At 42.9% G+C, this 1,116,410-nt stretch overlaps 20 protein-coding genes, 3 long non-coding RNA genes, 2 other non-coding genes and 3 pseudogenes across 63 annotated transcripts; 15 read left to right on the top strand and 13 right to left on the bottom strand.

Annotated features, from left to right (window-relative positions):
• Positions 1-25,903: 25,903 nt before the first annotated feature.
• Positions 25,904-26,108, top strand: LOC115894165 (annotated as a pseudogene).
• A 43,321-nt stretch (positions 26,109-69,429) lies between these two features.
• On the bottom strand, positions 69,430-93,412 carry FOSL2 (FOS like 2, AP-1 transcription factor subunit). Of its 2 annotated transcripts, none has more exons than XM_030920536.1 (4): positions 92,466-93,412; positions 82,024-82,275; positions 77,495-77,602; positions 69,430-74,416 (listed from the first exon to the last, which is right to left on the bottom strand). In XM_030920536.1, the coding sequence occupies exons 1-4, from the start codon at positions 92,565-92,567 to the stop codon at positions 73,898-73,900; spliced, it is 981 nt and encodes a 326-aa protein (XP_030776396.1). In that variant the 5' UTR covers positions 92,568-93,412; the 3' UTR covers positions 69,430-73,897. The 2 variants fall into 2 exon arrangements, with proteins under 2 accessions (XP_030776396.1, XP_030776397.1); XM_030920537.1 differs by lacking the exon at positions 92,466-93,412 and adding an exon at positions 90,524-91,059 and having other exon boundaries at positions 73,749-74,416.
• Positions 93,401-98,440, top strand: LOC115894188 (circumsporozoite protein-like). Its single transcript, XM_030920538.1, has 2 exons — positions 93,401-93,797; positions 98,315-98,440. The coding sequence occupies exons 1-2, from the start codon at positions 93,401-93,403 to the stop codon at positions 98,344-98,346; spliced, it is 429 nt and encodes a 142-aa protein (XP_030776398.1). The 3' UTR covers positions 98,347-98,440.
• A 48,669-nt stretch (positions 98,441-147,109) lies between these two features.
• Positions 147,110-598,399, bottom strand: BABAM2 (BRISC and BRCA1 A complex member 2). 4 transcript variants are annotated; one of them, XM_030920637.1, is made up of 14 exons: positions 598,177-598,399; positions 596,574-596,637; positions 594,320-594,471; positions 558,782-558,858; positions 498,097-498,191; positions 458,686-458,880; positions 434,460-434,534; positions 353,397-353,506; positions 248,038-248,137; positions 243,931-244,001; positions 240,286-240,368; positions 187,399-187,552; positions 158,595-158,768; positions 147,110-147,553 (listed from the first exon to the last, which is right to left on the bottom strand). In XM_030920637.1, the coding sequence occupies exons 3-13, from the start codon at positions 594,445-594,447 to the stop codon at positions 158,609-158,611; spliced, it is 1,248 nt and encodes a 415-aa protein (XP_030776497.1). In that variant the 5' UTR covers positions 594,448-594,471; positions 596,574-596,637; positions 598,177-598,399; the 3' UTR covers positions 147,110-147,553; positions 158,595-158,608. The 4 variants fall into 4 exon arrangements, with proteins under 4 accessions (XP_030776497.1, XP_030776498.1, XP_010369492.2 ...); XM_030920638.1 differs by lacking the exon at positions 158,595-158,768; XM_010371190.2 differs by lacking the exon at positions 596,574-596,637.
• Positions 175,225-178,087, top strand: LOC104668472. Its single transcript, XR_748830.1, has 3 exons — positions 175,225-175,407; positions 175,718-175,760; positions 176,207-178,087. It is a non-coding gene; the product is annotated as an uncharacterized LOC104668472 (long non-coding RNA).
• LOC104668471 lies at positions 277,865-333,683 on the top strand. The gene is made up of 3 exons (XR_748829.2): positions 277,865-278,875; positions 330,958-331,051; positions 331,995-333,683. It is a non-coding gene; the product is annotated as an uncharacterized LOC104668471 (long non-coding RNA).
• On the top strand, positions 467,385-468,119 carry LOC104668470 (annotated as a pseudogene).
• LOC115894211 lies at positions 539,344-539,950 on the bottom strand (annotated as a pseudogene).
• Positions 598,400-598,412: 13 nt separating the features above from the next.
• Positions 598,413-707,280, top strand: RBKS (ribokinase). Of its 5 annotated transcripts, XM_010371189.2 has the most exons (9): positions 598,413-598,762; positions 616,714-617,834; positions 629,310-629,442; positions 640,046-640,109; positions 641,036-641,098; positions 645,421-645,585; positions 656,274-656,365; positions 661,304-661,492; positions 706,982-707,280. In XM_010371189.2, the coding sequence occupies exons 3-9, from the start codon at positions 629,431-629,433 to the stop codon at positions 707,153-707,155; spliced, it is 759 nt and encodes a 252-aa protein (XP_010369491.2). In that variant the 5' UTR covers positions 598,413-598,762; positions 616,714-617,834; positions 629,310-629,430; the 3' UTR covers positions 707,156-707,280. The 5 variants fall into 5 exon arrangements, with proteins under 5 accessions (XP_010369491.2, XP_010369486.2, XP_010369489.2 ...); XM_010371184.2 differs by lacking the exon at positions 616,714-617,834; XM_010371187.2 differs by lacking the exons at positions 616,714-617,834; positions 706,982-707,280 and adding an exon at positions 677,693-678,440.
• Positions 707,281-709,051: 1,771 nt separating this feature from the next.
• MRPL33 (mitochondrial ribosomal protein L33) lies at positions 709,052-717,424 on the bottom strand. Its single transcript, XM_010371193.2, has 4 exons — positions 717,328-717,424; positions 716,398-716,416; positions 715,232-715,338; positions 709,052-709,360 (listed from the first exon to the last, which is right to left on the bottom strand). The coding sequence occupies exons 1-4, from the start codon at positions 717,347-717,349 to the stop codon at positions 709,311-709,313; spliced, it is 198 nt and encodes a 65-aa protein (XP_010369495.1). The 5' UTR covers positions 717,350-717,424; the 3' UTR covers positions 709,052-709,310.
• A 19,040-nt stretch (positions 717,425-736,464) lies between these two features.
• LOC115894210 lies at positions 736,465-774,749 on the bottom strand. 4 transcript variants are annotated; one of them, XR_004054233.1, is made up of 5 exons: positions 774,649-774,749; positions 773,981-774,104; positions 773,411-773,582; positions 764,880-765,038; positions 758,767-759,966 (listed from the first exon to the last, which is right to left on the bottom strand). It is a non-coding gene; the product is annotated as an uncharacterized LOC115894210 (long non-coding RNA). The 4 variants fall into 4 exon arrangements; XR_004054230.1 differs by lacking the exon at positions 774,649-774,749 and having other exon boundaries at positions 773,981-774,284; XR_004054231.1 differs by lacking the exons at positions 758,767-759,966; positions 774,649-774,749 and adding an exon at positions 764,049-764,660 and having other exon boundaries at positions 773,981-774,284.
• Positions 774,750-795,715: 20,966 nt separating this feature from the next.
• SLC4A1AP (solute carrier family 4 member 1 adaptor protein) lies at positions 795,716-827,729 on the bottom strand. The gene is made up of 14 exons (XM_010371200.2): positions 826,622-827,729; positions 825,887-826,082; positions 823,586-823,708; positions 822,382-822,442; positions 821,899-822,038; positions 815,030-815,190; positions 813,349-813,418; positions 812,789-812,975; positions 808,343-808,454; positions 805,429-805,669; positions 802,676-802,762; positions 801,912-801,979; positions 796,934-797,003; positions 795,716-796,056 (listed from the first exon to the last, which is right to left on the bottom strand). The coding sequence occupies exons 1-14, from the start codon at positions 827,282-827,284 to the stop codon at positions 796,007-796,009; spliced, it is 2,229 nt and encodes a 742-aa protein (XP_010369502.1). The 5' UTR covers positions 827,285-827,729; the 3' UTR covers positions 795,716-796,006.
• On the top strand, positions 827,566-838,455 carry SUPT7L (SPT7 like, STAGA complex gamma subunit). Of its 5 annotated transcripts, none has more exons than XM_010371196.2 (6): positions 827,566-827,685; positions 828,911-829,013; positions 829,791-830,195; positions 833,504-833,828; positions 835,883-836,120; positions 837,760-838,455. In XM_010371196.2, exons 2-6 carry the CDS (start codon positions 829,000-829,002, stop codon positions 838,020-838,022), a joined length of 1,245 nt encoding a protein of 414 aa, XP_010369498.1. In that variant the 5' UTR covers positions 827,566-827,685; positions 828,911-828,999; the 3' UTR covers positions 838,023-838,455. The 5 variants fall into 5 exon arrangements, with proteins under 5 accessions (XP_010369498.1, XP_010369496.1, XP_010369497.1 ...); XM_010371194.2 differs by having other exon boundaries at positions 827,568-827,871; XM_010371195.2 differs by having other exon boundaries at positions 827,571-827,876.
• A 2,527-nt stretch (positions 838,456-840,982) lies between these two features.
• On the bottom strand, positions 840,983-863,629 carry GPN1 (GPN-loop GTPase 1). Its single transcript, XM_010371203.2, has 14 exons — positions 863,461-863,629; positions 862,664-862,757; positions 861,557-861,596; positions 860,450-860,516; positions 859,358-859,395; positions 858,802-858,880; positions 858,494-858,588; positions 854,580-854,625; positions 853,801-853,947; positions 852,719-852,801; positions 851,562-851,601; positions 850,319-850,409; positions 844,211-844,318; positions 840,983-841,709 (listed from the first exon to the last, which is right to left on the bottom strand). The coding sequence occupies exons 1-14, from the start codon at positions 863,611-863,613 to the stop codon at positions 841,624-841,626; spliced, it is 1,167 nt and encodes a 388-aa protein (XP_010369505.1). The 5' UTR covers positions 863,614-863,629; the 3' UTR covers positions 840,983-841,623.
• Positions 850,669-850,797, top strand: LOC115894440. Its single transcript, XR_004054559.1, has one exon. It is a non-coding gene; the product is annotated as a small nucleolar RNA SNORA36 family (small nucleolar RNA).
• Positions 863,630-863,752: 123 nt separating the features above from the next.
• CCDC121 (coiled-coil domain containing 121) lies at positions 863,753-865,689 on the top strand. The gene is made up of 2 exons (XM_010371201.2): positions 863,753-864,234; positions 864,701-865,689. The coding sequence occupies exons 1-2, from the start codon at positions 863,867-863,869 to the stop codon at positions 865,653-865,655; spliced, it is 1,323 nt and encodes a 440-aa protein (XP_010369503.1). The 5' UTR covers positions 863,753-863,866; the 3' UTR covers positions 865,656-865,689.
• A 3,960-nt stretch (positions 865,690-869,649) lies between these two features.
• Positions 869,650-909,255, bottom strand: ZNF512 (zinc finger protein 512). Of its 8 annotated transcripts, none has more exons than XR_004054430.1 (15): positions 909,077-909,255; positions 908,500-908,558; positions 894,869-895,056; positions 893,422-893,517; positions 893,049-893,132; positions 892,287-892,411; positions 891,654-891,740; positions 890,699-890,797; positions 889,950-890,117; positions 885,158-885,352; positions 877,517-877,618; positions 876,458-876,520; positions 875,196-875,950; positions 873,025-873,103; positions 871,457-871,594 (listed from the first exon to the last, which is right to left on the bottom strand). XR_004054430.1 is itself a non-coding variant. In XM_010371208.1 (14 exons), exons 1-14 carry the CDS (start codon positions 909,104-909,106, stop codon positions 871,289-871,291), a joined length of 1,701 nt encoding a protein of 566 aa, XP_010369510.1. In that variant the 5' UTR covers positions 909,107-909,255; the 3' UTR covers positions 869,650-871,288. The 8 variants fall into 8 exon arrangements, 5 of the variants coding, with proteins under 5 accessions (XP_010369510.1, XP_010369511.1, XP_010369512.1 ...); XR_004054428.1 differs by having other exon boundaries at positions 875,196-875,294; XM_010371208.1 differs by lacking the exon at positions 873,025-873,103 and having other exon boundaries at positions 869,650-871,594; positions 875,196-875,294.
• A 435-nt stretch (positions 909,256-909,690) lies between these two features.
• On the bottom strand, positions 909,691-915,525 carry C17H2orf16 (chromosome 17 C2orf16 homolog). The gene has a single exon (XM_030920522.1). The coding sequence runs from the start codon at positions 915,523-915,525 to the stop codon at positions 909,691-909,693; it is 5,835 nt and encodes a 1,944-aa protein (XP_030776382.1).
• A 37,656-nt stretch (positions 915,526-953,181) lies between these two features.
• On the bottom strand, positions 953,182-982,051 carry GCKR (glucokinase regulator). Its single transcript, XM_010371214.2, is given in 19 exon segments — positions 953,182-953,595; positions 954,394-954,528; positions 958,020-958,169; positions 970,123-970,206; positions 970,300-970,397; positions 970,592-970,688; positions 971,059-971,135; positions 971,477-971,574; positions 971,783-971,881; positions 972,523-972,641; positions 975,038-975,143; positions 977,425-977,519; positions 979,154-979,207; positions 979,384-979,456; positions 979,803-979,876; positions 980,274-980,342; positions 981,304-981,372; positions 981,535-981,690; positions 981,969-982,051. Coding segments are annotated over 19 exon segments (1,884 nt in total). The 5' UTR covers positions 982,029-982,051; the 3' UTR covers positions 953,182-953,424.
• A 1,690-nt stretch (positions 982,052-983,741) lies between these two features.
• Positions 983,742-987,082, top strand: FNDC4 (fibronectin type III domain containing 4). Its single transcript, XM_030920462.1, has 7 exons — positions 983,742-984,083; positions 984,261-984,410; positions 984,490-984,605; positions 984,821-985,025; positions 985,477-985,566; positions 986,173-986,297; positions 986,482-987,082. The coding sequence occupies exons 2-7, from the start codon at positions 984,326-984,328 to the stop codon at positions 986,515-986,517; spliced, it is 657 nt and encodes a 218-aa protein (XP_030776322.1). The 5' UTR covers positions 983,742-984,083; positions 984,261-984,325; the 3' UTR covers positions 986,518-987,082.
• A 2,092-nt stretch (positions 987,083-989,174) lies between these two features.
• IFT172 (intraflagellar transport 172) lies at positions 989,175-1,032,774 on the top strand. Of its 8 annotated transcripts, XM_010371215.2 has the most exons (48): positions 989,175-989,366; positions 993,449-993,592; positions 993,822-993,934; positions 994,374-994,413; positions 994,703-994,768; positions 995,292-995,371; positions 995,575-995,662; positions 997,666-997,880; positions 998,783-998,906; positions 999,327-999,422; positions 1,000,776-1,000,937; positions 1,001,306-1,001,359; positions 1,001,593-1,001,696; positions 1,002,183-1,002,268; positions 1,006,306-1,006,418; positions 1,007,570-1,007,737; positions 1,012,577-1,012,713; positions 1,012,941-1,013,048; positions 1,015,296-1,015,380; positions 1,015,684-1,015,776; positions 1,016,619-1,016,696; positions 1,016,938-1,017,186; positions 1,017,362-1,017,440; positions 1,017,653-1,017,773; positions 1,017,960-1,018,104; positions 1,018,925-1,019,014; positions 1,019,571-1,019,668; positions 1,019,819-1,019,954; positions 1,020,040-1,020,156; positions 1,021,144-1,021,286; positions 1,022,815-1,022,908; positions 1,023,057-1,023,121; positions 1,023,313-1,023,493; positions 1,023,736-1,023,845; positions 1,023,964-1,024,093; positions 1,027,420-1,027,518; positions 1,027,716-1,027,825; positions 1,027,954-1,028,017; positions 1,028,136-1,028,222; positions 1,028,485-1,028,601; positions 1,029,254-1,029,364; positions 1,029,557-1,029,676; positions 1,030,552-1,030,647; positions 1,030,866-1,030,925; positions 1,031,011-1,031,109; positions 1,031,402-1,031,555; positions 1,031,746-1,031,837; positions 1,032,626-1,032,774. In XM_010371215.2, exons 1-48 carry the CDS (start codon positions 989,328-989,330, stop codon positions 1,032,713-1,032,715), a joined length of 5,250 nt encoding a protein of 1,749 aa, XP_010369517.1. In that variant the 5' UTR covers positions 989,175-989,327; the 3' UTR covers positions 1,032,716-1,032,774. The 8 variants fall into 8 exon arrangements, 6 of the variants coding, with proteins under 6 accessions (XP_010369517.1, XP_010369520.1, XP_010369519.1 ...); XM_010371218.2 differs by lacking the exon at positions 1,012,941-1,013,048; XM_010371217.2 differs by lacking the exon at positions 1,027,420-1,027,518.
• On the top strand, positions 1,003,279-1,003,380 carry LOC115894397. The gene has a single exon (XR_004054525.1). It is a non-coding gene; the product is annotated as a U6 spliceosomal RNA (small nuclear RNA).
• A 76-nt stretch (positions 1,032,775-1,032,850) lies between the features above and the next one.
• KRTCAP3 (keratinocyte associated protein 3) lies at positions 1,032,851-1,034,793 on the bottom strand. Of its 5 annotated transcripts, none has more exons than XM_010371220.2 (7): positions 1,034,716-1,034,793; positions 1,034,392-1,034,576; positions 1,034,253-1,034,312; positions 1,033,879-1,034,085; positions 1,033,627-1,033,761; positions 1,033,087-1,033,199; positions 1,032,851-1,032,961 (listed from the first exon to the last, which is right to left on the bottom strand). In XM_010371220.2, exons 1-6 carry the CDS (start codon positions 1,034,741-1,034,743, stop codon positions 1,033,092-1,033,094), a joined length of 723 nt encoding a protein of 240 aa, XP_010369522.2. In that variant the 5' UTR covers positions 1,034,744-1,034,793; the 3' UTR covers positions 1,032,851-1,032,961; positions 1,033,087-1,033,091. The 5 variants fall into 5 exon arrangements, with proteins under 5 accessions (XP_010369522.2, XP_030776780.1, XP_030776782.1 ...); XM_010371221.2 differs by having other exon boundaries at positions 1,032,865-1,032,958; XM_030920920.1 differs by having other exon boundaries at positions 1,032,855-1,032,961; positions 1,033,879-1,033,955; positions 1,034,392-1,034,759.
• A 103-nt stretch (positions 1,034,794-1,034,896) lies between these two features.
• NRBP1 (nuclear receptor binding protein 1) lies at positions 1,034,897-1,048,171 on the bottom strand. The gene is made up of 18 exons (XM_010371222.1): positions 1,048,034-1,048,171; positions 1,043,063-1,043,292; positions 1,042,751-1,042,873; positions 1,042,456-1,042,557; positions 1,041,983-1,042,072; positions 1,041,775-1,041,815; positions 1,041,310-1,041,404; positions 1,039,697-1,039,780; positions 1,039,429-1,039,487; positions 1,039,182-1,039,280; positions 1,037,231-1,037,363; positions 1,036,643-1,036,748; positions 1,036,449-1,036,499; positions 1,036,210-1,036,345; positions 1,035,970-1,036,023; positions 1,035,820-1,035,883; positions 1,035,532-1,035,587; positions 1,034,897-1,035,447 (listed from the first exon to the last, which is right to left on the bottom strand). Exons 2-18 carry the CDS (start codon positions 1,043,270-1,043,272, stop codon positions 1,035,343-1,035,345), a joined length of 1,608 nt encoding a protein of 535 aa, XP_010369524.1. The 5' UTR covers positions 1,043,273-1,043,292; positions 1,048,034-1,048,171; the 3' UTR covers positions 1,034,897-1,035,342.
• Positions 1,048,172-1,069,024: 20,853 nt separating this feature from the next.
• PPM1G (protein phosphatase, Mg2+/Mn2+ dependent 1G) lies at positions 1,069,025-1,095,387 on the top strand. The gene is made up of 10 exons (XM_010371223.1): positions 1,069,025-1,069,426; positions 1,089,425-1,089,494; positions 1,090,322-1,090,407; positions 1,090,721-1,090,853; positions 1,091,520-1,091,935; positions 1,092,511-1,092,648; positions 1,093,006-1,093,240; positions 1,093,974-1,094,103; positions 1,094,348-1,094,450; positions 1,094,774-1,095,387. Exons 1-10 carry the CDS (start codon positions 1,069,307-1,069,309, stop codon positions 1,094,978-1,094,980), a joined length of 1,638 nt encoding a protein of 545 aa, XP_010369525.1. The 5' UTR covers positions 1,069,025-1,069,306; the 3' UTR covers positions 1,094,981-1,095,387.
• A 400-nt stretch (positions 1,095,388-1,095,787) lies between these two features.
• ZNF513 (zinc finger protein 513) lies at positions 1,095,788-1,099,332 on the top strand. The gene is made up of 4 exons (XM_010371224.2): positions 1,095,788-1,096,108; positions 1,096,332-1,096,487; positions 1,097,511-1,098,098; positions 1,098,194-1,099,332. Exons 1-4 carry the CDS (start codon positions 1,096,054-1,096,056, stop codon positions 1,099,018-1,099,020), a joined length of 1,626 nt encoding a protein of 541 aa, XP_010369526.2. The 5' UTR covers positions 1,095,788-1,096,053; the 3' UTR covers positions 1,099,021-1,099,332.
• Positions 1,099,333-1,099,434: 102 nt separating this feature from the next.
• SNX17 (sorting nexin 17) lies at positions 1,099,435-1,105,804 on the bottom strand. The gene is made up of 15 exons (XM_010371225.2): positions 1,105,509-1,105,804; positions 1,104,979-1,105,053; positions 1,103,565-1,103,682; positions 1,102,989-1,103,053; positions 1,102,317-1,102,427; positions 1,102,113-1,102,203; positions 1,101,856-1,101,943; positions 1,101,531-1,101,600; positions 1,101,137-1,101,229; positions 1,100,839-1,101,042; positions 1,100,592-1,100,717; positions 1,100,374-1,100,451; positions 1,100,173-1,100,247; positions 1,100,040-1,100,081; positions 1,099,435-1,099,954 (listed from the first exon to the last, which is right to left on the bottom strand). Exons 1-15 carry the CDS (start codon positions 1,105,569-1,105,571, stop codon positions 1,099,841-1,099,843), a joined length of 1,413 nt encoding a protein of 470 aa, XP_010369527.1. The 5' UTR covers positions 1,105,572-1,105,804; the 3' UTR covers positions 1,099,435-1,099,840.
• Positions 1,105,805-1,105,828: 24 nt separating this feature from the next.
• On the top strand, positions 1,105,829-1,112,125 carry EIF2B4 (eukaryotic translation initiation factor 2B subunit delta). 6 transcript variants are annotated; one of them, XM_010371227.2, is made up of 13 exons: positions 1,105,829-1,106,030; positions 1,106,393-1,106,436; positions 1,106,760-1,106,895; positions 1,107,095-1,107,301; positions 1,107,572-1,107,651; positions 1,107,842-1,107,933; positions 1,108,164-1,108,278; positions 1,108,481-1,108,557; positions 1,108,743-1,108,845; positions 1,109,108-1,109,235; positions 1,109,385-1,109,562; positions 1,111,578-1,111,758; positions 1,111,878-1,112,125. In XM_010371227.2, the coding sequence occupies exons 1-13, from the start codon at positions 1,106,000-1,106,002 to the stop codon at positions 1,112,075-1,112,077; spliced, it is 1,572 nt and encodes a 523-aa protein (XP_010369529.1). In that variant the 5' UTR covers positions 1,105,829-1,105,999; the 3' UTR covers positions 1,112,078-1,112,125. The 6 variants fall into 6 exon arrangements, with proteins under 6 accessions (XP_010369529.1, XP_030777157.1, XP_010369530.1 ...); XM_030921297.1 differs by having other exon boundaries at positions 1,105,858-1,106,030; positions 1,108,190-1,108,278; XM_010371228.2 differs by having other exon boundaries at positions 1,105,858-1,106,030; positions 1,107,098-1,107,301; positions 1,111,878-1,112,122.
• Positions 1,112,126-1,116,410: the final 4,285 nt, after the last annotated feature.

Here is a 1,116,410-nt window from a genome sequence, read left to right as displayed (position 1 = left end):
CCTTCCTTCCTCTTCCTTCCTTCCTTTTCCTTCCTTCCTTTTTTCTTTATTCCTTCCTTCTTTCTCCTTCTTTTCCTCTTCCCTTCCTTCTTTCTTTCTTTCTTTCTTTCTTCTTTTTCTTTTCTTTCCTCTTCTTTCCTTTCTTTTCTTTCCTTCCCCTTCCTTCCTTTCCTTCCTTCCTTTCCGTCCTTCCTTCCTTCCTTCCTTCCTTCCTTCCTTCCTTCCTTCCTTCCTTCCTTTATTGAGACGGAGTCTCACTCATTCTGTCACCCAGGTTGAAGTGCAGTGGTGCAGTCTCCACGCACTGAAACCTCCATTTCCTGGGTTCAAGTGATTCTCCTGCCTCAGCCTCCCAAGTAGCTGAGATAACAGGTGCACACCAGTATGCCTGGCTAATTTTGTATTTTAGGTAGAGGCAGGGTTTCACCATGTTGGCCAGGCTGGTCTTGTCTAAAGATTACATCTTATTTGATGACCCCGAATAACCAAAACAATGTTGGAAATGAAGAACAAAGCTGGAGAACTCACACTTACTGATTTCAAAACTTACTACAAAGCTATAGTAGTCAGAACACTGTGGTACTGGCATAAAGACAGACATATAGACCAATAGAGGATATACAGTCCAGAAACAAACCCTCTCATATATAGTTAAATGGTTTTCAGCAAGGGTACAAGGCCATTCAATGGAGGAAAGGACAGTCTTTTCAACAAATGATGCTGGAAAAACTCAATATCTCATGCAAAATAATGAAGCTAGGTCCTTACCGAATGCCATATACAAAAATGAACCCAAAATGGATCAAAGACCTAAATGTAAGACCTAAAACTCTAAAACTTTTAGGAAAAAGCATAGGGCAAAAGTTCTATGAAATTGGATTTGGCAGTGATTTCTTGAATATGACACTAACAGCACAAGAAATAAAGAAAAAATAGACAAATAAAGAAAAAATGACAAATTTAAAAATTTTGTGCATCAAAAGACACTATCAATAGAATGAAAAGGCAATCTACGCAATGGGAGAAAATATTTGCAAATCATATATCTGATAAGGGATTGATATCCAAAATATATACAGAATTTTTTTCTTCTTATTTCTTTTTTTTTATCACTATATTTAAAGTTCTAGGGTACATGTGCACAACATGCAGGTTTGTTACATATGTATACATGTGCCAAGTTGGTGTGCTGCACCCATTAACTTGTCATTTACATTAGGTATATCTCCTAATGCTATCCCTCCCCCCCCCCCCACAATAGGACCCGGTGTGTGATGTTCCCCTTCCTGTGTCCAAGTGATCTCATTGTTCAATTCCCACCTATGAGTGAGAACATGCAGTGTTTGGTTTTCTGTTCTTGTGATAGTTTGCTGAGAATGATGGTTTCCAGCTGCATCCATGTCCCTACAAAGGACACGAATTCATCCTTTTTTACGGCTGCATAGTATTCCATGGTGTATATGTGCCACATTTTCTTAATCCAGTCTGTCACTGATGGACATTTGGGTTGATTCCAAGTCTTTGCTATTGTGAATAGTGCCGCAATAAACATACGTGTACATGTGTCTTTATAGCAGCATGATTTATAATCCTTTGGGTATATACCCAGTAGTGGGATGGCTGGGTCAAATGGTATTTCTAGTTCTAGATCCTTGAGGAATTGCCACACTGTTTTCCACAATGGTTGAACTAGTTTACAGTCCCACCAACAGTGTAAAAGTGTTCCTATTTCTCTACATGCTCTCCAGAACCTGTTGTTTCCTGATTTTTTAATGATTGCCATTCTAACCGGTGTGAGATGGTATCTCAATGTGGTTTTGATTTGCACTTCTCTGATGGCAAGTGATGATGAGCATTTTTTCATGTGTCTGTTGGCTGTATGAATGTGTTCTTTTGAGAAGTGTCTGTTCATATCCTTTGCCCACTTTTTGATGGGGTTTTTTTTTCTCATAAATTTTATTGAGTTCTTTATAGGTTCTGGATATTAGCCCTTTGTCAGATGAGCAGATTGCAAAAATTTTCTCCCATTCTGTAGGTTGCCTGTTCACTCTGATGGTAGTTTCTTTTGCTGTGCAGAAGCTCTTTCGTTTAATTAGATCCCATTTGTCAATTTTGGCTTTTTTTGCTGTTGCTTTTGGTGTTTTAGACATGAAGTCCTTGCCCATGCCTATGTCCTGAATGGTATTACCTAGGTTTTCTTCTAGGGTTTTTATGGTTTTAGGTCTAACATTTAAGTTGCTAATTCATCTTGAATTAATTCTCGTATAAGGAGTAAGGAAAGGATCCAGTTTCAGCTTTCTACTTATGGCTAGCCAATTTTCCCAGCACCATTTATTAAATAGGGAATCCTTTCCCCTTTCTTGTTTTTGTCAGGTTTGTCAAAGATCAAATGGTTGTAGATGTGTGGTATTATTTCTGAGGGCTCTGTTCTGTTCCATTGGTCTAGATCTCTGTTTTGGTACCAGTACCATGCTGTTTCGGTTACTGTAGCCTTGTAGTACAGTTTGAAGTCAGGTAGCGTGATGTCTCCAGCTTTGTTCTTTTGGCTTAGGATTGTCTTGGCAATGCGGGGTCTTTTTTGTTTCCATATGAACTTTAAAGCAGTTTTTTCCAATTCACAGAATTCTTTTTTTTTTTTTTTTTTTTTTTTGTATTCTTTAGTAGAGACGGGGTTTCACCGTGTTAGCCAGGGTGGTCTCGATCTCCTGACCTTGTGATCCGCCCGTCTCGGCCTCCCAAAGTGCTGGGATTACAGGCTTGAGCCACCGCGCCCGGCCCCAATTCACAGAATTCTTAAGACTCAACAACGACAAAACAACCCAACTCAATAATGGGCTAAGGACTTGGATAAACATTTCTCCAAAGAAGATATGCAAATGGTCAATAAGTACATGAAAAGATGCTTAACACCACTTACCATTAGAAAAATGCACATGAAAACTACAATGAGATACTATCTCACACCCAGTTTATGGCTACTATTTTTAAAAAAGCAGAAAATAGATGTTGGTGAAGGTGTGGAGAATTTGGAACACTTGTACACTGTTGATAGGCATATAAAATGGCACAGCTACTGTGGAAAACAGTATGGTGGTTCCTCAAAAAGTTAAAAATAGAATTATCACGTCAACCAGCAATTCTAGCTCTATGTATTTTTCCAAAGGAATTGAAAGCATGGTGTTGAAGAGACATGTGCATACCTACATTCACAGCAGCATTATTCACGATAACTAAAACATGGAAGCAATCCAAGAGTCCACTGACTGATGACTAGATAAGCAAAATGTGGTATAGACACTCAATTGAATATTATTCAGCCTTTAAAAGGAAGGAAATTCTGACATATGCTACAATATGGATGAATTTTTTTAATCTTTATTTTTAACAGAGTATTGCTGTGTTGCCTAGGCTGAAGTGCAGTGGTACACTCACTGCTCACTGCAGCCTTGACTTCTCAGGCTCAAGCGATCCTCCTACCTCAACCATCCAAGTAGCTGGGAATATGAGCACACACCACTGTCAGGCCTCTGAGCCCAAGCTAAGCCATCATATCCCCTGTGACCTGCACGTACACATCCAGATGGCCTGAAGCAACTGAAGATCCACAAAAGAAGTGAAAATAGCCTTAACTGATGACCTTCCACCATTGGGATTTGTTTCTGCCCCACCCTAACTGATCGATGTACTTTGGAATCTCCCCCACCCTTAAGAAGGTTCTTTGTAATCTCCCCACCCTTGAGAACGTATTTTGTGAGATCCACCCCCTGCCCACAAAACATTGCTCCTAACTCCAGCGCCTATCCCAAAACCTGTAAGAACTAATGATAATCCACCACCCTTTGCTGACTCTCTTTTTGGACTCAGCCCACCTGCACCCAGGTGAAATAAACAGCCTTGTTGCTCACACAAAGCCTGTTTGGTGGTCTCTTCACACGGACGTGTGTGACATTTGGTGCCGAAGACCTGGGACAGGAGGGCTCCTTCGTGAGACCAGTCCCCTGTCCTCGCCCTCACTCCATGAGGAGATCCACCTAACGACCTCGGGTCCTCAGACCAACCAGCCCAAGGAACATCTCACCAATTTCAAATCGGTTAAGCAGTCTTTTCACTCTTCTCCAGCCTCTCTCACTACCCTTCAATCTTCCTCTCTCACTACCCTTCAATCTCCCTGTCCTTCCAATTCCAGTCTTTTTCATCTCTAGTAGAGATAAAGGAGACACATTTTATCCATGGACCCAAAACTCTGGCTCTGATCACGGACTCGGGAAGACAGTCTTCTTTTGGTGTTTAATTACTGCGGGGATGCCTGCCTGATTATTCACCCACATTTCACTGGTGTCTGATCACCACAGGGATGCCTGCCTTGGTCATTACCCACGTTCCCTTGGTGGCAAGTCAACTGCGGGGACGCCTGTTTTGGCTGCTCACCCACATTGCAGGCCAGGGCTGCTCCCCACCCCCTTCTCCGTGTCTCTACCCTTCTCTTTAAACTTATCTCCTTCACTACCGGCACCTTCCACCCTCCATTCCCCCTTCTTCTCCCTTAGCCTGTGTTCTCAAGAACTTAAAACCTCTTCAACTCACACCTGACCTAAAACTTAAATGCCTTATTTTCTTCTGCAATACCGCTTGGCCCCGATACAAACTTGACAGTAGTTCCAAGTGGCCAGAGAATGGCACTTTCGATTTGTCTATCTTACAAGATCTAGATAATTTTTGTCGAAAAATGGGCAAATGGTCTGAGGTGCCTGACGTCCAGGCATTCTTTTACACATTGGTTCCTCCCTAGTCTCTGCTCCCAATGAGACTCATCCAAATCTTTCTTCTTTCTCTCCTGTCTGTTCCTTCAGTCTCCACCCCAAGCTCTGAGTCCTTTGAATCCTTCTTTTCTACGAACTCATCTGACCTCTCCCCTTCTCCCCAGGCTGCTCCTCGCCAGGCCGAGCCAGGTCCCAATTCTTCCTCAGCCTCTGCTCCCCAACCCTATAATCTTTCTATTACCTCCCCTCCCCACATCCGGTCTGGTTTACAGTTTCGTTCTAGCTCTCCCCAACCTGCCCAACAATTTCCTCTTAGAGAGGTGGCTGGAGTTGAAGGCATAGTCAGGGTACATGTGCATTTTTCTCTATCAGACCTTTCCCAAATCAGGCTCTTTCTCATCCGACCCCACTAAATATATACAGGAATTCCCATATCTAACTCCGTCCTACAATTTAACCTGGAGTGACCTAAATGTCATCCCAACTTCTACCCTCTCCCCAGATGAACGGGAAAGAGTTTTTTCTCTAGCCCAATCTCATGCTGATAACTGCTGGCTTCATGAGCCAGACCTCCAGGAATGCACTAGAGCAGTTCCCTGAGAAGATCCCCAAAGGAACTATCAGGCAGATTCCCCACGTATAGCTAGGCGAGATTACATGGTTTCCTGCCTAGTTGAAGGGCTTAAAAAGGCAGCTTACAAAGCTGTTAATTATGATAAACTTAAAGAAACTACCCAAGGTAAAGATAAAAACCCAGCCCAGTTCATGGTTCGCTTAGCAGCAACCCTTAGATACTTTACCGCCCTAGACCCAGAGGGGCCAGAAGGTCGCCTTATTCTTAATATGCATTTTATCACCCAGTGAGCTCCTGACATTAGAAAAAAGCTTCAAAAATTAGAATCTGGCCCTCAAACCCCACAACAGGAATTAATCAACCTCGCTTTCAAGGTGTACAATAGTAGAGAGGAGGTAGCCAGACAGCAACGCATTTCTGAGTTACAGCTACTTGCCTCCGCAGTAAGACAACCCACAACCACGTCTCCAGCATACAAGAACTTCAGAACCTCCAAGCCAAGGCTCCCAGAGGCTCCTTCAAAACATCCTCATGGACCTTGCTTCAAATGCCAAAAGCCTGGCCTCTGGGCCTCAGAATGCCGGCAGCCCAGGATTCCTTCTAAGCCGTGCCCTGTCTGTGCGGGCCCCCACTGGAGGTCGGACTGTCTGACTCACATCACCGCTGCTCCTAAAGCCCGTGGAGCCCAAGCCCAGTGTTCCTTGGCCAACTCCTTCCCAGATCTCCTCGGCTTAGCAGCTGAAGACTGATGCTACCCGATCACCTCAGAAAACGCCTGGACCATCACGGACACCGAGCTTCAGGTAACTCTTACAGTGGAGGGTAACTCCGTCCCCTCTTTAATCGATATGGGGGCTACCCACTCCACATTACCTTCTTTTCAAGGGCCTGTTTCCCTTGCCCCCATAACTCTTGTGGCTATTGATAGCCAAGCTCAAAAGCCCTTAAAACTCCCCCACTCTGGTGCCAACTTGGACAACATTCTTTTATGCACTCTTTTTTAGTTATCCCCACCTGCCCAGTTCCCTTATTAGGCTGAGACATTTTAACCAAATTATCTGCTTCCCTGATTATTCCTGGGCTACAGCCACATCTCATTGCCACCCTTCTTCCCAACCCAAAGCCTCCTTCGCGTCTTCCTCTCGTATTCCCCCCACCTTAACCCACAAGTATGGGACACCTCCACTCCCTCCCTGGCAACTGATCACATGCTCATTACTATCCCATTAAAACCTAATCACCCTAAACACCAGTATCTCATCCCACAACAGGCTTTAAGGGGATGAAAGCCTGTTATCACTCGCCTGCTACAGCATGAGCTTCTAAAACCTATAAACTCTCCTTACAATTCTACCATTTTACCTGTTCAAAAACTGGACAAGTGTTACAGGTTAGTTCAGGATCTGTGCCTTATCAACCAAATTGTTTTGCCTATCCACCCCATGGAGCCCAACCCGTACACTCTTTTGTCCTCAATACCTTCCTCCACAACTCACTATTCCATTCTTGATCTTAAACAGACTTTTTTCACTATTCCCCTGCACCCCTCGTCCCAGCCTCTCTTTGCTTTTACCTGGACTGACCCTGACACCCATCAGTCCCAGCAGCTTACCTGGGCTGTGCTGCCCCAAGGCTTCAGGGACAGCCCTCATTACTTCAGCCAAGCTCTTTCTCATGATTTCCTTTCTTTCCACCCCTCCGCTTCTCACCTTATTCAATATATTGATGACCTTCTACTTTGTAGCCCCTCCTTTGAATCTTCTCAACAAGACACCCTCCTGCTCCTTCAACATTTATTCTCCAAGGGATATCAGGTATCCCCCTCCAAAACTCAAATTTCTTCTCCATCCATTACCTACCTCAGCATAATTCTCATAAAAACACATGTGCTCTCCCTGCCAATCGTGTCCGACTGATCTCTCAAACCCCAACTCCTTCTACAAAACAACAACTCCTTTCCTTCCTGGGCATGGTTGGATACTTTCGCCTTTGGAAACCTGGTTTTGCCATCCTAACAAAACCATTATATAAACTCACAAAAGGAAACCTAGCTGACCCCATAGATCCTACATCCTTTCCCCACTCCTCTTTATGTTTCTTGAAGACAGTTTTAGAGACTACTCCCACACTAGCTCTCCCTGACTCATCCCAACCCTTCTCATTACATACAGCCGAAGGGCAGGGCTGTGCAGTCGGAATTCTTACAGAAGGATCGGGACTGCGCCCTGTAGCCTTTCTGTCCAAACAACTTGACTTTACTGTATTAGGCTGGCCATCGTGTCTCCATGCAGCAGCCATGGACAGAGTCTCACTATATTCAAGTCCAGGCTGGTCTCAAATTCCTGGACTCAAACAATCCTCCTGCCCTAGCCTCCCAAAGTGCTGGGATTACAGGCATGAGCCACTGTGCCTGGCCCAGCTTGTCTGATCTGAAACATTCCCTGGCCCCATTTTAAGATTTGAGAATGCATGTGTCATGAAAGCTTCTCATCAGAGGCCTGGATCCTCCAGGTACCAGACCCCATGTATCCAGGAGGATCCCACTTAGGAGCCCAGGCAGCCCAAGGGCTTCTGAAATAGCAACACCTGACAGCATGTCTGTTGGGGACTCAGGGACCCTGTCCCAGCCATGCCAGGAAGAGCCCAGAGGAGAAGCCTTCTCTCCTTGAGCCTCTCTCAGCTGCTTCTGCCAGTAAGACCCCACCTGCTAAAAGACTTCAAGGCTCCCTATAATTGTCCAAGTCAGCAGGTGTCTTAAAAACGATGTGCCTCAGTCCCAAGTGTGTAGTAGTGATTTACAGAGAACATAAGGGCCACTCACCTTGCAATAAATGCTCAAAGTGGACTCTCCTTTCCTGCAGGCCTCTACCTTCCTCATTTCTCATGTGGGTGGCAAATAAAACAATTCCTTCCCCAAGTCAAGGCCCAGTCCTCAATCAGCATTTCTTCCCTTCCCCTGTGGCCATCACCTCCCTTGAGCCTTGTGTTCCAGGCCCTCTCACCTCCCTCTCGCTGACTGATCCCTGGTGCCCCAGGTGCCCACACCTTACCCAGCACTCAAGGACAATGTGTATCTCCCCTGCAAAACTCGGTGACCTGAACCCAGAGGCATCCTCCCTGAGAGGAGCCTGAGGTCAAAACATGTTTACTGTGCCACTTCCACATGCCAGGCGTGGCCACTGACCTCATGGAACTTGTATTCCATACACCAGGCACAGCCACTGACCTCTGGGGCAGGGTCTCTGAGCCCCCAAGGGACATGCTATCAGTTGTTGCTATTTCTGTTTGTTTTGTTTGTTTGTTGTTGTTTCGAGATGAAGTCTCGCTCTTGTCCCCCAGGTTGGAGTGCAATGGTGTGATCTTGGCTCACTGCAACCTCCACCTCCTGGGTTGGAGCAATTCTCCTGCCTCAGCCTCCCAAGTAGCTGGGATTATAGGCGCCTGCCGCCATGCCTGGCTAATTTTTTTTTTGTATTTTTAGTAGAGACAGGGTTTCACCATGTTGGTCAGGCTGGTCTCGAACTCCTGACCTCAGGTGATCCACCCACCTTGGCCTCCCAAAGTGCTGGGATTACAGGAGTGAGCCACAGTGCCCAGCCAGGTGTTGCTATTTCAGAAGCCCTTGGGCTGCCTGGGCTCCTAGGTGAGATCCGCCTGGATACATGGGGTCTGGTACCTGAAGGATCTGGGCCCCTGATGAGAAGCTCTCACGATACATGCATTCTCAAATCTTAAAATGGGGCAAGGGAAAGTTTCTATATTCTAAGCATGGTAGAGAGACATTCGTCAAAGAATTTCACAAATGAACATAAAACGATAATATGAAAATGTACCAGCAGGGGCGTCTCTTAGGCTCTTTGCACAGCTCTGTGATGAGTAGGATCTTGTGGAATTCCAGGAAAGGCCAGGTGGCTGTAATGCAGAGTGAAGGGAGGTTGAGGCAGGAGAGGTCGGCAGGAGCCCCCTAGGCCTTGGTAATATCTGGGCCTTTATTCTAAGAGGAACAAAAGTCTGGTAAAGGGTTTTAAGTAGGAAAGTGACAGGACCTGTTTCATGTTTTCAAAAGCTGACGGATGGCTGCATGGAGAAGGGAACGCAGGCGGACAAGGACAGAGCCAGGAGCCCAGTCAGGAGGCTGTTGCCCTCCAAGCCAGAGTTGGAGGAGGCTCATGGTGGTGGAGACAGAAGAAGGTGGTGGGAGGTGAGGCCAGCTGGACTTCCTGGGTTGAGTGGGGACTTGGGGAACTTTCCTGTCTTACAAGAGGACTGTAAAACACACCAGTCATCGCTCCATAAAATGCACCAATCAGCACTTTGCAGCTAAAGCACCAGTTCAGGGCCAATAAGGGAAAGGATTCTAAAAGTAGCCAATCGTGGGGAGGATTGAAAAAACGCCACTCTGATAGGACAGAAACGGAACATAGGAGGGGACAATAAGGAAACAAAAGCTGGCCACTCCAGCCAGCAGTGGCCACCAGCTCGGGTCCCCTTCCACGCTGTGGAAGCTTTGTTCTTTCACTCTTCATAGTAAACCTTGCTACCACTCACTCTTTGGGTCCACGACATCTTTAAGAGCTGTGACACTCACCGCGAAGGTCCGCGGCTTCATTTTTCAAGTCAGTGAGACCACGAACCCACCAGCAGGAACCAACTCCAGACACAGTGGGTGAGGAGATGTTCAGGAAGTGAAACTGATGGATGATGTGTGTGGGTAAGGAAAGATCTCTGGCCTTTGCACTGGCATGGATGCACTTCATTCCCTGCATAGGGATCACTGGGCATGAGAATTTTGGAAGAATGCAGAGGGAAATCATCAATGCAGATGTGGACACAAGCAGCATACATGCGATGCTGGAGGGGCAGGTAGACACATGGATCAGAAACTCAGAAGAGAACTCTGGGCCAGTGCGGCTCAGAGTCAGATGCAGTCACTCAAGCTGCACCGGCAGAGCCTGCTAGGGAGAGAGAACGAGGGGGAAGGGAAGGGACTGGGGAACTCTTGATATTTAATGGCTAGGCAGATAAGAAAAAATCCTACAATGCAGACAGAGGAAAAACTGATTGGAGAAGTAGAAGGTTTGTGTCAGGAAGAGAAGTATGTTTTTTAAATAGAGAATACTGCTGAGAAGTCAAGGATCTGAGGCCTGGAAAATTGGGTTTTCTCAATAAATAAAAATAAAAATAAAAAATTGCTGACCTTAGTGGGATCCCTCAGAGCCTTAGCTCAGTGTCCCTGGGCACCTATTTCCAATCTGGAATTTTTTTTTTTTTAAGAGACAGATTCTCACTCTGTCATCCAGGCTGCAGTGCAGTGGCACCATCACTGCACTGCAGCCTGGAGCCTGGGCTCAAGTGATCCTCCCGCCTCAGCCTCCAGAGTAGCTGGTACTACTGGCACACACCACCATGCCTGGCTAATTAAAAAAAAAATGTTTTTTTAGAGATGGGGTCTTGCTATGTTTTTCGCAAGCTGGTCTTGAACTCCCATCTTGGCCTCCCAAAGTGCTGGGATTACAGGCATGAGCCAATGTGCCCAGTCACCACTCTGGGATTTCTATTTGTCCATCAGTGAAGAGGAAGAAATCATCACCAAGGTCCCTCCCCTGCTGAGCATCATTCCAGAGAACCATCATGGAGGAGACATCCCTGCCCCTGTCTTCACTTATATCCTCCCTGCCCAGGTCCTCCCTGGGCCCGTCTTCACTTATATCTCACCACATCCTCTGGGCATGTTTTGGAGTCACACCCCCAAAGCCACAGGGCCCACGTGCGGGTGGAAGGAAATTCCTATTCATTCAACATTCCGTGAGTGTTGGGCCTTTGGTGAGCCAAACTCATTTTAGGTGTTATGTGGAAGACAAAAAAGAGATAAGATGCCATCCCTACCCTCAAGGATCTCATCATATCTGGGGAGATAACATGAACATACTCGAAAAACAATGAAGTCTAGAAACATAAGAGGAAAGCGCATGCAAATGTACACAAAGGCGCCAAGTGTAAATGGGGCTCTGGGGGCAGCTGCCCGGGGAGGGGAAATTGGAGGAGGCCTTGAAGGGGTGATGTGCCCTTGCTGGAGGACCTGAGGCAGCGGCATGGAGCTCAGGTGTGACAAGATGGGCATGGGGTTGGCCTGGCAGGTCTAACCAGATGGGGTGGGGCTTCCCAGAGATGGGGTGACACAGTTGGGGCTGCTTCATTCCATCCAGGCCCACAGACCTGGGCCCAGGACCAGCCAGCACCACAGATCCAAAGCCACATGGGACAGACGTCATTCTGTAGGAACATGCTCCCCGAGGAGGGTCCCTGCAGCCCTGACTAGGATGCCTGGATATACAGACACACAGCACATCCTGGCCAGGGCCAGGGCTGTGGGAAGGATCCAAGCATTGCACCGCAGCTCTTATCACACCTCGTCCTTCTCCATCCCTGCAACCAAATCAATAAAGGGTCATCTCCTACCTGAACCATTCACAACTCCCTCTTCCCATCACCCTCACAGCCGGCCTCTCACTCTCCTCGCTAGCATGGTGGGTGCCGCTGGGCTTCTCCCTGGGCTCTGCCAGCTGGACCTTCAGCCTGGGACAAGCCTTTCTGGGCAGCTCATCCCTGAGAACACTGTGGTGGCCACATGAGGGAGGCGGATCCTCCCCTGCCCTGGTTCCCACCCACATCCCAGCATGCTCCTCTTCCTGCAGAGTCTTCACTGGCTTCTTCCCTTCCTCCCCTCATCACCGGGCTTCTCCTCAGTGCTGTCAGCTTGGGCCTCTTCCCTGCATCCATGATGCCTGTGGCCTTCTGGAAAGTCCACATGTCCCTCTCCCAGACCCCCAGGGCCTTCCATCCGGAGCCCAGGCCCTCCCTCTGGCCTTACCCTGAAAGACTCCCTCAGAGCCCGCCACACAGTTCGAGGGCCACGCTGCCTCTGTGTCTTCGTTCTGGCTATACCTTCAGCCTGGAAGGCCTTCCTCCTGCCTTCACCTGACAAGTCCCCTCCCACCCTCCAGATTCACCTCGAACCCCACCTGTCTCAGAGCAAAATGCACATGAGGGTGCACTTTGGAGTTAGAGACCTTGGCCCTTAATTCCTGCTTGGCCACTTTCCAGCAGTGTGGCCCTCGCAAGTCACTCCACATCCTTTTGAGTCTGTTCAATGAATAATAAACTTTCCCAGTTCATGAGACAAGGGGACGATCCCTAGCTCAGAGGCGAGAATGGAATGAATCAGGCATATGGAGTGCTCAGCGCGGCACCGGCTCCTGGTCTGTCCTCAGGAGGAGTGCTTGCCATTGGGGTGTGTTTCTGGTCCCCTCTCACCAATTGTGGAGCTCCAGAACATTCTGAGTCTCTCTGACAGTGCCCAAATTGGGCCTTCTTTAGAGGTGGCAAACTCCTCTCAATTAGAACTCTTCTTTGCACCCCTTTTGGTCTTACACAAAATGTTTTTGTTGAATGGAAATAAGGATTTGCCTGTCCTGAAAAGAACAAACACTTCCTTTGGCTGGAAGTGCCCAAAGCCAACAAAGGCCTCTCTGCCAGCACCTGCCTTCCCACCCCGAGGCCAGCCCAGCACCTCACCTCACACCTCACCCCTGTGTGTTAGACCACTTTGGCCTTTTTCCGATTCCTCCTGTGCCTCCAGCACAGTGACCTTGGACAGAGAAAGGCCTGGCTGAGCAGAGATGACCCCCAATAACAGCCAAAGCAGCAGCTATGCTCATGCAACTGACAGATCCCGCCCACCAGCCAGGCTGCTCCTCATGGACCTTCTTCTCGTGCTGTGCAAACAGAATGAATGGTGCCCAAAGACGGCCAGGTGGAGTTACACCACTGGCACGGGAAGAGGCTTAAAGTGTTCATATTTTTGTAAGCACAGAACAAAAACTTTGAAAGGATATCCTCTCACTTCCTCCTCCTCCTCCTCCTCCTCCTCCTCCTCCTCTTCCTCTTTCTTCTCCCCCTCCTCCTCCCCCCTCCCTTCTCCCCATTCTCCTCCCCCTCTCCCTCCTCCCCCTCCCCCTCCTCTTCCTCTTTCTTCTCCCCCTCCTCCTCCCCCCTCCCTCCTCCCCGTTCTCCTCCCCCTCTCCCTCCTCCCCCTCCCCCTCTCCCTTCTCCCCCTCCTCCTCCTGCTTCTCCCCCTCCTCCCCATCCCCCTTCCCCTTCCTCCTCCTCCTCCCCATCCCCCTTCCCCTTCCTCCTCCTCCTCCTTCTTCTTCTTCTTTGATTTTCCTGCTTTAGTTCCATTTTTCAGGAAATCACATTTCCCATTCTATTTGTGGGCAGGGTGTGTAGCTCACCCTCCCAGCAAGGGAGAACATTTCTCTGGCTTTGTTGATTTCTGTATTATTTCTATTTTTTCAAGGAGATGAAGTGTTTTTTGAAAACAAGAGAAAACAAAATGTTGAATGAATAAATAAGTAAATAAATACATGGCTTTAGCCCATGCTCTCTCTTTTCAGGAATTTGCTCTTCCATAAATCCAGCTTCCCCCAGGGACTTACTCAGTTTAAGGGGTCAGCAGTCTTCCAGCTAGTCCCCTTGGGATAGAAAACTGAAGAATTGAGGCCCTGTGGGGGTGGCTGTGGAAATCACACAGCCAGGGCTGTCCCAGTCCCCTGCCATCACTATGACTAAGGCAATGCCCGCCGGCCAGAATCCAGCCAAAATCCCTCCAAGGATGGGAAGAGAAGAGAAGCCTCTCTTTCCAGCACACTCAGAGTGGCCCTGATTGGCTAGGCCAGGGGCACTGGATCAGCATCTCCCAGGCTCAGAGAGTTTCCTTCCTAAGGCCCCAGAGTTCTATCCCACCAGCTGACCTCAGAGGATCTGCCTTCATCTCTTAGAGATGTGAGAAATCATGGTCCCCAGCAAAGCAGGAGGCAGACTCCTGAGGCTGCTCAGTGCTACTGCACAGCTGACACCTCCTTCCCAGCAGCCTTCCAGCTCCACCTGCAAAAGAACATGTGAGAATGGGGCCCAAACTGTCTGTCCCATCATGCCTGTCCTTCCCCCAGGACAGTAGGTGTCTACTCACAGAAGTCCACACAACTCAAAGCAAAGAGAACCTACTCAGGGTGGTGAGCAGAGGCTCTCCTTATCCAGCCTTCTTCCGAAGAGAAGAACTAAATGACTAGGCAAATCAGAGGTGTCATCCACACACAGAGACAAGGGCAGCTCTTGTCCAAGGGGATTGGGCCTCACTTGAAGGCTTACTGGGGAAAGAGTTAATCAGCAGTCCAGCAGCCTCCCAGAGCCCCCAGACAAATGGAAAGGGCATTTCTAGAGCTCACCTCCCACCCCCTTTCCTGCCCTCTACCCAACCATGCCCCCATGCCTCACACTCCAGTTAGACCAAATGCAACCAGCACTCATCATTTCCGAGCCTTTGCATACAGTATTTTCTCAGCAGAGAACACCCCCTTCCCTCCCTCCTGCCCTGCCTGGATAACTCTTACTTCCAACTGTGTCCCTGGAAGACCACCCTGCCATTTCCCCTAACCTCCTAGGTGTCCCTCCTCTGGCCACACCCACTGGCACCCTGTGCCCCCAGAATAGCCCTGACCCTCAGCCTTTTGTGGATCGTGGGTCTGTCTTTGCATAGATACAGGAGTCCTTAAGAGCTTTGCCTTCCTATAGCCCTAGTTGCCAGCACATACCAGCACAACACTGAGTAACTGCTCAATAAAAATGTGTTGGAATGAATAAAGTCATGAATTAGAATGTAGATTAAGACCTACAGGTCAGGAGAGGTGGCTCATGCTTAGAATCCCAATATTTTGGGAGGCTGAGGCAAGAGAATTGCTTGAGACCAGGAGTACAAGACCAGCCTGGGCAATATGGCAAGACCCCATCTCTACAAAAAAAAAAAAAAAAAAAAAGTCGGACTGTGTGCCTGTGGTCCCATGTACTTAGGAGGTGAAGTGGAAGGATCCCTTGAGCCTGGGAGGTAGAGGCCGCAGTGAGCCGTGATCCTACCACTGCACTCCAGCCTGGGTGACAGAGAAAGACCTTGTCTCAAAAAAAGTTTAAAATTTAAAAAATTTAAGAAGACCTAGAATTTAAACTTCTCCCATTGGTGCAAGGAAGGAGTAAGATGAAGGCTCCTTCTCCTGACATCCCAAATTACCTCTGAGAGTCTGTTCTGCCTGTTGGCCAGGCCCCAGGCCTCCACCATCTGACTCTATCCTCTCCTTGTCCTCCATGAAGCTCTTTCTAACCACCCTGGTGTCTGAACCCCCAAGCCCTTGCTGCCTGAGCTCTTCACCTGCCACTTGATTGGTCCTGCTTTGGTTCCTAATTAGGTGTGGGCCTGATTCTTCCCCCTACCCAGGGCTGAAAGCTACAAAAAGGCAGCCAGCCTGGCTTCTGCTCCTTTGCCTCTCCCAAAGGAGAGGTGCAGGGTATGGCCCAAAGTCAGCACTTCATAGATTAGCAAAATGGCTGAGTGAATTGATGAATGGCTTACTTTCCAAGGAGGGTTTCACATTATTACACAGCTCCCTACATCCCTGTGGGACTTGGTGAATCTCTTGTGCCTTCTCCAGAGAACATGTGCCATGGCACATAGCACATGGAAGTGTATTCACACTCTCCTCTCAGTGTGCACAAGACCCTCTGGGTCCCCTACGACCCCACACCTTCCAAGTGCCCACTGCTCCCACCCCAGGTTCACATGTTTCTTTCCCAGCCCTACTGTAGAAGAAAGAGCTCAGGGGCTGAGGGCAGGAGCCTGATGTCACCTCAGCTTTGGTCCTGACTTGCTGGGAAGTTTGCCCCTCATATGCCTCACCTTTCTGTATCTGTATCTTTTCTTTCTTTTTTTCTTTTCTTTTTTTTTTTTTTTTTGGAGACAGGGTCTTGCTCTGTCACCTAGACTGGAGTGTGCAGTGGCACGATCATGGCTCACTACAGCCTTGACCTCCTGGGCTCAAGTGATCTATCATCTTGCTTCAGCTTCCTGTGCAGCTGGGACCACTACCACACTTGGTTCATTTTTTTTTTGTAGAGGCAGGGTTTCGCCATGTTGCCTAGGCTGGTCTCGAACTCCTGGGCTCAAGAGATCCACCTGCCTTGGCCTCCCAAAGTGCTAGGATTATAGGTGTGAGCCACCACACCTGGCCCAGCATCAAGACTTTAGGCGAATTACTCCCTGCATTCATTTACCTCATTTGGCCAGCTAGTTGGTTGAAAGGCCCATTCTTGCACCAAAAGTCTATAATTCTGTGGATCCCATGATACTTTTAAAACTTTGTGATAAGCAACTACATTTTTACCCTGTCATTGCATGTTTTATATCTGAAAGTACACAAAAAGATTTTTATGTTCACTACTTTGCAAATAGATAAGCAAACAGTCATTGGAAAGGAAAGTTGGAAGTTACTTAGGAAGCTAGAGGCTAAGGAAAGACTGAAGCAAGTGGGTAAGTGCCCTGGCCAGGGTAGGGGACTGGATTCCATCCAAAGTCTTCCTTGACACAGTATTCCAGGTTCATTTGCTTCCTTCACTTGCCAAAAACAAACAAACAAACAAACAAAACCCACTAGTGCGAGACTCAGGTCAGCTTCCTCTGGCTCTTCAGATAATGTGCTTGTTTTCCTGAATTTGGCCCTGGCTACAGCAGTGACTTCAGAACTGTCTGGAGAGACTTGGGTAAAGCTGGGTGGGTAAGTTACCAGGTTCTGCCCAGACTCAGCCTCCCAGCAATGCGGGTGCAGAACTGGGCTCTGAAGGGAGATGTGAGTGTCACAGTGTCTTCAGTGAGCCTGGGCTGTCAGCTCATGAAAAATTTTCAAAAGATTTTGAATTAGTTGACATTTTTTAATAGGATGATTTCATATTTTAAAATGCAGCTTTCTGGAGTATTTTGAAAATATGAGGCTGGGTGCTGGGGGTCACGCCTGTCACCCCAGCATTCTGGTGGGCAGAGACAGGAGGATTGCTGGAGTCTAGGAGTTCAAGATCAGCCTGGGCAACAAAGCAAGGCCCTGATCCGCCAGAAAGAAAGAGAGAAAGAGAGAATGGGGGGGCAGAGGGGGGAAGGGAAGGGAGGGGAGGGGAGGGGAGGGGAGGGGAGGGGAGGGGAGGAGAGGAGAGGAGAGGAGAGGAGAGGAGAGGAGAGGAGAGGAGAGGAGAGGAGAGGAGAGGAGAGGAGAGGAGAAAATAAAAAGAAAAGAATTACCCCAGCATGGTGTCACGTGCCGGTAGTCACAGTTACTTGGGAGGCTGAAGTAGGAAGATCATCTGAGCCCAGGAGGTTGAGGCTGCAGTGAGCCTTGATCGTGCCACTGTACTCCAGTCTGGGTAACAGAGTTAAACCCTGTCTCTAAAAAATAAATAAATAAATCAAAAAAGTAAAAAACAATGTGGGTCAGGTGCAGTTTGGGAGCCTGAGGTGGGAAGATCACTTGAGCTCAGGAGTTCAAGACCAGCCTGGGCAACATAGTGAGACCTCATCTATATTAAAAAGAAAAAAAAGAAAATGTGGATGGACTAGAAACATTGGAAGGAACGCACACTTCTGTGTTGGCAGTAACTCTCTTGAGCAGGGTGAATGCTCCTTCATTGAGATGGGGCATGTACTTGCCCAAGCTCATCACAGTTCCTACCGCTCCCTCTTGTCTTCCTTACAGAGAGGTTGAGGATCCCTTTCCAGATTATCACCTTGCCAGGCCCCTGCAGCTATTTGAGTCTGAGACTCCCTGGAGCAGCCATTGGCTATTTAGGCCTGATTCCTTCCGGCTTGACAATTCACAAGAATCCCAGTTTGTGAACACACCTGCAGGGAGTGCACTCTGCAGGGAGGGATGCTAGCCCTCCCACTTCTCCATCATTTGTCCTTGCATGTCTCTCTCTGCTCTGATGTGGGCCACTAATAACCTTGGGGAGTATTATTAGCCGCTGAGCTTGGTCATGGGAGGAGAGAGTCTCTGTTATCTGCCCTGGTCACCTGTATGGGAAGCCTGGTGTCCAATTGTGAAGGCCAACATTTTCAGAGAAACAACAACCAGTTAGAAACTCACCCATGTCAGAACAGAGAGCTGGATGTGAAGGCATAGGAAACCACACTACTTGAGGAAGGACTGGCAGACAGGGGCATGTTTGGTGTGGCAAAGAGAAGACGCAGGCAACATGATTCCTCCCATTAAACATATGAAGGGCAATCATGTGAGAAAAGGATTAGATTAGTTACTACTGTTAATAGCACTAATATAGTCATAATAATGCTAGCAGCAAGTACTTATCTAGTGCTTACCATACCTGGCAATGTTCCAAGCACATATGACTTACTAATTTTGAATTTTGATACAAAACCTAATAAATGAAAGCCACAGGAATATGGATTTTGCCAAATCATTATTGTTCAAAGATTCCAGCTCCTAGGGAAATTGGTAAAAAAAAGAAAAGGAAGGAAGGAAGGAGAGAGAGAAAGAAAGAAGAAAAAAGAAAAAAGAAAGAAAAAGAAGAAAGAGAAAGAAAGAAAGAAGAAAGAAAGAAAGAAAGAAGGAAGGAAGGAAGGAAGGAAGGAAGGAAGGAAGGAAGGAAGGAAGGAAGGAAGGAAGGAAGGAAGGGGAAGAAAGAAACTATGTTGCTAAGTAGTGAGCCCTCTGTCTCTGGAGAAATGCAAGCAGAGACTGGAGATGACTGAAATACACCAAAGGGATGACTGTATCAAACACTTCTTTTCTTTTTTTTTTGAGGCGGAGTCTCGCTCTGTCGCCCGGACTAGAGTGCAGTGGCCGGATCTCAGCTCACTGCAAACTCCGCCTCCCGGGTTTACGCCATTCTCCTGCCTCAGCCTCCCGAGGAGCTGGGACTACAGGTGCCCGTCACCTCGCACGGCTAGTTTTTGTATTTTTTTTTTTTTTTAGTAGAGACGGGGTTTCACCGTGTTAGCCAGGATGGTCTCGATCTCCTGACCTCGTGATCCGCCCGTCTCGGCCTCCCAAAGTGCTGGGATTACAGGCTTGAGCCACCTCGCCCGGCCAAAACACTTCTTAAGGTCTCTTTCACCTGTGATATTCTATGATTCAAACCGTTTAACTTCAAGGGCTCCCAGAGGGACTGAGTGGAGAACGATGGAATGTGAGGTGCAGTGGATGAGATAAGGAGAGAACAAAGGAATGAAGTGGTGAGCTCAGCACTTTAGCCCTCAGTGTGCAGAAAAGTAAGTCAGGTTTGAGGTCAGGTCAAGGGAAACCAATGGTACATTTACATAAATGTGTTCTAAAGTTTGTGTTTGCTAATCTATGGGAATAGACAGATACACCGAGATAATCAACTCGGTTTGAGGCTTCTTGGAATCTTTATGCTGCTCATCACCCTGAAAGAACGAGACAGACCAGAGCAAAGTCATCTATGTGGTTACAGTGGTATTTTCCCAACTACAAGTTAGAGCCCATTAATGAGTTATGAAATCAGTTTCGTTGGTTGTAACTAGCATTAAAAAAATGGAAAATACCAGAGTGCATCACAAGTGATTAAATGACCAATTGTTTCATTGAAGTTTTGTTTCAATACTATGTAAGACTATATATCATTTATGTGTGTGCACCCAATTATGATGTAAAATTGGTGAAAAAGAGTTCGAAAGTCACTAGGTCAGAGACAGAGTGGGGGCAACCCTGCTCTGTGAGCCAAATCCTGTCTCAGATTAATTGTATCTGGCCAGGAGTGGAGCAAGATGGCAACCAAATGCAATCCTGACGGGAGCAAGGTGACAACCAGGCCTGGGACCAGGCTCTGATGGGCTTCATTCCTGAGTCGAGGAGGCCACAGCAGAGTGCACAGGCAGATTCCAGACTTTCCTTGGGAAGCTGCTATCCATCTTCTCAAATGAGGTCTGTGTGTCCCACCATTCGCAGACATACCTCCCCACCGTGACCACCACCATCCTGACATTTGCATATTGGCCACACTCCTCCAGGAGTGTGGAGGAGCTTCTGCATGCATCACATCTTTGGAGTCCATCCCATGGCCAGACCTGTTCCCTCCATCCCTCCATCTCAACCCCTTAGTGTCTCTCCCATAAGATTGCCCGGGGTATGGCAATGAATTAGTGGCATAGTCTGTATTCCCTCTCTCCATATTCCTGAATTGCTTAACTTGTTGAATAGGTTTCTTTAGTATCATCTGCAGACTGAAGGAACTGACAAAAAACGATGGTGTGGCTTTTGACAGTTGCTATGAATGAGCTGCCTACCATTCTATCTAAGGCTGGCTCTCCACTGGAGCACAGAATTCTGTACTCTCACTTTCTTTTTTTTCCTTTAAATTAGAGGTGGGGGGGTGGTCTCTCTATGTTGCCCAGGCTGGTCTTGAACTCCTGAGCTCAAGTGATCCTCCCACCTTGGCCTCCCAAAATGCTGGGATCACAGGTGTGAGCCTCCACACCTGGCCCAACTCTCACTTTCCTGACACATCAATGATTCCTTCTCAATTACAACCTCTGGCATACCAACATGATGTAATTTTTCCCAATGTCAAAAATCAAAAGAAAACTTCTTTTGACCTCATAGCCCCCTAGAGCTTCAATCCTATTTTTCTGTTCTCTTGGCTGTTAAAATTTCTGGAAAGCTTTCTCCATACTCATGGACTCAATTCTTCATTTCAGTGAGTTCTGAGTCTTCCACTGGAACAAAACAGCTATCAGTTCACCAAGGACCTTCATGTTGCTAAACCCAGTAGTGAACTTCTCATCTTTATCTTACGCCATTAGCAGCATTTGATACAGTTGGTCACTCCGTCTTTTTTTGAAATACTTTCTTCATTTTGACTTCAAGACAACACTCTTGCGGTTTTCCTCTTTTGACACTGCCCACTCTTTCTCATCTGCATTCTTAATTCTTCCTTGTCATGCTGATGTGTAAACACTGGAGTGCACTGACCTGGGTTCTGGACCTGTTTCTCCTATGCATCTACGCTCACACCCTAGGTGATTTTACCCACACGCGTGACTTTTCATACCTTCTATGCCCTGTCAAATGTTAAATGATTTCTCTCCAGAGCTCTGGGTACATATATGCAACTGGCTAGTGCACATCCTCACTTGTATATCTTGTGACCATCTGAAACTTAATGTGTCCAAAACAAAACCTCCAGCAGTTCTATTTCCAGGGTAGCATAGTGAGCTCCTACTGTATAAACCCCTGCAGATAACTACCATAAAGTCTAAACAAAATAGGAAAAACAATGACCTGAAGGCCCTGGAGTGTGAACAAAAGCAGGCAGTGGAGAGGAATTGGAAAATGAAAATGCATCTGGGATGAGTTTCACGGTTTTTATGGCTTTTATGCAAAAGGCAGGCCATGGTAGAGTCACACAGGGCAGATAAAATAATGATAGAAAATCTGCAGTCCTTCTGGCCTAAAGAATCAAAGGATAAAGTTGGAGGCAACCACAGCCATTGGAAAGTCAGAGGGAGAATCCATAAATAGAGAGACGCAGAGAAGAACCACAAATTCTGTGTATAAACTGTCCAAATCTCTGGCCAATTCCTAGTCCATGCATGCATGAGGCAGGCTCAAACAGTCCAGATAAGAATGTACAGACTAAACTGAGATTTAAACTGGTGCTCAAGAGATGGCTTACAGCTTGATCCAACCAAGTTAATAGCTTGCTTAAAACAAAACAAATTTTAAAAATCAGCATTTGGCCAGACGTAGTGGCTCAGTCCCTTAATCCCAGTGCTTTGGGAGGCTGGGGCCAGAGGAGCACTTGAAGCCAGGAGTGTGAGACCAGACTAGGCAACATAGCCAGACACCTCTCTACAAAAAATAAACATTAAAAAAAAAATTAGCCAGGCATGGTGGCATGTGCCTGTAGTCCTGGCTACTTGGGAGGCTTGAAGTGGGAAGATCGCTTGAGCCCAGGAGTTTGAGACTGCCGTGAGCTATGATTGTGCCACCACACTCCAGCCTGAGTGACAAAGTCAGACACTGTTGCAAAAAAAAAAAAAAAAAAAAAAAAAATCAGCACTTAGGGGAAATAACAGAATCCAGAGTCTCCACAACTTAACCATCATAATGTTCAGAATATCCAAATATTTCATATATGAAGAACATGGAAAACGTGATCCATTTTTAAGAGACAAGACAATCAACAGAGACTGACTCTGAGATGACCTAGATATTGGAATTAGCAAAATCAAAATTCTCAAGTAGCTATTATAACTATGCTTTGCAAGGTGAGGATGATACATGCGCAACAAATAAAAAGATAGGAAACCTCAGCAGAGAAATAAACTTGATTTAGAGGAAAACTAAATAGAAATTCTAGAACTGGTAAAGATAATGTCTGAAATAAAAGATTCACCAGTTTAGCTTCACAACAGTGTTCAGATAATAAAGGAGTCAATGACCTTGAAATTAGATCAGTACAAAAAGTATCCAATCACAACAAAGAGAACAAAGATTGAAAACAAATAGCAACAAAAACACAGAGCCTCAAAGCTCTGTAAAAACAATATCAAAATGTTTAACATGTGAAATGAAACCCTGGAAGGAAAAAAGAAAGACTACAGGATAAAAGAACAAAAAAGATTTGAAGAAACAATGGCTAAAATTTCCCCTTATTTGGTGAAAGACATGCATTTACAGACTCAAGAAACCCAGTATAGCTCAAGTAGGATAAATACAAAGAAAATCTCCCTTAGGCACATCATAGTCCAACTGCTAAAAATCAAAGATGAAGAGGAAATCTTGAAACAGCCCAAGGAAAAGATATGCGACACACGGGGTGGAAAAAAATCAAATCACTGATGACTTCTCATCAGAAACCATGGAGGGCAGAAGCCAGTTTTTCAACTCCAAATTCTCGAGTTATGAAATATCCTTCAAAAATGAAGGTAAAACAAAGATATTCCCCCCCTCCCACCCCCAAAAAAAGAAAACTAAAAGAATTCATCATTAGCATCTTCACTACAAGAAATGCTAAAGAAAGTTCTCAGGCTGAAAGAAAACAATACAGAAGAGAAATGTGGATCATTAGAAACAAAGGAAGAGTGTGGGAAACCGTAAAAAGCTAGGTCAATACAAAAATCCTGATTCCCACTCTGCCCCACCTAAACCTGCTTTCTCCCACAGATTTTCCTGTCTTCGTGATGGGAACACTGGCTTAATGGTTCCCCAGGCAAAAACCATGGCAATTCATTCTTTCTCTCACACCCCAGCAAGGATTCTTGTTTCTATCCTCAAATTAAAATGTATTCAGAATCTGAACATTGTTTCTGCCTCTCTGTCTTCTTGGTCCAAGCCACTGGTTTTTTTGTTTTTGTTTTTTCTTATTTCTAGAAGAGTTTTGAATACACCTGGATTGCTGCAATAGCCTACTCATTGATCTCCTATTTATTTTATTTTATTTTATTTTGTAGAGGTGGGGGGGTCTCCGTATGTTGTCCAGGCTGGTCTCAAACTCCTGGTCTCAAGCAGTCCTCCTGACTCGCCCTCCCAAAGTGCTGGGATTACAGTTGTGAGCTGCCACACTCAACCCTGATCTCCTATTTCTACTGCTGGTACTGTATAGGTGATTTTCCACACAGCAGTCAAGGAAACCTTTTAATACCTGTGCCAGTTTTTCACTCTTTGCTCAACACTCTCCATTGGCCTTGTACCTCATCAAGGAAAGGAAGCGAGTCCTTACCACAGTCTACAAAGGCCCCGGGTGATGTGGACCCAGATACTTCTCTGATCTTCCCCTCTTTATACACTTCCTCCCTCTCTTGCTGTGATCTGGCCACCCTGGCTTCCTGGCTGTTCCTCAAAGACACCATGTACCTGCCTCAGGGACTTTACATTTGTCCTGATATCTTCTCTGGTAACTACAGGGCTCTCACTCCCTCAGTTCTCTGCTCAAATGATGCCTCAGCAACTGAAATGTTTCCTAGCCACTCAAAATAAAATAGCAATAGAGCCCACATTCCCTATCTTGCTCTGTTTTTCTTCTTAACACTTACTGCCTTCAATTAAACAATTGTTGAATGAATGAATGAATGAATGATACTGTTATCTATAATGTAAGATTGAAAGTTCAGATAACGGGCTATGAGAGTTCAAAGAAACCATTATGTACTAAGCATCCTCCACATTCTAGCCCTGTTGATTATGTCTCATTATTTAATCTTCATTACCATTCTGTTAGGTAGTTTACTGCCATCACTTTACAGAGAGATGTTGAGGCCCAAGAAGGTTGTGTTTTACTAAGGTCACGTGAACAGTAAACAATGGCAGCACAATTCAAACCTATGTTTTTATGATCTCATTACATATTCACTGCATCACACAGGTCCCAAGACTTCATCTGACTCAGGTGAGGGGAGAGGGAGGGAGTATCTGGGAAAGCTTTCTGGAGGAGGTAGCATTTTAGTTCCCAAGGCAATAAGATCTAAGCAGGAGGATAAGATATAGGCACTGCTCCAGATAACAAGGGTTGGGATGGAGCATGCAATTGCTAAAAGAAGAGAGACATACCAAGATATACACAGTAAGAGGTGAGGAAATAGTAAGAACAACCTTTGCTACTTCACAACGCTGCCAGAACTTCCCAACAATCAGAACGATCCGCTAATGGAGCCAATGACCTAGGTGGGCAATTATAACAATGCTAATAGTCCCTTATCTGTTCAGAACACTTCAGGGTTTAAAAGTACTTTCCTGCATATTACCTCATTGATCCTCACGGCGGGTCTGGGAGACAGGACGGGGCAAGTGCTGCTTCCCCAATTCGACGTGTGAGGCAGCTACACTTCAGCGCCCAGGTGCCAACACAGGTCTTCCCACTTGAGATTCAAAACTCTCCAGGTAGCGAGATCTCCATCTGTGAAGGAGTCAGATGGTTGTAGAGAGAGTCATGTGAGCAGTGGTAAAATGACGGCATAGGCTTGCTGCGCTTCATGATCCTGGTTCAGTCTTTTTAATTTTTTTTGTTTTTTTTCTTTTTTTGAGGCAGGGTCTCAATTTGTGACCCAGGCTGTAGTACAGTGGCATGATCTTAGTTTACAAGGCATAAGACAAGGCATAAGATATAGGCTCCCAGGTTCAAGTAATCCTCATGCCTCAACCCCCAAGTAGCTGGGACCACAGGCGTACTCCACCACACCTGGCTAATTTCTTTTTATTTTTTTATTTTTATTTTTATTTTTATTTTTTTGAGATGAAGTCTCACTCTTTCACCCAGGCTGGAGTGCAGTGGAGCAATCTCTGCTCACTGCAACCTCCACCCGCCAGGTTCAACAATTCTCCTGCCTCAGCCTCCCAAGTAGCTGAAATTACAGGCATGTGCCACCACGCCTAACTAATTTTTGTATTTTTAGTAGAGACGGGGTTTCACCATGTTGGCCAGGCTGGTCTCGAACTCGTGACCTCAGGCGATCCACCCGCCTTAGCCTCCTAAAGTGCTAGGATTACAGGCATGAGCCACCCTGCCCTGGCCTAAACTGTTTTTTATTGTAGTAAAATATATGAGAAAGAAGAGAGCTTTTTATCTGCGAGCTCTTCAGTTATCAGGCCCAGAGAGGCTTTGAAAAGTAACATCACATTCCATTTCAAGGCATCTGTGAGACTGCTGAACAGGTAGCAAAGTTCACCCTCACGAGCTGAAAAACACTATGGACAAGAAGCTATCACTGAAATTAAACAGTGGCAGACATGTCCAAGGAATACTGCGAGGATTTATCCCTTTATGAATCTTGTGATAGATGAATGTGTGGAGATGGCAACTAGCGAGCAACAGAACAATATTGGAATGGTGGTAACATCATGTTAGAAGCCTTGGAACAAGTATAAATAGTGGCTTGTTCAACAAGACGTTCACATCCCCTCTCCAAAGGGCCCGTTTAACTATGATGTAAAAATCAGGTCATGAACGTTTTCATATTAGACTTTTTGTAAATAAACTTTTGTAATAGTCAAAAAAATCAGAAAAGTGACAGCATGCCACATCTCATCCTCTCCACCATCTTGGGCTAAATAATTACGTCTTACAGCCCCTTGCTATGTGGGCTTTAAGACTAACTGACACCAAGTAGCTACAAAATGTCACACACTCTGGACGCCATAACTCTTACCCTGTAGTTCAACAATGTATAGCCAATTACTAATCAATGTTATTTCCTTTAAACCAATGAGAATTTCTGACAACTTTGTATCAGCCCACTCATTACCCTCTTTTGCCTTTTTAACTAAAATTTTTAAGTAATTAAAAAAGTTTTTTAAGAGACAAGGTATTGCTATGTCACCCAGGCTAGACTCAAACTCCTGGGCTCAAGCTGCTTCAGCCTCCTGAGCACCCGCCCCCTTTAACTTTTAAAAACCTGCTTGTGGTCAGGTGCAGTGGCTCACCCCTGTAATCCCAGCACTTTAGAAAGCCAAGGCGGGTGGATCACCTGAAGTCAGGAGTTCAAGACCAGCCTGGTCAACACAATGAAACCCCATCTCTACTAAAAACACAAAAATTAGCTGGGTGTGGTGGCACACACCTGTAGTCCCAGCTACTCAGGAGGCTGAGGCAGGAGAATCACTTGAACCCAGGAGGCAGGGGTTGCAGTGAACTGAAATCATGCCACTGTACTCCAGCCTGGGCAACAGAGCGAGATGCTGTCTCAAAAAACAAAAAAAAACAAAAAACCCAAAATAACCTGCTTGTAACAGAGGCCAAACAGAGCACTCCCAAGGCAACTTGGAGATGGGTCCTGAGCTGTAGTCCTTAACCTTGGCCCAAATAAACTCTTTATATTAATTTTGCCTCCATTTCTTTCTTCAAACTGACATAATCATAACATAAAATTTACCATTTTAACCATTTTTAAGTGTACAGTTCAGTGGTGTTAACTACAGCACAATGTTGTGCAACCAACACCATCATCCATTTCCAGAACTCTTTTTTTTTTTAACTTTTATTTTAATTACAGGTACATGTGCAGGTTTGTTACTTAGATCAACATATGTCATGGGGGATTGTACAGATTATGTTATCAACCAAGTATTAAGCCTAGTACCCATTCGTTATTTTTCCTGATCCTCTCCCTCCTCCCACCCTCCACCCTCTGAGAGGTCCCAGTGTGGGTTGTTCCCCTCTCTGTGTCCATGTGTTCTCATTATTTAGCTACCACTTATAAGTGAGAACACATGGTATTTCGTTTTCTGTTCCTGCCTCAGTTTGCTTAGGACAATGATCTCTGCCTCTATCCAAGTTGCTGCAAAGGCAGAACTCGTTTTATCATCCCAAACTGAAACCTGCCCCTGTTGGACACTGATTCCCCACTTCTCCCTCCCTCAGGCTCCTGGCAATCACCATTCTACTTCCTGTCTCTATGAATTTGACTACTCATATCAGTAGAATTCGCCATTTTGTGACTGGCTTATTTTACTTAACAGATGTCCTCAAGGCTCATCCATGCTATAGCAGGTGTCAGAATTTCCTTACTTCTTCAGGTTGAATCATCGCCATTGTATGGCTAGAACACATTTTGTTTACCCATCCCTCTGTTGCTAGGGTTCAATCCCTATGACAAAAGGCAGCAGGCTCCTTCACCAGAAATGCTTTTCCCTTTAGGCTGCCAGCCCACAGGGCAAAACATACCAGCATCCTTTCTCCTCACCTCACGATGCTCTCTCCAGGCAAATGGAACCTTTGCGCCGGGAGCCACCTACCTGAGATCAGATTCTATGATGAGGACCAGATTTCCTGGAACTTTCCAGTCTTTCAGGAGACAATACTGAGTGAGGGCTAGGAGAGCAAATGGCAAAATGCCCCAGGTCTTACCCCTTACAAAACCAAGAAATGCAAGTGAGCTGCCCACCTGGCCCAAGGGAGCGCCAGGGAGAAGAGGCCTGGGGGGAGCTGCCCCCATTTCCATCTTGGTACTGCTCACAATGCCCCAATAACCCTATGCCCCTTCGCAGTCATGACCTGTTTAAAGCAGAACAGGGTGGTGTGGCCGCCTGTTGGGCACCGGAGGTGGCAAAGCCTCAGGGCCCAGAATGGCCTTGCCTTTCCCAGCCTGGAGAGCACAGCACCCCAGCAACAGCATGGCCGTGCCCCACCCCATCTCTGGGAGATGAAAGGGCTTGCAGGCTGAAACCACTGCAGGAAAGCTAGGAAAAAGCGAAATATCAAACAAACAAAACAAGAAAGCAGCCTGTATTAGTCCGTTTTCACGCTGCTGATAAAGACATACCCGAGACCGGGCAATTTACAGAAGAAAGAGGCTGATTGGACTCACAGTGCCGCGTGGCTGGGGAGGCCTCACAATCATGGCCGAAGGCGAAAGGTACTACTTACATGGCGGCAGCAGGAGAAAAATGAGGCAGAAGCGAAAGCAGAAACTCCTTATTAAAATAAAAAAAAACAAAACATCAGATCTCATGAGACTTACTCACTACCATGAGAAAAGTATGAGAGAAAGCGCGCCCGTGATTCAGTGATCTCCCACCGGATCCCTCCCACAACAGGCAGGAATTACATGAGTATCATTCAAGATGAGATTTGGGTGGGGACACAGAGTCAAACCATATCAAGCCCCTATATCCAGAAAATGCAAATTTCATTAAAAGCTAAAAACAAATGTGCTGCCAAGCCATGAAAAGCCATGGAGAAAACTTAAATGTATATTACTAAGTGGAAAAGCCGGTGTGAAAAGGGTACATACTGTATAATTCCAACTATATGACACTCTGGGAAAGGCAAGACTATGGAGACAGCAAAAAGACCAGTGGGCGCCAGGGGATGGGGGGAGGGAGGGATGAACAAGTGGAGCACAGAGGATTTTTAGGGCCGTGAAACTACTCTAAGATGCTATGACAGTGGATAAAGTCATCATAATTTGGTTAGAACGCATGGGACATACAACACCAAGAGTGAACCCCAATGTAAATATAGACTTTGGGTGATGATGCATCCATGTGGGTTCTCGATTTAATGAATGTACTACATATGTGGGGGCAGGGATATATGGGGACTCTCTATACTTTGTGCTCAAATTTGCTATGAACCTGAAACAAATTTGCTATGAAAACAAAACAAAAGGATCCCCAGATGCCCTGAGCTCTGTTTTACAAGGAGGGCCGCCTGGCTCCTCAGGCCACAGCTCAGAAAGCCCTGCTCTCCCTGGGAGGACTCACAGCCCCATTTTCTCCTTTGCCTTTTAAGTGAGCTGTAAGGAATCCTTTGAGTCTCTTATCTGGGTCACCATTTAGGATAACTTCCACCGGAAGTGTCCTCTGCTTGGTTCCTTGGCCTCAGTGTCACCTCCACAGGAGGCCTTCCCCGACTACCCCATCCCTAAGTCGCTCTCCCTCCCATTATCTTGTATGATTTTCTGCCTAGTACTCATCATGTCTGAAATGAGCTCACCTGTTTACATATTTCTTTTAAGTCACCCCTTTAGAGAATGCAAGCTCCACTAATGCACTGACCGTGCCCTAGTGCCCAAAGCAGTGGGTGGCACAAAATAGGAGCTCAGCAAATATTTGTTGACTGAATAAGTTATTTTGTTACTGACAGCAGCATAACCTAGGGCAAGGTGGTTAAACTTTTCTGGGCCCCAATGTCCTCATCTGTAAAATGGGCAACTAGTCTTAATGATCGTGCTCCCTTTTCACAACGATGCTCTGAGTGTTGTCTCAAAGTGACTTTGTTTTCCCATGAAAGGACTTCTACAGTGAAACAGGAGAGGTCCCTGATCCCCCTCACAGGATGTGCCGCTTGCCTGTTGGGTCACCTCTGCTGCTCAAACCCCTCTTGGGAAGGGGAGCATGCAGACGGGCAGGTGCAGAGGCCAGGGCAAGGCCTTTGGTCTCCGGCCCTACTGTGGTGTCTAGGGGTGGGTGCCTGCAACCTCAGTGCTACAAAGCTCTTTCAGCTTCGCTGTCCGCAGACAGTGTGTGTTAACCAGCTCAATGGACTCTGCCTTTTTGCAAGGGCAGAGGGCCAGTGTGACAGCGTTCTGTATCAAAAGCTCTTGTCCAGCGTCCCGGAAAACATGGGTCACACATAGGCTTGAAGGATGAATGCGAGGTTTTATTGAATGGTGGAGGTAGCTTTCAGTGGGATGGATGAGGAGCCAGAAGAGGGGTATGGAGTGGGAAGGTGATCTTCCCCTGGAGTCAGGCGCCCAGGAGTCGGACTCCTCTCCCACCGTCCCCAGTCAAACTCCTCTCTGCAGTCAGATGTTCCTCCTCCTCTCTCTTTCTCTATTACATCGTTCCAACGTCCCCACCGTCCGTCTGCTGGTCTGCTAGCTTGCTCGTCTGTTTCAGAAGCCTGGGGTTCAGAATTTATATGGCTGCAGGATAGGGGACGCGGCAGGCCAAAAGGCAACTTTTTCTGCTCGAAAACAGGAATGCCTGTCCTCATTTAGGGCCTGTCCCCATCTTCAGGCTTGAGGGTGGGGCCTTTGCCAGGGAACCACCCTCTTCTACACAGTACTTCCCTGTCTTCTGTCCGTATCACCAAGCAATCTGGATGAGTGGAGAGTACTTATGAAGAGAGTTCCTAGCAGCTTAGGATGTTGCTTAACCTTGCGGAGTTGAGTTTGCAGATGCCAGAGAGAGGTTGGAATGTGTGCTAAGTAGATTGGGGTATGTGAAAGCCTCTCCCCTAGAAGGTCAGCCCTAAGGAGGCAGGGATCTTGTGTTTTATTGATTTTTATGGCCCAAGAGTCTAGAACAGTGCCTGGCACCAAGGAGGCTCAACGAATAGTTATGAAATGAGCACAGGAGGAATGCCAGGCACGTCATTAGCACTCAGAACATGAGCATCCGTTCTTGGGTAAGTGTCGCGTGGTATGAAAACAGCAATAATAATGCCTTCCATTAGTGGAGCCCTATGTAACGTGTTTGCACACACATCATCTCATTTGATCCTCATGACAACCCCATGAGATAAGTACCATTAAGTGTTATTATCCCCAATTTACAGATGAGATAACTGAGGCTCAAAGAGTTCAACCTGCCTGAGGCCACATAGCTGGTAAATGGCAGAGCCTGATCTTGAACCCACGATTTTCCCGCCCTAGACCCAATGCTCCTGTCTGTCTGTGTGTTGCTGGTCATGCAAAGCTCTGCGTGTGAGCAGCAGCTGGAAGCCTCACATGACAGCCAAGGCCCTGAGGAGAGCCACCGTGGAGCAGGCAGAAGAGCTGCCGGTGACTGAGCCCAGGCCTGCTGCGCACACGGAGGCTGCCAGAGCTCTCGGCAGCAGGGGCTGGGTGAGGAGCAGGAAAGGCGGGCGAGCTGGGCGAGGCCCCTGTCAGCTCCAACAGTGGCCAAGTGCCCCTCTGGGGGAGCTGCTGGAGAGACCGCAGGGCCTCACGTAGGCACCGCCACCCTCAGGCCCAGACATGCACGGCTCCAAGCAGGCCCTTCACAGGGCACTGATGATGCCAAGGATGTGGGCAAACTGGTTTGAAGAACACAAAAACCAACTCAGGGTTTTCTCCCTTTCCTGAACAAGGCACCAGACCTGGCTTGTTACCCCATGCCAAAGAGAAGTCTTCAACGTGGTGTTTGCTTAGCCCCCACATCCCCCTGACTTTGCCAAAGTCCCTTATGTCTCCCTGAATCATATCTATACGCATGCACATACACGCGTGCACACACACACGCATACACGGTGCCCTGGCCACCCCAGGCTCCTTCCCCTGGGAGCCCCTGAGCTGAGCCCTGGCCGGCCTCTGCGAAGGAAGCAATCCTTCGCACCCATCCTGGAGGCTCTTCTCTCTGCTGTCTGGTCCGAAGGCACCTTCCCTCTTCTACACTCCAGAGCCTGCCCCCAGCCCTCCACCCTGGTTCTAGCCACGGGGGTTTTCCACTAGACTTATGTGTACAGGTGACTGTTTCCTGTGTAGCCGCCAGCTCCCTGAGGGTGGGGCTCAGGTCCCTGTGCTGGGCCCCACCAGGTCTAGGGGTCACAACCTCTGGCCACCCTGCATCAGGCCCTGTCAGGGAGCCCTGGGGAGTCAGTAGTTTAGCAAACCTGTCTGGGGCCTTCCACCCAGAAGCCACTAGAGCAGTCACAAGGAAATGGAGGATGAAGGGGGTTGAGGCCAGGACAGGTGACGGTCCATACACTTGCCGTGTTAGTCATCAAGGGCGCCCAGCAGAGCAGAGGTCATCCCTAAAGCTGTGGCAAAGGGGATGGGTGGGGAGAAGGAGACTCATCACATGCTGGGGAAAAGGCATCATGTCAAAACATCTTCTTGCTGGAAAGGCAGTTTTCCTTCCAAACTCCCCAGCAAGACCCGAAATGGTAAGCAGAGGGATGTCTTGATTAATCTCAGGCTGACGTTTTGCATTTGCTCTTGCAGCCAACACACTGAGCCACCCAACTACCCTCCTGCTCCGTGCCAGACTCTGAACGTGGAGTCCTCATTCCTGCCTCAGCAGCACTGACAGAGCTGCTCTGTCCTTCTGCATGGAAATGAGCCCCCAGCGCAGGACCAAACAGACCATCGCTTCTACCTAGTGGAGCTAATAGCTGTTTATTGACCACATAGTCACTGGTTCTCTGCTCTCCCAGCCCCTTGCCAAGCATGTCACATGCATTATCTCATTTACAAATGGAGTGGTTCCCAGAGATGGTTCTGGGGGCCACAGTGGAGTGGGGAGGGGGCACTTCTGACCTGAGTGGGATGAAAAGACAGCTGGACCAGGCTCTTTTTGTGTCTGCTGTCCAGCATCATTGTCAACAGAGTCCCCCTCATGCTTAGAAATGGCCCGATTTGGAAGGTCAATTCTAGGTTCAGAGATTGGCCCTGGGCCAGGCTCAGGGAGCTGTGCATTAAGGCACCCTGTACCTGAGAGGGGCAGACACTAGAGGGCGCCAGGGAGCTGTGCTTGAAGGCCCAGGCTCAGGGATGTCAGCTTGGCCCAGGCTCAGGGTTGTCAGCTGGGCTGCAGCCTTGGGGCAAGGGCTATCTGCAGAGAGTGTAGGTGGGAGGTAGGTGGGGAGGAGCTGGGGAGAGTGCCTAACCCTGCTCCCTCACTGAGCCCTTGCCCAGACCCAGCCATAGGTAGCCCATATCCTCTCACCTCCCCCAGCCGCCCAGCAGAAGGAGCCTGATTGGCCTGTGAACACAAGAGGGAAAAAGAGGTTCTGGGCCTGGCCTCTCCCGTCTCCACCACTTTAGCCCCACCAGGCCCCGGCAAGCCTCTCTCCTGGGCTGGAGCCCTCAGACTCCCAGGCTGCTCTCTCGATGGACTGGGACTGCAAATGAACCAAGTTCTGGAAAAACAGCAGGCCCGTGCATCAAGGAAACTCCACGGCCCTCCAGGGGGTAGGGGTGGGGAGGGCTGGAAGCAGGAGGTGGAAGGACTGACAGAGGCCTTGGTTAGGAGTTCCAGTTCTGGACGCCTTCTCCTCCTTAACCCACCCTCAGGAGTCACGAGGTCTCAGTTACAAGGCTCAGGTGGCAGCATCTGGGCCTGTGAAGCAGGCTGACCAGGGCCCGTGCCCCACCTGCTCCCGTGGCCATAGGCCTTGTAACCTATGAAAAGTTCACTTCTCACGGTCCTAGCCTGGCCAGAGGTTCTGAATGTGCCACTGCCCCGTCCAAGACTCTGCCTGTAATGGATGTGGGGTTGGGGGCACGTCCAGGAGGCAAACTTTCCATTCCTACTGCGACAATGCCATGACCCCAGCCTCTGCTGACTCCTCTCCAGCCAATGGATCAGGCCACAGGAGGCCCTGCCTGCCTCCAGAAACTGGACGCCCCAAGCCTCAGTCCTCTCCTTGAGAGAAGGCCACACAAAAGGCAAGGTGGTGACATCTTAGAGGCACCTACTTTGGTGTCCCACAGACTCGGGTATAGATTGTAGCTCTGATATTAGCGCCTTAGGCACAATACTTCACTTCTGTAAGCCTGGGTTGATTCACCTGTAAAAGTTAATAAGAACATCGACTTCACAAGGCTGGTGTGAGGATTAAATGCTACAAGGAACAGAAAGCACAGAGCCGAATTCCTGGTGTCCAAGCCAGCAGTTCTCATGCAGGAAGATGCTCTGAGCAGCACCTGCAGAGCCCTTCCGGCTCAGCCCACTTTCTCTCTGCAGTGGAGTCCCAGTCTGCAAGATAAGAATGGAGATGGACTTTCAATCCCAGCATGGTATACATGGTACACATGGGTGAATTTTCTATTAGACGGTGGCACCAACGGATATAGGAAGCCATGAATGCCTCGGTGGCAGCAGCCTCAGCCTGTTAAAGAACCATTCATTCATTCATTCATTCACTTATTAAACAGACACCATTTGTCAAGACAGTCCCATATTACAACTGTTGTCCAGATGTAATCATCAATAGCCTCCTTTCACCTTGAAGTGTCCCGATTTGGATGATAAATTATACTGTCACTGTGTCAGGTCCCAGGATAGGCCTTGGGGATTGAGAGAGAGAGAACATACATGGCCCTGCCCCCTAGGGCTCCAGAGACAAGGAGACAATTGCAAGGCAGTGTGAGAAGTAGGGATGGACATGCCACCACGGGACCCCTGTATCCCTCGACAAACCTGTCAAGAAACAACCTTTGACTTACCCGCCCTTCTTAGGTTTATTTATTTTTACTTATTTACAAAACACCTTTTTGGGGTTAACTCATGTCATGCTTTTCCCACCTGATACAGGAAGCAGCAGTCCTTTTATTCCTTATGTTTCCTCTGGACTCAGAAGTTGCCTTTTATTGAGATATTTGTGGTCCTTTTTCAAGAATCTCAAATATCCCATCTGTTGCCTTCATGATGTCACAAACATCAGGTTTCCAGAAGCAGGGTCCTCATTTATTTCTTCAAGGAAAAGGGCATGACATGAAAATGGCAGTGACCCCGGGACATGCTCCGGATGGCCAGCACCTCACTGCTTGTGCCAGAAACACCTCCATGACATTTAGGGGAAAAGACAGGAGGAGTCACAGGAGAGAAGATGAGACAAGAGGCAGTGATGTTCCCTGGGTGGGCTCCTTCCTGATCATCTGAGTTGGATGGGGGGACAATGGTTGCCCCCCACAGAGGACCTTAGGCAGCCAAGTGTATGGGACAGGGCAGTGGCCTCTACCTTCATGCCAGACCAGGGATGCCTTGGCCTGTGCAGTCTGAAAGGGGCCCAGTCCCACCAGTCTCCCACACCCCATACCCATTATCCTTGGCTCAGGCCCTCTCCTTCCCTACCTAGGTCCTCCCAGTCTCCTACTCAGTTAACTCGAGAGCACCAGGGGCCAACGGGCATCGCATCTCCTTGTCCAGCACTTGGGGACCGACTTCCTGATTCTGTCTCACAGTTTCCCGAGTCACTAGATGAAAATCCTGATAATTCACAGCCCGGAAGGAACACTACCTTATTTAGATATGCTGCCCCCAGAGAAGGGGAAAGAAGGAGGAGGAGGAGGGTGAAAAGCAGATAGAGTAAAAGGAGAAGATAGGAGGCACTGGTGATTCTGAGAATTCAAGGTAATGATGATGTCATCATGGGGAGGGTTTCACTGGGGTCAGTGGGTGGGGGCAGGGCACTGTGGCTCAGACGTGTGACTCATCTGTAGAAGTGGGCCCTGTATTCAGAAGTCATTCATTGAGTAAGCCAGTAATTGTTGACACTCATTTATTGAGCTGTTATTATGTTTTAGACCCTGGACTAGGCCCCTGAGAGGGAAGATCAGGGCCAGGGCCCTGGAGCTCACGGTCTAGAGGGGAAATAGAGTTCCATTGCAGGGTGTGAGGGGGCACGGGGAGAGGGGTGCATGGCAGGAGGCCAGGGGCATAGCTGACAGATGGATGGACAGACGGACAGACAGACAGACAGACAGGCAGGCTCCATGCAGAGGGAGTGGTCAGGAAAGACTCCCTGGGAGAAGACGCGGGGTGGGGAGAGATATCTGAGATAATCGTGTGGGAGGAGTAGGCAGAAGCCAGACATGGGAGGGGAAGGGAGTTTCAGGCCGCGGGAAAAGCATCGTGCAGGAAGGCATGGAGGTGGGGGCTCGGGGAGATTTGGGGAAGTGCAAGAAGTTCCTTAGGCGGTGAAGGGAGAGAAATGGGTTTGAAGAGGGAGGGGCAGCCACTTCCTAAAGAATCTGAGCTGCTGCCTTTCAGGTCCTGAGGATCCTGAAGGCACCAACCCTGGGGCTCCTGGCCACATTCCCCCTTCTTAGGAGAGGATCCCCTAAGCGTGCGATGGCCAAGTCCCACCGTGACAGACCCAGGCCTGGCTCCAGCCCTTACCAGGGTCCTGCCTGGGTTGGAGGTTTTGTCACACATTATCCCGTGCCACTCCTTTCCCCCAGAACCCCATCGATCCTCGAAGGTGGCCTGATGTCCCCTGACGATGGAGAGATTGAGGTTCTCTAGAGGACAGAGCTCGCCAGGCCTCTCGGCCAGCAGGTGGCAGAGCCAGAATCAGAAGCCAGGCTGTCTCGGCTCTTCCGCCTTACTTCCAAGCCCTCCCTTGCACCTCAAGGCCTCCCTAGGACCTCCTGCTCGAACTCCACTTTCCAAAGTGTTTTACAGCTCCTGCCCGAATGCTGCCTGTTACAGGCGATGCCCCTAAAAACAGCCCGGCTTCATGGTGACCTGACACCATCCCAGCCTCAACCCTCTCACCCATGCCCTGTGTGATCCCATTGCAGGCTTCTAGTTGTGTGGACCCCATACTCTCTTCCTATCCCAAACCTTCCTATCCCACCAGGGCGGCCTTCTACAAGGGCCAGGACCTCCTCCAGGCCACAGCAGTCACCTGGATGATGAGGGCTCCAGGAGGCACCCTCAACCCTGGAATTCTCTTTTTCAAATAAGAGATCCAGGTGAGAACCGTGAGAATGGGCACTTGGACGTGAAGAGGTTGCTTTGCCCCAAGCAGCAACAGCGTTGGTCACTCAGGCCCTCACCAGGTTCTGCTCCATGCAGAAGGAAGGAAAGCCCATCTCATCAGGACTTGGGCATCAACAACACAAATAGTTTCTTGCTAGCAATACATTTTCCAATATATTTTTGCTTCTTCCTCTAACGTTTAACCTTGGGTATATTTCAAAAGAAATGCAAGTTTGCTTGCTTCTGATTCATACCCACTGAGATCATCAAAACCAGAATTATTTGGTAATAACTGCTGGGTTTACTGGATGCCCTCTGGGATCTGTAAAATCTCTATTCCTCAGAAACAGGAAGTTTCAACAAGAGGAAGGAGGCTGGTTGCAAAAATCAAAATTTGAATCTTCTCCGCCTATTGGAGAGCCCAGCATTCATGGCACTTCCTTCAGCCAGTTAACAAATGTGGCTTTGGTGCCTACCGTGTGCAGGAACTGGGGACAGGGATGATTTTTTTAAGGGGCTCCAAATGAGTTTGCTGAGGCTGTCAGAAGAGAATACCGTATACCAGGTGACTTCAACAACAGAAATTTATACTTTCACAATTCTGGAGGCTGGAAGACAGAGGTGCCAGCAGGGGTGATTTCTTTTGAGTCCTCTCTCTTGGCTTGGAGATGGCCGCCATCTTGCTGTGTCTGCCCATGGTCTCTCCCTGCGTCTGTTTGGTTCTAATCACTTCTTGTAAGGACACCAGTTACATTTAATTTAGTCCCCCCCAATGACATCACGTTAACTTAATTACCTCTTTAAAGACCCTATCTCCAAATACAGTTGCCTTCTGAGGTTCTGGGGGGTTAGGACTTCAACATATACATTTGGAGGGGTCAGGGGCACAATACAGCTCATCGTAGCCTCTGATCTCAAGAAGTCATTTTCCCATGCCAAGTCTTTCTCTTTGGTCACCATCTGAGGTTAGCGTCTGTAGTGAGGTGGTCGAGGTGCCTGTTCTGGGCTATTGCAGGTTTTCTAAGGCAGGATGATTTGGTGAAACGCCCACCACGCTGTCAGATCTGGATTCTCGTTCTTCCCTCTTCCCTAGCTGGGTGGTATAGCCTGAGATATGTAACCTCCGAAGCCTCAGTTTCCTCATCAGTATACTCAGAATAATCATTTCTGCCTCGAAATGGCAGTTGTTTTCCCAGGTGTGTTTCCTGCAGGGTTTCCTCCTCCAGTGAACCAAGGATGCCTTCTCATGGCTCTATGGGAAGAAGTGGGCTGGGAAACACAAGAAGGAAGACACAGGGTTAGACATAAGGTCAGGTCCCTCGGCCAATCCATAGCCAAAATGCCTGAACACTAATACTCAACTCCTTAGGCTTGGGCCTCTTGGGAGTTGATGCTTGGTCGACTCCCATTGTCTGGGCAGACCCACCAACTGACTCTCCATCCTACTGGGGTTCCCCTGGCTCTCTCCCCTGTGACTTCCTTGGAAAAGGTTCTCCTCTGAAGGCAGCCAGCTCTCCTGGGTCAAGTCCCAGGCTAGGAGGAGGGGAAAGTGACCTGGAACTGAGCATCCCCCAGGACTACCCATGGCCAGGACCTCTGTGAGAGGGTGGTCTAGGAAGGCAGGGACAACTGTTGGGTCCAGGCTGAGCCCAATTGCTGAAAGATGATCTTGGAGAGAAAACAAGTCCAAAGGCTGATAGAGCCCTCTGTTTAGAGGAATCCCTCACAGTCCAGCGGTCCAGCAGGGACTGAACTAGTCATTAAGGGACTTGGGTCCAAATCCCAGCTCCAATAGTTGCCTGTGATAGGACACTAGCAGCTTACGTGACTGCCCTGAGCTTCAGTTCCTTGGCTATAAAATGGAGATAACAATCCCTGACCTGCTCCCCTCAAAGGCTCAAAATGGAATAAAGTGCTGGACAAATATGAGTACATAATTTATTGTATTGCATTGTATATGAGACAGTCTCACTGTGTCACCCAGGCTGGAGTGCAGTGGCACAATCATAGCTCACTGCAGCCTTGACCAACTGGGCTCAAGCAATCTTCCTCCCTCAGCCTCCCGAGTAGCTGGTACCACAGTTGTGCGCCACCACCCCCAGCTAATTTTTCAAATATTTTAGGGCCAGGGTCTCACTATGTTGCCCAGGCTGGTCTCAAACTCCTAGGCTCAAGTGATCCTTCTGCTTCAGCCTCCCTAAGTGCTGGGATTACAGGCTTGAGCTCCTGTGCCCTGCCTGAGTGCATATTTTATTAATAAGTTTAAAAAGTGCCCACTTGGCCTGTGTTCTCTGAGCCAGCACACCTTCTCAGCTCCTAAGAATGAAGGGAGAAGTCCTTGTTGCTTTGGTTTCCAGTTTCTTTAAGCTGCCAGCATTCTATACACATCACACATACACACAGACACACACACACCATTTGGGAGCAGATGAAGAAGGCATCTCATCTCGAAAAGAATAGCATTTCCAGCTTTGGAGTAAGAGGAATTAGGGCTCCCTCTGGGCCACATCACCTCTTCAGCATCATCCCACCCGCAGCTGGAGCCCTCTCTCCCTCCATCTCTGAATGACTCACACTCTTGGAAACATGACTGATGACTTTGGGATGAGTAAGAGGCTCTTGCGCGTCATGGTTTGACTGCTGGGAGGGTGAAGGAGTTCAGTGCTCCCTTGAGCAAGGCCACCTCAGACCTGCACCAGGAGTCCAGGCCACAGGACCCCAGAGGGGAGCTAGGCTTCATTTAGCAATGAACTAAAAGTCCTGACCCATTCCCCCTTCTTCCAAGTCCGTGAGTGGTGATGGCCCTCTCAGTGTGGAGTGACAGCCCCAACACCTTTCTGGGCTGCTCAGGTAGAGGGTGCAGGGGCTCCCCCTGAGCTCCAGATGAGTGCATTCCTCCAACCCAGGCACCCCTGGCCTCACTCCAGCAGAGCCAGGCCTAGGGGCAGCTCTGAAATTGGCAGCCAGCCTTGGTTGCTGTGGTAGGGCCCTAATCCTGGGGCCCACCCTGCAGGGTGCGTGTGTGTAGTGGGTGTGTGTGTTTATACTCTCGTGGACACCCTAATCCACAGTGTCAGTCAAGCAAATATTTTCGGTCTGTTTTCCATTTTCCATGTGTCTCATTTCAGAACACTTGGTGGACATGGGATCACAGCAAAGGAATGCATTTATTCAATGCATTTTCAAGTGTCTTTTTTACATTCTTGGAGTTACGGTGCAAGCCGAACATGCTAACATAAGCAAAACAACATGCAAACTAGACTTTCCTGGCATGCAATAAATAGGGCTGAAGCATCAGTTTCCCCGTACCTAAAGTGGGTGTAGTCAGAACACAGATGGCATGGAAAATAACGCCAGGACTGTGAAGCATGAGGCAGCCCCACCTCAATGTCCTCTGCACCTGGCACAAGACGGTGTCCTCACTTGGAGCCTTAGCTTCCCAAATAGTCACTGCCATATGGGGGATGGGGCTCACCCTCAAACTCTGCTCCATGCAGATCTTGAGGCCTGTTGCCTGGGACCCACTGTATGTCCGCTGAATTGCTCAAGATGAAAGTGACACATTAAGAGGCAGGACTTGATTAAAGCATTGCAGGACAGAGGAATAGAACTCAGGGGAACCCATTATGAGGCTGAATTGCTTGATGGCACTGTGATATCCCAAACACAGGGCTAAGATTAAGTGAGGCAGGGAAGCCTACTGGCCCAGGCTCTCCTAATTCCTCCCCACCAGCTCCTCTCCCAGCGGAATGGGTGGTTCCCTCCTCATCACCACTCTGTATTAACATTAGGCTTAGAACTTAAAATGTAGGATGTTAGAAGTGCCACATAAAGCTGGAATAAACCTTAAGTAACTAACTCAGGTGTTCAAAAAATATTACCTTCTTTCCCTTCCTATAATTCAGCTGGGATATCTCACCACCAGAGTGGCAGAAAATTACCCAGTCACGGCAGGGTTTCCCGCTCACTCTTCTTAGTGTTGGGAGTGATTTTCTAGGAGGTTCACCGAGAGCTAAGGAATTGGGGAGACTTCCCTTATGCAGGCCTCTGCTGGGATGGCTGCTGTTCTGATCTTACGGATCCATCAGGGTGCCCCTCTCTCTGGGTCATGCTAAGGGTCTAGAATTCGTGCTGCTGCTCCCGCACTGATCAGAGCCAGGGGAGGCTCTACAAGCCTTCTCTGTCCCCTCTGTGAGATCTGGCTGCCTCCTGAGACCCTAACCCAAGATATAGGGGTGCATAGCTGCTCTCTAATTCCCTCCTATTCTCTCTCCTCCCCACCTAGGGGATTTTTCTCTAGTCTTAGAAGGGTGGTTGACTGGAAGCAGGAGTGGGAGGTGCTGTCTGTCATCTGTTTTCTCCAAACTTTGTGACTCTGTTCCTCTTAGGACTTGGACTTTGAAACCAAAGCCGGAAAGGCACCCCTTTTTTCTGCCTTGTATCCTGTTATGTCCACTTCCTCCTTGGTAATCAGCACAGAACTGGTGGTGAAAAGGGCAAAGAATAAATACTGGGAGGAATGGGCTGATATTTCAAAAACATGCTGCACAGGCTGGGCACAGTGGCTCACACCTGTAATCCCAGCACTTTGGGCGGCCAAAGCGAGTGGATTGCTAGAGCGCGGAAGTTCAAGACCAGCCTGACAACGTGGCGAAACCTCATCTCTACAAAAAATACAAAAATTAGCCATCTATGGTGGTGTGCATCTGTAGTTCCAGCTATTTGGGGGGCTGAGGCAGAAGGATCGTTTGAGCCTTGGAGGTCAAGGCTGTAGTGAGCTATGATCACCCCACTGTATTCCAGCCTGGGCAACAGAGTGGGATCCTGTCTCAAAAACAAAACAAAACAAAACAACAAGAACAAAGTAAGTGTATGCACTACTCCATGGAGCATCTTCACTACCTGAGTCAGAACTTGCTATAAAGCGATTGTAATCACGACAGTAAGGTACTGGTGTCAAACAGTCAAGGAGATCAAGGAAACAGAGTGGAAAGGCTAGGAGTAAGACCCTGTGTATGTGCTCAACTGATTCCCAACAAAGGCGCCAATGTGATTCAATGGGGGAGAGGAAAGTCTTTTTAATTTTAAATGATGCTAGAACATCTGGATATTAAAAAATGAGCATTGACCCTTACCTCACATCATACTCAAAAATTATTTTGCACCAGGCACAGTGGTTCACGCCTGTAATCCCAGCATTTGGGGAGGCCAAGGAAGGCAGACCGCTTGAGATCAGGAGTTGCAGACCAGCCTGGCCAACATGGCGAGACCCTGTCTATACAGAAAAAAAAAAAAATTAACTGGGCATGGTGGCATGCACCTGTAGTCCCAGCTACTTGGGAGGCTGAGGTGAGAGGATGGCTTGAGCCCAGAAGGTAGAGATTGCAGTGAGGCAGAGATTGCAGTGAGGCAGAGATTGCAGCGAGCCCAGAATGCGCCATTGCGCTCCAGCCTGGGTAACAGAGCCAGATCCTGTCTGAAAAAAAAAAAAAAAAATGAGATGGATTATAGACCTAAACAAAAAATCTAAAATTATAAGCCTTCTACAAGAGAACAGAGGAGAGAATTTTCATGACTTTTTGGAAGGCAAAGCTTTCTTAAACAGGTCACACACAAAGAAAAACGATCACAAATTATTAAAAAATAAAATAAAATAATTTGTAGATTGGACATCATCAATTTTTTGTTGTTGTCTTAAACTCTTTTGTTGGTTTTTATTTGATTTTTTTGTAGAGATAGGGTCTCCCTATGTTTCTCAGGCTGGCCTGGAACTAACTCCTGGCCTCAAGCCATCTTCCGACCTCAGTATCCCAAAATGTTGGGATTACAGGTGTGAGCCACCACACCTGGCCATTTTTGTTTTCTTTTTCTTGGAAAGACATTGTTAAGAAAATAGGCAAGTCAGTCTGTGAAAAAAGTATTCACACAAAACATATATCTGACAAAGTTATAGTATCTAGAATATATAAATACTCACAAATCAAGAATAAAATTATTTTTTAAAGCCTAATAAATAAAAGGGAGCAAAGGACATGAACAGACATGTCACAAAAGAACATTACAAGGGCTAGTAAACAAATGAAAATTGCTCAACCTCATTGTGCTTAATCAGGAGATGCAAATTAAAACCACAGCAGTAACACTTCATAACATTTCACACCCACTCGAATGGCTAAGCTGAAAAAGACCAACAATACCAAATGCTGGTGAGGATGGGAGGCAGCTGTAATACACATTGGTGAGGGCACAAAATGGTACAACCATTTTGGAAAACGGTTTGACAGATTCTTAGAAAGTTAAACATACACCAACCCTATGATTCACCAATTCCACAACCAAGTATTGCCCCAAGAGAAATAAAAACAGATTTTCACCAAAAAACAACTTGTCCAAAATGTCCACAGCAGTTTTATTCCTTTATTAGCAAAAATTGGAAAATACGCAAATGACCATGAACCGGTAGATAAATAGATAAATATATGGTGGTTTCTTCATACAATGGAACACTACTGAGCAATAAAAATTAACAAACAATTGATCAATGCAACATGGCTAAATCTCAACATTGTGTGGAAGAAAGAAGTCAACACAAAAGAGTGCATATGAGATGATTCCAAAAATGATCTGTGATGATAGAAATCAGAAGGTTGGTTGCCTCGGGGTGGGGTTGGAGATTTATGGAAGAGGATTAAAAAGGCAACCTAGTGGAGTGAAGCAAATATGCTCGATCTTGATTGGAATTGTGGTTGCATGAATGTACACATCTGTCAAAACTCAGTGAGTTTTACACTGAAGATCGATGCATCTCACTGTCTCTAGAGTATACCTCAAAACAAACAAACAAACACAAAAACAGTTGCCAGGGGCAGAAGAGAGGGGAAAATGGGGAGTTTTTGTTTAATGGGTACAGAGTTTCAGTTTCCTAAGATGAAAAAGCGATTGGTTGCACACAGTGTGAACATACTTAATATGACTGAACTGTGCTCTTAAGATGGAAGAGATGATACACTTTATGTTATGTGTATTTTACTACTTTTTAAAAATAAAAAAATTTTTAAAATGCTACTACATAAAACCTAACAAACCTTACTCATGAGTATTTAAACACAAACAACTCTCTCTCTTTCTTTCTTTCTTTCTTTCTCTCTCTCTCTCTCTCTCTCTCTCTCTCTCTCTCTCTCTCTCTCTCTCTCTCTCTCTCTCTTTCTTTCTTTCTTTCTTGAGACGGAGTTTCTCTCTGTCATCCAGGCTAGAGTGCAGAGGCACAATCTCGGCTCGGCTCACTGCAATCTCTGCCTCACCTCAGCCTACTGAGTAGCTAGGATTACAAGTGCACACCACCATACCCAGCTGATTTTTGTACTTTTAGTAGAGACAGGGTTTCACCATGTTGGCCAGGCTGGTCTCAAACTCCTGACCTCAGGTGATCCGCCTGCCTCTGCCTCCCAAAGTGTTGGGATTACAGATGTGAGCTGCTGCTCCCAGCCAACAACTTGATTTCTTAATACAATATTTATCTAGTTTATTAAAATAAAACAGGCAAGATAAATCTTATGTATAGTTAACCAGAGTAAAATAAATAAAATAAAATAAAAAACAGGCTGGTGCTCTTGCTCTCAGGACACCACGGTGTCCTGTCCAGTGGCAGCTGGTATCTTCCAGTGGCATCATCACTTTCCATATGGCACCATCATGGGTTCTGGAGGGCAGAAGTTCTCCCTCCAAATGCCTGCATGGCTTGTGCTGCTTACTGGGAGAAAGAAGTTCCAGAACTACTTCCTGATGAATTTCTTCCCAAAGAGCCTGGTTTCTTGTGTCTCCACGTTGGATGGCTTTTACTTTTGCCCTCCCCCACCCTCACACCCCTGAGCCCAGGCACCTTAGAGAGTCAACAGGGGCCTTTCAAGGTGACTGTGTTCCTCCTGCATCGTGCTGTCATCCTGCAAACCTGCTCGGTGGAGGGGCCAGCAGCGGATTTTGAACCCTGAAGCTGTTCCGTCCCACTTGCCCTGAGTCTCTCTGGCAAGGATGTTGGGTCTGGTCCATCCTCCCCTCTGTCCCAGGCAAAGGACAAGGTCTTTCTGGCTGCAGTGCCCAACATCTCACTCTCCTTGCAGACAATTCAGAAAATAAAAAGTGGCATTGGAGGAAGGCACATGGAGGAAATGCCTTTGGATTGTCCAGAGACATTCTTGACCAGAATTGCCACTAGACCTCTGTCCCCCTCAGCTTGCCCCTGCTGTACTCTACAGCATCCCCAGCTCAGTCCCGACGTGGTGACTTATTAAACAGTGGGTGTGGAAGGTGGCTGAGTGCTGAAGTGAATGAGTACTGAGCCGTGGCCTCTCTGTGGGACTCCCTGGCTCTCAGACTGAGGAACATGTGGACCCTTTTAAACTTTAAAGTCTCTTCTCTCCCTGGTCTCCCAGAAGAAGCTACAAGTTTCAGGAGACCTCACCCATGAGCCCATTTTCTGAGAACCTGGCCCCACACAAACCTCAAGTCCCCTAGAGGTTTGTACGGACGGACGAGAAGGAGAGGCCCTGCCCACTGTGCCCAGGGCTCAGTCCTGCTTCAGGCATGTGTTGTCTGTAGGCGGCAGAGGGAAGGGGGCAGGTGGGGGAAGCGTCATGAGTCCGGCTCCCGACACCTGCCCGTGGCCTCAGCCCGCTGGCCTGGACTCTGTTGCTAACACCCGTGTGGCCGTTGCCAGCCCTGCCACCTGTGAAAGTAAAGTGGGGCTCAGGAGAGGGCCTAGCTCAGGGCGTTCTATGCTGAGTTCCTCAGCACTGACGGGGACTCTCCAATGTCCCCTCTGGCTCTGCCAGTCCAGGAACCCCGATGGAGCAGGGCTGGGGGCCCAAGACTGAGGATGGCCGCCCTCCCGCTGGCAGGTGGGCTGACTCCAAGGCCTGCTGTGTGGCAGAGGAGTGTGGAGGGTGGTGGTGTGGGGGTGGCAGCTGTTGGGGCCAGGTGGAAGGAAGGCAAACAGAAAGGGATGTATCCTCCAAAGCAGTGAATCACGAGCCACGACATTCATTAACTTGGCCTAATTGAGAGACAAACATGACGGCCACTGGTGCTGGGCAATTTGTTAACACCCAGTCCTCCTGGTCCCCCTGCCCCCGCTGCTGAGGCCTCTGCCTCCTCCTCAGTCCGAAGAGTGCCCTGGAGAGTCAGCACTGGGGCACTGACAGATGCTCCTGGCCTGTGGAATGGGGAGGGAAGGCTGATGTTCATGATGTGTCTCCCACATGTCAGGTCCAGGTTCAAAGCTTTCATGAGGGTCACATCAGTGGGTCCTCACAAGGCCCTGAGAGGTGGGATTCATGGTTCCCATTTTGTAGATGAGGAAGTTGAGGCTGAGAAAGGGGGGTGAACTTGCCCAAGGTCTCACACTAAGTGACGTCACTCTTTTCACCACAATAGGTAGTTGTCTTACTTGCAAGACTGAAAATACTCTTAGATTTTCTATTCTGACCTCCCAACTCATGGCTGTCCCCTCCCTAACAATATAACTTCCAGCTCCTTCCAGCTGCCAGACTTCAGAGTCTTCCCTTCTGTCTGCCTCTGCAATACACTGTCATTGCTATTCTTATCCCTATTTTTCCTGTTGTTTCAGAAAACTTTAAAATCCTACCTTCCCTTTTCTGGAAAGCATTCTTGCACCATGCCCCTTAAGTCAGGCTTAGCATAGCATGCCCAAGGGCCTGCAGGAGGCCATTTTGTCTGGAGCACAGCAAGTGGCGTGGATGGGAGCAGTGAGGGAAGGAGGGGTTGGGGGCACTGAAGGGGTGTACATTCCATTCCAGGGCATTTTCAGCAGAGGAGATGGTGGCCACCTGCTGCCCTGTGAAGGCTGGATGAGTGATGGCGTGGGGGGCAGGTCCACAGCATCAGGGGCTCAGATGAGAGATCTGAACTCGAGCTAGAAGGGATGTTGTGTTGACAAGAGATCTTTCAAGAATGGCTTGACCTTTCTGTATCCCATGAGTTAACCACAGTGATCTGCAAAGCTGTCTCATGAAGGAAATGACTGCATGAATTTTAGCCCATGCTCTCACTGCAGCCTGGCTGATTATGATATTGGACAGAGATACTAGAGGAACATCTTCCATGCTGGGTCTCACCCGACTCTGAAGTCTGGTGTTTCCAGATTCTCCCTCTGTGCTGTTAGACCCATGCAGCATCCATTCGGAATGCGAGAACACATCCTTCCAATCTCTTTTATTCTCAGGCCCACCTGCCCTTGTCCTCTCCACAGCTTTCCCATTAAGGCCTCTGAAGACCACAATGTTTCTAAGCTGGAAACCTCCCAACTAACAGCAGGACCCAGAATGCAAGGCTCCAGGGACACAAAGAGGTACTTCAACAACGGGACCACCCACCCCAACTACCAACCAAACTACGCTCTGCTGCAAGGCAGAAGACCGGCTTCTCTCAAATACAGCAAAGGCTGCCCCAGATACATAGTGACACACAGACAGTGCCTTGAGTTCACCTGGTCATTACTTGGAGGACTGATTTGGTCCAAAACTCCTCGAGCTGCCAGAGATCCTAGTTAACAGCCCCATGCATGAAAACCAAGCAGGCCTGGAGTTCCACCCTCCTGTCAAAAAGCCCAGGAGAAGAAACCAGGGGTTGGGATACACTTGTGTTTGCCCTGAGAACAGGGAGCTCCTCCTCCACAGACCAGGCATGGAGGATGACCCTGGTGGGGCCACCTGCCCGTCATCCCCAAGTGATTCTGGAAGGTTCCTCCTTTTGAAAATCATGGAGAAGCGGTTACCTGTTATGATTTTGGCATTCTGCCTTCTTTGTAAGTGGTGGAAATCCTACAGACTCGCACCAACTTTCCTAAGACAATAGACTTCGGGGTTTAAAACGTGTTAACACAATGTCTTTGGAATATTTAGAAATATCTTCACCACTCCCACCAACGTTGAGCATTTGTTTTCAAAAAATAAACACATGGCAAGAATGCCGTGCAGCACGCCAGCACACAAGGGGCTGTTGTGCAAGCTACCCGCCCACCCGGTGGGTAGGGACCTGCCCACAGCTGTCGCCCTTCTCCTAACAACTCCTCCGGGCACACCCTGCTCATTAGGCCCGGGCCACGCCTGGCCGCCCAGACTCCTGGTTTAACCAGAATGCCAGGGGAGGGCAGGTGGGCGGCTCCTTAAACCCTAAACAATGGGCTATGAAAGAATGAATCTAGGCCCAGGCCTCGGGCCCGAGAGCTGGGCGCTGGCCCTCGGGATCCTCCCTCAGCCAAGCCAAGGTTGGGCCTGTGGGTCCTGCAGAAGGGGCCAGGGAGCAGCAAGGGGCCCCCAGAGGGAGCTGGCTGAGCTCTAGGCAGTAAAAATAGACTCGGCCTAGAGACTGCCTCATTCAGTGGAAGGCTGAGCTACAGCAGGCGTTATCTCACGCCTGCTCAATGTCCCCTCAGGCAGATAAGGGATGAGGCTTGTTCCTGCTTTACAGCTGGGAGCCCAGGCAGAGAGGACAGAGCAGATGGAGATGGAGAGAGAGGAGGCTTCTGGGCATAGCCCAGCACCTTCCCCACACCTGGGCAGAGGCCCCTGCCGGCCTGCACGGCTGCCCACCTCCCCCCACCCCCACCCTGGGATCCGTGCTGCCCCCTCGGGGTGGGCATGTACCCTGCCTGAAACAAGCTGCCTGCCACCCACCTCAGCTCACACCACCCACCCCAGAAAACCCAGACCTTGCTCTCCTTCCTCCTCAGGGGCTGCTGCACTACCTGCCTGCTCCAAGGCCCTTTGGCAGGATGCCCTTTGTTTGCAGCACTGCCACCCTCAGGGCACCGTGTGGCATGAGGAAGCACAGGCTGCCTGGCCCATCCCCGCCTGGGAGGACATCTCATGAGTGCTTCTGCTAAGTCAGGATGAACCGGATTGGGGTTGGGCAGGTGGCGACATGCTGCTATTTGTGGAGGCTCCTGCCCTTCCTGCTCCCATGATTCCAGGAGGGCAAGGGCCATGGCCATCCCCACCCAGTCACGGGACTCGGCCCATCCAGAGAGCCAGGCTAGAGCCACGACCGCAGGCTTGAAGCCCGGGAGTCTGCACAGAGAACCCACGAGAAGCAGCAGGCCGCAGGGGAGAGCCCTGGCTCAGACAGGAGACTCCAGGGGAACCAGCCAGCCTGGCCTCTGCCCACTCCTGGGGCCTCATCTGTTCAATGAGGGGGTTGGGTTAAAAGAGATCCTCTCACTTCAGAACTCTTCCACTGTCATTAGGCTGGGTTCCCCGGCTCCCAGTCCCTCCGCTGCTCCTCTCATTAAAGTCCATCCTAATTAGGGGATTAGAACTCACCTCTGTCTAAATTAAAGGCCGGGCAGGGAGTGATGGCGGGCCACAGTGAACAGAGGCTGTGCAGGTGCAGATCCGGGCAGGCAGCCCTGGGGCACCTGAGCGGGGAGGAGAACAGGAGGTCCCGTCTGGCTCCACCTGCCTGACCTCCACCCCGAACTTGATCTTGTGAGTTTGGGCCCAGAGTCCCCTCACAGCCTTATGTAGGCCAGGGGTCATGCAGGATAAACAGGTCTGAGCCCTGCACTGGGGAGCCCCAGGGTACCAGGAAACATCCACAAGGCTTGAAGGAGAGTCCAAAGTCCTCCTAAAACTGACTCTGCTCCAGACATTCACCCACCAGCAAGATTTGGGACAAAGAAATTCCAAGCTCCAAACTCCACAAGCTCCTTCACTTACCATTTAGACTGGTTAATCATTTGTAGACTGTGTTTTGGTTTATAAGGTATTTTCCCATAAGTGATGTCATCTGATCCTCATAAAAAGACAATAGATATTTCTCCATTTCATAGATGAGAAAACTAAAGCTCAGGGAGTTTCAGCAACTTGCTTTCAGGATCCCAATTGGGAAGTAGAAAGAATCAAGCCTGCTAGCCTGGAGGTCAGATTCCAAGTACATCATTCTCTTCAGAACACGGAGTCCCTCTCTCCAGGCCTTAGGGACCCAGAAAACCTCCACCAGCACCCAGACAGTGGGCTGAGTCCCTCCCAGCTAGCGAGGCTATGTGGTCTACGGTCAGAAGGGCCCAGAGGTCCATTCCACTGTTGTCCTGGGCCCATGTATGGGCCCATAGAGAAGGATGGCCTCTCTGTAGTGTGTCGGAAACTCAGGACAAACCTTCCCTAAAGTGTGAAATGACTGAATTTATTTCCTCCTGCTAAATCCCGCACTGTTTCCTCATGGAGAAACAGAGCTATTAGCTGTCTTCAAATACAGTCACCTGTGGGGACTAAGCAGGAAGCAGACGGGACGGCAGAAGGAAGGACCAGGGTAAGCACGAACCCTCCTGCCTCAAGAATTCCCGGCGATGTTACTTTGAAAGGTGGTAAGCTCCCCATCACTGGGGGAGTTCAAGCAAAGCCTGGGGAACCATTCTGTCCTAGGTATGTTATAGAGGAAATTCAACCACTGGACAGTTGAGTGGGAAGAATGGGGTGAATGATATTCACACTTCTTTATGCCAGGGGTGCCATCATTTGCCAAGAGCCCATGATCTGAAATGGGAACTATTTCAGCTTCTATTCAGACTCCTGATGCCCTTCTATGGGGCATGTTTCATGAAGAAAGAGTTGTTAGAGTGTCTCTACTTTCTGCTGTTAACGACTGGGATGGAGTTGGGGGAAGGAGTCAAGAAGCAGGGTGTGTGTGTGTGTGTGTGTGTGTGTGCGCGCGCATGTGTGTTAGTCCTTGGGCCACAGCAAGCCAAAAGGCTGACACAGGAAGGAACTTCTGGAGCTCCACGCTCTGAGGGCTGAGTGCTTTGAAGCCTTCACTCTCTGCTCTCCCTGAAAAACAACTGGGGCATTTCCATTGATTTGGGTGGCCAGTCAGAGACCTGCCTGGGCCCCATCGGCAGCTGTCCTCTTCGCCACAGTAAACAAAATGAGTTGTGAGGTGGATGGAGGCAAGCCCTGTCTTGGTCATGGGTTCTGGCCAGCCACCTGCATCCAGGAGACAGTTGGCAGGTCACTGGCCATCTCTCCTTTGCAGCTGGACTGGACAGATCTTTCATGCTGGGAGGAGTTCTCTTGGGACATCTGAGTACCTAGAATCCGGAACCTGGAAGTTCAGGTGCAGGGATTTGATAGTGGCATCCCAGCAATGTCCTAGGGACACCCCAAGCTTTCTAGGATCCCCCAGGCAGTGAGGGGTTCCTGCCACAGTGGCAACAGTGCTCTGTGCATACTTCTCAGAACACTGAGAGCTTTTTGTGGCTTGGACACCCCAAGCTACTAAAGTTGGCCACAGTTTCCTGAAGGTTAGAAAACGGACCAGAACATCCCCTACCTCCAGAAAGGCTCCCAGGGCTGTACTCAGTTGGTGAATAGAGAGTAACACGTTCCTTTTCCCCAACCCTCTGCACGCCCCCACCTCCTGCTTGGTGTTTAGTTTCCCTCTGGAGGCATTCACTGCCAATCAGGGTTGCAGGGGGAGCATGACCGGACTTCAGGCTCGGCCCAGCCTGGCCCATGTTCTTCTAGGACTAGTAACTGTTCTCACTCATTCCTTCCTTCAATAAATGCTAACTCATGCACCTGCAAACCAAAAAGAACAGAAAACTACCTCATAGAAAACTGTGCAAAGCATAAGAACAGGCAACTCCCAGACTTGGCGTGACCACTTATTTGCTGTGTAAATTTCAGCAACTAACTCAAACACTCTGTGCTTCAGTTTTCTTATCTGTTCTATTTTAGTGGGTTACTGTGGAGACTGAATGATGTAATCCACATGTTATGGGCTGAATTGTGGATGCTCCTGCTCCAAATTCATATGTTGAAATCCTAACCCCCAGTACTTCAGAATGTGATAGTATTTAGAGACAGGACTTTTAACAAGGTGAATATGTTAAACTGTATTAGGGTGGGCCCTAATACAGCCTAACTGGTGTCCTTATGAAAGGAGAGGAAGAGACATTAGGGGTACCCACACACAGAGGGACAACCACAGGAAGAGACAGCAAGAAAGCTGCCATCTGCAAGCCAAGGAGCAGGGCCCCAGGATCAACCAACCCTGCCGGCACCTTGATCTTGGACTTCCAGCCTCCAGAACTCTGCACAGATAAATTTCTATTGTTTAAGCCTCTGGTCTATGGCATTTTGTTGTGGCAGCCCTAGTAGGTTAATACACCACGTAAAGTACTAGAACAGTATCTGGCATACAATATGCAATAAATGCTAACTGCTACATCAACATTCCTTCCCTCCACTGTATACCCACAATGTATTAGTTTCTGATGGCTGCTATAACAAGTTACCACAGCTGTACCAGCTTAAAATACAAGTTTATTACCTTATAGTTCTAGGAGGTCCTAGAACCATAAACGTGTGTTGTTTACATAAGGCAACAGTCTCATTGGGCTAAAATAAAGGTATCTGCAGGGCTGCATATCTTCTGGAGTCTCCAGGGGAGGGTCCATTTCCTGCCTTTTTCAGCTTCCAGAGGCTGCCTGCATTCCTTGGCTTATGGGCGCTTCCTCCATCTTCAAAGCCAGCAGTGTAGTATCTTCAAATCTTTCTCTGGCCCTCCTGCCTCTCTCTTATAAGGATTCATAGGATTATATCAGACCCTCCCTGATAATCAGGGTAATTTTCCCATCTTAAGAGCCTTAATTCAATGACATCTGCGAGGGCCCTTTTGTCATTCAGGATAACATATTCGAAGATTTGGGGGATTAGGATGTGTACATATTTGGGGAAGCATTACTCTGTCATACACATAATGTATTATTAAGTGAGAAAAGCAAGCTGTAGGACAAATGCATATAGATCGATCTTGTTTATGTAAAAAAAAACAAATTTCTACAGAGAAAATAAATACAGACAGAATGAAACTGACAAAACTATTAACCATGGCATTTTCTGGGGAAGGGGTTGGGGCTTCACACTGTGCATTTAAAAACATTTTTATAACATGCATCTTGTTCATTAATTATCTGCATAATTTAAAAAATTTTTTTGTTAAGTAATCCAAAGAAAAAAAGAAGACACATGTACTTGTCTTTGTGGGGCCCCAGCTAGAGACATCTATTAAATCACCAGTACCAACAGCTCTCAGTAAGTATTCTAGGCAGTGTTGGCAGAGCACTGTGGCCACTGGGGCAGGGGCCGCCCACTGCCTGGGGCACCCTGGAAGGCTTTGGAGGAGGTGACACTTCTGCTGAGTTCTTCAGGAGAAGAAGGAGTTTTCCAGGTAGAGGGAAGGGAGAAAAGTATTGCAGATGACCACGGCCCAAAAGGAGTCTGCCCTTTATCCGGCAGTGTAGGTGAGGTGGGGTAGAGGCTGGAGGTAGGAATCTGCCACTTGACTGTGGCCAGCCACATGGAGAGACGAAGGCAAAGGGAAGGGAAGTTCATACCTGGAGCCACAGCCTGCCAGGCCCCAAGCTGAGCGGTTTTGTAGGCATTTCTTCACTGGGTGTAAATGAACCTTGGCTGTATGATTTATGGGAGGAGAGAGGCTCCAGAGTGGATGAGAAGAAGCATGAGAAAAAAAGGGAGAGACTTCAGGTAGGGGCTTGGGGTAGGGTCTGCCGTTACAGCAGCAGATGCAGGTGGGGAGGGGTAGGGCCAGAGCTGGAGGAACACCCTCCCCCCACCATCCCCAGACACTTCTGGGCTTCTTATGGCTCCATCCACCAGTTCTGCCCCAAGGCAGGTCTAAGTTCCAGAAAAGACTAAGGCAGCCTAGTAGGACTTGGGGCCAAGGGAGCTTCCCAAGGACTCTGACCCTGGACCTGGTGGCTAAGGGTCAACAAGTGATCTCCAAGAGGTGCCCCAGGCAGGTCATCCTGGCAGCAAGGTGCTCTGCAGAAAACCCTTGAAGGGTATGGTATCCAAGCCAGAGCCAGGCATGGGTTGGGTGGGGGTGCTGGGCCTGCGGGTGGGGAAAGCAGGCTGAGGGACTTCAGCCAGTGGCCATCCACTTCATGAGGCTGTCCTGACTTGGAGAGATAGCACATGTCTTGAGGATGCAGCTGCAGATATAACAGACCTGTCTGTGGCACAGAGAGATGGTGGGGTGAGCGGGATTGGATTAGGGGGTACCATCAGCAGGGTGCCAATGGCATGCTGGCTCCCATGATGGGCTCAGATCTCTGTTCTGCCAGTCTCAAGCTGTGTGGCCTTGGACCAGCTATTTAGCCCCTGCCTCAATTTTTCCATCTCTAAAGTGGGGGTAATGATAATGTCTACCACATAGGCTGCTGTGTGTTAAGTGCATAGAACAACTGGTGCATGGTGAGGCTGCTTCAGTGCTAGTGGCAATTCCTTGTGGCCCCTTCAGAGATCTCCCAGCTGGACCTGGCAGGTAAGGGCCCCTTCAGGGTGTCCACACCACCTAGTGCCACTCTCAACCAGTCACCCCTTTACACCTGCTCCTAGGGCCCACGTGTGGCCTACTGCCCAAGGAGGAAAGAAGTGCTGGCTCTGGGGTGGTGGTTATGAGGCTGGGGGCTCTGAAATGCCAGGAGCATGGCCCCTGGTGTGAGAGGAGAGGACAGGAGGAGGTGGGGTTCCAGAGTAGCAGAGACACCAAACAGGGAGATCCTCCCAGGGCTGAGCCGAGCATACCTGCTGGTCACCAAACGCCCAGGGGTGGGCATCAGAGACAGCCTCATATGGGCCAGAGTTCCTTAGCTCTGTGTCACAATGCTGAGGTGTCTTTCATGATCTCAGGGGCCATGGTGAAAACATCTGTTTGCCAGGAAGTCCTGTTGAGAAGGTGGAAGTAGGCATCACAAAGTCAGAAACACTGAGGGGTCTGGTTCCACTCTGGAGAGGCAGGTTGTGAGGGATGGATCTGGATACTGATTCTGGCTGCAGGACCAGCATGTCAGGGCCTTCAGAATCCTCCAGTGGCTCATGGAGATGGACAGGTATGCTGACCCACTCAGAAGCACAGCTACCTCCCACAGGGAGGACCCTCTCCCAGGAAGGGGTCAGGGGATCCGTGCAGAGCAGCTCAACAAAACCTCAGTTTGCCTGGCAAGTGGTGCATTAGTGGCTGAGCTGGAAGCAGTGGCAGCCTGTGGTGTTCTAATGCCATTGTCAAAAGGTGTAGAGAGGCAGCACTTAGGGCGTGAGGTGCAGACTATCAATTCATCTGACCTCTTAGGGTTCTCAGAAAAGCCCCGACTCAGGAAGGAGTGGAAATCATGACCTCAGAGGAAGCCCAGGCCTGCAGTTAGCTACTGTGCGGCCTTGGACAAATTGCTTCAACTCTCTGGGTTCCCCCTCCCTCATGTTATAATAAGGACAATGACTACATAAGGATAGCATTAACCAACCTGCAGCACTTACTATATTTGAGTGACTTTAGCACATTATTTCATGTAATCCTTATGACAACCCTATGAAATAGATATTATTATCCTCATTTTGCAGATGAGAAAATGAAATTTCAAGGAGGTTAAGTAACGTGTTCAAGGTCACTCAACAAATAAGGACTTTAAACCCTGGAATGGTCAGTTCCAAAGGACCTGCTAAAACTCCCAGCTGGGATCCCTCTGCGCCAGCTCTGGGCTCCATCCTCAGCATGAAAAATCGAGAGAGGCTGCCGAGGTTCCTTTGTGCTCCACCTCACCGCTGCTTGAGGGCTTGGGCTCTCAGCTTGGTGCACAGGGGATGGGCAGGGATGGCCCTAGCCCACCACCAGGCCCTGCAGGACGTGGAGCAGTAGGAGCCCTGCAGCCTCCACAACCCACACTGTCGCTTGCTCTTGCAGGCTCCAGAGGTCTTTTGCCTCATCTGAGAAGGGCTACTGATTGTCATCTATTTCTCACATCCCAGCAATAGCATGCTGGCTTGAGTTTAAACTGAGCCCTTCTTTGCAAGAGCTTAGTCCATACATCCTTTACATGCAACTTCCTAATCGTCCATTTAATAAAACAATAACTCCTAGGAAAACCTCTACAAAGGACCTTTTTGTCCAAGGCTCATTTAATGCTCACAGCCACCAGCAGGGGATATTACTACTATCATCATTTTGGTTGTCAATCGAGGCAGAAAGGTGACCCACAGCAGGCACTGCAGAGTCCTTTGTGGCTCCTTGATGACCAGATGGGTAGCCTTGGACAAGTCATCCATTTGTCAGAGCCTGTTTTTTTCTCATCTATAACCTGGAGGTAATTGTGGGGACTAAAAACAGAGTAGATGTGCAATGCTTCGCACTCAAAACCAATTGCTTTTTATTTTCTTTTTCAGGTCCGTTTTTTTTTTTTTTTTTTTTTTTTTTTTTTTTTGAGACAGGGTCGCACTCTGTTGTCTAGGCTGGATGCAGTGGTGCAATCCCAGCTCACGGCAGCCTTGATCTCTCAGGCTCAAGCGATTCTCCTGCCTCAGCCTCCTGAATAGCTAGTATTACAAGGGGCACACCAGCATACCTGGCTAACTTTTTTTATTTTTTATAAAGATGGGGTCCCCCTATACTGCCCAGGCTGGTGTCAAACCAATTTTTTAAAATAGCCTTTATTTTTTAGAGCGGTTTTAGGTTCACAGCAAAATTAAGCAGAAAGTACAGAGTGATCCGAGATACTCCCTGCCCACACACATGCATAGAGTCCTCCACTGTTAACAGCTCCAACCAGAGTGGTGCATTTCTTTCCATCAATGAACCTGCACTGACTCATCATTAGCACCTGGATTCACAGTTTACACTAGGATTCCCTCTTAGAGTGTGATTCTATGGGTTCTGACAAGTGCATAATGACATGTATGTGTCATTGTAGTATGAGATGGTTTCAATGCCCTAAACTCCTGTTTTCTGTATAGTCATCCCTCCCTCTCCTCAAACCTCTGATAACCCCACTGATATTTTTGCTGTCTCCACACTTTTGCCTTTTCCAGAATGTCATATCATTGGACTCAAATAGTATATAGACTTTTCCGTTGGCTTCTTTCACTTACAGATATGCAGTTAAGTTTTTTCCATCTCTTTTTGTGGTTTCATGGCTCATTTTTTTTTTTTTTTTTTTTTTTAGCACTGAATAGTATTCCATTGTCTGGATATACCCCAGTTTATTTATTCAGCATCTACTGAAGGTCATCCTTGTAGCATCCAAGTTTTAGCAACTGTGAATAAAGCTGCTATAAAATTGGTGTGCAGGTTTTTGTGTGGATGTACATTTTCAGTTCCTTTGGGTTAATACCAAGGAGCATAATTGCTGAATCGCCTGGTAACAATATGTTTAATTTTGTAAAAAACCACCAAACTGTCTTCCAAAATATTTGTTCTGTTTTGCATTCCCACTGGCAATGAATGAAACTTTATTTTATTTTTTGAGACAGGATTTTGCTTTGTCATCCAGACTAGGGTGCAGTGGCACAAACATGGCTCACTGCAGCTTCAATCTCCTGGGCCCAAGTGATCCTCCTAAATAGCTGGCACACACTACCATGCCCTGCTATTTTTTGTATATTTTGTAGAGACGGGTTTTAGCCATGTTGCCCAGGCTGCTCTCAAACTCCTGAGCTCAATGAGCTGGCAGCCTTGGCCTCCCAAAATGTTGGCATTACAGGTGTGAGCTACTGCACCCAGCCGAGACTTTTATTTTAAATCAGAGATGAAAGTGACTTGCTTAAGATTACACAACTATTGGTTGGTAGAGCAGCACTTCTGGTTCCATACTTTGGGTAGTTTCTGTTTGATCACCCTGTCCCCTCAGCTAGACAAGCCAATGCCCTTACAAACACTTTCACATTTCCTCACCCTTGCTTTTGAGGCCTCATTCTTGGTGCAAAAGCTTCCTGAAGCATCCTTCTTCTGGTCCATGAAGGAAAGACTGTCATCCATCCAGGTCCTGTGTCTGAGAAGCTTGTGATGCTCTTGCAGTGCCCTGGTATGCACAGGGGCCAATGTCCAGTTGTCCAAGCTTACCTGTGCCCAGAGAGGACCCAAGTGGTTCTGCGAGGCCCTCTTTCTAGTTAGAAGAGACCCGGCCAGCCCCAGAATCTGAGGAGTCACTGGAACATCATCAGGGACTAGGAGAGGAAAAGGCCCCCGTGCCTCTCCCCTCTCTCCAGATCCAAACTTTTTTTTTTTTTTTTGTCTCTTTTTGATGTGAAATTCACATAACATAAAAATTAACTATTTCAGGTCAGGCATGGTGGCTCATGCCTGTAATCCCAGCACTTCGGGAGACCAAGGTGGGTGAATTATACGAGGCCAGGAGTTCGAGACCAGCCTGGCCAACACGGAGAAATCCTGTCTCTACAAAATAAATAAAAAAACAACAAAATTAACCATTTTAAAGTGAACAATTCAGTGGCATTTAGCACATTCACAATGCTGTGCAGCTACCACTTATATCTAGTTCCAAAACACTCTCATCACTCCAAAGAGAAACCCCATCCCCATTAAGCAGCCAGTCTCGCTTTTCTCCCTCTTCTAGCCCCGGACAGCCACCAATCTGTGTTGTCTCCCTGGGTTTACCTAGCCTGGTAAAGGAATACATGAAATCATACAACATGTGGCCTTTTGTGTCTGGGTCCAAGTTATTTTCCATTACTCCCCGAAGAAGGAGGAGGAGAAGGGACCTCTTCTGCCTTTGTCTCCTGGCCCGTCCCTTGTCCACCTTCCCCTGTGCACCCACCAGCAGCACCTGTGGCTCAGCTCCTCCATTCTATGCCATTTCCTATTTCTCTTTTTTATTTTTTGAAACAGGGACTCACTCTGTTGCCCAGGCTGGAGTGCAGTGACGTGACTGTAGCTCAGTGCAGCCTCAACCTCCCAGGCTCAAGCCACACTCCCACCTCAGCCTCCTGAGTAGCTGGGACTACAGGTGTGCACCACTATGGTCAGCTAATTTTCAAAACTTTTTTTTGTAGAGACAGAGTTTCGCCATGTTGCCCAGAATGGTCTCGAATTCTTGGCCTCAAGTGATCCTCCTGCCTCTGCCTCCCAATGTGCTGGGATGACAGGCATGATCCACCATACCCAGCCAGCTATTCCTTTTAATTACCCTTAGCAGAATACTTTGAGGAGTCACAGATGCATTCAACAACTAGCCCATAGACTAGCAGCGGGGAGAGACAGGTTAAGTGTCATTAAAACTGTGATAAGGCAATGCTAGCAGTTTTACAGAGAGCCAGGGGACCCAGAGGAGAGACAACTAATTTAGCCTTGAGGTGAGGCTGGTGAGGAAAGATAACAAGGAGGAGACCGGGGGCTGGGTCTGTCTTGCTGACTGTTCCTCAGCACGCAGGGTAGTTCCTGGCAACTAGAACGGGCATGAGTGAACAAGTCAATAAATCGAACAAGCAATCTATTGGCCAAGAGCTGAAGAATGAATCGGAGTTGTCTCTATCGGAAAAAATGGGTAGAGAATATCTGGAGACTTGTAGGCAAGAGACTCAGCCTTTTTATTAACTGAGAGATGTTTCGGTCTAGATGAAGGTTGAAGAAGATGAGGGGTAAGGCAGAAGAAGTTGGGGCCAGATCATGCAGGGCCTTGGAAGTGACATAAAGGAGTTTGAGTAAAAAGAGGGACCTGAGTAAAAAGAGGGACCACTGAAGGGTTTTGCACAGATGTGCATTTTAGAAACACATCTGTCTAATGCAGACTAGGGATAATGATGACCTAAGGAGGCTCCCAGCAGACAGAACATTGTTCTTGCCCTCCTGCCACTGGTGTTCTACTGGAAAACAGAGGTGTTTAATCAAAAATAACCATTAAAAAATTAATGAACTAATCATAAGGATGCAAGGTGCTCTGAGGGATGCTATGAGTCAAGGAATTCCTTCCCAAGACCAGGAGGGACTTTGAAATCAAAACTTGCGAGAAGAATAGGAGTTGGCCAATACTAAAGCTTTTGGAAGGCCCTGAGCAACCTGTGTTGAAGGAAGTGAGAAAAGTGCAGGGTAGTTGCGGTGAAGCGTGTGAGGCTGGGAGACTGAACGGATGAGGCTGGGGAGATAAGTAGGGCTCAGACCAGAACGACCCTATTACACATTTTGGACTTACCCTAAGCAAAATAGGAAGTCCTTGATGATGTAAACAGGATCCTATTTTGGAAAACAGGATTAATTGCATTTCTCTCTTGCATTTCTGTGCATGTGACCTTCTTCCTGCTCAGCTCAAACATCTGCTTCCTTGGGGAAAGGGACTAGGATTATCAAAGAAAAAAATGGAGAGAAAGATAATGCATAGCTTCTGACAGCCAAACTAAGATTCTTCAGCCAGAAAATAGTCTCAAAAGACATTCTTTTTGAAATAAAAAAGATGTTCCGGTGTCTTTAGCTCCCTCTTTAAGACATCAATAAGACCTGACAGAATCCATCGTGGGCCTTTACCTGAAGAAAAGAATAGAGGAGAAACCCCTGACCTTTAGTCCAAAGGATGGCAAGGACGAGGCCACAGAGAAAGCAGGATGGGGAAGGAAGTCAGATGTGCGTCCTAACCTTCTATCTTCCATTTGAAGTCCCAGAGGGTGAAGATGCCTTAGAAGAGAGAGGAACAGGCGGTCCTTTTAGGTCCCTGGGAAGAGATTTCCTTGAATATCTATCCAGAGGTCTTCCCATCAAAGTAAACTTGGTGGTTTGGTGTGGTTAGTCACAGAGAGGGTTTGAACTTAACCTTCTCAAGCCACCCTGGGTTCCCATGTGGTGTGAAAATGATGTCTACGCTAGATCTTTAGCTGTGGTTTTGCTTAAGAAACTGACTAGAAGCAAATAGATTGAAAACCTACCAAGCTTTGAGGAAAACGTATAAATTTTTTTTAAAAAAAGCAGTGAGTATGGTCTGTCATAACCTTAACAGTTAAATCCTAAAACAATCCAGGGGCCCCAGAACCTGCAGCAGCAAGAAGTAGGCTGCGAACACTCGGGGAGCCCACTCACCAATGCCCGTATCAAGGGTGACCATGGAGGTTAGTGAACCAGGAAGAACTTCCCAGAAGTAAGAGCCCAGAGACACAGACAATGAACAAAACAATTCTTCCCAGAGAGCAAATTTTCCCCCCAACCTCTGGCTCCAGACTTTTATTTATTTATTTATCTATTTATTTTGAGAGGGAGTCTCGCTCTGTCACCCAGGCTGGAGTGCAGTGGCCGGATCTCAGCTCACTGCAAGCTCCGCCTCTCCTGCCTCAGCCTCCCGAATAGCTGGGACTACAGGCGCCCGCCACCTCGCCCAGCTAGTTTCTTGTATTTTTTTTTAGTAGAGACGGGGTTTCACCAGTGTTAGCCAGGATGGTCTCGATCTCCTGACCTCGTGATCCGCCCGTCTCGGCCTCCCAAAGTGCTGGGATTACAGGCTTGAGCCACCGCGCCCAGCCTAGACTTTTAGATAAGAGAAGAAAACCTTGTATGCTCAAGGTTCTGTTGATTTGGGTTTTCAGGCACAGGCGGCTGGATGGAATCCTAACGGAAGTACCTCTCCAATAGGCTTTGAGCAGGAGTCTGAGATAATCAGTTTGGTTTTAGGTATCCAGAACCTACAGCAGCAGCAGGAAATAGCAGCCTGTGAACACTCATATCAGTTTGTTTTGGCTGCAGAGTGGGAACTGGAGATGACTGTGGTTGCCTAGATGAGAGATGAGAGGGGTTTATACTAGAATGGAGGCAGTGGGGCAGGATAGAACATTTACACGGGCAGCAGACAGGACTCGGGGGTGTTTGCCTTGATAGGGGGATTGAGGGAGAGATGGGAGTCAAGGACAGGGAGAGGAAAGTTAAACACAAAAAAGGGCATTTCACAGAAAAAGTGGTAAGCAGTGCCAAATGCTGGGCAGTAAACAAAGATGATAAGGGCTGAGATGTGTCTGTGTAAGATTTTGTCACAAGGAAGTACAGAGGCTCAGGGCGGAGGGGGGAAGCCAGACTTCAGTAGGCTGAGAGAAGAGTGGGAGTGAGGAAGTGGATGAAGTAAGTAAAGGTAACTTCCCAAGACACTCGGCTGTGAAGCTGAAATGCGAGTGGGGCCAAGGGAGGGTTTTTGTCATGTTTAAGACAGATGATACTGATCCCATTTAATGCTGATGGGAAAGGGCCCTTGAAGAGACAGACGTCAACCGCAAAGTAAGACGATGGAAGCTGATGGAAGAGGGTCCCCGAGAAGAAGGAGCACGGCGAGGACCCAGAGCTGGGTGAGGGAAGGGGTTTGGGGGCAGGAAGGGCCCTTCTCTGTCAAATCAGGAGAAGGAGAGAAGGTGGAAGACAGATGGCAGCGATGGGAGATGGAGGAGATGCCCTCGATGGCCTCCATTTTCTGTGAGGTGGAAGGTGACATCATCTGTAGAAAGTGAGGGGGTGGGGGGCCTGAGAAGAGGGGAGGCAGTCTGGGGTCTGGGGAGCCCCTCTGGGGAACAAGAGAGCACTGGCTGGGAAAACACAAGAGGGCTCAGGCCCAGGGCAGGGTGGAAACATGACGTGATGGTGGCACCCATCTGCACACCCACCAGCTCCTGGCATTAAATGCCTAAAACCGAACTCAGGACCTGGGCCTCCCACCCCCGACCCAGCTCCTCCTCTTGCCTCCCAGTTTCTATTCCTGGAAGCAGACCTCTCAGACTCAGCTTCCCCAGGAACGTCCTTCTGACATCACTAGTGCAGACTCTCGCGGAGCCTCCTTCTTCCCCCCGCCCACCTGTCCTGCACACCTGCTGCAATAACCTCTCTAGAGTGGGACGGTGGCTGTGTCACTCCTCCATGCAGCTGCCCCTTTTGCAGCACCCAATACCTGGAAATAAAGCTCTCATTTCTTCTTACTTTTGGGGTCTGGTGAAATGCCACTGATTCTGGAAAACCTTTTCTAACCATCCCCCAGACTAGGGAAAGTCCCCTTGGTACCTGTCCCCATGGTGCCTTATACATCTCTCTGAGACACTCCGTGAACCTGTAATTACTTATCCTACAATGACCTGGGGTGGGGTGGGGGACCCTAGGGTTTCCTTGTCCCCTCTGTCTTCCTGGAGCCCAGAACAGCACCTAGCACAAATAGGCACTCAACAGAAGGTATTGATAGACTGAGGTTGGCAGCTTAAATTTCCAACATCCCCAATCAGCCCATGCTCAGGACATCTAGGCCTCCTGCACAGCCCCCAAAGCCAACCTATGTTCTCTTCCCCTTGTGTCTTTGCTCAGATTGTTCTCTTGGCCAGGTATGCTTTCTCCTCTTTATCCCTTTTTTTTTTTTTTTTTTTGAGGCGGAGTCTCGCTCTGTCACCCGGGCTGGAGTACAGTGGCCAGATCTCAGCTCATTGCAAGCTCCGCCTCCCGGATTTACGCCATTCTCCTGCCTCAGCCTCCTGAGTAGCTGGCACTACAGGCGCCCGCCACCTCGCCCGGCTAGTTTTTGTATTTTTAGTAGAGACGAGGTTTCACCGTGTTAGCCAGGATGGTCTCGATCTCCTGACCTCGTGATCTGCCCGTCTCGGCCTCCCAAAGTGCTGGGATTACAGGCTTGAGCCACCGTGCCTGGCCTTTTTTTTTTTTTTTTTTTGAGGCAAGGTGTCACTTTGCTGTCCAGGCTGGAGTACAGTGGCATGATCGCAATTCACTGCAGCCTCCACCTCCTGGGCTCATGTGATCCTCCCACCTCAGTCTCCCGAGTAGCTGGGACCACAGGTGTTTGCAACCATGCCCAGCTAATTTTTTAAGTTTTTATAGAGATGAGATCTTGTCATGTTACCCAGCCTGGTCTTGAACTCCTGGCCTCAAGTGATCCACCTGCCTTGGGCCTCCTGAAGTGCTGGGATTAAAGGTGTAAGCCACCATGCCCGCTCCACTCCATCTTACCCATAGCCTGCCCACTTTCCACTTTCAGGCTCCAGTTTAGGATCCTCTCCTCCATGGAATCTTCTCTGAAGTACCCCCACCTGCCAAAATGTCTGTGCTGCTTCTCCTTCCACCCCAACCGGATTGTGACCTCCTTGAGGGCAGCTTCTAGTTTGTAGCTCATTGCTATTTCCAATGAAAACATTTGACTGTGAAATAAAGAGACGCCTCATTTCTAACACTGGCATCAACAGTGTCTTATAGAACTGTGTCCCAAGAGTGCCTTTGGCGGTATCATGCATTTAGTAGGAACACAAAAATATTTTTTAATGAATATTTTCTCCCTCATCCCTGTAAGAATATAATTGTGACAGTCTCCAACTGCACACTAATTTTTTAAAACGTGGTTCTTTTATGTTTACAACATAAGGTGTCTGTTTTTATCAGTGAATGAAGTCTGCCTTTTCAGATTTATTCCATCTTTATTTGAGAAACAAATGCATGCTATTTGCACTGGATCAAGGTAGTAACTGTACTTGCCAGTGGAACACACACACCACTGTGTAAGAAAAAAGGAATTTCTGGCTGGGTGCGAAATTCCTGTAATCCCAGCACTTTGGGAGGCTGAGGCAGGTGGATCACTTGAGGTCAGGAGTTCAAGGCCAGCCTGGTCAATGTGGCAAAATCCCATTATTACTAAAAATACAAAAATTAGCTGGGTGTGGTGGCGGGCGCCTGTAGTCCCAGCTACTCGGGAGGCTGAGGCAGGAGAATCGCATGAAACCGGGAGGCAGAGGTTGCAGTGAGCCAAGATTGTGCCACTGCACTCCAGCCCAAGCAACAGAGCGAGACTCTGTCCCAAAAATAAATAAAATAAAAAGAAAAAAAAAAGAGAATTTCTAATGGAGTTGAGATTTTCCAACACATCCAGCAACATTTGTCTCTTGGGTTACTGAATGAGACCATGTATATAAACGCATATGAAAAGGTTACAAAATATGGAAATAAAGGGGAAACAGTACCACTAATCTCTATTAGTTTATTTTCTGTGCTAATGTTTCATGATTCTTTTTTAGTTCAGAAAATAGAGTCATTGGGATTCTCAAAAATACTACCTAAATATAAATCCATAGAGACAGAAAACAGATTGGTGGTTGCCAGGGATGGGGGAGGGAGGATTGGGGAGTAGTAGCCTAATGAGTTTGGAATTTTCTTTCCAGGTGATGAAAATATTTTGCAACTAGACAGAGGTGGTAGTTGTATTATACAACGTTGTGAAGGTAATAAATGCCACTGAATTGTTCACTCTAAAATGGTTCATTTTCTTCTATATGAATTCCACCACAAAACAAAGATAAGACACCTATATAATACTGAATAGTTTCCAAAGGTCCAGAGGAACAAGGCAGCGTTATGTTCTGAAACAGCGGCAGATCTGAATGACCTACAGCAGCCTGTACTTTGCCTTTGGAGAAAGAAGGGGGTCCCCGTGTCTAAGCAGGGCCCTATCCTCACAGTGCCCTCAGAGACACTCAGCCGAACACACTGCAGTCCCGGCCACTGCGGAGCATTTGTGTTTTGGTTTGTTTTCCCCTTGGGTTTACAGAAGGACTTGTTAAGGTGTTTAGTTTAAGGACTTCCCAGTTCCAGAGGTGGAGCCTGAAGAAGGTTGTATTTTTTTTCCTCAAGTGAGTGGAACTTTCCAGGGACAATAACTCACAGACTGGATAGATGACAGATGCGCTTCGCTGTGGCCTCTACCCACGAGGGGCCTAGTGGAGGAGAAGGAGGAGGATCTGTCCAATGGGAAGTCATGGGGTATAGTTGCTCTCCACTCCGGGAAGGTTTGGCAAAGGCAGAAGCTGACTGCAAAGACTGGATGGGCCGGGCGCAATGGCTCACACCTGTAATCCCAGCCCTTTGAGAGGCCGAGATGAGTGGATCACCTGAGGTCAAGGGTTCAAGACAAGCCTGGACAACATGATGAAACTGTCTCTACTAAAAATACAAAAAATTAGCTGGGCATGGTGGCGGGCACCTGTGATCCCAGCTACTTGGGAGGCTGAGACAGGAGAATCGCTTGAACCTGGGAGGCAGAGGTTGCACTGAGCCGAGATCACACCACTGCACTCTTGCCTGGGCAACAAGAGCAAAACTCTGTTTCAAAAAAAAAAAAACAAAAACAAAAACAAAGAACGCTGGATGGACTTGTCCTAACAGCTCACAGCGTCTCAGGAAATAGTCCTTTAGTTGTCTCATCAGGTGTAAGAACAGCATCCCAGACCAGGTGCACAGTTGGCCCTGAAGGCCATCAGACCTGCATGAGGGCCTGGCAGGGCCCTGTGGCCAGCAGGGGCTGAGCTACCCATGTGCAAGTATCCCATTCACCCTTCAAACACACAGGCCAAAAGGAAAATCGCACCCTTCATTTCAAACACGGCACTGGAGCCCAGAGCCCAGTAGCTTCCCCTTAATCAAGTTGCCTCCATCAACACTGTCACAAAGGTCTATGATTTCAACGACTTAAGTTTCCCTCTGACTTGAGCCCTTCATTTCTTCTCATATGCCGTCGCATACATGGTCTCATTGCTCAACATGTTGGAAATTATCAGCTCCAGGAGAAATTCCTTTTCCCTTACATAGTGGCGGGCCTAATGAACACAGAAAGCCTGGAGACTAGGTTGTGTTCACTTGGGGAACTCTAGATCCAGCAAAAGGGGATGGGTCCCAGGGATTCCTCACCAAGACAGCTCTCCTGGGGAAGCAGATTGTGCTTAATCCTCAAAACTGCAAATGCGTTGGAAATGTCATCGAGAGTTAACCATTGCCCCAGGTCACTGAGTTCGAGACCAGCCTGGCCAACATGGGGAAACCCAGTCTCTACTAAAATTACAAAAATTAGCCGGGTGCAGTGGTGCACACCTGTAATCCCAGCTACTCGGGAGGCTGAGGCAGGAGAATCAGCTGGTTTGGGCCGAGGCAGCCTAGAATGACTGCAACATTTCCCCAACAGACTATCTTAGGTTGAGAATCCAGCGGAGGTCGCCCCTTACTGTTTTTCTCCATAAGAGACTGAAAAACTGTCTGGATGCTTTGAAGGCATTTACAGCTGTTCAGAGAAGCTTCTGACTCCATCTAATAAGCCCCTGGCAGCCATCAACCTCTCTAATTGCCATATGGGTGAAGAGGTGAGAATTTAAATAAACAGTGGATTTTGAAGATGAACAATGTTATGGAAGGGCCTAGGCATGAGAGCCAAGCATCAAAGCATAAGCACATGTGTCTCTCTTGACAACATAATCCCCAAAGCCCAGAGAAGCTGGATGCAGACCTCCCAAGCATCTGCCTCCTTGGCATTTATACCACAAGGAAACACACCAGTTACTCAAGAAAGTACAGGTAGCACTGAAACCCTCCAGATTCCTTCTGGTTCCTTGCCCACTCAGACAGAAGAGGTCATTACAAGGCCCAGTGCTACGACTCTGAGTGGTCCTGTTCCCTAATGCCCCTGGCTCATGTAAAAGGAAAAGGAGGCTGGGCGTGATGGCTCACACCTGTAATCCCAGCACTTTGGGAGGCTGAGGCGGGTGGATGACTTGAGGTCAGGAGTTCGAGACCAGCCTGGCCAACATGGGGAAACCCAGTCTCTACTAAAATTACAAAAATTAGCCGGGTGCAGTGGTGCACACCTGTAATCCCAGCTACTCGGGAGGCTGAGGCAGGAGAATCAGCTGAACCCAAGAGGCGGCGGTTGCAGTGAGCCGAGATTGTGCCACAGCACTCCAGCCTGGGTGACAGAGTGAAACTCCATCTCAAAGAAAAAAAAAAAAGGCAGGCATATTGTTATTCCTCCCAAGTGTTTACTTATATATTTTATATATATAATATTATCATGACATTGCTCCTTTGCTGATGAGGAAACTAAGGGTCAGAGAGGTTAAATGGCTCTCTCCAAACCTCAATAGCCAGTGAGTATTGGGGGCAGGCCTAGGATTTAGGGTCCCTGTGACTCCCAGTTTAGTGTTCTTGGTGTCTCCAGAGAATGAGCCCTATATGCTGAGCTTGTCTAAAGCATGTGGGAGACCAGTCATGGTGTCTGACGCCTGTGATCCCAGCACTTTGAGAGACTGAGGTGGGAGGATTGCTTGAGTCCAGGAGTTCCAGACCTGCCTAGGCAACATGGTAAAACCCTATCTCTACAAAAAAATAAAAAAATCAGCCAGGCATGGTGGCGGATGCCGGTAGTCCCAGCTACTTGGAAGGCTGAGGTGCGAGGATCACCTGAGCCCAAGAGGTCAAGGCTGCAGTGAGCCATGGCTGTGCCACTGCATGCCACCCTGGGTGATAAGAGTGAAACCTTATCTCAAAATAAAAGAAAATAATAAAGCATATTGGAGCAAGTGGTATAATTTCTAGGGCTAAGTCTCAGCCAGCTGCCAGTCACCATGGGCCTTAACTCATGACAGAGTTTCGTCCCTATCATTCACACTATAAGGAAAGAGTATCCCAGAGCAGATGTTCCCCAATCACCCTGGGATTCCTGGTCTACAGGATAATGGGGGCCTGAGCTGACACTTTTAAGTGCTCAACACCTAACAACCTGTGACTTTTCAAAAACAGAAGTCTAGAGATGTGATCACCCCACATATTTGCGCAGTTTTCCGAGCCCTTTCCTGCTCATGATCTCATCCAACCACCCTGACAACCTTAGCCATACATTTAATTGGTTCTTTGAAGATTTCTGCGTTTCCAGAGTCAACCTGTTCAAACAAAATACCCCAAGGAAGGGATAGCACCTTACACTTTTATTGGCTCACAGCTTGGCAAGGGTTGGCAGCTGGCTGAGAATTAGGCCCTGAGAAGGAAACAGGATCGGGAGGGATTGGGAAGGGGTCAAAAGGGAAAAGAAGAATGAGATGGGGAGGTAGAGATGCCCCGATGCCCTCCCAGAAGCCCACCTCACAGTTTTGCAGAAAGAGGTTCTAAGCAAGCAGAAAGAAGTTCCCAGCTCCCCCAGCCCCCATGCCACCCCCACCAACATAAAAACCAACTTTACCCATGAGGACCAAAGGTAGAGAAGAAGAGAAGAGAAAAAGAAGGAGAGATGGGAAGACAGAATAAACCAACCATCAGAGGCTCTTCAATCTTAATTGATTTTATTCTACAAAATGCTACTCAACTGAAAGTGGAAAAGCTAGCCCCCCTCCCCCAAAAAAAATCGCAAGGGAAAGAAGTTTTAATATGTTCTTTCTTCCATAGCAGCAAGCTTTTTCTAACAAGCTTTCTTTAGTGCAAATACTGTAGGCTTGTATTACATACAGTAAAACAACAGAACGACGACAAAAAACACCACCAGAAAGGCTTCCAAACAAAGCTACTCCTCAATTTTCAAAACTATACAAAGATTTTGAGCTTGCGATTCTGCCTGGAAGGTCTATTTAGGAGACTCTCCAATGGGACCATTTCACCATTACTTAAAAAAAAAAAAAAAAGTGCCCAGAAAGGTAATTAAATTCCCCACAGAGCCACATGAACCATATACAACTTGTTCTTGCCTCCACAGTCTCACAGCTGACTTTACTCCACGTCATTGACATATCTCAAATACAGATGCACAAAGCTTATTTTCTACTATACACCAAAATACTATATATACACACACATCTCCCATGGCAGAGAAACACCCTGATACCCTACTCTTTGTACAAAGTCAAATATTTTCTTCCTCAAAATCAAGTAAACACAAACTAAAATAAATGGAATAAACTTTTAATCATACAGAGAAAGTAATTTTGAGAATCAGGACAGGATCTTCCACTACGTTCTCTTACAATATAGATGTCTTGGCAACCACTGTCCCCAGAGGAATGAAAATCCACCTTTAAAAACAGAACCTTTTTATACAGTTTATACAGCACAAATCACAATCCCTGTAGAAACAAAAATGCATTATCCTAAATTAAAAAAAAAAAAAAAAAGGAAGCGAGAAGAGGGGGAGGAACGGAGTATTTTAATGCTATCAGTTTCTATTCAGGCTTGATACAACATAAAGAAGATGTAAACATTTAAAATAAATAATAAAATAAATGTCCATTTCTTCTCCCCCTCCCTTTCCCAAAACCCTCTCAAAATTTGATCCAGCCCTTCCTGAACATGTCGTCAAGCGTTGGATAAATTAAACCCCTTGGTTAATGTATGGCCAAAACACTAGAAGCATAAGATGCCAGATTCATAGTGGGATGACTGGGTTTCCTTTTAAAAAGCTACAGGACACAGGCACGCCTGGAAATGTATACACACATGCGCACACACATAGCCCAACCTGTCAATAAATAGTGAGATGCTGGCTTTTAAGATGAATGCCAAAACAACTCAACAAGCAGAAGGTAGCAAAGGCCCCTTAAGTTTTTTAAAGAAAGTTCTACACACCATATATCCTATTGGTCCCCAAATTCTCTAAGGACTCGGGTTACCCCTCCGACCATCTGAGGAGTGCACAGGAGCACATGGTGGGGTAGAAGGAGAAGTATGGAGTGGGAGAATATTGTCGGGGATAAGTCCTTGAGAACAAACATCAGACTGAAGGCAATCTTACCTTGGATCTTTGAAGACAGACCTTCTCACCTCTAAGTGTTTCTGTTTATTCATTACTTAGGGGCCTTTTATAAAGAGATGTCCTCATCTCTCAGTCTCATCCTAAAGAGGATCTATATAAAAGCACCTAACACAGTGCCTGGCACACAGTAGGTGTATTCTTTTCCTTCCTAAAGTGTCTGATCAGGAAAGGAAATTGACCTGAAAATTAAATGGCGAGATTGCATTTGCACTGTTGGTCCATCAAGGAAAAGAGAAAAAAAAAAAGTCCTAGTGCTCCAGACAATTCAACCACCCTCACACTTAGAATCAAGTGAGAGCAGAGGGAGATTCCTTTACCCAAAGCCTGAGAAAGAGAAGTAGTCCCAGATGGCTCTTGACTTTGAGATGCTTGTGTGACATACCTGGCCCCCAACACAGGCAGAATGATGTTTGACTCTTTCTGAAAACCTCCCCAGTGAATTCTCTGCTTAGAGCTGGCTCCAGCAATTTCCTAAGCCTCAGCCAGGATCTCCTCTCCTTCCTGTGTCAGCAGCTTCCCCACTCACCTGGCCAGGGAGAGGACTATTCGCAGCAAGACTGGCCAGGAGGCCAAGAGGATGGTGTTTTACACAAGCTGATTAGAGTGCCTGCCCTGTGCCACCCCAGAGCTGCCTGCAGCCCAGTCGGAGTCCACACCTCTGAGCTGCCTTGTGAGTGGAGCCATGAGAAGCACAGAAGTTCCTAACCCAAACACAAAGGCAACCCAATGCAGCTGTTCCCATAGCTGGAGCCATGGAAGTGTCTGGTGATTCTGGAGTAAGGGTGTGTGTGTGTGTGTGTGTATGAGACAGAGAACTTGGCGGGCAAGCCATAAGGAAGTAAACTCAGAATATGCTCATGACTTAGGTGTGAATATTCAGTCTTCCCCAAATCCAATCACCTCCGGCTTTGGGGAAGTCGAACAACCTCCTATGACAAAGCCTGGGGGTCTTCAGAGGGAACGTAGCTCAGAGCCCTCTTACAGTCCTGTGTGTTGACTGGAGCTTTGCCTTCTGCTGGTCCCAACATCAACACAGCTTGAAATCTGAATTGAAGCCAAGTTGTGCCTCAGGAATTTGTCCAGCCTGGCCACAAATCAGGCTGTGACCTGCACTGGGATCTTTGCTGCGCAAAGTGGGGTGTAAGGGGGCTTTTAGAAATCAAAGACAAGAAAGCAGCTTCAGTTAAGAAATACCTATGTGCACAAAAAAGAAAATAGCTCCCACTTGGCTACAAATACCACTTGAGATGATTACCCCTGTGAGAGCTGAGTGCACCCCAGTTTTCTCTGCCCATCTCCCGCTCCTCCTGGCTCATTCTGCTGCTTGGATTCATCTCAAGCCAGAAACTCAACTGCCCAATCTTCTTAGAAGGGTCCCTCCCAGAGCCCCTGGGAAACCAGGAGGGCGGCATCACAGCCAAGAGATGCAGGAAATAACATTTTTAAAGTATTTTAAACAAAATGCTTTTTCTTTGAGACTCTCGTTTCTGCATCACTTGTACATGTCACTGCCAGTCCCACTGGCCCAGGTACTTTAAGCATATGGCTGTTCCGCTCTGTGTGTCTAGTGCACAAAAGCAGGTCATGTTCATGAAATAATGACCAGCACGCATGGACTCCACGTGCGAGGGAACAGCTGTGTGAATGTGTCACTGCTTTCTCCACAGGGCATCTTACTTGATCTTTCAAACGAGGATACTGTGACCTCTAGAGCGGAATCCCCAGCAGCAGAGTCTCTGCAAAGCACAAGCCCCTCAGAGGCTGGTTCTGGCCAGGAGCTACTCCCCGGATTCCTTTGTCAAGGCCCTGCTGGACAAGAAACTCAGCAGGAGCCATATCCCGGGGAGAAAAGGCTCAGAGAGGTGGGAAGCAGGGACCCTGCTGAGCTGTGCTCCTGCTGGAGGTCAGGGGGCCCCCTTCCCCAACCCTGTGAAAGGGGGCAGCTCTCCTGCAGTGGGAAGCAAAACATCCTATCTCCAATTCCACCAGCCAGAAAGATTCAACAGACAACCAGGAATGGCGCATGAGCCACAAGCCGCAGCGACAGATCAGGCCAGCTGCTCACAGCTTGCTTGCTGCCTGGGCCAGAAGAGTGCACTAGGGTGGGAACAGGGGAGTGTAAAAGAGAAAGCACTTGATCCAGCAGGTGGCAGATGACCACAGAGGGCAGGAAAGGCCTGGCGCCCTGCGGGGAGGTGAGCAGCCAGGACAGGCTGAGCGAGTGCTGGGGCAGCAGCTGTTGCAGACGCCACTCCAGTGACGGCCTCCTGCCTCCCTCCCCTGCCTCTCCATCCACGGCAAATGCTCCTTTGAGGCTTGGGGAGGGGCTGCCTGGCAGCAATCTGGGGAAGGTCCAGGCCCACGCTCATTAAATCTCTGTGGGTGGCGTCACCCTGAGAGCCAGGGTGCGGGAAAGGCGGAGCCCAGCAGGGACTTGGAGTATAGTGTGTGGCTCCTACGGAGGGACGCCTCCCTGGTCTGCAGAGAAGGGTCCAGGGACAGAAAGGCAAGGCAGTAATTACAGGAGACGCCCTACTCAAGACACCAGGTGAAGGGAAGCTGGCTAGGATACCTGTGTGGCTTTGTTGGCATTATTCCTGGCCTGGTAATTAGGCGTTTGGCAAACCCAACCTGTGTCCCACTGTCTCACTCACACCCTGTCTTCTGGCCAAGCGCTCCTCCAGAAGCCGTCTCCGAAGGTGGGCAGGAAGGGTCCTCTGAGCCTCCCAGTGAGGGGAGCATCTCCTTGAGAGCTCAGGGAGCCCGGCCGGGAGTTCTGGAGATGGTGACTGGGAGGCGTCAGGGGAGGGAAGGCTCTGTATTGCACTTTGTCCCCTTCTGGACAAGTCAGCCCCAGCAGAAGAGTCACCTGCTGCCTCATCTCCAGAAATGAAGAGCTTTAATATTCAGACCACCCAGATGAAATGTCATGGCAAATTTGATAAAAACCAAGAGGGAGTGAAACTGACACTGGGGGAGGGAAGGGGCAAGTCGAGGGAAGGTGAAACCAAAAGGCACTGAGCATGCGTGGTGGGGCAGGGAAGGACACCATCACTCCAGAGACAGTATGGTAACAAAGGGACAGGAATGGTCCAGGCCAGCTTCAGGCTCTTCAGAAGCCAGAGAGATGTCCAAGTCTACCAAACCGAGTTCTCCAAGGCTTTTCAAGAAATGGGATTTGCTTGCAAGATGAATGAGGGAGGAGGTCCCACGGCTTCCAAGAGATCAACCCAAGTCTTCCAATACTCACTGCCAAGTCCCACCTGGGTCCCCCAGAGCCAGGAAGCTCCCTGGCAAGTCCCCCTCTTGCCCTCACAGCCCTGGAGCGCTTGAAGGTGCTGGTCCCTGGGAAGGAGGAGCAAGGAGGACCACCCTCCGGAGCTGGGGAGGGAAGTGCGCTGGGTTACAGAGCCAGCAGAGTGGGGGAGTTCAAGGAGTCTGATGACTGGTCCCCGCTGCTACTGCTTCTGCGGTGAGCCTTGGAGCAGGACTCAGAGGGAGATGCGGGTGACTCTTGCTCCAGGACGCTAGGATAGGTGAAGACGAGGTTCGAGGTGCCCGGAGTGACAGCAGGCGTGGAGGTCACCACGATAGGGGTGTGCAGGGGCTCCTCGCCGTAGAAGCCCCCAGCAATGCTGATGGGCTTGATGACAGAGCGCTGGGCCTTGTCCAGCCCCGCCGATGAGGACGAGGGGCTGTCCTCTTCCAGGGGCTCCTGTTTCACCACTACAGCGCCCACCGCGCCACCCCCACTGCGCATGGGCTGCAGCCCAGGGGCTGGGGGTGATCGGCGCTCCTCGGGGCTAATCTTGCACACTGGGCCATGAGCCACCAGCATGAACTCCAGCTTCTCCTTCTCCTTCTGCAGCTCAGCGATCTCCTTCTGCAGGCCTGACTTCTCCTCCTCCAGCTCCTCTGTCTCCTGCCAGGGAAAGAGAGGGATGTGAGGGACAGCAACCTGCCAGGGACCAATCTAGGCAGGAAAGAGAAAACCAGTAATGTCTGTCCTCAGACACTGTGAGAGCAGAGGCTCACACACCTAACCACAGACCCTGCTGGTCTGAGTCACCTGCAGGCTCAAGATTCCTTTCATTTCCAAAGAAGGAAAGTCAGCTTGGAGAGCAGGTGAAGAAACAACTGCAGCTGCCATAACTCAGCACCTACTTCGTGCAGGACACTGTTAAGCATTTCAGAGATGATCTCATTCAACCTTCCAGGAGTTTGTGGAAGCAGATGTTATCATCACCCCATTTTGCAGATGAGGAAACTGAGGTTCAGAGGGGTTAATTTTCCAAAGTCACCGAGCTAGCAGGTGGGGTAGCCCAGATTTGATTCCCAATGCATCTAACTCCAGAGTCTATGTGCTACTACTATGTTCTATGGCCTTGGTGCCAGGACTGTCCTCTCGGTACCCCTGAGGGGTGAGTACTGCAGAGATCTACATGGAGAAGGGGGCATGGAGCACACCTCTACCCATCTCTCTCCTTCTCTTACTCCCCAGCCCCATGCCAGCCCACCTGTGGATGGATAAATGCTAAGCCCTAGGCTGCTAGAGTGGAACTTTGTCATGCACACTCCTGTATCCCCAGCGCCTAGAACAGTGCCTGGCTTCTCATAAGTGCTCAGCAAATCCCTGTGGGATTATCACAGCCTCTCTTCCCTTTATTAGCTCCAATTTCTTTTTCTTTTCTTTTTTTTTTTTTTTTTTTTTTTTTTTTTTTTTTGAGGGGGAGTCTCACTCTGTCTTGCCCTGGCTGGAGTGCAGTGGCATGATTTTGGCTCACTGCAGCCTCTGCCTCCCGGGTTCAAGCTATTCTCCTGTCTCAGCCTCCCGAGTAGCTGGGACTACAGGCACCCGCCACCACGCCTAATTTTTTATTTTTCATACAGATGGGGTTTCACCACATTGGCCAGGCTGGTCTTGAACTCCTGACCTCAGGTGATCCGCCCGCCTTGGCCTCCCAAAGTGCTGGGATTACAGGCATGAGCCACGGCGCCCGGCCTTTTGCTCCAATTTCTTAAGCACATATTTCAGGACTCCCAGAACCTTCAGAGAACATTCGGTTCAGCCACCATGCTTGACACAGAAGTAACGTGACAGCCCGAGAGGGCCCATGAGGATGCCAGGGTCACTCCGCGAGGACCTCAGCCCCCTTCTTTCATCCCCAGCCAGAGAAGCAGAAGCAAGCAAGCGCACATGGAGGGGCCGCTGTGGGAGGGGAAGAGGTGTGTGTCACCAGCCTCCTCCCCACGTTTTCCCTAACATGGATTCCTGTTCATCAGTGAGGACATACAGGCAAGGGCTTCGTTCAGCAGAGCACAGCATATTCCGGAGTGAAAAACAGTTTCCGTCTGTCTCAAGGGTCTGATGAACGTCATGAGCTTCTGAGAGGCTTCCTGTGGAGGATGTGGCTCAGGGGCCTGGGTGGCTGGGTCAGAGGGCGGGGGAGGCGGGGGAGGCAGGGGAGTAGGGTGTGAGGCCTCTGGGAGGAGGGGAGGAAAGTAGAGGAGCCTCAGGGGGCAGGGCTATTCTGGGGCAGTTGGTAAGGAGCACCACATGGGGCACAGCTCCTTGAAGTGCCAATCAGAGAAAGGTTAGTGATGGGAGGGCCCGCTGAGGAAGTGGAATGTGGATCTGCCTCACCTGGGAATGAAGAATTCCCACTCATCCTCCCCGGTTCTAACACCTCCGAGGGACATTACTACAGGCATCACAGAATTCGCGCAATTCAATTCATTCAACACCCCAGAGGGAGGGCTGCAGGACAGAGAAAGACAAGCCTAAGCAGGTGGATGGTACCGGGGAACATTAACCCAAGTGAGGGGATGGGCCGGGTGCGGTGGCTCACGCCTGTAATCCCAACACTTCGGGAGGTTAAGGCAGGTGGATCACCCAAGGTCAGCAGTTCGAGACCAGCCTGGCCAACATGGTGAAACCCTGTTTCTACTAAAAATACAAAAATTACCCAGGCATGGTGGCAGGCACCTGTAATCCCCGCTAGTTGGGAGGCTGAGGCAGGAGAATTGCTTAAACCCAAGAGGCAGAGGTTGCAGTGAGCTGAGATCATGCCACTGTACTCCAGCCTGGGTGACAAGAGTGAAACTCCATTTCAAAAAAATTATAATAATAATAAAAAAAGTGAGGGGATGTTTTCCAGAGCCCTATCCTGGGCAGTTATTGTGAGGACCACTGACAGAGTCTCTCTCATCTCCTCACTCTGAAAGCATTCCACTGGGGACAGTCATCCCTGACTCGGGGCTTCCCCCACACAGCACACGGCCCTTCCTGCGGGGCTAGGCTCTGAAAAGAGTTACGTGACGTTGGTCAGGTCAAGCTTAAGAGAGGGAAGGGCAGGGCTGTGGGTCCCCAGGTCTGGGCAATTAGGTGGCATGGGAGAGTGACTCACAAGGGCCACATGCAGTACTATGGCCACAGCTCTGAGTTCATGACAGAGGTGGGGAACCCGCCTGCCCATAAAGGAAATGAGAAAACCCCAAGAAAATACAACCCAGCTGCCATGTGACCCATCTCCATCAAGACCTCTCCCTGGCCCAACCCATAATGCTTAGGCCAGGCTGGGCCACTCCTGATGGTGGCAGGCATGGGAGTGACTGGAACCTTGGGAAGTAGCCCTGGAGGGAGCAGGTCTTGCCCTGGCTCCTAACCTTCCACCATCCCTCACCCAGAAGCCCCAACCATTCTGTGAGCAGAGAACACTCAGGCGCTGCATAAAAAAAGTGGCTAGCACCCCCCGAGAAGGTTGTTCATTTCTTCCCTCTGGGCCCTGGCTGGTGCTAAACGTCACCTCCCTCCCTCTCTCTTTTTTCAATCAATACAATGCTGACCCATGTGTCCAAAGGAAGGAAAGCTCTATCTCCACTGACTCATCTGTAGAGCACTTGTGGGTAAGGAGACAGCTGTGGGAGACAGGATCAGGACCCTCAGGGCTCTCACTCCAGCCTACTCAGAGGTGCTCCCACCCTAAGCAGAGTTCCTCACCGCCTGCAGCTTCTCTGTCAGCTCCCGGCGTCGGTTCCGGCACTTGGCTGCAGCCAGCTTGTTCCTCTCCCTCCGGATGCGACGCTTCTCCTCCTCTTCAGGAGACAGCTACAGGCCAAAGCCAAGGATCACGATTAGAACAGGGACAATGGTTCACAGCATTTTAAAAAAACTGTATTTTAAGTAAGGCAAGAAGCCCTTCTGGAAATGGGGAGAGGAGGAGGAAGGGCAAGAGGAGCATGACTGGACTCAGAGGCCCCAGAACATGTGGCTCCCTGATGTCTGGCTGCCTGGGAGGGCTCTTTGAGCTGAATCTGCCCCCGAAGGTGATGTCCAAGTTTAAAGTCCATGTTTAAACAGGACAGCAATGGGTCAGGGATTCACCGGACCAGGCATGATGGCAGCACCTGTCACATCAGCCCTGACTCAGTGCCCAGGCCAGAGAGAAGAAGCTGGGGATGCTTCTCCAAGAGTCCCCTCCTGCCAGCCAGGTGTGGTCCCACCCAATTAAGCAGCTTCTTCCAAATCCTGGCTAATTACTCCTCCTATCACTCTGCCTGCTCTGCAAGCCTCATTATCCCCATTTGGTTAAGTAGCTGGGCCTGGAGTCCCCACACAGGTAAGAACCACGCAGGGGGGAATGTTATGTTGCTGATGGGAGGGTCAAGAGTGCCACTCCACTCCCGATTTCCTCTGCCAATCCGAGAATGCCAGCTGCTCACGGTTCAACCCCAAGTACTCCCCCACATGCCTGGTGCAGTGCTAAGTTGGACAGGACATGCAAAATGAAGAGGAGCCCCCGGCAGGTAAAATCCTGCTGCCCACCATATCCATCCACTCAACAAGTGAGCACCTGGTTCCATGTGCAAGATGCAGTTCTAGGGGCTTAGGAGTTATCTGCGAACCAAACAAAGGAAGATTCCCCTGCAAAGAGCTTAGGATCTAGCTTCTTCCAATGAGATGGTTAGGAACTTGTCACTCACACCAGAGAGCATGAACTCTGCTCTCCTGAGCAGGGCTAATACTCTGGTTCCACACAGCCCTGCAGAGCTGTGACCCCAGTGCCTCTCTCAGGGAGAGGTAACACAAGGAGATGGCTGTGGGCCAAAGCAGAAAGCAATGCAAAGGGAAAGACCACTCATTCAGTTATCAAACACTGACTGCACACCTACTAAGTGCCCGGTGCTATACTGGGAGCCTAGAAGACCTCAAGGGGAAGAAGACCTGGGTCAGCTCTCACAGGACCCTGGGGGCAAAATCAAAGCTACTTTTAGAGGAACAGGGAGAAGCTGCCCCAAGGAGGGATACTGCCTTGACTTCAGTATCCCTTTCCCCATGAAGGAAAGAGCCACTGTCCTGGTTGGGTCCAAGTCAGAGTCCCACAAGGCTCCCTCCAGCCCTGGAGGTCTGTTGCTGTGGTATTCTGAACAGCAGAGAGAGGACAATCATCACAGCACCAGAGAGGACAACCCCATGCCTGTCACACAGAGAGGAGGCCACGGCCCGGCTGAGGTCATGAGGCCACTTGGCCAAGGCCCTGAATACTTGCTGCTCCTAAACCTGTCTTGTCTTGAGCCCGGCAGAATTGCCAAGAAAGCCTTATGGCCCTGCTGCAGGCCTGGGTTTAGGGCTCACCACAGAAAGGGCCACAAGGGCTCCCCTTAAGGCCCAGGAAGTCCCCTAGATCCCTCGCTAATGAGGCACAGAAAAGAAGGAGGCTTGCCTTGACCCACTTCAAGCTCTCCTTCCCCCTTGGCTGCTTCTGGACAACTTTTGGCCTCCTGACTGACCTAGAAGTCTCTCCCCTGACTGGTGAGGTGTGGGGCAACTTGTGGGAGCTGTTGACATAGGAAGTTTTCAGGGGCAGTGAAATCAACATGGTTCCAGCTTCAGTGTGTCAGCAGCACCACGTACCCACCCACAAGCCACACACACCCCTCCCCACCTCCTCAGAGTCGCCGCCACGGGGCACAGAGGGAACCTCCCAGGCGGGCTCCAAAGGAGGCCTATGAGGCACCAGACTGGCTCTGGGGGCAGGCTCCTCCCTAGCAGGGTGGCTCGGGGAGGCTAGTGACGGCCAGAGTAAGCTTCAGAGCAAAGCCCTGAGGGCTGGGAACCTGAACAGCCAAGGTTCTAGACTGCCACTGCCCGGGCTTCCTCAGAGCTGCTGGGAGATGTGTGAATTCCCAACTGATGTGGAATAAAATGCTCCTTGTTCTCTCCCTCCCTCTCAAAAAAGGAAGGAAATTCTCCAGACAGATTGTATGAGGCACGCCTAGGTGGTGTGCTGGGAAAACCGCAGGACTAAAGGTCAGGAGAAGTGAGTTCCAGTGCTGGCTCTGCTGCTAACTCACTGTGCGACTCTAACAGGGACCTTCACCTTTCTGGGTCTCCATTTCCTTGTCTATAAAATGGGTATAAAGGGAAAATGAGAAAAGATGGTCTCCAAAGTCCCTTTTGGATATAAACTTCTAAATTTGGTATGAGGTAGGCCCAGAAGAGAATGGAGAGCGTGGCCGGGCGCAGTAGCTCACGCCTGTAATCCCAACACTTTGGGAAGCTGAGATGGGCGGATCACCTGAGGTCAGGAGTTCGAGACCAGCCTGGCCAATGTGGCAAAATCCCATCTCTACTAAAAGTACAAAAAAAAATTAGCCAGGCATGGTGGTGTGTGCCTGTAATCCCAGCTACTCAGGAGGCTGAGGCAGGAGAATTGCTTGAACTGGTGAAGTGGAGGTTGTAGTGAGCTGAGATCGTGCCACTGCACTCCAGCCTGGGCAACACGAGCAGGACTCCATCTCAAAAAAAAAAAAAAGAGAGAGGGAAAAAAAAAAAAACAGAATAGAGAGCATTCAGCACATCCTCCGGCTTTGTGGTCCTGCTAGCGCCAAAGAGTCCCTGGCAAGCCTGGCTCTCACTCAGGATCACTTATATCCCAGAAGAGTCCAGCTCATCGGTGAGTATAAGGCTTTGCACCTTGGACTCCGTGAAGGAAGCATATTTATAAAGGTCATTATAAGCATGGCTACTGCAATATTTACAACTGCAATTATAGAAAGCAACTGTGAGGAGGATACTGGCCACTTGCTCCAGCAGCAGAGGCCCCACATGCAGCCATGAATCTATTACAGAGTCTAGCAGACACACCCCCCGCAAGTGGCTCTGCACTGTGGTTCCGCCATTAACAGAACAAACCAACAAGTAGTAGATACAACACCCAGCTTTGTCCTTGGAGGAGCTGAGCTCCTGAGAAAGCTTCCAGTTCCTTGGTGTGGTGATCCCTGTAATTCCAAGTATCCTGGGGTCTGGATCTACCCTGATCCACTGGGAACCATGTTTGAAAGGTCCGTATATTGGAACATTGTGGCCCTGGGGATCACAGAGTGAAGATGGACAGTGGTTGAAATGGGGAAGGGTTCCAAAGCTGTCACTGGAATAGTTTTCCAGGATAACAATTCATTTGGAAAAGGGATTCCACTGCTAAAGTATTTTCCCTTCCCTGGGCTCAGGGTGGCACAGCCTTGGAGAAAGAACACTGCATAAGGGGTCCAGGGAACTGGGATCTAGCCCAGACTTCCCCACTCACCGGTCGAGTGGCCACATGCAGGTATGTCTGGCCCTTGCTTGTATCATCTCACATGGGGGTGAGATGGGGTTCTCTGAGGCTGTATTCCATTCTTTCTGGAATTATGCATGATTCTGATTTCCCTTTCCAGAACCAGGGGACTTGGCACTGCCCTGGCTCACTGCTGACCCGAGCAATGAGGCTCTTGAGTACTGGGTATGTGCTGCCTAAATAGCAGCGCCCCCGCCTCTTCCCCATTTTCTGGCTTCCCTCTCCAGCCAGGTTAATTCTTTCTCAAAGCTGAGTCCCTTGAAGAGAAAAGGGCTGATGTCTGGCCTCCCCCGCCTCATCCTTCCATCTGTTCATGCCGCTGAACAGACTCTAAAGACCCAGAGTTACTGCACTGCTGGAATATGCATTCTAGGCCCTTGAAATGGGCTCCTGCCCTGAGTTGGAGGCCTGGAACACTGAGCAGGAATGGGAAGTTGAGGGCAGTGCCGGCCCAGAGCTTGACCCTGTAGGTCTGCTGGGTGCCTGGCCTGCACTAGACCCTGGGAAACAGCTAAGGGCTAATCCTAAAAAGCTCACAGCCAGGGTTCATTGGCTGCTTGTCCCATGGCCCTTTTGCCAAGGATCAGAGAAGGATCCTGCTGTGGCAGGTCGTAGCGGTCCTTCCCATCTGTAGCCAAGTCCTGGCTGGCAGGGACCATGATCCCCATTTTGTGGCTGAGGAAACTGAGACTCAGAGATTCTAAGGGACACAAGCGAGATGACAGAGTCAGCCTGAGTCTTGGGTCTCCAGTTCCGCCTCCAGTGAGGGGGGATGACGTGCTCTTCAACCCCTAGCTCCCTTTTCTCTCCTGCTCTCAGAACATTAACCCTACCAGACTGCAGGAAAACGTTGTGTGTTTCTGGGGCTCTGAAAGCCACTGACGTGGCTCCTTCCCACTGGTCTGAGCTGTACCTGCTCATCTCTCCTTCTGCGGCCCACGGTGGTGCCAATGGTCTTGATCACGCCGGGTCTTGGGAGGGCCATGTGTCCAGGGACAGAGGCCAGGCCCGGCAGGGGGCTGTAGGGGTGCGAGCGAGGGTACGGGTTGGACATGGAGGTGATCACTGTAGGCTGCACCATCCACTGCAGGTCCTGGCTGGTCGTGATGGCGTTGATGGTGGGGATGAAGGCACTGCCTGAGCCAGGCATATCTACCCGGAATTTCTGAAATGAGGAAAAAAATACAATTGAGCCAATAAATACTAAGCTGAACAGGATACTTAATAATAACTGAACAGAGCCGAGGCAAAAACCGGCACAGAACAAGTTCAGTGTTTGGAGGGCAAGATCCGGCCCCCAGGTGGGCCTGGACAAGTCCTGAGCATCCAAGAATCAAGAGGGAAATCTTAACTATTCCTGGGGCTTCACGTTGGACCTGCTCCCTGACTGGGGTCCTGAGAACTCCATCCCCAGGTGGCTCAGTGAGGAAACTGTCATATCCCAAATGACTTCCAAGATAAACGTGGTCCCCAGCACTCACATTCGGCAGGCCTTCTTGGCAGCTCTCCAGGATACACATCTGCAGGATGTGGCACCTGGGTCTCTTAAGCCTCTGAGTCACCTGCCAACTGTTTCTCAGGGTACCGGCTTAGGACACCTTGAAGGGATTTGCACACCAGTAGCTTTGGACCAACAAAGATCACCAAGGGAGCATACTGTGTCTGCCTTTGTCACTTTCCAAAGAGGTTCAGGACAGAGCTATGACTCCATCAGGGCACAGCCAGGTCCAGGAAAAGTTGTCCTCTAACCCACGAGACTAACAAATAGCGAGCGGCATTTGCAGCCAGACATCCCTTGCTCTCCTTGTCCCTCCTCCTCTCCCATCATTAGCATCTTGCTTGGGGCAGACCGGCTGAGTGTGTCTCTCTACTCAGCTACATAGGCATCGATCTATGTTCACAGATGTTTCTGTGGGAAACTCTGGTGCTGCTAGTGCAGTTTTCTCCCCGCTTCTTAATTTATGCCCAGACCACGTTGCAGAACTCTTTGGAACATGCTGCAGGAAGCATTCTATTTAAAATATAAGATGATGACAGAGTATAGAAACTAAAATGGGCTGTGCTCCTTAGCAGTTGGTCTTGACCTTTCTCCAAGGCAGCTACTGGAAAATGGAAGAAGTGGGGAGGAGAGGAGGGCCCCCCACTTCTAGCTTTTCAGGGGAAAGTCCCCCTAATGGAACCCAGGTGAACCTTCATCTTCAGATGACGCCTGTGTCCACATAAAGCTTCTCCAAGTAGTTTCTTTCCCACTTAAAAAAGTGGGTGAAATGATGACAATAGCTAACGTTTCCTGGGCACTTACTAAATGTCAGCCACCAAGTCTTACCTAGATTATCTCACTAAATCTCCCTCTGAGGGAAGAACAACCATTAGCTGCATTTTAGGGACAGAAATCTAGGCTTAGTGAGATTAAGTTCTTTATCCAAGGCCACATTGCTAATAAGCAGCGGGGTCAGGATTCAAACCCAGTCCAGCCCAACAAAGAGGCCAGAGCCCCTGGACACAGTGTATAGAAGCTCCTTTGCCACTACTTCTTTCCTTCTCAAAATCCAGCCCTAAGTGCTGGTTATCTACCCCCACTGCCCTCAGTGTCAGTCATCCCCTATAGACCTTCCCTCTCACCAAGAAGGTCCCACAGGTCTGTCTGGCCCTGAATGGAACCCCACTATCATTAGCATGGATGCTGTAGTACCCTCCCTATGCTGGTCCAATCAGACCAACTATAATAGAAGCATTTGCAGCAATGGAAGCTGGAACCACCACTGTCTTTGCCTCGTCACATCAGGGTTCCTGCCGTGTAAATAATGCATAGAGTACCTCACTACAGCTGACGGAGCTGGGGACCCCTTCTTGCTCAATTCCCTCCTATCTGCCTGACCCCAGTCTGTATGGTGGAATAGCTGCCTCACCTCCCAGACCACCCCAGGGGCCCAGGCCAAGGGCATTCAGTGAAGAGAGCTGCCCAGCACAATGGATTCTAGGATTCTAGAGGAAAGTTACCCAGTGCAATGGATTCTGGGGTTCGGGAGGAGAGCTCCCTAAAGCAATGGGTTTTAGGATTCTGGAGGAAAGTTAGCCAGTGCAATGCATTCTGGGATTCGGGAGGAGAGCTGTCTAGAGCAATTGGTTCTGGGATTCTGGAGGAAAGTTACCCAGTACAATGCATTCTGAGATTGAAGAGGAGAGCTACACACAACAGCGGGTTCTGGGATTCTGGAGGAAAGTTACCCGGTGCAATGCATTCTGGGATTCAGGAGGAGAGTTGCCTAAAGCAATGGGCTCTGGGATTCTGGAGGAAAGTTACCTAGCCCAGTGCATTCTGGGATTCAAGAGGACAGCTGCCTAGATCAATGGGTTCCAGGATTCTGGAGAAAAGTTACCCAGTACAATGGATTCTGGGATCCAGGAAGAGAGGTGCCCAGGGTGACAGATTCTGAGTTGCATTTCTGAAGGCAAACAAAAGTGGGCTTTTTATCAGGCGCTGACTGAAAAACAGCAGGTGTGTGCACGTGAAGGAGGGAAGAGTGCAGTGAACAGGAAAGCATCCAAGTGGGAAATGATCTTCAAAGAGGAAAAATGGCCAATTGGGGCTGGGCTGTGAGTAGGCAGAGTCGTGAGAGCAGCAGGCATGGCTGAGTGTCTTAGAAGCACCAAGTCCCAGACAGCTATTTTTTTCCTGAGCTGCTGGATGGGAGGGGTGGGGAGTCAGCACTGCACTCGGGGTCAGGAGGCATGGGGTTGAGGCCTGTCTTAGCCACTGAGTGCCTTGCCCTGGGCTCAAGGACTCAATTCCATGGATGTAAAGGGGAATACTCATCAAACTCACTGCACTGTCATGAGGATTAAATGAGTAGCTACTTCAGGCTATAAAAGCACACCAGTGGTTCTCAACCCTGGCTACACATGAGAATATTCCAAGGAGCTTGTAAAAAATACACCAATGTCAGAGCCTCGCCATTAGACCTCTAAAATAAATGGTTTGGGGCCAGGCTCTGATAAGTTTTTTTTAAAAAAACAAAAACAAACAAAAAACCTCCCAAGGCGATTCTGTTGTGCAGCCAGGGTTGAGAAACATTGCTCCAAACAAATGGAAGGTCATCACCACCATCACCATCAGCATTAGATGTGCCTGTGGACTCTGCACAGGAGGCACAGGGAGAAGTGCCAGCTTCCCACTCCTGGGAAGCACCCAACTTTTAAATTCCATTTCTCTCCCCAAGCCAGATTCTGGGTTTGAAATGCACCTGAGGCATCCAGCACAATGGTTTGATATGATCCCCCTCCTCCATGGGGAAGCTGTCAGCTTTCCTTCTAGGAAAGCACCTAAGAAAGTCACTCCTCATTCCAACAAATAAAAGTGCTCCCGTTTTAGGCTTGGGGAACCCAGCAGAAAATCTGAAGCAAAGCTGAGGGACAAAGACCCCTTCGGAATAAGTGGATGCCTATTAGCCCCTCTGAGGCCCTCCAGTCCACCCGCTGTGGAGGGCAGGTCCGCGGCGTATGCTTCCCGGTATACATCAGCCAGATTCCTTGCAGCAATGGCTTGGTCTAGACAAAACAAGACAGCAATAAAAACCAGCCAGGAGGTAATGACTGCCTCTGAAAACGCATGTACACCTTGTTTCAGACAGGAGGTAAAGCCATCTGGATAATGCACTGGCTCTAAACTGCAAGGAAAACAATGTCCCATCCCCAGAGGGGCCCAGGGCTCTGATAAAGAAGGCTTTTGTCTCCAAGAGGAGCCTCTCTGGGAGACACACAAAAGTTTCAATTAGATCTGGCAGATGGGCCTTGTCTCAACTCCCAACATGTTATTCAGAAACGTGTTATTCAGAAACGTGTTATTCAGACACTGGGGCAGGAGAGAAGAGGTGAAGTTAGGAGTTTGTGGTCCCAGCAGTTAGCCTAGCACTCTTCTATGCCAATAGACCCGAGAATCAGCCAAATGTCACACTGGAGATAAATCATGGTTCTCTATGGACGAGTTAACATTAAACACAAACCAAGATAGAGCTGCTCAGCTGGGGGCTACAGGGCTGTTTCAGACCTGCTGCAGTGCCAGGAGTGTGCTGGGAGTGACGGGATCAGGAGAGATAACCCAAAAACCTCACTTGGCTCCCTGGGACTCTGTAGCCAACATGTTCTCCTCGAGGACACTTCGAAGATGCTGGATGCCTGTGTAGCATTCCAGCCTGGCAAAGCCTCGAAATACTTTACCATGTCACCCTGTCAACTGCTGGGTGGGCAAGAATGCCTATAAAAGGATATAGTGGTCCCCCATCCACCTCCTAGAGCAGAGTTTAGCAAACTTTTGCTGTGAAGGGTCAGACAGCAAATATTTTAGGCTTGGTGGGCTATATGGTCTTGGCTGCAACTCAATTCTGCCACCACAGTGAGAAAGCAGCCCTAGATAACATGTAAACAAATAGGCATGACTGTGCCACTGAATTTTATTTAGAAAAATACTCAGACCATAGTTTGCCAACCCCTGTCCCAGAGGTTCATTCTCATCTCCCATGCTCAGGTTGCAGGGAAAAGAATACACAGGAAATAAGAAAGCAAACAGTCAGAACTGAGATGTTCCTTCAACCCAGGTAGCCGAGGAGATGGGCTCTCATTCATCAGCTTGAACCTCCAGACCCTGAGTTGACGTTCAAACCCGTACAAGCCTTGTGGTCTTTGGGCATGGAAACTCCCATCACCCTGCTGTACCCTGTTGCTAGGGTGCCACGGGGCTGCTTAGGAAGGATGCGTGTGCTCCTTCCACTGCCAATAAGCAAGACAGCTGAGGACATGGACCCTCGAGGGCCACCAAACCTCAGCAGGTCAGAGACGTTCCCCAGCCCAACAGTTGCTGATTTGGGAAAACTGCCTCCTGAGACTCTATACTGGAGCCTTGGCTTCAGGCATGAACCCGTGGCTTTTTGCTGACAGGTATTGGAACTAGGGTTTGGGCCCCTACAGGCCTGGATGGGGCCGAGGGCTTATCCCAGAGACTTGTGAGTGGGCAGAACTGGTATGTGAGATGGAAGTCAGGGTTGGGGTTCTTGGCCCAGTCCCTTGGCCAGGCAATTCTCCATCAGATGGATTTTTGTCTGGGTTGTCAAGCATTCAAGCCATGAAGCCCTGTGGACTCTGTAACCTGCCTTGCCAGGGAAGCAGCTATGATTGAGTGTATCTAGGAAAGGACTGGGTTCTTTCCCTTTAAAAACCCTTTCTTTAGATTCCCAGGATGGAAAAGGGACAACTCCAACAGCCTAGAGATTGGCTCCAGAAAAGAGAAAAGGATAAGGGCACACGTTGTCTCATACTTCCCATCACATCCCCTCTGAGGTCCAGTTTAATGCAAATGCTTTGTATTTTTACTGAAGCTGGGATGTTCCCCGAAGCCTTCCAGAAGGAATTTAACCAGTCTTCACAGGTTCTGCGTTGAACATCACTTTGACCTCTGACCTTTCATTCCTCTCTGAAGAAATACCACTATGTCACAATGGAAACTGTTGCTAATAAGTTGTGATTTCCCAAAGCTTTACAGTTTATAAACGCTCTCTTAGGTGACCCGCCTCCCTTCAGCCTCCATGCTTTCCTGGGTTCCCTTGAAGGAGTTACTCTATCCTCCTCCACCTGGCTTCCTGCCAGGAGAAAGATAACTAGGGAAGGAAAGAAACAGAAAGAGAAGGCAGCCCTTGCCCAGGTTCCCCAGCTGCTTCCCCGCCAGGGACCTTTTGGCCAGAAGCGCCAAAGCACTGGGGAATTCACCCCACTATTCTGTGGGCCCCTTTGGAGCCCCCACAGCTCCCCGGAGGCTCTACACTCCATGGGAATGACATGTCCTCTCATCCTCCCTTAGAGCCACAGGAAGGTGAGCCTAGGAAAGTCTCACTGCCATGGCACAGGGCTGAGAGACCAGGTGGGTCAGGAGAAATCTTACACCTTCCCTCTCTGGCCCAGGGAGCTGAGAAGGGATAGAATTACCAGATGGGGTTTGGAACAGATATATTTGTCTCCATCAGGGCAGTTGCTGTCATTTTGAAATACTGTGGCCACCAAAAGACAACACATACAACATAGATGAGACATACCCACAAAGTAATGATGCTATTTTTTTCTTTGTTTCAACGAATAGACCAGAATGTTCATCTCCTTACTTATCACAACCAGTATCTTTATTCCTATCTAACAAATGAGAAAAAAAAAAATCCAAGTTACTGATGGCAAAGGTGCCTGCTTTGGTGTCCTTTGTCGTGGGCGTGCTCTCCCAGGTAGACTCCAGAGGCCTGAAGGACACGGGGGTCCCACCCTACTTTGGACTCGGCGGGATCATCCAGACTTGTATGTCAGACTTGGCTCCAAAGAGGCTTTTGGTAATTTCCAAATACCAAATTCACCCTTCAGAGGACAAAGATTTGTTAGCAGGGAGGATTTTCAAAAGAATACGCTGAAAGCAATTGCAAAAGAGGGGGTACTGCAAAACCTTTCTCAATCTGAGACGAGCCGCAGCATTCGGATAAGCATTTAGTCTCCTCAAGGAAAAAACAAGGAAGGGGACAACAGTGATTCGGATGAATAAGTTCTGCTGTATTTGTATTAAGATAGAAAAGAAAAAAACAAGTCTCCCAATTTAACCCTCACCTTGAATAAGACAGGCAGAAACAGAAATAGGTAGTGGAAATGCACTCAGGGTTTTGGATAGGAAAATTCAACTGCCAGTCAGACAATACATGACTGCTATTTCACCCCAGTCCCTTTGATGAAAAAGTGAAGCTGACTTCCACCATCAAGAATCAGCGGAACAGACAAATTCTTAGGATAACATTTTGTTTGATCCTAATCTACAACATCTGTAAGATCAAGGGGGGAAAAAAAAGCAGCAGACCCTTAATCTATGCCTCCCACATTCCCACCAACTGAACAAGCCCCCTCCTAATATAAGCACATAAGAAAACATGCCTTGGGAATTTGAACAAATTGTGAAGGCACCCTAATGAACAGACAGACATCAAAATAGAAGAAAAAAGCACTCCTTTTTTAACCAGGTTTTATTTAGAACAGAACAAAAAAGAAACTCAAAGTCAAGCAGTTCCTAGTTAACCAAGGTTAAATATGTGGCATTTATTTGTCCCTCATTAAAAAGAAAAAGCATCCTAAGAATTCCAAACTCACCAATTTAACACTCTGGGACTGGAAAAATACATTCCCAAGATAGTTGTCCTAAAAATTTCCCGTAGAGGGCACTAGAGAGGTATGATTGAGGCTGGGTTGGGAATCACAGTCATTTCTGGTAAAAGTTCTTTGATGTGAGGAATGTCCCAGTCTGGTACAGTTGGCAAAAGTTCACTCTGGGGAATTGTGTGTGTGTGTGTGTGTGTGTGTGTGTGTGTGTGTGTGTGTGTGTGTGTGTGTCTTGGGAAGGAGTGGTTGAGGAAGAAGAGTGCCAGTCTGGTATTCCTTAACTCCAAAAAGGAAATACTGCCCTTGATTTATTTTCACAAGTTATCTGAGAAATAGCAGCCTTGGAAAAGTTCTAGGTCTTGTTTTTGTTTTGTTTTTTTCATTAAAAGGGGGCCAGCTGATGAAAACAAGTTATGAAATGACCTATGTTTGTGTAACTGGCTGGATTGCGTAATGCTCAGGCCCTGAAACCGTAATAGTCAAGCAGCCAGGCAGGGCATATATCTGGGAGATGTTTTCCTAGGAAAGTTAGGAGAGAAAAAACAACAGCAAAAAGAAAAATCCAAGAAGGGGAGGTGTGTGCAACAATTACTGACAAAACAAAATCACCAATGACCAACTTTTGAGATTAAAACTATAACTGGAACAGGAAATATTTTTCATGCCTTAAGTTCCTGCCATATATAAGAACAGAGGCTGGAACAAAGACTAGTCTGCTCCCCCCACCCCCAAAGTCACTGGAGCTCATGGCCATGTGTTAAGATCCAGCTTCATGAAGCTAGAGGGGACGGGAAAGCTCTGGGTTGAAGAACTGGCAACAAACTGATCAGAAATATTGGACTCCCAAAAGAGAGACCTGAAAAAAATAAAATTCACTTCCCCAAAGAAAAACCAGAGAACGGTCTCATATGGATCGGTCCACTGAGATATGCCATAAAAGAGAAAGGCCCATCTACTAACTGCCAGGAAAGTCTCCCAGTAAAGGAAGCTGAGAGAAATAAAGTGATTACAGGTTTTATCTAGTATGTAGTAGTTACCTCGAGCCCAAGATCGGGCAAGGTCATAGCACAGACTTGTGAAGGAACAAAAGCCTCTGAGGTCAGTCCTCAGGACCACAGAATGATTTTGTTCACAGCTGGAGCAACGACGGAAAAATCCACCCCGTTCCTCCTCGTCCCCCACCCAACCACGACCACACCAAGGAGCGGACAGGCCAAGAACCTCGTCTCAAGTGGCATTACCTTGCCAGTCCCTCTGGTTTGAAAGGCGTCTCACACACTGCCAGGTCAAATGGGCAGGCGTCTATGTGAGAACCCCGTGCACTGGTTATTACTAATTGCAAAATCCTCATGTGTTACAGCATGCTAGGAATTAGCCAACAGCTGCTTTTTGCTTCGGTAATGAGGCCCTATTACACTCTGCTGGACTGAGTTCTCTTCCTTCTTCCTAGCACTGGTTTCCTGTCTGATTTTCTTCCAAAACCGGGAATTGCCTCCGCTCACATCCTGGGCTCAAAGCCCTAGTGACACAGATTATTCAGTTGGGGCAATGATGTCCGGTCTGACATCCCTGCAGGCCCCAGGATCTATGCTAAGCCAGGCAGTGAGATTGTAATACTCCAACGATAACTGCCAAAGACACATTAGGGAAAAGAACAGAGAAGAAATCAAAAGATCCCTTCCTGATTTCAGGGAGGAGGACAGGCGTTTGGGGTTTGTTGAACGGGAGAGGGAGGAAATGGGTACAGACTTCAACCTATTCCCTCGTGATGTTTACATTCAATACAAACCACCAACGGGGCTGGGAAGCAAACATAACCAGTAACTTTTCGGATTTACAACTCATCACCTTGGTGCTCAATACGAACGGTGCATTGACTGCACCCTCAATGAACAGACCAGGCTGTTTCTACTGCGGGTGCTTATAGGAGCACCATGGGAGGCAGAGGGAAGGCAGAAAAGCCATTTTGGGGACTCATCAGGTATAGGGAATCACTTTGGAACAAGGGATCCCTCATCAGATCCAAAAGAGAGCCATGTTCCATAAGACTTTCCAGCTGAATCCACCCCTCCCTGGAAGCCCACCCCAGCCCCTTCTAGAGGCCAAGGCCACCGCCTTATGGAGCATCCCTTGCTGCAGCCAACTGTGCTAGACTCCACAGATGCTGACCACTGTGGGCTTCATGTTGTATTGGGCCTGCGTTAACCCAGCTCTCTCTGGAGACAGAGCGGGTGGGGAGCCGCAGCAGAGGGCAGGCACGCCATCAGCAACCCCCCCCCCCACCCCCAACAGCACCTTCCTGGTATTTATAAACACAGAGATCACACACACAATCCCTCCAGTGCAAACCAGTCCGGCTGCTTTAGAAACAAGTTGTTTTCTGCTTCCAGAACCACCCAGGAGCCTGTGTGATGTCTCTTCCCCCACCCGACCCCCTCTTCTCTCTGCCGGCCTCCTTGCTCCAGGTACCCCCAGACCCTCAAGGTGCTCCTTCGTTCCTGGGGGGCAGTGCAGCCTCCTGTCCCCGACCCTTACAGAAGACGGGCGGGCAGGCGGGCAGGCACGGGGCACACAGGCGGCATGAGCCAATCAAGGTTGGCTTCTTCCTTCCTGACCTTCGCACCTGATTCCCAGAGCGGCAGCCCTCGCCCTCGCTCCAGATTACTTGAAGGAGTTCAACCATGTTTCTGGATCCCCAACCCCTTTCAGAATGGAGCTAAGACTGATGGAGAACGGGGAGGAGAGAGAGAGGGCTTTCCTGAAAGAATAGGGTCCCAGGATGTCGAAAGGTGCCAGTGGGTGCAAAGATTTTCTTGTCTGTCCACCAGCCAGAAAGAAGACTCGGGGCGGGGGGCGAGGAGGGGAGGGCACTGGGGAGGGGGAGTAGTTCTTGGGAGGAGGTAACAGGCTCTTCCTGGTAGGGGGCCTACAATTCCAGGAGTTTATCTGGGTAAAATATAACGTGGGAGGAAAAGGGCATGTTGTCTCTTCAAGCCCACTCCCCAATCCCCTGATTTAAAAGAGGGTGGTGGGAGAGGAGAGGACGAAAATCCAGAACTTAACAACGGTGGCCCGTAGGTATTTTCTCGCCAAGAAAAGGAAAAGAAAGCAAAAGAGGCAGTGGCGGCGAGAGGAGGGCAGGGGTCCGCCCGCGCTGCCAGGTGCACCCGGGCCCGCACCTACCTGCTGGCCGCCGCCGCCGCTGGAGTACGACTCGGCGTGCGCAGGAGAGCCACTGCTGCCCCGGGACGAGGTGTCAAAGTTCCCGGGATAATCCTGGTACATGATCCGCGGTAGGGGCCGGAGGGGAAACAGGGTGTTTTTCTTCCCCCGCCCTCGCCGCGGCCGCGCACCGGCTGCTGCGCGCTCGTTCGTCCGCCGGCCGCGCCGCGGGCTCTGGGCTTCGCTCCTGGGTTTCTCCCCAACCGCAGCGGGCGAGGACAGACAGGCGGCGACACCTCGGGAACAGCGTCCCCCGAGCGCCTCTTACGGCACTTCTTTCCGGCTCCGAGAACGCCGCGGGACCAGTTGTCCACCCGGTCCCTCCCTCTAAAAAGTCGGCGCGTCTCTCGGTCCCTCCCCTGCGCGCGCCCTCCCGCCCCCGCGCGCAGCCGGAGCTCAGCCGGGACCGACGGCCCAATCAAAAATTGGAAATTAAAAAGACTAGAAGCCCAGCGAGCCTGGCCTGCCAGCCCCGGGGACCCTCCAATTTCAGACAGGGCCAAAAAGGCGGAAAGAAAAGCTGTCCGCTGGGAGAAACTTCTGTTTCTTCCTTTCAGAAAAGGAGCCGGAGAATAAACTTCCCGTGGCCGACTCGCCGCCGGAGTTTCGGGGCGGCTCGGATACTTGACTGAGAGAAGGCGGCGTGCGCCCGTCCCGCGGACCCGAGCGCGCCAGGGGGACAGCGGCTCGTGGGGCTCAAGCTGAGCTGGCGCTGAGAGGAACGCGGCCCTGCTCCCCGCTCCGGCGCCCGGACCTGCACCCCTTCCCCGGCGCCCGCTCCCGGACGGGCCCGCCTCGCCCGACCGCGCCTCTCCCTCTCCCTCTTTCTGTCCCCGCCGAGCGCCGCTCGTTCGCTCGCTCGCTGGTTCGCTCGAAGCCCTAGCGCTCTGCCCGAGATGAGTCACTACAATGGCACGAGTTCAACTCACACTCTTTATTCTCCAGCCCTGTACCATGTGGATTCACTCACGTCAACCCCAGACTCCACCTTGCAGGGAGGAGCGCACGAGGAGGCGGGGGGAGGAGGCCGCGGAGGAGGAAGAGGCGCAGGAGGGGAGGAGGCGGGCGCAGCTCTTCCCTCCCAGCCCCGACTCCCGGCCGCGCTGACGCCAGCCGCGCACCCCGCGCGAGGAAGCCAGGCGGTAGCCCGGGCGGGAGCGGGCGGCCCGCACGGTTCGGGGGCGCCGAGGCAGCCCCGGCCCTCCCCCGCCCCCCGCTCACCCCCCGGGCCCAGCGCCCTTGGTCTGTTCCATTGGCGCACGTTGCCAAAGATGGTCATTTGCGTTAGAGGACGTGAGTGCGGGTTTCCTCGCTTTCGGGTGACGTGGAGGGAGAGGGATTCCCTCGCCCGCTCCCGAGTGCGCTGTGGCCTCTCCCCCGCCCCGGGAAGGGGCGCGGGGCGGGGCCCCGAGAGCGGCCGCGCGGTCTCGACTCCGGATTTTAGAAAATAATCACAGCCCTGACGGCGAGACGGGCGGTTCGGTGCGGCGCCACCGGGAGGCCGGGAGCCGGGCGCGCAGAGCCGCTCGCAGGGAGGGCGCGGCCGCGCGCGGTCGTAGGCGCCCTTCGCGGCGCCGCCGAGTGCAGCGGGCGCCCCGGGCGCGCAGGATGCCCGCGCCGCCCTGCGGCCGGGTCTTGGCGGGGCGCGGCGCCGGGCGGGGCTGGCCTGCCTATTTTTCCCTCCGTGGCGGGCTGCCTACCGCTTCCCTTTTTGATTTTTGTTTTTCATGTTTTCGGTCCTACAGTTAATTCGTTAGGAGTAGCCTTGAAGATGAAATTAACCGGGCAAGACATTCCGGCTGCCCTGTACGCCAAGCAATTAGGACGCATCTATTAAGAGTAATCGGGCGTTTATAAGCAAACTCCCGACTGTTACGAATTTAAAAAAAAAAAAAAGGTAGCCAGCGAGAGGGTGTGCCCCAACGTTGTCGTCTTCAGCTGTTTTGGAGCGAAGTTCAGGGCGCGGGTAGCTGGACACTTGGGTCCTCCTCCCTCACTGGGCGGGGCTGGGAGGGGCGCGGCGCAGGGTACAGAGCACAGACCTTGGAGCAGGAACGCCCGGCTACGCTATTTACGAGCTGTGCGATCTTGGACCAATTCCTTAACCTCTCTGGGCCTCAGTTTCCTCCTATAAAGGGAAGGAGTTTGGAGCCGTGACTTTAGGCCCTTCTCTGCTCTGGAGCTCCAATCCTTCTGCTGAGATGATGGTGTGTGAATGGAGAAGTACTGTAGCGGAAGTCAGGGAACTTAGGTTCTGGTCCAGGGTCTGTTAGCCTCAGTTTACCCAATTCTTAAGTAGCACCAGCCATCTGTACCCCACAGGGTCCTTATGAGGCCCCAAAGTTAAGAGGTGTTGTTGAGAGTCCATTTCGGGCAACTCGCTGTGCACCGTCACACAATTTCTGTCCTCAGTTTCCTTATCTGTAAACTGGGGGTGTTGGTAGGAAAGAAAAATAGAGCCGGGAACGCGAAGCTTTCCTGGGGCTCTATATAAAGCGCTGGCATTTCCGGGACGGCTGGCGGCATCTGGCCGCCCCAAGGGCCCCAAGATACGGTAATCCCAAACAATACTCGGGGTCATTGTTTACAGCTATAAAACACATTCTGTCCTGAACGCTATCCCCAAGGACGCGCGCGCGTGCGCGACGGGACGAGGCCAGCCAGACTCCTCGCACCTCCGCTGCTGCCCGCTGGGCAGAGTCCCCAACTCCGCGGGCCCAGGAGAGGGGTGTGGGGCAGGCGGACGCGCACGCCAGCCGTGGGTGCTTTGCTTTTTTCCTCCTCCTCCCCATCCCTGCGTCCTGGCCTGCCTGGGTGTTTACGCGCCTCTCCCAGCAGGACTGAGTAAATGCAGTCCTTTGACGTAAAACGAATCAGTCCTTCCCCAGCGGCAGGAGCAAAACCCAGAAAACTGGGGGTGGGGGTAGGGACGGGAGGGGCACAGAAGAAATCGTGACACTTTCCCACTCTCTTCTCAGCCCCTCCCCGCGCCACGCGGGCCTCAGGCCGCCCTAGCCAAGTCTTGGGGGCTGCAAAGGGAGACGCGGCCAAAGCGCCCTGAGCCCTCCCAGTAGCAACCGCGTGTCGGAGCGGTGCGAACAGACGCACTTTTGGTTTTCCTTTGAGCAGTAGAGGCTGCCCCGCCCTCCCCCACCTGGCGCTCGAAAATCCGGGTGCTTCTGGGTCTCTCCCACACAGTCCTTCCAGTAATGCGGGGGGAAAAGAGGCGGGGGAAGGGGAGCAGGAGCTTCCTCCGCGGCCTCCGCAGTCCCGGGCGCGCCCAGCCCCGGCCCGGCGCCGCCGGGAGCGCGCGGGCGAGCGCACCCTGGAGCCCTCGCCCGCCCCCGCCCTGCCAGCTCCCCGGTCCTTTCCTTTCTTGTGGGTTCCCGTAAAGCCCAGCAGCCTGGAGACGTCTGCAGAGCATCACGGAATCTGTGCTGATGCAATTCACTAGCCTCCCTTTGGTGCGCCCTGGCCTGCCTCAGAGCGCTTTGATCCCGGCCCTCTCCTACTCCAGAACTCGTGCTGGCTCCCTCTGCCCGCCGGGAGGCCTGCGTTCCGCCGCCGGCTCATCCCCTTTCAGTACTCCCAGCGCCGGACACACAGCTCTGTGCCCTGGTGCTGCTGCGAGACTGACCTCCCCAGGTTCAGCGAGTGCCTCAGCGAACTGTGCCTGCCAAACCGAGAATTCAGCCTCCAAGCCTAGTTCAGTGTCCTCTCCTTGGGAAACCATTAAAGAGTCATCCAGTTAGAAAGGGTCCTCTGGCTCCCTGGAATGCTAAAAATAGAGGTGACCCTTTATCGAGTGCTAAAATCAGAGCCAGGCACCATGCTGAATACAGGGCTTGTTCCGTGGAATTCTCAGAGCAAACGCTGGAGGTGGGTATTATTCTCTGGTTGCAGAAGACAGTGAGATTGAATAACTTGTCCAGGGCAACTGGTTAGTGAGTTGGTGATCGGTTAGGACTGCAGCTGAGATTTTCCGACCCCAGGCTCTTCTTCTTCCCCAGGACATGGCATGACCTGCCTCCTGTTGGAATGTCTTTTTCTCTCTCTTACTGGTCTTGGAAGGCATGGTCTTTATCTGGTGCATGACTTTATCCTACACTTAGAGGTGTTCAGCCTCAGTACAATCCCTCAGCTTAGAGAAGAAGCCATGTCAAGTGAGGGAAGGGAAGGGAAGGGGAAGAGGGAAGCTGGGGTGGGAAGAAAAGGGTAGATGAGCTGTCTTCTCATTGCCTCTGGGTCTCTGAGACCTCTCTGCCCCACTTTTGTCGGTCTCCTTGTTTGTCCATCCTGGCCAGTGTTTGGCTCTTGAGAGATGAGGAATCCCAGAATAGCTGGCACCTCTGAGCTGCGCTGGCCCACACATCTCACATGGGATAGTTGAAGCCCTTTCACACACATCGCCTCACTTGTCCTTACACATGACCTCTCTGAAAGGGATATAGACAGCAGAGTGACTCTGGATTGCCAGAGAGGAGGCTTAGGTGCAGAGTGGCACAGCAACCTACTCAAAATTTTCCAGCTGTAGGTGTCACTCTGTGTTCAAAGCCATCTCACCTGACTTTAAACCCAGCACTTTGCTGTTTGCCATGCTTCCAGCCTTGTAAGTTTAGGAGCAAACTCCATCTCTCTCTTTTTTTTTTTTTTTTTTTTTTTTGAGACAGAGTCTTCCTCTGTCCCCCAGGCTGGAATGCAGTGTCGTGATCTCAGCCCACTGCAACCTCTGCCTCCCGAGTTCAAGTGATTCTCCTGCCTTAGCCTCCCAAGTAGCTGGGATTGCAGGAGCACGCCACCGCACCTGGCTAATTTTTGTGTTTTTTGTAGAGATGGGGTTTGACCATATTGGCCAGGCTGGTCTCAAACTCCTGGCCTCAAGTGATCAGCCTGCCTTGGCCTCCCAAAGTGCTGGGTTTACAGGCATGAGCCACCGTTCCCAGCTTACATCTCTTAATGATACACTGTCCTCTATATCCATCATGCCTGAATGAACCTGCCATCATATCTTTATAGTAAATCATACTTTTTAGATGATGTAATATTTCTGAAAGCCAGATGTATCTTATAATCGATGACTATTGAATATGGAAGTGTTCCCGTTTTTGTCCAAAGACCTGTGAATCACTCATGGGTCCATCAGGAAACAGTCTTTAACCCAGATGGTTCAAAGGATGAGGCTTTAATGGAGAAACTCCTTATAGAGTTTCCCATAGAGGTATGGGCAAAGTTAAGAGGGAATTGAGGCACCTAGAGCCTAGTAACAGCAGGAAATGATGACCGTCCCTAGGGTTGAAAAGAGGAGGCAATCATGTTATTGGAGCCTAGTGAGCTTGGGACCATGAAGGAGGGACCATCCAGCGGGTAGAGGGAAGGAGCCACTGCCAGAGATAGCCTGCTGAAAGGGAGGGAGAAGTTGGGGTCAAGAAATACCAGACCATCTCTCCCACCTCCTGCCTCCTTCTCTGGCCAAACGGCGGCAGCTGCTGATCCATGCAGTCCACTAAGGTTGGCCTCCCAGGGCACAGAGAAGGGCAAAGAAGGGTAAAGAGCAAATCTCGTGGGGCACTCAGCAAATGGGGAGTAACCAGTATAAATCCCATTAAGCACATGAGGGAACCTACGAGGGATGGTGTTTCAGAATGAGGGAAATAAGGTAAATCAGTGAGGCCTTACACCTCATGTACTGTGGAAGTGAACATTGGAATAGCCTGAACAGCTTTTTGAAACCACATCTTCCCTCTTTACTGATAACATGAAACCACTCACACTGATACTTGAGCCACTGAGCCATGTATTGTATCTCTCAGGTGTAGGGCAGAGAAAAGGCTTTACCTGCTGATGAACAGGGATCCACTCCTGGGGAAGAAGCAAGTATGACTTTCTCTCCCGTGGCTTTATGCGACCTCCTTGAAATTCCACGAGCAACCCTCCCAGCTAAAGGTAGATGTGACACATAAGCCTTCATGTGTTCCCATTTCATGAATGGGCTATACACCAATGGAGAAGAAATGAAGACAAGAAGTATCACTCTAGAGGCAATCATAATCGTAGTTTTAAAACAACAATCTCCATCTGGGTGGGGTATTACACGTCTGTGGGTGTGTAAAAGTTCATCCACAGGCTCTGCCCTTAGGATTGCACCATTTTATTCATTTTACTTTATGTGTGTTACCCTCGATTTAACAAAAAACAAGAAGCAAACGACAACAAAACCTTTTTATTTCCTTAGAACACATTTAGAGTTATATTGAAGTGTGGGCAAGACTTTTGAGAAAGCATATGCAAATGAGGCCGTTCTGGCCACCCCCATGAGGCCCCTAGGAGGCTGAGTGGAATCAGTGCCCTGGCAGCGGTGGGGGCGGGGGGACAGGAAGAGGGTACTTCACTGCCACCAGTTTTTTGGTTTTGGTTTTTTTAAAAGCCGGATACATTCCAGAGGTAAAGTGACCAGTGCCATTATTCAGAAATATCTTTATGAGTTGGAACAGAAGTCACCCCTGGTAGGAATGTTTGTCAGGTTGGGAGAAGAGAAACAGGACAACTTCCCCTGCTTCTTCTCTGGTTCTAGGATCTGCACACACAGGGTTTGGCTTCCAGTTGGGAAATGGAGCTCCAAGGGCAGCCCTGCTATGGCGGGCTGTGTGACCTGGGCCAAGCCCCTTGACATCTCCAGACCTGGGCTTCCTCATCTGCCGCCAAGATGCTGGATTGAATGTTGGATACATTGTAAGGCAAGGGAGACACAGAAGTCCTAAAGGAGGTAAAGCTTTTCCCCACTGCCCCTCCATCTGGACGAGTCTCCTGCCAAGCATTTTCAAATCCCACTGTGAAACACGATTCTGCCCCCTTCCTGTTCTGAGGATCTGGGAAAGCAAGGGGGAAGGGGCTATCGGGAGCCCTGCTTGCTTCAGGCCCAGACCAAGAGGCTCAGGCAGGCTTATCTACTCCTCATGTGGTGGGGGGCCCAGGATGCTGCCAGGGTCTCACAGCCATGGTCTCACAACCACTATCAGCCTGTCCTCAGGGGTATAAGAGAAGCTGGAAGCCTAGATGGGTGCTGCCCTCAGGCAACTTCCAATCTAGCCGAGAAGAATAAAGAGTAACACACAAAATATTGGGGTCATGAAGGCAATAACTGTGGGGACACCTATAAAAACCTCTAATTGGGCTTACCTGGTACCAGACAGTATTTTAATTGGATCATATATACTGCATTAACTCAGTTAATATTCACAACACGCCTATGAGGTAGCTACAGTTATTATCCCCATTCAACGATGGGGAAAACTGAAGTCAGAAGAGGTCAACTTGCCCAGGTTTCCAGAGCTGAAAAGCAACAGAGCTGGGATTTCACTGCAGGTATTCTGGTCCCAGAGTCTTGGTACAAATGGTGTTAATGAACTCTTCTTCTGGTAAGAGCACCCCAATTTTCCTTTGGAGAACCTCCACTTCCCCATTTCATGTGCCATGGGTGACCCTACCCTTGAGCTCTTGGGGTGAACACATGGACACACGATCCAGTCCTGACCAAACAGAACATCTCGCTTCCCTACAGTTAGTGATAGGTTCAGGATTGTAGCAATGACCCAAGACTGGCCTCTGAGAGTCACATTTGAGACTATGGCTCAAACTCCTGGAGAAGGGGAGAAGCAGTCTTTTTTCAACTGAGGCGCTATACTCTTTATTACTCCTTGAAGACGGAAATACCAGGAAGAAAACCAAGCTAGAGGGTGGCAACGCTGAGCAGTGGAGAACAGCAAGTTCCTGATGACGTTGTTTCATGGCCTAAATCCCACTATACCTCCAGTGGTTATCTCCCTGGACTTTCCTGTTATACGGAAATTATCCCTTTTGTGTTGAAGCCAATTTGAGTTGGATATCTGTCACTTACGACCAAAAAGGTCCTAATGTACTAGTGAACACAGAGCACATACTGTGAGCACCTACTCTTTTTTTTCTTTCTTTCTTTCTTCACCCCCCCCCCCCACCCCCAAGACGGAGTCTTTCTCTGTCACCCAGGCTGGAGTGCAGTGGTGCAATCTCAGCTCACTGCGACTTCTGCCTCCTGGGTTCAAGTGATTCTCCAGCCTCGGCCTCCTGAGTAGCTAGGACTATAGGCATGTGCCACCATGCCCAGCTAATTTTTGTATTCTTAGTAGGGACAGGGTTTCACCATATTGACCAGGCTAGTCTCGAACTCCTGACCTTGTGATCCGCCCACTTCGGCCTCCCAAAGTGCTGGGATTACAGATGTGAGCCACCACACCCGGCCCAAGCATCTACTCTTTTCAAGACATTTTCAGAAAAACAAATACAGATAAGAAAGGATCAGTCTTCAAAGAAGTTGGAAGCTGGTGAGGGATGACAAAGATTCTCAAAAAAACTTTAAAAAACAAGTCAGAACACAATTGACAGCACAAGGCAGCTACCCGGGTTCTCGGGTTAATGCAAAGGGTGAGAATTTTCTATATTGGATGGAACACATCAGAAAAGTTCTCACGAAGGTGATAGCGGTGAAATTGGCCTCAGAAGTCTGATAGGATGTTGGCAGGTGAAGGCAGGGAAGCTACAGGGCAGACAGCATGAGGAAGGGCCCAGGTTCAGGGAAGTATGGACATGCAGGGGCAAGTGTAAATTGATGGGATTACCTGGGACCAGAGGAAAGGTCTAAAACATAGGCTGGGGCAGGGTGGGGAAAGGATGGTTCTGAAGTATCTCCAAATATTTGAAGATATTCCCCATGGAAAAGAAACTAGGCTTATTTGGAGTGACCCCAGAGGACAAGGCTAGGACTAAGAATGGATGCTCACAAATGGAGGAAGTAGACCTGACCCCTGACTAAGGAAGGTGACGCTACCTGTTTGGGGCAAATGTTCAGAAAGAGGCTGGGTCTGTATGGTGGATGCTGTGAAAAGAGACTCAGAAACCAAATGAGAGTTGAATTAGCCGGAGTTTAACATTCTGTGAATTTTGTGCCAGACTTGGGACTCTACTGCAGGCCTGCTGGCTCTGTGCAAACTCATTGAACTGTGCACCCGATTTGTGTACCTTATGTATGTTTTAGACTTCAATAAATTCACTCCAAAATACCACCCCCTACACACACACACACACACACACACACACACACACACACACACACACACGGAGAGAGATCTGAAGTAAGTAGGACTCCTCCACTGATCATTTCTTGAGTAGCGAGGAGAAGATATGCTCTGGGCTATGCTTTAAGCAGGAGTTTTCCAAACAAATTTGCTGCTTTCCAGAGTGAGATGTTTTTTCCCATGACCCGTGGGACACATGTAATGAGCTGCAGCCTGAAGTTGAAAAGTCTGGTTTTAAGCTGATCTCCCTGGTGGCAGGGTAAAGAATGGAAGGCAACAGGAAGAGCCCAGAGAGGAGGCTGGCGGCTTGACTCTTCTGCCATGGTTCGGGAGAGAGGTAGGGAGACTCTTTAGCAGGGCCAGGTGTCAGGAAGGCAAGTATGCTTCAGAGAAAGAGTCCAACTTCATTGTGTGGGCAGGCCCTGCCACTCCAACTGCCTGGGGTACGCTCAGAGGGACAGGGGAGACCTGCATAGTCTCAGCCAGACATCTCAAGGACAGCACACACAGACCCCATGGATCAGCTGCTGTGGGTCACTGAGTACATGCACTGCTGCCTGGGGCCCGCACTCCCCACGCCTCTAAAGACACAGAGCCTGGGGAGTGGTGGCTGTGTTATCTGAGCCAAGGAGCAGATCATGCGATTTCCTGCTCAGGACATGTGAGAGGAGAGGGGATGTTCCTGGAAAGACAGAAGCAAGGGAGGAATGAAGAAAGGGAGGGAAGGTGGGAGGGACTCCACTAGTTTTTCTTTTGAGGCAACTATGCTGCTTCCAGAAACAGCCTTACGTTTGTAGGCAAAAAATGGGGATTTGACTCCTGGCTCTGCCAGTTGGAGCTTCAGTAACCTTGACAAAGTCACTTCATCTCTATATATCCAGTTCATTTGGAGCAAAGAATGTTGATTGTGTCCTTAGCACACAGCAGAAAGGGCCATGAGCTTAGGCCACAGAGGCCTGGGTTCAAATCTTGGTTTTGCTGCCTGATAGCCAGGGGACCCTGGGTAGGTACTGAACCCCTCTGAGCCTCACTTTCCTCCCTTGTGATGTGGTGATGATAACACCAAGATCTCCAGGCCGCAGTGAGAATTACACATGTGTGTATTTGTCTAACCATCCACCCACCGTCTATTTATTTATACTCTGCCTTATTTCCAAAAGGATTTCTCTAGCTATAGGAAGAGTCACTGAAACAGCCTGGAAGGTGCTTGGCACATGGGTGATGCCCACAGTGTTACATTTCTTTCTCTGCCCATCTCACAGGGTTGTGGTGAGGCTTCAGTGGGATAATGTTTCTGAAAATGTCTCACAAACTGGGAAATTTCATACACATGAAAGTGGGGAAGAAAGGAAGTGTCCGGGGAAGCTGAGGTAGGAAAGTGTGTCCAGCAGCTTACGGAACAAACAGGTTGGGCTGCTGAAGCTCTGGGGTCTTCCACCTACCAGCTGGGGGCCCCTGTGCTGTGGCACCTGGAATAAAGCAAATCTGGGAGAAGCTGTGTCTACAGGATCCTGTAATGTCAGAACTAGAAGGAACTTGAGAACATATTTGGTGCAACCCCCCACCGTTATACAAATGTGGGAACTGTGGTTCAGAGAGGGAAACAGGCTTGCCTCACGTCACCCAGGGCGCCAGAGGCAGAACTGGGCCAAGACCCCCATATCCTAATGTCAGGCGCAGGGTGCCATTTCCACTGCCCCAGGCACCTGGGAGCCCAAGGCACCTCCCTCACTCTGGCCTGGGGCACCTGGAAGCAGGTCTGCAGGAACTTCACTTCCCAGGAGGAATTCTGGGAGCTTGGGCAGAAAGGCTCATTCCGCTCCCCTGTAAGTGTGCCTGGGGCCCTACCCTGTTGACATGCCCAGGGGCTCCTGAGCAGTGACGTTAGCCAATGAATAGAACCCACAGCCAAGACCAAACACAGAGCCTTATTGTTAGGGACACTGATTACTGCACTGGGTTGGGCATTTATTTATTATCACATCTTTCTTTTCATTAACAGAAGGCAAACATTCCCCACCCCAGTAGCTAGAAGGCTACTTACCTGCACGAGAAGACAGGTGATGTCTCTCAAGGCCGGGTTAGGAGCAGATCCGACCTACTTGCAGGGTCCTTCCATCAGATCCAACTCAGGCGAGGGGAGGAGAGATTCAGGTCAGACCAAGGGAGAGCACCCTCAGGTTGCAGAGGCTGTTACTAAATAATGTCGAAAGCTGTGGTGTGGGGTCAGGAGCCAGACAGATCTGGTCCTGCTCCACGCTTTGCTTCTTGACATTTGGCATGACACTAAACCTGCCTGAGCCTCGGTGTCTTCACCTGTAAGAGTTTAGAGGTTAAAAGGATTAAATAATATATGTGTGTCAGCAGCTAACATGGTATCTGGTACGGGGCACTCAGTAAACAGCTGTGGGCACTCAGTAAACAGCTGTATCTCAGGGCACAGCGAACCTTGTTTCTGCAGATGAAACTATTGGGTAACAGACACTCCATAAAGGTTGATCCTCTGAGCCTGTGTGTCCTCTTCTAGGAGTCTTCAAGACAGAAAAGGATAGGAGAGGGTAATAGCCCACATGTCATCTCACACTGGGCAGGGGGAGAAACGTGGTAGTCTTTTCAAGACACTCCATGCTCCTAATTCAGCTTTCCTGTCAACATTTCCATCTCTCTCCCAGCCCCACCGATTCCATCAGTGAGTGATCCTCAGTCTCTCTCCTTCTTCCATTAGGACAAATCATTCAGATCCTTCTTTTTCCCCACTAGAAGCATCTTTCATTTGGGGGGTCCAGGTATTTCTTGCCCCCACTTCATAAGCTTCAACTCCTTTGAGATCGTTTTTTTTTCCGGCCCCCCCACAGCCAAGGTAGAATTTAGTTCAGACCTCCAAATAAAGCTTCCAGAAGACCTGATTCAGAGACAGCATTCCCTAACGAGGATGGCTGAGCAGCGCTGAGTCTGAAGTTGAGACAAGGTCTGGATCTCCAGGGGACAGAGCAACAGAAATACTCCTTACTTCCCTGGCTTCCTCCCACAGGGCCCTCAGCTTGCTGTGGTGCCAGGTAGGGGCTAGAGAGGCCCAGGGCCCCTAGGCAGAGGCCATGGCCCACAGCCTCGCCCTGGCTGTCTGTGGCTTGGGGCAGGGGCCTCTAATTTTCCAGATTATTTGTTACCTCCAGCAAAATGCTTAACAACAGTGCTAGGGATGGGCATCTGAGCACATGAGCTATTAGGTTTGACCTAAACAGATTGTGAAAGCTGGAAAAGACCCCGAGGCATCACTGAAACCATTTCCCCAAACAGTGAGGAAGTTTTGCAAGGTGATAAAAGAAGACGGTAGTCGATAAAAGCACTGTATTTTCAAATAAGTTTGGAAAATATTGGGGTTCAGTGGATTTCTTTACTTAGGACTTCTTAGAGCCTTTAATGTATCAGTGCAAATTGTGAATCTCCAGGATGCATTTCTCAAAAGCATTTCATGAAATGGTGATTCTGCCACTCTCTGGTGTTACGGCAAAGTAACAGGCACAAACTCCTAGGGACAGAGCCACCAGGGAGACCGGGGTCTGTGCATTCTCCCTGATATCAAAACTAAGCCCATTCATCCTTTTCCTCATTTTGTTTTTGCCTTATAATCAGGGCAGAGGTGGTGGGGTTGGAAGGTTTATTTATTTAGATGTATTTTATGTACTCTGAAGACCAGAACTAAGGCTAGTGGGTAAAAGTTCCTGTTGAGCAAAATTTCAGCTCCACCCAAGTAAGAACTTTAAAATAATTAGACCTGTTTGGACATAGATGGAGCCAACTCATGCAGTAGTGAGCCACCCATCACTAGAGGGGTCTAAGCCACAACCTACCAACCAATGAATGGTGTAGCAGGTTGAATGCTGGTCTCCCAAAAAGATAGGTCTGTGTCCAAATCCCAGGAACTTGTGAATGTAAGCTTATTTGGAAAGAGGGTCTTTGCAGATGTAAGGAAGTTACGGATCTTGAGAGGAGGAGATCATCTTGGATTCTTGGATTATCTGGGCAGACCCTAAATTCAACAGGAAGTATTAAAGACTGGGGTAGAGGGAGATGACACACACAGAGAAGGCCTCACAAAGACAGAGCAGACAGATGCAGGGACAAGCTAAAGAATGCCGACAGCTCCAGAAGCTGGAAGTGGTGAGGAATGGGTCCCCCCAGGGCCTCCGGAGAGAGCGAGGCCCTGCCGACACCTTAATTTCAGACTTCTGGCCTCCAGAACTGTGAAAGAGGAAGAGTCTCTTGTGTTAAACCACCAAGTTTGTGGTCATCTGTTATAGCAGCCACAGGAAGCCAAGAGAGATACGGGTGCTGAGGAGGAAGGCGGCGAAGGAGTCTGTTCTGAGTGATCCCAGGGCCTCTCCTGACCCCGTGCCCACTGGTCATCACCCCCAGTAATACCTTTGATTCAGTGATGAGAAAACTGTGGTAGGATTTCCCGTCTGTCCCGGGAAGGGGGAAAGCAAATGGACTCAGCTTCAAGGCAGAACTTGAGCTGCTGCTTCCACAGCTCTGCCAGAGCCACCAGCAAAAGTGCCTACTTTGGCCTCTTTAGAAGATAGTCCCTTAAAGTCAAAGAACCTACAACCAGTTTCTAGCCCCCAGGGTGTCAGACCATCTCCACTAAGCGGTCAATGCGCTGCCAGGCAGGTGCCAGTCAAGACCGGCTGAGAAGGTAGGAGTTGGGCTATGAGACCAGCTTCAGTCAGTATCAGTCAGCATAGGGAGGCTGAGCAGCTCAGGCAGCGGTTGCTGCTACAGAGGCCTTGCTGGGTCTGTTCTGTGTCGTGGGGTCCCCTGCCTCAGTGACAGAAATCAGCCCAGTGACCCTTGCCCCGCCATACGCACACACAAGGGAGGAGAGCTGGGCATCCATCCCCCACCCCGTGTGCAGCCTGTTCCCTTCCTCTGCTACACGCGTGCACTTTTACACGCACTCAGGAGCTCTGTTGCAACAGCCTCTGTGCCCAGAGACAAGCGATAACACGCCCTCCTGCTCGTCTCTTCTTGCCTTTAGTGCCTGGCAAATTAAGACCAAACCCAAGTTGCAGGGCAAAAGAGGATCAATTACCAGGTAAAGGAGGAGGCTGCGGTTTGAATGTCTCAGCAGCAGTTTAGGGAGACCTGGGGACAGGAGAGAGAGGGGCTGAGGCCAGTGCTCCCTTCAACACTGCCAGTTGTCCAGATGCCTGTAGCCATTGGTAAAAGCAAGTCTCAGTTGCTTTGTCCCTAAAGCCAGGAGCCCAGTTGGTTGTGTCAATCAGGGCTGGCCACTCCCTTCCTCCTTGGGGAGCAGAATGAGCTTTGCCCACCTGGTAGAGCAGTGCTGGGTGTCCTGGGCAGGAGTCCCAGCCCTGGCACACCTGTGTGTGCAGTCTGACTGGCTTACCCAGAGCCCGGCAGCCCTCAGTGTCCTCTCTCCTTCCCTCCCTCTCAGGGTGGGGAGGGTTCCCACCTGCCAGTTTCCATCCTGGCAGACCCATGCTTCCCCGCACACTCTCAGCCCTCAGACCCAGGCATCCACCTTCAGAGGTGGCCTCTCTTTACCTCTTGGTTTCCCCCTTTCCACTGTCCAAATTAGCCCCAAACCCCAATACCACTCCCCAAACCTGAGTTTAGGGGGAAAGGAACTTGGCATTCTCCCCTTTCTAGGTCAGAATGTTTGTAACCAAGCCCTCAGGCTCTGCAAATGTTTGCTCGTGGGCTGTTTTGCTCAGCTGGGGCAGGGCTGGGCTGAAGCCCCCGTCCTCAACTGCCTTCTCCCCCTCCCTTCACCACCCTAATTTCAGGCTCAACTCTGCGCGTTTAGGGCTTAATTAAACTCTTGTCTTGCTTTCAGAAGAGACACTTTCTGCCCTGGGGAGTTGCTACCGTGCTTTGTGGGGAGGGCAGGTCTGAGCAGGCTCCAGATGAGGGCCTGCTGGGAGGGAGAAGGCACATCCTTGCTGGAAGCTGCCTAGCGGTGGCCGAGGGGGAGCTAGCAGGGTGGGTGGCTCAGAGGGTGCCCACGTCAGTGAGGGGCCCCCCAGGCACAGAGGGTCTCCCTATCTCCACCACTGCCTCTGTGTGCCTTGTTCAATGATCACAGGTCACGGTGTCCAGGTCACCCTGTTCCTGGTGCCTGCCCCGCCCTGCCCCGCCCTGCCCAGCCAGCGAGCAGGAGCCTCCCGCACCTCCCACCTACTGCTGGCTGCACCCTGCCCTCACTGTCAGGAGGGCCAGGCCTCCCACCCAAAGGAACCTCGCCCACCCTGCCCTCACCTCCCACATGGGGCCAGGCCCCCCACTCTAAGGGACCTTGCCCACCTCCTGGGGCCCTCGAGAGAAGGAAAAGGACCCAGAAAGTGGGCTCTGTGATCCAGACCCTCAACCCAGGCACGTGGTGACCACACTCCCAACCATTAGGACAGACCTGCCTTGTACTGGTCCCAGGAAGGACCCCGTGGTGTGAAAGTTTCTAGAGAAGCATGTCTCAAAGGGGCTGCTGGCTTTGAGGCCTGGGATTGCCTTTACCACCTGTGTGTCCTCCAGCAGATTACTGCATCTTGCTGAGCCTCAGTCTCCCTGTCCTTAAATCGAGGGTGCTATACCTGTCCCCCGAGGTGTCTAGGGGAATGGAAAGACATAACGTAGGAGAGAAAGCCTGTTGCTAACGTAGGTAAAAGGCTACACAGACATGAGCTGTTACTTCTATCGAGGCTGGGCAGGCTGTGAGCAAAACTGTAATAGAGCTTTTAGCATTGTCCCCAAAAGAAAATGCTATGTGCACCGCCCCCGTTTCGTTCTGTAAGTCCCTGCATGCTCTCTCCCTGGCCAACGAAAGCTCATCATTGCCACCCCCTCCATGTCTTTCCTTGGGCTTCACAAGCCCCCTCAGGACTACTCCATTGGTATTCTCCATTGCTGTTTTTACCAACAGGGAAACTGAGGCAAGGAGCAGGAAGACCTTTGTGCAGATCATACAGCATGTCTGTGAGATGGCCAGGAGCCTGAGCCGGGGCTCCTGACACCCTGCTGGATCCTCAAGGTCCTGCCACTGTCTCTGGGATGAATCTGCTTTCTAACATTCTTTAAGCTTATGCAGGGGCAATCGTGAAAAACAGTGTTCTGGAGAGGTGGCTTTAAGTTAAGCAACTGGAAGCTGTCATTGCTGGCAGGGACCTCAGAGGTCTCCTAGGTTAACCCCTTGGAGCACTGGGCCTGGGAGAAGGAGAGTAGCTGCCCCATAGCACAGCTGTGGTCTCAGAGCCTCTCTGCCCCATACAGGGTTGGGCTCACCCCTCTGTCCCAGGAAGCATGGTCCTCCCCCAGAGAAGTTCAGAGGCAGGACATGTCCCCAGGTGATGCCCAGTCAGCCCAGATGACCCTGCTGTCTTCCATTCACTGAGCCTAGGACCCCAGGCTTTTCATCTTCCCCTGGGAGGCCCCAGAGCTGCAGTCTCTGCACACTTCAAAGGCCTTCTGGACATGATCTCATTCAGCCTCACCTACTCACTTGGGGTGGGGAGGGAGCGGGAAAAGGTCATTGAAGAACAGTGGCTTGTCACAGTCACACCCTTGAGCAAGTCAGTGTTCCTCTGTGTACCTCAGTTTCCCCATCTCTAAAATGATGGTTAACAGGGCCTAGTGCTAATAGTCTCTACATGGCCCGTGGTTGTATTAGGGCCAATGAAGGCAACAGCAAGTTGCTGGGCCCACCATAGGTGAGAATAAAACAAGTCAGTTTCCTCATGAGAACACTATGCCCTTCCTCACAGGTAGGAGGAGACCACAACACAAAAGTGCCTCTTATGGGATCTGGTGTATGTTGGAGGTTGATGGTCATTAGCCCTCCTAGCCACAGAGGCCTGGAATTGGGGATGCCAGGGTGCCGACCCCATCAAGGGCTCAGTGGACAAATGAGTCCCTAATCTATCTTTTTTGGAGGAGGTCCATTTGCTTCCTGAAGACACTCAGGAACCACCCTATAAATGCTACTTCTCTTCCCAAATTGCCAGGCCAGGTCAGCAAAGTCCATGCTTATAGGCCTCCTCCTGTTTTCCCGAGTCTCCCCTCTGCAGCCACTCCAGGGGCCCTGGTGGGCTGGGAGGCTCTGCTGCTGCCCCACTGGGCTCCTGCCCCCTGCTGGGCTGGGTAGAAGCCCCCATTGTCTGAGCCCTTCCCAAGGGCCGGGGGCTGTGAGTTCCAACCTTCAAAAGATTTCCAACTTACTGTGTGGCCTCAAGCCAGTCTCCTGGCTTCTCTCAGTTTCCCCAGCAGTAAAATAGGGCTAATGACCATCAGCCTCCTGCACTGGGGTGTTGTGAGAATAATTAAGGTTTGTGAAAGGCTTTGAGATCCTTGGATGAAAGGCCCTGGAGAAGGAGAGTGTTATTATCCATTATTAGTACTGTTATTTTCCATGCAAGGATCTCAAAGCCTTTCACAGACAGTAATTAGTACCTTGCAGGGGTGTTTTGAGGGTGATTAGTTCCATTTCTCATATGGGAAAAGTAAGGCACAGAAAGAAATCAGAACAGGGCAGAAGGGTAAGTGCTCACCTAGTATACCTAGAATTTGATGCTGCCCAAGCCTGGGTGCCCTCGACCCCCAGGGTCCACTTGGGGCACCTTCCTTTGGAGCAGGCAGTGAGAGTCCACAAGGGGCCAGTGAGAGGCTCAGAGCAGGCGCCTCACGACCTGCTTCCCTGATTCTTTCCTCCCCCTCGTGCTGCCCCAGGAAGTGTGCACTGGGCAGCCCATCTTCAGTCTGGTTGGGCAGCAGAAGCTGGCATTGAAGGCACTGGAAGGAGGGCAGCTGCAGGAGATGGGAGCATAGGGCATGAAGGGGCAGAGACAGTCAAGACCCCAGGCAACCCTTTTGCTCTGGGGCTTTGAGAACAGACTCCCTATTTTTCTCTGCACTTCCCAAACTCCTCTGGTCACCTTGTATGTGGGATCACATTGAGGCTTGGCACCAAGGGCAGCCCAGCCTTTCAAGCTATCTTTACAGGAGCAGCTAAGAGAGGTAGAAACAGGAGGTTACGAGACTAAAGAGGTGGGGTGGGCTGCCCACCACATTGCTGGGATAAGAGAGTCCTCGGTTTACCTTTTCAGGAAGAGATGCATTTGCTTCCTGGGGACAATCAGGATCCCCTGGTGCTTGTGGTTGGTTCTGTGGCGCCCTGCCATGTGGATTACGGTGACTATTAAAAAAAAAAAAAAAGAAAAGTGTCCCAGAGACAGTAATTTGAAGATAGGTTGCACTTGTTTGCATAATAAGTCATAATTCCAAGCACGTAAAGTAAAATCAATTCATTAATGCAGCAAGCTGCAGAGGCATTCAAGAGAGGTATTCAACAGCAGGCCCAGCCTCGGAGCATCAGTCCCCACCAGGGTTGCCCTGTTACACAACTCCTTGCAATCGTCCTGCAACCCTCTCCCTAGGACAAGAGCACGGGATGAGAGACACTGATACTCGGTGGTATATTGGTAAATGTTTAATACCCAGTTCTTAAAACAACTCCCCCAAGGAGCCCCCCAAGCCACAAAACAACAATAACTTGATGTATAGCATTTGCAAATTGTCATGGTTTAAATGCTTCTATCACCACTGATTTCAAGCTGCCAATGTGACATCAGCCAGTTCTCCAAATTCCTGAAACTTTGACAGTTAGCTCCCATAAGGCAGGTTGTTAAGGAGATGGGTATAAGATGGGTTTTGCCTTGATGAAGGGAAGGAAAAAGAGGAGGCACAGGGAATGTTCAAAATGTGAGGCCTCAAGACAGAGGCCCTGGCTGGAAACCAGCCTCACTGCACTCTGGGCCTGCTTCTGCCTCTGACTATTAAGAGTAAAAACACACTATTAAGGGAGCACAAGAAACCTTTTAAAAATGACCTGTACTATTCAGAGAAAGAAGAGAAGCTACGTATCTGTGAAATAAAGACAAGAAGATATATATTAAAAAGGGAGACCACTGGAAAATAAAGAAGAGCTCTTTGAAATTAATGTGAGAAAAATTAAAGAAATCCAGTAGAAAAGCTGGAAGATAAAGTTGAGAAACTTTCCCAGAAAACAGAATAGAAAGGTGAAAAATTAGAAAAAACAAATCAAAACAAAATTAGAGAATTAATCCAAGAGGTTCAACATTTGATTATATACTAATAATTACATAAAAAGAGGATGGGGAAATTGGAGGGAAAAAATAATCAAATAAATAATAAAAGAAAAATTTTCCAGGACTAATGACATGGGTGACCAATATGAAAGTAATCATCAAATGTCTTTCAGCAAGACAATTGCCAGGCTGGGTGTGGTGGCTCATGCCTGTAATCCCAACTGTTTGGGAAGCTGAGGTCTGTTTTTCATGATTGCCCCTGCATAAACTTAAAGAATGTTAGAAAGCAGATTCATCCCAGAGATAGTGTTCTGGAGAGTGTGCCTCTAAGTTAGGGGACTGGGGACTGTTAGAGCTGGCAGGGACCTGTCTCCTAGGTTAACCCCTCGGAGCACTGGGCCTGGGAGAAAGGGAGTAGGCCGAGGTGGGAGGATCTCTTGAGCCCAGGAGTTTGAGATTAGCCTGGGCAACATAGATCCCATCTCTACAAAAAATAAAAAAATACCCGGTTATGATGGCAGGCACCTGTAGTTCCAGCTACTCAGGAGGCTAATGTGAAAGGATTGCTTGAGCCCAGGAGTATGAGGCTGCAGTGACCTGTGATCACGCCACTGAACTCCAGCCTGAGTGACAGAGTGAGACCCTGTCTCAAAAAAGAAAAAATTTTTAAAAATGCCAAGTGCTAATACAATATATGAAAAAGACCCAAGGAATATTGTGAAACTTCTGGATGGAGATAGAGAAAGAATCTACAAACTTCCAGAGTAGACAGAAAATAGGTCAAATGCAGAGGATCCAGAATTAGAATGAAATCAAACTTCTCAACTGCACTGTTGAAAGCAAGAAGACAAGGGTGCTTGTTTTTAAAATTATGAAGGAAAATGATCTTCCGCCTGTACTCAGTCAGAGTAAGAAAGTGAAGGTAGAAATATACATACAAAATCTTCAGATGTGATCACCCCCAAAAAGGTGGCCTCCTATGAATCCTTTCCCTGGAAGATCTAAGAAACCAGGAATCTAAACAGGTAAGTGATGAAAGAAGTCTCAGATGACAACTATGTAGCAGTCATGAAGGGCAACCTATGCAGGCTGGAACCAAAGGGTGGTGGCCTCCAGGAGGGATGTCTCTAAGGACAGAAAAGTCCCGGACCTGACCCATTACCAACACGCTATACTGAGGGGACTTTTACACTGTCAGAAGATTTGGGGCCTGGGGCGGTGACTCATGCCTGTAATCCCAGCACTTTGGGAGGCCGAGGCGGGTGGATCATCTGAGGTCAAGAGTTCCAGACCAGCCTGGCCAACATAGTGAAACCCTGTCTCTGCTAAAAATACAAAAAATTAGCCGGGCATGGTGGCGCATGCCTGTAGTTCCAGCTACTCGGGAGGCTGAGGCAGGAGAATCACTTGAACCTGGGAGGCAAAGGTTGCAGTGAGCCAAGATCGCGCCACTGCACTCTAGCCTGGGCAACAGAACAAGACTTTGTCTCAAAAAAAAAAAAAAGAAGAAGAAGAAGGAGGAGGTTTGGATCAGAGGAGCCATATGGCAGCAAGTTGAGAGTAAGTGCAAAGGTTGGATGCAAATAGAAGTTAGGGAAATTCAGGGAAGACTCTTCAGGTTGGTCTATGTTTGCTCTGAAAAGTGAGGGTCAGGTCATCTGACAAAAAGGGATGGGGAGAGAGACAGGTGGGGGCATAAGGACGGAGGTAAAAGTTTGGAAACTTAGGAGCGAAAGGGACTGTTGACCACAAGTAAAAGCACTTCTGGGCATTGGGCACCACACATTTGCAATGGCACCTGTTGGCAGAGCTGTGCAAAAGCTAGTTGCAGGGTAACCCGGGGTGGTGTTAGGTTTATTCACTAATAATTTATTCTGAAATAACTTTAAACTTACAGAAATATTTCAAGAACAGTACAAGGAACTGCTATATCCCCATTCACCCAGTTTCTCTGATTGTTAACATTTTACCATATTTGTGCCCCCCCTCTCTCTCTCTGCCTCCCTATTCCTGCCTCTCTCTCTTTCTATGTATATATGTATAGAGAGTTCCATCTTTTTTTTTTTTCCTGAACCATTTGAGAATTTCAGAATAAGTTATAGACTTGATGCCTCATTACCCCTAAGTACTCCAGTTTATATTTCCCCAACACAACATCTTCTCCTTGTCACTTATTAAATCCTCCAAATTAGGAAGTCATAATTAATTTAACAACATCCTCCAACCCATGGACCCCATCCAGATTTCTCCAACTGTCCTGCTGATGCCTCATTTGCCTTTCCGGTCCAGGCTCCAAGTCAGGGTTCTGAGCTGTGTTGAGTTGTCATGCCTCATTCGTTTCCTTGAATAGGAAACAGATCTTCAATCTCTCGTCTTTTGTGACCTTGACAGTCTTCAAAAGCACAGGCCATTTATTCGGTAGGATATGGCCCCCAAATAAGTCTGTCAATTGCCACTCTCAGGCCAAGCATTCTTGGCAAGGATACCACAGAAGAGATGCCATGTCCTCCTCAGGGCATCACATCGCGCTTATGATTCTGGCCTGTCCCCACCATTAGTGACATTAACCTTGACACCAGGTCAGGTTGATGCCTGAAGGATTTCTCCACCGTACACTCACCGTGTTTCCCTTTGTATCTGATAGGTATGTGGTAAGGAGACACGAAGACTATAAAGCCTGTTCCTCATCAAATCTCGCCCACCAGCCTTAGCATCGTTTGATGACTCTGACCTTAATCAATCACTATTATGATGGTTGCCAAACAGTGACTATTTCTGTCACTGACTCTACATTTATCAGCCGGCATTCTACTGTAAGAGTTTTCCTTTCTCCCTCACTTATTCATTCATTCATTCACTTATATCCATCTGAACCCATGGATCTCCATTGTAGTTAAAGCGTTGTGATCTGTTACTGTAATTATTTATTTGGATGCTCACATTGTCTCAGTTTTAGTCGGTAGGAGCTCCTTCAGGCAGACTCCTGTGTCATTTTGACATGTCCACGTTATTCTTTGAGCACTTCCTTACTTTCTGACACAAAAAGATGTTCCAATCTCAGCTTGCATTATCTCTGTTCCAGTCCTGGGATCACCCCCTTCTCCAAGGATCTCTGGTTCTGTTCAGTGGAGAATGGCATTTAAAAATTAAGATCTGGGGCTTTCTAGCTTGCTGCTACTGGGGTATCGTTGCCTTGTGGTAATTGCCTCTAATCAACAGCACCGGTTGTCAGTTCCAGAATGATGTTAAACAGTGGCAAATCCTGGCATCCTCTTCTCGTGCCTGACTTGAACAGCAATATCCCTGGTGTTTCAGCATCACACATGGCGCTGCCTGTTGGTTGGACACAGACAGTTTCCAATCACATCAAAGAAGCATCCTTCTATTCCAGTTTTACTAAGAGGTTTTTTTAAAAGCAGCTACGTTGGATGTTATAAAATACATTTTTTGGCATCTATCTAGACAGTCAAATTGTTTTTCCTCTTTTGACCTATTAATGGGAATGATAGTACAAAGTTCAACAGTATTAATCATGCCTGCTTTCCCTGAATAAACTCTATTTGAGCAGGATGTATTTTTTATAATATAATACTTGATTAATCGCGCTAATATTTCACTTAGAAATTGTACGCTAACCAGTCCCAAGTGAAAAGAACCTAGCATTCCCTTTTTTATCATTGTGTTCAGATGCTGGCATTGGAGGTGAGGTGGAAATAGAATACAAGTGAATGTGTAACATAACTGAGAGACTGGGGGCCATGGAGGGAGAGAAGGAGGAGCAGTGGTGAGAAAGGTCCCTGCAGGCCTAAGGGAGAGGCGGGTGCACAGGAAGGTACAGTCTGAAGGGGGATTTTAAGAATGGAGCCCTGGTGGAGTCAAGGCTCAGATTTTGGCCAGGGAGTGGCTTGCTGAGAGAAAGCTGAAAGTCCACAGGATTGCAGAGGTCAAGAAGCTGTAGGCAAGGGTGCTGGATGGGTTGCCTGCCAGGGTGTCAAAATCTTCCCAGGTGGCGGCCCAGAGGCTGGCTGAATCAGTGCCACGGTGAGTAGGGTCATGACTTGGAGTCCAGTTGTGGGATTACAACTTGGAAAGGAGAAGGGAAAAGCCCCCAGAGTGAGAGGCAGCTTGTTTTTCTTTATGAGACGGAGTCCTGTTCTTTTGCCCAGGCTGGAGTGCAGTGGCTCGATCTCTGCTCACTGCAACCTCTGCCTTCCGGGTTCAAACAATTCTCCTGCCTCATTTTCCCAGGTAGCTGGGATTAGAGCCCCACACTACCACCAGGCCCATCTAAGTTTTGTAGTTTTAGTAGAGATGAGGTTTGGCCATATTGGCCAGGCTGGTCTCAAACTCCTGGCCTCAAGTGATCCACCTGCCTCAGCCTCCCAAAGTGCTGGGATTACAGGTGTGAGCCACCGTGCCGGCCTACTTTTTTTTTCTTTTTTCTTTCTTCTTCTTTTTTTTTTTTTAATAAGGGTGAAATAGCCTGATACAGACTAGTGTGGAGCTGGAGAGAGCCACCCTGTCCTCTCCTCAGCTCAGGTGAGGACGTGAGAGCCAGGGGAGCTGAGAGCCCTGCTCCTAGAGGCCAGGGACTGGGGAAAACTAAGTGGCCAGGCCGTGGAACTAGGACGGCTGGAACTGCTGCTGAGGGACGGGCAGCTGTTCTGTCCCAACCCCAGGACCACAGAGTTCACAGATGTAAAGCATTTAGTGCCTTGCACTGAGCAAATCTAGTAGCACTATTATTATTAATTTGTACAAAGTAATTAAATGTTTTTCAAGTAATGCTAAAAGGCAGTTCCAGACACTGCCCAAGAAATGTGATTGACACATTCTGCTACAGGCAGGCGGGATGGTCTTTCCCCCACTTTCCCCCTCCCTTTCTCATTTGTAGATCCTTCTGGCATTCTTTCATGTCAGCCAGGCCCTGGCTCAAAGCTCAGAGGCCACACTGACAAGTGGCATGGACTCGGGCAAACTTGGGCCTCATCTGTAAAATGGGTACCGATGCCTCCTGGAGTTGGAAAGGGCATCTGTGCTATGGCCCCCAAATCCAGCCGGCACCCTGAGCCCAGGATCACCAGTGCCACAGGACTGGTCACTGCTCAGAGGCTGAGCAGATCCCAGGAGCAGAAAAGGGAAAGGGAGGGGAGGGGCCCAGCCAGGTTCTGGGATCCCACAGCCCCAGCAGAGGAGCAGGAAGGAAAGGAGATGGGGAGACGGCTTTTCATTCCACAGAGGCGGTAATTCATCATGTCTTAAGATCCAGGAATACAATCCAGACACTGGGAACTCCAAGGCTCGGGAGCACAGAAAGGCTAAGTTCCTTCGCCTGTGGTTAGGTGGATGGTCTCGGCAGTTCTTCATTTAAACTGGGAACTGAGCAACCAGCCACTACCACATGCCTCTGTCTGGCCCATTTCTGGCCATGGTCTTAGTCCCAAAGGCCCTTCTAAGGGCCTTGGGTGGTCACTGGCCCTTCCCAGGGTCCCTGCTGGGGTTCTCCCTCCCCTAAGTAGACTACTCACTCCTCAAGGGATGGGGCTGGCAGGAAAAACTGGGGTGAACTTGGGGGTTTGTCCTAAAAATGCCTCATCACAGAGCTGGAAGGGACAGAAAGGAGGGCCAAGTCGGAGCTTCTTGCACGATGAGGCTCTCCCAGGGGGCCTGCATCCTGGTGCGCTGCTGGGCAGGTAATAATGATGAAGATAGGAACATTTGTTCACACCCGTCCCAGGTCTCATTTCACAGGTGATAAAACTGAAGCTTGCAGAGTTAAACGTACCAAACGTAACAGAGGAGGTGAGTGTCAGAGCAGGATTTGAACCCACATCTTCAGGGCCCCGATGCCTGTGTGCTGGCCCCCTCCACATGCAGTGCGCAAGTATTCAGTGAGTGGGGTGAGCCCAGCTCTGGCCAGGTGTTGGGGAGGGGTCAGGCAGGGCCACAGGGTACATGGCGTAGAACGAAGAGGCTGGATTTGAGGGGTCACATGGGACTCTCAGTCCCAGCTCAACCACACCGTCAGGGACCTCAGTGAGTTACTTAACCTCTCTGGCCTCAGGTGCCCATGGTGGAAAACGGGGATAAGAGTTCTGGCAGAGAGATACGGAAAGGAGTAAGTCAGAAAATGTAGGTGTAACCAAGACGTCAGCTGGGGACTCCCAGTTTCCTGAGGTCTAAGCATGATGAATGCTAACCCCTACGCCAGGGGTGGAGGAACCCAGGGTCCTCCCCAGGATTTCTGCTGGCGCCCTAGAATGGCAGTGCGGTGGGGCTTAGGTTCCAGGCGTCCTCAGCCTCTAGGCCCTGCTTCTGCATTTCTCTCTGTGCCACCCCGTGATAACCCAGGCGCAGCGTCTGTCCCTCCCTGTCTTCTCATTCTGGATGGGGGAGCAGGTGGGGGCCTTCACTGCACAGTGGATAGGGAAACAGCTTCTGCTGGTACACAGCACGTTCAGGTTCTTCACATGTCCTTCAGTCACTTCACTGGGGACTTTGGCCTCCCTACTGCACAGTGCCAAAGTCCCAGCCACTGCCTCTCACAGCCCTGGCCCTGCCATCCCTCTCTCCTCCTCACCCCTGCCCTTCCTGCTGTGTTCTCCAGACTCTTCTCCCTTTGTTCAGGCAGCCCATGGGGCCTCCCATCTCCTCTGCCAACTCCTCTAGACTCCTCTCTGCACATCCAACCCAGCCGGGTGCTTGCAGGGCAAAATGATCTTCATGGAAGCTACCTTCTTAGAGGTGGTGATAAAAAATAAAGGCAGGGGCTGCATGAGGTGTCTCATGCCTGTAATCCCAGCTACTCGGGAGGCTGAGGCAGGAGAATCGCTTGAATCTGGGAGGCAGAGATTGCAGTGAGCCAAGATCGCACCACTGCATTCCCGTCTGGGCAACAGAGAGACTCTGTCTCAATAAAGAAAGAAATAAAGGCGGTGAGGGCACACATGGAGTGAGCTGCCTCCTCATCCCTGCCTTCGATCCTTACTGGCAGCCTGCCCTTAAGAAGTGCATGTGGGCCGTGTAGTAAAACCAATTCTTATGTTGTGCTCTCTGAAGACCATTTGGGAAAAAAATATTGCTCTGAGGGGCTTGATGCAAACTCAGGGAGAGGAGCAATTTAGGGAAAACAGACAAGCAACTCGGGTTTTGCCCCCATTGACAACTCACTATGTGACCTCCTTACTTCAGGGACCTGGACTTTCCAGTCACCTGTGATATGGGGAAGGGGGATGGGATCGAACCAAGCGGCCTCCCAGGGCCCTTTAGGCTGTCACTTCCTGGAGAAGCTCTGGGAGGAATGACAAGCCCCACTTCCCCCTCAGCCAAGTCACTGCCCTACCCCTGTGGGTTGTAGCAGCCGGGCAGCCCCTGCCCTCAGAAAGTGTGTGCGAAGCCAGATGCAGGCAGAGGGGCTGGGACCCTTGCTAGGCAGAGGAGTGTGGCCTGAGCTGGGGGCCTGCACTGCACATGAGGAAGGCCTGGGAGGGAGAAGTGGGTCCCGTTTCCTGGCCCAGCCACCGACTGTGACTTTGAACAGCTAGCTTCCTCTCTCTGAGTCGTGGTTTCTTATCTGATAAGAGGGAGTGCCTGGCTTCGAGATAGGGGCTGGGCCATGGGTTGGCCTGGCCAAGACTCGAAAAAGGAGTCTTTAAGGGCTTAGCCAGCCTCTGAACTCTACCCTATACACAACGAAATCAACATTAAGAAAGGAAGAGAAATGTTACAGCGCAGGAGCCTAACGGCCTAGAGGAAAGCGATGGGAATTGCTCACAGCACCCTGGTCAGCAGCCTGGTTCATTCAGCAGACACCACCTTGGATCTTGTCAGTGCCAGTCCTGGACGAGGCCACACAGCCAATCCTGGTCACACCCGACCTGGCCGCATCCCCTCCTGCCCCTTGCGGTGTTTCCATCAGGCTCTGATCCCACCCCTAGCCTCCACCAGGGCGGCACTCCCAAAAAGCTCTATCATCTCAGACTGCGCAGCCGCCTGGCTACCCCATCAACCCTGGGTTTTGAGTGAACGAATGACTGCTGTCAATAATGAGTGTTTATCGGGTGCCAGCCCAGAGTTATGCACTGAATGCAGTGGGCGCCGTGATGCCCATCCCATGTCACCCTTTGGTGAAGGAGTTGTTGCCCCAGCTGCTGGGAGGGTGGCCGTTTAGCTGCGTGCCCTGCAAGGGTGGCCTCAGTGGCAGGGAGTTGTCTCCCAGGATCTCACCTCTTCCCGGGAAGCCAGCTTCAGTGACTAAAGGATGCAACAGCAGAAAGGTCTGACACCCTTTGCCCAAAGGTGGCAGTTCTGGCTCCAGAACCCCCGTGGGGCTGGCTGAGGCTGCCCTCAGGCCCACATCCCAGCCTGGCATCGCCCTGCCCAGTCCTGCTTCCTGTCCCCCTATCCACAGGAGACCCCACTCCCTCAGAGCCTGCTTCCCACACATGATAGAGACATGGCCCTTATGCCACTCAAGAGTGCTCAGCCTAGCTGGAAATAGAAACAACAGCAATAACAGTAATAATAAATACCATTTACTCTACTACTTCCTACATTCACTCTACTGTCTCCCATTGGCCAGGCAGCAGGCAATGCATTTTATATTTTCTTTTTTAAATGGTTTAATGTATTTTTTTGTAAACACGGGGTTTCGTTTCGCCATGCTGCCCGGGCTGGTCTCGTACTCCTGGGCTCAAGCCATCCTCCCGCCTTGGCTTTCCAAAGTGTTGGGATTACAGGTGCAAGCCACTGTGCCTGGCCTTCAATGCATTTTACATCCATTGTCTCTGTATGACTGAGAGTCAGGCCTCTCTCAGTTGAAATAGCCAGAAACCCAATCGAAACAGCTTAAGTAAAACAGAGAATATATTGGTCCAGGTAATGGGAAAGTCTAGTAAGTCCGGTAGACTTCGTGCTTTAGCCGCTGGGGGAGCCAAGTGTGGCCACAGGGCCGAGAGTCCACGTGTCCCTCCTGGCAGCTCTGATTCCATGATGCTGGCCTTAGTCTCAGACACAGTCTCTCCATTTGGTGTCTGTATTCGTTTCCTGCAGCTGCTGTAACAAATCACCCTGAACTGGTGTAGCTTAACATAACAGAAAGTGGTTCTCTCCCAGTTGTGGAGGCTGGAAGTCTGAAGTCAGGGTGTGGGTAGGGTGTTTTGAGGCTCTAAAGAGGAGGCTGTACCCTGCCTCTCTCCAGGCTCCTGGGCAGTGCCAGCCATGCTTGGCATCCCTCGGCTTGTAGCTGCCGTGCTCCCGTCTCTGCTGCTGTCATCACTTGGCCTTTTCCCTGTGTGTGTCTGTGTCTCGATTTCTGTCTTCTTAGAAGGACACAAGGCATTGGACAGAAGCCACAAGCCACCCTAATCCAAGATGGCTTCATCTTCACTTGCCGACATCTGCAAAGACCTTTTTTCCAAATAAGGCCACCTCCAAAGGTGCAGGGGATTAGAACTTGAGCATATCTTTTTGGGGTACACATTTCAACCCACAGCAGTGGCTAAAGGCTTCAGCTTTCCTTCTATCTACCTAGTGACTCCAGTGGGAAAGAAAGCTTCAATAACTCCAGCTAGTGTGTTCCCACCAGCCTGTTTTGAGTCATAAGTTCATCCCTGGGAATCTGACTCTGTGGCCGGGGTGAGGGAATATTCTTATTGACCTGGCCTCAGTCATGATCTTGTGCTGGAACCAGGAGCGAGGTCAGCCACCCCTGGACCACATACCCAACAGAAAATCCAGGGGACATCTCCAAAAGAAAGGGGAAAGGATGATGGGAAGGTCAAAAGAACAGATTCCACTCAACCATCAGCACCCCCAGGCACCTACAGTGTGGGCCTGATTTCCATTTACTGAAGGTTGACAAAGTTAATGACTTGCAACCAGCTAATGGGATTGGAACTGAGCTGAGACTAACTCAGGCCTACTTGGCTGAAAAACTAGGCTCTTTGCCCAACAGGACTTCGGACGGTGGTGTCCCTTGCAATGGAGGAGGTGGGACTTGGGCTGTGTCTTGAGCCCTGGAGTCTGCAGAGCCCACAGCCTTCGGCTCGAGGCAGAGGATTCTCTTGGGGGAGGGATGAGAGTGAGGTCCACTGTGCAAGGCCTCAGGTGTCTTCTGTTTTCCTTGGGCAGTGGGGAGTCACTGAAGACTTATGAGCTGGAGAGACTCTGCCATCGATCGGCTCACGGTATTCGGTGTAAGTGGTCCTCCGGGAATCAGCAGCTGAAAAGGTGTGAAGTGTTGATTGGGCGGGGAGACGCTGGCAGGGAGGAGACTGTGGCCACAGTCAGGTAAGAGGTGATAAGGCCTGAGTGGGGCAGGAGAGGAAGGCCCTGGCACCTCCACCCATCCCCACCCAACAAGCCCCAGGTCCCGATCTAATTACATCTCACCCCAGCCCCCACCCACCCCACCCCAGTGATACACAGGGTCCAAGACCAGCTGGGACTTCCCTCACACTCAAAAACCCCTCTCAGCAAACTGTTCTCATGACCAGTGTATGAGCCAGCCTTGAGTGGCAGATCATCATGTCCTGGCTAGTCACATTCTGCCACCTGCCAAAAGAAATTTCCCCAGCCAAGAGGGCAAGCAAGGCCAGCCGTGGAGCCAGCTTCTCTGCTGCCTGTGATTCAGGGAACAGGGCCGGGGACTGGGAGAGGGGCAGCTGTGCCCCAGGGACCCAGCGGGCGGGCTCCTCTGCATGCTGTCTGCAGTGATGAGCGCCTACCCACTGGAAGGCCCACAACTGAGGATGGAAGCCCACGGGCTGCTGGGGAAACATCCTGGAGGCCCGGATTAGGGTCTGGGAAGGGCAGGGGATGAGGGGCCGCTCCCTTCAGAGCCCAGGTTTGAATTTCCCACCTAACAGGTGGGTAAGAACTGGGGGCTCCGTGAGTCTTTCAAAGATGAGGCGGAGGCTTGCAGGACAGGAAGGAGGTTCCCATCGTCCTCTGAGTCAGGCAGCGACACCCTGGTGAATGAAGTGTGTGCACCTGCACATGCATACACACGCTGGGGGTGAGGGCTCAGGGCGCCATTCTCTGGTGATACTTATGTCCATGCAGAGGGTCTCAGGCCACAGTTAGAACCATGCTACTCCCCCAGGGTGCTGGAGGAGATGGAATGAGACCTTTCCCTGCTGGGCCCCCAGATCTTTCGGGTGACTAAGCGTGGAGGGCCCTGCTCACCTTTCCTGTGCCTACCGCTGCTGAGAGAAGGGGAAGCCGGTGAGGGGAAGTATAGACAGCTCTGGGCTTTCTCAGTGAGCATTCCCGGCCTGCCACAGGGGCGCTTGCTGCTACAGCTGCGGGGAAGCGCCTGGAAGGGACTTGCTGTCTGCAGCGGAGGGAAGGCCCTCGTTGACTCAGTGGCTCGGCTTTTTCCTAGAGTTGTCCCCTGGTGCTGAAAGCAGCCAGCTCCGGCTGGCTCCCCGAGTGTCCTTCTCCTGGGACAGCTGAAGGTTTTGCTCTGGGGGCTCTCAGGCTCTCCAGGACCGCAGGTTTCCCCAGGGTCTGGAAATGGGGAGTGGGATGGGATGAAGAGCAGACCCCATTTCTCAGGAGTTGATTAAAAAGGTGGACAGGGTGAGGTGAGGGGGAGGCTACCCATTGCATTGTTCAATGTCATTCATAAAGTTTGAACCAGAAAAAAATCTTGTATTCTGCTGGAAAGCTGTTGTGCTTCCTTTTATCAGAAAAGGAGAATTGATACCAGCAGCCTTTAAGTTTTGGACGAGACGCCGGGAGGTTGTGTTCAGGTGAGGCTCGCTTGGCCCAGGTTCTGGGGCACCCTCTCCTCTGCAGCCTAGGCTTGTGTTCTTTTAACCTGACTTTAAAGTCCTATTATCATTGCGTTTCCATTGTGAGTCATCTCAACTCTTTCAGAAACAGGCAGGAGAGAATGCATGAATGAATGAATGAATGAATGACAGCAATTATGGGGTACTTACTATGTGGCAGGCCCTGTAAGCACTTTACAGTATGGGCTTATTTAAGCCTCCCGGTGACCTGATGAGGAAAATATTATTTGTATCCCCATTTTACGACCTGGGGAACTATAGCAGGCAGGGAATAAAAGCAGCTGGTGGGTGGTGGAGCCGGGCAGTCTGGCTCCCGCATCCTCTTTCCTACTGGCCAGGCTGTGCTGCCTCTGAGAATGATTGAATGAGAAACGCTCATTCATCATGCGTGGAGGAAGAGGATGGATGAGGGGCAGGGTGGTGACCTGGTGCTGGAGCTGGAGGGTCAGCGTCGATGCCGGCAGTGATGGCAGCCGGGCGATGGAGACGGGGCTGGTGAAGAGTCCTTCCTGCTTGGCTGCGTCCAACTGTCCTGTGAGAGGGTTCCTTCAGGGTAGACATGAGACAGCTGATGCAGCAGGAAGGGTCCTGGTCCCTGGCTTGGCTTCTGGCCTGGTGCCCTGCTTGCCCTCTCTTGGCCTCCCTCTGCTCACTTGGGAGATGGTTAGTGGGATTCAGGGATTTGGGAGGCCTTGCAGCTTAGACACCCATGGCTTTTTTTTTTTCCTCTCTCTCTCTCTGTCAGAGATACAGTCTTACTGTTACCTAGGCCGGAATGCAGTGCTGTGATCTTAGCTCATGGCAGCCTCAACCTCCTGGCCTCAAGTGATCCTCCCACCTCAGCCTCCTGAGTAGCTGGGACTACAGCCACACATCACCACACCTGGCTAATTTTTGTATTTTTTGTAGAGACAGGGTTTCGCCATGTTACCCAGGCTGGTCTCGGACTCCTGGGCTCAAGCAGCCCATCCTCTTTGGCCTCCCAAAGTGCTGGGATTACAAGCATGACACTGCCCAGTCAGATTCACGGCTCTTCTTTCTGCTCAGAGTTGGGCAGCTGAGCCCCAGCAGGACCTGAAAGGATGGGAAGTCCTTGGGGCTAGGAGAGGGGCATAAGCCTCAAGCCCATGCCCAGCCCAGACCACCCTGTCCTTTCTGAGAACAGCTGAGGTAGAACCTGGTTCTCAGAGCTGGGAAGGAACCCAGAGACCTGAACTTCCATTGTACAGACAAGAACACTGAGGCTCGGGGAAGGGAAGAGACACTCCCAGGGCCCCAGGACTGACCCTGCCTCACAGCTAGCCCTTCCCACTGTCCATTGCTCTTTCCTGAAAGCCCCAGTAACCAGGCAAGAGGGTGGGGCAGTTCTGGGTTACAGGCAAAAGGAATCTTGGAGCATCTGGCTGGGCCAGTGGGATCTCTGGCTTGTCCCTTGGGGCTTTGTGTCATCCTGGGCCACGAGTCAGAAAAGCATCACTGGGACACCAACCCAGGGCACCATGGCTTTGGGGTCAAACAGTTGTTGATGACCAATCCTCACACGTACAGTGCTGAGTCAGTCCTGGGAAAGGGGCAGGAGAAGCTGTCTCTCTTTTTGGCAACTTTCCCTGGCCCCTGACTCCTGTGACCCTCTCCCAGCTCCACTCCTCCTCCCCACAGTGCTTCTCAGCCCCAGGCTTACCCTCTGCTTGTAGCTGGTGGTATCTTGAAAAAGGATCTGATGGGTCCCTATTAGGATGATAACGGTAGAGACAGGCGAGAGAAAACCCCACAGCGAGAGATGAAGCTTCGAGCGCCCATGCTGCCACCTGCTCCCCGCTGTGTGGTCTTGGACCAGTCATTTCAGCTTCCTCCTCTGTAAAACACAGGCCTGGCGGTGGGTGTCTGGAAGACCTTCTGCCTTCTAACATTTGGGGATTGTGAAGTACAGCCTCTCTGATGGTGTCTTTGTGTTATAAAGAAAAAGAACTGAAAAGGGGGAGCCATAGTCCAAAAAGCTGTGACTCCAGTGAAGAACTGCGTGTTTCAGGAGGCCTGTGGGAGGAATTGGGCCGGGGGTATTTTGGTTGGGCAACCCTGCCTACATTGCATCCTCCCACCTCCTGCCTGAAACAGCAGTCCCGGCCAGCAGGCCCTCAGGGGCATCAAAGCTGAGCTGCGGCCCCACCCTGAGCCAGAGGGCCTGGGGCTTGGGTCGCGTAAGGACATATGGACAGTGTGGGCACCACACCTGCCCCTACACTGCCACCCAGGCACACCCAGACACACAGGGGACTTCCTTTAGGAACCCCTCAAACTCATGCAGCCCTAGAGTGCAGGCTTGGAGACCCCGAGATTCCTGAGAAAAGTGAGGCCGCATCGGACCTCCCTAGACAGCTCTCTCTGTCCTTGTTTAAGCTGCCCACTGGCCCCCACTCCACAGAAGGTGCCACCCACCCGCCTGCCATTGCCATCCACTCCCATGAGACAGAGCTCCCTCCTTAGCCAGCCCATCAAGACCAGTGTCTGGGCCCACCCTTTGGGGCCAGTTTCTCCAGGGAATCCTGCTCAAAGCATTGACAGAGTAAGAGAACAATATTGAAGAATAAGCTTTACCTTATGTACTCTCTTACCTCAAAGGCAGGGCGTTTGACAGGTGAAGAAACTGAGGGCTGCAGAGGGGAGGGGGCTTCCTGGGTCGAAGGTAGCAGGCAGGAATCAGGGCTTGAAACAGGGACCCTGCACACAGGCCTCAGGCTGGACGGCACCCAGCACGTGGGCCAAGAAGCTCCATGGTCTGGAGGCGAAAGCACAGGCCAGAGCCCCAGCCTCCCCGCCCTCCTCTATGTGCAGGCTGCGTCTGCCTCACAGGGTCCCATCTTATGGAATGGTGTTGAGGAGGCGACAAGGCTATAGAGACACGTGGTCAGGGTGTGTTATCGTTATTATTCTTGCCACTATTATTATGCCCGCTATGGCAAGTGTGACTTTGCGTGCCTCAGGTGCCAAGCCCGAGACGTCGTGAGATGCCAGCAGACACCACCCCGCCCAGCAGGTGACAAGTCTCCCACAGCACCCCAGGAAGCTGCCCTCTGGCCTCTGACGTCCGTCCTCTCTGGGGCCTCTCCTTCTTTGTGGTTCCGTGTTAAAAATCTCCCTCTGTCTTCCCCCCGACCCTCTGACCACAATGGCCCCGGCTGCCTGCCCCTCTGTGCACATGGTGACTTTTGCTGAAAAGCAAACATCACTGGGGCGCCCAGCCTCGTGGTTTCAGGCTGTGCGGTTTACCTCATGACGTCATTTTCCTTCCTCCAGATAAACCAGAAGAGACTTTACTGCTCAGCTCGTCCTGGGGAAATGGTGCCTGCCCTGACTCGTGGAAGGTTCAGGGTGGGCATCTGGGCCGTAGCCAGGGCTGAGAAGAGGTCCCTAGGCTTAGCCAAGGCTCACAGTGACCTGTGTCTGAAGGAGGGTTTCTGGCTCCTACTTTGTTAGCATAGACTCAGACAGCCCAGGGGTTGGTGCTTCCAAGGTGCACAGGAAGGGTAGGGGCCACAGCAGCCAGAGGCTTGTCCTGAAGGCCCCGACTGCCACTCCCAGCCACCAGAAAGCGTGGACCTTCATGGCAGACCACCAGGCCTGGAGCCACCACCCACACAGGGAAGGAAGACAGTGGCAGCTCAGCCTGGGGAAACCGCCCCTTCCCCAGACCGGGTCGTCCCTTCTCCTCGTCTCCTATGCTGCCAGCCAGGTGGGGGATAGGGCTTCCCAGGGGCGGGCACAGGGGAAGGGGCCACCACCTCTCCTGAATACCCACCCCTGCCCAGGCTCTGTGCTTTATGGTCTCTTTGACTGTCCTCACAGCCCTTTGAAGTCTGTCTTTTATAGAGTGCTCTGTTTCCAGATGACAGGCCCAAGGCTCAGAGAGGTTTGGGACCTGCCCAAGGTTGCAGCTAGCAATGGGCCTGGCACACAGCTGGTATTCAGGAATGTTTGTTTCCCAGAAAGGAAGGGAGATGCTACCTTTCCTCTGAGAAGCAACCAGAAGTCTCCAGGCTCGCAAGACAGTTTCCCTCCTGAGGACAGCTGGACCCATGACAACGTGGGGCCCTGACTGGGCCGCGCCTCCTCTCTGAGGCGGCCGGTGCATTCTGCTCCCTCGGGAGCTTCGACATCAGGCTGTGGTCTGGGGTCTGGAGTGGCCACAACAACACAGAGTCATCTCCGTTCAGGTCTGGCCACTGCTGGGGAAAGCCCTGGCCCCTCTGCCTTCCCCGTGGGGTCCCCTTTCCTTCCACCCGCACCAGGTTCTCATGGGCTCTCTGCCCATGCCCAGCAGGCTCCCTCTGCAGGGCACTGAGGGGGAAGTAGGAGTGGGCAGGAGGGCAGAGAAGACAGACAGAAGACATGTTCCTGTCTTTAGGAAACCAGTGCTGTTTTCAGGACTCACCATAGGAACAACAACCACTGCCACCATCACCACGGTGCAGAATAATCACTGCACATCCTGAGCGCCAGCCTAAGCAGGTCCCACAGATGTCTCATTTAATCCTTGTTAAAAAAAACAACCTGTGGGCCAGGTGCGGTGGCTCACGCCTGTAATCTCAGCACTTTGGGAGGCCGAGGTAGGCGGATCACTTGAGGTCAGGAGTTCAAAACCAGCCTGGCCAACATGGTGAAACCCCATTTCTACTAAAAATACAAAAATTAGTTAGGTGTGGTGGCTGGCACCTGTAATCCCAACTACTCTTGAAGATGAGGCAGGAGAATCACTTGAACCCGGAAGACAGAGGTTGCAGTGAGCCGAGATCACACCAAGAGTAAAACTCTGTCTCAAAAAAAAAAAAAGAAAAGAAAAAAAAAAAAAAAAAAAGCTGGGCACAGTGGCTCACGCTGTAATCCCAGCACTTTGGGAGGCCAAGTCAGTCGGATCACAAGGTCAGGAGATCGAGACCATCCTAGCCAACATGGTAAAACTCCATCTCTACTAAAATACTGAAAATTACCTGGGTGTGGTGGCACGTGCCTGTAGTCCCAGCTACTTGGGAGGCTGAGGCAGGGGAATCGATTGAACCCGGGAGGCGGAGGTTGCAGTGAGCCAAGATCGCACCACTGCACTCCAGCCTGGGTGACAGAGTGAGACTCCATCTCAAAAACAAAACAATAAAACAATAAGAAAACAACCTGTGAAGTGGCTATTATTTTTCCCATTCTGTAGTTTCCTGCCCAAGATCACCCAGCTAGGAAGTGGCGGAGCTGGGAGTGGACTCTGGGATGCTCAGGCTGCAGGACCTGTGGTCCATGGTGTGCACCATGCCTCAGACCTGAGGCAGAAGGATGCACATTCCAGAAAGACGTGCTGTGCACGTGCAGAGCATGAGATGCTGGAAGCCAGGGCCCTGTGAAGGGTCTGAGACTTGAGGGCAGGCAGGAACTAGACTGGCAGGGGGAGGCACGGGCACTCCCAAGAGATGGACCGTCCTGAGCCCAGTTTCACAGGAAGGAGCCATGGTGCTTGTGTGAGGGCAGCAAACTGTTCGATGGGGCCAGAGCCCAGGGCCTGGGGAGGGAGATCAAAGCCAGACCAGAACAAAGCTGGTGCTAGGTGATAGTCCGATACCTACCCTTACTCCCTGCTGTTCAGGCCTGGGCCCCACTCAGAAGCCTGTGTCTTCAGGGTCAAAGGCCCGTCCAGGGCGGTGCCACCCTCCTCCACTTGAAGCCACTCTCCCCCATCTCTCCCTATGGCCCAGATGCCTGCCAGGGTCAGCTGTTGGGACTTAGCCGTTCCAGGGAGGGAGGCCTGGGCAGCTCGGAGCCAGTGGGTTTGTGGGCTGAGCCAGAGGGCTGGAGAATGATCCCAGCTGATAGGGCCCATGTGGGTGGTCTCTGGGAGAGCCTGGGAGGGAACTAGGCAGGGAGGTTCTGTCCTTGGCCTGGGCTGCCAGAGCTTAGCTGGACTGTTCCTGGACAGGCTGAGCTGGCTGCAGGGCTTCCAGACCCCAGACTCTATCCCCAAGTCATCCATTGACATCAGGAGTCATTCCTAGGTGGCCACAGCTACCTGCTCAGAGACCTGGGCAGCCCCCTCTGCCCCCAGTCCCCAGCCACCCTCTCCTCTCAGCAGCCTGTCCTCTGCTCCTCCATCCTCAGGAGCTGAGCCTCAGTGAAGTGGCTGCTAGGTGCTCCAGAGTGGAGACAGGACAGGACCCCAAGCTGGACTGCCAGGCCCAAGGTGACTTGGAGGTGGCGAAGAGGCAGGGCCACAGGCAGTGAGCCCTGAGCCAGAGGCGGCAGGGATAGTGTCTGAACCCAGCGCTCCCTTCCTCACGCCCCTGGCAGGAGGCCCAGGCGCAGAGCCAGCCTCACAGGCTGATTCGTGACTGAGAAGCTGCCTCATGGGCCCTGCTCTAGGTGGGAGGGGCCTGGGAAAGTCAAGTCTCTGGGCCTTCGCTGCTCTGTGGGGCCTGCCCAGGCTGTGTGTGGCTGCTGGGAGGCACGAAAAAGCCGTTTTCTTCATTAAGCATCTGCCTGGAGATGGAAGGAACCAACAGGGATGCCTCTCCAATCATGCAGACTTGGGCTAGCCGCCGCTCCCTCAGTTCTTTACAATTCTCATTGCTCTCCCTCTTGCTGTGGTCATTAATTTGGGAGGCTTTGGAGGGGGTGGGTGGCATTGTTTCCTGCCATCCTGCTGTCCAGGGCCCAGTTCCATCCCCAGCTCTGGAACCCTAGAAGATACGAGGCCCCCAGGACACCATTGCCATCCTCAGTGGGCCGGGTGAGGCCTGCTCTGGGCCTGCTCACAGGCCAAGCTTGAGTGACACAGGAGCCAGATACGGGGCTACTGCAGTCCCCAGGCAACCTTATCCACAGTGGCAGCTGTGGCCACGGTAACCTCTCCAGTTGGTCAGGATGGTGAGGTCAGCCATCAACAGCCAGCCTGACCTTTCTGGAAGCCAGCCAGCCACGTCTGCTGCATCCAGGCAGGTCTGCAGCTTAAACTCTGCTCTTGGAGAGCTGGTTGCCCAGGCGGACCCATCCCTAGACACAGCTCTCTGCGTCGATGTCCCAACCTGGGAGGCCGAGAAGGGGGCCTGGTCTGGGCCTCTCATCAGCCTCCCGAGCCCCAAGCTCGCAACCGGCCAAGTGTCCATTTTTAAGTGTTCCCGCCTGTAAATTTGGGCCTGGGATGGACTAGTGCAGAGTGGGCCGTGCCGGGAGAACTGATGGGGACAAAAGGGTGACCTGGCCTCCAGCCAGGGCTACTGGAGTGGGCAGGGCAAGAGATGATGGCAGCTTGAAGGAGGGGGGTGTGGGCAGAGGGGATGGGGCAAGGTAGGCAGATCTGAGAGAGATTTTGGAGCGAGAATAAACAGGACCAGTGACTGGATGTGAGGATTAGACAGTGGGGAGTTCTCTCTTGGACAAACTGGGGCGCCATGGCCTGAGCTGGAGGCCCGAGGCTCCCGACCTGCTGAGTGACTTACCACAGGCTCATGCCCTCTAGGCCCGTGCTCTCATCCCTCAACTTCCAAGGGAACCCTGATCCCATCAACTTCCAAGGTGGGAATGAGTGAGGTCTCATCTGCTCTGCTCCAACCTACCCCGCAGGGTTGGTGCTCTGGGAACACATGCTTACCTGTCTCCACTTGTAGCTAAAACCGTGAAAAATTGAAACACAAAATAAGAAGAAGGGACTATCATGGCCCTGTGAGCCCATTGCTCAGCTTCAAGGCTCATCGTCATCTTATCTTTTTTATTTCTTTTTATTTCTTTTTTTCTTTTTGAGACTCACTCTGTTGCCCAGACTGGAGTGCAGTGGCATGATCATGGTTCATGGCAGCATTGACCTTCTGGGCTCAAGTGATCCTCCTACTTCAGCCTCCCTAGTAACTGGGACTAAGGATGTATGCCTCCATGCTTGGCTAATTTTTAAAATTTTCTGTAGAGATGAGGTCTCCATATGTTGCCCTGGCTGGTCTTGAATTCCTGGACCTAAGCAATCCTCCTGCCTTGGCCTCCCCAAATGCTGGGATTACAGGTGTAAGCCACCACGACCGGCCCCTCTTTACTTCTTAGCCCACTTTAAAAAAAAAAATTTGGGTATTTTATAACAGTGCTAGACACTATATTATTTTGTCCATAAATGCTTTAGTCTTTATGTCCAACAGAATGAGGGATTCTTTTTTCTTTTTTCTTTTTTTTTTTTTTTTTTTAATGTAACTATAATGCCAAGTCTTAGCAATTGTTAATAAAGTTAACAATTTCTTTTTTAAAAAATTTCAACTTTGGCCAAGCGCGGTGGCTCACACCTGTAATCCCAGCACTTTGGGAGACTGAGGGAGTGTGGATTACTTGAGGTCAGGAGTTCAAGACCAGCCTGGCCAACATAGTGAAAACCCATCTCTACTAAAAATACATACATATATATATATATATATATATATGTAAATTAGCTGGGCATGGTGGCGCGTGCCTGTAGTCCCAGCTACTCGGGAGGCTGAGGCAGGAGAATTGCTTGAACCCAGGAGGTGGAAGTTGCAGTGAGCTGAGATCATGCCACTGCACTCCAGCCTGGGTGACACAGCGAGACTCCGTCTCAGGAAAAAAAAAAATCAACTTTTATTATAAAGCGTACACCTGCAGATTTGTTACATGGGCAAATTGCATGACACTGAGGCTTGGGGTCCCAGGGATCCTGTCGCCCAGACCATAAGCATAGTACCCAACAGGTGATTCTTCAGCTCATACTCCCTCCCTCCCTTCCCAGGCCAGTGATCCCCAGTGTCTACTCTTCCCATCTTCATGATCATGTGTATTTAATATTTAGCTCCCACTTCTAAGTGAGAACATGTGGTATTTGGTTTTCTGTTCTTGCATTGGATTGCTTGGGATTATGGCCTCTAGCTCTATCTATATTGCTCCAAAGGACATGATTTCATTGTTTTTATGGCTGTATAGTATTCCATGGTACAACAATTTCTTAATATCATATAAAACCCAGTTTAGGTCAGTCATGCTGGCTCACACCTGTAATCCCAGCACTTTGGGAGGCCGAAGCGGGTGGATCATTTGAGGTCAGGAGCTCGAGACCAGCCTGGCCAACATGGTGAAACCCTGTCTCTACTAAAAATACAAAAATTAGCTGGGTGATAGTGGTGTGAGCCTGTAATTCCAGCTACTCGGGAGGCTGAGGCAGAAGAATCGCTTGAACCCAGGAGGCAGAGGTTGCGGTGAGCTGAGGTCGCGCCATTGCACTCCAGTCTGGGCGACAGAGTGAGACTCTGTCCCCACCGTGCACCCCCACCCCTGCAACAAACAAACAAACAAACAAACAAACAAACAAACAAAACCCAGTTCAGGTCCCCACTTTCCTGCTGGTCTCATCCTTCCAGGAGCAGCAGTGACTTGGTTTCTAGGCGTGGGGAGATTGAGCAATCTGTTCCTACAATGCTCAGCCCTGTGCCAGAGGCTGGGCTGAATAGGTGACGGGGACAGGCCCTGCCCCAGAGGAGTGCTCAGGTCACTACCATTGGCCGCTGCACGGAGAATAGTCTTCCTCTACCAGCCTGGAGTCCAGGAAGACATAGAATCTCCTGCCTCCCCAGCCTTCCCAGGAGAAACTCAATGGGGCGATGAAATCTTCTAAGGGGGCCCGCATCTCCCTCCAGCTCCTTTTTCTGTTTGCCCTTCTCCATGCACCCTGAGTGCCAGCCAGCTGGCGTGACCAGGCCTGACTGCTGGCCCAGAACACCCCTTCTTCTCCCTCCCTTCTGAGTCCTGCTCCAAACCTTGTCTGTGCAGCTCCCCCTGACCGGCCAGGGTTATTCGGGTGTCCCCAGCCTGCCCCTACCCCCCGCCATGCTACTGCGACGACTGCTCAGTGTGTCTGCGAGTTTCCAAAGGGCAAGACAGTGTCTGCTGCGTCCTTGTGTCCCTAGTGGTTCACACGTAGCCCTCCGCGTCAAGGAGGTGCTGTGTGTTTGGCGTATGACTGTGGTGTGCAAATAAAGGCGAGAATAAGTGAGGGAACAGGGAGATGACTGGCAGGGTGGGAGAATGGGTGAATGCCGTCTCAAAGTTCTCTGTCCATCTTCAGAAGCTGGGAAACAGATGGAGTCAGTGAAAGTGTTGGGGACACTTCTCTGCCTTGGGGAAGACATCTCCCACCCCTTCCCAACAGCAAAGGCCTGCCCCTCTGGTGTCCCCTGTCCCTGGGCTCCTTTCCCTGCTGGTCTCTCTGCACCCCCAGGACAGTTTCCCTCCCTGGGGCAGGCTGGGAACAGCCATAGGGAGCACAGCTCACGCCCAGACCCTGCGCCTGCTGGTGGGGTCTGTTTGTACAGGGTCATCTGGTTTCAATCCAGTGAAGTCTTAAAACTTTTCCATGGGAACTTCTTCTATTTTAAGCTCCTCCCGGATGGGCTGGACAAACTCAGCCTGAGGAGGCTGTGAGTTCCTGGGCTGCTGCTGGTGGCCTCGCCACCCCCAACAGGTCCCCAACAGACAGGAGTAGGCAAGGATTGGGGCTCAAGGACTCTGGCCCAGCTCTGACTCTTACCCATCAGACGATCTTGAGCAAGTTTCTTCTTTCTGGGCCTCAGTTTCCTCATCTGTACAGCCTAGGGTTAGTAGCAGGGAGCCAAACTACTGGAGTTCGAATCGGCACCATCCCTGAGTTAACTGTGTGACTTTGGCAAGGCTACTTAACCTCCCTGGGCTACAGTGTCTTCATCTATAACATGAACTAAGTTGAGTTGCTGGGATTACACGAACGGGTGCCTGAGTACACAGCACAGTTCTGGGGATATGTCAAAGCCTATATACTCAGTGCTGGTTGTTACAGATCTGTTTCTTAGCGGAAACCCGTGGTCATACGTGTTACAGAATGTCTGTGCTTCTGGAGTTTTAAAAGGTAATATGCATATTCCAGTATCATGTATAACCCAGTGAGATCTGGGGAAACACCCCGTGGTCAAACACATTACTATTTCCTCATTGAAATGTGAATCTTTACTCAAAGCGAGAAAAATAAGGACTTAGATTAGGCCAGGTTTTGCTAAATAAGGTATGGAAAAGCTGGCCGGGCACTGGTGGCTCATGCCTGTAATCCCAGCACTTTGGGAGGCCGAGGCGGGCAGATCAGGAGTTCAAGACCAGCCTGACCAACATAGTGAAACCCCGTCTCTACTAAAAATACACAAAATTAGCCAGGTGTGGTGGCGGGCACCTGTAATCCCAGCTACTCAGGAGGCTGAGGCAGGAGAATGGCATGAACCTGGGAGGCGGAGGTTGCAGTGATTCGAGATCGCACCAGTGCACTCCAGCCTGGGCGACAGTGCAAGACTCCATCTCAAAAAAAAAAAAAAAAAAAAAAAAAGAAAAGGAAAGAAAGAGAAAAAGAAAAGAAAAAGACTTTGGATTTTCAGAGCTTTGGGAGTTTGGAATTGTGGACAAGGGATTGGGGACTGTATTGTTATTGTAATTCTGTGTTTAGGAAAAAGGGGTGGTCTCTCCTGCCAGAGGGGGCAGGGTAAGCCTGCTGGGAAGAGGGCGGCCCCTCCCTGCAGGCTCAGCACCCACTGGGTAAGACTTGGCCCTGTAGATGGAAACCTTGTGTGCAGCAAAAGCCATCCCTTCCTCTGGGCAAGGCAGTACTGCACTGGCAAACCACACAGCCTAACAGGGTGGCCCTGGTGGGCTGACATCGCCCTCGCCCTGTGGACACTCTGAAGGCCCACCTGCGTCTGAGCGGTCACGGGTAATGTAGCTGGCCCATCACATAGCTCTGAAAGGAGTTCCTTCAGATCAGGACATCTGTGGCTCCCTGAGCTATGCCTCCTGCCCCATCTCCCTCCCCTGCCCTCCACTCTGGTCACTTGGGCCGAGGGGTGCAGGCCCAGGGCTGTGTGGGAGGAGGGAATGAGCTCGTTTCATGTTAGAATCCAAGTCAGAGTGAGAAGTCTGGGCTGGATGTCCCCATGGGGTCATTTTATTTTACCCACTCTCATGCTATGGAGAGGGGTAGCCTGCCCTGAACATTAGCACAGAGCTTTAGCGTTTACAAAGCACTTCCACAGGCTGTGATGTGATATTAATAAGAGTCTCATCCCACTGTCCTATGTTTTATTAAAACCAGGACTCAGAGTGTAGTGAACTGCTCGGGGTCACACAGCAGCGCGTGGCGGGGCCCAGGTCCCCTGCCTCCCTGTTTAGTGCTCTCCTCCGCAGACCTCGCTGCCTCTGGGTCCACTACAACTCCACGATGGCCTCTAAGGGACGCCTTCCCTGCCGGCTGCTGAGGATGCTGGGAGCAAACATCTGGCCAGAGGCAGGGAGGGGAGAAGACGAGCTGGGCACAAGCCTGGGAGGGACCCGGCCCTTGGGTCCCAGGAGCTGGCGGGGATTGCGTCCTCCGCCTCCGCTGCATCTGGCTTGGGGAATTCCCTCTTGCTGAGTGCCTGAGGATTAAACACAACACCTCAGCTCGTAATAAAATGTAAAGAGCAAACAGGACAACAGCTGAGGTGGATGAAGGAAATTAATACTTATAAAGTGCTTTGAGTCCTGGAAGAAAAGAGACCAAACTCAAAGCCTCCCTCCCCAGTTCCCGTCAGCCCATCAGGCAGCCAGGGTGGCTCTGAGCCTCCTCATGGAGGAAGAGGAGGAGGAAGTGGAGGAAGCTCAGGCCCAGTATGGGTGCTGGGATCAGCCCTGGGACTATCTGGTGGCCTGGGGCTGCTCAGCCCTGGAAGCCCAACACGGGCACCTGAACCCGGTCTGAGCTACTCAGGAAAACACTCCCCTCCCTCTGGGGCTTTGTGGGCTGACTGAGGTGATGCAGGGAGTGGGCATGACTTTGGAGGTTGGTGAGTCCACCTCAAGTCTTGCCCGGGGGTCATTGCTTGGTACAGGCAGAGGACAGTCACCTCCGCCATGTCCACAGCTCATGGCATCAGCGAGGAAGGTGGGCTGGACATTGGCATGGGGACTCCCATGGACAGCCTTGCCCTGTCCCTCCCCTGCTGTGTCCTTCTGCAGCTGTTTGGTCACCTCAGCTTGACTGAGAAGGCCTTCAGAAGCCAACTTTCAACCATGGCCTCCCTTCTCCTAACTCCCATCCTAGGCGCAACCTGGAGGTTCAACACGCTTCTCGCTGTCTCATGGAACGCACCCATCTCGGCCCTTCCTCCACTGCCCTGACAGAATATTCCAGCACATTCACTTCTTTTCCCAAGCTCTGCAGTCTTCGAGGCGTGAACTGACGCCATCACCACGTTCGTTTCTCCCTGGTACTTGCTGACCAATCTTATGTGAGTCTGACGCAGGTGCCTTTCCTACAGAAAGGTACAAGTCATTATTGATGGGATAGATTTATGATAGGGAAAATCAAGAAATAATTCAAACGGCCAAAAAATAAGGGAAAAAGGGGTAAGTGAACTCTGGAGAAACATGAGGTGGGTTCACCAAAGATGGCAAGATGGTAAACAGTCGGGAAACAAAAGAGAAAAACAAAACAGGATCCACAATTGTTTTCCATTGTTTTTAAGCATGTTAAAAATGAATAGGAAAAAGACTGGAAGGAAACCCCTTTAGTCCTCAGACCTCAGCTGGGATATCATTTCCTGCCTCAGAATAAATAAGAACAAGATATTTGTTGAAGGCTGTTAAATACCTATGCGCTGAGCGTGGCTCTGTCTGGAGGAGGGAGCCGGTGTGGTTTCTGGTATCTGCTCCTTTCATAAAAGGAAAAGGCCAAGCGTGGTGGCTGATGCCTGAAATCCCAGCACTTTGGGAGGCTGAGATGGGTGGATCACCTGAGGTCAGGAGTTCTAGAACAGCCTGGCCAACATGGTGAAACCCCGTCTCTACTAAAAATACAAAAAATTAGCCAGGTGTGGTGGTGGGTGCCTATAATCCCAGCTACTCTGGAGGCTGAGGTGAGAGAATCACTTGAACCCAGGAGGCGGAGGCTGCGGTGAGCTGAGATCGCACCCCTACTCTCTAGCCTGGGCAACAGAGCAAGACTCCATCTCAAAAAAAAAAAAAACAAAACAAAAAAACCAGAGGAAAAGTCTCTAGTGCTAGCTGTTTTGCTGGGAGTGGCATGGGCGGGTTGGAAGCCTGCTGGCTGCTATGACACCTGCCTAGGAGCCCACCTTCCAGGTCACACTCACCTCTGTTGACCCAGGCCCCGGGCAGCAGAGCTTTTGGGCAGGACATAGCTGGCCCTTCTCAGGCACTCCGGGGACCCCGTTCACCCACTTCAGGCAGCTGGGTCCTCTGGGGCAGAGTGAAAGGGGAAGGCAGACTGGCATGGGCCACCTCCTCCCCACTCTCCCCTCCGTCTAGCGGGTGGGTGCCAGGGCAGGTCCCAGAGGCTGGCTGAGGCCGGGGAGGGCGGGCAGGATGGGCGTCACTCCTGTTTCCTTTGCAGTTCTTGGTATTTTCTCACCACCTCCTCAGGGCACCTCCACCAGGCCCCTAGCCTGACCTGGTAGCGGGGGTTGTGTGTTAGGTGGTGGCAGTGGCAACCTGCTTACGTTTTCACGTGGCCATGACCTTTTACTGTCCCAGAAACTCCCCTCATCGTATCTGCCTTGTTCTTAGCACCAGCCCGTGAAACAGGCTCAATATTTTACAAATAAGGAGGTCTAGGTCAGGGAAGTCACTGTCAGTGTGGTCAGGGGCGGCCAGCCAGGACACAGCTCACCGCAATCTCCTTAACCCCACTGCTCCTTGCCTGTCACCTCAGACGTTCTGGATGCAGGGACAAGCTCTGCTGGGCAGATTCTGGAGGGACCCAAGGCAATGCCCCTGAGGCCAGGGCCTGGGGCAGGCTTCTGGAGGAGAGCTTGGGGCTACCGCTTTCACCTGCCTCTTCCAGGCCTTGGCTCAGATGCCACCTCCTCAGCCAGGCCAGTCCTGCCTCCCTGGCTAAAAATGCATTCCCACCCCTCCCTGCTTTCTCTTCCCTATGCTTGGCTCCTAACATTCCCTCTGTACATCTTGTTCATACCCCCTCTCGCCTGATGGGAATGGAAACCCCACGAGGGCAGGGGTTGTGGTGCTGTATTTACTGCTATACTGCTATAGAATGGTGCCTGGCACGGAGTAGGTGCTCAACACGACTGCATGCATGAGAACCAGACCTTGTGTGTGCCTCGGCCCCATGGGAGAGTTCACCAGAAACCGAACCACCACAATGAAACCAAGAAACCAAGAGGCTAAAACTATGCCCAGCTGACCCCTCCTCCAGGAAGTCCTCCATGATTTGCTTCAGCTGAAAGCAAACAGTGCGGATCTGCAGCTCTGTTATGTGGCCTACCCCAGCCTCTCCCTTCAGTGGCAGGGGTGTACACTAGCCCCAGCTTCCTGGACTTTCAGGCTCAGGGCTAGGTTTATCCATACGGTCCAGGTGCCAGGAACAGAGAGGACGCTCGACAGATGTCTGTCAAGTGCACAAATGGGATGCAAGTCCTGTTGCTCCTGGAAGAGCTCCCACTGCTGACACACAGAAAGTGCTTAGCCAATGTATGTGGAATGGAGTAACGGCTGCCTGGCCCAGTGCTGCTTTTCTGTTCCACTTTACATCAATGCTCTGCCCGTCCTGACCTGTCAGAGCCCAGACTTGTGGGCTCACCTGTGTCTTGGTCACACTGGGCCCATCTTGGTCAAGGCCTTTTGGCTCCAGGATGACCCAACACCTCTTCCTGCAGCCTCTGCAGGCCTGGCCACCCCTCCCTGGATGTGGGACACTCCTCAGGTCCTCTGGACCACAGAAGACAATACCCTCTCCAGCCCGGGAAACCCTGCTTCTGGCTCTGGGCTGCCTGCCAGGGCGGCTCACATGTGAGCAAGCGGGCACTGCTCTGGGGGACGGAGGGGTGCTGGAGAGGGAGCGTCTCATCTTTCAGCCGACAGCTGTGGATGGCCACACTGTGTGTTTATCCTGATTCTCCAGACGGATCATGAACAGTCCCAGCACACGGGCTGGCCTGCAGCGGATGAGCGAAGGGGCCATGCCTGGCAGTCAAGACTTGAAAAAAGTCTAATGTTTACTGTATGTTTTCCAGAGAGGAGAACCCCCTGGCTAATCCTGTGCTCCAGATTTGACAGAACACATGCCTACTCCGTGGGGTAACTGCTCCTTAGTGCTCACTAGAATCCTTAGAAGGCAAGTATATGAGCTATTGGTTAAAAGGAGGGAAATAAATGATTACTTAATAAATGTAACTTGGCCAAGGATGGTGGCTCATGCCTGTAATCCCAGCACTTTGGGAGGCTGAGGCAGGAGAATCGCATGAGCTGAGGAGTTTAAGGCTAGCCTGGCCAACATAACAAGACCTCTGTCTATACAAAAATACAAAAGTTAGCCAGGCATGGTGGCACGCACCTGTAGTCCCAGCTACTTGGGAGGCTGAGGTAGGAGGATCATTTGAGCTCAGGAGATGGAGGCTGCTGTGAACTGAGACTGTGCCACTGCATTCCAGCCTGGTGACAGAGTGAGACCCTGTCTCAAAAAAAGTAAATAAAATTTTTAAAACGTAACTTAATAGACAAAATCTCTGGAAACAAGGGAACCTAGGAGTTTAACAGAAGAGACGAGTCAGGGCCCCCAGGTGGTGCTGCTCAGCACAGGCTTACTGGGGAGCCGCCGAAGGAGAGGAGGGGGAGGTGGCAGGCAGATAGTCCTTGGGCAGAGGGCCTGGGAGACCACAGAGGTGGACAGCTGGCAGCAGGGTTCAGAGACACTCTAGGTGGGAGTGGCTCCAGCAAGAGGACTGGATTATGGTATGGGAGAGGCCAAAAAAGATTTTGTTGTTTTCGGTCAGTTAACGCTTAAGGACTGGGATGTGGAATGGAAAGGAAGGAGGGAGAAGAGGGACAAGGAGCAACTTGTGCCAAACCTAAAAGGCAAGAATAATAAAGATGGGCTTTCTGAGCGCCCACTGAGTGCCAGGCATTGGTGAAAGTGTTGCAATGCTTATAACTCCGTGCCCTGATCGTGGAGTCCTCCGCCAGCACCATGTGGTGAAGTCCCATTTTGCAGAGGAGGAAACTGAGATCAGCTGGCTTGTTCAAGTTCGCGCACCTAGGAAGTGGTGCAGCCTGGATTTGACTCAGGCCACCTGGTTCCAGAGCCCGTGGGCCTCAACTCAGCCAACAAGCCCATTTGCCTTGCCAGGGCTTGGTTTCGCTGAAGCGGGTCTCCAGGCTGGGGTTAGTTTTGTGGAGGGGCCGAGCCCTGGTGGCCGCTGGCTGCTAACTGCTGGCAGTTGGAGTGGGTGAGGCTGAGGGGGCCGCTGGGCCTGGGTAGCTTGGGCAGGAGCCGGCGAGGAAGGGGAGGTGCCTCAGGGGGCTGCCTGTTGGTGCGGGCAGAAAGGCGGGAGAGACAGGCAGAGGCAGCCATCTGGGTTGTGCAACCTGCAGCCCATGCACGCCAAGAACCACCAGCGTGGAGTCGGGATGAGGAGTCCTCCTCCCACCTGGTGTGGGCTGGAGTCCCAGGAGCAGGCGCTGGGGTGGGACAGCGGGGGATCAGCTGGTCTGAAGCCCTGGTTGTGGGTGAGTGTGTGCACACGGGTGTGCGTCTCTGCGCATGTGCGTGGCGAGGGACTGTGCCCTTGTGGAATCTCCCCAGGGCAACCTGGCAGTGTGAGGCTGACCCTTGCCCCAAACCTCATGCCCTCGGGCATGACATCAGTCCCCAGCTGGGCTGTGAAATGAGTCCACGTCGAATCCTTCCATACACCTACTTGAACTCACGTCCGTCATTGACACTTTCAGAGCTGACCCTGGGTAAGCAGCCCTCTTATTCGGCAGACCTCACCTTACTCAAATGATTTTTGGCCTCCACAGGATTTGTCCTGATACATTCCTTTGGCTGCCTGTAGGGGTGGGTTCTCCTAGTTCTCTGAAGGGTCATAGGATCGAGAAGGCGCCGTGTGGGAACTACCTGGAACAGGGTCTGGACTGTCACACACGGTGCTTGAGAAGGGAGAGGGCAGCTGTCACTTTTAACACCCACCCACCACTCTGTTTCCAGATGGCAACTGGCACCCTTCTACCTACTGCTCTACTGGCACCTGCGCAGACAGCCAACAGTCACTGGGAGCTGCAGAGTTCCGTTCTGGAGCAAAAGTGAGATCATGGAGTTGAAAGGGACTGATTTTCATTTTCTTGCGTGGCTCCTAGGCTCACTCAAAGGGCATGTTTCAAAGAGGCTCTCTGGAATGAGGAGACTTCTGTGGAGGGACTTGCTCCATGGGACTTTAAGAAGGGGGTGGTGGGCTGTTTTGGGGGAGCATGAGTGTGTGCCACACCCTCCACACGCCGTTTGGCTGGCTCATCCCGACATGTTGCGGAGGCGGCTGGCCCAGGGTAGGGTGGCTCATTCTGGCCATCCCTGGGTTGCTTGCAGGGCTACTTTTCTGGCCATGATGACCCGTGACTTATTATGACCCCAAGCACAACCTCTTAGACTTGTGAAGTGTGGTGCCTCCAAAGGGATCAGAGAATAGTGACAGAATAAATCCTAAGAACCCTGTAGAAGGAAGACGCGTCTTTAGGCCTCTTAGAGTTAGTTGCTTCCCATTGAACCTGGAATTAGTTCAGGGACCTGCTGTCTTTGGTAATACCTCGGTAATTTTCCTTAATAATTGTAACAACTTTTTCACCTTGTTTTCCTCAAATATTAGGCTGTTTTTTCAACCAAGTGTGTTTTGGACTTTAACCAGAGACTGTGGCACAAATTTTGAAGTCAGGTTTATTTATTATTTATTTTTTATTTTTTTTCCAACTGTGGGCTGGCCCTGGCTCAGCCACCTGAAAACAAGTTATTTATATATATGTATGTAGCCATATAGACATACCCATCCACAGGCACAAAGACCACTTCCAAGTCTTTCTTAGTTTGTTGCACGTGACCCCACAGAACTCCTTGGACCCAGCTGACCAGGGTTTGATGCCCACTTCATGTGATCTGGCCAGACCCAGGTACTCCAAGCCCCTCCCCTCACAGGGAAAATGGCAAAAACTGGTGTGTACATGTCTTATACAGGGCTTTGTATACATTAGATGCTCAATAAAGCTCTCATTTGGGGAAGCTGGATAACAGAAGTGGAAAGAAACACAGGGAGCTGCTTCACTTCCTTGTGAAATGAAAAAAAAAAAGGAAGGGAGGGAAGGAAGGAAAGGAGAGGGGAAGGGGGAGAAGGTAGGATGGGTGGATGAGTGAATTATACCAGTTTCCTGTCCTTGGGTAAGTTATTTATTTAACATCTTTGAGGCTCTGTGTTTTTATCTATAAAATGAAGACAATAACACCTATTTCATTTAGTTGTTTTAAGGATTACACAAGGCAATGGGTGCACCCCGCACCCGATTTCTAGTTAGCGTTTGTACTGGCCCTGCACGTAAGCACCATAGATGCATAAAAAAAGGCAAAGGTTGTATTTTCATGTTTTCGAGCACCCACGAATTAGCTATGATGCCATTAATAGAATTAGATGGCTTATTACCATTAGATGAAGTTCTTAACATTCACATTAGGAACTGTGGGACAGGCTGGTCCCCATGAACTGGGGCAGGCTGTGGGATAGTTTTATTTATAGGCCTGAGCAAGAGGCAAACCAAACGCAGTCGTCCCTCCGGCAAGTCAGCTGCGACTCCAAGAGTGTGGAGCTGTCAGGAACTGAAACCCAGTCCGAGGCAAAAGTGAACCACGCTGCTCTGATTTCCTTGCCTGTGGGAAAGCAGGGGCCGGGGCGGATGAACAGGTCACTGGGTTGTTGCTTCTCCAGCACTGCTTGGAGCCTGAAGTCCTGCCGAGAGTTTAAGCAAGACCAGCGTGGGGGGTGGGGAACCCCCCACAAATACATCGCATCTCTTATCCATTAAAATTCAAGATGACTCATCATTTTGTCTTCCTGGTAATCCAGACAGGGTCACTTTTCCAAAGGCCAAATTCATTGGCAGGACTTTTTAACAGGGGCATTCTGACTTTTTAGAAAAAGGCCAAAGTCAACAGAAAATCTTTTTTCTGGTCTGCGGTAATAACAGTCACTGTTTGTCAAACGTTACTGCGTGCCAAGCACTGCACATGGTGCTTTAGGTACTTTTCTTATTTTTTTCTCACAACCCCAGGAGGCAGGTATTTATTCCCATTTTATAGATGAGGATAACAAAACTCAGATTAAGTAAAGACAGACACTGGAGCCAGTTCACTCCAGCAGAGGCTCCCACGATGACCCTCCCTGCTCCTCCCAACTCTGCGTCCAGTGATCTCACGTTGGTGGCCTGCAGTCCGTCATGGTGGGAGTATTTACACCAGAGAAATTGGCAAATGGTACAAACCAAGGTCCTCCTCTTTTTTTCCTCTCTCATCCTCAACCTCATATTCTTTCTAGTTCATGTCTCCACAAGAAAATGAGCTTTAATAGAGCATCATTTGAGGCCGGGTGTGGTGGCTCCCGTCTGCAATCCCAGCATTTTGGGAGGCCGAGGTGGGCGGATCACCTGAGGTCAGGAGTTCAAGACCAGCCCAGCCAACATGGTGAAACCTCGTCTCATTAGCTGGGCGTGGTGGATTACAGCCATGTGCCTGTAATCCCAGCTACTCAGGAGGCTGAGGCAGGAGAATCTCTTAAACCTGGGAGACAGAGGTTGCAGTGAGCCGAGATTGCGCCACTGCACTCCAGCCTGGGCGACAGAGCCAGAGTCCGTCTCAAAAAAAGAGAGTCATTTGGTTGTAGGCAATGCGTCCTCAGGAAGCTGGGCTGCTGGAAGAAGCTGAGCACTGGCTGAGCAGGGGTCCCCTGCTCCTCCTTCCCAGGGCCTCACAGATGCCTGATCATATCCAGGTATTACTGGTAAACACATCTGAGTCCTCTTCCTCATCAGTGCTAAGCAAGAGAGATTCCACTTAAATTACAAGGGCTGAGTAAGCTGGAGACAGGATTTACTAGGTAGTAATAATGTGCTCTCACATATGGTTCTTTTCATCTTCAAAGCATTTTATAGCCATTTACTAATTAGTCTTGGGCTGCCCTCTGTGTGCAGGTAAAACGCTCGATGACAGGCTGACCCGGCAAGAAGTATTTACAAATATACAGGTGACCTCCACTCACTCACAGGTGCCACTGGCTTCTGTTGGTGTTGCGGGGTAAAGATAAAATCACGCAAACCCTGGAGTTTGAGTCCCTGGTTCTGGAAACACACAGTGCTGATTGTCACCTTGTGGTGAGTCCCCTCTAAGAAAACCAGCCCAAATCCTCCCCTGCGGCAAGGAAGTTGAAAGTCTTTTAAAAATAATCATAAATCTCTATCCTCACACGTATGTAATGTCCAGCATCCTTCACTGGGAAAGAAAAAAATATGAGATCATGAGAGTATGGACTCACATGAGAACAGGTGCTGGAGGGGAGCCAGGAGCCTGGGTTGGGTCTTGGCTCCAGCCCTGACCGGCTGGTGATCATGGGTAACTCACTTAGCTTCTCTCATCTTCTGTTTCCTCATCTGTGGAACAAAAGCAACCCCATTCAGTTGCTCACAGCCCAGGTCCGCTGTAAAGTGTGCTGAGCTAATGTGTGTGGCAAAACTTCTGCGTTAGACTGTGTGTGCTTCGCTGATGGGCACGGTCTCGTTCGTAATCTGGGTCTGTGGGCCCCCAGGGGCTGGCAGGGGCAGGAGGATGACATTCCCAGGCCACACTGCCCACTACTGGGTGCTGTCACTGCTGAATGCTTATTTGAAATGCTGAGGGGATATCCAGTCCACAGGACCTCGCCCCCTCCCACAGTGCCAACCACCATCTGCTAGAACTGGAACCAGAAAGAGTTGACTGAGCCTGGGCTTGCTTCAGACCCAGTTGCAGCTCAGAAGCAAGCCCGGGCTCAGTCAACTCTTGGTGCTGTGCACAGTAGAGCCCAACCCATACCCCTCCATCAGGGGAGGGTGACCCTAGCAATCCTAAGTGACCGTGCCATGGCGCCTTACTGGGGGGATGGAGGAGACATGGGGCATGGCACACAGCTGCCCCGAGTAGAGGGGCAGTCAGCAGGCCAGGGTCAGAAGCAGTGCCAGTGTGGTCAGCTGGCTTAGTGGGTCCTGATCACTTGCTCAGTAGAATCGCTGGGGGAGTTTTATCAAAATCTAGAAGACTAAGCTCCAGCTAGTGAGATTCCAAGTCAACAGGCCTGCAGTGGGAACTACCAGAGCAGTAGCTTCCTAAAAAAAGCTCCCCAGGTGATCTGATGAGCCGAGCCCACAATCCAGTCCAGCCTCCTCCTAGTATTAATATGATGGAGAGGAAGGGACTCACTCAAGGCCACGTAGCCAGTTAATGGCAGGGCTGGCATATGGACATAGGACACTGGACTGTTGTTCTTGTTCTGGGAATTCCCAAAGCTTCAGGGTAGGGGGCATAGTACCCACACGGTGAAAAAACCCAGAACTGGGCGGGCCTCCAGCTGACAGGCAAGATGGGAGGTCCGTTCCAGCTGATCTCCAGCCTCCTGAGAACATTCCTGGGTGCCAGAGAACACGGGAAGGAGCGGCGCGCCTTCTCCTCACCAGTCCTCACAAGGGCCCAGGGCTGGTTCTTTTGGGCTCACCTGGTGAAAATGGGCTCCCACAGCCACAAAGGGAACTAAGGGAAGAGGTGAGAGGCCCTGTGAAATCATGTGTGTGTCCTGCAGGAGGGGCTGGTAGCTTCACCTCGGAATGGGAAGGCCAGAGGGTGTCAGGGCGAGCACCCAGGCCGGCTCTTGCCCTCACCTCTGTGGGTGGCGCATGGGCCCTGCTTCCCTGTGTGGAAGGCCATCAGGACAGGACCAAGTTAACCAAACTGTAAACCTGGTGATGTGGTCAAGCTGACGGCAGCCATCTTGTGTTTCAGCTAAGGGAGTGTGTGATGGTACAAGGAGGCCTGGCTCCAAGTTCCCAGATTTGCTCCTAATTTGCTGTTTCTAATTTGCATGTTTCCTTAACTCTTGGGCCTTAGTTCTCTCCTCTGTACACTGAAGGGAGTAACGGGGTAGAAACGAGGTGACTTCTGAAGACCCTTCTGGCTGTCATATCAGTAAGTTCAGGGAAGATGGCGTCTGCTCAGGCTATCTTCCCCAGCTCCGTTCCTGGCTGGCTGCACAGCCGCCAGGCCCCGAGCCCGGAAAGCAGACACATTCCCGTGATAACCCATGACACCCAAGCTTTGTCTTTGTGTATAATTCACACAGAGCTGCAGAGGCCCAAAGGACTCTCCCATCAGCCTAGGGAGAGGGGACGGAGAGGGGAGAGCGGGAAGGACAGAGCCCTTGGTGCACTCAGCAAACTTGAATGACTACCTACTGTGTGGAGCTGGCCTGAGCACAAGATGCCCACACAGGGGTCTGGAGGGTATGGATGGCCGGGGGTGGGGGATGTGTGTGCTAGAACCCATTTGTCATTGAGCAACAGCTTTTGGCCAGGCTGGGTGAGTGGCTGAAACCCAGCGGGTTGGTCAGATTGACTCAGGTAACTCCTTCTCACAGTGGAGGACTGCGCAGATAGGAAATGCTGAGGTATGAAACACACATGCACGCACAGAGGGAAGACACTAGTTTCAGAGGAAAAACGGCGAGGGGCATTTAATCTTAAGAGGTCTCAGAGACAAAGGCTTTGGAAGAAAGGTGTGGGCATTCCTGATGCTTTACTTTCCCCGGAAAATTACTGCACCGTAATTTGTGAGTTTATTTCTTCCAACTAAGAAATAGAGGCAAGAAAGAGGGAGTAACCCGAAGTGAAGGGCTCTAGGATCCAGGGACCACCAGCCAGCTCAAGTTGGATTTCAGCAGTTGGGGCTGCCTGGGGTGTGCAAAGCTGCTGTGTGAGCAAAACGCTGCCGTGAAGACATTCCAGGCGGCTTCCAGGAAGCGGCTGTATGTGCTGACACGCATGTGGACAGGCAGTCTGGCTGGCCACCTCTCAAGACTGGTGTTTCCTAGAGCTTTCCATTGGCAAACGCTGCCTCCTGGAACTGAGGGACAAAGGTTTTGAAATAAGCCCTGGTGGGAAAGAAGGGGAGAAAAAAAATTGTGGTTAGCACAAACAACTTGAAAAAAAGTACAACTCGGAGCTTTCAAACTAACTCAGAACAGTTGTTATTTATTGTTCGTGCATGTTGGGCTGGATTTGCCTTCTCTGCTGAGGCAAAGCCCTTCGGATTTTTCCAAGGAGGTGCACGCAGTTCACTACTGTGATACTCTCAGGAATACGCAAAGGGCCCGTACGTGCGCCCTCCTGGCTGCCAGTTCCTATGAGATACCTGCCCTCAGGTCCCGCTGCCTTTTTCAGGACAAAGACAAGGGCCTGGTCTAAGCTACAAGACAGTGTGTGTGCAATTGAACCACACAGTCATTTAGAGATCTGAAGTATCAGGAAGGTTGCCTTTTCCACTCGGTTGGACCTTTGACTTCATAAAGACAGAGGGTCTAATAAGCTTTTTAACACACTCTATTTTTTTAGAGATGGGGCCTCACTCTGTGAGCCAGGCTGGAGTTCAGTGGTCCAACCATAGCGCACTGTAGCTTTGACCTCCTGGACGCAAGTGATCCTCCTGCCTCAGCCACCCAAGTAGTTAGGACTATAGGCGTGTGCTACCATGTCAGCAATTTTTTTTCACTTTTTTGTAGAGACAGGGTCTTGTTGCATTACCCAGACTGGTCTCAAACTCCTGACCTCAAGGGATCCTCCTGCCTCAGCCTCCCAAAGTGCTGGGATTATAGGCCTGAGCCACCACACCCAGCGCTAATAATTTCTAAATGATTCATGGTCTCCATTTATTTCCAAACACATATGCAGTCTGGTCTACTGGAAAGAAAGCTAGGCTGGGTGTTAAAAGAACCCTTCCCAGTCAGTGCAAGAGGGGTGGCAGGACTGGAGGCAGCCCATTTGGCCTTTTCGGCATCCCGGTTTCTAATCTGTGGAAGCAGGGCCAAGTTCTACCTCAGATGTGCACCTGCCGAGCCCACACTGTGTCAGGCACCGTACAAGGCATCAGGCGTGGCGGGGTGGCCCAGCCATGGGACCTGGCATATGGGAGACTGCAGTGTGGAGGAGATGGACACATGGGTGACCCCCCATCAGGGCACCAATGGCAGTCCTGCGGGCCGCAGTCCATGCAGCAGGGAAGGGGCAGTGCAGGGGCATTTCCAGCAGCAGCTTGCTGTCAGTTGAGAGGTGAGGGAGAAAAGTGAGGGGAGGAGAAGGGAGGGGCTGCAGAGGAAGGAGATGGGCACCCATGCTCCTGGTCACCAGGCTTGCCTTCTAGCCCCACCCCACCGACACTCACACAATCACGGTGACACCTTACGTGTCCAGGAATCTCACCTCAGAGCAGTGGTGAGAACCAGGCAGGGCCACCAAGAGCTGTCACCCTCAGCACTGCAAAGACTTCATCACCTCACCCACAGGGAGCCTCCCACAGTCCATTTTATTTAGGATCTGGTCCTACTGAGCCTGGCTATACCGGCTCCCGGCTCCCAGCTCCCAGGAGATCAGAAGCAGCAAATCTGCAGTGAAGGAGCTAACCCAAAGACCTCGGAAACGGATTCACGGCAGCAGTGAGAAGAGTACAGAAAACTGCTCAGGAGCACGAGCACTCACTGGGGTTCCTGTGCTGCAGGGCAAAGAGCCCCACGCAATCCGACAGGCCCTGGAGTCGTCTCTGGAGCAGAGCAAATGCAGCGGCTGGTGCCACCGGCTGCCCGCCCCCTTCAAGTCAACTGCAGCCCTCTTTCCAACCTGGCCTTGGGATGCTCTGGCTCTTTCTCAGTGCTGGCCTCCACCACGGCCTCTGCAGCACGGAAATGGCAGCTCCTCTCTCTGGAAGCTCTCTTTCCCTGTGACTTCTGTGACATGTGGTGCCACAGCTGTCCTGCCTCTATCTACCTCTCCCTGCCCCTCCTTCAGCACTCCCAGGCGCCATCGTCCTTGAGGTCACGCAGAGCAAGGTGGGAACTCCTGGGCCTGCAGCACTGCTAGCCCAGCCCTCCCTCCCCTCAAACTTCCAGTCCCACGTCTCCAACCACCTGTGGGACCCCCCACCTGTCACTCTGTAACTCACACCAGTGTTCCACATGGATGTTTTCATCACTTTCATGTATCTGAAAATGCTCTGACCAATTTGGTTTTCTGTAACAGAACCTTCAGTTTCCTTCTGAACCAGTTTCCATTCTCCCTAAACCCCATGGTGAATTCATCCTCAAGGTTCCTGCCGCTAAGTCCCTCCGTCCGTAGTGACTCCCATAGCTCCTGTCTTATCTTTTGATGGCACTGCTTCAGAAGCTGCTTCTCCCCTGGACATGAGGCCTCCTTTGCCTTTGTTTGCGGCTACATTGATTCTCTTACAGTGTGAGTCTCTGGCCCTTTCCTGAGCAAGATCTTAATGTCCTCCAAACTCTCAGCCTGGCATTCAATGACTCTCACTATCTGGCTCCAAGTCATTAAGAAGACAATCTATTCTGTTCCTCTATCATGTTTTTTGAGATCATGCAACCCTTTGAGAAGCTAAGAAAGTTCAGGATCCTCTCCTCAGAGAAACTGCAGGGAAGACCTCCCCCCACTGCAACCCGGGGATGTCACAGGTCCCCTAAGCCGGCCACGGTCCAGAATATGAGCCTTGGATCTACTCCCTCTCCCTTCTTCTCATCTGACTACCTGCTCTTCCTCACACATGCCATATGCCACCTCTGGGTGCTCAGGACAAATATCCTTGCTTCCATCAAGTCTTCCCTGGTCCCCAGGAGGTCCTCTCCCTGCACGCTGTCCGTGCTTCTTCTGGGGCACTTGTCTCACACGCACAGGTCTTATCTGCCAGCCCCTGGAAAGTGGGAGCACATCCTGCTCCCAGTGACCACCAGGCCTGGCTCAGCGTAGAAAGCACTCGGTGATGGGCTGTGGCTTTAATGTAACTAATGGTGGCCACCAGTTTGTAAGAAGCAGCTATAGTATGTCCATTACAAGCTGTTTAAGAAGGCGGGAGAGGTTGGGCGCAGTGGCTCACGCCTGTAATCCAGCACTTTTGGAGGCCGAGGCGGGTGGATCACCTGAGGTCAGGAGTTCAAGACCAGCCTGGCTAACATGGCGAAACCCCATCTCTACTAAAATACAAAAATTAGCCGGGTGTGGTGGTGGGTGCTTGGGAAGCTGAGGCAGGAGAATTGCTGGAACCCGGGAGGCGGAGGTTGCAGTGAGCCAAGGTTACACCCATGCCATGGCACTCCAGCCTGGGCGGCAGAATGAGACTCTGTCTCAAAAAAAAAAAAAAAAAAAAAAAAAAAAAGAAAAAGAAAAAAATGAAATAAAGAAGGTAGGAGAGAGAGCAACCCCAGAAAGACAACAGGTATAATATTTAGATACTGAGGAAGAACACTTCAGTCCATTCTCAAATTTCAAACTTTGTCAACAGTAAGAAAGATAAAGCACCCTCTTCCATCCACTTGTGATCAGCACAGTCCTGAGCCAGCCAAACCGCCACCTTCTCTGGCACTCAGGACCTCAAAGTCCTTATCCATTAACGGCACCATGCCACAGTCACCCTTAATGCAAAAGGAGAGCTGTGATGTGGAGGAAAGAGCTCTAGACCTAGGTGAGGCCAGGCAGGGCAGGAGAAGCCCTGGGCTCTGTTCTCTTACGAAGAGTAGGGGTGATAAGGCCACCTGATGCCACACTCGCATGGGACAGTGTGTGGGAGGAGACAGTCAACTGTTGGCTGCCACCCAGACGCTGAGGGCCACTTATTCCTTCCATATGTTTCACCTGCTGCTGTTTTCCCAGCACATGGAAATGCGGCTCGAGAGAGTCTTGTGGCCCCACTTCTCCACAGGGTCTGAGATCGACAGGCTGCCACCAACCTCTGCTGCATGGATTCTGTGGCCTGATGTGCACTGCGGAGTCTGGCCCATCCCAGTACCACTTTCAGGGAGGGCCGAATGTGCCCCAAGTTAGAGGTGAGGACGCCACCTTCCCTGACCTTACAGCTACGAACATCAAGGGGAGAGGCTGCAGCTGAGCTGCACTGTAGCCCCCACAGGTGCCGGATGAGCAGATGGTGCTGGAACCACTGCTGCCCTGGGTGCTGGCCTGAGCGGGTCCGGGTCCGGGTCCGGGTCCGGGTCCGGGTCCGGGTCCGGGTCCGGGTCCGGGTCCGGGTCCGGGGAGCTCTCCACCTACCTCCCCAGGCCCAGAGTCACACTGGGTCCCTAAGGCAAGCCTCATCAGCTCAGATTTTCCTTGGAAACTTATAGGGGAAGGGGCTACAACATTGCAAGCTCTTTACACAAAAAGGTCTTGGCAAGAGGGAGCACATTTGAAGGGCAAGCTTTTTTCTTTTCAGAAAGTTCTAAAGTTTCCTGTTCTGTCCTGGGCTTTCCCTGCCAGGGCCAACTGCATGCTGCCAAGGGGAAGCGTGGCGAGGGCTATTTAAAGGCATGATGCTACCAGCTGTTTTCAGTGAGTGCTTCTCAACTTGGATCCTCATTAAGTCAGTTAAGGGAGGGGGAGGAGAAGGAAAGGGAAAATGACAACTGGCTCCCACCCATTTATAGATTTTAAAAAACACTGTTTTCATTTATTTCACTTTTTATCAGAGAAAATGGAGAGCTGCCCAGATTACAGATTGCTAATGGCAAGAGGTATCTGTCATCTTTGAAAAACCTTTGACCCACAAAGTATGTAGTAAGCTGTAAAAGTGTAAGCGTGTTCTAGGGGATAGTGAGGTCTCCTTACCTCCCCATTAACTGGCCAAGTGGGGCCCACAGGAGAGGGCCCTGAGTGTCAAGCTCCTCACTGAATGCACACTGGAAGGGAATTTATTTTTAGACGGAATTAGAGCTCAATATGCCTGAGGGCAAAATGAGCTTCGGGCCCTCTTCACTGATCTCTGTCTCACTGCTCAGGGTTTCATAAAATTACAACTCAGTCCAACCCAGGAGTCTCAGTTAGGAGAAGAAAACGTAAGGACTGGGTGGGTTTTCCATGAATTCAGAGCAGAAGTAGGGCTGGCCCAGGCTTCAGCCCACAGGCACGGCATGGTGGAGGCAACAGGGTCAGGAGTCAGGGGGTCTACTTTTGTGGGCCTTGGGCCCAGGGTAAATCTCTTCTGGACTTCAGCTCCCTCACCTACAAAGCAGAGTGCTGTTAACTGAGGGTCCTAAGGCTGGTGGGCTGTAGAAGGTGAGGGCAGCCTGTGTGGGGCGGGCTCTGGAGCCAGGCAGACTGGGCTCGAGGCCTGGCCACGCTCCTTACTTGTTGATCATAAGGGCAAGTGACTGCAGCTTTAGTTTCTTCATCTAAAAGGTGGGAAAACTGTGCCTACCTTAAAGGGTTTTTGTGAGGAGTGGATGAGATGGTCTGAGTAAGCGTTTGGCATGGTACGCGGCATAAGAGATGACCCGTAAACATCAACTATTACCATGGGTACCCGCTGGGGCCAAAGGGAAGAGGCTCTGAGTCTGAGTCCGTGGAAATAGCCAGAAGAACATGTGTGTGCAGAAGCAGGCAACCTGTGAGAGGTCTAGGGTCCTTGCCCTCAGTTCAGGCTTTCCCGAGGCTCCTTGGATCAGGTCTTCCCTCCTCACTGATCACACTGAGCTGGCAATCGCAGGCAGAGATGGCCAATCTCAGGCTTGGACACTCAGCCAAAGTCATGGGACACTGTGTGTCTTTTGCAATCCAGTCTAGAGCTGCTCGTGGCATCCTTGTGGCATCAAAGGACAAACTCTGCAGCCAGAGGCACCTCCAGCCCTTGCCTGTCTTCTGCCCCCCAAACCTGCCAGGTGTACTCCTTGTGTGTGGTGTGCGGATTTGGTCAGGGCTTGATCAGGGATGACGCTGCAGCTCTTCCTAGAGGGGTATTTAGGAATCACATGGCTCCAGCTGCCAAGAGCAGGGTGTTGGTTGGCCTGGTCCTCAAACAGCTCTTCTTCTGTCCAGGACAACATGCATCATAAAAGAAAGGCAGTGGGGGAAGTGGAAAGAGCGTTGCACTAGGAGGCAGACGACTCACAGCTCTAGCCCGGGCCCTGGCTCATTGTGTCATCCAGAACTGGGACTCCATTTCCTCACCTGTAACAGGACACTTTCTACTTAATGATCTTATGACCACCCAGTTATCGTCTGAGATATCATCCACGTGATCTTGAGCAAGCCACTTAAACCTTTTGTGTCTTGATTCTTCATCTATTAAATTCAGACACTAGTACCTCTTCTCTTTTTTTAAAAAAAGTTCCAGGATCCACGTTCAGGACGTGTAGGTTTGTTATATAATAAAAGTGTCCCACGATGGTTTGCTGAGCCTCTCAACCCAGCACCTAGATATTAAGCCCCGCAGGCATTAGCTATTTATCCTGAAGCTCTCCCTCCCACCCTGCCACCCACCAGCAGGCCCCAGTGTGCAATGTTCCCCTTCCTGTGTCCGTGTGTTCTCATTGTTCAGCTCCCACTTATCAGTGAGAACATGTGTTTGGTTTTCTGTTCCTGTGTTAGTTTGCTGAGGATAATGGCTTCTAGCTCAAACCATGTCCCTGCAAAAGACATGAGCTCATTCCTTTTTATGGCTGCATAGTATTCCATGGTGTATGTTTACCACATTTTCTGTACCCAGTCTTATCATTGACGGACTGGGTTGATTCCATGTCTTTGCTATTGTGAATAGTACTGCAATGAACATATGCGTGCATATATCTTTAAAAGAGAAGGATTTATATTCCTTTGGGCATATATGCCCAGTAATGGGATTGCTGGGTCAAATGATATTTCTGGTTCTAGGTCTTTAAGGAATTGCCACACTGTCTTCCACAATGGCCAAACTAATTTACATTCCCACCAACAGTGAAAAAGCGTTCATATTTCTCCACAGCCTTGCTGGCATCTGTTGTTTCTTGACTTTTTAATAATCGCCATTCTGATTGGCATGAGATGGTATCTCATTGTAGTTTTGATTTGCATTTCTCTAATGATCAGTGATGTTGATATTTTTTCATATGTTTCTTGGCTGCATAAATGTCTTCTTTTGAAAAGTGTTCATGTCCTTTGCCCACTTTTTAATGGAGTTGTTTTTTTCCTATAAATTTAAGTTCCTTGTAGATTTGGATATTAGACCTTTGTCAGATGGATAGAATGCAAGATTTTTCTCCCATTCTGTAGGTCGTCTGTTCATTTTGAAGACAGGTTCTTTTGCTGTGCAGAAGCTCTTTAGTTTAATTAGATCCCATTTGTCAATTTTTGCTTTTGTTGAAATTGCTTTTGATGTTTTCGTCATTTGTCCTGAGTGGTATTGCCTAGATTTTCTTCTAGGATTTTTATAGTTTTGGGTTTTATATTTAAGTCTTTAATCCATCTTGAGTTAATTTTTGTATAAGGTGTAAGGAAGGGGTCCAGTTTCAATTTTCTGCATATGGCTAGCCAGTTTTCCCAGCACCATTTATTAAATAGGGAATCCTTTCCCCATTGCTTGTTTTTGTCATGTTTGTCGAAAATCAGATGGTTGTAAATGTGAAGTCTTATTTCTGAGATCTCCATTCTGTTCCATTGGTTTATGTGTCTGTTTTTGTACCGGTACCATGCTGTTTTGGTTACTGTAGTATAGTTTGAAGTTAGGTAGCGTGATGCTACTTTGTTCTTTTTGCTTAGGATTGTCTTGGCTATATGGGCTCTTTTTCAGTTCCACATGAATTTTAATGTAGTCTTTTTAAAATTCTGTGAAGAATGTCAATGGTAGCTTAATGGGAAAAAGCATTGAATCTATAAATTGCTTTGGGCAGTATGGCTATTTTCGTGATACTGATTCTTCCTATCCATGAGCTTGGAATGTTTTTCCATTTGTTTGTGTCCTCTCTGACTTCCTTGAGCAGTAGTTTGTAGTTCTCCTTGAAGAGGTCCTTCACACACCTTGTAAGTTGTATTCCTAGGTATTTCATTCTCTTTGTAGCAACTGTGAATGGGAGTTCATTCATGATTTGGCTCTCTGCTTGTCTACTGTTGGTGTATAAGAATGCTTGTGATTTTTGCACATTGATTTTGTATCCTGAGACTTTGCTGAAGTTGCTTATCAGCTTAAGAAGCTTTTGGGCTGAGACAATAGGGTTTTCTAGATAAAAAATCATGGCATCTGCAAACAGAGACCGTTTGACTTACTCTCTTCCTATTGAATAACCTTTATTTCTTCCTTTTGCCTTATTTCTCTGGCCAGAACTTCCAATACTATGTTGAATAGGAGTGGTGAGAGAGGGCATCCTTGTCTTGTGCTGGGAATGCTTCCAGCTTTTGCCTGTTCAGTATGATATTGGCTGTGGGTTTGTCATAAATGGCTGTTATTATTTTGAGGTATGTTCCATCAATACCTAGTTTATTGAGAGTTTTTAACATGAAGGGATGTTGAATTTTATTGAAGGCCTTTTTTGCATCTATTGAGATAATCATGTGGTTTTGGTCTTTAGTTCTATTTATGTGATGAATTACGTTTATTGATTTGCATATGTTGAACCAGTCTTGCATCCTGGGGATGAAGCCGACTTGATTGTGGTGGATAAGGTTTTTGATGCGCTGCTGGATTCAGTTTGCCAGTATTTTATTGAGGATTTTTGCACTGATGTTCATCAGGGGTACTGGCCTGAAGTTTTCTTTTTTTTGTTGTACCTGCCAGGTTTTGGTATCAGGATAATGCTGCCCTCATAAAATGAGTTAGGGAGAAGTCCCTCCTTTTCAACTGTTTGGAATAGTTTCAGAAGAAACGGTACCAGTTCCTCTTGGTACCTCTGGTAGAATTCAGCTGTAAATCCATCTGGTCCTGGGCTTTTTTTGGTTTGTAGGCTATTTATTACTGCCTCAATTTCAGAACTTGTTATTGGTCTATTCAGGGATTCAACTTCTTCCTGGTTCAGTCTTGGGAGGGTGTGTGTGTCCAGGAATTTATTCATTTCATCTAGATTTTCTAGCTTACTTGCACAGAGGTGTTTATAGTACTCTCTGATGGTTGTTTGTATTTCTGTGGGGTCAGTGGTGATAGCCCCTTTATCATTTTATATTGACTAGCACCTCTTTTCAGGGAGGTTGTGAGGAGAATGGAAATACGTATCAAGTACCAAGTCCAGGGCCTGATACATGGCAAGTTTCAGTAGCTGTAAAGGTGGTGGGAGCAGTTGGGTTATTATTGGACAGCTTTTATCTGCATAGGATAGTTTTTATCTGTATAGTTTTATACAAATGGGGCAGGGTTAGTGAACACTGCAGAGCCCCAAGCAAAAAGTGCCACAGACAGTTTTGGGGGGGACATGAAGGCCTGTTCCTCTCGGCCACCCCTCTGCCCTCTGGCTCAGGAAGCATTAAGTGATCAGGGGTAATGCCTGGAAAATGACATAATGGTTGGGTTCTAGAGAAGGGGATCTAGGGACACTGAAGAAAGTTAAGACAGGGAGCCATCAGGGAAATGCTCAGAGGCCTTGGGGTTGAGGCCAGTAGGAACTTTTGTTCAATGAAGTCTCATCAAAAGGGTTCTTTCCTACTGGAATTATAGTGCTTTATTGATTCAATAGATCTTTTCAAAAGAATAAAAATCCATAAAATAGACATCTGACAAACTGAATCAATATAGCTTTAAATAAATGAAAACAAAAACAGAATATACAATCCAAAGAGGTTGGGGACTCTGGGGGCAGGGAGAGAGCACCTAAGGCAGTTAAGCTTCGCAAAGGTGGTTCTTTCAACACTACTGGGTGTGGCAGGGGTCATGCTCCCCATTTTGCAGGTGAGAAAACAGAAGCTTAACAAGTTTAGTTAAGATGCCTGCCAATATCACTCCAACCCCAGTGCCACTAGAGCCCGGCCCCGTGGATGAGACCGTGTGGTCTTGTTGCTGTTAGCCTCCTTTACTTGGAACTTTTTATTTTGCAAGAGCCTAACAGTTGCCTTCTTCCAAAACAGGACTTGAATTATGGAATTCAAAAATGCTTTTCTTTGGGTAATTGTAAGATGAGCCTCATGATGTTTGCTAGAGTCAGGCCAATGTGGTGGTAGGGTGGGGTGTGGTAGGAGAAGTGGTTCAGGGACACAGCCCTCACTGTCAGGAAATCAAGGGCATAAATCAAGTCAGAGGTCATTTTTGCAAATAGAGGCAAGTTCCAACATCTAAGGCTCATTGCTTTTTCCAGTTTTCTTCTGCAGCTGTGACTTCAACTGGCACATGTTTTTAATCAGTCATATGAAAACCGATTGTGGTCTGAAAATCAAAGCAGTCCTGTAAATAGTGTAAGACAAGTCCTGCTAATCATGCCTCGTGGTCTTGCCTGGTCCTTATTGTCCTGAACCGCCACTGTAAATTCTGACTCACTTGGGGTTACTCGCCTCGTGTCAAAGGGTCATCCTCACAACAGGCTGGCTACAAAGAGACCTGCTTCTGTTTCAATGCCCTTCGCCCCAAACCCTCCAAAGGCCCCTGTGACAACTGCCATCCAACTGGGTGCCTTGGTGAGTGAGTGACTGGCACGATGGGAGCTTGTTTTGTAATTATGCCCTGGGCGATGGCAGCCTGGCTTTCGGGTGTGGGCTTTAGGAACAAACAAGTGCTTGTAAATGGCTCACCTACACAGTCAATCTTGCTAAATGTGCCAACCCCGGAGCATGCCTGGTTTGTTTTCAGGGGGTCTAAGCTTGCAGAACAAGGAAATTAACAAACTTGAGATGCAAAGGCTTGATATCGCAGTGAGAACACAGTATCACATGCTCCCAGCTTCAGGCAGAGGCCCTTGCCCTCAGCTGGAATCAATCTCCCCTCTACTCGATTCCACAGCACGCTGGGCTTCCAACCTCGGGCTGAGCTATGTCTGCCTTGTGTTTGAGATGTTTAGATTGGTGTCTAGACTACAATTTATACAGCTCGGCTTCCTCGCCTGCGAGAAGGCTGACTGTGGTCTCAGTATGTGTTGAATTAAATCAAAGGCCGTTTTAGGAGGACTTCAACAACAACTGACTGAAATCCATTTCTAGACATCAAAGTATTGGGATGAATTCTGGTTCCTGCTAAATCACAGGGTATTTTTAAATACTTACCAAAGCGATCAAAATTACTGAGCAGTTCTCTCTCCCTCTGAGGCCCTCCAAGGAGGCCCTCTGGAGCTTGGCCTGTTCCTCTGGGGCTGGAGCAGCTTGCAGCCAGTTTTTGCAACTGCAAAGGCCAGGACTTGCTCCCACGGGCTGCAGGCATCTCTGCTCCCTTGGCATCCCCTGGTGCAGCAGATGAGAAGGAGGAGGAGAAGGGAGGGCCAGCTGGCTAAATGGAGGGAGGGACAGGGTAGTCCTAATGGGCTCCTGAGCCTCCACCGGCCATGGGACCAGCTTCCTTCTCTGGTGTTCATCGCAGATGTGTGCACGCATCTACACATACCAACTATTTTCTCACACCCTGGGAGAAGCTCCGTGAGGGCAAGGCCCATGGGTCATATTCATCCATCTTTGCATCCCCAGCCTGAAATATAGTGTCCAATACACACCAGCTCAATAAATATTTCTCAAATGCAAGCATTTAGCTTACTTAAGATATACTTCAGAATGACAGAATGTTGTAATAGAAGGAAAAAGGAAACCGCCGAGGTCAAACATTACAGGGAAGGGGAAGGGGAGACTAAGGACGGGAGGTTAGGATGGTTCCTGTGGCACTGCATATCCTAATGATACGTTAGCATACGTCATCCCTGTAAGTGCCTAGAGGGCAGAATTTGGGGATGGTTCACCCTTAGTGCCCTTGGTGCTCACCTTGTCAGAAGCTCCCAGCAGGTGAATGTCAATTTGGTGCTAAATGAATGCCTGTTTGCCCAGGGGGTTGACCTGAGGCCCCAGAGCTAGTAGGAGGAGTGTAAGCCAGTCCTCTCCATCCCCCTCCCTCTCGGACTGCTGTGCCCATCATAACCTGCTTGATGACAGGCAGGAATGGCTGTGTGGCACTGAGAAAGGCTGGGAGGATGGGTGCACCTGGCTGGGCTGGGGCTGGGAACGAGGCCAGGTGGTGGGTGTGGGGGGCTAAGGAATGTGCTGCTGCCTGGGGCCTGGGAACCCAGAGAAGGGCCCCAGCCCTGGGTTTATCTTGTCTCCCCATCTGCACCTGCCTGGTGTGCCCAGATAGTGAGTCCTCTGCTCACTCTGCCCAGGGCTGCAAGAGCAGGCACTCAGCACAGGCCACGATGTGCTGATGGCCACGTGGCTGCCTGGGGTTGAGGTGCAGGGTACTCACCACAGTCCCGGCCAGGAGGAGGGCTACTCACGCAGCTCACCTGCGGGGAGAAGTGGGCCGCCTGTCCGATGGTGGTGAGTCACCACCAAGGTCACAGATTACCCTCCACTTCTTAGTCATCGAAAGGTGAAAAACCAAAGGGTGGCCCTCAAAGAGGAAGTGCCCAGGGACCCAGCAGAGCTGACCCTGGAATGTGGGTCCAGGCCCCAAGTCACACCCCAGCTGGGACAGTGCTCCGAGGTTTGTGCGCGGCACGGCCAGGCATCAGCCTCCACAGCAAAGTGCCAGACTCCCAAAGGAGGGCCTAAGGAACACTTAGGAGATCAACTCCTTGGGGTCTCTAACCTTCCCCTCCCCTGAGGCTCTCTAGGGCTTTGAAGTGTTATTTGCCTGGTTATAAGTTCAATTTCTTCCACCAGATCTCAGCATCCAGAGGCCAGAGCTCATGGCTTCCACAGGTGCTCAGCCCCTGCATGCTGGCTTTTGGGCACAGCTTTTGGTCACCCAGCACTCTGGGACATTCACCCCGCTGGCTGGGTGTTTGAGGATGTGGGGGAGGGGCAGCAAGATTGGCCATGGTCCCTCCTCTCTTCACCCTCATCCCCCTGACAGCTAAAATCACACCCCCAGACACCTGGCTCTCTGGGCTTCAGACAGAAAAGCAGCAATTCCCAAAGAAGAAACTACTCAATGGGAGAGGGTGTCCAAACTCCACTCCCTGCTGGGGTACAGTGGCCGTCTAGAGACAATGGCCTTTGGTCACAAGAGTAATTCTCACAACAAGAACTTCAGGTGGGCTCTGCTGGGATATGGTGTGGGGAAGTTCCATGCAGGCGGGCAGGTAGCAGAATGTCCAGCTGGAGGGGGCCTTAGGAGTCTTCTGCAATCATGCAGTAGAGAGGCTGGGGAGAAGCACAGGAGGAGATGCACCTGCTCTGCTGGGCTGCAGGGCTCACTCCACACTGCACCTGCACCAGCACCAGCCCTGCACGTGCTGACAGCAGGTAGCTCTGTGGCCCCAGGCTCCAGGTACACAGAGGGAGGGGGGGAAGGAAAGGAAGGGCATATATGCAACCTGGATGAATGATATCCACATGTGGTGTCAAGTAGGCTTGTTCAAACAGTGGGTTGCAAAATCCATTTCGTGGGTTCTGAGCAGCATTAAAATAAAGTGAAATAAAATCAGAGTGCACTGTATGTGGCACTTTTGTTCTAGTTATATATACTGGATTCAAATGTAAAATATCTTGTGGATTGTGGTTAAAAAAAAAAAAAAGGCTGGAAGCCATGAGTATAAGGAAAGGGAGGCGCCTACTACATGCCAGATATCATGCTACTTGTTTTCATGTGTATTATTTTATATTTACTCCTTCTAACAGGCCTACTACCAGGCAGGTGATTCTATTTTTGCCAAAAATAAATCTATGATCAGAGATGGAAAGTAAGTTTTCTTTTCTTTTCTTTTTTGAGATTAAGGCCTCTCTCTCTGCACTCTGTCACCCAGGCTGGAGTGTGGTGGTGCGATGTTGGCTCACTGCAGCCTTGACCTCCAAGGTTCAAGTGATCCTCCTGCCTCAGCCTCCCGAGTAGCTAGGACTACAGGAGTGCACCACCACACCCAGCTAATTAATTTTTTTTTTTTTTGTAGAGATGGGGTTTCACTATGTTACGGGTCTCACTATGTTGCCTAGGCTGGTCTCAAACTCCTGAGTCAAGTGATCCTCCTGCCTCAGTCTTCTAAAGTTCTGAAATTACAGGTGTGAGCCACCATGCCTGGCCCAAAGTAACTTTTCTAAGATCACACAGCTAATAGGTGGCAATGCTAGTTAGGAATCCAGAGCTGTCTGACTCCAAAGGGCACATTCTTCCCATGCCACCACGATTTCCAGTGGAAAGTGTACTGTCCACTGAGTCGGGAGCCTTGGGTTCTGTCCCTGGCTCTGCCATATAATGGTGAATCACTGCTCTGTTTTCTCATCTATGCAGTAAGGGAGTAAGATAAATAATTTCTAAAATTTTTTGATTTCATGCTCTCTCCCATCCCAAACCTCATTGTGGCAGTATTTTAGTCTCCCCCGTTAAAACTTTCCTAGAGTTGCCAACAGCTCAGTAGTGAATTTCGAGGGCTACTTACTGCCAATCCCCATTGCACCTACATTTGTTCTACAAAACCCCCTAAATGGCCCTGTCTCTGGTAGCTCTGTGTGTCTGCAGGTATTGACTGGTGCTGTTAGCTCTTATCTTGGGACCTGCATTGTGTAGCTTTTCAGCAGGATTATGACTGTGATGACAAGAGACCAAAGGGATGACCTCGACCTCCCTCTCACGGGCCCATGCGGTTCTTGGAATGGCTGGGGCATCCTAATGAAGAATGAAGGCTACTCTGAGTGTCTGGGGAAGGAAAAGAAGTGCAAGAAGGAGGGTACGTGCAGTCCACCCAGGTGACATGTGAGGGACCACAAATGTTCTCCAAATAATGAGCCCCAGAAGAGCAAAGGAAGCCCAGAAGGTTCCTGTAACATACAGATCATCTTACAACTCCCTAGGGTTGGTGAGGAGTGGTATCTCTGTGAAGTGCTGTCACAGGGGAGGTGTCACCATCCCGCACAGTCAAACTGCGGACTTGGCATGGGGATCCTGAGCTGTGATTCTAGCTCTGCTTTTCTCTGCTGTGCCACTTTGGAGAAGCCACTTCACCGCCCTGTACCCCAGAGATGCCTCATCTGCAAAGTGAGGGGATGGTTTCTGAGGTCACTGCTCGGTCTAACATACTATTATCCATTACTATTATTTCTGCTTTGGTATTAATCCAGCCACTTTAGCCAGAGACAGTTTCTTAAGTGGAAGCAGTAGTTTAACAAATGACCTCTCCTGGTGCTTTGCTGGAGGGGTTCCCTCAAAAGCCTCCATAAGCATCATCAGAGGTGTTGCACAGGTCTGAGCCGTCTATCTCCCCTTTGTCTCCAGATCTGACTTAGGACCCCAAGAATGCTGGCCAGTATCCACCCTGCTCATGTTCCTTCCACCCTTCAAATCAGCAGACAACTAAACATTCACACATTCATGGGCCACTCCTGTGCTAGTCATGGGCTGGTTCCTGCAGGGGTAAGGGGCTGCATTTGGGCAGGGCCCTGGCCCTCAGGGCACACACAGTCGCTTGACTCCCAGAGCAGAGAGAGCTGCATGCTAACCCTGGATGAGAGTGGGGAGCTCTGCTTTCACAGCCACAGGCTGAGCCCTCCTTGGCCTGCCCCTTCTTACTGCTATTGCTTTGGAAGAACCGGAGCGAACTGCCTGCCTTGGGCTGGCTTTCTTTTCTGCTCAGAGCTGTGTGGGGGCATTAGCCAGCAGGCCAGACGTCTAGCCCCTTTAATGACAATAATGATAATTTACATTTATACAAGGCCTTTCATCGGGGGATTTTAATTGTATCACAAACAGTAATTAATTCCCCTTTGCGAGTCTGGCAGCCAGCTAAGCAGGAGCCCCTTTACTCTGCAGGTCAGGGGTGCTTTCCTGGGCCTGCAACATGCTGGGGGTCTCCCACCTACCTGACACCTCCCTACCCTCAAGGCCTGGCCTAAGCATCGGGGCCTGGGGCCGCCAACTACAGTCCATGACTGTTTGTCCTGCCCCTGAAGCTCCACAACATCAATTGCTGAGCCACTCATTTGGTGCTAACCAGAGAACCTTGCTATTGGGCGAGACCTCAGGATCTTGAGCAAGGCAGTAGCACTTCTGTGGGGTGATCCTCTGCCGCTGCCAGAATACCTTTCATGATGGAGAGCGCGTTGCTTAAAGGCGTCTCTAAGAGTTACAGGGTTCATCTCTCTCCGGAACTGGAATCTGTCCCCTCGAAACTTCTGCCCATGGGTGCCAGCTCTGCTCTCTGGAATGAAGCAATCCTACATAACTGTCTGGGGTTGCTGGTTGATGTTTCTGGTACATAAGTTGTCTACTTCTGTGGTCACCCTTGGGCGGAGCTTGGTGGCTTACACTTCACTGAAGTTCAGGGACACCTGTCAACTGAGTGGTAGGGGCAGCCGGAAGCTCCATTACTGGGGAGTGCCGAGCTTTCAATGCAGCACTTCAGACTACTCTGCCCCAGTCTCACTGGTATAAACACTGGAGGCTTCTGAGTTCATTTCACTGGGGCTGCACCTCAGTGACACAGAAGTACCCTCATTTTCTGTTGAATGACTGAATGAACAGCTTTCCTTCCTAAGGATCTATTATTCTTAAGTTCATGCAACCACTGTCAATTTTTGGAGACCAAGTCAGACAATAATTGATTTTGTTTTTTTCTTTTTTTAAACTCACTTTATCAGAATAAATATTTGGTGCTAAACTTGAGAAATAGAAGCATCAATGCTGAGTTGGGAACTGACCCAGGGCAAGGAACTCCACAATCCTCCTCCTCTCCAAGGAGTGAGAGGCAACGGTGGGGCAGAGGGGCAAATGAAATCCTTTGCTAAGTTTATTTTTAAAAAGCTAGATCTTCTGGGGAAACCAACACTCCCTAGAGTGATTTCTGGGTCCCTGCTGGTTTGCTTTTTGCCTGAAAAGACACCGGCCCTCCCTCTGCCAAGAGCACATTGTTTGAGTGAGATTTTTCTCACAGTGGCTTACCATGGAAGGAATTTTGAGCATGCATTAAAGGCTGTTGTTTTCCTAAAACCTGCGCAGTATGAACAAGAGGTTTGGCTAGTGGTGACACAGCCTCATTCTGCTTAGATTTCACACAATTCCTATCTGCCTAGAATTGGGGTGAGCATTTTTGGCTTGGGTTTGGCCTGGATCGTAGATCTGGGGGATGCTTGGGAAAAGAAACATGGGTTAGAGATGGAGCCTCCTGGTGTCATTCTGTGGCAAGGAGAACACGTGGCAATCATTCCCTATCTGATTAAGTGGGAAGAACATGGATTTTGGAGTAAGAGAAAACTGAATTCAAATGTGGATCTATTACTTACTAGCGGTGTGTCTGGAAAAGCCCCCGAGTCTCTCTTTCTCTCCAGTGACCCCACAGTAGTTGTTACGAGGCAACAGTGCCAGGCACATGGTAAGAACTCAAGCCTTGGTTTCCTTCCTGCCCAGCCCTCCACTGCCATCACATAGCTACAGACACACACACACTGACAACCTCCTGTTTCATGTTAACTCATCAAACAGTTACTGAACAGCTCTTATTAACAAGGGCCTGGATCTCCTGGGGACACTCTCCAACTAGTGTCTGGTACCAATAGGTATGTATGCAAAGTGAATTAACTAACTTGATATTTGCTATTTTATAGTTTATAATGTGCTTTCAAAATAATCTCATTTTAATCCAAGCAACAATTATGTGTATGAAATCGATCCCATTATTCTACTCCCCCTATATACATGAAGGAACAGGCTTGGAGAGGAGTAACTTGCTCAAGGCCAGGCACATGATAAAGGCAGAACAGGACTTGGAAGCTGCAAGCCTGTGTTCTGAAGACAGCACACTGCTAGCCCTGGAGGGTGTTCCTGCCTTCTGCAGCCACTGAGGGCTAAGGCTGAGGAGGAAGGGCACGGCTCTGGGTGCACCCGGGTTCCACTAGAAGGCACCCCACTGAGTGACGCTGCCAACCTATGCCTGGCCACAGCAGGCTGCAGCTAAATGTGAGGACATCACCATGGGCCCGGCGACGTGGAGCAGCTAAATGTGAGGACATCACCATGGGCCCGGCGACGTGGAGTAGTAAGTTTCTGAAACTGGAGACATTTGCCAGCAGTCAAGTTTCTTTCTCGCAGGCCCTGGGCTCCGGTCCTGCCCTGATGTGCACAGATGTTTCCAGGTTGACTTCACTGGGCTCCCACTGCCCTTCTCAGTGTGCATGACTGCACTGATATGCAGGTACTGTCCTTTACCTTCCCATCACATCCTTCTAGGTCACAGAGAAGAAGTGCTATGGGCGCCGGACTCTAACTGTTCCTTAGCAGGGTGCCCTGCACATGTCAGGGGCTCACAATAGGGACAAACTGCATTCCTTCTTGTTCCCGGTAGGCTCTTAAAACCAAGTAATGGGACAGGAAGCAGATATTGGTCCTGGGCTGTTGTCAGCTCACTGGCTCTTTCTTCCCACTCCTCTAGCCTCTGAGCTGCCGGGAACCGCTGACAGATGCGGAATTAAAAGGGTAGGACAGGAGTCTTTCAAAGTTTGCCCATATGGCTGGCCCAAATACGATTTCCAGCATGAATTGAGCGGTGGAAATCGGATCTGACCACAATGCTGCAGCACCCAGAGTTCATCAAAGTCCTCTCCAAGCCATTCTGACAACACTCCCTGCCAAGGGTGGGTGTCCCGAGGAATGCCGTCACTGCGCACACTGCGCAGCGGGGAACCCAGTGCCTCGGGAGTGAGGTCAGTTCCCCCACCGTGAGCCTGTCTATTCTGGACCTCTGAGCACATTTCCCTGTGCTGCAAGTGTATGGCCTTTGAGGTTGAACCGTGTGGAAAATCATGTGCACTCCTGGAGCTGAGCTGAAGCCGGCAGGAGGAGCCAGGCCTTGGGCTCTCCTGCGTAAGCACCTGGCCTATGGCATCTGCGGCCAGAGGACCAACTCTCTGCTCCCAGCATGGGGCACCAATCTGTCAGCCCTGACTCCAGCCACACTTGCCTTGCAGTGCTGCTGAAGGGCACAGGGATGAAGAGGTGTGCTGGTGGCTAGCCTAGTCCACTGTGTCCTCAAAGACCAAGGCCAAGCAGAGTTAACTTGCTGTTGCCCAGCTAGGCCCCTGAGGGGACCCCTCAGACTTCTAACATGCCAGGTACAAGGGGCGCAGGGGGCTGTGCATTTTTGGAAGTGCAGCTTCTGCCCCGCACAAAGGCATCAGGCCAAGAGAGCAAGTGGGGGCTGAAATTGAGCCTGTGCTCTGCATGCTAAGCTGTGTGCTCACCCAGGGACAGAGGCTCAGAGGGACAGCTTCTTCTTTACCTAAAGCTAACTCCACCAACCCAAAGTGGAGCCTTTTCTTAGTTTGCACAAAGGTTCTTATTGGCCAAGGTGACCCTGAGAAGACCATTCAGTTCTGTGTGTGGGGTTCCCTATCGCATATCTGGTGCACTAACATGGGTATGGGGAACTTCACTGGATGCAAATTCTATAAAGTAGAACCTTGTTTGGATGATTTTGGGAGAAGAAAGTGAAGATTTCTTCCTTCCTAATTTGCATTTTAAAAGGCATCTTCAGAACCCATTCTTGTTCTCCTGGCCACAGCCTACTGCACTACCCCACCGGTTACAGTTAATCTTTTCCATCCCATTGCTTAGGCTCAGAAATGAAGGCATACCCAGACAGCCCGGGGTGAGGTGGAGTTTGGACAGCCCTACAGGTTCTCCAGGACAGCATTTGGCTCCCTTTCCTGCCGTGTTTATCAAGCAGAAGAATCAGCATTCTCTTCCAGGCAAGTACAAATGGGTGTCCCACCTCAAACCATGCCACTGAATACAGTCAGACCTACACAGCTGGGATATCTTTTTTGCAAAACTGGTGGACACCATGCATAGCAGAGCCATTAGACCAATAAACAAATACAGACACACAGCAAAATAAACTCTGTAAAAATACAGCAAAATAAGCCCCGCCCTTTGTAAAGTTCAACAATCTCAAAGCATGCTTTGTTTTGCTAACTACTACAGGATGGAAAGAGGCCCTTTCCAGTTAGCCCCTATTCCAGGACCTCTTCCTAGTCAAGAATTGCCTCAAGTTCAAGAGCCATAGAATGCTGGATTTGAAAACCCTGGAGCTCATCTAGCTCAGGGATCAGCAAACTCTTCCTGTAAAGGACCAGATAATCAATATTTGCAGCTTCGCAGGCCATACCTGTCTTCTATTATAACAATTCAACTCTGGCCTTGGAGTGATAACAGCCAGAGATGATATGTAAATCAATGGGTGTGGCTGTATTGCAATAAAACTTTATTTATAAAACCAGGCAGCTGGCTAGCTTTGCCCTCAGGCTGTTGTTTGCCCATCCATTATCTAGTCCAGCCTTTCCTCGTACAGAGGAAAAGAGATGAGGTCACTCCTTCACAGTCACAGGGTCATTTGGAGGTCCACCCAAGACCAAGACCTGACTTTCAAGGCTTGGTGGGAGGAACAGAGATACTACTGCCAGCCTCAGAGCCACCAAGGCAGAGGCCAAAATGGCTGCTTGGATAACGAGAGATTGACTAACATGTCTAACTTCACCAGAGAGGACCAAAAAGCAGGTGGAAAATCACAAGTTAAAATCTATCCACAGATTAAATCTACAGGTTAAAATCAAATGGGACTGGAAAGACAACCTACATATCCAGCTCAGCCTGCAGAGATCTAACCATCGGTTACAGCCTCTAAGTGTATGCTGCTACTGTTCATTCATCAGTTAGACTCATGCACAATCTTAAAATGTCTCTGGTGAAGAAAAGGCTGGGAAACAGGAACTGGAAAGTCACTGGCACTTGTCTGTGAACAATATGAGAAGAAAACAGCAAATTCATGTTTTCCAGTCAGCAGCTAGTCAAACCTCTAACAGTACATAAGTGGTCAGAGAGGACAAGCCCTCTCATCCAGGGCTGAGAACAGGTTGTTTTGGCTGTCAAGCATTTTCAAAACAAGTTTTCTTGGTCTCATGACAGGTTGTGGCAAGAATAAGAAAATAAAAAGAGTGGAAGATCCCATGATCGCTGCCCTGGGCTTCCATGTGGGCTGGCCCTGCCTGCACAGTCAGGTTTGCCTTCAGTGTTCAGATAAAGCTGGTCTTAAGGTTAATACCACCTTGCCAGTGACACCATTGAACAAAGTGATTCCTCTAAGAACTCTCTGGCAGCCAGATAATTTTTCTAGTCTGGGAGGAATAGGTCAAAGTCACTCTTAAGCCCAAGGGTGCTACTCTGCTTGAACCTACGCCCTGCTTTGTTTTAATTTTTACCTCATGTTACGTGGATGAATTATTCCCCTGAAACCGAGGTGAAAAGCTATCTGCTCTGAATTGGATTTTTCCATCTCAACTGCAGGACACTTGGTCAGGGTGGGGCAAAGAAAGCAGTGAGGAGGCACTAATGGGGACAGCCATGAGTAGGCCGGTAGAGAAAGTGCCACTGGCTTCTAGCAGCAGTGGTCCTGCTCGCTTTTAGGAGATGCGGGTCAAAGCATAAAGCTGAGCATGGCAGTGCCGGAGGACACGCAGCCAAGCGGGGATCTGGGGGATACTCATCGGGTAATTCAGTGAAAATAACCAGAAATCAACCAACAAGGGTGCTGAGAATTCTCTGATCCCCTGAGCTATTATTGGAGAGCCGAAAGTAGTAGACAGACACCTAGATCTGAATTCAGACTCAAAATCTGTGACCTTGGGCAGATTTCTCCCTTGTTTCATTTCTAAAGTGAAGCAGCTGGATTATCTTTCTAGCTCCGATATCATGATCCTCAGATTGCCAGGGCACAGCGCACTGAGTCATTACCATCACGTGTGGATGGCTGTGTCAAGTCACTCACACACGTATCTCCCCACAAGGGACAACTCAAGTTCCCGCTGTGAGCGATGTTCCTGGAAGAAACCGGAAGAGGATGCTCTGCCCTGAGATGTGCTCGTATTCTATTAGACACATTCTCAGACCACAAAGTCTGTCTTCATTCTACCGATTGTCTGTGGGAATGTTCTAAGGAAAGCAAAGAAAATCCCCCCATAAAGCCTTTAAGTTGGAGGAGGGAAAGGCTGATGCATGTTCTTACCCAGACAGAGGGGGCTGAGGATATGTGAAGGTTGGGGCAAGACATTCTTCCTTGCTTCACCCCCACCCCCACCCCTATTCCCACCCCCCACTCCCATTCCCACCCCCACCCCCACTCCCACCCCCATTCCCACCCCCACTCCCACTCCAAAACATGCACAGTGGGACCCATCAGATTTGATGTCTCTGCTGAGGAAGTGATTGGAAGGCCCTGCTCAAAGTCTGTTGCGTGGAGCCTTTATCACCTGAGAGACAAGGCTAGCAGGCAGGTGAGCCTCCTTCCCCAAATATGGGGAACGGGTTTGTTCCAGCTGATTCCTGACCTGCCCCTCAATACAGGATGCCTAGTTAAATCTGAATGTCAGATAAATGACTTTTTAGTATAAGTATGTCCTAAATACTGCATGGGGCATACTCACGCTAAATTATTTGTTGTTTATTTGAAATTTAAGTGTAACTGGACATGTTGCATTTTTAATTGCTAAATCTGGCAATTCTAACTGAAGATCCAGAGTGGGATCTCTAAAAGCCCTGGGCACTGAGGTGGCAAAGAAGGGGTGAAAGAACCCAAGCCAAATACCCCTTTACAGTGTCCCACGAGTGCGACCCCTAGTTTTTAACTGTGTTTATTAATATTTCCAAGGCCAAGAAGGATCTATTATGATTTACATATCAACACCACAGCAGATCATTATACCAATATGCAATCTGTAAACTTACAAAAAACCTGGCTGGGTGAGGTTGCTTATGCCTGTAATCCCTGCACTTTGTGAGGTTGACATGGGAGGATTGATTGAGCCCAGGAGTTAAAGACCAGCCTGGGCAATATAGTGAGACTCCATCTCTAAAAAAAAAAGAAAACAAATTAGCCCAGTGCTGTTGTATGGACCTGCAACCCTGGTTACTTGGGAGGCTGAGGTGGGAGGATCACTTGAGCCCAGGAGTTCAAGTCTGCAGTGAGCTATGATTGCACCACCGTACTCCAGCCTGGCAACACAGTGAGACCCTGTCTCTATAAAGAAACAAACAAACAAACAACAAAACACAACACCACCACACACACAAAGAAATACCTTACTGCCTACAGAAAAAAAAAAAAAGATAAAATGTTTTAGCATGGTGAACACCAACAATATGCCAGGCGTTTTACAATCATTTCAGCATTTAACACAATCCTCTGTGAGAAAGTCAAGGCCCACAGAGATTCAAAAACCAACCAACCAACCAACCAACCCACCCACCCTACTAGAAAGTGGTTGAACAAGGACTTGAATTCCAGCCGGTCTGATTCCAGAGGGCATGTTCTCTGTACCCTGCATATCTCCTCTCCCCTCCCCTCTCCTGTCCCTCCCCGCTCCCCTCCCCTCTCCTCTCATTCCTCCCTTCCTTCCCTCCCTTTCTTCCTCTTTCCTTCCTTCCTTTCCTTTTTTTCTTTCTTTTTCTTTCTCTCTCCCCTTCTCTCTCTTTCCTTTCTTTTCCCTCCCTCCCTCCCTTCCTTATTTTCTCTTTTCTTTTCTTTTCTTTCCTGCCTTATCTACTGCTCTTGTCTTCAGCAGACACTGGCATACCTCCCGAAACCCCCATGCTTCCCATCTTCTGGGACTTTGTGCACTCTGTTTCCTCTGGAGGAGTGTCCTCCCCTCTCTGCACATCAAATCCTACCCAGCCTCCAATTTCAGCTTCCTAGGTCTCAGGAAACAGACATAACCTCTTCTCCTTGACTCCTAGTGCTCTTTCCCTGCACATTACCACCTTAAAGAGAAGAATCTATGTGCAATTCTCATCCCTCCTCTAGTTCACTGAAAGCAGGGACTGTATCTTACATATCACTTAACATCGTATCTAACACCTACTTTGAATTCAATAAACATTTGCTGAATGAATGAAGGGGAAAAGTGATCTAGGCTAGTGATCTGGGCAAAATCTAATTAAATGTTAGCCACTACAAATCCACACTGGGGCATGCCAAACCTGAGTGTCAACCAAGGCAAACAGCCTAAACCCTGCAGTTCTAAACAGAGAGCTGAGCTTAGCTGCCTGGTAAATTTGGGATAACTCAGACCATTAATCTGAGGAAAAGAGGTGGTGTAGTATGAAACCAACCTAAAAGCTGGGAAAGCCAAGGTATATGCTCAGTTCCTACACTAAGTTACTCTGTGACCTTGAATACGTCACTTCCTTTTGCAGGGCCTCAACTTCATTATCTGTGAAACAGGTGTAATAGCAGGACCTAGCTCATAGGGTTGTTACGAGAATTACAGAAATTAAAAAACATAAAGCACTTAGAGCTATGCTGGTGTATTGTAATTATTCAATACATTTTAAAATTATTATTGTCTATAAGGCAATCAGGAGAGATTGGGTATCCCATCATTTATTTTGAGAAAATATGTGGTCTTGCCTTTATATGCATGTTCCTGTAATGCTCACTTTTCTGGATACCTGGAATAATGACAGTTTAAGGCTTATCCAGTCCACCAAATGATCAATAATGCAAAACTGGGGTTTTCTACATTTTGATTTTGATTGTTAGAAGAACTACATAGCTTCCCGCTTTGCCATTTGGACTGTACTCAGTCTACTGAGTAGTTAATGCCATGGACAGCCTCACTGTCAGAATGTAATCTCAAGCAGTGATGGACCATTCCAGAAATCAATCAGCAGGCTTTGAGTTGGTGCTCTTCAAAATGTGTGTGTGTGTGTTAGTCTTCAGTGCTTTGTACATATTCTGTATATAGTGAGCTCTTACACGTTTGCTGAAGAGATTGAGAAGTAACTTAACTGCAGCTACACACAGACTGTAGGCTTACTAGCTGCTTCTGGATCAACTTGAGGAAACCACTGTTCTGCCCAATTCTCACAATCATGGCTGCTGTAAAGCCTGTTCTTCCAAGAGCCAAGGCCCTGCCCACCCATGGCACACAAGGAGACAAACTACTTTTTTTCCTCAGAAGTGACTTTGGATTACAGACTACCCTAGCTCACCCCCACCCCACTTCTGCTTTCTTGGCATAGATTTTCCATTAGGCATGACTAAGTGCCAGGGGTTCTGTCTGTCTGGGAAAATAGGAGTCACTGGAATTTTCTGTCCTCTTCTCAATGTGCAGCCTCCCTGCTGCTTTGGAGGCAGCAGTAAAGTGATGTCTTTCCTTTGGCATGTTCCATTACAATACTCCTTCTTCTCTTTTGCCCATAGACGCTAGTAATAAGTTTGGCCACAGGAGCATGTTACCTTCTCTTAAAAGTACTTGGTTTTTAGACTCTCAGCAGAGCTATTGCTGCTCACAAACACCCTGGGTTTTCCTCATGGACACAGAGGCCTTCAGCCTCCTGGGTGAGCCACTAGGAAGAAGGTGCCCATGTCAGGCCACTCCATGGTAGGTGGATGGGTACATACATGGTACAGGCTAAACTCCTGCCCTTGACAGCTCTCTGCTGTTCCTGTGAGCAAGGGAGCAGGAAAGAGGGGAAAGGTAGGAGGTCAGAGGTGGCTTGGGCTAGGCTTTGGACCAGTAATCAGGGGCATAAGGTTCTAATCTTGGTACTGTATGCCTTGCACAAATTCTTCTAGGAAATGAAAATGATGAACTGAAAGTCAACTCTAGGCCAATCGCCCTGCTTAAAGGTCTATATCGATTATTTCATTGAATGTCTGTCACAATGGTTAACGTTTACCATATTTAGACCTGGCTGCACGACATGATCTCGAAGGTTCCTTCCACGTTCCATGTTCTGTGGCTGGCCCCCACTGTCACACTTAGCTTCCTAGGGTGCATTCCTGCTTAGTCACCCAACTTATCTCTGCTGTTGGTTGTGGATTTTGCAGGACAGTGGAGTAGAGGTAACTGCCCCAGTGAGTTTTCTAAATTTTGGTTTTGATTTTTAGAAGAACTATATAACTTCCTGCTTTGCAATTCTGAGTTGTACTGTCTTCTGAGTAGTTAATGCCATGGATATAGCCTCATTGTCAGAATGGAATCTCCAAGAGTGATAGACCATTCCAGAAATCAATCAGTAGGCTTTGAGTTGGAGCTCTTCAAAATATGTGTGTGTACGTGTGTGTGGTAGACTCCAGTGCTTTGTACATATTCTGTATATAGTGAGCTGGATGGTACCTGCCTCCTATTTTTGCTCACCTCTGTAAATCCTCTACTTTAATAAGGCATGAATCTAGTTCATTTTCACAGGTGGCCCTTGTTCTGAATGATCTGACAAAAGACAAGACAGAATCTTGTTTCTGCAGAAGCAAGGCCTCTGCTTGTCATTATGATATGCATACAATGGACAATCCTGACTGTTCGTTGATGCTTCCCTTTTTTCTAGAATTCATGCCTTAATGAGAAGTGAGAGAAACAAGCGGCTTGGCCCTCCTGCCTTGGCTGGACTCCACAACACACATGACAGCCCTGAGCAGCCCTGGCGGCACCTGTCAGAAACTAACACACACATCTGAACAGTCAAGCCTAATTCCCAAGAAGCTGTTTTAACTTGACATCTGAAAATGCATTGCATCTAGAATTATTTTACTGGGTGTGTGTTCAGGGCATATGTGTGCACGTTCTGCAACTGAAGTGTTCTATAAATATCAGATATGAGCTGTACAAAAAAGTATCACGTACATGATGTACTTAATTCCATTTAGTAATGTTTTCAATTTGTGTCTGACCTCTGGCAACAGAGATGGAAGTTTCTCAACATGAATAAAAAAGTATGCTCAGCTACCTTAAACAATTTTCACTTAAAATTCCAGAAATATATTAGAGCTTAGTGATTACCAGGTGGGTACTAGCCCAGTACTTTCAGAGGAGGGTACTGAAATCCAGAAAGGTGACATGTCTTTCCCATGATCGCACAGGAAATTAATAATGGTCCCTAGATGAGACTCAGGTCACTTGACTCCCAGGCCATTATCCTTTGCTTTTTTTTGACTTACTGTATGTTTCTTCCCCCAACTGTTCAAAAGGAACTCTGATTCCATTAATAGCGTATGTTCCTACTATGATTTATTAGAAAAATCCCAAACCAGCTCCTCTACCCTTTCCTTTCTGACTCTATAGGGCATCTGTCTATTTTTCCAGGAAAGAGAATACGTGACCCTAACTCACAAGCAAGGAAGTCGCTGTCCTTGGTGATCCCAAACACTTCCCCAGTGGCTGGCGGGGTAATTGGAACCCAAGCCTGAACACTCAATTGTTCCTGAACGGGCACAACTAAGTTAATTTTCCCGACAAAGATGTGCTGACCTTCCAGTTGCTTTTTTTTTTTTTTTTTTTTAAATTTTTTATTTTTGAGACAGGGTCTTGCTCTGTCACCCTGGCAGAAGTGCAGTGGCATGATCTTGGCTCACTGCAAGCTCTGCCTCCGTGGTTCAAGTGATTCTCCTGCCTCAGTCTCCTGAGTAGCTGGGATTACAGGCGTCCACCATCATGCCTGGCTAATTTTTGTATTTTTAGTAGAGACGGGGTTTCACCATGTAGCCCAGGCTGGTCTTGAATTCCTGACCTAAGGTGATCCACCTGCCTCGGCCTCCCAAAGTACTGGGGTTACAGGCGTGAGTGACCACGCCCAGCCCAGTTACTCTTTCTCTGTGACTATCCTGATAAGCGGAGTTCAGCGTAGCTTCTTCTGGCTCGTGTGACTGAAGCCAGAACAAAAGCCCTAACTGTTTTCCACTGAGAAAGCAGGATGAACAGGGGTGCAGTTTTTAAAACAGCTCTCAGAGAAGCTTCCAGGGGAACCAAAGGAATACAGATGCAGGGCCTAGGAAGAGATGGCCTGAGGGGACCTGCAGAAGGGATTTACCTGCTGCCCCTCCCCCAGGGGAGCCAGGAGGCTCAGCTGGGCTGTAAACACTCTGTGCCTGGTGCAGCCTGGTCTGCACAGGCTGAGAGGATGGTGAGTGGCTTCCTCTGGGATGAGGGCCGTATTAGCAGTAATTGATGGCCAGGCTTTTTAATGGAGCTTATCATTTCACTGCAACAGATGTCAGGTTCTAATAAATAACACGTTCTCACTGACCTACGCAATGTGGAGAGGATGCCTGGATGTCAGGCAGAGCTCGATTCCTCCCCATCTCTGTTGCTCTCTCTTCTGTAAGGAAAAACAAACCAAACCCCTTTAAGATACTTTTCAAAGGGATTCTCTTTGAGAGTTCAAGGATCCAATAATTCCATGTTATTTAGATGATTTGCTTTGCTCTTCACAGCTCTACTTCTAAACCCCATGAGGAAAAGGCCCAGGAGGGACTGGTGAGCTTGCTCATGCGGGAACCCAGTCCAGCGTAGCTGGGACTACAGGCACCCGCACCACGCCTGGCTAATTTTTTTGTATTTTCAGTAGAGATGGAGTTTCACTGTGTTAGCCAGGATGGTCTCAATCTCCTGACCTCCTGATCTGCCCACCTCCGCCTCCCAAAGTGTAGGGATTACAGGTGTGAGCCTTTTTTAATTTTTTTAAAGTAATGTTGGGTTTTACGTAGACTAAGCAAGGATGGAATTGGAATTTTTCCACTTTTCAGCTGGTTGTGCTGGTACCAAGAAGATACAACCACAGGGGATGACAGTCCATTAATGGGGTGGCCTTAAACTTTGGGAGCTAGCCAAGTCACCGAGGTTAAGGGACTGTTTACTGGGGTACATATGATGGTATCAATATTGACTCTGTTTTTAATTTAAAAATCTCCGTTTTTCTCTAGGGATGTTGCTGCTGATAGCTAAAAATGATCAAATTCTTACCATATACTAGACCTTATGCTGGACAATTCACTGACATTATCCCATGTAGTAGGCAGAATTCTAACATGACCCCCAAGATTCTCCATCCTCTGTGTAATCCCCAGGATTGTGAATATGATGGATTTCATTCTGGTAAACAGGTTTTGTTATATGGCACAGATGACTTTAAGATGGGTAGCCCTTAAATCTGTGACTAGCAGAAGAGACAAGAAGGCACATATTCAAAATATAAGAGGGATCTGATGCACCACTACTGGCTTGAAAATGGAGGGGACCACATGGCAGAGGACGCACGCAGCCTCTAGTTGCTGAGGGTGGTCTCCAGTTGACGGTGGCAAGGTAACAGGGGCCTCAGTCCTACAACCACAAGGAACTGAACTCTGCCAACATACTGAAAGAGCCTGAAGGAGAAGCATAAGCTTCAGGGGTGAGATCGCAGCCCCAGACAAAGCCTTGATTTTAGTTGCCTAAAACCCTGAACCGAGAACCCAGGCATCTTGTGCAGGACTCCTAACCCACAGAAACTGTGAGATTAATAATTAGGGGTGTTTTAAAAGAGTTAATTTATGATAATTTTAAAATTAGCAACACAGAAAATCATACACCCCAGGTGATACCCATCATAACCCTCTGAAGTAGGCTTCACCATTTTAGAGACAAGGAAACAAAGACTCAGGGAAATTAGGAATTTGCCCAAAGTCACAGAGCCTGTGAGTGGCAGAGACAGGTTTAAACCCAGCTATGTCTTGACTTTATGGTCAGTGCTCTTCATTGCCTCATGCATTTCCTCTCTGTATGAGGAGAGAGCCTCAGACACATGGTAAAAAGAGTATGGAACTGTTTCTGTCTGCCTGAGTGTGGATGTGCAGAAGGGTCAGAGGACCTATGTTTTTGTTTTGGTTTTAAATGGTGAAAAGATATATATTTAGAATTAACTAGCTGGATTCAGTTTAGATGATCCCAATATGCCTTGTTCTCTCCATCAGGCCTGATCAGGGTGTTGGCTTTGGCCACATCAGTGTCACTGAGCTTCTTCACAGCCTGTTTGATCTGGTGCTTGTGGGTTTTGACATCCACAATGGGACCCAAGTTGTGTTGTTGTCTTCTATCTTCTTCACGGCTGACTCAGTGCTTGGGGAACCTGATGATGAATTATTGCTCAAGCTTGCTTCTCCTGGGAGTGCTTTTCCAAGGATATTTCAGCTGCCTCCAGAGCCACACTGTCTTGGGCCACCGGAAGGTGGGTCATGTGTGGATCGGATCTTCTTTTTGTGGCTGTGGACATCTTTAAGCACTGCCTTCCTGGCCTTCAAAGCGTTTGCTTTGGATTCAGCTTTGGGAGGGCAAGAACTTCTTTTTTCACTTTTGGTGCCATCATGTGAAAATGAGGACCTATGTTGAACCCTCACTCCTCTAGAAGCCAGCTGTGTGCCCTTGGGCAAGTCAATTAATCACTCTGAGCCTCAGTTGTTGTAATCTGTATGAGGCGTACTAAGAATTTCTGCATTACAACCCTTGAAGGGCTGCAGTTGATGATCCCATAAAAGTGTGTGAGGGCCACTGTGAAAGAAGTCCATAGGGCAGATAGAGGCACCTGGATGTCATGTAGGTATCATTTTCTTTTCTTGATGACTGCCAATTTCAATATCCTCTGCCTATAAGTTGGATATAATCACTTTGATGGCTTGTTTGGAAGTCATTTTAAATAGTTTTTTTTTTTTTTGGAGAGGAAATGATTCTTTATTACATTTATTGAAAAACTACAGAATAAGATGGAATGTAATTTTTTTTCTTGAATTCTTTAAAAGGTAGTTGACTATTAAAAGCCAAAGTAATAACAACGTATTGTGGAATTCATAAAATACGAAGACTGAAAGTGTGTGAATATGATAGCACAAAGGTAAATAGAAGGTATACAGATGACTTCACTGTTTATACAGGAAGCATTATAATATTAATTCATGGTAGGCTGTGATAAGTTAAGGGTGTATTTTTAGTGTATAAATGACTAAAATACACAAGGAAATATAGCTAACACACCAACAGAAGAGAAAATGGTAAACTAAAAAATACTTGAATAAACTGAAAGAATACAGGAAGAAAAGAACAGTGGAATAAAAACCCCCCCAAACCGAAAATACGAATAGCAAGACTGTAGGGCTTAAACCCAGTAAGCTTATTATTTATATTACATGTATAAATAAACGAAATACTCCAGTTAAGGCCAGGTGCAGTGGCTCATGCCTGTAAGCCCAGCATTTTGGGAGGCCAAGGTTGGTGGATCACTTGAGGTCAGGAGTTTGAGACCAGCCTGGCCAATATGGCAAAACCCCGTCTCTACTAAAAATACAAAAAATAGCCAGGTGTGGTGGTGTGTGCCTATAGTCCCAGCTACTCGAGAGGCTGAAGCAGCAGAATCACTTGAACCTGGGAGTCGGAGGTTGCAGTGAGCCAAGATCAAAACACTGCACTCTGGCCTGGGTGACAGAATAAGACTCTGCCTCAAAAAAAAAAAAAAAAAAAAAAAAGGCCGGGCACAGTGGCTCATTCATGCATCTAATCCCAGTACTTTGGGTGGTCGAGGCAGGTGGATCACGAGGTTAGGAGTTCGAGACCAGCCTGGCCAACATGGTGAAACCCCGTCTCTACTAAAAATACAAAAATTAGCCAGGTGATAGTGGCGTGAGCCTGTAATCCCAGCTAATCAGGAGGCTGAGGCAAGGGAATTGCTTGAACCCAGGAGGCGGAGGTTGCCATGAGTGGAGGTTGTGTTGAGCCGAGGTCACGCCACTGCATTCCAGTCTGGGCGACAGAGTGAGACTCTATCTCAAAAAAAAAAAAAAAAAAAAAAAAAAAAAGAAATACACCAATTAAAAGGTAGACATGTTAAGACTAGATTAAAAAAACCCAAGGTCTACAAAAGGTTTTCTTCAAATATAAAGACACAGATAGGATAAAGAAAGGATGAAAAAAATATATACCATGCAAAAAATACACAGAAGAAAGCTGGTGTAACAATTTTAATATCAAATGAAGCAGATTTCAAGTCAAAGAATAATGCCAGAAATAAAGAGTCATCTCATAATGATAGAAGGACGAATTTATTAAGAAGACCTAACAATTCTAAATATGTATCTAAAAATAAACTTTTAAGAAAAAAGCAAAAATTAGCAGAACTAAGGGGAGAAACAGACAAATCCGAAACCCCACAGGTGAAAATATTAATACCTCATTTTAATAACTGATATAATAGACATAAAAAACCAGTAAAGAGCTAAAAGATTTGAATAACACTAACAAGTAATTTAACTTAGTTAATGTATATATAGAACACTATACTCCAAAACTGCAGGACACACATTCTTTTCAGGTTTACATGGAATATTTATCAAGATAGACCACATGCTGGTCTACAAAACAATTCTCAACAAATTCCAAAGGCTTGAAATCATACAGGTTATGATCTCTGACCAAAATCAAATTAAATTATAAATCAATAACAATAAGATATTTAGAAAAATCTTTCTAAACACTTGAAATTCAAGAAGCACAATTATAAATAAGCCATGGTTCAAGAAGAAATCACAAGGGAAATCAGAAAATATTTCTAATAAAATAATAATGAAAAACAACATACAAAACTTTGTGGAATGCAGCTTAAGCAATCCGTAGAGAGTAATTTTATATTCAAAAAATAAAAAGGATTAAAATCAGTGACCTAAGCTTCTACTCTAAGAAACTTGAAAAGGAAGACATTAGAAACCGTGTACTGCCAAATCACTTTGACAACTTAGACATGATGGATCAATTTCTTATTTAAAAACCTAGCTTGCTAAAATGAACACAAGAAGAAATACAACAATCTGAATATCCCTGCATTTAGTAAAGACACTAAGTATTTTTCGCACAAAGGAAACCCTACCAAACATTTGGAAAGAAATAATACTAAATCTGCACAAACTCTTTCAGAAAACAAGGAAGAAATCTGCACAAACTCTTTCAGAAAACAAGGGAAGAAGGAATACTTTCCAGTTTATTTAATGAAGCCAGCATAGTACTGATACCAAAGACCTGACAAGGACAAACATGAGAAAAGAAATTTTAGACCAATATTATTCATAAATGTAGATGTAAAAATCTTAAAATTTTAGCAAATCAAATTTAATAATATAAAAAAGGATAAAATCATGACTGAGAAGGGTTTATCTTTGGAATGCAAGGTTGGTTCAACAAGCAAAAACTAAATAATGTAATTCACACTAACAGAATAAAGAAAAAGCACACGATTATGTCAATGTCAAAAGATGCAGCAAAAGCAATCTATAGAATTCAACACCCATTCACGATAAAAAAAAAAACCTCTTAGCAAAGTAGTAACACAAGAATTTCTTTAATCTGATAAAGACATCTATGTAAAACCTCAACATCAACCTTAATAGAGAAACATACAGCTAGATTCTGCTCTTATCACTTATGTAAAAAATTGTACTGGAGATCCTATTCAGTGCAAGTAGGTGGAAAAAGAAATAGAAAAACACAAAGATTGGAAAGAAAGAAGTAAAGCTGTTAGCATAAGGGGTGACTATTTATGTAAGAAATTATAGGCTGGGTGTGGTGGCTCATGCCTGTAATCCTAGCACTTTGGGAGGTCAAGGCAAGTGGATTGCCAGAGCTCAGAGTTTGACACCAGTCTGGGCAATATGGTAAAACTCCATCTCTACTAAAAAAAAAATACAAAAAATTAGCCTGGTGTGGCAGCATGTGCCTGTAGTCCCAGCCACTCAGGAGGCTGAGGCAGGAGAATTGCTAGAACCTGGGAGGCGGAGGTTGCAGTGGGCCAAGATCACGCCACTGCACTCCAGACTGGGTGACAGAGTGAGACTCCGTCTCCAAAAAAAGAAAAAAGAAATGATAAGAAATCTATAAAAAAACGATCAGACTTTAGTAGTAATAAGTGAATTTAGCAATGTCACAGGATGCCATGTCAATATAGAAAAATCATTTGTATTCCTATATGCCAGCAACAAACGACTAGAAAATATTTTTTAATTTTATGTTTGTATTTTTATATATTTATAAATATTTTATATTTATATTTTTATATAATTTACAATAAAAGCAAAAACAGGTGGAGCGCAGTGACTCATGCCTGTAATGCCGTCACTTCGGGAGGCCAAGGCAGGTGGATTGCTTGAGGCCAGGAGTTCGAGACCAGCCTGGCCAACATGCCGAAACCCTGTCTGTACTAAAAATACAAAAATCGGCTGGGCATAATGGCTCATGCCTGTAATCCCAGCACTTTGGGAGGCTGAGGCAGGTGGATCACCTGAAGTCAGGAGTTTGAAACCAGCCTGGCCAACATGGTGAAACCCCATCTCTACTAAAAATACAAAAACTAGACGGGCGTGGTGGTGGGTGCCTGAAATCCCAGCTACTAGGGAGGCTGAGGCAGGACAATTGCTTGAACCTGGGAGTTAGAGGTTGTGGTGGGCCAAGATCGTGCCATTGCACTCCAGCCTGGGTGACAAGAGCGAAACTCTGTCTCAAAAAAATAAAATATAAAAATACAAAAATTAGCTGGGCGTGGTGGCACATGTCTGTAGTCCTGGGTACTCGGGAGGCTGAGGCACAAGAATCTCTTGAATCTGGGAGGCGGAGTTTGCAGTGAGCCAAGATTGTGCCACGGTACTCCAGCCTGGGCAACAGAGCAAGACTCTGTCTCAAAAAAAAGGGAAAACATGTAAAAATATTTCAAGACTTCTACATTGAAATATTTTAAAAATTTCTGAGAAACTAAAACCATGTTCATTGATTCAGTATTATAAAAGATTCAGTATTATAAAAATGTCAATTCTTCCCTTGTTGATCAGCAGGCTTTTATGGGGGGTGGTGGGGTGGGGAGAGGTGAGAATTGGCAAACTAATTCTAAAAGATATATGAAAATAAAAAATAAATAAATTCTGTTCTTTATGAAAAAAAAAAAGATATATGAAAATGCAAAGGACCTAGAAAAGCCAAAACAATCTTTAAAAAGAACAAGCTTGGATACCTTTCCTGATTTCAAGAAATATTGGTATACAAACCTATCAATGGAACAGAATAGAGTATCCAGAAATAGATCCACTCACATGTGGTCAGTTGCCTTTTGACAAAGATGTAAAGGTAATTCAATAGGGAAATAAAAGTATTTTCAACAAATGGTGTTGTAATAACTGGATACATATGAACAAAAAATTAACCTTGGCATCTACCTCATATCACATACAAAAACTAGTCTGAGATGGATCACACGCCTATGTGCCAAAACAAAAGCTTCCAGAAGACAACACAGGAGAATTTCTTCATGATCTTCTAGTAGGCTAATAATTTTGAGTACACAAAGAGCATTAACAAAAAAAACAGATTTCATTAAAAAGATGAAGATTTCTTGCTCATCAAAAGACACTCTTAAGAAAATGAAATGGGCCAGGAATAGTGGCTCACGCCTGTAATCCCAAGACTTTGGGAGGCCGTGGCGGGAGGATCAAGGATCACTTGAGCCCAGGGTTCAAGACCAGCCTGGGCGACATAGTGAAACCTTGTCTCTCTTAAAAAAAGGAAAAATAAAATGAAATGGCAAGTCACAGATTGAGAGACGATACTCATAATAAATATATCTGACAAATATATAAAGAAACTCGTATATACAACTCATTAATAAAACGACTAACAACCAAATTAAAAATAGGCAAGATTTGAACAGATATTTCATGAAAGAAGATAAACCAATAAGCACATGCCAAGATGCTCAACATCATTCATCACCAGGAAATGTAAATTAAAAATATGAGATATGACTTATCCTCTCTAGAATGGTTCAATTTAAAAAGACTGACAATACAAAGTGTTGGTGAGAATGTGAAGCAACTGGAACCCTGGCATACTGCTGATGGGAGGGTAAACTGATACCACTTTAAAAAAGCTTGTCACCTTCTTATAAAGTTAATCACATATGTACTCCCACTCCCAGGTATTTACCTGAAGAAAGGAAAACATATGTCTATAAAAAGGCTTCGTCATAGCAGCTCTATTAATAAAATCCCCAACCTGGAAACAACACAAATATCTACACATGGGTGAATGGATGAATACATTAGGCTATATTCATATAATGGACTATTACTCAGCAGTAAAAAAGAAATGCCGTAACAGATAAATACATAAATATCTATATATCTATATATATATATTTTTTTGAGACAGAGTCTCACTCTGTCACCCAGGGTGGAGTGCAGTGGCGCGATCTCGGCTCACTGCAACCTCCGCCTCCTGGGTTCAACAGATTCTCCTGCTTCAGCCTCCGGAGTAGCTGGGATGATAGGTGTGTGCCACTATGCCCAGCTAATTTTTGTATTTTTAGTAGAGATGGGGTTTTGCCATGTTGGCCAGATTGTTCTCAAACTTCCTACCTCAGGCGATCTGTCCGCTTCAGTCCCCGCAAAGTGCTGGGATTAGAGACGTGAGCTACCACGCCCAGCCACCATAACAGATCAATCTTAAACAATTATGTTGAATGAAATGAATATAAATTTCATTGATCTGTATTATTTCATTTAGAAGTATCTAAAAGGAAAAAATAAGACATGATGATACAGAACAATAGTTGCCTTGAGAGTGAAGAGACTATTTGGAAAGAGGTTATAAGGTAACTTTGTCAAAACTTTTCAAAAGATATGCTTAAAACCTGTCCACTCCATTGTATGTAAATTATACTGCAATTTTTAAAAAAGATACATATGCAAAGCCATTTCCTTCAAAGTACTCATGGTTTGGTTAAGGAAACAAAACATATATGAAGATGTGCAGAACTAAAAGAAAATACCAAAGAGATTCCAAAGCAGTATGTGATTAGAGTCAAAGGAGACTGGGAGGAGGGGAGAGAGCTGCCGGCAAAGTAGAGAGGATGGGAAAACCCACATGGGAGGTTGGATATGTGTCTATCTGAGGGGGCAGAAAGAGGGTGGGAGCAAAGGTGCTGAGTCACACAGCAGAAGCTAAAACCCATGGTCCTCCACGTGTTAACTTGTTGGTCTTTCATAGCAAGTTCATCCAACAGGGAGTACAGTCCTGTTTTAGGAATGAGGTTCAGAGAGGTTAAGAGCTCTGCCCAAGACCACAGAGCTTGCAGGATTAGACTTTGCAACAGCAACTGGGGCATGCATGACCCCAAAGCCTGTGCTCACCCTGTAAATGGTGTTTCACTTGTGAGGGACAGAATCTGCTGGACAGCCATGAGAAAGAAAGAAGCACATGTGCTAGGAAAAGCCCTGGTCAGTGCCAGGAAGTGTCCTTTCTGAGGTTACATTGTTTAGAATTTTGCTCTACAGGAGGGAATAAACAGCTGATTCCACTCAAAAGGCTCCACTGCTGTTCATAAACCATGAGAGTGTTTATGTCATGGGCAGAGCTCCCCAAGTGAATTATAGCCTTTTACACACTGTGTACATACAGTATTTTCACAGGACAAAGAAACAGGGTGTGGAAGGAACGCTACAGTTGACCCTCCTCTCTTTCCACCCTTTGTCTTCAACCTTCTCCACCAATCTCAAGACTATACTGCAGGACAGTGCTTTCATGGTGTTTATCTGGCTTTCTGACATAGCCCAGGGAAGTTACTCAGTTCAGTTGAAGAATGGAAACTAAACTATTTCTTCTTGCTAGCACGAGCTGCTGGCTTTCTCTTTTATTACATTTAAAATGGATCCATCTTCGCTACAGTAGAAAGCAGATTTTTTAAACATTACTTCAGATGTTTTCTTTAGACTGGTGTTAACATAAAGCAAATGTCTCTTGAAACTCTGAACCAATCTGTTAAGATAAACAGGCTTCACTTACGATATTCCTATACTGAAATCATGGGCTTGTGGTCTGCAACTTCTTAAAGATTCAATTCATACTTGCTAAAATGTCTACTTAGGAAAAACACATGCACACACACACACACACACACATACTAAGATATCTTTGCCATGGAAACCACAAAGACACATCTGGTTCAGACTCCACAGCACATACCACAAATAGTGCCCATCTTCTAAGGGCAGATCCTACGTATACACAGGGAAAGCCCAGAAAATTAAATGATATCAATACTTCAAGCATAAAACATACTTTATAATTCCTTTTTTCCATTGTATTTCAAGATACGTAAGTCTTAATCACTGTTACTTGTTACATTTGCATATGCTTGCTTTTGTCCTTAATGGGATTGCGGACTTGGGTGCCATAGATAACAAGAGAAAATAAAGGGAAAGAGGAAGGCAATTGAAGTTTCAGGTAACAACTCTGGATTCTGCGATAAATCTGAGGCAGTCTGGGTTTCTAGAAGAAGACACTGTCATTATTTAAGAGTCTCAGGCTGGGCGTGGTGGCTCACACCTGTAATCCCTGCACTTTGGGAGGCTGAGGCGGGCAGATCACCTGAGGTCAGGAGTTCGAGACCAGCCTGGCCAACATAGCAAAACCCCATCTCCACTAAAAATACAAAAATTAGTCGGGTGTGGTGTCACGTGCCTATAGTCCCAGCTACTCGTAGGAGGCTGAGGCAGGAGAATTGCTTGAACCTGGGAAGTGGAGGTTGCAGTGAGCCAACACTCCTCAGCTGTACTCCAGCCTGGGCAACAGAGCAAGATTCTGTCTCAAATAATAATAATAATAATAATAATAAAATGAAAAGTTCTCAAGCCTGCTATAAGTGAAGGTCTTGTACTACAGAAAAATATAGGTGAGGTCAGGAGGCCCCATGGAGGGGAATGGGGTCTCTCTGGGAGGGGGAGGCAAGAACAAGAAGTCCTACTAAGTTCTTGATTAGTCATGGCTAACCAAGAGCATTCCAGATCTGGAGGTCCAGGTTTTGTTAGTAGGTACTTTGAAACTGTCAGAAGTTTGTATGATAAAGGCTTTATCTCCCTTGCTGGACTACAAATTCCATGAAGACAGGGACAATTTCTAATTTGTTTATCATTATATTCCTAGCATGGAGCACAATGCTTGTAACATGGTAGATGCTTAATAAATACTGGATGAGCAAATGAAGAGGATGCTTAATAGACAGTCTATATTTGTGTGATACTTTGGATCTGATCATCCTTCAGCTGGGATCACAGGTGTGAAGCATATGACTGTTCCAAGCGATAAAGTTATAACCACATGCTACTCTATGCTTTATTTTTGGAAACTGTGATTTTGATCCACTGCTTCTTCAGTCTAGGAGGCCATGGTTTATGAAGACTGATGTTCCAGACACCAAAGTCTTAAATATAAAAAACAATCAGCATATTTCTGTATTTACCTATTCTGTATGACTGAAGTGAGGCCTTCCACACTGAGAGGTTCATGAGCAATCGTTGTATCTCTAAACTCCAAACTTTAGCTAACTTCAACCTCTATGAAATCCTACTTCCATATCTATTCTAATAGCCCTAAGCTATTTGTGTAGCTGTTTATTTGACCAAGAAATACACAGGTCCTACTTTGGGCAACGGCTGTGGTATACACTGCAGAGACACAACGAGGTATAGAATTCAGGGAGATTCATTTCCATACCAAAGAGTAGCTACTGGCTCCAGGTGTTGACTACTAAGCAAAAATTCTGTTTGTTTACTGCCATCTGAAATTTTCCATTTTTTAAAAAAGTAGCTGCGAACATTTTCATCATTGATGCCATTTACCCACAACTCGAATTCCTGTTTAGTATTTATCCTCCAGTCTAAATAGAGAGGTCGTTTTCTGATAAATGCTACATTCCATGAAAAAAAAAAAAAAAACAAAAGCTGTCATGGCTAATTTTAGAGACCAACAGAAACAGCAGAAAAAGGAAACACTTTCAGATGTAGATCAGCTTCTTCCTGATGAAGCTACGAAGGGCCAAACAGTAAATATTTTTGGTTTTCTAGGCCATCCAATCTCTGTTGCAACTACTCACTCTGCCATTGTAGCATTAAAACAGCCATAGATAATAAGTAAAGAAATGGGTGCTGCTGTGTTTCTATAAAGCTTTATTTACAAAAATATGCACAAGGCAGGATCTAGCCTGCAGGCGGTGGCTTGCCAACCCCTGGACTAGATAAACAAAATGCTCTTATCTGTAGGAAATAACGACAGATTCACTTACTTTGCTCTTTTGGCCATTTCATTTCCATCCCATCTGGGGCTGTACGGATAATTTTTTTGGGCCTGGGAGTAAAGCTGTCCGCTGTTGGTAAAGTGATAGACGGACTGAAATGTGAGAGTTGGCTGGTCTCGAGGGAAAAACAGAGGCAGGTCAACTGTGAAGACAGAAGAAAGAAAAAGAAAGTTAGAGCATAAACACATCTTACGATTTTTTTTTTTTTTTAAACTAAATCCGAATGTTAGGTACAAAACTCTATTTGAACCACTAATACTGTTTGAGGCTTGGATGAAAGGTGTGGTGTATAGAGAGGGATCAAGAAATAAGTACAAGGTGACTTCTCCATCTTTGAGGAGTTTATAATATAGAGAGATAGATCACACACGGGTGAAAATGTCACCAATAGAAGGCATGACATGTAGGTGCTGTAAAAATGCTTTGAAATGGTCACAGAAGCTTAGGGAAGGATGCCTGGTCGCCTGCAACCATCTGACATTCCTGTCTAGCACTTCCCTGGATCAATACTCCATTGCAGAGTTCTCTTTCTATCTGTTTTAAGTGTCTAGTATAAACTCTTCAAGGGTTGGGCAATGTCTTCCACATCTATAATTTGATGGAGGAAGCGGGACAGAGGCTGTTTTTCAAGAATGCATTTGGAGAAGGGGTAAAAAGAGTGCAGGTGATAATCTTTCTACTTGATAGGATATGGCAACCAGACTACCAGGAAAAATGAAGTTATCACTCTACTTCCAATCAAGCAGTGAATGTTGATACTCAGCAGTTTCAATTTTTTCCATATGCATTCCCACATATATTTATATCTCCCAAATCAGTGGGAATTCCTTAATGGAACGTATAAGGGACTACTCTGAGCACTAAACATGTCTGCTGTGATAGTACAGGCTAATTCCAATCCTTGCTGTTAACATGTGTTATATGCTTTATCTTTTCATTTTGGGGTTAACTCAATTTTTAAAAGTAAACTGACTGACTTGTTATTAGTTGAGGCAAATCATCATTAAAAACACAGACTGTTTCAATAACACATTCTTAAAGGTATATAGTGTACATGTGTGTGAATGTTATCCACTTCTAGGACAAAGAATAGGAACAGCATAAGAATAATAAGAAAAACAAGTATAGAATTTTCTAGATTTATAGGGTACCTTCTTTATACACTTTATCTAATTTGTAACTCAGAACTCCATGACAGAGATATCATCTTCAACATTTGCATTTAACACGTGAGCAAACCTGAGACTCTAAGAGGTTTATTAACTTGCTCATGTCACAGCCAGGCAGGGGCAAGACTAAAATCTAGTCCCATGATTCAAACACTGGGCTCCTACTATGCCCCACATTGCCTTCTCCTGCTCCAAAGGACACTGGCCTAACCTGCTTACAACTCATTCACTATGTCACAATTTAGGAAGCTAAAGTTCTCATTGTGAAGGATGTATAAGGTTCATCTTTTTAGCTACATGAGGAAGATATATTTAAAAATACATACCAAATAATTAGGCCGGGCACAGTGGCTCACGCCTATCATCCCAGCACTTTGGGAGGCGGAGGTGGGTGGATTACTTGAGGTCAGGAGTTCAAGACCAGCCTGGCCAATAGGGTGAAACCCCATCTCTACTAAAAATACAAAAAGTAGCCGGATGTGTTGGCAGGCACCTATAATCCCAGCTACTTGGGAGGCTGAGGCAGGAGGATCTCTTGAATCCAGGAGGCGGATGTTGCCATGAGCTGAGATCACGCCACTGCACTCCAGCCTGGGTGACAGAGTGAGACTCTGTCTTAAAAATAAATAAATAAATAAATAAATAAATAAATAAATAAATAAACAAACATACTAGATAATTATACATCTATCACTATTCTAGTCTGGGGTGACATTCAACTTGGACTAGGTACTCTCAGCACTCAGTATGATTTCTTGAAGGAAAACTTAGGTCCACAGCAGACTTTTAAGCAGAAGCCAAAAAACTCCCAAGAATCAAAAAACCATCCAGTTGGGAGGGCCTCTTAGACCTCTGAGTGCACTTGACTCTGATGATGTCTGACTCAGTGCTGCAGGGGGTTTCTACAGATGAATCACACGACAACCAGAGAAAAGGGCACGATTTTGAATATACACTCTTTAGTCACATTTTTCAAGCACCACAATAGTGCGCTCTGAATACATGTCTGTTGGTGCCAAAGCAGAGATTTCATAATATATAGGAACAATACAAAAGACTGATTCAAATAAATAATTCAATTCAGAAATTGCTTTTGAGTCCCTGCATATTGCAAAGCATGATCTGTAACGTTTTCAGTCACTCTGCACAAATACTGCTTTCTAAAATTAACTTTGTATCTTTTCTCATTACTACTTCCATTTCTTCTGATTAATATTTATTTATTTATTTATTTATTTATTTATTTATTTATTTATTTTTCAGACAGAGTCTCGCTCTGTTGCCCAGGCTGGATGGAGTGCAATGGTGCCATCTCAGCTCACTGCAACCTCCGCCTCCTGGGTTCAGGCAATTCTCGTGCCTCAGTCTCCCAAGTAGCTGGGATTACAGGCACCTGCCACCACGTCTGGCTAATTTTTTATATTGTTAGTAGAGATCAAATTTCACCATGTTGGTCAGGCTGGTCTCGAACTCCTGACCTCAGATGATCCACCCACTTTGGCCTCCCAAAGTGCTGGGATTACAGGCGTTCAGTGAACCACCGTGCCTCTTCTGATTAATTTTTAAAAATGGCCTATTCACAGCCGGGCGCGGTGGCTTACTCCTGTAATCCCAGCACTTTGGGAGGCTGAGGTGGGCAGATCACCTGAGGTCAGGAGTTCGAGACCAGCCCGGCCAACATGGTGAAACCCTGTCTCTACTAAAAATACAAAAAATTAGCTGGGCATGGTGGTGCGTACCTGTAATCCCAGCTACTCAGGAGGCTGAGACAAGAGAATCTCTTGAACTCAGGAGGGAGAGGTTGCAGTGAGCCGAGATAGCGCCACCAGACTCCAGCTTGGGCAACAAGAGAAAAACTCTGTCTCAAAAAAAAAAAAAAAAAAAAAAGCCTATTCACATATACTTTGACTTCAGTTGTTTTATACTATGTACACTTTTGCAAATATAAAATTAGATTGAGATTAACCTCCAAAGCAATCATTACCGGCAGAAAGGTAACATGAGAGCTTCTCTACAAGAAAGCAATAACTTTAAACAGTAGAACTCAATGGCAATAATTTATAAATTTAAAGCAAATACAGTCATCACTCAGTATCCAAAGCAATGCAGATAATACCACAGGCTATGTGATTTTCAAGCTACTGGCTTTTTGTGGGGGGTTTTGGAATGCCTTCTATTTTCATTCTTATTATTTTGTTTTGTAGAAAATGAGCTGCTGATATTAATATTTTAATATGCTAAAAAATGATTTTTTCCCACCTATTTCGGAACCATCTTCTTTGACCCCCTAAATGCCCAGTTGGCATCAGAAATAATTCAAAATGTGAAGGAAATTTATCTACCTGGGCAAGTGAGTTGTTCTGATTTTTAAAAAACAGCAGCAAGGTAATGTTGATATGCACCACAATCCCCAAAAAGCATTGATTACATGATTATTTCTCCATGGAGATTTGTCTAACAAAGTGTAATTGAAGCCAATATTAAAATTTGAATACTTTCTCAGTGCACACAGTAAATGTATTATCAGGGGAGCAGTAATGGTCAGAGTACCTCAGAGATGAAATCGGTAATTCACATATGAGAAAATAAAAATTTTAAAATACAGTATCTTGCTCAACTTAACTAAGTTGTATCCTGTCTATATCAGTCAATGGTCAATAAAACGATGACTTACTTTAAAATGTTCTATGCATAAGAATGAGTTAATAACTAAAATATTTATGAGAAATACTTTGCATTTTTCTGACAAGAATGACTTGAATGGTACAACTTAGTCAAGATTAAAAAAATTAAAACTTGCTTTCCTTATCCACAAATGTTTCTGTCACTTCACTTTTGCCTATAGGTTAACTCATGATTTTCCAATGCATAGTAAAATAATTACTTTAGGACTTCCAACAGCTAACTTGCTCGGAAGGAACCGCCCAGATTCCAAGGATTTGGGGCTCATAGTTTCAGCTATATAAAAATTGAATACTTTAACCATTTGCTTTCTTTTTTCTTTCTTTTTTTTTTTTGAGATGGAGTGTCACTCTGTTGCCCAGGCTGGAGGGCAGTGGTGTGATCTTGGCTCACTGCAACCTCCACCTCCCAGGTTCAAGTGATTCTCCTGCCTCAGCCTCCCAAGTAGCTGGGATTACAGGCGCCTGCCATCATGCCCAACTAATTTTTTGTATTTTTAGTAGAGATGGGGTTTCACCATGTTGGTCAGGCTGGTCTTGAACTCCTGACCTTGTGATTTGGCCACCTCAGCCTCCCAAAGTGCTGGGATTACAGGCGTGAACCACCATGCCTGGCCAGCCATTTGCTTTCTTAGAACCTACTAGGTCAGGTTTGATGCTTAGATCATCCCATTTGATTCAGTTACTTAGTGTCGGTATTATTTTGACAACTGCTTCCTATTTCCTTCTTCCCATATACAGAGACTACATTTTGGTTGGCTTTTCATCCACAGAGGGGATGGTCTGCACTTGTTTAGTAGAATTTTAGTCACCATTTCTTTCTTCTCCTTTTTTTTTTTTAATTTTTAAATTTTAAATTTTTTATTTTTAGAGATGAGGGTGTTGCCATGTTGTCCAGGCTGGTCTCAAACTGCTGGCCTCAAGTGATTCTCCCTCCTTGGTCTACCAAAGTGTTGGGATTACAGGTATGAGCCACTGCACTTGGTCTCAATAACTATTTCTGAAGCATTACTTTCTTCAAGAACTTGCTGAAAGAAGTCACACCAAATGCTGCTTAATTCTACACAAACCAGGCAGTTCACAGGATGCATTCACAGGGCTCTGAAGCCCTGGGGGAGGGAGGAAGAATTAAGCTCTGCACCAGTTGCCTCACTCTGGACAGTCATTGCAGTGATGGGTTCCACGGGTTACAGTCTCAGAGCTTGTGGTGCTCTCCAGACAACAGCCAACCATGCGGCTTTGGGGGGAAGCCGAATGCACGATAAACTATGCTGCCTCTCTGTGAACTCTGGTGAGGTTCAGGTAGTGGCTGCAGTTCTACCTTCCCAAGCAAACACGCTTATCTATCCCTAAATGCTCATCTTCTCACTAGAACACGACTCCAGTAAGGTGGTATCTCAGTTCTTAAGACTTTCTAGAAATTTCTCACTTCTCCAAACACCTCAACAAAGGAAAAACGAATAGCCAAAAGAAATGCCATACCATGCATCTGACTCCCAGGATAGCCTATCAGACATTCAACATTTCAGGCACAGTTCAACAAGTTTGATTATATGATTTCTCCAGAAAAAAAAAAAGTATCTAATTATGGCAAAATGAGGACAAGGAACATTAATGGCAAGCAGTCACAATTCGCAGTCTAGCACAGAGGAAGAACAGAATAAATACAAGCAGGGTTAGGAGAACTGAAAGAATCCCAGTCTGGCCATCCAGTGTAGGAAGAAAAAGCTCCATACATCCCAGCTATCCCTTAAGCTATCACCATATAGTAAGTGATGTTCACTCCCAATCTTGATAGCGGTGGCGGACAGTTGTGTTTGCCTACCTAACAGCCATTCTCCATCCTTCTTTCTTATGGGCAGAGCCTTCCTCTCACCCCAGAGTCTGACAGTGCTGGATGTCACTCTCTCAGCCTTCCATAAACCAAGACATGGAAATGTGACTCAGTTCTGCCAACAGCCCCTGATGGGAAGTGGGCTATAGGTCTTTTGAGAAATATTTTCCTCTCTGATTAAACATATGTGTAAAGAGAAGCCCCCTTCTCATTCTTGCCTTAGAGCTGATCATGTGAGGTCTTGAGGCTTGGAGTTGAGGTGCCCATCTTGTGACCATGAGGCAAAGTCAGCTTGTCATCAATGTGTGGCTGGATTCATCATCCCTGAACTACCCAGCTCTGGATTTCTTGTTATGTGAGACGATCGTTATGATTAAACCTCTTACAATAGGGTCTTCTGATATTTGCAGTCAAAGGCATCTAAGGAAACGTTATTTTCTGAAGCTTCTGTTCAAGAAGGCAAGATAACTGTATAATCTACCTACATATAATTGTATAATCTATTTCAGAAATATTTCCACCAAGCATGGTTAAGAAAGCATTCAAGGCATATAAATAGGAAAGTTTTGGTTGTCTGGAAAGTTCAGTTTTGCGGGACAGTTCGATCCTTGAAAATGCCAAACAAATGAGGGGTTAACCATAATTGCTTCCCTGGGAGTGACATCATCAAATATTTTCATCATTATTCACAAGTTGGCCATTGTTTCATTTCTTCAAACCTTCCAAACTATATAGTTCTGTGCTTTCCCTCGTGTTGCTGGGTCGGCAGGGAAGATACTCATAGATTTGCTTTGTGGTGGTGATGGTTATATTCCCATTTCCAGTCCTCTCAGGACGCTCCAGTTCCTCGAAGCCTCATTAGGAAACGTTTTAACCCCTTGTTGAATTGCTGTAAAGTCACTCTCCAATGAGGATTCCATTTGAGGCTGATTCTTCCTGAGAAGCAATCTGTACGCTTTTCATTCCCAGGCTATCCCCACAATGCGGGAAGACTGCCATGTATTTACTGTCCCACCCTGATCTTACTACCTACACACGAAACCTTTGAGACATGTGGATTCCAACCACTGGACAATTAACACTACATATCCAAAATACTCACCTATAAGAAATATAAAAGTAACATTTTCCAATTCAGAAGTATCTATTCAAGGTATCTCCATTTATTATCACTACCTTTCATTTAAGTGACAAGAAAGACTAAATATTAACCAGATTTTGTTAAACGTGTTCTACTTTTCACTGGTTTAAGCTGGTTGTGATATAATCATGTAAACAAATTATCTTTGCTTTTTTTGTTTTTTGTTTTTTTTTTTGGAGACAGAGTTTCACTCTTGTTGCCCAGGCTGGAGTGCAGTGGTGCGATCTCGGCTCACTGCAACCTCCACCTCCTAGATGCAAGTGATTCTCCTGCCTCAGCCTCCTGAGCAGCTAGGATTACAGGCATCAACAACCACACCTGGCTAATTTTTTGTATTTTAAGTAGAGACTGGGTTTCACAATGTTGCCCAGGCTGGTCTCGAACTCCTGACCTCAGGTGATCCACCCACCTTGGCCTCCCAAAGTGCTGGGATTATAGATTATAGAACCACTGTGCCCGGCCTATCTTTGAAGTTTCAATATTACTAAACTGAAGCTTGAAGTTTCTTAGATTTTTCTACATATGCTAAAAAATCATATGGAAAGAGCATGGTATGCCCTTGAGGTCAGATAAACTGGGTTCAAATCTTGGCTACACCATTAATTAGTGATGACATCATAGCCAAAATATTTCACCCTTTGAATCCTGATTTTCTCATCTGTAAAATGAGGATAATAATTTCTATCTCACTGTGTTTGTTGAAAGAACTAAATAAAAACTGAACAGGTACTCAGTATGTGTTCATTTCTTTTCCCTACCACCCTTTCTTTAGGTGGTTTTTTTCTTCCATCTAGCTTTATACACTGTTTTGTATATGTGAAGTTTCTGATAACTGCAGCATACATTTCAGGTTCTTAAATTTTAACTATTTTGATGAAAATCTTTCTAAACTTCATGTCTCAGTAAATATGACATACTAAAAATAAATTAGCCATTTTTGGATGACAGAGAACACATTAAAAAGTTATACACCATGGCTCAAGTGTTAAGGAAGATTTAGCTTACCATTTCACAAATGCCTCCTACCTAAGAGCCCGCATTCCCTAAACCTCATTTCTGAAAATGCACCTCAAGTGATTTTAATTCACTTCCCCAGGTGGGGATCACTGCAGAGAACGCTGAAGTCCTTAAGCGTAGGGGCTGTGAATTAGTTAGTTTAGTATTTCTAGCACTTAGTACAACGCATGACACCCGAGAAACACTCAGTAAAGGCTCATACAAAGCACATGCAAATTAAAACCTCAGTGAACTTCCACCTCATGACCATTTGATTGACAAACATTTTAAAACTGGAAAATACCCAAGTGTTGTCAAAGCTGTGGAACACAGGGAATTCCCACTCCCTGATGGTGATGATATCAATTGTTAAACCCTTGTACAGTAACAGTGAAGGTGTACGAACTCCGTGACACAGCAATTCCACTCTTAAGAAACTGCCGCATGTGTGTAAAAAGATCACAGGAGAAGGCCTGATGTAGTCCCACTTGTGATAACAAAAACTGGAAACATCTTAAATGTCCATCAACAAGAGACTGGATAAATACACTGTGCACATTCTTTCACGGGAATACCTTACAGCAGTTTAAATGAGTGAGCTAGGGCTATGTGTGTCAACCTAGATGAATCTCAAGGACCAAATGTTCAGTGAAAAAAGCAAGCTGCAGATGAACACTGTTCAGTATATACTTACAAGGATCAAAAATGTGCACACATTACATAGTATTTAGGAATGTCTATGTAATTAAAGTATAAAGACATGCATGGGAAAGATATACACCAAATTAAGGGTAGTGGTTACCTCTGTGGGTGGGGAAAAGGGAGTGAGTGAAAGATGGGGATGCATTTTGGAGGGGCACTCAGGAGGCTTCAGCTGACAGTGTGCTATTTTCCTTTCCTATCCTTTCCCTTCTCCTTTCCCTTCCTTTCCATTCCTTTCTTGTTTTCTTTTTTGAGACAGAGTCTCTCTGTCACACAGGCTAGAGTACAGTAGCGTGATCTCAGCTCACTGCAACCTCCACCTTCCAGGTTCAAACCATTCTCCTGCCTCAGCCTCCTGAGTAGTTGGGACTACAGGTGTGTGCCACCATGCCTAGCTAATTTTTGTATTTTTTTGTAGAGATGGGGTTTCATCATGTTGGCCAGGCTGGTCTTGAACTCCTGACCTCAAGTGATCTGCCTGCCTTGACCTCCCAAAGTGTTGGGATTACAGGCATGAGCCACTGTGCCTGGCCTGACAGTGTGCTATTTCTTTTTAAAAAAATTCAGAAGCGATTACAGCAAATTACGAAGATTTGATTAAGGTGAGTACATGGGTATTTGTTTTCAGTCTTTATACACATGTGTATGCTTTACATATTTATAATTTTAAAAGTTTAAAAAAGCAAGACATTAATATTCACAGAAGCATAAATCAGTATGATTCCATTTATATAAAGTTCAAAAATAGAAAAAATAAATGATATATTTTTATGGCTATATACTAAATGGTAAAGCTATTGAGAAAATCAAGGGGGCAGTTAACATAAAGTTCAAGGTAGTGGTTCCTTCTGGGAGAGACACCCATAGAATGTCTATGAGACTGGCACTATTCTATTTCTTAAGTTGAGTAGTGTTTATGAATCTTTAAAGTGTGTGGATATGTTTTACATCATCGTGTGTGTGTGTGTGTGTGTGTGTGTGTGTGTGTGTGTGTGTGTGTATAAACAGATAAATAGTACTTTAAAAATGGGGACATTTATAAAAAAAACCTGAGGGTCAGGAAAACTGAATAGTCTTCAGAAAAAAAAAAAAAAAACCAAAAACAACCCACAGTGGGTAGAGTGCCAGGAAGAATGAGGGTGTCCATACCCTTGAGCTCATGGTCTGGAAAAGGAGACCTGGCAAGGTCAAGAAGCAACTTCAGTTCAGCATGCTAAGACAATGGCAGAGGCACGCACGCAGTGTCATGCAGGGAGAAGGGCAACTGTCTGAGGTTACAGCTCTGCAGAAGAGATGGACTTTGAGTTGGTTCTAGAAGGTTACAAGTTGAATCAGAATTGGAGCCTGGGGAATATCTCATAGAATGGAAAAGACTCAATAAAGCATTTGATCTTTGTAAACATAATTCTTCACTTTTTATTTTGCTCTTTTCATATCTCATATTCAATGTAGAAAAGTCATAACCTATCCCAGCATTTTGGGAGGCTGAGGTGGGTGGATCACCTGAGGTCAGGAGTTTCAGACCAGCCTGATGAACATGGTAAAATCCCATCTGTACTAAAAATACAAAAATTAGCCAGGCTTGGTGGTGGGTGCCTGAAATCCTAGCTACTCGGGAGGCCGAAGCATGACAATCGCTTGAACCGGGGAGCGGGAGGTTGCAGTGAGGTGAGATCACACCATTGCACTCCAGCCTGGGTGACAGAGTGAGGCTGTCTCAAAAAAAGAAAGAAAGAAAGAAAGAAAAGCCATAACCTGGGCTATCTTACCAATGTTTCCCACTACTCTCCTGCCCATTGTATCTGTGAAGAGAAATAGGTGACACAAAGATGAAGGAAGCAGATGCTGGTGTCAGGAAGCTCGCAGGCCAAGTCTTTCTCCCTGTCTGGAGGGTGCCCCTTGCTTTTCTGGGTTTATCTGGTTTTACTCTCATCAAAGTTCGGATGATCAGAAATGCCTCTTTTCTAGAACTCTGCATGCTTCCAACCTGCACTCCCAAGCAGGGCTCACTCAGGGTGAGTCCTCATGAGGACAAAGCATATCAGTGGCTGAGGCCAGGATGAAGGGGTCCTAAGTGCTTCTCTGTCCCTCTGCTTCATCCACTCTCTCATCCATCACACACTGAGTGAGCAGATTCTCTGTTCCAGGCTGCACGCTGAAACTGAGGGTCCACACTTCCTGGAGAGGGGCTGGGTGTGAACTCTGCATCTCCTGCCTGCTATGCCATCTGGGTTCTGTGCCCTCTGGATATACCTCCTATTTGGATCCTGGCCCCTTTGCTGCTCTGACATTCTCATTTCCTTAGGCCTGGCTCTGTGTTCATTCCCTTCAACCTGTTATTGCTTCCAACTCTGTGATGCAGTCCAAGCCCCGCCTTCTTCCAGGAAGCCTTCCTTGCATGCTCCATCTCTCAGTGATTTCTCTAGCCTCCATGTCCACATAATCCACTTCTCGGGGGATTGTTGACAATTTCAGTGTACTTATCTTTATGTTAGATCCCTACACGTGTGCCACTGGGTTAGATACACAGTAGGTAGTGGACGCATATTTAGTGACCAACTGGCATTGATTAGTGAGCAAATGGGGACTGTACTAAACATGTCCTAAGAAACATGCTTTTATGAGATGCAGAAAGAAACTGAGCAAGAGAGAACACCGTAAATAGCATTTAGTACTGTTTTAACTTCTATTTTTAAAAGAATTGAGTCACAATAAATAAACTCCTGGCCTGGGAGGATTAAAAAAGACATCTGGTTAAATTAAGGAAGAGTTTGATTAAAAGAATCCTTAAATAAATTACAATATATTCAAATGCAAAATCCTTAGCATTTATTGGGCAAAATCTTAAAAAAGTCATCAGCTTTTAATTTCAAAGAATTCATAGACAATGTACCAAATGTAAATGATCAGAAGAAAAAAGACAAATGAGTTGTCTGTGATTAAAGTAAGGGGTCAGTTTAAATTCCTGTCTTGAAAAATTAGAACAAAGCAGTTAGATACAAATTTGGGAATACTGTGAATACCCCAATGCGAAGTATGACTAATGTGGCTTTAGGAAGAAAAAAAAAAAGTCCCTCAAATGAATCTAACTTTTTTCCCTGAAGGATCTAGTTATGACCTTTATATTCTAGAGAAAAAACATATATCCAAACTGACAAACATTCCCTGAGCACATACCATGGCCAGCTCTAGGGAAACCCAGCTGAGTAAGGCCAAGTCCTCCCCACAGTGTCAGCATGCCCTGAGCTCACTGTTCTCAGGAAAGGAGACGAGGATGAAGGTGTCAACCACCATGCAGTATGGGTGCAAAGATACTCCATCGAAGGGCTTCTCGGAGGCTTATGAGATGAGACTGCTTTGAGCAGGGCCTTGAAAAACAACTAGGATTTGGACAGGCAGTGGCAGTGGGAGGACTATGACTGGGAAGGCAGGGAGAGAAGCAAAAGAATCCAGGCAGAGAGAAAAGTATTAAGCAGTCACTGTAGAGGCCCAGCGAGGGAATGTGGGGGATCTGGGTAGACGGAATACAGGCTGGAGAACAGAAGCTGGCGCAGAGGGGCTCTGGATAAAGCTGTCAAACTGTGGAGTGTTCTGAACACATAGCGAAGGACTGTGAATGTCTTTCTATGAGCAGTGTTACCCTTGAACATTTCTATGGAAAAAAGCCCACACCACTCATTCCAGTGTGGCAGACACTTTCCTATAATGCCCCCAGCACGGTATAATCCTCTAGAATGGAGAATGCTTTGGAAAGTATGATGTACAAATAAAAAATAAGGCCGGGCACAGTGGTTCACGCCTGTAATCCCAACACTTTGGGACGCCGAGGTGGGTGGATCATGAGGTCAGGAGTTCAAGACCAGCCTGGCCAACATGGTGAAACCCCGTCTCTAATAAAAATACAAAAATTAGCCGGGCGTGGTGGTGCCTGCCTGTAATCCCAGCTACTCAGGAGGCTGAGGCAAGAGAATCACTTGAACCCGGGAGGCAGAGGTTGCAGTGGGCCCCGAGATTGTACCACTGCACTCTAGCCTGGGGAACAGAATAAGACTCTGTCTCAAAAAAAAAAAAAAAAAAAAGTTATTATTCATTAGTAGAAGGGTGTGACTATTTACTTCTCAGTATAAGAACCAATTCTTTACAAAATATCTCTTAAGACTTATCAGCTGGTGTGGTGGTTCATGCCTGTAATCCTAGCGCTTTGGGAGCCTAGGCGGGAGGATCGCTTGAGCCCAGGAGTTTGAGATAAGCCTGGGCAACACAGCAAGATTCCGTTTCTGTTTTTTAAAAAAGGCTTATTTGCATGTCTCTTACGTTCAAGGGAGAGGCTGAGCGGAAGGCTTGATAATGGACTTCCTATGTGAAAAATCCAGAGAGTCAGGCCTGAAGTTTGGGATTGGGTGTAAGGCTGGCACAGGACGCAGTTTAAATCAAATATCCGGCAGAAGGATTACATGTTTCCTCATAAGACTCGGTTAGAAGCACCGGTTACCATGTCATTCCCCCATGCAGAAACCTTCATTAACCTATTTTTATTTCAACATTATCCTTTCCAAGCGGTTTCCAAGCTGGATTTATACCGTGCAGGGAAATTACAATTACAGGACAATGTCTGGCCCACTAGAATGCATGGAATGGGGATATTTTCCCCAGAAAGGTTCAAGAATCAGCCACTCAGTCTGCGAGATGGGTGGGGAACAGCTCATCTGGGTGCAGCCGAGTGTTGAGGGAGGAAGGCATGCGTACTGGAGGTGGGCAAGCTTTGGCAGGTGAACTGACCGCTGTGCTCCTCTTTTCCCATTCCTAAGACTAGAAAACACTTTAAGCTCAGGGTTGGAAATGAAGCAGGTAAAGCACGCCATACAGAAAGTGCTCGATCAACAAGGACTGCAACCTAAAGGAACGTAAGGATGGGAGGGATTGTATACTGGGAAAAAACAGTGTTTGGAATTTGACAGATCTGGGCTTGATTCCTCCTTTACCAGTTGCTACCTGGGTGACCTCAGGCAACTGACTAAACTCTCTGAGTCTAGGTTTTCTCATCTTTAAAATGGGATAATACCTACCTTGCAAGGCTGCTGGATGGTTTACATGATATAATGAATATATGTGCAGAATACTTGGCACATAGCATGTCTTCATAAACGATACCTATTATTACTCACTTTTCTCTTAGAAGCAATTAAAACAGACAAACAAACCTGAGTCTATGTAATTTCTTTTTCTAGCCTGATTTCCAGCTGAGAAAATACAAACCAAGCTTTCAAAACAACTTTCAAAACAAGTTGAAAACTAAGCTTTCAACTTAGTTTTGTCCACCTATTTATTTGAGGTAAATTCAGAGAGTCCTTTGGAACTCTTCACTTCTAATTCTACAATCTTCTTCCATCAAATAAAAAAATCATAGCTCTAGAGAATCTATGGTCAAATGGGGCCCTGCAGCCAAACGGGACCACAGATCAGAAAAAAATCTGAACAGAGAGGATGAAACCTCGGTCAGAGAGTTTTCCTTTTTTTTTTTTTTTTTTGTTGAGATGGAGTCTTGCTCTGTTGCCCAGGCTGGAGTACAGTGGCCAGATCTCAGCTCACTGCAAGCTCCGCTTCCTGGGTTCACGCCATTCTCCTGCCTCAGCCTCCCCAGTAGCTGGGACTACATGCGCACGCCACCTCGCCCAGCTAATTTTTTGTATTTCTTAGTAGAGACGGGGTTTCACCGTGTTAGCCAGGATAGTCTCAATCCCCTGACCTCGTGATCTGCCCGCCTCGGCCTCCCAAAGTGCTGGGATTACAGGCGTGAGCCACCGCGCCCGGCCAGTTTTCCTTTTGTGCTTTGATCATGCGGTACTCTCCCCATTCTCACTCTCATAGGTGCTTTCTTTAAGATAAGGGCTTTTTCTTTTTTTTGCTAACCAATTTATTTGTGAGTGGTTTTTTTTTTTTTTTTTTTTTAAAAAAGGACCAGCAATAAAATCAATCTTTGTATATTTAGGATTACCTCTTTGGCCTGTGAATTGTCCAGGTTTTTGTTTCGTTTTGTTGTTATTGTTTTCTGACTAGCTCCTTGGTCATTACTTCTTCTATAAGCATGGATGGAACAGGCAGCAGGGGAATGGAAATTAATATTCCTCTTTGAAATCAATTCTGATTGGAAATTTCATTTGAGATAAAGGTATGATTGCTGCCTAAAAATTGCCGCCTTTAATTGTCATATTATTCTGAAATTTAACTAACTCAAAGAGAATAAACTGTGCAAACATAAGGTGATCATGTCGAGGCAAGCCCTTGACTTGAGTGAGTTGCCTGACTTGTATATCCAAATTTAAAGGAATAAGATACTTTTCAATCAAAGGTATTGAATCATTGTTAATCCTAAGAAAAGCATGCATTTTCACACTCAGTAAAATGCATTTCTGACAGCTGCGCTTTCCAGATAACTGGGGTTTGCTTTTGAAAGCTCTAAAACTTTTATTTTTCATTGTTTTTGATTAACATCTCTGTAAAATGGACTTTACATTTACTTCTCCCCTATCCCTTTCTAAATGACTCAAAGTCAAACTTATGAATATCAATACTGATAGTGAGCCATACAATTGTGACATCGAGGCCTAATCAAATATGCCAGTCCCTAAGCTAAGTGTGGCCTGTATTTGCAGTTTCCTGGTTCCCTCCACACCTGCCTCCTGGACCCAGGCTATTAGGTTACTCTTCCTGTATTCTTACAATGTTAGTGTATCTATGTACCACAGACCTTCTCTAGGTAGTTAAACTGCAAGGGACTTGAAACAAACTAACAAATAAACAAACAAAACACAGAATGTTCCAAGGGACTTGGGAACCAGCCACCAAGTTTACTAGAAGGTGAGTGTCAGGCCTGAGAGTGAAATACAGAGAAGTGGTGACCCTCTTGAGTTACTTTGTCCTGGCTACCTTTTGACAAGAGTACTTAACAGGGTGTACTGTAGCTAAGTGAGACATTTACTTAAAAATCTCTGAGTCTTGTCACAACAGAGGACATACTTGCTAAAGCACAGTTCAGCAAAGAGCCCAGCAAATCAACTCTCCATTTGACAAATGAGATTATGCTATAGAGTGGTGAACTGCCTCAACTGCTTCAGCAGCCGCAGAGACAAGCCCAGGGTCTTGACTCCAAGTCCAGTGAGGTACATACACAGTACAAGGCCACTGCATTTAACACAGTACATCTCCCTGCAGGAACACAGTAACTGCCATTATAATAGCTGTACGACTTTGGGTTACTGATCATCTATGTTTGAAAGATCTCTTACTACAGATAATAGTTAGGCATGGGATTCTTTGTTTTGTTTTCATTCTAATAAATACTTTCTTTCTTTTTTTTTTTTTTTTTTGGACAGAGTCTTGGAGTCTTGCTCTGTTGCCCAGGTTGGAGTGCAGTGGTATGATCTCGGCTCACTGCAACCTCCACCTCCCGGGTTTAAGCGATTCTCCTGCCTCAGCCTCCCAAGTAGCTGATATTACAGGTGCCCACCACCATGCCCAGCTAATTTTTTGTATTTTTAGTATACATGGGGTTTCACCATTTGGCCAGGCTGGCCCTGAACTCCTGACCTTGTGATTTGCCCGCCTCAGCCTCCCAAAGTACTGGGATTACAGGCATGAACCACGGTGCCTGGCTATAAATACTTTCTTAATGCTAAGAAAAAGGAGGAAAATCAGCATTTATGGAATACCTACAATGTGCTGGGTGCTTTCTGCTATATGATTCCCCCTCGCCCCTTTTTACTAGGAGTAAGCCTGCCCTGGGTCAAGCCAGAGAACTTGAAGCTGTGAGGAGATGGGGCCAGGATTCGACCCTGCCTGCTGTGTCTGGAGTCCATGCTCTATCCACAGTGCTATAAATGTGATTTACCACTTGTTTCTGACGTTGTGGAAAGAGTTTCTGCTTGGGCATTCTGGCTCATCTACCATTTCAGCCAGGGGTTGCTATAGGCAAGCACGTCTCTGGCTGTTGATCAAGAAAGCACAAAAGTCTGAGAGACTGATATACACAGTCGTTTTGGACGGGAGGAGGAGTATGATGTCTGTCTTTCAGACCAAGTTAAGCTCAAGGGCATGATGATCTCAGACTTTTAAGAATTTTTATTTTTGATGTTTCCATATCCTTGTTTTCTTCCCTTTGGCTGGCAAAACATCTTACGGTCATATCTACGGGTTTTAATGGCATCTGACACTGTTGTTCACTTCTGTTCTTCTCCCAAGGTTTCCATAACACTGTATTGATCTGCTACTTTTCTTCCTTTTGAATTTTTTACTGCCTCTTTTTCTCCATCCGCTTAACACCCCCTCACTCCCAAAGCTCAGCTGAGGGACCTGCTGAGCCTGAAGGCTTGGCACTCAGCGCTTCTTTTTCAGAAAGTCTCATTTGTCAATAACCTTTGAATACTTCAAAATCTCCATCTCCTTCCCTGACTGCTCACCTCTGCTCCAGTCTGGTCATTTCAGAGGCCTGGAGGATGTCCTCATATAAACTTTATGGGTCAAATATGTATCGTCTCATTTGTACCTTCAAGATGGGCATACCAGCCCCCCCCCATTCACAGACAAGAACGCGGAAACTCAGGAACACAAAGGAGCTTGTTTAGAATTAGTTAGGTGACAGAGCTGGCCTTGAACTCAAGTCTTCAGATGTTAAATCTAGTGGCTCTGATGCCACTAGAATGTTTTGGTACTAATTGGGGAAGAATTATACTACATGTCTGAAATAAAAGTTACAACCTGCTCCCCATTCACCATCAGATTGGGTCTAATATTGTGCCAAACGCAAAACCTTTGAATCACTTTGAGTCCTCTTCATTCTGCTGCTTCCATCTCTGGAAAGGCTCCCATTCTGAAGAGGACAGGACACTATCTTGCTGGGAGGAGACTGGTGGGGCTGGGGGCGGGGGGTCACATTTATTTCCACCGTGGATAAACAGAAATGGGAATGTATATTTTAAAAAATACTGACCTACTTTATACAGCAAAATATACTTTTGGTTAATCCTAAATACCAATTCACAATTCAGTAAGCTTTGTCTACCCCCAGGAATTATCCTTCTATCTGTCTTACACGTGGAGGCCGGTTTAATTACCTTAATTGTGCCCCTTGTCCTCATCCACAGGGACTAGCCCAGGTCTCCTGGATAAAAATACAATCCTTGGCCAGGCGCAGTGGCTCACGCCTGTAATCCCAGCACTTTGGGAGGCTGAGGCGGGTGGATCACAAGATCAGGAGATCGAGACCATCCTGGCTAACTTGGTGAAACCCTGTCTCTACTAAAAATACAAAAAATCAGCTGGGCGTGGTGGCAGGTGCCTGTAGTCCCAGCTACTCGGGAGGTTGAGACAGGAGAATGGCGTGAACCCGGGAGGCGGAGCTTGCAGTGAGCCAAGATCATGCCACTGCACTCCAGCCTGGGCGACAGAGCGAGACTCCATCTAAAAAAAATAAATAAATAAATAAATACAATCCTTGAATGCCGGTGGGGGCAGCCCAGGGAGGCCTAGGTCGCCTTTCCTTCTAAGGTGTGGTACAGCCCGTCAAGCTCAGGTTAAAAGACTAGGGATTGAATAGAGAAGTTGAAGTTCATATATACAGAGCATTTAAGGACAGATGAAAAAAATCAGATTAGAAATAAAAGACAAAGGAAAGTTCCAAAGGGCTTTAAAATAAAGTACCTTAACCCTGGTCACACTGCAGCAGAGCCTATGTGGACTCAACAGCTAACCCCTTCTCATTCAGCCTGCCTGCTGCTCTTACAATAAAACAGCTGCTCTCAGTGGCCCCCCCCCCTTACTCATGACCCCTCACCAACACTCTGTGATGGAAATCTCTTTGTTTCTGGAGGTCAAATGGCTCATTCTAGATAAATTATTATTGGTTCCATGGAAAAACAGGTTTGGTTCTTTACACGTTCAACTTCCTAAGTCACCACTTGACTTTAGTTCAGAAAAACCTTAGCTCATAGAAGTGACATCTGCAAAGTAGTGCCCGAGGAGACACCAGCATGGATCAGGAGGAGGGATGTATGAACCCCAGGTCTAGAGGAATATTTTACTAAGGAGTGTCATATTTTTATATGCACACACATACACACACATCTGTATCTAACTATATCTGTGTATGTGTGTATGTATTTGGTTTAAAGAGCAGAGCAGTTTAAGACTTGTACAAAAAGAGAGTTGTTTGTCTGAAACTCAAAGAAGGTGACCATGAGCATTCTTGACCATGGGACTCTAGACCACTGAGAGTTAGAGCAACTTTTAGCATGGCAAAGAATGACCTGTGTGATTTTTAATTACTTAAAAATCAGTTATGAGGCTGGGAACAGTGGCTCACACCTATAATCCCAGCACTTTGGGAGTCTAAAGCAGGAGGATTGCTTGAGCCCAAGGAGTTTGAGACTAGCCTGGGCAACATGGCGAGATTCCATCTCTACAAAAATAAAAAAAAAAAATGTGCTGAGTGTGGTGGCCTGTGCCTGTAGTCCCAGCTCCTTGAGAGGCTGAGATGGGAGGATCACTTGAGCCCAGGAGGTCAAGGTTGCAGTGAGCTGTGTTCAAACCATTGCATTCTAGCCTGGGCAACAGATCAAGACTCCATCTCAAAAAAAAAAAAAGAAAATTAGTTATTATTTGACATCAGAGTAGGACCAAATGCATTCTTATAAGTCAAATAAGAAAGGGTATGTGAGTTTTTACATTTACTTAGAAAGCCTCTGCTGGGTGTGGTGGCTCATGCCTGTAATCCCAGCACTTTGGGAGGCCAAGGCGGGCGCATCACCTGAGGTTGGGAGTTCGAGATCAGCCTGACCAACATAGAGAAACCCCGTCTATAGTAAAAATACAAAATTAGTCAGTCGTGGTGGCGCATGCCTGTAAATCCCAGCTACTCAGGACGCTGAGGCAGGAGAATCGCTTGAATCCGGGAGGTGGAAGTAGCGGTGAGCTGAGATTGTGCCATTGCACTCCAGTCTGGGCAACAAGAGCGAAACTCCAGCTCAAAAAAAAAAAAAGTTTAGTTCCCCTGTCTGCACTAACCCTTATGGTAAGGAGTAAGGAGTTTGAATACAGAAGTTGGGGATTTTGAGATGAAGCAAAAATGAATTCTGCCTCAGAGGGTTCATCATTTGGGAAAGTCAGTAAACAAAATAATCCCAATATAGTACAAAAAGTGCTAAAACAGGAGGCTGCACAAAAGGATACTGAGATTCGGAGGAAGGACTGACTGGCTACTACTCAGGCTTTGTTTTGTTTCATACTGTGCCATTTTTATTTAGGAGATAATCAAAGTGGAGATAACAGAAAGCAGCTCGCAAGATGGATGGCCCTGCTTTGCCGATGTGCATCACTGCTGAACTGCCTGGAGGTTTCCGGCTGACAAGTTATCCAAAGATAACTCTAGGCTTCACCTCCCAAGCCGCCTATTCAACTGGTGGTGGCAGCGAAAGCAAAAGGCAAACCCCTCAGAGGCTCCAAGGGGCCACTCAGGCAGCGGAACCTCTTTGCTCAGAGGAAGCTGAACTCCATACCAAGGAATTCCAACCTCTCCTCCACTGGCTCCTTCCGGTCATGCTGAAGAGTCTCTCATCCTGTAAAGTAGCCTCTTGACTATCACCCCTACTAGCTATTGCCTATTTACTCTTCTCTTAATTCCCCAAATTCTCAAAAGAGGACAGGCTCACCTTCACTGTGAATGAATTCTGTGGCCCATTCACACCTGGCTTGCACCTACTCTAAAGCATGGGTGTTTCTCTTTCTACACCACCAATGGGCACCACCATTACCAAAGCAAATGCTTTTCATGCTCCTCTTCCTTGTCCCCTGCACCTCCCCAGATCCGGTCCTCTGCTGCCTTCGTGGTGCCTTCTCTCCTGGTTCTCATCTCACCCCTCTGCTGCTGATTGGTCTCCATCAGGAATCTTCTGCCCACCGCCAACCGCTGGCCTTTCCCAGATCTGTTTTCAGTCCCCTCATATCACAGATTCATCCTGTGGGAATTCCACTAGCTGAGTGGCTTCCACTGCCACCACTATGTGGGTCATGAAGCTTTAGTCTCACATTTTTGGCTACTTACTGAATATCTCCATCTGCTTATCACATAAACACCTCAAACTCAATATATTCAAACTCACTCACTTTCCTTCAGATTTTGGTACCCTTTTAAAATTTCCAGTGTTTCCTTAGCTACCCTAGCTAGTAATTATGCGGTAATCTGCAATTCCTCCCTCTCCCTCACCTCCAAAATCCCAGTGCTCACCAGGTCCTTTTGATTCTACTCTGAAGTAGTTCTAGAATCTCTCCTCTTCCTCCCTATTCCCACTGTTTTAGTACCTCATATTATCTTGCCTGAATCAATTTCCCAAGTGGTTTATCAAACCCCAGCTTCTTCCCGCTTGAATTCATCCTCCCCTCTGCCACTGGACTTACAGTATGATAGAGATAATGCTCCATCCCTGTTCAAAATCCTCCCAAAGCTCTCCATCAGTAATAGGTTATATTTTGAACAAGGTATATAAAAGGGTCTTTATAACTAGGTGCATTTCTTTCCTGCCTTATCTCCTCATTACTCCCTTAACTCACTTATCCTGAAAATCAGATTTTATGAATTATTCCCAATATTTGGAATGGATTGCATCAGCCCACGAATACACTGTTCTCTCTGCCTTGGACATCCTTTCCTTTTTATCTACTGAGCAGATTTCTAATTGCATTTCAAGACTGAGCTCCAGGACATATGTGTAAAACCCCTCCGAAGGAATTTATCCGACTGTATTATGGCATTTTCCATGCAGTGTTTGCATGCCTGTCTCCTTTACCCGAGTACAAACTCCTTAGTGTAGCTATCCATTTCTGTGGCCACACGGCTTAACCCAGGGCTTGGTCCACAGTAGAAACTCAAATGTCTGCTGAGTTGACTTGAAGGCACACAAGGCTTTTCTCCTGAACAATAGGACCAGACTTTAACCTCTGCACGCCCGAACGCTCTTGGTAATAGTGCTACAGATATAGCAGGTGAGGAACAGAACAGTCAGCTGGTTATGGAGGCAACTGCGAAGCACCAGAAGTGGTTGAAAGCGGCTGTGAAAGGGCAGGCATGGGGCAGGGTACTCTTGCTTGTCATTATACATCTTTGTGAAGTATTTGCTTTTGCAACCATGTTCATGTTTCTTTGGCAAATACAATAAACAAAATTCTTTGTTGGTTATGAATAATCTATTGATGTGTCTGCAAACTACAAGGTACCACTTTCTGTATATTTAAAAGGACAGGTTATGGGCCGGGCACGGTGGCTCATGCCTGTAATCCCAGCACTTTGGGAGGACGAGGCGGGTGGATCACTTGAGGTCAGGAGTTCCAGACCAGTCTGGCCAACATGGTGAAACCTTGTCTGCACTAAAAATACAAAAATTAGCCAGGTGTGGTGGTGCACGCCTGTAGTCCCAACTACTTGGGAAGCTGAGGCAGGATAATCGCTTGAACCCAGGAGGCAGAGGTTGCAGTGAGCCGAGATCGGCCCACTGCACTCCAGCCTGGATGACAGAGCCAGACTCCATCTAAAAATAAATAAATAAATGGACAGGTTACGTTCTGAGGGCTTAACTCCAAGTAGGCTATGTCATCAGTGTGTGTCAGTGACGAGGGAGATGTCCAAGCATGAGGCTGCACAGGGAGGGCACTAGGCCAGCAGAGCCCTGTGCCTCAGAACAAAGCAGTGGCCCTGCACAGAGAACATGCACTCACTCTGCTGTCTGCTAATGTGTAAAGATAATGCTCATCATTATCATGAGATACTGTAGGAAAACATGAGAATACTGTAGGAAAATATGATTTTATTCCTTCTAACCCCTGACATAGGTAAAGTGTGAAGGAGATGAAGCCTTTGCAAGCTATTTCTGCCAGCTTATGAAAACTAGAATTTTAATATTTTAGGCTGAAGATTTTCATATATACAAACACATATATGCACATGCATTTGGTTAAAGGAAGTGGGCCTTAGTGCTGGGGCATCTAAGTGTAGAAAGGGTAAGGCTGAGATTTCTATTGAGGACAATTTAGTACTTGGGTTGTGAGCCAAACATGAAGAAGGTGGGCACTGTGATGTGTACCAGCAGGCTGAATGGGCATGTTACCCAGCGGGGATCACAGATAGATTCTTTCAAAGTCCAGAGATGAAGATAAATCAGTCTTTGCTAAAAACATCCCACGGCTGTGCGTTACAAAGGCATATTTTGCTTCAGTATGTAATTTCCTCACTACTTAACTATAAAAGTGTATCAGAATTGAATTCTAGGGCTTTTTCTAAATGAGAGCTGAGTCACAGGTACCTCGGTGCTGTGTCTGCACACTCAAGTGGATGACTCACATCTGTAAAATTCTGAGAGAAAGTACCAACCGACCCCTTGCTTAGTCATCTTTTGCATGGATGCTGGGTTCATGAGCTCTGTAAACTATAATGAGCGATCTAGCCTTTTACCATCTCTTTATTCTTTTCTAAACAGTACAAATTACATCTCTAAAAATAACTTCATCTACACAAGTGAGTCACTTCAACCTAACAAGCTTCCACAAGTTACTCAGCTAAATTGTAATATTTACTGTGAAGGTACAAATCTTATTGTCATATTAGCTCCATTTTTTTTTTTTGAGATAAAAATTTGGTAGACTTGGAAAAGGGAGGAGAGTTTCAGCAAATGTTTTAAAAAACATATGATTGACTCCTAACCTCTCACATGGGCAGGGGTTGTGATGGGGCTGGAGGAAGGAATTCTTTGAAAACTATTTCTAACAGCGCATGAAAATCAGAATTTTAATATTTCAGGCTGTAGCTTAATCAAAGACTCTGCACTTTTCTTCATGCGAGCCCATGCGTACACTGCCCTCTCTGTGGGATGTTTATTGGCTGGCTGTTGGAAGAGATATATCAGTAATTCCATTTGCTTTAAAATCCTGATCTGTGAATTTATGACATATTTGATGAGAGACCCAGCCACACGAATACATGCACATGTATTAAATACTAATCTTTGCTCTTCCAGGAGCTGATCACTCACCACGCCCTGAATTCTCTAGACACACAACTAAGCTTTGGTACTCCACCCGCTTACTGTGTAGCTTTCCAACCCCGAGGCTTGCCTGCTGGTCTTTAGCTTGCCTTTCCGGGCCTGGCATTGTCAGCTCTCAGCAGCCCCACCCCAGTCCTGTCCCAGTTAGGCAACAGGTCCAATGGAGGCAAGAGCAGGTTACCTGCAGGAGGCTTATACCTTCATAACCTAGGCAGCAATACTGACATATCAAAGCACTGCTAATCTACACTCTGACTTTAGTCAGAGCGGACTAGAAGGATTTCTCATTCATGTTTGGCCAGGAATGAAATTGCTAATACCAACAGGCTTAGAAAGTTTCCACTGCTGTTTCAGCTTCTCCTTTAAGAGATCAGATCCGTTGGCTTCATCCAAATGGCCATGTGAACAACCTTTCCCTGTGCATGGGGGTGCTTTAGAAGAGAAAAATGAAATCACTGGTCCATCTGAAAATTCCCCAGGAAATGGGCTGCAAAGCCTACTTCCTGACTCCAAGGAGGGCAGAGGCTGAGTCATCTAATCCCTCCCGACTAGTATTCACTTGACTTGCACCAAGTAGGTCAGCTGGAGTCGCCTGAATTCTGCTCTCCGTCCTTGTGAGCAGCCACCCCCTGCAGTGGAGCTACTGGAGCATGCTGGGTCTGGTCTCTTCTGCAAGGTCTTCACTCAGCCTCAGCCCACAAAGTTGATGTTATGTAATCTCCCTAAGCTTTTCTTTTCTCATTTGCAAAATGGGGAGAGTCACACTGTCTACCTCTCAGGGCTGTGACAATGAAAAGAGACACTAAATGCAAGTGCTGTATAGACTTCAAGGTGCTCTGAATCACTCAGCTCTCCCATTTCAGCAAGTGATTACTGAGCTGTTGTCTAGTGCCTAACACCGGGCAAGGCGCTGTGCATAATAAAGAGTTAAAACATGGTTTAGAAGCCTGGGCAACATGGCAAAACCTTGTCTCTACTAAAAATACAAAAAATTAGCTGGGCATGGTGGCGTGCACCTGTAGTCCCAGCTACTGGCGTCGGGGGTTGAGGTGGGAGGATTGCCTGAGTCCAGGAGGCTAAGGCTGCAGTGAGCCGAGATCGTATCACTGCATTCCAGTACTGGCAACAGAATGAGATTCTGTCTCAAAAAACAAAACAAAACATGGTTTAGACTTAGTCCTGGACCTCCGTAAGCAAATTAAGCAGAATAATGAAGCAAATACGTATGACAGTTAAGGAACCGTTCAAGATAATAGATCTCATAATTACGTTATTTGGATCAAGTGTTATTCAGGTGAGAGTGCTCAGGTTAGAGAGTGAAGCTGAAGACAGCTTTTAAGAAATGGTGCAAGAAAGATGAGGAGGTCAAGGAGAGAAAGCAAGAAGCGTCAACAAAGAGGCCAAGGCTGAGTGGGAGAGAAAGCCGGATGGGGAAGGTGAGCCTGTCTACTGGGGGAGGCCGCCAGATAAAGGTGATGTCTTGAAATGATTAATGTGGTGGCAGGGCACAAGAGCCACAGACAAACCAGCTGGCCAGTGAGCTAGTCCCAGGGGTGACAGGTTATAAGCAAGGGTGAAGGCATGGGAGTGGCAAACACAGGAATGAGTAACACCTTGCATTTCTATAGCACATGACGCCTTCCCCTTTGCTTTCATGTGATTTAATCCTCACAAACCTCTGTGAGCTAGGCAGGGTAAGTGTCAATCCCATTTCACAGACGAGGAAGCTGAATCTCAGAGCCAGTGCGTGGTGAGGCTGAGAAGTTAACCCAGTTTCCTGAGATGGGTGCTCCTTTGACTGCCTGTGTAGCCTCCACATTTGATGGGCAGGAGATTTACCCATGAAGCTGTTTTATTTCTTTATTTTTTTTTGAGACAGTCTTGCTCTGCTGCCCAGGCTGGAGTGCAGGGGTATAATCTCGGCTCACTGCAACCTCCGCCTCCCAGGTTCAAACAATTCTCGTACCTCAGCCTCCCAAGAAGCTGGGACTACAGGTCTGTGCCACTACATGAAGCTAATTTTTGTATTTTTAGTAAGATGTGGTTTCACTATGTTGGCCAGGCTGGTCTTGAACTCCTGACCTCAAGTGATCCTCCCGCCTCGGCCTCCCTAAGTGCTGGGATTACAGGCATGAGCCACCATGCCTGGCCTGAAGCTGTTTTATTAAAACCACACAAGTTCAGCAATCAATCCTCCCTAACCCCGTTCAGATTAACAGTGGAGCAGGGACAGGAGAGAAGAGGAGAAAGGCAGGAGGTGCTCAGGCCTCGGAATCTGCCAAGGCTCTCAGGGGTTCTGATGTAGTCAGGGCAGGAACCACTGCACGACACTGCACTGTACAACACGGTACCTAAATGGTTAAGAAGGAGAAAAGAGAAGGGCAAATGAGACATCATTCCAAGGGTTGGAGCCTCAGTTCATAGAACCTGGTCCTGCCATCAAAAGCTGGGTGAAGCAGAAGATGTTCAGTCCGTGGAATTGGGTGAGAACTGTGCCCTAAATGGGGATGTCATATCAGCTCCATGTGCCTGTGCTAGCTCTTATTTTTACCCTTTACGGCCAGAGTAAGAAAGTTCCATGGCATTCCAGAAGACTGTCTGTGAGCAGTGTGGCCATGGATGACTTCCTGCACTTGCCCTCCTCCAGTGGGGTTCTGCTGGGCTCTTCAGCCTCTCCATCTCCCAAACTCATATCCCTCCACATGCCGTCCCAGCCAAGTCAGTCCCTAGTTCAATGGCCTCTCTGTGAAGCCTTCCCCAGCTCCCTTAGGCAGAGGCAGGTGCTCCCTTCTGATTCCCACAGAACCCTCAGAAGTCCCTATCCCACTGTGGGCTTTCTTGGTCTCACAAACTTCCCTGCCAGGCAATGGGCAGCTTGACCACAGGCACCATCTTGCATTATCCTGTACCTCCGGGTACAGGCTCAATAACTGTTGGTTAATGTAGAGCCCCCCTGAGTCTTCAGTCAAACTGAAAAAGTTCTGTCCAATTCTCGACTTTCTGCTATGCTCCCACCACTCTTTGGAGCAAAAGTGAGCTTCACAGAAGTCTGAAGTCACCTTTATTTAACTGTTTTGAATTACACCAAGGTCTGACTCCTTGAGTTGAGCCAGTTTGCGTTCCTCTTATCTTGCAGCCTTTGCCTAAGCAATAGGCTGTCTCTTCTGTTATGTGGGATTCCATTACTACTCCACTTTCCTCCCCAAAGCTACAAGTTTTAAAGGATTTTGCCTAAAGGATCATTTTCCCATGAGATGTCCAAATTATTAAAGCCAGCAATCACATTTCTAAACCTCACACAAAAAAATTGATATTTGATTTAGCTTTTACAACTTTTTCACATATAAGTGTTTGATATCTATTCATCTTTTGAATTAAAGCTTTGAACATATTATGGTCACAGACCTTCATTGCTGCTTTTGTGAATAGTAAGCTGGTCTAAATCCCAGAAGGAATCTTTTGTCTCCTGTTCATCATACCCAGCCTCCAAAGTGGAATCTTAAAACCACCTCCTCTTGGATGCTTTCCCAAAAGAATTCTCCCAATTCTCTACCAGTCAACATAACTCTCCTTCCCTTCCCCTTTCAAAATGTATTTGTATCTACCACATCTCTCCACACATGCCAACTGAAAGTTAATGTCCTTGAAGATAGGAACCACCTCTACATTCCACCATGTGTCTAGAACTGACGGAGTGATCATCTGGGATAATTAAACATTACTGATTGGTATAAATGTCACGAGCTAAGGGTAATTACCGAGCTTGAGCATAAATGCATACACAAAATGAAACTGAAACTTGAGAACTCGTTTTAAATGTAGCATTTTGAAACTGATATGCAGAGTCTTTCAGTATTATATCATATTGTTAACCTGCCTGGTTGGCCCTTTCCCTTTTAACTGATGACTCCAAAAAGGATGATTTGGGGTGATACATGCCTTCTGTATTTATCCAAAACCCTTTTCAAAATCATGAGACCGCCTCTGGTTTAATATGTCAATGGAATATTCACTGTAAAGGGCACGGATATTTAAGAGGCTTGTTTCCTTCACAATGTGTTGACAGAACTCTCAAAATTTCTTTCTTTGAAAAAGAAAACTAGAAATTATTTGAAGACTGTGACAGAGTCATGTCACTGGAATTGGAAGCACAGCTGTCCCTGTGAGGGCCCAGGTCATGAGGAGAGGAAATCATGTTGGTTCACTGACTGGGCGGGGAATCCTTGAAGGAACAAATCCAGGGTGCAGCAGGAAGTTGCCTGGGTGGGAGGTAGTGGCTCTTGTCCAGCATGAGGCCTAACCAAATCAAACACACCCGACCACCTTGCATTTACAAAAATCTCCTCTATTTGGGATGCTGGGTGAAAATCCTAAGACCTTAGGCTGTGTGCTTCTGAAGAAGTCCATATATGCAAAGCAGCTGCCTCTTTTTTTCTCAAACATTGCCAAACACCTTAGGCGTCCCACTGAGATCTAGCTATGTGCTTATGGACAGCTATCTTCCAAACTGGGAAGAACCAAATAAGATACTCTATATCCTTTTGTTTCTCCGAGGCTCTGGAACATAATCTGTACACGTTAACTCAGTGTGCCTGCATCTCATGTAGACCTGCCTCCTGAATCCCAGGGAAGAGGGCAAGATCATATCAGTATAAGGATCGAGAAACACTAGCATTACATCATTGTGTGAGTAAGATAAAGCAAGGCAGAACAGAAAGAGCTGCATTTGAATTTGGACATTTGAGACCTGGTTTAAATTTGGTTCTGCATTTACCACCTATGGGATCTTAGGCAAGTTACTAAACCTCTCTGCTATAGAATGGCAATCATGACTTTTATGTTGCAGTGTTTCATAAATAACAACTATTAGTGTGACCTAGATTCAGGGTTGAGGCTCTTTTGTAGAAACAGCAGAAGATAGCAACAGACTGAAGGAATAGTCATGCCATCTGGGTGAACAGCAGGTCGACTCTTGGTTCAGGAAAGACGAAGGTGGTATGTGGTTCAGGTATAGTCATATACACGACCAATAGCAGCAGCAGCCATAACTCTCTCCAAAACATAAAGACCACACAGAGTGTCCACATAGGTGCCAGACACCACTACTCAAAGAGCTTGTTCCCAGGCCTGCTCCTTTTTAAAGAGATAATTTAATTTTAAGTTTCATTAGGGGCCAGGCAAAGTGGCTCATGCCTGTAATACCAGCACTTTGGGAGGCTGTGGCAGGATGAACGCTTGAAGCCAGGAGTTTGAGACCAGTCTGCGCAACAAAGTACAACCCTGTCTCTACAAAAAATAAACAATTAGCTAGGTGTGCTGGTACGTGCCTGTAACCACAGCCACTCAGGAGACTGAGGCAGGAGGATGGCTGGACCCTAGGAGTTTGGGGTGGCAGCGAGCTATGATCGCACCACTATACTCCAACCTGAGTGAAAGAGCGAGACCCTGTCTCCTAAAACAAAAATTCATGGCCGGGCGCGGTGGCTCAAGCCTGTAATCCCAGCACTTTGGGAGGCCGAGACGGGCGGATCGCGAGGTCAGGAGATCGAGACGACCCTGGCTAACACGGTGAAATCCCGTCTCTACTAAAAATACAAAAAACTAGCCGGGCGAGGTGGCGGCGCCTGTAGTCCCAGCTACGCGGGAGGCTGAGGCAGGAGAATGGCGTGAACCCGGGAGGCAGAGCTTGCAGTGAGTTGAGATCTGGCCACTGCACTCCAGCCTGGGTGACAGAGCGAGACTCCGTCTCAAAAAAAAAAAAAAAAAAAAAAAAAAAATTCATGAGGGAGGGACCACGTCTTATTCATGTACCTGATAGAGTGCTTGGCCCAACAGGTGTTCAATAAAATAATTTCTAACAAAATTATAATAATAGGCTTAACCCTGTTTCTCAGCATAGAGTAAAGGAAATAGAACACAGGCTATAAATAATGTCAAGGCAATATCCCTTTCAGCATTTTCCCAATATGTATAGTTGGCCAAGTACTACTAAGTACTATTAGTCAAATACTATTAGAGCCCCTGATGTCATTGTCAATGTAAAAAAAAAAATGACAAGAAAAAATCCAAAATATCTCAAGATTATTTCTGTTGAATAGCCTCAGTTTGTTTTTAATCTTTCCACAGCCCATGTTCACATCTGTGGCCTCCCTTTTATGGGCTCTGGAGCTGTAAATCTGAAAGAAGACAGATAAGGTAGAAACCTTGTTAAACAAAATCCCCATCAAAATGACAGACATTCAAACAGGAGTGGCCTGCCTTTATCTCCAGTTACCACCCAGTCTGTTTCCCTTTTACAAAAGGTTTGCTGTATGAGAAGGGAACATTTTACCCAGGAGACCGAAAGTCACTCCCAGCTAGGCATTTCCCAAAGGAGTTGTACTGTATGTTCCACAGTGCGGCTGCTGAGCTAACTATCTGGGTTGCAATAAAATGTCTTGATTTTTATCCATGGTTGGACAGATTGAGTTTTCTGATAACCCCAGTCCATTTCCCTAGAAATGCAGGTATGTATCCATATGCTGACTCATTCCGGGTGCAGAGAGCACAGAGTCTCTACAGAGGGTGGAGACTGCAAAGGTGAATACTTCCAAGATGGAAAGGAGAAGGGGGAAGGGAGAGAACAAGAAAAAACAACCGAGAGGAATGTTCTGGATTGATTATTTACAGACAGTTTGCCAGCAACAGATAAGGGATAGATCACGGCTGGCAACCATTACTGGGGTGGTTTCTTTGGGTCTTTCATTTTAAGATAAAAGAGATTTGACATGTTTATTAAGTAATGTGGTTACCCTGGAAGCTGGGCATGTACTTCTAGTGATAACTGTATAGCAATTACTTCTGTTGGTTACAAGCTTCAGCTTTTGTTTGCTGAAATGTTAGATTTGGTTATATCTTTGTAGGTATGAGATACTTTTAAAGGGATAGTGTTTAGTAAATTTAAATATGTAAAATTTGCCTTTTATTGGCAAGGATCACAATAACAGCTTTGTAGGATTTCTCCGCAGGCAAATAATCTCTACGTGGACATCAAAACTTCACACTAAGATTCTGAAGATGATTGAGTCAATGGATGAGTATAACTAACTTTTGGAAACTTCAAGGCAATTTAAGGAAACTGCAGGAGGACCAGAAAGGATCAGAAAGGATCAAGAGCAGGGAACCAGGGCTGATTCAAATAATGAGGGCCGGCATTTGTGATCTTGGGAGGAGCCACCCCACTGTGGGTCAACTCCACAGCATTAGGAAGACCAATTCATCAGAATTACCTTTTCAAGAAATGGATCTGTTCCTTGTCACATTCTTAGAATAAAGACTTATCTTTATTACTACTAATTATAATGTTTTGGTTCTTTCTTTTACAAATGATGCAATATGTGATACATACCAAAGAATACTTGTAATACACACTTAAGGTCTGAACCATAGCGGAAAAACAGAACATGACTGAATCTACGCTCCCTCTCAGAACAAAGACATGAGCCACAAGCTGAAGCGACCTTGCCATCCCTCCCTCTCTATTGTGTCCCTGCCTCTCTCTCCAGAGATAATCACTGTCCTAAAATGACTATTTATCACTCCTTCATTTTTGTTTGTTTTTTAGAGACTGGGTCTTGATAGGCTAGACTCAATTTCCAGGCTCAAGGTACCCTCTTGTCTCAGCCTGCCAAGTAGCTGGGACTTAGACATGTGCCACTGCGGCCAGGACACCTTCACTTTTTTAGAAACATGGCTTTAATGCAGATTTCTATATCCCTAATAAATAAATGGACAAACTGTCTGGTTTTGCTTGTTTTTCAGCTCTTTATATAAAAATTCTACCGTGTGTCTCCTGGAACTTGCTTTTTTCAGTCAATATTAGGGTTCTAAGATTTCATCTTTACTGTCTATAGATACAGTTTGTCATTTTCACAGTTGTATAATAATGTAAACTTGACACTATTTATCCATTCCTCTGTCAGTGAACGTTTGGGTTTTTGGGTTTCTTCTAGTTTCAACCCCAACTAGAGACACTGCCATGATTATTCTTGAACATGTGCTCACCAGCAATTCTTCCTTTTCCTCCTAGGCATAGCCAAACAAATTTCGCAGCCTTCCTGCAGTGAGGTGGAGCCAAATGACTAAATTCTGTGTGTTGGAGAGATAAATGTCACTTCTGGGCCTGAACCCTACGGCCCCTCCCATGCTGGCCTGAAGAAGAGGGTGCAGTGGAGGATGCTGAAGCCACAGGAAATGGTGGAGCCACTAGAGAGAGAAGCTGGTCCCAGAACGTCTGCGAGAAGCAGAGTCCTCCTTTCATCCATAATGACCACCACTGAACTGACAGCACAGGAAATAAACCTTTACTGTGTTAGCCACAGAGACTGGGGGTTGCTTGTTATAGGTGTCAGACTTTCCTGATAAAACCTCCATTTCAAAATACATTAAAAGTGTGTGTGTGTGTGTGTGTCTAGTCAGTGTAAATGAAGCAAGAGCTAGGCCTGGGGGTAGGCTCTGCCTCATGCATTTATGGGGGAGTGAGGGAGTTGTGGAGATAAAAGGCACCAGGAGGGATCTCCTAGTGGAGCTGTTCTGCATCTTGATTGCGTCAATGTCAGTATCCTATCCTGGTTGCTGATATTGTACTACAGTTGTACAAGATGATACCATTGGGAGAAAGTGGGTGAAGGGTACACAGGATCTTTGTATTCTTTCTTTCTTTTTCGTTTCTTTTCTTTTTTTTTTTTTTTGAGACAGAGTTTCACTTTTGTCGCCCAGGCTGGAGTACAGTGGCGCAATCTGGTCTCACTACAACCTCTGCCTCCCGGGTTCAAGCGATTCTCCTGCCTCAGCCTCCCAAGTAGCTGGGATTACAGGTGCCTGTCACCATGCCCAGCTAATTTTGTATTTTTAGTAGAAATGGGGTTTTACCATGTTGACCAGGCTGGTCTCGAACTTGTGACCTCAAGTGATCCACCCGCCTTGGCCTCCCAAAATGCTGGGATTATAGGCATGAGCCACTGCACCTGGCCTTTTGTATCATTTCTTACACCTACATGTAAATCCACAATTATCCCAAAATAAAAAGTTTTAACAACCATGAAAGCCTTATATGGTAAATATGGAGAAGTGTTAACAAAACCATGGAAGGCAGTTCCTCCCTTGTTTTTGGAACACATAAATAAAGTGGCTTCAGGTACAGAGGACAGCCCTTAGACGCAGGTGTGTGAAAATGCCAACCTTCTACCCTTGGTTTCCTCACCTTAAAAACAAGGACAATACCTATCCTACCAACTTCATGGGATTTGGGGAAAATCAAATTAATTAAGATGATAAATGGGAAAGTACTTTGAAGTGCTATAAGATCTTCTTACTAACATCGAAGAGACAATTCTAATGACACTTTGGGAATGACAGAGGATACTATCAATCCACTTACATTGATGAGTGAAGAAGAGCTGCAAAGCTGCAGGTGCTGAGGCTTTGTATTAACTCAGTGACCAAGATGGAGGGGAGGTTAAGAATTGCACATCCATGGCAATAAAATATCAAAAGCACTTGTTGCAGGTGCAGATAGGGTGTGTAACATGCTACTTTTCATGTCAGAAAGAAGAAAGGTGGCTGGGTACGGTGGCTCATGCCTGTAATCCCGACACTTTGGGAGACCCAGGCAAGCGGATAATCTGAGGTCAGGTGTTTAAGACCAGCTTGGCCAACATGGCAAAACCCCATCTCCACTAAAAATACAAAAAAATTAGCCGAGCGTGGTGGTGCGGGCCTGTAATCCCAGTGACTTGGGAGGCTGAGGCATGAGAATCGCTTGAACCCAGGAGGTGGAGGTTGCAGTGGGCCAAGATAGTGCCACTGCTCTCCAGCCTGGGCAACAGAGTGAGTCTCCAACTTAAAAAAAAAAAAAAAAAAAAAAAAAAAATAGAAGAAGAAGAAAAGTAAGAATATGTACTTATATTTATTTTATTTACATAAAGAAACTCTGAAAGGCCTAATTAAAAAAACTAACACAAGTGAGGAGAACAACAAGGCAGATTGGGAACAGGTGGGGATGGGACTTTGCCTATTGTGTATTTAAAAAATTAGGTGAATATACTGCAGATTCAAACCTTAAAATAAAAAAAATTGTTAGATACATTCTTAGAGAGGGTCCCTATATTTTGTACATGGGGTGGGGAGGGGCAACTACTTTTTGTTTTTCTCAAAGCCTTAGTTCCAAGAGTATAGAAATTAGCTGAGTATTATCACTAGAGTGTACATGTGTATGTGTATGTGTGTGCACATATGTGCATGTGTATATATGAATAGGACTGTACATGGTGGAGAATTCTGGTCAAGCCCTACCTCCTTCCCATCCCCCAAAGCTGGCAATGCCCAGGAGTCATGGAGGACCACTGGAGCAGCTACTCTTGCTTTTCAGCTTTCTGCCCCTTAGGCCATTTTGTTTAAGAACGCCAATTGATTTAATTGTGTCTTTTTTTTTTTTTTTTTTTTTTTGAGACAGAGTCTTGCTCTGTCACCCAGGCTGGAGTGCAATGGTCTGATCTCGGCTCACTGCAACCTCCGCCTCCTGGGTTCAAGTGATTCTCTTGCCTCAGCTACCCGAGTAGCTGTGATTATGGGCGTGCGCCGCCATGCCCGGCTAATTTTTGTAGAGATGGGGTTTCACCATGTTGGCTAGGCTGGTCTTGAACTCCTGACCTCAGATGATCCTCCTGCCTCAGCCTCCCAAAGTGCTGGGATTACAGACGTGAGCCACCACGCCCGGCCTGTGTCTTATATAGGGAGACTGAGGCTGATCTAACACACTTTATAGGGCAAAACTAGATCAGAATTAGAAACCACGGTCCTTACTCCCACTCCTTCCCTGTGCCCACTGGTCAGTACATCCTTGGGTCAAATGTGGATTGAAAAACTAATGCTATCTCTGAGTAGCAAAGTTAAGTCTGGGTTGTTTCAAAGGACTTTCTAGTTGTTAAAAGAATCAAACTTGAAAAGCTGAAATCAAGAAGCAATTCTTTCAGATTGTGTTGGTTTTCTGTAGCCCCCATGACCTCTGGAATAATGGAAACAATGAATGATGTTGGGGTAAACTGTCTTTGAACATTAGCATGTAAAGTCTTTGTGTTTACTCTCTGTGGAGTCCACTGAGTCTGCAATCTTAGGCTGTTCACCTCCCAGAAAAATGGGTCTTTTGAAGTATTTTGTCCCCTTGGTTAGCGGCCAACTCAGCATGTTTTCATCTTCTTGTAAATACAGTGTTCAAGCACCATCTCATCCAAATGGGTTCTACCTTCTCATTGACTGGTTGTGGTGGAACAGTATGAACTGAGGGTTTTGGCCCACTCCATTCTTCTAACATAAAACAAAGGCTATGCCATTTGGACATGCTTTTGTTGCGACCACAATTCATTTCTGAGGTCTCAATCAAACAAAAGCTCAAGGATAAACTTTGCAAATTCTTTTTAATTTGCCTGACATAGGAGACGGTTTATAATACATATGAGGTTTCCAAACATATAGCCAAATAAAAAATGAGAAATATTAGCTTAGTCAAAGAGATTTTTTTTTTTTTTAAGACAGGGAATCTGTGTATATAAGACTGTGAGTTCCTCTAGAAAAGGAATATCCCATTCAGCCCTATATCTTTAGTATCCAGTATGGTATCTGGCATAAAGAATTTGCTTACTTTCAGCTCTTACCTGGGAGTATAAAAAAGGCAAACCCCATCTCTACAAATGTTAAGTCCTATAAACTAAATAAGATCCCATGTTTAACCTGAGAGCCTAGCTGGAAAGACTAGTATGGAACTAAACTTATATCTTTATTGGAAAACAAAGCTGAAACGAGACAATGGTTTAGAGCAGAAATTGATGGGTGGTTGGCATTTAAAAATCTGAATGTAATTGCTAGTTCTCTGGCCTCAATCACACTGACAGATTCCTTTTGGCAATTATCTTCACTAGGCTTGCCTGTATGCAAAGTTTCTGATTACTGGCAGGTACTATGGTTTCCCTGGAGACGGGGGAATTGTTAATCCACCTTTTCAACACTGGGAGAGTTCAAAAGACTCATAGTACAAAGAGAAAGTTCCACAGTTGGGAGCATCAGAGGTAACAGTGGGGAGCCCCATAGCACCTCATTTGCAGAAAGGAACTAGAAATTAGGATCCCTACCCACCACGTGCTCTGAGGTTGGAATTCTGACCATATCCATGTGTAGGGTCTGGTAGCTGTTACAGAAGAGACAGTACAGTTGTACTGTGCCCCCCAACTCCTTTCAAATCATGCCACTTACCCAGAAAGTGGTACTATTTTATGGCACACTAGGAAAATGGGTAAGGCTGGCACAGGTCACTCACTGTGTGCTCCGGCTCCCCCAAGGACTGAAGAGGTCAGCAGCCTTCAACAGCCTATCTGTAACCTATCCCTAACCCATCAGTGTGCCCCAGCATATGGACTGGGAAGCTTTAGTAAACTGCTTAGAACAAGAGATCTGGAATCAGATGGTCTTGGTTCAAATGCTCTGTCCTTCAGCTACTAGCTATGGGACTTCCGGCAAGTTACCCTATCTCTAGGTGCTTCTTGTAAAATGGGGATAACAAGTAGCCCAACCTCACAGGGCTATTGAGAGACTTATATGGAATTATTGTATTTAGCACAGTACTTTGCATATAGTGAATACTCAATAAATTATATTATTTATGCATAACAATGGTATTATTATTATTAATACTAATAGTCCCCTCCCCTCTCCTCCTCTCCTTCCTTTTCTTTCTTTTTTTTTGTTTTGAGACAGTGTCTTGCTGTTACCTCAAATAAGTGGAATCATATCATATTTTTTCTTTTGTGAGATTAATTGCTTTCACCTACCGGAGGGCAAGGGTTCAGGTTTCCCCAAAGGTCGTTCTCAGTTTAGAAGTTACTCCCCAAAGCCTCTCTCAGTACATCCTAGGTCGGGTCATCTCAGGAATTTGGATCACCTCTTTGGGAGGAAAAGTGTATCAAAAAGGTTTCGAGTTCCAGGCCACTTCCTGTCCAGTGTGACATGTGACTGAACAAAAGAGTTCAGTCAGGCCAAACAGTTCAGCACCACCTGGACTGGGGACAACCAGCGGTTTGCAGGTTGGAATGGACTCTAGGTTAAGCTGGTGAGAGCCTCCACCACACCTTTGTTCTATGTGAATGTTCTCTCATTTATTCTTTAACTGGATGTCCACAGGCTCCTAAAACTCATTATATCCCTAATGGAGCTCAACATCTCCAAATCTGTTCCTGCCAAAGTAATCCCTGCCTCAGATGATGGCATCATCAGCTACCTAGATGCCTAAAAAAGAAACCTGGGGATGATCTTATTTCTTTTCTGTCCCTCATCTTCTACTTGGGATCAATCACAAAGTTTTTCGAGTTCTAATATGTTTCTTAAACATTTTTCTTCCCCTCTATCCCTACTATGACTCCCCTAGTTCAGGTCTAATCTTCTTTTGCTTGGACTGTCTTTTTAGGTCCCTGGTCTCCATCCCAAATCATCTTTTACGTAATACCAGAAAAGTCTATTTTTATAAAAGCCAATATTAGCCACTTTTCTGCTGAGTGCTCTTCAATAACTCCTTGCTATCCTCAGGATAAAGTCACATTTGTCAGCCTGCTAGGCAATGCTCTCTGTGTTCTGCCCTCTGACTGCCTCTTTAGCTTAATCTCTTACTACTTCCTGGGATCCACTAAACATTTAGGAGACTGGAAACCACTCTCAGTTCCTCACTTCCACTCTAAGATTTCTTCCCTCGGTGCGTTTGTTTGCGCCAGGCCCTGTTTGGAATGATCTTGTGGCCCTCCTCCCTTGCTGTGTTGGGTGACCCTTCACTGTATCCTCACAACGTCTGGTGTATGCCTAGATATGCACTGTAAGTAATATTTCATTGTTACTTTCATACGTTCATTTTCCCCAGTAGATTGTGAGCTATTTCAGAGCAGGTATCTTTCATCTTGGTATCCCTGAGTCTTGACAGCACCGGAACCAAAGCAGGTGCTCAATACATGATGACCAAAGGGATAAATCAATACACACATGAATAAAGTATTTCACAGGTCAGGTCTGGAGGCCACTGGAAGGGAGGGAAGGGAAGGGGAGGAGAGGGGAGGGGAAAAGGAGGGGAGGGGAGGGGAGAGAAAGGAACGGAAGAAGGAAGGAAGGACAAAACTCACACTGGAAAGGAAAAAGTAAAACTGTCATCTGCAGATGACATGATCATGTACATAAAAATTCTAAGGAATTTACTAAAGGTCAATACACAAAAGCCAATTATATTTCTATGTATTAACAATAAGCAATTTGAAAATGAAAATTTTTAGTCTGGGTGCAGTGGCTCACGCCTGCAATCCCAGTACTTTGGGAGACTGAGGTGGGTGGATCACTTGAGGTCAGGAGTTTGAGACCAGCCTGGCCAACATGGTGAAACCCTGTCTCTACTAAAAATACAAAAATTAGCTGGGTGTGGTGGTGTGTGCCTGTAGTCCCAGCTACTTGGGAGGCTGAGGCAGGCGAATCGCTTGAACCTGGGAGGCGGAGGTTGCAGTGAGCCAAGATCCCACCACTGCACTCTAGCCTGGGCGACAGAGTGAGACTCCAACTCAAAAAAGAAAAAAGAAAAAAGAAAAAGTAATTAGCCAGGCATAGCGGTGCATGCCTGCAGTCCCAGCTGCTCAGGAGGCTGAAGTGGGAGGAACACTTGAGCCTGGGAGGTAGAGGCTGCAGTGAGCCTGATGGTACCACTGCACTCCAGCCTGGGTGACAGAGTGAGAATCCGTCTCAAAAAGGAAAAAAAAAAAAATTAGCTAGGCATGGTGGTGCATGCCTGCAGTCCCAGCTGCTCAGGAGGCTGAAGTGGGAGGAACACTTGAGCCTGGGAGGTAGAGGCTGCAATGAGCCTGATGGTGCCACTGCACTCCAGCCTGGGCGACAGAGCAAGACCCTGTCTCAAAAAAAAAGAAAAGAAAAAAGAAAAAGACTTAAACAGATGCTTCACAAATTAACTTATCTGAATGGCAGATAAGCATAGGAAAAGATGCTCAACATCACTAGTCATTAGGGAATTGCAAATTGAAGCCACAATGAGATACTATTATATATCCTATAATGGCTAAACTTTAAAAGAATGACAATATCAAGAGTTGGAAAGAATGTGGAAAAATTAAACTCTCACACACTGTCAGAGAAAATGTAAAAAGTGACAGTCATTTGGAAAATAGCACAGCAGCACATTACTGAGTTAAAATACGTTTACCATAGGGCCCAGCATTTCCACTTCTACATTTTTACCCAAGAGAAATAAAAGCATATGTCCATACAAAGACTTGCACTTCAATTATGTTCAAGGAGAACTATTCTTTCTTTCCTTTTCTTTTTATTTTATTTATTTATTTATTTATTTATTTATTTATTTATTTGAGACATAGTCTCGCTCTGTTGCCCAGGCTGAAGTGCAGCGGTGCGATCTCAGCTCACTGCAACCGCCACCTCCTGGGTTCAAGCGTTTTTTCTGCCTCAGCCTCCCGAGTAGCTGGGATTACAAGTGCCTGCTGCCATGCCAGACTAATTTTTGTATTTTTAGTAGAGATGGGGTTTCACCATGTTGGCCAGGCTAGTCTCAAATTCCTGACCTCAAGTGATCCGCCCACCTCAGCCTCCCAAAGTGCTGGGATTACAGGCGTGAGTCACCATGCCAGGCTTCTTTTCTTTTTCTTTTTCTTTTACTCTGTAACCCAGGCTGCAGTGCAGAGGTACGAACAAGGCTTACTGCAGCCCTGATCTCCTGGGCTCAACCAATCCTCCCACCTCAGCCTTCTGAGTAGCTGGGACTATAGGTGCATTCACCACACTGGGCTAATTTTTAAATTTTTTTGTAGAGAAAGGGTCTTGGAATGTTGCTCAGGCTGGTCTTGAACTCCTGGCCTCAAGTAATCCTCCCACCTCAGCTTCCCAAAGCACTGGGATTACAGGCCTGAGCCACCGAGTCTGGCCTAGCATTATTCTTAATAACTAAAACTTGGCAACAAATAAAATGTTCAGCATCTGGTAAATGCATAAACAATGGAATGAAAAAATGAAATACTACTCAGCAATAAATGAGAACAAAACATTGACACACACAACACCATGGATGGATCTCAAAAACATTATACTAAGTAAAAGAAATTGAATACAAAATAGAATAAACTAGAGAAACCGAAAGTGGTCAGCGGCTACCTGGGGCTGGAAGTCAGGGGAGGAGACCAACTGCAAAGCCTTACAAGGACTTTTTTTTTTTTTTTGAAGCGGAGCCTTGCTTTGTTGCCCAGGCTGGAGTGCAGTGGCGCCATCTCGGCTCACTGCAAGCTCCGCCTTCCGGGTTCACGCCATTCTCCTGCCTCAGTCTCCCGAGTAGCTGGGGCTACAGGTGCCTGCCACCTCGCCCGGCTAATTTTTTGTATTTTCGGTAGAGACGGGGTTTCACCCTGTTAGCCAGATGGTCTTGATCTCCTGACCTCGTGATCCGTCCATCTTGGCCTCCTAAAGTGCTGGGATTACAGGCGTGAGCCACCACGCCCGGCCACAAGGACACTTTTTAATGTAATAGAAAATGTTATTTGTCTTGATTGTGGGGCTAGATCTATGCCTGTATATGGTTGCCAAAATTTGAGCATTCCTTAAAATGGTGAATTTTACCATATGTAAATTGTACCTCAAAAAAGATGGGAAAATGTACTCTATGAACTCATGAAAGTTGAATCTGTGCAGTTGGTCAGTATACAATTTGCAAATGGAAAAGTCATTAAACCTCAAATCAGGGCATTATTTTCTGTTATTTTCCTTATGCTGAACATTAGTCAGTACTTCAGGCCAGTACTGAGATGCCAACAGTCCGATACTGGACACGTATTGCTGTAAAGCACTTACCTGTCCAGGCTGGGCGTGGTGTCTCATGCCTGTAATCCCAGCACTTTGGGAGGCCGAGGCAGGTGGATCACATGAGGTCAGGATTTCGAGACCAGCCTGATCAACATGGTGAAACCCCGTCTCTACTAAAAATACAAAATTAGCTGGGTGTGTGTGTTGGTGCGTGCCTGTAATCCCAGCTACTTGGGAGGCTGAGGCAAGAGAATCGCTTGAGCCCAGAAGACAGAGGCTGCAGTGAGCTGAGATCGTGCCATTGCACTCCAGCCTAGGTGACAGAGTGAGACTCCATCTCAAAAAAAAAAAAAAAAAAAAAAAGTGAGTCATTCAAACATATGAAAAATACTTAATTGAATTTTAAGAAACTTCATTTCTAGTCCTATTCTTCCACTAATATCATGCATGACCTTGGGCCAGGTACTCAGCCAATACCTCAGTAAATGATAAGAGTTTTCAGAGATTCTCAATCTGAGGTCCATGCATCTCTCTTCACTGCCCCTGAAAGCATCCTTGGATTCAGGGCATCTGGGAATTTGGATGGGAAAATGTGTATCTTTACACATTTTCTTTACATAAACATGAATCTTTGTTTTTACAACCTTTAACTGAAATTTAGCATTTCCTTCAATTATGAATATAGGCAACAATCTGCAATGGCTTTAGCAGTAATAACTTTGATAGAAATCACAGGTATTTTTATATTAAATTGTAAGTGTTGCCCATATCTCAAAATATTATTTATATTTATCACTATTTCAAAATTATGGTGGTTATTAGATTTGCTACTGGATATTATTATTTAATGTGTTAACAAAGAAGCTATGTATCTGCTAAAGAAATGATATTTCTGATTATAGATACATCTCTATATCATAACTTTTTTTTTTTGAGACGGAGTCTCGCTCTGTCGCCCAGGCTGGAGTGCAGTGGCCGGATCTCAGCTCACTGCAAGCTCCGCCTCCCGGGTTTACGCCATTCTCCTGCCTCAGCCTCCCGAGTAGCTGGGACTACAGGCGCCCGCCAGGTCGCCCGGCTAGTTTTTTGTATTTTTAGTAGAGACGGGGTTTCACCATGTTAGCCAGGATGGTCTCGATCTCCTGACCTCGTGATCCGCCCGTCTCGGCCTCCCAAAGTGCTGGGATTACAGGCTTGAGCCACCGCGCCCGGCCATATCATAACTTTTTAAACACTTGATAACAGGTTCCATATAATCGGTTTCCTTTTCAGCACAGTATATTTTATTTTAGGCAAAATACCTTGTTCTACAGAACGGATCCATAGAATTCACCAAAGGAATCTTTGACACACAGACACACACACACACACACACAGACACACACACACACACTGTTTAAAACTTCTTAGCTAGGCCAGGCATGGTGGCACACACCTGTAATCTCAGCACTGTGGGAGGCTGAGGTGGGTGGATCACTTCAGCTCAGAAATTTAAGACCAACCTGCGGAACATGGTGAGACTCTGTCTCTACAAAAAATACAAAAATTAGCTGAGTGTGGTGGTGAACACCTGTAATCCCAGGTACTCTGGAGGCTGAGGTGGGAGGATTACTTGGGCCTGGGAGGCCGAGGCTACAGTGAGCCAAGATCACGCCACTACACTCCAACCTGGGTGAGCAAGTGAGACCATGTCACAAAAATATAAAAAACAAACAAACAAACAAAAACTTCTGAGTTAGATGGCCTCTAACCGTTCATTCTAGTGCTAAGAATTCTATTAAAAACTAGTATAAAGACTGGATGGCAGCTGGGTGCCGTGGCTTATACCTGTAATCCCAGCACTTTGGGAGGCCAAGGCGGGTGGATCACTTGAGGTCAGGAGTTCAAGACCAGCTTGGCCAACATGGTGAAACCCTATCTCTGCTAAAAATACAAAAATTAGCTGGGCATGATGGTGCAAGTCTGTCATCCCAGCTACTTGAGAGGCTGAGTCAGGAGAATCACTTGAACCCAGAAGGCGGAAGTTGCAGTGAGCCAAGATTGCACCACTGCACTCCGGCCTAGGTGACAAAGTGAGACTCCATCTTAAAAAAAAAAAAAAAAAAAGAATGGCTCAGATTCTAAATGAAATAACTAAAAACACTTTTTCTCTTCTTTTCTAAAGAAAGGCTTTCAAGATTCATGGACTCTTACTTGTTCCTATCCTGATTTGAACAAAGCAAGTGCTAAAAAAAAACCCACGTTTGAGACAAACAGGGAAATTTGAACACAAACTGGGTATTAGGTGATATCAATTAATTAGATGTCATAATATTACCGTCAATACATCTTTTTTAAAAAGTCCTTATCTGGTCTGGGTGCAGTGGTTCATGCATGTAATCCCAGGACTTTGGGAGGCTGAGGTGGGAGGTTCACTAGAGGCCAGAAGTTTGAGACCAGCCTGGGCAACATAGTGAGACTCTGTCTCTATGAAAATTTTTTTAAAAAATTAGCTGGGCATGGTGGTGTGAGCCTAGTCCCAGCTACTCTGGAGGCCAAGGTGGGAGGTCCCTGAGTTCAGGAGTTTGAGGCTGCAGTGGGCTAGATGATCACTCTACTGCACGTTGGCCTGGTCTACAGAGCAAGACTCTGTCTCAAAAAAAAAAAAAAAATTGAAAAAAAATCCTTACCTGTTAGAGATACATAGTGAGGTATTTATAGGTAAAATGATATTTCCTTTGCATCAAAATATACAGGAAAATAAAAAGTTAAAAAGGAGGCAGGATGGAAGAAACAAGGTATTCAAACTGCGTTCTGGGTGATAGTGGCTCACTATATTTTTCTTTCTACTTTCATGTTTGTTTGAAATTTCTACAATAATTTTTTTTTTTTTTTAAATTAATAGGTTCTCAGGATAGATCCAACCCACAGAAATGTCTGGATTGTACTCAGTTTAAAAAAACAAAAATGGGCTGGGCGTGGGCATGCTGGCTCATGGCACTTTGGGAGGTTGAGGTGGGAGGATCACCTGAGGTCAGGAGTTTGAGACCAGCCTGGCCAACATGGTGAAACACCGTCTCTACTAAAAATACAAAAATTATTCGGGCATGGTGGCACGTGCCTGGAGTTCCAGCTACTTGGGAGGCTGAGGCAGGAGAATCGCTTGAATCTGGGAGGCAGGACTGGAGTGAGCCGAGATCAACAAAGAGGATAGAAAGGAGTGTGCAGTTTCCCACAGTTCCTACTCCTCCAACCGTCTTAGAACCTGGGCTACTCCCATATCTAAATCACCTCTTCCTCAGGAGGCACTTGACCTTGTAGGTTAACATGAACTTTGTATGACAAACCATTATAATTGACCACATTCACTATGTCTAAACAGGTTAAATCACATCTTTGGTAATCAGTAGCTCTTTCATTCCTTAATAAGCTGCTTAGTTTTGTTCTTTCAATGGCCAGAAGTGAATCCCTACCTTAAGCCAGTAGTTTGTGCCACAGGACAGGGGATTATAAGTGAACAACCTGTTACCTCCACTGAGGAACAACTCCAGCTTCATGCCCCGTTGCCTTCAGATCAGTAATGTCTTTGCTGAGACATGCACTCCGTTCCTGAGAGATGAGAGAGTGTCCACATCTCTCTGACCTGTGCATGGCTGCAGACATTGACCCTCTGCTCTTGTTCTTGGGGCTAAGAGGGTCTCTGTGAAGCTCTAAAGGCTTTTGAAATTTATCACACATACTTGGGGATACTGTCAAACGATTATCTGAAACAGTATAGTAATGCAGTTTAGCACATGGGATCTAGAATCTGTTCCTGGATTTAAACACTAGCTCTGTCATTTAATCTTGCTGTGCCAGTTTTGTTATTTGTAAAATGGGTTATTCTGGCAATTAACCTCAGAAAGATGTTCTGCAGATTAAAGAACATAACATATGCAAAGTACTGAGAACAGTGTCTAGAGCATGGTATACACTCCACACATTTTTTTTTTTTTTTTTTTTTTTGAGACAAAGTCTTGCTCTGTCACCCAGGCTGGAGTGCAGTAGTACCATCTCGGCTCACTGCAGCCTCCACTTCCTGGGTTCAAGCGATTCTCATGCCTCAATCTCCCAAGTAGCTGGGATTACAGGCACACGCCACCACACCTGGCTATGTTTTTTTTTTTTTTTTTTTTTTTTTTAGTAGAGACAGGGTTTCACCATGTCGGCCAAGTCTTGAACTCCCGACCTCAGGTGATCCATCTGCCTTGGCCACCCAAAGTGCCAGGATTATGGGCATGAGCCACCGCACCCAGCCTTCACTCCATACCTATGAACTGTTATGACTATTATTTTCAACTACAGCAGAAGCTCTGCACCAAAATATAATAATGCCCATGCTTCAACAATGTCAACAGTACTTTAATATTAATTCTAAGAAAAGGTTACACTGAACTAGATCAATAACATAAGAGCTACTCTGTAAACAGCTTCCTTTCTTTCACTGGGTAAGATGACTTCTTGAGTTACAGTTGTTAATTTGAAAGCATGTCAAAAATCACTGAGAAGTCAAAATTGCTAATTTTTCCAGACCTTTCTTTGTCAGACACACTTGCTTTAGCAATTACTTAATCCAATAATTACAACTGAAAAGACTCATACAACGTATACAAGAGAGTACAGGGGAAAAATTCATTGCATGATTGTGCGAGTGATTTACAACCTTCTTCCTTCAGAGAAATCCTTTAAGGTCATTAAAAGGGGTCATGTAATTTTAAGGTATTATAATGAAGACAATATTCCCAGTGAAGATTAATCCAGTAAATTATCAAACTAGTGTCAGAAATTACAAAACAGGCTTTCTGGAAGTAAACTCTAAAGATGAAACAGAAGTTTCAATTTGAGTCAAAATAGTGACAGTGGTTGCTGAAGGACTGGAACTCTCTGAATTGTAAACCGGGTGAAGGGGGTGCTTCCGTGTATAATCAAGATGAAAACCACTTTGCCTAGTAGAGCTAACCATTTTCAAGGAAGTCTCAGTATAAAAATTAACCAAAATGTAAAGGTATCTAAAGGACTCAATAGTTCTTATAATTAAAGCAAAAAGACATTTAGTAAATTTTCTTTTATCTTTTTCCATATGCTTTTATCATTTAGAACAATATTAGAGAACTGACTGGTTTGATATTTTGTTGATAATTAATTTTAGTTCCTGTTGTTTTGATAGTTTTTTTTTTCTTTTTTTTTTTTGAGATGGAGTTTTACTCCTCTTGCCCAGGGTGGAGAGCAATGGTTTACGTTCTCGGCTCACTGCAACCTCCGCCTCCTGGGTTCAAGCGATTCTCCTATCTCAGCCTCCCAAGAAGCTGAGATTAAGGTGCCACCACGCTTGGCTAATTTTTGTATTTTTAGTAGAGACAAGGTTTCACCATGTTGCCCAGGCTGATCTCGAACTCCTGACCTCAGGTGATCTACTCGCCTTGGCCTTCCAAAGTGCTGGGATTACAGGTGTGAGTCACTGCACCTGGCCTGATAGTTATTAATACTAGAAATGATAAATTAAACTAAGAATCTTTATGTCTGATATGAGGTAAGCATGGTAATTCTAAAATAATATTACACTTTTTATAGACTTGACTTGAAACAAATTCTAACACATAGCATTGTGGTTTTTAATTTTAATTATTTTACTGATTCTGATTTGCTCTTCAAATATATTCCTTTATATAAAGATGCGATCTGTATCCAAAAAAGTAAGCAAGTTTTGAGCAACATCACAGTTTTGGTTTTACCGATTTATGTAGTAGCCATCTTGTTTGCTGCGTGCTAAATATTCTACAACAAAACACTGTAGCGGGGAGATGAAAGTCTACCTTGCTTTGCTCAGGAACTCAGTGGCTGCTACTACGACAGCTTTGTGTTTTAGTGGTGAGGTGACAGTGCGACAGCAATGCAAATAATTTCCTTGGTTATACTAGGAATTGGAGAGCCTCACAAAATCAGAGCTTGGCAGAAGCATTTGTAGCAATAAACAGAAGCTTCTCATTTTTACTTAAAATTTCAAAAGCTGTCCTGATTTCTAATTTATTGGCCTTGATTACAGGCCTATAAGGAAATAATTATTTAAATGACTACCAGAATTAGTCTGAAGTTGTTGATTTCCTCTGGCTTAAAAAAAAAAAAAGTCTTACCAGAAACTGTGTTCTCTGAAAAACAAAGTAACTGTTTTCCATACTTAATGTCAACTTAAAACCAATGAATGAACAAATGAACAAACAGATAAAGACAAATACAGAAAGAATAATACGAAGACATCTGTGTGAACATTAGTCATTTAAAATAAAGAAAAAAATCAGAGTAAGAACCCTTATCATTCACTAGATTGAATCAACACTGCCACCCCGGCCCCAATCCATTATAACAGCTATGAAATGGAGGAATACAGTAATCAAAGCCTTGCAAAGATACACTGGAAATAATGCGCAGGGCAAAATCCAAAGAAAACTTTTTTTCTCTTTTAAAAATATAAGAATGTGGCTGGGCGTGGTGGCTCACGCCTGTAATCCCAGCACTTTGGAAGACCATAGTAGGTAGATCACGAGGTCAGGAGATCGAGACCATCCTGGCTAACACGGCAACACCCTGTCTCTACTAAAAATACAAAAACTTAGCCGGGAGTGGTGGCACATGCCTGTAATCCTAGCTTCTCGGGAGGCTGAGGCAGGAGGTGAATGCGGGAGGTGGAGGTTGCTGTGAGCTGAGATCGCGCCATCGCGCCACTGCACTCCAGCCTGGGTGACAGAGCAAGACCCCGTCTCAGAAAAGAAAAAAAAGAAAAAAAAAAGATTGTTTATAGCAATGACAGAAAAAGCTATATTATTGTGTTTATATTATAACGTATACAGATGTTATATGACAATTAATAGAACAAATAAGCAGGAGGAAAAGGAGCAATGCTGTTGTATTTTATCAGAATGAAGGCATTATTCATCTTAAGGCAATTATGTTAAAGATGCATATTGTAATCTCTAGAATAAATCACTAAGACAGTAACTTAACATTAGGTAGCTAAAAAAAAAGTCAACAAATGCCCTTCCCCTTACTCACTGTGTTCCAGCCAGGCCTGCTTAAGCAGAGCTCTTCACTGCCTCAGGGCTCAGGGCTTTTGCACAGGGCCTCCTTTCCCTGGAATCGCCTTCCTTGGCTGTCTGAATCACTGCTAAGGTCTCAGCTGAAATGTCACCTTCTACAGGAGGTCTTCCCTACCATCGTCACAGCAACTCCTTCTTATTCTCTATTCATAGCCTTTTACTTTGTTCCATCATGCTATTTGTCACTGTCTGAATTTATATATTTGTTAAGTTTACATCTTTATTGTCTGTTTCTCTCATTAGACTTCATTAACAAAGAAAAGATGCTGGGTGTGGTGGCTCATGCCTGTAATCCCATCACTTTGGGAGGCTGAGGCAGGTGGATCCCTTGAGCCCCAGATGTTTGAGACCAGCCTGAGAAACAGCAAAACCTCATCCCTACATAAAATTAGCTGGGTATGGTGGCGCATACGTATAGTTCCAGCTACTTGGGAGGCTGAGGTGGGAGGATCACCTGAGCGCAGGAAGCTGAGGCTACAGTGAGCCATGACTGCACCACTGTGCTCCAGAGAGGGAGAAAAAAGACCTCCTCCAGAGCGAGACATGTAACACATGAGGCTCTCATATAACTGTGTCTTGCATAAAGTAGACAAGTCATAAAATATTTGTTTTAAAAATGCCTACCATTGTACTTCACCTTGATCTAATCTTTTTTCTCATCAACTAGACAAGAAGTTGGCAAACTTCTGTGAAGGGTCAAATATTTTAGGCCTTGCAAACCATACACTGTCTCTGCTGCATATTCTTCTGCTTGTGTTTTCTAACAATCCCTTTAAAATGTAAAAGCTACCCTTAGGGCAGGGCGCGGTAGCGCACGCCTATAATCCCAGCACTTTGGGAGGCCTAGGTGGGTGGACTGCTCGAGGCCAGGAGTTCAAGATCAGCCTGGGTAACATGGTGAAACTCCATCTCTACTAAAAATACAAAAATTAGCCAGGCTTGGTGGCGCATGCCTGTAGTCCCAGCTACTTGGGAGGCTGAGGCAGAAGAATCGCTTGAACTCAGGTGGCAGAGGCTGCAGTGAGCCAAGATCACACTACTGCACTCCAGCCTGGGTGACAGAGTGAGACGCTGTTTAAAAAAAAAAGCTATCCTTAGCTCAAGGGCCCTATAAAAACAGGCTGACATGGGATTTGGCCCGCAGGCTGTAGTTTTCCAATTTCTGTGTTATGTTACTGTAAGTATCTTAAGGTCAACTCTGAGTTATGTACTTATATCCCCTAATACCTTGCATAGTACTGAGCATGCAGTAGGTTCTTAGTAAACTCAGAACTCAGTTAAGTTGGAGGTAGAGGAAAACAAGAGAAAAAAGTGGTCAAATTTGGTCTAACAGGAATTTTACCAGGGAGACAAGGCCTACAGTCCAGGCTGAATGACTCAAAGGGTCATTTACCAAAGATGTATAGGTAATGTAAAAAGACAGCTTGTCATACAGTCACAAATCTCAACACTCAATTGTCTCCCCTTCCAAGCAGCAACTCTGCTCCCACAGACAGCTGCCTCCTCGTGTGTCTACTTACAGTGCAGCTGACTGGGACCCACGAAAAAAAGCATGTAGTTTTTCCCCAGAGCATTTTTCTTGTTCTGTTACTTCACCTTGCTATCTGGTTCTCTTCCTATGCTGCATTCTGAAAAGCTACTAGCGCATCAGGTGCGGTGGCTCACGCCTGTAATCCCAGCACTTTGGGAGGCCGAGGCAGGTGGATCATCTGAGGTCAGGAGTTTGAGACCATCCTGGCCAACATGGAGAAACCCCGTCTCTACTAAAATTACAAAATTAGCCAGGCTTGGTGGCGCATGCCTGTAATCACAGCTACTCGGGAGGCTGAGGCAGGAGAATCGCTTGAACCCGGGAGACGGAGGTTGCAGTGAGCCCAGATCCTGCCATTCCACTCCAGCCTGGGCACCAAGAGCAAAACTCCGTCTCAAAGAAAAAAAGAAAATAAACAAAAGCAACTACCTTAAAGGTAACATCTACCTCCCGAGGTAAGCATAATTTGGCAAATATGGAATTGCCTATATAACTGCTATGAAAAATTCTTAGATGATGGCCAGGAAAGTTTCCTAAAAATAGTTTCTGGATGGGAGCAAGTTTCTGATCCTGCTACAGTTCCAAGATTTGAGACATGCTGAAAATGAATGACGTAAGGAAGGAATAAGTGGATGGAAATGCTCCGTGGACACAGTCATGGCCACAGTCCCCACTCCTGGAACTGCCAGAATGCTAGGATGTTGCTGTACCTCCTGAGAGATCCCAGAATCTGTGCAATGCTTTTCCTTAAGGCAATCTGCTTTTTCAAACTCTGGCAAAGTCTGAGGTCAGAGTTGTCTGTCTCAAGAGAAGTGCCTCTTTCCTCTAGCATCCAAAATGCACATAATTATTGCCAGGAGCTGTCCTATCAACAGCAATCTTCCTGGGCCCGGGGAGAATAGGGAGGAAGGGGAGAAGAGAGGTGATATTTCATGTCCTGCTGGGTCTTCAACCTCCATGAAGCAGTAGAGGCAGCCACAGGGGAATGGCTCTATTTCCAGGCACTTCCTTCCTCCTTTTCACCTCTTGAGATCTCAGAATAATTCACTGCAATGTTCTTTGTTAAGTCTCTGCCACCTCATATTCCCCTCCCCAACTTCATGGAAAGGAAAAAAAGGAACAAGTGGTCCCTTGGGCATTGTAACCAAGCCAGCAGATGCTTCCAAAGGAAGGTAAGTGTCAGATGTTTAACTGCATGACTAAGTAAAACACATTATCTAACCAAGCTTCACTCTGAGGTAGCAAGTCCTATATTTTAGATAAGAAAAAAGGAAATGGGTGAAAATAATTTATTTAAAGACAGGCTGCGAGTGAGTGATGGAGCAGGAAACAGCATCAAAGTTCCTTGATTCACAGGCAGGGTCTTATCTGCCAGAAGAGCCAAGAGTGTGGCAGTGATGCTAGGAGACAGGGACCAAACAGCAGGGGGAGAACAGGAATAAGAGCCCCAGGAAACACTTTGGAAAAAGTCAATTAAACAACTCCCAAGGTTCTGGGTAGCTGTTCTAATGAGTGCCTGGGGGTTCTATGTTTCTGAAGAAGGTAATTCAAAATGAAATGAAAAGATGACTTTGGGACTCAATTCTGCATGTCTGATTTGGAAAAGCTAAGATAGAAAGGCGGAGAAGGAGCTGTAAGAAATACTGAACACATGGTACCAAGGAGAAAATATTCTGTGGGGAATAGACCTTCAAAAGCAACAGCAATAGCTACAATACTGAATGTACTGACAAAAGAGTTGGCAGGAGCTGAGAGGTGAGTGTTCTTTTATCCCTGACCATCATTGCAAGTGACAATTTCTTCTTGCTAGCAACCACCAGAATAGTCATCTTTGAGCTGCATGTGGAAAACATAGGTTATAACTGAGCAATGCCATGAAATATATTTTCCCCCTTATTCTGATATGATCTGACATGAACAGAAAGTACAACCACAGCTAGGAGACCAAAGATTCAGGAAAAAGACTTGGGCTACTATGTCACTTTGAGATGAAGGAACTGATTGAAGCATTCATCTTAGTGTTTGCAATTGTCCTGCTGTGATGGAGTTGTCCACAGCCACTCAGGAGGCATGAGACCGTCACCACCATCATTTGCGGTAAGGCCCAGGTCCCTCTTGAGCTGGGTTAGGATAATCACACCAGACAACTTTCCCAAGTCACAAGAGATATTAATAAATTAAGGAAGCAATCAAGATCTGCCGCTGGGTCATCAGGTTAGAGAAAGAATCACTGGGACCAAAGTGGTAAGGTAAAGTGAATACAGCAAATAGGAAGTGAGATTTCACAAAGGAATGAAGCCTCAGAATGCCAAACCAAAGCACGGATATATAAGGTCAGAATCAAAAGTGGTGGCTGCAGTACCAGTGTTTGGCTCAGATTAGCAGGGCCATCGAAGACAGTGAGCAAAGAGGAGACTGCCAGGAGGCCTTGATTGTGGGCTTCCTCCTGACCTGGCCCCACACTGTAGGTTATGGTGGTGACAAGGTGCATGACAGCTTGAAAAGTGGTGGTTGTTGGGCAACACCTAAAGGCAGAGGGGCCCATCTCCTTAAAACTGTGGCCTGCGCTCAATGATCTCCATGTGAATTTTACCAAGATAAGGTTTTACTTAGAAGTCTTCTTCTTCCCGCCACTATGGATGTTTTATTGGTTTCTTCCTTTACTATCTATTGGTGCGCAGTCAGGTGGAAAAATGAACTGAAGAACTATTTTAACCAAAGCAAATCACAAGGAAGAAGGTAAATCTGCTGCAGAAGAAAAATCCCTTGAAGTCTGTATCTTTATACTGTCTGATGCCTTTGGCTAAATACAGCTGAAGTTATCCCTCCTGCAGTAGTTTATTGAGGCATAGGGTCAGTTCTAAAAGCCATGGGTTTGAGTGAAGTCAATTCAAACCCACTGCTTTTCTCTAACTCGAGCTGGGAAAGCTGGCTCCTTTGCCTTGGCCTGAAGACTGAACATTGTACGTACCAAATTACTACAGAATGAAGGTCTCAGTTGACTTGCAACTTGAACCTGACTCCATGGGTCACTGGTTCTCACATAATTAGGAAACAAAGACTCTAAATTATCTATCAAGAGAAAGCTGGGTCGATGCTTACGGATTGATGGATTAATATGTGACAACAACCATTAAGTATGCCTACTATGCAGAAGAACATGAAGAAATGATGCTTGGGATACATGAAAACATTGCCCCATCTTTAAGTTATGTATTACATTTTATCAAAGTTGCAGACTTTTCATTGAATAAGGATGATAACCAAATGGTCACAGCAGGTATGTTTCTAATAATCCCAAAAGTCTTGAGGCCTGATACTGAAAACACAATGTGAAACAGAAATCTGTTTAGGGTAGGGTTTCTCTAGCTTGGCAATACTGACATTTTGCGTTCAATAATTTTTTTTTTTTTTTTTTTTTTTTGTGAGGGGCTGTCCTGTGCATTGTAGAATGTTTAGCTGCATCGCCGACCTCTACCCATTAGATGCCAGTAACAAATCCCCACCCCCTCAGTCATAACAATCAAAAATGTCTCCAGGCATTGCCAAACATCCCCTGAGGTGCAGCATCACTCCAGGGGTTGAGAACCACTGGTCTGGAGATGTTTTCTCTTTAATATCCCACAATAAATATATATATGCTACAGTAAAAGGAACTGAGACAGGACACAAAAGGTTCTAGTACTGATGATTACATGTGGTTTCCGACATTTAAAAATGGATGCTGACATGCTGACAGCAAAAGGATACTCACTGTGTACAAGAAAACAAAAATCTTTCCACATCAGCAGCAGAGTGAGTTTTGTAAAGCCTTCTGCATCATATTCCACGACACCTCTAAGTAATACAAACATACACACACAAACAAAAAAAAACCCTCATAAAAATAAGGTATAAAAGCAATAAAACCAAGTAAAGAATATATTCGTGAAGTCAGGGATATTGACTCTGAGACGGGTTTAAGGCAAGTGAGGATTAAAGCAGGAAGGGTCTGGGGTTTGGAATGACAGTATCTAGGTTTAAATCACAGCTTTGCCACTGACTATCTACTATGACCTCAGGCAAATCACTTAACCTTTGCAGCCTTAGTTTCCTTACCTGCAAAACAAGCATAAAAATATTTGCAAAATTCATTACAGGGTTGTGAAAAACAAATAAGATAAATCATAAAATACTACACACATGTTAGTTATTACATTAATTATGAGTAGAAGGACATATTAAGAAATCAAGTCAGCAATGACACTATAATGCCAAATGTCAGCATACTACCTGTGCAGTGATTGTTAAGTCTGACTTTCACTGGGCACTACACAGTAATATGCAATGACAGTATTAGTAAATTTAGTATTATATATTACTTTTCTTCTTGAGTTGGGTTAGGGTAATCACACCAGACAACTGTGTCCCCTTTCACTGTGTTCCCCTGTCCTCCCCACTGGGCTCGAGGCAAAATAGCAACATTAGATGGGTGAATGCTGGATTCAAGAAGGGAGACACATATTTCATGTGTCAAAAGAGAACATCCCCTGACCTCTAAAGGGGCCAGGTGCAATTCTGTAGGCTCATCTCATCCATTTCCCTTAAGAGCTGAGCACCTGGAGGATGTCGCCATAATGGGACAATACTAACCACACTAAGGACAGATATAATTTTCTTTCTCATCCATACAAGGAGGACTCTGATGTCCTTAGAGATGCGATATCCCTGACCAAACCAGGCCAATCAGATCACTGATATTGATGCCTTCCCAGTTTAAGTTGGAAGGAACAGTCACACTCCTTGTAAAGGTAAAAGAACTAAGATACTGAAGGGTAAGTGATCTGCTAAAAAATGGTTGGTATATCATTCCGATCTGAAGTTGATAATTCTTTAGTTTATATTTTTATGAATTTATTTATTTATTTATTTATTTATTTATTTATTTATTTATTTATTTTTGAGACAGAGTCTCAACCTATTGCCCAGGCTGGAGTGCAGTGCTGCAATCTTGGCTCACTGCAACCTCCACCTGCCAGGTTCAGGTAATTCTCCTGCCTTAGCCTCCCGAATAGCTGGGATTACAGGCACCTGCCACTATGCCTGGTTAATTTTTTTTTAATTTTTTAATTTTTTTGAGACGGAGTCTAGCTCTGTTGCCCAGGCTGGAGTGCGGTGGCATGATCTCGGCTTACTGCAACCTCCATCTCCCGGGTTCAAGTGATTCTCCTGCCTCAGCCTCCCAAGTAGCTGGGATTACAGGCGCCCGCCACCACGCCCAGCTAATTTTTGTATTTTCAGTAGAGATGGGGTTTCACTGTGTTGGCCAGGCTGGTCTCAAACTCCTGACCTCATGATCCACTCACCTTGGCCTCCCAAAGTGCTGGGATTAGAAGCGTGAGCCACCGCGCCCAGCCTAAGTTTTCTATTTTTTAGTAGAGACAGGGTTTTGCCATGTTGACCAGGCTAGTCTCGAACTCCTGACCTCAGGTGATCCGCCCACCTTGGCCTCCCAAAGTGCTGGGATTACAGGCGTAAGCCACTGTGCCTGGCCTCTCTATGAATTTATAATTAGCCCAATAATGTTATAGTGCTGATATCAATACTTTTCAGATCCTGCATCCCATAGGCAAAGACAAGTATGTAATCCATTTTAGCATATTACTGTACTACATGCATAATAAAACATACAGAAAAAAGTATATTTAAAAAGTGAGATTTGAAAGCAAATGTAAATGTAGTTTTCCTATTTTTCTTGTACTCCAATAGAGTGAGCTGTGCAACTTTTGCGGTGTGTGTACTCCATTTTGGAGGCCACTGTGCTAGCTTCTTCATGTCCAATTATATATACTAAAGACAATCTTACTTAAAAATAAGAAGATCAATGGTATTATTTATTAACCACTATTTGTATCAAAAGTACTTTCTCAAAATGTTCACAAACAAAGCTGAAAAAAATCTTAAGTATTAAGGACTCATGTGAGAGACAGTCATACTGTTTGGTTATTGACACTTCTATTTTGGAGAAATGAAAAATTCCATTATGGGAATGAGAAAAATGTCTTAAAATTGGTTTGAGGAGTCAGAAATTTTCTTATATCCCACAGGGTGACAAATCATTTTCTTGGTTTCATCTTCTCTTCCCTATTCCTAATTTCCTTTTATCCTAATTTCCTTATTTAAAATTTTAATTTCGTATTACTAGATATATTTATATATTTATAAGCCTTCTGTGGAATAAGGTGGGCTATCATCAGACCTCTAAAACCCTTAGTGCCTAGTTCCCCACAACGGGTAGAATGTTCCACCTTCTAAAGATCGTGAGGAAAACGCATTCCCTGTCCCACTGAGCAAAGCCCAAGGAGAAGCTTGATCGGGCCTCTGACTGACTTAAGGAAACAGGGCTGCAGGGCAGCATGGCCACAGGCAGCCAGAAGGAAAGGGCAAAGGCACAGGGATGGAGCAGCCAGAGGCGCCCATGGTATCACAGGCTTCCTTCTCCTCTCTCAGTGCTTGCTTTCAACTCCTAACCTCGAGTGCGAGCCACAGCTTTTGCATCGAATGCTGGATTTCCTCCCCAGATCTGTGTGGCACTGTTGGCAGTGGAGTCCTATCAGGAGGCCTGAGTCCTGGGGAAATGGGGTTCCTGCCCTGGCTCCACTTCTTCTAGGGGTGTGACTTCCACTGGGTTACTGAACTTACCACAATTTCAGAGCTTCTTTCACTAAATGTGTCAGTGATGCCTGCCTGGTTCACCCCATGGCTACTGTGAGGGCACGGAGGTAAAAAGTGCTATGCCAATTGTAGAGAGTTCTACAACAAGTGACTGTCACCACCATTACTACTGTTGTGCTCAGGGCTGTCCAGGCTGCTGCTCTAGGGAAGATATTTGATTCTACTATTTGCCAAAGAATACCGAAGGGGGAAAAAAAAGGGATCCTGGGAGCTTTGGTATAAACAGCATACCAAAAAGGATCAAAGTAGCATTAAAAAGGTATCATGTGAGGCCGGGTGTGGTGGCTCACACCTGTAATCCCAGCACTTTGGGAGGCTGAGGTAGGCGGATCATGAGGTCAGGAATTTGAGACCAGTCTGGACAACATGGTGAAACCCCATCTCTACTAAAAATACAAAAATTAGCCAGTGTGGTGGCCCATGCCTATAATCCCAGCTACTCAGGAGACTGAGGCAGGAGAATCGCTTGAACTCGGTAAGTGAAGGTTGCAGTGAGCCAAGATCGTATCATTACATTCCAGCCTGGGTGACAGAGCGAGACGCTGTCTCAAAAAAAAAAAAAAAAAAAAAAAAAAAAAGCATCATGCGTAAGAAGTAATTGCTATTTTCTCAATCAAGCCCCATGTTGAGGTCATCAGAAAGCGAGGGCATCACTGGTATATCGTTCAAACAGGGCAGAACTTACGTGCCAAAGTGACTGAGGAAAGCAGCAATATACTCTCTTCTTTTGTGATACCCTTGAATCACGTACTGCACCTGGAATAGAAACCCAAAGCTGAGAAGTAGAGTGGGAAGCTTTTAAACACTTTATTATAAGAAATTACAAAGATTCAGAGAAGCAGAAAGAATAGTAAAGTGAACACCGGTATTCCCACTACCTACATTCAACAACTATGACTACTGTGCCTACTTGCTTCCTCCAGCCATCCATCTGCCTATCAACCTATCAATCAACACTTCAAAGGAAATGAGAGACATCATGACAGTTCACTCCTAAATATTTCAGTATGCATCTCTAAAAAATAAAACTTTCTTCTACATAACCACAATACCATTATTGTACCTAACAAATTGAGCAATCAGTCTCTGAATTCATCTAGTCCATTTTCAAAATTTCATAATTGTCCCCAAAATGTTTATTTTCATTTTTTTAATTCAAAAGAATTAAAATAAATAATTTTTTTTTTTTTTTTTTTTGAGACAGAGTCTCGCTCTTGTTGCCCAGGCTGGAGTGCAATGGCGTGATCTCAGCTCACTGCAACCTCTACCTCCCCGGGTTCAAGTGATTCTCCTCCCTCAGCCTCCCAGGAAGCTGGGATTATAGGAGTCCGCCACTATGCCCTGCTAATTTTTGTATTTTTAGTAGAGACGAGGTTTCATCATGTTGGCCAGGCTGGTCTCGAACTCCTGACTTCAGATGATCAGCCCGCCTCGGCCTCCCAAAATGCTAGGATTACAGGTGTGAGCCAGGCCCAAAATGTTTTTTAAAAAGCAATGTATGATTAAGGATCAGCCATTTGTTTTTAATGCCTTTTAAGTTTCTAAATCTATAATAAATAGTACCTCCTTGAGTGTGTGTATGTGTGTGTGCCTGCATGCACATATATGACACTGATTTTTCAAATAAATTGGGCTATATCCAGATGCGGAATCTCACGCATGTAATCCCAGTACTTTGGGAGTCTGAGGCAGGAGGATTACTTGAGGCCAGGAATTCAGGACCAGCCTCAGCAACACAGCCAGACCTCATCTCAACAAAAAATAAAAGAAATTAGCTGGGTATGGTGATATGCACCTATAGCCCTAGCTACTCAGGAGGCTGAGGCAGGAGGAATGCTTGAACTCAGGAGTTCAAAGCTGCATTGAGCTTAGATAGCACCACTGCACCCCAGCCTGGGCCACCTCATCTGTTTAAAAGAGCAAGACCTTATCTCTTTAAAAAAAAAAAAAAAAAAAAAAAAAAAAGGCAGAAAGAAAAGAAATTGGGGTAGCAGTCTTATAGAATGTCTCAATTCTGTTTTCTTCCTTTTTCCTTTACTCTCTGCATTTCCAATAAATTAGAAATTAGAGCTAAAGGGTGATTAGGTCCAGTTTGAACATTTTTGGCAAGAAAACTTCCTAGATGATACTGGGCCTGATCACTTGGCTAAGGTGACAATAGCCAGACCACTCCACTGGAAGGGAATGCTCCCTCTGCCACAGTGAACAGTCTATGGACCTACCCTCTGAAGCGTGGGAAGACCTCGTTTCCCATCAACCTTTCCCCTAATGGCTTTAGTATTTATTGGAGATCCTTGTCTGAATCAATGATTTCATTAGGGACTGCAAAATGATGATTTTTGAATCCCATCGTTCCTTTTGCATATATCAGCTGACATTCTCTGTAAAGAGCTGTCTCTCATCAAATGGGGTTATTTGGTTATCTTGAGCTGCTATTAAAAAAGGCAGAATAATGCTTCTCTCGTTTTAAAATTCTAATATTCAGAATAAGGAGTATTACAATAGGAGATTTTATTTTGCTTTGCCTTTTTATATTTCCTCATTATCACCCAATGACAGTTTCTATAAAAAAATTGTGCACTCATTAAGCTAGGCATCTGAAAGTTAGTCATTTGCCCACCAGCTTCTAACATGAAAACACATTCCTTATAATGTTCACGATGGCTGGAAGAAACAGTGGGAAGGAGAGACCCCCAAAATTGTTTATATTGGCTACAGCCACACTGAGTTTCCACGGATAACAAAAGCTCAAGATAAAGTGCTTGAAATAACCTTGACACAATTGGTACTGATAGCCATGTTGTACCCTTTAAATGTAAAACAATTCTATTTATATAAAAGGGGTTTATGTCAATTTATAAAAACAGTGCTTACTTTGCAGGCTTAATGCAGGATCAGAAATGTTATTTTGGGAAAAGAAAAGCAGATGATAAGTTTGCTTAAGTGGCTTTGTTTAAAAAGGGGATGAAAACAGTTCTGTATACTTCATTTTAAAAACAGAAAACCATTTTAACAGAAACCCACAACAAAACTGGCTATAAAGATAGATTCCAATATAATTATGGAAATTCATTTGAAGAGATTGTTTCTAAAAGCAGCCCATACTGTCCTCATTTGTAGCAAACAGAAGAACACCAATTTCAAAAGACAAGTAAAATTAATGAAAGAAACCAGATAAGAAAAATTGACTGATTCTTACATTTCTGGGAAAACGGTGTTATAATTTTTTTGAGGAAAATGTATGACTAGAAATTAATCTCAATTGGAGAGCTTTAAAAAGGCTTTTCTTCTCTGTTCTAGAAGACCAAATTTGCATTTTTCTCTATAATTCTGGGACACAGATTTGAAGGCAGTGCAAAGCCCCAGAATGTAAATAAGAATTCTGTCCTCCAATCAGTTTTGCAGGAGGGCAAGAGGCTGGGGAAATGTGGTCTGATGAGAAGCAACCCCTGCATGAGGGTTAAAGCCTGGAATCTGTGCCCGGCCCACAGACAGCGGAGTTGCTAGATTTTAGTTTCTCTGACATTTGAAAAATAATACTGAAGCTCTTGAAAGATTATTGTACTTTTAAACTATTTTCTATATAGAAGTGAGCTATCTTTTGAATGAAAGAGACAAATAAAAGATCTATTTTTCCAAGCCAATGTGAACAAGTCAACAGGAGCAAAGAAAACTGCACTCTGGCAACTAAACAAACTGAGTCACAGTCTATGTGGGAGAAGAAAGAGAGTCAGCATTGCTTGTGCATCAGTATCGCTAGTTTTCAGCCAAATATACTAGCTGGACATTAACAAGTATATTCTTACACTTTTTGGAAACATCTAACAATAACCATTAGACTCAGCTACTTGCTAATGTAATGGCTCATTCATGTAGCTAAGAGAAGCTTTAGGTCATCTGACTGAGTATAAGACCAGCTGACTGGCTGGGCGGGGTGGCTCACACCTGTAATCCCAGCACTCTGGGAGGCTGAGGTAGGCAGATCACCTGAGGTCAGGAGTTCGAGACCAGCCTGGCCAACATGGTGAACCCTCATCTCTACTAAAAATACAAAAATTAGCCAGGCGTGGTGGAGGGTGCCTGTCATCCCAGCTACTCAGGAGGCTGAGGCAGGAGAATCGCTTGAACCCGGGAGGCGGAGATTGCAGTGAGCCGAGATCGTGCCACTACATTCCAGCCTGGGCGACAGAGTGAGACTCCATCTCAAAAAAAAAAAAAAAAAAAAAAAAAAAAGACCAGCTGACTCGGGAATCTTGCCCCTAGGCGCAGGACACTAGTGAACTGCTCCCAGGTATGACGAGAAGAATCAAAGGCTGACTATTAAAAAGTAAAGTACAGAAATGCAGAGAGAGATGAAGGCAGTTTTAAACAATTACTCTGATATCAACTACTGCCAAGCACAAGCACAAGCACACATGCATGCATGCACGCATTGGATAATTGGGAAGTAATGGGGTTCCAAAGTTTTAAAGTTTAAGAAGGTGCAAGAATTGGCAAAAACTGGGTAAAGGAAATTCAAGAAAGACGTGACTTAAATCCCAGACATAAAGTTAAGAGATGAAGATAAGACTGGAACAGGAGGTCAGAATCCTTAGAAAAGGAAGAAGGAGGGCAAAGAAACAGAGAGAGAAATAGATTAACTGTAATTCACAGTAGGAAGGGCAGGTGTTAGATAGAGGCTGAAACTGAGCAGACGGTCTGAGAAGGATGGAGCATGCACGATGATTCTGGGTACGTGGTGGACTGGAGGAAGAAATCTCACAAGAGGGATGAGTTGGGGACTTGCTTTTACCTTGTTGGTGAGCAGGTGGCATACTTGAGGAACGTAATCAATGAGACATCCTCCTCCTGGAAAAGCTGGGATATGAAGAGCCGAGGAGCCTCCAAGTGCGCTGAAAGGACAGGAGTACAATGGACACTTCTCTTAGGGCTTAAGCAACTTAAGAAGTGTTACCCCCAAGCAGACTCAGCTTCTCTCATCAAAGTCTGGCCACCGACTGCCTAGGTTAATGATGATGGGTATATGGGCTTCACTTTATGATTACATTTCTGTATTTTAATTCATTTTAATAAATTAGCATGTTTGCATTACACATCATTGATAACACACAATAGTACAAATTAGAAAATTTTGATTGGCATGGGATGCGTAAATGTCTTACCAACACCAATGGGCTGTAGGTATTACTGAAACATACACTTTTCAAACTCTTGATTATGCCCAATTCTTTGCTGGGCACAGGTAAGTTATTCACTGAACACTGAAACTGAACTAAAATGAATTGCTGCAACACTGTAACAGAGTTCTCAAGAGACTAATTCTACAGCTTATCGGCCATTATCTTGTATTTCAAAAGGTATACAAGAAGGTGCAGTCAATAATCACTGATCCAAATAGTAAGATACAATGTTGATTCAGAAATAATTTCCAGATCTTTCAGAAATTCCTTTTTTCTGGCCAGGTGCGGTGGCTCACGACTGTAATCCCAGCACTTTGGGAGGCTGAGGTGGGGGGATCACCTGAGGTCAGGAGTTCGAGACCAGTCTGGCCAACATGACGAAACCCGGTCTCTACTAAAAATACAAAGATTAGCTGGGCGTGTGGTGGTGGGCACCTGTAATCCCAGCTACTCAGGAGGCTGAGGCATGAGAATCCCTTGAACCTGGGAGGCGGAGGTTACAGAGAGCCAAGATCACACCACTGCACTACAGCCTGGGTGATACAGCGAGACTCAGTCTCAAAAGAAAAAAAAAAAAAAATTCTTTTTTTCACTTTAAATTAACCAGCACACAATTATTAAAAGAAATTGTTCAGAACTTTAAAGCATACATTTCATTTATCACCCTTAATCTTCACTTCATCTTCTTTCCTATGCTCCCTTTCCTTTTGCCTTAGTTTGTTTTTCTTTTCTTAATTTCATTTTAATGCATATACTTCTATAAGTTCCCTAAACCCTCTCTGTAATACGATGGGATATTTTTAAAAATCCCTAAAATCCCTTAATGTTGTGATTACTTCTTAATGTTGTGATTATTTATTTATAATGTTGGATTATTATCCAAGACCCCACAGTTACAAGGTTGTAAGCGGAAGAAAAATGTGTGACAATAACTGCCTAGAAAATAATTTCTTTTTTTTTTTTCTTTTTTTTTTTTTGAGATCCAGTCTCGCTCAGTCGCCCAGGCTGGAGTGCAGTGACGCGATCTTGGCTCACTGCAAGCTCTGCCTCCCGGGTTCATGCTATTCTCCTGCCTCAGCCTCCCGAGTAGCTGGGACTACAGGCGCCCGCTGCCACGCCCGGTGATTTTTTTGCATTTTTAGTAGAGACGGGCTTTCACTGTGTTAGCTAGGATGGTCTCAATCTCCTGACCTTGTGATCCGCCCGCCTTGGCCTCCCAAAGTGCTGGGATTACAGGCGTGAGCCACCGCGCCTGGCTAGAAAATCATTTCTAAAGCCAGGTGCAGTGTGGCTCACGACTATAATCCCAGCACTTTGGGAGGCTGAGGTTGGCAAATCACTTGAGTCCAGGAGTTCGAGATCAGCTTGGACAACATAGGAAGACTTCATCTCTACAAAAAATTTTAAAAATTAGCCTGGCATGGTGGTGCACATCTGTAGCCGTAGCTACTCAGGAAACTGAGGTGGGAGGATCACTTGAGCCTGGAGGCAGAGGTTGCAGTGAGCCAAGATCGTGCCTCTGTACCCTAGCCTGGGCGACAGAGTGAGACCCCGTCTCAACAAACAAACAAACCAAGAAAGAGTTTAGGGCACTTTGATTCAGTGTAGGGTTTGTGATACAGGGAGTATGTATGTGAATGTGCATATACATGTATAAAACACTACTAAAAGGACTACAAACCCATCCTCTCTCCCTATTGACTACAGATTTCTGAAATTAATTTTCCTGGTAAAAATAAATTGAGTGGGGCCAGGCATGGTGGCTCACACCCGTAAGCCCAGCACTTTGGGAGGCCGAGGTGGGTGGATCACAAGGTCAAGAGATCAACACCATCCTGGCCAACATGGTGAAACCCTGTCTCTACTAAAAATACAAAAATTAGCTGAGCGTGGTGGCAGGCCCCTATAATCCCAGCTACTCGGAAGGCTGAGGCAGGAGAATCGCTTGAACCCAAGGAGGTGGAGGCTGCAGTGAGCCGAGATCGTGCCACCGCACTCCAGCCCGGGTGACAAAAGCGAGACTCCATCTCAAAATAAATTAATAAATGAATTTTGTGTTTGCTCATGCAAATAAAAAGTCTAAATGAACAAAATCTCAAGTGACACAAGGAAGTCAGTGTGGAGTGGAAATACTCAATATTGGTTTTTTCTACTCAGATGTTACCTAAAAGCACAACTCTGACAGCTGAGAAAATTATAAGACAGTGTTTGACTAAGTATGACATTAATGAATCATCTGCATTCTGCAACTGCCTAGAATCAGCAAGGCCATCATTTCCTTTTGCTACGCTTAGAGTAGGCATTAGATTAGATTTAGCCTAAACTCCGAAGACGGCTACGAAAATTCCTGTGACTTCCTATAAACCAGAGGAAGGCTTTTTGTCTCCTCTTTTTGTATGCACAAATAACACAGAAGGCACACATCTAACCAGAAGGTTCTAATGATTTCATTAGGACAGAAAGCTGATTAAGAAACAAATAATCCATAGTGTAAGAAAAATAAATACAATATTTATGTCCTGTAGCTACTGGTTGAATATCTGTATAACAGAGAATGACAAGATCCAAGCTACTCATAGCTCACTTAGACGAACAATCCTTGGCATAATAAAATTCCAAAAAAGAAAATAATTTGGACACTTCCCTGGAGTTGACAGTAATAGGCTTTGAATTATATAAAATATTACAGTCATTAAATTATATACAAGGAAGGAAAACAGTCTGAGTAATCCTTTAAACTTGAAACTGTCTCCCTCTGTCTGTTTGGATTGTGCCATTCTGAAATACAGTCGTTAGACAAAAATTACCTGTAATGATGGAGAAAAGCAGAGGTGTGAAGAGCTCCAAAGGCAAGGTGTTCTGCTGCCAGGCCCATGTGTCTGCACCCTGCTTTGGTCACTACCAAGAACTAACACATGTTGCTAGGTGCTTTATCATATTATCTAATTAAATGCCCTCTACAGTTCAAAGAGATGGGAAGTATCATTGTAATTTCACATGTGAAAAAATTGAGGCTCAGAGAACAGAAAATACTGCCTAGGTTCACACAATTAGACAGAGGTAAAACCAAGATCTGAACACAGGTTTGCCTGTCACCAGAGTCTAGGCTGTTTCTGCTGATATATATTACCTCCCTGAGAGGAGGGGGATTTTTAATTATGAAAGACTACTGTGATGTATGGCTCATCTCCATTTACAATTTCCCACACAGCAGCAAGGCCTGGCTTACTGATGGAAAGAAACAGCGGATCTGGCTATCAGTGGGCCAGGCCAGCATCCCAGTATGATGAGGGGCTCCTAGAGGCTTCAGACTGTCACCAAAGTAGACACTGTGATGTACGGCTCATCTCCATTTACAATTTCCCACACAGCAGCAAGGCAGGATCTCCTCTTAATTTTGTTAATATCTCAGTACTCTCCCACCCCAACCATCAAACAATCAGATTCACTTGATCTCAAATGTGACGGACCAGCCACTCTGGCAGGTCTGATTCTGAATGACTTGGTTGGCTGTCCGGGGTGACCCTCAGCAAGTGTAAAGCACTTTAGGTACTATGAAAGATAGTTTTAACTGAGAGTTTATTTTTTAAAGGACGTCATTTCACCCTTTATTTAACTCAGTAGTTTCTTAGCTTGTAAGGATCCAAAATCTATATCCAGTGTCGCACACTGATAAGTGCTGCTGATTCATGTATAAATATCCGCCTCATGGGTAAATATTTAACAGGCTTGCTATAGCCTGAATGCTGCCCTGATCATGCTGAATAAACTAAGTCAAGTGCCATGAAATAAAGGGTCATTATGTTTTTAGAGGGTGCAAGATGGTGGTAAGGCCTTGTGATCTCTAATTCTTTAATATTCATGAATCAAAAAATATTGGGCTGAGCATGTACAACAGGAAACCTGACCCTGTGCAGACTCCAGGGCTCACTGTCTATACTGAATGTATTAATACTAGTCTTTTCCATGCAAATGAAACTCATAGAGTCCTTTGTGAACTTCGGTCTGTCTGCAAATTATCACATCTCTAATATAGTCATGAGCCACACACAACATTTCAGTTAATGATGGACCCCCATATGTGACAGTGGACCCATAAGATTATAATACCGTATGCTTACTGTTCCTTTCCTATGTTTAGATATGTTTAGATACACAAATACTTACCATTGTGTTACAACTGCCTATAGGATTCAGTACAGGAACATGCTGTGTACGTCTGTAGCCCAGAAGCAATAGGCTCACCATATAGCCTAGGCATGTAGTAGGCTGTCTATCTAGGTTTGGGTTGGTACATTCTATGATGTTTGCACAATGACAATACTGCCTCAACAATGCATTTCTCAGAACGTGTCCTGGCCATTAAGCAATGCATGACTGCACTGAAGACTTAACTTGGCTGCAATGCGATAGCATAAATAAATTGTTTTTATTTTGACATAGAAAAATGCAGGGAGTCAGCCTGTCTGAAAGCTTGACTTGGGACAATGGGGTTTTGATTCTGACCCATTATGAAACAGCAACTCCCTTTCCTCCCACGTGGGGTTTTACCTTACTGGTCAAGTAAAATGAGCAAAACATAATTTAGACTGGAGAAAATCAGAAGAGCTAGTGATTCGCAATCATAATTCTTGCTTCTGTCAAGTTTTATTTCTTTAGTCCTACTCAACTTTCTCATCAGTTCTGTGGAATAGCACCACTCTCAAAGAGACCTGGCCAGGCACAGTGGCTTGGGCCTGTAATCCCAGCACTTTGGGAGGCTGAGGCAGGATGACTGCTCCAGGCCAGGAGTTTGAGACCAGCCTGGGCAACATAGCGAGATCCCATCTCTAAACAAATTAAAAATTAGCAGGCATGATCGTATGTGCCTATAGTCCCAGCTACTCAGGAGCCTGAGGCAAGAGGATCACTTGAGGCCAGGAGTTGGAGGTTGCAATGTGCCATGCTTACACCACTGCACTCTAGCCTGGATGACTGAGTGGGACTCTGTCTCTTAAAAAAAAAAAAAAAGACATCTCTCTCAAAGCATTAGAATGGTCAGAGTACCCATTAGAGTTACATTAACACAAAAATAGCACCAAGCACTCTATGAGAGACGTTACTCTAAAAGTCTTCTCTGTCCAAGGGTCATGACAAGGCATTGTCAGAGACATTTGGGTCAGCCTTGGCATCCTGCTTTTGCCCCTGAATTGGGTTCTGAGGGAGAGGAAGTTGACCTGGCTGCCTCCTCCACAGTATGATTCAGGGGCTATTGGAAGTTGAAGCATGGAAAGGGGAACATCCAGGATGATAGAAACAAGCAGCCTATAGCCTCCAAGCTAAGAGAAATCCTAAGGCAATGTGTGCTGCCTTCAATCCAATTCAACAAACACTAACTGTATGCCTAACTATGTCTAAGGACTTGAGTTTCCCATTCTGAACACAAGACTAAGGTACCAATGATAAGTCCTTCCAAAGTAGAGGAATGCCAGGGACCTCAAGAATCTGGGGCATTCTGTAATACCAGATTATGTTTCCTGGTGGCCTGCCAGGAGAGCCATTACCATGAAACAACTCACTGTTATTTATTGAGTTCCCACCTTTGCCAGACACTCTACTGGGCACTTCATGATCTCTAAACCTCACAACGACCCTGCCAAGTAGACCTAATTAGCCCCATTTACAGATGAGGAAACTGACATTTAAGAGTCTAAGTATCTTATCCAAGATCAGCCAGCAAGTAAGTTGCAGAGGTGGGATTGAACCCAGGTCTTTCTGGTTCCAAAGCCTATGTCCTTTTTCATTAGGAATTCTTTCACAGAAAGATGAAGTAGAATTTTAAAAAGTCTACTCCCTACCAATATACTGAAATAGTAGAATAAGTGATTAAAATTGTCTTCAAAGCTTTTATACATAAAATTAATCACCTTGTCCATCTCACTTTTTATCATCTTAGAGGTATCACATGTTACAACAAAGTAACGTGGTGGGACTAAAAAAAAATCATTTATAGTTCTGAAAACCCAGAAGAACATAAATATTAAATTAAGGAAAGGCTCTAGTTTTGTTTTCTCATTTTCTTTTCTTCTTCTTCTTTTTTTTTTTCCTGAGACAGGATCTTGCTCTGTTGTCATGCGGTGGCGTGATCACGGCTCACTGCAGCCTCAACTACCCAGGCTCAGGTGATCCTCCCAGCTCAGCCTCCCGTGTAGCTGGGATCACAGATGTGTGCCATCATGCCTGGCTAATTTTTTTGTATTTTTAGTAGGGAAGGAGTTTCACTATGTTGTCCAGGCTGGTCTCGAACTCCTAGGCTCAAGTGATCTGCTGCCTCGGCCTCCCAAAGTGCTGGGATTACAGGCGTGAGCCATCACGCCCGGCCTTGTTTTGTTTTGTAGCTAAATTTTTTTTCTAGCAAAGCATTTTCTAGACCTATTATTAACTCTCAACTCATTTTACAGATTCAACTTTGAGCCATCTCAAGAGTGTCAGTCCTTCAGTTAAACAAAATCAGGGTGTAATTCAATATGGAGAAAATTTCAATGAGTACAATAGGACAAGAAAATAAGACAGGAGATCAGAAAGATGAGTTAAGTATACCAGTGGAAGAAAATCTGGGTATTCACACGGAATCAGAGGCTCATGGAAGCATCAATTTAGGCCTGGCTGTATTACATTTGTGACTAATGTAATATTTCTACTAAACACACTTTATACCGTCAGTAAGAACTCTGTGAGAGTACTGTATTCCATTTTTTGTTTCTCACTTTTAAAGGGACATATAAAAATGGAAATGTTGAGACAATGACAACTATGCTTAAGCACTCAGAAAACATTCCTCCTTGGAGCAAAGTCTAAAAAAGTTGAAACTGCTAAGTTAAATAACTTTAAAAAATACGGCATTATTAAATAGAGTAATTAAAAATATGGGCCGGGCACGGTGGCTCACGCCTGTAATCCCAGCACTCTGGGAGGACAAGGCAGGGGGACCACTTGAGATCAGGAGTTTGAGACCAGTCTGGCCAACATAGTGAAACCCCGTCTCTACTAAAAATACAAAAACTAGCCAGGTGTGTGGTGGTGCACACCTGTAGTCCCAGCTACTTGGGAGGCTGAGGCAGAAGAATCACTTGAACTTGGGAGGCAGAGGTTGCAGTGAGTTGAGATTGCATCACTGCACTCCAGCCTGGGTGACAGAGTGAGACTCTGTCTCAAAAAAAAAAAAAAGAAAAAGAAAAAAAAAAAAGCCTACTACTATACGGATAATTTTGATCACCTGTTCTTTGATTAGGTACAGTATAAATGAGAAGAGTTTAAGAGGCATTAAGAGGAATTTGGTTGGTAAATGAATTCTCCACAGAACAGAGTAGTGAATAACTCCATTTACTCAGCACTAATGCATCATGTCCTGTATCAGGTGCTTTTCCTCTATGATATCATCTATTCTTCATATCAACCTCCAAGAGAAGTGTTATCCCATCTTACAGATGAGAGCACAGGAACTTCAGAGAAGCTATAGAACCTCTCTAAGGTCATAGAGGCGGTGAATGACAAAGAGGCATCGAACCCCAGTGAGGTCTCTCTCACCTAAATCTACCCCACTCTTAGGTCTCTGGTTATCACTTTTGTGACTTCTATGTCCTTATCTGCATCCATGATATCTGGTTCCACATGTGACTTGGGTGTTTCAGTAGATGCCTGGGCTGACCAAGTCCTTGAGGGTGTTTACAGGAATATTTATTAAACTTACTTTGGTACCTGAACTGAAGTGATTAGTTCAGGGCCAGAGGACTTGATGGACACTTTCCAGTAGAAAGAAGGTGGAATGTAAGCAAATAAATTTACATTTAAAAAATATGAAAGATGAGACTATTGTAATTGCAAACAGAGTATGTCTAATGGCATGAACACTAACCAAGTCTTTGTTCAGAAATGCGTTTTGTAAGTTTGCTAACGTCTCAAACAAGCCTTTAAGGGGGCAGTAATCTTAACAGATGTCCACCATCAGGATTTTGTTAGCATGTGGAAAAGCATTTTAAGTAAGCCCCCAAAACAATAATGGACTTAGCAGATGTTGTTCTACTAAGAGTTGGTATGAACTACTTCTAATGATGCCCAGTCACTCAAGACACGAAAAGGGTAAGGGGAAGAAAAGTTTTTTTTTCTCTTGTTGCATCTTGATTCCTGGCGTGAACCCTGGAGGCGGAGCTTGCAGTGAGCCGAGATCGCGCAACTGCACTCCATCCTGGGCAACAGAGCGAGACTCCGTCTCAAAAAAAAAGAATAATCTGGAGGGGGGATGGGAGGGCTTGTTAAAAACTCAGATACCCTGATCCCACCCCAAAGAAGGCAATTTACTAGGTTTATTCAGCAGGTTGGAGTTTGAAAAAATACACCACAGTTTGAAAAAATACTGCTCTAGACCTCACGCAATGATGCACAGCCAGGGCTGGAATGGGAAGGGGTGTGGTCAATGAAAATGCGCCTCCTATCCCCGTGGCATCAGGTCAGTGACTACTTGCACTGTGGACGACAGGAAGGTTAAGGAAAACACAGATCTGCTCTTAAGGTCTAGTATGGGAGATAAGACATTTACGGAAACAACCAGAAAAAAGGTGGTTTCCGCTAGATGTATACATGGGTAAAATGAGTGTGGTTATATTCAGGTAAACAGAAGGCAAGGCAAGGAAGCAGTCAAATAAAAACCGAGGCTGGAAGTAAGGAGGACACAGACACTATTTAACAAGGCAGGGCAATGGATCTGAGGCCAGGATCTCAATGTGGACAGCAGACCACGCGTCCTGGACCGCACTGAGCAGCTTTTTGCCCATTGAGAAAGGCATATTTCATATTTCAGGCTGCCCAGGGTGCCTACTGGTAAGGGGTATCTACCTAGAGAGGAAGCAAGAACAGGGATAGATCCTGATGCAATGCCAATGGTGAACTGCAAAGGAAAGAAAATGTGAGGTTAAAAAAATAAAAGTTCTGTTTAGTCGTAAAGTGAGAGATGTTCTGGAGATTAAAAAAAAAAAAAACTGGGCTTTGAGATTGAATCTCAGCCAGGTTCACTGCTGAAATTTCTCCTTTAAACTAACAAATTCTAAATGTATCTGTCTGGCTCAGGCCTTTCTTGAACTCAGAACTTGTATAGCCAACTGCCCTCTCACCACTGCCACAGGTTAAAAATGCATCTCAAACTTAACCTGCTCCCAAGCAAACCTGCCCCCGAAACCTACTGCTCCCATATCCATCTCATCTCAGAGAATGGCAGCTTCTATCTCTTGGTTCCCAGACCAAAAACCTCCATCATTGCTGACTCCTTTCTCTCACACCCCATAGTCAATCGGCCTGGCTGGCTTAAGAGGCACTCACTGAGAGCAGGGCTCAGAACCTACCAGAACTTCTCATTGGGGTTGAAACTTCCCTGGATAAACTGGGGTGATTTCCACCTCAGGGTACTGGCCCAGTTCTCCTGCTGCTCCCTCTGCCTGGAACTCTCTTCCCAGCCATCTGCGGGCGGGCTTCCTCATCTGCTTCAGGTCTTACTCAAATGTCAGCTTTCTGAACCATCTATTTAACATAGCCCCCTTCCATCTCTGGTACTTGGTCTTCTGTGATGTTGTTTTCTCCGTGGCATAAGACATTCTACATGTATTCATTCATCATCTCCCCCCATGAGTCCTCACTAGAATATAAGCTCCTCCAGAATGAGGATCTGTCTCTGCTTTGTTCACTTTTATAACCTCATTATTCTTGGCAAGAATAATGCCAAGCATATCAGGAACTTAATACATATTTGTAGTATTAAAGTCCAATTAATATAAAAAAAGATACGGAAGTCAAATTTCTAAATGAACATTAAAAGCCAATAAATGCGTATATCTTTATGGAAATAGTCATCATGGAAAAGAACAGTTTAACGGTCTTGAAAAGGGATTGGCAAACTTTTTCGGTAAAAGGCCAGGTAGTAAATATTGTCATCTTTGCATCCATAATGCCTGTATTGCAGTTACTTAGCTCTCCTGCTGAAGTGCAAAGGCAGCCACAGATAATATGTAAATGAATGAGCATGGCTGTGTTTCAACAAAATTTTGTTTATGGATACTAAAATTCGAGTTTTGTGTAATTTTTACGAGTCATGAAACATTATTATTTAAATATTTTTCTAACCATTTAAAAATGTAAAAGTCATTCTTAGCTGTGGGTTGGATTTGGCCAGGAGGTTTTAGTTTGCTGACTCTTGATCTAGGATTATAGGAATATCTGACAGTTCTACAGATGCTGAAACTAGGAAAAGTATCCAGGAAGAAATATAGGCAAACTCCACCTCCCTGATTAGGTTATTAGCAAAAATGAAGAGGCCCTTTGGTCAAACTTCTTAGAAGCTATATTCCATCGGCAGGTAAACCACAAGAATTAGCTTTTTTCAGGCAAGGGTGAGGTGAACATTAGGCAGTCCGTGGACTGTGGGAGTTCTCACAATGATACTAGATTGCAACTGTGCAAGAGGGAGCTATTTATATGATTTTGAACGAAGCTTGAGGCATATTCTGGTGCTTTTTAACTTCTATGTTAGGTGAAATAGCTGCCTACAAAAGCCTTCCTCCCACCCAAAATACTAGCTGTTAGTTGGTGACTGATCCTCAGAAATATTAACATGAATCATATATGCTCTTTTCACAGTGCAAAAGGAGATAATTTTAACACTCAGAAAATGTCATAAACCACACAATAGAGAAGCGATCTAGCCTTCAAATTGTAAATAAATAAAATCCTGTTCCTGCATGGAAGCCGCTTCCTCCTTTCGATTCTGATGCTTCCTCCTTTGGATTCTGATGCCTGCAGGGCTGGCTGGTGTTAACCGTATTCAGACTGATGTTGAAGGGAGACTGCTCTCCATCCTTCTTCCCTGGGGCCCACCCTTGTTAGCCCGACTGTCTTTGGGAACCCATAGCACTCGGCCTTGCCCTTTTTCTGGTTGCTGCTCTTCTCACCTACAGGCAGCTTGTGGCTTCCTTGTCTCTACCGTGATCAGCCTGGGTTGGCTTACGTGGCACCAGCTGAGACCAGGGCTCAGTCTTTACCCAGGCTTCAGCAAAGAACTCCTGAGTTAAATTTCTTCTTCCTACTTGGAGAAACAGGTATTTTTGTCTTTGATCCCTAAGCTCTGTTTTCTTTCTCTTGTTACTAAATAGTTGACTCCCTATCCACCCCTCCTTTTTTTGCAACTTCATCATTTTTCCACATTGCACCGTTTGGCACAGGAGAAGGAAAGAACCACATCAAATAAAGGAATGCAACCACAAAAGCTGCCTTGAGAAACAGGGCCCCAGATTCTTTTTTTTTTTTTTTTTTTTGTCAATTTACCGTTTTTGGACTTGTTCTCCCATAATCAAATCCTCCCTATCGTGCTAACAATGTGGTGGTGTGTCAAAACATTGGAATTCTGCTTCAATCAGCAACCCAGAGCTTAATAGGAAAATGAAGCAACAAAATGTTGCTCTTACTGTTAACCTTAGGCTAGGCCTGTCCTTAGGATGGGGACTGTTTGCTTCTTTATGGTAAATGGGCCAAACGTTCCGTTTTGTGAGAGCTTACATTGTCAGCAGAGGCCCACAGCAGTGTCGTGAGCATCATTCAGGCACGCTTCTAAAGCAAGAGGGACAGTCACTTCAAATACCGCAAACTGAAGCACGAAGCATCCCACAATTTAGTAAGCCAGAGAAGAGTTCAGACTAAATTTGTTTGCAAAAATTTTAAAGACACATTCATTTTACTGGCAGCAAGTCAAAGGTCTGGCTCTATGACACTCATGTCTGCAGTTATCACAAAAGGGCTTTTGTGAAATTAAAGTGGTTGTTTTGTTTCTTGTTTTTAAATTAAAAACATGTGCAATATGTAAACCATTTAGGGACACCAATAAGGTGCCACAATTCCAAACCAAAACATTTGCAAGTCACTACTCTATGTCCTCAGGGAGTATGTGATATAGTTAATGTTTCTAATATTCATCATCAATGAAAACATCGATTACAGGTAGAGAATTTTCAATTTAGCGATTTTTTAATCTTTTGTGATTAACTTGGTAAACTAAACTGTTTGAAGGTAAGTATTTTTGTTGTTTTGGTTTGGTTCACATGGAGTCGCGTGCCACTTTGGTTAATGTTGGAAATAGCCTCTTCTTCAACATCATCTCTTGCATATACAGACAGCGAGTAGAACTATATCTGTCCCTGAACACTGAAGTAGTGTGATCTCCCTTCAGAGATTTCTCCTGGGGAGAGAGGAAGGGGTGGGAGGAGAAATACCTTTTCTCCCACCTTGTTCTAGCATAGCATATTGGAATTTCAGGTTAGAGAAATGTGTTATTTGAAAAGAAAGAAAAAAGCTCACAGCTGGTTCTGATATGGACTAAAAGGACAGATTGTCCAACTGCCCCACTCCTGAGAAATGCTGTTTCAACCATACAGAAGGAGTCTTCTGTCCTTAGAAGTTAAAGACCTTAGTTAATAGGTAAAGTTGCTGCTCTTCTAAGTTTGGCAAAATTCAGCCTGGCCCCAGTTCTGCCTGGAAGAGCCAAGTCACTGGTGTCATTCCAGTTGCCCACTGATCTTCCTGTCCCCTCTTGAGCCCCCTACTCTCACTGCCACCATAGCTGCCCAATAAGCAGAGAGTATGACTAAGTCAAGGTGGTGAACAATGAAGGGAAGAATGGCAGAGCTAGTATAAGGGGCCGCAGGCAGGTGCTTGCTTACAAGGACCCCCTCTCCTCCCCATTCTGCTGATGCGGCTCAGGTGCCAAGCCCGGGTACCTGGCCCTGGTGGCAGCTACTGCCCAGGAAATGTCCACAAAGGTGAGCATGGGGAGCAGGACATAGACACGGGATGGGGCACTGTTACCCTCTGCAGTGTGCTCCCCAAACCAGCTGGAAAGCAGGAGGAGCCATTTGCTGGAGCAGAACGGGAAGAGGGAATTGAGGAGGCTATAAGTATAGTTAGTATTTTAACAAAAATAAGATATATTCAGTAGATTGCTATCATTTCAAAAACATTTGATCTAACTAAATATATTGTTTACTTAGTAACAGGGAAGTGGGAGTTCACTTCTGTTAATATCCATCTGTGCAAAACTAGGAATCTATTTCTGAATAACATAATTTATTTACCTGGTATCTTTTACTTTTAAAAAATATCCACTAATTTAAATACTATTTTTAGCCAATTCTCTAAAACAGATGATTCAGAACAGCCACAACAGTAACAAGGGCCCACACTTCCCTAGACAGAGTGTGGGGCAGGCCTGCGGGGAAGCAGGGCCAGGGCGCCTCATGGTCCAGGTTGCCTAGAACTCAGGGGAACCTGTACTGAGGCACCTGATAACTCCAGAAGGTGGATGTGTTTTCTTTCCTTAAACCAGTGACACAAGACACAACAGAAAGGGAAAGGATTAGTCAGGAAGAGAAGGGGTTCTGGGAACTGTAGACAAGGACAATGCCAATTTAACTGGCCAAATACAATTGAGGTTGGCTTAATAACTTTTTCGGAAACCACTTTCTTGGTTGCTTGAGAATTTGGATTGCTGCTGTTTTCTTAAGCCTCCAAAACCAAAACACTAAACATGTACTAATAGAGCAGTATTAATAGCACAGAGGGGAATATAAACATGACTTATGAGAAAAGTTGTACGGCTGACCCATAGCTATTATCTCCTGCCCCTGCAGGATGTGAAGGTATCAACACTGCATCCATGGCATCAATGGGCCCAAAGTAGTTTTACTCAGACTCACGTGGAATCACATGTTGAATATTCATAGCTTCACTTCTGGAAGCTATGAGTGTTTTACCCTATATGGCAAATGGGACTTCAGTGAGATGTGATAAAGGTTAAGGACCCTGACATGAGATTATCTTGAATTCTCTGGTTGGGCTCTCCATCAATCTAGGCCTCTTGGTGTAAGGATTCAGTTCAAGACACTCTTAACTCTCAGGATTCCTGGCACTCTCCAGAAATGACACTTCCACAGAACCCCGTGTAGGCACTTAGAGTCTTAGAGCAGAGGGCAGGGGAGGATTCACAACTTCTGGGCCATCCAGCAAGCCCTGAGCATGAGTATGCAAGGTCCACCACAGAGTTTCCGGCCATTCAGTGGGGCCCCAGGTTCGCATCAGCACCTCCCTTTCCCAATCAGACCGAGATTGCTTCTCAATACAGTCTGGGGCTAACTCAGGACAACTCATTTTTCTGGATTGGGATCAGGGTCACTCTGGAGCAAGGCGAGCCCTTAAGTTTGCTCCCATCACTTCCTGAAACTGTTAAGCTGCAGACATGCTCATTGCCTGAACAACAAACACGCTGGGCGCGGTGGCTCACACCTGTAATCCCAGCACTCTGGGAGGCCGAGGCGGGCAGATCACGTGGTCAGGAGATCGAGACCATCCTGGCTAACATGGTGAAACCCCGTCTCTACTAAAAAAAATACAAAAAATTAGCTGGGCGTGGTGGCAGGTGCCTGTAGTCCCAGCTACTTGGGAGGCTGAGGCAGGAGAACGGCCTGAACCCGGGAGGTGGAGCTTGCAGTGAGCCGAGATAGCGCCACTGCACCCCAGCCTGGGCAACAGAGTGAGACTTGGTCTCAAAACAAAAACAAAAACAAAAAAACACACCAACCCAACTCTAGACTCGAAATAGAGATGGGGCATATTCTGAGTGACTTCTGCCTCCTAGGCCCGGGAAGGACTGAAGACAAACACTGGAGAGAATAAATGACAAGTTCATATGAGTAGAACCAAATCACAAATGTAAACGACAAATTTCAATCAACAACAGGGAAGTTGAACACATTATAGCAGTCTTCCAGTGGAGTACCATACAGCCACCAGGAAGACAGCAGCCTTCAGGTTCTGACGGCCACTTAAAAAATACATTCATCATTTCCATTCAGACAAATGGCCATGATACACTGGATAGGAAAAATGCAAGTTGCAGAATAGTGTGTAATGTGTCACACATTTTTTTGTGGCTAAATTAAAGCAACAACAACAACAACAACTAAATAAATAAATACCCCAAACTGATTTAATAGGGCAACATTGCAAACATACTAAATCGACGTACTTCGTGTTTCTCAGTAAATCGTGTTTCTCCCCTGCACTTTCACTGAGGCTAAAACTTGAGGCCTACCGTCCCAAGGAAGAGGGTGGCACCACCCAAGTCAGAGAAATACCAGCACAGGGAAGAAGAGGGATGTGGCACCAGATGAGCACATCCCTCAGACAGGAACGGAAAGAAGCAAAAGCAGAAAGGGGAGAAATTCAGAGGGAACAGGGCCTGCCTGATGTCCCAGAGGTTTTCCTTGGGTGTCGGTGGAGGGAGAGACAGGAAAAAAGGGAAAGAGAGAGAGAAGCAGAGGTGGTAAAAGGAGAGACACCAAGGTTAACTGAGGGAAATCCAAGGGAAGAGTTTTTACTCCACTTCCCACTTGGGAATCGGCAAGATCATCTTGCAGAGGAAGGGAAAATTACAGTAAGACACATGATCACATTGCACTTTGTATAGTTTTCTTTTCTTATCTTTTTTTTTGACAGGGTCTTCATCTGTCACCCAGACTGGAGTGCAGTGGCACCATCACAGCTCACTGCAGCCTTGACCTCCGGGGCTCAAGTGATCCTCCCACCTCAGCCTCCTGAGTAGCTGGGACTACAAGCACATGCCATCACGCCTGGCTAATTTTTGTATTTTTTTGTTGAGGCAAGGTCTTCCTATGTTGCCCAGGCTGGTCTCAAACTCCTGGGATTAAGCAAACTACTTGCCTTGGCCTCCCAAAGTGCTGTGATTACAGGTGTGACCCACCACACCCAGTTGTATCCTTGTTTTTTTTGTTGTTGTTGGTATTGGAACGTTAACTGACACATATTACTTTTATAACATGAGAGACAGAGACAGAGACAGACATAGAGATGGAGAGAGAGAGAGGTACTAAGGTATATAAGAACATAGTTTGATTGTGAAGTTGAGCTTTTTTAATTCCCAAGGACTATGGAACTCTATGTTATTGATCTAAAATCTACTATTATTTAGAAGAACATCAATAACAGATAACACATAATGAACATTTTCCATGAGCCAGGCATTATATTAAAAGCTTCTTTTATTTATCTTTATTTAACCCTTAAAAAAGGCCTGTAAGGTTGATATATTGTACAAATAGCAGTAAGGCTTTGGGAGGTTCAGTAACTGACACAAAAGAACTCATCCAGTAAATGGTGGACACTGGACTGAACCAGGCCATCCAATTTCTGAACCCACACATTCCACCACTGCGCCACACACTGCCTCCCACCACAGACCAGCTGGGCTTCAACAATCAGTTCGTTTTGCTGGTGTGTATCACACTGCAAGATCCAATCTTACCACACAAACTTGTTTGGTACAAAAGGAAGAAACAGTGACTAGCGAGTGAAAGCACATCATCAGAAACAGGTCCAGGTGCTGAGACAAGTGAGGGACAAAATTCAGGAAACAGGAGCACGCAGTCACAACTCATTCAGTATCATTTTTTTCACCAGCCCTCATTTTTCTCCCTGAAGTCCCTGCAGCCAGCAGCAGAACAGCTTCATTTTGCAGCAGGGACACTTGAGCATTAAACCCTACGTGCTTGCTTGGCTCCGCAACGGCTCAAGCGACCTTCGAGCACCGTTTCTGAGGCTCTGTTACTACAACATCATCTCCTCAGCCCCCACTTTTGATTACAAGCCTATTTCTTTTAACTAAACATAAAGCAATTTCTCACTGAAGTTTCTTTGCTTGTAATCCTCTACCCGATTTTTTTTTTTTTTTTTCTGATTAAATAGAAATAAGTAAGCTCCTAACACAAGCCTTGGACACAGGTAGGCATTTGTGGTAGGCAGAATGATGGCTCCCCAAAGCTGCCAAACCCTCATTTCTGGAAGCTATGAATTTTTTACCCTACATGGCTAAAGGAACTTTGGTGAGATGTAATAAAGGCTAAGGACCCCGACAGGAGGAGATTATCGTGAATTATCTAGTTGGGCTCTCAATCCATCTAGACACGAGTCCTTAAAAGTAGGAGAGGAAAACAGGAGAGTGAGCCAGAAAAATACGATGATAGAAGAGGCAGGAAAAACTTGAAGCATGAAGAGGGACTGGACCTGCCAAAGCTGGCTTCAAGGAGGAAAGGGGCCATGAGCCAAATAAGGTCAGCAGCCTCTAGAAGCTCAACTGACCTTCGCAAAGGACCAGATCTCAGTTCCGCAACTGCAAGGGACTGAACTCTCTCAACAACCTGAAACAGTAAGGAAACAGATTCTCCACTAGAGTCTCCAGAAAGGAATGCGGCCCACTAGCACCTTGACTGTAGCCGCAGGAGCTCTGCACTGGACTTCCGATCTACAGAAGTGTAAGATAATCAATTAGCATGGGTTTAAGCTGCTAAATTTGTGGTAATCTGTTACAGCGACACTAGAAATCTAATATAGCATTCAAAATACAACTGTTTTTTGATGGAAACATGATGAAATGAGGCTTTGTTTATGCAGCAAAATAAATAATGACAGTAATGGTGCGTGTCCCATTGAATAAAACAGAATCAAGAAATCCCCTCTGATACACATATGTTAATGGATAAATAAATAAATGAGGAAAGCCCTTTACAGTAGAAAGCCAACTAATAAATGTAGAAAGAAAGATGCAGCTGGAGAATCATCAATGGCTGTCAAAACTAGTGGGTGAAAGTCTGAGGAAGACATTTACATAGTCTCAGTACATCACTCCACAGAGTTCTTATTAAAGAGAAAACTAGTAACATTGAGTGCAGAAACCACAGAGACACCACCTTAACCAGGTGATCAAAGTCAACATCACCAATCCTGGGACAAACTGACATCATGTGACTTTTGATATGCTCTACTCAGGACAGACACATCATGTCACACATATAAATCCGATTATGAGGAAGCATCAAATGAACCCAAATTAAAGAACAAAATGACCGATATGTACTCTTCAAAAATGTCAAGGTCAAGAAAGATAAAGATTGAGAAACTGTTCCGGATTTAAAAAATAAAAGAGACATGACAGCTAAAGGCAATCTGTGATCCGGCTTGGATCCTGGACCAGGGTAAAAAATAGCTAACAGGGTTATTACTAAAACAACTGACAAAATTAGAATATGGACTGTGGATAAGATAATAGTACTGTGCCAATGATACACTGTCTGACTTGATAACTGCACTGTGGTTATATAAGAGAATGTCCATGTTCTTAAGAAATACATTCTGAAACATTTAGGGGTGAAGTACACTGTGGCCCCAACTTACTCTCAAATAGTTTAGGAAAAAAATGAGCAGATACAAAAATATAAATACATAGAGAGAATGATAAGGCAAATGGGGCAAAGTGTAAACAATTAGGGAATCTGTGTAAAAGGAGTAAGACAGTTCCTTGTTCTATTCTTGCAACTTTTTCTCTTTTAAGTTTAAATATCAACATAAAAAGTTACACAAAAATCCTTGTAAACCATCCTTTAAATGTTTATGTTAATTTTAGATCCACTGTTATATGATACAGAGAATTTCAAAGAAAGAAAATGTGAGTTCAATGAGTTTAATTTTCTTGAACACAGTATGTAACTGGCTAGGTGATTTTTTTTCAATTAATGCTGTTAATATGCGATAATACCTTGCACACAGTAGGCAAGCAATAAATACCTACAGACTGAATATCAAGCAATTTACTTCTAGTAGGAAAGTCAGCATCCCAGGTAAAAGCATGGAGATATATGGCATGATATGACATAAAATCCTAACAAAAATTAACCTGAAGTGTGAATGAACCAGAAAAATGAGGTGGTTAAGCACCCTTGCTCTGAAATTGGACTGGCAATGTAGATTTGAAATTCAGTTTCATCACTTAGTATACTGCCTTTGGGGCAAGGTGTTTAAAATATCCCTAAGCCTCAGTTTGCTTATCTCTGAAATGGGGATAATAATAAGGTTCGCAGGGCTACTGCAAAAATGAAAGAATCACTCTCCAAGTGGTCCCTTCCTTACAGTGCAACTGGATATTCAGAAATGCTCTTGTTGAACAAACTGACACATATAGTACTTTTCAGTATAGATTATTCCTCACATATAAAATGCCTCTGACCATTATTTCTACCCAGCCATATCCACAGTCTTCCAAAGCACTTAAATCAGTGCCAATTCATGAAACCTTTCTTGACCATGATGATATTAAATCACTCTATGACTCATTCATTCAACAAATATTAATAGATATGACAGTAAACAAGACATTGCCATACCCTACTGTCATAGAAATTATATGCTAATAAGAGACAATGCAATAATAATATAAGAAAGAAACAAATATCACAATGTCAAAGAGCATGACAATGGATGAGGGCAGACGGCAGGTGGCAACTTTAGGGCAATCGGGGAAAGTCTCTCTGTGGAAATAAATTTAAACTGAGACTCAAATGATAAAGTGGAGCCAAACATGAAAAGAGGTAGAGAAATGACCTTCTGGCAGAGGGAATGTGAAGTACAAAAGCCCTGAGGTGGAAATGAGGCTGAAGTGTTTGAAACACAGAAAGGGGCCAGTGTGGCCCAAGTGGTGGGTGTCGGGGAGGTGGGAGACGAAAGAGTCAAATGTCCACGAAAAGGCCAGATTATAAAGGACAGGGTAAGTTACTGGGGTTTTATTCTATGTCCATGATAGGGTTTTATAATTGTTTCTTTCTTCTTATGGTGAATATTTCATGGGCTTCTATGAGCTCTGTACACAATAGGTGCTTAATAAATACTTGGGATTGTATGAGGTAGAAAATAAGCTAGGATGGAAATGGAGCCAACACTGTATGATATTGGATGATGGCTTCTGTCACTAACATGTACACATGTTCCATCAACCTGAACTTCAGATCAATAGGTCTGTTATACTGCATGAAAACAGAGTTGTCATGGTAACTCTAATTAGATGGTTTTCATTCCAAGGAAGATGAACTAAATACTGCACTTACAGGCTGGTTTGGTTCTCTAAAATACCTGCAAAAATTGCAATCCTCTACAAGTTGGAACATTTAGTACCAGGAGTACCCAATTTACCAACAAAAGGGGTCACTAGAGTTGGCTTATTTGTTAGAAGTTTGCAGAATGCATTTTCCTCTAGAAATAATACTGTAAAGGTGGCTAGGTTCTTAGGACAACTCACGAAAGCTTCTTAAAAATTCATAAAGTGGCAGAAATACTATACACTTGCACTGAGAAAATAATAGAAATAAGTTCTTTTAAAATATAGCCATTAAACAAAAATTAAGTCAGAGCTTTTAACTTATCATGACGCTGTTATTTGAAGACAATAAAGTTTAATTAGAAGAAAATTAAGAGAGAAGTGGAAAATTTAGTGAAGATTCTATTAAATAATTCCAGGCACCATCAAGGCTTTTAGAGGTTAATGTCATTAATTTAAAAATTAGTATTACTTTGGATTCAGGTGTCTCAGAGAGAGCTTAGTCAAGATCACGGTCCTTTTTGGCTCAGAAACAGGAGAGTAAAACATGAGGAGGGGCTACCTGAGGTTCCTCAAGGAAATGGAAAACATTAAAGGGAAAGCTGGCTTAAAATACAGTTACAGGGTAACTATGAAAACTTGAAAAAGTAAAATGAGGGAGAAAGGGAAGGAGGAACTCCCATGAGAGCAGAAAATAGCAGAGGAGTAGAAACCAGTTCACCTATGACAGCTTGATTATTACCTAAAAAACAGGGAGTGAGAAAGAGAGAGGGAAAGGGGTAGGAGAGAGAAAGAGAAAATAAATGACAAAGGGAAGGACTGGAAGGGTAAAAACCAAAGACTGACTGGTCTTGGATGGGTGCAAAGAGAAAAAAGTTTTCATTCATTTATTCAAACAATGAGACGTTTGAAAATTAAATGGCACATTCCTCTAAAATGAATTATGTGCTTCATATGACCCCGTGTCATCCCAAATGCCCAGCAGAATGCTTTGAATGTAAGAGAGTTTAATAAATTATTAAACATATCAGTGCTGCATCAACAACAGCTAACACATATTAAATGCCCATTATGTATGAAGCATCTTACATACATTATCTCATTTAATCTTCACAACATTAGATGGTTCTTAGCCCTATTTTAAAGTTGAGGAAACTGAGGCTTAGACAAGTTAAAGACTTTGCTTAAGGTCCCACATAACCAGTAAATTATAGAGGCCACATTAGAACAAAGTCTGGTTCCAAACTGCACACTCCTAATCCCTTGCTCTCTACCTACCTCAATAAATATTACTAAGAAAGGAAAGAACTACAAAATCTAGAACCTTACACAAATCTATATATTGGATTAAATTGTACAAAGCTACACACACACACATACACATAAATGCAGTGAAAAAGATGGTGAAAACTGAATAAGGTCTAGTCTAGTTAGCAGTATATAATCAATTCTGCTTGACATTCATCGATATAGAACTAACATACAATAATATGAATTTATATCCCAAATTGCTTTATCTGGAATCTTTCTCCTTTTATCATATTTAAGCACTGGCAATATGGGGCCTGCAAGGAGTGCATGGGGAGGGCAACAGTTACAGGAAAAATTTCACTTGCCAAATTGCATTAGCATTATCAGAAAAAGCATTTCACAAAATCCAACACAATTTGTGATTTAAAAAAAAACAACAACAAAAACTTCAGCAAACTAGGAATAGAGAGGAACTTACTCAAGTTGATAACATCAACAAAAATCTTACAGCATACATAACATTTAATGACAAATAGACTAAATAAATGTTTCCCAACCTAGGACTGGGAACAAGGCAAGAATGTCTGCTGTCACCGCTCTTATTCAAAATGGTATTGGAAGTCTTAGCCAATGCAATAAGACAAGAAAAAAGGCATACATACATCAGAGAGGAAAAAATAAAATGGTCCTTATTTGTGTAAGACATGATTGTTTATGTAGAAAATTCCAAGGAATCTATAAAAACACTCACAGAACTATTCTCATGAACACAAGATCAACAAGGTTGTTGGACACAAAATCAACACACAAAAGTTAATTGTATTACTATATACCAGCAATGAACACATGGAAATCAAAATTAAAAATGCAGTATCATTTTTATTTGCTCTCAAAAAATAAAAAGAAATACCTAAACATAATGCAAATACAAACAGGCAGCACAAGAGACTTCTTTTGTGGTGATAGAACAGTTCTGTATCATGATTGTGATGATGTTTTCATGAATCTATATATCAGATTAAATTGCACTAAGCTACACACACACATGCACACACATACACATACACACATGTGAATGCAGGTTAAAAAGATGATGAAAACTGACTAAGGTCTAGTCTAGTTAGCAGTAACATGCCAATGTCAATTTCCTGATTCTGATTATTACACAACAGTCATATAAAACACCACCAATGAGGGAAACAGGTGAAGGATGCATAAGACTCTTTGCACCATTTCTGCTAACTTCATGTCTTTATTTCAAAATAAAAAGTGTTTTTTTTTTTTTTAAAGCAAGTTAAAGTTCTAGTAATGGATATTCTCCTTTAGAAAAAAAAGTATTTTCTAGAGTACTTTTAAAAAACATAGAAAATCAAGTAAATTTCATCTCCTTGTTTCCTTTTACAGATTAAAAAAGTGGCTTTTTATATCTAAGCAATCGATGATAGAACCAAGCATGGGTTCCAAAAAAGGAAGAAACAACAATAAAAACTTAGAGTGCTTACATTAGAAATGTAAATAAACCAAAAATGTATTTTAATTCTGATGTTCCATGTCTATTACTATTTTTTAATCCTATAATATACATCTTAACTTCAACTTTTAAAAAAGAAATGGAATATAAGCATATTTTAATAAAGTAAAGCAAAATTTAAATAATTACTAGAAGTTAATTAGGCCTGATCTGGCAATAAATTAATTATATTCCTTATTAATATTATATACTCCCCCTTTTCTCAATATAATACAGCATCCCCCCCTTAGTCTCACTAAATGCTCTATGTTACTCTATATTAAGTTATTGAAATTCCATTATTTCTAACAATTTGCATGTATGTCTCAAAAACAGTAGGGAAACGCCTCTATTTCTTATGCAAACTACCTCTGTAGATCAAGAAAGCTCCTATACAGTATCCACTGAGTTCTTAGTAGCTTCTTTAGTGTTCAGTTTCTTATCAGGTTCCCAAATAGACATCTCCATATAAAAGCTTAATTTTTTTTAGGTTTTTTTTTTTTTTTTTTTTTTTTTTTGGAGACAGGGTCTCGTTCTGTCACCCAGGTGGAGTGCAGTAGCACGATCTGGGCTCACAGCAACCTCCACATCCTGGGCTCAAGTGATCCTCATACCTCAGCCTCCTGAGTAGCTGGGACCACAGGTGTGTGCCAACACACGCAGGTAATATTTGTATTTTTTTATTTGTAGAGACAGGGTCTCACTATGTTGCACAGGCTGGTCTCAAACTCCTGGCTGGGCTCAAATTATCCACCCACCTTGGCCTCCCGAAGTGCTGGGATTATAGGTGTGAGCCACTGCACCCAGCCATAAAAGATTAATAATTGCCTAGCACCTTTTGGTAAGCCTCTTGGGCTATAGTTCAAATTAAAAGTTCTAAGAATTACAATACTCAGTAATATGTTATGATTTCAGGAACATAGTTCTAATACTTCTCATTTTAACAGCATGGTCAATAACACTGCTGAGTGTCACCTGATATTGGACAATGTTTTCTAGAATAAAAATCTCTACTATTTTACATTAAAAATTGAACTACTATCATTTGCCCAAAAATGAAGGGGTCGAGAGCAGGTGATAAGGAAGGATTAGTTTCAAGGATAAAAAGAATATATACTTATCAATTGACCCTGGCCTTAAAAACTACTTTTAATGTTGATGCTAAAGATAAACTAGAAATATTATATTTTTAGAATACATGCTCCTATTATCTGATAAATGTAGGAAAAAAATTCCAAAGGACACAAGAAACTTAAAATATAATTATTTGGGACTTGATCTGATGAGGGAGAGGGTGAAAAAGAGACTTCACTATGTCTCTTTTATAATTACTAATATTTGAATCATGAGAATGTATTATGGATGAAAAAACCTAAATTAAAAAACAAGTGTGCAATTCCTCTAGAACAAAAGAATTGCTAGGAAAACAAAGCATAGCCCAATGAACCTAGAACCTAGGACAGTGCCTGGTGCATAGGAGGCACTCAAATGTTGAATAAATGAATGGCTGAAATGAAATTTGTAAAATGTTTATATTTCCTTTAAAAATGGCCAAAATGATGTGCAAATATCTGAAGCTATTCCAACTTAACAGGAAATACAGAGGATAGAATAAGTTAAATACCATCATGAGAAACTAGGCAGATACTTCTAGAATATAGGACATTCTACTGGACAACTGATCTGGTTTCCTCAACAAGTCAATTTTATAGGAAAGAAAAATAGCAAAAGGGTGAGGAGGACTGTTCTAGATTAAGAGACTTATGGGAAAAAAAAATCTAATGCTATAAATTATTTGAATCCTGATTTGAACAAACCAACCACTATAAAAAGACACTTGAGACAAATGAGGAAATATAAATGTATACTGAGTTAAATGGCAGTAAAGAATTACTGGTAATGGAGGCAGAGCTTGCAGTGAGCTGAGATCCGGCCACTGCACACCAGCCTGGGTGACAGAGCGAGACTCCGTCCCCCCAAAAAAAAAAAAAAAAATTACTGGTAACTTTGTTATATATAAAATATCAGTATTGTGATACAAAATTTTTCCTTATTTTTTAAAGACATATGGGAATATTTTAAGTGAAATGGCAATGTCTGTGATTGGATTGAATATAATATTATAGGTCCCCTTCCAAAGAAAAAGAAAAGAAGGCTCACACCTGTAATGGCAGAACTTTGGGAGGCCAAGATGGGTGGATCACCTGAGGTCAGGAGTTCGAGAGCATCCTGGTGAACATGGTGAAACCCCGTCTCTACTAAAAATACAAAAAATTAGCTGGGCATGGTGGCAGACGCCTGTAATCCCAGCTACTCGGGAGGCTGAGGCAGGAGATTTGCTTGAACCCAGGAGGCAGAAGTTGCAGTGATCTGAGATCATGCCACTGTACTCCAGCCTGGGCGACAAGAACGAAACTTTCTCAAAAAAAAAAAAAAAAAAAAAAAAAGATAATAAAGAAGGAATAATACATGGATAAGTATGACCAAATGTTGTTTAATATTCAGAATGACTATCTGGGGTCCATTATACTATGTTCTCTTGTTCTATGTATGCTTAAAAACTGTGAATCAAAAAATTAATTTTAAGTACCAACCTAACTCAACATAAAAGCAGCAGTCGATCTCTTGGAGTCTAGAGTTTTCAAAACCTAACTGATAACTCTCTTTTTTGGGAACCAATGGGAAATCAGGATGACAGATGAAATTCTGTGTCCCTTCTGATTTTGGCAACTATTTGCTCAGGGAATACGAACTCATTTTAATGATCCAAGAAAAGTATATGATACACTTAAAGAATCAAATCATATAGATCGCATTCTGAAATCAGATTTAAAATATTTGAATTGTCTTTACCACTGGCCTTTACTTGCATAAGGAATTAAGAGTTAACACTGGGATGAAATAACTTTATTTTTCTGTTCCAAAATTTCTGTTAAGTGTCCTGCTCAAATGTTTAAAATGTTTTGTTTAGAAGAAATATAATCATTTCAAGAAATCTGCCCTGAGGAAACACTCTTACCCACTATTCTTTTGGAGATTCATTTTTAAGGGACTGACCAAAAGCATTTCATGACAGCTTTGCTACTGTACTTCAGTTTCATGGAACACCTAATCCAGGACCTTCCGTTGGCACTATTTGGAGGAGGGAGGCTTGTTTGCCCTTGCTTTTCGTTTCTCTTGCATTGTATAATGCTTTCTCTTTTAAGGGGAAAAACAGAAAATGATTCTTTTATCATTGAAAACCAAAATCCCTGGAGCACATGCTTTTGGCATCTTTCTCTTAAGCTGTGAAGGTGAAATACTATATCCTGGTACCACCTTTGCCAAATGAAAGACTCTAAGGCCTTTTTTAATACTTAGCTCAACCATCACCGTACCTCGATGAAAACTCTACAGCCTAGCCTTTCAGGAAGTTACAAGCACTCTTTTCTATTCTTCTGGTAGACCACACTCAAAACTTGCAGTAGTGTAGCATAGTTTAGCACTTTGTATGTTGTTTTCCCTCCCTAGATTGTGAGCAGCTCATGGGCACGAACGTGTCTTTCCTATTTATTCTCCAAGTTATAGGACCAGGATCCATCCCAGGCACATAATAGGTACTGAATACCTTATAAATTAATAAAAAGCAGGAGAGCAGGGAGAACCAGGAAGAATAGGCCTTCCCTTGCAGGCTGTTCTTTTTCAAGAGGCTAAGTATTGAAAAGATGAAAAGATGAAAAGATGTAAGGGAAGCCGCAGTGCCAGTGAGCCATATATAAGCCCAGGGATTTCTACATTCAAGGAAGGAAGTGCAAAAAGAATGGAGAGTTCCTCTTTTAGACACAATGGGAATGGAATCACAGGTTAACAATTAGAACAGTTAAGGGTGTGTGAGTAAGGTACCTAATTATACCTAGACCTTTGCTTTCTTTTTTTTAGATTTCTCTCTATATTAATTATTTAAAATATTTTTATCTAATCTTAGAGTTTAAGATTATTTTACTAAATAATTTTATTTCCAAAAAGGAAAAATCTCCTAGAATCTTCCTCCCAGGTAAAACATGTCTATATCTCAATTCCTAGGACTGAATTATATAGCATCATCAACAAAACCACTGTCTTCTAATGGCAGGAAACTAACTGTAGGCCAAATATGTAAGAAAAAACATACAGTCTTTAGTACTGGCCCTGAGGAATAAAGAACTCTCAATGGCTGGATGAGTGTCTGACACATGGGTGTCCAGTGAATGCATGCTGAATGGATGAGTAACATGACAACAAAACCGTACACTTCCAGCATATACGTCACAGTCTACTGATCCGGCAGGCCTCCCCTCTGCCCTCTCAGTTAGCAATGCTTATAATTCAGTGTCCAGAAATATAAAAATTATTACTGTTCCTTATCAAGGTAACCCTTTTACCTCAGGCCACACCTTCCACAGGGAATCTGAAGGTCAGGCTAAAGTCCAAAGTCTCTATTATCGCCAAAGTCCCCACCTCCAATTTGCGAGATGACAATCCTAGCAGATTGCTAATAGGTAATCATAACCTTCTCCACCTAGTGCAGCTACTATAGAAAACATGACCTCAGAGGTAAACCAAATAATCATCACCCCCACTCCACCTCCACTCTAAGGAAGAATCAGGAGCCTGAGAGAGATGTTGACTTCTGCTACGGACATACACTCCTAGCTTTTGCCCACCGTTACCCAGTGAAGGGTCTCTAAGCTGCGGAAATGAGGAATGACAGCAACTGTGAATAAGTGAGCTGGTCATGAATATCAAAAGTTGTATTGTTGCAAATAATTTGCTAGGGACCCTCAGACCTAATTTAGCCTCACTGTACACTTCAGGCAACTGAGGCTCAGCCACATTAAAAGAGTTGCCTGAGAACACCAAGCCTGAAGGCAGAGTTGGGACTAGAACAACTTGCCCATGCTTCCAATTTCCAGGGAGAAAGAGCGTCAAGGAACAAAGAAGAAAGAGGGGTGAAACCTACAACTGTTCACCAGGGACTGGGGCATTTAGATACATGTCATAGGTTGCCATTCCATCTCCCCCCTTGGCAACTCCAGAGCCCCTGCTCACCTAGGAAGATTTGTGAAATCCTATGTATGTACTCAGAGGCTACAACTGTTAGTAAGCTAGAACTGTTCAGGAACTTACATGATGATCTGAAAAATACGAGAAAAGTGTGAGCACTCACGCAGGTGTGCAAGAGAAAGGAAAGAAAAGAAAGGAAAGAAAGAGGAACGGAGGGAGGGAGGGAGAGAGGGAAGGAAGAAAGGAAGGAAACAAATTGTAGGAAAGGTACAATAAAGGAAGAATTTGCTTAGAGGCAGTGCCTCAGGGGACCCCTTCTGGATGTGGGAAAGACCGGGTCAGCAGGCAATCCTATCAGGCTGGGTTCTGATTCTAAGTTGTGCAAACTCAGGTTAGAATCTTTCTGCAAATAAACAACAACAAAAATTTTAAAGTTCTCCAAACCACTGTCCTACAGAACTTACAAATTAAACTCAACAATCTAGCTTTCTTTTTTCTTTTATAGCAATATCCAGTTAGGAAACATTTCATAAACATAAACAGCCTGTTACAGACACAACATTTTGAGCTGGGATCCCTCTGTCCCACTCCAGGTCACTCTGACTGCAGCCAGGCTGTCCTGGACCTGCATTAGCCCTAGAAGACAGTACCAGGAGCTAACGACCTGCCTGAAAGTATCTTCCTATCACAGCTCAGTGAAATCTGCTACAGGTGATCGACCCCATTCTCAAAAGTGTGTGTGCATGCGTACACACATACACACACACACACACACACACACACACACACACAACCTTTAACACCCTCCCCCTCACAATTCTTGATGAAATGCTTAGGAAATAAGTATTCTCTCTTTGTATGTATGTATTCTCTCTCTCTTTTTCTATTTGTGAAGGAAAGAAACAAAATGAAACAAAAATAAAAACAACAGCAAAACTTAGGGTCCTAATTCACAGAGAAGCACACCAGTAATTAACAGTGAACTAGACATACCTGTATTTTTTTTTTTTTTTTTTTTTTTGAAACGGAGTCTTGCTCTGTCGCCCGGGCTGGAGTGCAGTGGCTGGATCTCAGCTCACTGCAAGCTCCGCCTCCTGGGTTTACGCCATTCTCCTGCCTCAGCCTCCTGGGTAGCTGGGACTACAGGCGCCCGCCACCTCGCCCGGCTAGTTTTTTGTATTTTTTAACAGAGACGGGGTTTCACCATGTTAGCCAGGATGGTCTCGATCTCCTGACCTCGTGATCCGCCCGTCTCGGCCTCCCAAAGTGCTGGGATTACAGGCTTGAGCCACCGCGCCCGGCCGACATACCTGTATTTTTAAAAGAAGTGAAATTAGATCTGATTAACAGGCTATCCAATCAAACTTAAAATCCTTTGGGAGTATCCAGAAATAACCATCAAAATGTTCACAAAAATATTTATTTTAATCATAGTCTATGATTTAGCCTTACTTTTTTTTCCCCTCAAGTGACAACATTCAAAATGTTTACCTGTGCAAATCAAGTTAAACATTTTTTTGAGCACCTCCTATGACAAGGTCCTGGATTGATGCTATTCCTTGCTCAAGTTGGATGCTTTATTTTTATTTATTTTTTGAGACAGGGTGTTGCTGTCACCCAGGCTGGTGTGCAGTGGTGCAATCATGACTCACTGTGGCCTCCACTTCCCTGGGCTCAGGTGATTTTCCCACCTCAGCCTCCTGAGTAGCTGGGACTATAGGTGCATGTCATCACTCCCCGCTAATGTTGCTGTCATTGTTTTACCTAGAAGCATCATCCTAGGACTTTTTTTTTTTTTTTTTTTTAAGTAGAGATGAGGTCTTGCCATGTTGCCCAGGCTGGTCTTGAACTCCTGAACTCAAGCAATTCTCCCACCTTGGCCTCCCAAAGTGCTGGCAATACAGGTGTGAGCTACCGCACCTGGCCTCAAGTTTGTTGCTTTAAATAATTTTTATAGTTTTATGTGACTTCTAATAGAGCAGCAGTTTTGTTTTCTAAGATATTTCATCCTTAAGTATTCAGGGAAGATACTAGTGTAGTGGTTAAGTCCTGAGACTTGCAGTCTGAACCATTGGCTTCAATTCCTATTCTGTCACTTGGTGAGATAGTAACAGTACCTATCTCATAGGGAGATTGTGATGATTAAATGAAATAATGCATGTAAATAACTGAATACTGTGCTTGGCACATAGCCAGCACTCAAAGAATGTCAGATGCTATTCTTTCCCTCTCCTCCTTCATAATAGCAGCAGCAGTAGTAGGGGGAGTAGTTGTTGTAATGGTACTAAACACTGGCAAGGACTTGTAAGGTTAGTGGCAAATAATGTTTTAATAGTAGTAAACACTGGCAAAACCACACAGGTTCATAGGTAGGACTGGGGTTAAATCCTAGTACTGCCATTTAATCAGGGCTGCTGCAGGCATATAAAGAACCTTTGTGCAAATTATAAAAGATGTCACTCCTGGAAGATAGATTATAAACAGATGCCCCTTCCTCTGGATAGAGGAATCTGCCAAAGGAAAGACACAAGACTTGGCCAGAAGAGCAGCTGGGCAAGTAGAGCACTGCTGGGGTTTCAGCCTCTGCTCATCACCTCATCAGTCAGTATCATCATCACCACCATCAAGAACCCGGAAGAAAAACTAAGCCTCAGAAAAGGTATGGGCAGTTGTGGTTGATATTTAATTCTCCATTCCTGATCACTCTAATATTCCTGAATTCTGTTTGTCTAATGGAGAGTCTTAGGCCATAGCTCGGATCATGGTACCCCCACTTTGCAGAAGTCTCCTGGCTCTCTACTTCTTGCTGAATTGCACACAAATTCCTCAGGCTGGCATTCAGGTTCCCAAGGGTACCTGTTTATTTTTGAGCTTTATTTCCTCTATGGAAACCTGGCAGCTTTGCAAATAACTGTCCTATCCTTTCCCACCTTTGCTAGAATATAGGTACCACAAAAACACAGATTTTTCCCTATGTTGTTCAAATACATATTCCAAGCACCCCAGAAGAGTGATTGGTATATAGTGGGTGCTCAACAAATACTGGAAAATAAATGCATTTGCTCATTGTAGGCCCCTTTACCTGGAAACCCCTCCAGCCTTCAAGATTTTATCCTTCCTTCAATGTCAGTCCTATACAAAAGCCTTCCTAAGTCCCACTTGATTTTTCCATGGAATAATTTAAACAAATGGAATAATTTGAACAAACTAATTTGAAAAGCAAGCCAGCAACAGAATTTTTAATATTTTAAAAGCTGAAGTATTGATAAAAGCATTTACTCCTCTAGAACTAGCCAAATTATTCTAGTGCTCTTTAGGAGAAATAAATTTCTATTCATCCATTATTGCTGTAAGTCAGATATACATAAACATCATAGATTGCTAATGATTATTTAATTAAAACAAGCAAAGTTACTTAGCTTTACTCCATACTCCACAGAAGGTTTGGGAGCTTAGATTTAAGACCATATTAATTTCATAGGAAGAGCTGCACTGAAGCTCAAATGGTGGGCTCTGGTATCAGACATACATTGTAAGGAACTTGGGCAAGTTAATCTCCTTGTGCTTTCTTCATCTGTAAAGTAGGGGTAATAATAGTACTTACATTATTTTTAATTTTTATTTTTGAGATGGAGTCTTGTTCTGTCACCAGGCTGGAGCGCAGTGGCATGATCTCGGCTCACTGCAACCTCCGCCTCCCAGGTTCAAGCGACTCTTCTGCCTCAGCCTCCTGAGTAGCTGGAACCACAGGTGTATGCCACCATGCCCAGCTAATTTTTTTTTTGTATTTTTAGTAGAGATGGGGTTTTACCATGTTGGCCAGGATGGTCTTGATCTCTTGACCTCGTGATTCACCCGCCTTGGCCTCCCAAAGTGCTGGGATTTACAGGCGTGAGCCACCACGCCCAGCCATACTTACTTACTTTATTAGTTAGGCTAGGTTAGGCAATGCTGCAGTAACAAATGCCCCTCTTTTCCAATATCAATGGTAGAGTGTCTTATTATGACAATAAATCATGGAAAGTCAGCTACGTGCATGAATGACCATCTAGGGCAGTTGTCTTCAATGACCCAGTGATCCAAGTTGGCCAAAAAAAATAAAAAAGAAGGACAGCAGAATCTGATTTTAATAAGCTTTTTTTTTTTTTTTTTTTACCAAAGTTAAAAAAAAATTTTTTTACTGAAAGTGACACTGTCAACTCTGCTCGTATATCACTGACAAGAATTAGTTACATGCAAGGTCCAGGCCCATATGGGGGGGGGGGGCTGTGAGGTATTGTTTTCTATGTGTCCAGAATGGAGGAATATGAAATGGGATTTGGTGAATTCAAAATATTACTTCTGTCATAACTACCTGATAAGGTTGATGCATAGATGGAATGAGATAATAAATGTAGAGCTCTTAGAACATACCTGATACATAGTAAGCACTCAATAAAGGTTTGCTAAAACTATAAGTCACAACCATTATATGGTAACACAAGATATTTATATTCAAAAATTTCCCACCGAGTGAAACTTCAGGCTGACTTAGAATTTAATGACCGATTTCTCTGCACTTATCTGGGCATTTGAAATGACCTTCTCCTAAGCGTGTTGAGAAAAGATAGGCCAAAGAGCCAGGATAGTCCCCACAAATGACTCCAGTGCTGGCACAAACTGTGGGTAGCACAAACTGTGAATAACTGTTGAGTCCCCTGTGCTTACACTTCTCCTGAAGGTTTGCAGAAAATGCACTCTGCAATACTGCTTCTGTTTCAGAGATCAGAACGGTTCTGGAATTCTCTGAGGTCTTGACCTAAACATCACATTTTCATACCATCTACTGCCAGCCTCTAGCTTAATGCAAATACAAAATTACATTTTTCTGTAGAAAGCTCCAAAAATTTAAGTAGGATAAATAATAAGGATTTCTGTTCAAAGATGGACATTACAGACAAAATGAACAAACTGGTAACTTATAGGGAGAAGATAATAACAAAGACTCAAATAAAAGATTAGTACCAGAATATGTAACTCCAACAGATAAGAAACAAATGTAAAAATGGGTTAAAGAAACAGAAGGGGAAGCTTAAATGGATAAAAGCAAATAAACAATGATCAGCCTACCAGTAATCAGAGAAATACAAATTAAAGCAAGATATCGTAATGATTGGCAAAAATGATAAATTTGGGTAATACAAAGTATTGGCAAGGATGCAGGAGGACAAGCATTGGCAAGCGCTGCCAGTGGGATTCTAAACTGGCGCAGCCTTTCCGGAAGGGCAATCTGGCAGTGCGCTAAGGATGTTCACCCTGGCAAGCTAAGAAAACTGGGCTGCTTATTACCATGGGAATGGAAAGAAGAGTGTGGTGGATACCTGCTATGGAACCCCACACGGCAATCAGGTTCAACAACCTAAATGTAAAAGGAAAGCTCTTAAAAGCATAAAGTCAAGTGAATATAAGAAACAGAATGAGAGGCCGGGCGCGGTGGCTCAAGCCTGTAATCCCAGCACTTTGGGAGGCCGAGACGGGTGGATCACAAGGTCAGGAGATCGAGACCATCCTGGCTAACATGGTGAAACCCCCGTCTCTACTAAAAAATACAAAAAAAAAAAAAAAAAAAAAAAAAACTAGCCAGGCGAGGTGGCGGGCGCCTGTAGTCCCACCTACTCGGGAGGCTGAGGCAGGAGAATGGCATTAACCCAGGAGGCGGAGCTTGCAGTGAGCTGAGATCTGGCCACTGCACTCCAGCCCGGGCAACAGAGCGAAACTCCGTCTCAAAAAAAAAAAAAAAAGATACAGAATGAGAACCTTAGTACATCCCGTATGTAAATGAAAAACATCTCTTATGTAAAGGCCACAAAACAACCCACTATATTTTTACGGGCATACAAATAAGTAAGAACATTGTTAATGGGAATGGGAAGAGTGAAGATGGAAGACGAAAAAGTAAAAAGATGAAAACAAAAGCAGAGCCATGCACACACTGGTGGTGATGACAATGTGCTATCAATTAACCAGTATGATGAATTCAACTCTCTAACCCAAGGTGCCAGAGACACCCACTCTCACACAAAAAAGTAGAAAACCACTTGAAGGAATTATTTGGTACTCATCCATGAGGGTCTTCCGAAAATTCATGATTGACATATGTAGCTAAATGGAATAAAATAAGCTGTGGGATGATGGTGATCTGAATTGAGTTTTCTAACTACTAGAGAAGATCACAACTGTTTCTCAGCAGTAAAGTGAATCCTTTTCTTATAGAATTTATTGATACATGCTTTGAAATGAGAAACCCAGATCCTAAAATACAAGGCCGAACATATTCAGAGAGGCCTAAAAGAAGTAAACTAAGTGAATTCATTATAAAGGTCAAGGTACAACCTGTCACCTTAGCTCACTCTGACACTTCATTTTGGCTTTATCAATTCTAGTACGTCTTAATTTGGCACGTTCTTACTCTACACACAAGAGGGGACGTGCCCCAGAATGATTCATCAGTAGGAAGGCATTCTTTCTGTGGGGGGGTGTGAGGACACACGTGAGGTTAAGGTACAAAATCCATGTGGTGCTCTGCCCTAATCAACTGCAATAAAACATGGGAGGAATATTCCCTGCGATTGAAGCACTCAAGGCATAGATCCTTGTGGCAATGTTTTACAGCCTTTTTACACTGTACCACCTGTTGAAGATGTTTACTTGAGTCTTTGCTTTCTCTCTTTTTAAGTCTAAAGAAAGGATGAGAGTCCTGATTATTTGTATTCATAGGTTCCATTTCTTTTTCATATTTAAAGATACACTATGGACAAGTTAAATAATGCCATTTCCTCCCCCAGCTGCATGTGCTGAATGAACAAAAGCCCCAAATAAAACGTTCCCATCGCATAAACTAGAGCAACATTACTAAGTCCAACTTGGGTAAGTCCAATTTACCCAGCTGTTTCTGAGGCAACTAGATGCTGGAATTAAAGTAGATTTTTCTCTTCTTTGGGGAATTTCTTACTCAACATTATAGGAAAGTAGTCCTTGATAAAGCTATTGAGAAAAAGTAACATTTTAAATGGGAGGAAGAGAGAGAAGACAGAGAAGGGGAAGGGGCATGGGAGGGAAGCAGGAGGGGGAAGCTCCAGGAAAAGGGGACTCAATGGGATGTGGGAAGAGACAGGAAGGGAGATAGGCTGGGTTCAAAGTTGGGGACTACTAATAGAGCAAGACTAAAATAATCCAACATTAGGAACACACTAAGTACCCCGGTCACAAATTTTATTCCATTAAGTAGTGCTTAACCAAATCTTTCTGGCATCTTCTCTAGGATTTATTTTCACTCTCTGACCCAGTAGTGCTTTTCCATCTGGTCTCACAATCCTTATCAGAGTGGAGGTGTGAATTGCATCTAGAGATTGTTCTGGGATCTCCGAGCGCTCCCAGTTCTAAAAGCTTTTAACTTCCTCTGGCAAAGGATGCTCCTGACCTGCAGTTCCCAACTGTTCCCCTGGCCAGCTGGGCCCTGTGGCTCACCCCACATGATTCCTCAAATGACGACCACCCGGCTCTGTGTCTGTACTGTGGCCTCAGTGATCTTTCACCATTCGGGGCTCATCTCTGTTTCATGGCCTGGCTTCTGTTAATCCTCCTGTGTCTTGCCAGAGGCTTTGTCTTCATTTTGCAACCTGTTCCTGCTGATGCACTGCAGTTTCTTGCCGGCGTCTTTATAAGTCTTAAGACTTAAGAAATCTCTGGCAAGAGGTTGTGGAGGCTTAGTTGAGGCTACGAAGTGGAGATGAGACTCCTGATACAGCCAAATGTTAAGAGTTTGGCCAAACTTGTTCTTTATTTTTTTCTTTCCTTTATATTAAAAAGCCACCTAAACACAACAGAAGAGCTTTTAAACAAAATTAACAACGGTCTCTTGGTGACAACTAAGGCCACAAACAAAAGGTTTCTTCTTATGCATGCAGAGTATTAGGGCACCATGTAACACCTAGATCGGGTTCATACCCTCTTTGAGTGTGCACTGACTTCTCCAAAAATATCATCTCTCTTGGCATCCCACTTGAAGATCCATATATAAAAAAAGAAATATAAATATAAGTGTGTGTGTGTAAGGCAGCAAACAAATGTTGAGGAGATTGGGTCCACATTAGCCATATGGTATTTTTGTATAAAAACAATCATCATGTGGTATTAGGACCAAAGAAAATGAAATTCATATTCATTTCCAAAATCTGACAGCTTGTTTATTTCTGCTATCATGTGGCATACTAGAATTTATTTCCTTATAGTCAAATCCTAAAAAAAATTAGAAAACACTTTAATACAACACAATAATGTACTACTGTTTAAAAAATGGAACACAGGACACAGATCCTTGGTTATTACCAAAATTTCCTCCCCTTCCTTTCCCCATTAAAAAAACCATAGAGGCCGGGTATGGTGGCTCACGCCTGTAAACTCAGCACTTTGGGAGGCCGAGGCAGGAGGATCACTTGAGGTCAGGAGTTTGAGCCCAGCCAACATGGCAAAACCCTGTCTCTCTTAAAAATACGAAAAAAGTAGCCAGATGTGGTGGTGCGCACCTGTAGTCCCAGCTATGTGGGAGGGTGAAGCAGGAGAATCGCCTGAACCCAGGAGGCAGAGGTTGCAGTGGGCCAAGATTGCATTACTGCACTCCAGCCTGGGTGACAGAGAAAGACTCTGTCTCAACAAACAAACAAACAACCCCATAGAAACCTGGTAAACCAGTAAACAGTATAGAGCTTTCAATAAGAAAAGACAGACATTGTAGTGTTAAGTCTATTTTTGGGAAGGTTAAGGATGCTATCTATTGCTTGAATCTGATTGGCTGTTTCAGTCAAGTGAGCAAAAGGAAGTTATTTAAACTATTACTTATAGACGACAAAGCCGATTAATTGCTCCAGCAAACTCCCAGGCTGCCTACTAATATGCACTTTACCCCTCTGGCTAATTGAATGTATGCACAGTATAATTACAAATGGATAGGTCCTGGTCTTTTCTTCTCTCTGAAATGATATACTGCTTTTATTAACAGGGAGTGAAGAAGAGAGCTAATATTTATAGATGACATTATATTTCATTCACTTCTCTAACAAATTAGCTTTTGTAGCCTTCCATTAGTAGAGGGTAATAAGGCACAAACATGTATGGAGAGACACTTGGACTTAGTGAGATGCAAATGGTGAATGATGATCAGTGAAAAATGCATACAGGAGACTCAGCAGTGACTAATGAGGGGAAAGGAATTTAGTGAAGAGATACAATGTGCTGTCCTGGCTTCCCCTTCTTTTAGTGTTGTTCCCTGTCAACAGCCTAGAAGACAGGAAGGATAGTTTTGGAAAGTTCATTCTAAACCAGCTACGTATGAAGAAGGCAAACAGGAATGAAAATGTGTATTATATTTCCCTAGAAGGCACATTTCACACATTTAGTAGAAAAGATACAACTGCTAACTGTGATTACAAGTTCACTTTCATCAACTAATTCAAAATGAATAGGGGTTTCCTAATACTTACTTTATAAAATAACAGGTGTTAGGAACCGTCCAGCTCCACCCACTGAGTTGGTGGCAGTCCTAGATAAGGAACACTTGTTTAGGTCTTAGGGTCCAGGATGATTCATTCCATACCTGTCAACAATGGCTCCTAAAGTTTGGCCAGAAACTAATCAGTCTGCAGGTCCTTCAAACTGCCGACTGCTGCCCACCGCTGCCTTCCTAGAACCCAATCTATTGGCCCTGGACCACCACATGAGTTCGTTCTCTATTCCTCACTTGCCTTTCTGTCAGCTAAAGGGTCAACACAACTCCTGAACTCTTCTTCAGCCTTAGCTTAGGACACTAGTGCCTAGTCAACCTCACCTCCTTAAGCTAATACCTAGTTTCAATCATATCTTCTGGGCCCTAATTATAGTCTAAACAAAATAACAATCATCCAGAAAATTTGAGTGCTTAGTATTTGCCAAGCACAATTCTAGGAGTGGGGTGGACAGTAATGAACAAAGTCATTTATGATTTTTTTTTTTTTTTTTTTTTTGAGACGGAGTCTCGCTCTGTAGCCCGGGCTGGAGTGCAGTGGCGCAGTCTCGGCTCGCTGCAAGCTCCGCCTCCCGGGTTCACACCATTCTCCTGTCTCAGCCTCCCGAGTAGCTGGGACTACAGGCGCCCGCCACCACGCCTGGCTAATTTTTTGTGTTTTTAGCAGAGACCGGGTTTCACCGTGTTAGCCAGGATGGTCTCGATCTCTTGACCTCGTGATCTGCACACCTCGGCCTGCCAAAGTGTTGGGATTACAGGCATGAGCCACCATGCCCGGCCAGTCATTTATGATTTTTTAAAATTTAGAAACAAAGACTGTCATCTGCTAGAAAAACCCACAGCCACTCAAACAGCAAATACAGGCTGCGAACAGGAAAAGCTAGGTGGCACTTACCTGTGCCAGCCTAGCCAAGAATATGCACGTAAAACATGCAGCTTGCTACAAGCAAGTCACGAAAGAGCAAAGGATGTGTGTCGGCTAAGATGTCAACTCAGCATGCAATGTCACACACGCCACCCTGCTTCAGGGATTATACCAACTGGCACAACGCTTCTAAAATCAATTGTTTGCCCTCGATGCTGACCCAGGAAAGGGATTAACACTGCATTATAAAAAGGAATTCAAGAAGTGCAAAAACAAGGCACTTAAAGATAGGCTGGGATAGATAGAACCATGGTAACAGGTACACAAATTCAAGCCAACAAACCAAAAATTCCAATAATCTTAGGTAAATTACCATACTCTTCATCCACATTGCCTGGCCTTCCTCCCTCAAGTTCAGAGTGGACCTGCTTTAGGTTTTTTATAGGTTTTGTGAGGACAGGTGGGAGCAGGGAAGGTGTTATCATTAGAATAGATTCTAAAGGTCGGGCGCAGTGGCTCATGCCCATAATCCCAGCATTTTAGGAGGCCGAGGCAGGCGGATCACGAGGTCAGGAGATCAACACCATCCTGGCCAACACGGTGAAACCCCGTCTTTACTAAAAAAATACAAAAAAATTAGCCAGGCATGGTGGCAGGCACCTGTAGTCCCAGCTACCTGGGAGTCTAAGCCAGGACAATGGCGTGAACCTGGGAGGCGAAGCTTGCAGTGAGCCGAGATCGCGCCACCGCACTCCAGCCTGGGTGACACAGTGAGTGAGACTCCGTCTCAAAAAAAAGAAAAAAAAAAAAAAAGAATACATTCTAAATACAGGTAAGGCATTAAAAAGTTCTCTTCTTTTTCCTTTCCTTTTTATTTTCCCCTCCCACTTGTATCCTGCAAGTCAAGACCAAAGACTGTTGATGTCACAGTGGGTCTCTGCTTACTTAAAGGGCTGAAGTAATACCGATATTAGTGAAAAATGTTTTGGCCAACTATACAATCTAATCTCTCAAGGGCAACAGAGGCCCAGGCTCAGGCTTCCCTGGTATTTAGTCACTGGAGCTAAATGCAAGGGGGAGAAGGTTGCACTGTAATCTCAGCACTTTAGGAGGCCGAGATGGGCGAATCACCTGAGGTTAGGAGTTCGAGACCAGCCTGGCCAACATGGCAAACTCCATCTCTACTAAAAATACAAAAATTAGCAGGCATGGTGGTGTGTGCCTGTAATTCCAGCTAAATCACTTGAACCCAGGTGGCAGAGGTTGCAATGAGCTGAGATCGCGCCACCATATTCTGGCCTGGGTATAGGTGAAGTAAGACTCCATCTCAAAAACAAACAAACAAACAAACAAACAAACAAAAACTATATAAGTGGGAGGCTAAGGCATGAGAATCACTTGAACCTGGGAGGCAAGGTGCAGTGAGCCAAGATTGTGCCACTGCACTCCAGCCTGGGCAACAGAGCAAGACTCTGTACCAAAAAAAAAAAAAAAAAAGTCTACGTTGTAACCATACAACAAATTGTGAGGGAAATGCTGAAAATTACGGTTTCACTAGCCTATTTATAAGTAATAGTCACTATTTATTTGGAGAGGTTTCTATTTTCTTGGCAGAAAACAATGTAAACAAAGTCAGTTTGGTCGCCATAAGCTAAGATCTATCCAAGAAAATCTTGCCTAGAAAGAGGTCAGCAACCTTCTTAATCTTGAGGACCACCAACACGGCTTCACAAGGAACTCCGGGAGCTGCGAGCAGGAAGCCTTACCGCAGAGACAGTAAACTGGCAAGTCAGTCATGTCAATTTCCTGCTTAAAACTATAAGGGAACCAGATGGCTCCCTGCCACTCTCACCACAGCTTACAAGGCCCCAACACCATCTGTCCTGGGAAACTTCCCCACTCCCCTCTCACTGACCAGCTTTCACACTCTGACTCCAGCCACACGAAGCTCTCCTCCATGCGTTCTGCACACGCTGTTCCCTTTGACTGGAACACTCCTGCCCGCTCTCTGAGTGGCTAACCCTTACTTATCCTCAGGTGTCCTTCCCCTGACCCCCCACATTTGGTTAGGGGGTCTTCTCAGCTGCTCTCGAGCCCCTCATGCTTTTCCTCTCATAGCACTTGTCAAACTGCACCACAGCCTCCTGCCGAGACGTCAGCTTCTCAGAGGCAGTGACTCATCTGTCTTCTTCCTTGTTTTATTTCTATTGCCTACAGGACCTGACACTTGCCAGGTACTTAGCAAGCATCTGTTGACTAAATGAATGGAACAAAATGAGAAAGCAAAGGAGGGAAAAGAGGAAGAGACAAAAAACTGCTTTTGAAGGAGGAGGGTGGTGTGTTCATGGCCATAGTGTGATAAGTTTCAGTGACATCATCTGTTACAGAAGTTACATCACGACATAACTTCTTTTCCTTCTTGTAAATTGAAAAGATCATATACCTTTGGTTTTCTTGAGCAATGGATAAGCATTTTGGGATCCAGAGCAGGAGAACAACAGAAATAACAACTCCTTGTATTTTCATGCCACTTTCCAGCTTTTAAAGAGCAGTATGCTCTTGTATCAATTCTGAGGCAAGTGAGATAGGTGTTATTATTACTATCATTTTACACATGAGGAAACTGAGGCTTAGTGACACATGACTTGCTGAGGTCACATGTTTATTAAGCATCAGAGCCAGAGCCCCAGACCAGGCCTTCAGATCCCTCAGTGAAGGCAGAGTTTGACCCACTTAGCACGGTGCATAAATCCAGCACCTTGCCTACCACCTGGGGCTCAAGAGTGCAGAGGTTCAAGAGTGCGGAGGTATTAGCCTCTATCTTGAACAAACTCAAATGTAATCAATCTAATTTTATAATGTGCCCAATTTATTCTCCATAGATACCATAAACAGAACTATTTCTTTTTTTCTTTTTTTTTTTGAGACAGAGTTTTGCTCATGTCGCCCAGGCTGGAGTGCAATGGCATGATCTTGGCTCACTGCAATCTCCACCTCCTGGGTTCAAGTGATTCTCCTGCCCCAGCCTCCTGAGTAGTTGGGATTACAGGTGCATACCACCATGCCCAGCTACGTTTTTGTATTTTTAGTAGAGATGGGATTTACCATGTTGGCCAGGCTGGTCTCGAACTCCTGACCTCAGGCGATTCACCCATCTCGGCCTCCCAAAGTGCTGCGATTACACCACTGTGCCCAGCCAACAGAACTATTTTTTAAGAGCAATTTTCATGAAACAAATGCAAACTTAAGTAATAAAAAGGAGCTACAGGCTGGGCGCAGTGGCTCATGCCTGTAATTGCAGCACTTTGGAAGGCCCAGGTGGGAGGATTATGAGGTCAGGAGATCGAGACCATCCTGGCCAACATGGTGAAACCCTGTCTCTCTAAAATTACAAAATAATTAGCTGGGCGTGGTGGTACGTGCCTGTAGTCCCAGCTACTCAGGAGGCTGAGGCAGGAGAATCACTTGAACCCAGGAGGCAGAGGTTGCAGTGAGCCAAGATCACGCCAAGGCACTCCAGCCTGGGCAACAGAGTGAGACTCCATTTCAAAAAAAAAAAAAAAAGAGCTACAAACCCAGTCAAATGAATAAAGACCCATAAATTGTGACTGCATTAGCTTCTCTGCTAAACGTTATATACAATCTCCTGCCTACATCAATGGGACACTGAGCTCATGTTGAAAATAGCTCTTTGATTTCTGTCATCATGCAAATGAAAAATGGCCATGTAGGCAATCAATTCTTTTTTCTTTTTTTTAATAGTTTTGAGAAATAACTGATGTACAATTGCACATTTCAAATTTTAATGACTTTTGACACCTGAGAAACCACAATAAGGAAAATGGATGTATACAGCATCTTCCTAAGTTTCTCTTACTCTTGTAATCTCTCCATTCCATAACTACACTGCTCCTGTCCCCAGGCAACCACTGTTCTGCTGTCATTATAATTTGCATTCACTAGAATTTTATATAAATGTATACTTATTATTATGTAAATAGTACATCATGCAGCATGTACTCTTCTTTGCCTGGTTTCTTTCACTCAGCATAACTATTTTGAGATTCATCCACTTTGTTGTACATACCAACAGTATACTCACTTTTATTGCTGGGTAGTATTCCATTGTAATGGATATCCCACTATTTGTTTACCCATTCCCTGTTGAGGGACATTTGGGTTGTTTCCACCTTTTGGCTATTATAAATAAAGCTGTTATGAACATTCATCTGCAAGTCTTTGTGTAGATGTATGCTTTCATTTATCCTGACTAAATACCTGCAGTAGAATGACTGGGTCATCTAGTAGGTGTATGCCTAACTTTGTAAGAAACTTACCAACTGTTTTTCAAAGTTAATGTATCATTTTATATTTCCATAAAAGTTACAGTTCTACATCCTTGCCAATGCTTGTTTTGGTCAAACTTTCAAATTTTACCCATTCTAGTAGGTGTATAGTATTAATCTCATTGTGGCTTTAATTTACATTTCCCCAATGACTACATATTTGTTCAAATCTTTTGCCTAAATTTTATTGAGCTGTTTGTCTTCTTATTCCTAAGTTGTAACAGTTCTTTGTATACTCTGGATAACAGTTCTTTGTCACATGTGTGTTTTGCTATTTTCTCCTCTTTGGGTCTGTTGGCTGGCTGTTTTATTTTGTAACCGTGCCTTGAAGAGCAAACATTTTGATTTTGGTGAAGTGTAATGTATTGATTTTTCTTTTATATTTAATGTTCTTTTATGTATCATACTTAAGAAATTTTTGCTAAGCCCAAATTAACTAAGATTATTTTCCTATGTTCTCTTCCAGATATTTGTCATGCTTTGAATGTTTGTGTCTCTCCCAAATTCATATGTTGAAATTCTAACCCTCAGGTGATGGTATTAGTAAGTAGAACCTTTGGAAGGTGATTAGATCATGAGGGCTCTGCCCTCATGGGATTACAGCCCCCACTTTTTTTTTTTTTTTTTTTTTGAGACAAGAGTTTTGCCTTGTTGCCCAGGCTGGAGTGCAATGGCGCCATTTCAGCTCACCACAACCTCTGCCTCCCCGGTTCAAGTGATTCTCCTGCCTTAGCTTCCTGAGTAGCTAAGATTATAGGCATGCGTCACCACACCCAGCTAATTTTTGTATTTTTAGTAGAGACAGTGTTTCTCCATGTTGGTCAGGCTGGTCTCGAACTCCTGACCTCAGGTGATCTGCCTGCCTTGGCCTCCCACCATGTGCTGGGATTACAGGTGTGAGCCACTGTACCTGGCCTAGAGCCCTTTTAAAAGAGACTACAGGGAGCTAGCCTCTCCTGCCATGTGAGGTTACAGTGAGGAGATAAAACAAGTGAGTCTATGAAAGAAGTGAGTCCTCATCAGACACTCAATCTGCCAGTGCTTGTTTGGACTTCCCAGTCTCCAAAACTGTAGGAAATAAAGTTCCGTTTTTATAAGTTACTCAGTCTACAGTATTTTGTTGTAATAGCCTGAATGAACTAAGATAATATCTATAATTTTAGCTCTTACACTTAGGTCTATAAATTCATTTTGAGTTAATGCTGTACATGCCATGGGGTAAGGACGGAGGCTCAACTTTTTGGTTATGGCTACCCAGTTGTTCTGGCATCATTTGTTGAAATGATTATCCTTTCTCTATTGAATTACCTGGGCAACTTGGTCAAAAACTGAATGTCTGTACATGGGCGGGTCTATTTCTGGATTCATTATCAAATTCAGTTTCATTTATCTATTTTTTTGTCTTCATGCCAACACCATACTGCTTTGATTATTGTAGCTTTATAGTAAGTGTTGAAATCAGGTATTGCAAGTCCTTCCTCCAACTTTGCTCTTCTTTTCAAAAGTTGTTTTGGCTATTCTTGGTCCTTGGTATTATACATACATTTTAGAACCAGCTTGTCAATCCCTAAAAAAGAACTCTGCGGAGATTTGTTTTTTTTTTTTTTTGAGACGGAGTCTTGCTCTGTCGCCCAGGCTGGAGTGCAGTGGCCGGATCTCAGCTCACTGCAAGCTCCGCCTCCCAGGTTCACGCCATTCTCCTGCCTCAGCCTCCCAAGTAGCTGGGACTACAGGCGCCCACCACTGCGCCCGGCTACTTTTTTGTATTTTTTAGTAGAGACGGGGTTTCACCGTGTTAGCCAGGATGGTCTCGATCTTCTGACCTCGTGATCCGCCCGTCTCGGCCTCCCAAAGTGCTGGGATTACAGGCTTGAGCCACCGCGCCCGGCCTCTGCTGAGATTCTTGACTACTTAATCTGTAGATTTATAGATCAATGATTACTCTGGGAAGAACTGACATCTTAATACTGAGCCTTCTGGCCCACTGACAATATATTTCTCCACTTATTTAGGTCTTTTTAAATTTATCTTTTACAGTTTTTGGTATATAGGTTTTGTACATCATTTGTTAAATGTATCCCTGAATACTTCATATTTTTGATGCTATTTTAAATGGTGTTTAATGGCCTATCCTTTGTTCAACAAATATTTTCTGTGCAACTACCATGTGCCAGGATCCAAAGATTCTAGTCCATGCTGATGTTTTCTCTTTTGCTCTCACCGCTAATTGCACCACAAAACTTAAATACTTTTTTATGTGCTGCTGTATTCTTTAATTCTTTCTTGTACATGTCTTATCTACCCAACTAAATTGCAAGCCCTTTGGGAATGAAAACTATAATTTATATTTAAATTTGTAAGTCCATAATGCTTAGAGTATTGATAGGCAAACAGAAGAGACATCCTTTTTTTTTTTTTTTTTTTTTGAGAGGGAGTCTTGCTCTGTCGCCAGACTGGAGTGCAGCGGCACAATCTTGACTCACTGCAACCTCTGACTACCGGGTTCAAGTGATTCTCCTGCCTCAGCCTTCTGAGTAGCTGGGATTACAGGTGTGCACCACCATGCCCGGCTAATTTGTGTATTTTTAGTGGAGACAGCGTTTCACCATGTTGGCCAGGCTGGTCTCGAACTCCTGATCTCAGGAGATCCTACTGCCTCAGCCTCCCAAAGTGTTGGGATTACAGGCGTGAGCCACTGTGCCTGGCCAGAGAAATCCTTTTCTTAATGAAAAGACTCATAAAGTTAAGCAAATAAAACTTTGAAACTAGTCTGTGTTCAGTACTAACTTACAATTAAGCAGATAAAAACAATATTACATATGTGTTTGTTGTGTTCAACTGTAGCTTAGGGACTAAGGGGTTTCAAGGAGCTGTGGATTTGCTTCCTTGTCCTTCCGGAGCTCATGAGGAAGGAAAACACTGAAGAAACCATCCCCTATGTATTTAGATGGCAGAACCCAAAGAGCCCTGAGGCCTGTTGTTGGGAAAGCCTAACTCCAAAATGGCTTATGTCCATTTTCCATTTCAATCTCTGGCATGTGCAATTTTGACAAATATCTGTAAGCATCTGACTGGGTCTGTTTACAGGATACAGGCAGCTGTTTACAAGACATAGGCCAAATTTTACCCTTCAATATCCAAGAATTATTTTCAGTGATTTCAGGTCCATTATTGGGTTCTGACCCTATCCCCTTCTCAGTATAGTTTAAAAACATAACCAACTTGCTTCCAAGTCCTTAAAATGTAGGGCTCCCTCCCAAGCCTTCCCCCTGCCCCACCCCAGAGTAAATCAGTTTCAAATGTATTTATCACGAAGAATACAAGGTTGTTTAAGGAAGTAGTCAGCAGTGCTTTTTAAGTGGTGAGCCAAATAGAGGGTTGGGACTTTATGCCAATGTGTAGGTAGAATGGGGAAGGTGATACATGCTCAGAAATGACAGCATGGGAGCCTTCTGGAGCAAATGAACGAGGCGGGCATTGTGGTATGGATTATGCAGTGGCACATACCTCAGAGGCTACCTAGTCTACAGATTAAAATTTCAAACTTGAGCTCAACCCCAAAGAATTCATAAATATCTATCGCCTGTGCCGGAGGAAAAATAGTTGAGTCCTTTTAACTGACAAAATTAGTGGAAAAGTATCTTTAAAAAATAATTCCAGGCCAGGTGCAGTGGCTCACACCTGTAATCCCAGCACTTTGGGAGGCTGAGGTGGGCAGATCACCTGAGGTCAAGAGTTCCAGACCAGTCTGGCCAACATAGTGAAACCCAGTCTCTACTAAAAACACAAAAATTAGCTGGGCGTGGTGGTGTGACCCTGTAATCCCAGCTACTTGGGCAGCTGAGGCAGGAGAATCACTTGAACCTGGGAGGCGGAGGTTGCAGTAAGTCAAGATCGCGCCACTGCACTCCAGCCTGGGCCACAAGAGCAAGACTCCGTCTCGGAAAAAAAAAAATTCTAAAGTTCTGTTTTAGAATGGTAATGACTATAATGTGTATGTCAGTGTGTTTCAATTCTGTTGGTAAAAGCCAGAGGACATTACCAAGTTTTCTAAGATTTCAGATAGATATGTAAATTTCACACTGAAAGACTCAAAGCACAAAGAATCCCATGAACTGTTCCTGGGACTCTGCTTTGTCTTTACAGCATTCTGGTTGGGGGAACCGTATGTGGAAAGAGCTATACAACTCCTCCCGCACTCACTCAAGTGACAGTTCTGTGGATGTTAGAATCCACTCATGCAACAAATATGTGCCAGCACTGTGCAAGCCACTATAGTGCTACCCCAAACCGACATGGCTGCTGCCCTCAAGATGCTTTAGTGGCCATTCTCTATGGGTCTGTAGGAGCTTAATAGCTTCCCTTCTGCCACTTTCATAGGCAAGATTCAGGCTGAGTTGCAGAGGTGCTCATGAGACATAGAAAATAGGAATCAAGACTCACATACTATAGTTGCAGTAGCATGCACAATCAAAAACCTATGCCCCTATTATTAAAAATGTTGAATTTCAGCCAGGCGTGGTGGCTCATGCCTGTAATCCCAGCACTTTGGGAGGCCGAGGAGGGCGGATCACGAGGTCAGGAGATCGAAACCATCCTGGCTAACATGGTGAAACCCCATCTCTACTAATAATACAAAAAATTAGCTGGGCGTGGTGGTGGGCTCCTGTAGTCCCAGCTACTCGGGAGGCTGAGACAGGAGAATGGTGTGAACCCGGGAGGTGGAGCTTGCAGTGAGCTGAGATCGCCGCCACTGCACTCCAGCCTAGGCAATAGAGCGAGACTCCGTCTCAAAAAATTTTTTAAAAAGTTGAATTTCTTGTGATCCATGATGTTACAATAGATAGTACAGGCTAATGGGATATACTGCCACTCTTCTTGACTACTGTTTCAATTGCCTTGCCTTGCTTCGTTTCTCTTCTCCATTTTCTCCTTCTTTCTTTCCTTTTCCTTTCCCTCTCTCTCACACACTCTCTCTTTCGCCCCTCTCTCTGTTTCTCTCTGTCTCTGTCTCTTTTTTGAGACAGGGTTTCACTTTGTCGCCTGAACTCCTGGGCTCAAGCAATGCTCCTGCCTCAGTCTCCTAAAGTGCTGGGATTATAGGGGTGAGCCACCATGCCCAGCCTTCTTTAGAATGTACTTCTCATCTTTCTTTTGCTCTCTATGTGGGTGATACCCTCTAAAGTGTAATATCCTCTAAAATGTTCCCATAAAGACAAAAAATTCTTGCCACGTACTTGTGAATTTGCTTTGAAACAATCCAGTGAGGGACCCTGGGACTGTGAAGTGAGTGGGGTAGAGGGCTAACCACAGATAGAACGGGGACGATGGGTATCGAAGGTTCATTACACTGTTCTACTTTTTACATATTTTTTATATTACCCATAATACTTAGAATAAAATAAATACATTAGGAAAAATTTTACCACATCAACATTATGCCCTGAAAATATGGTGGTTAAGCTAAGGTCGGAATTAACCATGAATCTGCAAACATAACAGAAATGCATTAATTTGCATTCATGAGTCACTGTGTTTTGAAATGAGGAAGTCATGTCTTCAACTCTCCTTCATTCCTCTTTAGCCATTCCCACACTAAATCCTACTTTGGTACTTACAAGTTGGGTATCCACTAGCTTTTAAAGAAAGAAATCAGTGATCTTACAGGTAAGATCAACTCTTTTAACAGGCATTTTAAACTGTCACATTTTAAAACAACTTTTATGAAAAAGACGTATTTAAAAGAGCACAAATTCCTGGGCTCAAGTGATCCTTAGCCTGTCAGTGGTCTTTTTAGACAGCCTGATGGAGTCTCATGGCACAAGAAGATTAAAAAATGTCTCTAATTTTCATAAATTTCTGCAATTCAAAAAAAGGAGCAAAAAAAAAATTCTTCAAATATTTGTGCAATGACAGAAATGTGGTGATCCAGGTAACTTGCTTTATTTTCTAAATAGTTCATCTCACTCTCCTATAATGATAACTAAAACCTCGTGCACTGACGCTGACCCAGGGAATTACTTATACAAAAAAAATGCATCCAGATAAAAGTCTCAGTGAAAGGAACAGAACCCAAGGCCTAGTATATTTTCAGTATGACTCAAGTTTAGTATTGCAGGAATCCAAGTCAGCTCCAAAACTGTGCCCAAGGATGTTTCTGGCAGACGTGCAATCTGGATCATCCACGAAGTTATTTAAAATTACTTGAGATGTTACCACGACAGATTTTAAAGATCAAAACACAGGTGTGTATCAGTGTTGCACAATTCTGTGGTAAGGGAGAACATGAGATCATTCCACCTAGAAACAGACCCAAACACAAACATCCACCTGGAGTTCAGGTGTATGGCTGTCTGCAGGCAGATGAAGTTATCTCTGGAGTTTTGTTCTGCTATAAATAAGCTCAGATAAGAAATGGGGTTTTAATATATTAATGTTACTTTAAATTGGGTGGGTCTTTTTAGCTGACAAGCATCTTATGTACCTGTCTTTATGCTATTTTAACCTCTTCAAAGGCTTATTTTTCAATATAAATGGGTTATAGTCAGCATAGTTTAAATAGCTTTACTTATTCTTTTCAGCTTCAATAAACTTGTAAGAGTAACATAAAAGTTTCAGGATAGTCAAGGCACAAATCTTTTCCATTTCATTATAAACCAAGAAAAACATTATCGAGATAAAGTCTTAAGAAAACAAGTTACTTAATTAAAGCCATCTCATGAAGTAGTATACACATTTTATCTAATGATTCATTTAACATTAAATAGTTCCTATACATAAGGCAAAACACACTAATTGTTTCATGAGTTTTAAAACTACCTGGGGAGAGAGAGACAGAGAGAGAGAGAGAGAGAGAAAGGGAGGGAGGGAGGGAGAGAGAGACACAGAGACAGAGACACACAGAGACAAAGACGGACATGCATCTGGAAAATTGAACGATAGGAGGCAGTCCTAGTTCTTGAAGCCACAATGGTCCTGGATCTGTAGTTAAAGTTTTCACAGTAAACCAGAGATTTATTTTATTTACAAAAGAAGGCTAACAATAGTCAAAGTGTTACTGATCCATGTGAGCAAGTGCGTACTTATCTCCTATGCCCAAATGCAAACTTTCATTGTTCAACAAACTAGGAGTTAGTTTTGTGTGAATAAGAGCATGAAGAAAAGAGTTGTGTGTGTCTCTATGAGCAAATAACAACACTCTGACTCCCCGATGGTAAGTTTACCCAAAGCAAATAAAAAACAACTATGGAAAGGAAAAGCACATATACAAACACAAACAGGACATGCATGTTGTATACCACCATTTGGTTAACAGATGTTGGTGTCTGCCCTCAGCTCTCACAAACAAATCAATGCACGTGTGTATGTGTGTGTGTGATCTTCAATCCAAAAGTAACATAAAATTCTGTGTGGCTGGTTCGACAGTGTGTCTGCGAAATCTATGTAAGAATTCTAAGGGAGCAAACACCTGCTGAGCCTGTTTGGATACTGTCTGAACCAGTGATGGGGTCTATGATAAGGTGGCTGAGCTGGAGAATGTTCTTTTGTAAAGTAAGCCCAGGCACCATCATCTGTCCCACTGGGCAGCTACTGCTTGCTTACTTCAGGCCACACTATTACATGACCTTCATTTACATTGAGGGAAGACATATATTTTGTAAATTTTTTTTTGGAGACAGAGTCTTGTTCTGTTGCCCAGGCTGGAGTGCAATGGCACGATCTCAGCTCACTGCAACCTCTGCCTCCCAGGTTCAAGCGATTCTCCTGCCTCAGCCTCCCAAGTAGCTGGGATTACAGGCACCTGCCATCATGCCCAGCTAATTTTTTTGTATTTTCAGTAGAGGTGGGGTTTCACCAAATTGGCTAGGCTGGTCTCAAACTTCTGACCTCAGGTGATCCACCCCACTCGGCCTCCCAAAGTGCTGGGATTACAGGTGTGAGCCACCAGGCCCGGCCATATTTTGTGAATTTTTCTAATTCATAGGGATGTTCTGGATTAATGGGAACCATTAATATGATATACTCAAGAAAAAAAACAAAGCACTCACTTTTGGGTCCTAAAGAATCAGGATCTGGTCCCTACTTTATTACTGACAATCTTCCCAACCCTAAGTCAGTAAGGGAACCCCCATGGACTTTGGTCTCCTATCTTGTAAAGTAAGTGTAAGGGTTGGACTAGATGTGTGCTTCCCAATCTTTTCAAGCACGAGGGACACTTGACACATCAAAACCTCTCTCAGACTGATCAAACAACAGTAGATATACTTTAAGAATCTGTGCATTGAGAAAATATAATGACAAAAAGATACTTTGGATGCAGTAACAGTTGAAAATAAACTTCCAATTTATTAATTACAGCAGAGTCAACATTCGCTTTTACAGTTAATGGTACGCAGATGTTAGATGTTATTTATTTAGTCTACAAACAACAGTTGGTGTACATATGAATTTGCAGTCTGCAGTAACTGCATAGCAGGTCCTCTTCTCAAGGCTGGGAACCCTGAATGACATACAGACACTCTAAAGCCTTTTCTAGCACTGACCTGCCATAATTGTAGTCCTACCACTGCCACTATCTAGGCCGTGTGACTCTTGAACATGGGAGTATGTCTCTATTCCACAGTTTCCCACCTGTATGGGGAGTGGAGGTACCCTACTGATGTTTCATCACAGCACTGTGCAGCTATGATTCTGTGTGTGATACGTTTCAGCAGAAACTGTGAGATCCCAGGAGAGTGACTCTACCAAAATGTAACATAATCTCCCAACTCTTTTTGGTATCTTGGAAATGTTTCTATACAGACCCTGCAATATCTTCTTGCAGAAGAACTCCTGTCCCCGAGTGGGAGATCATCAGCTCTGACACATCCCTGCACACCCTCTTCCCCAAATAGAGAGATTCCTGGGGACAATCTCCTTGAGCCTGCTTAAGACACTCCAGTGAGTCTCTCAGAGTATAAGCCAATGTCCTTAGAGTGGCCCGTAATGCCCTACATGATCAGCACTATTGCTACCTCATCTTTCTCCCTGGCTCCATGGACACCTCTCCACTTCACTCCACTCTAGCCACACTGGGATACTGATCCTTGATCACTCTCAGTAAGCTCCCACTCCAGGCCTTTGTGCTCACAGATTCTCTGCCCTGGAGAACTCTGCCCCCAGAAATCCTCATGGCTCACTCTGACACCTCCTTCTGCTCAAATGTCACTTTCTCAGTGAAGCTTTTCTCTTGCCATCCTATCCAAAATAGCTACCTCATCCTGCACTCCCACCCCAACCCCTACTCCCTCTCTTCCCTGTTTTATTTTTTCTTTTTTTAAATTTTTTTATTGGTGCATACAATTAGGTTGGTGCAGAAGTAATTTCAGTTTTTCCCATTGAAAGTAATGACAAAAACTACAAGTACTTTTGCACCAACCCAAATCTGTACTTTTAAAATGGGGTATATATAATATTTTGTTACAAGCACAGAATGTGTAGTGATCAAAATCAGGGTATTTAGGGTATCTATCATCTTGAGTATTTATCATTTATATGTACTGGGACATTTTAAGTCTTTTCTTCTAGGTATTTTGAAATATACAATACATTGTTAAAAGAGTACCCTTCTCTGCTATCAAACATTAGAATTTATTCCTTCTAACTATATGTTTGTACCCATTATTCTACTCTCTACCTCCATGAGATTAACTTTTTTAGCTTCCACATATAAGTAAGAACATGTGATATTTGTCTTTCTGTGCCTAGCCTGTTTCACTTAACACAGTGACCTACAGTTCCATGCTGCTGCATATGACAGAATTTCACTTTTTTTAATGGCCAAGTATTATTCTATTGTGTATATATACCACATGTTCTCCATCCAGTCATCCTTTGACAGACACTTAGGTTGATTCTATATCTTTGTTACTATAAATAGTACTGCAATTGTTTTTTCTGCTGCAATAAATATGGGGGTACAGGTATCTCTTTGATATACTTATCTCCTTTCCTTTGGATAAATACCCAGTAGTAGGACTGCTGGATCATGCGCAAGTTCTGTTTCCAGTTTTGCAAGAAGCTTCCATACTGTTTTCCATAATGGCTGTACTAATTTACATTCCTACCGACAGTGCATAAGGGTTCCCTTTTCTCTGCATCTTCACCAGACATCTGTTACTTTTTGTCTTTTTAGTAATTGCCATCCTACCTGGGATAAGATGCTATCTCATTGTAGCTTTGATTTTCATTTTCCTGATGATTAGTAACATTGAGCATTTTTTGTATACCTGTTGACAATTTGTATATCTTCTGAAAAAGGTACATTCATGTCTTTGCCCACTTTTTAATGTGATTTTTTGTCTTTTTGCTGTTGTTTGAGTTCCTTGTATATTTTGGATATTAGTCCTTTGTCAGATGAATAGTTTGTAAATGTTTTCTTCCATTCAACAGATTGTCTCTTTACTTTGTCGATATGTTTCCTTTGTTGTGCAGAAGCTTTTTTATTTAATATAGTCCCATTTGTCTATTTTTGTTTTTGTTGCCTGTGCTTTTGAGGTCATAGACTTAAAATCTTCACCTAAACCGATGTCCTGTAGTGTTTTCTCTATGTTTTCTTCTAGTAGTTTTATAGTTTCAGGTCTTATGTTTAGTCTTCAATCCATTTTGAGTTGATTTTTGTATGTGACAAGAGATAGGGGTCTAGTTTCATTCCGTGGCATATGGAGATCCAGTTTTCTATGCACCATTTATTGAAGAGAATGCCCTTTCTGCAATGTATATTCTTGGTGGCTTTATCAAAAACCAGTTGGCTGTAGGAACAAGGATTTAATTCTAGGTTCTTTATATTGTTCCATTGGTCTATGTGTCTGTTTTATACCAATACCATGCTGTTTTGATTACTATAGTCTCATAATAGATTTTGCAGTTAGGTAGTGTGATGTCTTCAGCTTTGTTCTTTTTGCTCAGGATTCCTTTGGTTATTCAGCCTATTTTTTGGTTCCACATGAATTTTAGGATAGTTTTTTCTAATTCCGTGAAAAATGACATTGGTATTTTGATACAGATTATATTGAATCTGTGGATTGCTTTGAGTAGTATAGTCATTTTAACAATATTAGTTCTTCTGATTCATGAGTGTAGGCTGTTTTTCAGTTTGCTTGTATCCTCTTCAATTTCTTTCATCAATGTTTTGTAGTTTTCATTGTAGAGGTCTTTCACCTCCTTGTTTAAATTTATTCCTAGGTATATTTTTGAAGTGATTATAAATGAGACTGCCTTCTTATTCTTTTCCTCAGCTACTTCATTGTTGGTGTATAGAAACATTTTATTTTGTATGTTGATTTTGCATTCTGCAATGTTACTGAATTTGTTTACCATATCTAAGATTTTTTGGTGGAGTCTTTAGATTTTTCTAGATATAAGGTCATATTATCTGCAAAGAGGGACAATTTGACTTCCTCTTTTCTGATTTTTATGCCTTTATTTCTTTCTCTTGACTGACTGCTCTGGCTAGGACTTCCAGTACCATGTTGACTAGGACTGGGGAAAGTATGCATCCTTGTCTTGTTCTAGTTCTTAAAGGAAAGGCTTTCAGTTTTTCCCCATTCAGTAAGATATTAGCTATGGGTCATATATGGCCTTTATAATATTAAGATATGTTCTTGAAATGTCTGGTTGGTTGAGATTTCTATCATCAAGGAATGTTGAGTTTTATCAAATGCTTTTTCTGCATCTATTTAGAGGATGATATGGCTATTGTCCTTCATTCTGATGATGGCTATATCGTATCTATTGATTTGTGTATGTTGAACCATCCTTGCACATCTGGGATAAATCCCACTTAATCATGGTATATTATCTTTTTTGATGTGCTGTTGGGTTTGATTTGCTAGTGTTATGTCGGTGATTTTCATTTCTGTGTTCATCATTGGATTGCCATTTCCTTTTTTTGTTATATTCTTCTCTGGTTTTGGTATCAGGGTAATGCTGGCCTCATAGAATGAGTTAGGGGAAACTGCTTCCTCTTCAGTTTCTTGGAATAGTTTGAGAAGAAGTAATGTTATTTCTCCTTTATAAGTTTGGTAGAATTCGGCGGTAAAGCTATTCTGTCCTAAAGTTCTTTGTTGGGAGAGTTTTTATCACAAATCTTGTTGTTCATTATTCATCTGTTCAGGTTTTCTGTTTTTTTTCCTGATTCAGTCTTGGTAGGTATGTAGGTGTCCAGGAATTTACCTATTTCCTCTAGGTTTTCCAGTGTATTAGTGTATAGTTGCTCACAATAGAATCTGATGATCTTTTGTATTTCTATGGTATCAGTTGTAATGTCCTCTTTTTTGTTGCTGTTGTTGTTTCTGATTTGGGTTTTCTTTCTTTTTTCTTGCGTAGTCTAGCTGGTTTTTTTTTTGTTGTTGTTCATCTTTTTTAAAAAAACCTTTGTTTTACTGATCCTTTGTATTTTTGTAGCCTCTTTTTTTATTTAGTTCTTTATGATCTCTTTCCTTCTACTAATTTTGGTCTGGTTTGTTCTTGCATTTCTAGTTCTTTGAGGCACATCATTAGATAGTTTATTTGAAATCTTTCTACTTTTTGATGTAAGTATTTATTGCTATACACTTTCCTCTTAGCACTGCTTTTGCTGTATCTCATGTGGTGTGCTATGTTTTGATTTTTATTTGTTTCAAGAAATTTTGTGATTTCCTCCTTAATTTCTTCCTTGACTCACTAGTTGTTCAGGAGCATGTTATTTAATTTCCATGCATTTGTACAGTTTCTTAAGTTCTTCTTGTTTTTGATTTCTAGTTTTATTCCACTATAGTCTGAGATGATACTTGGTATAATTTCAATTTTCAGAAATTTGTTGAGACTTGTTTTGTGGCTTAACATATGGTCTATCCTGGAGAATGTTACATGTGCTGATGAGAAGAATGTGTGTATTTTCTGCAGCTGTCGGGTAGAATATACCGTAGATGTCTGTTAGGTCCATTTGGTTTAAATTCAATATGTCTTTGTTAATTTCTGTCTAGATAATATGTCTAATCCTGAGAGTGCGATGTTGAAGTCTCCAACTATTACTGCATTGGAGTCTATCTCTCCCTTTAGATCTAGTACTATTTGTTTTGTAACTCTGGGTGCTCCAGTGTTGGGTGCATATATATTTAGAATTGTAATATTCTCTTGTGGAATTGATCCTTTTATTATTATTTAATGACCTCCTTTATCTCTTCTTACTGTTTCTCACTTAAAGTCTGTTTTATCTGATATTAAGATAAGCACTCCTGCTTGCTTGCTATTGGCTTCCATTTGTGTGGAATATCTTTCTCCCTCTTTATTTTCAGTCTATATATGTCTTCACAGGTGAAGTGAGTTTTTTTAGGCAGCATATAATTGGGTCATTCAGCCAGTCTGTATCTTTTCAGTAGAAAATTTAATCCACTTACATTTAAGATTATTATTGATATGAGAGGACTTATTCCTGTCATTTTGTTAAATTATTTTCTGGCTGTTTTGTATATCCTTTGTTTCTTTCTCTATTATTGTTTATCATTGCAGTTTGGTGATTTTCTGTAGTGGTAACACTTGAGTCCTTTCTCTTCCTCATTTGTGTGTTTGCTTTACCAGTGAGTTTTACACTTTTGGGTGTTGTCATGATGATAGATATTGTCCTTTCCCTTCCAGGTGTAGAGCCCTGGTAAGCTTTTATTGTAGGGTGGGACAAATGGCGATGAATTTCCTCAGTTTCTGCTTGTCTGGGAAAGACTTTATGTCTCTTTCATTTGTAAAAGATAACTTTGCTGAGCATAGTATACTTGGCTGACAGTTTTTTTTTTTTTTTTTTTTTCTTTTTCTTTCAGTACTTTGAATAGGCCATTTCCTTCTGGCCTGTAAAGTTTCTGCTGAGAAATCTCTTGTTAGTCTGATGGGGGTTTCCTTATATGTGACTAGACACTTTTCTTTTGCTGTTTGTAGAATTTTCTGTCTTTGACTTTTGATAGTTTGACTATAATGTGCTGTGGGGAAGAACCTTTTTGGATTTTATCTGAGAATTTTTGAACTTCTTGTTATCTGAATGTCTAAATTTCTTGCTATACTTAGAAAGATTTCAGCTATTATTTCATTAAACAGGCTTTTCTATGCCTTTTGGGCTTCTCTTCACCTTCTGGAACACTCAAAATTTAAATTAGTCACTTTATGGTGTCCCATATGTCATATACACTTTGTTCATGTTTTAAAATCTCTTCTTCTTCTTCTTCTTTTTTTTTGTTCTGACTGTGTTATTTCAAAAGAGCTATCTTCAAGTTCTGAATTTTTTTATTCTGCTTGATCTAGTCTACTGTTGAAGCTCATGAATAAATATTTTATTTCATTCATTGAATTCTTCCATTTCAGGATTTCCATTTGGTTCTTTTTTAGGATATCTGTCTCTTTGGTAAATTTCACATTCACATCCTGAATTGTTTTTCTGATTTCTTTGTATGGTTTAACTGTGTTCTCTTATATCTCAGTGAGTTTTTTTTTTTTTTTTTTTTTTTTAGAGACGAAGTCTCACTGTGTTGCCCAGGCTGGAGTGCAGTGGTGCCATCTCAGCTCAATGCAACCTCTGCCTTCCAGGTTCAAGTGATTCTTAAGCCTCAGTCTCCCAAGCAGCTGGGACTACAGGTGTGCGCCACCATGCTCAGCTAATTTTTGTATTTTTAGTAGAGATAAAGTTTTGCCATGTTGGCCAGGCTGGTTTCAAACTCCTCACCTCAGGTGATCCACTCACTTCAGCCTCCCAAAGTGCTGGGATTACAGGCATGAGTCACCACACCTGGCCAGTGAGCTTCTTTAGTATCATTATTTTTAGATTTCTCTGGCATTTCATAAGTTTCTTTTCCATTAATATCTGTTGCCGGAGAAGTATTGTACTCCCTTAGAGGTGTCATATTTCCTTGCTTTTTCACATTTCATGTGTCTTTACGTTGATACTTGCACATTTGGTGCAAAAGTCACTTCTAATTTTTTGGATTGACTTTCGTAAGGTAAGATTTTTTCTTGAAGATGTATGTATGGTGTTAGTCGGTCAGAAAACTTTAACTTCGATTCTGGGTGCATGCAGTGGTGTAGTTTCTGTATGATTTCTTCAGCCGTAAACAGTGTCAGTGGTATTTGGATCTTCTCAGTGGCTTAGGCTGCAGTTGTTAGTAGAGGCTGTGATGAGGTTTTGTTGGGGATGGGAACACAAAATGAGCCAGTCTTCCGGCAGCAGTGGGCCAAGGGTACCTATCCTTGGGCCCCTGGGCAGTGTATGAGAGCACTGGTGTTAGTGAGACCAAGTGGGCCAATTCTTGGTTTCCAGGTGGCTTGCTCAGGTGCCAGCAGTGGCAGTGGTAGGCTGGAGTGTGGACAAAATCTCACACTCTTAGGCAGCATGCATAGCATGGATGATGGCTACAGCAGTGGTGGGACAACCCTGAGGCTCCCAAGTGGCATACACTTGTGTTAGCAGTGGCTACGACAAGCTGGGTGGTCCAGTCCCCAGGCCTCTAGGTAGCACATGCAGGTGGGTGCTGGCTGTGATGGTGGCAGCACGCTGTGTGGGCCATCTTCAAGTCCTTGGCAGGGATGCACAAATGCTGGCAGTGGGGGCAGGGTAGGATAATCCCCAAGACACTGGAAGGCATGCTTGGGTATTGGGAGGGTGTAGCAGTGCCAGGCTGATTGGGCATTACTCAGGACCTCCTGTGGTGGGCATGGGTGCAGGCTATGGTGCACAAGGTGGGGCGATCCTCAGGTTCCCACGTGGAGTGCTTGGGTGGTGGCAGCAGTGGTGATTATAAGCAGGGAAAGCCTGTCCTCAGGGTGTGTGCAAGTGCTCTGCAGCCCTGCAGGCGGTGGACAGAGCTGCTGTCAGTAGCAGCAGGTGCAGGCAGGTGGCTCTCAGGCTCTGGGGAGCATGAGCTTCAGTTCCTAATGGTGGCAGCTGTGGCAGCCGCTGCAGCAGTAGTGGGAAAAGTCAGTCCTCAGGGCACATGCAATTGCACTACAGCTCTGCTGCTAGTTGGGATGGGGGTTGCTATCAGTGGCAATAGCTTTAGGCAGGCAGGTTTTAGGCTCTGGGAAGCATGCATTTTGGCTTCCTTTGTCCTGAGGCAGATCTCCCTGGTACACTGCACTGCCTGTTTCCTGGGATACAGGATACTGTGTGCTGTAGCGCTGGGGCATCACACCACAGTAGCCATCCAGGTAGATGCATAGGGATGTCAGTGGGGCTTGAGAGATGTGGAGATGCAGGTGCTGTTAGGCCCTAGGAAAGGATGCCGTCTGGTGGTGGCTGGGCTCTCAAAATTGTACCATGCTACAGTTTCTCAGGACTCAGGGGATGCGTGTGGGACCCAGTGTGAGTTCCCTCCTTGGAGCAACTCCCTAGCATGGTCTCAAGGCAGCTCCCCATGTTAGTCTGAGAGTCCCCGAGGGTCAAGAGGCTCTCCCATGGCTAGGATTGTAAGAGTCTGCGGTGGAAATGTGGACCCCAGGGGATCTCTTCCCCTTTCCCCACACTGAGGAGCCTCTCAGGGCTTCTAGCTGATCCCGGCTGTGCTTCCCTCTCCTTCCTTGCCTTGGGTGTTTCCTGCCACTTTTCTGTTGAATCCCAGTATTCTCTCTTAGATTCTCTATTCAAAGTGTGATTATCTACTTGCTATTTTGGTTCCTCTTTGTGGAGGAGGCAAGTGCCGGATGCGTCTAGTCAGCCCTCTTGAAGTCTTGCTTTATTTTTCACCATATTTCTTTCATATATATATATACATATATTGCCCGCCTCCGTAAGAATGGAATCTCCACGAGGACAGGTATTTTTGTCTGCTCTGTTCACTGCTGTATCACCTTTGTTTAATTAGTGAATGAATGGCCTTCCCAAAGGTTTAGAACACAGTCCTAGAGAAAGCTACATTTATGATTTCATTATGAAGACTAAGAGGAAAATTAAAACTATTCAGAGAAATGTGCTTCACAGACAGATAAACTAGCTCAAATTGGCTAGAAGGTACCATTCTAGTCAAAAGCAAGGGATCTCATCCCTCAATAACTTTTTTTGTTGTTGTTTTTCACCTGAATACCTGTGTATATTTAGGGAATGTATGGTTAATCTTTATCTTGCCCTTCATCCTGCTAATTCTCTCAACCCTTATAAATCCTATTTATCAATCTTGTCTTTATTTTTTGTTTTCTCATGGATTATATCCAAGGTTTGAAAACGCAAAGGTCATGTACCAACCTGTAGTATCGCATGCTTTAAGCTGTCAGGACTTTTCACGGCAATACAGAGCTGTCACTGATTTCTTGACAGTATACTATCAAATGATGAACTGATCAATCAAACAGAAAGGACGATATCACGTCAATCCAACATCTAGACCTAAGCTGAATTGAAAGTCTAAAAACAGCAAGGAAAGATCAGTGATGCTGTGGTCCCAGCATAAAGTCAGTCTGTGCATATTAAAGCCACATGCAGTGTGATCCTGAAGTCTTGCTCCCTGCTGCACTCAACGGCCTGGGAGCCAGATTACTGGCACTAAGCTGGGTCACTGCAGTTGCTTTTTCATGACTGCTAGTACACCTTCCAGTGCTCTGAACCACAGGACATCCCATGATTCTCATTTAAATAATTCCCTCCCTTCTCTCTCCCAGTGCTGTTTGGATATGGGGGAGTTGGCAGCCTACCTGGTCCTGAGCTGAAGTCTTGTGAGGCCTAAAAACTTGGACTACATGGTAAATTGTATGTACTAAATGGGGGAAAAGGTAAATAAAACCACTTATTTATATGTGGTTAGTCAGTGTTTGCCAAAAGTGAATTAGAGTCTTATCAGAAGTAAATGCTAACCTGTAGCAGGGCAACCCCTACAAGGCTAACTCAAGGGAGGTGCTATGAAAGGAATGTTTGTGTTACCTTCAAAGTCAAATGTTAAAACCCTAATCCTCAATGTGATAATATTTAGAGATGGTACCTCTGGGATGTAATTAGCATTACATAATGTTATGAGGATGGGTCCCTGGTTCAATGAGACTAGTGTCAAAACCAGACAGTTCACAAACTTTCTCTGCCAGAAGAGGACACGGCGAGAAGGCTGCCATCTGCAAGCCAGGAAGAGAGGCTGCACCAGAAATCAACCAGGCTGGCGCAGTGATTTTGGATTTCTCAGCCTCTAGAACTGTGAGAAATCCATTTCTATTGTTTAAGCCACTCAGTCTATGGCATTTTGTTATGGCAGCCTGAGCTGACTAATACAAAAGGTTATAGATTTTTAAAGCTGCTTTACATTGTAAACTCCCAGAAAGCATATTTGGAATGCTCTGACACTTTGAACTTGATTTTTTTCTTCTACTCAACAAGAGGGTACAGGAACACTCGTTCATCCGCATTACACATATATGCACACCCACACCCACCCACGTGCATATACACACAGTACTCTGAGAACAGCCACACCTCGCTGAGACAAGGTTTTCTTCACAGGGAAACATAAGTTGATAGAAAGTGCAGCCCTAGGATACTTTGGGGAAAACAGACATGCCTGGGCAGAGTCCCGCAGCCCTGGACTTCCGACCCAGTCACTGTGTAGTGTACTTCCTGTCTGAAGAAGCCACAGACACAGGACAGGAAAGTAGATACATGCAGGATGGGATGTACTAGGGCCACATGGGGTAGGTAGAGGGCCACGAAACACACATACATCTTCCCTGCTCTGTAACCCTTCAGAGGAGATCCTCCAAACGCTCCTAAGAACCTGTCTTTGTTGTTTTGATGAGAAAAATTAACACAGTGAATACGGAACAATTAAACATAGGGAGGACAAAACTAGGTATATTATTGCAGATGATGTTCTTCAAAGTCCTAAATGAATGCACACATCTGATGATGCTACAGATCCAGAAAAAAAGGAATGATCAATTCTATTAAGGATAGTATGCTGGATTATACACACACACACACACACACACACGCACGCACTTCAAACAAAACAAAACACAGAAGGCACAGGTAATGTTTAGCAGGGTTCCATTTCCTGAGTTTCTCTGGCTTCCATTCCCTTTCAATCACATCCCTGAACTAAACTTTGAATAGCATATAACATATTAAGAAAGTCCTTTGTTCTAAAATTATACATACAAAGAAATTGAGTAGCCATTGTTTCTAAGCTGAGGGGAAGAAAATGAAATTAATCGTAAAATCTGAAGAACAAAAGGTTTTATCTACAAACTTCACTGACATGTCTCTTAACAATCACTGAAAATGTTCCAGGTGCTACACATACCTAGGAGAGCTAGCCCACATATCCATGACATAATTTATTAATTAATATAGAGTTGGAAGGTACTCCATGCAAGGGGTAAATGAAAATCTCAACCACGAAAGTCCAATTAAAAACAGGCATACAGCACTAAACATGGAAAACAATCAGAACACAATGGATTTCCCTCCTTTCCCATGTCTTCAAGATAGTAAGAAAACAGGCTGCTTAAAAAATGCCTTTATTATGGGAAGATCTACTAGACAGGAAAGTAAGAAAGGACAGCACCTCCTCTCCACTGCCTAGCCAGAAGGGACTGATCCTCTCTTTATAGCAACCTTGTAAATGCACGCAGTGGTTGACCACCTCCAGTAGTGGGTCACTAACCATTCCTGAAGGTAGATCATTCCAAAACAAAAAACATATGGGAAGTGCTTTGAAAGCTATCAAGTATTATCGGGATGTGAGAATCCCATCATCATCTTTCATCATTTGACAGACACGACTGTTAGAACAGTAATCCTCAATGTATGTACAAAGATATTTATCATTAGTTGCAGTAAGACAGAAAGTAAACTCATAGGTCCATCAGTAAGGATGATTAAACAACTGTTATAACGAACTAGTGAATCCGTATGCATTGATCCGGTACAATCTCCAAGATACATACATATATATTTTAAAAGGCAGACTGCAACATAGTATGTACAGCATGCTACCATCCACATGACAGAAAGGATATGTTCACATACCTTTGTGTATTCATGGAAGGACATGCGTACATAACTGACTGCCTCTGGGAAGGGGAGCTGGAAGACGAGGGGACTGGAATTGGAGGAAATACACTCTGAATCATATATCCTTTTATACCGTGTTCTTAAACATATTTGTAAAAAATCTGTAGTCCTTTTATCCTATTTGATTTTTCTCTACTTTAAAAAATGTTATAAGATGTAAGGGAGAAATGACTTTCTTGCAAAGTTAAATTCTTTTCCACTCTAGCTTCTACTCATGAATCTTTGTTTAATCTCTTAGAATGACAAAATACAAAATAATAATAATAACAAAAAGCCTTCTAATCCCCCTTTACAGCTATTCCTTTTATATGATTCTCTTATAGTTCATAAACATCTAAAAATAATTTCTTAAAAATGTGATACTATCAATCAAACATAAAGATATGGAGCATAGCTTTTAGCTATTTTAGAAGGAAATATTTCTTACATTTAATTGTTCTTTATTTTCAGTATTAATAGCTAAATTAATTACTTTAATGGCAATTGGTAGATGAAGTTAATATTCCTAGCTTTTTATATACACTAATTGTGATACTTTGACTCAGATTAAGTCTAAATATTGGCTCTATTCTTTAAAGCATTTAAATGACATTTTTCTAAATAGAAATTAGTAGACATTCATTACAGAAAACTTGAAAAATAGAGAAAGCAAAGAGAAAAATTAAAACAATACATAATCATACCACTCCAGAGAAAACCACTATTAATTTTGATATACAGATTTCCTTTTTAATTTCCAGCACATGCATGTATATATTATTTATATAATCAGAATCAAGCTGTACATATTGTTTTTAAAGTCTGTTTTAATAAATTATCACCCTTACTTATCTTTTGTTTTATAAATTTTGTGATTAAGATTATAAAACATGTTATTTTAAAAATTTCAAATTTTAATGTTTTTTCTTTTAATCTCTGACAAATGTTAACTGAAATAAAAAAATTAAAAATTTATTGTCCAAAAAAAAAAAAAAAATTTATTGTCCAAAATTCACGAACTGAAATAAATCTTAAAAAAATTTAAATAAACTTTCAAATAAATGTTTTTTGAAAGTTTAAAGCATTTATATTTCTGAAGTGATTAAAGCTTAAAACTGTACTGGGACTTCTGGAATGCCCTGTATTATAAATATGATCCCAGGCTATGGTTTTTGTTTTGTTTTGTTTTTTTCCAATGACTAACAGGATTCTGTTATGCTGCTATTCTGTAAGATACTTATCTAATCCCTTATTACTGAATTTTTTTTTTTTTTTTTGAGACAGAGTCTTGCTTTGTCACCCAAGCTGGAGTACATTGGTACGATCACAGCTCACATTAGGCTTGACCTCTTGGACTCAAGCGATTCTCCCGCCTTAGCCTCCCAGGGACTACAGGCACGCCCCACTATGCCTAGCTATTGTTTTTGTTTGTTTGTTTCAGTACAGATAAGCCTTGTTATGTTGCCCAGGCTGGTCTCAACTCCTGGGCTCAAGTGATCCTCCTACCTCAGCTGCCCAAAGTACTAGGATTACAGGTGTGAGTCACCCCACCCGGCCTGGATATTTATATTGCCTCTTTTAAGAGGTCACAAAGAACATAAAAATAGGGGAATAAATGCTTGTCAGGTAAAAACACTCCACTCAGGTTAGAATTACAATAATATACTGAAATCCTAGAGCAACAGGGATGTAAGTATTAAAGGTTTTTAACACATATTGTTAAATTATCTTCCAGAATGGCTAAACATTGCCACCAATATTGGCACTACTTAGAGTAAAACAAAAATGTCTTTAAAAATAAAAGTGATTGTTTTCCTCTTAACCAAAGACATTTACAATATTAAAGTAGTATGTTTCAGGCTTACTTTGTTACCACAGCTTGAAATAAATCTCCATGGTGTGGTTCAGAAGAGCTCTTTTACAAACTGACCCACAATCCTTACTGGAGTTTGAAGGAGATAAAGTTTTAAATAAGCCCATAATAGAATACAGTTAACCAAGTCTTTAACACCAGTAGTGGGATCAGACATATTGGAGCTAAGCTAAGTCTTCCCTCAGCTTGCTCAGAAGCTGCTTACAGGAGAGGGCACAGGTGGCCAATGAGGGAATAAGTAGCAGGACTCAGCCCTTACCCACAGCGTTGCTATCTTTCTGGAAGTTGGGTTGAATTAATTAATTGGGGAGCAGGGGTGAGACTAACTATCTGCTCCTTGGGGAAGTTACTGGATCTGTGCCTAGATGGAACATGAAGGGAAAAAAACTGTGAAGACACTAATCAATCTTCCTGATGTTTTCAAGTCTGACTTGAAATCTTTCAACTTTTAGGCGGGCCTTCAAATCCATTTAAAATAGATGTTTCAGTGATTAGAAACCTGATCAGAATGAAGCTTTTGGCCCTGTAAGAATGATAAGCAAACTGCTCTCAACAACGCATTGGACAAAAAAGGTAATACAGGACCTTGGGCCATAACCATTTCCTTTTTATATGCCCCTCGCCTTTCAAACCTCAGAAGGGAGGAGAATTTAGCATAAATGAAAGGAAAAAATTCATAGCCACTAGGAGTGATCACAGCCCATACAAAGCAGACCGGGCAAGCTCCTATGATGTCACACCATGCCACACACAGACCTCCAGAAGAAGTAGGCTACGGCTTTCGAAAGTGCCAAATGTTCTCTCATTATAGTACGTGAGCCTATGAGAGACAGCCTTCCAAGAAAATCAGATCCTGGCTGAATTATTCAATTTGGACAACGGATATAACTTTTATACTAGCCAAAGAATAAAAAGAATATATTTTATGCATTGGACACAGGCAATTCTGGCCCTTTATAATAAAATGGTTCCATTTTATGTGTGCTGGTGGACCCTTGTGAAAGGCAGCTTCTAAGTCTAGACCATGGGAACACCTTTTAGTTGAAGTGCTTTCCACTGGGCTCCTTGAGTTCCTCTGTAACAAAAAAGCCCTTGGGTGAGGTCCAAGAAAGTCTGTCCAGGTATTAGCAAAAACTCTCTTATTCAGATAAATAGAACTTGGCTCTGACATTTACTAGCTGTGTGGTCTTGAGAAAATTATTAACTTGTCTAAGCCTCTGTTTCTTCATCAGTAATGAGGAAGATATTAATGGTATTCACCTTATAGGAGTAGAAATACAGATTAAATGAGACAGTGCAAGAAAAACACTTAGCATCTGAACATCATGATTCTCTCAATTTTATAGGTAATATAGGTTAACTATTTTAGAATATACAGAGTAACCAAATCTTAGCCATCAAAGTGTTGCCGATCAAACAGACTTAGCAAACTGTGTTATTTATTTATTTTTATTTTTTATTGAGATGGAGTCTAGCTCTGTTGCCCAGGCTGGAGTGCAGTGGCATGATCTCGGCTCACTGCAACTTCTGCCTTCTGGGTTCAAGTGATTCTCCTGCCTCAGACTCCCTAGTAGCTGGAATTACAGGCACCCACCACAATGCCTGGCTAATTTTTGTAATTTTAGTAGACACGGGGTTTCACCATGTTAGCCAGGCTGGTCTGGAACTCCTGACCTCAGATGATCCTCCTGCCTTGGCCTCCCAAAGTGCTAGGATTACAGGCATGAGCCATTGCTCCCAGCGCAAACTGCATTATTTAAAAATAACCCGTTATTAAATGCAGATTTAGAAATAAATACATTTATGAAATCCTTAAGGATGCTTAAAAATGTTTTCCTTGATTATGCTACTTACACATTTTCTCTGAAATTGTTTCACTACTCATTGGTTACCAAGTCCCTTCTTGAAGACAAAGGCAAACTTCAGTACCTATCTATATAACTAGTGACAGTGCAATCATTCAGTCCAAATGATTCATATGGAATTAGTCACACAATCAGAATGAAGAACGTATGCATAAGTAAGATTCTATTAGCTGCAGAAAACTGTCAATTCCTGAAAAGTTTATCTTCTCCAGCATTCCAACCAAGAACCTTTTTCTCTTTTCGCACTATAGTATCGGCAACTCATGGTTTTCACACCCACCAACATGTTAATACTAAAGCTATATCCAGTCTCAACCTCTTTCCAAGTCCCTAATCCTAAATTTCTAACTGTCTCTTAGATATCTCCCCCTGGATGTCCAGTAGGCATTTAAAACTCATCAGGGTCCTGGCAAGAAACAGATGGCACACTGAAAAGGGAGATGGAAGCAAGTCTGATGAAGGCATTCGTTATGAGGTTGTAAACAGGGTAAGGGAAATCAAAAAGACATCGAGAAGCACCCTAGGGCCGGCAACAAAGGAAAGGCGTTCCTTATCACTGGGACCAAACCAAAGATAACTGTAGTGTCAGGAGCAGGGCTCCCAATGGAGTTGTGGCCATAGCTAGAAGACTGCAAACACAGCCACACCAGTGCAAAGAAGGGAAAAAGCCAGGGGTAGGAGAAATATCCCTCCTCACTCTCCTTCCACTCTCCAATCTCTAGCTGTTGAACCCAATCAAAGGCCAGAAGGTAAGAAAATTCATTTTGATGCAGCCATCCAGGGCACATACCAAAGTGAAGCGGTCCAAATCCAGATTTACTAGTTTGGCATCCACCCCTCCTCCTACTCCCCCAAAATGTGTCCTTCATGTGGTATTCACTATTTTGGTTAATAGGATAACTCGCTGGAGTAGTTTTTGGTCATTCAACCTTATTATCATGACCTAGACCTCTGCAGCTCCTATTCTCCTACTGCAGCTCCTCCTACTTCAAGTTACTCTTCTCTCCAAGCCAGCACCCTCCATGCACTCTAGTTATCTTTACAAAACTTAAACCTCAGTGTACTCACCTCCTAGGGCTGCCATAACAAAGTACTACAGACTAGATGGCTTCAACCACAGAAATTGATTTTTCTCGCAACTGTAGAGGCTTGGAAGTATAAGGAGTTAGCAGGGCTGGATTCTCTTGAGGCCTGCTTGGTTTGTAGGTGGTTGTTTTCTCCCTGTGTCTTCCCCCTGTGTGTATCTGTGTCCTAATTTCCTCTTATTATAAGGACATTGGTCATATTGGGTTAGGGCCCATTCTGATGACCACATTCTAATTTAATTACATCTTAAAGGCCTTATCTCCAAATATAGTTATATTCTGAGGTACTAGGGGGTTAAGGCTTCAACATATGAATTTTGAGCAAACTTTACTTCCAAAGCATTTTCTCTGCTTAAAAGCCTTCACTGTGGCCGGGGGCAGTGGCTCATGCCTGTAATCACAGCATTATGGGAGGCTGAGGTGGGTGGATCACTTTGAGGCCAGGAGTTCAAGACCAGTCTGGCCAACATGGCAAAACCCCATCTCTACTAAAAATACAAACATTAGCTGGGTGTGGTGGCGCACGCCTGTAATCCCAGCTACTCAGGAGGCTGAGGCAGGAGAATCCCTTGAACCCAGGAGGTGGAGGTTGCAGTGAGACAATATCATACCACTGCACTCCAGCCTAGGTGACAGAGCAAGGCTCTGTCTCAAAACAAACAAACAAACAAAAAAGCTTCAGTGCCCCTTCCCCCACCATTTTCTCTAAGACATACTCCAGATTTTTAAACCTGGCATGCAAAATGACCTTAACAACTTGCCTACTCAACTTACTTTTCCAGCTTCACCTCTTGCATCTGCTGTTTTTGCATTCAGATATCAAGCTCCTCGAACCAATGATCATTTTACAACCATACTTCATACCTCACCTTTGTATATGCTGTTCTCTCTGTGTAGAATACTCTCACATGTCCAGTAATCTGTAAAGTTATTTTTGATGCCTGAGGCAGAGCCAATTACACCCTTCCCATTCCTCAAAGAAACTTGAACACCCTACTATTATACTATGTATCACCCTGAATTGCAATTAATTCTTTACATCTTTCTCCCACAGTACACTGGCAATTCCTTGAAGGCAAGGACAATGTCTGTTTTTGCTTATCACTGATTCCTCTGCACCCAGAGCCGTACCTGGGACACAGTAGGAGCTAAACAAATATTTCTTGAATGAAGGAAATGAAAAAATAAGTGAAAACATGAACAAACCAATAAAAGAGGAAATGGTTTAATTTCTCTTTTGATACCTAGTACAGTGGTATGGTACTCACCAAACTTAAGAATGTACTTAATAAATGATTGCTGCATAAAATCCTGACTGAAGCATACAGGAAAATCTGAAACCATGAAGGGATCTGGAGTTATTCACTTTAAGAAAAGTTATGGAAGCTGATTATCTCTGGGGTAAAAAGGAAATGGATTTTAAAAAGCCTATAAACTTCAGGGAAGAAGCGCCAAGATACATGTGACAAGGCAATCTGAGCTCCACTCAGATCCAAGAACAAAGGGTTCCTGGTTTAAGCTATGGAAGTATCTTTTCCAGAAAGCAGCTGGGCAGAATTTCCTCACACGAATAGCTCTTAATGTATGGGAAAAAGAAAAGAGCAAAACAAAACAAGCAAAGGCAGCAAAAGGGAATAATTAGTGTAAACAGTTTAGTTTTTTTTTTTTTTTTTTTTTTTTTTTTTTTTTTTTTTTTTTTTTTTAATGCATTGGACAAACTCCAAGAAGGGAAAAAAAAAAAATGTTGTGGGATAAACATCTGTTCACTCGGAACATGACAGAGCCCTTGACAGGCTCTGCGGCCTGTGTGTGTCCTTATGTGCCCGAGGTTTATATTTATGCTTCCACTGCTCAGACAGCCCACAGAGTGCCCCAGAAAAAGACCTATTCCAGGCCAGGATGCACTCCTCTAACTCCATGTAGGGGTGCAGGGGCAACTCTCACTCGGTTGTGTTTGACACAACAAAAAACACACTGAAGGGAAGAAGAGCAAATACCAATTGCACATGTGGAACTGCCCTGCTCCACCTGCACTGGGTTCCATCGACACTGTATTTTATTGACTGCACGGAACGCACGGAAGTGACCAGACACCACACGTTTATGGGGATTAGCACTGTCTTTCCATCCCTATGATCCTTGGTATCAAGATATTAAGTGCAACAAGTTGAAGGAGTGTCTTCTTGTGCCAGATGTGCCTTTTGCAATCAGTCACTGAGTCTAGGAGTTTCTAAGAAGAGAACTCCATGAGAAACCTCATCTTCCAGTTTTCAGTACCACCTGATAGTTTCTATCTCCCCAACTGAGTAGAGGTGCATAGCGGCGGGCCTAGAGATGAAGGTAGATGGAAATGATCTAGCAATCTGCAATGGGCAGTGCCCTGAGGGAAACACCCACAAGGGGTGGATGGCCTCAGTTCTCATCTCCATGATGCTAGATCACGTTACCTTAAGAGCCTTGGGCCATGAGAGTCCAATTCTGAGGCCTCTGACCCAGCTCCATCAGCCTAGCCGATCTTACACAAGTCTCACCCTTAGGAGTACATTGTGTTAAGATGGGGACAGACTGCCTCACCCTTATCTTTCTTCCTGGCTGGCTTCACAACTTCTCTTGCTTTATCATCCGATTTACTCCCTTTTCTCTTCCTAAGACCCACTGCTCTCAGTTTTTCGTTATTCTTATGGCATTCATGTCTAACTCTGACATTCTATTAAATATCTGGCGGGGGTGACTGACTTTTGCTTCTCTCCTAGACCTTTGTCCCCAGCACCATGTGTGTATTTTCTGTGACCTGCCTCAAGATGAGAAAAATGTTCTTTTTCTCCCCTTAGGCATGAAGCTCTCTGGGTCTCTAAAGTCTCCCTGATAGTCAGCTACTGACTTACTCCACATAATACAAGAGGTCACACTTAACAGAATTATTCTGAGAGTGGCCAGTTGGGGCTGTTAAGAAAACTAATTCTCAAGCTGATCCTGGCCCACCTGCTGACTTGACTGGAAGAAGCACTGGCACCCAGAGCTTCATACTCAGAAGAAGGTCATGGGGGAAGCAGGTTGGCTGCTGGCTGGGAGGCATCTGGAAGGAGTGAGGATTTCACCAGCTTGGCCACAAAAGATGACACCACCATCTTTTTTCGGGGGGCACCTCATTCTATCAGTCTACACACAGATATGTCTACACCCACAATAAAAATGTTTATAAATAAAAATATTTGGTACCAGTTTTGATTTTCTACAGAATTGGGACTAAAAAACCAATTTATTCTTACACTTGTAGATTAAATGGTAACTCCACAGTTTAATTTTATCTGAAAGGGGAAAAAAAGCTGACATCTAGCAGTTAAACATGTCTTTGTCACTAGAGGCCTATGACACAAATCTCGATGATATTTTATGAGAACATGTATAGCTTTTCTCCACTTGTGGCTATAATTGCTGTTGGAGAAGCCCCAACATGTAAAGGTTGATGCTTCTGAATGTGCTGAAAGATGCTGGAACTAAACCATGCAGTGACAGCTATCAAAATGTCACCAATGCAGTGTCATATTCAGTCAAGATGCTTAAAAATTCAAATGTTCAACTAACACTGCTCTAGCTGTGCGAGGAAGATGATTACCTGGCTAGTTGGTAGGGAAATGAAATGAGGTAATGTGCATAACAGTACTCAGGAAGAAGCCCTGTGCAGGGTTGGCCGAGCTAGGAAAAGCTATCATTCACTGGGCGCTGACTCCATAGAGTAGTGCATGCCAGACACTAGTCTCATTACACATGTTTTAACTCAATTAATCTTCACAACTGTGAAGTAGACACTATCCTCATGCCTGGGTAAAAGGTCACAAAAAGGAGGCTAAGAGAATACCCAGCTACTCAGTATTGGAGGCTGGATTCAAATCCAGGTCTGTCTGACTTTGGAGTCTTTAACCGTTACTTAAGTTCTGGTTTCTCAAAAGCATCCTGCAGAAAGCTGTGTACATTTCAGGTGCTCTTTGTCTTTACTGTCCAGGTGTGAGGCATGCGCCTCAGGGCCCAGAGATGTACTCTCTTTAAGTGGGCCTAAACACCCACTGGTATTTTAAAAAAGACAAAATACGGTATTTCAAGTTTCTAAATAATTTTTATTTAAACAATTACAACTCCTTGTTGCTTGCCCATAAATTTAAAAGGTTTCATTTGAAATCACTAGTATTTATTCTAGGAATCAGTAGTTGGTTTGAAGAGAAGGTTGCAGTAGCTAAAATTTAAATTTATACTAATTTAGGGCACAGGAAGCAGTATATAATATAGTGAATTATGTTTCAAATGGAAAACAAACAAAAGGATGTCCAAATGTTTCATCCTATATCTATCAGAGTTCATTTCTGTTGCTAAATAAAATAAAGATCTCAGCCCTCAGTTTACCCCAGCTGCAAAATGAAAATAGTACCTCACTCAACATATGAGTGATTGAATTAGCTGCAGCTGGGCCAGCTTGGCATTAAGTAACTGCTGTGTAAGACTTTTTGACCGCAAAAGAGCACAGTGGAGGGGAACAAGTGCCAAAAAGGACACACCCACTCATTTGTGCTCCCTTTTGTATTAGGAATGCAGGGCCTCAGCATTGCCCAAGGGGTTTCAGGGTAAGATGCTGGACAGGTCTGCTAGGCAGCTCTGGCTAAACCTTCCTTGAAAAGTGGAAGAGTTTGGGTTCTAAGTAGCTCCAGAATAAAAGGAAGAAGGCTCTTTGAGACACTTCGGGAGTTTGAGCCAAACCAGAGACTCTGAAAATGGGGAAAGCAAACTGGAATTTCCTTGAAGGCCTATCTCTAATTTCTACTTTCTACCTACTCCCAACCCAACTCTTGCTCCCATCCCCATTCCCATTCCCCGCAGTCATCTGACTGGAAACTGGCTCAAGCTCTGAGTGAGTCACTGGTTGACCCAAGCACCTAGACTCCTGGAGCCCCCCAGGAACCCTAGGAGCCACAGGGAAGCCTGGGGGTACAGGCAACTCAAAACGAGAATGTGCCAACTTCCCAAAAAAAGGCAATGGTTGGGCATGTGCTCTCTGCTCCACAATGGCATTCTTCAAATGCTTTATAAGCCACTTAAAAAGAAAACTGCCTACCCATAATTCCCTGAAGACGTCTGGCTGGTTTATGCAATTTCCCAGTTATGCATCTTTCCTGTTAAGGGAATCTGTTGGAAAGCTGGCTCTGCACAATTGGGAAACTTGGGACCATCATGATTAGTCATTAATAAATTCACAGAGAACCTCGCCTCACGATTTAACTCTGCAGTAGTCTCCAGAAATTTGACTAAATGATGCTAAATATTTTTTAAAAGCATAGACAGTAGAAATCTTCCATGTACTTTCTGACAACTCTTACACAGACTACAAATTTCTGTACTTTCCAAACTCTCCCATGCATCCATCGTCTCTAACACCTACCAGACTGCATCCTTTGCCCATTTGCCCACACTCACTATTTCATTACTATTTCATTCCACCTACTCTTTATTTAAAACAAAACAAAACAAAACAAAACAAAAAAAACCCCAACAATTTATATGTTCCTTTCTACGTTCATTTAATTTAGTTTTCTGGATCCATGTGTATGCAGTATTTGCACATGCTAGATGCTAGTGCTAAAAAACAAAACAAAACATCAAATATTTAGGAAGCACCGCCCATGGGTTCAACTTCTTATTAGGAATAATGAAAGATAATACAAAAAAAGGCATATTTGTGTGATCGTGTGCACTGCACAAGCATATTAATGTGTGGGTAGTGATTGTGCATACGTGCACTTCTGGGAGCTCCCTTAAATTACTGCCTCTGTAACCTAACGCTGTGGCCGACTGAACAGAAGAAAATGTTCTCAACACAATGTATGATAAGATAAATTAATATATACTTGGATAGGTGTCTGAGGGGCCCGAGGGGGATTAGCTATCACATAACCATACGCTAAGCTCCGTGCACGGGCCCAGCTAAAAAGAACGTACGAAAACCAATCATGGCCAGGCACAGTGGCTCATCCTGGAATCCCAGGTTTTTGGGAGGCTGAGGTGGGAGGATCCCCTGAGGCCAGTTCAAGACTAGCCTGAGCAACTTAGTGAGACCCCATCTCTACAAAAATAAACATACTTAGCTGGGCATGGTAGTGCATGCCTGTAGTCCCGGCTACTTGGAAGGCTCAGGCAGGAGGATCACTTGAGCCCAGGAGTTTGTGGTTACAGCGAGCGATGATCGGCCCACTGCACTCGGAGTTTGTGGTTACAGCGAGCGATGATCGGCCCACTGCACTCTAGCCTGGGTGGCAGAATTAGACTCTTTCTCTTAAAACAAACAAACACAAACCCAATCATTTTCTGGGCTTCTTTCAGGATGTGAAACCCTTCCAGATTATTACCTTTTACCTAACCAAATTCTGGCAATTTTTTTTTTTCGATGGGGATAGAGTTTCACTGTGTCGCCCAGGCTGGAGTATAGTGGTGCAGTCTTGGTTCACTGCAACCTCCGCCTCCTGGATTCAAGCAATTCTGCCTTAGCCTCCTGAGTCGCTGAGATTACAGGTGTGTGCTACCAAGCTCAGCTAATTTCTGTATTTTTAGTAGAGATGAGGTTTTGCCATGTTGGCCAGGCTGGTATCCAACTCCTGACCTCAGGTGATCCACCTGCCTGGGCCTCCCAAAGTGCTGGGATTGCAGGTGTGAGCAACTGCATCCAGCCAATTCTGGCAATTTTTAAAACATCCATATTGGTCTACTCACAGTGCCCTAAAAATGCCAGGCACACTTCTGCATTCATGCCTAGTTCACATGTCCCTTCTGTCTGGAATGCCCATCCTCTCCGTTACCTCCTGGAAAACTTCTATTCTTCCTTCAATGTCTTATTCAGATGTCACCCTTTCTTCGAGTCCTTCTTGGACTCCATAGCAGACAGAGCTCACGGCTCTTTCCACTGGACTCCTGTGGTTCTATGTGCACACCTCTATTACAGAATTCATCACACTCTCCAAGTTAGTGACTTCTGTGCCTGACTCTGCCAGTAGACTCTACTCTTCTTGAGTGTCGGACATCTTCAGTCTTATTCCATAACCTCCCACCCTGACTTAAAAAGTGTCAGTAGACTGTCTGACGTGTGATAGGCACTCAAATAAATGTTGGTTGAATGAATGAATAATGACATATTACACTAGTTCTTTAGAAACAAACAGAAACTCCTGAAATTGAAATCAGTGAATTTCCTCAGAATGCACGAATTTGAGATAAAATGTTTTATCCTTTAGCCATTTAAGTGAAAAGAGAACTTGTTGATGATAAAGTTCCAAAAAATGCTTTTCATACCAGTAAAATTTCCAGACATGCACTACAGCAGAATCAAGGCAGACAGACAGCTTAAACCACTGGCGATAACTTCAGAGAAAGAAAGGGCAAAGGCATTAATGAGAATGAACAAAAATGTCCTACTCTGCCAACTTAAAATCTCTTTTCAATTTAGAAAACCTCCCACAACTCCTATGCAAAAATTCAAAGTTTAAATCATGCAATAAACAACACTAATGCAGGCAAAAGCTGCATTAGGAAAGTAAGATCAATAAACGTAGTAGAAGTCTCAAGCTATATTACACAGCCTTATTATAATGCTGAAAGAAGGAATTTGACTTCCAAATAATGAAAGAGACAAACAGCAGAATGGTCCAAGAAATGGAGAACACAAATTCAAGCATGGGTGTTGCCAATCCTAGCAGATGAACATTCCAAGGAGCTCACACTGGCACCGAGACTTAGAGTGGTGGCAGATAGTTCCACTCTGAAACCACTTTTGTTGCTGGTAGTTTTAGGGCTGCTTTGAGGCATAAACTGAGGAGCTACCTTATTACTACAACAGTGTGTATTTCAGTACTTTTTAACTTTCTTGTGTTGATGAAGTTATTCAAGTTGTCATTTTTGTTTTTCTTTTGGATCTGTCTTTTCTCCCTATGTGGGCTTCTTCATTCAGAGTTTATTAGTACAGTTTTACTATCTTGCTGATTTAAACCTGGTGTAAATATTTTGTTGTTTTTATTTTTGAATTTTTTAATTATTAGGTGAGGGTGAACAGTGTTCTATGTTTGTTAGTTGTTTTATCTCTTCCTCTGTAAACTGAACGACATTGCTCTTTTACCTATTGAGATTTTAAGTGTTCTGATCAATTTAAATAGAAATGCTGTTAACTTTTTACTATATTTGTGATCAATATCATTCCAGTTTGTTTTTTAAATAGTTTTCATGTTATTTCTGACACAAAGAAGAAAAGCTCAGCTTGAATGCTTGGATAACTACTCATGATTCTATCATTAGTAGGTGGGACATGAGAGATTAGAACCCAGGCCTGCCTGACCCCACAGATCAGGTCCTTAAATAATCTGTTGGCCGGGCACAGTGGCTCACGCCTGTATTCCCAGCACTTTGGGAGGCCGAGGCTGGTGGATCACGAGGTCAGGAGATTGAGACCATCTTGGCCGACATGGTGAAATCCCATCTCTACTAAAAATATAAAAATTAGCTGGGCATGATGGCGCATGCCTGTAATCCCAGCTACTCGGGAGGCTGAGGCAAAAGAATCGCTTGAACCAAGGAGTCAGAGGTTGCAGTGAGCCGAGATCGCGTCACTGCACTGCAGCCTGGCGACAGAGAGAGACTCCGTATCAAAAAAATAATAATAATTTGATGAACAGGATTAATACATTTGGGTCCAAACTTCATTGATGATATGCGGCCATCATTGAGGATTATCAGTTAGTATATTTTGTATTTGACTTTGTTGAAGCTGTCTATTTTTGCTGATATCAAAGCTTGTTTATCCATAGCAGCCTGTCTGCCTTGACCCTGTTGTTTCATATATGCTAGGGGTGTAAAAATTAGCTAAGTTTGCCACGGCAGTATAAAACAAAATGGCTGACTGCATTTTAAAAATGGGGTTTGGCTCTTCAGACTCCCCTTCTTTGAGTTCAGGGATCAAGGCCCTTTTCCAGGGTGTTGCTAGGAGTCTCACCTTTGGATAACTGAGGTTTTTCCAGGGCTGGTAATCTGACCTTCCTATAGTAGGCACTTGATAAACGTTTGTTGAAGATAATGAGATACTTTTCTTTAGTTTTCTAAATTGCCCAGGAAAAGCTTTCCCAGTCAAGATTAGAGACACAGCAACTTTCCACACACAGGGAAATAACTGGGAAATTATTTTCATAAGGAAAAAAGTCTTACAGTTTTCTGTAAATAAAAGAGTATCCTATTTTCATTCTCACAGAAGTCTAAAAATTACAGACCAATGCATTTGTTTTTCTACAGAGACATATGTAATTCACTTTAAAGAAAAGTTGGCTATGAAAGAGATTTCTATCAATTAAATTGAATGGTGAATCATATTTTCCCATTAAGTTCCATTTAAAAATTTGTAATACAGAATCAAACTTGGCCTTCTCCTCAAAGATGTCCCTAGACTAAGTATATTCATTTAAGGAAAAAGGCAGTTTTCTTTTTCAATTCAACCAATTAAAAATGCATCTAAGTCACAAAATTAAAATTCCAAATAAGCCTTAAAATTCCGTATGTCTGCTTCATCGACAGTAGACCCTACTATAAAATAAGATAAGCCTTTTACGGTCTTTGCAATTAATTCTATAATTCTTTATCTCTTAAGGTAAATATTCCGTTCTAAAAGTCTTCTAAAATCAATTATTTTGTAGGATAACTCCTGATAGCTTATTTATAATGCTGGGGACAACTGCTCAGGAACTATTAATAACTTAGTATTCTTTAAATAGACTACGAAAAACTATAATTTACAAATATTTATAACTTGCTTATTCTGTGACTAATACCTGCCAGGCTTTGTAGTCAGCAGTGGGTATAGAACTATAAATAACATATAAATAATACATGGTCTCAAGAATCTCCCAATTAGTAGCAGAGAAAGGCAGAAAATTAATTTAAATTCAGTATCATAACAATTATTATTGAGCCATGTAGAAACACAAAAAAGGGCATTCTTAACTGTCTGGTAGAAGGGTGCTAGGAAATGCTTCAATGAGGAGGTGACATTTGTGATGAATCTTGTGGGAGGAGTAGAAATTAACTAGGAAGATAAGATTACAAGCAGAGAAAAACAAAATAACCTTCCTCACACTAACTCTCTTAACTCTGGGCACACATACTCAGAAAAACATATCTGTTCTCACCCCAAAAATAAATTTACAATCATTGGAAAAAGAAGCATTACTAATAACCAGCATAATTTTATTAACAAATCTAATCAAATTACTCCACTTTTCTTCTCAGAGGAGGTGATCTAGTGAATAGAGGTAAATATTTTTCCTAAAATGTAGGTACCTCATGTTATGAATTATCCATATATGCAACAACTAATTTCACACTTCCTCCTAATTTCCACCTCTGAGAATCCAAAAGGAAGCCCTCTAGAACAGCAACTGAGCTGCCTGTGGCTGATAGCCCCATCTGGTGGTTGGTATGGGGAACTGTGCAGTATAGGGTTTCCATCCTACTTTTCCCAGAAGGAAAGAAAACGCTGTTTTTCTCACTGTCTCTACTTTTCTCCTTATAGTTCGTTAACTCCAGCACCTGGCACTCGGCACACAAATATTTGTTTTTAGATTCCCAATAAATATTTATAGAACTGAGCTGTTTTGAATAAGAAATCATTAACACAAGGTTTTGTACAGGCTTTTCCATTTTTCCTAAGCACTTTTACATTTATTACCTCAGCACTTTTAGCTCAGTCACCTTAGTATGAAGATGAAGAACAGTATTGCATAAATCATCAGGATTCTCATCTGCTTGCATTAAAATACGGTGTACTCTGTAAGGAGACGACCCTTCTCTATCGATCAATTATTTATGAATAAATGAATAAATTTCCTATCTTTTTCTCTCCAAATTCTTTATCTGGTACCTTAAGAACTGTTCTTCATTTTATTTGTAAGGCAAAAGCCACCATAAATCATCCATTTGAGTTGTGCTAGTTAAACATATACTTGCAGCTGAGCAAACGGAGGGTAAAGATTGTGATAATAAAGAACTATCTACTTATACAGCTGTTGAAGTAGTTTTTAAAAAGAACTCAAATATTCCAGAAGTCTCCAAGTACTTTTTCCTTTATCTTTTAATTTATCCTGCCTTTTCTAAGGTGTTGACCTTCAAGATTTTTAAAAACTTCAATTTTATTTTTCTATAATGTCAAATTACTTAGGTTGCAAAGGTATTAGTTTACAGAAGCAAAAGAGAGAGACGAGAGATATAGGAAGACTACAGATAAAGCAAATGGAAGAAAATTTAAAAGGTAGGAATAGCACAGAAATACTGTAGGATTCAAAATTTAATTTGAAAAAATAATACAAAAGAAAGAAAAGTGGGGAAAAATGGTGATATAAAACAGGGTCTGGGAAAGACTTCAACGGATTCTCAACTGTAAAGTGTATTCGTATCAAATATACTTGTTTAAGAAAAGGCAAAAATAACACAACTAGACAAACTCTGTTAATAGTCACACTGTTGACACATCTCCCATACCCACATTCTCTGAGCCATTTGGAAGAAATCTTTTATTTAACCTTTTCTATTCGCAAGTATCTTGTCCTGTGAAACAAAAGGATCTGACTATATGATTTTTAAGGCCTCTTCTAGCTAGAAGTTTGCTGTTGTTGCTGCTGTTTTGAACATTCTCTGAGCCTATGAATGATTTTTAAAAAATACATAAAGAAGGGCAAGGCAAGGAAAGGCAAATGAAGGCGCCAGAAGGAATATAAGATTTCATACACAGAAATGTTAGTAAGAAAAATGATGTTTTCCAGACAAACACCTCTACTTATTAAAGGCATTAATTAAAGTAACCAAATATGGCTATTTTCACTCAGGATATACCCTGCAATGCTAAAATAGCAACCACCTTACCACCACCACTCCCCTGTTCCCCTAAAATCAGAAACCACCTTACCACCACCACTCCCCTGTTCCCCTAAAATCAGAAATGCTTCCTTTGAAATATTCCTGTTTCTCCAAGTTGATGTGTCATTATCCAAAAGAAGTCTCTAAGCTAAACTTCCATATTCGGCTTCAGGTTTTGAATTCATAAAATGAGGAACCGAACTGACCTCTCTTGCCAAGGTGTTGCATACTTTGTTTAATATGGCACTTTAAGGCCTTCAGTTTTAAGATACTTGAGAAGTACAAAGTATCATTATGTTAATTACTATTATTATAAGGCTCCAGAGCTTAGGTGAGCTATATGCTAATGTCTAATGTACTCAGTTGTAATCTATGACCCAGGAAGGTGATTTCCAAGCATCACATGTCAGTCTGTCGTCCTTGTGTAACTCCAAAGAGCCACACACAATAGGCAGAAGCAGGCACAGTGACTTGGACTTTGATAAATATTGCTGGAGTCTAACTTTCTCCGCAACTCTGCTGAATACTAAGAAAAACATGACCCTACTCTTTCCACAAGGGTATTCTTTACAGAATTCAAATTAAGATAGACCACAGAAAAACCAAAAACTCAATTGTGCATGTCCTGGAGAAAATTAGGTAGTAACTCCTAAATAAATAAGTACTTAGCCAACTTCAAGACAGACATTCTTAAAGTTTAGTGTGTGTTCAACTACCTATGAAGCTGGTGAAAATGCAGATTTCTGAGCCCCCCAAATTCTGATTTGGTAGGTCTGGCACGGGTTCAAGGAGTCTACACTCTTAACAAGTTCACAAGGCCGATGCAGGTGGTCCACTGACAACATTCTTGAGAAGCACTGCTTTGGGGTTCCAGGAAGCCTGCTAATAAAATAGCAAAATGCTGATTCAACACATTCAACAAAAATTTAGAGGTCTCAAAGACAGCAATACCAAGTGTAATGTAATGTATTAATTTTTACCACAGTTTCTATTAAGCAGCAACTTAAGAGGCTAAGATTTGGACTACTAATTCCAAAGTTTTGACGAAAGACAAGTTGAATTGAGAAAATGTTTCAAAAATGCAATGTCAAGAAATCTACATGTATATGAACAAAATAAGGCAGAAGAAAAGACTTTAGATAGCAAAAGTGGTTGTTATACATTTTGTATTTTCAAATACACCAACTAGCAGCTTAGAAAACAGACGTGGCAAACAATGGACCAATTTAATGCCTATTAAGTAAAATACATAAGTAAAAATAAGCCATTTACGAATAAGCCTCTGTTAAGGAGGAACATACCAGGAACAGGATCCGAAATCCTAATATGTCTTTGCATTCTTAAATGCTAAAGTCATGGGGGAGAAAAAAAAACAACTTGAAGTGAAATGCTATGAGGTGTTAATGTATCAAAGTGTTACTCACTAAGAATAACACACAAAACTGCTCGAGCGATTACCACAGGGTTTTATTACAGAGACAAATAGGGATATAAGAGATACAGCTTAAATGAAGAGGATGGCTTTGAAGAACAACAGAAGAACCATCTATCCACCCCCAGCCCCCAACTAAATGAAAGACTGAACCACTGGCAAGAAATAGCATACAAATTTCTATAAAACTCCTGGTATAATCACCAGCCAAATGAACTGGATCTGTACTTAGGGCTCAATGCCTAGTAGCTGATGACCATCCTTTAAGACTCAGCTCAAATCACACCTCTTCTGTGAAGCCTTCCCTTCCTTCACTCAGCAGGAGAAATGTGCTAGTGACAACAACATTGGCTTTAGTATTCAGGTATCGTACTATTTTTATAACCAAAATACCAGTATTTCTGTTGGTGTAGTAGCATGACTTCAGAGTGGGTGAGGAGCTTCATTCATCCTGAGCTCTCTCCAGTTCATCCCATGTGCCCATTCCTGTCTCCCCAGCCACTTAGCCCAGACACCTTCACAGTAAAACCTGGGAAGACTCCCAGCTCCTCCTTCCCATTATCAGCTCCTACAATTTCCCCTCCCTGCGCCAAACCCCAAAAAGGCTGAGGCTAGACTTGGAGGAGGAGAAAGGTCTCTTGAAGTTGAGGGAACTCTTCCCTGGGAAAGGGTTGGCCTAGAGAGAAATCAAAGCTGGTATTGAGGCCACCAGCAAGAGCTGAGAAGCTGCCAGAAGATAGCAGTGGCCCTGAAAACTCCACAGCCCTGTTGATCTGGTGTGGAAATTCTGCGAGGCCCAGGGCAGAGGGGCTGTCGTCAAAGCTCTTAGAGGCACATGGCTCTTCATTCTCAATTGTTTAAGGCAAATTTGAAACCTTGAAGAGATGGATTGCTAAATATCAGGTGTGGCTCTTTGTGGGACAGAAAAGAGGTGCTATAGACAGACTTACAGCTTAAAGGCCTCAGGAAAGCATCCCCACCTGAGTTTATTCTTACATATTCTAACATGGTAGATTTAAATCATTCTTTGAAATAAAAACAGCCCGCTGCAGGACTAGGCTTATCACTTATTTACAGTGCCATGTGAATAATCCAGTCATCACCCCATGCAAACCTGCCCACTCTCTGGTGAGGTATCAGTGCTCACAAACAGTGGGGGAAAATCTGTGTGTGAAGACTACCGAAAGGGGTTGGATGTCTCAAGAAAGACCTGGAAACTCTCCTCTCTAAGAAAAGATTTGAATTGAATTGTCTATTTAGAGAAATCCAGAGGTAGATAGGTAGCAAATGCTAAAAATTTTAATTTTAAGAAAGGGACCAAATGTTATCAAAGCATTTTTAACTACCTTGCTCTAATTTATAGTTATTCTCATGTTCATGATGTAAGTATTAGTAATTAGTTTTAACTCACTATTGAAGAATTATCGTAGAAAAACTTCACTGTAGAGAGGGAAAGGATGCTTTTTTTTTTTTTTTTTTTGAGATAGAGTTTTGCTCTTGTTGCCAAGGCTAAAGTGCAATGGCGTGATCTCGGCTCACTGCAACTTCTGCCTCCTGGTTGGTTTCAAGTGATTCTTCTGCCTCAGCCTTCTGGACAGCTGGGATTACAGGTGCCTGCAACCACACCTAGCTAATTTTTTGTATTTTTAGTAGAGACGGGGTTGCACCATGTTGGTCAGGCTGCTCTCGAACTCCTGACCTCAGGTGATCCACCCACCTTGGCCTCACAAAGTGCTGGGACTACAGGCATAAGCCACCACATCCAACCTCCTTTGTTCTTTTTTCCTAGGTATTCAATGCCTCAAGAGGAACTGGTCTGGCTGGAGCATGTAGGTATAAAACAGGTACCAAAAATCATCTTGAGTCAGCAAAAAGAGCTGCAGGTGTAGTATCTGATAAATTTAAAACCTCATATATGTTTACTTTAGAACCTACAGAGTAAAGTCAAAAATGCTAAGTGTCTTTTAAGAGCCTCAGTGCACTTCACCCATCATTAACTACTATTGATAACCATCTTACCCACAAATCTGATTAGAACGCTGCCTTCTGGCCTCTTAATTTCCTTAAAAGAGTCAGAGCTGTGGGAGCTATTAACTCTAGGTTCCCTATCAAACTATCTTTGGCAAGGACATTGAGTAGCAAGAAGCTTTTCATCATTCTCACATTGTTTTTTTGTTTTTTGTTTTTTGTTTTTTAATAAACACATTTCTTTAAAGATAAAAAAAGAAACTGCAGTTGCTGGGAGGACCATCCAGTTCATTTCTCATGTTTTACACGTGGAGGAACCCAAAGAAGTGAAGTGACTTACCAGCCTCGGGTCACCTGGCTAGAGTGAGAGGTAGAAACCAGGGCCAGAACACGGGACTCCTGACTTCACCAGCTGGCGCTCTTCCCCGGTCTCACAGTCTTTCCAAGAGAGAAGCACCGGTCTTTCCGAGCAGCTTTCCAACTGCTCAGGAGAGGGTGATGTCTAAACTGGTCCTCCTTCAAGAGCCACTAAAATACTTACAGATTGTCCTATTTCGTATACCTTAGTTCCACTTAGTTACAAGTTCAAACTTCTATCAGAACATGTGTCAATAGTTCCATGATCTTCAGAGGAAAGACAAGGGAGTGAGTTCTCTCCTTTCTGGCTGTTGCCAGGAAAAGGAGATGGCAGTACTCCAACTTTTTCCCCCTCCCCACTGTATCGCCATGTATCTAAGGCATTCTTTTCTTTGTTACTGTAAGATACCCTGCAAAGGGCAAGAGGAAGCCATGTGGGACAGCAGATAGATGAGAATTGGAATCAGAGAAGGTAATATTCCCTCTACTTTTCACTTGCAGGGTAGCTTGTCTGAACAATAGACAGACTTAACTTGTCTGAACTAGAGTTTCTTCACTTGTAAAATGTAAAACATCGCCTACTCCACAAGGTTTTTGCAAGGATGAAATGAGATTCTATATGTAAAGCACCTAGTACAGTGTCTGGTTTGCATGAGCTCCTCAAAGAAATTAGTTTCCTTCTCTCTTCTACTGTTATGGTTAAGATTTGAGACAAGTAATTTAACTAGTTAGCCTCCCCTATATAATGGAAGATAATATATACTTCTGATGAAAAGACACTACATAAAACAAAATATGATTATTAACCATCAAGATTAATACCTGGAGGCACTAATTCAATGTATAAAATATGCAAAGGTACCAATTCACTAATAAATACACTATGGCAGGAGCTTGTCCCAAGATGCCAATTTGCTGAAGTAAGAGGTACATGCTAGGGCCAAAGTGCCAGGGACACCGACTAAAGCAGCCAGAGAGGGAAGGCTACTACTCTCCTAGAGATGTTCAGCACTGAGTAAAAATCCCAAGAGAGCTAACAACCACCCATCAAGGAATTAGTAGAGCTAAAGGAAGTGGCAACCGTACAGGCATGTGGAGTGATACAGCAGAAAGAGCACAGGAAAACTGGGCCCTGGAAACCCTGTGTTCCACCTCCAGATCTGCTGCGAGTGGATGTGAGAGTTTGGCAAGTCCTTTAAAATGCCTGAGTATTCATTTTAACTCTGGAAAACAGAGATGACAATGCGGGCTCTATCTAGCTTGCAAAGAGAATGCGCCTTGTAAAGTAGAAAGCACAATATAAATGTTAAGTTAAATTACTCTGATTGTGCAAACATACAAATATAGGAAATAAAAGACTAAACTAAGGAAGCCCCAAAGGGTGACAACAAGACAGGGGAATGAAGGCCATCACTCTGATTAGGACACCAGGTGAAGGTTCCAAGGAAGTAACAGCGAGGAGCTGAGTCTTCGTACCCAGTACTCAGGGTGTAGACTACAATCCACTATATCAAGGGAATAGGGCAGTACTGGTTATAAACAGGCACCAAGAAACATTTAAGTTATACTCTGCTTAATTTTTTAAAAATACAATCAAAACACTACAATAATAATGCTGTTACCATTTCCATTCCTTGTCTTTGGAATAGTACAATGGGCTTAGCATTCTGTCTTTACTGTGATGAGTGACATATTATATAACACGAAAATGCCTTGCTATTAATAAGGAACCTAGATCATGGGGCCATAAGCTTTTGTGGACCGGCCCCACACCCAGTTTAAGCTGGTCGGCTTTTCCTGCATGATACTGGGTCCACACTGACTACTTGGAGAGATGATCATTTATTGCAAGGACATTTGAAAACACGAGCAACAAAGGAAAGCACTTTGTGTGCACTGTGCTCACTCTGGCTCCAGCTCTCCTGGCTCTGGGATGCAGACTGGGTTTCATAAGCAAGGAGGAAAAGTTGCTTAGCACTGTTCCAGGTAACGATTCAGAAGTGAATGACAGTACAGCTCTTGTTTGCCCTGCATGTCTGTTACAGAGAGATCTGACTTGACTTTCAGGCCCTCCTGGTATATGGACTTGTATTGGGTGAACTGAGCAGGTCCATTCTGCTGCGGCTGGATCACTGCTAGCTCCTGGCCCATCCTCCAACAAGGCGAGCTGTCCAACTGACAGCTACAAAAAAAGAAAGAAAAAGGGTTGGGTTCTGTCCCCCAAAATGTGGTTATGCATGTGGCAGGCACTATGGCTTGATGGGCTCCTTCAGTACATCCAGTTTCCTTGGTAACCCAACTATGTACTAAATGGTTTCCATGGCAAAACACGTTCCAGAGTCCAAATAACCAACCTACACATACAATTTGGAATGCAACTTATTAGTGGGGGGCTGCCTGCACTTGAAAAAACGCGTAAGCTTAATAAACAGTCCTGGTAACTTTATTGTGGCACCAAAGCACATGCCTCTGTGGAGCCCATTCAAAGGGCATCATATCAGGGAAGGGGCCAGAAAGTGGGAGAGCCAAATCTAAAGTGTGCCAGACTGAGCGATGAGATACGGTTTCTGCGGTACACAGTATTCCAAGAGATGAGATCTTGATCTGAAAGTAGTGGGCCAAACAACCACAGAATAAGAGTAAAGTATTTCTGGTATTCCTAGAAATCTCTCTAAGAACTGAAATAAGATTCTCAACCTTGAACAAGGTGTTCAGTCTATAATTTGGAACTCAAAGGAAAAGAAGGTATTACCTTCCTTTTCAGTTCGAGTGATAACATCCCATTAGGGGGTGTATGAAATGTAGGGAGGTATATTAAGTGGTCTCAATCACTAAGGGGTCATTCATCCAGCAGGCAAGGACCATGGATGCCAGATATCCTAGACTGCACTGGACCATATCACAAAGCAAAATGAGTATAACATCCACGTTGAAACCTGTGTCCTATTACTAAAAGAATTTCCTAAAGGGAAAAATTACAAATTTTAAATGTATTTCTTGCTACTTGTCCTTTCTTCTTTAAAACAAAAAATTAAGGGGAGGGGAGCAAAAAAAAAATCTAAATAATGTTTTTAAAAGCTCTTAATCTGTTTAATGAGAGTTCTATCACAAAGATGTGAACTTAAGCAAATGATGTAAAAGAACATTAAAAATGATTTGTCAAAATGAAGAAGGAAGCCACGTGACTTTCTAACACAGGACAGCACAGTGTGAACAGAGGCTCCATTCTTGGGCTTGGGAGAGTAAACCTACCATGGCACCTACTGTAACCTTCGAGTTCAGAACCCTGTGGCCCAAAGTCAGGGACTACGTAGGCCTGCTTTTCACTCTGCAACTAACTTAGATTTTCTTTCTTACATGCCAGTAGTTAGTGATTATGTAGAGGGAAGCCATTAAGTGCAAAAATCCCTCATTTCAGATCTCCAGAAAGGCTACGGAATTTTAGGTCTGGGATGGGCAGATCCTCCAGACCCTACTCTGTTCTGCTCCTAGTCCAATTTCAGGTTTAGGTCAATCTCCTGTATTCAGAAAACTTCCCTTGTTCCCATACTCCCTTCAGGGGTCCTGAACACCTTTAAATCTGAACTGAACTGAAAAGTCCCATGTTAGCTTTTCTTAAAATTCCTAGAAATGGCTGAAAATTTTATACATGAGAGTTCTAGAGATTAAGATCCAAGTCAGGATCAGAATGGATTCGCTAGTGGGCTGAAGAACCCCTAGGCCTCCAGTTCTGACCAAAGGCCCAGTTCGGCCTTAAGATCCAAGAGACGGGGCAACATCCAGAGTCACTCAATAGTTGCAGCCACTCAACATTCTACAGTGGCCCCACTGATGGTGCGTCTTTTCATACTTTATGTGCTACTCATGTTTCCTTGTCTGTGAACCACGTTCATGGTTTTTTGTTCACTGTCTGTCAGATTTTTTGCCATTTTCTTAATTTTAAAGAGTTCTTTATTTTGGATATGAACCCTGTACCAATTATTTTAGGCTTATAATTTGCATTTTTAAATGCAATGAGAGTAAGAAATGGCAGTTTAGATCTTCTATTGGGGACATAAATGATCTAATGTAGGAAAATCTAATATGCACATGGAAAAACTTTAAAATATGATGAGGGTGGGAAGTAGACAAGGACTCTAGCCAAAAGGAACTTCAACAGGTGAGCTTAAGAATAGTCAAAGGATACCATCAAGAAAGTGAAAAGACAACACATAGAATGGGAGAAAATATTGGCAAATTATGTATCTAATAAAGGTCTAGTATTCAGAATATATAAAGAACTCTTACAACTCAATAAGAAGAAAAATAAAGCAACTTAAAAATGGGCAAAAGTCTGAATAGGCATTTCACCTAAAGGATTTGAAAATATGTGTTTACACAAAAACTTATAACATGAATATTCATAGCAACATTATTCATAATAGTCAAAAAGTGGTAACAATCCTAATGTCTATTACCTGATGAATGGATAAATCAAATGTGGTATATGACATACTGGAGTATTATTCCACAATGAAAAGGAATGAAGTACTGATACATGCTAAAACATGGATGAACCTTGAAAACATTATGCTAAAAAGAAGAAATCAGTCACAAAAGACCACATATTATATGATTCCACTTACATAAAATGTCCAGAATAGGCAAATCCATAGAGATAGAAAGTAAATTAGTAATTGTCAAGGGCCGGAGGGTTGGGGGAAATTGGGAGTAACTGCAAAGGGTGTGGGATTTCTTTTCCGGGGTGAGTAAAAAGTTCTAAAATTGATTGTGGTGATGGCTGCACAACTCTGGAATATACTGAAAACCACTGAACTGTACACTTTAAATGGGTGAGCTGTACATGAATTATAGCTCAATAAAACTGCTACTAACAAATAAATAAAAGAGTAGGCTGAGACAAAAAGTAGTGAAGGAAAGGGAAAGAATGACAGAATGCCTTAAACCCAGGGTGACAATTAATTTTAGGTTTCTGTTACAGTGTATTTTCCCTTGGCCCTTAGTAGGTATCACCAAAAATGAGCAGAAAATGCAACTTGTAAAAGGCAGTGAAAGTCAGGAAAGAGAGGTAACATACAAAGCCAGGAGTCAGGCAAGGGGAGGCTGGAGCCAAATAGCTGAAAAATATAAGGGTCCAGATTTAAACAGCAAGGGCTGAGACAAAGGAGAAGAGATGAGTATTTACAGATATGAGCACATGCGGGGCATCCTCCCAGTTCTTTCTGTCTGTGCTTCATCTTTCTCCTTTGTTTCAGTTCTGTCCAGCACTCTCTATAAGCCACACCACATTGGAAAGATCAGTGATTCTCAAGTGTTTAGTAAGTATATAAATCACTAAAAGTACTTATTTAGATTTTAAATCACAAATACTTTAGATTCAGAATGTGGGTGGCCCCAGAAATCCAATTTTAACCAAATCCTAACCTCATGTTGAGGCAGGTATTCTGAGGACCACACTGGGAGCACTGATGTGTGACCTCCATGGTCCAGAGCCCCTCCCCACCCCGCCCAGGGAAGCAGTGGGTAGCATGTAAGACCAAGGACTTTGGGAGCTAACAGATCTGGGTTTGAATCCTGTTTGTTGTCACACACTCATTGTTGACCTCTGACAGTTACTTAACATCTGTGTGCCTTAATATCTCCATGTGTCTTGAGAGCCAGTAATTCTGATCCCAAAGGTCTATTGCGCAGATTGAATAAAACAATGTTTGCAACAGGTTCAGCACAGTGTCATCAGGGTCGTGACTTTTGGACTGCTCTTGTCTGTGATTCTTGTCCCTGGCCAGCATATCACTGTCATGGCCAGTGGACATCTCACTAAAAACTTCAGAGAAGTTGTCTATCTCAATAAAAACTTCAGAGAAGGAGTCTTAATTCAGGGTCAGTGGATCCCTAAAGCATTTGGGCTCATATATAAGGAAGTCCATGGATGTTCTGAAGAAAATGCAAATTTATCTGGGGGTAGAGAGGCTGTGGATAGTAACAGCTATCATGAGATTCTCAGGTTTGAAGTGGGGTTGTGACTCAAGCAAAGTCCAGAGCTGATCCCTGAGAGAAATATTTAGTCCCTCACTTCAGATATGTTTTTACATTTTCCTCACTAGTTTATCCTAAATGAATTCAGGTGACTGGTATTACCTAAGGTCCCTGTGCATAGTATCTAGAGGGAATTTCAAAAATTGGGGTCCCTGAACATTTTGAAAGAAGGATTCAGAAGAAGATGTTGATGTTGACGATGATGACAGTAATAGCAAGAAAAGCAACTTATAATACATCAGGTATTTACAATGTGCCTGGCACTATGCTAAACACTTAAACACATTCTCTCATTTAATCCTGGCAAAGATTCCATGAGGGTTCTAGACAAAGAAACTGAGTTATACAGAAATTAAGTAACGTCCAGTAGTTCACACGACTACAAAGTGGCAGCCAGGGCTCAAATCCAAATGTTACTGCCAAGGAGTGGTCTTAACCAGTGTGTGCCTTTGCATTTCAGCAAAGACTTGATCATGATGGGAGGGGCAGGTGGGTCAGGATAGAAGGTAAAGAGGCTGTTGAGGGTGGAGATGAAATTCTACTTCTGAATGAACTATATTTATCTTCTGAGGATTAAGAATTTGGGCAAAAGGCAAAAGTGGGCTTTATGCCTGTTGGTCTCCGAAATATGTTAGTCTTTGGAACTAAAATGTTGGGGGGCCCTTCCAATAAGGCTACAAAAAGCAGCCCCCAAATGTAAACATGTAAAACTGCTCTGATCAACAAAGTCTGTGAGGAAACTGAGAACTGACTAGGAAATATTTATCTGTGGAATGGAAAGTAGCAAAAAGATCAAAAACACAAATGGAAAACCACACTTTATGGCACCAAGTAGAGGCTGTGGCCTTCCTTTCTGAGATTGAGAGAGGACAGGAGGTAGACAGTGAACTGGAGAGGTCTAAAGCAGGTTGGCTATACAGCACATGTGGTATGTGAACACTGAAGGCTTTGAGTTTAGGGGGAAGACAAGAAGAGGATAATAACTGGAGAGTACTGCAGGACCCAATCTTTTATTTGTATCTCTAATTGTTGTGCATGATCTCGGCATGCACTAAAGGAAAACAATTCAATGTTGTGAATGATTGATTTTCTAAAGCTTAGTAGAGCTAAAAATAGGCTCTTAAAGGTTCCTAAAGGACGGCAGGAGATTGGTGGCTCTCAACTAGGGATGATTTCACCACTACCCCCAAAGCCCCCACCCTTGCCCAGGGGATATGACAGACTTTGTTGATTGTCATGACTCAGGGTTAATGGGTGCTACTGACACCCATTGAGGGATGCTGCTAAACATCCGTCAATGAACAGGAGAGCCCCCCAACAAAGAATTATTATCTAGCCCAAAATAGTCTATAGTGCTGAAGGTGAGAAAACATGTGGTAGATGAGAGGGATTACAGCATAGTACTTCAGACAATTACCAAATGTTCAGCAGTCCTGCAAACAATAACATTCATCCTGCTGGAATATGGAATGGAGGTTTCATCAAAAAGTGTGTATGTCATTAATAACTTTGTAAATATCTAGTAAATTTAGTCCAAGTTAATTATTTTAATTTTTAAAACAAAGTAATTTTAATTTTCTCATTAAAATGCCTAGATTCACCACCCACCCACCCCCCAAATTAAAACATTACCAATAGGGCTTCCCTTTGACCTCTACTGTTAATCTTGCTAGAGGCAAACTGCCTAGATTCAAACGCTGGTACTACCACTTGCTAGATATGTGACTCAGGCAAGTTTCTGACCCTCTCTCTGTTTTGTCATCATAAAACTGGGGAAATAGTGGCAACCAACCTCATAGGGTTGTTGTGAGAACTGAATGAGCTAACAGGTATAGAGTGCTTAACACATGTGACATGAGTGTTCATTGGTATTAGCCATTAGTAGTATCCAGCATCCGTATCCACATACATATATTTTCCTGTAGAAATAGCTAATATGGCTTTGATGTTTAGGGTTTTTTTTTTTTTTTCATTTTTTCAGTTGTATATATTTAAGGTATACAACATGATGTTTTTCATATGCATACACATAGTAAAATGATTACTATAGTAAAACAATATATTCATCACCTTCCATAGTTACTTGTGTGTGTGTGTGTGTGTGTGTGTGTGTGTATGTGTGTGTTAAAAGCACCTAAAATCTACTCTCTTAGCAAATTTTCAGTATACAATATAACATTATTAATTATAGTCCTTATGCTGTATATCCGATCTCTAGATTTATTCATCCTATATAACTGCAAGTTTGCATTCTTTGACCTACTTCTCCCTATTTTCCTACCTCTTCCCCACCCCTGGGACCCCTGTTGTACTCTCTGTTTCTATGTATTTGACATTTTGTTTAGATTCCACTGTAAGTGATCAGGCAGTATTTTTCCTTCTATGTTTGGTTTATTTCACTTAGCATAATGTCTTCCAGGTTCATCCACATTTCCTTTATTAAGGCTGAATAATAGTCCATTGTTTTATATATATATATATATATATAAATTTCTTTATCCATTAATCTGTCAATGGACAATTAGGTTGTTTCCCTACTGATGACCATTTCACTCGTTTCCACCATTTTCACCCTTAACATTAAATGACAGGGCCAAGTTTATCTATACTTTTAAGAAAGAGTTTCAAAAAAGTAAATGAACAATCTCTGGTGAACAACTCTACCGGGGTGGAAATAACAAAGACCAATCACCACAATATCTATCTACACACAAAGATTCTGAAGGGTTTTCATACTGAATGAACACAAAAATCTAAAATTTTAAAATATCATGCTCCATAATCTGTTTTTTTCCCCAAGGAATAATATATGATGATATTATAGTCAATGAATCCTTAAAAGCTCTCAAAATAATTTCCTTTAGCTTTAAAACACATTAAATTGGTTGTGCTAAACTCTGACAAAGTTAAAGTTAGGAAAAAAGTACTAGGTCAGAGGAGGAAATGAAAACATGGAAGTGTTATCACCATTTGGTCATAAACTCCTTTTCTCAGAGAAACATGGCTATAAAAATCTGTTCCAGGATAAAAACTTGGCACAAAGAAACCCAATCTGACATCATACTTTTTAAAGATTGGGGTGGAGTAGGGAGGGGAGGGATTTAAAAGTGGGAGGGAAAGTTCTTTGCATGTAGGGAAAAAAGGTTGTCAGTAAAGTGAATTTTCTACTGATATATATATATATAACTTCTTCAAATTCATGGTTTGGTTCAGCTGAAATTTGCCAAGGTAGATTTCAGGTTTTTTCAAAAATGACCTCTATTTTGTTGAAGCTGTCTATAAAAGATAATGTTCACAGACAGGAGGTTCATTCCCTGTTACAGTCCTATTTACAATATTATATTAACCCATCATTTGTTTTGTTTTAAACTAAAGCCTCCCCTATTCATTAAGTCATTAGTGTTGCTAGTGAAAGACAGCATGTCTGAATTTTAACAAGTCTAGAAAAACTCTGATATGATCATTAGTCCCATTACGGGACTCAAAATCAGACATACTAGGATCAAATTATATGCTCTTTAATAAAACTTCACATAGTAAACTCTGAAAACATTGATGTTAGACTGTTCCTCCAACAACAACAATGTACAGAGCTCCACTTTATATATGAATTTTACACATGAAGAGCCTTAGTCACTGCCTACTTACACCAAACTTGTAATCAAGAACCATACTATTACTTTAGATACTAAATAATTACCCTTTAAAATCATGCTGTGGACATAATATAACATACCTCTTACAGCAAAGATGAAGTAGAACAACTTTATTTTTAAAATCCACCTGACATACCCCCCATCCACATTGATATTCTGCCCTGAAAAGTAAGTAAATGATGCTTTATTAATATAACAGACCAATCATTGATCATTGTCTAGACAGAAACATACTGATACGAGAAAATCGTGGAAAATCTGAGAGTCAGGGGCTCTGGAGGAACCAGTGCTGTGAGCTTAATGAGGTCACGGTCCTAACACAAGAGGAAAGCTCTGAAGTGTTGGTTTCAATACCCTAGAGCCTTGCTCCTTTTGGAGTTCTTCTGTCCCCACCATGAACTAAATTAGGAAACCTAGATGTTTATGTTGGGTACGGAGGCATCAGAGTACGAGAGGGCTTCATGAATCTCTCATTCTGCAATTAACAGGGGTAAAAACTGCTTCCTAACATCATAATTATATTATGTTAGCTATCGAGAGCAAGAAAGAAGTTAAAGTGTGTTCTTATTTAAGCAAATATCAATAAATATGAACAACAGAATTCTTGGAAAAATGATCATTCATTATATATCCTTTATAACAAATGTTCCCAATCTGTTGGCCTCATGGCATCATGGGGGTTTAGGGTTGCTAGAACAAGTTTACTATACGATCACACACCAACCATTGTTTGAAGACTGAATAAATGCTCTGTGTATGTGTACGTGTGTGATATATACACACATATGCTATATGTGTATGTTATGAACTGAATATTTATGCCCCCAAAATTCACATGTTGAAGCCCTAACCCCCAATATGACAGTATTAGGAGGTGGGGCCTCTGGAAGTGATTTGGTTTAGATCAGGTCATGAGGGTAGAGTCCCCATGATGGGATTAGTACTTTTATAAGAAAAAGAAGAGATATGAGGGCTTCCACTCTACTGTGTGAGGATACAGCAAGAATGTGGCCATTTGCAAGCTAGGAAGAGGGTCATCACCAGACTCCAAATATATTAGCACCTTGATCTGAAATGTTTTAGCAACCACACTGTGAGAAATAAACTTCTACCATTTAAGCCATCCAGTCTATGATATTTTGTTATGGCAGGCCAAGCTAAGACAATGCATATGTATACATATGTTTATATACACACACATAGCTACATATATCTTTTATACACTTGTGTTATATTATATATGTGCATATATACATCTATATATGTATTCATTTTTCATATATATACTCATACTGTTGTGATTAAAAAACACAAGTATATTTAAAAGGCATTTTGAATTTATTTATTAAAATGAAATGCTACAAGTATTACTTCTATCTCTAGGAATCCATGAAATATTTTTGAAATGTATTTTTTACCCATAGTACAATTTACTCTTTGTGATATACAGCTCTATGGGTTTTGAGAAATGTGTAGAGTTACATATTTACCGTGACAACAGAGAATAATTCCATCATTCTAAACAAACTGCCTTGTCCTGCCTCTTTGTAGTCAAGCCCTTCTCCCATCCCCATATAAAAGGTTTTGACAGTAAAAAAAAGGTCCTCATCCTTGGAAGATATTGGAATAATGGGTCTCACAGTTTTGATGACCATCTGTTTTATAACCTGAAGCTGGCCTGGTGCGGTGGCTCAAGCCTGTAATCCCAGCACTTTGGGAGGCCGAGACGGGCGGATCACGAGGTCGGGAGATCGAGACCATCCTGGCTAATCCGGTGAAACCCCGTCTCTACTAAAAAATACAAAAAACTAGCTGGGCGCGGTGGCGGGCGCCTGTAGTCCCAGCTACTCAGGAGGCTGAGGCAGGAGAATGGCGTAAACCCGGGAGGCGGAGCTTGCAGTGAGCTGAGATCCGGCCACTGCACTCCAGCCTGGGCGACAGAGTGAGACTCCGTCTCAAAAAAAAAAAAAAAAACCTGAAGCTACCTTTTTTATACATTGGTTTCTACTTCCATCAAGTGTTTGACATAAAGGATTGAAGGGGAAAGTCACTGAAACAACAGGATAAGAGGAATTAAAGACTTAGAATTCAGACTTCAAGACAGTATGAAGAAATAAATGCTAGAACTTGATGATAGAAGAGATATAGGTAGAAAAAATATATATATGCCTGAGAGATGCAGGGAAAGCATTGAGTTGGATAAAGCTGATGAGTGATCATTTACGAGGAAAAGTAATAAACTCTGTGTATTACAAGGAAAAGTAATAAACTCTGTTTTTAAGCAAAAGAATGATAGATCAGATTTGTGTTTTCAGACAACCACTGTTTGTAATGTGGCAACTAGACTGAAGTGGGGAAAAAGGAGATGCAAGGAGACCAGTTACTATTCCTGTTGAGAGATGTCAGTAGCTCAGATAAGTCATCGCAAAGAATAAAAGTTTAATATAAAGCCACAAGAACTAAAGGAAAACAGGAAAGTGTTTCAACAGCTACACAGCTAGACTATCTCTAGGATGTCACTCAGAGCACGTCTGTAATCCCAGTCAATCCTTGTAGAAAACTGGAATAATCAAGACACAATACAGAAAGACATCTAGCAATACGGCCAACTGGGTAAGCTAGAGTTATCCAGTTACAAAACACTGCAACAAAACACTAAGAGGTGTTGAATAATTTTTTTGTTGTTGTTTTTTTTTTTTTTGAGACAGAGCCTTGGTCTGTCACCAGGCTGGAGTGCAGTGGTGCAATCTCAGTCCACTGCAACCTCCGCCTCCCAGGTTCAAGCAATTCTCCTGTCTCAGCCTCCCAGCTAGTGACCCCCGCCTCGGCCTCCCAAAGTGCTGGGATTATACACATGAGCCATCGCGCCCAGCTGAATAAAAATTTTTAAACATAGTTGCGCTTCCTCCAAATTAAGAATAATTCCTATAGTACCTATCCCTGGTCCTACTACCTATGGCTCAGGTATCTGGGGCACATGGCCCACAGCAGGCTGTGAGTGTGGTGGGCACTGAGGCTTCTCAGAGAGTATAAGATCATATGCAGTTTTCCTGCATGGTCTGTCCTGTAAAGAGGCATAAAGGCTGTTGTACCAAGGAAGTGAGAGGGATCAAGCTCTATTTTATTAAGATTAATCTAGCAAAGAATAAGATACCTAGAGGCTTGAAACAGGCTGGGGCAAGGGTGAGGAGATGCACATGAGAGATGACATACAAGCAGAATGAACTGGCAATTGATTAGATATGGGAAGCAATAGCAAGAGGTCAAAAATAGGATGCCTGGGTGTCATGGCTAGGGTCATTAGAAAGAGGGTAAAGCCATGAATGAAAATAAAGAATATGGGAGAAGTATAGATTTAGGGGATGGGAAGACAGGAAGTGTTAGACGATAATTCACACTTTAAATATTAGATATGAAGATATAGTGACTATTCTAGTATGAGACAATATGGAAGACATTACAAATGCAGAACTTAACTGTAGAATATAGATTGTTAAATGAGGTTTAGGCATTGGCTACAGGGGAAGGTGTGTTACTCTCCAAACTATATTTAAACTTTTTATGCATATATATTTTTCTGGGGTGAAGTCTATGGCTCTCATTAGATCTTCAAAGAGGTCTGTGTCAATCTGCTATTCCTTTAAAAATAACTTTGGTTATTTTTAATCTCTGGTGTTGTACAGTTTCATTATGATATGTCTAGGTGTCAATTTCTTTTTATTTGGCCTGTTTGAGATTCACTGGACTTTCTCAATCTGAGAGTTGATATCTTCCATCAGTTCTGGGACATCCTGGGGGCATTTTCCCTTCTACTTTCTAATTTCTTTGCTCAACATTTTTGTTAACTAGCACTTTGCATCTCAGACCTTCCACTGAGGAATGTTTTCCTACTTGTGAATAAATATAAATGAACAGCAACTGCATAAAACAGTAATGATCGGTGTGAAGAGCTTTGCTGTTAAGAGATAGTGTTAAACTGGAAATCATGAATTTCTCATCTTCACGGCAGAAAAAAATCTGCACGAAACCCTTGAGATGTTTTGCAGAAAGGTGCTAGGCCTGATTTTTTAAATTAAGATATAGTATATCTTATAGCTTTAGACTAATTATTGTACTGTAGAGAGGAGTATAGCATTTAAGAGAAATAAGGCACAGAACTTCCCCAAGACTCAAAATAAATTTAAGACAGAACTTAAGGGTCAAACAAGTTTAAGAAACATGTACCAGTGAGATTTGAGTTATCACAGATTTATATACATCTTCTTTCTAAATGTGTATTTTCTGCCTAAAAAGGAAGCTAGATAAAAACACTGAGATATCACTAACTTAAGTGGCTAGGGAGGTGGGAGTTCTACACCAGAATGTTTCCAAAAATATGATATTTTGGGGCTGATTGATTTTCTCCCCCAACTAAATTCTGTTCTGGTTCTTTTTTGTAATATTTCAAAGCAAAGGCTGAGCTCTTGATCTTTTGGGAGGCACAGGCAAGACAGAAGGACAAACTCACTAATGAAAACTTGCTGAACTTACTTTTCAGAATTCCACTCTAAGTCACGAAGAACCCTTTTGGCCCTCCTCCCAGACTAGTAAAACGAACATCGCAAGTCCCTAGAGGATAAGACAGCTCTCTCTACCAAAATCAAATACATATCTTCTCCTGAGAGCTGGCTGCCTTAGCATACTCAGGACCGTCTATTTATCAAAGGAGTAAAGAAAAAAACTCTCCAGGAGCACAATATTTATTATAGGATTATCTCACTGACTCAAGAAAACATGAGTAAGGTTAAATTAAACCATGTTTACTATTACGTTCTATTACTTAAATCCTAACACAAAATCAGCCTAAGAGATCTGGAAGGTCTCTTTTTTGAGATGACTGATACAGATTTTTTTTTAAAGCAAGAATTTTTTTCTTTAAAATCTATGTTATACAATTTTTCTAATTATTCTAAAAATCTTTTAAGCGTCTAAAATGAAAATTTTCCATTCTGTTGAGATATTAAATTTGGTGGTAAATAAAATCACATATACCAATATATTGAACTTGCTTACTGCTTTTAAAAAATGTATTTGATCCAATTTGTCTGAATTTAATATCCTTACTCACCCATAATTCTAAGTAGTATTATTTTAATTTTCAGTTCCCCAAGTTTCCCTTTATCACAGCCCTTGTAGATCCCAGGCTATCCAAATATTCCAAGAGACCATGTGTGCTGCCAGGCACGCTGTGGGATAAAGGCAGGGGAGGGGAGGCTGGAGACGCCAACAGGGCTATATGAGGTCACATAGGTCATAGGAGATCAAAGTCATATTCCACCTCCAGGATTCAGCTGATAAACCACTCTTATGAAATACGGCTCCACCTCTCAGAAACATGAACAAGCGACCATAAAGGAAACTATCCTCCTGGCTAGCCACAAGGTACAACAACAAGAAATGACTGTGAAAACCCACTGCCTTAACATGTACATAGTGTCACAGCTTTCTGCCTCTCCAGCCAGACCTGTCAATGGAGACTGTGGTTACGCTTGGGCAGGGGCCTGGCTAGGGCCAGCTTGGCCAGAGATGGGCTGTGGCTCATCAGCCCTCAATTGATGGAAAAGAGACCCAGGCCTTAAAGAGTTTAGAGTCCAGGGAGGTAACATGACAAAGGAGGCACAAACACAGAGGGAAAAAGTGTGGTGCCATTGTGGAGGCAGGCAGTGGTGGTCAGGAAAAGTTCCATGGAGGAGGCGGTGACTGAGAAGATCTAAGAACATGAGCAGCACTTTAACAGACCCTGCGGGGGAGGTAAATAAATTCAATGTTCTGGTCTAAGGAGTAGCCTGAGCAAGGTATGGAAGTGAAAAAAACACAAGGTGTGTTCAGGAAATCACAAAATTCTCAGTTTGGCTGGACAACAGGATACATGTAGAGTCCAGCCTAGAGTGGAAAAGTGAGCAGGACTGTATCGCAGACTCTGAATGCCAGATGGAGAGTTGTGCATTTACTTCGCTTGGCAACAGAGAGGCATTGAAGCTTCTCAGCAAGGACATTACAGGACTGGAATTTATTTCAGAAGGACAGTGACAGTTCCGCATGGATAAACTGAAATCGGAAGAAAGAGCCCCTCAGGACCCATGGCAACTGAAAGACTGAACTAGGTAATGACAGTAGGAATAATAAGACTCACAGACATTGTGGAGAGTGGGTTTTTAGTCCAAAACAACGGGCTGGCTAACAGAGGCATGAGGTATGTTCAATGCCTTTAAGATGTACCACCTGGGCATCAAGGAGACATGAGTGTCATGAATAAAATAGGCTGTAAAGAAGAAACATTACCTTATTGGAGGAATGATGAGTTTAGTTTCAGGCCCTTTGAATTTGAGGTGTCAACTGAACATACAGATAGACATGTCTATCTAGTGGTTAGAGAAACAGATATGTAAGCAGGGAGAAAAGCTGAGATTAGAAATGGGGATCTGGGTGTCATCCACAAACAGGCAATGCCACGAAAGTACCTAGAGATGTTATCACAGGAAGCACAATTTAGCATAATTTAATGGGTTGATTAGCATAATTTAATGGGTTGAAAAAAGGAAGTAGAAGCAGTGAAGGAGACAAGGAAGGATCTAAAAACTCCAACTTACAGAAGAAAAAAGCTATATTATAAAGCACATGATAGGCATACTATCATGAGGATCAGATGGAATGGTAAAGTGAAAAGCAGTTTGAATATTTTAAAGTACTAAACAAATACATATCTGTTATTGTTACAGTACTGAATATTTAATCTCTAGAAAAGCCAGGCTTTCCATGATCTTCCAAAGCTCCTTCTCCATCAAGTCAAATGGAAATGTGATCTCCCACTCTCTTGACCTCTTATAGGACTTAGTAAGTATTTTCTCAAGGAGCACTAACTAAGCATCAACCATGGGCCAAGCACAACAATAGGGTCTTTCTCATCTACCTCCCGACTTGGAGTAGATGAAACGGAAACTTAGATTTATTCCTCTTCACAGAAGATGAAATGAAGCTCAAAGACGTTAACTTAAGCCAAGATTGCCAGCCAGTAAGTGAAGGAACAGGGGGCTTCTGATGCCATGTATTAATATGCCTTTTCTATTAAACCACAAGTCGCAACTTGCCGTATTTGTTCTTATCCCCTTAATATAAGGAAATTAAGGGGATGAGCCACATTTCATTTATGCTGACAGCCTCTGAAGCACCTAGCAAAGGGCCTCACACGTGGTCGATTCTCATTGGGTTTCTGTTGCCTGAAAGAACAAACAAGCATATTGCAGGTACACAGGCCTCAATAATAGTGAGTGTTTGTGGGCTGGGAAGTTTTGAGTACTCATTTCCAAGGCAGATGTAACTTAACAAAAAGTTCTAAAAACAAATTCTGTACTTGTGAAAGATGCCACCTGGTCTGCCTCAGGGCTGAAGTCCTCTTTTTATGCACCGAGTGGGAACAGCACAGGGAATGAGGAAGCTGGTTGTCTTTAAACCACTCCCACAAAGTGGCTCAAGCCAAGAAAAGGGCCCATACCTTTTGGGGAAGAGTGCTATGCAGATTCTTATGCCCATTTCACCTTTGGTTTCACTACCACAACTGCCAACAGTCTGGGGAAGAGGGAAAGGTAGAGCGTGTTTCGCGCCAGCTCTGATGATGTAACCTTAAAACTCACAGCTTTTCTGCCAGGAGAAAAAAAAGCAACTGGTTTAGAAACTGTTTTTTCCCCTTTTCTAATATTCAACTAAAATCTAATTTGCATCACTGACTACTAGCTTCTTTTTTTTTTTGCATAGCTCACCACTGACTTTTTTCTTTTTTAAATTAACAGAACTTACTCATGTCTAATTCAACTGATCTGTTTTGGTTCCTTGGAAAACAAATGTATAGAGCCAGAAGTATGTTTATTTCATAAATGTCCCTTGTGCAAGAACACAAAGTTCTTCTCAGAAGCATTTACTCTGCAAGCCATAGAAATGCGCAGTGGGAGACCGGTAAACAATATGCATCTAAGCATTATAAGGGCATGCAGCCATGGGCGGCAGGGCTGCCAGAGACGCCAAACAACTATTCCAGGACCCTGGGCAAACAGATTCAGAAGTGGGATCACATTTCAGAGCTTCATCAAATTAGAATACATTTCGGAGTCTTCTACCAACGAATCTGACAGATGTTCCCTTTTGTCACATTTGTCTAATTTGTAGTCTTTTTAGGGTACAACAAATCAATATTTTTTCCTACATATGATGACAAGACCCAAAAGTAGTCTTTTTCTTTTCCAATTGCTGGGAGTAGTTAATGTGAGTATAATATCTTTGCCTACTGCATGGACAAGCTGGGACAGAGGAACAGTCAGACTGGAACAGGGTTCCTCCCAGGTAAACGATATTTCTCTATGCCCATGGAGGAGATGGTGGGAATGCAAGCCTTCTCTTGGTAATTTTTACCCAGTGTGGATGGGACTATTGGTCTCTCCTGAGCCTTTCCCTGTCAAATGTACTGCATGGGGCTTGGGACTTCCTAGAAAGAGCCATAGCAGAAGCCAAAAGGAGTACAAGCCTCAGCTGGGGCAAGAGTTTGACATCGGCTTTGGGCGGGTCCACATGGGATGCTTTTCCTATGACTCTTGAAAGAACTCTCCAAGTCTGAGTCTATAATCAATGCTTAGATAGCTAAGAGTTGACAAGATAGTATAAAACACAGAACACAAATGAGAGCTTAGCACAGTTAGTTCTCAAAACCTATCCCATGACTATGGCCCTCTTGAAATGGCATTATGTCTGTTCTGTGCTCTGAACTCTGGAAGAATTAATCAAAAGTATTAATAACTTTAGCAAATATCTAAGTCCTTATAGAAGTCATACCCCAAGTTTATTTCTTTTATGTTAATCTTTCTCTAAAACCTCGTTTTGAAAACTTCTACTTAAAGATATAAGAATGTGGCCAGGCGCGGTGGCTCACGCCTGTAATCCCAGCACTTTGGGAGGCCAAGGCGGGCGGATCACGAGGTCAGAAGATAGAGACCATCTTGACTAACATGGTGAAACTCCGTCTCTACTAAAAATACAAAAAATTAGCCAGGCATGGTGGCAGGTGCCTGTAGTCCCAGCTGCTCGGGAGGCTGAGGCAGGAGAATGGCGTGAACCCGGGAGGTGGAGCTTGCAGAGATCGCACCACTGCACTCCAGCCTGGGCGACAGAGCGAGACTCCGTCTCAAAAAAAAAAAAAAATGATATAAGAATGTTTGGTAGCTTGTTTTGGTATTATAAACGTAGTTCTACCAAGTGAATTTGTATCAAGCAGGAAAAAAGTACAAGACCTTTCAGTGAGGCATTTTCCAATATTTTGGTGAGAACTACTTATTCACCTAGAAGACTGCCAATTAGGCAACTGATAACTGTGTATTGCATTTATGCAAGGCATTAAAGAAAAGACTTGTCCTGTAGCTTGCAATTCAGCAAAAGATTATAAATAATCTGTATCACCAATTAAAGCTATGATGGGTAGATTATAATATAAATATAGATTATAAGATTAATATAAATTCAGTGTTACAAAGAGCTCTGGGGAAGGCTAGACTAACTGTCCTCAGGGAAAATGGTTGGTAGAGATGGCATTTGAATAAGGCCTTAGAAAAAGTATAGTATTTCAACAGGAAGAAGGGGTTAGAGAAGGGCCTTGGACATGGAAGGAGCAGCTTTAGCAAAGGCACAGAGGCAAGAGAGTGCTGGCAATGTAAGAAAACTTCAGGCGCTCAGGTCTGGCTGAAGGAAACAGTACATGAGGGGAAGTAACCGAAAAATGATCTAAAAGGGTATGCTGTGGAGAGTTCTTAACATAAAAAAGAAGAAGGAAAAAAAAGGGAGGAAGGACATGAGAAAGCTGGACTTTGGAGACAGGAAAAATGACTTTTAAAATATACCTTTCCCTAATCATTTCCCACACATTTTAGAGTTTTAGAGTGAGAATACTTTATTAGCAAGTTTATTTGCAAATTAGGTGTAGTAACTTCCAAGAAAAACAACCTAGCTGCTGGAACAAATGTTTTTCTGAGCTGGCAAACTATTGCCTGCAACTTAACTAATATATTCATATTGCCCACATCTTGCAATTGTTTCATTAACTCTTTTCTCAACACCAAAGCACCTTTGTAATTTAACTCATTAGTTACACAATGAGTGGCTACGCTAGAACTGGTACTTGCTCCCTTATTTACCCATCCTCTCTTTTTCTGCCCCAACTTATCCCTGCTAAACACTCACTTATTCTTCTCCTATGAACTGTATCAATAATAATAACATTCATGGCTATTACTTGCTGAGTGTTTGCTATAGTGCCAGGCACCGTGATTAATGCTTTATAAACAGTATTAATATAATCCTGAAAACAACACTACGAAATAGGTGTTATTATGTCTATTTTATGACTGAGGAAACAAGCTCAGAGAAGTTACATTTTGTGCTAGCTGGTGAGCAGCAGGAACCAGGTTTAAACCAGATCTGCTTGACTCAGAGCCCGTGCCTTATGCCACATCATCCTACTGCCTCTGGTATCCACTGATCGCTTACTAATATGGGTCAGTATTTTCAATTAAAAAAATAATAAAAGAGTCTTTGGGGCCAGGCACTGTGGCTCATGCCTGTAATCCTAGCACTTTGGGGTGACGAAGCGGGCGGATCACTTGAGGTCAGGAGTTCAAGACCAGCTTGGCCAACATGGTAAAACTCTGTCTCTACTGAAAATACAAAAAATTAGCTGGATGTGGTGGCTTGTGCCTGTAGTCCCAGCTACTCGGGAGGCTGAAATCCGAGAGTCACTTGAATCCAGAAGGTGGAGGTTGCAGTGAGCTGAGACTGCACCACTGCACTCCAGCCTGGATGACAGAGTGAGACTCTGTCTCAAAACAAACAAACAAACAAAACAAAACAAAACAAAAAAAAACATTCTTTGGGAGGCCGAGGCAGGAGAATCACTTGAGCCCAGGAGTTTGAGACTAGCCTGGGCAATATAGCGAGACCCTGTCTCTACAAAAATAAAAATAAAAAAATTAGGCATGCATGGTGGCGCCTGGAGTCCTAGTCACTTGGGAGGCTGAGGTAGGAGGATCACTGGAGTCCAGGAGGTCGAGACTGGTCATAAGCATGCCACTACACTCCAGCCTGAGTGACAGAGTGAGACGCTGTCTCAAAACAAAAATTAAACATTCATTGAGTGCCTGCTACTGTAAAATCCTGTTCTAGGTGCTGTGTCAGATATATATATATATAAAGAGAATGCCTATAGATATTGATGTTCATAAGCTCCCATACTTGAGTATAAACAGCTGTGTCATACTGGTTTTTAAGATGATGTGTCCATGATTTATAAATTAGAGCAACTAAGGTGGGAAGGCGCAAAAATGGCTCAGTACTTTTACTAAGAATGCTAGATAGTGACCACATCTACTCACAGACAGAAATCAGTCAACTGTGACTAAATGACTCACAGAGAAGTTTAATAATACATTTCAATCAGAGTCTGTAAAAACTCTCTCTGCTGATGAAAAATCTGTCCTGTCAGAAGTTCCCAACCAAATCTGCTTATAATCCATTTTCAATGAACCGCAGCTTCCTTTGAAGTAGAATAAGCTACTAAAGCATTTCACCCACAATACGCACACCATGAATCCAGGCCTTACAAAATTCATTACTGATGAATAATGTTACTTGGTTAGAACACAAATGCGATATCAAACTACTTCTGCCATGTAGCCTGAATGTTATGTAAAATTATACACAGTTACTTCGATGCAGCAAAATAAAACATGTTATCTTTTTAAGTTATCTATTTTTAATATGAGCTTTACTAACTTCTGAGTCAGTTTTTGCTAAATATTTTAAAGATGTTTAGCAGCCCACTGTGGGCTACAACCATTCGAACTCCAGGGAACATCTGGAAGGAGTCCCAATTTTGGACTCAGTCTGTCTATTCTTTTCTCTCTACAAAGGTACAGTATTCATGTTACCAAAGGCACAATAACAGTTGCCAAAAGGGTGTAGCGGCAAATACTAACTGCATTTACTCTGCAATTGAAACTCTTAATATGATGAATTTTTTAAGGAAAGAAAAGTCAATGAAGAGAAATAAATGTAAGAGTTCAAGAGTAGCAAAAGAAAGAATGAGACATATTGGTTAGCCAGAAGTAGCACCAGGCTACCTAATGTTAATGACACTTACTGCTCAATTCGAGGTGACAAGTACAGTTTGGGGTACACCTGGGTGGCTTCAGTGTCCTCAAAACTAACAGAGAGGAGGGCCACATCTTCTCCAGGGTCTTCATTTACATCCTTAAACAAGAAGTAAAAACACAACATCAGCACCTGTTCTCCTAACATCTTATTAGTGACAAGCTCACAGTCCACTGGCATTGAAGCCATGATGGTGAGTTACCCTTATTCCACTTTAGCTTAGCTGCTTAGCACATCCTTTCCACACACCTACCCACTCCTCTAAAGGGATGGATTTTAAACTTTCTGAGCAAAGCCCACCATAGCAAAGCGAAAGACCTCCACCTATCTCACTTGTTCCCACATTCGGGGGTAAGGGGCAAGTAGTGAACCTGGTGGTAACAAATAATTCAGCAAAAATATAATTAAGTTGCAGTAAACATATTACTATAAACATAATTTATATCCTAAAACATCAAAAAAATTAAAAATCCAGTAATTTTCTTACACCTACCTTGACAATATGTTGTAAGTTATTTAAATAGCAAAAATTCCCAGGAAACATATCACCATGAAGAGTGTCACCATACAAGCAAATGACAAGGGGGTTAGGTACACATCTACTTTGGCAAAATAATAATGGATGATTCACATGCGAACCACAAGACATAGATATTTAAAAGTCTAGTTATAAGAACACTATAAGACAAAACATTGTTGATCCAAGTATGTACCAATAAACATTGTGAGGTTAACCAAATAACACACAATAAGCTAAACTGATAATGATAAAACTAAACTTACTGTAATTTATAATTAAAAAGCAAGAATAGCAGAAACTGAATATTATAACCAACTCAGGCCAATGCTGATGATACACTGATGAAGTGTCCTGAATCAAAATTGTGGAATTTACAACTATGTGCATGTGCTTTATGATTATTGCCAAGCACCAAGTGTCTGCCAGACTTCTTAATAAAATACTGAATTAAAATAAATCTCGTAGCACACATTGATTTTAATTTGTGAATACCAAATTTTAATAACTCTTAATTTATTTTTGGTTGGTAGTGGCTCCAAGTCAAATATATAAATTTTAAACACTTAATTACTAAACACTTAATATGTGTTAAACACTTAACATCTTTCACTCATAGAGACTGGTAAGAATGGACCTATATTTCTGGATCAGTTCATAGGTCCTCAGGAGGTTTCAGCAGCCACACCAGCAGCAAGAGAGGGAGGGGTCACACCTAGACTTTAAGACTCACTACTCATGAGTTTGCCATTGTATCTTCAACCTCAGATATAATGTCTTTTGTCTGTCAGGCCACCCTTTCTTTTCTTTCATCCTGGGAAGTTGGCCATCACTCATCCTGCTCAACTCCAGAACCTTCAGTCTCCTTGCTCTGCATTCTCTTGTGACTATAAGATGTATGAGTGTGACATGTATACACAGGGACAAGAACCACAAGTCTCTCCCATCCTAAAAAAGAAACATTTTTAAAGGAAAGGAAAGAATCTTGCTGAACTCTACAGAGTTCCTTGGATTCTCTCTCCTCTCTCTCCTCCCCTTCACAGACTGCTTGGAAGAGTTATCTGCCCACTCTCTATTCCCTTCCCTTCCACTTATCCCTTAGCCCACAACAATAGCCTACTACTGACCCCACAAGTTCATGAAGACCGTTCCCACCAAGGGTAACCACTAAATACACCAAATGCTTCTCTGTTCTTTTCTTACTTGATGTCTAAACAATATTTGACATGGGTAACCACTTGCCTCTCCAAACTCTCTTTTCTTGCTGTTCTTTTCCTATCTCTTTGGCCACTTCCCTTTCCATTTTCTTTCTTTTTTAAAAAATTCTAGATTACAAAATTTAGGCTTGTCTTACCAAGTCAAACCATACAGAAGTTTATAAAGAAAAAGCTCTTTCACTCCTCCCTTGCCCCCCATTTTTCAAGGCAACCAATATTAACTGTGTGTGTAGGTAGCTTCAAACTACTTTCTTTATGCTCATAAAAAACATATACACAACACATTTGCATATAAACAGCTCTTTAACCTCCTGTTTTGTTTCCCCTAATGGAATCATATCGCTCCACCAACTACTTTTTAAATAGCCACATAATATTCCATGTCATGGATTTATTTTTTATTAAACCATTTCCTTAGCAACAAACTTTAGGTTGTTCACAATTCTTGGCCACTTGATAGTGCTGCAATAAATATTCTTTTGTGTGTGTCAGTGTGTGTACATGTGTGTGTGCACATCTGTTAGTAGTGGGACTTGTATTTTTAAATAGAGAACTAAAACTGAGCTTGTTGGGTCAAACGTTACGAACATTTTACATTTCTAAAGAATTCGATAGATTATTTTCTAAAACTTTTGCAACAGGCTGGGCGCGCTGGCTCATGCCTGTAATCCCAGCACTTTGGGAGGCCGAGGTGGGTGGATTACCTGAGGTCAGGAGTTCGAGACCAGCCTGGCCAACATGGTAAACCCTGTCTCTACTAAAAACACAAAAATTAGCCAGGTGTGGTGGCGCATGCCTGTAATCCCAGCTACTCGGGAGGCTGAGGCAGGAGAATTGCTTGAGCCTGGGAGGCAGCTGCAGTGAGCCGAGATGGTGCCACTGCACTCCAGCCTGGCTGACAGAGCGAGACTCTGTCTCAAAAAAAAATAAATACAAACAAATTTAAAAAATTTAAAAAAAAATTGCAACAATTCACATTTGGACCTGTGAGTTTGTATAAGCCTGCTTCCCCTCATCCTGAATCACTGGATAACACTGGCTGTTACCACTCTTTTTAACATCTGGAAAATGGTATCTCCACTTAGATTCAATGAATGAGGCTGAGCAACTTTTTACTTATTTACTGGTCATCTACATTTCTTTTGTAAATTTCCTAGTGAAATCCATTATCCATCTTGCTTTCAGGTTCTTAGTCTTTGTTGTTGTTGCTCATTGGGTTTCTTAACCTTTTTCTGTCACATGTGCTAAAACTATTTTCTCTTTTTGAGTTTTTACTTCATTTGAGGTCTCTTCTGCCATCACAGAAAATTTAGATTTTTGCAGAGCTACATCTGGTCAATAACTCTGAGGTTCTGTAACTACTTCTCTAGTTTTTAATCTTATATTGTTATAATTTTATTTTTACATTGTAGATTTGCAATACCTCTGGAATATATTTTTAGGTGGCATGATATAAGAAGTATAGTTTTGTTTTGTCCTGTTCTGTTTCTAACTGGGTGAGGAGGGGGATGAGTGGGTAAGAGCAGGATCTTAGCACAGTATCCGGCATATGGAAACCACTCAATGTTAGCTGAATGAATAAATCAGCAAACAAATGAATGTTCATCCCTAACTTTTATTCTCTACACCTAGAGCTTTTTCAGGAACCTACTTTACAAATATGTTTGTCACCAATGATGCCTAGAAACTAAATGCTGGCTCCCTGCTCCTGGCCTTGTTAATACATCAAGTCCTCCAGAACTAGTGACTTTAAAAGGAGAGCCCAGGTCAGAAGTCTGAGCTTTCTGATCACTTCTTGCTCTTTTATAGATGATAGAGTATTCAACTTTGAACTTTCCTTTCCGTAAAACGAGAATGAAAATTGTAAAAAATATGGCCAGGCACGGTGGCTCATGCCTGTAATCCCAGCACTTTGGGAGGCCGAGGCAGGTGGATCATGAGGTCAGGAAATCGAGACCATCCTGGCTAACATGGTGAAACCCCATCTCTACTAAAAATACAAAAAATTAGCCAGGCATGGTGGCGTGTGCCTGTAGTCCCAGCTACTTGGGAGGCTGAGGCAGGAAAATGGCGTGAACCCGGGAGGCAGAGCTTGCAGTGAGCCGAGATTGTGCCACTGCACTCCAGCCTGTGTGACAGAGCAAGACTCCATCTCAAAAAAAAAAAAAAAAAAAAAAAAGAAAAAAGAAAATTGTAAAAAATACTTAAGGTCTGCAACAAACAGAAACTACTCAATTGTATAATATGACTTTAAAACTCATCAAACATCTAAAACTAAGGCTAAAGCTGAGCTTGAAGACATTCATAGGAATGAATTCATTTTATGATCTAAGTGTAGAAGTAGCCCTATGTGAGTTAGATTGGTCAAAAAAGACAACTAAAAAAGAAATAACATTTACTTTCAGAAACCTTTCCCCAATAACTAAGATTTCTTATGTAGGGTCACGGCTAGAGGCTATGATCATGAATCACACAACTTTGCAAAAACACACTGCAAAGAACCAGGGGCCACCAAAATCCTTTTTAATTGGGGGCTTTATTCCATATGCCTATGGATAATTTATAATTATTTCCCTTTCTGACTTTTAAACTTTCAATTTCACTACTATTTCAATAAAGAGCAGAAACGCTTAGAGACAATCCTCCAAACAAACGGAATGACCCTGGTTTATATAATCAACATTTATCATCTGGCATCCTGAAAAAAGTACATAAAACATGAGTCTGAATATGAAACTAGTTGTTTCCAGGAGTTCGTTTTATATGTTTTATTCCTGTTGGTATGGCACATGTGATTTCCCTGAAATGGTATTTGATTCCTAATGGATATCTAAGTTTGAATTTGAGTGCTTAAACAGGCCCATAGAATTCCAAAAATACAAATCCACACAGTGCTGTTTCTAGTTTCTGCAACTCTAACAAGCATGTACATGTGTTCCCTCCCATCTGGGAAATTAGAAAAGAAGCTCCTGTACCATAGTTCTGAGAAGCTAACATTACAGATGATTACTGTAACCACTAATGGCAGCATTTGGAAAACAGGGGGTGGTTACAGCAAAGTAGGGGACATTTAAAAACGTACAAGTATACATTTTCAGGGCTCTCTATCTGCACCATTTGAAACTGGAAAAGAATAAAATGGGAGGAAAGATACCGAATTTGATAAAGCTAAAGAAGAATACTGCCTCCCACCTTTATAAAAGTCTGCCAGGCACTGACACACATACAGTGAAGTAATAATGGCCATGATACTCCGGTGAGATGTAACAGTGGGTCTGGCTCAGCACCTGATTAAAGCTAAAAGGAGTTCCTATGGCGTATAATGAATAGTCACTATAGGTGAGCTCCTGGCAGGCTGGGAGATTTTCCTGTTCATTTTTGCACCCCCAGTGTCTGGAACATAGTACATACAGAGCAACTGGTGGAAAAAACAGAATTAATGCAGAGATAACTAAAAGAATGAGTAAATGAATGAAATAAACCACCGAACTAGCTTTTCTAAACAGAGGAATATTTGGGTTCCAGGATGGATGTTATAAATGACGGAATTAAGTGGAAAATGCTCTCAATAGGGAAGATTCTCAGTATTTATTTATTTAATTCCTTAAGTCTATGCTTACTAAAGATTTTATTAAAAAACAAAAACAACAACAACAAAAAAAACTCAAGTCCGAACTATGTATTACCAAGGATACACCCATTAATAAGAGAAAATACTTCTGGTTAGATCATAATGGTTCATTTATATAACTATTCTCAATTGAGGCTCTTCGCAAATATCAAAAGAGTGTAGAAAACAACAACAATTAGCCTTGGAAATGAAAGGAAACCAAGTACAATTTATCATTATGCTCTACTCCTTTGATATGCTAATTATCCCAGGTAACGATAGCAGTCATTAAACAAGTCCCTATATGTTGAGAACATTAGTGTCAATATAGGTACAAACTACCAATTAACTAATTGCTGAAAGACATTAGCTGAACCAGAAATACTGCAAATCACAGGTCACGTAACAGGACAGTAAAAAAGTCATTGTATTTCTCAATTCAAAAAGGCTTACAATAAAGTTATAACTGTTACTAGCAAAACCACTCAGGGTATAAATGGCTATACAGAAGCTATTACATAGTATGTCAAAAATCAAGTAAGTGCTTCTGTGTTTATTTGTGTATTGGCCTTGAACTCCTGGGCTCAAGTGATCCTCCTGCCTCAGCCTCCCAAGTAGCTGAGACTATAGGCATGAACTACCACACCCACCTAAGTAAGCACCATTTTAAAATGGTATTAAACTAGACTCAGAATTAAGTGTAATTCCTCAAGTAACCAAAAACTAGGTCTAGGTAACTACTTCATCACAAAAAAGTTATGAGTTTTGTCGCCTACTCTGTCACCCAGGCTGGAGTGCAGTGGCGTGATCTCAGCTCACTGCAAGCTCCACCTCCCGAGTTCATGCCATTCTCCTGCCCCAGCCTCCCGAGTAGCTGGGACTACAGGTGCCCACCACCACACCCAACTAATTTTTTTGTATTTTTATTAGATATGGGGGTTTCACCATGTTAGCCAGGATGGTCTCGATCTCCTGACCTTGTAATCTACCCACCTCGGCCTCTGAAAGTGCTGGGATTACAGGCATGAGCCACTGCACCCGGTCAAGTTATGAGTTTTTGACAAACTATATGCAATTTGCAAAACAGAATCCTATTTTAAAATATACACAGTGAGGTTAGTATTTTAGAAGCTCTGATATCCATCAAATTATATAAATTTAGATATTTTAAATGACGTTTTTTCAAGTGGGAGAGAATAAGACTCTCCTAGGGTACTACCATTCATTCAAGCATTTAACAAAATAAATAAAACATATAGTATGTTACAAATGTTACAGAGAAAAATTAAAGCAGGGAAAGAACATAAGGAATGAGGAGGAAATGAAAGTTTAAAAGGGTGTTCAAAGTTGGCTTTATGGAGAATCAGCAGTGGCCTTTCATTACTTCACAGAGACTGAAGATAAAAAGTGCTCTTGACTTGCTACATTATATATCAGCATATGCAGCCCCAGCCAAAATTTGAATTTGGGTTCTACTGGCATAAAGACATCACAATGGGTTATGATAGGAATATGGCAGGAATGAAATAAAATCTAAGCAGAAGAGATAGTTAAGAAGAAGGAAAGTGATATATGTAAGACCTTGGTCCCGCTGCTGAGAGGTCTCTGTCTCATAATGATACTGGTCATTTCAGTAATTAGGTTATTTCCTCTTCATAAATATACTGGGAAATGTACACATGCCAGGGAAAGCAGTATAGTCAGAAAGTAAAACAAATCCAAAAGTAAGGGAATACAGTTGAGCCAAACAGATGAGGAAAAGCAATAAATGGGTCCCCTGTGGCTAAACCTGGGGCTTTATTCCATGAAGAAGGATGTAGCAGCACTGGATTGGGGGTTCCAAAAGCCTAGTTACAGCCTATCTCCATCAAATACTGAGTTCTTGGTTAAAAATTATCTTGATATTTTGATATCCCTTATGAAGGCAGCATTTAGTAGAGTTACTTCTGATTTGGTTCCTCCAAATGAAAATGGGAGTAAAAATATTCTCCTCACCTAGTCCAGATAAAATGGGCCACTCTTTATACATTAGCAGAACCTGACTAACATATCTGCATTTGCCATTCCCCTTCTTAAAAAGCTCTTTCTCTCCTTCTTTGCTTAATTGGTGTGGCTTTAAGTTTAACTCTGATTGTAAATTCCCTTGCTCCATTAAGATTCCTTTCAATTTCAATCTGATCTATGTCCTCCCTCGGTAGTTTTCCCCATGTTGCTTCATGAATTCCTCATGCTGTTTCAGCAATATATGTTTTATATTCCAAAGAGATTGTGAATTTCTCGAGGGCAGGGTAGAGATCTCCTTCTTCCTACTAGGCCCAGTAATATCAGCTAACATTTATTCAGTGTTTACTCAATAGCCATTGGCTTCCAGCTGTATATGCATTATCTCTAATCTTTGTAACAACTGTGTAAGGTAGAAACTATTTTCACTTGCAGATGAAGAAACTGAGGCTCAGAGAGATTAAATGGTGAAGATGAGTTTTGAACCTATGTATGCTGACTCAGACCCTAGACTCTTAATCCTGATACTATATTCTCTAGTATGCTATTGGACACAAAGAAGAGACTCAGCACCAGTGCTCAAAGAAATGTATAAAAAACTTGGAAACTCATATGCAGGAAAGATTTACTATACATTTACTTTTTCTACATTTAGTTTCTAAATGGTATGTCCCAAAGATCATGAGCAACTTAAGGAACCATTTCTTCTTTCCTTATTATCCAAGAATAAACGATCTTGTCTGCACCAGGCACACAGTGGATATTCAAAATAGGTTAAAAGTATATGCTTTATGTGTTTTAATGTCTGCTTTTAGAAAGTACAGAGCAAGAGATTAAAATTAACAAATGTATAAAGACTAAAGGCTATAGAAGTCACTGTGCCAAATTAAATGCATTCACCTGACATCTTTACACAGACTCAGTTAATTAAGGAAGGAGAATGGCTTCTCTGAGGACATCAGTGAGGACCATGGCATTCTAAGGTGGTAATATCAACCTTCCTGCAATAATGTACAGTTAGGGCCATTCTATGATTAACTAACTATATTCAGTGAAAATAAGAAGCACTGATTGTCAGGTCAGGAAAGGATAACTGCAATGTTCTTGAAATAGCTATTTCTTACAGGGTGAACCCAGGACACCAGGACAGAGCTGCTACCACCTGCCCATGTCTTCCAAAAGTGACATCTTGAGCTCATTACTACTAGATGTCATGACACAGAATAGGGTAAGTTTTTTACAAAAAATCTATCTTGCTTATTATTTTCGTTAACAAAGATGATTTCACTGCTCTTATTTATGCAGGAATATGCTTGTGAAGCTGTACTTATCCTTACTATATTGGTTATAGCTACTGTTTATAAAGCTAAATTAAACACATATCATACAAACAAACTTTAGCGAGGAAAATCCTGGCTCTTTTAAAATAATGATGATCAATATTTTGTTGGTCAAATACTGTCCCATCAGTTATTATACCCAAAAGACACAGCCTTGAGAATCACCAGCTTTTGAATAGTCACATCATTAATCTAAAAGACGTGTGAAATGGAGCCCCTACTCTGGAGGCCAGAGAGGTTGGGTGAGGGGAAGCCTTTGTAGTATAGCCAGGGTGCTCACTGGAAGCAAATGATGCTTCCTAGCTTCTGCCAACTTCTCTACTCATAAAAGTTTTTAGAGAAAGAATCTCGAGTGTGGAGTTTCCCCTACTGCCCTAAGTGTGCTCTTAATGAGTTTGATATGCTTCCTCTGGGCTTAAAGTATCAATTTTTGCCAAGACAATCCTAAGCAAAAAGAACAAAGCTGGAGGCAACACACTACCTGACTTCAAACTATACTACAAGGCTACAGCAACCAAAACAGCATAGTACTGGTACCAAAACAGACATATAAACCAATGGAGCAGAACAGAGACCTCTGAAATAACACCACACATCTACAACCATTTGATCTTCAACAAACCTGACAAAAACACGTAATGGAGAAAGGATCTCCTATTCAGTATGGTGCTGGGAAAACAGGCTAGCCATATGCATAAAACTGAAACTGGACCCCTTCCTTACACCTCATACAAAAATTAACTCAAGATGGATTAACAACTTAAATGTAAAACCCAAAACCATAAAAACCCTAGAAGAAAACCTAGACAATACCATTCAGGACATATGGGCGAAGGCTTCATGACAAATATGCAAAAGCAATTGCAACAAAAGCCAAATTTGACAAATGGGATCTAATTAAACTAAAGAGCTTCTCTACACAGCAAAAGAAAGTATTATCAGAGTGAACTGGTAACCTACAGAATGGGAGAAAATTTTTGAAATCTACCTATCTGACAAAGGGCTAATATCCAGAATTTACAAGGCACTTAAACATATTTACAAGAAAAAAACAAGCAACCCTATCAAAAAGTGGGCAAAGGATATGAACAGACATTTCTCAAAAGAAGGCATTTATGTGGCCAACAAACATATGAAAAAGAGCTCACTACTATCACTGGTCATCAGAGAAATGCAAATCAAAAACCACAATGAGTTACCACCTCATGCCAGTCAGAATGGCGATTATTAAGAAGTCAGGAAACAACAGATGCTGGTGAGGTTGTGGAGAAATAGGAATGCTTTACATTGTTGGTGGGAATGTAAATTAGTTCAACCATTGTGGAAGACAGCATGGCAATTCCTCAAGGATCTGGAACCAGAGATACCATTTGACCCAGTAATCCCATTACTGGGTATATACCCAAAGGAATACATATCATTCTACTATAAAGACACGTGCAAATGTAGGTTTATTGCAGCACTATTTACAATTTTTGCAACTGTTTTACAAATCATATTGAACTACATCTTTGAGTTTCTCTGAGTTGTGACGTTATGCATTCCTACTGATAAAAACCTTGTGCCAGACTTTAATCCAAGAGCCCAACAAAACAAGTTCAAACAATATTGAGTTTTTATTTAAGCACATATGAAACAGACATTAATACCATTTACCACATCCTTAATACGTCTCCATAACTTAAAGAAAAGGTAGAAGAGGTATTCACCTAAATCGTTTAGATTGCTCTTTTAATGGATAGAAAGATTTAAAGTGGCAGTTGATATAGTGGACATCTGTGATATTGCTTGCCTGACACCCTCTCCTCTCTCAGGAAGCTCCTCTCTCTTCTAGGCCCCACCCCCAGGCCCCAATTCATAGAGCCCCTCAAAGAGCTGCCTGCCCTAATCCCTGGTAACAGCTGATGGGTCTAGGTAAAGGCTGGTCCTTTCTTCAAGATTTGTGACTAAATGTAGGTCAGTCTCTGCAGATGCAGAAGAAATGGTGAGCTGCCATATTTCCCATATATAGAAGAAACCAGGCTGTGGTGGGACAGAATAAAGCCAACCTGCTGGGAGAAGTGCAGTCAATAGAGGACAGAGTCCAGGCAGCGTCCACACCCTTAGTTCCTGTGGGTCTTGGTGCAGCTGTGTCCCTGCTCTTACTGTGGTGTGATTATTCAATCTGCTCCTAGCTTTGGAAAGCTAATAAATTGCACTATATGCCTAAGCTGGTTTGAAGTGGTTTTCCTTCACTTATAACCAGCATTTTCTCTGGTAAATTATTAAACGAACACAGATGATATCACGGCAAATCAAAATCTACAAAATTAAGTGCTAAAAAGGGCTCTCATCTGTGGGTTATTTGAATACTTACTACACACTATGGAATGCTGGGCCTTCATCAGAACCTCAAAGGGCTCTGAGGACACAGATAAGCTGCATGCCTCCTCATGTGCCAGAGGAAAGCTTTGCTAGAGCAATCTGCCTGCAGCACCAGGCTCTGGCTATAGCTAGGCTAGTTCTCTGGACTTGCCGCCTCTCATCTTGGTGAACTTAAAACAACATTGTAACACATCCTGGGCCTTAGAACACCTTGCACTTACTGCTCCTCTTCAATCGATGAAGGAAAAGGTATCAGAGGTGCCAATGCTAGAGGCAGAAAACCCATAGTAGTATGCCATTTGAATACATGAAATATTTTGCAAGTTTATCATGCAACTTAACAACTACACAAATACGATGATCTTCTAGCTACAGACAAAATTTTTGTCAAAGAGATTACATGCTTTCATTTTTTTCCATATGACATGCTAAATGTGGGCATTTGGAGAAGCAAAAGGTTTACACAGCTTTTGCAAATGTATGTGGAAGTGCCCAGCAAGATCCAGGCATGAGGAAGGTGCTCAATAAGTTAGTTTCACTTCCCTTATTTCGTTCAGATTCTTGGTCTGACATCCTTTTCAAAACCATGCTATTCTTCCTGCTATTAAAGCTACACCCTGTTCTCTCCTCTCCAGGTTGCTTTGAATTCTGGAGTTTAGAGATTCTTCCCAGGTGGTTCTGTGGGTGAAGACAGAAGGGAAAGCCACCCTAGAAACTAATAACACCTTTGTTCCCACCCACCCAGCCAGCAGGTCACTTGGCTCAGATTGTCTGTGCCCATGGCAACTAAGCAACTGGTTATTTCCAAGTTATTTCAGATACCTGGCACCACATGCTCATTAGCTGGAGACCATCACAAACCACAAGTGGTAGAGAATGGAGCCCACTAGAGACTCTCCCCGTGACGTGATCAGAGGTCTTTTGATTTGCATATTGTTATCTGTAGAACCTAAAGGGCAGCTTAGAGTTGAAAAAGAGAGGCCTGGAGCCATATTCCCCTGGAACTGTCTATGGGAAGGCCCTGTATAGAAAAGGAGCTCTGAGAACCAGTGTAAATACCATATCTTTCTCCCAGCCTCAAAAGCCCTCCTCCATCTACAGTAGCCTGACATTTAAGCTCCTCCAAGGTGTCTTCCCAATTTCTTTCTTTCTTTTTTTTTTTGAGACGGAGTTTCACTCTTGTCACCCAGGCTGGAGTGCAATGGTGTGATCTCAGCTCACTGCAACCTCCGCCTCCCAGGTTCAAGCGATTCTCCTGCCTCAGCCTCCCAAGTAGCTGGGATTACAGGCATGCACCACCACGCCCAGCTTATTTTTGTATTTTTAGTAGAGATAGGGTTTCTCCATGTTGGTCAGGCTGGTCTCAAACTCTTAACCTCAGGTGATCTGCCTGCCTCGGCCTCCCAAAGTGCTGGGATTACAGTCAAGAGCCACCATGCCCAGCCTCCCAATTTCATTTTTCTGCCACCCTGTTGATACACCGTAACTACTGCAGGTTCCCATACTCCAAGTCATCACTCCATCAGGTCTCTGCTCTGCCACTCAATCCTGGATGCCTTCTCCCAGGTCTACATCCCCCAACCCCAAATCTCCAAATTGGACCTACTCTTATTTTTCAATTTATCTATTTATTTTTATTTTTTATTTTTTTGAGATGAGTCTTGCTGTGTCCACTAGGCTGGAGTGCAGTGGCACGATCTCGGCTCACTGCAAGCTCTGCCTCCCGGGTTCACGTCATTCTCCTGCCTCAGCTTCCCAAGTAGCTGGGATTATAGGCGCCCGCCACCACACCCAGCTAATTTTTTGTATTTTTAGTAGAGATGGGGTTTCACCGTGTTAGCCAGGATGGTCTCAATCTCCTGACCTCGTGATCCGCCCGCCTTGGCCTCCCAAAGTGCTGGGATTACTGTGGACCTACTTTTTTAAGTTCAATTTAGAAGTCAAGACTTCCTTGATCCTACCAGCTCATGTAATGGTCTCTCCTTTAAAATCCTTCAGGTTTTTAGGTACACCCAAATATGATAGTATTTGATTGGTTTGTGTGTGTGTGTTTTAAAGTTATTTACATAAGTGTTATCATTTATCTGATTGGGTTCCTTAAGAGCAATGACTGTGTTTCATTCATTTTTGCATACAAAATGAATTAATACATTCATTTTGTATTTGTTTCATATTTTGTATTCAGTGTCTAGTATGGTGCTTACCACAAAAATAGGCTCCCAATAAATATCTGATAAACAAATGTATGCATGTGTATATGAAAGACCACATATGTTTGCCAGTAAATCACTGTTTCAAAACTGGGTTTCAAAAGCAGACATCCTTAGTAGACACAACAGAAATCTATTGAAATTACTAAATTGACTTTCCAATGTAAGCCAGTTGGTATAAGTTTGGGCAGAATAGGCCATTTCTCCCCAGGTTTAGATCATGCCCTGGAATAGGAGAAACTTTGGATCTGTACACTTAATTGAATGATCAAACCCTAGAGTGCAGAAAAACAAGAGCAATCTTTTTGCCATGTCTAACCATAATCTGATCTCCTAAAACGGAAGCTAATAAACTTCTAAACAACACATTATATGGTGTTCACTGAGTCAACACTCATGATTTGCCAACCATATGTAAGGCAAGCACAATAAAGACAAACAAAAGGATTGTAAGAATCAGTCTCACCCCTCAAAGAGGTTAATATAAACACACGAAAATGAGAGAAGTTTCTTCCTTCTTCTTCAATAAGAGATCCTAAAAGGTAATACATGATTAATTATCAAGAGTCCTATGAGGAAAGGATGAAGAACTCCTCAGTTGTTTCTATGTATCGAGAAAGAATTCGTTAGACTCTTTTCTGACATTATGCTTTTAAAAGAAAGAGATAAAGAAAGCCAGAGAGTATCCTGAGACTTTGCTAGAGTTGCTTATCAGTTGAAGGAGTTTTGGGGCTGAAACAATGGGGTTTTCTTTCTTTTTTTTTTTTTGAGACGGAGTCTTGCTCTGTCACCCAGGCTGGAGTGCAGTGGCCGGATCTCTGCTCACTGCAAGCTCCGCCTCCCGGGTTTACGCCATTCTCCTGCCTCAGCCTCCCGAGCAGCTGGGACTACAGGCGCCCACCACCTCGCCCGGCTAGTTTTTTGTATTTTTTAGTAGAGACGGGGTTTCACCGGGTTAGCCAGGATGGTCTCGATCTCCTGACCTCGTGATCCGCCCGTCTCGGCCTCCCAAAGTGCTGGGATTACAGGCTTGAGCCACCGCGCCCGGCCGACAATGGGGTTTTCTAAATATACAATCATGTCATCTGCAAAGAGAGGTAACTTGACTTCCTCTCTTCCTGTTTGAATACCCTTTATTTCTTTCTCTTGCCTGACTGCCCTGGCCAGAACTTCCATTACTATGTTGAATAGAAGTGGTGAGAGAGTGCATCCTTGTCTTGTGCCAGTTTTCAAAGGGAATGCTTCCAGCTTCTGCCCATTCAGTGTGATATTGGCTGTGGGTTTATCATAAACAGCTCTTATTATTTTGAAATACATTCCATCAATACCCAGTTTATTGCATGCAAAAATCACAAGCATTCCTATACACCAATAGTAAGCAAACAGAGAGTCAAATCATGAGTGAACTCCCATTCACAACTGCTACAAAGAGAATAAAATACCTAGGAATACAACTTACAAGGGATGTGAAGGATCCCTTCAAGGAGAACTACAAACCACTGCTCAAGGAAATAAGGGAGGACACAAACAAATGGAAAAACATTCCATGATCATGCATAGGAAGAATCAATATCGTAAAAATGGCCCTACTGCCCAAAGTAATTTATAGATTCAATGCTATTCCCATCAAGCTACAATTGACTTTCTTCACAGAATTAGAAAAAACTACTTTAAATTTCATATGGAACCAAAAAAGAGCCTGTATAGCCAAGACAATCCTAAGCAAAAGGAACAAAGCTGGAGGCATCATGCTACCTGACTTCAAATGACATTACAAGGCTACAGTAACCAAAACAGCATGGTACTGGTACCAAAATAGATATATAGACCAATGGAACAGAACAGAGGTCTCAGAAATAACACCACACATCTACAACCATCTGATCTTTGACAAACCTGACAAAAACAAGCAATTGAGAAAAGATTCCCTATTGCATGGTGTTGGGAAAACTGGCTATCCTTATGCAGAAAACTGAAACTGGACCCTTTCTTACACCTTATACAAAAATTAACTCAAGATGCATTAAAGATTTAAATGTAACATCTAAAACCATAAAAACCCTAGAAGAAACCCTGGGCAATACCATTCAGGACATAGGCATGGACAAAGACTTCATGACTAAAGCGCCAAAAGCAATTGCACCAAAAGACAAATTTGACAAATGGGACCTAATTAAACTAAAGAGCTTCTGCACAGCAGAAGAAACTATCATCAGAGTGAACAGACAAACTACATAATGGGAGAAAATTTTTGCAATCTATCCATCTGACAAAGGACTAATATCCAGAATCTACAAGGAACTCAAGCAAATTTACAAGAAAAAAACAAACAACCCCATCAAAAAGTGGGCAAAAGATATGAACAGACACTTTTCAAAAGAAGACATTTATGTGGCCAACAAACATATGAAAAAAGCTCATCATCACTGGTCATTAGAGAAATGCAAATCAAAACCACAATAAGATACCATCTCATACCAGTTAGAATGGCAATCATTAAAAAGTCAGGAAACAACAGATGCTGGCAAGGAGGTGGAGAAAATATGAACACTTTTACACTGTTGGTGGGAGTGTAAATTAGTTCAACCATTGTGGAAGACAGCGTGGTGATTCCTCAAGGATCTAGAACTAGAAATACCATATGACCCAACCATCCCATTACTAGGTATATACCCAAAGGATTATAAATCATGCTGCTATAAAGACACATGCACACATAGGTTTATTGCAGCACTATTCACAATAGCAAAGATTTGGAGCCAACCCAAATGCCCATCAATGATAGATACAGAAAATGTGGCACATATACACCACGGAATACTATCCAGTCATAAAAAAGGATGAGTTCACGTCCTTTGCAGGGACATGGATGATACTGGAAACCAACATTCTCAGCAAACTAACATGCGAACAGAAAACCAAACACCACATCTTCTCACTCATAAATGGGAGTTGAACAATGAGAACACATGGACACAAGAAGGGGAACATCACACACCAGGGCCTGTCAGGGGGTAGGGGGCTAGGGGAGGGATAGGATTAGGAGAAATACCTAATGTAGATGACAGGTTGATTGGTAGAGCAAACCAGTATGGCACATGTATACCTATGTAACAAACCTGCACATTCTGCACATGAACCCCAGAACTGAAGAAAAGAAAGAAGGCAGAAAAGGAAGGAAGGAAGGAAGGAAGGAAGGAAGGAAGGAAGGAAGGAAGGAAGGAAGGAAGGAAGGAGGAAGGAAGGAAGGAAGGAAGGAAGGAAGGAGGAAGGAAGGAAGGAAGGAAGGAAGGAGGAAGGAAGGAAGGAAGGAAGGAAGGAAGGAAGGAAAAGGAAGGAAGGAGGAGGAAGGAAGGAAGGAAGGAAGGACGGAGGAAGGAAGGAAGGAAGGAAGGAAGGAAGGAAGGAAGGAAGGAAGGAAGGAAGGAAGGAAGGAAGGAAGGAAGGAAGGAAGGAAGGAAGGAAGGAAGGGAAGGAAGGAAGGAAGAAGGAAGGAAGGAAGGAAGGAAGGACGGAAGGAAAGGAAGGAAGGAAGGAAGGAAGGAGGAAGGAAGGAAGGAAGGAAGGAAGGAAGGAGGAAGGAAGGAAGGCGGAAGGAAAGGAAGGAAGGAAGGAAGGAAAGGAAGGAAGGAAGGAAGGAAGGAGGAAGGAAGGAAAGGAAGGAAGGAGGAAGGAAGGAAGGAAGGAAGGAAGGAAGGAAGGAAGGAAGGAAGGAAGGACAGGAAGGAAGGAAGGAAGGAAGGAAGGAAGGAAGGAAGGAAGAAGGAAGGACGGAAGGAAGGAAGGAAAGGAAGGAAGGAAGGAAGGAAGGAAGGAAGGAAGGAAGGAAGGAAGGAAGGAAGGAAGGAAGGAAGGAAGGAAGGAAGGAAGGAAGGAAGGAAGGAAGGAAGGAAGGAAGGAAGGAAGGAAGGAAGGAAGGAAGGGAGTAATGGGTACCCCAAGAAAAAGTATGAACATCTTCTAGAAGTGGTAAAAGGTGAGGAAAGCGGCTCTGGCTTTCCCAGCCTGCATAATGCTAAATAGTAAGCTACGGATGTTTTTCAGTGGAAATCATTCTACCTTTCCAGTTTTCAGAACATCTAGTTCAAAATGCCTAGAGAAAGGAGGACCCCCAAAGTGAGGGTGTAGCATGAATTTGTGAACCGTAGGCAGCTAAAGCCTGGATGAGTGGATGACTTCATTTAGAGCCTTGCTACCCAGAGCAACGCCACCAGCTACACCTGGGGGATATTTTAACAAATTCCTAGGTTATCTGTGTGTGGATTGAAGTTTAAGAAGCACTGGCTTAGAAGACTGGCAATTAAGAAAAAGAAAACAGGTCCAAAGATGAAAAAAAGAACTGAAAAGCAACACACTGAAGTATTATCCTATGATTAAACAGGAGAACACAGATGAACTGTGATGTTTCACTTGTCTAGGAAAGAGAAAGATATTTTAGACAAAGTTTAGGATTTAAGAATAAGTATACAAGTGACAAAAAAATAGACAAATCGAACTTCATGAAAATTTTAAAACTGTGTGCATAAAAAGACAAATACCAATAAGGCAAACTATGAAACGGGAGAAAATATTGTCAAATTATATATCTGATAAGGGATTAATATCCAGAGTATACAGAGAATTACTAAACTCAGTAACAAAAGCCAAACAACCTCAATTCAAAAATGGGCAAAGAACGTGAATAGACATTTCTCCAAAGAAGATAAAGAAACAGCCGGCCGGGTGCAATGGTTCATGCCTATAATCCCAGAACTTTGGGAGGCCAAGGTGGGTGGATCACAAGGTCAGGAGTTCGAGACCAGCCTGGCCAACATGGTGAAACCCCAGCTCTACTTAAAAAATACAAAAAAATTAGCTGGGCGTGGTGGTGCAGGCCTGTAATCCCAGCTACTTGGGAGGCTGAGGCAGGAGAATTGTTTGAAGCCAGGAGGCAGAGGTTGCAGTGAGCCGAGATCACCCCACTGCACTCCAGCCTGGGTGACAAAGCTAGATTCCATCTCAAAAAAGAAAAAAAAAGAAAAAAATGAAAGAAAGAAACAGCCAATAAGCATATGCAAAGATGTTCAACATAAATCAAAACTACAATAAGATACCACCTCCAATCCATCAGGATGACTACTATCCAAAAACATAGCAAGTGTTGGCGACAATGTCGAGAAACTGGAGCACTTGTGCACTGTTGGGGGTAGTGTAAAATAGTATCGCTGCTATGGAAAACAGTATGGCAGTTTCTGAAAAAGTTAAAAACAGAATCACCATATTATCCAGCAATACCACTTCTGAATAGATACTCCAAAAAACTGAAAACAGGATCTTAAAGAGCTATCTTGCACACCTGTGTTTATAATGGCATTATTCACATTAGCTAAAAAGTAGAAGCAACCGAAGTGTCCATCAACAGACGAACGGAAAAGCAAAATGTGGTATATATGTACACATATATGGAATATTATCCAGTCTTATTAAAAAAAGAAAATTCTGACATCCTACAACATTGATGAACCTTGAGGACATTACATTAACTAAATTAGCCAGTCACAAAAAAGACAAACGGTACTGCACAATTCCACTTATCTGACGTACGAGAGTAGTCAAAATCACAGTGACAGGCATTGGAATGGTGGTTTCCAGGGGGATGGTTTGTTTAACGGGTATAGAGTTTCAGTTTTATAAAATGAGAAAGTTACAGAGATGGATGTCATGATGGTCATACAACATTATTATCAATGTACCTAATATCACTGAACTGTAACTAAAAAAATGGTTAAGATGGTTTTTATGTTATATGTATTTTATCACAATAAGAAAAATTAAAGAAAAGAGAATAAGCATCTATGGCATGTTCCAAAAACTCAGATAAAATGGAGGAAGAATCATAGTAGAAACTGTAAAGTATAATAAGGTACTTCTCAAATACTTTTCATAATGGTCACATCCATATACCCTGGATGAGCCAGAGAAAGGGGTCAGGTGGAGAGAGCTGGCGTGGGCAAGACTATCCCCTTTGGGTCAGTGATATCAGTGAAGCTGTGCCATTGGTATAATGGTATAACCAGGGATGAGGAGTAAAGAAAATCAGAAAATGTTAAAGGTAAAAAGGACCTTAGACATCCGGTCCAGCAGTTGACAGCCTATGTTGTGAGAAGTAAGGAATCAAATGTACCTTAAGAGTATGTGTCTTGGCTGGGTGCAGTGGCTAACGCCTGTAATCCCAGCACTTTGGGAGGCCAAGGGGAGCAGATCACAAGGTCAGGAGATCAACACCATCCTGGCTAACATGGTGAAACCCTATCTCTACTAAAAATACAAAAAATTAGCCAGGTGTGGTGGCGGGCACCTGTAGTCCCAGCTACTTGGGAGGCTGAGGCAGGAGAATGGCGTGAACCCGGGAGGTGGAGCTTGCAGTGAGCTGAGATCACGCCACTGCATTCCAGCCTGGGCGACAGAGAAAGACTCATCTCAAACAAACAAACAAACAAAAACAAAAACAAAAACAGTATGTGTCTTTAGAGCAGCCAAGGGTAAACCAAATGGTCCCCATGTAAGCCCTTGGTCCCTACGTCAGCACTTCCTCCCCTGGTCAGCTACAGTGGCTATTATTCTGTTTTATATAATCATTGCAGGAGAAAGATTCGTTTGTAAAAATATTTCTAGTATATTAAAAAGTAAACTTTGTAACTCTTGATTCCAACACCAAAATTCCACAAATTTACAAATGGAGAAACTGAAATAACGGAAGTTATCTGTCCAATATGTAGAGCTAATGAGATACAGAGATGAAACCAAAACCCATGACTGCTGATTCCTGCATCAATGCTTTTTTTTTTCATGACATCATTCTGCTATGTGCAAATTTGCTTTGAAAATTCTTTGTCACTTACTAAATGAGGTCTGTGTGAATAAAAAAGGAAATGCAAGATCCCAAAGAGGAAGAGAGATCAAAAGTGTCTCTACACTGAGTTATGAAGAATAGAAATATTCATAAAAGGAAGAACATATTATATTAATAGCTCCATAAATGAAAAACTATAAATGTTGGACTTAGCATAACTATTGAGTAGGTGGCTTTGTTAGAACTTTACTCATTATAGAAGTGCTGATGAACAGATTTAGAAAACCATAAATTCAGTCAGACTTTATCACTGGCTTGGGTTAGTAAGAATATTTCTTTAATTTCTAAACTAATAACAGGTTTAAGATAGACCAGTTGATGAACATTTATAGTTTCGTGCTTATGAACAGAAATTGTGACATTTCACGATGCATAAATGATGATGAAAGTATTGAAGCATCCTAACAAGTTGCAATTCTCCAGGGAAGCTATTAACAGCTTAACATTTCTAGTTCACATTGGAATGATTCAACTTGAATAAGACAAGTTCTCAAAAAAATTTATACTAACTAGGCATGAAAGAATGCAATTAACATAGCAGACTAGGTTGAGCCCTTAAGCTAGGTTTCTTGGGTCTATTGCTAAATCAAATGTTGCTATAAATATAAGAAAACCTGTAAAACAGTACAAAGCAGGCTTCACAAACTATGTTAAAAAAACAAACAAACATAAAAACAAACAAAACTATGTTAAAAAAAAAAAAAAAGAAGAAGAAGAGCAAAATAATCTTTCCCAATGCTTCAATAAAATAAACTGGAACTTCCCCTCAGATAAACTAAGGCTGGACCTACTACTGCCTATGCAGCGTGGGCAATGGATGTTGCTGATTCTTTTTCTTTTCTCCTGTCTTCAATTCCATTCTCCTGCTATACTGGGTATACATTTGGGGCCAGCCTCAGGATCCATTAATATAGAATTCATTCATTCATTCATTCATTCATTCATTCATTCATTCATTCATTCAACAAACATGTATTAATGCCTCACTATGTGTTGGGCAACACCTAAAGGCACTAAGGATCTACATCCTCAAAACCTTCACAGTCTAGTGGGAAAAACAAACAACTAAACTATTCATTAGGCTGAAACAGTTACAATAAAGGCATATTATAAGACAGATGTGCACCTGCGGCAGGACAAAGGAAGGATGTAAGAGAGGGCAAGACTGGGTGTCACATGAGGCTTTTCAAAGAGGAGGTAATGTTCCTAGTTGGAAGGAATCCAAATGATCCAAGGGAGTAAAAGGATAAGGCGGTGGAAGGAAGAGATGACAGCACATGGAAAGTCACTGAAGTGGAAGGGCACATGGTACATTCAAGGGACTGTTCACGAAGGATGAAAATACTGGATACTGGTGAGAAGGGTGACAGACAAAGCTGAACACGTTTAAGGGGCAGAGCGTAAACAGCCTTAATGTATTTTAGTTAAGGAACTTGTTTTATTTTAAGGGCAATGTGGAAAGGGATTACAAAGTGAGTAGTGACATAATCACTGTTTTACAGTATTCTAAGAGCTTTGGAAGGCTGGATTCAAGGAGGACAAGGGTGAATGCATGGTGGAAGAGGGAGCTCTAGAGCGGTCCAGAGGAGAGCAAGAAGGATGTCCACATGGAGAAGCAACTTGGTGCAGGGTGTCAGAGCCCAGACAGAGTGAAGGGAGTGCCAACACAGGGCAGGGGGCAGCAGCAACAGTAGCAAGTTGGTCGCATAAAGGGGGATGGATATAATATATACGTGTGTAACCTATATATTATGTTATAGTAATATATTAAGGATAATGAGAACCAGATTTATCACTTTCAGAGAAGGAAGTTACAAATATGCATAATGAGAAAAACAGAATGAACCCAGTGTGTTGAATTGGAATCGGAGGTATCAGTATGAAAATGGTTGTTTAATATATTTGGGTAGATATACAGAAGTAATATTGAGCATCAAAATAAGGACAGTAACTGACTATAATCCATTAAATGAACTAGAAATTAATAAGTCCATGCTAAATAAATTGAAAGCTTGATAAAAAATAGGATATTTCGGTGGTTTCAAAGGACCTTCCCCAAATACCAATGACAAAGGAGGAAAAGTAACTTTACAGTGGAAACCCCAACAAACACTGCCTTTAAAGCGATCAATGTGAACACATCAACAGTAATGAGTCCAACAGATATCCTCTGCCACTTGAGAGAAGGCATGACAAAATATAACATCACCTCTGTGATATTCCTGCCACAGATGCATAAATGGATCTAATCATGAGTGAACATCAGACAAATCCAAATTGAGAGAAATTATATAACATAACTGGCCTATAATCTTCAAAAATGTTGTAAATGTCAAGGAAAAACTGAGGAACTATTACACACTAGAGAAACAACTAAAATAACATGTGATTCTAAACTGAATTCTGAATCAGGGATGGTAGGGCATGCCAGGGGAAGCTGAGGTGGGAGGAGTGATTGAGCTCAGGAGTTCAAGACCAGCCTGGGATGTAGCAACATCTCATCTCTTACAAAAAATACAATGATGATAAATAATTTAAAACTAAACTGAATTCCTCTGCTACAAAAAAATCATTGGGACAATTAGTGAAATTTGAATGGGATCTCAGAATTGGATGGTAGTAGTATGCCATGTTAATTTCCTGATTTTTTACGATATTGCAATTATTAATATTTAAGAGAATGCCTTTATTTCTAAGAAATACACACTGAAGTATTTGGAGGTGAAGGCTATCACATTAGCAACTTACTCTCAAATGTTTTTTTTAAAGTGCTTTCATTGTTCTTACATTTCTATTATAAATTTGAGATCATCTGAAAAATTTTTTTAAAGAAAAGAATTAAAAGAGGACCAAAAAAACCACAGAAGCTGGAATTTTAAATTACAAAGTCACTGCACATGCTTTCAAGTTTTATGGTACATATTTATACTTAGTTGCATGATAAATTATGTATAATTCCCCCAAATACAACTATTTTTCCCAAATTAAAGAATCTCATCACACTTGGTCAGAGAAGTCTACTTGGAGTGGTCTCCACTGGATCCTAGAGTCAAGATTTGAGCCCCAAAGTAGTCAAACCTAAGTCAGCAGTGCTTCTTACCGAAATTGCTTAATAAGACTTATTTCTGTCTGGGTGTTATGCATCGCACCTTAATATACATCGCCAACAATCCTTGAAGATAAATACTGTAATTATTTCTATTTTGCCGATTTGAACTTTTCTCAAGGAGATTAAGCAAAATGTTCAAGATCTTCCTCTAGCAAACAGAGCACTAGAAAAAAACTTCAGTCTTTTAACTCATGGCCTATGCTTTTCCCACTGCAATCCAGTAGCTCCCTAGGTCCATGGCACCACGCTCTTCATTGTGGGAGAGACAAAGATGAATGAGACAAGTTCTCAGAGAAGTATTTCCGCCTTCTCCTCTTTATACCACAGTCAGAATCTTCTGCCTCTTCCCTCTCTACTAGGACTCTCTCACATACTAGTTTTCATCACTAGGTAAATCCAGGGACATTATTTAATCTACCTTTTTCCTCACTGAAGAGATGTTAAAGCAATTCTAAAGATTTACAAATGTGCCTCGGAATATAAGGGTTAAGAAAATGCTTTCTTAATGCACTGTGTTAAATGAGTTTATTGAGTTTATGATAACCACTTAGCTAAAAATGGAAAGGAAAAAATGACATAGGAGGAGTATGAAGATAAACAGTACGATCTGTGAATAACTCGATGTTGGATAAGAAAAGCCAAAGGCCAACCTAGGAAATGTTAGGAGTTCTGGACAAATGAACTGCTGACTCCCACATTTCTAATGTCTTACCTGGTAGCAGAGATCACCTAAGAAGCTCTCATAAATGAAAGCCAGGTCCCTGACTTGCAGAAATGGGACTGTTGCTCTCTGGAGTAACAACGGGACCTTTTCATCTCTGTGAGGAGTACAATATTCTTCCCACTTCAGTGATGGTTGGACAGAAACTGACTGCTCGATAAAAATAGAGTGGGGAGAATAAGATACCACGTTATGCCAGGTGCAGTGGCTCACGCCTGTAATCCCAACACTTCGGGAGGCTGAGATGGGAGGATGGATTGAATCCTGCAGTTCGAGGCCAGCCTGGGCAACATGGCAAAACCCCATCTCCACAAAAAATACAAAAATTAGCCGAGCATGGTGGCATGTATCTATAGTGTCAGCTACTAGGGAGGCTACGGTGGCAAGATCAATTGAACCCAGGATATTGTGGCTGTAGTGAGCCACGATCACACCACTGTACTCCAGCCTGAGCCAGGAGCATGAACTTGTCTTAAAAAAAACCAACTTTACTAAGTCAATAATGAATTCTCTCAGCTCACAATATAAAGTAGGACACGTTGAATATCACTTTCATAACTCTGCTTCATCCATCTGGAACACTGGCTATAAGGCCTTACTAGAACTTTGAGGAGCTTATTGAGTAAAAAAACATTTACTCAATAAGCTCAAGTATTGAGTAAATTTTCCCAAAAAACAGATACTCCAAAATGAAAGACATCATATATGGACCATGTAATTACTTTCGGCGTTTTATGGAAAAGAAGAAAGGAAACCCTCCTCATAAAACAAAACAAAAAACTATAGGCCATTTATAGATTATTCAAACTGACATAATTCAGTTTGTAAAATCATTATTTTATTACATCATTGCTATGTAAAATCATTATTTTAACATAGGAACTTATAAGAGAACTCAATGCAGTTATGTTTCTTGTTAGTACCGTGTCAGAGAGCACAGTGGCTTTGGTTTACCTCCAATGGTCTCTCTCGAAAACACTAACTGACTGAGTCTATTCCTGGAATTGCTCTAACCTCCCCTAGTATTTTGTCCGTTCGCACATTGTAATGCACAAGGAACAGTGGTAACATGTGAAACAAGTTCAAAGACCCCAAAGTGGAAGATACTGTTTTCCTGCATCCTACCTACTGTAACTGAAAACTGGGAATTTACTGGAATTGAGGATTTATTATGAGTCAGATGGCTGATAGCCTTTCCAACCAAAACATCTGCTCTACAAAGGCACAACTGCTCCAATCCATTTCCTCTTGGATCTGGAGAATGACCAAGTTGTAGCTTAGCCCTTTTCTTAAAGACACAGGGACTTGAAATGAAAATGAAATAAAAGTGGATCTCTATGTCACCTTCCAAATTCTACTACTCTTAAATGGTATTAAAAATATAAGAAAATATGAGAATAAATATAAGTTTTAGATATTAAAAAAATCGCAGTTGGTTCAGTGGAATAACCAAAGATTTTCTCAGATCATTCAAATTTACAACAGCACAGCTGAAACCAATTCTTTCTCTGGTATTGAGGGAAAAAGGGACATGTATTACCCAGGCACAGTGAAAAAGGGTTTCATTATTCATTCATTTATTCAAAAAATATTCACAGTGCACTTCTATGTGTCAGGCACTATTCTAGGAACAAGTGGTGAACAAGCTGGATAATGGCCCTCCTCTTGAAGCCTACCTTTCAGCAGGGGATAACACAGAATAAACAAGTCAGCCAATTCACAAATAGCCTTCAAAACACTACAGGAGTTATCTTGTTTCCAATGGTTTATTTGCAACAATTGATACCAAGTTTTTTCTAGCAACGACAGAGAGCTAGTGTAGTGGTTCAAGTTCTAGCATTTGTTAAAAAACACACATTCCTGAACACTGCCCTAGTAAGTGTGGGTAAGTCAAGGAAATATGATTTTTTAACTTACATGGGGACAGAACTGCCCACCAAGGTTTGGGGTCTCTTGCCTTAAACAATAAAAAAAGTTTGAGCTTCACATCGATATGTTTACATGTATTTATTTATAAGCTATATAGATGAACCTATGCACTAATACATTATGAACATCATAAAACATGCACAAACAGTAGAAATTCTAAGATGGTGAGATAAAAACCAACACAATTGTATGGCTTGCCTGCACAGGCTGTAGCTTACTATATGGGGCATGTTAGGAGGTCTGCAGGTTCCCCACATGGACTGGGGATAGGACAACCACAGGGGAGGCCCTGTAATTCACAGCTTGGAAAGACAGACTCTATCTCAGCCCTCACTCTGCTCCATAAACTTACACAGATGCAGAGAACTAGGCAAAGGAGCATTAAAATTATCATCATCTCAGTGACAGGAATTTGGGAGGCCCTGTGTCTCACTTCACATGCCAACTTATACCTGCCCATTCTTGTTTATACACACTAAATATGGTAAAACCAGATCTAAAAAAAGACAAACTCTGTCCTAGGTTCGGCAGCCATCATCCTGTTGTGTCAGCTGTTTGAATCATGTCTGAATGAGTCCATGCATGTTAGATATCAGGCAATATGGTAGAGTAGAAAGATCACAGACTTTGGAGTTAGACAGACGAGTGAGAATCATGGCTTCATCACTTACTGGCTACATCAACCTGGTTGGATAAGTTATTTAAAACCTAGATGAGTCTATTTCCTCAACTGTAAAATGGGAAGTTATAAAACTGCTGCATCAGTAATAGTAGCCAACATTATTGGCACTATTATCCCAGATCATCTTGGAACTATCTGACCCACCTGTTCCCTGCTATCTGGGGACACTGGGTTTGCCTGCTTTCCTGGAAATGATACCTATGTGTTGCCTTCTTTGTATGTAAACTCTGTCTGTCAAATCCTGGCCTGTCTGTTCTTCCTCCTGACCATGATGAATGAGTACCTCCATAACAGCTGCCCCCTTAGAACCTACTCCCTCCTGGCCAGGCCCACATACCTGCCTTTGACTTTGAATTCAGTGTTACACCTCATGGACCAATAGCCCTCACTTGCCCCTTCATTTGGCATCAAGCTTTCTAGTTGTTATGCATCTGCAGGCACAAAATCTCAATGAGTAGCAACTTCTCTCTTCTAGTCATGGTCTCCTTTCCAGTGTCTCTTGTTTGTGCTTCCTGATATTATTTGAATTGTTACGTGTACTGAAATCATTTACTGAGTTTGGAGATTAGAAGGCAATACATAAAAGAATCTGCTCACAACGGCAGGAACGGGCATACATATATACACAAAAGCATAGTTTTTCAACTAGATGACTTTTAAAAGTCAGGCAGCCAGCTTTTTTTTTGGAGATGGAGTCTCGCTCTGTCACCCAGGAGGCTGGAGGACAGTGGCATGGTCTCATCTCACTGCAACCTCCGCCTCCCAAGTTCCAGCGATTCTCCTGCTTCACCCTCCCGAGGAGCTGGTATTACAGGCATGCGCCACCACCCCCAGCGAATTTTTTATGTTTTTGGTAGAGATGGGGTTTTACCATGTTGGCCAGGCTGGTCTCGAATTCCTGACCTCAAGTGATTTGCACCCCCACCCCGCCTCCAGCCTCCCAAAGTGCTGGGATTAGAGGTGTGAGCCACTGCGCCTGGTCCAGGCAGCCATCTTAAGAAAAATCAGGCCTCTTAAAGAAAAAAATCTCAACAATTAACAATCTATCTAAAATAATTTAGAAAAAGAGCAAATAATCAGTATCAAACCAAAATCAGAAGACAAAAAACAGAGCAAAAACAAAAATAAGCTAAGTACATGCAGCAATATAAAAGACAGAAAAATTCACATTAAATCAAGACTATAGGTTAGAATTTTTTTTAAATTAGGGCATTATAAATCCTGATTATATGCTAGTAAATTTCATAGTTAAATGTAAATAGATAAAAATTCAAGACCACAAGAGGATAAACGAGAGGCATCAGGAAATAGCAAACCTGAATGGACAACTTACAACAACAGAGTGAAACGTTAGTAGGATTACTGTTTTCAAAGATGCCTATAGCCAATGAGTTTGTTGGAGAATGTTTTGGAACTTTCCAAAAATAGGTAAGAATGTTATGCTTTTCAATCTACCTCATAAGGCAAATATAGTCTTATTTTCCAAAAGCAGACAAGATATGCACAATGATTTTTTATGAGTATGGCTATAATAACTAAATAAAAACCCTAGTAAATAGAATAAAAGATCACATTAAAATAATTTTCCTATGAAGAAGCAGAGTTTTATTCTTGGACTGCATAACTAGACACAAGGAAAACAATATAAGTCATCACACAAAGAGGGACAGTATAGGAATCATATCATTAATGCAACAAGTGCTCATAGAAAACTGCAACACCCACTCTGAGCCCTTTGGCAAAGCAAACACACTGCAACCAGGTTGTCAGGTCCCCCCCGAGAGGCCTTGGGGGTGCAGTTTATGTTCTTGGTGGACAGAGTTAGGCCTTCTGGGCACAGAAACTCAATTCTGTCTGCACACCAATTGCACAGCCATGGCTCGAGGGTAGGTGACATTATACAGCTAGAATGCTAACTCCTTAGAGTACTATCAAAATGAATTTGGTACTAAAATTCTCTATGTTCATACAGTTACTGCATTCTTTCCCTGTAAGAAGTCAATTGATTACTTTGTAGTAATAAATCACAGTCACAAGGATGGAATGAATACTCCAAACCCCTAAGATCAGTGTATTGTCTTCCTATGAGGAAAGTTTATGTGGGTTTCTGAGTGAACAAGAGATCAAAACAAGGGGAGTTCGAGGAACTGCCTTTTAATAGTCTGATATCCTAACCTTGTTAATATATCCAAAGGGAATACCAAGACTGCTTAAAGTCTGTGATCTACATTCATCCTTCTGCATGTACCTCCACTTTCACATTACTCAAAATTCACTGGCGAAACCACCCTTTATTTTGGATAATGCTGGAACAGTTACTGCCAAATTCTCTAACATTATTTTTTCTTATTCTTTCCATAGTTTTGGTTTGATACATTCTTTCTTCAGATATGTGAACACATTCCAACAAGTCCAATATTGCTCACTTGGGATCCATTTCATCTCCCAAAGAGAATATCACGTTTACACCTTAATCCATTTATGTGCTGGCTGCGACTTTCATGGAGTAAACTGATTCCTTTATTTCCTGGTTCATAGGGAAGCAAGGGTAGTTACTTGACTGAATATGCAATTAGATATTGGAGAGGAAAAAGAATTAAAAATATAAACCTGGGGAAAAAGGAAAAAATGCATTTTATATATGACATAGCTCTATATCATCAAATTATAAAGTTATGTGATAACAGAACTGAATAAAATCAACTTAAAATAACAGCTAAATGCAAAGTTGCAGGATAAAAATCCATCTAAAACTACTACAAGCCTATATACTATGAACCATAGCCAGAAAATGCAGTAGAAAAGACCCCATTTCTAAGTCTGACAAAAATTCAATAAATGGGTATTAATTTAAATCAGAAAATTAGAGACTTATTCAAAGATGACATAAAGTCTGACAGCAGAATTAAAGAAAGATGGATAAATGAAGAAATATGATTTGCTCCATGCTGGGAAAACTAAATATAGTAAAGATGACAACATTCCCTAAATTATTATGTAGATTTAATAAAACACTGATTTTACAGAACTTGATATTGGTACTAAAACATGTGTTGGAAAAGTAGGCAAAACGCCAAAAGAAAAACACCAAAGTTATGACAGTGGTTTCAAACTACGAAATTTTTAAATGTTACAGAAGAAGAATTATTTTAAAAGAAGATATGGTATTAGTTGAAATAGAAAAAACTCAAAATAGAATTCAGAAATAAAGATGAAGAGGAGGACATGACAAGCCAGAAGCAATCCGATTACAGAGGGGAAAGTGCTAGTGAGCAACTGGAGAGTAAACAGTAAGACAACGAGTAAGTTAGAGCCTTAAGCTCACACCATACGTGCAGGCTAGAGAGTGAAAATATATGTAGAAGAAAACAGAATAGCATATTCACTCCAACTGTGGAAGAGAGAGAACTTTATAACTGCCAAAAAAGTAGAATATTATCACAGACATTTTCAAATATAAAAAAAGAAAATTTCTCTACTCAAAAATATAGCAAATATAATACGAAATATCAAAAGGACAGAGCGCACAGAAGAGCTCAACGTGACAAATGTAAGTGACATAAGGTTATCATCCACTGCATATAATTAAAAAGTCAATAACCAGATTTACTTGAAAAAGTGGTCCAAAGAGATGAACCCAGAAAAAATGTACAACTTGATAAAGGTAATTAAAGATAATTTTAAGGTATCGTTATACAACTATTAACTTAGCAAAAATAAATAAAAATGACAAAAACCCAATTAGGCCAGGGTTAGAGTACAAAAGTTCTGCTTCCTAGTCCCACGTGCCCACCTACCTCCCAGCTAGTCCTAGATTTTGGTACTGATTATACTTCCAGGGTTCTGTATGGTTGCTTATGGTGAAGAACTCACTTTCTACACATTCTGGTAAATGAATCTGCATTTTATTTTCCTGTCCCCAAGTCCTTTGCTGCGAGGCATCACGGTTTCCCTACAGCTATGGTTCCCCATGGCTGTTATTGATGTTCTCAGTCAATTACCCACCTCTCTTTCCACCAGCTTGAACCCCTTGCCATTATCCAGTACTGTTACCTTCCTAGGTTGACCATCCTACTTAACAGACTGGTTTATTTTCCAAGGTAGTTTTTGGCTTAACCCAACTCACAGAAAACAGAGTCTTGATTAAGCATGGAGATACATTTTCATATTGTTGGGAATCCTATAAGTTGGTCTAATCTTTCCTGAATGCAGTCTAAGATCTGTAACAAACTCTCCTTATCCTTTGGCCCAATAATTCTACTCTAGGGAATTACTTCAAAGAAGTAATCCAAAGGAAGAAAGAAATTAGTGCAAGATGTTCTCAGCAGCCCTATTAAAAAATAAAAAAAGAGAAAATGAAGGAGGGAGGGAGGAAGGGAAGAAGGAAGGGAGTGGGGCAGGGTAAGAAGAGAGGAAAAGAAGAATTTAAATAGCTAATAGTATGAGAATGGCTGACAAAACTATGACATGTTAACATAATGGAATGTTCTATACTACTGAAAAAATGGCAACTATGTAAACCACAGATAAATGGAAATGGTTATGAAGAGCACTGGAGAGCTGGTTTAGTGACATTCGAAGTGAAAGCATTTGGTGATTATTTGCATCAACTCCACGCTCATAGGATATCTCATATTCTTTCTGTACCTTCCCTTGACCCCACTCCCACTAAGGTGAGAAGGCTGTCCTTTATTTTCTCCATCATAGCTCAATACGGTTGGTTTTTTTTTTTTTTTTTTTTTTCTGATCAACAATACCTAAAATAATTGTAACTTTCCTATTTCTAAATGAGGGTCTAAATGTATGACAATAGGTTTCCAAGCTTTGCACAACTCGTGCACAATTCACTTTTTAAAACGATGGCATTTTAGACAGATGTCAGCCATTCAAACGTTGCTTTGTCTGAAGACTTTCCTGTTAGGCCCCATCTACCCCTGCTCACTCGGTTGTGAAGACTACTAGATTCAAACCAATCTAGCCCTGAGCCAACAGGAGCCTGGCCTGGCCTATTAAGAGTCTCTTTCCTACTGTGAACAATGTAGGGAAAGACAATGAGTACAGGGAGTAAGAGGACAGACTTTGGTTTGGTTTGAATCTAATCCCGATTTGAATCCAAACTCAACTACTTAATGTTTGACTCTTAGAAATATTTAAGTTCCCTGGTCCTCAGATTTCTCATCTGTAAAGAGAGGGCACTAATGTCTACTTTGGACTACAGAGAGCACTGAATGCCAAGCACATAGCAAGTGTTCAATAGGTGATTACATCACCTCTTCTCCTACATAAACAGCTCTGGTTCTTGAACTGTACTTGGTAGAAATTCAGATTGCTCACCAGCCTGATCACCTTCCATTGTTGGTTCTCTTCTTCACCTCCAAGCCTCTTAGGATGCAACACTAGGATTATACTATTAAAACCTCAGAAACAGCTGTCGGAACTATTATATCCCTTGTTCTTGAAACAGCATTTCCATTAATGAAACCTTGTATTACATGAGATTTTGGATAGCCCTAAATCTTTTCATAAAAACCCTAAATACCCCAAATATTTTTCACATGAACAGCTCTAAAGAGATATCGCTCCACATCCTACATTTATTTGTCTGACTGGTATGTTTTTTTGTGTGTTGGTTGGTTTTTTATGTTGAGTGTCAAGGTGTGAGATGGAATATAATGAGTACTGGACTATGAATCAGAAGGCTTTGCTTGTCTCCATTCATTCAACGAATATTTATCAAGCACCAACTCTGTACTAGCCCCTATGCTAGGTATTAAAGCTATAATGGTGAGCACGTAGACATGGGCCCGGCCCTCACTCAGAGAACTTATAGTTTAGTAGAAAGACAGGAAAGTAAGCCAACAGTTAAAAAACCTGTGATGAAGGCTCCAACAGGGAAGGTACAGGCTAGTGTACCTTCCTGTATGAAGGAAAGGCACCTGACCCAGACATGGTCTGGAAAGGCCTCCCGGAGATATGTCCTGGGATTGCCACTCCCAATGGTTGACTTAACTACCAATGCCTCATTTTCCTCACCTATAAAATGACGGGACTGCTATGGAGGAAACTTGCCATCAAAATTACAAATGCATTTCTGTTGACCTGGCAATCCTACCACTGGGAATTGGTCCTATAAATAATATCAGCTTACACAGGAAACAATGCATTTATAAGGTTATTCACTTGCAACACTGTTTATGATGGCCAAAGATTGGCTATCATAAGTCATTCCCCCACAGAGGGATGATTTAAGAAGCTATGATACAGCACATAATAGACTAATAGGCATCGTTAAAAAAAAAAAAAAAGAGGGAACTACATAGTGGTATGAAAAGATTGCCAAGATGCATTGTTAAGTAAAAACCCTGAGATGCAGAGTAGTGTATATAGTATGCCACCTTCTGTGGAAGGAAGAGAATAAATGAGAACATATACTCGCATTTGCATAGAGAAATCCTGGAAAGATACATAAGAAACTAATAAAAGTGACTGACTATAGAGAACTGGAAAGGGAATGGAGTAGGAGATGGGATGGGAGTGAGATTTTTTAAATGTATATCTCTTTAAACATTTTTGAGTCAAAATAGGATACTTAGGTCAGAACAATATGAATATATTAAAAACACTTCTGTGGCAAACTCAATCATTGCCATCTATCTATATTTAATTTTTGAATCCCTCTAATTTATTAAAATCCAATAAAGATGTATTGAATACCTACTCTGGACCAGACACAGCCATGAACAAGACCAAAAAGGTCTCTGAATAAAGCATTTATTACAGTGACCATAAATCATCCTTATTACAGATGCTAATAATGAATTTAAACATAATCATCTCTCTCTACATATAGATATTTGTGTTATTTTTAATTTTTTATTAATTTTTAATAGAAAACTTTCTATAAAATCTGATTTAAATGTTTTATATTAAATTTGGGGAGGGGTCAGTCCATTGTTCTGATAATCCAAACTAGGCCTGCCCTGAACAGGCTACAAAACACTCCTGGCTATTTCAATGTGTCCTTCAACCTGGCTCAGGACAGAGAAGAATTTGGTTATCATTTCCTATATCAGCTCCCTAGCCTGGCTTCTCATATACAATTGTACTCCCAATCTCTCAGCAGCATTAATGTTTGATTCTTATGTTTGGTCCAAATATTTCACGACATAGTCTGTACTTTTGTCTTAACTATTATAACAATTAATTTCTTATCTGTTTCCCTCACTAACTATGAATACTGTGAGGGCTCAGTCCCAATCTTAATCAAAGCCTGAGATGTACATAGGAGATGTTTAATAATCGTTTGCTTAATAGATTTTAAAAAATGAACAAGTGAACGAATAACGGAACAATGAATTCACAACAAAACTAAATTCAAGCTAAATTTAAAAAGCTGTAAAGGAACCAAGAAACCCATAAGAAAATTAATGTTCTATCTTTATTCCTATTACAGGTATAAATCGTAGCCGGCTCTCAGTCCCAAATGCAGGGTATGGCCATGCAGGAAATAAAGGTTACAGAGTGCTAACATTTTGCTGATGACATGCTGTCTTCGTCCAAAAAAAGCAAGTGTCTCAGCTAAGATGGTAGTGACTGGTGTGGTACAGTAAAGAAAACTGAATTTGAAATAAAAAGACACAAGTTCAGATCCTGTTTTCCTATTTACTAAATAAGAGACTCTGAGCAAGTGTTTAACCTTTCTCAGCCTCCCAAGCCTTTCCTTTTCTGAAAATGCCAAAAAACAAACAAACAAAAAAAAAAACAAAAACCAAAACAAACCCAAAACAGAAAACAAAACAATCTAAAACCAAAACAGAACAAATCTGTCCTGCCTACCACATGGAATTGTTGGGATGAGCATAAAAAATACTCTTCATGAAACAGTTTTGTGAGAGTAAAGTAGTATACAAATTTAAAGAACAGAAATGATTACTCTTCAAAGCTGGATCAAGATAATTCAAAATAATGATTAAAATTCAATGAAAACAATGTAATAGGGGAAAATTACATTTTACCTAAAGTGTAAGTTGCTCAAAAGTTACCTTTTAATAATTTGACGGTAATCATAAAGAATGATCTGAAGATAACACCAGCAAAAGGGCAGTGATCCTATATAGACAGCACACTCAGTGCTATGTGCCCAGGGACTGTCAGATGCTGAGAAGATGAAGACAAAGAAAACATGATCCTATGATCTTGACCCTGTAAGAGCTCACAGTCCAGTAAGGATGGCAAGAATAAGTACAAATGATCAGGGCGGGGGGGGGGGGGGGGTGTGTGATAGAGAGAGAGAGAGAGAGAAAGAGAAAGACAGAGAGAGAGAGAGAGAGAGAGAGGCAGAGACAAAGGGAGAGAGGAATAGGATATATTAATTGGTTAGGTACAAAACACTATTGAAGAATTAAGAACCATGCTACCCTATTCTTCAACTAGGCTTCTGTTTCAAAGTATCCTGGGGTGCTGTAAAGATTTCTGGGCCCACCTCATGGTATACCTCTCTCTTTATTTAAGACTTCTATAATCTCTCTCAGCAATATTTTACAAATTTCACTGTAGAGCTCTTCTATATCTTTAAATAAATTTGTTCAAATTTTATGCTTTTTGATGCTATTTTAAATGGCATTGTTTTTCTGTTTATATATAGATACTTGTCCAGTTTTTCTGTTAGTATACAGAAATACCATAAATTATTTTTACTACTACTCTTGTATCCTGTCCCTTGCTAAATTTACTCTTTGTCCTAGTAATCTTTTTGTACATTTCATTAGATCTCGTACATACACAATTACAGTGTCTGCAAACAAAGGCAGTTGTACTTCTTCCTTTCCAATCATTATGTCTTATTTATTTCTTTCTTGTCTTATGGCATTGATTACAAAGTTGAATAGAAAAGTCGTAAGAGTGTACATCCTTGCCTTTTTCCTGAATTACTTGGCTATAATGTATTATTATTATTATTATTACCTTTAAAAAAATAATATTCAGTTCTGTTTTCTAGTGTTTTGCTAAAGCTTTCTGTATCTATGTGCTCATTCATGAGGGATAATGGTTTGTAATTTTCTATTCTTGCAACATGCTAACATCCTAGATAGATTTTGGTAAGAAGTTATTCTTACCTCATAACAACTATTGAAGTTCTATTGGACAACCTTGATAGACTGAAATTTATAGCTGATTTTAGCAACATGCAGACTAAAAATACCAAGCCTAGGGAATGGCTGTTATATTTTATGTGTAAGGTACTTCAAGAAATTATTATATATGCATATTATAGTCAAAGTATTTATTGACAAAATATTATTTTCCCAAGTATGCATTAGGAAAAAACTAAGCCATATTTCACTTTAGTTTCATAGTTCCTAGTTCTAATCACTTACCCTCATAGACAAGGAAGAAAGGATTGTGTTTATTTACCTTTTATATCTTTACAGTTCTCTAAGACTCAGAAAGAAAACTTCTCCAAGTTTATTATTATTTGCAGTACAAGTACAATTCTCCTGTATTCTCTTGATATTCATTTCAGATGCAGCAAAGTCTAAAGCTGGAAAGAGCTTTGGAGATCACCAACTTAACATCTTCAGTATTTTCAAGATGGATGAATAGGTCAAGGTGAGAAATGAGTTGCCCAATGTCATCCAGCCCTTTGATATCACAGGCAGAGATGGAACTACTCCTTCCCAACCCTATTATAAAAATAGTCTGCTCTCCCCATCCCACGCCCTTTCCTGACATGTTCTATGCAAATGCAACAAAAGATACTTTGCAACTGTGAGATGGTAATACCTACGTATCACCTATCCATCTGGTTAAAAGACTCTCTATTAAAGGGGTTTGTATTTTTTTCACACATTTAAAATCAAGGACAGTACTGACTGGCATAAGGCCCCATTTTAATTGTTTTAGGACTAGAAAACAAAAGGTTCTGATGGATATTAAAGATAATGTGAAAACAAATTGACTTTCTTATCTTTATAGAAAATCTGAAATTAATAACTTCAATTTATAAGGGCAGTATAAACAGGGAAAATATATTGTTAAGGCTCAGGTATTAGGAAAATAACATTATCATTATGGTAGATGAAAAAAACACTGATATCCAATATTTCTATAGCGCTTGGCAGTTAAGAAAATATTTTTTCTAGATCTCATTTGATTCTCCCAAAATGCAGGAAAATAGAAAAATAAATAATGTATCCTAATTTTCAGGGTGAGAAAACAGGTTCAGAAAGTTAATTTACTCAAGTTTACACTAACAGCAAACGGCAGATCTGGAACTTGAACCCTTGTCCTCTAAACCAGAGAACAAAGTAACGCTACTAACCCCTGGGCCCTTTGGTTGGCTACACATAAAATTTGCACACGATTATGTCCAGAGGTAAACCAGAAGACATCTCTATCTTAAAGAATAGAGATCTTAAAGAAGTATAATAATCCCCGGGGAATGACCCTAAGCTAGAAGCATACCTATCTATTTCAACTTCAAAATTAAATATTCTGAGAGGTGATATCTACAGGAAAGAAAATATGGACATGAAAACAACAGCTAGAATAGAAACTACAAGAGATAACTTACCTTTCTCAGCCAGGCGCGGTGGCTCACGCCTGTAATCCCAGCACTTTGGGAGGCCAAGGTGGGTGGATCATGAGGTCAGGAGATCGAGACCATCCTGGACAACATGGTGAAACCTATCTTTACTAAAAATACAAAAATTAGCCGGGTGTGGTGGCTCACACCTGTAGACCCAGCTACTCAGGAGGCTGAGGCAGGAGAATTGCCTGAACCCAGGAGGGGGAGGTTGCAGTGAGCAGAGATCACGCCACTGCACTCCAGCCTGGTGACAAAGTGAGACTCCATCTCACAAAAAAAAAAAAAGGGAGAGAGAGACAATTTACCTTTCTCAAGGATCTGCAAGGATCTACATGCTTTGTGCCAAATATAAGCACTCTGTCATTTGGCTATGTCATGATTACTACCTTTTACTCATGTACTAGGAGTTAAGTTAAAAGCATAACACCTGTTAAAGATAGGTAAAAATTATTCTAAGATTAATCTGAACACTGGAAATGGAAAAATTCTGACTAATGTATTATATCTGTGCTCTGCCAACTTGTCTGAGGACACAAAAGACTGTCGGAACAATCTAAATAATAGTAATATAAATAATATAAATAATAAATTCCTAAATCTTTCTATAAAATAATGCTAACTCATAAAACACAAACAAAGAAAAAAAATACTACAGAGTTTAACAATGAAAACTGCTAGGTAATTTCAAAACAAACATTAATTGCATTGAAGGTAATTTATGGAGACTAAATTTTTTAACAGCATATTTAACTTTACTGCACTGAATACAAAATCAGAACCATTCTGCCATTATGTAACTAGTGGAGTATTAAGCCTTCTTACTCATAAGATTTGAAATCAGAGGACCTTTATTGAAGTAGCTGAGCTAACAATGCTGGTTTATGAGCCTGGGCAAGTTACTTAAAGTGCACAAAGTGTTTCCTCACCTGTAAGATGTAGACAATAAAAATATCCATTTCTTTCTTGTCAGGTTATCATAACTTCAAAAGTAATAATGCATTTCACCACCTATTACAATGCCTAGAAATCTATCTCTTGGGTTCTGGCCCAAAATCTGACTCTGAAGAAAAGAAAGAAAATCAGGTCCTAAAGTTGTATTTCAAAATCACTTAGCAAACTGTCCTCAATACCTCCAGCATCTAGACTAGTGCTGGCAGAGAAAGAGGTGGCCAAGACATAGCTGTTAAATGGAAAAATGAAGCTGGTTCACAGTGATTTTCACTTTTGAATTGCAATGTTTGTTATTCTTCCACAGGTTTGGCTTCCCATGCTTTATTTCTCTGGGTACAATGTCTGTGGATGTTGGTTTGATCACAGCCATCCCAGCCTTAAGTAAACAATGGGTAGTCAATATATTCATGTCACAGGAATGAAGGCGAGATCCTTCCTCACTGAATCAGACACTTGCAGCCAGTAGAGTTTGTAAAAATCAAGTATTATGAAATGACATTTTGAGCACTTGTCTTTGTCTCTTTTCAATAAAAAGAAAAAAAAAAAAAAACCCTAAATGCACTAATTTTATCTTTTGGTAAGTTACTAGGCCAGGCACTGATTCAGAGACTTAAGATAAAATGGTAAATAAAAGAGGTTGCCTCTCCTCTTAGTGCTTATGATTTGTCACATCAAGGCAGGTACACACACACAGATGAACAAGGCCTGCTAGGGGCTACAGAATCCCCACAAGATATATATCGAGATGGCAGTGGGTACAGAGATTGCTTTTCCAGAGTGGCCCTCAAGATCCAAATGGATTAGGAATAAACACATTTGTTTCCTTTAAAACAGCAGCTCACAACCTTAACAATACATTGAAATCACTGGAGAGCTTTAAAAACTAAAGATGCCTTGGTCCCCTCCCCAGAGATTCTGATTTAATTTAATAATACCTGTTAACAAAGAGAGGTAAAAGTTATTCTAATAAACTAGGGGTGCAGCCTAGATTGGGAGTTTTTAAAGTTCCCCAGGTATGGGCAAGGTTGGGCAACACTGGCTTAGAGCAGCTCAGAATTTCCTAAATAACCACCCTGTCCTACAAAAGTCTCCTCACCTGGGAGAACAGAATAATTGCAGAAACCCAAGGGCCATCTTCATCCACACCTGAAGCTCCAGAGCAGTCACCTTTAAGCCCTAGGGTCAGGCAGGAGATCCTAAGAGTAAGTTTTAAGACAATCACGGGAGTTGTAAAGAACTATGGCAGTCACCACCTCATGCACTCCAATGGCAAATGTCAGGAGAAAACAGTCATTTAGGATTCTAAACATCTAGATGAGAACAAGCTGAAAGAAAACAAACTAAAAAGAGAATATTGTAAGTACTAGTGATTAATTATAGATACATACTTGTTTTCTGAGCATTCTTAAACACTTTTTACTGTAGAATTGTTAAAAAAAATAAGAAAATACAAATAGAGGGAAAATATCACCATAATCTATGACATCTATGTAAGTCAGACTTCTTTCCTGTGTATCTATGTGTTCACATAAACACAATTTAGAGATTTATGCTACAAATTCTGTTTTGTAGTGGACTATTTTCAGTTAACAAGCTATTGTGGTGAAGACTTCTGGTTGAGATGACAGATTAAACTACTGCAAGCATTACTGATTTATTAGAAACAAAACCTTGGCCAGGCGTGGTGGCTCATGCCTGTAATCCCAGCACTTTGGGAGGCCAAGATGGGCGGATCACTTGATGTCAGAAGTTCAAGACCAGCCTGGTCAACACGGTGAAACGCTGTCTCTACTAAAAACACAAAAACTAGACAGGCGTAGTGGTGCATGCCTGTAATCCCAGCTACTCAGGAGGCTGAGGAGGGAGAATCGCTTGAACCCGGGAGGCAGAGGTTGCAGTGGGCCGAGATCACACCACTGCACTCCAACCTGGGTGACAGTGAGACTCTGTCTCAACAAAACAAAACAAAACAAAACAAAACCAAACAAAACCAAACAAAACCAAAACCAAACAAAACAAAAAAAACACCTCATGTTGAGGAAGCCCCCAAAGGTAAAATAGAGGTACTATTTTACCTCTATTTTTTTATCTATAACAAAATCTACCTCTAATATTTATCTATATTGCAGTGAGAGGCAAGGCTAAAAAGAGGAGTAAAAATCTGTGTAAGCTTGCAAAACAGGGAGAATCCCTCCTACGACAGAGGGCCCAGAAGCTTCATGTTCTCATTAGCTTCAGCTTCCAGCAATTCATCAAAATTTCTAGTCTTCCTACAAGGATGTAGTGGCTTCTGTCTCAGGTAAGCAAATGCTGATGTCCTAGGACTCACTGAGAGCTCCTGTCTGTATCCACTTTTCCGGATAGCTGTTTGTTCTGTTGCCTTAGTTCTCTGATGAGTCCATGAAAATCTGTCTGTCCAGCTTTTTTCTTGTGGTAAAAATGGGACATGTCATTCCAGCTCTTCAGATCACAGAGCTGAAACCAGAAACTCATTCCGTGGCCACCAGGAGCCAAGCCTTATATGTTCTCATACCCCACGTCCATCCCCAGATATGAGACCAAAAATTTATTTCCTGGAGAAATTGAAAACTCCTCCAGAAATGGCCAACTGATGTTGGCATTTGAAGACCTCTCAATGAAGAAGACAGCTCACTTCTGGTCTTCTCATAGTTAAGCCCTCAATTAACAAGGATGCTTCTCTGCTAATTAAGATTTGCTTAAACTGATATTAAAATTAATTCTGTATTCCCGGAACAAAAATAGATTAGGGGATTGCTCAAGTATGGTGGCAAATCAGAGGAAGACCAAGATGAGATAAATGTTTCTTTTTTCCCAAGTTAGAAAGTAAGTGATTAGAAGTGGATTCTATACAGATATTTTGAAGATACATGAAGCCATGGGAAACAATTCAAGAAACTAAATTAGAAACAGAAGATGTGCTGGCGATTTTTAAGAGCACTGTCCTGCTTATGGGAAGAATTTTTCAAATTATTAACTTGAAGGGAAGGAAAAGTACATCTTAAATAAGTTCTTATATTGTTATTTCTAAGTACAGTTTTATAGTAGTTAAATAAAAGAATCATAAGGCTAGAAAAATAGATAAGGCCCTTGAAAACATATTTCAACATTCTCCTTCCTTCAGGCAAAAGAAGGCCTCAATCAGCTCACAAACGTTACTACTTGCCAGGTTAGACGCAAAAAATCTTTTTTCAACCCTCAAACAGGTATCCACATGCATTGAACAAGTATTTACGCATAAACTTGTCCATCTATAAAGTAAAAACTGTAAATTCCTCCAAGATGGGAGCATGTTTACGTTGAGGTCTAAATTAATTCATTGTGGTTAATAAGCAAGTAATAAAATAAAATTAATTTAATTACGAAGAAAAAAAGACTGTTCTATGAACTCAAAGACAAATTATTTATTTTTTAAGACCCAAGGTACATTTTCTCTGTACTTGGAGATTGTGCAAATGTGTTAGTACACTGGGTCATATACAAATCAGCATATTCTTGGCTATGAAATTTTCACAGATAGATTCAAATTCTTCCTTCTATTTGTCTAAGCTCTAAATTCTATTTTTTCTGCACTTGGGCATATCCTGTCTACAAATTACAGACGGACAAGTTCATTTGAAAATTGACTAATTAAAATATATTGATCATAAAATATGTACTGTTATCTTTTTTCCTTAACACATCCTAAAGCTAATCTTAGCTGAAAATGTGTAAGTACTTATCCCTGTACAGCATAAGACAAGAATATAATTCAATGAAACCTTTACAAAATGTCAGATTAATTACATTTTTTCAGTGCAGATGGATTTAAGGAAATCATCTCTGAAAACAGTACTTCATTTAAAGTAAAATAAAGACATAATCTTCTCTGATAAGTCAATGTGTAGGAGATGCCAAAATATTAAAACTGCCGTATATTAAAATGCTTTGGTATGAATTTTTCAAATAAATACAAGTAGCGTATGATGATCCTGAGGCAATACCCTAGAAACACTAAAGTTTTTATGGGTAGCACAATAGGAAGAATCAATTGCACCACACACAAGAAAGAAACTGAATCATGTATGGCTAAAAATCTTAAATTTTAGAGAGGTCATTAGCCTATAAGTCAAGTAATATGTTAAATATTCATTCCTTTGACAAGCATTTATCATCTACAAAATATAAGTATTCAAATATTTCTGTAACTCTGAACATCAAGTTAATATGAAGTTGACCACATAGGCAAATTTTACATCTCCCTCCACACAGGTCAGCATGACATTTCTCTAAAATGACTTCTTTATGAGGTTTTGAAATTCAGTGCCATAAAAGTCAGATGCATAAATCACTCCTGCAGAATACATTTATAATGTACCATTCATTGTGCAATGACTTCATGTTTTGGTGGACTTAAAAGATTTACTGTTACTTGAGTTAAACATTAACAGAAACAAAATATTTATCTTTGTTTAATAAAGCTTAATATGCACCTTAAAACAATTTACATTTATGTATTTGTTAACACAATACAAGTAATGGTCTATTCGTCCACAACCGAAATTTGTTATTTAAAATATTTCCTATGTCATGTCTAACTAAAAATGGCATTTTAAAGCTGCATTCAAATTAGAAAATACACAAAATAGAGAAGTTAAAAAGTATAGAACTGGATGGTAATGTTTGTTTCTAGTACTGTTACGCTTCATTCTGTAAGAGCTACCTTCTTTTCGTTTTTTTTAAAGCCCAAATAAAGAAGTTAATTTTGTTGACTTCGAATACTTCACTAAGTAAAATAACACTGGGAGCGCCTGAATACACATTCTATCTTTTAAAATAAATCACATAGGTCTGGCAAAGTGTCAGAAATGTAGACACTTAAGGTTACCTTAGGTTCCTGTCTTTTTCATGGTTTCTTAATAGACTATGAGAAGGCAGAAGGGCTCCTCAGGTCAAGTTTTCACATCTCATGGCCCCTAAACTACTGTCTAGAACTGTCAGAGTCTACACTTGGCTCCCTGGATTCACTCCATGGATCAAACCTCCAGGATTACACTTTCCAGCCACAGATGACAATGCTAACAGCACAAAAGGCATCAACACGATCTCCTCAGGAAACTACCCAAAATGAAGACACCCAGGGGTACTTGAATGGCACATATTTTTTTCTTCCAATGCCCCTGGCCTCCCTCAATACCCACAACCCTAGAAAAGAGGAAAGTAATCGATCCATAGATTCCATCCAAGTTCTGCTTTCAAACAACTCAACACACATACACAAAGTGGTGAGCAAATTCTATCTACAAGCTTCTATAAGAACTGACATTCATATTTTCTTCTGGAAAAATGCCCTATCTGCCTTTACCACTCACATCCCTGAGGGGTCCTATGCACACTGCCTCACCAAACGACACCTCTCCCTTCCAAGGCCAGCTATGATTTCTCTCTCTCTTTTTTTTTTGTAATATGTTTTTATTTTTATTTTTATGTTTTTTTATTTTTTTTTATTATTATTATACTTTAAGTTCTAGGGTACATGTGCATAACGTGCAGGTTTGTTACATATGTATACTTGTGCCATGTTGGTGTGCTGCACTCATCTCTCTTAACACACTCTTGAGAGGCCTTCCCAGGCCTGTTATTCTCATCAACTTGGGAGTTCCTACTACTTTCCTACCTTTAGATCCTCTCCAAGTCCTTAGTACAGTGTAAAAATCCTATATGGTTGCTGCTGTGTCTCCATCACCCATGTGTACAAAAGGAAGTATCATAACCCTGGAGTGAGAAAGGAAAAGAGCTGTGTTGCCCGTCCAGCACATCTTCCTCTGCTGTGCATCACAAGAGAGGGCAGGACACCTTTCAGGTAACCAAATTCATAGTTAGAACTAAGTGTATAATAACGAAATGTTACTAAAATTAGGCAGTTTTGTCTTCATTATTAATTCACAGAAAGGGAAGGTGGGCTATGTGTTTTATTCTCTTTCTACTTGTCCTTACTACCTACTTAACACAGGTCACTGTGCCCAATAAATACAGATCACCAAATGACCAAATATATAGATACACAAGTAAAGAAACATCATCTATTTCAAAGACGGCCACTTGCTGGGACAAAGATAAGAGTCAGATATCTAGTTACCCACAGGCCAAATCAGACCTCAGGAACACAAACACTGCTGGGTGACATTTTATTCATCAGTCCCCTGGGGACAATGATGGTACATACACAGCAGCAATAACATCAATTGGTTCAGTAAAAATAAGAGGCAGGATCATGTCCCAAGAGGAAGGGAAGGCTGGTCAGGACTGGAAGCATAAGGATAATAGTTATTAAAGTAAATGTGCTAAAGAATTGATAACTACTGTTAAGCCATACAAAGGGCCCAAAATAAAATTAGAATCACAAATTTGTAGTAGGCCAAATCAGTATGGTTCTCGGGATTGCTTGTAAAATGTTCCAACAGCAGATTGCAAAAAGTGGGAAAGCATGCAGTGACTATCACAGTGGACAAAGAACGTGATTAGGAGGGCTAAGGAGGTGGTACTGAAGTAGCAGGTCTTTGAGACAAGGCTAAGCATGTAATCAGCAGAGTCTAAGAGTGAATGACTTAAGGCACAGATTCAGCTCCACAGATGTGGAGGAGTGGAAGAGGCAGCAGTTCAGGGTTTGGTAAGCAGAGAAGGAGAGTACTGATATTTCAGAAACAGAGCAGTGATGATGAAGTACAAGGTGCAGCAAAAAGGAAAGGTGGGGAGCAGAAATGGAGCTGGAAAGACTCTAACAGGCTGAAGAAGGATGAATGCATCATCATCTTTCATGCCAGAATTAGGGAGGATGATGGCAGAGGATGGAGAGAAGATATGACCCAGGTACTGAGGTTGTCTAGCAAAGTGGGAATGAGTCTAGGGTTGACAGAGTCAGCAATGATTACTGAAAAGAGTGGTGCATGTGGACAAATTAATAGGTTTTAATATTTTCATAATGTATTAGGAGAAGTAAGAAAAGGTGAGGCCTCCACAGCAATGAACAGAATCAATTTTCACTAAAGACAAGAGGCAGCAGAAAAATTACTTACGACTGAAGGAATTACATCTCCAGATTTAAAAACACTATTTCTGGTTACTATTGTATTGAATGAATTAATTAAGCATAGAGTCTACTAGTAAAATACTCTGAAAACCTTTAAATTAAAGAACCATAAAAATAGCAACCATCCAATACCTAAACTGTGATCATTATCTGAGGACTTATATGCCAAGCACTATGGGAAGTGCTTTACAGGCATTATTTTATTTCATCCTTACAACTTAACACTTTGAGATAGGTATTAGATTCATTTTAGAGAAGAGGATACAAAGGCAAAAATAAGTTAAATAACTTGCCTAAGGTCAGAGTCAGTGACAAAGCTGGGACTGGAACTCAAGGGTAACTGACAACCCTTGCTGTTCTGAAGCACCAACAGAATTCAGATGACATCTTGCCTTTTCCAATACGTCTGCTCTTCTTTTTATCTTTAAAATGTTTCTTTGAAAGCTATGAAATACCAGTGCTCAACCATATCTGACAACTAATACCACAAAACTATTTGCTTTAGACTGAGAATGCACTGTAGTATCTTCCTTGGAATGCAACACTTTTGACCTAAAACTGAAAAATATATCATGCTAAAAAATAATTGCTCTTCATTTTAAAATTACTGATATCAGGATGAATGGCTTGTTCTTCCGTGCCTGGTTGCTTTTTTTCCCCCATAGCAATATGCCATTGTCACATCATGAAATCTTAGGCAGCTACTATTGTTTAGTTTCCATATGTTTCCTTACCTCCAAAGAAAACACACAACTTTAAGTTGTCTCCGCTTCATTACTAATAATTTATTACTAAAAAGCACAAAATACATAGAACATTATTTAGTTCTTATGCATAGTAGATAATTGTTTTTGTTAATAACTGCATGTAAAAACATCTTGAGAACATTTGATAAAACATATCCCCATGCCTTTTTGTTAGCCATATCATGTCCACACCTAGAGAATGAGGCAGGTTTGACCTTCTGAAAGGTAGTGGGTCTGAAACAAACTAAAGAACTCAGAGGCCTCTTTTCATTTGGCTTAAAAAGGGATTTATGGTCATTTCTGTTCAACAACCTAAATTCATTTAGGGCTGAAGTGAGGGAAACAGTAGGAAAGGAAGTGGGAGTAGCATAGCATTAAGAAACGCTGAGAGGGGCCCAATGTGAATTAGGCTAGTGGAAATGCGGACTCTTAAGATGTGCTAAAGCCTGATAACCACTTTTAGTGTTTTCAAATCCACAGTTCCCATGCATTCATCTCATTCAGTGATGATGTCTACAATGTTAAAGTTGCCACAAGATACACTGAAAGCAACATTTTCTCTACTAAGTAATTTGATTCACAGAAAGCATCTTATCAGCACAGTGGACCTTGCCTGGTCTTAGGTACAAATTGGGAATCAGGTAAGTGTGGCTCTAGCCTGCCTACAGTAATTGTCTGCACCACAGACGTGGGTAAGTTCTTCTTCTAGAAAAGCAGCAGCTCCTACTTGCCCTGAATATCTTAAAGGGCTGTGAGAAGAAGCACATGCAGGCGCTTTGCCCTGGGAAGAGTTACATGTAGAAGGGACTCTGGATGGAAGCAGGCACTCTGTGACAAGCCTGTGAGTCTGCGAGTCTATGTGGCCGCACTACGTTTTCCTGCCCTCCTCTCCCCAACTATAGGAAGATTGTTTTGTAGGCTCATTATTGCTTCACCAACTGCTAGGAAGGAAATATTTCTATGCAATAAAAATTCTTTTGGTGTTTTTTACTCCCTTCTCATCCATGCAAAACAGGAAAGCACGATACATTGCCTTTTATGGTAACAAAATATCCAGACGAAGGTTCTTAATGTTCTTAGACAATTGTGCTCACATTATTACCACAACACTTTCCTAACTTCACTGTTTGAATAGGAAAAAAGATGCCTTACATGCTCCAAGCTTAATATATCTCCAGGGAAGATACATCCTGACAAATGTTTACTAAATCAGGTCACGGATTAATCAAATAGGGAGTTCACTGAAATAATAAAATTAATATGCTTGCAGATGGCTCCTTAAAATGAGAATGCCAAGGTAATTGTAAGTGGTTTTAAAAGCAGTTTTCTCTTCTCTTTCAAATATTTGAACTATGCTCTTAACAATGTAGTCTACAGAACACAGCGTAAGAGCAGATTGGTCTCTTCTAACATGATTACTGATTTTATTTACATGTTGTTCAACAGCCATCACCAAAAAAAGCCATCATCAGACTAATATCTCATCTCAAGGAGTACCTACCATCTCTCTCATTATATCTAGAGATTTTTGAGGCAGGTAGTCTATAGATTTTTTTGCCTCATACAGGTAGTCTACTCTATAGACAAATTTTGGTACTGAAATCACCTCTCTCCTCTTTTCAATGCTCTGACTACATACACTATAATCTGTTTTCATTTAAGGAAATGAAACACATGCTTTTTCTAAAATGCTGGAGAGTACAGTTATTTTTAAATGAGTATCACAGAATTTGAAGGCTGAACCTCAGAGATTATCTAGTCCACTTTTAAAATTAAAGACAAGACTGAAACTCAGAGAGGTTTATTAACTTCCCCCAGAGTCCCACCATTAATTAAAGACAAATATGATAAAGGGTGCCCAATATAACTACTTTTAAAAATCTAATCTAAAAATCTGAATGTGCAAAGATTATTCTTTGTATAGAAGGACTGGCTGAAGGGTTTCTTAAATAGTGAGCTCCTATAGTTTCTTTTTAAGAATTCACTACGCAAAACAGTTTATACTAAACCTGCAGAAATAGGCCGGGCGCGGTGGCTCAAGCCTGTAATCCCAGCAGTGTGGGAGGCCGAGACGGGCGGATCATGAGGTCAGGAGATCGAGACCATCCTGGCTAACACGGTGAAACCCCGTCTCTACTAAAAAAATACAAAAAAACTAGCCGGGCGAGGTGATGGGCGCCTGTAGTCCCAGCTACTCTGGAGGCAGGAGAATAGCGTGAACCCGGGAGGCGGAGCTTGCAGTGAGCTGAGATCCGGCCACTGCACTCCAGCCTGGGCGACAGAGCGAGACTCCGTCTCAAAAAAAAAAAAAAAAAAAAAAAAAAGAAATATATCTACAGTATAATGTTAACTATGAGCCTAGATTTGTAATTTATTTTTTAGGTAATGTATTTTTAAAATAGTATAAAGTAACTTTTTTTGGTTAATGCCACTACAAATAAAGCATTAAGAAAATTCTGCCTTTTTCAAAGAGTATATGTGAAAACATAAACACTAACAATTTATTTTCTAATGTCTATGACACTGTCTCAATCAGTAAAATGAAATCCACCCACCTTTACTTCAAATTAAAGGCAATGCTTACATTTACAGAGAATTATGTTCCTTAATGAGGACTGTAAATCCAAACAATATAATTAGACTGGGTTTCCCATGAAAATAAGTATGAAGGTGAGGTACCTGACCAAAAGCCTAGAGCTCAATTATATTTCAAAAATATACAATGATCAGACCATTGTATTTGAACAGTGAAATAATATGCTTATTTACTGCAATTCAAAAATTAGTCATAAAACTTTTCTTTAGTAAGCTATATTTACGAATAAAGGAAGCAAAGAGCTTTTATTTTACCTCTAATCCCTGCCTCTCTTGTACTACAACAAAAAGAAAACAAATAAACACTGTCATTGGAGTAATCAAATTCTGAAGGCTTTCTCTAGAAATATGTGCAAGAGTTCAGTTTTTTTCCCTTAGATGACATAGTCCAATCACTGATATAATGAATACCAATCTAGCCACCAAGCAGATAAAGAAACATAACATGAAATACAAAGGAAGGGCCTGTGTAGCCCCTTACCTTTCTCATTCGCTTACCTGCTACCCCTGCCAGGTATTCACTATTCTGAAATTTCTGTTTTGAGGAAACTCTGGCACACCTAATGGATCTTGAGAAATGATTTTACTGCCATTTTTTCTTTCTGCAAATTTTTCTATATAAATTTAGAAAATAAGTTGCTAAAGAAGTAGGATCAGTATTTCCCAGTTTCTCAGAAAATATGTGTTAATTTGTGTGTTCAGCTGACATAACAATGAGAGTTGAAAAATTGGTTCATGCTGGAAATATGATTAACTGTAGAGAAATCTAAATGAGAACCACTTGTTTAATGATTAACAAAGGAAGGATGGAAGGACGGAGGAAGGGAGGAAGGGAAGAAGGAATGGTAACCTTTCCAATGGATACAAGAAATGCCTTCATACTAAACCCTTTCAAGTTTATAGTTCCACCTCAGTTTCTCTTCTGAATGCCAGACTTGCATATCCTAGCTACTGGACATCTCCACCCAGATGTCTAAAAGGCAATTCCAAATCAACACTGCCAAATTATTATAAAAATCTTGATCAAAACCTCAATGTGCTCACCCCCACCCAAACCAATACCCCACTCTAACCCCCATTCTCCCATCTAAATACAATAGTCCTTCCTGATCCATGGGAAACATGTTCCAAGACCTGCCAACAGATGCCTAAAATCACGGATAGCATCAAACCCCCTATATACTATGCAAAAAATTCATTTTCCTTCTTCATAATTTCATGGATAGATGATTCATTCTTACTGTAAATCTTAGCAACCTCAGCATAGGGATTTTTTCTTTCATTATTAATTCTAGAACTTTCACCTTTTCACTTAAAGGAAGCACTTTACGGCTTCCCTTTGGCATGTCTGAATTGCCAGCATCCCTACTCTTGCACTTTGGGGCCATAATTAAGTAAAATAAAGGTTAACTTAATTCAAGCATTGTGGTACCAGCAACAGCAGATCTGAAACTGGTTATATCAGACATCCATAAAGAGATAGGACATAACCAATATCAGATCTGCTAATTGGCTATTAAGTGATGGAAGGGCACGTAGTGTACACAGCTAGAGCAAAATGGCTTGTACATCGTGGAGATGCTGGACAAAAGGACAATTCACATCTTGAGTGGAAGAGAGCCGGATGTCATGAGATTTCATCATGCTACTCAGAAGAGTACAAACTTTAAAATGTATAAATTATTAATTTCTGGAATTTTCCATTTAATTTCTTCGTACTATAGTTGACCCAGGTAACTGCAATTCCAGAAAGTGGAAAAGAGGATGGAGGTACTACTGTAAATGGCACAACCATCGACCCAGTTACTCGAGCCAGAAACCAAGTGGTCATCCTTGATTCCTCTCTGTTGGTATTTAATTTTCTTGATATAATCATGAATTTTATGAAAACCAGGTTCAACATTGTCCTGTCTTTCCAAGATATTGTCACTCTAGAGAATTAAGAAAAGGAAGTCTGATAACATGATATAGTGTTTTTGATGTAATTCCTGAGAATTTTCTTTGGGGTGGAGTTGAGGGAGTGAGAGCGAGGTTAGGAAATAAATTAAACAGATAGGATCAAACATGGTATTGCTAGAAATTCTGGGTGTCACAATAACCCACAATGAAGAATATTTGTTCTTCAAAACAGAAGATAGTTGACCCCTCCCCTAAAAAAAACCCTAACTGTAATCGTCCTCTACAGTAATATTTATTTGGGTTTAAATTATCTCAAAAATAACAGCCTTTATCCTTAGAAGTTCTAGAATCTTATGTGAAGTTTTTTGTGAAATAAACAGCTCCTCTGTACACTACCTCTTCTGGAGTCTGTAATCAAGGATAATTATACTATGGAATAAAAGCCAAAAGTTAATACAATTTTAATAGCAGTTTATACACTCCATAAAAATATTTTAAATTCATAAAACATATAGGAACAAAACACAATAGTCTTATCTTAAAACTTTAGTTCTTAAAAAGGAAAAACTTAATTTAAATATGCTGTAAGAAGATATTCAAATATAGCAAGTTGTGCTTATTGTTGCAAACAATTTATGTACTTTTATAATTAACTCGTCTCTCCTTTACCATTAATTATTAATTACACTTAATACCATTGTTAGAAAGTAGGCAAAGCTCTGGGTAATTTTAGTGTTTGTCTCTAAAACCTAAAGGCTGAAAAGGCCTGTCACCCTCTAAAAATGAAAGACATTAGCATTTGAGAGAATATTTACAGATTTTCTAAGTCATTTACCCCTACTGTCAATTTTTAATTAATGAAAGAATATATCAAGTTGATAAAAACTTGCTTATCACCTAAATTAAGCAATGATACACAGACAAATAAGGCATGGAGCCTGCCCTTAAAGACTGCATGGTACAGAAATATCTTCATACAAAGTAAAAAGAGAAAACTGAGATGATAAAACTTTCTATTAAAAATGTTCAATGGTCATCTAGGATTTAAATGATCTCAAATACATTGTATGTTAAATTACTGAAAGAATTGTTGCCATAAATTTTTTTTATCTGAAATGTTTTATCTAAAAATATTTTATCTAAAATTTCATCTAAAAGGGATGAGATTTTCTTTTCTTTTTGAGAAAGGGTTTTGCTCTGCCACCCAGGCTGGAGTACAGTGGTGCCATCACAGCTCACTGCAGCCTTGACCTCCCAGGCTCAAGTGATCCTCCCACCTTAGCCCCCTAGTATGCTGAGAACATAGGTGCACACCACCACACCTAGTTAATTTTTATATATTTTTATTTTTTTGTTGTAGAGACGGGGTCTCCTTATGTTGCACAGGCTGCTCTCGAACTCCTGGGCTCAAGTGCTTTGCCCACCTTAGCCTTCCAAAGTGTTGGGATTACAGGCATGAGCCGCCACATCCAGCCTGAAATTTCCCACCTCAAAAAATTTTAATTAAATATAATAAACTACAATATATAACATATTTATTTAGTATATCATATATAACATATACAATATAAAATAAGCTATACAAAGGAAAGAAAAAAATACATGAGACAATGTGGAAGTACAGAGCCTCTCATTCAAATGAAGTGAAAATAACAGTTCTATTATAGTTTCAGGAATCATAAATTCTAAAAAACATTTGAATGAGCTGCCTATTTGCAGGGACTTCTGATGTACAAGTAGCAAATACTGCATACTGCATTTAAGCAATTAATCAGAATGATGTTCCATTATCTATCAAAACTGGGAAACATGAGATTTATACAAAAGACACACTGCATGCACACACACATACACACGTGCGCACGCGCACAGAGAGACAGAAACGTGACGTCTTTGTTTTTATAGAGGCTATACTTTGAAATTTAACCTTACTTTTATCCTTTCTTACCTAAACACAAATATTCTTTGCTTAGAAGGGAATAGCATTATGTGTTGGGAGCCACTGTTTACTAAAGGAGTAGGGCCTCAAAGTTATACAGCTCTATTCCTCATTGGTTAGGAGCCTGAAGGCCCAGTTAATCTGCACTTACAAGAAAAAACAACAACAAAAGCCCTTAACAGCCTTCTCAGCTTTTACAGAGGTGCAGTCCAATCCAGACAGCTGTGTGTCCCAGCAGACTCTGCTAAGTCCAAAGTTTCCATTGTGATCAAGGAAAAAGGCTTGCTTGTTAGAACTTGTATTGGTTAAATTGGGTGCACTTGGTATTAAAAACGGAGGCCGGCAAAGGCAACAGCTGCCTTCTTAAGACTTTGTAGTATGGAGAATCTTCAGGCATCAATGCAGATGTGTCTCCAAGGGTCCGTGAACTGAAAAAAATCTATGACTACTCTAGGCATGTCCCAGGGGAGCTCCATCAACTTGCCCTCCTTCTTCTTGGTCTATATCAAACCTCCCACTTCCAAAAAATTTTGGAAGAAGAATAAACTTCTTTAATGAATATCAATTTACTGAGATGTACACTAAAAGTACAAATAAAGCCTAATATTCTCAAGGAAAATTTACATTTCAAACAAAAGCTTGAAAATCTAAATTCACATAATAAATGGGGAGTCTCTGGGTGGTGAACAGGCACCTTCCACTGGTCCTGGTCAGCTTGGCTGACCATTCCGTCCCATACGTACTTTACACTTTTCACCTCCCCTTGCCCCAACTAATGCCATGGAGGTCAGTAAAGAAAAAAGACAGTGAGAAAGTCCACAGAAAGGGAAATCAGTCTACAGAAGATTTATCAATAGCATAATATGACATGACTTCTTATATAGGGGTTAGGGAAGTAAAAATCCTGTTTTATTCACAAACATACAAATACATAAAAGGCTAAATTTGATATTTGCTTCATAAGTCCTGGTCCTAGATCCCCTTCTCAGAATTAAGGCACTCTGTATCTGTTGAATGAATATCCAGTGGTTTTCAACCAGGGGTAATTTTGCCCTCCCGGGGACATTTGGCAACATCTGTAGATATTTTTGGCTGTCACAACTTGGGGGCAGTGGGGGAATTATACTACAACTAGCAGGCAGATGCCAGAAATGCTGCTAAACATTCTATAACACACAAGATAGCCTCCAGCAAAAATGAATTATCTGGCCAAAAATGTCAATAGTGCTGAGACTGAAAACACTGGGTAAGAGAATAGCAATTTGTCACAAATAAATTCATGTCTACTTTCTGAATTGCCCACTACCCTAATTCCTAATGCCCCTAGCACTTTGTTCCAAGTATGACCAGACCTTTGAGAACCAGTCATAAAAATTATAGGAAACGTAAACTGACAGAATCTTCTGGGAGTTACAAATATGTATATATGTGTGTGTGTATATATATGTATATATGTGTGTGTGTATATATATGTATATATGTGTGTGTATATATGGGTAAATATATATGTATCTATGTATATGTAAATACATTTATATATAAAAACCTGGATATTGCTTGACACAGGAATACTACTTATAAGACTTTATCCTAATTAGCAATTAGATATATATGTCTGTGTGTTCATGGATATTCACTGTAGCACTCTTTGTAAGAGTACCTCCCCAACCCCCCAAAAGTTAAAAACAATCTTAATATCTAGCACCATTAATTAAATTATGACACATTCATTTAATGGAATCCAGAATCCTGTACAACCTTTCTTCCCGCCCAAAGGCTGCGGTGAGTCCACAATACACAGTTAATTCAAAGAAGCCAATTAAGAAAATTACCAAGAGAGCCTCAACTGATGGATACTGTATTATTCTTAATGGTCATTTCTAGGGGGTAGAATTTCATGAGTTTTTCCTTTTCTATTTTACATGCATTCATACATTTTTTACAATGAACATGTATCTATTAAAAACAAAAAAGCAAACAGATTTCTTATTGATTATTTGGAGATAGGGTCTTGCTCTGTCATCCAGGCTGGAGTGCACTGGCGCGATCATGGCTTACTTCAACCTTAAATTTTGGGGCTCAAATGGTCCTCCTGCCTCAGTCTCTTGAGTAGCTGGGGCCACAGAATCACACCACCACAATTAGCTAATTAAAATAATTTTTTTTTTTTTTGTAAAGAAAAAGTCTCACTATGTTGCCCAGGCTGGTCTCAAACCCCTGGCCTCAAGCAATCCTCCTGCCTCAGCCTCCCAAAGTGCTGGGATTACAAGTGTGAGCCACTATACCCAGCAATTTCTATTTTTTAAAAAAGATAGAAGAACAACGGTTAAGGGTGTAAGAAAGCTTGGTAATCATCTAGAACAATACCTTACTCAAAAGATGAGAAGGGGAGCATTAGAGAGCTTAAGTCCTACTGATAGATGGCAGAGCCAGCTCAATACCAGAGAACTCAATCTAGGAGAGAAAGAGAAGAAAAGGCAGGATGGCATTAAAAACTGAACAGGAGCTAAAGTATTTACCAGTTAAATTAAATGTATGGAATTTGTTTCAAAATAATCCAGTTTGGGAGACAGGAGAGGAGACAGAGTTGATATAGATTAGCCTTGTGATAATTATTGGAACTAGGTAATGGGTTACAGGACAGTAGTTGTTCTAACTTTGTATATGGTCAAAATTTTCCACATTTAACAGGTCAAATATATATTTTCCAGCTCTGTACCATGAAAAGACCGAGAAACCATAATCAATCTGTAGCAATGAACATATCAAGAGCCTAAACTGTGATAGCGAAATATTTCCCATTAAAAGAATCCAGGCTGCCAACATGGTGAAACCCTGTCTCTATTAAAAATACAAAAATTAGCTGGGCGTGGTGGTGTGTGCCCATAATCCCAACTACTCGGGAGGCTGAGGCAGGAGAACTGCTTGAATCTGGGAAGCGAAGGTTGCAATGAGCCACGATGGTGCCACTGCCCTCCAGCCTGGTGACAGAGTGAGATTTCATCTCAAAAAAAAAAAAAAAAAAAAAAAAGAATCCCGGCTTACATCTGTAATCCCAGTGCTTTGGGAGGCCGAGGCAGGAAGATCGCTTAAGGCCAGGAGTTTTAGGTTATAGCGAGCTATGATAGTGCCACTGCTCTCCAGCCTGAGCAGCAGAGTGAGACACTGTTTCGAAACAAAACAAACAGAATCCAGGTTTTAAAAAAAGGTTTAGTTTCAGATTTGGGTCAGGAAATATACAAAATGAATTTCAAACATCTTGGCACAGCAGATATCAAAGACTACTAGGGCCATGTCAAAAGGATTCAGGAGCTAACCTGAAGAGGCTATAGCTGGCCAAAGATGAGAATGAATTTCAGTAAGGGTAAGAATTGCAGTAAGCTGAAACCCAAATATATTTAAAGTCATAAGTTCAAATTAATTTAATACATAAATAGTCACCTTTGAAGGATGACACGCCAATTCATTATCTTGAAAATAGAGAAAATAAAAGAATCAAGCATTTATCCTGCCTTTCCTATATGAACTGTAACACTGGAAAACCAAATAGTAGAGAAGCATCTCCTTACAAAATTATTCCAACTAATAAATGAAAAGAGAATGGTAAAATTATAGCATCAGCATTTTGCAACGCCAGTGAATTAATGGATCTAGGTACTATGCACCAATAGATACTACCACCACAATAAGCAAGTGACAATCACACAACATGTGCCTTCGGATAAAAGAACACATCATCACCAATAACACTGCCAAAGGAATTGAACTCAGATCTAATTAAGGCTTTCCATCCAGCTGCCAATTGGCAGTAAATACATAGGAACATGCTGAACTGCACAATGAGCCTGCAATCAGCAAAATCTAGACTGTGGGAAACTACAAGTAAATGACCTGAATTCTTCTTCAACAACAACAACAAAATGATAAGAAAAAGAAAGGAACAGAGGAGGAATCTATAAATTAAGAGACTTAAAAGACACTGAATTTAAAACAATGGGTAAGACTCAACCATAGTTGAGAGATAGCTGGGTGATGAAGACAAAGAATGTCAAGGATTTCTTCCTAACAGTCAGAATGGTGGCTACTTTTAGAGGGAGGAAGAAAGCTGTGATTGGGATGGGGCACATGGAGAGAAGGAAGAACTCTCTAATAAGGTGACATTTGGGGCAGATCTTATTCTCATTTAATAATTAAGAAAACTAAGGCTGGTGGGGGACGTTGAGTAACTTGCCAAGGTTACACAGTAAGTGGTGGTGTGCTATGATCTCACTAAGAGCTTGAGCTCTTGCTCAGGCTCCTAACTGTGATGTAACACCTTTTTTTCTAAAGGTATATAAAAACTAAAGTGCACAAATCTTGAGTGCAACTTTACTTGAGAGTAAAGTTCAATGAACTTTACAAATTAAACAGTTTTGTTCTCATGGTTTTAAATGTCCATATAAAGAGAGGAATGCTTAACCTCTTTTAGAAAATATCTTTCAATGCAAAGCCAACTTGTTGACAAGTTAAGATTGATAAGAAAGGTATTTCAAAGATTGCAGCAATAAGCAAGTTTTACCTGGAGCTGGGGGATAGGAGAGTCAGAAATGATGCTTTTTTCTTTACTGAATAAAATAAAAACCTCCCTGGGGATTTTGTAAGAGAGCCAGCATATGGCCACTGGAGGTGAAAGATGACAAAGTAGCTTCAATCCACAGAAAAAGAGACATGCATGGGGCATTACAGTAGGAACTCTCAAAGATAAAGACTTGCAGGTTACCTAACAGAGGGGTTAGTTTTCATAGCACCCTGAAACAGGCAGAAACAGACACTAGAAAGCTGCTGTGCAAATTAAAAGATTTTCTTAGAGCAATAAGGAAAACTAGAGTGAAAAAGTGATTTGATTATAGTTAGGTTTAATGAAGCTATTTGAAACTGTGCCTGAGTAGGTCTAATTCTTTTAAGTTGATTCCATGTAATATCTCAAGTTGGATTTGATATATAAATCATAGTAATTAGTAAATATTTGTCTTGTTACTTTAAGAATGAATTTTTAGCATGGTGGCATGGGCCTGTAGTCCCAGCTATTCTGGAAGCTAAGATGGGAGGATCGACTGAGCCCAACAGTTAGAGGCTATAGTGAGCTATGATTACACCACTGTGCTTCAGCCAGCGCAACAGAGAAAGACCCTATCTCAAAAAAGAAACATTCTTGGCCGGGTGCGGTGGCTCAGGCCTGTAGTCCCAGCACTTTGGGAGGCCGAGGCAGGCGGATCATGAGGTCAGGAGATCGAGACCATCCTGGCTAACACAGTGAAACTCTGTCTCTTCTAAAAAAAAAAAATACAAAAAATTAGCCAGGTGTAGTAGCATGCACCTGTAGTCCCAGTTACTTGGGAGGCTGAGGCAGGTGAATGGCGTGAACCTGGGAGGCGGAGCTTGCAGTGAGCTGAGCCGGGATCACGCCACTGCACTCCAGCCTGGGCGACAGAGCGAGACTCTGTCTCAAAAAAGAAAAAAAAGAAACATTCTTAAATTTTTATAACAATCATAGTAACAAGAATGCTAATAAATAACATTCATCAAGAGCTCTGTGGTAGTCTGAACTACCAGTTACATGTATTAACTCATTTAACCTTCACAGATACTCTTGGAAGCATGTAGTTATAGCCTCATTATTTTTTTTTTCAGATGAGAAAACCAAGGCATGCAACCAATAAGCAACAGAGATGGAATCACATTACTGTGTGTCTGCATTTCTCCACTGCTTGCATTTACTTGGCAGTCAATCTTTCCATTGGGCCAATCCTGCTCTAAAGTAGCATCACAGTTCTCACAGTGGCAGGGCAATCTTAATGGAATTCAGGAAGAACTAAGCTCTCTAGAAAGAAGGCATATATGAAAGAGTTCCATTTCAGGGAAGGAAGTATTAGAAGTAGGCTTAACCTGTAAGCTTAACTTCTGCAACTCTTTAATCCATGATTATTCCAAGGATATCTGAAAGTACATAAGAAAGGATATGGCCTGTAAACTATAGATTTCTCTAGTGCAGTGCCTGGCATGTAGTAGGTACTCAACAAATACTTATTGAATGAAAGTGAAAATAAATACATGAGTAACAGTCACAGAACATTCTGACATATTATATAATTTCCTAATAGCAAGCAAGTAAACCAGATAATTGCCAGTGGACCTTTTATTTGTAAGCAGTTGTTGAAAAGGCTAACTAAAGAAGGGGATGTAAGAGAAATGCCTGGAGAAAACAGAGAGGAAGAGAACAAATGCAGGGGTATGATGTAGCTGAGAGAACCAATAGGCTAATAGATGATGATGAAGAAACTTTTCTTACTGATAATGTAAATTTATGTGGATAGCTCTCTTTATTCAGTTTGCCAGGAGTCTCCATTATCCTGAAAAGTGAAAATGTAATTAAGCTGTACCCCTTCACACTCTCATACACAGACACATGCACACTTATTTTCCATTAAAACATCCTTTGAAATAAAAGCGGGGAAAAAGGCAGAATTTTTTAAATTCACGCACTCATTTTTTTTAGTTTTTATCAACCCAGTTATTTTGGGTTGCTATTCACTAAAAACTATAAGATATGTCGGTGTCGGGGCCATATGTTGAAAGTCAACGGGATTCTTGTTCTTCTAGCATTCTCTATCTTTCATTGGCAGGTTTTCTTAGTAAGATCTGTCATCTGGAAGAGCTCATTCTGCACAGTTGATGATTTTCCATAGGTTATGTTTTCAGGCTGAATCATAATCTTTTGTAGTTATAATCTGCTGAAATTCTCATTACACTCGTACAATATTTAAAACATTTTGTGGTTTTTTTTCCCAAAATGGAATGTAAGAATTTTTCACCATCTTCACAATTAAACTAATATCAAATTGTCTTGACAGAATCTTTAATTATGGGGTAGGGAGTAATTAAGTTTTAGAACTTAAAATCCCAAATCTACTACAGAGTTGTAAACTTAGTATTTTATGTATTCTTAACAAAGGCTATCTGCAGCAGCCAAGGGAGGTTACAAATGTTATACCGCATGCTTTGATTCTGATTTATGGTTAAGATTGTTAGAACTTGTATTTTGTGCCCTTGCTATATATGTACGTTGTAAATATTGTGTAAGAAGATTGGAATGCAATAGCCATAAAAATAATTGCAGGGTATTACATAATCAGAAGTCTGTTCCTATTCTTCATTACGGTAGTCTCATCATACTAAGTAATATATATGTACTGAATAAAAATAGAATGAGCTCTAGCATTATATTCTCTTTTATGTTTCCTTTAGATTTAAGATTGTAATTGCTACAATTGTGAATCATAGTGTTTCTTTAAAAAGAAGTAGAAAAAACAAGGTCCACTCAAATAATGTAAGAACTTGTCTACATTATCATTAAATCATTTTACATATATATACACATATATTATTTTTTTCTTTAAGAAGAAATTTTTTAAAAAAAGGAAAAAAGAAAATTCTTCCTGAGTATACACTGTGTTTAGGGCACTGTGCTATAAGGCAAGAAAATACAAAGGTGAATTACACGAATTCTGCCATAAGGAGCTTCAACTCTTATCAGCATCCACCCTTCCTTCCTGTTTGTACTGCTACCTGTGGATCACTTCATTTCTAGTGTCAGTAGCCTCCTTTAACCTGTGCTCCTTCCCTCCATGTGCCTTCCCCAGTGAAGTCTTAAGGTGCCACTTTGTACTTTGCCTGTTTTAAAACGTGACATGACTCTTTAATGTGTACTGATGAAATCCAAATCCTTTAATCTGGCATTCCACACTCAACAGTCTTGTTTTTCCTTGAACAGAATTCAAACTCATCCACCTCTGGGCCTTTTCTCAAACTTTCACTCTTCCTGGAGGTGACCGTTGTATAATGCCATATATGACCGGTAAGCTTTCAACAGATAGAAATTGTGATGTGGAGTACTCTACATTGAGGAAGACACAAAATCAAGAAAGTGTAAGATGTGTTCAGGTTAACTGTTCAGTATGACTGCGGTATAAAATTGATATAAGCAAGCAGAAGGGAGAGGGACAATGTATTAATAACACTCAAGAGCTTTTATTATAGATCTGAGTATCTAACTATCTTTCTATCTCTCTGCCTACCTATCTAATACCTGTGTGATTTTAAAATATGTCCACAAGGGCCAGGCACAGTGGCTCACGCCTGTAATCCCAACACTTTGGGAGGCAGAGGCAGGCAGATCACCTGAGGTCAGGAGTTTGAGACCAGCCTGGCCAACATGTTGAAATCCCATCTCTACTAAAAATACAAAAATTAGCCGGGTGTGGTGGCACGTACCTGTAATTTCAGCTACTCAGGAGGCTGAGGCAGGAGAATCATTTGAACCCAGGAGGAGGAGGTTGCAGTGAGCCGAGACTGTGCCACTGCACTCCAGCCTGGGCGACAAGAGTAAAACTCCATCTCAAAAATAAATAGATTAATAAAATTAAATTAAAATGTCCACAAACTCTTCAATATTCCTGCCTTCAAATGGTGGAGATAATTCCCTTTATCTTAAGTGTGGGCTAGACTTAAATAACTTCCAGTGAAGTGAGTAAAAGGAAGTGGCAGTGTTAGACTTCACATTAGGTCATAAAAGGTCCTGTGGAGTCCTCTCTCTCCCTTGGATTGCTTGTTCTGGAAGAAGTCAAGCCCCATGTTGTGAGGACACTCAAGCCGTCTTTGGAGAAGCCGATGTGATGAGGCATCAAAGCCTTCCTAACAATGGCCATGTTAGGGAACGATCTTGAAAGTGCATCCTCCAGCCCTAGTTCATCTTTCAGATGGTTACTGCAGTCACTTGAGAGACACCGAGCTGGAAGTTCTCAGCTAACTCAATCCCAAATTCCTAACCCATAAAAACTGTGAGATAATGTATGTTTATTGTCTTAAGCCACTAGATTTCAAGTAACGTATTATGCAGCAATGGATAACTAATATAACCTATTAACACATGTCTACAAAAAAGACTATCTATAACCTATTAACACATGTCTACAAAAAAGACTATCAGTGACTTCAAATATAAATATTTCTAATAATATTCCCAAACAACATACTAAAGAATAAAACTCCTTTTAACCTGTCATATTACTAATATGACTAATAAGTACAGTGAGGACGCCGACCACATTTATCACATTTACCAACATATATACCTCAGCATCAAATACAAAGCCTGACTTAGAGTCACAATGTAATAAATTATCGTGGCTCTTTTTTTTTTTTTTGAGACAGTCTCACTCTTTTGCCTAGGCTGGAGTGCAGTGACGCAATCTCGGCTCACTACAACTTCCACCTTTCAGGTTCAAGTGATTCTCCTGCCTCGGTCTCCTGAGTAGCTGGGACTACAGGCATGTGTCACCATGCCCAGCTAATTTTTTTTTAATTTTTATTGTTTTAGTAGCAACAGAATTTCACCATGTTGGCCAGGCTGGTCTCAAACTCCAGACCGCAAGGGATCTGCCTGCCTCGGCCTCCCAAAGTGCTGGGATTACAGGCATGAGCTACCGCACCCAGCCATAATTCAATAAATATTGTTGAATAAATTGGTGGATCCTTTTTCAAGGATGGTTCTGAAGGAGATTTTCTTACATTATGATAGATTTCGTGTACTGGGTTTTTTAACAAAAGGCAAAACCAGGCAGGGCAAATGGAGAGAAAATATAATTCCTTAAAACTCTCTGTATTCAATATACTGCTTTTTAAAATTGTTTTTATTGCAAAATAAAATACAGATATGGAAAACTGCATAAAACCTATCTATAGCTTAGGGAATTACTAAAAGGCAAACAGCCTTTAAAGAACCACCCAGGTAGAGAAACAGAACTTTGTCAGCTATCCTAGAAGCCCCTCCAAGCTGTGTGTGTGTGTGTGTGGATGGATGTAGTTTCCTTTCCCTCATCCTAGACTATTCAGGCTTAGAATAATAGAGGCGATATTAAAGAACCAGAACCCAAGGAGTGGCTCCTGTCATGGCCAGGACCTTGTGAGCACAGTTCTTTATGGCATTATAATTTGCTGCTAGCCATAGTACATGTGAGTGAGAAACCAGAGCAGTCTGACCGGATCATGAATAGGAAGACTCTCAATGTAAACTTAGTATCTTTTTTTATGTTTAATACATGGCATAAAAGAGGCACCAATGGAATTTTCAAGGGAGAAAAGGTGATAGTGGCCACAGGTTCAGACCTCACACTTATAAACAAGTCAGGATTCTTGCTTTGTAGATTTTAATTTGGGATAGCTTTATATTACAGTGTTGACTAAAGTTAAACTGCCTTGATTTGTTATGATTGTCTAATAATGAAACTTCTGATGGTGTGCTAAATAAATGAAGTTGAACTTTTAGCTGTGTGCCCTCAAGTAAATGGTTCTTTTTTTTTTTTTTTGAGACAGAGTCTCACTCTGTCGCCCAGGCTGGAGTGCAGTGGCGCAATCTCGGCTCACTGCAACCTCTGCCTCCCAGGTTCACGCAATTCTGCCTTCGCCTCCCGAGTAGCTGGGATTACAGGCGCCTGCCACCACGTCCGGCTAATTTTTGTATTTTTTAGTAGAGAAGGGGTTTCACTATGTTGGCCAGGCTAGTCTTGAACTCCTGACCTCAGGTGATCCGCCCACCTCCACCTCCCAAAATGTTGGGATTGCAGGCTTGAGCCACTGCACCCGGTCAAGTATATGTTTCTTTACTGCAATTATGGATTGCCTGGGTGCCCTAGCATAAAACTTCAGCCTCACACATGCCAATTCTGAAGTAATATGGGTCTACGACAATTTTCTAAAATGAATCAAGTATCAGTTGAACATTAGAGTATAGGAATCATTCAAAACAGCTGATTCTGAAGAATGAAAAAGAATAGCTTCATGTTGATTTCCAGCTTTTTGCAACATCATTTACGGTAACTAGAAAACACTGAATCATTCTAAAATTATTACGGGAATCTGCTTAACTTCATTCAGGTTGGAAAATAGATGTTACACAGCCTTAATAAGGCTTCTAAGTCTTGCCCTTTAATGACATAATTGTTTAGAGGTGCTAATAAAGTTTCCTGGACTGGCCAACATATTTCAAATGAAACAAGATTAGATTACTCTACCATTTTACAACATAGCGGGCAGATGCCCACAAGATATGTAGTAGGCAAACTAGGTTCCATTCAGTGCCAAGTAACATGCTAGTGTCACTTTTTTAGAAAGAAAGGGAGGTGAGATTTGTTGACAGGACTACTATGGGTCCCCACCAGAAAGTTCCCGTCAAAAACTAAGCATTTTCACAGTTCCACTGTATCAGAGGCTACAAAGAATATGTGAAGCGTTGAAATCCCAACCCTTCATCCAGTGAAAAGGCCTGGCTCTACAGGAAGCCTCCATGGCAGTCTCTTGGGGTAAAAAGAGCGTGGGCTTTTGAGTGAGACAGACCAGAATTGAAATCCAGGCCCTGCCACACACAGTTAGGATAACCCTGGGTAAACCATTTAACTTCTCTCAGCTTAGATTTCCTCATCTTAAAAAAATGAAGATAATAATGCCTTCCTGGATGAGTCAAGATTTTTTTGATCATAAGTGACAGAAACCCAAATCATACTCACATAAAAAAAAAAAGGTTGCTTATTGGAAAACTATGGGAGGGGCTCAAAGATTCCAAAGAAGAGCTGGTTACCGGAGCTGGAGCCAAAATAGTTTCTCAAACTTCAAGGACCAAAACCAAAAATGTCACCACTGACAGTACTCTTTCTCTCTAAATCTTTATCACTCATCATTTTCCATGTTGGCGTCCTTCATTCTCACTGTGTAGAGCTGCACTGTCCAATATGGCAGTCACTAGCCAAATGTGGTTACTGAGTACCTAGAATGTGACTAGTCTGACCTGAGAGGTGGTAAAGGGTAAACACACTGGATTTTAAAGACTTGGCACAAAATATGTATATATACAATGAGTCATTAATAATTTTTATTTTGATTATATGTTGCAATGATATTTTGAGTACAATGGGTTAAATAAAACATTATTAAAATGAATTTCACCTATTTCATTTTAGTTCTTTCACTGTGGCTACTAGAAAATGTTAAATTGCATATGTGGCTTGCATTATAATGGTACTGGACAGTGCTGTCTAGAGTCTTTTCCCACATGATGAGAAACACAGCTGCTTAGAGTTCTGGACTTAATTTAAGCTTACAAAAATCTCAGAAAAGAAAAGGATTTTCCCTTCCTACTTCAGTTGGTAAATGTCCTAGGAAGGACTCTGACTGGGCAAGCTTAGATCATATATCCAGTTCTTAAACTAACCCCTGCCAGGCAGAAGGGGAACTGTGCTAGACAGTCCTAGCAGAATCACATGGATGAAGGAGAGAAAAGAACATGGGCATGGGATACTACTACAAGAAGAAAGGGAAGAGACGTGCTAGGCAGACAAAACAACAAACATCCACTGTGCCAGAGGGTGGCTGTGAGATGTCTTTTATTCTGAGCAATGTCTATCTCTAAATGCTAGTGGTGACATTAAGTGGCTGTAAGTCACAACACAGAATGGTAGATATTAGAAACCCTGGGGATAAACACTTCAAATTTCTACACTTGAGTGTTCATCAAATGTCCTAAACCAATGATACTAAGCCCTAGATGCTGGCAGCTTATAAGAAGGACTGATTTCAAAGAGCAATTGCTGAAGATTTCAGCTTTACTCTACATTGATGTGAGCTGATAATGCTTTTTTTTTTTTTTTTTGAGACGGAGTCTCGCTCTGTCGCCCAGGCTGGAGTGCAGTGGCCGAATCTCAGCTCACTGCAAGCTCCGCCTCCCGGGTTTACGCCATTCTCCTGCCTCAGACTCCCGAGTAGCTGGGACTACAGGCGCCCGCCACCTCGCCCTGCTACTTCTTTGTATTTTTTAGTAGAGACGGGGTTTCACCGTGTTAGTCAGGATGGTCTCGATCTCCTGACCTCGTGATCCGCCCGTCTCGGCCTCCCAAAGTGCTGGGATTACAGGCTTGAGCCACCGCGCCCGGCCGATAATGCCTTTTTAATACAAGTATCATTGCTGATAATGCAGAAGAAGTTTTATGAAGCAGGTAACAATCCTGGAAATGTGTTTTTTTGGTTTTTGGGCTTTTTTTGAGATGGAGTCTTGCTCTGTCACCAGGCAGGAGTGCAGTGATGCGATCTTGGCTCACTGCAACCTCCACCTCCCAGGTTCAAGTGATTCCCCTGCCTCAGCCTCCCGAGTAGCTGGGACTACAGGCATGCACCACCATGCCAGGCTAATTTTTTGTATTTTAGTAGAGACCGGTTTTCACCGTGTTGGCCAGGATGGTCTCTATCTCCTGACCTCATGATCCGCCTGCCTCAGCCTTGCAAAGTGTCGGTATTACAGGCGTGAGCCACCATGCCTGGCTGGGTTTTGTTGTTGTTGTTGTTGTTTTGTTTGAGATGGACTCTTGCTCTGTCACCCAGGCTGGCGTGCAGTGGTGCAATCTTAGCTCACTGCAACCTCCATCTCCTGGGTTCAAGCAATTCTTCTGCCTCAGCCTGCCAAGTAGCTGGGATTACAGGCACTGCCAGCATGCCCAGCTAATTTTTGTATTTTTAGTAGAGACAGGGTTTTGCCACGTTGGCCAGGCTGGCCTCAAACTCCTGACCTCAGGTGATCCACCTGCCTTGGCCTCCCAAAGTGCTGGGATTACAGGTGTGAGCCACCACACCTGGCCAACAATCCTGGAAATGTTTATATGCTGTTTTGAATCTACTAGGAAATACAACAGGCCATAAAGTCTACAGCAGCATTCTCAAAGTGTTTGGGACTCCCTTTTACAAGTAATGAGAATCACAAAGTGCTCCTATTTATGTGTGCTATCTCTGTTGACATTTAGCATATCTGAAATTAGAACTCAGGTTTAAAAAAAAATTATTGAGGTTTTATCACATGCTTTCTTCTAGAAGTTGTATAGTTTCAGGTTTTACTTTTAGGTCTATAATCCATTTTGAGTTAAACTTTACATGGATATATATGCCTTTTAAAGGCATGGATTGAACATTCTTTTCTTTTTTTTTTTGAGACGGAGTCTTACTCTGTCACCCAGGATTGAGTGCAGTGGCACGATCTCGGCTCACTGCAACCTCTGCCTTCCAGGTTCACGCCATTCTCCTGCCTCAGCCTCCTGAGTAGCTGGGACTACAGGCGTCCGCCACCACACCTGGCTAACTTTTTGTATTTTTAGTAGAGATGGGTTTCACCGTGTTAGCCAGGATGACCTCGATCTCCTGACCTCGTGATCTACCCGCCTCAGCCTCCCAAAGTGCTGGGATTACAGGCGTGAGCCACGTGACCAGCCTTTTCTCTTTTTTTAAAATACAGAAATCCAATTGTTCTAGCACCATTTGTTGAAAAGAGTATCTGTTCTCCTCTGAATTGCCTTTGCACCTTAGTCAACAATCAATTGTCCACATATGTGTGGATCTATTTCTGAATATTCTATTCTGTTCCAATGATCTATACTGGTGTATTTTTCTTTTCTAGACCATCATCACACTGTCTTGATTACTGTGGCTTTATAACAAGTCTTTGAAATCAGGGAATGTGAGTCCTCCAATTTTGTTCTTCTTTTGCAAAATTGTTTAGGCTATTCTAGGTCCTTGGTATTTCAAAATAAATTTTAGAATCAGATTGTCAATTTTTACAATTTCTGCTGAGATTTCAACTTGCTAGAATTGTGCCAGATCTATATGCCAATTTAGGAAGAACTGATATCTTACAAGATTAAGTCTTCCAACATGTGAACATGACATATCTATTTGTTTAGATCTTCATTAGTTTCTCTCAGCAACATTTTGTAGTTTTCAGCATAAAAGTCTTTCATATCTTTTCTTAGATTTATCTCTAAATATTTCATGATTTTGATGTCATTATAAATGATATCTTTAAAATATCAAATTTTAATTACTTGTTAGCCTATAGAAATATAATTGATTTTTATATATTGACCTTGTATCCTGCAACATTACAAAATTCACTTATTAGTTCTAGAAGCTTTTTTGTAATTTCCTTAGTCTTTTTGACATAGACAACAATATCATCTGTGAAAAGATAGTTTTACTTCTTTCTACTCTAAATGTTATTCCTTTTTCTTGCTTTATTGCACTGGCCAGGCCCCCCAATAGTGAATAGAACTGGTGAGAGTAAACATCTTTGCCTTGTTAATCTTAGAGAGAAACGATTTGGTCTTTTACCATCAAGTATGATACTGGTTATAGGATTTTCATAGATGTACTTTTATCAGGTTGAGGAAGTTCCTTTCCATTCCTAGATTCCTAAGAGTTTTTATCACGAATGGGTGTTCAATTTTGTCAAATGTTTTTTCTGTGTCTATTGAGATAATCACATGATTTTTCTTTCTTAGTTTATTAATACGATTAGTTGTATTGTTGATTTTTGAACATTCAGCCTACCTTACAACCCTGGGATAAACTCCACTTGTTTATAATGTATCATCCTTTTTATATATCATTCTTTTGAGTTTGCTAAAATTTTATTTCAAATTTTGCACCTGTGTTTATGAGACAACTGCATCTGGAGTTTTCTTTTCTTGTAATATCTTTGCCTGATTTTTGTTATCAAGTAGTGCTGTCCTCACAGAACAAGTTAGAAATCATTCACCCTTTTTCAATTTCCCAAAAGATTTTCTGTATTATTTCTTCCTTAAATGACTGGTGGAATTTACCAGGGAGGTCATCTGTGCCTAAAGTTTTCATTGTGGAAACATATTTAACTATAATAGACACAAGGCTATTCAGATTATCTACTTCTTCTTGAATAAACTTCAGTAAAATCTGAGAAAATTTCTAAAATGCAAGAACACACAAGCAAATGTGGCCTTGGCTATCAGAGTGATGACATAACACACCATGTAGCCTCTGGAAAACTCCACTATTCACTCATGAGGTATGGAAATTCTTAATTTTATTTTGAAAATAGTTTTTAACCTTGTGTACTCTCTGAAACAGTCCTGGAAATACCAGCAGTCCTTGGACCATATTTGTGAGGTGCTGGTCTATGGAAAAGAGACTAAGAATGCCAACACTATCAATATTCCAGGATCTTCAGGCTGTATTATCATGTCTTTAAAATGCCTTTCCTTTCTTATCTCCCACTACTTTGTACACAAGTTCTACGACTTAATCCAACTGGACTGTTAATTGTGTTCCAACTGTGCTACTGCGGCCACCTGAAAAAATGCTTGTTCTTTCCGTCTAGCTTTTTTTTTTTTTTTTTAGACGGAGTCTCACTCTATTATCCAGGCTGGAGTGCAGGGGCACGATCTTGGCTCACTGCAAGCTCCGCCTCCCAGGTTCACGTCATCCTCCTGCCTCAGCCTCCTGAGTAGTTGGGACTACAGGCACCCGCCACCACAGCTGGCTAATTTTTTTTATTTTTAGTAGAGGCAGGGTTTCACTGTGTTAGCCAGGATGGTCTCGATCTCCTGACCTGGTGATCCTTCCACCTCGGCCTCCCAAAGTGCTGGGATTACAGGCCCCCGTGCCTGGCCTGTCTAGCTTCTCTTTATGAAAACCAAGTCTTTCAAGGGCATTCCAAATGTCACCTCCTTTATAAAGGCTTTTTTTCCCAGCTAGGTGTAATCTTCTCTCGCCAACCAACTAAACTTTGTACTTTTCTTAATAATTAAGTATTATCCTAACATGCATTACACTATTACCTGTGTAGACCTTACACCACTAATCAGTTTTTACCTTTATTTGAGTTGTAGGTCTGCTGATTGATGAAAATGGAGTAATAAGAACAGATGACAGAAACAAACTGGCACAACCTCTGTCAGGTGACAGGTGGCACCTTTAAGATGTGGGTGAAGAAAACACTACCAGAGAGAAAAGTAGTTCCAGATTTAAAAAATGGTCACCTGTAGTGATCACATCCCGTAATTCCTGTTAACCTCTCTGTGCTACCTGGTTCCAATCCACACTTCCCTTTCTGGATCATAGGTTGCAAGACTTCCCTCATAAACAGACTGAAAAAAATAGGGCAAATCCAAAAAGCTGATATGAAGGGATTAAGTCTACACATTGGCTTAGAAAAACCAACTGCTTAAAACTGGATTAGTAAGACAATGAAGTATGGTCTTTTACAAACTCAATAAGTACTTATTAATGTTGATGCTCAGAGTTTTAACAAACACTGACCTGATCAACCCTCCCTGGAGTTTATTTTTGGGCACCACAGTTTAAGAGAGATGCTGGCAATCTGGAACACTCCCTAAAGAGAAGTATGAAGATGGAGAAGGATTTAAAAACCTGCGACATATATGGAAAGTGTAAAGGACTAAGAATGCCTAGCCTATAAGTTTTGAAATACAAGTGTTGCTGCTATAATATGATATATGCATTCCTTAAAAATTGCGTTCTAGTAAATTACAAACTAAAAATAAGAGACTTATGAGGAAAACATAGACCACTTAAGGCCTGCACAACTTTGTAAGCACAGCACTGACAAAAACCAAAGTAATTTCAGTAAATATTAATGTACTTAAGATGCTGTATTTCTAATAATAAGTGATACAATAAATAATACAATATGCCTCCAAAGCTTGCTACGTTCATCTGTATTAGTGTACTTTGCATTTAGCTGCTATTATCTAGTGGTCAAAATAATTAATGTGCTAGAGAAAAATCAACTGTAAGCCACGGCTGCTTTTGCATTACACTGACAGGCTTCTACTATTTAACAATTGTGAACGAAGTAATTCATGTTACAATAGACTGTACTTAAATGACAACCACGATAAATGGGGACAGGGTAGCAAAGCAGGTCAACTGTTGAGATACACTTACATTCTAAAATGGAAATTTTGAAAAAAATAAAGAAGCACATCATAAAAAAATTTTAAATAAACTGTAAAACAATAAAAGAAAGCCGAAAGAGGAAGGCTCTCTTTTTTAAAAAATAAATTTTATTGTGTATATTTAAGGCATACAACCTGGTGTTGTGGGATACATATACAGACAATAAAAAGGTTACTACAGTGAAGGAAATTAATATATCCATCATCTCACATACCCATTGTTTGGTTGTTGTTTTTATGACCAGAGCAGCTGAAATCTACTCATTTAGCATGAATTCCATATACGGTACAATTTTATAACCTGTAGTCCTATTGCACATTAGAGTGCCAGACTTGTCCATCCTACACAGGTGCTCTTCATACCCTCTGAGGTACACAGAAGATGCATCCTACATCTCCCCATTCTCCACTCACCACCTCCCCCAGGCCATGGTAACCTCTGTATTGTTCTCTGCATATATTTGAATTTTTTTTTAAGATTCTACATACAAGTGAGATCATGCAATATCTTTCTTTCTGTGTCTGGCTTATTTCACTTAGCATCATATCCTCCAGGCTCGCCCATGTGGTGGCAAATGGCAAGATCTCATTCTTTTTTAGGACTGAATAATATTTCAAAATGTATATGTACCACAGTTTCCTTATCCATTCAACCACTGATGAACAACTAAGTTGTTTCCATATGTTGGCTATTGTGACTAAAGCTGCAATGAACATGGGTGTGCAGAGATCTTTATGAGGTGGTGATTTCATTTCCTTTGGTTATATGCCCAGAAGAGGCATTACTGGTAGTTCTATTTTAAATTTCTTTAGAAAACTCCATTGTGTTTTCCATAATGGCTTACCCCAATCTACATTCCAAGAAACTACCTGTGACTTCTTCATTTTTAGTAAGAAAATATACATACCATTGTCAGAATTACCATAAATCATATTTGGAAACTTAGGGCAAGCAAAAATTTAAGTTTTGAATTCTACATAAGGGAAAACAGAAGAGAGGAAAAACTAAGTAGTAAATGTAACTCTGTCATAATTTCAATGAAATTTTTTCTTCTTTTTTTTTTTAACTTTTATTGTAGGTTCAGGGGTTCAGCAGGTTTGTTATACAGGTGTATTAAATGCCACAGGGTTTGGTATACAGCTTATTTTGTTACTCAGGTAATAACCACAGTACTTGACAGGTAGTTTTTTGATCCTCACCCTTCTCTGACCCTCCACCCTAGGGTAGGCCTTGGTGGCCACTGTTCCCTTTTTTGTATCCACATATACTCAAAGTTCCGCTCCCACTAATGAGTAAGAATATGCAGTATTTGGTATTCTGTTCCTGTGTTAGTTTCCTTAGGATAATGTCCTCCAGCTCCATCACTGTTGTTGTAAAGGACATGATCTCATTGTGTTTATGGCTGTACAGTATTCCCTTGTGCATATGTGCCACATTTTTTTCATCCAGTCTATCACTGATGGGCATTTAGGTTGATTCCATGTTTTTGCTATTGTGAATAGTGCTTAGTTCCACAGTAAATTCGATACTTTGAAATACAAATTAAATGATTTAATGAAATCAAAACCATTTGTATTCTGCACCTGCACAAAGCTCAGAAGTGTATTAAGTACCATCATGTTTATTATCTCATTAATAGTCCCAACAATCCTGTGTGGTATGCCTAGCTATCTTAGTCAGTTCCAGTTGCCATAACAAAATACTATGAACTGTGTAGCTAACAAAATACTATAAACTGTGAAAAAAACAGAGAGTTGTTTCTTACAGTACTAGAAGCTGGGAGGTCCATGATCAAGGTAGCAGCAACTGTGGTGTCTAGTGAGGGCCTGTTTCCTGGTTCACAGACGGTGCCTTCTCACTGTGTCCTCAGGTCTGTTAGCCCTCTAGGGCTTCTTTCATAAGGGTATTAATCCCATTCACCAGGGCCCCACCCTCATAACTGAATCACCTCCAAAGGTCCTACCTCCTAACACCATCACCTTGGGGATTAGGATTTCAATATATAAATTTGGGGGAAGGTGGGTATAACATTTCAGACCATAATAATAGCTAACCTCATTTTAACAGTTTGGGAAACTAAGACTGGGAAGATAATTCAGTAAATTTTATGTTACTAACAGATTATTTAAAATAAGAGAGAAGATGGAATAAAAGAAGGAATGTTAAAAAAAGAAAAGAGGGAGAAAGAGAGGAAGGGATACTTCAACACAGTTGAAGGTTCTAATCAAACATAAACAGAGACCATGGTATAAAAACCATGGACACTCACTGAGCCAAATCCCTTTACTTATCTATTTATGATGTACCAGGTGTCTTTGTGAAGAAACACTCCCCTCCACAACCTAGAAAAGGGATCGGCAAACTACTGCCTACGGGCCAGATCCAGCCCAGTGCCTGGGCTGGATAAAATAAAGGTTTATCCTTTACTTTAAAAATAAAGGTTGTTTTGCTTTTGTTTTTAGAAGTTCATATTTTTAATTGACAAATAATAACTGTACATATTCACGAAAAACATAGTGATGTTTCTATACACATAATGTATAGTGATCAGATCAGGGTAATTAGCATATCCATCATCTCAAACATGAAAATAAAGTTTTATTGGAACTCAGCCACACTCATTCATTTACATATTGTCTGTAGCTGCTTTCATGCTATGAAAGCAGAGTTGAGTAGTTGTGACAGAGACCATATGGCACACAAGTCTAAAATTTTACTATCTTGCCCTTTAGAGAAGCCTGCTGGACCCTGAACTAGAGTGTATTTTTCCCTGAGTCCTGCCTGCTCTCTAGAGAAGGGCGGTGGAACAAGGATGAGGCACTGAGAGCAGCCATGGGTCCACTGCTTAATAAAGAGATAGAAGTTCCCTGCTGAGTGTTCAGACCATCTCACTGCTTTCTTTGTGATTAAGTCTCAAATGCAAATTTTGGCTCAAATTAAGCAAGGATAAATCAGTCTTATTACAGGAGTAAACAGCACCCTACTTTTATGGCACTGTCTTCCCGGTACTCCTTCCTACTTTTAGAAAAGTATGACCACTCCTATTTGATTAGACAGAAATTATTTCCTTTAAGATAAGAAGATGAGGATTCTGTGTGAATTCTTTATGGCCCTTCAAGTACCAGATGACTATTTTGCTTTAAAGCCAGATTTCACAAGACTGTGCTAAAGCTGTCTTTCTCTTTAAAAGCTGATTATTAAGTGTGACTTTACTGAATCCAAAAAATTCCCTGAACTAAAAAGTCCCAAATTCAGAGGAGTTATTTAATCTGTGGTTTAGAGAAAAACTTGTAAGGTCAGCCTTTGAATTTATACATTCTTATCAGAATCAGAGGCTTTTCAGTGTTTCTATCTTACATGAGCTGAAAAAGAATTATAATCAATACATACCACCCTAACAAGCTTGCTGGATTTTAAATAAAGAGAATATTTGGGGGCAATTACCAGTTTCCTTTCTAGCAAACATGTAATGCTAAACGGGCTACAAGCATTTACAAATAGTAAGACAATGCAAGAATTCATCCACAAAAAAATTCCAGTAACGTTAATCAGTCTAATGTTCTTCTGGGTGCAGAGAATGCAAAATCCTCCCCTGTTCCTAAGGGCAGATGAGAAGAATGAGAAATTTCAAAACTCTGCCAACTTATTCAATCTTTAATGGCAAGTCACAAAATGTGACTGTCATACACACACTTTGTTTTTTTAACACTCATGCCATTACCTATTTCTCTTAACTATATAAAAGAATGACAGCACCACTTGAAATGGGTTTTTCCAGGCAAAATTTCCTTTAAACTTTTCCAGGAGAGAACATCGATATAATTATCATATTTAAGCATATCACGAATTAAAACAACTTCTTAAGAAACCTTCTCTATGATTAAGGTCGGGTGCGGTGGCTCACACCTATAATATCAGCACTTTGGGAGATCCAGGCAGGCAGATCATTTGAGGTCAAGAGTTTGAAACCAGCCTGGCCAACATGATGAAACCCCATCTCTACTAAAAATAGAAAAATTAGCCAGGCATGGTGGCACATGCCTGTAATCCCAGCTACTGGGGAAGTTGAGGTATGAGAATTGCCTGAATCCCAGAGGTGGAGGTGGCACTGAGCCAAGATCATGCCACTAGGCTCCAGCCTGGGCGACAGAGCAAGACTCTGTCTACTGAAAGAAAAAAAAAAAAAAAACCTTCTCTATGCTAGTATGCTATCATTTTAGTTGTTTCTTCTTAATAATTTCACTTGATCATTTCAGTTCTTCAAGTTTCCATCCCATTTCCAAAATTCATTTTGTCAGTTACCCACAGAGTATATTTTCTAATCATTCATATCCTCATGACACCAACAATCTGGCCTCTATTCTGGTCATCCTACTGAAAGTGTTCTCTCTACTCTCACCATCTCTATCATCCTCACCAATTCAAATGCTTTTTTTCTTGATTCTAGTTCTTTCAACGGATTTGAGTATTTCCTTCATCATGAACATTTTAAAACCTTGACTTGGCCAGGCACGGTGGCTCATGTCTGCAATCCCAGCACCTTGGGAGGCCGAGGTGGGCAGATCACCTGAGGTCAGAAGTTCAAGACCAGCCTGCCCAATGTGGCAAACTCCCCTCTCTATTAAAAACACAAAAAATTAGCCAGGCGTGGTGGTGGGAACCTGTAATCCCAGCTAATCAGAAGGCTGAGGCAAAGGAATCGCTTGAACATGGGAGGCGGAGGTTGCAGTGAGCCGAGATGGTGCCACTATACTCCAGCCTGGGCAACAAGAGCAAACTCCATCTCAAAAAAATAAAAATAAAAATAAAAAATAAAAATTAAAAACCCACACCTTGACCTTTATGGCTCTGAGCTCCTGCTGTCATTCTACATATGACAATTCTCTTCCACTGGATTCTCCAAATTCAGGTTTCTCCACAGTTGTGTGCAAAACTTCTTCCTTCAAAAGGTTCACTTTGGTTTAATTATCCTGCTTCTTTTCCACCTTGACCTTTTAGCACCTCTCTCATTCTAGCTGCCAATAATTAAAATGAGATATTCTGTCAATACCTCCAAATAAACACAGTCTTGGGCAAGTAATTGAATTTTTTTGGACTTCTCCTTATTTTTATGTCAATTAAGTGAATTCTCCAGAAAAAGATGAAAGAGTAGGAATTTCAGACCCAGAAAGAAGAGCATGAGCAAAGTGACAGCACCAGGAATTCTCGAAGCACTGGAAGGACACTGCGGATGGCTGCCTTTCTGAGACTAAACGCACATTTTGGGAAGCTGCGTAAAACAGCACTGCACGGGAGAATGGGCTCTAGAAGCAGCATCCAACAAGTATTACTCGTTTTGGGAAACGTTACAGGAGACTAACAGTGATACTGCAGGAAGACTGGGCACTGAAGAGAATGGGGCCAAGGAAATAAAAGAGGAAGCTCTTACCATGATAACCTAGTTATAAGGGGATTAAGACTACCTGCTAAATGAAGTCTACTCAATCTCCCAGCATTCAGTATCTTCTCGACCTTTTTTTTTTTTTTTTTTTTTTTGGTTTTATCTCTCAGTAGTCTCTTGCAGGAAATTTCTCTTGCAACCTAGATTACTACCTACTCCCCAAATCAAGTATGTCCACACAGTCCCACTGATGACTGCATGATCATCCATCCCTGCTCTGTTCCTCCTCCCCCTCAGCCTTGGAAAGCTATGCCACTTACAGGTCTAGCTAATGCCTATACTTTGTCATAAAGGTTTTATGACCTAATTATTCCAATCCATAACAATCTCACTCTTTTTAAAAGCCTACTGGGCAGGTAGCGTACAAGTTAACACTTCACTATTTATTAGTAAATGTTAACTTATCAATTATATTATAAGGTCTCTGAGGACAATGATTATGCTTGACTTTCCTTTCTGTCGTTTGTCTAATCCCAGTATCATTTTATGGCAAGATCAGTACTTAGGTGTTCTGCACAGTACTGCACTCAAAAACCAAGCCAGACTCATTCCGGGCACTCTGCTGCAGCTGTGATAAGCTGCTCAGAATACTGAGTGGAACTCCACTTCAAGGTTCTCCTTCTGTTATCCACTGGATCATAGTAAGATCTCCCTGAATACCACACTGCATAGTATAAATCCAGGAAAGTAAAGAAAAGCCTTCTGCCACCCACCAGTACAAGACGATTAGATTTTAGAGCAAGAGTCACAAATTCACCCACAGGTCATGGCCAAGACATAGAAGTGTTCTTGCACAGTGTTTGTAAACAATATTTATCATTGCTTTTACTTAAAAGATAGTAGTTTTTCATATTAACAACAACAACAACAAGCCCTGAGATTCTGGGCTCCTTTTAATAACATCTGGATATCTGGAAACACCAGGCCCCAGATTATCAAATGGAAAACAATTCTGTAGCCGTATAGCAGCTGCTGCCTTTAGATGAAGCAGGTACATGCTAGTTCACTCCAGTCCCTACCATTTCCTTTTGTATTGTAGCAAGTCAGATTCACTCCTTTTCAGTACTTGCCTGGCTCCGTTTGCTACTAGGTTTGATTAGAAAGCAGACTGACTCTAAGTAGGTAACCTGCTAGCCAGCATCAGGCTGAGGGGGCTGCTCCTACATCAGATAACCTCAGCACACAAGGACATTCAGATGCTCTCTTCCATGTTAGTGATCTGCTTAGACCATTGTATAGTTACATATTCACAACTCACTGCCTATCCTAGGCTCCTGAACAAGTCTAGACACCCTGAACTGAATTCCTGCTTTCTGCCTCTGATTGGCAGAGTGACCTGGGCTCTGCACTGACTGATCACTACAGCCACAGTGACTTCAGAAGAAGGATGAGAGCTTCATCTCTTGTATAAATAACCTATTTTAGCTTTTTCACATTCAGTTAATTTCCCTGTAGTGTCATGATTCGGATTCCACAGTGGAACTAAATTGCTACGTGCAATCCATCAGGATGAATGGGCTCAGTGTGTGATGTTAAATAATGCCAACAAAAGTCCAAGTATTTCAGTCATAGTAAATTGGTTACAGCCCTACTTCTAACCTGGGCTAGGGTTCAATGATTTCTAGTTTAGAGATACTCCAACAACAATTTAGCCTACATAAACAGTACGGTCTTTTCTCACCCAACAAAAAAAAAGTTAATGTTGATTTTCTTTGCACGGTTATATTTGCCCCATCCACTATCAGCAGGAAATAGTTGCTATTTAACACTCCAGTTCAGTGGGATCCAACAATTTGCCTCCATATTTTTGTATGATGGTACTGAAGGGGTTCCTACCTCTAGGATTTTAACTTCACTGTCTTCTGTATAAAACTGGCTCATTATTTTAAGTGACCAATTCAAACACACATCATATTTACAAGTAAGCCTCTCCTCTCCCCTAAAATACTATATTCTTAGTTTCTGAGCTTCTTGTTCAGAGAATAAAAATTTTAGTAGACAATTCAAACCTTTTCTTTAGCTACTTCTCTATGGAGTATGGTTTTACAGAAAACAGAAGCAAAAACAAAAACACAGCCTTCTTAGCATCATATTGTTAAGTTCACTAATTCTCAGGACAAAAATAAAGACAGAAATACACATACAGCACTTTTCACCACACTCTAAGAAAATTAAGAGCAGCAGCATCTAATGACTAGCTGTTTGTTAAGAGAAAGTATATAATTATAAAATCATCTTTCTTCGGTTCAGTAACTGTAGAGAATACTTGCACTTTGATCATTTCTGTAATCTCCTTTTTATGCTAGGACCATGACTTCTCCCCATAAACACAGCAGTTGAGAAGTTCAGGGGTACACAACTGAGCCCAGTGGAACAGACATAAGACAGTTGGTCTATGCCTGATCTGTAGAGTACTAAGTATGGACTGTTTCCTGCTATACAGACCACAGAAGAAGAGGATTTGTATGAAATTTCTCATCTGATCTACATGAGCTCACGCTGGATTTCTACCAACTGCAAAATAAGAATCCTAACAAATACAGAAATATTTTTCGTGTTTATGTTAGTGATTCATCTGACCCTTTGATTTACCTCAACCAAAAGTTATTTCAGACTCTGAAATCAGGCTTCATCTTCAGAATAAATTCACTCTATCCCCTGTAAGAACTATATATATTTACAATACAATATTAAGGGAAATCATATCACTGAATATTGAATCAGATAACCTAAGCACACAAGGACATTCAGATGCTCTCTTCCCTACTCTATTGCCTGTAAGAACCATACATATTTACAACACAATATTAAGGGAAATCATATCACTTGAATGGATTTTTCATTTTAACATAAAATAATTCTATTAGTGGGTAAAACAGGCACACCTGGTAATATGAACTTATGAGTGGATGACGGCCTCATCATAGTGTAATGAAATTTCACTGTAGCAAATCAATAGGGTATACAGTCAAACTCCATGCTATCTCAGTATTTTCAAGTTCTACCTTCATTTTTATTTGCTTGAAATGATAAGGTAAAACTATATTGATGCTGGTGAAGAGCATCCTAACCCTAGGAATTCAGGAAGTTTATTTTTGTAGTTAGACTATCAATTATAGGCCTAGTAATTAGATGAGGAGCATCCAAATGCAAATAATACGTAAAGCAGCTCCTAAGGCAAACTTCCTTTGAAGAGCATAGCCAAATGTTACAACAACTTTAGGAAAATACATCTTAAAACCCTCAACAAGTATTCTGGATTGTTTCTAGTGTGCTGGTAGGTTTCTGTTTTTGATTTTTTGGCTGTTGCTTTGTGTTGTACAAGAGTTTCTCCTTTCTGGTCGTTGTTGCTTTACTCTTTTTGCATGAACTCTAAAGATCCAGAAAGACATTAGTATTGCAATGTAGATATTTTATCTATAGAAGAGACATTATTTCACAGTAATGCAGGGGTTAAACAACATTACAGTTTTGGCAAATAGATTCCACCTTTCTCTTAACTGACTGGCAAGGAAAATAAGAACAGCATATAAAGTCAGAATTCTTAAAACAAAAATATGATAATTTGATGCTGAAGAGATAAATATGAGATTATGAGCCAATAAACATTTTTTTTTTCGACCCTTCAAGAATATGAGCTGAGGCAACATCAATTTCAAATAAACAGGAAGACTGCTGAAACTGATAAGGCACAATAAATTAAAACAAAAGCACTGGAACTGTAAATTGTGGATTAAGGTGATTATATAAATCATGTACTTTCATGTGCTGTTGAACTTGGCTCTAAATGAGCTGAAAGAGAGTTTTAACTGGAATACATGGAGGAGGTCCTGAGTATACACTACAAGGGTTTCTTAGAAGACTGCTTACTAGTCTAATAGAGCACAGTAATTGCCAAAATCAAATTAATTATGCTTGGTTATCACAAATCTAATATATATATATATTTTCCGCAACAGGATTGTAGAGAAACTGATAGAAATTGATGATTTCCATTCTTACTTGGACTTTACAATCCTTGGGAACAGAATGCAGAACTAGTCAACTGCAAACTAAAAGTGAAAGTTTAATGAAGTACAAAACTCTTACGTTTTACTTAGAGGAAAAGAAAATAATTTTATTCTTTAGATGGACTGTATAGACCAGGAACAGTGGCTCACACCTGTAATCCCAACATTTTGGGAGGTTGAGGTGGGGGGACCACTGAGACCCCTTCTCTACAAAAAAATAAAAAATTAGCTTGGCACAGTGGCACATGCCTGCAGTCCCAGTTACTCAGAAGGCTGAGGTGGGAGGATCACTTGAGCTTGTGGGGAGCTATGGTCACACCACTGCACTCCAGTTTGGGTGACAGAGCAAGACCATGTCTCCAAAAAAACAAAGATGGAATGTATTAAAAAAAAATTCCCTAACCTTTTCTATGGTTTATAGTTTATATTCTACTAAATCATACTTATAACCATTATCAGAATTAATATCTACTATTATTTATTGATTAGCACAACATGCAAGCAAACTTGTACAAGGATTCTGTCTTTTCTCTAGGCAGTTATGAATACCATTAACTCTCTGAATAACATCAAATTAGGAAGGTAGAAATTTTTCTTATACTAGATTGCAATTAAAGAACCACAGGTTCAAATATGGTGCAGAGGGAGGCCAGCCAAATCTTTTTTGTTTGTTTGTTTTTTGTTTTTTGAGATGGAGTCTCACTCTATCACCCAGGCTGGAGTGCAGTGGCTCCATCTTGGCTCACTGCAACCTCTGCCACCCAGGTTCAAGCAATTCTCCTGCCTCAGCCTCCTGAGTAGCTGGGATTACAGGCGCCTGTCACCATGTCTGGCTAATTTTTGTATTTTTTTAGTGGAGATGGGGTTTCACCACGTTGGCCAGGCTGGTCACAAACTCCTGACCTCTGGTGATCCACCCACCTCGGCCTCCCAAAAAGCTGGGATTACAGGTGTGAGCCACCTCACCCAGCCAAGGGCCAGAACCTTGAAGGCACTTGCCAGGGTGTTTGTAGAATGGAGTGGTGACTAAGATTGCATATTAGATCATTGATATGAGAGTCTTTCATTCCAACAACGTATTAAATAAAAGTGATTTTTCCCAGAATTTAATTCACCTATAATAATTTTATTTTATATGGAAAACTCACTTCTAAATGACTTTTACAGTTACTATTTTAGCTTTTAGGTAACAAAACAGCTCAATGGAACTTCATGTAAGAAACATTTTTAGTAGAATTCATCATCTGAACAAAATGCTGACAAACCAGTCACACAAATATTGAGTTAAATAATTACTTAAAAAGCTCACTTATATTCTCATACTGATAATCATATATTTTTACCTTGAGAAGGTATGTGGGGATATTGCTGAAATCCACTGGCAACTTCAAAAGGAAACGAGCTGAAAATTCACCAGTCTGTAAAAAGAAAGTTATAATAATAAGATTAAAATCAAAAATAGATTATGAAGTGACAATTATAGCCAAGGCCACAAGTTCAACCTGTTCAAAATGCAGGCATCTTCAATTTGGTTTTCCTAACATTAGGCAAGAAAAGAAGGTTGGAAAAGTAGGGGAGGATCAAAAAGAGTTCTTAAATTATTAGTTACTAAAAAGCACAATTTGAATTTTTAAAATCTGCATTTTAAATGTACAATAAAATTATAACGTAGCAGTATTGACTTTTTGTTTCTTAAAAGTATGAAAATAATATATGAATGTATGATTATTATTTTTATCCCAAACAATACAGACAGACCTATCCCTTTGATTCGTTTGTTTTTATTAAAGTATTCAGAGCATATCACTAATATTTATAAACCACAAAGCTGATGGCATACACTACCACCCTTTTTGTAGTATGTCTGGAAGTACCTGCAAAGGTCAAACTTCTACCTAGCAGTGGGTATTCAAAATAAGTTTCCCATCTCCTGAGAGTCCACTATATCATTATCATTAACTGATGTTTTTTCCTAACTCCCTCCATGAACTAATCTCTATAGGAAAGAGGTACAGAGGTTTGGCAATTTAAAACATTTAACTAAGCTATAAATAATGACTTTTATTTGCTAAAACAGAAAACTCATTTAAAAGAAAAACGTTTGCCTCTCAATTTTTATGATAGGAAAGCCTAGGGAATCACATTTTTTTTTTTACCTTTGTCATAGTCTAGAGGAGGAGTTTTCCAACTAGGTCATGCAGAAATCTAGTGGTGCTACAGAACCTCTGCAAAGGCAACCAAGATGTGTCCTGACCTGGTGGAATCCTCGGTCTTCCATCCTGTCTCACCGCAAGTGTGCAGCTCAGCCTGGTATTTTGACATGGTGTGTTTTACTTAGACATATTTGAAAAAAGAACTCCATAAATGATCCAGAAGTACTCAGAGTGGATGTCCATCTTTTCATATTGTAACTACCAAAGAGTTCCCGCTCTTTAAAAAATGAGCAGCACAAACTCCCGCAAACACATCTTAAAACATAGCAAGCGTTTACAAATATTTTTATGAGTGGGTGGATGACTGCACCTAGGCACACATGCATAGCACTTTAGACAATTTCTACAAACACCCTAGCAAGTGGCTTCAAGGTTCTGGCCCTTGCCTGGGCATGGTGGCTCATGCCTGTAATCCCAGCACTTTGGGAGGCCAAGGCAGGCAGATCACCTGAGGTTAGGACATCAAGACCAGCCTGGCCAACATGGTAAAACCCCATCTTCACTAAAGAATATAATAATTAGTCAGGTGTGGTGGCACTTGCCTGTAGTCCCAGCTACTCGAGAGGCTGAGGCAGGAGTATCACTTGAACCTGGGAGGCAGAGTTTGCAGTGAGCCGATATTGCACCACTGCACTCCAGCCTGGGCAACAAGAGCGGAACTCCATCTCAAAAAACAAAAAAGGTTATGGCCCTAATTTTAAAACTCTGATCTAAAACCTTAAAAATACAGACAGCAATATAAACCTTGAGCTCTGAAGATAATAATAATAACTAATATCTGCCTAAATGTTGTTTGTTTGACCGCTCACAACATCTTTTAACTTACACCAACCTCTGGCTAAGGACAGAGCATTTCTTCATTACCATAAGCTTAACCCTGTGACAGACAAGGTGGGAATGAGAATTGAATGGACAGAATCAAAGCTGAGGCAAGCCAAAGAGAGTGACAGAAGCCACTGTGTCACCAGGAACGCCAATGGTGAGAAACAGGATGGATGCTCTGAGCCGAGTAGCTATTCTCAGTATTGAATGCCATTATGTGCAGGCTACTCACAACTCAACACTTGGGAGAATACTTAAGAGCCACTAAGGATCTAAAAATAGCTCATCATGGTGGGTGGGAGAAGGTTTGTGAGATCCTATTATAATTCTTGCCTTCTGTTATAGTACAAGATTACCAAAAGGTGTGGTTTTGGTATTATGTTAAGCTCCTAGATGACTCTAAAACTAACATACTCTGGTAAGTGTGGTTCTTTGGAACAAGACATAGCTAAACCTAAAAAGGTCTGTTTTTAAGTACAAGGGGTCATACTTTGAAAGGGGTAAGTGTAGAGGCAACAATAACAGCATAGAGTTAAATGGGAACTTCTAAGACGGACGCCTAGCCCAATGAGAGTTTGGGGGTGTAGAAAGAAAGACAGAAAAGTCTTCCCTTAGCGCTGTGTACAGTGCTACAGAAGAAGGACCACTCATGAAAGAATACATGCTCTGGGCTGGACGCAGCGGCTCACGCCTGTAATACCAGCACTTTGTGAGGCCAAGGCAGGTGGATCACAAGGTCAGGAGTTTGAGACCAGCCTGACCAATATGGTAAACCCCCTCTCTACTAAAAATACAAAAATTAGCCAGGCATGGTGGCATGTGCCCGCAATCCCAGCTACTGGGGAGGCTAAGGCAGAAGAATCACTTGAACCCAGGGGAGGCGGGGGTTGCAGTAAGCCGAGATCGCACCACTGCACTCCAGCCTGAGAGACAGAGCAAGACTCCGTCTAAAAAAAGAAAAAAAAAATCATGCTCCCAAAAACTGTCCACATTCTCTTTCTCCTATATAATTAATTTTCCCTTCTTTACTCAATCACTTTCATCAGCATGTAAACATCATTTTTTAAATGTCTCCATTCACTTCATATCCTTCTTCAGCTCCCATTTCATTTCTCTGTTTTACTTTAAAAAATAATTCCCTGTAAAAAATTAATCTATATTTGAGGTCTACATTTCCTCTTTTATTATTTTCTCTTAAGTCCTCATCAGTCAGCCTTTCCTCACCACCACTCCACCAAAACAGTTCCTCAAGGTCACCAATGACCTCTCCATTGCCAAATTCAATGATCATTTCTCAGTCTTCATCTTAGTGTTCTATCAGCAGCATTTTGACACAGCTGATCACTCCTTTCCTGGAACATTCTTTACTTGGTTTCCAGAATCCCAGTTTCTCTACTTCACTGGCCCTCCCTCTGGTCTCCTCAACCCTTGAATATTGGAGACTGGGGTATGCCTGGGCTTAACTCTAAGACCCCCTTTCTTTATTTACATGCCCAGATGATCTCATCCAGGCTCATGACTTTAAATAAAGTATATGCTGATCATTCCCAACTTGTATATCTCCATCTCAGACTCTTTTTTAAATTCAAATTTCATTTATCCAACTCCTACAAACAAAATTCAATTCCTGATTGTGTGCTCTTCTCTTGATATTTATTCCTCATTTCGGTAAATGGCAATTCCATTCTTTCAGTTACTCAGGCCAAAAACCTAGAATCATTTTTGACTCCTATCTTTCCCTCTCACCTCACATTCAAAGAGGTGGCAAATCTTGTTAACTCTCCCTTCAAAATATATGAGTCTCCTTTCAAAATACTGACTTTTGGACTCTCCCTTCAAAATATATCCTGAGTCCAACCACTTTTCACCCCTCTATAACCACCTGATCTGAACTACCTTTATCTCTAAGCCTGGACAACTGCAATTGCCCCTAACTGTGTCAGCCCTTGTTCACCTGCAGTTTATTCTCATGACAACAGTCAGAGTGATTCTTTCAACACATCACTTGGATTCTAATCCTCATTTGCTCAAAACTATCAAATGGTCAGGATTTAGCTCCTTTACAGAATAATTTGACAAGGTAACAATTGAGCAAAGATGGAAAGAGGGTAAGAAACAAACCATGTGGAACTGAAGGAAAAACACCCCAGGCAAAGAGAACAAGTATAAAAAGGGTTGATGCAGGAGTGTGTCTCTATGTTCAGGGGATGGCAAGAAGGTCAGGGTTACAGGAGCAAATAAGCACTAACACGGATCAAAGTCACCCAGAAACTCTCTCTTCCATGGTATGAGCAATTTCTAAACCCCTGGAGGACGTGCAACAATCATTCATAAAATTAGTGCATGAGAAAATGGATACTATATCTATGTGGAACAACTGTGAAGTCATTCCTGGGGATGTTGAGGCAAGCTTTTAAAAAGTACCATGAGATTCAAAGAGTTTTGGGAAGGGAGTTGAAGGGATGATGATAAACCAAACTCAAGTCATTTCTTCATTTTCAGTTTATAAAGCAAACCACCTACTAATAAATAAATAGCCATTACACTACCTAAAAATATTAACCTGTAACCTGTAAATTAAAATGGAACTTTAAAACTTTTAAACTCAGAGGTGGGTGTATATATATGCCTGTTTTTTTACATATACATACATATATAAACAACAACAAAAGTGAAATGGAGGATTTTAAAAGTTAAAATAACTCTTGTACATATACGGTAATAGGAAAGATAATTGCATGTTTAGCACTTGGACTCATTTGAACTGCTAGTTATTTTGGTCCATGCACTTCATTTTAGCTCTTTTGCCCTATTTTAGTTTGTACAATATATTTTTATTCTACCAGCTATTTTAGACCAACATTCTTTTAAAAACTCTCAGATGATCCCTACTTTATTCCTTCTCAAAATGTTGATCCTAGAATTAATATAAATTTGTGTTTATTGGCAACAGGCTGATTTACACAACTAATGTCATACTGAAAGAAATGTTGGTCCCAGGACTAATATAAATTTTTGTTTATCAGCAACAGGCTGGTTTACACAACTAAATTCATAATAAAAGAAATAATACTATGAAGGGAATTTGGGAAACCATAAAAAGCACTTTATGATTGCCAATTTTCAAGCCTATCATACATTCCTTATGTTGCCATTGGAAGAACAAAGAAAACTCAGCACTTGTTTCTGACAGCAGTGGAAATGTTGAACACTAAGACTCAAGAATTCAGTTTTCCATTCTGGCACTGATTTTCCTTATGACCTATAAGCCAATCATCTTCTGTGAAACTGAGTACACGATAATTTTAAAACAATCTTAATGTAAAATTAAGTTATAACCTGTAAATGAAGAGCAAAACAAGTGAAAAATCCTTGTTCGACCTCAGATAATGACTTTTCATGTGGTTTTATATTTGAATTTCCAACAGTTATTCAAGCAATTTATGGTCACTCAGTTGTAATGTCAAAGATTGCTTTCACAGCAATCTTTCCTGTAAGCTGAAAATGAGACATTTAGATGCCGCCAAGTGAACAGAATAATTTTTTTTTTTTTTTTTTTTTTTTTTGTGAGTCCTTGGTCAAAATCTTCTCTTGGATAGATGTAGAAAATTATCTAACCTATGACTGTTAAAATGTCAGCCTTTCTGCCAACTGTCTTAATGGCAATTTCCCCAGCATTAGCAATAAATATGTGCATCTTTCCTTTTTTCAAGTTATAGTACATTGGCAAGTAACTTAAACTAACAAGACTGAGTTTTGGCAATTTATTAGGTCTAAGCTTTTCTTCTGGTAATCACAGCTGTGACAGTTTTCTTCTCCTTTTAGAAGTGACAGGTAGACATTTTGTGCAGAACGGAATCCAAGTTCAGGTTGCTCTGTAAGGGAAAATTTTACTTCCTTTCTTACAGACACTTCCCTCATCAACAAACAGCGTTTATCTGAAATTGACTGTTCTTACCACTTAGACAGCTAAAAGCTAAGAAACACTCGAGTGATTATAACTTTAGCTGGGTGACAAACTGGTAAGGCTGATTCTTCAAATGGACTCTGAAAACCAGTAAGCCTAAATCTGGAGATTGTTCCTTAGCACGTGCATAAATATACACTACATGTGAAAAGGAAAGCCAGAGTGAGTCAGATATGAATCAAAATAATCACTCCTATCAATTATAACCTGTGTGGAGAAATGGGAACATTTAAACACTGTTAGTGGGAATGTAAGTTAGTTCAGGCAGGTGGAAAGCAGTTTGAAGATTTCTCAAGAACTAAAAATAGAACTACCATTTGATCCAGCAATTCTACTACTGGGTACATACCCAAAGGAAAATAAATCACTCTACCAAAAGGACACCTGCACTTGTATGTTTATTACAGCACTGTTCACAATAGCAAAGACATGGAAACTACCTAGGTGCCCATCAATAGTGAATTGGATTTTTAAAATGTGGTAATATACACCATAGAATACAACATAGAAATTAAGAAAGAACAAAATCATGTCCTCTGCAGCAATATGGACGTAGCTGGAGGTCATTATTCTAAGGAAATTAATGCAGAAACAGAAAACCACATACCACATGTTCTCACTTCTAAGTGGAAGCTAAACACTGAGTACACACGGACATAACGCTGGGAACAACAGACACTGGGGATTCCAAAAGGAGGGAGGAAAAAAGAGGACAAGAGTTGAAAAACTTCCTATTGAGTACTATGTTCACTATTTGGGTGGCAGGATCAACAGAAACCAAAACCTTAACATCACACAACATAACCCTGTAATAAACCTGTACATGTACTCCCTGAATATAAAATAAAAAATAAATAAAATAAATTATAACCTGTGATAAATGCTATCAAAAGGCACAGTGCTCTGAGAGCAAATTCCAGGAGGAAATGAACCATCTAGGGTTGGGGGCTTATTACTCGGAGGGAATTTTTTTAAAGCTAAGTCAAAAGACCACATGGAAAAATAAGTAACACTAGGCAGGAAAAGTCTAAAGAAGAAGCGCAATGAGAGGGAACTATATATAAAGCATAATTTTTCTCTGGTCACTTAAGATTTTCTCTTTTTGTCTGGTTATCAGTATTTTTACTATAATGTTTTTAGTTTCTCCTTGCATTTATCCCAGCTGGGGTTTATTGAGCTTCTTGAATCTGTAAATTTCTGTCTTTCACCACGGAAATGTTTTATTTCATCAAATGCTTTCCTGCCTTCTCCCTTTCTCTTCCCCTTCTAGGACTCCCGTTTCTTGTATATTAAACATTTTGATACTATCCCATAATATCAACGCTCTGCTTTCCTTTCTTCCAATTATCAATGTCCATCCAGTATCTGCCTGCTTTGATCACTCTCTAGTGTTCTCAGGCAAACGGCTTTATATTTTGCTCAGAGCTCTGAGCTGTTGTGAAGAGTTAGGTCAACAGGAGCTACTTGGCCATTACAAAAAGTGCAACTTGACAGAAATCTACAAATATTTTAATATACTGTTGACAATACTATGGAGAAACAACCACTTTCATATATTGCTGCTGGGTTAATAAACCTGTATAAACTTTACAAAAGTTACTTTGACAATAAAATTATGAATACACAATCTTTGATCCAGCAATTCCACTTCTAATTATTTATCTTACAGACATACCTGAACACATGCAAAGTGACATATATACAATATTATTTATTACAGTATTGTCCATAACAGTGAAAGATTAGAAGCAAACTTAATATCCAATAATAGAGCTCAGATGTAATAAATTATAATTCAATTATACAATGTAATAATATACAATTGTAAAAAAAGAACAAGGGAGTTCTACATATGTTTATACAGAAAATATCTCTGAGCTATATTAAGTCAAAATGAAGATCCAAAACGGTGCATATGTTACCATTTGCATAAAAAGGGGGAATATATATTAGTATTTGCCTATATATGTACAAACTAACTCTGAAAATCTATACTAGAAAAAAGTTATATTAGTGCTTACCTGGATAGGAGGAAAGTGGTATGATTTGGGTGGACAAAGGACAAAGATGGGAGGGAGACTTTTCATGATATTACTTTACATAGACTTTGATTTTTGAACAATATGAATACACTATCCATTCAAAAAAATGTTAAGAAATTAAAAAAATAAAACTAAAAGCATATATAATGAAATGTCCACAATTCAGGCATTATTCATTCATTCATTCATTGAACAAATATTTACTGAGCACATACTGTGCCAAGTACTAGGCTAGAAAATGGAGAATTTAAGACAAAACCGTCTATATGTCCTCAGGGAACTTAAAGTCTATTTTGACTAGGCTGGCAATTAAACAAAACAGTACGATGTGGTAAGTGTTTTGACAGAGATAATTCACAGGACACTTTGGAAGTAATTTAGTCGGGACACTTAGTTTCCAGTGACAGAAGAACTCCAATTCAAACCAACTTGAACAAATAAAAGAGAATTTATTGCAAGGATATGAGGGATCTCATGAAACGTAGGGATAAAAACATAGCATGGCCTCAGTTCCAAGGATTCTAATACCCACAGAATTTTCTCTTAGTCTCTTGTCTCTGCTGTCTCTGTACTTCATTTTCCTTTCTATTTGCCAGCTTCTGATTCTTTTGACCAGATGTTATTAGAAAAAAGTTCCCAGATTTACAGGTTACAGACCAATTACTCATACAGAAACCGATCTCATTCCCTCAGTACTAACTCCAAATTCCCAGGAAAGAATTCTGTTTGGCTTAGGTGAGCCTCCCTGATCTAATCAACACATTTCCACAGTTCTTTGAAGTAAAAACAGTACCATAAATTCTTGAAAATAATTGAAAAACTAGGAAACTCTTTTCTGAGAAGGAAACAGATTGCATCATTTGTACATTTCCAAAAACAATCTTTTAAACACCTGAAGACTTTTTGTACAGAATACTTGAAATGTAGGATTCTTTTTGTCTTTTGCCTTTTAGTACACGAAAAATAAAAAAGGCACTAAAACCCGCCTCAGCTGGTCCTTCGACAACACTTGTCCATTTCTTTCATGGCGAGAACACTGTGCAAGGAGTGCACCATACATCGAAATGGCCACCAAAGAGATGGAGCAATGCACCCATCATTTCAGAACAAATGAGTGGCCTCACAAAGATGAGCAAGGTGGCACAATTAGAGTCCTTCCTTACATGCTGTTCTGAAAAGTATAGGCAAAGGAAATGGAAAGGATTTCCTTTGCGTTTCGTATGCTTCCTGAAAATAAGGTCTTTTCCACTCGATGCATCCTGCTGCTGAAAGAAACTTGAATTTCCTACTGATACCTCTACTATTTAAAAAACAATAACAGAGTTCCTTTGGAATATCAGCATGATTTTAAAAGTTATCATCTACACCTTTCATATCTTGAGGTATAAAGTAATTTAGATATTCACACACTACTTTTTATTAATAAGGTTAAAATCCAGAGATATAAGCTATTGTAAGCAAGATCTTAAGTATTTCCGTTGACATACAAGTCAAAATTCAGTACAACAAATTCCATTGCAAAAACAATTAAAAAGGGAGCCACTGTCGTGGTTCATTTATTTTAAAGAATGTCCAACTCCTAAAAGTTCCATGTGGTTAAAAACTAAACTAAACAAATATGGTCAATTCCTTGGAGAATACTGTGGCATATCTGACCACCACACTACACCCTTTTCAAAGGAGCCACCACATGTTAATCTCCAAGTCAAATGCATTCAGGACATAACTCCCAAGCAGCAAAAATTAAAGGGGGATTATGGGCAAAGGCCCCCGCATGCCCTGCTATATATGGCTGACTGGCATGACCAGAGCACCTACTACATCCTCACGCCAGTAGGGGAAAGGCCATCCACTTCCAGGCTCCCTAGATATTTTGATCTTTCTCTTAGCAACTCTTACCCTCCTCTCCTATCATGCTAGACCAGTGTTGTCTGAGAGAAAAATAATGCAAAGCACAAATGTGAGCCATATATATAATTTAAGATTATTTAACATTTTCTAATAGTCACATTTTAAAAGGCAAAAAGAGACAGGTGAAAAGTTAATAATACATCCCAATATATCTAAAATATTAGCATTTCTACATGCAATCAACATAAAAATTATTAATGAGATTTTTTTGTACTAATTCTTCAAACTCTGGTGTGTATTTCACATGTGCACACATCTCAGTTCCGACTAGCCACATTTCAAATGCTCAACAGTCGCATGTTTGACTAGAAGCTCCTGTATTGGACAGCATCGTTCTAGACATTTTTCCATTAACATTAATCCCTACATTAAGGTAAACACTCCCTACTACAAATACCTAAAGACCTACATAAGCTACCAAATACCACAAACCTGAAAGATGACTCACAAGCAGATTGATAAATGTCAGGAGGTTAATGGGAATGACCATGGGACAGCCTCTTTTAGCCAATGTCTTTTTTCTTTTTCCTCCAGAAACTGTCTAAACCTATTGCCTTTACTTCCTCTTCTCCACCTGTTTCCCTAATACTCTGAAATCTGTTCTCCCATCCTCAGAAGTCCATCAAAACTGCTCCTGGTAAGATAAGCAACACTCTCTTTTCTAATTTTCACTTTTACCTCGCTTTCTACACTTTATCTGCACCTTGGAGGTCACACCCTCTATTGGTCCACATATGGTAACTTTATGATTAACAGCATTTTGAGAGATCCTATGACAACAATCATTGAACTGGCACTTATTGAGCACCTATTATAATAACTTACTTCAAGGATATGCCAAAAAAAAGCTAATAATAATACTTTGTATTACTTGACTCCGTATTTACTCAACACTCTGTTTCCCACACAAGATCTAATTTAACCTTTGTGTTGCGGTCCGGGCAACAGTGTAGTTATCTCCAGGAAAGTGACACATGGAAAACCTATAGTCACACAAAAAGAACTGGTGGCAGAATGAAAACCCAAAGCTCCTGCTCCCTAGATCACTTTGCCTCTCCAACACATCTTCAAATGGCCTCTGCATAGAGGAGCTCACACTCAAACACTGCTCAGATACTTTCCCTTTGCACATAATACCGCAGCACGATGACATGATGGAAGCTTAAGACATTAACTCAAGTGAGGAGATACCATAAAATGGCTCCTTTCTTTTCTCCGCAATATTTTTAAATGTTGCCAGAGCTTAATGGATAAGCCAAAGATTCTTAAAATCTCACTAGGATTTGGGTCAGATACAAGCAAAAAAGGTAATTGTTTCACATCCCATTATAAAAGCATAAATCATTATTAAGGAAAAAATATGTTGCTTAAAAAACTGCTTTATCTCACAGATAACCCATTGATGATCTGTATATATAAACTATATGATTTTGGAATAACTCAAAACTTACATTTCATATCTCAAAAAAATAACACTTTAATCAAAATGTTAGGTATGATAAGTCAACTTTAAGTTCTGAGAATCAAAACAAATCAAAATAAAATTCACAAATTTGCTTATTGTGCGTTGTTGCAGTTAATAAACACTGTTTGAATATTTGTCCTCTCCAAAACTCATGTTGAAATTTAACCCACAATGTGGCAGTATTGAAAGGCGGGACCTTTCATAGGTTAATGGGTTAATGGATCCATGGGTTATCATAAGAGGGGACCTAGTGGCATTACAAGAAGAGAGAGAGACCTGAGTGAGCATGTTAGCATGCTTAGCCCTCACGCCATGTGACGCCCTGCACCATCTCAGGACTCTGCACAGAGTCCCCAACACCAAGAAGGCTCTCACCAGATATAGACTCTCAACCTAGGACTTCTCAACTTTCATAATTGTAAGGAATAAATTCCTTTTCTTTATAAGTTACTAGTTTCAGGTATTCTGTTATGAGCAACAGAAAACGGACTAAGACACACTGGTTCTTCTGATACACACATCCATGACAAAAATGTTAACAAGGCAATATAAAATAGAGATAATTAATAATAATAATAATAATAGAGGCAATAAAAAATGAAACCTTAGGATTTACCCATTGAGAAAATGTATGATGTATCTTTGTTTCGATATATTATATCAAAACTGGATACATGCATTTAATAGTAGTTCTTACATTATGGGAATTCACCACTTTAGAATTATGATCTTAAAAATAGCTCAGCTCAAACGGGTAGCAGTAGATATCTTTGTGGTAATGGAATATCTGCATCTTGATGTCAATGGTGATTAAAGGAAATTACATGTGTGATGAAATGGCACGGAACTATACGCATACATTGTACCAATGTCAATTTCCTGGTTTCTGTATTTTATTATAGGTACTGAAAATGCAACCACTGGAGAAAACTGAGTGAAGGATATTCAGGATCTCCACTTTGCAACTTCCTATAAATCTATAATTATTTCAACATGAAAATGATTACAAAATATAAAATAAATACACAGTTTTTAAATTTTAACCGAAATATTCTTTTTTAATTTCTTCTATTTTTTTCTTTTTTATTATACTTTAAGTTCTAGGGTACATGTGCACAACGTGCAGGTTTATTACACATGTATACAGGTGCCATGTTGGTGTGCTGCACCCATTATCTCATCATTTACATGAGGTATATCTCCTAATGCTATCCCTCCCCACTACCCCTACCCTACAACAGGCCCCGGTGTGTGATGTTCCCCTTCTTGTGTCCAAGTGTTCTCATTGCTCAATTTCCATCTATGAGTGAGAACATGCAGTGTTTGGTTTTCTGTTCTTGTGACAGTTTGCTGAGAATGATGGTTTCCAGCTGCATCCATGTCCCTACAAAGGAAACAAACTCATCCTTTATTGTAGCTGCATAGTATTCCATGGTGTATATGTGCCACATTTTCTTAATCCAGTCTGTCACTGATGGACATCTGGGTTGGTTCCAAGTCTTTGCTATTGTGAATAGTGCTGCAATAAACCTATGTGTGCATGTGTCTTTATAGCAGCATGATTTATAATCCTTTGGGTATATACCCAGTAATGGGATGGTTGGGTCATATGGTATTTCTAGTTCTAGATCCTTGAGGAATCACCACACTGTCTTCCACAATGGTTGAACTAGTTTACAGTCCCACCAACAGTCTAAAAGCGTTCCTATTTCTCCACATCCTCTCCAGCACCTGTTGTTTCCTGACTTTTAAATGATCACCATTCTAACTGGTGTGAGACGGTATTTCATTGTGGTTTTGATTTGCATTTCTCTGATGGCCAGTGATGATGAGCATTTTTTCATGTGTCTGTTGGCTGCAAAAATATCTTTTTTGAGAAGTGTCTGTTCATATCCTTTACCCACTTTTTGATGGGGTTGTTTGTTTTTTTCTTGCAAATTTGTGTGAGTTCTTTGTAGGTTCTGGATATTAGCCCTTTGTCAGATGAGTAGATTGCAAAAATTTTCTCCCATTCTGTAGGTTGCCTGTTCACTCTGATGGTAGTTTCTTTTGCTGTGCAGAAGCTCTTTAGTTTAATTAAATCCCACTTGTCAATTTCGGCTTTTGTTGCCATTGCTTTTGCTGTTTTAAACATGAAGTCCTTGCCCATGCCATACCCTCAGTGGTATGGCCTAGGTTTTCTTCTAGGGTTTTTTATGGTTATAGGTCTAACATTTAAGTCTCTAATCCATCTTGAATTAATTTTTGTATAAGGTGTAAGCAAGGGATCCAGTGTCAGCTTTCTACATATGACTAGCCAGTCTTCCCAGCACCATTTATTAAATAGAGAATCCTTTCAATCTGAGCACCTCTCCCCCTCCAAAGGAACACAGCTCCGCGCCAGCAAGGGAACAAAGCTGGATGGAGAATGACTTTGATGAGTTGAGAAAAGAAGGCTTCAGACAATCAAACTTCTCCAAGCTAAAGGAGGAAGTTCGAACCCATCGCAAAGAAGCTAAAAACTTTGAAAAAAGATGAGACGAATGGCTAACTAGAATAACCAATGTAGAAAAGTCCTTAAATGACCTGATGGAGCTGAAAACCATGGCACGAAAACTATGTGATGAATGCACATGCTTCAGTAACCGATTCAATCAACTGGAAGAAAGGGTATCAGTGATTGAAGATCAAATGAATGAAATGAAGTGAGAAGTTTAGAGAAAAAAGAGTAAAAAGAAAGGAACAAAGACTCCAAGAAATATGGGACGATGTGAAAAGACCAAATCTACGTCTGATTGGTGTACCTGATAGTGGCAGGGAGAATGGGATCAAGTTGACAAACACTCTGCAGGGTATTATCCAGGAGAACTTCCCCAACCTAGCAAGGCAGACCAACATTCAAATTCAGGAAATACAGAGAACGCCACAAAGATACTCCTTGAGAAGAGCAACTCCAAGACACATAAATGTCAGATTCACCAAACTTGAAATGAAGGAAAAAATCTTAAGGGCAGCCAGAGAGAAAGGTCGGGTTACCCACAAAGGGAAGCCCATCAGACTAACAGCAGATCTCTTGGCAGAAACTCTACAAGCCAGAAGAGAGTGGGGGCCAATATTCAACACTCTTAAATAAAAGAATTTTCCACCCAGAATTTCATATCCAGCCAAACTAAGCTTCATAAGTGAAGGAGAAATAAAATCCTTTACAGACAAACAAATGCTGAGAGATTTTGTCACCACCAGGCCTGCCCTACAAGCGCTCCTGAAGGAAGCATTAAACATGGAAAGGAACAACAATACCAGCCACTGCAAAAACATGCCAAAATGTAAAGACCACCAATTCTAGGAAGAAACTGCATCAACTAACGAGCAAAATAACCAGCTAATATCATAATGACAGGATCAAATTCACACGTAACAATATTAATCTTAACTGTAAATGGGCTAAATGCCCCAATTAAAAGATACAGACTGGCAAATTGGAATTGGATAAAGAGTCAAGACCCATCAGTATGCTGTATTCAGGAGACCCATCTCACGTGCAGAGACACACATAAGCTCAAAATAAAGGGATGGAGAAAGATCTACCAAGCAAATGGAAAACAAAAAAAGGCAGGGGTTGCAATCCAAGTCTCTAATAAAACAGACTTTAAACCAACAAAGATCAAAAGAGACAAAGAAGGCCATTACATAATGGTAAAGGGATCAATTCAACAAGAAGAGCCAACTATCCTAAACATATATGCACCCAATACAGGAGCACCCAGATTCATAAAGCAAGTCCTTAGAGACTTACAAAGAGACTTAGATTCCCATACAATAATAATGGGAGACTTTAACATCCCACTGTCAACAGCAGACAGATCAACGAGACAGAAAGTTAACAAGGATATCCAGGAATTGAACTCAGCTCTGCACCAAGCAGACCTAATAGACATCTATAGAACTCTCCACCCCAAATCAACAGAATACACATTCTTCACAGCACCACATCACACTTATTCCAAAATTGACCACATAGTTGGAAGTAAAGCACTCCTCAGCAAATATAAAAGAACAGAAATTATAACAAACTGTCTCTTAGACCACAGTGCAATCAAACTAGAACTCAAGATTAAGAAACTCACTCAAAACCACTCAACTACATGGAAACTGAACAACCTGCTCCTGAATGACTACTGGGTACATAACGAAATGAAGGCAGAAATAAAGATGTTCTTTGAAACCAATGAGAACAAAGATACAACATACCAGAATCTCTGGGACACATTTAAAGCAGTTTATAGAGGGAAATTTATAACACCAAATGCCCACAAGAGAAAGCACGAAAGATCTAAAACTGATACCCTAACATCACAATTAAAAGAACTAGAAAAGAAAGAGCAAACACATTCAAAAGCTAGCAGAAGGCAAGAAATAACTAAGATCAGAGCAGAACTGAAGGAGATAGAGACACAAAAAAAACCCTTCAAAAAAAATCAATGAATCCAGGAGGTGGTTTTTTGAAAAGATCAACAAAATTGACAGACCGCTAGCAAGACTAATAAAGAATAAAAGAGAGAAGAATCAAATAGACACAATAAAAAATGATAAAGGGGATATCACCACCAATCCCACAGAAATACAAACTACCATCGGAGAATACTATAAACACCTCTATGCAAATAAACTGGAAAACCTAGAAGAAATGGATAAATTCCTGGACACATACACTCTCCCAAGACTAAACCAGGAAGAAGCTGAATCCCTGAATAGACCAATAACAGGCTCTGAAATTGAGGCAATAATTAATAGCCTACAAACCAAAACAAGTCCAGGACCAGACGGATTCACAGCCAAATTCTACAGAGGTACAAGGAGGAGCTGGTACCATTCCTTCTGAAACTATTCCAATCAATAGAAAAAGAGGGAATCCTCCTTAACTCATTTTATGAGGCCAACATCATCCTGATACCAAAGCCTGGCAGAGACACAACAAAAAAAGAGAATTTTAGACCAATAACCCTGATGAACATCAATGCAAACATCCTCAATAAAATACTGGCAAACCAAATCCAGCCGCACATCAAAAAGCTTATCCACCATGATCAAGTGGGCTTCCTCCCTGGGATGCAAGGCTGGTTCAACATATGCAAATCAATAAACATAATCCAGCATATAAATGGAACCAAAGACAAAAACCACACGATTATCTCAATAGATGCAGAAAAGGTCTTTGACAAAATTCAACAGCCCTTCATGCTAAAAACTCTCAATATATTCGGTATTGATGGAATGTATCTCAAAATAATAAGAGCTATTTATGACAAACCCACAGCCAATTCATACTGAATGGGCAAAAACTGGAAGTATTCCCTTTGAAAACTGGCGCAAGACAGGGATGCCCTTTCTCATTCAACATAGTGTTGGAAGTGCTGGCCAGGGCAATCAGGCAGGAGAAAGAAATAAAGGGTATTCAATTAGGAAAAGAGGAAGTCAAATTATCCCTGTTTGCAGATGACATGATTGTATATTTAGAAAACCCCATCGTCTCAGCCCAAATCTCCTTAAGCTGATAAGCAACTTCAGCAAAGTCTCAGGATACAAAATCAATGTGCAAAAATCACAAGCATTCTTATACACCAATAACAGACAAACAGACAGCCAAATCACGAATGAACTCGCATTCACAATCGCTTCAAACAGAATAAAATCCAACTTACAAGGGATATGAAGGACCTCTTCAAGGAGAATTACAAACCACTGCTCAATGAAATAAAAGAGGACACAAACAAATGGAAGAACATGCCATGTTCATGGACAGGAAGAATCAATATCATGAAAATGGCCATACTGCCCAAGGTAATTTATAGATTCAATGCCATCCCCATGAAGCTACCAATGACTTTCTTCACAGAATTGGAAAAAACTACTTTAAAGTTCATATGGAACCAAAAAAAAGAGCCCGCATTGCCAAGACAATCCTAAGCCAAAAGAACAAAGCTGGAGGCATCACGCTATCTGACTTCAAACTATACTACAAAGCTACAGTAACCAAAACAGCATGGTACTGGTACCAAAACAGAGATATAGACCATGGAACAGAACAGAGGCCTCAGAAATAATACCACACATCTACAACCATCTGATCTTTGAGAAACCTGACAAAATACACTTTTAAAAAACGACTTTGAGCATGCAGTGGAAACCTGTTCTTCATTCTTAACATTAAGCTTGAATCCCAATGTCATCTGTTTTCACCTGTTTAGAAAAACAGGGGCTTCCTAAACATTATAGTTTTATAATTATTATTTGTATTTCTTAAACATTATAAAACCAGCATAGACAAGGACTACAATGTCTAAAAATCATTAAAAGAGATGAGCAAAGCAATAAGGAGAAACAATTTGATAAAAATAAAAAGGTAAAGAATCAGACAATAAAGAATGGGCATTTTTTGTAAATGTTTACTTTCAAAGGTATGCTTGCTAAAACTCTCTAAATGGAGGTTCGGGGGCAGGGAGAAGAGTGTCTGCATAGGGTGGGGAGAATAGTGTATTTCAAATTCGCAGGCTTGTCAGAAGACTGATAGTAAATCAGAACTCTTTTCCTCTTCTACATGGTAACATTTTCCTCATGCCAGCTGATAGTAAAAGGAAGAAGCGTATCAGGTTTTTCAAAGCCTTATACTTTTAGAGCAGAAATGTTTTTAAGAATATAAATATATGTGGCAGAAAGAAAAATTCAGTGACGACAACAGTAAAGACCATCCTCTCTAATAGATACAGAACTGCGTAATGTAAAAGGATTAAATAATCATTCCCAGTCTTAGATTTTTCATAGCAAGCATTCATGAGATGGACTACTTGGACCTGAAAAAAACTAAAATACTTGAATTTCCATTCAGATCAGGAAGAACCTACTGATTCTTATAATGTTTCATTTAGAGAATATACTATTATCGTTTTAATATAATAAATATCCATTTATTTCAGATAAAAATGTCCTCATGTTGCAAAATGCCACTAACACATAATAGATGTGTTTTACTGATCAGTAAGCCATTTGAATATATGCTTACAATTCTTGTTGCCCATATATGTCATGCCCCTAAGTTTCCCCTAATCATATAACCCACTGACCATCTCTCTTGAGAGAGCCATCTATGTCCACCTTCCTTCAGGGTCTAGGTCAGCAGTTGACCAGTAAAGGCTTTCCTTGGTCACTCCCTTCCTCAGTGATTGTCTCTTCTGCTGACTGCTCACACAGCCTGTATATTCCATTTGAGCTGTAATCTATCTAGTATTGTTCAAATTCCTTTTTTACAGATATATATTAAACCTTCTAAATTGGATTTTAACAGTCTCAGGAGCCAAAGCCATATCTGATCTACTTTATTTTTTTTTAACCCAAAACCTAGCATAGTAGACTTTTCATAAATGCTATTAGTCCCACACTGGCTTAGCCCTACTAAAGTGCATCTTGTTAGTTCGGTGCAGCATTCCAGCACACAAAAATAATTTTTAATGTTGATTCTGTAATCTTTCACAATAGCTATCTTTTTAAGCTCTAGGCTAGCAGAAAAAAGAAACTCATACTTTGTATGATTTCCTTCAAGTCCCTAACAAAACCCTTAACAAGAAAAGGTCAAACGAAAAGCCCTGTGACATTCCACAAAACACCTGAGGCTGATAAGAGTTACACCCAAACTTTTAGGTGGAACGCTTCCACAGATCCCAACAACTAAGAAAGGAGCATACGTGAGTAGAATACTAAGAGAGAATGACCAAGTGCTTCACTGAAAATGAGATCATCTAAGTTTATGATATTACCCTTCCTTAAACAAGCAAACTAAGTTTGTCATGATAGTTTCCCAGTTACCCAACTATTTTCCAATTGACTACTGCATTTTTATTTTAATGTTTGCAAATCATCTACTTAAAGATCTGAGCTTAATTTCTTTAAAAATCTCCAGGATGTCGTCACTTACAACAGTCTTCTAGGATCTTTCTGCTTCTCCAAAATTTCTCAAAGATAATGTCCCAGAGAGCATATCTGCAACTTTCTTCAGTACCCTGAAATGGTTTCCTTTAGAGCTTCCAGAAGGCATGCAGCCTTGCCAACACCTTGATTTTAGCCCAGGGAGACCCATTTCAGACTTCTGCCCTCCAGAACTATGCCATAATAAATCTGTGTTTTCTTAAGCCACCAAGTTTGTGGTAATTTTTACAGCAGCAATAGGAAACTAATACAGTCCCTGATTCAAAAAAATCTTGGCGCAAAATCAAGCTCCTTTCTTTTGCCAGGGTCCAGTGTTTATCTCCAGAATCTTGGTCTAGATTTTTCCTCCATTAGCGGGCTGTCCTTTAATACTCCTGAACCCTCATGCCAAGCTCTAATTTGTTCATCCCTCAAGACTCACTTTTATACCCTGTTTCTTGACCTACTCCCCGATTCCAACTCATAATTTTACTCCTATAGTCTCAGCTACCATTTCTACTAGGCCTTTCCTAGGCCTGGTCTGCCATAAGCTTAACCTCAGTCTACTTTGCCTTGTTAAAGGATTCTCAGTTTCTTTACTTCACCTGAATCCATAACCATTGCCCTAATGTTTACAAACTACTTAATATCAAATCAAAATAAACTGAGATAAGTGTAGCAGTAGTAGGTTTTGTAAGTAAAGAAAGGAATATCGGTCACATTAAACAGAAAGTTTAAAAATACTATAAATACAAACTATCTGCTTGAAATGAATTCAAACTTCTACACCTAGATGAACTACACCTCAAGTATTAGCTGAGCCACTAAACAACATTTTGAAAATTATTAGGTAACAAAGGGTGCCATAAAACTGGATTATATTCAAATTCACATTAATATTAAAAGGGGGAATGAGACACGAAGGCAAATCCTAAAAACTAAAGACTGGTTAGTTTGACAGTGATTCCTGCTTTCAGATGAGCCTGTCAGCACTAAAGACAACACACACTCACCAAGAAGTCATGCCAAATTAACCTAACATCCATTTATGTAAGGACAATTAAGTCAATTATTTAATAGGAAAATGCTGGGGATAGAGGATAAACTAAGTTCAACAAAGTTTTCCTTATTAGCCATATAAACATATTAATGTTTCAAAATAATCAATAGTTTGCATCTTGAACCATGCACTGCTGGTGGGAATGTAAAATAGTGCAGCCGTTAAGGAAACAGTATGGAAATTCCTCAAACAATTAAAAATGGGATTGTATATAACCTAGCAATCCTACTTGTAGGTATATATCCCAAAGAACTCAAAGCAGAATCTCAAAGAGATAGTTGCACACCTGTGTTCAATGTAGCATTATTCACAATAGCCAAGAGGTAGAAGCAACCCAAATGTTCACTGATGGATGAATAGATAAGTAAAATATGGTAAATACACTCAATTGAATACTACGCAGCCTTAAAAAGGAAGGAAATCCTATCACAAGGTACAACACTGACGAACCGCAGACATTATGCTAAGTGAAATAAGCAGTCACAATAAACAAATATATGATTCTACCCATATGCAGTATCTAAAGGAGTCAAAACCATAGAAACAGAAAATAGTAAAGTGACTGCCAAGTGCTGGGGGGAGGAGGAATTAGTGTTTAATGGGTTCATTTGCAAGATGAAGAAGTTCTAGAGATCTGTTGCACAGCAATGTGGATATATTTAACACTACTGAACTGTACATTTAAAAATAGTAAAGATGGCAAATGTAGTGTTATGTGTCTTTTACTGAAATATAAATTCAAGACTTTACAAAAGGAAAAAAATCTTGAACTGAACAAACAACATGATTTGTAATAACAAAAATTTTAGTCATGCTGATTCGAAGGCATTAATCACGTGTAAAACCTTAAAATCAAAACCTTTAAGAAAAAGCCGAAGAGGCCGGGCACAGTGGCTCACGTCTATAATCCCAGCACTTTGGGAAGCCAAGGCGGGTGGATCACCTGAGGTCAGGAATTCAAGACCAGCCTGACCAGCACAGTGAAACCCCGTCTCTACTAAAACTACAAAAATTAGCCGGGTGTGGTGGCATGCGCTTGTAGTTCCAGCTACTCAGGAGGCTGAGACAGGAGAATTGTTGAACCCAGGAGGCGGAGGTTGCAATGAGCCAAGATTGCGCCACTGCACTCCAGCCTGGGCCACAGAGCGAGACTCTGTCTCCAAAAAAGAAAAAGAAAAAGCTGAAGAATAAAAGCAGGAGTGTTATTTAGCCTAAGAAAGACAGTGAAACCTAAAAGAATTAGCACAGAAGAGCACCTAAAGTTATTCTGTGCTTAATGAGAGTTTATTCATTCATTCATTCAAAAACGTTTATGGAATACCAATGAAGTGGAAGACACTGTTCCAGGTGTTTGTGATTTGCTAGTGAACAATGATCCCTGCCCTCATAAGATTTTATATTCCAATGAGGACAGACACACAATAAACATAATCAATAAGTATGGTAGGCTCCCTCTAAGTGGCTCCCAGTGGTCTCTGGTATTCATACTCCTATGTAATTCTGTGTGTGTGTGTGTAGGTATGTGTGTGGGGTGTGTAGGTGTGTTGGGAGGGTGGGGTATTGGACCTAACAAATAGAATACAGCAAAAGTGATGGGCTGTCACTTTCAAGATTAGGTTATAAAAGACTGTGACTTCTATCTTGCTCACACACTCCCTCTTGCTCTCCCCTACTTGCTTGCTCTGAATCTTGTGCACTGCCCTATAGATAGGGAAGCAGTTGAAGGCGGCCTCCAGACAACAGCCAGCACTGAACTCAGGCCCTCAGTTCGACGACCCATGAGGAAGTGAACTATGCCAACTACCACATGCATGCATTTATAATGACTCCATCTCCAGTCGAGCCTTGAGATGACCACAGCCCTAGCCAACACTTCAAGCATAGCCTGTGAGAGACCCTGAGGCAAAGGGCCTACCCAGATTGCTGCCAAAAACTATGATAATAAATGTTATTGTTTGAAGCCACTAAGTTTTGGAATGATTATTTTATATAGCAACATGTAACTAATACATTAATTACATGGCATGCCAAAAGGAAATGCAAAAAAGCCACATGGAGCAAAGTAAAAAATAGAGGAGAGGGTACGGGTGCAAGTCACAATGTTTAAAAGGGGTATTACCAATACTTACACATGAATGCTTACAGCAGTATTATTCATAAAAGTCAAAAAGTGAAAACAACCCAGGTGTCCATTAATTGGTAAATGGATAAACAGAATGTGGTATGTCTATTCAATGGAGTATTATTCAGCCACAAAAAGAAATGAAGTACTGATATATGCTACAACATGGATGAACCTCAAACATAGGCTAAGTGAAAGAAGTCAGTCACAAAAACCACATACTGTATGATTCCATCATAAGAAATGTTCAGAAAAGAAAATTTATAGAAACAGAAGGTAGTTTAGTGATTAACTAGGGCTGGAGGTGGGAACAAGATTAACTGTAAGGGACATGAGGGATCTCACTGGGGTGATGGAACCATTCTAAAACTGGATAATGGTGGTGGTTGCTCAAATCAGCCAACTTATTAAAAATCATTTAACTGTACACTTAAAACAGGTAAATTTATGATATGTAAATTATACCTCAAAACGGCTGCTGGGGGTGTTAACAGGGCATCATTGAGAACATAACATTAGTAGAAGTTTGAAGGAAGAAGAGTATTAGCCATGTGCATATCTGGGGAAAACATCCCTAACAACAGACAGCCTATGCAAAGACCCTTGGGCAGGAGAATATCTGGTGTGCTGAAGAATACACAAATTATATATGATTTATACCTATATATAATATATAAATATATTTTGTATATAGGTATAAATCATATATAATTTATATAAAATTTAAGTTCTGGGATACATGTGAAGAATGCGCAGGTTTGTTACATAGGTATACACATGCCATGGTGGTTTGCTGCACCCATCAACCCATCATCTATATCAGGTATGTCTCCTAATGCTATCTCTCCCATAGCCTCCTCCCACCAACAGGCACCGGTGTGTGGTGTGTGATGTTTCCCTCCCTGTGTCCACGTGTTCTCATTGTTCAACTCCCACTTATCAGTGAGAGTATGCCACGTATGGTTTTCTGTTCCTGTGTTAGTTTGCTGAGAATCATGGTTTCCAGCTGCATCCATGTCCCTGCAAGGGACATGAACTCATCCTTTTAAGGGCTGCATAGCATTCCATGGTGTATATGTGCCACATTTTCTTTATCCAGTCTATCACTGATGAGCATTTGGGTTGGTTCCAAGTCTTTGCTATTGTGAAGAGTGCTGCAATAAACATATGTGTGCATGTGTCTTTATAGTAGAATGATTTATAATCCTTTGGGTATATACCCAGTAATAGAATTGCTGGGTCAAATGGTATTTCTGGTTCTAGATCCTTGAGGAATCACCACATTGTCTTCCACAATGGCTGAACTAATTTATACTCCCATCACCAGTGTAAAAGCATTCCTATTTCTCCACATCCTCTTCAGCATCTGTTGTTTCCTGACTTTTTAATGATCGCCATTCTAACTGGCATGAGATGGTATCTCATTGTGATTTTGATTTGCATTTCTCCATATAGAGTTTTTTATACCACTGGAAGGACTTGGCTTTTACTATGAGAGATAAAAGAGAAGTACATAAGGTTCTGGGAAGAGGAGCAATAAGGTCTGACTTGAATTTTTAAAGGGTCATATAATTATAAGTCACAAAAAGAAAATACAAAAGGCACCATGTAAGCTAGCAGATTCCAGAGTTACTGACCTCTCTTACCTGACTGGGATATTGGAGAAGTCTTCCCTTCAAAGGAGGGGGAAACTTGTTAGTGTCTCAAAATGTGACCTGTAAGCCACATACATCAGAATGACATGGAGGCTGGTAGCACGTGCAGGCCCTCAGGCTCCACCTCTGACTGCTGAATATCTGGGACTGGGGATAAGACTCTGAATCTTACAAACTTCCCAGGTAATATCTTTGAGAAACACAATGAACTAGACAAACATTAAGGTCTCTTTAAACTCTAAATTACGAGAAACATATAGGCTACCTAGACCATGGTTACTTAAAGAAATGACTAGGATTTTCAAATGAACATCTGAATTGATTATTTTATTATAGATGAAGTCATCTTTTTTCCCATTCTCAAAAATTCTTACCCAGTTGTTTTTTTTCCCAGCATAAATTTCCATGTTCTCTCCATACTGTGGCTCTTCCAGTAATGTCTGGTATTCAAACATGAGGCGGGAGCTCTCCCGGAGGCGGCTACATTGGAATTGGTGATACTGTTGCACAAGTTCCTTCACCACAAGTAAGAGACATTCAGGATTTGAAGGATTCCAGCAGGCAAGATTCTGTAGAAGCCATAACAAATAAAAGACCAGTTAAAACTGAAATTTCATACAAATCCACACATCGGTGTAGAGGAAAAGAGTAATAGAAATCTAAGAGGAACAGACTACTCCTAGTTAGCCATATACCCAGAGATGAAGTTAGAGAAATCTTTTGATATTGGCAATTTCTCCTGCCTTCTAAAAAAATCCTTGCAGAAAAATTGAGGAGGAATTCCATCATGAATAGGCAGAAACAGTGAAGTGTAAAGCCGGGTAGTAACAAAACAAGAAACCTAAATATCCTAGAAGACCATAATTTTAGCCCTGGAAGACTTAATTTGTTTCTTATTCTTTTATAATTTTAATTTTTTTCGATCTCTACCTAAATTCAGCATTATATGCTAAAGTAATTCAACTCAGATCCACAGACCATCTGTATCTGTAATACCAGATATAAATAAACGCTCTGTAAACACTAGAGCCTCACAGAAATATAAGCACAATGGTGACGGTTAGGCCTGAAAAAGATAGGCATAAAATAGAGACATGGGAAAATGTCTGCCAAATGCGCAAATCTGAATAACCACAGTTCATCCATCAGTCACTCCTCCAAGTAAAAAAGGATGGTTCCAAGAAAAAAGCAGCTAGTTCAGCTTGGAACTCAATCACACTCATGATTTTCCTTGAGACAACATACTTAGGTATGCAGTAGTCTTCTATGTGTACTCTCATTTTGTCGCACAGAATATTGAAAGCATGTGTACTCAAGGGTTATGACTTTATAAAATTCATATTTTTTATTACTTCATCAAAGACATTCTTAAGTGAACTGCTGTTGTTTTTTTAACTGAGTATGTGTGACAACAGAGAATAAAATAACTATGAGTATAGCTTGATGTCTGCTGTGGTTAATGCCAAGTCATCAGTTTTGCACACCATTGCTTCTGCAATGTAAATGCAAATATTAACACTAAAAAAGAAGTCATAATATCTTAATATGATTATGAAAACAGTTTTGACTTTGCAGACCCTTGAAATGGTCTCAGGGACCCCAGAGGTCTGCAGACCACACTTTTGAGAACCATCAACACTACTTTATATTGTCTTAAGGACAAACCAAGCATAGCTTCTATCAAAAGAAAACAAATAAGAAGTAAAGGAATGCATTTTTTAAAGGAATTACTTTGCTCTACTGAGTGGGTCGATTTATAGGAACTAAATGACAATGGGGAAATCAGTAAGTGTTCTTTCATTTATAGGAAAAACAGGTCTTAGGATGTTCAAATAAAGACGATGAACAGAGGAAAAGGTAAGAGCTTCAGTATCGTACAGTGAATAAGAGGGGTATCTTGGTATGAAAGTGATTTGATAAGTAAAGTACGAAGTTTTCCCTGGCAAATCTGTTGACCTCAATAGCCGGACTCCTTCTGAGCTGTTCAAGACTAAATTCAAAGTATCAATAGGATATAACAGCATTGTATAGAACTTAAAATGATCTTAACATAGCTTGCTATGCATTTCCTTCAGAGAGCACTGCTAAACATTTATAAGCAAGAATAAAATACAATATTCCATTTCTTGGTCAAGTATTCCTTATCAGTCCTCGCTCCCTACTAGAGCAAAAAGAAAAGCTTTAGTTGTCTTGATTTATATTTTTAAAATTCTGTCATTTCTCCTTAGTTATTTGGTAAGTTACAGACCTATATCCAAACAGTTTTAAAACATTATGAAAACATAGAAGTTGGCAACATACCTTACCAACTTGAATTCATTTCAAGTGATTCAAACGAATTGTTAAAGACATACGAACCAGCCTCCTTCCATTAAAATATAATTTCTTTCTTGATCTCCTTAGCCATTCAAGGCAAACTCACTGGAAAACACTCCCATCAAGGATGGTTTAGCTATACTAAACAAGATAAAAATTCCTCTAGTATTGCTATATGACCACTTTTACTCGTTAGGTAATTTGCGGTTTGAACCACTTTGCCTCGAAGGGGAGAAAACAGAAGATATATAAAGTTTGAGTTACTCTCTAAGAATAGGGCATATTTTAAACACACATCTAGCAATACAAGGCATTGGAGCTTTCCATTCTCTCGAGTATGAGATAGAGAAAAATGCCCAAAGGTCCTTCAGGGAAAGAGGAGGAGGAGGCATAAATTAGCAGGCATCTATGAAAAAGAGAAAAATAAGTGTCTCTCTCTCTATTCACAAAGTTCTTCTTCTACTTCTGTTTGGTAATGCTTGAAGGAAGAAATCTAAAATGCGGATGGCCACAAAGAGTAGGCACAGGGCACATCACATATTAACACAGAAAAGAGCACACAAAAAAAGGATTCCAAAAATGAGGAATGAAAAATGCATTCAGAGAAAGTGATAAAACATAGTCAAAGACAATAAACAAAAGCAAAAGAAAATTCACTACTATTTTATAACAGAAACTTCATTCATTCGCACTAAAACACTTATGAAACAGTTCAGGGAAGGTATCGCACCAATTCTTTTTAAAGACTAGTTAACTAGAGAGATTAAATAACTGCTCACATTCAAGTGTAAACAATAATTGAGACTGTGTAGAATGTAAATCTTCCTACTCTTCCTCCAATCAGTTAACTAAAATATCAGTTTTGAGCCAATGAACTAGCACTTGCCTCTCTGTGGTCATGAGCGAACTCGTGCATAGTGGTAATTTTGAATACTTTGGCTCCCCTGTCCAGGCCGCCTGACAGGAGGAGCGCTCCCAGTTCATGTGACCCTTCACCTTTCCACATTTCTCTCTCGTAAATACATTCCACCACCTACCTATGGGCTCCCATATCAACGGCCCCGCAGACTTGAACAAGCCCAACCAATCCTCACAGTTCCTCCACACAGCTTCCTTCTTCAGAAAGACAGTGAACAATAGTAGTTTCAAGGCCTAGCTCACCCTCAATTCCGGTTCCACTTATTAAAACCCATAGTTTTTCGGCCACAGTACCACAAATTTAGACATGCGTGAGGATACCAATGAATGGAAAACATTAAGAAACAATGTAGTCCGTCCATGTCTTTGGGGAGATAAAGGAGGAAACTAAGCAAATGAAGAAATGAGATTTGGAACCACCTCTGCTTAATAAGGGAGGGAAAAAAATTTTCCAGGGGGGGGAAAATTCTTTAATTAAATTAATCTTATGATAAAAATGTTCAACTAATAAAAGGATAAGGTACAGGAACACATTAGAAATATAACAAGAAAATTATCTAAAAAATCTTACTACAAAATTTTGCCCAACTCTCTAGCATATCGGTAAAATAAAAGGAAATTAAAAGAGACTGACAATATATGAAAAGTATGCAAGCCCATTAGTAGTTAAAGAAGTATAATTTTCCTCATTTCTCCTTTTTAATAAACTAACTTTTCATTGAAAAGTAACATATGTACACAGTAAAACAAATATGTTTTAAGTGGCATAAAAGAATGTAAAGAACAATATTAAGTCTCCCTCCAGACTATATCATAAGATCCTCTCCCTACAGAAGATATTTTTCCCCACACAGGGCCTGCACATGACACCAATGTCTGGCCCTTCCTAAGTTCCTCCACATGACCCATGGCTCTGCCACTCTGTGCTGCCTCTCCCACTCTTTGAAGCTGCAAACACTGCGTCCATGGTACATGCTTCCCTCAGATCAGTGTCTTACTTTCAACTTATTTATCCTGATAGTGCTTCAGCTCCACAAATGGTTTCTGGCTCCCATGGGACCCTCTGATTTGGCCTGTCCCTCACCCAGCATTTCCCACAAGAGAAGAAAATAGGGCAAAAATTATGAGAAACAATGTTTATATCTTAAATTAGCCAAGTTCTTTTTTTCAGCAAACAGCCAATGTTGGTGAAGATATAATTTCATGGACCTTTTTACACATAGAATTGTAAACTCATACAAGTAGTTTCACTATATGCATGTGTGTGTGTGTGTGTGAGAGAGACAGAGAGAGAGAGAGAGAGTCTTAGAAATGTTTATTCTCAATGCCCCTAGAAATCTTATTTTTGGGAATCTAGCTAATCAGCAAATAACTAAAAATAAGGGGGGGGGGGACTTTATAGATAGAAATACAGAGTCATTTGTAATATCATGAAACTGCAAACAATCTAGACACCTGATAATAAGAATTGTTTTAAAAACTGTTAATGTAATTCAAATAAATAATCTGCAACTATGTTTCTATACTATTACAGTATGTTTATACAATTATATATATAATTATATATTATATATAATAACAGTATTATATATAATTGTATAAACAATTACAATAGCACAGAAACAACTGCAATAGCACAGAAAATACTTTTGTTAAAATATTAAATGAGGAGAGACATAAATCTGCATACACATTATGATTACAACTTGGCTATCCCCATCCTCTCCCAACCTTCCATAGCAAAAACCATCTATACATGGAAAATTTTTTGGGAGAAATGTTAATAACTGAAATCCATAGTTGGAAGCTATTTAAAAGAGTTTTATTCTTCTTCCTGTTTTTCCGTATTTTCCAAATTTTCTGACTGTATATACATGTATATGTATGTATGTATACATAAGACATGAACATACTTTCATAATGGAAATACAACTTTTAAGAAAACATAATAGCATACTTCACATATTTTATTTCACACTTCACATATTTCATTTCAAACTGTTTTTCAATCTCAAAGTTTAAGAAATTCCATTTGTCATTTTTACATTTTACAAGGTCAGACTCCAATTGTCTTTTCTAAACAACTAAAAAAGTTAGCCAGTGCCATAACCTTCTGGAAAACAAATCTTGCATCATTTAGCCCTAAATACACATGCTTCAAGTAACTTTGAATTTACTATTTCTTAAATTCTGAGCCTTGCGGAACATTTCCAGAAAGCGAATTCAACATGCTAAAGTGTAGTGGTCACAGTTGAAGCAGTTTATTGTGCCTTCCTTAGCCGAAACTCTTTTGTGTTGCATTCATCTAAATGCAAAGTCTTACTAAGCAAAAAACAAATTTGGAGGCATCACATTACCCAACTTCAAACTATACTATAAGGCCATAGTCACCAAAACAGCATGTTACTGGTATAAAAATAGGCACATAGGCCAATGGAACAGAATAGAGAACTCAGAAACAAAGCCAAATACTTACAGCCATTTGATCTTCAACATAGCAAACAAAAACATAAAGTGAGGAAAGGACACCCTATTCAACAAATGGTGCTGAAATAATTGGCAAGCCACCTGTAGAAGAATGAAACTGGATCCTCAGCTCTCACCTTATATGAAAATCAACTCAAGATGGATGAAAGACGTAAATCCAAGACCCGAAACCATAAAGATTCTATAAGATAACATAGGAAAAACCCTTCTAGACACTGGCTTAGGCAAAGACTTCATGACCAAGAATCCAAAAGCAAATGCAACAAAAACAAAGACAAACAGATGGGACTTAATTAAACTAAAAAGCTTCTGCACAGCAAAAGAAACTATCAGCAGAGTAAACAGACAACCCATAGAGTGGGAGAAAATCTTCACAATCTATACATCTGACAAACGACTAATATCCAGAATCTACAAAGAACTCAAACATATCAGCAAGAAAAAAACAAATAATCTCATTAAAAAGTAAGACACATGCACACCTATGTTTATTGCAGCACTATTTACAATAGCAAAGACTTGGAACCAATCCAAATGCCTATCAATGATAGACTGGATAAAGAAAATATGGCACATATATACCATGGAATACTATGCAGTCATAAAAAAAGAATGAGTTCATGTCCTTTTCAGGGACATGGATGAATCTGGAAGCTATCATTCTCAGAAAGCTAACAGGAACAGAAAATCAAACACAGCATGCTCACGCTCATTAAGTGGGAGTTGAACAGTGAGAACATATGGACACAGGGAGGGGAACATCACACACCAGGGCCTGTCAGGGGTTGGGGGGTAAGGGAAGGGAGAGCATTAGGACAAATATACAATGCATGTGGGCCTTAAAACCTAGATGATGGGTTGATAGATGAAGCGAACCACCCTGGCTCATATATACCTATGTAACAAACCTGCACGTCCTGCACATGTATCCCAGAACTTAAAGTAAAATTTTTTTAAAAGTGGACTAAGGACATGAACAGGCAATTCTCAGAAGAAGATATACAAATGGCCAACAAGCATTTGGAAAAATGCTAACATCACTAATTATCAGGGAAATGCAAATCGAAACCATAATACAATACCACCTCACCCTGCAAGAATGGCCAAAATCAAAAACCAACAGATGGCGTGGATGTGGTGAAAAGGGAACACTTTGACATTGTTGGTAGGAATGTAAACTAGTACACCCACTATGGAAAACAAGTGTGGTGATTCCTTAAAGAACTGAAAGTAGATCTACCTTTTGATCCAGCAATCTCACTACTAGGTATCCACCCAGAGGAAACATTATATGAAAAAGATACTTGCACACACATGTTTACAGCAGCACAATTTGCAATTGCAAAAATGGGGAACTAGCCCAAATATCAATCAACAAGTGGATAAAGAAAATTTGGTGTGTGTGTGTGTGTATGTGTGTGTATATATATGTGTGTATATATATACACACACACACACACATACATGAATACTACTCAGCCATAAAAAGTAATGAAATAATGGCATTCACAGCAACCTGGATGGAATTGGAGACTTACTCTAAGTGAAGTAACTCAGGAATAAAAAAACAGACATCGTATGCTCTCACTCACATGTGGGAGCTAAGAGCTACAAGGACACAAAGGTATAAGAATGAGGACACAAAGGTATAAGAATGACACATTGGACTTTGGGGACTCAGGAAAGGGTGAGGGTGGCAAGAAATAAAAGACTACACCTTGGGCACAGTGTACACTGCTGGGGTGATGGATGCACCAAAATCTCAGAAATTACCACTAAAGAACTTATTCATATAACCAAATACCACCTGTTTCCCAAAACCTACTGAAATACAAAAATTAAAAATTAAAAAAAAAACTGTATACAAATGTTCATAGTAGCATTATTTCTAATAGATAAAAAGTACAAACAACCCAAATGTCCATCAACCAACGTATGAATAAATACAATATGTACATACATACAATGGAGTATCATTCCACAATAAAAAGAAAGGAAATACTGATTCATGCAATCACAGGGATCAACCTTGAAACATTAAACTGTGCAAGAAGGCCGACCTAAAGGCCACACATTGTATGAATCCATTTATACAAAATGTCTAGAAAAGCCAAACCTACAGGGACAGACTGTAAATTAGTGGTTGCCTAGGGCTGGGGACTTGGGGGGAAATGAGGACTGCTAGTGGGCACATGGTTTCTTTTTGGGAATGATTAAAATGTTCTAAATTCACTATGGTAATTGATGACTGCACGACTCTGCGGATATACTAAAAACAACTGAATTTTATACTTCAAATGGATGAGCTATATATCAATTAGATCTCAATAATGCTATTAAAAAAGAAAAAAATAGAAATCTTTCTACAACATAGAAAGTAACAGTGCATTAGGGAAATTCTAATTTTAAACTTCTAATGTCTATAATCATGAATAAATTATATAGAATATGCAGAAAAAAATAAAATAAATGGCAAGTCTTAGGAAATCACCAGTAACATTTTACATTTCTAACAAAACTGGAACTGAAACAAGCATGATTTTTTTAAATGTCACTCCATCTGGAAAACACCAAGGATAACAACAAAAATAAATTTGCTATTGACCTATTTGTAAGAGGACCAAGTATTATCAGCAATAAGTGTTTACACTGTACATTTTGTTAAGTATGTATAATTCCTTTAATGTATCATCTAAAACAATTGAAATGAAATAATTTTAAACATATTTTCCTAATTTCTTCAAATATAACAAGTTACAAATTTTGAAAAGTCGAGTGGACATAACATGAATTTGAGGATGGGAGAAAGAGAAGCTGGATTAAGAAAAGCAAGTCTACTCCTTCTTCCATGTAACTACCCTTCAAATATTTATAGTCATGTGGCAAACAAAAAAAGGTAACACAGCACTGCCAATCATATACATCCCTCATGGTTTTAACTTGCAGATTATATTTTGGGATTTTGTTCTTGAGAAGATCCAACTATTAAGAACAAAATGAAGTGGACACAAGAAAGAATATCATAGTAGTACTCTTCATTACTACAAACTGTAGCACACTCATAGATATAAATATTGGTAAGGCAAAAAAATTAAACAGGGTAGTTCTGTGATCCTCCATGGCTTTATTTTCAAACATTCTAATAATTCTCTTCCCCCTTGTAAGCAGAGCCTATAGAGTCTGATGAGATTGTTGCTATGATGTTTGAAGTTGTTCATTACAGTCTAAAACACAGTGGATTCTGGGATGCACAGAAGCTAATTAGAAAGAAATGCACCTGAGGAGGGCCCACTTCGGCCGTCTCTCTGGCCAGGTTTCCCTCGGTGTGCGACTGTGCACTCAGCCCAGCACCATGGGGAAGTTGGACAAACGGGTGGCCTATATGCATTCAACAGCAATGGCAAGATCAAGGGGTTCAATCCAGTCTTCAGGGCCAACAATACAGGATTATCTGAATAGACCAAGGCCTACCTGGAAAGAAATAAAAGAGCAACCAGAAAAGAAAAAGAAAGGCTCTGGGGCTTTGGCTGAATAAAATGAATGAGAACTGGAAGAAAGAACTAGAAAACCACAGGGGGAAATTGTTAAGTGGAAGTGAGAGCTCATCCAAAAAACGACAGAGAAAGAAAAAAGAAGAAATCTGGTAGGTATTCATCTTCTTCTTCATCAAGCTCTGATTCTTCCAGCAGTTCTTCAGATTCTGAAGATAAGGATAAGAGACAAGGAACATGGAGAAAGAGAAAGAAGAACCATTCACATAAATCTTCTGAAAGGTCCAAATCAGAAACTGAATCAGACAGTAAGGATAGTTTTAAAAAGAAAAAGAAGTCAAAAGATGCCACTGAGAAAGAAAAGGACATTAAAGGACTCAGAAAAAAGAGAAAGATATACTCAGAAGATAAACCTTTATCATCAAAATCCTTGTCAGAATCAGAGTATATTGAAGAGGTATGAGCAAAAAAGATGAAAAGCAGTGAAGAACAAGAAAAAGCAACAGAAAAAAAAAAAAAAAAAGAAAAAGAAGCATAAGAAACACAGTAAGAAGAAGAAAAAGAAGGCTGCTAGTTCAAGTCCTGACTCACCATAACATTAATAAAAATCAGGATTCCCTTATAAAGAAAGCACAATGTCTGAGGAAATTTCAACTGTGAAAACTACAACATATTTACTAAAATGCATGAATTTTCTTGTTTTTAGAATTATTCCTGGACTATTCGGTAGCCACTCAGATGCCACTGTCTGAAAGGCATCTTTCAACATAAATGTTTCAAACATAAATGTTGCCTGCTGCTTGAACATCTATTTTTTTTCTCTTCCAGCGCTTGATAACTCTGGGAGATAATACACTGCAGTCATACTAGTGGTTAAGATATTTGGGAATAAAATCGATACTTTTGACTAGAAGTGTCTAAGGATAAACCAACCGAAATTGAATCTGGATATATCTTTAAGATGTGATCAGAAATGATCAGATGACTCTAGTTAAAATTTTTGAAGGAGGGATTACATTAATATTTCAAAACCCTTATTCTGTAAATAAGTGAATTTTAATTTTTTCCCCTTGTATACTTTTATTTACCTGGGGAAGGAGGTTGGAGGGGGTGGTTTGCTATCTCTTTAGCTAGCAGAATAGTGTGCCTTTGATCCTCACACATCTGTATTGTGTCAAAGCTGGCTACCAGCAGTCTTGCCTTTTACTGAGCTTAGTGTCATCCTTGGATGCTGTCATATGCTGCTTTGAGTGAACTAGAGAAACAGCCATTTGCAGCATGAGAAAGTCCCAAAAGCTCTGGGATTTACCTCCACTTCAATAATCATGAATATTTTTTAGCATTAGAATGTGTTATGCCATTTGAAATAATTTTGATTACACTTTGGCTTGGGAAAGGAATTATTTTAAATAGACACTGGTACTTTTTGAACTTGATAGCTAAGGATTCTAAAATGCATATTTTATACTAAGTTTTAACCAGTCAGGAAAATTTTATGTAACCAGTGATAGTTTATTTTTTGTATGAGTTTTGTTTAGGCTGCAATGTTTAGCTTTTGTTAACTCCTCACTCTGGCTGTCTTAAGTTCATTACTATGTTTAACAACCTACTTGCCAAGATATTTAGCATGTAAAATGCAGGGTTTTGATTTAAAAAAAAAAAAAAAAAAAAAAACAGCTTCATACTGAAGCTGAGACTTACCATAAACAAGTTGAGTGACAAAAAAAAAAAGAAAAGAAAGAAATGCAAATATCTGCCATCCAAATGAATACCTAAGTAGACAGCAATAAATGGCCACTTCTGGGATTAATTTGGGCTAGTAAAAGTATTCCTAGAAACACAGGATAAGTCCTTACACTTACTTAGGAACTGTGTCTGACAAGTAAAACTGAATGTACGCGGGTAAAACATGGTGATTTGCGACCTGTGTTTAGGGGCTTCTGGTGGAGCCAGAATTAGTCTGAACAGAAGGCACTTCAGACTTTCCAAACCCTGTTTCAACCAGAACATCTCTGTTCTCCTAGTTTTTGTTTTAGTTTGGCTTGGTTGGAGTTTTATCAAAGATGTTATTTGAAAAGAATCTTTTTTTGGAAAAATTGATCTAGTCCAATACACAGTGAATAGTTCAGTGAAACCTTAACTTTACCTCCACCAGTCCTATATGTGACTTTCATCCCAATCCCAGAAGCTCTGCTAAGTGGAATCCGTAATCATAACATGGCCATGGAGGAACAGCATAGGATCTTCACAAAAACGTGCTAAAGAAAAGTATGTCCCTTTGTTTCTTTCCTTTCTGTTTTTGTTTTTAAGACTTTAGCCACAAATTATCAAATTAGTCAACAAATATGCAGCTCATGCTTGGAGTAAAAGGGATTTATCTTCTTAAATCCTACATATGTAGGATTTAACAGTAAGCAGAGTGGAGCTGGCAGTTGCTCCAGAAAAACTCATCCGTTTTTGGGAGTTTTTGGGAGCAGTCATGGAAGCCATGGAAGCTTCTGATTGTGGTTCTGCCCCTCCTTTATCTTGAGCTCTCCAAGGTTCTGATCTGCCTCTCAACCAACAACCAACTTCGCTGTTAGCCATGTGTACACACACACGTGTGTGTGTGTGTGTGTGTGTGTGTGTGTGTGTCTGTCTGTCTGTCTGTCTGTCCTTCTAAAACAGCTTTTTTTTTTTTTTAAACTTGCAGGATAAAATCAATCAGACCATTCCCTGGCTTACAATCAATAAAATCTTCTAGCTACTTGTGGTAATGTGATCCTGATTCTCATGTCAATACAGAACATGACAGTTATATATTCTTGAGGACGACATATGTCTTGGGTAAAATGCACAAATACCTTTGTAGCTGAGAAACCATTTTCCCATAAAAGTTTGTGATAGGACTGGTAAGACTCATAATGGAGAAAAAGCACAACAGGAAATTGTTAAGTCTGAACTTTTCAAAATGCCATTCGGTAGGCAGCCTCAATCAGTTGCTAGGTAAGCCAGACTTCCAACTAACAGGAATTCTAGGGCGTGTTCAAATGTCTATCAAGAGATGATCTACAGGTGGAATCTTACAAGAATTTATCATCTCGATTTTGTGCCAGGGTGTCAGAATCTTTCAAGGTGGCATACTTCACATGTCTAGTTTCCTCCACAGGCAAGTAGGCTTTAAACCTAAAACATGTAAAAGTATCCCAAAATGATACCTAATTACAATTATGGCCTCATTTATAAAATTCAAAAGCCTGTAATGTCCCTTCTTGCCCATCAGAAATTGCTATATAGATTACCTTTCAGTTCCTCTTAAAAGAAAGTGACCAGTATGCAGCCCCACTCCATCTTGAATTTCCACTTCAAATGAGTCTCTAGGATCACCCAGCTTATTTCCAACTTGTGTTTCTTTCTTAAGAATTGGGGATGGATAAATGGGAGGAAACAAAAGTGGGAGAGAAGTGGAGAGGGAAGAAATTTTAAACCACATCTCTTGATCCAATCTTCCTCATTTATTAAGAGAAAGAAAGTAGGCAGATTCCTTTCTATCTTGGAAACTCCCTCAAATGGGACAGGAATGAAAAGAATACCCAAAGGAAAAGAATCTTAATTAGCCCTTCTTCTCTTAAAACTGTAAATACTTAGAGAATAAAAATAATGTATTTTCCAAAACACGTATTAGAGAACTAAGGCCAAGAACACTAAAATTATTGAATATCAGCACCGTGAAGAGTACTAGAATGACTAATAACTAAATCTACTCTCTTTCTTCCATAGGTTTTGTCTTTATCCTCACAATTGTAAAGTAATATCTTTTAAATACAAAATCAAATCTATTTGGGGCCAAAATGCTCAAGTTTTAAACCAGTGGTTTCTCAAAAATATATGAATTAATATTATTAGGACAAAATGTCAATGTAGGCTAAAATTTGATTTATGAATCCTAAACATTAAAACTATTTTTGTGGCCCTAGGTTGGCTGTGGCTCTGAAATGAATGTCACCATTTACCTTAGCTATTGACACCACACACCTTCTCAATTAATGCTACTCAGAGTCAGAGAATGAAAGGCAATGGCAGAAAGGGAATTAGCAAATATGATTTCTAACTTAATTCAAATTGTTTTTCCTGGGGATGTATTTAAATTTTCCAGGTTGCTCGAATATCATCCAGGGATGTGATTTTGAAGGAGACAGCTTGTTACTGTTTTTCCTGGCTGTACTACAAGAAACAACAGTGTGAGCTTATTTTAAGTTAATGGGTGCTTCTGTGTTTCTTTACAAGAAATTAACTGCAATCATTTAGTTAAAGCAAACACTTTGTTAGTGTTACACTTTTCATCAGAAAATGTCTTCAGGAATCTTTCAAACTTAGAAAGTTAAGAATCCAAATTCCGTCCAAAGATTTTAAACTTGGAGCAAATTATTTAAATCACAATGAAAGATCTTTTAAGCTTAGCGACCCTCTGCTGGCACTGAATATTTTATAGCCATAGGGGACTCCTTTCCATTCTCCCAAATCAAGATAGTAACTTTTTTCCTGTCTCAGACGGCACCAGACCCCACGGTAGATTCTTCTTTCCTTCTGACTATGATAATCACAAAGAAACCCACAGGAATGGGCGGTATGGAACAAGAAGAGCAAATAGCTTCAACCAAGTTGTTATTTACAACTGGAGAAACATCTGCAGGCTCTGGCACCTGGTTGCGGACCTCTGCCCTAGATGACTTCCCTAGTGAAACTAGGCCCCTGGGCTACAAGGATTTATATTATGTAACTGTTTCTCCTCACCTTAGCTGAGCTCTCTGGACTTTAGACCTGCAATATTTGCCAGACCCTCTTCCTCTTAGTCAAAATCCCAGTTACAGGCTTTCCTGGCCAGTGGTCTTAAAACCACCAATGTCCTAGTAACACGACTTATGTGGAAATGGGCAGATAAAACTCCAAATGAAAAGGAGACTACCCCAGGCTCTTCGGGTTGTAACAGCCACATGCAGCTATAAGAGCAAGAAATAGACACTCAACTGAAGGAAAGCATATCCACAAAGCACAGCACATGGGATATTAAAGAGCTTTCAATGTCTTTACTCTTCCCCCTAAAAACTCTACCACTTATCCCCAGATCCATATAATATCCTTGGCCGAAACCTATATTTAGTAAACATCCATTGTTTCATGTCCAACATCCATTCCCCTCTTGCTGGTAACATCAACCCAAATTTTGCTGGGGAGACTTCCCTTCCCCATTCTCAGGCATGAGTTTTGAGTGGGAACCTCCAGTCCTCTATAAGCTCTATAGGCCCTCACTATCTAACCGCATCAACATTGTCTATGCACTTAGCTCAATGTTTGCTTCAGCCATTGAACACATAACCAATCAAACCCAATGAGATAAATAAAGACATCAGCTGGGACTGCTGAGAAATAAAGGCTTACTTTCTTCCTACGATAGGATAATATAAAGTCTGAACTGGAGTAACAATTTTTTATTCATAAGGGAAAACACTTGTGAACCTATACAGATATGGAGACTAAAAGTTAACACAATGGGAGGCAGAGCAGAGAAGAGAAGAAATGGGAAGAAACCAGGTCCTTAAAATGACATTATTTTAGCCACTGGACCAAGTTTTGTCTGATGCTCAATTCTGGACTGCTGAGTTCTCTAAGCCAATTAATTCTCTTTATAGTTAAAGCCAGTTTGAATCAGGTTTCTGTCACTTAAGAAAAATGGAGAAAAAGAAAAATAAGAAAATAAAAGAGTGCTGACACACCACAATACCATTATCACCATTTTACCTCTTTAGGAGAAAGACCAGAGGAAGAGGGACATGAGCTCTTACCAGGCCATGTAACTATTCAAGAGCACTTCAACCAAAAGTATGGATTTGGTGTGGGTTTTCTGCCAGAAACAAAAGTTGAATAGATTCCTACATTTATCTGCAGAAAAATCTACATAGAGAATTAATCTATTTCTACTAACCCAACAATGATTATAATGATTTTTCTTAAGGAAAAAATAAATAATAAGGAAAAGAGGAAAAACAGAAACTATATTTTTGTATATTACAACTCATTCAATAAATTTAAGTTAAAATGGATCTGAAATAGGTATCTGAGATGTTCCCCATCCTACAGCTTTTCAAACACCAATAAGGTATTTGATTCAGTGGGTAATCAAGTGAAACTTATAAAAAAAGCCAACAGTCCCATTGAAGGACGTAAAGGAGAAAAATGAACAACTGTTCCAGACTAAATAAGGACCCTTTGATTACTGACACGTGTCTTTGATTACTGACATGCACACAATGAGCAGTACCCCAGCCCTTCTTTAGCACTGAGCTTAGACAGGAGGTCTTCGCTGGCTTCACGGTCCCTTAAACAGGAGATATTTTTACCTTTCCTCCACTTGACTGGAAATATTCAGCATGTACAAGCTGTCCTGTGGTATCATATGAATGCTGGCTCCATGCCACACTGGAAATGTGTGCCTCCGGCCAGTAAACCTTTACATCTTTTGTACACATTCTCTCTCCAGGAGACTTAAAATGGGTCCCCAGAAGGCAGCCATGGTGACTGACTTCAAGCCATTTATCAACTTAGCAATACACAATGATTACTGCTTCATCAACTGTCACTTCCTTAAACTACTGCCATCCGTCTCTAGCCCCTAAACTCATTCCTCACCAGTTCTTTCAAAATTGTGGGGCTTCTCAAAGTAAACTAAATAAAAGCATCTGTTTCAAATGGTACCATCCAAACAGCCTTCCCTGGGTCTCAGGATAAATAATCATGGAGACATACTCTCTCCAACGAAGTGCTTCACAAACCTTAACAAAACCGTAACATCCCAAGCTGCCAATTTCTACTGCCATCAACTCATCGTCGAACAGACTAGGTTTCTTTTTATTAATAAAAAGCATTTTACTCTTAAAAAAATCCCTTGATAAAAGGCTGTCAATATGCAATCTTCATTAACCAGGGAAGCCTGATTTTTCCCTACAAGTATATGAACCTTTCCTACCTACTACCCTAGCTTCCACCCTGGCTATCATCAGAATAACTATTGAAGCATCCTAAAAAGACAGAGTATCAGATACAACCCTCTGATACACTGATTAAGTACACCTGGGGGGAGATCTGCTCCTTGGTCCTATACAATCTTTTCACGATTTTGGAGTCAGGTTCAGGCATTCAGATAGCAGACAAAACCCAGAACACTTAATTATTTTTCCAGTGAATTTTCTCATTGTGATTAAAGGCCCAAATAATTTCATATAAACTCGCTAGACCTTCACATAATCCATTGACTAAATGATGGTTAAAAGCTCCACTCACTAGAGCTTTCTATGAGTTGCCCCATATGTATTCCCAGGAAGTTACAGATTGTGTCTCCAGACCTCTGGTCTATTTCTAACAATGATTACCCCTGGAATCCAGAGCTGCCCATATGCAGGGGCGAAAAACATCTTCAACCATGGAAAGCCAACATCACTCTTGCTCATTTCTGCTTCTCCTACAGTACTGAGTTTTACTAAATTTGATCCTTTCATCTGCCTAGATCTGTAATATCATCCAGGCTCCCCCTGAGATCCCATCACCCCTGATTTAATGTCACTTGTGCCCTAGGGGGGAAAGTGCCAAATAGCTTACTCAATGGTGTGATCATTCTCAAATTGAACATATTTATTTGTGTTTAATTTTAAATCATCATCTTTTCTCTCAAATGTTTTTGTGATGGTTTCATTAAGATTAAGGAATTATGGAGCATTTGTAAATTGACCGCCTCAGCCTGCAGACATGCTTTCTTTGACCCACACAAATTTTTATTTGAAAATCTTCAAACAAAGCATACACACTTCAGCAGGTCACAATCCTCACCAATTCCAACTGTTTTATACCTACTTTTTCATTCATTTGTGTTACCTGGGTACACTTAACTGGCTCCTTCAGACATTTGAGTTCGTAGCCCCTGCTACAAAAAAGATTACTGAGATTTTAGGGCATCTCCTGAAAAGACTGTTTATTTCCTCTCATGGTCTCTTCATTTATGGTAGATGTATCAGGTGTTTATTGGTGTCATGTAAGCAAAAGAATAGCTGAAGTTTCTCAGTCACTGAAAATTAAAGATAAAAAGAAATCTCTCCTATTCATTGCACCCACTAACATTCATAAGAAATCACTGAATGTCTGGGTAATATAGTTACTTCATATCACTCGCCTTCTATAAGATTATAAACTCTGGGAGAACAGGAACAGTATCTTATTCATCTCTATGCAAATACTGTGTTAGACATTATGGGTTATTCAAAGTGGGCACTGAAACTATTTTTCAAGTGAATGATCACCACTATTCAATTCATTATAAACAAAATTAGGTATATTAAAGATCCAAAACATTTTCCAGGGTCAATAAAGATACTGGCTACTGGGAGCCAAGTTAATCTGTGGTTATTAGCAGAAGTAGACAAAAGAAAATTGGAGAGCAATTCTGAAAATACAATACGCAATATGACTAATTACAGTCATCAATCACAAAAAGTTTGAACAATCTGAAAAATAGTATCTTAAAAGCATTCTAAGACATAATTTCTTTCCAAAGGCTATCACCCTTAAAATGAGAATGTACAAGCCTGTAATCCCAGCACTTTGGGAGGCCGAGACGGGCGGATCACGAGGTCAGGAGATCAAGACCAGCCTGGCTAACACGGTGAAACTCCGTCTCTACTAAAAAATACAAAAACCTAGCCGGGCGAGGTGGCGGGCGCCTGTAGTCCCAGTTACTTGGGAGGCTGAGGCAGGAGAATGGCGTAAACCCAGGAGGCGGAGCTTGCAGTGAGCTGAGATCCGGCCACTGCACTCCAGCCTGGGCGACAAAGCGAGACTCCGTCTCAAAAAAAAAAAAAAAAAAGAATGTAAAAGTAGTTATAAAAATGAAATGAAATTATTATGGCTCAATAGACAAGGTCTAAGGCATACAAAATAGCACATTAAATCAGTTCCCAGTTCATAAAACCTGTATGTGATGTTGATCTTCCTGTTTTTCATAAACCTTATAATTGTGCTTCCAGAAAGCTACCAAGCATCTGCCTCTATGTAGCTAATTCTTTTAATCTTGGAGCTCTAACAAGGAAATAGAGAGTATACTGTGCCAGGATCACTATCTTCTCCAGCCAAAAGCATTATGTCTTGGAGCCAATTTCCTCTTGGTAAATTTTGATCAAATTCCTTCCATTTGTAGCTTCCTTAGTACTGGTAATGGCTGCACATGTCACAAGTTGATATATATGTATATGTGTTTAACAATATACATTATAAATTTAATAATATGTACACCTGTGCACATGAGTAAATACAAGTCTATGTATGCAGCCACACATATATATGCATCCATAGTGGTTCCTGTCTCTTTATGTGATTCTTTGTGACTACCATCCAGGCTTTCTTAATCCAGTGAAAATCCTCTGGTAACAAACATTACTTTGGAACTCTGCATTAATCAACTCTGCTATACTGCTACAATATAATGATAATTAAGGTTAATAATAATTCTGATGCTATAAAGTCTCTTAAATGCTTCCAAACAATCAAAAAAAAAGATCAAATTATGCTCTACTTTTAGTGTGAGGGGTATTTTATTTTAAAAATCAATTATTTTAAAAGAACTGGTGGTCCATATATAGCTTATATAGTATATTTTTATGAGTCTGAATATTGAATTAATCAGTATACCTTATTTCCCCAATATTCTCAATACAGAAGAATTTCTGTAATTTTTATATATGACACCTAACATTAATATGCACACATTAAATATATCATATACAGGGGTGACAGATTAACCAGATCATCATATTTTTCAACTACAATGTGTAGTTCCTTAATCCTTCAAATGCTAAACTAAACTGTTAACTCTCTAGTTGCTCCTGTTATTGTTCAAAATAAAGCATATTTAGTATAATTCACCTTACTTGATGAACAGGGGTCACTCTTGTAAGAACAGATAGCCATTTTTTAAAAAGGGTGATATAGTTAGGGACGTTTTAGGTGAATAGGCTACCTGTCCTTAAAATAAATGACACCAGGATGCTGTACCTTTACAGTCCTTGTTGCTTTTGATAGTTCTTTTCTACTTGCTATACACATATTTGTCTCATTTTGCTATAACTAATGTCATTGCAAATTCTAATCTTCAGTCAAGCATTATACAAAATTATCTAAATAAAATCTAAAGATGCCTCTATATGTCGTGTATAAAATAAAGTACATAGTCCTTATTTCAGCTATTTCACAAAATTTAGAAACCAGGATGGTAGGGGAAACCAGGGTCACTTTCAGTTTGTGACTATGTACCAAGTAATTTAAGGTGCAAGAAATTTGGGACATATATCCAACTACCAATTTATACGAACTGCAGTGGAACAAAGGAACATGTTAAACTATACCACAGAGATACAATCAGCACAATCTAGTCTGTGGTAATTTTCTAGGACAAATGGCCCTGTTTCTGCAGCTATAAATTGCAAAAAAGGGAGAAAAAAAAAAGATGGAGAAAACTAGTAAGTTAAAAAAGACTTGACATAACAATTAATCGCAATGCATAGATCTTAATTAAAACAATTAGGAATTTGAACAGTGACTGGTTATTTGATGACGCTAGGGAATTACTGTCAATTTGTTCAGATAAGATAATGGTATTTTGGTTATGCTTTTTAAAAGATTTATCTTTTTGAGTATTATACTGAAATATTTACAGATGAAATGTCATAATATGTGGGGTTTCCTTCATACTACGATGCTAGGCAGTAAGTGAATAGGAGTATAGATGAAACAAGATTATGACGTGGCAATTATTGATATGAGTTCCATGGGGATTCATTATACAATACTCCAAAATAGAAAGCTTTTCAAATAAGGGAATTCTACAGTTGTAATTAATTTTGTTGTTTTCGTTTCTGAAAATTATACCTAAGAATTATGATTGGATTTCTAAAATGGCTAGTTACAAATTTATAGCCATGACATGATGCTAAAAGTTAAACAAGGTATGCAATTAATCTTAATTGTTTAATCTGGCTTAAAATTTTATCAATTTTCAAAACTTCCTTAGTCCTTTATTCTAAATGTTATAAACATTTTAAAATGCATTGTTTCCTTGACAAAGAAAAATTTCACAGGGCATGTTGCAAAATAGCACAAAAATTTTTATCTCAAATTTAATACTTACAAATTTAAAAGTCCAAAAACTACTAATAAAACAAAAGAAATGGACTTAAAGCTCTCTTCAAGAAGTCAAAATCCTTAGATTAACAGACAGTATTTCAATTATTTATGTTTAGTATGAAAAGGTTGACAATTACTATTACAGATTTTCTAATTCAGTAAAACACAACTAAGGTTGTCTATGATGTATTCACTATGAACTAGACAAGATACATACATAACATAAATCTATAGCTAATTCCAGAATTATTTCTATTCAGTTCTATTCATATAGCAATAAAAACATATGAACTCAAAAGTTTAAAATAGTTATCTTTTCCTGACTTGAAAATGCTTTTAATTTAATCTGTATAGATTTGCTGAATTTGGAGTAGAAAGTACACAGTAGTTGAAAGTAAAATAGATGGTTAACTAATACATTAAATTAGTTTTAAATTAAAGTCAAATCTCATTGAGACACATTTTGCTTTTTAAAAATAATTCCCAGAGGTGCTAACTAGGCTAAAGTTCATGTTAACCTTGGAAACATCTTCAAATTACTAAAATAAACAAGTCTTTTTAAAATGTATCTTTAAGCCAGGCATAGAAGTGTGGTCCCAGCTACTCAGGAGGCTGAGGTGGGATCACCTAAGCCCAGGACGTCGAGGCAGCAGCGGGCTGTGATTGTGCCGCCACACCTCCAGCCTAGGTAACAGAGTGAGACCCCATCTCTTAACAACAAAAAAAAGTATCTTTAAACACACAAATTATATATAATTGTTATGTCAATTAGTGTTTGTGCAAATTAATTTTTTAACCTCCTGAAGAACCACCCCCCTTTGATTTTAAAAAGTGACTGATAACCTCTAGTAAACTATTTTAGATACTTTAAGTAATTAGCTGTCCTTCTTTTAAAAATTCTATAATAATCCAGACTTTACTTTTCAATCTGGCTTCTTCATAAATGTTCTTGAAACATATTCAAGAAACTGTGTTCAATGTGTTGAATGTTTTGTTTATAATAATGTTGTACTTCTATTTTTATAATCCTACCTACTTAAAAACATTCTTAAAATGTATACAAGATCTACTGAGTCATTGTCAATTCAAGGCTAGAAACCATCCTGTGGTTAAAGGATTACATCAAACCAGTGTAAGGGCTGAGCTGGCGTTTTCCTTTACAGGTTTAAATAGCTTGGCTCTTCAAAGCTTGTGTGGGGGCTGCCGTTTGGCATAAAATTCTCAGCAGGATGCAGATAATTTCTCTGAAAAATGTTTTTTAATGGCTAAGCGTTTTTTTTTTTTTTTTTTTTTTTTTGCTTTTTAAAAATGTTAGAGAAAACATATATTAGAACCAGATTCAAAATTTATGAGACTCTTCCTCTGTAATGTGCCCATTCCTGTAGATAACCCAAGTACAGCAGAGCAATCCCAATCCTAAAGACTTTAGTAAGCACAAAACCTCATTTCTTTCTATTTGAGTTGAAAGATAAGTACAAAAGTCAAAACCAACTGCTTCAATTATAAAGGTAAACTTAGGGCTTCTTTGAAAATACATCCATGTGCCAAGTTCTCTCTGGTAATGATTATATGTTGCCCTTGGTCATTTTGGCCTCCACACCTCTGGTTTTCTTTCCATTTTTACATTCAAATATTACCATCTTTATTCCCTAAAATGGCCTTGTGAGATAGGTACTTATCAGTTTTATGAATAAATAAATACATAGATCCAGCATAATCCACCTAGTAATCAATAGAACTAAGTCTAGAATTCCGATCTGTCTCGCCCATATTCATTTTCAATACCTGTAGTTCTTGACTCTGGCTATAACACCAGAATTGGCTTTGTTTGTTGTTTTTGAGACAGGGTCTCACTCTGTTGCTCAAGCTGGAGTGCTGTGGTACAACCTCAGCTCACTGCAGCCTCAACCTCCCTGGCTCAAACAATTCTCCCACTTCAGCCTCCCAAGTAGCTGCAATTACAGGTGCACGCCACCATGCCTGGCTAATTTTTGTGTTTTTTTGTAGTGACAAGGTTTTGCCAAGTTGCCCAGCCTTAGAATTGGCTTTCTAAAACCACTGATGCCTAGGTTCTACCTCAGACTAAATAAATAAATTGAAATCTTTGGGAGGTACGATCCAGCAATCAATATATTCCTGATTTCCCCATGAAATAATCACAGCACCACACAGCAATACAAGAAGAGAAATGTAGAAAGCAGGATGGCAGACACATGGTCAACATTAAATTATCTACTTGCAAAGCCAAGCTTTAATGTCATTTTCTTTTTTCACCCTACGGTCACCCACTTCCCCACTCCCAAATCAGTAAACACCAAGAAGTCACATAATTTTAATATTTGCCTACATGAAGTACATTGGGAGCATAAATCCTAATAACCACCAAAACGTATAAAACAATTCTAGCCAAAACACCCTCTAGATGATTTATAATTTTATACCCTCTTTAGCTACTGGCTCCCTTTATTATATTTTGTTGCCATTTACTCCTTTCTGCACCTCTATCTTCCAACTGAGATTTTTGTCTTTCATTTCCCTGAAGAATTAGTAAAGGTTTGCTAATGACAAAGTCTCTGCTTTTGTTTACTTGAAAATGGATTTATTTCACTGAAATTAGTCAAGAATCTTTCTGCTAGGTATAGGATTTTAAACGGTTGTTTAGTTTATCACATTAAATATATCACTAAACTGTATTATATCTTCCATTAATGATATTAAGAAGTCAGCTAACAATCTAATGGTTGCTCTTTTGTTTTCTGTTTTTTTTTTTTGTTTGTTTTGTTTTTTTAGGTTTTTCTCCTTGTCTTTGGTTTTCTGTAATTTGCCATGATGTGTCTAGGAGTAAATTTCTTTGTAGATAGCCATCTTAGGATTAAGTGGACTACCTGAATCTGAGGAATTACATTGATTAATATTTATATGCTGAATATACTTAGCTCTTTTTTTAAAAAAAAACTTTATTGTAAAATATAACAAACATATGGACAAGTTCATAAAACAAAAATGAATACCTTGATTAATAATAATCACAGAAACAACATCTGTGAAACAGATGGAGCATATGTGCAAAGCTAAGCTTATCAGCACATTCTATTCCCCAGAGCAATAATGTTTACGGATACAATGACCTATATGAGGTAAGTCAAGACAAGTCTCAATTCCAAGACTTTGTGATACCAGACTTCCTCTTCTTTGGAACTTGGTATTGTGACGTTCACCTACAAGTACTAGGAGATACTAGGAAGAGCCTAATAATAGTATCAGCTTGAGCAGAAGGCAGAGCAAAGCCCTGATGACATTGTTTAAACCCTAAAACTATTCACACCCCAAGCTAGTTCTTCCCCTGGTCTTTACTGTTATATGAACCAATACATTCTTTTTTTTCTTTTTTCACCTGTTTGATTATATTTTCTGTCACTTGCATCTCATCATGTTCTAACTGCTACAATTCATCATGTGATTGCCTTTCCTGAAGTAATTTCTTCTTCATTTGAACTTTGTTATTACGTTTCCGATATAGTTTGAATATTTGTCCCCTCCAAGTCTCATGTTGAAATCTAACTCCCTGGAGGTGGGGCCTGGTGGGAGGTGTTTGGTGCATAGGGGTGGGTCTATCCTCATGGTAATGAGTGAGTTCTCACCCTGAATTCACATGAGATCTGATTGTTTGAAAAAGTGTGGCACCCCCTCCTCTCTCTCTTGCTCCTGCTCTCACTATGTGACATGTCTACTTCCCCTGTGCCTTCTGCCATGATTGTAAGATCCCTGAGGCTCTTTCCAGAAGCAGATGCCAGCACCATGTTTCCTGTACAGCCTGCAGAACTGTGAGCCCAAATAGACTACTTTTCTTTATAAATTACTCAGTCTTACGTACTATTTAATAGCAACACAAGAACACTTTCCTTTCTACCTTGTATCACAGTTCCAACCTGCCTTATAGCATAACTGTCTGTAGCCATATTTTCTCCACTTCTAAAGTGTGAGCATGGAGCACAGTGCCTAAATATGAGGTATTCAATAAACAGGTATTGAAGAAACTGTGAACGCAACAACGAATCATTAATTTGTGTATCCCTTGCACCTAGTGCAAGCCTTAAATATAAAATAGACTCAATACATGTTTGTAGAAGGAATTAACTAACAAAAAGACAGGAATAATATCACAGGAAGGCAGACATCAGTACATACATAAATGGGATCTTAAAATAATCCTTCCTGGTGACTGGAATGATCCATGTGGAAGTAGATAAGAGTTGAAGACATCAGTAAAATCATGTTTCCTTAATATAGGTACAGATGGCTACACAGACAAATATTTATAGATACGCACATTTCCTTGCTCTGTGAGCTGAAAGGACCTAAATAAAAGCAATGACATCCCAGTAGCAACAATCACACCTACCACTCAGATATTGGTTTCTAAGACCTTTCTCCAATAAAAAGGACAAGGGCTCCTTGGAGAAATGACTGATACTAAGACTGGAGCAGGAAACTGACAAGATGAACCTAGATCATCTCATAGTGCCAGAAAGTAAGAAAATGCTACAAAAAAACAAACAAATAAACACACCTATAATGATGGGGGCACGTCAAAGGAATATACGAACCAAGTGGAAGAACTTCCAATGGCCAAAGCTGGAAGAATTTGAATAACAAAATAAATAACATAGTATTGGACTGTAACCCAAACTATAAAGTAAATATCTGCAAGTCCACACTGATTAAATAAATGGCTGAATAAATTAATAAATGGAGAGAATAGACAAATCTCCCATGCAGTAGAATTCCAAATAATTTATGCAGACACTGCCCTCAAAGAGGGCATAACTCCCCACTTCTGTGGGCTGCACACAGTGAGACCCTTCAGTAGTAAAGTATAAAAGGAGGAAAGAAAGAGCAGCTTTACAGTGTAGCAAACACTCCCTCAAGCCAAATGATTAAGGTTAACAATAGCGAAAAGTCCTATCAATAGTATGTGACTATCAGTATGACTTGATATATGATGAAAATGGCTTTGTACCTCTGAGGTCTTTCTACCAAAGGCCCATAACCACAGCCTAAACATGAAAAAAAAATCAGACAAATCCCAACTGAGTGACATTCTATAAAATACCCGACCAGTCACTCTCCAAAACCATCAAAGTTATCAAAAACAAGGAAAATATGAGAAACTGTCACAAGAGAAACCCAAACAGACATGAGGACTAAATGCAATGTGGAATCCTAGATAGGATCCTAGAATAGAAAAACGACATTGTGAAAAAATTTTTTAAATCTTAATGAAGTATAGACTTTAGTTAATAATAATGTATCAATACTGGTTTGTCAATTGTCACAAACATACCATAGTAATATAAGATATTAACAATAGGGGAAGCGGAATGTGGGGCACTCAGGAACTCTCTGCTCTCTGTACTGTCTTGGCAACAATTCTATAAATCTAAAACAAAAACTCTAAAATTAAAACTTTATTAAAAAATAAATAGCCTTCCCTCAAAAGACCCTGTATACCAAGAGCACACAAAGCAAGCCAGTTGTAAGACTAGCCTTTGAAACAAGTGAAGAATATGAAATTATTTAAAGATCCTGAGGGAATATAACCAAAAATCAACTGCACATTTTATTTAAATGTATAATAAAAGTCTGACTCCTTATTATTGTGTGGGAGTCTAAGTCTCTTTGTAAGTCTCTAAGGACTTGCTTTATGAATCTGGGTGCTCCTGTATTGGGTGCATATATATTTAGGATAGTTAGCTCTTTTTGTTGAATTGATACCTTTACCATTATGTAATGGCCTTCTTTGTCTCTTTTGATCTTTGTTGGTTTAAAGTCTGTTTTATCAAAGACTAGGATTGCAACCCCTGCTTTTTTTTGTTTTCCATTTGCTTTGTAGATCTTCCTCCATCCCTTTATTTTGAGCCTATGTGTGTCTCTGCACATGAGATGGGTCTCCTGAATACAGCACACTGATGGGTCTTGACTCCTTATTCAATTTGCCAGTCTGTATCTTTTAATTGGAGCATTTAGCCCACTTACATTTAAGGTTAATATTGTTATATGTGAATTTGATCCTGTCATTATGAAGTTAGTTGGTTATTTTGCTCGTTAGTTGATGCGGTTTCTTCCTAGCATCGATGGTCTTTACATTTTGGCATGTTTTTGCAGTGGCTGATACCAGTTGTTCCTTTCCATGTTTAATGCTTCCTTCAGGAGCTCTTGTAGGGCAGGCCTGGTGGTGACAAAATCTCTCAGCATTTGTTTGTCTGTAAAAGATTTTATTTCTCCTTCACTTATGAAGCTCAGTTTGGCTGGATATGAAATTCTGGGTTGAAAACTCTTTTCTTTAAGAGTATTGAATATTGGCCCTCACTTCTTCTGGCTTGTAGAGTTTCTGCTGAGAGATCTGCTGTTAGTCTGATGGGCTTCCCTTTGTGTGTAACCTGAGCTTTCTCTCTGGCCACCCTTAACATTTTTTCCTTCATTTCAACTTTGCTGAATCTGACAATTACATGTCTTGGAGTTGCTCTTTTCGAGGAGTATCTTTGTGGCATTCTCTGTATTTCCTGAATTTGAATGTTGGCCTGCCTTGCTAGGTTGGGGAAGTTCTTCTGGTTAATATCCTGAACAGTGTTTTCCAACTTGGTTTCATTCTCCCCATCACTTTCAGGTACACCAATCAGAAGTTTCAACTGGCCGGGAAGCTTGAACTGAGTGAAGCCCACTGCATCTCAAGGAGGCCTGCCTGCCTCTGTAGACTCCACCTCTGGAGGCAGGGCATAGCTGAACAAAATGCAGCAGAAACTTCTGCAGACTTAAGTGTCCCTGTCTGACAGCTTTGAAGAGAGTAGTGGTTCTCCCAGCACGGAGTTTGAGATCTTTTCAAAGACCAAAAAGATTTGGTCTTTTCACATAGTCCCATATTTCTTGGAGGCTTTGTTCATTTCTTTTTACTCTTTTGTTCTCTAAACTTCTCACTTCATTTCACTCATTTGATCTTTGATCACTGATACCCTTTCTTCCAGTTGATCGAATCGGCCACTGAAGCTTGTGCATACGTCACGTAGTTCTCGTGCCATGGTTTTCAGCTCCATCAGGTCATTTAAGGACTTCTCTACACTGGTTATTCTAGTTAGCCATTCGTCTAATCTTTTTACAAGGTTTTTAGCTTCTTTGCGATGGGTTCAAACATCCTCCTTTAGCTCGGAGAAGTTTGATCATCTGAAGCCTTCTTTTCTCAACTCGTCAAAGTCATTCTCAGTCCATCTTTGTTCCGTTGCTGGTGAGGAGCTGCATTCCTTTGGAGGGGGAGAGGTGCTCTGATTTTGAGAATTTTCAGCTTTTCTGCTCTGGTTTCTCCCCATCTTTGTGGTTTTATCTACCTTTGGTCTTTGATGATGATGACCTAGAGATGGGGTGTTGGTGTAGATGTCCTTTCTGTTTGTTAGTTTTCCTTCTAACCATCAGGACCCTCACCTGCAGGTCTGTTGGAGTTTGCTGGAGGTCTACTCCAATCCCTGTTTGCCTGAGTATCACCAGCAGAGGCTGCAGAACAGTGAATATTGCAGAACAGCAAATGTTGCTGCCTGATCGTTCCTCTGGAAGCTTTGTCTCAGAGGGGCATCCAGCCGTGTGAGGTGTCAGTCAGCCCCTACTGGGAGGTGCCTCCCAGTTAGGCTACTCGGAGGTCAGGGACCCACTTGAGGAGGCAGTCTGTCCGTTCTCAGATCTCAAACTCCATGCTGGGAGAACCACTACTCTCTTCAAAGCTGTCAGACAGGGACACTTAAGTCTGCAGAAGTTTCTGCTGCCTTTTGTTCAGCTATGCCCTGCCTCCAGAGGTGGAGTCTACAGAGGCAGGCAGGCCTCCTTGAGATGCAGTGGGCTTCACTCAGTTCAAGCTTCCCGGCCAGTTTGTTCACCTACTCAAGCCTCAGCAATGGCGGGCGCCCCTCCCCCAGCTTCACTGCCGCCTTGCAGTTTGATCTCAGACTGCTGTGCTAGCAATGAGCGAGGCTCCATCAGTGTGGGGCCCTCCAAGTCAGGCATGGGATATAATCTTCTGGTGTGCCATTTGCTAAGACCATTGGAAAATCGCAGTATTAGGGTGAGAGTGACCCAATTTTCCAGGTGTCATCTGTCATAGCTTCCCTTGGCGAGGAAAGGGAATTCCCTGACCCCTTGCGCTTCCCAGGTGAGGTGATGCCTCGTCCTGCTTTGGCTCTTGCTCGGTAGGCTGTACCCACTGTCCGACATGCCCCAGTGGGTGAACCTGGTACTTCAGTTGGAAATGCAGAAATCACCTGTCTTCTGTGTTGCTCATGCTGGGAGCTGTAGACTGGAGCTGTTCCTATTTGGCCATCTTGGAACCTCCCCTCCCTTATTTTCTTAAGAGAAACAAAGGTAAAAGCCCTGTTCACAGACACTAGTCTTAAAATAATGAATTAACAGATTTTTTTAGTAAGTTATTAACCATAACCAACTATTAGTTATTCAGGGTAAGTGGAAAGATGTTTAAGAATTCACAAGTAATCACCATTTCATTTAGATTCAAGTGGAACTTTCTATGAGTAACAAACAAAAATAAAGAAAAAGGACTGGTTTGAGGTACATCTTTTATCTTCCTGCAGAGGTACCAACAATCAGGAACAGATCAAAAGAACAGAAACCAATTTTAAAAGGTGCTTAAGATAAATCTATAATGTCAGAGGAAAAATGATTATGATAATATATAAAGTTAAAAAAAATGAAAAATGTAGACAAACATATGGCCATGTGGCATAGGCAGAAAAACACCAGAAATAAAAATCTACTAAACTGTGAATATTCATCTTTAACTGATTTAAGGTTATAGACCAGTTTTTCTTGGTACTTACTTGTATTTTGAATGCTTATTATTATTATTATTATTATTATTATTTTTAAATGCAGCTCTTTGAAGGGAGTGATAGAATAGGAGGTGACAAAGAGCAGATGGATGACGAGAGACGATCAACTAAAGACAATGGGTAATCTTCAAAACTGATGAAATAACTCCTCTGGATAAGCATTTTTTCTTTTCTTTTCTTGAGACTGAGTCTCGCTCTGTTGCCCAGGCTGGAGTGCACTGGTGCGATCTTGACTCACTGCAACCTCCACCTCCCAGGTTCAAGTGATTCTCCTGCCTCAGTCTCCTGAGTAGCTGGGATTACAGGTGCGTGCCACCACACCCAGCTAATTTTTGTATTTTTAGTAGAGAGAGGGTTTCACCATGTTGGTCAGGCTTGTTTCGAACTCCTGACCTCATGACCCATCCACCGCAGCATCCCAACGTGCTGGGATTACAGGCATGAGCCACTGCACCTGGTCCCGGATAAGCATATTCTTGAACTGCAATGGCTTATACTCAACTCAGTACCTCATTTTCCCATAAGCTGTTTTACAAATTCAATAGAGTAAATCAAAACCGGCAACATTTGCTAAATGTTATATTTGCCATTGGATTTCAAAAAATAACTTGGTTTGCCTTTTTTTCATTTGTCTTAGGAGAGTGAATGTTTTTAAAATACCTTGCTTGTGCTTTCAAGGTGCTCTGTTTTTCTACAACTATGCTTTTAAAGCCTTGTTTATAACACATGCTTTCAAATCATATGTGTATGCGTATGTGTATATATTAATACTCTTCTTAATCTATAATAGCAACAACTTTGGAAAACAGATGAAATCATAAATCATAATTTTGAACCAGGGTTCTTCCACTGTCTTCCTTTAGGAAGTGTATTTTTTAAAAAACAACATCAACTTTCTTCCTACCTCATAAAACGTTTCCCTGGATGATGAAATAGACATGATAGAAATACAGTAGATTTTAGTTCAACACATAAACCAGTTCTCCACCAAAATTTCTAGTAATTTTCTCATATTCTCTTGGGTCATTTACTGATGATGCATCCTTTGATTACAAGCTGCATTCAACTCGAGAGAACCAGAGATGCCATGCTAAATAATGTTTTATTTCTACCTTAGGAATATATATATTGGAAGTTAATATCTAAGTTTTCATAAAAAAGGAAGAAGGACAGTTATCTTCATTTTATTAATTTATGTTATTGAACATTTTATTAATATCAAACATTTTAATTAATTATTAATGATTAATTTTATTAATTCTGTATTCTTACCAAGGTGTAACACATGTACATTGTATTTTATAATCTGCTGAAGTCCCTTGTACTTTTGCTTTGAAAGTAAATTTTAAAATTATATGTTCTCAAAATATAACAGAGAGGACTTCCAGGTGGGATGAAGTAGCTCTGTACAGATCAGCACTCTCAATAAGAACAACTAGAAAGCTAAATAAAATACAGAAATCTATTTGAAGGCATTTGCTATCTATGGAAGCAATGAGAACTGGGAGGCTGAGAATCAAGAGGAGAAAACCTCAGGGAGAGGAGTTGATGTCTGCAGCTGCTTTTACCCTGGGGACATTTGCAAATTTAGGGTACAGGAGGGGGGCTGAGAATCCAGGCTAGGCACAGTCACAAAACTGCTGCTGAGGCTTAGAGAAACCATTGGAACTTTTTGGCAGAGTGTTGAGAGACCTCAAACATGCAGCCAGTTCCCCCAAAAGACTGATGAATTCTAGGGGAGCCCAGGTCAAGAAGCTAAAAATTAAGAAAACGCCTGTGAAAAGCAGAGCAAAGCAATCAGTAGTCTTGTAAGACAACATTTAGAATTTGAGATCCACACTGCTTGTGTGTTTAAATATTTGACAAACGACAGAGAACTCTATTCTAAAGTATGTTGTGGGACAAGGCACTTAGAATTGTTTAGGAACACTGGCCACTCCAGTCTCCCAAGTAAAACCCTGAAGAGCCCTATCCCAGAACAGAAGTGAACCAGAAGTAAACAGACTCTTACCAAAGCCATAAACTAGCTTCGACTCAGCAAAATCCCCGACTGGATTAAAATGACCAACCAATCACATCAGCCTATGCCCCTATCAGAGGGGACAGTAAACCCTCTCTCTGGAAGAAGACTGCGTTATCTGGAGCCTCTATAGTTTTTTAACTGGAATGCCTGACATTCACTCAAAACTACCAGAAACACCAAAAACAGAACCACATGATCAATAACCAAAAAAAAAGCAAACAAAACACATGCAAAAAAAATCAAAGGATATTACAGATATTAAAATTAGCTCACATGGACTGGAAAATAAATATGATTAACACACGCAAGAAAGTAGAGAAAGCCATTTAGAATATAGATGAAAAGATAAATTAACCAGGTAACTGGAATGTATAGAAAATAATCAAATAGAATTGTAGAACTGAAGAACATATTCTCTAAAATTAGGAACTCATGAAGGACCAAGTGCGGTGGCTCATGCCTGTAATCCCAGCACTTCGGGAGGCCGAGGTGGGCGGATCACGAAGTCAGGAGATCCAGACCATCCTGGCTAACACGGTGAAACCCCGTCTCTACTAAAAATACAAAAAATTAGCCGAGCGTGGTGGCAGGCGCCTGTAGTCCCGGCTACTCGGGAGGCTGAGGCAGGAGAACAGCATGAACCTGGGAGGCGCCACTGCACTCCAACCTGGGTGACAAAGCAAAACTCTGTCTCAAACAATAAATAAATAAATAAATAAATAAATAAATAAATAAATAAACAAACAAACAAACTGGAAGATAAGTTTGGCATTATCTAGTTGTGCTATTCATTCATGTATTGCCTCTCATCTCCCAAAGCCACTCTGCTTTACCCTGTTGATGCAGTGGGGGCCAGACCCTGTAAACATTTCTCTTCTGCCAGTGGGTGCACTGTTCAGCTTGTCAACAGAGAGTGATGGAGGGACAGTGCAAGGCAAAGCAGAGAGAGGAGCTTCTTACCCTGGTTCTGTGTACTTTCCTCCTTGCTCCCATGGTGCAGCTGCCAGAGCCATGCAGGAGACCCTATTAGTGCTCATCCTCCAGCCTGTTTCACTGAAACCAGCCCATTTCCACTTTGCCAGCTCTGGCTTACCAGCACCCAGTAGGCCACCTGCACCAATTCTGGCCCACAGCACCCCCAGTGAAGGTCTTCATCTTCCCGTAGCCTGCAGCCACACCCTCTCCAACAAGGAGGTGGGAATCTCAGCTGTGATGGGGCATGATGGGGGAAAGGGACTTCAAAGTTTGTTCCTCTCCCTTAGCCCTAGAATAGCTGCTCCCTACAACTGCTAGTCTTGCATTCTTTAGAGATCTCCTTTACCCCTTTAGGTAAATAATTCTCTATATTAAATTTTCCCTATTCAAATTACTGCTATGGTTTCTATCTCCTGACTGGACCCTGACTGATAAACTAATAAAGCTGAGAAACCTCAAACTGTCCTATCATCTATACTATCTGACCCAGCAAGTCCACTCCTCAATATATACCCATCAGGAATGGATATATGTGCATTAACCAAGGCATGTACAAGCATGTTCGTAGTAGCAATATTCACAAGAGCAAAAAAACTGAAAATAACCTAAGTGTCAATCAAGAGTAGAACGGATACACTGTGGTATGCTCATACATAGAATACTATCAGCAATGAGCATGAACAACAACCAAAGTAACTACACGGATGACACTCACAAATAAATACTGAGTGAAAGAAGACAAGCACATAGTTGGATTTCATTTGTATGAAGATCAAAAAGAGGCAAAAATAATGATGACAACGTAAGTCAGCATAGTGTTAACTCTGAGGCAAGGTGCTCATAGTGATGGAACACTACATGAGTGAGGCTTCTGGATAGTGGAAATATCATTTCTTGATCTACATGCTACTTACACAGGTGTGTTTACCCTTTGGAAATTCACCATGCTATACATGTGATTTGTACACTCTTCTGTATAAATGTTATTTGTCATTAACAGTTACCTAAGATATATATATATATTATTCATAAAAAATCAAGTAATATGTTTCCAAGTCCCTGGTACTTACCACACATACCTGAATATGGTAAAGTGTCCCTCTCCATGTTCCCACAGTGCTCTGTGTGCATCCCTCTATCTCCACACTTGTCACTCTGTGCTGTAATTCTGCTTACTTATCTGTCTTGAGCACTATGTCCAGCTTCAGGGCTAAGGACAAATGTTTTACAGATCTCAAATGAGGCATCAAACGGAGATTTGAAAAATGAGAGAACATTCTATTTTAAAATATGTTGTAGGCCAAGGCACTTAGAAGTGTCTAGGCATCGAGCACCATCCATCTGGATAGCGTTTTTCAAGTGTGTGACATGCAGTCCACTTCAGCTTAGTGCATTCTTTGTATATATTTTGTGTACACTGGGGATGGGAACTATTTTGCAAGGACACATTCAGAAGATGTCCTTCTGTAGGTAGCACAGTGAAGAGCAGAGGAGGAAAAGTGACAAGGTGTTGGTACTCTTACATTCTATGCAAGCAGAACAGTCACTGAAGGACTCATATAACCAGTGACTAATACCTGAAGTAACATTAGGTTCACTACCCTGAAGATGTTGTCCCAAACACTAAAGTACCCTCAGCTTCCTCAAACCAGGAAGTCAGATAGCAATGGTTTCCAATCTACTATAATTGCAACATGCTTTTCTCATTTAAATTTATGATCCACCCTTCCTCCTTTATGCAACTTTATTTTAAGTTAAAGTGAATTATCATTATTACTTTGGGGGTAAAGAATTTCATAATATCCTTTGAGGGAGCTGAACATACCACAGGGTGTTGCAAAACAAAGGCTGAAAATCACTGTTTCAGAGGTTCTGTTAACTGATTTTTATCCCTCCAAATTTCTCTAAAACTAAATTTTTTTCTACTTTTTAAAATTTTAATCTAAGGCATATTTTCTAGTCCTGGAAAGTTGCAAGTCCCTTAAGGGATACAGAACCTTCAAGGAAATCTGTTCATCTAACAAGCATGTATTGTATACCCCTGCATACCAGGCACTCTTCAAATTACCAGGATACAGCAGTGAACAAATCTCACTCTCTCCTGAAGCTGCCATTCCAGTGAAAAGACAAGGATGACTCATTATCCCAGTTTGCCTGGGACTGCCCTTTTTTTTTTTTTTTTTTTTTTTTTTTTTTTTTTTTTTTTGAGACGGAGTCTCGCTCTGTCGCCCGGGCTGGAGTGCAGTGGCCGGATCTCAGCTCACTGCAAGCTCCGCCTCCCGGGGTTCCCGCCATTCTCCTGCCTCAGCCTCCGAGTAGCTGGGACTACAGGCGCCCGCCACCTCGCCCGGCTAGTTTTTTGTATTTTTTAGTAGAGACGGGGTTTCACCGTGTTAGCCAGGATGGTCTCGATCTCCTGACCTCGTGATCCGCCCGCCTCGGCCTCCCAAAGTGCTGGGATTACAGGCTTGAGCCACCGCGCCCGGCCTGCCCTTTTTTTTAAACTCTGAATGTCCTGCATTCCAGGAAACCCCTCAGTCCAGGGCAAACCAAGGCAGCTGGTCACCCTGGCAGAGACAGACACCAAACAAGCAACCAAAAATCATCAAATGATGATAGGTGCTTTGAAGAAAATAGACAACGACAAAGATGACAGTGTACTGGAGAGCGTATTGCTATTTTGCACAGGGATGTCAGGGAAGGCCTCTCTGATATAATGACACTTCAAGAAAGGACAGAACAAGCCATTCAGGTAAGTGGAGGAAGGGTTACAGATAGAGTGAATAAAAGTGGTCAACAGCAAATGAAAAGCCCTAAAGCGGGAGTATGTTTGGAATGTCCGAGGAATGGCAAGGATGCCTCTGTGGCTGGAAAGGGCTGAGCAAGGAGCAAAAGAGAAGAAGTTCAAGTTAAAGAAGCAATTGGGTGACAGCTATAGCATAACCTACCCATCACTTAACTTCTTCTTGATTATTTTAATCCCACAATTCCAACTTACAATAATTTTCCTTTTTTATTATAATGGAGACTCCGTCTTAATTTATTGAAGATCCTCTCTTCTCACATCATATATTGTATGTGAAAAACACTATTTACCCCATAGCATTGCTTTTGTTTCAATTATTCAACATGTAATTATATTCTACCTGTCTTTGCTTTTAGATATCTATATCTTACCTCCCTAAAATTTATGGATGGATTGATTGAGATACAGGGTACTAAGATTACAAGGCGTAAGCCACTGCACCCAGCCATCTCCCTAAAATTTAGACTTCTTGAGGTCAAGTTCCATATTGAATCGTATTCAACACACAGTATGCAAGCAATAAATACAAATAGATATGACTCTTTAATTTGTGTTTTGTTTATTTTTATGCTCAGAATAAAGAACTCTTACAACTGAACAATAAAAGACAACCCAATTTTTAAATGGGCAAAGGATCTGAATAGACATTTCTCCAAGGAATATATACAAATAGCCAATAGGCACATGAAAAGATGCTCAGTATCACTAGCCATCAAAAAAGCACAAATCAAAACCACAATGCGATACCACTCCATTTGTGGGTATGAGATACCACTTCATACCCACTAGGATGGCTATAATCAAAAAGACATAACAGCAAGTGTTGCTGAGAATGTGGAGAAACTGTAACACTCATACACCGCTGGTAAGAATGTAAAATGCCACAGCCACTTTTGAAAACAGTTTGGTATTTCCTCAAAAAGTTAAACACAGAGTTACCATTTGACCCTGCAATTCCATTCCTAGACATATATCCAAGATAAATAAAAATATCCACACAACAGTAGTTATAATAGCTAAAACATGGCAACAACCTGCAGGTCCATCAACTGATGAATGGATAAATAAAATGCAGTATAGGCACACGAGGTAATTGTATTTGGCAAAAAGAAAATAAAACAGAAATACATGCTTCATTGAAAACAATATGCTAAGTCAAAGAGGTCAGTAACAAAGGACAACATATTGTATGATTCCATTTATATGTAATGTCCAGAATAGACAAATCCATAGAGACAAACTGCAGATAAGTTGCTACTTTGGGTGGTGGTGGATCAGGGTGGAAATATAGGGAAGTGACTGCTAATAAGTTTAAGGTTTCTTTTTGGGATTAGACAATGTTCTAAATTTGTAGTGATAGATGCAAGCTGCACAATTCCATGAACATACTAAAAACCATTGAATTACACACTTCAGGTGAATTGTATGGCATATAAATTGTCTCAATAAAGCTCTTATTTAAAAAAACTTTTGAGCTGTCTCCAGAATGGAAAATGATACTTCACTGGAAATAATGTTAAGCAAAGGCAAACAGTCTTCTGTTGGAAACATTACTATAAAAGATGGATTCAATCAGTGGTTCCAGTAACAGTTCAGAGTAATCATAAAAATAGCCCAGAGAATTTAATATGTTTTTGGGCTCCCCAAAGAATACAATTCAGTAGGTCCAGTAATCTGTATTGTTAAAAGGCTTTTCAATTCATTTTAATGTATAGCTAGAATTGGGAACCACTGGACCATTAATGTCCTGACTCAATAATTTTATGAGAGTTTATCTTTGCTATCTATGAGATACCTTTGTATCTAGTATTTTCCATTTATCTGAAAATCTCGAGTTCCTTAATGGAACTCACCTCCCTAAATGAAGAGTCTGAGTTTAGAAAGAGGTGGCCTCATTGGATGGATCACAGCACATCACATATTCCTATTAACCTTATGTGTGTCCTTTACTTAAGCTATCTCAAATCCTTTTTTTTCCAGAAACGATTTGATTTAAATAAATTGAATAAATAAAAGATTACATATATTACATATATTCTCTAAAACTACATTTCTCAAACTGAGACACATTGAAGAGTCCTTTTTTCTCAAATATTAATAATATATATTTTTTTAAAATATAGGTATATTATAGAAGCAAATATAAAATTTTCATGAATTTTTAAGATAAAACCCAGAAACTTCAAAGAAATTTCACATTTGCCACAGGAACTAGTTTAGACTACACTCCCAGGTTCTAAGGGTATATACTCATGCCCTTCTGCAAGGCATACTTCAGAAAAAATCCAAGAAATCTAGGCATTCTGTTCCACTCCATGGGTGATGAAATACCCCTTCATTCAGAACCACATGTAAGCTAGTCAGGTTATTAGTGATTGTGCTCTGAGCACTTCAAGAAGGGGAAAAATGTCTGAACTGAATCCAAGAATTAACCCAAAATCTGTTAACAAGTGAGTGAAAAATCTTTCAGAGGCAAGCTACACTCAGAGAAATGTCTGCTGGGGATCAGGCCTCGTAGTTAATCTGTTTAGTGGTTTAATCAGACAACAATAAACATCAAGTGCAATCTCCAGAACTATTTGGACATCACCCAGCTAGTGGAGAGTACACTCTGGTTGCTTATCTGGGCTTGCTCAGCCCACTGATCCATGAAGAAGCCCTGGGTAGTCTACCCGTAGATGAACTATCACTAAAGAAAAGGTATTCCCCTAGATTTGCAATCTTTCATTTAGATCTAGGCTTTGATTTTTTGGCTGTTCTTTTTCAGCTAATTTCTCAAAACATTTGTGATAACTTCACTCAGGGACTAAACATCTTAAAAGTGGTGTTATAATACCAGGTCTGACACAGAATTATATAAATCTAGGTCAATTTACTCAATATTAAAATAGAAGAGTCGAATAAAATGAATCTTAAGATCCTTTCTAGCATTTAAATTCTACACTTACACAATTCTTGCCAATATTAAAGATATGTGCTATGAATTTTAAATGCAATTTCAAAAAAAGAAGTTGTAAACATGACTTTTTTATTCTTTCCATTACGCTGTTTCTTCTTGCATCACCCTAGCTCAAAGCCCTTTCTCCCTCCACTGAAATTTTACAACCATCCTCAATTCTGGTCTTCGATCTCTCCTTATTCCATTATATTGACCACATTGCCATTAGATGATTCTCCCTTCATCATTTCCTTCAATGGCTCCTAGCCCAGCATTCAATGTGCTCCACAGTCTTCTCCCAATTTACCTTTCTAACCTTGTCTATCCCTTCCTTATACTTACATTTCAGCAAACCTGTCAGTGCCTTCTGAAATACATTAGACAAATCCTAGCTTCTTCCAGTGTGCTTATGTCATTCCCCCAATGTGCTTATGTCATTCCCCCACCTGAAATACTCTCTGTCATACCTCCCACTTTTGTTCCATTCTTCAAGAATGACTACAAGTCTCGCCTCAACTACAAAGCTTTTTCTGACCACCTTCTTTGAATTCCTGAGGCACTTCCTGTAATACATCTTTGGCATCCGGCATATGCTACCCTCCTCTGGGCAGATTTAATACAGAAGAGGTCTGTGGTAAAATTTCTGTGTCATTTTTTTTTCCACGTAAGACTCTCAGCTTTAATACAAGGTGAATATATAACACACAGCAACTAAAGGGGCCATCTTGAACTCAGATTTTTTTTTTAATTAAAAAAATTACAGCTCATGTGCAATTATTAGAAACTTCACCACAAATCCACCTTACTCTTGCCAACAATATTTTTATAGCTATGTTCTAATGTTTGAGCCAATACTTTAGGTTTGGGTTACTACTTCCTGTTTAATACCTTTAAAGGGCAAGAGTTCAAAGTCAGTCATCAAAACTTTTAATTATAAAACTTGAACAAGACAAAAAATTTCCAGAAAACAAAACTAAGAGTATAGTTTTGAATAACAATAAAACCTCTTCTAGTATAGGTATCACACCAAACTCAAATTTGAGAAGAAATAAAAAGAGACATTTTGTCTGGTCAGAACCATTTAAACAAAATGGCACATTTTTCTCCATCTGCCATGCAAAACACACAACTTTTACTAAAGCACATGTGCTCCAACAAGTACCACCACCCTTTCCCTAATGGTGACTATTTCTGCTTTAATTCCAGAAACATTTTATTTCAACTATAAAGTTTCTGGTGTTGCTTGATAAAGAACACTCAATCTGGTCTTCACCCTTCTGATAATAATACTGAGATACTGAGATAATGCGGATACAAGTCCAAATTTGCCACTTTCACTCTATATAAAAACGCCTCCTTGAAGAGCCAAGAAACACTCTCCTAACGAGGCCTGTAATGAAGTGTTAGTAAACATTAGAAAATTGATTGCAGGCATGAAATACTATGTTAAAACAAAGAAAATGTTTTCAATATTTCTCTTTAAACTGAAGTAAAAATAATTCAACCAATATGCTAGAGACTTTCATTAATTAGAAATACCCTAAAAGTAAACAGCAATGAAAAAAAAATCTCTTATTTAACTATTTTGGCACATAAAGAGTTCCATCTATTTCACAGGACAGAGAAAAGAGGGGTGGGAAAAATGCAGATGTGTGACAAATCTATCTATTAAGCAATTGCTGAAAGCCAATTTTGTTTTCCTTTCACCAAAGAAAGATCATTCAAGCAAGTCTGCAGGACTCACCTGCAAAGCTGAGGGGTCTGGCAGGAATTCAACATCCTCTCCAAAGATAAAATCGGGAGGCAGTTCTGGGTATTGGGCATTGAAAATGATATCCCCTGAAATAAAAGAAAATGACAGGTCCTTTTTATTTCCTTTCTAAGTATGAATATTCTGAAGACTGTATCAGAAAAACTTCTAAAACAAATTTACATTAGTTTCAGAAAAACATTTGAAAAGCACTTTCTGGATGCTTACAATTTAACTAATAAACTAATATCTTTTTTTTTTTTTGGAGACAGGATCTCACTTTGTCACCCAGACTGGAGTACAAAGGTGTCATCTTGACTCACTGCAGCCTCGACCTTCCAGGCTCAAGGGATTCTCCCATCACAGCCCCCCAAGGAGCTGAGACTACAGGAACATGCCACCATGCCCAGCTAATTTTTGTATTTTTATTAGAGATGGGGTTTCGCCATGTTGTGCAGGCTGGTCTCAAACTCCTGAGCTTAAGCGATCAATCCACCTCAGCCTCCCAAAGCGCTGGAATTATAGGTGCGAGCCACTATCCCAGGTCTGCTATCCTTTTTTAATTTAACATCTACAACATGCAATCAAAAAAGCTTTATCTCCAAGTACACTATGAATGTAAATATCCAAGTAGAAAAGTAGAAGCAGCCACATCCACAATATGTGCTGATTATTTTTACAGGAAACATTACTGTCCAATCACTGCCTGCTAATTAATAAGCCTTTATGGAGACTGATTCTGTATACACACAGTCCTTGCCTTGCAGAAATTAAACATACATACCTTTGGTATACTGGAAAGAACATTTGGCTTATAGTTCACAAAAACTTAGATTATATCCACAAGGTCTCTTCATTATTTATTAGCTCAAGTGATCTTGAGCAAGTTTTAATTTCTTTAGACTTCAGTTTCTTCATTAGTAAAAGGGAGATACAATAGTACTAATGTCACAGATTTGTTGTGAGGATAAAAAGAGATGGCATGCCTAGCAGTGTCCAGCATGTAGTAAGTTCTCAACATGTGATAATGGGAGTATTACTGTTGTTTTGATACATAAGACAAATTTACAAAGTCTCATTAGCAATTTTACATTGCAAGTTCTTCTACCTGTTTCTTTTCTGAATCCTTCTGTAGCTCCCTTTTTTTCCTCTGGTCATCCCAAGAATCAGCTCTTATCATTATGCTAATACTAACATGTAAATTAGTTTATCGACCATCTAACACACATACTGAGTTGTAATGTATAAAAATATGTATACTTGTATACATATACACAACCTCTGTACATGTACGTACATACAGCTTTATCAGTCCAATCATTTTTACTGCTCAAACAATAATATCTATAATATTACATCCAAATATAAACATTCAAACTTCAGTTCTCATTTGAGTCCTTAAATCTCTATGCACTAGGCATTTCAATGTCAAACTCAGCAAGTCTAAAACGTTATCATGACTGTCCCTTTTCTCACTCCCCTCATTCCCTGATTCCATGCTAAAACTTCAGTGTCATCTTCAACCTTTCATACACCCTGTATACTCTTAGAAAACAAGTCATCTCAATTTTTCCTCCAAAATGTCACTCAGATGGATTTTTCCTACTGTTAACAGCCCCTTCCAGGCCCAGATCACCTAGTCCATACATTCACTCATTCACTGAATAAATATTTGAACTTTGCCATAGGCACTATGGTAGGCTCTAAAGATCAAACAAACAAACCAACCCTGCTATTAAAAGCTGACAGACTAAAGAAGTTCAATCATTATCATATCTTTTAAAATGGTCTCCTAATACAAGCTACCCTCCAGTCCATAATACATATTATCATCAAGTAAATATTCTTAATGTGCTATTTCGTCCCAACACTTCCTAACTCAAGAAACTTAAATGATACTCTAATACCAAATGGAGTAAAAGCAAACATTTCAAACTGATATCCACCCTTCTCTTTATCTACAAGCCTGTCTTTTCTTCCAGTCAATATGATCTGCTCAATGCCCTCCAAATACTATGACACCAACTACTATAATATCTCTCTCCTTGCTCAGGTCTTACCATCCTTTATGAACCCACTAAATTGTCTCTTGTATGAAGCCTACCCTAATAAATCCAGAACACACAGATCATTGTTACTTCTGAAATTAAAATCCTGATTAGTTATGCTATTCACCTGAGTATTTAGTTGTAGTCTTATATTGTTTTATTGCTCTATTAATTTTAAAAAATCATAATAAACACAAGCTACCTGTGAGATACTGTGACATGCTGTGTCAATACAAAGATAATTATCCTCAAGGAGCTCATGTTTAGTGAGGGATATAAGACATAGACCCAGAACCACAAATACACAGCAATACAAGGTAAGTACATACAATTGAACTTACTAATTAAATTGTAAGCATCCAGAGAACAGACATGTTTTTATACTTGTTTAATGTTTCTGACAGGGCAGAGTATAGTACAAATAGAATATATTCAATAAACACTCAATAAATTAAAGAAATTCCATTCTCTGAACTGAATGTCTTAAGTGATGAAAAAAGTCTTCAGTGAAGAATAAGGCATAGCAACAAACATATGAAAAAATGCTCAACATCACTCACTATCAGGGAAATGCAAATCAAAACCACAATACGGTTATCACATTACCCATGCAAGAACGGCCATAATTAAAAGAATCAAAAAAATATTAATAATAGATGTTGGCGGGGATGTGGTGAAAGGGGACACTTTTACACTGCTGGCGGGAATGTAAACTCATACAACCACTATGGAAAACAGTGTGGAGATTCCTTAAAAGAACTAAAAGTAGAAATACCATTTGATCCACAACCCCACCACTGGGTATCTACCTGGAGGAAAAGGAGTCATTATACAAAAAAGATACTTGCATACGCATGTTTATAGCAGCACAATTCACAATTGCAAAACTATGGAACCAGCCCAAATGCCCATCAGTCAACAAGTGGATAAAGAAATTGTAATTACACACACACACACACACACACACACACACACACACACACACACACCATGGAATACTACTTAGCCATAAAAAGGAACAAAATAATGGCATTTGCAGCAACCTGGATGGAATTGGAGACCATTATTCTAAGTGAGGTAACTCAGGAATGGAAAACCAAACACTGTATGTTCTCACACATAAGTGGGAGCTAAGCTTTGAAGACACAAAGGCATAAGAATGATGTAATGGACTTTGGGGACTTGAGGGAAAGCGTGGAAGGAGGTGAGGGACAAAAGACTACATACTGAGTACAGTCTATACTGCTCCGGTGATGGGTGCACCTAAATCTCAGAAATCACCACTAAAGAACTTATTCATGTAACCAAACACCACCTGTTCCCCAAAAACCTACTGGAATAAAAAATAAAAATAAAATAAAATGTGAGAAATGCAACACACATAACAAACTAAAAATAAAATATATTTTTATTTAAAAAAAGAAGAAGGCATAGCAAAGTCACTCCTGGAGCTTTCTGTAGGGAAGAAATTTAAACAAGAAAATGTATCCTTCAAAAGACAGGTATAAAATTAAATTAGCAAAAGTAGTACAACCACCATCTCTCACCCTACCCACTATCATCATCTCAGACGATCAACTGTATCTGCAATAAATTATAATTCAAAAGTTAATGCCTAACTATAAGGCATTAACTGAGGCCTTGGCTGAAAAGCACAAGTAGAGATAATATGAATGTCCTGATTACTCATTCTTTCAAATATACGCAGCAAGCATATTCTTTAGGAAGGAACATACTTTAGAGATCTGTTTGTAAAAGTCCTATAGTTGGCTTACTTTACTTACTTTAGGAAAAAAAATCAAAAAGTTAACAGAGCAAAGATATCACGGTTTTGAAAAATGCCAATCTAGGATCTATTGTGCCTTGACATTCTAAAAATAAATAACATGCTAAATTCCAATAAAAGAAATTTTATCACTTTTGCTACTATAGAAGAATGGCTGCATTTTCAAGTTCACAAAGGAACACTGTTAGTAATAAATATTTCCAAACTGGTAAACATTGAAAAAATCTACTTAAAGGATATCCATTCTGGTTGATTCTATTCAACATTATACTAGAGGCTCTAGCAAGAACAATTTGGCAAAAAAAAAAAAAAAAAAAAAAAGATACAAAATGTATCTACAGTGAAAAAAAGCAAAACTATCTCTACTCACAGATGACATAAATCTTGCATGTAAAAAATCCTAATGAATCCACACAAACAAACAATGAGAACTAATACACAGCTTCAGCAAGGTTGCCAGATACAAGATAAACGTACAAAAATCAACTGCATTTCTGTACAACAGTAATTAACGATCCAAAAATAATTTTTTTAAATTCCATTTACAATGAGATCAAAAAGAACAAAATACTTAGAAATAAACTTAACAAAAGAAGTATAAGAAGTGTACACTAACAACTATACAACATTGTTGGAAGAAATTAAAGAAGGCCTAAATAAATGGAAAGACATCTCAAGTTTGTCTACTAGAAGACTTACTATTGTTAAAATGGCAACACAACCCAAGTTGATCTGTAGATCCCATGCAATCCCTACCAAAGCCCTAGCTGGACTCTTTGGAGAAATTGACAAGCCAATCCTAAAAATCATATGAAAATGCAAGGGATCCAAATAGCCAAAGAAATATTTAAAAGTAATTTGCAGGCCTTCTCAATTATAAAAGTTGTTACAAGCTACAGCAATGAAGACAATGTTGTGCTGGAATACGGATAGGAATACAGATCAATGGAATAGAATTCAGAGTCCATAAATAAACCTTCAAATTTATGGCCAACTGATTTTTGACAAGGGTGCCAAGACAATTCATTGGGGCAAAAAAGTATTTTCATCATCTCACACTCATTAGAAGAGCTACTATCAAACAAAAAAATAACAAGGGTGGGTGAGGACATAAAGAAATTGGAACCTCTTGAAAGTGCTAGTGGGAATGTAAAATGGTACAGCCACTATGAAAACACAGTGGTGATTCCACACACAAAAATTAAAAATTAACATATGATCCAGAGATCTACTTCTGGGAATATACCCTAAGTAACTAAAAGGAGATTATCAGAGATATTTGCACACATCTGTTCACAGTGACATGATTCACAATAGCCAATGAGTAGAAGCAACCCAACTGTCTACAAACAGATGAATGGATGAACCACATGTGACATATGTGTGTGTGTGTCTGTGTGCATACATATAATGAAATATTATTCAGCCTTGAAAGGAGAAAAATTTTAAAACATGCAACAACATGAATGAATATTGGAGACATCAAGTAAAATAGTCACAAAAAGACAAATACTATAATGACTCCACTTATATGAAACACCTGAAGTAGTGTTTCATGTAAGTAACTACTGAAGTGTACACTTAAAAAATGGTTAATATGGTAAATTTTGTTAAGTATATTTTATCCCAATTAAATGGGTTTTTAAAGCATCTTTTCAACAAATGGTGATAGGACAATTGGAAAGCCATAGACAAAAGAATGAAGTTGGGCCCCTACCTCATATCACGCAAAAATTAACTCAAAATGAATCAAAGACCTAAGTGTAACAGCAAAAAACTACAAGATTCTTCAAGGAAACATAAGAATAAATCTTTATAACTTTGGGCTAGACAATGCTTTCTCAGACATGAAACCAAAATCAAGCGACAACAACAAAAATAGATAAATTAAACTTCATCAAAATTAAAATTTTGGCCTTCAAAGGACACTACCCAGAAAGTGAAGACAATCCACAGGGAGATAATTTTGTGAATCACATAGCTAATAAAGGACTCGTACCCAGAACAAAGAAATCTCACAGTTCAACAATATAAAGGCAAATGCTCCAGTTTTAAAATGGGCAAAGGGTCTGAACAGACATGTCTCCAAGAAGATATATAAATGTCAACTAAGTACATAGAAAGATGTTCAAGATCATTAGCCAACAGGGAAGTGCAATGAAAATCACAGTAAGATAGCTCTTAATTACGTACTTGGATGGCTATAATCAAAAAGACATATAATAACAAGTGTTTATGAGAATATGAAGAAACTGGAACACTTACACACTGCTGGTGTGAATGCAAAATGGTACAGTCGCTTTTGAAAACAGTCTGGCAGTTCCTCGAGAGGTTAAACATAGAGCTACCATCTGACCCTACAAATCCACTCGTAGGCATATATATGCCCAACAGGCATATATATACCCAACAGAAGTGAAGACATGTCCACACAAAAACTTGCACATTGTTTGTACCACATTATTCACAATTGCCAAAAAGTGGCAACAACTAATGTCAGTCAACTGATGAATGAATAAATTGTGACATTATACATATAATGGAATATTATTCAAATTTAAAAGAAAGTACTGATATAACGCTCCAATGTGGATAAGCCTTGAAAACATTAAGCTAAGTGAAAAGAGTCAGACACAAAAGGCTACTTATTGTATTATTATTGTATGAATCTATTTATATGAAATGTCTAGAATATGAAAATCCATAGAGACAGAAAGTAGATTAATGGTTGCCAGACAATGGGGAACGGGAGAATGAGAAATGACTGCTAACTGACACAAGCTTTCTTTTTGTGATGATAAATATTTTCTGAAATTAGTGTTGATGGTTATACAACTTTGTGACTGTTTTATAAAAAGCCACTGAACTGTACATTTTAGAGGGTAAATTAAAGCTGTTTTTGTTTTTAATCTCATGCAAAAAATTGTCCCACTTTAAAGAAACCTGATCTTAAATAAATTACAAAGTGTTCACTGAATAGTTGTGGCATAGTTACTTTTTATAAATAAAATCATATTAAAAATGCAATGTGAAGAGTTTCTGCATTTAAAAGAACTCTGCAATGAGCCCTTTATAAAAGTAAAGAATGCTTTTTAAGATAAATACTTGCAAATATCTTTATTTTTAAGGAACTTTACAAAATGTGTCTTTTTAATGGACATGACTGGATAATATTAAAGACAGACTTTTTAAATTTTTAACTATTATAGATATATAATGCTGTACTTATTTATGGGGTACATGTGATATTCTAATACAAGCACATAATGTATAAAAATCAAATTAAGGAAATTGAGATATCCATCACCCCAAGCACTTATCATTTCTTTGTGTTAAGAAAATTCCAATTCCACTCTTTATTTTGAAATACACAATAAATTATTGTTAACTATAGTCACACAATTGTGCTGCCAAACACTAGATCTTATTACTTCCATAGCTGATTTTTCAATAAATTTTAAGGCAACAAACCAGTATTTGGATATACAATAAGGTTTTTTGTTTTTGTTTTGTTTTAAGGAAAAGATATGTACTAAAAGGGGAGGGAGTTTACTACATTATATATAATAAAAACATTACATAAATATTTTTCAAAACAAAGAAGTGACTTAAAATAGCTTTCAGAATCTCACATAGTTACATTCCAGAATTTCTCAGGCTCTTACCTTCAACCTCAGAGAAGTCTGAAACACTTTGCCTCAATACTCTACAGCCTCTTTGAAATAAACTGTGGCATTGTTCTCTTGCTATGGAGAACAGTCAGTAAATCAGTCAAGAACATTTATTAAAAACCCACAACGCACAGATGTGCATACTGGACACCTGGGGAGTTATACAGGAAGTAGAAAACAGTACCTGACCTCAAGGCAGAGACAGTAGAGAAAAGACCAACACAAATCATATAGAAGAGCAATAACATCACATTTCCTTTATTTCACCCTGGAGCAGATGATATGAACGCAGAGTACAGATTATTTGGACACTGCTTACTCCAACTTTTCATTAAATGGAAGAGTACGCAGGAGAACAAAGAAATAAAAGTAGGATCAGAGGTGCTATAAGGTGAGGATTAAAAAAAAGGAAGAAGTGTTACAACCACCTAACAACAAAATAATAGTTTCAAGTCTTATTTTTCATTACTCTCTGAAACTTGCCAGGCTATAATAGTGGGAGCAACGGGGGCAGAAGCTCCTTCCTTTCAAAATGCACATCAACAGTGCTTCATAATACGACACATACATGAAATTACAGAAATGTTAAATACAAAGTAGATTTTATTTACACTCTTGTGCCTTAGTAGCCGACAATTTTTAGAAGGTATCAGCATGATCTCAGGAAGGCCCAGTTACCAGATATGCAGAGTGGACCATACGTCCTACTCCCTAATTACAGAAGGAACACAGCCTGTCCACGGGCTCCTTTCCTTATTCTTCACCAGTGAAATATTATTACACTATTTTGTCTATCAGCTTCAATAACTGCCAGGAAAACATAATTTCTAAGAAACAATTCACATGAACAGACACTTCTCAAAAGAAGACATACACATGGCCAACAAACATGAAAAGTGTTTAGTATCACTGATATGGTTTAGCTCTGTGTTCCCACCCAAATCTCATCTTAAATTGTACTCCCAGAATTCCCATGTGTTGTGGGAGGGACCCGATGGGAGATAATTGAATCACGGAGGGAATTTTCTCCCTACTGCTCTCGTGATAGTAAGTCTCATGAGATCTAATGGTTTTATAAAGAGGAGTTTCCCTGCATAAGCTCGCTCACTCTCTCTTTCTCTCTCTCTTTCTCCCTCCCTCTCTCTTTCTCCCTCTCTCTCTCTCTCTCTCTCTCTCTCTGTTTGCCTGTTGCAATCCATGTAAGACATGACTTGTTCCTCCTTGTCTTCCACCATGATTGTGAGGCCCCCCCAGCCATGGTCCATTAAACCTCTTTCTTTTCTAAATTGCCCAGTTTCAGGTTTGTCTTTATCAGCAGCTTGAAAACAGACTAATACAATCACTAATCATTAGAGAAACAGATATCAAAACCACAATGAGATACCATCTCACGTCAGTCAGAATGGCTATTATTAAAAAGTCAAAAAATAACAAATGCTGGCGAGGCTGCACAGAAAAGGAAATGCTTACACACTGCTGGTGGGAATATAAACTCATTCAGCCACTGTGGAAAGCAGTTTGGAGATTTCTCAAAGAACTTAAAATAGAGCTACCATTCAACCCTGCAATCCCATTACTGTGTATATACCCAAAAGAATATAAATCATTCTATGAAAAAAAACGCATATACTCATATGTTCATCGCAGCACTATTCTCAATAGCAAAGACTTGGAATCATCCTAGATGCCCATCAAGAATGAATCTGATAAAGAAAAAGTGGTACATAGGCCAGGCGCAGTGGCTCACACCTGTAATCTCAGCACTTTGGGAGGCCAAGGCAGGTGGATCACCTGAGGTAAGGAGTTCGAGACCAGCCTGGCCAACATGGCAAAACCATGTCTCTACTAAACAAAAAATATAAAAATTGGCTGGGCATGGTGGTGCATGCCTGTAGTCTCAGCTACTTGGGAGGCTGAGGCAGGAGAATTGCTTGAATCTAGGGGGTAGAGGTTGCAGTCAGCCGAGATTGTGCTGCTGCACTCCAGCCTGGGCAACAGAGTGAGACTCCGGCTCAAAAAAAAAAAAGAAAGAAAAAAAGAAAATGTGGTACATATACACCATGGAATACTACACAGTCATAAAAAAGAATGAGATCATGCAGCAATATGGATGTAGTTGGAGGCTATTATTCTACCAAACTAACCAGGAACAGAAAACCAAATACCACATGTTCTCACCTATAAGTGGAAGCTAAACGTTGGAGTATACGTGGACACAAGGAGGAGAATAATAGACACTGGGGCCTACTTGAGGGTGGAGGGTGAGAGGAAGGTGATGGTCAAAAACCTACCAATTGGGTACTTTGCTCACTATCTAGGTGACTAAAACTTTTCTACACCAAACCTAGTGACATGCAATTTACCCATGTAACAATCCTGCATATGTACCCCGGAATCTAAAATGAAAGTTGAAGAAGAAAAAAAGAAAAAAAAAGGTAAATGACTGGTTTTCTGCCAATGATAGATTATTCTTATCAGTTGCTGCATTAAATGATTACTTACTGAATCGCCAAGTATGGGAAGTGAGAATCAGACAAGAACTTTGTGGAAACACCAGTTTGAAGGAGATTCTCAATAAAAAGTAAGTTCAAGCAATAGAGTTTGTGTCCGTCCATTTTTGCATCACTATAAAGAAATAACTGAGGGCTGGATAATTTATAGAAAGAGGTTTAATTGGCTCACAGTTCTGCAGGCTGTACAGGAAGCATGGTGCCAGCATCTGCTTCTGGCAAAGACCTCAGCAAGCTTACAATCATGACAGGAGGTGAAGGGAGAGCAGGCACATCACATGGCGAGAGCGGGAGTGAGAGCAAGAGGAGGTGCCACGCTCTTTTAAACAACCAGATCTCACATGAAGTCAGAGCAAGAACTCATTCATTATCACGAGGACAGCACCACACCATTCATGAGGGATCCACCCCCATGACCCAAACACTTCCCACTAGGCTCATCTCCAATACTGGAGGTCACATTTCAACATGATATTTGGAGGTGACACACATCCAAACCATTTCAGAGCTTTATGAAAGACTTTGGAGAGGTGACTCATTTCCAAGAGTTAGCTTTAACCCTTAGTGTGTCCTTACACTAAAATTTAATATCTCTCTGAAAATTCCATTTGCTGGTTCTGAGAACTTTATGGGACAAATTTAATTTCTCTGTAATATCACAGCCCTTCAATTATTTGAAGGCAGTTTTCGTGACCTATCTTTCAACCCCACTAGGAGTCACCTCTTAGACAGGCTTACTATCCCAGTCTCCTTCACTATTCCTCATCTGACTTGTTTCAATTTCCTTTATCATTTAGCTCTCCCCTCTCTGAATATATACCTCTCTTAGAGGATAACACCCAGATCTCAAGATAAGATTCTAGGTGTGTTCTAAAAAGCATAGAAACCAACAAGAAAACCCATGCCTTAATTTATGCATTAAACTTCTATTGGTAAATGGCATTGCAAGTTAAAATAGCTTTTTTGGCAGCCTCATCAGTAGTGACTCCTATTATGCTTCTTATTAACTAAAAGCCCTAATATTTTTATGTATTTACCACTACTAAAGTACATATCCCTCTTCTTCACTGGAACAACTAAATTTCAGAATCCATTTCAAAATTTTAAATTTATCTGTATGATATTTCAATATTGCTAGATTTACCTATTTAAAGTCCATCATGATATTCTTAGATTCTACTCCAATTTTGGGTTGGCACTCCTAACTTCAAATTATAAACATACTAGCTAGGCATCCTCCTGGAAACCTCCCTGTATGGCAATTTATAAACAATAAACAATCTTAGGTGCAATAATTTAAACAATAATATCTAACCAATAATAATATGAACTTAAACATTCATCATGAATTTGTCAAGGAACTTGTCAACTGCCTCAGCAATGTAGGCTGTTGTGCCTACAAATTCAAGGATACCACTAATTATTCCATTGCACAGCATACTTCTCATCTTGAGTGGTAGAGTTTAATTTCCAATATCAAAGAAAAAGACTCCAAGGAATATTACATCTAAGAGTTGGCATATTTACATGAATTAGGCTCTCAAAAAAAAATATTTGTAGAACAAAGGATGGAAGTAGGGGGCAGAGGCTAAACTTAGGTCATTTAACTTTGCCTCCTCCTCTTAGAAGACTTCCTTCTGCCATATCCCTCTCCTAGACCTCGGACCACACCTAATCCTTCTTTGCACTTCTAATATCTGAAGCAATGCTATGTAATAGAAATAATAATGCAAGCCACATACGTAATTTTAAACTTATCAGTAGCCACATTCTAAAAAGAAAAAAGTGACATAAAAATTATAAACTATTTTTTAACTTTATACTCAGTAAAATTCATCTTTTTCTGTACAGCTGTAAGAGTTGTATAACATGCAGAGATTTGTGTAACCACCACCAAATTAGGATACAGAACAATCCCATCACTCTCCAATATGTCTTCATGCTATCTTTGTGTATTTAAATGTTTCCACCATTCCTTATTCCTGGAAACCTCTGACCTGCTCTTGGCCCCTTCGGTTTTGCATTTTCCAGAATGCCATACAAATGGAATCATATAGTATGTAACCTTTTGAGACTAGCTTCTTCTTTCACTTAGCATAAAGCATTTGAGATTCAGACAAATTGCTGCATGTATCAATAGTCTGCTCCTTTTTAGAGTCTACTAGTATATTCCATTGTATAGATGCACCACAGTTTACATATCCATCTACCCAATAAAAGACATGTAGGTGATTTCCAGCTTGTGATGATTATGAATGATGCTGCTATAAACATATATGTACATGTTTCATGTGAATGTACATTTATCATTTCTAGATAAATGTTTAAGGATGGAATGCTAGGTCATATGATGAAGTGTATCTTTAACCATAAAACAAACTGCCAACCTTTTTTCCTGAGTGGCTATTACATTTAGCATTCAAACCAACAATGCATGAGAGTTCCAGTTTCTACACATTCTTGCCAACATTTAATATGGTCAACTTTGTTACTATTGTCATTGATTTTAGTCATTCTAACAGGTACGTCATGGCATCTCATCATGATTTTAATCTGCATTTTCCTAATGACTAATAAAGTTAAGCTTCTTTTCATGTGTATATTTGCTAACTGTGTATATTCTTTGGTGGAGTATCTGCTCAAATCTGTTCCTCTTTTTTTTTATTGTTGTTGGTTTTCTTATTGTTGACTTTTGAAAACTATATATTCTTGAAATTTGTTCTCTGTTAGATACATGATTTGCAAGTATTTTCTCTTATTGCTTCTTGTCTTCCTCTTAACAGTCTCTTCAGCAGAGCAAACGTTTTGAGCTTTGGTGAAATCCAATTTATCAGTTTTTTTCTTTTATGGATTATGTTTCTAAGGTTGTATCTAACTCAATGCCCAGCCCAAGTCACAAAGCCTTCCTTCTATGGATACTTCTTGGATTATTATGGTTTGAAATTTTCCATTTAAGAAAGTGATTCACTAATTTTTGAACATGGTTTGAAATACAAGTCAAGGTCCTTTTCTTTTGCATGTAGATGTCCACCTGTTGAGAAGACTCCTTTTGCCACTGAAGTGTCTTTGCATTTTTGTGGAAAATCATTGACCATATTTATATAGATCTATTATTGGACTTTCTATTTTGTTCTATTGATCTATGTCTCTTCTTTTGCCAATACCACACTGCCTTAATAGTAAGTCTTCAAACTGAGTAGGCTGACTCCTCCATTTTTATTGTTCTTTTTCAAAATTGTTTTGGCTATTTTAATTCTTTGCCTTCCTATATAAATTTTAAAATCATCTTGTCAATATCTGCCCAATCCTCCTGGGATTTTGTTGGGGATTATGGTAAATTCTGTACATTAATTTAGGGAAAACTGACTTAGGAAACTAATTAAAACGAATTAGGGAAAACATCTTAACTATGTTGAGTCTTCCCATCCATGAATATATTATATATCTCTGCATTTATTGAGGTCTTCTTCAATTCCTTTATCTACATATAGATACTGAACATACCTTATTGGATTTATAACTAAGCAATTTTTTTGGCAGGAAAGTATTATAATTGGTACTACTTTTTAACTTTGTTTCTGATTGTTCATTGCTAGTATAAAGAAATATGACTGATTGTCCTATGCTGTTCTTATATCCTGTAACCTTAAAAAACTCACAAGTTCTAGGATTTTCTGAATATGCCTTGGGATTTTCTACATAGACAATCATATTATATGCAAATTAGGTGGACTTATCTCTTCCTTTCCAATCCATATGCCTTTTATTTCTTTTTCTTTACTTCCTGCAAATTCCAGTACTATGTTATATAGGATTTGGGAAAGTGAACATCTTTGCCTCATTCTCAGTCTTAGAAGAAAAGCATTCAGTCTTTCACCATGTATGATATCAAGCTGTAGGTTCTGTGTAGATATCCTCTATAAGTTTGAGGCTGAGGAAATTCCCTTTTATTCCTATTCAGCTAAGAGTTTTTATCATGAACAGATTTTAAATTTTAGTTTTTTCCGTATCAATTGATATGATCATACGGTTTATCTTGTATTAGTCTGTTAATATGGAGAATTGCATCGATTGATTTTCCAGTGTTGAACTTGGCTTTCATTCCCAGAATAAAACCTGCTTGATTATGATACATTATTTTACTTTTAGACATATATATGTATGCATTTTATATATGTTGCTGAATTCAATTTGCTAATTTTTTTCAAAAGTTTTACTTCTTTGTTCAAATGAGGCATACTGGCCTATAGTTTGTTTGTTTGTTTTCTTCTACTTTCTTTGACCGGTTTTGATATCAGAAAAACGCCAGCCTCATAAAATAAGATAGAAACTGTTGTATCTTTTTCCATTTCTGGATGATATTGCATAAAGTTGGTGATTTTTTTGTCTTAAATGTTTGGTAGAATTCACCTGAGATAATCTGGGTCTGGCATTTCATTTGTGAAAGATTTTTTTTTAACTATAAACTCAATTTCTTTAACAGATATAGGATTAATCAGATAATCTATTTCTTCCTGAGTGATTTTTGATAGTTTATTTCTTTCAAGGAATGTGTTCATTTCACTTAATTGCCAAATGAATTGGCATAAAGTTAGGTTCAGAGTGAAAGCACTAAACCATCTTCTGTGGACTTGATTCATCCGAATAGTTTTCAAAGCCTTTAAACGCTATTCTGGTTTTCCCAAAGTACACACCACTCAGAGGCTAGTCTGGGCAATGTTCTATGCTGTAGCTCAGTTCTCAAAGATTCTGCTATATTGATTCTGTCTGGTTCCACGTGTGAAGCTCAAGGGTAAGCCTGAGACTTCATACACAGATTAAAGGATCCTTTTCTACAGCCCCTCTTCTCTGTGATTTCCCCTGTACTCTGCCTCCCAGTGGCACCTTTTCCTGGTACTCTGGCTTGAAACTGGGAGTTTTCCCCTCCCCCATGTTTTTATGTACTTTCCATTACTGTGTCAATCTGGAAGAGAAACCCCAAAACAAAAGAGTCTAAGAGGCTACTGCAAGAGTCCTGTTTCATCACTAGAGCTTTCCCGCCTTAGGGACAGAAGAGTTGGTGGGGAAAAAAAAAAAAAATTCCATCCTGAAGGGTCCCCCTTTCTATGTCTTTGACCCGGGAGAGGGTTTTCTTTGGAGAATTTTCTGTCCTTGCCCAGTGCATGGTGCCAGGGTCCAGGATGTCCTAGGATCCAAATCAGGAGACATGGAAAGAAAAGATAAACAAATTTTTTTAAGTCACAAGAAAATGACCTCCATATGGGTTAATCTTTGAGTTTTTATTTCTTCTTAGTATGTCTAATAATTACTTTTCAGAGTCCTTAAGCAGTTCCTACACGTATTCTTCAGGCACTCTACAGTTTTAAATTAAAACCAATGAGAGAGATAGAGTTCAGTTTACTCATTTTCACCAAGAACTGATAATTAAAGCTAATAATTACGACCAGGCACAGTGGCTCATGACTGTAATCCTAGCACTTTGGGAGGCCGAGGTGGGTGGATCACCTGAGGTCAGGAGTTCAAAACCAGGCTGGCCAACATGGTGAAATGCCATCTCTACTAAAAAATACAAAAAACTAGCCGGGCGAGGTGGCGGGCGCCTGTAGTCCCAGCTACTAGGGAGGCTGAGGCAGGAGAATGGTGTAAACCCGGGAGGCGGAGCTTGCAGTGAGCTGAGATCCAGCCACTGCACTCCAGCCCGGGCGACAAAGCGAGACTCCATCTCAAAAAAAAAAAAAAAAATATATATATATATATATATATAAATTAGCCAGGTGTGGGGACACGCGCCTGTAGTCCCAGCTACTCGGGAGGCAGAGCCAGTAGAATCACTTGAACCTGGGAGGCGGAGGTTACAGTGAGTCGAGATCAAGCCACTGCACTCCAGCCTGGGCAACAGCACAAGACTCCATCAAAAAAAAAAAAAAAAACTACTAATTAAAATAATAATTAATAAAAGTTATATAACCTTTATAATTTATTTAGCCAGGATATATAAAATAGTACCATTTCAACGTATCATCAATATAAAAGTTATCAGTGAGATATTTTACATTTTTAAATCTAACACTTTAGCATCTGATGTGTATTTCACACTTACAGTACATCTCAATTCAGACTAGCCACATTTCAAAGACTCCATCACCACATGTGGCTAGTAGCAACCACATTGGACAGCACAGACCTGGAGGAAACACTGATTAGGAAAGAAGGAAACAAAGGGAATGAAGGGAAGGTAAGAAAGAAAAGTCACTTAATTTTCCATGACTATCTCAATGTAAAATGTCCTCCCTACCTCATTAGATACCACATTATGTTCCTGGGCAGTTATTAGTCGTTGAAAAAAGTTCTTTTTATATTGAAACAGAAAATATAGCTACAAATCACTTTTACCCACTAACACTAGTTCTACCCTAAGCATTATTCTACACGAAAGTCCCCAAATCATCTGCAGATGACTGTCAGGTCCTCTTTTAATCTTCTCTTCCCTAGGTTAAATATGCCTAGTTCTTTCAGTGGTTTATAATAAGACAATTTTCAGGAAATTAAGCTACATGATTCTTATATGTATATCAGAGACAATATACATGTTGTTGACTCTCAGAAAATCAGACTAATTTAGAAAGGGGTATAATGTCCCATCTTCAGATCTAATATGCTTTAAATGAACTTTTAACCTTCTATTTTTGTATACTTGTTTCGGTGCATAAAATAACAATATTTTAAGCCAAATGCTATAAATTAGCATTACTTTATTGAGCAATAAATATTCTACTGCAGAAAATTTTAGCCTTAGTAATCTTGTAATGCATATTCACAAACTGTTTCATTACTGCAATTTGTTATCAATTCTTTTTTAATAACTACAATGCAAGTGACACTATAAAAAAGAAAGTAAGATTTTTCAACCTTTCTATGATTGTTGTAGTCTTAAAAAGTAGTTCAGAATTCAATATAATTTTAAAACAAATCAGTAATGATCCTTGTCATGAAATAGTAAAACACTGAAAAAAAAAAACCCACGGGAAAATTTAGCAAGTAAGCTTGATTTTTATATACCCATACACACACTCACACACCCTTGATTTAGGTGTAGCTCCTAGAACACTATGTCCTTACATTTATTTTTCTGTTAATGAAATATCATAATGAGATGGATATTGTAAAGTTGGTTTAAACATACAGAGTAAGTAGCTTTGAATTTACCGAGAAGAAAAAGAGATAATGCCATTTGGAGGAAACTATGAAAAACCCCTGAGATGTGAAGCAATAGGAAAAAAAAAACAGTAATTAATTATTCTATACTTGAACAAGCTTAAGAAAAAGAGCATGTGACTGTAAAGATTTTGGTTCAACTGGCAGGATAAATCAAGATGTTTTCTCATTCTCTAAGATAAAATTTTCATTTATTAATTCATTCAATCTCTCAACAAATATTAAACATATACATTATGTTAAGTACTGTCACTGACAGAAAGAGTTCTGCCCCAAATTAGGCAATAGAAAGAAATAAAGGGTATTCAATTAGGAAAAGAGGAAGTCAAACTGTCCCTGTTTGCAGATAACATGATTGTGTATTTAGAAAACCCATCATCTCAGCCCCAAATCTCCTTAAGCTGATAAGCAACTTCAGCAAAGTCTCAGGATACAAAATCAATGTGCAAAAATCACAAGCATTCTTATACACCAATAACAGACAAACAGACAGCCAAATCATGAATGAACTCCCATTCACAATTGCTTCAAAGAGAATAAAATACCTAGGAATCCAACTTACAAGGGACGTGAAGGACCTCTTCAAGAAGAACTACAAACCACTGCTCAACGAAATAAAAGAGGACACAAACAAATGGAAGAACATGCCATGCTCATAGAGAGGAAGAATCAGTATCATGAAAATGGCCATACTGCCCAAGGTAATTTATAGATCCAATGCCATCCCCATGAAGCTACCAATGACTTTCTTCACAGAATTGGAAAAAACTACTTTAAAGTTCATATGGAACCAAAAAAAGAGCCCGCATTGCCAAGACAATCCTAAGCCAAAAGAACAAAGCTGGAGGCATCACGCTACCTGACTTCAAACCATACTACAAGGCTACAGTAACCAAAACAGCATGGTACTGGTACCAAAACAGAGATATAGACCAATGGAACGGAACAGAACAGAGCCTCAGAAATAATACCACACATCTACAACCATCTGATCTTTGACAAACCTGACAAAAACAAGAAATGGGGAAAGGATTCCCTATTTAATAAATGGTGCTGGGAAAACTGGCTAGCTGTAAGTAGAAAGCCGAAACTGGATCCCTTCCTTACTCCTTATACCAAAATTAATTCAAGATGGATTAGAGACTTAAATGTTAGACCTAAAACCATAAAAACCCTAGAAGAAAACCTAGGCAATACCATTCAGGACATAGGCATGGGCAAGGACTTCATGTCTAAAACACCAAAAGCAATGGCAACAGAAGCCAAAATTGACAAATGGGATCTAATTAAACAAAAGAGCTTCTGCACAGCAAAAGAAACTACCATCAGAGTGAACAGGCAACCTACAGAATGGGAGAAAATTTTTGCAATCTACTCATCTGACAAAGGGCTAATATCCAGAACCTACAAAGAACTCAAACAAATTTACAAGAAAAAAACAAACAACCCCATCAAAAAGTGGGCAAAGGATATGAACACACACTTCTCAAAAGAAGACATTTATGCTGCCAACAGATACATGAAAAAATGCTCATCATCACTCGCCATCAGAGAAATGCAAATCAAAACCACAATGAGATACCATCTCACACCAGTTAGAATGGTGATCATTAAAAGTCAGGAAACAACAGGTGCTGGAGAGGATGTGGAGAAATAGGAACACTTTTACACTGTTGGTGGGACTGTAAACTAGTTCAACCATTGTGGAAGACAGTGTGGTGATTCCTCAAGGATCTAGAACTAGAAATACCATTTGACCCAGCCATCCCATTACTGGGTATATACCCAAAGGATTATAAATCATGCTGCTATGAAGACACATGCACATGTATGTTTATTGCAGCACTATTCACGGTAGCGAAGACTTGGAATGAACCCAAATGTCCATCAATGACAGACTGGATTAAGAAAATGTGGCACATATACACCATGGAATACTATGCAGCCATAAAAAAGGATGAGTTCTTGTCCTTTGTAGGGACATGCATGCAGCTGGAAACCATCATTCTCAGCAAACTATCACAAGAACAGAAAACAGAGAACCGTGTGTTCTCACTCATAGGTGGGAATTGAACGATGAGAACACTTGGACACAGCAAGGGGAACATCACACACCGGGGCCTGTTGTGGGGTAGGGGTAACGGGGAGGGATAGTATTAGGAGATATACCTAATGTAAATGACGAGTTAATGGGTGCAACACACCAACATGGCACATGTATACATATGTAACAAACCTGTACGTTGTGCACATGTACCCTAGAACATAAAGTATAATAATAAAAAAAAAAGAAAAGAAAAAAAAAAGAGATTCTGCCCCAATAAAGCTTGTAGTAATGATTCAAGATGCTAAAAACACTGGGCAAAATGTTTTTTGGAACAGGATACAGTCTCAGTGTCACCTCACAGATCACTAATTCATTATAATTGAGAAGAGGTATCTTTATAATGAGAAAATCTGGTAGATACAACTTAATTTAAACAAGTGGTTTAATTTAAGCAGCAGCAACAATGGAAGAAACTGATATCATGGGCCTTGTGATAACTGCACTGAGAAGTATGTAACATCACTTATTTTAAAAGCTTGACAAATATGTTTAAACTGAATACAACCATGAAGAGAAAATCAGATAAACCAAATTGTGGGATATGTTACAAAACAACAGCCCGGACTCTTAAAAGTCATTACTCGTTAAGGTCATGAATAACCAAAAAAAAAAAAAGGTAAGAGAATTGTTCTAGATTAAAGAAAAAAAATTTAAAATGTTTCAGTGTGAGCAATAAATATAATGCATGATCTTTCACTGGATCACAGATCTGCGAGAAAAAAGGATATTAATGGACAACTGGGTAAATATAAATATGGACCACACATAAGATGTTACTGTAACCATGTTACATTTCTTGAGTATGATAGTGGCATTGAGATTCTATAGAAGAAAAATATTCTCTTCTTGGGAGATACATAGTGAAGTACTTGGGGTGAAGTATGAAAATATTTGCAACTTACTTTAAAATGACTCAAAGATTTAGAGATAGATACTGTAAACTATATATCTATATCAGCATACACATATACATATGAGTAGAGAGAGACTTTTAAAACCTGGCAAAATGTTAACAACTGATAGATTAAATAAAGGGTTTACAGATGCTCATAGTATAATTTGTTCCAAGTTTTAAAAGGCAGATGTTATCCTTTAAAATAACAACTTGAGAGAAAAATAGAATACAAGGTAAAAATGTATTAGCATCACAAGAAATAAACAAATACCACCATGCAAATTCTGAAAATACAGGAATTAGTAAGGATCTAATAGATGACATCATTGAATAAGTGGCACTTGGACTGGGAGTTAGACAACAAAACTCTAAAAAAGTTAAAAATACATTAATATATTCCTTTATAAAAAGTGTAAAAATATAGCATATAGACTATATACCAAAAAAATTGAAGAATAAAAAGGATTTGGAAATGAGGAAACAAAGGGAACATCATGAGCAAAAGCAGAGTACCAAGAAACTCAGGGTATACCTGAGAAGTGTAGCAGATGCCATGGTGTCCCACCATATTCCCTTGGTCCTCCCACCCAGAAGTCACCCACAGCTCTGAATTCCTATAAAATAGAGTTTCTAAGCCATGGAACTATTGACATTTGGGGATGGATAACTCTTTGCTATAGGGGGCAACCATATGAACTGTGGTATATTTAGCAGTATCCCAGGTCTCTACCCACTAGATGCCAGCCAGTAGCACTTTTTCCTCCCCCCAGTTGTGACCACCAAAAATGTCCACAGAATTTACCAAATGCTCCTTGGAGAGCAAAATAACCTCCTCCCCTCCCCTGAGCCCTACCCTCAGTTTGAGAAAGAACCACTGCTGGAAATCGTGGCCATCCAGCTTCAGTAACTGCATCTGTCTGCATAAGGGCATTCTCTGGCCTAGAAAGTAGCTTGGCCAGTATATAAAAAGGCTGGACTACTTGCAAGTGAATGACACTAAGAATCAAGGATGAGGGTGGATGTGTAAACAACTTCCTTGCCTTTCCCTGGCACAATACTGAAGTGAGTTTCACACAGCTGGGAGGTTGTGAGTGAAATTTAACCCCCCTTAACAACAGCAATAACCTACTCTTCAATGTGCTCTATTTTGGCTTTTCTCCCTCTCTTTCTCTTCCCCACTCCCTCACTGTGCTTCCAGAGATCACCTCCTATATTAGTCCATTTTCACACTGCTGATAAAGACATACCCAAGATTTGCAATTTATAAGGCAAAGAGGTTTAATGATGAACTCACAGTTCCACATGGCTGGGGAAGCCTCATAAACATGGCACAAGACAAGGAAAAGCAAGTCACAACTTACATGGATGACAGTAGGCAAGAGAGGGCTTGTGCAGGGAAACTCTCCCTTATAGAACCATCAGATCTCATGAGACTTATTCACTATTACAAGAACAGCACAGGAAAGATCTACCACCACAATTCAATCAATTCCCACCATGTCCCTCCCACAACACGTGGGAATTCAGGATGAGATTTGAGTGGGAACACAGACAAGCCATATCATTCCACCCCTGACCCCTCCCAAATCTCATGTCCTCACATTTCAAAACCAGTCATGCCTTCCCAACACTTCCCTAAACGTTTAACTCATTTTGGCATCCAAAGTCTCATGTGAGACAAGGCAAGTCCCTTCTGCCTATAAGCCTGTAAAATCAAAAGCAAGTTAGTTACTTCCTAGATAAAATGAGGGTACAGGCATTGGGTAAATACAGCCATTCCACATGGGAGAAACTGGCAAAACAAAGGGGGCTACAGGCCCCAAGCAAGCCCAAAATCCAGTGGGGCAGTCAAATATTAAATCTCCAAAATTATCTCCTTTGACTCCATGTCTCACATCCAGGTCATGCTGATGCAACAGGTGGATTCCCATGGTCTTGGGCAGCTCCACCCCTGTGGTTTTGCAGGGTACAGCCGCCCTCTCAGTTGCCTTCACGGGCTGGTGTTGAATGTCTGTGGCTTTTCTAGGCACATGGTACAAGCTGTCAGTGGATCTACCATTCTGGGGTCTGGGGATGATAGCCCTCTTCTCACAGCTCCACTAGGCAGTGCCCCATTAGGAACTCTGTGTGGGGGCTCCAACCCCACATTTGCCTTCTGTACTGCCCTAGCAGAGGTTCTCCATGAGGGCCCCACCCCTGCAACAAACTTCTGCCTGGGCATCCAGGCATTTCCATACAACTTCTGAAATCTAGGAGAAGGTTCCCAAACCCCAATTCTTCACTTCTGTGCACTCGCAGCCTCAACACCACATGGTGGAGGAAAAGAGAGAGCTTGTACAGGGAAATTCCTCCTTATGGAACCATTAGATCTAATGAGACTTAGTCACTATCACGAGAACAGCATGGGCAAGACCTACCCCCATGATTCAATTACCTCCCACAAGTCCTTCCCACAACATGTGGAATTTCAAGATGCGATCTGGGGTGGGGACACAGCCAAATCATATCATCTCCCAGTGAAGTATATTTACTCAAATTTTTGTCTCAGGGTCTTCTGTTTCAGGAACCAAACAAAGGCAGGAAGCTTGGCTGTTCAATGAGGAAATACATGTTTCTCCTGGAGAAATGAAATTTTTGATATCTATTCATGGCCCTATGTGATTTTCTAAAATAATATCTCTGACAGTTCTGCCTGTTAAATGACAACCCCACAAGAAGATAGCACTCAGTCTGGGCCACTGAAGATCAATGCCATAAGACAAGGCTTTGGTATTTCTATTTCTATCCCACAACCAGTAAAGGAAGGCAGCAGGTTTGTGCCCAAAAGGCAAATAAAGGAACAAAACAAACAAACAAAGCTACTTAATATAGAGGAGAATGGTTCAAGCTATTAAAGCTGCCTGTTGTACCAAATTAATCAAACAAAAAGCATAGCCTGAGCCCTGGGAGAGTCTGGTTTGGCAACTCACTACAGCCAGCCAGCCATTTTCGCAGAGTACAGCAATTTCTTACAAGAGTTATAGCTGATGAGGGGTGAGGGGACAAAGACTGAAAAGACTGGCCTGAGGCCCAGACTTTAAAAAGTACAAGATGAGCCTGAAACATCTGGTCATGCCAGAAAGCAAGAAACTATCAAAGGCTTTGGGGGTCATATCAACAAGACTTGAAAAGCCATCATGCAGAGGCTCCTGGTCAAAGATGGATGAATTTAAGCATCAGTAACAATAACTGTAATGAATTAAAACAACAACAAATGATTTTAAACCCATGAGTTAATGATATATTAACAAATCAAGCTGTCTTCAGAAGATGTGAAAGATCTACATATTATTTTGAAAACTGGAAAATAAAGAAAAAGAATTTATCCTATACTTCCTAAAGAAACCTGTACTCAGGATTACAAAATAGTTGATCAGGAAAAACTCTGGACACAAGTATTCCAACTAATAAATGAAGAAGAAATGACAGAATATCACCATTTTGCAACACTTAACAAATTAATGGATCTAAGCAAAGATCACTGAAGGCTGCCATATTATATGCATCCAATGAAAGAATATGTTACCTGTGAGATATTCTTGCCAGAAACCAAAACCAAAACAAACAAAAAAAAACCTAAACCTGATTAAGCTTCTAGATCAAACTACCACATCAAATGACACCACAGAAATGAAATCATCAAAATCAAACTGTGGAAAACTAGAGAACAAATGGCCCAGCTTCTTTACAAATAAATATAAAACAAAAAAGAAAAAGAAGAGAGAAAAAAATGGCCAGGCGCGGTGGCTCAAGCCTGTAATCCCAGCACTTTGGGAGGCCGAGACGGGCGGATCACGAGGTCAGGAGATCAAGACCATCCTGGCTAATACGGTGAAACTCCGTCTCTACTAAAAAAAATACAAAAAACTAGCCTGATGTGGTGGCGGGCACCTGTAGTCCCAGCTACTCGGGAGGCTGAGGCATGAGAATGGCGTAAACCTGGGAGGCGGAGCTTGCAGTGAGCTGGGATCCAGCCACTGCACTCAAGCCTGGGCAACAGAGCGAGACTCTGTTTCAAAAAAAAAAAAAAAAAAGAAGAGAGAAAAAATAATAAGAGAAGGTGAAGAAATGAGAACCAAGTGAAGAATATGAAGAAAAGAAGGAGGAGGAAAAGGAAAAAAAGACAAAGAAAAAAGGGAGGAATAAGGGAACCAGATAACTGCAAATAAGGGACCTAAATGACATATCAACCTATTGCAATGTGTACACAATCAGTATCCACACAACTGTAAAGCACACACACATTTTACATATGTATGTTTGTATATGTATGTACATATGTATACATGTGTGTGTATATATATATCAACCAAAAAAATTGAATGACTAGTAATAAAAGATTTAAGAATTAGCATTTATTTTTTAAAGTGTGCCAATGATATTAAAGTTGTTTACAAAGAGAGTCCATAGCTTATAAAGACAAATACTGAATACTCATGGATGATATGATATGACACATACTGAATACTCATGGATGATATGATATGACACATACTGAATACTCATGGATGATATGATATGACACATACTGAATACTCATGGATGATATGATACGACACTTGGAATTTGCTTCAAAATTATTTGGGAAAAAACTGATGGAGGACATATGAAATAGAATTGACTATGAGTTGATAGCTGTGAAACTGTGTGATAGGTACACAGGAGTTCATTATACCATTCTCTTTACATTTCCAAGTGCTTGAAATTTTCCACTTCAAAAATATTTTTAAGTGATTTTCTCCAAGACTCCACATATTGCCACCAAGATTTGATTTCATATGGTAAACCAATATAATTTACGTTGAAATAATTTTCATTCAGCATACTTACAGAGTTGGAAAAAACCTTATAATGAAAGCAACCAGAAAATTTATCACCAAAAACGGAACACCAGAGTGGGAAAAAAGGGCATCATTAATAATTAACCAGGACAACAGACATAGAGGGGGATATGGTTCATTGCCCTCCATATGTTATCCAGCTCAGTTTCTGACATAGTTGAACTCACAATTATCCCTTAAAACATACCCTACCTCCAATAAAGCAGTTATACTACATCTATTTCAATTTCTCCTGTAACGAAAACCTCACTATTTCCCAAAGTAGTTCCTTACATTAGAGGACAACAACAGTTATTAAAAACTCTCTGCGGAGTCAAAATCTGTTTCCTAATAACTTCTACTTGGTAGCATTGGTTTTATTTTCTAGAAGAACAAAATGTGACGAGTAGAAAGAATCCAGAATTGAGAACAGAGAACTGGATCTGCTAAGAACTAATAAAATCATCTTGGACAATTTATAAAACCTAAAACCTATCTGAGCCTCCATTTCCAGCCCTTTCTATCTTTGAAAACTAGCACTCAGCTTCTTCAAGCAGTGTGTAATGTGTAATGAGTTCTGTCGAACACACCCTAGTTAATGTTGTTCCTACACTGTGCTGCACAAAAGTCAATACAACACTCATGTATGGTCTGCCATATTACAGGCACAACAACCTCATTCCACACTGGAGACCCAAAGTTTCGTTAATCCAGCACAAGACTGTGTTAGCTTTTTCAGTAATTGCATCACATTACTGGTTCATACTATATATCGCAGATAATTTTTTATGTAACTGCTTTCCTCCACTTATACAACTAATTTTTGAAACCTAAATAACAGATGTCTTCATCTGTTTTGTGTTACTATAACAGAATACCTGAGACTGGGCAATTTATACAAAGAAAATGGTTTATTTAGTGCGCAGTTCCACCAGCTGGGAAGTTCAAGTTCGAGTGGTCAAGTGTGGTAGCTTCTAGTGAGGGCCTCATGCTGCATCAAAACATGGCAGAGAAATGGAAGGGAAACCAGGTACATGAGAAAGGAAAAGGACACCACATGAGAGGTAGCTTCATTTTATAACAACCCACTCTCTTGGGAACTAATCCATTCTCATGAGAACTAATCTGGTATCGAGAGAAATACACTAATCCATCTATCTTCATCTGTCTTCTTAAAGGTACCACCTCTCAACAGCACTACATTGAAGACAAAGCCTCGATATGGCAAACCATATTCAAACCATAGCAATGGACTTTACTCTTATTACATCCTGCTGCTTCCAAACCAACATACTAACCTACTGGGAAAGACTGAAATTTTGTCATATGTCATAGTAGCTGTCTCTTTAAACTTGAGTCCTCCACAAGTTGAACAATTATGTTATATCACTCAGAAAAATGTTGAATAAAACAGAGTCAAAAATACAACCCTAGAGTATTTCATCTGAGATTTTCCAATGATTGTTCCATTTACTGCAAATCTGCTTAACTGCTTTTTGGTATAATAACATATGAAACATCTAGAAAGACATCAGAGGGAAATTGTTAAATTTTCTTCTGAAATGATTTGCTATGTCAGGTGATCTACCATTAAAAAACCATAAGACTGGATTAGTATAACTTGCTTCTATGTAAATCCATGTTGGCTACTAAAGATATAACGTGTTTTAAATGCTCTCAAACAATTTATTGACTCCTTTAGGAATATATCTTTCCTTTTTTTTTTTTCTTTTTTCTTTTTTTGAGACAGAGTCTTTGTCTGTCACCCAGGCTGGAGAGCAGTGGTACAATCTCAGCTCACTGCAACCTCCGCCTCCCAGGTTCAAGCAATTCTCCTGCCTCAGCCTCTGGAATAGGTGGGATTACAAGCATGTGCCAACACACCCAGGTAATTTTTATATTTTTAGTAGACATGGGGTTTTGCCATGTTGGCCAGGCTGGTCTCGAACTCTGGACTTCAGGTGATCCACCCACCTCGGCCTCCCAAAGTGCTGGGATTACAGACGTGAGCCACCTTGCGTGGCCCCTCCTTCTTTTCTTTAAATATTGGGACTATGATTTCCTTCGTCTATAGTCTGCTGCCATTATCCACAATTTCTTCAACCAGATGATTACTGTGGTAATTCTAGTAATTCCACTTGTCAAAAAGATCACCACAATAAAAGGAATTTTGGTATGGCTAATTAGTTCAAATAAGAATTCTGCTGAGAGCTCATTTCAGTACCATAAAACTGTCACGCAGATAAGAAAATAAAGTTGTTTTGTTCGTAGGACAAAAATATTTTTTGAATGAGCACTGTAATGTTGTCTCGTGGATTATATTCTTTTTAATGATAGTAGCTATATATGCACTTACCAAGAACACTGCTAAAACAATTGCTACAATAGGTAGTAGATTAGATGACATCAAACGGTCTTTAGCTCTAAAAACATATGCAGTTCTTTCAGTTCAGTTAATTATTAGGATGACATAAATTCTGACAAACCCATGTTTCTTAAGAGGTATTGTAGCAAAATAATAGCTTGAAGAGCTAATAGTCTATTTTAATTAAATTGGCTTTTAACCGTATCAAATTTCTTTCTGATCCCTTCTGTTTCATAAAATAAAACTGGGTACTTATTTAAATCATAAGCTGAAGTTAAAATCTTTTGATAACTTCATTTCTAAATACATTTTAAGTACATTTGAAAATGAAAATTCAATTTTTTCACTCACAAATGCTCAAAGAGTTTAGCTATACCTATCTCGTCCACTTTATTATCTTGACCTTTAAGTTTCCTTCTCTCATATTTCCCATATTAAAGAAAAACCACCAGGCACAGTGGCTCACACCTGTAATCCCACCACTTTGGGAGGCCAGGAGGATCCCTTGAAGCTAGGAGTTAGAGACCACCTTAGGCAACAAAGCAATGGCCTGTCTCCATAAAAAATTAAAACATTAGTCAGATGCAGTGGCATGCACCAGTAATCCCAGAAACTTGAGAGGCTGAAGCAGGAGGATTGCTTTAGCCGAGGAGGTTGAGGCTGCAGCCAGCTATGATTCAGTGCATTCCAGCCTGGGTGACAGTGAGATCTTATCTCTTAAAAAAAGAAACAAACAAACAAAAATTTCCAAATGATTTTAAAAAGTAGTTCAAAACTGTTATTTAACTTATAAACCAACAAGATATGATTAAGGCAGACCAGGCATGGTGGCACACAACTGTAATCCCACTATTTTGGGAGGCTGAGGCAGGATAATCATTTGAACCCAGGAGTTTGTGATCAGCCTGGACAACATAGTGAGACCCCCATCTCTACAAAAAAAAATTAAAAATTAGCCAGATGCGGTGGTGCATGCCTGTAGTCCCAGCTACACAGGAGGCCGAGATGGGAGGATCACTTGAGCCTGGGAGGTCAAGGTTACAGTGAGCTACGATCGCACCACTGCATTCCAGCCTGGGTGACAGAGTGAGACCCGATCTCTCCAAAAAAAAAAAAAAAAAAAAAAAAAAAAAAAAAAAAAAGATAATTAAGGCAATTAGAGATGTATTAGGCCAGGTAATAGAAGTGAATCACAAATCCATGTTACTGGGTCAGGACATAGAAGATACAACCACATGCTAAGTACAGATACTCCTCAACTTACAATGGAGTTACTTCCCAGTAAGCCCATCATAAGCTGAAAATATTGTTAGGTAAAAAATGCATTTAATAACCTACTGAACATCATAGCTTAACCTACCCTACCTTAAATGTGCTCAGAACACTTACATTAGCTTATAGTTATGCAAAATCATCTAACATGAAGTCTATTCTATAATAAAGTGTTGACTATCTCATGTAATTCATTGACTACTATACTGGAAGTGAAAAGCAGAATGATTGCATGGGTTCTCAAAGCACAGTTTCTACTGAATGTGCATCACTTTTGCACTATCGCAAAGGTAAAAAATCCTAAGTTGGCTGGGCGCGGTGGCTCAAGCCTGTAATCCCAGCACTTTGGGAGGCCGAGACGGGCGGATCACAAGGTCAGGAGATCGAGACCATCCTGGCTAACCCGGTGAAACCCCATCTCTACTAAAAAATACAAAAATCTAGCCGGGCGAGGTGGCGGGCGCCTGTAGTCCCAGCTACTCGGGAGGCTGAGGCAGGAGAATGGCGTAAACAAGGGAGGCGGAGCTTGCAGTGAGCTGAGATCCGGCCACTGCACTCCAGCCTGGGCGACAGAGCGAGACTCCGTCTCAAAAAAAAAAAAAAAAAAAAAAAAAAATCCTAAGTTGAACTATTATAAGTTTGGGGATCGGACCGTCTGTTGTCTTAAAAACACATATAGCAAAATAAAGCACTTAAGACTATTCTCTACATCTCAAAGCTGAAACTGAGCCTTTATCTCACATAAGCCTGATTAACTTCTCACTCGATCTTCACCAGTTTCTGCAGGTGAGTTCTGTCCTCGGAAACAAAACAAAAACAACCAACCACAAGTTGCTACTCCTAAAGTGTCTAAGAGATGCCCACACAATAGTGGAAGCTTTTCAGTTAACTTCCCAATGCCAACTGACCACCACTTTCCCCAGCTGATGTATGGCAGATGGCATTAGCATCTGATAGTGTGTTTACTTCCTATTCAGCAAAGCCATTGCTTATCCTTATTTATCATCATAAGCAGTTGATTTGCTCTTACCTACTAATACAGAGAAGCAAATTATTATTGTATGATAATAAAGATGATATTTATTTCCTAACATGCTAAGTGGAAAAAGCACTGGACTTGGGACTCAGAAGTCCCGGCCCTGAGTTCCAGGTCCCTGATCTCCCAGTTATTTGACCTCAGACTTAAGTCACTTAGGCTCTGTGGTCCTGTCTTACATGTAAAGCAAGACAGCCAGTCCTCAGAAAGTTGTTGGAAGATTAAAATGAGACCATTTTAAGTAAAACTACTTTGGAAAATACGAAATGTTATATGACTGTAAACATTTCTTTCTAATTCCTAGCTGAGCTATACAAAGTAGAAACTTAAGGCTGATGTGGCACAGCTCGACACAGACAAGCAACACTTGCCAAAAAATCAGTAGAAATAACCACAGAATGCTAGCTGGGGAGAAAAAAACCACACCAATCTTTCTTTGAATTCTGAGTTCATTGTTTAACAATGAGTCTTTTGCTGACTGCACACACAGGCACAAACCAGAGCACCAGCAGCAGAATCAAACTTGCACACAAAGGGCAATCTTGGACTATGCCTTGTACTTTAGCTCCCACAAAATAGTGCTTGGAAGGCTGTGCAAGACTCCACCCGCTTTCACAAATTTTGTGAAAATCAAGCATTAGCCTGTGGAATTCATGAAAAAAAAACTGAATACTTTCTACTGTCAAATAACTCTGAAATGCCTAGTAACTGGATAGAAAGATGTAAAAAAAAATGGTATGAAGGATCCTTTGAGTTCACACACGACAGATCTAAACAGTAAGTCTAACAATGAACAAAAGCAAGTGCAGTAATCCACAGAAGATGAAGTGGGGAAAAAATCTATTGAAATGAATGAAAAATTAAGATGCTGAAAAAGTAGAATGAAGCAATCAGAATTCTTCAAAAGTAGATATTAGAAAATGCTTTTCAGAAGCAATGAATGAAAAGACTAAAAAATAAAAATAAAACTATGACCAGAGTAAAAACAGTTAAAGACACACAACCTCTAGCCAACATTCACTGAAAGTACGAAAAAACAAAATCAAGCAAAAGAAAATGAGCAGTTTTTCAAAAGCAATAGAATCACAATGGCAATTTTTTCTGATAGTTTAAATGTAAGTTGATGATAACAAAGGACAAAGACAGTTGTGCCTCTGCCAGGAAAATTACGCAAGTCAGACAGAAGGAAATCAAGCAGTGTCTGTGAGAGCGAGTTATCTACGTGTACTGCAGTTTTCAGGGAAGGAGTAGAGAAAGAAGCAAACACAAGTCACAACATCTCAGAAGTGCCAAGGTCACTCCAACACAGTAGAAAAAAAACAGAACATTAAGAAATATTGAAATAGAAGCAAGTGACAGAGATCAAAAGTGAAATATATTAGACTCCCCTGATAACCTAGGAGCAAATTCTATCTTCTGACTAGACTACATGAAGATTGGATATATCACTGTTATCCTGTCATGAAGTACTGTTCTTTTATCCAGTAATAGTATTTTAATGAGGCTCTACAGCATCTCTCTTCATAAAACATTAATTAAAAGATTCTAACAATTAATCAGGTATCTTATTTCACTAAATGGAAAACTGTCTAAAACTTGCAGGATTCCTAGGCTCTTAGGACCACATTTAAACAAGGAGCATGTAATCCTTCACAGAAACAATACATTGACTCGCCTGTGGCTGGTGACCAGATTGCTGGATGCTACAGAAAACAATTCTTACTTTTATAGAAGCAACTCTGCCACTCAATAAGCAACTCTTGCTGAGTCCTCAATTTGGACAAAAGCTCTCTAAAGCTTCATAGCTAGAGCTGGAGATTTGTTGCCTTCTTCTCTCAAGAAAGCTGCTACTTAAAATCTAAGTCCCTACTCTAAAGGTGGTGTCCTTCCATTTCACAAAACTACAAGTGGCTTTGGGTTATTCAAATTCCTCATGTCATCTTGAGATTCAGAACTCACGAACACAGAGCCACATTAAGCCTAAGGCATTCCTCTGGAAAAAAAACATCTCTCCTTCTTCTCTAGGGCTCAAAGTACTTCAAACTGATAGGGTATACTGTGTGTGAATTCTCCCAAGGAAGGCAGACCACTCACACATAATGCCAAAATGCCAAGCCGCTGTCTTTCCTCACCAGAGTATTTGTTAGGCAAGGAGCTAAAGGTCAGTCATCTGTACTGTCTCCAATACTCTCCACCAAGCAGCCAGGCCTTTGTAGACCTTCCACCTCTTGGCAGGTGAGCTCTACTCCAACTTCATAAAAAAAATAAAAATAAAAATAAATAAACCCTACTAAATATACATACATACACACACACACACACACACACACACACACACACACACACACACACATATATATATATATAGCAACCTGTGGAATTCTTGAAAAATTTAAATGCTGTTTACTGTCATCAGATGTGAATTCCTCACCCTTGCTCCTCAATATTCACCCATTTCTTTCCTAATCCTTTTGTCTTTTCCTTCTCCCTCTGGAGACTTAACTTCTATATCTCTGCTCCTCTTCCCATCTCTTCCACCCTCCTACAGGCTCTTGTCCACTTCTATTCTTCAGGGTCTACATTCCAATTACTACTGCCACCTACAAAAACTACCCCAAACTCAGGGCTTAAAACAACAATTTTCTTATGCTCACAGATTCTGTAGGTTAGAAATATAGGCAGAATGTAGTCGGGTGATTCTTCTGCTCCTCACAGCACTGACTGAGATCACTCAATGGTGTTCAGCCGGTAGTGCTCAGTTTGAAAGGCCCAACACAATTTCACTGACATTTCTGATGCCTGGGCTGGGAAAACTCCAAGATAAAAACTGACAACTCCAGCACCTACATGTGGCCTCTTCATGTAGTTTGGCTACCTGACAGCATAGCAACCTCAATGTACACAGACTTCTTATGCAGTGGTGCAGAGCTCCAAGCAAAAGCATTCCTACTAGAGTAAGATGAAAGCCGCATTCCCTTTTATGACCCAGCCTTGAAAGTCATACTGCATAACAAGCATCATATTCTATTGGCCAAAATCATCACAAGCCCACCCAGATTCAAGGGGAATAAAATTATACTTGGAGGAGTGGTAAGATCATGGTATAGAAGAGCATGTGGAATGGGAAATGCTGTTGTGGCCATCTTTGGAAAACACAGTCTGCTACAGTCTCTTACTTCACTTACTACTTCCTTTTCATCTAAAATCATGCTCTACCTAATTCTTTTTTAAAATGTCTACTCTTAGTGCTGTCTAGAGTAGGCTTAGATAAAGAAAAAAATGGTATGGTAATTCCAGACAGAGATAAAAGAACTAGCAAAACTTAGAGGGTAGAAAGCAAATTATGTGCCCAAGGAATGATGAAGAACAGCAGATAGTGTTGAAAAGTGAGGTTAAGGACAGGCTATCAAGGCAATCTGGTTTAGTAGAAAATGGGGTAAAGAGAATGCTGGAAAGATATGATGGTGCCAAAAAAAATGGAGGCCATCAAATACTGTGCTTCAAAATTTGGACTGAGTAGGTCCTCAGTAGTGACTGGTGCATAGATGAATGAATTAAAGTACTTCGAAATTTGTGGATTACTTTCTTTCTACAGGAGATGGTCATCCCTGCAATTGCCTGGCACTTGTTTTACCCAAGTGTAGTGAGATAATGTTGTGGAAAACAGAAAAAGGAGAAACAGGAAGACAATAACTAAAATTCTTTTAGCCAGAGAAGAAACAGTTTTGCAATTTGCTCTACACTGAGATGACCAAGTTGTCTGATTTCAACATTAAGTAGCATTCATTCCTTAGTCATGACATACTTTAGGCATACTGTCAAGCAACACATCTTGTGTCTAAATAGCCATTTCATGATTTGCTTATCAGATTCATCCCAAGGACAGAATCAAAAGCTCTGCTAAAATTGGGATAAATTAGATTTATCTTTTGCTTCCAATGTACTATACTCACCATTCTATAATAAGAATAGATCTATTAAGAATTGTTTTTTACAAAGCAAAATTGGTTAGTTCTATACTAGCCCAAATATTGACAAACTACTTTTGTGATTCTTTTTCTGAGTTCTTTCTAAATATGCAATGTCAACCTGCTAAATCTATATAACTTTCACAATTATCTTTTACTTTGTTTAATGCAGAAACTATGCTGCTGCTTTTCAAATCTTCACATACTTCCTTATCCCACTGGAAGATTCCCAAAATTACTTAGTGTCCTTCCAATTAAGAATTTCCACATAAGACATCATCTTTTAGTGCCTTTGTATCACTCGTTTAATAAACATTTCCTGATTGTCCACTGTGTGGGTCATCTGCAACAGACCTTAGAAATCACAGAAGATTCTTGCTCTTAGAGTTTAACAATATATTATTTTAGAGACTAAAGATTTGGTTTGATAGAAATAATCTGGACATCAAATTCTTTCATGTCTCAAATCCAAAAATGTCTTCCTTTGTGCCATCCTTAGTGCACTATCAGGATTTGGGGTGTTTCTATGATGCTGTTGCTTGATACCCATAAATCTGACATAAATTTGGCCTTCAAAAAGCTCACTATTTTTCTATAAAGCAGCACAACTTATCTTTCCTTTCCCTTCATTTATGTTAGGAACCAAAACATAAAAGAAACCAAGAGCTACATTAATGATCTTGTGTAACTCCACAGAAGATATGGTTTTTGTAAAGATGAAAAGACAACTCAGAAGTATAAAAAGATCTGGGCCATCATAGATTATTAAGAATACTATTTAAAATAATTCATGCATGAGGTTGTATCCTCTTTATAAACAGGTTCCTCTCTTAGGTAAACTGGGGTAAAGGTAATCACCATTCTACAGGGAAAAAAAAATCAGGTTGCCAAAATGTGACCTGTGAGTCATAAGAAAGGAGGAAAATTGCTCATTTTTCTAAATCTCACAACATAGGTCACACATTATGGAATGAAAAATCCAAAAAACTAAAATGATACTTTTATTTTAACATTAAATAGTCCAAATAAAGTGCTTTATCTCTGTTCATATAGTTTGAAAATCCAATGCAAATATTCAAGCCATATCCAAGGTGAATAGTCTTAGCCGATGCTGATATTAGGAATACATAAATCTCAATGTTAAGGGAATAAAACACAGAGAAGAAATTAGGCCATGTTACCATCCTTGACAATCAAAGCCTAAAACAAAATAAAACTAAAAATTCCCGTGTGACTCTGAAGACAAGCACAACTTCATTTGCAATGGGGAGCAAACTTCCATAGTGCACATATCTGTGTTATGGGAAAAACAGACAAGATTTACAAATGATACAAAAGATCACTCAAGTTTTTGCCCTAGACCAACAAAACGATCAGAGTAATTTCAAATTGCTACCTAGTAACTTTAGAATTTGCCAAAGTTTGAAGTTTTTTGTTCTTTAAAGGAAGAAAGCAGCAATGAGTAACAATAGTATGCTTCCTGGTCTTAGGAAGAGTGAGACAGGAGCTCTCCAGCTGCACTTCCTAGCAAAGTATGCCAGCTGCCTTCTGCAAACTGAGATCAAATTGCCAAGAACTTACAGGAGAGCAGTTATGATGGATGACCTAAAATACTGATCTGTTGCAAAGAGGATGTAGTGCAAACCACACAGGAACTGACAGGAAATCAGCCCTTGGGCTGGCAACTACAGATTCAAGAAGGCTAGGAATCCTGGACCTTTGACAGCCAAATTTCATCATCTTCCTTTGTAGGAAGAGTTGTACTTCTGAGAGAGCAGTCTGAAAAATCTTGTACAAAGCTTTTTGGTGTCTATTCCTACTTAATAATACTGCCCCCTGCCTGAACCAGTGGTTTCCTCACATGTGTTAAAAGCCCATCGAAGGTCCCAGAGCACTACTTGACCAAAAATCACGTTTGTTGGCACACACCTTCATTCTCTCAGCCACGAGCCCACTGAATGCCATGAATGATTCACAGCCTGTCATGGTGGTAAGAAGAAAAACTAATATTTGGAGTTCACCAAATAGTGAGTCATACTTCTGGAAGAAAAGAAAGCCTTACAATTGGCAGCCCTTTGGCACAAAATTTTAAAAATTGTTTTTAACATTAATATTAATTCGACGGAAGTTGGCAAAAAGAAATTGATTGAGAAACGTGATATTTGGTTGGCTTATGCCATATAAAAGTCCAGTTCATGCTCCAAGAAAAAGGATGAGTAGGATATCTATTACCTATTTCTAGACTTGCCTTCTGTACTCACTGCTGCCAAGTTACTCATTCTCCCACACAACACTTTCCATACTAATTTTGACCCTTAAGAATCAAAAAGAAGTCTTGCCTTCTTTGCTCCCAAATGCCAAAATGGAATCTTTTAGTATTTCACCTTTATAAAGGGAATGTTTGAAAACAGCCCTCTTTGGCTGTGACATCAGTGAGTTGCTGAGGCCTCCAAGGGCCGGAGGAAGCATTCCCAGTCCCTCACAGTGCTGCTGCACTCCTACGGTGCAATCTGGCAATGGCCAGCGACCAAATCTTTAAAGCTGTTTTATGGTATTTAACATATGGTCATAAATTGCTCAGTGCTCTAAAGAGGGGCTAAATTTGCCGCCCCTATTGATGAGACATGTTCTTATTTATTTAAATTTAGTGGCAAGCTGGCATTTCTCCAGATGGAGAGGTTTAGGCATAAGTACAAAGGAAGAACTAACTAGAAATGAGTTGTAACTTTTCTATACACTGAATGCAACCCCACAAACTCAGGCTTCTGTGCCCAAGTTTGTGCACCGCTATCAAACACAGCTTACCAAATAGAAAGACAATAATATGAAAAGACTCTTATTTCTAAGGGCCAAGAAGGGATGAAACATAAATTTTATTCAGACTGGATAAGAATTTTTTTTTAATCTCCTTCTCTTTCTCCTCAGGCTAGCTCTAGTCCCACCCACCTCTCTTACCTGTCTCTTTATTTCCCTCACAAATTACATGTATCTGGTCTTCATGTGAAATCCCACATCTGCAAAACTCTCTAGAACTTCTTAAATCTTTCGGCATTCACTTTCTTATTTTGCCATATTTTTCATTGTTTATTTTTTAATGGTTTTAATTTTCCATCACTAAAAACATGATCCTACTGAAACATTTTGTTCCCTTCCTTTTACGAGCTAGCCCTGTAGCCAAAAGCAGAAAAAAAAAAAAAAAAATTTTTTTTTCATAAAAAAAATTTTTTTTTTTTTTGGTGAGATCATTAGTAATGATATTAATGTGGATGGTATCAAAAGAGAAGTGTGGGCTCAGTGCAGTGGTTCATGCCTGTAATCCCAGCACTTTGGGAAGCTGAGAAGGGATGATCACTTAAGCCCAGGAATTCGAGACCAGCCAGGGCAACATATAAAGACTCTGTCACTACAGAAAACCCAAAAAGGTCAGGCACAGTGGTTCATGCCTGTAATCCCAGCACTTTGGGAGGCCAAGGCAGGAGGATCACTTGAGCCCAAGAGTCCAAGACTACCCTGGGCAACACAGGTACACCCTGTCTCTACAAAAAGTAAAAAAATTTGCCAGGCAAGGAGCTCAGGCTACTTGGGAGGCTGGGGTAGGAGGATCTGCTTGAGCCCAGGAGTTCAAGGCTGCAATAAGCCATTATTGCACCACTCTACTCCAGCCTGGGCAACAGAGCAAGACTCTGTCTCAAAAAATAAAAATAAAAATTAGCCAGGCATACTGGCACACACCTGTAGTCCCAGCTACTCAGGAGGATCGCCTGAACTCAGGAGTTTGAGGCTGCAGTGAGCCAAGATTACACCACTGCACTCCAGCCTGAGCGACACAACAAGACCTTGTTTTAAAAAAAGAGAGAGAGAGAAGTGTGAAGGGTAGAGCCACTACTGGTTTTCTTTTTCATCTGCCAATATAGAACTGGTTAAAGAATCAAAAGTTAATTATCTTGCCTAACTCTGGAATGTGAAGAAAGATTTCAATAAATTGGAGGTTTGACAGCAGCCTGGGAACAGTATTAAAAGAATTATTCTATGAAGAATTACACTGTTTATATCAGACAGAAGTCTTGCTTTTTAATTTCAATACAAAATTATTTCCCCTGAAGCAGACCTAGTGAAATCAAGGGAGATCAGTGGTCGGATAATGCCACATAAAGCCTGCCATGCATGCCAAACTGGTCTGGAGTGCCTGTAACATTTGGAGCGCCCATAATACATCCCAAAAGGTCTTATGCCAACTTCTGTCTCAAATATCCTGGAAATAAGAACAGTTCAATGCCCTTAAGGGCCAGAATAATAAAGAAAAAGAGTAGTTCAAAACAAACATAAGTACACTGGGGCCTTCTGGATACTTCCATTAAGGACCTAATTTCCTAAACACCCTTCCTTGTAAGGCCAGACCAGAATTTTTAAATCTCTGCTTTACCAACCCTGAAAAAGTATGTGCCCTGTCTTTTCTGATATGAAGACAGCATTACCAGTGCCATAAACTTGCAAAAAGGGAATCACTCTGAAATACAAAGATAATAGAAATGTAAGCATTTCTTGACACTATGTAGCCTCATCAATCCAGCACACAATAATCCCATTAAATGTAAATGGTCTAAACATCCCAATTAACAGGAAAAGACTGCCAGATCTAAAAAAGCAAAATCCAATTATATGCTACTCGAAAACAATCTAAATATAAAGACACAAATAGGTTAAAAATAAAACAATGGAAAATTAAATTCCATGTAAAATTAATTTCAAAGCAAACAACATTTCCAAAGACAAAGAGTGTCAATTCAAGAGGACATAACATTCTTAAATGTTTACAAATTTAATAACAGAGTTTCAAAATAAATGAAGCAAAAACTGACAGAACAGTAAGAACATGTAGACAAATCCACAATTATAGTCTGTGATTTCCATATCCTTCTCCCAATAATTGATAGAAGAATGATGCAGAAACTCAATAAAGATACGGTACACATTTAAACATAAACCCATAATTATAGTCAGAGATTTCAGTATCTCTCTTTTAAAAACTACAATAGGGCAAGGGATAAAAGACTACAAATAGAGTGCAGTGTATACCGTCTGGTGATGGGTGCACCAAAATCTCACAAATCACCACTAAAGAACTTACTCATGTAAACAAACACCACCTGTTTCCCAATAACCTATGGAAAAATAAAAAATTTAAAAAATTAAAAACTAAAATAACAAAAAGAAAATTAGTCACAATATATCACATTTGAACAACTCTATTAACCAACTTGACCTAATTGCTATTATAGAACACTCCACCAAAGAAAAATAGAACACACTCTTCCCAGTGTACATTGAACATATACTAAAATAATCTATATCCTGGGCCATAAAACAAATTTCAATACATTTAAAAGGATGTAAGTCATACAAAGTATGTTCTCTGACCACAATAAAATTAAATTCAAACTCAATAAAAGATCCAGAAAATTCTGTAAACCAAATAACATATTTCTAAAGAACTCATAGGTCAAAAAAAAAAATCTAAGGGAAATTCAAAACATGTGATGACTGAAAATAAAAACACAACACAGCAAAATTTGTAGGATACAGCTAAAACACTACTTAGCTGGAAATTTATAGCATTAAGCACCAATACTAGAAAAAAAGGAAGATCTCAAATCAATGACCATGTTAATAAACTAGAAAAAGAAGAGCAAGTGAAAGTAAATGAAGAAATAAATATTTAAAATCTGAATGAAAATCAATAAAATAGAAAACAGAAATACAACAGAGAAGATGGATGAAACCAAAAGCTGGTTCTTTCAGAACATGAATAAATGTTTACCACTTTTTTCTTTACCACTAGCCAGACTGGCAAAGAAAACAGTTGCGGGGGAGGAGGAAATGGCCAAGTCAAGAAACACAGAGGTGACATCACTACAAATTTTACACATATTTTTTAAAATAATAAAAAATACTATGAAAAACTTTAAGCCAGTCAATTCAGCAACTTAGATGAAATGGACAAATTCCTTTAAAGACACAAATCAGCAACACTCATTCAAGATGAAGCAGATAATCTGAATAGATCTAAATCTATTAAGCAAATTTAATTTATACTTTAAAACCTTCCCACAAAGAAAACTCCAGGCCCAGATGGTTTCACTGGCAAATTCTACCAAACGTTTAAGGAAGAAATAATATGAATTCTTCACAAACCTTTGAAAAAAATGAAGAAAAGGGTTCACTTAGCAACTCATTCTATTCTGACGCCAGCTTTACCATGAGGAAAAAAAAAAAAAAAAAAAACAGTAAAAAGCATTCAAATAAAACTACAAACCAGTATCATTCATGAGTATAAATGAAAAACTCTAAAAAAATTTAGCAAATTAAATCCAACAATATAGAGAAAGGACACTACATCATAACAATCAGTTTATCCCAGGAATGTAAGGTAGACTGAATATTCAAAACTCAATGAATGAAAACCACCATATTAACAACATTAAAAAACAAAAACCACATGACCATCTCAATAGATGAAGACAAGTATTTGCCAAAAATCTAACATCCATTGTTGATTTTTGTTCTGTTGGAGCCATTTCTGCACGAATAACTTTATTAACTGCTAATGAAAATTAGAACTTTTATGGGTTCTTCTGACAAGATATTTTAAAATCTTAAAATGCCTTTTCTTCACTGAAGCCATCTTTATAGTTAGCTATTGCTCTCATGTTACCTGTCATCTTGACTTCAACCAGATATTTTTTGTTCCCAACCCTCAAATTTTAACAGTTGCTTCAAGTTAAGGAAAGGTCATTTTCCCACAGTTGATTTCTCTGAAAAACATCCATCTCCTGCTGGAAGTCTAGAAGTAAATCTAGAACTTCGGGGCCAACTGGAAATTCATTATGAACACTTGCATTGGTTAATCTTATTTATCTCCACAAGCCAAAAAATGTACAGTCCTGAAAAAGGTGGCCTCTCTGTGCACACATACAGTTTTTAAAAAGGCGAGGGCGGCCGGGCGCGGTGGCTCACGCCTGTAATCCCAGCACTTTCGGAGGCCGAGGTGGGCGGATCATGAGGTCAGGATATCAAGACCATCCTGGCTAACACGATGAAACCCCGTCTCTACTAAAAATACAAAAAACTAGCCGGGCGTGTGGCGGGCGCCTGTAATCCCAGCTGCTTGGGAGGCTGAGGCGGGAGAATGGCGTGAACCCAGGAGGCGGAGCTTGCAGTGAGCTGAGATCGCGCCACTGCACTCCAGCCTGGGCGACAGAGCGAGACTCCGTCTCAAGAAAAAAAAAAAAAAATAGGCGAGGGCAACAGGAAGGGGGCTGAGGCTTGATCACCAAAAAACAGCACAATGAAAACAAACAATACGGAATAATGAGCACTAGAATTCAAATTACCAGATGTTTTAAAGAGATGGGTGCCAGTTTTCAACTCCCTTTTCAACACTACACTACAAAATAACTATTTTTAAAAATAAAAAGGGGTTGAGGGAAAATTAAAAAATTAAAAGAATATCTAAACTGTTGAATGACCCTCTGTTTGTTCCTGATAAACTTAAATCACATCTTCTTCTTCCATCCCCAGTTCTTTCAGAGTACGATTATCAGAAATTATCTGACCTTCGAAGAGAAACTTCAGTGAATTCATTGGATGACCTGTCTTCGACAACATCATTTTTTTTCTTGAGATGGAATCTCGCTCTGTCACCCAGGCTGGAGCGCAGTGGTGCGATCTCAGCCCAATGCAATCTCCGCCTCCCGGGATCAAGTGATTCTCCTGCCCCAGCCTCCCGAGTAGCTGGGATCACATGCGCCCACCACCACACCCGGCTAATTTTTTGTATTTTTAGTAGAGACTGGATTTCACCATGCTGGCCAGCCTGTTCTCAAACTCCTGATCTCAGGTGATCCACCTGTCTCGGCCTCCCAAAGTGCTGGGATTACAGGCATGAGCCACCGTGCCCGGGCAACAATATGATTCTTTGAGTCTCTTAAGATGTGCTGTCATTTTCACTGAAGTAAATCTCACCTCTATCCTGTCCAGTGACTTTGAGTTCAATGTACTCACCTTCTTTCTTATCCCCCAAGTCCTAAGTTGAAGGTTCTGGCTGCTGGTCAGACATGGTGACGACAGAGGTTTCCCCTGAGAGTCTTGGCACAGCAGCAGGCTGGGGTAGGCAGACCCCGGCTCCTGGTTTTACAAATCTGTCTCCCTTCCCCACAGGACAACACTGTGGCTGACCATTCCTGATTTTAAAAAACCAAACAAAACAAAAAATCCCCAACTAACTAGGTATAAAAGGGGACTTCCTCAGTCTGATAAAGGGCATCTCTGAAAAATATATAGCCAATATTATATTAATACTTAATGGTGAAAGACAGAATTATTTTCCCCTAAAATCTGGAACAAGGTAAGAATATCTACTCTTAACACTTTTTTTTTTTTTTTTTTTTTTTGAGATGGAGTCTAGCTCTGTTATCCAGGCTGGAGTGCAGTGGTGCGATTTCAGCTCACTGCAACCTCCATCTCCTGGGCTCAAGCGGTTGTCCTGCCTCAGCCTCCCAAGTAGCTGGGATTACAAGAGTTCGCCATCATGCCTGGCCCACCTCGGCCTCCCAAAGTATGGGGATTACAGGCGTGAGCCACCCCGCCGAGCCTTAACACTTTTCTAGCCAACAAAATTGGAGATTCTAGTCAGTGCACTAAGGCAGGGAAGAAAGAAAAGGCATTCAGATTAGACAGGAAGGACTAAAACTGTCATTCACAGATGGCATAATTTTCTGTGCAGGAAATCTTATGGAGTCTACAGACAAACTTCTGTAACTCATACCTGAGTTTACCAAGGATCTAACATTAATAGACAAAAAAAAAAAAAATCAACTGTATCTCTATATACCAGCAATAAACAACCAGAAATTGAGAATTTAAAAAATACAATTTACAATGGCATCAAAATACATTAAATACTTAACAAACAAAAAGAAGTGCAAAACCTGTACATGGAATACTAATAACATAGAAAACCAAAAAATTGACAAGATGATTCCAAATTTGATAGAGAAACGACAAAAACTAACATTTCCAAACCATTTTGGAAAAAAAAGGAATAAAAATTAGAGAATATATACCACCTGATTTCCAAACTTACTATCAAACTATAGCAATCAAAACTGTGGTTTCAATATAAAGTTAGATACATAGACCTACAAGACCGACTAGAAAGTTCAGAAAAATGCCCACACATACGTGGGCAATTAATCTTAGGTGAGAGTGCAAGGGCAATTTAAAAGAGAAAGGGCATTCTTTTCAACAATGATACTAGAATATGTGGATGTCCATACTTTTTAAAAACCTATATCATATACAAAAATAAACTCAAAATGAATCACAAACCTAAACATGAAACCTAAAGCTATAAAACATTTAAAAGAAAACATAGTACAAAAATCTTTGTGGCATGGAATTAGGCAGTTTCGTTAAGACAATAAAAAGACAAGCCACAGTCGGGAGCAAATATTTGCATATCATACCTCTGATAAAAAAAAAACTTGTAACCTAAATTTATGAAGAATTCTCAAAACTCAATGATAAGAAAAGAATCCATTTTTTAAAAAGGCAAAAGGTTTGAGCATTTTGCTAAAGATAATTTATCACACATGAAGAAATGAAATGTACAATAGTAGCAGAAAAGGACGGCCAGAGGAGTTGAGTAGGGGACAAAGAAGTATATAATACTGTTAGGTTCTTACATGATAAATGAAGTATTACAGTATTTTTAATGGTAGACTGTGAAAAGTTAAAGATACGTATTCTGAACACTAGAACAGCCATGGGGAAAAAAAAAAATCAAACAATGATGTATAGCTCAGAAGCCAAGAGTAGAGACAAAATAAAATCCTAAAATATTAATTAATCCAAGAGAAGGCAGTAAAAGAAACAAAAAACAGATGACATAACAAATACAAACTAAACAGCAAGATCCAGCCATAGTGGTAATCAGATTAAATTACCTAAACACGCCATTTAAAAGGTAGAGATTCTCAAGCATAAACAAAGAGCAGAAAACAATGAAACATACAGGAGAATAACAAAGAAAAATCTATGAAATAAAAAGCTGGTTATTTAAAAAAACAATAAAATTACTAATCTTCTAGTTAGATTCATCAAGGAAAGCAGAGAAAAGACACCATGTACCAATGTCAGAAATGAAAGGGGACATGAGTACAGGTCACACAGGTAGTAAAATGAATTGATGGGTGCTGACGAGTTGATGGGTGCAGCACACCAACATGGCACAAGTATACATATGTAACAAACCTGCACGTTATGCACATGTACCCTAGAACTTGAAGTATAATAAAAATAAATAAATAAATAAAAAGAAAAAAAAAAGAAAAAGAAATATATTTAAGATTGGCAAAAAAAAAAAAAAAAAAAGAATAACAAGGAAATAGATGAATAATGATATGCCAATAATTTCAACAACTTGGATGAAATGAACAAATTCCTTAAAATTAAAAGACAAGGTTGTAAAAACTCATTTAAGAATAATTTAAAAACCTGTTAGCCCTATATCTGTTAAAGAAATTGCATTTATAGTTAAAAACCTTCTCTCTCTCTCTCTCTCTCCTCTCCTCTCTCTTCTCTCCTCTCTTTCTCTCTCTCTCACTACAGGTTCAGATGGCTTCACTGGTGAATTCTAACCTTTAAGGAAGAAATAAAATCAATCTTTCACAAATTCAGAAAACAGAGAAGGACTGAATACTTCCCAACTTATTTTATAAACCCAGCATTACTCTGGTGCCAAAACCAAGCAAACAACTGCAAGTAAAGAAAAGAAATACAGCATCAAATAAAGATGCAAAGTTATTTAAAAAGACATGAGTGAATCAACTCCAGTAATACATCAGAAGGATAATACATAATAATCAAGTGGAATTAATCTGCAGAATGCAACACTGGTTCAACATTTGAAAATCAGTTTATCATATTAACAGAATAAAAGAACTAAACCAAGTACACAGAGAAAAAACATTTAACACATATTAATATTCTTTTCATAATAAAAACTCTCAGCAAATTAAAATAGATGGGAACTTCCTCAGATTGATAAAAAGGCACCTAGAACTGACAATTACACTTGATGAAAGACTAACTACCTTCTTAAGGCTGGGAATAGGCAAGAAGGTCTGACTTCACCACTTCTACCTGCCACTGGCTATTAGGTATTGTCTATTGCACTAGATAGTACAATAAAACAAGAATAAGAAATATAAATTATATAGATTGGAAAGGAAGATACAAAACTGTCTTTTTCACAAGCAAATGTGTTGAAGAAAATACCTAAGAAATCTACAAAAAAACTGTTAGAATTCATAAGTAAATTTAGGGACACAGCAGCATACAAGGTTAAATATACCAAAATCAATTACATTTCAATGAGTTCAGAAAAAGAAAGCTCAAAAAAAAAAAAAAAAAAAAACCACACTACTACAAATCAGCATCAGAAAGTATGATATATTTAGAGGTAAATTTAACAAAATCAGATTAAGATATATTCATTGAAAACTACAAAATACTGCACACGGCAATTAAAAATGACCTAAATAAATGGAGATGTTAGCATTTTTATCTCTTGGAAGACTCAATGTTAAGATGTTAATTCTCCACAAACTGATCTACAGATTCCCAGCAGGATTCTTGTAAACAATTACAAGCTGATTCTAAAACTTCTACGGAAATACAAAGGACTTAGAATATCCAAAACAGCTTTGAAAAAGAAGTTACAGGACTTATACTACCTTATTTAAAGACTTCCTATAAAGCTACAGTAGTCAGGATCGTGCTGTATTCACTTAAGGATAGACATATTAAGGAAATACAACATAAAGTCCAGAAATAGACCCACACTTAAATTGTTAATTAACAAATACATGATCAAAAGTAGATCAAGGCCAGGCACGGTAGCTCATGCCTGTAATCCCAGCACCTTGGGAGGCCAAGTTGGAAAGATCACTTGAGGCCAGGAGTTCAAGACCAGCCTGGGCAACACAGTGCGATCCCATCTCTACAAAAATAAAATAAAAAATAAAAATTGGCCAGGTATGGTAGTATGCACCTGTAGTGCCAGCTATTTGGGAGGCTGGGGCAGGAGGGGTTGCTTGAGCCCAGGAGGTCAAGGTTGCAGTGAGCTATGATTACTATGATTGTACCACACACTACACTACAGGCTTTTTATTACTGGGTAATAAAGTGAGACCCTGTCTTAAAAAAAAAAAAAAAAAAAAAGGTAGCTCAAAATGGATCAACAATACCAGTGCTGGCAAGAATACAGAAAAACTAATGGATCAACAATACTAAATGTTGGCAAGAATGTAAAAGAACTAGAACCCCATATATTGTTATCAGGAATGTAAAATAGTGCAATTACTTTGGAAAACAGTTTCACACTTAAAAGTTAAGCATACACTCAGTTTACAACACAGTAATACTACTCCTAGGGACTTACCCAATAAAAATTAAAACGTATCTCCAGAAAAAGACATGTACAAAAATGTAATGGTAAGTTTATTCATAATAGCCAAAAAAAGGAAAAAAAATCCAAATGTCCTTCAGTGGATAAATAAATAAAAAACTGTGGTACAGCCATACGATGTAATGCTATACAGCAATGAAGGAACAAAGTACTGATGTAACATGGATGAATCTCGAAAACGTAATGCTGAATGAAAGAGGTCATATGCCAAAAACTACATAATATATTATTTCATTTATATAAAATTCTAAACAGGCAAAACTGTTTCAGTTTTAGAGAAATGATACGGCTCAGGGTTAAGAGGATGGTGGTGGAGGGAACCGACTTGTGTGGGGAAGGAAATGTTCTATACTTTTAGGGAATGGAAATGTTCTTTATCTTGACTGTGGTGTGGTTATGTGTTCACAATTGCCAAAACACACAGAACTGTACACTCAAAGTGGGTACATTTTATTATATCTAAATTATACTACCTCAATAAAGTTGATATTAAAGAATGGGATATAAATTTTGACCTCAGAGTTATTGTGTTGAAAAATAAAATAATGTATATAAATAAGCCTAACCATAAAATAAATGCCCAATAATTTAGTAATCATATCAGTCATTTTTAATAAACTATAATCAGTACCAAATACAGATGATATATAATACATAGTCAGCTATAATTAAACTGACTTTATCAATTTAAATTAATAATATTAGTTGCTATTCCTAACATATTTCTTCTATCCCATGAATTCCAAGAAAATAAAATATTCTAAAACTCCAAGACAAAGGAATCCTGAATATCTAAGGAGAGAGAATGTCTACTCCAGAAAATTAGCACTCTTTACTTGCCTTTCAATGAGCATTTTGTAGAACATTCACTAAATCAAAGGTGACCTGCCTTCATAATTAGCCTCTAAAAATACCTTAAATGCTAGATAATAACAATCTTTAAGTAAATGAATCTTTTAAAAGACAAAAATAAAAGTAAAATTATGCCTCTCAGCATGATGCAAAATACTAAGTCCCTAGACAGTGTCCAACTTTTTACTTAGCTCAACTGTTGCAAGTCATAGTAAAAATGGTTAACTCCTACTCTCCCTGCAAGCATTCTTGCAGACTAGAAGAGAACTGGTTTAGGGAGCCTCCTAAATAGACAGCATTTCCAATAGAGTGGCAGGTTTGTGAGCGCAAATGAAAAACCAAATACATCACAAAACAGGCTATTTTATTGTTTCCTTGGTTTGTCCTGCTAAAGCCAAAACAGTGTGGCAAAAGCAGAAAGGAAGGAAAGGAAGGCAGGGTATTTGGGAAGTATAATGGGCAAATCAGTCTTGCAGAGCAGCTTCTCACTTGGCTTGTTGTTAGCTGAGCTCCAACTGGGAGGCTGGAACGTCAGACTGTGACTGGCCTTGAATGCCAGGCTGAGAGATTCAGTCCACTAAAATACTGAAGGGGAAGTGGAAGCAGAAAGATTACTTGGTTAACATTTTCCAAACAGATTATTTTAAATAGTACTAGAAATCTTAAATAAAATAACATTGTCATCCCAACAAAAATGCCAACAGCTATAGTCACAACGGCCAGCTTTTGGACCTAGTGGCCAAGGTTCAAAATGTATGGTATGGGCAAGGTGCAGTGGCTCACGCCTGCAATCCCAACACCTTGGGAGGCCACAGTGGAAGGACAGCTTGAGCCCAGGAGTTCAAGATCACCTGGGCAATGAAGTGAAACCAAAACCCGGTCTCTACAAAAAATGGTGATGCACACCTATAGTCCCAGCTACTTGGGAGGCTGCAGGTGGAGGATCACTTGAGCCAGTGAGGTCAAAGCTGCAGTGAGCTATGATCATGCCACTGCACTCCAGCCTGGGCCACAAAGCAAGACCCTGTCTCAATCAATCAATCAATCAATCAATCAATTTTTTAAGAAAGAATAAGTAAAAGCGTTATCAGGTGCCCTGCCAACAATATTTCACTTAGATGGGGTTGGTAGGCAGGCTAGGAAATAATTAAAGGACCGCCTATTACATTAAGAAACCTAGGCTGGGTGCAATGGCTCATGCCTGTAATCCCAGCACTTCAGGAGGCTGAGGCAGGTAGACTGCTTGAGCCCAGAAGTTCAGACCAGCCTGGGTAACGTGGCATACACCCATCCCCACAAAAAAAAAAAAAAAAAAAAAAAAATGCAAAAATTAGCTGGTGTGGTGGTGTGCACCTGTAGTACCAGATATTTGGGAGGCTGAAGTGGAAGGATTGCTTAAGCCAGGGAGGCAGAGGTTGCTGTGAGCCACGATTGTGCCACTGTGCTCCAGCCTGGGTGACATGGCAAACCCCTGTCTCAAAAAAATAAAAAATAAAAAGCACGGTATGATAACAAAGCCAAGAAAGTGCAAAATTCTTATAGATGAGATAAATCAATAAAGTCTCAATATCTATTTCAGCTGATGCAACAACAAACTTGGCAACACCACTGGGTCCTTCAGGTGCCATCAGTTTGGTTATCAGTTTCTATTTGACAGCCACCCATGCCAAGTCCCACAATGTCTCTGCATTGTGTTACGTAAGTAATGAGCAGGAAAAAAAGGGCATTCTCAGTTTACTAAGCTAATTAGCTAAAACAAATTAATATGTAACAGATCTGAGACGGGGAAGCATTGTGTTAAAACATACACAAGCACACACACACACAAAAGCAGCAGCCAAACCACTCAAGGAGACATAGATCAAAAATGAAGTTGAATCTCACATAGATTCATAAAAGCAGAAGTTCTACAACACTATGTGCAATGTATCTGTAAAAATCTATGCATCTGTTTGGCCACTATTTAATTAAATGGTACATTCCATTTAAATAACAGTTCTGAAACTGTTCTCATTTTGTTTTAATCATTCTCAAAAAATATATATTTAAATTTAGTGATATAGTATGGAATCCTTAAAAATGAACAGTAATTTCACACTGCTCCTCTGAGGACATGGAAGATAATGTATTATCCATATCATAATTGATTTTTTTCTGACATTTTCCTCTGAAAGGAAAAGTGTATCAACTTCAAAACCTTTGGGTATTTCTTGACAGGACTTCTTCACTCTGTCACAAATGGCTTTGAAATAACCATCATTCCTCTCAGATGATAAACAACTGTACTGCTCTTTTCTTTTTTGAGACGGAGCCTTGCACTGTCACCTGGGCTGGTTTGTGCAGTGCTGCGACCTCGGCCAGCTGCAACTGCAACCTCCACCACCTGGGTTCAAGCGATTCTCCTGACTCAGTCTCCTGAGGAGTCACGATTACAAGCACCCGCCACCACACCCAGCTAATCTTTTGTATTTTTAGTAGAGACAGGGTTTCACTATGTTGGCCAGGCAACTCCTCACCTCGTGATCTGCCCACCTCGGCCTCCCAAAGTGCTGGGATTACAAGCATGAGCCACCGCACCTGGCTGCTCTATTGTTAAAGACAAAAAAAAAAAAAAAGTCTACATTTTCATTTGGAAATTCTTTAGAAATAATTCCTGAAACAGGGCAATAGATACCTTTCTGAGTATCTGCCAGCCTATGCTTATCTTATCTTGTGTTAAAACTGGCCTCTAGTAATCAGGTTGATAATACATGACCCAGAAATCCTGGCCATATAACTTGACCACGAGTGGTCAATTGGCCCAAGCTGCCAATCAGATCCTCTCTCCCAGGAATTTAAACTCAATGACAACCTCTCTGGTGGCCTTGAATTGAGTCCTCATGTAGGGACTCAGGAATCATTTCTACCCAATGTGGAGAGAAGCAGAAGTCAGGGGTTGGTCAGGGTGCAGGGGCGGTGAGAATACAGTGATAACAGAATATGTTGCAGGAGAAAAACACAAACATGGATACAGATGCTGACTGGCTACTATGTCTGCCAGCCTTCCAGTTCCCGGTTCTAGTGCCTGAGAACCTGGCTGTCCTTTCTGCCCTTGGGCATCATAGGCTTTACTTGATTCCTTACAAAGACAAATAAATTATTCAATTTATGTTAGTTCCAATGGGTTTCTTATAACGAAAGCCCCTGATTAAAATAAATTGTTTAAACCACAGATAATTTCAAATTTAAAACCAATGTTAGCAAACTACCAACGTTGGCAAACTGCTTGATTCACTAGCCACAGACTTGCTCAATATAACTTACAATATTTCAATAATCTCTCTTCAAAGTTGCATAAACAGCATTATTCAAAGAACTGGCAGAATTACGTTCTGTCACTTCCTATCAAACCTCATCGTTGTCAGATCCAAGGAATGAATACGGCTCATTCTTTCCACAAACATTTATTAAACCTCTCGAAATGCCAGATACTCAACTAGAGATTGGAAATAAAATATGAGCAAGCAGCCTCACTCTTTGCCCTGTTTAAATAGGGTACACAAAAACACAAATGCAATAATTTCTTCTAGAGTTAAATGCTACAGAGCATGACTAGGATGGCTATTTTTACAAATAGGTGTTTATATGACACTCATGGCTCTTTTATGTAAATAGCTGCTATAACTGGAAAAGTTTCAACCACTTCAGTTGCACCATCCTAGACCTTAACATGTATTTCATTCAAATCAATGTTGATCACTGAAGATTCCCATTTCCAATATCGTTTAAGTAAGTATGAGTTGTGTCTTCTGCCATGGTGAGATTCAAGGACTTCTCTTTACTTAAGATATCCTTTGATATTTTTCAATAGAATATTATACAAACTGGCAACTCTTTTACTGGCCAACAGTTGTCTCTTCACAGTAAAAGACCTGAGGAAACAATAACATCATTCCTAATGTACTATAATCTTCTGATCTTTCTTATTTCAATCATTTAACTTTGAATGGGGATAATTCTGCAAGAATCAATTAGTGAGAAATATGCCTTCTCTTGTCTCTCATTCTCATTCTCATTAACTGCACAGTTTCCTTTATTTACAATGAAACAGATTTACAGAAGTACTATTTTCTAATACATAAAATATTTTGAAACATAAGTTTTAGTTACATGATATTTTCATTAATCTGATGGCAGAGGGCAGAGTAAAACATATAAAGATAAAATTGATTCACACTCCAAATCTGCAAAGTACTGTACATTCTTCCTGTTTTCTGAATTGTTAAGAGCAATGTTCCAATTACAAATTGCTTGTATAATAAATAACTTCTAAAGATCAAAGTTCTGTTGGCAAAAGGCTGATACAAGTAACAGAATGCCACATTCTTTATAACACATACTTCAACGAAAATCTGAACACTAAAGATTCATTAATTTACACATGCATTCATTCATTCAATTTCATCAACAAATATTTAATTGAATATCTTTACTGTGCTAGGGACTGAAGATTTAATTTAATAAACACAACAGTCTCCATCTCTAACTTTATTGAGCTTAAAGTTATGAAATAAAATTACTGTAAATTCTAGTAAATTACTGAATACCTTGATTCAGCGTTGGTTAGAACTATAGTTTAAACCAGTCAAGCGTAGTGGCTCACACCTGGAATCCCAGCATTTTGGGAGGCCAAGGTGGGCGGATCTCAAGAAATCGAGACCATCCTGGCCAACATGGTGAAACCCTGTCTCTACTAAAAATACAAAAATTAGCTGGGCATGGTGGCGAGCACCTGTAGTCCCAGCTACTTGGGAGGCCGAGGCAGGAGAATCACTTGAACCCAGGAGGCAGAGGTTGTAGTGAGCCGAGATCGCCCAATTGCACTCTGTGAGACAAGGAAGGAAGGAAGGAAGGGAGGGAGGGAGGGAGGGAGGGAGGGAGGGAGGGAGGAAGGAAGGAAGGAAGGAAGGAAGGAAGGAAGGAAGGTAGGTTTAAACCACACACCACAAGTTTTTAATGAGATTTAATGAGAAACTTTAGATTTAAAAAATTGTTTATATAAAAATTTTATGACTGCAAAGCACTGAGTTAGCCATTACCCTTTGCTTGGAAAGAAAAAGGAGAAGGTTAGAGAATATTTATCTATTATTTACCATAGAATATAATTTAAATCTATACTTACTCATTTTCCTCTTACAACATAATTAGGTTTCCTTAGAGGTCTGTTTCGGCTCACATCTGTAATCCCAGCACTTTGGGAGGCTGAGGCGGGTGGATCACAAGGTCAGGAGTTCGAGACCAGCCTGGCCAATATGCTGAAACCCCGTTTCCACTGAAAATACAAAAATTAGCTGGGTGTGGTGGCACGTGCCTGTAGTCCCAGCTATTTGGGAGGCTAAGGCAGAAGAATCGCTTGAACCCGGGAGGCGGAGGTTGCAGTGAGCTGACACCGTGCCACTGCACTCCAGCCTGGGGGACAGGGCAAGACTCTGTCTCAAAAATGAAAAACAAAACGGGGTGGGCAAAGAGTTTTTCTGTTTGCTGTGATAGTTATCTTCCAAGAGTTTGTAAAACTATATAACCTTTCAATTGTGCTTGTGATAGAAAACTGCATTTGTTAAAATGTGTTGCCGAGAATTGTGTTTATTCATCTAAAGATGAATATTATGTTGGTCGTATGAGGCTGAATTCTATCACAAATATTGTGGTAATTAAACACTATGACCTTACTGATCTTGTATACAATAGATTTAAGGTTACTAAAATTAATGGAAAGCCCAGAAATAAATACACGCTTCTATAGCCAACTGATTTTTGACAAAGGTGCCAAGAATGCACATTGGAGAAAGGACAGTCTCTTCAATAAATGGTGTTGGGAAAACTGCATATCCACATGAAAAGAAGTAACACTAGCCCTCACCTTTCATCATATACAAAAATCAACTCAAAAAGGATTAAAGAGTTAAATGTAAGATCAGAAACTGTGAAACTACTAGAAGAAAACATAGGAGAAATGCCTCGTCACATTGGTCTCAGTAAGAATTTTTTGGATGAGCTCTCAAAAACACAGAAAACAAAAGCAAAAATATATAGATTACATCAAACTAAAAAGCTTCTGCACATCAAAGGAAACAATCAACAGACTGAAGAGACAATCTATGGAATGAGAGAAAATATTTGCAAATTATATATCTAACATGAGGTTAATAAGCAGAATATATAAAGAATTCAAGCCACTCAATAGAAAAAGAAAATAATTCAATTAAAAATGGGTAAAAGACCTAAATAGACATTTTTCAAAAGGCATACAAATGGCCAACCAGTATATGAAAAAATGTTCAACATCGCTAATTATCAGGGAACTGCAAATCAAAACCACAATGAGGATATCATCTCACTCCAGTTATACAATGGCTACAGTCAGCTCTCTATCCATGGGTTCCACATCCATGCATTCAACAAACCAGTTGATCAAAAATATTCAAAAAACAGGCTGGGTGCAGTGGCTCATGCCTGCAATCTCAGCACTTTGGGAGGCCAAAGAAGGCAGATCACTTGAGGTCAGGAGTTTGAGACCAGCCTGGCCAACATAGTGAAACCCTGTCTCTAAAAATAAAAATTTAAAAAACAAACTGCATCTGAACTGAACACTTACAGACTTTTGTCATTATTCCCTGAACAATACCATATCACAGCTATCTACATAGAATTTACATTGTATTAGGCATTATAAGGAATCTAAAGATGATTTAAAGTACAAACATAAGGCAAAGATATTCTGGGTTTGGTTCCAGACCAACGCGATAAAGCAAGTATCACAATAAAGCAAAGTCATATAAACTTTTTGGTTTCCCAGTGCAGATAAGAGTTATGTTTACTATACTGTAGTCTATTAAGTGCATAATAGCATTATGTCTAAAATAAAATGATAATACCTGATTTTAAAATACTGTATTGTGGCCAGGCATGGTAGCTCACTCCTGTAATCCCAGCACTTCCAGAGGCCAAGGTCGGTGGATCACCTGAGGTTGGGAGTTCAAGACCAGCCTGGCTAATATGGTAAAGCCACGTCTCTACTAAAAATATAAAAATTAACAGGATCATGGTAGCGAGCACCTGTAATCCCAGCTACTTGGGAGGCTGAGGCAGGAGAATCGCCTGAACCTGGGAGGCAGAGGTTGCAGTGAGCTGAGATCACACCACTGCACTCCAACCTGGGAGACAAAGCGAGACGCTGTCTCAAAACAAAAATACAAAAAAATAAATAAATAAAAATAAGAATAAAATACTGAATTGCTTAAAAATGCTAACAATGATCTCAGCCTTCAGCAAGTCACAGTCTCTTTGCTACTGCAGGGTCCTCCCTCGATGCTGATGGTTCCTGACTGATTAGCATGGTACTTGCTGAAGGGTGGCATGGCTATGGCAACTTCTTAAAATAAGACAACAATGAAGTCAGCCACATTAATCGCCTTTTCCCTTAGGAAAAATTTCTCTACAGCAGAAGACACTGTCTGATAGAATTGTACTCATAGTAGAACTTCTTTCAAAATTGGAGTCAATCCTCTCAAACCCTAGCGGAGCTTTATCAACTAAGTTTATGAAATATTCTAAAGCCTTTGTTGTCATTTCAACAATGTTCACAGCATCTTAACCAGAAGTAGATTCCATCTCAAGAAATCACTTTCTTTGCTCATCTGTAAGAAGCAACCTTCTTCATCTGTACAAGTTTTATCATGGTATTGTAGCAGTTCAGTCACATTCTCAGGATCCACTTCTAACTCTAGTTCTCTTACTATTTCCAACACATCTCAAGTGATGAGGTGTACTGTCAAAGAGTAATAATATTTTAAAAGGAATCATTTTCTCTGAGCAGTAGTTCTCAACAGTGGCTTTCAGTAAACCATGTGTAAACAGATGATTGTTATTCCACTGTAGAACACAGGCACAGTTAGATTTAGCATAATTCTTATGGGCCTTAGGATTTTCAAAATGATAAATGATCCTTGGCTTCAAATTAGTCACTAGCTGCCTTTGTCCCTAACCAGAAAGTCAGCCCATCCTTTGACGCCAGGCATTGCCTTCTAACTATGACAGTTCTAGATGGCATCTTCTTCCAACATAAGGCTGTTCCATCTACACTGAAAATCTGTTGCTAGGTGTAGCCCTTCATCAATGACATCTTAGCTACATCTGGATTACTTACTGCATCTTCTACATGAGCACTTGCTGCTTCACCTTCCATTTCTGTGTGATAGAAATAGCCTCTTCTTAAATCTCATGAACCAACCTCTGCTAGCTTCAAATTTTCTTCTGCAGCTTCTTCACTTCTCTCAATCTTCTTAGAATTGATGAGAATTAGGACTTGTTCTTGATTAGGCTTTGGCTTAAGGGAATTTTGTGGCTGGTTTGATCTTTCATTCAAACACTAAAACTTTCTCCATATCAGCAATAATTTTTTCACTTTCTCATAATTCATGTGTTCACTAGAGTAGCACTTCTAATTTCCTTCAAGAAATTTTTCTTTGCATTCACAACGTGGTTAACTGTTTGGCCAAGGGGCCTAGTTTTCAGTCTGTCTCAGCTTTCAACATGCCTTCCTCACTAAATTTCATCATTTCCAGCTTTTGATTTAAACTGAGAGGTGTGGGACTCTTCACTGGAACACTCAGAGGACATTGCAAGGTTACTAACTGGCCTAATTTCAATACTGCTGTGTCTCAGGGAATAAGAAGGCCCAAGGAGAGGGAGAAAGGAAAAAGGTCAATCACTAGAGCAATCAGAATATACACATTTATTGATTAAACTCACTATCTTATATGGGTATGTATGGTTTATGGCATCTCAACACAACACAAAAATAGTAACATTCAAGATTACTAGTCACAGATCACCATAACAGAATAATAATGAAAAAGTATGTGGAAATACCTCATGATTTAAAAAGCAAAAATTTTTAAGTTTAAAAAAATAATAATTAAAGAAGTTTGAAATGGTACAAAAATCACCAAAACGTGACACAAAGGCATGAAATAAGCCTATGCTTTGGGGAAATGGCTCTGATAAACTTGCTCAACACAAGATTGCCACAAACGATCAATCAATTTATAAAAAAAAAAAAAAAAAAACACATAATATCCTCGTTGAAGCACAATAAAATGAGGTATGCCTGTACACAGAAAGATAGGCATAGGATATATGTGAATACTATGCCCTTTTATATCAGGGACTTGCACAGGAGGTCTTGGAACCAATCTCTCATGGTTACTGAGGGATGACTGTATTATTAAAAGGAAAAGATCTGGGCATGGTGACGTGTGCCTGTAGTCTCTGGTACTTAGCAGGCTGATGCAGGAAGAACACTTGAGCCCAGGAGTTCAAGTCTAGCCTGGGCAACATAGCAAGACTCTGTCTCAAAAAAAAAAAAAAAAAAAAAAAAAAACGGCCAGGTGCAGTGGCTCACGCCTGTAATCCCAGCACTTTGGGAGGCTGAAGTGGGCAGATGACGAGGTCAAGAGATCGAGACCATCCTGGTCAACATGGTGAAACCCTGTCCCTAATAAAAATACAAAAATTATCCAGGCGTAGTGGTGGGCATCTGTAGTCCCAGCCACTCCAGAGGCTGAGGCAGAAGAATTGCTTGAACCCGGGAGGTGGAGGTTGCAGTGAGCCGAGATCGCATGTGTGTGTATATATGTGTATGTTATATATATACATATATATGTGTTTTTTTTTTTTAAAAAAACTCATCTTTCTAATTCTACAAACTTTTATAAATATAGTTTCCATGGTCAATTACCTTTGCCTTTTATTTGGCTGTGAGCTGCTTAACACTAGAATCTTGACTTGTTTTAGCATAAGAATCGCCATTATATAATGCTCACTTATTATTTATTTATTATAGAACATACTGTGGGCTAACCTAAGTCCCCAATGTATAATGACAATATCCAATAACAGTTTGCTAGAACATAATTATGTTATATGATGAGTGACAGACCTAATACACTAATCACAAATGTTATTAAAGGTTTCCCATGAAGAGCTTATAGTAATGAAAGGATATAGGGTATCAGCAAATGCTTCCTAACATAAACCCATACCACTAGAAAGATGCCTGTGAAGTCACATTATTTTTGTCTCAAGACCGTGGACTGACCACATACACTTATTTGTTCTCTAAGACCCACCCTCCAATCCCATTAAATGATAGTTAATACAGAAAGATAAAATCCCAAACAACAGGAAGATGAAGAGGAAGGGAAGAGAGTAATCAGTAGATGAGAAAGTTTAGCAAATTGCTAGAGATAGAATGCAGATGGAAGTGTAGTACTTGACAAGATATGGCAGAGGAAAGCTTTGGCCTGTAATAATGTGAGGAAGAGGCGGAAGGAAGTCATTTGTCTTAGTAAACCCATAAAAGTTGGTAGTTATCCCATGTTAAGGGGAGGCAAGAGTGAGACACACGACTAAGAACAGGGAGAGTAAGCAAAAGCTCCTCACGGAATAGTCTATCTACCCACCCCCCAAAAATGACAGGGTGACCAGGTATGTATCCCCAGGTATTCACTGAAGAAACAGAACAAACTACGTGAGGAGAGCTAGAACAGTTGACTCACATCTGGCCCATCATTCATCCACACATTCCATAAGCCTTGCTCACCTACTCAGAAGTCCCATTCAGTATTTTATTGTCTATCTTAAACATAAATGAATACCTTTTATTTGAAGAAAACCTATAGAATAAAAGAGGGAAAAACATGATAAACAAAAATATAATCCCTAGGAAAAATTAAAATAATTCAGATAACAGAAGAAAACTTTTTTTAAAAAAATCTATAAATTTTATTTTTTGAAGGATTTTAAAGGACCTATATTCACAAAATAAGAAGATGCTGAGAATGAGAAACAGTGCAAGAAAGAGTTCTTAGAAATTAAGATACGTAATTGTGACTCTAGTAACAAAAAAATTATCAGGTGGGCTAAAGGAAAGGCAGAAGGGTAGAGGGAGGAACAGAATCGGAGCAAGTTATTTGAGAATGAGTTCCAGCAAGATAAGCAGATAACCTGTTTATCAAGAAAATCATTCTACAAAACGTTGAATCTATGATACATAGATTCTACAAAACAAGGTCAAATTCAAAATAATAATAAAGGCAAATCTCACAGTGATAATTATGCAGGAACAGGCCTCCAGAGCAATCATTCAAGCAATTTATAGACAAGGCATAGAAGACAATTACAGATTTAGAATGGACAGTAAGTTATCAATCTTGAAAATGCAAAAGGAAAATAACTGAAGACAAAAGCTGGGAGTTGAAGGAAGAGGAATTGAAGGAAGGGCAGGGGCTAATATATTCATCTTATAAAATGCAGAGGCAAAAGACACAGTATCTATGATTAATGTAAAACTAAAGAGTATACTACCCTAAATGTTCACCATTCTTGCATAGAGATTGTCCTTAAGTAATAACAAAGCTAACTGTGTACCACATACTTACTAAGAATTCTTAGGGGCTATTCATTAACTGTGTAATACAACGTGTAAAGTGATCCATTAAAGGCCGGGCGCGGTGGCTCAAGCCTGTAATCCCAGCACTTTGGGAGGCCGAGACGGGCGAATCACAAGGTCAGGAGATCGAGACCATCCTGGCGAACACGGTGAAACCCCGTCTCTACTAAAGAATACAAAAAACTAGCCGGGCGAGGTGGCGGGCGCCTGTAGTCCCAGCTACTCGGGAGGCTGAGGCAGGAGAATGGCGTAAACCCAGGAGGCGGAGCTTGCAGTGAGCTGAGATCCGGCCATTGCACTCCAGCCCGGGCGACAGAGCGAGACTCCGTCTCAAAAAAAAAAAAAAAAAAAAGTGATCCATTAAAAAAAGTAAGTAAAAATTTTTAAGCTACAGGGTAACCAACACAGGAACCAATAATGGTGATATAATTACATTAAGAAGGAAAAGAAAAAATAGTTAAGGGGTATAGGGAAAATAGGCTGATGCTTCATGTATCAGCACAGGAAGTCGAAAGATAACTGTCTAAAACTGATAAGGCAAGAAACAGAGGCAAAAGTATATTGTTTAAAGATATGGAGATCATCCTCAGAGAGCTAAACTGAAAATTTTTAGAATCTGCAAGTGATTCTCTCAGGAAACTGGACTGGGAGAGAAGACTACTGGTTTCATGTATCAAAAAATTCCAATACTTTTACATTTTTAACCACATGAATTATTTACTTTGATCATTTTTTTTAAATTTAGTTAATAATTTTTTCAAAAAAAAGTAGCAATCAAATCTGTCCTACTATTTCAGACAGGTAAAATTATTTTATATTTTAATGGTTTCCAGAAAATGGTCTAGTAATGCAAGGCTGACAAGTCACCATGTCCAACATTTCTCATTTAATGTGACATTTGATAAATTAGTATCAAGTGATCCTACAGAATACAGTACTAAGAATACAAAATACTATACAGAGTTGTGGCCCCTCCTGGCATGTAATGGTAAAACACACTGGTCCACAGGCCAAAAAGCAGTTTATCCATCTATCCCATGTTTAATATCCACGTTCTCTACTTTTCTTTTTAAGAATAGGAGAACTTTAATAGGCTGTTCACCACAAGTGCAGGTTCAAGAGAGAAAATTCCTGATGAGATTACCAACACTAACCAACCAAAGCCACTGTGATTTCCACACTAGGCTAGAGGTTCAGTATTGTAATAGTGACAGAGAAAAGCTGATACAGCCTAGATGGCTGCTGAAGCTGGTGGGCTAAGTCCAATGACAGATCTTCCATACTATCCATCCAAGATAAAAAAAACTTGTGGTCCAGGAACTCAAGCCAGCCCACAGACACATTAGGTTTAGCCTGCATAATACTGGCCCACACCATGTTTTTAATTTTGAAAAAGTAGCCACATCTAAAACTGACAGAATTCATGTAAAACTTCAGACATCCACCTTCTCTCAATAAATCAGTAGAGGCACTCCCCTTAAGTGACAGCGTGTCCCAATTTGCCATACCTAGCCTGTTTCCCTTACTATGTTACCAATCTAGCCCTTGCAGACCATTTGTATCTCTGATCCTTGCTATAAAGGAGATAACATGTTAATATGGCTAAGCCACGCCAAGAGTTTTTGAGGCAGGACTCTTACACTTCGGTAACAACAGGAGATAGATCAGTGACAAGTCGTGGCACGGCGGTTCCAGATGGGGGTTAGCAGCAGTGATGGACAGCAGCCACTCCTACCTAAAAACTGTTTCTAAATGGCCGGGTATTCTAAAGCAGTGGACTCTTTATTGAGTATTACATAAAAGCCACCTATAGAGAAAAAAACACGTAAAAATTACTGGGCACGCCTAAAAATTAGGAATTTCTGTGCATGCCTATTTAACCACAACTTATTCCCTGCCAACTGCCTTACTTTTAATCAAACTAGAATTGAATGACAGATAAGAAAAGTGGTAAATGCTAGTGATCAATATCTTAGGGGATAACAACTAACAGCTGGAAATGAAAACTAAAGCACAAAGTCCAATAGCTGACACTGTAACCTACATTTTGAGTAAAATAGTCATCGTTTACTTACATTTTAATGTCTCTCCAGCATATGGTATGTGCAGTTTAAATCGGTCACAGTTGGGCCCGGGAGTCAATGATGTGCAGCTTTAAAAAAAATGCAGAAACAAAAGAAAGAAAAGATTTTTTAAAAACAAACTTTAAAAACCCACATATTTATGATACTAAACAAAAAGGGATCTTTATACAGAACAGATTAAAACACTGGCTTACAGAACAAAATAAAAGCCTTTAATAGTCACAGAAGCCAAGACACGAAGACTCGTCCTAAAACAAATAATTCATTTATTTCACGATAAAACTTACATGTGTTCTAACGACAAACATCAACAGTGTGCTTCAACTACTTCTCTCAAAGAGGCGTATATCGACTTTTAAAATTAGGTATAATATCCAAAACACATGTCTACTCTTATGCCAAGAACTGTAAAATAAAAATAGTTTTATGATCATATTTTAAATATGGACTCTTAGCTTTCATTCTGTTACTACAAAAAAGAGCCCACTTTTGGCCTTTTTCTGGTACCAGATGGTTTTCTTTCCTTCCACAAAGGTACAGTGCTTCCTTTAGATTTGGCACACACCATAACTTTCATCTGCAGGAAAGCACAATGCACACTCAATTTCAAGTAAAATGCAAATTTTAAAGGTGGTGGGTAGTCACCCAGGTCTCAACAGTTTCGTATTTTCTTTTTGTTTTGTTTTTCAAGACAAGGTCTCGCTCTCTAGCCCAGGCTGGAGTGCAGTGATGCAATCTCTGCTCACTGCAGCCTCAATCTCCCAGGCTCAAGCGATCCTCCCACTTCAACTTCCCAAGCAGCTGAGACCACAGGTGCACACCACCACACCTGGCTTTTTTTTTTTTTTAAAGAGAGGCAGTCTCACTATGTTACCCAGGGTGGTCTCAAACTCCTGGGCTCAAGTGGTCCTCCTCCCATCTAGCCTTCCAAAGTGTCAGGATCATAGGTGTGAGCCACTGAACCTGGCCTAGTTTTTTTTAATCTATTATTTCACAGAGTTATACAATGTTTCTTGTTTTCACAGATTTGTTATACAAAATAATGTGTTATCTTAGAAGTCATAAGTTCAACTGCATAACAGCTGCATAGGCTTCATAAGTTAATAAAATATTAATATGAAGTCAATTGAGAAAGTAATATGTCTTCATTTTGTTTTAAAAAGATGAGATTTTTAATGTATAAATGAAAGCAAGGAGGCTAATTTTCTTTCGTAATTCCAAAACTGGCTGTGAAGCAATTCTAAAAAAGAACCTATAGAAGTAATTTAACGGATGGATGCATAGTTAAAATGTACAACTTCCCTACATGGCAACTTGGGCAAGAGTCATTTAAAAATAAATTCAAAAAATTTTGACTTTAAGTAATTCAGACCCCACATTAGATTTACTATTACTTTTTCCCAAAACGACTTGAATGTGAAAGGGAAAAGAACTAGACAGTGGCTAGGCGCGGTGGCTCACACCTGTAATCCCAGCACTTTGGGAGGCCAAGGCAGGCAAATCACTTGAGGTCAGGAGTTCAAGACCAGCCTGGCCAACATGGTGAAACCCCATCTTTACTAAAAATTCAAAAATTAGGCCAGGCGCAGTGGCTCACACCTGTAATCCCAGCCCTTTGGGAGGCTGAGGCAGATGGATCACGAGGTCAAGAGACACATATAAAGACCATCCTGACCAACATGGTGAAACCCTGTCTCTACTAAAAATACAAAAATTAGCTGGGCATGGTGGCAAGCGCCTGTAGTCCCAGCCACTCACTTGGGAGGCTGAGGCAGGTGAATCGCTTGAACCCAGGAGGCGGAGGTTGCAGTGAGCCGAGATCCCGCCACTACACTTTAACCTGGGCACAGAGCAAAACTCCATCTCAAAAAAAAAAAAAAAATTAGCCAGGCATGTTGGCATGCACCTGTAATCCCAGCTACTCGGAAAGCTGAGGCAGGAGAATCGCTTGAACCTGGGAGGTAGAGGCTGCAGTGAGCCAAGATTGCACCACTGTGCTCCAGCCTGGATGACAGAGTGAGACTCTGTCTCAAAAAAGAAAAAAAAAAAAAAAAAAACAGAAACTTTAACAAGGATATGTTTAACATAAATCACTAAGTTGATTATTCCTCATTATCTTCAGGGGTCAATAAAAATACCAGTTTACAAACTAAACAACAAAGCTGCACCAGCAACTGAATGGTAACCTATTTTTATATTTCACAGGTTTTTTTTTTTTTTTTTGAGATGGAGTCTCTCTTTGTCGCCCAGGCTGGAGTGCAGTAGCCGGATCTCAGCTCACTGCAAGCTCCGCCTCCCAGGTTCACGCCATTCTCCTGCCTCAGCCTCTGGAGTAGCAGGGACTACAGGCGCCCACCACCGCGCCCAACTAGTTTTTCTTTTTTTTTTTTTTTTTTTGTATTTTTTAGTAGAGACAGGGTTTCACCGTGTTAGCCAGGATGGTCTCAATCTCCTGACCTCGTGATTCGCCCGTCTCGGCCTCCCAAAGTGCTGGGATTACAGGCTTGAGCCACCACGCCCGGCCTATATTTCACAGGTTTTAAGAATACTTTCTCATTTTCCTTTCAATATAAAAAAATTCCTCAGAGTACATTTTAGCGGCATCATATTTCCGTTTTAGTATAATCTTTTCTACTCCACAACACAGTTGTTATTTTAAAAGACTATAGAAAACACGTAAATTCTAACATTATAAAATGTAATCTAATGATGGTAATGAGCATCATGTCATTAAGAGCACGCTGCTATGAACCCTATAAGCAACACTAAGATTTTTCCTTTTCTATTGCATTCAACTGCAATGCTTTAAATTTATGAAAAACATCATCCACAATCAAGGATCTTTTTGGGGCTTGGGGATCAAATTATCTAACTACATAGCTTAAAGACTGAAGTTATTAGTAGTACAGGAAATCCTCAGGATTAATCTGATTCCAGTTTGTTTGAATAACTCACTTCTTCTTCAATGAGAAATTGTTTTTTTCCCGAATGGTTACACTCATTGTTGGGCCACACTTTTTATTATATACTTTAACCAGGACTGGTTAAGTGATTTTGTGCCCTGCCACGTCACCTTCCTCCCTTACTACATCAACAGCTGGTTCCAGCAACCTCAGTGTATTAAAAGCTACATTTCTAAGGGAGATAGGAAGAGATTTGCTAAAGGATACAAAATTACAGCAAGATAAGAGGAATCCGTTCTAGTGTACTACACCACTGTAGATGACTAGAGTTAACAATAATAAACAGTTTCAAATAGCTAGGAGGAGGATATTGACTGTTTATATCACAAATAAATGATAAATGTTTGAGATGAGGATATGCTAATTACCCTGATCTTATTACTATACACTATATGTATCAAAACATCATTGTGTACCCCATAAATATGTACAATTCTTATGTGTCGACTAAAAAATTAAAATTTTATGAAGAAAAAAGTCTATTTCTCTATCTCTGTTTTTCATTCACTGATTTGTTTCATTTAGATAAGATTTACCAAGCATTGCTCTACGTGTTAGGATTACAGGATGGATGAGACAAAGAAGATCTACGGTCTCATGGGACTTAAATTCTAGCAAGGGAAAAAGAAAATGATAAACAAGAGACAAACATATAAAGATGGTTTAGGATTGCTAAATGCTATGAGGAAAATAAAACAGGGAGCTGCACTGAAGCAGGAGCTACTTTACACTGGAAGATCAAAGAGGACCTCTGGAGGAGGTGAAATCTGAAAACTGAACAACACAAAGTGGCCCACCATGCCAAGTTCTGGGATAGAGCATTCCAGGCAGAGGAAACAGCTGGTGCAAAGGTGTGAAGGCAGGAACAAGCTTGGTACATCTGGGGAAGAAATCTTGATATATCTGGGCAATGCGGCTGGAGCACAGCAAATGAGGGAGAGAAGAGCAAAAGATTAGGACACAGTAAATGAGGGAGAGGGGGCAAAATCAAGGGACAGATTACACGGGGCCTGCAAGTGGTTACAATTCATTCAGCTTTTATGCCAAGCACAAAGGAGGGTTTTGAGCAGAAGGGTAAAAACATCTATGTTTTTAAAATATCACTTTGTCTACTGTATAGAAGAAAAAAAAAGACCACGAGAGATAAAATGAACACAGCCAGACCAGATAGGAGACCATTTTAGTCAAGAAAGATGATGGAACAAAACCAACATGCATTTGTAGATGGTATTACGTACTTCTCTGCTATCTACAGAGAGCCTTGCCTGTCCATTTTCTAGCTCTGGTGCAGTGATAATGCTGCCGCTTTAGTAAACATTCACTTCACAGTCTTCAGTGAGGAGATAGTCTTCTGTGATGTGGGGGTTGAGCAGAGTGTAGCCCACTTGGCAGAAAAGGCCCACACTCAGGCACATGAGAGCAAGAATGGTGCTGGAAACGAACGAACAGGGTCACAGAGGGCAGAAAGCATTCCCTTCAGCCTCTCACCTTCAGTCATGGAAAGGAGTGTTTCAGGGTATGGTTATCCACCTGGAATGGGATGAGGAGCTCTGCTGCCCAAAGTCTCTACTATTTCAGGAAAGACATCGCTACGTAGCTGGCTATAAGGGACAGGGACTGCAAACCTCTAAGAGTTGTAGGAAGGCCAGGGCAGCTGGGAGAAATGTGGATGAGTCTTGTGTTTACCCTCCCCAGGGATGCTACTGGTCTCACCAGGTTTTTCAATCTCCATTGGGACTGAAAACCCAATGCAGGTAGGATAATAATAATAATAACCACTTTAGATCTGAAAAAAGAAAGAAAGATGATGGATCCTTGGACTAGGGTAACAGCAGTGGAGACGAGACAAATGGATTTTTTGAACAAGGCTGACTAGGAAAGAAGCATGTTTAAGGAAAAGAAAATGAAGAGCTTAAAGTGTGAGATGATAGCCAAATCTTCTACGGAAACAGTCAGGTTAATGGGTGGGCTAGCCAATCTATAAGGGCCACTAAAATGTCACAGAAAAGACAGAAGAAAAATTTACAAAACCTCACCTTAGTGTTTTATGATATTGGAAAGATCACTTACTTGAAGTGGGAATGCGGGAGAGGGGTATGAAGAGTAATACTTCCCAAAAGCACACTTAAGTCAAAATTATAATCTCCAGTTAGCTGCAGGGATTCTGCTTTGCTGAGAGGAATATACAAATGTGGGGCCAAGAGCCAAAGTGCTCAAGGCAACAGAGGAAAGCTGCCATTAGTAGGTCTCTTTCTCCTAAGTGGCATTCAGCTTGTCTTCCAATGAAATGTTGGGCAAATTATTTAAGATACGTTACATTCTATCTTCCTTATATTACGTAGGATAAATAGGTTTACAAGAAACAAACCAATGCCATGTACGTAAAGTTTCTTCTAAGATTAAACTAAAATGTTTCCTCTTCTTAAGTTACCTGTGTCTAAAATTGGTTTGGTCATGTTCTTTAATTTACTGTGAAAATTCATGTTGCACAAGAGGAGGGTACTTGTTTTTCCGTTAATCAAAAAAGAGCATGGGGGCAGGGTGTGGTGGTTCACACCTGTAATCTCAACACTTTGGGAGGCTGAGGCAGGCAGATCACCTGAGGTCAGGAGTTCAAGACCAGCCTGGCCAACATGATGAAACCCCATCTTTACTAAAAATACAAAAATTAGCCGGGTGTGGTGGTGCATGCCTGTAGTCCCAGCTACTAGGGAGGCTGAAGAAGGAGAATCACTTGAACCCAGGATACGGAGGTTGCAGTGAGCTGAGATTATGCCGCTGCATTCCAGCCTAGGCAACAATGCAAGACTCCATCTCAAAAACAAAATACAAACAAAAAAAAAGAGCATGGGTGAGCTTTCCTCTGTTGCCTTGAGCAGTTTGACTTGGCCCCAAATCTGCATATTCCTCTCAGTAAAACAGAAGGCCTGCTGCTAACTGGAGACTACCATTTTGACTTGATTGTGCTTTTGGGGAGTATTACCCACTCCTGTCCCCACTTCAAGTAAGTGATCTTTCCAGCGTCATACAGCACTAAGGGGAGTTTGGGTAAACTTTAAACCCACAGTAATGTTTAAAAAGCTTTAAAAATACATGGAAATAGTATGATCCACTTATGGAAAAAGGATACTTGTAAGTATGTATATCTACACATATAAACAGATTTCAGAAGGAGAGTAACCAAAAGGTGGCCAGATTTGAAATGATTTTTACAACAACATTCTTCTAATTACCTTCCTGCATTTCTTTTTTTTTTTTTTTTTCTTGAAACAAGGTCTTGCTGTCACCCAAGCTGGAGTACAGTGGTGCGATCACAGCTCACTGAAGCTTCAAACTTCCGAGCTCAGGCGATCCTCCCACCTCAGCCTCCCAGGTAGCTGGGACCACAGGCACACGCCACCACACTTGGCTAATTTTTTGTATTTTTAGTAGAGGCAAGGTTTCACCATGTTGCCCAGGCTGGTCTCAAACTCCTGGAATTAAGTGATCCTCCTGCCTCAGCCTCCCAAAGAGCTGGGATTATAGGCATGAGCCACTGCACCCAGTTGCTTTCTGCATTGTTTTGATTTTTATAATGAACACGAACTATGAACTATTTTACTATTATAATTTTTTTAGGAGACAGTATCTTGCTCTAGAGCCCAGGCTGGAGTGCAGTGGTACAATTATAACTCGCTGCAGCCTTGAACATCTGGGCTCAAAGAATCCTCCCACCTCAGTTTCCCAAGTAGCTGGGACTACAGAAGCACCACCACACTCGGCTACATTTTTTTTTTCTTTTTGAGACAGGATCTCAGGGCTTTGCCCAGGCTGCTCTCGAATTCCTGACCTCAAGCAATCTTCCCACCTCAACCTCCCAAAGTCTGGGATTATAGGCATGAGCCATGGTTCTCGGACACAATTATAAAGTATTTTAAGGCTAAATACAACCCTTTCCTATTTGACTAAGAAAACTTGGCTATGATGGCCTGATTTTATCTTTTCCTTTTAAAGTACTTCACCACTTTTCAGAAGTAAAGAATTCAGAGTGATATACTAATGAACAGTCTTCAAGTAAAGCATATGAAAGTCTTTATATTGTGATATCACGAAACTTCACATTTCTAACATTTATTATCTTTCACAGTTTCTTTGGGTCGGAATTTGGGAATGGCTTGGCTGGGCAGTTCTAGCTTAAGGTCTCCCATGAAACTGCTGTCATGAATCAGTAATAGATAACCAATACAGCAGGGAAATTCACTCATCTAGAAAGCCATTTCCTTATACAAGTATGAAAAAACTAGTAAAGAAAAAGCTACTGGCTACATTAAAATCATATTTATAGAATGGCAACTTGTCCTCACACATAGTTAGAGCCAAGGTTGAAAAAGCCAATATTCCAAATTGAATCACTTTTAATTCAAAAATTATTTTTAAGTGATTTTAAAATTGCTGACAGTTGAGTATAATTTCAAATTTGTGTCTCAACTATATTTCATCAGTGTTCACTGTGTGTCTAGCACTAAGTGTTAGGAATATAGCAGTAACATGTTAGAACAAAAAACATATCTTGGTGTTAGAGTGTAGAAAGGATTTTGGATAAAAACTATACTGTAAAAATGTATCTTTTACCAATTTCAAAGTACCGAAATATACCAGGAATGCACTGTTTTAAAGTTTAACATGTGGGTGAACAAAGGGAGTTAAACTCACATTATACAGATTATGAAAGTGGGAATTATCAAGCGGGAATTCTTGATAGCATCAAAGGAGGTAGTTTACTCTAGTACTTTATCACAGAAATGGCAGTTAATCATTGACGCAATAAAATGCTGAGCGTAAGAACCTTCGCACATTCTCATCTGTTCAGTCTCTTATTTTACATTTAATCACATGACTCCAAGTATTATTTGTCTGTTTTTCTCATTGTGGCTTGTTTTCTCAACCAGATCATAAGATTCTCATGTAAAGAGCTACGTTATACTCTTTTTTAAGTAAGTCCTAGTATAGCACCTAGCACAGTGCTACGTATCCAGCACTGATGAAATTTTAGCATATTACTAACACTCATGAACTAAACTCAAGAACTGTCATTTTACAGATGACGACATCAAAGAGCAACGGGTCTCACTGGCACTCTGGGATTGGAAACCACTTCCAGGACACTCTAACCATATCTTAGTCTCCATGGCCCAGGCAACTTTAAATCTCCAGTGTCTAGCACTGATATCCAGGAGGTGAACACTCCAACAACTGTGTATGAGGATAAAGGTTTGCTGAATGAATGCATACATCTTGACTCCTAGTGTTTGTACTCTTTTCATGATTTAAAAAAAAAAAAAAAAAAAAAGACTGTTGATTTAACTGGAATTGGGATGAGGTGTTTATCCTCACCTCCAAGAAGGGCAAAGTGTGATTATTTGTGGAAGGTCTGCCCTTTGAAGAGGTGTACACACAACTCAGAACTTAAACTTTAAATTATTACCTTAAATTATTATATTTCCACAATAAACAAATAACAGCAGCTAATATTTGTCGGGCATTTACTACGCAGCAGGCACTATTCTAAGTATAGTATTCTAAATATATTAAACTATTTAAACTTACAGCAACCTTGTCCAAGGTAGGTGCTGTTATTACCTACAATTTACAGACCAGGGCACTGAGGCACGTAGATGCTATGTAACTTGCTAGTGAGTGACAGAGCTGGGATCCAAACCCAGTATGTCTGCCTCCATGGCCTACTTTCTTAATTACTATATTAAACCATCTCTCAATAATTTAAGAGAAAACCATCAGATTAATGAGATATCTTATGATTGGTGAATTATAAATCATAATTAGTGACTTATAAAGATTTATAACTTTAAATCTTATAATTGATGAACTATAAATGTTTTCAACAAATGGTATTTTATTAAGTACCTAGAAAAATGAGAAGTAAAAGATGACAAAATATTGCCAAAAAGAAGTTCTATTACATGTGTTCTAATGAAAAGAAAATTATTTATCAGTAATAAGTGTAAACACTGTAAACATGTCACTCAAGGCTACAAGAGAGGGAACAAGGCCCCTGTAACTTGATGACATAGACTCTACAATGATGACACTGTTCATTGATTTAGCAAACTCTTTATATAAATAAACTGTAAGTAAATAATGAAAGGTAAATTTGGATTTGACTCCTCTTTAAATTATCACTTGTTCCTAGTTACTGAGATCCAACTCAAATTTTAAGGTTTCACTATAAAAAATAAAAGTAGGCAAATTTTACTATACTTTATAGGCTTTTTAGTGACAGCCAAGAACTAATTTTAGATTAACAAAGCTATATGAAGATATTCTACAACCTTTAAAACATTAGCAGTTTTAATATAAGAAAATATATTCTTTCTGGATTAATAGGGCTAACCCTGTTTTTTGATACACTGTCTGGAAAAAATAATGACTTAGACCATTTCTACTCTTCAAGTCACCTAAAAAGAACAAAGTAGATGAGTCCAGGGTTCCTTCCCTGAGTCTACGTCAGTTTCCTTTACCCTGACTATTAATTTAACATTTGGCATGTGTCCTACATAGTTTCCTGTTTTCTTGATAGTGACGTTTGTGCTAAACCAACAATATTTAATATCAGCTGAGAAGGAAGTCTTCAACTTTGGCAACCTAAAATAAAAAGTGACTCTCAAATAAAATATGCTCAAAGATCGATATGTGGCCTTTTTAAAAAGGTCACATATTACAGTAAATTACTGTTAACTAATATTAACTACATTTTCATCTTTTAGAATTTATTTTCTCTGAATTAAATCTAACATCAATTACTCAGTTTCAAAAATTATCATGGTTTCTAGACTGGATGCAGAAGTAAAGAAGCTAGAAGACTGACAAAGGGTATCTTAACATCTATCTAAATAATCTAAAACATGGGCATTTTATCTGCAAAGGCATCTGAACTGGTTCACGGAATCTTAAATATTCAGCCTTGAAAGGGCTATAATTACACCCCATCTAACTGGCCGGATCAAAATCCACAAGGTCAAGTCTTAGACCCTTTTACAAGCAAAAAGTACAAATTAAAATTGGTAAAAGAATACAGAATTGCATTCAGATAGATTTTCTACATTGATTTTCAGGGGAATGGAGCTATGCATTTGATGACATATGATATTCTTGATACATCAAGTATATTCTATCTCTAAAGCCTAAAAACTATGGCTAGACCCTACTAGAAAAATGATACATTTAATACTTAGCATAGGATTCCAAAATGCCATCACCAAAATAAGTGACTCAGCCCAGAATGTTTTAAAAATTACAAAATTAAAATATTCAAGAAAATGTGTTTGCCAGTTCATGTGGCGTCAACTGTTATTCTCAGCTTCCATGCCATATCTCCATTTATAAATGATAAACTTCAACTCTACTTTAGAGTAGGAAGTATTTTTAAATGTTGGTAGGTGTCCCTATAACAAAAATGTAGTTTAAATTACAATATGGTTTCAGTAGGAATGATGGGCTCACATACTGTTTTTAACAGCTAACTAGAAGGGGGAAAAAATCCTTTAACTTTTTCAGACAGATGCTTAGCTTATTAATTTTCAACCTCTCTTCTTTTCTAATATGTGCATTTAATTAACTCTGCTAAGAGAATAAGAGGAAATTAATGGGATTATCTCAGTAAGTACAAGTGCTTGATAAAATTAAACATCCATTCCTAATTTTAAAAGCTCTCTATAAACTGGGATAAAAGGGAAGTCCTTAATCTGATAAAGGCTATCTATAAAAAACTTAAAGCAACATCATACTTAAAAATAAAACACTGAAATTTTTTTCTTTGAGATAGAGGATGAGACAAGAATACCAGCTCTTATCACTTTTATTCAACATTGTACTGGAGGCCTAGCCAGGATGGAGGAAATAAGGGGTATAGAAATTGGAAAAGAAGAAATAGAACTTACGTTTTTGCAAAAAATGTGACTGTGCACATAGAAAATTTTGTAAACGTTTAGAAAATTTTGTGCACTACTGGAATGAATATGTGGGTTTAGCAAAGTTGTTAGAGCATACATAGAAGTCAACTGTATTTCCATATACCATCAACAGTTAGAAAATAAAACTTTTAGAAAGATGCCATCTAAAATAATATCAAATGATCAAATACATAGAAATAAATGTTACAATAGATGTGTAAGATCGCTATGCAGAAAGCTATTATTAAGAAGAAAATAAGTAAATAAATAAACAGAGATATCATGTTCATGGATTAAAAGACTCATAATGAGGCTGGGCACAGTGGCTCATGCCTGTAATCTTAGCAAGTTAGGAGGCCGAGTTAGGCGAATCACTTGAGCTCAAAAGTTTGAGACCAGCCTGGGCAACATGGATAAATCTTGTCTCTACAAAAAAATACCAAAAAATTAGTGGGCATGGTGGCATGTGCCTGTAGTACCAGCTACTTGGGAGTCTGTGGTGGGAGGATCACCTGAGCCAGCGAGGTCGAGGCTGACACGGAGTGAGACTCTGTTTCAAAAAAAAAAAATGACTCATAATGAAGAGTTGTCAGTTCTGCCTAAATTGATCTGGAATCTGAAAGGCAGATTCTAAAATACAAATGGAATGCCAAGAACCTAGAATAGATCCGATTATCTTGAAGAAGAAAAACTCGATAGGACTATTCACAATAAACAAAAGGTAGAAGCAATCCAAGTGTCCATCTATGGATGAATGGATAAACAAAATGTGGTCCTATACATTATATATACATCATACTATACATCTATATACACACACACAATGGAATGGAATACTATCCCGCCTTAAAAAGGAAGGAAATGTTGACACATGCTGCAACATGGATACATCTTGAGGGCCTTATGCTAAGTGAAATAAGCTAGTCAAAAAAGGACAAAGACTATGTGATTCCACTTACATGAGTTATCTCAAGTAGTCAAATTCATAGTCAGAGAAAGTAGAACGGTAGTTGTAACGGGTTAAGGAGAGAGGGAAATAGGAAGCCATAGTCTAATGGGTACAGAGTTTCAGATGGATAGTAGTAATGATTGCACTACAATGTGAATAAACTTAATGCCACAGAACTGTAGGCTTAAAAATGATTAAAATAGTAAATTTATGTTATATGTATTTTACCACAATAAGAAAAACCTTGGTAGGAAATTTGCTCTACTGGATTTCAAAATTTACCATAAACGTTAGTAATTAAAATATTGATGTTGGTACAAAAATAGACAAACCAGTAAAACAGAATAAAGAGTCCAGAGACAGACCCTCACATTTCTGGACACTTAATTTATGGCAAAAGCATTTCTTCCATTAGTATCTACGTATTTTTTCAGATTTCTTTTTCAGGTATGGCAGGTGAAAATACCACATTATAAGTAATACAAATTATTTTTACAGTGTTGCTTATTTTATCTTTATATCATTTTTAGCTTATATTTTATGTATGTTTTATAATCTATAAATATATTTTTACAAGTAAATATACATGTAGCAGAGGTACACAATAAAATGATTTGAGGTGTGCTATAATCTGAATGTTTGTGGCCCCTCAAAATTCCTATTGGATCTAATCCCCAACGTGTTGGTATTAAGAGGTAGGGCCTTTGGGAGCTGACTAGGTCATAAAATGGAGGCCTCATAAATAGGATTAGTGTCCTTATAAAAGAGGCCTGAGGGAGCCTGTCTGCCCCTTTGCCCTTCTGCCATGGAAGGACACACAGAAGGCACCATCTATGAGGAACAGGCCCTCACCAGACGCAATCTACCGGAGCCGTGATCCTGGACTTTATAGCCTCCAGAACTGTGAGCAAGAAACTTCTGTTGTTTACAAATTACCCAGTCTAAGGTATTTTGTTATGGCAACCCAAACTGACTAAGACAGGGTGCATAATAAAAAAAAAAGTTTGGGCCGGGCGTAGTGGCTTACGCCTGTAATTCCAGCACTTTGGGAGGCTGAGGCGGGCAGATCATGAGGTCAAGAGATCGAGACCATCCTGGTCAACATGGTGAAACTCTGTCTCTACTAAGAACACAAAAATTAGCTGGGCGTGGTGGCACGTGCCTGTAGTCTCAGCTACTTGGGACACTGAGGTGGGAGAATCACTTGAACCCGGGAGGCAGAAGTTGCAGTGAGCCCAGATCACGCCATTGCACTCCAGCCTGGCAACAGAGCAAGACTCTGTCTCAAAAAAAAAAAAAAAAAAAAGTTTGGAGTCATCATTGCCATAAGAGTTATACAAAGGAGTCTCTATTCTCAAGAACTTGTAATCAGAAGACAAAAATCAAACTATGAAAGTCATACAACACAATTTAAATAACAAGTCAAGACAACAATAGATACAAGTCACAAAGCAATTAACATGATTAATTGCCAAATTAGTTGTTAAAGAAAATAAACACAATAGGAGCGAAGAGAGCAGAAAAACCACTTTTAGCTTGGGTAACCAAGGAAGGTTCACTGGAATACAACTGGCTTCTAAGAATGCATAGGATCTGGCCAAGTGAGGGGAAGGAGAAATAGTTATGGGCAATTGTCCTTAAGTAAGGGCAAAACCTAAGAGACAGGCACTGCTAGACTGAAAACTCTAAGAAGAAAGAGAACGCATTAAACCCTGGATCCCTCAGAGTCCAGCAGCATACCTGCTGGCACATAGGAAGTACCTGAAAGCTATTTCATAAATACTGAAAGTGAGCAAGGTGGAGCTGGAGTGGACAAGGTCAAACAAGCTACAGAAATGTCCTGGACTGTTTGCTATTCCAACTGTGGAAATGCTGGTGATTATTACTCATATTAGTAAATGTTATATAAGAGATCCCCAGGGACAAGGCCAACTTAAATACCATTTTCATACATTCAGTGTACAGCGTTATTTTATAAGAAGTAATTTTTATACTAAACACCTACTAATTTTCCAATGAAAATATTCCTGTAAACTTTTTAGGCCACTGTTTTTATGCCTTGATCCAAAACATGTCCTAAATGGATGTGCTGCCTATTCCCTGAACTCTGGGGCTCATATTTTATATTATTTGCATACTATTTATCTAAATCCCATAGAAATTCCTGATCCATATAGGGAAGGCCTAAGGAGTATTTACCGTGGCATGCCCCAGTAGCTCAGATTCTCAAGGGAATCAACTAGCAGAGCTTTGATCTCACCCTGATTAGCTCTCATGCTACATGCTTTATTTATGTTTATATCTCAATAATGCCTCACACTTACTTGGTGCTCCGTATATGCTTAACTTATATAAAAAAAAAATAAAAATAAATTTGAACGAATATGGAAAGCACAAAAGCAGAGTAAAGGAAAGAATAGATGGAAAACCAGCGGGGATGGGGAGATAGGGAGATGGGGAGAAGAAAAGAAAACGAAAAAGCAGAGAGAATTGTAGTAGGAAACTGATGACAGGGTAGAGCCAAAAATAGAGAATGAGATAAAGAAGAGTGGGGAAGAAAGGAAAAGGAAGAATTAATAGATTCTGAAGTGTCATTAAAGGATTCCCTTTCCTGTTACTCAAAAGTGCTTTCTAAAGATAGAAAAAAAAAGTTTTTTATATCTTCAAATTCTTATATTGAAATGATTATGAAAAGACTTAGCATCTGCTATATGAGCATATCTGGAACTACAGGGTAATGGGATAAGTGTGCCATCCACGTATATTTGGTTGTTAGGTAGTTTGAAAGGATTTCGTTCTTAGATTGCCGCTTGAGATGCTACTGCTATACATTATAAATTCTAAAGCCTCGTGCAAGTTAAATAATCTCTCTCTTCCTCCGTGTTCTCATCTGTAAAATAAGGATAACAGTCATGCTCCAGAGAGTTGTTATGAGGATCCACTGATTTGGTGCACATAAATAAAGTCTTTAAAACAGTTCCTGGCACACAGAGAGCACTCGCTGTCACGAGTATTCAAAAGTACAAATTGCAAAACCAAAAAATAAGGAGGAGGAGAGTCTACCTCAAACACTATTTTCCTTAAACCCTTTACTTTTCTGGGGCAATAATTTTCAGATCCAAAAATCTCAATTGACCTCCTCGCCTCTTCATGGGGCTACTTCATTTCTTCATTCCACAGACAAAAATTCTGACAGGGGTCCAACTGTGAAAAGACTTAATCAGAGCAGTAAAATAATTTTCCAGTATCCTAAAGCAAATCTAATGAAGCCCATCATGCCTCTCATGTTACACAGCAGGAAATTTACTGGGAAACAAAGAGAAGAATATCAAGATGGGACATGTAAATTGGCTGCAGAGCAAGCAGAGACTAGAAGGAGCCATCAGAGAAACAAGGACGGGAAGCATCTAGTCTAGGTCAGAGGCTTTCAAACTTTTTTGACACATAATAAGAAACTTTTATATCACCATTTTATATCACCATCAGTAGAGATATCTGTACTGAGTTATATATATATGTGTGTGTGTGTGTGTGTGTGTGTATGTGTATATATATGTGTGTATGTGTTCATATATAAATTGAAAACAAAATTGTTGAGCAATGATATTTAGCTTTATTACATGACGTGTACTTTTGTTCCATTCTCTTCTGTTTTTTATGTAAATCAAGACCCTCTAAAATGATTTCATAACACACCTAAGGGTCACAGCTATCAATGGTTTGTAACCCACAGCTCTGTCCAATACAATCTCACAGAAGGTAGCTTCCTGGAAAATGAAGATAATAACACTCAACTCCACACTTGGTCAAAACTATTTCTTGAACACTTCATTCAGTTCTAGGCGTTACACTTTAAGAAGTATAGAGACTAACTGGATCACATTCAGAAGAAGCCAAAAAAGACAGGGAAGGACACAAATCGCATGATAGAAGCAAAGGCTACATGTTAGCCTACAGAAGAGAGAAATATCAAACATGATAGCTATCTTCACTCACATGCAGGATCAATTAAGCTTGTTCTATATTGTGACAAGGGGTAGAAGTGGCAAGGAAAAGGGTTTCAGGTCAAGGCAGAAAAGCACTATGTAACAGTATTAGCTGCCCAGGGGGCTGTGCTGGGACTCATGGAGCTTCCACGTGACTGGAGATATTTACAGACAGCCTGAACAGTCACTTGGCAGAGAAGCATTAGAAGGGGTTCATAGATCACATGGTTAACATTAGAGTGTAATGCTTTCCAATCCTGAAATTCTATAATTCTGGTGTAGATTAAAACAATAGTATACTTTAATATGACTACTAAAGCTAACACTAGTTCTTTATTAAGTTTTTAATAAGAAATGAATTCTACCATGAACCACATGAAACGAAGTTGAAATGGCAAATTATATTTTCTTGTAACAAGAGAATGTAACAAAAATTGGCAATGTGCCTATCATAGTCATTAAAAATCTTCATCAGTTACAATTAGAGAAAAACTGAAATGTTACCCAAATCACTGGCATAGTATTTAAGATGTTCAACTTAGAATATATAACTATATTACAGCTTTAATAAGCAAACATCAAAAAAGGTGATCTTTAAAATGTACAGAAATAAGAGTATTTACAAAAGAAGATTGTATTATAAACATTCTCTCCTTGCCCAAAAGCCATTCATTGGTGTGTGTCGATTTTATGTGCATTTTATACCTACAAAATATATGTATAAATTCTCTCCTTACCCAAAAGCCATTCTTTGGTGTGTGTATACATACGTAAAGCATGCACAAAGTAACAATGCCCTCTCTGATTTTTTACTGATCCAACTAACTGAAAATTTGAGTAATCTTCAGAAAAGTTTTTATTTGTATAACCATCTACCATATTTATTTTAAAAAACAGTATCTCCAATTATCTAATATATAGTTAGGAATTACTTATCAATAACATACTACTGTCGCCCCTCTGAGATAGAATTCTTAAGAAGGTCAACTCCTGGACTGTTAGAATACAGAAACCTTTCTAGAATCGTGCTATTCAAAGACAGCAGGTCCATGGACCAGTTCTGGTCTGTAAATTATTACTAATCCATAATAAGAAAAGTACAGAAAATGAGATAAGAATTTTAAAACTTTTACAGCAATGTGTAAAAGTAATTTTAAGTCTGATGAATCTACTAATAAGAGTCAAGCCTTGTATTTCATGTCTTTTTCATTTCATTCTTCTAGCAATTCATTTTTATATTTTACAAAAGTATCAGTTGGTGACTGACTAGATTTTTTTTTAATCTGCTCTTCCATCAAAGAGTTTGAAAAACACTTTTCTAAAGAATCTTTAGATGCTGAAGGTCCTTGGATATGAAGATAAGCTGCTTTACTTTGATGTCTTCTAATCTCCCTATTCATCTTGGTTTTCCTACAACAGTAACAAACATTAATTTATTTCTTTCCAAGTGTTCTTTTGATATCTCTACTAAGTTGACAGCAACATCAATATAGTTCACTACCTAAAATTTATCATCAGGTTATCTGTCTGACTGCTCAGAATCCGTAACACTATTTCATCTTCATCCAGATGTAGCTCCAACATATTCTTGGGTTCATTCCTTGCAAGAAGATATGAACAAATCTGACAAGCCAGTTTGAAGGGGTCACCCAATCTTGCAACATGACTGCTCGCATAATCTGTGGTTGTCTATCCTTTGGAAATACTAAAGGGTAGTATGGCTCAGTTTTAAACCCCAGGCCTTCTAAAGAGACCATCTAAAGTAATGGTCTCTTGCATCCTGAATTTATGCCAATCTACCTATACTTCCAATCTTCCATTTGAACGATATTGGTTCTCAGAATCCTTTTCTGACTTACAAACTCTTTTAATTTCTTGAGTAAATACATACAAACATAGATATAATAAGCATATTTATAAAAACCTGCCAATGACAATTCCAAAAGATACTTTTATGATGCAAAAACATGATAAATACTATTCTTTAAAAATTAACTACATTGTGCTGTGCTGTAAGAAATTATTCCACAATGCCAATAATTCTATCATTAGTTTTAGTTAAGATTTGCAAAGTCATTCAAGCTTCCAACTCCTCAATAACTTTAATAATGGAAAAAACAGCAACAAAAAAAAGAATAAGGAGTCTGCGAATGTAGTTCAAAAAGCAAATCAGTGACAGACTTAAAATAACTACATGTGTTTAATTTCTGCCCCAGTTCCAACAACGAAACTGTTTTCCCTTTACATATCCTAGTAATTGTTCAGCATTCCTTCCCAAGGTGGGAGACTCCACAGCCTTGGTTCAATGTTTAGATCCCCTAAGGCCAGTTTCTGGAATTAGGCATGGTTAAACATTACAACAGCACAGAAGAATGGCTATTTTCTTTGAGTGGCTAAAAGCTTGGGGATTAGTGGGTATAGTGTAGGCAAAGTAGTGGTGTAGGTTTTGTGAAAAGAAGAAGAAAAGGAAAAATACATGGAGGAGGCACGTCCTATTCCTATTCTATCTCAACATGAGCTGGTTTTTATTTTTTATTATTAGATTTGTTTAAAATAATATAAATGACTGATAGTGGAAAACAGATCAGATCTAGAACAGTTATGAAGAGTCTGGTTAGGACTAGTTAGGAAAAGAGATGGAGTGTTGACAGTACAGATAGAGAGAAATGGATGAACTGGAGGCCAAACAGCTTCTGAGAGCAGCTGATGAGGCTTGAAGAGAGATTTGCATTTCAAGAAGTAATGATACCTTGAAGTCCACGCTCAAGATTGTGATAAGGATTTAGTTTCAGTATCTTATTTTATTTAGGAGCCCACAGCTGTAGGCTTGCCTCCATTTTTCTTCACCCTTCCTTTTCTATAATCTTTTCTTCTCCCCTGATTTCCTCTTCCTATCTTACTGTCCTTCCTCTGTGTTTGTTCTTTCCCTTCAAATCCATCCCTTTCCTTCTTCCCTCCCCAAACTTCTCCTTTGGTTACACATAATATGGAACTGAAAGAATTTTAAAACATTTATTCTATGCATGAATAGTTCTTAACTAAAAATCCAGAGGGTTCAAACATGTATATATATTATACGTTTGCAAAAAGACATGTAACAGAATGTTCACAATGGCACTATTCAAAATGGACTAAAACCAGTGTATTAGTCTGTTCCCACACTGCTAATAAAGACATGCCCCAAACTGGGTAGTTTACAAAGGAAAGAGGTTTAATTGACTCACAGTTCAGCATGGCTCGGGAGGCCTCAAGGAACTTACAATCATAGCAGAAGGGGAAACAAGCACATCCTTCTTCACATGGCGGCAGCAAGGAGAAGTACCGAGCAAAAGGGGAAAAAGCCCCTTATAAAATCATCAGATTGCATGAGAACTCACTCTCTATCATAAGAACAGCACCCAGGATTCAATTGCCTTCCACCGGGTCCCTCCCACGACAGGTGGGGATTATGGAAACTACAATTCAAGATGAGATTTGGGTAGAAACACACCCAAACCATATCAATTAGGAACTACTCAAATGCCCTTCAAAAGTACAGTAGATAAACTGTGGCATGTTACACAACGGAAGACTAGTTGCTCAGCCAGAAAAATGGGTGATCTACAACTATCTGCAACAACAGAGAATACCACAAACATAACACTGAACAAATGAAGCCTCACACAAAATGCCATTTTGTGCAGCAAAAATTCCATTTATTTATATATATATATATATATTTTTTTTTTTTAAATATATTAACCTATTTTGTTAGAAGTCAGGAGAGCAGTTATCCTTTCATTGGAAGAGGGGTCAGTGACTAGATGGGAGCACAAAGAGGACGTACAAGGTGCTGATAATGTTCTGGGTTTTGGGTGTTAGTTACACAAGTCTGTTCAGCTCGTGAAAATTCAATGCATTATATACTTACTTATGATTCAGTGTACTTTTCTGAATATACACTATACCTCAATAAAAAGGTTTTAAATTTAAAAATCAATTAGTTTAAACCTTTAATGTCTAGGGGAGGGAAGTAGCAACAACTAACCTTTTTTGTTTCTCTGATGCTTTCTAATGACTTTTTTCAACCTAGGAGACAACTGTGATACACCCCTGAACCTGACACCACGACAGTACTTTCAGATCCACAGTTTTATACTAATTGTGCCAGGTCCTATGCTAGGTAGTGGAGACAAAGCTGTTATGCCAGATAAGGGCCCTATCTCCTCTGCTAATGGAGACAGGCCTAAGAAACAATAAATAAAAGCTTGAAATTGGCAATAGGACAGATTCTGGTACAGAAAATAACCAGGGAGAACTGTTATAGATAGAATGGCTTAGCTATGCAACCCTGAACAAGTCACGTAACTTACTTGAGTTTCAGTTACCTTGTCTGCCTTAAGAGATTATTAGACAGATTATATGTGACAATACCTTTCAAAGCACTTACATTACAATGAAACATTATTAATGATAACAGCTATTGTTGTATTACTGTCCTTACTGCCAATATAGAGCTGCTTATGTTAACCAATGTCATAGCATGTTCTATACATTACTACCATAATCATAACAATGAGTAATATTTTATAAGTCACTAATTCTCAATTAAAAAGCTTCTACTATGGGAGAAACAGGTGCATCGGTGAATGGGTGTCCTTTGCCACAGGAGGGGATACTAGTGATACAAAGGTCTGGCTCAATTCACCATAGCCTTCTCTGACCTTTCTAGCGAAGAAAGCACAGAAAGATGATGCTAAGAGAGGGGCAGGCTAGAGAAATTTAACCAGCTGGAGAACATATATGAAGTACCTCAAATTTTGTCAGAGTGAAACTTCTGTGCATTAAAAGACATTATCAACAGAGTAAAAAGGCAACCTATGGAATGGGATGGGATGCTTGCAAATCATATATCTATCTGAGAAGGAACTGATATTCAGAATCCATAAAGAAATCATACAGTGAATACCAAAAACACTTTTTTAATGGGCAAAAGACAAATAGATGTTTCTCCAAAGAAGATGTATAAATGGCCAAGAAGTACATGAAAAGATGCTCAAGGCTGTAATCCCAGTACCTTAAGAGGCCAAAGTGGGAGGACTATTTGAGCTCAGGAGTTCGAGACCAATCTGGGTAACATAGCAAGACCCTGTCTCTACAAAAAATAAACAAATTACCCAGGTACGGTGGCACATGCCTGTGGTCCCAGCTACTCAGGAGGCTGAGGTGGGAGGATTGCTTGAGCCCAGGAGGTGGAGGCTGCACAGTGAGCTGTGATCACACCACTGCATTCCAGCCTGGGTGACAGAGTGAGACTCTGTCTCAAAAAAATAGTAACAATAATACTAAAGATGCTGAATGAACATCAGTAAACATTAGGGAAATACAAACCAAAACCACTGTGAGATACCACTATACAACCATTAGGATTACTATTATCAAAACAAAAACAAAGAAAAACAGAAAGTAACAAGTGTTGGTATTGATGAGGATGTGGAGAAATTAAAACCCTTGTGCCTTGCTGGTGGGAAAGTAAAACAGTGCAGCCTCTGTAGAGGTATAGCACACAGCCATAAAAAAGAAGGAAATCACATACTTTGTAGCAACATGGATGCCGCTGGAGGCCATTATCCCAAGTGAATTAACACAGAAACAAAAAATCAAATACCGCATGTTCTCACTTACAAGTGGAAGCTAAACACTGGGTAGACATGGACCTAAACATGGGAACAATAGACACTGGGGACTCCAAGAGAGGGGAGGAAAGGAGGGAGGCAAGGGTTGAAAAACTACCTGTTGGGGCCGAGCACAGAGGCTCACGCCTGTAATCCAGCACTTTGAGAGGCCAAGGTGGGTGGATGGCTTGAGTCCAAGAGTTTGAGACCAGCCTGGGCAACATGGCGAAACCTCATCTCCAAAAAAATACAAACATTTAGCCAGCTGTGGTAGCATGTGCTGTAGTCCCAGCTACTCAGGAGACTGAGGTGACAGGATTGCTTGAGCCCAGTAGGTTGAGGCTGCAGTGAGCTGTGGTCATATCACTGCACTCTAAACTGGGTGACAGAGTCCCGTGAGACCCTACCTCAAAAAAAAAATTGTTTTTAAAAAAAGAGAACCTACCTATTGAGTATTACACTCACTACCCATGTGACAGGTTCAATTCTACCCCAAACCTCAGCATCACACAATATACCCTTGTAACAAACCTGCATATGTATCCACTGAACCTAAAATAAAAGTTGAAATTATTTTTAAAAAAAGAAAGAAAGAAAACAGTATAGCGGTTCCTCAAAAATGTAAACATAGAATTATCATACGATCTAGCAATTCTACTTCTGGGTATATACCCCAAAAACTGAAAACAGGGGCTCAAACAGGTATTTGTACACCCGTATTAATAGCATTATTCACAACAGCCAAAGATAGAAGCAACCCAAGAGTCTATCAGCAGATGAAAGGGCAAACAAAGTGTGATATAGACAGACAATGAAACACTACCTAACCTGTAAAAGGAAATTCTGACGCTACAATATGGATGAACCTTGAAGACACTACGCTAGCTGAAGAAAGCCAGTCACAAAAGGGTAAATACTGCATGATTCACTTACATCAAGCGAGGTACCTAAAGTAGTCACATTCAGAGACAGATACCAGAGTGGTGGCTGCCAGTAGCTAGGGGAAAGGAGAAATGGAAGCTGTTGTTTAATGGTACAGAGTTTCAACTTGCAAAATGAAAAAAGGTTTGGAGAGAAACGTCTCCAAATGCCACATTTCTGATGTACTTAATGCCAAAGATGTGTACACTTAAAAATAATGAAAATTATAAATTTATGTATATTTTACATTATAAAGCATAATGTGCCAAGTCCAAAATTGACCCAACATGTAATTACTGAACCACAAACACTTTTAAATAATGTTTTTTAAATGAAAAATTCAGGAGTCCACAGATGAAAAAAAAAATCATTCTGAGGGCATTACACCTACTTAAAAGTGGAACATCAACATGTTCTCCAAAACTTCCACTTGATTCAAGGTTTGTTATCAATAAACTGGCAAGAGCAAAGGTTGAGATAAAAAACCTTTTCGGAAAACAAAACAAAAAAAAAAAGATACGTTTTTCAAAAAGTCAAGAGAAGCAAGGTCAGTGGGATAAACTTAACTTTCATAACATGCCATTAGAAAGATAACCAAATTACTGAGGAAATGTGGCCCTGAGATGGAAGATTACAAAATTAATTCTCAAGCAACACGGCACCAAAAAGTAAAACTATTCAAGTAACACGGAAGCTGAAAAAGAGGCTGTTCTACATTTCTATGTAAGCATAAGGAAACTTTTAACGTATGAGTGATGGTATAAGAATAATTAATGTGGAGCCCTAAAACAAATGTATATGCATATTAACCTGTACTAAAAAAAACCCTCACCTATCTTCCAAACTCAAAGCATTTTGTAAATTTGTCATCCTAATAAAACAAAAATTAATCCAAAAATAATACCTAAAAATTGTACACAATAGAAGGGACAAAAGACAACAGTGGGAGTGATTTTTTTTTTTTTCCTTTGAACATTGTAAAGTGCAGTCAGGAATAGACTAGATGAATTTTCTACTCATTTTTCTTTACGCATTAGACTAGATACCTCCCTTCACCTCTTCCCCTACATCAACCTCCATACCAAATGAAGTCACCCTAAAATGAAGTCAATGGAGGGCATGAAAAGCCCAAGATCAGAACCACCTAAAATCCCAGACCCAAATTTATCCTGGCACTTACTACCCCAGACTCTGGAAGCCTAGTCAAAGTTCCCAAAGTGATTTCAGACTTCACTGGGTTAAGGCCAACACCACCACCTACAATCTTAAGTACAAAATACAAAAGGCCGTAAAACACCATATGCAAGAGCACTCTGTAATGTTCAAAGGCTCATAAACTGTTTAATTAAAATCATTTATATTACTGTATTATACTATTATGATCACAAAAAGTCTAGACAGGCAGCTAGCTACCCAGGTTAAAGATCTAAGGGAAGAAAAGAATATGGGCTGGCATATGAGGAGCACGGGGAACCTGTGTTTCCTTCTGGTTAGCAATCCCAAGGAATATTTCCTGATGGACATCCTGCCCTCAGTAAAACACTTAAAATATCAACACCATGCACTGTTCACTGAGTTTCCAGATGTTCTGGTACCTAGATAAACACCCTAAGTTCCAGGCGAAATTCTTGAACATCTATGACCCCACACACTGGCCACACTAGCAGAGTTCAACAGCCCACTGCTTATGCCCTTCATCCTCAGACAGAAGTCCCTGCACTATCTAACTTAAGAGGCTTCTTCAACCCTCTGTTAAGAACTGTTGCATGTATCTGCTCAAGACAATCAGTGTTCAATCTCTAATGACTGTTAAAAACTCTTAAGTTCTATCTGCTAAAACAGTTGCCATCTTCATGCCCATTCATTTTTCAACCTAATCAAATATTCTAAGTTTCATCCACCTGCAGGGTCAAAGTAAGCCATGGTGATTTTTCTCCTGCCTCCGTAGACTTGTAAAAAGCAATGAACAAGGATAGAAGGTTATCTCAGAATGAAAAATCTCTGGATCTCCCATCCATTTCTGCTACATGATTTCTCTGAGTTTTGTTAGATGAGAGTGAGCTCCTGTTTTGCTCTGCTTGCCTGGGTCTTAGTCAATAGTTCCTGTGATACTGCTTGCACGGACACTCTTTACAGACTCTCTGATTCTAAAATAACAATGTGACAACAATAACACAGTGAAATAATGATATATCATACTACATATTATTTATTATATATAACATACAATATCACTCACCATTGTTGAACATTATGACCACGCACTATTGTAAGTGCTTTATATGAATTATCTCATTTCACCCTCATAACTACGCAATATGGTCATTAATGTCATCCCCCCCATTTAAGAGAAAACTGAAGCACCGAAAGGTGATATGACCTATCAAAGGTCATTAAGCTGTAAGCAGTAGAATTAGGATACAAACTTAGACCTCACTGACTGAAAAACCTACATGCTTACCATCACATTATCCTGCCACACAACCCCTCTAAAGATAGCTCCCTGTGTTCCAACCCCTGTCCAATCTGACTTCCAGCTTCTGCCCATACCTAACCCTCCCCAGTCAAATCTTGCTTTATTTCTTCTGGTCTTGGCTATTTTTCTTTTCTCCAGAGTCATCTTAAGTGTTCTGATAAAAGATTGTTGAACTATTGAGTAAATTTTCCAATGTATCTTCTGATTCTACTTCAATCTAACTTCTATGTTTGCTTTCATATATGCCAGTAAACAACTGAATTCCTACACAATAGCAGCTAAATGATAAAACATCTAGTAAAACAGTTAACGATAAGTGTGCAGTATGGAAGAACTGCTTTAACTGCATTGATTGCTCTCTAGGTCTGCCATACAGCTATTATTTTAGGTCTTCCCTTCCTGTATTGAATCACTTATTTTCTTGTTTTACCTTCTTGCTTTGTTGGAACATATATTCCACTAGCATCCTAAGAAAGAGAGAAAAGGAGATAAACTTTTTGAGTTCTTGAAAGTCTGAAAATGTCTAGTTTTAAATTTGATTGATAATTTGGGCAGGTACAGAAGTCGGCCCAACAGACACGTTGTCATAGTTTCACTGAATGCAGAATTTTCTCTTATTTTTATAAGGATATTAATTATAGCTTTAAAAAAATTCTTCTGTACCTTGCATTGTCTCTGTTTTGCTCTCTGTCTTTCATGTTGATGGCTTTCCTCAGACTGATGATTTCTGGCTATGCACGTCTGTTAAAGAATGCATCTCTTAACATGCAAATTTGAAGCCCTTTATACATGGGTGGAGTTGTCAATGACTGAGCTTCACTGTAGTGTTATCAACAGCATCCTGGCCTTTTTATTGGAGGATTGCCAGATTGATTATCTGGAGGTCTTTCTCTGGGACCATAAAATAAAATGTGCCCATATGGATGCATATATTCCTATGTATCAGCCAAATGTTAATTATTGGGCCAAGAAGCATGCACATTTAAGACTTTTGATGTACAGCAGTCCCCCCTTATCTATGGTTTTGCTTTCTGTGGTTTCAGTTACCCTTGGCCAACTTTGACCCTGGGTCAAGAAAAAGCAATGTTTGGTCTGAAAATGTTAAATGGAAAATTTCAGAAACAATATGTAAGTTTTAAATTGCATGCTGTTCTGAGATTGTTCTCACACCTTCCAGCTCTGTCCCGCCTAGGACATGACTCATCCCTCTGTCCAGCATAGCTGTCTACACTACCCACCCGTTAGTCACTTAGTCGCTGTCTTGGTGATCAGATCAACTGCCACAGTACAGCAGTCCTTGACTTCAAGTAATCCTTATTTTACTTAATAAAGTGCTTCAGGAAAGTACAAGAGTCGTGATGCTGGCAATTCAGATACACTAACGACAAGCCATAAAGGGCTTCCTTTAAGGAAAAAGGTAAAAGTTCTTGACTTAATAAGGAAAGAAAAAGCAATCATATGCTGGTGTTGCTAAGACCTAACATAAAAACAAATCTTCTATTCATGAAATTGTGAAGAAGGAAAAAGAAATTTGTGCTAGTTTTGCTTTGCACCTCAAATTGCAAAAATAACAGCTACAGCGTGTGCTACGTGCTCAGTTGAGACAGAAAAGGCATTAAATTTGTGGGTAGAAGACACCAACATAAACATGTTCTGACTGACGGCAACAGAGTTCCATCAGAGGTTTCAGGCATCCATGCGGGAGGTCTTGGAACGTATCCCCTAATGATAAGGGAGGACTACTATATTCATATATTTCATGATTCAACTTAAATTTCAGTTCCTCAGAGAGAGCTTCTCTAACCTTCACTTCTCAATTTGCCCCTCATCAGGGTAATTTCCCTTCATTTATCTTTCTCAATTCATTAAAAAGAGGATTTTTTTGCTAACTAAATTATGGTATGTTTCCTAATGAAACAGTAGACAACTATTTAAATGAGGTTACAAAAAGGTATGTAGAACATGGGGTTAAACAAGACAATTTTTAAGAATTAGAACAAGATGGAAGGGGGGAATTTGTCCTACTGGTTATCATGACATTTCACAAGACTGTAATAGTTAAGAAAGTATGGAACTGGCACAAGGACAATGAGTCTGACCGACCAAAACAGAAAGCCTGGCAACAAGCCCATGTGTGATATAAACTTGACATCCATGGGCAAGGATGGCCTTCTCAATAAATGAGGCTAGGTCAACCAGTTATCCATATGGTGGGGGCAGGGGGCACTATATCTCTATCTCACTCCATATTATAGAAAAAATAAATTTCCATTTAAAGACCAAAAAAGGAAACAGAAAACTTTAAAATTATTAAAGAAAGATGTGTGACTTTTGGATAGGCCCAGATTTCTTAAAACTCTCTCACTCTCTCTCACACACACACAAACACACACATGCACACACACACACACGCACATGTGCACACAGGCACATATATCCAAATCTAAAAAAGAAAATACCGTTGAATGTAACTTCATCAAAATCAAAACTCTTGGACGTCAGGAGCACTAAAATAAGAATATATGCCACAGACTTTTTGCAGATATTTGTAATACATGTATTTACCAAAAGATCAGTATCCAAAATATATAAAGAATGCTTTAAAATCTATAGAAATATACAAACAATCCACTGAAAAGATGAACAAAGAATATCCCAAAGGAAGAAATCTGAACTGCCAATAAGCATATTAAAAGACTTTTTATTACAATAGCAATCACAGAAGTACAAACTGAAACCATAATGAGATACCAGGTCACACCTCATCAGCTTGGCAAAAATGTAAGTCTGACAATATCAAGTACTGGTGAGGCTATAGAATAGTAGAAACTCATTTCTGATGGAAGGAAATGTATATAATCTGGCAATATCTAATAAAATAGAAGACGTATACATCTTAAGAGCTAGTAATTCTATTTCTAGGAATATACCTTTGGTGGGTAGCTTTCAAATTTTTTGATCATCACACATATTTTCATTATGACCCAGCATATGCATACTTATTTAACTGAAATGAAAACTCACAAAACAGTGCTTATTCTTACTGTGACACATTCTGAGAGTTTCCATTTTGTTCTCATTCATTTTTTAATGTTGGGGTGACTCACTCAATTGATTTTACAACCACTAATGGGTAATAAATACACTCAGTTCAAAAAACTGTCCCAGAAAATATTCTCATACATATTTTCCCATGCACATGTGAGAGAATGTTCACTGTGGCACTCTTTGTCAAAAAAATAATTTAAACAGTGTAACAGTCAATGAGCAGAAGAACGAATTTAAAATTAAGGGTATATTCATACAATGGAATACAAAATACTAATGCAAAAGAAAGAACCAAAGCTGTAAATATCAACACAGATAAATCTCATTAACTTTATACTAAGCAAAACGGGCAAGATATAGATGAATATATATAGTATATCACTTGTACAAACTTTTTAAACATGCAAAATAATACTGTTGAGGAATATATTTATGTATAATGAATATATAAAGTATGAAGACAGGCACGGGGAAAAAGGGGAATGAGATCAGGGAAAAGTACAGAAAAGTCAAGTGAACAACTAAATCTAAATTATTAAAAACTGCCCATCTTCAGACGACATTGGGCGCAATCAAGGTGGTACGGCCATAGACAAAAATTAAACTTTTGCCTCCCAGGCAGCAGCTTCCTTCCAGACACAAGGCTAATAAAGATTCAGATTGCCAGCTAGAGAAACTCATGCAGCCAAACTGAGATCAGTCTTCAAAGCTTACAGCACTCATCCTTTAAAACTGTTCTGTCTATTTAGTAATCAAGTACTTACACTGAGTATCTATTTTTAACTAAGTAATGAAATTCAGAACATGGACAAAAAAAAATGCAATAGGTAGTTGTGGGCGGATGAGATGTCACAGCAGATGCCCCAAACACAGCCATGTGCCAGTAAGGTTGAGTCACTGCAATATGCTGAAAAAAGATACTGAGGCTCAGCTGCCACAGGTTGCAGTGAGCCTCTCTGCTTTCCTCACTGTTGTATTTGCCAGGCATCATTCCAGAATGCTGAACAGACACTTAGACATTTTCAAGATTAGAAAAATCACTAAAAATGACAAAATATGGCATCTTACAAATAGCACATGCTTGTGATCAAATTAACACAGACCAAAGAACTAATAAACATGCAGTAAGCTCATGGAATAATTCTCTGAAATTAACAATTTGGTCCCTTCAGATCTCAGTCTATATTTTACCTACAAGAGTAAATCCAGTATTAGATAATACACTTTATATAATTTCTTTTTTTTTTTTGAGACGGAGTCTCGCTCTGTCGCCCAGTCTGGAGTGCAGTGGTGCTACCTCGGCTCACTGCAACCTCCGCCTCCCGGGTTCATGCCATTCTCCTGCCTCAGCCTCCTGAGTAGCTGGGACTACAGGCGCCTGCCACTACGCCCAGCTAATTTTTTGTATTTTTAGTAGAGATGGGGTTTCACCATGTTAGCCAGGATGATCTCGATCTCCTGACCTCGTGATACGCCTGCCTCAGCCTCCCAAAGTGCTGGGATTACAGGTGTGAGCCACTGCGCCCGGCCTACTATATAATTTCAAAAATGTCAACTCATTTCAGGGAATGTCATTAAAAAGAATTATGTGTAACAGAATGTAAGCAATACACTATCAGGCCAATAAAAATCCTTACAAACCACAAGAACAAACCACTCTGATCCCCAAAACAAGTAGTTTCTCAAGGAAAACATCTAACTCATTCATTCATCCATTCAAATCCTACTTACTACATTACATGTGAAAAGTACCAAGATAGACCTTAAGGAGGTATAAACATAAATTAAACAAGAACTTGGCCCCTAAGATACTGATGGCCTAGCAATGGGGTTTAGAAACATACATAATCTTAAGTAAGGTAGAAAAATCTAAGTACCATTAGAGAAATATATATGAATTGCTATTTAAAAAAAAAAAGAAAGAAATCTTGCCTCGATTAGGTTCTTGCCTATTTCACCTATGAACCAGATCTAGAATATAGATACTTAGACCTTATCTCTTCAAGGGCAAGTGGCTACCTGTAATAACAAGACTGGTTCTTGTGACCTTTAAAAATTGTCTCCTAATTTTATACCTTTTATATATACTGTGTCCTATAGGGTATACCTCTTTGAGTTAATAGAAATTAGACATGTAGATCCTGCCTCTCATAACTGTGTCTGCTGAAGATCTAAAAGAAACGTAAATGCCAAAAGTGACACACCAAAAAGAAGCCATTCTTTTCCCTAACTCTGCCACTGTTTTGTTGCAGAAACGAGAAATTCACACTTCGGCTGATGGAAGGATAGTAGAAGGAATTGTTAATGAACTTCTAAAGAATTTTCCTGAATCTTTCAGACGAGTACTACATATAAGGCATCAATAATGTTCCAGATTAACAAGGCCTTTCACATCATTTTATGAATGTAGGTAGAGATATTTTTATTTCTTTTTTGCAGCTAAAGAAAGTAAATTCCATACATATTAAATGTCATTAAATACAATTTCACATATTTTTCAGGCAGTTAGTCCAAAAAAGCTAGGACTAGGCCAGGCATGGTGACTCACACCTGTAATCCCAGCACTTTGGGAGGCCAAGGTGGGTGGATCACCTGAGGTCAGGAGTTTGAGACCAGCCTAGACAACATGGTGAAACCCTGTCTCTACAAAAAAATACAAAAAATTAGCCAGGCGTGGTGGCAGGCACCTATAGTCCCAGCTACTCAGGAGGCTGAGGCAGGAGAATCGCTTGAAACCAGAAGGCAGAGGTTGCAGTGAGCCAAGATCACACCATTGCACTCTAGCCTAGGCAACAAGAGCGAAACTCCGTCTCAAAAACAAAAAAACAAAACAAAACAAAAAAAAACGCTAGGGCTAGTGGATTCATTTCAAATTTGTCATCAGATCCCACTATTTGCACTTAAATCTTCAACTAAACATTCAGGAATTTGAGAACACCCAAAAGGGAATCTGTGAAAAAGAAGCAACAAGACTTCATGCTGATAAACGCCAACTGGTTTCTCAGGATACTGATACAAAGAGTAAGAGTCTCAGGTTGATATCATTTTATATATACCAGTCACCAGTCAGCAGTCCACTAGCCATCAGGCCCCCGTCAGGTCTTCAATACCTCTGAAAAGAATGTCTGTGACATGCTAAAAAAGAAAGATTTATTTCTACATCCTATACATTCAGGTCAATGAACATTCATGGTTGATGGGCTGGTTTTATTTTTTTTCTTTATTTTTGTTTAGAGAAGGGGTCTAGCTATGTTGCCCAGGCTGGTCTCAAACTCCTGGGCTCAAGTGATTCACCCATCTCAGCCTCCGGAGTAGCTGGGACTACAAGCCTGTACCACTGTGCCCAGCTCAGGTTGTTTGGTTTTTTTTTTAATGACAGCTTTACTGAGATATAATTTACATACCATAAAATCACTGTAAAGTGTGCAATTTGATCATTCTTCATATATTCCCAAAGCGATGCAACCTTCACCACTATCTAATTTTACAACATTTTTGTTACTCCAAAATCCCAAACTCAAGTAGTCACTTTTGATTCCTCCAGCCTCTGGCACCCACTAATTTACTCTCTGTCTCTACGGATTAGCCTATTCTGGACACGTCACATAAATGGAATCATATACTATGTGACCTTTAATAATGAGCTTCTCTCACTTAGCACAATGTTTTCAAGGTTCATCATGTTGTACTGTGAATTAGTACTTCATTACTTTTTATGGTTAAATAATATTCTATTTTTGATATGCCAAATTTGTTTATCCATTCATCAGTTGATGGACATTTGAGTTGTTTTTGCAGGACTTCTGACCTGCAAAAACCTTAGTCATCTAATCTGATTGCTGATTTTGTGGATAAAAAACTGAGATCCAGTGAGAAAATGGATCTCATTTTCTCCAGCTTCTTTTCTCCAAGCTCACCCCATTCCAATGAAAGAAGAATGTGTTTGTTCCTAGCAGTAAAATGCAAGATAGGATAGGTCCAGAAGACCTGAGGTGGGAAGGAAAAGAAAATAGACAGGATTAGACACAATCTTGTTGAATCAAAGGAACTTATGGAAAGATCAACAGTTTTAAACCTTAAAAAACACAGAAAAAAAGAGATGAGCACAACGCAGACATAAAGATGCTATTTTTAATCAGAGAAGGAAAGAAACATGAAAGTGTGGGAAAACCTGAAAAGTTACTCTGAAATATCCAGTGATCCATTTGAAAATCTTTTTATTCTCAGACCCAGAAGAAAAATACACTGATTAAAGATCCCAGAAAGAGGAAATCAAAGTCAAAACCACAAATGAGAAGAAGTGAGCACAGTAAAGGAAGTACATCACTCTACTTTCTGCAGGCCAAAAATTACAGTGAGGGAAACTGGAAAATACCTTCTTGAGATCTGATCTTGATGACTTCAATTAGAGATGGAGTACATCTAAAGAAAGCATTTTGTAATTTAGGAGGCTCCAATCTGTATCTAGATTGTCTATAATAATGTGGGAAATTCAGACATGAATGAATCCTATATACAGTCTCTATTTCAGAATCCCCACTTCCTACCACCATTTATAAGCTGGGGAAGTCTGTCTGAGCACCAGGCCTGCTGCTTGACTAAATGGCAAAAATTCTAAACCAGTAAAAAAAAAAAAAAAAAAAGCCTAAAAAGTCACTTTCCGATCCCTGGCTTATCTAAGGATGCGAGTTAATTTGTAAATCCCCTAATGTGTATAGTTAACTTCTAGAAGAAAAAAAAAATGTTAAAACCTTCCTCTTATCAACTCCACCAGAGTTCTTTCTACCAAATCCTCTTGCCTCAACAAAAAAGGAACTAACCCTAACACTAGCAAAATGGATAGCAAATTGTAAATGCTCCATAAGTACTTGATTAATGAAATTGAAGATAGTATCAGATGTTTTCAAAAGAATCCTAGTATTCCAAAGAAGTGTCTTAGTTTTTTATCTCACCACTAAAGAACGTAAGTCAGTATTCTTATACCCAAGTCTTTAGCTTAGTCAAACAACAGCAAGGTGTGTAGATGGCAAATGGCAAAAGAGTCTAATAAGGAGAAAGATGAAAGAGAATCAAGAATACAGCATTTCTACTTTTACTGCTGCTGCCGCCACTGCCAACACCCCTCCAAACCCAGCACTGCATGCTTGTCTCAGAGTCCATCCTGTTACCCAAATGTTCCCACAGCAACCTCATGGCACTGCCATGAATGGAGACACACAAGGGCACCATTCACTGTGACAAGACACTGACATGCACATTGCTTTGCCTCCTGCCAGACTATGGGATGCAGAGAGGGTGCAGACCGAGGATCTTGAAAAATCAGCTTCATGTGACATCATGGTGGACATGTGTGAAAAGTACTACCCACAGAGAAACTGACATGACCATCACCAGAGATCTTTCACAGAGACCATGAGTGCCCTGTCACCTGGGAAGCAATGGCAGACCCAGCTGACCAGTGCAGACCCAGCTGGACACAAGCTGCTCCAGACCCAGCTGGGTACAAGCTGCTGGCCCAGTTGCTGGAGTCTAGTGAAGAGGACAATATGGTGGGCATCCTCTATGACAAGATGTATGCGAACTTCATGGAGGAGGTGGATACAACAGATAATAAGACCTACCAGTGGAAGAAGGGGCAACTTTGACATACACTAGCCACTAGCCTGAATGCCGGCGCAACTTAATCCCGTCTGGAACCAGCCCAACCAAGGTAGGGTTCAAGTGTGTGATGGAACTAACTCTTAGAGAAGAGTTTCTGCAGAGACTAGGCTTCTATCGGCACATCTGGATGCCAGACCGGGGCATGGGGCCCTGGCCCAGTGATTCCAGGTGCACCTAAGTGGAAAGAGATGGGAAATGGCAAAAGGCAGATGCCCTTGAAAGAAGCAATTCTACCACCTGGAATCTAGGCTGCCCCGACCCCAGCCACCATCTTTGTTATCTATACTGACCAGACTAGACAATAGTAGTACAGTATATGCCCGAGGAGCCCCAATCATTCTAAAGCTAGCTACCCCAGCCCAAGCCATGGCAGGTTCTTCAGGAGGAGGCCCTGGACCAGGTCAGTGAGATTCCTGGCTGCATCTTTGTCCATACCAACAACTCCATTTGTGGATGCCATATCCAAGAAGGTACCTTGAACATGGCCCGTGCAAACCTGCCCTAGTGCCCAATGCCTATGCCTATGCCTCCCACAAATCCCAGAGTCCAATGAAATTTCCTCCATCTTTAAAAAAAAAAGCAACATTTCTAGTAAGAAAGTACTGAAAAATGATGGGGATATGTCAAAAGGACACAAAAGCCACTTGATAGAGTTCTCAATGACAAAAAGCTGGAACAACTGACCAACAAAATAAATGATAATAATATTTAATTTATAACCCACAGAGAAAAATAAATACCTAACAATTCATACTGGCATAAGTAAATAACTGAATAAATAAATAACTGAAGGAAAAGGAAGAGTGTTTCTTCATAGTAGAATTCAAATTAATAAATGGGGAGGAATGAGAAAAAGAGAAAAAGCACTCTTAGACAGGCATCAAAGTAGTAATAGAGGCAAGAATCATCCATGGATGCTGAAATTAATGGACAAAAGGATGATGAGAAACCAGATATTTGCAAAGTCTCAAAGCATCTCTCAGCAAAATACAGTACTTAACTAATTACAAGGAGAAAAATCAGTTAACTTTACAGTGATCACTTAACCAAATTATCAAAGTTAACTTAGTAGTAAAAAGGCATATGGACATCATATATTCCCTGATCTGATGCACTGAGGATGGTACAACAACACATCTGTACTACACTTGGGAGAAGAAAACATTAGACAAACCCATGTGGATGCACATTTTACAAAATAAGCAGCCAGTACTCTTTAAAAGCATCAAGGTCATGACAAGCAAAGAAAAACTGAGGAACTGTCACTGTTGGGGAGACTAAGGAGACATGATGATTGGATCCTGGAACAAGATAAAGGCATTAATGGGAAGACTGGCAAAATTCAAATAAAACCTGTAGAACAATTAACAATATTATAACAATGCTAATTTCCTGTAGCATTTCTGTAACTTTTTTGTAAATCTAAATTTGTTTCAGAAAAAAAAAAAAAATTCTGTTTTTTAATGCAACATTTCTAGGTGTGAGATCTTACTGTTTCAACCCCATAGTGAGAAATGACCCATTTTGACCAGCTTTTATAATTTTCATATTAAGAGAGTTTATCAAATGATATCAGATTCAGAATATGTTTGTTGCTGGACTGCAGCAAACACAATAAAAAAACAAGCCAATGAATGAAAAACACACTTCTAAAACTCTGACGGCATGCTCTTCACAAAGAAAAAACAGAAAAAAGACATGAACATTCTAGTCATAAAACAATGGCCCAGAACACAAATAAAATAACCTGAAACATAAAATGTCAAGAACTGAACAAAACCAACTGAATCAACATATGATGAGATGATGACTTGGTGGGTTTCTGTCGTGGTCAATTTTTATGAGTCTGGTAAGGAAGGGCTGTCATTAGGTAAAGGTTGAATTGGTTCTGGTACATTCACTGAATTCATTCTGGTACATACCCAGATTTTAAGTCAGTTATCCTCAAACAGTTTGTAGCATCCAGTCCCACTTTTCCATTCCGGACCACACTAGATATGAAAGGGGAGAGCATTGGAGATATTCGGTTCAAGGCCACTTCTGGGGACATTTTAACTTGACTTGTAAATCACCACTGAAAGTAGAAGGAAAGAATGATGATCAGGGCTTACAAATGGACTAGATACAACACGCTTCCTGAAAACTGGACAGCATACAGCAGTTCCTCTTGCATGAATAAGTAATTCCTTTCCCATCTCTAGTGCAGCCTCTTTCAGTGATCTTCCAGAAGAAACCACCTCACTTCTGCTCAGCTACTCAGGACTGGGACTACACCACTGCTTTTCAGGAACAGAAGGAACCCCTGAACTACAATTCCCTCTTCCTTCCCAAAGCTGATTTCTACATTGCCACACTCTGCTTAAAGCAGTCCCACTCTATCTCACAACTGGCTTGTTCTATTTTAGTTGAGTCCAAGGAGCCCTTGCTAACAATCCTCTATCCCAACACAAAAACACACACATCACTGAGTTAGCAATCTCTCCCTCTGTGTCCCCACAAGGAGTAAAAACTTGATGGATAATACCATATAAAACCCTACAACAGGCTAACCTGCTTGCAACTATTCCTTACTAGAAATTATGTACTGCTGATATACCTTTTTTTTTTTTTTTTTTTTTTTTTGGAGACAGAGTCTCACTCTGTTGCCAGGCTGGACTGCAACGGCACAATCTCGGCTCACTGCAACCTCCGCCTCCCGGGTTCAAGTGATTCTCCTGCCTCAGCCTCCTGAGTAGCTGGGACTACAGGCATGCGCCACCACGCCCAGCTAATTTTTGTATTTTTAGTAGAGACACGGTTTCACCATGTTGGCCAGGATGGTCTCGATCTCTTGACCTCATGATCCACCCGCCTCGGCCTCCCAAAGTGCTGGGATTACAGGCGTGAGCCACCGCGCCCGGCCCACTGCTTATATACCTTTCTTAATAATCTTTCCGTCCACAGTGTAGTAAAACTACCTGTTCATGTGATCTCTTCCCTGCAGGGACTACATTTTGAATCCCCAAGGTTTAACAGAAATACCTGGCACATGCTAAACACTCAATAAACATTTTTTAATAAATAAATGGGTCAGGGGACAAAAGTTAGAGAAATATTTCAGTATGGAGAGAAGATGATGTGCCCCCCCAAAAAAAATTTGGTAGGGGAATAGATATAACAAAATCCAAGGGATAGATATAGCAAAAATCTACTTGACAATTAAATCATGAAAACATCACCTATGCAGCTATCAAGCAACACAGACTAACATGGATCTTAAGGTATTTGACTTTAAGGCACTAAGTCCTTACACTTAAAACCACAAAAGTAGAACCAATACATCATATCTAAATTCTCTGGAAACTCACAGGACTGGGGGAGGGAGTACACGAATTCTTCTTAATAGATTTCTAAATGAAAGCCTCTTCCTTCAGAGGAATAAGTCGATTCAAATGATCGTTTCCTTCCTCAATTTTAAAGAATAATGCCACATCAAAAGAAAATTAATTTCCAGCTAGTTACCAGTAAATGATGTTCTGGTTCTAGTTTTCATACATTATACCACATGAAAACTTACAAGTCTTTGCTAAAATAAATGTTGAAAAGTAGAACCTGTTTCAATTTATTATTTCAGATAGTAAATAATAAATTTATTTGCTAATTTGATAGCTCAAAAAATAACACTTTGACCCAATACAGCGATGACCGCCAGAAGTATCTTCAAGATATTTATAACACCTTTATACTTATACTTCAGTTCCAAAATCATCCTTTTTGTAAATATAAAACAAGCTCTTCTTCTGACCACTTAACAGATGATCCCTCCCCCCGACTATTCTCTCATTTCAAAGTAAGACTAAACATCTAACACTGTGATACCAATCATAAAAATCATGTACTTTTTAAAATGTTTTATCACTTATAAGGAGCGTCCATATATACTACCGCAGTTGATCTTCACAAGCCTGATGTAGTAAAGAAAGAATTTTCATTCCCATTTTGCAGATAATATGGGTAATTACTATCATTTGATTCTGAACAGTATACTAATCCACATCATAATTTTGAAGCCTATTTTTTTCTATTCGCCAACATTTCCACCTTCATGTCTATGTCACAATTCTTGAAGGGATGCTTATCAAAGTCATATGCTAAGTACAAATATACCCATCTTATAAAAAAGCAAAAGGGTCTCACCTATATTACAAAATTGCTCTTCTGTGTTTTTTCCCACAGTACCTATTATTACTTTGTCTCGTTTCTACAAAAGAAGGAAACAGAACCAACACATTCTAGACATCTATCTACCCACTATTAGGTATCATATTACTCACCTCTATCTGTAATTTCATTTACTTCCCCCCAACTCTGTTCCCTGAGAATAATAATTGTTCCCATTTGACAAATGGAAGCTAAAGAAACTTGACAAATAGAAAATTAAAGCTCAACAAAATAAAGTAACTTGTTGAACGTTGGAAGCTGGAGCATCAGAATTCGAATCCGGCTTCTCCAAGTCCACTATACCCATCTTCCTCTCAAATAAACATTGATAACTTCGATCACCAAAGAGAAAAGCATCAAGGTGATTTTTTTAAAGCATATATCTTATAAAATGTGAACAGACAAAAAGTAACAAATTTAAACAAATGATTGCTTTACCACTAAAAACAAACTGGACTATTGCTGGGCTACTGCTGAACCTGGTCTGAGTGATTCACTAGACAAATGTTAAAGGGAACAACCTTGCTCTAGAAGCCAAACCATACTAAAAGTGACACCAATATATTCTAATTCAGCAACGGTCGTGACTTTATAATGACACCTTAGGGAATGAATTCTATTTCTAGGGCAGCCATAATACTATTTTTTGACAGTGCAAGGTTTCACGCAGTTTTAAAATCTATTTCAACCACGAGGAGGTGTGACTTCTGTTAAAAAAAAGGGGGGGGGGGGCTGGAATACAATGACTCTAAAATCAGAGGTCACTTAGCCAAAAACACTGGTCCTTTGGTGCAGTGAACCGGGTACATGGACAGGGAGTCACCACCAGTAGTAACTCTTACGCATGGCAGCACTATAATACACCCCAGATATACAAATATTTATGATGGTCAGAGTCCCCTGAATGCTTCTCCTGCAATTTGTATTTCCTGATTTTGACCTATTGCAAAAGGAAAATGCAAAATTACAATTTTTGCAAGGGTCTGCTACCCCAAAATAAAGTTACAAAAGGTCCTTTGATGAGAGGCCTGGGGATTACAAAGACGTCTAAAGCACCATCCAGGTTCTTGCAATTAAAATCAGATGACAAACACGGAAACATGTGCCCTGCTGACGTCATGGAACGGAAAGGGGTGGCATCCTGCTGCGTCACGTCGACGTCATACAGCGCACGAGGGAAGTTACACTGGGGAAGCAATTTCCCCCACGGGGCAACATTCGAGAAAAACAAGCTAGCTCAGACCCGAAGAATGACCACCCCACTCTAGGGGACGTCTTAAAAGGGACACTCTCCCCTCTCCCAAACTGTATGGTTCCCCTCATCAGGCTACAAGAAACTAATACTCGGGGTTTACAGGGACCAGGGGATGGGCCATATATGGAGAAAGAGACGCATCTGGCCTTGGGGGCTCGTTCTTGAGGGGATCAGCGTGATGGGGATGAGAAGGGCATCTTTGGAACGGGGGCCTTCCCCATAGGAAGAGGAGGCGAGTCCCCTGGCCATATTTAAACCACGGTTCTCCACGCCACCTGTGCGACTCGGGATCCAACCTCCCCGCACCAGCCCCAGTCCAGGTACCTGGAACTTAGTCCGATCGGTAACCGGCGACTACGTGGGGTACAGGTACCCGAGCGCGCCCCCGACCGACGCACCGACCTGCGCGCGCGCCGCGGGCCGGATGCGTGCGCACTCCCCGGACGTCCCGCCCCGCCCCCTCTGCGGCCCCAGAGCTGGGCGGCGTGCGCGCCCCCGCGCCGCGACGAGCCGGGCGCTCTGAAAGGCGTCCCCGCGGTGCCTGACAGTTCCTTCCTCAGTGCCTGCCCCGTGAGTGGCGAGGAGCGCGGAGTCCTGTCATATCAGGAGGGCCCTGTTACGTGAGGCTGTGCACGGAGACTATTCCAGGAAGAAGATGGGACACTTGGTGGGCGGGGTGATTTCGGGCAGTCAGGTGGGCGACCCGCGTAGGCGTCTAAAAGGCCCGCGTCGTTAGGGAAGGCAGGAGCGGCGTCTCTGGTTACAGGGTTGGGCAAAGGGCAGAGGTCAGCGTCCAGGTTGGACAGCAGCACCTTTGAGCGATGACGGCGTCTGGGGAACCCTGGAGGCAGTGGCAGGAGGAGGTGGCGGCGGTGGTAGTGGTGGGCTCCTGCATGACCGACCTGGTCAGGTTAGTCCCGGGCGAGTTACTGAGTCTGCGGCTTGCGGGAGGAGGTATGCTGTGCGCTATGCGCCCGGCGGAGCTCTTGGGCGCTGGGTCTCCAGGGATAGACGGTGCTAGCTTTGGGTATGAGCTGCAGGTTTTCGCAGCCCTCAGCCTGCCTTCCCGGCATGAAAGAATTTGAGTCTGTAAAGGTAAATCTCAGGGGAAGGGACATAAGAGGCCAGGTTTTAGTGAAAGCTCTAATGTTACTAAAAGCGTTCCCCAAAGACCTTTCTTGGCCCGGCTGCTGAGCCTTTCCCCAAACGAGCCAGGGAACTTTGCCTACGTCATTTTACCTCCGAGAATGTGCCTACCTCACAGGGTTGTTGTGAGGACTAAATGAAGTAAAGTGTTTTGTCAAGCGTAACATTATCCAATTTGGATATTATTCGTCTGAGCTTATTGTATAAAATAATGAGTCGAGCAGAAGTAAAAAAAGACTGTCAGCTTTCACCATGTTGATTGTCGGCATTACTGCAGTATTTTATATTTACAGCGTATTTTTCAGCAAGCCAGGTATGAATCAAAATAAAAACATAAACACAGTATTTACAACCACTAAAAACTATGATCAAATTATGATAGAAAATATGGCAAATGATAATTGTTGAGTTAGACTGAGTAGACAGATCCTTCTGATTTATCTTTTTTTAAAATTAAGGTAGCTTTTCTGATTATAAAAGTAATGTATGTTCATTGTAAAAGTAGTAATAAATTCAGATATTCCAAGAAAATCCTACCACTCCAATTACTGCAGTTCAGTCTTTTGATTAATATCTTTTCAGATGTAATGCTACTTTTATGTTATAAAAATGATCAGGTATACTACAGTAACACCTCATCTGTCCTGAAATGTTGCTTTTCCAAAGGGTATTAAAGAACGTGGAACTAAACAAAAAAGCCTTGGGGCAATCAAAATAAGTCACCAAATTGCTGCACCAAACCACCTGTATTCTACTCAAAAATTAGGTCTAGGGTCTTCATGTAACCAATTTAACCTTACCTTAAAATATTTATAAGCTGTGTTGCCAAATTTCCACTGAGATTAGAAAGGTGGGAGTAGAGAGGAGAGACTGCTAGAGGCAGTTATAGTGACTGATGAAAACTTGAGGGTGAGTAGGAGACTATGTAACAAGAAGAAGCAACAAAATAATTTTAAATATCAGTGACCTTTATTTTTCCACAAATACTAGAACTATTTTGTCAGACACTGTGCCAAGATAAAAATACTTTCCTTTGGTGACAGAGCATAAAATTGAATCTAGTTGGAGACATTTGTTGAAGAGGCCTGTACATCTTTTTCTAGAGCAAGAGTCAGTAAACTTTTCTGTAAAGGGCCAGATAGTGAATATTTTAGACTTTGCAAGCCATGTGTGGTCTAGGTCACATTTTTTTAACAACATTTTTTAAATGTAAAAACCATTCTTACCTCCCAAGCCTTACAAGAACATCCTGCAGGCCATAGTTTACAGACACCTGTGTAGAAAGAACATCACTGTGTTTACAACACAATATAGCAATTACTTTTACTGGTGATGACTCTTTTCAATAAAAGGTTATATGGTACTTGTTAAATTTTGTATAAAAATAGGACATGTATTTCACTTTAGAAAGTTTCATCAAAAATTCATAAAGTTTAGTTACATAAAGAATAAACCTTCAGTAAACCTTCATCTAAAATGATCATCCCATGCGAAATCCACCTAGCTAAATGTTTACCATGATTTTATATGTGAAGTGGCAGAAGAGTAAGAAAACTAAAATGGGCCAGGTGCAGTGGCTCACACCTGTGATCCCAGGACTTTGGGAGGCCAAGGTGGGCAGATCACCTGAGGTCAGGAGTTCGAGACCAGCCCAGCCAACATGGTGAAACCCCATCTCTACTAAAAATATAATAGCTAGGCATGGTAGCTGGCGCCTGTGATCCCAGCTACTCGGGAGGCTGAGGCAGGAGAATTGCTTGAACCTGGGAGGTAGAGGTAGCAGTGAGCTGAGATCGCGCCATGGCACTCCAGCTTGGGCGACAAGAGCAAAACTCCATCTCAAAACAAAAAAAAAAAGAAAAATAAAAGAAAATTAAGTTTTCTCATACATACTACCTGAATAAAAGTGTCAGGGTTAAAATTCAGAGCCGTTTCCTTATTACCAAACTAAGAACTTTCTGTGAAGCTTGACCATCAGATACTAAAAATAACTATAGTACTTTGTGGGGTGGGGTAGGGGAGTGGTGTCAAAGGCCAATTTTAGCATCCGTCAGGTTTTAAAATCTTATTTCAGAGCTAGAAAAATCTGGAAATTATTTATTCTAGTCCTTCAGTTTTTAGATAAATAAACTGAAGCCCAGAGAAGAATTTCTCCTCTTGCCCATATTCTTTCCTTCATAAAATATCCAAGTTTTTTCTCTTCACATGAATCATTAGTACAAATTTTAACTAATGATTGGTAAAATCATTAGTAAAAAATCATTAGTAAAATCATTAGTAAAAATTTTATTCCCGTATAGACTCTCTCTACTAATTCCCACAGCTTTTCAACAAACTTTTCATGGTCTCTCATTACTTATGACTCTGAAGATCTTCACAGAAATCTGAGTATAGGATTTTCATTTAAAACCCTGCATCTGTGATAAACTTGGGTACAACTTTTCTAGTTACAGTTAGTATCATGATTATCTTAGTTATCTACTGCTGCTGTAACAAATTACCAAACTTAATAATTAAGTAACGCAAGTTTATTTTTTTATAGTTCTGGAGGTCAGAAGTCTGATACGGGTCTCACTGGGCTAAAATCAAGGTGTCATCAGGGCTGGGCTCCATTCTGGAGACTCTAGAGGAGGCTCTGTTTTCTTTCCTTTTCCACCTTCCAGAGACTGCCCACATCCTTGGTTCATCGTGGCCCCTTCCTCCATCTTCAAAGCCAGCAATGGTTGTTCAGGTCGTTCTCATATCACGTCACTCTGACCCCCAGTCTTCTGACTCCCTCTTCTACATTATAAGAATGCTTGTGATAACATTAGGCCCAACCAGATAATTCAGGATAATCTCTTTATTTTATGGTGGCTTATTAGGAACCTTAATTTCCCCTTGCCATGTAACAACGTATTCACAAATTCTCGGGATTTGGATGTGGACATCCTTTGGGATAGGGGAGCAGAGAATATGTTATTTTTGCTACCACAGTGGTTAAGCTTGAAGTAAAAAATCCTGCAATACTTAGTTCTCAGAGACTCTTTGAAGCCTATCATTCTATCCTCACATTTTACAGGTGAGATAAGGAAGAAAGCTTCAATGACTTACTCCAAATCACACAGCCAGTGAGTGGCATAGTAGAGGCTGCTACCCAGGTCTCCCAATCCTCACCTTTCTTTTTTATTTTTTTAAATACATATTTTCTATTTTTTTTTTTTTTAAAGATGAGCTCTTGCTGTATTGCCCAGCCTGGTCTTAAACTCCTGGGCTCAAGCTATCCTCCTACTTGGCCTCCCAAAGTGCAGTAGTTACAGGCATGAGCCATCATGCCTGGCCCCAATTCTTATCTTTCCATTATATCATTCTACCTCTAACTCTGACTAGTGTTTATTGCCCTTTTCATCTGCAGTACATTTGATAGCTTGTAGTCTGTACATTCATTTTTAACTTTATAAACTGATAAGGAATAACAACTAAGGATTTATAATTTTCAAGTCTAAAGATAGTATCTTTATTACTGTGCCTTATTCCTAAATTTAACTGTAACTAACCTGGACACCCATGCCTATTCTTTAGTATCACTTCAGAAATAAAACTGCTTCAATAACTAAGCCCTTTTGGATGGCATCCAAGCCCAACTTACTTTATATATTACATTACTGTGTGCCAGACACTGCTAATTCAATCAATGAATAACCGTTTTTTTCATTTCTAATTTCAGTCAGCTATGAGTAGTAAGTCCTATGTAGTAATAATTTTTAAAAATCATTAGCTCATACAGCATGACAAACAATTGAAATTATTTAATACTCACTTATATTTTTCTCATTATCCTCTTCCTTCTTGAATACTCATCTCTAAAGTTCCACATTACAAAGATACAAGAAATGAACCCTGGTCTTACGGGATATAAAGTCAAAGATTTTCCAAAGACAGATTTCCCCCAAAAAAAAAAAAAGTGTGAACATTTTTAGACATTAGGCTCATAGGCCTTTATTAATCATGCTTTCATTAGTAATCCTTATTTTTTTATGACCTGTATCACCCATATTTTCAATTATTCATTCGAGAAATACTTACTGAATTTATAGTGTGTGCCAAGCACTTCCCAATATGCAGAGGATACAGCAGTGAAAACACAGACAAAAGTCCCTGCCTCATGAAGTTTACATTCTAGTAAGACAATATCAGTAGAAATAAGATAAATACACAGTATGTTAGATAAAAGCTAAGGAGAAAAATTAAACATGTAAGGAGGGATGGGAATAGGAACTTTAGATTACTGGCTTCAGAAAGCCCCACTGAAAAGGTCATTTAGAGTAAAGACCTAAAGGAGGAAGGAAAACAAGTCATAGTCTGAGGGAAGAGCATTCCAGGCAGAGGGGATAGCATACTCGAAGGCCCTGTTCAGTGAAGAACATGGAGTCCAGCGTGGCTGAAGAAGAAAAAAGGAGTCAGGAGAGCAATCAGTGATTACAGAACATTGAGTCATACTCTGCATGAGATGAAAAGCCAGTGGAGGATTTGAGCAGAGGAGTGGCATAATCTTATTTTGATTATAATAGGATCTCTCTAAGGGCTATGTGAGAATAAATAGCATGAAGGAACACAAATACAGAAGCAAGGAGACAAATTGAGAGTCACTCCCAACAGTCTGAGCAAGAAATGATGGTAGCTGGAAAGCAGTGCAAGTAGAGAGAAAGCATCTTTTGATTACATTTTTGGAGTAGAGTTGACAGGATATGCTGCAGAGTAAGAGATCTGTCAAGGATTACTCTAAGTGCTACAGCCTCTGCAACTGGAAGAGGAAATTGACCTCTACTAAAATGCAGAAGATTGTGTGCAGAGAAAGTTGGGTGGGAGAGGGCTGTATCAGGGGCACAGAGTGGACATGGGAGGGTTGAGGTACCTGCTAGACATCCAACTGAAGAGGTCAAGAAGACAGATACAAGAGTTTGGAGTTCAAAGGAGAGTTCCAACCCGGAGATAGAAATTTCAGAGTCATCAGTATATAGATGATATTTAAAGCCATGAGGCTGGATGAGATCACTGAGGGTCTGATCTCCTAGGGCACTACAACATTTAGAGGATAAATTTTTAATAAAATTGACTTCCTGTCTCTCTACAGTCCTAAAACTTGCTTAGAGACAAGCTTAATACAAACCTATGTTTATATTTCCATGGCAATAGACTCTGATGTCAACCAAAACTCTGTGTTATCTTTTTACATGCTGCCAATTAAAAGTGATGGCTTGAGAGATAAGACTCATGTTCACCCAAGCATCTAAATTTAATCCTGCCAAATCAGGAAATAAGTGCCTAATTTTCAAAAGGTTTAATTGGATAGTGGAATAAGTGAATTTAGAAGCTTTTAGATCCAAAGTGGATGAAGCATTGGACCTAGATTACTTGAAAAAAAAAAAAAAAAAAGTATGGCCAGGCACAGTCGTGGCTCAAGCCTATAATCCCAGCACTTGGGAAGCCGAGGCAGGTGGATCCCTTGAGCTCAGGAGTTAAAACCAGCCTGGGCAACATGGCAAAACCCCGTCTCTGCAAAAATTACATAAATTAGCTGGGCGTAATGGTACGAGCCTGTGGTCCCAACTACTGGGGGGCTGAGGTGGAAGGATCACTGGAGACCCAGAGGTTGAGGCTGCAGTGAGCCTTGATTGCACACTGTACTCCAGCCTGGGCAACAGACTGAGACCCTGTTAAACATACAAAATCAAAAAGAGTTATACTGTACCTATCAAAGTTTATATTTGTTTGACATAATACAGTGCTTTCTAACTGGGACACAGGTTAGAGAGTCAAGAAGCCTCTTGGCTGGTCATATTTAGAACAGAGAAATCTCTTTTACAGTCACATTTTCAGAAACTAAAAAAGGAATATTGATCCAAAAAGTATCATGCTTTCCCAGTATTGGAGGAATATAATGTCATCCTTCATTATTCTTTCTGCTTCTTAAATTGATCTGAAAAGTTGCTTATAAGTTACCAATCATTTATTAAATTAGTGTTTTGTTAAACATAGTTCTATCAACTGTGTTCCCAAATATCAAAAGTTTAATTTCATTAGATCTCATTTGTCAATTTTTGCTTTTGTTGCAATTGCTTTTGGCATTTTTGCCATGAAATTTTTGCCTGTCTTATGTCCAGAATGGTATTGCCTAGGTTGTCTTCCAGGGTTTTTATGATTTCAGGTTTTACATTCATCTTTAATTCATCTTGAGTTGATTTTTGTATTTGATATGAGAAAGGGGTCCAGTTTTGGTCTTCTGCACGTGGCTAGACAGTTATTCCAGCACCATTTATTGAATAGGGAGTCCTTTCTCCATTGATTGTTTTTGTCCATTCCCATTCATGGGAAATTTGCTATGTCCCTTTAATGAAAATATACATTAAAAAATTATGGTTGGGTGCAGTGACTCATGCCTGTAATCCCAGCACTTTGGGAGGCAGAGGTGGGAGGACTGTTTGAACCCAGGGGTTTAAGACCAGCCTAGGTAACAGGGTGAGGAGACTCTGTCTCTTAAAAAAAAAAAAAAAAAGCGTATGACAAAGAAAGCACCTACTGTGTACTATTACAAAGCAGTTCCTTTAGCAATCTATTCCTTTGCCAGCTCTCTGTGCCTGAGGCTTTTCATGTCTGTATTCCAAGGAGAACAAAGTAAGGTGGACTTTGTGATGAGTTTTGCTCTAGTATTTTGATGACTTGTTTATAATATTGAAATACTTGTAGTGTGCTAAACACTAAGAATACTGCAGTTCGGAAAACACTGTTACTGCTTGTCTTCGTCCCTTTTGTGCTGCCATAACAGAATACCTAAAACTGGGTAATTTTTTTTTTCACTTTTAAGTTCAGGGGTACATGTGCAGGTTTATTATATAGGTGAATTCGTCATGTGGGTTTGTGGTACCCAGGTATTATTATTATTGTTTTTGTCACCCAGGTATTAAGCCTAGTTCTCATTAGTTATTTTTGGTGATCCTCTTCCCTCCTTTCACCCTCCACCCTCAGGTAGACCCCAGTGTGTATTCTTCATGTCTGTGTGTCCAGGTGTTCTCATCATTTAGCTCCTACTTATAAGTAAGAACATGCAGTATTTAGCTTTCTGTTCCTACGTTTGTGTGCTAAGGATAATGGCCTCCAGCTCCATCCATGTTCTGGCAAAGTACATGATCTTGTTCTTTTTAACAGCTGTGTAGTATGTCCAGAATGGTATTGCCTAGGTTGTCTTACAGGGTTTTTATGGTTTCAGGTTTTACATTCGTCTTTAATTCATCTTGAGTTGATTTTTATATTTGGTGTAAGAAAGGGGTCCAGTTTTGGTCTTTTGCACATGACTAGACAGTTATTCTAGCACCATTTATTGAATAGGGAGTCCTTTCTCCATTGATTGTTTTTGTCCATTTTGTCAAAGATCAGATGGTTGTAGGTATGTGGCCTTATTTTGGGGGCTTTTTGTTCTGTTCCATTGGTCTATGTGTCTGTTTTTGTACCAGTACCATGCAGTTTTGGTTACTATAGCCCTGAAGTATAGTTTGAAGTCAGGTAGTGTGATTCCTCCAGCTTTGTTCTTTTTCCTTAGGATTGCCTTGGCTATTCAGGTTCTTTTTGGTTCCATGTGAATTTTATTTTATTTTATTTTATTTTTCTTTCTTTCTTTCTTTTTTTTTTTTTTTTTTTTTTTTGAGACAGAGTCTTACTCTGTCGCCCAGGCTGGAGTGTAGTGGCACAGTCTTGGCTCACTGCAACCTCCACCTCCCAGATTCAAGCGATTCTCCTGCCTCGGCCTCCTGAATAGCTGGGACCACAGGCCCACACCAGCACAACTGGCCATATTTTTGTATTTTTAGTAGAGACGGGGTTTCACCATGTTAACCAGGCTGGTCTCAAACTCCTGAACTCAGGTGATCTGCCAACCTCGACCTCCCGGTGTGCTGGGATTACAGAGATGAGCCACTGCACCCGGCCTTATTTTTCTTAAGACAGGATCTTGCCCTTTCACCCAGGCTGGAGTGCAGCCGTGTGATCATGGCTTACTGCAGCCTCAACTTCCAGGCTCCAGCAATCTCCCCACCTTAACCTCCCGAGTAGCTGGAACCATAGGCACACACCACCATGCCCAGCTAATTTCTGTATTTTTTTTTTCCAAAGATGGGGTGTTGCCATGTTGCTCAGGATGGTCTCAAACTCCTGAGCTGAAGCATCCCACCCACCTCAGCCTCCCAAAGTGCTGGGATTACAGGTGTGAGCCATCGTGTGCAGCCCCGTTTGAATTTTAAAATTCTTTTTTTTAGTTTTGTGATGAATGTCATGGTAGCTTAATAAGAATAGTATTGAATCTATAAATTGCTTTGGGCAGTATGGCCATTTTAATGATATTGATTCTTCCTGTCCATGAGCATGGAATGTTTTTTCTATTTGTTTTTGTCATCCCTGATTTCTTCAATCAGTGTTTTGTAGTTCTCATTGTAGAGATTTCTCATCTCCCTGGATAGCTGTATTTCTAGGCCTTCTATTTTTTGTATGTGGTAGTTGTGGATGGGATTGCATCCTTAATTTGGCTTTTGGCTTGACTGTTAGTGTATCGGGATGCTAGTGATTTTTTGTGTGTTGATTTTGTATCCTGAGACTTTGCTGAAGTTGTTAAACAACTTAAGGAGCTTTTGGGCCAAGATTATGGGGTTTCCTAGGTATAGAATCATGTCGTCTGCAAACAGGGATAGTTTGACTTCCTTTCGTCCTACTTGAATGCCTTTTATTTCTTTCTCTTGCCTGGTTACTCTGGCAAGGACTTCCACTACTATGTTGAATAGGAGTGGCGAGAGGAGGCATCCTTGTCTTGTGCTGGTTTTCAAGGGAAATGCTTCCAGCTTTTTCCCATTCAGTATGATGTTGGCTGTGGGTTTGTCATAGATGGTTCTTATTATTTTGAGATATGGTCCTTCAATTCCTAGTTTATTGAGAGTTTTTAACACGAAGGGGTGTTCATTTTATGGAAAGCCTTTTCTACAACTATTGAGATAATCATGTGATTTTTGTCTTTAGTTCTGTTTGTGTGATGAATCACAGTTATTGATTTGCATATGTTGAACCAACCTTGCATCCCAGGGAAAAGCCTACTTGATCATGGTGGATTAGCTTTTTGATGTGCTGCTGGATTCAATTTTCTTTTTTTCTTGTACCAGGTTTTGGTACCAGGATGATGCTGGCCTCATAAAATGAGTTAGGGAGGAGTCCCTCCTCCTCAGTTTTTTGGAATAGTTTCAGTAGGAATGGTAGTAGCTCTTCTTTGTACATCTGATAGAATCGGCTGTGAATTTTTCTGCTCCTGGCCTATTTTTTAGTTGGTAGGCTATTTATTACTGATTCAATTTCGGAGCTCATTGTTGGTCTATTCAAGGATTCAGTTTCTTCCTGGTTCTGTCTTGGGAGAGTGTATGTGTCCAGGAATTTATCCATTTCTTCTCAACTTTCTGGTTTGTGTGCATAGAGGGATTTATAATATTCTCTGATGGTTATTTGTATTTCCGTGGGGTCAGTGGTAATATCCCCTTTAAGTTCTGTTCATTAAATATAATGAACAGAAATGTATTGGCTAATGGTTCTCTCCAGAATGGAGAGTCCAAGATCAAGGGCATCTGGTGAAATCGCTGTGCCATTCCTTGGCAGAAGAATAAAGGGGGTGGGGGGGAAGAGAGAGAGGTAAAAAGAGGTTAAACTTGTCCTTTTGTTAGGAACTCACTCCCTTGATAACAAACTCACTCCCATGATAATGGCATTAATTCATTCATGAGGACAGAGCTCTCATGACCTAAACTCCACTTAAAAGTCTCACCTGCCAGTGCCGTTTCATTGGCAATTAAATTTCAACATGAGTTTAGGAGGGTACAAACATTTGAACCATAGCACTACTCTTATGGAATTTAGAGTCCAAAGAAGAAGGCAGACACAAAAAGAGATTATTATAGTATGACGTGGTAAGTGCCCGCAGGTTATGCGAGAGAACAGGGAAAACTTCCTGGAAGAGATGCCCCCTGAGCCAAATTTTTAAAAATAAGCAGGTGCTAACCCAGAAAAAAAGGGGAAGGAAGACATTCCACTACCTGGGGTTACACACAGAAGCAAAATCATGCAGGTGCTTGCATGGTACATGCTGAGGCAGCAACCCTTGGATCTTAGAACATCAAGATATACAGTGGTGATGAAAGGCGTAATCAGCCATGCTGAGGTGCTTTGGTTTTATTCTGTAGGCCCTGGAAACCAGTGAAGGGCTCAAAGTACAAGAATGACAGCCAGATTTATATTTCACATAGTTCACTTAGTGCTAAAGTCAGATTTAAAAGAAGCCAATGTTTTGAAGGCATCAAAGGCATTCTTCTTGAAGACAGGAAGACCCGTTTGAAAGGTAAAGCAATAGTACTTACAAATGTCGATGATGGTGCAAACTAGGACAGTAGTGCTGGGAATCAAAAAGAGGAAAAAGCCTAAAGAAATATTTAGGGGCACTGGGCACGGTGGCTCACACCTGTAGTCCCAGCACTTTGGGAGGCTGAGGCAGGCGGATCACGAGGTCAGGAGGTCAAAACCATCCTGGCTAACACGGTGAAACCCCGTCTCTACTAAAAATACAAAAAATTAGCCGGGCGTGGTGGCGGGCTACCTGTAGTCCCAGCTACTCAGGAGGCTGAGGCAGGAGAATGGCATGAACCCGGGAGGCGGAGCTTGCAGTGAGCCGAGATCATGCCACTGCACTCCAACCTGGGCAATAGAGCAAGACTCTGTCTCAAAAAAAAAAAAAAAAGAAAAGAAAAGAAGAAATATTTAGGGGCTAAAATAGTTGGAAACAACTGTCTAGTAAAGTGGGCATGAATCAAGCATTTGCTCTCTGATCTTTTATAAGAAAACACTAATGTTGAAACTTTACTTTCCCACATTGACAAGACCTAGAAGGTAGAGTCCTTGGAAAGAATCCCATCTAATAGAACAACAGCATTCCATGCTTACTACTTTTATTGGGGAGGGGCAGTTATATTCCTTAAAAATCAAAATAAATGTTATCAAATAATTAAGAGATAGTCAGATTCTCTCTAGGGGAAAAAAGTCCTAATTTGGTTTTGAGATTTAAGAAAAAATACAGGTATTCTTTCATAATTGTAATGGAGACGCTAATGACAAATTTAACTCAAAAAGTTTGCAAATATTAAATGGAGGCAATGAAATGGCAGAAGATATAAACATAAAATAGAATGTTAAAATACGAAATAGAATCTTCCATATACCAGTACAACATTCTTAAGGAATTAAAAAACTACGCAAAGCTCAACCACCCATGTAACAAAGATATTTATAATGTGTAAATTGTTGTAGGGGATCTTAGGTACTGTGGAACTAGAGAATATCTGAGTAGCAAAGAAACTTGAGTTCATTTTTGTGTTGAAATGACCACCCTATTCATTTTAAATATAGGAAGCACAAGTCTAGAAAGAATTAACTGATTTTCCCCCAGCTAATACCTAATTAAGATTAGAGCCAGGATTAAAGTTTTTATCTTTTGGCTCTCAAATACTAACACATTGTGTTATTGTGAAGTTTTGAGTAGCATTTCAGAAGTTTGACATGTACTGGATTTGCAGGAGACAAAGTGTTCAGAAGTGCTAGTAAGGACCAATTTCCTTGAAAAAGAAAACAAAGCTAATATTGCAGTTATCAGTATCAGAGTACTTACTATTATTGTCCTTTAGAATTTTTTTCAGACCTGCCATTTTTATTATATATGCGTAACATAACATTTACCGTTTTTAATTTACAATTCATTAGCATTAAGTACCTCCACATTTTTTTTACAAACATCACCACTAAACATCTCCAAAACTTTTTTCATATTCCTAAACGGAAATGATGTCCTTATTAAACAATAGCTCCCTATCCCCTCCTCCCCTCAGCCCCTGGCAACTACTATTCTACTTTCTATCGCTATGGATTTGACTACTTTAGGTACGTTATATAAGTGGAATCATGCAGTCTTTGCCCTTATGTGACTTACTTATTCCACTTGGCATAACATCCTCAAGAAAGGGTAAGTAAACTTGAAGACATGGTAATAGAGATTATCTAAATGTAAGCATAGAGGAAAAATGCCCAGAGCCTCTGTAACCTGTGGAACAGTCTACCATATGTATAATTGGAGTCAAAGTATCTCATATAGGTGGAGTCTTTGTAACTGGCTTACTTCACTTAGCATAATGTTTTCAAAATGTATCCATGTTGTAGCATGTTTCAGAATTTTCTTCCTTTTAAGGCTGAAAAATACTCCATTTATGTACATTACACATTTTGTTTATTCATCTGTCAATGGACATTTGGGTTGCTTCTACCTTTGGGCTATTGTGAACAATGCTGCTTATTAACATGGGTGTACAAATATCTGTTTGAGCCCCTGTGTTCAGTTCTTTTGAGTATATACCCAAAAGTGGGATTGCTGGATCATATGGTAATTCTATGTTTAATTTTTGGGGGGACCCATCATATTGTCTTCCATAACAGCAACATTGCTTTTCCTTTTAGTTTCTTGCATTTTCTTTGTAAAGTCCCTATTCTTCATCTTAGTCACCAAGCCTCCCTTTTCCTATTTCAGTTTAGACTATTTTTTTGTTTTGTCTCTCATTTGTAGTCCCTCTTTTATGTCCTCTTATGCAATTTTGCATCACCGTATGCATGTATATCTGTCATGTCTAAGTATATGTTTGTGCAAGAGGAAAAATGTGTCTGTACAGGCAAGCTCAGTAAACCTCATACCTTCTCTGCCTTCCTCAGTCTCCTCAGTCTCAGCAGCATCATTTTTGTGGCCATTTAATACTCTGTTACGTAGAGATACAAAAATTTGTTGATTCAGTGCCCTAAATAAGTGCTTTTAAGTTGTTTCTGTTTGCCATGATGAACTTCTTTGAACACTTATCTTTTGGACTCATGTCTGTTTCCTTAGGTAAATTCCTAGAGATGGAATTTCTAGGTCAAAGGAAATAACATTCTTGTTTGTGTTTTGTTTTCTTTTGAGTCAAGGTCTAGTTCTGTCACCCAGGCCGGAATGCAGTGTCGCGATCGCAGCTCACTGCAGCCTTGACCTTCCAGGCTCAATCAATCCTCCCACCTCAGCCTTCTGAGGAGCTGGGACTACAGGTGCATGCCACCATGCCCAGCTAATTTTTTGTATTTTATTTTTGGTTGAGACAAGGGTCTCGCCATGTTGCCCAGGCTGCTCTCAAACTCCTGACCCCAAGCTATCTGCCCACCTTGGCCTCCCAAAGTGCAGTGATTACAGACGTGAGACACCATACCTGGCTGGAAATAACATTTTTTAAACTTTTGAAATATATTGGCAATTTGCCTTCATAAAAGTTCTTCTGAAATACACTCCTACTCACAGTGTATGAAAAGGCCTATTTCCTGGATTTTTAACGAACACATTACTAGTTGAGAGATGATAAATGTTTTCATGTTTGATTATAAAAGGAGATGTCGAATGTTTTCCAGATGTTTGTTAGTTATTTGTGTTTCTTTTGTGAGTTGCCAGCCACGGATCCTTTGTCCATTTTTCTGTTGAACACTCCTTAAGATTTTAAACAAGAGAGTTCAAAGAAAAAAAAAACGTAAAGATGCTGGTTAAGAGTTCTGCAGCAAAGAAACTAATAGTGTAAGAGTGAAAGGAGAATTTTAAGACTCTGGCTAGCATAAAATATTGTGGAAATGTGGAAGAGAGAGATTCTCAACCCTGGTTGCCATTTAGAATCCGTTAAACCAGACTCTCCAGGGAGGAAATCCAGGCATCAGTTTTTGTTTTTTAAATTCCCCGTAAATTTTAATGTGCCACAGGGATAGAGAAAAAGTGACTTACTGATAAAAGCAGGAACTATGAAGTAGAGAGAATGTGACAAAATACTGTAGCAATTTCGAGAAATTAACCTTTAAGAGAAAGGGGTTGGAGTTATTCCTGACCAAGGGGAATCATGATTGGCACAGATAAACACATCAGTGTCTAAGTGGCATCGTGCCTGGTTATCCAGTCTCTCCACTGTGGTAATACAGAGTCTTCATTCTTGACACATTGTATCACATGATGCTGTCCAGTGAATATCAGTTATTGAATTATGTGAGTTCCGCCCAGGACAGTTGCCTCCTAGTTAAGTGGCTGCATCTTCCTCCATTCTGACAGTGATTGTACAATGTTAAAACTAAACTGTAAGCTAAGTGAGGACAGGGTCTGAATATCTCCAGAACTTCACACAGAGTCTGGAATGTAGTAACTGTAACAAATATATGCTGAGAATGGACTGAGTATCACAAAAACGATCTGAGATTATTCCAGTTTCTTCCATAGTTTTCATACTAAATCAAGATGTGCTTCATTAAATACAATTTTGATCACTGTTTAGTACTTTCTACACAGTAATGAACTACCTTTTTGTCATATTATCTTCAAGGACAAGGTTTCTTTGAATTGTATAAGGTTCGTCTTATGACGACTGATTGAAGACACTTTTTTGAGACCTCAAATTCTTCATATGAGCATTTAAAATATTTCCATCTGCCTTACTTTAGCTTCTTTATGATTTTTATATCACTAGTTTGACTTGAAGTGTTTCTTGTATACATGCAGAAGGCTGCTATAAATTATCTCTGTTTGTATATGGTTGATGTGTTTTCTAAATAAAAGCTGAGAGTTTTGTTTTTGCTTTGGGTTTGGGGTTTTTTGTTTCAGGGTGTTTTGGTTTTTTTGTTTGTTTGTTTGTTTTGGTTTGTTTCCCAAATACATCACATATTAGGTACTGGCTTGTCTTCCATAGTCAAAAATATCTTCGAATGCAATTCTTCTGTAGCATTGCAGAAAGTAATTTGTGCAACAGTTTTTTAAGTACCCTTTACAAATTATATTTTACATCTGCCTTTTTACCACCAGTTTAAAAAGTTACAATTCATATACTGTTATAGCAACAATATTGGTTTTTTCTGAGTTAGAAATCTTCATTTTGAAGTGAGAAACACAGATCTACATTTTTAGTTACCTAAGTTTTCAACCAAATACTCTGCCAAAAATCTTTTAGAAACTCGATTTTAAAGTCCTTCAGGCTGTCTCAATGAAAATCATAAGCAGTTCTTTGGTATTCTGTCAAGACCATAAAGAAAACAGAATATTATCTAAAATGTTTCTTTTAAGCTATTTCAAACTATCACAGTACCTTGCTCAAAGTAGTTACTCAGTGAACATTTGTGGAGGGAAGGAGGGAATGCTGGCATGCCACAGTTGCCCAAGAATAGCAGCTATGTAGAATGGCTGTGTGGGGACCCTGGTTCCAGCAGAACTTTCACCCTACTGACAGCTGCAGCCAGGAAACTGCATTATTTAACTGGTTAGTTCTTTGGGTTGTAATGAGCAGAGGATCATTTCAGTTACTTCAAGAATGGATACTTGCTTGCAAGGGGACCCAGAATTAGCTTAACAGCCGGGTCTCAGGAAGAGCAGGAACCAGGGAAGGTTCCTAGGAAATGGATTGTTGTTGAATTTTTACTCCAGTGCTCCATCATTACGCTGGCCCCACTGTCCTCCCCATGTGTGCTCCATACCCTCGCTCCTCTCTCTATTTGCAGGCTTTCTCTGCGAGTATAGCACCTACTCCTTCCCAACCCTGCCAGTGTTCTGCCCTTATTGGTCTCCTTTACACCCCTGCATCCATTCAAGCTTCTGCTTCCACCACAGATTGCTTCCTTCTTACCATGTTTTTTGTTTGTTGGGTGTTCAACTGTGGTGTTTTATATACATTCATTAAGCTAGGCTGACTTTCTGTCTGCTTGACGTGTCCCTTACCTAGGGAATTGTATTAACATCACCTACCGTGATGGTGGATTTGACAATTTCTTGTTGTTGTTATATTTATTTTGGTTTTATGTATTTTACAGCTATTTTATTGGTTATATTTAGACTTGAATTATTACATTTTCCTGCCGAGTTTAACCGTTTTTCCCCCTTTCCTGTGGTGCTGATGAATTTAACCTTTTGATTAAAGCGAGTTGCCATATTTTATCTGTCTTTGCCCTAAGCTTTTTTATTTTTTAATTTTTGGCTAATATTGGTAAAGCTATCCAGGTTTATTTTAGTTGCTATTTGCCTTGTATATCTTGTCCTGTCTATTTTTCTTTTCTCCCTTCATTGTGTCTCATAAACAGCATATACCTGGATTTTAGCCTTTTGTTGGCTTGATTTATTAATTTTTTTATAACTGCGATACTTTTTTCTTTTTACTAGAGAATGTAATCCAGTCACATTTGTTGGGAGTTCTGATTTATTTGAATTTATTTTAAATGTGTTATGTTACAATACACCGCTCTTTAGAACACTATTTTTCAAACTCATTAAGGCTGTAGAGCAGGGGTCCCCAAACCCTGGGCCACAGACCAGTACTGATCCGTGGCCTGTTAGGAACCAGGCTGCAAAGCAGGAGGTGAGTGGCAGGCAAGTGAGCAAAGCTTCATCTGTATTTACAGCCACTCCCCATTGCTCACATTACCTCCTGAGCTCCACCTCCTATCAGATCAGCAGTAGCATTAGATTCTCATAGGAGCGTTAACCTTATTGTGAACCGTACATGCAAGGGATCTAGGTGGTGCACTGCTGATAATCTAATGCCTGATGATCTAAGGCGGAGCATTGAGGAGCAGCTGCAAATACAGATTAACATTAGCAGAGAGGTTTGACTGCACAGAAACCATAATAAGTCAACTGCTTGCAGACTCATGTCAAAACCTTATCAGTGAATGGCAAGTGACAGTTAAGCTGTATCTGGTAGCAGGCTTAACTTTATAGTGGCAAGTGAGTTGATGTACTTCAGTTGTACAGCTGCATCTGGTAGCAGGCTTTAAGTCAGAATCCAACAGTTATTTTAGCCCACACATGGCCCACCCATTATTTTATTTACCATGCCTCTTTCTCATGCTGCACACTTGTCTCAGTCACAGTTTTGGTAAGCCAATGAGCTAATCCTAGCCAAAATGAGTAAAAAATAAACGTCACTGGAGCGCTTCTCTGAAAGGGGGGGAAAGACCCAGTGATGAGACAGCAGAAGACTTTAAGACTGGCAACAAAATGAAAGCTGCATTTAAAAGAAAATGCCGAGAGTCCTATTTAAATTATGGGTGCATTGCAATAGGTGATTTCACATTCTCCAAACCTGCTTTGAATAATATGTGGTAACTGGCTATCCAACGAAGCCATGAAACCTTAAAAACTGCTTTGCTACATGGAGACCAAGCACTGCGCATTAAAAGACAAGCCTTTGGAGTTTAAAAAAAAAAAAAAGTGAACGGGAAGAACAGAAGCAATCATTGAAGGCCACAGCTTCATCAAATGTGTCTGTACTGACAGTATCATTGTTAGTGGCTAAACGCATCGCTAAAGCTAAGAAGTCCTTTACTGTTGATGAAGAGTTGACCTTGCCTGCTGCTAAAGACATTTGTCATGAACTTTTAGGAGAGGCTGCAGTCCAAAAGGTGGCACAAGTTCCTCATTCGGCTGACACCATAACTAGACAAATTGATGAAATAGCAGAGGACATTGAGGCACAATTGCTAGAGTGGATTAGTGAGTCACTGTGGTATGCAGTCCAGGTTGATGAGTCTACCGATGTTGACAACAAGGCAACAATGCTTGTTTTGTGTAATGTATTTTTTCAGGAGGATGTGCATGAGGATATGTTATGTGCACTTTTGTTGCCAACCAACACCACAGCTGCAGAACTGTTCAAGTCTTTGAATGATTACATGTCAGGAAAACTGAACTGGTCATTTTGTGTGAGTATACGTGTGGACAGAGTGGCTACCATGGCTAGACAGCTTTCTGGTTTCACTACTCAGATCAAAGAGGTTGCTTCTGAATGTGAGTCTACACACCATGTCATCCATAGAGAAATGCTGGATAGCAAAAAAATGTCACCTGAACTTAACAGCATTTTGCAGGATGTGATTAAAATTATCAGCCACATTAAAGTACATGCCCTTAACTCAAACGTCTCCTTCGCACAGCTCTATGAGGAGGTGGGCACAGTGCACACATGTCTTCTTTTATACACAGAAGTGAGATGGCTTTCTAAAGGTAGGTCACTAATCAGAGTTTTTGAGTTACAAGAGCCACTCCAGAGATTTCTTTGAGAAAAACAGTCACCACTGGCAGCACATTTCAGTGACACAGAATGGGTTGCAAACCTTGCTTCCTTGTGTGACATATTCAACCTGCTCAACGAACTAAATCTGTCACTTCAGGGAGAACAACGACTGTGTTCGAATTGTCAGATAAAGGGGCCACATTCAAAACCAAACTGGAATTATGGGGGTGACAAGTGAACCCTGGAATTTCTGACATATTTCAAACATTAGCAGAGATTTTGAAAGAGACTGAGCCAGGGCTTTCTTTCCCTCAGCTGGTACATGATCACATATCTCAGCTTTCAAAGGAGTTTAAGCATTACTTCCCAACCACAAAAGACCCCCCAAACTGGGAAGGAATGGATCCGCAACCCATTTGTGGATAAGCCAAGGTGAATCGACTTTGTCCGTGCTGGAGGAGGACCAACTGCTTGAAATCGCAAATGACGGTGGCCTTGAAACTATGTTGAAACAGCTTCACATCTTCATACAGTCCAGATTGAAGTCAAGGCAGAATATCCAGAGATTGCCCCAAAAGCCCTGAAAAGCTTGCTTCCATTTCCAACATCCTGTCTTTGTGAGCAGGGTTTTCTGCAGTAACAGCAACCAAAATGAGATTATGGAGTATACTGGACATAAACAACACACTTCAGGTATCACTGTCTCCCATCACCTCCAGATGGGACCGTCTAGTTGCAGGAAAACAAGCTCAGGGCTCCTACTGATTCAACATTATGGTGAGTTGTATAATTATTCTATTATATATTACATTGTAACAATAATAGAAATAAAGTGCACAATAAATGGAATGTGCTTGGATCATCCCGAAACCATTTCCTCCCCCTGATCCATGGAAAAATTGTCTTCCACAAAGCCGGTCCCTGGTGCCAAAAAGGCTGGGGACCACTGCTGTAGAGCACAAGTAAGTCATGCTTTTTGTGGAATACCACAGAACATTAAACTTCAGTTAACTATATTCATACTTCCCATGAAATTGTGTGCTCTCTTCTGCTAGACTATAGGTTACATAAAGAATACTGCACGCAGGGGTTTAAGAAGAAAAGTTAAATTTGATAACATTGTGTCCATTCACTTAATGCCTTCTGAATTAAGTAGGAAAGGAGCACCACTATTTGACCTTTCCATCTCAACATCTTAGTTCAGCTTGTAGAACACCAACGTTCTTCAGAAGTATAATTACTATTAAATAAAAATTACACAATACATTATAAAATCCTAAAATATAAATCGGTCCAAAGGCTTTAGGTACATTTCTGGATAATATCTTGTAAGTTTTGGAGTCAGATCAACCTTGCTTTGAATTCTGGCCCTGCCATCTTCAACTGGGTGAACATGGATATGTTTTGTAATCTCTCTGATTTTCATCCTCCTTATCTGTGAACTAGGATGAAAATAATAATAACTTTCTCATGGGATTATTGTAATGGTTAAGTGAATTGATAGTTAGAAAGTGTTTAGTGCAGTATTTATCATATAATAAGTCCTCTGGAAATATCTGCCATTATTACTGTATTATTTCCATTGGACTTACTATATTAGGACCCCCAAAGGAGATGACTGTCTGAGTTGAATTTTAAAGGATTTGAATGGATTAGCTCAACTGAGAAGCAAAGGAAAGAACCTTTAGGCCTACAGAATAGGCTATGCAAAGATATTTGAAATATAAGTAAGATTTTAAGAATGAACAGTGTCAAGAGACCACCGGGAAAGCCACCATTCTTTCCTCTGTAACATTACCTAGTGACACACTCAAAACAAGAAGTGGTGGAAAGGGATGAAATATAGGTCGTTTTTAGTATAGAATTATTGTTTCTTATGCCCTTATATAAATGACTGTTAAGTAAATATTTGTGTGTTTTATCTATTGAATATCCAACATTATAGTCAAAATTGAAAGAATACCAATTGCCAAAGAAAGTAGCATATTGTGGTTAAAAACTATAGCAATGGAGTCAGAATAGCTGAATTAAAAATTCGCTCAACCCCTAACAGCTATGTGTTTTTTTGATAAGCTAATACTTTTTGAATTCTCACTTTCTCCCTAAAACTGATGATAATGCCTGTTAAGCTCAAAATAACATCATGAGTTATTGATTATACATGATCACCAAAAACAGTAGATAAATTAAAATTTAGTAATTGATTCCAGATTACATTATTTTTTCTTATGCTGATTTATCCTTCTAATTGTATTTTGCTTAGGATAAAATTAAAATGTTTTTATTTCTTTAAACTACATGAACAGATGGCAAAAAGATGTAACCCAGATAATTATAATGTAGTGACAGAAGTCATTCTAGAATTTAAAATTTACTATAATTAATTGGCAAAATACAAAATAAAATATTGGTTTTGTAGTTATTTGTCACTGTCATTTCTATTATTTTACAAATGCATACTTTTCTTGTCTTCAGTGAATTTAAAAGCAAGTCATCAGGAACTTTTGACAAATGACTTTGTTCCACCAAACCCTTTCTGCTCTGTTTCTCAGCATTCTGATTTTCCCACTTTCCAGTTCTTGTACACATACCTTTTGCCATCCAAAATGGCAATAGTTGTCCAATCCCCACTTCCTAATCCCTTATACATACATATACATTTTGCCTGCCCTCGCCTCTTGCTATCTCTAATTCCAAAATTAGCTCATTCCCCACCACCCTATCCAACTTTTTTTCTTCTTCTAGGACTGTTCTCAGCTGGAAGTAAGGAGATGTACATATAATTATCCAAAAAGATTTGCTGAGCTTAGGTGGTATTTTAATTTTTATGTGTATGTTTAATATTTTGAGTGATAAGCCTCTCCCAACACCTTGTATACTCAGCCTTCCATGCTATATTGTAAGAATAAAAAGGATGTGCCCCTTTTTGTCCCCACTTTTCTGACCATATTCCCAACTAAGTTTATAAAGACTCCTGTCACATAACTTCATTTCCAATTTGGAAATTTCGTAACTGGCTTACTTTTTCCCTTGGGCATCTGTCATACATAGCACTTTTGCCCTGCTCTCACCCCATTGTATTATTTATTATGTACCTGTCATCTCTATATTATTTATCTGTATTATTTATTAGGCATCTGTCATCTCAACTTTCTATATAATGTCTTTTAAGCTGTAGACCATTCATTCAAAAATATTTATTTCTGCCCATGTTGGAACAACTAGTGAGCATCCAGAGATCACTAGACATGCAAAGAATCAGGAAAATGTGATCTATAACCAAGAGTGGGGAGAAAAACCACTCACTCAAAATAAACACAGTAAAACAGGGATGGTGGAATTAGCAAAAAGCCTTTTTTTTTTTTTTTTTTAAGACAGGGTCTTACTCTGTCACTCAGGCTGGAATGCAGTGGTGCAATCAGAGCTCACTGTAGCCTCAACCTCCTAGGCACAAGCAATCCTTCTACCTCAGCCTCCCGAGTAGCTGCGACCACAGGTGCACGCCACCATACCCAGCTAATTTTTAAATTATTTGTAAAGACAAGGTCTCACTATGTTGCCCAGGCTGGTCTCAAACTCTTGCGCTCAAACAATCCTCCCACCTCAGCCTCTTAAAGTGCTAGGATTACAGACATGAGCAACCACGCCCAGCGAGAAAGGGATTTTAAAAGTCCTGTTACAAATGTGCTCAGTGACTTAAAGAAAAAGATGAACACAAGAAAAATGGAAGATATATGAATGAACCAAATTAGAGGTCTAAAAAATGAAAAATGCAATATCTGAAATAAAAAATTCACTGGATGAGCCTAATAGAGTGAACATGACAGAAGAAAGGATAAGTGAACTTGAAAAACTAGTAAAAGAGATTATCTAAACTGAAGCAACAGAGAAAAAAATGCACAGTGTCTGTAACCTGTGGAACAGTCTACCATGTATGTCACTGGAGTCTAAGAATAAAAGGAGAGAGAAGCAGAGAGGCACTAAAAGCATTTGAAGAAATAATGGCTAAAATTTTTAAAACTTGATGCAAACAATGAACATCCAGCAGGATGAGCATGATATAAACCACATCAGAGCACATTGTGATCAGATTCCTACAAATCAGTTATAAACAGAAACTCTTAAAAGCACCCAGAGGTTAAGAAAAAAAGGCACACGTTACATATAGAGGAACAAAGATTGACTGCAGACTTCCTGTCAGAAACAAGATGTAAGTCAGAAGAAAATAAAATCTTTAAAGTGCTTGAAAAATAAACTGTCAACATGGAATTCTATATCTTTCTAATATAAAGGGGAAAGATAAAGACTTCCTAAAGACTTTTTAGGAAAATAAAAGAATTTATCACCAGAAAACTCACACTATAATAAATGTTAAAGGAAGTTCCTTTAGGTGGAACCAAAATGATTCCAAATGGAAACTCAGATCCATCCAAAGGAATGAAGACCCTCAGAAATGGTAAATATATGGGTAAATACAAAGACTTTTTCTTCACTTCCTAATTTCTTTAAAAGGCAATTGACATTTTAAATTAATAAAGTAGTAACATAGTATTGTGAGGTTTACATCATGTGGAAGTAAAATGTATGACAGTAGCACAAAGGTTAGGAAGAGGAAGTGGAAGAATACGTAAAGTAGATTACATTTTTAAGTAAAGTAGTATGGTACTGTTTGAAAATAAAGTGTGATCAGTGTAAGATGCGTATTCTAAACACTAGATCAACCACTTTTAAAATAATAGGGGGGAAAAAATCAGCCAGGCATGGTGACTTATGCCTGTAATCCCAACACTTTGAGAGGCCAAGGTAGGAGGCTCAGTTTAGGCCAGGCGTTCGAGACCAGCCCTGGGCAACTTACTGAGATTTGTCTCTACAAGAAAAAAAGGAGGAGGAGGAGGAGAGAGGTAGACTATAACACACAAACAGGGAACGTGAAATGGAATACAGTTAATCCAAAAGAAAGCAGGAAAAGAAGAAGGAAATGAGTATTGTAATGTCATGTAGTGATATTGCTACGAAGAAAATTGTTGGGAAGTAATGCTTCATGAATGTTTTCATGTTTCTGCATGATCAGGACTTTCTGAGCAAAGATTTCTGGCACCGGATTAAAGAATGTTTTTTGTTTGTTTGTTTAAGAAGGAGTCTCACTCTGTCACCCAGGCTGGAGTGCAGTGGCGCGACCTTGGCTCACTGCAACCTCCACCTCCCAGGTTCATGCCATTCTCCTGCCTCAGCCTCTCAAGTAACTGGGACTATAGGCGCCCGCCACCATGCTTGGCTAATTTTTTGTATTTTTAGTAGAAATGAGGTTTCACCATGTTAGCCAGAATGGTCTTGATCTCCTGACCTCATGATCCACCCGCCTTGGCCTCCCGAAGTGCTGGGATTACAGGCATGAGCCACTGCGCCCAGCCTGAAGAATATTTGAATGGCAAACAAGCCTTGGAAGTTAAAGACCTGTGGAGAGATTCAGAGACTTCTCCCCAAGATAATTTGTTTTCATGCTAGGGGTTGTAAACCTAGAAACCCTCCCCTTCTCCCCCGAGATGTTTTGTTTACAAAGCAAAGGTCAGTAGGTCATGTGCAGGTGAGGCAAGCTGCTTCTTCCCCCACCCCAGAGGGGAGAAGGAGCAGCAGCTGTGTGTGAAATGTCCTACATAGGCTCCAAAATTCATTACTGGGGAGTTATTCTTATCACGTAACCTTGTGGGGGACTGTAGAACTAAAGTATAAGTATTTAAATGCTGTCTCTGATTCAAAAACCTGGTGGTTTTTGTTTTTTTTGTTTGTTTGTTTTTGTCAGAATGAATAAGTCAATATTTAAAAATTATATCAAGAAGGGGTGTCTCCTGTAAGGTGGTCTGGGAAGTCCTCTCTAAAGAGGTAACATTTGAGCAGAGATGTGAATGAAGTCAGCCCTGTAAGACTGTAACATGGGAGAATACCATAATGTACTAATCTTTATTGTCTCTCTCATTGCCTGGTACACTTTTTCACACATACATAAATTTTAAATAGGGGTCAAGGATATGACACTCTGAAAGACTGGTCACTTCTGCTAGAGTGTTGTTTGTCCACTGTACAAATTCCAGAGTAGCTGCATCTTCAGACAAAATGACGTTTTTGTCGCAGACATTTTAGCTAGGAAAAGATAAGAGTTTCATGCCTGTAATCTCAGTGCTTTGGGAGGCCAAGGCGGGAGGATTGCTAGAGACCAGGAGTTCAAGAGTAGCGTGGGCAACATAGCGAGACCCCATTTCTACAAAAAAGAAAAAAATTAGCTGGGCATGGTTGTGTGCCCCTGTAGTCCCAGCTAATCAGAAGGCCAAGGCAGGAGGATCGCTTGAGCCCAAGAGTTCGAGGTTACAGTGAGCTGTGATTATACCACTGCACTCCAGCCTGGGCAACAGAGCAAGAAGCTGTCTCTTAAATAAAAAGAAATGGGTTAGAAATCAAGATCAGTTAAAAACTGTATAAAGCATAATTTATGTTTCGTTACCTTAAATAAATAACATATATGTCTCCAAATGAAGGGTTAGGGAAGATAGAATGAATTTTTAGTTGGGAATTTTTTTTTACGGAGGTAGAAATAGATGTCACTAACTTGATTTTGAAATTACTCTCAGCCTTTTAAATGTGGCGTATACAAATGCCGAGAAGAACAGATATGGTTGAAGAATACAGGCAGTAAGAATAATAAATTAGCGTAATGAATTTTAATTGAGTAATAACTAACAGTACAATCTCCTGTTATAGAGGCTTCTGTTGTCAGAAGCTTGCAGCCAAAAGGAGAAAAGATCAATGCAAAAGCCAAAAAGCAACACATTTGGTGTCTTTTGGCTGAAGCCAATATTAGTGTGACCTCTTTGGTTGAAAGACTTCTCATCCCCGTATAACCGGGTCATTCCTTCCTTTGGTTTGAATAATCTCTGAGAATCTGTAAAAACCACATCATTGTCAAGAAGTTAAAAGCAATTGATAAGTTGTTCTGGTAACACCTGTCAGTGAATTAACTCAGAGCACAAAACCCAGGCATTTAAGGAGTTGACAAGTATTATTAAACCTGTTTTGCAAGAGAAGAAGCTGGTTCAAAGAGAGAAAAGCTGTCAAAAGTAATACAATCAGTAAGTGGCTCAGGCCTCCTGCCTGGCACACCCAGGCTCTAACCACGTGGCCTCTCATGGCAGGGAAGACTAGGGCCATGTATGAACATTTATCACTGTTCCTTTCAATCCAACCTACAGACAATTGTGGCGTTCTAAAAGCTATGTATTTGTTTTAAATTCAAATATATTTCTTAGGCATGGTTTTCTCTGTTCAGGTTTTCTCCCTCATTCAGAAATTTACACTATTTTTACCTTTAAATGGTAGTAACAGCGTATTTCTACTAATACTGTTTCCTTTTCTTTTTAATTTGAGCAATTTAATTTTTCTGTCTTTGACACTCTGTTAAACCTCTTTTTTTAAAATTAGAACAAATCATAGTAATGCTTTCATCCCAGGAGACAGTGCTTTGTGCAGATGCTTTCTTGAACCTGAGCATAATTCCATGATTTCAATAAGGAAGAAAGATAGGAAAGTCTAATTCAAAGTAAATTAGGATTTATAATTCAGAAATGCTTCTGCCTGTTTGTAACTAACTTTCTAGTTGCTCTCTCCACTCTTCAGTTTATTTACTTTAAAAAAAATTAAATCAGCCATAAACTGTCTTAGTCTGGGTTTAACAGAAACTGGAGCATAAGACAGAGGCTTAAGTGCACGTACTCGATTAGCACCATAACCCAGGAGTCAAGAGCAGGGGACAGGGAAGAAGGAAGAGCGTATACAAAGGTATTTGACATTTGCAAGTTGACCACTGGCTACTTAGTCCTTCAGGACAGTCTGAAGAGACAGAAGCCCAGGGGTGGGATGACAGCAGCATTCAGTAAGGCTCTGTTAGGTGACACCTTCAAGAAGCCAGCTAGTGCTGACGAAGAACTGGTGGCTAGCAAATGAGGCAGAGGCCACATGAATCTGAAGTAGTGACAAGTGGTATAGTATAATATGCTGAAATATTCTTGTCGTATGTGTTTATGTACATGAGAATATAAAGTAAAACATGAACTTTTAGTCCCCACCTTTCTTTGTGAATACCTGTCATTTAACTTTTCACTTTTTATGCATGTACATATCATGGGAGAACATATACATATATCTTTTTCCTTTTTTTTTTTAATTTTATTTTATTTTTATTGTTTTTTGAGACGGAGTCTTGCTCAGTCGCCCAGGCTGGAGTGCGGTGGCGCGATCTCGGCTCACTGCAAGCTCCGCCTCCCGGGTTCACGCCATTCTCCTGCCTCAGCCTCCCGAGTAGCTGGGACTACAGGCGCCCGCCACTATGCCCGGCTACTTTTTTGTATTTTTAGTAGAGACAGGGTTTCACCGTGTTAGCCAGGATGGTCTTGATCTCCTGACCTCATGATTAGCCCGTCTCGGCCTCCCAAAGTGCTGGGATTACAGGTGTGAGCCACCGCACCCGGCCATCTTTTTCCTTTTAAAAAACATAAATCAGCCAGGCACGGTGGCTCACACATGCAATCCCTACACTTTGGGAGGCCAAGGCAGGAGGATCGCATGAGCCCAAAAGTTTGAGACCAGCCTGGGCAACATGGCAAAACCCCATCCTACAAAAAAATACAAAAAATTAGCCGGAGGTGGTGGTGTGCACCTGTGGTCCCAGCTGTCTAGGAGGCTGAGTTGGGAGGATCATCTGAGCCCAGGAAGTTGAGGCTGCAGTGAGCCATTTTTGTATTGCACTCCAGCCTCAGCAACAGAGCAGACTCTGTCTCAAAAAAAAAAAAAAAAAAATCAGGCCAGGCGCCATGGGTCAGGCCTGTAATCCCAGCTCTTTGGGAGGCTGAAGCAGGTGGATCAGGAGTTCAAGACCAGCCTGGCCAATATGGTGAAACCCCATCTCTACTAAAAATACAAAAAATATTAGCTGGGCGTAGTGGTGCGTGCCTGTAATTTCAGCTACTCGAGAGGCCGAGGCAGGGGAATCGTTTGAACCCAGGAGGCAGAGGTTACAATGAGCCCAGATAACACCACTGCACTCGAGCCTGGGAGACAGAGTGAGACTCCACCTCAAAAAAAAAAAAAAAAAAGAAACGTACTAATCTCCTTATTCCGTGACATATTTTCTTCACTCGTGTATTACTTGCATCAGGGTTAGGTTTAATGCCATTGTCAACAAGTTGATTTTGCCTTGGAGGTACATCAGGACACAATGATTAACATTTGTTGAATTAGTGCATGAATGAAGGAATATATCACTTCTAGTTACAGTTCTTGCTTATGGAAGAGGAATGCTACTGATACTGGGAATGCAATGGGCAAGATCTGGTAAAATATGAAGTTGTCATTGTCAGACAGTTGCCCAGTCATCCCTGCCAGTCTCCCCCTGCTTCCCTAATCAACACCTCCACATCCTCATTTCAGGACAGGAATAGATGCTATATTGGGGAGACACAGAAAAGAGATAGAGAGAGGCTGGGTGCTGTGGCTCATGCCTGTAACCGCAGCACTTTGGGAGGGTAAGGCAGGTAGATCACTTGAGGCCAGAAGTTCGAGACCAGCCTGGCCAACATGGTGAAACCCCCTCTCTACCCAAAATACAAAAATTAGCCTTGCCTGATGGCGCATCCCTGCAATCCCAGCTACTCGCGAGGCTAAGGCAGGAGAATCACTTGAACCGAGGAGGTGGAGGTTGCAGTGAGCCGAGATTGTGCCACTGTACTCCAGCCTTGGTGACAGAGAGAGACTCCGTTTGAAAAAAAAAAAAAAAGAGAGAGGGAGGGACAAAGGGAGAGTCTTACAAAAATCTGTTCAATTAGCAAATATCTGTTAACCTCTTGTCAAGTGACAGACAAGTTGCATAAAATGGAGAACATGACATACTTGGTCCCTGTCCTCATACAGGGAAAGTCTACAGTTGAGGGAAGAAAGACAAGAGTAGGGGAAGGATGCAGAAGAAAAAGAGGAGAAATTAGCAAAATACCAAAAGAGTGAAGAATTTCAGTGATCACTGAATTAATACAGTGCTTGTGTTAATAGAAGTTGTTTAGAAATGAGTTTAAATCCCAGCCATCTGCTCCCACATCAAACACACCTACTGTACCCATGATTTTGCCCTTCCCCCACATACGTATGCATCCCAGTAATCATCTGGTGATTTTTAAATGAATTCTCACAGTCAATAATAAAAATTACACTTGATTCAAACCAGTGAATTGTAACCCAGATCTAAGTATAAATATAGTGGAAATCGTAAGTTTCTTTAGTGACAGTCTTACTAATCAAGTTATTTGGCCTGTTTTTAGCCACATGGGATATTTTTTCTTTTTAAGGTTGCTATGAGTGTTGTTTGTAGCAGCATCAGTAAGCCAAGAATTCACATAGTTACTCAATCACACAGATTACTCATCATTGCCTGTTCATAACAGAATCCTAAAATGTTTAAGATTTCTAATGCAAATCAAAATCTCATCATCACTTGTCATTGCTAAATTAAATGACAGGATAATAACATTACATTAAAACCATTTTTCTCTTGATTGAGTACCTTTTTCAGAAGTGAACCTTCTAAATGTATATTTTTTTCATCAGTACTATAAATGCATTTAGAATCCAAGATAAAAATAGACTTTAAAGGGGAGGAGTGGGATGTTTTCAAATTATTGATGAGGCTCTTTTGAATCTCAACCATATTTGACAGTGTACTGCAAGGGAATGGAGTAGTTCAGCTCAATTTATTGACACTTTTAGAGCTATATAAGGGAGGTTAACAGGTTGAGCTTGGTCTTTATTGAAACAATTGTGTGTTCTTAGCATCAGTTATAAGTCATCCCCTTGCAAACTGGCTGTTAGGGACCTATAGGAATTGGCATTGCTTTGTTCTAATATAAGATACTGGCTTCAGGTAGATCACAATCTATGTGAGAAATTAATATAGATTTCTAACCTGTAAAAGCAGCATAGGTTCTCAGTGGCCTTACTATTGTGAACTTAGCTCTTTACCTTTCTTTCCTATCTAAAGCTAATTAACCTTTTATGGTCACACCTACCCTCTTTTTATCTCTCCCTCTGGCCCTTGGCCCACTTCTTTGTGGCCAACTAGCCAATATTCATGCCACCTGTGCCCATCTTCTTCACTTGCCCTAGAACTCCCCAGAATGCCTCTTTCATTTTAAAGTCAATCATTTCCTTCCATCCTTCAAATATTTTATTTCCTCATACCTTCCATCTTTAATAATATGAAATATAAAAATCATACCCTGGATCAAACCTTTTATTATTTTTGCCTCACTTAATACTATCATCATTAGGCAATAATAGCATTATGGTAAAAATTCTTACCTCTTGGAGAAACTGATGAAGGTATTGACTCAAACAAGATTGGCTATGAGATGATAATTATTAAATTATTAAATCTGGATGATAGGTGAATGAGGGTAAGGGAAGTCAATATGCTGCTTTCTCTACTTTTATAGGTTTGAAATCTTCCATAATAAAAATTTAAAAATAACTTAGCTCTTTAGGGTTCCTTTTTTAAAATAGATGCTCTTTTTGAGTGAGCGCATGAAATGATGCGGTATGCAGGATGGCCTAAGACTAAAACCTGATCCTGCTGTCTGAACACCCCACTCTTACTCTACCGCTTAGTAAACAAAAAAGATTCTTTAGTACCTGGAATTGTAACTTCCCTCTCTCCTTAGGTCCTGTACTTGATTATCAGAATCCTGATACACTTCCTGCTTCTTGTTAAAGTAACCAGATAAATCCATATAGAAATATACATTAATTTCATCTCATTTATTAAATCCCACTGTGAATAAAGTTCTGTGCTGGCATTAGGAAAGGGAATATGAAGGAAAGGTATTCATGAATAAACCTGATGCAGTAGTGGGCTCTAGGAGACAGAGAGGAATTCTGTCAAAGAGACTCATTCTTGATAATGATGCAAACTACTAAATGTCATCCTAAAGGAGGAGACAATCTTCCTTGCTTCTGCTCGTAATTCTAAGTGTTAAGACTGTTTAGAGCTCTACCATATAGCCTTCCCTCTCTTCTAAAGAACTTAAATTGATTACAGTTACCAATATGCCTTTTTCTTCTCTTTTTAAATTACAATAGTCTTACTTCTCGTTTGCCAAAAACTGGAGAAACCATCCATGGACATAAGTTTTTTATTGGCTTTGGAGGGAAAGGTGCCAACCAGTGTGTCCAAGCTGCTCGACTTGGAGCAACGACGTCCATGGTGTGCAAGGTAAGTATAAAGTATAGTGGAGAGGATTCTAGAGGTAAGAATCTGGTTTTAAGACTGGAGTTCATTGTTTTTATTTTTTTCAACCATTTTAAAGTGAACAATTCAGCGGCTTATAAAACGTAGAGTGGCATTTAATACATTCAACCACCACTTCTATCTTGTTGCAGATCATTACTATCATTCCAAAACAAAATCCCTTACCCTTTAAGCAGTTCCTCCTCATTCTGTCTTCCCTTTAAGGCCCTGGCAACCACCAGTCTTCATTCTGTCTCTATGGATTTATCTGTTCTGGACATTTCATATAAATGGAATATATATTATGTGACATTTTGTACCTGGCTTCTTTCACTTAGCATACTGTTTTTGAGGTGCAACATTGTAGCATATATCAGTATTTCCTTCTTTTTTATGGTTGAATAATATTCCATTGTATGGATATACCACAATTTTTTTTGTTCATCAATGAATGGATTGATGGATGCTTGGGCTGTTTCCACCTTTTGACTCTTATGAATAGCATTGCTACCAACATGCATATACGTCTACTTGAGTACCTGCTTTCAGTTCTTATGGAAGTTTATTGTTTTTAAAGATCTAAATAAGAGAGAGTAGTCTCCCTTGTCCTGTGTATTAATGTCTACCTCATTACATCCTCTGGGAAGTAGCAGTTCTCAAATAACTTAATGCTGCATTCCCTGAATGTAATGACTTTATAACTGGGGTGTGAGAAGTGAGGGAAATTAGCCTACTCCAGTGGGTTTCTGTCATCCAGCTTCTAAACAACAGCATGAGTCATCCTGTTTTTAACAGGTTTCACTGCAGCAACACAGCTTTTGGAAACTTCGTGTAATAACTGGTGATTTACTCATCTCTAAGTCATTTTCTTCTAATGCTGTATCTTAGATCTGAAAAGAATCTTGGCCTTAATGAACTGCACATAACTGATCTTTTGGCGTTGTTTTGTTTTCATGTATGTAGAAATATGATATTGTAACATCCAGTATTCCTATTTTTATCCATGCTACTGAAATAATTTGAAAATAAATTAAATGGGCTGCCAAAAGTTTACATTTTTCATTTTTCATGAAATTTTAAGGTGCTAGCATTATAGCATTATACGTATAACAGGAAAGGTAGATGATTGTGTTTGTTTGATTTTTAGGGAAAGCCAGGCTGGGTCTGCACATTATTAAAGGGCAAGAAAAATACAAGGAACTTAAAAAAATGAGCTTCCTCCTATGAACTATATAGATTTTACCAAAAATTCTCAAAATGTCATTTTTCATTGCAGTCAGCACTTTTCTCTCCACAGGAGTTTTAAATGATGTATAAACTATACAATTATCACTTCATCTGCTAGTGAACTGTAATTTTATTTCTAACCTATGATTAACATAATTTTCACATGGCTATTGGGTCAAAAACATCACGTGAAGCATAAGATTCAAAGTAAGAAACCCTCTTTCGCTAAGATTGAGCTCTTGATAGATTTAAAATATCATTGTAATTAATCAGCAACTAATTATGTCCCGGGAATTATGGGGCTGTGAGAGGGGGCTGATTAAAAACTTAGGCCTGACCCATCTCTTACCTGATTAGCTGTGGAAGGTTTGGAGAGTGATCAGATGGTGCTGACTTAATTAAGAGGACCTGGGAACTGGAAAGAGGATGATACAATTTCCTGTGTAGGAAAACCTGGACGTAGAGTTGGTGTTGGAAGCTGTGTACCCAAAATGGCTTCCTGAAAGAGGGGAGTTCCTAGAGCTGGAGATGTTAAAGGAGAGATTAGAGAACCCCTCCCTCTTGGAAGCTTTATAGAAGCTATTTATGTAGCCATTAAAGTCAAGATTGGATGTCCCCTGGGATCTCTTCCAATCCTAAGATTATGAAATTGATTTTATTTTAGGTCTGTTGAATTTGAGGCAAAGAAAGAAATGACAAAGAGAAATATTTGAATTATTGAACTGAACTTGGGAAATGAATCCTAAAACCATATGAGTGGATGGGAAAGGAATAGAAGCAGGGGTCTATATTTTGGGAAATATTCCAGTTAGGAGGTTGATTAAAGCAAAAGTACTATTTGTGTATGACGGTTTATGTTAGCATCTGTACAATTTTGAAAGTTCTGTATATCTACCATGCCCCTGATTTAGTCATCTAATGTTTAGCACCACAGTGGATTTTAGCCTGTGTCTGCATAGCAGAGGATCAAAAAACATGACTGCAGCTACAACCTATCCAGGGTAACTTTGGCTAGATAACCCGGGACCTTTAGACATGGAATTATTTAAAAGTTTAAGCAAATTGCACAATATTCTTAGACTTCTTAAAAAGAAAATAATATATTTTTATAATAGAAGTTATTATCTGTCCATTAATCATATTTTATCCATTGTGAAATACATTTTTATTAAGCAAATTAGTCAAACTTGCTTTATAGCAGTTTTTTTTAAGATGCCAAGTTCTGAGTAGAAACCAAAACCATGAAATTTATCAAGATAAAAATGAACAGATGGAGGAAAAGAAAAACAGGTAAAAATTTTCTATGGCTTTCTCAGCAAGATTTATTTACCTCTTACTACCTATAACAAACTAAACTTCAGGCTCTTTCGAAGTAAGACTGATGGCCCAAACGAACTTCTTATATTGAGCTAGGGAGAAATATTTGTTAAGATATTGTGACAAAGAATATTAAACGAGTTACCTCAATATTTATACAGTGATACATGTATAATGAAACATTTCAAGTACTTAAAAGTTATTTAGTCAGTTTTTAACTGAGTCATGGACCAAAGCTACAGTCTAGTGATAAATGGAGATGGCATTTTCAGATTTAAAATCCCAGCAGATACTGTATAATATGAAAGTCGTCCAGGGCAAAGAGCCTATTAGGACATCTTTCTTAAGATTTCACCTGAGTTAAGTGTTTCCTGTTCCATTCCATCGAAGCCAAATGTTAAGAGGAGGAAGTTATTCCTAAACATCAAAAATTGGCAGTTCAGGCCGGGCGCGGTGGCTCAAGCCTGTAATCCCAGCACTTTGGGAGGCCGAGACGGGTGGATCACGAGGTCAGGAGATCGAGACCATCCTGGCTAACACAGTGAAACCCCGTCTCTACTAAAAAAATACAAAAAAAAAACTAGCCAGGCGTGGTGGCAGGCGCCTGTAGTCCCAGCTACTCGGGAGGCTGAGGCAGGAGAATGGCATAAACCCGGGAGGCGGAGCTTGCAGTGAGCTGAGATCCGGCCACTGCACTCCAGCCCGGGCGACAGAGCGAGACTCCATCTCACAAAAAAAAAAAAAACAAAAAAACTGGCAGTTCAGGAGAGGACCATGGTCAAGTAAGGAACTCAAGATGCAGTGGCCCAATATGAGCACAGAAACCATGAGTAGGTATGAACCCAAATGACCCAGGTCAGGAATCAGCAAACTGGAAACACCTTCAAGAAATTACCCTGTCTTACTTCCTTCAAATATGAGACTATCAAACTAATACAGGTAGCTATCTGTTCTCCCTTCAGAACCATCAAGCATGAAGTTTTGTGACAGAGGTGATACTGATGCAGGCTGCCCTGGTGGGCTTAGCCAGGGAGGGTTCTTGGCTTTACCCAGGCAAGAATTTAAGAGTGAGCCAAGGTTAAAAAAAAGCAACTTTGACTGAACCAGTGCTACACGGCTAACCCATAGGCTGGGTGCCCAGAGGATAGTGTATGGACTGTTAGCAACTATATTTACATGTACTTTAAATTATATGCTAATTAAGAGGTGGGTTATGCAGAAGGGGAATTTTCAAAACTATATAAGGTAACTTCTGGGCCATTGCCATGGCATTTGTAAACTATCCTGGGTCCAGTAGGAGCATCTTGTGCTAATGAGCAATGAGAGCAACCAGAGGTCATTTTCCTCCTTTTCAGCCAACTTCTTCATTGCACCATGTTTTGACCAGATCCTGCTTCCACCAGCAGGGTCCAACCGGAAAGTAAGACCTGCTGGCCTCCTAACTCAGTATATTAAGGCGGTGTTGTTCAAAGTCCAGTCCTCAGGCTGGTGCCAGGCTGCATGCAGATTGTCACTGGTCCAAACAGTACAGGAATTGAGAGTAAGCAGTTAGGATCATTTATAGCAATTTGACAGAATAACTTTATAGCTGTTGAATATAATAGTAATAATAAATTAGGCCTTGTAGTTTGTATGACTCTTTTTTGTTTTCATCTCCTTGTTATTGTATTTTATAAAATAGTCCACAATGGGTTGAAAGCAAGAAAAGGAAAACAAGGCCAATGTTTCTCCATGGATAGCTTGAAAAGCAGTGCATTAGAGCATCCATCACCTTAACTAAAAAGTACCTTCTGTGCTAGATTACTGTGGGAGAATCATCTGATCATGCATTGAGATTTTCATTTTCAGAGATCAAAAATTAGTCACCAGGTCTTTCCAGGTAATATGTAATGAGGTGAAATCTGTCCTTTCCTGAACTCTGTTGAAAGACAGCTAGCTAAAAGTAGTTGGCTATGTTGATTGGAATGCTCAGCCATGTGTTCAAACAAATGATCCTATAACCAAGCAAATAATATACACCTTATATAAGAAGAAATGGTAGAAATGAGAGAAAATAACTGGATTATCTCAAACCTATCACCACTCTCATATAATCAGGCCTAATAATGGTGATTGTAGCATTAACTTTGTGTATTAAAGGTCTTCATTTTTTTCTGAGACAGGATCTCACTCTGTTGCCCAGGCTAGAGTGCAGTGGTGCAATCTGGGCTCACTGCAGCCTCAACCTCCCCAGGCTCAGGTGATCCTCCCGCCTCAGCCTCCCAAGTAGCTGTAAGTACAGGCACATGCCACCATACCCAGCTAATTTTTGTATTTTTTGTAGAGACAAGGTTTCACCATGTTGCCCAGGCTGGTCTCAAACTCCTGAGCTCAAGCAGTCAGCCTGCCTTGGCCTCCCAAAGTGCTGGGATTATAGGTGTGCACCACCATGCCCAAAGGCCATTTTTCAGCCTAGGTAACTACAGGTTACCTAGGCTGTAGTATTATGGTATAGTCACAACTCACTGCAGCCTCAAACTCCTGGGCTCAAGCGATCCTCCCACCTCAGCCTCCAGAGTAGCTGAGGCTACAGGCATGCAGCACCACACCCAGCTAATTTTTTAATTTTTTGTAGAGATGGGGTCTTGCTGTGTTGCTGAGGCTGATCTCGAACTCCTGTCCTTAAGCAGTCTTACCACCTCAGCCTCCCAAAATGCTAGGATTGCAGCATAAACCACCATGCCTAGCCTAAACGCCATTATTAAGGTAAACACCCCTTTATCTAGGATTTAAACAACCAGCAAGCTTAAATAACTGAGATTTTATAGATTCTTCTTATGTATTTTGTTATAAGGCCGCAAATGACAAGTTGTAAGTTAATTTGAAGGATTTATTCAAAAAAGTAACAGCTGGGTTTTGTATGACAACAAACTCAACTTAGTCTCCTCAACCAGCTGTTCATTATAACCCTCAGGCACTGAAAAGTCACAAAATGTCTTCAGTTGCAAAGAATAAATTATATTCATCTTAGTTTTAGTGTTAAACCTATTTTCTGTATTCTAATGCTTTGAAATTGGTAACCTGTTTTAATATATGTGATAGCTTCTTGAGCAGAATATTCAATTTCATGTGGCCTTGGATAGGATATTTTGATCTATGTTTTATTCACCCCAAATGTATGTTGAAGAGTAGAATTACTAGATGGTTTCTGCCATTTGAGGATTCCAAGCAACCTAAACAAGCATTCCTCAATCATTTTGCAAAATAGAAGTTATGGTGCTGACTGAAGCTGCCCTCCTTAGCTTCAGGTCATAGTTCTGGACTCTGGAAGCCCTGCCAAAGCTCTCCTTCAGTGCAGAAGGAGCCCTCCCAGTGATAAGAGTGAAAGAAGCATCTCAACACCTTTAGCTGAAGAAATGCTCTTGTTCGTCATATACCCAGCCCTTTTGCTTTCCATGACCCTTGCTGCATTGTCAAATACAGAAGCCACTAGCCACTTGTGGATATTTAGATTTAAATGTAATCAAAGTTAAAAATTGAATTCCTCAGTCACACAGTCTGTATTTTGAGTGTCTGTACTGGGCAGAACAAATAGAAAACATTTTCTGTATTGAACAGCACAGATATAGAACATTTCATCATTGCAGAAAGTTCTGTCGGATGGCACTACTCTACAATATTCAGGGCAGAGCTGAGCCTGGGATTTCCAAAGAGCATGTTGAGTTCTGAGAGTTCCCTTTTGGCTTATGTGCAAGCAAGCGCTTGTCCATAGTTGCTCTTGACCTGGCTTCCTTCATGTGGAACAAGCTCATACAGACAGGCTATTTCAGACTATGCGGGTTTCCAAGAATCTTTCTGCCCAAAAGTATTTCACTGCTATAGCCAAAAGAGTGTGAGAGTGCCTTCAAGGAGGCTGTTGAAAATAAAACCTTGTATGGAACCATTCTAGAATAGTTTGGGTGCTTGTAGTCATTTTCCTTCAAGAATGGAACATGACAGCCGGGTGTGGTGGCTAATGCCTGTAATCCCAACACTTTAGGAGGCTGAGACAGGAAGATCACCTGAGGTCAGGAGTTCGAGACCACCCTGGCTAACATGGTGAAACCTCATTTCTACTAAAAATACAAAAATTAGCCGGGTGTGATGGTGCACACCTGTAATCCCAGCTACTCAGGAGGCTGAGGCAGGAGAACCACTTGAACCCAAGAGGCAGAGGTTACAGTGAGCCACAATTGCACCATTGCACTCCAGCTTGGGCAACAAGAGCGAAACTCCATCTCAAAAAAAAAAAAAGAATGGAACATGACTACAAGATGGGTCCAAGGGAAATGAACAGAAGGGCAACTGATGTGATCAAATCCTAAAGAGTCTCCAGTAAGCTTTTAAGAAGGCTAGACTAACAAATATGAAATTGCCAACAATATAAGATGATATTGAACTATGGGCTTGATTAGGAATGTCATAGGAGGTCTGGAGATGAGAGGATTAACAAGGGCCAGAGTAGGGAAGGTAGACCTTAAGTTGATACTTGAAAAACAGGTGAGGTTTGATTTGGTGAAGGAGAGGGCAAAGGACTTCTAAGTTCTCAGAAATGATGGTAAGGATGCAGACAGGTTTCTTTCTATTGATATATCCAGAAAGGAACAATTTTCTGTGGAAGAATGGAACACACCAGGAGTGACTGAAGCCTGGATTGAGACATAGTCCACTGAAGTAGTGCTCACTGGCAGGACAGAAAAACAGAAGTTCAGTTCAGAAGTATAGTTCAGAGGTCGCAAGCCTAAAGGCCTACAGGAGCCAAGCAGGTAACAGAAATTGCAGTAGGCTAGATACGGACTGTGATGAAGTCAAGAGGCTATGCCCACCTTAAGGCACTCACCTCTCAGTTCCAGGTGGTTTGCCTTGCAGGAATGTGGACGCAGTGTTACTAGAACCTCTGAATTTTCAGAACCTCCTGGACATCTGTCTGTTTTTGTGAAGTCTTCTAATATTTAAGTATTGAGAACTGATTAAAATTAAAATTAAAAACAAAATTAAAATAAATTAAAATTAAAACAAAAATAGCAGGGCATTTATAGCAAAACCTGCACACAGATATTTATAGCAGCTTTTTTCATAATTTCCCAAACTTTGAAGACATCCTTCAGTAGATAAATGGATAAATAAACTCTGGTACATCCAGATGCTGGAATATTATTTAGCTTTAAAAAGAAATTAGCTATCAAGGCACAAAAAGACACAGAGGAACTTTAGTTGCATATTACTAAGTAAAAGAAGTCAGTCTGAAAAGGCTACATACTGTGTAATTACAACTGTATGATATTCTGGAAAAGGCAAAACTATGGAGACAATGAAAAGATTAGTGTTTGCCAGAGGCTAGTGGGGAGAGAGGGACGAACACACAGAGCACAGAGGATTTTTAGGGTAGTGAAACTATTGTGTATAGTACTATAATGGTGGATATATGACATTTTACATTTGTAAAAGCCTATAGAATATTCAACACCAAGAGCGAACCCTAATGTAAACTATGGAGTTTGAGTGATAATGATATGTCATCTAGGTTTATCAGTTGTAACAAACGTACACTTAGTTGCAGGATGTTAGTAGTGGGGGATACTAGTTGCAGGAAGAGACAAAGTATATGGGAACTCTGTACTTTCTACTCACTTATGCTGAGAACTTAAAACTAGTTTTTAAAATAAAGTCTATTTTGGCCGGGCACAGTGGCTCACACCTGTAATCCCAGCACTTTGGGAGGCCGAGGCGGGCGGATCACAAGGTCAGATCGAGACCATCCTGGCTAACATGGTGAAACCCCATCCCTACTAAAAAAATACAAAAAATTAGCCGGGTGTGGTGGCAGTTGCCTGTAGTCTCAGCTACTCGGGAGGCTGAGGCAAGAGAATGGCGTGAACCCGGGAGGTGGAGCTGGCAGTGAGCTGAGATTGTGCCACTGCACTCCAGCCTGGGCGACAGAGAGAGACTCCGTCTCAAAAATAAAATAAAATAAAATAAATAAAAAATAAAGTCTGCTTTTCAGAAAACAGTAGTAGGACAAATGAAACATATCTAGGAGTCAGATTCAACTTTCAACCCACCAATTTACAGCCTCTGCTGTAGATTCAACCGTAGAGTTCAAGCCAAGGTCCAACCAAGATAGCAGTCAGACAAATGGTTAGCATTGGAGAGGTATGGGAGAAGATAACAGGGGTGTCCTGACTAGCATAGTGATTGCAGAAACGGACAGTAGGGAGATGTCGATAAGATGCCAGCAGTTGGTATCAAAGGCCTTGCAATCACAGTTTTCTGGCTTTGAGCCACAGACCTAAAGTTCTGGCCCCTGCAAATGGCTGGCCAGGCAGAGAAGAGTACCTGTTCTGAAAGAGCTAGAGGGCTAACCAGATGAAGAGGATACACACTCGTGCTGACAGAAGCAGGGAGCGATCCAGTTACCAAAGTGGACCACAAAGCAAGAATGTGGTCACAGGGCCCAGGCACAAACACAGCAACTTAAATTATAGTTCAGTGGTTCAGGGTGACACTAGGCACTGGACTAACTAGCTTTTTCTTTTCCTTTTTTTTTTGGACAGAGTCTCACTCTGTCGCCCAGGCTGGAGTGCAATGATGCAATCTCAGCTTACTGCAACCTCTGCCTCCTGGCTTTAAGCACTTCTACCTCAGCCTCCCAAGTAGCTGGGACTACAGGCATGCACCACCACACCCAGCTGATTTTTGTATTTTTAGTAGAGACGGGGTTTTACCATGTTGACCAGGCTGGCCTCGAACTCCTGACCTCAGGTGATCTGTCTGCCTTGACCACCCAAAGTGTTGGGATTATAGGCGTGAGCCACTGCGCCCAGCCTGAAGCTAATCAGGACTTTGTTAGTAACAGACAATAGACACTCAATTCAAAATAGCTTAAGCAAACAAATAAAAATAAATAAATTTTTTACAAAGAATGTATTGCTTCATGTAACTGAAAAGCCCTGTGGTAGAGCTGGCTTCAGATGACTTAGGGGTCCATTAGGCTATTAGGAGTCTGTGTCTGTTTGTGTCTGTCACCTTCCTGCTTTCTGTTATGTTTCTCTGTTTTCTTTCTAGCTGTTTCCACATGGTGAGCCCCAGTGACTACAAGCTTACATTCTCTTATAGCCAGCAATCTTACTGGCAAGAAAACTTGTCTTCCCTGGTAGCTTCAATAAAAGTCCCAGGATTGAGTCTTTTTGGACTGGTTTAAGTCACATGCCCATTCAGGAACCCATCACTGTGACCAGGGTGGTGGAACACACCTTTTTTTTTTTTTTTTTTTTTTTTTTGAGACAGAGTCTCACTCTGTCGTCCAGGCTGTAGTGCAGTGGCGTGACCTCGGCTCACTGCATCCTCCACCTCCAGGTTCAAGCAGTTCTCCTGCTTCAGCCTCCCAAGTAGCTGGGACTACAAGGAACATGCTTTTTAATCAGGCCTGGGTCCCTTGGCCAACCTAATCTTGTTGTCTATAGAATGGGACAGAAATGGGTGTCCAAAGGAAAAACTGAAATACCTTTAACAGAATAGATGCTAGGATGCAAAAACAGAATTCCATTGTACCAAGTTACTCAAGTTAGCTAGGGCCTTTAAAATTTCCTTTTCTTTGCCTCTACATGTCAGTGTCAAGGGAGAAGATAAAAAGATTCTGGAACATCAGGTAAGTCATGACAAAGATGCCCATATTTACCATGAAGTACAAACAGCTGAGATTGCTCATAAATATTAAGGATTGATGATGGTAGACAACTCCATCTCAGTGGAAATTATCACATGAACAGCTCAAAATGAGAATGACTTAATGAGTGGCGTTCATTAAATACTTCACATTTTAAGTAGGATATAAGTGAAACATTATTATATAACAATTCTTTGGGCTGCAATCAAGTCTAGCATCTTATATTAAGAAGATTAATTAGCTAATGTTTGTAAAGTACTGTGCAGATATGCCCTTTTAAAATGCTAAGCATTCTAAAAACTACATTGTAGCATTTTACTAACTATAAAAGATCTAATATTCATTATTTCTTTGGTACAGGTTGGCAAAGATTCTTTTGGCAATGATTATATAGAAAACTTAAAACAGAATGATATTTCTACAGGTAAAATTCCCATCTTTTTAAAAGTTAGTGTTTATAGCCTTTTTGTGTGATTTTGTTATGAGAAAAATTGAATCTAGAAGAGAATTATTAGACCTTCCCCTGGTGGCCAGAGAATTTTTATGCTCGGCTTTGTCCATTTTTGCTTGAATGTCTTTTGGTTTATTCTTCCATGTACATTCCTCCAGATGGGAATAAAATGATAAGAGATTACAAACCTTCATCTCATGGATATGTGACAAATGACAAAGAGAAAAAGGTACTGCATTCACAAAAGGTGTTTTAAGAACGTTACAGCTGGCAACAATCATTAGAAGCCATAGAGACTGAAACCATTATTTCACAGAAGAGAAAACCAAAGGCCAGAGATGTTCTGTGATTTTTCCAAGAGCACACAGTTGGTTGGAGCCAGAGCCAGGACTAGAATAAAGATCTTCTGACTCCAGTTCAAGGCTCTTTGCTGCTACCAAAGGCTGCCTGGTCAGCATTTCTGTTTATATGCTAGACCTTGATTCTTGGTGAAATAACAAGCTTATGAGAATGAAAATAATCAAACAAGTTCATTTTATAGGTCTGACCTTTACTTTTTATCTCAACTCTGACATTCCTTTCAATGAAGAACATAAGTGTGTTGGTCTAGAAAAATGCATTTGTATACAATTATGAATAATTGGGGGGACTTGAAAGTCGGAGCAGTTTGGTGGGTTGATATTAATGCAGAGAAAAGGTGCAACTAAATATAAAGCTGTCTATTTTTCTTGTTCTATAAATGATGGGTATAAATTAGCACTAATCATTTTTTTTTTATCATTCCAGATGGTTAAAGGTTAAAAAGTTTTCCCAAAGATTAGTGTTGTATTGAAATTGTTAAAATAAATTATATATGCTACTCTGTGTACATGTGATTGTAATTTTCTTTTTTCTTTCAGAATTTACGTATCAGACTAAAGATGCTGCTACAGGAACTGCTTCTATAATTGTCAATAATGAAGGTAAGTGTTTTGCATATTGGAGTGTCATTTCATAAGACAGTGTATTTCCAGAGTTAGATCAGAAGCATCATCAATTTTTACCATAATCCTATGGACCTCTTACTATAGCCACCACTCAAGGCCTAAAGCATAGTTTTTCCAATCCAAATGTAAATGTGTTTCCCTTTATTTATACTTCTCACGTTGATTGTTTAGATCAATTTTCAGATGATTTTCAAAATTGTCTCTCCAATATATATGAAGTTGCGTCAAAATAATATGTATATGCTGTAATGTCCCCATTAACCTTCAGGTGAACTTATAATTGACATTTGTCTCTAAAAGCAGTCAAGCATTCATCTGTCATTTCAGTTACACTAGGTAAATAAATGTAAATAGGTGCAAAGAAAAGTTTGATGAGTCATATTTATAGAATATGTTCTGAGCAAATGGCAGCAACTAATTACATCCAACTTATCGTCAGTGTTCAATTTTGTCTGTTCTTTCAACAGCAATCAAATCGCAAAAGTATATATATACAACTAAGTCTGCCACAAGGCTTTACCATAGCTGATACATGTATCTTTTAAAATAGTAATTGGGCCTGGCACAGTGGCTCATACCTATAATGCCAATGCTTTGAGAAGCTAAAGTGGAAGGATCACTTGAGGCCAGGAGTTCAAGGCTGCAGTGAGCCACAGTCCCACCACTGCACTTCAGCCTGCATGACAGAGTAAGACCCTGACTCTAAATAGATAAATGAATGAGTGAATGAATGAATGAATGAATGAATGAATGAATGAATTAAAACAGTGGCTGAGCGTGGTGGCTCACGCCTATAATCTCAGAACTTTGGGAGGCCAAGGCGGGTAGATCATTTGAGGTCAGGAGTTCAAGACCAGCCTGACCAACATGGTGAAACCCTGTTTCTACTAAAAATGCAAAAACAATTAGCCGGACCTGGTGGCACATGCCTGTAATCTCAGTACTCAGGAGACTGAGGCAGGAGAATCGCTTGAACTCACGAAGCAGAGGTTGCAGTGGGCCAAGATCTGGTGACTATACTCCAGCCTGGGCAACAGAGCAAGACTCTGTCTCAAAAAAAAAAAAATAGTAACAACCTTCAAGTCAGGTTTTCATAATTTCTGCCAACTGTTTTAATTATAAAAACACCTACATAAGATTTTTAAAAATCAGAATCAATATTCAGAAGGACGAAGCGTTTCGTGGGGCACCTAGGACAGAGCCTCATGTGTTGTGGACAGTGTGCATTTTATTAAATTAGGATTTGTCACAATGTGTCTTTTATTTATAATGCAGCTTTGCAGGATCATTTCTCACAGAAAATACAGTATTTTTAACTCAACTTTAGTGATTCCAAGTTGCAATAATAATGATACGTTTCACCTAAAGGTAGTAGATAAAAGTTTTCATTCTAACTATAGAAAGCCTGTGTTCATTTAAGCTACCTTTTAAGTAATTATTCCTGCCAACAGCAGCTCATTCCTTGTCTTAAACCTATTTTGTTGTTGTTGTTGTTCTAGGAATATCCTCAAGTTCTCTTTCTTATTTATGAACAAAATCTGCATTTTCCATACAAAGATATAATGTAATAGTGTGTGTCAAGTGCCTATTTGGTAGACCTTGCCTGGTTTACAGTGTACAGTAATGCCCTCAAAAGTATAGGTGGTAATAGAAGAATTCAGACAAATACACAGAGATGGGACAATCAGCTCCCTTAAATGAAGGAGTGAGTTTGCAAGTTTAGTCTTGACAAGTTAAATTTGAGGCATGAACAAGCTAACCATATGGCATTGTCCATCAGACAGCTATAGTCTTGGGCTTGTTGCTCAGCAGCTAAGGCCAGGCCAAAAATTTGGATCTGGGAGACAGCAACATGGAAGTAGCAGTTGACTCCAACAGAGAAAATGAGGTCACTGAAGAAAATGAAGGAGAGATGCTGTCTTTCAGCAAGTGGGTACTTTGAATTTTTCCAGGACTGAGGTTAGGTTTATGCTGAACCATCCCCACTTTATTAAGTCTTCCTCGTGGCCAACAAACACATCTGTGGTAAGATGATAGGATAGAATTTGTTCTCTGTTGAGAGGTGATTTTAGGTCATGTCTATACAAGATCAGCACGAGCAGCCTGGAGCACAGAAAATGCCTACTACAACTCATTCCTCCAGATCAGTGTTGTCCAATAAAAATAAAATGCAAGCCACATGTGGAATTTTATTTTATTTTATTTTATTTCTTTTTTTTTTTTTTTTTTTGAGACAGAGTTTTGCTCTGTCACCCAGGCTGGAGTGCAGTGGCCGGATCTCAGCTCACTGCAAGCTCCGCCTCCCGGGTTTACGCCATTCTCCTGCCTCAGCCTCCCGAGTAGCTGGAACTACAGGCGCCCACCACCTCGCCCGGCTAGTTTTTTGTATTTTTTTAGTAGAGACGGGGTTTCACCATGTTAGCCAGGATGGTCTCGATCTCCTGACCTCGTGATCCGCCCGTCTCGGCCTCCCAAAGTGCTGGGATTACAGGCTTGAGCCACCGCGCCTGGCCGACATGTGGAATTTTAAATTGTCTAGTAGCCACATTTTAAAAAGTAAAAAGGAACAGGTAAATTTAACTTAGGCAATATATTTAACCCAATATGTCCAAAATATTATCATTACGGTGTGTAATCAAAAATTTGTCTTGGCTGGGCGCAGTGGCTCATGCCTGTAATCGCAGCACTTTGGGAGGCCAAGGCAGGTGGATCACCTGAGGTCAGGAGTTCAAGACTAACCTGGCCAGAATAGTGAAACCCCATCTCTACTAAAAATGCAAAAAAAAATTAGCCAGGCGTGGTGGCACACCCCTGCAATACCAGCTACTTAGGAGGCTTAGGTGGGAGGGTTGATTGAAGAACCCAGGAGGTGGAGGCTGCAGTGAGCTGAGATCGCACGACTGCACTCCAGCCTGGGCAACAGAGCGAGACCCGAAATTTTATCTTTTTTTTTTTTTTAATTTTTAAAATGGTAAGAATGAATGGATATTTTACCTTATTTCCTTTGTACTATCTTTGAAATCCACTTGTATTTTACTTGAAGCACACCTGAGTGGACTAGCCAAATTTCTTTTTTCTTTTTTTTTTTTTTTTGTTGTTGTTGAAACAGAGTCTCACTCACTCTTGCCCAGGTGGTAAGAATGAATGGATATTTTACCTTATTTCCTTTGTACTATCTTTGAAATCCACTTGTATTTTACTTGAAGCACACCTGAGTGGACTAGCCAAATTTCTTTTTTCTTTTTTTTTTTTTTTTTTTTTTTTTGTTGTTGAAACAGAGTCTCACTCACTCTTGCCCAGGCTGAAATACAGTGACGTGACCTCAGGTCACTGCTACCTCTGTCTCCCAGGTTCAAGCGATTCTCACACCTCAGGTTCCCGAGTAGCTGGGACTGCAGGCACATACCACCATGTCCAGCTAATTTTTGTAATTTTAGTAGAGATGGGTTTTCACCATTTGACCAGGCTGGTCTTGAACTCCTGACCTCAAGTGATCTGCCCACCTCGGCCTCCCAAAGTGCTAGAAATTATAGGTATGAGCCACTATGCCCAGCCAGGACTAGCCACATTTCAAATGTTCAATGGCCATGTGGGGCTTGTGCTCATGACTACCATATTGGACAGCACAGCTCTTAAGGGTTCACCTTACAGATGAAATGCACCACCACCCCTCCCTCATTCAGGTGGGATTAGAGACAGCAGGTCCAAGTAATAAGAATATATCGGAATCCTTAGTTCTGTTTCTGTTTGATCCATTGTAGTGTAAGCCAGGTATCCCTCTCTCTTCTATATCTGATACAATTTTCTATCTGTTAGATATTTAAAATGTGTTTTGATTGACAGCATCACTTTTTAGAATACCATAGGGTACACATGAACTACTTGCGTACTACAGTGTCATACAAGTTTATTCCTATTTATATTCGTCTCTATGGCATCTGTCGTTTAGGATTCAGAACCTTTACCACATACATACACCAGCTATTTTCTATAGAAGAAATGTTTAAAGTGTGTTATATGTCATTTCTCAACTAATATTCTTTATATATAAGAATATTGGGAAAATCTTTTTAAGATTTTGCTTAAGGTGATCAGAATAATGTGAATCTTACAGAGATATTACAAAAGATACATTTGGAACTCAAAATTCAAGCTGAATAACCTAGAAATGTTAAAATTAATACTTACAACACATTTTGTATAATGACTTTACAAGGGTGATTGTATTCATGACACTGCAGAATATCATTGCTTGGCTTTGTTTAGTTTTAATATAAATAGGCGGAATTTCTTTATAGGCCAGAATATCATTGTCATAGTGGCTGGAGCAAATTTACTTTTGAATACGGAGGACCTGAGGGCAGCAGCCAGTGTCATTAGTAGAGCCAAAGTCGTGGTCTGCCAACTCGAAATAACTCCAGCAACTTCTTTGGAAGCCCTAATAATGGCCCGCAGGAGTGGAGGTAATTATACATATTTGTCATTGTTTCTATAAAAGCTTTTATCGCCATCTTAATTAAAGTTAGCCATCTTAATTTTAAGTTAAGCAAAGCAATACTCTTTCTGTAGTAAAATATTCTTTCTTCCATCTGTGAGATTCACAGTCTTGTGGTTCTTGATAATGTTAGAGAACCTTACAAACGGTTAAAAAAAACATGAGTAGCATTTCCAAGATCCCTCCATATAAATCTTCAATGTAGTTGGCAGAAATGGTACAAGTAGAATTAGAATTCCTGTAATCCCAGCTACTTAGGAGGCTGAGGTAGAAGAATCGCTTGAACCCGGGAGGTGGAGGTTGCAGTGAGCTGAGATCGCACTGCTGCACTCCAGCCTAGGTGATAAGAGCGAGACTCCATCGCAAAAAAAAAAAAGAATCCCTTAAGCAGCCGCTTGTCCAAGGTACACATTAGGTGGTGAAATGTTTTCTACTCTGAGAAGCAGAAGTCAAGCTGCATGTCATACATACAAATATATACATACATACAAATACATACATACATACAAATACATACATACAAATACATCCCTACAAATACATACATACATACAAAATAACTGGGGCAGCCTAGTTACTTTTTGACAAACGTCTCTAGGAATTGAAGATTAGATTTTTTTCTCCTTTTCATAAAACTTTATCATTTTCAATAAACAACAAAAAGTGTTTATATGTAATATTTTCTATGTTATCAATGTCCATTGACATTGCCTCTTTTGTTTGACCTCTGATTTTGGCAATTTTCAAACCTACAAAAGCAGCAGAATTGTACGATGAAATCCATCACCCAGCTTCCAGTTATCAACCTGTAGCTAATCTTGATTCATCTGTTCTCCCACTCACTCCTCTGCTCTCGCCTCCAGCAAATAACAGACTTTTTAAGATAATTTCTTTGTTTGCTTCTTTTTCACCACTGACTAGTGGGGAAAGCATCTTCTGAATTAGAATCCCATTTCTGTCCCTGTCAGTCTCGTGGTCCTAGCAGAATTACCTGATTTGTCTGAGCCTTGTCAGTAAAATGCATGTAGAAATACTCCATCTGCAGAATTGTTCTAAGGATGGAATAAAATAAAATATGATGCCAAGCATGGTGTAGTACATGGTGGTAAATCCCAATTTTTTTCTCTTCCATCCACTTCTGTCTTTAAAGTTAGGATAATATCCTGATCAAGCATCATTTAGTGAAAAAAATCAAAATAAATAGTAGCCACTCTAACATGATGACTTCTTGATATTGTGGCAATAGTTCTGTGATTTTTTTAAGAATAAGGTAGAGAATAGAGAACCACATTGACTTTTTCTCAAGATACAAAACTAAAAAGAAAAAAGAAAAAGAACAGTGTGTATGTGTGTATGTGTTTATATAAGTGATTTCTCCCGAAGTGTACAGTGTTCTACATAGAAAAAAATGGAAAATAAGTCAGTGAAATGATTTCGTGGAGAATTTTTAAATGTTCGTCCTGATTTCACAAATTTTCCTCTTGGCAAAATAACATGCTGTGGTAAATTTTCACTGACATTTAGTGTATTTTTAATGGACTTGAAGCTGTCAGAAAGAATTCTAAGCCAAAACCCATTTGGTTCCATTTTCTTGGAGTGTCACAGTAAAGTCTAGTGCTTATGGTTACGCATTCTCTGCACTGTGCCCATCTCAGCAGAGTGATGTGAATACAGGGTGCCACCCTGCTCCTGCTCTTGTCTTTCTTTGTATAGATCGAAGCATATTCTCGTGTAACTTCTCTTTTTTTCCTACTATCCCTTGCTGCTCAGAGATCACTGTTTCCTCTGTCCTAGTCTAGTTGCCTGTTACCTACCCAGCCTGTGAAAGAGAGAAAGGTACGGCAGCCACAGTTGAGGATCTAACCTTTCAAACAGGTGAAAATAGAGTAATCCAGATGGGCAGGCAGCCTACCCTGGGGCTGTCATTGGGTTGGGTCCAGAAAGGCTCCCTCCATCCCCTTCCGTATAGCATTTCCATTTGGGAGCTGGAGGACCCAGGGCAGCAGGAAGGTGGGTAGGTAACAGTGGGTCATAGACCACTTGGCCTACTTCACACTTTTACGAAGAGCCAGCATGCCTCGCTATTAATTCTGCATGAACTTCCTTATATAATAATATCAGAAATAGTAATACCATGCATTTATATGTACTTTATAGCTTATGAAGTACTTTCTTACACATTTTATCCTCAGAAAAACGTTATGACAAAGATATGGCAGGTAGTGCTCTCTCAGATTAACGGTGAGAAGACTGAGACTGAGAAGTTAAGTCATTTGTTCAACCAGTGTCACACTTTAGGTTAAGGAAACCGTGATTTCAGACTCTAAGACCCAAGTTCTGTCTCCTAGTTTAAATCGCACTTCAAACTGCCACAACCCATTGATTCCAACAAACTGAGCCTTTATGAAGAGTATCTCTAGGAAAGTCAAGTCCATAAATGTTAACACTGTCTAGCACGTGGCCTGAGCTTTATGTGTCTTTCTGCTCAAGAAACAGAGAAGAGGCTCTGAAGTGTTTTCAGCACTGTGACCCCAACAGAACACACACATGCGCGCACGCGCACACACACAAACATACATGCACACAAGCACACACACTCATCTGTCCAGAAGTCCTCCAGTCAGGCGGCTTTCTCTGGCCAAGTCAGCTAGTCCCAATTTGGTAGATACTAACCAGATGCAGCTTAGATTCTATTCCATGAGGAGGGAGTGTGTGTGTGTGTGTGTGTGTGTGTGTGTGTGTGTGTGTGTGTGTGTGTGTAATGCATCACCATTCTCATATGCAAGAAGAGCAGTATCCCAGCACTTTGGGAGGCCAAGGTGGGCAGATCACGAGGTCAGGAGATTGAGACCATCCTAGCTAACACAGTGAAACCCTATCTCTACTCAAAATACAAAAAAATTAGCCGGGCGTGGTGGCGGGTGCCTGTAGTCCCAGCTACTGAGGAGGCTGAGATGGGAGAATGGTGTGAACCCGGGAGAAAGAACTTGCAGTGAGCCGAGATCGCGCCACTGCACTCCAGTCTGGGCGACAGAGCGAGGCTCCGTCTCAAAAAAAAAGAAGAAGAAGAAGATTGGTATAATGAAAGGAGAGCATTGGTTTGAGAATCATGAAATATGGCTTTAAATTCATAATCAATCAGCAAATAGGGGATCTCAGTCAAGTAAGTCAGTTCCTCACTCCGGACATCACTTTCTTCTTCTGTGAAACCAGAATTGGGCTGACAGCTCTCAGGGTTCTTTCATGTCACTTTGGACTGATCCCAGAGCAGAGTGGGCTTAATGATCTCTTAGGCATTGAGCGCCCTACCCTTTGCCCCAGGAAGCTGCCTATGTGCTGAACAGAATTATTCCATCTTCAAGAAAGATGATAAAGTCATCATTGTCATCATCGTCTATGGGTTTTGTTATCACAGTTCTATTATCTTTACTGCTTACAAGTAGTGAATTTTGAATTAAGCACATTGTATAACTAGATTATGCTAATATATCAGTTATGAAAATCCAGAGGAAAAGATCCCTACATCTTTGAATATACTGTCTCAAAACTCTCTGTCTCTATCAAAATGAAAGCATCGATTTTAAAGACATAGCAGCTAAAACACCAAAAATCGGTAGCCCTGTATAGCCCCCATCCTCACCAGGCCACAATGCTATGAGGTAGGCCCACCGAAGAGCCAATGCTGCAGCTGCTTGTGATGAAATTATGCATGTTGGTTCTGGTCTTTATATCCATTTCCAAGCAAATGGAACAGTACATGAACAATTATAAATAATTGAGATTGTAAAATTGCCAAAGTTAAATTATCAGTATGATACAAAGTATCTTTTAATGCCACTTCAGTCCTTTTGCCTTTGGCAAGCAAAACTTCTTGTCTGGTCATCCAGACTTTCACAGTGACATTGTCCAGCACATAGCCCAAGCTTTGAGTGTTTTTGCTGCTCAAGTCACAGAAAAGAGCCTCTGGAGTAATGGACAGCAAAGCCAGTATTTTGACTATCCCAACATGCTTGCAGTGTCTTCACTTAGGGTGATTTTCTTCCCTGGTTTCTCTGAACTAATTATTAGGGCCTTCCTAACTGTCCAGCCCCTGCCATCCATGACAACACCATAAAGAGTTTCTGCCTCGTTTTCCTGCCTTAGCCTATACAACTGCTCCTCCAGGCCTCACCAGTTCCTTACTGACGTTATTGTGCTATCCATTAACATGCAGTTAAGATCTTAACTAGGAGTTTAGTTCATCTGACACTACAATTAATAATAATTACTGTTGGGTGTTGCCAGTCACCTCTGCAACTCCAAGTTACTCCATGGTACATTCTGTGTTCTCTAGCTCTGCCTGGTCCCAGGATGACATAATGGCTTCCACCTTGTCTATTACAGATTTGCATTCTTTGATTAGCTGCATCTGCTAATTTATGTTTCTTTCATCGTGGTAGAGTATGCTTATTTGTGGTAGCACAAGCCGAGAAGAATCCTTTCTTTATGGCATTTACACTTTTCCTCTAAATTTAGTTACTAGTCAGACTCTAAGCCTATGTATTGAAGAATGCTATTGAAGAATGCTGTCCCTCAGTAAAGTACAGGCAAATAAGATTGATTGATTTTTATACAGTATTTACAGTAAAATTATAGAATTCCTTATTCTATCAATTGATACTTAAATTTTAATGTAATTGTTTCCTTAAAATTTGTTTTTATTATGGAAATTTTCAAATATATATAGACATACAGAGAATAGTATGGTAAACCTATCTATACTATCATTTAGCTTCAACAATTACCAACATGTGGCCAGTCTTTTTTTCTACTTTTAAATTCAATCTTTTATTTTAGACACGGTGGGGTACATGTGCATACTTGTTTTTGTTTTGATTTTGTTTTTCTTGTTTGTTTGAGATAGAGTCTTGCTCTGCCCACCCAGGCTGGAGTGCAGTGGCATGATCTCGGCTCACTGCAGCCTCCACCTCCCAGATTCAAGTGATTCTTATGCCTCAGCCTCCAGAGTAGCCGGGATTACAGGCCTGCACCACCACACCCAGCTAATTTTTGTATTTTTAATAGAGACGGGGCTTTACCATTGGCCGGGCTGGTCTTGAACTCCTTACCTCAGGTGATCCGCCTACCCTAACTTCCCAAAGTACTGGGATTACAGGCATGAGCCACCGTGCCGGGCCCTCATATACAGATTTGTTACATAGGAATATTGCGCCCAGGTAGGGAGCACAGTACCCAATAGGTAACTTTTCAACCTGTGCCCCTCCCTGCTCCAGTACTCTGTAGTGTCTGTTGTTCCCATCTTTCTGTCCATGCATACTCAATATTTAGCTCCCACTTATAAGTGAATACATGTGGTATTTGGTTTTCTGTTCCTGTTTTAATTTGATTAGGATTATGGCCTCCAGCTCCATCCATGTTGCTGCCAAGGACATGATTTCATTCTTTTTTATGGCTACATAGTATTCCATGTGTATATGTACCACATTTTCTTTATCCAGTCTAGGATTTCTTTATCCTAGTACTGCCCCTCCCTGCTCCAGTACTCTGTAGTGTCTGTTGTTCCCATCTTTCTGTCCATGCATACTCAATATTTAGCTCCCACTTATAAGTGAATACATGTGGTATTTGGTTTTCTGTTCCTGTTTTAATTTGATTAGGATTATGGCCTCCAGCTCCATCCATGTTGCTGCCAAGGACATGATTTCATTCTTTTTTATGGCTACATAGTATTCCATGTGTATATGTACCACATTTTCTTTATCCAGTCCATATACTATCCAGTGTATATGTACCACATTTTCTTTATCCATTGATGGGCACCTAGGTTGATTCCATGTCTTTGCTATTGTGACTAGCATGGTGATGAACATACAAGTACATGTTTCTTTTTGGTATAATGATCTGTTTTCCTTTGGGTATGTACCCAGGCATAGGATTGCTGGATCAAATGGTAGCTCTCTTTTAAGTTATTTGAAAATCAATCTCCAAACTGCTTTCTACGTGGCTGAACTAAGTTACATTCTTGCCAACAGTGTATAAGTGTTTCCTTCTCTCTGCAGCCTCACCAGCATCTGTTGTGTTTTGACTTTTTTTTTTTTTTTTTTTTTTTTTTTTGAGATGGAGTCTCACTCTATCACCCAGGCTGGAGTGCAGTGGCACGATCTCGGCTCACTGCAAGCTCCATCTCCTGGATTCACACCATTCTCCTGCCTCAGCCTCCCGAGTGGCTGGGACTACAGGCACCTGCCACCATGCCCAGCTAATATTTTTATATTTTTAGTAGAGACAGGGTTTCACCATGTTAGCCAGAATGGTCTCAATCTCCTGACCTCGTGGTCTGCCCGCCTCGGCCTCTCAAAGTGCTGGGATTACAGGTGTGAGCCACCACGGCCAGCCCTTGACTTTTTAATAATAGCTGTTTTGATTGGTGGGAGACGGTGTCTCATTATAGTGTGATTTGCATTTCTCTGATGATGAGTGAAATGATGAGTAGTTTTTCATATGTTTGTTGGCCCACTCGTATGTCTTCTTTTGAGAAATGTCTGTTCATGTCCTTTGCCCATTTTTTAATAGAGTTGTTTTTTACTTGTCGATTTATGTCAGTTCCTCATAGATTCTGCATATTAGACCTTTGTCAGATGCATAGTTTGCAACTATTTTCTCCCATTCTCTAGGTTTTCTGTTTACTCTATTGACCATTTCTTTTGCTATATGCAGAAGCTGTTTAGTTTAATTTAAAGTCCCACTTGTCAATTTTTGTTTTTGTTACAGTTGCTTTGGGGGACTTAGCCAAAAATTCTTTGCCAATGCCGGTGTCAAAAAGGGTATTTACTAAGCTTTCTTCTAGGATTTTTATAGTTTGAGGTCTTACATTTAAAATATTTAATCCATCTTGGGTTAACTTTTGTATATGGTGGAAGATAAAGGTCTAGTTTCTTTCTTCTGCATATGGCTAGCCAGTATTCCAGCATCATTCATTAAATAGGGAATCTTTTCCCCATTGCTTGTTTTTGTCACACATGGCCAATCTTGTTTTGTCTGTATCCTGCCTCATGGCTCCCTACCCCGCACTGCCACCTTGGATTATGTTGAAGCAAAACCCAGATGTTACATTTCATTTTTAGTATACCTTTTTTTTTGATGTAAGATAATTTTTTTTTTTTTTTTTTTTTTTTTTTTTTTTTGAGACAGAGTCTCACTCTGTCACCAGGCTGGAGTGCAGTGGTGTGATCTCAGCTCACCGCAGGCTGGAGTGCAGTGGTGTGATCTCAGCTCACCACACCCTCCGCCTCCCAGGTTCAAGCGATTCTCCTGCCTCAGCCTCCTGAGTAGCTGGGACTACAGGCATGTGCCACCACGCCCAGTTAATTTTTGTATTTTTAGTAGAGACAGGGTTTCACCATGTTGGCCAGGATGGCCTTGATCTCTTGACCTTGTGATCTGCCCAACTCAGCCTCCCAAAGTGCTGGGATTACATGCGTGAGCCACTGCACCCGGCCAGATACTGTATGTTTTAAGAGTGTTGTCTTTGCTACATACAGCACTTAACCTGTAGTCAAATTTAGTCCCATCAGTTTTTTATAACTAATGGCTCATTAGTTTAGTGAGAAACCTCTCTGACATTTTTTTCTTCTGTGTAAGTGTATAAATATAAATACACATATAGTTATGTGAGTTTGTTATTTGTTCTTATTAAAAAGGGAGAATAGGCTGGGCATGGTGGCTCACACCTGTAATCTTAGCATTTTGGGAGGCCAAACTGTGAGGATCGCTTGAGCCCAGGAGTTCAAGAACAGCCTAGGCAACATGGCAAAACCTCCTCTCTACCAAAAAAAGAAAAAGAAAAAGAAAAAAATTGCCCAGGCGTGGTGACGGGCACAGTAGTCCCATCTTCTTGGGAGGCTAAGGTGGGGGGATCACTTGAGTCTGGGAAGTGGAGGTTGCAGTGAGCCAAGATTGCACCACTATACTCCAGCCTGGGTGACAGAGCCATCTCAAAAAGTTGGGGGTGGGTAGTACAAAACTGCCTTGTTCACTTATAAAGAAATTATAGAAGTCTTTCTTTGACAAACGGAAATCTACTTTACTCTTTTTAACAACTGTAGTGATTTACATTAGGCATGTGTCATAATTCTTTTTTTTTTTTGAGACAGAGTTTCACTCCTGTTGTGCAGGCTGGAGTGCAATGACGCGATCTCGGCTCACTGCAGCCTCCGCCTCCCGGGTTCAAGTGATTCTCCTGCCCCAGCCTCTAGAGTAGCTGGGATTACAGTCACGCACCACCATGCCCGGCTAATTTGTGTACTTTTAGTGAAGACAGAGTTTTACCCTGTTGGTCAGGCTGGTCTCAAACTCCTGACCTCAGGTGATCCACCCGCCTCAGCTTCCCAAATTGCTGGGATTACAGGCATGAGCTGTTGAGCCCGGCCTATGTCATAATTTTTTAAACCAATCCCCTTTAATAAATGCGTTGGTTTCTTTTTGTGTTTTCTATTGCAAACAGGGCTATACAAACAACATTGTATATCATCTTTGTATGCTTATGGATTTCTATAGGATGGATTTAGAAAAGGAATTGTGGGACCAGGCATCTTTTGAGGGAAAAAAATGATCCTTTAAGAATGGCTCTACCATGTTGTTCCACACTTGTAGCTTGCTCTAATCCGTGCTCAAATGCTGATGAATGTGCTAGGTGAGCAGCTGTTTCCACTTAATGCTTGAGGAAAATTGGGAACAGTATATTGTTCTGAAAACCTAAAAAGTGTAAGTGATGTGTTAGAATACGGGACAATGAGAGTCTTTATGTGTAATTGACATCTCTAAGACCTCTCAGAAGTGAGAGAACCAATGAGAGAGACTGTTGCCAGGCTACAAACTCCAGAAGAAGGCAGAAGAGATGGGTGGACAGGCGGGGGTGTTGGGCTATCTGTAAAGGACAATATAATAATAGTAATAATCCTTTACATTTGTACAGCAGATTAGAGTTTACACTAGGCTTTTACATCCATTTTCTAATTTAAGCTGCACAATAACTCTATACAAAAATCTGAGCAGCCAAAAATATACCATAGAATTTCTGTGGGTGGACATTCTGGATTCTAAAGTAACAAAAATGTGGGAATAGTGTTAGCCTATACTGGACAAGACCCACTGACTGAATCAAAATGCTTAAAATGTTAGGTAAGACCAAGGAAGTTGCAGAAGTAGACTAGATGTCCTCACCAGGCTGAAGTAGTAGACAGTTTTCATTAGCCACGTGCTGATTAGCATGTCCCCAAGAATGTGGAATGGATTAGTGCCAAGCTAGCTATGTGAGAGCCTCCTGGAGAACTTGTAAACATGCAGAATTCCCCCAGAGATTCTGATTCAGTGGGTTTGAGGTCAGTCCTAGAAATCAGGCATTTTCACAAGCTCTCCTAGTGATGCTGATATGCAACCAAGTTTGCAAACCACTGTTCTTGAAGTTTCTGAGAACTGCAGCTAGAGATTTTTACACTATGGGTCTGTAGTCAAATGAGACTACTTAACATGCAAGTCAGTGGACCTGGGTTGAGAAAAAGAAGACTAACCAATCTAGTTGAGTACTCAAGTGAATAAGTGCTTTGACAAAGAAGGAGCTTCCTATGAATGTAATTTCTAAAGACTTGAAATATACATATCTACATTTACAAAGTCCCAAACCAAAGGGTGTTTTAAAATATTGTGAATTGTCACTGAGGCATGTGTAGGTGTGGACAGAGTCCTGGCCTAGAGAGGCCGCTTTTTTTAGTTTAAAGTTTTTTTAGAGTTTTTTAGAGTTTAAACTCTGAACTTAAAGCCAGAGGACCCTGAGTAGGGGTCCATCTTAACTGTGTCCCAGTGTATAACCTGAGACGTATGACCTTATCTTTCTGAGCCTCACTTTCCTCCCTCTGAAAAATGACCATGATATTCTCATTTCCCTGTGTCTGCTATTCCCATCTCTCCTTCTCTTGTAGCCTATAAGTCTGAGCTAGCACCAGCCTCTGATTGAATTCCTCCTCCTTTCTCAATCTTTTTTTTTGTATTCCCAGATTGCTCACAGAAGCCAAGAAGGTCAGCTTTTGTGTAAGTGCATATGTTTGCAGGAGTAATTGTGATATATTTGGGAGGCATACATAGGTATATAAAATATGCATATGCACATGGCTTCCTGCTTACTGTTCCCACCAGGAAAATTCTGAACCTTTCATTGTTTATTTCATATCATCTCCTTTTCTTCCCTGGAAAATGGATTTATGAACTAGCCTTGAAACCAAGCCCTTAAAGTAACCCACAAAAATGTCCACCAGCCTGTTCACATTCACACATGTACTTTCATGCCACAGCATTTTTACTTTTCTCTAATGTTCTTGTTGCCTTTGCCTTAACTCTACAATCACATTGACTGTAATATTGCTGTTTTCCCTGGAAGCTGAAATGTTGTAAAGTGCAAAGTAGAGAAAATGGAAATAGGGAATTGGTACCCAGCTGTCGTGGAGATTGAGATTTCAGACTTTTCTCTACATCCGTAACTAAGTGGATGTTTAACCAGATGAAGACAAAAATGAACTCAGGGATTTTCCCTACTGAATGTCTGTAAATGCACCATGTTAAAAATAAAAACTAATGATCACCCCATTTTCCATTCCTTTGTAGTGAAAACATTGTTCAATCCAGCCCCTGCCATTGCTGACCTGGATCCCCGGTTCTACACCCTTTCAGATGTGTTCTGCTGCAATGAAAGTGAGGTAAGGGTGAATTGCTTTGCTCGTTCTATGAGAAACCAAACGTTCGTGCAAGTGGGTAAAGCAAAGGGGCAGAACTAACCACATCAATTTGATGACGTGAATTCTCAGGCATGGTGAAAACGGATTTTTTCAGTTTACTGAGGTGTGGAGAAAAGGAAATTAGTAAATCCTAGGGGAAAAAAAAGGATTCTCTGAGTCACTTCCATATTCTGGCACTTATCAAACCTCAGTTAATTTTAGTCCCTTCCTTGCCCTCACACTACTGGTGTTTTGTTTTCTTTTCTAATTATTTCATATTCTGAGGACTATATTAAAGTTGCCAGGTTTAGCAAGTAAAAATGCAGGATGTCCAGTTAAATTTGAATTTCAGATGGATAATAAATAACATACCTAACAAGTTTATACTGTAAAATTACCTGTCATTTATCTTAAATTCAAATTTAACTGAGCTTCCTGTATTTTATCTGGCAACCCTAATTAGTGTACAACTCCTGGAAGATCTGCTACATTCTGTAGCAAAGACCCTGTGTCATGATGTATCATCTGAACAGACTATCAACTGGTACAATAAGAAAAGATATTGTACCATCCTTTCTTAAATATTGTTAGGAAGAAAATTTCAATATTTCTGCTTTTTTATATGCCAGCCAGCATTAGAACAGAGCTCTTGCCTGTCAGTGGGATGCAGCTATACACATCGGTGAATGCAACATGGAGAGAAAGAAATGAATGAACCATAATAGTTAAATTTCCACTTTTTGTTTTTGAAACAGGAACTCATTGTGTCACCCAGGTTGGAATGCGGTGGTGTCATCATGGCTCACTGCAGCCTCTACCTCCCAGGTTTAAGCAGTCCACCCGCCTCAACCTCCCAAGTTGCTGGGACCACCATGCTTGGCTAATTTTTTTATTTTGTGTAGAGACATGATTTCGCCATGTTGCCTAGACTAATCTCAAATTCCTGGGCTAAATCATTCCTCCTGCCTCAGCCTCCCAAAGTACTGGGATTACAAGCATGAGCCACTGCACCCAGCCTAATTTTCCATCTGGTTTAAAGGCTGAATAAAGGCTTTTAGGATTTCTTGACCTGCTTTCTTGATAATTTCATCTCTCAAAACATAGAGGAAACAAGAAAGAAGACTGCTACAAGGAAACTAATTTTAACAAACCACAATAGGTTATGCAATATTTTTGAGCAACCACCATGCTAGGAAGAAGGAATTGTGGGAAAAATGACCATTTCACAATAAGAGGTTAGAGTACCCTCAACTGCCAAACTGGCCTAAATTTTCCTGCTACATACTTGAAGAGCACTCTATTTATTACTCAAATGCTCATCACACCTCAAATTACTTATTCATTTCTTCTGTCTTCTCCATTAAATTACAAGTTCTATGAGGTCAGAGACATCTGTCTTATTCACTGTTGTATCCCTGATGGCTATCCCTGTGTATATAGTTATCTATTGCTGCATAATAAACTACCTCCAAAATGTACTGGCTTACAACAGCAATAATTATTTATTGTCACTCCCAGTTTTTGTGTGTCAGGAATTCACCCAGGGGATAGCATGATTTGACTCTCCTGCACAATGCCCCAGGCTTCAGTTGGAAGACGCAAAAGCTGGAAGTTTTCTTCACTCACATGCTTGACAGTTGATGCTGGCTTTCAGCTGGGGGCATAATGAGGTTGTTGGCCGGAACACGTAAATATGGCCTCTATGTGTGACTTGGGCTTCCTCCTAGTATGGTAGCTGGGTTTCAGGATCCAGCTTCCCGAGAGAAGGAGACACCTGACAGAAGCCATGCTGGCTTTTGTGAGTTAGCTTCAGAAGGAACAGGGCATCACTTCTGACTCATTCTATTGGTTTAAGCAGGAAGGTCCACCCTAGTACCCCACCCCTTACTAGAAGATTGTCATTGGCACAGTGTAAAACCAGGATTTGTGATATGATATAGGTTAATACAGTTATCTTTGGAAAATAACATCTGCTACACTGTACCTGCACATAGCTGGCACTTAGTAAATGCTTATGAAATAAATAAATGAAAGAACTCTGGTGTTTAAGGAAATTGGTCTCAGAAACTTAATGGAAGAAAGAAAAACATTAAAAGCTTAATGTTCTGGGGCCAGGCGCAGTGGCTCACACCTGTAATCCCAGCACTTTTGGGAGGCCGAGGTGGGCAGATCATGAGGTCAGGAGCTCAAGACCAGCCTGGCCAACATGGTGAAACCCCGTCTCTACTAAAAATACAAAAATTAGCTGGGCGTGGTGGCATGCACCTGTAATCCCAGTTACTGAGGAGGCTGAGGCAGGAGAATTGCTTGAACCACAACCTAGGAGGCGAAGGTTGCAGTGAGCCAAGATCGCGCCACTGCACTTCAGCCTGGGCTACAGAGAGACTCTGTCTCAAAACAAAAAAAGTTTAATGTTCTTATTGATGAACTCTAATCACAGCAATAATGTAAATTCATGCTTATGATACTCTGCTCCAAACACAAACCATTGATATGTAAATATTAATGAAGACAATGAAAAGATACTCACAAGCTCTAAAACAAGATAAATAACTCCACAGATCAGAAATGGAACAGCCTCACAGAGCATTCCGCCCTTGATATGCTGGCTGTACACCAACCCCAGAAACAGGCAGAGGTGGTAGGAAGTTCACCCACTGTGGGTCATGGACACTAAAAGTGTGCCACTTATAGGTGACTGGAGCCGAGCCCACGGATGGAAACCATACATGCTAGGCTGTGGCTCCCCTGCTAACAGTAAAAGGTGGAGGAACCTACTACCCCTGCTGCCTGAAGCGTATTTAAGGCTCCCAGCCTGAGGAGCTAGCAGGACAGAGACACAGCCTCTGACCAAGAAGTAAACTAAGCCAACCACTGACTTAGTGACTGGACTGGCAGTAGCTCCAGAAACAGCAGAGCAAGAACTCCCTATTGCCAATATAATACCTGGTTCTGGTTTAGAGACTCTTGTGTGCCTGGCAGAAGCTACTATAAAACCACTGAGGGCCAGGCACGGTGGCTCACACCTGTAATCCCAGCACTTTGGGAGGCCGAGGCGGGTGGATCATGAGGTCAGGAGATGGAGACCATCCTGGCCAACATGGTGAAACCCTATCTCTACTAAAAGTACAAAAATTAGCCGGGTGCGATGGCATGCGCCTGTAGTCCCAGCTACTCAGGAGGCTGAAGCAGGAGAATCGTGTGAACCCGGGAGGCAGAGGTTGTAGTGAGCTGAGATCTCCCCACTGCACTTCAGCCTGGATGACAGAGCAAGACTCTTGTCTCAAAACAAAAACAAAACAAAACAAAAAACACTGAAAAGCAGGCGTCAACCAGGTGGGAGCTGAGGTGTGACAGCTTTCCAACTCACAGTGAGCAAAGTGAGCCTGCAGATGAAAAACATAATGCTACAAAGTTCACGCAGCACAATCAGCAACCTACAGATGAATTTGCCCAAGATGAAATTCATATAATAAAACTCAGCCGGCACGGTGGCTCATACCTGTAATCCCAGTGCTTTGGGAGGCCAAGGCAGTTGAATCACATGAACCCAGGAGTTTGAGACCAGCCTGGGGAACATAGTGAGACCTCATCCTGTCTCTACAAAAATAAAAGATGAGCTGTGTGTGGTGGGGCATGCCTGGAGTCCCAGTATGTGGGAGGCTGAGGCAAAAGGATTGCTTGAGCTCAAGAATTTGAGGCTGGAGTGAGCTATGATCATGCCACAGCACTCCAGCTGGAGTAATAGAGCAAGATACTGTCTCTAAATAAATAAACAAGGCAAAAAATACTTTAAAATAGTGTAATTAAGATTAACATTCATTATGAAAGAAGAAAAAATTTTGTGAAAGAAACACAGAATTGAAGCAACAACATGCGAATATGAAAAACAACCAATTAGAAGTCATGAAAACCTAAATAGTCATGGAAACGTTTTTAAATCACTCGGTAGAAAAATAAACATTAGAATGGAATAAAAAATTAGTATATTGAAGGAGAAATTGGGAGAAAAATACAGATCTTGTTGAAAGCTCCCTCATTTTACAGATCGTAATTGATGTGGGGAAGGTCACAGACTGAGTGAGTAGGCGAGGTCTCCTGAATGCCAGGGCGTTGCTTTTTCTGCTACCTGTCAGTACCTCTCCTAATCTGCTTCCATCTTCTCTGGCAAAAACAAACGAAAGAAACGAGTAGTCTGCAAACATGGAAAGCAAAAACTGGAAATTTGAGAAGAGGGGTTATGGCCCAAGAGAGGCTTGGAAGAATTATGTCCTTAGGTGCCAAACTTACACGTGCAATTTATACCAAAATCATTGGCAGTGGCCCTTTCCTTTCTCCTTTCCTGCCTCCCCTCCAACCCTCCTTTTTTTTTTTTTTTTTTTTTGATAGAATTTCCTTTGTTGCCCCTAACTCTTTATTAAAATTATTATATGTGCAGAAAAGCTGAATGAACAACTACCTTTCACCTAAACATTTGTTAACATTTTGCTATATTTGCTTTTCCTCTTCCCTGTGTGTACTTAGTTTTGTTTTTGTTGAAACGTAAGTGGAAAAAAAGTATTTTGTTGTTGAGAATAAGTTGCAGACAACATGATACCTCACCCCAAATACTTCGGCATACATCTCCTAAGAGGAACCACAGTACCATTATCACACCTAAGAAGATTGTCAGTAATTCCTTACTATCATCTAATATCCAAGCCACATTCAAATTTCCCCAGTCGTCCCAAGAATGTCTTTTATAGATTGTTTTTGTCATCACTGTTACTGCTTTATTTTCCTGTACCAGTATCCATCAAGGTTCCCATTGCATTGGTTGTTACAAAAAAGAAGGGAGACATTTTCTAGAAAAACAGATCTGGAAGTGGATCCAGGTTACTTATTTTCACCACTGTTTCTGTTGACTTTTGTGTATTCCAGGCTGAGATTTTAACTGGCCTCACAGTGGACAGCGCTGCAGATGCTGGGGAGGCTGCATTAGTGCTCTTGAAAAGGGGCTGCCAGGTGGTAATCATTACCTTAGGGGCTGAGGGATGTGTGGTGCTGTCACAGACAGAACCTGAACCAAAGCACATTCCCACAGAGAAAGTCAAGGCTGTGGATACCACGGTAAGTTTTAAAATTTAAGAATCATGTTTAGCCCTTGAAAATTGTTACTTAGTAACTAATTAGATGCTGCACCTGAATTTTTGGATAATGAAATAAAGGCCTAGTAAGTGATATGGTGAAAGAGAAGAACAACCAGGCAGGGGAACTGTGTTTTAATCCCTCTCTAACTCTCTGTGGGACTTCATCCAAGCAACTTGACCTCTCTGAGACGTTGTTTCCTCATTCATAAAATCAGAATAGCAGTAAAATTATACCTGTATTACCTATATCCATTCATTTATCCAGTCATTCATTCAACAAGGAGGGATTTGTGGAATACCTATTATGTCCCAGATATATGATAGTTGCTGGGGATATAGCAATAAATAAGGCAAAGTCTCTGCCCTCGTAGGGCTTAGATTCTAGACAGTGAACAAGTAGCTGTGTCTTACAAGCTTCTCATGTGAAATGAACAACAAGGAGCACTGGTTAAGCAGCGATCATTCTTTTAACCAACAAATTCTAGCAGCTAACATTTACTGCATGCTTGCCGTGTCTCTTTTGCATACATCTCATTTAATCTTTAAACAATTCTATGGGACAGGTATTATTTCCATTTTGCAGATGAAGAAACTTATACAGGATCACATTGCTGGTAGGTAACAGAGCTGGAGATTTGAAACTAGGCATATGGACTCCACACAGACATGTTTTGTGTAAGGTACTGTGCTAAGGACCAGTGTGCTAGGTGAACAAGCCATGGCTACAGAGTAGGAATGAAAAGGAAACAAGTTAGAAAAAAGACTCATGGTTCCCCTAAAGCTAGGGAAACACAAATTGTTTGTTTATTGTTAGAATTCAGAAGAGCTTGCCAGGCGCCACTTCATGCCTGTAATCCCAGCACTTTGGGAGGCTGAGGTGGGCGGATCACGAGGTCAAGAGATTGAGAACATCCTGGCCAACATGGTGAAACCCCGTCTTTACTAAAAATACAAAACTTAGCTGGGCATGGTGGTGCACACCTGTAGTCCCAGCTACTTGGGAGGCTGAGGCAGGAGAATCACTTGAACCCAGGAGGCGGAGGTTGCAGTGAGCCGAGATTGCACAGCTGCACTCTAGCCTGGTGACAGAGCAAGACTCCGTCTCAAAAAAAAAAAAAAAAAAAAAAAAAAACAGAATTCAGGAGAGCGGACTAGAAAAGTAAGTAAACTAGACTTGAGGAAGAATAAACATTTTAGGGTTTTTATTTAGAAGAAACTGATAGATAATTATTCATAAAATATATTTTGGTTTGTTTTTATGCTTAGAAGCGACTTCAAAATGTGGGTCATTATGGAAAAAGAAGGCTGAGGGGATCTGATGAAGTTTTGGATGTGAATATACACTGAAAAATATTCAAGTGCAAGAAATGGTTATGTGACATGAAATTAACATCCTGGTTGCCTTTCAAAATGTGCTTTACCAGGTATTTGATAAAGTGTGCTTGGTGTTGCTATTGTCTTCATATTTAGTCGTTTCTGAAACTATTAGTTTATTTTCTGTTTGTCAAGGACAAGAACCTGTATTTGAGGGGATCCTTAGTTCTGAAATCGATCCTCCATTAGACTAACACTACTTTAAGTCCTGACCTAAAGTGAAAAGACTCTGTGCATCTCCTGCTAAAAGTGAAATGAGAGTTCCTCAAAGACCTACGTAGATGCACAGAAGTAGCTCAGCCCTTATTCTCAGTGTCCATGTTAGTTACTACCCCTTTGGGTTGTAAGCACCAGAAGCACAACTCAGGCTTATGCAGGAAAAAGAATTTATTTGTTGCATATAATTGCAAAGTGTAAAGATATGGCAGAATGCAGAGGTTGAACGGTGTCATCCAGGCAAGTCAGGTCACTTGCTCGCTGGCTCCCTCCCTGTCAGCTCTGCCCTCCTCATAGTGGGCTGGAGCTCAGGTGGGTCCACTCCCTGCCCACACTGTGCCTCATGTCATGTCCCTGTCCCTGGTTTCAGATTCAAATCACTCTTATCAGAGGATAGGGAAGTGGATGCTGACAAGAAAACAGTAGAATGTCTAGTGTGTTTTAATATATCTAGAGATTTTTCATTTTCTTGCAGAATTTGAAGATGAACTATTAATTAGTACATAGGAAACTAAGGAAAATGTTTAAGTAAAGCAAATTTTCCCTTCTAGGTCATCTAGAACCTAAGGGGAAAAAGTATGATGAAGTGAATATAATCTTTGTACATGACGTGGCTATAAATGCTATAAATGCATAGTCATAACAATGTAAATGCCAATTCTAGATTTAACCAAAAATGGAGATTAGAATAATATTGTGAAGATGGGAGGATAAAGTAAGTGTGCATTTGCACACGGGGGGACATAAAACTAAATGCTCATCTTCCATAATTGGAACTCAAGAGATAATATCTAAAATTGACTTTTTTTTTTTTTTTTTTTTTGAGACAGGTTCTTACTCTGTTGCCTAGACTGGAGTGCAGTGGCTCCATCTTGGCTCACTACAACCTTTGCCTCCCAGGATCAGGTGATCATCCTACCTCAGTCTCCTAAGTATCTGGGACTACAGGTACACGCTACCATGCCTGGCTAATTTTTATATTTTTAGCAGAGACAGGGTTTCGCCACATTGCCCAAGATGGTCTCAAACTTCTGGGCTCAAGCAATCCGCCCACCTCAGCCTCCTAGAGTGCTAGGATTATAGGCAGTGAGCCACCGTGCGCAACCCTAAAGCTGGTTTTCTAAAAGCAGTATAAGTTTATTGCCAGAAACATCAGATAATTACCAGAAGAAACCACTAAAAGAATTTAAAGTATTTGCCTCATGAAAATGGGAATGGAGAGAGATTGGGCATTTATACTTAAACCTTACATGAGTCCACAAAAACTTGTATGTGAATGTTCATAGCAGCATTATTCATAATAGCCAAAAATTGGAAAGAACCCAATGTTTATCAGCAGATGATGGATAAACAAATTGTGGTATATCCATACAATGGAATATTATTCAGCCATTAAAAAGAATACTGATATATACAACAACATGGATGAAGCTCCAAAGCATTATGCTAAGTGAAAGAAGCTAGATACAAAGGATTATATATTATATGATTCCATTTAAATGAAATATTCAGAATAGATCAATCCATAGATACAGAGCATAGATGGATGGTTGCCAGGGACTAGAGGGAGGAGGAATGGGGAGAAACTGCCTAATGGGTAAGGAGTTTTACTTTAGAGTAATGGAAATGTTTTGAAACTAGATAAGAAGTTGGTGATTGTACGACATTGTGAGGATACTAAATGCCCTGAGTTATTTATGTTAAAATAGGTAAATTGTTAAATAATTATTTTTTAAAAGGAATGAAGTACTGATTCATGCTATGACATGGATGCACCTTGAAAACATACTACTAAGTAAAAGAAGCCAGGCATAAGAGGTCACAAATTATGATTTTATTTCTATGAAATATCCAGAATAGGTATTATAAATCCATAGAGACAGGAAGTCAACTGATGGTTGCTGGGAGGGGATGGAGAGTGACCACTAATGAGTATGGAGTTCCTCTTTGGGGTGATGAAAATGTTCTGGCATCAGTGGTAATAGTTGGACAAGCTTGTAGATAATAGTAAAGAACACTAAAGCATACCCTTTTAAAGAGTGAATTTTATGATGCATGAATTATATTTCAAACAACAACGAAAAAGCTCCACCTAAGCAATTCACTCATGAATGGATATTCGTGATAAAGACTCTCCACTAAATTGCCCTACTGAACATATGTAAGTGGACTCTCGGCATCCCCCAGGTGGAGCAGCAGTGACACTGACAGGAACCAGGGTAGTGATTTTCTGGGTCTACAATCTTCCTCATTTTTTATGCTATCTTCGTCCTCTCATCCAGCACTTTCATTATTAAAATTCTTACCTGTTCTGCACACAGCTGTGCAGCCTCTTCGTAAATCTGATAAAGAGAAGATAATTCACGTAGCGAGTGAGAAGCTCCTAGGGAGGCATTTTCTTCTGAACAAATGGGCTCTCTCACTTTTCTGTGAGGAGGGTATTACTTGCTCTCAGTCGGTATGTAACCTTCTCGCTTTTCTCTTCCTCCTAATCCCTTATTAAAAAGTCAGGGGTGACATGGATAGTGGAAACATCTTTAGTTTGTTGGCATGTTGTCCACTCGAGGCAGACAGCCTGCCCTAGAAGAAGCCATTTCCCGTTCTACGTCAGTGCTTCTGCAGACTGCTATATTCAGTTTTGCCTCACTGTTAATAGTTGAATATATCACTTCTATTTTTACATCTGTTTTTCCCGTTGTACTAGAGTGAGATGGTGGCAGTAGCTGCAGATGTCCTCAGCTCAGTTTGGAAGACATGACAGATGTGTCTTTTCTCCCATTTCTACATGTTATCTGAATCTCAGCCTCCAAATGACAGAGCGTGCATGTCCGCCCTCTGTTCTTCCACCCTGAATGTTAGGGGGTTTGCCTGCTTGCGTTTGGGATTGCACTAAGCACTCCATAGTCAGAGACACACACCTAAGCATAGTATATTTTAGGATTATTGTGCTACTGTGATATATTATAACATTAGTTATCCCTGACTTATAAGCGCTGAAATTCTTGACATATAAATTGCTTTTCTTTATGTAAATGGTTAAGTCCTGGAATCTACAATAACACTCTCAAGAATTTAGTCCATAGGCTAAATCTGTCTTCTCAAGAATCACTCACTCTGTAATAATGCATGGGTATGTAAGTAAGCTGAGAACAAACAAAAGCCAGGGGCACAGGAAATACATCTTTCCTGTTCTTTATTCTCCTTTCTATCCTTCACATTTGAGTCCTGTAGTGTTCAGAGTTGCTGATGAGGCAGTAGGCAGTGGCAGCCAGCTGCATGGGTGTCCCATAACTACTCAGGGCTTGAGAGTTAACTCTAAATTAGGATTGCACCAGTAAGAAGTAGAGATAATTTCTGTTAAAGTTTGCACGGAAGCACTTTCTTAGGATGAGGTGATTGCTGGGGCTGGCTGGTTACTCACAGGTTTCCCAGGTGACCCCTTGTATTCCTCTCATCCTGGGTTCTGGCCCACAGCCATCCCAGCTGTCTCAAGGATAGGGTTAATGGATCAACCTCTTAGGCCCCATCCAGTCTGACAGTTCAATCTTTGAAAACCTAGCATCTGAGGGGCCATTACTCCCGACTTGGTGTGACCTTGCCTCCGCCCTACATTCTCCTCTCCCCACCCTTGTCACTTCCACCAGTGGAAAGTCAAACTAATATTACAAAATGTACTTAGAACTAATGAATTGAGGTGATCTCAAGAGGTGTTTCTCAACGCAGGCAACCTGAGGCCCTGTTCCCTGCTTAGCCATAGTCCTGCTGGGAGGACTGAATACTCAGCAGTTCTTGCATGAGTACTGCCAGTAATAGTCTCTGTGACTCTCCTTGAACTGTGTTTCCCCAGCAGACTACTCTTCTTCTTCTCATCTCCTTCTTTCTGATCAACATATACTTTCTTTGCATGTGGTAGTTAGTTGAATTTCTGAGGGGATTTGTGGCTCAGAAGCCATTTTGTCCTTGAATAGAGACTTTGCACATTTCTGTCCAGAAGCTTCTGTTATAGCCAAGATGTTTTGGTGTCCCTTATTGTTGATTGGCAATACTTGAGAAAGGGCTGGGTGAGTAAAATAATACGGTTTAAAAAATGGTCAAATCTTAGCTGCTAAAGAGGTAACTGTAAAGTAATAAGGCTAATTTTGAACTGCTCTGTCAAATTTTTTATCCAAGAACTGACTGTTGTTTCCTTCAAACCTTGACTTTAAGAGACTTACTCTGATACAACTACTACTCGAAGTGCCTTTGGAAATCCTCTCTCAGAATTGTCTTGAGAGCCTTCATTATCACCTTTATTCCACTAATCACTTTTTCTACTTGTGAAATTAATACGTACTTCAGTGTTCTAGTGTTCAAGGGGGGAAGGAGAGCAGCAACACAGAAAGGTATAAAGAAGAAAGTCAAGTATCCATGATCCTTCCACTTAAAAGTGACTTTGTTAACCTTTGGGTGTAAATCCTTCCAGATTTTTTTCTATGCATAGTCATACACTTTTGAATATCTACTTACAGACAATTTGAACATTTGCAATATTATAGGATTAATATGTGTAATTGCACATATTACAACCAGAAAATTACAACTACAAAATAGTGTAAATACAACTAACAAAATCAAGTATTTCTCTAGAATAATATAAATAGGCAAGTCACTGAAGAAGAAATATGAAAAAAATAAATGAGGCAATGCTTAACCTCATTAGAAGTCAGGAATATACACATTAACATAACAGTGAGGTCCTCTTTATTGCCCATAAGGTTGGCCAAAATTAAAATTTGAGAATGTTTAAGTCCAAGTAGATCACAAAACAAATATTATACAGTCACGTAATTATGGTGGGAATGTAAATTTCTACAGTGTTTCCAGAGGGGCAATTTGACAGTACTAATCTTTTTTTTTTTTTTTCTTTTTGAGATGAAGTTTTCCTCTGGTTGACCAGGCTGGAGTGCAATGGCTCAATCTCAGCTTGCCGCAACCTCTGCCTCCCCAGTTCAAGTGATTCTCCTGCCTCAGCCTCCCAAGTAGCTGGGATTATAGGCATGCGCCACCACTCCCTGCTAATTTTTTGTATTTAATAGACACAAGGTTTCACCATGTTGGTCTGGCTGGTCTTGAACTCCTGACCTCAGATGATCCACCCACCTTGGCCTCCCAAAGTGCTGGGATTACAGGCGTGAACCACCACACCCAGCTGACAGTACTAATCTTTAAAATATACTTTCCCTTTGAAAATAGTAAATCTTGGCTAAGCATGCTGGCTCACACCTGTAATCCAAGCACTTTGGGAGGCTGAGGCAGGAGGATTACTTGAGGCCCAGAATTCAAGACCAGCCTGGGCAACACAGCAAGACCCTGTCTCTATAAAAAAAAAAAAAAGAAAGAAAGACAGAAAATAGTAAATCTCCTTCTAAGAGTCTGTCCTACAAAAATGCTCACATACACGAATATTTGTACAAGAATGTTTAATTCAACTTTGTTTGCAATAACCAAAAATTGAGGTGTGTCTTCCTAATCATCAATAGAAAAAGGGTAAATATTAATAATAATGTAGTGCCATTTACTTGAAAGTAACTCTCTAGCTATCTCTAAGTAAATGCATATTTTAAAATCTGGAAAGAACCTCACTAGCTGTTATGATCATTATTCATGGGAAGGGGAATAGGCTGGGGAGAAGGTGTTATAAAGGGGGACTTCTGTCTACTCCATACTCTACTGAATTATTTGAGTTTTTCCATAAGCCTGTATTTTTCATGTATTACTTTATAATTTGAAATAAATATGACTTTGGGACATGGCCAAAAGCTGTTTGGAGCCATATCTAGCAAGTAAGATCGGTACCATTTCTCTGAGGGTGTACTGGGCATTATCCTCACAAAGAACCTCTCAAGCAGTTCATAATCTTCATATAACTGGGCCAAGGAGCCCCTTGACGTAGGATAACCTCTGAATGGATAGACTCCTGGTGCGAAAAAACATAGATCTCCATTACCTTCCTATTGAGGGCACTTAAGGCTCCTTCAGTCTGGTTAGTTTATTATATACTTTGACAGGTTTTTTTTCTTAATCTTTTTAAAGAAATCATTCCTCAGAAAACATGTTATTTTATACAGTTCTTCTTGGAAATACCAGAATAAATGTCAAAGCATCACTGTTTCTGATCATCATTCAAATGTACAGCAGATCTTCAGACAAATATTCCTCATGTTCAGGTTTTCTGAATGAATGAATCTGCTTATAGATTTCCATTTAACTCTTCAACCCTCAGTCTCACAATTAATCATACCTTGAGTGATCTCAACTCTGGCTTTTGCCACATTGCTTGGTCTTCAGTTGATGGATTATCTGGAGTTGTAAAAGGGACCAGCCAATAGGTGACGTCTCATGTTTAGGTATTTGGTAGTTCACGTACTTCATCTCCCATTTGAAACAGTCGTGAATGGAATGGCTCATGAGAGATGGAGGAACATGTAACACCATGCTGTGGACTGAGTTGCATTCCCACCAAAATTCATGTTGAAGCCCTAACCCCCAATGTGACTGTATTTGAAGATAGGGAAAGAAAGCCATGGTTAAATGAGGTCATAAGGGTAGGGTCCTGGTTCGATGGGATTAGCATCCTTATAAGGAAAGACACCAGAGAGCTCGCTCTCTCGCTCTCTCCCTTTTTTTCTCTCTCTCTCCTCTGCGTGCACACAGAGTCATGTGAGCACACAGCAAGATGGTGGCCACCTACAAGCCAAGAAAAGAGGCCTCAGAATGAAACCTACTTTGCCAGTACCTTGATCTTGGACTTCCCAGCCTCCAGAACTGTGAGAAATAAATTTCTATTGTTTAGGCTGTTCAGTCCATGTTATTTTGTTATAGCAGCCCTAGGAGCCTAATACATACACGGAGTCAAGTGAATGTGCTTCAGAAGTGACCTGAAGTGAATGCTAGAAAATTGGCTGTTCTGTAAGGAGAAAATAATCCAAAGCAAACTAAGAGGACTGGCCTAAATCATCATTTTGGTGAAATATCTCAAGGGTTTTTGCATATGGTTTAACTAGTAGTCATCAGTCCCAGTGGCTAAGAGCAGATGATGGCCTGAGTTCTAACCCTGATTTAGCCATTAACCAGTGGTGCTGCTTTGGGCAAATGATTTCTTATGTTAGGGGCTCAGGTTGTTCACCCAAGCATGATGTGTCTGGTGTGGCTGATCTCTGAGGCACCTCTGACCTCTGAAATTCCTTAGTTCATTAGCCTCTGAAATTAGATTCTTTGGGGACATGAGGATTCTTTAGGCTAACAATAAAAGCTGGACACCACTCTGTGCCAGGCGTCATGCTGGACTCTATGCATTATTTCACATCCTCAGAACAACCTGCAGGATGAGTTTTTGACTATTTGAGGGAGGAGGCAACTATGGTTCTCAAAGGTTACTTGGCCTGCCCAAGGGCCTACAGCTGGTAAGTTGGCAGAGCCAGGATTGATTTTAAGTTGGTCGGTCTGCCTATCTGTCTGTCTCCAACACCCATGGACTTGCTACCTCACTCACCACACTGTCTTTTGATTTGGCGACAGTCTGCCTACCCTTCACTCTCTCTTATTTGACTTTCCAGCACTGACTTTCCTTGTCACTTCTCATGATACAGGCTTCTTTTCTGCAGATCTTCAGAAGCGGCCAGATCTTGAAAAGGCCTTGCTTACTTTGTACAGTACACTGCAGCCTCATTTAAATGAAATAATCCATGTATACCCTGAGAACAGTACCTAGCACATGTAAGCACTCAGTATGTGTTAGTTCTCACTAGTACATCCCTGTATATCTGATTGTTCACTTTACCACTTTATGGATCATTTGGGTACCAGGTAGCGTAGACCAGGAGCTTGTATCACCCACCATTAAGCAGAATGAATATTCTCTTGGCTCTGTACATTAGTACAGTGTACCATGATGCAACTCCAGCTTCTTCCTACCATGGTAAGGAGCAGGACCACATGGTGATATGGTTTGGCTCTGTGTCCCCACCCAAATCTCATCTCAAATTGTAATCCCCAGGTGTCAAGGGAGGGACCTGGTGGGAGGTGACTGGATTATGAGGGCACTTTTTCCCATGCTATTCTTGTGATAGTGAGTGAGTTCTCACGAGATCTGATGGTTTTATAAGGGGCTCTTCTCCCTTCCCTTCACACGCTCTATCTCACCTGCTGCCATGTAAGATGTGCCTACTTGTCACTTGTCATGATACAGGCATCTATAATTGCTCCTTTTCTGTAGATCTTCAGAAGCTGCCAGATCTTGAAAAGGCCTTGCTTACTTTGTACAGTACACTGCAGCCTCATTTAAATGAAATAATCCTTGTATACACTGAGAACAGTGCTTCCTTCCACCGTGATTGTAAGTTTCCTGAGGCCTCGCCAGCCATGCGGAACTATGAGTCAGTTAAACCTCTTTTCTTGATAAATTACTCACTCTTGGGTATTTATAGCAGTGTGAAAATGGACTAATACACATGGACAGTGATTTGCAGGATCATGCCCATTCCAGACAGCAAAGGTTCTGGAACAACTCATGTTCTTTCATTCTCATCATTGAATGATCAAACCTGGAGGAGAGGTGCACTACTCTCAGAGACTATAACCAAATCATTTTTTCTTTAAATTTATTTAAGTAGGGGCTAAACTATAAAGGTTAGTGAAAATGTGATTCTTATTTTATAACATTCACAAACTAGCTTTTTAGTTGAGGCAACCTCCTCAACTAAAGGTTCGTCCTTAAGGTTCATCTCAGAGAGTTCTCTTTGGGCAACCCCACTGCTTAGTACAATGCTTGGCATATAATAACAGGCCCTCTGCAAATAATAAAAGAGTTCTAGTTCCTTCTGGGAAAGTAACTAGTTTGAGTGTTAAGAGTCGCTTACCCTCCCTGAGCCTTAGTTTTCTCAGGGGACTAGGGGATCAATTGGATTTCTTACATTCTTTAGGTTCTACATTTAAGATGCCCAGGGAAACAATAATCTTAGATATAAATGCCCCCTATAAATGATTTGCAAACAGAATAATTACCCGGTTTTCCATTTTTAAACATATCCTTAGATTGTTTTATCTACAGTCATACAAAGGCCAGGCCAAAAAAACTAAGTTACAGAGAGTGCACAACATCTCTGAAATCGTCATCATAGAATAAAGAAAACCCAAATGAAGTTCCGAAATAGCCCTGTTAACCTTAGAAGTGATATTAGTAAAACTCTGCAGACTCTGGTGGTTAGAAAAAATGAAGAAGACAAAAAGAAGTTCACTGACTGTAAGGAAAGGACAGAGGACAAGGTAATTGCAGAAGAGATGGATAGACAAGGCACAAGACATCTGTCATGCCCAGGGGGCCATATTAGCTCTATTACATTACTTCCACATCAACAGATCACCTCATTTATTAGCTAATCAGGCAGAATTCAATATTTTAAATTATCTTTCTTAATCCTGCATGTGATCAGTTGAATACCCAGGGCTCCAGAAATCTAATTGTACCTGCTTACCAGAAATGTCATCTTCACTTTGAGGAATTGAACCAGGGCCAAATCTAAGGCTGTTTTCTCCATTTTCCCAAGGTACTGTCCCACGGTCAGACCTGGACATGCGTGTACATGTGACTACCGCCCAACAGCTTAGGGGCTCCCTGAGGAGATGTGGGCCCCTGGCCCTGCTTCAGAACTCAAATATGGCCAGGGACTGAAAGAGGAATATGGTAGTAGAGAAGAGGGGTATGGAAGTGGATGTAGAGTACAGAAAAGGAACTGTTGTTTCAGCCTTGGAAAAAGTCAAGAGAGAACTAAATCTAGATTTAGAATGTTCTGTGGGCCTAGACATAAAATAGTCCCTCTGCCCAGTAAGAGGGGATTGTATAAGGTTATAGGATCTTGCTTACCCATCTACGATTAGGATTTCGCTTCCTCTTAGCTTCCTACATCTAACCCCACCTGTCCACCCTCCTTAAGCTTCTAAGACATTGGTGTGATAATATGGCAGTGAGCCTGGGGTCTACTCCTCACCCATCTTCCTGGGATGTTGTAATGGTGTTCTCAGGAGCAAACCTGCCAGGACAACACAATAGATTTTCTAAGTGGTTTCCATTGAGTGACAGTGTTTCTAGGGTAGACCTGAAATTATGAGGAGGTGAAAAAACCACCTAGAGCCAGGCGCGATGGTGCATACCTGTAATCCAGCACTTTGGGAGGCAGATGTGGGCAGATTGAACTCAGGAGTACAAGACCAGCCAGGGCAACATGGCAAAACCCGGTCTTGACAAAAAAAAGTTAGCCAGCATGGTGGCACACGTCTGTAATCCCCACTACTTGGGAGGCTGAGGCAGGAGGATCACTTGAGCCTGGGAGACCAAGGCTACAGTGAGCTGGGATCGTTCCACTGTACTCCAGCCTGGGCAACAGCAAGACCCTGTCTCAAAAAAAGAAAACAAAATGCCCAGAGCCAAACCATAGAACCCATGGCAGTGGGAGCCATACCCATTGCCCTCAATGCCCATTATTGCTGATAGAGTTGAACAAGGGAATAGAAAAAGAGGTGTCTGGTTCATAGCTTGCTGAACTCTGCCCTTTGTATAAAAGCGTGTGCATGTGTGTGTGTATGTGTATTGTAGGTTAATGGTGTGTATACTTTGTGTGTCTATGTTGATGGCATGTACTGTGAATAAACAGTCAATTGCATGAATGCCATGTGCTTATGTGTACGTGTGTGTGAAAAGAATGTACTGCTGTGGGACAGAGTTTAAAGCAGCTATAAAGCAATTCATTCTTGCTTTCCTCTTCCTATTTCAGTTCCTTTAAGAACAAATACAAAAGTGTTCTGTACTGTGGTACAGCCCCTGAAAAAGTTATGGATTTGGAGATCAAAGGGATCCAGAGATTAGGTGAAGTACATCTCCCCTAAGAGACGCTCTAAAAACTGAAAATTTTATATTGTTTTCTTTCCTTGGTCAAGCAAACCAAAATTAGAAAAAGAAAGATTATAGTGACATCTGCTAGGTGTCTTCCGCATGACTGTCCTGTTCCCAATTAGGAAAATCTTTTCCCTTCGTTTAGTATTCTCTTTAACTTTTAGTGTTAGTATGTAGGAATCTAATTGTTTAGATCAAGTTGTATGTGACTATAATTTGCATCAAATACATACATTTATTTCTCCCCTCACTAGTCCAAGCCAAATCAGATTGCCTCTCTTTCCTTCCTTCCTTTCCTCCTTTTATTCTTCCTTCCTTCAAATGATGAAATATTTCAACCACACTGAACAGTATAGAGAATAATATCATGAACATCCATCGACTCACCACCTAGCTTTATTAATTTTTAACATTTTGCTATTTTTGCTTCTGATAGTTTTTAAGAAATAAAATATTACAAACACACTGTGACTCCTGTGTTTAAGACGCTTAGCGTTATAAAGAAGTTAGCTTTTTTTCTTTTAAGAGATTGGGTCTCACTTTGCCACCCATGCTAGAGTGCAGTGGCACCATCATAGTTCACCGTAGTCTCAAACTCCTGGGCTCAAGCCATCCTCCCCCCTTGGCCTCCTGAGTAGCTGGGACCACAGGCATATACCATTATGCCCAGCTGATTTTTTTTTTTCTAGAGCTGGAGTCTCACTTTGTTGCACAGCTTTGTCTCATACTCCTTCCTGGTTTCAAGCAGTCCTCCCACCTCAGCCTCCCAAAGTGCTGGAAATACAGGCATGAGCCAACACGCTGAGCCAGAACTTAGCTATTAATAATACATTTGAAGACAGTATTCGTTTATTAAAATGTCTCTTGTTCTTTGCCATTTTGCAGTTTTACTACAGGGAACCTAGATCTGAATTTATTTATACTGCTTATGACTCTTCTTCCTGAATCTCAGTATTTATGTTTTTCGTCAATTATGAAAAACTCACAACCATTTTCTCTTATTGTTGCCTTTCCCCTATTTTCTCTGGGAACCCTGTTAGATATTCATTCTCTCTCTCTCTCTGTCTCTTTCTCTCTCTCTCCACATATATATAGATAGAGATATATAGATAGAGATATATGTAGACCTTCTCTTTCTATTCTTCATGTCTTTTAAATTTTGTCTCTTCCATAATTTCCATATCCTGGTCTCTCAGTGCTATATTCTGGGTTATTTCTTCAGGTCTTTTGCCCAGTTCATTAATTGTCTTTTTAGCCATGTCTGATTTGTTTAGAAACCTGTTTTTGTGTATAGAAACCACATATTTTATTTCTAAAATTTCCATTTGATTCTATCTCAAACCTGCCCATTCTTTCATATGGTAGATTCTTATTTTAAAATTTCTTATTTTGTCTTTAGTCATTTTAAACATATATCTGTAGTTTCTTTTAGCTGACTCTATTATCTGAAATTGCTGAGGATTAATTTCATGTCTAACTGTTTACTCTGTTTCATGGTAGATTGTTTTGTCATATGTTTTATAATTGTGGGCTGTGAGCTTATCTTCAGTGGTACTTTATCTGTGAGAATGCTATGTAGTCTAGGTTGAAGGTATTTCTTGCCAGAGAAATTTGCCTTTGCTTCTGCCTGCTGCCCCAGGAGTATCCCTAGCTGAGGAATACTTTTATTTTGATCTCTTGGCTTGTGAATTTCTGGCCACACAGGTAGTATAAATTTCAAAACCCAAACTGCCTAAAAACAGGATCACGTTACAAAGTCTCAGTAACAGGATTTGTTGCTGTTTCTCTGAGCCGGTGCTGGAATTTTTTTTTCCTGGTTCATCTTTTCTGTAGGAGTCTTAGTTCCAGCATTCCACTTTGCTCGAAACCCACCTTTTGTCCAAACATGGCCCTTAAAACTGAAGCCCCAAGATTACCAGGACCAGCACACTGCTTGGATGGCCATAGTTTATGCTCTTGCCATGCTCGTTTTTAGAACTCTCTTTGTTTTTGGACTCTGGGGAAATCTTAATTCTATTTTTTAGATATATTAATAGTAATAAGGCTTCTGTTTTATCCCAGAAATCTGAGTATCTTGTAGAAGGAGAGTTTTCAGAACTCTAGGCTACAACATTGCTACAAAGAGAAGCCTAAATTGGGTTTCTTCACAGGCGGTGATCACAGTCAGGGTCCTCAGGCTGCCTTTCATCTTATTCTCAGAGCATCGTGGGAGTTCCAAGACTAATGATACAAAAGCGACCTCTAGAACTGAAAACAGTTCCTTAAGAAATAGGAAATACCCTATTGGAAAGAATGGCAAAATGGAATGAGGCATATCCCACTGTATACTTTCTTATTCAGCACACTTTGAATTTCCCACATGCCACACAGTGGATATACACTGGTATACCAGGGACACACCGACACAATAAGACAGTCCCTGGCCACAAAGAGCTTGGAATCTAGAAGAGTACATAGTCCATACAGTCAGAATGAGAAGTCTCATGGTGATGTAGTAGAGGGAGCCCACCTAGCCTGAGGAGCCCAGGGAAGCTGTTTGAGAGGGTAAGGGGAGGAGCCAAGCTGAAGGATAAGGCAGAGGCCACTTGGTAAAGTGGCACCCAGGCAGAGGCTGCAGCTCATGAAGCAGCTAAAGGGAGCATGGTGTATTTGTGCTGCTTCAAATAGTTCTATTTGGAAAGACCTGAGTACAAAGGAGAATGGGAAAGGATGAGGAGGAGAGGTGACAGGGTTGGGTTGTAAAAGGTCTCCTTTGCCACTTCGGGGAATTCACACTTCTGAGGGCAATGGGGAGCCATGTAAGCAAGGGATGCATTTGATCAGATTTATACTGTATAAAAAGATTAATATGGCTGCTGTATGAAGAATAAATTGGAGTTTACAAGACTGGAGTCAGGGAGAACAGTCCAGAGACTGTCGTATTGATCTGGGTGAGAGATGGTGGCAGCCTGGACTACGGAAGTGGAAATGGGGATTCTGAGAAGTGGGTTTGAGAGCTCATGGGAATTCAGATGACATAAAGATAGTTCATTTCCTTAAAAAAAGTGGGGACAGGGAGAGATAACTAAGATGATTATTTCGTAGTTGAAACAAACAGATCATTCTGTCAGTCTGAGTGGTTTTCCACATTTTTTTTTTACTCTGACTCACGTAAAGGCTAAAACCTACCCCCACTAGAAAGAGTTCCTGTCATCAGTGATTCTCTGCATACAGCACAGAAAGATGCCTATATAACTTACAAAAAAAATAAGATTAAAATCTCAGGTGATCCCTAAATGCCCTTCCATCCGGTATGCCTGGCTTCTAGGGAATCACTGATGTGTGTAACAGGCAAGCATTTGGAGCAGAAATCGATCCTTCATTTAAAGTAACTGACATTTGAAGTAACTCTTTTGCAACATAATGCTAGTTCAGATACTTGCCCTACCACCTGTGCCTTAGACACTAGCTTATTCCTGGTGGAAACACAGCCTTCACGTAATTATGCATCCTTCCCTGATAAAGTGACAAATCAGCCAGTATATGACGAATTTGAGTTGTGTAGACAAATATACCAGGTGCACCAGCCAAGACAGACACAGTTGGTTGTGAATCATCCACACCAGCTTTCAGTGCAGTTAGATTCACAGAACAATTGCTCAGTTCCTTCCTTCATTTTCACAGTGTAGACCTGGCTCAAGACCCAAGAGTGAAGCAGCAAGTGTGAAGAAGCAGAAACATTATAAATAACCCAGAGAATCCTTTTATAACAGCAACTGCCTACTGATTTTGTGGCCTAACAGCTCGAGCAAAAACGAATATAAATACAACATTGTGCAATGACTAATTACTCAAAATTTTGTGCATCAGCAGAAGTGGAACCTGTGGTTGGTGCTAATATTATGAAATGCCTTAGCTGTTTAATAATCTGGTAGCTCTATATTATTTAGTATGCATTTTTCTTGAAGAACAATGATTTTATTTCAAGTACCTCTCACTGAAATAAAAAAGCAGCTGTTAGAAGATGAACATTTGGCAGAAAATATTTTAGCGAATCTTTTGTAAGATATTAAGTCCTACTGGATTAATTGTTTTCTGTCTAGAATGGTGGAGTCACAAAAAAAAGGCGATTGCTGACCACAAAAGGCAAAAGGCCAACCTTTAGAACTCAGTGAATCGCTAACAGACATTTTAGTTTTAATTGCCATTTATTCACCAATATATATACAAAGCTCTCATTAATATTGCCTGAAGAATGGGCCCTTTTTAATTCCATTTTTAGCTCACTCTCAGGATTCCACTTCTCTTTTATTAATGTGGAATTCTTTAAATTATAGAATAAATTAACCCACCGCAGACATTTTGGGCAGAATGGGGTTTTCAGCAAATTTTCAGCCTCCACAGACCATTCTTCTCAGCAGCTTGCCAGCCAGCAGAGCAGTGAGGGCCATGGCTGGGAGCAGCACCTGCCCCTGAACTTGAAGAGAGGCTAGAGCAGCCCACTGGGCTCCTGGCCCAAGCACACTCTCAGGGTGACAATGTCCTTCACATGTTCCTTAGGCTGGCCAAACAAGGGATATGCCAGTGGGTAAGCCACATCACCATAAGGCTACTGGGCACAGCCAGTTTCAGCCAAAGAACATTATGGTTGAGCTGCATTGATGTAGCCATATTGACTCATGGACAATTTTCACATTATTATAAGCAAAACAGAAAATATTCTTTTTTAATTATCAAGAAATGTGAAAAAAAAAAAAGAGCTTCATCTTATCTCCAGTTCCCATTCCTGGGGTGAAGTGAGTGATAGGTAAAGATTAAAAATGGAAGAGTTTTCAGACATGGCTGAAGATTACCTAGAGGGTGGGGCTCAGGCTTAGGCCGAGGGTGCAATGAGGTATAGAAAAGGGAAAGGATCAGGCATGTCTGTTCTGTATATTATTTGGTAATACAAGACAGTATATCAACATTTTTACATGGTCATTTTGACGCAAATGTTATCTCAAAACAGCTTCATCAAAATGCTCCACTTCAGTCCTGGTCTGACCAGCCAGCCCAGAGCCTATCACAAACTAACAAAGCTGAGAATGGACCCTGAGACACAGTCAGTCCCCAGATGGAGCCAGCCACTGGCCTCTGTCAATATGAACTAATGACTGACAGGAGCCATTTATCACCAATAGTGGGGCCACATCTGTCCATGGCACCAAACTGTGAGGTAGGTTGAACACCACAACCAAGCACCTTAACCTGTGTGAAGGCTGAGATGACCGAGACACACTGCGTCAGGCAGGGGATTTCTTTTGTCTTTGACTCAATTTTAGATGGATTCCAAGTGATGCAGTTATGATTATCTGTACTCTTTTTTACAAATGGTTACTAAATACTTGTAGGGTACCAATAAAGGAGGAATCTGGCAGTTCTGGGATGAAGGTTAATAGAGTTTTTCTTGTTCTGTAGTAGGTTGAAATTTAATCAGTGTATTGAAATTCAGAAGATTGGTGTCATTGGTACTACTACTTACAGTTGCTTTGGGCAGGGCAGTGCTGCCCTGAGCATATCTTAGCCCCACCTGACTTTGATTTTGCACTCAACCCCTTATTGATCCTTCTCTGTTCTCACCTATCTTAATGAAAAAAGGCTTTAGCCTCATAAACCTCATTCCAGATAGAAATACATAATTCAAGAGAAACACTGATGTCAAAGAAGAGAAGGCATACCAATTTGTGTCAGCATTTGCTGTAAATTAGAGAGGAGTACAAGGAGAGTTTAATGTAATGTAGAATTGGAATTAAAATAGAACCAATATTTAGGCAGTCCTCCGCCTCTTTTTTTCCCTGCTGTGACATGAAGGATTGACTTTCTCTCAGCTCAAGTATCTAATGTAGTTCATATTTTTTCCTTTCTGCTGGGATTCCCCACACACACACAAAATACTGCATATTTATTTCTGGCATCCAAAATTAAATATTTTCACCTTTTCCACTCCAATCACAACCAAAAACTCCAAAAACTCAGGAAGAGTTGGAGTTTCCCTCCTCATCACACCTTTGCAGCATAGAAAGGACCTCTGGTGGCCGGGCGCAATGCCTCACTCCTGGAATCCCAGTACTTTGGGAGGCCAAGACAAGAGGATCGCATTTGAGCCCAGGAGTTGCTGGAGACCAGCCTGTGCCACATAGAGAGACCCCATCTCTACAGAAATAATTTTTTATAGCCAGGCGAGATGGCAAGTGCCTGTAGTCATAGCTACTCAGGAGGCTGAGTTGGGAGGATCGTTTGAGTCCAGGAAGGGCAAAGCTACAGTGAGCCGTGACTGCACCACTGCACTCCAGCCTGGGTGACAGAGCAAGACACTGTCTCAAAAAAAGAAAAAAAAGACCTCTGCCATGCCAGTATAGTGAGTTCAGCTGTTGTAAATATGAATCCCTCCTTAATACAGTACTAATGTGGGTGTTACCGCCATGGTTTCTTTTTTCCTAAGCTGGAGTATAAAAGGTTGATAGTGAACATCTCACAATGTAAATCTGTACAAGATGTTCCTGTACACTTGTGAGAATTCTTTAGCACACATCCAAGAGTGTTCTTCCTTTTAAAGTGGTCACGCTGGGAACCTTCACGTTCAGACCACATGTTGTTCTCAGAACCTTTTTGGAGCTCTTTCTTTGAATTTTTGCCAGAGCTGACCTTGTTCTTTACTGTTGTCCATTGCTTTTGGCCAATGGTGGAGTTCCCTAGCTTGATCCCTCACCTTAATAATTAGACTTGGCTTTAAACAATTCACTCTTTCCAGAAATAAATTCCTTAGGATATGATTCTCAAAATATGGCCCTAATGCCAGCAGTATCAGCATCACCTGGGAAGTCATCCCAGGCACATCCCAGGCCCTACCTTAGATTTAATGGATCAGAAACTCTGGGGATGGAGCCCGGCAGTCAGTGTTTTAACAAGCCCTCCAGGCGATTCCAGTGCACGCTTAAGTTTCAGAACCACTGACAGATGAAATGTGCCTCCATTGAAGATATTCAAAGATATGCTACAGATTTTGAAGGTACGGAAGAGAAGTTTCAAAATATTTTTGAGCAAAGTTAGAATACATTTATGGCCTCCTCAGAGGACTGCTTTAATGGGGACTGGGCTTTAACCAAGGTGTTCAGTTCTATCACCTAGCCATTTGACCTTGAGCAAGTTCTTGCACTTGGTTTCTCATGTGGAAAATCAAAGACCCACCCTACCTACCTCACAGGATTGCAATGAAATTCAAATGTAATCACATCTGCAAACATGCCCTGTAAACCAGAAAGTGCTGTGGAAAAGTGAAAGTTATGTCACTCTGCAGGCAGAATTCTGGTAGCCTGCGCATTATATCAGGGAAATGAGTGGGGCAAAGGCTTATATTTATCATTTGGCTGGCCAGATATTCCTTTTTGTCTATATAATGGCCTTATGGCTGTGTCTCAGATTCTGCCATTTCAGTCCAACAATTCATCTGGTATTAAGAGAGAAAAACCATTGCCTGATTAGTAGCTATAAAATGCGAGGAAAATATTAATATATCCATTTTCAGGTCAGTCCTGGTGGCTCACGCCTTTAATCCTGGCACTTTGGGAGACCAAGGCTGGAAAATCGTTTGAGCCCAGGAGTTTGAGACCTGGCAACATGGCAAAACCCTAACTCTACAAAAAAAATACCAAAAAAATTAACCACCTACCTGTAGTCCCAGCTACTTGGGAGGCTGAGGTAAGAGGATCACTTGAGCCCAGGAGGTTGAGCCTACAGTGAGCTGAGATTGTGCCATTGCACTCCAGTCTGGGCAACAGAGTGAAACCCTGTTTCAAAAAAAAGAAAAGAAAAATATATCCATTTTTTGGCTGGGTGTGGTGGCTCACGCCTGTAATCCCAACACTTTGAGAGGCCAGTGGATTACTTGAGATCAGGAGTTTGAGACTAGCCTGGCCTGTATGGAGAAAACCCATCTCTACTAAAAATATAAAAATTTCCCAGGCATTTAATCCAGTGGTGCATGCTTGTAATCCCAGCTACTCAAGAGACTGAGGCAGGAGAATCGCTTGAACCCGGGAGGCAGAGGTTGCAGTGAGCTGAGATCGCGCCACTGCACTCCAGCCTGGGCGATAGAGTAAGACTCAGTCTCAAAAAAATGAAAATTTAAAAAAAAAAAAGAAAAATATATCAATTTTCAAACTTGCTGTTCTCTACAAGGTCCCAGGAAAGCTCGGAAATGAGCCATCAGGGCTAACTACATTGCGTGGATACTGAAGCTCTCATGCCTAGAACATGGTACACACCAACAGTGCAAGGGTCTATCCTAAAACCATCATTTTATGCCTGTGCAGGGGTGTCTGGACCTTCAAAGACGGAGCTCAGTGCTCATTGCCACACATTAATCACTGCAGAAAGACCGAAAAGAAAAGCCCTCAAGAAAATCAGATCTATGGAAACCAAGATTTACAGACGAAACCAGTTAATGCAAGTTTGTCCAACACAAATTTGTAAACTTTCTTAAAACATTATGAGAATTTTTCTGCGATTTTTTTTTAAACCTCATCAGCTATCGTCAGTGTATTTTGTGGCCCAAGACAATTCTTCTTCCTGTGTGGGCCAGGGAAGCCAAAAGATTAGACACCCTGATGTATCTGTGTTCAAGAAGAATGCGGATGGATTTTTACCTTAGAGATTAGCCTTTACAAACAACTTCATCATAGAAATTCTTTTTTTTTTTTTTTTTTTTTTTTTAAGACAAGGTCTCACTCTGTCACCCAGGCTAGAGTGCACAGCTCACTGCAGCCTCGACTTCCTGGGCTTCAACAATCCTCCCACCTCAGAGTACCTGGGACCACAGGTGTGCACCACCACACCTGGCTAAAGTTTCGCATTTTTTTGTAGAGACGAGGCTTTGCCATCTTCCCCAGGCTGTTCTCAAACTCCTGAGCTCAAGCAATCCGCCGGCCTTGGCCTCCCAAAGTGCTGAGATTACAAGCTTGAGCCCCCCGTGCCTGACCAGGAATTCTTTAACAGCAAGCTTCTGGTGCATTTATAATTTAATTTGAAAACTTTACAAACTCTTTAATGAACACTTCTGGGCAGGAAGGAAGCTAAACCTGTTGCCTCAGTGCTTATTGGGAATGAAGTTTCAGAAACACAGAACCACCTGGCCAACACCAACTTCACTTTTCACACAGTGTCAGCTAAAATCAAGATTAGGTGTGAGTATATTAATAATTGGTTAATTATGGTTCCATTATTGGATAATTATGGAACAATAAGCTATTGGTTAATTATAGAATTAGAATATGAAATGATTTTGCTCAAAAATGTGTCCCCACTTAACAAATCTCTAGAGACAAAGTAGATAAGTGGTTCCTAGGCCTGGGGATGGTGGGGAGGAATGAGGAGTGACTGTTAATGAATATGAGGTTTCTTTCAAGGGAGATGAACATTTCTAAAATTAGATTGTGGTGATGGTTGCTCAACTCTATACCGAAGAACATTGAATTGTATACTTTAAATGGCTGTATTACATGTATATTAATTATACATATTTTTTAAAATCCAATAGCTAATGAATTATAGAGCCAAGACCAAAAAAAAGTGCCTATTTAAACAACAGAAGCAAAAATAATATCAAAACTTTGCTGCATGCAGTTTTAGACTTGATTCATATGAAAGTGGTCATTTGAAATACCTTAAGCTGGAAAATACTTTTTTTTTTTTCTTGAGAGTCTCGCTCTGTCATCCAGGCTGGAGTGCAGTGGCACGATCTCAGCTTACAACAGTCTCCACCTCCCAGGTTCAAGTGATTCTCCTGCCTCAGCCACCCAAGTAGCTGGGATTATAGGTGCACACCACCACACCGGCTAATTTTTGTACTTTTTTTGTGTGTAGATGGGGTTTCACCATGTCAGTCAGGCTTGGTCTCGAACTCCTGACCTCAAGTGATCTACCCACCTTGGCTTCCCAAAGTGCTGGGATTACAGGCGTGAGTCACTGCACCTGGCCCGTGCTCTGTCTTTTAATTGCAGAGTAATTAAAAAATGGATTATCTCAGACTAATAGATTTTTTTTTTTTTTTTTTTTTTTTTTTTTTGAGACAGAGTCTTACTCTGTCACCCAAGATGGAGTGGCACAATCCAGCAGGGGCACAATCTTGTCTCACTGCGACTTCCACCCCCTGACTCAATCAATCCTCCCACCTCTGCCTCCCAAGTAGGCGGGACTATAAGTGCATGCCACCAAACCCAGCTAATTTTCGTATTTTCTGTAGAGACAGGGTCTCACCATGTTGCCCAGGCTTGTCTTGAACTCCTGGCCTCAACTGATCCTCCCGCCTCAGCCTCCCAAAGTGCTGGGATTACAGACATGAGCCATCACACCTGGCTAATAATTGAAATTTAAATGTCAAAAATCAAGGTGGCTGGTAGTAGAAGGCAAAGTCACGAACATTTGCAACATAATGGTTTGTCATGTTCCCTACAGATTTCTTTAGAAAAAAAAAATCAGTACTTACATAATAATGATAAGAAAACTGAACTCTCACTATTCTTCATGATGCTCATAAACTGACCTGGTTAGGGAAGGCTGCAAGGTTGAGGTTCAGGAAAGGATGTGATCTCATCCTTATGATAGAAATATGCACTGATAAGTTAGAAAAATTCAGATTTTGGCCTGGTACAGTGGCTCGTGCTTGTAATGCCAACACTTTGGGAGACCAAGGCAGGAGGATCACTTGAGGCCAGGAGTTTGAGACCAGCCTGGGCAACAAAGAGACTCTGTCTCTATAAAAATATTTTTTAAAGAGAAAAGAAAGAAAAAGAAAAATTCAGATTTGAGCTGTGGAACTGGGCTCTTGTGTAAGTGGCGTTGTGCCTAATGGTATGTTCACAAACAGACGGCTCAGTCCTGTCTGCATAGGGGAGAACCTTTCCACTTTCCCACCTTGGGAAAGATAGGCCATGCCATGCTGGTTTTCATCTTCTTGTTAAATTCCTCACCCCAGGGGTTGAGCTTCCCCAGGACTCACTGGTGGCCATGGAGACTGTAGATGGAGGTACACAGGAAAGGAACTGGCTGACAGAGGTAGGGATTTCTGGTTCAGTGGGAGGAAAGCAGGGAGATATTAGCATACATTAAACTTAGGGTTGCTGCTTAGGGCTTCTTTTTTTTTTTTTTTTTTTTGAGACGGAGTCTCGCTCTGTCACCCGGGCTGGAGTGCAATGGCCGGATCTCAGCTCACTGCAAGCTCCGCCTCCCAGGTTCACGCCATTCTCCTGCCTCAGCCTCCTGAGTAGCTGGGACTACAGGCGCCCACCACCTCGTCCAGCTAGTTTTTTGTATTTTTTAGTAGAGACGGGGTTTCACCGTGTTAGCCAGGATGGTCTCGATCTCCTGACCTCGTGATCCGCCCGTCTCAGCCTCCCAAAGTGCTGGGATTACAGGCTTGAGCCACCGCGCCCAGCCAGGGCTTCTTAACTCACTAGAAGACCCTAACTGGGCCACTGGTAGTTCTTTGGGACAAGAGGTCCTGCTTTATTTTTTTCTCAAACTTTATTTTTTATCATCACCCACTCCAAGGAAACTTTTGGGACTTTTTTTTCCTAATCACTCTCCCTCTTCCCCCATGAAATTTTTATACCACGTACACACACATACACACACACACACACACACATACACATATGTTCCTTGACCTACAGTGGGATTACATTCAGATAAACCAACCGTAAACTGAAAATATAATTAATCGAAAATGCGTTTAATACAGCTAACCTACTGCTATACTTGAGATGTTGTCCCTGCCAAATCTCATGTTGGATTGTAATCCCCACTGTTGGAGCTGGGGCCTGGTGGGAGGTGATTGGATCATGGGGGTGGATTTCTCATGAATGGTTTAGCACCATCCCCTTGCCACTGTCCTCAAAATAGTGAGTGAGTTCTCTTGAGATCTGGTTGTTTAAAAGTGTGGCGGTGGGGCACAGTGGCTCACGCCTGTAATCCCAACACTTTGGGAGGCAAGGGCAGGTGAATCACCTGAGTTCAGGAGTTTAAGACCAGCATGGGCAACATAGCAAGACTCTTGTCTCTAAAAAAAAGAACAAAAATTAGCCAGGTAAGATGGCACACACCTGTAGTCCCAGCTACTCGGGAAACTGAGACAGGAGGCTGACTTGTGCTAAGGAGGCTGAGGCTGCAGTGAGCCATGGGTGACAAGAGTGAGACCCTGTATCAAAAACAGAAGTGCGTGGCATCTTCCCCATCACTCTCTTTTGCTCCTGCTCTCCCTGTGTACCATGCCTGCTCCTGCTTCACCCTCCACCATGAGTGAAAGCTCCCTGCGGTCTCCCCAGAAACCACGCAGATGCCAGCACCATGCTTGTACAGCTGCAGAACCACGAGCCAGTTAAATCTCTTCTTTATAAATTAGCCAGCCTCAGGTATTTCTTTATAGCAATGCAAGAACTGCCTAACACAGCTACCAAACATTATATTACAGTTTGTACTGAATGTGTATCACTTTCATACTGTCATAAACTTGAAAAATTATAAATCGAACCATCATAAGTTGGGACCGTGTGTGTGTGTGTGTGTGTGTGTCTATACTGTGGCCCTTTGGAGAGCATTTGTGTAATATCTAAGATTTCTTTCAGACATCCCCACCAAGAATGGATTTTGACTCCTTTCGGGGAGATATAGCCCCAGTTGGGAATGCATGCCCCAGATGAAATGAAGGCTGTAGGCAGGGCCCTTCTGTTCACTCTGAGTGAGTGGTGAGGTTGATCACATGGAGTAAGTAGATCAGGTGGCCCTTTATCCATCATTAATCAGGATAGGCCCTGACCTCAGGTTCCAGCACTGCACTGCTAGGGGAATATCTTCCAAAATCACATTGTTCCTGCACCATCTGTTCAGCCTGCCTTCCCTGTCCTCCAGCCTCTGCTACATCTCCTCTCTATGGGTGGCAGCCCTCTGTGCAGTGGCTGGCTAGCTGTGGTTGACAATGGAATGCTCCATCAACTTGGCATTGCTGAGGATGTGCAGGCTGTCCCTGCCAGCAGCAACCCTGTTCCCATCCTGTCCTGCAGCCTCACCTGCCCCAGCTCTAGGCCTCTGCCCAGAAGCCTCTCAGTGTTCTCCCTCTGCACGTCCTCCACAAATGAACGCATGGGAAATGGAGACCCCAGCACACAATGGTGATCATGGCTGGAACTCTCTGGAGCCTGGCATCCCTCATAAACAAGGGCCACAGGACACTGATCTTCACCTCTTCCTGCCTCCAAGTGCATTCCTGGCCGCCCTTATCCTTCTACTCTGAGCTGGAAACATAAAGCCAGTCACAGCGTAAACCCCTTGCCTCACAATCCTATGGATTGTGCCCTGGGATGTTGACCTTCTTTGTTTCTTAGATGCCTTGTCTGGCCACCTCTGACCTAGGTCATGGGCTTTCACTGCCAAAAACTTGAGCAACATAAGGGGCCACTGAAATAATACCATCTTTGTCTGCCTCACCTTTGTTGAACACCTGCTTTGTGCCAAGCACTGTGCTAAGCCTTTTCACATACATTACTTAATTCAGTCTTCACAATAGCCCTATGAAGCAAGTTCCCATCGTACAGATAAATAAACCCATGGAAAAGCTGAGTAACTTGCCAGAGGTCACACAGCTAGTAAGTGGTGAAATCAGGACTTAAACCCAGGTCTGTCTGAATTCCGAACCATTTACTGCATTGTCCCTGTTGAAAAAATCACATTTTCCAGTTGTGCGAATAGAAATAAAAATGACACAAGACCTTTACTGCCAGTGAAAAGGCAATGAATTTACCATTCTTAAAAGATGACAGAGCTGGCCAGGAGTGGTGGCTTGCACCGGTAGTCCCAGCTACTCAGGAGGCTGAAGTGGGAGAACTGCTTGGGCCCAAGAGGTTGAGGCTGCAGTGAGCTGTGATTGTGCCACTGTAACCCAACCTGGCTGACAGAGCAAGAGCCTGTCTCAAAAAAAAAGAAAAGAAAAGAAAAGACACAGCTAACAAAGAGGCAGAGGCAGGACCTAAAACCAGGTTCGTTTGACACCCATGTCTCCTGCCTGTCAGTGATTAACCCTTGAGGGACAAAGAATGACTTTTACGTTCCCAGGCCCAGTCAGCTAGATACTCACGCCTCAGCCTTCTGCAGACAGGAACAAGGCAGAAGCCCCATTTTTAGAACGTGGAAGCAAGCACAGAGCAAGCCTGGCCCCTGGGCCAGTATAAGTATGAGCCATCTCAGCAGCTGGCACAGCCCTCCTTGAAACACTCTCCCTTGAAGAAATTCTGACCTAAACCCAGTGTAGCCAGCAAGGCTGACCCTGTTGGTAGAATCTAGTGGCCCCAGTATGGTGGTAGGAGGTAGCAGAGACCCTGGTGGTTTACATTTGCCCTCTCTCCCTTTCCTAAATCCCTGACAATATTCTTTTTAAAGAAATAATGCATTGACTTATGATTTAGTCATGTTTCATCCCATTTGCTTTTCCCTGGCTTCTAAAACCACAAGCATGGCTGGGGAATTCGTGTCCACAGTGTAGGCTCTGAATAGCTTTGTGTAGGGAGAGGTTTTGAAAAGAGAAGAAAGTGGCATCTACTTGTGAGATGGAATGCATGAAGACATCAGGGAGGAATGCAAGGGCTGTAACTGTTAGGGTCCCTCGGCAGTTTGGGTAGTGACTCATTCAGCGTGGGTACGGATTCCTAACAAGTGAAGCTTGGTAGTGACGTCATTCTTGCAAGATTGTCTGGGATCTGTTAGAGCTGCCTGACAAGGTCTTACCTTGGAGACTTTCATCACTGGGGGGTTTTTCCCAGCCACACTTCATACCCATCATTTCCTCCAGCTTGTCCCCTTTTCTATCAACTGGAATTTGGCAAACTAGAACTTTCACGCATCTGTTCCATTGTCATCCTCCTACAGGGCGTTCCTGGGACAGTGTGTGCTCCTCACCTCGTCGCTCAGTACCCATCCTCCTGACAGTTCTTGGTTCAGTCAGTGCCTACCTCAGCTATGGTCCAGGTCCTGCACTAGGTCTCAGGACACGGAAGTGATGAAGACAGGTGTCCTACCCTCGAGGGGAGGGCAGGGGGCAACCAGAGGGCCTGAGACTGGTGGTTTCAGGGACAGCACAGTGCTTTGAACACAGTGCTAGGCAATAAATATGTGATGACCAAGTTAATACCCAAGCTGCATCTCCAAAAATGAGTATAGGAGTTAGCCTAGGGAAAAGTCCACGCCGAGGTGTCTCTGTGTACTGAGACCCATAACTGAATAGGAAGAAGTAAGTTCCTTAAGTGAATAGGAGGAAGTAAGAGATGAAACTGGAAAAGTGGGAACCTCATGTGCCATGTTAAGAAGTTGACGGCACGGAGGCCACATGGACAGATTTGCAGTAGTGTAGAGGATGGGCTGGAAGGGTCCAGACTGGAGGCAGGGAGACTGGCTAGGAAGCTAATGTGGCCCTCTGAGGTGATGTGGACATTACTGGGGCAGTGGGGGTAGGCGTGGAGACGAGAGGACAGATTTGAGAAACATTTAGGATTTAAACTCAGCAACTGGTGATTGATTAAGTATATGGGAAGGAAATACCCAGGAGAACCCCAAGTTTTCAGTGTGGAGGTGTCACAAGCTGAAAAGATAAGAAGAGGCCCATTTTAAGGCAGAGTTTTGAGTTCATTTCAGCCGTGTTGAGTTAGAGTTGCCTGCAAGAGACATGAGCCAGGTTGAGCCGGCTCACAGGTGGTTAGATACACAAATCCAAAGACAGATGAGAGTCTGGGCTAAAGATATTGATTTAGGACCCATTATATTCATAGCAGCTGAAACTGTTCGGCTACATATACCCCAACTTCCTCTCCTGATCCATGTGTGTTTTTCTAGGACTTTGGCATCTACATGACCATTTTTCTCTCTGCCCCAATGCTGTCATGATGTGGGATGACTTCAGCGCCATGAGGATGAACCATTACCAAGTCTCATAGCTCCTAGATGCCCTCTACTCCGGTGACCCTTCACCTCCCCTTCACTGCAGCCTCCCACTCCCGTGACAACCTCCAGGACATGGCTAGTACCTCCTTGGAACCACTTCAGTTCTCCGCTAAAACCTCACATCCTCCTCTCTGAGCAATCCCTGGCTTTCACCTCTTCTACACCATTCCCACTTGTCTTAGTTCCCTGCACTTTCTCCTTGCCTGTTGACCCCCTCCTGGCCTCTCTTCTTTCCTGATCCAGGTCAGACTCTCTGGTTGTTCATCTGAAATATTCTTTCCTGAAACCTTTGATTCTTTTGTACCCCTGCTCCTCCCCCACACCTGCCCAGGACAACACTAGTTCATGTTCTCTGCTCCTGCCCCGAGCACACAGAGGAAAATGGGACCCCCATGCAGTGGATTCTCACTGGACCTTCACAGCCTTCCCTCCTCCATCCCTGTATTTCTTCATCACTACAGAAAACATAAGCCTTCCCATGGGGAAATGGGAAAATGTGGGCAGTCTCTTTCCCCCAAAATAGCTTCTCCATCTGCTCTGCTGCTGGATTCCTGCACAGATGACCTTGGTACAAATCTCAACTGCCATTTACCACCTTTTCTTTACACTGGGCAAGTGATTTAACCTCCTTAAATCCCATTTTCCTCAGTGTAAAATAAGGATGGCCCAGGGTTGCTCCTGGCGTCTGTGACACTCTGTGCATTATTATAGAAGAACCTGCCCGTCTGGATAGGCACATAGCTCAGTGAGCTGGCCATGGCCCACAGCCCACCCTCAGCCCTCAGCTGGGCACCCTTGCGCAATGCCACTTTGCCTAACCATACACCACAGCCCCAAATAAGCCTACCTCCCCCAGGTTCTAATGAAAACAAAGGCCATAACATGCAAAGCACTTAGCAGAGAGCCTGATTCTGAGCAGAGCCTCAAAACAAAAGCTATGGCAGACCAGCAGACTCAGATTAACATGGAGGTGTGCTCTGGTGGGGATGTCACACATTTTTGCCAGCTCCACAGCGTTTATTAAGAGAGCAGAGCCTTAAGAAGCAGGGACATGAGTCAGGTACGTTCAGTGAAGGAACTAACCCATGGCCATAGTCCAGGGCCCAGGCAGGCAAGGGACAATGGGAGGGAGGGGGGAGTGAGGCAGCTATGGACAGACAGGATTGTCTGAAACAGAGGGGAAGGGAAATGAGAAACCAGCCGCCCATGGCAACATTGCCTTGGGCCCTAGCAGCAGAGGCTGCCCACCCAGACCCATACCCAGCTCCAGGCGCTGGCCTCAGGGGCGCCCGCCTCTCAGATTCTCCCCTTGGGGTCATCTCTCACCAGCCCTGCCAAGTCCTCAACCCTCCCCAGCGGCACCCCTCCCACCCCCACTAGAAGGCTCAGGTTATTCCATGGGGCCAATTTTCCTGTCCTTGCGCTTCCCTGATTCCCCAGCTTCCTCCATGGGCACCACTAGAACTCAGAACCCAGAAGTGTCAAGGACCTTAGGAAGGCAGGGGTTTCAGATGCCACACCCATTCTATAAGAGCAGCTCTTCCTTAAGAGGAAATCACTGTGAGAAGGCAAAGGGTAGTAGCCACATGGGTATTATATTGAAGGAAGATGAATTATGCCATCACCCCTTTTGGCACAAAAATAATTTTCAGTAAAAGGTTAAAACCATCATGTTGTATCAATGAGAACTATTTCATTATTCTAAGAATGATTGATTGGAAAGTACTTGACTTACAGGAAAATCACAGTGATACAATACAGCTCCTACTTTTAAAGCACTTTCCATTTAAAAAAAAAAATCATACCAGTGTATAAAAATAGTTATACTGAAGATGTGAATCAACAGCCAAGTAATTTATTGGCACTTGAAAGCTTTGTGTTATAAATAGATTCAACAATGAGAATATCAAGTAACTCTGGGCCGTGGCAACCTAACCTTCATTTTCACTAACACAAAAGAAAGTCACATGTAGTTCAGCAAGGGCCGTCTGGTCACCTTAGAAGAGCTCATGGGAAGAGAAGAACATGATACAGCCAGGCCCAATGAGTCAGGTCAGCTCAAAGCAAGGGACAAGGTAGCAGGAGAAACGGGGGACAGAGAAGTAGTACCTACCCTAAAGAGAGTTCAGATTGTCCCAGAGCAAAGTCTTGTACAAAAAACGTTCAGCACAATGAACTCGGAGTCCTAAGAGAAATACAAAGGGATTACAGGATGTCAAAAGGAAGGGAGACTCTTTTCAGCTTGATTTCCTTCCTTTTTCCCTCCCTGCTTGCCTGCTTGCCCCAAACCTTCACTGGGTGGTGTAACATGATGGGAGCAGGAATCGCTGAGTCTGGGTACAAAGTGCAGCTCTGCCATTTACCAGCTGTGTGACTCTGGACAAATGACTGGATGTTTCTGAGACTCAATTCCCTCAAGTTTTAGTAGGGGGTGGTCAGGGGGTCAGTGTGAAGATGAAATGAGGTCAGTGTTTTGTGTGTGTGTATATAAATACCCAGCTTTGCTGCCTGTTGATGCAGAGCAAACAGGAAAAGTTCACTCTCTTCCTTACCCTTCCACTCCTCTGTAAAGAGTACAAGGCCTTTTCTGCCCCTTTTATGTTTAAATTTCAAAGAGTTTTTCCAATGTTGGATGTAATGTGACTTCAGATCGGCCTTCTTGTCTTTGACCTGAAGGCCCCTGTCAACCAGGAGCCTCCCTGCTTCTTTGTGGTTTGGGGCTCAGTAGTCCAACTGTTGCCCTCTTTGTGAAAAAAACACAGAACCCCTGCATCTCACATCTGGTGAGAAGGTGGAGACTGGGGCATCTGAGAGACGGTCCATCAGCAAGTATTCATTGAATGCCCAGTACTTTTAAGGGATTGTAAAACTCTAAGGAGTCAGCAGGGAAAGACATGGACAAGATTTCTGACCTCTCATAAGAGTTTAACACATGGAGATTGCCTCTGTCATGGTTCTTGGTTGAAAACAAGAAACCAGCAGTGGTCTTGGCACAGGGTGCTGGATACCATCACAACAGGGCTGTCACTAACATCCCAGGCCTCAGTTTTTTGTTTTTTGGCAATCACTGTCACAGTTAAAAAATGTTCCTCCCAGGCTGGGCACAGTGGCTTACACCTGTAATCCCAGCACTTTGGGAGGCTGAGGCAGGCAGATCACCCAAGGTCAGGAGTTTGAGACCAGCCTGGCCAACATGTTGAAACCCTGTCTCTACTAAAAATACAAAAATTAGCCAGGCGTGGTGACACACACTTGTAATCCCAGCTACTTGGGAGGCTGAGGCAGGAGAATTGCTTGAACCTGGGAGTCGGAGGTTGCAGTGAGCCGAGATCGCGCCATTGCCTCCAGCCTGGGCAACAAGAGCAAAAACTCCAGCTCAAAAGAAAAAGAAAAAGAAAAAAAAGTGTTCCTCCCAATCCTCTCATTGTTCATGGGAGTGTCATTGTCTAGTTCATGATTACAGTGGAAACTGCCTCAATGAGGTGGGTATTTCCAAGTGTGGGAAAGAGCTTCACTTCAGTCCACCCTGACTTGTAGCAGATGTCCACTTACTTAAAAAGAAAGAGAAATCATTCAGGGGCAGAAATTGGCCCATTTGCAAATTCACAAAGAGTGACTGATATTGATTTCCTTCTTACACATGGGATTTTTAAAACTTTTTTTTTTTTTTTTTTGAGACGGAGTTTCGCTCTCGTTGCCCAGGCTGGAGTGCAATGGTGCAATCTCGGCTCATCACAACCTCCACCTCCCAGGTTCAAGCAATTCTCCTGCCTCGGCCTCCCAAATAGTTGGGATTACAGGCATGCACCACCACACCCGGCTAATTTTGTATTTAGTAGAGATGGGGTTTCTCCATGTTGATCAGGCTGGTCTTGAATTCCCGACCTCAGGTGATCCACCAGTCTCGGCCTCCCAAAGTGCTGGGATTACAGGCATGAGCCACCATGCCCAGCCCCCACAACTTCTTTAATAAAATTTTTTATTTTTAAAAAGTAAAACTTACAGAAAAGTTGCAGTAGTCCCATATACTCTTCACCTAGTTTCCCCGATATTAGCATTTTGCCACATTTGTTTTATTGCTTTCTCTCAAAATACATTAATATCTTTTTTTCGATTTGAGAGTAAGTCGCAAACATCATGATTCTACCTCTTAGTACTTCAGGATATGTCTCCTGAAAAAAAGGACATAACAGAAGTACAATATAATTATCAAATTCAAGAAGTTTTACATGGAGATAATCTTATATGTACAGTCTAATAATGTCCCAATAGCGGTTTTTTATAATTTTTGGTTCAGGATCCAATCCAAGACTATGTATTACTTTAGTCTCCTTGATTATGAAACAGGTTCGTAAACTATGTTGTCTTTCATGGCATTGATATTTTTCGAACAGCACAAGCTCATTGTTTTCTAGAATGCATGTCAATTTAGGTCTGTCTTATGCATTTGAGGCAGGAATGCTACATCCGTGACCTCATGTCCTTCTCCAGGCCGCACATCAGGGGGCAGTGGTGTCAGTTTGTCTTATTATCGGTGATACTACTGTTGGCCACTTGGTTAAGGTGGTGCCTCCCAGGTTTCTCAAGTGTACAGTCACTCTTTTTGCCTCTGTAATTAATAATCTGTGGGGGGATTATTTATAACTTGTAAATATCCTACCCTCATCCTACCTTTACCCAGCAGTGTTAATGCCTCCACTGATGATTCCTCCCTGAATCAGACAGCACTATGATAGTTGCACAATAGTGACTTTTTAAAGGTTTTTACTAGCTGGCATTCTACTGTAAGGAAGAATTTTTCTTTCTCCAGTATTTATTAATTTATTTTATATCAGTATAGACTTGTGGATTCTTAATAACATTTAATGTCACTGTTAACAATTGATCTATTTTCAGAACCCTTTAAGTAAATTGCTTTTGCATTCTGTGGATGAGTCAACCTAATTGCAATCAGAGCTCTTTCTTGATGTGGACTTGACCATTTAATCTATACTCCACTCTACACCAAGGCAAACAGAGAGTAGAAGGCTGACCTTTCGTAGGAATTGTTAGGTTAAGCACATAGGTTGTTGAAGTGTTTCAAGTAACTTTGGCAAAATGAGGTACTCTGGGCCCGGGCACAGTGGCTCATGCCTATAATCCCAGCACTTTGGGCGGCCGAGGCGGGCGGATCACGAGGTCAGGAGATTGAGACCATCCTGGCTAACACAGTGAAACCCCATCTCTACTAAAATTACAAAAAATTATCTGGGCGTGGTGACGGGCACCTGTAGTCCCAGCTACTCGGGAGGCTGAGGCCAGAGAATGGCGTGAACACAGGAGGCGGAGGTTGCAGTGAGCCGAGATCATGCCATTGCACTCCAGCCTGGGCAACAGAGCAAGACTCTGTCTCAAAAAAAAAAAAAAAATGAGGTACTCTGGGAAGATATCATAAAGGAGCAGGGCCTTCTAAAGAAAGACAGCAAACAGTTTTGAATGAAGGCCCAAAAAGGTAAAGAAGACTGGCAGGATCAATGGCTTCCAAACTAGACACAGAGAAAGGGGGACTTGGCAGAGCAAGAAGGAGCAGGAGAAAGGCAGAGCATAAACCAGCAGTGAAGTGAACATGCCCAGTCTGTGCAGAGGGTGTGCAAAAGAGCAAGGGAGGTCAAGGGAGGAAGTAGAAAAATAAGTGAAGAAACAACATGTGTTAAGATTTCTGGTCATTGATTTTAGGTAAAAAGATTGAGCACCAAGGGATGATAGATTCAGTGGAAACAAAGCCATCAACTTTTAATTAGGGAAAAGACAGAAATGCTTTTGGTCGGAAAGGAAAGAACTAACAGTTGTTTAGCTTTTATTTTTTAATTTATCTCTTCTATTGAAAGTTGAGCTGTTTTTTAATGTTCACAAAATCCTTATGAGAGAGATGTTAATAACTTCATTTTATGTATAAGAAAACAAAGTCACAGAGAATTTACATTAATTTCCCCAATGTCATAAAGCTAGAAAGTGGTGAGGCCAAGATTCACACACAGGTCTGTCTGACTCCAAAGGCCACGCTGCCAGAAGAAAGAAATCTTTAGACTGGAAGAGCAGAGGTAGAATTCAAGCTCTCAATATAAGGACAAAATTCCCATATGCCAATCAAAACACTTAAGCATGGCCCACAGTAAATCTCAATAATTACCTCAACCACACACTTTGGAGTAAATCAATAGTAAACCCAGGAAATAACTATCAAGGTTTTCAAACCTGACATTCCTGTATAACCCAATACACATACCCACTCCTCTGCCTTTTTAAAAAATCAGTTGTATTAGATATAATTTTTATACAATAAGATTTTACCCATTTTCAGTGCATGATTCAGTGAGTTTTGATGAATGTATACAGTCATTTAATCACTACTATAATCATAACCTAGAGTATTTATCACCCCAGAAAGTTCCTGTGCAGTCCCTTTGCAGTCAATACTCCCCAGCCCTTGACCTGCTTTCTGTTGCTACATTTTTGCCTTTTCTAGGATTTCATATACATGAATTGATATTAGCTGGGGTTCACCAGAGAAATCAGATCAAGAAGAGAGATGTATATGTATATGTATATGTATTGTATGTGTGTGTGTGTGTGTGTGTGTGTGTGTGTGTAGATTTATTTATTTTTTTTTTTTTTTTTTTTTTTTTTTTTTGAGATGGAGTCTCCCTCTGTCGCCCAGGCTGGAGTGCAGTGGCACAATCTCAGCTCACTGCAAGCTCTGCCTCCCGGGTTCATGCCATTCTCCTGCCTCAGCTTCCGGAGTAGCTGGGACTACAGGCACCCGCCACTACGCCCAGCTAATTTTTTTGTATTTTTAGTAGAGACAGGGTTTCACCGTGTTAGCCAGGATGGTCTCGATCTCCTGACCTCGTGATCCGCCCACCTCAGCCTCCCAAAGTGCTGGGATTACAGGTGTGAGCCACTGCGTCCGGCCCAAGTGTGTGTGTAGATTTATTATGGGAATTGACACGTGCAGTTATGGAAGCCAAGAAGGCCCACGGTCTGCAACATGGAGAAATAGGAAAGCCAGTGGTACCATTTAGTCTGAGGTCAAAGACCTGAGATCCCAGTTAATGTGCGGAGGGAGAGGGGAGAATATAGATGTCCTAGCTCAAGAAGAGAGAGAAAGAATTTGCCCTTCTGCCTTTTAGTTCCATCCACGCCCTCAACAGATTAGAAGATGCCTGCCCACATTGGTGAGGACCGATCTTCTTCACTCGGTCTACAAATTAAAATGACAGTCTCTTCCAGAAACACCATCACAGACACAGAAACATTATTTCTATTAAACAGAAATAATGTTTAACCAGCTATGTGGGCATCATTCAGCCTAGTCAAGTTAACACAAAATTCACCATCACAGAAATCATACAATGTGACATGTAATCTTTTGTGCCTGGCTTCTCCCACTTAGCATAATTCTTTTGAGATTCATCCATGCTGTTTTATCAGCAGTTCCTTCCATTTTATTGCTAAGTAATATTGCCTTGTCTGGATGTGCCACCGTTTGTTTATCCATTCATCAGTTCTAGGACATGTGGATTGTTTCCAGTTTGGAGTGATTATAAATAATGCTGCTGTAAACATTCACATATAGGTCTTTATGTGGATATATGCTTTCATTTCTTTTGGATAAATAGCTAGGAATAGAATTCCTGGGTTTTATAAGTATATGTTTAACATTATTGGGAAGCTGCCAAACTATTTTCCAAAGTATCTCTATCATTTTGCATTCCCACAAGCAACGAATAAGACTTTTCATATTTCCAGGACATTTACGCCAATTGTTGGTACTTTCAGCTTTAAATATTTTAGTCTTTGTACTAGGTATATAATGCCATCTCATTGTGTTTTGAGTTTGCATTTCCCTAGTGTCTGATTACATTGAGCATCTTTTCATATACTTATTTGGCATATGCATGATGAAGCTTCTTTGATGAAACTTCTGTTCAAATCTCTTGCCCATTTTTATTGGGTTGTTGGTCTTACTGGGTTGTATTATTGAGTTATAACAGTTCTTTGTCAGATACATGTTTTGCAAATGTTTTATCCCAGTCCATGGCTTATCTTTTGATATTCTTTTGAAGGGCAAAGGCTTTAAATTTTGATAAATTTCAGTTTATCGGGTTTTTTAATCTTTGTGCTTTTGGTGTCCTAAGAAATCTGCCTAGCACAAGGTTACAGATTTTCTCCTGTCTTCTTCTAGAAGTTTGTTGTTTCAACTCTTACATTTAGGTTTGTGACCCATTTTGAGTTAATCGTTGTCTATAGTGTGAGGTAAGGGTTTGTGTTCTTGCATATGGATATCCATTTGTTCCAGAACCATTTGTTTAAAAGACTGCCCTTTCCTCCATTGAATTACTGGGTACAGGTTGAGTTTCCCTAACCCAAAATCTGCAGTCCAAAATGCTTCAAAATCGTGGGCCAGGTGCACCATAATCCCTGTAATCACACTTGTAATCCCAGCATTTCAGGAGGCCTAGGCAGGTAGATCCCTTGAGCCCAGGAGTTCAAGACCAGCCTGGGCAACATGGTGAAACCCCATCTCTCTCTCTCTCTCTCTCTACATAACACACACACACACACACACATACATACACACACAAATACACACACACACACACACAAAAATTTGCTGGCCAAGCACGGTGGTTCACGCCTGTAATCCCAGCACTTTGGGAGGCCGAGGCAGGCAGATCACAAGGTCAGGAGCTCAAGACCAGCCTGGCCACTATGGTGAAACCCCATCTCTACTAAAAATACAAAAATTAGCCGGGCATGGTGGCAGATGCCTGTAATCCCAGCTACTTGGGAGGCTGAGGCAGGAAATTGCTTGAACCCAGGAGGCGGAGGTTACAGTGAGTCAAGATCGCACCATTGCACTCCAGCCTGGGCTATAGAGTGAGACTCTAACTCAAAAAAAAAAAAAAAAAAAAAAAAAAAAAAAGCCGGGTGTGGTGGCACACATCTATAATCCCAGTTACTTGGGAGGCTGAAGTGGGAGGATTGCTTGAACCCAGGAGGCAGAGGTTACAGTGAGCCAAGATCACGCCACCACACTCCAGCCTGGGCAACAGAGTGAGACCCTGTCTCAAAAAATAAAAATAAAAATAAAAATAACTTCAAAATCTGAAATTTTTTCATTGCCAACCTGATCCTCAAAAGAAATGTTCATTGGAGTATATTGGATTTCAAATTTTTGGATAAGAGATGCTCAACCAGTGAGTATGACAAACACACACACAAAAAGTGAAATCCAAAACATGTCTGGTCCCATGTATTTCAGATTAAGGGATACTCAACCTATTCCTTTGTTGGAAATAAGTTAACCATATATTTGTCGGTGTCTGGACTCTTGTATCAAGTTATCAAGTGACCTACATGTCTATCCTTATGTCAGTATCTCACTGTCTAATTACTGTAGCTTATGGTAAGCCTGGAAACTTGGTTCTTTTTCAAAACTGTTTTGGCTATTCTAGGACGTTTCCATTTCCATGTACATTTTAAAATCAGTTTATTAATTTACAACAATTGCCAGCTGTTTGGGGAGAATTGCTATCTTAAGAATATTGAGTTTTCCAATCCTTGAAACTCTCACCATTTATTTTTCTTTAACTTTCCATAGCAAGAGTAGATAGATCTTACACATATTCAGTTAAATTTAGCCTAAATACTTCATTTTTAAAATGCTGTTGCAAATGTTTTCATAACTTTGAGTTCTTGTTCATTGCTAATATATAGAAATGTAATTTTTTTTTTTTTTTTTTTTTTTTTTTTTGAGACAGAGTCTCGCTCTGTCACCCAGGCTGGAGTGCAGTGACGCGATCTTGGCTCACTGCAAGTTCCACCTCCCGGGTTCATGCCATTCTCCTGCCTCAGCCTCCCGAGTAGCTGGGACTACAGGTGCCCGACACCATGCCCGGCTTTTTTTTTTTTTTGTATTTTTAGTAGAGATGGGGTTTCACCGTGTTAGCCAGGATGGTCTTGATCTCCTGACCTTGTTACCCACCTGCCGCGGCCTCCAAAAGTGCTGGGATTACAGGCGTGAGCCACCACGCCTGGCCACAATTGGTTTTTTATAGTGACCTTGTGTCTGTTACCTTGCTAAACCCACCATTTCTAGTAGCTTTTTGGCTGGACTTCCTAGGATTTTCTACATAGGTCACTATGTCATCTACAAAGAAAAGCTGTTTTACTTCTTCCTTTTCAATCTGTATGCCTTTTCTTTCTTTTTTTTCCCCTGTCCTTTTGCACTGGCTAGGCAATCCAGTACAGTGTTGTGTAGAAGTAGTGAGAACAGACATCTTTGATTTGTTCCCTATATTAGGGAGGAAGCATTCAGTCTTTCTGGTTGAGCATGATGTTAGCTGTAGATTTTTCATAAATGCTCTTTATCAAGAAGATCAAGTTACATCTTTCTAAATTTGCTGAATTTTTATCATGAATGAATGTAGAATTTTGTGACATGCTTTTTCAGCTCCTGTTGATATAATCATAAGGTTTTTAATATTACTGAATTACATTGATTTTTTAAAATGTTAAACCAATCTTGCATTCCTGTGATAAGTTCTACTTGGTCATGATGTATTATCATATATTGTATATATATATACACACACACACATATATTTATTTAATTTGCTTTAAAAAAGTGAAGGTTTTTACATCTATATTCACAAAGGGTATTGATCTTTTTTGTTTTCTTGCAATGTCATTGTCTGTTTTGGGTATCATGTGGCGCTAGCATTCTAAAGTGTTTCCTTGGCTCTTCTATTTTCTTAAAGAATTTGTGTAGAATTAGGATTAGTTCTTACTTAAATGTTTGCAAGGATTATCCAGCGAAGCCATCTAGTCTAGAGTTTTCTTTATTGGGAACCCCCCATTTTTAATATAGGAAGGACTTATCTTTTATTCTCTAGCAATGCAGTGTGTAGGCCAGGCACAGCGTCTCGTACCTGGGAGGCCAAGGCGGGAGGATCCCTTGAGCCCAGGAGTTTGAGACCAGCCTGGGCAACATGGGAAGACCCTGCCTATTTATTTATTTATTTGTTTATTTGGACAGGATCTCACTCTTTCGCCCAGGCTGGAGTGCAGTGACATGATCACAGCTCACTGCAGGCTCAACACCCCTGGGTTCAGGTGATCCTCCTGCCTCAAACTACCAGGTAGCTAGGACTACAGGCACACACTTCAATGCCCAGCTAATTTTTATGTTTTTTGTAGAGACAGGGCTTCGCAACGTTGCCCAGGCTGGTCTTGCTCCCCATGTGCTGGGATTACAGACGTGAGCCACTGTGCCTGGCCAACCTCATCTCTACAAAAAATAAAAAGATTAGCTGGGTATGGTGGTGCACACCTGTGGTCCCAGCTACTCAGGAGGTTGAGGTGAAAGGATTGCTTGAGCCTGGGAGATCAAGACATCAGTGAGCTATGATTATGCTACTGCACTCCATCCTGGGTGACAGAGCGAGACCGTGTCTCGAAAGAAAAAAGCAACACGTAATGTAGCCCCGAGAATGAAGGGTAATCAAATTGTGAGAATTGTTGCTGCCTAAATAATGCTTCCAGCACACACAGTTCCACCAAGCCCTGTGTTTCCCTGGCCTTGGCTGTAGTGGAAAAGAATTTTAGTGATTTTAAGAGTGTTTTCAGGTGTGGGTATAATATTTTTTAAACTTTCTTTTTTTTTTTTTTTTTTTTTTTTGAGACGGAGTCTCACTCTGTTGCCCAGGGTGGAGTGCAGTGGCACGGTCTTGGCTCACTGCAACCTCCACCTCCTTGGTTCAAGCAGTTCTCTGCTTCAGTCTCCTGAGTAGCTGGGATTACAGGCACACCCACCACCACGCCCGGCTAATTTTTTGTATTTTTAGTAGAGACAGGGTTTCACCATCTTGGCCAGGCTGGTCTTGAACTCCTGACCTCATGATCCACCTGCCTCGGCCTCCCAAAGTGCTGGGATTACAGGCATGAGCCACAAAGCCCAGCCATATTTTTAAAACTTTCTAAAAAACCTTGTCTGCAGCCAAAAATACCCCGGTAGCTATCAGAGGGGTAGGTAGACCTGATTTCTATCGGCAATGCCAGAATGTCTCCTTTCTGCCTCCTGCCCCCACTCTGGTCAGGGTGCAAGGTAGGGAGGCACAGAGGCATGGCTAACCTATTCATACTTTTGTTATCTTAAACTTTTTTGGGAAAATATTATAAACTTATAATAAATCAAACAATATAGAAGTATATAAAGAAGAAAAGATCACTGTCCCTGTACTTGGCACATAAGAAAACCAAATAGTCACAATTTGATACATATCCTTCATTCTATATTCTCTATATTCTTTTTAAAAAATACACATGTGCAGGGCCAGGCGCGGTGGCTCATGCCTATAATCCTAGGATTTTGGGAGGCCGAGGTGGGCAGATTACCTGAGGTCGGGAGTTTAAGACCAGCCTGATGCCGGACGCGGTGGCTCACGCCTGTAATCCCAGCACTTTGGGAGGCCGAGGCGGGCAGATCAGGAGGTCAGGAAATCGAGACCATCCTGGCTAACACGGTGAAACCCTGTCTCTACTAAAAATACAAAAAGTTAGCCGGGCGAGGTGGCGGGCGCCTGTAGTCCCAGCTACTTGGGAGGCTGAGGCAGGAGAATGGCGTGAACCCGGGAGGCGGAGCTTGCAGCGAGCCTAGATCGCATCACTGCACTCCAGCCTGGGCGACAGAGCGAGACTCTGTCTCAAAAAAAAACGACCAGCCTGACCAACATGGAGAAACCCCGTGTCTATAAAAATACAAAATTAGTCCGGCGTGATGTGCCTGTAATACCAGCTACTCGGAAGGCTGAGGCAGGAGAATCGCTTGAACCTGGGAGGCGGAGGTTGCTGTGAGCCGAGATCAGGCCATTGCACTCCAGCCTGGGCAACAAGAGCAAAACTCCGTCTCAAAAAAAAAAAAACACCACCACCACATATGCTCATACAGATAGGTATTTGTCTTTTTTTCATTCTTTTATTTCTTTTCCCCCAAATGGGATCATGGACGCAGAAACCTCCTTTTTTGACTTAACTAATGGACATTTCTCCACGTATGTGCTTATATTGCTAGACTTTTCTCATTAATAGCTGAATACTTTTCCATAATAAGAATGTGCCCGTTTATTAATCCTATTTTTTTTTTTTTTTTTTTTTTTTCTGAGACGGAGTCTCGCTCTGTCACCCAGGCTGGAGTGCTGTGACCGGATCTCAGCTCACTGCAAGCTCCGCCTCCCGGGTTCACGCCATTCTCCTGCCTCAGCCTCCCGCGTAGCTGGGACTACAGGCGCCGCCACCTCGCCCGGCTAGTTTTTTGTAGTTTTTAGTAGAGACGGGGTTTCACCGTGTTAGCCAGGATGGTCTCGATCTCCTGACCTCGTGATCCGCCCGTCTCGGCCTCCCAAAGTGCTGGGATTACAGGCTTGAGCCACCACGCCCGGCCCATCCTATTTGGTAGATGTTTTGCCTTTGAAAATAATGCAGCAATAAGCATCTTTGTACCTATATTCCTATATTACAGGAGCTTTTCCGTCTGTAGGAGATTCCCAGGAGCAGGATTGAAATTGTTGAATCAAAGAGCATTACACATTTCCTTTTTTGTTTGTTTGTTTTGTTTAAGATGGAGTCTCGCTCTGTCACCCAGGCTGGAGTGTAGTGGCGTGATCGCGGCTCACTGCAACCTCCACCTCCCGGGTTTAAGCAATTTTCTGCCTCGGCCTCCCGAGTGGCTGGGATTACAGGCACGTGCTACCATGCCCGGCTAATTTTTGTATTTTTAGTGGAGACAGGGTTTCACCATCTTGGCCAGGCTGGTCTTGAAGTCCAGAGCTCGTAATCCGCCCACCTCAGCCTCCCAAAGAACTGGGATTACTGGTGTGAGCCACCGCGCCCAGCTAAGCATTATACATTTTCTAGTCATTGACCATCTTTTCATATGTTTATTACTGACCATATACATTTCCTTTTCTGAAATTGCAGGCCTATATCTTTATTCAGTTTTATCCTACATTTGTCTTTTTCCTAGCAGTTTGAAGATATTCTTTGAATACTGAGGATATATTACATGTATTGCAAGAGTTTTCACCAAATCTGTACTTTTTCACTTGGCTTTATTTATAGTGTCTTTGGACATATTTTTAAAATATGTTTATAAAATTAAAAACCTGTTTTTTTTTTTCATTATATCTTTTTGTGTTTACTGACTTATGTTTTCCCTGTCTAGGGTTATATAAAAATATTCATCAAAATTTTCATCTTATTATTGTACTGTTTTGTTTTTTACATTCAAGACTTTAGCTGGAATTTAATTTTGTATGTAATGTAAGGAGGAGTCAAGACTTGGCATCTGGGAGTTTGCCATAGCTCTTCATCATATCTTGTGGCATTTTCCATGTTTTCGTAATAACCCTCCAGTCAGCTCACAGTTCCTTAGGTTTCAGACCTTCCTCATGTCAGCTGCTGTGCTGTAAACTGCGAGTGGGAAGGAACCATGTCTGTCTCTTTCTCCATTGCATCCTTCAGGAAAGACCAGTAAAGGTTGCAAAGCACCTAGCATAGGGCCTAACACATTTTAGGCACTCAAACAACATTCATGGGGGGAATGAAAGTTGCATTCACAGCTGCATTACTATCAGCCCTTGGCGAATTTAATATTGATGGCTTTGTCTGTGTAAACAAGGGGAAATGTCATTCTCCTTAAAGCCATTCATGGTTTCATGAGCTCACTCTGGTCCTTTCTCCTCCTGTGTCTTTATTCTTTGAGGTCTGCCTTCTCTTTATAAATCTGGCTCATTCTATAAGGGCTCCCTTCTTGGAGGGGCTTTCTTCAGACCCCTTCTTAAAATCTAACAGCACTTACAAATTCTGCCATACTATTTAGCATTTAATCCACAATGGATTTTAGTCCTTTTCTAGCACCCATCACTGTGCTGGGCACATAGCCCATTAAATACATCAACTGTGACTGGAACAATCGTGCATGCCAAGGTTCTTTAAAAAGCCTGAGGTATAGCCTCAAGATTTGTTACGAAAGCCTGGTCTAAGGAACCAGCAAACTGGAAAGAGGTAGAAAACGACCCTGAGAGCTGTTGAATACAAGAATGGTTTTTCAAGTGAGACAGTGTAGTCACATTTAAATTGTCCTGAACACAATTGTTAGCCAAACACGAGCAGGTATTGCTCTGTCCAAAGGCACAGGTCCATAGACTTTCTCAGGATGTTTTCTGTCTCCATGGCCTTCACCAGCTTGGATCTTTGGAGCTTCAGAGAAAATGGAAAGAAACTTGATGTGCCCCTATATTTGGTTTAGAAATAATATCAAACGGCTCTCAGCTCTTTCTGCATGCATTTTTAATGAAGAAATGGCTAATTCTAGGGCTAGGGCAGGGACTATACAAGATGACCCTGGAGCATCTTGGGGGATTTTGTTTGTTTTGTTTTTGTACAGGCAAGGTTTTGCCATGTTGCCCAGTCTGGTCTCAAACTCCTGGGCTCAAGCCATGTGCCCACCTCAGCCTCCCAAAGTGCTGGGATTACAGGTGTGAGCCACCACGCCCGGCCCCCTGGGGCATCTTGTAATGCCAGAAAGTACTCAAAACCAAAAGGATGGGCGTATGTCAAAGGGACACGGAAGCCAACTGGAAAAGCTCCCAATGGCCAAAGCTGGAACAATTTGAACAACAAAATAATATGGCATTGAATTATAGCCCAAAGAATAAAACAAATAACGATGAATTCATACTGATATAAATGACTGAATAAACAAATGGAAGAGACCAATCTCCCATACAGAAGAATTCCAAATAATTTATGTAGAAACTCCACCCTTAAGGAGATAGAGCGTAACTTCAGGGAATAACTCCCCAACCTTTAAGAGTGGAATACACTTAATGACTTGCTTTCCAACATGAAAAAAAAAAAAAAAAATTAAAAGAAAAAAAAAGAGTGCAACATGAAAAAAGGGAGCAAAGTAACTTTACAGTGGATAAACTTGGCAAAGACTACCTTAGCGAGGTGATCAAGGTTAACACCATCAATGAGAAGTCATGTTGATCGTATGTACCCTTAAGATGATGTGATGAAAATGACATTTCACCTCTGTGGTCTTCCTCCCAAAAACCATAACCACAGCCTGTGAGAAAAACGGACATAGCTCAATTAAGATACGTGCTACAAAATACGTGACCAGTCCTCCTCGAAACTATCAAAGTCATCAACAACAGCCAGGTGCAGTGGCTCACACCTGTAATCCTAGCATTTGGGAGGCTGAGGCAGGAGGATTGCTTGAGGCCAGCAGTTCAAGACCAGGCTGGTCAACATAGTGAGACCCTGTCTTTTTTTTTTTTTTTTTAATTAAAATTTTTAAAACATAGCCAGGTGTTGCACATGCCTGTAGTTCCGGCTACTTGGGAGGCTGAAGCAGGAGGATTGCCGGTGCCCAGCAGGAGTTCACTCAGGAGTTGAGCCCAGGCTGCAGTGAGCTATGATTGTGCCACTGCACTTCAGCCTGGGCAACAGAGTAAGACCATGTCTCTTAAAAAAAAAAAAAAATCACCAAAAACAAAGAATGTCTAAGAAACTATCACAGCCTACAGGAGTCTATGCAAATATGACAATTAAATGTAATGTGGCATGCTGGATGGGATCCTGGAACAGAAAAAGGATATTAAGCAAAACTAGTAAAATCTGAAAAAAAGTATGAAGTTCAATTACTATTATTTCTTTAGTGGTGATAAATGTACCACAGTAAGATGTTAACAGAACTGGGTATGAGTACATGGAAACTCTGTATTATCCTTGTACCTTTTCTGTAAATCTAGAACTAAAATTGTTTACTTAAATATTTTTAAAATATGCAGTTTGGGCAACAGATTGACTACATGCTTGTCTTCAAAAGTGTGCTTTTAATTACAGGGTGCTGGTGACAGCTTTGTGGGCGCTTTGGCCTTCTACCTGGCTTACTATCCAAATTTGTCCTTGGAAGACATGCTCAAGAGATCCAATTTCATTGCAGCAGTCAGCGTCCAGGCTGCAGGAACACAGTCATCTTACCCTTACAAAAAAGACCTTCCGCTTACTCTGTTTTGATTGCTATTAGTCCCAAAATAAATATGCCTGGGAATAAAATGTACTTGGGGGTGGCTGCTCCTGGCTAACACTTATTAGAAAATGTCCTCGTCCCCTTTCTTTTTAAATATTAGTTCTTTTACAAAAAGTCATCCTCAAGCTTCAATTTATTTGTTAACGATGATTCTTTTGCTTTCCATGCATTTGCACAAACCAACCAGAACTAAAGATTCCACAACCAAGATCTGTACAAACATTGCCACTCTTCAGGGACAAGTAAACTCAATTGTCAACAGATTGTTAATGCCCCATGTGCACCATACGGCAGAGGTTGTGGACAACAGTGTCTAGAGCCAGAGCAGACTCTTCTTAAGGGAAAGGGCACTTTCTAAGAGGGGCAGCTGATACTCAACTTTAGCTTAGTGTTGTCAAAACCTCTGGTTTTGTTAAGGGAAGGCAGAAGTTTGGATATTTATTGAAACCCTTCAGTGTTTATTTATCAGCAACTAATTTTTTTTTTTTTTTAATGTAAACACCACAGTGGTGTGGTGGCTCATACCTGTAATCCCACCACTTTGGGAAGCCGAGTCGGAAGAATTGCTTGAGCCCAGGAGTTTGAGACCAGCCTGGGCAACATGGCGAAACCTTATCTCTACTAAAAATACAAAAAATTAGCCAGGCGTGGTGGCACACACCTGTAGTCCCAGCTATTGAGGAGGCTGAGGTGGGAGGATAACATGAGCCTAGGAGTTTGAGGCCGCAGTGAGCCATGATCACGCCGCTACACTCCAGTCTGTGTGACAAAGCAGACCCTGTATCAAAAAAAAAAGAAGTAACCACCACCTATGGGCCACATTCAACCCACGGGCTAAATAAGTCAGTCATTTGTTAAACCAGGTAAGTTTCCTTTTTTAAAGCAATTCATGCATGTCACAGATCCTTTACATCAGCTTAGCTAGGAGCAGGTGATTTTTCTTATAACAATACTATGTACAGTTTCAGCCTAAAACGAGCCAAGATCTCACCTATTATTGCTTTGAACCAGAGCTTTATCAAAAGATGCCATAAAATAGCTGATTGACCATGAGGCCACAAGCGCCTAAGACCCATCAATATCTGCCTCTAATTCCTCTAAACCGCCAGAGAGCTGCTCTTACATGTCCCTCTGAGCCAGGTTTGGGCCATGGAGAAGGAACTTATTTTGTAGTCAGGGTGGGCATGGTATCATTCGCCCACACAAATGCTTTAAATGGGGTAGGATGTGAACCAGCAGAGCTTAAAATGAGCAGATCCTTTTCAACCAGGAACTTGACAAAGGAGAAAACTGGACAACTTTGAAAACTTGTGGGAAACAACAGCCCGAGTGAGAAAGTGTATGGCTCTGGGCAGGACAGAGGTCCTTATCTGAACATTAGGGATTGCTCCCAGAATTCCATGCTAGTTAGCTGTGTGGTACCACCATGCCTCAGAAGTCTTAGCAGTGGCTTTATGGAAATACACTATAGCTTCTTTTATTTTAAAAGGAAAGAAAAATCTAGGGAATAAAGGAATCCAAAGCTGTCCCAGAAAATCCTAGATACTGCTTTGGTGACCTGGGTTTGAAAATATAGGCCAGTGGCATTTTTCCTAATTAAGCACAAATCAGAAATAGAAGTTCTCTTGATTTGTGTTACAAGGCTCCTTCTTTTGTCATTCCTGGTCCCCCTTGCCATCTTTGTTATTACATGGGAGTTTCTTCAAGATCACTCTGGAATGTTACTCTGCCTTTTCTCTTGAGTACAGAGAGAGCAGGCTGGAAACTCTTACATAAGTGCTGTTATGGAAACATTTATTACATGAAACAATGGTTATTTTTTAGTAATGTGGTTGATTTTTAAAACCTCAAATAGTGTGGAAAAACATCACTAAGACACAATAGCATAGGCTATTTTAATATTTTTTATTAAGGGCTATAAAAATACCCAGAAAAATAAATAAATGTGATGCAATGATATCTGTCCTAATATGAAGAACTTTCTTTCACTGCATTGTTTCCCTTCACAATGGCCTTCAAATCACAGGAGGCAGTGATTCCATGCCATTTCCTCTTCTTTTATTACACACTACAGGATTTCTGAATCAGTATCCCCGCCCTCAGTCTTCTCTCTATAAATCAAAGTCACTTTCAATCCACCATTTAAAGGGAGCGTATTTTTTTATCTTCCACGAAGAGGACTCTTTGTTTCACTATGGAGGGAGAAAAAAAGAATTGTAGCAGAAAATTATTATAAAGTATCATCGACATTTTTATAAAAAATATATATCAGACCATAAGCCCTCTCCTTTCTCTTATTTTACTATTTCTTGCTATGAGGATGGAGCTGATTTGCAAACTCAGTTTTTCCATCCCAGGAGCCAGGGCAGACTGGAGAAAATGGCTATAGGGCCACTAGCTAATCAGCAGCATCCTTGGTATCCCACAAGTCGTTATTTAAACCAATGTAGAAATATTCACATTAAGAAAGAAAACTGGGGACAAAAATGGAAAACAATGTTTTCACCCAATTAATGTCCACTCTTGCAGGAGGTAAGCAAGGACAGACTGGGAGCTGGACTCCAGAAAAAGAGCAGCAAGAACCAAGTGGACCACACTGTCTGGAAGAGTAACAGACACTAAACCTCTACTTCCCAGAGATGGGTTAATACACCCAAATATGGAGTTTTTAGTTTGGTACTATAATTAACATCATAACCAAAATCTCATTATTGTAAATATCACAGAGTACAGTTCTATGAAACAAAGTGTTACCTGCCTGGATGAAACACTGAAGGCTAGCTGGGCACAACGGCTCACGCCTATAATCCCAGCACTTTGGAAGGCCGAGGTGGGCGGATCACCTGAGGTTGGGAGTTCAAAACCAGCCTGACCAACATGGAGAAACCCCGTCTCTACTAAAACTACAAAATTAGCCAGGCATGCCACATGCCTGTAATCCCAGTTATTCAGGAGGCTGGGGCAGGAGAATCACTTGAACCCAGGAGGCAGAGGTTGCAGTGAGCCGAGATCGTGCCATTGCACTCCAGCCTGGGCAACAAGAGTGAAACTCTGTCTCAAAAACAATGACTGAAGACTAGATGCTGAGCAGTAAGGCTTTCATAGTTCTATAATGCCCTATGGCACTCCATTAACTTCCAACATTCTCTCTCTCTCTCTCACACACACACACACACACACACACACACACACACACACACACAATCACCCCCCTACCTATTTCCTCCTTGCTAAAACAAAAATACACCAGAAATGGAACAATCACCCAAGGAAGACCCAAACAACTATGACCTAACAATTCCTCACTTGTCCCTATCACACAGACATTTTAGCTTTTTCCTTCTACAGTCAACATGGATACTCTGTATATGAGATTCCCAAGCTATCTACGATTAAGAATTACCTTATTTAAGTAAGTCCATTCTCACCCTCCACTCCTACCTTAATTCTGGTTTAGTAAGGCTAGAGTTGGACTGGAAGTCTACATTTTTTTAAAACTCCTCAATTGATGGGCAGCTGAATTTAAGAACTATTAACCTGTCAACAGATTTTTATCTATAATATGAATACACTGTACATAAGGGATCTTTTTAACATACTTCAAACCATGTGAAATGTAAGTAGGATTGATCCTCCTAAAACTCCAAGGACGACTACAATGCATTAATGCATTACAAGATGGTAGTAAAGAACCAAACCAGTTTCTCGTCAATGTTATTAATTACAAGAACTATTTCCCCCATGGTTTTCTACAGGGAACTAAAAACTTGGTTTAAAAAAAGGCGGGGAGTGGGGGAGTTGTCTCACTGAAAAGCAATCTGGAGACAATTTAAATGACCCTGACTAGGAGTAACTGATTAAGGTTAGTAGAGCAAGGCTATATGGAGTAGAATTCTTTCATTCATTCACTGCACCTATTCCTTTAACTCAGAATAAATATTTAAGACCATAGAACTGTGCGAGGCAATGCAGAGTTTACAAAAGTGTAAGAAGACTCCCTGATTTAATACATCAGTACATCATGAGGTGCCCACACAAATGTCCAGTAAACCCCAGAGGACCCTAAAGGTCAGAAGGGACACGAATGGTGACAGAAGACCTCATGGAAAGTGTCAAGTTTGGTCCCTGAAGACAGATCAGCATTTGGATTAAATGAACCAGGAATGGGCATCTGGTTAGATGATGGTAGGAGTCTCAGTGGGGATCCATGGCCTGACCACAGGGATAGGTCTTGATTTAAAAAAAAAAAAAAAAAAAGTTTTAGAAAGATTAATTTGGCTCCATGTAAGAGACAGAGCAGGGACTTGGCCAGGAATGGTGGCTCATGCCCATAATCCCAGCACTTGGGAGACTGAGGTAGGAGGATCACTTGAGGACAGGAGTTCCAGACCAGCCTGGGCAACATAGAAAGACACTGTCTCTTCAAAAAAAAAAAAAAAAAAAAAAAAACTGTGTTTAAATTAGAAGGGCCAAGCACAATGGCTCAAGCCTGTAATCCCAATGCTTTGGACAGCCAAGGTGGGCGGACTGCCTGAGCTCAGGAGTTCGAGACCGGCCTGGACAACACAGTGAGACCCCATCTCTATTTTTTAAAAAAATTAAATAAAGAATAGGGACTGCCAGGCGCGGCGGCTCACACCTGTAATCCCAGCACTTTGGGAGGCCAAGGCGGGCGGATCACAAGGTCAGGAGATTGAGACCATCCTGGCTAACACGGTGAAACCCCGTCTCTACTAAAAATACAAAAAAATTAGCCGGGCGCAGTGGCAGGCGCCTGTAGTCCCAGCTACTCGGGAGGCTGAGGCAGGAGAATGGCGTGGGCCCGGGGGGTGGAGCTTGCAGTGAGCCGAGATCGCGCCACTGCACTCCAGCCTGGGCGACAGAGCGAGACTCCGTCTCAAAAAAAAAAGAAAAAAACAGGGACTTGGAGTGAGAAAGGCTGGGTTCCAACTCTGGCTCCACCATTTATCAGCTATGAGTCCCTGGAAAAATTTCTCAAAATACTCTACCCTGCTTTCTTCCCTGTGGAAGAGAGAACTGTCTCCCTCACAAGGTTGTTGCCGGACACATAGTGCACACTCAACACGTGTTAAGTGAGTTGAAATGACACACTGCTACCCACAATTGTAAACATGAATTTTCTGTCAAAATATTTAATGCTTAATGCATAGAAGAATGAATCTGTCAAGTTCTCTCCCTACATCTAACCAAAACCGATTCTGCCTCAATTAAAGTATATATTGTCTTGTTTAGTCATCCAAGGAATTAAAACTGACATGTTTTCATTCTCTTTATGATAAACCTTCAATACATTTAGGAAAGTTTAATAAGCTTATGCCTCAGCGTTTAATCCTTCCTCTTCAGAAATTAGCATCTAGTTTTATACATGGAAAAGGAGTTCGAAAGGACAGGCATATGCAGCTGCTTCTTGCCACAGACTGTATTATGAAATGCTCAAATAATTGGGAATTTTTTCACATTTCCTTACCTATTTCCTTCATAAAGCAGACGAATAATCAGTTTCCTCAATCTTAACAATTTACTAACCACAGTAAAACATGCTAGGAGAACTGCCAAGCTATTTGGTACCCTGAGCAATGGGGCAGGCCCCGAAGCAAACATCACCAACACCTGCAGGGCATTCAGCAGGTGGGCAGAAAGCCAGGGAGTCTGCTATCCCAGAACATTCTCTTCTTCAGAAAAGACAAAGTTGTGCTGTCAAAGCTAAGGACATTCCTTTTGAGAAAAGTTCTAAGCGTCTGTTTGAAATTTGTATGTGAATCTTTTCTCCCACTTCGATCAGAACTGTTTATGGTTGTATCCTTTCCCAATCTCAAAACTTAAAATCAAACTGACAAATACTGAGTTCCTAATACCTCCATACTAAGGATGAAAAGCCCAATACATACATTTTTTATACTTAAAATATCACAGAAGGTTATTCAATCAATATTTATTAGTGTTGTTCACTGCAAGCTCCGCCTCCCGGGTTCCCGCCATTCTCCTGCCTCAGCCTCCCGAGTAGCTGGGACTACAGGCGCCCGCCACCTCGCCCGGCTAATTTTTTGTATTTTTAGTAGAGACGGGGTTTCACCATGTTAGCCAGGATGGTCTCGATCTCCTGACCTCGTGATCCGCCCGTCTCGGCCTCCCAAAGTGCTGGGATTACAGGCTTGAGCCACCACGCCCGGCCGCAAGTTTCTAAAAATAAACTCAAAGAGTTAAATATATACTCTGGTTTCTCTTCGGCTCGTATAAATCTTTCACCTTTCACTAAGAGAGATAAATATGGTAGAAAAATACTTTATTGTAAAGTTCATCCCTTTGACTTTTCACCAGCTGACACAAAGAAATCAGAGGGAGTAAAACATACCAATCCAATTCTAAACCTTATCAATCCAACAGCAAACCTCCTCATTTTTCCACCATATGAGGAACCACCCTGAAATTCAGACTCCTTAACATCAGGTACAAACCTAGAATTCCCTTTTTACTGTAATAATGAATAAACAAATTTGAACACCATAAAAACAGCAAGGAATTTTATTTCTGTTAAAGGATGGAATACAAGAAACTTTAAGCTGACAATTGTGCTTAGAGCCTTTGAAAAATGTCTGCTCGTGTTATTACAGCCATTATCTTGTTAAGAAGCAATGGCCGGGTGCGGTGGTTCATGCCTGTAATCCCAGAACTTTGGGAGGCTGAGGCGGGTGGATCACCTGAGGGCAGGAGTTCAAGACCAGCCTGGCCAACATGGTGAAATTCTATCTCTACTAAAAATATAAAAGTTAGCCGGGTGTGGTGGCACGCACCTGTAGTCCCAGCTATTTGGAAGAATGAAGCAGAAGAATCACTTGAACCCAGGAGGCAGAGGTTGCAGTGAGCCGAGACTGCACCACTGCACTCCAGCCTGGGCGACAGAGTAAGACTCCATTTAAAAAACAAAAACAGGCCAGGCACAGTGGCTCACGCCTGTAATCCCAGCACTTTGGGAGGCCGAGGCGGGAGGATCACAAGGTCAGGAGATCGAGACCATCCTGGCAAACACGGTGAAACCCCGTCTCTATTAAAAATACAAAAAAAAAAAAAAAATTAGCCGGGCATGGTGGCGGGTATCTGTAGTCCCAGCTACTCAGGAGGCTGAGGCAGGAGAATGGCATGAACCCAGGAGGCGGAGCTTGCAGTGAGCCGAGATCGCGCCGCTGCACTCTAGCCTGGGTGACACAGCGAGACTCCGTCTCAAAAAAAAAAAACAAACAAACAAAAAAAAAATTAATTATAAAGAGCACAAAAATGAAATGAACAACCAGAGCTCTAAAAGTAGAAACATGTTTGCTATTTTTGCATAAATCTGCACATAAAATCCAGAAACAGGATAGGCGTCCACCAACAGCATCAGGTGCTAACTCTTGTTTGTGAGCAGATAATCTGGGCTTGGGAACATTTGTCTCTTCTAGATAAATACTTCCATCTAATGAGACCATTTAAAGTTACCATATAGTACAGCATAATCAAATTTCCTACCCCCACTGCACTTATAGAAATCATATTCATTTAACTTATATCAGGACCCAAAACGTAGCCACTGTTGAACAGATGATGCCAGGACACCATACCGTCCCCTTCTCAAGACACTTGTGTTTCCAGAACACTACCACCTATTCTCTTTACATAGCTGGTTTCTCACCTTCAGGTCTCAGTTAACTATCTCCTCCTGGAGAGACCTTCCCTGATTTAGCCATCTAATGTGACTTTCCCTACCACTCCCCAACTTAATCCTACACCTCAGCATCCTGATTGTTTCTCTCATAGCACTTATAATTTGTCATTTTTTCTCCCCGTCAGACTAGACTAAGTGCCAAGAATACAGGGACTTAACTTGTCTTGTGTCCTGGTGCATCCCAGCACCTGGGATGTTAAATAGCATCATAATCATCATTCAATATCTATTTACTAAATGAATGCTAGCGTCAGAGGCTAAAAAAAAACTCCCAGAGATGTTCAGATGTTCAGCCTACAAAGGGGCAACAGGCCTTGGAAGCATTAACCTCCCCAGATCTTACCAACTGGATCATAATGCAAAAGAGTCAGTTTTTCCTTCAGTCGGTTTCTCTTGGTGTTGAAGCAGAAACCTGTCCCAGCTTGGCTCACCATTCTCACCAAAATGTTTCTAAGATTAAAAAGTATGCTGTTACGTGTGAGCTGACGAAATAAACTAAAATCAGTCCTGGGGGGATGGCACATTTTGAGAACTCTGTAGGGTAATATTAGTTGTGGGATATCACTTGGCCCTAAGAGGGTTCAGCTGTAAGACAGCCTAAGTTTTCCATGAAACAATTTCAATAGTTTCAAATCTCTAGGATTTGCTCCACTACACAGAGTTACTTCACAATGGCCTAACCAAAACAATAAGAACAATCAAGCCACATGGTGGGACTAGCCTCAGACATCCAACCCTCACGAGCAGCAGAAGTCAGGAAGGGGAAAATATCAAAGTACTGGTAACCACAGCTGGCTAGTGAGGAAATGGTAAAGATAGCTGTCTCAGAACAGCTCTAACATACATGTTTATCATTAACTTTAATCCAAAAGACTAGCTTTAAGAATTTTCAATGTCTTGAGTTGCAAGAAAAGGCTGCTTCAGAACTTCCCTATTTTTACCACAAAATCTTCAGTTATTGTCTACAACATTTATTTTGAAATACAAGTTTGGTAGTTCTAGTCTCTCTGGTACAGCATGGAATCTTTAATCTTGGCTATTTTTGAAATGCTTATACCATGAATGCAAAGGATTACAAAACTCATTAAAACAGACTCTATGATTTAATCAAAGCAGAATTTGTTCTTCTGGATTCCTGTAGTGAGCTCCAGACAAATGGCCCCTGGTCCTCAATTTGAGAAAATGGAAATGTGGTGGTAGTCCAAATACAGCACAGCCCAATGGTTTGTTTAGAAACAGACAGTGAGCTCACAAATCCTAGGACTAGAAAAGCAGCAAAGGCTCCGTTAAGTATTTCAGTGCTCACGGAAGTAGCTCAGTTGGGCAGGAGGGAAAATATTTTTTGGAAGAGTTCATAGAAAAAAAATTATCAACTAAGTAATCCACAGACCAACTCTTAGGAAATCGAGGCCCAATGCTTAATTTCATATAAGGATGTACTGGGAGCAACGAGACTAACAAATGTAACATAAACAAGTGACGTTTAAAAAAGGAAAAATCTTTACTTACTTTGACTTGCTCTTGGCAACTTTTGTAGACAGGAAAGGTTGGAAAAGAAAATAAAAATATAAATGTATCTTTCTTATCCAAAGTTCAGTTATATGTCAGTTCATTATATGTCAGTAATAACCAAAAATATTTAACTTATGAAAGACGCCATGAGTTGTCACTCAAGTAACTATTCCCTATATATTAGGGAACCCCTTAGGATTTTATAGAAGGAAGGTTAAAAGAGCCAATCAGACCAACACAATTCTAGATTTAATATTGTGCACAATTTCATGTCTGTTGGACTGGCTACCTTTTAAATCTTTCTAAAGTAAGTAATGCCTGCTCCACTTTTTCCCTCTTCTAAAGTGCAAGTATTTGCACTGCAGCAAGCTTCTTGTTTGACAGGTTAATCTTTGCAAATAGTAACAACCATCACATGTGGTGAAAATCAGACACTAAATCTTACTGGGAATTCCGCCAGGTGTAAGGAAGAGCATTGACTCGGGAGCCCGAGGACTTCTTTCACTGCCCTGCCGTATTACTCGGGCAATTCATTGCCCCTCTCGGGAGCGGTTTCCTTATTTTTAGAGTTCGAAATGGGTGGGCTACAAATTCTGAGGTCCTTCAGAATCTTCGGATGTCCTTCGGACATGCAGTGATTCTCCTAACACGGGCTGGAGAAAAACGCCCCAGAGCCAGACTCAACAGTCCGCGAGGACGGCAACTGAATCCAGACACCACAGACCCTTTCTCAGGCACCCACACCTCCGCGCAGGGAGGCGCGCCGCGGGGCACGCCGGGCACTGTGGTCCTGAAGGCCTGAAAAAGTCCGCAGTTGTAGCTTCCCGGCCTGTTAGCACATCCTTCCCCGCATCATTCCGGGGCCCTGCCTGTCACGGGCCCCCAACCCTCACCGTAACCCCTGCCGGCGCCTCCATCCCCACTTACAGAAGACGGCGGAGAGGAACATGGTGACCACCCCTTGCCAGTCTCCGTCACTGGTCAAAAGGCCCCCAACAAACAACAACTGCTTCCGGGGCACGGGCCGGTTCCGGAAGAGGACATCCGGCAGTCGCCGGAGGCCACGCCCCCGCGCCTGGAACCTGCCCCCAATCGTCTGACTGGTCCCTCGCTTCCTTATAGCGAGTGTGTTTTGCTCTTGTCGTAGTGGAGGTTGGAATCCTCTTCGTTATGGAAAGGGATTTACAGTTCAGGGTTCGCGCCCCGGCCCTGACTCCTATTTCTGGGTCAAGTGCTTTCAGCGTTAGGTGCTTTTCATAATTGTTTGACGAAATAATCGCAACCACCTGCATTAGACCCACAAGAACAACTGTGTGTTGGACCTTGGCCGCTCCAGCCTATCAGCCCCTCGCATATTTTCTTAAAATGTTGCCTCCCCCGACCCAACTCCATCTCCGCCTGGTTAAGCCTTACTCTCACTACTCTCAGTCCCTTCGGCGTTAGGAAGCCCGCCTTTCCTTAATTATCTGTTGAATCTCTAGGCGGGCAGGACCCTTTGCATCTCAAACTTCTGTATCCGAACACCTAGCACAGTTCCTGACACAGAGGCCAAATAACAGATTGAGAGCATTCACATCACTTGCCTAATATCACAAAACTACCAGGTGGCAGAGTCAGAATTTAAACCTAGATTTTATCTGACTCTAAAGACTTCCTGCCTTTCCCAGTAGACATTGGGACCTACCAGTTTGCAGTCATTAATTTCTCATGGCTCTGTAAGGAAGCTGGGCTCCTCCAACACCAAGGACTTCGTCAGTAACCTCATTTCCCAACTAATAATCAGGACTTTTGAATTTTTTTCCTAATCTGTGATTTGTATCTACATATTCTTACAGATGTGAAATAAGATTTAATTTCATGACTCACGCCTGTAATCCCAGCCCTTTGGGAGGCTGAAGCAGGCAGATCACTTGAGGTCAGGAGATTGAGGCCAGTCTGGCCAACATAGCGGAATCCCGTCTCTACTAAAAATACAAAAATTAGCTGAACCCGGGAGGCGGAGGTTGCAGTGAGCCGAGATAGCGCCACTGCACTCCAGCCTGGGCGACAAAGCGAGACTCCATCTAAAAAAAGAAAAAGGTAATAAAACTGTTTTAAAGAAAATTCAGCTCTCTGTGCCATCACAAAGAAGATGAGGAGGAAAAAAAGTCAGCTCTCCATACAATTCAATTTTTAAAATTAAGACCGTCCTTTTCCTTAGTACCTACAATACTTTTTTTCCTTCTAATCATTCTTGATATTTACCTTCCCATAACCTGACTCCAGCAACTGAGTACCTTCCACGTGCCCAAATCCTTCCTTACCTTGCATTGGCAAAAAAGAGCTTCAGATGTTCAAGAGGATACGGTTTCTTATATGAGAAATTCCTTTAGAGGATTTATAAGAAAAGAACACAAGACTAGAAGCCAAGGAACATGATTTCGAGTCCTTGTTCTGTCCCTTAGAAAGTCATTTTAACTTTAGCCCAGCCAAATAGCAATTCTTAAACTCCATGCCCCCGCCCCCACCTCTATTCTCCTTACTCTTCTTTATGTTTCCCTACAGCACTTATTGCCGTTTAGTATTACTTCTGTACTTGATTTCCCTATTGTCTTTGTCTACCAGAATGCTGAGCAACAGTGAAACCCTGTCTCTAAAAAAATATTTTTAATTAAAAAAAAGAACTTCAACTAATTTCCTTCCTGCTGTATCCCTGGTTCCTAGAACAATTCCTGCTACGTCTATTAAATATCTGTTGAATGGGCCGGGCACGGTGGCTCAAGCCTGTAATCCCAGCACTTTGGGAGGCCGAGGTGGGCGGATCACAAGGTCAGGAGATCGAGACCATCCTGGCTAACACGGTGAAACCCCGTCTCTACTAAAAAATACAAAAAACTAGCCGGGCGAGGTGGCGGGCGCCTGTAGTCCCAGCTACTCAGGAGGCTGAGGCAGGAGAATGGCGGGAACCCGGGAGGCGGAGCTTGCAGTGAGCTGAGATCTGGCCACTGCACTCCAGCTTGGGTGACAGAGCGAGACTCCGTCTCAAAAAAAAAAAAAAAAAAAAAAAAAAATATATATATATATATATATATATATATGTATATATATCTGTTGAATGAATGAATCTGAGGTGAGAGGCACCATACAAGTGTAAAGTCATTAATATTTATGTTTAAATGGCAAAAAAAAAAAAAACTAACTTTAAGTATTGTCAATAGTTTCAGAATCCAGGAGAATGTATAAGCTTGCTTTTGAAAAGAGCCAGGTACAGTGGGGTCACTCCTGTAATCCCAGTATTCTGGGAGGCCGAAGACGGTAGATGACCTGAGGTCAGGAGTTTGAGACCAGCCTGGCCAACATGGCAAAACCCCGTCTGTACTAAAAAATAACAAAATTAGCCAGATGTGGTGGTGGGCACCTGTAATTCCAGCTACTCGGGACGCTGAGACAGGAGAATCACTTGAATCCGGGAGCAGAGGTCGCAGCACTGAACCCCAGCCTGGACAGCAGAGGGAGTCTCCGTCTTGAGAGGGGAGACGGGAGAGGAAGAAAAGAGATAGCATATGAACTGTTTCTTGAAATTCTTGAAGGAGTAGGTGGAGGCAGTGACTCTCTAGCCTCAGGAGTTCATGTTGCATCCACCTGTTATTTACACCTAATATAGCTGGCAGTTGATGTGTTAATTAAAATGTTTATTATAGTAATACAGATGTAATTCATGATTTGGGGCTTTTTTCCTTGACTTTACATAATGAGCCCTCTGTGCCTTATTAGAGGAAAGTGCATAACAATTAGACCATCCTGGCAGCCCAAATGGAAAAAGTGTAGTCCTTACAGAAGGGGCACCGTCTTTGGGAGGTGGGGGTGGTACAGGGAGGAGAAGATCCAGCTGTTTAACCTAAATTCTCAGCCCAGAGAAGCAGATAGAGGAAGAGAACATCTACTCTGGGTCAGGGCTCTATACACAGCATCTGTATTGGGTTGGTAGACACTGTATTCCCAGCACTTAGCGATGGAATTCAAACCTGAGAATCTAGAAGCTGCACCCCTCCTCCTCTGCTGTGCTGGCAGGCCCCTGACTGCCCGTCGTCCAGCTCATTGTCACACCTACATCCTGCCTGACTTGTGATTGGGAAGTACAGCCACCGTTCTTGTCCACGGAGTCAGTGATCCTGGCTCCCTGACCTGCCCTAGGGGCCTGGGAACATGGGCAGTGGCAGGAGGAAGATGCTACAGGAGACAGCTGGGGCTTCCTGAAAAGTTGGTACCTTTACAAGCTCAGACACCACCAGGCAGATGGGACATCTTCAAAATCAGGCCGTCTGCCTCAATGGCTTAGCATTATAGCAAAGACTACCTGAGGGAGCAAGACAGGTGAAGCTGGGGCCCCTAACTGGGTTCAATCTGTGTGCAGTGGGTGTCCTCCAGTTGGCATTCAATGGCCTCTATCATCTGACCTCACCCTCCTAATCCAGTCCCATCTCATTTCACTGAGGCTGCTGGGTGCCAATCTCCTTAGGGACGAAGCCTTTCCTGACCCTGCATTCCACATTCCACCCCTCATCTCCCCTCCACAGATTCCTCTCAGAGCATCCATTAAGCTTCCCTGCACTCATTGGATCACAGGTCTGCCTCCTACTCTGGGACTTAAGTCCCTCAAAGACCAGGCCTTCTGAATCTCCCCTACTCCCCCAAGCAGGAGCACCTAACAGAAGGTTGCTATCCCACTCACATTTTCGACAAATACAGACTGAACCTTCTCTACTAAGGGACTCTGCCTTGAGTTATTCTCTGTCCCTTCAGTCTCACTTCCCCTCCCAGGTCCATCTGAGACAGGCAGAGTGGAAGGAACTGGGGGAAGGCACCTAAAAAAAGGCATCTAAAAAATGCACAATGAGCATCCTCTTGGGGCTAGAATGTGGGATGAAGTGAGGGAGGTGAGTTAGAAAGGATGACTGGGGCTAGGCAATGAAAGAACCACAGTGTTATAGCTGGGAGTCAGGCTTAGTTCTGTGGGCAGTGGGAAGGCTCAAGAGTTAAGTAATCAGATTTCTGCAGTGGCAGCATCTAAAATCAGCCATTTTCCCACTTAGTTGGGAGAGTGGCAGTGACTTTCCCATCCCACCCAAAAGCCCCCAAAGGTCCCCTTGAGAACAATAGACACTTTTATTGCTCTGCATGTTCATGCCTATTTATTTAGTTAACATATGTATTTGGTGTCTCCTTAACAATTGGCAAGTTCTTCTTCCTTATTGTCACTGAGCCTTTTTTGAAGACGAGAGGAGGAGGGTGTTGTATACCTCTTTGAGAATCGGCTGAGAGGTATGGCTTAGCTTTTCCAGAAGAAAATGCACTTATGCCCATCCACAACTTTACCTCAACGTTGGCTGTACAATGGGATCACCTAGGGAATTTTATCAACTTTTTTTTTTGAGACAGAGTTTTACTGTGTCACTCAGGCAGGAGTACAGTGGCGCATCTCAGCTCACTGTAATCTCCGCCTCCTGAGTTCAAGTGATTCTTCTGCCTCAGCCTCCTGAGTAGTTGGGATTACAGGTACATGCCACTATGCCTGGCTTTTTTTTTTTTTTTTTTTTTTTTTGGTAATTTTAGTAGAGACAGGGTTTCACCATATTGGCCAGGCTGGTCTCGAACTCCTGACCTCAAGTGATCTGCCTGCCTTGGCCTCCCAAAGTGCTGGGACTACAGGCATGCATCACCACACCCGGCTCATTTTTGTATTTTTTAGTAGAGATGGGGGTTTTGCCATGTTGGGCACGCTAGTCTCAAACTCCTGACCTCTAGTGATCCACCCGCCTCAGCCTCCCAAAGTGCTAGGATTACAGGCATAGGCCAGGCTGCACCCAGCCATAAACTCTTTATGCCTGTTTCTCACCCCCAGTGTTTCTAATTTAATTTATCTGGGTGCAGGCCAGGTGCAGTGGCTCATGCCTCTCATCCCAGCACTTTGGGAGGCTGAGGTGGGAAGATCTCTAGAGGTCAGGTGCTCAAGACCAGCCTGGGCAACATAGCGAGACCCCCCCCACCCCTATTTTTATTTAAAAAAAAAAAAATTCTGAATAATTTATCTGAGTGTAGTCTGGACTTTGAGTTTTCTAAACTCCTCAGGAGATTCTAACATATGCCAAGATTGTAAAATACTGGGATTCATGGACAGATATTAGCTGTCCATGGTTTCAAGCTGTCCATGAAACCACCTGTCAAATGCTCTTCAGTTCCAGGTGTGCTCAACTCACTCCACTTGGTGAGCAGCACCTATCTGGGTAGGGAGGGGAGAGGACAAAGTGCCTAGCTTGAAAGAATGAGGAAGTCTTGAAGTTGTAAGCCAAGACAGGAGGTGTTCACATACATTCCAGAAAGCTGTAGAACCCACAAAAAGAAGAGGTTCTGAATAGAAGACCCAAAGCAGGAAACTTAATTGCCTTCCTGAAAGATGAATGCAAGTCCAGCAGACAATACCCTTCCCACCCACATACCTCACCTGCCCCAAGAAGAGACGCAAACAGCATCAAAAGGCTGACAGCATTGGGCTTTGGGGGAGAGTCAACCAGTTAAACGTGTGGCTTGATTGGTCAGTGACAGGGGTGGGAAGAGGATGGCATTTGTGGGAGTCCAGCACCTGTGAGGGTGTGGCGCTTTAGAGGTAATGGGCAGCAACTGTCGGCTGGAGGAGGGGAAAAGGTTTGTGTCTTGGCCAGGGAGAGGCATTCCTGCTGTGGGTGAGAGCGGGGCTGCAAGGCCTTGCAGAGAGGAACTGCGCGTGCGCGGGAGACCGCCGCGGATTGCCAGCCACGTGACACTGGGCAAGCCCCGCCTCAGTTTCTGATCTGGGATTTGTGTTGTAGCTTCGGAGGCTCCCACAATCTCAGGTGATGATCGTCAGATCATTCCTAAGCCTTTTTCCTTTGCGATGTCACAGGAACCTGGGAGGATTTTAGTCCTCCTAAAACTGGTATTTTCAAACATGATACCTGTAAGAATCACCTGGGGTGCCCACGGCCAGATAACATGATTCAGTGGGTGGAGAATGGGGGGCAGCTAGGGGCACTTTGTAACGCTCACCGGTGCTCCTGATGTTCCGTGTGCCTTGAGAGTCATTCTTCTAGATCACTGTTTCTCAGCACCTGGGGATCGAGTTGAAGGGCAGACTCTTAGCCAGTGGTCTGAAATGAGGCCTGAGATTCTGCACCTCTAACAAGCTCTTTGATGCTGCCAGCTGTACATCCTGACTACTAAAGTGTAATCCAGGCCAGGCATGGTGGCTCACGCCTGTAATCCCAGCACTTTGGGAGGTCGAGGCAGGCAGATCACTTGAGGTCAGGAGTTGAAGACCAGCCTGGCCAACATGGTGAAACCCCGTCTCTACTAAAAATACAAAAATTAGCCAGACGCGGTGGCATGCGCCCGTACTCTCAGCTACTCGGGAGGCTAAGGCAGGAGAATTGCTTGAACCCAGGAGCCCGAGGCTGCAGGAAGCCAAGATTGCACCACTGCACTCCAGGATCTGCGACAGAGCCAGATTCCGTCCCCAAAATAAAATAAAGTGCAATCCAGGCAGCATCCCTAGCAGCAACGCAATATTATTTGGAAGCTTGTTAGGACTGTTGAATTTCAGGTCCCACCCCAGACCTACTGAATGAGAATCTGCTTTTTTTTTTTTTTTTTTTTTTTTCCCAGACAGGGTCTCACTCTGTCACCCAAGCTGCAGTGCAGTAGTGCAATCTTGGTTCACTGCAGCCTTGAACTCCTGTGCTCAAGCAATCCTCCTGTCTCAGCCTCCCGAGTGCCTGGGACCACAGGCATTTGCCACCATGTCCAGCTAATTTTTGTATTTTTTGTAGAGATGGGCTTTTGCTATACTGCCCAGTCTGGCCTCCAACTCCTGGGGGCTCAAGCAATCCTCCCACCTTGGCCTCCCAAAGTGCTGGAATTACACGCGTGAGTCGCTGTCCCCAGCCAGAATCTGCATTTTAACAAGATCCCCAGATGATCTGTATTCACATTGAAGTTTGAGAAACATCGTTATAGAAGAAGTGACTTATGATTGGAGAACCAAGACTGAAACTTGGCAATGAGAGAACAAGATTCAGTTCCCTAAAATAGAGTAGAATTTAAAGAAGGGCAGACATCTTTTTTTTTTTTTTCCTTGAGACAGAGTCTTGCTTTGTCACCAGGCTGAAGTACAGTGGTGCAATCTCAGCTCACTGCAACCTCCACCTCCTGGGTTCAAGCGATTCCACTGCCTCAGCCTCCCGAGTAGCTGGGACTACAGATGCCCGCCACCACACTAGCTAATTTTGTTTTCTTTTTTTCTTTCTTTTTCTTTCTTTTCACTATTATTGGCCAGGCTGGAGTGCAATGGCGCCATCTTGGCTCACCACAACCTCCGCCTCCCAGGTTCAAGCAATTCTCCTGTCTCAGCCTCCCGAGTAGCTGAGATTACAGGCATGCGCCACCACACCCGGCTAGTTTTGTATTTTTAGTAGAGACGGGGCTTCACCATGTTGGTCAAGCTGTTCTCAAACTCCCCACCTCAGGTGATTCGCCTGCCTCAGTCTCCTGAAGTGCTGGGATTACAGGCATGAGCCTTCGCACCTGACAATTTTTTGTATTTTAGTAGAGACGGGATTTCACCATGTTGGTCAAGATGGTCTCGATCTCCTGACCTCATGATCTACCCGCCTCGGCCTCCCAAAGTGCTGGGATTACAGGCATGAGCCACTGCACCCAGCCGGGCAGACATCTTTATCTCTTTTAGTTAGTGCTCTACTTGTAGGCCTAGTACAGTGTCTGACATATAATAGATGCTCAATAAATATTTCTCAAATGAATGGACGAAGTAAGAGTCTAGTTTCTAGAGCCAGAGCATGAGGCCAGCCTGGGACTGGCCACTACCATGACTTGATGCTAACTACTAGGGCAAAGGTCTTTTTAGCCCCCCTGTCCAAGACAAGATTGGTCCTGATGCTGGCACACAACAGAACTCATGGCCATGTGAGGCAGCAGTGTGTTAAGTTGTCTCATGTGTGAATATTAAAAGGCTGTATAGAAATGTAGCCAAGAAGATACACTGGCCTCTCAGGAAGGTCTTCTAAGGACCAGGGGCTGAGCCAACCAGTGGGGAGCCGGGCGCCCAGAGAAGCCCCAGGCCCAGAAATAACTCATGTGGTCTATAAGAGTGATCCCATGGGCTGCCCCAAACACGGCTTATAGTGGGTAGAATTTAATTCACCCAGCATCCATTCTAGTACTCCATTCTTCCCTTCATTCAAAATAGATATCAGTAAGCCCTATCCCAGGATCAAAGGCAACCAGTGTGTGTCTTGTGGGTTCAGTCCAAATTCCATGTGCTATAAGCAGGTTGGGCAAATGTTAGATACTATAAAGAACAAACAATGTTTGTTATTAACTAGCCTTAGAGGAATGGATCAATCACTCATATTTGAAGTGATTATTATTCCTAAGCCTCAGGGGTGCCAGTATAGGAAAGAAAAAAAAAATCTGTTCGTTTTTCCTATATGTAGCTTAGCCAGACTTTCTGAGTAGCCCTGAGAGTAGAAGTTAGAATTTCAGCCAAAATATACCCATTTTCATCATCCCCTAGGAACAGATGGGGCTGAAGATTTCTGACATTCTTCACATTGCCAGGCCCTCTTTCCTAATAATTATTTTAAATGCACTGTGAACATGACAGAGTGCTTCTTAAGGCAGTGTTGTTTTTCTCATCAGCAATTTCATTTGCTTAATTCCCACAGTGAACTGAACGAATAGTAATTGTGCATTCCCAAGGATTCATCTACTTCTGCCTTGGGCTGGATCCCATGTTTACGGAAAAATTACCACATTCGGAGCCACACCAGCCACGGCAAAATTCCCAAGTATTATTTCAGAGGAGTAATAATTTTTGATTACTCTTTCCTCTGCACTGATCCTGATCCTCAACCTCATTTTTCTTTTTTTTCTTTCTTTTTTTTTTTTTTTGAGAAGGAGTCTCGCTCTGTCACCCAGGTTGGAGTGCAGTGGCACGATCTTGGCTCACTGCAACCTCCACCTCCCGGGTTCAACAATTCTTCTGCCTCAGCCTCCTGAGTAGCTAGGACCACAGGGGTGTGCCACCACGACTGGCTAATTTTTTGTATTTTTAATAGAGACAGGGTTTCACCATGCTGGCCAGGCTGGTCTCGAACTCCTGACCTCAAGCAATTCACCCACCTCAGCCTCCCAAAGTGCTGGGATTACAGGCGTGAGTCACCGCGCCCGGCGCCTCTACCTCATTTCTAACTGTCCCAGAGAGACTGTCCTAGAGAGGGATGATCCTGTGAGTGCCTCTGCAGCTTTTCCAGGGGCTTTGAAAGATGGTTCCTGCCCCATGTGCAGTTCCCCCAAAGATGCCAGCTGCATGTGAATAGGGAACAAGAATCTGACATTGTACTCACTGGCTGTTGGATAAGTGATTTAAACTCCTTGTACTCAACGTTCCTGCTATAGAGAGTATAAATGTCCTCTAGCACCTCTGTTGGCTTGTGGAAGGGAATGGCTAATTAACTTTCTCGGTTGCTTTGGAATGGCACTCAATGGCAACAATAATCATGCACGTTCTTAGTTTTTTTTGTTGTTGTTTGTTTGTTTGTTTGTTTGAGACAGAGTTTCACTTGTTGCCCAAGCTGGAGTGCAATGGTGTGATCTGGTCTCACTGCAACCTCCACCTCCCGGGTTCAAGAGATTCTCCTGCTTCGGCCTCCCAGTAACTGGAATTACATGTGTCCATCACCATGCCTGGCTAAATTTTTTTATTTTTAGTAGAGACGGAGTTTCACCATGTTGGTTAGGCTGGTCTCGAACCCCTGACCTCAGGTGATCCACCCACCTCAGCCTTCCAAGGTGCTGGGATTACAAGTATGAGCCACCACACCCAGCCACATTCTTAGTCTTTTAAGGCCATTTTCAAATGGATCTATGTCTCTTTTTGTTGACCTAGAGAGACAGCAAGTTGTCATGTTCACAAGAATGACCTAACTTGAGCTTCTGTGGTTTGGGATCCTGCCTGCCTATATTTCACCCTGTTTTGCCTCCAAGGCAGGAGCTAGGTCTCATAGCCAGGAGATTGTGGTTAGTTTTCTGGCCTCCAATCCGAGGTGGGGACACACCTGCACCCCTGAGGGAAGGAGAGCCTGTGGAGGGTCCATGAGGCCAGGGCTGAGTCACTCAGCAGGAGACATGTCAAAAGGCATTAGAACATCAGTTTGGCATTTAAGGAGCAAGAACCCACACAAAAATTCCTCTGTATGTTAACAATCTAGTCCATTTTCAAACTAAATCCAAGAAAGAAATTAAAGTGTGGTGTCCCCTGACACTGGGACTTGTTCTTCATGCAAAATCAGGCCCAAAAGAAACTTCTGCTTCACTCACATGTCCAGTGGAGGTGAAGCCCCTATCTGATAAGACTGCACCCCACAGGCCTCTGCGTCCTACACTTCACAGTCCTGTTCTAAGAACATGCGAATTCAGAAAACCCCACTGTAAGTCATCATCTTAGGGGTTTCTACCCAAATCCCTTTCCTCCATCAGGAAATTATTTGAAATGTAAGTTGAATAAGCCTGAGCCTTCTTCCTCCCTTATGAAGGTTCATCTTTTGTAGTGTCCTATTCAAAAGAAACTAAGTTGAACTCCAAATGCCCTAAAAACAATATAAGTCTTTACTAAGCATCTTGGACAGGTGGCCACTTTTCTTACCCAAAGTCCACTCAGCAACTGCACCCAGCCCATTATCCATCCAGAAAGTAGCTTTATGCCCTGTCTTAGGTAAATTAATTAGCCTGTTAGATTTCTCTCATCATTTCATCCTAGCCATTACTGTTTTTTTTTTTTGAGACGGAGTCTCGCTCTGTCACCCAGGCTGGAGTGCTGTGGCCGGATCTCAGCTCACTGCAAGCTCCGCCTCCCGGGTTCACGCCATTCTCCTGTCTCAGCCTCCCGGGTAGCTGGGACTACAGGCACCGCCAAGTCGCCCGGCTAGTTTTTTGTAGTTGTTAGTAGAGACGGGGTTTCACCGTGTTAGCCAGGATGGTCTCGATCTCCTGACCTCGTGATCCGCCCATCTCGGCCTCCCAAAGTGCTGGGATTACAGGCTTGAGCCACCGCGCCCGGCCTTTTTTTTTTTTTTTTTTTGAGACATAGTCTCGCTCTGTTGCCCAGGCTGGAGTGCAGTGATGCAATCTCAGGCTCACTGCAACCTCCACCTCCCAAGTTCAAACAATTCTCCGGCCTCAGCCTCCCAAGTAGCTGGGATTACAGGTGTGTGCCACCATATCTGACAAATTTTTGTAATTTTAGTAGAGACAAGGTTTCATCATGTTGGCCAGGCTGGTATCGAAGTCCCGACCTCAAGTGATCCACCCACCTCGGCCTCCCAAAGTTCTGGGATAACAGGCGTGAGCCACCACGCCTGGCCCTAGCCATTACTTTAATTCAGCCACAAGAAACGGGGAGCCAAGAAGTTCAAATTCCTCCCATCAGAAGGCTGGAAAGAGAAGAAAGCCTGTGTCTACTTAGGCTTCAGGGTCTGGGTCTTTGTCACAGTTTTGTGAGGGCTTCTATCCCAGAAACAAGAACAGAGAAGTGAAAACAAAAGGATGCCTATAGGTCTATGAGTGCCAAGGAACCATCTCCATTTTCAAGATGGCAGCCTCCTGAATAATCTGGGTCCCAGCATGGCTCCCTGATCCTCCCAGCATGGCTCCCTGCAGGTGGAAGGTCAGCAGTGCTATCCTTAGGGTGACACCCTCCATAGGGTCCTGGGACAACTTTACCCAAACAGGAATAATCACACCAATCTGCATATATGTGTCTCTTTGTGAAGCAAGCGCTTTTGAAGCATTCAGATGGTTTTAACACAATACGGCATGCAGCTAGAAAAGGAAATCTGGGTTTTCATCAAGTATGATATTCATCCCAGTGATCCATTTGAAATGAAGGAGGCAAAGTCTTTCAAAAGATGTCTTCCATGATTTGGAATAATTGGGTCCAGTTTAATTTGGTGCATGGCGAAGCTAAAGAGCTACATGATTGCTTCAAGTGTGTTTTGCAGTTCCCAGAGCCACTAATTAGCTCTATGACTTAAAGGTTAATGAGATAAAACATCTATAAATCAAGTTGATGGCTAATGCAAGAAGAATGCCCCCCACTCCCGCTCTACCACACTAACACTATAATCTCATTCTTTCAGGCTGTCCATTTGATTCAATTTGATTATGTATGAATATATACAAACAAATGTGTAATTAGAAGATTCATACTTAAATTATAAACCACCTTGCCTAGGGCTCCTTTCTAAATGTGGTTATTCAATGCCAATAAGAAAATAATCGTTCATTATTAACAGAATTAATCATATCAGAATTAACCGACTGGGTGAAAGGTTTACATGTGTGCCTTCCCACAAAGCAAAAATCCATATGTTGCATTCAAAATGTATGTTCCTTAAAACAAACTTCAGAAAATAAAATTATGGGCTGGGCACAGTGGCTCACACCTGTAACCTCAGCACTTTGCGAGGCCAAGGTAGGCGGATCACTTGAGGTCAGGAGTTTAAGACCAGCCTGGCCAACATGGTGAAACCCCATCTCTACTAAAAATACAAAAACTAGCCAGGCATGGCAGCACATGCCTTTAATCCCAGCTGCTTGAGAGGCTGTGGCAGGAGAATTGCTTGAACCCAGGAGGTAGAGGTTGCAGTGAGCCAAGATGGCACCACTGCACTCCAGGCTGGGCAACAGAGCAAGACTCCATCTCAAAATAAATTTAAAAAGAGAAAATTATGGTGGTTTTTTTTTGTTGTTGTTTGTTTGTTTGTTTGTTTGTTTGAGACAAGGTCCCACTCTGCTGTCCAGGCTGGAGTGCAGTGGTGCCATCTTGGCTCACTGCAGCCTTGAACTCCTGGGCTCAAGCAATCCTCCTATCTCAGCCTCCCAAGGAGCTGGGACTGCAGGCATGTGCCACCACACCCAGCTAATTTTTTAAAAACTTTTTGTAGAGACAGGGCCTAACTATGTTGCCCAGACTGGTCTTGAACTCCTGGGCTCAAGTGACCCTCCTAGCTTGGCCTCCCAAAGTGTTAAAATTACAGGAGTAAGCCACACTGCACCCGGCCATAAGTCTTATTTACTGAAATTATGGGGGAATTTGGGGTTTAGAGAACATTCTAGCAAACCTTTTGTATTTTTAAGGATTCTATCCCCCTAAATTCTGTATTTGTGTATGTGAAGTTTTCAGCTAGTTATGAGCACAGGCTCCAAATCAGGGAAACCAGCTCAATACTATGGCTCCATCACTTACTATCTCTGTGTCCTTAGACAAGTTGTTTTTGTTTTGTTTTGTTTTGTTCAGTTCTGTTCTGTTCTGTTTTGAGACGGAGTCTCACTCTGTCGCCAGGCTGGAGTGCAGTGGCACAATCCCAGCTCACTGCAAACTCTGCCTCCCTGGTTCAAGTGATTCTCCTGCCTCAGCCTCCCGAGTAGCTGGGATTATAGGTGCACGCCACCACACCTGGCTAATTTTTGTATTTTTAGTAGAGATGGGATTTTCCCATGTTGGCCAGGCTGGTCTCCATCTCTTGACCTTGTGATCTGCCTGCCTCGGTCTCCCAAAGTGCTGGCATTACAGGCATGAGCCACCACGCCCTGCCTGGACAAGTTATTTAAACCTCTGTGCTTCAGAGAATCACTTGGGTTGCAGTGAGCTGAGATCGTGCCACTGCACTCCAGCCTGGGCAATGTAGCAAGACTCGATGTTTAAAAAAAAAAAAAAAAAAACCCTCTGTGCCTCAGCGTCTCTATCTATAAAATTGGGATAATAATAGATTCAGTCTCATAGAGTTCTTGTGAGGATGAAATATGATAATTCATTTAAGTCGCCTAGTACAGGGCCTGGCACATGGTAAGTGTTCAGTAAATTATGATGATTATGACTGATGTGGGGGTCTAAATATACTTGGATTTTCCTTATAAAGCCTTCTGAGTGAATATACAGTGTCAAAGTATGGATTTAGTATGACAAAGTTCAGTCGTTCATTATTAAGCTAGTTTGAGTGTAATATTTAGCAAATTTCCTTTTGTCAAGGACTTGATGTGCCTTCTCTTTTCCCCCTTATAGAATCTTTTTTTTTTTTTTTTTTTGACTGGGTCTCACTCTGTTGTCCAGGCTGGAGTGCAGTGGTGCAATGATGGCTCACTGCAGCCTCAGTCTCCCTATCTCCCTGGGCTCAGATGATCCTCTCACCTCAGCCTCCCAAGTAACTGGGACTACAGGCGTGAAACACCACACCCAGCTGTTGTTGTGTGTGTGTGGTTTTTTTTTTTTTGGAGAGAGAGGGTCTTACTATGTTGTCCAGGCTGGTCTCCAACTCCTAGCGTCAAGTGATCTGCCCACCTCGGCCTCCCTAAGTGCTGGGATTACAGGAGTGAACCACTGCACCTGTCCCATAATCTTTTTTTTTTTTTAACTTAGAAGATTAAAAGAATTCTAATCTAGGCATTAGAATTAAACATCCAAATTCTAGGCATCCAAATTCCTGGGAGATGGGAAAGTAGCCTAGAGTCCCATTTCTATTTGATGGATGGAGCCCTGAATAGAAATGGCATTCCCCAGAATAGAATGGCATATTTTGAGGCTTTGGCCCTACAGAGGAAGTTTCCAGATCTTCTGACACTCTCTGATCCTTCTAGCTGGATCCATTTCCTCCTGGAAGAGCACATAGAAAGTATGGTCTGGTGGGAGCAGAGTCTCAGAACAACCGTCCCACTCCTGGGTGCCCTCACTGCACACGTTCCAGCAGCCAAGGACATCTTCTTTTGTCTTTGGCTGCAGGTTAAAGAGCAACACAAGTGGATAGTTGTGGGTAAATTCTAACACAAAGTATCAGCCACTGGCTCTGGTGCTCTGAGAAAGAACCCCATTTAAATTATTAGGAGAGAGTCGAGGAGAGAAGAGGAAGCTGAAACCCTGCAAAGAGCAGGGCCTGCAGCTGCAGCCCAAGTTGGCCCAGCTCTGTTGACCTTGGCTTTGCCTTTGAGGAACACACGCTTGTGTCTGCCTATTTCATCAGCTGTCCCCCATCTGCTCTTCCCTTTCCCACCCTGGGAAGTGGTGAGGAGGGTTAAGTGACAGCCTGTGAGGCAACCACTCAAGCACAGGGGGAGTCTGAGGGAGGCTGTCTCACTCTTTCCAGCCAGGACCCCCAACAGGCTCTCCTCAAATCCAAGTCCATGAAGGAAAAGTACTCATCTGCCCCAGGGTCTTCCCCACTGTCCTAATACTACATGGACTCTATCCTATATCCTCACGGCCATGTGTGGGGTGATGTGCAGGACCTCTGAACCTGTTTTGGCCAGGGTGACCCCCAGAATCTCAGAATTTTAGAGATGGAAGATCTCAGAGGGCATCTAAAGCAACATTCCCATTTTACAGATGATAAAACTGAGGCCCAGAGAAGTAAAATGACCTGCGGAAGGGCCCACAGCTAGATTGCATCAGCATGCTGAGACTACAGCCCGTGTCTCCTCACTCCTGCACAACAGAGAGCTAAAGGACCAGCATGTTCAGATGTGGCCACTCTTTGAGTAGAAGACAGCACCAGAGATGAGTGCTCAGTGTCTGTGAAGTCATAGGGGCTTGGCAGTGGGAGGCTTAGGAGACTCTAAGGAGTTGAAATACATTTTGAACATATGCAGAAGAATCTTTCGATCCAAGTCTTGGAGGAAAGCAGGCCAGTTTCAGGCTGAGGTGGGACAGGCGCTGACTGGGGGTAGGGGGAGGGGCCCATTCTGGAGCAGTCCAGGAATCCTAATCCACACCTGGGTGGTCCCCAGGCTTCCAAGCCCTCCGGGATCCTGGGAAGTTCCAAGACTGCTGAGGTAGGTCAGCAGGTTCCCAGGCCCACTTTGGGGTGCTCAGAATGGGTCAAGAAAGCAGCCATCAGCAGAAGGTGTTGACATGGGACTCCAGGGTACTAGGTTGAGACAATGTGTATTGATTTAAAAGGCATAGAAACCGTAACTGCACACAACTTTACACACATATTCTTTTTTTTTTTTTTTTTTTTTTGAGACAGAGTCTCGCTCTGTCACCCAGGCTGGAGTGCAGTGGTGCGATCTTGGCTCACTGTAACCTCCGGCTCCCGGGTTCACGCCATTCTCCTGCCTCAGCCTCCCGAGTAGCTGAGACTACAGGCTCCCGCTACCACGCCCGGCTAATTTTTTGTATTTTTTAGTAGAGACGGGGTTTCACCGTGTTAGCCAGGATGGTCTCTATCTCCTGACCTCGTGATCCGCCCGCCTCGGCCTCCCAAAGTGCTGGGATTACAGGCGTGAGCCACCGCGCCCGGCGTCTGCACACATGTTCTTATTAACATGTTGTTCCACTGATCATCTAAGGGGTGGCCAGCTTCCCTGGGTGACTTGCAGCTAAGAAATGCAGCTAAGAAATGCAGACCTTCAACTGAGGAGGAGTCGACATTGGCTTCCAGTCTTCCCAGAGCCCTTGTTTAAGAACCACCTTCTTTGGTTTTTCACCCCAGGGTTGCTGGGGACACCTGATGTCCTACATTTTTAGGCTTTTCCTGGCTTCTGAAAACTTTGTGCTGAAAGTCTCTCTGAGAGCAATACAGATTGAACAGACACTCGGGTTGTTTGACATGTGTGGTTTTGCCATTGCCAAAGGCAACATGTTCTTTGACCAACTTCTGAAACTCCCCAGTTCTCCTAGTCCCTCTGGACTTGAGTATCAGCCATGTTCTTATGTTGATATCAAGCGCCTGGGTGATAACAATTCTTCTAACCACCTTTCTGATTCAGGGCTGTACGCTGACAACACAATTGCTTTTTGGGGATTTTTGTAAACATCTCAAAAGGGCAAGAAACATTCTTCCTTCCTTTTAGCCCAATGTAGACCCGAGGTTTTTCAGCTGTCAGCTGAATGCTGGGCCCCACCAGTGCCCTGTAGGTACAGTCCCATCCACTGTGGGGTGGGCTCCAGGGAGGGCCCTTGGGTCCATGTGAAGCCATTAGGAGGGGCCATGTGAAACCAGTGTCTGAGGGGCTCCCCATGAGGCCACCAAGCCCCTGTTAAACCCAGTAAGTCACCCTGACACCGGCCCCACCTTCCTCAGAAGAACAGTGAATAAACAAGAGCATGTGAATTGGCAACCCCAGGTGGGGGAACAGGGAAAGTGCTCAGGCTCACAAAGGGGATCGAGAAGGGCTGGTAAAGCCACAGCGGGGAAGCAGGGGAAGGAGGTGGGTCAATGAGAGAGCTCATGTGGGGGAGCCTCCAGACAGTGGAGGAGGGTCCAAACCAACATTTTCTATTCTTTGCCCAGTAAAGTTTCATGAGTGAACTCAGATGTTTGCTTGCTCTCATCTCACCTTCTGCCCCTGAGGAGGAAGGTGGGGGATACCGGGTCCAAGGATTTGGACTTTGGGGCTCTCCATTTCTAAGTAAGGAAAAAGTCAAAATGAGCCATCATACTCTATCTTCATTCCATCCTTGGCACAGACAACATATTATTCCAAAGGAGAGCTGATAACAGAATTTAAAGGGAAATTAGAGATGAGAACGTTTAGTCATCATCCTCCTTTTGCAGATGAGAAAACTGAGGCCCAGGGAGGTTAAACATTAAATAATGTGCTCCATATCACCCAACCAATAATTGCAGAACTTGCAGGACTAGAATCTGCCACCTAATTCCCAGTTCATGCATTTTCTTGCCTTCCGCCTTGCCTGACAGGTTCCCAGCGGTGAAAGTTGGCCTTAGAGTGCCCTCCCATGGCTGTGGACAGCTACTGGAGCAGCTGTGGCACAGGCCACAGAGCTCTTAAACAAGGGCTCTGTCTCAAACTTGAGGACAGAATGACCTACAGGGTTGGTTAAAACAGATTGCTGGGCCCCACCCTTGGAGTTTTGGATTTTCTAACAAGTCCTCAGGGGATGCTGACCTACTGATTCAAAGACCACTTACTGAGAATCTCAGATGTAGATAAAAGATTTTTGCAGCCAGAACACCTGGTTTCAGGTCCCAGCTCTGCCATCCAAGTGCTGATACCTTGAACATGGTACTTAATCTCTTGGCATCTTGATCTCTTTATTTTATGATGGTAACAATAACAACCACCCATAGGGTTAATGTGTAAAATAAATAAATCAGATGTAAAATACCTGAGAAGTGACATACTGATGCTGTGTGAATACACAGACTCACAAATATGTGACCTTTGTCTGGAGAGATGCCACTGGAGGCCAGGGAATGTCCACAGTGACAACAGCATTTTCTTAATGCTACTCAAAAATACAACAAATCCAGAAGAAATTGTGTTTATCCTGCCACAAATATTGGCTGAGGAATTACCAGGGTCTGGCACTGTGCTGTATACCACATTTGCAAAGGTGAATGATAGTCCCTGCCCTGGAGGAACAACTAGAAGGAAGATAAACATGCAAATTCTAATAATGACCCTAATCCAAAATGAGCCAGGGAAGGAACCCTGTGCCTAGAGCACAGAGCATCCAACCCTGTCTGGGAAGTCAAGCAAGGCTTTGAAAAAGAACTTGACTTTTGAGTAGGGTCTTGAAGGATGAATAGGAGTTCTTTAAGAAGAGAAGTGGTAGGGGGCACTCCAGGCAAAGGAAACAGCATATGAAAAGTAGTCACAAAAGCATGAAAATGCATAACATGTTCAAGAAAATCGCACATGGTTCTATGTAACTGGAGCTCAGTGGGTCTGGGAAGAGGATTAGCAAAAAAGGCTAAGAAGTTTGGGCCTGATTGTGATCTGGTGGGAAACCATTGGAAGACACCCGACGAGGAATCCTTGGAAAGAATTCTTAATGAGTCCCTAAAGGCGAAGATTTCCAAGCCAAGGGCTTCACCACATACCCTCAGTGGCCCCAGTGCCTGAGAGCCTCCCCTGCCAGGAAGCCTAGCCCAGAAACGCCTCCCAAAATGGGTAGTGGCGCTGGGGAAGAAGCTTCCCTGGAAGGCACAAGCAGTAAACGGGCAACCTCTTACCTCTTACCTTCATCAGATACTGGCGGGAAGCACCCTCCTGGCAGGTTTCTTCATCCCCCTCTCCTTCTGTGGGTGTGGAGTCACTGGGAGAACAAAGGGATGTTATCTGTAGCTAATAAGTTATGGGAGGGGGAGGGAGCTGTAGGCGCCTGTGGGGGTGGGGAAATGAGTCCTGAGCAGCTCTGATGCAATCCAGGAAGAGGCAGGTGGAAGCCTGCACCTGGGGAGCAAACTCCCTGCCTCTCCAAAGTACATAGAGATGTGAAGCTGGAAGAGGCACCTCCAAGACCTGCCCGTGATCCCACAGCTAGCAGACGCCTGGCCCCCTCTCCCCACATCTGACTCCAAGATAAAAGTTCTCAGTCTTGGAAAAACTGGCGGTTGCTGTGTTCATTGACCTCACTCCCTCTTCCTGAGTCTCTCCTGCAGCCTTCCTTTCCCAGCCCAGTCCCTGACCCTCTTTCAGACAGCCTTTGGTTTCCAAACAGGCGTAGAATGTGGTGTGCAAAAAATGGCCTCCGCTATTTTTGAAAAAAGCAATGGCAAGAAAAAAAGAGCAAACTGCTATTCTGAGCTACATGGGCTTGGGGTTTTGATTCCAATTTCTTTGTCTCCGGTGGAGGTGGAAGCAACTTGCTCTTGTGGGAATAATCCCTTTTGTTTTTAGGAAAAGATTTTAATAGGTCTTTGGGTTATGCAAGGATAAAACGTGAACCTTTTCTGGAAAGGAGACAGTGCAATGCAGGACAATGTGAGGCCACGGCTCCTCTTAATCACTGTAAAAGGTGGCTTTCTTTGAGAGAGAATGGCATCTCTGCAGGAGTTACAGGGAGTTTTGTTAAAGCTGTGCTTGGGGAATTTAAGAGAGGGGCCTGGGCTGGGCATGGTGGCTCACACCTGTAATCCCAACACTCTGGGAGGCCGAGGCGGGCCGATCGCTTGAGGTCAGGAGTTCAAGACCAGCCTGGCCAACATGGTGAAACCCTCTCTGTACTAAAAATACAAAAAATTAGCTGGGTGTGGTGGCAGGAGCCTGTAATCCTAGCTACTTGGGAGACTGAGGCAGAAGAATCGCTTTAACCCAGGAGGAAGAGGTGGCAGTGAGCTGAGAATGGCTCCACTGCACTCCAGCCTGGGTGACAGAGTAAGACTTCATCTCAAAAAAAAAAAAAAAGAGAGAGAGAGAGAGGGGGCTCTGTTTCTGCAGTGGGCACCAGCAGGATTGAGCTGGTGACTGGCAGGGAGGACACCCAGGATGTGTGTGAATTCTCAAGAGTCCTTGCAAACAAGGGGAGAGGAAATCCAGGCAGGGCTGAGCTATGCTTTTCCCATTTGGTGACTGAAGGGACTGTGATTGTGAAGGCAGGTGACAGGAGGTTGGTGGGGATTGTGTCCTATTCCTGTCTCTGGCAGAGCTACCAAGGGCATCCATGCCAGTTCAACAACCCACTGAGCTCTTCCTAAAAGGACTACAAAGTCAGGTTAAACAGGCACGGCCACCCCTGGTTCCCCTGCCACAGCTGGCCTGGAGTCAGAGCCTCTCCTGAGAAAAGAGCCCCACCCATCTTTCCACCCTCTGTGCTGTGAGGAGGCCTGAGGTCTAATGGGGCGCCAGTGTAACCTCTTAGTTACTAAATGTTTTACTTTGAAATGTCTTTTTGCTAAATACCTGACTTTGAAAAGGTAAAATGTTTTCTTTTGAAGAAGTTGTTATAGGAAACCGGATTAAGGAGTTGGGTTTAAAACTGGAACCAAGGGAAGGAATAAATGGGCATCTGGGGCTTAAAGCCCATTATATTAATGTAAAAATTACATGAATCTATTATTTATATAATAATATATTATTAATATAAACATATATTATGGTACATATTTATATTATTATATAATGTATTATTAAAAAAATTGTTTTTGAGACTGAGTTTTGCTCTTTTTGCCCAGGTTGGAGTGTAATGGTGCCACCTTCATTCACTGCAACCTCCACCTCTGGGGTTCAAGTGATCCAGCCTCCTCGGCCTCCCAAGTAGCTGGGATTACAGGCATGCACCACCATGCCTGGCTAATTTTGTATTTTTAGTAGAGATGGGGTTTCACTATGTTGGTCAGGCTGGTCTTGAATTCCTGACCTCAGGTGATCCACCCACCTTGGCCTCCCAAAGTGCTGGGATTACAGGCGTGAGCCACAGCACCCAGCCTAAAATATTTTTAAAATAATTTTATAACATCAAAATCCATTTTGGCTTGGCACAGTGGCTCACGCCTGTAATCCCAGCACTCTGGGAGGCCGAGGTGTGTGGATCACTTGAGGCCAGGAGTTCGAGACCAGCCTAGCTAATGTGGTGAAATGCTGTCTCTACTAAAAATGCAAAATTTAGCCAGGCATGGTGGCACCCGCCTGTAATCCCCACTACTTGGGAGGCTGAGGCAAGAGACTCACTTGAACCCAGGAGGTAGAGGCTGCAGTGAGCTGAGATCGCACCACTTCACTCCAGCCTGGGTGACAGAGTGAGACTCTGTCTCAAAAAAAAAAAAATATTCTGGCAGGGCGCGGTGGCTCATACCTATAATTTCAGCACTTTGGGATGCTGAGGTGGGCAGATCACTTGAGGCCAGGAGTTAGAGACCAGCCTGGCCAACATGACAAAACCCCATCTCTATTAAAAATTTTTTAAAAATTAGCCAAGTGTGGAGGTGCACACCTGTAATCCCAGCTACTCTGGAGGCGCAGGCATGAGAATCGCTTGAACCTGGGAGACAGAGGCTGCAGTGAGCTGAGATTACACCACTGTACTCCAGCCTGGACGACAGAATGAGAGTCTGTCTCAGAAAAATAAAAGAAAGAAAAAAATCTATTTTAATATAAATATAATAAATTTGTAGAAAATATAAATAATATGTAAATGTGCAAAAACCATAGATCTCATCATTATCCCACCACCAAAAATTCATTGATGTCAATATTTTAAGATACTTCTTTCTGATCTTACTCAATGCATATAAACAAACAGGCAAACATACAAATAATCTAATATACTGAACATCCACCTACACTTATTCTACAATCCTGATGGAGAAAGAGCATGCTTCTTTTCTAAGAATTCTAGCAAAAATCTCAGGACCCACTCTCATTGGCCCAGAATGGGTCACATGCCAATTTCTGAGTGAATCTCTCTGATGAATTCTCAGGCCTGAGTGATATACCCAGTCTCACCCAATCACATGGACTGAAAGTTGGGTGTGGAGAAATAGCTCCCCGAGGAAAATCAGTGAATTAATACCCAAAAAAGGAGGATTCTTTGTTGGGTGGTAACAATTCCCATGTCTGCTACAGGGATGCCACCCTTGGTTTGTCCATATTAAATTATTAACTGTGCCTTCAGGTGTTTGTTCATCACATTCTCTGCAAAAATGCCCTACACTACCTTTTCTGCTGGACAGATCCCACCTCAAAGTTCTGGTCTATGAACCTTTCCTTTGCAATCCCTCACTGAACCCTTCCTTTGCGATCCCTCACTGAACCCTTCCTTTGCGATCCCTCACTGAACCCTTCCTTTGCGATCCCTCACTGAACCCTTCCTTTGCGATCCCTCACTGAACCCTTCCTTTGCGATCCCTCACTGAACCCTTCCTTTGCGATCCCTCACTGAACCCTTCCTTTGCGATCCCTCACTGAATCTTTCCTTTGCGATCCCTCACTGAATCTTTCCTTTGCGATCCCTCACTGAATCTTTCCTTTGCAATCCCTTGGCAGAATCAGGTGCTCTCTTCTTAGACCCACTCGTTGTGGGCAGGAGCATCCATGCACCACTCATCTTTACCTTCACCTCGGCACTCAGCACCACAGCTGGCTCAGAGGAGACTCACCATCAAGCCCTGTGGAATGAGTCCTCCTTTTTCAGAGAAATCAAGCTGTGCCTTCATCTACTCAGGCAGCCCTGAACTTCCACACGGTGTATGTTTCCATTTATAAATTATTGTTTGAAACTTGGAGCAAATTTCTCCGAAAGAAAGTCATAGATGATCATTATAATTAAGTTCTAGAATTGAACCCATAGATTGAACCCATAACATAGTTTATAGGGACTAAGTGTGTACTTTTTTGTGTTGTTACACATAAACCATGCATGTGGAAATTCTTGGCAAATGCAAGTAATTATTATAATAATTAATTACAAACCTTATTATGAATATTATCGCCATCCTTTCCCCATCGTCCTTCTTGTTTTGTCTGTTTTTTTTGGCTTTCTCCTCTTTTCCACCAAGTCTCCCTTACATCTGGGTTTACTAGAATATGATGGACTGGTGAGGAGCCCACGTGCTAATTATAGCAGCGTTCTCTTGGGCAATGTGGTGCGTGGTGATGTGAGAACACACCATTTAAGGGATACTTCCTTGAAGCCAAAGTGACTTCTGAGAACTTTGTCCACAGTGAGGAAGAATGTGGAGAACACACTCTCCCACCAAAGGCAAGCCCTGTCTTTTACCCTGCCTAGGCAACCACTTAGGGCAGAGATATTTGTAGAAGAGGATTTTGTCACCCAGGGAATACCTGGGATGCCTGCATCTCTTGTCAGTGGACCTCCAGAAGGACAACTGAAGGGAGGCCAGAGAAAAAGAACCAGAGAACCCGGAGCCTGGCCAGGACATCAACATGAGAACTGAGGTTTTAGTTTGGCAAAGTGAAGGCCGGGAATAGATCAAGACTTGTAAGGAGAGGGTGACACAAAGATTTTTATGAAATCTTGGATGCTTGAAATACATGTTTAGGGAACATTTAAAATAAATTCCTACTTTAGAGAGTAGAATGGTGGTTACTAGAGGCTGGGAAGGCAAGGAAGAAGGAGAAACAAAGGGTACGAAGTTTAAGTTAGACAGGAGAAAAAGTTTTCCAGGTCTGTTCAATAGCATGATGACCATAGTTAATAATCATGTAGTGTACATTTTGAATCGCTAAAAGAATTGATTGTAAATGTTCTCACTACAGAAAATAAGGGTGTGAGGTGATGAATGTGTTAATCAGCTTGATGTAATCATTCCACAACGTGTGGGTATGTGTATAGTACTTGTATATACATGTATTGTACTACACATATATACACACACATGCACACACACATTGTACTTGAGGGGTACAATGTGATACATATATATACACACACACATATATAAACATATGTATAAACTATATATATAAATCACATTGTACACCTTAAGTATATATGATTATTTGTCAATTTAAAAATAAAAATGTAAATTAAAAAATAAATTCTGTTTTAAAAGTGGATGGCTCACAACACGTGATGTCAGAGATACTGGAGATAACAAATTGACCATACATCTTAATCTCCTTTTTCTCCAAAGACCCACTAAAGTTTTTATTTTTTTTTTTTTTTTTTTTTTTTTTTTTTGAGGCGGAGTCTCGCTCTGTCGCCCGGACTGGAGTGCAGTGGCCAGATCTCAGCTCACTGCAAGCTCCGCCTCCCGGGTTTACGCCATTCTCCTGCCTCTCAGCCTCCCGAGTAGCTGGGACTACAGGCGCCCCCCACCTCGCCCGGCTAGTTTTTTTGTATTTTTAGTAGAGACGGGGTTTCACCGTGTTAGCCAGGATGGTCTCGATCTCCTGACCTCGTGATCCGCCCGTCTCGGCCTCCCAAAGTGCTGAGATTACAGGCTTGAGCCACCGCGCCCGGCCCCCACTAAAGTTTTTAAAGCGTAAACCCATGAGAATTCTGAGAATGGGAGTGAGGACCTCAGTGGACAGAAGAACTTAACAAATTTGGAGATGATAAAAAGTGGCTGCCATGGGGCAATTGACTTGAAAGGGCCCGAGGATGGCACTGATGATGAGGACTGAGCAGATCCTCCCAGAGAACCCTGAGAGCTGGGAACTTGGAGGCAGCAGGTTCTGCAGGAAGTGAGTTTGAAGCATAGGCTAAACCCTAGGGAAGCAGTTGAAAGACTTATATGAAGAAATTACAACTCCAGATCCCCTTCCAATCCCAAATAGTCAGGCAACTACATCCCTGCACTTGATTGGAGGGTTTTTTCTCTAGAGAAATAGAACCACAGCACCCCCAAGTTTGGGGATCCCAGCAACAGTACAGCAGGTGTCTGGCTGAGACTGGAGGATTATGTTTAAGTCTACATGTTAATAGTGGACCCCAATGCCAGGCTCCTTCCCTTACCCCATTCCCAGAAAAGGACTATCAGGTATATGTTCCCTGGATAGAAGACTGGAGGATTCTTCACTGGAAAAAAATTGTTAGCCCCAGAGGAAAGTCCCCTTAAGATGGACTTTATGTATATGTGTACACATTGGGTTTTATTGTAACAAAGCAACTTGTGCACTGTTAAGTCTGAAACTGAGCATCATCTTTCTTTTCCGGTGAAACACAAATAAAATTTAAAAATAAATAGGAACGAATTTACAATAGAGAATGTCAATTCCAAATAAGATCCTACAGGCTCTGCTGAATCTCCCATTGAGTGACAGGGCCCAAGTCATCATTGGGGGATAATTTATTTTAAAAGTGTCGGCTTTGACTACAAGGATGTCTGTCAAACATCACAATTAAACATGCCAAAGGAGAATCCATGCTGTCAAAATGCCCCCTGACCCAAACATCTCAAACCTACCCTTCGCTGACCTTAAGGATATACTTTTATGGTCTCCCAATGAAATAGCCTGAGATTGAGACCTGCCAGTCAAATATTTGCCCATATAACAGAGTTGCCAGTTGTTGAGATGCCTCACTATTACATATGACTGGATAGCCCAGGATCACCAGAAATTTGCAAAAAGTATCCCACATGAAAGAGAGAGAGAGAGAGAGACCAAAACAAACAAACAGAAAAAAAAAGAACTCAAAGGAAATAGAGGTGATGTAAAAAGAAACTTAAAAAAAATTTTATGTGTATTTTTAACTGATAGTCTCAGATATTTAAAAGAAGATACATATCCATGAAAAAGGGCAGGATGATGTGAAGTAGAAATCATCAGAAGATAATAAAGAGCTCTTACCAATTAAAAATGTGGTCACTGCTGGGTGCAGTGGCTCATACCTGTAATCCCAGCACTTTGGCAGGCTAAGGCAGGAGGATCACTTCAGCCCAGGAGTTTAAGGCTACAGTGAGCTATGAGAATGCCACTGCCCTCCAGCCTAGGTGACAGAGTGAGACTCTGTCTCTAAAAGAAGGAAAAAAAAGTGGTTAAAAGAGTAGGAAAATAAAGTTGAAGAAACCTCCCAGAAAGTAGAATAAAACAAATGAAAGCTAGGAAAAGAAAACAGTGTTAAAAGAATATTCAAAAAGTTTCAAAAGTTTTATTCAGCTTTGAAACAGAGAAAACAAAGGATAGAATGAATAGATGATTGATTGATAAATAGATGGATAGATGAGAGATAGATAGATAGATAGATAGATAGATAGATAGATAGATAGATAGACAGATAGATAGGTAGGTAGATAGATAGATAGATAAATTTTCCCAGAAGTGAAGGATATAAATCCCCAAATTGAAAGTGTCCACTAAACGTGTCCATTAGAATGGGGGAAAATTCCAAGGCAATAATTTTAAATTTCAGAATTCCAGGAAAATGGGAATAAGCTTAATAACCTCTAGCGAGAAAATCATGTCATGTATGAAGGAGTACAACAGAAGTGCAGGAGGAGAGTAGTGCTGGGCACCGAAAGTTCTGAGTGAAAATTATTTTTACCCTGGCGTTCTATACTTAGCCAAATAAAGGATAACTGTGGAATAAAGACATTTCCAGATATGTAAGAACTCAAAATTTTTACCTCCTACACACCTTTTCTTAGGAAGATAGTGAAGGATATGATTCAGTGAAATGAAAGACTAAGCCAAGAACAAGGAACAAAGGGATTTTGGAAAACAGAGAAGCAATGCAAAGGAGAAGACTGATGATAAGAAGTCCTAAGATGACACCTGAGCCCCAGGTGTAGAGAGTAATACGTCCAAATTGTAGCAAGATGACAGGGCAAAGAAGGGAGATCTCTGGCAGTAGAGGAAGGGATAGTGACCAATTATTTCATACACTTGGACGTTTGGAAAAAAAAGCATTGCTAGATGTTTAACAGATATGCATAGAACATTTGGAAAATATTAGCAATAGGTATTTTTTAAAACTAAGCAAAAGAAAAACTATGGCAACTCTTAACTACAGGAAAAACACAAAGCTGGAGGGAATGTCATTATGCAATACCATGTTCAGCAGAGCCATAACAATATAAACATTGACTACTGACTTAATTTTTTTTAAATCATACTACATTTATATGAGGGAGGGAAAATGTAAGAAAACTAAAACCTTAATTATCATACAAGAAATCAATAGATGATGTCTGTCAAGCTTGTGCCTACAAGACAAGGCAAGGCCAAGACCTGACTGATTCAATCAACAAAGATACAATGAACCACTTTGGATTTAGACAGTTTATTACTTATATAGAGACAGAAAAAAACAAAAAGAAGCCAAAAGTGCTAGCCCCTTGTGATCCTTTTCTCACACATCAAAAAGGATGACACAAAAGGGGCCGATGACCAAAACGTGAGTTGTTGGATACCTATTGCTGAGGAATCAATCTTAGACTGCGGCTAAGTAGTTATATTCTTCAGCTCTATTCTGAGGTATGGGGGCTTTAGTGATTGTATTCTTTTTGGGTTTTTACCTTTTTTTCTTTTATCTTTAGTGATCTGAAAAATCAAAAGTGAGGAAGTCTTCTAGATCATAGCCAGAAAGATAAAAGAGACAAGATTTTTTAAATGTGTCAAGATTCCTATAATAAGAATTCTGGGAGAGAGCAGACTGGATGACAAAAAGTCTTTTTTTTTTTTTTTTTTTTTTGTTGTTGAGACAGAGACAGAGTCTTGCTCTGTCACCAGGCTGGAGTGCAGCGGCATGATCTCGACTCACTGCAACCTCCACCTCCCGGGTTCAAGCGATTCTCCTGCCTCAGCCTCCCGAGTAGCTGTGATTACAGGCACACGCCACCACACCCAGCCAATTTTTGTATTTTTAGTAGAGACAGGGTTTTACCATGTTGGCCAGGATGGTCTTGATCTCTTGACCTCATGATCCGCCCACTTCGGGCAGGCATGAGCCACCACATCCAGCCAAAAAGTCATTTTCTTTTCTTTTCTTTTCTTTTCTTTTCTTTTCTTTTCTTTTTTTTTTTTTTTTTTGAGATGGAATCTCATTCCGTCGCCCAGGCTGGAGTGCAATGGTGCAATTTCGGCTCATGGCAACCTCCACCTCCTGGATTCAAGCAATTCTCCTGCCTCAGCCTCCTGAGTAGCTGGGATTACAGGCGCCGGCCACCGCACCTGACTAATTTTTTTTACTTTTAGTAGATACAGGGTTTACCATCTTGGCCAGGCTGGTCTTGAACTCCTGACCTCGTGATCCACCCACCTCGGCCTCCCAAAGTGCTGGCATTACAGGCATGAGCCACCGCACCTGGCGTTTTTTTTGTTTTGTTTTGTTTTGTTTTTTGAGACAGGGTCTTACTCTCTCACCCAGGCTGGAGGGCAGTGGCGCCACCTTGGCTCACCGTAAGCTCTGCCTCCCAGGTTCAAGTGATTCTCCTGCCTCAACCTCCTGAGTAGCTGGGACTACAAGCATTTGCCACCCTGCCCAGATAATTTCTGTATTTTTAATAGAGATGGGGTTTCACCATGTTGGCCAGGCTGGTCTTGAACTCCTGACCTCAGGTGATCCACCTGCCTTCGCCTCCCAAAGTGCTGGGATTATAGGCTTGAGCCACTGCCCCTGGCCCAAAAAGTCGTTTTCTCAAAGAGATCATGGTTGAAAATTTTCCAGAAATGAGGAAATATAAAAACATTATTGTGAAACTAGAGAACATCAAAAATAAACAGGGCAGGGAGGGAGGATTAAGAGAAGCTATTAACGGGCATAAGTACACAGTTTGGTAGAAGAAATAAGACCTAGTGTTAGATCAGAAAGGTAACTATAGTTGATGATAATCTGTTGTACACCTCAAAATAGCTAGGAGAGGCCAGGCACAGTGGCTCACACCTGTCATCCCAGCACTTGGGAGGTGGGTGGATCACCTGAGGTCAGGAGTTCAAGACCAGCCTACTAGTCAACATGGTGAAACCCCGTCTCTACCAAACAACACAAACAATGGCCAGGCGCAGTGGCTCACATCTGTAATCCCAGCACTTTGGGAGGTCAAGGCAGGTGGATCACAAGGTCAGGAGATCGAGACCATCCTGGCTAACACAGTGAAACCCCATCTCTACTAAAAAATACAAAAAAAATTAGCCGGGTGCAGTGGCGGGCACCTGTAGTCCCAGCTACTCGGGAGGCTGAGGCAGGAGAATGGCATGAACCCGGGAGGCAGAGCTTGCAGTGAGCTGAGATCACGCCACTGCACTCCAGCCTGGGTGACAGAGTGAGACTCCGTCTCAAACAAACAAACAAACAAACAAAAAAACCCACAAAATTTGCTGAGCATGGTCGTATGCATCTGTAGCCTCAGCTACTAAGCAAGCTGAGGCATGAGAATTGCTCAGACCCGGGAGGTGGAGGTTGCAGTGAGCTGAGATCGCACCACTGCACTCCAGCCTGGGAGACAAAGTGAGACTCTGTCTCAAAAACAAACAAATAAACAAAATAGCCAGGAGAGAATAATTCAAATGTTTCTAAAATGAAGAACTGATAAACACGTAAGCTGATTGATGCTTCAAGTACACTCATCTGATATTTACAAACTATGAGTGTATTATCACATGTACCCCGAAACTATGTATATCTATTACGCATCAATTAAAAATTGTTTTGAAAAAGAATAAATTAAAAATTTTCAAAGCCAAGAAAGAAAAAGAACAGATGACCTAAAGTGGGGAGGGGACAAGGCAGAAAGCCACATACCTCCTCAGAACCCAGAAGGCAATAAATAACTGTCTTATGACAGCCTCCCAGGGGAGCTAAGAGGTGGATGGAAAATGGTTTCTTAGCAGCTCTTTACAAGTCTGCCATACTGTCTTGTGTTCTGAGAGGACCACAGGCATTCTGCCAAGACTCATATTCACTGTGGTTCAAGCCTTTGCCTTGGTGTCCTATTTGGATATATGCAAGGTCACCAGGTGCCATGGCAGAGCTGTGTCCCTACAGTATCAAGAAATAATAGTATAAGCATATCACTTAAAAATAAGGAGAGGCTGGGAATGATGGCTCTTGCCTGTAATCCCAGCACTTTGGGAGGCCCAGTTGGGTGGATTGCTTGAGTCCAGGAGTTTGAGACCAGCCTTGGCAACACAGCTAAACCCTATCTCTCAAAAAAAAAACAGTCAGGAATGGTGGCATGTGCTTGTGGTCCCATCTAATGAAGAGGCTGAGGTGAGAGGACTGCTTGAGTTGAGCCTGGAAGGCGGATGCTGCAGTGAGCCGAGATCATGCCACTGCACTCCAGCCCTGGCGACAGAGCAAGACCCTGTCTCAAAAAATAAAGAAAAACAACAACAACAAATAAATTATCAGGGGAAAAAACAGCTAGAAGATTTGAAGTAATAATCTCTTGGGAGGGAGACTGCAGGGAGGGAGTGAGGGGTAGATGGACATTCACATTCACTGCATATCTTGGCTACTGTGAATAATGCTGCAATCAATTATTATTCTATTTGTGCTTAATTATCCCATTTTTGGCCAGTGGGTGCCTCTTCAAGTCAATGTTGCTCTTCTTTTGACAAGACTCTAATAATCTCTGGCAACTTCCTTCTATCTGGTTTGACAAATTTGTATCCTCTAACACACAGGTTAGGATAATGTACAAGACATACATGGAAAATTTTTCCCAAGGAGACTTGGTCCTTTTCATGGAACATGGTAGTTAGAAATCACAATCTGGGGTCCAGAGGTGCTCATTATTACTGGATTGATTATTGTTTCTAGGCCTTCTCAGTTGACTCTGCTAGGAAGTAGATTATTTTAAATTAATCATAAGTCCATACTTAACAATAGTTCCTATTCAGGCCGGGCACAGTGGCTCACGCCTGTAATACCAGCACTTCGGGAGGCCGAGCTGGGTGGATCACTAGGTCAGGAGTTCGAGACCAGCCTGGCCAATATGGTGAAACCCCATCTCCACTAAAAATACAAAAATCAGCTGGGCGTAGTGGTGGGAGCCTGTAGTCCCAGCTACTTGGGAGGCTGAGGCAGGAGAATCACTTGAACCCGGGAGGCAGAGGTTGCAGTGAGCCAAGATCATGCCACAGGACTCCAGCCTGGGCAACAGAGCGAGACTCGGTCTCAAAAAAAAAAAAAAAAAAAGAAAATTGTTTCTATTCAAATTTAGAATTTTTGTTTAACGTATTTGATTTTTATGTTTGTGTCTCTGTTCTATTATACTGAAAATCTTGGATCCTAATGTTAACATAGTTGCTTATTTGCTTCATCCTACCTATGTATAATGTATAATAGTTTCAGAATAATAGTATCAATTATATTACTAAAAATACGATTACCAGAGGGAGTTTATTTTCGCAGAGTGTTCTGCTATTGTTGCCTACATAGAGTATATCTCTCAGTAGTCATACTGTTAAATGCTATATTTTAGAGTCTCTTAAAATAATTCTGTGAGCTTTGCCACCAAACTGATACATAGTTGTTATCATTTGTCTTTTTTTAAGAAGTGCTTTCTCCATTTTAATTTTGTTTTATAACTATGTATAATATTTACATTCCAAAATCAAATCTAGCAAGTTGTCTATTCAGAGAAGCCTTGCTTCTATTCCTGACCCATCTGCCCAGTCTCTCCCTCTCCCAAAGGGAATATTTTTATTTGTTTATTTTTACTTTATTTTATTTTTATGAGGATTTTTTCTTTTTTTGTTTCACAAGACTTTATTTGACATATAATTGACAAATAAAAATTGTATGTATATAAGGTATACAATGTGATGATCTGATATATGTATACATTATGAAATGATTACCACAATTGAATTAACACGTTACCTCATATCACTGTCATTTTCGTGTGTGTGACAAAAACATTTAAGATCTACTATCTTAGCACATTTAAAATATATAATACAATGATATTAACTATAGTCACCATGTTGTACATTAGATCTCCAGAACTTTTTCATCTTAAAACTGAAAGTTTGCACCCTTTGACAAACATCTCTCCCTTTCTACCCCATTTTATTAATTTACTTTTGCTGTAATGACTTATTTTTCTGCCTTTTTTTTTTTTTTTTTCATTTTTTGAGATGGAGTCTCGCTCTGTTGCCCAGGCTGGAGTGCAGTGGTGCGATCTTGGCTCACTGCAAGCTCCACCTCCTGAGTTCACCCCATTCTCCTGCTTCAGTCTCCAAGTAGCTGGGACTACAGGCGCCCACCACCACGACCGGCTAATTTTTTTTTGTATTTTTTAGTAGAGACAGGGTTTCACCGTGTTAGCCAGGATGGTCTCAATCTCCTGACCTCGTGATCCGCCTGCTTTGGCCTCCCAAAGTGCTTGGATGCAGTGAGCCACTGCACTCAGCCATATTTTTCTGCATTTTAATATATAAGCAAACACACGCACACACGGATGAATACTTCTCTTTCTTAAACTGTAGCAAACGATACGTATTTTCTCCTTCCTACTTTTCCATCTTCACAATATATCCTGGAAATCACTCCATAACAGCACATATTTTTCACAACTACATAGTACTCCCTTGTGAGGATATACCATAACTGATTCAACTAGTCCCCTAGTGATGGGCAGAATAAAATAGAATTTGAGGTAAAAAGCTTTACAAGGGTCAAAGAGGGATGGGCATTCCATACTGATAAAATCAACATTTCATTAAGAAGATACAATAATAATTCAATATAGTTAACACAGCGTTGAAATAGATGAAGCAGATCAGAGAGAGGCCTGCTGGCCTTGAGCCTTTTCTTTCTCCCTCTAGACTGAGTTCCTGAAAGGCCAGGATTGCAGCAGTTTTTTACCCCTGCCTCCCTAGGGCCTACCACATGCCTGGCATGGAGAGAGCCCCAATAAATGTCAGTTAAATAATGTATAGGTGCCAGAGGTCAGAATTATACAAACTTTATGTTATTGGGAAAGAACAGAAGCCCAAAGATGGTCAAGCAGCAAGTGAGTATCAGATGGAGATAGGCTCCCTTTCAGCCAGGACTCTGACCTCATGGACCCGTAATGAGCTGTCAAAAGCAAATAAAACCGACCATGTTCCTCACACATAAAAAGCAGGTGATCCCTGGGAGTTCGCTAAGGAAAACAGTACGAATGGGGGGCTGCTTGGAGTTCTTCATTTGAGGCGTCGGTCAGACCAGAGCTGGCGGCCAGAGCATGTGGGGTGGTGGGAGATAACTGTGCCACTGGCTCCTCCCTCCTGGGCTTCCACCTGATATGCCACACTCAGCTTGTGTTCAGGTGACCCTGCTAAGGGGTCTATGCTTTCCATTCCTCTCCATGTTGCCCTGCAGAGTGAAAGCTGCCTTTTGGCGCAGAATGCTCCATCATGGGATGGGGAGCAGGGAGGGAAAAAAAAAAGAGGGTGCTGGGGAGAGAAAGGACAGTGCAGAAGGGCAGGGGGATAACAGATGAGGCTAAATTAATTTTGGAAACCATTAAATCTTTGAAAAGAGAGCGTGTTTTCAGCAGGGACAGTGAATCACTGTGATTTGCAGAAACAGGCACAAAGCAATTAGCCATCTGGATGCTGTGGCTTCCAGCCCCCCAGCGGAAACTTGAAGCAAGCGGAAGGCTGGTCATTACACAGCCCAGGCCCAGTACTCCAGGCCCCACAGATAACTCTGTGCCTCCAGCCGGCTGGGAGCCCAGAGGCCTAGGACAAAGGGCAACTTGGCAAGAGATACAAAAAAATAGGCAGGAAAGGCAACACCAGCCACAGGGGGCCGGTACAACTTCCTTCTTCCTACAAGCTTCCTTCAGAATTCATCATGACCAAGTGAACAGTTCACTCACTTGATAAGCATTTATTAATCACCTACTATCTCCCAGGCCTTGTGCTGTACATAAATGATGTCATTTCATCCTCACAATATGTATATGAGGAGTTCTGCACATTGCACAATCCCAAGAGGACCCATCATGTGGCATTCAATGTGAATAGCACTCCCAGGAGTTAGATAGCAGAGTAGCTTTGCCTGAAAATATCTTAAAAAGAGAGTATTACCTTATTTTTTCATCAATGAGGAAATCAAAACAGAAAAAGAGGAAAGGAATTTGCTCAAGGTAAGTTTGCAAATTGCTCCTCTGTTTAGCTCTAAAGTTGTGTGAACCAAAGGAATACACAAGAGTCTGAAAGAGTTTTATAAACTGTAGAATACCATATACAGCTGAACTATTCTTAGAAGGCAGTTACCTTAGCTTCCTCCTTCCTCCAACCCCCTGTGACCATAAGGTACTGACCTTTGATTTTCATTTCTAGAAATTGCTAGAAATATTAGACAAGCCTGATCAGGAAAAGGGTTAGCAAACCTTTCCAGGGGGAGAAGGCACAACCAAGCACAAAGAGCTTTGCTCAAGGAAGGCTGACTGTAATGTACTGTGATTTATGCACTAAGAAAGTCTTGGTACTATTCTCCATCAATTGCCCCCATGTGGGGCAAGAAAGCCACATGGAGCAAAACACTGGGAGAGGGAGCCCACTTCCAGCAAAGAGAGAGAAGCAAAGAAGAAAGAGCACCCCCTAACTGACTAGAGGCCAACACCCCCACACAGAGGCGCCCGCGTCCTTTCGCCTGCCTGAGTTTACTGTGGGACCATGACCAACCCACCCTGCTCCTCACTTCGGTGGCGCCACTCCAGAGCCCCAGCCAAGAGCTGTGTAGCCCAGCTCAGCACTCTGTGGTGGCCTAGAAGGCCCCAGGCTACCATGGCCAAGGGCTTTCCATTTGCTGTCTACATCTGCCGTCCACCCAGCTGCTGCTGAAGACACCACATTTCCTACAAGGAAACAGCACAGCAGAGTGAAGAGAGCATCAACCAGGGAGCAGATAACCTGGGGGAGAATCCCAGCCCTACCTCTCCCTGGCTATGACCTTGGGTGGCTGACCCCTCACCTTGCTTTCTTCCTGTACAAAATGGAATCAGTTCCCGCCTCAGAGGGTGTGGTGAGGATTGAGTGAGCTCACACGTGCCCTTGGGGAAGAGGCAAGTAATGGAGCTAGTGTAGAAAGTTTAAACAGTAAGAAGGGGTGGGTGTGGCCACTGCCAGCTCCAGGGAAGGTTCCTGATTCAGCCCTGGCTGCCACAAGAATGCAAGCTCGGTGTTGGCAGATCTTTTTATTTGTCAAGAAAAATCAGATATCTGGATTTTTATGTGAACTTTTCCAATTTTCAAAAGCCTGTGAGGACAGAACAAAGCATGTCTGCAGATTGTCAGGGTGCAGACTCGGATGACGACGACGTTCCTGCAACGCTCTTGGCCTGGTCCTTGCCTGGTCCCTTCCTCCTCTCCCTGTTCTACCTCTTCCTGGCTAGCTCCCTAAGGCCTTGCCTTTCCCTCTGGTGTCTCTCACCCTCATTGTAAAGTGGGCAGAGGCCAGCTCAGCCCTGGAGTGGCCAGAATTCAAGGCCCTGGGGCTGAGGGAGGGCAGGTCGGCTGGCATTATGAGGATAGGTGTTCTCAGCAGAAGCGGGGTAGGTACAGGACTGTTACCTGGAAGCCCTACCGAGCCTCTTCCCCGACAGTGATGGGGAAAGGTGAGGAGCAGGCAGATACCTGCAGCCACAAAATGAATGAACGAATGAACAACGAACAGCCCAACCACCGATGCCTCAGGTGGAACTTGGCAGCTGTGCGGTAGGATGGGAGATTCTCTGGGGCTCTTCTCAATAATGTTGAGGGAGCACCCAGAAAAGTCCTCCTGCAAAAATTGGTGGAGCCTTTGGGAGTCACAGCCCAGGAAACCGGCTCAGGGCCAGGGCCCAGTGAAGCCAGCCGCCTCCCGGCACCCAATCTCCATCTTGGGCCTCGGATTAGAATCAGCCACCCCCTCTCCGCGCCTTCCCGAGAGCCCCGCTGGGGCTGCCGGAAGCAGGGGTGCAGGGCGTGGGCACGGGGGTGGGCCCTTGCATCAAGGCCCTTCCCAGAAGGGGCAGCGCCTTCCCAGCACCGGCCTGCTGGTCTCCCCCGCGCCCGCCCTTCCCGGATATCCCGGCGATGCGCGCTGCAGCCTTTCCCGGGCGGCTCGGTGCGGCGATGGGAAGTGCCTGCCCACGGCCCGGCCTGGGGACACACTCCAGCGCCCTCCACGCCCCTGAACTGTTCCTGGGAAAGGGCGTGGACGAAGCCCCCACACAACCCCTTTCTTTCTCTTGGCACTTCCCAGTAAACCCTCCAGGTAACAGCCGGGCCCCGCCCTGGGTCCGGGTCTGCGGCCCGCACCTTCGCTGCAGAGCGCGGTGCAATCGCAGTGGGGTTGGAAGGGGTCAGGGCTCCTGCCGAGCCAAGTCTCCTCCTCTGCCTGGGCCTCAGTGCCCACCACATGGACAAGCCTTGAAACTCATCCATCCAAACATCAGCTAAACCTAAACTGAGGGACATTTCACAAAACTACAGAAAGATGAAGGGCTGAGGAACTGCACCAGACCAAAGCAAAGGAAAGAGACAGAACAACTAGATGCAGTGCGTGATCCCGGCTTGCATCTTGGTGGGGGGAAAATTGCTGTTAAGGACATAATTGGCAAAATTTGCATGTGGATTATATAACAGTAATATTGTATCAATGTTAAATTTCCTGAATTGGATCACTGAAACATGGTTATGAAAAAGAATGTCCTTGGTTTGGCTTCTCTGAAGTATTTAGGGATAAAGAGACATGTCTGCAACTTTACCTCAAAATGGTTCAGAAATAAAAGATAAGTACATTATTATTCCCCAAACAATTAAGCATATGGTTATTGTATGGCCCAGAAATTCCACTCCTAGGTATATGTCCTAGAGAAATGAAACATACGTCCACACAAAAACTTGTACGAGAATGTTCATAGCAGCATTTATCATAATAAGCAAAATACAGAAACAACCCAATGTCCATCAAGTGATGAATGGATAGCCACAATGTGATACTTCCATATATCGGACTGTAATAAAGCCATAAAAACGAATGAAGGGCTGATACGTGCTACAAATGGACGAATCTTGAAAACATGATGCTAAGTGAAAAAAGTGAGTCACTAAAGACTACAGATTATATGACTCTGTTTATATGCAATGTCCAGAATAGACATTGTAGTCTATTCTGCCTATATAGAGACTACATATTATAGTCTCTATAAATATGGAGAGTAGGTTAGTGGTTGCTTAGGGCTGAGGTGAATTGGGTTTAGGGAGGTGATAGCTAAAACAGGTACAGGGTTTTGTTTTTTGATTTTTCTTTTTTTGAGATAGGGTCTCACTCTGTCAGGCTGGAATGCAGTGGTGCAATCATAGCTCACTGCAGCCTCAACCTCCTGGGATCCTCCTGTCTCAGCCTCCCCAGGAGATGGGACCAAAGGCACATGCCAGCACACCTGGTTAATTTATTTTTTATAAAGATAGGGTCTTGCCTTGTTGCCCAGGCTGGTCTTGAACTCCTGGGCTCAAGCAATTCCCCCCACTTTGACCTCCCAAAGTGCTGGGATGATTACAGGTATAAGCCACCACCACGCCTGGCCCAGAGTTTCTTTTTTAGGTGATGAAAATATTCTAAAATTGGCTGTGTGGTAATGGTTGCATATATGGTATATGACTTGTATCTCAACAAAGCTGTTATAATAATATGTATTTATGTGGACAGAAAAAAAAAGAAAGTGGTTGATAAAGCAAATGTGGCAAAATGTTAATGACTATTGAAACTCGGGGAAGGATACTCAGAAATTAATTGTAGTATTCTTTTTTTTTTTTTGGAGACGGAGTCTGGCTCTGTCGCCAGGGCTGGAGTGCAGTGGCCGGATCTCAGCTCACTGCAAGCTCCGCCTCCCGGGTTCCCGCCATTCTCCTGCCTCAGCCTCCCGAGTAGCTGGGACTACAGGCGCCCGCCACCTCGCCCGGCTAGATTTTTGTATTTTTTTGGTAGAGACGGGGTTTCACCGTGTTAGCCAGGATGGTCTCGATCTCCTGACCTCATGATCCGCCCGTCTCGGCCTCCCAAAGTGCTGGGATTACAGGCTTGAGCCACCGCGCCCGGCCTAATTGTAGTATTCTTGTATCTGTCCTGAGTGATATAGTTTGTCCCCACCCAAATCTCATCTTGAATTGTAGTTCCCATAATCCCCACATATCATGGGAGAGACCCATGGGAGGCAATTTAATCATGGGGGCGGTTACCCTCATGCTGTTCTCATGATAGTGAGTTCTCACGAGATCTGATGGTTTTATAAGGGGCTTTTCCCCCTTTTGGTTGGCACTTCTCCTTGCTGCCGCCATATGAAGAATGACGTGTTTGCTTCCCCTTCCGCCATGATTATAAGTTTTCTGAGGCCTCCCCAGCCATGCTGAACTGTGAGTCAATTAAACCTATTTCCTATATAAATTTCCTACTCTCAGGTATGTCTTCATTAGAAGCATGAGAATGGACTAATAAACTGAGATTGAAATTACTTCAAAGTTTTAAAAGTTTATTATTTTATTATTATTTTTTGAGATGGAATCTCACTCCATTGCCCAGGCTGGAGTGCAGCGGCGAGATCTCAGCTCACTGCCACCTCCCCCTCCCTGGTTCAAGTGATTCTCCTGCCTCAGCCTCCTGAGTATCTGGGATTACAGGCATGCACCAGGATGCCTGGCTAATTTTTTTTTTTTTTTTTTTGAGACTAAGTCTCACTCTTGTCCCCCAGGCTGGAGTGCAATGGCGCGATCTTGACTCACAGCAACCTCTGCCTCCCGGGTTCAAGTGATTCTCCTGCCTCAGCCTCCCGGGTAGCTGGGATTACAGGCGCCTACCACCACGCCCAGCTAATTTTTGTATTTTTAGTAGAGATGAGGTTTCACCATGTTGGCCAGGCTGGTCTTGAACTCCTGATCTCAGGTGATCCGCCCACCTCGGCCTCCCAAAGTGCTGGGATTACAGGTGTAAGCCTCCACGCCTGGCCTAAAAGTTGATTTTTTAAAAAGAGAGAAATTTACCTCTCTACCCACCTTCCATCTACAGGCTGGTCATGGAAAGGTTGCAGTACAGGTTCAGGAGCATGACAATCTGGACTCCAAGCTCAACTCCGTTGTTTTCTAAATTACATTACCTTGAGTGAGTTACCTGACTGCCCTGGGTCTCAGTTTCCTTGTCTGTAAAATGGTAATGACACCAATAGTACCTACGACAGAGAGCTTACAAAGGATTAGAGATAGTACACATGAAGCTGTTAACTTTTTTCATGTGGTAAGTGCTTAATAAATGTTAGCTATTATTGTTCATTTGAAACAATTTTAAGGCTGGGAGCAGTGGCTCATGCCTGTAATCCCAGTGCTTTGAGAGACTGAAACAGGAGGATCACTGAAGGCCAGGAGTTCAAGACTGGCCTGGGCAACAAAGTGAGACCGCCCCCCCATCTCTACAAAAAAATTGAAAAATTATCCAGGCATGGTGGCGTGTGCCTTTAGCCTTAGCTACACAGGAGGATCTCTTGAGCCCAGGGGTTTGAGGTTACAGTGAGTGAGCTATGATCATATGACTGCACTCCAGTCTGGGTGACTCAGTGAGACCCTGTTTAAAAACACACACACACACAAACACAAACAATTTTAAAATAATTTGTCGTTTCCTTTTGTTATTACAAAAGTAATACTTTTTTATTTTTATTTTTTTTTTGAGACAGAGTCTTGCTCTGTCGCCAGGCAGGAGTGCAATGGCGTGATCTCAGCTCACTGCACCCGCCTCCCGGGTTCAAGTGATTCTCCTGCCTCAGCCTCTGGAGTAGCTGAGACTACAGGCACGCACCACTACACCCAGCTAATTTTTATGTTTTTAGTAGAGATGGGGTTTCACTAGGTTGACCAGGATGGTCTTGATCTCCTGACCTCGTGATCTGCCTACCTTGGCTTCCCAAAGTGCTGGGATTATAGGCATAAGCCACTGCGCCTGGCCCTACAAAAGTAATACATGTTCATTATGGTAATTTTGGAAGATGCAGATATACAAACAAGGAAATAAAAATCACTATGCCCCCAAATTCTGTGAAAATTGCTGTTAACACTTTGGCATATATCCTTCTGGGCTGTGATATATTTACAGTATATGTAATACAATGTTTAGCATATCGTACATATTATTTTATAACTTGCTTTGTGCACTGTACATGACAGACATTTACTATTTACCACATGTCAGGTGTACAACTTAGTGCTAAGGGTTCTGACACGAATAGGACAGTCACCTCGCTCTTGGGAGTGAGTGAAATCTAGAAGTAGGAGAGACTTATTAGCCAGTAATGACAGGGGACAATTTGATAGAACACACTTTGATAAAAAGAAGGGTTTGCTCAGTTCAGCCTTGAGATGTTGAAATGGCTTTTCAGAGGTTCTCAGTGGGTAGAGACGTTTCAGACAGAGAAATGGGGAAGTCCTACTCGGGCAGAGGAAACGCTGTGCAGACCAGCTGGGGCATGTTTATGCCCGTTTCAGTAAGTGGATCACAGCAGGAGGCAGGATAGAATAGCAGCATGGCTGGGACCAGATCCTAAGGGGCCTTCAATGGCATGCCAATGTTTCTGAGTACTGAGCAGTCTTCAAGGATTAGAACAGATCGCCAACCTTCCAGTGCTTCCTCTCATAACACAGTATTTAGATTCCCAGACGTTGGAGCTAGATCGGCTGAGTTCAAACCCTTGTCTGTGCAACTACCAGCTGTGTGACCTTGGGCAAGTTACTTAACCTCTCTGAACCTTGATTCCTCCTGCAAATGATGGGAAAAAAAATAGAACCAATCTCTGGGTTGCTGTAAAGATTAAATTAATTTACAGTGCATGTAACATGCTTACAGCAATGTCTGGCACACAGTAAGCACTAAGTGTTTGTTGTTGTCCTCTACCATCACCTCAACTCTCTCTTCTAGCAGCTGAATCTTCTGTAATTTAACCCCAAGGATGTCTACGAGCAAGGTTTACCTAGAGCCCTGTTTGCAGGAGCAGGTTGTCAGAGCTGGAGCTGGGGAGCTTCCAGCCAAACCCTGAGACGTGGGGAGGGGTCAAGAAAGGAGCTTCCTTACCAACCACTTCTGGGGAGACCCTAACTAACATCTCGTCCCTCCTCCCCACTGTCAGGAAGGCATCCCCAGGGCTGGGACCGGGCACATACAGCGGCCTTCTCTCTTGAGGAGAAAGCTGTGATGGAAACCCTTTTCTCTAGGGAGGAAATGGGCAGGAATGACATTTGTGTCCCCACCAGTATGCAAATCATCTTATGAGACAAATGATTTTGCAGGAAAACACATCCTGTTTCCTCTAGAACATTTCCCTTGATGTCTTAGGGGAACTGGTTGGGATGGTCAGAGTCAGAGCAAGTGTCCAGAAAGCTCCTGACCACTGGCCCCTGTCCCAGAGAAGCCAGGGGGTGGTAGAGAAGGGACTAGGCTTGGCAGCCCTAGGTTTGGCAGGCTGAAAAGGAAACTGGCCCCAGGCACACAAGCTCCCTCGCCAGGTTTTCCCAGATGACAAGGGTGCAGGGAGGCCTGGTGGAGCAGTGTCTGGGGAGCCAGGGGTCCTGGCTTCTAGGACTAGCTCAGCCCCTCACCCACAGCATGACCTTTGACAAGTCATTTCCCTCTGTAGGCCTGAGTTTCCTTATCTGTAATATGAGAGGGTTAAATGAAATCAAGTGTTTGTAACTTGGGGTACATAGATCCTTAAATCATCAATGGGCTTCAGGGGATTGCTGCCACCCCTCAAGTGTACGCAGATATACAACTGTGCATGTGTATATTTTTCTGCAGAGGTGTGCAAAGCTGTCATCAGTTCACAGAGGGATCTATTACCCAGACAAAAGTTTAGGTGGTCTCTGGGCTCCCTTGAGCTGGATGCTGGGCAGATGGAAGTTTCTCAAAGCCAAGGATATCCCTTTAACACCAGCAAGGCATAGTATCTGGCACACTGTAGAGGCTCAATGTTTGTTGAATGAATGAATGAATGACACTCATCAAATGCTGGGTCATGAGCACAGCAAAGGGCGGAGATGGATATTGGCTCAGGGTCTCAGCTGTGGGAGTAAAGTGGGCCAGCGAGAGGGCTAGTAAGGGGTCAGGGTTGCGGGAGAACAGGAGAGGTGTCTGAGAATGTATCCTGAATCTGCTCAGTCCAGGGTCTGTCTGGCTTGGGTTTCTAGTCACTACCAGGTATGCACACCTCTCATTCCCCTTTGTTCCTTATGGAAGACTCGGCCAAGCCAAACCCAGCCCCAGGTTCAGCAACGAAATTAGTTTGTTTGCAGCAATTAAAATTCTCAAGCTTCTCCAACCAGAAAATCCATCAAACTTGAAGAATGTAGCCTGGTCTCCAGGGGTCACTGGAACTGGTATGGAAGTGAAAGTAAAAGCAAGAGTCAGCCTGTCTGCCTGCCAAGGATACCTACAGCCCTAACTGCCCCCTATACCCTTCATTTGGGCGCTGCCCCCACTTGGACTTTTGGCTGAACTCTGTCACCCTCTAGTACCTTTGAGCTTTTCCTGTCCACTCATACCTTCTGTTGGCCTACAAATATGCACTGGTTTCTACACTGGTCTCTCTTGTCCTTAAAATGCCTTCACCAGTTTTTTTATGATCTGGGAAAATGCTTGTGATTTGATGATTAGGATACACACACACACACACACACAAATTGTATATCTATAGTAGTCTCAACCCCAAAATATAAAACATGTAGAAATACATATACACAAACATAATGTTTTGATGTTTGCGCTATATTAAGACCATTCTGTTTCTCCCCTTCTGTTATAAAGGAAATGTGCTCAGATGAGAGGGATTCTGAGAACTCCATAGCAGAGGAGGCACAGGGGCTGAGGGCATCTGTGTGGCAGGGGAGGCCCCCCAGGGAGGATAACTGCATGGTCCAAGACCCAGAGGCCCCCGGACAGGTACAGGCCTGGCTAAAAGAAGCTCATGTAGTTCCCTGCGAAGGCCAAGCTTGGGAAAAATGGTTTCGGCTGCTCATGCCCTTTGAGGTAGGACCTCAGCCCATTGGAAGGAGTAGGGGGATGGGGTGGGTACACGACCCAGCAGAATCCATTCTCTTGGAGACGATTGGCAAGGGCTGGGGCCAGGCCTGGAGTTCCTGACTGAGCCCGCTTTGCCTGGAGAACTGGCGCAGACCAGCTTTCCCCCAGGCAGAGGCCAGTACAGGGGAGGCAGATGAGAGACGGTAGGGATTCCCAATTAGTCTCCCCAGGCCTCAGCTCAGCAGGCTAGATAACTAGTCAGGGAAGTCAAGCATGGGGGAAATGCCTCCTCTCATTTCTCAAGGGAGAACTGGAAGCTGTTTCCCCCTTTGCACTTTTCAGTCTGGCTTCCAGCCTCATCTGTTTTCTGGAACCATTCTCTTTCCAGAGCCCCAGAGGCCTCCATCCAATAGCAGTAGTGTTAACACTGCCAGTGCCCCCTTCCTGGAACCCTCCGCATCCTTGGCCTTTCTGGCCTCAAGTTCCCCATTGTTCTTCCCCTCAGGTCACCCCTTCTTCCTTTACTGTGCCCTTTACAAGCCCTTCCTTCCCTGCTGTGGGAACCCCCAGTGCTCAGGCCTTGGGATTCTGCTCTTCCTTCTCTACGGTGGGCTCCTCTAGAAAAGTTAGCTCTCTCCAGGTTTCGACTGATGCTTCCACATCAATGACATAATGGATAGTAGAGAGACATGGTCACTACTGGATAGGGGATAGATTTTTAAAAAAATAATATCCTCCATTTTAGGAGGCCGCAGGCAGATCACCTGAGTTCAGGAGTTCGAGAACAGCCTGGACAACATGGCGAAACCCCATCTCTACTAAATATACAAAATTTAGCCAGGCATGGTGGCATATGCCTCCCAGCTACTCAGGAGGCTGAGGCAGGAGAATCGCTTGAATCCAGGAGGCAGAGGCCGCAGTGAGCTGAGATGGCACCATTGCACTCTAGCCTGGGCAACAGAGCAAGACTCCATCTCAAAATAATAATAATGATAATAATAATAGTAATAACGTTCTCACTTTGCAGAGAGGAAAGGATTCAGATGAGTTAGGACACCCACCCAAGGGTCACCCACCTGAGGCAACCGCACTTTTTACCACCTTCTCTTCCGTCATGGCCCCATCTCCCACAGCAACCTGTGAGGCTATAACACCACAGAAGGAAGCCTCACTTAATCAAGAGTGGCGGGGCCAACTCTTCCTGCCCAACCCCATGCCACAGCCAGATCATTGTCAAGCTGTCCCAGGCATGCGTCATGGCCGCTCCCTGACCTGACTTGAACATTGGCCTTGGGAGGAATATAGAGCTGTCAGTCTGACTTCCTCTTCCTTTCTCCCCTCTGTCCCTGCTGAGAGCATTAAGGGAGGAGTCATAGTTCTCTTTGTTTCCAGAATAAGTATTAAAATAATAATAGGCAGCCAGGTGCCGTGGCTCACGCCTGTAGTCCTAGCACTTTGGGAGGCCAAGGCAGACAGAGACCTAAGGTCAGGAGTTCCAGACCATCCTGGCCAACATGGCAAAACTCTATCTCTACTAAAAATACAAAAATTACCCGGGCATGGTGGCGCATACCTGAAATCCCAGCTACTCAGGAGGCTGAGGCAGGAGAATCACCTGAACACAGGAGGCAAAGGTGGCAGTTAGCTGAGAGTGCACCATTGCACTCCAGCCTGGGTGACAGAGCAAGATTCCAACTCAAAAAAATATCATAGGCTATAGTAGTGCTGTTGCCATTTGACCAGTGTCTGTTACATTGAACATCTACTATATACCCAGGTTCTAGGGATATGGCAATGAGCAGAACAAATTCTTCTTCTTTTTTTTTTTTTTTCTTTGAGATACAGTCTCACTCTGTCACCTAGGCTGGAGTAAGTGGTGCAATCTCAGCACACTGCAACCTCTACCTCCTGGGTTCAAGTGATTTTCGTGCCTCAGCCACCCAAGTAACTGGGATTATAGCCATGCTTCACCACACACAGCTAATTTTTTTGTATTTTTTAGTAGAGATGAGGTTCACCATGTTGGTTAGGCTGGTCTCGAACTCCTGGCCTTAAGTGATCCACCCACCTCAGCCTCCCAAAGTGCTGGGATTACAAGCATGAGCCATCGCGCCTGGCACAGAACAAATTTTTATCCTATATATTGTAATAGAACTGTATTGAAGGAAATACTTCAGCCTTGGATGACACATACTTAAACCCATGAAGATGATAAGGCCCAAACATTTTCACTATCGAGGAGACTTACTGTTTTGTCTGCCCAGAACAGCACCTCCCTTCTTTGGGGGGAACTTCTCCTTCACCAATTCAGCTGTAATTATGGAAGGAGCTGCCAATTATTGTGTATTGCTGCAGTGTTCACAGGAATAAACATGGAACCCAGGTTGGGCCAGTCACCGAACCCTAGGAGCCTGCTGACCTCAGTGATTGGTCTAGGAAGAGTCACATGATGTGGGTTGAACAAATCAGAATGCTTCCATAGCTTTTTCCTTTAAAATTTTTTAAATTAATTTTTTTTTTTTTTTTTTTTTTTTTTTTTTTTTGAGACAGAGTCTCGCTCTGTCGCCCGGGCTGGAGTGCAGTGACCGGATCTCAGCTCACTGCAAGCTCCGCCCCCCGGGGTTCAAGCCATTCTCCTGCCTCAGCCTCCCGAGTAGCTGGGACTACAGACTCCCGCCACCTCGCCTGGCTAGTTTTTTGTATTCTTTTAGTAGAGACAGGGTTTCACCGTGTTAGCCAGGATGGTCTCGATCTCCTGAGCTCGTGATCCGCCCGTCTCGGCCTCCCAAAGTGCTGGGATTACAGGCTTGAGCCACCACGCCCGGCCTGAAATTAATTTTAAATACATAAATTATACACGAATATGTTATCATTGAAAAAGTTCAAACCTGATCGTCTCCCTAAATCTCAACACCTAATCTTAGCTTCACCAGAGACAACTAAGGTAATTTAGTGAATCTAGACCTTTTTCTATGCTTTTTTTTTTTTTTTTTTTTTTTTTTTTGAGACAGAGTCTTGCTCTGTAGCTCAGGCTAGAGTGCAGTGGCATGATCTCGGCTCACTGCAACCTCCACCTGCTGGGTCCTGGTTCAAGCAATTCTCCTGCCTCAGCCTCCTGAGTAGCTGAGATTACAGGCGCCTACCACCACACCCGACTAATTTTTGTATTTTTAGTAGAGACGGGGTTTCACCATCTTGGCCAGGCTGGTCTTGAACTCCTGATCTCATGATCCACCCACCTTGGCCTCCCAAAGTGCTGAGATTCCCAGTCTTTCTATGCATTTTCATACATTTAGAAATATGTTATAAGCATATATAAATATATATTATTACTTCAAGGTTTTGTTTTGGTTTTACTTTATGCTTGAGTGATACTGTAATGTACCTATATACTACAAATTACATTTTTCATTTACCAAGATGTCTTAGGGGTTTATGTCAGTACATACTTCATTCTTTTTAATAGTTTCCAGATTTTCAGAGTATAAAATATACTATGGTTTAAAGATGGACACTTAGGTTATTCCTAATTTTGCATGACAAATATTTCTTCAAATAATACCCTGCCCTATGTTTCCTTGTGCATATATATGAGAGTTACTGGTCTGGATTTTGAGACATGGCATCATGAGATCCATGGTAACCACATTTCAAATTATAATAGATATTACCAAATTTCCCTCCAAAGGGACTGGGACAATTTATGTTCCCTGCAATAGTGTATCACAGCATTAGGGTCTCCATTTTCCATTCCTTCGTCAGTCCTGGAGAAGAACCAAGTGTAACATTTTTGAACTGTGACGACTGCACACTGGTATGCTGCTGTTTGCTGTCCTCTAGCCGGAGCTGGTATGGAAGAGTGCTTTCCTCTCTGGCCGTGAGGCTGTGAGGATGGGTGCAGAGCCTCGCAGCCTTGAGAGCTGGTGGATAAACCAACATCCAGAGGCGAGGGGAAGTCCCAAGGATGTTCACTTTTTGAAGCCAGTTGTTGTATCCCCATCTCCACAGTAGTTTATGTAAGCCAACACCTTCGCCTTTGGGGCTCAAGCTAATTAGAATTTTGTTTCTGTTACTTTCAGCCAAAAGACTGAACTCATGATTAAAATGTATAAATGACCGTTGTTTCTCTCATTCCTGGCCCTGAGATCACAACGTTTATGCTGATTATTCTTTCTTATTGTTCTAATTCTCCTCTCCTCCCCGTTCCTTACTTTCCTCATGCCCACATTCCTCTCCCCAGGTACCATATTCAGGGGGTTCAGATTACCTGTGGGGTCCTTTTCAGAGAGGGCAGAGGAGAGCAGAAAAGAAAGCCCGTGGGGACAGGAGACGACGGGAGGGGCATGGGCCTGATTCCCCTGTGGAATCTTTCCAGAGTGAACACATGCACTCTCAGTTTCTGTGCCTCGGCCTTAGGCCAATGTCTCTGTTTCAACAGAAAAAGAAAAAAAGAAAGAAAAAGGAAAAGAGCAAAAAAAGCAAAATCTAAAAGACACAGTGGAAGAATCTGCCCTCCCTTTTTGTTTTGAATTATCATACCCCCCAGCACTGAGGGAAAACTCATTTTGTTAAAAATCAACATAGCAGTTGCAGCTTCTCAGACAGACACAACATAAACACATAAACACAGGCTGTCAGTGTTCTTTCGATGGTATGTGTTTATTGTTTTATTTTATTAATAAAAGAGTGAGAACAGGGTGCTAAATCATACCCAATCCAAAATAAAAGGAGAGCAGTTCAATATTTACTCCCATAATGACACCAGGCCCCCCACTTGCAGGACGCTGGGGCCTGGTTCAGAGCAAGATGCTGTCTCCAGTTGCCACGACCCAACGTGCTAGAGAGTTCTGAGTGTAACCCTTCTCACATATGAGCTCATCTCACCCTGGAATGATTCTAAGAAGAAGGAATGGGATAGGGACAACATCCCCATTTCAGAAAGGAGGGGCCCTGGGGAAAAGAGGCTGTGTCCTTCGGGGCCAAACAGTGAGAGAGGAATGGGACAAAAGCCTCCCCTCCCAAGACCAAATGTCTGTGAGAAAACTGCTGGAGAAAGGCTAGCCAGGCAGGGAGCCTGGGTGCAGGAGGTGGAGGGAGGGCGGCGAGCCCCCAGCATGGCTGCACGGCCAGGAGAGCTGGGAGAAGGGTCATGTACCCTGAAATTCACAGAGGGCATGGCACAAGAGGATCAACTGCAGCCTCTCATTATGACCTAGTAAATCTTCAGTAGAACCCTCTGCCCCGCCATGTTTGGCAGGAAAAAAACGTTTTCTGGAAGCTGCTAAGGGAGCTGAATTTTGCATTACATTGGCTGGGGTCAAAAGAATCAACTCACATGTGAGCTGACTCACAAGCGAGTTGTCTATGAGACCCCTGTACACGCATATTTGCTTTATTCACTGCTGTATCCCCGATGTCTACAACGGTGTCCGGCACACAGCAGATTGCTCAGAAAATTATTTGTGGAATAAACACATAGAACTCTTTACATCTGCAATCTGTCACACCCACCTCTGTGTCTCCCTTCTCCAAAGTCTGGCTTAACATTCACAGAGACTCTGCTGTGGCTGACCCACTCTGTGCCCAGCACTAAACCCTTGGTTCCCTCCGGGGAACTGAGAGGTCCCTGAGCTTCTGGAGCCTTCTTCTAGGTTATTGCAGGTTTCCTCTCAACCCAGAGTATGTGCAGCGCCCTGACCTGCTGCCCCAGCAGGTCCTCACTAGTACTCCACAGCCCACTCCAAGTGTGGGCCAGGATAGAGTGAGGACGCTCTCCCAGCACCACAGTGAGAGCTACCAGCCTTGTCTTTTGCCTGTGGCCAGGGCAAGAATGTGGACTTTTCATCCAGGTTCTTCAACCAAGGCTTCAGGCTCGCCCCCTACAGTGGGAGTGGAGGAACTTCATCCAGAGCACAACTCTTGGGCTCGGAGTTCAGCATCCTTTATCACCTTTCTCTGAGCTAGGGTTGAAGCCTCAACATTCACCTGGGTTAGGATATGTGACTACAAGCAAAGCTTCACCTCTCTCAGCCTCAGTTCACTCATCATAAAGGGGTTAGGAAACAGCTGAAAATGCCATCCCTGTTCACCTGACAACAATATGGTGAGGATTAAATGAGGGCTGATGGCCGGGCATGGTGGCTCACACCTGTAATCTCAGCACTTTGGGAGGCAGAGGCAGGCAGATCACTTGAGGTCAGGAGTTCAAGACCCGACTGGTCAACATGGTGAAACCTTGTCTCTACCAAAATACAAAAATTAGTCAGGTGTGGTGGTGGATGCCTGTATTCCCAGTTACTTGGGCTGAGGCAGGAGAATCACTGGAACCTGGGATGCAGAGGTTGAAGGCGGCTAAGATCATGCCACTGCACTCCAGTCTGGGCAACAGAGGGAGACTCATCTCCAAAATAATAATAATATAAATAAAATAAAAATACAAAAATTAGCTGCACACGGTGATTCAGGCCTATAATCCCAGCACTTTGAGAGGCTGAGGCGGGTAGATCACTTGAGGCCAGGAGTTCAAGACCAGCCTGGCCAACATGGCGAAGCCCTATATCTACTAAAAATAGAAAAATTAGTGGGGTACGGTGGTGCACACCTGTAATGCCAGCTTGGCGAAGCCCTATCTCTACTAAAAATAGAAAAATTAGTGGGGTACGGTGGTGCACACCTGTAATGCCAGCTATTTGGGAGGCTGAGGCAGGAGAATTACTTGAACCCAGGAGGTGGAGGTTGCAGTGAGCCGAGATCACACCACTGCACTCCAACCTGGGCGACAGAGTGAGTGAGACTCCTTCTCAAAACAACAGCAACAAGAAAAAACTACAAATTAGGGCAGACATGTGACAGTTCCTTGCCTTTGTCAGGCTCTGCAAAGCTGTGGGGCTGCTGTTTCCTCACAGTAGGCCAGTGAACAACAAATATCCACACCTTCATTGCCCAGACCCAAGGCAGAGCAGGGGCCTTTTCCTCCATACGCCTTAGCCTAGGCTGCTCTGTGTAAGCTCTCGCTGACTGAAGGCTGCAGGCTCCTGGGCTATCTAAAGGACCTGGATGTGACACTCTGGCAGATCCTGCTGGCTAGAGATGGGGAGCCCTGGTCCCCTCCATTCTTAGGTCTCGTGATCAGAGGCAGTAGCTATTCATCTATCCAGGTGGGGAGCCATTGGCATGTGGAAGGCCATAGAAACTCGGGTTAGATGCCTGCTGGGCTGAGACAGAAGCTGAAAGGCCATCAGGGACAGAGCTTGTCTCTCCACACAACCCTGAGCCCCACATGAGGACCCAGGGCAAATGTGGGGTGCAGAGGCTGCTTCTCACTGTGGTCTCAGACAAAGGAAAATCCCCAAGGCCCTGGCGTGCAGGAGTAGTGAGGCACCCCTTGTGGGTTGCCAAATTTAGCGAATAAAAATACAAGACAGATGTGCCACTTAGATGTGAATTTCAGATAAGCATCAAGTACTTTTAAAATATAAGTATGTCCCATGGAATATTTGAGATATACTTATACCAAACATTATTTGTAATTTATCTGAAATTCACATTTAACTGGGCATGCCATATTTTATCTGGAAACCCTCCAGACCCTCCAGGGTCAAAAGGGCTCGGGGGGCCCAGCCCCTTCCCACAGCCCGCAGCTGCACCCCATGGGAGGTTCTGGACACTCTTGCAAGAGGATGCTTCCTGCTGCCTGCCAGATGGTGACCCCAGCAGCCCAGCATGGGTGGAAAGAGGAAAGGGAACACAGCAGTCCCCTTAGATTTCACCCTTGAGTCTCTGTGAGGTGAGTCACCTATCACCTTCACAGGGCCTTGTCCATATCAAAGGAGGTCATGGTGGCGAAGTGCGTTCACATTACAAATGTCCTTCCCCTGCGTGGGGTGTTGTGGCAGGGCCTGCACTTGCCTTTGCTTAGCTCTTAAGGGTTGGCGTCCCTGGTGACCCTCCCTTTTCCCGGAGTCATCTCACCCACTGCCTGGCTCCAGTCACATCTATAAGTGGATGGCAACCCACTTAGCACTCCGGCCCCCTTTACAGTAGAATAAATATACACCACTTCTTCAGGGGAAAGAGCCTCAGACCCCTATTTTCATGTGCCTACTGGACATCCTCCTGGGAGCCTTTCTGTCCCCGTCCCGCCCCCTCTGCCGCTGCCCACAGGCGGACTTTGCCAGTTCTTCTCTGAATAATGGAGGCGGCCCCCAGCTTGCCCTGCCCCAGTTCCCTGCCCACATCATACCCAGGGTGAGTTTCTAAAATCCAATCTGACCGTGGCGCTCCTCTGCATAAGACCCTTCCATGGCTTCCTCTTGGTCTTGGGATAAAGTCAAAACACCTTGTCTGTCTTCTCTCTCATACAGACATATTTCTTGTCATGTCATCAACTGGCCAGCACTGTCGTTCTTCTCCAGCCCACTGTCCCACTAAATGCCTCCAGACCACTGTCCCACTGTCCCTGCCCAGCCTGCCCTTCCCAGCATTCCTTGGCCCCTCAATGCCCTTCACTTCCTTTCCTTTACTAGTGAAAGGATTACTGGAGCTTCCACGTCCATCCCTGAAGAATGGGGATATTCGCCTTCCTCCCAGGCTTCCTAGGGTTTGGGAGAGAATCAAATGAGAAAGGGGATGTAAAACTATTTTGTAAACTGAAAAAGGTTTGTAAGAGATGAAGAAGAATAAAATGACCAATGGTCTGGGAGAGCCTTGTAAGCTTCCTTATCAGCTGACCTCAGAGGTCCACAAGAAGCACAGGGGACAACCATGTGAGGGGACTGGGGAAACTGTGGCATTTGAGCCAGGAAGCGTGATTGGTGGGTAATGCTTTGGGTTGGGATGGAGAGCGTCATTCATTACTGGAGCAGCTATAACCTACTTGTGAGGTCTGTGTCTGCATGAGAACCCTAGGGAGACAGGGGTGGTTACGAGGGGGTGCAGGATGGTGGGGCTTCAGCCCCTTCCTTCCAGCTTAGCCAGGTGAGTCATCCGGAGGTGCCGGCCCAAATCTCACCTCCTCCACTTGAGGCTGAGCTGAAATGGTCCAGAGGATGTGCCCAGAGGATGGAGACAGCAATACAGTGAATGAGTCATAGAGCTGAGTCAGAGCCCACTCAGCCCCTTTCAGGGCTCTGACGAAGGCTGTGCCAGCACAGAGGCATTCTTCCAGCCTTGCCCCTTCCCTGCAAACACACACACCCACACACATACACACACATACCCCCCTACAGACCAGTGACCTCACAACATGCTTCTGACTGCTAGCCTTACTTACTTCACAGGTTCAGTGAAATCCTACTGAGTCTCCCATGTAACAGGCTTTCTTCATGCTCACACTCATTCATTCATTCATTCACTGTTCAGGTACTGGAACAAAAACCCAGTCCTTGCCTTCAAAGAGCTCTCCACCCAGCAGAGGAAAGTCTCCAAACATGCCTTGTCACTGTAGAGGGAGCGAGGCACGGCCGTGGGAGAGCCTCACACACCATCAGTATCCGGGCTGATAGAGCAGGGAATGAGGAACACAGCCCCTCAAAGTGGGATGGGTCAAAAAGTCACTGTTCTAAACATCTGGTCCCAGGACTCCCAAGCCTGGTAGCCTCTACTTCCCAGTGGGAACACCAAGCCTAAAAGTGCAGCTACACAGATTCAAACAACATTATTTCCTTTTTCTTCCAATTAATGTGGATACTTTGACATATGTAGGAATCGCCTAAGCTAATGGTCACAGAACAGGTTCTGGTCTGATCTGTTTTCAATGTGAAGACTGAATTTTGGCTTTGAATCAGCAGCAGAGCCACCTGATTATATAAGAAAATACACAATATCAAAACTGGGATAACTTAGAAGTCATCTAATTCCAGGCTCAGTGCTTCATTCCATAGGAGTAGAAACTCAAATCCAGAGAGGAATAAAGGAAGCAGAGTCTTCTGATAATTTCCATCTATTTTCTAGTTCTTAAGTAAATATGATTTTTACTACAAAAATAAACCACATTAGAGGCCAGGCGTGGTGGCTCACACCTGTAATCCCAGCACTTTGAGAGGCCAAGGTGGGTGGATCACAAAGTCAGGAGTTTGAGACCAGCCTGGCCAATATGGTGAAATCCCCTCTCTACTAAAAATATAAAAAATTAGCTGGGGGTGGTGGCAGGCACCTATAATCCCAGCTACTTGGGAGGCTGAGGCAAGAGAATCACTTGAACCCGGGAGGTGGAGGTTGCAGTGAGCCGAGATCGCACCACTGCACTCCAGCCTGGGCAACAGAGTGAGACTCCGTCTCAAAAATAAAAACAAACAAACAAACCATATTAGAGAATAAAAAAGAAAAACCAGGCCAGGCACAGTGGCTCACGCCTATAATAGCACTTTGGGAGGCCAAGGCGGGCGGATCACGAGGTCAGGAGATCGAGACCATCCTGGCTAACACGGTGAAACCCCGTCTCTACTAAAACTACAAAAAAAAATTAGCTGGGCCTGGTGGCGGGTGCCTGTAGTACCAGCTACTCGGGAGGCTGAGGCAGGAGAATGGTGAGAACCCGGGAGGCAGAGCTTACAGTGAGCAGAGATCTTGCCACCACACTCCAGCCTGGGTGACAGAGCGAAACTCTGTCTGAAAGAAAGAAAGAAAGAAAGAAAGAGAGGGAGGGAGGGAGGGAGGGAGGAGGAGGGAGGAAGGAAGGAAGGAAGGAAGGAAGGAAGGAAGGAAGGAAGGAAGGAAGGAAGGAAGGAAGGAAGGAAGGAAGGAAGGAAGGAAGGAAGAAAGAAAGACAGACCAGCTGGGCACCATGGCTCATGCCTGTAATCCCAGCACTTTGGGAGGCCAAGGCAGGCGGATCACCTGAGGTCAGGAGTTCGAGACCAGACTGGCCGACATGGTGAAACCCTGTCTCTACTAAAAATACAAAAATTAGCTGGGCGTGCTATTGGACTACAGTAGCACCTGTAGTCCAAGCTACTCAGGAGGCTGAGGCAGTTGAATCTTTTGAACCCAGGAAGCAGAGGTTGTAGTGAGCCAATATTGCACCAATGCACTCCAGCCTGGGTGACAGAGAGAGACTCTGTCTCAGAGAAAAAAAAAAAAGAAAAAGAAAAACCACATAAATCTCAATACACTAGCATAACCATTGATATCATTTTGCTACTATTTCTTTACAATTTCTGTTCACACAGCTGTAATCATAGAATATATACAATTTTGTATATTACTTTTTAAATTTGACTTTACGTTCTAAGAACTTCCACCACATTTTTGCAGTTCATAACCATAATTATAATCACTATATAATATTCCAGCAAGGAAATGTTCTTAATTTTTTTCATGACTTACTTAACCATTTCCTTATTGGAGGACACTTAAGCAATGCCCCAAATATGGCTATCATAATGCTAAATATTGCTGTTTTCATTTATTTATTTCCCTGGGATAGACAGACTTCCATAAATGGAATTGCTATGGGGTAAAAGGTGTGAACATTTTAAAGTCTCTTGGTACATGTTAACAAATTGCTTTAAGACTGTACTAATTAGGCCGAGCACAGTGGCTCACAGCTGTAATCCCAGCACTTTGGGAGGCCAAGGTGGGCAGATCACTTGAGATCAGGAGTTCGAGACCATCCTGGCCAACATGGTGAAATCCCGTCTCTATTAAAAATATAAAAATTAGGTGGCACGCGCCTGTAATCCCAGCTACTCGGGAGGCTGAAGCAGGAGAATCGCTTGAACCCGGGAGGGGGAGTTTGCAGTGAGTCAAGATCACGCCACTGCAGTCCAGCCTGGGCAACAGTATATGATGGCTTTAAATAAAACAATAACTTCTCCATTTCAACATGTAACCAAAATGTTTATACCTTCTGACCCACCAATTCCATTGCTAGAATTCTGGAAATAATCATCAGGTGTGCCCTGACATGTCAGGATATCCACTAAAGAATATGATGGTATGATATCAGGTATCTTAAAATGTATACATGTATTAAAATCTATGACGAGGGGGCTTATGGGAGATACTTGTATATTTTACTATATATACTTCTGTGTTGTTTTCATCTTTCACAATGAACACATTACTTTTATAGTTTGACAAATGACAGATATTTCCATTCTGGAGACAAACACAGAAACCAGCACACCGTTTTTCATTTGCAGTGAGCATACTGGTTAAGTGCACCAGAATCTCAGCTCTAAACCTTACATGACCCTGAGTTTTCTGTCAAATGCTGATGATATCAATGTCATAGGGTTATTGTGTCACTTAACTGAAATAATTCCTGAAAAATACTTAGCACAAAGCTTTGCATTTAGTAAGTACTCATGAATATTAGCTATATTATTATTTTATTCTGACATTTCTTTTAGTCTGTGGAGGCCTCTACTCCCCTACTCACAATCTCAGCCACTATTTCTTACTGCTTATCCCAATAACAAGCGGCCTCCAGGGAACCAAGCCTGCGTGGTGCCACATCAGCCACACACCTCTCCTTACGATTCTGTTTGGCAAGTCATAAGCTGTTAGCCCCAGGGCAACACAGAGGCAGGAGGCAGGAGGGAAGGAGGGCAGCACATATGTGTGTGGCAGGGCCCTGGAGCACGAATGAATGCGATGAGGACCCACAGCACTGGGAACCGGCAAAAATGAGCGAGACCGTTTTCAGGAGAGCAACAGCGGGCAGGGGAAACACCCAGAGAAGTAAAAATAAGAATATCAGAATTTTAAAAACTGAAAATCTCAAGCACCTGAAGTGCTTCATGCTTACTTTCAGAAAAAAAACAAAAACAAACAAACAAAAAAGACGAAACTCACTTTTAAGAAAGAAGAGCCGGGTGGAAGAGCACTAAGCTGAGAGGCAGTGGCTGGTGAGAAGTAAGAGCCGGGACGCTGCAGACAGGGTCTGGGTCTGGATTCTGGCTTTTCCACACTCTGGCTCTGTGAACACGGCCAAGCTGATTCATCTTTTGTGTCTCAGTTTTGTCATCTGTAATATGGAGATAATAAAAGTGCATAGCTTACGGAGTTGTGCGGCTTGAAGGAGCTAATAATGCACATATACACGCTCTGTAAGGGCCGCCCCTTATCATTTAAGTACATGGCTGTTTGCCCTTGACGGGGCTGTGTAGCAGGGCGCCCAGCTGGATGAATCTCCTGGCCAGTTGGGGAGCCCCTCTGAGGGTCATCCTTGCGGATGTGGCCGTCGGGAGGACCAACCCGGTTTGCAGACCAAGATTTTGCTTCCTCTCATCCCTCCTGAGGGAGACCCTGGGAAAGGAACGCCCCTCCTGCGGGCCCTTTCTCAGACACCAGGCAAATGTGTGGGGAAGATGCAGAAGTGGGCGGTGAGGAGGGGCCCCTGCGGTAAGCCAGGGCGAGGCTGACCTCCAGGGCTGCAGCTGCTGGGGGGGGGGCCTTTGGCCGGGTTGACCAGGAAGGCAATGAGGGCTCCCAGGAAGCTTATTGTGTGGGGCCCGACCCCAGCAGAGGGTCAGGGCCTGGTCAGGGGCTGGAATGGGAGAAAACAGAGGGGCCTTTGGGGAGGAAGAGGCCCAAGGAGGGAGGCAGTAGGGTAAGTAAGGGGCTGTGAGGAGGCAGGGGCAGGAGGCTGCAGGGGAGGTGGGAGACTAAAGGGGGGCGGGGCGGAGGAGAAAGAGGGCCTATAAGGAGGTGGAAAGGAGAGTGGGACGTGGGGAAGAGGAGGAAGGAGGACTAAGGGCAGGGGGGTGGGTACACGGGAGGGGTGTAGGAGGAAAGGGGGTGAAGATGAAATAAAGGGGTGGGGAGGAGGGGAAGGGGGCAGGGGGCAGGGAGGGTGGAAGGGGCAGGAGCAGCCCAGTTATGTGGGGAATGGGGCAGGGGGAGGGAGGGGAGAGTTGAGGGGGTGTGGGAGAGGAGTGGATGGGGGAGGACCAGCCCAGGTGTAGGGGGAGCGGGTCGCGGGGAGGGAAGGGGAGGTGGGGGGCGTAGGGGAGGGAAAGAGAGGAGGAGGGAAGGGGTGTGGGGAGCAGGGGAGGGGGCGGAGGGGCGGTGCCCTGCTCTCAGCCTCCTACCGCCCTGCGCCGCCCGGGCCCCTCGGCCCCTCTGGCCGGGCGCCACCCGCGCGCCTCTGACGCCGCGTCAGGCAGCCGCTGGGGAGGACGCGGCGGGAGCCTCAGATGCCACCTACTCCCCGGCCTCTCTCCCAGTTGATGCTTCTATTTTAGGCAGCACATTATTTCCTGCTGTGATTTTTTCAGCCTTCTAATTTGGGCTCTGAGGTAAGCCGTGACATCCGCCGCGCGCCCGCAGCCCCCTCCCGGCCCGGCGGCGGCGCGATCCTGCCCGAGCCCCGCGCCCTCCGGCCGCGCCTGCGTCTTAGAGGAGCCACTCGGCCAGGCCTGCCCCCATACAGGCTCCCGAGGAGGGCTTCTCCCCCGTGCAGGGTGAAAGAGTCCAGCCGCGCGGGATTTCTAGGCAAGGATTTAGAAAAAGTGACGGGGACGGGGGATACATTGCACCATAGTGTCCCGGATCCGGGCAGGGGACTGCAGATACTTCCATATCGGAGGTTTAACACGGTTTTTTTTCTGGACATGGGCCCCTTTGAGAATCTGATGAAAGTGTCCAGAGCAAGCCTTCGGCCCACACGGACACTGGGATTCTGCCTGTAGCTTCAGGCCCGTCACCTCCTGACACCCTAGGGGCGCCAGGACCCCAGGCTAAAAGCCCAGCCCTGAGGTCGAATACTGTGTGTATCTGCCTGTTCCTGCCAGTTTCATCCCAAACCGACTCACTGCTCCCTATGTCTGGGTCCCCTCTCCCTCTATCGGCCTCATTACTTTTTTTTTTTTTTTTTTTTTTTGAGACCGAGTCTTGCTCTGTCGCCCAGTCTGGAGTGCAGTGGCGCGATCTCGGCTCACTGCAACCTCTGCCTCCCGGGTTCAAGAGATTCTCCTGCCTCAGCCTCCCAAGTAACTGGAACTACAGGCACCCACCACCACACCCAGCTAATTTTTACATTTTTAGTAGAGACAGGATTTCACCATGTTGGCCAGGCTGGTCTCAAACTCCTGACCTCAAGCTATCCGCCCTCCTTGACCTCCCAAAGTGTTGGGATTACAGACGTGAGCCAGCCTGCCCCAGCCCCAGCCTCGTTACATTTAATCAATGTTTTTAAAACTGTCTTTGTATGGGTAAGGATCTCACCCCCATGTGGGCAGATGGAGGTCACATTGGTAGCTGTCCTGTCTCTGGCCTAGTTCATTACCTGGGTCCTGCAGGCATCTAGTAGTGGATTTGGGTCCTGCATTTGGATTCGAGGAGACTTGGGTTCCAATCACATACTTGGTAGTTTCATTCCCTTGGCCTCCCTGAGCCCCAACTTCATCTGTGCAATGGGGAACTGTAATAAAGCTTCCCTCACAAGACTGAGTCAGTGCACAAGGAGGCACCTTTCACATGCACCTCCCTGTCAAAGGAGAAGGCCTCATTTACTTCTTTTGAGTAACTCACATTTGTCTGTTGCCCCTCAGGGTGGGCAGCATCCAATAAAGTTTTGTGATTTTTAAACTAAAGATGGGTCAACTGCGACTGGGCACCTGTAATCCCAGCACTTTGGGAGGCTGAGGCGGGTGGATCACTTTAGGTCAGGAGTTCAAGAATAGCCTGGCCAACATGGTGAAACCCCGTCTCTACTAAAAATACAAAAATTAGCCAGGTGTGGTGGCACATGCCAGTAATACCAGCTACTCAGGAGGATGAGACACGAGAATTGCTTGAAGCCAGGAGATGGAGGTTGCATTGAGCCCAGATGGCACCACTGCAGTCCAGCCTGGGCAACAGAGCAAGACTTATCTCAAAAAAATAAATAAATAAAAAATAAAGATGGGTAAACTGAGTCCAAAATAAAGCAGTGATGTGAGATAAGCCATCCTATCTCCAGAATAATGAGTGAGCAGTCAAGAGACCATCCCCAGGCAAAGGCAGAGCAGCTAGCTTGGGAGTCAGCCTTGGAGGCCAGTCTGCTCTTCAGTCCGCAGCCCCTTTTCCCACAGGTGTTAAAAAGGGTTCCTCAGTCTCATCCACCCCACGGACTCCATCCCTACCACCTGCAAACTCGCCTTCCTCCGTCTTTATTAGAGTTTGCATTTTCTCTGGCGTACCCTACGGTTACTGTCCTAATGACTTCTCCTGGCCTTGGGAGATGTCTGCAGTTTTACTCCAGCTTGGTTCTCTTCCTGCCCCTCTGATTGCTTCTTCACTAGTGCTGGCTCCTTTTCCTTTCCTGAGCTTTATTTTATTATTATTTTTTAAAGATGGAGTCCTGCTCTGTCTCTCAGGCTGAAGTGCAGTGGCGCAGCTCACTGCAGCCTCCACCTCCCATGTTCAAGTGATTCTGCTGCCCCTCAGACTCCCAAGTAGCTGAGATTACAGGTGGTGCATGCACCACCAGTGCCGGCTAATTTCTGTATTTTTAGTAGAGACAGGATTTTGGCATGTTAGCCAGGCTGGTCTCGAACTCCTGACCTCAAGTGATCTGCCCGCCTTGGCCTCCCAAAGTGCTGGGACTATAGGTGTGAGCCATCATGCCCAGTCCTGGGCTTTCTATTTTTTTTTTTCAAGGGTGCCTATTATCCAGTGTTTATCATGCTGCCTTCAGTTCCCTGTTCCCAGCCTCCTGCCTCTGGGAGAGGAACCTCATTGCTTTTGGTGGTTCCAGTTGTCTCCTCTAGGTTACCAGCTCTGACCTCTTGACTCCCAGTCCCAATTTCAGCTGCCCATTGGACAACTCTAAACTTAAACCCTGTTGTCATCTCAAACTCAACATATCTAAAAATGAGTTCCTCATCTTCCCCCAAAGCAGCTTTCCCAGCTGGTTTCCCTTTTCTGTTTGGTACATGACCATTCTCACCCAGGCACAAAGCTTTCATCAACTTTGACTCTTCTCCCTTCCTCTTCTACCTGCATGTAGGCACCAAACCCTGTGCATGCCTCCTTTGGGGTGTTGCTCTGGTATCCAACTCTTCCTTCCTTTTCCCATCTCTAGTCATCTATTCCTAGCCCTCAGGTCTAACGGTCCCAGGAGCTCCGTGGCTGTTTTCTCTGCCCATAGTCTCTCCATCCTCTAAAATGTTTGATATCTGAACCAAGACCCACCTCCATTAGAGACTTCCTTTGAATATAGACCCTTTGAGCTGCGTTAGCACATCTTGCCTGTTCCATTCACTCTGCCAATTCCCCCAGTCTTGCCAAGTGACATCCCTCCTATGGTTATTTAACTGTTCACATTCTTTACCCAAATGAGAAGCTCCTAGAGGTCTTTCCCAGCCCCTGATCTGAGCTTGCTCAGGGCCAGCTGGGACCCCTGTTGCTACAGCCTGGCACTTAACACAAGTGCTTCTGATTCCTCATGGTCTCCCCTATTTTACAATCTGGCTCACTTGAGCTCTCCTTTTAAAAATTAACCAAGGAGCACCCTTCACCCAGAAGCAGAGAGTCCACATTCCAGTGCCTACAGGGTCCAGGCAGGTCGTGACATGGGTGAGGCAGGGCAGGTGCGCAATGATAGGGAGTGGCAGGACATGGCATCTAGACTCCAGGTCCCCAGTCTAGAGGATTTGTTACTACTTAGGCCCCCTTTATTAATATCAGGCCCAGTGTGTCCAGAGTTTTTTTTTTTTTTTAATAAATACCAAATTTGGATTTTAGATTAAAATTGCCAACTTCTAAAATACTGTGCAAACCAAACAAAATACCACTGCAGGCTAAGTTTAGCCTGCAGGTAACCCTGGATATAAAGATTTCCTGCTTTGTGATAATTCTTAGGTGACAGAAAGCACTTTGGATTGGGAGTTTCTAGTTCTGGTTATACCAGTAATGAGCTAAATAATCTTCAATAAGTTATATCCCTTCTCTGGGACCTCAGTTTCCTCATCTGTACAATGAAGGATCCCATTAAATGATCCCCAAGGCCTTTTTTAAAAACTTGGTAATTCTGTGGTTCTGTGGCTTATTCTAAATGGTGGGGAAATCCTGTTTAATTGAATTGTCTGATGAATGAGAATTACCATAAATACACACTGTATGTGGATTACTACATTTCAGAGAACTAGAATACAATAAGTCTTTGGTTAACTGAAATTCTCCAGGGTTAACTGGAAAATCCCCTTTTAATCAAGGTTATTGTTGAGAGGCTTTCTAAAACACCAGAGTTCAGTTTCCTGCCTTTCTAAGCGCAGGAGATGTAGCAATACTGGGCAAGGGGAACGGATGAGTCACTGTCTGGGGATGGCTCTGCCACCTGAGCTGAAGGAGTCAACAGCAGAGTAACCCAAGAGGCTCTCCCAGCCAGGGCGCCACTCACAGAGCAGAGTTATCTGTAAGGACCACCTGGCTGGTGCCATAGATAACTATACTGAGGACCTCACCAGTCTTTTGCCAGACTTCGGACACCCAGGTTTGACATCCACTTTTGGAGCATACCTCATTTCTAAGATGATGAATAGTTGAAAACTGGCATTACCTGGAACGTGTATCAAGGCTGACTGCCACCCAGAGCTCCTTCCCACTGAAAACAGCGAGCACTTTGGAACCCAGCAGATCTTGATTGGAATCGAGTCTTACACTTCCCAGCTGTGCGACTTCAGGCGCGTGCCTTAACCTTGCTGAGTCTTAGTTTCCTCATCTATAAATTGGAGACAATATGATCTCATAGAGGTTCTGAGGACCAAGTAAAACCATGTACACTAAATGGCTGGTGTGATGTTTGAGATTTAGTAAGTGCTGGGTAGGTAAATGGAAATCATTCCATTAGGAATTAATACCTTTTATCATGTAAAATCCCATCGATTCTCCAGAGTTTTACTTAGTAAGTAAGGTCAGAAAGTCAGTAACACTCACCTTCTACCTCAATAGCCATTTGAGAAACAAACTGTGCGCCTAATTAGATCTCCTGCTCCATCTGCCCTTTCATTCCACCCTATCATCTTGCAATAGAGACACCAGACTGAAAACCAGAACCAAGGTCTTGATTTAGGGCCAGCTGTGGTGGCTTACACCTATAATCCCAGCCCTTTGGGAGGATGGGGCGGAAGGATCATCTGGGCCCAGGCCTTTTGAGGTTACAGTGAGCTATGATCACACCACTCCAGCCTGAGCAACAACGTGAGGTCCTCTCTCTCTCTAAAAACAAAACAAAACAAAACAAAACAAAAGCTCTATTTTGCAACTGTCATAGTAATAATTGATTCAGTCAAGAATCATTAAAGGATGCAAGTTTGATAAGGACAAGATAGTCACAGACTTCAATATCCCCCCCAATTACTTATTAATCATAAAAGGAAAAAATAATAACTTTTCCGTGGAGAAACTTGGCAAATATCTTCTTAAGCACGAGATCAAAGTTAACATCACCAGGCCTGGGACAAACAGACATCACATGGCTCCTGATAGGATGTACTGAGGCCCCAGCACCACTTCTGTGAGATTCCTGCCAGCAAATGCCTAACCTGGGTCTAATTATAAGCACACATCAGACTAGCCCAAATTGAGGGGCATTCTATAAAACAACTGGCGTATACTCTTGAAAAATATCAATGTCATGAAAGACAAGGAAAGGCTGAGAACTCTTCTAAATTAAAAATTAAAGAGAGACAATGACTACATAGAATGTATGATCTGGATTGGATTCTGGGCAAGAGAAAAAAATCTCTATTAAGGGCATTATTTGGAGAATTGGATAAATTTTAATATTGAGTATATATTAAATAGTAGTTTTAAATGGGGCTCATGCCTGTAATCCCAGCACTTTGGGAGGTCAAGGTGGGTGGATTGCTTGAAGCCAGGAGTTTGAGACCAGCCTGGGCTACAGAGCATGACCCTGTCTCTACAAAAAAAAATTTAAAATATGCCAGGCATGGTGGTGTGCACCTATAGTCCCAGCTACTCGAGAGGCTGAGGCAGGAGAATTGCTTGATTGCCCAGGAGGAGTTTGAGGCCATGGTGAGCTATGATCACACCACTGCACTCCTGCCTGGGTGACAGAGCAAGACCCTGTCTCCAAAAATAAAATAAAATAAGTATTATATCGATGTTAAATTCCCTGACTATGTAATAGAATGTCTGTGTTCTTGAGAAAGTATTTAAGGGTAAAAGGTATAGTGTCTGCAACTTACTCTCAAATGGTTCAAAAAAAGAAAATAAGTATAAACAGGTATGTACACACTCAGAGAGAATATTAAAATGTAGCAAAGTGTTAACATTTGGTGAACCTGAGTGAAGGAGTTCTATGCACCAGCCTTGCAGTTTTTCAGTAAATTAAAATTATTTCAAAGAAAAAGTTAAAAAAGAAAAAAAGAGCCAAGGCGCCATGCCCAGAGCCTGGTGTCCTCTGCCCCCACACCATGGCGAAGTAGAAAGAGCCCTGACTTAGACACAGGTTCAAATCCAGGCTCCCAGCTGCAAGCTATTTCATCCCTAGGCTTCTGTCTCCTCACCCTAAAAGGAAGATAGTAATACAATGTCTCTCTCTTAGGGATGTTAAGGGGACTTAAATGAGGTAGTCTATGTAGAAACTCTGGCACCTGCCAAAAAATTATTCACATACTTTCCAAGTATATGCTGCTAATTGCCCAGAAGTGATAAATACAAACAGAATTCTTACTCTCACGTAGCTTATCTTCTAGTCAGAATATGGAAAATAAATGACTAAATAAGCAGGCAGGCATAATTCCAAACAGTGTAAATTCTGTGAGGGGAATGGAGTGTGGCAGTAGAGATGGGAGAGATGGGAGGGGGTGGGCCTGCCCTATACAGGGTGCTCAGGGAAAGCCTTCCAAGGAAATAACATTTAAGCTGGCCCTGAAGAACAAGAAGGAGGGAGAGGTTGACAATCTAGGTGGTGGAACAGCAGGAACAAAGGCCCCGGGTGGGCAGGGCCTCGGTGCATGCAAGGAACTGTCTGTCCCTTCTCTCCTCTGCTAGACCACCTCATAACTCCGTGTGTGCTCCTTGAGGGAAGGGGCAGCGGAGCACCCAGCACTGGATACCCAGTGTCGGATGAGTGAACAAGCAAATGGCTGAGGTCTGGTTTCAATTTTTGCCTAGGAGGAGATGCACCTTGCTCCCAGCTCTTAGCCTCACCATGCAGTGGGAGGGAAGGAGGCTTCTGAACTGGCAGCTTTGCATTCTTCCCCTCTCTGTGCAACTTGTTTCGGTCACAGAACTGGAAGAGACCCCAAAACTCCGATTATCCCACTCCTCCGATTAGAGAGGAGAAACAGAGGCCCAGACTCAACAGACTTGCCGAAACCCATGGACCTGGTGGGGGCCCGCGTCCAGCGCTTTCCCCAGCCTCACAGCCTGCCTTGTTTATTTGTTCGGCGGTTTTTGTTTCGCCATGGCACAGCTTGTTCCGACTCTGGAACGTTTATGAGATGAGCCAATTTTTAAAAATCATAGAAAATAAATGGTTTGCTCTTGGAGCTGAAGGGCGGGGCAGCCAGGATGGGAGACAGGTTCCAGGCCAGTTCTGGGGCAGAATTTTGGTTTATCCTTTGCTGTGTTCTTTTCTCCTCCTGCCTTGGGAACCAAGAGGACTTCAGTGGGATTCCCTGCCTCAATTTCTCCAGGACTATGATATGGAAAGACTAGAACATTCAACCATACACTCTCTGGTTCTCACCTCCACCATCGTTAGTTCCATTCCAAACTCTGGCTCCTGCCCATTGAGTTCAAGCCACAGCTTGATTCAGTCGATCAACCTGGGGATGGAGGTATCAGGACTAGCACCTGGACCATTCTGCCTCCTCTGCCGGTAACATCCACTCGCTCTGCTTGTGAACTCTTCTCCTTCAAAACCCAGCGGTTATGTCACCGCTTCTAAAACCTTGAACTGACTCCCCATGTAGTCAGCCAGCTACTTTTTAAATTTAAAAAAGCCCAACCAGAATAAACAGGATAGCTAAAACGCTGAATTTCTTTGCTTTTTTCTGACTGGATATTAACTCAGTGTACTAATGTTAGCTATTATCTTGTGTTATTTGATCAGAAATTATTTGCAGATATGTAAATATGTGATTGCCAAAAACTTGGAAATGAATAGTTACTAAATTCAATTTTTTTGGCCAACAAAATAATTTGTTTAAACCTTAATTATGTCCAGGATGGTAGAGGGAGTGGGATAAGGATGGACTCCTGTTGGTAAAAAGGTGACTCTAAAGTCCTGTCTAGCCTTTTGATACAACATGGCTGCCTCATTTCCCCAAAAGGCCTGGTACACAGTAGGTGCTCAAAAAATATATGCATTAAATGTATGAGTGCATGAGGACCATTACATTCTCTGGCCCTGGGGTCAATGAAGCCTCTGTCAACCCCAGTTGAATGTCCCATGAGGGGCCAGGCTAAGAATCCGTTCAAGAGTTGTCCTAGGCCAGGTGCGGTGGCTCACACCTATAATCCCAGCACTTTGGGAGGCCGAGGCAGGCAGATCACCTGAGGTCGGGAGTTTAAGACCAGCTTGGCCAACATGGTGAAACCCCATCTCTACTAAAAATACAAAAATTAGCCAGGCATGGAGGCGGGCGCCTGTATTCCCAGCTACTTGGGAGGCTGAGGCATGAGAATCACTTGAACCCGGAGGTGGAGATTGCAGTGAGTCAAAAATCACTCCACTGCACTCAAGCCTGGGCAACAGAGTGAGACTCTTTCTCAAAAAAAAAAAAAAAAAAAAAAAAAAGCTGTCCTAGCCTCAGGCTTTTTGTAACTGGGCGACATGCCCATTCTTAGCATTCTTAGTACTAAGATTGGTGAGATCCTGGGGATGGATAGGGCAGTGTGTTCTGAAACCCTTTCAAGGAGCAGGGGCAGCAGCCTGGGTTCTGATGCCCATTCCAGCTCCCTCTGCCCCTTTGCTCAAGGCAGTTCCCCAAGCAGCAGTCTGGCCAGCTGTGGGAGGTGCTGTTCACCACTTCCAAGATTAGCTCAGACCTTAAAAATCACAGCCCAGCTCCTGCTCTTCTCGTGCCAAGGAAAACAGTAGATGTCAGAAGCCTCCTTAGGTATCTGGAAGGGAACAGCTCCTTCTGCTCCCTCCCTTCCTTGTATGAGGTCATTGAATCAGGATGACAAAGCAAACAGTGACATGTGTTGGGACTTGTTCCCAGACTGATTCCAGGATTTGTCCAGCCCCTCCCGCCTCCCACCCTCAGAATGGCAGACCCAGGTGTGGACAACAAACTAAACAGAACTCGGTCCTTGGGATCCTGGGAAATAGGGGCCACTTGGGAGGCACTGTCTGGAGTGGTGAAGAGGAAGCCATGGATACACCTTGTAAAAGAGGAAATTGGGCTATCAGCCCCATGGGCTATTTGCACGGTGTGTTCTGGGCTTCAGCATGCTTCTACATATTTTAATGTGACTTTAGGAGGGTAGGAGTTCTTTTTCAACTTCACAGATGAGGAAACAGGCTCATTTAAGGTCAGCAGTTTAATCAGGGTTACATGGCTTAAGTGTGACAGAGCCAGACTTGAAGTGAGTTTTGTGACTAATGAGTTTTGTTACATTTTCCCACCTCACCACAATTCCTTGAACTTGTCATTGGTATACCTGCTTCAGGCTTTCTGCCTTGTTGCATACCACCATACTATTATTTACATAATATTTTTCTTAAATAAACACAATTTAAAAGTTAACCCCATTCTGGTCATTATTCTAAGTTAAGTAACTCAGGAATGGAAAACCAAACATTATATGTTCTCACTTATAAGTAGGAGCTAAGCCATGAGGATGCAAAGGCATGAGTTCTATAATGGATTTTGGGGACTTGACTGGGGAAGGCTGGGAGGATGGTGAAGGATAAAAGACTATGTATTGGGTACATTGTACACTGCTCAGGTGATAGGTACACTAAAATCTCTTTAGAAATCACCACTAAAGAACTTATCCATGGGATGGGTGTGGTGGCTCACATCTGTAATCCCAGCCCTTTGGGAGGCTAAGGTGGGCGGTTCTCAAGCCCAGGAGTTCAAGGCCAGCTTGGGCAACATATCAAGACCCCATCTCTATTTAAAAAAAAAAGAATTTATCCATGTAACCAAAAACTTACCTGTACCCTAAAATCTGTTGAAATAAAAAAGTTAACTTCATTCTAAGCTACAATACATATGTGTGTATATATTTATACATATATATTTTAATATATGTAATGTGACATATTACATTTATATTGTTTATATGTATTTATATGTGTAGCCACTAAAATTAAACATTTTCATCCTCATCCCCTAAAGTCGACTCTCATGACACCAGGGACACTCATGCACATTTTGGAAAACTGTCTTACACCCTCCCTGTATTACGAAGGATGCAGCCAAGTGGCTGCCCTTGTTGAAATGCTCAGCCAGTAGGATCACTCATAGACACCACTGTCTTTGTTAGGGCTGTGCCTCAAAATCACAGAATTATTCATGGAGGATAAGAGATAGATCATGGACTCTAACTCTGGAGAAGGTGTTATACAACACACCCAGCCATAGCCCTAAAGATTAAGGGGCACCATTCAGGGATATAAAATCAGATACGGTCCTTGCTCTTAAAAACTCACTAAGCTTACAAACATAAACAATTGAAAACTAGAAGGAATAAGCAAAGAAACAGAAATGAAAGAAACTCACATCTAAATTTGGTTCCATCACAAACTCGGTGTGCCTTTGAGCAAGTCACTTCATGTGTCTAGCCTCGGTTTCTTTCTTTCTTTTTTTTTTTTTTTTGAGACGGAGTCTCACTGCAATGCCCAGGCTGGAGTGCAGTGATGCAATCTGGGCTCACTGCAACCTCTGCTTCCTGGGTTCAAGCGATTCTCCTGCCTTAGCCTGAGTAGCTGGGACTACAGGCAGGGGCCACCACAGCTGGTTCATTTTTGTATTTTTAGTAGAGAAGATATTTCACCATATTGGCCAGGCTGGTCTCGAACTCCTGACCTCAGGCGATCCACCCACCTCAGCCTCCCAAAATGCTGGGATTACAGGCGTGCATGAGTCACCATGCCGAGCGCCTCAGTTTCTTTAAACAGAGGTAATTAACATCCCTTTTTACCTTTTAAGTCTAATAGGGGATTCAGATTTTTTTTAACAGGTGTGAAAAAATCCTCTGTAAACTGTAAAGCTGCAATACAGTGTGTAAGGAATAAATAGGCAATGCCCAAAGTCCTCCATAGAATATTGGCATTATAAATGGAGAGCGACTTTCTCTAGGTAAAACTAAGCACTGGAAAAGACAGTTTGGGAGGAGAGTTGGGAGCACCATTTGGGCCTGACCAGTGTCCCTGGCTAACTTGCTGCTGCCAGGTCTTGGGCCCAGGAATGTCGGTGAGCGAAACCAGCTTGCTGCTCCTAACTCTTTCACAATCCTCCCTTTTTTCTGATTCTTACTCTTTCTTCTGCTTTGAGACCTTAATCTTCTTTCAGTCCCGTGTGCAAGTTGACCGCATTGTAATGGGTCTATACTGCCCTCTTGTGGTCACTCCCTGCCGTGGTTGCATTAACTTCTGACGGGGTGTGCGTGACAAACGCAGACCTGAGGAAACCCAACCAACCCCAGCTGAATGCACCTAGCCCTGGACAATCCAAATTAAAGCCAGCTGCTGGAGTGCAGAGCTCCTTGATGGGAAGTAGATCCTGCCTGGTTTTGCCCCAAGTAGGACATTAAATCCAGCCCTCTGTCTGGATTAAACTTGCTAAAATGGTCAGTTCCTAGATTGTCCAGCTTGTCTGGAGCAAGGTCCTGGAACTGAAGGTGGCTAGAAGGTACCCCTTCTCTGACAGAAAAACCGAAGGATAGGAAGGGCTGGGGCTAAGACCTGCCCTTCAGCCCTCCACCCATTGAAACCAACAGTTAACTGAGCACCAATTTGTGAACTGCTACTTGCCATGGATGGGGTACAAGATATGTAGTTCCTGTCCTCAAGAACTCATAAGTGACAAGCGTAAGTAACCCAAGCACACATATCAGTAATGAATATCAAGCCGTTGGAGTAAGGGCTATAATAGAAGTAGAAATAAAGTGCTACAGCACTAGTGGGGAAGGAGGGATTAGTGATAGCCGCCGCAATCAGGGAGACCTCCTGAAGGTAGTTCGAGGCAAGCTGATTGGGCTAAAAATGAGTCGGGCGTGGGGGAGGGAGGGAGGAATGGGCAGAGCACAGAGAAAGATTTTTAGGGCTATGAAACCATCTTTGTCTGTTTACTATAATGGATACATGACATTAAACATTTCTCCAAACCTAGAGAATGTACAATACCAAGAGTGAGCCCTAATGTAAACTGTGGACTTCGGGTGATATCGATGTATCAATATAAGTTCATCATTTATAACAAATTTACCACTCTGGTGGGGAATGTTGATAGTGGAGAAGGCTGTGTATGAGAGGAGTGGGGACAATGGAAAATCTCTGTATCTTTTGCTCAATTTTGCTGTGAACCTAAAACTGCTCTAAAAAATGAAGTCTTAAAAAAAAAAAAAGTAAAAAAGTAGTACCTTACTTACCAAACATCAGACATGAGCAAGGAAGACCACAATGATACTCATAATAACTACATGGGGTTGGGGGAGGTGATTATGTGTTGCACATGACTAAAAGTGTATATTTGTTACTTAATCTCTGCAACAATACTGTTGGGTAGGTATTATTTTCTCTATTTAATAGATAAGGAAACTGAGGCCTATGCAGAAAGGCTTGATAGAAAATATAGGGAGAGGAAAAAGCAAAGGTGTGTTTGGGGCAATAACCTGTTATTTCTAGAGTAGCAGGTATGCCTCATCGGGTAGCAGAAAGGGAGAGACAAGGGCAGGTGTGGGGTCATGATGATCAAAAAGCACAGGAACCCTATGATAAGGCTTTTAAAGCCTCAAAGAAATTTGGACCCTCACGCTTTGGACATTGGAAAACCTTTTGAGATTTCAGAGCAAGGGACCCTGCTCAGGGATGTATTTGACAAATGTGGAGGACAGCTGATAAGGCAGAGATGAGAGGGAGACCTGTGGAGTCATGAGGTGAAAGGAGCTTAGATTAGGGTGGTGGGCAATGCAAAGGCATAGATCCTAAAACCTCCACATGGAGAAATTAAAATGGGCTAGAGGAATAAAGAAGGCAGAGGTACCCTTGATGGGAAACACTGCAATCACATGCTGAGCCCTCCAACCTGCCTCATCAATGCCAGGTCCTATGGTGGGGATGGGGGCAGATTTCCAGAATCCTACTGAATAGAAGTCTTGGTTCCACCCTGGACTATGATGTGCCAAACCTCTAAAACCAAAGCAGGGCAAAGTCTTCTTGGAGACCAGCAGTGAAATCCTGAAAATTGTTCTCAATGCCCACATCAAGTGAGGAATCTCAAAATCAGAGTGGCCTGTCACACGAAGACTATACCAGTTTGAGGCTGGATCCACTCCTCAAAGGTCAAGGAGTTTTGTCATTTCCCAGCAGTCAAGAATCTGGTTGGACCAAACCCTGTATGGGAACACAGCTCCCCCTCCCCTGCAGAGGCTTGGATTCTGGCTTTTGATTGCCACAGGGCTGGCAGGCTTCCCTCTGGCTCCCACTCTCTCAGGAAGCCATCCACAGCTGCTGGCCACTTGTCACACCCTATCTGGGAGGTGGCAGCATTTCAGTGGTAAAGCAACAGATCTTCAGGCTGTGGCTAACGGCTTCAATGTTTGTTGGGAATTGTGTCATATTTCCCTGAAAGGGCTAACTCCATCTAGTCTTGGTAGAACAGTGTTCTTTCCTGTACAATACAATGAACTCTCAATGCCCAACTGAAATAAACAAAATCTTAACAGTGGTCACGTTATGGTGATGCTGAGATGCTTAGGCATTTAATTTTTTTATTTTTATTTGCTTTTGAAACAGGGGCTTGTTCTGTCTTCCAGGCTAGGTGTAGTGACATGATCATGGCTCACTGCAGCCTCAACTTCCGAGGCTCAAGCGATCCTCCCACCTCAGCCTCCCAAGTAGCTGGGACTACAGGTGCTACCACTACAACCAGTTAATTTTTTTATTTTTTGTAGAGATGGGGTCTCACTATGTTGCCCAGGCTGGTCTTGAACTCCTAGCTTTAAGCAATCATCTTGCCTCGGCCTCTCAAAGTGTTGGGATTACAGGCATGAGCCACAACACCCAGCCGGCATTTAATTTTTTTTTACCCATGCTTCATTTCTTCCCTTTTCTCTAAATATCTTTAAAATTACTATACTGCTTTAAATATTTTCCTCTTCTCAAAATATCCTTAATTTTAGAAATAAAAGAGTTTTAGTAATAAAAAGTTAGGCTAGGTGAGATGGCTCATGCTTGTAATCCCAGCACTTTTGGAGGCCAAGGCAGTGGAGGATCCCTAAGGCTAGGAGTTCGAGACCAGCCTGGGCAAAATAGTGAGACCCCCATCTATACAAAAAATTTAAAACTTAGCTGGGCATGGTGATTCACGTCTGTAGTCCCAGCTACTTGGGAACCTGAGGTGGAAGGATCCCTCAAGCCCATGAATTCGAGGCTGCAGTGAGCTATGATGGTGCCACTACACTCCAGCCTGGGCAACAAAGCAAGACCTTGTCTCCAAAAAAAAAAAAAAATGGCAATATCCAACCATATGACATTCTGGAAAATATAAAACTACGGAGACAATAAAAAGATCAGTGGCTCCTAGGGCTAAGGGAGGAGAGGAGGATGAATAGGCAGAGCACACAGGACTTTTAGGGCAGTGAGACTGCTCTGTATGATACTATACTGGTGAATACATGTCATTATATATTTGTCAAAACCCACAGAATGTACACTAAGAGTAAATCCTAATGTAAACTGTAGTTTGTTTGATAACGTGTCAATTCAGGTTTAATTGTAAAAAATGTACCACTCTGGTACAGGACTTTGCTATACAAGAGACTGTGTGTGTGGGGGTGGGGGGCGGGTAAATGGGAACTCCTTGTATTACACTTTTTGTTCAATTTTGCTGTAAATCTAAAACTGCTCTTAAAAAGTCTGTTTTTAAAAATTAAAGCAATATACTGGGGGTTAAGAGTTAGACTCAGAAACTGGATTGCTTATGCTCCAGTCCAATTCATTGACTAAGTGGCCTTAAACCAGGGTGTTTTATTTTTTGGTTTTGTTTTGTTTTTTGAGACGGAGTCTCCCTCTGTTGCCCAGGCTGGAGTGCAGTGGCCAGATCTCAGCTCACTGCAAGCTCTGCCTCCCAGGTTTACCCCATTCTCCTACCTCAGCCTCCGGAGTAGCTGGGACTACAGGCGCCCGCCACCTCGCCCGGCTAGTTTTTTGTATTTTTAGTAGAGACGGGGTTTCACCGTGTTAGCCAGGATGGTCTCGATCTCCTGACCTCGTGATCCGCCCGTCTCGGCCTCCCAAAATGCTGGGATTACAGGCTTGAGCCACCGCGCCCAGCAAACCAGGGTGTTTTAACTTTCAAGTCTTCGGTTTCCTCAGCTGTATAACTGAAGGAAGTAATAGTACCTACCTCACTGAACTATTTGGAAGATTAAATGAGAATCCATACAAAGCAGTTAGCATAGTGCCTGGCACATTGAGGGCATTAAATAAATCTTAGCTATTATTATTATTATTATTATTATTTTAGATGGAGTCTCGCTCTGTCGCCCAGGCTGGAGTGCAGTGGCGCAATCTTGGCTCACTGCAACCTCTGCCCCCTGGGTTCAAGTGATTCTCCTGCCTCAGCCTCCTGAGTAGCTGGGACTACAGGTGCCTGCCACCACGCCCGACTAATTTTTGTATTTTTAGTAGAGACAGGGTTTTGCCATGTTGACCAGGCTGGTCTTGGAACTCCTGACCTCAGGTGATCCACCCGCCTTGGCCTGCCAAAGGGCTGGGATTACAGGCATGAGCCACCGTATCCAGCCTATTTTTTGGTTTGTTTTGTTTGTTTTTCTTTTTTTTTTTTTTGAGACGAAGTCTTGCTCTTGTCCCCTAGGCTGGAGTGCAATGGTGCAATCTTGGTTCAATGCAACCTCCGCCTCCCAGGTTCAAGCAATTCTCCTGCCTTGGCCTCCCGAGTAGCTGGGATTACAGACACCTACCACCACATCTGGCTAATTTTTGTATTTTTAGTAGAGACGGGGTTTCACCATGCTGGCCAGGCTGGTCTTGAACTCCTAATCTCAGGTGATCTGCCCACCTCATCCTCCCAAAGTGCTGGGATTACAGGTGTGAGCCACCGCACCTGGCCTATTTTTTCTTTTTCTTAGTAGAGATGGGGTCCCACTGTATTATCCAGGCAGGTGTCAAACTCCTAGCTCAAGGGATCCTCCCACCTCAGCCTCCCAAAGTGTTGAGATTACAGGTGTGAGCCACCACATTTGGCCTTACCTATTATTATTATTATTGGAAATTTTAAATACAAAATAGTTAATAAAGTTTTGGCTTTCTAGACGTGTTTTTAGGTCCCTTGAAAATTCTCAAAGTGGCTGGGCACAGTGGCTCACGCCTATAATCCCAGCACTTTGGGAGGCCAAGGCAGGAGGATCACTTGAGGTCAGGAGTTTGAGACCAGCTTGGCCAACATGGTAAAACCCTGTTTCTACTAAAAATATAAAAAATTAGCTGGGTGTGGTGGTGCGCACCTGTAATCCCAGCTACTCAGGACTCTGAGGCAGGAGAATCACTTGAAGCCGGGAGGCGGAGGTTGCAGTGAGCCGAGACTGTGCCACTACACTCCAGCCTGGGCGACTGGAGAGTGAGACTCTGTTTCAAAAAAAGAAAAATTTTTAAGTGGACAGAGACTTGTTTTAATGTTAAATACATATGCCTGACTTTTTCTGTTCAAAACGCTGCTTACTCTGATACACATATTTCACCTTTTCCCCCAACAAATGAGTACCCATACCCAGGAAAAGTTTTGTTCCTTGTACCAAAGATAGGGAGATCCAGCTGTCCAAGACTGAAGTCTGCTTTCAAAACTCCTGTCACCTAGTCTTTAACCTCACCTACTAGTACCTGCCATCCAACCCTACCCGCCCACAATTGTTCTTCAGGACTCTCTTCTGAGATCCAGACATATGTATCCAACCAACTGCTTTTTTGACATCTTTACTTGGGTGTCTCAAAGGAACATCAAGCTCAACTTGTTCCCCTTACCTCAATGAATGACCTATCACCCATTGAGATGTACAAGCCAGCAATCTGGGACACACGCTCAATTCCTTCCCTTTTACCCCCAGACAATCCCATCACTCAGTCTTAGCCTTTCTACTTTTTAAAATATTATTGGGCTCCATTTACCTCTTTCCATCTCAGTCTTCACTTAATTTAGTCCACCATGATCTTTCACTTGGACTTCTGCAGACTTCTAACTTGTTTTTCCTGCATCCTCCTGCCTTCTTCCATCCTTCTTCCACACTGTTTGAATCTTCTTTTAAAAATCCAAACCTGGCTGGGCATGGTGGCTCATGCCTGTAATACCAGCACTTTGGGAGGCCGAGGCGGGCAGATCACAAGGTCAGGAGTTCGAGACCAGCCTGGCCAACATGGTGAAACCCCGTCTCTACTAAAAACATAAAAATTAGCTGGACGTGGTGGCGGGCACCTGCAATCTCAGCTTCTCAGGAGGCTGAGGCAGGAGAATCGCTTGAACCTGGGAGGTGCAGGTTGCAGTGAGCCGAGATCATGCCACTGTACTCCAGCCTGGGCAACCAGCGTGAGACTCTGGCTCAAGAAAAAAAAAAAATCCAAACCCAGTCATTTCACCATCACTAACAATCCAATGGCTCCCCATTGCTCTTTAAATATAGAAGCAGATATAATACAGAACTCCCAGGAAGGCCAGGATGGCAGACCAGGGACAGCTTGCTTACAGTTAACTCTTTGTGTTCCTGCTGTAACAGCATATTTTATTTCATGACTAATAACCTTTTGTTTCTGAGAAAAGGAGACAGGATTACTTTGAAATCTGGTACCCATAAAACTGTAACCCATATAGTTAAGAGATAATTAGCCTTCTGAATAGAAACTTTCAAATATCCACGAACTGAGATATACATTTTTAAAAGATGTTATAGAGAAAATTTTTAGCCGGGTAAGACCTTAAAGATGAATTAATGTAGAGCAGGGGTTGGCCAACTACAGCCTGTGGGCCAAATCCAGCCTGCCATTTGTTTTGATAAACAAATACTTAATGGAACACAGTCACACTCATTCATTTGTGTATTGCCAATGCTGTCTGCATAAAGCATAGAGTTGAGTGTTACAACAGACTATATGGCTTGCAAAGCCTAAAATATCTGACCCTAAACAGAAAAGGATTTTTATAGAAAACAGTGCTCTAGAGGTTTCCCACCATGGGCTCCACATCAGAGTCACCTGGAGTACTTGTGAAAGGGATCACCTCGCCAGATATGGTGGCTCACGCCTGTCATCCCAGCACTTTGGGAGGCTGAGATGGGCAGACTGTTTGAGCCCAGGAGTTTGAGACCACCTGGGCAACATAGTGAAACCTCATCTCTATAAAAAAATATAAAAATTAGCTGGGCATGGTGGCATGTACCTGTAGTCCCAGTTATTTGAGAGGGTAAGGTGGGAGGATAGCTTGAGGACAGGAGGCAGAGGCTGCCGTGAGCCGTGATTAACGCCACTGTATTCCAGCCTGAGTGACAGAGCGAGACTCTGCCTCAAGAAAAGAAAAAAAAGGATCACCTCAGAGATTCTGATTAAATCTGTCTGAGGTGGGAAGCAAATATCGCAATTAAAAAAGGTTACATTTCTCCAGGTGATTCTAATTTGTAGCCACAGTTGAGAATCACTGATCTAATCCTATCTCCTCTTTCACTGATGAGGAAAGTCAGGCCCAGATGTTAGGATCTATTCCCCCTTTGTAATAACAACTATTAACATCTATAAAACCCTGTAAATTATATTCCTCTACATTATCTCATTTGATCCTTAGAACAATCTTAGGTTCCAAGAGCAGGAAGCATTACTGTCCCTGCTTCACAGATGACAGAACTGAGACTTGAAGAATTTAAGACATCTGCTTACAATTCCTCAGGGTCATTGTGAGGCTAGGGGGAGGAGTGGGTGGGGTGGGGTAGTGTGGTGTGTGTGTGTGTGTGTGTGTGTGTGTGTGTGTGTGTGTGTGTGTGTGTGTGTGTGTCTCCAATCCCTTTGCCTTCTTCACTTCAACCACAGCAGATATATTTTTACTTGTTCAAGTATTAGGGTCCCACATACAATTTTGTTTGAATAGTTTCACCTCTGAAGATCATTGATCTAGCTCAGACTTTTTTGTTCAGTGTTTTAATCCAAAATGGCATAGTCATTCTGTACCCAAATTCCTGTCATTTCTTTGTCTTTTTGTTTTTTTTTTTTTTTTGAGACGGAGTCTCGCTCTGTCGCCCAGGCTGGAGTGCAGTGGCCGGATCTCAGCTCACTGCAAGCTCCGCCTCCTGGATTCACGCCATTCTCCTGCCTCAGCCTCCCGAGTAGCTGGGACTACAGGCGCCCGCCACCTCGCCCGGCTAGGTTTTGTATTTTTTTAGTAGAGAAGGGGTTTCACCGTTTTGGCCAGGATGGTCTCGATCTCCTGACCTTGTGATCCGCCCGTCTCGGCCTCCCAAAGTGCTGGGATTACAGGCTTCAGCCACCGCGCCCGGCCTAATTCCTGTCATTTCTTAAATCATCAACCAGTTTTTCCTTGTTGGTCTACATGAAGTCCAAAATAATAGTTTCTCATAATACCAACATTCCTTTTTGAGAGATGAAGAACTTATCACTTTTAGCAGACCAGACTTCCCACATCTGTCAGGATAACTGAAGTTGCTCATTATTGCTTCCTGCCTACCTCCGTGCATACTGTGTAATCCATTTTAGGAAAGCATCAGCCTCATTCACTCTCTAGCTCAGGCAGCATTTTTCCTCCCTGCTGCTTATGTCTGCCTCAGCCTACCCCAAATGCTCTCTACTTTGCTTCACTCTTGGGCTTTCTATGGGAGTGAAGCACTAATGATGGGGAGCGTGAGGGGAGGAAATAAGACATCTTCTTGCATTTCTTCCTGTTCCCAGAGAAATTCTTCCTATTCCCCTCTCCGCAGAGGTGAGAAGCCCCACAACGGGCAGAATACATGCAGCTTTTCATTCCATGGCCTTATCTGCACCCTTCCACAAGAGAAGGAATGACTGATTGGTCAGCGTTCTGGACATTCAGCAGGCTGAGTTTTCATCAGCACTAGTGCCTGAATGCACGAGGTGGTGCCATAGTTAACTTTGTCCTGGTAAGTCAGGGTCTATTCTCAAACCTGGTAGGAAGATCATAGTTGAAGGTTGCAGGAAGTCCCCCACTGTGAACCTACTTTTAGTACCAAGAATGACAGGGACACCCAGAATCACACCCATAGCATAACCTCATATTTCAACAGTTACTTGAGGAGGCAATATCAGTGAGTTCTGCCACCCAACCACCAGAAGCACCCTATTGCTCAGGAAAAGCATAGTCCTTAAGTTATAATGAAAGAGGCTGTGACCTTTAATCAACGTAAGGTCCCAACATTAGGTCCCAAAGGCAGTGGCCTGTAATCCTAGCACTTTAGGAGGCTAAGGAGAACGGGACTGCTTGAGCCCAGGAGTTTGAGACCAGCCTGGGTAACATGGCAAGACCCCATCTCTATAAATATAAAAATGAGCCAGGCACAGTGGCATGTACCTGTAGTCCCAGCTACTCAAGAGGCTGAGGCAGGAGAATCACTTGAGCCTGGGAAGTTGGGACTGCAGCAAGCTGTGATCATGCCACTGCACTCATTCTAGGCAACAGAGTGAGACCCTGTCTCAGAAAAAAAGAAAAAAAAATTAGGTCCCAGTGTTTTAGAAGGTTGAGGCAGGAGGATCACTTGAGGCCAGGAGTTCAAGACCAGCCTAGGCAACATGGCAAGACTTCATCTCTCCAAAAACTTTAAATAAAATAATTAGCCAGGTGTGGTGGTGGTACATGCCTATAGTCCCAGGTACTTGGGAGGCTGAGGTGGGAGGATTGCTTGAGCCCAGGAGTTCAAGGCTACAGTGAGCTACGATTGCACCACTGTACCCCAGCCTAGGTGACAGAGTAAGACCCTCTTAAAAAAAAAAAAAAAAATTATGAACATTTTTGTCTTCTAATTTTAATAGGATCATGTCTCTCACTTTACAAATTCTCAAAACATATGGTTCCCTTTTTACATATATATATAAACACTTTTAAACATAAATATCAAATGCATAAGAATCATATGGGCAGATAAATTTAGGAAGCCAAGAACACAGAAGGAAAGGCCAGTCACCAGATCTTACAAATGATCATCTAAACTTCTCTGGCTATTTGATTTGATACATTATCCCAAATATTCCATGTCACATGGTCCACAAGGTCTTCTTTTGGGATTCTGAAGCAATCAATAGCCATACTTGTCATTAAGATGAGTTCTGCCATCTCCACTTTGACCTAGATCAGAATATAAAAAAAGAAATACATTATTTACTTTTCCAAAGTCAGGAGAGAAAAGATATCCAGATATCAGTAGGCCAAAAAGTAAAATAGACAAAAAGGTTTATTCTTTGATAGAAATTTTACTTTTTGTATGAAATTTCAAAATACAGCCCTCTTTTCACTTCTACCCTAACATTTGTTAGCATAGAAAAAGTAGACATCTCTAGTAACTAAATTCTATTAGTTACTAATATATTAGAAATCTCAAGCTGTGATGAACATATGAGAAAGTAAGTATCTCACACATTGCTTTAAGGGTGTGTGTATGAGCATAAAACTGGTACAATCTCTATAGAATGCAATTTATATTATCTTCAAAATGTTTATACCTTTGATCCAGAAGGTTAACTTTTATGAATTTTTTTCAATAGATGCTCCTCTGTACTTAGCATTTTATATATAAGTATCCATAAGAAACTAACAACAATTGGTTGTCTTGTGAGGAAAACAACTGAGTAGCTGAGGCACAGCCAGAATTGTTTTCCTTTCTTTTGACTTGGTAAAACCCAGATAACATTACATCTGTAAACACTTCTGTATATATTCCTAGAAGACAAGGACTTTTTCTGAAAAACATAACTCAACATCATTCACACTTTAAAAAAATCAACAATTTCTTAGTATCATCAAATATCCAGGTAGTGTTCAAAATTATCTGACTGGCTAATAATTTTTTTAAAGAGTTGTTTGTTTGAATAAGGATCCAAACATGGTGTACAAATTACCACTACATACTCTTGTAACTTTATTATTTTGAACCTTAAATCTATATTACCTATTCAAAAATATAAATAAATGAACCTTAGAGGAAAAAAAAGTAAAAACAATCTACCTTCAGGTGGGACCCACACACAGTAGTCTGGGTCATCTTCAGGATATTTGGAAGAAAGTGTTGGTGGAAGCTAAAAAGAAAAGATGGATTGTTTTATTCACAAGAATTTCTCTCCAGAAACCTTACAACTGCAGAAGGGATTGGGGTCCTATTGTTAGCCTCCTTAAGCAGAATAAATGTTAGCCAAGAATTTTGTATCCAGCAAAACTAAGTTTCATGAATGAAAAAGAAATAAAGTCTTTTTCAGACAAGCAAATGCTGAGGGAATTTGTCACTACCAAACCAGACCTACAAGAAATGCTAAAAGGAGTTCTAAATCTTAAAACAAAAGGTTGACATGCACCAGACTAGAACCTCTTGAAAGCATAAAACTCACAGGGCCTATAAAAAAATAATACAATGAAGGAAGAAAAATATCTAGTTAACAATCAACATGATGACTGGAACAGCACCTCACATCTCAATATTAACGTTGAATGTAAATGGTCTAAATGCTCCACTTAAAAAAAAAAGTCACAGGCTGGGCGCAGTAGTTCACACCTGTAATCCCAGCACTTTGGGAGGCTGAGGTGGGTGGATCACCTGAGGTCAGGAGCTTGAGACCAGTCTGGCTAATGTTGCGAAACTCCATCTCTACTAAAAATACAAAAATTAGCTGAGTGTGGTGGTGCGTGCCTCTAGTCCCAGCTACTTGGGAGGCTGAGGCAGGAGAATCACTTGAACCCGGGAGGCGGAGGTTACAGTGAGCTGAGATCATACCACTGCACTCCAGCCTGAGCGACAGAGCGAGATTCCATCTCAAAAATAAATAAAATAAATAAATAAATAAATAAAACCAAATATCTGCCGTCTTCAAGAGACTCACTTAACATGCGAGGTTTCTTATAGACTGAAGGTAAAGGGGTGGAAAAAGATATTCCACAGAAATGGAAGTCAAATGCAAGCAGGAGTAGCTATTCTTATATTAAATAAAACAATTTAAAGCAACAACACTAAAAAAAAGACAAAGAAGGCCATTATATAATTATAAAAGGATCAACCCAACAAGAAGATATTATAATCCTAAATATATATGCACCTAAAACTGGAGCTCCCAGATTCATAAAACAACTACTACCAGATCTAAGAAAAGAGAAAGACAGCAACACAATAATAGTGGAAGACTTAAACACTCTATTGACAACAGTAAACAGATCATCAAGGCAGAAAGTCAACAAACACTGGACCTATACTACACTCCAGAACAAATCGACTAACACAGTTACAGAACATTCTACTCAAGAACTGCAGAATATACAATCTTCTCATCAGTGCATGGAATATTCTCCAAGATAGACCATATGATAGACCACAAAACAAATCTCAAATTTAAAAAAAATAGAAATCATATCAAGTATCTTGTGAGACCACAGTGGAATAAAACTAGAAACCAACTTGAAAAGGAACCCTCAAAACTACACAAATACATGGAAATTAAACAATCTGCTTCTAAATGATTTTTGGGCTAACAATGAAATCACTGGAAATTTAAAAATTATTCAAAATAAGTAATAGTGACACAAGTTATCAAAACCTCTGGGATACAGCAAAAGCAGTGCTAAGAGGAAAAATTTATAGTGCTAAATGCCTACATCAAAAAGTCTTGAGCCAGGCGTGGTGATTCACGCCTATAACCCCAGCACTTTGAAAGGCCAAGGCAGGAGGATTGCTTGAGCTCAGGAGTTCAAGACCAGCCTGGATAACATAGTGAGGCCTCATCTCTATTTAAAAGAGAGAGAGAAAGTCTGAAAGATCACAAATTGACAACCTAATGTCACACCTCAAGGAACTGGAGTAACAAGAACAGACCAAACCAGGCTGGGCACAGTGGCTCATGCCTATAATCCCAGCACTTTGGGAGGCTAGGGTGCGCAGAATGCTTGAGTCCAGGAGTTTGAGACAAGCCTGGTCAACATCGTGAAATCCCATTTCTAACAAAATACAAAAATTAGCTGGGCTTGGTGGTGCACGCCTGTAATCCTAGCTATTCAGGAGGGCTGAGGCAGGAAAATTGCTTGAACCCGGGAGGCAGAGGTTGTAGTGAGCTGAGATTGCACTACTGCACTCCCTGGGCAACAGAATGAGACTCTGTCTCGAAAAAAAAAAAAAAAAAAAAAAAAAAAAACAGATTAAACCCAAAGCTACCATAAAAGAAATAACAAAGATCAGAGCAGAACTAAATGAAATTGAAACAAAAGAAATTGCAAAAGATCAATGAAAAAAAAGGGGGGTTTTGAAAAGATAAACTAAATTGATAAATCATTAGCTAGATTAGACAAGAAAAGAATATTCTATATTAGTTCAATTACAAATGAAAATGGAGACATTACAACCAATACCACAGAAATACAAAAGATCATTTGAGACTACTATGAACACCTCTATGCACATAAACTAGAACATCTAGTAGAAATGGATAAATTCCTGGAAACATACAACTCTCCTAGATTCAATCAGGAAGAAACAGAAATCCTGAACAGACCAATAACAAGCAGTGAGATTGAGTCAGTAATAAAATATATTACCACCAACAAAAAAAAAAGCCCAGGACCAGATGGATTCACAGTCAGATTCTACCAGACATTCAAGGAAGAACCAATCTTACCGAAAGTATTCCAAAAGATTGAGAAAGAAGGAATCCTCCCTAACTCATTCTATGACGCTAATATTGCCCTGATACAAAAACTAGGAAAGGACATAACATAAAAAAGAAAATTAGAGACCCATATCCCTAGTGAACACAGATGCAAAAATCCTCAATGAAAGACTAGTAAACTGAATCCATCAGCATATCAGAAAGATAATACACCCTATTCAATACACCATGATCAAGTGGGTTTCATCGCAGGGATGCTGGGATGGTTTAACATATGCAAGTCAATAAATACGACACATCACAGAAACAGAATTAAAAACAAAAACCATATGATCATCTCAATAGATGCAGAAAAAGCATTCAATAAAAGCCAGCATCTCAGGATCATTGCAAGCTAGGAGTTTGAGACCAGCCCGGGCAACAAAACAAGACGTATTTCTACAAAAAAACCCACGAAAATTAGCCGGGCATTGTGGCACACAACTGTAGTCCCAGCTACTCAGGAGGCTGAGGTGGGAGGATCACTTGAGTCCAAGAGCTTGAAGGTTGCAGTGAGCCATGATCACACCACTGCACTCCAGCCTGGGTGACAGAGCAAGATCCTGTCTCAAAAAAAAAAAAAAAAAAAAAAAACATAAAAAATAATTTCTTTTTTACAGCAAATTGGAGCTAGAGGCCATTAAGTAAAGTAACTTAGGAGTGGAAAACCAACTACCATATGTTCTCACTTACAAGTGGGAGCTAAGCTATGGGTATGCAAAGGCATACAGAGTGGTATGATGGACTTTGGAGACTCAGAAGAAGGAGGCTGGGAAGGGGATGAGGAATAAAAAATTGCATATTGGGTACAATGTACACTACTTGGGTGACAGGTGCACTAAAATCTCAGACTCCATCACTATATGATTCATCTATGTAACCAAAGAACCACTTGTAACCCAAAAGCTATTTTTGAAAAATTACATACAGGTATAATTTTAACTCTAAGAATTATTGTCCTTATGCCTGTTAGCAAACAAAAACTAAGAGAGAACAGTTTCTATTAATGATCTTGACATAAGTAACCTACTTGGGGGAATATTTTCTCTGAACCTTTTTTCCATAAAGCATCACAAGCTGATTTTCAGCCAGTGAGTTATGTGACACTCTTTAAAAGGGGCAGTTAACACACTGCAGGTATGACTGCTAAATGGTATAGCCTCCAGAGAGGGAAATTTGGCATTTACCTTTTGGCCAAGGTTTAGAAAAGTTAACAGAGCAAACCTGACTGCTATCCTTTGAAAACCTGTTTGCAGGGTTTGCCCTTGGCTTGCATCTGGGAACCTGGAATTTGGGAAGGTTTCTACCATCCTAAGTGACAAGAATGGCTTATTGTGCCTAAACTGTTTGTGCAAACAACATGATTCATGCTGAACACCTGCTTTCCTTCTGGAAGTCTGAATTTTGGTAGATGCCAGGCAGGGAATGCCTATGCGATCAGTCCCCAATAAAAACCCTGGGCACTGAGTCTCTAAGTAGCTTCCCTAGTTAGCAACATTTCACAAGTGTTGCCACAACTTGTTCTTAGGGGAATAAAGCATGTCCTGTGTCACTCTACTGGAAGATATCCTTGGAAGCCTGTGCCAGGTTTCCACCATATTTTGCCCCAGGTTCCTTTTCCCTTTGCTGATGGTGCCTGGTATCCTTTTGCTATAGTATATCATAGAGGCAAGTACAATCATACGCTGAGATCTGAGTCCTCTTATGAATTACCTAACCTGTGAGTGATCTTGGGGACCTCCTGACACAACCTAGAACTTCTGGGAGCTATTTCCACACAAAATTATATATATATACAAGACTGTTCATTATAGTATTATTGTAATAAAAGACTAAAAACAACCCAAGTGTCCTTCTATAAGGAACTGGTTAGATAAGGTCCTCCATATGGTGAGAAACTCTCAATATACTGATACAAAATAATTTCCATGGGTGGTTTAAATAAATAAATAAATAAAACATACAAAAAAACAGATGTAGAGTGGAGTACATTACATCCTACCTTTTGTGTAATAAAAGGAGCAAAATAAGAGTATGTTATTCAAAAGTCTTTATATGGCATAATAGGATATAAGGAAAGATTCATAAACTAATAAAAGAGACGCTTGTATATGAGCAGTTATAGGGAAGAGAGTGATAAAGACAACAGAAAATTCAAAAATAAAAATCAAAGAATCTAGATTTCTAGGAAAGGGAATAAGGCTGCTGCGAACTCTGTTAAGTCAGTCTCCAAAGATTCACTCTTCTGGATGTGATCCATGACAAGGGGATTCATTTTTACTCCAAGACAAGTGAAATACTTACTTTGCCTGGACCAGGCGCTTTCTTTTTCTTCAATTCATCTCTGCTTTTCTCATATTCATTCTTTGATGCTAATTTAAGAAAAACAAAAAAATAAAAACAAAAAACTGGCCATACCTATTTTCAGTATAAGTAAAATAAAAAGGAAAAATTCTTCCTAAAAGAACATTATAATTATTGAAGAAAAGATGCTCATGACAATGCAATTCTCAACAATTCCTTCTACTACTGTAAAAACTCTATTAAGAGAAAATTTTTCCTGGATGAATAACCCTAGTTTTTAAACCCTAAGGCTGTTCCACAAGCTTGAATATAATCACATTATGTGAACAAGTTAAAAAAAAATGAAGCTGATTTTACTAGTTCACAGTTTAACCATGACAGGTAAAACCAGAGTAAAGCAGTCCTTTTAACAATTTCTTTTAAGATAGTTTTGGAATCACTCCCATAATAGGTACATATTTGACTTTGGGAGATGTAAAATTGTGGAGAGCTTTGCACAGCCAGAGGGAAGCATCAAGGCATTAGGTGCTTTGTGGGGCAGGGAGAGGGAACCCCAGAAGGTAGAAGAGGAGTAAAAGAAAGGCAAATGGGATGGCACCAAATACAAACCTCTCTTATATTCCAACTTTGTCCAGGGGCCCAGTGGCAGCATAACTGAAGGACCATTCTCTGTGCTGCCTTCAGGTCAGCTGCCAACCCCTCCCTTATGAAACCAGTCAGCCACCTGTGTGCAGAGCAGCAACGAAGGCTGCTGTACTACTTGCCTGAGGGTCCCTCGCACAATGAAGTGGTTTCGCTACTGTCTTGATAATCTTTATTCTGTTCTTCCTCACTAAGTTGAGACATGTTTTCTATAAAAAGCAATATCAAAGCATATTGTCATTATTTAATTCACAGTGGAAAGCCAAACAAACAAAAACAAGAGAAACAGAAGCTAAGTACATAATCATCCAATTTTATTATCATCAGCTTCAACTAATCTTAAGGTTTTAAATAAATATGTTCCAAATATATTACAGAAGACTGCCGATTTTCCACTTAAAACACTAGCTAACGTTGAGGTGAAACTTTTTAGCAATACTTACCAAAAGCCTCAAAAATGTACATACTCCTTGGCCTAGAAATTCTACTCCCAAAACATTTTTTTTTTAAAATCATAGATGAACACCAAAATGTATTATTATTTTAGAAACAGGGTTTTTCTCTGTTGCCCAAGCTGGAGTGCAGTGGTGCAATCATAGCTAACTGCTGCCTTGAATTCCTGGGCTACAGAGATCCTCCTGCCTCAGCCTCCAGAGTAGCTAGGACTACAGGCATGTACCACCATGCCCAGCCAATTTTCTTTTTTTTTTTTTGTAGAGATAGAGTTTCACCATCTTGCCCAGGTTGGTTTCAAACTCCTGGGCTCAAGTGATTCTCCTACTTTGGCCTCCCAAAATGTTGGGATTACAGGTGTGAGTCACCCAGCCTGGACCCAAAATTTATTATATATATGTTTGTAATAGCAAAAATTAAGAAATAACCTACATGTTTAACAACTGAGAGCTGACTAAATATATTATGGCATATGCATGTGATGAACCACTATGCTCCTTCTCCAAAACCACATTTTAAAAAGAATAGTTTAAGGCATAGGAAAAAAAAAACTAGGTTATAAAATAGCAATATATAAGCTGGGCATGGTGGCTTATACCTATAATCCCAGCACTTTGGGAGGCTGAGGTGAGAGGACTGCTGGAGGCCAGGAGTTTGAGACCAGCCTGGGCAACACAGGGAGACCCTATGACTCTATTTTCTCTACAGGTATGTGCCTTGGGAGGTCAAGGCTGCAGTGAGCCAAGATCACACCACTGTACTCCAACCTGGGTAACAGAGTAAGACCCTGTCTCAATGAAAGTAAAAATTAAAGTAAAAACAAAAATAAACCACAGGAAAAAAGGCCTGGGGTAATCCCTCATCACTGCAAATTTACTAATTATTTAATTTTTTTTGTTTTGTTTCTGAGACAGATTCTCACTCTATCACCCAGGCTGGAGTACAGTGGTACGATCTCAATTCACTGCAACTTGTGTCTGCTGATTTCAAGCAATTCTCCTGCCTGCCTCAGAGCCCTCCTGAGTAGCTGTGATTACAGGCATGCACCACCACGCCCAGCTAATTTTTTTTGTATTTTTAGTAGAGACAGGGTCTCACCATGTTGGTGAGCCTGGTCTCAAACTCCTGACCTCAGGTGATCCACCCACCTCGGCCTCCCAAAGTGCTGGGATTACAGGCATGAGCCACTGTGCCTGGCCAAATTTACTAATTATTTAATTTTATAAACCAAGTTTCAAAATCTAAGCTATTTTTACACATACATATTTACTTTGGTCTGTTAAACAAAAAAATTATAATACTTATTGCTCCCTTCCTGCTGAACTGTTTATATTCACCCTCACAATATACGGCTCAAAGACCAAGCTCATGTAAGCACCTTTTTGAAAAGGGGAATGCAGATACAGAATACTTACCTCTCACAGATGAGGAAACAGTAACTTTTCTGTTTCCCAGATAAATGAAGGTGATTCAAGAGAAGGGCTACGTACCAGGCCTGGCATTTTTACGTAGCCAAGTCTGGTTTGTTTTGGAAGTAGACACGCATGCATTCCCATATATTCAGTGCCAGTTTTTATTGTTTCTCCTCATACTCCTTATTTTCTGAGATCTTTATCTTGCTAACCAGTTTGGCCAACCAGCAGGAAAATAACCCCTGCAGCTGACAAGGGATGAAGGATACTAAGAAGATAAACAATGATCTTTAGGGGTGGGATTGTGGGGATTTCTTTTTTTTCCTTTGGACTTTCATGTATGATCTATAGTTTCTAAAATGAACATATAATCCTTTGTAATTAGAAAATATATATATATATATTCTCTCTATATAGAAAAGACAGAATTGATGTATATATCTATATCTATATGAATATCAATCTATTCTGTCTTTCAACATTTTTCATCAACTATTTGCTGAGGCAGGTGGATATGGGTCAGGTTTTCTGCTAGGTTCCAAACAGAAAAAGATGAATGAAGCAAGATCCTTCTTGAGAACTTTAGTCCAATGGGTACAATTATGTTTTGGCCTCCGTTTTAGGGATGGAGAAAAAATGAGTAGGGGTTGACTTATCCTGAGACCACCTGATCAGGCCGCATCATCTACCCTATTCCACTGCCCTCCAACTCACACAGTGGCAGCAGCTTGGCATTATTCCACAGCAGCTATGGTTGCAGATTCCATAGCCTTCAATTTTCTGTAATTCTGGAATGGATTGGAAATAACTGCCCTTAATTTGCAATGAGGACAAATAATGACTGGCGGTCAAAGAAAGAAGACCAAGAAAGTATGTTTCCTTACTACAGAGTCAGTATATCACATACGAAGTCAAATGTGCAGATAAGAACTGGCCTTGCTTTTTAAAACCTATCCACAATCAATGTAATTGCCCACTGAACAACACAGGAAGGAGAAGAAAGATATTACCATGGGTTTGGGTTTCTTTAAAATGTGTGAGATCTGTGGGATGCCTCATTTCCTGCACTGCTGCTTCTGGCTCTATCTCTGGCTGTGGCCTACTGAGGCTTCCATCCTCCAGTTTTTTCTTTTCATGCTCCTCCTTTTCTTTCTCTTCTTCCTCTTCCTCTTCCTCCTCCTCTTCTACTTCAGGCTCATCTTTCATTCTCATTAGAGTTGGAGGGAGTTCTGGACGCTTGGGGGGTAACTTCTAAGAGGGAAACAAAACCATGAACAAGTAGTTCTACTTAATGACAACAAGAGATAAATCTTTTCAAGGAGGTCAGTCTAAATGTGTTGAATGTTTACCCTCTTTAGGTTGATGAACTACACAGAAGTCTCCTAGAGGTGGGACTTTCACATGAAATTTTACCCCTCTACAGACCCTAAACAAGTGTCTTTATTATTTCCTAGAGTCAAAGATTACTAAATACAAAACACTTGAAAATCGCTTGTAAGGAACTAAAATAGTTATTTCAGATGAGTGCCAGCTACAGGAATTCTGTCCTGTTACAACTCATGATACTAAAGGATCTCAATTGATTACAAAATCTTCTAAGGAATACATCAGACAATCAGAAATAAGTCATTTGTGCTGCTTTTTCATTTTAGACTTAGAGTAATTTCAGGGGAATGGCATGTAAATCAGTCAAACAGATCCTGAAGAAAAGGAGGAAGACATTTCTCAAAGAATAAAGCTAAATATTGTAATCAAAGCCATTCAATAAAAGTACTTATTAGAAAAAGTTGATCACGGTTATGGAATAGAGGGAAGGAACCAAAGTGTATCTTGGTTATATCTTTTTTTTTTTTTTTTTTTTGAGACACAGTCTTGCTCTGTAGCCTAGGCTGGAGTGCAGTGGTGTGATCTCAGCTCACTGCAACCTTTACCTCCCCGGTTCAAGCGATTCTCCTACCTCAGCCTCCTCAGTAGCTGGGGTTATAGGCATGTGGGCCACCGTGCCCAGCTAATTTTTGTATTTTTAGTAGAGACAGGGTTTCACCATGTTGCCCAGGCTGGTCTGGACTAGTGAGCTCAAGCAATCCGCCCACCTCAGCCTCCCAAAGTGCTGGGAAAACAGGTATGAGACACCGTGCCCGGCTTATATTATCTTTTAAATATAGGACTTAGTTCTAACATTCTCTAAGGAGGGCTTTTTAGTAAAAAGTTTTCTACTTAAAACCTAAGTCCCCACCAAAACAGATTGAAAAGCCTCCTTGTTAGGTAAACCATTACTCATTCAGAATACACAGTGAGGCCAAGGCAGGTGAATCACGAGATGAGGAGTTCGAGACCAGCCTGGCCATGGTGAAACCCTGTGTCTACTAAAAAAAAATACAAAAAATTAGTTGGGTGTGGTGGCGGGTGCCTGTAATTCCAGCTACTCGGGAAGCTGAGGTGGGAGAATCGCTTGAACCTGGGAGGAGGAGGTTGCAGTGAGCCGAGATCGCCACTGCACTGCAGCCTGGGCGACAGTGTGAGACTGCGTCTCAAAACAAAAAGAACACACAGCTAGGACTTCAGACCTCTGCCACCAGAGGGCAGTATACCCGAATTCAGGGTGTTTTGGATGAATTGTCCCCCTGCCGCCCAAATTCTTGTTTGAAGTCCCAACCCTCAGTACGTCAGAATATGACTGTAAATTAAATTAAATTGAATTAAAATGACACTATTAGGGTGGGGCCCTAACTCAGTATGACTCGCGTCCTTATAAGAAGAAGAAGAGACACCAGGGGTACAAGTGCACAGAGGGATGGCCATCTGAAGAGCCAGCAAGAGGGCAGCCATTGGTAAGCAGAGGAGAGGCCTTAGAGGAAACCAACCCTGATGGCAACTGTGAGCAAATAAATTGATGTTGTTTAAGCTGCCCAATCCCTAGTCTTTTGTTATGGTGGCCCTAGCAAACTAATACTCAAGGTTCAGCTCTTAGGGGTAATGAAAACCTTTTAAAAACTGAATCCATGAACAGGAATATAGATAAAGCAAAAACATACAGACATATATTGGAGGATAGCAGGGAAATCATAAAGCTCAAGAGACAGACCTAGATCTGATTACCAGCTTAGTTATATAATGCTGGTGTGATCTGGTATTTAACTTCTCTGACTCTATTTCCTCATTTGTAAGAGGTAATAATTCCCACACAGCACAAGGTATTGGAAGGATTAAATGAAGAAAAAAATCATATGGCAGAGGCAGGTGCACACACTATGTTCTTAACAAATGTTGGTGAGTCTGAATACTACATCTATCCACCTGGGGAAAAGCATTTAATGCAGGAGATTCTTAAATGCAACATTCATGAGAAATTAATAAACTAGTATTCTAATTTACAAACCATTTACTTGCAAATTGATTGGCATAAATTAATTCATCAATTTTTGATAACCCTAAGTTAAGAAAAAGAATCCACGAACCAGCCAGGCACAGTGGCTCACGCCTATAATCCCAGCATTTTGGGAGGCCAAGGCAGGTGGATCGTGAGGTCAAGAGATGGAGACCATCCTGGCCAACATGATGAAATCCCATCTCTACTAAAAATACAAAAATTAGCTGGGCGTGGTGCAGCACGCCTGTAGTCCCGGCTACTCAAGAGGCTGAGGCAGGAGAATCGCTTGAACCCGGGAGGTGGAGGTTGCAGTCAGCCGAGATCACGCCACTGCACTCCAGCCTGGTGATAGAGCGAGACTCTGTCTCCAAAAAAAAAAAAAAAAAAAAGAATCCAAGAACCATGTTCTGGGAAAGATGTGATCATACCAAGCCCACAGCCCTTTCTCACATTACTATGGAATGAGTCATTTGTAGTTTCAAAAAAGAAAAGAGAAAAATAAGCTCAGGGATAACTCAAGGGCTAAAAGTTTAACACCCTGACTCACAACTTACCCCTACTGTTCCAGTTTTTAATTTGAATTTGCTTCCTCCTTTCATGGCACCAAACAAAGGCAATGTAAGCTTTTTAGCTTTGTTTTCTGCACCTGTAGTCTGACTTTCAGTCCTAGGAAGAAAGAATAATTATACATATCTATTCCAGTGAGTCCAAGGTTTTATCTAAAAATACCATGACACTGACAAAGAAACCACTGGCAAAATAAAAATTACCACAAAATGAATTATCTAAGCATACAACAATAAGAAAGAGGTATTCAGACCAACAGCTTTTGAATGGACAAGAACAATGCTGACTGTCACAGACACAGAGCTATTAAGGGCCTGATGAGGCTGCTCCCTTAGTCAAGTAATTTACAACATGCTACATGACTTCACACCCATGAAATGACTACAGTACAAAGGTCACTTGCAAAGGAGAACATGTAAGCAGCAGGAGATGGATCCATGATGTAAAGCCCTATTTCCCACCAACCTCTGAAGAGTGTCTTACTTATCTGGAGCTCCCACTTAACTGCAATAGCTCGGAGCACTTAAAAAAAAAAAAAAAGTGTGCATGGGGATGGGGGTAGAGTATGCAGGATACCCAGTGTAGTAATGAGAGACTGCAGCTGCTGACATTGTCAGCATTCTCAATGGCTGGAGATAGTTATAAAAGCTAAGCCCACTAGGGCAAAGCTGAGGAAGGGTATAAAGAAAAGACAGTAGAAATTAGAAAGGCAGGGGGAGAACAGAGCAAAAACAAAAGGGATGGCAGTTGAGTTGACAAGATACTCAGAGCAGGCAGAGGTGACAATGACAATATGGCATGAGGAGACAGAGGAAACCCCAGAATAACCATACTAGACCGAAAAGAAAGCCCTATGCTTTCTTCACATCGACCATGGGACAGCCCTGCAAACTGGAATATAAGGACAGTACTGACACTGGACTCACAGTCACCCATACCAGATGCTGGCTACCTGGCCCTCCCTGAAGCCCCCCTTGCTACTACTGCCTTCTTTTATCCACGTCTTACCCCCTTAGTAGCACTCTTGGGTCCAGCCTCAACCCCCTTTCTCCCTACCAGAGATAAAACCCATTCCCTTGCTAAGGTCACCAGAAGAATGCTGCCTGCCTGGCTGTGAAGGACATTTCGTCAAATCATTATCCTTCACACCCTTCCCCACAGGCCTCAGGAAGGCTCTGGCATAGAAAGACAGAAGCAACAGCAACAGAGATGTTTTCAGCTACATTAAAAAGCTGGGCTGGCCTAGAGGATAAGCTAAGACTGACTCAAAGGAGATGAAAAAGCAGAAGATGGAATCACAATCAAGATTGCTTGCAGGGGTTAGGGTAGGAGGCAGAAAGTTTGGAAGTTCAACACTTAAGTGAAAAGAGGAGGAAGAAGATACACATCTAGGCCAGTATCCAAAATAAGAAAGGGAGGAAAAACCAGGCAAGCACACAGACTGATAGTAGGAAAGAAGGCTCTGGAGGAAGCTGAGACGTATTTCGTTTTCATTTTATTATTATTATTGCCCCAAATGTTGTTGTTGTTTTCCAAAGCAGAGATTTGCTTTTATTTTTTTTTTGTTTTTGTTTGTTTGTTTGAGATAGGGTCTTGAAACCTCACTCTCCCAGGCTCAAGTGATACCTCAGCCTCCCAAGTAGCAGGGATTACAGACGAGCACCACCATACCCAGCTAAGGTTTTATTATTTTATTTTATTTTATTTTTTATTATTATTTTTTTGAGATGGAGTGTCGCTCTGTTGCCCTGGCTGGAGTGCAGTGGCGCAATCTCGGCTCACTGCAAGTTCTGCCTCCCGGGTTCACGCCATTCTCCTGCCTTAGCCTCCCGAGTAGCTGGGACTACAGGCGCCCGCCACCACGCCTGGCTAATTTTTTGTATTTTTAGTAGAGACAGAGTGTCACCGTGTTAGCCAGGATGGTCTCGATCTCCTGACCTCGTGATCCGCCCGTCTCAGCCTCCCAAAATGCTGGGATTATAGGTGTGAGCCGCCGCGCCCGGTAGTTTTTATTTTTTGCAGAGACAGGGTCTCACTATGTTGCCCAAGCTGGTCTCAAACTCCTGGACTCAAGCCATCCTCCCACCTCACTCATTCTCCTAAAGTGCTAGGACTACAGGTATGAGCCACTGTCCCCAGCCACTTTATTAACAAATAGTTTTACTCTAACAAAATTATTATATGATTCTTACTTTTTCCAGTTATTTGTTATTTAAAACTAGAACTGCAACTACATTACAGTAAATTTAGACCTAAAGTGGTATGGCTATTTGGTATAGGATTTTCTTTTCAAAATTCAGTATATCTGAATAGAATAGAAAATATATTCACATGTTTGAAACTCAAGTATAAAGCACATATACTGTGAAAAGTCTCCCTCCCATTGCTGTCCCCCAGCCACCCAGTTGCCTTCCCCATTGGCAATCAGTATTACCAGTTTTTAACTAATCTTTCTGGAGATACAGTAGCAGATGCTATCCCTCCCAGATTCCCTTTATCAGGCCAAACAGCTACAGCAGACATCGGCTGCTAAAGGTTTACATCTGCACCCTTCCCAGAATTACTGGGAGTCCTTCCCACCCCCAAGTCATGGGCAGCCTATGACCAATGAAGGGTTGGGAGGACGGGGTATGCCAACCCAAGCCCCTTGCCTCCATGGCATCTGTGGTGCCATTTAGGCTCTCCTGAAACCATATCTTAGTCCAGCTTCTTCTCCTGCCCTCTCCTGCTTCCCTCACTCCCATATAGATTTCTCCAGAGAGCACTCTCTTAATAAATCACTTGCAGATGAATCTCTGATTCAGTCTGTTTTTAGGGAACCTGACCTAAACAGATATTATGAACATAAGCAATGGCCTACTTACCTATGTATTCTTCCCCCACCATCATTTTTACAGACAGTGCCTGTTATACACACCGTTCTGCACCTTGCTTTTGTTACTCATCTTGATAGTGTTTCATATCATACATATAGTTGCCTCTTTTTTTTAACAGCTATATGGTGTTCTATTGTATATCTATATTATAAATAATTTAATCCATCCCCTTTGATAAACATTTAGGGGATTTCTAATCTTTTACTATTATTCATATAAACAATGCTGTACATTATTTCCTAAGTATGTGAGGGACAAATTCCTAGAAATGAAATAGATCAAAGGGCATGTGCATTTGTAATCAGGATAGAGACTGCCAATTTGTCTTGTATAGAGAATGTACTAATTTGTCCTTCAATGAGCAATATAAGAAAGTGCCTTTTCGTCAGCCTCATCAGCACAGTATAAAATCATAATTAATCTTAATCAAATTCATATATAAAAATGGTATTAAGGCCAGGTGTGGTGGCTCACACCTGCAATCCCAGCACTTTGGGAGGCTGAAGTTGGCAGACTGCTTGAGGCCAGAAGTTCAAGACCAGCTTGGGCAACATGGCAAGACCCCATCTCTACAAAAAATTTAAAATCAGCCAGGTATGGTGGGGCATGCCTGTGGTCCCAGCTACTTGGGAGGCTGAGGCAGGAGAATCACTTGGTCCCAGGAGGTCAAGGCTGCAGTGAGCTGTCACTGTGCCACTGCACTCCCGTCTGGGTGACAGAATGAGACCCTATCTCAAAAAAAAAAAAAGGTATTAGGTTGTAGTATTGCATTTCTCTCATGATCATGAAGTTGAGCATCTTTGTATAAAAGATGCTATTTGTATTTCTGTTTCTGTGGCCTGTGAGTACACATCCTTTACCGATTTTTCTCCTGGGTGATTGGCTGTCTACTTATCATTCAGAGGTCTTTTTATTAATAATTTAATTTTTTTTTGAGATAGGAACTTCCTCTGTCACCCATGCTGGAGTACAATGGCACAATCACAGCTCACTGTAGCCTGGAACTCCTGGGCTCAAGCAATCCTCCTACCTCGGCTTTCCCAAGTAGCTGGGACCACAGGTGTGCTCCAACATGGCTGGCTAATGTTTTTATTTTTTGTAGAGATAGAGTTGGGCCATATCACCCAGGCTGGTCTTGAAAGTGATCTGCCTGCTTCAACCTCCCAAAGTGCTAGGATTACAGGCGTGAGCCACTACACTCAGCCTCAGAGGTCTTTTCATATTAGATAAATTAGCTTTTTGTGCATGATGCTTTTTAAAGGAGTTTATTCTACACTAAAAGATTAAGTAAAAAAAAACTTCAGAACCTTCCAATGTATCAGAAATCAATATAGTTTTCTCAGAAAATCCTCTATCAGACTGTATTTCACAAATATGAAACAAGTTTTCAGTTATTCTATGAAACCACTGCCTTCTGTGCTTTAAAGGGTTTCTTGAATACAAGAAATGTAATATATTTGTATTATATAATGATTATTTAAGAAGATAAAGCAATAATTGAAAATGTTATCTATGTTACCATACTTATTTAGAATTCCAAATATAACTAAGACTTACTTTTTTAGTTCTGGAATCTCTGCTGGCTTTACAATTTTTATTAACCCTTTAAGTCTCTGTTGTTCTTTTCTCAGTTCAAAAGTTCTCAGGTGAAGTTTCTTCCGGGACACACCATCTAATGTACTGCCTGATTTCATTTCTGACATGAACGCATCTAAAGAATCCTGAGATGGAGACTCTGATAGAACTGTCCAAGAAAAAAATAACACATGTTTAGAAAGATGATCCCAAATATTTTAAAATTCAGCCAAAGTTTCCATAAAAAAGTCACTAACATAAAACTGGACAGAGAACATCACTAGCAATAGGAATAAGGAACAGGTTATAGCCATGAGACTTTGGGAAGTCATTTTGTCTCAATGGGTTTCATTCCCCTCAACTATTAAATAAAGAGGTTAAACCAAATTATTTACAATGTTCTTTCTAGTTCTAAAACGGTATGTTGCTCTTTTGAAAGGCTCCATATTCTGTATGGTATTTCTTATTAACTAATGTAGCCCCAGTGCCTAGCACAGAGCACTATATATGGTATAATAATAAATATTTGATGAAAAACTTACCTTGGCTTGAGGCTTTCAATCTCTCAGAAATTGCAGAAAGCTCCTTTTCAGCATCATTTAATTTTGCAACCTGTAACACCCAAATCAACAGGGTTAAAAAGTTTTTCTTCTTTCAAACTGTTTCCTTATCATCCTCCTGTTTTCATTATTGTTACTAGAAGTTTTAAGAAGAATAACTCAAAAGTCCAGTTAAACTGCTACTTATGGAGTTAACGCTTTATTTTTTTTTTTCAGATGGAATCTTGCTCTGTCACCACACTAGAGTGCAGTGGTGCAATCTTGGCTCACTGCCACCTCTGCCTCCCGGGTTCAAGCGATTCTCCTGCCTCAGCCTCCTGAGTAGCTGGGACTACAGGTGCATGCCACCACACTCAAATAATTTTTGTATTTTTATTTAGTAGAGACAGGGTTTCACCATGTTGGCCAGGATGGTCTCAATCTCTTGACCTCGTGATCAGCCTGCCTCAGCCTCTCAAAGTGCTGGGATTACAGGTGTGAGCCACTACACCTGGCCCGAGTTAACGCTTTATTTTTTTTTTTTGGAGATGGAGTCTCGCACTGTCACCCAGGCTGGAGTGCAATGGCATGATCTCAACTCACTGCAACCTCCGCCTCCCACGTTCAAGCAATTCTTCTGTCTCGGCCTCCAGAGTAGCTGGGACTACAGGCGCACACCACCACACCTGTCTAATTTTTTTATTTTTTTTTTTAGTAGAGATGGGGTTTCACCATATTGGTCAGGCTGGTCTTGAACTCCTGACCTCAGGTGATCCACTTGCCTCGGCCTCCCAAAGTGCTGGGATTACGCGTGAGCCACCACGCCTAGCCTGGAGTTAACACTTTTTATGTGTTAAATCCAAATTTAATTTATTTCTGAATTTAAAAACACAGAATTAAACAGAATGAATAACTCAGACTTTATTTTACTCAGAAGAAAGAGCTCAAGGTATTGGTTTTCACATAAATCGAAAGGACAGATGTTGGGTAATGTTTTAAGTTCCGAATCCTACTATAAATTAATATCTGTAAGAAATTCCTTGAAGTGCAATTGCTGAATCAATACATTTTTAATGTTGACAGATGTCGTAGGATTGATCACTTAAAAGGCTGTATTGTACATTCCCACCAATTGAGAGTCCACTTCCCCATATTCTGGTCAAGCTCTGCATTATTAATCTTATGTTTTTTATAGTCAAATAGGAAGCCTATTACCTACCTATTATTGTCTGTTACCTACCCATTAACACATGTCACCTTGTGATAATTTCCTGATAATATACTGTTTCAGACTACATATTACCATACTACATTCTTCAAAATTCCTTTGACTTCTCTTGACTGCCAGAAGGCTAAAGTCAGTTTCACCTCAGAATGCCCTAACTTGGAACTTTTTCCTTTCTCTTTGAGACAGGTAATATCATATCCAAAGAATGTTAATTAATGGATCAATATCCTGGAGGAAAGTATCTAGCAGCAAGCCAAATTTTTTTCAAACAACTTGGATAAGACTAGTTGTTTGTTACCATTAAATTAACAGACCACAAAAGTTATACTTCAGTATCAGATTTCAATGCTACTACTTTAAAAATTGTAATTATCATAAAACATATTTAAAGAATACATTATTTTATTAAAAATTAAACTATTAAATACCACAGCTACTTCCATAAATAAAACTTGCCAATGATTCAAAGGTCTCTGGCTTCTCATCAATCTTGCCAGCCTTCTTCATTCTGTTCAGACGCTTCTTCTCAACCAGGCCAGTCCGATCAAGAAATGTGTCATCATCACTGTCATAAAAGTCTTCATCTTCCCAGTTCTTGGCTTTCCTTTTCCGAGACACTAGAGGTAGATAAAATGATGAATAAATAAGTTTTTAAAAAAGAAAATAAAAAGAAAGAAGGCAAGTAGGCAAGGAGCTTAAAATGTCACCAACAACTCCTGAAAGAGAGGTTCTACAAGCTGCCAAACTACGTATAAAAACAAAGGGCTAAACCTTGAAGACATTATACTAACTGAAATAAGCCAGACATAAAAGGACACTTACTGCATTATATGAGGTACCTAAAGTAGTCAAATTCATAGAGACAGAAAAGTAGAATGGTGGTTGCCAGAGGCTGGGAAGGAGGGAGAATGAAGTTAGTGTTTAACAGGTACAGAATTTCAGTATGGAATGATAAAAAAGTTCCGAAATGAACACTGTTGATGGTTGTATAACATTGTGAATGTACTTAATGCCACTGAGTGGTACTCTTAAAATGCTTAAAATGGTACACTTTTATATTATATTTTTCCACAATTTCTTATTAAACAATTTTTCATTAAAGCAGTTAATTTATTTAATGAGCAAACAGCTTTTACAAATCAATGAGGATGGCCAGGCATGGTAATCCCAGCACTTTGGGAGGCCGAAGGGGGGTGGATCACCTGAGGTCAAGACCAGCCTGACCAACATGGTGAAACCCCATCTCTACTAAAAATACAAAAATTAGATGGGCATGGTGGCAGGCACCTGTAATCCCAGCTACTCAGGAGGCTGAGGCAGGAGAATTGCTTGAACCTGGGAGGTAGAGGTTGCAGTGAGCCAAGAAAGCGCCATTGTACTCTAGCCTGGGCAACAAGAGTGAAACTCTATCTCAAAAAAAAAAAAAAAAAATCAATGAGGAAAAAAGGAAAACGAGAAATTAGAAAAAGGCCAATAACCCAAAAGAAAATTTGAAAAAGAATAATGAAAGCAGTTCACAGAAAAGTACAATAAATATTTTAAAAGATGTTACCTTAAAAAAGTACAAATTTAAAAATTAGATACTTCTCATCTATTAAACTAGAAAAACATAAAAAGATTAATAATTGGTGGGAATGTACATTGATACAACCTTTCTGATAGTCAAGCCTACGATATCTGCCATTAAAAATGCATTGATCCAGCAATTTCACTTCTAGAAATTTATTCTATAAATATCAGTGCAATAGTATTTTTAACAGTGAATATGTAGAGAGTCCATCAATAAGAGACTATGACAGCTATTACTTTTTTGTCCACCCTACAACATTCTACTCCCTCTGTTCTGACAAAAGTACCTCTTTCCCCTAGAAAATTCCTCCCCCATTTTATCTGGTTTAGGGATAGTCACAGGACCAAAGCCAAATCAGTAATATTTATATTTATATTTAGAGATGAGGTAAAGAGGTTCTCTTTACAATGAAGTTATTAAAGTGACAGACTGTAAGTTCAGAGCTATAAGCAATCAGCTTTTCAGCACAGGGTAAGAATTTGTCTGCAAAGTTTAAAAATGTACTCATGAGACGAGACAGACTCACTCACAGAGACACACACACATACAGCTTGTATATGTCCTGGTGATGTGAGTCCAGTTTGGTAGTACCAAATTATGGTTTCAGAACTTGAGGTTCTGGTTCATGCAGTTGTTCCTTCATTCCTGTTCCTTCATCCTGAGCTATTCTTCCCAGCTTCTGCAGCCAATAACCTTTCCCCTAAGCTCGTTTGAATTGGACTTCTATTATTTGCAAGCAAAATAGTCCTTATTAACATAAGCCTAATTTCCAGGTTAAGATGGTACATTAAACACACATATCTAATTTCTCTCTTTTCCTAAATCCCACTAAACCATAGTAAAGAGATGTTTTCTAAAGACAGTTACCCAAGCCTGGGCAACATAGCAAGACCTTATCTTTATTAAAAATAAATCTAAAAAAAGTAGCTGGGCATGGTGGTATGCACCTGTAGTCCCAGCTACTCAGGAGGCTGAGCCGAGAGGATCGCTTAAGCCCCGGAAGTTGATGCTGCCGTGAGCTGTGATCAGACCACTGCACTCCAACCTGAGCAGCATAGAGGAAAGAGAAAGGGAGGGAGGAAAGGGAGGGAGGAAGGGAGGGAGGGAGGGAGGAAAGGGAGGGAGGGAGGGAGGGCGAGAGGGAAGGGAGGGAAGGGAGGGAGGGAAGGAAGGAAGGAAGGAAGGGAGGGAGGGAGGGAGGGAGGGAGGGAGGGAGGGAGGGGAAGGAAGGGAAAGAAGGAAAAGAGAAAAGAGCTGGGCGCGGTGGCTCACGCCTGTAATCCCAGCACTTTGGGAGGCCGAGGTGGGCGGATCACGAAGTCAGGAGATTGAGACCATCCTGGCTAACACGGTGAAACCCCATCTCTACTAAAAATGCAAAAAATTAGCCGGGTGTGGTGGCGGGCGCCTGTAGTCCCAGCTACTTGGGAGGCTGAGGCAGGAGAATGGCGTGAACCTGGGAAGCGGAGCTTGCAGTGAGCCGAGATTGCGCCACTGCACTCCAGCCTGGGCGACTGAGTGAGACACCGTCTCAAAAAAAAAAAAAAGAAAAGAAAGAAAGAAATCCACAAAGATCCAAATTTTAGAAAACTGGAAAGTAGACCTATGAGTAGAAACTAACTTAGCAGAACTTAAAAAGTTAAATCCTAAACAGTGGGGAAAGCTGAGAGCCAAAGTGATTATACTGCAGAATCCTCAAATGGATCTGCAACTGGGGATAGGATAGTACAGTCATGGAGGACTAAGTAAAAACTGATTGAGAAATAGATCTTCCTCCCTGCCTACTCATCTCCTTTCCATCTGCAGTAGAAATCCAGAGGTTAATCTCTGGAAAGGGTAAAACAGAAAGCCTTTGCATTATGAGTTGACTAGTAAAGTTGAAGGCATGGGCACTATAATCTAAAAATAGTACTGTCCTGAAAACTGCTGAATGAGAAGCTACTCAGCTACCTTCTACCACTTAGCTCTAGGAATGCTGGCAGCCAGTCCTTTCCTTTCAGGCAGGAGACTGGAAGAGCACTTTCTTGGGGAATCTTGCTCACAGACGAGGAAAACTAAAATGATACTTACATCAAGGTTTCCCCAACAAAAGGCCCACCCACATCATTCAATAGTACTGCTCAAAGTCAACAAACCCCACTTATATATTCCAAACTGTCAATCATCTTTTAAATACCCAAATAAAAAAACTACAATGAAGAATTACATGACACCTAAGAAAAGTCTTTAACATGCAAAACAGAGACCACATGAAAAGAAAAATAACATGGAGAAAACAGAAAGGAGATATTTACAACCCATGAAACAACAGGATATTATGTTTTAAAAAGGACAATTCAAAAACCAAAAATGAACTTTTAGAAATTAAAACCTTGGAGTCTCTGAGCCTTCTCTGGCATGAAAGACTGCCTGATTTTAAAACCTTAAAAAAAAGAGAAAGAAATTAAAACTTTGATGGCAAAATAGAGAAGGCAGAAATATAAAGGTGCAGAAATCTCTCAGAAAGAATGAAAAGACACACAAATGAAAAAAAGAAGAAAAAAACTTAAATGGTCTGTCCAAGAGGTCCAATGTCTGAATAATAAAATTCCATAGAAAACAGACGGATGAAACAATTAATGGCATAATTGCAGAAAACTTCCTGAACAGCTAAGATTTCCAGATCAAAAGGATCCCATAAGAAAAATGAACAAAAATAGGCCGGGCGCGGTGGCTCAAGCCTGTAATCCCAGCACTTTGGGAGGCCGAGGCGGGCGGATCACGAGGTCAGGAGATCGAGACCATCCTGGCTAACACGGTGAAACCCCGCCTCTACTAAAAAATACAAAAAACTAGCCAGGCGCGTTGGCGGGCGCCTGTAGTCCCAGCTACTCGGGAGGCTGAGGCAGGAGAATGGCGTGAACCCGGGAGGCGGAGCTTGCAGTGAGCTGAGATCTGGCCACTGCACTCCAGCCTGGGCCACAGAGCGAGACTCCGTCTCAAAAAAAAAAAAAAAAAAAAAAAAAGAAAAATGAACAAAAATAGACCCACAGAAAAGTACTTCATAGTTAAGTTTTAGAACCTTTAGAACAAAGGGAAACTCTTACAAACTCTGGCAAGGGGGAAAAGAAGATGACATACAATGAGATCAAAATCTGAACAGTTTAGGATTTCTCAAAAGCAACATTGAATGTAAAATAAGGAAAACTGTTTCCAACTTAGAATTGTATTCCCAGCCAAACTATTAATCAGGAGTGAAGCGACAATAATTATATTTTCAGAAGAGAAGGGTTAATAAAGTATATTTCCTATACATGCTTTCTCTGAAATCTACTAGAGGATGTCCACCAAAACAAGAGAGTAGACCAAGAAAAGGAAAGATGTGAAATTCATTGAAGACTATCATCACCCATGCCCTCTAGTGTTATACCAGCTTTTTAATCTGCTAAAAGTACAGAAGGATCTACTACAGTGCAAGGAAATAAACCAAGAAATATGAGAATATGAGAATCAAGAAACAGAAAAGTCAACCCTGGAGAAAGGACAAGGGAATCTCAAGGATGATAGGAAAGTTAAGTCCCAGGTGACAGTTCTATAGCAGATCTGCAGAGCAATAAGCCCTGAAAGAAAAATAGTGCTCTTCAGAAAAAGTGTCTCCAAAAAAAAAATCAGAACTGATAAATTACTTAATCATTAAGTTGTTTGATATGGTGAGGCTCCTGAAAGGTGTGGGAGGAATGAGCAAGAAATACAAAGAAGCCCCAAACACATGAAAAGCAAACACAATTATTACCCTTAGGAAAAACAAAAAGAAATAAAACTGCTCAGTTATGACTAATATTGGCATAAGCATAATCATGTAAATACTAAATACTAATTTAGCAGAGTCAAAAGATAATGTCTAAAATAAATGACTCAAAATGTAACAGCATACTCTTGTTCTTAGAAATACAGGTGTTTTTAGGCTGGGCGTGGTGGCTCACGCCTGTAATCCCAGCACTTTGGGAGGCCAAGGCAGGCGGATCATGAGGTCAGGAGTTCGAGACCAGCCTGGCCAATATGGTGAAACCCCCGTCTCTACTAAAAATACAAAAATTAGCTGGGTGTGGTGGCACGCGCCTATAGTCCCAGCTACTTGGGAGGCTGAGGCAGAAGAATTGCTTGAACCCGGGAAGCAGAGGTTGCAGTGAGCCGAGATCATGCCACCTGTACTCCAGTCTGGGTGACAGAGCGAGACTCCACCTCAAAAAAGAAAAGACAGTTGATTTTATTTTTTTTAATTGTATTTATTTATTTAGAGATGGAGTCTTGCTCTGTCACCCAGGCTGGAGTGCAGTGCTGCGATCTTGGCTCACTGCAACCTCCGTCTCCCGGGTTCACACCATTCTCCTGCCTCAGCCTCCCGAGTAGCTGGGACTACAGGCACCTGCCACCACGCCTGGCTAATTTTTTTGTTTTTCTATTTTTAGTAGAGACAGGGTTTCACCGTGTTAGCCAGGATGGTCTCAATCTCCTGACCTCGTGATCTGCCTGCCTTGGCCTCCCAAAGTGCTGGGATTACAGGCGTGAGCCACTGTGCCTGACCAAGAAATACAGGTGTTTTTAAATGCCAGAATAAATAATTGAAAGAACTGAAAGCCTTTAGGGAAGAAGGCTGAGGAGGGGTAGGGCAAGGAACAAGTATATTTTATTATAAGCCTTTTGGTAGTTTTGAACCAGACATAAGTTACTTTGCAATAATAAAAATATAAGCCTTACTAATAAGTGATGCTCTACTCAGACTTTTTAAAAAAAAACAAGCAAAATACATAATTAACATATTGATACATACTAATGTATTGATGTAATATTTGTGATACGGCCAGGCGCAGTGGCTCCTGCCTGTAATCCCAGCACTTTGGGAGGCCAAGGTGGGCAGATCACCTGAGGTCAGGAGTTCGAGAGCAGCCTGACCAACATGGTGAAACCTCATCTCTATTAAAAATACAAAAATTGGCCAGGTGCGGTGGCTCATGCCTATAATCCCAGCACTTTGGGAGGCCGAGGCAGGTGGATCACCTGAGGTTAGGAGTTCGAGACCAGCCTGACCAACATGGAGAAACCCGGTTTCTACTAAAAATACAAAATTACCCAGGCATGGTGGTGCATGCCTGTAATTCCAGCTACTCGGGAGGATGAGGCAGGAGAATCGCTTGAACCCAGGAGGCAGAGGTTGCAGTGAGGCGAGATCACGCCATTGCACTCCAGCCTGGGCAACAAGAGCAAAGCTCTATCTCAAAATAAATAAATAAATAAATACAAAAATTAGTTGTGCATGGTGGTGTGTGCCTATAGTTCCAGCTACTAGTGAGGCTGAGGTGGGAGGATGGCTTGAACCTGGGAAGTGGAGGTTGCAGTGAGCTGAGATCATGCCACTGCACTCCAGCCTGGGTGACAGAGTGAGACTCCGTCTCAAAAATAATAATAATGATAATATCCATGATATATTCTTATGTTAAAAAAGTGAGTCACAAAAGATTGTAATTAATATGACTGCATTTGTGTATGAGTGTTTGTTTTTTGTTAAACGATCTAGTTCTCAGCACACATCTATATATGCACGGAAAATGTCTGGGAGAAAATAAACAGTGGTCACCTTGGGGTATTGAGAATTTTTTTCTTTTCACTTCAAAAAATTCTGTACAATTTATATATTCCCCCACAAAGAAGTTTCATTACCATTCGTGTTGAATTTTCCTTTTTCTTTCCTAGAAAAAAAGGGCTCCTATATACTGACCTGCTTCCTGCCGAAGCAATCCCAAAGTGTCGAGAATCCGACAGGCTTCCAATGAGCACTGGATCATTGCTTCTTTTTTCTTTCCTGAGTGAATGGCCTCAGCCACCAGTTGTTTTCCAGTTGAATCATCCACAGGTAATCTTCATTGGTTTGGTGGGAATTACAGCACAGCATTAAGCTCCAATTCTCATGAAAACAACTACTATGCTATGATAATAGTCATTTTTTTTTACATGGCCTTTTAGTCTTTGAATCCATCTTGTTCTATCTTGCCAATGTTGGATTTAAAATCTTTTCTTTCTATTTCTTACCCATTCCACCCCACTCTCCAATAATATAAGGGTTACTAAACTATGAAGGCTCAAATTTAGAAATAGCTTAAAATTAGATGAAAGTTACTCTTTGGGTTATTATCTATAACCATACATTAAACCTGAAATTGGCCATTTTCCAGAAATGAACATTAATAAGAAAAAAACATACCTCACCCTGCAGAGCCAAGTGCTATGACCCTGTTCATCAAATTCATATTCTAATTCTTCTCCTGTGGGAGAAAGACAGACAAAACAATTTTAATAGAATCCAAAAATTACTAGTTGATACAATGAGAAATGAGAATAAATGTTAAATAAGAACAAGTTCCTATCCTAACACTTCGGGAGGCTGAGGCAGGACGACAGCTTGAGTTTAGGAGCACAAGACCAGTCTGTGCAACATGGCAAAACCCCATCTCTACAAAAAAATACAAAAATTAGCCAGGCATAATGGTACATGCCTTTTGTCCCAGTTACTATGGGTGCTAAGGCCGGAGGATAGCTTAAACCCAGGAGGTTAAGATTGCAGTGAGCCAAGATTGCACCATTGCACTCCAGCCTGGGCGACAGAGTGAGACCCTGTCTCAAAAAAAGAACAAGTTCCCATATTACACTCAATAAATTTCAATGCATTTCACTTCTCATTCCTAGGGATTATCATCTGATAATAAAATTAGAGTAAGTCTGAGGCAGAGAAAAAAGCAAACTCAAAGTAATCAATTCTCCATTGATTGTAGTACACTGTACTACACAGTGTACAGCTTTGTACACTGTGTAGTACCTTTCACTTTTATAAGTTGTAGACTTAAGTGGTTATTTTAACACAGTTGCCTGGTTTTTAGAAGCACAGATATTAAGTGTACAGCTGTTTCATATATTATTTATATATACATATAAAATATATACAGATATACATACATATACACAGATATTCTCTCAAAGTATTTCTACCAAAACAATCCTCTATGGAAAAAAATTTTAAATCATATAATATAAAGTCAAAACCCATATTAAGAATTACAAAAGATCAGGTGAATTTGGAATTAAAAAATTACAGGAAGTTGGCTCAATTTCCCCACCACCAAAGTCCAGGATCTTTTGAGAAGAATGAGATGAGTCAGGAAAAAGTACTTCTTTTTTTTAAGGTAAGAAGAAAGACTAACAAGATTTTTATGATTTTTTTCCCTCTGCTATACTAATGAGGAATAATTTTCAAAATAAACCTAAAGCAACTGACCACAAGAGTAAAAAGTGAACAAGAAGGACAGCAATAAAATTATAGCGTATCTTAGTATAAAGCTCAACCTGAAGCTCTAGAAAACCACACTGCTCTGGATACATTTTAGTTGTAGGGTCAGAATCTGTTTACATACCTTCTCGGTCAAAAAAGCCTTGGAGGGCCTTTTTGGGATCCTTTATATAAAAGGCCTCCCTTTCCTGCTGAAACTCTAAGACAATAGGGTTCTCTTCGGCATCATCCTCTACTGCATCTTCTCCTACAGGATATGGGAAAGAAAGAAAAGACAATCAGACATGAGAAGAGACGATTTTAATGATACCCACTATTCTTTCAGGCTGCATAAAGACATAGTTCAGGCTGGGAGCAGTGGCTCACACCTGTAATCCGAGCAACTTGGGAGGCCGAGGCAGGTGGATCACAAGGTCAGGAGTTCCAGACCAGCTTGGCCAACATGGTGAAACCCCATCTCTACTAAAAATACAAAAAATTAGGCTGGGCGTGGTGGCTCACGCCTGTAATCCCAGCACTTTGGGAGGCCAAGACGGGCAGATCACGAAGTCAGAAGATTGAGACCATCCTGGCTAACACGGTGAAACCCCATCTCCACCAAAAATACAAAAATTCTCCAGGCATGGTGGCGGGAACCTGTAGTCCCAGTTACGCCGGAGGCTGAAGCAGGAGAATGGCGTGAGCCTGGGAGGCGGAGCTTGTAGTAAGCCAAGATGGCGCCACTGCACTCCAGCCTGGGCGACACAGCGAGACTCCGTCTCAAAAAAAACTCGGGAGGCTTAGGCAAGAGAATTGCTTGAACCTGGGAGGAAGAGGTTGTAGTGAGCCAAGATCGCGCTACTACACTCCAGCCCCAGCCCGGGCGACAGAGTAAGACTCTGTCTCCAAAAAAAAAAAAAAAAAAAAAAAAAAGATGTAGTTTATCTGTGATGAAAAATAATACATACTTGCAGGGACAATGGGTGGAACAAACACAACCCACCAGTATGAGCATATTCAGGTTTTCTAAATTGTGTGATAAATCAAAACTTGTTTTCATGGCACCTTAATTTTTTTTTCCTCCATTATTATATTTTAAAAGTAAAATTACCATTGTGGAAAAAAATTTGAGCTCCTCAGTCTGGCATTCTTGTTCTCTCATACTCATATCTAACTTTCGTTTCCAATATAATTTCCTAATACTTCTTACATCTGCCAAATAGACTGGTCTACTCACAACTTCCTTAAAATCATCAATCCCTACCCTGAATACCAATCCCAATACTCAGCTTCATAAGGCTTTTCCTTTCCTTCAAGTTCCAGCTCAAAAATCCTCATGCTTATAAAGTTTCCCTGCTGAGTGCAGTGGTTCATGCCTGTAATTACAACACTTTGGAAGGCCAAGCGGGGAAGAGGAGGGGGTGGATCACAAGGTCAGGAGTTCAAGACCAGCCTGGCCAATATGGCGAAACCCCGTCTTTACTAAAATAAAAAAAATAAAGTTTCCCAAAGATCTAAGTCAGTGCTGTCCAACAGAAATATAATGAAAGCCGTATGTATAATCTTAAATTTTCTATTAGCCACATTACAAAATAAAAGAAACAGATAAAATTGTCATTTCAGCATGTCATCAATATAAAAATATCATGAAAGAGATATTTTATGTTCTTTTTTTCAGACTAAATCTTTGAAATTCAGTGTGTATTTTGCATTTACAGCACATGTCACTTGGGACTAGCCACACTGCAAGTGCTCAGTAACCACATGTGGCTAATGGCTACCATATCAGACAACACAGGTCTATCTAAGTCCCTAGGGACTGTTCTCTCTTCTCCAAACTTTCACTCTAGCTTACTTATGGTTCTAGCTTTTGTTTGGCACTTAGCACAAGTAATTTCATAACTTTTCCTGTCTTCCCAATATATATTAAGGCCATCTTCTACCTTTTTATATTCCCATCTCCTGAATATCCATTTTCTAAAATATCTGGTGTTAAAGAAAGTTTATTATTTTGGCTAAGGGACCAGCTTTCTCTGATTAGATATTCCACATTTCAGGATATTTTCACAAAGTACAAAAAATTCAAGAGAATATCCTATATTGAATAACATCCCATTTATTTGATTGAATAGAGTTCCACCCCCTCCAATGATAATCACATAGCACAAGGTCAGTATTTAATAAATATAAAATTTTAGAATTGTAAAAATAATAATTTTATGCCTAGGACAAGTTTTGAACAATAGAGTGCATTAAAAACAATTTTTTAAAAAATCTGAAGTGCCTGTAAGTCAATTTCTTTACATCAGTAAAGTTAATGAATCACTCCGGGTTTTGGTTACCTCATGTGACCCATGAAAAGCTGTATGATTTAGAAAAACATTTAAGGGTACCACTAGTAATGAACGTAAAATATTAACCTCCGGCAGCAATTTTAATTTCTTACCCATTCCCCAGGTGCAACCCATCTCATCATCTTGGCTACCAGCATTTATCTTCCTTTCAGAGGTATCCATTTCCTCTTCTTCATCTGAGTCTTCTCCTAGCATCTTCTTCTCCAACAATATTTGTTGCTGCTTGCGCAATTCCTTCAACTGTGTTACTGTTAACTCGGATTCTGCCTCTCGGTCTTCCTCTGGTCCCTGATGAACCAAGAAAAAAAGGTTATTTATTTATTTAGAGACAGGGTCTTGCTCTGTCGCCTAGGCTGGACTGGAGTGCAGTGGCTGGAATACACCTCACTGCAGCCTTGACCTCCTGGCTCAGGTGATCCTCCCATCTCTGCCTCCCGAGTAGCTGGGACCATGATGCCTGGCTAATTAATTTTTTTTTTTTTTTAGAGACAGGGTCTTGCCATGTTGCCCAGCCTCCTCTCAAACTCCTGGGCTAAAGCGATCCTCCCGCCTGGGCCTCCCAAAGTGTTGGGATTACAGGCGCGTGCCACCGCACCTGGCCAAAAACCAAACAAACAAACAAAAAACTATTTTAGAGTTCGGGATTGTGAACATGACTTTCAGAAATACGGCAATGTGTACAGCGCTCTGGAGATGACAGGCCAGACTTGATTCCTTCACTTTTGTAATCGCTGATTAGGAGATTCTTTTTCCTCATCAAAAGCTTAAGAAGCCCAAGAACGCAGCCCAATGAGCCCGATATTTCAATTCTAGGTTTTTCTACTTACCTGCAGGATAAAGAGCCGGGTGCTGCCTCCGAAGCGAACAACATGCCCAACGTGGACTCGACAGTAGGTGCGAGGTGGGATGCGAGTTTTGTTGAGAAAAGTGCCATGAGTGCTTCCCAGATCGTAGAGGTAGAAGCCCGGCCCGCTGCTATCGCATTCTCCGTCAGGGCCGGACGCCCTGTGCTGCAGCACTGCGTGGTACCGAGACACCGAAGGGTGCTCCAGGCACACGTCGCAGCCAGACAGCCTCCCGAAAAGGCAGTAACTCGTCCCTTTCAAGCTACGGGTGCCAAGGATAGTGCCGCCCTTCAGGGTCTCTAAGCTGTAGGGGGCTGTGGCAGGGCCACCCCATGGAGGCTCTTGGTAGGGGGGAGCCCTGGCTGAACCGCCAGAGGAAGAAACCGCTGTCGGGGGGCGCGACTGCTCCTCCTGTAGACTCCTAAAATCCCCGCAGTCCGGCTGAGGAGGAGGGACGTCGAGCTCCCCAGAACTGGAGTCCTGCAACGCAGTGGGCCCTTCCTTCTGCACCTCCTCAGGGTTTGAAGAACTGGTGGCCGGGGCCTTACTCCGCGCCGCTGCGGGCACCGGCAGAGCTGGCTTCTTGAAGTCCCCACTGAGCTCTTGCGATGCCAGCGGCTCTGACTGAGAGAGAATGTCAGCCATCCTCAACCGGTGCAACCTCGAAATCCGCTCCTTCGAAACCTCACCCTTCGGTCTTTACGTTCCTGTACACGTCCCACTCTCCCAAGGTCCCAGTGGCGTCTGCAGGCGGCGATGGTGAAGTTTCTCCTTCACGACCTGGAGAGTTGCAAATTGGTGCTAACACGAAAAGGTCATAATACGAGAAAAACAAAACGGTTATCGGGATGCTGTGCAGAACGGGGACATCTTTAGAGGTTACAACGAGATCGTAATGACTTCCTGTTGCATAGCTTGATTGAGAAGAAGCGCTTCCGGCGGTCTTAGCTCACTAATCAACAAACCAGCTTTTGGGGCTTGACGCGACCCTTGCCTCAGGCCTCTCGGGGTCCAGACAGACGCCCAGCCCGCTCTGCGAGGCAGCAGTGAGTAGTGTGGTACCTCCTTGTCTCGGTTCAGTTACAGACCTCCCCTTCTTCCGGCTGCTCTGGACAGCAGGCGACCTCAGGACCCTCTGATTGGCGCCTGCGCCGACGGACCGTGACCGAGAAAACCCCTGGAGGGACTTGGGCATTCCTTGGGCTCAGTGCCTGTTCTTACTGCTCCTTTCGGTAAAGTAAGGGAAGAGGGCGACTTTTTTTTTATTTCGTTCATTCATTTATTTTTTTCTGAAATTAATTATTAAGGCAGAATAGTTTAGTGGTTAAGAGTGCAGACTCTTGAGACTGTCGATTTTCGACCTCGCCATTTGTGACATTGGGCAAGACACTAGGCCTCAGCCCTCACTCTGAAAAATGGGGATAACATTATTAGCTTCATAAGGTTGTTGGAAGAATTGAATTAAACAATAAATGCCAGCCGGAACGGTGGCTCATTCCTGTAATCCCAACATTTCGGGAGGCTAAGGCGGGAGGGTGGTTTGAGCCCAGGAGTTCCAGAGGAGGCTGGGCAACATGGCGAGACCCTGTCTCGCCAAAAAAAAAAAAAAATTCTGGCGCACGCCTGTAGTCCCAGCTACTCGAGAGGCTGAGGTGGGAGAATTTCTTGGGCCCAGGAGGTTGAGGCTGCAGTGAACTATGATTGTACCACTGCACTCCAGCCTGGGCTACAGAGTGAGACCCTGTCTCAAAAAAGAGACAAACAAAAAAGGTAAAGTGTGGTATATAGTAAACATTCAAGAAATGCCAGATAGATAATTCTCTGTGCCTGGCCCTGTAACAAGACCATGGCCATAAGAAATAGACAGGAGGAAAAAATCTATTGCAATAAGTACTAATTAAAATCCAAGGATAAATGCTGTGACGTAGACATGCAAAGCACTGTGAGAATAGAGAAAGAGAGATGCACTGGGGAAGTGACGGAGGGTGGGGACTTATGCTGTACTTAAAAATGAATATGAGTCTGCCAGGGATGTGCAGGGTTGGCAGAGCATTTCTGGCAGAGTTTGCAGCTGGAAGTGTCAACTGTGGAAATGTATAGCATTCTCAAGAAACTGAGTAGTATAACGTTGTTAGAACAAAGGTAGTCATTTCACCCAGGGTGTTCCTCCTTTGTGCTTCCACTACCCCAGGTCCATATATCTCTAGAACAGTACTTACCACGTACTTTCATATTGAAATATTCTGCTTCTGTTTCTCTTCCTCACCTCAGGGCAAGGATCTCACATTATCAGTCTTTGACCCGCACAGAATGCCAGGCATTTGATAAATGTTTGTTGAACTTGAAGAGACATATGGACAATGAATCTGCAAAGGTGAGTTGAAACCAGATTGTGAATTTTGTTGAATGGTAAGCCAAGGAATTCTGACTTTTTCCAGTAGGCAATGGGAAGCCATTAGATTTAAGTTTTAAAATGAGTAAGTCTAGCAGCAGTGTAGAGAATAGATTACATACAAAGAGAGATTGGAGGAAGGGATACCAATTAGGAGGCAGCAGAAATCTCTCACATTCCTCACATTCTATATGTCAAAAGTTGAAAGCATAATGCCATTTATATTAGTGGTTCATAAATTTTTCCACCAGGACCATGCCTAAGACACACATAATAAGAACCACTTCTTACTATCTTTAACGCTACTTGCTTTTCTCCTATTGATCCAGCACAAATGTATCAAGATACTTTATCATGCCTTGCTTATTGTTCAGGATTGAGCATGATGGTAGTTCTGGTAATGAGTTAGTGAGTGAGAAATAGGGATACTAGAGCTCTAGATGCTGTTGTAGTTGGTCCACTAATGACCCAAATTCTACCCTGTGGTTCAGTGTAGTAGGAATTGTCATAGTATGACAATAACCAGCATCTAACAGTTTTGTTTAGGGAGAACATCTTTGGTCCTACAGTTTTGCTGACACTGACATTTTTCTAAGTGGTCACAAATAGCCTGCTTTTTACATAAATAGCTGGCTAGACCTTGTATTTTTCACTACAGAAGCCTATAATCTAAAGTTGCCAGGATTTAAACACATTACTTTTAGGTTATCGTCTACATTTATCCTGAGACCTCTTCTCTTCTTATTCCAAAATGTTGAGATACTGGGGAGAGATACCAATATCATCAAGCCAGACCAACAGAAGTTCCTTTGATTTGCTCCCACGGGAGTTCCGTCTGGTGGAAGTCCATGACCCACCCCTGCACCAACCCTCAGCCAACAAGCCGAAGCCCCCCACTATGCTGGACATCCCCTCAGAGCCATGTAGTCTCACCATCCATACGATTCAGTTGATTCAGCACAACCGACGACTTCGCAACCTTATTGCCACAGCACAGGCCCAGAATCAGCAACAGACAGAAGGTGTAAAAACTGAAGAGAGTGAACCTCTTCCCTCGTGCCCTGGGTCACCTCCTCTCCCTGATGACCTCCTGCCTTTAGATTGTAAAAATCCCAATGCACCATTCCAGATCCGGCACAGTGACCCAGAGAGTGACTTTTATCGGTAAGGCAAGGCTTTGCTGTATCTTACTTTTCTCAAGTCATCTTCCCAACAACCCTGTTAAGCTTGTAATAGCATTTCCATTTCCATGCGAGGAAAATGAGGATAAGAGTAGTTGACTTGGCCAAGGTTTCTCAGGTAATTAGTGAGATGTCTAAGTTTTGAATGCCAGTCTTCAGAATTCAGGGTCTGTATTTTTTAATTTTTTGAGTGCTTACTATGTGCCAAGCACTTTACTAGGAGCAGGGTAATACACTGGTATGTAAAAAAGGCCATGCCTCATAGTTCTTAGGATCTAGTCTTTCTCTTTAATATAAAAAGTATATTATGGGTTTAACTCGGTGTCTTCAAATTGGAATTCATGGACTTATTCTGGTATTTTTAGGAATCCACAAGACTATACAAGAATCTTTAAATTGTGTTTTCATTTTGATAACATAGTTTAAGAAATAATAATATAAGCTGAGCACAGTGGCTCAAGCCTGTAATCCCAACACTTTAGGAAGCCAAGGTGGGTGGATCACTTGAGGCCAGGAGTTCAAAATCAGCCTGGCCAACATGGGGAAACCCCATCTCTACTAAAAATACAAAAATTAATCAGGTGTAGTGGCTGAGGCACGAGAATCACTTGAACCCAGGGGAGGCAGAGATTGCAGATGACTCCACTGCACTTCCGCCTGGGTGACTGAGTGAGACCCTGTTGGGAAAAAAAAAAAAGAATAATATAAAAATATTATTGATCCCTGCTACTCAATATCTGGTCCAAGATCTGCAGCATCAACATCACCTGGGAGTTTTTTAGAAATGCAGAATCTCAGGCCTCACCCAGTCCTCCTGAATCAGAATCTGCATTTTAACAAGATCTCCAGGAGATTTGTATGTGCATTTAAGTTTGAGAAGCCCTGCTCCACATCCTCTGAAGGGGACTGCCTTATAACCTAGAGCTACTACTAGATGTCAGTGTGCAAACTGTATTTAATGCCAAACAATTACTTTTTTTCTTTTCATTTTGAAATTTGCCAAACCTACAGAAATGTGTAAGTAGTACTCAACAAACATCCAAATACCCTTCACCATGATTCACCAATGTTTAACATTTTGCCACATTTACTTTCTCACATGTGTGTGTGTATACACATATATACACACATATACAAACATACATATATGCATACTTGTGTATGCACACATTTTCCCCCAAACATTTTAAAGGAATTTGCAGACATGACCATATTTCACCCTTAAATTCCTCAGCATGCATATCCTAAGAATAAGGAAATTTTCCTGCATAATCATAATACCATTAACACACCAAAGTAAATGAACATTAAATACTACTTAATAAGTTCATATTCACATTCTTCCAATTATCTTTTGTAAATATCTCCCCCCCTGCCGCCAAGTCCAGGACCTAACAAAGATTCATGCATTGTATCTGGTTGTTATGCCTCTTTAGAGTCTTATGAGTTCAGGTCACTTGTAGAATGTCGCAATTACTGGATTTGTTGATTATCTCCTCAAGATTAGATTCAGATTAAATATGTTTGGCAAGAATACTACAGAAGTGATATTATATGTTATTTATTACATCTACCTGTTGCCAATAATACTATTTTAATGGTTCCCAAACTAACGAGAAAAGTACAGAAATAGACTAAATACATAAGGGTTGCATTGCAGTTGGGCCAGGTGAAGGCCAGATTATATCAAGGTCCACTGTAATAAAAAGTTCTGAAGTCACTGGAATAATGAAAAGGGGAGGCATAACTGTTATTACATGCACAGCAAATATATGCTAGCATAGACACGCCCAACTCAAAAAACTTGCTCTGTGGTGATCAATACTGTATTCACATACTGAGGGCAATTTAATTTCAACAACATAATGTTATCTATCATATTAAATTGATAGTGTTATTTATTCATTTTTAGTTTTGTATCAAATTTATATTGTTAGTAAGAGCCATAACCATCAAAAGTTTGTACATGGTTTTATTTTATACATATTTAAGAAACTGTATAACAAAAATAATTCGCATCAGCTATGAGGCCACCAAAAAATTATTTTCCTTTGAAAGAGGTCCACATATTATTCTAGGAAAGTGATATTGGTTTAGTTATCTCTGTTTATTAGGTACCTCTGAGGCCTTTAGCTTTTGGCCAAGAGACACTGGCCATGGAAATGATAACGATAGTAAATGAAAAGTTGCTTGGCAATTAATTGTCTTATTCTCAAACTATTATGTAAACTGCAATAGTTGCTATTGAACAGGTCAGGGTTTGGGGGTGGATAACCCCTCGGGTACTTTTGTACAGTGCGTGATGACACATGCCAAGTATGAACCAAGGAAATATGATTTTCTGTGCTCTATTTTATTTTTATTGGTAAAATAAATTCCTTTGTCAGGGATAGGCAGAAGCCCATAGGAAATTTCAAGAGACAGGTAAATTATTAAAAGCTTCTTAAGTTATTTTTGGACCACATAGCTTTCTTAAATTTTTTCTTGGAAATATTAAGATTTCTGCAGTGGTGATTGGGGCAAAATGGTGTATTATGAAGGATACGGTTTCTGGAGTCAGAAGCTTTACCACTTATTAGTAACATGTAAACAAATTTTGGCAAGTCAGCCCTTCTGAACCTGTTTCCTCTCCTGGCAAATAGAAATAATAATAATGCAGACCCTACCCATTGCACAACACAGGATAGGATGAAAATGCTTTATAAGCTATATACGTTTTAAATTGCTTTTATAAAATTGAGTTGCCTTCCCTGTTTTGAAATGGTCCCTTGTAATTTTATAAGAATCTAAGAATCTTAAACTCCTGGCAAGCTGTGAAGAATCTCTTTATTGGAACTGTGAATTTCTAAAAGTTTGTATTAATATATTGCCCAGCATGTATGAAAACTAGGTTACGGTAAAATAATTAGAGCATCACTGAGCAGTGTCTGGGCGATACTGTTAATCCTAAAAGTGATCAAAATTGAACAGTTGCTAGAAGGAAACTTTCTTTAGATATCCTTTTGGACTGTGTATTATAGACATGTATTGCCTAGATATCCTTTTGGACTGTGTATTATAGACATGTATTGCCTATTCAAACTATGTCTTTGGAGGAGATCAAAGATATGACCATGGGTTGCTAAGACATGTCCTGATAGCAGCAGGATGAAACTGAGCTATGTAACTTGGATAGAATTTCCCTGGAAAGCTAGGCCAGTGGCTTGACTGGAATTGTAAAACTCCTGGGGAGACAGGTGAGGTCACCCCTTTGCAAGAACATTAATAACACCATCATATCTCCACTTTCAGTGGGAAAGGGGAACCTGTGACTGAACTCAGCTGGCACTCCTGTCGGCAGCTCCTTTACCAGGCAGTGGCCACAATCCTGGCCCACGCAGGCTTTGACTGTGCTAATGAAAGTGTCCTGGAGACCCTAACTGATGTGGCACATGAGTATTGCCTGAAGTTTACCAAGTTGTTGCGTTTTGCTGTGGACCGGGAGGCCCGGCTGGGACAGACTCCTTTTCCAGATGTGATGGAGCAGGTATTCCATGAAGTGGGTATCGGCAGTGTGCTCTCCCTCCAGAAGTTCTGGCAGCACCGCATCAAGGACTATCACAGTTACATGCTACAGGTGAGGCGACCCTGTTGAAAAGTGGGCACAGATGTCTGTGCAATCTAGGAGTGTTCAGCAGGGTCCCATAACACTTGGTCTAGAGTGCAGAGCACAGAGTCTTGGAACCGAGTGAACTTAACATACTTTTATGATGGCCCTAGCGATGTTCCTGGCCAAATGGGTCTCCTTTAGTCAATGAACGGCCACATTCACAGATACTTCCTCTGGAAGAAACTATCCACAAGTATATGGAATCTGAGAGAATGCAGGTAGTCTGATTTTATTCATCAAGTATTTACTGAGTGCCTGTTGAGAGTCGAGCATTGTGGGATTCAGCAGTTAGTAAGTTCTGAGCGTACATTGTTTTTGAAGGGAAACAAACACAAGTCAACAAAAAATGATAAAACAATTTCAGGAGCTGGGCATGATGGCACATGCCTGTAATCCCAGCTACTTGGGAAGCTGAGGTGGGAGGATTGCTTGAGGCCAGGAGTTCAAGACCAGCCTGGACAATATAGTGAGACCCCCATCTCTATAGAAAATTTAAAAATAAAAATTAGCTGGACATGATGGCTCATGCCTGTGGTCTCAGCTACTCGGGAGTGTGAGGTGAGATCACTTGAGACCAGGAAGTTAAGGCTGCTGCGAGCCATGATTGTGCCATTGCACTCCAACCTGGGTGACAGAGCAAGACCCTGTCTGAAAAAAAAAAAGAAAACATAGATCTCCTACTGGCAGTCTTCCCGCCTCAGCCTCCCAAGCAGCTAATATAATGGTTTGACTAGAATTATAATATATATATCTAATATAGCTGCTTGGGAGGCTGAGGTGGGAGGATTGTTTGAGGCCAGAAGTTTAAGGCCAGCCTGGGCAATATAGCAAGACTTAGCTGTCTCTAAGCACATACTCACAAAAATACAATTTTGTATAATGTTAAGTGCTATGAAAAAAAGTAAAATGATATTGCCTGGAGGATGGGTTGGTGGGGGGTGATTTTGGTTGGAACCAGAAATATCTAATCTCTTCAGCCCTTGTGCTCTTAAGTCATTTGTTCACTGTTTCAGTCTCTGCAGGTCTAAAATATTTAACACCCAAGAAAAAAAGTCTTTGCTAAGTGATCCAGATTTCCCACACCATTGATTATTCACCTAGGATACATATGTCAACTTTTTTTTCCTTTTTTTAGACAGGGTTGCCTGGGCTGGAGTGCAGTGGCACAATCACAGCTCACTACAGCCTTGACCTGCTAGGCTAAAGTGATCCTTCCACCTCAGCCTCCCAAGTAGCTAGGACCACAGATGTGAACCACCATGCCCAGCTCTTTTTTTTTTTTTTTTTTTGTAGAGATAGGGTCTCACTAGATGTTGCCCAAGCTGGTCTCAGACTCCTAGGCTCAAGTGGTCCTCCCGCCTTGGCCTCCCAAAGTACTGGGATGACAGGTGTGAATGACTGTGCCCAGCCTCCTGTTAATTTTTATAGCCAAAAAAAAAAAAAAAAATGTAATCTTTTGTCCCAGTTCTGTTTTAACACTTTTTTTTTACTTTTTTTTTTGAGATGGAGTTTTGCTCTTGTCACCCAGGCTGGAGTGCAGTGGCGCAATCTTGGCTCACTGCAACCTCCACCTCCTGGGTTCAAGCGACTCTCCTGCCTCAGCCTCTCAAGTAGCTAGGATTATAGGCATGTGCCACCATACCCGACTAGTTTTGTATTTTTAGTAGAGACGGGGTTTCTCCACGTTGGTCAGGCTGGTCTTGAACTCCCGACCTCAGGTGATTCCACCCGCCTCATCCTCCCAAAGTGCTGGGATTACAGGCGTGAGCCACTGCGCCCAGCTACCTTTATGTTACTTTTAATTAATCACATACACATTCTCTGCCAAACCAATTTTCTTTACATATCTCTATCACTCATAAATGCAAACTCAACACCTTAAACAAATCCCTACCATTGGCAGTGAATGTTTTAAAATTCTGTTATTCATGTTCTGTTGGCTTTTCCATGGGATGTCACAAGCTGACTATACAACTTGCTTTTAACATTTCCTTGGAAAATTGACTCTTGCTTGCCAACAGATTAGTAAGCAACTCTCTGAAGAATATGAAAGGATTGTCAATCCTGAGAAGGCCACAGAGGACATGAAACCTGTGAAGATCAAGGAGGAACCTGTAAGCGATATCACCTTTCCTGTCAGTGAGGAGCTAGAGGCTGACCTTGCTTCTGGAGACCAGTCACTGCCTATGGGAGTGCTTGGGGCTCAGAGTGAACGCTTCCCATCTAACCTGGAGGTTGAAGCTTCACCACAGGCTTCAAGTAAGACAAATAAACTTACTCACTTTGATTCTGGGAGATCTGCCAATTTCAGTACTTTTCGCTTTTGGAATCAAGCTCAAGAGGTAGAAGAACAAAAGCAGCAGTGGACACAATGGAAAGTCCTAAAACGAATAGTTTCACCTATCTAGAGATCCCAGCATTCTTCTCTTTCTAATTAGTGAAGAGAGGATTAGCAGCTTTACAGGCATTCTTTAAAATAATCCCTAGTTAAGATGTAGATGCAATATGTGTTGTCCTGTTGATTACCAAGGCTGATTCAGCTGATCCAGCTGGTTGGGAAGCTATCCCCTTCCTCCTTCAGTATTTTTTCTTTAGTATTCTGTATTGGTCCTTCCTGATGCTTGTACTTCATTGAATAAGACAGCTGCCAGATAGATGGGGGAGTGGTAATTGCTCAAGGATGTTCTCAGAGTTTTGCTTCCCTGCTAAAGTACTCTAACAAATTGAAGATGAAAGACACTGAAATAGGGCTTCCGGCCAGGCGTAGTGGCTCACGCCTGTAATCCCAGCACTTTGGGAGGCCGAGGCAGGCAGATCACGAGGTCAGGAGATCGAGACCATCCTGGCTAACATGGTGAAACCCCGTCTCTACTAAAAATACAAAAAATTTGCCAGGCATGGTGGCAGGCACCTGTAGTCCCAGCTACTCGGGAGGCTGAGGCAGGAGAATAGCGTGAACCCCGGAGGCTGAGCTTGCAATGAGCCAAGATCGTGCCACTGCACTCCAGCCTGGGCAACAGAGCAAGACTCTGTCTCAAAACAAAAAAAAAGGCTTCCCAGTTAGAGGTATCTGGCTTCTTTTTCCAGACTCTGTGATTACCTTAGGAGCCAGGACAACTAACTGGTTATGTGTCAGTTAGGTTGCCAATTAGTCTGGGCACTCAGTTGTTTACACATATAAATTGTCATTTCATCAATGCACAAATGACTCAAATAGCAAATCCTCAAATGTGGTCTAAATGGAATTAGGTCATACTTTTTAAAGTACTTTTAAAAGTAAAACACATTTTAAAAGTGTTGGGCTGAGAGCCTTTCACTATGGAAGAATAACCATAAGAGAGCAGCATTGCTAGAACACATAGAGAGATGGGAGGGCCAAAGAGAAATTGTTACGGACTTCGGGACCATGTCTCTTCAAAGGACACCAGGTAGAGAACTGCTGTTAGCATTATGTAGTGACCGTTAACTTTTCATAATGTGATTGATGACCAGAGACCCAAACAAAAGGCAGGAAAACAAGATGGCCCCATAAAAGAAGGAAGGACAAGCAAACTAAAGAGCTGAACAAGGCCTGTGGTTGTGCATGTCTTTGGGCTGTGAGACGGGATCTTTCCACCTGCCTAGTTTCACTTCCCTGGTTTAGGGAAAATGGGAGTGGGTGAGGTAGAGGAAAGAAAGGTAGAAGAAATGGAAAAGAAGATAATCAGGGCCAGTAATTTTTTTGTGATGGTTAACTTTTTGAAGCAGAGAATAACAACCATATTCTCCTGACAAGTACAGAATCAGAGTGAAAACTGAGCTCAAAGAATATTAGTTGGTCCTGAGTGATATATTTACTCTACTTTGTTCTACACTTGGCTTACCACGAGGTATATGTCCACCTTTCCTCTCTTTCTAGGTGCAGAGGTAAATGCTTCTCCTCTTTGGAATCTGGCCCATGTGAAAATGGAGCCTCAAGAGAGTGAAGAAGGCAATGTCTCTGGGCATGGTGTGCTGGGCAGCGATGTCTTCGAGGAGCCCATGTCAGGCATGAGTGAAGCTGGGATTCCTCAGAGCCCTGATGACTCAGATAGCAGCTATGGTTCCCACTCCACTGACAGCCTCATGGGGTCCTCCCCTGTTTTCAACCAGCGCTGCAAGAAGAGGATGAGGAAAATATAAAAGGAAAAGAGGGAGATTTTTTGTCCAGACCTACTAGACCCAACAGAAAAAGTTTTTATATTAGAATCTGTTTCCATAAAAATTGATTTGACTCCTGTTCTTAAACACAAGTGGCTTTTCCTTATTCCAGAGGAACTGGACGTCACCAAACAAGGTTGCATTTTACTTTTGCATCCAGTTTTCATAGTTTTCCACAACCAAGCCACCTTTCACAGATGAAATATGAGGCTGGCATGGCAATCAAAGCAAAGCACTGTCCTCGACTGTTGTCTTAACTATGACTAGACATGTTACTTAGCTTCTCTACAGCCATTTCTCTTGTACAACTGAGAATCATACTTCTTTGACCTACCTTGTAGAGATGTGAGGATTTAGATGTTTGCTAACTTCAAAACTGTGCTTGAATAGACTCATAATATATGCTCATATCAGATGTCAGTTTTCATTTAACTTGATTCATTTTTGGCTCAGGTCGTTGGGAATCCATTACTAATACCTAACAGGAAATAGCGAAACACAACATACCTTATCTGTTAGTCACCTTCTTAAAACTGTTTTTGCAGCCGGGCGCGGTGGCTCAAGCCTGTAATCCCAGCACTTTGGGAGGCTGAGACGGGTGGATCACGAGGTCAGGAGATCGAGACCATCCTGGCTAACACGGTGAAACCCCGTCTCTACTAAAAATAAAAAAAAAAAAAAAAACTAGCCGGGCGAGGTGGCGGCGCCTGTAGTCCCAGCTACTCGGGAGGCTGAGGCAGGAGAATGGCGTAAACTCGGGAGGCGGAGCTTGCAGTGAGCTGAGATCTGGTCACTGCACTCCAGCCTGGGTGACAGAGCGAGACTCCGTCTCAAAAAAAAAAAAAAAAAAAAACTGTTTTTGCTGCTTTTGAAGTGTCTTATTTATAAGATCAGAGGTCTATGGTGACATAGCCTTTTTGCTTATTCAGACAGCTCTCTCCTATCATCCACATATTCGTCTCTAGACTTATTCCATCCATCCTCATCCTTTTGGCCTTTGTTATTTCTGTTCAGACTCACATACTTTCACCATATACATATTTTCAATTGTTTCTTTCCTTTTCTCCTTTGTGAGCAAAGCAAACAAGTACTGTCCAAGGACAGCCTTGTGCATATTTCATTTGTTGCATTTGCTTGGTCATCAGAGGACAGCAGTCCATTAAGCACACTTTGCTTCTGCTACTGTAAAGGCAGCCTTTAAAGCATAGCAATATGTACCTTTCAACTTTATATCATTGTCCTGAACAACATAACTGTGGTTACTCATCCATCAGACTATCTGTACATATAAGTACCGAATCAGTATTTATTAAGTAAATGTTGTAGCACTGTAGTGATTAGGAATAATTAGCAAATGTGTTGCTTCATGCCTTGGTGATGGATGCCAGCATGTTAAACTGAAGTTTGGTTTTCTGATGCAGAATACATCTTGTAAAATTTAGACCACTCCTTTAATATAGACCAAAATAAGGCACAGCTTTAATTCATTAGCTGAATGCCTTAAACGTCCCAGGTATTGAGAATGAATATGATAGAAATAAAATGAGGTTATAGTTTAACATATAATTTATACATTTGCCAATTGTAACTCTTTAGCACATTTATCTAAACCCTTTCTGTCACAGTATTTTTTAAAATTTATTTATTTTTGAGATGGAGTCTTGCTCTGTTGCCCAGGTTGGAGTGCAATGGTGCAGTCTTGGCTCACTGCAGCCTCTGCCTCCCGGGTTCAAGCTACTCTGCTGCCTCAGCCTCCTGAGTAGCTGGGATTACATGCACGTGCCACCACACCCAGCTAACTTTTGTATTTTTAGTAGAAATGGGGTTCCACCATGTTGGCCAGGCTGGTCTCAAACTCCTGACCTCAAGTGATCTGCCCGCCTTGGGCTCCCAGAGTGCTGGGATTCCAGGTGTGAGCCACTGTGCCTGGCCTCTGTTGCAGTCTTACCTTCATTTTCCTTTGTTTATAATGAAAGTGGCCATTTTGCAGTCAGTTTCCATAAAGTAGCCAACTGAGAATTTATTTCATCTAGCAAACATTGAGTACCAATTATTTGCTAGGTCCTGTGCAAGGGATACAAAGATGATTAACACTCCTTACCCTTTTGGAGCTTAAAGCATAAGGAAGACAAGTTATTCTGTAAGGAAGATAAAGCATTCAAAAGTACTACAGAGAAAAACCAAGTATGCTTGAGTTTTGCTTTGCGAATGTTCTCCTCTTAAAGAATAGTTTCAAATTTTGAGACCAGTGGTTCCCACTAAGTATACAGCATTGAAATTAATACTTTATAATAAAACACTTTTATTGCTGCAGAATGTTAAACTGCAGAACAGGCACCAGATGATCAAGACGAGGGTAATGTGAGAAGGCAAATGATGTAAGGATTAGTATCTGAGATTCACCTGGTCTGGAATTGTCATAGGCTACTATGCATCAGAATCACATGGAGGGCTTTCTAAAACAGACTGCTCGGCCCCACCCCCAAGGTTTCTGAGTTCATAGGTTTTAAGAGGCGAGTTGAACAATTCTCCAGGTGATACTGATATTCCTGGTCCACACTGTGAGAACCACTAAGTTGGAATACTGACTCACAAAGATAAAATTCCTTAAAAGAAATGTACTGTTTTAAGATACTGTAAAATGTGGAAGTAGGGCAAACCTTTATAAGGGCTGTTATGTATGAAATGTGCCTCTGACCCAAATCCACGGCCTTTGTGTAAATCACCAAGGAGACTTTGCATTAAGTTCAGAGTACAGTACAAACTGGGCCTGGCTCTGTATTTACTCAGTATGTGCACGTGGGAAACTTTAGTAAAATACCACCTCCTTATTGAGACAAGTTTGGACATGTGGCCTTAAGCCTCTGTTGAACAGGAGAAGTGAAGCTATTTGCAATTATATAATTTTTCTAATTTGAAATCATGACAAGCAGTCTTACAACAAATTTAAAATTAAAAACTCTTTATCCAAGTCACCAATGAAACAGGATTCTGATTCATTTATCATGTCTTTCCCACTGTCTTCAACAAACCTGATGTCCTATAATGAGCTATACAGTATGAGGCATACTTCATAGCAATGTTGGTTGATTGCCAAGGAGACTGCTGCCATTCTGGATAAGCTCATGTTTCCCTTTTCCCTGGCTGCTAATAGAAGGGCAGCTCACGGTGCAGGGTCAAGGGCAAGAAGCTGGGGTAATAAAGGCTATACATCTAGCCTAATAATAGAGATCTGAGGTGGTCACGAGGAGACTATGTTCTTTTGATTTCATTCCTCAGCAGCAAAAGTACTTGAGTTCAGATAATAAACTTGAAGTTGTAGGCTTGGAAGAGTATCAGCTCAGTATATCCTTCCTTGCATAAATACAAGGGAAAGGCCAAGGGATAATCAGTGTTAACCTGCCAGGTCCAAGGATCTTCTATCCCTGACTTCATCTGAGTCACAAGATTTCTCTAATAAGAGAAACTCTGCCACTCTGAGGAAAATTGTCCCTTATGGGAGCCCCCAGTCAGAGGTAAGGATAGTTCTTTCACGTGGAGGTCCAAAATTCTGGACTTCTAGAAACAAGTGTCCTAAAGTCTCCTATTTATTGTTTCTCTTCCAGTATTGTGCCATCGATTCTTGCATAAAATTCTGGAATGCTGGCTCTTCATGGCTTTCCTCTGTAACTGCAAGGAAAAAGAGCAATTCTTTTTCAACTCTCCATTAGATAAACTGATTACAGCCCCTGTCACCCATCCATCAGAAAACAGTACGTTACTTCTAAGAAACTTAAGTACTCACTTCCCTCAAAAAGGAAATGTCTCCTAGAAGCATGCTCTATCATGCTGCCCAAAATGTAGTTTCTTTTTAAGCAGAAAGAATACCTCCCTCATAGTAACTAAAATAAGGTCCCACTTGTAGGTATTTTTAACCAAGAGAAATGAAAACACATGTCTACACAAAGATCTATTTGGAAATGTTTATAGTTGCTTTACTCATAATAGCTAAAATCTACCCAAACATCAATCCACTGGGGAATGGATAAACTGTGGTACATCCACAATAATGGAGTATCACTCAGCAATAAAAAAGAACATACTACTGATACATGCAACAACATGGAGAGACTACACTACTGAGTCAAAAAAGGCAAATGCAAAAGGTTAAATACTGTGATTCTATTTCTACGGCATTCTGGAAAAGGCAAGATCAAAGGAACAAAAATCAGTCAGTGGTTGCCAGGCACTAGGTGTTCAGGACGGGGACTGAAAAAAAAAGGGGCATGAGGAAGTTTTGGGGGGCGAGGGATATGTTCTACATTTCAATTGTGATGATGATTACAAGAAAGTATATATTCGTTAAAGCTCAAACTATATACTCAAAAAGGTGAATGCTACTGTTGGTAAATTACGTCTTAACAAATCTGATTAAATGAGGCAATTTACATGTAAAACCCAAAGAATAACGAGGTTTGCTCTTGGCCATAGCTAAGACCTAAATCCTATGATTGGTTTTTGTTGTTTGTTTTTTGTTTTTTGAGACGGAGTCTTGCTCTGTCGCCCAGGCTGGAGTGCAGTGGCACAATCTCGGCTCACTACAAGCTCTGCCTCCCAGGTTCATGCCATTCTCCTGCCTCAGCCTCCCAAGTAGCTGGGACTACAGGTGCCCGCCACCACACCCAGCTAATTTTTTTGTATTTTTAGTAGAGACGGGGTTTCACCATGTTAGCCAGGATGGTCTCGATCTCCTGACCTCTTGATCCACCCGCCTCGGCCTCCCAAAGTGCTGGGATTACAGGCGTGAACCACTGCACCCAGCCTTTTTTTTTTTTTTTTTTTTTTGAGACCAAGTTTCACTCGTTACCCAGGCTTGAGTGCAATGATGAGCTCTCAGCTCACTGCAGCCTCCGCCTCCAGGTTCAAGTAATCCTACTGCCTCAGCCTCCCAAGTAGCTGGGATTACAGGTGCCCACCACCAAGCCCAGCTAATTTTTTGTACTTTTAGTAGAGATGGGGTTTCGCCATGTTGGCCAAGCTGGTCTCAAACTCCTGGCCTCAGGTGATCTGCCCCCCCTAGGGCTCCCAAAGTGCTGGCATTATAGGTGTGAACCACCGCGCCCAGCCTATGGTTGTTTCAAGAATCAGATTCTGGCAGGGCATGGTGGCTCACGCCTGTAATCTCAGCACTTTGGGAGGCCGTGGTGGGCGGATCATTTGAGGCCAGGAGTTCGAGACCAGCCTGGCCAACATGGCGAAACCCCATCTCTACTAAAAATATAAAAAATTAACCAGCTGTGATGGCGTGTGCCTGTGGTCCCAGCTACTTGGGAGGCTGAAGTGGGAGAATTGCTTGAACCTGGGGGGCAGAAGTGGGAGAACTGCTTGAACCCAAGAGGCAGAGGTTGCAGTCAGCCGAGATCGTGTCACTGCACTCCAGCCTAGGCAACAAAGCAAGACCCTGTCTCAAAAAATAATAGTAACAATTAGATTCTGCTCACAGGTCATAAAACTATGCCAAGTGGAATTTGGGTTTCCAGAGCCAATCTATCCTTACTGTTTTAGTCCACACCACCTTATGTATTCTTTTTGTTTTTTGTTTTTGAGACAGTCTTGCTCTGTCGCCCAGTCTAGAGTGCTGTGGCACAATCATAGCTCACGATAGCCTCAAACTTCTGGGCTCAAGCAACCCACCCACCTCAGCCTCCCAAGCAGCTTGGACTACAGTTGTGAGTAACCACGCCCAGGTGTTTTTCTCTTTTTTGTGGAGACTGAGACTCACTATGTTGCCCAGGCTTGTCCAGAACTCCTGGTCTCAAGCAATCCTCCTGTCTTGGCCTCCCAAAGCGGTGAGATTACAGGCATGAGCCACCACACCCAGCCCTTACATATTCTTAAAACACAATACAAATAACAACAAACAAAAGTCCTGGATCCCTCAAACCAAGTTAGGACCTAAAGATAAGAAGACATAAGACCAACAAAAGGCCTGTACTCAGCTCAGTATTAACCAGCCAGTAGGCACGACAGGAACTCTCAATATAGGAAACTCTTTTCTGATGCTGTATCCTTCACCATCTCCTCTCCCCCACTATTACTGGCTACATGCTTAACAATAAGAAACTCCTGGGCAAACAGTGTGAGGATAAGCAGATGCTCTGTTGCCATGGGCCACCTCAGCCACCTCTCACCTCTGTGGTCAATGTCATCAGTATCGCTGTCTGCTTCTTCATCCTCTTCATCCAAAGTTCCTCGAGTCAGGATCAAATCAGAAGGGTGCAGCACAGGAGATACGCTGTCTACAGTGAAAACACCTATCAGTGCATATGCCTCCTTAAAAAGGTGATTTTGAATCACTGAGTAACTATAATCATAAACTGGCAGGATGAAAGTGCTCACGATACATATAAATGCAGGATCTTACCTCTTCTAAATGTATTGTTAATACCACTTAACATTTCTGTAATAGCTTAGTTCACAAAGTGCTTTCATAAGGCAAATAGCCCTAGGAGTACCATATAAGCTGAGGGAAATAATTTTCAAGAAGCTTGTGTTAGTAGTAGCATCATTCTTTCTTACTGGCTCATAGCTTGGAAGGGGTGATGGTTTTTCCTATGAAAGCTAACAACATTTGAGCAGATCCAGTGTGCTGGTGAGTCACAGTGAAAGTGTGGAGTGCTAAGGATGCCTCCTGGTGGAAGTGTAAGTTCAGAGAAGGTCTGCAGAAAATACAGGGTGAAATGATATCGAGGAGCCAGGGTATTATTTAAGAGGAGGAGGGAGGGGAAAAATAGAAAATCAAATACACTAATAGAAGTAAAATTCCCTATTCAGAAAAACTAGTAAGGGCTGAGCTCCAGGAATCAGAAAGAAGTCTAATCAAGTCACTACTGCCATGAGAGGACCTGGCCACTCTCTCTTCAGGAGCCTATGAGGCTTGCGAGAGCTCAGCTAGAGAATAAGGGTGGCCAGAGACAGCAATATCAACTGGCACAAATCTCAAGGGGCCTGTGGGCCTCAAAAAGGAGGAGGACAGGACATGCTGACAGTAAATGCTTCATTCTGTGCCCAACTAACAATTATGCAACTATACTTGTGACTTTCCTCAAATGATTGACTTAAAACTCTCTCAACCTTCAACAGGTTAGCTGATTACAGCAGACCCTTTGCAGCAGTAGTTTTAACATTCACTTCACATATTCAGAAGTGATTCTTAAGGACTGTGGCACATAGAAATGTATTTTGCTGAGCTATGCAACAGGATGGCACGAGTGAGTTCACTTAACTGGTAAACCCGGTCCGTTACTAGCTTTGCTGTTCTCTACTAGACACAGAGCAGTAACTTTCAGGAACAGAAACATCTTTAAGAAAGATGTCCCAGAAGGGGCCGGGCGCAGTGGCTCAAGCCTGTAATCCCAGCACTTTGGGAGGCCGAGACGGGCGGATCACGAGGTCAGGAGATCGAGACCATCCCGGCTAATACGGTGAAACCCTGTCTCTACTTAAAAATACAAAAAACTAGCCGGGCGACGAGGCGGGCGCCTGTAGTCCCAGCTACTCGGGAGGCTGAGGCAGGAGAATGGCGTGAACCCGGGAGGCAGAGCTTGCAGTGAGCTGAGATCCGGCCACTGCACTCCAGCCTGGGTGGCAGAGCAACACTCCGTCTCAAAAAAAAAAGAAAGATGTCCCAGAAAAACAAAAAAAATGCTAGTGTTGCTGATGAGAAGAAAAAATAAATGTACAATTTATTACAATAAATAAATGGAGCTTTTAAGTACAGTCAATTTGGTTGCAGGATCCCACTAAGCTGCAACAGACTTGCACCTGAATCTTGAGGGTAGTCCCTCAATACACAAGTGTGGGGATGGAAGGTGGGCTGTAAATGAAAACTAACCTAAAAACCCCTGGAGAGCCAATGATAAAACTAACTAAAAATTTTTTTTAATTCAGTAAAGTAGCAGAATAAAAGATGAATATACAGTAATCAAAAGCCTTCATATATACAAATGTAAACCAGTTATACAACGGTTCAGAAAATCCCATTTTTAACAGTAATGAAGGTTAAATACTTAGAATAAATTTCAAGCTGGGGCCAGGCATGGTGGCTCATGCCTGTAATCCCAACACTTTGGGAGGCTGAAACGGGCAGATCACCTAAGGTCAGGAGTTCAAGACCAGCCTGGCCAACATGGCGAAACCTTGTCTCTACTAAAAATGCAAAAATTAGCTGGGTGTGGTGGCACGTGCCTATAGTCTCAGCTACACAGGAGGCTGAGGCACAACAATTGCTTGAACCCAGGAGGCAGAGGTTGCAGTGAGCCAAGATTGCGCCATTGCACTCCAGCCTGGGTGACAGGGCAAGACTCCGCCTCAAAAATACATACATACATACATTTCAAGCTGGGTGCAGTGGTTCACACCTGTAATCCCAGCACTCTGGGTGGCTGAGGCGGGCAGATCTCTTGAGCCCAGGAGTTCGAGACCAGCCTGGGCAACATGGCAAAACCTCATCTCCACTAAAAATACAAAATTTAGCCGGGCATGGTGGCAGGCGCCTCTAGTTCCAGCTACTTGGGAGGCTGAGGCAGGAGAATAGCTTGAATCCTGAATCCAGGAGGCAGAGGCTGCAGAGAGCCAAGATCACACCACTGCACTCCAGTCGGGGTGACAGAGCAAGACCCTGTCTCAAAATAAATACATAAACATGATTTGTTTTTAAAAAAAATTAAAAAGAAACAGGCAAAAACTCTTGTTCAAAAAGGTTGGCTAAAATAACAAAAATATTTTTAAAAGAAATAAGAAAAACCTACATGTGGAAAACTGTAAACAGTCCTGAAAGACACAAGTAGACCTGACAAATACAAAGACACTCTGTGGTCTTGGGTAGCACGACTGAACATCATAGAGATGTCACTTCTCCCTAAATTAATTATGAATATAATGTAATCCCAACAAAAATAGCAAAAAGCTTTTCTAGGGAACTAGATAAAGTTGATACTCAGTTCATATGGAAGAACATGTAAGGACAGCCAAATAAAAATTAGGAGGAGAATCTGAGCTAGTAGATATTGAAACATAATTACATAATTAAAAGAACACGGTACAGGCATAAAAGTAAATAATCCTTGTTCATCAAAGCAAGTTAAAAGAAAAAAAAGTTGGCTGGGGATGGTGGCTCACGCCTATGATCCCAACACTTTGGGAGGCCAAGGCAGGAGGACTGCTTGAGGCCAAGAGTTCAAGACCAGCCTGGGCAACATTGTGAGACCTTGTCTTTATTAAAAATTTCCTTAAAACTAGCCAGATGTGGTGGCACACACCTGTAGATCTAGCTACTCTGGAGGCTGAGGCAGGAGGAATGCTTGAGCCTAGGAGTTCAAGGCTGCAGGGAGCTATGATTGCACCACTGCACTCCAGCCTGGGTGACAGAGTAAGAAACTACCTCAAAAATAAATAAATAAAAAGTAAACGGTCCAGTGAAATAATATAGAAATATATTCAAGTGTGCATGGAACTTTAGTATATTATACCCACAGAATCTCAAAACGCTGTTACAAGCCAGGTGTAGTGGCATACACCTATCCGAGCTAGTTGGCAGGCTGACATGGAAAAATTGCTTGAGCCCAGGAGTTCCAGACCAGCCTCAGACCTCATCTCTTAAAAAAAAAAAAAAAAAAAGAACACTACCCCCCAAAAACAAACAAACAAACAAAAAACTCACTAAGGCAAAGGCAGACTTTTAAATAAATCGTACAGATACAACTATTTATGAAAAAAATAACACCAACCTATATACCTCATACTATACCCAGGAATAAACTCGAATCGGGGATCTAAATTTAGAAAATAAAACCAGACAAATCTACAAAAAAACATAGGTGAACTCCTCTTTAACACAGATGTATATAGAGGCTTCCTAACTGTGACTTAAAATCCCAGATGCAATAAAAGATAGATTAATTTGACTACATCAAAACAAAACAAAACAAAACAAAACAAAAACTTATTTCTTTTAAACTTCCACCTCCCGGGTTCAAGAGATTCTCCAGCCTTAGTGAGTAGCTGGGAATACAGGCATCTGCCACCATGCCCAGCTAATTTTTTGTATTTTTAGTAGAGATGGGGTTTCACCATGTTGTCCAGGCTGGTCTCGAATTCCTGACCTCAAGTGATCCACCCACCTCGGCTTCCCAAAGTGCTGGGATTACAGGCATGATGTTCAGTCGTGCTACCCAAGACCACAGAGTGTCTTTGTATTTGTCAGGTCTACTTGTGTCTTTCAGGACTGTTTACAGTTTTCCACATGTAGGTTTTTCTTATTTCTTTTAAAAATATTTTTGTTATTTTAGCCAACCTTTTTGAACAAGAACTTTTGCATGGCAAAATATCATGAACAAAGTCAAAGGATAACTGATAGGGAGAAAATATTAAATATTTGCAACATATAATCACAGAAAAATTGATATTCCTATTATAGCAATGGATATTAAAACCAATGGATGAACCTTAGAAAATTAAAAGGGTATTTATAGTCTCAAAGCATCACCTCACAAAATTCTTATTACAAAGAGAAAAACAGCCATATTTTAAAATAGTAATTTTTGTTGTTGTTTTTAAGACGGAGGGAGTCTCACTCTGTCACCCAGGCTGGAGGGCAGTGGTGCAATCTTTGCTCACTGCAACTTCCACCTCCCGGGTTCAAGAGATTCTCCAGCCTTAGTGAGTAGCTGGGAATACAGGCATCTGCCACCATGCCCAGCTAATTTTTTGTATTTTTAGTAGAGATGGGGTTTCACCATGTTGTCCAGGCTGGTCTCGAATTCCTGACCTCAAGTGATCCACCCACCTCGGCTTCCCAAAGTGCTGGGATTACAGGCATGAGCCACCGCGCCCGGCCTAAAAATAGTAATTCTTTATGAAAAATGTAGCATACACCACTTTATAAAAATATTCAAAGTTAACATCACCAGTAATGGGACAAATCAACATCATGTGCCTCCCGATGTGACTCCCTGAAAAACACAACTTCTGTAAAGTTCTGCCAAAAATTAGTCACCCAAATCAAATCACAAGGAAACATGAGACAAACCTAAATTGAAGGATGCTCTATAAAATAACTGTCCTACATGCTTAAAAAATGTCAGTCATGAAATACAAAAACAGACTAAGGAACTGTTCCAGATTCTAAAGGAGTATAAGGCATGTGAGAATTGAATACAACACACATCCAGGATTTTCTCCTGCTATCATGGGAAAATGGCTACATCTGAATAAGATCTATATGTTAGCTAATATTATAGTATTCTGTCAATGCTAATTTCCTGATTTCTGATAACTGCACTGAGGTTACATAAAATTATATCCTTGTTTTTACGAAAAAGACACTGAATTATTCAAGGTAAAAGAGTATTATATCTGTAACTTACTCCAATGATTCAGGAAAAATATATATTTATATAACATATAGTCATAGACAGATAGAGAAAAGAATAAAGTAAACATGGTAGAATGTTAACATTTTGGGAATCTGAAGACTTATGGCAATTATTTGTATTATTCATGTAACTTTTCTGTAAATCTGAAATTAAGGTCAAACCGTAAAAAAAAAAAAAAAAAAAAAAAAATTATAAAAAAAATCGAGGAGGGTTAAAAGTGTTAGAAACAAACAAACAAACAAAACCACAGCGGACATGAAGTATATTGCCAAAGTAAAGCAAAACTTCCTGAAAGAGGAATCCAAAGTGGTATAGCTATATATAATTTCCAGTTGTTTGCCTTTCCAAATCCTTTATTTTTTAATGTATATGTAAGCATATGTGTGTTGTGTGTGTGTATATATGTGTGTGTGTGTGTATGTGTGTGTGTATATATATAACCACATTTCCTTTACCTTTTTCTCTTTATCTTTCTCATATATAAACAGAATTCTGCTGAGTAGAAATAAGTGTAACCGGCCAGGCATGGTGGCTCATGCCTGTAATCCCAGCACTTTGGGAGGCCCAGGTAGGCAGATCATCTGAGGTCAGGAGTTCGAGACCAGCCTGATCAACATGGAAAAACTCCGTCTCTACTAAAAATACAAAATTAGCCAGGGGTGGTGGCGCATGCCTGTAATCCCAGCTACTCAGGAAGGCTGAGGCAGGCGAATCATTCGAACCTGGGAAGCAGAGGTTGCGGTGAGCTGAGACTCCAGCCTAGGCAACAAGAGCGAAACTCGGTCTCAAAAAAAAAAATAAATAAAAAGAAATAAGTAAGTGTAACCTTTTTTTAGTTCCTAACACCAAGAAACCCTCCAATACCTTTGGCAGTCCCTGCATCCAAGGCTACAGAACCCATATCTTTTCGAAGGCGTTCCAGTTGTTCTCTCTGCTGTTGGCTCTCTGCACTGGCCTGTATATATAGAGAAAAATGTCATCATATTCAAAAAGGAGTCCCAAATTAGATGCCAGACTTCTCAGTGGAGATGAAGAATTATACAAATACTAGAGGCTACATAAAAACTGATGCAGATAAGGGACGTCCGGTATAGGGACAGAAACACTAAGTAGCGTGGGCCTGGGTTACAGCAGAAGTTCAGACTAGAGAGCTCTGCAGACTGATTTAAAGGATTCAGAAACTGAACACAAAAAGATTTCAAAAGAACCCTCAATTCCAAAGTGTTGAGTTCAGTCCAGGGTGGATCTCCTGCTCTTTTAATTAAACTGGAACATTTCAACTGGTTAGGCAAAATGCCTAGATAGAAAGCATTACTCTTTTTATTCATCCCCAGCCTACAAAATGAAAAAACAAAAGATATAATAAAATTTATTATACGGGAAAAAAAACACAAAAACCTGAAGTAGACATAGCAGGAAGGCTCAAAGACAAAGGATCCAATGAGCCTATGGAAGCAGGACACTCGATCATTTGGGATAAGAGAAGGCTGGGCATGGTGGCTCATGCCTGTGATCCTAGTACTACAGGAGGCCCAGCAGGGAGGATCGCAGGAGCTCAGGAATTTGAGACCAGCCTGGAAAACATAGTGAGACCCTGTCTGTACAAAGATTTACAAAATAAAATTAGCCAGGCACGTGGTACATACATGTTGTCCCAGCTACTCGGGTGGCTGAGATGGGAGGATCGCCTAAGCCTTTTTCAAAAGGTTGAGGCTGCAGTGAGCCGTGATCATGCCACTGCACTCTGGCCTGGGTGACAGAGTAAGACCCTTTCTCAACAATGAAAAAAGGAGTTGTGAATCACCACCATACTCTATACAAGATTCTAGAACTAGTTTTAAATTGACCTCTGAAAGGGAAGAAACATTAAGGAGCCTTTCTGCACCCAGACAACATACATACAAATGTACAAATTTAAATGAACAAGTATTTAGAAGATACACTGAAATTTCATTAGTCAATTGTACCTCAATAAAGCTACAAAAAACTTTTTTAATTAAATAAAAGATACATTACTAACCAAAACAAAAGCACTTATGTCATCAGGATCGAGCTGGGTTTTTTTTTAATGGCCCTTTTAAAATATACAAACAGCCTCCCTTCTTACCAGTGATTTTTTCAGACGTTCATATTCAGGACGATATTCCCTGTAAAGAGAAACACTTTCTAAATTGCTTTGCTTAATCATCTATCCTACTCACTCCCCACATCCCTTATGTCCTCTGTTTTCCTAAGACTCTGACAATAATAAAATATCTGACTTCATTCAACATCAGATGTAACAAATCTTAGTCACTGACAGAGTCTACCCAATGGAATTAAAAGCCAAGGTACCCGCTCCCACCTTGGAACCAGGAGACACAATCCTGACTACTGGGCTGGAAAGATTAATACTGGTGAGAACATGACTGATGAACTCATCATTCATTTGAGATAAAAGGCTGAGATAAGTAAAAGATAAACCTGTTGAGCTCAGGATATGCAACATACAATTATGTGCTTTACTTGAACACCAACAGTGAAAGGATACAGAGAAGAGTCTATCCTAAGGTTCTGATAACACCCCTGTGTCTAATGAATCAAAATCAAAATAACGTGTCTGAAAACCAAAACATGGTTGTTAGGATCTTGCAAAATATGAAGCCAAAGACACACGCTAATAAGCCGGCTATCGTGCCACATGCCTAAGGAAAGAGCACAGGACTCTAACTCCACTTTCCTTTAGTTAAATGGAATTCCAGTATTAACAATGACAATAGTTATAACATTTATTATAAAATATGCTTACTATATGTCAGCAATTGTGATAAGTGTTGTATACATGTTTTCTCAGTCTTCACAACAACCTTAGTGCCAAATCCAGCCTACTGCCTGTTTTCATAAATAATGTTTTACTGTAACCCACGCCCATTCATTTACGAATTGTCTAAGGACGCTTTTGTCCTACAATGGCAGACTTGAGCAGTTGCAACAGAGACTGTATGGTCCACAAAGCCTGAGATATCTACTATTTAGCTCTTTACAGAAAAGTCTGATGATCCCTGCTCTTAATCACTCAATACAATGAAGATTTATACTTCCATTAAAAAAAAAAAGTTAAAGGGAACTTGTTACCCCTACGTGTGATCTGATTCAATACAGATATGCAAGGCAAATATAATACATCCATCATGAAAACTTAACGCTTCTCCTGGAAAAACTGCTTTCATATCAGAATTGTAGGTTATTAAGAATGTCATCAATAGAATTTTCCTCTATCCTCACCTTTCATATTCTTCGGCAGCACTGGTAACTTGCACAAAGAGTTCATCTAATCCAGTACCCAGAACAGCAGAGACACCCACCACCTGCCAAAAAGCATCATAAATGCCACATATTTTTTAATGAAGTATATTAACTTGTTCAAATGTCATAAAATCTTAGTAAGAGAGGTTTATACTTTGAGAAGTCTTTGGCAAAAAGCCAGGCTAAAAAAGAACAGCACACCTAGTCAAAAGTCAGAAATAAGTCCACCGAAAATAAAAAAATTGAAAAAGAAAGATATGGCCTGAGTGCAGTGGCCCATGCCTATACTCCCAGTACTTTGGGAGACTGAGGCAGGAAGTACACTTGAGGCCAAGCATTCAAGACTAGCCTGGGGAACATAGCGAGATCCCAGTCTCTACAAAATGTAAAAAATTAGCTGGGTATGGTATACCGCACGTGCCTATAGTCTTAGCTGCTTGGTAGCTGAGGCAGGAGGATCCTTTGAGACCAGGAGGTCAAGGCTGCAATGAGCTGTGATCCTGTCACTACACTCTGGCCTGGGTAAAACAAAGCAAGATACTCTCTCCAAAAGGAAAAAAGAAAAAAAAAAAAAAAAAAGATATAATTAGGACTGAACAATTAACAGGACGTATTATCTATTCCCTAACAAACCAAACCAAATCACTTTCTGCTTTGTCTGTGCCTTTGCTTGGGCAATTAACCCACTCTGCCTTTGCCTACATAAATCTTACCCTTCTTCAAAGCATACCTCTAATGCTATATCCTCCAAAATCTGTCATTTCGATCTGCCACCTCACCATCATCAGGCCCAACTTCCAATCTTTCTTAAGGTACTTACTATAATATATCATATGTTTTAATTCTGCGTGTAGCCTTCTCTCCCAAATAGACTATAAACTCTGAAATTGGGGTCCCTATCTTATTCTTCTTGTACACTCCACAATTTTTAATAAGCAATGCTTTAAAAGTTACTTTTCAGTAAGTAATAAGCTTCCTTTCTCAGCCAGGTTCAAAGCCAGTCCTATGGGTTAACAGGTTATCTGGAGAGGCTGTCAGTGTGAGCAGGAGAGAAAATTTACCCTGAGTGAGCTGTAAAACTCATCTAACACCAGGCTCATTGAACGAGTCAGGTTACTGACATATGTAGTCTCTTGATTTAAGGCATCTTGGAAAGCCTCAAAATCCTGCATCCATTCCACTGCAAAGCTGTGGTCAATGATGTCAGTCTGTACCAGAGAGAAGTCAATTATGAGCAACCAGAGACAACAAACACAAAATTTATTCTTTTAATTAAGTGGTGACAGCAAAGAGTGTATCATCCATATATTTTCTTTCTCTGCTTCTATTTCCCCCTCCACTGCAACAAGCCACAAAGAACCACGATCATTGTGTAGTCAGTGTAATTAAATGAAGATATGTATTCTCTTGGTTCACCCTCTACCATCCACTGCCAAGTAACCAGGGCCAGAATGGACACCAGCACATTCTAGGCTCTGAAGTCAACATGTCTCTTGCATCCTAGCCATCAACCAACAGAGAAGTTTAGTGTTTTTTAATTTGCCACTTCCAGTAGACTAGCTGTCCCTCTCGTAATTACACAGTCTTGACTCTGAGGGATAATCTACACACTATGGTTGAAGTGCTACTCTACCTAGCCTAAAATAATTTTAGACAAGAGTTGGTAATAACAGCTCATTCAATTTGGTTGATTCATTTTCTCACAGTGCCTATGAATTTGTTTCAGTAAAGCCTGAATCTGGTCTCCAGCATCTGAAAAAATCTTTCTCACCCACCCAAACCTTCCAACCACAAGGTTCTGATGAAAAATGGTGAATCACAACAGGAAGAATACACTTACTTTATTCATGACCACGATGAAAGGTAGCTTGGTTTTGTACAAGATGCTGAAAAACCAAACATTGAGAAGTTATTAGTAAAAGCACATAAGCTCTTGCTTGTCCAGTGTCAGTATGTCGGGACTAAGTAAGAGAAGGGGAATGAGTTCAGAATCTAAAAAGTAGTCATCCATGCCGGGCGCGGTGGCTCAAGCCTGTAATCCCAGCACTTTGGGAGGCCGAGACGGGCGGATCACGAGGTCAGGAGATCGAGACCATCCTGGCTAATACGCTGAAACCCCGTCTCTACTAAAAAATACAAAAAAACTAGCCGGGCGACGAGGCGGGCGCCTGTAGTCCCAGCTACTCGGGAGGCTGAGACAGGAGAATGGCGTGAACCCGGGAGGGGGAGCTTGCAGTGAGCTGAGAGCCGGCCACAGCACTCCAGCCTCGGCGGCAGAGCAAGACTCCGTCTCAAAAAAAAAAAAAAAAAAAAAAAAAAGTAGTCATCCATTTTTACATAACACTCATATAGTCTCTCCCAACAGGAAAACAACCACCACCCAGAAACAACACACACACTCTCACTCTCGTTTGAAGTCATAATGCCTGAACATTGAACTTGTTTGTGTTTTGCTTTTTACCAAATTGGCATTTTTCAGAGAAGGAAGTGAACATTTATTGAATATGTATTACAGGTTGAGAATTTCTTATCTGAAATACTTGGGACCAGAAGTGTTTTCGATTTCAGATTTTGGAATATTTGTAAATACTTATTGGTTGAACATCCCAAATCCGAAAATCCAAAATCCTCCAATAACCATTTCCTCTGAGTGTCATGTCAGTGTTCAAAAAGTCTCAGATTTTGGAGCATTTCAGATTTCAAATTTTTGGATATGGGATGCTCAATCTGTATAGTCTAGGCACTGTGCTAATAAGCACCTTTATATGTATTATCTCCTTTATTCTTTACAAATAACATGTAAATATATACAATTTTTATTTGTCAATTATACCTCAATAAGGTGGGAAAAAACATTAAAACTTTTTTCAATCCGTAAATTAACATTTAAAAATGTTTCTACCTCCACCTTTATTGAGGTATGGTTGACAAATAAAAATTATATGTATATTTAAGGTGTACAAAGGGATATTTTGATACACAGTTGACCCTTAAACAACATAGGTTTGAACTGTGAGGTTTACTTTTCTTCCACCTCTGCCACCCCGAGACAGCAAAACCAACTCCTACTCTTAGACTACTCAAAGTGAAGACGATTAGGATGAACAGTTTTATGATGATCCACTTCACTTAATGAATAGTTAATATATCTTCCCCTTATTTTCTCTAGCTTATTATATGAATACAGCATATAATACATATAATATATATAATGTGTGTTAATCTACTGCTTACGTTACCAGCAAGGTTTCCAAACAACAGCAGTCCTTTAGTAATGAAGTTTGGGGGGAGTCAAAGTTATAGTCAGGTCTTCCACTCCACAGGGGTTGGCTCCTCTAACCCCCAAATTGTTCAAGGTCAACTGTATGTTTACATCATGAAATGATTACCAGCTGGGGGTGTTGGCTCATGCCTGTAATCCCAGCACTTTGGGAGGCCAAGCTGGGAGGACTGCCTGAGCCCACGAGTTCAAAACCAGCCTAGGCAACATGGTGAGACCCCACCTCTAAAAATAAATAAATAAATAAATATATTTTTGTAAAGAAATGATTACCACCATCAGGCAAATCAAATAATTTTCTTTTAAACAATTAATATGAAAATGAGGCCAGGCGCGGTGGCTCAAGCCTGTAATCCCAGCACTTTGGGAGGCCAAGACGGGCGGATCACGCGGTCAGCAGATCGAGGCCATTCTGGCTAACATGTGAAACCCCGTCTCTACTAAAAAATACAAAAAAAAACCTAGCTGGGCGTGGTGGCGGGCGCCTGTAGTCCCAGCTACACGGGAGGCTGAGGCAGGAGAATGGCGTAAACCTGGGAGGTGGAGCTTGCAGTGAGCTGAGATCCGGCCACTGCACTCCAGCCCGGGCCACAGAATAAGACTCCGTCTCAAAAAAAAAAAAAAAAAAAAAGAAAATGGGCCAGGCACAGTGGCTCATGCCTGTATTCCCAGCTCTTTGGGAGGCCAAGGCGGGCAGATCACTTGAGGTCAGGAGTTTGAGACCAGCCTGGCCAACACAGTGAAACCCTGACTCTACTAAAAATATAAAATTAGCTAAGCATAATGACTACTCAGGAGGCTGAGGCAGGAGAATCACGAGCCCAGAAGGGTGAGATCGTGCCATTGTACTCAAGCCTGGGTGACAGAGCAAGACTGTCTCAAAAAAATATAAATAAATAAACAATTAATATGAAAATGAAATAATGCTGTCAATCTTCAGATTTCTATTTGGATCAAGATTTCTTGCATCCAACAAAAATGGACATCCCTTGTCATATCAGAAGAGACAAATGTCGGTGATGGCATTTGTGTACCCTCAAAATTAAATTCTCTCAGCTTTAATAACTGTATGCCTTGCCTTGCTCCTCAGTCTTTTTTTTTTTTTTTTTGAGACGGAGTCTTGCTCTGTTGCCCAGGCTGGAGTGCAGTGGTGTGATCTCGGCTCACTGCAAGCTCCACCTCCTGGGTTCATGCCATTCTCCTGCCTCAGCCTCCCTAGCAGCTGAGACTACAGGTGCCCACCACCCCGCGCCCGGCTAATTTTTTGTATTTTTAGTAGAGACGGGGTTTCACCGTGGTCTCGATCTCCTGACCTCATGATCCCCCAACCTCGGCCTCCCAAAGTGCTGGGATTACAGGCATGAGCCACCACGCCTGGCCACTCCTCAGTCTTAATGCACTAATATAATCTAGTGAGGCATGCCCTTCCTCTGCTGATGGTGCCACATTTGGGGCAAACCTGTGCCTTTTATTTTTTTGAGACAAGGTCTCACTCTGTTGCCCAGGCTGGAGTGCAGTGACATCATCACAGCTCTGCAGCCTTGGCCTCCCAGGCTCAAGCAATCCTCCCACCTCTGCCTCCCAGGTAGCTGGGATTACAGGCACACACCACTATGCCAGGCTAATGTTTTGTATATTTTGTAGAGATGAGGTTTCACCATGGTGCCCAGGCTAGTCTCAAACTCCTGGGCTCAGGCGATCCTTCCACCACAGCCTCCCCAAGTGCTGGGATTATAGGCATAAGCTACCATGCCTGGCCACCTGTGCATTTTACAATTATGGATAAATCTTCTTATTCATGGTATCTCCTCATGTTACAATTTCATTCTACCAGCATCATCATTTAGGCCAGAGGACTCTATTCTTCTTCTTCTTTCTTTTTTTTTTTTTTTGAGACAGGTTCTTGTTGCCCCAGGCTGGAGTGCAGTGGTATAATCTGGCTCAATACAGCCTCAACCACCTGAGCTCAAGCAATCCTCCTGCATCAGACTCCCAAGTAGCTGGGACTACTGGGGCATGCCACCACGCTGGCTAATTTTTCTAAATTTTTTAATAGAGACAGAGTCTTGCTATGTTGCCCAGCCTGGTCTCAAATTCCCAAGCTCAAACGATCCTCCCACCTTGGCCTCCCAAGTGTTGGGATGACAGACTCGGCCCAGAGGACTTTATTATCTTTAGACTTGGATTTTATTCAACTGGGAACAATTATCAGACAGCTCATATTCATACATCACCTTTTTGTAACAACAAGGGAGGAAGATCAGAGGGTACTGAGAGAGAATGCCAGTAGCACATGTGCCTCTTTTCTCCTCTGACCTTCCCCAACTCATGGCCACTCAACTGAAGAGCAAATCTGAATGAGCACAAATCCAGCGGTAAGCAACCAGATTTAAAAAAAATTAAAAAAAGAGGAAGAAGAAGAGAAAAAGGCCTTATACCTTGATGGAACACTGTCCCCACCAATAATCAATTACCTGCAGGCATAGAGCATGTTGGACATGAAGGTCACTGGGTTGGTACTTCTCGATGTGTCCATTACATAGATGACAACTGTTGGAAATGAGGATGCCTAAAGCCACAAAATAATCAAAGCCTTGGTCAGAGGGCTTATGACCTGTCCTCAAACTTTTTCCACCATCCTTAACAAGGGGAAACCACTTTAGGCAGGGTGTGCAGAGCTTCTACAACTCCCTCCCATATAAAGTCCAAGGCACTTAAAAATAAATGCTCATCCAGTCTAGCCCCTCTAGCTATTCTCGGTAGCAAGTCCTAGAATACTCACAAGGGCCTCAGTGATAATTGTCCCAGAAGCTGACCAAGTGAATACCTCAATCTGTCCAGGTGTGTCAATCAACACATACCTATATCAAGAAAGATCATTAAAGAAGTGTTATATTTGTGTTATGCTGAAGGATATTCCATAAGACAATAAACATCTGGTTATCCAAGACTTGAATAACCTCTGCACACTGCCAAATCTAACTTCCTCATATTGCCCTTAAACTGCACGATGATCCCCTAGACTTTGTTCAGTGACCAATATTCACACTAATGGGCAGGAACAGCAGATCATGAGTTGCTGCAAATGACCACAGGGGAAACTTTTATAGAAACACAATGCATTTAAAATGAAAGACACAAAACCAGAATGTAAATCTCTTGGGAAACATCTGGTTGCTTCGGGCTGCGGTGAGTGTGGAACAGAGGAAGAAGAATGGGAGGAATGGTTTCATCTCAATCTATACCCTTTCAGAGGCTGATGGTATCCCAGATCCTCCATGAAGCCTAGAAATATGTCAACTACAGAGAAATAAATGCGTGTTACTGAAATCACTTACTTAGACATGTTCTGGGCCTTCTCAATAAATTTCATCACCTAAAAGAAAAAGATATCAATGACAACAAATTCTGATTTCAACACAAAATCACAGAGCCCTCTCCAGGGTGGCATACCTCACAGGCACTATCACCTACTGAATCTCTCAATCACCTACTGAACGTTGGCAATCTTAGGACAACAAGGAATAAACGGACTGAGCTAAAGCAACACAGCCACATCAGCAGCACTCCAATACCACCTTGGGGCACAATCCAAGGACCTGAGAAGTGAAAGACTTTGATCTGTCAATGTCAAGTAGTATCTCTTGTCAAAATGTTAACAGCCTGTCTCATGGCTTAACATCAGAGTAAAAAAACCAATGATTATAAAACACTCTTATAGAAACAGGTGACCAAGAAAACCTAAAGAATGACAAACATTTATCACAAGTAAAATGCCCCATCATCTTTCCATTCCATGACTGCTAGTCCATCCCATTCCCAAATACCCCCATCCCAGCTTCAGGGTAATACCACAAGCAAAGAACAGGTCAAGAAAATAACCCAGGTCTTTTAGATTTTTATTAGCTGTCACAAATATTAAATGTGAAGTGTGAAGTGTCTGACAATACTGATCACCTTCTCATAGTCTACTTCTCTGTCTGACAAAATGTCTACTTATTTTCTATATTTATGTTCAGGTTTCCTGCTTTTCTTTTTTTTTTTTTTTTTTTTTTTTTTGAGACGGAGTCTCGCTTTGTCGCCCAGGCTGCAGTGCAGTGGCGCGATCTCGGCTCACTGCAAGCTCCGCCTCCCGGGTTCACGCCATTCTCCTGCCTCAGCCTCCCGGGTAGCTGGGACTACAGGCAAGCACCACCATGCCCGGCTAATTTTTTGTATTTTTAGTAGATACGGGGTTTCACCGTGTTAGCCAGGATGGTCTCTATCTCCTGACCTTGTGATCCGCCCGCCTCGGCCTCCCAAAGTGCTGGGATTACAGGCGTGAGCCACTGCGCCCGGCCCTGCTTTTCTTTATCAATGTGATCAAGCTAAGGAATTTAAGAGTCACAGATTTTTACACAGCCATATTAATATATTAAAGACAGACATACCTGATCAAATCTGGTAGCAAAGAGATTGAGTGAGGTCACTATGCCACCATTGGGTCCAAGTCCATATCTAGACACCAAGTTGAGGACTGAAATCGCTTATAGATTAGATTATAAAGTTCACACCTAGGCTATCATTCACACAAACAGCATTATGAAATTAGTGTTCCATTAATGAATACTGGCAACCTAATCCGTGACTACCACACAACCTTAACCACACAGGGAAACATTCAGTATCAAGGTCTGGCTCACTCATTTATGACTTTAGGAATGGCCAGGCAAAATGAAGAAAGCAAAATGACCAAAATGTAATACAGGTGCATCAGGCAGTGACAGCTCACTAGCATTGGCCATTAAGGCCACCTGTATAACACCTCTGGCTCTGATCCTCATAAACAAATTAAGCAGAGTACACATTTCACACAGCAATTTACTAAGAGTTAATCCGCCGGGCGCGGTGGCTCAAGCCTGTAATCCCAGCACTTTGGGAGGCCAAGACGGGCGGATCACGAGGTCAGGAGATCGAGACCATCCTGGCTAACACGGCGAAACCCCATCTCTACTAAAAATACAAAAAACTAGTCAGGCGAGGTGGCGGCGCCTGTAGTCCCAGCTACTCTGGAGGCTGAGGCAGGAGAATGGCGTGAACCCGGGAGGCGGAGCTTGCAGTGAGCTGAGATCTGGCCACTGCACTCCAGCCTGGGTGACAGAGCGAGACTCCGTCTCAAAAAAGAAAAAAAAAAAAAAAAAAAAAAGAGTTAATCCAACTAAACCCACTCATTTCTGAGTTTCCCAGTCTAAAGAGGTGGTAACCAACAGATGATCCTCCAAGGCCAAATACTACCTTCTGGGACCCAGGTAGCTGTCAGTTATCCTATCATACTCTCTGCTCTTTAATAACAACAGCTTGCCATCTGGGGAGACAGTAAAAAAACTAAAATCTCAAGCTGAAATAGTATTTCTGATCACCTACCTCTCCCACAATCAGCTTCCATCCTTTTGCTTGTATATTTCACAAGGAAAAGGCAAAAACACTCTTTCAAGCCACAAAATACACAGAAACGAAGCCAGGAATGAGTCAAGACCAAAGTAGATGGAAAAGGATACTGTTTCATGACTTCTTTATACTTTACAGTGTCACGAATATCTGAGGAGAAAGAAAAGAATTAACTGGAATGTAATACATGCACATTCCCTACCAGCAGGAAAGTGAAACTGGCCTTCTAGCCTTCTCTTGTCAGCATTCTCTTCTACCACCTCCACTTTCACACTGGTTTCCTTCCTTACAAAGAATAAATGTCAAGTAATTCATAAAGAATGTTAGGGCTAGGAGCTCTAAAGTTATGGTAGAGAGTTTTGCCTCCACCAAGTGAAAAGTTTCACACAAGTTAAACACGCCTAGAAAAACGGAGGCAAAAATCAAGGGGGAAAAAAAACTTCTTAGTAATTGCCTATTACTGACAAATGCAATGCAAAGGCAATGCAGACATGATTTTTAAAAAGGAATTAGGCTGGGCACAGTGGCTCACACCTGTAATCCTAGAATTTTGGGAGGCCAAGGCAGGAGGATCCCTTGAGCCCAGGAGTTCAAGATCAGCCTGGGCAACATAGAGAGGTCTTGTCTCTTCAAACAAAACAAAACTAGCCCAGCATGGTGGTAGGAGGCTGAGGTGGGAGGATCACTTGAGCCTGGGATGTTGAGGCTGCAGTGAGCTGTGAATCACGCCACTGTACTCTGGCCTGGGTGACAGACTCTATCAAAAAAAAAAAAAAAAAAAAAGCCTAAGCTGTTTAGGAACTCAAGCAAATCCAAAGGAAATGAAAGTAGATAGTTTAGAAAACATGAAAAAAGAAGGCACTGAAGACTGGCAGGCTGGAGGCTTTACAGAGTCTCACTCTATTGCCCAGGCTGGAGTGCAGTGGCGCTATCTTAGCTCACTACAACCTCTGCCACCCGGATTCAAGCAATTCTCCTGCCTCAGCCTCCCGAGTAGCGGGAATTACAGGCATCTGCCACCGCGCCTGGCTAATTTTTTGTATTTTTAGTAGAGATGGGGTTTCACCATCTTGGCCAGGCGGTCTTGAACTCCTGACCTCTTCATCCACCTGCCTCGACCTCCCAAAGTGCTGGGATTACAGGGGTGAGCCACTGCGCCCGGCGTTTTCCATTCTCTTTAAAGCACTTCACACAAGTTATGTTACCAGTTTACTCACCAATATTGGCAGGAAAGGGAACTTCATGTACTGCTGGATCCAGGTTGATCACATAAGGTGGAGTGCCTTGGGCATGCAGGTGTCCTGTGAGCCTCTGCAGAGATATGGGGAGAGGGATGGAAGGAGACAAAGAGGGGACAAGAGAGAACTTCCTTTACTACCCATGCCTTAAGAATTTTGCACTTAGATTTTCTTTTACCTGAAATATCCACCCACTATATCCACCTCCAAGATACAACTCTCAGTTCAAATGCTACCTTTCTTCATCACCCATCTAACAAAACTTCCCCTACTCATAGTCACTTGTTTACTTGTTTTGATTCTTCGTATGTGGGTTTTCTCTATCTCCTCCATTAAATATTTTGCCCCATGAATGAATCTTGTCAACCTAATTTTCGCTATATCCCCAGTGAATGGTACATGACAGGCGTGCAAGAAATAATTCTTTGGCAAATCTTCACCAAAACCTGTGTGCTAGCACTGTATTAATCTTTAAAGTTACTTGTAAGCCCCTGCCTTCGAGAAACTGGCAATTTTATCAGCAAGACAATTCCTGTACAACGTGGTAAGCTGGACCGAGTATGCACTGAAGGTGCGCAGAAGAGAGCCTTAATTAACCTGGCTAGGGCCCGAGGAGGCTTTGCCGGGGAAGGGACTAAAGTTGATGGGAAACCACGGAAACCCGTGCGCCGATACCCTCCAAATCCTCGAAGACCTCCCTCCCTTTCTACCTGGCCTTCCGCCTATCGGAGGCAACCTTTTGCGCTCCCCTACTACACCCACGCTGTGTACGTCACCTGTACAAAGGTGGTTTTCCCGGATCCTGCCATTCCCAACACCAACAGACACACTGGGTGCCGCGGACCCCCAGAAGCCTGGGGCTCAGCTGCAGCTGCGGGCGCCGCCATCTTCCTCCTGGCCCCGCCCACCTGACCATAGAGACACCGCATGGCTAGATGAAACTTCCGCGATGTTCTGGGCAGCTAACGAAAACAGAACGGAAGCGTCAGAAAGGAGCGGGTGAAGGGGCGCGGTAGTTGCCAGGGCATCTTTTTAGTGTCGGGCAGGGCTGGTGAGCCAATTAGTGACAGTGGCGAGGAAGTGGGGGCGCTGAGCGAGAGGAAGGCTGAAGGGAGCTAGGAAAAGGGCGCTGATCTCTGCAGCCTGAGAGGGCTTTTGTCCCCAGGGGGAAGGCGAGAAGAGATGGGGTCCCGAGGGCAGGACTCACACAGCAAGGAAACGAGGCGCATGCCTCTCATTTCAAGCCCGCAGAGAGCGGGGAGCGGAGCCACTGGAGGACCGGCTGCTCGGGTTTATTCGGTAGCCGAGGGGGTTAAACAGTTTAGGGCTGGACCAGCCGGGACTGGAGCAGGGTGCAGCCTCCAGGGTTGCTGGGCAGCACCGAGACCCTTTGAGCACCGAACGAATAAACTACGGGAGCTTTCCGCACTTGCATATTGTTCCCGCGAGTTGCAGGCGCAGGTTCCTGATGCTAGCGTTCATTCCTTGGCAATCACCCGCAGTGAACTGCGCAGTTGCCGTGACCTTCAGGATGAATGCTTGGATTCCAGGTGCGAATAGGTACTAGAGGGGAGCTTCCTTCTCACTGAAGGGCTCTCAGAAACTCAGGAAAGATGATGAAAGAGCTTAGAAAAGTATTTCTACTCGCAACCACCCAGTCTGTTTCTGTGGCCCTTTGTAGCTGCTAACAGTGTTCAGTAAGTCATAAGATCTGGCTTTCATACCCAGGCTCTGCCACTTGCTAGTGGTGTGAGTCATGGGCAATTCACTTAAACTCTCTGAACCTGTTTTCTCTTTTTAAAACTGCGATAATACCTCCCAGGGTTGTAGTGAACGCACGTTGGAAATGATGAGCAAAATCCGTCATCCTTTACCATTAGTTGGATTTCCCACACCTTGCATAATGTCTGGAACATTCTGGGTGCTCAGAAATATTATCTTGTATGAATAAAGGACAGTTGTGCCCTTCCTAAAGTTTCATTAACTGAGAGAGGAATGTCTCATTTGTTCTTTCAGGTTTGCTGAGGGCCCCAGAAGGCTCCTTCCACCGTATCATAGTCTAATAAATAATTTTGTCAAGCCAGAGAAGCTAACAAAGGTGGAGACAATCCTTAAAAAAAAGATAGTGGCGGAAATGACGGATCTGAACAAGCATATAAAACAAGCTCAAATCCAGCGGGAACAGCTACTGGATGAATACAGGGAGCTATACCAAGAAAAGTTACTTGTCCAGGCTGAAAACAGGTTCTTTCTGGAATACCTGACTAACAAAACTGAAGAGTACACAAAGCAACCTGAGAAGGTATGGAACAGCTATTTACAAAAAAGTGGAGAGATTGAACGAAGAAGACAAGAATCAGCCTCCAGATATGCAGAACAAATTTCAGGGCTTAAAACAGCGCTCTTGCAAAAGGAAAATATCCAATCCAGTTTGAAGCGGAAGTTGCAGGCAATGAGGGACATTGCTATATTAAAGGAAAAGCAGGAGAAAGAAATACAGACATTACAGGAGGAGAAAAAGAAAGTCCAAGCTGAGACAGCTGCAAAGACACGTGAAGTACAGGCACAGCTCCTCCAGGAGAAAAGATTACTGGAGAAACAACTGAGCGAGCCAGACAGGAAGCTACTGGGAAAGAGAAAAAGAAGCGAGCTTAATAAGAAAGCCCAGGCCTTGAAGTTGGCAGCAAAGCGGTCTATTTTTGAATACTCCTGTGGCCTCAAGAGAGACAACCAGCAGTTCAAGAAGGAATTACTGCAGCTAATTGAGCAAGCCCAGAAACTAACGGCTACTCAAAGCCACTTAGAAAATAGGAAGCAGCAGCTGCAGCAGGAACAGTGGTATCTGGAGTCCTTAATCCGGGGGAGGCAGAGACTGCAAGGAAGTCATAATCAGTGCCTAAATAGACAGGATGTTCCAGAGACCACACCCAGTCTTCCCCAAGGCACCAAATCAAGGATTAATCCAAAGTAACTCCTCCTAAAATAACACTGATTAGATAACTGGAGCAAGTACTCTTAAATGCTACATTAACCTGGTTAGGAAGGCTTTTGGATTCCAGATTGTTATTGTAACATCTCCATCATGATGTGTTGGAGTGAAGGATTAGATGGTTTTATCCAACAGTCCTACTAGGTATTTGGTAACCAGCTTCCCTTAACTAGTTTTTTCTTTAAATACTCTCATTAATAAGAGATTTCACAAACCTCTAGTTAACCTAACACATGACCCTAACCTAGCCATTTACCATACATCAAACTAACTAAAGGAAACCAACCCAAGGGAGTGAAAACAGTTGTGATTTATTTCACCTAACTAAATCAGATTTCTTTATAGAGAAAAAGTACCTTTAAGGATAGCATTCCAAATAGACTGAATAGCGTTCTGCTCAGTAAATAACCAGTATCAGTTTATCCTTATTCCTTTTGACCGACTTAGCAGACAAAAGCAGTTTTTATAAGCTTTTTGTAAGTTTGTGCCAGTGACCAGGTAGCTCCTGCTAGTTTTCTCATGAGCGAAAAAGCATTCTAATAACAGCAAGTCCAGTAAGTGCTAGGCAGAGTGACCTTTCATCTGATGTGAAGCCCCTACAAGTTTAGCTTTAAGTAAATTGAGAAAGTAAGAGAAGATGAAGGAGACATATATTAGGTCAGCTCTTACATTTGAAAATGTTTTCTTTGAAGAAACACATGTAGCATGGAGGTGATTGAATGCCTCCGCTTATTTCAGAAAAATGTATCCAAAAAAAGTTGAAATATTTGGACTTTTTAAAAAGTGTCATCCATTTCCCTAGCAGCATTCTAAAAGATAGAAGTAACATGATGTTTATTATCCTAAGTGCTTTAGTTTTAGGTCATTTATTAATTTTCTTACAGGTACACTTTCTAGTACATGAAGTATCTTTTGTAATTAACGCGTGCCATATGTCTATTCCCATTTAATAGAACTATAAATTATATTTTAAATTATATATTTTTAGGATAGTTATATATTTGGGGGGGGTTCTGCGACATTGAAGTTGGACTAGTTATTTGAATGCTGAATCCCAGTATAGGAATATAATCTCACATTTTAATATGGGTCCTCTATGGGAAAATAGGATCAACTTTGTTTCCCAGAAATTGTTAGTGATGAAAAACTTCAAAATAATTTTCCTGAATTTTCAGCTTTATTTACATGTAAAGTGAATTCCCTTAAAATTGGATTTAAAAAGGATCCTTCCTTCAATATGTCCTTCTAGCTTTAACAACTTTTCTGTTAAATATGTAGTTTATTAAACAATGTTATTAAATAAAAACATTTATCCAGATTTTATTACTGTTCCAATGTAACACATTTTCTACTTCATCACTCTATTATCATTCTTAAATGTCTTACTCACACGTGCAAATAATAAAAACTAATTTTAATGCAGAAATTAGGATTTTAGCATGCAGGTGCTTTAAATTAAATCTCAATTTGTGAGCTGAAAATACAGAAACACTGAACAAGGAAAGCATGGTATCCAAGACAAACTTGAAGGCTTATTCTCTGTAGATGTAAAAACCCTAAGACAATATATTTCTAAGGCTGAAAAAAGTTGTAAAGTAGGAAGCATATTAGTTCTTCTGTTAATTCCCCTCCTGCCACTGGTGTCCTGATTATCTAATTCAGGAGTGGGTAACTTCCACCTGATCTCAGTTCATTTTTACTTCTTATCATCCCAGATAACGGATATGGTATACTGCTTGTGGCTGTCCCTTCCAGAGTGAAGGCTTGAAGAATTACAAGTTGAATGATAACCAATTTCATACCTTGAAATCCATACCTCTAAGTGAGCAGCAAGTTGGCCAACTAAGATTTCAATCTACATTTTGTCTGCTTTGCTATTTAGAAAATTACACAGGGTTATGTTAAGAAAGTGAATTTAGATGGAAAATATCTCTGAGGTGAAATTTAAGACCTGCTATGATTGCTAAAATGAAACCTACAGTGCAAAAACTGGGGAAGAAACTATTCTAGGCAGAGGCAACAGTGAATGCAAATGCCTTAAGATGGCAATAAGCTTGGTAGGTTCAAGGAACAGAAAGGTGTGTGTGTAAAGTATGGTTGGGGAATGGTCATAGAACATGGGTGGAGGAAAGGAAGATGAGGCTATTAAGGCTAGCAGGAGTTACGAGCACAGAGACGTAGGCTGAGGGCCTTTAGCAGGTGAATGAGGTCTAATTTACAATTTTAAAAACTACAGCTGTTAGGTGGAGTGTATCCAAGCCACAAGAAAGTGGAAGGAAACCAATTAGGAAGATACTGTAGTCTAGGCAAGAGGTAATGAGGGCTTAGATTGGAATGGCAGAAGTAAACAGATTCAAAATGTAGTTGGTGGTAGACAGGACTTGCTAATGGGTTTGCTATGAAAAGAGAAAGAGGAATCCAGATGAAGCAAGAATAAATTTCTAAAATGTTCTTTTAAGGAGATGTGCATTTTTTTTTTTTTTTTTTTTTTTTTTTGAGACGGTCTCACTGTGTCACACAGGCTGAAGTGCAGTAGCGTGATCACAGCTCATGGCAGCATCTCGATCTCCTGGACCCAAGCAGTCCTCCCATCTTAGCCTCCCAAGTAGCTGGGACTATAGGTGCACACCACAATGTCCAGCTAATTTTTTAATTTTTTGTCGAGATGAGATTTCACCACATTGCCCAGGTTAGTCTAGAACTCCTGAGCTCAAGCGATCCTCCAGCCTCAACCTCCCAAAATGTTAGGATGACGGGTGTGAGCCACCGTGCCGGGCCCCAAACACTGAGACATGTTCATGATGATACAAGAAACCCTACTCAATTTTGTAGCTTGTATTCTACTGTATGACTATATTGCAATTTATCCATTCTGATAATAGATAATTATTGTGTATTAGAGCAGGCTGACAAAGAGACCCAAGAATGTATAATGTCTCAAGTAACAGACATTTATTTCTTGCTCACTTAATAGTCTCACAGATACATGTTCCTGGTTGGCAAGCAAGTGGCTCTCCTTCAGGAGGTGATGCAGGGAGTCAAGATCCCTTCCATTTTGTGTTCTTCCATCTCATAGGGCCCCATCAGCATCTGCATTTAGCTGGAAGAAGGGCAAAGAAAGCTTGGAGGTACATCCACTCAAAGTTCTAACTTGCAAGTGGCATTCATCACTCCACTCACATTCCATGGGAAAGGAGTTAGCTGGCTCTCCTTCACTAGAGAGAGTGGAGGGAAGGGGGATAACTGGGAAATACAGTCTAGTCATTTTTTCTATAATCCCATAACTTGCAGAGGTGAAAGTAGATCTCTGATACATGTTTTCAGTATTTCTCTCTTGTAAACTGTACTGCAATAATCATTCTTTTTTGTGTCTCTTTGTATGCCTCGACAAGAGGAGTTTCTCTGTGTATGCCCAGGAGATAAACTGTTAAGTCTTCGGGTACCTATCTTCAACTTTGCTAGCTATTGCCAAATCACTTTTGAAGTGACTGTACCAATTTGCATTCCAAACCATGTATGAAAGTTCATAATACTGTCAAACTTATTAGTTTATGTTAGTCTAATGAATTTTTTTTAAAAAAATTTAAAACTCAATACTGTGATTAGAATAGTCTTACTGAGTCCTGCTGATCCCTGGTCTTGGTCAGGAAAAAGAAAAGGAATGCCTGCAAGGGGTCCCTGGATGAGACTGGGCAAGTTTCCTATTCGAATCCACTTTAATCTCAAACTACTCATTTTAACCAGCATAATTCAGGTTAAATTAAAGATATAATTTTAACCAGCATAATTCAGGTTAAATTAAAGATATAATTTTAACCAGCATAATTCAGGTTAAAATTCAGGTTAACTAAAGAACTACTGAGACAACCGCACGTGGAATTTATTTCAAACTCACCCCCATCTCTAGCCCTCTTCTTACCCCCATACAGTGTCAAGGAGTTATGCAGCAAGTCGGTGTCAAAGAACACTGGAAACATCTTTCTGAAAGTCATTTATTTCTTTTGTCATTGCCAAACATTCCCCAGGTCTTACTCACCAGAAATTAACATAGCTTCTTCATTTCTCCTCCCTGACAACCCTCATCTACTGAAACAGCTTTAAGGGCACACTGCCAATGAAAATGCAGAGTGCACATACCATGTCCTTAACTTGTTTCAAAACTACCTATTCTGGCAGTAACCAATTCAGGTTTTGGTGCTCCCTTGTTTGAAAGTGGTCTTCACAAAAGCCCACATTTTAAAGCTATTTGGAGGAGCACAGAGAGTTAAAGTGGTAATAGCCTTTCAGAATTTGAAAAGGTAGCACTTATCTGTATCAGGGTTCATTTTTTATGTGGCGTATGCCACAAAATAGGCAAGAATATATAAGACCAATATTTACGCAAAACGGGGAAGAGAATCCAGAAACACGACAACAAAGCTGCTCTAACCAATGTTCCAGACAAAGCCACCCTCAAAGAGAAATAACCCATTAAACATTACCAGGTAGGCATGAGGTACAGAAAAAGAATTTTTCTTTCCAGCTCCAGATAAATATCTACATCTGGTGTCAAAGTGTCAGGATATAAAGAGGATAGAACTCCATATATAAAAGAGGATAGGACGATATTCTCAGAAAATTCAAAAAGACAGAGGTTGGCTAAGGGGATGGGTGAAAACAGTGGGGTGTAAACTAACAAGTGAGGTAAAGTCCAGGGAGAAGGAATGCGCACCTTGGTTTTCCCTCAGTGGCACTACCAGGAGCACTAGGAGACTGTCAAAACATCAGGGGCAATGTGATATTTCTCAATTCTTAAAACCAAAGAAGCAAAAATAAGCTTCAGAAGGCAAGTGATCATAGCTATGGATGAGGCCTCAGGCTCCAAGAAAGTTGGGGCAATATTTATTGCTGCTTCTACTTTCTCTTTCCTGTCATTTTAATGTTTGGGTCACGTTACTCCTAGGGCTGCTTTTCACGTCTGTGGGTCTAGTCACTGCTACTTGGTACAAAGCATTTCCCAGTATAAACAGCATAGGGTAGTTCTAGATTTTTCATCCTAAATGCATTTTCTTACTTTCAATCTTAAAATCATATTGAGAGGACAAACAGCCTCCATAAAGTTTGTTTCCCAAGGAGACAGAGTAAGCTTATTATATGAATGACAACAGTTCTAGCTTCTAGACTTGTTATATCACAAATACAAAATGACAAACCAGTTATGGTTTTAAAAAATTAATCTGGAATGGTTTCACAAGCTAGATGATGGAGCAGCTACTAAATCAATGGAGCTTCCAAGAACATTCTATACCCCAGGAAGGAAAGGACAACCAAAGAGGTTTCTTAGTTTTGTACAGGGCAAGAGGAGCCTATAGTTGGCCTTGAGAGGGAGCTCTTTGGGCAAGATAAGAAAAAAACAAGAGGACTTGAGGAGGAATAGCAGGAAAACCTACTAAAAGGGGAGGGGGGAATCAAAGTGTAAAAAGGGAAGACAGTGAAATTTACACAGGAGGAAGGAGCTGAGAAAGTCACAGCCTTACACAAACAGCTGAAAGAATCTTCACTCAGTCCTCCCAGCACAGGTCCCCGTGACAACAGCATCACATCTGCTTTCTTAGGAGCGTTTTTACACTGACTGCCTATTTCCTTCCTCGTTTATGATTAGTCTTTGGGGGCTTTACTTTCTGGAACTGTGCTGGCACTGGCTCCTGCTCTGGTTCTTTACAGGAGGCTGACACTACCAGTTCCTCATTTCTCCTCTGATCCTTCCCTACTCTAAGACTCAGCTCTGTCTCGGGAAGCTCAATGCCAGGCTGCTGCCGCCTTCTTAGAGACCTTCTGCTCCTGTGCTGCTGCCTCCGCTTTTCTTCTTCTTGCTGCCGCTGCTTTATCTTCATCAGCTTTTCAAAGCTTTTGGTTGTTGTTGGGTTTACAACGAACCAGTCCTAGAGAGGCAAAATAGAAATGTCATCCAGTTGAAACTATACTGAAGAACATAAAGGTGGAGGAAGAATGGAAAAAAGGCATGATTAGGGCAGAACACAGTAAGAAGGAAACAGATATGGAACCATACCTCAGGATTCTATATTTTAAGATGGAGAAATCCAATACAGAGCAGCTATTATAAGCACATATTTTGTAAGGCATAATTCCAGGGACTTTAATAAATGATCTATAAAGTCTGTTTACTTAGCATCATCCCACTCTTATATCTCCTGAGTATAAATCTCATCGTGAGACGTAACACATTGAGCCATAGGAGATTTTTATTCCACGATGGCATCGTAACTAAGAGTATGAATTTTGCAGCCAAGACCTCCTGGGTGCAAATCCCAGCTCTGTTTCTAGATACGTGACCATGGGCAAATTACTTAACATTTTCGAGGCTCACTTTAAAAAATTAAGGGGTAGGGGACATTAAATCCAATTATAAAGTATTTCTGCCAAAAACCAAAGAACTTCAATCTTATCAAGTGATCTGTTCAATCTTCTAAATCTACCAATTCACAGGAAAAGTCAGGATAGGGAGTTGAGCCCAATCTCTCTGCCCCACTGCAAGACTCCACTGCAGTGGTCCTTGTACGTCAAAAACAAACAACAACAACAACAAAAAGCAAAAGAGGAAATAGCCAGGATAGAGGAATACTACCATAGAGTGCAATCAGCAAAATTCCAGAATGTGGGTACATGTATGTGACAAGTGATCCGGTTTCTTCAATAAATGGCAAATGTGTAAAAATGAAGAGGAAGCTTTTAGTCTTGTACCATGTAATGAGATAGCCACTAGCCACGTGTGGTAAGTGATGTGTTTAAATGTAAGTAAAACAAATTAAGATATGCTTTCATGTAAAATATACACCAAATTTCAAAGACTTGGTATGAAAAAAATGTAAAATATCTCAATAATTTATTGATTTACATGTTAAAAATAACTTTAGATATATTGGGCTTAATAAATTATTAACATTAGTTTTATCTTTTTAAAATACTTTTTTAATGTGGCTACTAGAAAATTTTACATTATATACATGGCTCACAGTACATTTTTTTTGGATAGTACTGCTCTAGGTTAAAACAAACAAATGCAATATTTGGACTTTGTTTTAGATCCTAATTTGAATAAATCAACTCTGAAAAAACATTATAAGATAATCAGGGAAATTTAAATAACAACTGGATATATGATAATATTAAAATTCTTAACTTTTTTAGGTATAATGATGTTTGTGGTCATATGTTTTCAAAAGTCCTTATCTCTTACAGATACATATTGAAAGAAGCACTTACAGCTGAAATTATATGTGGAATTTGCTTTAAAGTAAGCCTTTAAGGGAGGAGAAAAGTGAGGTTATAAATGACACAAGATTGGCCATACACTGATGATTGCTGAGGATGGCTGACAGCACACTGGGTTCATTATGCTACTTTCTCTACTTTCATGTGTTTGAAATTTTCTGTTAAAAAAAAAAAAAAGGAGTGTAAGAAAATGTGATGGAGGGAGGAAGAAACAGGGTAAAGATGTTTTTACCACCCACGAAATTCATAAATAGAGGCATAAATCAATAAACGAATGCCTGGGAGCATGCCCCAAACCAAATGAAATTTGTTGGTTCCAACTCCGTTGGTTTTAACTTTTTAGGAAGAAAATGGACAAACCAGTTAACTATATAAAGGCCAGATTTTGTCAGGAGATAATTACCTTTTTTTTTTGAACAGAGTCTTGCTCTGTCACCCAGGCTGGAGTGCAGTGGCGCGATCTCAGCTCACTGCAACCTCCATCTCCCGGGCTCAAGCAAATCTTCTGCCTCAGCCTCCCAAGTAGCTGGGATTACAGGTGCCCGCCACCATGCCAGCTAACTTTTTAGTAGAGATGGGGTTTCACCATGATGGCCAGGCTGGTCTCAAACTCCTGACCTCAGGTGATCTGCCTGCCTCGGCCTCCCAAAGTGCTGGGATTACATGCGTCAACCACAGTGCCCCGCTGATATTTACCTTTTAAATACTCCCTGAAGCAAAAAAAGATATGCTATTATGACTAAAAAGATATGACTGCCTTCAGAAGACATCTCAGATTTTGGTTAGGGATTCTGAAAGCTTATGCCAGTAAAGCAACAGAAACCAAACTTTATGGAAGTAATTAAAACTCACATTGTTAAGTACTATCAAATTTGAGGGCAGAGAATAAATAAAGGTGTTCCCTTTATTTTTCCACATCAGGCAGCAATAGTTTCTGCAGTAAGATATTCCAAGAGAATGCACATTGTATTCCTAAGCTGTTGTAGGAGTACATAATTATATCATAAACAATTTCTCTGTTCACTTCTATTACTTAAAAACCTTCCCCAAGAGAAAATCCTTGACCTTCTGAACTTTAAAGCATTTTAATATACAATTTTTAAATTTTTTTATTTTGAAAACTTACAAACCTTCAGAAAAGTTGTAACAGTTCAATGAACAATCAAATTTACCATTGTTAATCTCCTTCCTTCCTCTCTTCCTTCTTCCCTCCTTTTTTCTTTTGTTGAACGATGTGCAAGTTACTTGCAGACATCATAATACTTCATCCCTAAACACTTCGGCATATATCTGCCTAAGGGCATTCTCCTGCATGACTACAACTATCACCTTTGGGAATGTTAACACTGACACAATACTATTATTTAATATAGTCAGCATTCAAATTTCCCCAACTGTCTCAATAATGTCCTTTATAGTTGTTTCATCCAGTATTTTAAACAGCATTAAAAATGGGTTGCTGGAAGACATCAGAATGCTAGAAGGCATGAATGTATAGAGATCACTGTGAAACAAGAATTTCGAACATGTAAATTCAACCTGGTTCCCAAATGTTTAACTAATTGGATTTAAAGGAATTAGAAGAGTTCAGGCTGGGCATGGTGGCTCACACCTATAATGCTAGCACTTTGGGAGGCCGAGGCAAGTGGATTACCTGAGATCAGGAGTTGAAGACCAGCCTGGCCAACATGGCAAAACCCCGTCTCTACTGAAAATACAAAAATTAGCCAGGTGTGGTGGCAGATGCCTGTAATCCCAACTACTCAGGGAGTATTGCTTGAACTCGAGAGCTGGAGTTTGCAATGAGCCCTCCAGATTGGGCAACAGAGCGAGACTCTGTCAAAAAAAAAAAAAAAAAAAAAGAAGAGTTCAAGGATGCTTACAGTCACAGTGATTTTTTTTTTTTTTTTTTTTTTGAGTCAGGATTTCTGTTGCCTAGGCTGGAGGGCAGTGGCGCAATCAGCTCACTGCAGCTTCAAACTCTTGGGTTCAGGTGATCCTCCTGCCTTGGCCTCCCAAAGTGCTGAGACCAGAGGCATGAGCCACTCCACCCACCCGTCAGAGTGTCTTCAAATACTTTCACAGAAAAATACAATTATATATCTAAGTTTAGAGAATATTTTAACTCTAATGTCTCTGGTAACCACTTTAGAGTTACTTTCCTTGAGATCCTTAATCCGTAACAACAGGGACAAAGCCTACCTCTCTTGTGGCTTACATATCAGGTCCACAGGATTACAAAAACCTCACCTCAGCATGGACAGAGTTGATGTGATACTTGACACCACTCTCTGACACAAATTCTTTCTGACATAGAAGACATTTGTATTTTCCAGCCACAAAGTTTCCCTATTTCCAAGAGAGAAACAAAAAGAATTATTGGTAAATTCAGAAACACATACCTGGGTTATGTGTAGGGACTGTTAGAGATGAAAAGAGGGAATTCTATTTCAGCAAAGGTTAAGAAGGAAAAAGATTAAATATAGTAATAGATTTAGGAAAACCAGCTTGGATGGATGATTACCAACATAAATCCATCCTAGTGTAATTCTGTTCCCATCACCCACCCTACTTCAACACAACCTGAAAGTCTCCTACTTTTTCTCAGGTAACATGCCACATCTTTCTAGCTTCCTATGTTGCTTTAACTTCACTTCCAGGTTGTCTTGGTTCCTCCCCCAAAATGATCAAATGCCCAAAATTCACCAGAGGCACCAATGTACAATTCTTCCCACTATGATCCACTGTTGCAAAAAGTGCCTTCAAAATCCAGAATTAGAAGAGTACCATCCATAATACCTAGTTTAAGGACTCAGAAACTAGGGTCAAGGTGACAAACTCCTAAGCATCCCTGGACAGAGCTGCTTTAGATGCCTACAACTCCCTTGTTGCCTTCAACTGAGACTTCTCTCCCCTCCTGAAGCTTCAGGTTTCCATGGTGCTCATTTTGTGTGAGGAGATTGGAAAATGGCAGCAATTCCCATGGCTGGTAGGTTGTAGGACACCTGGGTCAACATGGAAAAGATTCAGTGAGGTGAATCGCTGTTAGCCTGACACCCTATCCCACCTCCCATCCCCAGAGGCCAGTATGGTTCAGATGGGTATAGAGGATCTTTACCAATCCAGATAAGCACATATAAGGTGATTCTACAAAGTTTCAGGCCCACCCAAACAGGGCAGGCCCAGCGTAGGAGACGCTCAAATGCAAGGAGCTGAATCTCTTAGAATTCAGGGATAGGAACTCAGGGTAGGAACTCAGAACAAATATATTTTTCTCCGAATTCCTTTAACTTGATAATGACTTGTGACTATGGTGATCTTTTCTAAGCCTTGGACATGCCCTGGCATCCCACCCAATACTAAACCAATAATCTTTGAGACATGAAAAACTAAAGCAGCCTCTGAAGATAATGGTAAACAGGACAACTAGCTGTTCACCTAAACTGAATTCTCTTCCATGTCAGACTATTTTAGAGGACATGTTAAGATATTAAGTTTAAAAAGTTACAAACCAATGTACAAGAGCCCAGGTGAGCTTTAAGGCCAGACACACTACTGTAGACAGCCTCACAGCCCTGAAAAAGAGAAGAAATAGTGTGAAGACTATGCCAAATAGCTCCTTTCTCTGAACAATCTAGCCATTTACGCTGACCAACTCCACATTTGAAGGAAGAAAACCAATAATCTGTGCCACAAACCAAACGAAAAAAGAATATACATGCAAGCCACAAAAGCAAGAAGAAAAGCCAAGGAAAGGTAAAAAGAAAAGAAACAGAAGGTGAACAAGTTTTTTAGGAAAGATTAAGCCATTTCCTTCCCTTGGTACTTTCTCTGACACTTAAGAGAAACATGGAAAATTATAGTTAGTTTTTTTTTTTTAAATCTGCTTTATTTAGTGCAAATGTGTTCCCTCTTCTTTTGTATTTACTCCTCTGCAAAGTACTGAATCTACTATAGCTGTGATGGTTTAAAGATGGCTCTCTCCCTCATCTTGACTCTAGAAAATAAAAATATTTTTAGAATCGTAAAAATAAAGATGGCTGCAAATTATCTTCCACTCTTGCCATCAAGAAGTAGAGTCTAGTTACCCTTCTTGTGAATCTGGGTTAGTCCCATGATTCCTTTGATCAATAAAACACCATGGAAGTGATGCTGGCAAATTCTGAAGCTAGATTTTAAGAGATGTGCAGCCCTGCTTTCATGTTCTCAAAATATTCTCTGAAAAGTCAGTCACTGTGTACCCTGCTGGTAGCCCAACCACTCTGCTAGAGAAAGAGGCCATATGGACAGCCAACCTCCCAGATAAATGCAGCTGCACAGAAACCATCTTGAACATTCCAGTCTCACTGAGTTTCCAGCTGAACACACTCTCATGAGTGATTCCAGCTGATGCTACATATCGCAGGAGAACTGCCCTGCTGAGCCTTTACAGAATTACTGCTCTACAGAATTGTGAACAAATAAAATAATTGTTTTAAGCCACTGAGGCTCAGGTGTTTTGTCATGAAGGAATAAATAACAAAAGCATGCTTGATAAATATTTACTGAATAAATGAATGAGAAAGAACCACCTGGTTAGGACACTGAATACGATGATATTTCTTGATATCTGTCTTCCATTTATGTAGTACTTCCTGGCTGAAGGTAGGTAGCCCTGGGCGAGTATATTTTAACTACAAGACAAGACAACCAGAAACATTAGATAAATCCAACTCCCAACCAAAATATCCCAAAAGTTTGACACCCAACTCTTTAGGTTATATAATTCTGAAATCTATACTTTTGTATACAAAAAAACTGTAAGATATAAGACCCTGTAAAGTACCTGAAACTGGTAAGTATAATGGTCTATTGTTTGTCTTAGAAAAGTTTGATTTTTAACAGAGGACAAGAGACTCAGATATATTTCACCTACAGTTTAAAAAGAAAAAAAAGCTACAGAGTACTACATAGAATTAAAATATGTGTTAAAAAAGAACGATTCATAGGTTCTAATGATTAGGAAAGAAAAAAATAAATTTAAAAAATGTTAAAAGAGAGAGAGGGATACAAATTCGCATTCATATACTCATCATAAATGCAGATGAGTAAAAGGTTAGAAGTGTATAAATCAAAATATTAACAGTGGTTTTCTCTGTTAGAATTTTTTTTTTTTTTTTTGAGACAGAGTCTCACTCTGTCACCCAGGCTGGAGTGCAATGGCACGATCTCGGCTCACTGCAAGCTCCGCCTCCTGGGTTCACGCCATTCTCCTGCCTCAGCCTCCCGAGTAGCTGCAACTACATCTCTGGTAGAATTTTGAATCATTTTAATATTTTTTCCTACCTATCTGCATTTCTAATTTTTCTTCAATTATAACATGCTAATTTTGGTATTTTTAAAATTCTAAAACAAAAAATTAAGGTTCAAGATGAAACAGGGATGTGAGAGAAATCAGGGAACAGCTAATACATAATATTTGCTTATACTTCAAAAGTAGAATTATTTCTAGCACTTTTTTTTTACAGGCTTTGACTTGAGTTGATCTCTCCTTACAACTACAACTAGAGTTTCCAGAGAGGAGAGAGCAACCTGCACAGACAATTCTTGCAAAGTCCATGGGTAAATAGTTGTATTTCTGGTGAGTAAACAATCTTCCTGCTTTGACAATGGAAGTGTCTGAAAAGAAGCTGATTCTCCGCGACAAAAAAAACATACTCAAAGCCCATAAAGGTAATGGAGAAAGTAAGGAAGGTAGCCCAAAGAACCTCTGGTAAATCTTTGAAAGAATAGAGTACACAGTACTTTCATAGAGTACAGAGGTGGCTTTATTTATAAGCATTTAATCTCCTCTGAAGCTAGTGTAAATGGGCCTATCTAAAATCTTTTTTACAGCTCCATAGTACATAGTTTATATAAATACAGTTATAAATGTATCATAAATATGATAGTAATAAACTAGTAATAAACTATCATATTTATGTAAATGAAGTACTATCCAGCTATAAAAAAAGATGAAGATGATTTCTATAAACACATGTGGAGTAATTTCCAGGATAATCAGTTGACCCTTGAACAACATGGGTTTGAATTGTGCAGGTCCACTTATATGTGGATTTTTTCAACCAACCAAAGACCAAAAATACTGTATTTTCGGTACACAAAACCCATCTACATAGAAGACCACTTTTCATATACACAGGTTTGTCAGGGCTGACTGCGGAACTTAAGCATGCACAAATTTAGGTATTCACAGAGGTCCTGGAACCAATGTCCCACATACACTGAGGGACAACTGTATATATATATGTTTGTCTGTTTTATTTTTTTTTTTGAGATGGAGTCTCGCTCTGTTGCCCAGGCTGGAGTCCACTGTTGCTATCTTGGCTCACTGCAACCTTCGCCTTCCAGGTTCAAGCGATTCTCCTGTCTCAGTCTTCCAAGTAGCTAGGACTACAAGCATGTGCCACCATGCCCAGCTAATTTTTGTATTTTTAGTAGAGACAGAGTTTCACCATGTTGGCCAGGATGGTCTCAATCTCTTGACCTCGTGATCTGCCTGTCTCAGCCTCCCAAAGTGCTGGGATTACAGGCATGAGCCACCACACCCGGCCACAACTATATTATTAAGTGAAACAAAGCAGAGTAACAAAAAAATTATCTGTAGTAAGAAAGAAGGGGATATAAGAAAATATACATGTATCTGATGATCCACCACATAAAAATACAGGAAGGATAAACTGAAAACGAATGAGTTTGGTTATCTTTGGAGGTATATGGGAACACAGTAGAAAGAAAAGGGGAATGGGAATGGAATAGTTGGGATGAGGAGTAGTGACTCAGAACATATCTCTTTGAATATGTCTGATTTAGAACCATGGTGGTTTCATATACTCCCAAAATAAATGACTAGTTACATTAAATAGGATGTAGGGGAAACCCAAAACTTAATAAAAATAACACATGAATCTATTACAAATAAGTGACACAATGATGGGGACAGGAAAGAAAAAACCAACCTCGGTAACTTTGGAAAATACTATTTTCACTATATACTGTAAGGCACAAGATGAAAAGAGGTATATACAAATATAGAAAATTTGTTTTTTACAGAGGAATGAGTTGGTAATTCTAAAACTATTTTATGTACTACTAGAATTGAGCAAATAAGTAAATATACTGTGGATAATGAGAACCAGGTTTCTCACTGTTGGAGAAAGAAGTTACAAATAAGGAAAAAGGAAGACTAGAAGGAAACTTGTGGTGCTGGATTGGAAATGAAGGTCTCATGGCTTTTAATACACATACAGATAGCCATAAAAATAAATATGGATGTGTATGTGTGCATGTATGACTATACATGCATTTATATCCTAACTCTATCTACCAAGAAGGCACAGAAACAATGACACTCCAGTAGAACAAGGACTAAAATGTTCACTTCTAAATATATTCTTTAATAAAAGGAACCAGGATTCCTTAGAGAAATGGTTGATTCCAGGGCTGGGGCCGGAAAAATGGAAGATAAGCCTACGGCCTGTCTTATCATGTCATAAAGTAAAAAATGTTCTCGGCCGGGCGCGGTGGCTCAAGCCTGTAATCCCAGCACTTTGGGAGGCTGAGGCGGGCGGATCACGAGGTCGGGAGATCGAGATCATCCTGGCTAACACAGTGAAACCGCGTCTCTACTAAAAAAATACAAAAATCTAGCCGGGCAAGGTGGCGGACGCCTGTAGTCCCAGCTACTCGGGAGGCTGAGGCAGGAGAATGGCGTAAACCCGGGAGGCGGAGCTTGCAGTGAGCTGAGATCCGGCCACTGCACTCCAGCCTGGGCGACAGAGCGAGACTCCGTCTCAAAAAAAAAAAAAAAAAAAGAAAAATGTTCTCAAAAAAAGATAGGGGATGTCAAAAAGACATAGGAGCCCACTTGAAAGAGCTCTCAACTGCCAAATCTGGGACACGTTAAGCAGCAATATAAATAATAATAGTACTGGATTATAACCCATGGAATAAAATAAATATCATTGAGTCTTTACTTACACAAATAAATAGAGAAAAACAACAGATCTTTTCACAGTAGAGTTCTAATCAATAATTATAGAAAAAAAGATGGAAACTGAAAATCATTATGTAAACATCACAGGCATAACTGTTGACGGCAGCCAGGCGCAGTGGTTCATGCCTGTAATCCCAGCACTCTGGGAGGCCGAGGGGGGTGGATCACAAGGTCAGGAGTTCGAGATCATCCTGGCCAATATGGTGAAACCCCGTCTCTACTATAACTACAAACATTAGCTGGGCGTGGTGGTGCGCACCTGTAGTCCCAGCTACTCAGGAAGTTGAGGCAGAAGAATCGCTTGAACCCGGGAGGCGGAGGTTGCAATGGGCCGAGACCACGCCACCGCATTCCAGCCTGGGTGACAAAGTAAGACTCCGTCTCAAAAAAAAAAAACCAAAAAAAAAAAAAAGCTGTTACTGGCAAATATCGTCAATGGATGCTAATCTAAGTAGGCAACAGTATAAGAAACAGGATATGTGCATATTCCATCTCCCCACAAAATATTCACTAATTACAAATGGGAAGATTGTAGTTTTGCCATTAAGATACTTAGAAAACACACCATAAGCAACTAATCAAATTATCATCATCAGTAAGAGACAAATCAACATCATATACCTTTTGATATGATACATGGAGAAGGGCCAACATTGCTTCAGTGGTATTCTTGCCAAAGACATATAGAACTCTCAACCTAATCTTGAGAAAATATCATGCAAATCCATATTGGGGAACATTCTACAAAATAACCAGCCAGTTCTCTTCAACAGCATCAAAGACATAAAAGACAAAGCCAGGGGAACTATAACAGATTGGAAGAGACTAAGGAGACACAGAAATGAAATAAAATGTGGTATCCTCATAATATCCTAAGGTATGGTTATGTAAGGCATTAGGAGAAGCTAGGTGAAGAGCATTTGGAAACTCTGCTAACTAGTCTAAAATTATTTCAAAGTTAGAAGTTTTTTAAAAAGAATATACATTGCTTATATATACATCAAGAAACAGTGGAAAGATGCACAAGAAGCTGATAAGAATGGTTAACCATGGGGACAGGACAGAACAAGGACACAGTGGGAGTGGGCTAATTCAATGTTTAGCATCATTTTGAGTTTTTTAACCATTTGAAGAATATGTCATCTACTCAAAAAGATAAAATTTTTATATTTAAGAAAGAATAACGCCTTTTACCTATACACTGTCAAAAATACAAACCAGGCCATGCACAGTGGCTCACGCCTATAATCCTAGCGCTTCAGGAGGCCGAGGCAGGCAGATTGCCTGAGCTCAGGAGTTTGACACCAGTCTGGGCAACATGGCAAAACCCATCTCTACAAAAATTAGCTGGGCGTGGTTGTGCGTGCCCGTAATCCCAGCTACTTGGGAGGCTGAGGCACGAGAATCGCTTGAACCTGGGAGGCGGAGGATGCAGTAAGCCGAGATCGCACCATTGCACTCCAGCCTGGGTGACAGAGCAAGACGCTGTCTCAAAAAAAAAAAAAAAAATATATATATATATATATATATAAAACCTATTTGATGATTTTAGGAAAGCATCTGCTGGATGAGAATACCCAACTTTATCAATGAGTTAACAAATATATTTATTTATTTATCTATTTATTTTTTGAGACGGAGTCTCGCTCTGTCACTCAGGCTGAAGTGAAGTGGCGCAATCTCGGCTCACTGCAACCTCTGCCTCCCGGGTTCAAGTGAATCTCCTGCCTCAGCCTCCTGAGTAGCTGAGAGTACAGGAAAGCACCACCATGCCCAGCTAATTTTTTGTATTTTTAGTAGAGATGGGGTTTCACTGTGGTAGCCAAGATGGTCTTGATCTCCTGACCTCCTGATCCGCCCGCCTTGGACTCCCAAAGTGCTGCGATTACAGGCGTGAGCCACTGCGTTTGCCAACAAATTTATTCTATTTTATGTTTTTTATTTTATTTTATTTATTTTATTTTTTGAGATGAAGTCTTGCTCTGTGGCCCAGGCTAGATTGCAGTGGCATGATCTTGGCTCTCTGCAACCTCTGCCTCCCAGGTTCAAACTGTTCTCCTGCCTCAGCCTCCCCAGTACCTGAGACTACAGCTGTGACTACAGGTGTGTCCTACCTGGCTAATTTTTTTTTTGAGACAGATTTCCGCTCTTGTCACCCAGGCTGAAGTGCAATGGCATGATCTTGGCTCACTGCAATCTCTGCTTCCCAGGTTCAAGCGATTCTCCTGCCTCAGCCTCCCAAGTAGCTGGGATTACGGGTGCCCGCCTCCACCTCCAGCTAATTTTTGTATTTTTAGTAGAGAAGGGGTTTTGTCACGTTAGCCAGGCTGGTCTCGAACTGCCGACCTCAGGTGATCGGCCTGCCACGGCCTCCTAAAGTGCTGGGATTACAGGTATGAGCCACTGTAGGCCCAGCCACTAATTTTTAAAATATTTTTAGTAGAGACAGGGTTTCATCATGTTGACGAAGCTGGTCTCGAACTCCTGACCTCGTGATTCGCCCACCTCGGCCTCCCAAAGTGCTGGGATTACTTTAAAGGCATGAGCCACTGCGCCCGGCCAGTTAACAAATATTTAAATTTCCTTATGATATCCTATGCACAGTGAAACCTGACTGTAATATCAACTATCACTGTGCAAAACCCACATTTAAGTTGGATTTAGATAGCTATGTACTTTAGCCTGTAGCAGGGAAAAAAAAAAATGTAGAAATAAGTCCAAACAAAAAGTTAACTCTATATTCAAAATACAAGTCCTAAGAACAAGGAAGCTTAACCAAGAGTCATAACCACCCTGGACTGATTTTTTTTTTTTTTTTTTTTTTTTTTTTTTTGAACTGAGTTTGCCCCCCCCTGAGTGCAGTGCAAATGCAAGCTCCGCCTCCCGGGTTCAAAAATACAATCCAATTCTGGACTCAGGCGACCCCTCGTCGCCCGGCTAGTTTTTGTATTTTTAGTAAGACGGGCATCCACCAGGGTCCGATCCTGCCTCGCATACCTACCACACCTGGACTGAGCACGCATCCCGCCCTGACTGATTTTTACACCAAAAAAGACATAAGTATTAGAAAACGAGGGTTTGACCTTACTTTCCTCTCCTTTTTTTTTTTGGAGACAGAGTTTCACTCTGTCGCCCAGGCTGGAGTGCAGTGATGTAATCTCGGCTCACTGCAACCTCCACCTCCCGGGTTCAAGCGATTCTCCTGCCTCAGTCTCCTGAGTAGCTGGGACTATAGATGCCCACCACCACACCCGGCTAATTTTTGTGTTTTTAGTAGAGATGGGGTTTCACCATGTTGGCCAGGATGGTCTCGATCTCCTGACCTCATGATCCACCCACCTCAGCCTCCCAAAGTACTGGAATGTCAGCCTTGAGCCACTGCGCCCAGCCTTACTTTCTTGTAAGACATAACATTCCTCTCACATAGGTCAGAGCCCTATGCCAAATGTGAACTTCTTGAAACCCTGGAGAATAAGAGCCCTTTGCTCCTCTCTTACTCCTTATTACGTATCCCTTCAACCTGCTCCCAAGACAGTCCCATAGTCATATATCCTTGTTTCCTTTTGGCTAAATAATGCCCCTTCTTCTATGATCTATTTTAATAGATTCTAATAGATCCAAGGGCTTCCAAACAGGTTCTGCACCCCTCAGAAGTATGCTTGGGGCCATGTAGGGCAACAATGAAAGGATCAAGAAGAAGAAAGCCAAGTAGACAAGGCTTTGGGCTCACTACTCACAGCTACTCAGAGCAAATCTGTTTTTAAGTTATTTTATATACTGGTGTTTTGCATAGGATTTTATTTTGAAAAAAGCGGGGGAGAGGAGTTCTGTTACTACAAAACAAACTGAAACCACTTATCTCAACTAAATATAAACTACTACATATGAACTAACAAAACAAAAACACATTAAACAAAAATCTAATCTGGGAATTCAGGTTCCCTCTGGAAGTAGTCCAGAATTAAGAGGGCTCTTTAAGGAATTTACGAAACAGACTGTCGCTCTAGAACCTAACTGAATCCAAATACCGAAGCTAGATCAGATGTACTCTATCTCCAAAGATAAACAACAAAATACTGCCTATCACGTACTCACTCAAGTACATTTACTTCTCTGTGTACAGTAGACACAACGTTAGACATAATGGTTCCCAAATTGATACATGCTTCTGCCTTACCTTTCGATCATCAGGTACCAGGTCCTGAAGCACCTTCCTCTTGGGCCATTCCTTGGCCAGTTCAGCAGAGGCCAGCTCCTGCAGGTGGTATACAGCTATCTTGGCAGAACGTCTCTGAACTCGGCCCCCACTCTTTGACTCTAGGTTCATCTCCTTTAAGCACTCTGGCTGTCCTGACTCTGGAAAGAAGGATATCTGCAAGAATGAAACATAGCAAAACATAGGCCTGAGAAGTGACATCTATCACAGCCAGTGATTAAAGGCTGAGCTTCCTGCTCTAAATATCAAAAGAGCTATGTAGTAGAAATTACTAACCACTAGCATCAAGTTCCACCATATCAATGTATATTTTACTGGTAAAAAAAAAAAAAAAAGCTTCTTGGGGCCAGGCGCGGTGGCTCACGCCTATAATCCCAGCACTTTGGGAGACCAAGGCGGGTGGATCATCTGAGGTCAGGAGTTCGAGACCAGCCTGGCTAACATGGTGAAACCCTGTCTCTACTAAAAATATAAAAATTAGCTGGACGTGGTGGCACACGCCTGTAGTCCCAGCTACTCGGGAGGCTGAGGCAGGAGACTCGCTTGAACCAGGGAGGTAGAGACTGCAGTGAGCCAAGATCACTGCCATTGTACTCCAGCCTGGGTGACAATGAAACTCTGTCTCAAAAAAAAAAGACTTCTTAGTGGTTAAAAGACACATTCGTATGCAAAGAAACAAATCTTAACCCATTCCTCACACTATGTATACACATTAACTCAAAATGGACCATAGCCCTAAATGTAAAACATAAAACTATAAAACTTCTAGAAGAGAGCAACGGAGAAAATGTGTGTGATCCTGTGTATGATGGTTTTTTGATGTGTCAAGTTGGCTGGGATACAGTCATCAGTTAGTCAATCAAACATAAATCTAAGTGTGTTGATGTGAAGGTATTTTGCAGATGTGATAAAAGTCTACCATCAGTTGACTTTAAGTAAGAAAGATCCAGCAGAAGAAGAGGCAGGAGAGATTCAAAGCATGAGAGACATCCAACCTGCTATCTCTGACTTGCATACTACGGCCAAGAGCCAGGGAATGCAGGTGGCCTTTGGAAACGAAGAACTCTTAGCCCACAGCAAATAAGGAAAGGAGCTCCTGCAACTGCACGGAACTGAATTCTTGAACAATCTGAATGAGTCTGGAAACATATTCTCCCACTAGAGCCTCTAAAAAACAACAGCCCTACCGATACTGATTCCAGCCTAGTGACGCTCTAAGCAGAGGAACGAGCTGAAGCATCCTATAACTGGATTTCTTACCTAAAGAACGGTGAGATAATAAATTTGTGTTGCTTTAAGCTAGTTTGTGGTGATTCACAGTAGCAACAGAAAATTATACACTAAGGGCCAGGCACAGTGGCTCACGCCTATAATCCCAGAACTTTGGGAGGCCGAGGCAGGCGGATCACCTGAGGTCAGGAGTTTGAGACCAGCCTGACCAACATGGTGAAACCCCATCTCTACTAAAAATACAAAAATTAGCCAGGTGCGCTCGCCGGCAGCTGTAATCACAGCTACTCAGGAGGCTGAGGCAGGAGAATCACTTGAGCCCGGGAGGCAGAGGTTCCAGTGAGCCAAGATCACACCAGCCTGGGCAACACTCCAGCCTGGGCAACAGAGCCTGGGCAACAGAGCGAGACTGGGCACTCCAGCCTGGGCAACAGAGCGAGACTCTATCTCAAGAAAAAAAAAGGAAAGAAAATTATACATTGAGTTAAGCAAAGATTTCTTAGATATGACAAAAGCATTTTCCATAAATGAAAAAATACATAAATTGAACTATACCAAAATTTAAAACTCTATTCTTCAAAAGACAATGTTAAAAAAAAGATAAAGAACTTGTATCCGGAATGATAAAAAACCCAAAATACATCTCAAACTTAATAAGACAACAAAAATCTTCCCCCCAAAAATGAACAAAGGATTTGAACAGACACTTCATTAAAGACATACAAATCACCAGTAAGCACATGCAAAGATGGTCAACAACATTAAGCATTGTTAGTCATTAGGGAAATGAAAATTTAAACCACAGTAAAGTACTACTACATACCTATTAGAATGAATCAAAAAATAAAATTGACAATAATAAACATAGACAAGGATGCAAAGCAAACGGAGTTCTCATACTTCGCCGGTGGGAATGCAAAATGGCACAGCCACTTTGGGAAACAATGCAGCAGTTTCTTATGAGTTAAATATACATTAATCATATGACCCAGAAATCTCATTCCTAAGTATTTACCCAAGGGAAATTAAAATTTATTTTCACATAAAAACCTTTTTTGCCAGGTGCAGTGGTTCACACCTGTAATCCCAGCATTCTGGGAGGCCAAGGCAGGCAGATCACTTGAGCCCAGGAGTTCAAGATCAGCCTGGCCAACATGGCGAACACCCATCTCTACTATAAATACAAAAATTGGCTGGGCGCAGTGGCACTCGCCTGTAATCCCAGCTACTTGGGAGGCTGAGGTGGGAGGATAGCTTGAGCCCGGGAGGCAGAGGTAGCAGTGAGCCAAGGTGGCTTCACCCTGGGCAAAAGAGCAAGACCCTGTTTCAAAAAAACAAAACAAAACACAACAATCTTTTTGTTGTTTTTGAGTCAAGGTCTTGCTGTGTCACCCAGGTTGGAGTACAGTGGCACCATCTCAGCTCACTGCAACCTTTGCCTCCTGGGCTCAAGGCATCCTCCCACCTCAGTCTCCCAAGCAGCTGGGACTACAGGCGTGTGCCACCCGCGCCCAAAAATAGAAAATAATTTTTGTATTTTCTATAGAGACGGAGTTTCACCATGTTGCCCAGCTGGTCTCGAACTCCTGAGCTCAAGCGATCCACCTGCATCAGCCTCCCAAAGTGCTGGGATTACAGGTGTGAGTCACCATGCCCAGCCCAAAACCCTCTGTGAATGTTTATAGCAGCTTTATTCATGATCGTCAAAAACTAGAAACAACCAAATGTTCTTCAACCGGTAAGTAGATAAACAACAAACTTGAAACATCCATACAATGAAATCCTAGTCAGAAAAAAAAAAGGAATAAACTAATGATATATGCAACACATGGATGAATTGCGAATGGATTATGGTAAATGAAAGAAGTTAGACTCAAAGGCTACATGCTGTGTGATTCAATTTACATGACATTCTGAAAAGGGTAAAACTATAGGATCAGAAAATAGATCAGTGGTTGCCAGGGGCTGCAGCTAGAGGAAAAGGCTGACTAAAGTAACATAAGTCAACTTCAGGAGGTGACGGAATTATAAAACATCTTTTTTTGTTTGTTTTGAGACAAGGTCTCACTCTGTTACCCAGGCTGGCATGCAGTGGTATAATCACAGCTCTGCAGCCTCAACCTTCTGGGCTCAAGTGATCATCCCACCTCAGTTTCCCAAGTACTTGGGACTACAGGTGTACACCACCATGCCTGGCTTATTTTTTCATTTTATGTAGAGACAGAGTCTCACCATGTAGCCCAACCTGGTCTCAAACTCCTGGGCTCAGGCAATCCACCCACCTCAGCTTCCCAAAGTGCTCGGATTATAGGTGTGAGCTAAGGCACCCTGACTAGTCTACGTGTTGAGTGTGATAGTGGTTACATGACTATATACATGTGTCAAAATTCTTACTAATTATGCACTAAAATGGTAAACGTTATCATATGTAAATTACATCTTAACAAATGACTCTAAAAAAAAAAATAAACCACAGGGTAGGAAACCTTGGAAATGTAATCAGAAAAAAAAAAAAAAAATTAAACCAAAAAAATGAAAGAGGAACCAGCTGGACAGATGCTCATAAAAGCTCTAGCTATGGGGGAATGCCTTTAGTTTTAAAAGGATAACAATGGGGCTGGGCACAGTGGCTCACGCCTGTAATCCCAGCACTTTGGGAGGCCGAGGTGGGCAGATCACCTGAGATAGGGAGTTCGAGACCAGCTTGGCCAACATGGTGAAACCCCGTCTCTACTAAAAATACAAAAATTAGCTGGGCGTGGTGGCACGTGCCTGTAATCCCAGCTATTTGGGAAGCTGAGGTGGGAGAATCACTTGAACCTGGGAGGCAGAGGTTGCAGTGAGCCAAGATTGCTCTACAGCACTCGAGCATGGGCAATGGAGGGAAAGTCCGTCTCAACAATATATAAATACATGAACTAATTAAGTAATGGGCTGGGCACGGTGGCTCACACCTATAATCCCAGCACTTTGGGAGGTCAAGATAAGAGGATAGCTTGAGGCCAGGAGTTCGAGACTGGTCTGTGCTACATAATGAGACACCTGTCTCTACAAAAAATGAAAAACAAAAAAATTAGCTGGGCATGTGGCGCAAGCCTGTAGTCCTGGCTACTTAGGAGCCTGAGGCAAGAAGATGGCTTGAGCCCAAGAGTTCAAGACTGCAGTGAGCTATGATCCCACCACTGCACTCAAGTCTGAGACAGCAAGATCTTGTCTCTTAAAGAAAAAAATATATATATATAAAATATATATACACTATATAAAAATATATGATATAAAATATATAATAATGAGTTTACTTCTGCCTGAACTATACTTTGAATTTTGACTTATCTAACCTAATAATGTTCAAAAGGCAGAAATAAGAAAAGGACAAAGAAAGAACAAAGAAGAGCGAACACAAGCATTCAGAGACTAAAAGAGGATACAAATGAGGAACCAAACACATATGGGAAGATAGAGGGCTAAGGACTCACCACCAAATACATCCCCATGCAGGGTATAGAAAGGAATCAGTACTCACAGGCCCATGCTCTGACCTCAGGTGATACGCAAGTCCAGCCTTCGACCTATATGGTTTTCCACAGTGGTGACATTTCAGGGTCATCTTTTCCAGCTCTGCAGCCCCTTTGCCACATTTTCTAACATGGTAAAGATATCCCATGATGCTGGTGAAGCTACTGGAGCAACTCTGAACACAGGAGAGAAGCCTAAACTATAATCTTACATCTTTTGACATGATCCCTAAATTTCTAAACAGTCATAAAGCATGCACCACCACAAAATACAAATAGACCCTCTGATTTCAGTAGACACTCTCCAACATCTCCCATCGGCACAACCCTTCCTTGTCTCTGGCCACCCTATGGTTGAAAATCAACCATGATTTTCAATCAGCTTAGTAGCCCTTGATAAACTACAACTGTGCATCTACTCTATGTCACAGCTTTCTCTTTGGTCTGTGATTCAACCCCATCCCAATATCAAATACCCAGCAATTTATACCAAAGTTCAGCACAGTGAAGGGTCACTGGGATCCTCTTCATCACATTAAAAAATGGATGGTAAGGAAACCCCATTAAACAAAGGGAAGGGGAATAAAAATAATTTTTTGGAAATGAGGAAGAAAATAAAGAACTATTAATGATTCAAGAGACCAAAATAGTGCAGAACTAGGAAGTCAACAATGAGGAAGAGAAGAAATGGAAAGAAGAACAGAAGACATTGACCTGAGAATTCAGGGAGAAGGAACTGCTGTCCTTGGGCCCTTACCTCACGCATGCACCTGAGCTTTCCCAGTCTCTTTAGAACCGTTCGGAGCCTTTCCCTCTCAGTTGGCTCATCTATTTCATCTCCGGCTTTCAAAATGGGCTAGAAATCAAGAGAAGCAAACAAGATGATGATTCATGTAAAAGATAATATCAGATAATATCAGGGAAAAAAAATATCAGAGGAGAATCAAGGTTTGGACTGGCAGCTAAGCTGGTGCTAATGAAGCCCAAGTTATCTGACTCCTGGCTTTCTCCATCTTCTCCTAAACAAAGGAAGTGAATATAATGGAAATAAGAGTTCTGAGCCTCTACCTCCCAGGATACGAACCTTTGGAGCCAACCTAAACACACAAATATTTATGGATTCATGCAAAGGTTTCGTTGTACATTAACTCTTTTATCAAAAGGCTCTTCTTACTCACACCCTTATTAAATCCCAGAGCCATCTGCACTGAGATATCTACACTCACGTAAGTAAAAGACATCCAGGCTGGGCACAGTAGCTCACGCCTGTAATCCCAGCACTTCGGCAGGCCAAAGAGGGCGGATCACCTGAGGTCAGGAGTTCGAGACCAGCCTGGCCAATGTGGTGAAACTCAGTCTCTACTAAAAATACAAAAAATTGCTGGGCGCGGTGGCTCACGCCTGTAATCCCAGCACTTTGGGAGGCCAAGGCAGGCAGATCACCTGAGGTCGGGAGGTCAAGACCAGCCTGACCAACATGGAGAAACCCCTATCTCCACTAAAAATACAAAATCAGCCGAGTGTGGTGGCGCACGCCTGTAATCCCAGCTACTTGGGAGGCTGAGGCAGGACAATAGTTTGAACCCAGGAGGTGGAGGTTGCAGTGAGCCGAGATCATGCCACTGCACTCCAGTCTGGGCGACAGAGTGAGACTCCATCTCAAAAAAAAAAAAGACATCCAAACACTCACAAAAGACAGAAGACACTCTTACCAGACTATTATGATTTGCCATGACGTGATACTTCATCCCTGCCAGTGAACGAAGTTGTTTCCCACAATGATGACAAGTAAACATTTCCTAGAAGGAAAAATACTGCTTAGTGCTAGGTTGTTCCACAGAGAAACAGAATGTCACCAAGTCCTACGAAAATGCTTTCATCTATGTCTCCTTTATTTCTCAACTTCAATAGTCATTATATCTCAAAATCCCAGAAACTCAGTGTCATGTCTTCAAGGGCAAAATACAGGCAATTCACTTATAAAATAATAAGAATTACCATTAACTGAATGCCAATATTTGCCAAGTAATGGGCTAGGCACTTAGCCCTGTGTTACTTCTTTCTTATCCTCTCATGGACTACATAAGGTTTTTGTTATTTTGTATTTATTATTTTTTCTCTATTTTACAAATGAAACTGAAGTCTACATATAAAAAGCTAAATGTCACACTAGTATGTGGCTAAGAGAAGATTCAAACCTAACTCTGTCAGATCCAAAGCCTATGTTTCCTTCATTATACGATGCTGCTTTTCATCCATTATAACCAGCATATCCAACACAGCAAAAGAGGTCTAAAGTTTGGGTAAAAATATTGTAACAGTTATGAAACGCCAAAATATCTAACCTGCTTGCAGTTTTCCATGTGTTTCTTTAAACCCTCTATGGTCTTCCTCCCCACTGCCTGGCAGGTAGGGCAGGAGACACTGCCTTTATCAACGATTTCTAAGTACCATTGCTCCTCCAAACTGCCTACAAAGGAGAGAAAGAAACACTTTGTAATCTGCAGTATTCACCAGAAACAAAAGCATAATCCCACGATTTAGGAAAAGTATCATAAAATGGTTTTTCCTTTTCCTGGCAGACTGCAATGAAGAGACTCCTGCTGGGTATAACTTCTAAAAGTAGTATTTTTTTAGACAGTGAAGAGTTTCTGAAAACTCCTACTCATTTCACCATGAAAAAAACCACCTGAGAACCACTCCAAAGCCCAGTGGCTTCAAGAATTAGGCAGCAACATTTTTCACCACAGGATATAACAATAGGATACTGAGAAATGTCACAGCCTGTCTGCTGAGTGTTTCTTGTGTGCCTGAGACTATGCTAAATGTTTTTATCCATTTAATTTTCACAACAACTCTGACTGCCTTTATTACCCCTATTCATAGACAGGGAAACTGAGGCAAGAGGAAGTTAAACAAATTAAGGCAGGTCACAAAGTTAATGAAGAGCCAAAACTTGAGCAAAGGTCTGTCTGACTCCAAACCCGGGCACTTAGTAACTGCCTCCTTAAAGAAATGCTTTAGTACCTCATTCCTTCACAGACAACACCAACAACAAATCAGAGTGTGGGAACTACATCCCACAAAACTTCCAAAAGAAAACATACCTGCTGCATAAACTGGCGGTTCCTTCCGAATACGACGGGCCTGGGATTTGGGATTGGGCTGAGTTTTAGGCCGTTGCTTCCTCCCTGACACAAGACAGAAACTTGAAGCCCAGCACATCACCCTTGCTAATACCAAAATCTCTTCCCTCTCCTCCTCTTCAACACCCTATTTCCCAGTCCCTCAACCGACTGACTGCCTGTCATGACAGAATGAAAGGGTATAATGAGGCAGGATGGAGGCCATTCCCTCCCAAACAATTGAAAGGGCTCAGAGGTCACTGAAGGGCTCAAACTAAGGCTTCTCTTTCCTTTATCCTCAAAGAATAAAGCTCAGTCACCCAGGGAAAAAGAAGTAGAAAAGTTACTGCCTTACCATAAAGCTTATGCTTCTTCTGAGGAAATTCTCGATAGTCTTCATCTTCTTCCTGCCTGGGTTTCCTTTTTCCCTTGGCTGATACTCCACCTGACCCTGAAGTACCATACAAAAACAAAACAGAAACTCAGCACACTTTGTAAATGAACATCTAGGCCTGTCTTCAAAATATCACTCACAAAACCATCAGAGGGAAAGATCGTCAGTGAACACAGGCCTCAGAGAAATGTCTGTAACGTTTTTAGGGAAGTTGGTATAACTTCTCATTAACTGACCCAATCCCCCTTTCTTTTTATATTTTATCTATCCCAAATCATCCATTGTTCCTTATGAATAATAAGGGCTTTCAAGCAATGTGTTTTGCTTAATCTTGATTTGAGGCTAACAAGAGGATAAGAATTGCTCAAGATAGCGGGCTAGCTACCAAGGACTCTTGAGACTGTGACCATCTAGAATATTCTCCCCTGAATAACCCTTACACCAGCCCCTAAATCATCAACAGAGGATCAAACTAGAAGAAAAGGGGGGCCGGGCACCGTGGCTCACATCTGTAATCCCAGCACTTTGGGGGGCCGAAGTGGGAGGATTACCTGAGGTTGGGAGTTCAAGACTGGCCTGATCAACATGGAGAAACCCATCTCTACTAAAAATACAAAATTAGCCAGGCGTGTGGTGGCACATGCCTATAATTCCAGCTATTCGGGAGCCTGAGGCAGAATTGCTTGAACCCAGGAGGTGGAGGGTGTGGTGAGCCGAGATTGAGTCACTGCACTCTAGCCTGGGCAACAAGAGTGAAACTCCATCTCAAAAAAAAAAAAAAAGAAAAAGAAAAAAAAGAAGAAGAAGGAGAAGGAGAAGGAGAAGAAGAAGAAGAGGAGGAGAAAGTTCAAATCCTACAAAGAGGAAAATCAAATGCTAAGTATAACCTAGAGGAGTAAGATTAGCAGAATTTCACTCTATCACATAGCAGTTCATGAAGCTAAGGGGACAGGATGCAATAGCCTAACACCTTAAATTTTTTTAAATCACTAATGAGAAACAACTATGTGGCATTTAATACTCTTTTTTTTTTGGAGATGGAGCCTTGCTCTGTCGCCCAGGCTGGAGTGGAGTGGTGCGATCTCGGCTCACTGCAAGCTCCGCCTCCCGGGTTCACCCCATTCTCCTGCCTCAGCCTCCCAAGTAGCTGGGACTACAGGCGCCCGCCGCCCGGCCCGGCTAATTTTTTGTATTTTTAGTAGATACGGGGTTTCACCATGTTAGCCAGGATGGTCTCGATCTCCTGACCTCATGATCCGCCCACCTCGGCCTCCCAAAGTACTGGGATTACAGGCTTGAGCCACCACGCCCGGCCAGCATTTAATACTCTTAAGAGGTATTTACAACAATCTCAAACTATAACTTTAAGAAGTGACCCGTCTTCGGATTAAAACACTGATATTGATACCTTCAACATGAGAAGTAGCAGCTGGCTTGATCCTTCTCATCTTCATCCAGTAGGTAGATTTTCGGAAAGATGCTGGAAAATCACTCACTGGTTCACAGGAAGAGGCAGACGATGAACCACTTAAGGAGTCATCATGAGGGATAGTGTACTGGAAACTATTATCCTTTATGGAGCACTGGGTCCTGCTACTAATACAACATAAAAATATATACCACAAAGGAATGTCTGGAGCAAAATTTCTATACATTCTTTTATATTATAACCAAGTTAGTTACCTGTGCAGAAAACTAAGAAGCCTGCTATAAAAACAGAATGTAAGTTGTAATCACCTAACAATAACAATAGTTGATCTAACACAACATGTACAATTATTATCACACTTCATTGTAATCAGAAAGAGTAAGCAGTACATACAAATGATCACTTTGCAGCCCAACTAGACATTCCTTCCTAGATTTATCTAAGAAAAGAAAGTAGGTGAAGCAATAAAGTGTTCTGTGACCCTTCGGAAGTCTCCCCAGATTTGTAACCTGGTATGTCCCAGCCTATCTCTTTCTCTGACAGAGGGACGGTAACTAAAGGGTATCTCTAAGGAAAAAGAATAGTCTGTAGGCCCTAATCTGACCCATCTTCCTTCTCCCTCAGTATTCTCCCTAAAACCTGATGCCCTATCTTATTTAGGCAACATGATACTTAGCTTCCACAGCTAAAGGATGGATGCTATCTTGCATGAATTAATCTGGCCAGAGATATCTGGTATACAGCTGAATCCAGATTCCAAAATCTAAGATCAGTCAGTATGACAGTTAAAAAACATTACTCTCTAACTACAAAGCATCAGACACTCTTCTAGGTGGCTCAAGATGCAATAGAGCAGCAGTTCTCCAAGAGTGGTCTAAGGACTCCTAGAACCTCCCTTTTCCAGCTAAATACCTGAGAGGCCTACTTTAGATTTATGGTTCAGAAAGATCCTTCTGGCTGCTCTATGGAGACAGACCATGGGAGAAAGAGTATACAAAAGGAAAAAAGTTAACTTGAATTGGCAGATTCAAGATAACACTTCAGATGTAGAGCTAATAAGAATTACACAGAGAGGTTTGTTTGTGACAGCAGGGAGTTGGAAGTAACACAGTGACCATCCTTGTGAAATGTGATAGATGCCTACTATGGAATACTATGTTGCTGTTAGAAGCAATAAACCAATTCTACATATAGAGACATAAACATAACTAAAAAAGATACTGTTGAATGGAAAAAGAAACAAAACAGTATCTCTAGCACAATGTGTCAGTTCAGCAAGCTAAAAACAAATCCACACATAAAGCAGCTTATTTTAAAGCTTATTTTTAAAGGAGTCATAAATATTTAAGGGCAAACATCACACTTGTTTATACAGTTTCCTCTAGGAGGGAGGGGATGGAAATGGGGATGAACAAACATAACAGAGACTGGTTATGTCAGTATGTTACAGACAGGGAAGAATGAGTTTCGGCTCTCCACACATGAGGTCCAATAACACAAATTTAATACACAGAAGTCCTGGCTCTGGAGGGGCGCTAAGCCCACTAAGGCCCACCCCTCCTACTGGACTCTGTAAAGCAAACAAAAACAAGTAAATTGCGCAGGCGAGTCAAAGTTGGGAGAAGTGACCCAAATAGGGTGAGTTTTCCAGTTCTGTCTTTTTCCCTTAAGTATGAATTTGCAATGAGGATGAACCCCACTTTCAGAGCAGCATGGGCAGCTTTAATTCTAGAAAATCCCTTCCTTCTGACCAGGTGAACCAGGAAAAAAGGTCCCTGCGGACCACAGTTGGGGGACTGGGGGTGTGGGGAATGCTGGAGAGAAAACAGGCAAAAAAGAGAATCCCTTAATTCAGTGTATGAATCCACACAAGTCACAACTTAACCTTAGCCATGAATGTGTGGCATATATCCATATGTACCAGCCTAGCAAAGACTCTGAAAACCAAAATGAGATTTGAACTCTAATGTGGCCCAAACCAAAGCAGCAAAAGCCTGGAGAACTGAAACAAGATTGGAAACACCTGCAGAAGTCTCAGACCAGCCCCTGAGCTATTCACGTTTGGGACAGCCCAAATCATCACAGCAAAGACATCAAGAACAGAACTGAGATTTTAACCAATGCCTCCAAAAGCAAGACAGAAGTTCTGGCCTGAACCTGAAGCAGGGTTGCCTGCTAAAACAGAAACAGCAACATTCCCCAGAAGAATCATAATAGGACCCAAAATCTACACAAAAAGTATTCACAATGATGAGGATAAATTCCAAAATTATGCAACACACAAAGAACCAGGAAAATGTGAGCAATTTTCAAAGGAACAGATGACCAAAACATGCCAACCCCAAGGTGATCCAGATGTTGGGACTATCAAATACTTTCAATAAAAAAGAAATACTTTCTTATAAAGAAAACACACAAGAAATGAAGGAAAAGGTAGGAATCATCAGCAGAAAAAGAAACCGTAAAAAAGAACCTAACGAAGTCTTAGAACTGAAAAATACAGTATCTGAAATACAAACTCATCAGATAGGTTCAGTAATAGAATGGAGATGACAGAGGAAAGAGTCTGTGAACTTGAAGACCGTTCAATAGAAATGACCCAGTCTCCACCAGGTATGGTGGCTCCCACCTGTAATCCCAGCACTTTGGGAGGCCGACGCGGGCAGATCACAAGGTCAGGAGTTCGAGACCAGCCTGACCAACCTCGTGAAACCCTGCCTCTACTAAAAATACAAAAAGATTAGCTGGGCCTGGTGGCAGGTGCCTGTCTGTAATCTCAGCTACTCAGGAGGCAGGAGAATGGCTTAAACCCAGGAGGCGAAGGTTGCAGTGAGCAGAGATCGTGCCACTGCACTCCAGCCTGGGCGACAGCGCGAGACTCCGTTTCAAAAAAATAAAAAATAATAATTAAAAAAAAAAGTCTGAAGAACAAAGAGAAAAAAGACTGAAAAACAGTCAACAGAACCCTAATACCAAAAGTTTTAACTTAAGTGTAGTTGTAATCCCAGAGGAGAGGCAAAAGATACTAAGGCAGAAAAATACATTTGAAAAAAAAAATGGTGGAAAATCCCCCACATTTGGTCAGATATAAATTTACAGATTCAAGGAGTTCAACAAACACCAAATAGGATAACTCAGAGAAAAACATACCAAGACACATCTTTTTGTTTTGTTTTGAAACACAGTCTCATTCTGTTCTCCAGGCCAGAGTGCAGTAGCACATGGCTCACTGCAGCTTGGACCTCTCTGGCTCAAGTGATCCTCCCACTTCACCATACCCAGGTAGCTGGGACCACAGGTGCACACCATCATATCCACTAAATTTTGTGTTTTTTCATAGAGACAGGGTCTTGTTATGTTGCCCAGGTTGGTCCAAAGCACTTTTTTTCTTTTTTTCTTTTTTTTGAGACAGGGTCTCACTCTGTCACTCAGGCTGGAGTGTAGTAGCTCAAGCACAGCCTCCACCTCCCAGGCTTAAACAATCCTCCAACCTCAGCCTCCTGAGTAGCTGAGACCACAAGTGTGCGCCACGGTACCCTGCTCATTCTTTTTCGTGTGTGTGTAGACACGGGGTCTCACTTTGTTGTCCAGGCTGGTCTTAAACTCCTGGGCTCAAGCAATCTTCCTACCTCAGCCTCCCAAAGTGCTGGGATTACAGGCATGAGCCACGGTACCCAACCAAGACACCTCTTAATGAAACTATTCAGCCAGGAAGGGGAGGGGAGAGATGGGGGAGTGAAAAGAGGAAAAAAAGAAAATGAATATAAATGTATTGGCCGGGCGCGGTGGTTCACGCCTATAATCCCAGCACTTTGGGAGGCCGAGGCAGGTGGATCACCTGAGGTCAGGAGTTCGAGACCAGCTTGACCAACATAGAGAAACCTCATCTCTACTAAAAATACAAAATTAGCTGGGCATGGTGGCACATGCCTGTAATCCCAGCTACTAGGTAGGCTGAGGCAGAAGAATCACTTGAACCTGGGAAGCAGAGGCTGTGGTGAGCCAAGATCATGGCATTTGTACTCCAGCCTGGGCAACAAGTGAAACTCCGTTTCAAAAAAAAAAAAAAGGTAAATATGGTAAATTATATAAGTATACTTTACTTCAATAAAAATAAACTAGGCCAGGCGTTGTGGCTCACACCCATAATCCCAGCACTTTGGGAGGCCAAGGCAGGCAGATCACTCAAGGTCAGGAGTTAGAGACCAGCCTGGCCAACATGGTGAAACCCCACCTCTACTAAAATACAAAAATTAGCTAGGTGTGGTGGTGGGTGCCTGTAGTCCCAGCTACTTGGGAGGCTGAGACAGGAGAATCACTTCAACCTGGGAAGCAGAGGATGCAGTGAGCCGAGATCATGCCACTGCACTCCAGCCGCCCTGGGCGACAGAGCGAGACTCCTTCTCAAAAAAATCAAAAAAATTAAAAAAAAAAAAAAAAAAAAAAAAACCTAAGCTGGGTGCAATGGCTCAAGCCTGTAATCCCAGCACTTTAGGAGGCTGAGGCAGGCAGATCCCTTGAGCTCAGGAATTCAAGACCAGCCTGGGCAACATGGCAAAACCCTATCTCTATTAAAAATACAAAAAATTAGCCAGTTGTGGTGGGGGGCACCTGTAGTCCCAGCTACTCAGCAGGCTGAAGTGGGAGAATCACCTGAGCCCAGGAGGACGAGGCTGCAGTGAGCAGAGGTTGCACCACTGCACTCCAGCCTGGGCAACGGGAGTTAGATCCTGTTTCAAAATAACTTTTCTAAATAAATAAGAAACCATTCAAAGCCAAAGATTTTGTTTTAAACTAGAAAGCTTCAGAAAAGTGACATACTACATGACAGGAAATGATTTAAATGACCATGGGTTTCTCAACAGAAACCAAGAATGCCAGAAGACAGTACAGTATCTTTAAAATTGGACCAGTATAATGGCTTACACTTGTAATCCTAACACTTTGGGAGGCCAAGGCAGGGAGACTGTTTGAGCCCACAAGTTCAAGACCAGCTTAGGCAACGTAGCAAGACCTTGTCTCTACAAAAAATAATTTTAAGGCTGAACGTGGTGGCTCATGCCTGTAATCTCAGCACTTTGGGAGGCCGAGGCAGGCAGATCACAAGGTCAAGAGATCAAGACCATCCTGGACAACATGGTGAAACCCCGTCTCTACTAAAAATACAAAAATTAGCTGGGCACGGTGGTGTGTGCCTGTAGTCCCAGCTACTTGGAAGGCTGAGGCAGGAGAAATGCTTGCACCCGGGAGGCGGAGGACGCAGTGAGCCGAGATACGCCACTGTGCTCCAGCCTGGTGACAGAGCGAGACTCCATCTCAAAAAATAATAATAATTTTAAGAACTTAATTGTACATTTTAAAATAAGTAAAAGAGTGTGACTGAACTGTCTATAACACAAAGGATAAATGCTTGAGGGGATGGATATCCCATTCCCCATGATGTGATTTCACATTGTATGCCTGTATCAAAATATCTCATGTACCACATAAATATATATCCTTACTATGTACCAACAAAAAAAGAAAAAAAAAATTTAAAGCAATAATCTAGGTGTGGTGCCATGCAACTATAGTCCCAGCTACTCAGGAGGCTAAAGTGGGAGGATCCCTTGAGCTGAGGAATTTGAGGCTTCAGTGAGCTATCACTGCGCCACTGCACTTCAGCCTTGGCAACAGAGTGAGACCCTGTCTCCAAAAAGAAAAAAGAAAAGGAAAAAGAAATATCTTTAAAATCTTGAGAGAAAAAATTTGTGAATTCAGAATTCTATATTCAGTGAAAATATCCTCAGAAATAAAACTAAGAGAATTCATTGTAAGCAGGCCTGCTCCATAAGAAATGCTAAAACAAATGATTCCAGCTGAAGAAAAATAATACCAGAGAGAAAATGGGATTTTTAAGAATGAAGAAAGAGTAACAGAAATGGTAAACAGGCTGGAGTAGATGGCTCACACCTCTGTAATGTCAGCTACTTGGGAGGCTGAGGTGGGAGGATCACTTGAGCCCAGTAAGCAATGAATGTGCCACCAACTCCAGCCTGGGCAACAGAGCAACACACTGTCTCTTGAAAATATAAGAGGAGGCCGGGCGCGGTGGCTCACGCCTGTAATCCCAGCACTTTGGGAGGCCGAGACGGGCGGATCACGAGGTCAGGAGATCGAGACCATCCTGGCTAACACGGTGAAACCCCGTCTCTACTAAAAATACAAAAACTAGCCGGGCGAGGTGGCGGGCGCCTGTAGTCCCAGCTACTCGGGAGGCTGAGGCAGGAGAATGGCGTAAACCCGGGAGGCGGAGCTTGCAGTGAGCTGAGATCTGGCCACTGCACTCCAGTCCGGGCGACAGAGCGAGACTCCGCCTCAAAAAAAAAAAAAGAAAATATAAGAGGAGAGGCAGACACGCAGCATTCAAATAATCCAAAAGAAGAAACTCAGGAACAAAAAACAAGGGATAAACAGAACAAAAAATAAAAGGGTAGACTATCCAACCATATCAATAATTAATTTAAATGTTTACAGTCTAAACACTCCAGTTAAAAGTCAGCAACTGACAGAGTAAATTAAAAAGTGATACCCTACTACATGCTACCTACAAGAAGCACACTCTAAAATATAAAGACATCTATAGATTGAAAGTTAGGATGAAAAAAATTGTATCACACAATCAGCAAACATAAGGCTGGAATGAATATTTTAATATCAGATAAAACAGACTTCAAGACAAAGAGTACTGCCAGAGATAAAAAGAGACACTTCATAATGACAAAAGTGTCAAATCATTGGGAAGACATAATTACCCACCGTATGTGCCTAATAATAGAGCCTCAAAGTACACAAAGCAAAAACTGACAGAATTACAGGGAAAAATAGACAATTCCACAATCCTAGCAGAAAATTTAAGACCTCCCTCTTTCAGCAATTGATACTAGACAAAAATTCAGTGAAAGATGAAAATTATCTGAACTGCACTATTAGCCACCTTGCTCTGGTTAACACTTACACAACACTACATCTAACAACTGCAGGATACATATTCTTTTCAAGTGCACATTGTGCATTCATTAAGCTAGATCTTACGCTGGGCCATCAACTTTAACTTTTATTAAAAGGATGAGAATTACACAGTGTATTCTCTGACCACATTGGTATCAACTTAGGAATCAATAATAGGAAGATATCTAAAAACAAAAAACACAAAAAATCCAAATATCTGCAAATTAAATGATCTACTTCTAAATAATTCATAGGTCCAAAATGAAATCACAAATGAAATTTGAAAATATTTTACACTGAAAAACAACAAAAATATGCATATCAACATTTGTAGGATGCAACTAAAGCAATACTTGGAAAGAAACTTAAAGCTCTAAATGCTTATACTAGAAAAGATCTAAAATCAATGATTTAAGATTTCACCTTAAGATACCTTAAAAGGAAAAGCAAAGTAAACCAAAGAAAAGGTAAGAAGAGAAACCCATGAACTAGAAAACAGACAACAGAGGAAATGTGGTTCTTTGAAATGATCACAAAATTGACAACCCTGTAGCTAGACTGATCAACAAAAAAAGATACTACAAATAACCAATATCAGAAATGAAAGAGGGGTTATCACAGATTATGTAGACATTAAGTAATAATATACTTTAAATAACTTCATGCTAATCTACGGAAAAATTACAATGAACAAATTTCTTTAAAAATACTACTTACCAAAACTGACACAAGAAGAAACTGGAAATCTAAGTAGCCCTATATCTATTAAATAAACTGAATTTATGAAATCCTTCCCAAAGTGAAAACTGCAGGCCCATGTACATGTAGTTTCACTGATGAATGCCATTGCAATAGTTTAAAACAAGATCAAAAGGAAAAAAGCAAAACCGTCCCTACTTGCAGATTATATGATTGCTTACAAAATAAACCCCAAGGACTCTACAAAACAATTACTAGAACTAATAAATTAATTTATAAAGTCTCCGGATGATAGCATACAAAGTCAACTGAATACTTATACACTAGCAACAATCAACTAGAAAATGACATTATAAAAATAATACCATTTACAATTACATCAGAATAAGATAATATACCTGGGAACAAATCTAATAAAAGATGTTCAAGACTTTTACAATGAAACTACAACACATTGCTGAGAGTAATTAAGAAGACTTAAATAAAGGGGAAAATATAGCATGTTCATAAATCAGAAAACTCAATATTGTAAAAATAGCAATTCTCCCCAAAAGAATCTACAGATTCAATATAATACCAATCAATACTCAGCAAGCTTCTTTTAATAGATATTGGCAACCCAATTCTATACTTTTTATAAAAACGCAAAGAACTGAGAATAACCAAAACAATTTTGAAAAATAACACTAAAGTTAGAGGACTTACTGATTTCAAGAGTCTAAACAAACACCAATAGAACAGAATAAGGAGAGTCCAGAAACAGACCTACGCATATACATGTCCAAGTGAAGTTTGATAAAGGTGCCAAGGCAATTCAGTAGAGAAAGAAAACTCTTTCCAACAACCAGGTATACAAATAGAAAAAAAAGCCAACACTGACCCTTACCATATAACATTCACAGAAATTAACTCTAAATGAGTCACAGACCTAAATATAAAACCTATAAAACTTCTAGGAGAAAAGACCAGAGAAAATCTTTGCAATTAGGGAGGCAAAAGTTCCTTTTTAATTACTATTATTTCTTAAGACGGAATCTCGCTCGGTTGCCCAGGCTGGAGTGCAGTGGCGCCACCTTGACTCGCTACAACCTCCAGGGAGGCAAAGGTTTCTTAAATAGGATATATAAAAGCATGAAACGTAAGAAAACATGATAAATTTAAACCTTTTGCTCTTCAAAAGACATCATTAAGAAAATGAAAAACAAACCAAACCGTAAGGAAATATAATAGACAAAGGAGTTGTATTCAGGACAGATTTTTTTTAAATACCACAATCCAGTAAGATAAACCACTTTTTTAAAGAGACAAAAATGTAAACTGACACTTTACAAAAGAAGATACACAAATGGCCAATAAGAATATGAACAGATGAAGGCGGGGCACGGTGGCTCACATTGTTAACCCCACCACTTTGGGAGGCAAAGGTGGGCAGATCACCTGAGGTCAAGAGTTCGAGACCAGCCTGAGCAACATGGAGAAACCCTGTCTCTACTAAAAACACAAAATTAGCCAGGCGTGATGGTGCATGACTGTAATCCCAGCTACTCAGGAGGCTGAGGCAGAAGAATCGCTTGAACCGGGGAGGCGGAGGTTGCAGTGAGCCGAGATCGTGTCATTGCACTCCAGCCTGGGCAACAAGAGCGAAACTCTGTCTCAAAAAAAATAAAAATAAAAAAGGATGTGAACAGATGCAAAAAAAAATTTTTTTTTAAAGAATACGAACAGATGCTCAACATTATTATTCATGTATGATGAATTAAAAACCACAAATTAGGCCAGGTGCGGTGGCTCAACCCTGTAACCCCAGCACTTTGGCAGGCCAAGGTGGGCAGAGCACTTGAGGTCAGGAGTTCAAGACCAGCCTGGCCAACATGCTGAAATCTCATCTCTACTAAAAATACCAAAATTAGGCATGGTAGTGAACATCTGTAATCCCAGCTACTCAGGAAGCTAAGGCAGGAGAATCAATTGAACCCAGGAGGCAAAGGGTTCGGTGAGCCGAGATCAGGCCACTGCACTCCAGGCTAGGTGACAGAGGCAGACCCTGTCTCAAAAAAAAAAAAAAGAAAAACACAAAAACCCACGAATTAAACCCACAGTGAAACACCACTATACATCCATTAAATTAGCTAAAATTGAAAAGACTGACTCTCATACATTGCTGGTAGGAATGCAAAATAATACCACTTTGGAAAGCAGGTAGTATCTTAAAAAGCTAAACATACTCCTGCCATATGAATCAACTAACTTATGATGGTAAATACCACCTTAGATATTTATCCAAAGAAATGAAAGCATTTGTCCACACAAGACTTGTACATGAGGCCGGGCGCGGTGGCTCAAGCCTGTAATCCCAGCACTTTGGGAGGCCGAGACGGGTGGATCACGAGGTCAGGAGATCGAGACCATCCTGGCTAACACGGTGAAACCCCGTCTCTACTAAAAATACAAAAACTAGCCGGGCGAGGTGGCGGGCGCCTGTAGTCCCAGCTACTCGGGAGGCTGAGGCAGGAGAATGGCGTGAACCCGGGAGGCGGAGCTTGCAGTGAGCTGAGATCTGGCCACTGCACTCCAGTCCGGGCGACAGAGCGAGACTCCGCCTCAAAAAAAAAAAAAAAAAAGACTTGTACATGAATGTTCACAGCAGCCTTATTGTTTGACACCCTAAAACTGAAAATAACTCAAATGTCCATCAAGGTAGATGGCTAAACAAATTATGGTACCCATAATGGAATTCTACTCACCAATAAAAACTATTTTTCATCTCAAAATCATTATTCTGAGTGAAAGAAATCATGAAAAAAATGAGAACATACTGTGTGACTTCACTTATATAAAATCCTAGAATATGCAAACCACTGTACAGTGGTGCCTGTGGACAGGAGTGGAGGAAGAATGGCAAAGAGACATGAACAAACTTTTGAGAGAGATGAAAACGTTTATCATCTTGATTGTGGCAATGGTTTCATGGGTACAGACATAGGTCAAAGCTGACCATGGTGTACGCTTTAAATATGTGCAGTCTTTTGTACTCTAATTATACCTCAATAAAGGTATTTTTAAAATTTAATGGATTGGCAGCCCTCTAAGGCCAAAACCTACCATCCCAAACAATGCTAGAAAGACTTGATGGGGCAGGCACAGTGGTTCATGCCTGTAATCCTAGCACTTTGGGAGGCCAAGGTGGGCAAACTGCCTGAGCTCAGGAGTTCAAGACCAGTCTGGGCAACACGGTGAAACCCGTCTCTACTAAAAAAACAAAAACTTAGCCGGGTGCAGTGGTGTGTGCATGTAATCCCAGCTACTCGGGAGGCCAAGGCAGGAGAATTGCTTGAACCCGGGAGGCGGAGGTTATGGTGAGCCGAGATCATGCCACTGCACTCCAGCCTAGGAGACAGAGCAAGACTCCATCTCCAACAACAACAAAAATACCTGAAGGTACCAACAGGCCATTAAGAGCCAAGTCCCATGTAACAACTCTTAGGAAACTCTCCATGTAGGAATTTCTTACTATCAGTGTAGGACTCAGAAATACAGTACCCATATACTTTCTTATGAATAAGCAAAAGCATACTGAAAAGTCAATAGTTCATATGATCATCATAATTGACTCTTGGAGATTAAGTCAAGGTGGTTAGGGAATCCTTCCTTCAGGTCTCATGTTTTATTTTTAAAGGACTCAACAAAAACAATTCTCAAGTATTTCACAATATCTACCCATCAACCCCACGACATTTGATTATTTGTAAAAAACCAGATTAAGCTCAAACTTCCCTTTCCATACATATAACAAGAAAAAGTTTTGTTGTGATACAATGACTACCATAATTGTATTTATTTTATAATTTGTTGTCACCAGTGTGGCAACTCTCAGCTTCTGATCACAAACATAAAAAGTTTAGCCTATTTTCAACTCCTTTCTGATCTAGCAAAAATTTTTAAAAGCCCCTAGCTCATTCTTCTACGTGCAAATATTTAGATTTCATTAGAAAAGTACTTTAGTTCATCTTGTTATTCTTTGTAAACTTATTTAATTCTACCCAGTCTTTAAAAGCTGGTGTTCTCCATGCTCTACTCTTCTCTGGTCTCACTTCTCACCATTGACTCTCAAATGCCACAATCTCCTAGGAAGCTAGTTAAAAATAAAGATTTCCACGCCCTAAACCCAATGATTCCAAATCTGGTTAATGCACAGGGACTTAATAATCTTATTTTTTTAACCATTATCTCTAGGTGACCAAGGTACATACTGAGAAACATCGCTCTAACCACTTTAACTTAGAAGAGCCCATTAAAACTCTCAGCTTGTGGAGGAAAACATCATGTTTCCAATTATTTTTTACAGCTGATGATTCCCAACTCTGTATTTCAGACCAGCTGTTCATCTGAGGTCCAAACCTATTTGATTTTGTTCCAAATGTTGCTCCTCATTCAGAAATTCCTAGTTCTGTGAATTACACCAAAATTCACCTGATGGCCAAAGCCAGAAACCCATAGACATCCTATCTTCCTTCTCTTACTTATCATCACAACCTGTATACTCCCTATACATTGTTCCCTATGTATTCCCTATGTATTGTTCCCACCACAGGCTCCATGTTCTTTATTAATCTCTTAGGCTATCATAATAACCTCTGAACCAGTTTCCCAGTACCCTTCCAAATCCATCCTTCATAATGCTGCCAGAATGGCCTAAGACCAATTATCTGGCTATGTCATTCCCTCATTATCTTTTCCAGGATAAAATCCAAACACTTTAGCATGCCATAACAGGTCCTTCATGGTCTAGCCCCTACTAACCTCTCTAAACACTCTCCCTGCAATCCCTCATCCTCCATCCCAGTCATACAGAACTACTTACTATCCCATTAACTTTTTCCACACGTTCACATACTGTTCTCTGTTCTGAAAAACCTTTCTCCTTCTCACTAACTGTATGATTCCTCAACTTTCAAGTTTCTACTTAGGAGTGACCTGCTCTGATAATCCTTCCCTTCCAAACTATCACTCCCTTTCCCCAAAGGCTAAATTAAATTCCCATTTAAAAATATTTACTTATTACAATGAACTGTGTTGATCTACTTGCCTATCTCCCCTTCTAGACTGCTAGTTGTTTTTCATGCCTGTATACCTAACCTACTACAGAACTGACACAGAGTAAACATGTAGTAAATGTCACCTGAATGAATGAATCCATTTAATGTCTAGTTAACAAGAATGTTTTTTTTTGTATTAACCATGGAAAAACTAAGCACCTTCAGGGTACTAAATAACAAACCAGTCTTACAGCCAAGTAGTTTAAAAATACAAAGATTTCTTACGGCCATTTTTTTTTTTAATCATCCATCCCAAGTTCATCACTGTATTTACGTGCACGAATTTGATGTCTGGAGAAATACGGAATTACCACTGAGTCACTGGTTCCATTTTTATTATAATTTGTACTCTTTTTTCTGCAAGCTAGGTTTTTCTCCCACACACCAGACTTAGACCTACACCGTCCAATCCGATAGCCACTAGCTACAGGTGGCTATTTAAAGTTAGTTAAAATTAAATAAAATTTAAAGTTCAATCCCTCAGTCGCACTAGCCACATTTCAAGCGCTCAAAAGCTGTACAGGGCTAGTAGTTATGATACTAGACAGTGAAGATACAGAACATTTTCGTCACAAGAAGTTCTACTGGACAGCGCTGGCCACAAAATCACAAAAGAACCTTACAAACCTAACTTACTTAGCAAATAAAATTTAAAATTCAGTCCCTCATTTGCACTAGCCACATTTCAACTACTCAAAATCCACACAGGGTTAGTGGCTATGATACTGGACAATGCAGATACAGAACATTTTCATCACAGGAAGAAGTTCTACTGGACAGCGCTGGCGACACAATCATAAAAGGACCTTAGAAAACCTCACTTACTTCTTAGCTCCCACGATCCTCGTGCTCCTCTGCTGCTTAAAGGTTGTGGGTCCCGAAGTCTAGCAAATCACAAGCACACGAGTGAGTGCTAGGGACCTCTGAACCTCGACCACAAAAAGACGAATTCCCCTATGCCCAGAAGAAATGAAGCTCTCCCGGGGCAACCACCTCAAACACAAGAAGGCAACACCTTTTAGGAAAAATATGCTGTCCTATCTTCCAGCAGTGCAAAGGCGGGTAACAATACCAGAGCCTTCGTCTTCCCCCATTCTCAAAGCCCTGTCCCAGGCTCTAAAAGGGAGGCCAAAAGAAAAGACAACGGATATGAGAGACATTGGGGATGTAAAAGGAATAGAAACTAATGGCAATGTGGCGAGGAATTAAATTCAAGGAGGTGGGGTACAGGCAGCAGAACGTGGGTAAAGAAAAAGGGGACAGGTGATCTGATCTAGAAGGGTGGGGCCTACGATGGCCACTGATAAAACCAACTCTGAGCATGGGACAAAAGCGAGGGACCGCGTGTTCCGGGCTCGACAGCGCTACCTCTAAAGCATAACGGTCAAACCAAGAAACTCACGGCGGGTACAGCACCGAGTCTGGAAGACATCACTCCCTCTCCACGCCTAACAATTTCACCCAAGGGCTCCGGCCAGACCAACGCCACTTCCGCTCTCCTCGCCTCTCCCGGATGTGGGTTCGGCTCCGCCTAGCCCTCTTCTGAACTTCTACTTCCGCCTAGCAGCTTCCGAGGGGGCTGCGGCCGGAGCGAGTCACGTGACGAGTCACCCTCCGATTCCTCTGAGACCCCGCCCCACTGGGATTGCGACGCGGGACCCGGGAACTTATGGGTGGGGTCTGGAGCGAAGGGGCGGAGCTTGGAGCCTCGACCGGGCCTCAAAACCCCTGGCTCTCGTTCCGAACCTTTGCACAACTCCTCGTGTCCTTCCAGCCTGCCTTCCCCACCCACCAGCCCAGTGGTCTCAGTCCAGATGCACAGGGAGATCATGTACTGCCCCTTTATTGATCTTAGAGAAATTACAGACCCATTCTCACACGCCTCCCCCCGGTAGAGAGACATGGAAGCCTTTCCACGCTGGGGGCGCAGGTATTGGAGGCAGTGGCTGAGTAGGAAAGAAGCCTGGAAAGGGCAGCACGATGAAGACTTAGGACAATGAATAATAGGGCCTCGCCTCATGGAGTAGCTTCAGGCCTCCACACTTGTCCTGCTTTGGGATTTTTATGTGTGGTCCCGAGGAGACTTGTTTGATTCTTGAAATCTCTAGACAAACTATGGCTGGGCCTCTCCCCAGGGGAACTGTACTTGAGTCCCTCCTTAAGGGGACTACGTCGGCTCCTCTCAGAGGGACTGCGATGGTTCCTCCCAGAGGGCCTCCCTGGCCTCATCTCAGAGGGACTGTGACGGGTTCTCTCACAGGAACTGCGATGGCTCCTCTCAGAGGGACTGTGACAGGTTTTCCCAGAGGAACTGTGTCCTCTCCTCTCAAAGGGATGGCAACGGCTTCTTTCCGAGGGACTGAGGTGGCTCTTCTCTGAGGGACTGTGACTTCTCTCAGAAATCCTACGATGGCTCCTCTCAAAGGACCTGTGAGATCTCCTCTCAGAGGGACTGCGATGGCTCCTCTCCGAGAGACTGTGACGGCTTCTCTCCAAGGGACTGCGATGGCTTCTCTCAGAGGAACTGCGATGTCTTCTCTCAGAGGGACTGCGATGTCTTCTCTCTGAGGGACTGCGATGTCTTCTCTCTGAGGGACTGCGATGTCTTCTCTCAGAGGGACTGCGATGTCTTCTCTCAGAGGGACTGCGATGTCTTCTCTCAGAGGGACTGCTACGGCTTCTTTCTGAGGGACTATGATATCTTCTCTGAGAGGGACCATGATGGCTCCTCTGAAAGGGACTGTGATGGCTTCTCTCAGAGGGACTGTGATGTCTTCTCTCAGAGGGACTGCGATGTCTTCTCTCAGAGGGACTGCTACGGCTTCTTTCTGAGGGACTATGATACCTTCTCTGAGAGGGACCATGATGGTTCCTCTGAGAGGGACTGCGATGTCTTCTCTCAGAGGGACTGCGATGGCTCCTCTGAGAGGGACTGCAAGGGCCCCTTTCAGAGAGACTGTGACATCTCCTCTCGGAGGGACTGCAGTGATTCCTCCGAGACAGACTGCGACGGCTTCTCTCAGAGGGACTGGAATGGTTTTTCCGAGAGGGACTACGGTGGCTCCTCTGAGAGGGACCGTGTTGTCTTCTCTCCGAGGGACTGTGATGTCTTCTCTCCAAGGGACTGCATTGGCTTCTCTCAGAGGGACTGCGATGGTTTCTCCAAGAGGGGTTATGACGGGTTCTCTCGGAAGGACTGCGTGGGGTTCTCTCCTTATAGAAGCTGGGGTGGTTGTGCTCCTTGTGTGTGAGTTTCTCTTTAAGGTGTCGGTGCCAGGTTCTCTTCACAGGGGAACCAGGTAGGATTCTTCCTCGAGCCTGAACTCTGGTTCCTGGTGTGGACAAGTTCTTAGACTCCTGGCTGGAGGTTTCATTTCTATAGAAGTTTTTCTTTGATCTGCTACTATTGTCCTTTTGAACACTTCCCAGAGGCTGCCCCACTGAGGCAGTTTGGAAAGCAATACCACTTTGGGAATCTGTAGGCTTGGGCAGTCGAAGAGGTCTGGGTTGGAAAGAGTGAGCTCTTCTTGGCTGTTGAGCTGATCTGCATTGGCCCGTTCCTCCCCACAATATGTCCTCCTGCTTAATGGTTGAGCCTGCTGGTGTTAGCTTGTCAGCTGACCTCTTGTCTCTTTTGATACTGCTTGGTAAGCAATAGTCCCTGGTGTTTTGTTTTGGATAATAGTTTTTGCTTGCCCACAAGTTGTCTGGCCTTGTCCTGTCCACAGGCTTCCGCCCAACAAAAGCTATAACTCTGTGTGCTGTTTGGAATGCCCGCTTTAGGCTCTGAAAAAGCAGTTGCATGAACTTGGGCAGGGAAGGTTTCTTAGGTTGTCTTTTTAAAGAGGCAGTACTTGTCTGAGTTGCTCCAATCCTCTTCCTTCTTAAATGGGCTGGTAATTCCCTAGAGGGACTCTCTATTGTGGTTCTACTGTTTTTGTAGAACTTTCTGTGTTTTCTAAGTCCCTTGGTGATTCTCTTCATTGGATATTTTGAATCAGAGGTCTTTTTGGTTCTCACTTTAGCCCGTTTTTCATTCTGAGTGCTTTCAGAGTCACTCTCTGGTAGGTTGTGAACGTGAGTGAATTCATAGTGCCCAGGTGCTCTAATTTTTGTCTTTTCTACTAGGTCAGGGCTGCTGCGTTGTCCTCGCCTGATGTAGAATTGTACAGGGGCAGGGGACTGGGAAGGCCCAGACTGCAAATCTATTGTGGAAGTAGGACTCTTGGAAGCTTGAGTATAGATTTTAGCTTTCCTTCGTGATGGTGATATAGGGCTTCTCTGTATGATGGGTCTATCTCTTTCACAATACTTTGAGATTTGGGGTCTTTTCCCAATTCGCAGTCTAAAGCCAAGATGCAACCGAATCTCACCATGGCCTTCAGGAGTGCGTACAAGATGGAGCTGTGGATAGATAAGAAGATAAGGCCCCGAAGTGGTCTGTAATTTATGATGGCAGTTAAGTCCTGAACATCGGCCACACTGTAGGCAGATAGGGTATTTTAGGACTAGACCTGAAGCTAGAGGTGGAGGCACATCGGGGGGTATTTGACTCCTTAAGAGTTTTGCTGCTATTTTTAGCTGCAGGTCTTGTAGCAGCTGGAACTGTTCTGAGAAGTCAGTCTTAGCCTGGGAAAGATAACTTGGCTTGAGGGAGTGTTGGGACTCAGAAATCCTTGTCTGGGAATCACTCTGTGAGTCCTCACTTTCTTCCATTGGAACAAGATCTTCTCTATCATAAAATATGCTGAGGGAAGACTCTGACTTTACCAGGACAGGAAGCTGGCCCGCTGCACATGAGACAGGCATATGCTGAATGACTTCTTGGGATATACCACTGAACCTTGAGTTTGTCTTTTTTATTCCCACTCTAGTCCCAGAATATTGCTGTATTATGGAAGATGTGGAGCCACGTGTCCATATCCTTAAGGCCATTCTTTTCTTATGACCATGATAAAAAGTATGTCTCTGAATGTAGTTTTTGACCACGGAAGGCTGAGAAATAGTAACTGGACCCTTCTCTGGCAGGCTCTGAGAAGCTTCCATCAGTTCAGCTGGAATCCCAAATAAATTCTGAATAGATTGACAGGTATCTGCAGTGGCTCTTTCTGCTAAAGATGTTTGAGAACGAAGCTTCCTTTCCATAGTGGTCCCTAAAATATTACCCAGCATTAGCATAGTGGAGAGATATTTTCTTGGTAGTCGCTGCCTCCAGGCATGACTCTCCCAGACATTGTGTTGTCTACCCAGGAAAGACTTGATGAGACCTTTTTGAACCCCTGATTCTGCCCGGAATGTCCTAGATAGTGATCTCCAGCTTTGTAGTAGATGTCTCTGAAGTGAGTTCTCTAGCTCCTCCATTTGCTTCCTTTTAGTTGTCTCTTTAGATATGACATCCACTCCTGGAATCTCAGGACATGGGTTTTCCACAGTGTTAGCTGTCTTATCAGAGCTTTGATTATGAAGGGCCAAGGGAAGAATTAAAGATTGTATCATAGTAGGGTCTATATGGGTCTCTTCAGGCTGCAAAATATCTGTCCCAGGGTTTTTTATATCCAAAGCTCTGGATACTTCCTGTATCCCAGAATCCCAAAGTCCTCCTAATTCAGATGCTGTTCTGACAGAGCTTGAAATGAGTGTGGTTGAAGAGCTTTGTAGGAACCTAGAGAAGTCAGTCCCTACTTGTAACTCTTCTGATGTTAACTTCTCACAGTCCCTATTCTGACACACCTGTCCTAGATTCAAATCCTCAGTTTCCATAACTTTAGGAGGCTCTGTTTTTATCACTGTAGATTTCACAGCCTGAAGCCCTTGTTTATGAGTCAATATCGTATGTTTTTCAAATGGAGATGTTTGCGGTGATGTTAATTCTTCAGATTTCACTTGAATACGTGGCCTTGGAGTTAATTCTGCAGGTACTATCAGTTCTTGAAGATGTGGCCTTGGAAGTAAATCCACACAATTTATTGCTTCAATTCCTGATTCTAGGGCTACTCCTATTGGTTCTACAACCTGAGGAATTGGTCCTGGTGCTAATTCCTCAGATTTTACGATTTGAAGGGATGGCCCTGGGATTAGCATAGTTTTTACAATTTGAAACCCTGTCAACTCCATTGTTTCCAAAATCTGGTGTTTTGGCTTTATGATTAATTTCGTAGATTTCACATCTTGCAAACATGGCCCTGAGTGGTGCTCCGAAGTTCTCACATGTTGCAGTTTTGGAGTCAACTCAATATATTCTACCATTTGAGGGGTTGGCCTTGGTATTGTCACAGACTTTACAATTTGAAATGGTGGTCCAGGGGTCACTTTCACAGATTGAACAACTTTTGGGACATCTACGAGGATTACCTCTTCAGACTGAGCAACTTGAAGCTGTGTCCTTGCAGATTCTGTACCTTGATCTAGTGGCTCTGGACTAATCCTCATAAATTCTACAATTCTACCCAGTGGTCCTGGGGTTTTCCCTGGAGATTTCATACTTTGATTCTTTGACTTTGTTAGCCCCATTGATACTTCCCTGTGCTGCCGTGCCTTAGAGGTGAGCTCTACAGATTCTTCATGTCCTATAACTTGACTTGTTTGCTTCAGGGGCACCTCTAAAGATTCCTCCCTTTGTAGCCATTGCTTACAGGTCAGATTTACAGATTCTGGGACTTGATGTCCTAACCCTAATATTATCCCTGGAGATACCACATGATGCTGTGGTTTGGGGGTTAATTGCAAAGTTTTCTCTACCTGCACTCCTGACTCAGAAGTCAACTCCACAGATTCAGGAACTCGGTGTCCTAACCCAGGTGTCATCCCTGAAGCAGAATCTTGGACGTGATGTAATGACTTTGGAATCAATACCACAGATTCTTCCCTTTGCAGTCTTTTCTCAGAGATCGCCTCCACACGTTCTAAGTTTTGAGTACAGAGCCTTGGGGATCTCTCTGCAAATCCAGTGGCTTGACTTGCTGACTTTGGGGTCATTCCAAAGAATTCATTTGCATGTATCCTTGCCTCAGTGGTCAACCTCATAGCCTCTGTAAAGTAATGCTTGAGTTCCGGAGTAATCCCTTCATATTCCACAGTTTGCTGCAGTGGCTTCATATATAACTCCCCCAAATCCTTGACTCGGGCCTGTGGCCGAGAGAGCAATTCCATAGTTTCTAGGATTTGGTAGCTTTTCTCTGGAGTTAATCCTAAGAATTTTGAGCCTTGATCCCTTACCATTGGAGTCAGATCAACAAATTTTGGTACCTGAAGATCTGGCTGCAGCAGCATCCCTAAGGATTCAATGGCTCTACCTGTTATCTTTGGGGTCAACCCCACAGATTTCTCTACAGTATCTATGCCTTTATGTGCCAATCCTTGTACTATTTCTGAAGATTCTGTGGCGTGATAAATTGGTATTGAAATCAAATTTGCAGATTTAGGGACTTGATACATTGGCTGTGGGATCATCTCTGCATATTTTGTAAACTGATGCCCTGGTCTAGGGATTATTTCAGAGGATTCCGTGATTTGATAATTTGTTTTTGGAGTTTGCTCCCCATATTTCACTCTTTGAAGCAGTGACCCTGGTGCTAATTCCACAGATTTTATAGCTTCCTGCAGAGACACTGAAGATAATTTCACATGTTTTATGCTTTGCGACTTTGGCTCTAGAGTAAACTCCAAAGATTTCACACCTTGTTGCTGTGATTCTGGAGACAAATTTGAAAATCTGACACTAGTCAACAGTGGTCCTGATGGGAACTTCCTAGTTGACTCTGGTGCCAACATCATTGATTCATGATCTTGCCATCCTGAAGTCAACTCTTGATAATTTATACCTTGCTGTTGGGTCCCTGGTGTCAGCTCCATAGGTTTTACATCTTGAAAACATGGCTGTGATGCAAAGGCCGCAGATTTAACACATTGTGACCCAAAGCATGATGTCAACCCTGAAGAATTTACACTTTGAGGTTGTGGCCATAGAGTTGACTTCACAGATTTCACATCTTGAGAACATGGCTCTGGTACAAATACCACAGATCTCATACTATGCTGCCTGAGGTGTGAATGCAACTCCTCAGAATTCATACCTTGAGGATACAGTTCTGGTTTTAACTCCACAGATGTCACTTTTTGAAAACATGGCTCTAATGTAAATACCTCATATTTTATGTCCGGCAGCTCAGAGGCTGAAATCATTTTTGCAGAATTTGCATCATAAAGCAATGGCTGTTTATTTATCTCCACGGACTTTACATCGTTAAGCAGTGGCTCTGGTAAAAATACCATGGATTTCATACCATTTTTCTGAGGACCCAAAGTGAACACAGGTTGCACAATTTGCTGTGAGCCAAGGTGCTTCTCCAAAAATTGGACTCCTTGAAACTTGGTTCCTGGAGTTAACTCAGAAGATTTCTTACCTTGCAAGTGTGGTCCAGGATTGAACAGAATAGATTTTGTACTTTGAGATTCTGACCCAGGGTTCAGTTCAGAGGGTTTCATGCTTTGTATCTGTTGCCCTGGATTAAAGTTGATAGAATTTATGCATTGAAATTTTGACTCTGAATTCAACTCAGAAGAATTCATACCTTGCAGCTGTGGGCCAGAGTTGAACTCTTTTGGTGTTATATCTTGGAATTTTGTCCCTGGAGTCAGTTCATATTTTACATCTTGTAAATGTTGCACAGAGTTGAACACAACAGATTTTATACCTTGAAGCTCTGGCCCTGGATGCAACTCAGAAGATTTCATAACTTGAAATTTTGTCCCTGATTTTACACCTTGCAAGTGTGGCTCAAGTTTGTACTCCATAGAATTTATACATTGTAATTTTAGCCCTGGATTCAACTCAGAAGAATTCACATACTGCACCTGTGGCCCAGGGTTACAGTCCATAGGTGCTGCACACAGAAACTTTGACCCTGGAGTCAATTCAGATTTTAAACCTTGCAAATGTGGTATAGGGTTGAATATCATAGGTATCTCACTTTGAATTTCTGTCCCTGGGTTCAATTCAGAACAATTCATACCTTGAAGTTTTGAAACTGGAGTTAATTCAGGCGATTTCATACCTTGTAAATATGGCTCTGGGTTGTAACCAATAGAATTTACACACTGAGCTTGTGACTGTGGAATGAATGCAGAATTCATACCTTGCAAATGTGGCCCTGGGCTGCACCCAGTACGATTTACACACGGAATTGGTGGCTCTGGAATGGATGCAGAATTCACGCCTCGCAAATTTGACCCAGGGTTGCACCCACTAGAATTTACACATTGAAGTTTGGGACCTAGAGTGGATGCAGAATAATTCACACTTTGTGGATGTGGCCCAGAATTATACTCAATAGAATTTACACACTGAAGTGGTGGCTCTGGAATAGATGCAGAAGAATTCACACCTCGCAAATTTGGCCCAGGGATGCACCCATTAGAACTTATACACTGAAGTTTAGGTGCTAGAATGAATGCGGAATTTACACCTTGCAAAGGTAGCCCAGGGTTGCTCCCAGTAGAATTTACACGCTGAAGTGGTGGCTCTGGAATGGATACAGAAGAATTCACATCTTGCAAACATGGTCCAAGGCAGAACACCTTAGATTTTATACCTTGAAGCTCAGGCCCAGGAGTCAACTTGGCACATTTTAATCCTTGCAACTGTGGTCCAGGGTTGAAATCTAAAGATTGTGTACCTTGAAGCCTTGTTCCTAGGCACAACTCAGAAGATTTCACACCCTGCAACTGTTGCTGAAGATTGAATTTCATAGATTTTACATCTTGAAGCTTTGTCCCTGTGCATAATTCTGAAGATTTTCTATGTTGCAGATGTGACTCAGGATTGAACACCATAAAGTTCACACTTTGAAGGTCTGGCCATGGATTCAACTTATGAGATTTTTCATCTTGCTGCTGCTTTTCAGCATTGAACTCAGAAGGTGCCACACTTATCTTTGATTCCAAGGCCACCTTAGAGAGTTTTGCAACCTGCAATTCTGGATCATGGTTGCCCTCTGTAGAGTTCACTGTCTGAAGCTCTATCAACCCAGATTTCGTATCTTCCAACTTTGCCCCAGGATTAAATTCTACAGATTTCACACCTTGAAGGTGTATCCCTGGTGTCAACACAGATAATTTTCTATCTTGTAACTGTGAAGTTGAGTTTAACCCCAAAGATGTCCTATCCTGTACCTTTGTACCTAGAGTCAATTCAGAAGATTTCACATCTTGCCGCATTGGCCTAGGCATGAGCACAGATTTCACTTTTTGAAGCTTTGTCACTGGGATCACTTCAGAAGATTTCATACCTTGCAAGTGTGATCCAGAGCTGAACTCCATAGATTTTACATCTTGAAGCTCTGTCCCCATGATTGAGTTAGAATATTTTGTATCTTGCCACTGTGGGCCTGAGTTGAACTCCACAGATTCTCCACCTTGAAGCTTTGTCTCTGGTGTTAACTCAGAAGATGTCACACCTTGTAACTTTGGACCATGGTGGAATTCTACAGATTTTACATCTTGATGGTTTGTTCCCTGAATCAACTCAGAAGATTTTTCACTTTGTATCTGTTGTCCAGAATTGAAATCCATTGATTTCATACTTTGAAGCCTTGTCCCTGAAGTTACCGCAGAAGATTTTATACCTTGAAAGTGTTGTCCAGAACTGAACTTCATAGATTTTACATCTTGAAGCTTTATACCCATGATCAGATCAGAAGATTTTATATCTTGTAACTGTGGGCCTGATTCCAGCTCTACAGATTTCACACCTGGAAACTTCCTCCCCAGGGTCAAATCAGATTTCTCACTTTGTAACTTTGGACTAGGTTTGAATTCTACCGATTTCACACCCTGAAGCTTTCCCCCTGGAATCACTTCAGAAGATTTCACACTCTGTAAGTGTGGTGCAGAACTGAAATCCACGGATTTAATGTCTTGAAGCTCTGTACCGACGATCAACCTAGAAGATTTCAAATCTTGCAACCATGGGCCTGAGTTGCATTCCATTAATTTCATTTCTTGAAGCTTTGTCTTCAGTATCGACTCAGAAGATTTCACTCCTTGCAACTGTGGCCCAGGTTTGAAGTCTGTAGATTTGACACCCTGAATCTTGGTCTTTGTGGTCAAATCAGAATATGGGATATCTTTCAACTGTGAACTGGGGTTTAACTCTGTAAACTTCATGTCTTGGGACTTTGTCTTAGGGTTCAACTTAGAAGATTTGACACATTGCCATTGTGGCCCAGAGTTGAACTCCTCAGATTTCATACCTGGAAGCTTTGTCTGATGAGCCAATTCAGATGATTTCATGCTTTTCAAATGTAGTAAGAAGTTCAGCGCTACAGTTTTATCACTTTGTAATTGTAGCTCTTGGCTTAATACTCCAGATTTCACCCCTGAAAACTGTGGCTCTTGTGTAAACACTGGAGACTTCACATCTTGCAGCTGTGTTCCTGGGTATGCCTCCATGGGTTTCACTTTGTGCAGCTGTGGTCTTGGGGTCAACTCAGAAGATTTCACATCTTGCGAATGAAGCCCAGGTTTGAATGCCACAGATTTTATATCACACGGCTTTGATGTTGAAATCGGGCCACATGATTTCACACTTCTCAACTGTAGCCCAGATTTCAAATCAATAGGTTCGAGCCCTGGCAACTGATGTTCCTGGAGTGATGTCAAAGGTTGTATACTTTGGAGCTTTGGCCTTGGAATCGACTCAGATGACTTCACATCTCTTAATTGTATTGAAGGTTTCAATTCTACAGTTGTGACAACTCGAGATTGTGAACCACATTTTAGCACAGATCTCACACCTTGGAACTCAGGTCCTGGTATCCACTGCACAGAGCTCATACTTCCAAGCTGTGAGTCTTGGTTTAACTCCACATCTTTTACACTTCGAAGCTGTGGCTCTGAGGTTGACACCAGAATTTTCCCTTTCTGCAACTGTGGTCCTTGGGACATCTTAGGAGTTTTCACACATTGCAACTGTGGCCCAAAGCTAAACTCCACAGATTTTGCACCTTGAAGTTTTGGTCCTAGAGTCAGTTCAGATGATTTTACACCTCCCGACTCTGTGGAGGATTTCAACTCTGCAGGCTTGACACCTCGAGACTGTGAACCAAGATTCAACCCTACAGTTTTTACACCTTGGAACTCAGGTCCTGATATCCACTGCACAGATTTCGCACTTCCAAGCTTTGAGTCTTGGTTTAACTCCACAGTTTTCACACCTTGAAAATATGGCTGTGAGGTCGATGCTGGAATTTTCTCTTTTTGCAGCTGTGGTCCTTGGGACAACTCAGGAGCTTTCACAAAGTGCAACTGTGACCCAAGGTTAAACTCCATAGATGTTGTACTTTGAAGTTTTGGCCCTAGAGTCAGTTGAGATGACTTTACACCTCCTGACTCTATGGAAGATTTCAACTCTCCAGGTTTGACACCTTGAGATTGTGAACCAAGATTTAACCCTATAGTTTTTACACCTTGGAACTCAGGTCCTGGTATCCACTGCACAGATTTCACGCTTCCAAGCTGTGAGTCTTGGTTTAGCTCCACAGTTTTCACACCTTGAAGTTGTGGCTCTGAGGTTGATGCCAGCATTTTCCCTTTTTGCAGCTGTGGTCCTGAAGACAACTCAGAGGTTTTTACACACTGCAACTGTGGCCCACGGTTAAACTCCATAGGTTTTGCACCTTGAAGTTTTGGCTCTAGAACCAATTTAGATGCTATCATATCTCCCAACTGTATGGAAAGTTTCAAGTCTATGGGTTTGACACTTCGAGATTGTGACCCAAGATTTAACCCTACAGATTTTAGACCTTGGAACTCAGGTCTTGTTATCCACTGAACAGATTTCATTCTTCCAAGCTCTAGCTCTTTGTTTAATTCCACAATTTTCACACTTTGAATCTGTGGCTCTACAGTTGAGCCCAGGGGTTTCACTTGGTGCAACTGTGGTCCTGGGGTCAACTTGGGATATTTCATACTTTGCAACTGTGGTTCATGTTTAAACTCTTTAATTTTTACATCTTGCATATTTGATTCTGGAGTCAATTCAGATGATTTTACACCTTTCGACTGTAGGTCAGACTTGAGGTCTACAGATTTTATACCTTCGGATTTTGGCTCTGGAATTAACTCCAAAGACATTACACCTTCTGACTCAGACCCTTTCTTTACTTGCTCAAAATTCACACATTGCTGCTCCTGTGAGTTTACAGATATCTGACCATCCTGTTCAGGCTCAAGGGTTAAATCCACAGGTTCCATCCCTTGAAACTGTTGCTTTAGAACTAAATCCACAGAATTTACTTCTTCAAACTCTTCTCCTCTGGTTACATTCACAAATTTTACTACCGGCCTCTTTTGCCATGGGGTCAACTTTACAGATTTTACACATTGCAGATGTGGATCTTGAGTCTCCTTTATAGATTTTAAACTTCGAAGCTTTAAACATGGAGTAATCTCCCCAAATTTCACGTGGGACTGCATTTGTGGGACTGAAGTCAGTTCTTCAGGTTTCACGCTTTGTAGCTGAGGCCCTTGAAGCATCGGCCCTGGTACAAAAGCCATAGACTTCTCACCTTGCATCTTTAGCCCGAGTTTTAATTTTCCAGTTTTCATATCTTGCAGCTGTGTACCTAGGATCAAATCCTCAGTTTTTAAATCTTGAATTGTTGAACATGGAGTCAACTTCACAGATTTTACACCTTGAAGCTCGGAATCAGGGGTGAATTCCACAGATTTGACATCTTCTGTCTGTGACCCTAAGGTTGTCGCCACAGATTTCCCACCTTCCAGCTGTGGACTTGGAATTATCTCCATAGATTTTATGCTTTCCAGGCATGGTCCTGGAGTTAAGGTCACAGATTTCATATCTTCCAACTGTGATCCTGAGGTCAGCAACTCAGATTGAAGCTTTGAGCCTGGGGTTACCTCCTCAAGTGTTACACCTCCTGCCTGTGGCTCTGGGGTTAACGTCATATATTTGACATCATCCAATTCTGGCTCTGGTGTTAACTGCATAGTTTTCACATCTCCCAAATGTGGCCCTGGGATTAATTCCGCAGATTTCATATCTTCTAGCAGTGGCTCTGGGGTTAGCTTTTCAGATTTGAAATCTTGAAGTTTTAAGATTGGGCTCCACTCCACAGGATTTACGTCTTGTAACTGTGGTCTTTGCATCAATTCAGAAGATTTCATGCTTTGTAACTGTGGTTGTCTGGTCAATTCAGAATGATTTACACTGGGCAACTGTGGCCCAGGAGTCCACTCCATGGATTCTGCATCTGGCATTTGTGGCTCTGAGACTAATTTATAGGAAACTTCAGCTTCAAGGCTTGGTTCTCGGTTGCCTGCTACATATTTTACACCTTGAAACAGTGGCTCTGATACTAACAACTCAGGCTTAACCCCTTCCTCCTCTGGCCCTAGAGCCATTGCCACAGGTGGTACACCTTGCATCTTTGGCCCTGGGGTCATCTCGAAAAATTTTTCACGTTGTAGCTGTGGCCCTGAGTTTAAGTCTAAAGATTTCACACCTTGAGGTTGAGTTCCTGGTACTAAATCAAAAAATTTGACATCTTGTAGCTGCAGCTCTGGGTTAAGCTCTACCTGTTTCATACTTCGAGTTCCTGGAAATATCTTTGCTAATTTGGAATCTTGCAGCCCTAACTCTGGAACCACCTCTACAGAATTCACACTATGAAACATTGATACTGGGGTTTGATCCCCAAATTTGACACCTTGTAGCTTTGGCCTTGAAGTCAATTCAGAAATTTTGATATCTTGCTGCCATGGCCCTAGGTTTACTTCCTCAGATTTTACACTTTGAAATGGTAGTTCTGAGGTCGATTTCGCAGATTTCATGCTGTGAAACTGTGATCCTTCAGTAGACAGAACAGATTTCATATCTTCAACGTGTGGCCCTTGGCTTGACTGCAAAGATGACTCTGGTACAAAACCTAGAGAGTTTATATCTTCGAGCTGAGCTCCTGGTATCAACTGCATATGTTTGAAACCTTGATGCTTTGGCTCTGGGATCAAATCAGAAAATTTGACATCTTGCAAGCATAGTCCTGGGCTTAGTTCCACAAAGTTCACATCTTGAGGTTGTGATTCTGGAGTCAGCTGAACAAATTTGACACTTTGATGTGTTGGCTCTTGGGTAAAATCTGACAATTTGATGTCCTGAACTGAGGAATCTGAGGTCAATTCATCAGATTTCACACCATGATGTGGGAGTTGTGAGATTAAATCTACAGGTTTTTCATCTTGAAGAAGTGGTCCTGGAAATACCCTCGAAAATCTGACACTTGGCAACTGTGACCCTGGGGTCAATCCAGAAGATTTGACACTTGACTGAGATGGGCCTAGGTTTAAATCCACAGATTTTACACCTTGGAGCTCTTCCATCTTAGTCAAATCCTCCAGTGGCATACTTTGTAGCAGTAGCTCTGGCATCATCTCCTCAGATTCTACCACTCCTGTAGTTGACTGTTGGATTAGATTCACATATTGCATATCTTGCAATTGTGACTCTAGATCCAGCTGCTTGGACTTTTCTCCCTGGAGCTGTAGCCCTGGGGTCAGGTCCATAACATGTGGTTTTGGTTCTATAATTAAATTTTTAGATCCTATCACTAATGGAGATGACTCACTGGTTAGCTCCATAGATTTCAAATTTTGCAGTAGTGGCTCTGATTTCTCATATTGCATGCCTGGTCCTAGAGTCAACTCCAAAAATCCTGTTTCTGCATGTGGTGGTACTGGGATTACCCTCTGGGTCTTATCAACTTGAGGCAATGCCAACCCCACAGTTTCTTTATATTCTGACATGGGGGGTATCTCTGACAATTCAGTAACTTCTGAACATGGCCCTATATTGCAATGAACAAACTTCATATCATGGGGCTGTGGCTCTGTGGTCAATACCTCTGATTTCACACTTTGCCTTTCTGATCCTGGTATCAAATCCAGAAATTGTTTTGTTGTGTGTTGTGATACTGGAGTTTCCCCCATTGCTTTTCCAAGTTGGTGCATCATCTTAAGAGTGTCTTGGGATGACATTGAGCTCATCTCCACAGATTCTGAAGTTTGGCTCAGTGGCCCTGGGGTAGTTCCTAAAGATGGTTGTGTCAACCCAATAGATTTTTCTACTTGGTGACAGGTGTCAGAGGTTAACTTTGCTTCTTTTCCTTGATATCCTGGTCCTGAGATCATCTCTAAAGATTCTGAGGCTTGATGCCATGGGGTCAATCTTTCAGGCTCTGTGGCTTCACTGGGGCTCATCTCTGCAGCTTTTACTTCCTTAAACTGGGTCCCTTTGGCCAACTCAACAGTGTTTATATCTTGAAACTCTGGTGGTAGGACCAGATGAACAGATCTCCTACCTTGCAACTGTGAACTTGGGGTCAAGCCCCCAGATTCTATAACATGTGGCTGTGCTGGTGGAATTATCGCCCTGAAATCCATGGCTTGTAATAGTGCCACTGGAATTACTTTCGCATAACCCATGACTTGATGTAATGGTGCTGAGATCATGTCCAATGATTTTGTGTCTTGATGTATTAGCCCTGGAGTAGCCTTTCCTTGTTCCATGACTTGACTTTGTGACCCTGAGGTCATGCCCACTGATTCCATGACTTTATGCTGTGGTCCTGGCATCGTTTCCACAGTTTCCATAACTGCATGTTGTGGCCTTAGATTCATCTTTTCTGGTTTTGTGGCTTGATGGTTCAACAATGTGTTCCTCTTCACTGACTCTATGACTTGGTATTGTGGTGCTGGAGTCGTTCTCACTGATTCTGTATGTGGATGTGATTTGTTAATCATCCCCATAGAATCCATAACTTGAAGCAGTGCTACAGGAGTTACTTTCTTATTATCTGTGACCTGATTCAGTAATCCTGTGGCCATCCTCTCTGATTCCATAACTTGGTGCTGAGACCTTGGGGCTGCCTCCATTGACTGAATGACTTGATTTGGTGGTTTGGGGGTTATGCTCACAGTTTCCATGGTTTCCATTGGTTTCACAACTTGACTTGGCAGCTGTGGGAACAAACCCGCAAATTCTGAATGTGATTCTGGGATCATCCCCATTGAATCCATGACTTGAAGTAATGCCAATGGAGTTACCTTTATGCTGTCTTTGACTTGATATGATAGGCTTGGGGTCAACTCCACATTAGTCACTTGTGTCTTGTGCTGCTGTATCCTTTTTTCTGGAAAATCTATGACCCTCTTCTCTATAATAAGCTCTAGCACGTGTTTTCGATCATTCTTCAGTAAAGGAGTTTCCTCTTGAATTACATTAACTTCTAAACTTCTTGGAGGCAGAGTGCCTATTGATGTAACTAAAGGCTTGGATCCAAGGATTTGGGGGCCATCCCCAGGTTGGAACTGCTTATCTGAGATAAGTGACTGTGAAAGTTTTGTTTCTGTGCTATTTGATCTAGATCCCACTCCAGCATTCACATGGAGCTGAAATGATGGAAGGTCTGAGGATTTGTTGTTGATATTTTGCTCAGTGTTTTGATGAATGGGCATAGATAACTGAGTTTGGGGTTTTTCTGATTCAGCAACTCCTCCTTGTACTTCAGTTATATAATTCAGCATTGCCCATGATTTCCTCAAAGGTAAAGGTGCTGTTTGTTGCCGCAAAGCAAAAACCTTCTGAGACATATGTCCTTCTAGCTCCCTTCTAACTGAAGGAGAGAGCTTGAATGTAGCCCACCTTGGAAGTCGTGGTCTCTTCTTGGAAAGAGAATTTGGCTCATGATCTGATGTCAAATGGCTCTTGCTCATTCTCTCATCATTTTTTTTCCTTTTTTGTTTGCAGATATTTAGGGGTTCAGAAATAGAGCTGATAAAAGAATTCTGAGGTTGTAAGGGTGAAAGTTCTGCCAAATTCTGAAAAAGTTTTGGTTTCTGGGGCTCTGAGAGCCAAAAAGGAGGCAGAGTTTTGCCTTGGTTCCTGAGCACAGATGATTGCTTTTTGTTGGAAATAGGTAAACTATGGCTCCGGAATTCCCAAGTTGTTCCTTCAGAAAAGACAGGAAGATGAGACAGACTGGAGTCATTGCATGATGAACTAAAGGAGATGCTGTGGTCAGTAGAATGTTTTGCTTTCTTATAGTCACAAGAGCATAGAACAGTCTTCTGAGCCACAAGAACAGAGGTGGTAGAGGAAGAAATCACATCCTGTGATTCAGGCAAATCCTGTTCCATAAGCCTTGATCTATGAAATAAAGAGAAATGTTTCAGTTTGCATTGAAATAGGAAAAGGAAAAAAAGTGGCCATTTCAAATGCAAAATATTTTTGGTCTGAAGGAGAATTTGGAAAAAAAAAAAAAGTTTCTTTCCCCAACATCAATTACTTATAGAAAGAATTCCTCCACCAGGACAAAGGGAGGAAACTGTTCCCATTCCACCCAGAAATGATCCTTCGACCAGTTTGAACCCAGAACTTCCCCCACAGACAAAACGAACTCTCTCTTCTCCCTGTCTCCCTCCCTCCTTCATTCCCTTCCTTCCTTCTTTTTAAAACCTCTACCACCTTCAATCCCCACCCAGAAACTACATTGCCTGACCTTGTGCTTTCTAGGTATCGGAAGATCTGTTGAAGACTCCGCTCCATCGACCAGAGTATATATTCCTGGGTCCAGCCCACAGGGAGTTCTGAAACACTGGATGCAACAGTGTATGTCAATGTAACTGAAGTTTCATTAAAGTACCAATAAGGAAAACAATAAGAGAGATTTAACTTAGAAAGGAGCTATCATAGTGAAGGAAGTCAAACAGAGTCCAGGTACTTTACTTCTAACTTTCACAAAGTTTATCAGTAGAACAGGCTTAAGAAAGGCTTTACTCACCCTGTCAGGTTAGCTTCAGTGCAAGCCATCCTGAGGTTTTCTTCCCACTGTGGATCTGGGAGAAGAGGTGAAGAATCTATCAGCATCATGATTATTGATTATTGTGATCATTTTATCCAACCCCCTCTTTTTGCAAACAAGGAAATGAAGATGAAGTTATGCCCAAGATCATAAAGCTAATTAGTGGCAGATCTCAGACTTAACCCATCTGAAGATTTTTTAAAAAAGCTATACTATGCTGCCTTCATCATACAGTAGATGTAAGCTATATACATTGGGAAGAATATGAATAATCATAGTAATAAGCAGTGAGAGTGGGGGAAACAGAGGTCATGATACATATCTTTTCTTCCAAAGGAGTCTACCCAGGATCTATGGTAGGGGGGAAAAGATAGGGAAATTTCCCACACCAAACTCTTGGTAGTTACCCTTTGTCCATTCTAAATCTCACCAAGTTTCCTTCCCAATACCTTAGACTTTGCACAAAAGGAGCTGAGGGAAGGAAGCATGAGGAAAGAAACCATGGAAAGAATTATGGAGCCATATACATACATATCTTTAGACATGGAGATGCTAAAAAGAAGAGGCACACTTCTTCCATTTACATCCTCTTTTTCAACCTCCCTCCACCTGCTATTTAAGGCTAGAGTCATAAGGCAGACCCACAATTGGTCTGTTATTAACCTTGAGCTGAAGAGTAAAGGATAGGGTCTCTCTGACCTGTTAATTTCTGGATCTTTTTCAATCTGTGGTGCTTTGAAGTCTAGAGAAGCACAAAAAGAAAAAAGAAAATCAGATTATGTTCTAGGTTAGAGACTTTATTGACAGCACTTGTCACCTTTTAGATATCAGATATTGATACATCTATTGCACCAGATATTGATACATCTATTACATCAGATATTGATACATCTCATGTATCAGATATTGATACAGTTGGCATCCATAACCACATGTAAATGCTGTAACAAACATATAAATATCAGGGAATATAGAGGACAGTGATTAACTTTCTAAGAGAGAAGGGAAGAATTATTCAAGAAGTTGCATTTGTACTGGAGTTTAAAGAATCAGCACAAGACTTTTAGGCGAAGAAACAGTATTTCAGGCAAGTGGGAACATCACTGAGATCAGCATGTCATGATTGTCAGGTGCACTTTTGCTAAGTAGTGGGAGATGCTAGGCTGACAAGGTAGATGGAAGTCAGGTTATGCCTAATGGTAGAATTTTAATTTTATTCTGTAGTCAGAAAACTCCTGGGATTTTTTCAAAGTGCTCCAGGTCATTTTAAAGGCAATAATGACATTTGTTACCATTTCAAATAAAACAATTTTTGTTTTTTTGTTTTTTTTGAGATGGAGTTTCACTCTGTCGCTCCAGGCTGGAGTGCAGTGGCGCCATCTCGGCTCACTGCAACCTCCACCTCCTGGGTTCAAGTGATTCTCCTGCCTCAGCCTCCCTAGTAGCTGAGCCACATGCCTGACTAATTCTTGTAATTTTAGTAGAGACGGGGTTTTGCCACGTTGGCCACGCTGGTCTCAAACTCCTGACCTCAGGTGATCCGCCCACCTCGGCTTCCCAAAGTGCTAGGGTTACAGGCGTGAGCCACCACGCCCAGCCCAGCATCCTTTTAAATGCTGAATTAAGCTCCTCAAAAAAGAGTAAGGGAAATCCTTACATGCCAAAATTAAGGAGAAAACTGAAAAACATGAGCAGAAAATCATCTGACACTTCAACACCCTATATCATTTGTAGCATCAGTCAGAAGGGATTTGGGTTAACAACAAGGTAGGAGCAAAAGACAAGACCCATGTGAAGTGTGTATTTGGAATGGAGACCCTGGGAAAAAGCCAGAATTCTCGAAAGTGACACATGTTTAGTGGAAAAGTGGCTAGGAAAAAAATCTGCCCACCACAAGAAAATTTGTACTCTAGGTAGGGGGGAAAAAACCCAAAAAACACCTTCTCTGAGAATTTTAACCATAAGTCTATCCTCCTACTGGCTTGGAGTTCTAATTTATACCCACTGTGTAGCCAGGAACCCTCAAATTGAAAATAAAAGTGGAGCGATCCTGGGCTGGTAATGCTTTAGGGCAAAAGATGAAAGAAAATGTAAATCTCCTTGGAAATTAAAAAGAAGTAGAAGTGGTCAGGTGCAGTGGCTCGTGCCTGTAATCCCAGCATTTTGGGAGGCTAGGCAGGAGGATCACTTGTGCCCAGGAGTTTGAGACCAGCCTGGACAACATAGTGAGACCCTGTCTCTACAAAAAATAAAAAATAATTTTAAAAAAATTAGCTGGGGCAGCCAGGCATGGTGGCTTATGCCTGTAACCCCAGCACTTTGGGAGGCCAAGGCAGACAGATCACTTGGGGTTGGGAGTTTGAGACCAGCCTGGCCAACATGGTGAAACTCCATCTCTACTAAAAATACAAAAAATTAGCCAGGCGTGGTGGTGTGCACCTGTAATCCCAGCTACTTGGGAGGCTGAGGCAGGAGAATCATTTCAACCCAGGAGGTGGAGGTTGCAGTGAGCTGAGATCATGCCACTGAACTCCAGCCTGGGCAAACAGAGCAAGACTCAGTCTCAAAAAAATAAAAAAATAAAAAAATAAAAAAATAAAAATTAGCTGGGTGTGGTGGTATGTGCCTGTGGTCCCAGATGTTTGGGTGGCTGAGGTAGGAGGATCTCTTGAGCCCGGGAGGTCAAAGCTGCAGTGAGCTGTGATCCTGCCACTGCACTCTCCAGCCTGGATGATACAGCATGACCCTGCCTCAAAAAAAAAGAAAAGAAAAAGAGAAGTAGAAGAGGAAGAAGAAGAACACAGTTTACATAACTACACATTAATGAATGTGAAAATGCTGATAAAATAGTTAAATTCCTAGACAAAAATATAAGATATCAAAACTGGCCAAAAAGAAATAGATCATTTGAGTAGACCAGTAAGTATGAAAGCAATTGAAATGATAATCAGACATTCTACATCAGACATAATAAAATAATTCATCAAGATCTCTGAATACCAGAACAACTTACAAATATCAGTAGCATTTCTCTACTACAGTAAAAACTATAAAAAATAATTTAATAAAAGATATTCTTCAAAATAGCAATAAAATGATAAAAGTATAAAGGTATTAAGTAAACCAAGAATACAGAAGACTTCCATGTAGAAAACTATAAAATTCTAATAAAAGACATAGAAGATGATCTGAATAAATGGAGAGATAGTCCAAGTTCTTGGTTGGAATAACTTGAAATTACGAAGATGTCAGTACTCCCCAAATTAATTTTTTTTTTTTTTTTTGAGATGGAGTCTCGCTCTGTTGCCCAGGCTGGAGTGCAGTGGCACGATCTCGGCTCATTGCAACTTCCACCTCCCAGGTTCAAGCAATTCTCCTGCCTCAGCCTCCTGAGTAGCTGGGACTACACGTGCGTACCACCAGGCCCAGCTAATTTTTATATTTTTAGTAGAGATGGGGTTTCACCATGCTGGCCAGGCTGATCTCGAACTCAAACTCCTGACTTCGTGATCCACCCACCTCGGCCTCCCAAAGTGCTAGGATTACAGGCGTGAGCCACTGCACCCAGCCAAATTAAATTTTATATATATATGTGTCTATATATAGACACAGACATGTGTGTGTGTGTCTGTATATAGACACTTTTTTTTTTTTTTACTTTTTTTTGCGGGGGGGGGGACAGGGTCTCGCTGTATTGACTAGGCTGGAGTGCAGTGGCATGATCATGGCTCACCACAGCCTCAACTTCCTGGGCTCAAGTAATTCTCAGCCTCCCAAGTAGCTGGGACTACAGGTGCAATACCCCACACCTGGTTAATGTTTTTTTATTTTTTGTAGAGACAGGGTCTCATTATGTTGCCCAGGCTTAAATTATATTTTAATGCATTCCCAATTCGTATTTCATTTGGAATGTTTCAAGAACTTGTTAAATGCTCTGAAATTAATATGACAAATGAAGGTCTACTGATAGCTAAATCAACCTTAAAAAGAAAAGCAGGCCGGGCGCGGTGGCTCAAGCCTGTAATCCCAGCACTTTGGGAGGCCGAGACGGGCGGATCACGAGGTCAGGAGATTGAGACCATCCTGGCTAACACGGTGAAACCCCATCTCTACTAAAAACACAAAAAACTAGCCGGGCGAGGTGGTGGGCGCCTGTAGTCCCAGCTACTCGGGAGGCTGAGTCAGGAGAATGGCGTAAACCCGGGAGGCGGAGCTTGCAGTGAGCTGAGATCCGGCCACTGCACTCCAGCCTGGGTGACAGAGCGAGTCTCCGTCTCAAAAAAAAAAACAAAAAACAAAAACAAACAAAAAAAAAAAAAAAAAAGAAAAGCAAAGGAGGGACTTGCTGTACCAAACACTAAGACACACTACAAAGTTGTAGGAAATAAAAACAGGAACAAATAGACAAGTGGAACAGATAGCTCAGAGACAGGCATATGTATATATGGCCACTTATTATAATAAAGGGAGTTCCATAAATCAATGGGAAAATGATTGTTTAGCAAATGGTGATGGGAGTCGGGCACAGTGACTCATGCCTGTAATCCCAGCACTTTGGGAGGCCAAGGCGGGCAGATTGCTTGAGCTCAGGAGTTCAAGACCAGCCTGGGCAATGTGACGAAACCCCATCTCTAAAAAAATACAAAAAGTTAGCTGGGCGTGGTGGCACACGCCTGTGGTCCCAGCTATTCAGGAGGCTGAGACAGGAAGATCACTTGAGCCCAGGAGGTGGTTGCAGTGAGCCGAGATCACACCATTGCACTCCAACTTGAGTGAAAGAGCGAAACCCTGTCTCAAAAAAAAAAAAAAAATGGTTATGGGGAAACTGGCTCACTATAGAGAAAAATAAAATTGTATCACTTCCTAATACCACATATAGAAGTGGACTCCAAGTATATTAAAAACTAAAATGTGAAATGTAAGACTGGAACATAGAAAAAAGGTAGGAGAAACTCTTTGTGGCCTAGAGCAGAGAACTTCTTAAGGAAAACTTCAGAAAAATAAACCATAGGCATAATTGCTAGGAGAGAAGATTTTAAATGTTTTCGCCACACACAAAAAAAGGTAAGTGAGATGATGGATATGTTAATTCACTTGATTTAATCAATGCACAATGTAAACATGCAACAAACCATCACAGTATACACCACAAATATATACATTGGTATGTCTCAAATTAATTTTTTGTTTTGAGACAGAGTTTCCTTCTGTCACCCAGGCTGGAGTGCAGTAGCTCAAAGTTCATGGCAACCTCTGCCTCCTGGGCTCAAGCAATTCACAAGCCTCAGCCTCCTGGGGAAGCTGGGATTACAGGCATGCACCACCGTGCCCTGCTCATCTGTATATTTTTCGTGGCAACAGGGTTTTTTTTTTTTTTTTTTGAGACGGAGTCTCGCTCTGTCGCCCAGGCTGGAGTGCAGTGGCCGGATCTCAGCTCACTGCAAGCTCTGCCTCCCGGGTTTACGCCATTCTCCTGCCTCAGCCTCCCGAGTAGCTGGGACTACAGGCGCCCGCCACCACGCCCAGCTAGTTTTTTGTATTTTTTAGTAGAGACGGTGTTTCACTGTGTTAGCCAGGATGGTCTCGATCTCCTGACCTCGTGATCCGCCCGTCTCGGCCTCCCAAAGTGCTGGGATTACAGGCTTGAGCCACCGCGCCCGGCCGTCAACAGGGTTTTATCATATTGGCCAGGCTGGTCTCAAACTCCTGACCTCAAGTGATTCACCCTTCTCGGTCTCCCAAAATGCATGAGCCACCGTGCCTGGCCTCTCAAAAAAATTTTAATCCAGTAGAAGACTTACCCACATTCAAATGGAACCTCAAAATGACAAATCTACCTCTCACTCCTAACCTCAGGTAACTGCAAAGAAAGTTGCCTTCACACTGAGAATTCCAGGGGTCAGGATGAAGTCTCTGAGAAGTCATAACCACAGGCTAACTTCTGTATATTTGGCAGCTCAAGTTCACATTATCTGGATTGTCCTAAAAAACCTTCAAGCTATGAATTTAAAGTGGTCCTGGACTGATGGTGCCAGAGTCAAAAGTAAATGAAATGCTCTTTGAGGAAAATCTTCATCCTAGGCTTCAAAATCCTCACAAATATCGCATTTTATTAAATTTAAGATGCTATTGATTATAAAATGTGCCATCCATTTATATGCTAGTAGAATGAAAAAAATACACTGTCAATTAAATTATTAAATGCCATCAATTGTAAGACACGCCCCAATTTCAGAAGCGTTAACTATTAAAAAATAAGCACAAGTGGAGAAACAAACCTGCAAAGATGTCAGGTATTGGAATTTTCAGAGGTAGATTAGAAAACACCTATGCATATTGTATTTAAAGAAATAAAATGCCAGGCACTGTGGCACACGCCTGTAATCCCAGCACTTTGGGGGGCTGAGGTGGGCAGATCATGAGGTCAAGAGATCAAGACCATCCTGGCCAACATGGTGAAACCCTGTCTCTACTAAAAATACGAAAATTAGCCAGGCGTGGTGGCATGTGCCTGTAGTCCCAGCTACTCGCGAGGCTGAGGCAGGAGAATTACTCAAACTCGGGAGACGGAGGTTGCAGTGAGCTGAGATCACACCACTGCACTCCAGCCTGGGCAACCAAGTGAGACTCCATCTCAAAAAAAAAAGAAAAAAAAAAAAGAAAGAAAATACAAGTATAAATAAATTTGTAAGAAACACAAACCCATAAACAGTGATCTAGCAGATTTGAAAACAGAATCAAATCTTACTTCCAGAAATTAATAAGAATGCAAATTACTGAAATGGATTGGCTTACTAGCATTGATAAAATATTTCTGAATAAAGAATGGATAAGTACATATATTTAAATCTGAGGAGTAACCACTAAAAGAATAGAAACAGAGTTCATAACTTCCAAGGCAGTAGAAGGGGAAAAAATGGAAAGAAAAAAAGCACCAGTTTGGGATTTCAATTTATAGTAATGGTTTGAACCCTCCAAATGAAAATAATACAAGTTGGACAAAATATGTTTTAAAATATCCATTTAAAGTCATTAGAGACCTATCAAGGGGTCAAAAACCAGAGGAGCCAAGATCCTAGAGAAAAAGGAAATGGAGGGAAATAAGCCCAGCTAAATTGAAATTTCACAGTTTTATGGGAATAGATGAACAAAAAGATAAGTTGAGAACCCCTAATATCCCAGGCTTTCAGTTGGAATCCCCAAAGGGCTATACCTAGGAGTAAGAATCAACCTGAAATAAACCAGGCTCAAAAATGGAAGCTCAGCCTCTGATAAATTCAATCCTTTATTGGATTGAGATGACCCCTAATCTAAATGACTAAAAAGTGAAAATTGCACCCTCTGGAGGAAAGTAACTTTATCCAGAAGCTTGAATTTTCTCTTCAAAATTATATATAAAATCTCTGATATTAAATCAAAAATTGCCATGCTTACTAGAAGACAAGACCAACTGATTGAAGACTGAGAGATAAACATGGGGAATAAAAACAAATCCATAGGCAATCTAGATATTGGAGTAATAAAACATGGATTTTAAAATATATGTGCTTTGTATATACAAGAAATTAGATGACAAGATGGACAATTTTGGCCAAGAACTAAAAACTAAAAACTAAAAAAAAAAAAAAAAAAAAAAAGGAAATTCTAGAACAGGAGAAATAAAGAACTCAGTAAGGGGTACAGATTAGACACAACTGAAGAAATGTCTGAAGAAAATATTCATAATGAAGCATGGAAAGAAAATAGATAAAAAAGCCAATAGACATATGGGACACAGTAATAGGAGTCCCAGAAGGAAAGCGGAGACAGAATAGGAGTCCCAGACATAAAGGCAAGCAGAAACAACATTTGAAAGTTAACAGTGCAGGGAGTATACGGTAACTCTCTGTACTTTCTGCTCAATTTTGCTGTGAACCTAAAAACTGTTTTAAAGTATAGTCTATTTAAAAAAAAAAAAATGGAATAGCTAAGAACTTTCCAAAGCTGAGAAAGCCTAAGATGCAAGCCTTAGATGCAAGAAGTGTTATGAAGCAGCATGAAGACAAAGAAAACCTAAACTTAAGTACACTACAGAATGCTGAATACCAACACAATAAATCTTTTTTTTTTTTTTTTTTTTTTTTTTTTTTTTGGTGAGATGGAGTCTTGTCCAGCTTGTCACCATGCTGGAGTGCAGTGGCACGATCTCGGCTCACTGCAACCTCCTCCTCCCCAGTTCAAGCACTTCTTCTGCCTCAGCTTCCCAAGTAGCTGGGACTACAGGCACATGCCACCACGCCCAGCTAATTTTTGTATTTTTAGTAGAGACGGTGTTTCACCATGTTGGCCAGGATGGTCTTGATCTCTTGACCTTATGATCCATTCGCCTCAGCTTCCCAAAGTGCTGGGATTACAGGCGTGAGCCACGGCACCCAGCCCTAACACGAGTCTTAATAGGCAAAAATAAAAGATGCATTATATTCAAAAGAGGAATAAGATGAATAGTTGATATCTTTTAGAAATATTGTAAGCCAGAAAACAATATAATGAAGTCTTTTAATGTGCTAAAAGAAAGTAAGTGCCTACCTAGATTTTTTTTTTCTTTTCCTTTTAAGACCAGGTCTCTCCATTGCCCAAGCTGCAGTGCGGTGGCACAACCATAGCTCACTGTAACCTCAAACTCTTGGGCTCAAGCAATCATCATGTCTCAGCCTCCTGAGTAGCTAGGACTACAGGTGCACACCACCACACCCAGCCATTCTGTGTGTGTGTGTGTGTGTGTGTGTTTTTTTTTTTTTTTTTTTTTTTTGGTTTTTGGAGGGACGGGATCTTACTGTGTTTCCCAGGCTGGTCTCAAACTGCTGGCCTCAAGTGATCCTCCTGTCTTGGCCTCTCAAAATGCTAGGATTATAGGCATGAACCATAGCACATGGCTCTTAGACTTTTATACTTAATGAAACTACCCTTCAAAATTTAAGGTGAAATAGAGAAATTTTCAGTCAAAGAAAAACAAACTATTTGTAGTATGCCTAATTGGTCTGCCTAGGACTTTCAAAACAATATTGAATAGAAGTAGTGAAAACAGGATTTATCCCAAGAATGCAAAGATTTTTCAACATAAGAAAATAAATCACTGTAATATACCACATTTACAACATAAAGAAGAAAAACTCACATGATCATATAAATCGATACAGAAAAAAAGCATTTGACATAATCCTACAATGATTTATAATAAAAACACTCAACCAAATAGCAATAGAAGGAGACTTCCTTAGCATGATAAAGGACATTGCAATGGGCCCAATGTTTATGTCCCCCCCAGAATTCATATGTTGAAATCCTCACTCTCAATGTAATGTATTAGTAGATGGAGCCTTTGGGAAGTGATTAGGTCATGAGGGGTTTCCCTCTTGAATGAGATTAGTGTCCTTACAAGAAATTCTCCAGAGGACTGGGCATGGTGGCTCACACCTGTAATCCCAGCACTTTGGGAAGCTGAGGCGGGTGGATCACTTAAGGCCAGGAGTTTGAGACCAGCCTGGCCAACATGGTGAAACCCTGTCTCTACTAAAAACACAAAAATTAGCCCGGCATGATGGCACATGCCTGTAATCCCAGCTACTCAAATGGCTAAGGCATGAGAATTGCTTGAACCCAGAAGGAGGAGGCTCCAGTGAGCTGAGATCATGCCACTGCATTCCAGCCTTGGCAACAGGGCAAGACTCTGTCTCAAAGAAAAAAACAAAAACTCCAGAGATATCTCTCACTCTTTCCACCATGTAAAAACACAGTGAGAAGTTGCCAGTCTGCAACCCAGAAGAAGTACCTCACTAGAATCTGACCATGCTGGCACCCCAATCCTGGACTTCCCAGCCTCTATAGCTGTGAGAAAAAAGTTTCTGTTGTTTGTAAGCCACCCAGTTTATGATATTTTGTTACAGAAACCTGAATGGACTAAGATAGAAATTGAAACCAAGAAGTGAGGGTGCTATTGCCACAAACACCAAAAAATGGGTAATGAGGAGAGGGTGGAAGAGCTTTGAGGTGCATGCCAGAAAAAGCCTACATTGTCATAAATGAACTATTAAGGGTGATGCTGCTGAGGGCTCAGAAAGAAAAGAGGAGAGTTATAGAGAAAGCTTCCATCTTCTTAGAGAATATCTAAGTAATCACGAACACAATGTTGGTAGAAATATGCACAGTGAAGGCCATTCTGATGAGGTCTCATAAAGAAATAAGGAACATATTATTGGAAACAGAGAAATGGTGATCCTTGTAAAGTGGCAAAGAACTTAGCAGAATTATGTTCATGTTCTAGTGTTCTATGGAAAGTAGAACTTGTGAGTCATGAAACTGAGTATTTAGCTATTGAGATTTCTTTTATCTTTTTTTTTTTTTTTTTTTTTTTTGAGACCGAGTTTTGCTCTTGTTGCCCAGGCTGGAGTGCAGTGGCATGATCTCGGCTCACCGCAACCTCCACCTCCCGGGTTCAAGCGATTCTGCTGCCTCAGCCTCCCAAGTAGCTGGCATTACAGGAACCTGCCACCACACCGTGCTAATTTTTGTATTTTTAGTAGAGACAGGGTTTCACCATGTTGGCCAGGCTGGTCTCGAACTCCTGACCTCAGGTGATCTGCCTGCCTCAGCCTCCCAGAGTCTGGGATTACAGGCACAAGCCACCATGCCCGGCCAGCTAATGAGATTTCTAAGTAAAGTTCTGAAGAAGTGCCTTGGTTCTCTTGACTGTTTATAGTAAAATAAGAGAAGAGAGAATTGACTTGAAGATGGAATTATTGAGCAAAAAGGAACTAGAATTTAAGGATATGAAAAGTTCTCAGCCTATCCCTATTGCAAAAAATGAGAAAGTCTATTCAAAGAGAATACTAAAGGTGTGACCAAGTGACCCTTTGATAAGGAGATCAGTATATGTGTGAAACATGGACTTAAATCAGCCACCACAGCAGGAAAACTGCCAGGTTGAATTGAAGGAGCAGGAGATGGGAGGGAATGAGGGAAGGCTGTTGGTCTTCTTGAATTTTATAATTTGGGACCATAGAGCTCTTCAGCCACAAACATACACTATTCTGGAAGACAAGGAAAGTATAACCTGGAAGGTGATTCAGAGATCATCGGGGCTGCCACCTCAGTTTCAAAAAGGGGGACCATTGCCTCACTTTCAACAGGTTAGATAACCTCTGCCCAAAGCTGTGTGGGCAGGGCCACCTGGCAAAGCCCTGGGGGTGCAACTCCTGCCAGGTAGAGCCACTGGAGCAGGTCCTTCACCCCGGTGGGTCTAGAAGTCAGTACTATTGCCCCAATGACCCCTCATCTGTTTAAAATTGTACAGAAGTTCTAACCAGAGGAATTAGGCAAGGAAAAGAAAAGCCATGCAAATAAGAAATGAACAAGTAAAACTATATTCACAGATGACATATCTTACATACAGAATATCGGAAAGAAACCAGAAGAAACCTATTAGAGCTAATAAAAGCAACTCCATTCTTAGCATCCAAAATAATAAAATACTCAGGAATAAATTTAATCAAGGAGGTGCAAGATTGTACACTGATAAGTTCAAAGCATTGTTGAAAAACTAAAGAAGACCTAAATAAATGGAAAGACATCCCTTGTTCATGGATTGGAATATTTAATATTGTTAAAATGGCAATATTCCCCAAAGCAATCTACAGATTCAGTATAATCCCTCTCAAAATCCCAATACCTTTTTTACAGAAATGAAAACGCTGGTCCCAAAATTCATATGGAATTACAAAGGTCCCTGAATAGGCAAAACAATCTTGAAAAAGAACAAAGTTGGAGGACTCATACTTCCTGATTTTAAAACTTACAAAGCTGTAGTAATCAAAACAGTGTGGTACTGGCATAAGGATAAACATATAGATCTATTAAATCAAATTGAGTCTAGAAATAAATCCATGTATCTACAAATCAATTGATTTTCTATAAGGGTAACAAGACCATTCGATAGGAAAAGAATAGTCTCTTTAACAAATGGTGCTGGGACAACTAGATAGCCACATGCAAAAGAATGAAGTTGGACTCTTAATTCACACCATCTACAAAAATTAATTCAAAATGACACAAAGACCTAAATGTAAGAGCTGTAAAACTATAAAACTCTCAGAAGAAAACATAGGATTGTGATGGTTAATTTCATGTCAACTTGGCTAAGCTATGTCCCCAGTTGTTTGTTCAAAAGCTAGTCTAGGACTGGGCACGGTGGCTCACACCTGTAATCCCAGCACTTTGGGAGGCCAAGGCGGGCGGATCATGAGGTCAAGAGATCAAAACCATCCTGGCCAACGTGGTGAAACCTCATCTCTCCTAAAAATACAAAACTTAGCTGGGCGTGGTGGCACACGCCTGTAGTCCCAGCTACTCGGGAGGCTGAGGAAAGAGAATTGCTTGAACCCAGGAGGCGGAGGTTGCAGTGAGCTGAGATGGCACCACTGCACTCCAGAGGGAGACTCCATCTAAAAATAAAAATTAAAAAATTAAAAATTAAAAAAAAGCTAGTCTAGATGTTGCTTGTTGCTGTGAAAGTAGTTTTCAGATGTGCTTAACATTTAGAATTAGTACACCTTAAAGCTGATTAATGTCCATAATGTGGGTGGGCATCACCCAGTCAGTTGAAGGCCTTGAGAGCAGAGACTGAGGTTTCCTGAAGAGGAAGGTATTCTGCCTCAAGACTGCAATGGGAAATCCTTGCCTGAGTTTCTAGCCTGGACTATGCTGATTTTGGACTCAACACTACAACATCAACTCTTGAGTTTCTGGTATGCCCTGTGGATTTCCGATTTGTTAAGCCCTGACAATTTTGTGAGCCGATTTCTTAAAATCTCTCTCTCCCTGTCTCTTTTTTATATATGTGTGTTTGTTATAATAAAGAATAATCTGGTTTTGTCCCAGGTGCCTAGCATAAAACAACAGAAACCTTTAGAATTTTGTGTTAGCGGTGTCTCTGATATAATGAGGTGAAAAAGAGAAATAATTTCTCCTTCTATGTTAGGAGGCAGGGATAACCTTGATTCTAAAATCTAATAAGGACAATATTAGAAAGAAAACTCATAAGCCAATCTCTTTCATGAACATAGATGCAAAAGTCCTAAACAAAATATCAGCAAAGTGAATCCAATAATATATGAAAAGCATCCACCAGGCACAGTGGCTTACACCTATAATCCCAGCACTTTGGCAGGCCAAGGCAGGTGGATCACTTGAGGTCAGGAGTTCAAGACCAGCATATCCAACATGATGAAACCCCGTCTCTACTAAAAATACAACAAATTAGCTGAGTACAGTAGCAGGTGCCTTAGTCCCAGCTACTAGGAAGGCTGAGGCAGGAGAATCACTTGAACCCAGGAGGCAGAGGTTGCAGTGAGCTGAGATCATACCACTGCACTCCAACCTGGGTGACAAAGCGAGACTCCATCTCAAAAAAAGAAAAAAAGAAAGAAAAGCATCAAGAACATATTATATTTATTCCAAGAATTCACAGTTGTTTTATTTTCAAAACTCAGTGTAATTCAGCACATTAATAGGATAAACAAGAAAACCATATAACCATCTCACATAGAGACATGAAAATCACTTGATAAAATTTATCACCCGGCCAGGCGCAGTGACTCATGCTTGTAAATCTCAGCACTTTGGGATGTCAAGGTGGGCAGATCACCTGAGGTCAGGAGTTTCAGACCAGCCTAAACAAAATGGTGAAACCCCATCTTGACTAAAAATACAAAAATTAGCCAGGCATGGTGGCTCTTGCCTGTAATCCCAGCTACTCAGGAGGCTGAGGCACAAGAATCGCTTGAACCCGGGAGGTGGAGGTTGCAGTGAGCCGAGATCGCACCACTGCACTCCAGCTGGGGCAACAGAGTGAGACTCTGTCTCAAAAAATAAATAAATAAATAAACACCCATTCATACTAAAACTATTTGCAGACGGGAAATAAAAGGGAACTTCCTAAATTTGTTAGAGTATTTGCAAAAACCATATAGCAAACATTATACATAAATGATGAATTATCGCAAACTATCCTCTACATAAAAAAAAAGAATCCCCACTATACCATCTCCACTGAACATTGTAGAGGAAGTCCTGATCAATGCAATAAAACAAGAAAAAGAAAAGGTATAAGAATCAGAAAGATATAAATAAAACTATTATTTGCAGACAATATAGCTGTGTAGAATATCCAAAACATCTATAGATAAATAGATAAATAATGAAAACATCTATAGATAAATAATAAATAATGCCAACAACATGAATCTCAAACACATTATGCTTAGCAAAAGAAGTCAGATACACAAGAATATATACTGTATGATTCTATTTTTTGCAACGTTCAAGAATAGGCAAAACTATTCCATGACAATAGAAATCAGAATAGAGGTTGTGTCTGAGCAGAGAGGAGGGCAGAGAATAGAAACTAACATGAGGGAACTATTCAGGGTTTATGGCTATGCCTTATCTTTATTAGGGCTTTAGTTACATAGGTATATAAATTTACCAAACTCATCACCCTATACACTTGATATCTGTGCATTTTATGGTATTCAATTGTACCTTAATAAAAATGTATCTGTTAACAAAAAAGCTATTTATTACATAAATATGTAGTAAGAAATTGTACTGGTTGTTTTATGAAGCAGAGTGACTTCCTGAGTAATTTACACTGTATTTTTATTGCTGCGTCTTTCTGAGAAAGGAAGTAGATTCATGTTTTCCCATACCAAAGAAGGTAGCCAGGCCTTTGTTCATAGGGTCTTAGAACTCCTAATGCACAGCAGGGACTTAGTTTTTCAGGACTTAAAAAATTGTCAGGAACCTAAAACACAACCGTCAAATAAGTCTAGATCGGCGAAAATTTTAAACTGAAATGTGCCAGAGGGTTTAGACAGGAGGAAAGCTGGCTCCTTGAAATGGAAACAATGCTGAAGCTGCAGGTGCAGTGGATAGGAGGACCCTCAGTAGGGGGTCCCGGAGCCCTTCTGGTGTTAAGAGCCCAGGTGCAGCAGTTTAGGGACCTTAACAAAGACCCCTGAGACTGGCAGAGAGGGGTTGAGACACAGTTTTTTGCCTTCAGATGGCTAAGAAGAAAAGCAAGAGCTATCCCTGTGGCTGAAGGGCCTGACTCACTTCTACTCTGGATAAACTGCAGAAACTCTGGAGTTCTTATACAACACAAAGGTTGGGGAGGAAAAATGATGCTGGACTCTTTTTTTTTTTTTTTTTTTTGCCAACCTAGTTAAAGGGAGGCTTAAGCCAGATTATATTTGATATAGAAAAAAGAAAAGAAAAGAAAAAAGCCCTTTCCATTTCTCATACCCAATTGTTGTGAAAATTCTCATACCTAATACAATATCAATTAAATGTCATGCATCACTTGTTACAGAAGAAAAAGTAGACATATATCTTTTACTCTTAAAGATGATGTTAAAATAACTTTGCAAGTATAAAAAGATATTGTTTTAAAATAAAATGTATTTAAATAACTCATGAAAAACGGACAAAATGCTTTTTAAGTTCCTAAGGAGGTTGACAAAATTATGAGAATGAAAGAAGTTTGAGAGTCGAAAAAGTTTCGGAAATGCTGCTGCAGGCAATAGAGTACACAGAAATTTTGTGTGCTTAGTTACCTTTAGCAGAGTGACACAATTAGCTTTGGGGGTTTTGTGTGTGTTGTCTTTGTTTGTTTGTTTGTTTGTTTGTTTGTTTGTTTTGAGACAGTGTCTTGCTCTGTCATCCAGGCTGGAGTGCAGTGCAGTGGGACAATCTTGGCTCACTGCAATCTCTGCCTCCCAGGTTCAAGCTATTGAACCTGGGAGCCTCTGGAGTAGCTGGGACTCCCTAGTAGCTGGGACTACAGGTGCACGCCACCATACCCAGCTGTATTTTCAGTAGAGACAGGGTGGTCTCGAACTCCTGACCTCAAGTGATCCGCCTGCCTCAGCCTCCCAAAGTGCTGGGATTACAGGCACGAGCCACCATGCCCAACCTGTGAGTTGTCTTTTTGTTTTGTAGAGGCAAGGTCTGTGCTCCAGGCTGGAAAAGTAGGAGACCAGTTATAAGACTGTAAATAGTTCAAGAGATGAAGTTTCAGTTAAGACGATCTAGATCTAGATTGCTGAATTTGAGAGATGTTTCTGATAAAATAAATGGAAAGAACCTTGTGACCCCCACATAACTATAGCCACATCTGTCTTCAAGATCTAGATCTAGGCTGGCACTACCCAGTAGAATTTTCTATGATGATGGAAATATCTACATCTGTCCTATCCAATATGAGAGCCTCTAGTTACATGTGAGCACTTGAAATGTAGCTACTGCAACAGAGGAACTGAATTTTATTTATTTATATTTTTATTTTTTTGAGACAGAGTCTTGCTTTGTTGCCTAGGCTGGAGTGCAGTGGTGCAACATCGGCTCACAGCAACTTCTGCCTCCCAGGTTCAAGCTGTTCTCCTGCCTCAGCCTCCTGAGTAGCTGGGACTACAGGCATGCGCCACCACGCCCGGCTAATTTTTGTATTTTTAGTAGAGATGGGGTTTCACCATGTTTGCCAGGCTGGTCTCAAACTCCTGACCTCAAGTGATGCACCTGCCTCGGCCTCCCAAAGTGCCAGGATTATAGGCGTGAGCCACCACGCCCAGCCAGAAACTGAATTTTAAATTTTATTTAATTTTAATTAACTTAAGGTCGGGTATGGTGACTCATGCCTGTAGTCCCAGCACTCTGGAAGGCTGAGGTGTGTGGATCACTTGAGCCCAGGAGTTTGAGACCAGCTGGGCACCATGGCGATACCCTCTCTCTACCAAAAAATTAGCTAGTCCTGGTGGCATGGGCTGGTAGTCTCAGCTATTCAGGAGACTGTGGTAGGAGAATCACTTAGAGCTTGGGAGGTTGAGGTTGCAGTGAGCCGTGAGTTGCACTCCAGCCTGGGTGACAGAGTGAGACCCTGTCTCAAAAATAAATAATTTAAATGCTCACATATGACTAGCGGATACCATATTGAACATCACAAGTCTCGGCCATTAATTTGAGTTGCTTGATGAATATCTCCACATAAATTTTATAAGCACTTCCAACACAATAGTTCATATTCTGCCTCCCACTACATTCACAGCATTTCCTGTCTAATGTTGCCTATGTCGTTTAAAACACCATCATCTTGTGAGTCATTCAGGGTTAAAACTGAGAAGTCGTTCGTTCATTTCACAAACAACTACGGAGTACATACTATATGCCAGCCAGTATACAAGGCAATGGAAATACCATGATGAATATAGTCCTCATAGAAAATGATGATAATGTTTATAATTAACTCTCTGCATCAGGAAAAAAAGACTCAGTCTCTTCTCCCTCCTTTGCAAGGGAGTCTTGCAACACCTTCCACATCCAAACATTCACCCCAATACCTCCTCCACTTTCACATCCCTGATAGCAGATATTTTTGTCACTTCCATTTACTGCTGTATCAATAGTGCACAGAGGAGTTGAAATGGGGGTAGGAGTGGGTGATAAATACTTGCGGAATTAATTTATGTTCTCTTTTCCTTTTTTTTTTTTTTTTTTTTTTTTTGAGACAGAGTATTGCTCTGTCACCCAGGCTGGAGTGCAATGGCGAGGTCTCAGCTCACTGTCACCTCCACCTCCCAGGTTCAAGCGTTTCTCCTGCCTCAGCTTCCCCGGTAGCTAAGACTACAGGTACATGCCACCACGCCTGGCTAATTTAGTATGTTTAGTAGACACGGGGTTCCACCATGCTGGCCAGGCTGGTCTCGAACTCCTGACCTCAAGTGATCTGCCCACCTCTGCCTCCCAAAGTGCTGGGATTACAGACATGAGCCACTGCACCCAGCTATGTTCTCTTTTTAATCGTACCACTCTGATTTTTTTGTTTCCTCCCTTCTTTCCACTAAACCATGAAAATGGCCTAGCTATGCCAGAGAACTATCATATAAGCTTACTGGAAGTATTTAAAACCTCACTCTTAGTGTGTGGTCCTCAGTCCAAGGGCAGCATCATCATCTGGGAGCTTGTTAGAACTGTAGAAACTCAGTCCTGACCCTAGACTTACTACATCAGAATCTGCTTTTTAACAAGACCTCCCAGGTGATTCATATGCATGTTAAAGTTTGAGAAGCACTCCTCAAAGCACAGATCCAAGCACATTTTTATCTGGCTTTAAAATCTTTGATGTCTTTCAAACTGCACAGAGCCATATTTATGCAAAGTATTCAGCCTGGCATTCAAAGCTCTACAATGTGACCCCTGTCAACTTCTCAACCATTTCTCTCTCTGAGTCCCTACAGTCCTATGCTCCATCCAGATTGGTGACATCTCTCCTCAAACACATCCAATACTCTTCCCATTCCCACACCTTTTTTCCAATGTATTCCCTCTTTTTTGAAAGGTTTCTTCCTCTATTCACTCCAACCACCTTGAAAATCCCACTCTTCCTCTGAAGCACACTCAAACCTGAGCTCTCCCAAGTGGCATTTTATAGACCCCCTAGTTCAAAATAATGTCTACCTCCCATGTCTTTAGCAACATTTATACCTCTATTAACTCTTATCACATTCTCTTTCCAGTTATGTGTATATCCATCTCCCCCACTTCACCTCGAGCTCCTAGAGAGTGGGGATAGTCTTTCATTCTTCCTCAATGTCTACTACACTGCCATATATAACAGATGCTCAAGGTCTGTTGAAATGAACTGAAGGAAAAAGGATTTATAGTGACCTATAGGAAGACATCCATGGACACTGTCTCAGCTCCCCTCTCCCTGCATCCGGTTCCTCCCATGGCCCAAAGTATGGCAGTTTCTATGGCCTCAGGAGTGGGACCAGTTCGTTTCAAGGGAGGGCTACATCATATACCTCTGAGTTTATCTTGGCTGCCACCTGCTTCCGGCTCTGATTCCCAGAAAACAGCATCCAAAGCCCCCAAATAAAAAAAACAAATAGTAATAGAAGGCTGACATATGATGGCAGTGGGATGTCCATCCCCGAAATTGGTGCCATTTCTCAACCCCATGCTCTTCTCAGCCAAAGAGTTTTCTGCCTCAAGGCTGTGACTCCATATGACATCACAATGGGCATCCCAAGGTAAATCTGATGGCTACTTAGGTCTCTTCTCTGAGCCATACCCAGAGTACCATCTGCCGCCCCTTCCTGCAGTTGTCCACAGGCTCTGCTCTGACAGCCAAAGCTCAGGGAAGAACTCCTTTATGACTCTTCTAGTATTGGGCTAGACAGCTTGTCATTAAGTAGGGAGTATGGAGGCAAGGTTTTAAAGAAGCAGGCCTCCCAAGTGGCCCGTTCTGCCCTACAAGCATTTTTTTTGTTTGTTTGTTTTTTTGAGACAGAGTCTCGCTCTGTCGCCCAGGCGGGAGTGCAGTGGCCGGATCTGACCTCACTGCAAGCTCCGCCTCCCGGGTTTACGCCATTCTCCTGCCTCAGCCTCCCGAGTAGCTGAGACTACAGGCGCCCGCCACCTCGCCTGGCTAGTTTTTTGTATTTTTTAGTAGAGACGGGGTTTCACCGTGTTAGCCAGGATGGTCTCGATCTCCTGACCTCGTGATCCACCCGTCTCGGCCTCCCAAAGTGCTGAGATTACAGGCTTGAGCCACCGTGCCCGGCCCCTACAAGCATTTTCTCTGGAGCCAGTCACTCCCTGGAAGTCCAGGTATGGTGTTAAATGTCCCAAACCACAAACTAGAATATAAGGTCAAATAATTTTTTTTTTTTTTTTTTTTTTTTTTGAGCTGGAGTCTCACTCTGTCTCCAAGCTGGAGTGCAGTGGCACAATCTCAGCTCACTGCAACCTTTGCCTCCCGAGTTCAAGCCATTCTATTGCCTCAGCCTCCCAAGTAGCTGGTATTACAGGCGCCCACCACCACACCTAGCTAATTTTTGTATTTTTAGTAGAGAAGGGGTTTTGCCATATTGACCAGGCCGGTCTTGAACTTCTAACCTCAGGTGATCCACCTGCCTTGGCCTCCCAAAGTGCTGGGATTACAGGCATGAGCCACCACGCCCAGCCTGTTTTGATTTTTAGATCCCACAAGTAAGTGAGAACATGCAACATTTGTTTTTCTGTACCTGGCTTATTTCACCTAACATAATAAGTGAAATAAGTTCTATCCCTGTTGTTGCAAATGACAGAACCTTATTTTTTTATGGATGAATAGTACTCCATTGTGTGTATGTGCCACATTTTCTTTACCTGTTCATCTGTTGACGGACACTTAGGTTGCTTCCAAATCTTGGCTATTGTGAACAGTGCTGCAACAAACATGGGAGTGCAGATATCTCTTCAATATACTGATTTCCTTTCTTTTGTCTTTATATCCAGCAGTGGTATTGCTCTCCATAGTGGCTATACAAATTTACATTCCCAACAGCATACAAGGGTTCCCTTTTCTACACATTCTCTCCAGCATTTGTTACTACCTGTCTCTAGCACTTGTTATTGCCTGTCTTTTAATTGGAGTGAGATAATATCTCATTGTGGTTTTGATTTGCATTTCTCTGATGATCAGTGATGTTGAGCACTTTTTCATATAATTGTTTGCCATTTATATGTCTTCTTTTGAGAAATGTCTATTCAAATTTTTTTTTTTTTTTTTTTTTTGAGACGGATTCTTGCTCTATAGCCCAGGCTGGAGTGCAATGCTGCAATCTCAGCTCACTACAACCTCCACCTCCTGGGTCCCGGTTCAAGCAATTCTTCTGCCTTAACCTCCCTAGTAGCTGGGATTACAGGCACGTGCCACCATGCTCAGCTAATTTTTGTATTTTTAGTAGAGACGGGGTTTCACCACGTTGGCCAGGCTGTTCTTGAACTCCTGACCTCATGATTCGCCCACCTCAGCCTCCCAAAGTACTGGGATTACAGGCATGAGCCACCGCACCCGGCCGTCTATTCGAATCTTTTGCCAATTTTTAAATTGGATTATTAGATTTCTTCCTATAGAGTTGAGCTCCATATATACATATATATAGTTATTAATCCCTTGTCATATGGGTAGTTTCTACACATTTTCTCCCATTCTGTGGATTGTCTCTTCACTTTGTTGATTATTTCCTTTGCTGTGCAAAAGCTTTTTAACTTAATGTGATCCCATTTGTCCATTTTTGCTTTGGTTTCCTGTGCTTGTAGAAAATTACTCAAGAAACTTTTGCCCAGGGTAATGTCCTAGAGAGTTTCCCCCAATGTTTTCTGATAGTAGTTTCATAATTTGAGATTTAAGTCTCTAATCCATTTTGATTTGATTTTTGTATATGGCAAGAGATACGGGTCTAGTTTCATTCTTCTGCATATGGATACACTACCTGAGACTGGGTAATTTAGGAAGAAAGGAGGTTTAATTGACTCACAGTTTCACAGACTTAACAGGAAATGTGACTGGGAGGCCTTAGGAAACTTACAATCATGGTGGAAGGTGAAGCAGAAGCCAACACCTTCTTCACATAGCAGCAGGAAAGAGAGAGAGCACGAAGAGGAGAGTGCCACACACTTTTAAACCATAAGATCTTGTGATAACTCACTCACTATCATGAAAACAGAATGGGGGAACTCCACTCCCATTATCCAATCGCCTCCCAGCAGGTCCCTCTTGCAACACTGGGAATTATAATTCAACATGAGATTTGGGTGGCAACACAGAACCAAACCATATGAGAGATCCACTTTTCCCAGAATCATTTATTAAAGAAACTGTCTTTTCCCCAATGTACGTTCTTGGCACCTTTGTCAAAAATGAGTTCTCTGTAGGTGTATGAATTTGTTTTTGAGTTATCTATTCTGTTACGTTGGTCTATGTATCTGTTTTTATGCCAGTACCATGCTGTTTTGGTTACTATAACTTTGTAATGTAATTTGAAGTTAGGTAATGGATTCCTCTAGTTTTGTTCTTTTTGCTCAGGATAGCTGTGGTTATTCTAGGTCTTTTGTGGTTCCATATAAATTTTAGGATGTTTTTTCTATTTCTGTGAAGAATGTCATTGATATTTTGATAGGGATTGCATTGAAGCTATAGATTGCTTTGGGTACTATGGACATTTTAACATTGATTCTTCCAATCCATGATTATGGAATATCTTTCCATTTTTCTGTGCCATCTTCAATTTCTCTCATCAGTGTTTTATAGTTTTCATTGTAGAGATTTTGCCGGGTGCAGTGGCTCACACCTGCAATCCCAACACTTTGGGAGGCTGAGGCAGGTGGATCACAAGGTCAGGAGTTCGACACCAGCCTAGCCAACATGGTGAAACCCCGTCTCTACTAAAAAAAAAAATTAAAAAATTAGCCAGGCATGGTGGCATGCACCTATAATCTCAGCTACTCAGGAGGCTGAGGCAGGAGAATCAATTGGACCCGGGAGGCGGAGGTTGCAGTGAGCCGAGATTGTGCCACTGCACCTCAGCCTGGGCGACAGAGCAAGACTGTGTCTCAAAAACAATAATAATAATAAAATAAATAAATAAAAAAATCACATCATCTTCAAATAAGGATAACTTGACTTCTTCCTTTCCAATTTGGATACCCTTTATTTCTTTCTCTTGTCTCATTGCTCTAGCTAGGACTTCCAGTACTATGTTGAATAACAGTAGTGAAAGGGGGGATCTTTGTCATGTTCCAGATCTAAGAGGAAAGGCTTTCAGTTTATTTTTTGAATAAACTTTTTTGTTTTCGAAAAATTTCAGGTTTACAGAAAAGTTACAATGATAGTACAGCAAATTCCCATATATTCTTCACCTAGTTTCACCTAACATTAACATCTTATATAACTTTGGTATATTTGTCAAAACTATGAGATTAACGTTGGTATATTTACTATTAACTAAACTCCAGATTTCATGTGATTTCACCAGTTTTGCCACTAAAGTCATTTATCTTTCCAGGATCCAACCGAGGGTAGCACCCTGTACATGAGTCATGCCTCCTAAGCCTCTTCTGGTCTATGACAGTTTCTCAGTCTTTCCTTGTTTTCCACGACTGAAAATGTTCGGGTATTTTGTAATATGAACAGGTATTTTGTAATATGTCCCTCAAGTTGGGTTACTGTGACGTTTTCTTTATGCTTAGACTGAGGTTATGTGTTTGGGGGAAGAATACCACAGAGGTGACATGCCCTTCTCATACATCATATCAGGAGGTGCGTGAGAGCAGCTGGTGATGCCCATTTTGATTACTTGATGAGGATGCTGCTTGCCTGGTTTTTCCGCTGTAAAATCCATTCCCTTTCCCATACTCTGGTTTTTTGGTAAGAGAGCCCCTAAATCTAACCCACATTGGAGGAGCGGTGGTGTGGGGTGATTAAGCTCCATTTCCTAAAGGAGTGTGTGTGTGTGTGTGTGTGTGTTTATTATTTAGAATTCTTTAGGAAAAATTGGTACTTTCCCACACTTTATTTATTCAATCATTTGCTTATAATGGTATGAATTCACGTGTATTTATGTATTTTTTAAACCAAGTGTTATTTTATTTTATGTATTTATTCGAGGCAGGGTCTCACTCTGTCGCCCAGGCTGGAGTGCAGTGGCATGATCACAGCTCATTGCAGACTTGACCTCCTGGGCTTACGCAATCGATCCTCCCACCTCACTTCCCAAGTAGCTGGGACTACTGTCACCTACCACCATGCCCAGCTTGTGTATTTATTTTGTTGCTCAAATTGTTCCCACTTTAGACACTAGCAGCTCTTTCACAATGGCTACTGTATCCCTTTGACATATTCTCATCCATGTGGAGGTTTTGAGCAATTCTTTACTTTCTGTGACTACAAGATGCTCCAGGAATTGTTTTCTTGTACTTTTTCCTTATCTTTTTCATAGCACCCCAGTCACTAGCTTAAAAATGACCCACTTCTCTCTCCCAGAATGGGAGCATTTTGCATCACCTAGATACAGTACCTGTCCTCTCAACCCTAGGATTTGACCCACCTGTCCAATTGGGTCCAACCCTAAGTTTCCACTGGATCTTAGGCATTTTTGCTGTATTTGTAGAGCCCATCCCTGAAACCAAATGGAGACCCCTCTGTCTCCTACCTGGTCCCAACATCCTCTTTCAATGTTACAGCCTATCTGATATTCAAGAGCTGGCTCCAGGCTGTGTAACACTCAAAACAATCTGAATGTTAGACCAGATGAATGTTGGCCAGGTGTGGTGATTCACACATATGATCCCAGCACTTTGGGTGGCTAAGGCAGTAAGATCACTGGAGGCCAGGAATCAAGACCAGCCTGAGCAATGTAGCAAGGCCCCATCTTTACAAAATAAAAATTTGAGCCGGGTGTGGTGGTACACATTTGCAGTCCTAGCTACTCGGGAGGCTGAGGCAGGAAGATTGCTTGAGCCAAGGAGTTCAAGGCTGCAGTGAGCTATGACCACACCACTGCACTGCAATCTGGACAACATAGTGAGACTCTTTCCTTAAAAAAAAAAAAAAGGAGAGAGAGACAGTCTGAATTATGAAAAGAATAGCTAGCTGATTTTGGAGGCGAGTTCATGAGTTCCATTATATACATAAAAAATATCAGGCTTAGAGTATGTGTGATATCCAAGTATCTTTTGCCCCATCCCCTCTTGTTTTTTTTTCTGTTTTAGAGCCAGGGTCTTGTTATGTTGCCCAGCCTGGCCTTGAACTCCTGGACTCAAGTGATCCTCCCATCTCAGCCTCTCAAGTAGCTAGGATGGCACACCTGGCCCCCTTTTGCTTTTGATCCAGCAAATACATGTGCTGGGAAATTGTTTTCTTCATCTTCCACAATCTAATCCAGTCTTCAGCCCAGGCCCTTTAGTACTTTTTACATAATTACTGCCTTGTATGAATAATGGATTACTCTCTTGCTGTTTTTGCCCTCAGATGTTTACTTTCTCCAAATAACCGCAAAAGTTGTCACCCTATCATTTGTCTCTGAATAGTTCTAAAAAAATCTTTGAACTTGTTTAGCTCTGCCTAGAGCAAAAATCCCATTGACAATGACCGGATTCTCTGCTATCAGATCCATTTCCCACTGTGAGTCTTCAAACCTTCTTGGGTTTTCTTTGGCTGTTCCTTTACCCCACCCCAGCCTCCTTTCTTCCAAAACTTTCCTTGACTCTTGGCCTACCCTGTAATTTCAACAGCTCTCTGTACTTACCCTGCTGTTTAATCCATTTCAACTCTGTCTTGTATTCCAATTGCTACATGCTTGTGAGTTTCTAAGGGGGAGGGATCAGATCTTAGTCATCTTTGTCTCTGCCAGAGTGTGTCTAGCTTCTAATGTCCCCCAAGGCTGAACAGTACTCCACCTTGTCCATAATACCTGAATATTGTGTCCAACTATGTAAGAATTGAATTCACTTGATGTTTTCATGCCATCCACATACTTGGCAACTAAAAGAACTCAGGGCTTCTAGAGTTCTTCTGCATCCAGCCTTGAAGAAATCTAACCCTGTGCCCTAGCCCCTTCAAATGTGGGAGGGGAGCTACTGTACAGGTTGGCATTATCAACAGGATCAAGGGGTGCTCTGACCTTTGGGGTCCCAGAATGCTAGGTATCTTCTCAGACTTGACACTGTTCATGACACCATGCTCAGAGATGAACTGACCCCATGAAAGAACGTGGTAGAGAGTTGTGGGTAAAGAGAAGCAGAGGGCCTTTCCAGGAGTCTTTCCTAACTTTAGCTATCTTGAATTTGGGAGAGGTGTTTGTGGAGGATGAAAGGGGTGGTACTCAGAAAGCACCGTGAGAGTAGTGGCTGGGGAAAGGGGGATTACTGACGATCCAAGGCATCAGTGTGAAGATGTGGAACAGGAAAACAGAGCTCAGATACAGGCTGCAGGCCCACAGATGCACACAGGGGCCCATGGGCACCTTAAAAAGGTTGATTACCCTATCCCCATAAAACCAAAATCTGGCTCCTTTGCAGTCACCCTCCTGCCTAAAAGTTCCAGCGACCTTTCCAGCAAGTTTCATCCCTAGAGGAATGTTCCTGAGTGTCTATTACCTGGATATTTCTCAGGCACAAGGAGGAACCAGCTCTCTACTATCAGGGCCATATATCACAGGCCCTAAAGAGCTGCCATGAATCTAGGATGAACGAGGGTCCTTTAATTTGTCAAAACATGGGGCAGCTGATGTCTAAAATGTACAGCCTGGGGTTTCTAGTGCTTGTTGGGTCCCACCACCAAGGGCTTTCAGCACCCCCAGAGTTCCTTATGTTCCTCTTGCAAACACAGGGCAGGGGATGTGACCCTCATTTCATGGTCTAATGCGTGGATGTAGCATTCATTCTAGATCTTGTCATGTCTGATTAAGACTGCCCTTTTTCTGGATTTCCTATGTTAGGTACACAACTTCTTCCCTTTTCCCCTGGAATTATCTAAAAGTTCCTACCTCTCATTGTGTGTCTGTGTGGGATTGGAGTGTGTGTGCACGTATGTACACCTGGCTGCATGTTGGTAATGAAAATACAGGGATGTTAGTATAAGGCTTGTGTTAGGGACCAATGAAATTGAGTTGGGGGCAGAATTAAAGGAACAAATCTGCTGTTAAGACCAACCCATGCCACCCATCCTGTCCCACCTCTGATCTACTATTTGATTTACTGACTTTGAAAGGTTAACTTTCCAAAATAAGACATTTCATTTTATTTCTCAAATCAGAATAAGTCGGTGAGAGTAGAAACCACTAGGTCAAGAGAAAGAACTCTCCCCCAAAATGGAGAGAATCTTTCTCCCTACCCTGGGCTGCTGGTGCCCCTGGAAACGGGACTTCTTCCTCCCACATATGCTGCTAGCACAAGTCCCCTTGGGCCAGCTGGGCTGAAGTGGGCAGGGTGGGGCCCCTTTCACCCACCCAGAAACACGGGTTCACTGACCGTCAGGCTCTAGGATCTCCAGGGGGTCCACGGTGCGCTTCTGACCTGGCCCAGCAAGAGCACTCCTGACAGCCTCACAGACAGAAGGAGCTGCAGCCAGGTGTGCCTGAGCCTCAGTAATTGAGCACCGGAATAGGAGGCTCAGCAAGGCGATGGGGATCACCTGTGAGGAAGAGGCAGCGGGCACTGAAGCCTGAGGGAATTAGGTCATTAGAGAAAGAGCCCCGGGGGAAGGTCGGGCACAGTGGCTCACATCTGTAATCCCAGCACTTTGGGAGGCCGAGACAGGCAGATCACTTAAGTTCAGGAGTTTGAGACAAGCCTGGCCAATATGGCAATACCCCGTCTCTACTAAAAATACAAAAATTAGCCAGGCATTGGTGGCTGGCACCTGTAATCCCAGCTATTTGGGAGGATGAAGCAAGAGAATCTCTTGAACCTGGGAGCGCAGAGGTTGCAGTGAGCCGAGATCGCGCCACTGCACTCCAGCAGCCCGGGTGACAGAGCAAGACTCCCCCTCAAAAAAAAAAAAAAAAAAAAAAACCAGAACCCTGCAGCAGTTAAAGCATTTGATATAGGAATCAGGAGCCACCAGGTTAGATGGAAATTGGATGTTATGAAGACTAGAAGGTGGTAACAAGGTGGATTAAGAGCAGACAGAAAACTTCATTTTGACCAGGAAAACTCGTATTCGTCCTTCAAAACCCAGTCCAAATACCTTTTCTGCCTCTTTTTCCTGACTCCCTTCCTAGGCAGAACAGAAGACTCCTTTTCTGTGCCCCTGTAGTACCTTTTTCATACCTCCAGGACCACTTGTCAAAGTCATGTCTCCCCCATGAATGTGGAGGTCCTTGTGAGCAGAATGCCACTGAGCTTTGTAAACCCAGTGCCAAACAAACTTCTTGGCACATTGAAAATACTCAAGAACTTTTTGTTGAATGACCAGCAGTGGGCAGGATACCTGTTCCTTCTCATGTGCAACCTGGACATGGCAGGAGATGGGAGCAGCCCGAATATCATCTGACAGTGGCTGGGGAAAGTGGATCACTCGGAGGAGGCTCTCGATGCATGGAGCCTTGGACTGTCCAGAGAACCGCTAAGGAAAAAGTGGTAGGATCAGTGTCAGGCTAACGGCCAGAGGAACTAAGAATGGAGTCAAGGGAGAAGAAGGAACTCTGAGAGTGGGAGGCTGGGATCCCGAAGCCTGGCTGGAGAGGCTGTAGATGATTTGTCCATGTTGGCAATCCTAAACTCGTAATTCCCAGGTGTAAAGAAAAACTAGGTTAAGGGGGTTGGTGGTGGGCTTGATTGGCTGGGTTAAACTGGAGAATTAATGGCAAATTGGTCAAATTTGCATGCATGTCACACCAATCCCGTAGGTTGGTAATCTGGACTCCCTCTCTCTAGTTTCCTCTATAACCACATTCATCTTGCACACTAATGTGAGACTGTTCATCTGCAAACACTGCTTCCATTTTGTCACTACCTTCCTCTCTGTCTAGCTCAGCATTGTCCAGTAGAAATATAATGCAAGGCTGGGCATGGTGGCTCACACCTGTAATCCCAGCATTTTGGGAGGTCAAAACAGGAGGATCACTTGAGCCCAGGAGTTCGAGACCAGCCTAGGAAACATAGCAAGACCCCATCTCTACAAAAAATAAAATAAATTAGCGGGGTGTGGTGGCACCTGCCTATCGTCCCAGCTACTCAGGAGGCTGAGGTGGGAGGATTGCTTGAACTCAGGAGTTTGAGCTGTAGTGAGCCATGGTGGTGCCACTGCACTGCACTCCAGCTTGGGTAACAGCGTGAGACCCTGTCTCTAAAAAACTAAAAATAAAGAAAAAAAAAAATGCAAAGCACACGTGTGTTTTTAGTAGATGTATTAAAAAAAGAAATAGGTGAAATTGGCTGGGCACGGCAGCTCACACCTGTAATCCCAGCACTTCGAGAGGCCGAGGCAGGCGGATCACAAGGTCAGGAGTTGGAGACCAGCCTGGCCAATATGGTGAAACCCCATCTCTATTAAAAATACAAAAAAAAAAAAAAATTAGCTGCGCATGGTGGCGCATGCCTGTAATCCCAGCTACTCAGGAGGCTGAGGCAGGAGAATCAACTGAACCCAGGAGGCGGAGGTTACAGTGAGCCAAGATCGTGCCACTGCACTCCAGCCTGGGTGACAGAGCGAGAATACATCTCAAAAAAAAAAAAAAAATTGATTTCACCTATTTCTCCTGACCTTGTGATCTGCCTGCCTTGTCCTCCCAAAGTGCTGGGATTATAGGCATGAGCCACCATGCCTGGCCTGAAATCAATTTTAATAATATATTTCATTTAACCCAGTATATAACCCAATGTAAACAATATTAAACATTATTAGTGAGATATTTTGCAATATTTTTCTATATTCATATTTTGTATTTTGAAATCCAGTGTGTATTTTACAATTAGAGCACACCTCAATTTGGTTTTCTGTGACTCTTTTTGATTTTTTTTTTTTTTTTTTTTGAGAGAGAGTCTCACTCTGCCACCTAGGCTGGAGTGAAGTGGCACTATCTTGGCTCACTGAAACCTCCACCTCCCAGATTCAAGCAACTCTCCTGCCTCAGCCTCCCTAATAGATAGGACTATAGGCCTGTGCCAAGATGCCCGGCTTTTTTTTTTTTTTTTTTTTTAGTAGAGATAGCTGGTCTCGAACTCCTGACCTCAAGTGATCTGCCCGCTTTGGCCTTCCAGAATGCTGGGATTACAGCATAAGCCACCATGCCCAGCCAGCCCACCTCAATTTGGGTGCTAGATTTGCAACGCTAAAAAGCGAAATGTACATTAAAGTTACATTTAATTTAAAAATTATACAGCTTTGGTTTTTACATAAAATTAAAAATTCAGTTTCTTAGTCACACTAGCCACATTTTAAGTGCTCAGTAGCCACATGTGACTAATGGCCAGTGTTTTGGACAGCACAGGTCTAGCAGCATTTGGCAAGTCCAAATTCCTGCCTGACTTTAACCTTCCATATCCCTCCCCTTCCTACTTCTTCACAATCCCTCACTGTGCTCTAAAGTGACTCGCCACTCTGGTCAGACCTGTGTCCCTCACATATCATGCCCAGTCCCCTTTCTGGGACTTGGTGAATGACCTAACAGGAATGCCCTTCTGTCCATCTGTCCAAGCCATAACCAGCAGGCCTAGCTCAAATACCATCTCTTCCATGAGGCCTTCTTTTTGCTATAATGCATACTGACCCCCACCTTCTTTGTACCTCCACTGGACTTCAGTAAGGACCACAGTTTATTTTGGGGACCTGGTGGGTGCTCACTAAATGTTCATCGATTGATTCCTTTCACATAGGGTTGCCAGATTTTGTGAACAAAAATACAGGACATCCAAATATATAATGAAAAAAATTTAAAAACTCAAATATTGCATAGAGCATACTTAATGAAAAAATTATTCCATATTTATCTGAAATTCAAATTTAACTGGGCGTCCTGTATTTTTATTTGCTGAATCTGGCGACCCCATTTTCATGACCATCTGTTGTGCTGTCTGCTCAGCATCCACTCCTCCTTCTGGTATCAGCACCTTGGTTTTCCTCTGAGGATCTATCACTCCCCCATGCTCAGGTAATGAGGTTGGATCGAGGCTCACCTCCCAGCCCTTTTTCCACCACCATCCTGAAGGGAGAGCACATGAACCAGACTGGGCAGAGCACCCCTTGCCCTGGAAAACAGTGATTGCTTCAGGGACATGCATGTGTCCCAAGCAAGAGCTTCCAACCAGGCATTTGCAAGAACCACAGGACAGGCAAGTTCTTTGCCCACTAGTATTGCCAAGTAAGTTGTCAAGCTGGCACTACTGCTGGCCAGTTTGCCACCTAATGGAGAAAACTTGCCTAAGAATGAGAACAACGACTGGGCGCAGTGACTTACGCCTGTAATCCCAGCACTTAGGGAGGCTAAGGCGGGTGGATCACCTGAGGTCAGGAGTTCCAGACCAGCCTGGCCAACATGGCAAAACCCTGTCTCTGCTAAAAAATACAAAATTAGCTGGGCATGGTGGTGGGTGCCTATAATCCCAGATACTCAGGAGACTGAGGCAGGAGAATCACTGGAACCTCAGAGGCGGAGGTTGTGCTGAGCTGAAATAGCACTGCTGTACTCCAGCCTGGGCGATAACGCAAGACCCCATCTCAAAAAAAAAAAAAAAAAAAAAAAAGAATGAGAGCAACACAGAGGAAAGAAGCAGAGTTAAGGGTGGAAAGTTCTGGAACACATTAGGTTTAGCTGCCCTAAGATTGTTCAGTTATATCAGTTGTCATTTTCTTTGTTTAGCTTAAACCAGTATAAACTCATTTTCCATCACATTTGTCACTGAAACAGTCTTGCCTAATAATTACAATTTCACAAACACACCCAAGTGTGCTCACACACTCCTTAAGGGGAAGATGCACCTAATCGGAGGAGCAGAAGCACATAGAAAAGGCAGCCTGTACTCTTACACATTTCCATACCTCTGCAAAATGCCCTCCTCTGACAGCCTAAGCATTGAGGCCAGGCCCCACCCAGCCCTGCCCCATCATATCCCTACCTGCAGCATGGCCAGTGCCCGCCAGAAGAGCTTGGAGTTGCTAATTCGAAGGTCCAACATGTGGTTTTGTAGGATCTTCCCAAGAAGCACATGAGCACCTGTACTCACTGTATTCAGTACCCATTTGGTGCTTAGCTCACGCTGGAACTTCTGAAAAGGGTAGACACACGGGGGTGTCAAAAATTAGAGGACAGAAGAGCAGCAGAGTGAACAGGGCCCTGTTATCAGATGGGAAACCAACTGTCAAGAACCAGGGACCAAAATGCAGACATGATTTGTTTGAGCAGCCCAGGGTTTAAATGTCAGGGCAGTAGATGTAAACCAGGACTGTCTCAGGCAAACCTGGTAGCTTCACCCATTTGTGTTTTTGACCCCTAGGTAGACAGACATGTTCTCTGAGTCCTTCCACATTAGGATTTTGATCCTGCTGAATCGTTCCTTTTTCTCCCTGGGTATCAGACAACAGGAGTGGGATTCATTCCACTAAACCACAGGCTTCTTGAGAGGGCAGAGATGGTAACTTACTCTGCTCCAAGGCCCCAGTTTTTTAGACCATGACTGACATGTTTGCTGATCAATATGTTTGTTAAGGCCAGGCACAGTGGCTCACTCCTGTAATCCCACCACTTTGGGAGGCCAAGGTGGGCAGATCACCTGAAGTCAGGAGTTCTTGACAAACCTAGCCAACACGATGAAACGCTGTCTCTACTAAAAACATAAAAATTAGCTGGGAGTGGTGGCATACACCTGTAATACCAGCTAGTCAGGGGGCTGAGGCACAAGAATCACTTGAATCCGGGAGGTGGAGGTTGCAGTGAGCTTAGATTGTGCCACTGCACTCCAGTCTGGGCAACAGAGTGAGACTGTGTCTCAGGGGAAAAAAAATGTTTGTTGAAAAATGAATTCTATTTAATTTTTTTAACAACCCTATACAATAAGTTTATCTATCCTCATTTTTATATGTGGGGCAACTAGAGGTCAGAAGTGAATTAACTTGGAGAAGCTCATATGATAACGAGATGCAGAATGACGACCTAAATCCAGGTCTTCTGATTCAATGATGAGGGCATTTCCTACTTTGTCGCAAATATCTCCTGGATGAATGAGAGAACCTATGTGAGGGCATGTCGAAAACTAAAAAGTTGTACAAACATGTGGTATCGCAAGTATAAAACTGCCACTTGTTTTTGGCCCTTATATTCTGTCCACTTTGGGGCACAATAACACCTATTGACACATTAGCAGGGAAACTGGGGCCCAGTAAATGTGTTGAGGGGATTAATTAATTGGTGATATGGTTAGGCAACTTTGTGTCCTCACCCAAATCTCATCTTGAATTGTAATCCCCGCAGTCCCCATGTGTCAAGGGAGAGACCAGGGGGAGGTAATCGAATCATGGTGGCGGGGGGGTTCCCCCATGCTATTCTTGGGATAGTGAGTTCTCATGAGATCTGATGGTTTTATAAGGGGCTCTTCCCCTTTCATTTGGCACTTCTTTCTGCCACCTTGGGAAGAAGATGCCTTGCTTCCCCTTTACCTTCCACCACGATTGTAAGTTTCCTGAGGCCTCCCCAGCCATACTGAAATGTTGATCAATTAAACCTCTTTCCTTTATAAATCACCCAGTCTCAGGCAGTTCTTTTTTTTTTTTTTTTTTTTTTTTTTTTTGAGACAGAGTCTGGCTCTGTTGCCCAGGCTGGAGTGCAGTGGCCAGATCTCAGCTCACTGCAAGCTCCGCCTCCCGGGTTTACGCCATTCTCCTGCTTCAGCCTCCTGAGTAGCTGGGACTACAGGCGCCCGCTACCTCGCCCGGCTAGTTTTTTGTATTTTTTTTAGTAGAGACGGGGTTTCACCGTGTTAGCCAGGATGGTCTCAATCTCCTGACCTCGTGATCCGCCCGTCTCGGCCTCCCAAAGTGCTGGGATTACAGGCTTGAGCCACCGCGCCCGGCCAAGTCTCAGGCAGTTCTTTAGAGCAGTATGAAAATGTACTGGCCAAGGTGGGCGGATCATGAGGTCAGGAGACTGAGACCATCCTGGCTAACATGGTGAAATCCCATCTCTACTAAAAATACAAAAATTAGCCGGGTATGGTAGCAAGCACCTGTAAGTCAGAGCTACTCAGGAGGCTGAGGCAGGAGAATCGCTTCAACCCAGGAGGCAGAGGTTGCAGTGAGCTGAGATCGCACCACTGCACTCCAGCCTGATGACAGACTGAGACTCTATATCATCAAAAAAAAAAAAAAAAAAGTACTAATACATGTGGTCCTAGCCAGGCTGAGGAAACAGTCTACTGCTACTTTTACCTCTTTATTCTGGAATTCTAGAAATAGCTGTTCACACAAAACCCTGAAAGAGGGTATATTGAAAACATTTTAACAAATGAATGACCAGGACACTAAGTGTAAGAACAGATATCTGACTAATTTCAGCATGAAACTGGCCAGTAAGTATAAAGTACTGATGCTATAGGGTGTGTGTCAGACTGCACTTTGGGAGAAAGGTCAGTTAGGGCCGGGCGCGGTGGCTCAAGCCTGTAATCCCAGCACTTTGGGAGGCCGAGACAGGCGGATCACGAGGTCAGGAGATCGAGACCATCCTGGCTAACATGGTGAAACCCCGTCTCTACTAAAACATACAAAAAAAAAACTAGCCGGGCGAGGTGGCGGGCTCCTGTAGTCCCAGCTACTGGGGAGGCTGAGGCAGGAGAATGGCGTAAACCTGGGAGGCGGAGCTTGCAGTGAGCTGAGATCCGGCCACTGCACTCCAGCCTGGGCGGCAGAGCGAGACTCCGTCTCAAAAAAAAAAAAAAAAAAAAAAAAAGAAAGGTCAGTTAGATCTGGATTATACCACTAACCATTTATACCACTAACATGAACACCATTAACACAAAAATATTTTAAATTGTATATAATTTGGAGTGAGACACGTTCATTTTAAAGTACACATGGAAAAATCAGCCTGGTTATAGCCAGGAAAATCCTTAAAAAGAAAAATAGGCTGGGCGTGGTGGCTCACGCCTATAATCCCAGCACTTTGGGAGGCTGAGGTGAGCAGATCACTTGAGGTCAGGAGTTCAAGACCAGCCTGGCCAACAGGATGAAACCTGATCTCTACAAAATACACAAAAGAAAATTTGCCTGGCGTGCTGGCATCTGCCTGTAATCCCAGCTACTTGGGAGACTGAGGCAAGATAATCACTTGAATCTGGGAAGTGGAGGTTGCAGTGAGCCAAGATCATGCCACTGAACAACAACTTGGGCAACAGAATGAGACTCCATCTCAAAAAAAAAAAAAAAAAAAAAAAAAGAAGAAGAAGAAGAATGAAGAACAAACCCTATTGGCACTAAACACACCATAACACCTCTATAATTAAAACATATGGTACCAGCACATCAGTAGACAAACCAGTGAAACAGAATAGAAAGTCCATAAATAGACCAATGCACATAGAAATTGAGTATGTGACACAGGTAGCATCCTAAATCACTCAGGGAAAGATGAACTTAAAAAAATTATATTGGAGCCAGGCATGGTGGCTCACCCCTGTAATCCCAGCTCTTTGGGAGGCCGGGGCAGGATGATTGCTTGAGGCCAGGGATTTGAGACCAGCCTGTACAACACAGCAAAATCCTGTCTCTACAAAAAAAAAAAAAAAAATTGTTTAATTAGCCAGGCATGGTGGTGTGTGTGTAGTCCCAGCTACTTGGGAGGCTGAGGTGACATGATTGCTTCAGCCCAGGAGTTTGAGGTTGCTGTGAAATCTGATCACATCACTGCACTCCAGCCTGGGTGGCAGAGTGAGATTCTGTCTCAAAAAAATAAAAAATATATACATATATATGGACAATTCAATAATCACTTAGAAAAATATATAATTGGATTCATGTCTTACCCCATACACAAGAATAAACTCCTAATAAATTAAAGATCTAAGTGTTTTAAAAAGAAAAAAAGAAACCATCTTTACTAGCAGAAAACATGGATGAAATTCCTTTACTAAAATAGGTGTTAGAAAAAGCTTTCTGGACCACGCCTACAATCCCAGCGCTTTGGGAGGCAGAGGTGGGTGGATCACTTGAGGTCAGGAGTTCAAGACCAGCCTGGCCAACATGGTGAAACCCCTGGCCAACATGGTGAAACAAAATTAGCTGGGTGTGGTGGCAAGCGCCTGTAGTCCAGCTACTCCAGAGGCTGAGGTGGGAGGATCACCCCAGAGCCCAGGAAATCGAGGCTGCAGTGAGCTATGATCATACCATGGCACTCCAGCCTGGTTAACAGAATGAGACCCTGTCCCAAAAAAATAATAAAATAAGGCTGGGCATAGTAGCTTACGCTTGTAATCTCAGCACTTTGGGAGGCCGACACGGGCAGATCACCTGAGGTCAGCCTGGCCAACATGGTGAAACCGTGTCTCCACTATAAATGCAAAAATTAACTGGGCATGGTGCTCCCAGCTACTCGGGAGGCTGAAGAAGGAGAACTGCTTGAACCTAGGAGGCAGAGGTTGCAGTGAGCTGAGATCATACCACTGCACTCCAGCCTGGGTGACAGAGCAAAACTCCATCTCAAATAATAATAATAATAGTATTAAAATAATAATAAATAAATGAAAACTACACAGAAGTGGCATTTCTAATCTATCAGATTGATAAAATCCAAAAGCTTCTCGAAACTCTCCAAGAGGCAGTAGGAGAGCAGCACTCTTGTATTTTGCTGGTATGGAAAGCAAAATAGTAAACCCTGTAGAAGGAAATTTTGCAATATCTAACAAAACGGCATATGTATGCAACCTTTGACCCAGCTCTAATACTTCTAGGAATTTACGCCTAAGATACACTTCTGACAATACAAAAATACATGTACATTCATTATATCGTGATTGATAATAGCAAAATATAGGAAACCTAAATGTCCTACATAGGAGATTGCCTGAGTAAACTATTGCATATGTGGAAACACACAAAGGTAAAAACTAATGAGGAAGAGCTCTATGAGCCAATATGGAGTGATTTTCAGAATATCTTCTTAAAGCACAAAAGAGTATAGTATACCGCCTTTTGTATAGGAAGTGCAAACTATATATATATGTACACAGACTTTTTTTCCAAAACGAAACATAGGAGGATAAGCCAGTAACTAATTAACTAATTCCCTACAGGCATGAATGGAAATGGAATGAGACAGCAGATATATTGATGATGCTGGAAATCAACATGATCACTAAGGGAAAGAGGAAGAAGAATGGGAATATATATATATAGTATATATATAGTATATATAGATGTATATATAGATGTATGTGTGTATATATATACGCATACACATTCATCTGTATGTAAACAAATCTACATATGCATATGTGTGTATGTATGCATGCATATATACATAAACACACACACATGCACACCCTTATTCTTTCTACTGATACGGCTTAGAGGCAAAGACACACCAGTAGCAGTGAACATACCTAGCATTTGGGTTTCTAAATACTAGAACCCACTAACAAGAACCAGGGCTCCTCAGAAAAATGACTGACTCCACGGCTGGACCAGGGAAAGTATAGGTGAATCTGGATCGGCGGCTTTGTGTTCCCGCTTAGGAGATTGACAGGGCAAACTATTGTTACACACACACACACACACACACACACACACACACAAATGCAAATAAGTAATGATGAAGAGATCTATAAACTCCACTGCAGTGATTTTCAAAATATCTTTTTTTTTTTTTTTTTTTTTTTGAGACGGAGTCTTGCTCTGTCGCCCAGGCTGGAGTGCAGTGGCCGATCTCAGCTCACTGCAAGCTCCGCCTCCCAGGTTCACGCCATTCTCCTGCCTCAGCCTCCTATGTAGCTGGGATACAGGCGCCCGCCACCTCGCCCGGCTAGTTTTTTTGTATTTTTTAGTAGAGACGGGGTTTCACCGTGTTAGCCAGGATGGTCTCGATCTCCTGACCTCGTGATCCACCCGTCTCGGCCTCCCAAAGTACTGGGATTACAGGCTTGAGCCACCGCACCCGGCCTTTTCAAAATATCTTAAGCAAAAAATGCAAGATGTAAAAAAGATGCTACTTTTTGCATAAGAAGGTTATTATTATTATTTTGCAAAAAGAAACACAACAAAGAGTGTTCAAATACTAATGTGGATATGTCACAAGGACACAGGAACTAGCTTGAGTGAGCTCTCATTTTGAGCATTAAAATAAATAATGAATAACAATAAGAATGGATTAAAACACATTTAACAACAACAAAAAATTTGTGAGTCCATATTGACACTGAAAAAACAAAGATAGATAGGGTAGATAGGATGGGGAGAGAAGAAAAAGATTTTCTTTCTTTTTTTTGAGATGGAGTCTCACTCCGTCACCCAGGCTGGAGTGCGATGGCACAATCTTGGCTCGCTGCAACCTCTGCCTTGTGGTTCAAACAATTCTCCTGACCCAGTGTCCCGAGTATCTGGGACTACAGGTGCACACCACCACACCCGGCTAATTTTTGTATTTTAGTAGAGACGAGGTTTTGTTATGTTGGCCAGGCTGGTCTCAAACTCCTGGCCTCAAGTGATCCGCCTGCCTTGGCCTCCCAAAGTGCTGGGATTACAGATGTGAGCCACCACACCTGGATGAGAGAGATTTTCTTTACAGAAGAATGCCAACTACTAAATATAGATGGAAGGGATAGAAATAGAAAATCACCATTTACGGCCGGGCGCAGTGGCTCAAGCCTGTAATCCCAGCACTTTGGGAGGCCGAGACGGGCGGATCACGAGGTCAGGAGATCGAGACCATCCTGGCTAATACGGTGAAACCCCGTCTCTACTAAAAAAATACAAAAAACTAGCCGGGCGTGGTGGCGGGCGCCTGTAGTCCCAGCTACTCCGGAGGCTGAGGCAGGAGAATGGCGGGAACCCGGGAGGCGGAGCTTGCAGTGAGCTGAGATCCGGCCACTGCACTCCAGCCTGGGCGACAGAGCGAGACTCCGTCTCAAAAAAAAAAAAAAAAAAAAAAAAAAAAAGAAAATCACCATTTAAAAACTTACCATAGTAATAATTAATTCAACCAAGAATCATCAGTGGATGCTAAAACCATTGGGTGAAAGATTGCTAGGAATAGGATACAGAGAAATCTAACAGACACCATCCTAGCTAAACGATCGACTATAGCATCACCAATAAAGGGGCAAACTGACATCAGGTGCCTCCTGATGTGATAACTGATAAGGATGCAACTTCCCCTATGCAGTACTCCTACCAAAAATTTAACCTGAATATAATGAAGGAACAATCAGGCAAATCCAAAGTGAGGCATATTCTGGAAAATAATTGATCTGGACTTCTAAGATATCAATGTCATCAAAGAGGAAAAAAACAACTGAGAATAAAGGAATAGAGGAAATAATGGAATAAAGGAAAACCAAAAAGACGTAATAACGGAATGCAGTGCATTATCCTTGATTGGATCCTAGATCTGGGAAATAAAAACAATACAGGAACATCTGGGGAAATTTGAATATGGTCTAGATAATAGATAATAGTATTATATTAATTATCGTTTTCCTGAGTGGAAAATTATATTGTAATTATGTAGTTGAATGCCCTTGTTCTCAGAGGACATATGTCAGAGTAATTAGTATGACACCTCGTGGTATCTCCAATTATCTTCTTTTTTTTTTTTTGAGATGGAGTCTCACTCTGTCACCCAGGCTGGAGTGCAGTGGCACGATCTCAGCTCACTGCAACCTCCACCTCTCAGGTTCAGGTGATCCTCCTGCCTTAGCCTCCCGAGTGTCTGGGACTATAAGCATGTGCCACCATGCCCGGCTAATTTTTGTATTTTTAGTAGAGATGGGTTTCACCATGTTGGCCAGGCTGATCTTGAACTCTTGACCTTGTGATCCACCCACCTCGGCCTCCCAAAGTGCTGGGATTACAGGCGTGAGCCACCATACCCGGCTTCAATTATCCTTCATATAGTTCAGGGGAAAAGAAAGAGATGAAGCAAATATGGCAAAATGTTAATAACTGATGAATCTAGGGAAAAGTATATGGGTGTTTGTTGTACCATTTTTGTATTTTTCTGTAGGTTTGATTTTTATCAAAAATAAAACTGTATGCATTGTCACTTTGGAGGGCAAAAAAGAAAACAAAACAAAATAAAAGCGTAGGAACAGTTTACATCAAAAATACTTCTTTTTTTAAATTTTATTTTATTTATTTATTTATTTATTTTGAGACAGAGTTTCACTCTTGTTGCCCAGGCTGGGGTGCAATGGTGCGTTCTCAGCTCACTGCAACCTCCACTTCTCCTGCCTCAGCCTCCCAACTAGCTGGGATTACAGGCACCCACCACCATAATCAGGTAATTTTTTTGTATTTTTAGTAGAGACAGGGTTTCACCATGTTGGCCGGGCTGGTCTCGAACTCTTGACCTCAGGTGATCCGCCCGCCTTGGCATCCCAAAGTGCTGGGATTACAGGTGTGAGCCATGGCGTCTGGTAAAAAATATTTCTATTGCTAAAGATTGACCAGCCCAAATAAAGCCTCTTTATTTCAAACAATTCCAATTCGTTTAGAAAGATAAAACCAGGCTGAGTGCAGTGGCTCACTCCTATAATCCCAGCACTTTGGGAGGCCAAGGCAGTCGTATTACATGAGGTCAGAAGTTCGAGACCAGCCCAGCCAACACAGTGAAACCCTGTCTCTACAAAAAATACAAAAATTAGCAGGGCGTAGAGGCGTGTGCCTGTAATCCCAGCTACTCAGGAGGCTGAGGCAGGAGAATCACTTGAACCCGGGAGGCAGAGGTTGCGGTGAGCCAAGATCACACCACTGCACTCCAGCCTGGGCCACAGAGCAAGATTCTGTCTCAAAAATAAATAAACAAATAAATAAAACCAACATCAACCAAAAGCCAAAAAACACAAAGGAAAAGATTGATAGATTTGACTACGTAAAATTTTAAATAAAATGTCTCTACATAAAAAACACAAAAATAAAATAAAATAATAAGCTGGGGAAAATATAGAACAGAAAAAAAGGACTACTGTTTTTGCTATACACACCCCTTCTTACAAATAATAAGAAAAAAAAATACCCCCCAAAGAAAGAATGGGTAAATAGACCCAAAAGACAAGAAGCAGCACATGAAAGACAAAAAAAAATGTATCAAATGACCAATATATATTTTTAAGTAGTCCACCTACACAATGATTAAAGAAATATGGGCTGGGCACAGTGGCTCACGCCCCTAATCCCAGCACTTTGGGAGGCCGAGGTGGGTGGATCACGAAGTCAGGAGATTGAGACCATCCTGGCTAACACGGTGAAACTCCATCTCTACTAAAAATACAAAAAAGTAGCCAGGCGTGGTGGCGGGCGCCTGTATCCCAGCTACATAGGAGGCTGAGGCAGGAGAATGGCGTGAACCTGGGAGGCGGAGCTTGCAGTGAGCTGAGATCGGCCACTGCACTCCAGCCTGGGCGACAGAGCAAGACTCCATCTCAAAAAAAAAAAAAAAGAAAGAAATATAAATTAAAACAACACTGAAATGCCCTTTTGTTGCTTTGCTAATTAGCAAAAAAATTTTGAGACGGAGTCTCACTCTGTCGCCCAGGCTGGAGTGCAGTGGCGCGATCTCAGCTCACTGCAAGCTCCGCCTCCCGGGTTCACGCCATTCTCCTGCCTCAGCCTCCCCAGTAGCCGGGACTGCAGGCGCCCACCACCACGCCCGGCTAATTTTTTGTATTTTGTTTAATAGAGACGGGGTTTCACCGTGTTAGCCAGGATGGCCTCGATCTCCCGACCTCGTGATCCGCCCGCCTTGGCCTCCCAAAGTGCTGGGATTACAGGCGTGAGCCACCGCGCCCGCCGCAAAGATTTTTTATAAGGATGCTACCCAGTATTTATAAGGGTGTAAGGGAACAAGCAACTTCATGCTTTATTTATAAACCTCTTTGGAGGGCAATTTGACTATATGCATCAAAAAGCGCCAAAATTTTACATCCCCTTTGACCCAATGATTTCGCTTTTGAGGTTTATCCTGGTGAAATAGTCAAATTCCCAAAAAATGTGTGTATAAGGATGTTCAGTGCAGCACTTTAATAAAAACCATAATATTGAAGCTGTCTCTGTGTCTAATAATTGGAGTTAGAGTGAACAATTTATGGTACATCCATACAGTGGAATATTACACTGACATTAAAAATAATAGCAGTGATCTATCAGATGAGAACATGTCCTGGCATGATAAAAAACATAATAATAATAATAATTTTTGACAATGATAGTGATCTGTTAGTACAGAAAGATGTTCGTAATTTTAAATGAAAAAAAGCAACTTTAAAACAGCATATCAAGTATGGTCTTACTTTTGTACAAATATATTTATATATGCATATAATAGAAATTTAGAAGGACATCCTCCAAAATCTGTCAGAGTCTTTTTTTTTTTTTTTGAAGATGGTGGATTTGGAGTGAATTTTTCCTTTTTGCATTTCTGTAATTTGTAATGTTTTTACTACAAAAAATGTATTGCTATTAAAATGAACATTTTTCTTTAAAAATACAGTGTTTTGGCTAGGCGTGGTGGCTCATGCCTGTAATCCCAGCACTTTGGGAGGCCAAGGCGGGTGGATCACTTGAGTCTAGGAGTTGGCAACCAGCCTGGGCAACGTGGAGAAACCCTGTCTCTACAAAAAATACAAAAATTAGCCAGTCATGGTGGTGAGTGCCTGTGGTCCTACCTACTTCAGAAGCTGAGGTGGGAGGATCAGTTGAGTAGGGGAGGCGGAGGTTGCAGTGAACTGAGATGGCACCACTGCACTCTAGCCTAGGCCAAAGAGTGAAACCTTGTCAAAAAAAAAAAAAGGAAAAGAAAAGAAAAGAAAGGAGGGAAGGAAGGAAGGAAGGAAGGAAGGAGGAGGGAGGGAGGGAGGGAGGGAGGGAGGGAGGGAGGGAGGGAGAGAAAGAGAGAGAGAAAGAAAAGAAAAGAAAACGAAACGAAACGAAACTGGAAGGAGAGTGGATTCCCTGTTCAGGGGCAGAGAAACTTCCTCTTCTTATTATAAGAGCTCTAAGTCCAGGTAAGTCAGTGTTTCAGCTGTGTCTGGTCAAACCAGGAAACTTCCTGACAGACGTGGTTTGAATAACGAATAAGAGACCACATCTCTCCAGAGCAATACTTCAGGGCCCTGATTCTGCCCATGGAGGGTGGGCAGGTGGTGTATGAGAAAACGGAGAACCAGAGATGCAAAATTGCTTGCTTTCTTGGGCCACACAGCAGAGCTAGACTGGCATCCAGAGTTCCCAAAGCCCACACAAAGCTCTAAATTGCAAAGAGTACACACACTGATTATTATTTCTGTAATTATTATCAGTACTTGTGCTGGATTATAATTCATTGGCAAGCAGGGACTATATGCACGTAAAGTTATCTGCAATGAATTCAGCATAGCAAACTTGCAAAAAATAAAAAATAAAAGGTGCTGTAAAAGCTTTTGAATAATGATGATGACTTTGGTATCAAGAATTAACATGTCCCAGCCAGGCACAATGGCTCATACCTGTAATCCCAGCACTTTGGGAAGTCGAGGCAGGCAGATCACTTGAGGTCAGGAGTTTGAGACCAGCCTGGCCAACATGAGGAAACACTATCTCTACTAAAAATACAAAAGTTAGCCGGGCATGGTGGCGCGCACCTGTAGTGCCAGCTACTTGAGGCACGAGAATCATTTGAACCCAAGAGGTGGAGGTTGCAGTGAGCTGAGATCGCGCCACTGCACTCCAACCTGGGCGACAGAGTGAGACTCCGTCTCAAATTAAAAAGAATTAACCTGTCCCAAAGGACAAATGAACATCTGTCAGGTGACTGGTGGCCTATCCTGCACTTTTTGCATATTCCTAGAGACAGCTGAGCCCAGTAAATCATTGCCTTGGGAATTCTGACTAGTGACCTGGTAACCCATGACCTTGCCCAGCTGGCTTTGTGAAGGTCAGAGAGGTCTCCAAGCTTTCTACCCTCCAGCCTCGGGTTTTTTGATCCCTGGAATCCCTCTCCCTCTGAGCCCCTTACTGCAGATAGGACCTTCTCATTCCCCATACCTGGACGAAGTTTCCTTCATATTCAAAGAAAAGCAGTGGCCATGTGATGCCGATGATGGAGGGAAAAAGCCTCTTCAGAGGGATCTGGAGAGAGAGAAAGAGGAGCAGGAGAGCCATCTCCAGGAAGGCCTGGCCGCAACTGCCACCTGGGTACCCTCGTCATGGCTGGACTCTCACCGGCAAGGTCTGCCCCACGGTGCTGTGTGCCAGGGCCTGGATGTGGCTGGTTTTCTCTTTCACCTGCTCCACTATAGTCTGCACCTCCGTGAGGTTGTCTAGGAGAAGGGGAGGGCATTAGAGTCAAAAGGCTGGCTATGCAGCTGTTCCTCCTGCTCCCCTGGCTGGGTCAGAATATTCACCCATTCCCTCCCTCTAAGCAGGTACCCTAAGACTGAGAAAAATGACAGCTCCTCTGAGTCATTCTACTTCCCCACTCCCCAGCCCTCACCGCTCCCATCTTCCCTCTCACCATCCAGCGTGAAAATAAAGACCACAGTGTCAATTTCCGTGAGGGAGGGCAGGATGGAAGTCAAGAAGTCCTCCTGGGAGAAGGTGAACTGGGGACCCTGGGGCAGAAGAAGATGGGAGGGTCCCTCCCATGCAAACACTCTAAAGCACAGACGTGAGGACTAAAGGGGGCCGTGGAGGAGATCTAACACTTTTGTCTACAGGTGAAAGAGCTGAGGTTCAAAAAGGTACAGTGTTTTGCCCAAGACGATGTAACAAGTCAGTGGACTAGCGCCAGGTTTGGGGACTGGATCTAGAGCTTTCCATACTGCCCATGCTACGCCAAAGCCTCATGACTTTTGACTCATATTCTCTTCTCTGGACCACCTATTCCAAAGAACTTCTCACCTAGCTTCACCTTCCCCTTTTCTTCCACCCTCAGCACACCAGTGATCTCCCCAACTTCCCCAAGTCCTGTTCTTCTCCGACCTGGTTGGTGAGCTAAGCCTTCTGATTAAACATGTCACTGTGATCACCAATGAGAAAGCCACGGACATCTCGGAAATCTGGGAAGTTTAAGGACAAGAAGAGATGAGTGATTGGCTATATAGAAAAGGAAGGTTCTAGGCTTCAGGGTGAGAAAATGGGACTGGGAGGAAAAGTAGCAAGTGGGGCATGGAGTGAGGAGTAGCCCATGTGGGAGGCAATAGTTAAGCACAGGGGTGGGAGCTGAGAAGGAATCAAGGGCTGAGCTGGGGTTCGAAGGAAGAAGAATTTGACTGAAGTGCCTATTTAGATAGGGAAGGAGGGACACTCCCATGGGTTGGGAGTAGGACAGTGTTTGGAGAGCAGCCCAATTGGTTGGGATCAGGAGGAAGCAGGAAGAACATCTGGACTGGGGTCCCACCAGCACCAAAGGTGTGGATGCACTCTACTCCATCCATGATGGCAATGATGCCCAGGGTCTGCCAGCCAACCAGGTACACGTGGCCTTTCTTCTGCAGACTGAGAATGGGTCAGAGGTCAGGACATGAGAGATCACAGTGAAAAGAGGCCAGAGATGTCCACAGAAGAACACAGGAGTCAACAAACCATGACCCTTCAAGATGCAATCCCATCACCCATATCATGTTAACAAGTCTCATAGAGTCTCCCTGCTCTCGGTATTCTCCATCCGGGCCACATCCCCGCCTCTAAACACATATCCACACACCTAGTGCTGACGCTTTTCATCAGGGTGGCAATCTTGGGACTTTGGCTGTAGGTCACCTGATGAGCTCGCTCAAATGTCCACAAGATTTCCAGGAGGCATCTGGGAGAAAAGCCACCAGCTCCCAAGAAGGGCCCAATGCCCCCTCAGAAAGCTTAGGTACCTCCCTGAGCGGGGAGGTGAAGGCACAGCTCCCTTAGAACTAAGTTCTGCTGGCCCCTAGAGAGGTGCAGAGAGTAGGCCCAGACTGCGTTCAGGAGGGGCAGCAAGGGCTTCAATGGGCAGAAAACAAAAGAGCAGAAAGAGGGAGGAGTGCATCAGGAAAGCACCTGGAGGAGCAGGCTCTGCGAGCCACTGGGAAGGGGAGTGAGCAGCCTGGGAGTGAGGCTAGAGACCCTGGAGAGGGAGGCAGGCCCCGAGTAGGATGAGCTCTACCTGCATGACCTGGACCACCCCCAAATCAAAGGACCCTAGGGAGCCAGGCTAGCTTTGGAGGCCCCAGGCTGGCTCAGGGATTAGGTCTGGACCTGAAGAATCCAGGATCCACTGGAAACAATTCGGACTCTGCGACTATGTGGTGGGAGCAACAGCATGTTCCAGCCAGCTCCCTTCCCAGGGGAGGCGTGGTGGGCTGCAGTCTTATTGCCACCAGACCAGTCTTGGGATCTAGACCTGCCAATCCCCATCCATACCATCTCACGCTTGCCTGACTCTGAGCTCTCTCTTGTCCAGATCCTCCCTACCTTTGAGATGCTGCAACGCCCTGGTCCACAGTCTTATGGGCTGCTAATAACAGGGTTTCCAGCAGGATCTTGGTGGCACTTCCACCTTTCATCCGGGAGGAGCCGCTGAGACCCTCGGGCTGAGGAGGCGAAGACACCCAAGAGGAATTGGGAGAGGATGAAGACCCCAGAGACCATTTGTTAGTAACCCCCGGGCATGCATGTGATAGCACCGGTGGCCCCCAGTGTGCTTGTGAGGAAGGGTGCTGGGGTGGGCTTGACTGAGAGGAAGATTAGAAAGAGGGGAAGGGCCTCCTCTGGTCACTCCTAGGTATATTCAGGACTTTCTGGAGAGGAAGTCACAGTGATTGGGTCTCTTGTCAGCTGGGTCAAGGGTTTTTCATAGAGTGCTTTTCTTTTCTTTCTTTCTTTCCTTTCTTTTTTTTGAGATGGAGTCTCACTCTGTTACCCTATCACCCAGGCTGAAGTGCATTGGCAGGATCTCAGCTCACTGCAAGCTCTGCCTCCTGGGTTCACACCATTCTCCTGCCTCAGCCTCCTCAATAGCTGGGACTACAGGCACCTGCCACCACGCCCGGCTAATTTTTTGTATTTTTAGTAGAGACGGGGTTTCACTCTGGTAGCCAGGATGGTCTCCATCTCCTGACCTCGTGATTCGCAAGCCTCGGCCTCCCAAAGTGTTTTTATTTATTTATTTTTGAGATGGAGTCTCGCTCTGCCACCCAGGCTGGAGTGCAGTGGTGCAATCTTGGATCACTGCAACCTCTACCTCCCAAATTCAAGTGATTCACCTGTCTCAGCCTCCCAAGTAGCTGGGATTACAGGCACCTGCCACCATGCCCAGCTAATTTTTTTTTTTTTTTTTGAGATGGAGTCTCACTCTGTTGCCCAGGCTAGAGTGCAGTGGTGTGATCTCGGCTCACTGCAAGCTCCGCCTCCCAGGTTCACGCCATTCTCCTGCCTCAGCCTCCCGAGTAGCTGGGACTACAGGCACCCACCACTACGCCCGGCTAATTTTTTGCATTTTTAATAGAGACGGGGTTTCACCGTGTTTGCCAGGATGGTCTCGATCTCCTGATCTTGTGATCCGCCTGCCTCGGCCTCCCAAAGTGCTGGGATTACAGGCGTGAGCCACTGCGCCTGGCCTAATTTTTGTATTTTTAGTGGAGACGTGATTTCACCATGTTAGCCAAGCCGGTCTTGAACTCCTGACCTCAAGTGATCTGCCCACCTTGGCCTCCCAAAGTGCTGAGATTATAAGCATGAGCCACCACACCCAGACCAGAGAGCACTTTTATTTCCAATAAATTTCTCCCCCACTTCCCCCACCTCCACCATTTTCTGTTGTACTTTATCAATCCAAACACCACATGTCATATCCTTTTCAGAGACCAATGAAGCTGTGATTACAGCGGTCCAGATGTGGAACACAGCACACCAGACAGACAAAGAGGCTACAGCAAACAGAATGATAACAGTAGTGTCTGAGGCTGGGTGCAGTGGCTCACACCTATAATCCCAGCACTTTGGGAGGCCGAGGCAGGCACATCACCTGAGGTCAGGAGTTTGAGACCAGCCTGGCCAACAGGCTGTCTATTAAAAATACAAAAAGTAGCCAGACATGGTGGCAGGTGCCTGTAATCCCAGCTACTCCACAGGCTGAGGCAGGAGAATTGCTTGAACTAGGGAAGCAGAGGTTGCAGTGAGCCAAGATCGCGCCATTGCACTCCAGCCTGGGTGACAAGAGCAAGAATTCGTCTCAAAAAAAAAACAAAAACAAAAACAGAAGTGACTGAGAAAAGAAGATTGAAAGTCAACATTTGCATAGGGGAGGAAAGACAGATGAGGATTTGGGGGGTGAAAGCTGTGGAATTCTTATGTCATATGGAATTCTACCTTCCTATCTCACAAAAGGAAGATGGAGGAGAATGTCGCAGATGGTGTGCCCATCACTGGTAGAGGGAGGCACCGGCTGGAATCTGGCTAAGGCCCTCATAAGGCCCAAGTAAGGAGAAATGGTGCTAGTGAAATGTATCCACAATCCAGATGAGAAAAAAAGAACAGGAGAAAACAGCTTTCAAGCTAAGAAGGGCCACCAAATTTTGGAGAGAATTTAAAAAGGCAGAAGAATGAAACAAAACTGCACCCCATTTTTTAAAGCCAATATTTAAAATGTAAATATGTGAGAGAGACAGACTGAGGCATAACAATGGCTATTCAACGCTGTCTATACATAGATGGCAAAGAGCTTCTTTAAACAGAAACTGTCCCAGACCACTGAAGTGTTTAAGGCTTACCAATTTGAGAGACAGGGTTGGAATGAAGATGAAATATCTTAAGGTGAAAACGTAAATGGGAAAATAGGATTTGGTTTATAACATTTTAGCTGACTCACAATGCCTCAGGAATTTAAACAAGATGTAACAGAACCTAAAATCAGAGGCCCCAAGGAAGTGGCAAGCAGTTCCCAGGTGTTGGGGGGTGGTGGAGAACATAGAAAAAGGAGAGGCTCTACCCCGATGGCAGGATTGAGCACAAAAGCTTTCTGTTTCTCCTGCATTTTCTGCATCCGCTCTGCTACTTGTCGGAATGTTGAACTCCAGTCTTCAATGGGGTCATTTCTGAGATCCAGAGAGACACAAGGTGGGGAGATTGTCTATGAGGATCTCAAAGAAGGGTCTCAGCTGGGAGTCATGATCAAAGACTGCATCGGGATTGAGGTCAGAGGTCAACAACTTCATACAGACATATGCTTTGGAGCTTTTAGAGGAACTGTGTCCCTGAACCCCGAGGACAGGGGTTCATAAAATATTCAGCACCTCAAGCCCAGAGCAAAGTCAACACTCAAGTTTAAAGTCCCAGCCTGAGACGAAAACCGTCTTGTGTCCTGCTCCTTGCATAAGCCCCAATGCCATGGCTACACTCATCTCACCCTCTGCAGCTCCTTTAGGGAATGCCTGTCATTCAAATGTCAAAATTGCCACCTCATGTTCCATCTTAGGGTCCATCAGAAGCCCTTCCCATTCGTGGGAATACATTCTGGAAATCCCTCCAAAGAGTGAACTCTCAGTACCAGAGAGAGGGATAACAGTGAGGGAACCAAGCTGCCAGGTAGCACCTCACAGTTGTCGAACATTCCTTGAGTAAATTAATTGGGAACAAATCAATGTGTTCATGAGACAAGAGAGCTACAGACTTGTTATCTGCTTAGTTACAAATCATGGAATCTCAAAGAATGAAGATCTTCTTTAGTTGATTTCTAATGGCTTTGCTAGGGGATAATTTATGAATCACCCATTGTGGCAGGACCTCAAAGAGACAGTTACTTCTGTACATGGCACCCCTAATTTCGCCTTATCATCCCATCATGCAAAAGTTCCCTCCCTTCTTGAACTATTTTTGTATTTTTTTCTTCTGTATTACTTCTAGGGCAGACAAGTTTCACATATTTCATGCCCGTTGTATAAAATGTCTCCTGTCATTTTTCCTCAAACTATTTCTGAAACTTCTAGAGTCCTAAGAAAGAGGAGACTAAAGCAGAGAGGGTTCATATTGTATGGTTTAACGTCGAGATTCCTAAACACAACTGGGCATCCAAATCATCTGGGGAGTTTTATTTTTTGATAACTACTCATTTCTGGTACCACATCCACCTTAAGATTCAGATTCAGTAGTTCGGGAGTGGAGCCCAAAAATCTGTATTTTAAAAAAGCTTCCCAGATGACTCTGAAAATCAGCCAAGTTTGGGAGCCACTGATTTAAGGAACAACTGGAAGATCTCCACGCCTACGTTGTTTGAAATTCTTCATTTCACTTAGTCATAGGCCCTGAAATTAGCATCCACTGCAGCAGATACATTTTTGGTGAAGGAGAGCCCTCCATGAAAAGGATCAGGGTTAGGAGTATTTCAGATTCATCTACACCTTCGCATAAATTATACTACAGCCTAGAATCTGGGAGGTGAAAAAGCACCTTGGAAAAACCCATTTGTCCCCCTTCCCAAGACCACCGCTAAATACAAAAAGCTGCTCTAAAATAATCAACAAGCCTTTGCCGCATCTCTCTGGTGTCAGGAAGCCCTCAGCTTTGTCAGGTGGCCCACTCCAATGGTTTATTTAGCAGAGTTCCCCAAACCTGGCTGTGCATCAGAATCTCCAGGGTTGCTTTCAAAAAATAGATATTCCAGGGCCTTACTCCAAACCTACAAAATCAGACCTCTTACACAAGGAACTAAGAATCTTCTTTATTTTTTTGTAACATTCCCCAGGCAGATCATACACAGAACCACATCTGAGCACTACTGGTTTAATATGTTGACTTATTCTGAGATCAAAGTGACCATTGACATAGAGAATAAGAGGGAGGTGATTTGGTAATGAGGGGCTCTCAGGAAAGGGAAAAGGGTGAGAGATCTGAGGAGCCTCAGGGGAGGAAAGGGGTGCCTGGAATGATGAGAGAGAATGGGCACTAAATAAAGGAACTGGACAAAGAGGAGTAGCAGGCCATCTGGCACCCACTGCTACTACTTTGAAAAGGTGCTTGGGGCTCATCCCTCTATGAAAGCAAAGATATTTGTGGTATGCATCTTCCTGACCCCATTTATCCTCCATTTTATCCCTTGTTTTTCTTGCCTCTTCAATCCCTGTTTCGAATGTATGCTATCTTGTATTTTATGCATCCTTTATAAGCCGCCTTTAATGCTTTGTGAAACAAGGAGAGAATAATTCAACCAACCAACAAACAAAAAAACCTTATAAGCTTAGGGGTACCCCATATTTACTTTCATATTCTGAGATTTGGTGAACAAGACTATCTGTTCTCTCGCTTGTGGTTGTACTATAGACTTTGACATGTTCCCTTCCAGCCTGCCCCAGGACTGCCCAGTCATTCCAGAAGGCTCACCTGGCCATGCTCACTGGATTGAAGCCAACCAAGACTGCCAAGAAGACAGCTGTGTTGTTCATGCAGTAGTCCATCTGGCCTGCCACAAAGGGAGCCTGATGGTGAAGAGAGAGAAGGGCATGATGAGGGGGTCATTACTCTGACTGGTGCCCAAGGCTCAAGTGCATCAGAATCCTTCAGAATGCTTGTTCAAAATGCAGATTCCTAGGTATAGTTACAATCTACTGGATCCACATTTGAAGGGGGAGCACATTTTTAACAAGTACCTCAAGGGCACTACATTTTTAACAAGTTCCCCAAGGAAATCGTCTGCATGGTAAAGTTGGAATACTATTGAACTAAATCATAAGCTCTTTGAAGTCAATATCCTCTTCTCTTTGTGTGCTTCCTTCCATATATAACACTGGTGGGATCTAGTTTCTGCTCAGTGAATTCTTAGAGCCAGAGAGCTGCAGAATTGAGAGGAAACTTGGAGTCATCTGGCTCAGTGCTTCTCAAACTACCTGGAAATCTTGTTAAAATGCTCAGTAGGTCTGGAGTGGGGCCTGAGATTTTGTGTTTCTAACAAGTCCCAGGTGACATTGATGTTGCTGGTACAGGCACCATATTTTAAGTAGCAAGGGATTAGTCCAGGGGCCATATTTTTCTGTAAAATGCCAGATAGTAAATACTTTAGGGTTTGTGGGCCCTATGGTCTCTGTCCAATTACTCAACCCTATAGTTAGAGCATGAAAGAGGCCCTAGGCCATATGTAAACAAAAATGGCTGTGTTCCAATAAAACTTTATTCTAGGGGCTAGACATGGTGACTCACACCTGTAATCCTAGCACTTTGGGAAGCCAAGGTGGGCAGATCACTTGAGGTCAGGAGTTCAAGACTAGCCTGGCCAACATGGTGAAACCCTGTCTCTACTAAAAATACAAAACTAGCCAGGCATGATGGCATGTGCCAGTTACTGGGGAGACTGAGGCAGGAGAATCGCTTGAACCTGAGAAGAGGAGGCTGCAGTGAGCAGAGATTATGCCACCGCACTCCAGCCTGGGAGACAGAGGGAGACTCCGCCTCAAAAAACAACAACAACAACAACAAAACAAAACAAAACAAAACTAACCTTTATTTTAGGGCCCAGTGCGGTGGCTCATGCCTGTAATCCCAGCACTTTGAGAGGCCGAGTGAGGCAGATGGATCACCTGGTGTTAGGAGTTCGAGACCAGCCTGGCCAACATGGTGAAACCCTGTCTCTACTACAAATGCAAAAATTAGCCGGACATGGTGGTGGGCACTTGTAATCCCAGCTTTTTGGGAGGCTGAGGCAGGAGAATTGCTTGAATCCTGGAGGCGGAGGTTACAGTGAGCCGAAATCATGCCATTGCACTCCAGCCTGGGTGACAGAGCGAGACTCCATCTCAAAAACAAACAAACAAACAAACAAACTTTAAAAACAGGCAGCTGGCTGCATTGGCCAGCCAGTATAGTTTGCTTAGCCCTGGACTAATCCACCTATCTTGGTTGCTGATTGATTGATACACAGTTATTCTGAAATAGAATCCCTTCCCCATCTTCCCACATTCACACGACTCGATCCAAGTTAGTGAAACTAAAACCAAAATTCTTTGAGCAAACTTCCTGCTTTCTAGCACCCATCTCATTGATCTATCTTCCATGCTATTCCATTCCCACTCACTTCCTCTCTCTAAAATTGATCCGCTCAACCCATCTTTCTACTCACAGAGAGTCCCACAGAAATGCCAATAACAATCACCCTCTTCTTCCCAGCAGCCACCTAGGAGACGAGGATGGACAAGGCAGTGTAACTGGGAGGATTCCAGGGCACAAACCTACAGTGTGAGGATATCAGGGCCAGGAACAGGGGAGGGAGGAAATAGGCTTTGGCTGAATGCTGGGGCTTTTATGTCCCCATGAGAAGATAGAGGTCTCTGGTCAACATCAGTGAAAAGCACAGATCTTCTTCAGTTCCTTAATCCCGTGTAAGGCACTATCTTCTGTCCCCTCCCTAGAGGCCACCACAGACCTAAGAGGACAGACTCAAGGTCAGTGGCACTGGTTGGGAAGCAGAAGCCTATGGTTTATTAGAGCAGGCTACATTAAGAGATGGGAATAAAGGGAAAACTGTCGTTGAATGAGCACCCACAGTTTGTTGGGCACCATGATATACACTCTGTAGAGTTGAAAAACTCAAATACCTACAACAGCCAGTCAGGCAACATAAGTACGTGAAGTGGGCCAAGTGTAAGGGAATAAGGAATGGAAGGGACTAAGGCAAGCTGGACACAATCTCTGTGTAAAGATATTCAAACTCAGTTTCTAAGAAATACTATTTAGGTCAAACAAAATATTCATAGGCTAACTTGGCTTACCTGTCACCCCCTGCAATGAGGTAGGTGTAAAGAGATTTCTGTCCCAGACCTTTCATCAGCTGATTAAAGGACACCTGTAAGGGGGTGAGGATGTAAAGAGGTAATGACAGAGAAGAAACAATTATCTTGGATTTTCAACTGCTAGAGGGCAGAGACTACATAATGATTCTCTTAGGCCAGTGCTTAACCCAGTTCTACATGGAATCTGGCACTTAAAGCTGCTACTTGGAGATGATTACTTGGTGGTGCATGGGATGTAGAGACATTGACAACATACTGGCGGGACTCAGATGGGCCCAGAAGAAATGGGACTTCATGGTGCCATCTAGCTTTTGGAAGAGAGAGCAAGCCAGGCTTGGAGTCCAAGTCTAGTGAGGGGCCACCTGGGAGCTTAGTTATGATGATCTTTGTGCTTCTGAGGGTCACCTCCAGAAGTGGAGGGGGAAGAAAACTGGGGACCAGGGTGCTCACCGACATGAGGAATGCCATCCGGCCAGAGGTACCCCCTCCACTCAGCACAATCAGTCCCCCATCCGGCTCCTGAAGAAGGAAAGAGGCATATATCACCAGGGCCTGGCTCAGGTTGGAGGAAGAATATTCTTTTTTTTTGTCAGTAATGCAAGAGGAATTGGAAAGAGTCCTTATCCCTCCTCTCATCACAAAACTGAACAAATACATGCAGCGTAATGTAGCAAAAAGAACACTGGATTAGAGAAACCAGTTTCACTCCCACGTCTTGCTCCACTAGTTGTTCAAATCCTTACTTATTCCAGAAAGAACTGAAAGCAGCTTTGTCATCTAAATAAAAGTAAATAATAAAAGCAGCATTATCCAGCAATTATTAGCTGAGTGTATTTGAGCAAGCTACAGTGATCATCCTTTCTAAATCTTTGTTTTTTCTTTCTTTCTTTTTTTTTTTTTTTTTTTTTTTTTTTGAGACGGAGTCTCGCTCTGTCGCCCAATCTGGAGTGGAGTGCAGTGGCCGGATCTCAGCTCACTGCAAGCTCCGCCTTTCAGGTTCACGCCATTCTCCTGCCTCAGCCTCCCGAGTAGCAGGGACTACAGGCGCCCGCCACCTCGCCCGGCTAGGTTTTTTGTATTTTTTAGTAGAGACGGGGTTTCACCGGGTTAGCCAGGATGGTCTCGATCTCCTGACCTCGTGATCCGCCCGTCTCGGCCTCCCAAAGTGCTGGGATTACAGGCTTGAGCCACCGCGCCCGGCCATCTTTGTTTTTTCATCTGACAAAAACAAACAGAAGTCATATCAACTTCACAGGCTTTTGTGAGGGTAATAGGTGTGAAAGTAGATTGTCAATTATAAAATATTAAGCAGATGAGTTATTATTATTTATTCATAAGATGAAAATAAGCATCCAAAAAGGAGGATTTCCAAAAAGGAGAAAGGAGAATGAGATCTATCAAAGTGAGAAATAGAGACAATAAAAAGAGAAAGATGGAAACAGGAAAGTTTAGGCAGGGAACACAAGGAAGGTTAACGTACCTTCAGCACCTCCTGAACTTTCCCAGCCACCTGTACCATGGTGGTCAGAATGGATTCGCTATAGAGTCTCTGTAGGGAACAGGCAGGAATGAGAAGCCAAAAAAAGGAGGACGATGGATGGCGGAGGGGGTCTCAGGGTTTCTGATATTAGGAGCCATGGTCAGGGAGAGCAGAGGTGGGGTTGGGGTTGGCATGTTTATGTGCAGGGCCCAGGTCTTGGGTCTTGGTTACCTGGTATGTGGGCAGGGCTTGCCCCTCCTCCTGGAAGATCTCAGCATCACATTGTCCCAGCAGTCGAACAATTTCCTCAGCATCTGCTTTGTCTAGGTCCTGGGTCAGTGGGTTTGACTTCTCTGTGATTGGCACAGCTGCCTCATACCCAGACAACTAGAAGGAAGAGGGGACAAGGATGGAGCAGGAAACCAAAGCTTCACTCACACCTGTAAGCTGGAGGTGGGAGTGGCAGCAGGCACAGAGTTGGGACTCACACACACGGACACACACACCACACTAGAAACTCAGCTTGCACTTAGTACTCTGGGCATATTAGGGAAAGAACATCAGGAAGGAAGAAGAGGTGAGCAGAAACCAGGGTAGAGGGAAGACTGGATGAAAAATAATTCTAGGAATCAGCACAGAAAGCCAACATGAAGAAGGGGTCTCACCTCCCACTTGCCAGGCTCTGGGGTCTCAATAACATGTTGAAACCGTTTTGTGCCTGGCATGGTCCCGTGCTGCGGATACACTGTTCCACCTGCCTCTTCAGCCACACAAACCCCTCTGGTCACAATGACTCTGCTTCTAGTTGGCAGGGCCTTATCTGAGCCACAGTGATGATTAACCCAAGCACCCTAGGCTCTCAGAGCACCACCCCCTGTACCACTGCCTGCACCACCCTTTCCTGGTCACTAGGCCCCCAGCCCTCTGGTAACCCCAGGGAAACTCCTGGGGTTCCTCTTTGCATGCACCCCGACTGGCCAAGTCTCTGCTTTGGCCCTTAAAGATGAAGACCTGAGGCTCGGGACTTTTGCCCTACAGGGACAATGCCCTCTTCTCCGGAGGACCTGGAGCCTGGGAGTGCAGGACAACACCCATGGCAGTGAGAATCCCTGGGCAAGTGTCCTCCGAGGCCAGAGATCAGGGTCGCCAGGTCAGCAGAAGTCAGAGGACCCGGCCCATGGCTTGATCACATGCTTAGCACGCACAGTCCCGCTGATCCCATTTTATCCTCTCCTCTCAGAAAGGAACGCAGCAGAAGCTTCTGAGCCCCAAGTGTGCACACACTGTACTGGATATTACAGCGGGAAAAAATCTCACAGAAACAGAAATACTGCATTGAGAATTAGAAACCAAAGGATCTGCCCTAAATACAATGTTAGCCAACATTTATTTACACTGAACAACACACTTTTCACAGACAGCATTTCAGTGGATACACCAACACTAAGATGTTGGTCAATACTGACACCCTCATTTTTCAGGTGATGAAACAGGCTCACAGTAGTTGAGTTGGTTGCTTAAGATCACACAACTGGACAAATTGGGACTCATACCCAGGTTCTCAATTCAGATTTCAGATTCAACCAAAGCATGAAATAATGTAAGGGCTTACACGTTATTGAACAAAGAAGTAACTAACAGATTGGGGCAAATTAATCATCATCATCCAGTCACACAGTGTTGTGAGATTTATAAAGATCCTTCCCCAACATTGTCTCATTTGAGCCTCACAACAACCCTGTGAGATTTCACACGCTTTGCTTTACAGGTGGGAAACCTGAGGCACAAATAAACCAGTTTCTCCAAAATCACACCGTAAGTGGCAGAGCTTTAGAAAAACAAAAAAAGAAAAGAAAGGAATAATAATTTTTTTTAAAAAGCCATAGGTCTTTGCGCTTTGATTCTCCCTAGAAGCCCAACACTCTTAACAATCGCTGTATCTCCAGGTTTTAACATAATGCCAGACACATAGGAGATGTTCAATAAATATTTGCTGAATAAATGAAAGAATGAATGAGAAAGTGAACGGAATTAAATCAGATTATGAATGGGAAAGAGACTTAAATGCTGACGCAGTCTACAAGTAAGGGATCGTTAAAGCAATTATTATCTCCCTCCCTCTCTCCCCTCTCCTCTTAGCCCCTCGGGCACTGGAGGTGGAATTCCTTCTCTCAACTTGGCTCTTCCACGGGGGGAGGAAGGGGATCTCCCAAGTGCCGGAGACCCTAGCACCTGCGCCTCCCCCCACGCCCCCGCCGGCTCGTCCACTTGAGCTCGGAGAGAGAAGGGAAAAGGGACGGGGGCCCCAGAGGCGCCATTGGGAGGGTCATGGGAGGAGCCCCGAGAGGACGAGGTGTGAGGGGGCGGGAGGGGAATGACGGCGGCGAGAACCCCGGCTGGGCGGGGCGGGCCCGCGCGTCCCGGCCGGGCTGCGGCGGAGCGAGCGGGGCCAGCGCTGCAGAAGGCGGCGGCTGGCTCTCCGGGACGGTCACATCCCGCTGCAGGGGCGGGCGGAGGCCGCCGCACTGCCTCCCGCACCGGGGACCCAGGCCAGCGTCCGGGCAACGCCCCCTGCTCCCGGACAGACTCCGCGGCCCGCCCGAGCCCTGGGGGTTCCGCAGACCCGCGCCCGCTCGGCCCGCAGCTCGGCCCCGCGCTACCCGCCTCGCCGGGCCCGCGCCGAGATGGGGTAGGGGCAGCGCCACCGAGTCGGGCGATGGGCCGCCCTCTGGGCACCGAGCAGCCCCCGGAGGCCTGACCAACCGCGAGGACCGGCGGAGGTGGGTGTGGGCAGGGTAGACCGCGCTCTGGGGGCGCCCGGGCAATGCGGGGGTGGGAGGGCGCGGAGAAAATAGGGCTGTTGTGAGCTGTGAGGAGCCTAGGAGAGCTGCTGCGGCCCCCCCTCCCCCGTGCGTTGTGGGCAGCCCTTGACCCCCCACAACTCCTGCCACCTCCAGGAGCCCCGCCTGGATGTCAAGCGGATGCCACAGTGCCCCCCCCCCCCAGCGGACTCAGTGGGGACATGGCTTCGCTGATGCCCCTTTCCCCATATCTAAGCCCCACGGTCCTCCTGCTGGTCAGCTGTGACCTGGGCTTCGTGCGAGCAGGTAAGTAAAGGGGAACGGGGCTGAGGGTCAACCAGAACTAGTCAGTGGGTGAAACCTGTTAACACCCTGGCTCCCACAGACCGGCCTCCCTCTCCTGTGAATGTGACGGTCACTCACCTCAGAGCCAACTCGGCCACTGTGTCCTGGGACGTCCCAGAAGGCAACATCGTCATTGGCTACTCCATTTCCCAGCAAGTATGAATCACCCTTCTGCTCCCCCAACCTGTGTCCTTAGATTTCTGCACATTTCTTCACTTAGGTGGGGGGATCTGGAAGCTGCCATATCCTGGCTCAGGCTGCCCTTTTCACGCTACTCCCCCGGAGTGCTTGGATGTTGAAGAGTCTCTGGTTGAGCCTTGTAGCCTGGCACTGGGGTGAGGCTGTCCTCCTCTCCCCTCATCTCCCTTCAGCGGCAGAATGGCCCCGGGCAGCGTGTGATTCGGGAGGTGAACACCACCACCCGGGCCTGTGCCCTCTGGGGCCTGGCTGAAGACAGTGACTACACAGTGCAGGTCAGGAGCATCGGCCTTCGGGGAGAGAGCCCCCCAGGGCCCCGGGTGCACTTCCGAACTCTCAAGGGTTCTGACCGGCTACCTTCAAACAGCTCAAGCCCAGGTGAGGGTCTGCGCTATTGGATTCTCTGGCTGCTCACCTGGCTTGCAGCCTCTTACTTATTTCCCTAAGACAAGCAACAGACTAGCTGAGTTGAATAGGATGATTTAATTCATTGCACTGCCAGGAAAGGAAGGAAAAGCAGGTGGGAAGGGGACTGGGTATAGACAGGCTGTTATTGAGTTTTTCGGGGGAAGGGCTTTTAAGCTTCCTGTTACCCAACTTCACATCATCTGCAGCCTGCATGAGTGCGTAATAAACCTGCAGCCATCCTGCTTTTTGGTCGCTAACCACCTGTCCACCAATGGCTTCCTCCCAGGGAGGGGCTACCCTACACTCCAAGGGCAATATTATGATGAGTCTACCCTCTCTAATCCCCAGCATCTCCATCCTGCATATGTCTGCATAGATAGCTATTCCCCAGTAACCCAGAGTCTGCCTTCTTCCTTCTCAGGTGACATCACAGTGGAGGGTCTGGATGGAGAGCGGCCACTGCAGACTGGGGAAGTGGTCATCATTGTGGTGGTGTTGCTCATGTGGGCTGGTGAGTAAGCAGCTAGACAGGGGACTAGGGACTCACTAAAGGTGTGAGGTGGCAAAGGTTGTCAGGAGAAAAAGAAGTGAGAGATGGGCCAGTCGCAGTGGCTCATGCCTATAATCCCAGCACTTTGGGAGGCCAAGGCAGGCAGATCACCTGAGGCCAGGAGTTCAAGACCAGCCTGGCCAACATAGTGAAACCTGTCTCTACTAAAAATACAAAAATTAGCGGAGTGTGGTGGAGGGCGCCTGTAATCCCAGCTACTTGGGAGGCTGAGGCAGAAGAATTGCTTGAACTCAGGAGGTGAAGTTGCAGTGAGTGAGCCGAAATTGCGCCACTGCACTCCAGCCTGGGCGACAGAGCGAGACTCTGTCTCAAAAAAAAAAAAAAAAGAAGCGAGAGAAATGAGAAATGGAGTGGGGAGATAATTAGTTAAGGAGGGATGATTTGAACTTTGAAGAGAGGGAGACGAGGCTGTTGAAAGCCCGGAGAGGAGGACTGCATGGGCACCAGGAGTTCAGGATGTTCTTCATGGATTTTCTAGAAGCTATGTGGGTATCTCCTTGTGAGGCGGGAGGTGGAGATGAAGGCTCAGACTGTATTGTGTTTCAGCTGTAATTGGGCTGTTCTGCCGTCAGTATGACATCATCAAGGACAATGACTCCAACAACAATCCCAAGGAGAAGGGAAAGGGGCCGGAACAGAGTCCTCAGGGAAGGCCAGTGGGGACAAGACAGGTGATGTGGGGGCCAGTGAGGGTGGAAAGGGTGATTCTGCCCCTGAGGGGCAGTCAGGGAAAGGAAGGCCAAAGAGGGGCAAAAAAAGATGGAAAATGGAAGACCTGGGATGGGGGAGGCTGGAGAGAAAGGGTGGCACCTATTACCTTCCTGAAATTGAGACACAGGCCATTTTCTTTCACAGAAAAAGTCACCATCTATCAACACCATCGACGTTTGAGTGAAGAAACACACCCAGAAGAGAGATGCACTAACAACTGGGGATGGGGATGGGGTCAGGGAGAGCCCAAGATGGTGATCTGCCTGAGACTCCCAGAGGGTAATGACACTCCCACAATCTCAGGCCTGGTACCCATCCTCTTTCCACTGTGAGCAGAGCCAGAAGGTAGGTCTGTTAAGAGTCTGTGCCCCTGGACCTGGGGAGTGGATATCAGATGGGATATCTCCTTCCATCCCCCGGTCCAGGGGAGAGTCACTTGTTGTACCCTACTCCATTAGGTCCCAAATGGGGGCCCCATTTCACCTGTATCAGGACTCTCAGCATCCCCAGCTGCCCCCACATCTTGCCTCTGGGCCTCAGAGAGGGACTGGTCGCATTTTCTGTGGGTATTCTTCTTACCCCAACAAATAAAAGGAATTGTCTGAGCCTAGAGGCAGATGCTGCACTGCACTACTCCAATGTCTTCCATGGAGCCTCAGGTGCTCCCCCTCTCACCTAGCAGCCCCTTCAGCTGCTAGTGATCTCACTCCTTGGACATTTTTCCAATAAAGGTTCTTGGACAAACGAGCTGACTCTACAGTATGCTGAAGACATTTCTTCACCTTGTCTCTCTCCCGACCCTCCAAGGGCCCCTTACACCACCACCTACTTGACAGGAGCATTGCAAGGTGTGATAATACCCCATCCTAGAAAAGGGCCAGGAAGAAGAGGTGTAGAAAACTAGAACCCCAGATTATTTTGCTTTGTTGGGTGAGAAGGGGAAAAAAGAGAAGAGAAAGATATAAGTTCCTGTACCACTGAAAACTAAGGCATATCATATGAGAGAGCAGTAGCCTTTTTATCTTCACTGCTTGCATTGACAGCACAGCTCCTCAGCACTTATTCTCCTGACTCCTTCATCAACCCTGGGCTAATGGTCAGAAAAGGACTAAGCAGTGTCTTGGGGACTAATGAAAGGACAGCTACACTCATGGATTCCTTGGCACCACATGCTCCTATCCTATGTGTTCCTGTGTCTGTTCTTCCCTCCTTTGTGTTCCCTTTCATCTCTGTCTCTGTTTAGTCAAAGTCAATAATAACTGTAAATCATAAATGAGTTTATATTCATGCTCTGCCACCATATCCAGAGGAGGATCTTGAAAATAAAACTAAGGGGTTGGGACTCCCGTGTCAAAAGAATTATTATTTGAGCTCTGAGGCCTACTTGTTTCCTGTGAAAATAGGGGCTGTCCTCTGCTCTTTCCTATTTTCTAAGGGTTGGCTGGTAGCCATGAGACAAACACCTGTTGACATTTGCAACCACTGTTGGGAAAGGCTTCTGGACCCACAGTCTGTCTGGAGAGCATATGCTACACTTTCTGGAGAGTTACAGATCTTCCCAACTTTGGATCATTTCAGAGCAGACTTATGAATAACTCCTTTCTGCCTTTCAATTTTTCTGGTATGTTAGAAGATAGGCCAAAAAGTCTGAAAGGGACTCCAATCCAAACAAAGATCAACAGGTCAGTCCCTTTTCTACTTAACCAACCACTCACCCCAGGTATCACAAGACAACCTGTCGGGTGAGCCAAATCAGGTCTGCCCTCAAAACTGAACCATACGCCGGGAATGGTGGTTTACGCCTGTAATCCCAGCATTTTGGGAGGCTGAGGCGGGCGAATCATGTGAGGTTGGGAGCTAGAGACCAGCCTGACCAACATGGAGAAACTCTGTCTCTACTAAAATACAAAATTAGTCGGGCATAGTGGCGCATGCCTGTAATCCCAGCTACTTGGGAGGCTGAGGCAGGAAAATCGCTTGAACCTGGGAGGCAGAGGTTGCAGTGAGCCAAGATCGCGCTATTGCACTCCAGCCTGGGCAACAAGAGCGAAACTCCCTCTCAAAACAACAACAACAACAACAAAAAACTGAACCATAAAAGCATTCCCATATAAACAGCAGTCTTTAACCCACCATTACCCAATTTGGAAGTAGGGTACCTTACGTTTCTTTGGCAGCTGGTTCCAAAACACTCATCTCTCAGATTCTGAGAAGAAATGTCATTTATTGGGATGGGAGTGTCACAGGTTATAGTATCGTGGCATGCAGAGAGCGAGCTTGGAGTTGAGAAGGAATATAAAAGCTGTTTAAAGCTACTAACTCTGGGTTGAATCCCAGTTCCAAGTCCTTCGCTGGCTGTTAGTTTGAGCAAGTGCCCTGAGTCTCCTGTTATGTAAAATGAGACTAATAATAACGCTATCCCCTTCAAAAGGCGGTTTTGGGATTAAATGACATAAATGCACGTACAATACTTTACACAGTATCTGGCAGACACATACTGAGTATTCATCGTTAGCTAGCGTTATTAGCCTGGCGATTCCGTGCAAGTCATGTAACCTATTTGGGTACAATTCTGTCAACTGCAAAAGGCCTATCATGGCAACCGCCCTGCTTCCCTCCAGGGTTGTGAGGATTAAAAGAGAGTGCACTCAGCAACAGCCAGGTACATCAAAGAGCGAGACGGACCACTATGACGTAGTACCTAGGGCTGGCCGAAGGCTTGTGGGCGGGGCTTGGTCTTGAGTTTGCATGCGGCGACGGGATTGGTCAAGGGGAGCATTCATCAAGCCCTCTCAAGGGCCCGCCCTAGATCTCACCGCGCTTGCGCACGTTCTGTTTGCTTCGCCGCAAAGCTACGTGTGACCTTGCGACGCGTGTTGTGCTTCGGTCGCATAAGCGTCAACGGCTGTCGCTGCGACTGCGTGGCGGTTTGTCCAGGTAACCATGGGAGTTGTCGCTGTCTGGTAGCATCTGAGAGACAAGTGTGCGTCATGAAGTTGAAGTACCTGAGGACCCTGCTGAGCCCTCAGGTGAGGAGTTGCGTGCCAGTCCCTCCCCCTTCCGCTTTGTGTTCCAAGAAAAGTGGGGGAACTGAAGTTTAATGATGTTGAGCTCCTACTGTGTGCAGAAGGCTGTAAAGGATATAGCGATGATCTGGACCCTGTCCTGTCGATACAGTGTTCAGGAGACGAGACGCAGCGCTAAGGAGTTGTAGCTTTCCTTACATTTCATTCACATCAGTTGTGTACAGGCCCCGTGCTGGGACTCGAAGGAATCCCAAACCACCCGACTTATTCCCCTGCCTTCAGGAGGCTCGTATTACAGGGAGAGGTGCACATGTAAGCAGCGAGTATGAATCTGCCCGTAATTAAATAAACGCCTTAGGTGCAAGCCCTGAAGAGGGAGTGCAAAGACCGAACCGTGTATTCTGATTCAGGAGAGGCTGGGCACCAGGTGAGAAGCCCTGAAACACGGTGAAGAAAGGGTGGGCTTTGGAGTTAGCACAGCAGAATTTAAGTCCTAGCTCCACCACGTCTTTCTTATTTTCTTTTTAAAATTTCTTACCTTGTCCTTATTTCAGATCCACCACCACTTTGTTTATTTAATTATTTGAGTCAGAGTCTTGCTCTGTCGCCCAGGCTGGAGTGCAGTGGCGTGATCTCACTACAACCTCCGCCTCCCGGGTTCAAGCGATTTTCCAGCCATAGCCTCCCAAGTAGCACGCCCGGGTAATTTTTGTTTGTTTGTTTGCTTGCTTTTATTTTTGTTTTTTGTAGAGACGAGGTTTCCCCATGTTGACCAGGCTGGCCACCACTACTTTAAACAAATGACCTGATATCTCTAACTTTAGCCTTTATCATACAGTGTCTCGGAGCACTCACAAACTTCTCCATTTGAAAAACATGAGTACTAATGGCAACTTTGGGGGACTGGGGGAAGAGCTATATAGAGTAATGTACACAAAAGAGCATTGTAAACTGAAAAGCAGTGTGAAAAATTGATAGACAAGAGGAAAGGACATTCAAAATTCAAACGATAGAATAATACAAAGCTAATAAGAATAAGATGTCTGGCCAGGCACAGTGGCTCACACCTGTAATCCCAGCAATTTGGGAGGCCAAGGTGGGAGGATCACTTGGGCCCAGGAGTCCAGGACCTCTACAAAAAAATTTTGACCAGATGCAGTGGCTCACGCCTGTAATCCCAGCACTTTGGGAGGCCAAGGCGGGCGGATCACCTGAGGTCAGGAGTTTGAGTCCAGCCTGGTCAACATGGTGAAACCCTATCTCTACTAAAAATACAAAAATTAGCCGGACGTGGTGGCAGCTGCCTGTAATCCCAGCTGCTCAGGAGTCTGAGGAAGGAGAATCGCTTGAACCTGGGAGGCAGAGGTTGCAGTGAGCCGAGATCGTGCCACTGCACTCCAGCCTGGGGGACAGGAGTGACACTATGTCAAAAAAAAAAAAAAAAAATAGCCACGTGTGGTGGCAAGCACCTGTAGGCCCAGCTGCTGGGTTCACTGAGGTGGTAGGATCTCCTGAGCCCAGGAGGTCAAGGCTGCAGTGAGACGTGATCACACCACTGCACTCCAGCCTGGGTGACAGAGCGAGACTCTGTCTCAAAAATAAATAAGATGTTCCTTAACTGAATGTGTAATATGTACTAGGGCATCTTAATAAAGAAATTGGGGTTGTGGTTTATGGATTTAAATCATGGTTCTAGGCCAGGTGCAGTGGTTCATGCCTGTAAACCAAGCACTTTGGGAGGCCGAGGCAGGCGGATCACCGGAGGTCAGGGGTTGGAGACCAGCCTGGCCAACATGGTGAAACCCCACCTCTACTAAAAATACAAAAATTAGCTAGGTGTGGTGGTGCATGCCTGTAATCCTAGCTACTTGGGAGGCTGAGACAGGAGAATCACTTGAACTCAGGAGGCAGAGATTGCAGTGAGCCGAGATCACACCACTACACTCCAGCCTGGGTGACAGAGCGAGACTCTGCCTCAAAAAGTAAATTAATTAATTAAATAAATCATGGTCCTACCACTTACAAACGGTGTATGTGAACTTGGGCAAATTACTTAATCTTTTTGGGCTTCCATTCCTTCATCTGTAAAAGGGGGATAATAGCATCTATCTCAGTATTATGAGGTAAAATGAGATTATGCTTGTCAGGCACTTATCAAAATGCCTATTCTGTGGTAAGTACTTGTTAAAGGCAAGCTCTTATTTTATGCCCTACCTCACTTAATAAAACAATCTAGTGAGGTACATATTATAGAGAAAGGAGAATTGATTATGGAAATCAGGAAGGCTTCACAGAGGGTGTGGCATTTGGACAATAGAAGGAAATTAGAACACAGGCCGGGCATGATGGCTCACATCTGTAATCCCAGCACTTCGGGAGGCCAGGGCAGGTGGATCACTTGAGGTCAGGAGTTCAAGACCAGCCTGGGCAATACGGTGAAACCCTGTCTCTACCAAAAAATACAAAAAAATTAGCCAGGCAGGATAGCGCACACCTATGGCCTCAGCTACTTGGGAGGCTGAGGCAGGAGAATCCTTGAGCCCAAGAAACAGAGGTTGCAGTGAGCTGAGATTGTGATACTGCACTCCCGCCTGGGGGACAGAGTGAGACTCCGTCAAAAAAAAAAAAAAGAAGGAAATTAGAACAGAAAATAGTTGTGCTCTCTTCGCAGTTGGAGAAGACAAAAAAAAAAAAAAAAGACAGAAAGACAGAGATTTGTGCTCATTGTTCAGCAGGCTGTCTCTTGAATCTGTAATTTAAACATTTCTTTGCCCTAATGGAAAAATTGGAAATGAAATCCTCCTTCAGTCTCTCAAAATAAGATGATGTCATGATGCAGGTAGAGCTGCATGCCCAGGATTGGGCAAAGCGATAAAATAGGAGGATCAGCAACGGTTGATGAGGAGCCCTCAGCCTTTCTAACCTAATATAATGAAGAGTTAGAGGATCATAGTGATGGTGGTGTGGCTATTTTCTGGCTTGAGGATTTGGAGGAAAAGAGCCTTTTTACTTTTGACTTTGGAGATAGGTGAGTTTGGAGTGAAAAGTGTCAATGTTTTAAGCCAGAACTCTAGTGTCCAAATAATTAATCAAACAATTGGGGCAGAAGAAAAGCAGAATAAATGTTTTGTTTTCAAGGAAGGAAACCCTTCGTAACAGAAGTAATCCCTTAGGACCAGAGCTAGTGTTGGAAGGGTCAGATCCGGTCGGAATAATTCACCTGGATAACTTCTAACTTGAGTTTCTGTGAAGTCGGTAGTTAAGAAGAAAAGAAAGTGGGATTGTTCATCCTGAGTCTCAACTCCTACTCCCCCTATCTTGAACTCGCACTGTCTCTCCCTTTCCTGCCAAATAAGCCCAAAGTCCTTTCCTTTGCCTTGCTTCAAAGACTTCCTGAGCTGGCTGTTTTTCCTGCCTTACCCCTTCTATTCTACTATTTATAAGGTATAATAGTTTCAAATAAACTAAATTACTGTTTCTTGTCCAGAACTTGCCTTTGCTCATTGCCATTCCTTCCATCTCAGATAACTTCCTACTCAACTGCATTCATTCTTCAAAGCTTAATTTTGATAATTTAAGCATAAAATTCTCTCAGGCTCCTCCAAACTATTGAAGTATTTTATACATACTTTAATAGGACTTTTCCTATTTTGCACCATCTTATTAGACCTGGAGGCAGGATCTATGGTTTGTTTTTTGTCTCTCAGCCCCTGACCAAGTGCCTTGATCAATAAGGTGCTCAAAAAATATTATTTGAATGAATGGCTAACGACCAAAACTTACCAGACTAATTGAATTTATTTCAGTAGTAGACCTGGGAACAAGGAGGCCATTGCAGAGATTCATTCATACAGTTGATTTAGCACACTGCCTCTTAGTGCATTTGCATATGAGTCTCTGGAAGCACATTGTTCTTACAGTCCAGGATCTGAAGGCCTTGGAGACCAGGATGGGCCACAGGCATCTCTTTGTTTTGAGGTTAGAATCGTGACAGAAAGAAAATTAACTAGAATTAATAGAACTAGAAATGCTTTTGGTATTCTAGACCAGCACATGGGTTTGTTTTTACCCCTTTGCCTCTGCAGGATGGAGCTGCAAAGGTGACCTGCATGGCTTGGTCCCAGAACAATGCCAAATTTGCTGTCTGCACAGTGGACCGAGTGGTCTTGCTGTATGATGAACATGGAGAACGGAGAGATAAATTCTCCACCAAACCAATTGACATGAAGGTAAACAGTGTATTCATGTGTACCTTAACCTGTTGATGGGGTCTCACAACCCTGGAAGACCTAGTCTGCCTCCTAGCCATGGGCATAGGAAATGGTGCACCCCACCTTTTTCTCAGTATGAATCCTTAAGCTCCCTTAAGAGCACACATGTACCTTTTTTTCTCTTTTCTCTTCCATGTGTACTCATTACTTCTTTTTTCTTTCTTTCTTTTTTTTTTTTTAAACTCAGTATGGCAGGAAGAGCTATATAGTGAAGGGCATGGCTTTTTCTCCTGATTCCACTAAAATTGCCATAGGACAGACTGACAACATCATCTATGTCTACAAGATTGGAGAAGATTGGTGAGGATAGAGATTGGGAGATGCGATTGCCCGGGAAAGAAGGGGAAGGCAAGAGAAATGCCTCACTGGGGAGGGGAAATAAAGAGGATGAGAAGCCAAGCTTGGCCGTTGAAGGCAGAGACTTTCTGGAGTCTGTTGTTGCTTTTCTGCCTTCGCCTGTCCCACATGTTCTGCAATCCCATCCCTGGAGGAAACAGTCTAAGATCAACAGGAGGCCCTGTGAGATCCTGGAAGCCCAGAGTGATGTCGCATCTTTGTTATTGTTCTGAAACTTCTTAGGCTCCCTTATATGCCTCCCTTCAGGGCTCCTACAGAGTAGTCAGAAACACTAGTGGGCCAGGGAAGAAATCTGCTCTTTCTTCTCTTCCCTCAGCATCATTTTTGGCAATTTGTTTATGGAAGTGGTTTTTAATATGTTTCCCCTCCTTTTGTTTGGCAGGGGTGACAAGAAAGTCATCTGCAACAAGTTCATCCAGACGGTAAAGTTCAGACCAGCCACTGAAAGCTTAGGATGAACAAACATATATCAATATATCTACTTATAAATACAGCCAGGAGTTGCATTTCTAACATCTGAATGTGACTTTTCCTACTGCAAGGATGATGCTTTGTGGCTATTCACAGTCATCTGCTGTCTTCCTTAGAGCCCTGTTGTGTCCCTTCCCTATAGGAGATTGACGTGGTGGTGTGTGGTGGGGTGTTGAAGTTGTTATAAATGTGTTGGCCCACACAGATGGGGTTACCCTTTTTATATTTCCTTTCACACAGAGTGCTGTCACTTGTCTGCAGTGGCCCGCAGAGTACATCATTGTCTTTGGGCTGGCTGAAGGGAAGGTAAAAGAGGGAAGGGAAACACAAGAGAGGGGGTAGTAGGGATAATGGTTCTGGAGAGAGGAATATGGTTCACCCTCTTCCTTAGGATCAAGTTGTATGCTGGGGAGAATGCATAGGGACCAGTTTTGTGGGATAGTTTTTCCTTTTTTTCTTAAGGCCTAGTTAAATTTAAAATAGCCTAACCAGGCCGGGCGCGGTGGCTCAAGCCTGTAATCCCAGCACTTTGGGAGGCCGAGACGGGTGGATCACGAGGTCAGGAGATCGAGACCATCCTGGCTAACACGGTGAAACCCCGTCTCTACTAAAACATACAAAAAAAAAAACTAGCCGGCTGAGGTGGTGGGCCTGTAGTCCCAGCTACTCGGGAGGCTGAGGCAGGAGAATGGTGTGAACCTGGGAGGCGAAGCTTGCAGTGAGCTGAGATCCGGCCACTGCACTCCAGCCTGGGCGACAGAGCCAGACTCCATCTCAAAAAAACAAAAAAAGTAGCCTAACCATACTTCTGTCATTTTTCCATTTTCAGGTTCGTTTAGCAAACACCAAAACTAATAAATCATCTACCATCTATGGGCCAGAGTCTTACGTGGTGTCCCTGACAACAAAGTGAGTAAAGAGGAGTAGTATCACAAGAGTCTGAAAGTGTTAGGAAAACGCTGTGGGGAAATATGGACTGCCAGACCATAGTATGAAAGGCAGGAGAACTGGTAGCAGGAACCACAGACAGGGTTGTGTTTGACAGAGAAAGGGGCTTTCTTGGTGAGATAAAATAATCTCTTCCTATATTTCTCTCCTTTCTCCTTTTTTAGTTGCTCTGGGAAAGGAATTCTCTCTGGTCATGCAGATGGTACCATTGTTAGGTATTTCTTTGATGATGAAGGCTCTGGAGAGTCACAGGTATGAATAAAGAATGTTGTGGGAGGCTGACGTGGGTGGATTGCTTGAGTCTAGGAGTTTGAAACCAGCCTGGGCAACATAGTGAAACCCTATCTCTACCCAAAAAAAAAAATACAAAAATTAGTCGGGCATAGTGGCGTGGGCCTGTAATCCCAGCTACTCAGGAAGCTGAAGTGGGAGGATCACTTGAGCCCAGGAGGCTGAGGCTGCAGTGAGCTGAAATAGCACCACTGCAGTACAGCCTGGGTGACAGAACAAGACCCTGTCTCAGAAAAAAAAAAAAAGGATGCTGTGAGATAGGGGATAAGGAAATTCCAGGAACCCTCCTAGAGGAGGTTGGACTTCTAAGGCACTTGGATTGAGGTACTAAGGGAGGAAGCTAGAGGAGTGAGACCTCAGGGACAGAGAAAAAGTTGGATGTGGCCATTGAAAGGATTTGTGTTTAGGAGCCTGGAGCTTACTACTTATAAGAAGGGATGACTCAGGTGGAAGGGACTTTGAGACAAAGGGAAATAAAAACTCTTAGGGTAATGAAAAGTGAAAATTATTCCTATTTGTGTAAAATATATATAATATCTATTTATGCATGTAGATTCATAGAAACAAGAGTTAACAGTTTACTCTGGAGAGGGGAAAGGAAAAGATGGGGAATAAAAAGGAAACTTTCATGTTACTCTATATAATTCTGTATTGTTTGAATCATTTACATTAAGAATTACTTGTGGGCCGTGCACAGTTGTGCACGCCTGTAATCCCAGCACTTTGGGAGGCCAAGGTGGGTGGATCACCTGAGGCCAGGAGTTCAAGACCAGCCTGACGAACAAGGTGAAACCCTGTCTCTAATAGATACAAAAAAATTAGCTGGGCCTGGTGGCACATGCCTATAATCCCAGCTATTTGGGAGGCTGAGGCAGGAGAATCGCTTGAACCTGGGAGGCAGAGGTTGCAGTGAGCCAAGATCGCATGCCATTGTACTCCAGACTGGACAACAAGAGGGAAACACCGTCTAAAAAAAAAAAGAATTACTTGTATAAGCCGGGCACAGTGGCTCACTCCTGTAATCCCAGTACTTTGGGAGGCTGCGGCGGGTGGATCACCTGAGGTCAGGAGTTCGAGACCAGCCTGGCCAACATGGTGAAACCCCGTCTCTACTAAAAATATAAAAATTAGCCAGGTGTGGTGGCATGTGCCTGGAATCCCAGCTACTCGGGAGACTGAGACAGAAGAATCGCTTGAACCCAGGAGGCGAAGGTTGCAGTGAGGTGGAATGCGCCACTGCACTCCAGCCCAGGTGACAGAGTGAGGCTCCATCTCAAAAAAAAAAGAGAATTACTTGTATAATAATTAAATTTAACCCTCCTATGCTCTTTGTGGGCCTAGATGCTGTTGGTTAATGTGTAGGACATCTCCTTTTTGGAGGAGCTTTACCAGGTATATATTAAAAATTTCCAATACGTGCCGGGCACAGTGGCTCATGCCTGTAATCCCAGCACTTTGAGAGGCCAAGAATCACAAGGTCAGGAGTTCGAGACCAGCCTGACCAACATGGTGAAACCCCATCTCTACTAAAAATACAAAAATTAGCCTGGTGTGGTGGCACACACCTGTAATCCCAGCTACTCAGGAGGCTGAGGCAGGAGAATCGCTTGAACCCGGGAGGCAGAGGTTGCAGCAAGCCGAGATCGCGCCACTGCACTCCAGCCTGGGCAACAGAGTGAGACTGTCTCAAAAAAAAAAAAGAAAGAAAGAAAATTCCAATATACAAGCATTTTGAGGTTTTTCTAGAGCACAAGGTCAACAAGTGTTTGTATAGGGGTGTGTGTGTGTGTGTGTATGTGACAATTTGTGAACAGTTCAGGATTAGGATGTGTTGGGATAGGAAAATGTTGGAAGAGACTTCTGCAAGGTATGATGGTCAGAGTGAAGGTACCAGGTGTTGAGAGTGAGGAATTTCTCGGGTGGAGTCTTCGGAGAGTGATCGAAACCCTCTACTTCTGTCTTAGGGGAAGTTGGTTAACCACCCGTGTCCACCCTATGCCTTGGCATGGACAACCAATAGCATTGTGGCTGCAGGCTGTGATCGGAAGATTGTAGCCTATGGAAAAGAAGGCCACGTGCTACAAACTTTTGATTACAGCCGTGACCCTCAGGAGCACGAGTTCACCACAGCTGTAGCAAGTCCTGGGGGCCAATCTGTTGTGCTAGGAAGTTATGACAGGTGAGTCCCCTTTCCAGTTTTATCTTCTGCCTGCTTTCTCTGTGAACGCTCTCTGCTTTAGCCAAATTATTCTGAGCCAGAGTGGGAGACTGGAGCAGAATCAAATGTATGTATGTAATTCATGCGTTTTCCTCTTCCTGCTCCCTCCATCCATTGGTGTGCTGGCAGTTCCAAAATGTCCTGGGCTCTTGTTTTGTCTCTATGAGTCTCCCTGCACTTCCATAGCAAAATTCATCTCTATTTTCTGTTTCCATTGCCCCCTTTGAGACCGCTTAAGAGTTTCTCACATTATATTACAGTTTGTTGTTTGCAAACTGTTGTTGTGTAGCCAGATAGATGGCTAAATCAGAGTCCTTGAGAAGGGGGCTTATTATTCATCTTTTTATCTCCAGTGCCTAGATTAGCATCTACATGCTATATATCTAAGATATGCTCAGATGTTTGGCGAATGAATGAATGAATGATGGTACAGCAGATAAACAGCCATGTTCCAGGTCTCGTCATTTCTCTGGCATGTGTTTAACCCCAGCTTTGTCAGTCCTGTCTTTCTACCCCCTTCAATCTTATGTCTCCTTGTGTTCTCTTCTTTCTTCACTGACTCCTACCATTTATCTCCTTGTTGCATATTTTTTTTGCTCCTAGTAGCTTATTTTTCTCACCTGCCCTGGTCTTTTTGTTTTCTCTGCTCCCCTCACACTTACTCTATTTTAGTTTTGCCTTGATTTTCCCAGCTTATTTCCTGTGCACCTTTATATCCTCTCCTGCTTGACTGCCTAGCTTGTCTGTTCTTTTTATTTCCTTTCTTTTCTGATATAGCAAGACAAATTTCCTTTGCTTATAAGCCCATATGCACTCTTTAGCTCAGCCTTAATCTCTTCTAAAAGCCACATACTTTATTTCAGGCTTCGGGTGTTCAACTGGAGACCTCACAGAAGCATCTGGGAAGAGGCAGAGCCCAAGGAGATTGCCAATTTATACACCATCACTGCCTTGGCCTGGAAGCGGGATGGCTCACGGCTCTGTGTGGTGTGTTACTAGTAATCCCTTTCCGGATTGGTGACTTTCACCAAACTAGAAAAAAATCCTGCCTTATCCTAAAGCACTCTTCCCTAACACTAGAGAATCTCCTCTTTCCTTTTGACCCTACCTAAAATTCTGGCGTTAAAGGCAGGAAAGAGAAATTCATACTTTATTGGAGGTCACAAAAGGGACAAAAAATTGTGTGTAGGCAGGGCTAGTTTCTCCCTTTTATCCCATTAATATGTTGTGCCCTTGAGTCCAATGATTGTAGCCTCTTTCCTTTTGGTAATTCCCAAAACTGCCAGGTCTTTCACTGCCAACTCTTCTCTAGACTCTGGAGCCTAGGTTTTGAGGATGTCTCTAGGTACTCTCCCCATGCCATTGTACTATGTGTGTGACCTTTTATGCTGTCACTTTCCCTTCTAGGGCACACTATGTGGTGGGGTGGAACTGTTTGACTGCTATCTCCGAAGGATTATTTACAAGAACAAGTTTGAGTTGACGTATGTGGGACCTAGCCAGGTAAGCAGGATGGTAGCCTACTGCACTGAGACCTTGCGTGGCTCATTCATCCTTATAACATTTCCCTGCCTTCTGGCCACAACCATAGTTCAAATTTAATCTTCATCCCTCTGGAAGAGCTGTTCTGGGCAACAGAATATGCCAGGGCAACACCTTGGTAACTTTCCTGCTGTAGTTCTTGCAGCTTATTATAAGAGAAGTTTTGGCCGGGTGAGGTGGCTCATGCCTGTAGTCCCAGCACTTTGAGGGGCCAAGGTGGGCAGATCACGAGGTCAGGAGATCGAGACCATCCTGGCTAACATGGTGAAACCCCGTCTCTACTAAAAATACAAAGAAATTAGCCAGGCGTGGTGGCAGGTGCCTGTTGTCCCAGCTACTTGGAAGGCTGAGGCAGAAGAATGGCGTGAACCTGGGAGGTGGAGGTTGCAGTGAGCCAAGATCGTGCCACTGCACTCCAGCCTGGGTGACAGAGCAGGATTCCGTCTCAAAAAAAGAAAAAGAAAAGTTTTAAGCACCAGGCGTAAGGTGTGCAGATTGCCACTTAAGCCTTCCTGGCTTAAAACTTTACTGTCTACACACTGGCAACTGGGCAATTGGATAAATAGGATTATAAATGTGAACTCTGTTGTTTTAAGGCCTCTAAGCTCACTGTGTATGATGTTGCAAGCTAAAAATTTCTTAGTTCCTGGGCCCACTTTTCTCTTTTTTCTACCTCTGTCCTTCCATTTATTATACGTTGGTTTCTTCATTCTTTTATTCTTTCCAGAAACATTTATTCATTCTCTACTTTGTGTCAGCAGTGTTAGGCATTGGGAATACACAGATAATTATCTGTAAGACATTGTCCCTTGATCAAGGAGATCATTGTAACAGAGAACACAGACATATCAAAAAATAATATTAGCCAGATGCGGTGGCACATGCCTGTAGTCTTAGCTACTCAGGAGGCCGAGACAGGAGGATTGCTTGAACCCAGGAGTTCAAGGCCAGCCTGAGCAACATACTGAGACCCTGTCAGTCAGTCAGTCAACCAATCAATACGTACACTGTGATCAGTGATATATAATTTTTGTACAAAGACTATGAGAACATAGAATGATTGGTTTTACACAGTGGAACTTTCAGAATTATATAAATTGTGAGCGTCAAAAGAGATAACATAGGAAAGCATTTCATAAATAGTAAATCCCCATATAAATGTAAGATATCATTACTATCAACAATATCCTAGACCCAGGGAGGAAAGAAGGTATTACCTTTGTTTAGCACTGTGGAGGTAGGCAAAGGGCATGGTTGTTCACCCTTCTTTTGGGCTGGGGAAGCCTAAGGGGCTCAGACTTGTCCTTTACCAAGGTAATTGTGAAGAACCTGTCATCAGGAACCCGAGTGGTGCTCAAGTCACACTATGGCTATGAGGTGGAAGAGGTGAAAATCCTAGGGAAGGAACGTTACTTGGTGGCCCGCACATCAGACACACTGCTGCTGGGGGACCTGAACACTAATCGGCTTAGTGAGGTAGGAACCAAAATTGATGGTAGGGTGGGGAATGGGGCATCTTGGCTTAATGCTTGTGGGCACCCAAAATCCCTTCTCTCTGTGAGAAGTTCTAACATTCTGGTGTAGGGGACCTGGTTTCAGGGAAGGAGACCCAGGAGGTTATAATCCCAGAGTATGAATCACCATATTTCGACTGTTTTTATGCCATCTCTCAGAAACATCTCTCTGGTTTCTCTCAGGGACCAGAGCAAATTCTGATATAGCACCTCTTTTGTGTAGTGCCAAAGCCTATGTAAATATGATCTTTCTGCTTCCCAACCTGTCATTCTTTCGGCGTTATCTTGGGTATTTATCCACATTGCTTCTTAAGTCTTCTCCCATTGCAGATAGCCTGGCAAGGATCTGGTGGCAATGAGAAGTATTTCTTTGAAAATGAGAATGTGAGTAGAACTTGATTCACTATCACCATCTCGATAAGCCTCCTTCTAGCTTCTGTGTCATAAAGATGGCAAGTTGCAAGGGATAGGGAAACAGCAGATAAACGGGAGGATGAAATTGGCGGGATAAGAGAGCAAGGAGAAAAGTGGTAGTCACCTTGAACTGACAGTTCACCTCCCACTACTGTTTTTCTTCATGTAGCCTTTCCACCGTATAACAACTCCATTTTTCCCAGGTATGCATGATCTTCAATGCCGGAGAGCTAACCCTGGTGGAATATGGGAATAATGACACCTTGGGTTCCGTACGCACTGAATTCATGAACCCCCACCTCATCAGGTAACCTCACAAGATTCTCTAAATCCCTGAAACCCAAAATAATTCCTTTTGGACTCCTAAATTCTGTGTCCTCCAGTTAATCTAACAGCTTCAGCCAGGCATGATGGCTCACGCCTATAATCCCAGCACTTTGGGAGGCGGAGGCAAGCAGATTACTTGAGTCAAGGAGTTCAAGACCAGCCTGGGCAACATGGTGAAACCCCCTCTCTACTAAAAATACAAAAAATTATCCAGGCATGGTGGCACACCCCTGTAGTCCCAGTTACTCGGGAGGCTGAGGTGGGAGAATCACCTGGAGCTTAGGAAGTCGAAGTTGTAGTGAGCCGTGATCACACCACTGCACTACAGCTCTGGCAACCAGAGTGAGACCCTGTCTCTAAATAAATAAATAAATAAAAGCTTCATCCCATATGGTACTTCAGAGCCTTTAATAAACATCCCAACTACCTCAGCCCATTTTGCCTTACCTTGCCCTTCATGTTTCAGTGTTCGTATTAATGAAAGGTGTCAGCGAGGAACAGAAGATAATAAGAAATTGGCTTATCTTATTGATTTTAAGACTATTGCTATAGGTGAGTAAGACTCTCTCATAATTTTAATAACAAAATAGATGTTTATATCACACTTCCATACCACAGGATTGTGTTCAGTGGGGAATGCAGGAATCTGAGAAGCACCAGGTAATAGTAACCCCACATGTACAATGGATATATATAAAATGTTGAAGTCAATATGTGTGCATCTGTACCTGGATATCTAGATATAAAAACAAAGGTGCAGGTCAGGCACAGTTACTCATGCTTGTAATCCCAGCACTTTGGAAGGGCAAGGCAGGAGGATCATTTGAGCCCAGTAGTTCAAGGCTGCAGTGAGCCATGATTGTGCCACTGCACTCCAGCCTAGATGATGGAGTAAGACCCCATCTCTTAAAACACAAACAAAAACAAATCCCAAAGGTCTATATAATTATTCATGTTCTCTAGACATATATCTTAGGGTTGGCAAATTGTGAGTGGTAGAGAAGACCCATTAAATTTATGAATTTTCCTGTTTAGACTTCATAGAATCATATAGACTGTTAGAACTGGAAGAGGTCTTATTTTTTGTATAGTTTATCATTGGTAACTAATAATGACAGAAACTTTATTTGCGTTTCACAATTATCATGAACTGTTTCAAGCATAAAAAATAGTATAGAGAACAGCATTACCTATACAATGTAGCTGTTAAAAATGGGGCTCTGGGCCAGGCACAGTGGCTCACACCTGTAATCCCACCGCTTTGGGAGGCTGAGGCGGGCGGGTTACTTGAGCTCAGGAGTTTGAGACTAGCATAGGCAACGTGGTGAGACTCTGTCTCTATGAAAAAAGAAAGTAATTAAATTAAAAAAAAAAAAAGAATGGGGCTCTGGAGTCAAACCATCTCACTTCTCTACCTGTGTGATCTTAGGAAGTTACTTCATCTTTCTAATATCTCAGTTTCCTACAAAATAGGGATAAAAATAGTACCTACTTTATATGAAATACACTTATCCCCGGTACATAGTAATAAATGTTAGCTATTAATAATAATGATACTTTTCTTGCTTTGGCAGTACATATATTAAAATTGGAATGATAAAGAGAAGATTAGCATGGCCCCATGCAAAGATGACACACAAATTTATAAAGCTTTCCACTTTAAACCGATTTTTTTAAAAGAAGATATTATCACTTGTTTATTCATACCCAGTTCTGTCAAATCCTGACATTTTGTTATATTTATGTTGAATCATTTTATATCCTCCCTCTTATTGATGGTCATTTAAGTTGCTGATTTTTCACTATTACAGTGATTTGGTTCTCTGAGTTCCATGCCTAGAATGGACCTGCTAAATCACAGAGGACCTGTGTCTTCAACTTCACTAAATATTTCCAAATTATTCTCTAAAAAGTTATACCAATTTCTGTTTCCACCAGCAGTTAGAGTTTCTATTGTCTGACATCTTCTGTAATACTTGAAATTGCCTGACTTCATAATTTGGCTTAAACATGATATATATAAAATTATATCTCTATATTAATTTCATATATAATAATTATTGACCATTTATATTTCTTCTTCTGTGAATTGCTAGTTCCTATCTCTTACCCATTTTTAAAATCAGAGTGTCTCTTCCTCATTGATTTGAAGTCTTTGTATATGCTTGTATAGACTTTGGTGGTTATTTGCATTGCAGATATTTTTGCCTTAGCCTGTGGCTTGTCTTTTCTCTCCTTTTGGGAGTCTTTCACTGTTCAGACATTTTCACTTTAAAATAGTCCATTTTTTTCACTTAAAAAAAATTAGTTTGAGGCCGGACATGGTGGCTTACGCCTGTAATCCCAGCACTTTGGGAGGCCAAGGCAGGCGGATCACTTGAGGTCAGGAGTTTGAGAACAGCCTGGCCAACATGGTGAAACCCCATCTCTCCTAAAAATACAAAAATTAGCCGGGCATGGTGGAGGGCACCTGTAATCCCAGCTACTTGGGAGGCTAAGGCAGGAGAATCGCTTGAACCGGGGAAGCAGAGGTTACAGTGAGCTGAGATTGCGCCACTGCACTCCAGCCTGGGCAATAAGAGTGAAACTCTGTCTCCAAAAAAAAAAAAAATATATATATATATATATATAGTTTGTGATGCTTTAGGTCTTATTTAAGAAATCCTTTCCTATTCCCTCATATATTTTAACATTTTTAAATTTTGCTTTTCACCTGGAATTTGTTTTATGTATAATGTGGGTAGGGATCTAATTTTATTTTATTTTTCCATATGTTTAACCATTTGTTGAAAGTCCGTTCTTCACCCTCTAATTTGTAATGCAATCTGTCATAAATCAAGTTTCCATATACATATGAGTCTATTCTTAAAGTAGTTGCACATTTCATGAATATTATACTTCACATCAGGTTTCTGCACTCAGAAATGTAGGTATCTATAATGGAAACAATAATGTAGACCAAGAGGCCTAAGACTCCAGCAGCAAAAATGAGTTGTGAGAACTTGGACAAGCAATTTCACTATGTAGGTCTCATTTTCAATGTATGTAAAATGACAAGAGTTCATGGCCAGGTATGGTGGCTCATGCCTGTAATCCCAGTACTTTGAGAGGCCGAGGCGGCTGGATCACCTGAGGTCAGGAGTTCGAGACCAGCCTGACCAACGTGGTGAAACCCCATCTCTACTAAAAATACAAAAATTAGCTGGGCATGGTGGCGGGTACCTATAATCCCAGCTACTCAGGAGGCCGAGGCAGGAGAATTGCCTGGATCAGGGAGGCGGAGGTTACAGTGAGCCAAGATGGTGCCACTGTATTCCCGCCTGGGTGAGAAGAGTGAAACTCTGTCTTGGGGAGAAAAAAAAAAAAGAGTTCCTCTCTTAACTTTTTTGGGCTATCAACCCTTTGGAGTACCTAAAATCGTAGACCTTCTCCGAGAAAAATATATACTATACACACATAATTTTATGTATAATTTCAGGGTTCTCAGGAGTTAGGGTCCTTGCCACTCTAGAACTCTGATTCTACTTATAATTGGGGCATTAAAATATGGCTTTATCATTTTCCTTTTTTTTTTTTTTTTTTTGAGACAGTCTTGCTCTGTTGTCCAGGCTGGAGTGCAGTGGCATGATATTGGCTCACTGCAGCCTCTGCCTCCTGGGTTCAAGCGATTCTCTTGCCTCAGCCTCCCAAGTAGCTGGGACTACAGGCACCCACCACCACACCCAGCTAATTTTTTTTGTATTTTTAGTAGAGACAGGGTTTCACCACGTTGGCCAGGCTAGTCTCCAACTCCTAACCTCAGGTGATCTGCCCACCTCGGCCTCCCAAAGTGCTGAGACTGCAGGCGTGAGCCACCATGCCCAGCCAATTTTACTTTTTAATTAAAGGAAGATTGTTTTTTAAATTGGTCTTCACAATTATAGACACCAGCAAACATTTGGTCCTTAGCTTAAGCATATATAACAAAGTGAGGCACGTTGTTCATTAATAATGGATATCACTAAAACTTATAAGTAGGCTTTGACCAAGAGACTCCCTGAAAGCATCCCAGCCAACCCTAATTGGTCTGCTCTAAATGTGATAGTTTCTGATATTGTCTACAAGATTCAAACCAAACTAAAATATTCATCCTCTGCAGTGACCAGCCTAACTTTAGTCAGAGGTTTTTCTGCATGCCTTCCCCACCATCTACCCTTGCAGTGCTCTTACACAGTAGGCATTCAAATTTGCAGGTAACTTCTTAGAGCATATGACCATCAAGGTCATTTATTCAGCAGCCTTGTCTCACTGCTGTGTTGTATCAGGCTTATCTTTAATGTGCTCAGTGCTGCCTTCGAGGGGATTCGGTGAGTAGGAGAAGCCACTTGCTCAATAGTTCTAGTCTGCTCTGAGGTAACTCCGTAAGTCCCAGAGAGTGACGACATTTCTGTGGGTCTGGACCTTTTGAGTTAACAACGTAGTTAAACAAAACCTCTACAATTCCAAAAGAGACCCAGCTTCCTAGACTTCCTAGCAAAATTATGTGTGTTGGCCACACTAGGTACATGTGTGGAATCTCTCTTCTTAACCCTGTCTCCTTTATTCTACAGTGGATCTGATTGGTGGCTACAACATTGGCACCGTGAGCCATGAGAGCCACGTGGATTGGCTGGAACTTAATGAGACTGGTCACAGGCTCCTCTTCAGGGACCGGAAACTTTGTGTGAGAAGAGCTACTAAGGCCTTAGGCATTGGCTGGACCGCAGAGGGTGTGAGACAAGCTGCCACCAGGGACTGAGGGAGGCAGGATGGAGCCTGTTGTCTTTGCTGTATCATCAGCATAGCAGAAGGCACAGAAGAATCAACATTCTCTGTAGCTGATACCGAAATCCATCCTTTATTACCTCTTCCTTTTTTTTTTTTTTTGAGACAGAGTCTCACTCTGTCACCCAGGCTGGAGTGCAGTGGTACGATCTAGGCTCACTGCAACCCCTGCCTCCCAGGTTCAAGCGATTTTCCTGCCTCAGCCTCCCATCTGCCTCAGATGATGTAGCAGGGACTACAGGCACGTGCCACCACACCTAGATAATTTTTGTATTTTTAGTAGAGATGGGTTTTCACCATGTTGGTCAGGCTGGTCTCAAACTCCTGACCTCCTGACCTCAGGTGATCTGCCCGCCTCAGCCTCCCAAAGTGCTGGGATTACAGGTGTGAGCCACCACGCCCAGCAATCCTATATTACCTCAGAGGTGATTGTATTATGGCAACAAAGTCAAGAAGGGAGCTTGGAAGTTGGTGTCTCTTGCTGTTGACAGTCTGTGCCCTCAGGAAACTTCCTTAACCCTGCATTCCTCCTGCTCATGCCTAGCTGACCTTCACCTAGACCTGCTGTCCAGTGCTTTTCAGCCACACTTATCTGATGGCATGAACTGGCTGGAGGACAGCCTCTTCGTCCCTCATTGATTCTCATCCCAATATGGTGGCACCAGAGTGTTCAACCTCAGATCAAAGAGACAACCTGATGATTTTAATTTCAGTGACAGCCACATCACAACTTTCCAGATAATTTAATTTTTCTAGTGGCCTGCCATTTGTAATCCAAGCTGGTAACTCTGGCCCAGAGTTATTTCAAGAAGGAAAGTCTGACCTTCACCTAACTTAAAATTCCTGGGATGTAGATCTTTGTTCTGTGGGCCATCTCTTACTTGACCAGAGTTAGGATATACCAGCTCAGCAGAAAGCAGATCAGTAAGCTTTGAAATGCAGCGTGAACCTGAGTTAGCTCACCACATCTCACCATTAGGGAAATGGTCAAAAGCAGGAGACAACCCCACATCCCCTTCTAATTGTGTTATCTGTCTCTTCTTTCTTCAGTTGCATCTATATGATATTGAAAGCTGCTCTAAGACGATGATCCTCAACTTCTGCTCCTACGTGCAGTGGGTCCCAGGAAGTGATGTGCTGGTAGCTCAGAACCGAAACAGCCTGTGTGTGTGGTACAACATTGAGGCACCTGAGACAGTCACCATGTTCACTATTAGGGTATGTTGGACACTAGGGGCCCTCAGATGTGGTATTGAGCTGATTAATTAGAGCCATGAGGAGACTCTGAAGGCTACTTGGTTTTCTGTGTCCACCACCCTTAATCTCTGTGATAGAATTGGCAAATGAAGCCTAGACTTATGGACCAACACCCAGAACCATCCTTTTTCAGATTCCTGACATTATATTAGACCCTTGGAGTATGGGTTCATTACAGTGGCCCTGGGAAGTCACCAGGTCATAATATGGAGATCCCTCTAGGCTGGAAATCCCTGATAGGAGAGGCAGTTCTAATGTCATCTCCTGTGCTGATTCTCCATTATAAGCCATTCAAAGTGCCTTTTTTTCTTAAATTACAGATCAGATCTTCTCTCCTATCCTACCACAACATCACACATAGCCGGTAGTCTTCCAAAATCTGGGGGGAGCCAGAGAAAACAAGAGAGGCAGGCTCCTGTGCTAGGCTAGGATGGCTGGTGTGTGTATGGGTAGAGCGCTTGATGCTTCTTTTCGTCCTTTTCCATACCTTTTTTAATCTCCTTTTTGCCTCATTTTAAACTGATTAGGGTCTAAAATTTATTTGTTTAGTTCTTTCTTTTTCTTTATCTCTCTCTTTCTCTCTTTCTCTCTTTTACTCTCTCTTCTCTGTTTTCTTTTTTTTTTCTCTCTCTATTCTTTCTTTCTGAGACAGGGTCTCACACTATCTCCCAGGCTGGAGTGCAGTGATACAGTCATAGCTCATTGCAACCTCAACCTCCTGGGCTCAACCAATCCTCCTGCCTCAGCCTCCTGTATAGCTAGGACTACAGGTGCATGCCACCATGTCTGGCTAATTTTGTCCTTTTTTTAAACACCTTTTTTTTTTTTTTTTTACATTTTGGGTTTGAAAGTTATATATCCTATTTCTATAGAGGCTACCTTGAAAGTTTTAACGTGTACTTAAATGAACAAAGTCTAAAGTTAATAAGCATCTAACCACCCCCTCCCCTACAAACAATACAAGGACTTTAAAAGACATTAACTTTCATCTCCTCCCCTTTGTCATTTTTGTCCAGTATTTTAGGTCTAATCTTATTTTGTCCCCAAAGATAGGCATGGTTATTTTATTTTATTTGAGACAGAGTCTCTCTGTCACCCAGGCTGGGGTGCAGTGGCGCGATCTTGGCTCACTGCAACCTCCGTCTCCTGGGTTCAAGAGAGTCTCCTGCCTCAGCCTCCCAAGTAGCTGGGATTACAGGTACCCATCATCACGCCCAGCTAATTTTTGTACTTTTAGTAGAGATGAGGTTTTGCCATGTTGGCCAGGCTGGTCTCGAACTCCTGATCTTAGGTGATCCACCCGCCTCGGCCTCCCAAAGTGCTGGGATTACAGGCATGAGCCACCACACCCTGCCTGATTATTTTATCAGACAGGATTCATTTAGATTTACCATCAAAGTACCAGTTCCTTTGTTTACCTTTTCTTACAATGCCAGTCTTCTCTCTGGAATGACTTTTCTTCTTCCTGAAGAATATTATTTAGAAGTTTTTTGTTTCTGTTTCTTTGTTTTTTGAGACAGGTTCTCACTCTGTTGCCCAGGCTGGAGTGCAGTGGCATGATCTTGGCTCATTGCAACCTCCACCTCCCAGGTTCAAGTGATTCTCCCACCTCAGCCTCCCGAGTAGCTGGGATTACAGGCATGTGCCACCTCGCCCAGCTAATTTTTGTACTTTTAGTAGAGATGGGTTTCACCATGTTGGCCAGGCTGGTCTCAAACTTCTGACCTCAAGTGATCTGCCTCCATCGGGCTCCCAAAGTGCTGGGATTACAGACATGAGCCACTGTGCCCAGCCTTATTTAGAAATTTCTTTAGTGAAAGATGATAAATTTTCAGTTTTTCATTATCTGAACATGTTTCTATTTAGCCTTTGTTCTGAAAAGATACTTGGACTCAGTACCCAGTTCTAGACTGACAGTTAATTTTTCTTAATTTATAAATGTTGTCTCATTGATTGACTTCCATTGCTGTTCTGAAAAATTTATCAGCAGCCATTTCTGTACAGATGATCTGTCTTTTCTCTTTGGTTTCTTTTTTTTTTTTTCCTTTTTTTTTTTTTTTGAGACGGAGTCTTGCTGCGTCGCCCAGGCTGGAGTGCAGTGGTGCGATCTGTCACCCAGCAGTGGTGCGATCTGTTGCCCAGGCTGGAGTGCAGTGGCGCGATCTGTCGCCCACGCTGGTGTGCAGTGGCGTGATCTTGGCTCACTGCAAGCTCCGCCTCCCAGGTTCATGCCATTCTCCTGCCTCAGCCTCCCGAGTAGCTGGGACTACAGGTGCCTGCCACCATGCCCGACTAATTTTTTGTATTTTTAATAGAGATGGGGTTTCACTGTGTTAGCCAGGATGGTCTTGATCTCCTGACCTCGTGATCTGCCCGCCTCGGCCTCCTAAAGTGCTGGGATTACAGGCATGATCCACTGTGCCTGGCCTCTCTTTGGTTTCTTTTAAAGTCTTCTTTTTTAGGGCTGGGCACAGTGGCTCACGCCTGTAATTCTAGCACTTTGGGAGGCTGAGATAGGCAGATCACTTGAGGCCAGGAGTTCAAGACCAACCTGGCCAATGTGACGAAACCCCATCTCTACTAAAAAGAATAAAAATTAGCCGGGCATGGTGGCGCTTTCCTGTAATCCTGCCTACTTGAGAGGCGAGGCGTGAGAATCGCTTGAACCTGGGAGGCAAAGGTTGCAGTGAACCGAGATTGTACCACTGCTCTCTAGCCTGAACGACAGAGTGAGACTGTCTCAGAAAAAAAAAATCTTCTCTTTTTCTTAGGTGTTTTGAAGTTTCACTACAATGTGTCTAGATTTTTTTTTTTTTTTTTTTTTTTTTTTTGAGACGGAGTCTTTGTCACCCAGGCTGGAGTGCAGTGGCACGATCTTGGTTTACTGCAACCTCTACCTCCCGGGTTCAAGCGATTCTCCTGCCTCAGCCTCCTAAGTAGCTGGGACTATAGGCGTGTGCCACCACACCTGGCTAATCTTTTGTATTTTTAGTAGAGATGGAGTTTCACCGTGTTGGCCAGGGTGGTCTCAGTCTCCTGACCTTGTGATCCACCTGCCTTAGCCCCACAAAGTGCTGGGATTATAAGCATGAGCCACTGCACCCAGCCATAAATTTTTAAAATTTATCCTGTTTAGTATAGATCGTGTTTCTTGTATTTATGAATACACGTATTTTCATCACTCTTGGAAGTTTCTTAGTTATTATCTCTTCGAACATTGCTTCTTCTCAACCATCCTCTAGTCTCTTCATCAGAACTCTAGTTAGGCAAATGTTAGATTTCTTGTTTTGCATTTTTAATTTATCTTTCATAGTTTCTTTCTTCCTGATCCATGCTCCATGCCCAGGTTTTTTGTTTTGTTTTTGTTTTTGTTTTTTTTCAATTTTCTGTAAAGACAAGTTCTCATTGTGTTTCCCAGGCTGGTCTCAGACTCCTGGTCTCAAGCAGTCCTTCCGCCTCAGCCTCCGAAAGTGCTGAGATTACAGGCATGAGCCACTGCATCTGGCCTCTGGATAATTTCTTTAGATCTGTTTCGATTCATTAGTTTGCTAATCTGCTACTAATCATTGTCTAATCTGCTATTTAAACTATACATTGAGTTTTTTACTTCAAACATTAAATATTTCTTTAAGTTTTATTTGATTATTTCTCTAGTCTGCCTGGTCATATTGATAATTTCTTATTCCTTGCTTAATTTTTCATTTCATCTTTTAAGGTATTTAGGTGCTTCATAAATAATCATTTTATATTCCATAACTGGGCTTAAAAACAAAAACAAAACAAAACAAAAAACAGGGTCTCACTTTGTCACCCAGGCTGTGCAGTGGCATGATCACGGCGCACTGCGTGCGCAAACTCCCAGGCTCAAGTGATCCTCTCACCTCAGCCTCCTGAATAGCTGGGACTACAGGCACATGCAACCACACCCAGATATTTTAATATCTGAAATTCTTGAAGGTCTAAAACTGTTGTTTGTAGTTATTATTTACTGTTTCATAGTGGTTGGTTTCCTTGTTTTTTTTTTTGTTTTTTTTGTTTTTTTATTGTGAGCTCATGTTGCTTTGAATGTATTCTTTTGGAATCCTGAGGGCCTAAAATGGATATGTTTTCCTCCAGTGATGATTCGGTCTTGTTTCTGCAGGAATCAGACATATTAATGATCTGTAACCATTTATTTTGTTCCCTTTACTAAAGAGTGGATCCCAGGTTTAATTAAGGATTTTCAAATTCAGCCTCCCCATCCTGCTGGAGGGCCTAAGGTTTATTCTCCTGACATTGCATTTGCTTTCAGGACAACTGTACCTTTTCCGTTTGCTCACTTTCCTTCTCTTCTTGCTCAGGATTTTAGCTTATTGACCTTTTTCTTTCTGTCTGTCTTTTTTTGAGAGAGAAGGGTAGGATATGGGTAGGAAAATCTTCAAGTAAGTAAAGCAATGCATTAAAAGTGATTTCTTCAAGTAAGCCTAAGCAATGCATTAAAAAGTATGTTCCAGGTTCAAGTCATATTTTAACGAGAGAACCCTTAAGAATATCTACTCTTATGGTACTGCTGGAAGCAGAAGTGAATGCCACACTTTGTACCTCCAGGAGTTGGCGCTGTCATAGTTAGGAGTATACTTTAACCCAAGGATATTGCTATAAATGAAGTATTTTTTTATGCTTGAGAGAAACTAAAATGTTAGGAAAATCAGGGCTGCTGTGACTCTCTTGACCACTGATTGGGTTGGATGAGGGTGGGTCTTTTCTACAATTGATTCAGTGGAAACTAATCTGAAATTGGGGTGGGGTGAACTTTTACAGGGTGATATTATAGGTCTGGAGCGGGGCGGGGGAAAGACCGAAGTGATGGTGATGGAAGGTGTGACTACTGTTGCCTACACACTGGATGAGGGCCTCATCGAGTTTGGAACAGCCATTGATGATGGCAACTACATCCGGTGAGAGGCTGGCCAATAACCTGGGAGGTGGTGGGAGAGTCTGGTTCTGAGAGGGGAGGACCTGGGGTGGGGTGTAAAACTGGCCAGCACTGATAAGGATCCAGTGATCCTGGGAGGCGATGAGACAAAGATGGCTCTTCCCCCTCCCCTTGCCCCATCACCAGTCTTCTGCTGTATCTTCCTAGCCCGTTCCTTATTCATTATGCGTTGCTTCCTTCCCTTTCCAGGGCAACAGACTTCTTAGAGACTCTGGAAATGACCCCAGAAACAGAGGCAATGTGGAAAACCTTGAGTAAACTGGCACTAGAGGCAAGGCAACTACACATTGCAGAGAGGTGAGGTAGACGTGTAGAACAGAGGTGCCAGGTAGCTAGGAGGGATGACCACATGAGTATTTTCTCTGTGGGCTGCTCCAATCCAGTGTTAAGGTACTCCCTACCTTCTCACTGCCAGCAAATAACATAGAGCCGTTCTGCAGTACAATATTCCAAACACTCTCCCATCCTAGATTATAAGAGTATGCCTTGACCGGGTGTGGTGGCTCACGCCTGTAATCCCAGCACTTTGGGAGGCCGAGGCAGGCAAATCACAAGGTCAGGAGTTGAGACCAGCCTGGCCAACATGGTGAAACCCCATCTCTACTAAAAATACAAAAATTAGCCAGGCGTATTGGCGGGCACCTGTAATCCCAGCTACTGAGGAAGCTGAGGCAGGAGAATTGCTTGAACCCAGGAGGCAGAGGTTGCAGTGAGCTGAGATGGCGCCACTGCACTCCAGCCTGGGTGACAGAGCAAGACTCCGTCTTAAAAAAAAAAAAGTGTGTCTTGGCTGGGCACAGTGGCTCATGCCTATAATCCTAGCACTTTGGGAGGGTGAGGCAGGCAGATCACTTGAAGCCAGGAGTTTGAGAGCAGCCTGGCCAACATGGCGAAACCCCAGCTCTACTAAAAATACAAAAATTAGCCGGGCATGGTGGTGCGCACCTGTGGTCCCAGCTATTCAGGAGGCTGAGGCACAGGAATCACTCGAACCTGGGAGGCAAAGGTTGCAGTGAGCTGAGATCATGCAACTGCACTCCAGCCTGGCTGACGAGCGAGACCGTATCTCGAAAAAAAAAAAAAAGTGAACAAGAGTATGTCTGTTATTATTTTTACTGCCCCTTCTTGTAACTAGGTTCCCCTTAACATTTTTTTACTATTCTTACCCTTCAATCCATGCATATGTGTATAATCCAGGTTTGGTATAGGAGTGTAGTTCACAGGACAAACTTGGGACTCCAGACTCCTTTAGTTCAAATCTTGGTTCCAATTACCAACTTCTATAACCGTAGAGAGGTTATTTGACCTTCCCAAACCTTGGCTTCTTGATTTTCTCCATGTAGACTAGGGATAATAATAGTATTTGCCTCATATGATGATAAAGAAGATGGTAAGGATATTGGTAGTGAAGGAGTGATGAGAGAATCTGTGCAAAATGCTCAGTAAATGTCACCTGCTGCCATTTTGGCTAGAAATCATCCTTGATCCCATTTTGTCCACACTTCCCACATGTAGATTATCAGCAAGTCCTAACGACTCTGTCTTCAAAACACATCCTGATGTCTCCATCCTCGTGCAGACCACTGCCATCTCCCACCTGCAGTATTGCACAGCCTCTTAGTTAGTCTCACTGATACTATTTCTTGTACCCCTACCATCTATTCATCCCAGAGCAGCTGAGGTCATTTTTTAAACATAGATTGTCTCATTTTCACGACTGGAACCTTCCATTAGCTTACTGTTTTACTTACCATAAAACCCAAACTCCTTGCATGGCCTTACCCCTGAAGTTTTTTGACCTCTGCTTCTTTCTTTTTATTTTATTTTTTTATTTTTCTGACCTCTGCTTTTTTCTCATGCCAGTCTCCTACTTGGCCATTAGTCTCCAACCACACTGGCATCCTTCTGGTTCTGTGAGCGTGCCAAGCTCACACCTGCTATAGGCCTTTACACTAGCTGTTCCCTCTCCAGGAATGACTTTTCCCCATCCTGCCATGACTGGCTTTTTCTTGTATTCAGGTCTCAGCTCAAATGTCAATTCATCAGAGAGACCTTCTCCAGCTACCAAGTTAAGTGGCCCCTTCAGTCACTATCTATAACAGGGGTGTCCAATCTTTTGGCTTCCCTGAGCCACATTGGAAGAATTATTATCTTGGGCCACACATAAAATATACTAACACTAATGATAGCTGATGAGCTTAAAAAAAAAAAAAATCACAAATCTCATAATGTTTTAAGAAAGTTTATGAATTTGTGTTGGGCCACATTCAAAGCCATCTTGGGCCATGGGTTGAACAAGCTTGATCTATAATATTACATTATTTTATTTTTTATTATCTCCAATTTTACTAATTATTTGTCTCCACCAGAATGGAAGTTCTCGGAGAGCAAAGCCCTCATCTTCCTCAGTCTCTGTATGTCTCTAGTGACAAGCACATTGCCTGGCACATCATAGATGCACATCAATTTGTATTTGCTGAACCAGTGAATTAATGATGATTCTATAATAATATTACTATCAATGTCATTGCTTCCATGCCATAGGTGCTTTTGTGCTTTGGGCCAAGTAGCAAAAGCTCGATTCCTGCATGAGACCAATGAGATTGCAGATCGAGTGTCCCGGGAATATGCAAGTATTATGCTCCTGATTCATTCTGTCTGTCTCCCAAGCTGATTTCTCTTAGTATTCAGCCCCATGATTTCTAGCTTTCCAGCCATCCCTAGTTTCCTTTACTCTGCCCACCCTACCTCTACCCTCAAGTCAGACCATTTCAGAATTGCTTTTGCTAAACCTCAAACCTTTAAGCTCCATGAAATGTTTTACCTTCCCAAGTCTTTTGTTTTCTCCATCCTTCTGGCCTTCCAAATTCAGCCCTCACAGACAGAACAGCAGCACCTACAGAAAAACCAGAACCTCCTTTTTCCCCCACAGGGCGGAGAAGGAACAGACTTTTATCAGGTCCGAGCACGTCTAGCCATGCTGGAAAAGAACTACAAACTGGCCGAAATGATCTTTTTGGAACAGGTAATAGGAAAAGAGAGACAGGATGGAAGAGGGGATGCAAACTCAAGGGAGGAAAGCGTGCTGGTGAGCTAGGCTTCCAAAGGCTTGGTGAAAACTTTCAAAGAGGTTTATATAGTTAGTTTCACCCCTTCCTTAATTTCCTCCTCTTGTGTTAGTGCTTACTTTTCTAGACAAACTTCCTTATTTGGACTTTGATTACTACTTTCTTTCATATGCAGTCTACTACCTCCCCTCTAGTCTAGAGCCTGTCTTTGCAGTTCTTATGCATAGGGGTAGATCCAGGTTTTGTGGGCCGGAAGCTTATACAATTGGAGGAGCTCTCTTTAAGAACATTTGCCTTAGGTCGGGTGTGGTGGCTCACGCCAGCAATCCCAGCACTTTGGGAGGCTGAGGCAGGTAGATCACATGAGGTCATGAGCTCAAGACCAGACTGGCCAACATAGTGAAACCCCATCTCTACTAAAAATACAAAAAATTAGCCAGGCATGGTGGCGCATGCCTGTAATCCCAGCTACTTGGGAGGCTGAGGCAGGAGAATCGCTTGAGCCAAGGAAGCGGAGGTTGCAGTGAGCCGAGATCGCACCACTGCACTTCAGCCTCAGCAACAGAGTGAGACTCCGTCTCAAAAAAAAGAACAGTTGCCTTAGAAAGGGCCTGTGCAAATAAGGAGGCCTGAAGCTTAAGCTTCTTTTAGTTTCCCAATATTTCTGCTGGTGTAGTAGTTAAAAGGTAAGGCTTTTGGTCCTCATGTGCTGGCATCATAGCCAGGCTGAGGAGAGCTTGTGGCTTTCTGATCCTCATGTCTTTCTGGCATCCCTCTCCGCTCTGCCTGTTTCCCCTAGAATGCTGTGGAGGAGGCCATGGGCATGTACCAGGAGCTACACCGTTGGGAAGAGTGTATCGCTGTGGCTGAAGCCAAGGTACCTGTTTTGTCTTCTCCACGGTTGTTGAGAATTTGGTTCTGCCAATTTCAAAAACCTTCTTTTGTCAAGGAGGCCATAGAAACCAGAACAGGGTTGGGGCTTGGACTTGACGTGGCGAGGAGTTAGGATACTACTGACCCAGGAGCATTCCCCTTGTTATAGAGGGATTGGAGAAGCATGGGAGGCAGAAGGGTAGGAAGGGGGATGTGACTTCTAGTTCTCCTCTGTGTGTGTCCAGGGGCACCCAGCCCTAGAGAAGCTACGCCGTAGTTACTACCAGTGGCTTATGGACACACAGCAGGAGGAGCGAGCAGGTGAACTACAGGAGAGCCAAGGGGATGGGCTAGCAGCCATCAGCCTCTACCTCAAAGCTGGGCTCCCTGCCAAAGCTGCTCGGCTGGTGCTGACCCGAGAGGAACTGCTAGCCAACACAGAGCTGGTAGAAGACATCACTGCGGCTCTTATCAAGGGGGAACTCTACGAAAGGGTATGCTGGCTTCCTTTTCCTAGCCTTTATGTCCAGAGCTCAGAACCCTTCCCTCACCCAGAGGAGTCTTGGGGTGCAGAGCACTTCCTGACTGCTGGTGTTCCCTTGTTTTTGGAGCTAATACTTAGTTCTTTGTGTTGTAGGGGTATCATAGTAATGTGCTATGTGTTAACAGGCAGGTGATCTCTTTGAGAAGATTCACAATCCACAGAAGGCCCTGGAGTGCTACCGTAAAGGCAACGCATTCATGAAAGGTACTAGCCACCTATGAGCCATCCTTTACTGTTGTGGACTCTTGCCCCTCTGATTCCCCGGCACCCCTTGGTGTGTGTGTTCAGGTTGCCTGGCTCCAGTTCTCCATTCCTCCCCTTCTTACCCATTCTCCATGCTTCATCTCCCTGTCCTACCTTTTTCCTGAGGCCCATCCCTGGAAATCTGGGCTGAGCACCTTTTCTCTCCCTGGCAGCGGTAGAGCTGGCTCGATTGGCCTTCCCAGTGGAAGTGGTGAAACTAGAGGAGGCATGGGGGGACCACCTGGTACAGCAGAAGCAGCTTGATGCAGCCATTAATCACTACATCGAAGCCAGGTATGGGAGTATGGGAATGTAAAGGAGATTTAGGTGTGAAGTGAGGGGCAGTGGAGCAAGTAAGGACACCAAGGCTTAAAAGAAGGTGTCTCAAAATGTAGGTTGGTGTGTGCTTAAGGGGTCCTTTTACCTCCATTCATCTTCATCTTTCATCCCACATATTTATATCTTTCTCAACTTTGCCAGGTGCTCCATTAAGGCAATCGAGGCCGCCCTGGGTGCCCGCCAGTGGAAGAAGGCAATTTATATATTAGATCTACAGGACCAGAACACCGCGTCCAAATACTATCCTCTTGTGGCCCAACACTATGCATCCCTGCAGGAGTATGAGGTGAGGAAGAGTCCCTTTTCGCAGCACGAGGCGATGCAGTAGAGGATAACAATGAGAGAACCCAAAACAGGAAGTGGAGGCAAGCTCACCAGATCCTTCTTTCTGGGCCCCAAACAGCATCACAACAGTTTACTTTCCCAATTTCATTCCAGTGTGACACTGATACCTCCCTTTACCCCAGATACATAAAGTGAGTCTCGCCGGGCTCGGTGGCTCAAGCCTGTAATCCCAGCACTTTGGGAGGCCGAGACGGGCGGATCACGAGGTCAGGAGATCAAGACCATCCTGGCTAACCCGGTGAAACCCCGTCTCTACTAAAGAATACAAAAAATTAGCCGGGCAAGGTGGTGAGCGCCTGTAGTCCCAGCTACTCGGGAGGCTGAGGCAGGAGAATGGCGTAAACCCGGGAGGCGGAGCTTGCAGTGAGCTGAGATCCAGCCACTACACTCCAGCCTGGGCGACAGAGCGAGACTCCGTCTCAAAAAAAAAAAAAAAAAAGTGAGTCTCTAGCTCTGTCCCAGCCAGCATGAGTGATTCTTCGTGAATAACACTAACATAGTTACAATATAAAATTGCTTTGCATTGCAGAAATGTGAGGCCCTTTTGAATTCCACTGTATTGTCCTCATACTGCTTGGGGCTGGTCTTTCTGTTTAAATGGTAGAATATACGAGACACCGATACTCATTGTTTCTTCTCTATCATTACAAGGTTGTATTGCAGGCTCTCCACCATTCCCAGCCGAGGTTTGTTCTTTGAGGGTTCAAGGTGCTTTAAGTCTGTTGCTCTGACCTTTTGTATCTACCTCCCATCAACTACAGATTGCTGAGGAGCTCTATACTAAGGGAGACCGGACAAAAGATGCTATAGACATGTATACCCAGGCTGGCCGTTGGGAACAAGCCCACAAGGTAGGGATGAATGGAGTTCACTGTAAGAGAACTCTGCGTTAGTGGAAGTGTGGCCTCATTCCTCAGTCTCTGTTTCTCCTCTTCGCTTGACTCCCTGAAAGCTGACAAAGAGTACCAGAAAACAGTCTGAGCCACTTTGATCCCTAGCCATAGGGAAAGGAAGGGATGAAGAGAGGCCCTTGTTTCCAGACCTATCTATCATTCTGAAGGAGCAGATGGGCTTGGGAGCTGGGGAGTCTGAACTACCACTCCTGACGCCTCTGGTCACATTGATGTCTTTGTTCTCACCCCTACACTTCAGAGCCCAGTGGTTACAGCGGTAATGGGAGTGTATGCCCCAGCACAAGGCATCGCAGACCCTCCCACCTTAGCGGAATATAGTTCTTCCTCTGCTTCTTATGGACTTGGAATTCCCCGACCTCACTAGTAGAGTGGCAATAACCAAACTCCTGTGATTGTTGGGAGAGTTCAGAGCTTCTGAACAAGCAGGTTTCCTTGAAGCCCTGCTTCCCTGGGGAATTGGACCTGAGGCTGCCCTGCCTCTGTGCCTCCACAGCTGGCGATGAAATGCATGAGACCAGAAGATGTGTCAGTGCTATACATCACTCAGGCCCAGGAAATGGAGAAGCAGGGCAAGTACCGTGAAGCTGAAAGGTGAGCCGTGGCCTCAGAGGAGGTGTAGTGGGAGATGAGATTTCAAGGCTGGGAGGAGGGATGGGGCCTGAGGATGTGTACCTTCTGCCCAGAAGGCAGTGACAGCAGGAATCGGGTCTAGGAGGCCCCAGATGTATCTCCCTTCCCCAGGCTATATGTGACAGTAGAAGAGCCTGATCTTGCCATCATCATGTACAAAAAGCACAAGTTGTATGATGATGTGATCCGTTTGGTAGGGAAGCACCATCCAGATCTCCTCAGTGACACACACCTACATCTGGGCAAGGTGAGCCCTTCTCCTGGCTCTACCTATCTCTTCCCCAACCAGGCTCCATCTCCCCATCTCTCCATCCTGACTCACCTTCCTGCAGGAGCTGGAGGCTGAAGGCCGTCTACAGGAGGCCGAGTACCACTACCTCAAGGCCCAGGAATGGAAGGCAACAGTGAACATGTACCGGGCCAGTGGGCTTTGGGAAGAGGCCTACCGGGTAAGGAGTTCAGGCCATGCTGAGAGATACATCCATCCTTCTTTCCCATGTTTTTTCCTTTGTTTTCAGAAAGGGTCTCACTCTGTCACCCAGGCTGGAGTGCAGTGGTGCAATTACGGCTCACTGCAGCCTTGACCTCCTGGGCTTAAGCAATCGATCCTCCCACCTCAACCTCCTGAGTAGCTGGGACTACAGGTGTGCACCACCACGGCTGGCTAATTTTTTAATTTTTTTGTAGAGACAGGTTTTCACCATGTTGCCCAAGCCAGTCTTGAACTCCTGGGCTCAAGCTATCCACCTGCCTTGGCCTCCCAAAGTGTTGGGATTACAGCTATGAGCCACCATGCCCAGCCCTTCTTTTCCACTTTAAGTGACTAATTCACAGTTGGTCAGAGCATCTTTGAAAATGTAGTGAAGATCAGAGTCTCTCTTGCCAGAACCATGTCCACATCTGTATACAGAAAATTTCACTTAAAATTTTAAGGGTCTGTGGACCAGGTGAAGCCTATCCTTGGACCCTAAGTACTTCAACCTAAGTTAAGAAACCCTGAAATTTAGCCCTTTTCCTGTTAACTTTTTATTTTATTTTATTTTTTGAGACAGAGTCTTGCTCTGTCACCCAGGCTGAAGTGTGGTGGCACAGTCTTGGCTTACTGGAACCTCCACCTCTTGGGTTCAAGCAATTTTTCTGCCTCAGCCTCCCGAGTAGCTGGGATTACAGGCACTCACTACCGCGCCCAGCTAATTTTTATATTTTTAGTAGAGATAGGGTTTCACTATGTTGGCCAGGCTGGTCTCGAACTCCTGACCTCAAGTGATCCTCCTGCCTCGGCCTCCCAAAATGCTGGGCTTATAGGTATGAGCCATCGCGCCCAGCCTCTTCCTCTTCAATTTAGAATAGTTATTGGATCCTTGTCAAAGCCGAAGTCAGAGATAAGAAGGGAGCAGCTCTGTATTGAAGGACTATTGAGTGACTTTGCTTTACAGGTGGCCAGGACTCAAGGAGGAGCTAATGCCCAGAAACACGTGGCCTATCTGTGGGCAAAGAGCCTGGGAGGAGAGGCTGCAGTTAGACTGCTTAACAAACTGGGACTCCTGGAAGCTGCTGTTGACCACGCTGCGGACAATCGGTGAGGCCCCAAGCTTTCTCTCCACGGGCCCCATCGCAGGCAGAGCCACTATCTAGAGAAAGAAAATGATGTATAACTGAAAGATCCTTGGAAGGACATGATAGAGTGGCATGAATAAATTAACTGCTCCTATTCCCTAGGGACTCAGAACAGTGTTTAACCTTTGGCTGTTCTAAGAAGGGTGGAGAGGAAACATTGTAAAGCTAGGACTGCAGACTGTACTAAACCAATAGCTTACTCCTGGGTAATGGAAGTGTGATTCTGTCAAATGCAGAGTGAACTTTTTTTTTTTTTTTTTTGAGTCAGGGTCTCGCTCTGCTGCCCAGGCTGGAGTGCAGTGGCACGATATTGACTCACTGCAACCTCCACCTCCTGGTTCAAATGATTCTCCTGCCTCAGCCTCCCAAGTAGCTGGGACTACAGGCACGCGCCACCACGCTCAGCTAATTTTTGTATTTTTAGTAGGGATGGGGTTTCACCATGTTTGCCAGGATGGTCTTGATCTCTTGACCTTGTGATCCGCCCACCTTGGCCTCCCAAATTGCTGAGATTACAGGCGTGAGCCACTGCACCCGGCCGAACTTTTTTTTTTGGAAGCACCAGAGTCCATGAGGCATTTTATTTGTAAATATGTATTACATCTCTAGAAAAAGAATCCCAGGGTTTTCCCTCGTATGTGCTGTCTTGCTTCTTCATGGTCCATGATGCCAGCTGAGGTTGTCAGTACAATAAAACCAAACTGGCAGGATGGGAGCAGATTATTCTGCCATTTTTGTAGATCTCTGAGTTGCACGTCAAATCTGGGGCTGATCACTCTGCACTTGTTTAGCCTGACTGTGAGGTTCACAGCAGTTTTCCTAGCTGTGATCATTAATGATTTCAATATCACCAATTTACCATACTTCAGCATCACAATTAGAAACCAGACGATGACTCTGGAGCACAGCCTAATAAGGACCTGGCGTTTGCCTCTCTTTCCGGAGTTATTGATGCTCTTGAGCGCATCAGCCAGGACATTCATGCACACCATTGTGGCGGCACGGAAAGGTAGCTGAAAGAGCAAAGTGAACTTTTCTTAAGCTACTGTTATCAATGCCAATCATGAAGTCTGATGCTGAGGGTGGTCTTGCTCATTTTTTGGAGAGACTATATATCTGCTAATGTAGCTGGAGCTCAGGAGGAGGTGGTGAGCACCAGGAGCCCTCCTAGCCCTGTCAGCGTAGGGCTGCGAGGCTCACTCCTCCCTTCCCCTTTGCAGGCCCAAACTCCTTCCTCAGGAGCAGCTGGCCTCAGGGAAGGCATAGGCTTTTCCAGACATCTCTTGATCCACACTGACAGTGACGTGGTCTTCACAGGGCTGCCTGCCTGTCTTCCTTTTTATCTCTCTATGCTTTTCTGTCACTTCATATCCGTTATCCTTAAATCTGTCACTTTTTCTCCCCTCAACTCTGTCCTTTCTGTTTTGTCTTGTTCCTTTTTTGAATGGAAGCATGAAGTAAGAAAACCTTATCTGCACTTTCTGTTTCAGCTCCTTTGAATTTGCGTTTGAACTCTCTCGGCTGGCCCTCAAGCACAAAACCCCTGAGGTTCATCTCAAATACGCTATGTTCCTGGAGGATGAGGTATGGGTGTGACTTGGACCCTGACCGCAGAGCCCTCTTACTCCATCCCCTAGTGCACTGCTCCTGGGTGTGCATACCTCCAGGCTCATGCCTGCCTGTGATGCCAGTCTCCTTCTCACCATGCACAGCTGACTTGCTCTCCCTGTAGGGGAAATTCGAAGAGGCTGAAGCTGAATTCATCAGAGCTGGTAAACCCAAGGAAGCAGTCCTCATGTGAGTTACCCCATATATTCCTTAATCCTGTTTCCCCAGTCACAGTCCTAGGATCTTTCATGATTATCTTGACCTTCACTCAAACCTAGAACAAATCAGTGTTACACCCCTCAGTGACATGGCTGTTTGTCTCCCACTACTGGGGCCTCAGTCCTATACTCAGTCTCTCCTCTGTCCCCATCTGGAGGCAGGTTTGTCCATAACCAGGATTGGGAGGCAGCTCAGCGTGTGGCTGAGGCCCACGACCCTGACAGTGTCGCCGAGGTGCTTGTGGGACAGGCCCGGGGGGCCTTGGAGGAGAAGGACTTTCAGAAAGCAGAAGGGCTGCTGCTCCGGGCCCAGAGACCAGGCCTGGCCCTCAATTATTATAAGGTGGGGCACTGGATGCAGGGCCATGAGGGGAGGGGAAGAGGTTCTGAGAGCCCACAGAGAGCCACACTGACCCCTGGTATGAAGAAAGATCAGGGAGGTTAGTATTGGGGAGTGGGAAAGACAGGAAAGAGGAAGGAGAAGAGAGGTCCAAGGACCCAGGAGTCTGTGGGCCAGAGCACCTGTGTGGCAGTGGGAAGTGTCATGCCTGCCTCTGCCCTCTTGATACCTGGAAATCTGAGCAGGAGGCTGGATTATGGAGTGACGCTCTGCGGATCTGCAAGGACTATGTGCCCAGCCAGCTGGAAGCTCTGCAGGAAGAGTATGAGCGGGAAGCTACTAAGAAGGGGGCCAGGTATGAGGCCAGAGGTCCAGGCAGCATTGGCAGGGCTGGGAGGGTCATGAGGCGTGCACAGGATAGAGCACACTGCTCCCCACCCCCATGCCAAGTCCCAGCGTTCTCATCTCCACAGGGGTGTGGAGGGACTCGTGGAACAAGCTCGACACTGGGAGCAGGCTGGAGAGTACAGCCATGCTGTGGACTGCTACCTCAAAGTGCGAGACTCTGGGAACAGTGGACTGGCAGAGAAGTGCTGGATGAAGGTGAGGGCAGCAGGCCCTTTCTGGTGTTCCTTCTCCCTAGGCCTCTATTCACACTCAGCTCCACTTCTCACATCTGCAGCTCTTTCCTCTTGTGTCTTTTTCTTTTCAGTCAGGTAGCAGGAATCTGTGGAGTGCCTGCTGGATGATAGAGCCAGAACCTCTGAAGGCTGTAAAAGCGGATATAAGACAGACCCTGACAGCCAAAAGTTAGGGGAGTTAGACCAACACATGGCTCAATATCATATCTGAGTAAAGACTAAAGTGCATGATTTAAAGTAGAATTCAGAGAACAGTGAGATCTCTGTGGGCTAGAGGGGTCAGGAAGCCTCTGTGAAGAAGGAGGGAGGACTTGGATAGGAGCTGGAAGGGCAACTCCATGCACAGGAACTGGCCAGACAGGGAACATGAAAAAAGCTTGGGCTCGGTCTCCCCCACCCAACATTTCCTGAAAAGAAGCCTCCAGCAAATTAAGCCAGGCCAGTATGTGTCACACATAATAAGACATACTGTGTTGGAGAAACCAACAGGATATATACAGTCATATGCCATATAACAGCGTTTTAGTCAACAGTAGACCACATGGGTGGGCGTGGTGGCTCACCCCTATAATTGTAGCACTTTGGAAGCCGGGGTGGGTGGATCACTTGAGATGATCCCATGCCTGGCCTTAGATAGGTTCAGTATACAAATACTTACCATTGTGTTATGGTTGCCTACAGTAGTCAGTACAGAAATGTGCTGTACAGGTTTGTAGCCTAGGAGCAATAAGTTCTATGCAACCTCTACCTTGGTGTATAGTAGACTATACCATCTAGGTTTGTGCTGTGATGTTTACATAACGATGAAATCCCCTAAGGACACATTTCTCAGAACATACCCATCATTAGACAATGCATGACTGTAGGTATATGTGTGTACATGTATATAAAGAGATTTATTAAAAGGAAGTGGCTCATGCAGTTATGGAGATAGACAAGGCCCAAGATCTGCAGGTGAACTGGCAAACTGAAAATCCAGGAGAACTGATGGTGTAGTTCCTGTTTGAAGGCCAGCAAGCTTGAGTCCCAGGAAGAGCTGATGTTTGAGTTCAAATCTGAAGGCAGGAAGAAGCCAGTGTCCCAGTTTAAAGGCAGTCAAACAGGAAGAATTCTCTCTAACTTGGGAAGGAGCCAGGCTTTATGTTCTGTTCACGCCTTGAAATGATTAGATGAGGTTTATCTACAGTAGAGAGGGCAATTTGCTTTACTCAGTCTACCAATTTAAATGTTAACCTCATCCAAAAACACTTACAGAAACACCCAGAATAATGTCTGACCAAATACCTGGATACCCTGTAGCCCAGTCAAATTGATACATAAAGTTAACAGTGGCATATATATATAATTATATTTTAATATCTTTAAAATTGGGATGCACATATAGTTTTTTATACTTTAAGTTCTAGGGTACATGTGCACAACATGCAGGTTTGTTACATATGTATACATGTGCCATGTTGGTGGATGCACATGTAGTTTAAGTGCACCTTAGATACAGTGAAATCTGGTGGGTGGGGGTCATGAAGAGGGTGAAATTGGCCATCTAAATGACATGTTCGTATGGTGATGGCCCTGCAAAATTTCCCTTAGGTTTTGAGTTTCTGTTTGTTTGCTTGTTTTTTGAGACGGAGTCTTGCTCTGTCGCCCAGGCTGTAGTGCAATGGTGTGATCTCAGCTCACTGCAAGCTCCGCCTCCCAGGTTCACACCATACTCCTGCCACAGCCTCCTGAGTAGCTGGGACTACAGGTGCCTGCCACCACACCCAGCTGATTTTGTTGTGTTTCTTTTAGTAGAGACGGGGTTTCACTGTGTTAGCCAGGATGGTCTCAATCTCCTGACCTCGTGATCCACCCTCCTCGGCCTCCCGAAGTGTTGGGATTACAGGCGTGAGCCACTGTGCCCGGCCTTTTGAGGTCTTATAATTGAATAACCCCTAGAAGTTAGAGGGAGAGAAGTAGAAAGAGGGGCTGATGACTGGTTTTGAGGTTCTAGCAGATTTTAATTGGCAGTATTGAGTATCTGATATGTGTAACTCGGGAGCCCGGCATGACTGTACCTTCAGATTAGTCAGAAGATGGCTTCCTGATGCGGACAGGGCAGATTAAGCTTTGAAGGGCTTGGCAGTAAGAAAGGGAGGCAAGAACAGGTGAGGGAAAGACCAGAGGGGATTAGCATAAACTACAGCTAAATTGGATTGTGTGGAAATTGAAATCTGGTGAAGATGTCAGCGTCCTAATGGAAACAGTGTGCTCTCATAGAACACCTGCTTTTGTGGAATTTCTGAGTTTTAAGTGTTGAAAGGTATCATCAAGATCATCTGTACCAGCACTGGCACTAGAAATATAATGCAGTCCACAAATGTAAGCCATACATGTCATTTAAATTTTCTAGTAGCCACATTTAAAAAGAGTAAAAAGAAACGTGAAAATCATTGTAATATATTTTGTTTAACACAGTATATCTAAAATACCACCATTTCGTCTGGGCACAGTGGTTCATGCCTGTAATCCCAGAACTTTGGGAGGCAAAGGCAGGCAGATCACTTGAGGTCAGGAGTTTGAGACCAGCCTGGCCAACATGGTAAAACCCCGTCTCTACCAAAAATACAAAACTTAGCTGGGCATGGTGGCGGTGGGGGCGGGGGGCCCTGTAATCCGAGCTACTCAGGAGGCTGAGGCAAGAGAATTGCTTGAACCTGGGAGGCAGAGGTTGCAGTGAGCTGAGATTGTGCCACTTCACTCCAGCCTAGGTGACACAGCAAGACTCTGTCTCAAAAAAATTAAATAAAATACTACCATTTCAACATGTACTCACACACATTATTTAGATGTTTTCCATTCTTTTTTTATACTAAGTCTTCAAAATCCAGTGTGTACGAATGAAGAAACCAAAGCTCATAAAAGCCCAACACAAATAGTTACAGAATGCCCTGGACTCCTCATTTTAGGAGTCCTTTCTCTTGTACTCTGCTACGAAGATTTTACTTATGACAAAGACCTTGAAAATGATTTTGTCAAAGGTAGAAGGTTCAAATGCAGTGACCTCAGGCAGCACAGGAAGTGTCTGAAAGAGTTAATGAACTGAGAGGAAAGATAGGTCCACTGATGGCTAATTAAAGGATTTAATGGACCGTGGGCCAGGCTCTGCCCAGGAGGGTACAAGGTTGAAGGAGAGAGTAAGAGAAAAAGTTGGCATCTGGAGGAGAAAAATGTATGAAATGGATCAGGCTGAGGACTCAGCGGTATTTGTCTCTCCTACCCATTTCCATCTTCTCTTCAACCACTCAGGCAGCCGAACTCTCCATCAAGTTTCTGCCTCCCCAACGTAGTATGGAGGTCGTTCTGGCTGTAGGACCCCAGCTGATTGGAATTGGAAAGCACAGTGCAGTAAGCAGGGTGCTGGGATGGAACAGAAACAGATTGCACAGAGATGGGTGCAAGGGTGACATCTACACCCAGGAAGGTGTATGAAGTGGGCCTCCTGGTGGGCAAGGCTTGCAGTCCTGAGGAAACAGATGGGAGAGCTCACAGCGGGAAGACTAGGAGCGAGGAGAAAGTCTCCATGCTGATTTCCCATTGTGCAGGCTGCAGAGCTGTATCTGAATCTGGACCTTGTCAAGGAAGCAATCGATGCTTTCATCGAGGGTGAGGAGTGGAACAAGGCTAAGCGTGTAGCTAAGGAGTTAGATCCCAGGTAAGCTTGTAACCCCTTCTTACCAGGAAATTCTCTTTTACTTCCTTTTGTAAAGACTGGGAGAAAGTCTTATGGGGAGGGTTGGTATTCTGGAATATGAAGATGGAGCTCTCTGAATATCTTCACAGGTACGAAGACTATGTGGACCAGCATTATAAAGAGTTCCTCAAGAACCAGGGCAAAGTGGACTCGGTGAGACTTGCAGAGTTAGCAGGAGGCAGAATGCAGGGAGAGACTCACAAGATTCTCTCCCTCTTCTTTCCCTCATGTCATCTCTTTTCTCTTGTAACTCTGTCTTCCGTTGACCCAGCTGGTGGGTGTGGATGTGATAGCTGCTTTGGACCTGTATGTGGAGCAGGGCCAGTGGGACAAGTGTATTGAAACAGCTACCAAGCAGGTACTGCTGTCTTCCCATTCCCAGTTTTTCTTTACATTTTCACTTGATTCCCCACCTGCTTCAAAGCTGCATCTCTCCTACCTCCACAAAAACCCAAAGCCCAAAGATTTCTAATGGGCATCAGATAAGCTCAATCTTAAACTGGGGTCAGAGGTTTGCATATGCCCTTTGTCTCCTCAACAAATACATGGCCTCAAGTCACCTCACTGCTTGGTCTTGCTGATCCCAACTTCACGCATGCTTTTCCTCCACCCCTGTACAGAACTACAAGATTCTGCACAAGTATGTGGCTTTGTATGCAACTCACTTGATCCGGGAGGGTAACTCTGCCCAGGCATTGGTCCTATATGTACAGCACGGAGCCCCTGCTAACCCACAGGTACCAGCCTTCTCCTTGGATTGAATGTTTCCACAAGAAAACTCTTTCTCTTCTAGAACCACCTATCTTCTCAGGAACTATCTTCTCAGAGGATTCTATCCTTAGAGAACATCATGCCCAGAGCCCCCAACGCATCTCCAGAAAGGTACAGCCTCCCTGGAGGCTGTGTATTTGCTAAGAGCATGGGGAGAAGTTTGCAGAAACTTCCAACTTCTGTTTGAAGAAACACCCCTGGAGCTCCCCATGCTGTTAGCAAATACACAGGCACCTGTCTTTCAGAACTGAATCCTGCACATACCTCTAGGGCCTTTACTGACTTCCTCCAGAGAATGAACACTGCTGCCTGATCCGAGAGTCACAGCCCATTAATGTTGTGACTCTGCATTTACATTTGTACAGTTGCCCACACTCACACAGCACCAGCTAAGAAAGTTATTTCTTCCTCTTTTCATCAAAAATAATCAGCACTTAAAAATAATTCATTTCATTAAAAATAATCAGCACTTAATCATCTGCCACTGTCTCCCGGCTCTTGCACACACACACCCATTTCTAAACACAGAGCCTGTTTCTCCTCCCTTTGGCCCCACTCCCACTGACTTTCTCTTCTAGCTGTGCCCTTCTCAGATGCCCTTCTCCCCTCTACCTCTAGAACTTCAATATCTACAAAAGGATCTTCACTGACATGGTGAGCTCTCCTGGAACCAACTGTGCCGAGGCCTATCATAGCTGGGCTGATCTTCGAGATGTCCTCTTCAACCTGGTGAGGAAGTTGGGTTGACGGGAGTGAAGGGGCTGCTCTGTCTGTCCTTGTCCTCATCTCTTCTTTCATGCACATAAACCTTTATTCTCAGATGTATTTTACCTTCCTCTGCCAGGTGGCCATCGGAGACCACTCTATGGCCCTGGCAGTCCTCTGACCCCTGAGCCAGGCTGTGCTGTCTCCCTCCTCTAGTGTGAAAACCTGGTGAAGTCCAGCGAGGCAAACTCTCCAGCCCATGAGGAGTTCAAGACGATGCTGCTGGTCGCTCATTACTATGCCACGCGCTCTGCGGCCCAGAGTGTCAAACAGCTGGTGAGATGTAGGAGGGCAGAGGAGCACTCAGTCAGAAGGGCTCATCCGCAGATGTATAAAGCTGAATTGATTCACATTCTGGATTCTTCAGCTTGGGCTCTGGAATCTCCCCACCTCTTTCAGCTTCTCTTCTGTCTAAACAAATCTTTAGCCCTTGCTGAGGTTTTCTTCTTCTGACCTTCTTAGGGCTCTGTGCCCACACAGCCTCAGCCTCATTATGTTTAAACATCCAAATCCCATGATTTATTTATTCACCTCTTATAATGTACACATATTTGGGGCTTATTTGTGACTGTTCACTGTATATTTATTTAATGTATTTGGACAATAGAATTCTACAAGTGGAAAGAACCTTAGAAATAATCTAGGTGGCCGGGCACGGTGGCTCACCCCTGTAATCCCAGCACTTTGGGAGGCCGAGGCAGGTGGATCACTTGTGGCCAGGAGTTCGAGACCAGTCCGGCCAACGTGGTGAAACTCCATCTCTACTAAAAATATAAAAGTTAGCCAGGTGTGCTAGTGTGTGCTTGTAGTCGTAGCTACTCAGGAGGCTGAGGCACGAGAATTGCTTGAATCCGGGAGGCAGAGGTTGCAATGAGCTGAGATGGCACCACTGCACTCCAGCCTGGGTGACAGAGTGAGACACTGTCTCAGAAAAAAAAAAAAGAATTGAACTTAGGCCCAGGTCTGTTCAGAGAAAAGAAAAAAGGAAAGAAAAAAAAAAAAAAAAAAACCTAAGACCAGAACAGCTTGAGATCCAGAGCAGTTTAATAATAATTGTTGTTTTTTAGTTCTGTGGCTGCCTTACAGGATCATTGGTCTGGTAGCTCAGTCACTTTAGTGCCATATTCATAATGCTTTGACTTTAATCCCAGGAAACTGTGGCTGCCAGACTTTCTGTTTCACTCTTGCGTCACACCCAGCTACTACCTGTAGACAAAGCCTTCTATGAAGCAGGCATTGCTGCCAAGGTGAGCTGGGACAAGGAAGGGTGGGGCAGATGGGAGGAAGTCAAAAGTTGGAAAATAGAATATCCTTTCTGCTCTGGTAGAGGAAAGCTGAGTGTAGGGCTGATGTTACAGAAGATGTAGTCCTCCTATATCTTCCTGGATTTTTCTCCCTGGATCCCAGAGAAGTAGCATTCAAACCCAGCTTGTTCACTCCCATTTGCAACTCTTCTCTGCTGCAGGCAGTTGGCTGGGAGAACATGGCATTGATCTTCCTCAATCGCTTTTTGGACCTGACCGACGTGCGTAGGGAAGCTGTGCCCCGAGGGTGGGGGTTTTTGCCGGTCGCAAGCTGTGCCTAGCTCATGGTTGCCCACTCTACTGCAGGCAATCGAGGAGGGGACGCTGGATGGCCTTGACCACTCTGATTTTCAGGATACAGACATTCCCTTTGAGGTGCCACTCCCAGCCAAGCAGCATGTACCGGTAAGGGCACAGGGTTGGAAAATGGGAAGGCCTCACCAGTGTAAGTGCCTTGAGGAGGGAGAACATCTTTGTGCTACCATCTTTGGAAGGACCTCAGCCCTCACTACTCTTTCACTGAAAGTAGAAGCAAAGTAGAAAGAAAAAGCTGTGACTATCCCCCAATCCAAGGAAGATTTGTGGCTGAAAGCTGGTATATAGGATGAGGGCTTAGCAAACCCCCTCTTCACCCATCTACCCCAACGTGCCCTGCCCTGCCCTGTGTGAAGCTACCACTCCCTCTTGTCCTTTCCAGGAGGCTGAGAGAGAAGAGGTTCGAGACTGGGTGCTTACAGTCTCCATGGACCAGCGGCTGGAGCAGGTTCTGCCTCGGGATGAGCGTGGTGCCTACGAGGCCTCCCTAGTGGCAGCAAGCACTGGGATTCAAGCCCTGCCCTGCCTTATTACAGGTATAGAAGCCTACAGCACCCCAGATCCTGTGGTGGGTGGGAAGCAGCAGGATCAATAAACTTAATTTTACTAGGATTCAGTAAAGGGTACAAAAGACAGGACCATGCTTTCTACCCCCAGGCTGCTCCTCATTTTTCCCTCCTCATTCTCTCTCAAACCCCAGTTCACCATTTTTTTCTTCCTCCACAGGATACCCCATTCTGAGGAACAAAATTGAATTTAAGCGGCCAGGGAAGGCTGCTAACAAGGACAACTGGAATAAATTCCTTATGGCCATCAAGGTTAGAGAGGGGGACTTGAAGAATGAAGGCAGAGAGGGCAGCACTAAAAAAAAAAAAACAGGCCGGGCGCGGTGGCTCAAGCCTGTAATCCCAGCACTTTGGGAGGCCGAGACGGGTGGATCACGAGGTCAGGAGATCGAGACCATCCTGGCTAACACCGAGAAACCCCGTCTCTACTAAAAAATACAAAAAACTAGCCGGGCGAGGTGGCGGGCGCCTGTAGTCCCAGCTATTCAGGAGGCTGAGGCAGGAGAATGGCATAAACCCGGGAGGCAGAGCTTGCAGTGAGCTGAGATCCGGCCACTGCACTCCAGCCTGGGCAATCGAGCAATACTCCATCCTCAAAAAAAAAAAAAACAAGTCCGGGCGCGGTGGCTCACGCCTGTAATCCCAGCACTTTGGGAGGCCAAGGCAGGTGGATCACCTGAGGTCAGGAGTTTGAGACCACCCTGGCCAACATGGTTATAAACCTCGTCTCTACTAAAAATACAAAAATTAGCCGGGTGTAGTGGCATGCACCTGTAATCCCAGCTACTCAGGAGGCTGAGGCAGGAGAATCGCTTAAACCCAGGAGGTGGAGGTTGCAGTGAGCTGAGATCGTGCCACTGCACTCCAGCCTGGATGACAAAGCAACATTCCATCTCAAAACAAACAAAAAACCCACATACACACTAGAAAGGTGGGTGGGATTGCAGGAAAGCAGGTGCAGACCCTGAAGCCTGCGATGGAGCTGATTTTCTATTTCCAGCATTAACAAGTTCCTCTCATGTTCTTCCATTTGCTTACAGACCTCCCACAGCCCAGTGTGCCAGGACGTGCTGAAATTCATCAGTCAGTGGTGTGGAGGGCTCCCCAGCACCAGCTTTTCCTTTCAGTAGTCGGTAGAGCTGAGGAAGAGTTAGGGCCTCTCCCTCATTAAAGTTTTATAAATAACTGAGACCACTGTATTCTTTGATCAAAGTCACTCTCAACATCACACAGTGCCTTTTCCCCAAAAGGAATCATAATCAAGTGAAGAAAAGAGAAGTTACTTTATTACAATTTATTATCTCATCCCGAGGTCAGGGCCCCTTGCTTAGTGGGGAAAAAAAACCCTTTAGGACTGAGTCTTGGAACAGCACCTGCTGGACAGAGGGGAGAACCAACCCGGGTCAGAGGGGGAAAGCAGCATGGCAAGACCTAGACCCAGTTCTAAGAGCACTTCCCTGCCCCCACTCTTATCCAGGCCACCACCTTCAAGGCCCATTACCTGTCCTAAACCCAACTTCTCTGTGATGCTTGGATTTCTTGACTTCCATCCAGTAGCTGCTCATTTTCCTGCCTTTTATGCTTAGGAGATTCAAGCTCTGTCATTTCCTCTAGCTGCAGAAGAAGATGGAGTTAGACACCCTTGCCCTGAATGATAGGTCAGCATCTTTTTCTTTTTCTTTTTTTATTTTTTTGAGATGGAGCCTGGCTCTGTTGCCCAGGCTGGAGTGCAGTGGCACGATCTCGGCTCACTGCAACCTCCACCTCCCGGGTTCAAGCAATTCTCCTGCCTCAGCCTTCCAAGTAGCTGGGATTACAGGTGCCCGCCACCCCACTTGACTAATTTTTTGTATTTTTAGTAGAGATGGGGTTTCACCACGTTGGCCAGGCTGGTCTCAAACTCCTGACCTCAAGTGATCTGCCTGCCTCAGGCTCCCAAAGTGCTGGGATTACAGGTGTGAGCCACTGCACCTGGCCGGTCAGCATCTTTTCAACACAGCCAGTCTCTGTGGAATGAACCCTTCCTGTTCACCTTCCTTACCTGCCCCTGAAGTCCCTCCTTCCTGCAGGGCCCAACTCCACGTAGAGTGAGTGCAGCCACACAGCAGTAACCAGATAGAGCAGCCTCCCCTGCAGACATGAGCAAAGAAGGGATCCAGAGAGCCAAGGCTGTATCCTGAAAAGCAAGAAGGATGGGGAGTAGGAGGGAGTAGGGTAAGTGCAACAAAGAGGGGAAATTAAAACGGCAGGACCAAGGCTTTGTAGACCACAAGAAGGAAGAGAATGTGCTCACATAGATTCTTGTGGGGTCAAAGGGGCAGTCGGTGTGTCCCGGCCCCTCATCCAGTGGTACCAGAGGATCCAGCAGTCCTGGGTGGCAGTCAGCAATAAGGCGGCGGCCACCGTTGGCCACAGTGAGTGACACGGCAAGAAGGAGGCCCAGAGAGCAGGCAGCAGACAAGAGCAGGTTCACCAGAGCTAGTACCAGCAGGGCCCAGTGCTGGCAGGGACAGATCAGGGTGAGCAGCCTGGGCCTGCCTAACTCCCAGTGACTAGACACCCAGTTTCTCTATTTGAGGCTCCTCCAATCTATTGAAAGACCAATCTCAGCCCCCATTTCCCTGACTCAAGCCTACTCGTTAAAAGCTCCAGGAAGTCCCTTCTCACCAGTGGAGGGTGAAGAAGGTTCCTGGATGCCAGGAGAGCCACAAGTCCCACGGAAACGCTCTGTGGAAGACACAAAGCCTTTGGCTTGATGGGCTCTCTGGGCGCCCGACCCCCGCCCCGGGCCGCCTGCCGCGCTCACCAGCAGCCCCGAGCCGACGGAGATGACATTGGCCACGGTGTACTCTGGCGTGACAGCGCCGCGGGGATTGGCCACGTGCCGCAGGACAGTGCCGTGCAGCACGGCCCCCAGCAGCAGGTTCACGTGGCCCACCAGGATCAGCGCAAGGCCCACGCGCATCAGCCGCCGGGGCCCCCGGGCGGCGTCTGCAAAGCACGGGTGAGGGCAGGGTTGAGTCGGGCGGGGTGGGGAAAGACGGCTCCTGGCGGGTTAACCGCACGCCTGTAGGACGGGCCAAGGGTGGCCCCAGGGTTAGGAGACGAGACGCCAGGTCCCGGAAGTTACCGAAAGCGCAGAGACTGCAGCGCCTCATCCCGTCCGCCGCGCCGGCCGCAGGTCCGCTCTACCTGGGCCCGGCCCCGCCCCAACCTGGGCCCCGCCTCCGTCCCGGGTTCCCCTCCCACCTGGGCCCCGCCTCCGCCCCGGGCCCGCTCCCCCTGGCAGGAAAGGCGCGAACACACGACGCTTTTAGCAAAAAGTAGACTTTTATTACAGCAGCAACTGAGGCGAATCGAATGGCCCCCCAGGGCCACCACTGCAGCACCACCTTTCTCTCCCGCCCCGGCCGCCCCAGCGGGATTGTAGAATTCGGCTCCCCTAGTGCCCGTGGGCCTCCTTTCCACACAGGCTGGGCGGGAGCCGGCAGATCAGCGACTAGCCCCCAACTAGAAGGCGGCTGCTGAGAAGGCCCAGGCCCACGTCTGTGCAAAACAAGTAAACAAAGTGCAGAGGGGAGGAAGAAAGGGGAGGGGGAGGATGATGCTCAGAACCAGGGAGCCCCCCCAGCCTTCCTGAATAATAAAGGAAGGAAGGGGCTTCACAGGGTAATACTGACTGGGGGGAAGGGATAGGAGGGCTGCAGCACGTCCAGGGACAGCCACAGCGCAGATCAGGGCCTGGCTCCAGTGAGCTCTAAGAGGAGACGGTGACAGCGGCTGAGTTGAGGGTACTGTTCCTGGCAAAATTGAACTTGTTCAAGGTCTCTTCTAGCAGAGAAGTCAGCCGGCTCTGGTCAGCCTAGGGGAGAAGTGCTCAGTGACATGGGGGCTGAGGAAGAGAAGGCATGGGGGCAGCCAGGGCAGATGAAGGCAGAAACCTCACCTCACTAATGAAGCCCAGCTGTACCAGCTCAGCTGCCAACTCGGGGATGTTCTCATCTGACAGAGAAACAGGAGGGGGTGAGTACAGTATGGGACTGAGGGACCTGGGGCCCTTCAGACAGCCCCACTGGGGCTAAACTGTCAGATCCACCCACTGCTTTAGGGGCTAAGATAGTCATTCTATGTGAGTCAATGTGTTACTGCCTTGTCACCTTTCCCACCCCTGAATATGTCCCTAAAAGATAAGGCTCATAGACTCTCCATCCTCTGAGGGAAAGGAGAGACTCACTTGGCATCAGGTCACAGCTCAGGTGCCGGTTCAGTTTGTCCTCCAGCTTCAGCAGAAGCGTCAGCTGGAGAATAGGACAGTCAGAAAATGAGACTCTTCTTCCCTACCCTCTGGCCACCAGCCCTGCGCAACCCTAGCCCTGAGCCTTACATGGTGTTTGACTCCCTCCTCCACGGACTCAATGTTGCACTGCATCAGCACCACCTAGGGAAGGAAGAGAGGGTCACTCTAGAGACCTGTCCGTAAAAAACCCAATACCTAGACGTCTTTCCAGCCCATAGGGCATGGCTGTTAGGGAGCATTTTCTCTAAAGGATGGAGCCTTATTTGAGATGTCCCCTCTCCCTTCCACCACAGCCATGGAGACAATCCACACCCACACAGCCCCCACCTTGCGAGTCTCCACCTCAGCTGGTTCAGGTGTCGGAGTCTTGACAGAGGGAGGCACAACAGGTGATGTCACCTCCTCCTGCTGTGGCTGCTGGGGCCGAGGCAGCCCAAAGGCTGTCAGAGGATAGATCCCATTCCTGGAAGAAGATGAAGACAGGTCACATGGGCTCTGTGAATGCCTTAGGATACCCAACCCTGCTTGCTTTCTCAAGAAAGCCTGTCTTCTCACTCTGCTCTCACCTGACATCTTCAAGGAATTTATCTAATTCCAGAGCTGGTGACTGAGAGTACCTGGAGGAGAAAAGAGAAAGGAGATGGAAGAAAGGAAACAAGCAAAATAGCAAATTCAACCATTCCCAGAGAATGGACAGTTTACAGAGCCTCAAGAGTGGTAGTGACCAATTTGCCTTTTTCAGACCCTCTCAGTTACTCACAAAGTCTGAACTGGTTCTCTTCCTGGTCCTGCAGGGATTTCAGCCAGTACAGCACTGGTATCCATGTTTTTGGTGATCTCCTCCAGAGCGTTCTCTGGGATCATGTCTGGATGGAGTGGGATGTTATGAAGGGACAGTCAGATTAAATGTCATAGAAGGCATGCAGGCAAAGGGGTAAAGAATCCCTTTGGAGGCCTGGTGCAGTGGCTCATGCCTGTAATCCCAGCACTTTGGGAAGCCGAGGTGGACAGATCACTTGACGCCAGGAGTTCAAGACCAGCCTGGCCAACATGGCGAAACTCCATCTCTACTAAAAGTACAGAAATTAGCCAGGCATGGTGGCACATGCCTGTAATCCCAACTATTCGGGAGGCTGAGGCACAAGAATCGCTTGAGCCCGGGAGCTGGAAGTTGCAATGAGCTGAGATCAAGCCATTGCACTCCAGCCTGGGAGACAGAGTGACACTCTGTCTCAAAAAAAAAAAAAAAAAAATCCCTTTGGATATAGAAGAGGAAAGCAAGCATGCCAGTGATAGTTACAGGGTTCCAGATTGGAAGACTATTCCCCACAGGGCCAAGAGGACTCACGTTGGTGTCCCACAATGCAGTGGGCAGCAAGGAGTTTGAGCGACGGCACTTCAAACAATGCTGGGTGGAACAGAAGTTCTCTGGCCGTTGGTCTGCGAGCAGGTTCAGACTGCAGGCACTTTTGAATGAATTCCTAGAAAAGAAAAGAAGGAACTGGAGCAGGCATCTGGCAAGCCCCTCAATGCATTCATCTTTATAACTCTCATTATACTTAGCACAAGGCTTTGTACATAGTAGGGGCTCAGCACTTACTGAGAAAACAATATATTGATAAATGCACCTGAAAGGGCTTCAAAAACTATAAGATATTATATGAAAGACACCAGCCACTGCCTTTCTGGGTTTAATTATTTTTCTGCTCTCCAACCACAAGCTTTCTTTTTTCTTTAATGTTCACACTTTCTTTTTCCTTAGTTTCTACCTCTGCTTTATTAGCCAACTCACTGCCTATCTTCTATTCTAAATCTTGCCAAATTTAGCTTCTCTCTTCCCAAACTTACGCAATGTGATCAATATTCACCATCTTTTTTATTTCACAAGCCTAGTATCACAATTTCCTTTGCCCACAATCACTGAATTCACTCAATTTCCCAGGATTCCTCTACCCATTTCTGCCTTCTTTGTCTCTCTCTCTCTCTCTCTCTCTCTCTTTTTCCTGAGACAGGGTCTTGCTGTATCACCCAGGCTGGAGTATAGTGGCACAATCACAGCTCACTGCTGCTTCAACCTCCTGGGCTCAAGCAGTCCTCCCACTTCAGCTTCCAGAGTAGCTGGGACCACAGGCACGTGCCACCACACCCAGCTAATTTTTATATTTTTTTCACAAGAGATAGGGTTTTGCTACGTTGCCCAGGCTAGTCTCGAGCTCCTGAGCTCGAGTGATCCTCCCACCTCAGCCTCCAAAAGTGCTGGGATTAAAAGTATGAGCCACCATACTCCACCGCCTCCTTTTCTACCTCCTGCACATCCCATGACAACCTGCTTTCCTGCTTTTAACCTTGAAAGCTAACAAGGTCACATACCTCATCTTTCACTTGAATACTCCACCTCAATGTTGAAGTAGAAACTTACTCCACACTATCCTCCTGACTTCCCACTAGTCTTCTTTTCTCTCCTGTTCCCTATTATACTTATCTAATGAGTTACAAACTGTTCTTGTTTGGATTTTCCTGTCCAAGCTCTACTTACTATAGTCTATCAACTGATGCATAACCTTATGTCTTTTAAATCGTGGCTCATTATTTCAGGGCACCATCCCTAACTAAAACTGTATAAATATAAAATCCCAAACAACTGGTTTAATTTAAATTGACTGATGTACTTAAAAATATAAAAATGGCTGTCTGAGAGTATACAGCAATTGCCTGAAGTAACCATCAAATTAATTTACCTCCATGTAGGCACATTTAAATTCACATACATTTTTTTTCTTTTTTTTTTTTAGAGACAGTCTCACTCTGTTGCCCAGATTGGAGTGCAGTAGCCCAATCTCAGCTTACTGCAACCTCTGCCTCCCAGGTTCAAGCATTTCTCTTGCCTCAGCCTCCCGTGTATTTGGGACTACAAGCACACACCACCACGCACAGCTAGTTTTTGTATTTTTAGTAGAGACAGGGTTTCACCACGTTGGCCAGGCTGGTCTCAAAGTCCTGACCTCAAGTGATCCGCCCGCCTCAGCCTCTCAAAGTGCTGGGATTACAGGTGTGAGCCACTGCGCCCAGCCAACACACAACTTTGAATCCCAGTATCATCCATCTTAACCCCCTAACCTATGTGTATATATGCAAAAACAGGGTAGGCACCTCCTAAGAAAATGTTTACAGATTTTGCGTGTCCTTTCTGTTTTATGTTCCCTAGCTCTTAGGAGCATATGCCCAGTGGATGCAAAGGAAGAAAAACCAGAAGAAATTTGAAGGTCAGTTGAGGAGGGAGTGATCCTGAAGATCCTTACCCTCTGTAATGGGTCTTCTAGAAGCTGGATGGCACTGCTGATGGCTTCCTGTGGCACATATGAGGACTCTCCATTGCCCTGAATCTCCAGCACTGCCATCTTCAGTGAGGAGGAATAAAAAAAAAAGGAGACACCTAAGAACGTCAGTGCTCCCACAATCACTCCTTCCAAGCCAGCGCCTTACTTGTCCTCCCTCCATTACCCCTTCCATCTTCTCATTTGCCCCCCTCCCCTCCAGTCTCCTCACCTCCAGTGCACACATGCCAAAGGAGTAGATGTCCACTGCTGTTGTCACATTAGTGACTTCTAGGGAAAACCGAGAAGGCTTTGGTTAATCAGAGGATTGGGGGCTAGGGTTGGCAGGAATGCCTTAGGAAGAAAAAAAGAAAAGAAAAAAATATTTTGTATGCTGGTAGAGAAGGCCTAGAAGTTTCAGTTATATTGCCTCTGTACCTCAAGTTATAAGGTGCAAAAGCAGGGGATGAGGACAGGGCAGAGAAAGCAGGAAGGCTCACCTCCATACTCTGGTGCAAAGAAGTGTAGATTCTTCTGCTCTTCTCGACAAGTCTTCACATGATTGTTGATAGTGTCAGGAGCCACTGAGAGTAGGGGAGACACACACAATCTGACCACCATCAACGAAGAATAGTCTCACTCCAGAGAAAGGCCCCAAAAGCCAAATTCTCTCCTAAAGTCTGCTTTCTGATGACCCTCAACAGGCACAAACATATCCCCTTTCCTGTCCTGAACTACAGACCACACATGGACGCCACCTACCTCCCCTTTCTTAGTCCTGCTGCTTCTTATCTAATGTCCCTAAATCAGGAGCAACAAAAGCACCAGACTAAATTAACAGATACACAGGGACTTTGGGCTAGTCTAGAAGCAATGCAGTTTAAGGAAAAACTTTCACTTGTGCCCCGTTCACCTTCCCTAAATCCCAGGTACATCTAATCCCTACTCACATGAAAATATTTGGTTTTAGTTTTTTCATCCACCCTGCAAATAACATAAAAACACAGGCAGCCCTTCCTAATCTGGGACAATTGGAGACCTCAGGAACTTGGATAAATAAGGATAAGAAGTATTAACATACAACTCAGGAGGTAGCCTCCTTCTTACCCACCTTTGCTGAGTGAAACTCAAAAAGAGCTCAGAATTGAGCTAATACCCTTGAATCAGTTCCACTTTTAATCCACCAAAACTTTTTAGACTCCTATTCTACCCCCTTATTCCTCAACACTGCCTGCCACAGGGCTGAATGAGGAAACAGGACCAGGCCCAATTTGGACTCACTCAGATCATCAACAATGACCACAAGTCACAGAGGATCTGGGAGCACAGTATGATCTGGGAAACTAGCCTGATGATGAGGGGGAACATGAATCCAGGAGGTAAGTGGCCAGCCAGGCAGAATCCACAGGAAACAAGCAGGTTATGGAGGGGCAAGCAGGCGGAGGGCTGGCAGGGCAGAAGCTAAGCAGGCATAATTAGGCAGGGAAGATAGGAGAAGAGGGTTTGCTCCCACGACTGCATGCACTGGGCAGCCGCCGAGGGAGCAGAGGGAGCACAAACAGAGCCCCAAGTGGGGCAGAGGGAGCTCTCACCATTAGCAAAAATCCTATGAAAGACTGTTGGGAACAGAGCAGCCCGTAAGCGGGAGGGAGGAAAACAGAGAAAAGTTGTGAGCCATGGAGCAGCCAAGCCCCAGACAAATGGACACACAAATACCACACAGACACAGCACACAGAAATGTTGTACACTGCACACAAATACACAGCAAATGAAAGCACTCACAGCAGGCACAGCCTGGAACCTCCTCTGGCAGGGTCTGGCCCCAGGACTCAAATCAAACCTCAAACCCGTATCTCTTGCCCTTTCCCAACCTCCTATCAGTATCTCTGTATTGACCCTAATTTCCTTTCAAAAAGGTGTAAGATTATATATCCTACCCCATCTCCACTAATTAACTGGCCTCTCCTATGAATTACTCCTAGCAAGGTCCTTTCTCTTCTCACCGGCCCACACTTCAGAATTTTGCTCTGTTATCCCCCATTCCTTTCATCTTACCCCCATGGTTCCCAAATTCCCGAGGCTCCCCTGCCCAGAACCTCTCCCTCCCCTCACCAGAGCCAATCTTGATGAGTCCGTTGTGCTGGATGAAGATGGTGTCACAGGTCAGGTTCCCATGGATGATGGGGGGGTCACAGGAGTGCAGGTAGCTGTGGGGGCACTGGGCTGTTAGAGGGGCCACTGGGAAATTAAGGGCAAGGGGAACCCAAGGGTTAAGAGGAGCAAGGGCCAGGTCTCCTGCTGGTCACCATAAAGATAATCCCCACACTCTGAATCTCCATTATGCCTGATGATTTAAAAAGCTGGATAAGCACTAGGAGAAAGAGGTAGGAGGTAAGTGTTGTGGTTAGGGCATTAGGATGCACCCTTTAAAAGACCCGTAGGGGGCCTAATCTTGACAGTATATGATTCAAAGAAAGTGGGGAGAGGCAGAAGACAACAGAAGAGTAGTGCCCTGAAATCTGTTTGGAGGAACTAAATCAGGAAATATGGGTAAGAAACTAACCAGGTACTACTTACCTTAGGGCAGACAGGATTTGTGTGCACCAGCGCTTCCATGCCTGGAACAAAGTTTGATCCAAGGGTCAGCAGTAATTCCCTCTCTTAACTCTCTCCCACCAGCTCCTTCCATCCCTTCCTGATCAGCTTCATTATTAACACAGTAATTTTTAAGCCCCCCGTCCCGCCCCACCCTGAGCCTAAAACTTTGTCTGCTCTCCTTCTATACCTTTTCATTCATGGTCTTGTGGTTCTTTTTGGTCTTCTTCAGAAATTGCTTCAGACTCCCAGATGACATGTATTCTGTGATAAAAATGACCTGAGAAGGCAAAGCATTTACTAAAAGGTCTTATGGTAGAAATGATCCCTTTCCTTGTAACAGATTTTAAATTTGAAAGTTTGTTAAAATTTCTCTCCTTTTGTTCTTAGCTTTACTTACTTAGACTAAATAGGGCAATGAAAACTACTAAGCAATAAAAGTTATGGGAAGAAGGAAGCAAAAGTTCACTCATTTTCTGCCCAATCTATAGCCATACAAAAGGCATAGGTGACAACTGAAGCCCTACTCTTATCGCCATTGCAGCTGATTCCAGTTCTGTTTCAAAACTACCTTGTTTTAATCTCTGAGTATAAAACGAACAATAATAAATGCAGCTAGTCTCTTTGCAGTAAGTTCAGGAAATATGGGGAAAAAATTCTTACCCTGGCCTTGTTCTCTTTAATGTCAGCCCAATATTTGTGAAACTTAACAATGTTAAGATGCTCCAATTGAATCAGATTATCAAACACAGCACGAACCTTTTCCTGAGAGCAAGCGAGACAGTGGAATAACAGAGTTCATAAATCACTGTAATAATCCTGAGAAGCCATTTCCTGTCCCTCCCCAGAAATGAACTGACCCCAACATACTCTCCTCATGGGCAGCTTCCCAACACCAATTCCTCTCTAAATCACTGTTCCAACATTCCTCAGGCTTCACCTTTTCAGCATTACCTACCTCCTGCAGCTTGTAGTTCTTGCGCTCAGAGAACTGTACCTCATTCCACACAACCTCTACACCTTCCTCTGTATCCATGGCCAGGTATGCACTGTCAATACCTGGTACATTCCGTTGATTCACCTGAGAAGAAATTCATATGAAAGAGAATTAAAGTTATCTCGCAAATCCTCCATTTTAACACTCCATATGATCATCTCCTCCTAGCCGCCAACCTATTGAAGTTTGGTCGGCCTCTTTTAAGACTTCGCTCTTCCAGTTCTCACCTTTCCAGAATTCACTCCCCCAAGAGTGACTGTACCATCACCTTACCTCTTCTCGCCTCTTCTGCCAGCGCCCACAGGGCGACTCTTCCAAAATCTCAGACTCATCTTCACTTTCTTCTTCTTCCTCTGGGGAAGCAGCTGAGGTTGTGGAGGTCACAGGAGGTGACACTGATGTCAGGCCAGGAGCTGAAGATGAGGATTCTACCTTTGGGTCTGAGCCACTGCTGAGTACTGTCTGGGACTCCCCCTCCGACATGCTGGAAGGAACACTCAGATCTGCATTGGTTGGGGCAAGTACAGAGGGAGAAGGCAGAGAGAGTCAGGATACATCTGTAAAGATTTAGTAATCCAGGCTGGACGCGGTGGCTCACGCCCGTAATCCCTTTGGGAGGCCGAAGTGGGCAGATCACCTGAGGTCAGGAGTTCAACATGGTGAAACCCCATCTCTACTAAAAATACAAAATTAGCTGGGTGTGGTGGCATGTGCCTGTAGCCCCAGCTACTCAGGTGACTGAGGCAGGAGAATTTTTTCTTTTCTTTTTTTCTATTGAGACGGAGTCTCACTCTGTTGCCCAGGCTGGAGTGCAGCGGCACAATCTCGGCTCACTGCAAGCTTCGCCTCCTGGGATCACACCATTCTCCCGCCTCAGCCTCCCGAGCAGTTGGGATTACAGGTGCCCACCACACGCCCAGCTAATTTTGTGTATTTTTAGTAGAGATGGGGTTTCACCGTGTTAGCCAGGATGGTCTCGATCTCCTGACCTTGTGATCCGCCCGCCTCGACCTCCCAAAGTGCTGGGATTACAGGCATAAGCCACCGCGCCCGGTCAAGAATTTTTTGAACCAGGGAGGTGGATGTTGCAGTAAGCCGAGATCGTGCCACTGCACTCCAGCCTGGGTGACAGAGCAAGACCCCATCTCAAAAAAAAAAAGAAAAATTTAGTAATCCAGCTGAGCACAGTGGCTCACCCCTGTAATCCTAGCAATTCGAGAAGCCAAGGCAAGAGGTTCACTTGAGGCCAGGAGTTTGAGACCCAGCCTGGGCAACAAAGTGAGAGCCCATCTTTACAAAAAAAATTTAAAAATTAGCAGGGTACACAGCTATAGTCCCAGCTACCTGGGAGGCTGAAGGGAGAATCACTTGATTGCCTAGGAGTTTGAGGCTGCAGTGAGCTATGATCATGCCATTGGCTGGGCAACAGGGGGAGACTGTCTCAAAAAAATAAATAAATAAAAAGATTTAATAATCCTAATAACTTCATCTGCGAATTCAAAAGAAAACAGGTCAGGCACTTGAGACCAGCCTGGACAACATAACAAGACCCCAGTCTCTACACAAAATTTTTAAAAATTAAAAATAGGAAATACACACCACCTTTGTTTCCTTTAAATCCAAAATCAGAATCAGTCCTAAATACTGCAACATTAACTATTCTCCTAACTCAAGTCTAGAGAAGGTGAGCTATCATAGTTGAAGATGACCCACCCAGGAATGACAAACACAAGATTTACGGCAGTCTAACCTCACTTAGAGTCAGGTTCAAATCAACAGCAAAATCAGGTGCTCCATTCCTTCTTGGCAAATATTCATCCAACATGCTTCCCTTTGAATCCCCAAGTACACCCTATTTGTACTGTGCTCCAGAATTAAGCTATGTGTGGCTCACGCCTGTAATACCAACACTTTGGGAAACTGAGTAGGTAGATTACCTGAAGTCAGGAGTTCAAGACCAGCCTGACCAACATGGCAAAACCCTGTCTCTACTAAAAATAAAAAAATTAGCCAGGTGTGGTGGCACACACCTGTAGTCCCAGCTACTCAGGAGGCTGAAGCAGGGGAACCACTTGAACCCAGGAGGCAGAGGTTTCAGTGAGCTGAGATTGTGCCACTGCACTCCAGCTTGGGCAACAGAGTGAAACTGTCTCAAAAAATTAAAAACAAAAAAGCTATATGGGCGCTATTCAGAACAGATGACTCCAGACTCCAAAATGTTGCACTGAGACAGCCTTAAGGCCGGCCCTGTAGCACCCTCAGCCAACTTATCCAGCTGAAACCGTTGGCTAATTTATCCAGCTAGAACTAACCTTGGCATTCACTATCCATCCCTTCTCTACACAGAACAAGCCCGCCAGTCCATGGTGACGCTACCCTTGGGGCAGGTGACTGGCAGTTGTTAGTGACTTCAACCCTGATGACCTCACCTTTCCTGTGATGTGAGTGTGACAAATGGGTATTGGTTAACAACATTTTTTTTTCATTCACTCATTTGACAGATTTTTTTTTAAGCACTTATTGTGGGCCAACCATTGGGCTAAGTCCTTGGGATACAATAACAAACAAAATAAATACCCACATTCAAGCAGCCACAAATTCAAGTCAGAGCTAAGACTTTAAGCTTCCAGCTTTCATTTCATTCACATTGCTCAAAGGCTCTGAAGTTTCCATTCTCTGGGGCACTAGATCTGATATAGGTTATTTCTTTTTTGGTGGAGGGGATGGAATCTCACTCTGTTGCCCAGGCTGAAGTGCAGTGGTGTGATCTGGGTTCACTGCAACCTCCGCCTCCCAGGTTCAAGCGATTCTCCTGCCTCAGCCTCCCGAATAGCTGAGACTACAGGCATGCGCCACCACACCTATCTAATTTTTTGTATTTTTAGTAGAGATGGGGTTTCACCGTGTTAACCAGGATGGTCTCAATCTCCTGACCTCATGATCCGCCCGCCTCAGCCTCCCAAAGTGCTGGGATTACAGGCGTGAGCCACCGCACTGGCCTAGGTTATTTCTTACAAATACAAATAACTCAATGTACAACTTTTATAGGAAAAAGTATTATACAGCATAACATTTTTTTCAGGGTCATGGGTACTTGAAGAAAAAGAATTCTCAAGAGCTGAATGCCATTAACTTGTACAAAAAGTCACAAGACAACCACTTAATGTTATTCTGTATCTCTAAGAACAAAGACTGAAGGAGTTGGAACCTGTGTGTGCTTGGCTCAAGAGAGTGCATTACAGTATGAAAGACATACCCTGGGCCACGCAAGCTGGCCCATGCCTGTAATCCCAGCACTTTGGGAGATGGTGGAGGTGGACTGCTTGAGCTCAAGAGTTCAAGACCAGCCTGGGCAACAAAAATATACAAAAATTAGCAGGGTGTGTTGGCACATGTCTGTAATCCCAGCTTATTCAAGAGGCTGAAGCACGAGAATCACTTGAACTCAGGAGGCAGAGGTTGCAGTGAGCCCAAATGGTGCCACTGCACCACAACCTGGGTGAGAGAGTGAGACTATGACTCAAAAAAAAAAAAAAAAAGAAAAAGAAAAGACAAAGAAAGTGATACCCTGGAAAGTAAATGTGCTCCTGTAAGTTCAGAAGTCTCCCGTCAACACACCAATCTTTTAAAAAGTCCACATGTATTTTTAGAACTCTCTGATGCCCATTTGTGCCCATCTCTGCCCCCAATCTACACTACATTTAACTCAACTAAGGAGATTTTTATTAGAAGACAGTCTAGTGAATACCAAAGAGCAATAGGCAGTACAGAGGAAATCTGGCAAGATAGTCTTTCCGTATGTTATTTTCTAGATCCTGGCTTATTCTAGAGAGATTTGCCAGGCGCGCTGGCTCATGCCTGTAATCCCAGCTACTTAGGAGGCTGAAGTGGGAGGATCGCTGGAGAGGGATTTAACTCAGCCAGCCAGGAAAGCTACTATCTGCCTGTTTTAGTAATCTACCAGAAAACTTCTGTTAGAGATCATGTTCCTTCATCCGAAAAGTAGCTAAGAAAATGGTAAGACACTATCAGTTACTTCCTTGAGCAGCTACACTCACTGAATGCATCTAGAATCTGAACTAAGTAAAATTCCCAGCCAGATTACAATAGGAAATAACAGTAGAATTCTAATACAGGAAAGCTGTAGCCAATGGACTCCAAAGAAACTTCTGGACCCAGGACACAAACAACTAATCCACAGTAGGGCACCACAGGAGACACCAACCCTTCATCAGATATATGCCCTTGGAATTTGCTTACCCCCCACCCCACCACCTTCCTAATTTTTCCTCCGCAGGCAAAATGAGGGCAGTGCCCGAGATCCTCCAGCACTCCTCTTATTGATGAAGAAACCTCTGCGACACTGGGAGTTTTGCCTAGGAGCCGCTGAGAGGTTTAAAAGAGATCACACATGGAAAAGCTCATAAGCGCCCATAAGGGGATTCTCCTTGCCGCCTCCAGCCACCCTGAGACATGCAGTGTTCACTTTGGAGTAATGCAGATCGCCCTGCAAAGTTTTTCCCCGAGACTTTCGTTTATTGGACAGCAGACCCTCTGCGTGTCAGCTCCTCTGCAAGAGCTCACGGGCCCGGGCCTCTCAGCTGTCCTCACCCTGAGCGGACCAGAGGGCCTCTGAGACCCGCAGCACTGTCCAGTGGGAAATAAAACCGCTCGGGAGAGGAACCTGGCCCCTAGAATTTCACACTCCAACAGGTCGCATGCCCTGCGCCTGGAAGGCAGCGACGGCCCGCGCAGGCACCAGGCTGGGGCCCAGGGAGCCAGCGGCGGCCACCTCATCAAAGGCCGGCCCGGCAGCGTAGTCAGGGCCGCAGGCCACGCCCCCGCGCAGTCGGCGCACCGCCCCGCGAGCAGGCCTGGCCAGGCCGCCGCGCTTCCGCAGACCGCCGGGCCTCGACCGCCGCCCCCGCCCCCGCCCCCGCCCGCCGGGCCCCGCCTCTCGCAGCCGGAGTTCCAAGCGAACGCCAGGCCTCCCGACCCGCGCCCGCAGAATTCCGGGGCGCCGCCGCCAAGCCAGAGGCCGGGGAGGGACAGGAAGGGACTGCGGGGCCGAAGCGGCCCCTCGGCTCCAGCAGGCAGGGCCCGATCGGGCCTGGGCTACTGAGTGAGCAGGGCCGCCTTCAGCACCCGCCTGGCGGGTCCCACCGTCCTGGGCCTCGGAGGCCGATCCTTCCGTCCTCTCGCGAACCGCCTCCTCCCGGGGCCCTCTTTTCCCTGGGCGCTCACCTCCCGACTCCGCGCCCCGCAGCCTGCGCTTCAGCTCCAGCTCGGGTTCCGGGGCCCCGGATCACAGCGACTCCCTCACAGCTGCGCTCCGCAGCGCAACCGAACTGCGGGCCCCGCCCTCGCGGCGTCCCGACCAACAGATGGGCGGTGCCGCACCGCCGGCAGGCTTCCATTGGGCGACGTTCTCGATGGGCGGGGCCCGGCCGCCGGGAGCTCGCTGAAGTAGGCATCCACCCGCTCTCCTCCCCTTGCGCCGGTCCGGCCGAGACCTCTGAGAGGGGTTGGTGTTTTCGGTCCCAGCTGGTGCTCGTCTCTGTCCACACCACCGCCCGGTCCAGGTGCCCCAGATGGTTCTGCTGGACGCAGGGAAAGCCTCCTCCCTCTTCTTGAAGGCGCCATGACAGTTCTAATGCCCCGAAAAGACAAAAGGAGCGAAAGACGTAGCCTCGGTCCGAGAGGAGCTGCCCCACCCCAGTCCCCGCCTGCATTATTTTGGAACGAGACTGTTGTGCAGGACGCCAATTCTCTGGAAAGCTTTTAAAAATTACCTAACACTGAAAATTAGTAGTTAACTCTTTGTGATTGCATAGCACTATTTGCTTAAACTTTGTAAGAGGTTTTCACAGATGTCATTTCATTTAATCCTCATAAGAACGAACTCATTAAAATTGTCATTCAATGGTAGTTGACAAATGCAAAACCTGAATCAGAGTTATTAAGCTATTGGCCGAAAGTTAAGTTTTTTTTGTTTGTTTGTTTGTTTGTTTTTTGAGACCGAGTCTCGCTCTACCGCCCAGGCTGGAGTGCAGTGGCCGGATCTCAGCTCACTGCAAGCTCCGCCTCCCGGGTTTACGCCATTCTCCTGCCTCAGCCTCCCGAGTAGCTGGGACTACAGGGGCCCGCCACCTCGCCCGGCTAGTTTTTTGTATTTTTTAGTAGAGACGGGGGTTTCACGGTGTTAGCCAGGATGGTCTCGATCTCCTGACCTCGTGATCCACCCGTCTCGGCCTCCCAGAGTGCTGGGATTACAGGCTTGAGCCACCGCGCCCTGCCGAAAGTTAAGTTTTTAAGAGCCAAGTCTGGAAGCCGAAACAGTAAACTTCCTCAAAGGAGACTACTTGAGAAGATGTTTGGAAAGAATTTAGATTGGTTTCGAGTTAGTGGAAAGAAAAGATGATAAATTCCGGACGAGCTATTGATCTGGGAAAACTAAGCGCGGAGCCTTCAGGATGGAAGTTCACTCTGCCCTTCGACGTGTATGATGGAGGGAAGACGATGAATCAATCAACAGACCTTGGGAATGTCACAATCACCAAATTTTACTGTCCTTAAAGGGAATCTCTAATCCTGTTTCACTGGGAGAAAGGACATCTGGCAGAAACCCTCTCGTTTTCTCATCACTTCAAAATATTCATTTTTAAAACCAATCTTTCGGTCGGGCGCGGTGGCTCACGCCCAGCACTTTGGGAGGCCTAGGTGGGCGGATCACTTGAGGTCAGGAGTTCGAGACCAGCTTGGTCAACGTAATGAAACTCCATCTCTACTAAAAATACAAAATTTAGCCGGGCAAGGTAGCACATGTCTGTTCTCTCAAGCTACTTGGGAGGCTGAAGTGGGAAGATCACTTGAGTCCAGGAGGCAAGAGGTTGCGGTAAGCCAAGATTGCACCACTACGCTCCAGCCTGGGCAACCGAGTGTGAGAATCCGTCTCAAAAAAAAAATATATATATATATGTATGTATATATATGTATATATGTGTGTATATGTATATGTATATATGTGTGTATATGTATATGTATATATGTGTGTATATGTATATGTATATATGTGTGTGTATATATATATTGCCCTTCTTTCCTTGATTCTTTTATCTTTGGAAGAGGGGGGCTCAAACACCCTTTTTAAAATCTGATGTAACTTATGGGCCTTCTCTTGTATTTTAAAAAATGCATTCACCCAACAAATTTAGGATACAATTTCAGGAAATTGAGGTTAAGAATCTTTGCTCTGGGCTGGGCGTGATGGCTAACACCTGTAATCCCAGCACTTTGGGAGACTGAGGCGGGCGGATCATTTGAGGTCAGGAGTTCAAAACCAGCCTGGCCAGCATGGTGAAACCTCGTCTCTACTAAAAATACAAAAATTAGCCAGACGTGCTGGTGGGCTCCTGTAATCCCAGCTGCACAGTAGGCTGAGGCAGGAGAATCACTTGAACCCGGGAGGCAGAGGTTGCTGTGAGCTGAGATCAGGCCACTGCACTCCAGCCTGGGTGACAAGAGCAACACTCCATCAAAAAAAAAAAAAAACTCTTGGTTCTAATCTCAAAGGAAAACATTAACCTTTCCTCCCTGTGGGCTCAAAAGCAATTGGAACACCTGGTCCAGGGTAAACATTCATTAAATATCAGTTCATGTTATCATTAGAGTTTCCCATTCTCTTCTGCCTAGGGCCTTATCATTATCAACCCTCCCCTTTCAACTAGGTCCTTTCAAGTATGCATAGAGGACCCTTTGGCATCCTCTAGCTCTCATTTTTAACCCTTCATTACATTTAAAATGATCAAATACTGCCTGCATTTTCACACCTCATGTATTTATTTTTCCCTACTTATAAAAATAATACATGCTCATTGCCAAAAAACAACCTGAAAATATTCCCAAAACTATTTTAGTATAATGTAATATTTATATAGTAGTTTCTATGTATTAGGCACTTTTAATTGCTTTATGACAACAGTAATATGAATATTAACAATTTCTTTAGAAAGTGAAATCTCTTGCCGGGCGCGGTGGCTCAAGCCTGTAATCCCAGCACTTTGGGAGGCTGAGACGGGCGGATCACGAGGTCAGGAGATCGAGACGATCCTGGCTAACACGGTGAAACCCCGTCTCTACTAAAAATACAAAAAAACTACCCGGGCGAGGTGGCGTCGCCTGTAGTCCCAGCTACTCGGGAGGCTGAGGCAGGAGAATGGCGTGAACCCGGGAGGCGGAGCTTGCAGTGAGCTGAGATCTGGCCACTGCACTCCAGCCTGGGTGACAGAGCGAGACTCCGTCTCAAAAAAAAAAAAAAAAAAAAAAAAAAAGAAAGTGAAATCTCTTATAATCCTACTACCCCCAATAATTAAGACTTTGGTGTATTTTATATTTATTTATTTATTTATTTTTTAATTTTTTTTTGAGACCGAGTCTCACTCTGTCGCTCAGGCTGGAATGCAGTGGCCGGATCTCAGCTCACTGCAAGCTCCGCCTCCCGGGTTTATGCCATTCTCCTGCCTCAGCCTCCCGAGAGTAGCTGGGACTACAGGTGCCCGCCACCTCGCCCAGCTAGTTTTTTTGCATTTTTTAGTAAAGACGGGGTTTCACCGTGTTAGCCAGGATGGTCTCGATCTCCTGACCTCGTGATCCGCCCGTCTCGGCCTCCCAAAGTGCTGGGATTACAGGCTTGAGCCACCGCGCCCGGCCTATTTATTTATTTTTGAGACTGAGTCTCGCTCCATTGCCCAGGCTAGAGTTCAGTGGTGTGATATTGGCTCACTGCAACCTCCACCTCCCAAGTTCCAGAGATTCTCCTAGCCTCAGCCTCCCAAGTAGCTGGGACTACAGGCGCCTGCCACCATGCCTGGCTAATTTTTTGTATATTTAGTAGAGACGAGGTTTCACCGTGTTAGCCAGGATGGTCTCAATCTTCTGACCTCGTGATCCGCCCACCTCGGCCTCCCAAAGTGCTGGGATTACAGGCATGAGCCACTGTGCCCGGCCTTTTATTTTTATTTTTCTAAGTATATATTCACATATGTGTATATAATTTTAAATGAAAACAAGTTTATACTACATAATCTTTTTCACTTTTTTCTATAGCGGTGCACATGGCACTATTTTAATTTTTTAACCACTACTTTAATTTTTTACTTTACTAGGTTTTTTCTTTGTTTTGTTTGTTTGTTTGTTTTTGTTTTGTTTTTTTGAGACAGAGTCTTGCTTTGTCACCAGGCTGGAGTGCAGTGGCATGGTCTTGGCTCACTGCAACCTCCGCCTCCTGGGTTCAACCGATTCTCCTGCCTCAGCATCCCAAGTAGCTGGGATTACAGGCAAGCACCACCATACCCAGCTAATTTTTGTAGTTTTAGTAGAGATGGGTTTTCACCATGTTGGCCAGGCTGATCTTGAACTCCTGACCTCGTGATCCGCCTGCCTCACCCTCCCAAAGTGCTGTGATTACAGGTGTGAGCCTGAGCCACCACACCCGGCCTTTTTTTTTTTTTGAAGACAGGAGTCTCAGTCTGTCACCCAGGCTGGAGTGCAGTGACTCAATCTCAGCTAACTGCCACCTCCACCTCCCAGGTTCAAGCGATTCTCATGCCTCAGCCTCCCAAGTAGGTGGGACTACAGGTGTGTGCCACCATGCCCGACTAATTTTTATATTTTTAGTAGAGAAAGTTTTACCGTGTTGCCCAGGCTGGTCTTGAACTTCTGAACTCAGGCAATCCACCTGCCTCGGCCTCTCCAAGTGCTAGGATTACAGGCGTGAACCACCGTGTACTGGTTAATTTTTCACCAGCAGAATATTCCACTGTCCAAATGTGCCAGCATTTACTTAGTAACTACCTGTGGACATTGGGATAACGTTCATTATTTATTATCATAAATGAAGCAGCAATGAACATTTAACTACATATATCTTTTTTCTTTTTTTTGAGATGGAGTCTCACTCTGTCACCCAGGCTAGAGTTCAGTGGCACGATCTTGGCTCACTGCAACCTCTGCCTCCCAGGTTCAGGCGATTCTCCTACCTCAGCCTTCTGAGTAGCTGGGATTACAGGCATGTGCCACCATCCCCGGCTAATTTTTTGTATTTTTAGTAGAGATGGGGTTTCTCCATGTTGGTCAGGCTGGTTTCAAACTCCTGACCTCAGATGATCCGCCCACCTTGGCCTCCCAAAGTGTTGGGATTACAGGCGTGAGCCACCGCACCCGGCTGATTTTTATACATTCTTAAAACTGGAATTGCTGAGTCAAAAGCTAAGAACATGCATATTAGAATGGACAAATTCCAGAACACTGACAACACCATATGCTGGTGAGGATGTGGAGCAACAGGAACTCTCATTAATTGCTGATAGGAATGCAAATAGAACAGCCGCTTTGGAAGACAGTTTGACAGTTTCTTACAAAACTAAACGTAATCTTACCATATGATCCAGCAATTGCACTCCTTGGTATTTTATTTACCCAGAGGAGCTGAAAACTTATGTCCACACGAAAATCTGCACATGAATGTTTATGGCAGCTTTATTCATAATTGCCAAAAGTTAGATGCAACCAAGATGTCCTTCAGTAGATGAATGGATAAATTGCAGTACATCTAGACAATGGAATATTATTCAATGCTAAAAAGAAATGGCTGGGAGCAGTGGCTCACGCCTGTAATCCCAGCACTTTGGGAGGCTGAGGTGGATGGATCACGAGGTCAGGAGATCCTGGCTAACACGGTGAAACCCCATCTCTACTAAAAATACAAAAAATTAGCCAGGTGTGGTGGCGGGCACCTGTAGTCCCAGTGACTCAGGAGGCTGAGGCAGGAGAATGGCGTGAACCCGGGATGCGGAGCTTGCAGTGAGCTGAGATTGCACCACTGGACTCCAGTCTGGGCGATAGAGCAAGACTCCGTCTCAAAAAATAAATAAATAATTAAAATAAGTAGTAAAAAAAAAAAAAAGAAAGAAAGAAAGGCACCTGGCTATGGCGGTTCATGCCTGTAATCCCAGCACTTTGGGAGGCCAAGGTGGGATGATCACTTGAACCTAGGAGTTTGAGATCAGCCTGGGCAACATAGTGAGACCCTGTCTCTATAAAACAATGTTTTTGGCCGGGCACGGTGGCTCACGCCTGTAATCCCAGCACTTTGGGAGGCCGAGGGGGGCAGATCACGAGGTCAGGAGATCGAGACCATCCTGGTTAATATGGTGAAACCCCGTCTCTACTAAAAATACAAAAAAATTAGCCAGGTGTGGTGGCAGGCACCTGTAGTCCCAGCTACTTGGGAGGCTGAGGCAGGAGAATGGCGCAAGCCCGGGGGGCGGAGCTTGCAGTGAGCTGAGATCACACCACTGCACTCCAGCCTGGGTGACAGAGCGAGACTCCATCTCAAAAAAAAAAAAAAAATTTTTTTCATAATTAGCCAGGCATGGTGACATGCTCCTACAGTTCTACCTACTTAGTAGGTTGAGGCAGGAGGATCACTTTAGCCTAGGAGGTCAAGGTTGTGGTGAGCCGTGATCGTGCCACTACACTCCAGCCTCCATAACAGAGCAAGAAACTCTGGTATAAAGAGAACAATGGATATAACTTTGGGTACATTAATAGGAAGAGGAATGGAAAGTAAAGATAGAGGAGAAAAATTAAGATAAGAAACAGAGAGAAATGAAATAACTTAATATTATGAAAAGGAAGTGAGTAAAAAGTTTTAAGAAAGAACTATTCAGTAATCCCAAATGCTGAAGTGATCATGGAGAATTCAGAATGAAAAAGAACTAGGCCCGGTGCGGTGGCTCACGCCTGTAATCCCAGCACTTTGGGAGGCCGAGGCAGGTGGATCATGAGGTCAGGAGATTGAGACTAGCCTGGCTAACACGGTGAAACCCTGTCTCTACTAAACAAATACAAAAAAATTAGCTGGGTGTGGTGGCAGGCGCCTGTAATCCTAGCTACTCAGGAGGAGAATGGTGTGAACCCGGGAGGCAGAGCTTGCAGTGAGTCGAGATTGCGCCAGTGCACTGTAGCCTGGGCAACAGAGCGAGACTCCGTCTCAAAGGAAGAAAGAAAGAAAGAGAGAGAGAGAGAGAGAGAGAGAGAGAAAAGAAAGCTTTGCAGTAGAAACTTGTAATAAGTTGAGAGTAAAATTCCAGTAGCCAGAGGATGAAATTAACATTGTAGGAGATTGGGAAGACAATAGAATTTTTCCGATGTACAAAGAGCCCTTACAAGCCAGAAAGAAAAAAATTATCAACTCAGTAAAGAAATAAACAAAAAAACTTGAATAGGCAAGAAATTGAAGAGGAAATACAACTGGGCAATAAACATATGAAAAGATGTTTAGCTTCACTTATAATTAAATAAATGCAAATTAAAACAGGATATCTTTTTTAAATTAATGTATCATCAAAGTTAAAAAGATTGATGTTACTCGGGCAGGCACAGTGGCTCACGCCTGTAATCCCAGCACTTTGGGAGGCCGAGACAGGCAGATCACGAGGTCAGGAGATTGAGACCATCCTGGCTAACACAGTGAAACCCCATCTCTACTAAAAATACAAAATTTAGCTGAGCGTGGTGACACACGCCTGTAGTCCCAGCTACTCTCGGGAGGCTGAGGCAGGAGAATCACTTAAACCCGGCAAACCTGGGAAGCAGAGGTTGCAGCGAGCCAAGATTGCACCATTGCCCTTCGGCCTGGGTGACAGAGTGAGAGTCTGTCTCAAAAAAAAAAAAAAAAAGATTGGTATCACTCAGTGTTGGTAAGGATGCAGAGGAATAGGAACCCTAACATTATCTGGATGGTATATTTTTGAAAAGCAACTTGGCAATTTCTATTCAAATTTAAGATGTCCTTAGCCTTTTAAGTTTTTTATTTATTTATTTTTGAGGATTCTCCATACTGTTGTCCATAATGGTAGTACCAATTTACATTCCCACCAATAGTGTATGAGAAGGGTTCTCTTTTCTCTTTTCCCCACATCCTCACCAATACTCGTTATCTTTTGTCTTTTTTTAGAACAGCCATTCTAACAGGTGTGAGGCGTTATCTTACTGTGATTTTGATTTGCATTTCCCTGATTATTAGAGCACTTTTTTCATATACCTGTTAGCCATTTGTATACCTTCTTTTGAGAAATGTCTATTCAGGTACTTTGTCCTCCTTTTTTTTTTTTTTTTTTTTGAGACAGAGTTTCACCCTTGTTGCCTAGGCAAGAGTGCAATGGTGCAGTCTTGGCTCACTGCAACCTCCGCCTACTGAGTTCAAGCAGTTCTCTTGCCTCAGCCTCCCAAGTAGCAGATTACAGGCACCTGCCACCATGCCTGGCTAATTTTGTATTTTTAGTAGAGATGGTTTTTCACCTTGTTGGTCAGGCTGGTCTCAAACTCCTGACCTCAGGTGACCTGCCTGCCTTGGCCTCCCAAAGTACTGGGATTACAGGCATGAGCCACTGTGCCCAGCCCTTTGCCCATTTTAAAAATTGGATTGTTTTCTTTCCTTTCCTTTTTTTTTTTTTTTTTTTTTTTTTTTTTTTTTTTTTTTGGGACGGAGTCTCGCTCTGTCGCCAAGGCTGGAGTGCAATGTAGTGATCTCGGCTCACTGCAACCTCTGCCTCCCGGGTTCAAGTGATTCTCCTGCCTCAGCCTCCTGAGTAGCTGGGATTACAGGCATGCACTGCCACATTAGGCTAATTTTTTTTTTTTTCAGACAGTCTCACTCTGTCACCCTGGCTGGAGTGCAGTGGTATGATCTCAGCTCACTGCAAACTCCACTCCCAGGTTCACACCATTCTCCTGCCTCAGCCTCCCAAGTAGCTAGGACTACAGGCACCTGCCACCATGCCTGGCTAATTTTTTTGTGTTTTTAGTAGAGACGGGGTTTCACTGTATTAGCCAGAATGGTCTCAATCTACTGACCTCGTGATCTGTCCTCTTCGGCCTCCCAAAGTGCTGGGATTACAGGCATGAGCCACTGCACCCAGTCATACCAGGCTAATTTTTGTATTTGTAGTAGAGACGGGGTTTCTCCATGTTGGTCAGGCTGGTCTCAAACTCCCCACCTCAGGTGATCCTCCCGCCTCAGCCTCCCAAAGTGCTGCGACTACAGGCCTGAGCCACTGTGCCCAGCCATATTTTTTGTATTTTTAGTAGAAGCAAAGTTTCACCATGTTGGCTAGGCTGGTCTCAAACTCTTGACCTCAGGTGATGCACCCGCCTTGGCCTCTCAAAGTGCTGGGATTACAGGTGTGAGCCACCGTGCCCAGCCTGTTTTTCTTGCTATTGAGTCGTTTGAGTTTCTTATATATTTTGGATATTAACATCAGCCTCTTATCAGATACATAGTTTGCAAATATATTCTCCCATTCCATAGTCTGTCTCTTCACTCTGTCGACAGTTTCCATTGTTGTTGTTGTTTGATGCAATCTCACTTGTCTATTTTTGAGACTACTCATTTCTATTCTGATTCTAAGCTTCCCTGGTGACCTGCTAACCTAATTTCCCATGTGGACTATAACTTGCATTGTGACATACCAGTTGCAGAACTCTGTTAATTTACTGAAAGTCATTAAATTCACAATAAATAAGTTCTTTTTTCTTTCTTTAGAGACAGGGTCTTGCTCTGTTGCCCAGGCTGAAGTGCAGTGGTGTGATCATAGCTCATTCCAGCCTCAAACTCCTGGGCTCAGGCAATCCTTCCACCTCAGCCTCCCAAAAGTGCTAGGATTACAGGTTTGAGTTGCCGCACCCATACCGCAATAAAACTGTCTAGAATCTTTCAAGGTCTTAGTTCCCACAATCAGGGCAACAAACCTACTGGGTTTCTGCTCTAAGTTTGTTTGTTTTTTTTTTTTCTCAGTGTGAGACTTGCAAGCCATGCCTTGAATCTAATCATTTCTCTAGGGATGTGGTGTGGATCCTTTCTTCCAAAAGAGCCTCTTTTCAAACTGAAGGCCAAATAAAAATAGCATTTACATTTCTGTATGACTTCAGACTAAATAAGAGAAGCCTAGATTTCTTGATAATTGTGAATTATCTGAGGTGTTTTAAAACACACATTCCCAGGACCCTCCCTGGATCAGCTGAATATGAATCTTGGGGTCAGGGAGACTTGAGTTTCTACGTGTCTAAGAATTTTTCCAGGTGATTCTGATAAAGCTAGCCTGTCATTAGGCTGAAGGGTAGTAACCATCACCCTAGCTCACACCTTATCCTTGTCTTAGAATGATGCCTTGGGGCATTGCCTCATACCTTAGGCCTCTAAGCTTCATTTTAAAAGTTATTAAATGGGAACATTATTTGGCTGTATACCTGTAAGTCATATCATAAGGAACTGAGTCAACTTCTAAGATAAATAAATAGGGCCACTAAGAAATAAAAAGACAAACATAGTCCATTTAAATCTTAATTCACCTGAGATTATTTGATTTCCACAATTGTGTTCAATTATGTTCAAATCAAATTCATGTATTATTTATTTTGCACTTTTTTTGTTTGTTTTTGAGATATTCTCACCCTGTCGCCCAGGCTGAAGAGCAGTGGCCCAATCTCGGCTCACTGCAACCTCTGCCTCCTAGTTCAAGCTATTCTTGTGCCTCAGCCTCCTGAGTAGCTTCAACTACAGGTGCGTGCCATAATGCCTGGCTAATTTTTGTATTTTCAGTGGAGACTGGGTTTCACCATGTCGGCCAGGCTGGCTTCGAACTTCTGGCCTCAAAGGACCCACCCCTGTCGGTTTCCCAAAGTGCTGGGATTAGAGGTGTTAGCCACCTCGCCTGGCCGTTTGTTGTTGTTGAGATGGAGTCTTGTTCTGTCGCCCAGGCTGGAGTGCAGTGACGCAATCTTGGCTCACTGCAACCTCCGCCTCCCAGGTTCAAGCAATTCTTCTGCCTCAGCCTCCCGAGTAGCTGGGATTACAGGCACCCACCAGCATGCCCGGCTAATTTTTGTATTTTTACAAAATTACAGGCATGAGCCACTGCACTGGGACTTAAATTAAAATTTATTCTGGATTTTCCTGGATAAATTTTAAAAGATTATCCTAGATTATCAGGGTTGACCCTAAATGTAATCACAAGTATGCATGTAAGAGGAAGGCAGAGGGAGGGTATGAATACAGAAAAGGGAGGCTGGGCGTGGTGGCTCACACCTGTAATCCCAGCACTTTGGGAGGCCGAGATGGGCGGATCACAAGGTCAGCAGATCGAGACCATGGTGAAACCCCATCTCTACTAAAAATACAAAAAATTAGCTGGGCACGGTGGCGGGCGCCTGTAGTCCCAGCTACTCAGGAGGCTGAGGCAGGAGAATGGCATGAACCCGGGAGGCGGAGCTTGCAGTGAGCCGAGATCGCGCCACTGCACTCCAGCCTGGGCGACAGAGCGAGACTCCGTCTCAAAAAAAAAAAAAAAAAGGAAATATGACCACAGAAGCAGGGTGGAGTGATGGCAACAAATGCAGGCAGCCTCTAGAAGCTAGAAAAGGCAAGGAGCCAGACACAGTGGCTCATGCCTGCAATCCCAGCACTTTGGGAGGCTGAGGTGGGTGGATCACATGAAGTCGGGAGTTTGAGACCAGTCTGACCAATATGGTGAAACCCCGTCGCTACTAAAAATACGAAACTTAGCTGGGTGTGGTGGCAGGCACCTGTAATCCCAGCTACTTGGACAGCTGAGGCAGGAGGATCGCTTGAACCCGGGAGGCAGAGGTTGCAGTGAGCTGAGATCACATGCCACTGTACTCAGCCTGGGCGACAAAGTAAGACTCCGTCTCAAAAAAAGAAAAGAAAAGGCAAGGAAACAGATTCTCCCCTAGATCCCCCAGAAGGCACTAGTGCTGCCAACACCTTAACTTTACACCAGTGAAACTAATTTCAGATACCTGTCCTCTGAAATTGTAAAATAATAAACGTGTGGTGCTTTATGTCACCAAGTTTATGGTAATGCATTACAACAGTCATAGGAAACTAACACATACGGTTTCCCAAAGAACAAAGTTGATCTGTCTGACCTGCGTTTTAAAGGATAAATAGGAATTCAACAAGCAGTTAAGGAAGAGAAGAAAAGTCCAGGGAAGACTCTCCAGTATTGGAAGTCAGGAACTTGGACCATAAAACCTATGGTTTTCCACTCCAAGTTTTGTGAAGACGTCTCACTTTTTAGCAGTAATACTTGAAAATTTCCAACGTGGGTGTGGGTTTCCTTTATTTTGCCTTACCTCCGGTTTTGCAGTCTGAAATTTCATCTTTTTTAAAAAATAAAATTTATTGTCTAGGCACGGTGGCTCATGCCTGTAATCCTAGCACTTTGGGAGGCCAAGGCGGGTGAATCACTTGAGGTCAGAAATTTGAGACCAGCCTGGCCAACATGGTAAAACTCCATCTCTACTAAAAATACAAAAATTAGCCAGGTGTGATGGCACGCGCCTGTAATCCTAGCTGCTCGGGAGGCTGAGGCAGTAGAATCACTTGAACCCAGGAGGTGGAGGTTGCAGTGAGCTGAGATCGTGCCACTGCCCTCCAGCCTGGGCGACAGAGTGAGACTCCGTCTCAAACAAACAAACAAATAAACAAATAAATAAAATTCATTATGTCTTGGAAGGAAGAGAGGAGACTTTCCAGAGAGAACATTCTTCTTTTTTTCTTTTTTTTTTCTCAGACCTCTCAGGGATGAAAAGGAGAACATTCTTCAGAAAATAAATGAGAAAACTAGAGAGATAATCAGATCTCTGACACTTGTTTATTGTTGGAGCAGGTTTGGAGAGAGAGTGACAAAGACCTCGCTTAAAACAAGTAAAGAAGTTCCTTGCCTGATTTGTTTGGGATTAAGAGAAACAAAATAATAAAAAGAGCTCTAAGTTTGGTATAACTAAGAGAGTAAGTTAATTCACACAGAATGCAGCATAAAAACTCGGGATATATACAGTTAAAAGACGGGGAGGCCAGGCACGGTGGCTCACTCCTGTAAACCTAACACTTTGGGAGGCCCAGGCAGGCAATTGCCTGAGCCCAGGAGTTCGAGACCAGCCTGAGCAACACGGTAAAAACCCCGTCTCTACTAAAAATACAAAAATTAGCTGGGCATGGTGGCACGCACCTGTAGTCCCAGCTGCTTGGGAGGCTGAGACAGAAGAATCACTTGAATCTGGGAGGCGGCGGTTGCAGTGAGCCAAGATTGCACCATTGCACTCCAGCCTGGGTGACAGAGCGAGACTCCATCTCAAAAAATAAATAAAATCAAATAAAAAATAAAAACATACATGGATCTCCTAAAAACAAATAAAGATTTTTTTTTTTTTTGAGATGGGAGTCTTGCTCTGTCGTCTAGGCTGGAGTGCAGTGGTACAATCTCGGCTCACTGCAAGCTCCACCTCCCAGGTTCACACCATTCTCCTGCCTCAGCCTCCCCAGCAGCTGGGACTACAGGCGCCCGCCACCAGGCCTGGCTAATTTTTGTATTTTTAGTAGAGATGGAGTTTCACCATGTTAGCCAGGATGGTCTCGATCTCCTGACCCTGTGATCCACCCACCTCGGCCTCCAAAGTGCTGGGATTACAGGCGTGAGCCACCGCACCTGGCAGAACAAATAAGGATTTTAAGAGACAGTTCACTCTATATCCTTATTTAAAAGAAAAAAAAGATCTCTCTCTGCCCCCCTACCCCCCACTAGAAGGACACAATCCTGCTAAAGACACAATTATTATTATTATTATTATTATTATTATTATTATTATTATTTTGAGACAGGGTCTTGCTCTGTCACCCACGTTGAAGTGCACTGGTGCAACCACACCTCACTGCAGCCTCAACCTCCCAGGCTCAAGCAATCCTCCTACTTCAGCCTCCCACAGTGCTGGGATTACAAGCATGAGCCACCAAACCCAGTCACAATATATTTTATTTTATTTTTTGAGACAGAGTCTCACTCTGTCACACAGGCTGGAGTGTAGTAGCACAATCTTGGCTCACTGCAACCTCTGCCTTCCAAGTTCAAGAGATTCTCCTGCCTCAGCCTCCGAAGTAGCTGGGATTACAGGCGCTCACCATCATGCCCGGCTAACTTTTTTGTATTTTTAGTAGAGATGGTTTTCGCCATGTTGCCCAGGCTGGTCTCAAGCTCCTAAGCTCAGGCAATCAGCCTGTCTCAGCCTCCCAAAGTGTTAAGATTATAGGAGTGAGCCACCATACCCAACCCACAATTTATATCATTAATAAAAAGATAAACCCCAGCATATCAGTTTGAAAGATCTGAATTTTGGTTAATGGTCCTTTTGTGATTTTCTTTAGGATAAAGATAGGTATTTCTTTTGTGTGTGTCTAGAGGGTCCATTCTAGTGATTTCCATGAGTATGGGCAGATTGCTTCAAGATTAATTCATGTCTTACCTTCTACAAATAGAAAAGTACAACTGTAAAACATAACACTTTTTTTTTTTTTTTTTTTTGAGACGGAGTCTTGCTCTGTCGCCCGGTCTGGAGTGCAGTGGCCGGATCTCAGCTCACTGCAAGCTCCGCCTCCCAGGTTTACGCCATTCTCCTGCCTCAGCCTCCGGAGTAGCTGGGACTACAGGCGCCTGCCACCTCGCCCGGCTAGTTTTTTTGTATTTTTAGCAGAGACGGGGTTTCACCGTGTTAGCCAGGATGGTCTCGATCTCCTGACCTTGTGATCCGCCCGTCTCAGCCTCCCAAAGTGCTGGGATTACAGGCTTGAGCCACCGCGCCCGGCAAAACATAACACTTTTCTGACTTAAAAAAATAGTTTCGGCCGGGCGCGGTGGCTCAAGCCTGTAATCCCAGCACTTTGGGAGGCCGAGACGGGCGGATCACGAGGTCAGGAGATCGAGACCATCTGGCTAACACGGTGAAACCCCGTCTCTACTAAAAATACAAAAAACTAGCCGGGCGAGGTGGCGGGCGCCTGTAGTCCCAGCATCTCCGGAGGCTGAGGCGGGAGAATGGCGCAAACCCGGGAGGCGGAGCTTGCAGTGAGCTGAGATCTGGCCACTGCACTCCAGTCCGGGCGACAGAGCGAGGACTCCGCCTCAAAAAAAAAAAAAAAAAAAATAGTTTCATTTATTGGGCACTTGTTCTGCGTTCCTTTAGGTGACAGTCAGGTGTGGCCACAAGAGGAGACATGGGAGAGGCACAATAAAACAGTTTATTACACTTACAGGTTTTAGAAAGAGGGTCATTATATGCCAGACAAGGTCACAGGGGAAATGCCAAGTTTTGGTCAGATGGCAGAAGACAGTAAGAGGAAGAAAGTATAGACCAGAACTTTTTTTTTCTTTTTTCTTTTTCTTTTTTTTTTTTTTTTTTGAGACAGAGTTTCACTTTTGTAGCCCAAGCTGGAGTGCAATGGCACGATCTTGGCTCACTGCAACCTCCGCCTCCCAGGTTCAAGTGATTCTCCCGCCTCAGACCCCTAAGTAATTGGGATTACAGGCATGTGCCACCATACCTGTCTTATTTTCCTGTATTTAGTAGAGACAGGGTTTCACCATGTTTGTCAGGCTGGTCTCAAACTCCTGACCTCAGGTGATCCACCTGCTTCGGCCTCCCACAGTGGTGTTGGGATTACAAAGATGAGCCACTGCGCCCAACCTAGGCCAGAACTTTTTTTTTTTTTTTTTGAGGCAGAGTCTCACTGTGCTGCCCAGGCTGGAGTGCAGTGGCGCGATCTTGGCTCACTACAACCTCCGCCTCCCAGGTTCAAGCAATTCTCCTGCCTCAGCTTCCTAAAGAGCTGGGATTACAGGTGCGCGCCACCATGCCTGGCTAATTTTTTGTATTTTTAGTAGAGACAGGGTTTTGCCATGTTGGCCAGGCTGGTCTAGAACTCCTGACCTTGTGATCCGCCTGCCTACGCCTCCCAAAGTGCTGGGATTACAGGTGTGAGCCACTGCTCTGGGCCTAGGCCAGAACTTTTATTGGGGTTTCTAAGGGTAAGGCAAGGCAGGGCAAAGAGTTTAGGATTGGCTAGTTTGAATAACTCCTGCAGGCTCTAAACTTTGGGGATGGTCCCTAATTGCCTGCGATGATTAAGGCAAAAGAATGTTGCTTCTTGGGATGTATGGGCCAGGTAGGGAAGGTATAGCTCTGGACTGGTCAGTTTATGTATCAAAGGAATGTTTTGGCTGGGCGTGGTGGCTCACACCTATAATCCCAGCATTTTGGGAGGCCTAGGCTGGTGGATCACTTGAGGTCAGGAGTTCGAGACCAGCCTGGCCAACATAGTGAAACTCCAGTCTCTACTAAAATTATAAAAATTAGCTGGGTGTTGTGGCCCGTGCCTGTAGTCTCAGCTACTCAGGAGGCTGAGGCATGAGAATTGCTTGAACCCAGGAGGTGGAGGTTGCAGCGAGCCAAGATGGCACCACTGCACTCCAGCCTGTGTGACAGAGCAAGACTCCAATTCAAAAAAAAAAAAAAAAAGTCTTGCCTGTAATCCCAGCACTTTGGGAGGCCGAGACGGGCGGATCACGAGGTCAGGAGATCGAGGCCATCCTGGTTAACACGGTGAAACCCCGTCTCTACTAAAAAATACAAAAAACTAGCCGGGCGAGGTGGCGGGCGCCTGTAGTCCCAGCTACTCGGGAGGCTGAGGCAGGAGAATGGCGTAAACCCGGGAGGCGGAGCTTGCAGTGAGCTGAGATCCGGCCACTGCACTCCAGCCTGGGCGACAGAGCGAGACTCCGTCTCAAAAAAAAAAAAAAGTCCTTTCCTATTTCTAATTGGTTAGCCCTAGGGAGGGCGGTCTCTCCCAGCCAGAAACGGTTTTATGAGATGTCAAAATATGGCCCGGGTGCAGTGGCTCATGCCTGTAATCCCAGCTCTTTGGGAGGCCGAGGCAGGCAGATCACCTGAGATCAGGAGTTCAAGACCAGCCTGGCCAACATGGTGAAACCATGTCTGTACTAAAAAATACAAAAATTAGCCGTGTGTGTTAGCGGGCGCCTATAATTCCAGCTTCTCAGGAGGCTGAGGCAGGGAAAATTGCTTGAACCCAGAGGAGGAGGTTGCAGTGAGCCAAGATCGTGCCATTGCACTCTAGCCTCAGTGACAGAGCGAGACTCTCATCTCAAAAAAAAAAAAAAAAAAAAAGGATATCAAAATATGGCTGGGCACGGTGGCTCACGTCTGTAATCCCAGCACTTCGGGAGGCCGAGGAGGGCAGATCATGAGGTCAGAAGAACAAGACTATCCTGGCTAACATGATGAAACCCTGTCTCTACTAAAAATACACACACACACACACACACACACACACACACACAAAAGATGGGCGTGGTGGCACACGCTTGTAGTCACAGCTACTTGGGAGGCTGAGGCAGGAGAGTCACTTGAACCTGGGAGGCAGAGGTTGCAGTGAGCCAAGATCATGCCACTGCACTCCAGCCTGGATGACAGAGTGAGACTTTGTCTCAAAAAAAAAAAGTCAAATATATATTTGACTACACAATATATATATATATATATATATATATAAATTATTGAGTATAAAGGGAAATAAGAACTAGCCCAGAATCCCAGAAATAGACTCTCCCTCTTCTTTTTTAGTAACTTCAAAATATTTAAATTCCTTCTTTCTTAGCCCTAAATCTTGTCCCTGAGATTTTTTTTCCCTCTCTGGATCAATCTTTCACCTTTAATCACAACCAAGAAGGAATACAGTATCAAAACTGCTGAGCTTTTAAAGGTATCATTTTATGAATAGTATAATATCAAGATGTATATGCATCACATGTATATGAAGAAAGGGTCAAAAACAATTAGATCCAGGCACAACAGTGTGCACCTACTCAGGAGGCTGAGGCAGGAGGATCGCTTGGGCCCAGAAGTTTGAGGCCAGCCTGGGTAACATAGGAAGACAATATAAATTTATAATATGCAATATAAATATGAGCATATTGGCATATTTTGGATGATCTGGATTAACACTTTTTTGGGTGATCTTCAGTTCGCATGCAAATTTACAATTGAACTGGTGTCATATTATACTCTAAAGTTAGAGCATTTAACCCTTTTTTTTTTTTTTTTTGAGATGGAGTCTTGCTCTGTCGCCCAGGCTGGAGTGCAATGGCACAATCTCAGCTCACTGCAACCTCCGCCTCCCAGGTTCAAGTGATTCTCCTGCCTCAGCCTCCCAAGTAGCTGGGATTACAGGCGCCTGCCTCCACACCCGGCTAATTTTTGTATTTTTAGTAGAGACAGGGTTTCACCATATTGGCCAGGCTGGTGTCGAACTCCTCAGGTGATCCAGCTGCCTCGGCCTTCCAAAGTGCTGGGATTACAGGTGTGAGTCACCACGCCCATCCACATTTAACCTTTAAGGCAATGTTGCCCAGGCTGGCAACATTCCCAGAGATCTATAATTGCATGCCTCAGGGTTGATAATTTCTTTTTTTTTTTTTTTTTTGAGACGGAGTTTCGTACTGTCACCCAGACTGGAGTGCAGTGGCACAATCTCGGCTCACTGCAACCTCTGCCTCACAGGTTCAACTGATTCTCCTGCCTCAGCCTCCCAAGTAGCTGGGATTACAGGCATATGCCACCATGCCCTGCTAAGTTTGTAGTTTCAGTGGAAACTTTTTTTCCAAGACAAAGTCTTGCTCTGTTGCCCAGGCTGGAGTGCAATGGCACGATCTTGGCTCACTGCAACCTCTGCCTCTTGGGTTCAAGCGATACTCCTGCCCTAGCCTCCCAAGTAGCTGGGATTACAGGTGCACGCCACCATGCCTGGCTAATTTTTCTATTTTTAGTAGAAACGGGGTTTCACCATGTTGGTCAGGCTGATCTCGAACTCCTGACCTCGTGATCCACCCGCCTTGGCCTCCCAACATAGCAAGACCTCATTTCTTAGGAGGAGGAGGAGGAGCAAAAGAAGAAAGAAGAGGCTGAGTAACTTTTATTGTTGTTGTTTTGTTCATTTGTTTGTTTTCTGAGACAGGGTCTCACTCTGTCGCCCAGGCTGGGGGGCAGTGACACCGTCTCAGCTCACTGCAACCAAGACTGAGTAATTTTATATGCTCCCTCTACCCTGCTTTGGTCAGAGATCTCATCTAGGTTCCTGGCAACCTGCAAGCCTAATTAACATCTTTTCCACTCTCATGGCTCAACTCTAATGTTTTCAATGTTTTTATATTTAGTTGTCACGCTAAATGGAACCACTGTTTTCCCCCCAAAACTAGCATCCCCTCAAACTGCACCTTTTTCTGTTAATGGCTCCACCACATTTTGTTATGCAGAGTCAAAATCTTGGTGTTATTCATTCATTCAACAAATACTTAAACATTATTCAGCACATACAACTGTGCAAGGGATGCCAGAGAACACAATGGTAAGTTTAATGGAAACTCTGCCGTCATAAAGCCTTATATTCTATCAGGAAAGACAAATAAGTGTGCACCCAAACTAGTATAGTGACAGTAGAGAAGACTTCCTGGAGAAAGTGATGGTCAAGAGGGGTGTGGAGAGGTGTGCTGCATGGGTAAAAGTGTAAGATAAAGCATGGCTTTAGACGCACCCAAAGACATCGCTGAATCAGAGTTGTAGGAGAAATGGAGAGAGAGAGAGGCATATGTGAATCCGGATGATTTGCATGAAGTGTCTTGTAAAGTATAAGGAATTTGGACTATCTGAAGAGTATGAGGAAGTCATGATTAGTTTTATGTTTTTAAAGAATCTTTTTTTTTTTTTGAGTCAGAGTTGCTCTGTCACCCAGGCTGGAGTGCAGTGGCACGATCTCTCCTCACTGCAACCTCTGCCTCCGGGGTTCAAGCGATTCTCCTGCCTTAGCCTCCTAAGTAGCTGGGATGACAGGAGCGCACCACTACGCCTGGCTAACTTTTGTATTTTTAGTAGAGACGGGTTTCACATGTTGGCCAGGCTGGTGTCGAACTTCTGGTCTCAAGTGATTCACCCCTGCTTGGCCTCCCAAAGTGCTGCGATTACAGGTGTGAGCCACCGTGCCCGGCCGAAAAGAATCAATATTGCCAATAGTTTGGAGAATTTCTCCTTTTCTCTCCATCCCTTGAATCCAGTTTATTACCAAATCTGTCTCGTTATTGTCTTAATTTGTCCTTTCATCTGGATTCCCACTGCCACCCTGCCTGGTACCACCTTACGCCCAGCTCTTCTCATCTCCTACTTAGAGCTCTCTCACCAGTAGCAGTGCCCCAGGCCGGGTGCGGCGGCTCACAGCTGTAATCCCTGCATTTTGGAAGGCTGAGGCGGGTGGATCATGAGGTCGGGAGTTCGAGACCAGCCTGGCCAAGATGGTGCAACCCCCCCCCCGTCTCTACTAAAAATACAAAAATTAGCCAGGCGTGGAATCCTAGCTAGTCGGGAGGCTGAGGCAGGAGAATCGCTTGAACCCGGGAGGCGGAGGTTGGAGTGAGCGGAGATAGCGCCATTGCACTGCAGCCTGGGCAACAACAGCGAAACTCCATCTTAAAAAAAACCAACAGTGCCCCAGACTCTCTCTCTCTCTCCAATGTACACTGCGTACAAAGACTAGACCAACGATGCCAAAAGTTACACCAGGATGACAATGAAGTCCAAGTCATTCATCTTGGCGCCTCTTTTTATCAAGTTAGCTAGCTAATATTACAACTTAGAATCATTCTCCGAGGCCAGCCAGCTTCCTCAAAAATCTCCCCAAATGCAGTTCACATTCTTCCCTCACTCCTCCAAACCTAACATTATTCCCCTTTCCCGTGGCATAACGCAATCCAGAAGCATCCTGAGAGTCTACATCCTTTCAATCCTCCAAGACACAGCTTCTCCTCCCATCCTTTGAGCTTTTCTCACCCAGAATAGGCTGTACCAAACATTTCTACATTGTATTAACTCGAATTATGTCACAGATCGAGGTCTTCGCTTTCCTTTGTCAGAAAAGACTCACATTCTTCTCATATAGGCCTCGCAGGGCCTGGCCAAGTGCTTCCTAAGCGCAGAACAAATACTAGTCAACTTTAATTGAACCAAATCGGGCGGGGTTTGCGGAGTCTGAGGGTGCGACGTTGAGGAGACGGGGATGAAAACGCTGGAGGACGGGCCGGAAGCGTCGAGTCCGACACAAAAGAGGCGTCAGACAAAACGCCAAGAGGCTGGGGACTGGGAACGAAGAAGTGGTGCAGGAAAAGGCGACCCGCCACCTGCTCGAGGCAGCGGAGGAGAACTGCGGCCGTTGGTGGGCGTGGTCGCGCCAGTCTCGCGGGAGCGGCCGTTGGGCGGGCCGTTGTCCCTGCGGGCGGGGCGAGTTGCTAAGGAAATGACTGCCCGCAGCGCCTGGCCCCGCCGAGCCGGCCGGGCGGGGTCTGGAGCGGCGCCGTTTCCGCTTCCGCTCCCTCTCAGCTCCCGTCCCGTTACCGCCTCCTGGCCGGCCTCGCGCCTTTCACCGGCACCTTGCGTCGGTCGCGCCGCGGGGCCTGCTCCTGCCGCGCGCACCCCCGGGGCTTCGGCTCCGGCACGGGTCGCGCCCAGCTTTCCTGCCCCTGAGGCCGCCGGCCAGCCGTCGCCATGGGTGCCTATCTCTCCCAGCCCAACACGGTGAAGTGCTCCGGGGACGGGGTCGGCGCCCCGCGCCTGCCGCTGCCCTACGGCTTCTCCGCCATGCAAGGCTGGCGCGTCTCCATGGAGGTGAGGCAGGGGCCCATAGGCTGGCCGCTGCGGGGCGGGAATCTGACGGAGAAAGGGAGCGGGGGATGGGGTCCTCCCCTGGGAAGGGTCCCAATCGGGAGCCTGCGGCCGCAGCGGCCGTTTGCGGGACGACAGAGACCGCGGGGTCGGGGTCGGGGTCGAGAGGGAGCTCCCGATGCTTAGGGACCGTATGCGGGTGGCCAGGCGGCGAGGGCTCGGCCATGTGGGAAGAGGCACCTTCCGCCCACTGACCGCCCTCTCCCCGAGCTTTGGCGCCATCCTCTCGTGCCAACCTAGCCCTCCAGGCTCATCAACGGTGTGAGGTTTAGTGTGGGAGTAAAGACGGAAAGAGGGACTATTTATTCATTTGTTTTTCGAGGGAGAGGTGAATCGATGTGAATAACTTTTTAAATTTTAATATTTAAAATATGTGATGTGGGAAGCCTCTTTTGGCTAGGAGTTTGACAGTGAAAGGAAACCCGGGCAGAGTCTGTTTCACATTCTGGTTGCCTGGCCTTGGGCTCTTGCATGTTAATTTCAGAGGCTGGACCCGACCTCCAGGGGTTGTCACTCATTTGCACTCTTTTCAGGGCCTTTTACTATCTTTGGAAAACTTGGATTATGTCGGTCCCTAGATTTTTCTTCTTCTTATGCTTGGTTTTCTTTCTTAGGATTTCTCTAAAACTTAATCAGTAATTGTCGTTTGCCTATAATTGTTGTATAGTTTCTTTGATTTTAAGTTGTTTCATCAATTTTTTTCATCACAACCTACCTACAAAGAGCTTTTCTAGAAAATTTTACTCTGGACAAAAGGGGAAAGGAAAACTCTAGAGGGAAAAGTAGTATAAGGTAAAACTTGATGTGAAACTACAAAAGAGAAGAGGGAAAACTGTGGTAGGGAGGAAAGGGAGGAAGACGGGTTAACCGTGTCTTTGTGAAGAGCATTCTGAAGTCTAGGCAAAAGGGCCAGGGAAATATTCTGTCTGGGATTGAGGGTTTATCCACCTACCGGGTGGGCTTCAGGTAACAGCGAAATACTGTCTCCCTTGGGAATCGTTTCAGAGCCCTCGCTCCTCCCTGTGGTTAGGTCTGGAATGACAGTATGAACTTAAATGTTTTGTTTTCCAATTCAAATTTTATACTCATAACTGACCTTAATAACAATTTTATAATTAGGTATAAAATTTCAAGATTGTAGTGGATCCTATAGTTCATCTCATCTGCTTTGGCTCTCACTTTTTTTTCTTTTTGAGACAGAGTTTCGCTCTTGTGGCGCGATCTCAGCTCACCACAACCTCCGCCTCCCAGGTTCAAGCGATTCTCCTGCCTCAGCCTCATCAGTAATTGGGATTACAGGCATGTGCCACCATGCCCGGCTTATTTTGTATTTTTAGTAGAGACAGGATTTGTTCATGTGGCTGGTCTCGAACTCCTGACTCAGGTGATCCGCCCGCCTTGGCCTCCCAAAGTACTGGGATTACAGGCGTGAGCCACCACACCCGGCGGCTCCCACATTTTATAGCTAAGAAATTGAGGCGCAGAAAGGTTAGGACACTGCTTTGGTGGAAAGAAGCTGTAGGATCAGATTGTTGAAGACACTAGACATTGTTAAGCATCTATGTCAAACTGAAGCATAGCATTCATATTTCACCACCATACACAGTATAACTATTTAGTAGATGTAATTGTCTATTAGAAATATCTAGGCTGGGCACAGTGGCTCACATCTGTAATCTCAGCATTTTGGGAGGCCGAGGCAGGCAGATCACCTGAGCTCAGGAGTTCAAGACCTGCCTGGGCAACATGGCGAAACCCTGTGTCTACAAAAAATACAAAAAAAATTAGCTGGGTGTGGTGGCGCCCACCTGTAGTCCCAGTTACTTGGGAGGCTGAGATAGAAAATCACCTTGAGCCCAAGAGGCAGAGGCTTCATTGAGCCGAGATCGCCCCGCTGCACTCCAATCTGGGCGACAGAGCGAGATGCTGTCTCAAAACATAAATGAATAGGCCAGGCGCAGTGGCTTATGCCTGTAATCCTAGCACTTTGGGAGACTGAGACAGGTGGATTGCCTGAGCTCAGGAGTTCGAGACCAGCCTGGACAACATGACAAAACCCCGTCTTTACTAAAAATACAAAAAATTAGCCAAATGTGGTGGTGCATGCCTGTAATTCTAGCTACTTGGAAGGCTGAGGCAGGAGAATCGCTTGAACCCTGGAGGCGGAGGTTGCAGTGAGCAAGATCGTGCCACCGTACTCCAGCCTGGGCGACAGAGTGAGACTCTGTCTCAAAAAAGAAAAAAGAAAAAGAATGAGTAAATAAATCTGGATATAGTTTCAGAAGGAAAGTAGGTAGTCGAGAAGTTCCATTTCCGTGGCATTTTCTGTTAATGTTGTGAGATTTGAGGTGAATATTCCATCTCTCAGTAAAATGTTTCTTCCAGGTTTCTCATTTAATATTTTTCACTTCTCTGCTGTTTTTCCATTTCTTTAGTGCCCTTCTTTCTAGTTTTCTTTATGGATTGAGTTGCTTGGCTACTCAGTGTTTCATGTTGGTTTGCCCAGTGATTTCATACTATTTGCTGCTTCTCTGTAGGGCATTTCCCTTTATTTTTTGGTTTCTCCTCAATTAGAAAATGATTTTTTTTGTCAGGGACAGTTTAGTGTATACAGATCTTACTAGACTATTCCTTACATCCTATTCCTCCTGAGAGATAATTGCTTAGGGTATTAAAATCTTGCTAATGTGCTGTTTCTGAAGTTGCCCTTGTTTGAATAAATATGCCTAATCAATAGTTAAATATGCCTAATCAAATCCTCTTGAAGAGTATTGTTTGGGATCCTATTGTGCTTCACTGATACTTTTCCTTCTGGCTTTTTTTCTCCTCAAAGTGTAGCATAGTTTCTTTGCTATTGCAAGAAAATAACTATGAGTTCTAGCCTCTTCCTTGAACCTTATCTTTCCAGAAAATATAAAGTACTCCCATTCCTCTGAAGCTTTAGGGCTTAATCCAACAATTATTAAGGTTTATGTACCCTATTTGCTTGGTCCTAATGCTTCATTTGAGGTAAGGTTATCATACTACTAAAGGTTGTTGAAATCCTGACTGATGGGTAGATTCAGTCGTAGGGAGGACTCTTCAGACAAAGATGGCAACCATCAATAGCTGGCATTTTTATTTTCTGCCTCTTTCCAGCTTCTCTTCCTGTGTGACCAGGGTGGTGGTGGTGGTGATAGTGGTGGTGGTGGTGGTGGTGGTGGTGTTTTGAGATGGAGTTTCTATCTTGTTGCCCAGGCTGGAGTACAATGGTGTGATCTTGGCTCACTGCAACCTCTGCCTCCTGGGTTCAAGCGATTCGCCCGCCTCAGCCTCCTGAGTAGCTGAGATTACAGGCATGTGCTACCATGCCTGGCTAATTTTGTATTTTTAGTAGAGATGGGGTTTCTCCACATTGGTCAGGCTGGTCTCGAACTTCTGACCTCAGGTGATCCACCCGCCTCTATCTCCCAAAGCGCTGGGATTACAGGTGTGAGCCACCATGCCCAGCAGCCAGGGTGTTTTGAGAAGAGGTAATCAAAATACCACAGGCCAGGCGAAGCGGCTCACGCCTGTAATCCCAGCACTTCAGGAGGCCAAGGTGGGCAGATCACCCGAGGTCAGTTCGAGACCAGCCTAGCCAACATGGTGAAACCCCATCTCTACTAAAAATACAAAAATTAGCCAGAGGCCAGAGAATCGCTCAGGAAGGCCAGTGAGCTGAGATTGCACCACTGCACTCCAGCCAGGGTGACAGACTCTGTCTCAAAAAAAAAACAACAAACTACAGATGATGTTCCCCTCCCTCCTTCTTTCTCCATGAAAAAAGTGGCTGCGGTATGTACTTTGGGATTAAGAGGTAGGGACCGGGCACGGTGGCTCATACCTGTAATCCCAGCACTTTGGGAGGCTTAGGCAGGCATATCACAAGGTCAAGAGACCAAGATCATTCTGGCCAATATGGTGAAACCTTGTCTCTAAAATACAAGAATTAGCTGGGCATGGTGGCGCGTGCCTATAATCCCAGCCACTCAGGAGGCTGAGGCAGGAGAATCGCTTGAACCCAGGAGGCAGAGGTTGCAGTGAGCTGAGATTGAGCCACCGTACTCCAGTCTGGGCAAGACTCCATCTCAAAAAAAAAAAGGTAGATTGTGGAGGGGTGCCTGAGCAATATATAAGGTAAGGCCCTTGAGTTTTTGATGGCTAAATAAGAAGTCCAATCTGAAAATAGATTCGGTTGATGTAGTCTTTTTTTTTTTTTTCCGGGACAGTCTCGCACTGTTGCCCAGGCTGGAGTGTAATGGCATGATCTAGGCTCACTGCAACCTCCGCCTCCTGAGTTCAAGCAATTCTCCTGCCTCAGCTTCCCGAGTAGCTGGGATTGCAGGTGCCTGCCACCATGCCCAGCTAATTTTTTGTGTTTTTAATAGAGACAGGGTTTCACTATGTTGGCCGGGCTGGTCTCCAACTCCTGACCTTGTGATCCGCCCACCTCGGCCTCCCAAAGTGCTGGCCTTACGGGCGTGAGCCACCATGCCTGGCCTATCAGTTGATGTAGTCTTAAAGGGACAAGAGTACATTTAACATTTGGTTGTGAGGTTCTCTGGAAGTGACAAAACTGCTTTCTATGGAGAGTTAGGAATTTTTTTTTTTTTTTTTTGAGATGGCGTCTCGCACTGTCACCTGGGCTGGAGTGCAGTGGCTGTATCTCAGCTCACTGAAACCTCCGCCTCCTGGGTTCAAGCGATTCTCCTGCCTCAGCCTCCCAGGTAGCTGGGATTACAGGCGTCTGCCACCAGGCCAGCTAATTTTTTTTTGTATTTTGTGGAGATGGGATTTCACTATGTTGGCCAGACTCCTGACCTCGTGATCCTCCCGCCTCGGCCTCCCAGGTGCTGGGATTACAGACTTGAGCCACCATGCCCGGCCAGGAATTTTCTGTCCTATGAATCATATTTGTCCTTTTATTAAAGGCAGTGTCAATATCTATAGTATAATTTTGAGTAGGCTGGCTATTTATTGCTGTGTAGAAGCTGCCTTATTAATGGTCAAAAGGGGTCATCTAGAATTGACTATAGAGATAGTATTGAGCAGAAAATTCTTAAAATACCTGCATATTAGTTTCAGTCATTAAATTAATGGAAAAAATACAAAAAGAAACATCACAAGTATGCTATGGGGTTCTACCTTAGGGCATTGAAGGTTGAAAAACATTTATTTTCTTATCCTCAAAGTAGCATCTCGTATCAATAGCTTAAAGCACTTTTAACTTACTAAACCAGGTCAGAATTTCTCTGATTTTTTTTTTTTTTTTTTTTTTTTGAGACGGAGTCTGGGTCTGTCGCCCAGGCTGGAGTGCAGTGGCCGGATCTCGGCTCACTACAAGCTCCGCCTCCCGGGTTTACGCCATTCTCCTGCCTCAGCCTCCTGAGTAGCTGGGACTACACGCGCCCGCCACCTCGCCCGGCTAGTTTTTTTTGCATTTTTTAGTAGAGACGGGGTTTCACCGTGTTAGCCAGGATGGTCTCGATCTCCTGACCTCGTGATCCGCCCGTCTCGGCCTCCCAAAGTGCTGGGATTACAGGCTTGAGCCACTGCGCCCGGCCAATTTTTTTTTTTTTTTTTTGAGACGGAGTCTCCGTCACCCAGGCTGGAGTGCAGTGGTACGATCTCAGCTCACTGGCCTTCCTGTTCAAGTGATTCTCCGGTCTCAGCCTCCTGAGTAGCTCAGATTACAGGCATGTGCCAGGACGCCTGGCAAATTTTTTGTATTTTTAGTAGAGACGGGGTTTCTCCATGTTGGTCAGGCTGGTCTCGAACTGCTGACTTCAGGTGATCCGCCCGCCTCCGCCTCTGAAAGTGCTGGGATTACAGGCATGAGCTACCGTGCCTGGCCAGAATTTCTTTGTCTAGAATGTAGTTAAGCAACTTTTATAAAAACGCATTATTTGCATTTGATTAGCATACAGTACCCATTCACAGTTCAAAGCTAGTATAGGATTATATCACATGTATGCCCATGAGCATGGAGAAACTCTTTTCTTTTCTTTTCTTTTTTTGAGATGGAGTTTTGCTCTTGTTGCCCAGGCTGGAGTGCAGTGGTGCGATCTCGGCTCACTGCAGCTTCGGCCTCCTGGGTTCTAGCAGTTCTGCCCCTGCCTCCCAAGTAGCTGGGATTACGGGCACGCGCCACCATGCCTGGCTAATTTTTTTGTATTTTTAGTAGAGAAGGGTTTTCGCCATGCTGGCCAGTCTGGGCTTAAACTCCTGGCCTCAAGTGATCTGCCTGCCTCAGCCTCCCAAAGTGCTGGGATTACAGACATGAGCCACCGTGACCGGCCTTTTTGTTTTTAAAATTATTTATTTATTTTGAGACAAAGTCTCACTCTTGCCCATGCTTGAGTGGTAAGGAGTACAGGATTTCTTGTGCCAGTTCCTTCACATCCTCACTACCCTTATCTACCTTTACAGTGACTTGATCATAGCTCACTGCATAGCGTCCTGGGCTCAAGGGGTCTTCCAGCCTCAGCCTACTATAGGCACATGCCACCATGACCTGCTAATTTTTTATTTTTTTAAATTTTTTGTAGAGATGGGGCCTTGTAGTGTTGCCCAGGCTGATGATTTATTTATTTATTTATTTATTTGAGACGGGGGTCTTGCTCTGTTGCCCAGGCTGGAGTGCAGTGGCCTGATCTCCTCTCTCTGCAAGCTCCACCCCCCAGGTTCATGCCATTCTCCTGCCTCAGCCTCCCAAGTAGCTGGGACTACAGGCGCCCACCACCACGCCCGGCTAATTTTTTTGTATTTTTAGTAGAGACGGGGTTTCACCGTGTTAGCCAGGATGGTCTCAATCTCCTGACGTTGTGATCCACCCGTCTCAGCCTCCCAAAGTGTTGGGATTACAGGCATGAGCCACCGCACCCGGCCTATTTTTGTTTGTTTGTTTGTTTGTTTATTTGAGATGGAGTCTCACACTGTCGCCCAGACTGGAGTGCAGTGACATGATCTTGGCTCACTGCAAGCTCCGCCTCCTGGGTTCACACCATTCTCCTGCCTCAGCCTCCCGTGTAGCTGGGACTACAGGTGCCCACCACAACACCCGGCTAATTTTTTTTTCTGTATTTTTAGTAGAGGCAGGGTTTCACCATGTTAGCCAGGATGATCTCGATCCCCTGACCTTGTGCTCTGCCTGCCTCGGCCTCCCAAAGTGCTGGGATTACAGACGTGAGCCACCACGCCCAGCCTGTATTTATTTACTTTTGTTTTTAGGGTCAGGGTCTCCCTCTGTTGCTCACCCTGGAGTGCAGTGGCATAATCATAGCTCACTTGCAGTCTTGACCTCCTGGATTCAAGCAATCCTACCTCAGCCTCCTGAGTAACTAGGACTACAGGCACATGCTGCCAGGCCCAGCTAATTTTTTTATTTTAGTAGAGACAGGGTCTCGCTGTGTTGCGCAGGCTGGCCTTGAACTCCCAGGCTCAAGTGATTCTCCTGGCTTGACTCCCAAAGTGCTGGGATTACAGGTGTGAGCCACCATGCCTGGTCTGGAAATTATTTTATATTTTATTCCATTCCCTTGTAAGTTCTCAAGCAACTGGAAAATACAATCAGAACTTATTCCTCAAAATTTCAAGGATATTTTACACAAAGTTCTGTTGTCTGATTCCTTAGTTGTTACTACCGTTTCCCCACCTCCAATCTTCTATTGGGTTATTAGTCTTAGAATTGGACTTTGAGAGGTAAGGGCTTGAATTTAAGCACAGAAATTTATACAGGTCTGATCAGTAGTTCTTGACATTGTAGTATCTGGAAACACAAATCTTTAGAACTGAACTTAAGATGTTTAATGACATTTTGTAGACAGAGTATTTCAGTATAGTTGTTTTGTTTCTAGATCTAGTTCAGAGATTAAGTATATCAACTTTTTTTTCCTTTTTGACCCAATGCTAGCAGAAAAACAACACCTTTTAATCATATTTAGTATTTGAAAATGTATATACAGGTTCCTTTTTATTTTTTACAGGTTCCTTTTTAATCAGCTTTATTGAGATATATAGTTCATACACTGTATGGTATATGAACTCACTTTAAGAGTATAATTCAGTGGGTTTAAGGATATTCATTCATTTTAAGGGTGTAATTCAGTGGTTTTTAGTATATTCTCTTTTTTTTCTTTTTTTCTTTTTTCAAGCCAGGGTCTTGCTCTGTAAACCAGGCTGGAGTACAGTGACGCAATCTCAGCTCACTGCAACCTCCCCCTCCCAGGTTCACGCAATTCTCCTGCCTCTGCCTTGCAAATAGCTGGAACTGCAGGCGCATGCCACCACACCCAGCTAATTTTTATATTTTCAGTAGAAAAAGGGTTTCACCATGTTGCCCAGGCTGGTCTTGAACTCTTGGCCTCAAGTGATCCACCTGCCTCAGCCTCCCAAAGTGCTAGGATTACAGGCATGAGCCACCGTGCCTGGCTGTTTTGTAGTATATTCAAACAGAGTTATACAGCTGTCACCACAATCAGTTTTAGAACCCCAAAAAGAAACCCTGTACTCTTTACCAGTAACTCCGTATCTCCCTTCCACTAGCCTCAGGCATCCACTAATTTACATGACCTCTGTGAATTTGCCTATTCTGAACATTTTATAAATGGAATTCTAAATACACTTCCTTTTATATCTGGATGCTTTTACTAAGCATATGTATTTTTGAAATTGACTTTGAAGCCTGTTGACACCTGAGAAGTAAATAACTCCCCACCCCAAGCATTCCCTCTACCCTCAGCTTTGCCTATAAGAATGAGTTTTTTTTTTTTTAATCACACATACATTGTTGTAGTAGATTTAAGAATACGTATTTTGCTGACCAGGGTTCTTTTGCTTATTTCTAGATCATTGCCTTGCAGGTTTTATTTTACAGAGCTAAAGAGAATCAGAATTATCTTTTTTTTTTTTTTTTTGAGACGGAGTCTCGCTCTGTCGCCCAGGCTGCAGTGGAGTGACTGGATCTCGGCTCACTGCAAGCTCCGCCTCCCGGGTTCTCGCCATTCTCCTGCCTCAACCTCCCTAGTAGCTGGGACTAGAGGCGCCCGCCACCACGCCCGGCTAATTTTTTTTTGTATTTTTAGTAGAGACGGGGTTTCACCGTGTTAGCCAGGATGGTCTCGATCTCCTGACCTCGTGATCTGCCCATCTCAGCCTCCCAAAGTGCTGGGATTACAGACTTGAGCCACCACGCCCAGCCAGAATTCTCTTTAAAACTCCAGTCTCATGTCCAGTTATCACTCACCATCTCTTTGGTTCCAGCAATAGCCAGGCCTGGCCTAGAGGGACTTGATCTCCACTTTTGGTTTTTAGACTTTTCTTTGGCTTTTACCACCTGCTGTGTATCCTTGACCTCATACTGCTGGACTCCTTTGGATGGATACCAGCAAGATGGTTCAGGCTCCAGTGGTCACTTTTTAAAATTCTCTCCTTCTGTTCAGATAGACATAGAGCTCAGGCAGATCACCAAGTCTGTTACCTGTGTAACCAGGAAAGAGATGCTCGTTTTCTTTTAGGCACTCCCATTTGCTACAGTTGTTTCTGTTGGAACCTTCCTCACTTAGTTGATGGAATGGAAGCAAAAGACCCAGTACTCCATCCCAAATTAATGACTTAACAATTCTTGAATTTTCTCTTATCTCCTAGTTAACTCTTTTTCTTATCCCCAGAAGGTCGATTTTAATTATTGTTATTTATTCATTTATTTTCATAGAGACAGGGTCTTACTGTGTTGTCCAGGCTGGTCTTGAACTCTTGGCCTCAAGGAATCTTTTCACCTCACCCTCCCAAAGTGCTGGGATTACAGGCATGAGCCACCATACCCGACCTCATATTTTTTAATTGATATATCATAGTTGTGCCTAAGCATAATTTTTAAATTTTTATTTATTTATTTATTTATTTTGGAGACAGGGTCTCCTTCTGTTACCCAGGCTGGAGTGCAGTGGCGTGATCTCGGCTCACTGCAGCCTCCATCTTCTGGGTTAAAGCGATTCTTATGCCTCAGCCTCCTGAGTAGCTGGGACTACAGGCACCAACCATCATGCCCGGCTAATTTTTTTGTGTGTATTTTAGTAGAGACGAGTTTCACCATGTTGCCCAGGGCAGTCTCGAACTCCTGAGCTCAGGCAATCCGCCCGCCTCAGCCTCCCAAAGTGCTGGGATTACAGATGTATGCCACCGTACCCGGCCAAGCATATTTTTAAGGGTCATCAATGTTGTATCATGAATCAATCAGTATTTCATTATTTTTTATGGTTGAATAATATTCCATGGATATATCACATTTTGTTCATTCATTAGTTGATAGACATTTTGGATTTCCACTTTTTTTTTTTTTTTTTTTTTTGCTGTTATAAATAGTGATACTATGTACAAATTTTTGTGTGGAAATATATCCTTATATCTTTTGGTTATATACCAAATAATGGAATTGCTGGGTCATATGGTAACTACATGTTTAACATTTTGAGAAACTGCCAAACTCTTTTCCAAAGTGGCTGTACCATCTTACATTCTTGCCAGCGATATATGAGGATGCCGGTTCCTTCATATCTTCACTACACTTACCACCTTTTTTATAATAACTAATAGTGGGTGTGAAGTGGTGTCTCCTTGTCATTTTGATTTGTATTTCTCTGATGGCTAAATGGCTAACAATGTTTGAACTTTTTGTTTGAGACAGAGTCTCACTCTGTCCAGGTTCAAGCGATTCTCCTTCCTCAGCCTCCCTAGCAGTTGGGATTATAGGCACATGCCACCACACCCAGCTAATTTTTTGTATTTTTAGTAGAGACAGGGCATTAACCATGTTGTTCAGGCTGGTCTTGAGCTCCTGACCTCAAAGGATCCGCCTCCCTGGGCCTCCCAAAGTGCTGGGATTACAGGCTAGAGCCACCATGCCAGGCCTTATGTTTGAACATCTTTTATGTGTTTACTGGCCATTTGTGTATCTTCTTTGGAGAAATGTCTATTTAAAGCCTTTGTTCGTTTTTAATTGGATTTTTTTTTTGTCTTTTGATATGTTAAGAGTTCTTTATATGTTTTGGATACAAGTTTGTTAGATATATGATTTGCAAATATTTTCTCCAATTTTTGTGGACTTTTTGATTTCTTTTTTTCTTTTATTTATTTATTTATTTTTGGTCGGGGGACAGTCTTGGTCTGACCACCCAGGCTGGAATGGAGTGGCGTGATCATGGCTCACTGCAACCTCTGCCTCCTGGGTTCAAGTGATCCTCCTGCCTCAGCCTCTCGAGTAGCTGGGACCCAGGTGTGTGCCACCACGCCCAGCTAATTTTTGTATTTTTAGTAGAGACCAGGTTTCACCGTGTTGGCCAGGCTGGTCTCGAACTACTGACCTCAAGTGATCAACCTGCCTCAGCCTCCCAAAGTACTGGGATTACAGTCATTAGCCACTGCACCCTGCCTCTTTTTGTTTTCTTTTTTTGTTTGTTTTGTTTTGTTTTGAGACGGAGTCTCGCTCTGTTGCCAGGCTGGAGTGCAGTGGTGCAATCTCCGCTCACTGCAACCTCCGCCTCCCAGGTTCAAGCGATTCTCCTGCCTCAGCCTCCCAAGTAGCTGGGACTACAGGCACGCGCCATGACGCGCAGCTAATTTTTGTATTTTTAGTAAAGGTAGGGTTTCAACATGTTGGCCAGGCTGGTCTTGAACTCCTGACCTTGTGATCTGCCCGATTGGGCCTTCCACAGTGCTAGGATTACACATGTGAGCCACCGCACCTGGCCTCTTTTTGCTTTCTTGACCGTGTCTTTTGAAACAAAAGTTTTTGCTTTTGATAAAGTCCAATTTGTCTATTTTGTTTGCTTTTATTAAGAAGCTTTGCCTAACCCAAAGTCACAACAATTTTCTCTTAGGTTTTCTTCTGAGAGTTGTATAGTTTTAGCTGTTTCATTTAAGTCTGTGATCCATTTTGAGTGAATTTTTATGAATGGTGTGAGGGAGTGATCCAACTTCATTCTGTTGTGTGTGGATATCAAGTTGTCCCAGCACTATTTGTTTAAACCACTGTTCTTTTTCCCCATTGAATTATCTTGGCATCATTGTCAGAGATAAATTGACCGTAAATATGAGGGTTTTATTTCTGAACTCTCAAGTCCATTTCATTGGTCTACATGTCCCCATGCCAGTAATACACTATCTTGGTTACTGTAGCTTTTTAAAAAGTACGTTTTGAAATGTCTTTAAAATTCGTTATTTTTCATATAAATTTTAGGATTAATTTGTCAATCTCTGCACAAAAGGCACCTGGGTTTTGATGGGTGTTATGTAGAATCTGTAGATCAATTGGGGGAGTATTACAGGTGTGAGCCGCCACGCCCAGCCAACTGAGTTTTTCATAGATGTACTCTATCAGGTTTAGGAAGTTCCCTTTTATTCCTAGGTTGTTGAGTCTATTTTATATTTTTTTTAAGAGACAGTCTTGCTCTGTCACTCAGACTGTAGCACAGTGGCTCAATCATAGCTCACTGTAGCCTTGAACTCCTAGGTTCAAGAGATCCACCTGCCTCCGCTTTCTTAGTAGCTGGGGTTACATGCATACACCACCATACTGGGCTAATTTTTAAAATTTTTTTTATAGAGACAGGGTCTTACTGTGTTGCCCAGACTGGCATTCTGACGTTGAGTCTTTTTGTCATTAATGAGCACTGGATTTTGTCAAGTGCCTTTTATAATATCTATCGAGATGATCATAGGGTTTTGTTCTTTAGTCTACTGATAACGCTATATTGTATTAAGTGATTTTTTGAATGTTAAACCAACCTTGCATTTTTTTGGTGTATAAATTTTACTTGATCACTGTGTAATTATCCTTTTATATGGTGCTGGATTTAGTTTGCTACTATTTTGTTGAGGATTTTTGTGTCTATATTCATAAGAGATAATTGGTCTGTAATTTGTTGTGATGTCTTTGTCTGGTTTTGGAATCAGGGTAATACTGGCCTCATAGAATGAATTGGGAAGTGTTGCCTTCTTTTCAATGTGATGGAAGAGTTTGTGAATCATTGGTATTATTTTTCTGTAAATGTTTGGTAGAATTCACCAATAAAGCCATCTGAGCCTGGGCTCTTCTTCGTGGAAAGTTTTTGGCTTTTTTTTTTTTCTTTAAAAATTTTCATTGTGGCTGGGTGCAGTGGCTTACGCCTGTAATCCCAGCACTTTGAGAGGCCAAGACAGGCGAATCACCTGAGGTTGGGAGTTTGAGACCAGCCTGACCAATATGGAGAAACCCTGTCTCTACCAAAAATACAAAATTATCCGGGCATGATGGTGCATGCCTGTAATCCCAGCTACTCAGGAGGCTGAGGAGGGAGAATCACTTGACTGGGAAGGCAGAGATTGCAGTGAGCCTAGATCATGCCATTGTACTCCAGCCTGGGCAACAAGAGCAAAACTCTGTTTCAAGAAGAAAAAAAAAAAAAGTTTTCCTTGTGATAAAATACACGTAACATAAAAATTACCATCTTAATCATTTCTTTTTTTGTTTGTTTTTTTGAGATGGAGTCTTGCTCTGTCACCTATGGTGCAATCCTGGCTCACTGCAACCTCCGCCTCTTGGGCTCGAGAGATTCTCCTGCCTCAGCCTCCTGAGTAGCTGGGATTATAGGTGTGCACCACCATGCCCAGTTAATTTTTGTATTTTTAGTAGAGACGGGGTTTCTCCATGTTGACCAGGTTGGTCTCTAACTCCTCACCTCGAGTGATCCACCCGCCTCGGCCTCCCAAAGTACTGGGATTACAGGTATGAGCCACCATGCCCGGCCTGAATGATTTTTTTAATGTACAGTTGAGTAGTATTTAGTACATTCACATTGTTGTGCACCCAGTTTCCCGAACTCTTCGTCCTACAAAACCGAAACTCTATACCCGTTAAGTAAGTCCCCATTCTCTTTTCCCCAGCTCATGGCAAACAGCATTCTACTTTCAGTCTCTATGAATTTGATTACTTTAGATACTTCATACTGTAAGTGGAGTCATACAGTATTTGTCTTTTAGTGACTGCCTAATTTTTTTTATTTTTTTGAGACAGAGTCCTGCTCTGTCGCCCAGGCTGGAGTACAGTGGTGCCATCTCGGCTCACTGCAACCTCCACCTCCAGGGTTCAAGTGATTCTCCTGCCTTGGCCTCCCAAGTAGCTGGGATTACAGGTGCTTGCCACAACACCTGGCTGATTTTTGTATTTTTAGGTAGAGATGGGGTTTCACCAATTGGCCAGGCTGGTCTTGAACTCCCTGACCTCAAATTATCCGCCTGCCTTGGCCTCCCAAAGTGCTGGGATTACAGGCGTGAGCCACCGTGTCTGGCCTCCATGTTGTTTTTCACAACACCTCTATCATTTACATTTCCACCAGCAGTACACAAGAATTTCAGTTTCTCCATGTTCTTGCTAACAGTTGTTGTTATCTGTTTTTTTTTTAATGGTTTCTTTTTTTTTTTTTTTTTGAGACAGGGTCTTATTCTTGCTTGTGCTGGAGTGCAGTGGTGCTATGTGATAGCTCACTGCAGCTTCAACCTCTGGGCTCAAGCAGTCTTGCCACCTCAGCCTCCACATAGATGGGACCACAGGTGTGCACCATCATACGTGGCTAATTTTAAAACCCCATCTCTGCCCAAAATAAAAAATTAGGCTGGGCGCGGTGGCTCAAGCCTGTAATCCCAGCACTTTCGGAGGCCGAGGCAGGTGGATCACGAGATCAGGAGATAAAGACCATCCTGGCTAACACGGTGAAACCCCGTCTCTACTAAAAATACAAAAATTAGGCATGGTGGCGGGCGCCTGTAGTCCCAGCTACTTGGGAGTCTGAGGCAGGAGAATGGCATGAACCCACGAGGCTGAGCTTGCAGTGAGTTGAGATTGCGCCACTTCACTCCAGCCTGGACGACGGAGTGAGACTCCGTCTCTAAATAAATAAATAAATAAATAAGCTAGGTGTGGTGGCATGCACCTGTAGTCCCAGCTACTCGGGAGGCTGAGGCAGGAGAATCACTTGAACCTGGGAGGTGGAGGTTGTGGGGAGCCAAGATTACGCCACTGCACCCCAGCCTGGCAACAGTAATAATAATAATTTTACTGTGGGCTGGCGTGGTGGCTCATGCCTAAATCCCAGCACTTTGGGAGGCTGAGGCAGGAGGATCACCTAAGGTCGGGAGTTTGAGGCCAGCCTGGGCAACATGGTGGAACCCCGTGTCTACTAAAAATATAAAAATTAGCCGGGCGTGGTGGCACATACCTGTAATCCCAGCTACTTGGGAGGCTGAGGCATGAGAATCACTTGAACCTGGCTTGCGGAGGTTGTAGTGAGCTGAGATCACGCCACTGTACTCCAGCCTGGGTGACAGAGGGAGGCTCACTCTCTCTCAAAAAAAAAAAAAACCCAACAAAACAAAGTAATCCAGGAGCAACAACATGATGAAGGAAAATCCAGCAGGACTCAGTGATGGATGGTGGAAGACAGCCAGGAAGTTAAGCTTGACTCTGGGATTAAGTGTTGCCTGGGAGAGTTAAGATTCCATTTACAGAAATAAGACCTATAGGGGAACCTCTGATTTTTTTACAGACTGCTGATTTCCTGATTACATGTGTTAAGTTTGAGGTATAGAAAGAAAGAACATCCTGGCCGGGTGCATGGCTCACGCCTGTAATCCGGGGCATGGCTCATGCCTGTAATCCCAGCACTTTGGGAGGCCAAGGTGAGCGGATCACAAGGTCTAGGAGATTGAGACCATCCTGGCCAACATGGTGAAACCCCATCTCTACTAAAAATACAAAAATTAGCTGGGTGTGGTGGCGTGTGCCTGTTATCCCAGCAGAGAGAGAGAAAGAAAAGAAAAGGGAAAGAAAGAAAGAGAGAGAGAGAGCGAGAGAGGGAGGGAGGGAGGGAGGGAAGGAGGGAAGAAAGGAAAGGAAAGGGAAGAAAGAAGGAAGGAAGGAAGGACATCCTGTAGAAACAGGCAGTCAGAGGTATAGAACTACACAGAATCCAAGAGATCTTTCAAGAAAAGTGACATGCAGCAAGAGAAACTATCAAGGGGGTAAACTGACAACCTATAGAATGGGAGAAAATATTCACAAAGTATACATCCAACAAAGGTCTAATATACAAAATCTATAAGGAACCTAACAAGCAAAAAGCAAACAACCCCATTAAAAAGTGGGCGAAGGACATGAACAGATACTTCTCAAAAGATGTACATGTGGCCCACAAACATGAAAAAATGCTCATCTCTAATCATCAGACAAATGCAAATCAGAGCCACAAAGAGATACCATCTCACACCAGTCAGAACAGCTTTTGTTAAAATGTCAAAAAATGAGAGACATTGGTAAGGTTGCAGAGGAAAGCAGACACTTGTGCACTGTTTTTGAGGGTGTAAATTAATTTAGTCTAGGCACTGTCAGTTTGGAGATTTCTCAAAGAACTAAGAGTCGAACTACCATTAGACCCAGCAATCTGATTGCTGGGTATACACCCAAAGGAAAATAAATCATTTTTCCAAAAGAACATATGTACGTGTATGTTCATTGTGGCACTATTCACAATAGCAAAAACTGAATCAACCCAGGTGCCCATCAGTGGTGGACTGGATAAAGAAAATACGGTATATAGCTACCATGGAATACTATACACCCATTGAAAAGAATGAAACCATGTCTTTGCAACAACATGAATGTGGCTGGAGGGCATTATCCTAAGTGAACTAACACAGAAACAGAAAACCAAATACTGCATGTTCTCACTTGTAAGTGGGAGCTGAACATCAAGTACACATGGATATAAAGATGGCAGCAATAGACACTGAGATCTGTTAGAGATGGTGGCGCGGGGGGTAGGGAGTGGGGGTGGCGGAGGAACAGCTGAAAAACCACCTATTTGATACTATACCCACCACCTGGGAAAGGGGTTCAGTCATACCCCAAACCTCAGCATCACACAGTATACCTTTGTAACAAACTTACATATGTACTCCCTGATTCTAAAATAAACATTGAAAAAGGAAAGGAAACTGACATGATTTGTGCTGTTTAATCCCACATAATGGCTAGGGGAAATGAAGTCTGCAGAATGGCTATTTGGGGATGTTGCTGAGATGAGGTCCCGCTATGTTGCCCAGCCTGGTCTTGAACTCCTGACCTCAAGCAGTCCTCCTGCCTTGACCTCCCAAAATGTTGAGATTACATGCATGAGCCACTGGCAAAATGGCTATTTGGATTGCTGTTAAGGTTATTACATTCTCTGTGAAGTAAGATCTTGAAGGAGAAGGATTTGAGATCAGGAGTTTAAGATAAATTGTTAATCTAGGAAGAGAGGAGAATTTCTGTGTTTGGCCAGGCACGGTGGCTCATGCCTATAATCCCAGCATTTTGGGAGGCTGAGGTGGGCAGATCACTTGAGCTCAGGAGTTTGAGACAAGCCTGGGCAACATGGTGAAACCCCATCTCTACTGAAAATACAAAAATTGGCTGGGCACGGTGGCAGGTGCATACTATAATTTCAGCTACTCGGGAGACTGAGGCAGGAGAATTGCTTGAGCCTGGGAGGTGGAGGTTACGGTGAGCCTAGATCGCGCCACTGCACTCCAGCCTGGGAGACTCCATCTCAGAAAAAAAAAAAGAAAGAAAGAAAACAAGATGCTGAATTGAAGTAGTGACCACAGTCAATGTGATCCCATAACTTTTTTTTCTTTTAGAGACGGGGTCTCCCTCTGTCACCCAGACTGGAGTGCTATGGTGCATCATAACTTTCTGCAGCCTTGACCTCCTGGGGTGAGGTGGTCCTCTTGCCTCAGTGTTCCGAGTAGTTAGGACTGACTGCAGGTGCATGCTGCTATGCCTAGCTAATTTTAAAATTTTTTGGTAGAGGCGGGGTCTTGCTATGTTGCCTAGGCTGGTCTCCAACTCCTGATCTCAATCATTCCCTCCTGCCTACCTTCCCAAAGCGCGGGGATTACACGTATGAGCCAGCGCACCCAGCCAATCTCATAACATTTTATGACTAGCAAACTTAGTAGTTCTGATTCAGGCATAAATCAATTGGTGGGGTTATACAAGGTTGGGTGAGTTTTTCTAGATTGCTGAGAGACCATGTTGAAATACTTGGCTGTGTCTCAGTAAGGGATAGAGAGAAGCAAAGGTATGGGTAAAGGTTATGAGCAAAGATGTAAAAGGGGAAAATTAAAGTGTTTAGAGAAGGTGAAGCAGTTCCAAATCATAATATAGATCCCAAGCTTCACCAAGAAGTGAAGGAGAGGGTAATTGTGCAATAGTTCTCGGGACTGAGACCTCAAGGTGTAAGATGAATCTTTATTGTGGATGGTCCTCTTTGAGAAGAACAAAAAAGAAAAATGTGAAATGGATGCTGAATTTCAGAGCAGAATATACATATGTGTATGTATGTACGTATGTGTGTATGTATATATATTTACGTAGCAAATTCCAGTTTACAAAGGACTTTTATGTATTTTGCATCATTATCAACAGTTCTGTGATGATGTGGGTGTGGTAGATGTTGTTATTCCACATCACAGAGGATAAAATTGAGGCACAACATAAAGTAGCTGACCAGAGATCATGCAGTATATGGTAGAATGGCAACTTGAGGCCAATTCTTAGGTGTGTTTGTTGTCCTTATTCAGAATGGAACAGTGTGGTTTATTGTACAAAAATTTAAAAATGAATGTCAAAAAGTAGAAATTATTACTCAAATCTCACCCTCTGTGGTTGTTTGCTATGTGATCTTCCAGACTCACATATACACGTAGATACTTTAACTTTTTGCTTTTAACTACTTAAGATATTATGAATTGATTTCCAAATTAACATATATTTGCTTTTAACAGCTACATGTATTCCACTGGAGATACGTACCATTTGTAATCTATTCCTGGAAATTTAGATGGTTACACTGTTTTTTATTTTATTTATTCATTTATTTTTTATTTTTTATTTTTTATTTTATTTTTTTGAGACGGAGTCTCACTCTGTCGCCCAGGCTGGAGTACAGTAATGTTATCTTCACTCACTGCAACCTCCACCTCCTGGGTTCAAGTGATTCTCCTGCCTCAGCCTTCTGAGTAGCTGGGACTACAGGCACACACCACCACGCCCGGCTAATTTTTGTATTTTTAGTAGAGATGGGGTTTCATCATGTTGGCCAGGATGGTATCAATCTCTTGACTTAGTGATCCGCCCGCCTCGGCCTCCCAAAGTGCTGGGATTACAGGCATGAGCCACCGTGCCCGACCTCAACTGTTTTTTATTATAAATAATGCTGTATACAGCCTGTCCAACACTTTGGGAGGCCAAGGCAGGCGGATCACAAGGTCAGAAGTTCGAGACCAGCCTGACCAACATGGTGAAACCCCATTTCCACTAAAAATACAAAAGTTAGCCAGGCGTGGTGGCACGCACCTGTAATCTCAGCTATTCAGCAGGCAGAGGCAGGAGAATCACTTGAACCCAGGAGGCGGAGGTTGCAGTGAGCCAAGATTGCGCCACTGCACTCCAGCCTGGGTGACAGAGCAAGACTCCATCTCAGAAAAAAAGAAGAAAAAAAAATCCTTTATTCTGGTTTTCTCGTAGTTTCCACAGATCCAAAAGGGTCAGGTTTATTTCCAGCAGCCAAATATTCTGCCATTTGGACTGAGATATCTCCTAGGTTGAGGTTATTATAGAGGTAGTAACCTGATTCTTCCTTTTCTCCTTCCCCTTTCCTCCTTTGCCTCTTTTTTTTCTTTTCTTTCTCTGTATTTATCATTTATTTTATCATTCCATCTTCCTGTCTTATTTCTAGGCCATATAGGCCAGCCAGGGAAAGGTTAGTAAGGTGTGACATTGATCCCTATGACCTGAGGAATATTCTTTGACCCTGAGACATGCCAATTATGCTGTCCTTTTCCTAGGATGCTCACAACTGTATTCCTGAGCTGGACAGTGAGACAGCCATGTTTTCTGTCTACGATGGACATGGAGGTAACTTTAACAGATCATATTGGTAACATTCTAGGACCCCAATTCCAGACGTTCCAGGGCAAGAACAGTCCCCTTGTTCATTTACTTTCCAAGGTCTGGCCCTCAATATCATTTCCTGCCTGGTGCTGTTTTTCTGTATTCTGTCATTCTTTTTTCCCAGTAGGTACTGTATTGGTTTATAATCTCACCAGGACTTGTTTTAATCCAAAGAGCCTCTTTATCTTTTTTTATTTTTATTTTTAAAAATTTTTAGGCCAGGCACGGTAGCTCACGCCTGTAATCTCAGCACGGTGGATCACGAGGTCAGGAGTTCAAGACCAGCCTGACCAATATGGTGAAACCCCGTCTCTTCTAAAAATACAAAAATTAGCTGGACATGGTGGCTTGTGCCTGTAGTCCCAGCTGCTCAGAAGGCTGAGGCAGGAGAATCGCTTGAACCCAGGAGGTGGAAGTTGCAGTGAGCCAAGACCATGCCACTGCACTCCAGCCTGGGCAACAGAGCAAGACCCTCTCTTTAAAAAAAAAAAAAAGAAAGAAAAAAAAATTGTACCCAGATGAGCTGATTCTTTCTCTTTTTTTCACTAGAGAACTAAGTATACAGGTGAGAAAAGATGAGTTATATTAATATACCCGAGAGAATTGATGGTGAAATCCATTTTTTTGGATCAGAACTTCCCCAAACAGTGTCCTTCAAATAGGGTTCAGGGGTGCTAAGATATTTATCCCCTCAACCCTTGGGGTTCACTCCACTATGGCATATAAATATTGTATCATTTTCTATGTGTGGGGAGCAGTGCTCCAGGTGACCTTCCTTCCTTTCCTTCTAGGGGAGGAAGTTGCCTTGTACTGTGCCAAATATCTTCCTGACATCATCAAAGATCAGAAGGCCTACAAGGAAGGCAAGCTACAGAAGGTCTGTCTGCTCACACTGCCCATTTCTCACTTGTGTAGGCTTTTCCCTTGTTCTCTAGCCCTTGGGCTTTTCCTTTCTTTTTGTCCCCTAGCTGCTGCTGCTTATTTACTCTTGAAGAATTCTGTTCCTAAAACGAGCTTACTGGCCACCTTTTAGACTTGCCTTATTATTCCTAGGCCTCTGAACTGTTTTTATCTGTGAGTGTCTCTTCCTGTGGTAGCTCACACTCTAATTTGTATTCCATCCTTGTACTCAGGATTGTACATAGGGAGTTCATGTTGTACTAGTCTTAGACTATTTTGCTTATATTCAGGCTTTAGAAGATGCCTTCTTGGCTATTGATGCCAAACTGACCACTGAGGAAGTCATTAAAGAGCTGGCACAGATTGCAGGGCGACCCACTGAGGATGAAGATGAAAAAGAAAAAGTAGCTGATGAAGATGATGGTGAGTGTGGCATCCCTTGTTTGAGAGGAAATCAGCATTTTAAGAAATATTATTTAATATTTCTGATCAATTCTAAGATAGGGTGGCTTTCTAGGGACCTGGGGAGTCCTTATGTTAAAGAAACCTATGGTATTCTCCTGCATTGTATGTGGTTATGAAAAGGAGAGAGAGAATTATCTTTGTTGAGTGGCATCTGAGCTGTAAACATTGTATATACATTATCTTTTGTCATTGTGATGGGATCTTCCTGGTTCCTGCTGGTATTTATGTGCTTTTTTTTTTTTACCCCTCAAGACTGGAGCAGTTATTAGCCCCAATAGCCAGTCATTAAGCCTAAATCCTAATTCTACAATAGCACTGTGGGCTTCCTGGATCCTCAGCCAGAATAGAGTTTTTACAACTTAACAATAACAAATGAGACCTCAGAGGGGAAGTATAGTAACTAGTGTTGTTTTGATTAAGAAGGGGATGAAACACAACAACCAAAGAAGTCTGTGGAGGAGGAAGAGCTAGGGCATGTTCTTCTGAGACTTGATGAGCAAGAGGAACCTTAAGAGTGGGAGGTTGTGGGGAAGTTAGAGGCTATAAGGGCTGTTGAGATAGTGAGATGAACGGATCCCATGAGGAGTCTGGCATGGGGGCTCTGATTTAGCCTCTTCCCTGCAGTGGACAATGAGGAGGCTGCACTGCTGCATGAAGAGGCTACCATGACTATTGAAGAGCTGCTGACACGCTACGGGCAGAACTGTCACAAGGGCCCTCCCCACAGCAAATCTGGAGCTGGGACAGGCGAGGAACCAGGGTCCCAGGGCCTCAATGGGGAGGCAGGACCTGAGGACTCAACTAGGGATACTCCTTCACAGGAAAATGGCCCCACAGCCAAGGCCTACACAGGCTTTTCCTCCAACTCGGAACGTGGGACTGAGGCAGGCCAAGTTGGTGAGCCTGGCATTCCCACTGGTGAGGCTGGGCCTTCCTGCTCTTCAGCCTCTGACAAGCTGCCTCGAGTTACTAAGTCCAAGTTCTTTGAGGACAGTGAGGATGAGTCAGATGAGGCGGAGGAGGAAGAGGAAGACAGTGAGGTAAGGGCCTGTGAGGGCAGGCAGATGCTGAAGTTGCAGAGAGGTCCTGTTTGGTTGCCATCTGTAGTTTTCAACTCTCCTTCTCCTATTTTGACATCATCCCCCAAGACCCACTGTATTCTAAGCTTTAGCCTTGAATTCATTGAGCTCCATCATCACAGGTACCATTTGCTTTCTTACCTCTTCCTTTGTTGATACTATAACAAGCAGATCTAGTTCTGGCCTTTCAGAGTCTGTCTCCTAGAGAGAGAACAAGAATATAGTTGCTACCTTGGCTAGTTGGCTGTTTTCTTCTCTGGACAATTTATTTTCTGGCCACAGTGCCTGAAAGATACTTTTGGCTGGCAGCCCTTGCCTTGTCCTGGGCTTTTTGCTAGTATTGCTAAGCCCAGTTCAGGATGTCAGTAATACTCATGCTAGCCCTTTCCATCCCCCCAATTTTCATGACCATATACTTGTATCTTTCAGTGTTTTGAGGACCTGTGTTCAGTGAGGGCCTCTTGATTCTGAGTATGAGCTGGGGGGAGGGAAGGGATCATCCCAGTCTCAGCAGTCTGGGATCCTCCTCCTGGCAGGAATGCAGTGAGGAAGAGGATGGCTACAGCAGTGAGGAAGCAGAGAATGAGGAAGATGAGGATGACACGGAGGAGGCTGAAGAGGACGATGAAGAAGAAGAAGAGATGATGGTGCCAGGGATGGAAGGCAAAGAGGAGGTGTGTGGGGAGCGGGAGCAATGAGTCTTGAAAAGCCACAAGGCAGGTGTGAATCCCCTAATTTTGATTTTGAGACAGGGGAAGGGGATCCCCCTGATACTTTAGGATGGATGTGATAGTCATAGGGATTTATTCCGCAAGGGGAATTAGATGGTAAGCCTTTGGGGTCTAATTATCTAAAAACACAGGAGAGGGAGTGTGCTGCTGTCTCTAGAAAGATGAAATTTGTGCCTCTCCTATTTGTTAAAGCTTTCTTGGGGGTCCCAGTGAAAGCAAGCATAGGTGAATGGTCAGGAGCACATCAGTGAGGAACTCATGTTCAGAAGCTCCCATGATGCTCCCTTTCTTCCTCTTTAGCCTGGCTCTGACAGTGGTACAACAGCGGTGGTGGCCCTCATAAGAGGGAAGCAGTTGATTGTAGCCAACGCAGGAGACTCTCGCTGTGTGGTATCTGAGGCTGGCAAAGCTTTAGACATGTCCTATGATCACAAACCAGAGGATGAAGTAGAACTAGCACGCATCAAGAATGCTGGTGGCAAGGTCACCATGGATGGGCGAGTCAACGGGGGCCTCAACCTCTCCAGAGCCATTGGTAAGGGCCAAGAAACTGGGAAAGACTTCTAGGGTCTTGCTGTCTGTCCCAGACTACCTAGTAGCAAACTTTAATCTTCCTAGTGCTTGTGCCTTTCAAAGCACTTCAGTATCTACTACCTCTGTTCTTATATTCCTGTGAAATAGCTAAAATGGGTATAGATATCATTATACATAGGTATCTTTTTTTTTTTTTTTTTTTTTGAGACGGAGTTTTTACTCTTGTTGCCCAGGCTGGAGTGCAATGGCGTGATCTCAGCTCACTGCAACCACCACCTCCCAGGTTCAAGCAATTCTCCTGCCTCAGCCTCCTGAGCTGCTGGGATTACAGGCATGCACCACCACACCTGGCTAATTTTGTATTTTTTTTTTAGTAGAGACAGGATTTCTCCATGTTGGTCAGGCTGGTCTCGACCTCCTGACCTCAGGCCCGCCGCAGCCTCCTAAAGTGCTGGGATTACGGCATGAGCCACTGCGCCTGGCTATATAGGTATTATTATACCCATCTTATGTAACATTTGAATGATGAACAAGACCAGTGAGTGACTTTCTTAAGGTTCAGCAGTCTGGTAGTAGGGTTGAAACTAGAAAAACTAGGACTCAGTTCTCCATTCCACTAGATTATGGAACTTTGTAAAGAAGGGAAATGAATGGCAAGGTTTGACCTGCCACAAACACAAGTCTGTGGGAAAAGTATCCAAACTGCTCATCAACCAACCATTCCTTTACTCCAGGGGACCACTTCTATAAGAGAAACAAGAACCTGCCACCCGAGGAACAGATGATTTCAGCCCTTCCTGACATCAAGGTGCTGACTCTCACTGACGACCATGAATTCATGGTCATTGCCTGTGATGGCATCTGGTGAGCACTGGCAGAATGCCCTAAATTCCCCTTTCTGCATCATTTCTTCTCTTATAGGGCTCAGGGCACTAGGATTAGAACCTAGGCAGACCTAGACCTCTTGGTGAGTGAAGAGCACCCAGACTAAGGCAGAGCTGAGAATTTCTGTAGTTATTTACACTGGCCTGGGCCACCACCTCTGTCCATACTCCTCTACTCTGCCTTGGTGAGACTGGAAGATTCTGACTGTTGTTCTCGACCCCAGGAATGTGATGAGCAGCCAGGAAGTTGTAGACTTCATTCAATCAAAGATCAGCCAGCGTGATGAAAATGGGGAGCTTCGGTTATTGTCATCCATTGTGGAAGAGGTGAGTACCAAGGTGGAGAAGAGAGGGTGTTTGGTCTGCATAGCCAGGGTTTACTCTTTTCATCTGAGCTAAGTCGGCAATCTGGGAGCAGTACCATTAATTGCTGACAGACGCTAAACCCCGACTACAAAGTTCCACCTTCTCTCATTTCTCTGACTTAACCTTATGCCTTATGGACTAGCAAGTGGGCTGTTTTGTGATACCTCTTGCCCATTTCTTTCCTTCTGTCATCCTGACTCAGCAGGCCAGCCCTCTTGTGGGACTCTAGGTTCCCAGCAAGGTGTTCAAACCCTGTGGCTGAGCTACCCCCATCCCTTTTGTAGCTGCTGGATCAGTGCCTGGCACCAGACACTTCTGGGGATGGTACAGGGTGTGACAACATGACCTGCATCATCATCTGCTTCAAGCCCCGAAACACAGCAGAGCTCCAGCCAGAGAGTGGCAAGCGGAAACTAGAGGAAGTGCTCTCTACTGAGGGGGCTGAAGAAAATGGCAACAGCGACAAGAAGAAGAAGGCCAAGCGGGACTAGCAGTCATCCAGACCCCTGCCCACCTAGACTGTTTTCTGAGCCCTCCGGACCTGAGACTGAGTTTTGTCTTTTTCCTTTAGCCTTAGCAGTGGGTATGAGGTGTGCAGGGGGAGCTGGGTGGCTTCACTCCGCCCATTCCAAAGAGGGCTCTCCCTCCACACAGCAGCCGGGAGCCTCTGCTGTCCTCCCCAGCCGCCTCTTTGCTCCTCGGGCTCATCACCGGTTCTGTGCCTGTGCTCTGTTGTGTTGGAGGGAAGGACTGGCGGTTCTGGTTTTTACTCTGTGAACACTTTATTTAAGGACATTCTTTTTTATCGGCGGCTCCATGGCCCCTCGGCCGCTTGCACCCGCTATGTTGTACACTTTCAATCAACACTTTTTCAGACTAAAGGCCAAAACCTAATCGTGCGCATCGTGTCCTTTTTTTTCTGCTGCCGTGGCCCCAGACTTGGCCCCATCTGTAGCATCTGGCGAGCCCCCATGTGAGTGTGTGCGTGTGTGTCCCGCGCGTGTGTAGGGGAGCTCCAAGCGAGCTGCTGGCAGGTCGGCCTGGCGGGCGTGGCGGCTACCCCTCGCCCCCTCCTAGAGCCAGAAATGCTCTCCTAGTTTCCCCAGGAGGGGTCGGGGCCGGTCTGGCGGGCCTGAAACCTGGAGTCGGGCTGGAGGCCTCCTGCGCGGCTCCCCGGCCGGCTCTCCCCGGCCTCTGATTGGCTCGCTCGCCGTCTCGTCACAATCACTTCCCGGTCACGCCACTGAGGCTCCCGCCGCCGCCGCTTCCCATGGACTACGCGTCCCGTGCGGCTCTGCGGCAGCGGAAGCGGAAGCGAGTACGGAGGTACCAGCTGGTCTCCGTAGGGGGGGTAGGGGGCTCCATGAATGGAAGCGGCGGCGGCGGCGGCGGGAGCGGCCTGAGCTGGGCGCCGGGGCCAGGGCCGGGGGCTGCCCAGGGCCCGCGCCGCTGCATGGGGGCGGCCCGCGGGCCCTGAGAGGAAGGGCAGACGGGCGGGCCGAGATAGGAGGGGCGGGGTCGGGCGGCCGCAGGCCGGAGGCGCGTCGGGCTGGAGCCGGTCACGATGCCCCGAAGGAAGCAAAGCCACCCGCAGCCCGTGAAATGCGAGGGGGTCAAAGGTCAGGGGTCAGGGGCCTTGAGGGGAGAGGAGTGGGGGTGGGGTCAGTGGAGTGGGCTCAGGTCAGGGTGGAGGGGGACTCCTGAGGGATGAAGTGGGCGATCCAGACTCCTAGCTTCCCACCGAGGCACTAAGGTAATCAGAGTGGGTCAGCGAGTACGAGAAGTGTAGTCCACGAGGGCTGGCTCCTGAGGGAGAATCCACAAGCCCCCTCCCCTCTTCAGTGGATACTGAAGACTCCCTCGACGAAGGACCCGGGGCCCTGGTATTGGAGAGTGATTTGCTACTAGGCCAGGATCTGGAGTTTGAGGAGGAAGAGGAAGAGGAGGAAGGCGACGGCAACAGTGACCAGCTCATGGGCTTCGAGAGAGACTCGGAAGGTGGGTTTTCGGGACTTGGTTAAGGATTAGTGGCCGCTGGAGACCCCAGCCCTTCGGGAGGCAGGTTAGAGCACCATTTCCTGCCACAACCGAGAGCTGGTTGCCCTTAACATTTGAGCTAGATGACTTCATTTGTTTAATGGTCCAATCACTTCCATCACTTTGTTGAGGTGAAGTTCTGAGGCCCGGCCAAAGGTGATATGAATAGGAGGGTGGGTGAATCACCTGGAGCAACTGATGAAAAGTAAATGCCCTGTCTCTTCCTAGCCCATTCCTTGTGTGTATTTACTTTTAAGAGAGGTTCAGGGAACCAAAACTCTCTGTAAATCATTCAACCCAGTACTGACGTCTAATTTAACGCCCTTTCACCTGCAGCGTAAGCTCCTTTTGTATTGAGAGGTTTTAGTTTGTCTTTATCCTTCCATGCCCCTCTTCCCTGTGATCTTAGCAGCACCCTACCCTAATTTGCTGCACTAACCTATCCATTTATGCAAGATGTTTTTTGAAAGTCATTGAGGGGACCCATGTAAATATCAATCTGTTCTTTAAGCAGGCAAGTGGTATTACACGCATTACTTTCATTGTCTCCACTTCCCTCCAAATTTTGCCTCAGAGATAGGTTTTATTTTATATCAGCTCTTTACTAAAAGGGGCCTTAGCAATAGGGTTTAGAAAAAGGTCTTGGGGTTCTCTGCCTTTTGTATTTTTACTTTCTTATCTCAAGAATTATATTATTGATTCATTTCAGTCTGTGGTCCACTGTGAGCCCTTGATGCCCATTCAGTGAAACTAGATACAGATCAATTCTACCATCACTAGATTAGTCCAGTCTAAGAGGTAGACAATTCATGTTGAATTTTCAGGAATTACTGCAGGGGAGAACTTGATTCCTAGGAGGGAACTAAAGGGATCATCAAAGCTAAGGGTGGAGCCAAGCAAGTGGGGAGACCATACTGAAAAGGGGAGAGTTTGGAGCCTGATCCTACCCCATGCTGATGTCTCTTCTCATGTCTGTTTCACCAGGAGACTCTCTGGGGGCCAGGCCTGGGCTTCCCTACGGGCTGAGCGACGATGAGTCTGGGGGCGGCCGGGCACTAAGTGCGGAGAGTGAAGTTGAGGAGCCAGCCAGGGGTCCAGGGGAGGCCAGGGGTGAGAGGCCAGGCCCAGCCTGCCAGCTGTGTGGGGGGCCGACAGGTGAGGGGCCGTGTTGTGGGGCAGGAGGGCCGGGTGGGGGGCCCCTGCTGCCCCCACGGCTACTGTACTCATGCCGCCTCTGCACCTTCGTGTCCCACTACTCGAGCCACCTGAAGCGGCACATGCAGACACACAGCGGAGAGAAGCCGTTCCGCTGTGGCCGCTGCCCCTACGCCTCAGCCCAGCTCGTCAACCTGACACGACATACCCGCACCCACACTGGCGAGAAGCCCTACCGCTGTCCCCACTGCCCCTTTGCCTGCAGCAGCCTGGGCAACCTGAGGCGGCATCAGCGTACCCACGCAGGGCCCCCCACTCCTCCCTGCCCGACCTGTGGCTTCCGCTGCTGTGCTCCACGACCAGCCCGGCCTCCCAGTCCCACAGAGCAGGAAGGGGCGGTGCCCCGGCGACCTGAAGGTAAGAGAGACCAGGGACCAAAGACCTTGGGAGATGGGTGGCTGGCCCTAGGAATGCTTGGATTGGATTCATAGCCCAGGTCTTTGTCCCCACAGATGCTCTGCTCCTTCCAGATTTGAGCCTCCATGTGCCACCAGGTGGTGCCAGTTTCCTGCCAGACTGTGGGCAGTTGCGGGGTGAAGGGGAGGGCCTCTGTGGAACTGGATCAGAACCACTGCCAGAGCTGCTATTCCCTTGGACCTGCCGGGGCTGTGGACAAGAGCTGGAGGAGGGTGAGGGTAGTCGGCTGGGAGCTGCCATGTGTGGGCGCTGCATGCGAGGAGAGGCTGGAGGGGGTGCCAGTGGGGGGCCCCAGGGCCCCAGTGACAAAGGCTTTGCCTGTAGCCTCTGCCCCTTTGCCACTCACTATCCCAACCACCTGGCCCGGCACATGAAGACACACAGTGGTGAGAAGCCCTTCCGCTGCGCCCGCTGTCCTTATGCCTCTGCTCATCTGGATAACCTGAAACGGCACCAGCGCGTCCATACAGGAGAGAAGCCCTACAAGTGCCCCCTCTGCCCTTATGCCTGTGGCAATCTGGCCAACCTCAAGCGTCATGGTCGCATCCACTCTGGTGACAAACCTTTTCGGTGTAGCCTTTGCAACTACAGCTGCAACCAGAGCATGAACCTCAAACGTCACATGCTGCGGCACACAGGCGAGAAGCCCTTCCGCTGTACCACCTGCGCCTATACCACGGGCCACTGGGACAACTACAAGCGCCACCAGAAGGTGCATGGCCACGGTGGGGCAGGAGGGCCTGGTCTCTCTGCCTCTGAGGGCTGGGCCCCACCTCATAGCCCACCCTCTGTTTTGAGCTCTCGGGGCCCACCAGCCCTGGGGACTGCTGGCAGCCGGGCTGTCCATACAGACTCACCCTGAACTAGGTCCTTCTTCCCCATGTTTTATACAGACGGACCAGAAGCCACCTTTTTCTCCCCCGCTGGCCAGGGGCTCCACACAGACTAACCTAGGCACTATAAGGACCAGCCCAACCCCATGGGCGGGGGGCCATATGGACCAGGGGGCCTTGCCTTGACTGATGCACTTCACCAGCTCAGTGAGAAGGGCCCTGTATTCACCTCCACTGCTCCCAAGGGCTGTGGACAAACTGGCTGGGGGACTGCCCAGCCTCCCACCTGTTTATTTAACTTATTTCAGTGCTTTATAATAAAGGAAACACTAACAAAGCCATGTCTATGCTGAATTGGCAATGGCAGGCAATTTGGCCTTACCCTTAGCATAGTAGTCCATGCTGTGATGGGGGAAGCAGGGGCAGTGAGAGGGAACCAGAGGTAGGCAGCAATCAGGCTGAGTTTAATGATGGGGAACTGGGCCAGACCAAACGCAGACCTCTGCCCATCCCCTTGGCCTTTGGCCCATGGCCCCAAGAAGCCAGAAGCGGCCCAGAGGGAGTTGTGGTTCCTCCCCAAGGCAGGTAGCCATGGTCCCTTAGACTTTGTGCAAAATACTAAATGCTAATTTGGCATCAAGGGCCAGCTCTGAAAAGAGAAGGGGCAATCCTCTGTGCAGCCAGCCCAGGGGACGAGGAAAGGTAGGTTACAAGGCCCCTGGCCAAGAGAAAAGGGAAGGCAGGAAGGGAGAAGGAAAAGAACCCTCCGCCCCCAGCTTGGGGGACACAGGCACAGGGCAAGTTTCTGTAAATTCCACGGGTAGAGGGCAGACATCCAAGCAGTGGAGATTACAGATCCTCATCTCCAATGCCCTCGAAGGCGAAATTGCCGTGGACATCACTGGCACTGGCATCTGTGCTGGGACTGCCAATTCCCCGCAAGCTCACAGCACTCAGCTTACTCTGTAACAAAGGCAGGGTAGGGTCAGAGAGCTTGAGCATGCAAGATCCCCCAACAAACAGCAACCTCACCAACCCTGGAACTCACTGAGAGTTTGACCATAGATTCCTGGGTGGCATCAGGTGACTCCTGGGGAAGAAGAGGCAGAGATGTCAGAAACTCACTAGGAGAGGCGAGGCAGGGCTGAGAGCCAGGGTTCTGACCAGGAAGTAATACTTACAAGCAGTGGTGGGGACTTCACTGCTTGCTGGCTGTCTGAGCGTCTCAGAGTGCCCCCCACTCGCCGGCGCAGCATCTGGGGACAGATACAAGGTGCCGGTGAGGGCAGGATCACTCCCCCTCTCTCTCAAGAGAAGCCTCACATCTAGGACAAAAGGCCCCCTGCCACCTGCTCACTGCCCAGTCCACACTTGCTGCCTACCTTCCTGATACTGCCGCCCGATTTCTTCACCATCAGTTCATCGACCATGGACTGCAAGCAGATGCTCATCATGATAGCCTGAGGGCAAGAAAGAGTGTCCAGCTTGACAAGAGTGGTCAGTCTGAGCCCAGCAACACTAATGGCTCCCATATTGAGTACTGGAAACCCTACACTTTTATCTAAGGTGCTCCAGAGGAGGCCTGAGGCTAGGTTCACACCTGGGGGCTAGTGATGGTGACCCACTGTAGCCGGTCCTTGCTCATGAGGTATTCAAAAGCCAGTTCCAGGCGCACCTCGCCCCGGCCCCGGCCTGGGCTGCTCGTGCTTCCACTGGGCAATGGCACCTGAGAGAGGAAGGGGAATTAGGCTGAGTTCACTCTGACCAACCTGTCTGGCTCCCTCACCCACTGCAGCCCATACCTAACCTCAAGGCTTGCCAGGCCTCCCCCTCCTACCCCGACTCACAGAGGAGGTGACCCGCCAGCATCGCATGCGGGTGACCCGGAAGGAGCCTTCTCGGAGTTGCTGGCCAGGTAGGCGGAGCTGCAGGCTGAGCTCACTGTTGCCCGCGCTCACCACCACAGGACAGTCCTTTTCTGGGAAGTCAGCCACACAGGCATCAAAGCGCAGGTAGCCATAGTGCCGCAGTGTCTGGGCCAGTCTCAGGAACTGAAAATGGTCATCATGTGGGGGTACATTAGGAGGGGGAATGGGGCAGCGCAGAAAAAGCAACCCCTTGGAGGGAGACAGAGACAGGGCTCACCTCCTTCTTGGAGACTTTCTCTTGCAGAGATTTGAGTTGCCGGTGCTGTTCCTTGGTGACCAAGATCCACCCACGCTCAATATCTGATACTGTCTATAGTAGAGACAAGGGGCAGGCAGTAGGAGGTCCCAGTCAGCAATCAAAGAAAGTGTCTACCATTACCTCTGTCCAGCCTGACCCCTAGCCCCACACTTGAGCGACCTCTTTGCAGTAAGTCCTTGATCTTGTCAGCTTAATAAAAGTAGAGAGAGTAGATACTGTGCCAGCAGCACTGATAGTATTCTAGGAACTTCCCCACAAACTGGGAACAAAGACACGACAGCAGTTTTCTTGGGAGAGTGAGTCACCAGTTACTTTCTTTAGGGGAAGGGTTCTGAGGCACCTCCAAGCTCACCTGAGCATAAAGCAGGTTCAGGCCAACCCGGTTCTCCATGACATCGTCGTCATAGGCAGAGTCCCAATAACTGTGAGGCCAAGGGGTGGAAAGGGGTAATGGGGCTAAGCTGGGGTAAGGCAAGAGGTAGAATGGAAAACGGGCAAAACAGGAGCAATCTGAACTATCAGGGGCTAATGGTATAATGGGAGGAAGCTTGAGAGGCCTGGCAGAAACACCCAGCACTACACCCCCGTGTCCAGATTATTCTGTCTCAATGTGTGGCCCAATAATCCAATCCAGCACAGCACCCTCCCACCCCGCCCCTTCCAGGCCCAGCCCTGACCTCTTCCTCAGCACAATCTTATACTCTTGACTCCGAAGGCTGGTAACAGACACATAAGGCAGCTCAAACTCTTGCAACTTCCGTACAACTATGGGTTTTAAAAAAAAAAGGAAAATGTAGTGAGATTTAAAGGAAGGGAAATCAAGAAAGAAGTGCCCTGAGGCAATGTTCGTTCTGGGGGTGGGAGTAGGGAGTTAGAGGGGTTGCAGACTCATTACTGGAAGTACAAGGAAGCAGTCAAGTCCAGAGAAACTCACAAGAAAAGGCTCCATCCTCTTTTTCTCGAACTAAGAATAGACTAAAGTATCCAATCAAGTCATCTGGAAGATCCAGCTTTGCGGCTACAGCCTGGGGACAGGGATAAAAGTATAGCTCATCATACTGGCTGGTTCCAATCATTCTCCAAGCCCAGGACCCTGGCATGCAGGGGAAGAAGGGGCAGTGCTGAACAAGCGCCTCACCTCCAGGACATCCTCAGTCTGATCTGAAGTTAGCACGTTGATAAGAACTTTCTGCCCGTTGCTGAGCAGCACTTCCAAGGACACTTCCTCTGTGGGGACCTGCTGTGTCTCCTGTTGTGAGCACACATGGGGATGGGAGGCACTGTCTTGTCCCTTGCCTTGACCTATGCCCAACTCTATTTCTAGGTCCCTTGTGTATCTTTATTCTCAGTTGCTTAAATACAGGCTGGGATTTCTTTGATTTCATAGAAACAGAAACAGAAGAAGTTCCATTCCATTAAAAAAGATGACTTCTCTGTTATTAAGATGACATGGCCTGGCCTGGTGTGGTGGCTCATGCCTGCAATCCCAGCACTTTGGGAGGCCGAGGCAGGTGGATCACCTGAGGTCAGGAGTTCGAGACCTGCCTGGCCAACATGGCAAAACCCCGTCTCCACTAAAAATACAAAAATTAGCTGGACATGGTGGCAGGCACCTGTAATTCCAGCTACTTGGGAGGCTGAGGCAGGAGAATCACTTGAACCTGGGAGGCAGAGGTTGCAGTGAGCTGAGATTGCACCACTGCACTCCAGCCTGTGCAACAGACCAAGACTCTGTTTCAAAAAAATAAAAGACATGACCTTCCACAGCAAGGTCCTTTCCTTAAATCTTGGTCCCACCCAAAGTCCTTACCTGTTGTGCCCGACGCAGGAAACTGTTGAACGTCTCGCTGCTCCCAAGCAATGGGTCTTGCCGAACTATGAGAACAAGAGAATGATATTATAGGAACTTAGGACTCACTCTTGGCTCCCCAGTCCTCCTCTCAGTAGGTTCCCCCGACCCCATTTCCTGGGCTGATGGTGGCCTGCCACATCCCCCAGCTGGCCTCACCTCACTCACTGTTTGCATAAATTCTTCACCTGCCCCACCCTTGGCTGCCATCTAGGTGAGTCCAGTCTATAGAACTAGGGAAATAACAATGATGTTAATCTAAAGCACATCAGATACAAATTAAGTTCTCTCCACTGATCTTAATTTAAGACTAGTGTTATACTACTATTTCTCATAGATGTTAGTGCCCAAATTGTTCTGCTAGTACATAGAGTTACACATCCTCATAGACTATTTACTTTGCTAGTTGCATAACAGATCAAACAAGAGGCTTCCTAGATCTAGAAATTAAATCAGGCCCTTTTACAGAACCAGCTGTTTTTAAGTCTCTCCCCATAGTCCTCAATATAGTCAACCTAGTTTCCTGCAACCACTCACCAGCTTGCATGTACTTCTCTAACTGCTCTCTCCTCTGTTCTACCTCAGCAGGAGTCAGAGAGAAAAGCTTCTTTGGGGGGAATGCAGGAAGTACATTGGCCCCATACTCCTTCCGAAGCTATTTAGAGAAAGAGATACAACCCTTCACATAAACACAGAAAATGAGATGAGGCAATCTACATACGCTCATAATGTTCTCTTGGGTGCCCCTCCCTTCCCTCAGTCCCTGCTCCCCTGTCTACCCTGGTCATCTGAGAAACAATTCTTTTGACAGAGGTAGCATCTCAAGGGAGCTGTCCAGCTGTTCTCTATCTTATTGTGTACAAGTCAGCCCCTCCACAGTATGGGGAGGATTTGTACTGGGCCGGGACCTATAGGGAGCCCACTGACCACCTAGCAAGACTGTTCACTGAACCCTCACAGGAAGGAAAGGGCTTTATAAAGTGCACAGTTAATAGCATTAAGTCTGTTCACAAGGTATCTTAGGACTTAAAGGGACTTTGCAGATCAAAGAATCCATCTTTCAGGTGTAGAAACCGAGGCCCAAAGAAATCAGGTAACAGCCGGGTACCATGGCTCATGCCTGTAATCCCAGCATCTTGGGAGGCCAAGGTGGGTGGATCACCTGAGGTCAGGAGTTTGAGACCAACCTGGCCAACATAGTGAAACCCTGTCTCTACTAAAAATACAAAAATTAGCTGGGTGTGACGGCAGGCGCCTGTAATCCCAGCTTTCTTGGGAGGCTAAGGCAGGAGAATCGCTTGAACCCAGGAGGCAGAGCCGAGATTGTGAGCCGAGATCGTGCCACTGCACTCCAGCCTGGGCAACAAGAGGGAAACTCCGTCTCAAAAAAAAAAAAAAAAAAATCAGGTAACTTCCTCAGGGTTGCACAACTAATTACCAGTAGAACTCTACTGAGTTAAATAGAGTTCATGATCTGGTAAGAAAGGAGGAGAAACATTGCATCACAGATACATAACGATAATTGGCACAGCTAAACACAGTGAAACGAGCAGAAGAACACAAAAGGAAATCGGTGAATCGTTTGTATCAGCGGGGAAAATAATTTCAAGTTGCAGCTCAGATGACAGAAGGAATGTGCTTTGACAGCCTAGGTGGAGGTAGTCGGGGGGAAGGGTTGGTTTGCCCATGCAGGGGTAAAGGCTACTAGGGCAGTAAGACAGGACAGAGAACCAGGATATAAGGACAGGAAGGGGCAGTTGTTGCGCGGACATTAAGCTTCTTAGGGAGTTGCCGGAAATGTCAAACAAGATAAACCAGGACCCTTCCCTGTGGCAGTGATTAAAGGGGAACTACAGTCTACAGGAACAAGAAGAGCGGGTAAAGGGAGACACTGATGCCCACGTGTAGGGAAGGGCTTGAAGCTGTCTCAAGGCAGGGGTGCTAGTCCCACCTGCTCGTGCAGCCCCAGGAGCTGGCTGTAGCGCACCCGACAGTGCAGGACTCCATTCACGTGAATGTTATAGGCCTGAGGACACAAAAGTAGTCAAGCATTTTAGGGTTGCGGTCTGAGCAACCCCCTTGAGAACCCTGGCCGGAAGTTGCCTGGCAACTCCGCCTGAGTAACGCGCTAATCTCCCGAGGGTTAGTTCGCTTGTTTTCCCCAGGGCCAGGTCCCAAAGCTGAAGAGCCAGTCCAGGGGAAATTCGGACGTTTGTGTTGCAGTCTCCCTGCCCAAGAGGCCAGTGACGCCCACCAGGGCAGCTGCGGCCTAGCTCCAGGAGGCGACCAGGCCTAAGGGCCTACCCTACAGGAGCTCGGGCGACCAATCACACACACGAGATGAGCTCCCAGAGAGGCCGTCGGGAGTCGGCGGCCCAGGACCAGGCCCGAAGGCTGGCGGTCAGGCCTCGGAGGCCGCTCCGAGAAGTCTCGGGCCCGTTATCCCCGCCCCTGCCCGGCCCGGCTCCGGCCGCTCCTCACCACGTAAGCGGAGCCGCCGCTGTCCCCGCTGCGGGACTCGGTTTCGGGAATGGAAAAGTGCATGTTCCCTACGGCACGGCCCAGCCGGGCTCCGGACTGTGAGGGCCGCAGCGGCTCTGCACGCTCTCCCTCCGCTGCTCAGCGAGTCCCCGCAGCCTCACTCGCCATTTTGGGAGCCCTGCGATCCGATGTGGGAAGGCGGTGGGACGTCGGTTCTGGGACGCAGTAGCCCGGGCATGCTGGGAACTGTAGTCTAAAGGGCAAGAGCCGCCTCTCGGGACAAGGAGCCCAAAGTGGAGTTGGCCCTCATTGCAACCCGTAGTGCGGGGCGGGGCCCCGGGGCCCGTCAGAAATTGTAGTTCTATTAGGGCTGCGCGTCTTGCTTCGGCGGCTCAGCCTCCAGCCCAGGTGGCGCTGTGGGCCCAGCGGCCACGGAGCGAGGCAGCCAGGCGGCTCCGTGACCAGGCGGGCGGAGCCTAGGACTGAGGGCGATGGCTGCTGTGGCCGTGGCTGTTCGCGAGGGTGAGTGAAGAGCCAGGCTTGCCTACGGGTACGAGGGCCGACGAGCTCTGGACAGCTAGTGCCCGGCCCTGAGCGCCTTGGGCCCCGCCGCTCCGTTCCAGCGCCACGCTGGGCGCCGGTCTACACAGTCTCTAGCGCAGTCCTGCGCCGTGCACCGGCTGGTTCCTGTGAGGAGGATCGGTGACCCCTCCTTTCCTTTGATCCACCGCGCAGTGCGTCCCCACGCGGATCTTTGGCTCACCTCGCGCCTGCCGGCGGAGCCATGGTCATGCTAACCCAGCAGCCGGCTGCGCCGAGTGCTAGTGCCCCCAAGCCCTCCCGGAGTCTGTCTGGCTCACTTTGTGCCCTGTTTTCTGATGCAGACTCGGGATCCGGGATGAAGGCGGAGCTTCGCCCTGGGCCTGGGGTAAGTGAGGCTTCCCTCCCAAGCCGCCTGCCAAGCGCTACGCAGGAGGTTGTGCCAGCTTTATTCCGTCCCAGCTCCCATCGCGTGTCAGTTTATTTCTCAGTAAAGCCAGGAGATTTTACAGAGGTCTTGCAACTCTAGCGATATATGATTCTGTCCCTGGAGGAGAAACGTCAGTCTCTGTGGATGTAAGCTTGTAACAGGTAGCTTGTGGAAGTTAGGGAGAACTAGGGATTTAACCATGTACTCTTGTAAGCATCCAATAGTGTTTGTTCCCCTTTGGAATTGTTGGGGAAGAGCAGTATCCTATGTCTGTGTCTCAGGCAGTGGGGAGGGAAATGACCAAAGAAGAGAAGCTGCAGCTTCGGAAGGAAAAGAAACAGCAGAAGAAGAAACGGAAGGAAGAAAAGGGGGCAGAACCAGAAACTGGCTCTGCTGTATCTGCAGCCCAATGTCAAGGTGCGGGGTCTTTTTTAAAGGGCTGGGGTGTGGAGCTGGTAGAGGGATGTGGTGGGAGAGAGAAGGGAGAGACAGGATAAAGTTGATTTGAGCAAGTGTGTAAAGCAAAGAGGTTTACAAGGAGAGAAGCTAGTTTTAGCTGGGGCACGGATATCACCTGCCTGCAGGTTGGGCACCTTTTTTTTTTTGATGCTTTTAGTAGGCCCAACCAGAGAACTGCCAGAATCGGGCATTCAGTTGGGCACTCCTGGGGAGAAAGTTACAGCTGGTCGGAGTAAGGCTGAACTTCGGGCTGAGCGTCGAGCCAAGCAGGAGGCAGAGCGGGCCCTGAAACAGGCAAGAAAAGGGGAACAAGGAGGACCACCTCCTAAGGCCAGCCCCAGCACAGCTGGAGAGACCCCCTCAGGTATCTTCCCTTCATTTTAAGACCTCCCTTACTCCTAATTCTAACACCAGCTCAGGCTGCCCTGTAGTAGAACAGCTCTCCCCTCTCATTCTCACCTTGGGACCCAGAGTTCTGAATTCTTCCCATCATCCTATCCCTATTTCCTTTTCTACTCTATTCTCCCTGTTTTCCCCACCTCATCCTGTTTTTCTTGATGCCCCTTATATCCTAAGAGCAAATTACACATTTCAAGACCTACAGTGTCCTGAAAACATGATCATTATCTTTCAGGAGTGAAGCGTCTCCCTGAGTACCCTCAGGTTGATGACCTACTTCTGAGAAGGCTTGTTAAAAAACCAGAGCGTCAACAGGTAGGAAGTGGGTTTGGTGCCTGGGTAGAAAGGGACTAGGGAAATGGACTGGAGGGAGGAAAGGTGCTGGGTGCAAAGTGAGAAGGATGGGTGCTTGGGTCAGAGTAGTCTTACTGTTCACTTCCTTTCTAGCTTTATCCCATCATTTTTAAACTCTGGGCCATTGGTCCTGTTTCCTTGTTTTGTCAAGGTTCCTACACGAAAGGATTATGGATCCAAAGTCAGTCTCTTCTCTCACCTACCCCAGTACAGCAGACAAAACTCTCTGACCCAGTTTATGAGGTAGGATCCTATGAGATTGTCATAACTTTTGAGTCTGAGGAGTTTTAGTAAGTCAGTGTTGAAAGTGTCTAGTAAGGTGGGCTCTGCAGGAAGAAGTATGAACCCAAGGCAGAACTGTAGAAGTGGGGAAATCTGCTAGTGAAGGAAGTTCCTTTTCATCAGGGGCGGGTGGGCAGGGCAGTAGATGCTCAAGCTCCCTTTCGAAGTATGTGACACCGCCATCCCATCAGCATCCCATCCTCTGTGATCCACCCAGCCATGGTGCGACTCGGCCTGCAGTACTCCCAGGGCCTGGTCAGTGGCTCCAATGCCCGGTGTATTGCCCTGCTTCGTGCCTTGCAGCAGGTATGTCCTATCCTGTTCTCTCTTACGATCCAACCCCACCTCCCCCAACACTACCCCAGCTTCTCTGTCACCCAAGGTCACCTCTGGGGGACAGGGAATACTCCCACCCTCAGAACATTTTCCTCAGTGAAGCTTATCCCCAGCCCCCGTTCAGAGATCTTTATTAAGGGGCGTTTTGCAGATCACCTTGTGTACCCTGTAGGTGATTCGGGATTACACAACACCACCCAATGAAGAACTCTCCAGGGATCTAGTGAATAAACTAAAACCCTACATGAGGTAGGGATAACACTATAAGTCCACTCCCACCTCACCCAATCTTTGTCTTGTACTCTTTTTCCTGCTTTTCTATCTCTATTTTCATTTTCTGTTCTGTTTTCTTTTTAAAGACTTTTTTTTTAATGTGAAACCTTTGTAAGTTGTGAAGAGTTGCACAGATGTAAGGTATTGCTGTTGTATTACAGCTTCCTGACTCAGTGCCGTCCCCTGTCAGCGAGCATGCACAACGCCATCAAGTTCCTTAACAAGGAAATCACCAGTGTGGGCAGTTCCAAGCGGGAAGAGGAGGTGATGAGTATGAGAAATAAGGAAGGCATGCACCTGTGGGTAGAATTAAGAAACATGTTCAAAACCCCCGGGAAGGCCAACATAAGCCTTTTTTTTTTTTTTGCCCTAGTCAAGGGTTAAGGAAGGGTTTGGGCATTCTGACTTGTGCCATCTCTGGGCCCTCTATGGGCCTGTCATCATACACATATTCAAGCACCTGGCATGATCATCATTGGGATAAAAGTGTCCATTTCTTGTTCACTAAGGATTTTGCTCCATTTAGGCCAAGTCAGAACTTCAAGCAGCCATTGATCGGTATGTGCAAGAGAAGATTGTGCTTGCAGCTCAGGCAATTTCACGCTTTGCTTACCAGAAGATCAGTAATGGAGATGTGATCCTGGTATATGGATGGTATGATCCAGACCCTGTGACTGAGCAAATTGGGGAGTTGGAATGATCTGAAGAAGGGACTACCCATTTGCCTTTGGGAATAAGTTGGGAATAAGTTAGTCATCAGTTACTGACGTTTATAAATGAATCCTCCTCTTCATTCACTCTAGCTCATCTCTGGTATCACGAATTCTTCAGGAGGCTTGGACAGAGGGCCGGCGATTTCGGGTGGTAGTGGTGGACAGCCGGCCATGGCTGGAAGGAAGGCACACGCTACATTCTCTAGTCCGTGCTGGTGTCCCAGCCTCCTACCTGCTGATTCCTGCAGCCTCCTATGTGCTCCCAGAGGTGAGTACAGAGGAAAAGGACTCCAAAGTTGGAGGTAAAAAGGTGTAGTAGTACAGACATAATCTCACCTTCTCAAAGTTAGTTTTGTTTTTGTTTTGAGATAAGGATGGAGTACAGTGGCGTGAGCACAGCTCACTGCAGTCTTGACCTCCTGGGCTCAGGTGATCTTCCCACCTCCACCTCTGAGTAGCTGGGACTACTGGTGTGCACCACCACGCCCAGCTAGTTTTTATTTTTCTTGTGGGGATGGGATATTGCTATGTTGCCCAGGCTGGAACTCCTGGGCTCAAGCAGTTCCCCTGTCTCGGCCTCCCAAAGTACTGGGATTATAGGCATGAGCCACTGTGCCCAGCCACAATTATTTAAAAGTATTAGAATTATATAGTCCTGGCTTGGCGCCATGGCTCACGCCTGCAATCTCAGCACTTTGGGGGTCCAACGCAGGAGGATCACTTGAGCCCAGGAGTTCAAGACCAGTCTGCTCAACATAATGAGACCCTGTCTCCACACACACATACACACACAAACATACAAAATTAGCTGGGCATGGTGCATGCGCATGTAGTTCCAGCTGCATGCTGAGATGGGAGGATTGCTTGAGCCCAGGAGGTTGAGGCTGCAGTGAGCTGTGATTGCACCACTGCACTCCAGCCTGGGCGACAGAGTGAAACCCTGTGTCAAGACAAAAAAAATTACATAGCTCTGTTTATATTTAATTGGAAAAACACTGACAGTATGTTACAGCAGTTTAGCTATTGCAAAAACATTACATGAAACTAGCAACCAGGAAGAGAGAACAAGACAAAAGTAACTTCAAAGTTTAGTTTTCCTGTGGGAGATTTGGTGGGTCAGTGGTCAGGTGTTTTCACAGAGGAAGAGCCATCATTAAGATGTTTTCACAGAAGAAAAGCCATCATTAAGATTTATTACTTGCCAGGCCGGGCGCGGTGGCTCAAGCCTGTAATCCCAGCACTTTGGGAGGCCAAGACGGGCGGATCACGAGGTCAGGAGATCGAGACCATCCTGGCTGACACGGTGAAACCCCGTCTCTACTAAAAATACAAAAAACTAGCCGGGCGAGGTGGCGGCGCCTGTAGTCCCAGCTACTCGGGAGGCTGAGGCAGGAGAATGGCGTGAACCCGGGGGGCGGAGCTTGCAGTGAGCTGAGATCTGGCCACTGCACTCCAGCCTGGGTGACAGAGCGAGACTCCGTCTCAAAAAAAAAAAAAAAAAAAAAAAAAGATTTATTACTTGCCAGGCCCAGTGGGTCACGCCTGTAATCCTATCTCTTTGGGAGTCTGAGGCAGGAAAATCAGCTGAGGCTGGGAGTTTGAGACCAGCCTGACCAATGTGGAGAAACCCCGTCTCTACTAAAAAAAACAAAAAATCAGCTGGAAGTGGTGGTGCATGCCTGTAATCCCAGCTACTGTGGAGGCTGAGGCAGCAGAATCACTTGAACCCAGGAGGCGGAGGTTGTGGTGAGCTGAGATCCACTGCACTCCAGCCTGGGCTACAAAAGTGAAACTTGGTCTCAGAAAACAAAAAGATTTATTACTTGTCTCTTTGTTTTTGTTTCCTTCCCTTCTTTTCACAGGTGTTGAGTTTTTTTTTCTTTTTTGAGATGGCATCTCGCTCTGTCGCCCAGGCTGGAGTGCAGTGGTGCGATCTCGGCTCACTGCAAACTCCACCTCCCGGGTTTATGCCATTCTCCCGCCTCAGCCTCCCGAGTAGCCGGGACTACAGGCGCCCGCCACCTCACCCAGCTAGTTTTTTGTATTTTTTCAGTAGAGACGGGGTTTCACCATGTTAGCCAGGATGGTCTCGATCTCCTGACCTCATGATCCACCCGTCTCGGCCTCCCAAAGTGCTGGGATTACAGGCTTGAGCCACCGCGCCCGGCCATATTGAGATTTATTACTTGTCTTAATGTTGCTATCCTGTAAGTAGGGGACTTTATTTTGCATTGATACAACAATGACATTTTTTCTCTTCCCCTTCTCCTGTGAAACAAACAGGTTTCCAAGGTGCTATTAGGAGCTCATGCACTCTTGGCCAACGGGTCTGTGATGTCACGGGTAGGGACAGCACAGTTAGCCCTGGTGGCTCGAGCCCATAATGTACCAGTGCTGGTTTGCTGTGAAACATACAAGTTCTGTGAGCGTGTGCAGACCGATGCCTTTGTCTCTAATGAGCTAGGTAAGTAGGGCAAAAGAGAAGCCTCCAGCTAGCTATGAAGACTTGAGAGGGAGAGAGAGGGGCAGATAAACTAGAACTTCTTTTCTGAAAGAACGTAATGGGTACACCTTCCATTGCAGATGACCCTGATGATCTGCAGTGTAAACGGGGAGAACATGTCGCACTGGCTAACTGGCAGAACCACGCGTCCCTACGGTTGTTGAATCTAGTCTATGATGTGACTCCCCCAGAGCTTGTGGATCTGGTGATCACAGAGCTGGGGATGATCCCTTGCAGTTCTGTACCTGTTGTTCTACGAGTCAAGAGCAGTGACCAGTGAGGGGGGAAACACAGGGTTAATAAATGCCATAGTCCCTACCCTCAGCAACTCTGCTGCCTTTGTTTCTCTTTTAGCATCTCCACCACTTAAGTTAGGAGTCCAGACTCCACAACCCCTTTTATCACCTGCTACTAACCTCAGACCTTTGTGAAGACCTGCTCAGGTAACTAGCTCCATGCCAGTGCGTTGGGGCTAACCTGAAGGTCCGTATAATAAAGAACCAAAACTACCCAAATCAATCATTCACTGAGCATCTACATGCCAGACACTAAACTAGGTATGAGGAGGAATATGAGAACAAGTAGTCCTGGGCTGGGTGCAGTGACTCATTCCTGTAATCTCAGCATTTTGGGAGGCTAAGGCAGGGGGATTGTTTGAACCCAGAGGTTTGAGACCAGCCTGGGCAACATAGCAATCCTGTCTCTGCAAAAAATAAAAATTAGCTGGGCATGGTTGTGCTCATCTGTTGTCCCAGCTACTCAGGAGGCTGAAGCAGGAGGATTGCTTGAGCCCAAGAGGTAGAGGCTGCAGTAAGCCATGATCGTACCACTGAACTCCAGCCTGGGTGACAGAGTGAGACCCTGTCTCAAAAGAGTCCTAACCTTATAAATTAGCATTGGTTGAATACTTACTGTGTGTCAGAAACTGTTCTGAACCCATTCCTACCCATTTAGGAAGATTAATGCAACTCTATGAAGGCTGGGCGCGGTGGCTCATGCCTGTAATCCCAGCACTTTGGGAGGCCGAGGCAGGCAGATCACCTAAGGTCAGAAGTTCGAGACCAACCTGGCCAACACGATGAAACTCTCTCTACTATAAATACAAAAATTAGCTGGGTGTGGTGGCACATGCCTGTAATCCCAGCTACTCCAGAGGCTGAGGCAGGAGAATCACTTGAACCCAGGAGATGGAGATTGCAGTGAGCCGAGATCACGCCATTGCACTCTAGCCTGGGCAACAAAGCGACACTCCATCTCTAAGAATAATAATACAACTCTAAGAAGTAAATGCAATTTTACAGATGAGATAATGGAAGCATCAAAGGTGAAGTTGCTTGCCCAAGGCAACACAGCTTAGGCACAGAAAGGTTAAGTTACTTGCCCTAGGTAACAGAGCTAGTCAGTAGCTAAACGAAGATGTGACCTCAGGCAGTCTGGATCTAGAGACTGTGCCCTTAACTTTTGTGCTGTATTACCCTAAGGAGTACTTACCATGGTATACGAAGATAAGATCTACAGTATGAGGTAACCCAGTAGTAGTATGAACAAAAGATTGGTGAAAACGTCACAAGTCACATCTAACCTAGTCCTTGAAAGATAAGTAATTGCCCAGTTGGGGAAGAAAAAAAAGAAGAAGAAACAGCTCGAACACAAAGAATAGGCCTTAAAGTGAGTGGCCAATGTAAAAGTGTCACATAGAAAGGTGAGGCTAGAACTGAGGCTTACTGTTGAGTGATCAAACTGCAAAGGTAAGTTGGGGCCAGACTATGAGTCCAACCACTGGTTAGCTTAAAATGGAGAGTTATCTATTGGGTATATATGTGTGTGTTTTTTGTTTTTTGTTTTTTTTGAGACAGAGTCACTCATCTCCCAGGCTGGAGTGCAATGGCACTATCTCGGTTCACTGCAACCTCCGCCTCCTCGGTTCAAACGATTCTCCTGCCTTAGCCTCCCAAATAGCTGGGATCACAGGTGCCCGCCACTGCACCCAGCTAATTTTTGTATTTTTAGTAGAGACATAGTTTCACCACGTTGGTCAGGCTGGTCTTGAACTCCTGACCTCAAGCAATCCACCCGCCTTGGCCTCCCAAAGTGCTGGGATTACAGGCATGAGCCACTGCACCCAACCGTTTTTTTTTTGTTTGTTTGTTTTTTTTTTTTTTTTGAGACAGTCTCGCTCTGTCAGCCAGGCTGGAGTGCAGTGGCGTGATCTCAGCTCACTGCAAGCTCTGCCTCCCAGGTTCATGCCATTCTCCTGCCTCAACCTCTGGAGTAGCTGGGACTACAGGTGCCTGCCACCATGCCTGGCTAATTTTTTATATTTTTAGTAGAGATGAGGTTTCCCCGTGTTAGCCAGTATGGTCCTGATCTCCTGACCTCGTGATCCGCCCACCTCAGCCTCCCAAAGTGCTGGGAGTACAGGTGTGAGCCACCACGCCCGGCACCCAACTGTTTTATCAGATTTTTTTTTTTTTTTTAATACTCTAAGTTCTAGGGTGCATGTGCACAATGGGCAGGTTGGTTACATAGGTATACATGTGCTTTGTTGGTTTTATCAAAAATTTTTAAGCAGCCTAAAAGTAGAACTATACAAAGAATCTCCATAACCAGATGCAACAGTTACCAAATTTGCCACATTCAGATTTTCTTTTTGTTGGTTTTCCTTTTTTTTTTTTTTTTTTTTTTGAGACAGAGTTTCGCTCTTGTTGCCCAGGCTGGAGTGCAATGGCTTGATCTCAGCTCACTTCAACCTCCACCTCCCGGGTTCAAGCGATTCTCCTGCCTCAGCCTCTCAAGTAGCTAGGATTACAGGCATGTGCCACCATACCCGGCTAATTTCATATTTTTAGTAGAGACGGGGTTTCTCCATGTTGGTCAGGCTGGTCTTGAACTCCTGATCTCAGGTGATTCACCCGCCTCAGCCTCCCAAAGTGCTGGGATTACAGGCGTGAGCCACCGTGTTGTTTTTCCTTGATTAAGTTACTTTAGATCAAATCCAAGCATTATATCATTTCACTCCTATAACTTCAGTGTCTCTTAAGAAATATGGAAATTGGCCGGGTGCAGTGGCTCATGCCTGTAATCCCAGCACTTCGGGAGACCGAGGCGGGCAGATCACGAGGTCAGGAGATCGAGACCATCCTGGCTAACATGGTGAAACCCCATCTCTACTAAACAACATACAAAAAATTAGCCGGGCATGGTGGTGGGCGCCTATAGTCCCAGCTACTTGGGAGGCTGAGGCAGGAGAATGGTGTGAACCCGGGAGGTGGAGCTTGCAGTGAGCTGAGATCACGCCACTGCACTCCAGCCTGGGCGACAGAGCAAGACTCCGTCTCAGAAAAAGAAAAAAGAGAAAATATGGAAATTTACCATAATATCACTTATTAAATTACACTTTCTTAGTATTGAATCCATAATCAAATTTCCTTGGCTGAAAAATGACTTACGGTTTGACTCAAGATCCAAACAAATCCACACATTACATTTGGTTACATCTCTAAAGCAGTCTCCTCTCCCCTTTTCACATTGACATTGGCTTGTAGAAGCCATGTTGTCATAGGAAAGGTTCTGCATTCTAGATTTGACTGTTTGCTTTCTTTAGAAGCCATGTTGTCATAGGAAAGGTTCTGCATTCTAGATTTGACTGTTTGCTTTCTTATGTTGTCATTTAACTTGTTCCCTATGTCCTGTATTTTTTTCTTTCCTTTTTTTTTGAGACGGAGTCTTGCTCTGTCACCCAAGCCGGAGTGCAGTGGTGCAATCTCAGCTCACGTCAACCTCCATCTCCCAGGTTTAAGCAATTCCCCTGCCTCAGCCTCCCGAGTAGCTGGGACTACAGGTGTGCATCACCACACCTGGCTAATTTTCTTCTGTATTTTTAGTAAGACGGGGTTTCAGCCACATTGGCCAGGCTGGTCTTGAACTCCTGACCTCAGATTATCCACCCGCCTTGGCCTCCCAAAGTGCTGGGATTACAGGCATGAGCCACTGCGCCTGGCCCCTAAATTCTGTATTCCTATGCAACTTTTTGGGCAAGAATGTTTAATAAGTGATTCTGTGTGCTTTATATTGCTTCACATCAGGAGGCAAACAATGACTGGTGGTTTCATTTTCATTGATGAGTGGGTCCAGGCATTTCGAAGTTTCCTCTTTAGGGATTTCATCCACTGGTGATTGTTGCCTGAATTATTTCATTGGGGCATGCAAAATGGTGATTTTTCTATCATTCTTTTCACATTTACTAGCTGTTAATCTATTAAAAAAACAAAAACAAAAACAAAAAAAAAAAAACTCCTGGGCTGAGCAGTGGCTCATGCCTGTAATCCCAGCAGGTTGGGAGGCTTAGGTGTGCAGAACACCTGAGGTCAGGAGTTTGAGACTAGCTTCGCCAACATGGTGAAACCCCGTCTCTACTAAAAAAAATACAAAAATTAGCTGGGAGTGGTGGCAGGTGCCTGTAATCCCAGCTACTCAGGAGGCTGAGGCACAAGAATTGCTTGAACCTAGGAGGCAGAGGTTGCAGTGAGCCAAGATCGCACCACTGCACTCCAGCCTGGGCGACAGAGTGAGACTCAGTCTCAAAAAACAAATAAAACCTTCCTCTCATCAGT

The sequence above is a fragment of the Rhinopithecus roxellana genome, chromosome 17 (assembly GCF_007565055.1).
Source record: "Rhinopithecus roxellana isolate Shanxi Qingling chromosome 17, ASM756505v1, whole genome shotgun sequence".
In the NCBI taxonomy this organism is placed as follows: Eukaryota; Metazoa; Chordata; class Mammalia; order Primates; family Cercopithecidae; genus Rhinopithecus; species Rhinopithecus roxellana.
This window is presented reverse-complemented; position numbering and strand designations above follow the sequence as displayed.

Coding starts and splice junctions, on each gene's coding strand:
- FOSL2 (XM_030920536.1), bottom strand. CDS start 92,567: ATGTACCAGGATTATCCCGGGAACTTTGACACCTCGTCCCGGGGCAGC. Junction 82,276..92,465: donor GCGGCGGCGGCGGCCAGCAG/GTAGGTGCGGGC, acceptor TCCTCATTTCAG/AAATTCCGGGTAGATATGCC. Junction 74,417..77,494: donor TGACAGAGAAGCTGCAGGCG/GTGAGGAACTCT, acceptor TTTCCCTGGCAG/GAGACAGAGGAGCTGGAGGA.
- LOC115894188 (XM_030920538.1), top strand. CDS start 93,401: ATGAGTCACTACAATGGCACGAGTTCAACTCACACTCTTTATTCTCCA. Junction 93,798..98,314: donor GGTCATTTGCGTTAGAGGAC/GTGAGTGCGGGT, acceptor TGTATCTCTCAG/GTGTAGGGCAGAGAAAAGGC.
- BABAM2 (XM_030920637.1), bottom strand. CDS start 594,447: ATGTCCCCAGAAGTGGCCTTGAACCGAATATCTCCAATGCTCTCCCCT. Junction 353,507..434,459: donor TCCCCACATACCTTCTCAAG/GTAAAAATATAT, acceptor TTCTTGTTTAAG/GATGTAAATGAAGACCCTGG. Junction 248,138..353,396: donor TTGTCACCTCGAATTGAGCA/GTAAGTGTCATT, acceptor CTGTCCTTTCAG/CGCACTTGGAGGCTCCTCGG.
- RBKS (XM_010371184.2), top strand. CDS start 598,674: ATGACGGCGTCTGGGGAACCCTGGAGGCAGTGGCAGGAGGAGGTGGCG. Junction 629,443..640,045: donor CGACGTCCATGGTGTGCAAG/GTAAGTATAAAG, acceptor TCTTTGGTACAG/GTTGGCAAAGATTCTTTTGG. Junction 661,493..706,981: donor TCAAGGCTGTGGATACCACG/GTAAGTTTTAAA, acceptor TTTTAATTACAG/GGTGCTGGTGACAGCTTTGT.
- MRPL33 (XM_010371193.2), bottom strand. CDS start 717,349: ATGTTCCTCTCCGCCGTCTTCT. Junction 709,361..715,231: donor TTTGCATTATGATCCAGTTG/GTAAGATCTGGG, acceptor CTCCCTCCATAG/TGAAACAAAGAGTCCTCTTC.
- SLC4A1AP (XM_010371200.2), bottom strand. CDS start 827,284: ATGGCTGACATTCTCTCTCAGTCAGAGCCGCTGGCATCGCAAGAGCTC. Junction 823,709..825,886: donor GGGTTGCACCTGGGGAATGG/GTAAGAAATTAA, acceptor CATATCCTGTAG/GAGAAGATGCAGTAGAGGAT. Junction 797,004..801,911: donor AAGCGCCTGGTCCAGGCAAA/GTAAGTATTTCA, acceptor TTTTCTTTTTAG/CTTCCACCAACACTTTCTTC.
- SUPT7L (XM_010371196.2), top strand. Junction 830,196..833,503: donor CCAGAGAGTGACTTTTATCG/GTAAGGCAAGGC, acceptor CTCCACTTTCAG/TGGGAAAGGGGAACCTGTGA. Junction 833,829..835,882: donor ATCACAGTTACATGCTACAG/GTGAGGCGACCC, acceptor GCTTGCCAACAG/ATTAGTAAGCAACTCTCTGA.
- GPN1 (XM_010371203.2), bottom strand. CDS start 863,613: ATGCGGTGTCTCTATGGTCAGGTGGGCGGGGCCAGGAGGAAGATGGCG. Junction 859,396..860,449: donor TTGCTACCAGATTTGATCAG/GTATGTCTGTCT, acceptor TTTTTCTTTTAG/GTGATGAAATTTATTGAGAA. Junction 851,602..852,718: donor GCTGCCGAAGAATATGAAAG/GTGAGGATAGAG, acceptor TTCTCTTTACAG/GGAATATCGTCCTGAATATG.
- CCDC121 (XM_010371201.2), top strand. CDS start 863,867: ATGGGGTCCCGAGGGCAGGACTCACACAGCAAGGAAACGAGGCGCATG. Junction 864,235..864,700: donor GATGAATGCTTGGATTCCAG/GTGCGAATAGGT, acceptor TTGTTCTTTCAG/GTTTGCTGAGGGCCCCAGAA.
- ZNF512 (XM_010371208.1), bottom strand. CDS start 909,106: ATGTCTTCCAGACTCGGTGCTGTACCCGCC. Junction 908,559..909,076: donor GACTCGGTGCTGTACCCGCC/GTGAGTTTCTTG, acceptor GTGATTTGCTAG/ACTTCGGGACCCACAACCTT. Junction 877,619..885,157: donor TGGTACCTGATGATCGAAAG/GTAAGGCAGAAG, acceptor CTTGTCTTGTAG/TTAAAATATACTCGCCCAGG.
- C17H2orf16 (XM_030920522.1), bottom strand. CDS start 915,525: ATGGAGCTGACACCAGGGACCCAACAGCAAGGTATAAATTATCAAGAG.
- FNDC4 (XM_030920462.1), top strand. CDS start 984,326: ATGGCTTCGCTGATGCCCCTTTCCCCATATCTAAGCCCCACGGTCCTC. Junction 984,411..984,489: donor CCTGGGCTTCGTGCGAGCAG/GTAAGTAAAGGG, acceptor TGGCTCCCACAG/ACCGGCCTCCCTCTCCTGTG. Junction 985,567..986,172: donor GGTGTTGCTCATGTGGGCTG/GTGAGTAAGCAG, acceptor ATTGTGTTTCAG/CTGTAATTGGGCTGTTCTGC.
- IFT172 (XM_010371215.2), top strand. CDS start 989,328: ATGAAGTTGAAGTACCTGAGGACCCTGCTGAGCCCTCAG. Junction 989,367..993,448: donor GGACCCTGCTGAGCCCTCAG/GTGAGGAGTTGC, acceptor TTGCCTCTGCAG/GATGGAGCTGCAAAGGTGAC. Junction 993,935..994,373: donor TACAAGATTGGAGAAGATTG/GTGAGGATAGAG, acceptor TTTGTTTGGCAG/GGGTGACAAGAAAGTCATCT.
- KRTCAP3 (XM_030920920.1), bottom strand. CDS start 1,034,743: ATGAGGCGCTGCAGTCTCTGCGCTTTCGGTAACTTCCGGGACCTGGCG. Junction 1,033,956..1,034,252: donor ACCTTCTTCACCCTCCACTG/GTGAGAAGGGAC, acceptor ACTGCCACCCAG/GACTGCTGGATCCTCTGGTA. Junction 1,033,762..1,033,878: donor TTGACCCCACAAGAATCTAT/GTGAGCACATTC, acceptor CTTGCTTTTCAG/GATACAGCCTTGGCTCTCTG.
- NRBP1 (XM_010371222.1), bottom strand. CDS start 1,043,272: ATGTCGGAGGGGGAGTCCCAGACAGTACTCAGCAGTGGCTCAGACCCA. Junction 1,042,874..1,043,062: donor GGCAGAAGAGGCGAGAAGAG/GTAAGGTGATGG, acceptor ATTTCTTCTCAG/GTGAATCAACGGAATGTACC. Junction 1,036,024..1,036,209: donor CTGAGGTGGAGACTCGCAAG/GTGGGGGCTGTG, acceptor TTCCTTCCCTAG/GTGGTGCTGATGCAGTGCAA.
- PPM1G (XM_010371223.1), top strand. CDS start 1,069,307: ATGGGTGCCTATCTCTCCCAGCCCAACACGGTGAAGTGCTCCGGGGAC. Junction 1,090,854..1,091,519: donor AGTAGCTGATGAAGATGATG/GTGAGTGTGGCA, acceptor TCTTCCCTGCAG/TGGACAATGAGGAGGCTGCA. Junction 1,094,451..1,094,773: donor TGTCATCCATTGTGGAAGAG/GTGAGTACCAAG, acceptor TCCCTTTTGTAG/CTGCTGGATCAGTGCCTGGC.
- ZNF513 (XM_010371224.2), top strand. CDS start 1,096,054: ATGCCCCGAAGGAAGCAAAGCCACCCGCAGCCCGTGAAATGCGAGGGG. Junction 1,096,109..1,096,331: donor GAAATGCGAGGGGGTCAAAG/GTCAGGGGTCAG, acceptor TCCCCTCTTCAG/TGGATACTGAAGACTCCCTC. Junction 1,098,099..1,098,193: donor GGTGCCCCGGCGACCTGAAG/GTAAGAGAGACC, acceptor TTGTCCCCACAG/ATGCTCTGCTCCTTCCAGAT.
- SNX17 (XM_010371225.2), bottom strand. CDS start 1,105,571: ATGCACTTTTCCATTCCCGAAACCGAGTCCCGCAGCGGGGACAGCGGC. Junction 1,101,601..1,101,855: donor AAGATTGTGCTGAGGAAGAG/GTCAGGGCTGGG, acceptor TTGGCCTCACAG/TTATTGGGACTCTGCCTATG. Junction 1,101,230..1,101,530: donor TGAACCTGCTTTATGCTCAG/GTGAGCTTGGAG, acceptor TCTCTACTATAG/ACAGTATCAGATATTGAGCG.
- EIF2B4 (XM_030921296.1), top strand. CDS start 1,106,293: ATGGTCATGCTAACCCAGCAGCCGGCTGCGCCGAGTGCTAGTGCCCCC. Junction 1,107,302..1,107,571: donor AGCTGGAGAGACCCCCTCAG/GTATCTTCCCTT, acceptor ATTATCTTTCAG/GAGTGAAGCGTCTCCCTGAG. Junction 1,109,236..1,109,384: donor GTGATCCTGGTATATGGATG/GTATGATCCAGA, acceptor CATTCACTCTAG/CTCATCTCTGGTATCACGAA.